At 43.5% G+C, this 1,153,433-nt stretch overlaps 1 protein-coding gene across 1 annotated transcript; it reads left to right on the top strand.

Moving 5' to 3' along the window:
- Positions 1-583,567: 583,567 nt before the first annotated feature.
- Positions 583,568-1,094,670, top strand: CNTN5 (contactin 5). Its single transcript, XM_054973696.1, has 23 exons — positions 583,568-583,683; positions 732,516-732,743; positions 749,244-749,367; positions 751,042-751,217; positions 810,277-810,372; positions 849,096-849,299; positions 872,253-872,355; positions 887,441-887,622; positions 900,517-900,653; positions 901,583-901,712; positions 905,124-905,274; positions 983,076-983,203; positions 985,238-985,413; positions 1,009,215-1,009,335; positions 1,023,394-1,023,552; positions 1,024,596-1,024,745; positions 1,055,815-1,055,885; positions 1,058,517-1,058,751; positions 1,070,519-1,070,628; positions 1,080,309-1,080,495; positions 1,082,019-1,082,131; positions 1,090,899-1,091,064; positions 1,094,567-1,094,670. Exons 1-23 carry the CDS (start codon positions 583,626-583,628, stop codon positions 1,094,668-1,094,670), a joined length of 3,309 nt encoding a protein of 1,102 aa, XP_054829671.1. The 5' UTR covers positions 583,568-583,625.
- The last annotated feature ends 58,763 nt before the right edge of the window (positions 1,094,671-1,153,433 follow it).

Below are 1,153,433 nucleotides of genomic sequence, written 5' to 3'. Positions count from 1 at the left end.
GTTTTCCTTCACTGCAGCTTCAGGTCAGGCCAGCTTCTTCTGTTGTATTCCTGCTGTGTCCCAATTGCACACGCCCTACTTATACATGACATCTTTCCCATTAGCACTTGAAGAGTGCAATTATTTTTTTTTTAAAAGAAGACTCTAAAATTAGAATTCTAATTATGGCTGTAAGCCTAACCATATATACTTAGATGTAAATCTTACTGAAATGGATGTCACTCATTTCTCATCGAATGTATTTTGATGCATTAATGGGGAAGGTAAAGACATTTCTGTTTGCAAAGGTTTTTGTACGCAGACCAGAAGTTTCTGACACAGAATCTACTCTGTTCCTCCTTTGCCTCCACTCCCCCTCCAGTATTTTTGCAGTGCTGTTTATGTTCATACAGTAAATATTATTATCCAGCATGTATAATTTGAAGCCTGAATACATGAAATTGCCTTATAGTGAGTTAGACCATTGATCTTTCAAGATCTCCCAGGTCTTTCATAGCACCTGGTCAACAAGATCCTTTTAACTAGAGATGTAAGGGATCAAACTCAAGACCTTCTGTCTACAAAACAAATACTCTAATATTGAGCCGCCGCCACCCTTCCCCATGGCTTAGTTAGAATTAGTACAACCTTTTTTTTTTCTTTGAAAAATTAAACATAGGTTTGACGTACTTAATTTTTTAAAAAGGAAACGGTTAACTAACTTAACCTATTTCAGAAGCCATGTCATGTCAAGCACGTAATATGCAACAGGCAGAGAAGAGCCTTGGGCAATGCATAATAGTCAAAGTGGAAAGGCATTCAAGAACAATCTTGGTGTGAAAATTGGGGCACTGCCATTACACAAAAATACCCTTATTTTCATTGGTGAAATGTTGGAAGGTATGCATTTCTCCTAATCAGAGTGCTCCAGTACCTGCCCAGGTTGATGTAACATAAATGCTGACTGAGTGAATGTCATTTCATAGCTGGCACACCAATCTGGAGGCGGGGGGTGAGCTTTGTGTCCGACTACTTTTTTAGAGGTGGGGTTATGTCCAAATGCTTCGTATCAGCAATACTGACATCAAGCATATTTGCATTAACTTTGCAGCATTATAATTCATTAACATATATACTGCTTTGGGCATTATTCTGTTGCCATTTGTGTTAGATAGCACATAGGAGGAACAAGCCCCAATCAAATAACTGTTTTGCTGTTACTCGCTTGCATCAATCCACATCTTTCCCTGGATCTTCCAGATCAGTGATTCCTAATGTGGTGCCTTTGGGCACCATGGTACACATTAATGTGTCCACTTCCTTCTTCCGTAACATGTGGTGCTGGAGAGTGCCCTCAAGTCATGACTGACTTATGGTGACCCCCGGTGGAGTTGTCATGGCAAGAGACTAACATATGGTTTGCCATTGCCTGCCTCTGCGACCGTGGTCTTCGTTGGAGGTCTCCCATCCAATTACTAACCAAGGCCGACCCTGCCTAGCTTCTGAGATCTGATGAGATTAATCTCACTTGGACCATCCAGGTGAGCCTAATCCACTCTTCCCTAACGTATCTCTTCCCAAAATCAAAGAACTAATCCTGACTTCCCTCCATGTCATTGGAGCAAGAAATGAGTCAGAAGAGCCTAGGAATGATCACTGTTGTGTCTGTAGGGAGCAGTACCTCTGTCATTGGAGGATGTTTGGTTTGGAACCTCCTGACATTTTGTGGAACTTCTCAACATTCTGAGATCGGCTCTAGCCATAGTAGCTATTTTATGATCGGTCCCACGAATATGGCAGCCATTTTGTAATGGTGCCCGCCACCAGTTCTCAAAATTTTAAAAGTGCCTCAAAGCTTAACAAGTTGCGGACCTCCTGTTCTAGATAGTTTTAATAAATAAATTGTTCCTAGTTGATCACATTGCTGATTGGGTCTACTTTTCCTACAAAACCATAGAAACGTAGGGCCAAGCTACACATGACGAATGACACTTGAACGGCAAGTGGATTGAGCGGAGGGCAAGTGAACAGGGAGAAATACACTTGCTGTTCAAGTGTCATTTGTCATGTGTAGCTTGGCCCACAGATAGTTGTGGTGCATTCTGCCATGGGATTCAGCCTATCACAAATCCTTCCTGAACCTTGATGCCCAGGAGTGAACATAATACTTCAGTGTATTCTATTTACTAGCACTAAGTAAAGTGGTACTATTTCTTCCTTGGTCTTGGAAACAATATGTGTCTAACATGTAAGGGGATATGAACAATATTAATCGCTATAATTAGCATCCACTGAAGAATAAATGCCAGGATACAAGCAAATGAATATTCCGTGGTGCTGTAAAACTTCTTTTAAAATTAATTGCAATCTCCTTGGTGGGAAAAAAAGCAGCAGATCATTCTTTGTACAGCACCTACATGAAGTTCCCAGTATCGTAAATGAGTGTGCAATGAGATTCAGCTGTGTGTCTTTGTCTGCAAAGTGCAAGTCAGCCATTTCAGCTCATTCCAGGAGAGGGTAATTCAAAAGCCACACTTTGACACTTGTTTAATAAGCCCAAGATAGCATTCTCCGAGAGAATGAATTAATGGGCTTCAGTCTGGGTTCCGTTAAATATATTGTGACTTATACATCCAGACTACTTATTTCCTATTTGCAGGTAGTGTACACAAGAAGTAGGAGAAGATGGTGTGCTAACAATCCCTAGCAACCTTTGTTTGACAGCCTGATAAGATTTTATCTTGGAAATGACTTCTAGTGTTCACTTCTTCATCTGGAATCCTTGAAACGGAACAGCTAAAGATTTAGGGATAGGAGCAGGTGTTCAGCATTTAATAATACCGGCAGTCTGACCTGAAACACATTTACTCCGATATAAGTTAATAACCTAATAAGCTTAGGATCAGAGCTTTAATATTTCTAAAGTGCATTTGAATTGTCAAAGGGTTTCCATAATACTCTTCCAAAATTCCTTACATAATACACACCTTCCCCTGTAAGAACTCCTCTTTTGAATAGAGCAGATAAGGATAACAAAAAAAGAAGATGGTGGAACAACTTTTTTGCACTTTCTACCTGGCTGCTTCTTAGATTGTTCAAACACTTCTTAAACATCCTTACCACTTTAGGTGCTTAGTAAAAAAGAATGCAACTAATAAATACAACATCCCTATCAAATAGCCCAATTATTAGTCATTACAGAATACACGATGACCTATCAGAAACAGACAGAAAGAATGGAATTTCCCTTTCCCCTTTTCTCTGATTTGGCTGTTTGCCTTCCATGTTTTCACCCGGTATTGTCAAGTCAAATACATTTTCTATAGATTGTATCAGGTAGGCAGTACGGTGAGCCCCAACATGGCACCCATGGGCGTCATGGTGTCTGCCAATGTATTTCCTGGTGTCTACTTCCTTTTCCTACAAAGCACCTCTTCTCTGATGCAAAGAACCAACCCTGGCTCTCCTCCTCTTTTACTATTTTATGAGGGTCACAAGTAGAGATGAGCATGATCCCAACAAAGAACAGTCCTTGAATGTCCACATGATAATGAAGAAGTAGGTCACTTTGGATACACAAAGTCACTTTATCTGGTATTAGAATTTTATTTTGATTTGCATGGCAAAGGACGTTGAACAATGAGGGCCAAGCTACAAGTGACAAATGACACTTGACTGGCAAGTGTATTTCTCCCTGTTCACTTGCCCTCCACTCAATCCACTTGCCATTCAAGTGTCATTTGTCACTTGTAGCTTGGCCCTCAGTGTAACTTTGTCTCGTCCACCAACAAAAGAAAGCACCAACAAGATAAGGCAGAACCCCACTGGGATTGTGCTACAGCCTACAAAACCATGAGCATTTGTTCAAGTTGACCTGAAAGGCCCACTGCGAGAAAACAGCAATCGGAAATCAGTATTCACAATTAGCATATATACTTTTTCAAAGTATGTGGTGGCTCAACCACTTAAAAGATCTAATGCACTTGTAAAGCATGTTGTGTTGCACTTTGGCCCACCAAATTGTATTTACAGTGACCAGGGGAAAGAGTTTGACTCATGATTGCTGCATGAATTATGCTAATACTTCCAGACAACCAAGACAAAAACAAGAGTTACCTACTGTGCAAGTAATGGGAGAGTGGAAAGGGTGAACCACACAACTGGTTCCACGCTTAGAGTCCTGATCAGTAAAGACCAGAAGGATTGGGATTTAAAGGTTGCGTTGCTTTATAACACTAGCAGATATTCAACAATCCAATACTCATATGAAATTATTTTTTGACTTCGTAAGTCCAAAGCTTCCATGTAATGTTTACTCTTTGGGCAACAAGAACAGATGAAGCTTGCAATGCCTTCAGAGGAGAATAACTTAGCACAGGCCTATGTTAATGATCTGGTAACAGCTTTTGGAAAAGTCGATGCCCAGATGACATGGAAATGTGAATATAAATATATATTAAAAAAGATGATCTATATTCCATTCCTGGAAGAGGAGAAAGTATGGCATTGCAACTGGAATAAACAGCCTGGAAAAAATGTATGCCTTTTTGGACGAGGCCCTGAGCTACCTATCCTTGCTGATAAAGAAAGGTCACTCTCACCCCATCATAGCAAACAGAGATCAGAGACACTGAGTCGGCAAAAGAAAAGAAAGGGGATTGATGGGAAAAGATGAGCAACGCACCCAAGAGGAAGACATGGTCAATATGGAACTGCAGGTGAGGTAAGGAGAAAGGTGAGCTGAGAAACCATCTTTTCTAGAACTCAGTGCATCACCCAGCAACTCAAGAGCCAATCAGGGTCAAGCTGTTAATTAGCATTTCAGCTGTGAGAACACCTAGAGAGGACAGACAGAGCCTCTCTGAGAACAGTATCCCAAGGTCGAATCACAGGGGAACTCAGAGACTGCTCTGCAGGTGTTGTCAATCAGCTTAGACAGCAAATTTCAAAGTTAGGCCAGAGCCTGAAAACACAACACTGAACCAAACAACATTGAACCCAAGTCCAGCCAACCTTACCAGAACCCTGGCTTTAATTAGCTACTTCCTTACAGTCCCCTAAGCTGTCTTTTTTTTGTCTAAAAAAAAAAAACAACTTCATCTTAGACTTCTAGATTACAAAGTGGCCTTGTGCCCTTCCATAATGTAATGGTGCGTGGACTTTTCAGAAATCGCCTTTGTAATTAAACAACAGGTTTGCAGGATTAAAAACTGCTTGCTATCTGAAGAGTTTGGACTTTGAGGCAGATCTTCTGTTTTAAGATGAATAAAAGTGGTGCTTAACTTTGAATCCATTTATTTAAACATTGTGAGGCTCTTTATTGGCATTCCTAGTGTTCACACAAACAACGAATAAGGTGATAAAATCTTTCCTGTACTGCACCAGTTTGGATGGAGGGAAATAACTTCATATTAAACAAACCAACAAAAAACTACCAGCACACCAAAGAGCTAGATGTAAATAAATCTTCAGACTTCATATTTTGGGAGAAAAAAAACAATGTACGGATGAAACAGGGCCCTGCCAAAATTAATGCCTGCTGAAATTAATGAGTCCTGATAGAATAAAAAATGGACAGGTTCTTCCTTCCCTAGCCCTATCCTCTTCAGAAGCTATATAAACTATAACCATCTGTACAGTTTATGGCAGCAAATTCCCAATATTAATTTTGTGCTTTGAAAAGAACCGTTTTTTCTGTCTTGTCTACTGCCAATCAATTTCAACAGCTGACCCTGAGTTGCAGTGCTGAGAAAGGGAAGAAATATGTCTCTTGATCCACTTTTTCCGTACCGCGCATCAAGAGTACTTTAATGTCGAATGCTTGAGATCGTTCACCGAAGAGGAAAGATACATCAGTATTCATAAAGGAGTGCAACTCTGGTATGTATATATTTGGGATCACATAAGAAGAGTAAAGGGACAGATGAACCGCTGTTTCTCAGTCTAATGAGCTAATGCACGTAGAAATGGCTCACCTTAGCAACAACAGGTGTTCTCTAGAACAGATATCAAGAAGCATTAATTAATCTCTGGAGGATTGGATGTATGGGTTTTAAAACTCCCTTTCCCCTTATTTTTAAGTGAATACATTTGAAAGGAAATGAGATGACTCATTATCATGCAGAGAGTCTGTGCTGTTCTTGTTTGTGATTTATTTAGAACTCTGTTCTAGGATTTGCTGACTCCCAGCCACAAAAATGTTATGCTGTGGCATTTGAGCCCTGTTTACAATGATAACCTTGAACATGGCTAGTCTTCGAAGAAAGAAGAGCCAGGGATACATTGGGAGACGGAAATGCAGCGGAGAGGTCACTTGGCTGCATTCCTAATTGATGTGGCATATCGGGGGGGGGGGGAGGCGGTAACAGCTCCATGAAAGAGCATCTGTTTGACGTTCAGAAGGTCCCAAGTTTAATCCACGGCATTTTCAGTCGAAAGGATTGGACAGCAGGTCATGGGGAAGACTTCTACCTGAAACCTTAGAGAGCTGATGCCAGATTGAGCAGAATATATAGACTTCGATGGACCAATAGTCTGCTTCGGTATGATAATAATAACTGTGCCTATATACCGCTTTTCTAGACAGATTAGTGCCCCACTCAGAGCAGTGAACAAGTTAGTGTTATTATTATCCCCACAATGCTGCTGGGAAGCTGGGGCAGAGAGGAGTGGCTTACCCAAGGCCACCTACTGAGCTCCTGGAAGTAGTGGGATTCAAACCAGTAGAGTTCTGATTTGCAGCTGAACCACTTAACTACTCTGCTACAGCAGCTGCATGTGATATGTGTGGTCACGGTGATGGCCCACTGGTCTGCCACTTTAGAGGGGTCTCACCAGTTGAAAAGTAGTTGCTGAGGCACTGACCAGTAGAAGTTCATAGCTGCCACATCTGGCACTGGTTATCAACATAAGCCACCACCTTTATACACACTGGCTGATTCCGTACACATAATGCACTTCCAATCCTCTTTAGAGATCATTTGGAACTGAATTTTTCGAGTGTGAAACAAAAAATCCACTTCCAAACGATAGCTAAAGTGCACTGAAAGTGCATTATCCAATGTGTGCCAAATCAGCCACTGTTTCAGCCTGTTGAGCTCTGAAGGTGACTGACATAGTATAAAATCTTTCAGCAATGAGAAAAAGAAAACAGCAGGGAAATCAGCAATATCTCCAGTCCTGAGTCAGTGCAACAGCAAGCCAAAGAGCGAACCTTTCCATCATTACAATAGATCTAATCTAATTCTGATCCAGTGGCTAGGGAAGATCCCATTTCCTAACACCAATGTGAAAAGAGTTTGAGGGTATGGGGTGGGGGTGAGATGAAAGAACACTCCAAATAATTTATTTAAAATATTTATTGGGCCACTTCTTTGGATATCTGCTCAAAGTGACCCACATCAGGAAACACAGAAGCACAAAATCATTCAAATTAATAGCCGTTTTAAACCAGCTAACAGAACTCAGAAGCATAAAGGCAAGTGAAAATCCAAAGGTATAAAAGCACATAACTCAGAAGCATAAAATCCCAGCATAAATGGTCCTTGCAACAGTCTTCAGGCAGATTGTATAAACAATTGAAACCCTTAGACCAAGCCTGGGTTAAAAATGTTTGTCTTGGTCTAATGCCTATAAGACAGTAGGGTTGACGCCTTAAAAAGGCAAGGCTCCACTACTGAAAATGCCCTTTCTCTGGTGGCTACCCACCTCACCTTAGGGTTGCCAGCCTCCAGGTGGTATCACAAACCAAATGGCTGAACCTGGTAAAAATGAAGTACCAAAAGTGGGACCACCCCATCCAGGAATTATAACTAATCTCCAGGCCATATAGATCAGTTCCCCTGGAGAAAATGGCTGCTTCGGAGGGTGGACTCGATTGCATAATACCCTGCTGGGGTCTCTCCCATTCTCAAACCTTACCCTCTCCAGGCTTCACCACCAAGTTCTTCAGGAATTTCCCAACCTGGAGCTGGCAACCCTACTCTCCTAGCAGGTGGAGGAAATACAGAGGGCTTGTGAGGAGGAACTGAACTGGCATGCTGGACAGTGTAGGACTAGAGTGAGCCTTCAAGTACTGCTGCCCCCATTTCATTCTTTATCCAGCATCTAAACAAGATCCCTTTTCCTGACATATATGTGGAAATGTCTGTGCGTGCGTGTGGGGGGGGGACCTCTCTTGCCTTGAAAACCCTACAGAGTCACCACAAGTCAGCTGTAACTTAATGACACTTTCCACCACCACCACCATATATGTAGGAGCATTCCATCATGGAGCTTCTTGACGTGATGGAATATTATTTGACTAGTTACTGGACATCATGTTAGTAGTGTTTTGTATCAAATTGGAATTAAACAAATCCTTAGTGACCCTATGACAGAATTCAAACAGCTATTAAATCAAACAGATTGGACGCAAAAAGGTTTGATATCCAAACTTTATAATTTGCTTCTTAACACCTTTGAATTAAAATCTCAGAAATACCAATTAGACTGGCAAACTGATTGTGGATCTGTAATTCCCCCAGACCAATGGAAGAAAATTTGGTCTTCTAATATAAGAGATTCTCCCATCATAAATAACAAAATTCAAGCTTATAAAATTATCCACAGATGTTACCTAACACCGAGGAGACTTTCATTATTTTCATCAGCTCAGACACCTTATTGTTGGAAAGGATGTGGTTTAATAGGTTCTTTCGATCATTGCTGGTGGAACTGTCCCCTAGTTAAAAACTACTGGATAGACATCTTAAAGAATATAAAAGAAATAACAAGTTACGAAATACCCTTTGATATTAAGCTAATTTTCCTAAATCAATGGGACAATGTGGATATCCCGAGCATTAGGAAAGAATTAATAACCTTCTAATGGCTGGAAAATCCCTTTTGGCAGCTAACTGGAAGTCCCCAGAAATCCCATCTATCGACAGTTGGTTTTCTAGAGTCTGGGATTATTATATCCAGGAGAAGATTTACAATTCTATTTATAAGTCTCAGCATTTTCCAAAAGAAACTGATTTTTCCCTGATGGTTCCCTTTCTTTGACTATTTGTTAACCAATGATATACACCCTCCAAAACATTTATCGTTTGTCTCATGGTGTTTCTGAGCAATATGTTACGTTTCATACAAAGTGTAAAGAACCTCCTTCTCTGCTTAGATATATTGCAGTTCTTTAACTGAATCTTATTACTTCTTTGTTAATATTATATTTGAAAGCTGGTAGTATATTATAAGCTATCTGTTTTTTCTTGTATTATAGTTTACTTTAACATTGTGTAATTTGTTTTCTTGTTTATGCATTGTATGTTGTTTTTAAAGTTAATAAAAAGTTTTTAAAAAGGTTAATAGTGTTTGATTGATCCATTGATTAAACTCCACTGTAGAAGATCACTGGAATGACCTGTATGGAATTGTTGGATCTCCCAAGTTGGACCCATTTACAAAGCCTTTTGCTTCTCTCCCTAGTCTCAAGATCTAATAATAAATCCTATCATTCTAAATCCTTTCTTTCCCCCATCAAATTTTCCTGCAGAGGTATTCTCATTGACTAAGCCTCTGAGCCAGCTCAACACATGACTAATTTTGTCTCCATGCAATATTACAGCAGTTGTCAAAAAAGCAAACAAAATGTTATGATTAATAAGGAATGAGGGGAGAAAATAATACTGGAAAAATTATTCTGATGCAGTTACAGAAGGTTCATCTGAGGTTTGCTCATTGAAAGACGCAAAAGCAGAGAAGAGTTGCAGTTTGTGGTAAAAGCTGCCATTTGTGGACAACCACTCCTAGGATTGCCAACCAGAAAAAGAAATGCACACATTTCCTACACTTATATACACACACAAATACATGTTGCCAGAATGAGTCTCTGTATACACACTCAAGAACCTGAAATTTGACCTAGGGCCAAGCTACACATGACGAATGACACTTGAACAGCAAGTGTATTTCTCCCTGTTCACTTGCCCTCCACTCAATCCACTTGCTGTTCAAGTGTCATTCATCATGTGTAGCTTGGCCCCTAGTCACCTGGATTTGGGGGAAAGCCAACATATTCTGAAGTACAATCCTGCAGAGAGCATGTGCGCTTGAACTGAACAACCTATTCGGGTTAGGGTTACCAGTCCCAAGGTAGGTCCTGTTCTGTAATATCCAGCCTACAGAAATCAGTTCCCTTAGAGGAAATGGCTATCCAGGGCAATTGTTTGGCTACAAGATACTGATTAGATTGACTGTCAGAGCTTTTCTTCTGTTCTTACGGAAATCTGCTCAATTTAAGATTCCATAAAAAAGAGTTTCAAAATCATGGTGCATCTTGTCTGGCAGCAACACAATGAAAGTCCTATAGTATGTCTATTTCTCACAATAGCCAACCAGACGCCTCTGAAGGTTTGCAGCCCACAAGTAGGCAAACCTTTGGGCTCAGCATCTACCACTGAAGATGCCAGTGCCCTGGCAAACAAAATGTGGTGGTGGTGGGAGAATTGGCCAGACGTGCTTGGAGCATGCCAAGTCCCCAAAGGGCTGCCAAGTATCAGGGATTCTATGACATCACTTATCCACGGAGCTTCCTCCTCAAAAATCTGCTCTCTCCAGGCACCATCCCCAAATCTCCACAAATTTCCCGAGGCGGAGCCTTGGTACAGGTGCACAAAGATGCCAAGCTCAGCTCCGGCACACCTTTCCATACACTTCTCTGCAAGTGATGCTTTAGAGTGGCTCTTTCATAGCCGTTTCCCATAGGGTGGGTGGGTGGTAACGTGGCAACAGTAAATGTAAACATGGCCTAGCCCACTTACATATCAAAATGATTTTAAATCCCTCAGTGAACTGGGGCCCACAAATCTGACGTACTGGGTGTAATTTAGGCTTACCATTTAATTTCCATTATTGGAATTAGTGCTATGTTTCTGTTGGTATTTTCTAGCCAGATTGATCAGTAGTAGTTATGATTTGTTTTATAATACTTCTACAAGATTTTTTTTTATTGTTTTGGAAAAGAAAAAGAGTCCTGTAGCACCTATAAGACTAACAAAATTAGTAGTAGGGTATGAGCTTTCATGAGCCACAGCTCACTTCTTCAGATATTGTTTTGTAAGCCGTCTTAAATTTGGGTTTTTTTTCAAAGATGGAGGAAAATATTTTAAATCAATCTATCAAAAGTTGGCAATCCTAGGCAAGCAGCATCTCTCATACGACTATTAACTAGAATGCAACTATGGTATTTCACAAGCAGCTAGGCAACAGTTTATCCATTCCTGCTCATAGAATTCACAGCCCTGTTTAGAGATCTCACTTTTGCTCTCTCTATTTCCCTGCTTTGTTTTTTCACTCACGTTACCAACATTCTGCAAGATTATTTTCCATTGACTTGCTTTGCTAGCTATCACTTAGTCCTTCTACCCTAAGACTTCTTCATTGTCCAACAATCGTACTGAAGAGAATGCCTCACTCTACTGAATAGCTAGCGGAGAACTGGACTGATTTCTGACTTGATTCTGTGTAAGCAACTGTATCGACCCCAAGATTCTCATCCTTTGTCCCTGACAGCTTTCCGAGCCACTCAAGTCTCCTAGGAGCCTCTAAGAGCTCTGGTCATTTGCTTTGAAGCACCCTGGCTTCCTGGGTTCTTTTGAGTGTGTGTACCTCCTTGGCAAGCAACACTGGACACAGGCAGGTAAAATATTAGTAGAGTTTATTAAAGAAAGAACATAGGAGCATATGCAAGGCAGAGACTGCTCTTAAAAGCATTTAGGCAAGGCATAAAAACAAGTAAAGCTTGCTGTCTTAGCTGTGTTCTAACTAACTAAAATACTACTGGCAATCTAGCTAAACATTCTCTGATCTGGTTCCAAAACTGGTTGATCTTGTCTAAGTCCACCCATGCCAGTTTACTCTAGGCATCCTGGAAGCGGCATGGAGCTGAGAAGCCCTCTCTCTCTCACATTGCAAGTTGTTGGCAATGGCTGCAAGGTAGCAAACAGATACACTGCCTAGAGACAAAGAGGCTTTTTGAAATCTGGAGGGGCATCAGCCCACTCGAAGAACCAATCAGGGCTCGGTTACTTAACTGGACATTACAGTTAGGGTTGCCAGGACCAGGTTGGGAAATTCCTGGAGATTTGGGGGGGGCGGAGTGTGAAGAGGGTGGTGTTTGGGGAGGGAGGGGCCTCAGTAGGTATAATTCCATAGAATCCACTGCTTAAAGAAACCATTTTCTCTAGGGGAATTGATCTCTGTTGCCTGGAGATCAGTTGTTACTCCAGGAGATCTCCAGCTGTCACCTGGAGGCTGGCAAGCCTAATTACAGCATGTGAAAGATTTGGGAGTATGGCTAGAGCTGAGATCAGCACCAGGCTCTTGCCTTCCCCAGGCCACTCTCTCATGAGAAGAAAGCAGCCCAGGTGCAGTTAATTAACAGAGCTTGGGACTTCCCAGCAAACAGGCCTAGTAAAAAATCTGCAGGACATGAGGCCTGAACCAAAGATTCAAACTTAACATTCTGTCTTAGGTGGTACAAGGCCGGATCCTTACAGCAAACTATGGAGCAAATCATGTAAAAGTGAAGGTATAAACATGTAAACAGACAAATAAATTACATTTCAGGTGTATCTTTTTTTTAAAAAAATCTTAGGCATATAGCCACTTTGTCTGCATCAACCCTAAGGTTTAGTGTTAGCAATCCAGAGAATGAGGGACTCGCATTTTAGCACGGAGTCGCTAGCAATCAGTTTTAGTCCCACGGCCTCAGATTTTTTATATTTACTCTCATAAAAAAATGTATCTGGATAGTCTGTCAACAATATAGATGGAGATAAACATTGCAGCCCAAACCAAGATCTTCATTGCTTCGGTTAAATGCAATCGAAGGAAAACGTAGGGGAAACTCATCAGTCACTGTGGTGTGGAATTATTTTTCTCACAACAAGAAAAAACACTGATGGAAAAGCAAAAGGGGTGAAATGATAAGAAAAATATGGGGGGGAGGGAGAAGAGGAACCTTCATGCCTGATACTGATAGAGAGCTTATTTCTGCCCAATAAATTGGAGAATTGTTTGGGAGCAGTTCATCTGTGAGAAAATATGACCTTCTCATTGCTACCACATTCAAACAGACCTTTGGTGAGCTGCTGTGCAAATAATCATTGTGTGCGTTAAAACGGCTCAGGGTCACTTTTAACGGAAGGAGCCAATTTTTCTGGGATTTCAGAATGGTTTCTAAGTCTTAAGGGGAGAAAGGAAGGGAGGAAGGATCTCAATAAATACTATTTGTTGAAGACTTCTTCTAGTACATAGATCCAGAGGAGTTAGCTGTGTTAGTTTGTAGTAGCAAAACAGTAGAGTCCAGTAGCACCTTTAAGACTAACCAACTTTATTGTAGCATAAGCTTTAGAGAGCCACAGCTTTCTTCTGGTACACTTCTTCCTCTCTGATTCAGTGGTCGTTTTCACACATCTTTAATGCCATGCAACATCACGCAACAATCACAGAATGCTAGTGTCTTTATGGCATGATTTCCGACATCATCGCATCACGAAAACAGAGTCATCATGACAGAGTGACGTCAGAAATCGTGCTATGAAGACGCCACTGTTCTGTGAGTGTTGTGCGATGTTGCGCAATGTTAATGACATGTGAAAATGACCTGAAGCTGCAGATCCAGAATGAGGCCTTGATTCAGGGATACAACACCTGCTTTTCATTCAGAAGGTCCCAGTTTCAACCTGGCTGAAAGCATGAAGTAGCAGGAGACGTGAAAGCCCTCCCTACCTGACACCCTAGAGAACCGCTGCCAGTCAGAGTAGACATTACTGACCTTGATGGACCCAATGGTCTGAACCAGTATAAGGCAGCTTCATGGGATTACAGTCAAATGCTAAGTATCAGGGCTGCCGGATTGTAACCTGTGCCTAAACCTCTGAATGCTCCAAGGCAGTATAAGTAGATGCATCTGCTGTACCTCCTGCCCAACTCCTCCGCTAGTCTTTTCACCTACCCACCTATTGTTCTATGTAAAGAAAAAAACCCCACTTGCTATAGCAAACAATACAGGAGAGTAAATAAAGGGATCAATGGAGAAAGTATACTGAAAAGACTCCTTGCTTATGGTCTAGGGCACAGGGATTACTTCCACAGCACCCAATTTTCTCCTCATAGGCAATCAAACATCAGGGCGGAGGTATAAATAAATGTTGATCTGCTGTTTTCAATGATGTTCATTGGGAAAATATCCATTTTTACATACACAAGCACATAATAATATCCCATGATATTCTAAAACCATACCAGTCACTTTTCAAATGACAGTGGGCTTTGCTTCATAGGTCATAAAGTGTGCGGCTGCTGGCTTTCAAAGGACAGGTCATGCAAAGGGCACAACTTCTATGTACCTGGGGCAACCTTGCCAGTACATGGAGTTCCAGTGACACTAAGTCAACATTTCTAAATTCAAGATTGCTCAGTTTCTATCCAATTTCCCAAGTCAGAGCTGGCAACTTTAGGGTCTGCATGTGCCATCGATGGGTAACATCCATGCATCCCATCTTGGCATCAGGTTGATGGGGTAAGTTATGTAGGAATCTATGTTAATATCATGCTGTCATTATAAGCATCAAGTCACAATATGAAACTGACCTTTATATAAGACCTTAGTTGGATGCAGTCTACTGCTTTAGTGAAGCAGCTGGAATTAGGGTTGCCAGCTCCGGGTAAGGAAATTCCTGGAGATTTGGGGGGTGTAGCTTGGGAAGGGAAGGGACCTCAGCAGGGTATAATGCTGTACAGTCTACCTTCCAAGGCAGCCATTTTCTCCAGGAGACCTAATCGCTGTCACCTGGAGATCAGTTGTAATTCTGGGAGATCTCCAATTACCACCTGGAGATTGGCAATACTGCTATCCAAGTGGTTGAAGGACAAGCAGGGGATTGAATTAAACCCTGTGCTCTCCCCCTCCCCCAAGCCAAACTGACGATTAATATTTTTGCAGGGACTGTGACTAAACTCTGCATGCATAGTCCTGATCTGTATATCAGGGTTTTCAAAAATGCACACATTTCCCAGTTTATATTTTTAAATGAAGGGAGTAGGAGAAGAACAACGCAGAAGCTAAACAGATGAATCACACTGGTCATGCAAAAATCTCTGTGGATTTCTTTGGATGGAATGTAGGGGATAAACGCAAAAGGTTTGTAAGCCTGATTTTGTTACCCACACGTATTGTGGGTGACAGCTGGCAGTCAGGTTGTTTCTAATTACTAAGCCATCAAACATGTTTCTGGTGGGTGTTTAGTAACAGCAAGTGTTGCAATAGTCACACACAAGGAAAGACTTGCATGTACAATAGTACTTGCAGCCTGCCGATAAGCCGTCCCTTCCTACTTCGCTGAATCCAAGACTGAAATATCCAGCAATGTTGTATAAGGGACTTGGCTTAATCTTTAGTTCTTCCAGGTCACGGAATTTCTGGGCACTCGGTCAGAAAAGCTCATGGATTACCGAGAGGCTCGGGAGCTCCCTTGAGCTGTGTCCCATGTTGTGTTTTGTTTTACACAGCTATGTCTGACCTGTGATTAGTACAGAGAGAATTCAGATAGGCAAAGCATTTTAGAGGCAGCTGAAAGTTCGCCCCCAAATGGAAACAAATTCTAGAGAAGCAGCCAGGTAGACTATTGCAGAAAAAAAAGCCCATGGAATCTTCAGACGCCTTTCCGTTATCCCTGGCTCAGCTTTCACAGCATAAAACCCACTTCCTTGGATACAAATTCCTGCATCTGAAGATCGCCCTTAAAAGCTTGTACTGGGATTAAAAAAAGAACCACTTGTGTACCTGTAAGATGCCTCAAGACTCTTGATTGCTTGCAAACAAATGGAAAATCTTTCCAACAACAGCGAAGCTAAAATGACTTGGAATAGCCGAGGCTTCCAGCTTTGCTCACTGGAGTGGCAGAAAAGGAGCAGAGCTAAGGCATCCCCCAGCAACACATCAGACCATTTTGCCCGGCACTCAGAGCCAGATCTCCGCCCAAGCAGCATTGCTAGGGCCAGTGGTGCCAGAGAAGGCAACGGGCATGCTTTATGGCTGTCATCACCTCCCAGACTTCACAGTCATCAGCTGAGTCCAAGTCCCTGAGACATCGGCAGCCTTTCTGGGACTTGGCTTGCTCCAAGCACGTCAGGCCAAGTATAACCCACGTCTCCCCCCACCATCACATTTTGTTTGCCATAAGATTTCCATAAGAACAGAAGAAAAGCCCTGACAGTCCATCCAATCACTATCCTGTATTCAACCAATTACCCTGGATAGCCAACAAAACAGGCATATAGGCCAAGGCCATCCCCTGCTGCTGCCTCCCAGCACTGGTTCTGCCTCCTTGGTTCCGGTTGTTCCATAATTTCTCTCTCCATTTAAGGTGCTGGCGAGCATTCTTGGAGAAAAATTAAAAGCTTGCCTGGATAGTTTCAAAAATCCTCCAAAACTTTAGGTGCAGGGCCTCACTGGTAACATCACTGGCAACCTGCTGATATTACTTTCAGTATGACATAGAAATGATATAATCATTTAATGGTTGCACTCTAGCATTTACCCAAAACTCTATGGTTTAACCGTAGAATTTTAAGTGAATGCTAGAGCATCACCTGACACAATGATATCTCTTCTGGGTCTCACCTGAAGTGATATCATTGCATTAGTGCAATGCCAATCTCCCCTGTATTTTGCCCTGCCACCCAGTTCAGTAGTGGTGGGCAAAGCTGGTGGGGGTTGGGAGGTCAGTGGGAGACATGGCATCCCTAGCCAGAGGGTAGTGAGAGTCTGGCTGGCAGACAAAGGTTCCTCCTGCCTTCCTCTCTTGGAGAGTGAGGGCAAAGAGAGACAGAGTGAGAGAGTGTCCTGGCTGAGGAAAACTAAATGGGCTCACCATATCAATTCTGGTGAGCTCTGGTGGTTGGAGAGCTGTAGGTAAAGTGCTAGAGTCAGCCTGGAAAAATCCAAGTTCAACTCTGCAATGAAGTGCACTCTCCCAGCCTAGCCTACCTCAAAGGGTTGTTGTAAGTATAAAATTAAGATGGGAGAACCACATGACTCTGCTCTGAGCTGCTTGGATGATAAAGAAGAGGTACGAGAGATATAAAAAATAATGTGCATATATAAATGGCATAAAATGATGTAAATTGGTATTTAAAAAACCCAAAAGAATTGCTGGGTATCTCAAAAATACTGACATGGACAACAGATGGAACCCAAAAGTTGGAAACAACTATATCAGTTCTTCCCTACTTGATGACACTGGAGCCTCATTGTAACTATGTAGGATAGTGTATCGTTTTTCCTCTAAAAAAAACGAAGGCTTTTGGTCTAATGAGCACTAATTAGCTACATTCTATAAAAAGAAATGAAAAGTGATCAGCATTAGCAAAGCTTGGCTATTTTTGAAACTATGGGAGAGGCATGGGTCTTCTGTTTAATGATCATCAGGGAAAGACTCATCTCAGACGACCTATAGCCATGCAGCAGAATCGAGACCGAAGGTACCACTTGGCAAACATAAGCCTCAAGGAGCGTACGTTTCACATTCCACTGACGTTCGGTACAGCTATCGCCACAAACCTCCTGACCCTGCAGAGGGTACGTTGTAAGAGAACTGCTCTGCCACAAATACTGCAAAATAAATGTCAAAAGCAACCGTTCTATTTGTTTCCACTAACCCTTCATCCTCCGTTTCGGTTCCATTATGACAAGGGAGGAACATAAAAACTGAACGCTTCAGATAAGCCTTTCCTTTCCTTAATCTCTCATCTCACCACTATATTTTTGGGCTCCCCCTCCCCCCACTACACATGCACCCTTCGCTCAACCTTCCTTAAAAGGATGAACTGACGGTATCAGACACAACCAGGCTTCTATTGGTTGTCCGCGGGCAGCTAAAACTTCAAATTGAGTTGTCTGACAAAGAAATGCAGTTGTCCCATTTCTTTTCAGGCTCCAGCCTCATTCTCTCAAATAAATTAAAATGAAATATTGCTGCTGTCGTAACTGTCTAGAGGCATTTTCCTCTGTATTCACTGCATTGGATTTTGGACTCTTGGGCCAGGATTTCTTATTTCTCTCTCTTTCTCTGTTTCTCTGTTGTTTGTAGGATGTCGAAGATTCGCTCATTCATTTGTATTTTTCATTAATATTTGTCCTTGCTTTAACAGAATTGCTGTGTGACTACAGCTATCTGTCTTGGGGAATCCAGCTCAGATATGAACCTCTATTTACTAGCAAATTAAACTGGCACACTGCAAGCAGAAGTATGAGGCCTGGGAACTGTCCCCCCGCCCCCTCAGATCAGCTGATTGAAAAGTTTGAAGTGACAACGGAGGTCTCACAGTCCAAAATTTATTTCTGAGATTCTTTTTACCCTGTCCTTCCTCCCCTTTGCGGAGAAGCTGTGTCTCCCTCAGTGGCAGAGCATCACCTTTGCATCGGAAGGTCCCAGGTTCAATCCTTGGCATCTTCAGTTAACAGGCAATGTGAAATACTCTGAGATAATGAAGATACAATATTGTCCTTGATAGACCCAACGGCACGATTCAGTAGCTCTTTTCACGCGTTACAGTGGACACACAGGCATCCTGCATGTACATATCTGCTTGTAAGAAATAACCAGCATGTGTTCCCTTTATTTATGAAATTGGGGACAAGTATCTGGATAAATGTATCTGGATCCAGTACCACTGAGTCCAGTGGTACCTTAGAGGTCAAGATTTCCATTGTACCTCTACATCCAGAGACTCCTTTCTTTGCTTCACCCCTCCTACCTCCTAACTGGGGTATAAAGGCTCAGGGATCTCCACTCCTTGTATCTGAAGAAGGAAGCTCCAACTCTCAAAAGCTTATATCCTAGGAATCTCATTGGTCTCTAAGGTGCCACTGGACTCAGATCCTGCTGTTTTCCTGCAGATCAACATGGCCCTGAAATTATCTTCATGGATAAATGTGAGGTTTCAATTACAAATTCAGCTGTGCACACATTGAATGTAATGCGAGTATTACTCAAGGCATGTATAAAGAACCAGTGTACACAATACGTGGCCTGTGAATAGGGCTACTCTAAGGCAGATTCATGTGCTTATGTGCTCTAGGGCAGTGTACATCTTGCAACAACCCTATGAGACAGGTAAGGGTGAGAGGCAGTGAGTGGCCCAAAGATATGTCAGGGGTCATTTGAAATGAGTTCTTCTGAATCCTTCTGAGACAATAACTACTACTCCACACTGGCTCACATTTTACCTGCATGCAGCTTAATAATAAGAAGAAGAAGAAGAAGAAGAACAACATTCAGGACTACTTAATGCCCACTCAGAGCAGTTTACAAAGTATGTTATTATTATCCCCGCAACAATCACCCTCTGAGGTGGATGGGGCTGAGAGCGCTCTGAGAGAGCTGTGACTGACCCATGGTCACCCAGCTGGCTTTAAGTGGAGGAGTGGGGAATTAAACCTGGTTCTCCAGATTAGAGTCCTACCACTCTTAACCACTACACCAAACTGGCTCTCAATTTTTCAGCCCCAAGACCTCTAATCATTCACTTTACCTGATAAAACTGTGGGACTCTCTCTCGCCGTCACGAACACCAGCTATCCTGAGGGAAACTTTGAAGGGAACCAGCTACTAGATGGTTCAATTAGTCTTTCACCCCTATACCCAGGTTGGACAACCGATTTGCATGTCAGGACTGCTATGGACCTCCACCAGAGTTTCCTCTGGCTTCGCTGTGCCCAGGCATAGTTCACCATCTTCCTTATAATGCTAACCTCTATTTCAAGGTAATCTTAAGCTAGATAGAAGTGCACAGCAGTCTTCTATTGCCTGTCAATTCTGTGAACAGAAATTGTGGGCCACAGTCACTCCAGGTCCGCCATTATTCCCCCCTATCATTTTGCCACATCCACATTCTACCACATCCACAGATATACTTTATTTGCAGGATTTTATGGTGGCCCAGAAGTTCTACATGTCAGAACCGTGGCTAGATAATATTCTTACTCCAGTCTGCCTTCTGCAATTAGACAATAGTCCATTGTTTCCAAAAAGCATTTAATGAAGAAAAAGATAATTATAGTCCACTGGCCTGAATGCAATATTCAGGTTGGTACATATGCATTGTTACCAATGACTAGCAAAGCATGAGGTACAAAGTAACAGATCACAGAAGGCCCAACCTCCCCCCATAGTTCTCAAAACATTCCCTTTGAAGTTAGGATAGCGAAAGTTCCCAAGGCCGGTTCTTGGTGGAACGTCGGTAGCCAAAACAATCTTCTTCTGTGAGATAGATGCCTGGGAACCTTGGCACCTGTGGAGAAAGCACTTAAACACTGAAAGGATTAAATATGGAGTCGGTTAAGCGAAGCAACACAACACAGCATTCAGAACCTGACATTCTGCCCCCTCTAAGATGCTTCCCCCCCAGGTTTATGTGGATAACGAGAATGAAAGGATTTAACTAGTCTAGGAGCGTGTACATGTACAGAATTTACCCACTCATCGAACCCAGAGTCAAAGTCCTTCCATCTGATGAGATAAAACAACTGATTACGTTTTACTTTAGAGTCTAATATTTGTTGAACTTCATAGTGGGTTTGATCATCGATCAATGTAGGGATGGGAGGAGCACGGGTGTGCCACTGGTTTGCAGGAGGGGCTTTCTTCAATAAACTGACATGGAAGGTGTCAGACTGTGGCTAGATAATGTCCTTCTTACAGGTTCTCCTTTACAAGCAAACTAGAGTCCATTGTTTGAATAAGGAAACTTTACTGCAGAAATGGTTCATTATAGTCCACTGTCCTGAATAGGAGACTCAGGATGGTACAAGATCATTGTTACCAATGAAGGGCCAAGCATGAGGTACAAAGTAACAGTTCCCAGCTGAACCAGCCTCCCCCCACAGTTCTCAAAACAACATCTTTCAGTCTTGGGAAGCTGGACTCTCTCAAGGCCAATCCATGGTGGAACGGTGTTAGACAAAACAATCTCGTTCGGTGAGAAGTCTGCTTGGGAACTGGTGCACCTGTGGGGAAAGCACTTAAACACTAGAAGCATTAGAAAATGGAGTCAGTACAGCTCACATACACACTGAACCTGACATTCTGCCCCCCTTAAAATAAATCCCCCCCAGGTTTATATGGGTAGCGAGTGTGAAAAGCTTTGGTTAATCTAGGAGCATGAACATGTACAGAATTCACCCATTCATCGAATCCAGAGTCAAAGTCCTTCCATCTGATGAGGTAAAACAGCTGATTGCGTTTGATCTTAGAGTCCAGGATCTGTTGTACCTCATAGTGTGTTTGGTCATCGATTAACGTTGGAATGGGTGGAGCTTTGACGTGCCACTTATCATCTGATGGAGCCTTCTTCAATAGGCTGACGTGGAATGTATCATGAACATGGCGCAGATTTTTGGGCAAATTTACAGCAACAGTCACTTTGTTGATCACTTTGCGCACTGGAAAAGGCCCAAGGAACTTTAATGCCAGTTTGCGGCTGATTTGTGCCAGTTTTAAATTTTTGGTGGAAATATAAACATGATCTCCAGGTTGCAAATCCCATTCGGCCGCACGGTGGCGATCGGCATACTTTTTGTAATCCTGTTTGGCTTTCTCGAGGTGTTTCTTGATGAGAGTCCATTGTTGGGCTGCCTCCCCCCACCATGAAGATACGTCTGGCGCAGTTGAGGAGAAGGAAGGGGGAGCGTCCAACGGAAAAGGGTTAAAGTGGGCCCCATACACGACTTTGAAAGGGGCCTCTCCTGTAGAGGCATGTACACTGTTGTTGTACGAAAACTCTGCTAGAGGGAGGAGGTCCACCCAGTTATCTTGTTGGAAGTTGATGTAGCAACGAAGGAACTGTTCTAAGATTTGATTAGTTTTTTCCGACTGCCCGTCGGTTTGAGGGTGATGGCTTGAGCTGATTCCTTGCTCAATATTTAACATTTGTAAAAGCTCCCGCCAGAAGTTGGCAACGAATTGTCCGCCGCGATCCGATATTACCTTGGACGGAAAAGAATGTAATTTTACAATGTGTTTTAAGAATAGATCTGCCAGTTTTTGAGCGGTGGGGATAGTGGTACAGGGAATGAAATGGGCTTGCTTGGAAAACAGATCCACTACCACTAAAATGCAATTATGTCCCTTGGAAACTGGTAAATCAGTGATAAAGTCCATGGATATCGTTTCCCAAGGTCTGCTGGGCGTTTCTAATGGTTGTAATAGACCCGGAGGTTTCCCTTTGCGGGTTTTGGCGCTGAGGCAAATGGGGCAGGAGGCTACGTATTGGGAAATGTCTTTGCGCATGCCCGGCCACCAGAACTGCCGTTGTATTAAGTGCAACGTTTTCAAGTACCCATAGTGTCCTGCGGTGGGAGCATCATGACACCGCTGTAAGATCTCCTTTCGTAGACTGTCGGGTACATAGAATCTATTTCCTGACAACCAGTCCCCCTGCGGGGATCGTTTCAGTTTCGATTTGGGCACCTTATCCCCCTCCTTCTCCACCTCAGCTTTAAGTTTCGATTTCCAGTCTTGGCTGTGCGAAAGGGGCTGGCTTGCGCGGCTGCGTGTAGTTACCACGCCCCCCAATTGCGTAGGTGAGAAGACTGTATCTATAGTCTCCTCCCTTTTGCTCTTGTGTTGGGGCATGCGCGATAGGGCGTCCGCTAGAAAGTTAGTTTTGCCCGGGAGGTAATTTAAAGTGAAATTGAATTTGGAAAAGAATTCTGCCCACCGCAATTGCTTGGCATTCAATCGGCGAGGGCTTCGGAGGGCCTCCAGATTTTTATGATCTGTCCAAACCTCAAATGGGTGGCGTGCCCCCTCTAACCAATGTCGCCAGTTCGTAAGGGCTGCTTTTACTGCAAAGGCTTCCTTCTCCCACACATTCCAATTTCTTTCTGCATCAGAAAACTTTCTCGATAGGAATGCACAAGGTCGAAGCTTCCCGTCCTCCCCCTTCTGCAATAAGACTCCTCCAATTGCAGTATCGCTGGCGTCGACCTGCACTATGAAGGGGTAGTTTTCATTGGGGTGGCAGAGAATGGATTCTGTTACGAATTGCAGTTTTAAGCCTTCAAAGGCTGTTTGGCATTCAGGGGTCCATAGCAATTTGGAGGAGGGTTTTTTCGCTTGGTCCCCTTTATCTTTGGTTTTTAACAGTTCCGTCAGGGGAAGCGTGATCTGTGCGAAATTTGCAATAAATTCCCTATAGAAGTTGGCAAATCCCAAGAAAGATTGCAGTTCTTTACGGGTAGTGGGAGTTTGCCATTCTTGGATCGCCCGTATTTTGGCTGGATCCATTTTCAAGCCATCTTGGGATATACAATAACCAAGGTAAGTGAGTTCAGTCTTATGGAATTCGCACTTGGACAGTTTGATGGGCAGTTTGTTATTCATTAAGGTTGCTAGGACTTTTTGAACCAACTGTACATGGTCCTCCTCTGATTTTGAATAAATTAACACATCATCAAGATACACCACCACTCCTTTATACAGAAATTCATGCAGTACTTCATTGATCATAGACATGAATACCGATGGGGCTCCAGTTAATCCAAAAGGCATAACTAAGTATTCATATTGTCCGAGGGGTGTATTAAACGCGGTTTTCCACTCATCCCCCGCTTTGATACGAACATGGAAGTAAGCATCTTTCAAATCCAATTTTGTAAAGATCTTACCTTGGGCCACGACATTGAGAAGATCTCGGACGAGTGGGATGGGGTAGGCGTTGTTGGTAGACACCGCATTAAGTCCTCTAAAGTCCGTGCATAGCCGGAGTCCTCCGTCTTTCTTCTTTACGAAAAGTACTGGTGCTGCGTGGGGACTATTGGCTGGACGGATGAACCCCCTCTGGAGATTGGTGTCGATGAATTTTCTAAGTTCTTCCCTTTCATAAAGACTCATAGGGTAGAGACGGCCTTTTGGTAGTGAAGCTCCCGGCATAATCTCCACTGCACAATCGGTTCGTCTGTGCGGAAGCAGGGTATTGGCTTCCTCTTCAGAGAAAGCCGGTAAGTAAGATCAATAATGTTCGGGTATTTGGTTTATTTCCTCCTGAGTAAGGAGAGCTTTCTTGGTATGGGTCGGATTGGGACCCCAGTTTTGATTCCATCGATGGTTTTCACAGTTAGCGTGGCTGAAGGTGATGCTTCCCTCTGCCCAATTTATATAGGGGTTGTGATCGCATAGCCACTTACTGCCTAGAATTAACGGGTATTTGGCTGTGGTGCTAATAACAAAAGATCTCTTTTCCCAGTGTTGGCCCATGCCCGTCACCACCGGGGTCGTTTCTGTGGTGACGCGGTTCATGTTGGTGCCATCCATTTGCTCGAAAATGACTGGGTTTTGTAATTCCCGCACTGGTAACACTAATCCATTGACCAGGGCTGGGGCAATAATGTCTCTAGAGCAGCCGGAGTCAATTAAGGCTTGTACACGGATGTGCATCTTCCTTTCAGGGTTTAACAAAGTCACTGGTATGAACAATATGGACCCTTGTGGCCGGTCCCTAGTTGGGACGGGCCGAGAGTGGATCTGCCATTTGGGCCCTTTCACGACAGATCCATTTCGTTTCCCGACTGGGGGCTTTCCGGACTCTCCTCTACATTTAGGGTCGTGGGATCATATTCCATGAGTTCTTCCGCTTCTAACCCTCTGTCTGGGGCATTTCGTTGGGAAGAGCCGCGACCCCTACCCGATCTGGGAGCTGGTGTTGGGCGTTGCGATGTGGGAAATGGAGCAGGGGTTGGACGTCGTAATTGGAGCGGAGGTCTTTGCACCGGCCTGTACGGACATTGTGCTGCAAAGTGGCCAGCTTGCCCGCAATGCAAGCACAAACCCTGTTGCCATCTAGCATCTCTCGCTCCTCGGGTAGCATACCCCGCGCCCCTTCCTCCCCTTTGCAAAGTTAGGGGCCGTCTTTGCCCCGATTGTTGTTGTTGTTCCACTAACCGGACTTCTAATATGCGATTTTCAACTTCACAGGTTAGTTGAATCCATCCTAACAGCGTAGGAGGATTGTCTTGCATGAGAGCCCGGTCCAGGAGTTTCGGGTTTAGCCCTTGTTTGAATAGTATTATTTTGGTGGACTCCTCACACCTAGGGCATTTAGCGGCTAGCTGTCGGAATTTTGTAACATAGTCTCTGGCCGACAAGCTGCCTTGTCTAATAGCTTGCAACTCTGTTCTGGCCCTGGTTTCCTCTAAGGGGTCCTCATATTGTGCTCTGATAGCATCCACCAACCCTTGCAAGGTATTGAGTTCTGGGGCCCCAACATTGTATAGTCCTACATACCAGTCTGCCGCTCTGCCTTGAAGCCGTGAACCGAGATGTTCGATCTGGCTGGCCTCACTTCTGAATAGGTGTCACCACCGATTGAAGAACTGCACCACTTGTACCAGGAAAAATCCTAACTTGGAGGGGTCTCCGTCAAACGTGGCTTCCAGTTTTACCCAGCCCATGGGAAGATCCTGTCTTGGGGCTGGTGCGGGGTAATAGTCCGCCGGAATGGTCAGTTGGGTTTGCGGCGTAATAGGAGGCTGCTGGGGAGGTGGGGGTAGTTGCGGCCAGGGTTGTGGCTGTGGGAACGGCTGTCCGGGAGCCCCTGGCTGCGGCGGCAGATGTGGGGCCGGTTGTATTGGCGGTGGTCTGATCGGTTGGGTTGGAGGTGGTATCACCGGTTGAGCTGGCGGCGGCCGTACCGGTTGGGTTGGGGGTGGCCGAACAGGTTGGGCCGGAATGGGTCGCTGGGGTGCGGGCCGATGTGGTCGAAGTGGGGGAGGCCTTACCGGTTGATCCGCAGGTGGCAACACCGGTTGAGTTGGAGGTAGCCTTACCGGCTGTTGTAGTGGTATTTGTTGAGGTTGGAACGGAAGGGGCCGCTGCGGCAGGGGCCTGGTAGGTGCTGGGCCGCGCGGGCTTGCCCCTCCCGGTGTCGTCACTCTCGGCCTCGGAAGGAGTCCCCGGGGTACGATCTGCAATGGTTGATCCCCCCCTGGGGGTTGTTGTACAATAGTAGTTATTGGCGCTTGGTGGGGTATCTCCCCCCTTGGAGGAGCTGGAGGCTCTTCGAGCTGATCCGGTTGGATGACTATCGGAGAAGTTGGAGGGGGTATTATGGGGGACTCCGTCGGACGGCTCGGTTCCTCTCCGTTCCCTCCTGGGACCTCCACCGGAGCATCCCCGGGATTTGGAGTTTCCTCCGTTTTTGGAATTTCCGTTGGCGTCTCTCCAGGGCCAGGATCCCCCTCTTCTTCCGATTCTGATGTATCATCAGCGCAGGAATTGGAGCAGGAATCCCGTTCACCTCCTTTCCCTGGGTTATTCGTGGGCGGCGGCTGAGACGGAGCGGACTCCCTCGGATTAGAAATAACGCTTTGTAGAGTCGCTATTTGTACTGCCATTTCTTCAGGTGATGGTCTCTCTCCCACCACCATTAATGAGAGTAGATGTATGGCATGAGCTAGGCTTTCTTCCATATCGATTAACCTAGCTTCTAGCAATTGAATTCTACTTGGACCCGGTTGGTCCGTTGTAGAGTCCCCAGCGGCGGCAACCACCGGGGTATTCGGCCCCCAAGGTGGAGGGTCTCCCTGATCGTCTTGCGATCTCGCTGCTAGAATTCCTTTGGCCAGTCCAGTAACTGCCGAAATGCCGGAATCCACAGCCAGGGTACGATTTTGCATCTGTACCCAACTTTGTTCGGAAATCTCTGGTTGCTCCGTCCACGGAGTAAGTTCCGAATAATCCCAACTCAGGACGCCGCGGCGGGACGTTTCCCATTCAATCTGTTCGGTCGTCCTGTTCCAAAATAGCCATGGTTGGCTGCTGTCCAGTTCAGGGACTGTTTCTAGGCTTCGGTGCCCATCCATGGGTAACGACTGGGGCACCCCACTGGCCCTGCGCTCTCTCGTTTCTCGGGGTCAGGCTCCCCACTCCGAGGGTGTGGGTACCGAGAACAGCGGGATGGTGATGGCCGTCGGCTTTTCTCCCCCACTGCTGAGATCGATGAGAGGAGGGGTGGTAGCTGAAGCTCCGTTCCCTGCCAGAGCAGGGTCTTGAGGTTGTAACTGTTGATCACCGGGAGAAGCATACGGATCAAACAAAGGATCCCTGTCCGGGACTGCTTTGGATTCCGAAGGGCCCGGCTTAGACATGATTGGTAACAAAATGTCAGACTGTGGCTAGATAATGTCCTTCTTACAGGTTCTCCTTTACAAGCAAACTAGAGTCCATTGTTTGAATAAGGAAACTTTACTGCAGAAATGGTTCATTATAGTCCACTGTCCTGAATAGGAGACTCAGGATGGTACAAGATCATTGTTACCAATGAAGGGCCAAGCATGAGGTACAAAGTAACAGTTCCCAGCTGAACCAGCCTCCCCCCACAGTTCTCAAAACAACATCTTTCAGTCTTGGGAAGCTGGACTCTCTCAAGGCCAATCCATGGTGGAACGGTGTTAGACAAAACAATCTCGTTCGGTGAGAAGTCTGCTTGGGAACTGGTGCACCTGTGGGGAAAGCACTTAAACACTAGAAGCATTAGAAAATGGAGTCAGTACAGCTCACATACACACTGAACCTGACAGAAGGTATCATGTACGTGGCGTAGATTCTTTGGTAAATTTAAGGCAACAGTCACTTTGTTGATTACTTTGCGAACAGGAAAAGGTCCCAGGTACTTTAATGCGAGCTTGCGGCTGGTTTGGGTTACTTTTAGATTCTTCGTAGAAAGATACACGAGGTTGCCTGGTTGTAAATCCCATTCCGCCGCACGGTGGCGGTCGGCGTACTTTTTGTAATCCTGTTTGGCTTTGTTGAGGTGTTTTTTTATTTGAGTCCATTGTTGAGTTGCTTCCCCCCACCATTCGGTGATGTCTTTGGAAGCTGTAGTAGGAGGGGGGAGCGCTTCAAACGGAAATGGTTTGAAGTGGAAGCCATAGACGACTTTGAAGGGAGTTTCTCCCGTGGAAACATGGATGCTGTTATTATATGAGAATTCTGCCAAGGGTAGCAAGTCAAACCAATTATCTTGTTGGAAATTAATGTAACAACGTAGAAATTGCTCTAATATCTGATTAGTTTTTTCTGATTGTCCGTCTGTTTCTGGGTGATGGCTTGAACTGAGACCTTGTTCAATGCCCAGCAGTTGTAAAAGCTCCCGCCAGAAGTTGGCAACGAATTGTCCTCCGCGATCCGAGATCACCTTTGATGGAAAAGAATGTATTTTTACAATATTTTTGATAAAAATGTCAGCCAGTTTTCTAGCGGAAGGAATGGTGGTGCACGGTATGAAATGAGCTTGCTTGGAAAACAGATCAACCACGACTAAAATACAGTTATGCCCCTTTGAAGGGGGTAAGTCAGTGATAAAGTCCATAGAGATTATTTCCCATGGTCGATTTGGCATCTCTAATGGTTGCAAGAGTCCTGGGGGTTTGCCCTTCCGGGATTTGGCGCTGAGACAGATGGGGCAAGACACAACATATTGGGAAATGTCCTTGCGCATGCCCGGCCACCAAAATTGGCGTTGCACTAAGTGAAGCGTTTTTAAGTACCCGTAGTGCCCCACCGTGGGGGCATCATGACAACGGTGTAAAACTTCTTTCCACAAACTTTTGGGTACATAGAAGCGATCTCCCCAAAGCCATTCCCCTTGGGCGGACTGTTGCAGCTTGTCTTTAGGCGCCTCCCCCCCTCCTTTTCCACTTCAGCTTTCAGCTTTTCTCTCCATCCCTGGTCGGGTTGACGGGAGGGGTTTGTGCGGCTGCGAGTGGTCACCACGCCCCCTAATTGCGTAGGTGAAAAGACTGTGTCAATTGTCTCCTCCCTTTTGCTTTTGTGTTGGGGCATGCGCGATAGAGCGTCGGCCAAGAAGTTCGTTTTGCCCGGGAGAAAGTACAATGTGAAGTCAAATTTGGAGAAAAATTCCGCCCATCTCAGTTGTTTGGCGTTTAACCTGCGAGGGCTGCGAAGGGCCTCTAGATTCTTATGGTCCGTCCAGACTTCGAACGGATGGCGGGCTCCTTCTAACCAATGTCCCCAGTTAGTGAGAGCTGCTTTTACAGCAAAAGCCTCCAATTTACAGCAAAAGGGATTCCAAACCTTGAGAGCCGGGAGAGGCATACGGGTCAAACAAAGGATCCCTGACTGGGACAGCTTTGGAGTCCGTCTGATCCGGCTTAGGCATTGGAAAAGTTGATTGGTAACAAAATGTCAGAACCGTGGCTAGATAATATTCTTACTCCAGTCTGCCTTCTGCAATTAGACAATAGTCCATTGTTTCCAAAAAGCATTCAATGAAGAAAAAGATAATTATAGTCCACTGGCCTGAATGCAATATTCAGGTTGGTACATATGCATTGTTACCAATGACTAGCAAAGCATGAGGTACAAAGTAACAGATCACAGAAGGCCCAACCTCCCCTCATAGTTCTCAAAACATTCCCTTTGAAGTTAGGATAGCGAAAGTTCCCAAGGCCGGTTCTTGGTGGAACGTCGGTAGCCAAAACAATCTTCTTCTGTGAGATAGCTGCCTGGGAACCTTGGCACCTGTGGAGAAAGCACTTAAACACTGAAAGGATTAAAAATGGAGTCGGTTAAGCGAAGCAGCACAACACAGCATTCAGAACCTGACAGTACATTGGCTTCGAATGTTTTGTGTCCCCTGCCCCCGCACACTCATTCTCACAGTGCTGCTTGGAACTGGTAGCATGGGGGCTGGGCAGGTGGAAGAAACTCTGTGAAGCTGCAATGGTGGCAATTAGATTGCTGGCCTGCAGGAGGAGGTGGGACCCAACGTTCTCTAAATTAGTAGTGTGCAAGCCTCAGATATGAGGGATCGACTTTTCATTTTTGCAAGCCCTCCAGGATTCATCAATGTGTGCCAGTTGCAAAAAAAATTTCCGATCGAGGCTGGAGTCAGTCCCAATTACCCACTGTCCCACATTACCCGAACATTGGCGCATCTGCCCAAACAAGCACACATCTGAGTTATTGCCCATTAGGAAATTCAAAACGTGAACTTTAAAAATGCTGCACAAAGATCCGGTTACCAGCAACCAATTATACTACCATTGTATAGGCGAGGAAAACGGAGGCTAACAAATAAATATTCCCTACAAAAGGAGACCCTCTATTCATGGGAGAAGAAAGTTCCATTTCCTCCTTCCCCATCATTGCTATCTGTGGTTCCAGTACTGTTCCCCCCTTGCTACCAGCTAAGCCTTTCCATCCGCGGCTGCCATCTTACTTAACCCTAGCCATTACCAGCTTTCCCCCTCTTTCACCGCCGGCTCACCCTCCTCTGTCAGCTATCTCTCCCCTGGCTTCTATCTCCAGTTGGACACTCCCTGTTATTCCTTATCTTGGCTCTTCTCTGCCCACCGACAGTGTTCAGATGCCATTTGGGGTAGTTACAGCAACCCAAAATACCACCAGAATTCCTTTTGCTTTTGCAGTTTCTGCCCATGCACAACCATCTCTGTTAACTCTGAAGGGTTTTTTTAAACCCTTTTGTTAGTGAGTTTCCTTTAAACTAACCCCCCCCCCCTACAAACCTTAGAGTTATATATTTTATATAGCAGCCATGGATGTCCCTGTTGTGTGATGTCGCTATTCACAGCGGGCCAAGCCTTGGATAATAGGTATAAGGATTAAAACTTTTTAACAGTAATTTGTATCAGTGTTCTTATTGATGACTTTATTAGAGATTTCCATGGGATTTCCACAGGGATGGAAGCTTCCTTGGAAAATATATGGGAAATGGAGATTTGGTTTGTCCTGAGAACTGCATCTAAGCCAAGGAGTATTGAGCACTGAGAACTTCTGGTGGGTCCTGAAGCAGGAGTTTTAGAAGATGGCCTAAGCTGGAAGCTATTGGTACATCATAATGCACATTCTGTCCACCTGTGCTCAAATTACAGAACAATTTAACAAATCAAGTTAATTCCAGCTGACAGGAAAGACAGTTTCTCATCCAGACCAAGAGGAGTTAGCCGTGTTAGTCTGTAGTAGCAAAATAGTAAAGAGTCCAGTAGCACCTTTAAGACTAACCAACTTTATTGTAGCATAAGCTTTTGAGAGCCACAGCATGCATCTGACGAAGAGAGCTGTGGCTCTCGAAAGCTTATGCTACAATAAAGTTGGTTAGTCTTAAAGATGCTACTGGACTCTTTAGTATTTTTCATCAAGACCAAGTAAGGGGTTAAAATAATTATGTACTGAACATGTATCATCAAGAACAGCTTCCAGCCCTGGCTGTCTGGTCTGATGAATGCCAGCTATGCAGAACAAATTGGGGGTATCAGCTCTAAACACATCTCCTTATTAATTAGCTAATAGACTAAGAGCTTCAAAGAAAGGGTGCCTGGTTTGTAATCAAGTATGACGGATGCTGAAAATGTATATTATAAACCAGTTGTTTGTAATCTTAGCCGGAATCACTAATCTGTATTGGGTTTATGTTGTGCTAATTTCACGATCATATAGTTTTATTGGTTTTAGTTATACAAACAGTAACAATCCCGATATTTCTTGATTGCATCCAGTTGATGGGAGGAGAGGTACATTATCTTCTAATTAATCTTTGAATCAACAACATATGACCTAACTGTACGGGGGAAATGACTGTTCACTTCTCTCCTGTAGAATATAGTGAAGTCTGGTAAATCAGGCATTCAAAGGCATTATAATGCAAAGAAAAAGTGATCCAAACTGAGATCTCTCCTGCAGCCCCACCAGCTTCCACTCGAAATGTTCATGGAAGGTGTTGGCTGAGTGGATCTCTTCCTGCCTGCTCTTTGTCCTCAAACTCTTCTCTGAGGATCGGGAAAGCCTTACAAGCAAAATATACCACCATCAGCCTCATTGGATGCCCTTGCGTTGTAGTATTTTGGATGGGGGGGAGCTCGCTTTATCCAATTTTTCACCCTATGCAAAATTTTACAAAACTCTATTATGCTCCCCTTAATTGTCTCTCTTCTAAACTGAAAAGCCCCAAACTCGTAAGCCTTTCCTCAGCCTAGTTATCTGGGTTGCCCTCTTCTGTCCTTTTTCCAAGTCTGCAATGTCCCTTTCGAGATATAGTGACCAGAATTGCACACAGTATTCCAAATGAAGGTTCCATCAAAGATCTATGCCATGGCATTATCATACTGGCTATTTTCAGTCCCTTTCCTAATAAGCCACTATGTGTGCAATGTGATGTCAGTTGTAAGTAGGCCAGGCAGACATTGCACGTACAGTGGCCCAGTTTGAATGATTTACTGAGCACATGCAAAGTAAGGGCCAAACTACAAGTGATGAATGACACTTGAATGGCAAGTGTATTTCTCCCTGTTCACTTGCCCTCCACTTGCGCTCCACTTGCCATTCAAGTGTCATTCGTCACTTGTAGCTTGGCCCTGAGACAAGCCTTAGTCAGAAGTTCCATTTTGTTCCCACAAACCAAAAGCCTGCTAGCTGTGTCTACCAAGAGTGTGTGGATTTTCATGAGGCACCCAGTCTGCACAGTTGCCTTCACATGTGAACTGGGCAAAAGAAAAAGAGCCAACCACGGTAGCCAGATCCAAACAAAAACAAGAATCCCCCACAGCGACACAGTCAACAACAGTGTGACCCCATATGGTCCTTGAGATAAGCACTTTGCAGAAAACACTTAACTTTAGAATGGAACCATATATTCTTTGAAGTGGTACTGGTGTGGTAAGTTCCTAAGGAAGACAGCTGAAGTGAGGTTTCAAACAAGCTGGCCCCCTCATTGGACGAACCGTGGAAATACCATCTGCAGTACTAGAAGGTTTTCTGCAAAAAGAAAAATTAAAAAGAATTTTTAAAAAAGTTTTCTTCTGCATTACAACATTTTACAGACTACGACTTAGCTGTTTACAATGGAATTTTGATTGTTGGCTATTTCAGCTTTCTGAATTTGGACCTTTGTGTGAAAGGTGGATTCTTTGAATGTACATCACCCTGATCAATTTTGGCTAGAACTTGTGAATACTTAGGACTTTGATTATGTATTTATCATCATTCTGGTTTGTTTCAGATGTCACTTTACAGTAGGTCATGAGAATGATGATATAGATACCTTTATCTTTACTTTTGAAAGCTGTGCATTGGATTTAATTATCCGTTTGTATCAAGAGTGTTTTTGAATCACAATTGGTATGTATATTGTGGTCACACTGTTGATGACTGTGTCGCTGCAGGGGATTCTTGTTTTCACATGTGAACTGGGCAATGTGTGGATTTTCCATGCAGCTACAACATCCAAACAGAGCCCTAGAATACGAAGGTTGTCATTCACATGAATGGAAGCTGAACCCACATGCAATAGCCGTGAGCTGTCCAAATTCACTCAAGATGGCAAACTGGCAGCCTGCACTCCCATTTCTTGCAGCTGGCAGGCTCCCGGTTGATGTGAGCAGAACAGAACATAACGTCTACAGAGGGCAACTGCAGTGCTTCAAACAGTCAACATTTATTTAACAAATAACCAGTAACAGGGAACAATGACTGCAGCCTCTCTAACTGGCTGTAACTGTCACTTTACAGGCTCTCTCTACTCTTGGATTCAGCCACAATGAGTACATTGTCAAAATAAGAAATGACCCCTACAAGATTCTGCAAAGTATCTTCCATGAGACCCTGGAAAATGCCAGGGGCTACACTCACTCCAAACTGGAGGCGTTTCACCTTAAATCCCCCCCCATGTGTCCCTATGGTCTGAGTGTCAGCTGTTTCATCATCCACTGGCAAATGTCCTGTCAGTGTTACATTTAAATCAAGCCTGAGAGCCAAGCTACAAGTGACGCCTTACACAGGTTGGACACTTGTCAGCTTACCTCAAGTTTTGATGGGAAATGTAGGCGACCTGGTTTTACAGCTTGGCTCTCCATTACAGCTGCAAGACCAGGACACTTGTATGTCAGGCTGCCTCAGACCTTTTCTGTGTTGACTTATGTTCATCCAGTACATTTTGGGCCCTTAATCGGCACAGGGCCAAACTACAAGTGACAAATGACACAGGTTGGACACTTGTCAGCTTCCCTCAAGTTTTGATGGGAAATGTAGGCAGCTTGGCGGAATGTTGGACAAGTGACAGTTGAAAAGTCCATTGGACAGCAGTTGGAAAGCCAAGCTGCAAGATCAGGATGCCTACATTTCCCATCAAAACTTGAGGGAAGCTGACAAGTGTCCAACCTGTGTCGGGCGTCACTTGTAGCTTGGCTCTTAGTGTCCCTTTTCAAATGGAAGTAATTTAACAAAGAAAATCATTTTTTTTCCAAAAAAGGAAACTCTTTCTAACATAGTTGAAAACAAAACATATGCACCATGCCCCTAAGGGGCTATTACCAAGTATTCAAATATCCTATGTGCAATAAAACAGAATGATTTAGAGAACATGTTAAAAAGTGCCTCAGTGAACGAAGGGGAAAAGGCAACGTGTTTGAGCAGTCTGTGCCGTGAAGGACTCCTGAAATTGCCACCCGCTCATTGCTGACAAGCTAACGATTTGGGAAGTGACTTTGAAAAGTAGCAAAGAGTCGCACCACCTTGAAACTAAAAGCAATAGGGACTAATGTGGATTGGCAGGAAGGATTTTATATATGTATTTATTTACATCATTTACCCCCCACCTTTCTCTCCAATGGTGTTCCAAAGCAGGTTATATCATTCTACTTTTCTCCGATTTATCCTCGCGACAACCCGGGGAGGTAGGTTAGGCTGAAAGTGTTAGACTGGGCCAACATCACCCAGCAAGAGAGATTTTCTTCAAGATCCTGGTTCAGCACTCCAACCGCTATATCACATTGGCTCTCAGTTATTACAAGCCCTATCCCCACTCCCCTCAGAAAAATAGTTTGGTCAAGGTTACTTTGAAATGCCTATTATGTTTTTTTTTCTCCTTAAGGAGAAGCAGAATGATAAGCATAAGAACATAAGAACATAAGCAAAGCCATGTTGGATCAGGCCAGTGGCCCATCCAGTCCAACATTCTGTCACACACAGTGGCTAGAAATCCAGTGCCATCTAAAGGACTGTCAGTGAGGCCAGGACACCAGAAGCCCTCCCACTGCCTTCCTTCCAGCACCAAGACAACAGAGCACCACCTCCCCACAAAGAGAATAACATTCAATTTATATACCACCCTTCAGGACAACTTAACATTCGCTGAGATAGGTTTAATAATATGTTATTATTGTCCCCACAACAATCACCCTGTGAAGTGGGTGGGGCTGAGAGAGTTTCTAGAAGCTGTGACTGACTCAAGGTCACCCAGCTGGCTTCAAGCGGAGGAGTGGGAAATCAATCGATTAGAGTCCCACCACTCTTAACCACTACACCAAACCGCATCATTCTCTGCTCCTGATGACTGGGTCATTCCCTCTGTCACGTCTGCTCATATATACAAGTGGGTGAACCATCTTTGCTGCAGAACTGCTGGGATTGCTTTCAGCGCGTGGCCTCCATGTTGCTTACCTATGTTTAAATTCAAGTGAGCTGTTGTCAGGCAGGCCTGTGACCTGCCTGCCATAGTGATTTCTTTTCCTGTGGGGGATCGGGGGATAGATAGATTGTAGTTCTGCTGTTCTCCTGCTAGTAATTATGGGACAGACTCAGCTTATCATGCACATGAATTTCATCCAAGTTTCTGCAACAGCCTCTTCTTGCATTTGATATACATTGTTGCCAAGCCTTTTTCGCCAGGGTGTGTGTGTGTGTGTGTGTGTGTAATGGTGGTGAACTTTACCAATGAACATCTGAGAATCGTTGTTTCTTGTTGAGAGGAGGGGGAATAGGAGCAAAGCTTTGCTGAGATTAATTTAGAAAGAAAATCCCTCCTCTGCAAGCAGTGGGCCAGATTCACCGCTGCCGTGCACAGGTGCAGCCCCATAGGAAATCAACAACATCACACACCTGTCTTGGAAACAGCAAAAATAGGCTTTGTTTCTTAACTCTTTCAGATAATCTATGAGCTCCATCTTATGGAGCAGAAGTTGTGTTGGCTCACACGTGTTGATTTTCTGGTAGGATGCAGATGCCTGGTGCAACAGGAGGATTCTTGTACAGGATTCTAGTTTTCCTTTGCATCTGGCCACCCAGTTTCAGATTTCCAGGTAACACACTAAATGATTATTTGTGATCTCCCCATGGACATTGCCTAGAAGTGAGTAAAGAGATTGTGCAAGGGCTTCTAAGTAATATTTAAATCCACCTGTCAGCGGCTCTGATAGCAGTGTTGGTATAAACAACATTCACGAAATATATACCTTCTTTTTCTGGCTGTATCATAATGATTGTTCCAATATAGTCTCTAGAAATCCACATCTTAACTAAAAGTATACAGAGCCTCCTGAGATATGCTGCTAGAAATTTGGGACTTCCTCATGCTTTCTTCATAATTAAGTTCTTCTGATGTTTCATCTGAACAGGAATTTAATTTGCCTTAAAATTATGTTAAAGAGCATGCATGCTGTAGTGGTTAGACTGAGACTATGATCTGGAAGACCCAGGTGTGAATCCCCACTCATGCATGAACCAACCTGGGCAATCTTGGGCCAGTTTATCATTATCACAGCACTAATTAAGGTTGTTTTGAATGAGGCACTCCTTATGGGGGAGATTACAACCAATATTCATAAAGCATTGGTAAATATGTCTTCCCAGATCCTGGTGCTTTATACACTACTGAAAATACACTAGTAGTGCTTTATATACTACCTAAAATGGGTTTTCCATCTCCAGGGAGACCTATAGTTTCCAGCTGTGATTCAGTATTGGAACCTTTAGCCATTTATTTGGACCAGTTTTTACAGCCAGCTCTCTCCAAAACACCCACATTCATTAAGGATACAACTTCCTTTATTAAAATGGTTGAGGGTCAGTCCCTCCCTACTGATGCAGTTCTGATGACCCTCGATGTTTCCTCTTTGTATACGTCAATCCCACACAACAAAGTTTGTCTTGTGGTTGAATTGGTGTTATTGAAAAGAGAGATCCAAGTGCCACCAACGCCATTCCTTTTGTCATTATTAGATACTATATTGGAACACAATTCCTTTAAGTTTAAAGAGTAATACTGCGTCCAGATTAAGGGGGTGGTTATGGGTTGTTCCATCGCCCCCAGCATCGCTAATCTATTTATGATGTGTTTAGAGGCGACGCATATTCTACATCAGGACCACAATCCATACATTGCCAATATTCTCTTGTATAAGAGATATATTGATGATTTATTTATAATAATAAGAGGACAAGATGTTGTTGACGTGTTTGTGAATTGGATGAATCGTGTGAATCCCAAAATTAAGTCATCGGGATTTCATCAGCTACCTTGATGTAACACTGTATCACAATGACCAAAACATTATTCAGGTCATACCATTAAAGAAAATGACAGATTGTAATTCCTATCTGCATTTTTCTTCATTCCACCGAAATCATCTACGCAATAACATATCTCATGGGCAGATGCTTAGGCTGAAAAGAAATTCATTGAGCACAGTGGATTTCATCAGAGAGTGTAATACCTTAAACTGGGAATTCACAAACAGAGGATACCTCACATGGATATTATCTAGAGCTAGGACCAGAGCCATGCAGGTAGATAGGGACACATTGTTTGAACCTAAACAACCAGTTGAAGAAGAATCAGGTGGGCTTTGGACTACACCCCAGTTTCCAATGGAATTAAGGTGATTATATACTGCCACTGGCATCTGTTGGAGGACATTGAAGGATGTATCCTTCCTCCAACTATATTATATTGTCCACAATATAAAGTATAAACTGGTACATTTCAGATAGCATCTAACTCAATGGGACATCCAGTTGGCCCCTATTCTTGTGGCCACTGCAATGTCTGTAATTTGGCAATGACAGGCACATCTTTTATTAGATCAGATACAGGGGGTTATGTCTCACTTAAAGATTTTTCAACATACAGCACATCAAATGTAGTCTACATAATCGAGTGCTCTTACCCAGTGCTCTATGTGGAGAGTACAACTAGACCCATCAGAATAAGAAAACAAGAACACATGTCTAAAATAAGAAATGGAATGGGGGCGTGGGAGCACTTGTGGAAAAATACGATGAAGATTACGACATGCACCAATATTAAGGAAAATGTCTATAAAATGATTTATCATTGGTATTTGACACCAAAGAAAATTGCGCTAGGGAATTTTAACATGTCTAATAAATGCTGGAAATGTAAAAAGCATGAAGGATCTCTGTATCACATATGGTGGACTTGTGAGGTAGCTAGGCAGTACTGGGGGGAAATAACAGAAGCAATAAGCGAGATTTTACAATTTCAAATTAATAAGAACCCAGAACTCCTGCTACTGAACTTGGGAATGGAGGATATTCCAGCACAATACAGGACATTGTTATTTTACATGACAGCAGCGGCTAGACTTTTGTATGCGCAAAAGTGGAAAGTACAAGAAGTGCCAACTATGGAGGACTGGATTTACAAATTGCTGTACATGGCGGAAATGGACAAAATGACAAGGAAACTGAGAGATCTCGATCCAGGACAGTTTAATATGGATTGGGAGAAGCTGAAGCAATATTTGGTGAAAAAATGGGAGGTGGGAGGAGAACTGTGGCAGTTTGAAAATTACTGAAATACAATAAAAGAAGAGAGAAGTGACTTTACCGGGGGGAGGGAAGTTAAAGAAGAAGTTCTAAGCAATTGTTTTGTTAGATTACTACATACGGTATTAAACTATAGAGGTGTTATTTTAAGAATTATAAGGGGATAAGTTAACTAAGTATGTTTCTGGCGGATAACTGTATAATAGGTAAACTATATAATCAAAATAGAATGAATATAAGAAAGGTGGAAGGAAGTAAATAGTAACATATAGAGTACAAGTTAAATTGATTGACTTATATTGAACGTATACAATGTTTATGGAAGTACCTAGAGTTATGCAGAATAGGGGACAAATTGATTGTCCCATATTGACGAGATTAGAATGAGTAAGATAGAGTATAGAATACAAAAATCAGATAAAATGTTACATTATTAAAGAATATATGTCAGGAATGTAATACTTAGTTTGATAAATTAAGTGGGAAAGGGAATAGGGATAGCACTGTCATAATAGATAAGCTTAGAAGAGAATGAAAGTGTATGCTTAATAGAATAAAATAAGTCTGAAATGAGTAAGGGAAAAAATGGACAAGGGGTTGGAAAACTGTTGGAAGTCAACAAAAGGGGGGGGAAAGGGAGGGGGTTAGAACTGGAATATTCAAAGGGAATTGATTGTAATGAATAATAATTTGATTTCTAATCCAATAAAAAAATTTTTTTAAAAAAAATAAAATAAGAAATGGAAACCTAGAAGCACCATTAGTCCAACACTTTATTGAGCGTCACAAGGGAGAACGAGAATTTAAGTAAATGGTCCTGTACATGGTTAGTAAAAATGTAAAAGGCAATCTTTAGCACATATTATTGCAAAAGGAAGCATTATCGATGTTTAAACTAAATATGTTAACTCCTAATGAACTGAATAATGAATGGGACCTGTCCTGTTTCTTACGAGTTTTATGGGTATGTCCCTTTAAATAGGAAAGTGGGAGACAGTAATAAATCTTTAAATAGAGCACAAAACTTTAGCATGCTACAGGATATGGCCGCTGTCAGGAAAGTCTGCATATGCGCCTGAGGAAGTAAAAAATGCAGTGAGTATGCTGTGAGAATAAGTTGAATGAATTTATCGGGACTCCAAATGGAAAAGATTTTAGTGGTGATTCTTTGTTGTGTTTGCAGAAAATCCCTTTAAAATTGATAGCCCTTGACAAAGCATCACGCAAAATGATTGCCTGTGCTGGCATTGAGTTCATTGGGTGCAGCCATGGGGGGTGTCCTGTCAGGCACTCCTGTTTGTACCCACAGAACACAAAAAAGACAAAGTGGATTTTCATTGCTTCTTGCATATTTCCAGTGCACAGTCCTGTGAAGCGTAAATTGTTGGACTTATATTGAAGAATACCATTACAGAGGGACATTGGAATTTCAAAAGACTAGTATCTTTAAGAGGTTTTGGCATAGCCATAATGGACCATGTGAATATATGTTTGTATGTTGTCTCTATTATGATTGTATTTATTATGAAACAATTGTATGTATTATGACATGTTTATGGTTAATAGTTTCCTTAGCACAGTGAGCAATTAGCATTTTAGCACATTTATGAATATTTTACAAAAAAAATCTATAAAAATATTTAATAATTTTCTATAATATTTAATGATTATCACTCTATTTATTACTTTAGTTCAATGGTGTATTGAAATATTGTTGCCCTGTTGGGATATTCTTCCCTCTTTTTGGAACTTCCAGACGGGGCCTGTAGTTCTCCCAGAATCACAACTGATCTCTGGACAATAGAGATCAGTTCCCTGAAGGAAATGGCTGCTTTGGACAGTAGATTCTATGGCAACACCCCCCCTCTGAGCTTCCACCCTTCCTCAAACTTTGCCATTACCAGACAATGCCCCCCAAATCTCTAGGAATTCTCAAGCCAGAGCTGGAAAACCTGGAGGTAAATAAACATAAATAATGTCACCTGGATTATTATGGAAGTCTAAAAAGTCATCACAACAAATGCTATTAAAATACAGTGACCTGTTGCACTAACATCACTCCCCATGCACCCAGAAGTGACATCAGTGTATCACCATAGACACCCTAGCATCGGAGCAAAACTCTTATGTTTAAACCATAGAGTTTTTCCCAAAATGCTAGACCACAGCATTAAATCAAATAACTTCATCGGGCATAAGGAAATCACCTCCAACTTGTGGCTCTTCCTTCAATGGAAGCGCCACTTAAGATGGAAAAAGGCTCCTTAACCTAATCTCCTTTTCCACTTGCAGTTAGGCATTTCTGCCCATCAAAGAGAAATGGCAATTTTTGGCAATTTCTCCTTCTCGTGGCAGATCCACACACTCCCTTTTGTTCTTCTGAACCATCATGGACACAATTCTGATGGGCTCATGAGGCTGTAGTGGGTAAGGTGAGACAGGAAAGCTCACTTATGCAATTTCTCTGGAGTATGTATCAGAGCAGACCCTTAACTTTGCTGAAATTCTCCCCTCCCCATCAGACAACTTGCCTTTTGAAATCTAAAATGGATTTCCCAACTGAGTTTTAAGTCAAATCCCAACTGGGTTTTAAGCCAGGGACAGCAAATGATTATATGCAACACATCTCTTTCACGTCCAGTATTTGTTTTATTGTCTCCCGATCCTCATGAAGATTTTTTCCCCTCAAAGATTCTACACATCTGTTATTCTGATCTCTGGTTTTTATTTTTTTAAAATAGAGTCTTGCTAAAAATAAAATAAAATGTAACATCTGAGTTGTTTTGTCTGCTAGATTGATAAATAACATTAACACATGCGCGTGCACACACATACATAGATGAAACATCTGTTTTAAAAAGATGACAGCTAAGTACAGAGAACAGAGGAAGTTGAATCACCATCTAGTCTAACACCTGCTTTAGGCAAAAAAACAGTAAAAATGCAATTCATTACCATTCAGCATCTTTCAACCACAAAGCCTCTCAAAACACTTCAGTGCATGAGATGAAAAGACATGATAACTCATTATGAAAGAGATTGCTGAAACCCAAGCGGCAAAGGTACAGCTGTAGGTCTATAGGAATAGCTGTAGGTGGAAGGATGCCTGTATTTCAAAAGCAACTGTATCTAGATTTGCTGCTGAAGTGTATGGGGGAGAGGCTGGAGTTGCCTCAGAGTTTCACCTAAAACAAAACTTTAGAACAGCTAGAACAAGGCTGGCAAATGGTGGGAGACTTATAAGGAGGGAGGTGCCAATGACATAATGATGTGCTGATGTTACTCCCAGTGTGCCTAGAAATGACATTCTCATGCTACAGGGGATGGTCTAGCATTTTGGGGGAAACTCTATGGTTTAACCTCTATGGTTAAACTCTATGGTTTAACCATAGAGTTTTGCCCGAATGCTAGAGTATCTATGGTGATGCACTAATATCACTTCTGAGTGCATGAGGAATGATGTCAGTGCATCAGTATGCAGCTCGTCAGCTCTCATTTTCATGCCATTTTCTTCCCACTGCCCAACTGAGTGGCAGCAGGATGCACCCATTGGCAGTGGAGGATCCTCCACTAGCAGCAGGAACATGGCAAGCCTGTGAGTCATACCAGCAATCCATCAAGTACAGCAGCCTTTTTCACACTGAGGCCAACCAGGTACCCCCAGAAGCCCTGCAAGCAGTGAGCAAAAACCACAGCCCCCATCTATCATTGCTCCCAGAACTGGTATTCACCCAAGGACCCCATTAGGAAGAAAGGTGGAGTATGAATGAAGTAAATAAGGTGATGCAAACACAAGTAACTAATATTTGAAAGAGTGCATGAATTTCCTGTTCAAGCAAACTATTTGGGGTTATGAATGAAAGCAAGTCAAATTGTCTTCTAAATGTAGTCTTTCGTACATAACCTATTGTTCCATCAGAGCCTAGCCAGATTTCTGAGAATTCACAACAGGAGCTTAATAATGTTAAGCCATCTCTGTGAGTTGTCCCCTTCATCTGGTGGTGGTCAGAGGTACATTGATTTTCAGTATGTCGATTGCACTGCTGTGGCTAACCGAGACAGTGTGGTGTAGCAGTTACAGTATAGAGCTATATCTTGGGAGACCCAGGCTCAGATTCTCCCTTTTCCACAGAACTTTACTGGGTGACCTTGAGTGGTCATACGCTCTTTTCTGTACCTATCTCATAGACTTTTTTTATATGAATAAAATAGAGAAAATGTCATAAACTCATTGGGTCCTCATTGGAGAGAAAAGTAGGGTGTAAATGAAGTGAATAAAAATAATAGCAATCAATGAACCTATCCTTTACAAGTTTTTCTCATCCTTTCATAAAGCCATCTAAGGTAGTGATCATCATCAGAGATGTCAATGAATTTAAAAATGAATTGCCTGCAGGGTTTTGCTGGCCATCGTGAACCAGTGTCAATCAATTTCTTTAGGTGGTCCTAAATTTTAGCATTATGAGAGACAAAATCCCCTTTTTGTTACCCAAGCTGGTATCCAGGCAGGGTCTAGAACATGTAAAGTGTCTTTTACCCATGCAAGACCCAACACGTATCACCTGTCAATTAACTTTGGGATCTCTTGCCTGTGTATACCAGGGTCTCAATTCAGGGCAGCAATTCAAAAGAATGAGGAAGAAAATAGCTCTTAAATAAGAAAAATTGTTATTCCCTTAACAAGGCACAGAACTGGGAAATGGAAAGGCAAGGGCAATCAAACAAGATAGTCATATATAGTTAAAATTATATTGCACATGTTCTGCACATGCACGTTCTTGCACTGTTTTTCCGCATAGCACTGTTTTCCCACTGTTTTCTCCTATGCCCTGCTCCATCTACCCAATCTAGTTGGTAGGAAAAAAAACTAGTAAAAATATATATACTATTTTGTTCCACTGATCCTTTGGGGAGGTGGTATTCTGTCCCTCTCTTTTTCTAGCCTAGTCTAGTTTCTCTATTTAACTCCTCAACTGAAGGTGTGCTTGTTAATCAAGTGCTTGAAATAGGATTGCAAATAAATATGTGTATTCTCTGTTGCTAGCTGGAAAGTCAGAGCACTACAGTTATGATAAATGCTGTTGACCAATGAATGCTACTAAGTGTGAAGGTGCAAAAATAATATGTGTACTGTGTTACTCGGATTGCTTAGCTTAGTTTGCACTTTGGCCTCTAGAGACGTTCCTCCAAGCTCATCCAACAGTACAAACCAAACAATATTGCCTGAGTTAACATATGCTTTGAGATTTTTTGTCCTATCTATATCGAGGTCCCATGAGGGTACTGTCCCTGATTACTACGGGAAACAGAACTTGCAAGGGAAAGAAGATCTTACAGTCCTCCCATGTTATAACTCAGGGCCAAGCTACACATGACGAATGACAATTGAACGGCAAGTGGATTGAGTGGAGGGCAAGTGAACAGGGAGAAATACACTTGCCGTTCAAGTGTCATTCGTCATGTGTAGCTTGGCCCTCAGACTAGTGGGGAATTAATATCACCTGACTAGACTTACAAAAATCATTTTGACAAATCATGAATTTTTGGTATAAAGATGTTTACTTGTTCCAAATAAACATACGCAAGAATGATGATAAATGCATTGACCACAATCCAAATTACAACAATCACTGAACTGCAACAAGGAAACTTTAGAATACAATTTCCCATTTCCCTGGCAGATGTAAATGACAATCTCTACCATTTAAGTTCTAACAAGAGGCTTTGTCAGGATTGCATACAACATCAAAGGAATAGGCACTAAAGGGAAGAGTAAGAAAAATACAACAAAAAAAGATATAAGCCAAAAAAGGAATGTAGACTAGCACACATTCCATAGGAGAAAGAAATTTGTTTCGACCACCTTGAGCACCTTTGAAGGAGAGGTAGCTAATAAATACTTTAATTAAATAAATAATAAATGCACCAGAAAAGAACACATGTCCAGAAAAGAGCATGAGTCCAGTAGCGCCTATAAGCCCCTATTCGACTCGTGCTCTTTTCTACTGCTACACACAGACTAACATGACTACTTATCTTGAATAAATACACCAGTGTGTCTAGATTGTCATCATCATCGTAATAACTGTCCTTATACGTTGCTCTTCTAGACAGATTAGTGACTCACTCAGAGGGGTGAACAAGGTCAGTGTTATTATTATCCCCGAAATACAGTTAGGGAGCTGGGGCTGAGAGGAGTGACTCACTCAAGGCCACCTGCTGAGCTCATGGCAGTAGTGGGATTCGAAGCAACAGAGTGCTAATTTGCAGCCGTGTTTAAGTGCAGGTACTTAAGAAAGACTTACAACCTGTCTTGGAGAAAGGATGGTTGGGGTTCTTTCCTATCTACAAGCTTTTCTAGAATATCTTCAAACTTTGGTGGGTTGCAGTAAACAGGAAAACAGAGAAAGGTAGCAGAAGACATTCCAAGTTAGATAGAGCTTCGAAGGCTAAGACCGCATAAGAGCCACCAACATTTGAGGGTTTCCTTTACACCTGGACAATTTGTATCCCCAGTAAATGAGGCTAATTAATATGGACACTTGGTGCGTATCTTGGTATCCATTGGATGTTCTGAAGTAATTCAAGTCAGGATTGGGAGTTATAATGTCCCTATATGCAGTGGGGAAAGTCCCCCATCTATCTATCTATCTATCTATCTATCTATCTATCTATCTATCTATCTATCTATCTATCTATCTATCTATCTATCTATCTATCTATCTATCTATCTATCTATCTATCTATCTATCTGACTACCTGCCTACCTGCCTACCTGCCTACCTGCCTACCTGCCTTGTTCTGGTGCAAGGCAAGCAGCTTGTGATGGATGGGGGTGGGAGACGATCCAGTAAGCAGCGGTGTTGTTCATTACTTTACTTTTCTTTATTTGGTATTTAGCCTGCCCTCCCCGCAAGTGGGCTCAGGACGGGGTGCAACATTCATAAAATACATAATTATATAAATACAACTAAAATCATATCATAAAATCACAACTCAGATGGCCTATTGCACATTCCTGTCCTCAAATACAAAGAGGGAGACACACGGATGGACAGGATGTCATTGGATAGGAGAAGGAGACAGGAGGCTCAATGATGGTCCTAATAGTGGCCTCAACCATATGCCCAGCGGAACATCTCCATCTTGCAGGCCCACCGAAATGATACCAGATCTTGGCAAGCCTGAGTGTCTTCAGACAGAGAGTTCCACCAGGTTGGGGCCAGGACCAAATAAGCCCTGGCCCTGGTTGAGACCAACGAGCCTCCCTGGGGCCAGGGATCACCAGCAAGTTCTTTTCTGCTGAACAAAGCCCTCTCTAGGGTACATACGGGGAGAGACAGTCCCTCAGGTATGCTCATTGAGTCTTCTTTCTTTTGAGCACAAGCAAAGCTGCTGGGGAAAATGGAACGCTTCCTCTGCTTCTTTGGCTGCCACCATGTTGAATTCTTCCACGCATCTTCCAAGTCCATTTGAGGGTGGGGTGGTGTTCATCTGAAACATGCCCTGTCATCTCTTTTCTCCTTATACCTTTTGGGTGGACTAGGCTTTCCCCCAAGGTATCAGCTTCAAAGTCAGTTTGTACATATAGTTTGTGTGCAAATGCTGTAGATCTGCAAATAAAATGGCCACTATGACATCACACACTGAAAATATAACTCTTTTTAAATGATGCGTGATTGCTCAGGAATGGATCCAAGTAACCTGATGAACTGTAAGCACACGAAGCTGAGTCAGACCATAAGTCGGTTAAGATCAGCACTGTCTAGTCTGATTGGCTCTCTTGGATCTTGGGAAGAGATCTCTCACATTGCCTACTACGTAATCCTTTTAACTGGAGATGCTGGGGCTTGAACCTGGGATATTTGCATGCCAAGCAGATGCTCAACAGCTGAGCCATGCTATATCCCCTATGTGCCTTCCATGCCATGTGCCATCAAACAGCATGTCGCCAACTGTACAGATACAAAGCATCGCTGCTCGTTTTGAATTATGAGGAAATCATCCTTGTAATTGCGTGGGATGCTTCATACGAATAAAAATGGGCACTGCGAGCAACGTTTTTGTTTTTTGAGCATCTTATTGCAAAAATCAAATAATCTCTACCTCTTAGTCACCTTTCTCAGATATTAAAAAGCCCTGACCTCTGTAGCTTTCCCTCCTAGGATGGATTCCACAACCCATTGATCATGCGAGTTACGCTTTTTCTGTACCTTTGCTAGGAACACAGCCTGATATCTTGTGTATGCAGCACATGTTCTCTCCCCACTGAATTATGAGTCCGCCCGATACGGCAGCATCTTTGAAAAATGCCACAAAGTCTTTTTATTACACAAAGAAGTGAACAGTATATTAGGTAAGGTGTGTTTTTTTTTAAGGAAGTCAACAGGAGATGGTTATTTTGATAGCAAAGAACAAATGACTGAATTAGATTTCTATGTGGAAACAGCTGAGCTTGAAGGTTTTGCTTATCTGGAGCAAAAGAGACTGCTAAATTTGAACCCCAGAAGTTTAAAATGTTTATGTTCTAATCAACAAAGTAACACACACTCTCAATTCTGATGACTATAAAACAGTTGGAGGGAAGGAAAGTTTATTAAAACATGCACCACTAAAATTAATAGAACTACCAATTACCGCAGGTAGATCAAAATTAAAATGTAAGCACCAACAGCAGTTTTTGCTACTGTTGCCTTTCCCCCAGTTAGATAGTACTGACTGTAAATGTCCAGAGAGTTGTCTAATGGACAGCCCCCCCCTCTAAAAAAAAATGAAGAAAAAGTAATCAGCTGTGGGGGTGGGAAGGAGGCTCCTTGTACAATAGAGTTCCTGTACCAAGAAATAAAATCTCCCCAATAGGTTCTGTGGTTAGAAAAATGAGAAATGTTGAATGCTAGACAAATAGACAGCTGGTTCATTACCCAAGTGACCCAAGTGGCTGCTTGGGGGGCCACATTAGCAAAGGGGGAAAACATTGGAAAAGATAGTGAGTGTGATTTGTGTCATTCCTTTCCATACTCAAGCCACTGCCACGCAGGTTTGCCAGGTCTCCCACTGTGGCAGGAGACTTCCCAGATATTTCTCCCAGACCATGTTGGTACTTCACATGACAGCAGGGGAAACATGGGTGCGTGCTGGCATTGCACCAGTATATGATGTCAACTTCAGTGCCAAAGAGGATGTGACATCATCACACCACAAGGCAATGCTCTAAGAGTCATCCAAAATGCTATGGCTAAACCACAGAGTTTTAGGCAAATCCTAGAGCATTGCCCCTGGATTGGCACTTGAAATGACATTGTGTGCCAGTGCAACACTAGTATGTTTGTACTCACCCCAAACTGCTCCCAGGGATTAGCCAGCTCCAGCTGGTAACCTAAAGGTCCGTGCAGAGGAGCCTACTTTGAGCCAGCTAGGGTGGCAAGGAGGATACTTGGGGTGGCAAAATCCTTTGAGGATGGTCAAGAAGCAGACAACTGGCTAGCTTTCATGGTTTCACCACAAGCTTCAAGAATTTGGTCTGTTTTTTTGGAGTGTGTGTGAGTCCAGTTTAATGGCAGCTCAAAGTGAAGAAAATCTCAAGACGACAAAGGACATTTTCCACAGAATTCATTCCTCTATTATTTTTCATCATTTTGAACTAGAGGTAAGAGGTGTGGAAAGCACCTCTTAAGGCTGTTGCGACTGGCTCCACCTCACCTGTCAGGCTCCACTTCCTCACTGCCACATGCTGCCTTACTTTCTCCTTTGGCCTACTAGGCGCAGCTGCTTATGATTTCACTGCTGTCCTAACAGGCCCTTTCTCCCCAATCTGCTTTGTACCAATCCTGAGTTGAAAGGTTTTGCTCCAAGAAATTTAGCAACCTAACTTGAGTACTGTCTAAATTCAAACAGTTAGGAATAGCAGAGTTACTTATGAGCAGTTATCCAAAAGAGGCAGCCAAAAGGATAGACACAAAGGCCATGACAGAAATCAAGCCATTGGCTATATTCAGGAAATCAGTCTGATGAATCTGTGGAATCAGCTGCCTAGGGAGGTGGGTGAGCTCCTCTTCACTGGCAGTTTTCAAGAAGAGGCTGGATGAATATTTGTCAGGGATGCTTTAGGCTCATCCTGCATTGGGCAGGGAGTTGGACTAGAAGGTCTGGATGGCCCCTTCCAACTCTGTGATTCAGTGATAGGAAAGACATGGAGTGGAAGTGTCAGTCAAACAGAGACAAGGCCATGAAAGAGACTAGTTCAGTGGGTAGGATACAGAGCTGGAGCAAGCATAGAACATAAGAACAAGAGACTCCAGGAAAGCAAGACCAGAGAACTATGGTAATCTCCAAGTGCAGGGGGGAACAGGTCTCCCACTACAGCAATAGTGGAAAAATTCTTCTAGCAGTCCCCCAAAACTCTATGGTAAAATGCATCATGCAATGTTCAGCCCCACCTCAGAAGCTCTGATGTGGGAGGAGTTCTAGCCCTCCAGCAACCCTATGTCCAAGCAAGGACCAGCTTCTAGCCAACAAAATTTAATCTTGGACTGACCACACCTGATCCAAACAGACTGAGGGCCAAGCTACAAGTGACGAATGACACTTGAACGGCAAGTGGATTGAGTGGAGCGCAACTGAACAGGGAGAAATACACTTGCCGTTCAAGTGTCATTCGTCACTTGTAGCTTTGCCCTGAGATTCCTTCCCCAATTGAGGTTTCTGTCCACTTTGGCTTCCAAATAGGAGCACTTTTTCTGGAGACCTTCCACACAATAACATGCTTTAACTGTGGTCTAACCATCCTTTCCGCATCCTTAGCACACTCTTTCCCAAACATGCTTAGTGCAAATCTTTTCAGGAATAGCTGAGTCCGTTATCAACCAATACTTTTTCCTTGAAAAAACTGCCAGGCAAATGGTGGCCCCAAGAGGCCAATGAAGCAAAGGGTGCAGAAAACTTCCATCGGAAGCTCTCTTGCCAATATAAGTGTCCGTAAATTTAATACAGCAATGAAAACTGTTGTAGCATAGCAGTTAAGGTTGTGAATCACCACCCTGCTGGTTTAACTCCCATAACCGCCGTGAGCTCAGCAGCTCCCCAGTTGTATTCTGGGGATAATAATAACACTAACTATGGCTGATTCTGCACACGTTGGATAATGCACTTTCAATGCACTTTAGCTATTGTTTGGAAGTGGATTTTTTGTTTCACACTCGAAAAATTCAGTTCCAAATATTCTCTAAAGAGGATTGGAAGTGCATTATCCAACGTGTGCAGGTTCACCACTCGGAGCGGAGCACTAATCTGTCAAGAAGAGCGGTACATAGATACGCTATTGTTGATATTATTATTATTAATGTTGTTGTTGTTGTTGTTGGAACATGAAGAATTCTAGCCACATGGAAGCAGCCCAGGTAGACAATTCCCGCATAGCAGCGCAGGCCTGAAAATGGTATCCAGCCACTTCTTCCAGTCTTGTGTGGTCTGCCAACTTAAGGGTGGCCTTGCAGCCTTCTCACGTTCTAGACATTATTTTCTCCTCCATGTGATAGTGTACACTATGTGGAGAGGCACATATTCTGTTAAATGTGTCACCCCAGTAACATGCCATAGCACAACACACGCCAGGGAAACACAGCTGAGGGCAATATATACCACTTTACTTTTTAATTTAATTTACATTTAATAGAAAAGTACCATGCAGAAACATAGTCCACAGCTGAGTAGGAATTTGAACGGAGACTTGCCGGTCTAACACAGTAGCCCTTACTCCAGGTGTCCCCAGTGTGGAGCCTGTGGGTGCCATGCTGACATTTCCTGGTGTTTGACAACTGTTTTTAGAAAGGGGGAAAGGCCAGGTGGTGCTCCTGCCCAGCCAAGCTTCTGATTGGCCATTGGAAACCTGATTGTGGAAACCCACAATGCTGATTTTATTCTATCACTCTTTTCCCCTGGGGTACTTTTAAAAAAACAGATTACTCCTCTTGTCCGTTGCATTTAGGTTTCCTGTGTGTGTGTGTGTGTGTGTGTACCACCCACAATGATCATTTTGTGTTTGTCTCCACCTTCCATAATGTCCATTTCATGGTTGCATCCACAATCATGTTTCAGGATTACAAAAGTAACCATGGGCTCGCAAAGGTTGGGGATGCCAGCACAACACTGGGGTGTTGCTGGTTCTGCAAACTGGGATTGGATGAATGTCACTCAGTCTGCGCCATTCTTATTAGATAATTATTCCACATTCCTCAAGTGATCCACACTGAATTTCCAGGATTCATGGGTGAGAATGTGCACGTAAGGCACATTGGACTGCAGATTTTGTACATGTTTTTTATGTATTTACATATACAAACAGTAATATTCGCTCCCCAAGTGACACAGAGACACAAATTAGGATACAGAATATATGTACAGCTTTGTTGCATGACATGGACAACCTGAATTATAACAATATAAGATAGGATCCAGGTGGGGAGTTTTTTCTCAGTATTTCCCAATTATCATCCTTACTACAGCTTCCATCCTGCATGGCCTTTGTTCGTGCCGGTCCCATGATCTCCTGTGTATCCTTTTTGGGTAGTCAAAAGGTTCCCCTTCCTTTCACTAGCAGAAAAACTGGCTGGATCCAACCCATATCCTGGTGTGTGTGTGTATTCAGAAATATCCCTATTGAGCACTCATGCATTTGATAAAGGTAAAGGTGCAAGCACTGAACCTTTACCTTTAGCAAAGGTAACCCTGTGTAAGCACTGAGTCATTACTGACCCATGGGGGACGTCACATCACGACGTTTTCTTGGTAGACATTTTGTTACGGGGTGGTTTGCCATTGCCTTCCCCAGTCATCTACACTTTACCCCCAGGAAACTGGGTACTCATTTTACCGACCTCGGAAGGATGGAAGGCTGAGTCAACCTTGAGCCAGCTACCTGAACCCAGCTTCTGCCAGGATCGAACTCAGGTTGTGAGCAGAGCTTGGGCTGCAGTACTGCAGCTTACCACTCTGTGTCATGGGGCTCCTTATATGCATTTGATACTATGATAAAAATGCAGAAATTTAATGCTATGTTACATTGAACACATTTTGTGCTGTGCTTACTTGAAAAGCAGCAGAAAGAAAAAAGAGTTAATGTTTGCCTTTCTTTTTTTCCCCTTTCTAACTTTAATTCTTCCATGCAGAGGAGAAAATTAGCAAAAATTGAACACAATCCCCCAAGCCCCGCTTCTATACAAAACCCCATTCATTTGAAACGGGAAATTGTACAGAAGCTGTGCTTAGGGGATTGATCCCCTTAGTTTTAAATTGCCTGTTTTGACGTCAAAGCAGGTGACAAAATAACCCAGGTCAGACAAAGCAATATATTTTTAGAGTGTTTTCCAAGTGAAGATATTATCATTACCAGTAGGTAATTTATTACTAATTACTCAATTATATAATTATGTAGCACTAGTAATAAGAATCTTTCCTTACGGCACTTTTGTCAAGTTATAATTGTAAGAATAATTATTTAATTTCAAATTTTATTAATTCAGGTAATTCTTTACAAGACACATTTTAGACCTCGTGTGATTTTTCTTTTCTTAGACTTTCTCCTTATAGAAGAAAATAAGCAGTCATAAATTAAAAACAGCGTTTAACATTCAGTTATGTTTCAAAGTATATCTGTAACTCTGGATGGCTTTAATTGTCCAAGACTACTGTAATGTAAATATCAATGCAATCCTAAAAAGAGTTACTCCAATCTAAGCCCATTGATTTCAACTGTGAATCTAGTTCCTTATACTTTTATAGATCCTAGCAATGATAACCTATTGGTTTTCACTTCTGTTTTTCTTTTTTTCTCTGTTCCCTTTTGGCATGCTGAAAACTTCAACCCTAACACAACCTCCAAGTGAATTTCTTGTCTGTTGGACACAAAGTAAACACCTGATCAGATGAGAACACCTCGATAGTAGTCAAGCTCATTCTGAGCAACATTGTTACTGCAGATCTGAGATTAGTTGCTTATTAAACAGGACAAGATAGTTGCAATTTTGGCTGCTGCTAGGATTGCCAGATACAGATATAGCAGGAGACTTCCTTCTGGCAGCCTTGCTCATCCCCACCATTGCTCAAAATGCTGGTAGTGGGAAAAATCAGGCAACAATTGCTGTTGTGATGAGGACGTGATGTCGTTTCCAGTGCAAACCCAAACGTGATGTCAAGCCACTCTAGATTTCAGCACAAACTATTTTAAATCCATGTTGTTTCCATTGAATCCTGAAGCGGCATGCTATCTCTTTTGAATTGTCCCCAGAAATGTTATCACATCACTGATGTGACCATGCCCCCCATGTCTCCGTCCTCCAGTTTCCTTCCAGGTGCCAGCTGCTGGCTGGCAACTCCATTTGTTGCATCTCCCAGCTGCTTAAATCGAGAGGGCAGGAGCTGGCAGATTGGGTCTGGAACACTGTAAATACCTCCCTGAGAGACGAGTGGTCACTCCCTGCCTTGAAGGGGCAGTGGTGCATACACTCCTAAAGAAATCTATTCTGGACCTAGGAGAGCTGAATAACTACTATCTAGTCTCAAATGTACAACTTCAAGGATTTCTGGGCAACTTCAAAGGTTTCTGGATTGAAGCTGGGAAACTTCAAGGATTTCTAGATGAAGATAATTGTTTGGATTTGTTCCAGTTTGGTTTCATGACTGGTTATGGAATTGAAATCACCATTGTCACCCTAGTGGATGATCTCTGCTGGGAGAAGGATAGGGGGAGTACGACCTTGTTAAGTCTTCCAGACCTCTTATTATTCATGGTATCCTTCTGGACAGGGCTTTTTTTCTGGAAAAAGAGGTGGAACTCAAGACCACACAATGATGCCACATTGGGTCAGCTGTGGAACTCAAGACCGCACAATGATGTCACATTGGTTCAGCTGGAAAAAGGGGGGAGTGTTTTAAAGTTTCAATTGCCCTCGGCGAAAATGGTCACATGGCTGGTGGCCCCATCCCCTGATCGCCAGATAGAGGGGAGCTTAGATTGCCCTCCGCACCACTGGCATGGAGGGCAATCTAAACTCCCCTCTGTCTGGAGATCAGGGGGCGGGGCCACCAGCCATGTGACCATTTTTAAGAGGTGCCGGAACTCCGTTCCACCACGTTCCCACTGAAAAAAAGCCCTGCTTCTGGACCACCCATCAGGTTTGAGATTGGGAGGCACCATGGTGGTTTCAATCCTATCAGGAAGTGAAGCTAAAAAGTGTGGTGCTAGGGGTCTTCTGCTCCTGTCCTTAAGCCTTTGGGATCCTACAAGGTTCCATCTTGTTTCCCATGCTTTTCAATGTCTATGTAAAGGAACTGAGCAAGGTTACACAGAGATTTGGATCAAATTGGCACAAATATGAGGATAACCCTCAGCTCTAACTTGTGCTGGCAGCAGATCCCAAAGAGGCAGTGGAAATAGAGAACAGGTCCCCAGATATCCCAGGGAGACAGTGGAAACTGTGAACAGGTGCATGGAGGCAGTTTTGGAATGGATGCGGGGAATCAAACTGAATCTTCATCTCAACAAAATGGAGTTGCTCCTGGTAAGGGGAAGGTTTGATCCAGAAACTGGGATGTCTCCTGTTATGGATGTTGTATTCCATCTAAAGTAGTAGGTTCATAGTTAGAGAGTCCTGCTGGATATGGGCCTTCTGTTGGATAAACAGGTGGCTGTGGTAGCCAGGGATTCCTTTCACCAGCTTGGGCTTGTGATCCAGCTGCTGCCATTCTTAGGAAGGAAAGATCTTGCCACCGTGGTGCATGCCCTGATAACATCTGGATTAGATTACTGCAATGCACTCTACATAGGGCTACCCTTGAAGACTGTCCAGAAGCTACGGTTGGTACAGAATGTTGACTAGAGTGGTTCATAGGAACCATCTCACTCCACTCTGTAACAGAAGCTCTGCCCATACCTCAGTAAATGAATATATACAGAAATAAAATGGAACATTTGTTCAATCCTAGCAGACCTCAGTATGGCAAAATGGTATTCAAACCAGTTAAAAATTAAGATTTGGCATGCCTCACCCCAGGAAAATATCCAAAGTAAATCATTCGTTTTGTGGGTGTCCAGACAGAAACTTGATCCTCCTCCCCAGACTGCTCAGAAGAATCCAGGCAGTGCTGTGGTCTTCAAATGGCACATTCATCTATCGGAAAACCTTTTTACATTCGATCTCTCCACAAAAGCTTTTGAAAGAAATTCTCCCTGCCACCTTTCACCTCTGAATGAAGGAACAGGGATATGCACCATCAGCTCGTGTGGTCTGTAAGCCATACGCAGCCTCTGGATCGGCCAAGCCTGTCACACATTTAAGAACGTACATTTTAGTACATTCTACGTGCTGCACTTCAGGCTACAGCTCAGTCCTCTGCCTTTGTGGTATTGGGGATTGAGTCAGGCTGCCCACAGACCTTGCGTAGCCCTGACATATTGAGGACTAGGCCTGTGAGAAAGCTTTCCGCAAACCGACAGAATCTCCACACCGTTCTGGTAGGCTGCTGTTCCACTTTGCTTGAGAATGTAAAGGAAGCTCACTCTGACTTACCAGTGGGCACAATTGCAACAAGGCTGGAGCAGAAGCAAAGAGGAGTGGAGGGTGCAGAGGGAAGAGTGCTGGTGGGCAGGCTCCTCCTCTGGGCAGCCCTCGTGGTCACCGCCATTATCTGATCAGCTGAGGAGATGACTGGATGCTTGTTCCACCTGCCCTCCCCTGAGTCAGTGGTGAGGGGGGTGGCTGGCCGCAACTTTAGGTGTTTTTTAGGCATTGAGCTGGATCCACTGAGGGTGAATCCTGCAGTTTGGGCAGCTCACCTGCCACTTTGAGGGGTCCCTTGAAGGGATATGGGGCAAACCCAAAGGGTACACACTGGATAGGCCATTGCAGGGTTCACTCTGGGTGGCAGCGACCATCTGGGTACACCATGCTGGCTCTACATCACCTGGCATCCCACAGTATTGAGCAGGCATGCTGGGGAATGTTATCATTGAACAGCAGCAGAGTGTCCGATGCCGTGGATTCGTTGCCCTATGCCTTGCCAATGTTGCAGTGGCTGTAATCAATAAACTTGTGGCCCATTTCATCCATCATGCTAAGTGTTGTGTATTCTTTGCCGGGCCGCAGCCTCTTTAGCTTGGTGTAGTGGTTAAGAGTACATGACTCTAATCTGGAGAATTGGGTTTGATTCCCCACTCCTCCACTTGAAGCCAGCTGGGTGACCTTGGGTCAGTCACAGCTTCTAGGAGCTCTCTAAGCCCCACCCACCTCACAGGGTGATTGTTGCTGTGAGGATAATAATGACATACTTTGCAAACTGCTCTGAGTGGGTGTTAAGTCATCCTGAAGGGCAGTATATATAAATTGAATAATATTATTATTATGTTATTATTTGTCGCTCATACAAATGCAATGACCATCGGAGGAATCAGCTGCATCCTGACTTAATGATCAGGCTCTCCAATGGTATCAGAACATCAGAAGAGCCACACTGGGTCAGATCAGTGGTCTATATAGTCCAGCATTTTATTTCATGGTCAATCAGTTGCCCAGGAAAGCAACCAAACAGGGCATCGGGGCCAAGGGCTTCTCCTGATGTCACTTTCCATCACTGGCATTCAGAGGTTTCCTGCTATTTGTGAGTGTGGAGATTCCTGGTCACCAAATCTAATAGAGCATGCATAGGTAGAAAAATCTTTCCAAAGTGACCATTAGCAAAGCCACATATGTCACATGACGATTCGTGTCAGACAACGGGTTCTTTGTAAAGGCGCCACAGTACAAATCCAGCACTGTTTTGTTTTGTTCTTAAAGTGTTAGATTCAACTAGTAATATGTTTCACCAGAAGCTTGTTTCTAAACGGGAGCTGCTCAACGGCATGGCTCAATGTTACTTTACCCTAAGGGATGTGCAAGGCAATTATCCATTGTGTGCATGGCGTTGCTGCTGTGGCCGATCCACTGACAAATGTCGGTATGTCATATAAGCTGGGGGGCCTTAAGGCAATTAACGTGTCGGTTGTCATGATTTATTCATGTTATTAGCTACTTGAGAAAAGACATTAAAACTCCATAGAGGATTCAAGTTGCAAAAATGGCACCTAGTTACGGCATATATTTATTCTGCTCCTTGGTCCTTCTTAATGTTAAACAAATACATTTTGCCCGTCTTTGCATTGTTGATCCAACATGGATGTGAAGCTGTGCTGTCAAGAGAACTTTTCAAATGAGACTCCCCAAGAAGTCTCAGGAGCCCAAAGTCAAGAGTGTTGCATTCCAGATCCTGCCCATGCTATATAATGTGTTTGGAGAATGAAAACACAACCAGGGTACATGATGCTGACTGCACTTGGCCACGGTTGCAAGAGAGGTTTTCTCTCCACTCACTGAAAGGAACTCATATCTATAACTCTGGGGTTAAACCAGCCTGCTTAACTTTCTCCACTCTGTGTCCCTCCTGCTCTGTCTCTGTTCTGTTGTGCTAAATCAATTCCTGGTTGAAATTTGTTTCCTTGTTTGTTTATGAAATTTTTGTGCCACCTCTCCAGAGTCCTGCTTGAGATAGCTTACAAATCATATCATAATAAATGATCAATATCAAAACAAAACAACCCATTAAAAACCAGCCAGGGGCATAGAACAGCATAAAATACCCATAAAATAGACCTCAAACCCAGGCTTTCCATGTGCCTGCTGTGGCAAGTATCTCTTTTGAAAAGAAAAAGAAAGAAAGAAAGAAAGAAAGAAAGAAAGAAAGAAAGAAAGAAAGAAAGAAAGAAAGAAAGAAAGAAAGAAAGAAAGAAAGAAAGAAAGAAAGAAAGAAAGATGCCGTTGGACAGCTCTACAAATCACTGGAAATTCTATGGTAATCATAGAGCTTACCATAGAGTTTCTGCTGATTCCCAGAACTACCCATTGACACTTCCAAGTTGTACAAAATAAGGCAAAAAGATACATCCCACTGATTAAAAGCTTTTTAAAAAAGAAATATTTTGGCCTTTCACCTAAAAGATAGTAAGGTAGGTAGCAGGTTGCTTTCCAAAGGCAAAATCCCATTTCACAAAATGCTTTTCTCTAGTTGCCACATACCTTCCCTCTGAAGATGGAAGCATGAAGAGAAACAGTCAGGGTGGACAGTATGTGAAGAGATGATCCTTCACATATCCTGGCACAAAGTCATTTAGGGCTTTAAATTAAGAACCAACACTTTGAATTGTGCCTGGAAGTAGATGGGTACTCAGTGCAAATCTCTCAGCTCAGGGTGATACAATCCCTCTAAACCAACCTCAACCTCTGACTGGTATTGGGGCTTCAGGGCCTCAGGCACAGACAGGTCTTCCCCAATACATTTAACTGAAAATTAATTGAACTGCTGATGGTAGGAGTTGAATCTTGAACCTTTGCTATACAAAGCACAAATTCTACCACTGAGCCACCACTATTTGGTATAGCCCATGTTATCCTTGCTTCTTCCAAGTTACTCAGAGTGAGAACATAGATCTGCCAATTTTATCCTAATAACAGTTCTGTGATGTAAGGTTGCCAGTTCTGTGTTGGGAAGTTCCTAGAGGGTGGAGCCTGGACAGGGCAAGGTTTAGTGAGGGGAGGGACCTCAGCAAGGAACACTGCCATAGAGTGCACCCTCCAAAAGAGCCATTTTCTCTAGTGAAATTGCTCTGTATAGTCAGGAGATCAGCTGCAATTCTGGAAGGATCTCCAGGCCACATATGGAGGTTGTAAGCAAATAGAGAGTATCACAGTAATGTACAGAGAAAATAAGCAAACAAGCATATGGAGGTTGGCAACCCAAGCCAGGCTTGATTGATGAAAGCTCATTAGCATATCATCGTCATTGTATTTGTTGGTTGCTTTTGGCTTGGTGTATCACAAGTTGAGCAGGTCTGTGACAGATAGACATGCAGTCAGAGTTCTGTATATTCCCCTCATAAATATGGCATATACATATGAGGCCCAGGGACCTGAACCTAGGACTGACAAGTCCCTTGTAGAGGTGGGCAATTCCCCACTTCCAGTCTCATTAGCTACCACTGCTGGAAGTGGTAGAAACAAGGGAAGCTCCTCGAAAATGTAAACAGCAGCTTGGGTGGAAATCCACAATATCGGGGAAGCCTCAAGATCAGACTATAAACCTTAGTAAGATTTCAATAAATATTTATAAATACTTAATAAGTGTAAAGTGACAAGTGCTAATATACATTTAAATACAATCTTACAATCTCTAATTGAATTTTTCTTCCCTTTCTCCCCTCTTTAAGATGCATGGAACAGCGGTATTCTAAAAAGAGTCTCTAATAGATGGAAAAATAGCCAACAATAATATAATAATGTATCTCTTTATATTCTCTTGCAGGTGGAGGAAAAATCATAGGGGAAGAAGTCCCCTTGTGAACCCAACAAGGGACTGGCTATCAAACTCTTGTTTCACATCAAAAAACTTCAGCAGGACCCCTGAGAGAGGAAAATTCAAGGAGAGATACTTGGATGTGCTGCTAGACTGATATGTATTGCACTATCCTGAATGGACTACACTGGCCGTCCTCTCATTTTTGTAAGAGTATTTTTGTAAGAGTATTTATTGTTATTTATTATGGATTGTGGATTGTGAATTATTGTTTTAGGATTGTATTTAAATGTATATTAGCACTTGTCACTTTACATTTATTAAGTATTTATAAATGTTTATTGAAATCTTACTAAGATTTATAGTCTTATCTTGAGACTTCCCCGATATTATGGATTTCCACCCTAGTTACTGCTGGAAGTGGCGACAACAGGAATTTTTTTTCCAAAAAATAAAAATAAAGCCCTGTCCACTTACAGGAAGTTCTTACCATAGAGTTCTGGCAATTCCTAGAGCTACCTGGAAGTAACAAATGGGAGCTCTAGAAAATGCTCTGGTAAAGCCAGAAGCTCTTCTTACCCTACTTCCAGGTAAGCCTAGGAGTGGCTGGAACTCTGTGAAAGGAATTTCTTGTAAGTAGATGAGGCCTTATTTTGCTTTTTAATTTTTCTCCCAGGATGCTGTGCCCCCACAACCCTCCCACCAGTTGCCGGACGCTGCCTACCCTTCCCCACCTCTGTAGCAAATCATGTGACTTATAGGCTCTTCTCAGTTGCCCTGCATGTAATCTCTATCTTGATTGTGAGTGTTGCACATGTGGAGAAGAGGCTTTAGCATTATGCCCAAACTATTATCCTGATCTGAAACAATCCTGAAGATGGCCTGAAGAAAAATGGTTTGTAGGTAAGGACAAAGCCCCTTCTCCACTTGCACTGCAGTCACAGTCCAAATAGGGGACTGGTTAACTGAGGTATGGTAGGGTTGCCACCAGTCTCCCACTGGTGGCTGGGCTTCTCTGAGAATTGCATCTGATCTCCAGGCTATAGAGATCCCCTGAAGAAAATGGATGCTTTGGAAGGTGGAGTCTATGGCATTATCTCTCACTGAGGTCTGTTCCCAAACCCTGCCCACTCCAGGTTTCACCCCCAAAATCGCTAGGAATTTCCCTACCCAGAGCTGGTAACCCTAGTTATGAAAACCCGTAGGGTTTTCAGTGCAAGAGATGAACAGAGGAAGTTTGCCATTGCCTGCCTCTGCACAGCTACCCTGGACTTCCCTGGAGGTCTCTCATCCAAGTACTAACCCAGGCCAACCCTGCTTAGCTTCCAAGATCTGACAAGATCAGGCTAGTTGGACCATCTAAATTACTTCACCAAATTAATTCAATCAAAATCTCCTTTAACTTCCAATTTCAGCCCACACCTACGAAATCTTTGCCAAGTCTTAAACACGCCACTAACTCCCTTATTTGATCACAGGCTTAATGGGAGAAGATGGGGGAACTGCAGAAGATGACATGTTGAGATGTTTAACAGTTATCTAGCAAAAATAGCTTATAATATTAGTAGCGAATCAGGGGTTTTTTTATATAGCAAAATGACATTTAAAATAACATTAAAAGCGATCAAGTAGAGTAAAAACATAATTATGCAGTTTAGGTAATGCACGTTAAAGGAAGATTTGTGTATCAGTATTTTGAATCCTTTTATGATGACAATAGACCTAAATGCTTTGGAAAAGCTTATTTTCTGAGTTTATTGTGCTATTAGGTTGCAGGCTCCCACTAAGAAAATAAAAGCTTTGGCGAATGAGGAAGGAGGGGAATAAAAGGACATCTTTTTACTGGACTTGCAGAGCAGACAACTCTTAAATATTATTGTTGTCTTTCAATTCTTTTGTCCGTGCCGAAACAAATGATTGAACAGTCTTGCGGGTACTGATCACATTCAATTTCATTGGACTTGTAGCAGAGTTGTAAATTTCTTTCCCGAGCCAGTGTACAGCACTAAAACTTTTACTCTGCCATTATGCTGCATAAAAATTGGAAACATACTTTACTGTCAAAGCACTTACCCTTGTTGGGATGCAAACACTATACAACAAATTTCAGCCCGTTTTATTTTCTTTTTAGAATTTCCACCCCCTAATGGTTAGATGCTGTTCACGATGCATCTATGGCATTTATGTAGCCCCATTACTATAGTTTCTGAGCATTTCTCACACTTTACGGCATTGATTCTATAATATCTGTCTATATAATTCTTAACATGTCCCCATCTGTGGATTCTTAAATCCAGAGATGGAAACCGTGAACAGATAAAACAGATCTTTCTGAGAAAGATCTGAGAAAGGCTCCAAGCTTGCAGAAATATCTGAAATCTAGCTTTAAAAACAAATGCCCTGCCAGTGGTCATTGTGGGGCTTGTTGGGCAACCACAACAATATTTCCAACCATCAGGCCTTGATGTTTGTCAGGGAAAGGCCCTTTCCATGGTTGTTTTGGTTTTTTGGGGTGGATTTATTGAGGACTGGTTCAGCAGGAACCATCAAGCAACTTGCTCCCATACAACTTGCATGATTCCCCCAACCCTGACTGCTCGCTACTGCTCAACAACAGCCACTTCACGAAAGCCAGTGTGGCGTAATGCTTAGAGTTTCAGACTAGGACCTGCAAGACCTATGTAAGAATCCCCATTCTACTGTGAAAGCTTCTTGGGGCCACTCACACACTTTTAGCCTAACCTACCTCACAAGATTGTCGGGACAATAATATGGAAGAGATAAGAATGATGCAAGCTACTTTGGGTCCTCATTGTGTGGAAAGGTGAGGTATAAATGAAGTAAAGAAATAATAAATGTAGATGAATATGGGGGGGGGATTAAAAAGTAGGTTACTTCATGGGTGGGAAAGAAAGATACGGGGGCCGCCATGAGGAAGGAAAGAGGAAATAGTGTGGAGAGGGGGACACAGTTTGGTGTAGTGGTTAAGAGCAGCAGGACTCTAATCTGGAGAACCGGGTTTGATTCCCCACTCCTCCACTTGAAGCCAGATGGGTGACCTTGAGTCAATCACAGCTCTCTCAGAACTCTCTCAGCCACACCCACCTCACAGGGTGATTGTCATGACTCATGAGGATAATAATAACACATTTTGTAAACTGCTCTGAGTGGGTGTTAAGTTATTCTGAAGGGTGGTACGTGAATTGAATGGTGTTACTATGATGATGACGACTACTACTACTACAACGGAAAGTGAGGTTTCCTATACAAGTCCTTGCACATTCCCTACTGCTCAATTGACCCAGCAGCCAGCACCACAGAACCGAGCCAGAGTTTACTTGGGCAGAGGATGCCTGAGGGAAGGAAGGAGGGAAAGTTGAAGAAAGGGGGGCAGATAAAGGTAGGTTGGCTGGTGTGGAGAAGGAAAGAAGGAAACAGGAAAAGGGAATAGGCTAAAGGGTCTATTAGAGAGTAGGACAAAATAGTGAAGGAGGGAAATAAGCTACCCACCCCGCAAACCCTTGAGCTTTCCCTGCTTGTGTGTGTGTTGTCATGTCAACTGATCTATGGAGGGAGATACACAAACCAATATGAAAAGATCGTGTTATAGATAAGAGACCATACATAGGAAAAGTCTAAAATATGTCATACTGATAGACACCTGAACACTGGCAGCTCATATTCGGTTTTCCAGATGTGAATAGGGAACAGATTTTTCACTGATCAGTTTGACACAACTGCTTGTTAACCCATTTGTAGCTGGTTGGCTTGTTGCTTCACTGCATTCCTTCCTAACCATGCAATTTAATTTAATAACTGCACTTATATAGCAGATTAGTGATCCACTCAAAGCGGCGAACAAAGTCAGTGTTACCATTAACTCCACCGTGCAGCTGGCAAGCAGGAGCTGAGAGGAGTGGCTTACTCAAGGCTACCTGCAGAGTGCAAGGCAGTTGTGGGATTTGAACCAGCAGAATGCTGATTTGCAGCCCAACCCCTTAACCACTTTGCTCCATTGGCTTTTGACACATGCTCATACTCAACTGCGTTCTGTTGCCCCCATGTCCTTGCTGCTGTTTGAACAGACAATAAAATCAGTCACAAATCATATAAATCCATACTAAATAAATGTTGTAATAAAATGATATCATTTAATAAAATCCTACCTTTCAACGTTTGTCTAAAAGTAGTCCTTACTGACTCTATTGGCTGCCAATCAGTTTGAAGCGAAAACATCTTTATGCACGCACACTTTCTGCAAAAATCTGACGCAAACTTGTTTGGCGGGCATTCACAGCTGTTCAGCATTAACCAGATGGATGTTCAACTCACATCTGATCAACGTGTGCATGTGTGCAAAGCCATTTGCACTCTACCTTCAGACGTGAAATTTGCGACATCCCTGCTAATTAGACTATTGATCCATCACGTTCAGTGATGTCTTCTTGAAATGGCAGAAGCTCTATGGGGTCAATCCCTGCATCTGCCCCCTGAGATTCTTTAACTGGGGATTTCGGGAATTGAAGCTGCGACCTTCGGAATGCAAAGCATGTGCCATTCTACTACTGCCTCGCTCAGAGTGTATCCAGCACCCCTGTGATATCTTCAGCGTTGCCGCTATTTAAGCAGTTACAAGTTTGCCATTCTTCGGCATATATAATAGACAGGGCGAAACATCAAAGAGAAAAGTCAAATGCTGAATGTAATCCCCATGGGCAGGCAGGTAAGCCAGGGAATGTTGATTTGTGTTATTTTAATTGCTTATACGACATCTGATTCAGTTCAGGCACTCTGAATTCAATTCTGCTTTCTGTCAATGCATAACAGATCACTGAGCTATTTGACACGGCAGAGAGAGGCTTCCCTTGAAGACTCCCAGGAAATATTCAGGATTTGTATCAAGGTCATGGTGGAGAGTTGTTACCGATTCATTCTTCCGTCTACTCTTCCTTGAATGGAAACTCCACAGGCGTTAGAGGGCTGGAACGAAACACACTTTCTGCATATAATTGATATGCATGCCTCCAAGGTTGCGTTTCCTGATGTCATTTTTGAACTGAATTATTTTACACAGCTGCACCATGACCTCTCACTGACCCACATTACACCTGTTCACTTTTTTGTTCGCTTTTTTCGAAATACAGAGGACATTTTGTAAAATAGGAGGGGTCACGGCCCTTGGAGGAAAAGATAGTGGTTATATTTATATTAGGGAAGGGGCTGTGACACAGCAGTACAGCCCATGTTTGCATACAGAAGGTCCCAGGTTCAATCCCCAGTTAAAAGGACCAGGCAGTAGGTGATGCATAAGATCTTTCGCATCAGTTTGGTGTAGTGGTTAAGATCAGCAGGACTGTAATGTGGAGAACCAGGTTTGATTCCCCACTCCTCCGCTTGAAGCCAGCTGGGTGACCTTGGGTCAATCAGGGCTTATCAGAGCTCTCTCAGCCCCAGCCACTTCACAGGTGATTGTCGTGAGGATAATAACAACATACTTTGTAACCTGCTCTGAGTGGGCGTTAAGTTGTCCTGAAGGGCGGTATACAAATTGAATGTTGTTGTCATCGTCATCATCATCACTATTATTATTTGCCTGAAACACTGGAGAGCTGTTACCACTCAGGGCCAAGCTACAAGTGACGAATGACACTTGAACGGCAAGTGTATTTCTCCCTGTTCACTTGCCCTCCACTCAATCCACTTGCCGTTCAAGTGTCATTCGTCACTTGTAGCTTGGCCCTCAGAGTAGGCAATGCTGTCCTGGATGGACCAGTGGTCTGATTTGGCATAAAGCAGCTTCACATGTGTTCTCTGTGGCTCTGATCAAGCGGGACTGGGGGCAGGAGATGCATGTTCGGGCAGGGAGTGGGTTTGGGGCTTTCTGTCCCAAGCTACCTATTCATGTAACCAATTTACATGTGTGTGTGTTACGTGCTGTCAAGTCGCTGCTGACCTATGGCGACTCTGTGAATGAAAGACCTCCAAAATGTCCTATCATTAATAGACTTGCTCAGATCTTGCAAACTAGAGAACGTGACTTCCTTTATTGGGTCAAGCCCTCTTGTTTTAGGTCTTTTACGCCAATCTACATATCAAAAAGAAAAATAATAACATAACTAAACCTGGAACAAATATTTTTTTAAAAAACATAGTAAAAAAAAATACCCTGATCTTCCTTGCCAGTGTTGTGTTCATTTTTATTTATTTGTTTGTTTTCTTTTTTGCTGTCATTTGAGGGCAATTTTTCAGTATTGGTACATTTGACAAAACAGAATATATATGTGAATAACTGTGCTACCCCAGACTGGAAATATATGTTCTGTGAAATTTTACATGCTCTCACTTGTAGAGAGCAACACTTTAATATACGTTGAATGTCTATGCTCAGGGATAAGCACAGACTTATCCTGCCCTATAGTATATACTACAGAAACATACTCTCTGCTAACTACAACCTCTCTCAGAATTACAACCAAACTCTAGATAATTTCTCCAATCTCTGATAATTTTTCCTGGAGGAAATTACAACTTTGGAGGGTGGACTCTATGGCATCGCCAAGCAGTATCTTCCCAAGGTACTGTTCCCAAAACTTCAGGAATTTCCCAAGCTGAAGTTGTCAACCCTATGCTGGAGATGTGATTGCTCCTGTCCCTATGTAAAATGGAATGTCAAGCTATTTGTGGGCAAGACTGCAAATGGGGCCTTATACAAGCCCAGGTGAAAGACTTACTATTGAAATTGGCTCCACCTCTGGTCAGCATGTTTTTTGTAGACATTCCCCTGTCCAATCTGAAATTTCAGATTAGACAGTCTCCTTTGGGAATGAAACAGGAGTCTCCATCAAATGGACTTTCCCCCACCTGCTTCACATTTTTAGTAGGGATGACTTTTCCTAATTAGGTCTGGTCATTGAATGGTTAGATCCTAACTAGACCAGCAGGTATAGCATGGGGTGCAAACATGTAATTAGGGATAATTGGCAAACTCCCTGATGCACCTGAAGAGAAAGCAGGGCTGTCACATCCTGGTATAGCAGCTGGGGATGGGGCGGGGGATAGATGTTGGTCTGACATTGCGATGTCACCTTTTGGAGCAACTCTCTAGGACTTCTGCAAAATTCTATCGTAAATTAATAGAGATTTTTTTGGAGAGAGGGGATGTGTAAGCATCAGGAAGATGTAATTACATCAGTTCCAAAGTCATGCTGGAAATGATGTCGTGGCATTGGAACAATGCATATTTACATGCCCCCACCCCTAAACCTCTTCCAGACATGGAAGAAGAAGGGAGTTTTTTTCCAGGCCAGTTGATAATTGACTGTGTACTTAGGAGGGGTGGGGTTGGGGAAGAGGCTTCCATGGTGCTAAGCAGCAACAATTAAACTCTTAGTTGCTTGATGGTGAGGTGTGAGGAGATAAAGCATGTCAATACAGTCTTCTTTGGGGGATAGGATAAAGAAAGCTAGGAGCAATGGCAGCTGTGGTTAGAGCCCAGGTGGAGTTGCCCAGAAATGCTGACAGCCAGTTGGACTGCTCCTAGGCTAGGCTACCCTAAAAGTAAATACATTCATCTTTCCAGTTCAACCCACAATTTGGTATCTCAGATCTTCATTTTGGAGGTGCACGTGTTGAGCAGTTTAAGATTCATTGATTTCAATAGATAAAATTTACGATCTTCTTGAAATTAATGGGATGTGAAAGTGGTTACCTTTAGCTGGATCAAGGCATACATTTCTAGTCATAAAATTGCCCATTTACCTTGCATGTTGCAGTAAACCAAATGTGCTCATTTTCATAGCATCACCTCTGAAAGCACCCCAGCATCTGACCGGCTTCTTTGCACATACCTGACTCATATTCTAACATATTCTTCTTTCCTTTGTAGAGATCTCAGAATGCTTGATGGATTACATAATGCAGTTTCAGTCTTCCATCAGCCAAGCGTTCCAGGCATCCAGAGTGATATTTCCTGGAGTCAATTCAGATGTTATTTCTTTCAGAGGTAAGCGGTCACTCCTTGGGTTGCAAACATCCTTTCATTCAGGGACTCATGCTGTGCAAATGTAAAAGGAGAAAATCCCACTTCCTTCTTGTGAGCATCTCAGCTTTCCTTTTAAAAACGGCATCCTACAACTTAAGCTTCTGAAGATAGCCCTGAATGTATCAGCAGGACTTTAGTAGGATAGAGTGACTGAAAGTCAGTGTGGTGTAGTTGTTAAGAGTGTGCGACTGGATCTGGAGAGACTAGACCCTTGGGCTAGTCTCTGTCTCTCAGCCTACACTACTTTGTTGTGAATATCAGTCAATCAACCAGAGCATGGTTTCCAGTTCTGAAAAACACCAGGCTAACAAAATATTCTATCCCCGACAATAGCCCTGCAGAGAAGATTAGCACATCAAGTACCAATCCATATGCAAAAGAACCTCCTCAGGATACAGTGAAGCCTCCCTCCATTAGCATTCCACACCCTGGGAAACTCTTACAGGATGACTCAGCTCAACCCCACCCCTCCTGAGTAGATACAAATGACCTACATCTTTTCCACACTGTGACACTGAGAGATCTCTGTCTTTTGGTGCTACACCTCTGAAGATGCCAGCCACAGCTGCTGGCGAAACGTCAGGAACTACAATGCCAAGACCACGGCAATACAGCCCAGAAAACCCACAACAACCATCGTTCTCCGGCCGTGAAAGCCTTCGACAATGCAATCAATAGTTTATTAATATGGACCAAAGACCAGAATGTCCAAATGTGTTCCTTTGAATAGAACACATAGAGTTGCGGCACATAAAAGATAATTTACACATACTTTACATATAAAATTCTTTGAGGATAAATAATATTTGTTAAAAATCAGTTACACTTCCTACTATTTCCTACCTTGTTGTGAATATAAAATGGGAGAGGAGAAGAACCATGGTGAGATTTTAAAAAATGTGATAGCATTTCCAGTTTTCAGGAAGAAAGGCTTCTGAAATGCCCAGAACACATGTATGTAGGATGAGCACTAAAGTTGCTGGTGCTCCTTTCTGCTGCATTGGGGCTCAGAAACAAAAGAAACATGGAGCATGTAGTCCTTTAGAAAGAGTGCTTGAAAACTGCAGCTACCACCAATAAAAAACAGGGGGTGGGCTTTGAGGTTCAGATTAGCATTTGGATGCAGAATGTAGGAATTACCTTAGAGATGGAATACATACTCCTTGGTTTCTAGTTTGATTTGGAAAATCCATGAATCTCCACACTGGCCATTTCCACACACGTTGAATAATGCACTTTCAATGCACTTTCGCAATCCTTTTGAAGTGGTTTTTTGTTCCACACATGGAAAATCAATTTCAAATGTTCACTAAAGAGTATTGAAAGTGGATTATCCAACGTGTGTGGAAGCAGCCATTCTCTGTTTGTAGTCTCTGTTTCTAACCCTGTTTTGAAATACAACTACCACAAAGATACTATGATATGATGGGTGGAGCTGGCCATAATTGGTGTTGTTATAATTAGGCAGTAGAAAGGCACTGTCATGAGGCCAGAGACTAGAACAAATGATGTTCAGGATAGAATACATCGAGTTAATAAGAAAATCCTTCTGCGGTCACTGGCTATTGTCATTCGACTTCTGTAATCACTCCACTCTCCAAAATATAAGGACAGATGGACTCACATTCTAGCTGTATTGGAAGAAGTGAGCTGTGGCTCACAAAAGCTCATACCATAAATGTTGTTAGTCCTATAGGTGCTACTGGACTTCTGAGGTCAGTTAAGCAGAGTAATAGAGGTCTGTATATGTATTTACTGTATTTATAACCCATACTACACAGAGCACCTTTGTAGACATTACGGCATTCATGCGGTAGTTCCATACAGAGTTATTCCAGGCTAAGCACATTTGTTTTAATGAACTTTGGCTGGAGTAACTCTGCATAAGATTGTTCTGGAAAATACAAAGTTAAAAACAAACCATTCATCAGAAAACCTCTAGCAGCAGCCAAAAGCTTTACAAATCAGCATCCCATATTCAAATCAGCAGAAACAACAATAAAACAGATAAAGCTATCAGATCATCAATAAAAAACATCAAATAGTAATAAAAACTGAGGAGCAAAATGCAGCCAAAATAACGACATGCCCGGAGCCATCTAGTGAGCAAAATGGCAGACTGTGAATCAGAATCTGTTACAAGTCCAGCTTTCTCACTAATTAAATTCCCCAGACAAATTTTGATTTTTAATAGCCTGGTCAATGCAATATATAAAAGTCAGATTCTCAAACTCAGAACTTTCTCCTCTGATTGGCAACAATGCTCAGCCCTGGCATTTCCTGTTATGGAATCCTGTTCTTTCTGAGACCTGGCAACAGGAAATGTCACGGACTGAACCTGGGACCTTCTGCATGCAAAACATGTTATCTACCACTAAGCTACAGCTTCACCTGGACTCACGACATACGCATTAAGCAACCCAGTGATCTGATACAGAGAAAAGTTCCTTTGCTCTAACATCAGTGGTTCAACAGATATACTACAATGGATTCTATTTTGTAACTAGTATGAATCTCTTGCACAAGTGGTATGAATCCCTTGCACAACTAGGATGTGCAAGGAATTCATACCACACCCATTGGTGGTGGAGTTACACTAAAGCTAGAACTGTGTGCTACAAAGAATACGCGGCTGCTGCCTACAACAATCGTCCCATGACAAATCCCCCTCTCTCCTTCCATTAGTCCTGACAGGTCATTAGCTAAGCCCTTGTTCTCTATCACAACTCCCTTTTGACAAGTATAGTAAGAAATTAAACCTATAGTTGGATAACTGCTCTAAAGGGGCAATTGCATGGAAGCTAATTCATGGCTTAGTTGGCTGACAAAATGTCTCCTGACTCCCATTCTAACTTTTCAAGGGTACTTCTGAAAACAAGCTTCATATGTTAACTGGTGTAAGTTAAATTCCACTAGGAGAAGCTGCAGATCTGCACAAAAAGGGGTCAGGGGAAATGTATCCATTGCTGCATTTACTGTTACCATGAAAGGAGGACAGTGGCTGTAGCATAGTGGGTAAGTGGTTGGGTTGTAAATCAGCACTCTGCTAGTTTGACACCCACTACTGCAATGAGGTCAACAGGTGGCCTTGGATGAGCCACACCTTTCAGCCCCAGCTCCCCAGCTGTATTGTGGGGATAATAATAACACTGACTTTGTTCACTGCTTTGAGTGGGGCACTAATCACTCTAATCTATCTAGAAGAGCAATATATAAATGCAGTGGTAGTGGTAGTAGTAGTTTGTTGTTGTTGTTGTTGTTGTTGTTGTCATCGTCATCGTCATCTCATTGCAAGTCCCTGCATTCTTCACTGTAGTTATTATATTAATATTCCTCCCTTTTTGGAGCAGTTGACTGTCGCCATGTTTTTACAAACCCAAATTCCTGTTCAACACTTCCTCCAGTTCCCATTCATTCATTGCAATTTACTGCTGATGACGGTGCTCCTTTGCTGTGCCAGAGGTCATGGAGCACATGATGAGATGGAGCCTAGTGTGGCCTGTGAGTGTTCTTGGACTCAGAAAGCACTCGCTTCATATGCTTAGTGTGGTGAAGGGGCAATACTGACAAATTATATATGTGGCCCATAGGTCACTATAATAACATATAGTCCCTGGTGGTGATGGAAACTGTTGTCAAGTCATAGATGACATACGGTGATCCCTGCTGGGGCTTTCAAGGCAAGAGATTAACAGAGGTGGTTTGCCATTGCCTGCCTCTGCAACCCTGGTCTTCATTCGAGGTCTCCCATCCAATTACTGACCAAGGCTGACCCTGCTTAGCTTCTGAGATCTGATAAGATCAGGCACACCTGGGCTATCCAGGTGGCACACAGTTCTAGACTTTACTATTTCAGACTATAAGTGAAAGCATGAAAACAAATGGTTTAGATGTTCTCACCATTGAAACAAACCTTCATGTGTACAGAAAGCTTGCACATCAAGATTTTCAATGAGCCTTCTTCATGACATACTAGTTTTCTATGGGCCAAGCTACACATGATGAATGACACTTGAACGGCAAGTGGATTGAGTGGAGGGCAAGTGAACAGGGAGAAATACACTTGCTGTTCAAGTGTCATTCGTCATGTGTAGCTTGGCCCTATGTCTAAGCACCAGTTACATCAGTGCTTAGTTCTCATGGCCTCTTCCTACATGCCCAGGGTAAGGTTGATCGCAATCTTGGGGTCAGGTAGCAGTTTTCCCCAGGTTAGTTTGGCTGGAGATCCTGATACAGTTTTGCCATCTTCCGGGCACAGAGTAAGGGTCACTGGGGATGTGTGTTTGTGTGTGTGTGTGGGGGGGTATTTGCGAGTTTCCTGCATTAAGCAGGTTGTTGCATTTTTAAGGAGGAGCATTCAAACCCAAGAGACTCCCCATAATATGAGGTAGTGCAATCCAGGAAAAGCTACAGCTCGCAATTCTGCTGTAAGTGTGGTTTAGCTCTTAACGTGCTCTCCTTAGAATTGTCTTCCAAGTAAAGACTTACCCATATGATCCTACAAACAATAGCCCATCTATACTTTTCGTGCGTGTGATGCCTCCCGCACAAACTCCTTCATGAACAGCGATTATATCCAGTTCTCTTCAAATAGACATTCCCAATCTGGTTGAGCCTCTGGACAGTTTGAGGATTTACAGAACAGAGAATGGGCATCACCACAAACATAGGTCCAATGGGGATGGGCCAATTACAGAATGGTTACCATGGTGGCCACAAAATGGCTGCCATGGGGTACTGAGGCCAATCAAAGACTGGTGGAAGGATGCAAGTCCACCATTCATCAATGGTAGCGGCACCTGTTTCCAAGTGAATGTCTCCTGCAGACGTAAAGATGATGCCTCCGGTGGGTTTTTTTTTAAACACCTCTGTTGAAACACACTCTGTTTCCCCTGAAGTCAATTCAGAACTGGCTATTTACTGTCGAGAACAGACACTTTTCCCAAGAAGCAAATAGTTACCAGGAAACCTATTGGTGGGTGCCATGGAGCCCAGGGGTACAACATTGGGGATCAGTGCCCTGAGAAACAGATGGGGGAATGTATTGTTGCCCTCTATCCCTGTTTCCTGTTAAGGAGCAAACAAGGCACACCCAGATGCCTCTTTGAGTGACATGATTAGAATTCCATTTTAGCTGTTGTAGAATTAGCTACTGTCCAGCCTACCTTTATTTTTGCAGATGGTCCAAGTATCTGTCAGAGCTCTCTAGAAATGCATGGGTAAATCAAGTGCTCAGAAACCCTGAATATTTATTTTTTTTCTAGGTGATTTAATGCGAAAGAGATTAGGGAGCTGACATTCAGAGTGCTTTCAGACATCACAAATTACTGCCTACTAGGAGCCCGATGAAGTAAAAGAATGTGTGACATCCTAAAATAGCCGTTCTGCAATTAGACTTGCCAGATGTCAGAGTGCAACCTAGAGTTGGAGCCATTTATCAAAGTCTTTAGGCCAGAAACTGCTGTCATAGTTCAGTGTGAGTGTGTGCACGCACGCACATCTGTATGCTCTGTTTTCAGCAGGTTGGATTCAGCTAAGTATTGGCATCTACAACACTAGAACGCCAGTGTAATTGATCAGACCTCTCATGTTCCCCACCCAGTCCCTATTACTCATGGAAATGCCAAAAAAGGTTAATATCTCTGTACATCTATATTCCCTTTGAGAGTTCCAGTTTCTCGTGCTCCCTTTCAGCTTCTGATTGCCAGATCTTTTCTCCAAAAATCATGAGAAGGCACTGTCTTTTGATGACTTAGGATAATTTAGGAACATTTGAAATTACCTCACTCTTCCGGTGAGCTCATTCTGGAATGGCATTGTCAACTCTGGGTTGGGAAATTCCTGGAGATTTGGAGATGGAGCCAGGAGACGGAGAGGTTTGGAGAGGGGAGGGACCTCATTGGGGTATAACACAATAGATCACACTGTTGGAAGTAGCCATTTTCTCCAGGGTAACTGATTGCTGTCATTTGGAGATCAGTTGTAATTTTGGGAGATCTCCAAGCTCCACCTGGAGGTTGACAACCATACTCCAAAAGGCAATATTATCCACCAGAGCTGTTAAGATAAGAGCTGGTGGCCGATGAGGAATTACAGTGGGTGGGGGGTGTGAACAAGGTGGAAATCTCCCCTCCCTTCCAGATTCTCAGAGGCGTCAATAGACTTTCCTCTTTAATGGACTTTCCTCATCTCCCTCTGTCATTTTCCTCTTTAATGGACTTGTGCATTCTGTGCCTCTTGGAGTATACTCAGTCCTCATCGGATGGTTCATTTGCAAATTCATATCTATTTCGGCATACCAGGGAAACCCCCAAGTCCATAGAAGTTCCTCTCTTGTATTTGGCCTGGTATTGCTGTTTTTGTGATTGGCCCAAGCCCTGTTCGCAGGTCACAGTGAATGCACGCATAAGCCGCATGCAGTGCACACTTGATTTTCCTTTATACATATACTAGCTTGATACCTGTGCTTCACTATGGTATTTAACTACTTTAAATTCAGTTATAATACTTAAATTTTTTGGTTTGTGGGTTGTTGGGGTTTTTTTGAGTTGGCAACCCTAATGAACTTTTAGGGGAAGATTGGGAGGGCATTTCACCTCAGAATACATTCAATGACTCCCAATAGCAACTGCATGCTGTTTAGAATGTGGGGGGTAAGAACCAATCAGGCCACATACGCAAATGACCTCTGTGTTCCAACTGTCTGGGAGGGGGGGGAGGAATGAGATGTAGAATGTTGTGAACCCCAATCAGCCTGCATATGCAAATGACCTTGAAAAGCTGGCCCAGTCAGGGAAGAGTGGCTGAACTGGCAGTGGGCAGGGGTGCAAGCAGGCAGCAGCCTGCCAGCCACACAGGGAACCTGTATCCCTTTGGGGAAACACATTCTACCCCTTTTTATCCCCTTAGGAGGTGAATTTCTTAAAATCTCTTCTTAGTGGGTGTTTACATCATGAAAGGAATGTTCTCCTCAAATTTCATGTTTCTAGGTCCAGGAGTTTGGGCTGGGCGTTGATGAATCAGTCAGACACTTGTCTTTATAGAGAGAGAGTAATTCCCATGTTACATTCAATGCATGAACATCTGAATGTGTGATGAAAACCCCATACTTGTAAAGTGAATGGGTGATAGCTCTTTCTTACAAAGAGGTGCATGCATGTGCATGCAGGTTGTACATGCATTCACTGTAACATGTAACAGTTACTAAACATTCTTTATCTGCCACCCTGAGGAGTTTGGAGAAGAGGTGGCTGATATCTGACAATACAAAAATGAGGGAAAATTAAAAGAAAAAAGAAGTAGAAATCGTGGCAAGTCAAAAAAAGCTCAGGGGCAGTTGAAATACTGCAGACGTGCTGCATCTGTCTGCATGCCCACTGGGGACACTGCGATAAAGAGATTGTGCCTTTTATAAAGCATTGACTAAACAACTGAATCAGATACACACAATGACAGCCAAACAAAATATGAGTTTTGCATAATGGGGGAACAAAGTCACTGACCCCATTCACTTTTATTTGTTACTGTTAATAAACTAATATTTTAAAATATTTATTCAGAGCAGCATATTAGGTTAGGAAAGATTAATCAAATTAGAAACAAACTAGTAAGAGTTAGATGCTGTGAGGTTCTTGGTATATAGTCCAATTGATGCTCAGGCAGGGAAGGTGGATATTGGTCCTTGGTCATGTGACAAAGTAGAGTCCTCGCTGTTTTAGGGATGGGCAAATATGCCTGAACCATTTCAGCCCACCCGTTTTATCTGCTGGCGTTTGTGATGCATTCATTTCTTTTACTCATTTGTATAATATGTATACATACAATGTACGTGATTGGATGTGTAATAAAATGTGTAATGCTGATTTATTGTTGTGCAAATAAACTTGGGAAACATGCACAGATTTTACTTTGTTTAGCCTTTTGAAATCTCTCAGCAGACCTCTTGGTTGCTGTCCATCCCAGTGCTGGATCAGTTGACTGAGATGATGTTGGGGCACTGTCCTGGATGCTCTCACTTAAGCAAAGTGTGACATCTTCCTCCAGGTGAAGGAGCCTTCCTTCAGTTTACGTGGCCCTTCCTCCATTGGAAGAGCTACTCCAGTGGAAGAGCCACTGAAACTGAAGGAAGGCTCCTTAGCCAGGTGGATAGGTAGGATGCTGCCCATTGTGTTTGGTGGTCCCTAGCTGGATGATTGGTTCCAGAAGATCCAGCGTGGGTCCCAAGGATTTCATCTTGTCCCCCTGAGATTGTCTACAGGTTCAGGCTGAGATGTCCTCAACATGCAGATAACTCCAAGATCTGCTTCAGTGCTTGAAGAGGGCAAGAGGCTGAATGAAGGTTAATAAACTGAACCCCAGTCCAGATAAGACTAATGTTCCATTCGTTGTTTTTAAGGCCAGTCAAGGTTTGTGGATTCTGACCATCCTGGATCAGGTTAGGCACCCCCTTGAAAGACCAGATGCTCCATTGGGTGGTAGTATCTGATCCAGAACTGTACATCTCCTCTGTAGAAACCAATAGTAGCCCAACACAGAAGATTGACAGTGCAGTATTAGCCAGTTACATCCATCTAAGCTCATCGACAAGGGATTTAGAAGGGTATAGCTCTGCTTAGAATGGCACTGTTGATTGCAATTATTCACATCCTGCTTATTCTACGTTAAGGCTGCCTATGATGAGAGTTCAGTAGCTTCACATGGTTCAATACTCACTGGTGTGTCATGTAAAAAGCATACTTTGCCGGGTTGGGAAGCTCTATATTGGCTGCCCTTCATGATGAAACAGTGACCTCACTTGTATCTCTCAAGCGTCAGACTCTCAAGCCTACTGTTTCTGCAGCTACAAGTATTGGCTGTCAAGTTGCTTTTAGAAGCTAGATTTAAAGTGATGGCATTGCCTTGGTTAGTAATTGGATGGGAGTCCTCCAATGAAGACCAGAGTTGCAGTGGCAGGCGATGGCAAACCACCTCTGTAAGTCTCCTGTCATGAAAACCCCACCAGGGGTCGCCATAGGTCAACTCTGACTTGAGGGCACTCTCCACCACCATTACCCAGTATAGCCCTATTATGCCGTGGGACCAAGGGTACCTGAAGGACCACCTTTTCCCATATGTACCTGCCCACTCACTGAGCTAATCATCGGATATTCTGATTTATGTGCCTCCACATACTGAAATTAGGTGGCTATGTTCTACAGACAGAGCCTTGTCATTGGTGGCACCTGTGTTATGGAACTCCCTCTGCCCAGAAGCATTCCTGGCATCAAATTTACCTTCTTTAAGGTAGATAAATTTTTATTCCTCCAAGCCTGTTAGACCATCATATTAGTTTTTTTAATTTTCTTGTCTTTTATTTATCCCTTCATTGTGTGTTTGTATGTTCAATTTTAAGGGTGGCTTTTTAAAATCTGATGTGGTTTATCGTTGGGTGTCTTTTCCTTCAGCTTTGTTTAGTCTTATATGTATCATGGTTGATTGGGGGAGGGGGGCTAAGGAACTGAACTGGTTATTGCAATCTTAATGGGTTTTAAGCCACTTCAGTTACAAGTTTGTGGAGGAGTGTAGTGGAGGGGAGCCAGTTTGGTATAGTGGTTAAGAGAGTGGCAGGACTCGGCAGAAATTAATTGAAGCTTACATAACTAAAACTAACCAAGAGGAGGGAAGGAGAAGGAAGGAGAATTTTGATGTATCTATGCTTAGATATAATAAATTTAGAATATTTTTTGTTTATTAGGGCAATGTAAGTTTAAATGTATTGCTTGTTTAACTTTTAAAACCATTCTATATGTACTTTTTTACAAGATTGTATAAGTCTCAACACAATTTCCAATCTAGTATCTGTATACTCTTTTATTAGCACGTCTTATTTTTACATATATTTTTAAATAAGGGAACATAATATTAACAAGTTGCTACTATAGTTTGTGTAAGTATAAGTAACCAAGGAGGGAGAAGGAGAGCCATTATACAATGATGTTTAGTTATGACAAATTCTGAATGTATTTTTATATTAGTTCAATCTAATTTTAAAGCAGTACTTGTATAAGTCTTAAACTGGTTCCAAATGTACTGTTTACATAATTTTGTATAAGTCTCAATTCAATTTCAAGTAGTTTTTGTATAATCTTTTACTATGCACTTTCTATTTTCATATCTTTTTAAAAATAAAATTTCTATCCAAAAAAAAAAAAAAGCAGCGGGACTCTAATCTGGAGAACTGGGTTTGATTCCCCACTCCTCCACTTGAAGCCAGCTGGGTGACCTTGGGTCAGTCACAGCTCTTCCAGAGCTCTCTCAGCCCCACCCACCTCACAGGGTGTTTATTGTGGGGAAAATAATAACATACATTGTAAACCACTCTGAGTGGGCGTTAAGTTGTCCTGAAGGATGGTATATAAATTGAATGCTGTTGTTATTTATTATTATTAATAATAATAAAAATTGAATAAAGAAATAAATGCTACTTTCATTGGAAGGAGCCACATTGTCTGCCCCTATCATGAGACCATCTTACAGGATCAAGTGTTACAGAGGTAGCATGGGATGAGACAAAGGGGAGCAGTAGCTACTCCAGTAATGAAGGCACCAAGTGGAAAAAGGAACAGTGAACAAAGCAACAATAATCTATTTATTTAAATAGAATTTCAGTGCAATTCTAAGTAAACTTACCCCCTTCCAAGACTATTGAAGTCAATAACACTGCTTACTACTTACATCATTGGAACCCCCAATGGAAATTCCAGCTCAGTTTGATATCCTTGCCTAATATCCACTGACTTGAACAGATCCAAAACCTCTGTTTGCGTGTTAACAGCACACCTTTGACTGTAAAACCTCAACTAGCTACAAAGTGTTACAAGTCAAATCTTTAGCATTAATTTTGCGCTGTTGTCATAAATAATAGCACTCGGAGGTTTTATGTATGTATCCTTTTAAATCCCATTTATTAGCAAAGGTGTATCTGGCTCGTACTGCAATAGCAGAAATATTGAGAAATGGCAGCTCATGAGTTATTCATGAGATTAGAATTAATTCAGCCCCTATTTCTGGCTCCTGATTAAATGCTGGTGTGTAACCTAGTAACACGGAAAATAATGACCAGATGATAACACTGTACGAATTGAGTCAATGAAGGGAAGCTTTGATATGTCACATTGCAATATCATTTGCCCCAAAGTAATGTGTCTAGATAACTCTAACCCACATTTGCAGGAGGAAATGATGGCTGTGATCCCAAACGCACTCACTTGGAAAGTAGCTCAATTCAACTAAATGGGACTTAATCCCACCTAAATGGATTTGAGTTTAGGGTGTTAAACAATCCCCCCCCTGCCCCTGCCAAGCCTTCTGTCATTTTAAAGCATGCTGCCTAAGACAAGAATGTGCTGCTGAAATCGATGGGACATATTAATCATATCTAACCTGTGCACCATTGTTTTCATCAAGATGAACAGTGCAGTCCTATGCAGAGGGATTCTATTGAAATCAACAGGCTTTGACTGGAGTAACTCTGTGTAGGATTGCTCTGTTAGGTTCCATTTACACAAGAGCTTTCCAAGTGACTGTAGCAGCTTTAAGTTTTGAGAGATACTACAGTCACCTGGAGAAGAGACTTCACAATTCCCACCAGCCCTCATTCTTGCACGCTCTTTGGGTATTTGACTTCTTCCAGCAGCAGCATTTTTGGTACAAAGAAGTCATAGCAAACTGCCACAAGGTACCGGTAAGCACTCTAACCACTATGCAACACTATGCCAAGTTGGTTTGCTGTCTCTAGGAAGGGGGGAAGGAAAGTAATCCAAATGTTGATTCTTACAGTCTCTCTAAAAGAGTCTGACACGTGAAGAACACTTGTCTGGAGATTCAATGGTAGCCAGGAAGAGTCATTTAAAAAAACAGAGCCAGTGGCAGGGCAGAGACTTTGCTCTATGCTGGAGCTGTGTGAAGGGGCTGTGAAATGCCAGGCGGGAAACTTCAGCCCATTATAACTTCTCCAGGTCCAAGTCCAGCTCTGGAAGGCAGCTCCAGCCCATTTCCATTCTTCGCTGCCCTCCGGTTGCGATCCCACAGTTTTAGACTGGAGAAGTGAAATTGACAGAGCCTTCCCGGAAGCAAAGATGAAATTAACAAATCCTCTCAGGAGCGATCTCCACCGGCTCTGTCTTTTTAAAGTACACTTCCAGAATAACATTGCGTCTCCCTACATTTGACGAATATATGCCAAGGCATCTCATGTAGAGAGACTCTGTGAAGCTGCCTGTTCACACAAATTTTGCAGTTCCGCTTACATGGTTTATTTATTTATTTTCCGACCAAAAACTGCAAGCCCAGAACCAAGCAAAGAATCCCATCCCTCAATGATAAAAAGGTGCATACATTCATACATGTCAAATTTTCTGAAATCTTCATTATATCTCAGATCTACTACAGAAATGTTTTGACAGAAATGATGGGCCAAAGGTCCCCTGCAGCCTGCCAGGACATTCAAGAACATTTTACCAGGGATGGACTAGGAATGACCGTTCTCTACCTGAGACCTTGGGAAGTGTGTGTGTGTGTGTGTGTGAAGAAGGGAGCGCTGACTCTCGAAAACTTACACACTGAAAATTTTGTTGGTTTCTAAGGTGCCACTGGACTTAAATCCTGCTCTGTGTGTGTGTGTGTGTGTGTGTGTGAGACACACACACACACACAGAGAGAGAGAGAGAGAGAGAGAGAGAGAGCAATAATAACATAGAGGCTTTCAATGACAATCCAAGAGATTCGGGAAATGAGAAAGTCAGTTTTCTAGGGAGATGTGACTGCTCTTCCCTCTATATTACAGGAACAGAAAGCAAACACAAGTTTGTAGGAGGCACCCAGATACTGACCATTTCCACACACGTTGAATAATGCACTTTCAATGCACTTTAGCAATCCTTTGGAAGTGGATTTTTTGTTCCACACATGGAAAAGCAGTTCCAAATGTTCACTAAAGAGTATTGAAAGTGGATTATCCAACATGTGTGGAAGCAGCCAATGTGAGTATTCTCTCTTTTGTTAGGAGCCCCTGATTGAACAGAACGTGAGGGCAAACATGGGGTTGGGATTTTAGGATGCTTAAGATTATAACAGAGAGGAACAGCACATGGATCTAAAGCACGAAACTGAGAGTAACATTTATGTTACTTGAACACACGTGAATCTGTCTTATATTGAGTCAGAGAATTAGTCTACCAAGATCAGTACTGTCTGCTCTGACAGGCAGTGGCTCTCCAGGGACTCAGGCAGAGGTCTTTCACATCACCTGACCCTTTTAACTAGAGATGTCAGGGACTGGGATTGGGATCTTCTGCAGGCTAAGCAGATATACTACTAGCAAGGCTTTTTCTCTGCTGGAACGCACTGGAATGGCGTTCTGGCAGTTCTCAAAACTGCCCCTCACTCCTGGCTGTTTCGGGCCTGAAACAGGCCCCAAATGGTCAGGATTGGGCCCAAATTGGGCTAGAACAAGCCTCTGCCAGGCGGTGGAATGCTCCTTCACCTGGCAGCAGCCCGATCCTGGTTGTTTCAGGCCCAAATTGGGCCCAAAACGGCCAGGATCAGGCTGCTGCCAGGCGGGGGAACACTCCGTCCAGCAGTGGCCTGGGCCATTTCCACACGGCTTACCTGCTTGCGTTATGTCCCGGCAGATCACGCAAAAAACGCGGAAGATCGCGTTTTTCATGCAAGATTTGTGCATCGTCACATGAAGTCACGTGACGTCGCACAAAAAACTGTGATCTTCTGCGGTTTTTGCACAATCTGCCGGGACATAACGCAAGCAGGTAAGCCGTGTGGAAACAGCCGTGATCCTGGCTGCTTTGGGCCCAAATTGGGCCCAAAACGGCCAGGATCAGGCCAGAATTGGCCTGGGGCAGGGAGGCGAGCAGATTTGAATCACGGAAGTGCTCCCAGGGGTGGCCACACCCTACATGATGACAGTAATGACATTGCGCAGTCCAGGAGCCTGCGCACACTTCGTGCATGCTCATATGGTACCATACCACTGAGTTCCATCATCTCTTTTCTCAAAAAAAAAAGCCCTGACTACTAGTGAAGTCATAGCCCATTCCCAACATTACTACTTCCATCAGACAAAGACAATGAAATATGCAAAAAATAGCCATGTTGGTTGCATGAGAAAATCCTCCCCCAAAGCCATGTAATCTTGTCTCGTCTCATCTCATCTCGTATCTTCTCCCCAACAAAGACTCAAAGGCTGATTCCACACACATTGGATAATGCACTTTCAATGCACTTTATCAATCGTTTGAGGTGGATTTTTTGTTCCGCACACAAAAAAATCTGTTCCCAATGATCTATAAAGAGGATTGGAAGTGCATTATCCAACGTGTGCGGAATCACTCAAAGTGGCCTATGGTGTCAGTCCCCCCTTCTCAATTTCATCCTCACAACATCCCTGTGAGTTAGGTTAGGCGGAGAAGAAGCCTCCAAGTGAAGCTTCCATGGCAGCATGGGAATGTGACCACTTTGCTACGTTGGCACTTGAGCCCAGGTGCAGCTTGGGGAAAAGGGGCATTTTATTTTGAAATGGCCATCTTGTGCTTCCTACTATACCTGAACAATGTTCATTGTACATCTGAGCAGCCAAAGAGACAACCAGCAATGCTGACGGTATCCAGTGTGCAAAAACAATCTTATTCCAGAGTGGACCTGGACTGCCATTGTAACCATGAACAGGAGTTCACTCCGATGTCTCTGGCCTAAACACAGGCTGAATTGCAAACCTTGATGTATTAACTGACTGATTGTTGTCTTGTCTTTGAGCTTTCACTCTGCTTCAATGACTCCATTTCAGCGGCTGATGTGCTCTTTGAAGCTAGGATTTCGTGCACAAAAATAATCACCCCGCCATTGATGCTTTGAGAGCCCCCCCTGAAATTAAAATGCTTCTGTTCGGTTTCCAAAGTGCACCTATTTCTGTTTATTGTACACTTCAGAGCAATACCTGTCACTTCCATGCCACTCCGTATAGTCAGCCGTGGTTTGGATTAAGGGTGCCATCAGTGAACTGTGGATCCACTTGCGCTGGAATTATGCCAAGCTGCAAGGAAGACTCAAGAATCTGGATATATATTACCTTCTTCACATCAGAGGAGGAGACTACAATGATGAAATAGTAGCCATTTTATTCTCTTGCTGCAAAACCAAAATGGAGTCTTACCGTCAGGGTTTTTTTTCTGGGGAAAAAAGGCTTGCTAGTCCTCCAGTCAGTGCAAGTGATCTCCAGTCCCCCAGTCCCGTTGCCCATGACCAAAGAGGCATAGGGAGAAAAATTAAAAACTGGCAGCATTATATGCGTTGTTACATCACTTATGGGGAAAACCCTGAAGTGATGGAGAGCAGCTCTAGCAATCACTAGAAACTCCATAAAACCACTGAGTTTCTCATGATTCCTAAAGCTACTCCCCATCACTTCCAGGTTTTTCCTGGATATGACATAACAGCACATGCAACATTGCATCCCCCCTCATGTTGTCACCCCCAGTCCTTCCCCTAGGGATGCCAAGTTTGGGTTGGGAAATTCCTGGAAATTTAGAGGTAGAGCCTGGGGAGGGTGGGGTTTAGGGTGGGGAGGGGCCTCAGTGGGGTACAATGTCATTGAGTCCACCTTCCAAAGTTGCCACATTCTCCAGGGGAACTGATCTCTGTAGTCTGGAGATCCGTAGTAATTCCAGGAGATCTCTAGGCCCCACCAGGAAGTTGGCAACCCTATTCTCACTGGTGGCCGGGCCTGGAAACCCTACAGAGAGTAAAGGATTTGAACTTGAGTCTCCCAGTCTGTAGCCCAGCACTCGAATCGCTACACCACATTGGCTGAGTTGATCAAGTTTAAGCCAGGCTCTACCTTCTGAGAATTCCAAAGTTTTGTTAAGTCTGGTGCAGAAAACTTACAAAGATTCTCCGCAGACATATAGGATCTTGCTCCCTTCATTGCATATCTCTTTGGCGATCTTATCACTCCTTTTGTAGCTAATTGTCCTTAGGCGACGAGAGAGGGAGGAGCAGGAACAATTACCCATTAAAAGAGAGATAAGATAGACAGAGATAAACAACGGACTGGAGAAAGGCAGCCAGCGGCACCTGCTTCCTTGTGCGAGTGCCGCTTATATCCTCCAGCTTTTTCTATCACCAGCACAGCTTCTGTTGTGAATGTGGTTTATGTGCAGCTGCTTTTCATGCGCAGAATGTAATGTAAAGCCAAGGATGTGTACCCGTGTTTCTTTTACTTTTTATGTACATAGGGAGGCCATAATGGGCAACCTGCTCCCAGCATTCCATCCCCTGCTACCATTCAATAGGATGGTGAAGGGAATTAAAGGAGGAAAATAGTGTTGAATGACACTATGGCATAACTTCTAGCTGCATACTCAGAAGTGAGGTCAGCACATCATGCAATACTCTATGAATTTCCTCAGTCTCTATAGTTTTTACTATAGAGTTTCAGGGAAATCCTAGAGCATTGCACAACATAGTGATGTCACTTCTGATTATGCAGCCAAAAATGACATCGAGGATAACACAATGCTCTCCCACCTAGTGTCCTAGGGTTTGCCAGTGCTGGGCTGTCAATCTTATATGTGTATGCGATTTACACCATTATTATGTGATAGATGCATAAAGAGACATGCATTTAAAGGTCCTTATTTCTACAGAGTTTTGTTCATATGGCTGGAAATATAAGTGATTGGAGTTGTGGAGAAATGTTTTTTTTTTAAAAAAAGCCTAGAGTTTGCCAATGGAACCAGCATTGCCACAAAATCTGGTAACGTCATGATTGAACCTGAGACCTGCAAACCGGAGGTATTAGGCCACACTACTTGAAGCCACTTTATGCTGAGTCAGACCATTGGCCTATCAAGGTCAGGATTGTCTGCTCTGACTGGCAGCCGCTCTTCAGGATTTCAAACAGAGGTCTTTCACATCACCTACCACTGGATCCTTTTAACTAGAGATGCCAGGGACCGAACCCAGGACCTTCTACAGTCAAAGCATGGGCTCTACCACTGTATCACAATCCCTCCATTCAGTGTGTGATTGTGATCACTTTCAGCCACGGAGAAAGCAGCTTATACAAGAGGGTAAATTAAAATGCAAGAGGAAGGTTCATTTGATGTACATCAGGCAGTTGTTAAAGGAACAGGTAAGAAGGAAGCATCCACAGTCCCATGTGATGTGGCAAGAAGTGCCACATTCCTCTACAACAGGATCCCATATTTTCCAGACTTAGCCCTATTGATAGCATTGATACATCCAGTCTGTATCCACATGGCGACAAGTTTCTGTTGTGGATTCATTGCTGCAGTGACGACTATGAGCCAAGCTACAAGTGATGCCTGACACAGGTTGGACACTTGTCAGCTTCCCTCATGTTTTGATGGGAAATGTAGGCATCTTGGTCTTGCAGCTGTAATGGAGAGCCAAGCTGTAAAACCAGGACGCCTACATTTCCCATCAAAACTTGAGGGAAGCTGACAAGTGTCCAACCTGTGTAAGGCGTCACTTGTAGCTTGGCTCTATAACGATTTAGCAGTTACTCCAGTGGAACAGCAAGGGAAATTGTGGCCATGATGGTAAACTTGACCGATGTGGGCGGGAGGTTCAGTAATGTGCACTTCCTTGCCCACACAGAGCGCAAACCTGCTTAGACTATGATTCATCAGAAAGATCATAGCGAAGCAGGTCTGGGTAGTGGCAATGTAGAGGAAAACCTGAAAAGTGGGTGATTGGGGGAGGCCGAAGTTCCCAAAAACAAACAAAGAAAAAAACTCCTTCTACCTCTGTTGGAGAGGCAAGATAGAGCCAGACACTTGTGTAGAGGCCACCCCAGGGCAAGGGGCCTCATTAAGTTGCAAACACAAAATCAGAGAGAAAAGGGTTCAGGAACAGTAATGGAAATGGTCCTTTCTATGGGTTTTAACATCTGCCTGCTTTTCCCAGGTAGCTGCTAGAAACAGAGAGAGAGAGAGAGAGAGAGAGAGAGATGGATGGATGGATGGATGGATGGATGGATGGATGGATGGATGGATGGATGGATGGATGGAAGGAAGACCACAGAAGGAAGTCTTATATTAATGAACAAGAACTTTATGATATAAAGCACACCACTTGGACCAAGGCAAGAGACTCATCATGCATCCTTTAAACCCAATCAAATGTCAAGGAGAGGAGGGCACAGAGAGGACTGGAGCCAGATGCACACTCGAGCATCGATCCTTTAGCTATTCCAAAGGCTTGAGTGAGAATCTTGCCTTTCCAAATGCCAAGCATCTTGGAGGATTGTATTCAAGTTAAATATAGAAACAAGGAGAGAGAAACACACACATATACGCAGGAAGAAAGCTCATCTGCTGGGAAGACGGCAGAATTTATTTTATGTCTAATTCAATTAAAATCCAATGAATGCAGGGGGTTAGGGAAAGGCTTGACAAAGGTAAGGGGGAGGAGAGAGAGATAAGGAGGGCTGCCATAGAACAACGGCACTCGAGCTGCCAGCTGGGTGGATTTACGGCCTGCGTTCTTTTTCCAATTACAGCCATTGTGATATAAAAAAGTCAGGAGCAGTTCTGGTAGTATCTCAGACTAAAAAGGGACTTTTTCCTCCTGCTGAGCACAAACAGGGAGGGACAGCTGAGGGAGGAGCAGGTGGAAATATATACAGGGTGCCTGTAGATTGAGTATTGTTAAGAAACAGGCAAATCGAGGAGGAGAGAAACAGCCTTAAAACCAATCAGTCACTCTCAAGCACAAGAATGTGCTTTAGGGAGAGAGAGAAAGTACCACAAGAAACCCAATTAGCACTGATCTAAGCCGGTTTCCCCCCCTTTGGCTATTACTGGTATTTCCGCTGCTGGTTTAGCATGAAATCGGTGGCAAAAAGGAGAAGAAAAACACAAAGCAATGCTGAGAATCTGCCCACACAGCAGCCGTTTTCAGACATTACATTCACATGTACTTCCCAGTAGCTTCCCAGTCATACACAGAGCCTCCTGATACATGGGGTTGTCTACGCAGGGTAAACGTGTGCGTTTTGCATTCAAGTATAGCTTTAGTATGCACAGACTGGCCAGTGGGTTTTTCAGGAATCTAGTTCGCATGTACTGAAGCTCTAGGAAAATGCGGCACATGTACATTGTCTCCTGTTCAGAAAACATGGTGGCTACACATGTTGGGAAGATCTAGGAGTCTCCCAGGTTGTATGGATATAAAGGGCCATCTTGACAGGTAATTAAGATGAGCTCTCAGCCTGAAGAGGGGCAAAGGAATTGTGACATCTGGATATGCTTCCACATGTTCAAGGTGTTACATGGAAGCCAGGGATGTGGCCAGTGGGCATATGGTCCATTTCCTGTCCTTCAGTGGATGACAGACTAAGGGCGAAGCTACAAGTGACGAATGACACTTGAACGGCAAGTGTATTTCTCCCTGTTCACTTGCCCTCCACTCAATCCACTTGCCGTTCAAGTGTCATTCGTCACTTGTAGCTTGGCCCTAAGTGGGACTCTGAGTGAGGTGGCAGAATGTTGGGGGTGCACCAATGACTACTGTAGGCACAGAGATCCGTTTCCCAGGAGGGCGGAATTTATGGCACTGCACCCCCTCTGAGCTCCCTCCTCAAACTCCTCCCTCATCAGGCACAACCCCATCATCATCATCATCATCATCATCATCATCACCACCACCACCACCAACAACAACAACAACAACAACAACAACAACAAAAGAACATCATCAATTACATTTGATTTATATACCGCCCTTCAGGACAACTTAATGTCCACTCAAAGTGGTTTACGAAGTATGTTATTATTATCCTCACAACAATCAGCCTGTGAGGTGGGTGCAGCTGAGAGAGCTACTAGAAACTGTAACTGACCCAAGGTCACCCAGCTGGCTTCAAGCAAAAGAGTGGGGAATCAAACCCTGCTCTCCAGATTAGAGTCCTGCACTCTTAACCACTACACCAAACTGGCTCTTCAGGAGTTTTCCAGGCTCCTAAGAGTTTCCTGATACTGATTCAGACCATTGTTCCATCTAAGATAATCCTCTCTGTCTGGCGGTAGCTCTCTAAAATCTGAACTAGAGGACTTTCCCAGCCCCTGTTATCAGAGATCTTTCTACTTGGGATCTCTACTCTGAGCCTTCTATTTACCAAATTGGCACTCCATTACTAAGACATTAGGTCCCTTCCCAACATCCCTTCAATTGCTTGAGACAAAGGAATAGTGTAGAATGATGACTCCCATAACTTTTTAAACGTATCCCTTGGAATGCCATCCCACTGAAATTTCCTTTAATAATTAAGGAGTTTTCAAGACAAGAGATGAACAGAGGTGGTTTGCCATTTCCTTCCTCTGTATAAAAACCCTGGATTTACTAGGTAGTCTTCCATCCAAGGACTGACCATGGCAGAACCTGCTTAGCTTCCAAGCTCTGATGTGCTATTCAGGCTGCTACAACATATATTAAAATGTCAGGTGATTCCAGAGTTTGGTTCAATTATCTTCATAGACCTAGATGTGCGATCTTGAGCAGAGTTACTTCAGTCTGAGTTTCATGCGAACAGACTAGAGTAACTCTGTCTAGGATTGCACTGTAAATAGCTGCAAAGAATTGTTGTTGTTGTTGTTGTTGTTGTTGTTGTCGTCGTCGTCGTCGTCGTCCGCCCTCCCCACCAGGCAGGCTCAGGGCGGAGTACAACATTTCAATTTAACAACTTATTTGATTCAGAGGAGCTCTTATTCCAACCAGAAGGGGCATAGCTCAGAGACAGAGCACGTGCTTTGAGGGTCCTGGGCTTAATCTGCATCATCTCCATTTATATTCATGCCAGGTGCCTGGGCTGGAAAGCTGCTCTTGCCAGTTAGAGTCAGCAGTCTTGGACTAGATGGACCAGCAGCTTGACTCCATATAAGGAAGTCCCATAGCTTCACATTATAAATCAATGCAGCCAGGCTGGAGGAAATTGATTGCAACCACTGTTGGTTAAAATCAAGCTTGATTCTGAAGGAAATGTGCAGGGTGGTTGGGTGGGTGGAGAATAAACGGTCCCTCTAATCAGACCATGTTATTGTGTATTATATTTTTATGATTGCTTAATATGATGTCGTAATCATTTATTACGCTGTTGTTATTTGCTATTCACATTGCACAATACGGATCTGACAGCATTGTTCTGAGTTGCAATCTGCTCTGGGAGAGAGAGAGAGAGTATAAACAGACGGTGGTCTTGGCTGGGCAGAAAGGCAGCTGACCAGTTTGGGAAGTGAATAAATAAATACATTGAGGGGTGAAACAATGAGATTTGATTAAGTAACAAAATCACTGAGGGATCAAACCAAAGAGAGTGGCTCTGGGATGGGCACTATTTACCGCTGGAAGTTCCTGCTCAAAGAGGGGGTGGTTTAAAAAGGACTTGTTCTTTGGTGCCAAATCTTTGGTTGGTGGGGCTGAGAGAGCTCTGAGAGAGCTGCGACTGACCCAAGGTCACCCAACTGGCTTCAAGTGGAGGAGTGGGGAATCAGACCTGGCTCTCCAGATTAGAGTCCTGCTGCTCTTAACCACTAACGGCTCTCAAGCCTGCAGGAGTGTCACATGCTCCATGCTTGCCACCTCTTTCTTATACCCCACGTATACTGTCTGTGTTAGAGATGGAGGGAGTTGCAAACTGATGCTTCAGGACTGAGAGAAAAGACCTGCTAGAGTTACCATCTCCAGGTTAGGAAATGCCTGGAGATTTGGAAGGGGGGGGTCAAGCCTGGGGAGACCAGGGTTTGGGAAGGTAAAGGACCTCAGTGGGATATAATGCTATACAGTGTACCCTCTATGGAGCCATTTTCGACTCTCAAAAGTTCATACCCTGGAAATCTAGTTGGTCTTTAAGGTGCTACTAGACCTGAATCTTGCTCTTCTCAATGAACCAACACGACTACCTCCTGAAACTGGTCCCCCGCCCCCAGGGGAAGTCATTGCTGTAGTTTGAAGAGTCCTTGTAATTCTGGGGAATCTCCAGGCTCCACCTGGAGATTGATAACCCTGACTTCTGCATATGACCAGTTGCCCAGTTCAGACTTTGGGGCACGTGATTAATTGCACTGGAATATTGTCTTCCCCCAGCCCAACTATAGTTAGCAGTGCTTAGTCCACTGGGCTGGAGGTGAAGGAGTAGCGTGCCTAACTCTGCATAGGGTCAGGCCTTCTCTTTTGGCTTGTGGCCTAAGCGTGCCGATTATTGCCCCACTGAAAACCCGGATTTTTTTTCCTACTTAGCACTGGGCTGCCAAGTATGATTTCACATATATCAAGCCCTGAACTCTGACAGGCGTTATTCTTTGTATGCTACAAGAAATAAATCCTGCAGGCAATGATTAGAAACACTAGAGCATTTATCAATGTATATGAAATATACTGATCATTGGAACACACACAGAAACACACCAATCAAAATATATATTGCAATGATCAGAATGCCTGTATCTGAATAAGGGAGTTCTGACACTCAAAAGCTTATACTCCCCAAATCTTATTAGTCTCTAAGGTGCCACTCAACCCAAATCCTAATGATCAGAATAAATATGAAATATGATCATTTAAATCTCTCTCTCTGTGTGTGTGCTTTGAATCTAGGAGCACCTTACAGGCCAACACGATTTTGGGGGAATAAGCTTTCGAAAGGCAAAGCTCTCTTCTTCAGAGACAGCTTCGGAGAGTCAAAGCCCTGAAGAAGGGAGCTTTGACTCTTGAGAGCTTATACCCTGAAAGTCTTATTGGTTTCGAAGGTACCCCTAATTCAAATCCTGTTGTTCTACTGCAGACCAACAGGGCTACCTACCCGAAACAGTCTCTGTGTGCTTATGAATGTATGTTTGTGTGCTACTTAGTTTTCGCATCTAATACACCATTTATATATCTCGGTGGTCAATGTGAACCTGGGTGCGTAAGAATCTATCTATCTATCTATCTATCTATCTATCTATCTATCTATCTATCTATCTATCTATCTATCTATCTATCTATCTATCTATCTATCTATCTATCTATCTATCTATCTATCTATCTATCTATCTATCTATCTATCTATCTAATTTCAGCACAGTGATTTCAGAAGCGTGGCCCGATATATATCTATATCTATACATCTTTATATCAGCTGTATCTCTATCTACACCTATATCCATACATCTTTAAGATACAAATAGATAGCTCGAGCTCCATGCAGCTTTCAGCCCGGAGACGTGCCAACAGCCCCTCTTCGCCCAGAAGCAGCGAGCCGCCGCGCGTGTGTGCGCGCGTGTGTGTGCGCCCGAGCGAGTGCGAAAAGGCGAGAGGCACGCACCCGCTTCCACACACGGGGAGAGCGAGCGCTTGCGAGAGGCGCGCAGCCACTCAGAGGCAGCGGGCGAGGGGGACGCGAGAAGGCATTGGCGGAGCAGCGCCGGAGCCGCAGCCTCGCCAACCAGAGGAGGGCTTCGCACCTATTTCCCGAGATCATCCAAATCTGAGAGGGGGAAAAACGCCTCCGAGGGCGGGAGGGACGCCGCCGGGCTGGCCGGCCAGCCTCGAAGTGCTGCGGGAAGCGGAGCCGGAGGCTGAGCGCGGGGGGCTCGCCTGTCGCCGGCGTTCTCGCTGTGCCAGCCGCGCGGAACCGCCGGGCGCGAATCTCCGGGCAGCTTCGGCAGAAAGTCCGGCTGATCCCCGCTACGGGCTCCTCTGAGGACCCGGCGGGACTGGTATGTACGGCTGGGGAAGGACGGCGGGGAAGCCCGAGCCGCGCGCCTGCCGCCCGAAGAGAGCCGCGCTCCGAGCCGCGGTAAGTGGCGCCTTCTCGCTTCTCCCTTTAGGGAAGGGGCAGCGATTTCTCTCCGGCTGCGAGTTTTGCATGGGTCGGAGTGGGGCGTTTGGAGCAATCCGGCGCTGGTCCAGGTTTCTTCAGCTCTTCCTTTCCTTCCCAGTCGTGCGGTGCAATCCTATGCAGAGTTACTGCGGTCAAGCCCTTTAAAATCAATAGGCTTCGACTGGTGTAACTCTACTTAGAATTGCGCTGTATCGATGCAATCCTGAGAAGAGTTTACGCGATGTAAGTCCACTGGAATCAATGAGCTTAGATTGGTGTAACTCTGCTAAGGGTTGCACTGTACCGATGCACTCCTAAACAGAGTTACGCCGGTCTAAGCCCGTTGATTTCGGGGAGTTCGGACCGGCATAACTCTGTTTAGGATTGCCCTGGTGAGCTTCGGTGCGCCTGCTTTACGCGTGTCGGTTCGGGCTGTGGAAACCGCATTTGCTGCTGGAAGTTGGAGCCGGAAAGGAAGGGGGCTGGCTGGCATGGCAGGTCAGAGAACTCAAGGCTGAGTTGTGAACGGAAGCAGAAAGGACTACTTTCACTGGCTGTGCGATTCGTTTTCGGTTCGTTTGTTGTGGCATCCTTGGAGAACTGTTGGCTGTGGCTGGAGATGAAAAGGGGGGATGCAGAAAAATCCTCCTCTTTAGCTAGCTGGCTTATTGAGTTGCCTTTGGAAATAATCAGCCCTCAGAGTTTTTTCTTGGAACTTGAGTAGAAGTTTGGGATGAGGTTTGGGTTGAGGTGAAGCAGGGCTTTCTTCTTTCGACCAAGTTCAGGGTTAAAATGCGTCCCCATACAAAGCAAAACTAGAATGGGCTTTCAAAAAGAGCAGTTTCCTTTCATTGTTAAGGCCAGCAGATCAAAGGATTTATATGTGGAGTGTTCACAAACTATTGGAAGATGATTGACTGATTTTTTTTTTCTCATACTGTCCTAGTGAGTCTTGTTCTTCTCGAAGGACTAATCGCCATGTATTTGGCTACTTACAGCTATTCTAATTCTAATGTTTAAAAAAACCCATAAAATGCATGCAGTTTTCCTCATCATCTATATATATATATATTTAAAAAGTAACACAGAATTTGTGATCATAGTTTGAAAGAAAAAAGTTTTCCAATTTGGGGGAAAGTTTCAGAAGTGACTACATTTATTTATTTAAAATATTATATATGTCTGCCTTTATCCTGACAACTTGGGAGCAAGGCATGATTATTGACACAAACGAATTTTGCCTTCCTGCCTCTCACTCACATAGAGTTAAAAACCTACCAAAAGTACAACCCTAAAACCATTTTCCTGGGAATACACCCCATTGAGTAGACTTCGGTAGGATTCCAAGTAGATCTTTCTTAGGGTTGCTCTTTAAAACCATTAGATTGGATTGGATTCTTCCAGTGGACTTTGAAATTTAAGTTGAAGAACTCCACAATCTTGGTTTGCATTTCTAGACAATGAATTGAAAAACTGGCAACGTCAGTAATGGTACAGTCAGTTCTTTCGGAAATTGAGTAGCTTTCTGGTCTGACTATAGCCAATGTGTATCATTGCTAGTTGCAGTTCAGGCAGTCAAGTGAAGGACGGATCTTGGAGGCAGTAGCGAAATTTTGAATGAAGAATAGCAAGGGAAGAAAGGATTGAGCTGTGCTTCCTCTCAACCTGCAGTGTCTAGGATTTCTTTTCTTTTTTCAAGTCATGGGTTTGTTAAGTTTGTCTGAATGTGATAATGTCTTTTTACCCTAGTATTACTGTGAATGGCAAAGGCATTGGAGGGGTTCGCACCCTTTTATATACATTTTAGAATCAAGAGCAAAGAGAGTTTTTAAATGCTTCAGAGTTAGACCTGTTGTTGTGCCTGAGGAGTTTTTCCTCTAGAATACTTACTTACAAAACAGCCCACAAAGAGCAGAGGCTGGACCAGGGAAAAAAAACAAGCCTGAAAATCACAGAAGTTTGGAATTTGATATGTAAATGAACACAGAATGTTGCAAGGGGAGCAAATTCAAATTCTTAAACACCAGGAGTTCCATCTGCCAATTTCAACTTGACTGTGCAGTAGAATAAGTCTGATTCTAAAAGTGATGATATCACGAGTACCGTGCATTGGAGCTCTGCCACCTCTGTTTTTTAAAGCGAAGGCATTTATTTATGTATTTATTTAACACGTTTAAAAGCATGGGAAATCCAGTTCATGGAACCTAATGCAGTAACTTAACATTTCTTCAGAAGCATGAGGGATCCAGATGGGAAAGTCAGCTAAAACTGAAACACAGGAGAAGACAGACTGATAGACAAATAGAGAAGGATCTACATATGGTTTTCATGCTTTACACTATAGTGAAGTGAGTTTGTGGATCCAGATCTAATCCATTGTGAACCACCTAATTATTTCTAAATATGTGGCAAAACGACTAGGTTTTTGCCCCAAAGAGATTACAATCTAAGTTTTGACAATGGGAACGGAGGGGACAAAAGCCGAGGGAACGATAACCAGGAATGTCTATAGTTGGTTGCTGCTACATAAATTTGGCCTTCATTTCATCTGGGGTGGTGGTTTGTCCTTTGGATCTGAAGGATTCTCTGGCAGTACAGTTGGGATATATTAAGCGATTCCTTCAGACTGTTCTAGGAATTAATTCTTTTTTTAAAGCTCACATTTGGGTACCTTGGCATCTGGAAAGATTATTCTGTTTTTAAAAACAAAGAAAAAAAAACCCCAACTGAAGTCAATATTTGAAGAACAGCATAGACTGTGTATAACTTGATGAGTTGGAAAGAGTGGCCATTGAAACCCAGTGTGGTCCGACATATAGTGGATCTGGAGTTTGGGTTTGCATTAAATCCCCCTGAGTGTATCTATGGACTCCTTGAGGAGCCTGGAGTGACCTCTCAAATTTTCATCAATCCACCATTTGTGAATTGGAGTTCATATGATGTGACAGACAGACGATCTGAGCTCAGTTGCTACTCCGCCACGTGCCTTGTTAAAGTTAGTGTTAATGTGGAAGCTTTGAACATAACCAATGCTCTATTCAGAATCACTTTTGGGTAAGAAAAAACTGAAAACCACATCCATCTATTTACCTTGCAACATGTATGACAATTGGAAATTGTACATGTGTCTGTTTTACTGCATGTTCACGGGACGGGAAGTTGATACCGGCCATGCCTTCCTAGTGCGTGGATGTTCAATGAAACGTACTGAGGCTATTATCGTGCAACGTACTGTTTTCTGTTTGGAAATGCTTTATTTTTAGGAAACCCTATGACATTACAAAGAAGCATCCTTTGCTTATCCTACAGCATTATTGCTGATTTAGGGTAAAATGGCAATTGAGCATGTTTTTAACCTCCTTTGAAACTTTGAAATATGATGGTAAAGAAATTTAAATGAATGGAGAATAATGGCCTATCACAGTGTTTGTTTTTTCATATGAATGATAGCAGATGCACCTTAGACTTTTCTCTGTGTTTAAAAAATAGCCGTGGACATTCTAAGCAACAGTAAAATGTATGCCCTCGGGTTTAAAAAGTAGATAAGAAGGTTTTCTCTGGCAAAGATAGCCTAACCTTTAAAGAAAGATCAAGGGACCCTCGGAGACTTGCTCAGATAAACACGATGCAGCTGTTAGGGTAATAGAAATGCTCATAAAGCAAAGGAGAGAAGCTTACAGTGCAATCCTAAACAGAGTTGCTCCAGTGTGAGCACATGAAAATTAACAGGCTTAGACTGGAGTAACTCTGTTTAGGATTGCACTGTAAACTGAGTAAACTGACTGTGAAATTCTGAACACCAGTACCCTAAAAGGAAGGTCAGGGCTCTAATACATTTGCAGGAGTCCCCTGAATAACTTGCTGACACAGGAGCCAACTGAGGAATTTGTGGCCTTGATTTATGCAGCTTACAAACAATAACAGAAATGCTCAGTTTGGTACTCCACAAAAAACTATTGATGTGACAAAAGGAAGGCAGATTGCATTGGAACCTGTTCAGGAACAATTCAGAGACAAGAGCGGGTCAGCAAAGGGTAAACGCTATGGAGATAAAGCACCTTTCTATGTGAGAGTCGAAGGTGTCATTGTGTGGTTTGGTTTCCTTGAATTAAAAGCGTCGTGTCAAGCGGTTGCATCTTTTTACTTTCACTGCATACAAATATCCTGAGTGTCTCTCTACTTCATACCACCTTTTTATCCTCTTGTAATGTTTGAAGCGTTCACAGCAAACAAACAATACTTGCCTCATAAAGGTTCGTTCGTAAGAAAGTTGAGAGCTGAGTCCTTGTCATGTGCATGCTTCACCTCAAATGTAGTTTGCTGCTGCACAATGGGCAAAATGACCCTAATGTGACATGCAACACAATCCTTCGTGTCATAGATCCAGAGGAGTTAGCAGTGTTAGTCTGTAGATGCACCTGACGAAGAGAGCTGTGGTTCTCGAAAGCTTATGCTACAGATGCATCTGATGAAGAGAGCTGTGGTTCTCGAAAGCTTATGCTACAATAAATGGTTAGTCTTAAAGGTGCTACTGGACTCTTTACTGTTTTGCAGCCCTTCGTGTGTTTCCTTGAAGTTCCATCGAATTTAGTGACTGTACACGAGGGCAGCTGTGCCATGCAATACAATCCATGTTTACTCAGAAGGAAATCTCATTGTGATCAATGAGATCCCATCATTGATCCCCAATGATCCCATGTAGGGATGCCTTGCATTGTACTGCAAGTCTGCATGTTCATGCACATTTAGTAGGGGAGATGGCCCATTGAACTCAGTGGGATTTATGTCTGAGTAAACCTGCACAGGATTAGGCTGCTAGAGGGCAGTCTGATGCGCGCATTCTCCGGCACAGGTCTCAACTGACTCCTTGGAATTCCTAAGTTAACATGTCTCCAAGGTGGCATTCTTACGCTCGCTTATGAAGCACTACGTTCCAATCAGTTAAATTGCTCTTACAATTTACTTTTACTAGCCCAGGCATAGGACAGGTCTGCAGTCCTTAGAAAGCTTATATGGGAATCCACTCCACTGAATTCAGTGGCATGTATTTCTGAGTACATATGGAGGGGCTCAGGTTGTAAATGTAATGAAAAAATAAACAGGCAGCTGTGCAAATCTTTTGCACTGTGTATCTTACTGAATTCATTTCTGAATAAACAGCGGTTTGGATCTAGTGGCACAGAAGCAGAAACAGAAATGGGCTTAGATTCAGAGATCCCTGTTGCATCTGACGAAGAGAGCTGTGGCTCTCCAAAGGTTACGCTACAATACAGTTGGTTAGTCTTAAAGGTGCTACTGGACTCTTTACTGTTTTATAAATGGGCTTAGCACAGTTCCATTTGTGCACGATCTTGTGCCAGATTCCTAGCTCTTTCTCTCCTATATAGCATCCAGAAATGGGATGCACGCTATCTCGCACACGTGGAAACTCTTGGGGTACAATAAGTACAGCTTAACACAAGCAACTACTGCCATCTTTTTCTTGCTTTTTCACTTGTGCAGGAACTCAAAAGCAAGGGGAAATTTTGTGCTGGATCCAACCTGTGATGTTGGGCTGTACGAAAGTTTGTACCAGCCGTTGATATTTATATTTATATTTGCTATTCAACCAGAGTGGCTTCTAGACTTCATACAATGCAACGTTCCATTAAAAAAAGGAACACCTTTCCATTTCAAATATTAGAACTATCAAATAATTGGACTTGTGAAAGAAAGATGTGGGAGGGGAGAGTGGAAAACAGACTGGAAACAGAACTTTAAAGTGCAGAAGTTGAACAACTGGACCCCTGAAAACCTGGGACGGCATTTAAAAAAATTAAAAGCCTTTTTTTTACAAAGGGGGGACATGGGGGAGAGGAGAAGTGAAAATTCTTCAGCTGTCTCGTTCTCTCTCTTGGCGCTCCATCATGGGACAGTCAGTACACTTACAATACAGAATATTATTTATTTTATTTACTTTATTTATAGCCCACTTTCCTTGTTAGGAATCAAGGTGGATTACAGATTATAAAACAATGCAATTAGATTGTGTATACTATGTGCGTGTGTGTGTGTTATGTGCCGTCAAGTCGCCTCCGACCTATGGCAACCCTATGAATTAAAGACCTCCAAAAACGTCCTATCTTTAACAGACTTGCTCAGATCCTGCAAACTGGAGGACGTGGCTTCTTTTATTGGCATCCTATAAACAATACTATAGGCATACTATAAACAATGCAGACACTGGAAATGAGGGCAGAAGACACTACAGTAAAAGTAAGATGTTACCTATAATAATCACTGCAGTAGATTACAAGCCTGTTCTGTTACAAAGGTGTTCTCGTGGACTGTTCCATTCTACCAGTAATCCGGCTGAAAAAATGCCTTCCTATTTTGCACATTCTGTGAAATGCTAGAAGTGCGGGGACCTTCCTGACCACTTCAGGCAGGCCGTTCCACAAGGCTGGAGCCACCACAGAGAATGCACACGAACAGGCAGCCTTACCCCTTACTGGTGCACAGAAGAGGAAGTCCTGCAGGTTTGTGGGTCCCAGGCCATATGCTTAATCATGCACAGCCTTAATCTAGATCTGAAGCGATTTGTTGAAAAGAACTGATTGAAGGCAAATCTGAACCTTTGGCATCCCTTGATAAATCCCAGTAAAAAGAGAGTGGCCACGCCTTAGGGCACATTTAGGAGAGAGAAGCCTTTCCCAGATGCTCAGAGCTCGAGGGAGTGGCACACTCCACACCTGAGCAATATGCATGGATTGGAATGCGTGCATATACAGGCAAAATCCTTCGCTGGGGTTTTCTTTATAGGGAGCCCTGAAATCACACGGTTTCCAAGAGCAGTGAGACAGCTGCATGTCGCACACGCATGGGGTCTAGGCATACATTCCAATGAATGTGCAAGGGTCACAGAAGAAGTGTACCACCATAACACTGTTCCCCCATGAACGCTTGCTTGCTTGCTCTCTTGCTTATTTATTTATTTATACCCCACGTTTCCTCTTGACTCAAGGCAGTTTACAGTAATATTGAAACATACAAAATAAAATAACAAAACTCATTCCTCCGCAAGATTCCTGCTGTCCATAGCCCATGAAAAGCTCTGGCTATTGCAGTCCCCTTTGAAGATCTTCAATGAGGGGTATCCCTAGGCCAAGGAGGGCTTTAAACATCATAACGAGCATCTTGAATTTGACTCCAAAAAAGGTTGGAAACCCGTGTAGGTGTTTTAAGATGATTTGATTTATTTGGTTTCTATCTTACCCTCCCCACAAGCAGGCTCAGGGTGGGTTACAACAGCATAAATACAAAGATATATAGGCAAAGATGTATGTAAAACAAGTAATAAATAGATCATAAAATACAAGATAAAATACAGCATAGGTATAGTTAAACAGAAGTCTCCAAGATGTGGCATTCAACACATCAACCATCAGCATCAAGATGGTCAAGATATGTTCCTGGTGGACAATAGTTGGGCTGCTGCATTCTGGGCCAGTTGTAGTTTCCAGGTTGTCTTCAAGGACAGCTCAACAAGAGTGTGTGTTACAGTAATCCAGCAGTGAGGTTCTAGAAGCATGGATCAGTGTGATCAAAGTCTTAGAAAAAAGAGTTTTTGAACCAGATGCAGCTCATAGAAAACCAACCTGCTTTTCAAGCAGCAAGACTGGGTCAACAAGCACCCCCAAGCTCTTAACCTACACTGAAAAGGCCAACTTCGCTTCATCCTGGAAAGTGGATCCAGTGCCTCAAGACATCAGCCTTCCCAAACAGTATTACCTCTGTCTTGTCTTGATCCGCTTGTTCTGCCTTAGCCACCTGTCCATAGTGCACTCACTTTCAGAACCTTACAGCTTAACAATGTATTGATACATATGTAGGCGGGTCATTTTGTAGGAACTCATTAGCATAACCCATTAGCATATGCCACGCCCCTTGTCATCACCAGAAATGTGCTATTAGCATAACTGATTTGCATATGCCACACCCCTGGCGTCACCTATCCTGGCTGTTTTGGACATAATCCTGGCCATTCAGGACTGAAATTGGGCCCAAAATGGCAAAAAAGGGGCCTAAAATGGTCAGGATCAGGCTGCTGCTGAACAGGAGAGTGTTCCACCACCTGTCAGAGGCCCAATCCGGGCCGTCTTGGCTCCAATCCAGGCTGAAAGAGGCCCCAAATGGCCGAGAGTCAAGTGGGCAGGGTCACCTGGCATGTGATCTCTTTGGGGAACTGCCGAAACTGCATTCCTGTGCGTTCCCCCTTGAAATGAGCCCTGTATGTAGATATTTGAGTTGGGATTCCTCAATCACAATTTGCCTGGGCTAGGGCAGAAATTGTGCATGGTTTCCATATCTTCCAAAGAGGCACTTGGTATGTCTACATTCTGTCCACATTGCCGGGTTTGTCCAGAATATATATCTTCCTCTGAACCACACCTGAGATGTACAATGTGAGTAATGCATGTGTATGTGCACACACTCAAATGGGTTCCCTGATCGGAGTTGTCTTTGACGGTTCCCTCTTCTGAGAGATTTCTTCCAGTCCTCTGTAGGCACCATTGAATTTTTTTTGCTTTTGCACTCTCCATATGTTCCTGCAAACAGTTTGCACGTTACGTTTTCTGTCAGTTTCCGAAAAAGCCTAAATAACCAGTGCCCCATCTTTTAGCTTAAAATACAAACAACTCGTTGAAAGCTGGCAGGGCTAGAGAGACTGAATTTTTAATTCCTGCCGTTCTTGTGACGTCCGATCCGTTGCTGCTAACTTTGTACTCCTGGGGAAGGGGAGGGGGAGATTCAGAGCATATGGTTGCTTTCCCTCGGCAAGCAGCTTTTCTCGACTGCTTTATCAAGCCCCTCAAAAATGTATTCTAGCATCTTCTCTTTTCAACAGGAAAGAGGCTGATTGAAAGCAACGGAATCCCTGTAGAATTTTATTCTCAGAGCATTTGGGATCAATAATTGCATGTCAGAGACGAGCGGATTTTCCAATTAAATCCTTAACATTTGAAGACGTGCATTCAGATTTTATTAGGTATCAGCTAGGGTGTGGAAATATTTAAGTGCATTGGTACACTCAGGCTTGTTTGCTCTCGTTTTGCGTCAGAGGAGCCGTGCCAAACTGCAACGTAAGGTCTCCGTTGTTCCATTTTTGATCCTCCCATTCTTCCAAGGGCACACTTGGTTCTCCCTTTCCTTGATTTATCCTAAGAACTCTGTGAGGGAGAGATGAGGTGGAGCAAAATTGACTGGCCTAAAGTCACCCAGGAGGCATCGTGGGGGAGCAGAGTTTGAACTCAAGTCTCCCCAGTTCCAGTCTAGGATTGCCAGCTCTGGGTTGAGAAATTCCTGGAGAGGGCAGGGATCAGGGATGGGAATGACCTCAGCAGAGTATGGTGCCATAGAGTCCGCCCTCCAAAGCAGCCGTTTTCTCCAGGGGAACTGACGTCTATGACTTGGAGATCAGTTATAATTCCAGGAGGTCTCCAGCCACCGCTAGAGTTGCCAGGTCCCCTTACCCTCCCAGTGGGGGGGGGGACCCAGCACTCACCTTTTCATCGCTCTTTTGTTGCTCCTTCTGCGCGCATGCTCCCAGGGTGGTCAATGACATCGCTTCCAGGAAGTGATGTCATTATGCAGGCAGGGGAGCTCACATGTGCTTCGCAGTGGGCCAATTTGAGTCCCAGTTGGGCCACATTCGGCTCATTTGGGGTCCAAATCAGGGTGGCGTGATGATGTCACTCCCAGGAGTGATGTTGTTGTGCTGCCCTCGGCGCATGCCTGGGAGGCCTGTTTCCCTGCTCCTCCCCCCCCCCTGGCCCCGTGAGTGGTGGCAGGGGGAGAGTGGGAGCAGGGGAACCCCGCCCCCACCGGGGGACCTGGGATCCCTAGCCACCGTTGGGAGACAAGGAACTCTATTCCCATCTGATGTTCTAACAACTATACCACACCAGTAGGGAAGGTGCCACACTAAAAAATCAGAAAACCATGGGCGATACTGCAGGTAAGAAACGTGGAATTAAAAGTAAATCCCATTTGTCCACTGGCATTTATGGTTCTTTATGACTGGGGTGTGTCCTACTGAAGTTATTGGAAGCAATAATCTAAGGTTAAGGTCAGACAGCAGATTTAAAGAAATGTATATGGTCCAGCCATCTCTGAGCTATAACCTTAGAATTCAAGGGTACTTGCATCGGAATAGCAATAGTATTTTCTCCCCGCTCTAATCAAGCTGCTTACATTTTGCAATGTCCCTTTGCTTCCTGGCTCCCTTCTTTGCAACACCCCTCTCACCTTTTGACTGGGATATAAGGGATCAGAGATTTCCATTCCTTCTTTTATCTGATGAAGGGAGCTTGACTTATACCCTGGAAATCTTGTTGGTCTTTAAGCTGCTACTGGTTTCAAATCTTGTTCTTAAATAGTATCCCTTTATCTCAAGCTGCTTCCATCTGGAAAGCCAGGGATTCAGGCTTTAGACTAGTTTTCTCTCTGAATGACCATGTTCAGCTAGTTTTAAAATAGGCCAACTTTTAAACCACCTGGATTCTGAAGTGATACAGCACCTTGCCTTGTGGATGGAAGTGTATATTTACTACCTGTATGAAGAAGTCACTATTGAACTCGAGTTTGAGGGGTAGGATTGGTTATAAACAATAAATAAAATTAAAGGCAGTATGTACTGATAGGGATGCCAGATCAAAAGCCATTGATGTGTTGTTCTTCCAAGAAGATTTTAAGTTGTGTAAATGTATCAGGTTTAAATACAACCACTACTGGTTCGCTGGTGTGGGAATTGCTGTTAAAGAGAAAATGGCACTTTTCAATTGTCTTAAGAAGCAGTAAGATAAAAATGAACAAATTGTACATTTAGATCTCAGTGAATATAAGGTTTTACGTAATGCTTTACTGTTTTTTTTTTTAAACTGGGAATATGGTTCATGCACAGTTTCTTTAAGAGATGCATGCTCTGCTTTAACAAGATTTCTGGTGTTTGAGATGGCAGGCACTAGTAGGGGTGTGCAATTTTAATTTTGCTGTTTTAGTTTCGGATCCCTGATTTTGGAATGAAGTTATATTTTTGTTTTTGGTGGCCTGGAGCCATTTCAGATGTAGTCCATTTCGTTACCATTATATATTGTGAATTTTGGCAGTGGCAAGGCATGCACTTTGCCTCTTCCCTGATTGTTCTTGCCGGGGCCTGGGGGAGAGGGAAACAGTGCTCTGGAGCAGCCGGATTTGCTTAGAATGCCCCCCAAATAGTACTGAACGCACTCCTCCTCCACCTTCCATTGATCTACTAAGTTTTCTGCAGAAGCGGAATGTACGCACACACGTTAACAGGTCCTTGTGCCTACTGGTGAGTAAATGCATGACGTTCCCCTGACTGTCCTTCCTGGGTCGAGGTGTGTGTTGGAAAATGGCACACTGCAGCAGGCTTTGCTTAAAATGACCCCAAAATTGCACCAAATGCAGTCCTCCTCCTTTCCATCGACCCACTAAGTTGTTGTGTACTGCACATTACCTTTGCATCCTGCCGTGCTATTTCCTGTTAGTGCCTGCTTTCTCTACCAGTGCTTTCTCTACCAGTGCCAATCCTCCCTCCCCACCTCTCTGGCTCAAAAAAAAGTTCATCCCCTCCAAGTAGAGGGGAGTGGAAGGAGTAGAGTGGCAGTTCTCCCAGGAGTTTCCATTGGTTGGAAGAAAATGCTGTTGCCTTGGAACTGGCCAAAAAAAAAAAAGGTTGGCCTTCCCCCTCCCCTCCAATGGATGACTTTGTTTTCAATTGGCTCATTCCCCTTCCCTCCGCAATAACGCTGGCCTGCCTGCTGTCCAACCCATTGGTAAAAAACTAGCCAAAACACATGGCACAAAAAACCCACATGGCACAAAAACGGGGGGGGGGGGGGGGTTGTTAAAACTTAGTTTCCCAAATTTGGTTCAGCATTCCTGATCCTGAATCTAATATAATGAGCTGACTCAGCAAAAATTGTATGTAATTTCAGCTTGTTTTTTTCTGTTATGCAGACCTCTAGACACTAGTATCTGGGATAGAATTGTGGAATTCACTGCCATTGGATGTAGTAATAGTGGGGATGTCATTGCCCCCACAGGAAGAGAGGGATCCCATGCCCCCCAGCCCTTGCTAGTGGGGAGAAGGCACCTGGAGGGGAAACACAATTCCATGTCGCACTAGAAAATGACATTTTGGTGTGTGTGTGGGGGTGATTTTTGGCAAATTTCCTCTTGGGGCTATCCACAGCTTCTGCATCGCACCAACAATTTACGTCATTTTCCAGTGCAACGGGTGGGAGCAGGAGCATGCGCATGAAGAGCATGTGGGAGGGGTAAGTTCCCACTGTTCCCCATCCCCCATTTTGCCCCCTGGGGAACCTGGCACCCGTGAGTGATAGCTGCCAGCACAGATGTCTTAAAAAGGGATTAGATAGATTTGAGGATAGGTCTATCAATGGCTATTCACTTTGACGACAAAAGGAAACCTCCATATTCAGAGACAGTGTACCTTTAAATACTAGCACCAAGAACTAACATCAGAGGAAGACCTTGGCTTCTATGCCCCATTTATTGACCTTCTAAGGCCTCTGGTTGGCCACTTGTTAAACAGGATCCTGGACTAGATGAACCACTTGGACTCTCACCAATTTTTACGATACATGTTGTACTCATCCACATCAGTTCAAAATATCTATCCCATTCAGAGACACGACTAAACATTTGTATAACACTTCCAGTGTTCAAGTCATGTTACTTGGCAATCTTTGCCACAAAACTGTGAGGTAGATCTGAGTTATTGTCCTCCTATGGAGTAACGGCCACTGAGCTAAAGTGGTTAGCTTAAGGTCATCTAGTCCGTTGGTGCCTGAGATGAGACAGCGACCTCCTTGACCACAGATCAGTCACTTAACTAGCCTAGAGCAACACTCTTTGTGAACAACATTCTTTAGCTGAATCCAGTCCTGCATTTTTGCCTGGTGTTTTCACCCACGATTCACAATGAACAATCATCTTCAGCTAATGCCCTTACATTCTTCACGAGTGTTCATAAGCCCGTTCATGAGGGGGTAGAGGAGCAGCCCCAACAGCAGCAGTTTGGAAAAAAGCAGCAAAATGACACCTGCACAAAACTTCAAAGGGAGAAAATGCAACCCCGTTCTCGAGAATTCTCCAGAGGGAATATTCTCCAGTCCACGTTTATGAAACACCTGGCTATAATCTCCGGTCCTGGGTCACAAATGGCTGATACATTAAAATGGGAGTTGTATGTTGAATTTCTCCTTAAATTACATCTATGCCCACAGCAAAATCTTTCAATAGGGCCCATTAAAAAAATCTCTCGTTTGGCTTTTAATATGTTCTTGCAGGAAGATATAGCTGCTATTTTCATCCCTTACATTTTTGGAGGTGGGGAGGGTTGTTTTTCGGCATTGAACAAGCCCCAGTAGGAAATGGACCTGAATGTTGCAAGAACACAGACATAAAAACCAAACCAGAAATGAACCAAATGCATTATTTAAGTTCCAAAGGCTATATAGCCAATTGCATTGTCACTACAGTGTCTGTTCGTACTGAGAAGGGGAAAAAATAATCCCCGTTGTGTCAGAGAAAAGGCTGGTTTATGTTGCAGCATTCAAAATGGGCAGTATGGATTAGCCAATTCCAGAAACAGTATCATTGAAGGAAAAGTTCCTTACTGTTGTCGAAAGGTATAAAAGAAGCAGATCGAAATTGCTCTGCTTAGCTAAACTTGTGGGGAGCCGTACTGGTTGGGGGGATGGGACCGATGAATCCAGAGAGCCTCTGGTTCTACCACAGATCTCTTCGTTTCAAATGCTCTCAGACAGGGAGCAGGTATGGCATTTCTCTGCATGAGATCTTAGAGAGCCATTGCCATTCACGGAGAACATGGACCAGTGCCCCGAGAGTATAAAACAGGTTCAATATTGCTAAAGCTTTCTCTAGAAGACCAAAGATACATCTGACCTGCATTTGTTGTGTCAATGGGGAGCGCATCATAGCTCTTCTTAACATGGGGATCCAGCACTCCAGCATGGAGGCTGTGTGCTTCCAGTAGATTCAGCAAACCTTACAATTTAAAACGAACCCACCCTCCATTCCTGGCTATCTTCAAATTACCTTTAGTGCGCCAATGACACACTCCAATGCCCCATAAAACTTCAATTTCCTTTTCCAGATGCAGGTGGAAAGAACTACGTGCACCAGCTCTGGCACTTCGCTTTAGCAGAAATCTTGCACTGTGAGGTTACGAAAAGGTTGCAGTTGCACCCAGCGAGGTGTGCATCTGTTGCCATTGTGGGGGATAGTAACACTTTTGTCTTTTCAGAGCTGTTTGAGAAATCCATCCAGTGGCGCTAAACTATGATGCTGCATAAATAAACATGAGAAACTTCAAAGGCAATGGGTGTTATTTTGAGTATACCCATCCCTGCTGTGAGAACTTAAGAGCAGGAACCTGAGTGAGCACCCTATTCTTGATTTGCAAGCAAAAAGGAACATTACACGGTGTCAGAAGTGGATATTTTTCTTCTTTGGCTATCCAGCACTGTATAAGAAGATTCCAGATTATACCCTTTATTCAATAATGGAGCATTTAAAATAGCTGAGTGTTAAAGGAACACCTTTGACAAACCCCAGGCTCTGACCTAAGCTTGCTAAATGCCCTCACCATGGTCTCTGCTGACGGTTTCAGTAAAGACTAGCTGACCGTAATACTGGATCCATTTCCCTTTTGGCTGTCTCTTGTTCACTCCATTCCATGTTTCAGGGGTCTCCACCAGTTGTCCGTTCAGTTTCCTGCTCAGGTTAGTTTTTCTTCTCCCCTCCTCCATCTTCCTGTAAATGGAACAAAAAAGAAAACCAAGATAATGTTATCAGCGGAAACCAGAACAGAACAAGAAGAGATAGAAAGAATAACAGTCTTCTAACCAGAACGCCAGTCAAGTATTTGGGAATAAATGTAACAGGACAAAATGATAACTTATATAAAGATAACTATCAAAAAGTTTTGATGAGCATTCCTGAAGATCTGCAAAGAGGGGCATTCGTTGATACTCTCGTGAGCACAAGGTGGCAGCAGAAGAAGCCTGGGCATCTCTGAGGCCATGTCTAGCTCCGGTTGTGGATGCTCTACCCATGCGCATCCTTCTCGTCTTCATGCTTTATGTCACGGTCTATGTTTGCTACTCACAGGGATTCTACATCACTACTGAGACCATCCTGAGTACATTCGGTCACAGCAAGGCTTAGGGTTGCCAACCACCAGGTGGGGCTTGGAAATCTCCTGGAATTGCCACTGGTCTGCAGACTACAGAGATCAGTTCTCCTGGAGAAAATGGTTACTTTGGAAGTCAGACTGTCTGACATCCTACCTCACTAGGGTTCCACCCCCCAAATCTCTTAACGGCTTTTAAAAAATGATTGTATTTTAATTGTTTTGTTTTATTGTTGTAAGCCACCCCAAGTTGGTCTCCAGAGAGATGGCATAAATATGTTCTTAATAAGTAAGCTGATAAAATAACTAGGTTTGCCAAGCATGGGGGGGGTGGAGTTCTCCTGGAATTTCAACAGATCTCCAACAACAAAGGCTTGTTCCCCTGGAGGAAATAGATCCAGAGGAGATAGCCGTGTTAGTCTGTAGTAGCAAAATAGTAAAGAGTCCAGTAGCATCTTCAAGACTAACCAACATTATTGTAGCATAAGCTTTCGAGAGCCACAGTTCTCTTGCATCTGACAAAGCTGGCAGCTGATTCCGCACACGTTGGATAATGCACTTCCGATCCTCTTTAGATACCATTTGGAACTGAGTTTTTCATGTGTGTGTTTTTATCGATTTTAACTGTTCACCGCCCAGAGCCCCTGGGGATGGGCGGTATATAAATGGAAAAAATAAAATAAAATAAATAAATAAAAAAAATCCACTTCTAAATGATTGCTAAAGTGCATTGAAAGTGCATTATCCAACGTGCGCGGAATCAGCTACTGGACTCTTTAATATTTTGCCTGGAGGAAATGGTTGCTTTGGAGGGACAACTCTGAAATTATACCCTGCTGAAGTGACTCCCCTTTCCAAACTCTGCCCTCTCCAAGCTCCACCCCCCACATCCCCAGGAATTTCCAGGAACCCTGATGTATCTTGATCAGGGCCAGCTTATACATGGCTCCATTTTGGTTTTTCACTCCCAGTTGAGCAGCAGAGGAGCTAGTTAAAAATTTCACATCCATATTTAACTATGTCACGGCCTATACAAACAAGGTAAACCAGAAAAAGAACTCATATTGTTCTCATATCCAAGCTTTGCCCCCGCTAGTGACTCAGAATTTCTGTTTCTTTTGTTCCTGGGTAAAAGTTGTTATTAGCATAGCCATGTACATTCAAAGAACGAAACTGACTTTGTGTGTTAAAGAGAAATGAAAACATTTTTTTAATAATCAAATGATAAAACCATACAAATATCTATTTCAGAGAAACTGTTTTTTTTCTTTTGTGAAAAAAAAATAAGAAAGCCCTGTAAGGCCGGAACTGCCAGATTTTGCAAACAAAATCATATCTTTAAAAAAAAAAAAAAAGCTCACCCTTTCCTCCACTGGAATCCTTAATACTTTTCACAGATAAAAGTAGCATTGAACATGAGGTAGACCTTTGCTTTTTGAACGTTTATTCCAGGGCTTTTTTCTGGGGAAAGGGGTGGTGGAACTCAAGACTGCACAATGACATCACTTTGAGTCAGCTGGAACGAGGGGGGAGTTTTTTAAAGTTTAAATTCCCCTCGGCGAAAATGGTCACATGGCTGGTGGCCCTGCATCCTGATCTCCAGACAGAGGGGAGTTTAGATTGCCCTCCGCACTGCTCCAGCGGCACAGGGGGTAGTCTAAACTCTCCTCTGTCTGGAGATCAGGGGGCGGGGCCACCGGCCATGTGACCATTTTCAAGAGGTGCTGGAACTCCGTTCCACTGCGTTCCCACTGAAAAAAGCCCTGGTTCATTCTACTGCCCAACAGTCGGTAAAACAGTTTGCAATTTCTTACTGCTTTTCAGGGGGCCTATTTAAAGCAATGTCAGTAGAAACAATTCCATTTTTTTTTCTTACTTGCCAATCTCCCGAGGCTGAGTATGGCAGTACCAGAATTGATTGTATCCTCTGGTATCCTGGACAATCTTGAGTCTGGTTCTGTGATATCTATGAACTCAATGATGACTGTTAGAGCAGTGCTTTTTGTGTGTGACAGCACTCTCTGGTACTATCATCGACATGGACCCAAGTTCAGTTCCTGGCATTTCCAGATAAAAAGGATCTGAGAGCAGAATGACCTGTTCCTGAGGCTCACAGCCAGTCAGAGTTAGTATACTGACCTTGAGAGACCTTAGCCTGACTCAGTGTACGGCGGCTTCATTTGTTCATGAGCGTGCTCATCCCCTGGAGATCTCTTCTAGCACACAAGGAAAGAGAAGTGCCAGACCAATATCAGGGGTCAGTATCACTGGGCACATTGCTAAGGCCCATGAATGAACAAAACATGAAATAAATAATACTGCCAGCTTTTCTGTGCTGTTACTCTCTCTTTAAAAGAAAAAGGATTAGGAACGGCTACTGGCAGTCATCTCAGCTTCTCTCTTTGTAGGGCTGTCAAGCCCCTGGTCAGGACAGGGAATTCCCTACTCCGAGCTCCCATTGTTCACTATCACTCACAGTGGCAGTGGAGGGGAAATTTTAAGAATTCTCCAACATTATGAGTTTAATGATGTCACTGGATAGTAGTAGCTATCCAGAATTGTCAGAAATGCTATCACTTTACCATAGAGTTTCTGGTAATTCCTAGAACAACCACAGTCACTTCAAGGTTTTCCACAGAAGTTATGATACCAGCCCCTCACCATGTCCCTGTCCCCAGCCCTCCCACTGGTTGCCAGGCTTGGCCCAGGAAATTCCTGGAGATTTTGAGGAGTGGGAGCCTGGAGTGGGTGGAGTTTGGGGAGGAGAGAGAGCTCAGTAGAGGTGTGATGCCAGGGATGTGATGCCAAAGATACCATTTTCTCCAGGGAATAGATTTCTATCATCTGGAGATCATTTGTAATTCTGGGAGAACTCCAGACCCCACCTGGATATTGGCAACCCTACATCACTTGTTCTTCCTCCATTTTAACCTCACAACTACAACACTGGGAGGTAGGTTAGGCTGAGAATGAATAACTGACTGAAGGTCACCCAGTAACTTTCCATTTCAGAGTAGGTATTCCAACTAGATCTCGCAGATCCTAGCCCAACATTCTAACCATTTCACCACACTGGCAGTAGTATGAAACAAATCTTTGAGTTATGTGCTGCCTTTCTTGAATGTGTTGAGTCTAATAAAAGACAAAGCTTCTACCTGACTTGCTAAAACTTCTCACCCATAAAAAAAAAAATCAGGTTGTGAGAGCAAGCAGTCTGTTCCTTTTCTCCTAGAGCTGTGATTCAGCCAGGTAGGTGTTTATAACATTTGCAGATTAGGTACATCTGACATGCTGCAAGCCATGGATTCACCGGCTTTGTGCACTGCGGTGTGCTTAGAAGCTTCTAATTTGAGTTAACACAATCCTTTTCTCAATGTACATGGAAGTGGGGAATGAAAAAACTACTTTGAGGTTATAACGCATCCATGTCTGTGCACAATCCTGGTTAGCAAACAGTTCTACTAGATAACCACTTTGTAGAAGGAATGGTAAATGATAGGCCAGTATTCCACCAGACTCTTCCAAAAGAGCTCTACTAGCCACGAGGACTGCTTCCTAGAAAGTAGACAAAACTGAAGCATGAAGCACAGACTTTATTTTCGTTATTCTTCTCTCTCTCTTTTTTAATCCATGTGTCACTGGGGAGTCTCCTTATAACACTGAAAAAAACATGGCTCTTTTTTTTTGTAGCTTGATGAAGGCGAGGAACAGGCCTGTATTCTTAATATTAGTGCTTATTCCTCAGGCCCTCTTATAATCCCTGCTCTACTTTCTCCTCCATCTTTCTTTTCTATCCTTACTCTGCCTTTCTGTTCAATGTATAAGGGCCTAGTGAGCCCGGCAACAGACTACGGTCTCTCTAATGGGACATACTTCTAAATATCAAGAATGAAATAAATTGCAAAACAGTGATTAAAACACAACTCCCTTCCTGTCTGCCACCTTCACAAAAACTCTGCTTCATTACTTGACTATGACAACTCCACATAGGGGTGCCATTCCCCCAGTGGGAGTGGGGGATCCCTTGCTCACAGCCTCCTCCCTCAATGCCACTACTCACCTGGCCAGCAGGGGAAAAGGTGCAGGAACAGGCCTCTTAGGGGGTGTGCTCCTGGTGCAGCACGATGACATCACTTCCAGGAGTGACATCATTTTGCAGGCCATGGAATTGCTCCAGGCTTTGTGCGGGGCCAATTCAGCCTGTTTGGGGGCCCAAATCAGCCTGGTGCAAAGCCTGGGAGCAGTCCCGGTGCCTGCGTGATGGTATCACTCCCAGAAGTGACATCATTGTGCTGCGCCAGGAAACCGCATGCTCTTCATGCGAAGATATCCTAGAGTTAATTGCCAAGTCCCCTCCTCCTGCTGTTGGGAGGATGAAGAGGCCTGGCAACTCTTAACTCTCTAGTCTCTTTCCATAGTCTTCCACTGAGACTACTTCAACCACCTTGCCCACCTCCAAGTAAAAGCTGGAATTCTCCCAGAATTTATAACTGATCTCCAGACTACAGAGATCAGTTCCCTGAAGAAAATGTCAGCTTCAGAGAGTGGACTCTATGGTGTCATACTCCTGCTGAGCAGTTCTGTATTTCTTTATATACCATAACTGATAGATCACCTAACCCATGGATTGTCTTGCTTTATCAGTCACTTTTTGGAAGGGTGGGGTCATTAATTGATGACACGGTCCACTGTTTGTACCTTTGCAGTTTATCACCAGGGAGGAAATTAGGTTGTCGCCGACAATGGATGAAGACATTGCTGAATGAATCCAGTGGAGGGAGAGAGGTGTTATTTATACAAACAAGTTGGTACTCAAGTAAATCAGGCAGTGCACATACAAATTTATACAACAGTTGCTTAGGATCAAATATATCCTTTGGAGTTTATGAAGCATATTCAAAATGCGTTTAGTAGACTTTACTCTTAGAAAGAGTGAAGTCTTTGTTTGCTTAGGAGGAAGACTTGGGGCCAGTACCTACCTTGGAAAAATAGAATAATTTTTTTCTTGACTATGTTCTAGAACTATGAGACCACGGGTAGTTAGGTTTCATGTGCTCTATTATTGGTACCCAGTAATGTCTTGTATGTCTGTATGCTTCTGGCACCGTTTCAGATCAGAAAAATGGCACTGGCTAGGGGAAGGCAGGATCCCCTTCTCCTCCTGTGCCCCTCCTCCCTTGTGCTGTGGTGGTCCGGAACAGAATTAGCCTCCTGTAATGCAGTTGATAAAGAGTTCCTAACTAGGAACTCAACTGTTTCAAAATGGCAGGTGCCTTTGGAGCATTCCCAGGGATATCCGTATTATCTATTGAAGGTATTACAAAAACTGGAAATTCTAATTTGCTTGAAAAAAAGATGCTTGGGATTTTTAAAATGAAAATCGGATGGAAATTAACAAAAAAAAACCCCATCTACATGCCTTTTGTCTCAAATAAGAGGCATCCCCAGAGGTTCAAAACTTAAGCTTGATAGCTATGATGAATGCCTGTGTCTTTCATTGTATATATCATACACTTCACAGAAATGTTAGCTTTTTTATAGATAAATGACATTGTGTTTTGAGGTGATTTACCTCAGCAGTGAGCAACAAGTAGATGGATGATTTCGTAACTAGGTACCCTCTAAACAAAGAAAAAAGGCAAAATAGAGTGTTACTGACAAAAACGTGGGAAGATTTCCATGTGGCTTTTCCCTACATGACTCCAATTAAATGAACATGAAAAAATTACGTCATGGGGCCAAGGTCATGGTTTCTTCTACATGAACTTCACTCTGCAGTGAAGGAGGACAGTGCATAGCTGGAAAGGCACATCTCTGGTTCCAGTGCACATGGCTGTTGTGAGCACAAGTTACTGGAGAAGCTCCCATTTTGAGAAGATGGCCCCCGTCATGTCTGTGCCCTATCCATGCCACTACTTAATACTAACCTGTTATTAGCTGACCTATTATTTCTGAACCAATGTTTCATGCTATAACTTGATGTCATATTGCCAGTGCCATAACTGTTTCCTTTCACAGGCTTATTGAAGCTCCAGGTGCCTTATCTAACAGACTGTAGAAACTCTCAGTGCTTCTGACCTTGTATACTGCTCACTCCCATGCTCTGCTATGCCCCAACTTTGATCTCTTGCTTTCTCAGTGTCTAGACTTGATAGTACAAATATGTGAGACATTCTCAGGACGACTTCGCGCCAAAAGTCCTGTTTTACTGTTGGGAGGGGGAAGGAGCGAACGTGTGTGTTAAAGAGGAAGGATTTTCCCACAGGTCACTATTCCTGTCAACCTGTTCTTACGGCTTAGATGCTTACCTTGCTCCTGAGTAATTCTATGGACATATCTGTGGAAATGATCTGATTTCTGAATAAAGCCATTTAACCAAGAGCCTGGATTTCTTGCTGCAATGGTACAGGGATCTATTTGCCATAGCCTGTCACCCATAGCCTGACAGACCCAAATTGGTCATATTGTCCAGAACCCAAGTCCTGAATTGGATTACTCTAAAGCCAGAGATATCTCACAATCTGACCCATTATTCTGTTGCCAAACTGATCTCTTTTAATAGAGGTTATTATCCTAAACCTAAAGTTTAAACCCACATCAGATTGACGAATGCCTTCCCCTCTTATGCTGTTCTTCTCAAAAATTCAGAAGTTAAGGACTGTTTCTCGCAAGGATCTCACACAGGTGTAATTGTAATGAAAACTTTCTATTTTCGCAATAGCTTTCCATAGCCTAGGGCCCTTCTCTAATATCCTGCTTTCTTCCTCTATTCCTCTTCTTCATCTCCTTGGGTAACTTGGGAAATGTAGTTATTAGTGTCTCTCAAGAGACAAACTTGCATATGTACATACAAGAAAACGTTGCAATTCTAAGCTCATTATACTCCTTCTTTCCTCTTGCCAAAGCATAGATAGTTCATTCACCTCTTTAAGATCCTTTACCTACCAGCTTTTATAGTATTAATTCTAAATCTCTTCCATTCATTTCTCCCACCTGAACTGTCTTCCTTGAACTGTGGTGCACTGAACAGTGTTCAGCACTCCGTACATGCCTCCAGTGAGTTTAAAAATAAATAGAATAGGCAGGAACAGACAAAGATCTCCAGGTAGTTCCATGGTTGAAGATCACAATATTCAAAAGTAATAAGAAAAGGATTGCAACTGAGCGCAACAAATACTTGCTCTCTGATTGCACCCTTAATTTGCCTGATGTAAAAAAAAAAGAGGGTGTGTGTGTGTGAAATATCTCACATGGGTAAATCAGTGAAGGTTTTATCTCAGACTTAAGTGGTATATGGATTTCTTTCAGGGAATGAAACCCTGACTATGCAGAAAAGAGTCACATTTCCTATTGGTTTTTATTCTGTGATAAGGCAAGTGATATCAGAAGGAAATAGAGTCTTCCTGTGGGCCACGTATACAAGGAACCTGCCATAACCTTGAAACTATTTCCTTCTGTTTATGAATCCTTGGGAAACGGGGCACACACGGAGAAGGGATTTCCCTGAAAATATTTTTCCCACTACAGGTAAAAGCCACGAGGGACTGAAATAACTTAAAAAAGGCAAATTCAGATGACTTATCTAAGAGACTTTTGGCACATGTTCTTCAAGTGTCAGGTGACACAATATTCCCTGGGAACTGTAATTTTAAAAGAGTCACTTAGTTCACTGTGGAGAGGAAGATTGAAAATACAAGCAAAATTAGGTTAGAAGCATTTTTCTATGTGGTTTACGGGCTTAAGCCTTTAGTCTCCCTCTCTGGGTGGAATCTATCAAGTCTTAAAATAAAAGTTTTCAAAGACAGAACAGCATGAGATTGCTGGGGGAGAGGAACTCAAATCCACCCAGAGTGTGAGGGTGGGGGTGGAATTGCAAAGTTCCTCTCCACAGAGATCCCAAGCGACTCTTAAATCTACGGTTCCCAGGAAACATTGCATCGCCCAACACTTGAAGAGCACGTGCCAGCTTTCTTGCTTAGAGAGACTCTGAGTAAGTTGAGGAAAGGGAGTTGTCAGAGAGGGCAAGAAAATTCCAGGAAATTAAACAAACATATGACATTGCATGTTTAGCTTATATGGTTTACGTACTGCAGTGCTTGCTATATATTCAGCAATACAGGTATCCCTATAATATGTGTGAATGTGTCTCAGGCTTGGAAAAAAGCTATTATTATTCCTATATTTAAAGCGGGCCAAAGAGAGGAACCAGCCAACTATAGACTGATCAGCCTCCTGAGTATCCTGGGGAAATGATATGCAAGTCATTTCCTGGAGAAATTACAACGCTGGCTGTTGCAGGAAAATTTATTAATTGATGAGCAGGCTGGCTTTAGGGAAGGGCGATCCACCACTGAACACAACTTGAAATTGTCCCATTTGGTGGATAAATATGTGACCAACAATACAGTATCTTTGTATGCAGCCTTTATAGATTTAAAATCTGCCTTTGACTCCATATCCAGAGACATTCTCTGGAAGAAGTTAAGCACTACTACAATTGATATGAGACTTTTATTTCTTATCCAGTCTTGTGTGTGTTAGCAATAAAGCAATAATCTTGTTGAAAGCAAGCATGGAAGGTGCAGTTCTTTGGAAGACCAGTCATTTGATGGGACAGAAGGCTATTCTGTTATCCATTAGCAACAAATTGCCTAGATGTAGGAAGTGTAATAGATCTTGAAATTTTGTATCAGTAAGGGACATGAGATTTGCTCTTGGATTTCCAGGGGTAGGAAGAGTTTGAGTGCCAGTTCGAATGACTTCAGTTGCTTCATCTCACCAGCAACCTCATCGTTGCAGAGAGCTGGGAATGAGTGACTTTACTACCAAAACAGCCTTGTGGGGCTTCTTAATTAGATCCTCCTCACCTGTCTTTTCCTAGATGGTCTGCTCCAGCAAAGCTTTTATTATGTTCTTCTTCAAAGGAGATTGAGCAAATTCACAAAAGAAATATCCACCAATGGCTATTAGCTACGACGACTAAACAGAACCTTCAAATTAACAGGCAGTTGTTTGGGGAAGACAATAGCAGGAAGCTTTGATCATTATGTCCTAGGGGTGCCATTCCCCCACTCAGGGTGGGGGATCCCTTGCTCCCCCCTCCCCCCTGCCCTTATTTAGTTAGCCAGCAGGAGGGCGCTTTCTGGGGCACCCCCCTGGGCGGCACAGTGCTCCCCTGTGCCCAAAGTGGCTCAGTTCAAGCCAAATCACACCCTACAGCGGGCCTGTTTCGGGCTGTGCCCCGTGGTGGCCGATTCAGTCCCTTGCTGAGCACGGGAGCACTCCCATGGTGCCCTTTGACCTGTGTGATAATATCACTTCCTGGAAGTGATGTCATTATGCAAGCTAGGAGTGCATGTGAAAACAAACACAGGAATGCAGCGAGGTAAGTGCTGGGCTCTCAATCTCCTGTCGGGGGAATCAGGGGACCTGGCAACCCTATTATAGCCCTGCTCTGGGCCTTCCAAGTGATCTAATTAACCACTCTGAGAAAGGGAATGCTACTGTAGATGGTCCATTGGTCTGATCTTGTGTGCTCTTCCTGTCTTCGGAAGTGCCTTTCCACGGGTCTGCTATTTGCTTCACAGGGGAGATTTCAGGTACCCACTCCCTAAGCAAAATATATAGAATAATGCTTTCAGAAGTGAAGGAACAGAGAACTATTTTATATGAGACAAAACAATACATGATATAATTCTGTGCATAATAAAATTGGTACAGCATTTTCTGTGTTCAGGGGTTGCAAAAGGGAATACTGACATTACTATTGTATGTTATTTTCCTCCCGCTTGCCTACAGTTTGACGTTTACTTTTGTTTTCTCTTCTCACGCTTGAGATTTCTGATACATCAAGTGACACAAGTCTATTCTTTGCAATAATTTGTGAGTTCTCCTTGTCCCTATTCTAATTTGGATTTTTTTTCAAAAGCTCATTACAGAAAACTAAGAGAATCATGTACCATGCAGGGCGACAAGAAGAAAGTATGCAGGCCAAACCAATCAGGTTCACTCACCATCAGAGCAAAAGGCTCTTTTGCAAATGTAATGAAGGCTTGGACTTTTAAGTGCAAGAACAGATTGGGAAATGGGGCTTTGGGGTACTTTAAATGGGTTCAGTTGCCCAGTGCTAGAACAGCTTGCTGGTTGGCTGATACATTTGATTCACACCAGTCTTAAGAGTTGCAGCAAGCAATAAGTCAGTTTGTTTCCACATTCTATTAAATGGAATTCATTTTGTACTTTATGCAGCAATATTGCTATGAAGCAGCAGGAAGACTAACTGAAATGAACACTTTTCTTTTGAATCCCTGGCATGTTCTTGGATATTTTGACCTGGTGAAGAAGCAGCTGGTTAGGAATTAGCTTTTCTTATTAGAATCTTACCAAAGCTACATGCAATTACTGGGAGGGGTGGGGGCTCGTAAAGACACTGTTTTGGAGCTCCAGTGATCTGCAATAATGCATTTGTTAATTAGGGTCTGCCTCAAGGGTCAGCATAATAAGGGGAGCTGTACAAATTTCTTTTAATTTTCTTTGGCAAAGGTTTACATGCTGCTTAATTTCATTGCCAGTTGCCCCACTTCGTCATCTTCTGTGATTCCATTTTGCATGCAAAAACAGGTTAATGGCAATATTTCTATCAAATTTGGGTAGAGAAGAATGACTACAGCAGTTTTACCCCAAGCTGGGCAAACATAAGGCATAAACTCGGATCAAAAGTGTGTTCATGATCTTCCCTAATGATGGGACTTCTGCTCAGAACAGGGCTGCCAAGAGAGGGGACAAAGTTCTTGGGACCAAGTTAGCCTGTGGGTTCTGTGGGGACCCCACACCTTGCCTGCTTCTTCTCCAAAAAAATGGTTAAAAATCCATTCAGGAACAATGCTCCATCCTCTCAGACAGCCAGAGCTGCAACAGCAGCAAGAAGAGCCATCTCTTTACAAAGCAAAAGGCTCTAGGGAAATGCATTTTGTTTTCCAAAAATGGAAATGCCTACATAAGGGCATAGCCCAGATCCCATTAATTAATGAGTGGAGTCCTTCCTGCTTCACTATGGATATGTGCATGCCTGTGTGGAGGAAGACAGGGAAAGGAGATTCACCTTCAAACCAGATCCTCCAAAGCAGCAAAAGTGCATTTTTCTAAACTGGCGGAGAGAGAGAACTTGGGGTCATAGTGGAAAGCTTGATGAAAATGTTAAATCCATGTCTGGCAGAGGTGAAAAAGGCAAACTCCATGCTGGGGATTTTTAGAAAATGTACTGAAAATAAAACAGATAATATTGTAATGCCCTTGTGTTAGGCTCAACCTGGCAATCATGACGAGATTATAAGAGGATGGGGGGGCAGCCATCAGCAATAATATGACATCAGTTCTGGGGACAACCTGGAAGTGATGTCATGCCTCTCTAGGAATTGCTACAAACATTATGATAAAATCATAGTTTCCAACAATTTCTAAAGAAGACCATAGAGCTCCTGGTGCTTCCTAGAGAGGTCACCTCCAGGTTTTCCCAGAAATGACATCATGCCATTGGCCTGATGACTGTTTTTTTTAAAATTCTCCTGCCACCATTTGAAGCTGCAGCAAGAAACAGGAGACCAGAGGGGTGTGTGTTTCAACCCTGCCCTGTATATATCTGTGTTATAGACTCAGCTACAATATTGTGTACAGTTTTGGTTGCCATTATCTCAAAAAGGATATTGTAGCACTAGAAGAAAGAGGATGCTGGACTAGATGGACTGCTGATCTGATCCAACAGAGCTCTTTATATGTTCTTATGTTCTGAATAGTGAGCAGTAGAGATGGGCACAAACCGGGAAAATGGTGGTTTGTGGTTCGTGAAAAGGACGAACCACAAACAACCATGAATTTGCCCAGTTCGTGAACCAGTTTGTTCGGTTCGCGGTTTGTCACTTCAGGGCAGCTGCAGCACTTTTCTAGCTGTTTGCATTTGCAAACAGCAAGAAAAGTTTCAAACTTCCCGCCCTGCTGCTTTTTTCACCCAATGGGAGGGAAGGAGGGAGCCCCCTCCTCCCCCTCCCTTCGAGTGAAAAAAGCAGGGCGGGAAGTTTGAAAGCAAGACTTTTCTTGCCACTGGCAAGCAGCAAGGGAAGTGTTGCTTTCAAATGCCCACTTTTCAGCGGATAGGAGGGGGACCCCCCATCAGATGAAAAAAGCTGCCGGCATTTGAAAGCAGCTCCTATCAGCTGAAAAAAAGCTACTTTCAAACACTGGCATCTTTTTCAGTTGAAGGGAGGGGGATCCCCCTGAAAAAAGCTGCTTTCAAACTCCTCAGCTGAAAAAAATGGGGGGCATTTGAAAACAGCAACATTTTTCTTGCTGCGCAAGAAAAGTATTGCTGCTTTCAAAGGGCAGCTTTTTTCAGCTGACAGGAAGGGGATCCCCCTCCCCTCAGTTGAAACAAGCTGCTTTCAAATGCCCACTGCTTTTTTCAGTTGAGGGGAGGAGGGACCCTCTCCTACTTGTCCCCTCCGCTGCAAAAAATGGCCAGCATTTGAAAGCAGCAACGCTGCTTTCCTCCTCCTCATACCAGCTGAAAAGCGGCTGACGTTTGAAGGCAACACTTTTCTTGCTGTTTGCAAACAACAAGAAAGGTGCTGTTTGGGGCTTTGGTAAGCCCGAACCAGAAAGCCCTAGGGGGGTGCACACTTCTAGTGACAAACTGAAAAATGAATCTAACCGGCCTAAAGTTGGTAGCGGTTTGTCAGAAATGGTGTCTGACAAACCACTGGTTCACGAACCATGGACCAGGTTGGTTCGTGATGAATTTTGGTTCGTATTTTGGTCCATGCTCATCTCTAATTAAACAAATTCCTTTTTAAGCTTGTACAACTGAAACAAGCTGAAGACATTAGGACTAATTCAAACAACAGTAGTAAGCAAACTTCTGTGTTTTCCAGAAAGCCAAAAAAGGGGTGGGTGGGGTATATTGCATGGTATTATGTACCACTCCCCTCCCCCACCCCTCAGTTTATAATAATAGCTTATAATAGTTTTGAAAAAGAATGGAGATGCTGTACAGATTAATCATATGCATACTCAGAGGTAATCCTCTCTGTGTTCAAGGGCACTAACGCTCAGGAAAGCGTGCATAGGACTGCAGGCTGAATTAATTATATATGCTGCAATATGGTGTCATGTTGCACCAAAGTATGCCTGGACAATGAAGCTTATAGGTGCTCTCCAACCTCTCAAGCCAGCAGTAGCTTGGATATGTCTGAGTGCTAATTGGCTCACACAAATCTTTCGTAAAAGAGGAAAGAAGGAAAGAAAAATGGCACAATAGTTGTCCTGAACTAGCACAGTTGGGAATTAATTGAAGGTGGTACATTCAAAATACAGTTGTCAGAAGAGTTACAACCTTCTAAATCCTGCCAGTAGCCTAGAAAGGCATAGCTCTGCTTAGTCTTAGTCAAACTGGATACCTAGTGAGAGCCTGCAGAGTGTAGTAGTTGGACAAGGAGGCTGTCAGTCCTAGGGTGTCAGTCCCTGGTAATTAGATCCCCAAGCCCCTCACAGCAAGCAGGCAGGTGCATTGGTTGAAGAACTTTATTAGAGATCTATACAGTTCAGGTGTTCACTCATAGGTAGCAGTTGACAGAAGTAATTAGGCAAACAATAGGACTACTGATATAGAGGGACGTTGTCCCGCCCCTTTGCATTTAGGCATGAAAGCCTAAAAAGTTACATGGGAACAAAAAGCAGTTTGGTCTGAGATAACGTACACAGTGGAATCTTCCCTCCTGTGAAAGAGATACATGTTAGCACCCAGCTGCAAGCTCTTAGCCAAGGCCACACAAAAATGAAAGCACATATTTCTTAGAGATAATGGAGAGCTTGCCAGCTCCTTTGGCAATTAATATTAGCAGTTTGGACACCTTCAGGAGTCTTTTCCTAAAATGCGTAAGCGACAGTATTAGAATATAAAATGCAGTGTAAAATGCAGGAGACCACAATTGTCTACATCATTCTCAGTATAGAAGTCAGGGTACAGTGATGGCATACAATACAATAATGGCATGGATGCATGGCATACATGGCAGAGACCTGAGAGACCTAGGTTTGAATCCCATCTGTGCCATGGAAGCTGCCTGGGTGACTTCGGGCCAGTCACACCTTCTAAGGCTAGCCTACCTCACAGGATTCTTGTGAGGATATAATGGAGCAGGGGAGAATGTTGCAAGCCGCTTTGGGTCCTCATTGAGGAGAAAAGTTGAGTATAAATGAAGGAAATATAAGGTAAATATAAACTTTTGTCACGCACGTGTGAGGTCTGTGCACTTTTCTTCCTCCCCCAGGAGGCTGTGCGCCCACACCATGGAGCAGGGACTGTGGGGGAGGAGGACAGCTTGCCTAGAACATTCCAAATTCTAGAACCAGCCCTACTTGATGATAATGCTAGCCTATCTTGCATCGTCTGAGATAACGTATGTAAAACTTGTGAGGGCATTGGACAAGATCTATGTAAGTATTGGTATGTATAATTATTTATCTAAGAAATAACAACAACAACAACAACAACAACAACAACATTCAATTTATATACCGCCCTTCAAGATGACTTAACACCCACTCAGAGTGGTTTACAAAGTATGTTATTATTATCCCCACAACAAAACACCCTGTGAGTTGGGTGGAGCTGAGAGAGCTCTGAGAGAGCTGTGATGGAACCAAGGTCATCTAGCTGGCTTCAAATGGAGGAGTAAGGAATCAAACCCGGTTCTCCAGATTAGAGTCCTGCCGCTCTTAACCACTACACCAAACTGGCTCTCCAGAGGACTCCAGAGACCTCTTCTTTAGGCTGGATGCTATTGGGGGAGGGGGCTTCAAGACATGTTGATCTTATCATTTATTTATTCTGAGGGTTCTATTCATTTCAGAGGATGTGGTTACACCCTTGGCCCTGTGAACTTTTTTAGGAGGGTTGCTGACTGGTTAGAGAAAAATGTCCTGCCCCTTTAATAGAAGCTCATGATGTGGAAGTGGACAATTGATGCTTTTTGTGACATGAAGGTAAATACCATCACCTGGTAAATAACATACCATTAAGCTTCTATTAAAGGGACATGGGTTCCCCCCCCCTCCAAGCAGTTGGCAACCCTAGTTCTAAGCTTCCTGGAATGAAGAAATAAAAATGGAAGCCATCTCCTAGCAGATATAGCAGGAGTTAAGTCAAATGTCTCTCTGACATCAAACAGAATAATACAGAGGCCTCAAAAGGCCAAAAGTGGGAGGAAAACCATATGGAGAATGCCAGAGGTTACATTTTGTTGATGCCCTAATCAAAAAGTTGCTGTAAGTCAAATGTGGGATAATATCATCTAGTATATTGTCGAAGGCTTTCACTGGCCAAAGGTCCACAACAACCATAATATCATCTAGTATTTATCAGGCTGTCACTTCCCAGTAGAAAGAGGGATTCTGATGCAATGGAAGAACAGAATAAGGGAATTCTGTTTACAAGGCACCGTTCTAGACAAATGCCTCTGCCTGTGCTCAGTCAGGGAATTTAAGACCTGTTGGAGATGCCTACATTTTTCCTCTTAAGCATTTCAGATGTTGACAGTCATGCTTCTGGCATATGACTGTACATGAATACTCTAAGCTTCAGTTTTTGCCAAACTTGGCAAAATTAAAAGCAAATATCTGAACGAAAGCTGGTTTATGGCATGCCTTTATCTTGCATAGTGTGGTGTAGTGGTTAGAGTGTTGGACCAGGATCTGGGAAATGGATGGATTCAAATCCTCAAACTGCCATGAAAAATCATTGCGAGAGTCCCTCTCTTTCAGCTCAGCCTACTTCATAGGGTTGTTGTGGGGATAAAGTTTGTGTAAATGCTACCACGAGTTCCTAATAGGAGGGGGCACCTAAAAATATATTCAGTCATGTAAACAGATTTAATTACCATGACCTTTGGGGGGATTTAGTTTTGCTTATTACAATTAGATCATGATTTCCCGAAATATGCCTAACGAAGTTCACATAATTAGGCATACAAAATTTATGTGTAGGAGGGACCAGAGAATTTCCTGGCAAATTAGCATTCTCCTTTCATAGGTACAATCTCAGGAGCCTCAAACCTTTTCAAGTGTGCTATGCAGATGTACCTGTAATCCTAATGAAGAGGATGGCACTAAATTGAATGTAATTTTACTTCTTCCATTTAACTGGAATGTGGATTGGGCTACTGGGAGCCATAAATAGCAGTTGCTGTAGGGCTTCTTTGCTTACTGTGAAGGGTTGGCCGGGACCGTTTGCGCAAGTCTGCTTACATGCACAGACCTCCTCTGCTTCCTGCTGTTATAAAAAGAAGTGAGAGGTTGGGCCCTTTCAGGTTAGCAGCCACGCAGGTCCCAGACAGTTGGCAGCTACTATTCTCTGCCGTTTTCTCTCCCTCTCTCTTTTTCCCAGATGCCATATATTTGCAAAGTTTTCATTTCTTACGGCTGTGATGATCACCCGTTCTCCCACGATAGCTCTGTTATAATTAGAGCAAGGCTATGGTGCGATTGATAGGCTATTACTAGGGAAAGGGGAGGGAACCCCCTCACAGAACCAGCTTCTTTGCTCACATACTGCAAGAACAGCTCCCATGAAATCAATGCAGTTATTCCTGCTTAGGTTAGCGGTGAATTTGGCTTGCAGCCAGCTGTGGCTCTCAGCCAGGGCTTTCTCCTATTTATTTTACAGTTTCCAGGGTGGAATCCACAAATCTTTTAAACCAAAAGGCTGAGATGATAAGACAGTCTAGCTCAGGGTTCCCCAGTGTCGTGCCTGTGAGCCCCATTACATCCGCTGACACCTTTCCTGGTGCCCGCCAAGTGTTTTAGAAAGTAGATGGGGCCAGGTGAAGCTTTTTCCAAACATGGCTTCTGATTGGCCGTGGATTTGATTGGCTGTGCAGATTTTTAAAAGCATTGCTGTGACAGAAGCTGCTTCCACAGCGCAAGGATCTTTACTGTGTGACTGAAGGTAAGCTGTAGCAGCCATTTTGTGTCTGGCTCCGCCTTCTGCAGCAGCCATTTTGTGGCAGCCATTTTATGGCTGTGCCCACCTCACTGTGTCAGAATTCTAAATGTGCCTACAGACTCAAAAGATTGGGGACCCTTGGTCTAGTTTCATTGTCCTGGCTGTCCCCTCTAGGGTTGACAGTTCAGGGTAGGGAAATCTCTAGAGATTTTCTCCAGGGGAACTGCTCTCTGTCACCCGGAGATCAGTTGTAATTCCAGATCTCCAGCTACTACCTTTGGCCGGTGCAGAAGGAAACAGATAGTTGCCTTTATTATTTGAGGAATGATTCCTATGGAGAGCAAATTGCTGTCAGGAAACAGTATTCAAAGGCTTTGGTCCCATAAGATATTTTCATAAGATAAGCAACCTCAGGAAGCACATGAAAACAAGCACCTACCAGTGGCCTGTTTGTCGATGGGGAGTTGAAAGCTCTCATCAAAGAATTGGAAGAAAACAGACACCACCTAGAGACTCCAACTACCTCTGTATTCGTCTGTGGAAAGTTGTATTATTTTGCTGAGAAATTGTGTATTGATGTAATTGTAAACATAATTGTATACATAATTAAATGATATAGTATAAATATTTTGAAATTCAGCCTAGCACAGTGATATTTGGGAATTGTGCTACCTGGAGGATGGCAACCCTACCCCCCAGCCTTCTTCACCATCAAATTACTATTTTAAAAATAATTTGAAGGAAATTTATTGCCCCTGCAAGAATTTTTTACTCTTTCTTCAGGACAGAGCTGAGTAGCTGAAGTTTCTAGGATCACTTTTTTAATTAAAAAAAAAACCTTCAGAAATAACCAGACTGGTTCCAAGGATGGGGTTCAACTCAAGCACCCTTACAGGTGATTTGAGACCACCACTATCAATTTACTATAATCCAGACCAGTGCAATGTGCCAGAATGTGCTATTTGTGATAAATTGTTTTTATCTATCACCTCCTGTCCCTGCCCTCTAATAATAATAATAATAATAATAATAATAATAATAATAATAATAATAATACATTTGATTTATATACTGCCCTTCAGGACAACTTAAAACCCACTTAGAACGGTTTACAAAGTAAGTCATTATTATTAATAATAATAATAATAACGTTCGATTTATATACCGCCCTTCAGGATGACTTAACACCCACTCAGAGCGGTTTACAAAGTATGTTACTATTATCCCCACAACAAAACACCCTGTGAGGTAGGTGAGACTGAGAGAGCTCCGGAGAACTGTGACTAGCCCAAGGTCACCCAGCTGGCTTCAAGTGGAGGAGTGGGGAATCAAACCCGGTTCTCCAGACTAGAGTCCCACGCTCTTAACCACTACACCAAACTGCCTCTCCCCACAACAGCAAACACCCTGTGAGGTGGGTGGGGCTGAGAAAGCTCTGAGAGAGCTGTGACTGACCCAAGGTCACCCAGCTGGCTTCGAGTGGAGGAGTGGGGAATCAAACCCGGCTCTTCAGATTAGAGTCCCACGTTCTTAGCCACTACACCAAACTGGCTCTCTATTGCCCATCTTTGTTCCTATGAGCAGTGGAAGAAAAACAGGGGCCAGAATAGCGTCCTATGCTGCTGCAACATCATTTCTGGCTGCATAACCAGAAGTGATGTCACCATGTGGTGGAATGGAGGAGCTTTGACTCTTGAAAGCTCATAAACTGGAAATCTATTTGTCTTTAAAGTGCTACTGGACTTGAATCTTGCTTTTCTACTATAGACCAACATGGCTACCTATCTGAAACTATCTAGGATCCCCTGAAACACTGTGGCTTTTCTATAGAGTTCTGCAGAAAGTCTAGAGAATCACACAACATAGTGATGCCACTTACCTTTTTGCAGCCAGAAATGATGTCACAGCATTGCAGGATGCCTTTTTCGTGACTCATAACCCGTCCCCTATGTCCCTATGAACCAGTCACGTAAACAGATTCTGATATAGATATAGGACATCCAGAAAATTTTCAGGGATGATGGATGGCTGCAAATTCTGCTAGCCGAAATCCCTGGGATGAAGCCTACAGCAAGCCACAGCAGCCTCGTGGAAAGATCTTCAATCTGTACAGACTTATTAACATGCAGAAAGTGACAGAGCACACACTTGGACTACAGCAAGTCTAAGGTTCAATCCCTGGAATCTCTAGTTAAAGAGTCTTTGTAATAGACAGATTAACAACTTCATTTGGGGAAGGGGACAGGATCACGCCTATTGGCTATACTTCCTCCCTCCTCCCAACATCTATGAATTCAAGTTCCTATATGTGCAGGGGATGAACATATGCACTGTAATACATGTAGGCTCTGAGACTGCAATATGTATCCTGCAAAATTGGTGGGATCAGACGATATGCACAGAATTTATATGCATCAGGTATAGGCCTCTGTGCAGACAAGTCTGTGAAAACATGAAGCTTAGGCACAATGGGCGATATTGTGCCATCACTTCCAAGGGAAAAACAAGAAGTGATGCTAGTCCTTTCTAGGAATCACTGAAATCTATGGTAAAGTCAATGAATTTCCAGCAACTCCTACTGAGAACGGATGTCACTTACAAGTTTCCCCTGGAAGTGATGTTGCACTTTCAGCTCAAAGGTGATTTTTTGTTTATTTTTCTTCCCCCACCTTTCCAAGTGGCAGCAGGAAGAGAGGATTGCCAGTGGAAAGTCTCTTGCCATTTCAATTGGGTTTTGCCCATGAGTCTCTCTTTGTATATCAGGACACCTGCAACTTTTCAATACAGTCTTTGACAGACTGTTTCTAGCTCCAAAGTTAGCCTTTGTGCTGCTAGTGGTAAGAAGGAAATGCATTGGGTTAGAAGCATAGGGCGAGTAGCCTTGCTAACCAAAGATATGTTGGTGCTTGAGGCAGAATATCCAATTGCTCCCTTTCCCACCTCTATGGGTGACAAATGATACCATAATCATGATGGAGGGGCCAAATCAGCTGACTCCCTCGCTGCCACTCTTAATGGCATACCACATGACCTCATGGCAGGGCCTTCTCTAGAGATCAACATGTCACCTCTCCTCCATTTCTGCCTCAGTGAGCGTATCGGGAGACTGACTCTCGGCACTGCCTTGTCCGGGAAATGGATCTCACCGGTGTCTAAATGACTCGTTAGAAAATGAGTTCTTAAATTTGGTCCCATGTAGCTACTGCTTATACTAGCAAGCAGCAGAGCTGCACTAAATTACCCCTTTTAGCTTTCTAAGTGTCCATCTGCAGCAACGATACTTTTCCGCCTGAGTCTTTTGTTCTTTAGTAAATGTGCAAAAACGTGGATTACTTTCCCTCCCCCTGCTGGTTCTGCTGACAGAGAACTTACCTATACAGCTTTATAATTAGGTACCAGACTCTTGTGGAAGGATATAACTGCAGCATGGTACATTTAGGAATTCTGCAAATATTCAGAAAGGACAAGTGCTTTCCTCATCCAAGCCCTTTTCCAATGCCCAGTAGCTGGAGCAGCTTAAGTGAAGAGTGCTCCTGTTTATATAGAATGAAACCTTCCCATTTCAGAGAACCAATAGTATGGGTGGGAGTAAGGTTGCTGGTCCCCCGGTGGGGATGGGGGATCCCCCACTTCCACACTCTACCCCCCCCCCCACTCACCTGGCCAGTGAGGGGAAAGGCAGGGGAATAGGCCTCCTGGGGTGTGCTTCTGGCGAGGTGCAATAACATCAGTTCCAGGAGTTCTCCCACACTTCACACAGGGCCAGTTGAGGCCCCGAATGGGCCAATTCTTTGAGAATTGGCTCAGCACAAAGCACAGGAGCATTCCTTGTGGTTTGTACAATGACATCACTCCCGAAAGTGATGGCATCATGCTGCGCTGGGAATTCGTGTGCTCAAAGACCTAGAAACGGTGACTGCTGACTGAGTTCCCCGCCCCTTCTGCTGCGAGAGTAAGGGGACCTGGCAACCCTTGTTGAGAGGAACAATTTCCACAGAAAAAAAAATCCCAATCAAAAGTGGTACTGTATGGTGCCAGCATAGGCTAAGCGAATTGGTTGGTTGCAGGAACAGATCTTATTTTGCGCCCCCCCCCTTCCCTACTTTTTACCTCCCCTAGCAAATAGGAAGTTAAAGATAGTGTGGGGGAAATGAAAACTGAACACAAAATTCGATTGTGGACATCGTGATACCGCCAGATCAATTTTAGATCCAAAAGTCTGAGGAAATCTTGTGTGAATTAGATCATTTCCACACAGGTTATTCGCTCAGGAATGAATGTTGTTGGAAGCTGGGTTTTACCTGCTTCTTCCCATCATCCTGGTGCATGTCTGTGCCTCCCAGAGTTTTCCTAGTTTTTCTGCAACCTTTCTCAAACCTGCATTGCTGCAAAGTTTTTGGAAAGAGCTCAGAAAAGCCTGGGTGACTGCTCTAGGGGTGGGAAAGTTTGTCTTTTCCCACCCACATGGCAGTCATTTTCTTTGTCCCTGCAGTGACCATTTCCTCCATATTCCACTGAGGAGGGCCTTTGTTGGTTTTTTAATTGGCAACTGAAAATTGCTATGTCCGTATAGTTATATTGATATGTGTAACCAATTCTCGGATTTCCCAGCTTTCATTATTTTTTAAAAGTAAGTCTCTAGCCCCTTTCGTTGTGCAAATGTATGGGGAAAGGTAGATTTCTACAATGAAAATGAAAGAAATGAATAAAAAAAAAGAAAGCCAGGGTTTCAGAGAACCTGCTACACATATAACGTTATATCAATATCACAATATTCACTTGCTGGTTTTTATAAAGAAAACTGAAAAAGCCCTGGTGGCTTGGGGGAAAGGAAATTGCTGCTGCTGCGGGACTGCGGTGGGGAAACTACAGAAAACTGTCATGGGGAAAACATGTTGCCTCTGTGCTACACTAGCAGCCATGAAGCAGTGGGGAAATGTTGTAGAAGCCACTGTTGTTACCCTTCGGACTGGATCTTGGTTAGAGACAGCCTGTACATCCTCATGTATAACGCCAATTTGATTGTCAGCACGGTCTCTCTTTGCAGTTATTCTTCCCCTCCACCTAGCTGCAATTCTTATCAGTAAGTAAGCTCAATTGAAACTAGTGGGATTTACTTCTATGTAAGCATGTTTAATATCTGGCTACAAGGCAGACAGCACAGCTGTCTTCCACCAGTGCAAACATGGATTTAAAATTCCCTGCCAGCACTGAATGGAAGCTGAATAGAAAGCATAAACAGGGGTTCTCTAGCCAGCCTATATCTCATTTCCAACATATTGTCAGCTTTCTCAGTAGCTGGCTAATAGTTAAGGGGTTGGATGCTAAAGATCTGGATAAGGTTCAGCTAGAACATGATGGATGGAAATTAAATTGCCATGTAGGCAGATGCAGCTAGAAGATGTTGAGGAGGACATCTTGGCTCTCGAATGCTTGGAACTTGTCTGTGTTTTGGTGATAGGATATATAGTTTTGGAGGGTATCTAATATACCTCTCAAGCAATTCAAGAGAAAGCATGTTTTTCCATCAAGAATTGAGACTGGTTGTTCTTGAAGATGAGGTCCTTGTGACAATTGTTGCTACCTTTAAAACATCCAGATTAGCTATGAAGATTACTTGGCAGCTGCAGAACTTGGTATTGAAATGTGGCTACTTGACTATTAGAATGCATTAGGAAATGTTACACAGAATTCCTTTATTACTCACGCTACTTCATTACTTGGATTGGTAAAGCCAACCTCAGACAAGCTCATGTAACCAGGAAAGTCAGACTGTAGAATGGCCATGGAGAAAGTCAGACTGGAGAATGGCCATGGTGCACTTGTTTTGCATACAGATCAGAGGTGAAAGTCAGCTGGTATGGGCTAGTACAGAATACTGGTCAGAAAGTGTGCTTTCTGACCAGTACAAAGACAAGTGCACAGTATTACATCTGGGCCACAAGAATGGGAAGCACAAATACTGGATGGGGGATACACTTCTGGGCAGTAGTATATGTGAAAGGGATCTTGGGGTAAGAGTGGACTGTAAACTGAATATGAGCAGTCAGTGTGATACGGTGGCAAAAGAGGCTAATTCAATCCTAGGTTGTATCAAAGGGGCCATAGCGTCGAAATTGCAGGAGGTCATAGCCCCTCTCTATACTGCCTTGGTCAGGCCGCACCTGGAGTATTGTGCGCAGTTCTGGAGGCCTCACTTCAAAAAGGATGTGGACAAAATTGAGAGGGTGCAGAGGAGAGCGACGAGGATGATCAGGGGTCTGGAGACTGAGCCCTACGAGGAAAGGCTGAGGGCCTTTGGAATGTTTAGTTTGGAGAAGAGGAGGTTGAGGGGGGACATGATTGCTCTCTTTAAATATTTGAAAGGATGTCATTTGGAGGAGGGCAGGGGGCTGTTCCAGTTGGCAGCAGAGGGTAGGACCCGAAGCAATGGGCTTAAATTACATGCACAAAGGTACTGGCTGGATATTAGGAAAAACTTTTTCACAGTCAGCGTAGTTCAAAAGTGGAATCAGCTGCCTAGGGAGGTGGTGAGCTCCCCCTCACTGGCAGTTTTCAAGAAGAGGCTGGATGAATACTTGTCAGAGATGCTTTAGGCTGATCCTGCACTGGGCAGGGGGTTGGACTAGATGGTCTGAATGGCCCCTTGCAACTCTATGATTCTATGAAAGTGGCCAACATACCTCCCATCTTCCGTTTCAAGCACCTTGAGAGAGAGTACCATATGAAATTTATTTGTGCCCCTGAAGGATACTTTTAGTTTAGATCCAAGCATCACCAATTAAAAGCATCTTATAGTTTGGTGTAGCCAGTTTGGTGTAGTGGTTAAGAGCGTGGGACTGTAATCTGGAGAGCCGGGTTTGATTCCCCACTCCTCCGCTTGAAGCCAGCTGGGTGACCTTGGGCTAGTCACAGTTCTCTGGAGCTTGCTCAGCCCCACCCACCTCACAGGGTGTTTTCTTGTGGGGATAATAATGACATACTTTGTAAATGGCTCTGAGTGGGCATTAAGTTGTCCTGAAGGGCAGTATATAAATCAAATATTATTATTAGTTAGAAGACAGATAATGGCTAGATATCACTCAGCTGCCTTGAGCTCCTGTTTGGGAGGAGAAGTATGGGATATCAGTATTTTAAGTAACATACAACATAAGGCAGTTTCATATGTTCATTGTCAGATGGTCGAGATTGTGGTTTTGCCACTGAGCAACTGCTTGAACTATTACCTGTCCTGGAACCGCAGCTTTCATTTTTAAAATAAGTAAATCTCTAGCTGTTGTAGATCCTGAAATAGAAAGCAAAGTAAGGAGTTGGCATTTAGCAAAATTGCTTAGCAAGGAAAAGCTTGCCTTGCCCTCTTTTTTTCTCTAGCTAATGGGGGAAGTTGAAGCTTTGATTGACATGCTTGCTGTGTTTTTCTCCTAGAAGCTTGGCTGTTGTCTAACCAAAGAGCATAATCAAAACATTAGGTGAAAATTAAGTTCTCTACTAATGATTCCTCCCCATATTTTTGTGGTAGATTTGTGGCTTGGAAAGGGAGCCAGTGTAGGTGAGGGGGCCGTCTGTGTTTGTGCATCTGGAAGAGGGCAAACTACAGGCACTGTCTAGAGCTTCTTAGAAGAAGGGTGGTTAAAAAAAGGCTTGCCAGGCAAGCCCCGTTGCCTGTCACTGCTTGTAACAACAGTGAGAGCAAAATGAAATAAAAAACAATGACATCCCTGATGTCATTGCATCATTTCTGAGTCCAACTCGGTAGGGACAAAGGGTAGCTCTAGGAATTGTCAGAAACCCTACAGTTTTACCATAGAGTTTCTAGTGATTCTAGTGTATATAGGTTTAGGCAGGGTTTTTTTTCTGGGAAAAGAGGTGGCGGAACTCTCAAGAGGGAAATGAGGAAGAAACACACGGGATTCTTTGAAATCATATTATTTTCAAGCACTATTGCTGAGTATTTTCAAGATGTGCCGGAACTCCGTTCCCCCGCATTCCCCCTGAAAAAAAGCCCTGGGTTTAGGATTTTATTAAAACTCTTGCCTCCAAATATTTCTCCGTAGAGTTGCTAACAAAGTGATGGGGCCGGGGGTCTTCTTCCTTTAAAATAAATTTCCAGGGAAGTTCAACATATTTTAGTGACATTTGTGAAATTACCAAGGGCCATTTCCATACTTCATTACTTTTGTGAGCTCAAATAAGTGAAACTTTTTCAGTGAGGACTGTCTACTAAAAATAGTTCTGTAATATCATCACTGTGCAGTCAGTACCTGTTTATTTAATTTGTGCAAACTACATTTTTTTTAATCTCCCTCTTTTAAAGATCAAGCAAGGGGAAAAGGGTCATCTAATTCTGTGAGGTTCTTACCAGCAAACAAATAACATTTCCGGTATTAAGTTCATTTTTGGCTATTTAATGAATAATGTAGATCCTTGAGTCTGCCTGCTTGGACTACAATAATTAGTGCAGAGTAAACAAACACTTTATCCCTTCCTTTATGAATGATGTGGTGCCACTTTAAATATTAATATGTTTTGATTGAAGTGACCAATCAATTCTGTCCAGGCTTGGGTAACAACTACAATCTGCATAACAAAGTCATCCTGATTAGCTAATGAAACAACAATTTTAACTCCTTCCTGCCATGAATGGCTGCCTTAATCTCTGCAATGGGGTGTGTGACTGAAAAACGCAGCTTCTTAAAAGACATTGTGGAGGCAAATCAAACAGGAGAGGGAGCTGATACAAAACAATTACTTGTGTGATATCTAAATAGGTAAATAAGTATCTAGAGCAACCACAGAGAAACATCTCCAGCACAATGCCTAATTATGTGAAGAAGTGATTCTTGCCTTTTTAGTAAACTAAGCATTATGGTATTTATATTATTCAACTTGTCTGTTTGCATGAGGCAAAATTCCCAGTATATATTTACTAAAACCAGGGCAAGTTTAAAATGGATCAGGAGGAGCAAAGCAAACTGAGCAGTCCCCTGCACCATCAGCATTGGGTACTGGCCCATCTGTTGTATCTTCCTATAAACTGACAGCAGTGCAGAGGGTTGTCAGCCCCCCCCCCCCAACAACTGGCAGAACTTGAGGGGTACGAGTAGGACGAGTAGGGGTAGGGTTAATCAGCTCAGAGTTCAGGAATTCCTGGGGATGGGGGAGGTGGAGCCTGGGGAGGGCAGGGTTTGGGGAGGGACCTCAACAGGATATAATGCCATAGAGTCCACCGTCCAAGCAGCCGTTTTTCTTGAGGGGAACTGATCTCTTTAGCCTGGAGATCAATTGTAATTGTGGGAGATCTTCAGCCACCAGCTGGAGGTTGACAACCCTTGGAGGGGGCAGCGGGCACTTACCGTTCTTGTACTTGTGTTTCTGCTATGTTTTGGGCCGTTGCTTAAAGAATTTTCCCTGGTACAATGACGTCACTTCTGGGTCACACTGGAAGAGCAGTCACTGACCAGTCTGTGGGTGTGCGTGCACCCCTTTCCCCAACCTGCCTCCTCCCATCAATTAGTTCCCATGAGGCATGAATCTCTGGGTTTGCGGGGCCATGGGGGGTACTTGTCTTCCCAGCAGTGCAGGAGGAGGCAGTCAAGGAGCCGTTGAAAGGTTCAAGCGAAGTGGTGGCACTGGCAAGACTCCTGGCTACTCTGGTTGTTCCCAGCCGTCAGTGGGCCTCCAGGGCAGCAGCCCACCAGGAAATTGCCCTGTAAGTTAAATGGCCACTCTGCCCCTGGCAAAAGCCTAACGGGGCAGTGTTTAAAACGGAAGTGAAATCATCTTGATCCTTAGAAAGCCGCCATATTCTCCAACAGTCCATAGATGAAAATAGGAACATGCTTATTACACTTTTATTCATTTCAAGGATCTTCCAAGTCACATCCCAGACCCCCTTTGATGGTGCTGTCTGCAGTAAACTATGTATTAAAGCCAAAGGGGTCTTGTTCTTCAGCTTCTAGGGTAAAAAAAAATGCCCTACAATCCATTATCAACAATTCAAATGAGTATATGAAGTAGCAAGCAAGCAAGTGGTATAGCGGCTAGAATGTGGGACTGCAGCAACCCCATTCTGCAATGTTGGACTGCAGCATTCCCCAGTCTGCAATGACAGCTCACTAGGTGACCTGGACTCTGTCATACTCTTAGTCTAACCCACTTCACAAAGTGGCTGTGAGGATAAAATTGGGAAGGCAGAACTGTGCCACCTTAAGCTTCTTGGAGGAAGGGTAGAATAAAAATGTATTAGATAGGTGCATGCTATGTGACTCCTCAGTGCTCATACACGTGTGGTTACACGCATGCACATAAGAGGCAAGATATAGAACCCCCCCATTCTGTGTCTTCACTTCTTGATCCTCTGGAGACAGAGCTGAACCCAGAAGGATGAAAACTCCAGCGGCTCATATTGAGAAGGCATCCCCAATAGGATAAACCAAACCACGGCTTTTTTTCTGGGAAAAAAGGTGGTGGAACTCAGTGGTGGAACTCTGGACTGGACAATGACGTCACTTTGGGTCAGCTGGAACAAGGGGGGAGTTTTTAAAAGTTTAAATCGCCCTTGGTGAGAATGGTCACATGGCCGGAGGCTCTGCCCCCTGATCTCCATACAGAGGGGAGTTTAGATTGCCCTCCATACTGCTGGCACGGAGGGCAATCTAAACTCCCCTCTGTCTGGAGATCAGGGGGCGGGGCCACCGGCCATGTGACCATTTTCAAGAGGTGCCAGAACTCCATTCCACTGTGTTCCCACTGAAAAAAAGCCCTAAACCAAACACAATAAAACTACCAGGGAAAAGGACCAGGAAATTGAAAGCCTCTTTATGTTTTACTTAAACATGAGTTTGGTGGGGGAAAACCCCAACCCACCTCATTTTTAACATGTGACCCAATGCTTATGTTAAAAATTGTGGGGAGGGGGTTGGAGAATAAGCTCCCGTGTGTGCACTTTAACTAGCAAAGGAGGGCTGGGGAGGGGGGATTTTTGTCTTAAACCAGTTCCACGCATCTGTCTGGGATCTGCCATTATTGCCAAATGACTTCATCCTGAGCAGAAACATAGAATTGGCTGTAAGTAGGGTTGCCAGGTCTGGGTTGGGAAATTCCTGGAGATTTGGGGGGGGGGAGCCTAGAAAGGTGGGGTTTGGGGAGGGAATTGGCCTCGTTGGGGTATAATACCATACAGTCCACCCTCCAGAGCAGCCAATTTCTCCAGGGGAATTGATCTCTGTCACCTGGAGATCAGTTGTAATTCCTGGAGATTTCCAGCCACCATCTGGAGGCTGGCAACCCTAGCTGTAAGACAAATAGCCCCCCTGCCCCTGGTGCCCTCTTTTGCTAATTAAAGTATGCCAGGTGAAAAAGAAGGAATGAAGAAGCTCTTCTTGCCACTGTGTGCAATTATGGGACCTGACTTGCATGCGCATGCACGCGCGTGGGTGCACGCACGCACGCGCACACACACGCACACACACACACACACGACACATTAAAATGCAGGGGTGGTTTTCCCCAACCAAACTGGCATTTATATAACACATAATAAAGAGACTGTAAATAGGTAAATAAGTAAATAGATCTGGCAATCCTGCCTGGTCCACTTGGAAGATCAGGTTTATCACCAAGAGGAAATGCAATCGCAGAGATACATCTAGAGGAAACCTTGAACTGAACTGGCTGCTAGCAAGAGTCGGACTGAGCCAGAAGTGAAACTGTTTTTGTTAAGAAAAGGGAAACTTTGACTCTCCAAAGCTTATACCTCGTTGGTCTCCAAGGTGCCACTGGACTCAAATCCTGCTATTCTTGCTAAACGGCAGAATTCCAGCATTTCTGAATAAGGCAAGCTGAGCGAGCGAATAGCCTACATTCCCATATTATTCCCATAGTCTCTGCTTGAGAGTCTTTGCTGTTTCATTTAAAACCACTCAGCTTCATAATTAAAACACACTTGTTTTTTCCCCCCAGAACAGTGCAAAAATGGTATATTCCTGATCAGCAGATCTTTTCCTATTGATGCTGGGTGCTTACTTTAGCGAAAAGAAAATTAATATGGATCCCTCTAAAATGCCGGCACAGTTTAAGCAGGATGAGATATTGTCTGTTAGTGTTAAAAATCTATAAGTGGTGAAAGTACAAGGAGCAAAGCTAGAAAAATCAGAGAAAAGGAAGGAATGAGTCCCCCTAAAGATCTCTGTTGGGGACCAGTGCTGTTAATGTATTCATAAATGATCTGATTTGTGTAGGAGCCAGGTTTTCAGATGACATCCAGTTATTGGGGATGGCGAAACCCCAAATGGACTTCTAAAGCTGCAAGATGATTTTCAGATTTAGTGAAAGGGCAAGAAACCAGAAAATGAGTGATGCCCATAATGGCAAGAAAAATCTTGTGCATATGTCTAACTCTGGAATTGTAACATGTCATCTGTGTACAAAATTTAGGATTGCCCGCTTCAGGTTGAGAAATTCCTGGAGATTTGGGGGGGGGGAAGCTGGAGGTGGTGTGATTTGGGGTGGGGAGGGACCTCAGCAGGGTATAATCCCATAGAGTCCACCCTCTAAAGCCACCCTTTTTCCCCAGGGGAACTGATCTCTGTGGCCTGGAGATCGATTGTAATTCCTGAAGATCTCCAGCCCACATCTGGAGATTGGCAACCCTAGTGTACATGCATCTCCGGATTGGTTCTCAACTGGAAGTAATTAACTAAAAAAGAGATTGCATCATCATGAAAAGGATACCAGAGTATCTGAAGAAGTGAGCTGTGACTCATGAAAGCTCATACCCTACCACAAATTTTGTTAGTTTTATAGGTGCTACTGGACTCTTGCTCTTTTCTAGGATACCAGAGTGCTATAAGAGGGGCAGAAAAAGGGCAATCAGAAGTTGTTTTGTTTCAGTTAGGCAAATGGGCTTTTTTGTACTGTCTCTTCTTGATCTCTTTCTCTGAATTTCAGCGCATAGTTGGACTCTCTAACAGTAAAAGGCTGCAAATCCCTGCTAACCTGGCCCTTTCCCTCTTGGCAGCCCTGAAAGAACAGAAGCAGCTGTCAGTCCTGCCCAGAAGTTTATATACCTGTTCAATGAATAGGCACAGAGGGGGTCAGGGTTGCACTGTGCGCAGTTGGAACATCTGCAGCAAGTCCTTAAAGTGTACAAGTATATGTGCTTAGGCTCTTCCAGCTGATTGCATGCATAGTGGCTCACTGCACATATTTAGCTGAATGTATGATGTCAGAAGGAAGGCCAGCAGGCATGAACCCTTCCTCTCTATTTGTAACAACAACAACATGCTTGTATACTGCCTTTCTGGACAGATTAGTGCCTATTGAGAGCAGTTAAAAATTTCATGTGTATAGTGAAACGTCTGTGGACAGCTGTCATCTATTCCTAAAGCACTGGTGGCCATAGCAGTTGAACTCCTAGCTGCACCCACCAGCCAGCACCATTGGGGGAACGGCAAACAGGCAATGTGGGCAGCTGTGACTGCAGGCCATGGCCTGGCCTGGCAACCAGGGGGAGGCCAGAGGGGCAGGGGCATGGGAGGGCAGCTGTTAGTGACAACAGCAGCCCGCACATGAGTTTTCTCTGTGGTGGCCCCTACCCTGTGGAATGGTGTGCCTGAGGAGGTCAAATGCGCCCCCACTCTCCTCGCTTTCCACAAACAATGCAAAACAGAATTATTCAAAAAGGTTTTTTACTCAGATTGGAGGGAAGTATTATAGGGAAAGGTCTCAAATGCTTCACTAATGAGTTGGGGACCATAAACTTCACCACTAAGTTGCCTTGCATATTATCTGTTGCTCTAATATGTACTCTTATACTACCTATATTTCATGTTTATCTAATGTCAGTCCTAGAATTGTTGATGTTCTGTTTCAGCAATTCTTCAACTCTGTTTTGGATCCTTGCCAATGCTTCATCTTTGTAAAATCCTGTGACATAGTTGTGGAAATGTCCTTAGCACTGTATGGAAATGTCCTTGATACCGTATGTTCCCGAATCGCGATACTGATTGTACTAATCTCACGTTATGTAATCCGCCTTGAGTCTCAGTGAGAAAGGCAGACTATAAATGACATAAATAAAAATAAGTAAAATAATCAATAATGATGGGCTTTCCCTGGAGGACACCTGTGATTTGACCAAAGAGTTTCTAGTGATTCCTAGAGAGGCATGATGTTACTTCTAGGCTTTTTCTCAGAAGTAATGCCACATTGTCTGTATGATTGACATTTTTTAAAAAATTCTCCTACTGTCACTTTGAGTAGTGGTGGTAAACAAGAGGCAGGGGTGGGGTATTCCCTGTCAGGGGACTGGAAACACTAATGTCTCTTCAGTAGTCCAAGAGACATGTCATTAAACTATAGGGACATTACCCTATAATAATTTAATACTTAGCTCTCCTTTGTAGAGCTGCCAACCTCGTGACAGGTCCTGGAGTGTATCCAGAATTACCATTTGAAACACTCCCTCAACTAGTGTATTGTGGAGCTAGTCACTACCAACTTGGAAGGCTTTAAAAGGAGTGTCCAAATTCATGGCTCCTAGTCATGAAGGGTACTAGTCATGATGGATATCTTACTCCCTCTAGTACCAGATGCTGGAGGTCTCTATTTCAGTGGTTGTAGAGCACGCGAGGGAGAATGCTGTTATGGTCATACTACTTGAGGTCTTCCTAGAGGCAACTGGTTGGCCACTGTGAACAGAAGGATGGTCTAGATGAGCCTTCGGTCTGGTACAGCTTGTCACTTTTTATAGTCTGAGCTCTGTCCCTTCCCCAAATTCTGCACTTCCTTTTTTTTTTTGAAAATTTTTTTATTGGGTTAGAACATTATTATTTTTACATTACAATCAATTTTCCCCTAATTTTTCGTTTCTAACCCCCTCCCTTTCCCCCCCTTTTGTTGACTTCCAACAGCTTTCCCACCCTCTGTCCCTTTTCCCTTTCTTCTATTAAATTCCTCTGTCTAAAACAGATATACATTCTCCATTATATTAAGCAGTACATCTTTAACTCCTTTACTTATTATACACCCAAACCAAACTATACGTCTTTAGATAAACAATTTATCCCATTTTCCAGTTTTGAATATTTCTATATAAAACTATATATCATAAACCATAAAAATTTCCCACATTTAAATCAAACAATTTGATTTGTTCTCTATACATTACTCATTTCATCTTTTTATGGTAATTCTATATAACTCCTCGCATAATCAGTCAATTTAACTCTTCTATACATTCAGTTTGGTGTATATAAATCTTATCAAAGAAAGAAAATATTGTTAATTACTCAATCCTCATATTTAAACCTTATCATTAATTTTTCTCTCTCAATGTTCTATCAATTAACCTATACATATCTATATATATCTCAATCAATTAGTCTAACTGCTTATAAATTCACATTTCTCTTCCTCCCCCGGTAAAGTCACCCCTCTCTTTTATACTTTTATTATAATTCAGTAGTTCTCAAACTGCCACATTTTTCCTCCCACCTCCCACTTCTTCTCCAGATATTGTTTCAGCTTCTCCCAGTCTGTGTTAAACTGCCCTGAGTCCAGATCTCTCAGTTTTCTTGTCATCTTGTCCATTTCGGCCATATACAGCAATTTGTAGATCCAATCTTCAATAGTTGGCACTTCTTGTACTTTCCATTTCTGCGCATACAAAAGTCTAGCTGCTGCAGTCATATAGAAAATCAACGTCCTATGATGGGCTGGAATTCCCTCCATTCCCAAGTTAAGCAGCAGGAGTTCTGGGTTCTTATTTATTTGAAACTGTAAAATTTCACTCATTTCTCTTATTATTTCTCCCCAGAACTGCCTAGCTACCTCGCACGACCACCACATATGATAGAGGGAGCCCTCATGTTTCTTACATTTCCAGCATTTATTAGAAGTATTCAAGTTCCCTAGCGCAATCTTCTTTGGTGTCATGTACCAACGATAGATCATTTTGAAAATGTTCTCTTTAATATTAATACATGTCGTTGTCTTCATTGTAGTTTTCCACAAGTATTCCCATGCCTCCATTGTTATTTCTTTATTGAAATTTATAGCCCATTTCACCATCTGTGTTTTAACTATCTCATCCTCAGTATACCATTTCAACAGTACTTGGTATACCTTGGATATTCTTTTCTTGTCTTCTTTAAGAAGGGTCTGCTCTAGTTCCGAGTTCTCTGTTCGTATGCCCCCTTTTGCAGAGTCCGAATTATATAAGTCTCTAATCTGTCTATACTGGAACCAATCATAGTTAGGTGATAGTTCCTCTTGCGTCTTTATTCTAAGTTTAGATACTTCAATTTTAGTTATTTCTTTGTACGTTAAACATTGTTGTTCATTATCAACAGCTCTCGGATCTATCACCTCGTATGGAACCACCCACAAGGGGGTTCCTTCTTGTAGGTAAGTTCTGTACTTCTTCCAGATTGTATATAAACTTCTCCTTACAAAATGATGCAGGAACATCGAGTTGACCTTTACTTTGTCATGCCATAGGTATGCATGCCATCCAAAAAATTTTTTATATCCCTCTAGGGCTAGTAGTTTCTTATTCTTTAATGTCATCCACTCTTTTAACCAAACTAGGCAGATTGCATCATGGTAAAGTCTCAGGTTGGGCAGTTGCATTCCGCCTCTTTCCTTTGCATCTTGTAGAACTTTTACTTTCACTCGAGGCTTCTTGCCTGCCCAAACAAAATCTGATATTTTCCTCTGCCATTTTTCAAATTGTTTAGAGTCTCTGATGATTGGTATTGTCTGTAGCAAAAACATTACTCTTGGTAACACATTCATCTTAACTGCTGCAATCCTGCCCAACCATGACAAATTCAGTCTATTCCATTTGATCAAGTCTCTCTCTATCTGAGTCCATAATTTTTCATAATTATTCTTGAACAAATCTATATTTTTTGCAGTCAGCTCAACTCCCAAATATTTCACCTTACTAGTTACTTCACAGTCCGTTGTTTCCATTAACAATTGTTGTTTCTGCTTAGTCATGTTTTTACATAGTATCTTTGACTTCTTTTTGTTAATGAAGAAACCTGCCAAATCACCAAACTCCTTAATCTTGTCTATCACTTTTGGCATGTTCTCCAATGGATCTTCTACAATTAACATTATGTCATCTGCAAATGCTCTAACCTTGTATGAATAGTCCTTTATTTTTATTCCTCGTATTTCCTCGTCTTGTCGTATTTGTATCATCAGAATCTCCAATACTAAAATGAACAACAATGGAGATAACGGGCAACCTTGTCTTGTTCCTTTACTGATCGTCAATTTCTTGGTCAGTTCATCATTCACTACAATTGCTGCAGTCTGGTCTCTATATATTTCTTTAATTGCTCTGATGAATCTTTCTCCCAATTGTAGCTTTTCCATAGTGGCAAACAAAAAATCCCAGTTTAAATTGTCAAACGCTTTTTCAGCGTCTACAAAGAAGAAACCAACCTCTTTATCACAACGCTTGTCATAGTATTCAATAGCATTGATCACTGTCCTTAAATTGTCTCTTATTTGTCTGTCCGGCAAAAAACCTGCTTGTTCTTCCTCTATAACTTCCGAGAGCCACCCCTTCAATCTCTCCGCCAATATCTTCGCAAAAATTTTATAATCATTGTTAAGTAATGATATAGGCCTGTAATTTTCCACGCTAGTCAGATCTTGGCCCTCTTTTGGGATCAATGATATATTCGCTTCGCTCCAAGTGTCTGGAATTCTTTGATCCCTAAAAACTCCGTTCATCACCTCTTTTAGGAATGGTGCCAGTTCGTTGGCCATTGTCTTATAAAATTTAGCCGTAAGTCCATCTGGCCCTGGCGCCTTTCCTAGGTTTGCGGATTGTATTGCCTTACTTATTTCCTCGTCAGTTACTTCACTGTTCAACTTATTTCTCCAAGCTTCCGAGATCTCTGGAAGCTTGGTTTTCTCCAAATATGATGCTATTGATTCTTTGGTTACTTCTTTTTTATTATACAGCTTAGCATAAAATTTATAAAAGGCTCTACTAATGGTAGTTTGCTCCAAGTACGTTTTATTTTCTTCACAGATTTTATTTATTATTTTCTTTTCCCTTTTCTTCTTTAATTGCCATGCCAAATATTTCCCAGGTTTATTAGCACCCTCAAAAGCTTTTTGATTCAGTCTTTTAAGGTTCCACTCCAATTCTTTGTTACTCATTGCTGTTAACTGTTCTTGAAGAATTTTAATTTCCTGATGTATTTTCTTTTTCCCTGGTCTCTTTTTTAACTGTACTTCTTTGGCCTTTATTTTCTCCTCAATCTCTTGTCTTTTCTCCTCTTTCTTTTTCCTTGCTCTGCCATTTAAGTCCATTAGTATGCCCCTTACAACCGCCTTGTACGCGTCCCAAACTTTACTGGTTGGTACTTCTTTATTCACGTTATATTGTATAAAAAACTTTGTCTCTCTTCTCAATATTTCCATATTTTCACTTTCCTGTAGCAAGTCCTCCTTTATTCTCCAGGCTTTCCTTTTTCTCCTTTTTCCAAATTTCCACATAATTGGATTATGATCTGAGCCTACCATCGGCATTATTTCTACCTCCTTAGTCCATAACGCTAAGTCCTTTGAGGCCCAGATCATATCAATTCTTGATAATGTAAAATGCCTTGCAGAATAAAAAGTAAACTGTTTGGTTTTAGGATATTCTCTCCTCCATACGTCTTCGAGAGTCTCTTGTTGAATCAACTCAAAAAAAAGCTTTGGTAATAGTCCTCTTTTCTTTTGTGCTGTTGTAGTCTTTTTATCTAATTCCAAATCTGTCACTCCATTGAAATCTCCAGCAAGAATTATCTGGTCATATACCAGATCGTCTAAATGCTTCCTTAAATCCTCAAAGAAGCTTTCCTTTGCACCGTTAGGTGCATAAAGTCCGACTACCAACACTCTCTTTAAATTCCAATTACATTCCACCGCTACAAATCTAGCTTCCACATCTCTCATAACAAATTTTGGCTGCAGCTCCTCTTTTATGTACAACACCACTCCTCTTTTTTTCTTGTTAGAGGCCGCTACAAATTCTTTGCCCAATTTTCCAGATTTTAAATATTTTACATCCTGTTTTCTAATATGGGTCTCCTGCAAACAAACAATATCACATTTTTGTTTTAGTAGCCAATGAAAAATATTTTTCCTCTTATTCGGTGAGTTTAGTCCATTTACATTCCAAGATAATACTTTACACTCCATATTCATGGTTTTGTTGGTAAGTCTTTTTCATTGTCCTTGATAAATCTCTCCATCTCCCGCTCAGATCTGATACGTTTTTTTGCCCCTCCAAACTCAAAGGACACTCCTTCCGGTAACTCCCATCTGTATCTGATATTCATGTCCTTCAAAGTCTGAATTAGCACTCTATATTTTTTCCTGTCCAATAACACTGATCTGGGCAGTTCCTTCATTATAATAATCGTCTTGCCATCAATCTCCAATGGATCTTGAAATTATTTTGTCACAATCCTCTCTTTCATGTTTCTAGTTGTAAACTGCACAATCACATCTCTTGGTAGTTTCCTCTGGGTTGCAATTCTCGAGTTCACACGGTACGCCACATCTAGGATAGCCACAATTTCCTCCTCCTCCTTCCCCAGGTAATCAGCCAACACCTCAGTCATCTGTTCTTGCGCTGACTTCCCTTCCACTTCTGGCAGACCACGAAAACGAAGCTGCTTCTCCATGTGTTTAGTTTCTGCAACTGACATCCTCCCCTTCACCAGTCTCATCTCTGTTTGTTGCGTGTCTATTAAATTCTCCATCGCGTCTTCTACTGTTTTAACTCTCTGCTGCGTTCCTTGTAATTCACTACTAATCGTTTCCACGCCTTTTTTCACTTCTGACAGCTCCGACTTTACTGTCTGTGTGACTTCTTTGACCTCTTTAATAAGCTCCAGTTTCGTGTCCTTAAGTTCTTTCATCATGTCTATAAGTTTTTTGTCCAAATTTTCTATTGCCGATTGCCACTCTTTTTTCGACATCGTGGGGCTTGCTTTAGCTCGCTCCCACGAATCTGCTCTCTTCCTTAGCTCCGTGGCGTATATTTAAACGTTTTCCTTTTTTTCAAATGTCCCAATCTTTGCCAAAATTAATTTTTTTTTGTATCCAAAATGTCGGGCGTCTTTTCTCTATGGTTTCTCTATGTTATTGTAATCCAAGATGGCCTACTTCCTCTTCCGCTGAAGCCGCGACCCTTCCCCTTTCAAAAATGGCGATTCCCTACTTCCTGTCCGTCGGCAAGGGCCGCTTCCCTCCAGCCACTCTATTGTTGTTACGCACTTCCTGTCTCCCGTCTTCCCACAGCAAGTCTCGTGATGGTCTTTTTCCCACAGCTCCAAAACCACAGGTATTCAAAACAATAGTCCGATTTTTGCAATAACTTCTTTAAATTTAGTCTCTTTTAAAATACAACTCCTGCCGAGTCTTCACCTCTTTTTCACTAGTCTGTTGCAGTTTAAAAATCTACTTTCTTTCCTCTCTGTTTTTATCAATCTGTCCCGTTTCAAGAGATAGCGATCTTTACCTTCTCTTCAACTTTCTCGGGTTGTAATCGCTGTTTCGATCTTAAATTCTCCTCTCGACTTCCCTCCCCGATCGAAGCTTGGGTATGTAGGTCTTATGCCAGCCGAATTGGCCCCAAAACTGCCGCAGAGATTATAGCCGACCCGTCGCAAGGTGGGACCTCAAGGACCGGGGGGGAGACTCCTTGCGTAGAGCCCCCCCTCGTCCGAGATCTAGCTCACCCTAGGGTCTTGAGCGTTCTTTGCCTGCTCCCCGCCTGAGAGCAGTCGGCCGCGGGTTATTTTCACCCCTCCGGCCGGTTAAAACGGCAGTCCGGTCAGCTCCGCAAATGGAGCTGCGTTAGACCTCCATGAATCCCAAACCGGAAGTTCCCCCCAAATTCTGCACTTCCCACGCAATGCCCCCAATTCTCCAGTTTCTCAAACCAGAGTTGGCGACCCTATTCCTGGCTATGTGTGATCCATCAACCATCAGTCCAGAAGGGAGATCTGACTCTCGAAAGCTCATACCCTGGAAATCTAGTTAGTCTTTAAGGTGCTACTGGACCCAAAGCTTGCTCTTCTACAACAGACCAACAGGGCTACCTGACTGAAACAGTAGTGCAAAAATACCCTATCTTCATGTAACTGTGCATCCTGCATTCAGAGTACATTGGGTTGTTTGTATCAATTTCGGGCTTGGAAAAAGACTTTATGTAAAGCACCATACAGTTCAGAGTGTGGGCCACAGAGCTTAGTCATCTTGATCGGAATCATTATGCATTAGCCACTGGCTCTGCATTGTTAAAGATGAGGTCTACATAATAACAGGCACATTACTGTTGGGCTGTGCTAATGAAAATGTATGGACCGCATGCAAAATGGGTTTCGTCCATTCCACAACTATCTGAGACCTCCGGACTCAGCTGCAGGAGGGAAAACAGCACATCAAGACATCAGCACGCAAGGCAGTGTAAAATACAATAAATTGCCAGATGTTGGCCGCACGGTCAGTCACTAAACGTGACAGCCGCAGAGGTGAACTTACTCAGCATAAAGCTGATTGAAGGGATCAGAGTGGGGAATGAGGGAGAAAAACAGGCAAGTTCCATTGGTCCTAGTTATGTACTGTGTCTGGTGCTTCTCACTGCAAATGAAAATTAACAGAGAAAGTATGGAGGATAAGTGCTCCACGCTGCAGAAAGAAAGAACCTCATTTGTGTGTGTTAAAGAATAATAAAACAAGCCCCGTTAAAAATGTATCCTTCAAGCATTCTTGACACATTTAAGAATGAAATCTGATTATGCCCTCTGCGTACAGTCAAACAAAAAAACAGAATGTCTGGAGAAGAGAAAGGAATTACACCTGTCACCAATTTCCATGTGTTGATCAGCACTTCTACGCGGAGGCCTGTGTGCATCTTCCCAATTCTGTGCATGCTCTGAACGGCCAGGTTGCTTTGATTGTTTACTGACTCTTATTTTTACTGCCTATCCCTGCCCCCCAACCTCCTCTTTTAGGAGCTTTTTATTGGTAGGTTCTTTTTATGATTTTATCTGGTGCTTTAGGTTTATTTGAAACTCTTTTTACTCATTGATATTGATGCTAAGTTTTATGTTGCTCTATTTTTATTGGGGGGGGGGGTTATCCTTTTACCTAGCCATTACATTTTTATGCTACTGTTTCTCAGAGGACCTCAGGTCAACATACATTATTCTGCCTCCTCCACTTTATCCTTGCAAGAACCCTGTAGGTTAGGTTGAGAATGTGTGACTGTCCCAAGGTCACCCAGCAAGCGTCTATGGCAGAGTGAAGATTTCAGCCTAACCGCTATGCCACACTGTTTCTGTTTATATTGGAAGAGAATCCAGTGGTATCTTAAAGACTAATAAAATTGTATAAGCTTTCATGAGCTAGAGCTCACTTCATCAAATGCATTGAACTATACATCCATTTTGTGGATGCTTTTCTATGCACAACAGAATGGTGATGGGGCCGTTACAAAGAGAGAGTTGCAGACTGACATGTTTAGAAGTACCTCACAACACACCTTTAGAAGGTATGAATCAAAGTCAGGTGTGACATATATGATTTTGCCTATGTAAGCTAGCCACATCCCATTATCCCCAATTTTCTCACATCTGGATTTGCATGAGATTATCTTACCTTCCCTACAAGAGCTCTGGTTAAGAATCTTAAACATTGCAATTCATTGTAAGCTCAAGTTAGGTAAACTAGGAAATGTTATGTATAGATATTTAATTTTAATCTCTTTGACGTATGCTAGTTTTTCTCTACATTTGTGGCCAGTGTGGTGTAGTGGTTAGAGTGTTGGATCTGGGAGATCAGGGTTTGAATTCCCATTCACCATGGAAATCTGCTTGGTGACTGTGGACCAGTCACCCACTCTTGGCCTAACCTACCTCACAGGGTTGTTTTGAGCGTGGAAAAAATGCAGGAGAGGATAATAACGTAAAGTGCTTTGGGTCCCTGTTGGGAGACAATGTTGGGGCATAAATGAAGTAAATAAATAAAACAAGATTCATTAAGGAGATAATCAGTTCACAGAGAGTTTTTTTTTTAGGGTTCAGGATATTGTATTTCAGGGTTCAGGGAAGGCAACTGAAGCTGTGCCTGGTAGAATAAACACAATTTGGGGAGATAGAGGTTAGCAACTAGATGAGTCCGTTTCTTCCCACCTACTTGAACGCAGGGCTTATGAAGTCACTGAAGACTGGCAGGTTACTATGCAGACACAATAGAATAAATGTCATTCTAGTGGAACTAACAATTTTATGGATGCCCACGACAAGCCTGAGAAATTTTGCCAGTCTTATCAAAAATCTCTGCTTCCTTTAGAATGGTTTTGCTGTCTTTTCCAATTGGAGACCCTTCCTAGGGTTGCCAACCTCCAGGTGAAGCCTAGAATTGTCCCAGAATTATAACTGATCTCCAGACTAAAGAGATCAGTTCCCTTGGATAAAATGGCTGCTTTGGAGTGTGGACTAGTGGGGGTTATCTACCCCCACTGATATCCCCCCTCCCTTCTCAGGCTTCACTTCCCAATCTCCAGGAATTTCCCAACACAGAGTTGGCAACCCTAACCCTCCTCCACAAGTTTGCCTGAAATTTTTGCTGTAGACTAAATTGGATGGTAACTCCATGTATGTTACTTCCCCCACCCCCCACTGTGATTGGAAGCCCGAGCTAAATTGCTACTGCCTTCCAAAGCTTGGTCTCAGATCCCGGCAAGTAGATTTTTATGTGTATTGATGAATTATTCCAGCATCTGTTTACTATCTGAAAGGCTGCTGTTATCATCCAACAGCCAGACATTCTGACTCCACTCACCCAAAGCATCACTGAGTAGCTTTGCCTTTGCAATAAATGCTACATTATAGCACCAAAAAATGCTTTGTGAATCTAATAAGTTTTAATTAAGTTCTGTAGTACCAAAACAGAGCATTAGGAAGCAGGTGTTCCTGTATTAATTAAACAATGCACTTTATCTGCAAAGCATTTGCACCAAAACAATGAGGACCACAGGGGATTAGAAAGGTTCGGGATTAATGTTGTGATGGTATTTCTTGCAAAGTCATTTCTAGCATCTACAAATCCATTTTTAAAAAAATCTTAGCTCATCCTTAGTTCATCCAGAGGGGGAAAAAAACCTCGTTTATCTGCTAAAGCATTGCTGTTGTGTCTATTTAAATTTCAGCAATGTCTGTATGTTATTTTAGGCATGTTAGAATCCATATGTTATTTTATGCATGAAGGAATGGGTGAGGGATAGTCCATCAGCATACAAAGAGGCAGGGCTTTTTTTCAGGGGGAACGCGAGGGAACGGAGTTCCAGAACCTCTTGAAAATGGTCACATGGCTGGTGGCCCCACCCCCTGATCTCCAGGCAGAGGGGAGTTGAGATTGCCCTCCGCGCGGCATGGAGGGCAATCTAAACTCCCCTCTGTCTGGAGATCAGGGGGCGGGGCCACCAGCCATGTGACCATTTTCTCCAAGGGCAACCCACTGAGTTCTGCCACCTCTTTTCCCAGAAAAAAACCCTACAAAGAGGATTATTGGGCAAGTTGCCAGCCTATGCCCCCCCCCAGCAGATTTCGTGGCAGAGCGCGTATTTGAACCTGGAAGTCTGAGATTGGTGTTTGACACTCTGTCCATTACCCCGGACAAGCCTTCTTCTTTATGATGGTTCAATCAATTGATTTATGCATTTCTGTGAATTATTTATTTATTTGCATTGTTTCCTGGCTGTGTCTTCAATGAACAGATTGAGGAGAGTTACATCATATTTAAAACAATGCAGTGCACTAAAAATAAAAAAGATGAAGAATCCAAAACAATCCGTCAAGAAAACTGAATCAGAAAATATTCTAAAACATTTTTTGAAAAGACAAAAAAAAACCCTATAACAGCAAAACACCAAAAAGACCAATAGGAAAATAAAATCAGCATAAAATCCATAAAACAGGGCTGACCATAGGACAGGTTAAAAACAGATTAAAAATGTGGCCAGATAAAAAAACACAAAAAGCCTGGACTTTGAAGTAGGTGTCAGGTGAACATCCAGAGGCAAATCATTCCATATATGGGGCACCACCACTAACAAATCCCTTTATCTTGTCGCCACCCACCTCACCATCACAGAACCGGGCTTGAAGTGAGGATCTTCACTGGCAAGTGAGATGGCACGGAAGAACACCTTTCATGTTTCCTGAACTTAAATCATTCATGGCTAGCACTTTGAATTGTACCCATAAAAAGACAGGGAACCAGTGCTGATCATTGAGTACAGGGGTACAGGGGTACAATACAGAAGGGTCTTCTGTAATCAAACACCAACAAAACCCACTTGGGCATTTCCATATCATCTGAACACATTATAGTTTCAGGTGGATTGCTATGTTGGTCTGTAGCGGAGAAGCACGATTCAGGTTAAGTAGTACTTTAAAGACCAAATAGATTTCAACGATATGAGCGCATCACTTGGAAACCTAGTTAGTCTTTAAGGTGCTACTAGACCGGAATCTTCCTCTGAACATGTTATAAGAATCTAGCCTGAATTTGTTCAGAGTGTGGATTACCACAGCCGAATCTTCCTTCTCAAGAAACAAACTGAGCCAACTGAAGCTGGTGAAAGGTCCCCTTTAAAGGAATCTAGCTAATGATCACTGTGACCAGTTTCATTTCCGGAAAAGAAAACATTTTCAAAGAAGTTCTTTAACAAGCAAATAGTATTCAATTTCTTTTCACAGATGGGTGTCTTGAGTGTAAGTGTGGGGCCTTCTGGCTTGGAAGCTTTCCCATCTGGTACTTCCCAGGTCATCAAGCAAAGTTTTCACCTATAGTTTACCTCAGATAGAAACCATCAAATCTCTCCTAACTTCTTTGTCTACTTCTGGAAACATCCATTAAGCCATTGTTTTGGGGCAGAGATGCCAGGTTTGCCTCAGAGAATATTTTGCCCTTTAAAGGGCCTTCCCAGCCATGTGCTTTCTGAGTGTATGTTCTGTAACTGTCCACGTGCCCCCAAATTTGTTTGGGCTTTTTCTTTTTTCCTCACTGTGAAATGCTGTCCATTTTCACTGTTGTCTCTGCGGACCACTCCTAACCTCAAGACTAGAGATGGGCATGAAACGAACCACGGAACAAAATTCTGAACAGAACAGCTGGTTCGTTTTCAAAGAAACGTGTTCCGTGAGTCAGCGTTTTTATGGAACAAATGACTTTTTCTACTGTTCTGTTCCGTTGTTGGTTCGGGAAGCCAGACACTTTGTGCCATTCAATCCATCGCCCAGGCAATGGTGGCAGTCTTTTGGTTGCCCCCAATCTGAGTCCTCCAAACTTGATTGGCATCTGTCCCTGTGAACTAGAGAGCTTCCACTCTGGCCCATCCAGCCAGGAAAAGGGCTAGCCCCTCAAAGTAGCTGCCAGCAGAGACTCCAGTTTTTGCTACCGTGAAGAGAAAATGACAGGAAAGGGGGGGCATGGATCATGCCTTTCTCTGTGTTCAATCTCTCTGAAACTTCAGGGGTCTTTAGAGGACAGAGAGGGCCATGTCCCCTGCAAATCTGGTGGGTATTAGACATTGGGAAGATCAGTTTTTAGCCTCTCAAATTAGTTTCCAGCAGACACTCCAGTTTTTGCCACTGTGAAGAGAAAATGACAGGAAAGGGAGGGACCCATGGATCATGCCTTTCCTGGGGTTCAGTCTCTCTGAAACTTGGGGTTTTTTTGAGGACAGTGAGGACAATGTCCCCTGCAAATTTGGTGGGTATTGGACATTGAGAAAGTCTTGTTTAGTTTGACTGTGAGCTTGAAGAAGCCTGTTCTGGGCTCCCTCGAACCTCAGTTTCGGAACTGGCTCAAGTTTGGCTAATTCGTGGTTGATATTCCGTGAAAATGAATGAACCACAAACCACGTGGTTTGTTTTTTCCCTGTTCCATGCTCATGTCTACTCAAGACTGATAATTATTGCCCTCTCTGAACTGCTTTCTCCCATTTTTCGCCCTAATTTTCCTAAACCTTGTATGTATGCTGTGTGTGATTTTCTGTACGTTTGCTTTTATTTCTTCTTTCATAAAATGCCTTTCTGGTTGAACGTCTGCATGGCTTAATTAAGAGTTCTCTAAGGGAATAATTCTCATGGACATAGGTGGAGAATCCCAGTTACTCCCCCTTGCTTGTGTCCTTAATGCTAATTCCCAGAACCAGTTAAGGAGACCTCCGATTTGGGTAACAGAATGCCCATGAATATCGCAACCTGAAGGAGGCAACCCTAGTCCCAGCATGCCTCTTCCTTATCCTTGTTCTTAATTGGCTTGTTCTGCCTTATGCTTATTCTGAATTGGCTTGAATACATGGGGTCAGATTATACCCTATTTTGCTATGCAAAGTCCTGGTAGGGGAAGGGCAGTGGCTCAGTAGAGGAGCAAGTGCTTTATGTGCAGAAGATCTCAGGGATAAGCCCTGGCATTTTGACTTAAAAGGTCCTTTGTTAGTAGGGGTTGTGGCTATGGCTCAGTGGCAGAACATCTGCTTGGTGTGCAGAACATCCCAGGTTCAATCCTGGGCATCTCCAGTTGAAAGCATCAACTAGTAGGTGATGTAGAGGACCTCTGCTGAAAATCCCAGAGAACCGCTGCCAGTCTGAATACAGATTGCTGACATTGATGGACCAACATTCTGATGCAGTATAAGGCAGCTCCATGTGTGGCCTTGGTGAATCAGAATAGATGGTGATGCCAGCTGAACCAGTGTAATGCCTGTATGGCTGGCCTCATCCACTGTGCATTGGGTTGTCCTGTAGAATAGCCTTTACCCTGGGATCTGTACTACAGAACATATGTGGAAACCTGGGCAGCTGCAATTGGACTGAGCCTTCAGCTTCCACAAGAGGAATTTATAGCGCCTTATTTTTCATCAGCAGCTAGGTAGCCAGGACAGAACCGAGACATCTCTATCAGGCTCTCATTGCAAAGTTTAACCGGCCATTATCTTTTTTCGTGTCCTCTCCTAGTATTAGTTACAGCATCAAATGAAGATATAAGTCGCCACAGGGTGTGCTAATGAAAAGCAATAGCATGTGATAGGCTAGATTGAGCGCCGTGATGAAAGACCCTCAAATACACTGTGGTGGAGAAAGTGTTATTTTCCCAGTGGTGTTACTCATCTTCTTTGGCACATTTTCTGTCTGTATTTTAAAATTGCTATCAAATCTGCCGGGAACTGTATATGTTAAATATCTTTAGAAATTGGGTCATTTGTTTTCATTGATAAAGCTATGAGGTTCTGTGGCATTCAGTCTAGATTAATTTGTTTGGAGACAGTCTCCATTTATCACCCCTGAAAGAACCTCATGCTTTTTCCTCTGAAGATTATTCTGTTTGTCCTAAATACCCCATTGTTCGTATAGCTACAATATTTGGTCAACTACTTGGTTAGATGAACTGATTAAAAATATGCACCCTCCCAATAAACCAAGCAATAGATGACCCTCCGTGTGTGAATTATTGTTAATACAATTTATTTGTTTCCTGCCTTTCTTTCCTTATGGAAGTAAAGATGGGGTCCATAAGGTTTCTGGGGAGTCTTCCATCCAAGCACTGGGCACACCCGGACCAACTTAAGTTTCATCTATCTCTCCTTAGCAATCTTAAGTAGAACTGTGCAATTTGAGATTGCAATTTGGGACAAATGCCTGAATCGGGCTCAATTTGGAAAGATTTGGGATTCCCAAATTGGCCCCAGCATTGTGGGGCCGATTAATAAATACTAAATCAAATACCAAATCAAATACTAAATCAAAGCACGAAAAGGGTCGCTTTCAAACACCCCACTGCTTTCTTCACCCGATGGGTGCAGGAGACTCCTCCTCCTCCCATTGGGGAAAAAACGATGGGGCGGGAAGTTTAAAGCACCACTTTTCTTGCCACTTGCAAGCAGCAAGAAAAATGTTGCTTTGAGCTTCAGTGTGCTCCATAAAGATTCCCGAATCTTTACCGACCGTACTGAAGCGATTTAAACACCCGAATCCCTAAGTGTTAAACCTGAATATTTTTACCTGAATAATCTTAAGTCTGGTTAAGGTATATTCTGATCTCTTCAGTCTAAACTCCTTATGATAAGCTCTGACTTTTCTCACTTTTCTCAAACCAATTGTTCGTTCTTCCTTTGTTTTGGTTGGCTGAAGCAAGGTGGTTGGTATACAGATTTACATAAATCTATGATCTTGCTCAAAGGATCATAATAAGATGTCACATCAACCGTTGAAGCACATTTGTTGTGCAAGAAGTGGTATTCTTGCAAATGGATTATAGAACCAATTTCTTGTGATATCAGTGGGGTCCATTTCCTTATTTTTATTCTCTAGTTGATCTGCTCTACATGTGGAGTTGAAGATGGTGACTTTACCACTTGTTTATCTTCGGTTAAGGTTAGCATAAGAGGAAGATGGTCACTCCCAAGCAAGTTACCCACTTTAAAATCACAGATCTTAGTTAACACCTCTTCTGGTTCCGGACAGTAATCTACTGTGCTGGCATCTTTATGGGTAAAATAACTTAAGTTCATTAAAGTTGCTGTTGCACAGGGCCTCCTTTCATATGCCTGAAATGCTAGCGCTCTTAGAGCTGATTCACATAGGTCTCCCTCTTGTGTCACTCAGTCACACATGAGTTGTCCTCGGTTCTCACATGTGCAGTACCTGATTCGGATTGTGACTATGGCACAAGCGGAGAAGGGCTTTAAGCGCTATTTTCCTGACCAGCAACAGAGGGTGCACTATTTGTCCTGCTAGGGCAAGCCACATGTACAGAGATGGGTTTCCCTGACAGACCAGGTAGTACCCTCATTAGCCATATCAGTTCAGGTAAATGATGAGCGAAGTCTGAAGGCATTTTCTGTAGAATGTGGAAAGACAATTTCCTGTTCTCTTTCAGACTTATACCCAAATAGCTGCTTTGAGGGGTGATATTATTTAAGGATCCAGAGAATCATGCCACCAATCCAGTTTACATACTCTTCCATGACTGCTTTTTTAGACATATTAATAATAACAGGGAAATCCAGAATCTCTCTACATAAGACATCTGGCACATATTCTTCAAGTGTCAAGTGATGCAATGTTTGCTGGGAACTGTAGCTTTAAAAGAGTTGCTTGGGATCGCTGGGGAGAGGAAAGTTGAAAATACAAGCAAAATTAGATTCGGAGCATTTTTCTAGTGCAGTTTACGGGCTCACACCTTTAGTCTCCCCCCCCCCACACACACTCTTGATGGAATCTGCCAGGTCTTAAAATAAAAGTTTTCAAAGACAGAGCAACACTAGATTGCTGGGGAGAAGAACTTTGCAATTCTCTCCCCCCACCCCGCACTCTCGGTGGAATATTCTCCCCGATGTTATTCAACATCTCTATGCGTCCCCTTGCCCAGTTGGTACAAAGTTTCAGGTTGGGGTGTCATCAGTATGTGGATGACACTCAGCTGTATCTGTTTATGGACGGATGGCCTGGCTGTGCCCCAGGTGTCCTGGCTGGAGCTTTGAAAGCCATGACTGGATGGTTGAAACAGAGTCGACTGAAATTGAATCCCACGAAGACGGAGATCCTGCACTTGGGTTGTGGGCTGTCAGGTTTTGGAATCTGGCTCCTAACCCTCTATGGCACACCACTTGCTCCCATTCTGATGGTCAGGGGTCTGGGGGTGACCTTGGATGCCACCCTATCAATGGAGGCCCAGATCATTGTGGTTGCCAGATCTGCCACAGGTCAAGCAACTTGTCCCTTACCTTTCGACCCATGACCTAATGACAGTGATCCAAACAACGGTCACCTGCAGATTAGATTACTGTAATTTGCTCTATGCAGTGCTTCCCTTGAGTCTGGTCTAGAAGTTGTAATGGGTCCAGAATGCAGCTGGATGAGTCCTTCTGCGGACACCATATAGGGCACGTGTAACACCTGTTTTGCATCAGCTGCACTGGCTCCCAATGGAGTTCTGAATCAGGTTCAAGGTGTTGGTTTTAACCTATAAAGCCCTTAACAGACTGGGACCAGCATATCTGTGGGACTGCCCCTCACCATATGTTCCCAAGAGGGTACTTAGGTCAGCTGATAAACAACTATTGGTGTAGTGGTTAAGAGCACAGGACTCTAATCTGGAGAACTGGTTTTGATTCCCACTTCTCCACTTGAAGCCAGATGGGTGACCTTGGGTGAGTCACAGCTTCTAGGAGCTCTGTCAGCCCCACCCACCTCATGGGGTGTTGTGGGGATAATAATAACATACTTTGTAAACCTCTCTGAGTGGGTGTTAAGTCATCCTGAAGGGCGGTATATAAATCGAATGTTGTTATTATAATGTTATAAGGATGCTCACCTGGGCCGTCGTCACATGGGCATCTCTTCCGTTAAATTTACAGCATATAGTGTCCTACCTGTTATCGGCACCGTAACATTTCTTTGGGTCACCTAACGGCTCTTCGCGCTACCAGCTGTCCACACCGAAGCACTCTGATCTGTTCTCTCTAACCACGCAGAAGCAGCTCCTCCCCATTTTTTTTTTATTATTCTGGCGTTTAATTCCACTATAACGGAATAACAGCATATAAACATTCCGTTAGAGCAAAACATTATGACCTTTTTGTTTTTCCAACTTTGAAATTATATAAATAGCCCTTTGCCCGCAGAAAACTCCCTGTCTGATGTTATCCCCATCGCTGAAGACTCTGCCATGGCGATTGAGTCATTTTTACTTCAGCAGAATGTTTGCATTGTGTTATGTCGTGATGGCGTTATAAGGACATAATAAAATAAAAAAGGGGGAGTCGCAGGAAGAAATGGATTCTGGGATTGAAGGGAGGGCATAGGACGTTGCCAGGCAAAATACATCGATGTGAGGCATTCACACTGAGGCACAAAATAGCATGACTATCAAGCACAAAGCAGAAGAGAGAAAATCGCTACAGTGTTGGAATAAGGTGGGTGTTTGCCGGGAAATATCGCCATTTTAGCGCTAAATAAAAGCCCGTGTGACGACGGCCCTGGCCTCAACCAGGGCACCCACCTGGTGGAACCCAGGCACCTACCCGGTGGAACTCTTTGTCTGTGGAAACCAGGGCTCAGCAGGATTTACCATCTTTCTGCCAGGCCTGTAAGACAGAGATGTTCAGCCAGGCATATGGTTGACTACATTGATTAATGCATGTGGTTAATTGGCTAGGCAATCCTATGCAGAGTTTCTCCATTCTAACCCCACTGAAATCCATGCCCTTGCATGATTTCTTTAATTGCCCTTTATGGCATGACCTTCAAACTATGGCTTTATGAATTATAAGGGTTGTCAAAGATACAAACTGCTTGCTTCAATGGCATGCAATGGTAATGTGAGAATGAGAATAAGGTGATGGGGTATATTCTGAGTTCTGAACAGTACCAGGTTAGGGGGTTGTGTTGTGTTTTTGATTGCTGCCACACCACCCCCACACCTGCCCCTTCAAATTTGAAAAACCCTCACCCTGGGTTGAAAACTAGAACATCAGGCAAAGGGGCATACTGAATCTCCCAAATGTGCCAGTTCACTATATATAGGGCAGCTTTTATAAGGATGTACATTTAAAAAGTACACCCCCTAGACACCCCCCCAGTCTTCTAAAGCAATTTTTCAAGAGGAACCATACATCTGCAAAAATTATATTTGATGTATTCTATCAAGTACACGTGCTATAAATATTAATTTGGAAACAAGGGCGAGAGGCATGTCACTCGTTGAAAAGATGAAGCAATTAAAAAGTTTGTTTTCCCACCTTATCAGAAAAAGAAATGAAAATTGCACCCTTTTGGTTCCGCTGGTGGCAACCTATGGATTTATTACTTCTGTTTAAGTAGGAAGCTTAAAGAGGGGGAACCAAGAGACTTACCCATATCCATCCTTTCAGTGACATCTCTCCATTTCCAATTTACGTATAAACAGTACAACGAGGCCTAGCTTGCAAAACACAACCATATTTCAAATTTCCGATTTATTTTTTTAAGTGGGTGCCTGAATGTATTTTCTCTCCCCCCCTCCCCATGTAGCAATTCATTGTGAATAACTAACAATATTTCCTGCTCACCGTGACGGGCTCATGAACGAGACAGAATGAGCTGGCATATCTATAATTCAGAAGCACAATAAAATCAGGCATCCTTACTAAAGGCATTTTTAAAATAAATCTCTTCCATACTTTTTATTTTGCCCAGAGGGTTTTGCAATGACTGCGCAGTCCTGACCATAAACCTTAGTAAATCAAAGTGTTGATATTAGTTTATGGATAAAATCGAAGGTGACCTCAGCCACTAAGAAGTTTCATTATCCATGCCTCACTTCATCTGAAGTTCAAAACAGAGATAAGATGGACAGGATTCAGTCCGTGATCATGCCTAAGGGACTGATTTCCAAAACTGGTGCTAAATTAATAATTTAGCTAGTGACCATAATAAGATTTTTCCACTGAACTTTGTAACAGCACTTTCTTCTAAAGACAAAAAATCAAGTGAACGTACCAGTTGAATGGGGTGTAGGTTGAATGTATATAAACAGCATCTTTGGTGACTGATTGTAGAGGTTCCCATTCATGGAACCAAGATGAAAGCAGCAGTTCTTATGATGTAATAAGGGTACATAAACTCCAATCATCACTATTTCCCAGAGAGTGTCTCTGCTTTCTTGTTCCTGGTAAAACTCTTGTTTTCCCAGTTTTTGCCTTTGAGTAAGATTGATTTAGTTTGTTTTTCCTTAGAAAGCTTCTATTCCACTTTTTCTTTTTAAGTGTTGTGCAAAATCGCTGACAATAAGCAACCAAATGCAATAACTGTAAGAACATCAGTAAAACCACAAAATAAAATCTGACCTTGTCTCCCAGAAAAAAAAAATCTAAAACACATTAAATATTGTCAACTACCTTCTAGAATACAAGGGGTTTAGTTTTTTCTGGAAGGCTTGTAAAGCAGCATATTACCTAACGGGGAGAAGTTTCCATAATCTATGGACGGTAACCCGGAATGGCCTCATGTGAGTCCCTGACAAATTGAATTTCAGAATGGGTCAGTTTCCTGGGTCACACAGCCTGGTTCATACAGATGGAGAGGGGCATTGGCGTCACGATGATGTTGACGATGATAAGCATATGGGCATTAATGCTCATTGCGTTTTATCCATCTCCCAGATCTCTAGAAGTGTGAAAACGGCCCTGGACTGCCAGCTCAGAGCTGAAGGCCTATTTTCCTTTCTCTCCCCTCCTAAGGCAGGGAACCATTGCCAACTGCCAAGCCTCTGATGGAGGGAGGATGGGGGCTCGATGCAAAGCTAAGAAATCTCCCCCTCCCACAGACCCTTTGTTCACAGCACTGGAAGGAAGGAAGTGTAGGTGATTCAATCCAGAAGGCAGAAAAGGGTTCCTCCCCCAATTCACCCCCCAATTCTCCCCTTTCCTCCCCATCCAAGCAACAGCAAAGAAAGGAGAGGAGAAGGAAGAAGAGCGTCAAGTGTCCCTTTAACCCTCCCCAATACAGAAAATGTCTCTTACCCAGAGAGCAATCAGCTGCTCCACTAACCATTTTTGCATCAGCAATAACAACCTCCAAACCAGCTGAGGGAGGTGGGGGCAGGCCGGGGAGCGAGCTAGGGTTGCCAGCTCCAAGTTGGGAAATTCCTGGAGATCTGGGGGATGAAACCTGGAGAAAGTGGGGTTTGGGGAGGAAAGTACCTTGACATGGCATAATTCCATAGAGTCCACCCCCCAAAGTAGGCATTTTCTCCAGGTGAACTGATCTCTGTGGCCTGGAGACCAGTTATAATTCTGGGAGATCTCCAGCCACTATCTGGAGACTGGCAACCCTAGAGCGAGCATTGCTGGGAATTGTAGTTCTCTTGCTCTGCCTTCCTGGAGCAGAGGTGCACCGGAGAGACTGCATCTCCCAAAGAGCTGTACGAGCTGGGGAGGCAGCCAGAGTCTCTGGAGTGCCCCTCAGAATTATGCGTCTGGGGCAACCACCCCTCTGCTCCCCCCTCATGCCATGCTGCAGGGCTGGCAACCCTGATTAGAATTATCAGCAAAGAAGTGATAAAACAGCATTCAGCAGCCTGAAATGACATTCATAAAGCTGTCTTAAAGCTAGATGCAGATCATAAAAACAGCTTCAAGACCCCAAAGTTAAAAACCTAGATAAAAAGAAAATGTTTTACTGTGTTTCCTATGATAGTGAGGTAACACCAGGGGCAAATCCACATTACTCATTCTAAGTCGCATGTTCCCCGCATTCCCCTCGCAATCCCAAGTGCCGGTCACATTACCTCATTAAACAGACGCATTTCATTCGCATTTCTCCTGAATATGCGGTCACAGGTTTTCAACGGGAGTTTCACGGTGGCCGTGAATGGGCCAATGCGCAATTTACGTGGTTTTTTTAAAAACCACCCCCCTTCCTGTCTCTCTGGCTGTTCCGAGAGTTCCTATTGGCTGATTCAACTTGCAAGTGCTCCGTAGTCTGCAAAAGACTGTTTTTGACTTCATAGCATTGGATTTATTGATTATGCTGTTTCTGAATCAAATCTGGTAGTTTGAAAAATCATTTTGGGGTGAATCCATCCTCAGAACGGACTCGCGAAACTTCCTCTTTAACTGTTTTTTATTTTTTTATTTTATATTACTGTAATATCGAAATTACAAAATATCGAAATAATGACACTCCAAGGAAGTGAAACTTCAGTAAAATTCAGGCACTGAACTGTCCTGCATAGGAAATGCCCACGAAAGCTTCCCACATGCTTCCAAATTTCCAAAAAAGAAACGAGAGAGAGCCATCAGTGCTGTCAGTGGGGGAAAGAGAGGCATCATTATCTTCAATGATGTTTCTTTATAAGGCAAGATCGAAATAACGGAAAAGTGCACTAAAAAAAATAAAAAAAAATGGGCGGGAAAAAAAGGTCCCGCCCCAAAAAGCGGTTTTCAAGCAGCCATGTGACCGGAGGGACGCACAAGAAAGACGGATTGGAAGCAGGAATGTGAACGAAGAGGAAAAAATCGCAGATTGGAGGCAAACGGAAGATATCCGATAAACAGACGGGTAATGGGTGAATGTGGATTTGACCCAGATGAACCACAAGGGAGAAAACATTTGAAAGATAAGGTGCCACCATTGAAAAAGTCGTATCTAGTCACTCACCATGCACCTTACTTTTGCATGTAGGGGCACAGAAAGCAGGGGTTAGAACAAGAATTTCCCTCTAACAAGATCCTATTACTATCTTTCCCTGTCTTTTTATAATAGAACAACTTATGGCCAATTTATAAATTCAAGTAGGACCAGTCCCTAATATTGCCTATCTCTATTTTATCCCTGGCTTTGCTGTTTGAGGGATGCCTTATTGAAAGCATTAGTTTGAGATAGCAGAATAATCATTCTTCAGAATTCAAATCCCTCCCCGAGTTCTCTAGCACTAGCCTAAAACTCCGAGCGGAGTAATAATGGCTACATAATGCACCTGCATGTAAATCCATGTGCGTGAACATTAAGACACCATGCAATTTCACAGTCTGCTGTCTCACACTCAACAGCTGCCAAGGTACACTTTGAACTCTTGATAATGTATGATAAGGCCGTTATGTGTTAGGAATATATCTTTAATGCCAGAACAAACTTCTGATTTTCAGATTGGTAGAGGAAAGGCTGTTGCTGGATAAATGAATACATGATATATCGGGAAGTGTATGACATCCAACAATGAGTAATAAGTGGAGGAGTGATCCTTGTTATGAAAACAAGGGAGATACAAGCAGGTCACTATGGGTATCTGTTAAATGCTGGAGAGTATCAGTTTTGCCATCCCTTGTTTCAGGCAGGGGCTGCAAATTTGAATGTTCCCATCAGGGGTTTACAAACACCCATCTTTGAATGAAGAAAGCTAATATGTTGGGGAAACGGCCTGGCTTAATCTTCTCTTTGACACAGTCTTTTCCTCGGTGAAGAAGTTTGTAATGGCAGAGCATTTTAACGGATAAGCTCCCACCCGCAGGCTACAGCAATTGGCTCAGGAAAAAGTTTGGCATTGATTTTTCTGAATATATAAACAGGTCCCTTTTGAGAGGCACATACCAGTACAGGTGCAATAAATCCATTTTGAAAACCTGGAGGAAAGAAGTCAGTCATCCCAGACTAGAAATCTGTTGTATGGAGAGAGAGAGAGAGAGAGAGCTCTTTTTTTAACAAAAATCTTGAAGCACTACCAAAGGTTTGACAGATGCCACTCATTCCATCCTGTGCTTGTCCAGTAGTTTTGCTGGGTCAAGTGTACATATCCTGATAATTGTCTGCAAAGATCTGCATATTTATCTTCCATTTTTCTCCACAATAGCCACTTTCAACAGAGTTTCCCCTTCCTCCGTGTTACCCTCATAACAACCCTGTGAGGTAGGTGAGAGTAAGTGACTGGCCCAAGAATATCCACAGAGGTTTATGGCAAAGTGGGGATTCAAACCCTGGTCTCCCGGATCGTAGTGTGATGCTCTAACCACGGCACCATGCTGACTCATATATGTCTTATAGCACACAACACAAATAAGCATGTCTCACATACTTGGTGTGGATGCACATATTATGCAGATAATTTTTATATATTTGAATTCAATATGTATTGCAGATTCTATAGCACTTCCATAATGATAACACACAGCAAGATCTGTATCCAATTCATACTGCTTACCGCCCTACTTCTCAAAACCTGGGACGCACTGACTAAAATTTGATGGTAAAAGATGCACGCAGTTTCATTCCAGCTCAGGCTGGGCATCGTATTCCTGGGAGAATTCCTATCAGGGAGGTATTTGGAAGCCTCTCGAGTGTCATTGTCCTCTTGTCTCAAATCCTTGAACTGTAAATTTTGTATCAGACATTCAAATATTGCTTGACACGCCTCAAAGTGCTTTCTGTAAGTCGGATGTCTGAACAGCACAAGTGTATCAGCTATTAATATTGTCAAATACTAAATACCATTGCATATTAACTATTCAATACTGTAAAATATCAATGGTTAAATGTCAAATATCGAAACCAAAAATTATTGCATGTCAAACGTAGCCATCCAATACAAGTGGGGACCTGCAAGAAACTCACAGGGGTAGGGATAGAGAGAATCTCCTCTTTCTCCTCTCTGCTATTTCCTTGCCTCCTTTCTCTGGCAGAGTTGGGGGTGGGAGGTGGGGAAGGACGAATGGGGAAAGAAGCAGCAATGCCTCTTGTTTTTCCTGGCCATGGCTGTTTGCCTGCATTCACTGCCAGAATGGACTGGAGTTGGGGAAATGAGAAAGAAGCAGCAGCACTCTGAATGACTGATCTTGAAACGATCAACTTGACCCAGTTTTTGCTCAAACGAGAGTGGTGCAGGAAGGAAAGGCCCCGTGTTTTGAAAACGTATTGCTGAAGCATCCATTCCAAGATGTTCTGTTCTCATGCGTTCCAAGTGTTATGCAAATTGTGCATCTAGAACAAGTTAATGGGAATGTCGACTGTCTGAATGTGGATACGAAACCGGTAGAGAGGATGGAAAGTATGTCTTGTACCATGATTCCCGTATTCCATATGGCTTTCTTAAGGCCTCCTCGTGCATTCGTAGCGAAGGCTCGATTTCCTGTAATGAACATCAAGAGTTGCCCAGCATAATAGTGAATCAGTCTGTTGGTCTACCTAGCCCACCTAGCTCCTCTGGCTGGGAAATGCTGTTCCTATTTTTTTTTCCTTTTACGATACCCAAAAAGCAGTGGGAGCACATTTTAATCTTCTAGGGCATTCGGTTGCTGATCTAAAAGTGGCTGACCTCAAACAGAGAAACTTCAAGGGGAGATTATAATGTGAGATTGCGGAAATGGACTTCATTCACCAGTTTATAACAAAGGGGCTGAACAGATTGTTCTAAATTGGTGAATGAACTCCTTTTAGGACAGATGCTCCTTTGGTGTATTGGTTAAGAGTGGCAGGAATCTAATCTGGAGAACCTGGTTTGAATCCCCACTTCTCCGTTAGAAGCCAGCTGGGTGACCTTGGGTCAGTCACAGCTCTCTCATAGCTCTCTCAGCCCCACCCACCTAACAAAGTAATTGTCCTGAGGATAATAACAACCCACTTTGTAAACCGCTTTGAGTTGCCGTTAAGTTGTCCTGAAGGGCGGTGTATAAATTGAATGTTGTTGATATTGCTATTTCTGCTCAAATCAAGGTGCATTGTACCTTTACATCCTGATACCCTCCCTTGTAACATTGCACTCACCTTTGGCGGAGATATAAAGGCTCAGAGATCTCCATTCCTACTTCTGTTCGAAGAAGGCAGCTGTGACTCTCCAAAGCTTACACCCTGAAAATCTTGTTGGTCTCTAAGATGCCACTGGATGAAAATCCGGCTGTTTCCTTTTCTCATTCTTGATCCTGGATGCTTATTCTGCTTTTGTTTGAATGCAGAGCTCGTGTTGTATCCCATCCCTCACCAGCTGTATTCATTACCCCAGGCTGTTAAAGGTAGGAAACCCAACACAATGCCCCTCACTCTCTCCCTTCCCTCATCAATTTCAGGCTGGAGCGGCTTGATGCAGACCTTTCAGATCTGTCCGTTCAAGCTCATTGTTAGGGCCGGAGCAATTCCTGCCCTCGAGCTCTCTCTTTTCAAATTCACCGGCAGGGTCGGGATATTTTTTGGCCCCAGGTTATATTCCTTCAAACTGATCATTGGGGGCTTGAATGGATGTTGCCGCTGGGTTGTTTCCTTTCTCTTTCAATTCCAGGATTCGCACACCTGCTGCCCTCAGATATTCACCATCCGGTTTCGATATTCTGGGTTCAAAGACGAGCGACTTTTCTGCATTTCTCATTATTCTTTTTGTGTTTCTAGCTGGACAGAGACGGGCTGCTTTTTCACTGATTTGCTTTCTGTTCTTCCTACATTTCTTAATATTTAGCTTGTACAGCCTTCTCTCGCTTTAGAACTGTCAATTTGGGAAATCAAGATGATGGCTGAATAGTTAGTGGGGGGAAACTGGGATCTACAGGCACACATGGATATTTAGACTGCAGTGAAAATAAGCAGCTTGGACTTACACGTGCCAACTTGGAATCCATCATTTTGGGGGTTGTGAATTCCTGCTTCCTTTTTTGTGTCAAGGAAGAATAATAATACTCTTTCAGGTCCCTTATATACTTACCTCTATGTGTATACAGACACATATAGTCCTATCCTGTATACAGTCTATTGCTTGGTCACATGACAGTGTGACACTTTTCACATATCAACTATTATTGAAAGCACATGACGGGGAGACACAGTATCACAACAAGCTTCTTTCCTTATGTATATGTGTAGGAATCTCTTGTGTGATTGAGAACACTTAAAATTATGACCCCCCCCACAAAAATAATAACCTTGTGCTTATATACCACTCTTCAGGACAATTTAATGCCACACTCAGAGTGGTTTACAGAGTCAGTGTTATTATCATCCCCACAACAGACAGCTTGTGATAGGTGGGGCTGAGAGAGCTGTGACTGACCCAAGGTTACCCAGCTGGCTTCAAGTGAAGGAGTGGGGAATCAAACCCGGTTCTCCAGATTAGAATCCTGCTGCTCTTAATCACAACACTGTACACTACAATGAAGACCCACAGGAAAAGACTATAATGCTAGAAAAAGTGGAAGGCAGTAGCCAAAAGAGGAAGACCCAACATGAGCTATCTTTCTTGTTTCAATGAAAAAATGCTACACTCTCCAGTTTGCAAGGACTGAACATGATAGGACATTTTGGAGGTCATTAATTCATAGCATTGCCGTAAGTCAGAAGCGAGTTGACAACACATAACACCTGCACATAATGAAGAGAAAGACCCACATTTGTATGCACCTTTACACACCTTCAGGTGAAAATGCATACATCACATTACGCTTGCCATGATAATGCTGATTCCCTCCTACATGCATTCAGTCTCCACAAAATGTGTTGTGCATATGTGTGCATGCTCACACACACATTTACATACTCAGAAATTCTCAATATTCTATCAGTTTTGTGTAATCCAGAAAAGAGCTATGTCAATAGAAGAAGCAGATACAATCCTCCATAACTGGGGTCACCAAGAGTAAGGAGTACACTTAACCCTTGCCGAAGCATTAAGAGCACCTTTTCACCTTCTTATTTTATTTTTTATTTATTTAGTTATTATTTCGATTTATAAACCGCCCATCCTCTGGGGCTCTGGACGGTGAACAACAGTTAAAATCAATAAAAACAAGAAAATAATAATTCTAAAATCAACATACAATAAGCAATAATAAATAAATTAACCAAGTACTCTTCCATGTAAGAGAATGCTTGCCATTCATTCCTCTGTGGGAATGTAAGGCAGTGCACTGAACACCATTGCTACAGTGAGGTAAAAACTTGCCACTGACTAGGTCTCCCATTGAGCTGCCTTAAAATATGTGAAAACATGCCAATTGTGTTCTACTATTTGAATATGTGGGAAGTAACCCAATGGACAGGCTTAAACTGTCCGCAAACAGTCAAATTATTCAGTGAAAATCAGCTTCCTGTTCATGACTGGTGAACAGTCCATGAACCAGACAAGTGGATGGCCCTTTTCACATTGCTTACCTGCAGCCACAATGTTGCGAAATATGGCGCAAAAAACGCGGAAGATAGCGTCTTCTCGTGAGAGTTTTGCACGATGTCGCACAAAACTCTTGCGAGAAGACGCTATCTTCCTCGTTTTTTGCACAATATTTTGCAACGTTGCAGCAGCAGGTAAGCAGTGTGAAAAGGGCCGATGTTAGATCATATCTGTTCCGGATGGCTGAGATTTCACTGACAGGAATGCCTTGTGATTATTGGGAGGGGGGAATTGTCTCTGTATAAATAACACATCTCTCAGAGATCCTTGCAGTATCTAAATCCTCCCTCCGTACAGATATATTCCAACCTCTATGCCACTTGTGATAATTATGGGCATCTTAGGTATTTATTATATTTGGCAGTCTGGTTTTAAAAAGATTTAATTTCCAGGGTATCTTGCTGGAACTTACCCTTAAATTGCTTTAGTCCATTAGGGATCATTTCAGGTAGATAATGCCACTGGATTAAAACTCTTTGGGCCATTCTACACTCAACTGCACTCTCATATGTTTCTCTGTGTGAGCATGACTGCTCTATCCTGGAGATTTCCTACAAAAGGATGTTTTCAATTTCATGGACTCTGTGCATGCTTTTCTTTCAACCGTTCCCTCACCAAAGCTCTTATCTGGACAAAAGTACACTTCTTTTAAATTAGGTTTCCCTTGATCAGTTTCCACCGGAACATTTCTGCTCTTGCTTTGGTTGCTATCGTTGATATTTCAAGCTGTTCTTTTATGTAACATGTTTAATCTGTGATATGTGGCCACCATTTTGAAAATGTTTCAGAGCATTAGTAATTAGGGAGAACCTGTATTTCCAGTGAGAACTTATATTTCTCCTTTTTTTTTTTGCTGGTGTTTCCGATTCATTTGTTTCTTTATTTTATTTTCATTTCAAGACATCTGCAATGCATTTGCAAGAAGAAGAACCTAAAAGAGTTGTGTGGATTCAAAAGAATAGTCCATCTAATGCAGCGTCTCACTTTACACTGTGACCAATAAAATACATCTATTATTCCTACAAGCAGGGTACAGAGCCCAAAACCTACCTCTATTGCCTACACCCCCACTCGTTTCCAGAGTATTATTGCCTCTGAACAGGAAAGTCCCATTATGAACTAGTCAGTTTTGTGGAAAATGGAGAAGTTGAAGGCATTTGGGGAGTATTTGTGGCACTTAATGGAAAAAAGTGTGCTGAATTTTTTAAAAAATCTAGGTTGCTAAATTTTGAAGCCTATAATTTGGTTGTCATCTTGGAAAATGGCTGCTTTTTAAAGAAATTGCTTTGAAACATAAATAAAGTAGCCTATTTCACTCAGGATCCATGTGTGCATGTGTTTATTTACCAGAGCACTCGCTTCACACACTGCCAATACATCCTCAATAAAAACTAGAGTTGCCAGGTTCCCCTACCCTCCCAGCAAGAGGGGGGAACCCGACACTCACCTTACTTTTCCTCTGCTCCCAGGCCTGCACAATGTCACTTCTAGGAAGTGATGTCATTGTACCACCCTGGGAGCATGCTTAGGAGGTCTCTTCCCCTACCTTACCCCCCTCTGCTAGCAAGGCATGGGGGGGGGGCAGAGGATAGGAGTGGGGAATAACCCACCTCCAACGGGGGAATGGCAACCCTCATGAAAACCCGCAGCATTAAAATGTCATTGTTAAATAAGCCATCCAAAAGTAATAAAGGACAAAAGAAATAGAAAACACAAGCATCTGAGCCAAAAAAGGTCAAATTATTTGACCCCTCCTGAAACTTAAGAATAAAGTGGTCAAGTGAATAGCTATAAGAACAGGAATTTCTGAGTGAGGTGCTGCAACAGGAAACACTTCTTTTTGCATCTATTGTATTGTTTTTAAAGATGAGGACACCCAGAACATGATGACCTTGGATGAAGTTTTCAACAGCTCAGGAAGGTGATTGACATTGGGCAAAGGATTCAACTCTCCCTCCTTCCTAGAGTTGCCAGGTCCCCCAACCCCCTGGTTGGGAGGTTGGAGGCCCGGAACCTACCTTTTGATGTCTTTCTGTCATGTGTGCTCTACACGCACATGCTCCCAACCTCTGCGATGACATCAGTTTGGGAAGTTACATCATCACACAGGCCACCCTGGGAGCATGTCCGTGATCCACTAGGGGACGAATCGGGCCTGAATCGGCCCAAATCAGGCTACTACAGAGCGCAAAGCGCTGCTGGGCTCTGCAGTGGCTCAATTTGGCCTGAATCGGGCCGCTGTGGCATGTGGAAGCGCTATCGCACTCTGCAGCAGCCCAAATCAGGCCTGAATTGGCCCGAATCTGGCTGCTGCGGAGTATGAGAGAGCTCCCATGCTCCGCAGCAGCCAGATTCAGGTCGAATCGAATTGGGTAGTCCACTTCAGGATTTGGTATGGGCAGGGACAGGGGAAGGAAGGAAGTGGGGGTAACTGCAGCTTGGGAGAGGAAAGGAATGGGGCTGATTAAAATTGTTGGGAACAATGCTGCCTCTTTATTCCTTAATCTAGGGACACAACAGGGAGTTCCCAGGGAAATATCTGAGGCTTGATCAATCATTACGTTCAAGCCTGGGACTTCTAAGAGCCATTTGGACAGGAGGCCATTTTGTCCGAGGAGGTGAGTGGGCCAAACTAGAGCCTTGATTGTAATCGTTGATCACTTGTATCATAGCTTGGTTATCCTTCACTGTGAAAGCACTAGAGAAACTCAGGAGCTGGTTGACAGCCCTGTGGGGTTTTACTTCATGTGAAATTGTTTCTGGAAACCAAATCCTGTTTTGCAACCTCCCTGAAGGCAATACAGCAGACATAACTAAAACACTAAACTAAATGTTGGTGGCATCTGCTGAATTCAAATTACAAATGGAATAGAACATTTTAGGAAGAAATGAGCTCCTAACAAGACAAAATATAGCACCACAGACGTTGCGCCTGGTTCCTGCATTCCACTCCTGAGGCAGAGAGAAGCATTTGTATTCCGCTAGATGAACTCGATGTGTCACAAGCAACTTACAGCCAAGGATTATGATACTTGATCAGAGTTGTGTGCACACACAAAATTCCAGACTTGCAGCGCTCAGAAACAATATCTGTTTGGAATAGCTTTCCACTCAGGTAGAGGACAACATTTAGAATTAACTTCCCTGTTTCTTCAGTGCTGTGAATTATTCATGTCAGAAGCAATGTCTCCCACCAACACATTAATAAAATTTGGCTCTAAGTTTACTTTAAATATTTTTTTGGGAATAACTTTTCATGAGACCAGAGTAGACTTCCAAGTAGGCTTTAAATGATAAAGGCTGTGTGCTGATAATATGCATTTGTTTACCTTTTTACATTTTAATCCTCCCCCTTTATCCAGAGAACTCGGAATATATGTTCCCTCCCCACTCCATTTTATCCTCATAATAAACCCTGCAAGATAGGTTAGTCAGAGATCTTTTGTAGTGTTGTAGTTTGATGTTTAGATTGGACTCGAGGAAACCTGAGTTCTTACTTTATTATGGATGTTGCTGGTTGAACCTGGGTCAGTCACTCCCTCATCAGACTTGTTCACATGTTACAGGAACACACATACTCCCTACGTGTATATGCATAGACCAGTGTGTAAGAAAGAGCCAACAGGTGTTCACTTTACAAAGTAAATCAAGGACCGGTACCTGGATAAAAGTGGGGTTTAAATTATACATTCAGGTGTCCATGTGTTAAATGTAAAATGAGAATTAGTCAATGCATATATAAAGAATAATCAATCGTAAGCTATGCATGAACTGTATGTGCGTTTAGTAGTGAATAGGGCTACAGTCTAACCTACTTCACAGAGTGGTGGTTGTAACAGAAATCCTGAGGGACTACAAGTAGACATTGGCACGAACAAAAAAAACCCCGAACATGGTGTTCGTTGTTCATTGCCATCCACGAACAATGAGCAACGAACATTGATGAACATGACCTGTTCACGAACATGTTAATAACAACAACAACAACAACAACATTCGATTTATATACCGCCCTTCAAGATGACTTAACACCTACTCAGAGCGGTTTACAAAGTATGCCGTTATTATCCCCACAACAAACACCCTGTGAGGCGGGTGGGGCTGAGAGAGCTCCAGAGAGCTGTGACTAGCCCAAGGTCACCCAGCTGGCTTCAAGTGGAGGAGTGGGGAATCAAACCCAGTTCTCCAGATTAAAGTCTTGCGCTCTTAACCACTACACCAAACTGGCTCGTTCTTCGTTGTTCATGGGGGCCAGCAGGCTGTCCTCCAGCCATCAAGATCCCTACCATACCACTCCCAGAAACCCTACCTGAGCAGGCAGCAGGAAATGTACCAATAATAAATAATAGCTTGGCCCCAGAGCCTGGCAGCAGCCCTGGAACCTGAAGGGGTAGATATCTACCGCACCACGCCCAGAAACCTTACCTGAGAAGGCAGCAGGAAAGGTACCAGTAATAAATAATAGCTTGGCCCAGAGCCTGGCAGCAGCCCTGGAACTTGAAGAGGTAGATCCCTATCCCACCACACACACAGAAAATTCAAGCTCCAATGCATTCTACCTCTCTCTCTCTCTTAAAATGCTGACAACAACTGTCTCTCCCTCTCCACTGTGCAAAACCAGAGCTGGGAGCCCCCCTCCCCCATGCTCTTTGCTTCCTTGTAACAAATTTGGAGCTCCATACTTGAAAGGAAGACCTGCCTATCAAGCTAAATTGGGCTTAGATTGGGGTTTCCAGGGCAACAGCAGGAGTTCAGACAGAGTTCGGGCAGTCCCTGCCTCCAGTTACCAAGGGAATTGATTGCAGGTGCCAGACTGTCTGGCTTGATGAACAGCAACGAACAAGGCTTGCAACGACCACTTGTTCGTTTAGAATGGGGTCTCATGAACAGCTTGTTTGAGAACAGCTGATTGGGTTGTTCGTGGCTTTATTTACTTCGTATTGCTGTTCGTTCCCATCTCTAACTACACCCCCCCGATTCTAACCTAAGAAACAGTTGCCTTTTTCCTGAGGGGAAGAGGGAGGGGGTAAGAGAGAGAGAGAGAGAGAGAGAGAGAGAGAGAGAGAGAGAGAGAAAGTTGTCTGGGAGAGAATTATAGCCAGGAACAGTCCTGTGAAGGGTGGTAGGGCATCACTGGAGATTGTAGAAGTAGATAGAAAGGTTCAGAAACTCTATTATCAAACTGAAATGCGAGTGAGAATTTGTTTAAATTTGATTTGTTAGAAGAACTCATGTTGGTGTAGTACTGCTACCCCTGAGGTACCTTTAACATAGGGTTCCCAAGTCCAAGTTGGAAATTTCTTGGAGATTTGGGGGCTGAAGCCTCAGGTGAGCGGGGTTTGGAGAAGGATGGGAGCTCAGCAGGACACAGTTTCAGAGTCTACCCTCTGACACTGCCATTTCATCCAAGGAAACTGATTTCTGTAGGCTGGTGATCAGTTGTAACTGTAGAAGAACTCTGGGCCCCACTTGGAGGTTCATAATCCTCAGGGGTCATTTTGTAGAAAAAGAGCTGCAGGAACTCATTAGCATAACTCATTAGCATATGCCATTCCCCTTGACATCACCAGAAGTGTGTCTGAAGGCAAACAATAAAAGTTAACGTTGCCAGTGCCCACTGTACATCTGGGGAGGGGGGACATACGGTAACATGGGGACCTGGTTCGCAGCCCTCAGCGGGGTACAACTGAAGCCTTCATTGACGGTGAGAAGCCTGGGTGTGACTTTGAACACCACACTTTCAATGGAGGCCCAGGTCAGGACCTTTTTTCACCTTCGACAGGCCAGGCAGCTGGCACCCTATCTCTCATCTCAGGATCTGGCCACTGTAATCCACGCAACAGTCACCTCCAGACTAGATTACTGCAACTCACTCTACGCTGGGCTGCCCTTGGGCCTGACCAAGAAGCTGCAGCTGGTCCAGAACGCAGCAGCACACATTCTTACAGGAACACCTGTTCAAGTGCATATCCATCCTGTGCTGTGCCAGCTGCACTGGCTTCCAGTGGAATTCCGGATCCAGATCAAGGTGTTAACTTTGGTGTTTAAAGCCCTCCATGGACTGCGACCGGCATACCTGAGAGACCGCCTCTCCCATGACGTCTCTTGCATGGTGCTACGCTCCGCAGAGAAACAGCTTCTGGTGGTCCCCGGTTCGAGGGACATCTGGCTGGCCTTCACCAGGGCCAGGGCTTTTTCTGCCCTGGCCCCAGACTGTTGGAATACTCTCCCGCTGGAGATGTGGGCCTTGCAGGACCTATTACAGTTCTGCAGGGCCTGTAAAACAGAGATATTCTGCCAGGCCTTTGGTTGAGGACCAGCAGGTTTCCCCCCTTGTCCTATCTAAGATCGCTACCTCTTCTATGACTGCCCTCGGCTATGTGTTTTACCCACATCTATGACCTATGCAGGTCTTTTATTAGTATCCAAAGTAGCCTATATATAATGGTGCCAGAGTATTTAATATAAGTTTTTAAATCTGTTTTTAAAGTTGACTATTAATTTATTGTGTTTTAATTATGATGTGAGCTGCCCTGAGCCCATTCGTGGGGAGGGCGGGATATAAGTCAAATAAAATAAATAAACATTCAAGAACAGTGTGTTTCTGTGCTTTTCAAGACAGATTAGAGCAGCTCCACACAGACAACAAATCCAGCAAAGCACAGATTTTTAAATAAAAAATTGCAGTGCAAACTGCCCATCTGGGGAGGTGGTACATACAGTAACATTAAAGAACAGTGTGTTTCTATGCTTTTCAAGACAGATTAGAGCAGCTTCACATAGACAACAAAGCCAGCAAAATACACGGGGAGGGGGAGGAGGGAAGATATACTCACCGCTTGCAGGCCGGGAGGACGGCCTTCGGAGGCTGCTGCGGGCCATGTGCCACTTTGACTGCCCTGCAGGCTGGGAGGATGGGCAGTGCAGGCTGCAGCGTGCCAGCTGACTGTGGGGCCAGCTCTGGAGGCCCCCCCGGCCACCCCTCTCCACGTGGCTGCCCCCCGGCTTCCTACCTCCTCCTGCTGCTGCCGCCTCCGCTGCCGCCTGCTGCTAAAGACACGGGCAGCGAGGAGGCAGCGTTCCCCTCCCAAAACGAGTCCTGATAATCCTGCTTCAAGTCTTGCCTCCAAACTTATCTACTGATTTGTAAAATAACAAGCAAAACAGAGAACCATGTATGCGGCTCTGAGATCTCCAGGGGATAGGTGAGATACAAATATAAGAGATAGTGACCGGCTCAAGGTCAATCAGGAAGCTGCGTAAAGATTTGAACCCAAATCTGCCTATGTGCAAAATCTTACCCTCTACACCCTTCTGGCTTTCTGCGTCTGGATATTGTTTGTGGCATATGTGCTTGATTATAAAAGGGGGGAAATAACATTAATGGTCTGGCTGACAAAATCCCATATTTTGTAACATCGAAATTCTCTCGAGATGTGAATTTCAGCAGCTTGATCAGCACCTTTTTGCAATGCTTAATCGTTCTAATGGCAACAAAAATGTGGCTCTGAGTCAGCACCGAAAGAGGGAAAGATAAACACTCTTAATAAAATTAAGGACGAAGAATAAAAAACGAAACTGCCAGTGCTGCAGACACAGTTTACTCAAAGGAGGGTCTCCTGGTGCCAGCTTCAGCGACACATGAGCTCAGATGGAAATGATAAAGAGACATTGGCCCTGTATGAGGTTGGTGCAAGAGGTAGTGGTGTGTAGAGGTTGGAGGGGTGCTGGATTTGGGACTGTGGAGACTCAAGGTCAAATTATCACAAGAACGTAAGGCTCACCGAGTGGCTGTAGCCTAATCACTCCTCTTTCAGCCAAACTATACTTTACAGGGTTGTTGTAAGAGTATATAACACCCTGAGCTTTTGGAGGAATGTAATAGGACACAGGGTTGTTTTAGGTGGGTAGCCATGTTTGTCTGCAGTAGAGCAGCAGGATTTGAGTCCAGTGGCATTTTAGGGCCAAACTACAAGTGGCGAATGACACTTGAACGGCAAGTAGATTAAGTGGAGGGCAAGTGAACAGGGAGGAATACACTTGCCGTTCAAGTGTCATTCGTCACTTGTAGTTTGGCCCTTAGAGACCAACAAGATTTTCAGGGTTTAAGCTTTCGGGAGTCAGCTCTCCCTTCTTCAGACAGATCATACAGTTGTTATGGGTGGTAGAATTTCTTTTTCCAACATTTTCTTCTTTAGATATAGCAATTTGTTCTTCTTATTCTCTTTTCCTCTTTCAAAAGAGGAAATCTCTTTGATTTCCCATTAATTTATTTTTTGAGTTTTTTAACCATGTGATAACTCTGACCTGCATAGCCCAGAAGAGCCTGATCTTGTCAGATCTCAGAACCGAAACAGAGTTGGCCTTGGTTAGTAATTGGATGAGAGACATCCAGTGAAGAACAGGGTTACAGAGGCAATCAATGGCAAACCACCTCTGTTAGTCTCTTGCCATGAAAACCCTGCCAGGGGTCGCTGTAAGTCAGCTTATAAGTGATAATACAAAAGGAAAGCTGCCAATTTTGATGGCAGCCTCTTGTTTATGATAATGTGTATATATGGCTGGTTTTCCTCTTGAGCAGAAGATTGGCAAGGGATCCCAGTGAGCATTGTTTACTGGTTAGACTGTTGGACTAGGATCTGAGAGACCCAGGTTTGAATCCCAGCTCTAGCAGGGAAGCTCACTGAGTGACCTTGGTCCAGTCACATACTTTCAGCCGAACCTGTCTCACAGGGATGTTGTGATGGTGAAATGGAAGTGAGGAGAGCAATGAAAGCTTTTTTGTATCCCCTTTGGGGAAGTAAATTTTTAAAAAATCTCTAAAGAAAGGTATAAGCGTGCATTTCCTCTGTCCCTCACTCTATACATGCCCTAGCTAATGTTTTTCTAAGGCAGGCTCTTTAGTTTAGAAGTTACAGGGATCTAAAGGCTTTCCATTACCCTGGAGTCTGTGTTGTGTCCTGCAGCCCTACAGATGGCCAATGGCTGCAGCCTGCAAGGAACCAGATGAGAGATAGGGTTGCCAACCTCCAGGTGTTGACTGGGGTCTCCTGCAATTGCAACTGATCTCCAGGTCATAGACATCAGTTTCCCTGGAGAAAATGTCTGCTTTGGAGGGTGGGGTCTATGGCATTATACACCACTCAGGTGCCTCCCCTCCCCAAACCCTGCCCTCTCCAGGCTCCACCCCCAAAATCTCCAGGAATTTTCCAGCCAGGATCTGGTAAGCTAGTGAGACATCCTCCTAGTTTGATGGAATCTGTTCAAAGAAAGCCTTATTCTCTGTGCCAGGGGAATTTATTATCTCTGTTTGCAAACCCCCCAAGAAGGGGGGTTATCAAAGAAGTTTTTCCTGAAGTCCCCAAGAGGGGGCTTTCTAGAATTATACCCTCCCTGATCCCTCTTCCCTGCTATGTGTTATTAACTTCAGCCAGAGGTACACGCTCCAGTGTCTTTGCCCCAGGAGATTATTATAGGGTTACCAGTCCCTGGTGGGGGCAGGATATCTTCCACTCCCACCCTCCATCCCCTACCACCTCTCATGTAGGAAAAGGGGCCTAGGAACCCCGCAGCTCCAGAACACTTCCACATTCTGCCAGGAACGATATCATTCCCAGTGCGACATGGAAGTTATGGCTTGCACACTTCCTTCCATCATGCCCCCCCCCATCCCCTGCTTTCACACCCGGGGCACCTAACAACCCTAGACTATTCACATCTGAAAAATCTGGCTGGGTGTGGCTGGAACACCTTCCTCCCCTCCTGCTGGTTCTCTGCTAAGAGGGAGGAGAACTTTTTACTACTGATGATTTTGGAATAGCCCAGACCTCCAAAGTAAAATGCATTTCTCCATAGGTGGCAACATGTGTCAGGGCATTTTTGGTCATGGTCTCTTCCATGATGGTTGGCTGGAATCTTCCACTGGTGGCTTTTAATTTGATCCTTTTCTCATTCTACTTGCCTCAGAGTCCATTGTTGGTTCCTGAGGTTTTAATCCTGACCTCAGTCTGTTGTTTGTCATTCTTTCCTTTGGTTCTCATTGTTTCCTGTTTCCTATTACTGCTTCATATACTGCAAGCTGCTGGGGGAGAGGTGGGTACAATTGTCCCAAACGGTATACAAATGTTTCAAGAAGAAAGGAAGAAAATAAAAAAGCTAGACATAAGTCCTTAATGTTTATCAAGTCATTATCTCCAGGCACTGTGGGTGAACACAACTTTTCTTGCCTGTTCCAATCCCTTAGCAAAAGCCACCTGGGGACAGCTGGTTTCTGTCTAGTCCTACGGATTATCTCTTAATGACAAGGTGTAAGTTCCGAACGGGAGAGAACAACGACTGAAGAACTTGATTGTGCCTCGTGGTCTATTCATTCTAAACATAATCTCCTAATTATATAGCGGTGACAACAAAAATCAAGCCTTACATTTACAAATAAAAACAATGAAAACTGGTAGGGTTTTTTGCTTCAAAAGCTGGAATGTACAGGTTGTGTGTTTTAGCCCCACAGGAGCTTGGGGCATTTTGTTTGTTCTCTACAAAGGTTTATTTTTCCCCAGAGAAAGCTCTTTTCCCCATCATTTTGTATGTTCTGAAGGCAAAATTTTTCTTGGCTCCTGGGAGGTTGCTTTTTGTGTGTTTATCCCTCCTGCCCCAATCTTCCACTGATCCAGTCATGCTCATTTAAAAGGGGAAATGTATAGATGTTGCAGGTTAGAAGAACTGAAAGCCACTTAGATGCTTGCAGAGCCACCTGTAATTTGGTCTGTTTTCACACTTGAGAGACCCGAGGACAAGTGCCAGTCTTTGACTGAAACCACAAGCCTTTATTATATGAGGTCCTCCTATTCATCTGTCAGATACCTAAGGATGAAAATTAATTTATCTGAGAGCCCAAAGAATGTTGCTTTGTTAGGATTATGCTTGTTCTGCCATCGCCGTGTGTCTGTCCTGTTGTAATATACAAATGGGAACAAATACAGGAGGGCCACGAACTTCAGGGATTCTCGCGGCAAAACATACTTTCCAGTAACTGGGCAAGAGTCTCTCTTGTTATGAGGTGGGGCCATGGCTCAGCGGCAGAGCCCTCAGGGTCAGGCTGCTAAATGTATTATCCAAACCCTGGTGCATGATATGTTCTCCTTCTCGATATCTGTCATCTCTTCTCTCCCATCTTCTGTCCTCTCTCACTCTCTTTACCCAACACATGCACTGTGCATCTTTTTCTCTGATTGCCAGAGGTCCCAAGTTTAACTCCTACCAACCCTACTTAAAAGAATCAGGCAATAGGTGATGAAAGAGCTCAACCTGAGACCCTGGAGAGCTGCTATTGGTCAGAGGAGATGATACTACTGACGTTAATGTGCTTGTTCATAGAATCATAGGGTTGGAAGGGACCTATAGTGTCATCTAGTCCAGCTCCCTGTACATTGCAGGAAATTCACAAATACCTCCCTCACACATACCCAGTGCCCAGAAGATGGCAAAGCACTGTCAGGATCCTTAGCCAACTGGCCTGGGGAAAATTGCTTCCTGACCCCAAGATGGTGATCAGCCTTAAGAAGGGGCCCCAAGAAATAAGCACTGGGCATGTAAGAAGGGGCCCCAAGAAATAAGCACTGGTGTAACCCTCCCTGCCCTCCCTCTCATGATCTGCCTAGGTTCACAGAATAAGCATTGCTATCAGATGGCCATCTAGCCTCTGCTTAAGAACTTCTAAGGAAGGAGAGGCCGAGGAAGCCTGTTCTACTGAGGGACTGCTCTAACTGTCAGGAAGTTCGTCCTAACATTTAGCCGAAAACTCTTTTAATTTAATTTCAAGATGTTGGTTCTGGTCTGACATTCTGGGGCAGCAGAAAACAATTCCGCACCATTCTCTATATGACAGCCATTTAAGTACTTAAAGATGGTTATCATATCTCCTCTCAATCATTTCCTTTCCAGGCTCCTTCAACCTTTCCTCATAGGACCTGGTCTCCAGACTCCTCACCATCTTTGTTGCCCTCCTCTGGACAAATTCTAGCTTGTCTATATCCTTCCTGAATTGTGCTGTGCCTCCCTCAGTATAAGACAACTCTGTGTGTTCTCTGTCAAGGGGAGTGGCCGTGGCTCAACAGTACATCATATGGTTTTCCTCCAGAAGATTCTAGGTTCAGTCCCTGGCATCTCCGTGGAAAGGAACAGGAAGCAGGTGATGCAAAAGACCTATAGAGAGTCAGTGCCAGTCAGAGCAGAAAATACTAGGTTGATTTTCGACTAAACGGGCAGTTTCCACCGATTCTGCCTTGCTGCTGCAAACGCGCCCACCCCCTGCAATGACATTTATTGGCATCCCCTATTCTCTAGGGGATGTTTCATGGAGATCAGTGGGTTACAGTGGAAGAGGAAGACAGGAAAGTTCCATTCAGCCATTGGAACATTTAGTCTAAATACAACCCTCTGACACGGATAGATCAATAGTCTAATTCAGTATATGGTTGCCAAATGTATTCTCTCCACACCCTGATGTATGATATGTCCTTTTTAATATCTGCCATCTCTTTCTCTCCCCACCTTCTGTCCTCTCTCTCTCTTTGCTCAACACATGTGCTGTGCATCTTTTTATCTGTCTGCTTTACTCTCTGTTGTACTAATACCATCACCTCTTTCTCTCCCCTCATGTCTTGTTCTCCCACTCCCTCTAAGGCTCTCGCAGACCATAGTGAGGTTTCACCCTCGCAGTATGTACAATATACATCCTTGCAATACAGGAGACCAAAACATACATGACACAGGAGGCTCGCGTACCGATTGCCAGATTTATAGCTAAGGTGTGGAAATGGGTAATGGAGTACAGGGACATATGGATTGGGACTGCAGTCTTGGAAGGGGGGCTAACTTTCACCGTCCATATCATTTCCCTGATTAAAATGCCCCCTGGTCTGCTTTAAGCTCTAGGATAGGAAAAAATACAAGCCCAGCATGGGCACGTCTCTTCTTCTCTGTGTTGGAGGCCTAACGCTTCTGAAGGAGATTTTTTGATCACTCTTTGCAGGGTTTAAAGGAGTTAACCATTCTCTTCCCTAGTCCTAATCCATTTGGGTCTATTTTTGCAACTGAATGAAATGTCGGAATATGTGGTTGCGGATCCCCTGAGTCTGGGTAGCATCCATAGTTTTTCCTTCCTCCATTTTATCTTGAAAACAGTGCTTAAAATTAGAGAGGGGTACCAGCCCAGGATTTGAACTCATCTTCTGGTCAGGTCATCCACTACACCAGGCTGGCATTATATATATGAGTGTGTGTGTGTTTTTTAATTGACACTAGAGATACATGGTCCCCATCCTATGCTGTTTGATCCAGGCACACACTGAATTGATGACCAAATGCTGAATGTTTCAACCCCATATATCGACTGGACAACATTCGGTCCATTCCCATCATGTTTATAGGGCACAGAATGCCAATGCCAACCAAATGGTAGATGTGAATGACAAAATGTAGCGGATAACCGCTGATTTCCTTAACTCTGTCTCTTGGAAGAAGATGCAACACTTAGGCACCGTTGTATGTCTTGAGGTGCTTACAGCAGATAAATGTGCTTCTCATGACATAGAGGAGAGCTGCAATTATTGTTATGTTTATGGCTGGCTGTATCTGTTAGAGGCTTTTAGGTAGCCATATTGTGCTAAAATTGCTTTTACCCTTTGTAAGGGTAATGCTTAATTCCGCTAAACTGTACCCTAGCAGCCTCTTTTCTTTAACGGGCCAATTTAATACCTCTTAGGGATCATGACAACAGACCTTCCTGAAATTGTGTTTCATTTACTGGAAACTGCTTTATTGATATGCAATGCAAAATGCCGTTATCTTTAACTGTACTCCAATATTCCCCTTTATGAATATGGGTTGTAATAGTAAATAAGCCCTGGGAAAGAAACTGCAGGAAAAAAGGGCTTAATCTCCATTTACAGTTAGTTTAAGCTCTAAAGTGTTTGATGCTAAATTAGTTGCATATCCATTTTCCCAAAGATTAAAATTGGTTTTGAGCATAAAGCCAAAGAGCAGGAATGGGGATTAGAAAGAACAGTTGAGTGAACATGCTCACTGTTTCTCTCCTTTAGGAGAGGTGAAAGGTTTGGGTGAAATTGAAAATTGGAGGCATACCACACACACACACATACACACATTTTAGCATGTGGAAAACAAAGAACTCTCCAACCTCAGAGGAATCGACCATGTGTGGGTGACTCTCTAATAAGGACTCTCTGTGGTCCAGGTATTATGAAATTTTGAGGGCAGCTGAGAATCAGTTAAAGGGAAAGGAGGTGGGGAGGAGAAAACCTTCTGAAGCTTATGCATTTCGAAAATATGGAGAGAGAGAGACTGAGGGATTTCCAAATTGTTGTCTGCCCCTCCCCCCCAGCCACATGATTACTCTCAGCCTCCTTTTTTGTAATTTCAAATTTCTCATCCCTGCTATTTTGACCTTCCAGCCACCATTTCAAGATCACGTGTCACTTTTGAATCAACTGCACTGTCTCTGTACCATCTTTTGTTTCCTACCACCAAATTGCCCCATTAAATCAATGTGGACATTTCCCCAACATTATGTGTGCATTTATAAATAAGCAATACAACCCCCCCACCCCCCTTTCCACTTGCTTTTGCTGTCTGTTCCCCCTTAGACCACTCCCTAAACACTTTCTTTTCCCACTCTCTCTCCATACCTTTTTGTCTCCGCTGCTTTGCTTGACTCTTTCCTTTAATTTTACCTCCTCATCCCCCTCCATATAGACAAGCCACCCTTTCCACTGCATCCTTATCCTCCATATCGGTCCTCTCCTCACAACAGTCCTCAACCTCATATTTTCTGATTCTTCCACCCCATCACCCACCCTTCTTGCTCCTCCTTCCATAACCTCATTGGCATTCTTCATCATGACATTTTTTCCTTCCCCCATTCCACCAGAGCCTTCTTTTCCCTACCACCCTTCACAACTTCTCGCATTCCCTTTGTACGCTTTACCTCTTACATCGCTTCTTATTATCCCCTCCATTTCCTACTCTCCCGGCAGAGAGCCTTGCTTCCACTCACTGTCATCCAGGGCTTTTTTTCAGCTGGAACGCAGTGGAACACAGTTCTGGAACCTCTTGCAAATGGTCACATGGCCGGTGGCCCTGCCCCCTGATCTCCAGAGATCAGGGAGCGGGGCCACCAGCCATGTGACCATTTTCTCCTAGGGCAACCCACTGAGTTCTACCACCTCTTTTCCCAGAAAAAAAGCCCTGCTGTCATCATTCTCGCTCCACTTAACTCATACTTCATCACCCAACACTGGTATCTACAGAACTCTGTCACCCATTCCCCTGGACATTCTCTACATTCTCCCTTCTTCTTACTTTCCCGCCCATGCTTCTCCTCCTTCTCCCATTTATTCATGTTAACTTCCCAGTCCTCATTGGCTTAACTTTCCTCCTTAACACCAACCCTTTGCCTCCTTTCCATCCTGCTTATTAACTCAGTTCATCCACCCTCACGCTGCACAACACAATGCCCTCTCCCTTTTCTAGTCTGTTAGGTTTGCAAGCACTGTAAGATTGGAGGATGGAGCCCTTATAAACATCTTCATGCCAATGCTGTGGCATCACTTCCAGAGTGAACCAGGAAGTGACATCACTATTTTGGCATGACACTCTAGGATTCAGCAGAAACTCTTTGGTAAAACATAATGTTCTGGGTGAATCCTAGAGCATTGCACCAACACAGTGACATTACTTCTGGGTTCACACTGGACATGATATTGCAACATTGCGACAACACCAATCCCACCTCCAATTTTGCTCCTGCTGTTCTAGTGAGCAGCCGTGGGAACCAGGAGCCTAACGGCAAGAGATTTCCTATCAAAATGGGAAACCTGACATGTCTGTAGTCTCTCCGCTCACCATCCCGTCTGGTCTTCAGCCAGGTTCTAATGCAGAACTCTACTCGTGTTCAAAGCTTGGGCAAGGGAACTTATCTCTTTGCTGAGGGCTGATAGCAGAACATGACATGAATTCTTGCCATATTCTGAGCTGGCTATGCAAGCAAAATGGTGACCAAACTCAGGCAGGATTCCCTCTTCTCATTTGAGTTCAGGATGCCTTGCTAACCTCATTGGACAGTGAAGCATCTGTCTTAAGTTCTTTCATGGTCCCATGCATGTACAGTCTTGGTGATTCCTGTTGGAGAACTAAACTACAAAGTGTTCCCCCCAAAATATCACATCCAGTACAATGATAATCAACAACAAACCATTTACTCAGAAACAATAATGGAAATCAACAATATGCAAAGAATATAAACACAATCAGTCAATCATACACATCATAGTGAGTAGCACCAGATACCAGAGTCAAATGAACCTCTGAGCTGTTCAAACAGTCAGCTTAAGGAGTACCTCACAAATAGCGTATTGTTGATTTCCGTTATTGTTTTTGAGTAAATGGTTCATTGTTGATTATCATTGTACTGGATGTGATATTTGGCGGGGGAACCCTTTGTAGTTTTGCTGCCCATGTTCCCCCGGAACGCCTCTTGCCCCTTTGATTCCTGTTGGAGAGCCTTCCCCAGTATGAGCAACACAGAGAAAAAACATATTTTTGGAGCACACCTGATGGTTCCTCTAGATGCAGAACCCCATGTTACCTGTATGTGTGGCACCATTGCACTGCTTTCATTTTTCATCTTGGAGTCAGAACTTCAGCACTAGATATAATGATTGTTTGTTACTTAGACCCCTGCATCCAGCTTACTTCACTCACCAGCTCCAATGCTCACTGCACTTGCAATATTGTTTTATAGGGGCTCTGCCGGCTAATCCTAAAAGTGATATTTGGCCGTATTTTTCTCTTGCAATAGTAAGTGTTTTGAGTTTAGTTTCTTCCTCTGGATTTTCATCTGCTGCATCCTGTAGAGTATTATTCCAATGAGTGTCATCCTCAGGAAGGTCGCTTAATTTGCAAATTGTCTGAAGGTGTGTTTTGTAAAGAATAAGATCTTTTCTACCTTCCCTGTCCGTGCTGCCTATACCTTCCTGAGTTCCATTTCAAATAGCAGAGGGTTGTTCTGAGTAGAGAGGGGCACAAACAGCAATACGAACTAAAAAAAGCCATGAACAGCCCAATCTGCTCTTCGCGAACAAGCTGTTTGTGAGGCCCCATTCTAAACGAACAAGTGGTCATTGCAAGCCTCGTTTGTTGCTGTTCATTGCTGTTCGTCAAGCCAGACAGTCTGGCACCTGCAATCAATTCCTGTGGCAACCAGAGGCAGGGGCTGCCTGAACTCTGTCTGAACTCCTGCTGTTGCCCTGAAAACCCCAATCCAAGTCCAATTTAGCTTGATAGGCAGGTCTTCCTTTCAAGTGTGGAGCTCCAAATTTGTTACAAAGAAGCAAAAAGCAGAAGGGAGGGGGGCTCCCAGCTATGGTTTTGCAGACAGTGGAGAGGGAGAGACAGTTCCTATTGGCATTTTGAGAGAGAGACAGGGAGAGTGCATTGGAGCTTGAATTTTCTTTGTGTGTGGTGGGAAAGGGATCTACCTCTTCAAGTTCCAGGGCTGCTGCCAGGCTCTGGGGCCAAGCTATTATTTATTATTGGTACATTTCCTGCTGCCTGCTCAGGTAGGGTTTCTGGGAGTGGTGTGGTAGGAATCTTGACGGCTGGAGGACAGCTTGCTGGTCCCCACGAACAACGAACATGTTCGTGAACAGGTCATGTTCATCAATGTTCGTTGTTCGTGGATGGCAACGAACAACGAACACGATGTTCATTGTTTTTTTTCTGTTCATGCTCATGTCTAGTTCTGAGATAACCTAGGCCAGGATGATTAGATTCCCTTCATTTTGGGCACTGCAACTCCCATGATCATGATGGAATTGGTGGCTGGTTGTTAGACTCCTAACCTCATCTTTTGACATTATAACCTGCCACAGACATACACACTTCATACACTGCACACACACACACACACACAAGTCACATTAAACATGCATGTGGACTACAAACAGATTTGTCAACCAACAATAAACCATGGAGAACTGGAACCATTGACAAAGCATAACTGAACATAAAAAATAAGCAATATTGTGAACATTCGCTTATCCTTATCACTGTGTTATGGGTGAGTCATTGTTGTGGCTGTGCCGCCTCTAAGGGCAGGTAATTCTCCTGCATCTCTCCACTGGAGTGATTGAATGATCCAATCACATCTGGTACACAGACACAGCAAAATTATTCTTTCCTGACGGTGGCTGATTGGAACGCAGCAAGGCCAAGGCTGTGAATCATGCGGAGACACAGCAGGCAGCCTCCTCTATGAGTGGGGACTTTGGGCTCACGGAATACATAAATGCTTTAATTAACTTATTTCTTACAGCATGCTAGCTGCATACTTCTAGCATACTAAGTAGCCCAGCAGATAATTTTGGAATCGCAGGTTTAGGCAATCAAATTGTACTCTCCCAAGATAACAACTGCTGTATGCATAACAGCACTGACTCTTTGGGGTCGTTCACAGGTCACTGTGTCTCACTAAAGAACTGTGCATTTCACCCACTCAAGATTCATAATATCATGATCACAAGAATGAAAAAGGAACAGATTACAAGTTCTTGACCTTTGCCAGGAGCTAGCAGGGTATAGTAACTAAAGTCGCTTCTACACATCATTGGGTATGGCTCTACTATCCCATTACAATAGTCATTTGCTTAGCTTTTCTGCACAGAAAAATCCAGTTCTGCATGATTGCTATAGCACAGCAGTAGCTCAGTATCCAACAATGTGTAGATATGTTGTACAGTGGTGTCGTAAGCCAAGTTACACCCTTCTGTGTCCATGGAAGTCATTGTGCTTAGAGGGGTGTTAGGAGTGCTCTTTGAACACTGAACCTGCAAGAAAAATCCTAGATAATAAGTGTTATCATTACTAAGGGTAGCTGATTTGCTTCAACTTTCTGTTTTATTTCCATATATCAATTTTCATCATGTAGCCCCATTGTGCATGGCCAACATTTATTCATTTGTTAAGTAACAACAATAACAACATTCAATTTATATCCTGCCTTTCAGGACAACTTAACACCCACTCAGAGTGGTTTACAAAGTGTGCTATTATTATCCTCACGACAATCACCCAGTGAGGTGGGGAGAACTGAGGGAACTCCGAAGAGCTGTGACTGATCCAAGGTCATCCAGCTGGCTTCAAGCGGAGGAGTGGGGAATCAAACCTGGCTCTCCAGATTAGAGTCCTGCCTGTCTAACCTCTATACCAAACTGGCTGTCAAAAAAGTCCTGCCTTCCCAATGTCTATGTTGCAGTATAGATACACATTGTATATGTGTTGGGAATGACTTTCCTGGTGACTTTTCTTATTTCATATTTTAACATATTCAGAGTTTTGTTGCAATCTTATACATACTAGAAGTGATGGGATACATATAACTGCTGTTGAAACTAGTGACCTGCACCTCCTCTTCTTTCCACTACTAATATCTGTGTGTGTTTTATGCCATCAAGTCACTTCTGATTTATGGTGAGCCTGTGAATTAATGACCTCCAAAATGATCTATCATTGACAGCCTTGCCAAGATCTTGCAAACTGGAGGATGTGGCTTCTTTATTGAGTCAAGCCATCTCATTTTGGGTCTTCCTGTTTTCCCACTGCCTTCCCCCTTTCCTAGCATTATTGTCTTTCCAGTGAGTCTTTTCATCTCACGATATGACCAAAGTATAATAGCCTCAGTTTAGTCATTTTAGATTCTAGGGAGAATTCCACTAATATCTAGTCCTTAAAAATGTGTTACATGATGTCACACGACAAGCATGCTTTCCTGTTCTTTTAGTGGAATAGAATGGTAAAGAAGAAACTGGTAACTCAGTAGCATCAAGCATTAATATTACTGGCTGAAAGAAGAGGCGGTTAAGGGCTGCTGTTTTCTCTGGCAGGTACGTGTCTCTTTTTGGGTCTACTTTCATCTTTAACCTGGTTAAACCTCATGTACTTTAGTAAAATAGATGTGATCCATCTGTGTGTAAGATGGCAGCCTGAGTGGACAGCTGAGCTCCTAGTAAATGTTTTTTTCCATTTAGAAAATTCAAAGCCTGCTATATATTAACAAATACACATTTGATTTCTGCAGAGAATAGGAGAGAAGTGATATGGGAAAGAATCTGGGAGGGCGTTTTTGGTGCTTAAAAGCAGCAGTGTTCACTGAACTAGCAATGGTCAATGTGATATTATGATTATGACAGAATTGTGCACAACAAATTGGAAATCAGAGTGTAGGGAATAGAAGAAGACTTCATTGGCTTTTCTTCTTGTTTTAATCCCACAGACACCAACTAAAGATGTTCTCCTAATCACTCCTAAAGGGACTGAACATAATTTTATCATTTTAAAAAAATGCCAAAGTTCATTTGGGTTTCTAAGAGAATAATTCTTTACCTGTGTATCTCTGCTTCCTTTTGTTATTTCTCCCACATTAAAAAAAAAAAAAGATTGGTCACTAGAGATGGGCATGAACTGCAAAAATTCCAAACCATGCTGTTCATGGTTTGTCACATTTCACAAAGCGTGAACCACAAACCTTCACGAACTTGCCCTGGTTCGCAAACCAGTTCGTTCGGTTCATGAAAACATTACTTCCAGGTCAGCAGAAGGTCTGCAGAGAGCCCATTCCCCCCTTGCCTATGAAACTCATTGATTGGTGACAGGCTGTCTGCAGTGACGAACCAAAATATGAACCAAATGAACTGGGCTAAAATTCATCACAGTTCATGAGAAATGAGCTCTCACGAACCACTGGTTCGCAAACTTTGAACTAGCCTGGTTCATGGCGAAGTTTGGTTCGTATTTCAGTTCATGCCTGCTTCTATTATATGCAAGGCATATTTCTAGTCACTGAGATGGACTATGGTTATGGCTTGGTGGTAGATCTTTGCATGTGGAAGATTGCAAGCTCAGTCCCTGGCATGTCCTTTCAAAGGGTCTTAAGTGCTAGATAAGATCTTTTTTGTCCTAGGGAGCAGCTTAGGCCACTTAGAGAAGACACTTCTAAGTGCTGGTCTGAATGTTCTTTGTAGGACTCTATAAGAGTGGAGCGGAAGTTACACTGTCCTTAGGGAAGCCAATGAAAACATAAGTGAGTGATTCCCACTTCAACCATAAGGTCTCATACTACCTGATCTAGGAAAGGGGATTACTGGAGATGAGTGCTATAAATGCCCTGCTGCTGACCATGACTAGGCCATCATGCATGGTGAAAGGTCCATTGTGACATCGTCCTTTTAAGGAAGAAATATCATGATATCATAAAGAGATATATTGCCGCAGTTTATGGCTTTACATGTTGCTAACAAGGTCTTAATAGTGGTATGTTGAGACTGGCTTAGGTGAATGGCTTGATTATTTCTTAAGGTCTGATGAAACAGACTTTGAGAATGAGTGACTACTCCCTCTACAAAAATGAAGTGACTTTTCTCTCCCTCACCCCCCAATGTGCTCTTTAATATGCACTCCATAGTTCAGATACTGGTTACTTAACGGTGTGGTCCAGTACAGTGTGTACCAAGCAGGTTTTTAGAAGATGGACTCCATATATTAAGTTAACTTCAAAAGTACTTTGCAGACAAGATGGTCAGTAACAAACTTATAAGAATGTTGACATGAAAAGCTTATGAAAGTCTAAGTGCTCCCAAAATTCCCTTTAAAAAAATGGCAATAGGTCACCTTAGAAATAAATTTAAACACTATAATGCAGATATTAACCTTTTTAAACATTTCTTAATAGGCTTTTTTCTTTTATCTTACCCTTTGTTGTTTCTTGAAAGGCCACAGTCTCCCCGTATAAGAACCATCTGCTGTAGCTAGTTCAGGTAAAAAAGATTTTTATTACTTGGTCCTTTGCTGCTCACACTCACCCTAAATGCCAAATTTTATACAAGAGGCTCATTTATTTCTTCCGCTGTTCCCTGGACCGTGCAGATATTTGTGGATGGGTTGGATGATAGCTAGGTTCTATTAATTAGATCTTCAATAGCCCCAAGATACTTGCCTGAAATTTTTGAACTATTTTTAAACACATAGTTTCTCCCTCTAGATTCTTGCAGGCAGTAATTGCAAGATTATCCACCAAACATAATTTCAGCGGTTGCTTTCTTCAGTTATGAGTGTGTTTTTTCTCCCTTCTTTTCCCTAACCACCCTGTCACAAAATATGAGCAAAGGAGATTTATTTACTAGAAATAGCTACTGACCTAGCAAGTAAGGGCTGAGTGAGAAACAAAAAGACTTTGAGTTTTACCATTTTGTGGGCCGCCTTGAGGATCTTTGGGTAAAAAAACAATCTAGATATACAGTAAACAAATGAATGCCCCTTGAGGGGGCATTTTGCATCTTGCAATCCAAAGCAGAGTTATCCTGTTCTAAATCAATTACATTCAATGGGCTTAGAAGGATGTAACTCTATTTAGGACTGCATTGTTAAGCACCTTTTCTTCATTCTTTCCCTTATCTCTAGTAAAGAATCCAAACCTATATTAACAGTGTATTGTCGAAGGCTTTCACGGCCGGAGAACGATGGTTGTTGGGGGTTTTCCGGGCTGTATTGCCGTGGTCTTGGCATTGTAGTTCCTGACGTTTCGCCAGCAGCTGTGGCTGGCATCTTCAGAGGTGTAGCACCAAAAGACAGAGATCTCTCAGTGTCACAGTGTGGAAAAGACTGTGACACACTGTGACACTGAGAGATCTCTGTCTTTTGGTGCTACACCTCTGAAGATGCCAGCCACAGCTGCTGGCGAAACGTCAGGAACTACAATGCCAAGACCACGGCAATACAGCCCGGAAAACCCCCAACAACTATATTAACAGTGTTGGTTTTGAATGGTGCAAGCTTGTCAGAGCTTGAAAGTTAAGCAGGGTTGGTCCCAGCCAGGACTTGGATGGGTGACCAGTCCACCATGGAAGATGGGGGTTGCTGTGCAGAGGAAGGCGATGGCAAACTACTTCTGTTCGCCTCTTGCCTTGAAAGCCCCATGGTCCTCCAGTTCCCATGAGTCAGTTGCAACTTGATGGCACAAAATTATCATTTTATTGGTTCACATTAAGGGCACTCTGCACATGGGCTGGTGAAGTAACCTTTTTAAAATTCAGCCTTCTTTTCTGGAATGGCTAAAGTTAGGCATGTGCAATCTGGATCCAGGATTCTAGGGGAAAGCCAGATTGTTGCTGATCTGGCTAAATCCAGCTTGCCCAAACCAAATCAGAGAATCCGGGATCTGGGAACCCATATCCAGACCCCAGATAAATCCAGGAAACAAAGCTTCAGCTTCTGAGTGGCTCCTTCTTGGGCTTCTTGTCCTTTTTTTTTCAAAAGGGGAGGGGAGGGGAGGAGGGACGGGGGAGTAAGGCAGATTCAAACCCCAAACCCTACCCTCTCTAGGATCCACTCCCCAAACCTCCAGGAATTTTCCAACCTGGAGCTGGCAACCCTGCCTCTGGGGCATTCTTCTCTGCCTAGAAAACCTGGATTGTCTGCTCTTCTCAGTATCATAAATTGAATGGAGTGGAAATATCTATGTGACAGAATTTCTCCCTGGAACTGAATGCATCAGTGTGTTGGTACCTGGTAAGATTCCTTACCGGAGTGGGAAGTGCATTAAAGAGGCATTTGTTTAATGTAGCCTGGGCTCTGGGGAAGAAAGAGAGCCAACTGACAGCAGCAAATGAGGAGAAACAGTTCTGCACTGGCTGCTCTTTCTCCCTCACTGGATACCCTGGCCTTAAATACTATCCTAAGAGAGCTTGGTAAGTCCAAGCAAATGTGTGATTGCCAACTCTGGGTTGGAAAATTCCTACAGATTTGGGGGTGAAGGATATGGAGGTCAGGGTTGAGAAGGGAAGGGACTTCAGCAGGGTATAATGGCATAGCATCCATCTTGCAAAGCAGCCATTTCCTCCAGGGAGGTGGGAGATCTCCAGGCCCTACCTGGAGGTTGGCAACCATAAGCTGGTGACTAGTTGATATACGGTTGCTAGTTCCATGTTGGGAAATGCCTGGATATTTGGGGGGGGGGGGGTTGGAGCTTGGAGAGGTTGGTGCTTGGGGAGTAGAAGGATCTCAGCAGGGTATGAAGCCATGGAGTCCATCCTCCAAAGCTGCCATTTTCTCCAGGGAAACTGATCTCTGTGGCCTGGAGATCCTCAGCCACCACCTGGAGGTTGGCACCCCTAGGCAGGGGGACTCATCGTTCTAGTTTCCAGCATCATAAATCCGTTTTTTTTAAACATGTGTTGTTGGCGAAGGAAGGTGCAGAACTCTTGGTTGTTTGCATTGGCCTTAAAGGCATTTACAAGCTGGTGCAGACAGACTACCGTAAGTATTCCCAGACTTGGGCATAGCTCTTACATGATTGTACTCTGTTTCCCAGTGCTTCACACTTTTGTCAGGGCCATGGTGTCCAGGGCCTCTGCTGAAGATAGTAAAGGATTAATAGGTTCATATATGCTGCTCCATCCTCCTAAATTAGAGCCATCTATTCATGCGTAAAATGTCAATCGGTCAATTTTAAGAAGTTCTGCATGTGCTTTCCAATTCGCAGAAGTGGTTAGAGATTACTTTGGAGTCTCGAAAAGCTGTTGCTCAATACGTAAAGAAGAGAAACATTTCAGACATATACGGAGACATTTCACCTGCATAGCTGCTCTGGGAAAATAACGTGAGGTGACTGCATGTTGGCTGATCGATGATTCTCTTCTGACACAATGCTTATTCCTGTGTATGTAGAGTTCTCCGTTTCTCTTTAATGAAAAATACTCAAAGCATATTCAGAGCCGGTATGGGTGCAGCACAAAGGGGCATTGCCAAATGCTGGGGCACAGTAGAGGGCCTGCCAACTCGGAACAGGGCTGTGGTTCAGTTGTCAGAGGAACTGCTCGACATGCAGAAGGTCTCAGGTTCAATGTCCATTATCACCAGGGCTTTTTTTCTGGGAAAAAAGGTGGTGGAACTCAGTGGGTTGCCAGCACAGGGGGCAACTCTTGGTGGGAGGAGGGCATCTTACCGAGGATCTTCCAAAACCTGGAACCAATTGCACATTTTCAGGAAAAACATTTCGCTAATCTGCCAAAATTTCATAATTACTTGCCATGGAAAAGGCCTATCATGACCTTCTCAAAAGGGGAAACCTCCGGTTGATTTAATTCATAATAGCCACAAAACTCCATACAAGAGAGAGAGAGAGAGAGAGAGAGAGAGAGAGAGAGAGATTGTATTTCCCCCAAGTCACCACTTTAAAACATACTTTTCCTCATAAAGAAAATGACTGCACCCTGAAGGGACAGCCCTGCTTTCACTCCTCAGCTATGCTGCTCAGACACTGCCCTTTCCTAAGGAACTCAGATTCCCAAGAATAACATAAACTTCTGGCACCTTACATTAAACATTGTAACTTTGGCAGTGTAACTTCAAATGACTCCTGATATAATAGCCTTAGAAATATCTTAGAGTTACAAAAGAAAAACAAAACCCCTCAAAGACTATACTGTCGTTTATGTATCAAAATTGTGTTCTTTACTCAATCCTTTTAGCAATGGCACTGTGTGGCACAACCCTCTTAGGCCAGTCATCTTCCACCTATCAGTCAGGACTAGAGGTGGGCACAAACCAGGTAAATGGTGATTCGTTGTGGTTCGTGGATCGTCGTGTTTCACGAACCACGAACTGGCATGCAATTGCCCGATCTGTGAACCAGTTCATTTGGTTTGTGAATATGTCACTTCCACGACAGCAGAAGATCTGCAGAAAGCCCATCCTCCCGTTGCCTAGGAAACTGATTGATCAGTGCTAGGCTGTCTGCGTGACGAACTGAAAAACGAACCAAACGAACTTGCCTAAAAATCATAGTGGTTCATCAGAAATGCTCTGCGATGAACCACCGGTTCGCAAACCAAAAAATATCCCAGTTCATGACGAACTTTGGTTTGTATTTTGGTTCATGCCCATCTCTAGTCAGGACTCTCCAATGTCTTAAAGCAGAACAGGATAGGCTATTGCAGGTTAAAGGAATGCCGCACAAAGCAGTTGGAAAAGACCAGCCATGTGCAAGGAGGCTTAGACAGCAACATGGATGATAAGAATAGAGGTGTTACCAGCACGCCCCTATTTTCATTCATGAAATGTTGGGATTTCCTGGTAGTGTTTTGCCATCTGATGCAGAGGTGTTAGCAGCAGCTTCCTCCCTGCATGCTTCATCACTGCTGCTATTGATCCAACCCAGGACTATTTCTGTCCCGAAGAGTTTACTATCAACATTGGGATGCCTGGATATGTAATTGTGATAATAGTACTTATATACCACTCTTCTAGATGGATTAGTGGCCCTCTCAGAGCAGTGAACAAAGTCAGTGTTATTATTCCCACACTATAGCTGGGGAACTGGAGCTGAGAGGAGTGGATTACCAAAGGCCACCTACTGAGCTCATGGCAGTAGTGGGATTCAAACCAGCAGAAAACTGGTTCACAACCCAACCACTTAACCTTTATACTACAGCATGTAACCCCCCTCCAATTTATTTCCATTTTTATGCATGGTCAGATTCTGATTTCCATCCCATCTATTCTTCTGGACCAATTTCCCTTTTTAGTATTAATTTGCACAGCAGTCTTTTAATTAAGTATAATTAGTATGGTCAGGAAAAAGGAGGCCCAGTTTTGTCCTAAATTCAGAGAAATCATTTTTTGTAATTTATGTCTTCAGATTGAACCAGAGTTTTCACGAGAGGGTGAAGAGAAAGGGGAAACAATAAAAAAAGTTTTTTTAAAAAAATCAGAAGGACAGTTGTAAATAAGTTAGAGTAACAGGGTGAAAGTAAGCAAGTTTTTGGAGTTACTGAATACTGGCTAGATCAAAGACAAAATCTAAAATGCTAAAGGCCAATGCTGGGGACGCTCGGTTCACATCCTTTGACATGCCAAAAAGTACCTGCGGAGAGTGATATGCATTGGGACTGTGTTGCTGGGGATTCTCTAATTTGATCTGGGAAAAGCCAGATTTAGCTGAATCGACAAAAATTTGTTTTTTTTTCTTGGTTCCCAGACCCAGATCTCACATTCCTACTGGGGAGGTTGGGATCTGGGAAGGGACCTTGGCAGGGTATAATGCCATAGAGTTCACCCTCCAAAGCAGCCGTTTTCTCCAGGGAAAATGACCTCAATGTTCTGGGGATCAGTTGTAATTCTGGGAGATGGTCAAGTCCCACCTGGAGGTTGGCAACTCTAATCACAGGTAGCACCTACTCTTGTGATATGTAATTGGTAAAGCAAAATGGCTGTCTGCAAATGGCTGTTGTGTGGCTACATTGCCTTCCTTCTGCTAGCTTTCATTGGTGATGTAGGCTGCCTGGAGCATGGCCAGAAAGACGGGATGAAACTGTCTTAATAAAGCAAAGGCTTACACGTCCAACTAACAAGGACACCCAGCATCATATTTGATTTGCCGATGAATCGTGTGGGCTTTTAAAAATGAATAATAGCTTGGCATCCAGTAAGATATTTCGATTGTTTCATTCACAAAGAAAAGGGCCTTCCACCCAGCGTTGTCCTCTTCCCTTTTTGAAATAACTTCTATTTTCCTGCCAGTTGCTTGTTTCTTTGACCTCCAGGAAGGAACGTTCCCGCTGTTAGCTTTTCTCTCTCTCTGTAAGTTCTCTGCTGAGTTGTGCTTTAAGTTGGAGGAAGAGATGCTGCCTCGGGGAAGATCCCTTTCTGCTCTTTCCACGGTTTATGGTCCGCAGCCTAATACAAGCCTCTGGGGGTTGCTCTGTCCTCTCTATGCAGTAAGGAATAACACTGTATTTTTGGCATACTCTGTTATTAAAAGAAAATCTTTATCTCTTTCCAGAATGAATGGAATCTAATTGTTGGGGTGAATACAATGAAAACCAAGGGAAACCATCACATATTTTTTAATTTTTAAAAAATGGGGGGGGGGGAATGTGGAAATCAGTTTACATGGAATAGAAGAAATAAAATGATTACATGGCAGGGGGGAAACCTTTATGTTTCGGAAAGAAGCGAATAGGCATTGCATGACTGCATTATTCATATCAAGCATAAAACCAGTTCATTAAAGGACCCCTTTCTGTTTACAAGATCAGGCATTGCATTTGTTTCTACAGTCAGGTTATTGACGTCAGCAAAATGTGTACAAACGGAGATAATCAGCAGAACAGGAAGAGTTTTACGTTAAAAATCAATATTGTATTTTTTTCCTGGCACTCTACTGCTGAGATCAAGTGTATGTTTGCCCAAATCAAGTGGTACAGCCTTTCCTGGACTGCACCAAGGGTTGCCAACCTCCAGGTGGGGGTCTAGAGATCTCCTGGAATTACAGTTATGTCCAGACTACAGAGATCAGTTCCCCTGGAGAATATGGCTGTTTTGGAGGGTGGACTCTATGATATTATATCCCATTGAAGTCCCGCTCCTCCCCAGCTGTTTCTAGTCTCTGTCCCTTAATTTCCAGGAATTTACCATCTCAGAGTTGGCAACCCTAACTGTGACACATCAGTTGGGGAATCCCAATTTTCTGATGTCTGTGGCCTGTGGATCAGTTGTAATTTGTAGATATCTCCCACCACCACCTGGAGATCGGCAGCCCTAGATGTGTCTCTTGGAAGGATAAAGCAATGCTCCCTGGAAAGTTGTATCAGCCTAGCATAATCTCTTTTATTTCCTTTTTTCTGCTTTTCCACCCTTTATCGGGGAAGACTGTTCACTGAAGTTTCACATGACATACTCACACAACCTTCCCTCCTTCCCGAGCGTATGAAAGGCACTCAGTAATCACCATTTCTTGGGGACGAAAAGTAATGAAGGTACGTTCCTTCCTAACCTCATTCACTCTCTGCTCAGCTGTCCTTGCTTTCACAGTCTAGATATCCATCTGTCTAGACGGATGTTATCTCCCTGGGATCTAAATGTGGAAACTGAGCATCATTATTTCAGAGTTCTATTTAGGAGCTGTGCGATGATGAAGCAGCTTTTGTCCAAATTGAGCAGTTACAGATCGCTCCTTCTGAACAGATGGGGTTGCAACATGGTACAATGTTTTGTGTAGGCCAGCTGTGGGTGTGACTAATAATCGGCAGCCAGAGGCTGCGGAGATGAAGCTTTTAAGGAAAAAAATAGATGGGAGGTACATAGTATTCAAGGAAGTATCAACAGTGCAACTTTTTTTCCTGCAAATTTTAGCACTGGGTGGCTTGATTCTCAAAATTGCCTGTCTGAGGGTCTATGTGTTCTTTATGGGTAGTATTTAAGTAGGTTTCAGGGTAGCAAGAACAAATGTAACAGCTAGCCTCAAAGTAGGGTTGCCAGCTCTGTGTAAGGAAATTCCTGGAGATTTAAGGGGTTGACCCTAGGGAAAGCGAGGTTTGGGGAAGAGAGGGACCTCAGTGGGGTACAATGTCACAAAGCCCACCTTCCAAGGCAGCCATATTTCTCTAGAGGAACTTATCTCTGTGGCCTGGAGATCATTTGTAGTTCTTATTGAAACCCAGGCTGCTTGATTTTGGAGGCTCAATAAGAATTTGTATTTGAAAGTGTTTTGGAAATGTGTTATATATTCAGGCTGCTTGAATGTGGAGGCTCAGTGAAAATGAGTTTTTGATGGTATGCTATGTGCAATTATATGAGATGTGTTTGGGATACGGCTACCCACCTGATGAAGATCTTGGCAGAAATGGGATTTACATTTATCCGGCCATCCGTTGTATAAAAGCTGTCTGCATTATATACTGCCTATCTTGTGCAAGCCTTTAAGAAATTGTTTGGATTGATATGATGACCTGGAGGTTGGCAACCTTACCCAAGAGTCTTTTTCAACTAGTTGCTACATTTTTTATATAAAGATAGCATCTGGAGTTAGTTGCCAGAATCTTCTGAGTAAAGTTGAGATTCCCATAGGAAGCTGCTGAATGATAATTGATCAAGAAATTTTTGTTTGATGTATTGTCGAAGGCTTTCACGGCCGGAGAACGATGGTTGTTGGGGGTTTTCCGGGCTGTATTGCCGTGGTCTTGGCATTGTAGTTCCTGACGTTTCGTCAGGAACTACAATGCCAAGACCACGGCAATACAGCCCGGAAAACCCCCAACAACCATCAAATTTTTGTTTTTTTGTTTGTTGATAGTCTGCCTTTCTTACTGAGACTCAAAGGGGATTGCACCGTGCAAGTCAATACAACCAACAGCTAGGACATTCACTGAACAAATACAATAGGGTATGGGTTGTAGAAATTTGAAGACAAGCATAAATCCTAATACAGAGATAAACATTGCTGAAACAAAGTGAAACTACTTAAACATTTGAAGAAGTGAGCGGTGACTCATACCCTACTACAAATTTTATTAGTCTTATAGGTGCTACTGGAATCTTGCTCTTTTTTTCTACTTAAACATGACATATTTAAATGGTGTGGAAAGTATAACAAACAGAATCATATCTACATCAAGTGACAGTACCCAGTGGTATAGTCTACAGTCCCTGTCCCTTTTTCAACAGATTGCTCTTAGCCGTTTCTTACAGCACAGCCCTATTACCTGAGTGAAAAAGCCCTCCTGTATAATACAGTTTTGCATAAGTTGCAGAAAGCCAAGAAAGTGGGAGCTTTCCTGACCTCTTCAGTCAGGCCATTCCATAAGGCGGGGGCCACCACAGAGAAAACACATGTATGGGCCACTGTTGATTTAGCCCAACTGCAGGGTGGTATCTGCAGAAGGCCCAGTTCAGATGACCAAAGCTGCTGTGAGGACACCATACAGCGAGAGAGAAAATTGATTGTGTTCCCCAAGGCTTAAAAGACCAGGAATTACTTATCCACTCTATATATGAATAGTGGAGTAAACTAGGGAGTTTGTCAGTGCAATCATATGCATTGAAATCAACAGACCTAAAGTAATTCTGTGCAGGATTGCATTGTGTGGTATCTTCAACAACCGCTATTGGAAATTATCACTGAAAGGTCTCAACTTCTACTTCCTGTTGTTGGCCCTCCATAGCAATTGGTTCTCGCTCTATATTCCCCGAAGTCCACTCCAATTAGCAGATAAGGAGCTGCTGGTGATCTCTGGTCCCAAGGAGGTTCACCTTGCCTTAAGGCCTGGTCTCAGCAAGACCTTTATCATTTTGCCAGACCTGTAAGACAAAAATGTTCTGCCAGACTTACGGTGGTTGAGGCAGACAAATCATTCAACCAACCACTCCTCCCAGTGTGTGGGGGGGATATGCCCCCAACCTTAAATCTTAGCCACCCTGTTCATGGGCCTTGAGGATGTTTTGAGATGTGGGGCTCAATGTGGACTGCCTCGGATGCTTTATATTTATATGATTGCTACCAGTGTTTTATTATATGTTTTTATTATATGTATTTATATGTTGTTAATCAGCTCTGAGGCCGCTTGCTAGGAGAGCAGACTATAAATAAAATAAAATAAATAAATAATGGTTAGCCACTGTGTGAGACAGGATGCTGGACGAGATGATCCCCTGGCCCGATCCATAAGGGATCTTCTTATGTTCTTAATCAGCATGCAGTTGAACATTACACAGTAATGTCGCACACCTTATGCAACTTTTATTTCATAGGGGTTTGGCCTACTGTTTACATTATTTTTCGCTATAACCACATCTGTACACACCTGCTAGCTGAGGAACCACATTATAAATTTCATGAAGTTAGCAAAACTTGACAAATGTTTAGTCCATAAACAATTGGTTCGTTTTAGAGTGACAGAGGATCCCACTGGAATAAAGCTTGCTTTTTTGGTTTAGTAAAAGTCAAAAGAATCCTTTTTACCATGTGTGCATGTTTGAAATATGTAGCCCATACATACTAAGAAGTGAAGGTTCTTGAGTTTAGTCCGGAATCCTGATCCTAAAGTCTCATTTCATGTAGAATGATCCTCTTCTAATAAAATACTACTAAGATAAACTCTTCAGTGTATAGCAAAACTTGTGATGCCCACTGTAAACTTTATCACATCAGTAATGCAGGAGGGCAGGGGTGAGCAGTTTCAGAAGTTCACATGGGGAGGGCAGAGAGCTGGATGTGAAGGACTCTTCTTCGAGAGTGCATTTGAACTACAGAACAAAAAGCAGCCCTTTTATCTCTTTGGTGACTTGGTTTTCATTCTGGGAAGGAAGTCCTCATGTATGAGAAAGAAAACCATTTTACAGTGCAGTCCTAAGAAAAGTTACTCCAGTCTAAGCTCATTGTTTTAGGATTGCACTGTAAGTCGTTCTTCTTGCACCATCCTGTTTAGTTACCTGAAGACAAATGAGATATTCTCGATTTGGGGGAAGTTTCATGATGAACTTTTGTTGTTAAGTAGCGATGAGTGAATGTTCTTTTTATCTTTTGTCCATGGCTTCAGTTTCCCCCTTTTCTATCATTGATTCATTTGTACTGTGTTGAATAGTTATTATGTGCAACTTATGTGATAGTTATAGGGATCCCAGACCCCCGGTGGGGGCGGGGGATCTCCCACCCCCGCTCCCCACACCCTGCCCCACTTACCTGAGCAGTGAGGGGGCACACACCTTCCTTGCATGCTCCCCCACGGTGCGGCGCACTCCCGTGTGCCGCAGCCCCCAGGATCAGGTCTGTTTTGGCCCGGATTGGGGCTGCTGTGGAGCGCAGGAGCGCTTCTGCGCTCCGCAGTGCTCAAAACAGGCCCAATCCATGGCAAACCGGGCCCGTTTTCAGCAGCTGCGGAGCGCAGGAGCATTCCTGCACTCCGCAGTGGAGCGCAGGAGCATTCCTGCACTCCGCAGCGCCCCAAAACAGGCCCATTTCGGCATGGATCGGGCCCATTTTGAGGTGCTGCAGCGTGCACTCCACAGCACCTCAAAACCAGGCCCGATCTGCGGCAGAACGGCCCATTTCAGGTGTGTTCTGCAGCTCCTGGCCTCATAATGACGTCACCCCCGAAGTGACGTCATTGCACCTGTGGGGGTGCACGCGTGTGCTCTGTGCGCACGCACCCCCCTCTCCCCAAAGGTAAGTGCCAGGCCTCTGTCCCCTGCCGGGAGGTTGAGGGGGCCTGGCAACCCTAGATAGTTATAAGTGTATGTAATTTATACATATTTTATATACGTTATTTTGTTTATAGTTCTCTTTTCTCACTGAGACTCAAGCAGAAAATATACTTGCAATGGCAATGTATTCACTAATTTTATTAATGTAAAAAGTATGGCAAGGAAACAGAAGATGGCCCAAATTAAATTGCAGCAATGTTGTATAGTGGCTAGAGTGAGGGACTTGGGTTGGGGTGATCCAGGCTGGATTCCCGCTCTACCTTGGAAGCTTGCTGGGTGACCTTGTACCAGTCACATATTCTCAGCCTAACCTACCTCACAAGGTTGTTGTGAGGAAAAAATGGAGAAGAAGAGAATGATATAAGCCACTTTGGCTCCCGCTGGTGAGAAAAGCGGGGTACAAATGAAGCAAAAACAAACTAAAAAATAACCAACTATAACGTTTTCATGGGGAAGAAATATCATACACACCCTTTTCTACTGCTACAAAGCTTGGATGCCGTTTAGGGTTTGCCCACCGATTCTAATGGTAGCATTTCACTAGATTTTTTAAAAAAAAGATATTAAATCAAAGATATTTAATTTTGCTAGGTTTTGTAAAAAAGATACTTAATATTTTTAATAGATGTTTAAAATTCTAATTATATTCATTGTAAAAATGGCATTATCCTTGAAGAACTCCCTCCCCATCCAAACATTTTACAGAAATTTAGGCCAAATTGTATTGCGGCCCAAATTGTGTGGTGTAGTTTTGGGACTGAGATTTGCTTCATAGTAAATGGAACAGACTCTCTCTGGACTTGCTGCTTGTGACCTGTGAGAACTGTATCTATGTAAGCTTACTTTAGGATTCATTCTGAACTCTCAGAAAGCTTTACTATTTCATCACAGGGCCAGCAGGAAAAGCTGGACCCTGTAGCTTAACTGAGAATTCAGAGTAATCGCCACATCCATTCCAATCGTTTGCACAGAGATTTGTGACTGAATTATTTATTACAAGATTAAAAACAGGTCCCTCTCTTCTACAACAACTCCTGCTTATCTTCTCCTTCCCTTTCTGCACTTTTAGTTATAGAAGAGTAGAATAATTTAGCACTCCATATTAGAGTTGCCATGCTAAGCCTGCTAACTAGTGTTAGGGTTTGGAGCAAGTACATGGTGTGGGGGGGGGCATGTGCCATTAATCATGTTGCTGCTTCATACCAAAGGAATCCCCAGAAGAGATGTAGGGTAGCTCTAGGAATCACCAGAAACTCTATGGTATATTCATTTTTCAGTGATTCATAGAACTACCCTATGTCACTTTCAGGTCTTCCCTAGAAGTAGCAACATTAACAACATCTCTGTTTTTAAAAAAATAATTATCCTATTCTCAGCAGCAGTGGGAAAAGAGGGCTGCCCATGGAAGACTTTGTGCCATATATGGAGGCCTGGCAGCCCTATTCCATATGCATCTGCAGAAGGGAGGTCTGACTCATGAAAGCTTATGTTGGAACAAACTTTGGCCCATTCCACATGACACACTTTAAGCTTGTGTGTCTGAGTATTCATGCTGATTGGTGCTGAATCGGCTTGGGCTCCTGGTATTCTGTACTGCACAACTTCCACGCTTTCTTATTCCAGAAGAGTTGAGCTATGTCTGTTTGAAGCTGCCTTTTGTGGGGTATGGAGCCAACGTTAGTTTTTTCAAAAATTCAGTGTATGTATGATAACGTTGCATTGTTGCAGCCCAGTGTGTCCCCACACACCCTTCTCCCTGTCCCTGTATTAGCTGATTGGGCAGTCCCGTACCCACCATTTTTTTTTTAATTCGGGAGAGGCAATTAGTGGAAAAGTTCTGGGAGGAAACCTCCAAAGTACTTTTTTTGTGCTTGTTCCACTAGCTTCTAGCAGATTGCTCTGCTATGGTTTGAATTGTCTGCTTGATGCAAAACGGTGACTCTCTCCCAAGCAGAATGTTCAAATACTGCTTTCCAAACAAAACGACCTCCTCACATCATATGACTGTGTTCTGGGATGGGGAAGGAGGATTCTTGAGACGAGTCCCTCACCAGCATTTCCAAATCACCATGGACATGAGCCCCGGTTGTAATGAAAGAAAATAAGAAAGTAAACCCCAAAAGTGGTCAGTGGGGAATGTGGATTGCCATCAGGGAATGGGATGGACATTGCGCTTAAAGGGGTAGAACGGACAGATGTCACAGCGTTGCAACTCTCTCCCAATTAAAAAAAGGGGGGATGGATATTCAATTGCTTGGGGCTCGTTTCAGGCTTCTCCTAATACCAAAGAGTTGATCAGTTGATAAAGATGGAATTTGTGGGCACAGTTTACAAGGTGATGAATTTGCAGTTTTGATTTTAGAATACAGCTGTATGAGAAAACAAATAACGAGGATGTGTGATGAGAGCTGGGGGGAGGGAGCGGTTTCAAAGCCATTAGGGAAAGATGCCGCAGCGTTATGACCCTGCCCTCACTTAAAAAAAAAAGAGGAAGTGTGTGAAGAGTTGGGGAGGGAGTGGTTTCCATCAGGTGGCATGCAGGGAAAGGAAAGGGAGGGGGAGGAGAGACGCAGTTAGGGACTATAATTTCTGCACCAAATGCATCAAAGGCGACTCAACCGCAGCTTTAAAAAAGTTGCCTTATGCGCACATTGAAAAAAGTTGGGGGGAAGCCAAGGGAAGGACAGTTCTGCATCTCACACCTCCTTCCCTCATTTGGAAATCTGGAGATCGAGAGAAACAGAATGGAATCTGAATCAGCATGCAGGATGGGCTTTTGTTCATCTGTAAGGTGCCACTTGACTTTTTTGTTGTTGTTGCAATAAAGGAACATTGCTACCCATCTGGAATTAATTGAGAAAGTAGCAGTATGGAGAGTGATGTAGGAGCATGTTGGAAATGTGTGTGCTTAACAGGCTAGGCAGAAGGAACTTTAGCCATGATTCCATTGGCATTAAATGATCCCATATTATACTTTTTAAGAGTAGGCTTTCGTGAATGCATCTCTTTCTTCATGGGCTGTTTAACAATTGTTACCTAATTGGCCTGTTTACTGGCTTCTGAACAATATGAGGTAATAACCTATTGATCAGCATCCTGAGTAGAGATATGCATTTCAAAAACTATTGTTTTCTTTGTTTGTTTTCGGGGGGCGGGAGAGTATTTCAGGAATGGAATGATTATCATTGTGGCAAAGTTTCAGGAGTACTGATACCATTTTGTGAAACCATTTCAAGACAATAGATGGATAGCATCCAGAATTGGATGCAAGCCAAAATAAATTGGGGAAAAAATACTGAAATTTTGGGATATAAATTTCAAGAATCCCCAAATTTCGTAAGTGCCTTCTGCTATTTCCAATATCCCAAACCAAAGTAATACAGCAAATATCTCCAATGTCCATCCCATTCCCTGATGGCAAGCCACCCCTGATGGCAAGGACCCCTAGTCCTGATCCTAAGAAAATGTGCATGTATAATAGTTTATCATACTTTTATGTATTTTGCAGCTGAAAAGACGTGAAAATTCCTCCTACTTGTTAAAATAATTTTTATACAGTGAGTAGGGAAGGGTGTTTGTTTTAACATAAAAGATTGAAAGGAAGACATAGTTTTTAATAGTTATTTATTTCTTTATTTCATTTTCACTTTTCTCCCCAATGGTTATCCAAAGTGTTTTGCCATTTATGAAATAAAATTGATAAAAAATAGAATTCAACGAGCAAACAAGGAAAAAAGGTGAAAATTGTACAGTTGAGAAAATGTTTAACAGTATGCATCTGTTTAGTCTACTCGAATATCTCAATTAAAAAAAACATATGATGGAAAGCATTCCCCTATCCGGATAACATGCTTTGCCTCAGGTTTGTTGGGTGAATTCAGCACCAGTCCTGCTGTGTTTTATTGTAGTGTACCGTGAAATAGACCTTTAATTGATTCCATATAAATCACGTTTCGGACTTCACTCCCCAAAACCTGAAGAGCAGAAGAAGAAAGTACAGCAGTTAGCTTGGAGGGTATTAGCTTGAGTTCAATAGTGTGGATTTCCTAATTAAAGTGCCATGTGAAAATGATTCAGAGAGACACTATACTCTGTAGGTTGAACCAACCAGTTTAGGTATTTTCTTTATGTTGCTTTCCCCTGCCTCTATTATGCAGTTGCACTACTGAAATAAATACAACATAGAGTTTTTTTGGGTGGAGAGGAGGGAGACTTGTGATTTCGACATAATATTTGCAAAACAATTTTATTCCAGAGAGAGAGGGTATAATTGCTTAATGAACTCTCAGGAAGATTCGGCCTAGCTAATTCGTTTTGTCACAATATTCCAAAGTACCCAGCATCTTCAATTAATAGTGATTTACAGTGTTGACGAAGGCAGGACTTGAATTAGAAGGACCTAAGGTCTCTCTGCTAGACAAGCATGTTTTAAAAAACTGCCAGGGAACATTAATCTGTTCCGTTGGATGCACAGTAGAACAACTTTAGAAGCTTCCGCTATTTCTTAGAACTGAAAACAGCCAAAAACATTCAAGCTTGACGAGTCTGCAGGCATGCTCCTCTACCACTGGATTTTGTTTAAGACATGGAAGAATTAACAATGCAGGGGCCCAAAACAGTTGATGTGCCTCCAGGTCAAGTGAGCCCACCCACCAGTTATGAATTGTAGCCACTGCTTGACAGCCCTCCTGATTTTACGGTAACATGAAGGCAAGAAAACTAGGAATTTTTTTCGAGTCCCTGTATGACCTCGGCCTATGTGCTTTCTATGAGGCTTAGTCAAGAACAGGACTTGCAAGAAAAAATTATTTAAAATAGAATTTCTTTAATACAAGGTCCTCCGCCATGCAGAACAGTATGTAATTATTTAGATATTTATACTCCCTAAAGTGTCATACAACCACATTCACACTCCTCCATTTTATCCTCACAACAGCTTCCCTAGGCTGAGAGTACATTACTGACCCAAGATCACCCAGCAAGAGTGGGGATTCCAACCTTGGTCTCCAGATCCTACAGATCCCAGGACCCCCCCGGGTGGGAGGGGGATCCCCACTCCCACCCTTCACCCCCTGCCACTACTCACTGGCCTGGCGGGGGGAAAGGCTTCCTGGGTGCTTTCCCATGGTGGTACGATAACATCACTCCTGGGAGTGATGTCATCACACAGGGCCAGGGAACATTCCTGCACTTTGCAGTGGGCCAATTTGGGGCCTGAAAGTGACATCACTGCACTGCCCCAGGAGCGCGCACATGCTTTGCAACACATGAAGACAGCAATAAAGGTGCATGTTGGGTCTCCTCCTCCCACCGGGAAGGTATGGAGACCTGGCAACCCTATCTGACACTCTTAACCACTGCAGGAAAGATTTATATTGTTATAGCTAACCTGTAGGTAAAATAGTGAATAGAAACTTTTAACAGATAGTCTCTCTGAATTCAATTAAATAGTAAGTTCTTGGCTGAAAAAAAGCTTTGTTGTGAGTCAGTCCGACTTTTCCTCAGGGTGCTGGATTCTTCTAATTAATCCTTTTTCTAAAGGAATTCAGCTCAAATAAATTGGACAACACTTTAACCAGATAGCAATCTACAGTTTGAAAGACATATAGCCCAGCAGTAAAAATAAATTATAACAATCCAATATAATGCTTTTAATTTCCATTTTACTAATTCACTTTTCATAGTTTCCCAGTTATCTTATACAAGCTGGTAAGAGCCCACCTTGTTTACTGTCTTGTGGCTTCCAAATCTTCAGGACTGAGTGGAGATCCGAACTTAGTTCTACCCAGTTGATTATGCCCAGTGCTCAATCCTCCACTCCATGTTATCTTAGCCTTGGTTGTAATATTTCTGGGCCCAGAGATAACAAAAAGATGAATAGCTTAAAATATCTTTTATATGAACGGCAACTAAAATATCTTCTACAGCAATCTCTAAGCCTTCTTCTAGAATTAATTATGTTCGCTCTCACACATCCCAACTAAGATTACAGCATATGGTCAAAAGCTATCGGTTAGCCAACGCTATTAAATATGAGAAAATATCTCTAAATTATAATTTGTCACGCTACTAAATCCACCAATGTGCCACAATGAGGTGTTAGGTAAGAGAATGGATTGTAGCCAGGGGCACCATGCTGCTGGTGAGGGTGGAGGATTCCCTGCCTCTCGATTCCATTGCCACCACCACTCTGAGCAGCAGTGGGGAGGTAAAAAAAACCCTGCAGCATCTCTGTGGCATCACATGACTTCTACTAAAAAACTGGGGGAAAAAACCTCAGGTTGATCTAGAAATTGCTTTTTTTCATAGATTTTACCATAGAGTTTTGACTGATTCCTAGAGCTACTTATGCCATTTCTGTTTTTTTTTAATCAGAGGTGATTTGATGCCTTAGCTGGCATCCTGCCCCCCATATCTCCACCCACAGCCCTCCCACCCTTGCCAGGCAGTGCCTAGTAACTCTAGTTGTAGCAAGTCAGAATGTAGGTGGAGGTTATCACATTGTTAATTGTCCCCATTATAAAATTTCTTGCAAATTTTGGCTCTCCAATAATGCATAAAGGGAAACTGTGGTACCAACAATGTTCCCAGTATGCCTGGTCACCATTTTGTGTAAATAGGGCAGTATGTGCATTTTAATTTTTTTATTTATTTAGAAAAAAATTATGCTGCCTCTCCAGGAACCTGCTCAAGACAGCTTGCAAATTATTTCCAGCTTAATTATAACAAACGTAACTTAGAAACATCTAGAGTTTGAATCGCATGTACTGAATGTGGAAAATATGTATTTCCCTATTAATGCTAACGCTAAACAGCTACTGTGAGTATCAGAAAATGGAACAAAGTATGATCTCCTATTACATGTGGCTGATCGTCAAAATCGTAACAACTGAATAGAGCCAGTATAAGGCCGCTTCATGTGCTTACTTTCTGCAGCAACTCTTATAAGAAGGTAACTGTTTTTATCGACTTCGTAGACATTCTATAAATACTTGGCACTCAAAGAAATGTCATCAGTCTGGCACACAGATAAATTGTTCATGAAATTGTAATTGCCTTCCAATGTGCACACGTAGCGAGGAATCCAAGTAGCGTATAACAGTAAATCTGATAAAAACAGCGCCGGTTGAGAGCTTCCGTTCTTGAACGATAGGGGTTTTCAGGCACTCATAACCAATGGCAAGCAATCATGACAGGAAAGAGAGCAACACTTTGAAGGCTGAAGCAGCAGACATAACTGAGTAACCGTTGAGCCCTGCTGCTCAAGAGCACCCCTAGCCTTGCAGGAAACTAGGAAATCTCATCCGCTCTATAATTCGTTCCCCCCCCCAAGTGTTAATGAGTTTGTCTAGAGCAAGTTAACCCAGCTATGTTTTTCAGACAGGTTTTTAAGGCCTAAAACCTAACAATGAATTTGAAATGTTAACTTTCTGTATTCTGAAGGAGATGCCAGGTTTGGAAGAAAGAAGACATTTATTCAGGGCTCATTTCGAGGGGGAACATGCAGGAACGACCTTTGGGCAGTTCCCCAAAGAGGTCACATGTCAGGTGGCCCCGCCCCGACTCTTGACATTTGGGGCCTGTTTCAGCCTGGATTGGGGCTGAAATGGCCCGGATCGGGCCTCTGACAGGTGGTGGATCACTCTCCCACTCAGCAGCAGCCCAATCCTGACCATTTTGGGCCCTTTTTGGCCATTTTCAGCCCTTTTTTGCCATTTTGGGCCCAATTTCGGCCCTGAATGGCCAGGATTGGGTCCAAAACAGCCAGGATAGGCGATGTCAGGGTGTGTGTCATATGCAAATCAATTATGGCAGTGACACACTTCCATTGATGTCAAGGGGTGTGGCATATGCTAATGAGTTATGCTAATGAGTTATGCTAATGTGTTCCTTCAGCTCTTTTTCTACAAAATGACCCCTGCATTTATTTATTTACTTATTTATGTCATTCCCCACCTTTCTCCTCAATGCGGACCCAAGGTGGCTTATATAATTCTCCTTTCTTCCATTTTATCTTCACAACAACCCAGTAGGTTTAGGCTGATAGGGTGTGACTGGCCCAAAGCCACCTGGCAAGCTTCCAGGGCAGAGTGGGGATTTGAACCGTAGTGTCCCTGATCCTAGCCCAACACTCTAACCACTATACCACACTGGCTCATGTTCAGGAAGCCTATCCTGTTAAAAGGATTGGCAACTCTTTGAATGCAAAGTTCTGATACTTGGGCTTTCAGGAGTTATGTACTGGTATAGAGTACCAGCACTTCTTTACAGAGTACTGGTACCTCATGGGCATTTGGGATTTGGGCTAAGAGAACATCATGAGTACTACACCTCTTTTAAAAAAAAACACTGCTTGGGTGACCTTGGACCAATGACTTCAACTATGTAAGGACAGCATAGTGGAAGGGGAAACCATGTACCCTGCTATAACAGTCTCTCATCCTTAAACCACAGAAACGGCATGGAGGCATTTTTAAGTTCCAAAAGCAACTAATTGGTTTATTTACACTAGAGGGGGAAAGTCACGTGAAGTCAGGCATTGAAAATTTCTGAGGTAAAATTCAACATATATATCACTGAGGTAAAATTCATAGTATGCACAGACTTCAGTTCTTATACTTCAGTCATTAACTGAATCTGAAGTAGTGTTCCATAGTGGTTAGAGCATCAGAGTGAGGTTTGGATGCCATGAGGTCAAATCTCTTTTCAGTTATCTCATTTACCATGAGGATTATTAAAATGCAATGGATGGATGCCATTTTTGCCTCGCTGTATGTTTATAGCACTGGCTGCAATTAAATAAAACCAACAGATTACTCAGATCAAGTAATGTAGCTGACTGCTTGACGGAATTCTTTCTGAGTATGATGCAGAGAATAAGGTACAGAATGCAAACTATTATCTCCCAATCAGCCCTGGATACCAGTCGCATTCTTCTTTTACTTTAAACACATACACCAATCAATACCAGGTATCCAAATGGGTAGAAAGGCAGTGAAATTGCCTGGAAAATGTATCCGGAAAGCACTCTCATTATTGTAGGCTGTCTACCTGATGGACTGTTTTTAATGATAAAGTTTGCCAAATATAATACAGTCTTTATCGATCCCTTGGTGCATTTATTCATGTTTTGTAAAGGAAGAAAATTATAAAAAAGAAAGAAATGTGAGAAAACGAATATATTGCGAGGGCTGTCCCTGTGATAAATCCTACAGCTGAGCAAAATGACACCAGTTGTATTTTATTACCTTTAGCGGCATGCATTATCATCGGAGAGCTGATCAGGGGAGTGCATAGCACAGCAGACTAATGGAGCTGGAGCAACTCAGAATGCACATGGCTTTGCATGATTTAATACACTCTACCCTCTTGGTAAAATCTCTCTCCTTATGCATATAAACATCACAGCTGCACCCTTGTGAATATGGCTGTGTATAGTCTGAGGCCCAGTGCTAACTGGAGAAGCTTGGCCCTATTGCTCCTATTAGGAACTGGGAAATCACCCCAGAGGACCCTGTAACATCCCAGAGGCCACTGGGACAACCCCCCATTTCTGCATTCAAGAGACTCAGGAGGAAACCCAGAAGTGTTTGGTTTTCCCTCTTTAGCCCTGCTAGTACAACTAGGATTGCTAGGTCTGGCCAGACAACCCTCTGGAAATAGGAGGTGAAGATACCTCTGCATGCATGCGAATGTGGCCCTGGCCAATGACATCACTTCTGGCATGACTGGGAAGTGATGGCATTGAATCAGGGCCGATTCGTTGAGCCAGTTGTTTAAGAACCAGCCCCGGAGCAATGCCATTGCTTTTGGATAGTGCCAGAACTAGGGTTGCCATTCCCCCACCGGGGGTGGGGTATCCCCAGATCCCATCCTTGACCCCTGCGCCCTGGGGCACCCCCTCCCCGGGCATCACGGCATGCCCCTGGGCAGGGGGTGCGCTCCTGCACTGTGAGAGCAAGTGGTGGCAGCAGCAAGAGTAGGCTGCTCTCACTGTGACCGTGGCTGCTTACTGCCGCTGCCGCCCCCTGCTGCTGCCTCTCGCCGCTGTGGCCCCTGCTCGCCAAATGACAGCGGGCCATGGTTGCAGCGACTGTAAGCGGCGACGGCAGTGAGAGTGAGCGGCTGCAGTCGCAGTGAGAGCGAGCAGCAGTGGCAACAAGGGCCCCCTTGACCTGGGTGCCCTTTGACCCCGTATGATGACATTACTTGCAGAAGTGACATCATCACGCGAGCCAGGAGTGCGTGCATGCTGCATGCACAGAGAAAGGAAGCTGGGGTAAGTACCGCCTCCCAATCCCCCGCCCGGAGACTACAGGGACCTGGGGATCTCCTGTCAAGGGACTCCAATTCCATGGCAACCCTAGCCAGAACTGACATTATTGACTGGGCTGCAGGCACACACAAGCCAGTTTTCCCCAGCCTGCTTCCTCTCATCAATCAGCTGAGGATCAGCAGAAAATGGCTGAAATTGCCGGGCGATTGGCCACTATTGACAGGCTCCTGGCAAGGCTATGTATAACTCAGGTGTGTGTGTTTCATTTGCTGGGGAGGGCAGATGAAACAGAGCAGGATGACATGTTGTCAGAGGCTGAGCACTTTGTGTGGGGCAGATACTGGATGTAGATTGCCTGTCTCCAGGTGGGGCTTGAACTGTGAATGATGGTTTGGGCAAACCAGTGTCTCTCTGCAAGCCCGAACTGCAAGCCATGGTTTGCTTGTGGTCACTGATTCTAGTTTGCAGGCAACCTATGATTTATGCAAACAACCCAGCAATCTGGTGGAAAGAGCCATGCTAGGTGAAGGGAATTGAATAGTCATGCACTCAAGAGAGTGTGATAGCTTCTACCAATCCTCCGAGGCTTTTGAGGAGTTATGCCGTCTGTGCTTGGTTTGTATATAACAGCAAACTTTTGTCTGCAACAAAAAAAGAGGGAGGGAAAAGGGGAGGACAGGAGTAAGCATTAGACATGGGCATGAACCAGAAAAACCCTGAACCATGGGGTTCGTGGTTCATGGGGTTTCTAAGAACCACGAACTGGTTCATGGGGTTTCTAAGAACCAAGAACCTCCAAGCCCAAGCCCCAGCCCCCCACTTACCTTCCCTCTGACTCTGGGGTGATGGAGGCCCCCTTCACTGCCCTGCAGGCCCATGCAGCACAAAAACGGCCTTTCCGCCCCTCAAATGGCAGCCGCTCGCAGGGCAGTGGAGGAGGCCTCTACCGCCCCAGCATCAGATGGAAGGTAAGTGGGGGGGCTGGGGCTGGGGATTGGGAGGGGGGGTGAGGGGCTGGGGTTGGGGGTTGGGGCTGGGGGTTGGGCCATTTAAAGGGCCCTGCCACTTGCAAGTGGCAGGTCCCTTTAAACTGTCAGCTAGCAGTCGGCGAGGGGGGAATCCCCCTGTCGCCTGCAAGCTGATAATTTAAAGGGACTTGCTGCTTGCAAGTGGCTGGAAAAGTTTAAATGGCCATTTTCCCCGGAGAAATAGCCATTTAAACTGGCCCTTTAATACGAACCAAATGAACCAGTAGTCCAGTTCGTGGAAGTTTGTGGAAACGAGCTTCCACGAACCCTGGTTCGCAAACCCCGAACCGGACTGGTTCGTGGGGTTTTTTGGGTCGTATTTAGGTTCGTGCCCATCTCTAGTAAGCATACAAGCCTGAAACAGCCAAACCAAGGCTTCAAAAATGTGTGTAGAGAAAATTTTTGTGAGAATTATTTTTTCCACCCCAGTGTTGTAAAAGCATAGGAGTGGGAGTCAATCAGTTAAGGATCCCCTTTCTGGGCAGTGGACTCATCTACCCCCCTCATCCCCTCTGTCACCTCCTGTCTCTCCTAATGAACATCTATGGCATCACACCTCTGCTCTGCTCCCCTCCCTTCCCAAACTCCACCCTTTCCAAACTCTGCTCCCAAATCTCTAGGAACTTCCCGAACCAGAGTTGACAACTCTAACTGGAATGCATCTTGCCCAGCCCTCTTCACCCAGTACCTGGCACCAACCCTCATTCTTGAAAGAAAACTAATGTTAGCATCTTTTTTCCCCTGACATGTTAACTTTTCACATGCAAAAAGTAACCTTGGAGCTAGTAATTATCACTTCACATTTGTAATATGGTATGTTGATCGGTTCTTTCTATACAAGTCTAGAATAAAGCAAACCAGAAAGAATGGGTACAATTCCAAATTCCTTAGGAATTATGGCTTCTTTCTCCAGTGTTTTTCACTGAAAAGTTGCCTCGAGATTTCAGACGGGTTTTTGTGTGTGACAGAACTGTCAGAATATTGATTGATATGTTTTGTTTTTATTTATCTCCCTTAGTGGAAAGATTAAAGAAAAACCATAGAGAGATAAAGATCATGAATCATTAATCCACTTGCGCATTTTGAAGATTTAAAAAATGATGCTACAATTCATATCGGCTCATTTAATTTATATATAGCTCAGGAAATGTATTTCTATCCTGAAAATTAACCTTTCCCTCAAGAAAGGTCACTTATGTCAAAAAAGGAAACAGAACTTGATAACATATTTTTCTTATTTTTTAATCATCATTTATCCTGAGAGTTAGTTTGACTATGCTCTCTGCCCCTCTCCTGCTGGTAAAGGTTTCCTGGAGAAATTACATCTTTCTTTATTAAATGCTCATATCAGAAAATCTGATTAACCTAGCTTTGTAATAGCTTCCCAAAGCACTAAATAATAAAATATTCTGCTTTGGGGCAATATTTTTACATACTTACCCATTATTGTAACTTCAGAAAAAAGGTGAGCATTGAATCAGGTGCTACACCCCGTTCCAAAGGTCCACATATGTTCATGTGTGTGTCAGCTTATAGTCTTGCTATGTGGCTCACAGATATCAGCACAACAACTCATGAAAACTTATAATTTTAATGTTGAAGTCAAGGAAGCTGACTTCTACTGAGCCAGATCATTAGTTTATCAAAGTCAGGGTTTTCTACTCTGACTGGCCGGGGCTCTCCAGGGACTCAGACAGAGATCTTTCATATCACCTCCAACCTGCTCCTTTTATCTGGAGATGCAGAGAATTGAACCTGGCATCTTCTTCAGGAAAAGCTGATGCTCTGACAGAGCCATAACCCCCTCTCATTTATGTATCCTTAAAACTGAAGAATGGTGGTTCTGTCAATGGCTACTTCCCATACTACCTAAATAGAAGCTCCACATTCAGAGACATTAAGATTGCCCATGAGTTGGATTGCCTATGATGCAAATATATCTTTATGTCAGCCCAGTAGACAGAATAGCTTTCTCTAAGGGGCAGATGGTTTAATATATATGCTGATCAAGTATTCATTAATAAACCCAGTTTTTGGTGCATGGTATTTTCTTTGCACAGATGAGTGAGCAGTCCTGAATTGTAAACGTTCTAGATCCCAAACCTGCATCTCCTGTATTCTGGAGCCCAAACCCTACAAATCCTAGTAAACAAATGTTGTCTTTTAATTTTGAATATTTTTATTCTTCTAATTTAAATCCTTAGTCCTTGTTCTCGCCAATTGTCAATCTCAGTCTGAACAGAGCCTTTGATATTTATGTAAAAGGATTTTCAGCAGGGTAGTTCTCTTAGCCCTGACCTGGACGGCCCAGGCTAGCCTGATCTCAACAGATCTCAGAAGCTAAGCAGGGTCAGCCCTGGTTAGTGCTTGGATGGGACGCCACCAAGACAGTCCAGGGTTGCTATGCAGAGGCAGGCAATGATACCATCACTGTTCGTCTCATTTCTTGGAAATCCTCTGGGAGCTGTGATTTGATGGCATTTTACGCAGACAGCTTCTCTTAACACAAATACATAAAGATGAGTTCAGCTCAGATTTGTCTGCTCTGACTGTCAGGAGCTATTCAGGATTTCAGGCAGGAGAAGGGTCTTTCCTAACACCTACTATTTGAGATTGGTTAACTGGAGATGCCGGTGAGATTACTGCAGTGAACTCTGCGTACAGCTGCTCTGGAAGACTGTCAGGAAGGTTCAGTTGGTACAGAATGCTGAGGCCAAAAAGCTGACCAGAATGGGGCATCACTCCAGTCTTGTTCCAGCTACAGTGGCTTTCAATTTGCTTCCTGGCCAAATTCAAGGTGCTAGTGTTGTGTTGGCCTTTAAAGTTCTATCTGGCTTGAGACCAACATACCATGAGGACCACCTTTTCCTGGGTGAACTTACCTGTTCACTTCAGTCATCTTTGGAGGCCCTGCTTTGGGTGTTCCCGCCACCTGAGGCTAGACAGGTGGCAACCTGAGAATGACAGAACTTTGGAACTCCCTCCCTCTGGATATCTATCTGCCCCCTCTATTGCGTTCTTCTGCCAGTGGGTGAAAACTTTTGTTTCATTTGGCATATTCCCAATAACTGTTATTGGCCCTTTTCTTGGTGTTCTGTGTTTGTGTGTGTGTTTATTGAATTGATTTATAATATTTTAAACTTTAAAATTTAAATTGTTTAAAGTGTCGTGACATCACTTCTAGGTAAACACACAGAAGTGATGTCACAGCCCCCTGTGATGTTCTAGGGAGGGGGAAGCATTTTGGAGGTTAGGGAAGCAAAAATCTGGAAGTGATGTCACACCCACTCCCCATGATGCTCTAGGAATTCCCCCAATCACTCTGGTAAGAACCGTAGAGATCACAGGAAATGCCCAGAATGTTGCAGATGCTATGACATCTTCTCCCTCTACCAATTTTTCTCCCACTGTTCAATAGATTTGAGTGTGGGCAATTATTACCGGGGACAGGAGTTTGCCCACCATGGGCAGACACCTCGTCAGTCTAATTTCAACCTAAGATCTTCTGTGTCCAAAGCATGTGCATTTCTACTGATCCACAGCCGTGGAAGAAGCTGGACTTGCCTACATTCTCTTATTGGCCACAAAGTGACACAGGAACTATGTTCCATGGACTCTGATCTAAGCAGAGACACATCCTTCTAAGCAGGGCTTTTTTTCTGGAAAAAGAGGTGGTGGAACTCAGTGGGTTGCCCTCGGAGAAAATGGTCACATGGCTGGTGGCCCTGCCCCCTGATCTCCAGACAGAGGGGAGTTTAGATTGCCCTCCGCTCCACTGTCTGGAGATCAGGGGGTGGGGCCACCAGCCATGTGACCATTTTCAAGAGGTTCCGGAACTCTGTTCCCCTGCATTCCAGCTGAAAAAAAGCCCTGCTTCTAAGCCTATTGTCTTCAGTGGACTTAGAAAGATCTGCCTAGGATGGCACTGCAAGTCAACACCACGCTATTTAATGCTTCCATTCATTCAAGTTGAACCATGGAAAGGAGCCCTTAACAATGTGCTGCTGACTGAACACCGAATATTTTATTTTAATTTTGCTGTTTGCAAGGTATCTTTGCTTCTTTTTTTCTGAACCAGACCAGGCAAATTTTATTGCTGTTAACATGTGCATCAGTAAAGTTTTTCACGGACAAAACGTACTGCTCCTGTAATGTTGTGAACTGTGACCGATTCATTTTGCGTATGGTGTGGAGTGGATTTAAAACACATTTACCAAGTGCAACTTGAACACATTCTGCTGATGTTCTTTAGTAAGTGGTCAGTGGAATTCCATTGTCAGTCGTTACTGCTGGAATAATGTAATAATCTCTAATAATATTACCATTGGCCATTGTGCTCCTCGAACACCTTTTCAATGAGATTTTAAAATGTGGGGTCAAGTTTGGCTCGCAGTGTTCTTGATACCTACAGTTTTGATGATAGTCAAGTCAAGTCAAGTTTATTATTACAGCCTGCGACCAGCACATATAAAACCATTTGCAAGTCAGTTTAAAAACAGTTGAGACTGGATACAGGAGGAGATGATAGAATCTCTGGTAGAGTTAACATTGGCAGAGCAAACTTTTGTCTCACACAGACGTCTATGGTAGCTAGAAGGGAGTGCACACACACACTGTTTTCAATTCCTTTACTGTTCTGGAATTTACTCTGCCCTACATTCGACTCATCTTGAATTCTGATATAGCTAAGAGAATTTCTAAAACTAATTCTGGAAATAGAGCATGCAGAGTTTTGTTGCACTTTTCACAGTTTGCTTCTATCCCTGCATTTTGCCAGCTGGCCAATCAACGAGGGACTGGCTGGGGCTTGGTAGGCGGGTCCGCTGGCAGACCTGGGAAATGCAGGCTTCGGTCAGGTCCGCTTGCTAGGTATAAAGCCAGGAGCCCGCCAGGTTTGGGCGGCAATTGGCTCTGACCGGCATCTCACCTGGCCCACTTTCTGCCTGTTGGGGATTATATGGGTTTACAATAAGGCATTTGCAGGACTCTGGCACAGTGGTGTCTGGGTTTTGTTTGGCCTTTTTGTATTGTCACAATTTGGGGTGAGGTGGTTTTGGTATTGGGCATGGATCTTTGGTGGGGGGGACATGGCCTGTATGCACTGTTTCCCCATAGTCGGGGAGCCCCATAAGCGGTCATGGGGTGAGGCATGGCAGGAACAAGCCCAGCTTGGGGGCTGTCAGGACATGCCTGCTCCCAGGTGACAGGGGAACCACGCAGAGGCTTACTCCCATGTGGGATCCCTTAAGCAGGCGGGTTGAGGGGGCAGGGGGTCATCAGCTGGCAAGTGGGTCAGCCGATGTGTAGATCTGTGCCTTATGCTGCACTGTAACCAATAAAGTTGTGGCCTTTTTTAAAAAAATAATAAATTTTATTTATCAACAAAACAATAAACAACTTCAACCATACAACTTAAACAGTAAATACAAAAAGTAATATATGGAAGTAACAATAAGATACTCTTCATAAATAAAATTGCTAACAGAATGCTATGATTTGCAGTTCTTACAGTTAAAGATATACAAAATTTTCTTTAAGCAACTTAGCTCATAACTAACTATCTAGTATTTTCTGATATAAATGGTTTGGAGGATTTGCTTCTGTCCTATCAATGTAGTCTAAGAAATGCCACCATTTTTCATAAAAGTTGGATTTGTGTGTTGTGTTGGTTAAATTGTCTGTTATTTTGTCTATGATAAGCTGATCCCATACTTTGGATAGCCAGTGGGAGATTGGTGGGGGTATTTGTTTTTTCCAAAAGTAAGCAATTGAAGATTTTGCTATAGTTAGTAGGTTAATTATTAACTCTTTTTGCGAGGATGGTATGTTTTGATTTTGCCAAAGGTTTAAAAAGATTAAAAGAGGGTCCAGTGGTATTTCGTAATTCGTTATTAATTTTATCTGTTTTAGTATCTCTACCCAAAATGCATTTATTTTAGGGCATTGCCACCAAAGGTGAGCAAATGTGCCGATACTGCCACAATTTAGTTGTGGCCTTTTTAAGTGCAGCTGATGCCTCCGTCTGTTTGTCACCTTGTCCCTTACCCTTGAGCTGGCCCCACAAATGCCAATGTCCTCTTTCTTTTTGCAATTCTTTGGTTCCATTGGCTTCAGGCTAATTATTTTGTTCCTGTCTTCTTGGGGCTTGCTGGTTCTCTTCTTTCTACAGGAAAAGATGGGATTCATTGTGCAGCTTGTAAATATAGTCAGGTTAAATGGTTCTGAATTTCCACACGCTTCCCCCGCAAAGAATTTAATCATTAAGTATGCAACAGTTGGTGCGATTTTTCACATTGGGAGATGTTACAATCAATTGAAGAAGTGCCAAAATATAAATAAGGCAGGTGGAAACAGCCAACTAAAATGTGATGGATCTGCCAAACACAGATTTTTGACAAAAAAATTAAGTGTATTTTACTCCTCAGACTTTAAAGAACCCCAAATCTGTTTCTCTCTGGTGAAGGGGAAGAAGATGGTCTCTGCAGGAAGTAGCATGGAATTGAGACTTACGCAGTGCCTTGTGTGAATTAGAAAGAGACAACCTTCCTTTCTAATTCTTCGCATGCTTCTTTCCTCTCTGTCCACTTGGAACCAGTGAGAGATGAGTACAGGCCAGATCACATGAATATGTGAAGTTGTCTTCAAGTTGGACCTTTGATCTATCAAGGTCCGTCTTGCCTACTCTGCCTGGCAGCAGCTTTCCACAATCTCAGGCAGAGGTCTGTCACATTGTCTGCTATCTAATCCTTTTTGCTGGAGATATCCAGAATTGAATCTGGGACCTTCTACATGCAAAGCAGCTGCTCCGCTACTGAGCCATGACCTCTCCCCAGAGCTAAGGGCATCATCGTAGGTATTAATGCAATAGCCAGTCTTAATAGGATCTTGAGGCTCACAGCATGGTGGTCCTATCAACTGTGGATCACTTAACAATAATTCAGAATAACTGCTAGTCCAGGATGGTGTGGGTGACTTTGTATTTAAGTGTTTTTCTCCATGCTTGCTAAATTTCTTTAGTTATCTTTCTCTGTTCAGATTTCTTACAGTGGATGTTTTTGTCTTCATAGATAATAATATGCAGTTTTACAACGTATGCCACATCATGGAGCCATTGAAGGCCTGTTTGCGGTGCCTATGCCCAGTCTTTCCTCCACCAAATGAGTTTCAGATGCCAAAAAGAAGTTATCTGGCTCGTAGCTTTGCTGATGTTTGCTAAGAATTAACTAGATGATGGGATCATTCTACAAATGTCTTTCTGTTTGCAGTGCAATGAAATAATGTTCACACTGAAACATATTTGCAAAGAGATGCTACGTTGGCTATTTTAAAACGGATGTGATTTTTTTAAATGTCTTGGGATTACTCTCATGTTAGGGGTTTTACATCTTTATTCTGTTTATGGCTTCAATGTTCAATAGTCTATGGAAGACTATTTTTAAAAGTATCTTATCCTCCTCTTTCACCAAGATGCTCAGAGCAGAGTACTTAGCTCTCCCTTGCTCCATTTTATCATCACAACAACCCCATAGACAATTTGATAAAGAAAGACTGGCCCAGGGTCACCAAGTACATTTCACGGCAAGCAGGGATTTGAACACAGGACTCCATACTCAAAGTCCAACACTTTAACCAATATACTATGCTGTCCAGCTTTGTTTCAAGCTTGAATACCATGTAGGATGAATGTGTGTTTGTGTGTGTCTGTGTGGAGGGGGAGTACCTCACCGCTGGATGAAAGCCAGCATGGTGCAGTGGTTAGGGTGTCTGACTATGATCTAGGAGACCCAGGTTCAGATCTCTGCTCTGCCATGGAAGTGTGCATGGTGATTTTGGGCCAGTCTCACCCTTTCAGTCTAACCTACCTCGCAGGGTTGTTGTGAGGATAAATTAGAAGAGAGGAGAACAATATAAACCACTTTGGGTCCCTATTGGGGAGAAAGCCAGGATATAAATGAAGTGAGTAAAATAAACAGAAGATCATTCCAGATAAGACTGAGGTGCTCTTGAAGGATACCAAGATCTGTTGAGAGTTGAGGAGACCCCTGGATGGAGTTGGTTCCTCCTTAAAAAAACAAATGTACACTCTGTAGCGGTTTTTAACTCAGGGCTACAAATGGCATGTAGCATCTTTAGTTTAGTAACTGTATCCCTCCTTTGAGAGGCTTGATCTGTCCACAGTTATCCCTGCTCTGAATATATCCAGGTTGGGCTACTGACGTGAAATCTGTATGAGGCTGCCTATGAAAATGGCATGAAAACTTCAGCTGGTTCAAAACATGGAAGGTAAGCCACTAGCAAATGTGACATAGGGATCATAGCTTGCTAGTTTTAAAAGCTCTACTCCGGCTGCCAATTTGCTTTCAGCAGCGGTTGAAGTGCTAGCTTTGACCTATAAAGTTCTACATGGCATGGGGCCAAGGCACTTGTCCCATAGGTACCTACCTACCAGCTGAGGTCATCATCTGTGGCTCTGCTCTGTGTACTCCCACATACTGGGAGAGCATACAATATTGCTATGCTGGCACTGTGCTGGCATCAGTGATATATCAGAATGCTGGGTTAACCAATAAGGAAGCCATCACTGTCCTGACACTGGCGTCTAAAGATTTATCAGTAAACTATATATCAGTAGGCTTTCTCTGCAAGATGGGGGGGGGGGTAGTGAGCATATCAGGTTTTGTGTAGAGCCCAGGGTCCAAGCATATCAAGAGGAAGTAATGATCAAGGGCAGATATGGTGGGTGTTATCCCACTCCCTCCTCTGTGTATTAATTGTAGGTGGAATTTGAAAAGGACTAGGCTAGCCCAATCCCGACAGATCTCAGAAACTAAGCCCTTGTCGGTAATTTGATGGGAGACCACAAAGGAAGTCCAGGATTGCTACGCAGAGGAAGACAATGGCAAACCACTTCTGTTCATCTCTTGTCGTGAAAACCCCTTGAGGGGCCACCAGGAGTTAGCTGCAACTTTACGGCGCCTTCTTCCACCATCATGAATATTTCCATTAGCGTTGCTGATCATTTTCATACTTGGCTAAGAAGCGTTTCAGTTAAAACTTGTGCATTTTTTATAGAGTAAAAAGCTTTATTGTTATTTGTTGGAAGCTTTTATAGATTGGCTTTTCTAATTGTTCAACACAATTTCACAAACGTAGTTGCCATCAGATACGTGTTTGAGTTAAAACCATCAACAATAACAAATCTGCCAAGGAACATAAAGGTTGCTCTAGAGAGAAATGGCTTACTTTCCTTCCTAAATTGAAGGGGAATGGTAGCCTTCCTAATTTCTTCTAAAAAGCAGTTTCAAAGTGAGGGAAGTCCCACTGACCTCTGAATGAAGGGGATGAAAGCCATGCATCTCCACCAGTTAATAAAATGGATGTTGCAAGCTCATGCAGCCTCAATTTGCCTCAGAGCTGTGTGTGAAGGAATGAGGAGATTTAGCCCTTCAATTTGTACTCTGTTCTGCTAATTGAAACTGGCTCCTTTGCCAGAGGCATCCTTTAAATGTACACATTTTCACCCTTTAGAATATGAATAACAAAGCAGAGAACCCACTTTAATATAACAAAATCAAGCGAAATGGAGGTTGAACGGTTAATCCCCTGTCCCCTCCCTGCACAGTCCCAAGGCAAATGGAGGCTGCATAAGCCTGAAACATACATCTTACAAGCAGAGCTTCATCTCCTCTGTTTTTGCATTCAATAAGGGGCATTGGCTTTACCTCAGTAGGCATCCTGGCTGTTTGTGTTCTTTCATTACGTTTTTTTTCCCTTTTCTGTTTTATTCGTTGTTCCCTCCTAACAATTTGCTGCATGGGAGGCTTACAGAAGGCCTTCCACTCTCTAGGGTTTCTGTATTCCCTTCAGGACGGGGCACCACTATACAGATGCAGATAGAAGATTTGTTATCTACTGCAAGAGCAAGTGTAGCATAATGACTTGAACCTTGGACACTACTTGAAGAGATCTCGACTTGGCCATGAGCTGCCCTAAAAGGGTCTAGTCGGAACCTTTCTCAAGTTTACTCATTGCTGCTCACTGTCAAGGAAGTGTTTTTAGGATTGCATTGCTAATGACTTTGGATCATCTTTCTCTCTGAGTCTGACCAACCTTGCAGGATTGTGGTGGGAATAACAATAACAACGACAACATTCAATTTATATACTGTCCTTCCGAAGAACTTTTACACTCAAAGTGGTATACAAAGTGTGTTATTATTATCCTCCCAACTATCACCCTGTGAGGTGGATGGGTCTGAGAGAGCACTGAAGGAGCTGTGACTGTCCGACTCAAGGTCACCCAGCTGGCTTCAAGTGGAGGAGTGGGGAATCAAACCCGGTTCTCCAGATTAGAGAATAGAGTGGGGAATAAAATTCAGATATATGCCCACTCTGATATCCTTGGAGAATGGGTAGGATGTATACTGAATAAGCAGAAGCTACACTGGGAAGGGCAAAATTCCCTTAATGTAACATTTTTAGATGGTTGTGATTAGCTAGACTTTTCTTTATGTATGTTATTCATTTTCAATCAGTGCTTAGGAAAAAAATCAACATTCCACTATTTTTCCTTTCAGATTTCATGGCATTTTATTTATTCACTTCATTTGCAGCCTTCCTTTCTCACAGAAACTCAAGGTGGAATAGAAAAATTAGAAACCAACATAAAATAAAAGAACTATCTAGAACATTTCCACAGACTTTAAAACTACAGAAATATTCCCTCTCTAAACATGCCCTCTGCAGCTATTCTGTGTTGCACATTCTCCCGAATGATAGGTCTTGTGGGAGTCTTCCTGACCTCCCCACGTGACCTCTTCCATGTAAAACTTCTGCTTCCCGCCACTGTCAAGACATACATAGCACTGTATGGTCTTTGATTCTCTTCTGCAGGCTACTTTGGGGGGGTTGTGTTTCTTAGCTTCAGATTCTATTATACTTTATAATTTAAATTTTGGTTTTATTCTATTTGTTGGGGACATTTTTGAGAAGCAGGGTAGATGTTTTCAAATGTTACAAGTTTTGATGAAGGCATCGTGTCTGTGTGTCTGTGTCAGAGAGAGAGAGAGAGAGAGAGAGAGAGAGAGAGAGAGGAAATGTTAGAAGATTAGACTGTAATCTGGGTTCAAATCCACCCTCTGATTCAAAGCTTGCTGGGTGACCTTGGACCAGTCATAGTCTCTCAACCTAACCTGTATTGTTGTGAGGGTAAAATAGGGAGAAAGGGGCCATGAACTCCACCCCAAGTTCCTTAGAGAATGGGCAGGATTTTTTTAAAAAATCTAATATGTAATTACAAGCCCTGACCTGGATTGCCCAGGTGAGCTTGATCTCGTCAGATCTCAGAAGCTAAGCAGGGTTGGCCTTGGTTAGTAATTGGATGGGAGACCTTCAATGAAGACCAGGGTTGCAGAGGCAGGCAATGGCAAACCACCTCAGTCTCTTGCCATGAAAACCCCACCAGGGTCACCATAAGTCAGCTATAACTTGATGGTATTCTCCGCCACCACAAGTAATTACAAATAATAAAAAGTGGAAGGTATTTCAGTAGTTTCCTTCCTTGATTCACAGTGCAACCCTAAGCAAATTTACATTTTTCTAAATCCATTGAAGCCAATAGTCTTAGAAAGGCATACATTTGCTTAGAACAGCTCTGACAATATGTCTTTCACTTCTATATAGCTGGTGGCAGACTCTATGTGGGTTTAAGCGTCTCTTTCGTTTTAAAATGAAATTCTTCTCCCCCCACCCCAAAGAATGCAATGCTCATTCGACCCACCATTTTTCAAGGCAAATAAACAGAAAACTTTAATGGCACAAAACCATTAGGAATGTCAGGAGACAGTGCTGGGATGTGAGCTGACTTGTCCTTTTTGCTGTCTATAAGATAAATGTACTATGACTGCATTTATGAGAATGACCGGCAAAATGTCACATTTATAAATTGATTTTGAACTTTAAGTCGTTCAAAACATATTTAAAATGGCATTAGAGCATGAGTAAAATTATTAATGCCATGCGTTACAGTCATTAGAGACCTCTGGAATAGCCCTCGATTATGTCTTCCAGGCACTGGACGGGTATAATAGCATTGACAAAGGAGTCCTAAAGTCTACGGCCATCGAAGGAGACTTCAAAATAAACTGTGCCGCATCAAGAAACAATACAAGCCAGCCAGCCGCAGCATCCATTCGTTCTGGCTAGCTGACCTACAGAATAAATCCTTCTGCTGGAAGAATATATTGAACTTGGGGGACTATCTGGATAAACAAAAGTGGAAGCGTTAATTAATTTGTTGGAAAAGAAACCAAAGAAAATCTGCATCTGCAAAAAGAAAACCATATTCTTACTGAAAGCTGACTGGTTTCTCTTAGGGATGGGCGGATGTTCCCCATTTCGTTTTTAAAAAATATTTATTTTTGACAATGGTTTCAGTTCTCTGCTTTTTACTGTTGGTTTCAAAGACTCATTTGTATTGCAAATGTATGCTTTTCTTTTAATATGCAGTTTTTCCGTACGATACATAGCACTTATACGAATAATGTGTGTAGAGTAATGCTGATTTATTGACCCACACTGAAAAATGAGGATGTTTGAAGAGGAAATGGAGTGTGAGGAAAGGGGGAAAAAGTACAAAAATAAATAAGCTCAGGTTCAATGCAAGTGAGGAAGAAGCAAAAGCAAAATGGGACTCTTGGAATCAAACAGAAAGAGTGTGAACTTAGAACTCTTGTTTCTGTTAGGTTTTCATTTTGGATTATTTCCCTCATGCTCTTTATTTTACTCCATTAAAAATGTGTGTATAATAGATGTTACATTCAAGTAGGACCACCCGCAGTTCCATCCTATTTAGGGTTCAGTTCCTCTCTGTTCGTGGGGAATTTGATTTGAAAAATCTTCTTTTGAATTTCACAAGCTTTGATGGAGCAGAACCCCAGGAGCCTTCAGATGGTGACTGGAGGTAGTTCCCCTGAAGGAAATTATTGCTTTGGAGAGTGGACTGTATGGAATTATGCCCTGCTGATGTTCCTTCCCACTCCAAACTCCACCCTCTCCAAGCTCTACCCCTCAAGTCTCCAGGAATTTCCCAACTTGTAGCTGGCAACCCAACAAGGAGCAGAGTGGGGATGTTCCATCCCTTCCCTCCTCTTCCCCGCCCCCCCTTTAATACATTTTTTGGGTGTGGGATTCTGATTCTGGTGCTTAGAGATGGTTTTGTATGTGCCAAGATTGCTTCTTTAATCCCAGATTTTCAGTCACCGGGTACTGAGATTGGTTTCTTGGCAATTAGAGAACCTTCTCAGGTATGCACACTTCTGAGTGTTGGCAGAGTGCCTATGTAGTGGTCAAGCCACTGAACTGATTAAAAGTAACAAAAGCTTTATTACTGGAACTAACAAACTTGATGGGAAAGAGAAGAAATAAACCCAGGTGCCTTGACAATTGAGAGAGTTCCAAGAGAAGGAGGAGATCACCCTGAGACTAGTGTTCTGCAGACAGACAAGAAGAAAATCTGGAGTCGCTTTGGGATGAAAAGTGGGATATAAATATGTAAGTAAATCAATATGCCCCACACAACTTACACCCACTGAACAAGCTTTGCATTCCACTATGTTTTGAACAATTATGAGTTTTTGTGCGCTTAGTATAGGTTAGTCAGATGGCTTCCCCCCAAAAATCCTGGCCACAGCGTTATGATGTCACTTCCGGAAGTGATGTCATTGCTGATGCGCAAGAGGCCAGGAGGGCCAGCCACCTCCTCAGCTCCTAGGAGCCTGGGCAGGCAAGTGGGCCGGCCACTTCCTTGGAGCCCAGGAGCCCAGGAGCCCAGGCTTTCAGGCCAGTTGTTTCCTCAATGCCTAGAATGCCGGGCAGGCAGGCTGGCTCACAGATGTCCAGTATTTTAACTCTGTTTCCCCCAGGCAGTCCTACAGCAACAACAACAAAAGGACTGTCCAGAGGAAAACCAGACACCTGGCAACCTTAGTTGAGCATTTAGTTTGCTTTTAAACTTCTGTATCTGTCCCCTTCTTCTATCGTGAAACTCAAGGTTGGGTTCTCCAGCAATCCTCCACCCAAGTCCTAAGCAGATCCAATCCTGCTTAGCTTCAGCAAAATTGCTGTTTCCTGTGCCTGCAGTCCACAGCCTGGGATCCATAATGTGGCACTTTCTCTTCGGGACTCCTTAACAAAGTAACTGGAGTATTTTAGTGTAAGTTTTAAGTATGTTTTTAAAGTTGATTATTAACTTACTGTATTTTATTAATGAATTGTGCCTCCCTGAGCCCTTTCATGGGTGGGATATAAATCAAATAAATAAATAACTCTGGTTACCTTCTTTTTGCACCTTTTTGGTGGCCATCAAAATACTTTTTTACAAAGTATCTAAGACATTCCCAGATTATCACTGAATTGTCTTTGTTCTTACATTTAGTACTAGATGGATGTTCACTCTTTGCTGCTTTTATTTTTATATTCCTTAAATATCTCTCTGTTTACCTTTTTCTGTATAGGGAGGGTAACCAACCAGAACTGTATTTCTACGTCACTTCATGTGATCTTGTAACCACAATCCAAGAAACTTACTTGTCTAAGCCTTGTTGAAATATTGCCAACTCTTGGTTTATTTCCTTCCTTCTGAACACTACAAAACTGGGCTCCCAATACTTGTACTAATGATGGGGAAAAACCGACACAGTTCAAAAGATAAAATAAACAACCATTTTTCCTATCCTGAAATTATATCAGTGTTTTAAAAAAGGTAATATTTGATGTGGCCGTAAAAGGAAGGGGAAAAAGTTTTCTTAACAGTGGTTTTCCATTATGAAAAAGGACCCAAGCTGCTATATATATTCCATTTATTTTGGAATATACAGGAATTATTTTGGTACAGGAATCATTTAAGTCTTTCATATCAAGTTGAATAAATTATTGTCAGATCTTGTGTGATCGTAATCTATTAATAAGATTTGCTGTCTCCTCTGCGTTTCTAAACAACTTCCCTACTTGATGTCCTTGGGACCTAACTAAACAAACAGTGCAATCTGAAGCAGAGTTACTCCAGTCTAAGCCCATTAAAATCATTGAAATGAATGGGCTGAGACTGGAGTAACTCTGTTTAGGATTGCACTGTAAATCTTGATTTTAGTGAATTTAGTCTTTAAGCAAAGAAGGTTATCATTATTACTTTTATAAAAACTTAAAAGTAATATGTATTATACCAGCTGTATGTTGGTATATGTACAACTAAGATTATGCTGAAGAGACAGTAATGTTTTTGAATAAAAACTCATGAACTGCCTTCTGCTAAACCAGACCATTTGTCCATCAAGATCAGTATTGTCTACACAAACTGGCAGAAGCTCTTCAGGTAGAGATTTTTCACAGAATTTCTTTCCTGATTCAATTAGCCGGAAATGCCAGGGATTGAACTTGGAACATTTCACGTGCCGAGCCAATGCTCTACCACTGAGCCCCTGTCCCTTCAGTTTTGGTACCCTTGTCTCTTTCTGATATATTAAACACAGACAAATTCTTTGAGATAAGAAAAGATGTGGTTTGTGTTATACAGAGCTAGGAGTGCCATTCCCCCACTGGAGGTGGGGAATCCCCCGCTCCCACCCTCTTCCCCCCACCTCTACTCATCTGGCTGGTGGGGGAGTAAAGGTAGGAGAACGCTGCCACGGGCGCTCTCTCAGGGCAGTGTGACAACATCACCTCCAGGAGTGAGGTCATCACACCACCCCTGAGAAAGCTTCTATGCTTCTCAATGGGCCAATTTGGGCTCCAAATGGGCCGAATAGTGCACATACTCCCATGCCTGCACAATGACGTCACTTCTCAGAAGTGCATGCATCTGATGAAGAGAGCTGTGGTTCTCGAAGGCTTATGCTACAGTAAAGTTGGTTAGTCTTAAAGGTGCTACTGGACTCTTTACTATTTTACTTCTCAGAAGTAACATCATTGCACAGTCATGGAGGGGGGTGTACGTGAGGAGCACCTAGGAATGATGGAGAGATAAGTACCAGATCCCCGTCGGGGGGCCTGATCCCCTACCCTGCCACTGGGAGTGTCAGGGGGCCTGACATCCCCTTATGGAGCAGAAGTTTTCAGAAGTATGATACAAAACTTTTTTTTAAAAAAAATACATCTTTGCATTGAATTAGACATTTGGGGTCTCTATTTTCTCAGGAAAAGAATATGGTTAATAAACATAGACTTTGATAATTTCACAAACATACAGTTAGGCCCTTATGTCTAGTTTTCCATTGCCTTTTTTAATATCTAGTGAAATGTTCTTAATCTGGAGCTGTCTCTATGTACTGCACTCTTCACTTCTGTTCCACATTCTCAACTATCACTGTAGGGAAGCAAGGGATTCGCCAGTAAAACCAATTTCATTTTGTTCAACGTTTGTATGTTATTATTATTGATCTTGGTTCGCCTCAGTTCCGTTGCCGCCCTTCTTGGTTTTTTCCCCATATTATACTATTTTTTAGGCTGCTTCATACCATTTTTACCTACACACAATTTATACACCATTTGTATGCAATTAGTGCAGAAGTAATATTGAAAAAAAGTTTTCATTTTAATAGGCAAGATTTGGCATGAGGAACGAGAAACTGAAGCAAAAAGAAAGATTCGTGGGTTTGTTTCTCGCAAGGGAGGCCTGAAATGGAGCCAGTCGCCTTTCAAAATCTGATTTCCTTTCTAATCATTACATTCAAAGAGGAGGTGTTGGTACTTGAACTAGACATGTGTTGGAATTAAATATATGATTGCCATTTTTTGTGGGAGACGCACGTACTGTGGAATGGTTAGCTCGGCCTTTTATTTATTTTAAACAGGGAGTCAATTTTAGAGTGCACTGCAAGAACTTCGGGATTCTCTCTGTAAAATAAAGGGCAGGGTACGTTTTCCCATGCTTGTTTCTGTGGGACCTCAACGCATCCTTGACCTGTTTGCTGTGGAAACTGATGGAGATGACTTTGTCAGTTCCATTAGGTTTCTAATCTTAGGCCGTTTAGTTCTAATGCAGTTGTCAAGAGGAATCCTGTAACAAGGCTCTTAGCTTTTGCTCAAGTGTTCATCCAGCTAGGCAAACACAATGCAAAGATTAGTATAAAAGGAATGGTGGAGAGAGGAAGAAGTTGGGGGACGTTGGACAGCAACAATACAGAGAAAATAGGCACATCAACAATACAGAAAAGTAAGCAATGAATGATGGATGGCTCTTTGCCTTCAGGACAAAATAATATCAAAGCTCTGCTTTTGAGTGTATGTGTAAGTCAAAGAATGCAAGCTAGCTTTGCCTAATAATTCTGAGCAGGTATTTTAAACACACTTTCCAGTATATTCAAATTGAGTAGTGAAGTAGTCATAGATCTACTAGTCTTGTGAATAAGAAATCTCAATAAATAGTCCATAGGATAGGTTAAGCAGCTGTCCCAAGTTCTCTTCACGGCTATTGCAGGGAACATCAGTGTAGAGAGATGGGACAGTGGGGTCATGGGAGAATGAGTGCTGACCCCCAGATGATTAATAAATATTCCTAGGTAGGATACTTTGAAACATTAGACTGATGGGGTATTATTGTTGATTGCTACTGTTTTTGACATGTTGCTACCTGCCCCGAGAACCAGTTTTGTGATTAAAGGATGTGGTGTGGAAGGAAGCAGAGGTTTTTTTCAGGGGGAACACGGGGGAACAGAGTTCCGGAACCTCTTGAAAATGGTCACATGGCTGGTGGCCCCGCCCCCTGATCTCCAGACAGAGGGGAGTTTAGATTGCCCTCTGTGCCACTCAGCAGCGCGGAGGGCAATCTAAACTCCCCTCTGTCTGGAGATCAGGGGGCGGGGCTACCGGCCATGTGACCATTTTCTCCGAGGGCAACCCACTGAGTTCCACCACCTCTTTTCCCAGAAAAAAAAGCCCAGGAAGGAAGGAGGAAGGAAGGAAGGAAGGAAGGGTTTGAACATGGTGGTCCATCCTGTGATTACATTCAGGTTAGATTACTGCAGTGCACTCTGTGTTGGGCTGCCTTTGAAAACTGTTTGCAAACTTCGGTTGGTCTAGAACACAGCAGCTTAAGTTATTATCAGGGGCTGGATACAAGGACTGTATCACTTGTGTCTTGGAAGATCTACACTGGCTGCCCACCTGTTTGTAGGCACAATTCAAAGTGTTGGTTCAAGGCCATAAATAGCTTGAGGTCAAGACAGTTGAACGACTGCCTCCTCTTATAATGGGAATGCCTTCCTCCTTGAGGCTTACCTGGCACCTGCTTTCTGTTCCTTGAGGATCCAGGCCAAAACATTCATCTTCCTCTAGGCTTTTAAATATAGACTCCATAGTTTTATGTCAGCTCCTAGCCCGACGACAGTTTTTATTGATTTGATTTTAGACTACTCAATTGTACCTGTTTTTATGCCCTGGCTCGCTTTTATTGGCTGTTTTTATTGGCTATATTTTTATTGAATTGATTTATTTATGGTATTGAGTTGAACTATTTTATTGCTATGTTCTAATTTGGAATGATTGGTGGGGTGTTGTTCTTTTAGCCATTTGTTTGGTTTTATTTTATTGTTTGGAACCATCTTGAGGTCTGGAAAGATGGAATACACATTTTCTAAAATAAATAAATATTTTAATGATTTTAGCTGTTATTGTCAGCTTGATTTTTTTGTTGGTAAATGATGAGATTTTATGGCATTAATTTGTTTTGTTGTTTGCCACTATTTTCAGTTGTTTACACAGACTGGAGGTGGCCCTAGATTTTGAAATGGCATGGTTTGTTTTCCTGGTGAGGAAGACCAGTCTCAGAGTTCTTCAGTGCTGACTAGAGATGGGCACGAACTGGGAAAATTCCAAACCATGCAATTTGTGGTTCATCGCGTTTCACAAACCATGAACTATGAACTTTCACGAATTTGCCCCGGTTCGTGAACCAGTTTCTTGGGTTCATGAAAACATCACTTCTGGGTCAGCCGAAGGTCTGCAGACAGCCCGTAACCCGCCCCCCATTGCCTAGGAAACTGATTGATCAGCACAGGGCTGTCTGCAGTGACAAACCAAAATACGAACCAAATGAACTGGGCTAAAATTTGTCACGGTTCCTGGAAAAGAGCTCCCATGAACCACCGGTTCGCGAACCACTAACTTGCCTGGTTCATGATGAACTCCAGTTCGTATTTCAATTCCTGCCCACCTCTAGTGCTGACCTGACCTGACAATAAGGCTTCCACAAATAGTTGTAGGTTTCACATTAATATCTGGCTCACTATTGCTACAAGCATGATGCTTGGTAAAATGAACCCTTGGTCTGACGTGACACTTACCTTTTTATTTAAGGATGACATGCATTTTTACAACCATCAGGGACCCTGCAGGAAATTCTAGTTTCTGGGAAATTCATTAGCAGAATCAGACTGAATTACACCTTTAAGAGTTTGGCACAATTCAGATTTTGCGCCTTCCTATTTCCAAAGTAAAACCAAGATATTTCACCATTCTCTGCCAATAATTCCTAACCCTCTACTAGCTGTATCTAAGCAAGTCATTTTGACACTTTCCTCTCAATATTTTACACAAACCTATCATTTATTTACTTACCTATTAAATTCCTAGCCCACTTCTCTGCTTGACAAAACTCCCCAAATAGCTCGACGTGTTCTAATGCATTTCCCCCTCACCAAAAGAGTCTTTGCGACTGGAAGTTTATTTCATGATGGATTCAAGCAAGACTTACTGCTGGCCTGGCCACTGCCTCATCTGAAGTACTGGTTCCACCCTAAACATTTTTAAATAAGTTTCTAAATTTATGATGCTCCATTTGAAAAATACAAGACTGGTTTTTAGAAAATAAATAGGAAAATGTATGTTTTAAAAAATCTGTGGCAACTAGTAGTTTCAGAAATGGGCAGTGCTGCAAAATCTAGTCAGTAAACTTACCTAGCTCTGCTCCCATCCCCATTTCCCCTGCCCTGTGTGGCTTGTTCCACAGCACTACTACTCTTATCGAATTTGCATGATCTGGAAACTCAGGGCCAAGCTACAAGTGACAAATGACACTTGAACGGCAACTGTATTTCTCCCTGTTCACTTGCCCTCCACTCAATCCACTTGCCATTCAAGTGTCATTCGTCACTTGTAGCTTGGCCCTCAGCCTTCCCCCTTCTAAAGATACATGAAGCCTAATGAGGGGATAAAATTCTGAGGTAACAAAATGTGATGTACCAATCCAGACCTCAGCTATGGGTGGGTAAGAGGCCACATGTTAACCTTTCTCATGGAAAATGAAAGAAATAGAATGTCAAGGAGAAAATCAGTAATCTAGAACTTCACATTATGCTTGCCATTCTTCCACCTGCAGAAAGGGAACCCCCACCCCCACCTGTCCCTTTGTTGGCCCCCTCACCTGCACAAGGGAGGGAGGAGGCAGAGGGGAAGAAGTGTGTGCGCATGGTTCCGCACTCTCCTATCAAGCCAGATTCTAGAATTTTCTGGATTCTAGAATTTTTTGTACAGCTGGGGCTTTCCCTAGGTTCATAGGAAAATCCCCCCTTTCCAGACCTGCCCCATTGTGTGGATTTTTGATCTGCAATCTGGGGCCATGTTCAGAATTAGATATTAATGTAAGGGAACTTGGAGAAATGTAATTCTCCATTGGTAATCCAAAGTGGTACAGTCCTTTTTATGGCCATAGCACTCTATCATCTCATTTGTTGTCATGCCATTCTTCTGTATGTATAGACCAAGACCTGAGCCGTTTCCACACTGCTTACCTTCCCTCGGAATGACATGGAACATCACACAAAAAACGCGGAAGATTGCGTTTTCTTGTGCGAGATTTGCGCAATGTTGCACAAATCTTGCACTAGAAAATGCGATCTTCCATGTTTTTTGTGCGATGTTTTGGGTCATTCCAAGGGAAGGTAAGCAGTATGGAAATGGCCCTGGTTTATACATGTAGAAAAATGAGGTCGTAGAAGGCTGAGCTTGCAAAATAGACTGCACCACTGCAGACAGTTCCAACAGCTCAATCCTAAACAAAGTGACTCCAGTCTAAGCCCATTGATTTCAAAATCCAATCAAACAGAAAACTAGTACAGCAGGGAGAAAGATTTATCCCTGTCTTAGCTTGCTGTGCTGATTTTTTTTTTGTTTCCAACAGGGATGCTCCAAAATATGATCTTCCCCCTGCAGTTTGATGCAGTACAATCCATTTTGCAACTTCATATGCAGTTCACTTTCTTGCATGTACAATTCATGTCCAATACTATGACTGGAAGCCAGATTCCCCACTTCTCCACTTGAAGCCAGCTGGGTGACCTTGGGTCAGTTTCAGCTTCTCGAAGCTCCCTCAGCCCCACTCACCTCAGAGGGTGATTGTTGCGGGGATAATAACACACTTTGTAAACTGCTCTGAGTGGGCGTTAAGCTGTTCTCAAGGGTGGTATATAAATGGAATGTTATTGTTGTTGTTGCTGCTGCTGCTGCTGTTGTTAAGGTACTTAAAAGGAATGAGAAGTAGCTTATTTTTGAAATGTGGAAGGTATTGCATCTGTTTCTGAAACAAATAATCCATAAACAAATAAAAAAATTATTAACAAAGTCTTTGTGAGAAGGTCCTAGAAATTTTGGATGGTTTGGAGGAAGTCGCTTTTTTGCCCAGTCACTTTTTTGATGCCTCTCCTGGACATCTGGCAGCCCCGCTTAGCTACGCAGGCTGCTGTTGTCCTGCACTGTGATTATTGAGTTCAGTTCAGGCAAGATTTCATCTCATGCATCTTTGAAGGGATGAGCAACACTGCAGTAGTCATCTTAGCAAAGGCCTCTAGGCACAACCCAAATGCAATAAGACTCCCCAAATACTAATAACGCTGAAAGCAGAATCTAATGAGAATTCAAGGATTTCTTAGAGAACATTAATGTATATTTTAAATTAGTTTGCCCTTCCTCGGCAATTATCACTTCCCCAAAACATCTATTATCATTTTTACTACTGAGCAAGGATAGTGGATAACATTTAAAATTCAGGCTGTCTGATTTTGAATTTTTTTCCTGCATAAAGTTTATTCCATAAGGAACTAATTTATGTAAATTTAAATCATTTTCAATACAACAAACTGAACACCAGAGCAAGAGTCCAGTAGGACCTGGACTCTTGCTCTGTTCTACTGCTACAAACATACTAACATGGCTACCCATCTCTAACAGAATTCAGTGCAATTATTTTTTTAAAACATCATAGTTCTCTAAAGTATGGAATCTCAAGACTTATCCAGGAATGGATTGACATTCAGAAATGTTACCTGATTTTGTGCATTTCTGACTGTTCTCACTTCCACACCATCCAACACCCCACAGATGAAAACAGAGAAAACAGAGTAAATATATGCTTATGAAATCTCTGGTCTCTCAGTAAGAGTCATTCACAGATCCCAACAGAAATGAGCAAGAGCCCAGTAACACCGATAAGACTAACAATATTTGTGGTAGGGTATGAGCTTTCATGAGTCACAGCTCACTTCTTCAGCTACCTGAAGTCACAACTCACTTCCTTGGGAGTTGGAACATGGAGAAAGGCTAAATTCTAACCACATGGGCATCCAATAGGAAATTTACAGGGGACGAGTATCAAAAATAAAGACTTCCACTGGTAAACAGGGACTATTGGGGTTTCTTCACATACTTGGAGAATCTGAACATCATTGAAGGGTTCTCCTGCTATTGGGTGGAAACCTGGAGAGAGAAACCATCACATCAGACAATATACTTTCTCCACCAGTCAAGAACTTCCTTAGATCACTAAGCTAGATCTGAAACTGGGGACTTTGGTGGCACAGTCCAGGTGTCTTACTCCTTGTACCACTTTTCATGTAACAAAAATGATGGATCTGCAGTGCTTGTAGTGCTGCCAGCATAGCTGGCCAGACGGTGGTTCTGCAGCTACCAGCCTAACAGATATCAGGTTACTTTCTTGTTGTTGGTTTGTGTTCTATCACTCACCAAACAGCCGTCGTAGCTCCTCAGTTTGAACAGTTTGTTGTTCGATGATTGAATTGCAAGCAGGCTTCATAACCCTGTCTGGTGACTTACTAAATTAGCAGGCTAGTTCCAGGACATCTGCCCTGATCCCAGCTTCTTCCCAGCTGGGGGTGGAGCCTAGAGACTGCAGGGTTTGGGGACAGGAGAGGGGCCTCAGTAATCTCTACCTTTTGGAGATAGAGATTACTGGGATTCTCAGAGACCTCTAATTCTGGAAGATCTCTAGGCCATAGCATGCACCCTCTAAACCTGCCATTTCCTACAGGAGAAATGAATTCTGGAAATCAGTTGTAACTCTGGGAGAATTCCAGGCCCAACCTGAAGTTTGACAGCTTATGAATGGCAATACTCAGGAGTAGAGATGGGCATGAAGAGAAACAAAAAACAGAACATGATGTTCATTGTTCATTGCCATCCATGAACAGGGACTCACGAACAACCATGAACATGGCCCTGTTCATGAACATGTTCGTGGTTGGCTGTTCGTGGGGGCCAGCAGGCTCTCCTCCAGCCATCATCCAAGTCAAGATCCCTACCACACCACTCCCAGAAACCTGACCTGAGCAGGCACCAGAAAAGGTACCAATAATAAATAATAGCTTGGCACCAGAGCCTGGCAGCAGCCCTGGAACTTGAAGGGCTAGATCCCTATCCCATCACACACAAAGAAAATTCAAGCTCCAATGCACTTTCTCTCTCAAAATGCCAACAGCAACTGTCTCTCTCCCTCTCCAAAGCCAGAGCTGGAAGCCCCCCTCCCCCCTGGTCTTTGTTCCCTTGTAACAAATTTGGAGCTTCACACTTGAAAGAAAGACCTGCCTATCGAGCTAAATTGGGTTTAGATTGGAGTTTCCAGGGCAATAGCAGGAGTTCAGACAGAGTTCAGACAATCCCTGCCTAAGTTGCCAAAGGAATTGATTGCAGGTGCCAGACTGTATGGCTTGATGAACAGCAGCCGACATCAACGAACAAGGCTTGCAACGACCACCTGTTCGTTTAGAATGGGGCCTCACAAACAGCTTGTTTGCAAACAGCAGATTGGGCTGTGTGTGCCTTTTTTTGGTTCATATTGCTGTTCATGCCCATCTCTACTCAGGAGCCTTGGCTTCTGTATCCTGTTTGTTGACTCTCAAGGGCAACTGGCTGGCCATTGAATGAAACAGGATGTTGGACAAGATGCAAAACAACTGGTCTGATCCAGCAGGGCTTTTACTACAAACGTGATCTTAATAAAAACATGGATCTGGTTTTGGTGAGGAAAGAATCTACCAAATGAAACTATGTTCAGTGAACTAGTTTTCAGACTGATTTAGAGAGAAGAAGAAGCATATCCACTTTAATGCTCATTACTTAGGTTTGCCACCTCTGGCCTGAGAAATTCCTGGAGATTTTGAGGGGGAACCTGAGTAGTGCAGAATCTGGACAGGGGAAGGACCTCAGCAGGATATAACGCCATAGAGTCAGCCCTCCACCCAAAAGCAGCCATTTTCTCCAGAGGAACAGATCTTTGTGGTCTGAAGATCTGTTGTAATTCTGGGTGATCTGTCGGCACCACCTGGGGGATTGGCAAGCCTGCTGTGACTACATTTTAGGACTAATAATAATATAATAATATTTGATTTACATACCGCTCAGGACCACTTAATGCCCACTCAGAGCGGTTTACAAAGTATGTTGTTATTATCCTCACAACAAACAAACACCCTGTGAGTTGAGTGGGGCTGAGAGAGCTCTGAGAGAGCTGTGACTGACCCAAGGTCACCCAGCTGGCTTCAAGTGGAGGAGTGGGCAATCAAACCTGGTTCTGCAGATTAGAGTCCTGCCGCTCGTAACCACCATACCAAACTGGACTTTTGGGGTGGCGAGGAACAGAGTATGCTGCTAGCAAGCCATTCTTTTAGGGGTGCCTTTATGTCCATAATAGCCTGTTTTCTGGATGCCCTAGGCTCAAGTTCTCCATAGGCAAGACATCACAAAAACCTCATTGGGCTTGCACAAGGTAGTAGTTGTGAGGGCAGCAAAGCAGGCAGGGTGACACTGTTGTGTGTTAGATGTGGATTGTATGTTGCCAACTCCTGTCTGTGCTTTGAGCGTTAAATTGGTCTCTACCCAGTTCAGTGCAATTTATTTTGAACTTATCAAAAAGCATTGGATGGATTATCTAGCTGCTACGATTGTGCACACGGGTGTTTTCAGGGCAATTGCCTATATTCGGATTTCAGAACAAGCTGGCTTTACTTGGCACAGAATTTGTATAACCTTGGTGAAAAATTTCGTCTTGGGCTTCAAGAACACACAGCCAGAAGGAGTTTCTCTCGTTAGCGCTCTCATGCCGAGTGAAATGCTCTATTTAGTATGCATGAACACTGGCATTTTATCAGATTTTAGTTTTTGAAAACTTTCCTTCCTCCCTGTTTCACATGATAATAAAAGCGATTCTCTTTATATTTGGAATCAGCAAGTAGCAAAGAGATAATTGAGCAATTTTACTCCAAGGACGTACAGGGGTAACTTGGGACTACATCTGGAAAGACCCTGAAGCATTTTCTCCACGTGCTATAATGAACCAACAGCTGGGGTGCTGCTCCGAAATTGCTCTCACAGATGTATCCTCTAGGCTATATTATTTCAGTAGCTGGATTTTAAATTCAGGTTCAGTGAAGAAGAAGGTTTGCAGAGTATAAGAGTGTGCCAGATCATGTCAGAGCTGAATTCTGAGATCCTGCGTACAGTTCTGAGTGCCTAACTTAGAGCCAGGTATTTGCGAAACTTTCTGGAGGAATTCCATTTGATCAAGTTATTTCTCCTGATCCCGAGCAGTGGATCTTTTGCAGACAATCAATTCAAATGTTAATATGTTCCAATTAAAATGTCAATTTATTCCATGGGTTGGATCCAACCAGCTTTTATACTGATAAAAAATGAAGGGATGATTTCTGTTCAGTGCTGGAAAAAGGAGTTCTTATAGGTTGCCAATCTTCAAGTGGGTCACACACAAACAGGCTACCTCAACCCACAGAGAAAACTAGCAACCACAGAAGATCTCACCGAGGAATAAATACAATAAATTCCAAGTACAAAGTCATTCAAAAAATGCATATACTGAAAGTGCAAAAGTGTTCTAAGTGACATAAAGCCTACACTGTCTATTTGTGTATTCTCAATGACTATCATAAATATAATAAATAGTACATATAAATGAATACATAGTACATATAAATGAGTACCCAGTTTCCTGGGGGTAAAGTGTAGATGACTGGGGAAGGCAATGGCAAACCACCCCGTAACAAAAAGTCTGCCAAGAAAACTTCGTGATGCAATGTCCCCCCATGGGTCAGCACCATGACTCGGTGCTTGCACAGGGGACTACTTGTACATTTTAGTACATATCAATCAATAAATGCATGATTCTTTAGACACAGTATATGCACTGTTATATGTAGTATTTATTATATTTATGATATTTATTGCAAATATACAAGTAGATGGCTTGGGCTTTATGTCACTTGGAGCACATTTGCACTTTCAATGTACGTACTTATTGAATGACTTTGTACTTGGTATTTATTGCATTTATTCCTTGGTGAGATCCTCTCTGGCTGCTAGTTTTGATCTTCAGATGGGGTCCGGAAAGCTCTCTAAATTGTAACTGATCTTCAGACTACAGAGATCAGTTCCTTAGAGGAAGTGGCAGCTCCAGAGGATAGAGTCTGTGGCAGAGGTCCCTAACTTTTTAAAGCCCATGCACACTTTTGGGATCCTTCCTGATACAGGATGATGGGTGCAGTAACAAAATGGCTGCCAAGCGTGCACATGCAAAGGAAGCATAAGTGCAAGGGAGAAGAGGGGTAATTTTTAAAAATCCACTGGGAATAGGGTTGCCAGCCTCCAGGCGGTACAAAATGCAAAGGGTAGTAAACCCTCCCATGGTTAAACTTGACGACACTGTCAAGGAAAAGTACCAATGTTAATATATGATTAGTCAACACGTGCAAAGTGCTCATGTGCAATAAATGCTAATAAATTACAATCAGATATTATACAATGAATACTATTTGTTTTTATTATATTTTATTTATGTCCATCTTTCTCAAGGCGGATTACACAGTGTGAGAGGAATACAGTCAGTATCAAAGACAATTTCAATAAAAATGCCGCAGGGTAAATAAACGCAAGTTTACAAAGACATAACATTAGCAAGAATCCAATACAGAATTGAAGAAATGCTGAAACAGAATGTAAGCAATTCTAGGGCAGACATAGGAGCACATATTTAAAGCTATGGTCCCTAACTCATTAGCGGAGCATCTGAGACCCCTCCCTACAATACAAAAGCCTTTTTGAATAATTTGGTTCTGCATCGTTTGCAAAATGCTAGGACAGTGGGGGCTGCCTTCCTCACCTTCTCAGGCAGGCTGTCCCACAGGGTGGGAGCTACCACAGAGAAAGCCCGTGTATGGGCTGCTGTTTATTTCGCCCATGTACTAAACTCCAGTCAGATATTCCTTTCTGGGTACTATAATACCTGTCCCTACTACTGCATAACAATGAATGCATCAAATACATCAGTAAATACTATAAATAAATACATAAATAAATAAATACATCCATCATGCACATTGCAAAAGAATCTGTGCAGGAAACTGGTGGCCGCAAAGTCCATTGCATTTTGTATTGGCTATACCCGTGTGTGCCTCTCAAATCTAGTTCACCTCCAGGTGGTGGCTGGAGATCTGCCGGAATTACAACTAATCTCCAGGCCATAGAGATCAGTTCCCCTGGAGAAAATGGCTACTTTGGAATATGGACTGTGTGGCGTTATACCCTGGTGACGTCCCTTGTGTCCCCAAACCCTGCCCTTTCCAGGGTCCACTCCCCAAATCCCCAGGAATTTCCCAACCTGGATCTGACAATCCTAACTGGGATAGAGGATTGAGAGAGAGAGTGAGAGTGAGAGAGAATAAAACCAACTCTGCGGGGGCAACGGCCACTGGAACAGTGTTTTAAAAAATAGACTGCAAGTATGATTTGCTCTGTGCCCCCCCCCCCTTTGCCTCTTTCTGTCATTTAAAGATTTCAGTATGGAAGCATTAGTCTGCTGAAGCAAACCCATCATTTTGCATTGTAAAACTAACAGAAAATGCTCATTGAGGAATTTCTGCCATTGGATTTAAATAGCGGCAAAGCTTGCTTTTTGTTCTCAAATAAAATCTTGATGAGACATTACATTTTATACGCAGCGGAGAGTCTCAGTTAAATGCTACCATATTTATATGTTAATTTTTAGCAGAAATCATTACACAGTGTAATTTATGCAAAAAGGGTACAGGAAAAAAATAATTTCTCCAAGCGTCGCTTCCAACCCATTAATGTCAGTGTAAACAAAGCTCCCAGTTTAATACTATTAACCATAATGGGCTTATTTATTTGATGCTTCTTTTTTTAACTGGGTGAAAATGATCAAGTTCTTTGCTATAAAAGAGAGTTTGATTTTTTTTAAAAAAAATAGTTTACTGTTAGCCATGTTCAAACATGAAAAAGATCCATTTTAAATAATTTTAAAGCACACAGCTGGCAATGCCTTCTTAAGCACAGTTACACACCCATCTAAACTCGTTCATTTCAATGGACTATTGAGATAACTCTGCGAGATAACAAATCCATCCAACTAGGATGGATTTGACAAATGTATGGAAATAACAATCAAAGATGAATGAAACACCCTTCATAATGAACAGCTGTGGGTCAGTGGAAAAGCGCACAACTTGAATGTAGTAGGTCCTTGGTTCAATTGCCAGTTCAAGAATCTCAGGAATAATAACAACAACAACATTCGAGACATACTGCCTTTCAGGACAACTTAACGCTCACTCAAAACAGTTTACAAAATTTGTTATCTTCATGACAATCACCCTGTGAGGTAGGTGGGGCTGAGAGAGCTCCGAGAAGCTGTGACTGACCCAAGGTCACCCAGCCAGCTTCAAGTGGAGGAGTGGGGAATCAAACCTGGTTCTCTACATTAGAGTCCTGCTGCTCTTAACCACTACGCCAAACTAGCTCCTTTTGCTGCTGAAGTTGAGGATTCCCAACAACAACAAATGTGGGGATATTTGGAAGGCCGTGCCTTGTGGGGCAGAGTGTGGAGGGATGTAATGTTACTTCTGAGTGATGTAGTAGGAGTGATGTAGTTTCCCTAGAGACTAGGGGAAACGTGTCACTATGTGGAGGCCATTTTTCCTCCTGCTCCCCAGTTTCTCAGAGTGGGAAATTGTGGCTAGGGGCTAGTCGACTCCCTTCCTAGGCAGGCAAATGGAAGAGCTGCCCTCAGAAACAGCAGAGAATACTGAGCAAGTTGAACCAATGGTCTGACTTGGTCTAAAAAAAGTCATGTGTTCGGAGATTTGAGATGAGTGAATGTGCCTTGTTTCGTTATTTAAACACTAGCAACAAAGCCCGTTGTGGAAATACAACGGGCTCTAGAAAGGGGAGGGTGGGCAGGCAGGCATTTGCTCCTCCTCTGTCACTGATTCCAGCTGGTGAAGGAGGGGGGGGGAGCATTGTCATCTGTTCCACGCCTGATCTGCCTGATCTTGGCCATGTGAAGGGGTGGTGAAGGGAGGAAAAGGGATTGCCTCCTGCTCCATGCCTGATCCTGAAAGGTGAAGGTGGGTGGCGGGCTTTACTACCTGCTCTGCTCCTGATCCCAGTTGGGTGAAGAGGGTGCAGACATTGCCACCTGCTCTGCTCCTGATTCCAGCAGGTTAAAGGGGGGGCATGCTTGGCTCCTGACTCTAGGAGGGTGAAGATAGGGTGGGCATTGCCACCTGCTCTGTGCCTTATCCTAGCTGGGTAAAGAGAGGAAGGGTATTTTGTCTTGATTTGCGCCTCAGCCCAGCCAAATGAAGGTGCAAGGTGCTTCTGCATAGAGACCTTGGTCTTCTTTGGAGGATTCCCATCCAATTATTAACCAAAGTCAACCCTGCTTAGCTTCTGATATAAGACGATATCAGGTTTGCCTGAGATATCCAAGTAAGGACAAAATTAAGCCTTACTTGTTCCACAATATACTGGCCTACATCCTACCACCCTGCTCAGCAAAGTCAGAAATCTTCCTCCTGCCACTTAAATGGCCCTCCTACTATTGGAGGACGGTATCTTAGGCTGGAGGAAGTTCTCAGCTCAGCGGAGAAGAATAATAGCATATAGACCAGTGTCTGCATGCTTCCTTGAAAAGCTGTGCTTCTGCTCTGAAAATGCAATGACTGCATTTGTGTTCGGAATTTTTGACTGCATGGTTCGGAATTTTCCTGGTTTGTGCTCATCTCTAGTATTTACTACGACTAGCAATTACTCTCCACGGTCTTAGGCAGAGAAAATTCTTTCCCAATACCTCATTATCCTTTAACTGAAGGGGAAGGGCTATAGCTCAGTGGAAGAGTACTTGCTTGGTATGCAGAAAGTCCCAGATCCAGTCCCTGCCACTTCCAATTAAGGACTGGGCAGTAGGTGATGGGAAAGACCTCTGCCTGAGACCCTGGAGAGCTGCTGCCAGTCTGAGTAGAAGATGCTGAGCTTGATGGACCAATGGTTTGATTCAGTATAAGGCAGCATCATGTGTTTGTGGAGGGCCATCTTGGGATTTTTTTTATGCATGTGCTGTACTACTGAGCTACAGCTACAACCTCTCTCCTAGGCTATCTAGGAAAAAACCTTCTGAATTCCCATGGTGGAAGCACCTGTTAAAAAACAACAACACAGAGCTGCTGTTGAAAGTGGCAGGCCCATGTTGAATTAACCACCACATCTATCACATTCAAACTTTCTTTAGTTTGTATTGTCGAAGGCTTTCACGGCCGGAGACCACGGCAATACAGCCCGGAAAACCCCCAACAACCATCATTTCTTTAGTTTGTTTCTCCATCCCCATCCCAAAACATCCACTGATGTTAACCAGGAATGGTCAATATGTAAGACAAAGGCATGAGATGAAGTTGAGCTGGACTTGGGGGAATTCAGCATGGGTCTGCTGGTTATGATAGCATTTCCCTCTTCCTTTGCAACATCTTCTGTCCAGAAACCCTTTTTCAAAGTGAGCCGAGGCAATGCCTTTATAGAGAAACGGTGGTTCTTTGATTTTCTGCTGTATAAACATCTCCGTTTATTATGCTTTCTTTTTTTATCGCTTTGATCTTTTGAAGAATCCATTTTAGCATGTGATTTGCTTTTTGTGATTATTGTGCCTTTAAATCTAGTCTCGTTTTCCTGGGAAAGTTTAGGTATGCTTGTCGCTGCACATAAAACATTGTATTATTGGTAGAGAAATAAATGCAGTAGATTTTCATTAAATTGTGCATTAAATAAATGTCAGATCTCCTCTTTAATGTTAATCAGAGACTTCCAACCAAAGATCTGACTGGTTGGTTCATACCAATATGTAACATTCAATCCTGCCCCTTCTCTGCTTCTCAGGTTCTGATATCACGACACTGGGGTTATAATGGAAGCGACAACTATATCACTACCCTTCTGGGCAACTCTTAAAGCAGACTTTTCAACATCTGAGGTTTATTCCTGGCCCACAGATCTCTAAACTTCTTTTTGCAATCTTTTTAATTATGTGCAACTAGCAACAAAGCCCGTTGTGGGAAAAAAATACAACGGGCTCTAGAAAGGGGAGGGCAGGTAGGCAGGCATTCGCTCCTCTTCCATCACTGATTCCAGCTGGTGAAGGAGGGGGGTGGGCATTGTCATCTGCTCCATGCCTGATCTGCCTGATCTCAGCCATATGAAGAGGTGGTAGGCTTTGCTATCTGCTCCATGCCTGATACATGCCAGGTAAAGAGGGGGGCATTGCCTCCTGTTCTGCACCTGACTACGGCTGGGTGAAGGGGGGCAGGCATTGCTACCTGCTCTGCTCCTGATCCCAGCTGGGTTAAGGTGGGGAGAGGGCATTGCCACCTCCTCTGCTCCTAATACCAATGGGATTAAGGCGGGGAGTGGGCGTTGCCACCTTCTCTGCTACTAATACCAACTGTGTTAAGGTGGGGGGGGCATTGTCACCTGTTCTGCTCCTAATACCAGCTGTGTTAAGGTGGGGGTGGGCATTGCTCCACTTCTAATACCAAAGAGTACAAAAGTGGGACCAGCCCACCCAGGAACCAATGACTCAATAAATCCTACACAAATGTTTCTATTATAACTTGTGCATAAAGTGTCCAGTGTTCACATCAAAAATTCAACAGGAATAATTTTCATACAATCCATATACAATGGTTTATACTGAGTATAAGACACTCCCTTGGCGACGGAGGCACAGAGAGAACTCTGGGACCAAGTCAAGGTAAGTATAATCAGTTCCTTAAATAATATTTGTTCTTCATTCTTTTCTTTCTCCAGTTGACGCGGTGAAGTGATGGAGATCTGAATACTGTGCCCAAACTGGGGCCAGCTATCACACATGCAGATTTTGTCTTGTGGACTTCCTCAGGGGCATGAAGATGGTTCACCATATTTGTTACTGTTCATTCATATAACCCAGAGGGTGATGCTGACACAATGAATGAACAGTAACGAATACGGTGAACCATCTTCATGCCCCTGAAGAAGTCCGCAAGATGAAATCTGCATGTGTGATAGCCAGCCCCAGTTTGGGCACAGTATTCAGATCCCCATCGCTTCACCGAGTCAACTGGGGAAAGAAAAGAATGAAGAACAAACATTATTTAAGGAACTGATTATGCTTACCTTGGTCCCAGAGCTCTCTCTGTGTGTTCGTCGCCAGGGGAGTGTCTTATAGTCAGTATAAACGGTTGTATATGAATTGTATGAAAATTATTCCTGTTGAATTTTTGATGTGAACACTGGACGCTTTATGCAGAAGTTATAACAGAAACTTTTGTGTAGGATTTATTGAGTCGTTGGTTCCCGGGTGGGCTGGTCCCACTTTTGTACTCTTCGGATTTACTGTGTTCAGCCTTGTTTGTTAGCTTTGACCACTCCTGATAACAGCTTGGTTAAGGCAAGGGATGGGCATTGCTACCTGCTCCACTCCTAATATCAGCCGGGTTAAGTTGGGTGGTGGGCGTTGCCACTTGCCTCACTCCTAATACCAGCTGGGTGAAGGCGGGAGGCGGGCATTGCCTGCTCCCATCCTGATGCCAGCCTCGGCTTCCCACCATGGCACATTTTCTGGAGTGACATGATGTCTTGCCTAGGCTTCCCTCCATGACAGCACCCTCTGGTGGTGCACCAGGGTATAAAGTGAGTTGTCTGAAATATGCTTACTCAGTTATATAGTAAGATGTGAAAGCTGGATGGTGAAGAAAGCTGACAGGAAGAAAATTGATTCATTTGAAATGTGGTACTGGAGGAGAGTTGGGCAGATACCATGGACAGCCAAAAAACCAAATAAGTGGGTACTAGATCAAATCAAGCCTGAATTCTCCCTAGAAGGTAAAATGACAAGACTAAAGCTATCATACTTTGGTCACCTGAGAAGACAAGATTCTCTGGAGAAGTCAATAATGCTAGGAAAAGTGGAAGGTAGTAGGAAAAGAGGAAGACCTAAAACAAGATGGCTCAACTCAGTAAAAGAAGCCACGTCCTCCAGTTTGCAGGATCTGAGCAAGTCTGTTAATGATAGGATGCTTTGGAGGTCTCTCATTCACAGGATCGCCATAGGTTGGCAGTGACTTGATGGCACATGACACACAACATATCATGCGAATAAATTCCTTGATGTCTAGAGCCCATATATTTGAAGTGCCTCCTCTCTTTCAATATGAACCCATGCAACAATTGTGCCTCCTCACAACAGGATCTCATAGCAGCCCTCACTCTTGAGAATATTATTCATTATACCGAGACCTCTCTGTTGCTACCCCTCTACTGTGGAACAGTCTCCAGGCAGAGGTAATGCAACCATGAACCTTTGGTACATTCCAGCGAGGCTGTAAAACAGATTTATGTAAAGAGCCTATTGGGGCACTTCGTAGTTTATACATATGGGCTGGAGTTTATCTACTTAATGAGGTGATTTAATTATTTTAATAGATGATTATTTTTGGACAGTATTTGTTGTTTACTTTCAGGATTTTCACTATACTTTCCTGATCCCTCTGCCCCCACGCCTACAGTTGCCAGCTCCAGGTTGGGAAATTCCTGGAGATTTGAGGGGGTGGAGCTTGGAGTGGGTGGGGTTTGGGAGGGGAGGGGCCTCAGCAGAGTATAATGCCATAGAGCCCACACTCCAGATGAGCCATTTTCTCCAGGGGAATTGATCTTTGTCAGCTGGAGTTCAGCTGTAATTCCAGCCGGATGGACATGAGCATGACAGAGTTTTTCAAAAGCATTCCGCTCTCTTGCAGGCATTCTTCTGACAATTATCTCAGTTAACCCATCCCTGCACTTTCAATGGGTTGGCCTGTAAGGTAACAAAAGAAAAGGATGCGACTGTAAAAGCGCTCTCTTGACGTTCCGGAAAAGTGTAGGAAAGCAGCCTTCGTTTAACCTGAGTCCATAGAAAGTTCAAGGAGAAATAAAAATAACAATAACGGGAGCAGCAAATTGCATTCTCGAGCTGTCTTTTATCACAGCATCATTACTAGCAAAGTGAGCTCATTACATAATAATGGGGGAAAACATTGCTGGGTGTGAAGCGGTTCAGAAGTTTGTCGGAACTGAAAGGTATGAAGAAAGAAAGGAAATAAGAACCGCCGGCCAAAGGTCTTCCTTTCTCCTGCAGCTTGATGGTTTTCTTTCCCATCATTTCCTGCTTTGGCAGAGAAAATGCTGAAAACATAAATATTATGCACTTGGGAACTATAAAACCTATAACCTCTTAATGCTGCCATACACTCAAGATTAGTCGGAGTTCCTAAGCCTAAGAGCTCAGTCCTAAAAAGGGTTTATTCAGAAGTCAAATGCTCCGAGTTCACTGTGGCTTACTTCCTAGTAAGTTAGTGTTGGTTTGCAGTCTTACGGTGCACTCCTAAGCAGAGTTAAACCCTCCTAAGTCCACTGAGTCCCTGACCTAGATAGCCCAGGTGAGTCTGATCTCGTCAGATCTCAGAAGCTAAGCATGGTCGGCCTTGGTTAGTGATTGGATGGGAGACCTCCAACGAAGACCAGGGTTGCAGAAGCAGGCAATGGCAAATCATCTCTGTTAGTCTCTTGCCATGAAAACCCCACCAAGGGTCACCATAAGTCAGCTATGACTTGAGGGCACTCACCACATCAACTAAAGTCAGGGTTCGTGTCAGCATACTCCAAGATGGGGAGCTGCTGGGGCCCAGGGCTTCTGATGGGACCCATTGATGCCAACCTGTGCCCCCTGCCACTGTCCCAATTGCGACTGTTCCTGCCACATACTTTCTGGGCTGCACTTGCTGTCCAACACTCTTGGGGGAATGGCACACATGTGGCATGTGATACTGGATGCATAGGAGGTGGGATGGCTCACAAATGAGAAATCAGGTGGGGGAAACACATGAGGGGAGGGGATATGAGCAGGGGGTGTGGGAACTCTGCCCTGCCCCCCCCAAAGCTGTAACTGGCCCTGATTGAAGTCAACAGGCTTAGAAGATTGTAACTCTGCTTAGAATTGCACTGCAGTATTTCTGTACCAGATGGTGTAGGCCAGTTGCCACCCGTCCCAACATAAGAGCTTTCAAGAATGTTGCTTTTTTCACTCCTCCATTGCGGCCTCCCTCTTCCCACAAATATTTGCTTACTCTCACCTTTCCTTCTGCTTTGCAAATATTGCACGCTTCTGGCAGTTGTGTGTCCCCATCTGGACTTCAGATATCATGGAGATTCGCACTCCACTGTGTGCAAAAGGCAATGTTTGAGGATTTATGGCATAGCGCCATGTGTGCGTAGGTCACAATCCTTCCTGTTATGTAAAAATTGTATAAATTGGGATGATGTTTGTGTTACTATGCGAGGGGCCCTTCTACCACTTGATGCACATCATGAACAGATGTTGTGTTCCCTTTAATGCCAGGCAAACAGATAGAAATAGGCATTCACTGAAGGACTAGCACTGCCAATTGCCACTAAAGGTGGAGAAGGACATGTTGCCCTTGTCGAGAGGGTGTTGGTAGGTAATATTGGCACCATTAGGGCTGCACCACTGTGCAGTTTCACAACTGGTGAAGGGCTAGCAGTGACAAACATGGGCTTGTTATGGCATTGCCTGTTCACAGTGCTGTTAGATATCCAATAACTGCATACCTGTGAAAGCCACTTCAATGCATCCTGCTGTTACTTTGTAATTCCTTCCTTCCTTTATTTATTTGTTTCTTTATTTGTTTATTTAATTGGACTTATAGCCCACTCTCAAAGTGGGTAACAAGAAGTAATAAACATCATATTAAAACATTTTAAGAACATATTAAAAACACAACATTAAGTGCAAAAGGGTGGCTACATAACAGTCCATATATTAAACCCATCCCAATATATCCTATGCACTGGATCTTGCTGCCCTTTGAGACATATTCACTGGCAGTAGCTGCTGGACCTTCAGTGACCCACTGTCTGAGATGCCTGTTAAAAGAAGATCTGTTATTGAATGAAAATTATGAACCAGCTTTTTCACTGGCTGCACATCACCAGCTACTTGTCCCAAAATGTTTCCCAAATTCTATTAGCAGCTGATGCGGCCATTTCCCCCAAGTTCCAGCTGGAACTACAGACATGAGTGCCACCTCCAATAGAGCATTCCTTAACAAAATCATACACTGCTAGGCTTGCCAGACCCCCTACTATGGTGGGATGCCTTTTGCCAGCAAGCCTATGAGCAGTAGCAGGAGAAACAATAAACAGCAGTGTCATCAGCAGTGTCAAAGGGTAGCCCTAGGGATCTTTGAAAATGCTATGGTTTTACCACAGAGTTTCCAGCGATTCTTAGAGTTACCATTTTTCACTTCAAGGTCATACCCTGAAGTGACATCGTGATATCAACAAGGATGCCAATGTCACACATAGGCTTGCCACTACCTTGCCCAGAGTGGAAGAACCTGCCCCAACTGCCATTTCCCAGCCCTGCTTACCTGGGCCAAATCCACACTCACTCACCATCTGCTTATCTTGTCCACTCATGGCAGTTGGGTTCATTCCGCTACCATGCTGTGCAACATCACATTCACCCTCCCAGTGCGTCTTCAGTTCTCCACATGCCACTGAGTAATGTGTTTAGTGGGCAGTTCCCTCCTCCGTCGTCAGCGTTGACGGCACACATCACTTCCCTTTTTTTTTCAAAAAAAAGTTAATTTTGAGCTATACTGATATTCTGACTCTTATGTAGGCAGAGCCAGGGAAAAGCCAGAGTATTTATAGGGGGGAACCAGGTTCTATTCAAAGCTGAGAGTGGAAAGTAACTGATGGTAGATAAAGGACCATCATCTGTTTCTTTTCCCACACAAACGGCTGCTCACTAAAGTAGGTTTTGTGGTATATCGACCTTTCTTTATTGTGCAAATGTGCTATGAAAGCCCTTTTAAAAAAAAAAAAAAAAGGGCCGGGCAAAATCAGATTTCCGCCATTATTACATGGTACAGAAAGGAGGCACAATTGTGGTGCAGTGATGGCAGGGAACATGCGGAATGGGAAAGTTTATATCTGCTTGAACAGCACCGCAGTTGCGAAAAAGATGCAGAAACAAAAAGGAAGTGTGGATTTGGCCCTGGTCAGTGGTGTAGGGGGGGGAGCATGGCAAGGGGGAGATGCACATGCATGCACTCTCCCTCCTCAGAGGAACCCCAGTGTGCACTGACTGAAAACTGCACACATTGCAGCTCCTTCCTTCATTGTGTTAGAAAATGAGTGGGATGGAAGAGGATAAGTGCCCTTCTATCCTCTGCCCCTCAGCCCTCTGCACCCCTGCACCCCTGGGACCTCTGGAAACCCTGGTCACACTCCACTTTGACCCCGGACAGTTGCTAGGCTTGGCCTGGCAACTCTATGCAGTGAAGAAATAGCTGAAGGGAGAGGTTTTTGGGGGAAAGGAAAACTGGCAGGAACAAAATGAGTAGAAAAGAGAGGTATGTATTAAGGATGATTTTGAATTTCTTATCCCTCATCTTTTGGCCTTGAAAACCCCAGTTTCAATTTCTCTTCCCCCATGCGCAAATCAAACCTAAGCTTTTCTTACCAAATCATTTTTGTTTCTTGCAAAATGTGCACTCCTTTCAGTGTTATTCATGCACCAATAAATCAGCATTATGTGTTATAATACATATAGCTAATGTCTAATGAATTGATAAATAGGATACATTTTTGTATTTAAAAAGTACTTTGTTTGTTCAGAAATTAAACAAAGCTATAAAACCAACAGTGAGAAGCAGAGAACCAAAACAGTTGAGAGAAATATAAAACAAATATGAAAATACACAAGATGAGAACATTCAATCTTCTCTATTGTAGATGGAGAGCTATGGGTTTGGGAAAAAGTCAGAGATTTTCTTATTGATCTGAAATAGCCATCCATATCTTTGGCTGAAGAACTGTACTCCCGATTCAATTGTCCTCTCTTTTGTGTACATGTGAATAACTTCAGGGACTCCCATGAACTCACAGTATGTCCTTATCAAATCTGAACGGCTGTCCCAGCTAATCTTCAGACTGTTTTTTTATGGCATTCCAATATGTCGCTGGGAGGCTTATTATCTGAGTGGGATTAAAATGATGCAGGCCCATTCTGCACTGAAAACACATTTTGTTTTCAAATTTGCGCTTATGTGCCAGTCACAGTTTTGTACATCAGGACTGCATGCCAAAGCATCTCGGAAGCTTTCGGAATTTGGAGCTTGAAAAGCGCCAAAAGGGCATTAACATAGTGGCAGGCGACGTGCCACGGCTGTGCTTAAAATTTCAAGATGAAAGGCTTCCGGATGAAAGAAGGATTTCAAGAGAGACTTCCGCTATTGTGTTGTACTCAGCCACCCTCTGTGGAATATTTACTTGCTTCAGTGTTTGCACTTTACAATTGGCTCGTCATATTCAGAATCCTCAAAAGGTATTTTTCTTCTATGGAAAAAAAAACAACAACCCTAAGTTGAGATTTCACAACTCTCTTTTATAAGCTTCTCAATAACAACCAAAAAGAGAAAAATCAATATTTTCATTTCCTCTTTGCTTCCTTTCTCAGAACTCGGGGGCTATTATAAGGCTTACAACTTGCATTGTCTCATGAAACACACTTCACCTTGCTATCAGCCTTTTGCCTGAATCTCTTGTCGACTTCCAGATGCCTTCCAATGCTGTTATCTAACAACACGACTAGAAATACCTTGTGTTCTTGTTACAATGACTCAGTCCATTTCTAAGGATGTAGAGACCTACTTTGTACTGATTTTGATCAAAGGTTCATCCAGCTGAGAACTGTCTATCCCTATTAGTTAAAGTTTCAGGACTACTTAACATCTATTGAAAAAGATGGAGGCTCGCATTTTTACTGCAGGTTAATCATAATAATGTAAGGAAGAGCTTTGACATTTCCACCTAACCCTGCAGTGGCTAGCTAGATGCCTTCAGAAAGTCTACAAGCAGGACAAGAGAGCAACAGACTTTCTTGGATGTTTTGACCCCGAATCTCCTATTTGAGATACTCTGCCTTGGTACATATTGTGTACTGAGCCTGGAGCTCAGAATGATTGCAGCCCAGAGTGATTTCAGCCAAAACAATGCTCTTTATTGCAAGCCAGAACAGACAGATGACAGCAGACACTACTCACTAGACACAACAACACAGACTGAACAGAAGCCCTCAATATATATACAGAAACCCTTCCACAAGAATAGCTAGCAACCAATAAGAATGTGTACTTTACAATACCCTCGTTTGCATTAACTATATACAATGTATAAGATAGGCAGGCCACTGATTGGTCTTTATTGGAGACGACCGATTGGCTGCTGCCTTCAGAAAGTACCCAATGAATGTGCAGATAGGATAACCAATGATAGTGAAGTGCAGACAAATGTAACCAATGGGAATTGCAGGCATATGGAACCCTGGCATAACCTGAAGCTCAGTGTGTGACAGTAATACATTCAATATAGCAGGCCTAGCTCAGCCCAATACACAACGGTACAGTTTCCTCTTAATGCCTAATATTATTAGCATAGGAGTTCCCAATATTTTTGAACCTGCGGACACCTTTTGAATTCTGACACAGGGTGGTGAGCGCAGCTGCATAAAACTGCCGCAAAAAAGCTGCCACAGGAGGTGGAGCCAGCCACAAAATGGCTGCCAAATCTTACTTTCAGTCACACTGTGAAGATCCTTCTGTTGTGGTGGCGCCTGCTGCCAAAACGTTTTTAAAAATCTGCACAGCCAATCATATCTCCAGTGGCCCATCAGAAGCCTTGCTGGGTGAAAGCTTGGCCTGGCCCTGCTCATTTTCTAAAAACACTTCATGGGCGCCATGTTGCCCCCAGGCTCTACATTGGGGACACCTGTGTTAACACATCACCATAGTTTTTAAATGAGGATTTCAAAAGCTGACTGGATCAGTTCAGAAATTCCCTCATCCCTAATTTAAACACTATGGGCTGAATCCTTTTCTGCTGATGGAAGGATGTTGACCATGACCTTTTATCTTCTCCCACCTAAACATCTGAAAAGCTGATAACTGAAGATCTTTGTTCCTTCAGAGTTAAAACTCTTTATTTATTAAAATATTTATCCCCACTTTTCCCTTATGGCTCAAGAAGTCCTACAAATTTTAAAAAAATATTGGTTTGAAGCCTATGAACAAGTTTTAGGGTTGCCAGTTCTGGGATGGGAAATACCTGGAGATTTGGTGGGTGGAGTTTGGGGAGGGTGGGGTTTGGGGAGGGGCTGGAGCTCAGTAGGTTATAATGCCATAAAGTCCACCCTCCAAAGCAGCCATTTTCTCCAGGGGGACTGATCTGGAGATCAGTTGTAATTCCAGGAGATCTCTAGGCCCTAACTGGAGGCTGGCAACCCTAGAACATTCTGTGTGTGCTAGACAGTCTCTGCTGTGGAGTCAGGGCCAAGCTACACATGACGAATGACACTTGAATGGCAAGTGGATTGAATGGAGGGCAAGTGAACAGGGAGAAATACACTTGCCGTTCAAGTGTCATTCGTCATGTGTAGCTTGGCCCTCAGCTTCCTGTTCCTCTAAATCTTCTGTTTGCGTAAAAGCTCATTGAAAACCATTGAACTTGTACAAACAGAGGGTTCAGTGGAAGAGACTATCTAGGGCTCCTGGATCTTGTACATAAGATCCAAGCCAGTAAGTACAATCAACCCCCAATTAATCCAGCTCCTGAATAAAATGAATGCAGGTTTCACGCCATGAAAAGCAACTAAAATGACCTTGAAGGATTTTCTACGAATGTGTAAAGACAGTGCCTCCCTCACCTCCCTCTTCAGGGAGCCCGTTCCATAGGGTGGAAGCTGCTATAAAAAAGGCACAGGTTCTAGTCAATGCCTCAATGGCCTAATTTACCCAGGGAAGAAACCAGAATTAAAAGCCATGGGAGTCGAGTCTACAATGAAGACAGAATTGTGCAAGATAGTTCCTCCATCCTCTTCCATCAGTAGAGTGTCAGCTGGATACAGCCAATGGTAAACTTATCTCAGTAAAACCTGACTGCCCTAGGCAGACGGGTGCATTTTTATCACACTTGCAGAAACACACATGCCCTCTACATTTTATAGTGAACAAACATGCAGTCTAACCTATGGGGGAGTGAATAGGAAAGAAAATCTAAAGAGGCTATTGAAAGATCATTTGTTTTTGACGTTCCTCTGATATGTTTTCAGCGACTGCTCTTTGTCAAGGGATGTTTGTGTCAGGGCTTGCCGCGGCCGCCGCTGGGCAGGGCGCCGGGCGGTCTGCTCCTGACGTCAAAGGGGGGCCAGGGATTCTGCAGGATCTTGCTCTGTGGATGGAGGGGCGGTATACATCACCCAGACTCCCTCTCACTCCACTCACTGGCCCGCTCAACCTGTACCACTCACTCCCCTCAGTCTCTGCCATCTCCACTCGCCCCTGCCCCTGCCCCTGCCCCTGCCCCTGCCCCTGCCCCTGCCCCTGCCCCTGCCCCTGCCCCTGCCCCTGCCCCTGCCCCTGCCCCTGCCCCTGCCCCTGCCCCTGCCCCTGCCCCTGCCCCTGCCCCTGCCCCTGCCCCTGCCCCTGCCCCTGCCCCTGCCCCTGCCCCTGCCCCATCACTCCTACTCAAACCCACCACCCCAGAGCTCTTCCCAGCCAGCTTTTATGGGGCTTTCTCTCACCACCCCCGCCCTCCTTGCAGGTCCTGCCTGCCAGGCCACGCCCCTCTCTGGCCTCCCAGCATTGGCCGGGGCTGTCTCAAGCTGTTGCAGCTGGGGTAGCTGGCTGGGCTGTCTGGTTCAGCAACAGCTGCATCACGTTGGCTGGCTGCTGGGCCTCTCTGGCTGAGTTGATTACTGAAGGTAGGTCCAGCTGTGGCCCCTTGGCTGGCTGCCCCACTCTTCCCACAGAATGCCTTCAGCAGCTCCACCTGGAGGGGTTGGTTTCTGAGTGCTTCCTGAGCCAGGTTGCTGTCTTCAAACTGAGGTGGAGGCTGGGGCGGGGCTCTGAGTTGCTGTGGCTGCTTCTCCTCCTGGGCTGGTAAGGGCTCTGTTTGCGCTGCTTCTGGGTCCTTATTCTTCCTGCCTCTGCCCTCTCCCTCTGTCCTGCTCAGCCCTCTATCCTCTCCCTGGAGGGTGGGATTAGCTTGCCTCTCCCTGCCTCCTCTAGCCCTCTGGGGCCTTTTCCCTCCTCCTCTGGTGTAGGCAGGTTCTGGCCCTGGCTGAGGCGGCAGGACTGCTGTCTTCTGACTGCCTCCCCCTGCTTCCTCCTGTCAAGGCTGGGGGCTGTGCCTCAGACCCTGGACAGTTTGTTCCACTGTTTATGTGAGGCAAATCCCCACCTTATCTGCTTCCTATTTTGTATGACAAGCTATCCATCTTATATGAAAAGTAGCTGTCGTCTCATCTTTGCCTTAGAGTTGAGATCCTTGAACTGGCAACAGCAGCAGTTGATTGTGATGTAGGAATGCCAGCACTAGCTTGGGAGATTCCTGGAGATTTGAGGGCAGTGCCGGGGAAGGGTGCAGTCTACAGAGTGCAGGGAGCTCTGCAGGGATGTGAGGCCATAGAGCCTGCCCTCTGAAGCTGCCATTTCCTCCCAGGGAACTGATCTCTATAGACTTCATGGTTGGTGCCTTCTTTAACCTGAGAAGTTGGAATGTCTGTGAATAAGCTGTGATAGAATGGCAACTCAGCCAATGGCTGGTAAGGCATGCAGACTGGTGACAGCTAGAAGCATTTATCAGGTCCAGTAGCACCTTAAAGACCAACTAGACTGCTAGGGTATGAGCTTTTGAATCAAAGCTCCCTTTTTCAGAAGCTCATACCCTGGAAATCTAGTTGGTCTTTAAGGTGCTACGGGACCCAAAACTTGCTCTTCTACTACAGACCAACACGCATACCCACCTGAAACTTTCTTCAGATATCTTATTCAGATATCAGATATTCTTCAGGTATCTGAGAGAGGGAGCTTGGACTCTCAAACGCTCATACCATGGGCATCTAGTTGGTCTTTAAGGTACTACTGGACCCGAATCTTGCTCTTCTACTACAAACCAACACGGCTACTCACTTGAAGTTAGCATTTAGTCTCTCATGTGCATAAAAACTAAATTAACCAACATTAATCACAATAATATATTTTGCTTCATATTATGTCTTGTTGAAGCCATGACACTTAAATTGTGCAGCAAATTGACAAAGTGTGTGTGGCAGTATTTTCTCAGACGGCTGTTGTGCTGTAAGAATGCCGTTGTTAGCCTTGGCACCAAGCTATGTATTCAATTAAATCTCTTAATAAGCAGTCGACTTTATTACTTTTCCATAGTTAATAAGCTTAAGTACTTGAGGTGATTTTTCTTTGATATTGAGTAATTAACATTTGAATTAAATAAAATTATATCATTTTCCTATCAAATCTATCACTTAGTTAGATGCCATTTCAAAAAGTCCCAGATAAGCCATTTCCTCCAAAGCCAGTAAAGCCAAAGGCTTGTCTTGCTGTACTGGCATTAAAATACAAAGCAACAAACTGGATCTTGCCTGCTTCTCCATTCCATCTCAACTGATTCCTTTCCTCTCTGCAGCTCCCATCCTGTAGAAGTTAAGAGCAGCAGGACTCTAATCTGGAGAGCCAGGTTTGATTCCCCACTCTTCCACTTGAAGCCGGCTGGGTGACCTTGGGTCAGTCACAGCTTCTAGGAGCTCTCTCAGCCCCACCCACCTCACAGGGTGATTGTTGTGGAGATAATAATAACATAGTTTGTAAACAGCTCTGAGTGGGCATTAAGTTGTCCTGAAGGGTGGTATATAAATCAAATATTGTTATTATTATTGCATGGGTTTTTTTGGCCACGTGAGTACCACAGTCCACAGCACAACTCCCTCAGTGCGTCACTCCTCCCTCTTTTGCCAGTGAAAAAGATGGCAGGATCCAGCATAATGGAAGTGCTCCAAAGAATCTACATTAACATCGGGTGACTTCCGGTTTGGGATTCATGGAGGTCTAACGCAGCTCAGGGAGCTGGGCTGTCCGTGCCGCTGTTTGTGGAGGCTGGAGGGGTGCCGACTGCCCGCAGCCCCCTGTTCTCAGGCGGAGAACAGGCAAGTATGCTTAAGAACCTGAGGGCGCGTTGATCTCGGGTGTGAGGGGGGTTCTACACAACAAGCCCCCGTCCACTCTTGAGGTCCCACCCGAAGAAAGGTTGCCAAAATCTCTGCAGTGGCTCTGGAGTCAGTTTCTGGCATAAGACCTACATACCCAAGCTTCAGTAAACCGAAAAGGGAATAAGAACTAATTGGACACTTGAAGCAGCGATTACAACCCAAGAGAAACGTCTAAGAAGGTAAAGATTGCTATCTCTCAATACGGGACAGATTATAAAAAGGAATAAAGTGATAAAGAGAATCCAAAAACTGCAAGAGACTTGTTACGTAACGGAGGAAGTTCCAGCAAATTAAATTCTAAAAAGTGACATTGTAAAGAGAAGTTAAGGCGGAAAATTGACTATTGTTTACATACCTGTGGCTAGGAAGAGATAGCAGACTGTGAGAAAGTTTTAATATCGCGAGAACTGCTGTGAAAAGAAGAGGAACAGGAAGTACGTCAGAATCATAAAGAGACTGGCAAGAAGCAGCTTGTTAACAACGGAAGCGGAAGGTCACCATTTTGAAACAGGGCAAAGCTGTGACTTCAAGGAAAACAGAAGTAGGCCATCTTTGGTGAAGGTAAGGGCGATTGCTTCAATACAAAACCATAGAGAAAAAACGCCCAACATTTTGGACTATGCAAACTTTTTTCTTTAAAAAATAAACTGAATCTGGACTATTAAAAATAACAGAAAGCAACAAACTAGCACCACGGAGTTGAGGAAAAGAACGGACATGTGGGAGCGAAGCAGAGCTAGCCCCACGATGTCGAAGAAGGAGTGGCAAACCGCACTGGAGAATCTGGTTAAGTTAATAAGAAGGGTTAGGGGTTGGAAAGCTGTTGGAAGTCGATAAGGAGGGGGGAGGAAAGGGTGGGGGTTAAAGTAAATTAGATATGATGGGAATGTATGTATTAAATATGGAATATAAACTCACCAATAAAAATTTTTATAAAAAAAAAATCTACATTAACATCATATATATATATATATATATATATATATATATATATATATATATATATATATATATATATATATATATATATATATATATATGAACTTACCTTATCACAAGTCAGGTTACTGGTCTATCTAGCTCAGGATTCTCTGCTCTCACTAGCAGTGGCTTTCTTGGGTCTCAGCCAGTACTTTTCCATCACTTGCCATCTAGATCCTTCTGCTGGGAGTTGTTAGGGGTTTATAGTGCAATCCTTCCTAACTAGTGGTGCATCCATTTAAGCCCACTTGATTCAATGGCCTAAGATGGTTGTACATCTTGTTAGGATTGAACTGTCAACCTAGAAATATCTGCATACAAACCACGTCTCTGTGATAGAGGCACGGCACCCCCAAAGATGACTTCTAATGCTAAGCATGAGTATTTTTTCATATGCACTTTTCACTTCTGGATGGGTTCCGCTTGGGCCATCTGGTTGCTAGACATGCAAACACAGTTAAGTGGTAGAGGATCTGCTTTGCACTCAGAAGATCCCAGCTTTGATCCCAAGCATGTCTAGTTAAAAGGATCAAGTGAGAGGCAATGGGAAAGACCTCTGTTTGAAATCCTTGAAAACTGCTGCCAGTCAGAGCAGGCAATACTGACTTTGATAGACCAAGTATATTCTGGAAAAGACCGTTTCATCATGCAGCTTCATTCTGATGTGTTAAACTGTATCACCAATTTATTCTTTGCATGTATCGGCCAAGGTATAGTGGGTTGACGGCTGAAGGAGAACAGGAGAACCCAGCAGCCGCCACTACCAAGCTGAGACTGAGCCAAGGAAGAGCACTCAGTTTGTCTGGCTCAAGCACTGCAATGTTGCATCTGTGTAACACCTTAGACCACACCGCTTGGCCGTGATGCTCATAGGGAAGGCAGGCAGTCTGCATGTGAAGAAGACATTCACCTACCAGGCAGTTGTGCTGATAAGCAGGAAGGTAGTTAAGGAGAGGCAGTGCTGTCTGAAAAAAGTCTGTACCTGTAGGATGCACTGTTCATTCATATCAAAGAGCCAAGTACAATCGGAGACTTTATAAGATGAAGTTGACCTCTTGTGGTGCCTGTCTTCTGCTGAACTATAACCATCCCAATTGGTTGTGCCAAAGCACTGCAGAAAAATGGCCAGTGACTCCCTCTTTTGGTAAACCATCACAAGAACAGCAGGATTTGAGTCCAGTGGGACCTTACAGACCAACGAGATTTTCAAAGTCTGAAGAAGGGAGCTCTGACTCTCAAAAACGTATACCTTGAAAATCTTGTTGGTCTCTAAGATGCCACTAGACTCAAATCCTTCTGTTCTACTGCAGATTCACACGGCTACCCACCTGAACTATCATCACAGGAAGGTAGACTAAGGTGCCAGGGTACCAGTGCCAGAGTCCCAAGCTTGAGGTCCTTGGGGCCTTACTCTCATAGCTCATCAACAGAATAGATGACAGAGCAGAGCATTGTATAATGGTTAGAGAGTCAGACTAGAATCTGGGAGACCATACTTGGTTCCCCGCTGTAATACGGAAGCTCACTGGGTGACCTTGCACCGCACGCTCTCAGCCTAACCTACCTCACAGGGCTGTTGTGAGGATAAGATGGGGAAGGGTAGAATGTTGTAAATCACTTTGGTTCTCTTTGGGGGAGAAAAGTGGGGTATAAATGAAGTAAATAAATTCAACCTACTGAGTTATTTATTCCCATTGTTTCATTTAGAACCCCTACATGTTGTTTTCATATCGCCCGTGTACAAATCAAATCCACAAGCCTTTATTTTCTGTATGCTTTCTGTTTCCTTCTGCCAAACTTTCCCTGGAAAATTGACACAATTTTTCAATTCCGTTGTACTCACTTGTGAGCCAATCACATAGAATGTATACATGGCATGTAAATGTCTTAAAAGAAATGATATGTGAATTCCAGGAGTTAAAAAAAAATGGGAGAAACAAAATAGTTCATCAAAATGACATACAAAAACAAAACGATGCAAACAAGGGAATATTTATGCACTCTGATTGACCTGCACAGGTTGACATAGTTGAACTCGGACCAGTTTCTCTCCTCTCATTGAGCACCTCCTCTCATTAGACATATGGATCTTCTACTTCCATCCTATCCTATTTATTACATTTTTATCTTGCCAGTTCTCCAATGTTCTTAGCAAGGTGTACATAGTATGATACTCTTCTATTTACAGTTCAATCCTACAACCGTGCACTCTGCTTAGGATTGCACTGTTAATCCTCTTGATAAACCGAGAGATTGATGATGCCATGCTAAGAAGAATTACACAAAAGAGGCACCTAGGGAGTTTATTTATTTAGGCACCCCAAGGCAACAAACAACAAATATTAAAACATCAAAATAACATTAAAAAGGTATATATAAATGCAATAAAACATAGAAAGAAACACAGAGACATGTACAAGCCAGGGAGGAGGTCAATAAGAATTTACTGGGTGATATGCCCTCACTGGATCGCCCGAACAAGCCAGATCTCAGAAGCTAAGCAGGGTTGGCCTTTGTTAGTAATTGGAAGGGAGACCTCCAATGAAAACCAGGGTCTCTACTAGGGGTGTGTGATTTTGGGTTTCCGATTCGGGATAAATACTTGAATTGGAACCGATTTGTAAAGATTCGGAATTTTTGAATCAGGCCCAGCATGCTGGCCGATTTGGAAATGCCGAATCAAAGCTTCCCGAACCGATTCCCTGCTCACAAGCAGCAGGGAAAGGGCCCTTTTCATGCTTCAGCTGGCCCATGGGGGGGAATCCCCCCACAGGGCAGCTGAAGTTCAAAGGGCCCTTTCTGTGTTGCTTGCTAGCGGCAGGGAAAGGCCCCATTCCGCTTGGCAGGGAAAAGGCCTGTTATGTCTGTGTTCAGTCATGCCATGATTGTCTGTATGTTGTAACCACAATGCTCATTATTAACCTGATGTACTCTCTCTTTAGTACAAGTGTTACTTTTGAGACCCAGAGTGGGCCTCTCCTTTTATCTTACAGAAATATGCTCCTCTAAGCTAGCACTGACTTTGGAGCATCCAGATGCCAGCTCTTGCTATTTTGCCCAGATACTGGGAATGTATGATTGTATACTGAATGTGTAGCCATAACTAAAAGGGTTCTCATAGGACCCATGTATACTGTGCACCAAAACCTTAACAGTTATTTGGGCACAGGAAAATCAAGTATAACATAGAACTGCTTGTCTTGTCCTATCACTTCTACCAAGGTCCGTGATGGAGTGCAGACATGAACTGTCAAATCCTAAACAAAGCTTTTCTAGTGGACCAATGTGTGTTTACTGGAGAGGGGCTGAGGGATCCTCCTGCCAGGAACTGACAGGGCCCTTTAAACTTCAGCTGGCCTGCAGGGGGATTCCCCCCCCACAGGCCAGCTGAAGTGCAGAAATGGCCCTTTCCCTGCTGCTTGCAAGTGGCACAGGAAGGGCCCTTTAAACTTCAGCTGGTCCGGGGGGGAATTCCCCCCCCCCATGGGCCAGCTGAAGCACGGGAAGTCCCGCCACTGCTTATTTCACCTGATGGGAGAGGGAGGAGGTGAAACAAGCGGTGGGGGTGGGAAGTTTCAGTGTGTTCCAAATCTTCACAGAGCATACCAAAGCAGGGCAATAAGTGGTTTCCAAAGCAGCTTGCCACTTCGGCAATTGCTTATTTCTGATTCTTTTTCCTGCTTCAGAAATTCTGAAATGGAAAAACCAAATCTTTCTGTCCCTGCACACCCCTAGTCTTTACACAGAGCCAGGCAATGGCAAACCACCTCTGTTAATCTCTTGACTTGAAATCCCCACTAGGGGTCGCCATAAGTCAGCTATTACTTGATAGCCCTCTCCACTACCTCCATGTCAAATGAAACAAAAACGTTCTGGATTAGGGAAATGTGTACACTGAGCATGTGCATCAGTTTTTACAAATAATGTATAATCAGTATATGTATAAAGAATGCAATACATCTGTGTGTTCTTACAGATTTTAGAGGAACCTCACCCCTCATGCAGAAATCCTGGTGCTCATAAAATAATACACATCCACTCTGAAAAGAGTGGCTTTATGGGATTCTTGCATATGTCTTTCAATCTCTCCCTGAGCATATGTGCTTAGTGCATAAATAATATATTTTACTCCACCTGCCAGCCGAGCTACTCAACATCCAGTATGAAAGGGAAATGGAGATTCTTTCACACTCCTGCTTAACAATAGAGACGCTGCAATCATAGCACTCTGCTAATCTGGCTGCTTCCTCCACAACGCTGCAATGTTAGGAGAAAAGAATGGCAAACCATAAAAAATTAAGCACCATGTGCAGAGAATAGATTGCCTGAAATAATTTCTGGTTTTCGAGGAGATGTGTACCCTTGTGACGTGAACGGGGAACTAAAATCGCTCCTGTCTTAACTTCATTTGAACGTATCTTCTTCATTTATTTGACTAAGTTCGTATAATAATAAGTAGAACTAATTTTACACTTGCTTGCTCAGCTCTAAATCTGTCAGTATCTCTGTTATCTAGTGATTTTTTTTTTTGCCAAACATGTTCAGCAGTCGATCTTACCTGGCTCAACTGTCATGATCAAACATGAGCTGATCATCGGATCTGTTTGGTTCCGTACTGAATGACTCAAACACTTTGCCCAAAACACTTGCATTGCCCCCACTCCCAAACTGCTCATGAGCAGAAATACTTCCAATCCAAACAGATCCAATTTGGACACCCCAAATCAAAGGTTCCCAAAGCAATTTGGGTTGCTTTGGGAAGCTTTGGGGCCTTTCCTGGGCTTCAACTGGCCCACGGGGAAGCCACCCCGCGGGCCAGTTGAAGTTTAAGGGCTCCCTCCCACTTATGCCAGTTGAAGTTTAAAGGGCTCCCTCCCACTTACCTGTACCTTCCCAGCGGCGATGGAGAGGGTCGCGTGGGCAGCAGAGGCAGTGGTTGTGGCTTTCCATGCCACCTAGCTGGCTGCTGTGGCAGCAGAGGAGGCAGTGTGGGCCGTGGAGGTGCCAGTTCTGGCCTTCCGTGCCGCTCAGCTAGTCTTTTTCTTGGCTCTACAGGGGTAGGGAGGACGGGGGGACTAATTGGGGGCTGGGGGCTGGGAGACAGCTTCCCCCTCACTTTGGTATGCTCTGAATCTTTATGGAGCATACCAAAACTATTTAAATATCCGAAGCCAAAGCAGCTTGCCACTTCGGCTTTCAGAGTATTACAAATCATTTCCCCACTTCGGGTAAATACGAATGGGGGCGGGGGGGAGAATCATAGAAGCCTGAGTGCCTTTGGAGGAAGGAAGGGATTTTAAAAGTACTAGATAGATATAATTGAGCTTTGTTGGGGCTGGTGCTGAAGAGTGAAGAGTTTCACCAGGAACATTATGAGCCTCCACTGTTCTGATCCAGTCAGGCTTTCTTAACCAAACCACCTTCCAAGATTTATCAACAAACTAAACGATTGTAACAACACACTCCTTTCCTGTGACTGAAACCGTTGCTGTGAATTTTGCTATGTAATCTCACCAGATTGTAGAACAAATTCCGTAGGAGCAAAATTACCATTGTCAACACGGATGTTATTATTTTAATTGTTGTGCTAATGAGTCGTTCCATGAGCAGACCAAATGATTGCTTGGCACAGTAATGGTGTAGAACAGCTTGGAGTTCCCCTCACTAGCTTCAGCAGCATTATTTATTTATTTATTTATTTATTCGATTTATATTACGCCCTCCCATACCAGCAGGTTCAGGGCATATTACAACCATATACAATTAAAACACATTAAATAATTGATCCCAGTTAAAACCATAAAACAGGCAAAGTTACACAGTTAAAAATACATATATATACATAATCATAATGGCACAGCAACCCACTGACCGACCTTCATCCATTTCTAGAGCATTTTACTGGGGACTGTTTGCTAGATGGAGGTACTGCTAGTAGGGAGGGCATATTCTGCAATCTACCGGCCAGGGGGCTCCGCCTAGCACTACCCATAGGCCTGGCGGAAAGGATAACAAATCCTGCCGGGCCCTGGTCTCGTTAGACAGAGCATTCCACCAGGCTAGGAACAGGACCGAGAAGGCCCTAGCCCTGTTTGATGCTAGGCAGGCCTCCCTGGGGCCAGGGACCCTTAGCAGATGTTTATCACTAGAGTGAAGAGCCCTCTGGGTTTCATATGGGGAGAGGCGGTCCCACAGATTTGCCAGTCCCAGTCTGCATAGGGCTTTATAGGTTAATACCAAAACCTTGAACCTGACTCGGTACTCCACTGGTAACCAGTGCAGCTGATGCAATACTGGCATTATATGCTTACGCATCAGTAATCCTGTGATGACCCGCGCCACCGCATTCTGCACCAGCTGTAACCGCTGGATCAGGTTCAGGGGAAGCCCTGCATAGAGTGCGTTACAGTAGTCTAACATAGAGGTGACCATTGCCTGGACCACTGTAGTTAAGTCACGGGATGAAAGATAAGGGGCAAGTTGCTTCGTCTGTTTAAGGTGGGAAAAAAAGAACCTAGCACCGCAGAGATCTGGGCCTCCATTGTCAAGGAGGAATCCAAGATCACCCATAAGACTCTTAAGTCTCAGAGCTGGTGTGAGCACTGCCCCATTGAGTGCGGGGAGCCGGGGTCCCAAATCCACATTTCCACAACTCAAGTACAGGATCTCCGTCTTCGCAGGGTTTAACTTCTGCCAACTTTACCTCAACCATCCAGCCATGGCTTCAAAAGCGCGCTCCAGGACATCCGGGGCCAATCCAGGCCAGCCGTCCATCAACAGATAAAGCTGGGTGTCATCTGTATATTGGTGACACCCAAGCCCGAAACTTCGCACCAACTGGGTGAGGGGCACATATAGACATTAAACAGTAATGGGGAGAGTATCGCCCCCTGTGGCACACCACATATTAGTGGGCGGCGGGATGATAGCTTCTCCCCTAGCGCCACCCTCTGTCTACAACCTTGAAGAAAAGAGACTAGCCACTCTAGTGCTGTCCCTTGAATCCCCACATCGGTGAAGCAGTGGGTCAACAGATCATAATGGACCATATTGAATGCTGCTGAAAGATCTAATAAAATCAGCAGTGCTGATCCACCTCGATTCAGATGTCTGCGATGATTGTCCATGAGGGCGACCAGCAGTGTCTCCAACCCATGTCCTAGGCGAAAACAGGACTGGAAGGGATCTAGGGCCGAGGTCTCCTTCAGGAAATTCTGCAGTTGTTTTTCCACCACCCGCTCAATCACCTTTCCCAGAAATGGGAGGTTTGAGACTGGGCGGTAACTGAGCAGGTCGGCGGGATCTAACGAAGGTTTCTTTAAAAGGGGCCTCACCACTGCCTCCTTAGTGCTTGCAGGGTGTTTTCTTTGTAAGTTTACATACATTTATGGAAAGGAAATTATTGTTTTGGTTTAGCCTCTCTCAATGTGCAGCTCCCCATAGAAGATATGCGACCTCTTGCTTAAGAGAAATCATGCCAATGTAGACTTGCAGTACCTGGAAGTTGTCTAAATTTCAGTGGGCCCATGAGACTTCTATCAGGAACAACTGATAGACATAACACCTCTCCTGAAGGAGCTGTATGTCCTACCTTTATATTTCAAGGCCCAATTTAAACTGCTGGAGTTTATCTTGAAGGTCCTATGAAGTCAGTGGTAGAGCACATGCTTGACTAGCAAAGCTTCCCAGATTCAAATTCTGGTGTCTCCAGTTACAGGATCTCAATTGTTCAGAATGACCTTTCTCTGATTAATACCCTGGTAGGATTGTCTACTGTGGGTTGGGAAATTCCTGGAGATTTGGGGGTGGAGCCTGGGAAGGGTGGGATTAGAGGAGGGGAAGGACCTCAGCGGGGTATATAAGGCTATAGATTCCATCCTCCTAAGGAGCCATTTTCTCCAGGAGTTGGAGCTACACTATGGACAGTTGCTGCCAGTCACAGTAGACAACACTAAGCTGAATGGGCCAATGGCCTGACTTGGTATAAAGCTGCTTCTCGTGTGCATCTGAAAGGGAACCTTCTCCAACTATATGCTCCATGTGCCTCAACACCTGCAGGGGAAGTCTTGTTGCACAAACTTTCTAGTTGGTGACAATAATATAGTGGCCTTTTCTGTAATTATGAAACATTTTCCCCAGAGGAACATTATAATTTAGAAGAATCTTGAGAAGATTAGACCATGAAAATGTCAGGAGTGCTTTGGGTGGCTAGTTGTGCAGTCCTAAACAAAGTTACACCTTTCTAATCCCATTGACGGGTCTATCTATGTGTGAGATTGCACTGTTCGTGAGTCTCTGAGGGTCCCTTAACATTAAGATTGCCTGCCATGTTCTGCTAACAGATGGGAGGCTCAAGACAGGTGGAAACACGTAAACTGCTATTTTACCTTAGAGTTTCAGTGTCATCCTAGAGTGTCCTCCTAACATGATGTCACTTCCATGTTTGTGTTGAAAGTGGTGTTATCCCATTGAAACAATGACAATTTTTCTGGCATTTTTTCCCCACTGCCACCCTAGTGAGCAGCTGCTGAGGTTGGATGCTGCCGGATGGGAGGTCTCCCACTTTAGCAGGAGCCCTGCTTAATATACTGCCTGTTATTTTAATGCTTTTAAGTAACTGAGATAAAGTATGTGGGCATGAATGTGTGTGTGTATGCGCACACGCATCAAAAAGCTTCAATTGGCTAGTTTGTTGGGATGAAAATGTGCTTAAGCAGTACAATGAGAGAACACATATCTGAATCTCAAATGCAAAACGGAAAAAAAAAAGATCCAACTGAAATAGGTAGAAATGCAAAGGAGGGGGAATTGGGGATGGCTTTTCTTTTTTTTCTTTATGGTTTCTGCACCCATCAACCCATAAACACATTAGACAAGGCAAATATGATTAAAGACAACTGGCCGCAAGTTCCCTGAATAAACATAAAACATCAAATAGGTTCCAAAGCTGTTATCTTCTCTACTTTTAAATCATGGCTTAAAAGCCTAAGAAAATACCCCAAGGCTCAATAGCCAAGCATCTTTACGAAAAGAAGAGAACAGGGAAGAGAAATATATCCCACACGCAAGGTGCATGTTGGGCATATATCTGAAAGAACGGCTACCCTTATTCTGATGGTTGCTTTTGTGGGCGATAAATTGTTCAAGTATTATTTCTCACTCAGTTTTGGCGAAGCAAAGGAAAGTTCAAGGTAGCCTTTGTGGACCCATACATCCTTTGGAAGATCAAAGAAGTGAAGATTTACAATGGTCTTTGTGATGATAATCTCATTTTTCATTTACAAATGAAATATACCGATCGAGTAGTTGTCATAGGAATACTACTGAACAATAGGCAGTGCTCTACACTTCTACAAACGGTTCAGACAACTCGAAACTGGAGACTTAGCATGGTAGAGTCACCAGATCCTTTAGGGACTTGGTTTAATTCCCCATCCAGTTCCAAAGTTCACTGGGTGACCTTGGCCAGTAACTCGTATCTACATCACAGGGCAAGCGTGGAGATAGGGGACTGGAGTTTATGCTGGCTGCCCTGAGCTCCTTGGAGGAAAAGTGAGTTAAAATCCAGGATAAGACTATCTTTCAAAAGCTGTCCACTTAGACTCAAATATGAAAGACTTTGTGGCTTAGTAGCAGAATATCTTCTTGGGATGCCAAAGGTCCTTGGAACATTCTCTAATATCCCTAGCTAAAGGATCTCAGCAACCAGATGCTGTGAATTATCTTCCTTCATCTAAGAGCCTGGAGAGCAGCTACCAATCACCAGTAGATTGCTAAAGATATGTCAGGCTCCGTGTTGGGGCAGTCAGAGCCTGAGGCGGGCAGGCCCTCCAGGTTGACCCTTCTTCCTGCCAGGGTCTCAGGATGGGCCTCAGACTGGGTGAGGAGGGGGGGTTTACAGGACCCTTGCTCCCTCTCTCCCCCAGTTGTGGGATCGGTTGCTTACGTGCTCACTCGCTCGCTCTCTGCCTATGCCAACCTCTTCCTCACAGTCCTCATCGGCCTGTCCTAGGGGCCAGCTCTTATAGGGGCCACCATGCTGAGTTCCGCGCCCCTCTCCCATACTCCAACTCATGGGAATCTCCCCTCCCTGGTGCAGTGCTGCGCTGCCCAACCGGGTGTCTTGGGGCCCTTCCTCCTCCTGCCCCCATCCTCTTCCTGCTCAATGAGGTGGCTGCCAAAGGGCGGGGCTGGCCAGCTTTCACCACGATGGCTGTGCCCAGGTCCTTGTGCTGGGCATGGCCCCACCTGTCTGCCCCTGATGCACAGCCAGGCCAGGTATCACCGGGCTTGCTCCCTAACCCTGGCCCCCATGGCCCAGTATGTTGGGCGGGCTTGCAGGTGGCACTCTAGTCAGCTGCTCCCCCTGCTGAGCCATGGGCATGTCATGGCTTGCCCTGCTGCCTCTCTCTGCCCCGCAAGTCTTGGGAGCCTGTCCAGGCCCTGGGAGGCTCCTGCGGGTCATCACCTCTGGCCTCCTCGTCTTCAGCCCCTGCAAGCTCCATGGGCCGGGGTAAGTCCAGCTGAAGCGGTGCTTGCATCCTCAAACAAGATAATTCTTTTTCTACTGGTATCTGAAGAACTGAGCTGTGACTCATGAAAGCTCATACCCCACCCTAAATGTTGTTAGTCTTTTAGATGGTGTTGGACTCTTGCTCTTTTTCTACTGCTAGTAGATAGCTAATTGGGCAAATGAACAAATAAGGCAGTTTCTGATGTTATCACACAAACAAATCTCATTGGCTCTGACGGTTCAGCAGGAAGCCACAGCATTCTGGTATCTTGTATTTAAAAGGGAAGATAGATAAATAGATAGACAGACAAACAGCCGATGGATGGACGGACAGGATGACAGTAGAAAGAAGAAATGATTGGAAATTCAGGCAAACACTTTACTCCTGTTTGTTACCTCCTAAGACATGAAGAGACAAGCATCTTTCCCCATATTGGGAAAGAAAGTAAATACAAAGTTGTTTTAAAGAAGGGGAAATCTTTTCATGGGGGCCATCTGTAGTGAATTAATATAAAACATATAATACATATCATCACAAAAGTGAAAACAGTTCAACAATGAGCCCGTTACCTATGGGGAAGGTGGTTCTCCCACTGGAGAACTAGGAAGTGACATCACAGCACTGGGGCAAAGCTGTAACATTTGCCCAAACTGTACAGTTAAGCTGTACGTAATGGGTCAAGCTGGAAGTGACATCACCATGCCACTGGCAATGTCACTCACAACATAGCTGGAGATGCCCCCCCATGCCAATTGGTCTCCCATTGGTTGCCATCCTCAGGCTGGCAACCCTAGGGATCCTCCTCACTAGAGATCTTCAGGCAGAGGCTAGACCAGGGCCCCCAACTTTTTTAAGCTTACGGCCATCTTTAAAATTGTGAGAAGTGATGTTGAGCACCATGTCAAAATGGCTACCACAGAAGGTGAAACCAGCATGATACCTCCCTCCTTGTTTTTACAAAGTAATTGAAAAGGAGGGATAAAAGGGAGAAGAGAAGAAAGAGAAGAAGAAAGAAAAAGAATGGAAGTCAGAAGGGGAAATGGACCCACATGCTGACTAAAAAAGCCCAGGTGCTTACCAATTCTCCTGATCCTCCAGTGGTTGCAGCTGCAATTGCAGCTGCAGAAAACTCTTTCATTTGAATGACAGCAGTTAATAAGAAGCTCTGCCGGACAAGGGTCTCACACACTTTCCAAAAAGCTCAACAAGGAAGTACTGGCAAGCACCATGGTGCCCACAGGCCCTGTGTTTGGGAACCCTGGGCTAGATAGACATCTGTTGAGAATATTTTAGTTTGGAATTGCAGAGGTTGGAGTAAGCAACCTATAAAACACCTTCTGTCCCATGAGGTGGGATCCCTTTTAATCTCAAGGGATGCTTCACTACCTGCTTATTCAGCTCACATTCTGTTTACTGGTCGTGAGTCGTGACCTGGGAGCAATTTTTTATCAATTGGTTCAGCTCTTCATGGACAATTTAACCCAGTTCATCCGGTTACTATTGACATACTCAGACAGTACAGTGTGATACAATGCCATGCAATTGTCAGTGTTCCATGCATGCACAGCCCAATGAGATTTCTTGTTTCTCACCTTCCCCACAGATGTGCAGTCACTACACATTCTTAGGCAGACATTCATATCAATAAATAGTGAGGGAAACTGTTTTTGTTTTAAAGAAAAGTCTTAACATTTGGAGTTTATTTAAATCTGTTTTATCAATGTTATTTCGCACATATGTATTTTTGCTTAGTTTTATAGGAATCATAGTTCCCCTCTAGGGTTGCCAAGCAGTGCCTGGCAATGAGCAGAAGGGCTGCGGGTGGGGATATGAGGGGTATGATGCCAGCTCCGGTGTCACAGATGATAAAACCATAGAGTTTCCTGCAATTCCTAGAGCTCCACTTCCAGTTTTTTTTACCCGAATTGAGGTGATGCCACACCCAATGCTGTGGATTTTTTCTCTCCTACTACTGTTCTGAGCAGCAGGCAAGGGGATCAGGCTAGTGGAACCCCCGTTCCCACATCCATCAGTTGCCTAATTGGGCCACTTATGACCTTGGAGTTAACTAATTTCACCTACTGTGCAGGTGCAAAATTCCCTGCAAGGAAAGGAAAGGAAAATCAATCACAACAACTACTATGTAGCCTCAAAGCTGTTTGGTAGCATGGTATTTTCCGTAGTTGCCAACTTTGGGGGTGGGGGAGTTGTTATGAAATTGTAACTGGTCTCCAGACTAGAGGGATCAGTTCCCCTGGAGAACATGGCAGCTTCAGTTGACAAATTCTAGACTGTAGTGGTTTTGAAATGCAGGCCATCAAAAAGCGCAGGAGTCTTGGGTGAGGATAGGGAGCTTGCATCTTCAGTCAAAAAATGTCTGCAAAGTGGAGACATGTGGGAAACTGCCCTTTTCAGATGAAGCTCCCAAACTCAGTAATGTTTTTGGACCCCAGGTAAAGGACGCTTCGGCATGTTATTGGAAGAAACTGTATTCAAGGCTGCAGCAGCGATGCCTGTCTCTTCCTTCTGTTTACTTGGGGTGATTTGTATGTTATTGCTGTAAGTGAATTTCACATTTAATTTTCTCCAACCCTGAACCTAGTCCAATTTTTTAGACTTATGATAGAAATTACATTTGCATTTTTCAGGAAGAAGTAAAAAAAAAACCACCTCTTTTTTGCCTGTTCTCAAGCTATGATTTAGATTGCCCAAACTGTTACGGCATCTAGATTACGAATTCACCGGAGACCAGACTGAGAATCCATCATGTGTATTTCCTGTCCTTTATTTAAAAACGAATCATTAAAAAAAAACTCTAGGGGATTTTCTATACTTGTTAATTTTTTATTTGTATCGGGAGTCGTAATCTTCTCTGAGATTGCATGCATTTTGTATAATCAGTATGCGCTTACTGTTGTTTCTGAACACTTTTAACACCTTTCAGCAATAGACCAGATTTGGAAGAGCATGAACTGGGTTACAAACCGATTAAATGGAAATGAAGACTTGTACCTTACTGGGATGATATCCCAACTTGACTGCAGTGAAATTTAATTACACTTTCCCCCCTGAATTATACTTCAAAGATCCCAAACCTGTACTTATTATTATTTTCTTCAATTTCTGTCTAGCAAATTATGTGACTATAACTATTCCTTCAGGTTTGATGGAAGACCACATTTCAAGTGTAAAATATGTTACACTTGGGGAGGATCTTGCATTGTTAAGTCTTTGGCCAAAATCCAAAGGACTGCATTTACACAGTGAGCTTTGAGAGATTTTTTTTAAAATAACAAACTTTTCACATGAACATTTGAAACCACCTTCTACAACACAGTGCACATTGTATGAAGCCAGCCATATAAGCCTTACAACCTATACTGGTTTCAGCAGTCATTACTGTCTATTCAGATTCACCAAGGTCATACATGGACTCATGAACAGACATGGGCACGAACCAAAAAAAAACCCGAGTCACGAACCACAAACCACAAACTACGAACTGGCATGGAATTGGCCCAGTTATGAACCAGTTGTTTGTTTGTGGGGTTTAAATGCCCCTTTCTAGCAGGGAAAGGGGCATTTAATCATTTAAAAGGCCCTTGCCTACCACTTGGAAGGGGCAGGACCCTTTAAACTATCAGCTGGCAGCCTGAGCCCCCAGCCCCACCCCCCAGCCCCAGCCCCAGGCCCCCACTTACCTTCCTTCTGATGCTGGGGTGGTGGAGGCCCAAGTGAAGGTCAAAAACGGCCTTTCCGCTCCTCAAATGATAGCCGTGGCTGCCATTTGAGGGGTGGAAAGGCAGTTTTTGGCTTCCTCCGCTGTCCTGTGTGCCCGCAGGGCAGTGAAGGGAGACTCTACCAACCCAGCATCAGAGGGAAGGTAAGTGGGGGGCTGGGGCTTGGGAGGGGGTGAGGGGCTGGGTCTGGGGGGTTGGGTCTGGGGGGGACATTTACAGGGTCCTGCCACTTGCAAGTGGCAGGAAAAGTTTAAATGGCCATTACCCCCGGGGAAATGGCTATTTAAACTGTCCCTTTAATATGAACCAAACGAACCAGTAGTCCAGTTTGTGGAAGTTCATGGAAACGAGCTTCCATGAACCCTGGTTCATGAACCCCGAACCAGGACGGTTCGTGGGTTTTTTTGGTTCGTGTTTAGGTTCATGCCCATCTCTACTCATGAAGCTGCCTTATACTGAATCAGACCATTGATCTTTCAAGGTCAGTATTGTCTACTCCAACTATCAGGGGCTCTCCAGATTCTGAGGCAGAGTTCCTTTATACTACCTACTACTTAATACTTTGAACTGGAGATGCTGGGAATTGAACATGGGACCCTCAACATGCAAAGCAGATGCTCTGCTGCTGAACCACATCCTTCTCAACAGAGAAGGCTTTGGACACTCCCATTACTTTTGAAAGCAGATTGCTATGCTGAACACATGAACACGAGATTCTGCTGTATGCTGAATCAGAACATTGGTCCATCAAAGTCTATTGTTGACTAAGCTCTCCAGGGTCTCGGGCAGAGATGTTTTACGTCACTTATTGTCAGATCCTTTAACTGGAGATGTTGGGGACTGAACTTGGGACCTTCTTCTTGACAAGCAGATGTTCCACCATTGAGCTATGGCCTCTCCCCATGTTGTACCATAGATGGCTGCTGTTTTAGACCCACAGTTCTAGATACCCTTTAGATCTGTGGGAATATATGGATTTGGGCCAGTCAGCATTTTCTGTTTGAACCTGGAAAGATGCAGAAGGAGGGGTGTAAATTATTTGTAGAGCAATCCAAAGAAGATTGGCACCTCTGGCTCAGAAGGAGGTGACTCTGCTTAGGAATGCATGGGCAGTGCTTCAGAAACTGGGAGGAGGGAATGCATCATGAGGACTCAGTGGTGACTTCAGGCATAGGAGATGTAGGGTCAAATTCAAATTTGTTTATATAGCACCCCACATTCACTGAATGTGTGCAGGAAAAACAGGACTGCATCCATTGCACTCACCCCAACTTCTGCCATCCCACTAGGCCATGGCCTCTCTACTGAGGAACAGAAGGAAGTCAAAAGTATTTGGATGAAAGTAGTGGGATTTCTCAGTGAACAGTGAGGAATGCTTTGTAGGAGAGATGAGACTGAATTTTGCAGTTTGGTGGGGTTCATTGGACTGGCCCTATTTTGATTTGGCTGATCCCTTGCAAAGAAACTCAAACCTGTTGAGTCTGGTTTTTTCCTTCACGCGTTTTTTTGGTTTCCTTGTGCTGAATTCTGTCATGAGAATGTATGGATTTTCTCATCATAAGCAGGGCTTTTTTTCTGGGAAAAGCGGTGGTGGAACTCAGTGGGTTGCCCTCAGAGAAAATGGTCACATGGCTGGTGGTCCTGCCCCTGATCTCCAGACAGAGGGGAGTTTAGATTGTCCTCCGTGGCCAAGTGGCACAGAGGGCGATCTAAACTCCCCTCTGTTTGGAGATCAGGGGGTGGGGCCACCAGCCATGTGACCATTTTTAAGAGGTTCTGGAACTCTGTTCCACCGCGTTCCAGCTGAAGAAAAGCCCTGATCATAAGTTATGTGTTAATTGCATATAAACTGGGTCCATGTCATTTTAAAATGCATAAAGGAATAAAAGAATGATCAGTCACAGCAAGGAAAACCAAAATTGACAGCAAAGGTATTGTATGGAATAAAAAGAAAAAGACAACAGCCAATCAACTCTTCTAAAGACTTAACCTCTGTAATCTGAGCGCATGAGTTCTTTGGCATTGCCATGTGCCATATTTTTAGCCTTTACTTATTTAGTGTGGTTTTAGCTCATCCTTCTTTCAAGGAGTCCATGGTAGTATACAAAGTTCTCCCTTTGTCCATTTTTTCCTCACAACGACCCAGTGAGGTAGATGAGGCTCAGAGAAAATAACTGGGTCAAGGTCACCTATTAAGGTTCATGGTATGCAGAGATTCGAACCTGGGTTTCCTTACTCATAGTCCAACAATTGAACTACTATAACATCCTAGGGGTGTGCACTGAAAAAAAATTAGTTTTGAATCCAGGGGTTTCAAAGCAACTATGTACCATTACTGTTTTTTTCCTGCCAGGTGTCACCAGCTCGGATATAATCCATTTGAATTTTGTTGTTGTTATCATGAGTTTTGGCTCTGTTCTTTGCAACGGGGGCTTCCAGGCACTTTGGGGCAGCTGTTTTTGCACTTAGTGGCACCAAAATCACACAGAACACAGTCCTCCCTCAAAACCATCAGCCCACAGAGTTCTTCCTCAGTTACACTACACACGTGCACACACACACACAACAGACCCTGAAGAAGGTGAGTGTCAGAGGATATACACTATGTCAAGAAACTGCTTAGAAAAGGGGTAGTGGGGTGGAGACTGTAGAATTTTTAAAATCTTGCTTTATGTTCACTCTTTTCTTTTTCTATAGTGACAATAAATGATCATCTTGGGTGCTAAGTTTCCTTGTTCTTACTCCCAGGGAAGTGTCTTTAGATTGCAGCCTATGATTGAAGTCTGCACATTCCTCCTTCCAAACATTTCCAAAGTTGATAGGCAGAGCGGGGTCTCCCCTTCTGAGGACCGGAGTGGCAGAGAGATAATGCCATTGCCCAGGTAGCAATGGCGGGGGGGGAGGGATGCACTAATGTGCCGTGCTGCCTGAGACTGATTGTTTTCATCTTCTACTGTCTGCACTTCATGGGTTTCATATAGCCTGTGAGATATATATTTATGTAAATAAATTTATGTACATTTGTATTTATTAATTGGTTTTATCAGTTTTAATATTTATTTTAAAATCTATATTTAAATACTTGTGAGCCGCTCTGAGCCTGTATGCAGGGAAGGCAGGATATAAATCTAATAATAATCATAAACATGGCTCATTTGGGGGGGGGGAACACACAGGAACACAGTTCTGGTAGTTCCCCAAAGAGGTCACGTCAGGTGGCCCCACCCACCTGATTTTCGGCCAATTTGGGCCCATTGCGGCCTGGATTGGGGCCGAAACAGCCCCGGTCCATAAACATAAACAGGAGCCAGGCTCAGAATAAGATACATGGTGACAGAGTGCCTTTGTGTTCAAGGTGGCTAACAATAACACATAAAATATAACACCCCCTAATAATTTAAAACCACAAATAAAACAAAATAATTAAAATATCAGGGCATTAAAAATCGTATTCATTTTAAAGGCCTTTTGAAATATACATATATTCAGATTTAAGCAAAAGGCCTGCATAGATGTGATTTTGCCTCTCTTGATGGAAGGAACTCTACCTTTTAGGGGCTCTGACAAGGAAAGCCGTCCATCCAGTCCCTACCACCCTTATCTCAGATAAAACAGATTTCCATAGCAAAATCTTCCCAACCAACCTGAGAACGTGCTTTTGTAGGCATCTAAATTCCAAGAACTTTGACTTTCTTTAGAACCTTGCTTTTCTTCTGTGGTAAGATTACAATAGAAATAGGTTTGCCAAAGCTATGTTAACGTATACCCAAGCGACAGGTTTATGCTAGATTTTTTTTTTGCAAAAACAAAACAAAACAAAACAATGAAATCTCAGTATTTCTGCAGCTGATTTGGCAAGCTGTGTGTTTTGCATAAAATGAAATATACATTAAAGCCCTCCTAGGAAAGCCAAATAGCTGTGCAGCCATCACCCTAATAAACCTGTACTGCTGTATGACAAATAGATAACCTGAGCTTTCGATTCCTGTATTTAGAGTGCTTTCTACAGGCCTGTTTCTGCACTGCCTTTGGTGCCTTAAAACCCTTTGCCATCACCACATAAAAAGAAATATTTACATAAAATAGGATAGTAAAGAAAAGTAATTGGATAGGCATGCTAAGCTGTAAATAATGTATGCCCTTTGGTTCCTCACAAAAATAGAAATATGGAAGATAGTATGGAAAGAAAGAGAGACAAAATCCTCTAGAAAAAGTTCAATATTTTCTCACGGCACAATGCAAAACTTTCAGGTTGTAGTTTCATTTCCTCCATACTCTTCAGAGCTCTGCACACATGATTAAAGCCTTGCATAAGTATCAGAGAAAGCAACCTTAAATGAGGGCTCTCTTTGAATACTTTTTTCAAACACCAGATTGTTAATCGCTCATGTGAATACTTGCTGCTGCATTGCCATTTGCTAAGATATTATTGCTGCAATGTTTAATGAATGTAAAAGTCTAGGGATGCAGGAGGATATAGTTGGAGGCTAATGTGTTAGAATAGTGAGATTGGTCATGTAAGACTGGCTAGCCAATAAAGAGCTGTGTTTGTTGGGTGGCAGGGCTAGGAAGATGGGGCTTGCCTAAAACTATCAAGCAACTTAACCAGGAAATCAAAATCTCTGCCTGATAGGCTGACTCTCAGATCTGGATGAGAAGAATTAAGAAAGGTATGTGTGTGTGTTATATATTGTAATGGCTACCCTATGAATTAACAACCTCCAAAACATTGTATCATTAACAGCTTTGTTCAGGTCTTGCAAACTGAAGGCATGGCTTCCTTTATTGAGTCAAATAATCTCATTCAGGCTCTTCTTTTCCTACTGCCTTCAATTTTTCCTAGTACAAAAGAAATTTACCCAGATGTGCCCAGCTATCACACTTTTATCTCTCCCACCATCTAAGGAGCACAGTTTGATAAAAATAGTTCTCACCGCTTTCATTTTACCCTTCCATCAACCCCTTGAGGTAGGTCAGGCTGCCTAATCTTCTTGATCTCTCCATCCTTCCAAAACAGCTCCTAAAAAATTTGGCTTAATTTAAAAATAGCTCCAGTTATTTCCATACTTCCCATCACTTGTTGGACACGTTCCTAGTTCATCAAGCTGAGCCTGGTACCTGTAGTCAGTAGTCATAATAATAACTCCAGATAGCTAGGCTTGATATGATTACCAAGGAAAATACCCAGTCAAAGATTTTGCAGTATCACCAAGGAAGACTAAACCCATTGTATCCGATGAAGAAAGCGTAGTTCTCAAAAGCTTATGCTACAATAAAGTTGGTTAGTCTTAAAGGTGCTACTGGACTCTTTACTGTTTTTCAACTACAAACCCATTGTGAATGTGTAGCTCAACTGATGGCCTTATTCTATCTTTTAAAGTGGCATGTGGTATGGCTAAGGTCATTTTAACTGGATTTCATGTTATACCCTCACAGCTGAATTGAATGAGGGTATCTGTTTTTCACCCATCTCCTTTTAAAACTTCTGTACTTCTATTATGCATTGCATCATGGCTTCTCCCATACATATTCATTCCATGTTCACAAAGGATGGTGACATTATTGGTGAAGAAGCACCCTACTTACCATATGTCCCTCAACAGATGCTCCAGAATTGGTAGTAAGGTCACAAGATATTTCTACACTCAATATTTTGCTATATTTAGAAATAGCTTCATTTTAAAAAGAGAAAGCTGTAATACATTGCAGGCAGATGGGAGGCATGGATCCTCCGAAAATCTGTTGGAAGACATCCTGTACTTTTGTAGCAGGAAGTAGCAAGTGAAAGAGGGAAAATAGGTGAAAAACAAACACCCTCATTCCATTGAGCTGTGAGGGTATACCACAAAATCCCATTAAGATGACCTTAGTCATGCCACATCCTACCCAACTCTTTACTTGCCTGATCAATGGCCTCATGGTTCCTTCCAACACACTCTTTCTAGGACACAATTAATCGACACATTTCATTGTATCAGCTTCTCAAGTGATAAAGATAGGGTTGCCAAGTCCCTTGAATCCCCTGGCGAGACACTGGGACCCTGGCACTTACCCTGGGAAGTGACATCATCACGCAGGTCAAAGGGCAGCCCGGGAGCACTGCTGTGACCGGCAAAGGGCTGAATTCCCCCCCCCTTGCGGGCCCAATTCGACCCCAAACAGGCCCATTGCGGGGTGCAGGAGCACGCTGCGGTGGGGTGCGGGGGCATACTGCACTGCCCAGGAGTGCACTGTGCCACTGGGGGGTGCCCTGGGGGCACCCCCTGCTGGCTAGGTAAGTGGGGGTGGGGGGATGAAGTGGGAGCAGGAGATCCCTCACCACAGGTGGGGGAATGGCAAGCCTAGATAAAGAGCTAGTTTTATTTCCCTCACCAAGTGTGATGGTCATACTTCTTAAATCCCATAAATGCTGGAGATACTCAAAAAGGAATTCCAAAAGATCTGCACTCTGTTACTTCCAGGTACCATTCCCAGCAAGAAATAGAAAATTGCCCCAAGAGGCAAACTGGTAGGTTATCTAATGAAGTCAAGAGCAGAAGGAAGATATGAATTCTGGAACTTCTTGCTTGTAGCTGCCCCAGATCACATTCTCATGTGGCAATCCAAACCCAGCATCTGTTTAGTCAAACCTTGGTGACTCAAGGAAGCAAAGCCATCGAATCATTTTATTGACTCGAAACAGGCTTTTGACGTTGCTTGGCAGGAAGGATTTGGCACATCTTACAAACATATGGAGGCTTAGAATAACATGTACAATTAAATGGTGCTTTATACAATAAATCAATCCGTAATTTGATAGCACGTGGGCAAATTAACTCAGTGGTTTAAAAACAGCAGCAAGAATGAGGTAGCGGTGAAGTTAATCGCCGGCTTCTGTTGAGTCTTCTTTCTTCCCACCGGCTATGATTCACAAGAGGAGGAAGAGAGAAAGAGATGGATAGATCATACACTGGCTAGCATTCATCACAAAATCACAGCCTCGGGAGAAGGCTCAAGAGTCAAGCGTTTGTTCAGTTTCATACCAACCTCCCTAACCTTGGGCTATGTTGAGACATCTTTAATGGAGAATCTGTAGGGTGTGGTGATGATTGGATTTTCAGACGGGTTGAGTCCAGTTCTCTCATGAAGTTATTTGGAACAGTTGTTTGCTTGTTGCTCAACCTACTACACAAGGATAAGGATAACATTCAATAAGGAACTGTTGGAAGCTGTTCTGCTGGGATGGCAGATCTGGCAATGACACGTCACCACCGTAGTGATGGTGGTAATTTAGACACAGGTGTTTCCCACATGTACACTTACACCACGTTTTCTGGGTATTTGATCCCCATGATCAGATCCTCATTGGGCCTTTGCAATTCCACACTTGAGGGAGTTGAACTGAAGTGGTGTCTATTTTTTTCGGCACTAGAAAAATGCCCTGTTTCTGCTGTGGGCTTTCCGTTTCATCAGTTAATCTGCTGAGGACTTGTCAGTTTTGTCAGTTGATCTGCTAAGGATACGTCAGTTTCCTCAGGTAATCGGCTGAGGACAGGTCCGTTTCCTCAGTTGATCAGCTAAGGGAACTTGCAAGGGTTTTTTTTTTATGCACCAACATTGCAACAATGTTGTTTAAAAGAATTAAAAAGGGATTTACTTCTTATTGCCGAGGTTAGCGTGCACACACAGAACAACTTCTAGTCCATTCTTAACACTTCTCTTAGCTGTATGGCAGCCAATAGGCTTAGGAAACTTGCACTTTTTAAATGTTGTTTAAAAAAACATTTAAAAGCAAAAGTGGATTGATTGCCGATCACCCAACCAGGACACCGGGGGATAAAGGTGAGGGTGAAAGGCAGGGCCAGGCCTCATACTGGAGAAAGCATTCTGCACTAAAGCTTATGAAGACTGCAATCAGATTTCTCCTTAGTCGTCTTCTGTCTTGACTAAATATGACCTTTCTGCATATGGCTTGGTTTCCTAGAAGAACCTGGAGCTTTCGACATACTAGGCAGACAGGGAAAATCAACTGAGGCAAGAATAGCAGGGGTTGTGTCCACTAAGATGGCCTGGGGAGGGACATGCTGGGAGGCAGTATCGGGAGCATGATAGCTTTAGGAGAAACCACTGTCATTTTCAGGTAAAACTATAGAGTTTCCAGTGATACCTAGAGCTACTGCCATTACTTCCAGGGGTCCTCCGGAAGTGACATCATCATCACATGCTTATGGTAAGATTTTTATTTTTCTTCTGCTGCTGCTTGGAGTAGTAGTGGGCAATGGGAGCTTGGAGTGGGGGATACCCCACCCAAACCAGATGGTTGACAGGCCAAGTATCCAGGAGCACTTTAGTTTGGCAACATGGGAATGCTTGCCTACAATGAACCTGGATAGAGTGACTGAAGATAAAAACTTCAAGCCTTAAAAACAGAGGCTGGGGCACCCCTGGCATTGATGAGATTAGTCCCATCCAAAGATCCTCCCTGAGCCCTGAGCCTGCGAAAGCGGGGAGGGCGGAATATAAATATAATAAATTAAATTAAATTAAATTAAGATGTTCTAGGTGTGAGTGGCTTGAGTTCTCAGTAGACGCTGGCTCCAGGCTGGGACTGTACTTTGTAAAGATGCAGACAGATCCATCCATGAGGGTTTGGTATGCCAGATATGTTACTGGAACCCAATTTTTGTTAGCCTGAATGATTTTTAAATTTTTTTTAAATATATCAAGCAGGAGAATGAAAGAAAGAGAGGCTGCTTCCATGTAGCACACCATCTAAGACTGCCATCTTTAGGTGTATTTCACCTTTTGTGCACCTTTTTTTCTGCTGATTTTTTTAATCAGAAAAATGAAAATCTTTTCCCAAGGGCCTTTGGGACATGACTAATGTGGCTGTTTGTTTGTTTTGTTTCCCAGACACTTACTCTTCTTATCTGCTGGCTACGTTTTCCTTGCAAAAAAATTTGGGGGAGTTTTAGGAGGACAAATTTGCTACGTTCCTTTTGCTAGCCACCCTTGGGAACTATTTTGGTTAGAAGTATAGCACATAAATGTTACAAAGAAATAAACAGTACTGACCTGGAAATCAATAAGTTTGATGTTATAAATTATGCGTTTGGGTTAGAGGAAACAGTAAAAAAGAGATAAAGTTAAATAAGGGAGGAAGCCATGCTTTCTTCTACATTTTTGCATGGATGTTTGTCCAGTTTCTTTTAATTTTATTCTATTAATTACAAAAGGGGCAGTTTTGTTACTGGGTTGTTTCATATACTTCTGTTTCATTCTTGTTTATTTTCATAGAATCATAGAGTTGGAAGGGGCCATATAGACCTTCTAGTCCAACCCCCTGCCCAATGCAGAATGAGCCTAAAGCATCCCTGACAAATATTCATCCAGCCTCTTCTTGAAAACTGCCAGTGAAGGGGAGCTCACCACCTCCCTAGGTAGCTGATTCCACCTTTGAACTACTCTGACTGTGAAAAAGTTTTTCCTAATATCCAGCATGTGCATGTAATTTAAGCCCATTATTTCAGGTTTTGTTATTATTTCCTGTTGGTTTCAGTAGAAAAAACACCCACTTTCTTGGGACTGTCTTCATGGTATTCAATCCAAATTGGACAAAACTCATGGCTGACTGTAGCATTCCCTGAGGACCCAGGCAAATTTCAGGCAGGCAGAACAAAGCTCCCCACTATTTTGAGGCAGTGAAAGGCACCGGTATTTAATATTAAAGTCTATGGGAGAATTTATAGGAAAGGTTCCGAATGGTGGAAGAGAAGGTGGCATGTTATAGCCTGACCTTGTCAGAGTTCGGAAGCTAAGCAGGGTCAGTACTTGGATGCGGGACCACCAAGGAAGACTCTGTGGAGGAAGGCAATGGCAAACCACCTGCTTCTCACTTGCCATGGAAGCTCCTTGCTGGGGTTGCCAGAAGTTGATTGCAACTTGATGGCACATGTGTGTATGCACGCACACACACTAGGGTTGCCAGCTCCAAGTTGGGAAATTCCTGGAGATTGGAGAAGGCAGAGTTTGGGGAGGAGAAGGACCTCAGCATGGTATAATTCCATAGAGTCCACCCTCCAAAGCAGTCATTTTCTCCATGATCTCTGTGGTCTGGTGATCAGTTGTAATTCTGGGGGCTGGCAACCCTAACATACACACACATTCCCAAAATATCATAGAAAGTACTGCAGATGCTTAGCTTGAAGATCAATAGCACAAGGAGGAGACAGATGGACAAGACAAGGTGTGTGGTGGCATGAGGGTAAGGCATCTGTGCAGGCAGGCAGGCAGCAGGGGGACCTTGAGGTAGCTTTTCTGGCATGGTTTGGAGAGCAGCAGGCAAGCAGGGGAGTGCAGACTGCAAAGGAATATTTAGCACAGCAGGGCAGGCAGTAGAGTTGCCAGGTCCCCCAGTGGGGGCAGAGGAATCCGTCCTCCAAACAAGGCACATTCCAGGGGGAACAGGCCTTCCAGGATGTGATGTCATCATGCCACCCAGAAGTGTTCCATTTGGGGCCTCGATCAACCCGCTGTGAAGTGCGAGAGCATTCCTGGGCCATGTGTGATGACATCATTTCCTGGAAGTGACGTTGTCATGGTACCCCACAGCATGAACACACTAAGAAAGGTGAGTGCCAGGTCCCCCCTCCTGCTGGGAAGGTAAGGGGTCCTGGCAACCCTAGCAGTAAGTGAGAGTAGAGAAGAAGGCAAAGTCTGGCCCCATAACCTTCAGGACTGAAATGTTGTGTGTGTGTTTAATCCTAGTGACCACAGCTTGCAATCATCCCAGAGAGCCCAGAGCCTTTCTCCTTCCTCTTTCTAAGTAACACTGGGCTCTCTCTTTGCCTGTTAGGAAAATGCTGGGTGCCTTGTAAACGTGAAACCGATAGAGGCAGAGGCTGCAATAATGAGCAACCAGGGGAAAAAAGAACAAAGACAAAAATGGGTGGCTTTAGGGTTGCCATGTTCCCTTACCCTCCTGGCAGGATGGGGGTGGCGTCCCAGCACTCACCATTTTGACTATCTTCGTGCGCACGGGGCGGCGTGATGATACCACTTCCAGGAAGTGAAGTCATGGTGCAGTGGCCAGGACCACAGAGGGTGGAAGTGGGGGATCCCCCGCCCCCACCATGGGACCTGGGATCCCGAAGTGGTTTCATTGTAGGCCATGTAGGTGGAGAATTTGCTGCGTTTTAATATTAATTACAATTATTACCACACATGTCAAAACTCCTCAAACCCTGATGTGCTACTGATTTTCACATAAAGTGAATTTTTGTAGGAAATTCAGAATCCTCTACTTTGGCAAAACTTGCTAGAAATTTAGAAAGAAGCAGAAAGGTTTCTGGTAAGACAACAGTCATTTCTCCCTGGGTCTCCAGTCCCTCAGTATCATCTTCTACAATGTCCAAAGTTGTCTTCTTCTAGTCTAATACCGCCTGGCCCAGTCTAAATCAAGTTTTTCATGCCTAACCTGCTTAACCTGCTTTGTTCCTTCCAAATTTCCAAGGACAGATGCTTTAAAACCTCCCTAGCCATCTTTTTTGTCTGCAGATGAACTGGTAATATTGGAGGGGTTTTTTTTGTCTCCTATGAAATTTAATCTATATCTACCTGCCTGTAATTTATTATTCTTCAATACTGAGTACTTTGAAGTAATAATAAACCACTGAAGACACAATCCAATCCAATGATGGTTATTGAAGAAGAGGGAAGCTATTGTGAGCATTGATATGCATATTATATATATATATATATATATATACATACACACACACACACACACACACACACACACACACACACACACGTTCATATTATGTTACACTCTGCTCTTTGAAGCCCAGCTCAATGTTATTCTTAATCTCTCCAGCTTCTACAATATTTCTATGACCACTTCTTGTCCTTGTAACATTTCTAAAGGTCAAGGCAGGATCCATCTCACAGAGGCAGCATCTTGATCACATGAAGGGATAGACATAACAGAGCTTTCTGCCTTTCCAGTGGACAGGTTGGAGCCATTGGAGGAAGGAGGAGATTTATATGCAACTCTTGTTGCGATCCCCAAATCTCCAGGAATTTTCCAACCTAGAGCTGGCAACCCTAGCTCTGTAGAGTCCATGGCATGCATAAATCATGTCCTAGATTAAGTTTGGTGGCTATCATTCTTAGATTAGACATGCCCATTGGCATTGTGGTGAGTATGGGAGCTGTCCTCCACGTGACAAGGAACCCCCACTCCTGCATTTTCTGCTATATACAGTTATGTACATTCAAAGGGAAGGGCATATAGAGTTGCTCTTTCCTTTGTGCAATAACCCACTCACACAGCAGCTCCATGTCTGCATCTAAGTAAACAACCCTGAACTCCAGATCATGGTTAAAAAGTGGAACCGGGAGAACATTAAGGTATTCAGACCTTCCTTTCAATACCGCCTATTCCATAGAGGTTTTCATAGACTCGTGAAAGAGAAATACTTACCATGCATACGCCCTTGAGCTTATAAAATGGTGGCTCAATTAAAACAGCATATGAAACCATGGTTGATTGAACCATGGTTGGTTTGTGACACCAGTATTCACCCTGCTGATGATCATTTGTATCCTGTTTGCTTCGATGGGGATCAAGCCAGGGTTATACCAGGATTAAAGCAGGATGGCTGCATTTGTACAGCAGGGAGAACCATTGTCAAAAATAACTGGTTAACAAATCAGCAGCAGATCTTGGCTTCAGATCCTGGGTTTAATGGAGCCTAGCTACAGTGAGTTTAATGAACCTATGACTTAAAGTGATGTCTGAACTCCTCCTGTTTATCATTGCTGTTGGACCAGTGCTGTTGGAAGGGCTAGTGCCTCCATGCAACAGAAGGGTGAGCACCCCTAGATTTGAAAGGACTTGGTTATTTTTAAGCAACGCTGGAGAACTTTAGTTCCATCCATGCCGCCCTGAAATCTTCAAGTACGTATAAATGTCCAAGCCCTTCCTATGAAAGGCACAAGTACCTGTGGAAGTGTCCTCGGTTATCTCCAGCTCTTAGCCAATCTGCTGGGATGGCTGGCCAGGCAAATACTGCTTTTTGGCAGGCTAAGGAGCCAGCCAACTGATGAGTGTTTGGGTATAGAGCTTATCTTCTCCCACATCTTACCCACCTTCTCTCTCACTCTACATGCAACTTAATAAACCATTGGGAAAGTAGTCCTTGGCAGTCTGAAGCTGAGACATCAGATATGCTGTGGACTACATTTCCCAGGGTACCTCAAGGCACTGGGGAAGATGGGGGAAGGAAGAAACCTATTTGCTAACTGGTTGTCTGGTCTCTGGCACCATCTAGGCAAATTGAAGCAGCCACCTCAGCAACAACAGTATGTTCAAAGAAAGTGGAAATTCTGTTTTCTTCTCTCAAAAGGTAGTGTTGTCAGAGCCATTGAATTTCAGCCTGATTGCTAATATATCTCTTCCCCTTTCCAGTCATCCCCATGTACTATTCATCTTTTGCTCTCCAGTGGAGTAAGAAATTAATATATCGATTTTCCCCCTAAAATAAGATTATAACTAAGCTATGCTCCAAATTGGCAAGATAAAATTGTCTTCTCAAAAGTAAAACTTCTGATGCTACAGCAATATCCTGTATGTTTGTAATTAGTTCCATGGGTCCATCCTAAGAATCCTATTGACATAGTCAACCAAGCATAAAAATAGTAGGAGTAGATTTATACATAAAGGTTTAAAAGACCCATTGAAAAGAAGAGTTTACTCACTGATGAATAGTTCCTTCCTGCCACTGAAGTTTTAGAGGCTATTCCTTGAACATTTATTATACATATCCATAATACTAAAACAGTCATTTATGCACAGTTGTTGAAAAGATCCTTCGGTATACATCTACATCATTTGTTACTTGTGTAAACACACCTTTAAGAGGTATCAAAAGTGTGTGTTGATTGTACAATGGATTCCAATGAATCAACTCCAGATCTTCGGTTAAAATTGCAACCACTTGTGAGAGACCATTTTAAAAAGGAAGGGGAAGAAAGAAACGTCATGATGAGTTATTCAGAAGTTTAAAATAATCCATCAAACGCTTTTTTTTGTTACCATAAATCTAAAGGGAATTTCCACAGCCTTTGAAGCAACAGCATGGGAGACGGATAGCACTGTTTTCTGGCGTCTAAGCTCTGCATGCAGAAGGACAGCAAGTAAAATATTATTTGGGACTCAGGGCATGTTTGCCATTATTATCCCTATCCACTCCACATTCATGATCTATCCAGACCTATTTGTGTGCACCAACAAACAGTACTCACTTCAAAGGCCTTCTGAAATATATGTTTTCAGATTTAGCCAGAAGGTCTAGTCTGCCAAGTTAGTGCCTATTGCATCTCTTGGGGAAAAGGATCTAAGAGTACCAACTGAGAAGGCCTTCCATCCTAAGTCCCTGCCAATCATCACGATGTACGTGACACTCTAACTTGGATCTGGGAGATTCAGGTTTGAATTCCCACTTTACCATGAAAGCTCATTGGGTGACCTCGAGCAAGTCTCATTCTCTTTCCTTGCCTAACCTTGTTGTTGTTATAAGGATAAAATGGAGAAGAGGAGAATGATGTAATTTGCTTTGGGTTCTGATTGGGGAAAAAACTGGAGTAATATCTAAGTAAGTAAGATAAAACATACTCCCTTAGCATTAAGGGCTGCCCTGACCTGGATAGCCCAGGTAAGCTTGATCTCATCAGATCTCTGAAGCTAAGCAGCGTCGGCCTTGGTTAGTAATTGGATGGGAGACCTCCAGCAAAGACCAGGGTTGCAGAGGCAGGCAATGGCAAACCACCTCTGTTAGTCTCTTGCCATGAAAACCCCACCAGGGGATGCCATAAGTCAGCTATGACTTGATGGCACTCTCCACTACCAGCCCTTTCCAGGGATACAGGTTCTTTTTCAGTATGGACTTGTATTTTATGGAAGTATTAATGCATCTTGACTAGCCAAAGAATGAATAAAGTGGAACAGCCAGGATCAAGTTGCCCATCCTCAACTTTAGGGAAGGGGAAACCCACAATTAATGTCATGGTTGTGGGTCCAATAGTTCCTTGGAAAAACACACAGGACATCCAGCCAAATCATGTCTTCCCAGGATGTTTGTTGCATGTTCCACTTACTTACAAAAATGCTTCTCTAGAAGTACCAATGTCTCTGTGGCAAATACATCAACCTTAGCTGTGGATATGAGCCTAGATCTCTCATGTGCAAACCCAACATCCCATAAAGTAGGATGAAAAGCTCTCATGTGAATCTCCTCTTTGGAAGGAAGGAAGTGGGGGATGCATTTTTCCATCCACACATTATGTTATATTTTTGACCTTGCAGGCTTCCTTTGTGATCATTTTCAGAAATGGAAGACTTGCCGGTTCATGTATAAAATCCAATATTGTCCTGCTGCCACATTTGATGCCCTCAAATGCCATGCCACTCTGGGATCAGCTCCCGAAATAACTTGTTAACGAGTGTCCTGGGGCAGCAGGAACATTCGTAATTCAAATACGGTCCATAGTCAACATCAATCATGGCCCGGAACGTGTTGGCATATCAATGCATGCTAATGAGCATCAGCTGGCAGAGAAGCAGAAAGCACAAAGTCAAGTAAAACTGATGGGCAGAGGTAAGGAACGATGGCTGTTGCTGGAGGACAATAGTTGGGTTTAGTTAAAATTAGAATTGCCAGCAAATTTCACCTGAAGTGCAATTAGAGCTACATTTACTTACTTCATTTACAGCCTGCCTGCCTTGCTGAGACTCAAGGTGGCTTACAAAATATGGAAACAGTGCGATCAGTCATCACAAGACATCCAGTAAATGATGCGACAGGACTAAGAGTACACATTTGGAACAGTAAGATTTGAGGCCAGCCGTACAAGATTTCTGGGGCTTAAGCTTTCGAGAGTCAAAATCCCTTTGTCAGATGCTCATTTAGTCAGATACTCCATTAGGTATCTGACAAAAGGAGCTCGATGCTCGAAAGCTTATACCGTAGAAATCTTGTTGGTCTTTAAGGTGCTACTGCAGTCGAATCTACTGCAGACCAGTATGGCCACTGAAGCTTCCAAGGTGACTTTAAGGGGAGACCCAGATAAAGTGTAGGGCAGTGGTTTAGTCTCTAGGTTATCAACCAAATCAAAGCAGGGAACTGTCTTCCGGGCTAAATGAAGGTGGATGGACACACTTTCTTGAAGCTGAATTACTTTGCCTTCCCAGTAGTAATGCTGGGTCCAGTATAATAACAACAACAGCAACATTCGATTTATATACCGCCCTTCAGGACAACTGAATGCCCACTGGTTTGCAACTTAATGCCCAGTGGTTTGCAAAGTATGTTATTATTATCCCCACAACAAAACACCCTGTGAGGTGGGTGGGGCTGAGAGAGCTCCAGAGAGCCCCGAGACTAGCCCAATGTCACCCAGCTGGCTTCAAGTGGAGGAGTGGGGAATCAAACCCGGCTCTCCAGATTAGAGTCGCGCTCTCATAACCACTACACCAAACTGGCTCTCTAACAACTAGGCTGAGCTAATAGGAGTCATCTGAACCTCATCAAATGTGGCGAGCACCAAGAATTGCCAAAATGTAGGTTTCTGACTAGGTCAGGAGCCAGAGTGATGGACAAAGAACCATAAAACTGGTGTTCCAGTTCTCTCTTGGCTTTGAAGGTCACTGGGTGACCTTGTGTCTTGCCATTTCTCAGCCTACCCTATTGCGGAGTTTGACTGTATTTATTTAAATAAATAGGCCCTGCTTTTTCTTCCAAAGGGGGTTCCACGAAACATACGAGAATACCCTTAGTTATTGGGAATATATGTACATAGCAACAGTAGGAGTGGCCAGGGCTCAGCGGTAAAGCATCTGCTTAGCATGCAGAAGGTCCCAGGTTCAATCCCCAGCATCTCCAGTTAAAAGGTGTTGGTAGTTTTTAGTTTTACCCTTAGACATCTACTGAAGTCAGGAACTGGCTCAGGAGGACCTTGACTGCATTGCAGGGCAATATGAATAAAGAATAAAGAGATATACAAAGTGAGAATAGAGTCAGGTTAAATTGTGCTGATGTCCTAAACTATGTCATGTTTAAGAATCTCCTCAGTATTACCAGAGCAAGATTCAGGTCCAGTAGAGAGTTGCCAGCCTCCAGGTGGTGGCTAGAGATCTCCCAGAATTACAATTGATCTCTAGAGTCCAGACTAGAGGTGGGCACGATCCAAAAAAAATGCCAATCAAGCTGATCGTGGATTGGTGCCGGCAACGATCCAGAATTAACGATCCACACCGGTCATCTCCCGTTTTCGATCTGTGGATCATGGATCGTGGAGGCAAAAGTGGAGGGGTGCCCCGCTGTTCCCAGTGATACAGGAATGGTGGCTGATGCCGGCGGCATCTGTGTTTGTGTTTGGCTGTCTGTGTTTGGCCGTCAGCGCTGCCTAACAGGGTTTGCAGGGATGAGATTGGAGTGCCCATGGCTACAGAACACCCCCCTCCCCCTCGGGTGTCTTTTCCCAGCTGGTGACTGCTTTGCTGCTCCGTGGTTGGAAGTAAGCCCTGCTGATCAAGGCAAGCTGGGCTTCCATTTGGGTTTCCAGGGCAACAGAAGGAGGGCAAACAGAGCTCAGGCATTCCCCTGACTCCGTTGCCAGGGGAATAGATTGCTGGCGCCTGAGTGTCTGGCTTCCCGATCCGAGCACAATCACCCCGATCCAGCCCCCCTCCCGACCGCTGGATTGTTGGCCGTGCCCGAGCACAATCTGCTGGGTCCCGATCGCGCGATCGCCATTATCGTGGGTTTTTTCCTATCGTAATGCGGATCGTGCCCATCTCTAGTCCAGACCATAGAGATCAGATCCCTGAAGAAAATGGATGCTTTGGAGCATCCATGGCATTACACTTTGCTGAGTTCTCTCCTGTCCCCAAACCCTGCCTTCCCCAGTCTCCACCCCACAAATCTCCAGGAATTTCTCAACTTGGCAACCCTAGTCCGATAGCACCATAAGGACAAGCTAGATTTCCAGAGTATGAGCTTTCGAGAGTCAGAGATCCCTTTGTCAGGTTACCAAAAATGGTAGTTAAGTGATTTCTAGTCTTTTTTTGTATTTAGAGGCTCTTCATGTTCTGAGGTCCTAACCGATAGCTTCCCTAGCCTGTGCCTAAATCTAATTCTGGGCAGGAACCACTATTTTCATTTTACCTGCATCTGTGTTTTTTGAGAACTTTTTCACCCTGCTTGTTTTCTTCACTCATTTTTCTGTGTTGTTTGTGGTATGGCTTCTTTACACCATTTTAACAACATTTGATGCTAGTTATCAATAATATGCCATTTTAAGCAGAAACAATCACCAATTTTTACAGTAATATTTCTGTCATGTTTCAGGAATACTATTACAGGGAACATTCCGGTTTTATCCCTTGTGGAATAAAGACATGAATTCTTGAAAGCACATTTACAAAACTTGGTAACATCCCTGTTATGAATCAACATTCCATTTATATACTGCCCTTCATGACAACTAAATGCCCAGTGGTTTACAAAGTGTCATTATCCTCACGACAATCACCCTGTGAGGTGGGTGGGGCTGAGAGAGCTCCAAGAAGCTGTGACTGACCCAAGGTCACCCACCAGCTGGCTTCAAGCAGAGGAGTGGGGAATCAAACCTGGCTCTCCAGATTAGAGTCCTGCTGCTCTTAACCACTACACCAAACCGGCAATGTCAAGAAACTGACTCGTCCCAGTCTGTTTCTTGGTTCAGTCCAGGCTTTGGGTCTGATAGAATCCTGTAAAGACACCATGACTCTGGAGTTTCACAACTGGGATTGAACTATGCAGGTGCAATGATGTCATAGCTTCAAGGTCTTGCACCTGTGTTGTGTCCTTCTAGCAGTGGATCTTGGGTGAGAGTACATGCACTGCCTGTGTTTGGCTAATTGGGAACAGGCTAGTTGCTCCAGTTTTGTATAAAATAAGGGTCCTCATTGAAGCTTGCACACCCCTGGCTCCCTCTTGTTTTTGGTCTCTGTATGGTTGCTGAAAAATTTCTGCTACCTGCTTTTATGCTCTGGATCTGCTCAGCTGTATTCACACCAGCCCAGGATCTTTGTCTCTGGATTTTGAGACTTTGGATCCTTGTCTGGACTATTTTGGTTTAGCCTGAAAGGTAACCTTGGGGTAGGAGACTGAAAGTCTTTTTAAGTGTGTAACACTGCAATCCTAAGACTTAGAATCATAGAATCGTAGGGTTGGAAGGGACCTCTAGGGTCATCTAGTCCAACCCCCTGCACAATGAAGGAAATTCACAACTACCCCTCCCTGCCAACTGCCCCAGTGACCCCTGCTCCATGCCCAGAAGATGGAAAAACACCTCCAGGATCCCTAGCCAAACTGGCCTGTGGAAAATTGAGTGTTTTTCTCTTGACGTTCCACTCAGGGTGGCTTGTGAATGCGGCAGTCTTTGACAAGCAGTATCTATGTTTTTTTCCCTCTGTGCTTGTGTGGATATTCAGAATGTACAGCCTTGCTCATAGATCTTCAAATTCATTTTTTCTGACTACTTACAACTCTGGGAATTCACGAAAAAACACTCTTTTCTTTGTGTTCAGGGACAAATGTTTGTGGAATTCACAAAAGCCTGATGGTTAAGTTGACCTCATTTTAGTTTTTTTCACACTGAAGTCTCTGCCGTTCTTTACTTTTCATGCAGTTTTGCTGAGCTGACTTCGTTCCAATTCTAGGACAACGTATCAACGCTGATTATGAAAGCTTGTACCAAGTTTCATAGTGTGTGGGATAAATTTTAAAAGCATCTATCCAAGTGATAGCTTGGGAAACCAATGCACTGATATAAAAATAAAACAAAATGCAACAGTCATAAAAATTGGGCTTTAAAAGAAATGAAGGGACTCGTTTCTGGGATGTATCCCAGTCTTTTAAGTAAAGGTAATAGGCTGTGGCATGTTCAGTTGACAGACCAATATTGGCAAACATCCAGTTGCCTGCATTTGGCAAGAGGGCATTCTACTCTGTGCTTGCTTCATTTCACTTCAGTCATTCTGCACATGTCATTTCCAAATTCTGGAAGGAAAGAGAGTCTGTTTTGTCTCAAGAACTGGAGTCATTGTTGGCTTATGAGCGAGAGCCTGAAAAACCATGATCCGAAACATTGGTTTGGGGGGGTTATGCTGGTAAGTGGTTGACACTGCGGGGCCATCTGTTAGGATGCTCATCAGATCATACGTCGTCTCCCCCCAACTAGACACAGAGTAACTGATGTGCCGATGTTTTCAAGATGTAGGAAACCTGGCCGATGGATTCTTTGGATATTTCCAATTTCTAGGATGCGGTCATTGCATATTAGGGATACTTATCTGCAAGACTGGCTATACAATTTTTGGTATGTAGATCTGACTAGCTGTTCAGCGTAGTATACATACCATTATCTGAACTTGGCTTAATTGTGCATGTGGTCCTCATTTGAAAATATGTCTGCATGGCAGCTCAAACTAGCATGCCACAGTGTTCAGAAATGTGCCTGGGGGGGGGGAATCAGCATGTTGGATGCATCTACCATGCTATGATCCTTAGAGCTGGGAGGTCCCAGGTAGGAGTAATCCATGCCTCTCTTTGCCAGTGTATGGAATGTTAAGTTATGACACACTGAAATACTCTGATATAGTCCACATTTCACCAGAAAGGCAGGGTGGAATTCCAGAAGCATCACTATTGTCTCGAATGCACTGAGCATAAAAGGGGCTGCAAAGTAGCAGACAAAATTTGTGGTTATTTATTATTGATCTTTGGTGTTTATTTCTGTTCAGCCATGTACATATTTAAGGGTTATAATAACAGGGCTGTCCAGTAGTTACAAGGATGATGTGTTCCTATCAATCTGGGATCCCGTTGAGAAAACTACATATATGAAAGAAGGAACTATGTATCCAATCCTAATCCTGGCAAATGTGCAATGTTGATGAAATGTTTAGAAAGTGCTCCTGCAAGAAATATAATACAGATTTCAATCATTGAGCATTGCATGCACATCTGGCTTAACTGCAAAACAAATGTGACCAGTTTGTATTCTTTTCATACATTTGATGATAATATTCTCACACCAGTTTCATGTTCTGGACACTTATCCTCAATGACAAATATGTGATTTTGCACTGGGAGCAGAAAATTATAGATATTCATCGTGAATTGTGATCCCCAGCCTTCATGAGCTACCTCCTGACAATTAAATTCTCCAATTCAATTATATTTCAGGGTTTTTTTGAGAGGGGGCAAAACATTCTCCTGTTAAAAACAGAACATGTAACATTACTCTCATTCACATTTGTTTTTGTGATAGCATCACATAGCCAAGTCTGGCTGTATGGTGGTGTGACATCATCGTCTTGCTAAGGGATCACTGATTGTTTGCAGCATAAAGTAAGCATTAAAAGGAACTTTGCTTTTAAAAAATGACACCTAAACAACTGCTTGGACAGATATTAAACAGAAGCAAATTAGTACAAAAATGTTTGGTTTCGGATGGCCTTTCAAAAATATTTTAAGCCCCCTGTGCAGGAAACAAAAACCTTCTTTCTGCACTGATATAGTCTCCCATGAAAATGTGGCTGATTCCTGTTCACATACACTACCCAGAATCAAGATATCAAGGGACTCAGTGATTGTAAACACACAACTATTCCCAGTCTCTATTTTGGTTTCATTTTAGCTGCAGCATGGTGGGGGTGTCGCTGTCAAAAATTGAGCAAGATGCACACAGGATTTAAATTAGTAATTGTTTTTTTTTTCATCAGATGTCTCAATGGTGCCATAATGACTCAGCAACAGTCATCTCTTACAAGATTTGGGAGTAATTGGAGAGATTTTGATTGGTTGACTCAGGCAAAAGGCTTTCTCAGTTGACCAAGCTCAGCACTTATTCACATTCCAAGCTACATGATGATCTGTTGAGATCACTGGTTCAGATGAAAATTGTATTTTAAACTCTGATCCTCATGTGATCTTTCTCAACATTGCTCCAAGACTGGGTTGTAGTATCCATGGGGCAGCTCTATCTGGTGAGGAGGTCAGTAGTACCTAACTTTAGCAAGTAGTGCTAACTTTAGCAAGTCTCTGTCTTGGTGACTGTCTTGCAGTCCTCCTCTGTAACCTGAGACTAGGTGATAGCAGAAGTCCTTCACATCCAACAAAATTCCATGTGGCATACATTTAATATGAACAACCATGGGAAGAGGGGAGTAGGTTTGGGGCTGAGATCCTGAGCAGCTGACATTACTGGTGAGCTATGTGGATGAGCAGGGATGTGAACCTGAGTTGCCCATGGTTTAAGTTCAACACCACACCAGTGATTTTCTAGCTGTGTTGTGGGGAACCCTGGGCTTCCATAGTACTTACCAAAAGTTCTTTAATGGGAAGATCAGTGGTGCTGGACAACCTTCCTTGTAGGACAAATTCCCCACTGTAGTTTGTCCCCTAAAACGAGCAACTCCAGGTCAAACACTTGGTCATACTCTAGGATGCCCTTTAGTGCGCATGAAACAGTGGTGAGACCACATCAATCCTGATCTCCACCATGTATGAATTGAGCGTACTCCTAGAAACCTTCCCACACTCATTCACAACATACAGAAGTTCCATGGTAGACATACAGAGAAGACTGATCCATATGGAAGGGATTAAGTTGGGCTAGAAGAACACGGGCTACACCTCACCAGCCCTTTGATACTTAATACCCGTCATTTATACAGTTAAATGGGGTTAAGCAGTTAAGTAATGGATAAGTCACACCAGTTTCTGCTTTGTTTTCTGTCTGTTCCAAACTAAACCTGTTCTTGCCTCTCTGAAAGTAATATGAGATTGTGCAGATTCAATTATATTATTTATTTTTTTAAAATTAAAGCATTTATACCCCACTTTTCTATGTCATTCAAGGCTGCTTCAAAATGGAACTGTAACTCAATTAAAAATGATCAAACTATTCAAACACTGGGAATGGGGTTGCCAGCCTCCAGGTGGTGAACAACACAAGGGAAACACCCGGATAGTAAGGACTGCAACCAAACAACGATTCTGGGAATCAACAATTAATAACAATTCATTTTCATTTTATAGTGCAAAAGTGCCAATGTGCAAAGTGCAAAGATACAGAACAATAAATATAATAAATACAATGAGATCTTATGTTTCTCGTGTCCAAACAATCATGGAATAACGATGTCCAATAAGGGGATCAGTCATCACTCATCCCATATTGTGACTCTGTGCTCAGCCCCCGTGTGGGTTTTCATGTTATCCCTTTTGGACATCGTTATTCCATGATTGTTTGGACACGAGAAACATAAGATCTCATTGTATTTATTATATTTATTGTTCTGTATCTTTGCACTTTGCACATTGGCACTTTTGCACTATAAAATGAAAATGAATTGTTATTAATTGTTGATTCCCGGAATCGTTGTTTGGTTGCAGCCTCCAGGTGGTAGCTGGAGAGCTCCTCCTGGGTAGCTGGAGATCAGTTGCCCTGGAGATAATGGCTGCTTGAGAGGGTAGAATATATGGCATTATACTCTGCTGAGATCACTCCCCTTCCCAGGCTCTACCCTCCCCAGGCTTAACCCCCAAATCTCTAGGAATTTTCCAACCCAGAATTGGCAACCCTAACTGGGAAGCAATTTCTGCAACAATCAGCTGTGTGGAATACAACTAGTGAACAGACCAGAAGCCAATCCAGCAGAGAACTGGAGCAATGCAAATAGCCAAATTTTGTCACTATTTGGTCAAATTCCACCATAGGAAGCACTAAATACTGAGATACGTTTCTATGCATTGTGAAATATATCTATTCTTATATGCTACATGGGTTGTTATGGACGTATTATTACAATTATGGTCTTTGACTGCAAATAAATATCAATAGATAACTGGAGCAATGTTAGTAATGTGATCTAACTTATTTAAATGACCGTGGGCTGGATTCAGTCTAAATGTTCCGCTAGGCACTTCCTAGCGGAACACTCATGTCAATGGAACAGAACTTTCTTTCCTTCCTGCCTCCCACTGTACTCCACTGATCTCCCTGAAATGTTGATTGTGGCGGACTCTTAAAAATGGCATGCGGGGCAAATCGGGGATATGCAACAGGGGAAAATTGGTGGAAATTACACCTCTTTTATTAGTGGGAATTTTAGTCTGGATCCATCACCCCTACATTTTGGGGGGGATGTTTTGGATTTTTGGGTAGCTGGAAGAGTCCTTCTGATGAGAAAGGTGCATGATATGTTTTGGATACAAATCAAAGAAACGGCATGGCAACTTCCTATCCCTCACTCTGATCTACAATCCAGTCTAGCTAAAGTACTTGAAATTAAGCCCGGAAAACCCACAACAACCATACTTGAAATTAAGTCAGTTAACTCAGCCACCCATTAAAGTTAAGGGAACTCAGTCATCTTTAGTCCATTCATTTCGCCTTAATGGGTTTGTGGATTGGAGCTGCTCAACTGATTGGGAACAAGAGGCATCGAAGAGGACTCCAGTGCTGTAACTGACTGAATAATTATAGGGACTGTCCTCAGAGGGGAAAAAGGCAAGGCACTGCACTACATCTTCCATGCGAGTAAATTAATACCCCAGGGGTTAACTTGCCAAAAGACTGAAGTAATCAGAACTAGCGTAATAATTGTATCATAGACATCAGATACCACACCAACGAGACAGAGACACAATGATGCGCCACTGCCAACAGCAAGCATTCTCTGCTGTGAATGAGCTTTAAGATCTGCCTTTTGCTTCACCCGATGCCAAGCAACCAGTATGTAGGTAATGGACAATAATATAAATTGGCTTTGACTAATGGCAGGTTGGAACTGTTTCCCCACCAGCAGTGTTGGTTCCTGGATAAGGAGGGGTGGAGGGATGGCTTGAACAAGGCTCTCTCTGTGGATCTCTTTAACCTGCTGGACACGGCGATTGCAAAGTGAGAATCCTGTCCATCTCTGATTTTTCTCCAGTGCTCTGAGCACAATGAGAATTGTAGCACTGCTGGGGCGGGGGGGGGGGGCTTATCAGTGTTTTTTTTTTTTTTTTGCAATCTGGAAAATGCTCAGCACTGCCACTCTCTGGTTACTAACCTTTCTAATGAATTACTCAGATAAACAGTTAATATGCATAGTGACCATATTTTTATTAATGATGGATTGCACAAGATTATAGAGATTATAAAATAAATCTGAGCTTTCCCTTCCTTCCTTCCTTCCTTCCTTCCTTCCTTCCTTCCTTCCTTCCTTCCTTCCTTCCTTTCTTTCTTTCTTTCTTTCTTTCTTTCTTTCTTTCTCTTTCCTTTCCTTTCCTTTCCTTTCCTTTCCTTTCCTTTCCTTTCCTTTCCTTTCCTTTCCTTTCCTATGCAGTGTTCCTATGCAGTAACCAGAATCCCAGTTCTCACACTGTCACTTTTTCATAAACTCATATTACATATGGCCCTTTAAAAATAATAATAAATCTGCACCACGTTCTGTGATGTTGAGTTGATGGAGACCATGCATTTGTTTGGCTTTTGAGTGAGTGCAGCGAGGTCCTTATTAATAACAATAATGATCTTTCCCAAGCTGTGGAGTGATCTTAATTAAATCTGAGAAATTGCATATGCTTAATTAACTTGATAGCTTATTTGAAATTTACCATGCCATAGAAGCAGTGCTTGTACGTATACTGATGGGCTCCTGGATGGCAGCAGAATGAGGCCTGACACCGTCTCCATAGAGAACTGAACTTTGCCGGGTGCCTAAATAAAGATTCAGGGGAATAAGGAATAAGGTATAAACAAAGCTCCACGCTGGGGAGAAGGTTAGCTTTTGCGTGATTTACTTCCTTCATTACCAGCACACTCTAAGGTGAGGTTTGCTTTGTGATGGACTAAAGCATGTTTTAGGCAAGTTGGATTAATACTGTCTCGGCTCTACCGGTTTGAAATATCTCTATTTTTTTTGCCAAGCAGACCTTAATCTTTAGTAATATGCTAAGTGCAGCAAGATGAATGTGAACAATGTATCTGCTTACGCTAGAGCTAAATTAATACCAGAGGGATTAACCTTCAGTCGAGTGTAATAATTATGATTGTAGTAATTATTATAGAAATGCATTTTCCATGGTAACGTTTACTAACGGGCAGCCTCTTCGCAGTGGGGGGAAAAGATGCTCAGTTTTTGGATACAGAATGAACAGGTTGTACGAATTAAGATGGGGTGAGAGTTCCCGTATGTAAAGTGGGCATCTTGGCTGTAGAGGCGTGGGGGCCCGGAATGGGATTGGGACGGGGGCAGGAATGGATTGTTGGTGACAGGGAGATCCTGGAGCTATTCTGGAAAATTTTGGATTGGCGTGGAGGAATCCTAGGATGATGTTTTTAGCAAGTCAAAAATGTGAGAACTCCTCACACTGCACATGTGTGAGGATTCTCCAAACAAGCATCCACCCAGGAGGGCAATGTGCTGGCCCAGTGACAAGAAGCATGGCTGTCGCAGGCGGGGCTTAGCCTAAGCTGAATGAGCCACACAAGTGCACTGTTTCTTAAGATCGGCGATGGTGAGATTTATGATCCTGCTTGATTTATTTTCCCATTGTAAAGAAACTCAAAGGCACCATCGTGGTTTGTTTTTTTTAATGGCTAGCAGTTTTAAAAAGACACCGTGGAGAAGCGAGAGAGACTGAGCTGTATGGAAGCTGCAGATCAGCCTCAGCACATCTTGGGGAAGTTAAGGATGGGAACAATAAGATGGTGGGAGATCCCCAGCATTTTTGGAAAAAATGAAGACATGCCTGCGCCGACCAAGATCAACCAAAAACTCGAGTATAATGAAGCATTTTCACTTGGTGCCGAAAATAGGTATCAGCTGAAGTTCCAGAGCTGTGGCTCTGTTATGCACTGCTTGAGTAAGAATGAAGGCTCCTCCTGAGGCCTACAAAGCTATTGGGGTTTGGTGCCAGCGTGGCCAATCAGAACTGTTGCCTTGTAGTCCAATCGCTGTGCTGCAAAATAGATACTTGTATATAGTCCGTGCAAATGAAGGATTCTATCTGCTTACGTTGTATTGGTTATTGTTAAGAGTGAGTGTGGTTTCCACAAGTATAAATTGGTTACTGTGTTGAGCCTGAGTGCTGTCTGCCTGTTTCCAGCTTCCAATAAAGATGTTTACTATAATAAAGAGCTGTTAATCTCAATATAAGCTGATTCCACACACGTTGGATAATGCACTTCCAATCCTCTTTAGAGATCATGTGGACCTGAATTTTTCGAGTGTGAAACAAAAAATCCACTTCCAAACGATAGCTAAAGTGTCCCTCCAGCGTAGGAGAAAGGTTAAAGAACAGAGTAGATGTGCTTTCTTGTTCCGAAGTGTTTCCAATCTCCAGGTCTGTTGGAATGTTTCCTCCCCGTAGAGGTGTTCGATGTATTGTCGAAGGCTTTCACAATACATCGATAGCTAAAGTGCATTGAAAGTGCATTATCCAATGTGTGCGGAATCAGCCATAGACTCCACCCAAGAAATGGCCCCCATTGCTGGTGACCCAGCCATGGAAATATTCCTTCCAGTGGGAAGAAATGCACAATTACATTCAGCTATTTTTTAAATATATCACAAGCATTAAGAATAAAATTAAGTACTGGCAAATTCTGCAGTGTAACCTCTCTGTCCATCTCTCTCCTGATTTAATTTGCTCTGTGTGTGCACGTATGTACACTTACTGGAAAAAAATGTTTACGATCAAAAGAATATTGTGTTTAATTTATAGCAAAAAAAGAAGGTTGTGGAATGCAGTAAAATAATAAAACAATGTGGGTAGCATATAAACCCTGACACACAATCACTGGAATCTCCTGTCGGATCTCCTCTGACAAATAAGAGGGAAAACTCTATCATGGGCCTACTGCAAAATAAACCCAGTCACATGACTCTTTTATTCAAATTGTCTTTTGGTACTCATGGATTTCTCTGTGACCAAGTACACATGAGTTTAAGGTTCAATAGCTGGAGGTTTATAAGGACAGAAGCTTTCCTTCCTAGGCTGGTTTCCTTGTAGCACCTTTCAGTCTATAATATTGTTGTCGCCAGGGCTTTTTTTCTGGGAAAAGAGGTGGTGGAACTCAGTGGGTTGCCCTCTGAGAAAACGGTCACATGGCCGATGGCCTGCTGGTGACAGGCGCTGGTGGCAGGCTATCATCAGACCTTCTCCCACCAATAACCACTGACAGGCACCTGGCAAGCCTAGCCAAGATCCAGGTTCAAATCTCCATTTAGTTCTGACTATCATTGGGTATCTAACAGTGAAATCCTAAGCAGAGTTAACCCAGTCTAAATTTATTGAAATCAATGGACTTAGACTAGAGTAACTCTCCTTAGGATTTTACTGTAACAGTGCAATCCTAAACAGAGTTATAGCCCATTGACTTCTATGGGCTTAGATGGGTGTATCTCTGTTTAGGTTCGCACAGTATAAGGGCCAAGCTACAAGTGATGAATGACATTTGAATGGCAAGTGGAGGGCAAGTGAACTTGTAGTTTGGGCCTCTATCAGTATTTTCTCAGCCTAACCTACCTCACAGGGATGTTGTGATTATAAAATGGAGGAGGAAAAAATTAAAACATTCTGACCTTCTTAGAATGTGATAAATGGACATGAACAAACGTGAACATAAAGTAATGTTCTCTTTTAAAAGTCTTTTTAGAGACCATGCCATTGATATGTTTAGCATTTATATTACACACTGCAAGTCTTCAAAGCCCTTTGCATCCAAGGCACTTCTCCTGGGAGCAAATGTCTACTCACAGAAGAAATCTTTCCACCTCCCCACTCTTTTGTGCCCCACCCCATGCATTACATGAAATACACTCTTGAGGGTCGGATAGGGTTGCCAGGTCCACTTAGTCTCTCAGCGGGAGGGGGGGCCTGGCGCTTACCTTTTCACCACTCCCATCATGCTCTTCATGCACATGCAAAACACGCATTTGCTCCTGCACCTGCATGATGACGTCACTTCTGGTGGCATCACTTCCGGGCGATGTCATCATGCAGACACAGGAGCACATGTGCATTTCATAGCAGGCCGATTTTGGCCTCAAATGGGCCCAATTAGGCCCGTTTGGGGCCCAAATTGACCCTCGGTAAAGAGCGGGAGCACTCTTGATGTAGCACAATGACATCAATCCCGGGAAGTGATGTTGCGCTGTCCAGGGAGCTCACCCACGAGGCCTGTTCCTGAGCCTTTCCCCTCACCAGCCAGTTGAGTGGTGGCAGGGGGCCGAGGGTCAAAGTAGAGGGTCCCCCACTACCACCGGGGGACTGGTAACCCTCAGGTGGGAAGACCCTTGGGAACCATGTAGGGATGAGGAAAAGATGGCTGCTTCTCAGTGTGTAATCACAGACTCCCTCCTCTTCATGCAAAGGCACCTTTGAGTCCAAACCATTAACACAATTATCATTACAACTGCCTTGTAATGAGGGCCACAATTATTTATTTTCTCTTTATCGCAAGGCCGTGAAAGGCTGCTCCTTGAGAATGTTGTGGCTCGCCTTGGGCTTCTTAATATGTGGTTGAAGTAAGGTTTGAAACTGCGATCACTTCACCAACAGTTTTGCCCAGACCTTTCCTGTGAGAGAACGTTCAAGCCGAGGGACTCACACATTGCCTGAATATACTTTCAGAGTTACAGTCGGAATCCCTGGAGCAGGATAAATGCCCGATAATAGTGCCTAAACATTTGTGAAAGACCTTCCATTACTTTTATGACACCATAAACATTCTGTACAACACAAGTACAATGTGAGGAGACAGTAATACGGCACCTCTGGGCGACATGAATTCATTTAATATACGCCCTCCTTTCCTATCAATGCATTTGTTCTACATATTCTTAGGCATTTACATATGATTAACATATATACAGCTTGTTCTGAGGAATGATTTTCGGCAGCATTGCTCCATATGTGCTATGATGGGGTTCTGTGTAAATTTAAACTGCCCTTTTCTATACAAATAATATGCAAGAAGGAAGGGGGGCACAAAAAGCATGAGAAATTGCAAAGATGTACAAGTCCGGAAGAAACAGCAATGTTATGGCACTTTGGTTGTTGGGGGTTTTCCGGGCTGTATTGCCGTATTGTTATGGCACTTGTATTGTATTGTTATGGCACTTTCATTGCTATGACAAGAACCTAAGAATTATCTTGTTAGACCAAATTCAATATTCATGTAGTGCCGATACTCTGCGTCCGATAATGGTTAGTAAGCTGCCCCCGTGGGTAGCTTGTAAACTGGGTATAACGGTGATGGTTATCCCTTGTTTTTTCTGCTTTGATTTTACTTGAATATAGAACCAGAAACTTCATGGAAGAGTGGGTGATATCCGATCCTTCCCTGGAACCAGGTCTCACGTGAGGAATTCCAAGCTAATGGGTAACTTGGCAGGTGCTTGTTCTTTTTGAAACATGAACTGTTTTCCATTTCAGCAGGGCTGGCTGGCCCAAGATAGCCATTAGTCTTGACACTATGAAGCTGGCAGTCCACAGTGTTGCCTGCCTTGGCTATTTTATTTACTGTGCGCCTTGAAAGCCTTGCATGGACCCATTTCCCAGTTCCAACTGCTGGTTCCTCCTTCTGAGTCTTAGCCTCCCTTCACTGATGTTTCAGTTGCCCGAGAAAATAACAAGCTAAATGGCCAAACTATCCCTGTCCAGCACTCATAGCAAGCTACGGGACCAAGACATTGAGACTTGGGAGAAAGCATCCGTACAACTTGTTAAAATGTTAACTTACAGCCCCCCCGCCCCCTCTCCCCGTGCAGGTGACAGCTATGATGGGAGAAACGGTTAACCCTTTTGCTGATAAACTTGGCTCCCACACTGATTATCCCTGGCAGTGAAAAAAGACGTCCTCTCTTTATCTGTCACCCTCCCTTCCAGAACTAATAAGGCTTAATCTAAATGATAGAACCAGTATAGGAACATTTCTTTTTTTCATGTGATGTATTAGATTGTTTAAAAGATTTACCACAAGCATTTGCCACCTCAGGAATCCTTGTCAGCAATTCTCATAATGGTTTCCCTGTGATCTTTTAAGCCTATGGCAATTAGACTGTTTGGATTAAATTCCCAGGGAAAGAGGATTTCAGTATTGGCTTGCCATAGAGTTCTAATTCTAAACTGTCTGAAAGAACAGAGATTATCTAGTCATATGGATCCCATTCCTTCGGTTGGGGCAGGCACTCCTCCGCTTCCACCTTTTGTACCCCACCACCACTTACCTGGCCAAGAAGGGGAAACAGGGGCGGCGCAAGGGTTTACCACGCTCGCGGCCGGCTGTCTCGCACACCAGCCTGCGTGATGACGTCACGCGTGATGTCATCACGGGAGCGCACGTGCCTCCACCGGCCCGATTGCTGCGGCGGGCGGCCTCCGAGCTCTCCCGCTCGGTTGCCTGCGCCGCCGCAGATGCCTGCCCGCGGTGGCTGCGCCTGGCTGGGGGCTTGTGCTGGCGGCGGCAGCGGCGCGGGGTGGGAGGGATAGGAGGCTGGTGCTTTGTGGCGCGTGCTCCCGCGTGCCACACCTCCTCCGGCGCTCCCTCCGGCACCCCGCGCCTGCGGCCACCGCCTACCTGGCCTCAATAGGCCTGCCGCCCCTGAGGGGAAAGGTGGGGAAGGGGCCTCCTGGGTGTGCACCCAGGGTCTGCTTGATGATGTCAGGCTTACCATTTCCCTAGTAAGGGTGGAGAATCCCTCACTACTAGCGAACACTTCCTGCTTCTGCTCAGCTGGCCTGCAGGGGGTAAAGTGGTGGGAAAGAGAGTCATCAGTAGAATGTGCAGACATCATTTCCTCTGTACCCAGAAGCGACATCAGTGTGCCAGAAATGACATCAGCCAGGGAGTGTCCAAACACATCCCAATGTGTGTCACATGGGAGTGATGTCAACGTTTTGTTGGCAATGTAATGGTGTTGCCAGTGAGTTTCCCCTGACCAGGCAAGTCCCCCCTACCTGTTGCCAGAACTATTAACAGATCCATTTGCAGAGATCTTATTTTGTTTGCTGTTCATCATGTTAAAACACCGCCCAGAGCCCCTGGGATGGGCGGTATATAAATTGAAAATTGAATAAATAAAAAATGCTGCAAAAAGGAAATCGGGGCAGGTCCTCTGGGAAACATCTGCAACAAAACCAACAACAGAAAAACCCTAAATCAATCCAGTGCGTAACAATTATAATATATATGTGGGGAAATCTACCATTATTCATAAATGTTCAATATAACACAGATCCATATTACAAGTAGAGATGGGCATGAACAGAAAAAAATAAACATGATGTTCATTGTTCGTTATCATCCACGAACAGGGACTCACAAACAACCACGAACATGGCCCTCTTCACAAACATGTTCGTGGTTGGCTGTTCGTGGGGGCCAGCAGGCTCTCCTCTAGCCATCACCCAAGTCAAGATCCTTCTGTACCACTCCCAGAAACCTGACCTGAGCAGGCACCAGGATAAGTACCAGTAATAAATAATAGCTTGGCCCAGAGCCTGGCAGCAGCCCTGGAACTTGAAGGGGTAGATCCCTACCGCACCATTCCCAGAAACCTGACCTGAGCAGGCACCAGGAAAGGTATTAATAATAAATAATAGCTTGGCCCAGAGCCTGGCAGCAGCCCTGGAACTTGAAGGGGTAGATCCCTACCGCACCACTCCCAGAAACCTGACCTGAGCAGGCACCAGGAAAGGTACCAATAATAAATAATAGCTTGGCCCAGAGCCTGGCAGCAGCCCGGGAACTTGAAGGGGTAGATCCCTATCCCACCACACACAAAGAAAATTAAACTCCAATGCATGCTCTCTATCAAAATGCCAACAGCAGCTGTCTCTTCCTCTCCAAAGCCAGAGCTGGGAGCCCCCCTCCCCCCTGGTCTTTGTTCCCTTATAACAAATTTGGAGCTCTACACTTGAAAGGAAGACCTGCCTATCACGCTAAATTGGGCTTAGATTGGGGTTTCCAGGGCAACAGCAGGAGTTCAGACAGAGTTCAGACAATCCCTGCTTAAGTTGCCAAGGGAACTGATTGCAGGTGCCAGACTGTCTGGCTTGATGAACAGCAACGAACAGCAATGACTGAGACTTGCAATGACCACCTGTTCGTTTAGAATGGGGCCTCGCAAACAGCTTATTCGTGAACAGCAGATTGGGATGCTCGTGGCTTTTTTTTGTTCATATTGCTGTTCATGCCCATCTCTAATTACGAGTTCCTCAGGTTCAAAAATTCATTTGTGACCTTTGTCAGACTCGACAGTGTGATTATTGAATGGCCATCTTATCTGTTTCTTTAATTAAGAAGCCAGTTGCTTGAACAATTATCCTACTTCTGAAGTAAAAATACAGAAAACATTGGCATGAAGAATTGGAGGCATTAGACAAGACTTTTTTGCATGGTAGATTTTCCATTATTTATTATTATTATTATTATTATTATTATTATTATTATTATTATTATTATTCACTGCAATAGTTTAGGGCCCTTCTGTTGTAGGTTTTGTTACACATGGTCAAAGAGAAACCAAAGCTCAGTGATAAAGCATAAGTGTAACATGAAGAGGGTCCCAGATTCAGTCCAGGGTACATGCTATTTAAATGACCTCAGTAACAGGATTGGAAAAGATGTTGGAGAGCCAGTTGCAGTTGGAGTCAAGGCCTGGATCCACACGTTGTCGGTATTGTACTATCCTTCTCGTACACCTCCAGGCTTTTCCTGTCTACACAGGACGTGACTGGTTTCAATAACACAATATGGATTGTACAAGTAACATTGGGGACGATGAGCCAGAAAGAAAGCTGGATCCCATAAGACAGCTTTATATGTTTGACTGACAAATCCACTATACTCAATTAAAGAAAAATGTTTAGTGACTGCTGTAGGATCTGACCAAATGATGACCCATTACCAGTTTCCTATTCTTCAGACCTCTGTGTTAAAAATCTCAGGTTACCACATTGAAGTGTTGTTTTCCACTGATGCAAATATCAGAGGGAGGTAAGAAGATAATCTGAAAATTATGCCCTTCCTAAATGGAGAGGTAAATGTTCTCTTAAAATCTAGTTGATGTGGCATCATAAGTATGATAGGAGGGCCGGCTTAATTTTTTTTACATAAATTAGATTAAGACAACGTCCTTAAAATACACCAAATATACCATAAACATAGTCCAGTTTAAGCCCCATGGTGCAGAGTAGTAAGCTGCAGTACTGCAGCCCAAACTGTCCTCACGAGCTGAGTTCGATCCTGGTGGAAACTGGGTTCAGGTAGCCGGCTCAAGGTTGACTCAGCCTTCCATCCTTCCGAGGTCAGTAAAATGAGTATCCAGTTTCCTGGGGGTAAAGTGTAGATGACTGGGGAAGGCAATGGCAAACCACCCCAACAAAACTTCATGATGTGATGTCCCCCCATGGGTCTGCAATGGTGCTTGCACAGGGGACTACCTTTACCTATAGTACAATCTATTTAATTTTTTTTTTAAAAAAATCTCAATACAATCAGCCAACTTTGATCTCGTAAATAAATCTGACAGGATCAGCAGAAAACCTTCTGAGACAATACTGGTTTTCTTATAACAACAACAACTTTTGATTTATATACTGCCCTTCAGGATAACTTAACACCCTCTCAGAGCGGTTTACAAAGTATGTTATTATTATCCTCACAACAATCACCCTGTGAGGTGGGTGGATCTGAGAGAGCTCTGAAAGAGCTGTGACTGATGCAAAGTCACACAGCTGGCTTCAAGTGCAGAGTGGGGAATCAAACCAGTTTCTCCAGATTAGAGTCCTGTGCTCTTAACACTACACCAAACTGGCTCTCTTGGTCTCTTTGAAGTGAGTGAAGAAGATGTAGCCCTCACCTAGCTTGGAAGTCCTTTCCTCAAAAGCAGAGCCCCCATTTAAAAAGCCCTACCCAAAAGCTCTGACTGATCTTACTTCACTAAAGGGGAAGTTTCTGGAAGAACAAGGAAGGGAAGGGAAGCCCTTCACACATGTGGGTCTCAGGCTGTGAAAAAGAAAACATACTGCAGTTGGCACACTTATGTTCACTTTCAGCTGCTATTCCAGATTCATTTCCTTTTGTCTTGCCAGCTACTTTTATGTTTGAGCAGTAGGTGAAACCGATTCTCCCAGTCATAGATATTTGGGTCAGGGAATTAAATAAGGTGGGGCAGGGGGAGGCTAGTGATATTCCTATCAAGCTGAACCAAAATGCACATGCACAAAATAGCCTTGATGATAACACCGACTTAAAAGGATGATTTTTTTAAAAAAAATACAGTGTTTAAAAAACCTGGCTGACTGATTAATCTGTTCACTGTTTATCTATATGACTGGCTGCAGAGCAGTGGGACGGATGGATCTGTGGGACAGAGGGGAAATTAGAATTGCTATTGGACTGTGGAGGATGTACATGCACGGCTGTCAGTTACACTGTACTGCACTGCTTGCTTATGCAAAAAGTAACCTGACCCAAAGGCTCAAGGTACTTATGAACCAGGATTGCCAAGTCACCCCCTGGCAACCAGTGGAGGGTGGGAGGAGATGGCCGGTGGCAGAGGAGACTTATCAATGCATGCCTATCAGCATGCTTGTATTTGACAGTGATGTAATGACATCATGCTCAGTAGTGATGTCATTACATCGCTGCCACACCAGAATCGCTGGTGTGAGTTTTTTGCCCAAATATCAGGATTTTACTGGCAAAGTGAGGACATCACTTCAGGGCATACAGGAAGTTTACATCTCCAGAAGGGCCTTGTTTCAAATAGTAATCCCCCCCAGTCCCTTCCCCTGCTTGTCAGCTGAGCCATTGCAGCAGCACAGTCTGGGGGGGGGGATTCTCTGCCCCCAGTGGTAGTTTGGCAACTCTCACATGAACAGCCAAATGGCTTGTGAGAAAATTAACCCCCTCCCTGTTGGTATATTTTTGGTATATATGTGTGTATGTAGGGAGCCCCGTGGCGCAGGGTGGTAAGCTGCAGTACTGCAGCCCAAGCTGTGCTCACGACCTGAGTTAGATCCTGGTGAACCGATCCTACCAGGTTCAGGTAACCAGCTCAAGGTTGACTCAGCCTTCCATCCTTCCGAGGTCAGTAAAATGAGTACCCAGTTTCCTGGGGGTAAAGTGTAGATGACTGGGGAAGGCAATGGCAAACCACCTCGTAAAAAGTCTGCCAAGAAAACATTGTGGTGCGACGTCCTCCCATGGGTCAGTAATGACTCGGTGCTTGCACAGGGGACCTTTACCTTTACCTATGTGTGTATGTAATGGAACAGTCTGCTCCTCCTCTAATATCTGTGTGATTTAGTTTGGTCCTATTGGGTGGAGCTCTTGTTTCTGTTTCCAGTTTTGAATGTTAGCTGAAGTTGTTGGTGGCTGGAGTTGTCTCCTTGCAAATAAGCGGCTGATGTTTTGAGCCCGCTTGTCTCTGCTGAACGGACCTGAGGGTGAGGACTCTAACCTGGGAACCCATCACACTGTTTATAAGATGCAAGCAGAATGTGTGCCAAAGCAAGCATTCCTAATCATCATAGCACTGAATAAAAAATGACGATTGATTAAAACTTCACTTGGCAGTGGGGGGCAAGTTGCATCCAGGTGCTCCTTTGGTTTAAAAGGGCATCTTCCTATAGATGAGTATTTTTGCACTCTAAAGCATTTATTGCAGTGCATTTTATTATCAAGTTCTGTGTCACTATGGGGAACCTCTAAATGTAACTAGAGTTGCCAGGTCGTAACCGAGCAATTGGTGGGAGGTTTGGGGTTGAGGACATGAGGGGCGTGATGTCATGTGTGCCACTCCATCAATTCCAGGGAAAACCCGAAAGAGACACAGGGCCAAGCTACACATGATGAATGACACTTGAATGGCAAGTGTATTTCTCCCTGTTCACTTGCCCTCCACTCAATCCATTTGCCGTTCAAGTGTCATTCGTCATGTGTAGCTTGGCCCACAGGGTAGTTACTCTATGCCAATTCTGGGTTTCCCTGAGAAGTGATGTAGCGATACATAAGATTCTGACTTTTTTTGTTTAGTTTTAGCAGGCAAGGAGAGCTGCCAGATCACGAACTGCCCACTCTACCTGATCGACGACTTTTTATGCATCCAGGATTGCTAAAGCAGCTGAATCCCATACTTTTTTTTTCATTTTTGCTCTATTATTTATAGTTCGTTATTATATCTGACAATTTAGGCCTTTGACCAATCCTGTTTTATCGGAATCGAAATAAAGATCTATAACCCTATGAAAACAGGCTGCTAGAATTGTTAGCGTTTTATAATCTATATTAAGATAAATATGGATCTCAAGAATTCAGGAAGAGAAGGTCTTTACCGCTCTTGGGAAAAATAATCTGACCTCATCTCACATTTCTGGTCAACCATTATAATAATAGGCAATAAAGCAGCTGGAATTCTGCTGAAAATTCTGTTGGAAAGCCATCTGGCCCATATAATTTACTAATTTTCAAATATGCAATAATTTCTTGTATCTCTGAAACTGTTTTCGGAACATTTAATAAGGATCCAATATCCTAAGATAAATTAGCTCTACTGTATTTGCAGAAGGGATTGAACTTCCTCCTGTCCACTGAGATCTTGTGTATCAACCCAAAAACTGCTTCTGAGAGTCAGAGAAACTTTAGGGACAGCCTGGGGACACATGATAGGCTGCATCTCAGCTGAGGAATCTTTATTTTATATGTATATATGTGTGTGTGTGTGTGTACACTAATCCTTCCTTCTAACACTGACCTTGCTTTATATAAGACTAACATTAATCTTACTCGTTTCCAAGAACAAAATACCAAATAAACTGAGTTGGGCAGTACTCAGCAGGCTGAAAGGCTTTGGGGACAATGCCTGATCCTCTCAAGGGGGACAGGGCAATGGAAAAGAGGAGACAGAAAATACAGCAAGTGTCAGGTACAGAGAGAATGGAATATAGTTCTCAGATGTGACCTATCTTTTATACTACACTATGGGATAATACTCATTTTAATTCTCACCGTAAACCAGTACCTAATCTGTTACCAGAACTGCTCTTTATTATAATGGGGAATTAGCTGTAGCAGTCTGTAACTGAAAATTAAGCGCGGATCATAACCTATGTATACGGAGGTCCCGATCCCAGACACTCTAGTGAAAAAGAGGCAGACAACAAATAGGTTCCAAACACGTGTATTCAGTGTGGCGTAAGCCTAAACTTGCACAAGCATACAAGAGAACATACGAGATCTAAGAAATACAGAGTAGGAAATACAGAGACGTTCGCATTAGCTGGTTCCCAACGATGATAGGGGGAATACTCACTTATCCTGAAGCGAAGCAGAGACACAGCAGCGAGGGGGGGGGGGTTCCAATGCCAGCACTGGAACCACAGACGGACAGCAAGGAAGTCTGGATAGGATGGCACGCGCCTGGCTGGGACAGGACGGGAATGGCACGAGCACCATGCGGTCTGAGAGGCCGGCTTAAATACCCCAAAACGTACCCTGGGGCTGGTGCTGTACTTGGTGGTTCTCACAGTTTAGAACAAAGGGTCTAATGGGCTACTGAATGGCTTGGATGGGCCACTTTGGTAATCTGATTGCGATAAGTGACACCTCAGGAAGAGGGGACAAAAGAGGGAGGGGGAAATCCAAGTGGGCTGAATGGATGTTCCAGCGGACAGGGCTTGTCCTGATGTCATCAGCTTCTGGAATGCGGAGGTTCCTTTGAGATGCATTCTCTAAGTGCTTGGGATGGTCGGCACTTAGTTCCTTCTCCGGGGCGGCTCCTAAGATATGCAGAGCGGGGCGAGGGGCTCTCGCTGCGGACGTGGTGTGCCCGCTTCGCCGAAATGGCTTCCCAAAGCAATCTTCTTCCCAGGGTCTTCTGGCTGCCTGAGAACATGGATGCCGGCTGGGCATAGCTGGGGCTGGATAGCAGGCTGCCCGGTAGCGAGGGCAAGCTCGGGGACCGGCCCGCGGGAGGCTCCAGGCGGGAACTGACCAGGGAGCGCCTAGCCAGGCTCGCTGGAGGTTTCCCCGGCAGGCGCCCGGCTGCTAGCAGCGGCTTGGGCCCATATGAGGCAGGCTTCCATGGAGGCAGGGGGAACAACACTTTAAAACACAGTCCAAGGCAGGGAACAGGCACGGTCCGTGGCAGATGGCAATGCAGGCACGGGGCACACTTGTAACAGAGTCCAAACACACACTGGGAATTCCAGATACAGGTCAGGGCAGGGCTGCCCAGAAAGAGAGTCCTTTGTGCAGTTAACCAAACATGGAGTCAGTAAACTACACAGTCTATTACAGCAGCAGGGTAATTGACACGCAGGCAGGAAACTGACACGTGTATTAGGGCACACACGTGCAAAGCAGTCTTTGGTGCAGCAGTAAAACAGCAACGCAGGAAACTTTAACACAGTTCATAGCAGGCTTTAAAGCAGGGGAGGGGGCCTACTTGGCAACAATTCAACTGATAAAATCCTTCCTTACAGGAAGAGGCCATTGATATCTTAGAGAACATTGTCGAAGCTTCTAACGAACCCAAGTATCCTCCATCTGGGATATGGAGGATAGGGTAGCCAGCTCTGCTTTGGGAAATTCCTTAGATTTGGGGGGTGGAGTTTGAGGAGGGTGGGGTTTGGAGAGGGAGGGACCTCAGCTGGGTGTTATGCCATAGAGTCCACCTTCAAAGGCAGTCCTTTTTTCCAGGGGAACTCATCTCTGTTGCCTGGAGATCAGTTGTAATTCAGGAGATCTCCTTTATCTGGTCTGTGCAGAAAACACTTTCATTGGCTGGAAAGCCCATTTATTTGGGAGACAGACTGACCAATTCTTGACACCAACCCTCTTTTTATTATGTAACTCTACTTGTTGTCGTTCAACTGATGGCCTCTCAAAAAGCCATTCCATGGACTTGTTTATCACCCAAACCCACCCCAAACCAGATGAAGACTTTAAAGAGTCTAAAACATTGCTTCTCATGACAGCTTGACCTTTTCCCCGCTTTGTCAGCAAACATTTCAGAGACAGAAAAAATGAAGAATAGCAGGCCATAAAGGAGTCTGTTTCATGCAAAGACCTGACATTCAGCAGCCCTAAAAGCAGCACATAGATATGTATATCTTAAGGTAGGGGATCTCACAGAATGTAATACTTCACTGAGACCGGAATTGAACTTGAGAAACTCCCAAGTTCCCTTCTATAGTTTTAAAAACACATAACAAAACTTTGCATTTCACCATTAACCATTTGCATCAGTCCAGTAGTGAACAATTGTGTCCTTAGAAAGATGGGAAGAATGCTCCATTCAATAATTCATCATGACCCTGAATGATCAAACTAAGGCCGAAAGTTACTGAAATGTCAGTGTAATGGTGAGACAAGAGGCAAAGATTGCAGAGAAGTTAAATACTTGTTACTTTGGACACAGAGAACAAATCTAAACGTTTAGAGGCCATCTCAAAATCTTGAAGGGCTGCTCCCCAGAGGCACTAGGGTGGAATTCATGTTTCTAAAGTACTTGTTGTTATTTCTTGTGGTGGAGGAGGAGATAGGTTGTGTATCACTGTGTCAAAAATAAAGGTAAGTAAACTCCCATGACATCAAAGACCATTCTGGTTTTTTTATTGGTACCTGAAAGGAGTATGTGTACGTGATGACAAAGATCCCGCTCTGTTTTCTCACACAGTGATTTTCAAAATTTCAACCAAGAAGGAAACTTTTCACATTAATATGTCTTCAGTGAAATTCTTAAGCGTTTTGGGGATTATGCAGACAGTGTGAGTTGCGGTCCTGTGGGCGGCCCTGTGATGCCTCCTTGTTGTTCCATACGATCCAGAAGTATGTCCAGTTTACGTATTCGATTATCATTCACAGCTAAGGAAGTCCTGTCTCTGGTTGCTTTCTGGCAAGGCTTGCCAAGTGCCCAGGCCGGGGGGGGGGATTTCCTGCCCCCACCTCAAATCTCCCACCCTCAATCAGTTGAGGAGCAGGAGAGAAAAAACGGCCTCCATAGTGATACTCTATGAATTTTCTCTAGTATCTATGGTCATTATCATAGAGATTGCAGGAAATTCCTACAGCAAACCGCAGAAGTGACATGCCATCCACTCCAAAAATCGCCTTCCCCCAAGCACCATTCACTCAGTCTAGGCAGCGCTTGGGTTGCCAGCAGAGCTGGTGCCAGTGTTTCTGGCAACTGAGGCAGCTTCAGGGGTGTTGGTGTGTGCACGCTTTGTGCACGCGCGCACACCCAGACTGTGTGATGACGTCACTGCATGTGACATCATCATGCGGGAGCAGGGATGGCGCACAGCTGGCCTCCTAGCCCTCCCATTCAGTTGCCCCACACCACCCTGGCCACCTGCTGCGCCTGGCCCGCAGCTGTATGCTGGCAGCAGCAGCGGCAGCAGCACAGAGCAACTGAGCAGGAAGGCTGGGAGGCTGCCCACTCAGCTTCCCCACCCAGCACTCCTGGCCGGGAGCAGCAGCTGTGGGCCAGGCGCGGCAGGCAGCTGGGGTGGCGCGTGTGCATCCTGCCTCTGGCTCAGTTGCTCCATGTGCCACCCTGGCCACCTGCTGCTCCTGGCCCGCAGCTATGTGTCATCGTCGGCAGCAGCAGCAGAGCATCACAGAGCTCCTGGACGGGCGCAGCAGCATGGGGCAATTGAGCTCTGTGATGTGCGCCCCCGCCCCCGCGCCCCCTCCGGTACCTTAGTGCAATAAGGTACTATACAATAATAAATAACCATGAAAACACAAAATAAGCACTTGTCCACCCGACTGGCAGCATATAAATCTTCACAAATACTGTCTCATGAAGAATACAGATGCCACTCCTCAGAGATGAGTTTGAGTGAATTTGTAATTACATAAATGAAGTGTGGTTTGGTTCCTTGCCCCTGAGGAAGTCTTGGGATGAAAACTGGAAAGCAAGCCGGCCCCAGTTTGGGCAGGGCACAGATGGTGTTGGACTGTCTTAGCTCTAGTTCCCCGCTTTGTTTCTGCATGAGAAGAAGACAGATGTATGAGCTTTATCCACGTGTATAGTCTTTCTCACCTGCTTTTTCATGTCTTCAGTGGAGCTTCATTCCTCGACTTGGTCTTGAGAGATTTAAAGAGACAGTGTTCATGAAGACTTATATGCTGCCAGTTGGGTGGACAGGTGCTTGTTATGTGATTCATGATTATTGATTATTGTATATATGTTTATGAATGGATGCTTTACAGTTTTGTATATAGGTCTATTTTTCTATGAATTTTCTATGAATTGATATTGTATTTACATTTTCTTGGCACTTTGCATGAGCACATAGTCACTTTGAAAGTAAATATTTATTAACATTTTCATAGAGGTCCGTTTACTCCTGATTGTTCTTTTTTTGGATTTTTGCATTGCTAGAGTCAGGGGAGCCTTCCTTGTGTTGTTAGTCTCCAGGTGGAGCCTGGAGATCTCCTGGAATCACAACTGATCTCCAGCTGACAGAGATCAGTTCCCCTGGAGAAAATGGCTTCTTTGGAGGATACTCTATATGGCATTATTCCATGTTGAGATCTGTCCCCACCCCAAACCCCACCCTTCCTAGGTCTACCCCCCCCCAAATCTCCAGGAATTCCCTGACCTAGAATTGGCAAGCCTAGGCAGCACCTAGGCAGTGTTGGAAAACCAAAGTCTGGTTCACTTCTGGCCATGAAAAGCAGGATTTGGAATGGAATCTATGCAGTAACTTATGCTGCATCTCCTTCTATTTCAAAGAAAATGTAGAAAGCATTTCCCCCAAGAAACAATCTGTGCTTTAATGGAACTTTGCGCGGCTATGAGAACCTTCACCTGGTTTGGATCATGACCTCAGGGTGATGCTCAATAAAATTACAGTTCCCCCATGTTTTTAATAGGCTATGTCCAAACAATTACATTTTGTGCTTTGCATAGTAAAAGTGATGATAAATATGCCATCTTATGCAACAGTTACTCTAGAATACGCACACGGCTTTATCCCTTAGGGCAATTTGCAAAACAAGTCTTAACCTCATGTGGCGTTCTTGCAGGGTAAACTTCAAATTAAATCATTAAGCGGCATATGGAGCAAAATAGAAAAATTTACAGGTAGAGCTCTATCTATCATTAAATTCCCAAGACAAGCTTTTGAAACAATGGATTTTAGGATTGTGCTGGTTGGAAACGTGCTGCATGGTATATCTCCTCCCCCAACCCCCAACTCCTCTTAGGCATACAATTGGAATTTTTTCCTGAACCAAACAATTATTATTAGAAACTGTCTATTTCTAAATACTCAATGGAGGAAAGCATTTGAGTGATATTTAATTATACCTATTAATTGTGCAGCGCCTCTTTGCAAAATACAGTGCTTTTTAAATTTTTACCAAGGCCAAAAAATATGGTGGGTTTCACTGATCATTTGGTCCGCTACCTGTGATAAAATGTTGAATAGCGTTGGAGCCAGGCAGGTCAGCCGTCCTGAGTAAATAGGATGTGGGAGAAGCCCAAAGATTACAGACAGGGAGCTAACCTGGATGCTATGGTAATTCCATGTCAATCCTGATCAATTGTATCATAAATGTAGTAACAGCAACAACAACAATAATAGTCAGCTTCAGTGGTTTGGAGTTCCTGTTCTTCATTGGTTGCTTACTGGTTTGGGATTGGTTTGTTTATATTTCTGTTACAAAAATTGGTAATAATCTTCAGTTTACCATGGCCAGAACCGTATGTATAATTCTGTAGATCTCAGCTTCTCTTCCTGAGCATAGTGCTTTTACTCTTCTAACTTACAACCTACATCTTGTAATAATGTACTCCATATTGGAGTCCATATTGGAGTCCATAGCTGCATACGATATATTGAAGTCGGCATTGCTGATACTTTTGGGTCTTACAGTGGCATTCAACACAGTCAATCACGATCTCTTGACTCACCGCCTTGCTGCCATGGGAATCCATGGGACAGCCCTGCAATGGCTGAGCTCTTTTCTCCACAGGCGGTGACAGAGGAACAGATAGCCACTCACCATCCTTTAGTGTGTGGTGTTCCTCAGGGGCTGATTCTTTCCCCGTTGTTATTTAACATCTATATGCACCCCCTTGCCCAGTTGGTTCATAGCTTTGGGCTGGGTTGTCGCCAGTATGCTGATGACACCCAGCTCTATCTGTTTTTTTTTTTTGAAAGTTTTTTTACTTTTTAATTACTAGTACTACAAAAAGGAAAAAGTGGGAACAAGGAGAAGGGGAAGAAACAACACTTAACAACACAAACACTACATCTACAAGTAATGCATTCCCTTCATACTGCAATTATTTAACATTAGAACTTTGTAAAATGCTGTTAGATTGGTAGATCTTATAAAATACAAACTACAATCAGGATTAGGTCTTCTTCCCCCCTCTGGGTCTCGGTCGCAATTCTCTCTGAACAGCTACAGTCACTGTGCTCATTCCCTCCTCCCCTCCCCCTTCTGGCTTGAAATCCTCTTCTTCTTGCTGGAACTCTTGATGTTTACACACAAAGTCCCTTAGCTGGTCTTCCGATGTTATCTTGTGAGCTTGATCTTTATAGCTAAACCAGATACCTTCCGGAAATAACCATTTGTATTTTATTTCACATTTCCTCAGAAGGGCTGCAAACCTTTTATATTTAAATCTTCTTTTCCGAGCTAAAAATGGAACGTCCTTCAATATCTTAACCTTATTGCCCAGAAAGTCCAAGTCTGCATTGTATGAATTATATAGGATGGTGTCCCGAATCTTCTTAGATGAAAAGTCAATAATAATCTCGCGAGGCAGCTGACACTTCATTGCATATTTTGAAGAAGCCTGACAGACTTCCAAAATGGTGCTTTTTAACTCTTCTTTAGTTGCCTTCACGGGTATCGCCAAAAGTTCTGACGCCAGATCCTTTAAATTCTCATTTTCCTCCTCCTTCACATTCTGGAGACGCAATATTGTCTGAGCACGATCCACTTGCAACTCGATCAGTTGGTTCTCCAACAGCTTTAGTTCTTTGTTTGTTGCCCTCATGAGTGCTGCGTTTTCCCGAGCAGACTTTTCCGCCCCCACCGCTGCTTCCTTAATGGTTTTCACTTCACTCTCAATTAAGCCAACCCTTTGATCAGTTTCATTTAACTTGTCAACAAAGGGCTTTATGGCTTCGACGACCGATGGATTTGCCCATAGCGGGGCTCTGCTTTTTCGTCGCCATCTTAGGGGGGGGGAATCCGCCAGCCAAGTTTCGAAACTCAATGAGGGGGAAGAAATCCGAGCCTTCTTAGCTTCAAATCCCACCAATCCTTCGCATACGCTTGTAGTAACAGAAGGGATTCACTACTTACAGGTTTTCACCTTAAATCTGCTTTTTGCCGTTCTCCATGGCCCGACGGCACGCGATGTGCTGCGCAAGTCTGCCGGCCTCCATAGGAGCAAACAGGCAATTTACCCCCCGCATCGACTTTGGGGGGTTCTTCCCGTCGTGCTCCGGACCCTGACACCCTCACTGGGATTCTTGGGGGCTAACCTTCGCAGGTCAGCCGCCCAGTCAGGCTGCTCGGGCGCTTCCTCCCGGACCTGCGGAGAGGAGCGTCCGACATGGCCAAGAAAACGAAACCGAATCACCCAGCTCTATCTGTTGATGGACAACCAATTTGATGCTGCGCTAGACTCCTTGGCCAGATGTCTGGATGCTGTGATGAAATGGTTGTGTCTGAGCCGCCTGAAGTTGAATTTCCTGAAGACGGAGGTTCTGTATCTGGGTTGTGGGGCAACGGAATTGGGAATCCGGTCCCCAGCCCTCAACAGAGTGCAATTACGGCCTTCTTCAACAGTGAAGAGCCTGGATGTGATCCTGGATGCCACACTTTCTATGGAGGCCCAGGTTGCAGCCATAGCCAGATCTACATTTTTTTCATTTTCGGCAGGTCAGGCAATTGGCGGCCTATCTCTCATCCCAGGACCTAGCTTCAGTAATCCATACAATGGTCACCTCTAGACTAGACTACTGCAACTCGCTGTATGCTGGGCTGCCTGTGAGCTTGACCCGGAAGTTACAACTGGTCCAGAATGCAGTGGCATTTGTCCTCACAGAGACACCATTTAGGGTGCATGTACACCCTGTGTTATGCTGACTGCACTGGCTCCCAGTTGAGTTCTGGATCCAGTTCAAGGTATTGGTTTTAGTATTTAAAGCCCTTCACGGACTGGTACCTACATACCTGTGGGACTCTCTCTCCCATTATGTCCCCCACAAGGCCTTGCACTCTGTGGATAAGCAGCTTCTGGTGGTCCCTGGCCGAGGGACATTAGGCTGGCCTCAATTAGGGCCAGGGCCTTTTCTGCCCTGGCCCCAGCCTGGTGGAACACTCTCCTACTGGAGATCTGAGTCCTGTGGGACCTATTACAGTTCCACAGGGCCTGCAAGATGGAGATGTTCCTCCAGGCCTCTGATTAGGGGCCAGCTTTGTGTCCCCCTTTCTGACCACCTGCCCTCCTTCTGCAGCTACCCTGGATTTACACCATGGCAGTGCCCGTGGCTTGTAGTGATTTATAGTAGCCAGATTTGATCAGTGGCACCTGAATCTTTTTATTATGTTATCCAGATTAAGTGGTTTTAATGTTTTTATTGTGTTTTTATTGGAATACTGTTGGAAGCTGCCCTCAGCCCGCTTGCGGGAAGGGTGGGGCATAAGTCAGATAAATAAATGAATAAATGAATAAATAAATAAATATTCTGTCTTGTTCTCTCTCTCTCTCTCTCTCTCTCTCACACACACACACACACACACACACTTTATTTATTACTTCATTTATGCCCCACCTTTCTCCAGTACTCGAATAGCATGGAGCTTGTAGTGTTGAATTCAGTCTGTGATCCTAGTCAGGATGCTTGAACAGACAGCCCTAATTGCAGGATAATACATCCCAGGTCTTCTACAAGATTAGTAATAATGATGGGTTAATAATAAAATATTTTGGGGAATAATATATATTTTTTTATAACTAGTACTGTTTCGGATCTGAATTATAGTTGCTTCATGATGGCAAGTGCTTCTTTGTCCCGAATTTTCCGAGTGCCTGTACCTGTTTGGGAGGCTGATTCCGAGGGGTTTCAGAACCACTTTTTTTTTTTAGGTACTGGAATGGCTGCTTGCAGTGCCTGTTCCCTTTACATTTTAAAGGGTTATTGTTTTCCATGAGAGTAGACCTAGGCCCAGTCTAGTCCAAGCTGACAACTGATCATCAGCTCCTCCCCATACCGGTCCCTTTAAAATGTAAAAGAAAAGGAAGGACCAAACTGGCCTCACCCTGAATGTACATGACATTGCTATGCTGATGACTTTGGAGCCGGGTTTCAGTCCTTCCCTTCCACCTCCAGCACTCTACCCACAGCATCAGATGCGGCAGAGGCTATCTCTACTGCTGGAAAATGCTGGGCAAACTGATGGGTTTTTGGAGCCTCACAAGACTTGGCAGGGCAGCCAAGGTGGAATAGAGGCAGAGCTTGCCTTGACTGCCTGAAAATGGTGGGCATGCCAGTGTGTGGGCTCCTGGAGTAGACCTGGCCTCTCTAATGTTGGTTATTTCCTACTGGAAGGACCAAAGCCCAGCTCTGGTACCGCCAGCTGGGCAATTCTGTGTAAGTTCAGGGCTGGGCCAGTTCGGTCCTCCTTTTGGGTTGAAAACTTATAAGGTAGGGGGACTCAACTCAGCTGTAAGCTCAGCGGTTTGGCAGTGCCTGGTCCCTTATTTAGGTAAGCTTCCTCTTTTCTCCCTCCTTGCCCTGGAACTCAAAACACTCCACAAACTCTCATAATTACAGGAGTGTTATGACTTACTGAGATGACCCGAAACAGGAATTTTGATGTGTATTTTTGTCTCAGGTAAATAGTAAAACAGTGATCCTTCTGGGAAGAGGAACTAGGGAATACTTTGCAGTGTGCCGACATAAAATCAGGCACAATCAAATAAGAAATGTACAAATATTCCCCTTTCTATGGCTTTTCTTTCTTTCTTTCTTTCTTTCTTTCTTTCTTTCTTTCTTTCTTTCTTTCTTTCTTTCTTTCTTCCTTTCCTTTCCTTTCCTTTCCTTTCCTTTCCTTTCCTTTCCTTTCCTTTCCTTTTCTTTTCTTTTTTATTGTTGTCACATAGAGCCTTTTGATCTGCCCATTTTCATCACTGCTATTCCTGATTTCTTTGTTTCTTTTAAGACATTCTTGTGCACTTTTACGCTTTTTATATTAGAGTCATGCTTTGTGTGCTATTTAAATGCAATTGACTCAAAATAGCATTGAAAATATATTACTTTTAACAGGAAAATTTGGTGCAAAGGAAGAAATGACAGCTTGAAAATAAAGATTCTCAGTTTTAATTTGCACAAGAAACAAGGAAAATCCAAAGAGGAATAAGAAATTCAGTAGCATCTCTAGCCTGTGTTTGTTTGGCCTTTCAAATCGTCAGACCTTGGAGTCTGCTATTTCTGAGAGTGAAAATGCACAGAGATAGAACAGTTCCTAGATACTAAATTAATAGCTTTCCTTCCAGATGTATAATTATGATTCCAAATACTGAATGAAAGTAATAATAACAACAACATTTGATTTATATACCACCCTTCAGGACAACTTAATGCCCACTCAGAGCATTTTACAAAGCATGTCATTATTATCCCCACAACAAAACACCCTGTGCGGTGGGTGGGGCGGGGAGAGCTCCAGAGAGCCGTGACTAGCCCAAGGTCACCCAGCTGGCTTCAAGTGGAGGAGTAGGGAATCAAACCCGGCTCTCCAGATTAGAGTCCCACCACTCTTAACCACTACACCAAATTGGCCTGGTCAAGGCTGTTTGATAATGTAATTGATAGTGCTGAACTGGGATCAAGGCCCTACATCTACGGTTGCTAAATCTGACTTGGAAATTCCTGGAGATTTGGGGGCAGTGCCTGGGGAGGGTGGAATGTGGGGATGGGAGGAATATTCCTTCCTGGCCTCAAAAGTGGCGACTGGCATCACCCTGGGTACATAAGAAAGGGCCATGTGACTCGAGCACTTTCTCATCCCTTCTTGCCCTTCCTCTCCCAATCTGCCTAAGTTCATACTGAGTTATATCATCAGCATTGCCTTTGCTTAAAAACTTTCAGAGGAAGAGAGCCCACCACTTCCTGAGGAAGTCTGTTCCACTGAAGAATCACTCTAACCATCAGTATGTTCTTCCTAACGTTTAGTTGAAAAAATTTTTTTGTTTAATTTTAACTCATTGCTTCTGGTCTGACCTCTGATGCAACAGAAACAACCCCATTCTATGTGACAGCCCTTTGGATGTCTGAAGATGGCTATCATATCACCTCTCAGTCATCTCCTCTCCTAGCTGAACATACCGAGCTCCTTCAACCTTTCCTCACAGGACTTGGTTTTCAGACCCACAGCATCTTTGTTGCCCTCCTTTGGACACGTTCCAGCTTATCAACATCCTTCTTAAACTGTGGTCACAAATCTTACTCCAAATGCGGTCTAAACGGAGCACAGTAAAGTGATGCCATCACTTCCTGTGATCTGGATGCCACTGATGCAGCCCCAAATCATATTTGCCTTTTTAGCTATTGCATCACACTGCATGCTGATTCATGTTCAGTGTATGATCTGCTAAAACCCTTAGATCATTTTCACATGCACTATTGCAAGGATTCACTTACTGTATGACTCTGCATTTGATTTTTTTCTGCGTAAATGCAGAAATTTACATCTATCTCTGTTAAAATTCATTTTGTTAGTTTTAGCCCAGTTTTCCAGCTCGTCAAGATCATCCTGAATCTTGATTCTAGCTTCTACTGTATCAGTTACCCCTCCCAATTTAGTATTGTCTGCACATTTAACAAGCATCCTCTCTATTCCTTCATCCAGATCATTTATATAAGATGTTGAACAACACAGGGCCCAGGACAGATCCCTGAGCATCCCACTTGTCACTCCTCTCTAAGAGGAAGAGAAACCATTTACAGGCTGTCTCTTGATGCTTGTCAGTTGGCCACTCATGAGGTTAGCCTCAGGTTCTCTCTAGCTGGTGTAATGGCTAGAGTGTCAGACTAGCAGCTAGAGTGTCCAGCTAGGGTCTGGTAGGATCAGGTTTGAATCCCCACTCGTCCATGGAAGCTTCTTGGGTGACCATGGGCCAGTCTTTCCCTCTCAACCTGAGCTACCTTACTTGTTTTTTATAAGAATAAAACAGGAGAAGAAACTAAGTTCACTGCTCAAAGCTCTTTGGAGGAAGGGTACTAGAAAAAATGGAGACAGAACTGATGTCCAGGGTATTTTTGTTACCACAGAGCAGCCTGAGACCCCCTCAAGTTGGATCAGGATTATGAGGTATGTGGGAGGTAACTCTTTCCACCTAATCTCAAATGGCTTCCAAGAGTTCATGTTTACCCCATTTAAGGAAATATCTACACAGTATATATACAGGCTATCTGTATGTTTCTTCTCTCAGTTCTCTCAGTTCTCAAGGGCTCAGCTCTGGAAAACGGCGCAGGAGAAAAAGCTTTGGAGTCCTAACCTAGGCAGAGTTACATTCTTCTAAGGCCATTGACTTCAGTACACAGAGAACTCTGCTTCGAATGGCGCTGGAATTCCTTCTGTGCTGCTACAATCTGAACTAAATTTTATTCGTTTACAGCCCACTCTCCTCCCCTATGATGACCCGAAGACACTTATGACAAAAGAGAAAAGGGGGTGGGGGGAGGCCCCCACAGATTCAACCCAAACAAAGCTGAGGAAAAGACAGAGTCAAGTTACAACTAAAATAAAAATATTCCAAATAAGTGTGGGTGCGTTTGTTTCACATAAATATTGTACAATTGACCACTGAGGAAGGCCTGAGGGCCAGGAATGCATCTGGTCTGTCTTCCTGTCTGTCATTGGTCTGTAGCATCATCTGTATATGGAAAATGTTTTAATTACTTTTAGCGTACGCATGTAGCCTGTAATTTAGGCCCTATGTTTTTAACTTGGTTTTAACTACATCTATATGTACACTCATAATAAGTACGAGCGGAACTACAAGTGACAAAAGGCACAGATTGGACACTTGTCTGCTTCCCTCAAGTTTTGATGGGAAATGTAGGCAGCTTGGCGGAATGTTGGACAAGTGACAGTTGAAAAGTCCATTGGACAGCAGTCAGAGAGCAAAGCTGCGAGACCAGGATGCCTACAATTCCCATCAAAACTTGAGGGAAGCTGACAAGTGTCCAATCTGTGCCTTTTGTCACTTGTAGTTCCGCTCTACTTCTTTGGAATACTTACGTTTGTAACTTGACCAAAGAAGCTTATGACTGCATTCTCCCCTCCTCCATTTTATCCACAGAACAATCCTGTGAGGTAGGTTAGGCTGAGAGAGAATAACTGAGCATTGTCGCTGAGTGAGCTTCCATGGCCGAGTGGGGCTTTGACACTGCTTCTTCCGGATCCTAATCTGACACTCCAGCCACTACACCATACTGGTTTTCTGAAGCCCTCTGAAGTTTCTATACAGCATTTTTTTAAAAAAAAACCATGGAACATCAGTTTCCAGCTCTTCTAACATATTTTTTGGTTTGACCCTAAATCTAACATGCCTCATAAGAATGAAGATCAAGTGGGATAACCACAGATGCGCCACCCAGAACTCCTTGGAGGAAGGCTGGGCTATATCAATGTCTTGAATAAAATGAAGGCCACTGCCAGCATGCCACTGTCACACTGTGAAAATTCAAAGGCAAGGATCCGCATTGATTTTCCTATAGCTGGGAGACCGTCTTTTTTAAAATGTTGAAAATTGCTCTTGGTAGCCAGCCCTAAACCAAAGGCATATGCATGCAGCTGACATTTGTTTAATCTTTTCAAAAACCACATCTCAACTGGCTGTTTCATTATATGCTTTAAGGCCTGTGAAAGGGCTCCGAATCTCAACGTATGACAATAGCAAGCCTGGGAAAGGCACTTTCCGGTCTAGGAGTGCTTTTAATATTCTTTTCTTCTTTGACAAAGGCAAAGGACCAAAAATGTACTTTAGCCTCGGAGAATGGGATCCTCACATCACAATTCTTCATTAGTAGCTTTCCAAAGCAATTAAGCTGCCGAGCCTTCCTGCAAAGTTCTTTCTGAAATTAATAACCGTTGGCTACTACAGTGACAGTTTTGCTTTCCAAATGCTGCCCACATGTGACCTTCTATGCTCTTCTTAAGTGTTCCATCAGCTTCAAAGGAAACCTATAATGAGGTTGGTAGGAACTGACAATATTTATTTAAACAGCCTAACTAGACTTCCTGTCTTTGTAATTTTAATTTTTAATATCCCAAATTCTGAATCATGCCTTTTTTTTTTTAACGGCATACAGGCTGTGTAAAACAATTCATTTGCTTTTGATTTGATGCCATGTTCCGGGATGGGGACAAGAATGATGTGGAGCAGCGAAATAGGCAGGCAGGGAAAAGAAGCAGGAGGTTTGGGCATGTAGCCCGTGCGGAGTATTGGCCAGAGGCAGGGGGTCATGATGAGGGTGGAGTATTGGGGCAGTGTGAAGTATTGTAGCCAATGGGAAGTATTGGCCAGAGGCAGGGGCTCATGATGAGGGGTGTCAAAGGCAGAGGATGGAGTCTGGGGGCAAAGGCCTCCAGTTGCATCTCTTGTTAATCGGCCACCGTTAGCGCCAACTTCCGTACAGGAGAGTCCATGTCCATTGCGATAAAGTGAAGAGCTTATTCAGTGTTTCATTTAAATGAAGAGAGGAAACCCATGGTCCAGCTAAGAGGCACTATGGTACACTAAGGGCTCTTATGGCATTTTGTTTTTCCTTCTTTCCTAATTACTACTATTTCATTTTTCTGGATTTTAGATTTTTTGTTAATTTCAAAATGACAGGTTTTTAAAAAATTGTACTCTAATCAAATAATATGATTAAAAAATAGCTGGGATTGATGGATGGGTAGGTGGGTGGATAGGTAGAGGTAGAGGTGGAGGTGGAGGTAGAGGTAGAGATGGATGTGGAGGTGGAGGTAGAGATGGAGGTGGAGGTGGAGGTAGAGACAGGCTGATATTTCATAAATATTGATATTTTAGATACGAGTTTTCAGTTTGTTGTGAACTCCCTGGAGAGTTCTATGAGAAGGAAGTGGGTTAAAGTGCTTTAATTAAAATAATAAAGGATCCCTTTGAGATCCCCCTGGAGCAAAATAAATAGCACTATAAGATCGTGGGTGGGGGAAACAAATGTAGAATGACAACCATTGGCCATGAAGTTACAGACACCCTTCCCCCCGAATGATGATGCTATCCTTTAATTACACATTTATATCATCCATGAATTAAAAGCACCAATCAAGAATTGCAGGAACAATGAAATAATGTCACAAGAAAACATTGTTTACCATTTTACACTGAAAATGTGTGTTTGGGTGAACTGCATTCTTGATCGCTTTCTTTATCCTCTGCTTTTTTGCATTCCAAACTACTTCTAGCCCCTTTTCTCTGGAGCTGAATGGACAGCTTCTGAAAAGTCCAGGAGAATCAACAGATTCAGTGCACCCCCACTGTCAACTGTCCAGTCATCCTTAACTCTTCCAATCGTTGAGCCAGAGTGGTTCTGCACACGTGCTGGTGAACCCTTCTTGGGAAACCCACAGTATGAGAGTTTTTAAAAATGGCAGTCCAGCTATTAAATTGTTTAACAAATGTTAGTTTAATTCACGTATTATTGTCTGGCGCCCTCACTGATGGTGTATGGCAGTGATAAGCTTTGGTCAGGGCAGCGTACACAGTTCTCCCTTCGTTCTTTTGATCATCACAAGAATCTTTTTGAGGTTGGTTTGGCTGAGTGATGGTGACTGGTCAAAATAATTCAGTGAGGTCCGTAGCTCAGCAGAGATTTGAACCCAGGTCTTCCCTGTTCTTGTCTCATGTTCTGACCAGTAGAAAGCACTATCTCCGTTTTGAAGGCGGTTTCCCCCTAGTTTCTAGGGGATAGGGTTGCCAGCCTCCAGGTGTGGGCTGGCGATTTACTGGAATTACAGCTGATCTCCCGATGACAGAACTCAGTTCCCCTGGAGAGAATGGCTGCTTTGGAGGGTGGACTCTGTGGCATTATACCCTGCTGAAGTCCCTCCCCTCCTCAAACCCCACCCTCATCAAGATTCATCACCAAAATCTTCAGGAATTCCCAACTTGGAGCTGGCAACCCAATTAGAAGACCATAAATGGTAATGAAGAGTCCATATTCTAAGTAAAAACTGAGTACATCTCTGTTTTTTCCCCTGTGCGAACCCATATCTACAACTCTTCCTGTTTGTTTGCCACAACTTGAAAAAAATCAACCCAAAATCAATGTTACTTAAACTGAAAGGCTTGTTCTCATTAGAAGTGAGAAGGTACAATCAGATATTATAGGCAAAACTCTACTTTAAGTTACCTGCGGCTGTGCAGCAGCTTCATCTATTCAATATATATATTCAGACCAAGATGTCAGGGAACACATTTTCTTCTAATATAAGAAATGGCCAGAATATTGTTAAAAGGATTGGTTATCTTAAAGCATTGTGTGATTTGCTAAAATTGCTAATCAAGCCAAAACAGGACAGTGTGGGAAGCGCATGTGGCATTTCAAGATATGGAAATGTTTGCTGGAAAATAAATTGAGAATAGGACAAATTTAACCACATTGGTCACTTGGTTTTTCTCAGCAATAATGGGAAAGAGAATGTCAAATGGACATTTGCTTTGTTTACTTTAAGTTGATCCTCTGTTCCGAAGGGATTAGGTTTTGAATGTCACATAAAGGGCTGGTTATAAAGGTTGATTCTATGATTTTTTTTTAAAAAGTTCCTTATTTTAACAGGAGCAAAAATATTTATGCCCCATATTCATGACTTGAAATAGGATTAGGGATGGGTTAATGTTCCCTATTTAATTTCTTTTTATTTTGTTGGTCTTTTAAGTTTTTAGGTTCTCTTCTTTTCACTATAAGTTTTATAGATTTGTTTGTACTGTGTACAAATGTGCAGTTTTAATACATATTTTATAGGGTATTTCTACATACACTATAGTTCATTTATACATAAATATAACATATAACACTGGTTAATCGACATGTTGTAAACAAGCATACCTTTTACAAGAAAATTTGATGAGAAGAATAAAATTAAAAAATCATGGGTTTAGTTTGCACTAGGAAGAAGTAAAATCAGGCTGCGGATTTTTGCATTGAAGCAGCAGGATTCAGAAATTTGAAATAATTCTGAGACACAATTCTCCATTGCAGTACAAATAATTGCTATATACTTAAAAGGCAGTTTTTTGGCCTGCCCCGTTCTCTTCCCCTAGTGTGGGTGTGTGCACTTCAGACCTAGTTCACTCAGGGTTGGATCCTATGCCTTCTTCTACTAATGGATTTGTGCTGATTCCTTCCCAAGGCAGACTAGCTACGGTTCCTGATAATCCCCCCAAATGTTGCCTACTTTGGGTTGGAAAATTCCTGGAGATTTGGGAGTGGACCCTGGAGAAGTTTGGGGTTGGGGAGGGACTGCAAGAAGGCACAAAGCCTCCAAAGAGCCATTTTCTCCAGGAGAACTGATCTCTGGAAATCAGCTGAGAGATTGTCATGCCCTTCCGGGAGGTTGGCAACCTTAATTGTCCAATCTCCGGTAGGAGGATTTCAGAAAGTTCTACTAACTCAGGTTGTGATAGTAAGGGAAAGGCAGAAAAGTTAAAGCCTGCAGCTCCAGTGCATGGGATCCAACACACAATCTCTTCTTACAGATGGTATAACCAGGGGTCACTTCATAGAAAAAGAGATGGATGAACTCATCAGCATAACTCATTAGCATAATTCATCAGCATATGTGATGCCCCTTGGCGGCCCTGGAAGTGTGTAATTAGCATAACTGATTTGCATATGCCACACCCCCTGACATCACCTATCCTGGCTGTTTTGGACCCAATCCTGGCCATTCAGGGCTGAAATTGGGCCCAAAATGGCAAAAGGGGCTGAAAATGGCCAAAAAGGGGCCCAAAATGGTCAGGATCGGGCCACTGCTGAGTGGGAGAGTGATCTACCACCTGTCAGAGGCCCGATCCAGGCCGTTTTGGCCCCAATCCAGGCTGAAACGGGCCCAAAATGGCTGAGAGTCAGGTGGGCGGTGCCACCTGTCACGTGACCTCTTTGGGGAACTGCCGGAATTGTATTCCTGTGCGTTTCCCCTCCAAATGAGCCCTGGATCTAACAGTTTGTGCCACACAACTCTCTCCTTTTCTTTCTGTCACTAATTGTCATTAAGGTTGTCAGGGTAGCACCTTTACTTTTATCAATACTAGTGCAATGGGAGAGGCCACAGTCTTTTCAGGCTCATGTCCCATTTTTTGTTGACCTTTTTGCTAAAGGCAAGAAAGAGATGAGGGTGAACAATGGCACCAGGGAAGGAATGGAGAAGGAAGCATATCATGACAACCTCTCCTGCCGCATCAGAACTGTGAAAGGTAAAGGTCAGTTCTTTGGCTTTGCAGTCTTCATACTTTGTGGCAGACTACAGGGTTCTTATATGGTTCCTTACAATGTTCGTTCTTCATGGCAGACTACAGGGTGCAAACAAGGGCCAAACTAGACTATATATGTTACATGAATTGGTGTTTGCTGCAATGGTTAAGAGCTAGGGTTGCCAGGTCCAGGTTGGGAAATTCCTGGAGATTTTGGGGGTGAAACCTGGAGAGGGCACAGTTTGAGGAGGGGACAGGCCTCAGTGGGGTATAATGCCATACAGTTCACCCTTCAGAGTTGCCATTTTCTCCAGGGAAACTGGTCACTGTTGCCTGGAGATCAGTTGTAATTCCAGGAGATCTCCAGCTATCATCTGGAGGCTGGCAACCATATTAAGAGCGGCAGGACTCTAATGTGGAGAACCAGGTTTGATTCCCCACTCCTCCACTTGAAGCTAGATGGCCAACTTTGGATCAGGCACAGCTTCTTGGAGCTCTTTCAGAGCTCTCTCAGCCCCACCCAACTCACAGGGTGATTGTCGTTGTCAGACTGTGGCTAGATAAGGTACTCTCTGCAAGATTCCCTTTAGAAGCAAGAATAAGTCCAATGTCTAGCAAAGGAAGTTTTATTGCAGAAAAGGTCCATTATAGTCCACTGTCCTGAATAGGAGACTCAGGATGGTACATGATCATTGTTACCAATGAAGAGCAAGCATAGGATACAGAGTAACAATACCCATCTGGAACAGCCTCCCCCCACAGTTCTCAAAACAACATCTTTCAGTCCTGGGAAGCTGCTCTCCTTCAAGGCCAATGCTTGGTGGAACGGGGTTAGACACAACAATCTCCTCTGGTGGGAATGCTGCCTGGGAACTGGTGCACCTGGGGAGAAAGCACTTAAACACTAGAAGCATTAGAAAATGGAGTCAGTACAGTTTAGAGACATACTGGACCTGACATTCTGCCCCCCTTAAAATAGATCCCCCCCTGGCTTATATGGATAGCGAGTATGAAAAGCTTTGGTTAATCTAGGAGCATGAACATGTGCAGAGTTCACCCATTCATCGTAACCAGAATCAAAGTCCTTCCAGCGAATGAGGTAAAAAAGCTGGTTTCGTTTGAGCTTAGAGTCCAAGATTTGTTGTACCTCATAGTGTATTTGGTCGTCAATCAAAGTTGGAATGGGTGGAGCTTTGACGTGCCATTTGTTGTCGGTGGGAGCTCTTTTCAGAAGACTGACATGGAACGTATCATGCACATGGCGCAAGTTCTTGGGCAAAGTTACAGCAACAGTCACTTTATTTATTATCTTGCGCACAGGAAAAGGTCCTAGGAATTTTAGAGCGAGTTTGCGGCTTGTTTGAGCTAGTTTCAGATTTTTTGTGGAAATATACACATGATCTCCGGGTTGCAATTCCCATTCGGCCACACGATGGCGGTCTGCGTATTTTTTGTAATCCAGTTTGGCTTTTTCGAGGTGTTTTTTAATGAGAGTCCATTGCTGTGCCGCCTCCCCCCACCATGAAGATACATCTGGCAATATTGAGGAATGGAGAGGGGGTGCGTCCAACGGGAAGGGATTGAAGTGGGCTCCGTAGACAATTTTGAAGGGGGCCTCTCCCGTCGAAGCGTGTACACTGTTGTTATATGAGAACTCGGCCAAAGGGAGGAGGTCTACCCAATTATCTTGCTGAAAATTGATGTAACAACGAAGGAATTGTTCTAATATTTGATTTGTTTTTTCGGATTGCCCGTCGGTTTGTGGGTGGTGGCTTGAACTGATGCCTTGCTCAATATTCAACATTTTCAAAAGCTCCCGCCAGAAGTTGGCAACGAACTGTCCGCCGCGATCCGAAATCACCTTGGACGGAAAGGAATGTAATTTTACAATGTGTTTTAGGAACAAATCCGCTAGTTTTCGAGCGGAGGGTATAGCAGTGCAAGGGATAAAATGAGCTTGCTTGGAGAACAGATCTACCACAACTAAGATACTATTATGTCCTTTAGAGATAGGTAGATCAGTGATAAAGTCCATAGATATTACTTCCCAGGGTCTGTTTGGTGTCTCCAAGGGTTGTAAGAGACCCGGAGGCTTCCCTTTCCTGGTTTTGGCACTGAGGCAAATAGGGCAGGAACTAACGTATTGGGAAATGTCTTTGCGCATGCCCGGCCACCAAAATTGTCTCTGGATCAGGTGTAAAGTTTTCAAATACCCATAATGTCCAGCAGTGGGAGCGTCATGACAGCGCTGTAAGATCTCCAGCCTGAGGCTGTTTGGGACATAAAATTTGCTCCCAGCTAGCCAATCCCCGTGTGGGGATTGGGTTAGTTTGTTTCGTGGAGCCCTATCCCCCTCCTTCTCTACTTCAGTTTTGAGTTTCGATTTCCATTCTTGGTTAGCCGGGAGGGGCAGCTTGGCCCGACTGCGAGTGGTCACCACGCCCCCAAGTTGCGTAGGTGAGAATACAGTGTCGACAGTCTCCTCCCTCTTGCTCTTGTGTTGGGGCATGCGCGATAGGGCGTCCGCTAAAAAGTTAGTTTTGCCCGGGAGATAGTTTAGAGTGAAGTTGAATTTGGAAAAGAATTCCGCCCATCGCAATTGCTTAGCATTCAGTCTGCGCGGGCTTCGGAGGGCCTCCAGATTCTTGTGGTCCGTCCAGACCTCGAAAGGGTATCGCGCCCCCTCCAGCCAATGTCTCCAGTTAGTGAGGGCTGCCTTTACTGCAAAGGCCTCCTTCTCCCACACATTCCAATTTCTTTCCGCCTCCGAAAATTTTTTAGACAAGAAAGCGCAAGGCCGCAGCCTCCCATCCTCCCCCTTCTGCAGCAGAACTCCCCCAATCGCTGTATCGCTGGCGTCGACCTGTACTATGAAAGGGGCTTGTTCGTTGGGGTGGGAGAGGACGGGTTCCGTTACAAATTGCTTTTTTAAATATTCAAAGGCCGACTGGCAATCGGGAGTCCATAGCAGTTTGGAAGATGGTTTCTTAGCTTGGTCCCCTTTATCTTTGGTTTTTAGCAAGTCTGTTAAAGGGAGCGTGATTTGGGCGAAGTTTGCTATGAAATCCCTATAGAAGTTGGCAAAACCCAGGAAGGATTGCAGTTCTTTACGGGTGGTGGGTGTTTGCCAGTCTTGGATCGCTTGTATTTTGGCTGGATCCATTTTCAGACCTTCTTGGGAGATACAATACCCGAGGTAAGTAAGTTCGGTTTTATGGAATTCACATTTGGACAACTTGATGGGCAGATTATTTTCCATCAGGGTGGCTAATACTTTCTGTACGGTTTGAATATGTTCCTCCTCGTTGTCTGAGTAAATTAACACATCATCAAGGTACACCACCACCCCTTTGTACAGAAATTCGTGTAGAATTTCGTTTATCATGGACATGAATACGGATGGGGCTCCCGTCAAACCAAAAGGCATAACTAAGTATTCATATTGTCCGAGGGGCGTATTAAAAGCCGTTTTCCACTCATCCCCTGCCTTAATACGAACGTGGAAGTAAGCATCTTTTAGATCTAATTTTGTAAAGATCTTACCTTGGGCCACGACGTTGAGAAGGTCTCGGATGAGCGGTATAGGATAGGCGTTGTTTGTGGATACCGCATTTAACCCTCGGAAATCAGTACACAGTCGGAGTCCGCCATCCTTCTTTTTCACGAAGAGGACCGGAGCGGCGTGGGGGCTGGTGGCCGGGCGTATGAATCCGCGTTGGAGGTTGGTGTCAATGAATTTTCGAAGCTCTTCACGTTCATGGAGACTCATGGGGTAGAGCCGTCCTTTGGGCAGTGAGGCTCCGGGTAAAATTTCTACCGCACAATCCGTACGTCTGTGCGGGGGTAGAGTATCCGCCTCCTCCTCCGAGAAAGCCTTTAGAAAGGGCCAATACGGTTCGGGTATTTGGCTGACTTCTTCTTGGGTGAGAAGGGCCTTTTCTTTATGCGTTGGATCGTCGCCCCAGTTCTGATTCCAACGGTGATTTTTACAGTTGGTGTGACTGAAGGTAATACATCCTTGTGCCCAATCTATATAGGGGTTGTGATCACATAGCCATCTACTGCCTAGAATTAACGGGTACTTGGCGGTAGAGCTGATGACAAAGGACCTCTTCTCCCAATGTTGCCCCATGCCCGTGATTACTGGGATGGTCTCCGTTGTTACAGGATTCATATTGGTACCATCCATTTGTTCAAAGATTACTGGATTTTGTAAATCCCGGGTTGGTAGGACTAGTCCATTGACTAACGCAGGGGCGATAATGTCTCTTGAGCAGCCCGAGTCAATAAGGGCTTGCACCCGAATGTGCATCTTCCTCTCAGGGTTGAGTAGAGTCACTGGCATGAATAAAATGGACCCAGGTGGCCGGTCCCGTGCAGGGACGGGCTTCTGGTGGATCTGTCGTTTGGGTCCTTTTACGACAGATCCATTTCGTTTCCCGACTGGGGACTTTCTGGATTGACTTCTGCGGTTGGGGAAGCGGGATCATATTCCATGACTTCTTCCGCTTCCAACCCTCTCTCTGAGGCTGGCCTTTGGGAAGTGCCGCGACCTCTATTCGCCCGGGGTGCTGGAGTCGGGCGTTGGGGCGCAGGAAACTGAGCCGGAGTTGGACGGCGTAGTTGGAGCGGAGGTCTTTGCACAGGCCGGTAAGGGCATTGTGCTGCAAAGTGACCAGCCTGTCCGCAATGCAGGCACAGCCCTTGTTGCCATCTAGCATCTCTCGCTCCACGGGTGGCGTAGCTAGCTCCCCGTGCCGCCCTCTGTAAGGTTAATGGTCTTCTTTGTCCCGTTTGTTGTTGTTGTTCAACCAAACGGACTTCTAATATGCGATTCTCCACTTCACAAATAAGTTGGATCCACCCTAACAGCGTGGGGGGATTGTCTTGCATGAGGGCTCTGTCCAAAAGTCTCGGGTTAAGGCCTTGTTTGAACAGGATAATTTTGGTGGACTCCTCACACCTGGGGCACTTGGCTGCTAATTGTCGGAATTTTGTAACATAGTCTCTTGCTGTCATGCTGCCTTGCTTGATGGCTTGCAATTCTGTTCGGGCCCTAGTTTCCTCTAAGGGGTCTTCATATTGGGCTCGAATAGCATCCACCAACCCCTGGAGAGTATCAAGTTCTGGGGCCCCGACATTGTATAGTCCTACATACCAGTCTGCTGCCTTGCCCTGTAGACGAGATCCGAGATGTTCGATTTGACTGGCCTCGCTGCCGAATAGGTGCCCCCAACGGTTGAAAAACTGTACCACTTGTACTAAGAAAAATCCCAGTTTGGAGGGGTCCCCATCGAAGGTGGCTTCCAGCTTTACCCAGCCCATCGGGAGGTCTTGTCTCGGAGCAGGCGCTGGGTAAAAGTCCATCGGCATTTCTAGTTGTCCCTGAGGCACAGGCGGAGGTAACTGGGGCCTCGGTAGGGGCAACGGTGCCGGCTGTGCTGGCGGCGGTCGATCCGGCGGTGCCGGCTGGGGTTGACCTGGTGGTGCGGGCGGAGGTTGCCGTGGTTGCGCTGGCGGGGTTGGTCTTGGCTGGGCCGGCGGCTGCAATGGCGGGCGAGCAGGTGGCGGCATCCTTGGTCTAGCGGGTAACACAGGAGGCGTTGGCGGTGGCTGTCGAGGTGGAGTAGGTTGGTGTGGCTGATTGGGGATCGGCCGCTGCGGAGGTGGTCGGAGGGGTCGTAGTGGTGCAGGCCGTCCCGGTTGGTTCGGGGGTGGCAAGACGGGCTGGTCCTGAGGCTGCTGCACCGGTGTGAGCTGCGGTCGAGGTAAGAGGGGCCGCAGCGGCGAGGGTTGAGTAGGTGGAAGGCCGCGCGGGCTTGCCCCTCCGGGCGTTGTCAATCTAGGAAGCAGCGGCTGGCCTCTGGGCGCTATTGGACCTTCTCCCGTAGGTTGGCCGACGGGGACAGTGTTTGGCGGTTGACGCGGGGCTCCCTCTTGGTCCGGCCGGACCTCTATAGGAGAAGTAAGAGGGGGTATCACCGGTGTATCACTTGGCTTTTCTTCACCTTCCGTAGGCCTCTCCACGGGAGTCTCATCTGGGGGCGCATCCCCTTCCTGGTTAGGTTGTTCGGTGGGGGTCTCTCCGGGTGGCTCAACCGAGTCATCCCTTCTCGGTGGAATTTCTTGCTGCTCGGGAAGTTCCTCGGTTTGCTCTCCCGATTCGCCCAGATAGGTGCCCCCTTCGCCGGTAGGTGACGGCTGCGGTTGGGCATCCTCCACCGGATAGGATATGACACTTTGAAGGGTAGCTATCTGTATCGCCATCTCTTCAGGGGATAATCTTTCCCCTGCTCCCATTGCCGAAATTAAATGGATGGCACGAGCTAAACTTTCTTCCATATCCATCAGTTTAGCTTCTAACTGTTGCATACGACTCGCCCCCGGTTGTTCGCTCGTGGAAGCTTCATTCGTTGCACTCACCGGGGACAAGGGGCCCCAAGGAGGAGGGTCCCCTTGGACGACTCTCGATCTCGCGGCTAGGATTCCCTTGGCCATGCCCGTCACGGCCGAGATGCTGGTATCCACCGCATAGGTGCGACCTTGTATCTGCTCCCAACTTTGTTCAGGGACTTCCGTTGGCTCTTTCCACGGAGCAAGTTCGGAGTAATCCCAACTCAGGGCGCCGCGGCGAGACGTGTCCTCTTCCGTCTGCTCGAGCGTCCTGTTCCAATAGTTCCATGATTGGCTGCTGTCTAGCTCCAGGACGGTTCCTAGGCTTCGGCGCCTTTCCATAGAAACTCGAGGATGGAGCCCACCTACACGACGCTCTCTAGTTTCTCTGGGTCTGGCACCCCACTCCGACGGGGTGGGTACCGAAATCAAGGGGAGAGCGGTCGCTTTCGGCCTTGCCCCGAGGTCGGCTTCGGTCTCGGCCCGAGCACTGAGGTCGATGAGAGGCGGGGTGGAAGTGGAGACTTCGGTTCCATTCCCGGCTGCTCCCAGCTCCTGGGAGTCTTGGGCTTGTACGGGTTGTTTGTCGGGAGACACATACGGCTCGAACAAAGGATCCCTGTCCGGGACAACCTTGGGTTCCGCTGGGCCCGACTCAGACATGATTGGTAACAAAATGTCAGACTGTGGCTAGATAAGGTACTCTCTGCAAGATTCCCTTTAGAAGCAAGAATAAGTCCAATGTCTAGCAAAGGAAGTTTTATTGCAGAAAAGGTCCATTATAGTCCACTGTCCTGAATAGGAGACTCAGGATGGTACATGATCATTGTTACCAATGAAGAGCAAGCATAGGATACAGAGTAACAATACCCATCTGGAACAGCCTCCCCCCACAGTTCTCAAAACAACATCTTTCAGTCCTGGGAAGCTGCTCTCCTTCAAGGCCAATGCTTGGTGGAACGGGGTTAGACACAACAATCTCCTCTGGTGGGAATGCTGCCTGGGAACTGGTGCACCTGGGGAGAAAGCACTTAAACACTAGAAGCATTAGAAAATGGAGTCAGTACAGTTTAGAGACATACTGGACCTGACAGTCGTAACACACTTTATAAACTGCTTTGAGTGGGTGTTAAGTTGTCCTGAAGGGTGGTATCTAAATCAAATGTTGTTGTTATTGAATTGGATACACACACAGCCCCACTGCATGATTGTTTTGGCTCTGGAAAATGGTATGGAAGGGAAGGCCCCTCCTCTCCTTGTGTTGTGCTCCTGAACGGCGCTCTTGGGATTGTTAGTTCCTTGACAGCACATATGACTGCAAGTGTGACCTGATGTGTCAAATGTATTGTGTAATTTGGCCTTTACTGTAGTGAGTTTGTGGAGATGGGATTGCCTGTTCTTCCTGTACTTGCAGTTTTCTACCTAGCCGTTTTCCTAACCGAATGTGTTTTAGGTGAATGACTTTCTCTCTTTTTCAGGTTGAACTTTCCAAACTAGAAATACCAGGGCCACTTATTGGCTCTGCAGTGCACTAACTGGGAGCTAGAAATGAAGAATAAAGTCCTTTTTATCCTGTCTTAGTCACTGCTTCTAACCTATAAAAATCATAAATATTCTAAGAATGAGTTGGAGAGAGAGAAACTGAAATAGAGTTGATCTCAATAACACCTAAATATAGAATTTACAAGCAACAGATGAAATTTAAGCAAGTTCTATTTCAGGATTCATTTTTTTAAAAGACTTATTCTCTAGGAATGAGGGGAAAGTATTAAAAATGCTAGACCAATTGGAGAATATGTAGATTGCAGGGGAAAATGTCATGTCATGGGCTTAAATGAAATCTTCCTTGAGTACTGTGACAGACTTGTCCAAATGAATCAGTAATGAAAGGCAAAAGTAAGCTGATGCAGAAGTCTTCCCATAGGGAGGAAATGCTTGGTTTCTGGATGGGAAAACTGAGCGGAAATCAGCTAATGCTAGAAATAATGTCCTCTCTGAGTCACAGAATCACAATGTTGGAAAGAGGTCATCCAGACCTTTTTGTCCAACCCCCTGCCCAATGCAGGATGAGCCTCAAGCATCCATGACAAATATTCATCCAGCCTCTTCTTGAAAACTGCCAGTGAAGGGGAGCTCAGCTGATTCCATCTTTGAACTACTCTGACCATGGAAAAGTTTTTCCTAATATCCAGCTGGTACCGTTCTGCATGTAATTTAAGCCCATTGCTTCAGGTCCTATCCTCTGCTGCCAACTGGAACAGCTCCTTGCCCTCCTCCAAATGACAGCCTTTGAAATATTTAAAAAGAGCAATCATGTCCCCCCTCAATCTCCTCTTCTCCAAACTAAACATTCCCAGGGCCCTCAGCCTTTCCTCATAGGGCTCAGTCTCCAGACCCCTGACCATCCTCATCACTCTCTTCTGCACCCTCTCAATATTGTCCACATTCTTTTTGAAGTGGGGCCTCCAGAACTGCAACAACTTTGTTATCCTTTAGAAACATTGAAAGTATCTACTGTGGGTCATTATCATCTTTCATTTTCCCATGTATTTAATCTTTTCATTCCTGGGGAGGAGAAAATTTCAGTCACAGGAAGAAAGTTATTTATCAACTTTTTTTCTTAGTAAATTTTAAGTAAAACCGTAATAATTTTTGAAGCGTCTCACTCTAGGAAACCATTAATGATGCGGGACTTCTAAAGTCTTCCAAGATGCTCTTCTTGTGAGTTCCTAAATTCTGCTGTTCTAAAAGAGATTGGTAGGGAGGCAAGAGAGAAGGAGAGACTGGTAGAACAAGGGCTGGATGCAGGGAAATGAAATTAGAGATCAATCAACGCAGCCATTTTAGTTGCTTTTTGCATTGTCATGTTGACATCACTTGCCATTGTTATCAGTTGCCACTGCTATCAGTTTCAGCTCATCTGATTTTTTAAGGTAATTGTTTACTCATTTGTTTCTTTTATTTATTGATGTCATTTATATCCTGCCTTTCTTCTCAATGAGGACCCAAAGTGGCTTACATCATTCTCCACCCCTCTACTTTATCCACACAACAACCCTGTGAGGTAGGTTAAACTGTAAATGTGTGACTGGCCCAAGATCACTCAGAAAGCTTCCATGACGGAGTGGAGATTAAAAATTGGGTTGGGCACTTTAACCATCACAACACACTGGCTTTCTATGCCATTTTATATATACTCCCTTTTGCAACGATTTCCCTTTCAGTTGTTTTATGTTATGCATAACACAGCAGTGCTCTAACAGGAGGATAGGAAGGTTTGGGAAGCAGGCATTGCCTGCCTCTGAACATCTACAGAGTGAAATTCTGAATTTTTTGTAGAATCGTCCTCCCTGACCCTCCTCTCTTTGTATTCCAATTTGATCAAAACAGACAGTGCAATCCTAAGAAGAGTTACTCCATTCTATACCCATTGATTTTGATAGACTGAGACTGGAGTAACTCTGTTGAGGATTGCACTGAGCATGGATTAGAAACTGACTCCAAATTCCTAAAAACAGGAAAAGAAGTAGATGGTTGGATTTCAGGGTAAAATTCTGTAATGTGGAACATTTCTCTTAACAATACGAAAGGGACCGTTAGTTTTGCAATAGCAGGAAGATGGTAGTGGTGTGTGGGCTGGCTGAAAACCACATATTTGGGCCACATATTTTTTTAATGCAAAATGGTACCTCTCAAACCCAGCCAGGAAAGGCAGTCCAGAAGGATATCACGATTATTTATAACAACAACAACAATGATAATAATGGTATTGAAAGCCACTGAGAGGTCCTGGAGAATCTATGGAGTCCCACTCTCTCTTTCCTGCTCTTGGAGCAGTTCATCCACTTTCAGACCTATAACCAGACTGGAAAGTGCTAGTGCAGATTTTGTCCTGCTCCAGCAAAACAGCCACAACTCAGGGATTATCGGAGCGTAAAGTAACCATACGACATCAAAAGAAAAACTTGCCACATATGATTTGTATTGTGAGCCATCAACATGGCCATGCCAGAGGGTCTGAGTGGTGGTAATGGATGATTATAGCTTCGGGAAAATATTAAAGAGAGAACACGCTCTTTGTGGTGATGTGACCTGAGGTTACTTTGATGGCATTCAAGTGATTCATTACTGAGTATGTGCATCAACCCGCAAAAACAAAGAAAGAATCAGGTAGCGTAAATACATCAAAAGTCATCTATTAAAGTGGCTATGCGCCATCAGAATGGACAAAGATGATACTGCTGCAATGCCTCCTTTTCCTTTGAATATGCCCTGGAAAGCTTTAATTGCTGTGTTAGATCAGGCTTTCGTATATACAAAACTGGTTAAAATGGGAACAGTTCTCCAGATGCTCAGACACCCACCCATGAGTGAAGCAGCTGTTGGCTGGTAGGCATCCCCCTACCTTGGGTAGCAAACTCCAGGTCAGGAAATTCCTGGAGATTTCTGTTGGAGCTTGGGCAGGGTTTCAGAAGGGAAAGGACCTCAGCAAGTTATAATGCCGTTGCATCCACTCTCCAAAGCACTCATTTTCTCCAGGGGAACTGATCTCTGATCTCTGAGATCAGTTGTAATTCCAGGAGATCTCCAGCTCCCACCTGGAGGTCAGCAAGTTTACCCCTTCCAGCCCTTTCTTTGCATTCTCACTGATGCAGTGGGGCTACCTACTTTTTGCAGAAATAAAAAAAAAGTTGCTGCCATTTTCCTGTCTTTTTAATTTCCTTGTTCCTTTCCACTGCTGCAAGAAGACAGCAGGAACTTCAAGAAATTGAACCAGTGTGTGGGGCAATAGCAGAGGTGCCAAAGGGGCCAGTGCAGAGGTGATGGAGCTGGGGGGTGGCAGGGGGGCAGGGGGGTACTTACATCCCTTGAGTGTGCTTCTACACTCCTCATCGCACCAGAAAAGACATCATTTTCCGGCAGTATGGAGGAGCCACGGGGCACACTGTAGCTGACCTCCGTAAACATCACCTCCAAATGGAAGGTTTTTACATGGCTCAAGTTTCAGCACCCCCCCCCCAGGCTCCTTCATTGCCGGCATGCCCAGTACCTCTCCCTCCTGGTGGCCAGATGAGGTTGGCCGAGGGGTGGCATATGGGGGTTCCATGCGAGGGAATGACAAGCTTACAGGAGGTTCTTCATTAGTGGCTGTAGCAGGTGTCAGTCAGCCAAAGAATCCTGTCTATCTTTCTATCTGTCTAGCACATCTTTATCTCCCTCTTCCTTTGAGGCACTCGGGGTGGCTTCCATACTTCTCCCTCCCCATTCTTCCTCTCTGTCCTAGAAGGCCTGCATATGTGTCAAGTGTCTTGTAGCACTGTAGTCACTACAAATTTATAGTATAATCCTATGCAGCATTAAAGAAGGTAAAGATAGCCCCCTGTGCAAGCACCAAGTCATTACTGACCCATGGGGGGATGTTGCATCATAACGTTTTCTTGGCAGACTTTTTACGGGGTGGTTTGCCATTGCCTTCCCCAGTCATCCACACTTTACCCCCAGGAAACTGGGTACTCATTTTACTGACCTCAGAAGGATGGAAGGCTGAGTCAACCTTGAGCCGGCTGTTTGAATCCGGCTTCCGCCAGGATTGAACTCAGGTCATGAGCAGAGCTTGGGCTGCAGTACTACAGCTTACCACTCTGTGCCATGGGGCAGCGTTACTCCAGTCCAAAAGCCATTGAAGTCAATTAATTTGGACTGCAATAATTGTTCATAGGATCGCACTGTAAGCTCTACATCATCAATTGGGCAATATAACTGCAACAAGACAAAAAAATGTATCCCTACCATTATGAATAATATGTGGAGCTAACATGTCTCAAAAAATGCTACAGTCCTAGATTTATACTATGCTCTGTTGTTTGTTTGTTTTAGACACTCGTGTCATATTAATAGACACTGCACAGGGTTTGTAGACTTTATGTATACAGCATTAAAATACACACAAAAAACATAGTATGTCCATTATGATGGGCGTGTGAGAATCCTGTTAATGGGATGGGCGTGTGAGAATCCACACACAGTGCATTACAGGTAGGAACTATTTAGTAATCCTGAGGCTGTTGTCCTGTGTATACTTATGTAGGACTAAGCCCAGCTGGAGCTTACTTCTGAGGAAGTATGTATGGGCACAGGCTTTACATTTTTTCATTTCCTTTTGCCTTTCCTGTGAGGAACCAACTTTAATGTCCCTTTCACAAGAGTGCAGACGCCACAAAAATAGTCCCACTCTGCTTCTTTTGTTTATAACGTTCCAAAGAGCTGTGTTGTCGTTTACAACTACTCGAAGCCGGCAGATTGATTTAACTGAAAAGTGCACCGTGTCCCCGTTATAATGGATATTATATTTCTGAGCTCAGGGTCTAGCAGGGGAAAAGCAAATATGGAAGCAGTAGAGTGGAAGGAACAAGTGCATTCTATTGTACGGAGAGACTTCTCTCTACCCAAGGATACAGCTGAAAACCTCTGAGAATTCTTGTGTTGTTATTTGAAAAGGACTCGGTGAAGTACCCTCTGAGATAAACTGCCTAATGCAGCCATTTCATTTTTTCCCCCTACCCTTGATTGCCAGTGCACAATGTTATCCACATTTTCAGTGGATATTCCCTGGAGAGAGGATGGTGCATAAGTCTAGCTGATGAATATTGCAGCCTCCCTGCAGCTACATTGCCTTATCTCAGTATTAGGCACTGTTCAGTCATGTGTGCTGGCTGCATAGAGCCAATTGCTTGTGCAACAAATATAATCAAATTAGGAGAAAAGAAGGCGCATAAGTGCAAAACCCATTTCATATGGAGGTAAAATAATTAATGGTGTTCTATCAAGCTCAGTTCAGTTTGATAAATACAATACTCTTGGTCCTTGGAGGGGTCTTGAGAGTGGAGGAATTTCCTCCCAAAGCTATTGGGGGTAAGTAACATTTTTGGCCCAATTACCAAAACAATGCAACATCTATTTGTGAAGCTGTTGATGTGCCAACAGACAAAAAGGGATGAGGGAAATGAGGGTTATACTTGGCCAGACACACTGCATCTATTGTGTATAGACCTTTTTGTTACATGGTTGTTGTGGATTTTCCGGGCTGTATAGCCGTGGTCTTTGCATTGTAGTTCCTCACATTTCGCCAGCAGCTGTGACTGGCATCTTCAGAGGTGTAGCACCAAAAGACAGAGATCTCTAAGTGTCACAGTGTGGAAAAGATGTTGGCAGGTAATTTATATCTACTCAGGTCGGTGGGGTTGGGCTGAGTCATTCTGTTAGAGTTTCCTAGGGTGTGTTTTTGTTACAGTTGCTAGGCAGTTGTCTGGAAGTGACATAGGTAGTTCTAGGAATCACCAGCCATTCTGCAGTTTTACCACAGAGTTTCTGAAGATTCTTAGAGCTACCCTATGTCACTTCAGGCTTTTTACCAGAAGTGGCATGATGCGACATTGTAGGGTTTTAATTTTTTTCTCCCACCACTGCTCTGAGCAGAGGAATGAGACCCCTACATTTGTTGCTACATAAGAGTAAGGGATTAAAATAAAACTGCTTTAGAAATATCAATATGAGACAGCAGTGATTTGACTTTCAATATACACACTTAGGAAAGTAATGGTAACAGATAACATCTGGTACTAAAAAGATGTGATGTGAGTGGGGCATGAGAGCAGCAGGGAAAGAGTCTACACTCAGACTTTCATTCTCAGAACTTACAGTGCAGTCCTAAAAAGAATTGGACCTTTCTGAGTTCATTGAAGTCCATGGGCTTAGAATGGTGTAACTTAAATGGAGACAATTTTTATGATGAGAAATCTGAGCTGCGGAATTGGGTCTTACAATATCTTGTGAATCAGAGTTTCTATTCAGAAGAAATGTTTTTGATGCAACTTTGGACAATGTCATTTGTACATTAGAACATAGGTTCAAAGCAACAAATAACATTTTTTTTTACATTCTGTTCAGTCTTAAAATATATATCACTGGAGCCTGGGGAACTGGGAGATCTTCTAAATGTTTATTTCACAAGTTTCCCACAGATCTTTCTGAGAATTTTCCGTGTGAATTGTTGAACTTGAAAAAAATCCTCAAGCCTGCTTTTGGAAAAGAATGTGAACTACCCCTGCTTATATTATTAAATGAAATTGACAAGAAACAATAGCAACTAATTTTCAGTGAAGCGTGTATAGTCCTACGGATTTTGTTTTGCACGTTTCCAGTGGCTGTGGCGGAACCTGAAAGAAGTTCCAGCTAGCGAACACTCTTCAAAAACGGTGAGCATTCTACAGTGGGGTAAGAAGAATCAAACCATCTAGATGTCTTTTCGATTGAGTGCAAATTTACAGGAGAAATTGACTGGCGGGGAGGGGGGGTATTCATGATTTTGCAATGAAAAGTGCCAGAAAAATGAAATGTTCAAGTTAATTGGCCTAATATTTGGAGACACGTTGTTCCATTCAATTTTTTTTTAAGGAGACATTGACAGGATAATGACCAAAACATTACAAAATAATTAACAAATCCCAGGCTGCGTGTTATTATTAAAGCAAAGGCTGGCATTTTTTTCAGAAATGTAGAATATATAACAGTAATTTCAGAATCAAAACAAACTTTCTTCATGGCTCATGAGATTGTATGTATGGGATTTGATGTCAGTGTGTCTATAGCAGGGATTACAAGTTTGTACCAGGCTCAAAAAATAATGCTTGGCTTCTGTCCGCCATCACACTGCTTTCTGTATGCATAAATGAGTGGACATGTAGCACCTAACTGAAAATTAATGATAACATTCATAACCTTCAGATCTAGCCCTTATTCTTGCATCCGAATGTTTGGCTGAGAATATAAGAAAGTCAGAGGGAATGGGTGGGAGAAAGAGGGACTTAGCAGATACGTAACTGACAGGGACATTTTCCAGTTGGCAGGATTTCACACAGATTGTCACTCCCAAGAGGATGTTTATACATATGTGATCTTGTTTGTAAGGACACTGCCAGAGAAACATAGATTTGTTCTCATGTACAGACAACTTTAAAAATATTTTTAGTCCACCTTTCTCACTGACACTCAAGGCGGGTTACACAGTGTATGTCAAGGTTACATTGCTTAAAGAATTTTCTCATTTTAAATGGTTTGCCATTCTCATTCACAGTTATTTTGTACTTGGCGCCTTTAATACAGCAAGATTTGGTGATATTGTTTGTCATGCAAGGAATGAAATATTGGTAGGTTGGTAGAACCAGGCAACCAGCAAAGTCAAGGGGACATTTGAAACTCAGAATTTGCATTTTTTTAAAAAAAAGATGAATTTTAATATTCCCTTGATGAATAGATTGCTTTGTATTTATATAGCTTTATATTTTGTGCATCTTCATGCTTACCAGCACTGGTCTGGAATATGTTACTTAATGAATCATACAATGGCCTGCAGCTAACACATTTTATTCAAATTGAATTATTTCATTAAAAATATTACAAAAGTGAAAAAAAACCATGTAAATTGATTTGAACTTTAAAAAAAAAATCCAAGCATACAACAATGTAGTGACAAACATACTTTGAATGTAACCTAGCAAACTACGAACAAGCAAAGATCCTTTAATGAATTGTTTATTGTTAATAGTGTTAATTGATAACAGGAAATGAAAAAGACACTGACTTCATGTCAACACTCTGTAACCCGGATATTTCAAATTTGATGTTGGATGCAAAGATATTGCTGGAATTGGTAGGGAGGTTAGTAGCAGGAAATAATAAAGAGCAAAGAAGTACAGCTAAAGGCAGACCTGGATGGTATGGGCGAACTCAGAGCTGCTGCTGAAAATGGCATCCTTGTGACAAATTCTTCTGTTATCACTAATCCCGTGTCATGACATGATGCTGAATGCTCCCCCAACACTATTATTGGCTATTTTCAGTAGGAGCAAAGCAATTCAACATGTGATAACACAGATTGATACCACATGTTACAAAAGGGGAAAACTAGGCACGGAGATTCCATTTTTTATAGTGGCCCTGAATCTATAAATATATAGTCCCACTTTAAGGAAACCTGTAAGTTTCACTGCATGGTATATATGTGGCCCAGAATGGAAAGCATGTAGATCAAGGAAGTTACAGCTGTTTCTCACTGAATCATTGCTTCTGATTTATGTTTAGCAAGGAAATTTATGGATTCCCCCCCCCCCCCGCCTTCACACACACACACACACACACACACGGTTATCATTGCTTTAGCCACTGGCAATGAGACAACCATATTGGAAGTTAATTTGGAAGCTTGGTTCCATTATTTGGCACTCTAATTACTTGCCTCGGTGAGCAACTCAGCCTGAGGACAAAAGAGCTGGAATAGACATTGTGTCGGGTACTTGGGTGAGAACAGCTGCAGGCAAAGGGATTGGAAGTATTGTGATATGTAGAAAGGTCTTGGGTACTATGCTTTTTGCTCGAAGAGCTCTGCATTGCTAACGTCACCAGAAAATCACTGCCTCAGTTCCATACAGCAATTTTCTTCAGCCGTTTATCCAGTAAACTTCCCGCTCCCTTGTTCCTAACTGGAGCACAGATGGTATGATTTTGTTTACACCTGTCATTTCACTGATCTTGGGAAAAGGGAAAAGGTGTATAGCACCAAACTTTCAGCATATTTGTGTACTTCAAATACCATTTATGTGCCCCTGCTTTTGAACTATCCATCCCACCACACACACACACACACACACACACAAAACCCATCAACAAAACATGCACATGAAGTTGCTTTAAGCTAAGATCCTTGGTATATTAAGGCCATCAGCCAGAGAGCCAGTTTGGTGTAGTGCTGAGTGGCAGGACTCTAATCTGGCAAATCGGGTTTGATTCTCCACTCCTCTGCCTGAAGCCAGCTGGGTGACCTTGGGTCAGTCACAGCTCTCTCAGAGCTCTCTCAGCCCCACCTATATCACAGGGTGATTGCAGTGAGGATGATAATAACACACTTTGTAAACCACTTTGAGTGTGGAATTAAGTTGTCCTGAAGGGCGGTATATAAATCGAATGTTGTTGTTATTGTTGTTATTGTCTACTCTGAATGACAAGCAGTTCTCCTTTTTCTCAAGAAGAGGCCTTTCTCATCAGGTCCAACCTGAGCCTTTTAACTGGAGATGCCAGCGACTGAACCTGAGGCTTGCTGCGTGCAAAACAGACGCTCTACTACTGAGTGCCAGACCCTCCCCATGTGTTGGTGATAGAGATGCCAGGTCCCTTTACCTCCAAAGCAGAGAACAAAGGAGGTCTGCAGGCAGGCAAAGATCCCAGTTCTGTGTCTTCTCTCGTTTGTGTGGAGTGGAAGCAATGGGGTCCCAGTGGGGGCAAAATCAAGCCCAAATAGAACATTTTTGCTCTGTTTGGGACTGATTTGACCCTGGTGAAACCCCAATCGGAGCGTGCCATTTCTCCAAATGTCCTGCTGGCCCCAAGAATTCCAGCTGTCCCCCCTTCCAGTGGCCAGATTAGTGTGGCCAGGGGGCAGAAGATGGAGGTGGTGGACCCCTTGCCCCCACTGGGGGCTGGCATCCCAAGTAGGCAATGAGAGGTATTTGAGCTACTGGCTGTTGCATTCAGGCATATTTACTTGGTCAGCCTTGTTATGATGCAGGGACTTGATGTACCAGATTGTTGGTGTGGACCTCATCTTTAACCTTTTTTGATTCCAAAGTTAGCACCACCAGTCTACCCTCATAATGTTTTCCATCTAGGCTTTTACCTTCCATCTAGTTCTTGGCTGGAGCCTACTTTCTTGAGGCCTAAAACTGATTGCAAGTGGTCAGTCCGGAAGAATACTAGTGCTCAGACGAGAGGTCTTACCGTTGTTGAAGTAAAAATTATTACAGTGTTATCTTTTTCTGTACCATGGCATTCTCATTTTAACCTTTATTACTCTTTCTGTGAGAATTAGGGAAAAAATTGTGCAGAATTATGCTGTAGGGAAAACTCACAGAATAAGCAAGAATAAACTTAATTTAAGGTGAAGCAAAAACATGCAGACATACTTAATCTGATTAAGATCTATGTGTTTACAGTTAATTTATTTGCATAATGTATGCAGCACAGAGAATTTTAACATTTGCCCTCACCTTTAGACTCATCGACTATTACTGGTCTTTGGGGCTCTTGGCCCCAGCAACCTGCAATTTATTTGGATTCTCCACTTGACATTTTTGCTGCTATTGCTTTTGTCTAAGAACTTCCTTCTGCATTGTCCTTCAGTTGATTCAGCGGTCTACTGAAGCTAATGAGTTAAAGTCAGCAAAATCTAATCTCTGTTTGTTAATCTCAAAAGGATAGTAAATAAGGACATTCTACAGATTAACACAACTACCCATCTTGATCTATCACACAAACACTGAGTGTGTATGCACATACTATCACACTCAGTGTCTGTTTGACAGATCAAGATGAGTAGTTGTGTTAGTCTCTCTGTAGCAGTAGAAAAAAGTAAGGGCCCAGTAGCATCTATAAGACTAACAAAATGTATGGTAGGGTATGAGTTTTTGCGAGTCACAGCTCACTTCTGTGTGTACTGTGATATTTTGCAGTCTTTTGTGGGATCCTGTTGAGGGGTAGACTTAGGGAAGAAGAACATCCTCTAGCCTAAGGTAGGATACCAACAAATGATTATATACAGTGCATTCTGTTATTGCTTTATTAGACAGCAGAGATATTTTCATTCACATTTATTATCCTTTTTGAGATTAACAAACCGGGAGTAGATTATGTTTAATTCCTAGTTACACATCGCTACTACATTCGTCAGCATCTGGAAAGATTTGCCTCGTTGCTGAGATTTTCTTTCGATACCCCATAACCTTCTCCTTGCAATGACCAAGTTCTGGTGTTTTAATTTAGGACCATCCTAAATTATTCATCGTCCAGCTGGACAGCTGGTTCCTTTACATGCCCCTTCTCTTATTTTGCCATCCACAATTGCCAGAATGGAATTTAATTACGTTCCCTTCTTGCTTCTATAGCAGCAGCCTTGTCAGTTTAATTGATTCTTGGTCAAAGTAATATTGATCTGATAAAAGCAAATCCATTCCTCTTACAACAATTAAAACATTTCATTCGGCTCATACTCTTCTTTCGTGAACAGACATGAAACCACTGGTGGCTGCCTACCCCTTATGGCTGATGTTGATCATTAGCAAATGAATTAATGTCCATTTACATTGGTGCCTGTCTTGTTTCACCCTCTTGATGTTTTCCGGCATTAAAGCGTTGGTATCCAGTTGTCAAGGAAGAGATGAACAACAGCGGCCCGCTTGATGTCTTAGTCCAGAGAGCCTCTCCAGGAATTGTGTGTACGTGTGTGAGCTGTTTTGTATTCTTACAAAAACTAATGATAGTGGAGAAGACCGAGAGGGTCTTTAGCTGGGAAAGTATCCAAAACATTGCTGTAATAGCTTTTGATTCTGGAAAGCATCCGTCTAGACAAGTCGAGCAGCCCTATCTAGTACCGGCTTTTAATCAACCCTAAGCCTCCTCATCCCTGCTAATGACACAGAAAAGAAGCCCCACCTGAACAGAAGCCTGTTGGAGCACTTCCATTCCTTTCCTTTACAGATTGTCAACTGTTTTCATAAGATGATGAACTTTGGTGACTGAAGGCAGACATAATTTTGCTTAAGCAGAGGGACTGCCCTTCAATCCCCTTTGAAAAACAGAAGAAGGCGGTGTGCCAATGGGGCAGGGGCAAAGCTTTCTTGGGCTTTCCCCCCAAGAAGGAGGGGGGAAAGCAAAGGTGCAGTGGAATTTTTTTTAATTTGTATTTGTAGATCCTGATCTGCAAATCTGTAGATCCCGATCCTGATCTACAAATTTGTATTTGTAGATTTCGAATCTACACATACAAATAAAATATATTTCCCTGCCACATCTTTATTTTTCCATGTCTTCTTGAACTTCAATCACCTCACCATGTCCTGCTGAACCGTACCCAATCATTTCCTGTGTTAAGCAAAGAAAACAATGGTTGTGTAGGTTTGAACCGGACCTCAGTTGTGCATGGCACTGGTTGGCTGTCATCCTGTGACGCCACCAAACATCCTCAGGGCTGTCTTGTACTTAAAAAAAATTATAAGGATATATATCAATGGATAAGGACTTTTTAGCTGTGGTACAATGTTTTTGGAACAGCAGGATGTGAGTCCAGTGGAACCTTAGAAACCAACAAGATTTTCAAGGTGTAAGCTTTCGAGAATCAGAGTTCTCTTCTTCAGACCCGAGTCTGAGTGTAAACTTTCAGGACAAGGAATCTTGAAAGCTTATAGCTTGAATATCTTGCTGCTCTCCTGCTGTTCTACAGTAGACCAACATGGCTGCCCACCAAAAACCATGTCTTTGGAACACCTTCCTTCTCCAAGAGATTCTCTGGTGCAGTCATTATTGGCATTCACACCCAGTGAAGTTTTTTCCCCCCTTTTATTCCACTCCATTTTTGGCTGACTCACATTGCATTTCTATGCAAAGTCACTCCAGTCCAAGCTGATTGATGTCAATGGGCTAATTCTGCATAGGACTGCATTGTCAGTCTCTCTTGTGTTTTGTGTTTATACATAACTAGAAACAAAGCCTGTTGTGCAAATAAATTCAGTGGGCCCTAGAAAGCTGAGGCTGGGGAGGGCTAGTGGTGAGGGTCTGGGAAGGGCTGGCAGGCAGGCAGGGGGGTCTGAGGAGGGCTAACAGGCAGAAGGGGTCTGGGAAGGGCTGAGAAGCAGGAGGGGTCTGTGGAGGGCTGGCAAGTAGGTAGGGGAAGGGGGGGTCTGTGGAGGGCTGAGATGCAGGAGGGGTCTGGGGACAGTTGGCAGGTGGAGGGGCAAATGGGGTCTGGGGAGAGCTGAGAGGCAGGAGGGGTCTGGGAAGGGCTGGCAGGTGGAGGGGCAAGGGGGTCTGGGGAGAGTTGAGAGGCAGGAAGTGTCTGGGGAGGGTTGGCAGGTAGGGGGGCAAGGGGGTTTGGGGAGGGCTGATATGCAGGGGGTGACACACCTGCAGCCCTGTGAGCACCACTGGAGCTGGGGCATGCTGCTCTCGGCAGAGCCAGGCAATGGTAGTGGCATGACCCGGCTCCGGTGGGGCTCACAGGGCAGCAGGAGCTTTGCTCCCGCCCCGTCACCTCGGCTCCACTGACAGCGGCACGGTGTGGCCCAGCTCCGGCAGGGCTCACAGGATGGTGGCCGCTTTGCCCCTGGCCCATTGACCTGGCTCCACCAAGAGCAGCATGGCTCCGGTGGGGCTCCCAGGATGGCGGGTGCATTGGCCCCGTCCCAGTGGAGCCGGGGCTTGCAGGCGCGTTGCTCCTCCTATGCCGCCCTCCTCCTCCAGCTGGGCTACGTAGACGGGCAGCAGAGGGATGGGCAGACTCACCTGGCTGTCCGTCGCCAGTGGCACCCTCTGGAGGTGGTGTTCCAGGGCACACTTTTTATCCTGGTGCACCCACACAGGTGCACCAGGATAAATGTGAGTTGTCTGAAACCTGCTAAGACAATTATGTTATAGGATGATGATTTAACACTTTGACCAAATGCTTGTTTTCTGTCAATGCACCCAAATGAAAACACAGGACAACAATATAAGGATTAAAACATGTTTTGTTAAATGCTGAGTCAAACTATTCACTCAGTTTTTAATTGGGGATTGCAGCTTAGGGGCACCTTAGTGACCAATAAGACCAATTGGCTACTAGGGTTGCTAGCCATTTCCCACAATTAGCTAGAGTTTTTTGGATGTCAGTCACCATAGAGATTTCGGGAATTCCTAGAATGTTGTAGGGTGGCTGTGACATCACTTCCATCTTCACCAGAAGTGACATCATGACACATGCAACACTTCTCCCACCCCCATTTGCAGCAGTGAAAGCAAACAAATGCCTACTACCTCTGGGTAAATGGCAACACTACTACATACTATCATTTGGACAACATCACTCTAACTCCAAGCTGGCTAGCTTTATTTCCAACTTTGATTTTTCTAACCTGCACATTAGCTGGGCTGAGAGATTCCCAGCCTCACCCACTGCCTCCATGTGCAGCACAAGCAAGCAAAGAAAGGTTTGATTACTGCTGCTTAGAACCCTGCCTGCAACCCACCCAACCCATTAAACCAATGATAGGCCAACAGGAATGGCCTTTCATCATTAGATGCTCTGGTGCTTGCCAGTTATCCCTACCTGTGTTTTAGCAACCTGCAGCCTATATAAACAAGTCTTGCAGATAGAACAAATTACTTTATCTTCTCCAATGCAGGTGCAACATTGCCCAGGGAGAAACAAATGAAGCATTTCCAGCCCTCTCCTGGATGCACGCTACATCCCAAAACAGGAGTCGCCTTTGCATACCACAAACACAATGTTACCTGCCAACTCACCATTTTGGTGATCTATACTAGCAGAAGGTACTACTAGATTGTGTCACACTTTCCTCCAGAGTCTATCAGAAGAGGATGGGCTCATATTAAAAGATGTTACGTGAGACAGGAGTCAGGCTAGGATACCCTGATTTGGGTCACATGTTCCATCTTTCAAATGATCCTTGAGACTGAGAAAACAGCTGTTGGGATTGTCCCACCAGCAGATTTATTTATTTAGATAGTAATATCCCACTTTGCTCCTCAATAGGGTCCAAAGCACCTTGCAACACCATTCTCCCTTTCTCCATTGTCCTTACGATAATCTCGTGTCTGAAAGAGAGTAGCTAGCCCAAGGCTACCACAAGGTCACCCAGCTAACTTCCATGACAGAATAGGGATTTCAACATGGGTTTCTTTAACAACAACAACAACAATAGCAGCAGCAGCAGCAGAAACAACAGTGTGCTTATATACCATCCTTCTGGACAGATTAGTGAGAACAAAATCAGTGTTGTTATTATAATCCCCACAATGCAGCTGGGGAGTTGGGGCTGAAAGGAGTGGATTACCCAAGGCTGCCCGCTGAACTCATGGCAGTAATTGGAATTCAAACCAACAGAGTGCTGATTCACAGCCCAACCACTTAACTGCTATGCTACAGCAGCTCTTTATCCATATTATTTAGCCATGAGTATAGCTCCAAGGTAGGGAGGGTCCCACCTTTGTAAATATCTGTAGACATGCTAAAACCAATCCACAACATTTCATTGTGGGACCCAACTTATTACACTTGCAGATCAGCAGCCTGAAGTGGTACAGCCCAAACCCAGGTTTCCCGTCTTAGTAAAAATAAGGTATTGGGTGGAGGGATTGAGACATGCTTTGCTTGCAGATGGTCCCTGATTCAATCTTTGACATTTCTAGTTTAATGGATTGGGCGACCTGAAAGACCTTGAGAAGGTAGAGAACTGTTACGAGCCGGAGTACCCAATACTGATCTTGACAGACCTGACACAGTGCAAGGCAGCTTCGTGCATTCAAGGTCTAACTCCAAAAAGCTCTTTTGGCATTTTCTGTGGGTGTATGGAAATATGAAGACAGGATATAGATCTGTGTTGGGGGAACGTGCTTTGCATGCATTGAGGTACAGTTTCAATCTCTGGCATCTCTGGCTCAGATACCTCTGTTGCAAACACCTCTTTGTGACTCCCTCGGTAACAGTAGCTCATCATATCAGCCCATGAGCATATAATTTTGTCAAGGAAAGCTGATTCTTCTCCCCCTTGCTGCACAGTACAATGATCTCAGGCCTGTAGATGAATTTCAACAGTGATCACTTTTCTCTTTTCGATATCTAAAAGCCAGATCTGAAGGCCAATGAGACATAACTTTTGCTCTCCAGACTTGAATGCGAAATGAGAGAATGACTGTAAATTAATTTTCGCATTGTTCAGATTCCAAAGGCTTCATTATGGCTGGTATGCAAATCTTCGTAATGGTCTGAAACAAATGCCAGTCTAAAATGATTGTTATTGGATAATGCCATAATGATAGATTTTGTGTAAGCTGTTGGTTTGGAAGCATAATAAGAACACTGGTTTCAGTGAAGAGGCAAAGCCTGTGGTAACTCTGGCTGGATAAATCTCTCGCACACAACACGCATACTAGACCTGGCTCAGAGGACAGCCAGCTGCTTGCAATTGTTTACAAGCCACACTAGTGTTGAAGAATTAATTTTGAAACATTTTAAAGGCGAACCCCTTGGCTCAAATATTGGTGGTGTGTTACATCCAACTGTGTCAATAAACGACATTTGCTGAATTTCCATCACATTCTAGCTTCAGAAAAAGAAAGTGGACCCATTGGGGAGGCGATATAATTAAGGGACTGGCTTTGGTGGGTTACTTCTCAGTGGCATGAACTGAGTTCTGAGTTAAATCATATGGAACATAGGTATGGAACATAGGTAAGAAAAGACAAAGCCTGGTTTCATTTCAAGCACTGGGGTCATCGGGACCAGTGAGTAAGTTTAGCCCTCACCACAATAAGTAAGTGTTATTATTATCCTCACAATACAACTGGGGAGTTGGGGCTGAGAGGAGCGGCTTACTCAAGGCCACCTGCAGAGCTCATAGCAGTAGTGGGAGTCAAACCAGCAGAGTTCTGATTTGCAACCCAACCACTTAACTACTATGCCACAGCAGTGTCCGTTGGGCTTAATCATTGCTAACTTTGATTTAATCACAAAGGGTTTTGCAACATTGTCTGCCTTGGTCATTTGGTTTCATACTATGTTCCATAAAATGCCTGTAATCTTTCTTCAGACTAATGAGATGGAGTCATCTTTCTCAAGTTTTTGAAAGACTCCCCCCCCCCCCCACACACCGGGGCTCTGTGCCATTTAATTTATCCTATGAGCCTCAGTACTGATAAACAGAGCTTCACGTAGTCTATGCATGAGGGTGGTTGTCTAAAAAGTTACTGACGGCAATCCTGACCAGAGTGACACCTTCCCAAGTCCATTGGTTTCAATGGCCTTAAAAGGGGTATAACTCTGTTAAGGATTGCATTGTAAATGAAGAATGTTGCACAAAACATTTCATCTAGGGGGAATCAGATTTTTTTAAAAAACACACACTCACAAACACAAACACAATACTAGTCCTCAAGGTTCATAAATTTGTCCAAAAATATTTGGGCAAAATTTAATGTTTTTTCAAGTACCTAAGAAATGTTTCCAGGGCTTGATATGGTATTTCAGCACCTTGGACAGCTCTCTACTCTGTGCCTGAATTATACCCTCGCTGACTGTCAAAACTCACATTCCTTTACTAGTGACCAATTTTTACTTTCAGCAATTCCAATCTAAAGAATTTTTTTTAAAAAATCTGGCTTTTTAATATGTGTCATGTTCTTAGCTTCCTACTACAACTCCATTATGTGAAGTATCTTGCTGAGAATTGTCCTCTCAGTCAAGTTAGCATGATTGTGGGACACACACACAGAAATTTGCTGATGCAATAACGCCAAAAAACCCATTGTTTCCCCCTCTCACTCTTGTTCTACGGTGATCCTCAAATAATTACCAAAACAGACCCTCAAATAATTACCAAAAGGGAAAAGCACTTAATACGTTAATCAAAAATGTTGGTGAAAAGCACGTCTACTTAAGCTCGGCTGTATCACACAATCATGACTCCTGTTTAATGCAACCCACTCATTCCCTTAAAGTAGCATGCAATCACCCAATAGAAAATTAGAGATAACTAGATGGGATTCGGGCAGAGCTAACATTTTCTGGATTGTGACTCATCCCAACATGTTCCCAATGAGACGCAAACCATGCTAACCATTTGGCTTTTGTCCACATCCATCATAGAAACAAAATCTCATCACATGTCGATGCATTGCTCACATTAACCCCCTTTCCCCTTGTCTCAGTCCTTTTTCTTCCGGATATCTCCCTTGCTGACTACATTTAGATGGTAAGTTCCTCCTAAGAACATAACAGGAGCCCCGCCAGATCAGACTAGGGGGTCTATCTGCTCCAGCATCCTGTTTCATACAGTGGCCAAGCAGCCACTGATATTTAGATATTTGAGGCCTATGAATATGGAGCTTTCCTTTGGTCACCATGGCTAGTTGCCGTTGATAGACCTCTCCTCCTTGAATCTTTCTATGCACCCCTCCCCCTTGAATCCATCTTGTTCATGGTTTTTCATATGTCTACTGGCAGTGAATTCCACAATGGTGGTGGAGAGTGCCCTCAAGTCATAGTTGACTTATGGCGACCCGTGGCAGGGTTTTCATCACAAAAGACTAACAGAGGTGGTTTGCCATTGCCTGTCACTGCATGAGACCCTGGTCTTCATTCGAGGTCTCCCATCTAAATATTAACCAAGACCGACCCTGCTTAGCTTCTGAGATCTGACAAGATCAGGCTCACCTAGGCTATCCAGGTCAGGGTGAATTCCACAATATGCATTGCCATTTCAATGGGCTTAGACTGTAGTAACACTGCTTAGAATTGCACTGTTAATTACTCATTAAGTAAAGAAAACCTTTTGTCCATCTTGAATCTATAATCCATTAACTTCCTTGGGTGCTCCCAAGGTCTGGAATTAAGAGAGGGTGGGGAAGCTCCCTTCCTCCTCCCCATATATAATGTTATAAATCTCTCCCATGCCCCCTTTTGGTCACCTTTTTTTCTAAACTGAAAAGTCCCAGATTCTCTAGCCTTTTCTCTTTAGTGCTCTCTCTCTCTCTGGTTTATGTTAATCTGTAAAATTATTCTGCTGTATTGATGGTAAGTCACACAGAAGTTACCGTAGCAAATAATGCAAAACCATGGAAATACATGCCAGTATGGCTTGTGCAACTGACTGGGAACACTGAAAATGAACTGGTTAATGGATCATTCCAATTTGCTCTGTTTATCACAGAGTAAACACAATCCTGATTGTAGCTTCCCTTCCCCTTTCTTTCCTTACACTTACACCCAAAGTAATTCTCACAGGGGAGTTAACATCTTATTTGTGATACATAGTGATTATGGTGGTTTTTCTCTGCTTTTTTCCCTAAGAGACAATCTGCCCTGCTATCTGCATGTGGTAGCTTCTGATAGCTCTGTCTGGAAATTCAATTCACTTCTCATAGCATGCAAAATATTATAAGATGAGACAGCCTTTCCGCAATGTTCTGTTTGCGTCTGATTCAAGAAAAGGACTTTTAAAAGGTTATGGCATGGCTCTTTGCACTTTGACATTCTTAAATTACGTTAGCCTTCCTGTGAGGACAACTCCCTTTTCTGACCTGGATTTTTTCATTAATTTGATTTTACTTTAACAATGAGACTGGCAATGGCTTGTAAAACATGGTAGCGCTTTGATTCAGACAGGTTGTTCTATAGAGTATTTTTATTATAAATATCATCACTCAAGGTCTCTGCCATCTGTTTTTTTCTTTCATCACATTAATTTTTTTTTAAGTTGGCAACATTAACAGTATTGAGTTGGATCCTACCAGCTTTTCTGCTGGCCCAAGAGAAAGGAAAAGTGATCTCTTCACAGCTTCAAGTGACCCTAGAGTTGCCAGATCTGCAGGAGGCCTTCCGCCAGCAAGTTTTCTTTTTTAAAAAAAAGATATGCATCAACATCATTATTTCATTTCAAGGTAAAACTCAGAAGTAGCTACAGACAGCTCTAGGAATCACTGGAAACTCTGTGGTTTTACCATAGAAATTCCATTGACTCCTAGAGCTGTTCCTCTTGTCTTTTCTGGATGTTACCTGGAAGTAATGTAGTGATGTTGGTGACATCACACACACACACACAGTCTGACAACCCTATGGGAGTCCCATTATTCCTGGCATAGCCTTGTGGGGGAGGGGTCATAAAGGGCCCTTCTAACCTCTTGTACCAGCAGAAAAACTGATATGATTAAACCTACTTTCTTGGCTGAGTATGGACTAGAACCCAGCTCTCCCCAGTCCTAATCTGACACTCTAACTCAGTAATCCCTGAACTGACACCAGTGCCCATTTGTTTCTTAAACAAGGCATCCCTTCTCCAAAGCAAAGAGCCAGTCATGCCTTTCCTCTATCTCACTGGAGCAAGAGGTACTGCAGGGGAATCTAGGGGGCATCAACTTTGTGTCTCCATGGACCACCTGTTCAGAAACAGCTGTCTTCATTTTAGGGGGATGCTTGGCTTGCATTTTGTGCCTGACCCTAGCACACAATGGCAACCATTTTGTTATGGTGCCCAATCTCCATTTTCATCATTCTAAAGTGCTAGCAGGCTCTACAAATTAGGGACCCCTGATCTAAGCACTAGCTCTACTTTTTTAAAAAATGAGGAGATATGCTTTAATAACAATGGCAAGTTTTGTGAAAGATAGTGCTTAGCAATTTCGAATGGCACTTCATGTTTTGAAAAGTGCTTCGTGCATATTATCTCAGTAATTCTCAGTAATTATCTCAATAACTGACAGCCGGTATGGTATAGTGGCTAGAGTGATGGGCTGCTAGTTTCTGAAAGACCAGCGTTATTATGCAGAGGCAGGAAATGGCAAACCACCTCTGTTAATCTGTTGCCTTGAAGCCCAAGCAGGGGTCTGCATAACTTGGCTATGACCTGATGGCACTTTATACACATGCATATCGGAGTATGATCTGATATTTAAGGTTGCCAACTCCAAGTTGGGAAATTCCTGGCAATTTGGGAGGTGGGACCTGAGGAGGGTGGGGTTTGGGAAGGACAGGGATGTCAGTGGGGTATAATCCCATGGAATCCACCCTCCAAGCAATCATTTTCTCCAGAGGAAACTCATTTTGGTAGTCTGGAGATCAGTTGTAATTCCAAAAGATTTCCAGTTCCCATCTGGTGGCTGGCAGCCCTGCCAGTTTTCCAGAACTGGATTGCTGGTCATGGCAGAGAGTGCTGAAATGTCCTTCTGTGAAGGCTGAGGTAACTCACGTGAGTAGGCAGGCATCTTCCTCCCTTCCGTGTTTCAGACCACATATAATTATGCCTGAGGAGAACCTCTGGGCAAGTCACTGGTTTTACACACTGAGCTTCTATTGTAATAAACAACTAAATGGGCCTGTGTGCTATGTATGCATGCCAGAGGCAAAAATCCCTTTGCTTCAAAAAACAACTCTGACTGTTATTGACAATATTGCAATAGTTATTACAGAGTATTAAAATTCTGTTAAAATGGGTTGGGAGTTGGCAATTTAACCTTGAACATGGACAACAAGGAAGCATTTTAACCATGATAAGGTATAGGCTTAAACCTCCTTGCCCATTTCCCCCTGCTGAAGTTTGCTTGCGCTAGAATAGAGATAAGATCCTCTGGACAATTCTTCCCTCATGAGCTCAGCATCTCAATTTTCTCAACAGCTAATATTTGATATTACAAAACCAAGCATCCTGGAACCTTGAAAACACACAAAGAAGTTCCCTCTTTTCATGAGTAAAAATTCATTTTAGGGAAATGGACCAGACATTCTGCAGACCAGAAGCAGAAATCCCTTCCATCCAATATGGGGAGCTGGGAATCTCTTGCTCACAAGGCACAGTACCCACTAGCATTGCACTCTGTCACTTTTTAATCCACCCTTATTAACAACCCCGCTTTTGACCTTGTGTTTGTGAAATAAAATAATAAACTGAAGCTGATTGTGTGAGAGCTAAAGACTATGAAAGCCAGCCAGACGCCGCATATCATCTTCCACTGGAATTTGTTTCTCTGGCTCTTTTTTTTTTTTAAGCCTCAGCCGGTAGACATTCTGTGAACTCGTCTTTCCCTTGGTGATCATGACACACTTCATTGCCTCGGCTACAGGCTGGTCACCACCTCCCCTTCTGTGCATTGCAGCCTTAAAAATCCTTGCACAAATGTGGCTGTGTCGTAAGCCTGGCACAAAATATGTAGGAATGTAGAAATTCCCAGGCTGAGGAAGCTTCCAAGTTGGACCTTATTGTTGTTGTTGTTGTAAGCAAGCCATCTGTGGATTCAATTTGTATTCTTCAGCTATTTCTAGGGGAGGCATTAATGCTGCCTACCTACATGTCTCGTATCAGCCTTAAGCAAGGTCTTACTGATAGCTTTCATCACATCCAGAGTTTACAAAAGAATAAACCTACGGCAATTCTAAGAAGGATGGTGTAGCTAGGACACACAAAAAAAGAGGGAAGGCAGATATGATGGCCTGAATTCTACCACTCTGGAGAGAAGGTGGCATGGTTTATCCTGATCTCATCAGATATTGGAAGCTAAGCAGGGTCGGTACTTGGATGGGAGACCAGCAAGGAAGACTCTGTAGAGGAAGACAATGGCAAACCCCTTCTGCTTCTCACTGGCTTTGAACACCCCTTGCTAGGGGTTACCAGAAGTCAGTTGTGACTTGACAGCACTTTAAACACACACATTCTGCCACTCCACCAAGCCATCCCCAGCCTAGGAAACCTTACTCTGATGGAAGTTGTTCTTGGTTTGGAAGAAGGTTCTTTAGGCAGGAGGACAAAATTAAATTTTGCCAGGTGATGAGGTAGGGGAAAAACCATTGCCCTGAATGTAAATGCCTCCAAACGCAGCCATTGTGGTTTCAAACTCCTTCCACCATACAAAAAATGTCACCTCTGTCTGCATCTGAATGATCCATACTGTTATCCCAGTTACAGGGGAGCTACTTATCCTGGCTGAACGGAAGAGCCAATAAATACATCATTATGTCTAAGAGAGATCTGTGTTTTGAGGTGAAACATTCAAATATGCAGTCTTACCACGCGTACCCAACACCCTGAAGTAGTCCAATTGAGAAATCGTATGTTTCTGCTGACTACACAAATGGACCTAGAGCATTTATTTATTTACAAAAATTGTATGCTGTCCTTCTTCCAAGTCAGGGTCAGCAGGGCAGCTAACAGTTAAAACATTATCATAACATCACATGAAACTATAGTTAGAAGTCTCCTCAGCTTTATTTGGAACTTTCTCTCTCTAATGGTACAGCTGTGAGCGAACCTCTATTTGGAACTGCACTTGGCAACTGAGGTATTTTTTTTAAAAAAAAATGAAAACAACCCAACCTTTTTCTTAGTCCAATTATGAATTTCAGCTCTCTCACACCTCTGTAGCTGCTGATGCTCCTGCACCTCTCTAGCTAGCTAGTGAACATACATACTTGTACTCAGGGCTTTTTTTCAGCTGGAACATGGTGGAACGGCATTCCGGAACCTCTTGGAAATGGTCACATGGCTGGTGGCCCCACGGCATGGAGGGCGATCTCAACTCCCCTCTGTCTGGAGATCAGGGGGCGGGGCCACCAGCCATGTGACCATTTTCTCCGAGGGCAACCCACCGAGTTCCACCACCTCTTTTCCCAGAAAAAAAGCCCTGCTTATACTGCAGTGTCCTCAAGACAGTTTCAGTTCCTTTCATGGCCATTTTTTTTTCATCCTTAATGAAGCTTCAGCTTCATTAACAGTTCCTTGCCATCCTGGCTTTTCTCTGGTTTTTCCCTGCTTTTTCTGAAACCTATTTTCCCTAAAACTTTTTTCCAGAAGAGACTTGTCTTTTTTTTTTTTAACCTGTCAGTAACGGCTGTGTCATTTTCCCATTTCGCTTTGCTCCACCCACATCATCATTTTGTACTGTGGGTCGTTACCCTTTTTTAAGAAAAAAAATTGCATGCTAGCAATATATTGAACCAGCAATATACTTCTCATGCACTAAATGACAGCAACAGCCAATCAGAATATCACAAACAAGCAGCCACCCTCTCCCCACTGCCACAAGGAACATTTCTTCTAAGTGCACATCTGAGCCCTGTGTCTGGGTGCCATTTTCAGGCTCTGTGAACCTGGCAGGCTAGATTATTTTGCAACACACAATCTAAAAAGAAAGGCAAGCTTGCGAGAGTATGTGGGGTCTCCTGTAGAGAAAAGGGAAACCATTGCCTTGCTATCAGTCTGGCGTGAGGAGAAGCTTCAGGATGCACCCCATCACTCTTACTCCCTGTTCTATCCAGCATGCCCTCCACAGAAACTGCAGAAAGCAGAAAAAGGGACTCCCAAGAGCAAAGGCTAGGGATGCCAGACCCACAGTGAGGGTGGGGATCCCCCACCCCAGCCCCCCACACCCTGCCCCCACTTACCTGGCCAGCAGGGGGTGCACACCTTCTGTGTGTGCTCCTCTGCAGCGCTGAGCGCTCCTGTGTGCAGCAGCCACCTGGATCGGACCCATTTTGGCCTGGATCAGGACTGCTGTGGAGCATGGGAGCGCTCCTGCCCTTCACAGCGGCCCCAAACAGGCCCATTTTGGCCCAAATCGGGCTCATTTCGGGCCCATTTTGTTGCGGATCGGGCTTGTTTTGGGCTGCTGCGGCACTGTGGGTGAACTCCCAGGGGCCACATGATGACTTCCCAGAAGTGACATCGTGCTTGCAGGAGTACGCATGTGCGCTTTGTGTGTGTGCACCCCCCTACAGAAGAGGTAAGTACAAGGAGCCAGTCCCCCGCCGGGAGGTTAAGAGGGCCCGGCAACCCTAGCAAAGGCCCAGCAGTAGCAGAACTGAGCACTGGCACCTTTTGGGAGGATCTCCCCAGTCTTTCACATTGCCTACTATTTAATAGGCTTAACTGGAGATATCAGAGAAATGTAATGCTAACTTCTTCTTCTTCTTCTTCTACTATCAAGTCACAAACAACTTGTGGCAACCCCATAGGGGTTTCAAAGCAAGAGTTGTTCAGAGGTGGTTTGCCATTGCTTGCCTCTGCATAGTGATCCTGGACTTATTTGGTGGTCTACCATCTAAGTACTATTCAAGGCATGCCCTGGTTACCTTCTGAGATCTGATGAGATTGGACTAGCCTGAGTTATCCAGGTCAGTATTGGCGAATCAGGATGGAAGTTATATAACCTTGGATAAGGGCCTACAGCTTATAATGCAGAACACAACGAGTGTCTCATTACACCTTTTCTTTTAAGTAACTCAATATAGTTGTGTTAATATGAGCCTTGACAGATAGTATCCACTTTTATTTATTATTTTAATTTTTTTTTTAAATAAGGGGCTTACTCCCTCAAGTGAATTACTCTGCTTTCGACTTAGAGCCAAACTACAAGTGACGTCTTACACAGGTTGGACACTAGTCGGCTTCCCTCAAGTTTTGATGGGAAATGTAGGCATCCTGGTCTTGCAGCTGTAATGGAGAGCCAAGCTGTAAAACCAGGGCGCCTACATTTCCCATCAAAACTTGAGGGAAGCCAACTAGTGTCCAACCTGTGTAAGACATCACTTGTAGTTTGGCTCTTAGCTTGCAATTGAAGTTCTCAACCGATGCTTGCAAAATACGGAAAAGGTCTCATCAAATACCGGGTTTCTGTTCCTGTCACACAGTAGTCCTGAAATAGGAATAGATTTGGTGCATTATCAGTTGTCAAAGGGAATGTAATGGGAGAAAGGGAAAATGCCACATTTCAGTCATTCTGCTAAGGTATCTGACAATAAATCCAGCGAAATCAAGACTGCCTTAATAACTTGAGGAGAGCGCTCTAATCCCTCAGCCAGGAATCAAGCTAATTCACAATAAACTTAATTTACCCGTTGATTACCTAACTGATCCGTGCTGTCCAGATGACCACACAGATGGCCAAAACATTGAGTCCTCTTTGGATGAACATTAAAAAGCAACTTGGATAAATCCAGTTCCTAATCCACCTCATAACGCTGGCTCTCATGGACAGTTGGAGAAGATCATTACTCAATTTTTTTAAAAAAAACCTGGGAAACTGTTTTCTACATATTTTGTCCTTTCCAAGCAATTAAACTCCTCCTTAAAATTTGCCACGTCTCTGCTTTTAAATATCCAATTAACAAAATGCCCAACATTGCTGCTATAGCATAATGGTTAAGTGACGAGCTGTGAATCAGCACTCTGTTGGTTCCCATCCCACTACTGCCATGAGCGCAGCAGGTGGCCTTGGGTAAGCCGCTCCTCTCAGCTCCAGCTCCCCAGCTGTATTATGGGGATAATAACAACACTGACTTATTGTGGTGAGGGATAAATGGTTAAGTGACAAAATGATAATAACAACACTGACTTTGTTCACTGATCTAAGTGGGACACTAATCTGTCTAGGAGTGCGGGATGTAAGCACAGTTGTTGTTTGTTTATTTTTGTCATTTATATTCCACCTGTCATACTGAGACTCTAAATGGATTACATAGTGTGAGATTAGTACAGTCAATATAAAGGACATTTCAATAAACAGTGCCATTTTCCCACTGGTTCAAACTTCCAGTGACATCTCTCATGCTACCATAACTGTTTTTGGGCCCAGGGGCATGATTTTGTTGTTGTTGTTGTTGTTATGGGTGTGTGTGTGTGTGAATTATAGAATCATAGGGTTGGAAGGGATCTCCAGGGTCATCTAGTCCAGCCCCCTGCACAATGCAAGAAATTTACAACTATCTCCCCCCCACCTCCACACCCCCAGTGACCCCTGCTCCATACCTGGAAGATGGCAGGATCCCTTGGGGAGGTTGAATATTGCAGTTTTCGATATTGCATCACATGCATATAATTTTTGTGTATGTGTGTAATGTATCTCTGTGCATTCTGAAACCTCTCAACTTTATCTCCGTGACACTATCCAGTGTCAGAGATAGAAGGGATACTGCAAAATATTTTCCCCAAACCAATTTTCTCTTTTTCTAATCCTTGCTCATTCCTGTCCTGGAAACTGCTCAGGTGCTACAGTTGCCAATTCTAGGTTTGGAAATCCCTGGAGATTTGGGGATGGAGCCTGGAGAGGGCAGAGTTTGGGGGGAGGAACACAGCAGCAATGCAATGACATTGAGTTCAACCTCCAAAGCTGTCATGGTCTCTAGGGTATGCGAAACAGTGGAGAGGCTACCATGGGTAAACACAACCAACATTCAAGGGTAAGAAATCCTCCCGTGGTTCAAGTTAAAAACAAGTCAACAAAATCTGCCGTTTAAATATTCTATTGATTTATCAAAACTGGACTTTAAAGCCACCAATTTATTATGCTGGGCTGGTTTTTTGATATTGCATTGATGTAGTTGATGTTCACTATTGTAATCTGTGATTGTTATTGTATTTATTTATTTAAGGCAGGGTATATACCAGTTACGAATGGATATTCATTGCACTAGAACACTTTATCTTATTGCACTATTATAGGAACTTTAAAATTTAAACAGCAGATTTTGTTGACTGGTTTTTAACTTGCACCTTGGGAGAATTTCTTACCCTGGGGTGTTGATAGTCTCCAGGGTAACTGATTACTGCAGTCTGTACATCAGTTGTAGTTCTGTGTGGTCTCCAGGCCTCACCTGGAGGTTAGCCACCCTAACTGGTGCTTGAAAAAACACAAGCAAACCAACTGATGAAGGAAGCTTGATTCTCAAAAGCTCTAGAACTTTAAGGTGGACTCAAATCTTGCAAAACAAAACTGTGGCTAATTTCTGGGACTGCAATCGCGAAGGTGATATCAAGAGGCTGTGTAGCCAGTCCGATTAGTCAATACGATGACATCACAAAGACCATTTTAAAAGAAGGGAATGCTTTTTGTCTTGACTCTGAATGGAATAGGAAACTTCTCCGTGTCTGAAGCCCCTTCATTGCAAAATGGCATGCAGTTTCGTAAAAGCACTCCCTTAGTTTCAACACTTTCCATAGCTGACAGGAAGGAAATTGATTCGTTTGCAATGTGGTGCTGGGGGAAGAGTTTTGTGGATACCTTGGATGGCCAAAAAGACAAATAAGTGGGTACTAGATCAAATCAAACCTGAATTCTCCCTAGAAGCTAAAATGACAAAACTGAGGCTATTGTACTTTGGTCACATCATGAGAAGACAAGATTCTCTGGAAAAGTCTATAATGCTAGGAAAAGCGGAAGGAGGTAGGAAAAGAGGAAGGCCTAAAGCGAGATGGCTTGACTCAATAAAAGAAGCCACGCCTTCCAGTTTGCAGGATCTGTGCAAGTCTGTTAATGATAGGACTTTTTGAAGGTCTTTCATTCATAGGGTCGCCATAGGTCAGAGACGACTAGATGACACATAACACACACAGTTTCAACACAAACATTATCGCCATAGCATCTCTAAGTGAAGCACTAGTTGTCCCATGGGAGTTCAAGGCAGACTTGCGTGATTTAAAAAAGAAAGAGGGCATCCTCAGGATGGGAGGGGTTAAGCCTATTCATTCTACCTGTTGGCCTCAGCCATCAATAAGAATAACTGTTCCTTTTTCTTAAAGTCTATCCTCAAGTCTGCTTCCTGATCACTCTGAACTGGGATGAAAACTGGTAACCACTGACCCACTTGTAGCAGGAGAGCTGTCCCAGATCTTCCCTGGTTCCTCTGCTAGTCAAATGAGAAGCAGGGGGAAACGGAAGGAAGTGAGGCCGCACAATGCGTTGATGTCATTTCCATCTGAAAATCTAGAAGTGACATCACTGCGATGTGGTAACGTTTTAGGAATCTGAGAGGTTCCTAGAGCATCACCACTTTCAGACAGAAATGATCTCAAGGCATCACAGTGATGAATGATATTCCTGCCAAACCCTGATACTGGCGCCTCCCACTGTGGGACTATCAAGGCCTAGTAATCCTAGAAAGTAGGGTTGCCAGGGGCCTCAGGCACCCAAGCAGGGGTCCAGGGGGGTTGGGGGCAGTGGGCAGTGAGGCACTTACTTCCCGTGCACATGCACAGTGCACAAACACTTCTGCACTCCCCCTCTGCAGTGGAATCCTGATGTGGACTGATTGAAAACCACCCGTTTGGAGGCAGTTTTCACTTTTAGCATGCACACATGTGCCATGGCTTGTTCCCTCGACCTTCTCCATCCTGTTTATTTTCCAATGGGACAAGGCAGTTTTCACTTTGAACATGTACACAGGCACTGCAGATCCTTCCCTCTCCCTTCTGCATCCCATTCATTTTCCAATGGGATGAAGAGGGAGCCGTGGCATGGTCATTTTCAGTCAGCGTGCACCGGGACTCCTCTGCAGAGGGGGCGTACATGCACTCACTTCTCCCCATCCCAGTGCTTCCCCCCCCCCCCGCCGGCTAGGTCAGCTGGGCCAAGGAACAACAGGTGCAGGTGGGACATCCCCCAGCATGGGCAGGGGGATGGCAAGCCTACTAGAAAGTGGTGAACTGACTGGTTAATATATACATATAGACCTGCGTCTATCTTTCTGCAGGCAGGCAGGCAGGCAGGCAGGCAGGGCAGGCAGGCAGACAAACAGATCACAGAACTGTTAAAGCTCAGTGTTAGACGGCTTTAGAAATGCTGAGCCAGATGTATGAGGGGACATGGGGAGGTGTCAGAAAGCATATAACTCTGCCACATAGAAGTCTTTCAGTTCAGATATTCAAAGCAAAAATGATTAAAGCTCCACTTATAGGGTTTCGGTTTACAGTTTGGTGTAGCAGTTGAGAGCAGCAGGACTCTAATCTGGAGAGCCGGGTTTGATTCCCCACTCCTCCGCTTGAAGCCAGCTGGGTGCCCTTGGGTCAGTCACAGCTTCTCGGAGCTCTCTCAGCCCCACCCACCTTACAGGGTGATTGTTGTGGGGATAATAATAACATACTTTGTAAACTGCTCTGAGTGGGCATTAAGTTGTCCTGAAGGGCAATATATAAATCGAATGTTTTTGTTTTGTCTTGTTGTAGAATACAGAATATAAATATAACACATGATTTCTTCCTATGCAACTTGGTTCTGTGCATGTTTACTCGAAAGAAATCCCCAGACATTCAATGGGCCTTACTCCTAGTGAGTGTGTACATGATTGTAGCTTAAGATGGTGTGTCTGTTTGTAACAAGTGTGGTAAATGCACTTTCAATACATACTGGGAGCAGCTTCTTGGGAGGATTTCCAACAATGTTTTATTGCTGCATTGGACTAGTGGCTGCAGAAGAGGAAAAGTCTTAGACTTTGTCCTCATTTTCCTTTGCTGTTGCGAGAGGGCGCTGACAGAGGCAGAGATGAACAGGCAGAAATCAATACAGTTCATAACAAGAAAAATGGCTCTTTTTTCAATGAAATCATAAAAAAAAATCTGCCAAGTGGAGTGCAAGCAAGAACCAAGGACATCATATAGGACTAACAAGAACTCCCAGCATCTGTTTCAGTGATATACTACCAGTAGTGATTCATCCCTGGCAGCTAACCAGCTTCCACTGCTACAACAGAGAAGGCCACAGCTCAGTGGCAGAGCATCTGTTTTGTATGCGGAAGGTCCCAGGGTCAACTCCTGGCATCTCCTTTGAAAAAGATCGAGTGATGTGAAATTCCTCTGCTTAAGGCCTTGGACAGCCAGTAGACAGTGTGTGTGTGCCCATCAAGTTGAGTTATGAGATTTTCAAGGCAAGAGAAGTTCAGAAGTGGTTTGCCATTCCCACCCTCTGCATGGCAACCCTTGTCTTCTTTCGTGGTCTCCCATCTAAATACTGACCAGGGCTGACCAAGCTTAGCTTCCAAGATCTTAGCCAGTAATGACCTTGAAATACCAATGGCTTGACTCCGCAGAAAGTAGCTTTGAGAGGTCAGTGCAGAAGGGAACAAAACACCCTTACCAGAATACATTGGGCGGCAGACAATGCTACAGCACTTTGCAACGGTGCCACTGTCTAGGAATATCTTACAAAGTCCATGGTATCAGCCTGTGTTGGTTGATGCTATCTGCACTGAAGTTACATGCCCGTACATGCTGAAGTAGCAGCCGAACCACATCTTTGCTGATAGCCACTAATAAAGGTGTCACACCTCCCTCTTTCATGTGGTGATGCTGAGCAGAAGCTGATAAATGTACCTGTGAGCGACAGCATTCTCTACCAGCAATATAGCACATTATTATTCCACCCGTTCTCTGAGAAGCTCAGAACAGTGCAATGAAATGTGTAATAGAAAACATGGGAAATGTTTCAAAAGAAAATAGCAGGTCTTTGCAACCATGCATGGAAACTAAAATAAACGAAAAAGGTACGTTTTATACCCCTAATATTGCCCCCCATTTATATTTTGAGGTTGCATTTATATTATACAGCATGAAAATGAAACTCGAGAACTAGTTAGCAAGGCTGTCATTGAATGAAACTCTTTGAGATCTGTGAAACTGATACAGAGTAACTGGGACAAAAAAGCCTGCACCTTGGAGGAGGGCACGAGAAAATTAGCTAGCTGCTACTTTAGTTACGTACATAAATGCCAACTAGGTGTACCAGGGTTGCCAACCTCCAGGTGTGGCCTAGAGATCTCATGAAATTACAACTGGTCTCCAGATAACAGAGATCTTTGAACCTAGGCAGATCATGAGAGGGAGAACAGGAAGGGTTACATCAGGGCTTAGCTCTCGTGGCCCCTTCTTACATGCCACGTTCACGTCAGGTAGCAATTTCCCCCAAGCCAGTGTGGCTAGGGATCCTGATGGTGTTTTGCCATCTTCTGGGCATGGAGCAGGGGTCACTGTGTGTATGTGGGGGAGTTAGTTGTGAATTTCCTGCATTGTACAGGAGCTTGGACTAGATGACCCTGGTGGTCCCTTCCCTCCCTATGATTCTATGATCAGTTTCCCTGGAGAAAATAGCTTCTTTGGAAGGTGGACTATGAAATTATACCTCAGTGTGGTCCCTTGCCTCTGCAAACTCTGCCAGACCCAGGCTCCAGGAATGTCCCAACCCAGAACTGGCAAACATAAGGGTTACCAACTTCAAGGTGGGGCCTGCAGGTTTCCTGGAATTACAATAGCTCTCTAGACTACAGAGATCAGGTCCCCTAAAAGAACAGGTTTGGAAGGCAGGCTCTCTACCATCACATGCTGACTGAACTCTCTTCCTTAGGCACTGCCCCCAATTCTCCAAGAATTTCCCAAGCTGGCAGCTCCAGTTCTAGTTCAGGAATGCATTTTAGAAATTCCCCTAATTAGATCAAATTCAAACATGACACAGCACAGAAGAGAACTTCTGAAAATGGAAGAAACGGAACAGACAAAATCCACTCACCTTAGGCTAAGAAAACCCGATTGTTTAGTTTACCATGTATCTCAGAAGTGAGATAAACGACAGAAGTCAAGAAACAGTTTGGGTAGTAGCTTGGATCTGATAATGAAAAGGTGGAAAGAATTGACAGAAAAAATGTAAGGAACTTGAAAGAAGAAAAGCTATAAAGGAAATAAAGGACTTAGCACGAGAACTGCAACATTTGGTTAGTTATATGATGCTGGGATGGAGAGAGAGAGCCGATAAAGAAAATAGCAAAAAAAATGCCACATCAAATATGTACAAATTATACAGGTATTTTTTTTAAAAAAAAGATATAAGATCAGTGCATTATTAGGGGGGGAAGTCACTTAACCAGGATCACTAAGAGAGGGGAAAAGGGACTCCATTTTCAGATGCTGGGAAGCCAAAAAGAAAGAGCTGTTTTTGATGGTCCTTCTAAACCCATTGATGTCTTAAAGCTGGGCTTTTATGTTAGTGGGAAAAACACCCAGTAACTATATCATGCTGATTAAAAGGAGTGTTGCTTTTAATCTCTTGTCTTTTATAATTACCTTTGCCACTTTCTGATCAACTTCAAAGCATAGCTGCAGCGGAACCTACTATTGCCGCCTCCATTAAGTACTTAGGTTGAATTTGTCAATAGTTTTCTGCTCTTGAAAATGATTTTGACTGTGGTGGGTGCGGCCTGATGGCTGTGCTAAGAGAATAAGTGGACCAGAGGGCAAAGGTCCCTCTTTTATACACTTGGAAATGACATTTCAAAAGGGTTTTTTTTTTCCCCACCTTATTTTTCCTCTTTCCTTTGAGTCAATCCTGCTGAGAGCCGGCATGGGAAATAGGCAACTTTACACTCCCCACAGGCATGGAAATGCTTGGTGTAAGCTTTGGTGTAGTCAGGGTCTCCTCAAGAGCATCAGATGAAGAAAGATTGAAGAGGAAGACAGACAAAGGTGCTCTCTAGGTGTTTTTCTGCACAGGTAAGCACTCATTTTAACTGCTCCCTGTAGTCACATGGCAGCTGTGGGAAGTGCTTTAAAAAAAAATAAAATAAAGGAGAGCCCAAACTGATTCAGAATGGCACAATGGACACAGGAAGGACTCCTGTATCGCTCCATGCAGTTTCCTCGTAAAAAAATTGCTCTCAGAGGGAGAGTTATTTCTCCAGTTTTGCTGCTCCACATGGATATTCTGTGCACATAGATCAGAAAAACTGGCAAAATAACTTCCCCCATGAGTGTTTTTTGCCGGAGAAAGCTGGGGGGAGGGGGGAACCTTTCCTACCCTCCACCCACAGTGCTGTTCTGAACCCGTTTGTAAGGTTCTGGCAGGTAGATCTCAATAACTTCACTACATGAGTTCAGAACTGCATGCGTTAAAGCTTTATTGGTTATCTACTAGTTCAGCAATCCATTACAGGTTCATTGCCAGGAATGAAGTTCTGCGCCAAGCCTCAAGTCTAAATTGAATTCTAAGTACAGCCCAGTTCCCACCCCCCTTAGCTACCAGCCTAGTCTAGGTTCCCACTTCCCATCCTCCCAATAGCTATAGTGTATGTGTAAGGCAAAAAGGAAAGCAAAGCGACTATAAATGAAAGCGCAGAGGATGTTTGAGAAAGTTCAGAAGTTTCAAGGTTATGTATCCATGACAATGGTTCTTCTTCTCGGGCTGAAAGCTGGAAGCAAGTAGGTAAGTTGGAGGCAGGCAGGTAAGTTCAAGAGGGCCCCCCCTCCTCTGCACGCTTCCATAGGAAAGAGACATAAGAGCACAACGTCCATTAGAGTCCAGTCCTTGGCCGAGGGGGCTTTCAGGTCAGGTGGTTCTCAAGTATCTGAAGTCCGGCAGGAGATGCCAAGACCCTGACACCATTTGGGCTCTCTTTTAAAGAACTAGTTCCCACAGCTGCTGTGTAACTGCAGGGAACACGTTAAAATGAGTGCATGCCCGTGCAGAAAAGTAATGTCTAGCTAGTGCAACTACTTTTCTTTTTCAAAGCTTGGTGGGTGTAGATAGAGGAGATGAACAGGAGAGAATGAAGTACAGAAAGCTGATTATGAAGGTAGGAGACAATGCTGGAAAAGCAAGGATCAGATGTAGGAGACCCGATCCCAGGTCCGAATCGCCACTCTCAAGAAAGCTTTACTGGGTGATCTTGGGCCAGCTACTCTCTCAGTCTAAGCTACCTCACAGGATGGTTGTTGTAAAGATAAAATGAAGGCGAAGGGAATGATGTGGGAAGCTGTGTTGGGCCCCCTTTGGAGAGGACTCTATAATAAATCAAAAATAAATGATGTCACGCCAAGCAAGAGTGTGGGTTTTTGAGATGTTGCCTATGGCCTCTCACAAATGGTGATGGCGGGCAGACGAACGAGCCTTTATGGAGCATCGTCACTTTTTCAAGGTATGCTGTGTCTTGCTTCATAGAACGTACTGTGTTCTGTGTGGTTTTAGATCCACTGGTCGCACAGAGTGACCTTGCCGATATGTGCAGACCCTACTAGTAGTGATTTGTTTTGTCCTCTTCTGAGCACTGCATATGGCCATATTGATGATTTGAGCAATATCTCACATGATAATTCTTTCCAATGTATTTCTGTGCACATAGTGGGCAATGTTTGGTAGCATGCGGGCAGCTGGCTATTAACCATAGTTAATGCATGCTCAGAGTTTACTGGATTGCTGGAAGTGATTGGAACTGTAGTTTCCTTGACTTCTTGATTTGGGAAGCCCTAAAATTACAATGCCTCCCACTCTTGGCAGAAAATCATGCTGGGGAGATTGAGAAGAGCAATTTACCAAAAAAAAGACTCTACTCAGTGGGACCCGGTCCACTGTTTGAAGAGCCATTGCCTGTGGTAGGTTACTTCTCCTTAGACTTACCAGTTGCCCACCTGGAATGGTCAACCTCTTGCACCTGTGCCAACACCCTCACACTCACTCAGGCTGAATCCACACTACCGTCATTCTCGCGGCAGTTTTTCACTTCCACAGCGCCATTCCTTCATCTGTTCACACGCATCGTCTCCGAAGCCGTCATTAATTCGGCATGGCGTCGCCACAGCCCATTGCACTTTCGCTGCGGGTTATCTTTTGACGAATAACTGCCCTCTGTTGAATTCCGAGCTTCTCTTGTCCCACCTCCCAATTAAGGAGTAATTCTCCACCTTTGTCCCCACCCCCTTTTTTAAAAAAGTACCGTGTCGATATGGCGACATCTCATCATATTAATCTTATTTTAAAAAAGCGGGCAGACCTCAAATATCAGAGGAACAATGTCATATGTTAATTCAATTTATATTTTTTTGGGGGGGGGCATGCACATGACACTGAAATCATGGCTCATGTTACGCCCGACACAGACTGTGCCGACGAGTTAGGCACAGATGTCAGTTTTCCAAAGACAAAATGAAGCTCTGCTGTGGGATGCTGCTGTAGGTGATCGTGACCGCTCACCCATTCCCAGATGATTTCAACCAGCATGCAGGCTGTGATGTTCCGAGCACTCATCGTAAGTGTCTCGGGTGATTTTTTAAAATATATTATATATGGTGTCGTTGTACCATTGATCCAGGATGCTTACTCATCGATATAGCATCAATTTGACTTTTTGTTAAAAAACAAAACAAGGCCGTTTGGGTTTTTCCCACCCCTGGATGCGTCTTTTAAAAGGGGATGTGATCATCTGATTGTGCAGGAGAAACGCTGTTCCAGGGGTAATGTGGACAAACGAATGAAGACTGCGCAATAACTGATGATGCAATCATTGCACAAGAAAAGCAGGAGCTAAGGTAGTGTGGAATCAGCCTCAGTGAAGCAGCAGGACAAAAAATGGAGGAGGGCAATCAAATTGTGTGAAAAGTTCTAGGAACTTCCACAAATTTCTATGGTCTTTACCATAGAGTTGGAGGGGGGTTCCTATAATGTTACAGGTTCTGTGACATCACTTCTGAGTGCTTACCCTGAAGTGACCATCATGACATCAGCACCACTCCCCCTCCCCAGGTTCTGCCCCCCAAACACTGCCTCTCCTTCAGAAAGGAAAGTTTTGCGTCTGTTGAGGGAAAGAACTGGCAGAGAAGGGGAGGCAATTACGCACACACACCTTTTGTAAATGCTGTGAATGGTCACAAATGAACACTTATTTTATCTACTTCATTTATAGTCTGGCTCTTTCACAGAGAATCGAGGTAGCTTGAGCATTTTTGGAGTGTTCAGCAGAGGCGCTTGTAAAAATGCACGCACTTCCACATTGAGCATCGCTCGTTATGTCCAAATGAGTGTAAAATTTTATATTCTACATAATACTACAGAAGTTGTTACTGAGCTGTGGTTCTAACATTCTTTTAAAAAAGCAGTAATTAAAAATACTCCAGCAGGTACATCCCAATCAAGGGGGAAACAAAGCAATTCACTTTGAGAGCTGTACAATACAGAAAGCTGGCATTGCATCCGCAGCTGGTTTTTGCTGAAAGCCCTTTCTCTGGCCTCAAGACTGGATTAACAGCTGCTTGGGCAGGTGACCTTGATAGATTCATTATGTGCCTTGCCGAAAAGTTGGTACTTGAAGCCCCTGGCTTCCTTCCCTCCTCAAAAACGAAATGCTCGGATGTTCTCAAACAGAGCCAGCTTGGAGTTTCCAAACCCGAGTCTGTCATGAACACATGCCTTGTCATCTGTGACACTCGGAAATGCAATTCCTGGGCTGGATTCCAGACTGCCTTAGTCAGTACCGAGGGGGCTACAGCTTGGTTATAAATAGGGCAGCAGTTATTTCCATTTTTTTGGCAGGGGGACGACAATCTTACTTCTCTGAATGGAAGTGCATGTTTCAGATCAGACTTCCATACGATGCTGTGGTACAGTGGGAGATAACATGCTTTGCATTCAGAAGGTCTGTCAGGTTCAATCTATGGCAATTATTGTTAAAGGATTTCAGGGATTGAACAAGAGAAGGCAGGAAAGAACCATGGAGTTGGATCTAGCCAGCTTTCTCACTCAGTCTTAACAAATTCCTGTCCTTTCTGTAGCCCTGACCTCCTATGGTTTTTGTGAATGCAGATCCCATCTTTCTCAGTGTGGCCTTTCTTGGTGATCAAAGAGGACCCTTCCCTCTTTTTTCACCAGGATAAAAATTGGGTCGATCCATGTTTATGTTCTCCTGTGGCTTTCCAAAAACGAATGAGCAACCCTGGGTGGTTGCTTTGAAGACCTAGGAAGATGAGGCGCTCCCCTTGGGATTTAAAATACTCCTCCAGTTAACAGTGTGCAGGGTGAAAAGAGACAATCGTGATGTTCTCTGGATTATATGAAAATGTAATAGTGACAGTTTAAGTGTTGGTAAGTATGGGAGGAGGGATGGCTTGAGGGGTGGAGGGAGTGAGCTAACAAGAATGTGGGAGGGAAGGTGTTTTGCATGTGGTATTTGATTGACTGAGGGTAGGAGGGGGTCTGACAGTGTGAGTGTGAAGAGTCTGGCTCAGCATGTGTAAACAGTCTATAGCCCTGTTCAGGTGACCCCTCAGCACATTGACTCAGAGCCAAGCTACAAGTGACTTTTTTCACGTGGAGAACACTTGATTGTTTTCGCAAGTTTTTCTGGGAACTGAAGTCCGAGTGTCCTTCCCCTCTCTGTTAGAATCGCTGCCTGAAGAGCCAGAGAAAGCCGGCAGCAGCAGCTTTTGCAAATTGTTCCTCCAATCAGAAGCCTGCTGGACAAGAGGGCTCTCAACGATCGTTTGGGGGCGGGCAGCTGCTACTTTCTCCCTGGGTGTCCTGCTCCCGGGGAGCTTCACCGACAGGGCGGCTTTCTCCAGAGCAGCAGGCTTGTGACTGGACAAATCACTTGCAAAAGCTGCTGCTGCCTCCAGCTTTCTCTGGCTCTTCAGGCAGCGATTCTAACAGAGAGCGGAAGGACACTCGGACTTCAGTTCCCAGGAAAACTTGTGAAAACGATCAAGTGTTCTCCATGTGAAAAAAGTCACTTGTAGCTTTGCTCTCACCAAGGAGAGGGAGTGCATGCATGAGTGTCCTGGCTGTGCCCTCCCCGCATCATCACTAAGTCATCAGCTTTCCAAATATGCAGGTCCAGTAGAACCGTATAGACCAATTAGATGCTACTGGTCCCCAGTCTTGCTCTTCTACTACAAACCAACATGGCTACCCACCCGAAACTTTCCAAATATTGTGGATCACTGGGAGTGGCATGCATGTGTTTATACTATGCAGGCAACTTGGTGATTGTGTGGAGGTGGTGGGTGGGGCCAGCACGTTCTTCCCTGCTCTCCCTCCCCACATGCTGAGTCAGTGTGCAGATGTATCTTCTGCTCCGGGCTTGTGGCAGTGTATGTAGAGAGTCTGTCAGAAACTGAGGAGATACGATTATTCCTGTGTCTTTCAGCCTGGTCTGTTTACTTGCTGACTGCTACATTTGATCATCACCTCAAGTTGTATTCCCTAACCTTTCTTGTTATGCATGTCTGTCAAATAAAATTGGGTTAAATCATAGTTTCCTCACAATTCCCAAGGACAGTATATGGAAGATGGCAGTGATTTTAAGTGTTAAAGGTTTAACAACCTAGAGAGGCTTGAATGTACCACCAGGACACAGTATAATCGGAGGGGGTGACCCTGGAATATAAAGAGACAGCAGGACAGGTAGACACCCCAAAGTGCCTATCAGCAAGGTCCAGGAAAGGAAGACAGGGACAATCACTGCTGGGGTGGGGATACCAAATGGACAGGCTATACAGTGCTAGGGAGCAGTCTGTTGAGGTAGAAACTTTCTGAAATAAGTTCGTTCTGCCATGGGACGCGTGTGTGTTATGTGCCGTCAAGTCTCCTCCGATCTATGGTGACTCTATGAATGAAAGACCTCCAAAATGTCCTATCATTAACAGTCTTGCTCAGGTCCTGCAAACTGGAGGACGTGACTTCTTTTACTGAGTCAAGCCATCTCGTTTTTGGTCATCCTCTTTTCCTACTGCCTTCTACTTTTCCTAGCATTACTGACTTTTCCAGAGAATCTTGTCTTCTCATGATGTCTCCAAAGTACGATAGCCTCAACAATTCACTTTGAGAGCTATTCAACACAGAAAGCTGGCATTGCATCTTCGGCTGGTTTTTGCTGACTGCCCTTTCTCTGGCCTAAAGACCCGATTAACAGCTGCTTGGGCAGGTGACCTTGATAGATTCATTATGTGTCTTGCCTCAGTTTTGTCATTTTAGCTTCTAGGGAGAATTCAGGCTTGGTTTGATCTAGTCAACAGGGGACTCGTTCCCCAACACGGCATGCAGTTAGTGGCCTGGATCCAGCCCTAAGCTTGATGAAGACTTCACAGTTTGTTCAGGTGAGCTGTAGAGTAATGGAAGGATCCATGCCTCTTGCATGCAAAATCACCAGCTTATGATTTCTGGTTGTACTGGGTAGGATTGTCAACAGGCCTGGAAAAGAATTTCCTGACCCTTTAATAGAGGCTAAATAGGTGGAAATGAGCAGCTGAAGCTTTTCATGGACTGGAGGTAATTTATCACCAGGTAAATAAGCTTCTCTTAAAGGGACAGAACAGGTTTTCACCATGTAAGAAGCAGACTGCTGAATCCAGAGGAGTTAGCCATGCTAGTCTATAGTTGCAAAATAGTAAAGAGTCCCGCAGCACTTTTAAGACTAACCAACTTTATTGTAGCATAAACTTTGTCAGATGTATCTGAATATTACTGTTGGCAACCCTAGTTGATGAGCAGGGTTGCAGTATACCTAGGATTACCAACCTCCAGGTGAGAACTGGAATTACAGCAGATCTCCAGACTACAGCAATCTCTTCACCTGGAGAAAATGGTAGTTTTGAAAGGCAGACTCCGTGGCATCACATTCCTGCTGAGCTTTCACTACAGGCTCTGCCCGTAAATCTCCAGGAATCTCTAGGAGCAGCTTCTTTTCTCTGGGCCTGGCTTTTCTAAAAGGCTCCAGAAGAGACCCAGTTGCAACCAGCTCCCAGAGCCCTATTGAAATCAATTGGAGACCCAGCTACGAACTCTGCCTTGTGAATTCATGTTTGAGCTGGCCCTTCAAAGTACAATTTATTTGACTGACGCTGAAGGCTACTGAGCACAAGATGTGGGTAATAAGAGTATCGCCTGTTGCTAAGAGGCACAGAGCAGCAAGCCACTGTTTCTGTGTGAAGTGACAGACTGTGGCATCTGTCCTCATCCCTTGCCCAAATGCACTTCTCTCCGAGGGAGCCTTCTGTGGTGTAAACCTTGATGCTGTGGAGTGATGGGGGGCGGCTGCAAGCCATCAATTCAGCCATTCCGCACCTGCCAGGCCTGGATGCTGAAGAATTCTTTTCTGCTCCGATACTGGCACATTGGCAGTATGCTGACCTTGTACCTGCAGAGGAATTATTCCCCAGGGGAAGTTACCTGCTGAAAGGAAGATAAGGAGATTCAACAGTCTCTGGTATGCAGAATGCGCATAGAAAGAGCCTCCTCTTTCACAGGCCACTGGAAGGGCTAAATCATTGGACAGAAGGCTCTTATTTTGGAAGGTAACAAAGTGCATAGCCAGCGTGGAAAGCATTTTTTAAATGAGATTCAGCATGGTTTGTGTGCACATAATGCCATTTTATTATAATTTGGAACAGAAGCTTTTCTTTTTGTGCAAACTAGAGTATTTAAAGGGGTGTTGGTGAAGGAGGAGATTTGTCTGTGTGGAGTCAGGTAGAAATAGTGGCTTAAACCATAAAGAATGCCTGAGAATTCCAGGATAAGCCACCTGGCTGGGACCAAGGATGTATTCTTGATACGTTTCATCCAGTGCATTCAGTGTCCTTGGGCAAATTTCTTCTCTTTCTGTTCTGGTTTTCAGCCTTGTAAAATGAGGCTGTTCTTATGGAGGGATGTAGAGAATTAATGCAGAAAGACTCAACAGCAAATTTTACTCTTATGATTTGCATAACCAGTAAATGGTTTGATCCAGACAGAACTGTCAATCGGTTGCTGAGGTTTATTCATTGGAGTGCTGTAGTTTTACTGATGTAAACTGGTATTTAATTGACCCTTATAGTATTTTTTGATTTGCTTCTAGGATATATATTGCTTATTTAAAAAGCTTGTACATCATCTCAAAAGACTTCATTGGAGAGTGTGACTGAGAGTGATTTCACTACAGATAAAATAATTTGTTTTATTTTATTGTGTAGGATTGCCAGCTCTCTGGAGACAAAACATTCTATCTCTTTTATAGAGGCTTACTGAGATCTTATTTATAAGGTGATATTATTTGCCTCTAGGTAGCATTGTTAAGTGGAATTCTCACAATTCCTACTTACTCAATTTCTCAATGAAATCCTCTTTTTAGGAAATTGGAATTAGCCTTGAATCAGCCCCATTTGGATGAACAGAGATTTTTTTTTAAGGGAGGGGCAGGAAGGGAGGTCCAATAGAATTTCAGAATTTCATTCTGCTGATGCTCAGAGGCAAGCCATGTCTTCCCAAACTTTCCTGGCCTCCCACTAGAGCACCCTGTGGTATATTACATTAATTTTTTTAAAAGGGGGCTTAAATTAGAGAAGATTGCATAGAGATGAAACAGAAAATGACAAAGAGAAATAAAAGAAAAAATATTCTTTTGAAATAAAAAAGAGGAATCAATGACTATATCGATCAAAAGTGAATTTTGGAAAAAGAAGTTCCACTCATCATAACAATTCTACCTCCATTCTGAGAGCACCATCAATGCTGTTTCCACACATCCGCCTAATTTCTCCTGCTCCTTTGACAAATGGCAAGACTTAAGAGGATGTTTTTCTCTAGGTCTGGTGACAATCCTATCAGTGGAAGACTTAAGCACACACATCATGTATCTCATCATATTATGCCACCCTTCCTCCAATGAGCTCAGAGTAGAGTAGGGGGTAGAGTGTTGGATTAGGATCTGGGAAACCCAGGTTCAAATCCCCACTTAACCATGAAAGCTTGGTCGGTGGCCTTGGGTCAGTCTCAGCCTCACAAGGTCATAGTGCAGATAAATTGAAGGAGGGGAGAACAACATTGTAAGATATTTGGGGTCCTCATTGGGACAGACTACCTTTGCTCCAAGGAATCCTGGGTAGTGTACGCTTTCTCTATTTTATCCTCCCAATAGCCTTGTAGGTATGTTAAGCTAAAAGAGGAAAAAGTGAGACTGAATTACAGTTATCTGTTGAGTTTTATGGCTGAGTGGGAATTTAAACCTGGGTCACCCTGACCCTAGTTTAATAGTCCAACCATTGGACTATGCTCGGTTTGGAGGAGGGTTCCCAGTTGCCTGCAAGTGGTGGGCAATTTCTTGGAGGTTTGCCCAGTTGCCCCACAATCAGTGGGGATTGGCAGGAGATGGCAAACCCCCATTGATTGCCCACTGGCAGGCAACCTGGGAAAGCATGCTATGGGAACGCTCCTGGCAAGGCATGACAACATCACTTCCTCAAGTGACATAATTGCACTGGTGGCAGGCATGCTCCCACGCTTCACAGGGGCCAGTTTGGGTTCCAAATGGGCTGAATTGGCCCCATGTAAAACGTTGGGAGCACACCTGCTGCCAGCACAGTGATTTTACTTCCAGGAAGTGACATCACCAGCCAGGGCCCACTGCAAATCTGTAAATCCCCCTTGCCACCCCCCTGCCCCACAGCATTTGCCAAGAGGCCTGGCAATCCTAGAAACACTGCCATAGAGTTCACCTTTGAAAGTTGCCATTTTCCCCAAGGGAACTGATCTCTGTCGTCCAGAGATCAGCTGTAATTCCTGGCAAACTCCAGGTTTTTGACTATAGGACAGGGAAAAAAAAGATTAGAAGTACACATTTGATAAATTTCAGCCAACTTGTACACAAGCGTCATTAATTGCACAAAAACCATAAAAAATTAGCCACAATGGATTGGTGCATGCTGGGTTTCCTTTTTTAATTTTGGTAACAGTAGGCATTATTATATGTAGCAGCAGGAGGTATTTTATCTCTGAGTGAAGTGCAATCCCCCCATTAATGGTATCCCTTTCTAAGATACTTTGCTTTTTTAAAAGACTTGTTTACACAATCAAGATTCAGAGGATGATACCAGAAGTATTAATTTGTCTGTATACATTTCCATGAATTTAAACCTACTAAACCCTATTGTAGACTCTGTTCTGTATGATTCATAAGGCCATTCTAGGCAGAGTTATACTCTGTCGAAGTTCACTGAAGGCCGTAGGCTTAGGAGCGTCTCTCTTTTAGGATTGTATTGTTAGTCGCTCTTCTCTACTGACGTATTAGTGTATTCACAGACCACTTGTATTTGTATGAGATTGTAAACTCCATCCGTCATATAGGATAACTCTGATTTTTTTTCAACTAGTTTGTTTATATCCAAGTTTTCCATCCAAAATAATAATAACAATAACATTCAATTTATATACTGCCCTTCAGGACAACTTAACACCCACTCAGAGCAGTTTACAAAGTGTGTTATTATTATCCTCACAACAATCGCCCTGTGAAGTGGGTGGGGATGAGAGCTGTGACTGACCCTAGGTCACCCAGCTGGCTTCAAGTGGAGGAGTGGGGAATCAAACTTTAAAAGACATAAGGCTATGCACACACACACACACTGCACAGGGGTTGTTTAATCTCTGAGCCTTTTAATTTTCTTTACTCCCTTATCATCATCAAGGGAGTTCTAAGGTGATATTAAGTATGTGAGGAGGAGGAGGGTCACAATTATGAATAGCAACCTATAAAATGGCATCACTATTAAAATTAATCCAAAAGGCTCATGAGCTTCTTAAAGTAGTCAAGAATTAAAATAATACTTTAAAAAAAATTAGTAGTCTGATGGAGTAGAAGTGCTTTTAACTAGAGATGGGCATGAACCAGGAAAATTCCAAACCATGAGGTTCATTGTTCGTAATGTTTTATGAACCACAAACTTTCACGAACTTGCCCTGATTCACGAACCTGTTCATTCGGTTTGTGAAAACGTCACTTCCAGGTCAGCAGAAGGTCTGCAGAGAGCCCATCCCCTCATTGCCTAGGAAACTGATTGATCAGCACCAGGCTGTCTGCAGTGATGAACTGAAATACAAACCAAACAAACCAGTCTAAAATTCATCATGGTTCATGAGAAATGAGCTCCCACAAAGCACTAGTTCGCAAACCACGAACCAGCTCAGTTTATGACAAACTTCGGTTCGTATTTTGGTTCATGCTTGCCTCTACTTTTAACTGGAGCTGTTGTAATCCTGAGGAATTAACGTTTGCTTTGTAAAAATGTGTAAGGACATCTACTGATGGTCATCACTTAGAATAGAGGTAGATTTCCCCCATTCCATTGTTCTGGGGTTTTGTTTTGTCCTATGTTCCAAATTTCCTGCATTTTGTTTTAACTTGACAAACGGACAATCGAATTCAACAATTGCAGCATGCTCAATTTACCATAACAATTCATTAGCCTGTGTACCAATGCACACTGCACACTGATATACTTTTTTAGTGTGGTGGTCTTACAGATGCACTCGCTGGTAAAACATATCCAAATAATTTTCGACCTTAAGAATTTTGAACTTCCAGGTGGGGCCTGAAGATCTCCTGAACTTACAAATGATCTCCAGACAACAGAAATCAGTTTGAGGGGTGGGGGTGGGAATTGTAGCTTTGGAGGGTGGACTCTATGGCATTACACACTGTTGAGGTCTTCCTAGGGTTGCCAGCTCCAAGTTGGGAAATTCCTGGAGATCTGGGAGGTGAAACCTGGAGAAATTGGGGTTTGGGGAGGGAAAGGACCTTGGCATGGCATAATTCCATAGAGTCCACCCCCCCCCCCCAGTAGACATTTTCTCCAGGTGAACTGATCTCTGTGGCCTGGAGACCAGTTGTAATTCTGGGAGATCTCCAGCCACTACCTGGAGGCTGACAACCTCAGGTCTTCCACTCCCCAAACTCTCCAGGTTCACCCCCAAATCTCTAGGAATTTCACAACCTGGAGCTGGCAATCCTATCTGTCTATGCATTTTGATCCCATCCATCTAGGAACTGTGTGGAGTGTGCTTGTTTTTCCCTTCCCACATTTTATCTTTACAACAACCATGCAAGTTAAATTAGATGAAGACTAGCCCAAATTCATCCAGCAAGCTTCCTTCTGCTGGTTCAAATCTCGCTACCACCATGAATTCAGCAGATGGCCTTGGGTAAGCTACTCCTCTCAGCCCCAGTTTACTAGATTTGTTTAAAATATCTAGTAAATTAGAAAGCCTGTTTATTATTCTCACTGACAGCAGAAGGTGAATGGAAGCTCAAGGCTTAGGCTGGGGGTAATTAGACATATATTTTTCTTATTTAGAGGCATTAAGACAGTGTACTTAATTTATCTCTAAATCTACTCTGGTCTCCAGTTGGAGATGGGACCTCTGCCAGGCTGCGGGTCCTGGCAGGTGCCCACCTTTGCTTGAAAAGTTTTAATTATGCTTTAATGGCTTTCAGTGGGGCCATGGGCTTGTAGAGGGTGAGTCCCTCAAAGGGTACTTGGCCATGCTGAGTACCAGAAACTTCCTTATTCAGTGGCCTGTGTATGTGAGGGTTAGGAGCCAACATCAAGGGGAGGGCTTGGTCAGCAGCAAGAGTGCTATATGCACAAAAACGGAAAACTCTGATATTGCCTACAAGGAATGGTGGATAAAAGTTTTAGAGTTTGCATCAATGGCAAAACTTTCTTCACTGATTAGAGAAAAGACATTATCTACATTTTTTGACTGAATGGAAACCGTTTATAGACTTTTTACATGAAATAGAGAACAGTAATTTGATGATGTCTGGATTTATGGATTAAGAATCACGGACAATAGAAAAAAGAGAACTCTTATGTTTAACGTAGAATTAGTGAAACTTTGAACACTATATATATTTGTTGCGGAGAAAATCGGAATGCAACTTGTAGTTTAGTTTTTTTTCTTCCCCCACCTTTACCCCTATATTTCTAAGTTGTATTTTCTTTTTTATTATTATTAGTTGCATGTCCTGTTTGTTTTTTCATGTTTATATGTATGGTTGATGTGTGTTTTTTTAGATTGTTGTGTTTTTCTTATCTTTTATGCGTACTGTTTGTACAATCAGAAAAAGGGGAGGACTTGGCCACTATGTGAGTAGGGTTACCAGCTCCAGGCTGGGAAAATCCCTGGAGACTATGAGGGTGACGCTTGGAGAGGGGATTTGGGTAGGGGAAGGACCTCAACATAATGCCATACAATCCACCCTCAAGAGCAGCTATTTGCTCCAGGTAAACTAATCTCTAGGTCCTGTAGATCAGTTGTAACTCCAGGAGATCTTCAGCTACCACCTGGAGGATGGCAACTGGACATGGGCATGAACTGCCTTACGAATGCAAAAACCCCCACAAACCGCCTGATTGTCTGTTCACGATCTGGCAGTTTGTGAGTGTCCAAGGCCAACGAACAAGTGTTCATAAGAAGCCTGGTTCGTTGTGTCCGTCCGCGGTTCATGAAGCCAGACAGTCAGGCACCATCAATCAATTCCCTTAGAAACAGAGCTGGGGGAATGCCTGAACTCTGTCTGCACTCCTTTTGTTGCTCTAGAAACCCAAATCAAAGCCCAGCTTACCTTGATCGGCAGGTCTTCCTTCCAACCATGGAGCTGCAAAGTGGTTACAACTTGGGAGAAGACACTGGGGGAGGGAGGGGGAGGGGGGTGTTCTGTAGCCATGTGCACTCCAATCTCATCCCTGCAAACCCTTCGAGTACACCTCTTGTACACTGCACCAACATCAACTGGTGGCTCTAATTGTATCAAGTGCAAGTTTCCTGGGGGCCTCGTATCAGAGAGGGTATAACTCCAAGATCTCTATTGCAATCTTGACCAAACTGGGTTGCTGGCTTGAGGAGAGCTTGATAAACACTCCCTGTGAATATGGGCTCTCTAAGTCCAACGGGGGCCATTCTGACCCCCACGAACTCGAACCCTGAACAGATTCATCAGCGGGAAATGTTCGTTGCGGTTCGTTAGTTTGGTTTCCGTGGCGGCACTAAACCACAAACCGCAGGTTCATTATTATTTTTTTTTGGTTCATGCCCATGTCTAATGGCAACCCTCTGTGTGAGATAGAACGCTACAGATAAGATGGACCACTAATCGGAACAAGCAGAACATGTCTCATTTTTTTTATAACAAAGCACATGGAATAAACTTGGACCTTCTTTCATGGGGCAAACAAAGTCAGACTCCAAGTCTCTGTCCCCTGTTTACAGAACTAAACTAGCTGTGGACGTCAAACTGTGTCCCTATGATTTCCATGTTTGTCTTTTCATATTTTTCTCTAGCTTATCACTCTCAAGAGTGATTACCTGTGTGGTTAAATTCATCCGACTGTAGTCTATATTCTGTGTATCATCTTATCAAAATTGCTGGTATTAATATGTAAAGCTAGCAAGAGAGGGAGTCAAATGATTGTTCATAATTAGACGGCTTGATGACTGTAAGTAATTGTTGGGTATTCATCACAACTTCGTAAGATTATATTATCATTAAGCCCTATTTACGCTGTATTTGAACGTGCTTAGTGAAAGTCCCATTTGGTTCTCGCTGCTTGTTACAAGTTTTCTAGTGCAATCAAATGTTCTTCCGAGTTTTGCGTTCCCTTGAAGGCATAGCTTAATTGCCGATTGTGCTTTCTTCAAAATGCTTTAAAACAAAGATTTTTTTCTGTCATTTGCATTTTTATAATTGCAATATTTTGATAATTATTAGGTACCATATGTTAAAGAGTTCCTTCAATAATACCTTGTGTGTTAAATGATGCTGAAAACTCCCAACAGAAATCGTTCAGAGTAGAGCATTAGTTGAATGTGTGAAAGGTGGACGGAGTTTAGAAGAACGCCTTCCATGAACTTCTTTAAGCTCTGTCTGCTCCCAAAGGACCTCTTCTGGCATTTGGAGGCAATTTCAGCAGGTGCAAAACTTTAAGTCAAAAGTGACAGGCCTGCTTTCAGTTTCAACCCAATTGCTACCATGAAAAAACTGCAATGAGATTGGCCCAGATCCAGCACAGCATAGATAAATGTATATGGCCTTTACACAGTATGATTTTTTTTACTTGGATCTAGTGTATTGGTTTATGAATATTGCGAATGTTTAGCACAGAATTGTCTGTTGTGGGTCAAGCACCGGCAAAGCTATCTGGCAGGTGGTAGGTTTGCCAACTCCAGATTGGGAAGTTCCCGAAGTTTTGGTAGTGGAGTCTGGAGTTGATGTGCTTTGAACGGGGGCTTTTTAGAATATAATGCCACAAAATCCACCATCCAAACCAACCATTTCCTCTAGGGAAACTGTTACCTGTGGTCTGAAGATCAGTTGTAATTACAGGAGAGCTGAGGAAGTTTTGCCCATATACTACAGTGTTCCCAGCCACACATTGATGTCACTTCTGAGCACACAGGGAGTGACGGAAACTGATCAGAATGCTGCCTATCAACCCTCTATTTTTCCCGCCATTTTCCTCCCTCCACACAGTTGAGAGGAGGCGGGAACATAGTAAGCCTATTAGCAAGTGGTGATGGCTGTGGTGATGGCTCCCTATTTACACGAGTGTGTTAAATTGTTGGATAGGAGACTTGAGCTTGTTCAGTCATGAATCTTACTTGACATCTTAGCCAATCGCTCTCTCTCAGCATAGTTTATTCTATATCACAGGGTTAGCGTGAGGATAAATTAGAAGTGGGGAGAATAACGTAAGCTGCCCTGAGCTTTTTGGAGGAAGGTAGGGATAAAAATGGTGATAAATTAATGGGCAGTGGCCTCCCAGTCATCTTTTTATACACACACACTCCTTTGGGAATGGAAAGAGAAGCTGCTCCCTCTTTACGTGTTATCATTCCTGCTTCCTGAAATCTTATCTCATGTTTTGCTCACCTGTGGCTTCTGTCAGTAGATTCTTAGCGATCTTTTCCTTCCTTTTCCTTCCTTCCCTGTTTCCTCAAGAGTTTCTCTCAGCTGTTTCTTATTATCAAACCCTGTCCAGAAGTCATCTAATTTTCTGGACAGACACCATTCTAAGTCAGTGTAAAATCCTCCAGGTTTGGACCAAGCAGGCATATTTAGAATTCATACTAGAGTTTCTGGCTTGAGTTTGGAAAATTCCTGGTGATTGGGGGTGGGGGGGGCAGTGAATGAAGATGGTAGAGTTTGAGGAGAGAAGGGAGATCAGCAGGGATGACACCACTTTCCAAAGCTGTCATTTTCTCTGAGGGAACTGATGTGATCTCCCTACTAAAGGGTGGAAATTCCAGGAGAACTCCAGGCGCCACCTTGAAATTGCTAATTTTAACAGGTCAGTTTTTTATCAGTGTATTTTAAGGCACGGGAGTGGTGCTGTGCTGTACCTTTAAGACCTTCAGGCTTCCTCTCAGACTTGTCAGATTTCTCACCATAGTGGGGTATCCCCTCCCCCAACCTCTGCCTCCCACCATCACTCACCTGGCCAGTGAGAGGAAATGCACCTGGGAAGGCCAGAGGCAAGCCTGAGGTGCCCACGTGAAGTGTGGGCAGGGGCAGGCCTGGGCCCATCCACCCATTGCACCAAAAAACAGCATTCATTCCTGGTACAATGCATAAGTGACAGGTCGTGCCAGAGGCCAATTCTCTAAAAGTCATTCCTAAACACTAAGTTTTGGCCCCCAGAATGACCCATGCTGGAAATAACATCATTTTCTGTCAATGTGGGAGCACACTGGGTCTTCATTGGAGAGAAAAGTGGGGTATAAATGAAGTAAAGAATAAAAAGTACTTGCTGCTCCCCTATCCACTAATTTTGTCTCCAGGGGACCTGTTTTCTATGCCCCCAAAGCAGTTTTTGTAAACACTTCAGTTGTGCTGGCGTTCTTTGTCAGGGGCACTGATATCTGTAGATCAACTATAGTTCTAGGAAAACCCCCTGCTCTACCTGGAGGCTGTAACTGTAATTCATATTAATCATACTGCTAACCTGAGGCCAAAATGGAGAACACTTCCAGGAACAGTTGTTGTCTTTTGGGGCCCTGGTGAAGGGGAGGGTCAGTATTTGACCAATATATAGTTTTCTGCACATCTGTTATGCATGAAATCTTACTTAAGTCCAGTAGAATTTAGAGGAAACTTTTATGAGTGATAGGTAAGTTTGGAGTCCGTTCCAAGATCCATTCTGTTCTATTCCATGTATGGGGAATTGTGGACTGTGAATCATGTGAGACGAGCCTTTAAAAAAATATTATATTATCCCAATTTGTAGTTGATCACTTGACTCCTGGCAGGTTTTAATGGGATTTTGCTGTACTGCGCAACAGTTATTACAGATTTTTCGCATGATTTTTGATGGTAATGAGATAACTCTTCGATGTGAAAGGCACAGGGAAGTTGCCCACATTGATTTGGGTCCTATAGCTCTTTCGCACATCTAAACATGCCAAGATTTTGATGATATCCCTTTATTTATTTATTAAAACATTTTTACCCTGCTTTTCCTTGTGGTTCAAAGTGGTTTACAGTTAGGGTTGCCAGGTCCCTATACCCTCCGGGAGTGCCGGGGAAGGGGAGACCTGACACTTACTTCATGCCTTGCATAAGTTTCTCTTGCTTGTGCTTGCTCCTGCCCTTGCCTGATGACATCACTTCTGGGAAGTGATGTCATCATGCTGGCCACGGGCTTGCTCCTGCGTTTTGCATGGGGATAATTCTGGACTGTTTGGGGCCAAAATTGGCCCCAACAAAGCGCGGGAGCACAGCTGCGGCCAGTTCAATGACATCACTTCAGGAAGTGGCATCGTTATGCCCCCTGGGAGCATGCGCACTGCTCATGTTCCCGGGATGCCTGCCAGTGGCAGGTGATCTTTGCATGCACCCCAAAAACAGCTGGGATATTTCCCACCATTAGTAAACCGAGATCCCTACTTACAGTAGTAGATTTAACCCTTAGGGGTTAAAACAATGGCAACAATCCAGTGAAACTTATCCACACAAAGGATAAAACTAAACGAGACATAGGTACCCTGGATCAGACTGGTGATCCATTTTGTCCAGCATTTTTGTTTCTAACTGTGGCCAGTGAGATGCTGCAGGGGAGCTCATAAGCAAGGCCCACCAGCAACAGCTATCACCTTCTGATTGCTTCCTGGCATCTGACCCTCAGAGATATTCTTCCTCTGAGCCCAGAGGATCCATTTGTCTGTCAATTGACATACTTCAGTGGACCTACTTCAGTCTGTCCAAGTCCATCTAAGCCAGAGGCAATGAGTCCCACAAAGCCCATTACTCTTTGTGTGAAGTAATGCTTTCTTTCTTGAATCTTTGCCTACTATCTAGCCTCCCTGCCCCCCAAATCTTGCTACCCATCTTTTCTGTAATGGTATAGAAATGGCATAAAATGTGCATTGGGGTCACCATCAGCAAAACAACTGAAATTAAAAGTATCACAATAGCGGCATATAACAATGTAATAAAAAGAGTGGTATTCATACATTTCTAGAAAATATGCTGTTTCTACTGGTCACAATTCGTAGCCAAAACTATACATTTTCCTGAGTAAGACTGTCAAGGTCAGTGTTGTTCATCCTGGCCGGCCCTGGCTCTCTTGAACGTTAGGTCCATGTCTTTCACCTCACCTGATCCTTTTAACTGGAGTTACCAGGGAGATATAAGCTGGGACTTCCAGGCTCCAGCATGCAAAACAGATGCTCTTCTAGGGTTGCCAGCTCCAGTTTGGGAAATTCCTTGAGATTTGGAGGGGGGACCTGAGGAGGGTGGAGTTTGGGGAGTCGAGTGACCTCAGAGGTGTGTCATGCCATAGATTCTGCCAGTTTCTCCAGGGGAACTGGTATCTGGGGCATGGAGATGGTAGTAATTCCAGGAGATCTCAAACCAGTGCATGGAGATTGCCAATCCTATCTTCTCCTATGGAGCTTCTACCCCATCCCTTGCATACCAGCTGCATCTACCTTTTGGGCCATTAAACAAACCTACACAGATGTCGTATTTGCCAAAGAACTTCTCCAGCCTTTTAATCTTTATACATTTAAAAACAAACAATCTGTGTCAGAAAATAAATCGGCCAGTTTTCTTTACTAAAATGTCCCCAATAATCATCCCGGCTGCCTTTCTTTTAGAGTGGTATGCCAACCACAGGATGTTCTGCATCTTTCCAAGCAATCAGTTCCACTATGGCTGTGAAACAAGGCGTTCTGTTGAGCACTGGTCCCATTAAAAGTTCCTTTGCTTCCAGTCCCATGAAAGTTTTCTTGGCTTTCAATCTTATAGGTTTATTTTGCTTTCAAACCTGACAGCTTTTCCTAACTTTTAAAAATTAGTTTACTTTGCAACATCGTCACTAACATAAAAATGGTTAATTCCTTAACCAGCAAAATGATATTCTGGGTGTAATAAATGAGCAGGTGGCTAAGCAAAGCCTGTTGACTGAGTGTAGTGGATTTATACCGAGGCTAACAACGCCTTTTATTGATAATCTCCCACCATCTGTTCTAATGATTTATTCATACTAAGAAGGCGGGAGGAAGCAGGTGAGGAAAGAGACTGCAAGTAGTAGATGGCGTTGAATATATTAGGAATTGGGTGGTGATTATGCAAGCAGGATCGATGTGATAGCTCATGTTAAAAGCCGACGCCATCTTTTTAAACAGCATATTTACTATGCTGGATTTACAACAGCTTTTGTCAAACAGACTTTACTAAGTATGTGCTGGCATCAGTCAACAACCAGATTGGGGAGGGGGCTGTGGAAAAGTCCTTGCTGTGCCTGCAGAAGGTCCCAGGCTCAGTCTTGGTAAAGAATCTCACTCATTGGGTACTGTGGAAAGACTGCTTTCTGCCTCCAGGGGGTGACTGGGGATCTCCTGGCCATAGAGATAACTTCCCCGGGAGAAAACAGCTCTTTTGGAGGGTGGACTCTATGGCAGTTGTATCAATCACTGTAATGTCCATCCAAGGGCTAGAAGGTTGGAAGGTGGAAGTGGACTTTCTCCTGGTAGAATTCCTCTTACATGGTTTTTCTTGTACTTCCACAATTATAAGGGCTAGTACCTTGGTTTTGTGAATGAAAGCTAGAAATTGGACCAGCTAATCACAGAATCACAGGTTGGAAAGGGCCATCCAGACCTTCTAGTCCAACCCCAATGCAGGATGAGCCTAAAGCTTCCCTAACAAATATTCCTCCTCATAGGGCTCAGTCTCCAAACCCCTGATCATCCTTGTCGCTCCCAGGTGGGCACTGGGTGCTTAGAATGAAGACTGTACTTGCTTTTCCATGCCATAAAGGAATCCAAAGTTCCATGGTCTTTCTTTAGATGAAGACTAAAGGCATGGGCAGACAAAACAAAAATCATGGATTCGTGTCATTGGACGGTATCCTACTATAGCCTGGAGGAAGGTCCTCTAGGAAGGTTCTCCAGCCAAAGGAGTTTTTCTCCACCTAAAGTGGCTTTTCTGTTGTAGGAAAAGCTGCTTAAGCTGGAGGTAGGCTCTCTAGGTTGTAGGCATAACACTTTGCGTAGTGGATCGGTGAGATACTGGCCAGTGTGTAAAAGCCCTGTGGGATGTGAATAGGGGATTTAACCTGTCCCTGCTCAGTTTAAAATGGCACTGTTGTTGCCATTTTAAAGTGGTGGAGGCCATGCGTGTGCACTAAGGGGTTAAACCAAAGGTTTCAGAGAGGTGAATAACAGTAGGAGCTCCCAGGTTTTGCTGGCCTTGTTTGCCGCAGGCGTTTCCCATCCTTTCTGCCTTTTCCCAGTTGCCATGTTGTGGGATTAGGAAGCGGATGCTGGAATTTGAAGAGTGCAATTTCCACACCCTGTAGGTTCAGGGAGGGGCATTTCCTCTTTTCAGAGAGCCAGTTAAGGTAACTGACAGGCCCAAGGCTGAGATGCCAATCCAGCAGGTTAATTGCTAATGTTGAGTTTGGGCAGATTTAAACAAAAACAAAAACAAACTCAGTTTATGTTGATTTCCAGTGTTAACAGCTCAAAGGGAGCTTTACTGCAGTGAGGGGAGCTTGTCTGAGGCAATGTGCTTATCTTCAATCACCGATCAGAAAGCTCATGGGCAGAAAAGCCTAGGTAGGAAATCACAAAACAGCCTTCCTGTTTTATAAATAGTAGCTTGCATTTGTTAGAAAATCTTAGCAGTTCTTAGTGGCACTGGTAACACTTTTTGCATCCCAATCCAATAACGTATAGGAAGTATACCAGGTCTCCCACTATGGCAGGAGGCTTCCGACTATCCACCTGCTGTCCCTGCTGCTGCTCAGCAGGGGGGGATGGGGAGGAGTCAGAAAGCCAACAGCATGATGTCCCTTTCAATGGAAATCCAGAAGTGACCTTTCCACATTGATGTGGCACTCTAGGATCCCCCAGCAAACTCTATGGTAGTTTAGGGGATTCCTAGAGCATCATGTTGATGTGGTGACATCACTTCCAGTTTGTGCCAGGAAGACCCATAAAGAAATGTGTGCTTAAGTTCCAGCCTTTCTGGAAGACCTTAAGCACTTCTCCAGAGGAAGGTCAGTCTTATCTCTACTTGAAAGAATCAGTTAGCAGGTGATTTGAAAGACTTTGGGCTGGAGAGCTGCTGCCAGCCAGAGTAGATAAGACTAATCTTGATAGACTAATGGTCTTACTCACCATAATACAGCCTCACATGTTTATGTGCATACCTGAGGCCGAAACACTAAATGTTGCCTAGCATATGTTGTTTCATGAAGGCTGTGCATCAAAATCAGGTGGCAGCATGATTTTAATTAGGAGCACATGTTTAATAAATGATGTTTCCTTTTTACAACGCAGCAATAACAACAACTTCATTTTCTTATTCTAACTCACACGAAAGCCTGGAGAGGGCATGGGTGGGATAAAATACTGGACAGAATTAAAGGAATGGAGTTGTCATAACAACAAAGCATAACAGGAAAATCTACCTTTACATAATGGGAAAATCTACCTTTAGGCATTACATTTTTATCCTGTTTGGTGTAGTGGTTAAGAGCGCAGGACTCTAATCTGGATAACCGGGTTTGATTCCTCACTCTTCCACTTAAAGCCAGCTGGGTGACCCTGGGTCAGTCACAGCTCTCTCAGAGCTCTCTCAGCTCCACCCACCTCACAGGGTGTTTTGTTGTGGGAATAATAATAACATAATTTGTAAACTGCTCTGCGTGGGTGTTAAGTCATCCTGAAGGGTGGTATATAAATCAAATGTTATTATTATTGTTATTATTCCTCCAAAAAGCTCAGGAAAGTATTTATTAAGAGTGTGCATTACAAAATTCCTAAGCTGAAAATATACACTCAAATTGCTGGTTCGGGTTGTTAACGTGATTTTCTAGAACGGAAACATGAATTGTTGGGAATTATGAAACCACCTCTTTGAAAGATTCATGTAGGCTAGACTTCCCATTTACCCACCTAGGATGGGGAATTAGCAGCCCCAGCTTTAATTTTCCACTGTTGAAGCAGGAGGAAAAAATAACTTCTACTTAGTGACTTTCTAGGAATTTCCCCTAGTCTCTACGGTAGAAACCATAGAGGTTAAGGGAAGCATCCTAGAGCATCATTTGGAAATGAAATCACATCCTTCCGAAACTCTGCCCACCACAGACACTGCTGGCATTTGCTGGGAGGATGTTGGGAAGCCCGTTGTAGGCCTGGGCATGTAGCCTTAACCATTTTCCTGGAAAAGGCAGAGAACACAATCAGGGCTGATTTTCTGCCCCAGCCACTAGCTATGAGGATGAAGCCAACACTCTATTGTGTCTCAGCTAGTAGCAACATGGGAAGAAGTGATAGCTTTGCTCAGAGTGACAAAATATTTAGAACTGCCATGGGAACTATGGTGTTGAGAGGGCCAGCACTATTCACCCCTTCCTATTTTATGTATTATGTTTTTTAATCCCTCTCTTGAGCCAGGGAGCTCCCCCATATTTCTGTGCACGTGGTTTTCCCCTCACCCTCCCTTTTTCCCTACTGCAGAGCAAACCCACTGAACAAAAACGACACAAAGAAAATCAAGTTAACCCTTTTATTAACATTGCCCTCTGAGTTCAATATTGATTGTAAACATGTATAAACAACAACTTAAATATAAACTTCTGAAACATCACACTCATTAACATACCAGCATGTTCAGGCATGCGTTTTTCCTTACAACAGAGCTGAGAAACCAAAGTGCAAATGAAGATTAAACAGTATTCAGATCTTGATTTGGGGGATGGTGGCTAATTTCTTCATATTCTTCATCCCCTGCTGTCCAGAAAAACACTTGTTCATTTGCATTACTCAGAAATTCATTAGCCAAAAGTGCTGATATCTAAGAATTATTTGGGCCACAGCTGGGCTATCATTATTCAATTCGCTAGCAGCTCCTTATTTGAATCAATAAGAGGCCAGAGGGCCTTGACAGACTATATTTTTTCTAATATTGATCCTGATGACCAAGCTGGTGCCCTCGAGTCTAACTATTGATTTATTTTTTAAGAGAGAGCGAGAGCGAGAGAGAGCTGTCAAGCTACAGGCCAGTTTTCTGCTATTAGATACGTCGGGCCTTGTAATTAAAAAAAATGGCAAGCTATTATTTATTTAGAAAAGAAGGGTAGCTAACAGGACAAATTGTACACAAATCTAGTATCTTCACATCCATCTTCTAATTTTTTTTTAATGTATTCCTACCCACCCAAATTCTAGGCTAACAAAGAGTCTCTCTACACGAGACATCTTACACAGGGATGCTCAAGTGTAGGGTAATGCAATGTTAGCCAGGAAGTGTAGTTTTAAAAGACAGAGCCTGCAGAGATCTCTCCTCCCAGGGTTTGTTAATTTTATCTTTGAGTGGAGGTGAAATTGACAGAGCCTTCAGGGAGGGGAAGATGAGTAGTAAAAGGGTATACCATGAATAATTAATGAGGCATTACGTCACCGGATGTGACGTAAGCAATGGCGCCCTCCTGTGACGTCACCGGAAATGACGCCATCAAGCCCCGCCGCCGGAAATGACGCCATCAAGCCACGCCACCGGAAATGACGTGGGCAAGCTGCGCCACAACCCCTGACGCCATCGGAAGTGACGCCTGCAGACCACTCCCCCTGCCACATCGCCGGAATTGTCGTAAGCTGGCCACCCCCACCCATGACATCATCGGAAGTGACGGGTATACCATGCATATTAATTAGGCATTTTGCATATTTGCTGTATCATCGGAAGTGATGTGTGCAGGCCACCCCTCCCCTATTACCTCAGCGGAAGTGACATGGGAAGGCCACAACCCCTGCAATGTAACTGGATCTCCTTTCGCAAACACCACCCACTTCCACGTCAGTGAACTTCCGCCTGCTGCACCCCACCCCGGAAATGGGGTAACCACCACAGCTATTGGCTGAGTATGGCCGTGTGACCCCTCTATCAACACGCCCATTCACCCCCAACCAATAGGATGCTCTTAGACACACCCATACAAGGTGGTTTTTAGGAAAGAAGCCATTTTGCGCTAGCACACACGCGGCTGGGCTCTTGCTGATAACATGGATACTCCTGTGAGGCCCCAGGAATTTAAGACACCGTTGGCACCTAAGATGTATTTTGGAGAGCTCCTCCCTATGTATTGTACTTACCGGATTCGCAACGGGAAGATTGAGGCAGGTGAGCAGGCCAAGTCTCCGGAGCTGGATCTAATTCCCCCCACTATCATAGAAAATCCAATGCTACAAACATGGGGAAACCAGCATGGAACACAGACGGGGTTAACCGGCCCCCCTGCAGATGAAATGGATTTTAGGATACCCAACCCTATGTGGTGTGTTTTCCGGACCCCTGCTGAGGAGTTTGAGGATGTGGCAGAGGACCAGGAGGAGGATGGACCTTTAAATGAATCTATGGACATAGAAAGCACAGTTCAACACTCACAGGTACTGAGGTAAATCAATATTTGTGTTTGTGAATGGGGTGGCTAATGAAGTTGGGTGGGGGGTGGCCTCTGAGGGGCCTTTTCACTGAACTATGCCTTTTTTTATTCTGTTACACCAGTTTGATGAGGACGTTATCCAAGCTTTTGAGAATCTGCACATCGGCAGCCATGTGGATATGAACATCTCCTGCGTGTCATGCTTTTGCCTTAATCAGAGTGAAGAGCAGAAGAGGAGTTAGTTTGTCACAATAAAACATTTTATTTTTTACCCTGAATGGTCATAATTGTGTTAAGCGGGGTGGAGGTAGAGATGTCGGGGGAGGAGGCGATATTAAAGAATATATATTATACACCTGGAGAAACAGGTAGTTTTGGTGGGGTGACCCCTCTCTTCCACGCGGCCAAAAAGCAATCTAAAACTCTAACTCGAAATAATGTTGCTGCCTGGCTTTCAGAGCAAGATGCTTACACATTACACAAGCAGGCCAGGGTTCATTTTAAGAGAAACAAGACCATAGTTTCTGGTCTGGATGCCCAATGGCAGGCTGATTTAGTGGATATGCAGCAGTTTTCCAAATACAATGAGGGGTACAAGTACATTTTAACAGTGGTGGACATCCTGTCTAAATATGCCTGGGCTTCAGTCCTAAAAGACAAAACAGGGGAGGGGGTGTCAAAAGCCTTTAATGATATTTTCAGGCAAGGTAGAAAGCCCGCCAAGCTTCAGACTGATCGTGGCAAAGAGTTTTTAAACAAGTCTGTAAGCAGTGTGTTAAAGAAGCATGGAGTTCACCACTTTGTCACCAACAGTGAAGTCAAAGCAGCCATTGTGGAACGCTTCAACCGAACTTTAAAAACAAAAATGTGGAGGTATTTTACAGCCAACAATACATTCAGGTATATTGACGTGTTACCTCTGCTCATAAAAACGTATAATCACAGCTTTCACAGGACAATTAGGGCCCGGCCTGCAGATGTAAATTCGGCCAATGCTCAGATGGTCTGGAGAATGGTTTATGGAGACTGTTTTGTGACAAAAGAAAAGGAAGGGGAGAATCCTCTGTTTAAAAAAGGAGACCATGTGCGAGTGTCTAAAAGCAAAGGGCTATTTGTAAAAGGTTATGAACAAAGCTACACAGATGAAATATTCATAGTGGAACAGGTCATCCGTAGAGGGAAGAGGCCTGTATACCAGCTCAAAGATTTTGCTGAAGACCCCGTCATAGGGTCATTCTATCCTGAAGAGTTACAGAAAGTTAAGGCAAAAGCAGACAGGGTGTACAGAATTGAGAAAGTTTTAGCATCAAAAGGCAGGGGGAAGAGAAAGTACTATCTAGTAAAGTGGTTAGGCTGGCCTGATAAATTTAACAGCTGGGTGCTTGCTTCCCGCCTTTGCAATCCCATCTACGAAAAAGAAGATGGATAGTGGGTTCTACGTCACCCTCCCTAGCAATGCTTGCGCAGATGTATTCCCACAGAACACCACTGCTGCTTTCACCATCCGACTAGCTCGGCCATTGGAACTTCTTGGTGCTTGGGAGGTGGCGATGGTTGAAATACATTACCCACACAGCTGGAGAACCATCCCCCAAACTACAACATTTGAAATGGCAAAGGATGGGGAGAAATGGGGCTTCCCTCTGAGACAAGGATATTACAAAGACATGTTTAGCTTGGTTGATGCCATGAACGTTGCTATAGAAGAACACCCTAAACCCCCAGGGGCGGTGCTGCGCTATGACCTTGTTTCTCAAAAGGTTAAGATTTATGCTCCAGACCCCCATACTATCTCAGCAAGTGGAGAGCTGGCCCACATATTAGGCTTGGTCCCGAATAAACCTGTCCAAAAAATACCATTTACTGCAGATATTACAGGGGGGTTCAACAGCTTGTACGTTTATACAGACATCGTGGAGTATCAGATAGTGGGGGACTACTACGTCCCCCTACTCCGGTGTGTCCCAGTTCGTGGAGAAAGCAATGAGCGTATTAACATTACTTATGACAAGCCTCATTACGTACCTGTCAGTAAGCACCACATAGACACTATCACTATTGAAATTAAGACGGATCAGAACAAGAACGTGCCATTTCGTCTCGGCAAGGTGATCGTGAAGCTTCACTTTCGTCCTCGGAAAGCCCTGGTCTTTTAAGCACATAAAGATGGTCATCTTAAAAAGCTATGGCGACCCAGATGTTTACAGGCATTACTACAGGAACCAAGCTGGAAACGCCCTTCCTGGATTCCAAGGAGCCCCTGTTATGTATGGGGCAGGTGTTGGGGGCATATTCCGGAGCCTTTTCCGAAAAGCCGTCCCTCTTTTGAGAAGAGGATTTGAGCTCATAAAGCCCCATGTAAAAAATGCAGCTCGAAATATTGCTAAAGATGTAGTGGGGCATGTTTCTGAAGCAGTTCTGAATAAAATGAGCCCACTTACACCACAAGAGGGGTCAGGCCTCATGTATCTTAAAAGGCAACGAGGGCTTAAAAGAAAAGCATCACGTGTTCCATTAACTGGCCCTCCACACCCCTTTAAAAGAAAAGCTGTGAAGCGCCGCGGGCCTCAGAAGCGGAAGGCAAAGAGAAGCGCAGGGAGACAGCCTCCGAGCCCTGGAGACATATTTTAAGCAGCAATGGCTTTTATTCACAGCGGCTCAGAAGAATGCACCAAATCAGAACTAGACCTGTTCCAAATAGCCCCTACGCAAACGAGCATCGAGAGGTGTCTTTTTATTGAAGTCCCACCCCTGGCGGCTTTGTCAGAATCAGCACCACTGGACTTTTTCATCGCGGGAAATGGTGAAGACTACATGGATTTAAACAACACTCTACTTTACCTGTGTTGCAGGATCGTGAAAGATGATGGTACAGACCTTGATAGAAATGCAAGGGTAAGTTTGGTGAACTACCCGATTGCCTCTATCTTTAGCCAGCTGAATGAGCGCAGCGTGCTTTCAGTTTTGCCTCTGCACATGTGCGGCACAGTGGGAACAGAAGTTTGCTATCCACCTTGAAGGGTAAAACAGGGTAAAGGAGCCCTCGAGGTGGATGCACCTTAACTTTGGCAAGGCCAAAATATTCAGAGAGAGGGGCAAAGTCCTTATAAATAATGATTGGGTGACCAATAGGGTATTTCTTTGTCTTGTTTACGAAAGGGTACAGGCTGGTGAAGTCATAATAGTGTATTTTTTCCCCAGCCTGGGGCTTATAATACAAACAGACAGCATTTGTCCTCCCGCCAAAAAGGGCATCTCTAGGGCATAGAGGTGAGGGCAGTTTCTTTTCCCTTAGAAAAGCACCAAGATCCCTGTCATCCTCCATCATCTCCCGCCACTCATGTTCCCACAGGGTCCTAACTGCAAACCCCTGGCTTTTCAGAAAACTGGCCTTCATCTGTGTGCGGTGGTATAACTCGCCAAACGTAGAATCAGTCAGTGGATTTCTGTCGGTTGGGCTGAAGCAGATGGGGCATGGAAAAAACACCCATTAAACTCAAAGGCTGTGGGGCCCCCACCAACTTCTGCAAAACCGTCAAGAAAATAAGGTCCTACTTTTAACTCTCCACCTTTCAGAGCATGCTGTATCTCGATACCTTCTTTATGCTGGACATACAGCATCCACTGTATAGATGGGGTGGAAAATCTTTTGGTCTGTCTGTGGTAATTGTCATGTGGCAGCAGTGCAATTGTGTCTGGTTTTAAAAACATGTGTCTGAACATGGCCATGCAAACACCAGCGAGAGTAATATATTGGAAAGGGTCAATTTTTGAGATGGAAATAATTTCTTCCCTGTATAGGAGGCAGGCCTTTCTCAGGATTTTAACATCCTGCTGGCAATAATAAGACAGCTCTTTTTGCAAGTTGAAAACACTGTCTTGGTTATCCTGGTACCAGGACAGAAATTCCGCTCTCTCACCTGGCATCATATTATCAATGCCATAATCCTCCACCCTAGGCATGGGGCCGACATACGCCCAATTTGCGGCAGTGTTAAAGAAATGGGGGAAGAAGCCCTTGCACCCCTCAAAGCCCATGGCTTGTGGCAATTTTGCAAGCTTCATAGGTAAGAAGTTTAAACTGTCTATAAACCTAATACCAAACTTTTTTGCAGTCACACACATCAGTTTTCCCCCTTGTGTAATGAGGTCTACATCCACCTTTTCAACCAACAACTGCCTAACAATAAAGTAACTATCATATCCTTTTGCGTTATGGGCTAGAAAAGTGTAATCCTTGTACTTTTTGTTGATGAATTTTTTAACAAAGTCTGAAACGCACTTTCCACCCTTAAATTCCCAAGAATCACATTCCTCTAGCCCCATAGCGAAAATGTAATTTGCAATATGTATTCCGGATTCCTGTGTACATTCAAAATCATAAAATATATATTTGCTTGTTATTTTAGTTTCTTTAATTGGGGGCATGTAGCAGCGGTGGCTGTTTATGTCCCCAACGGGCTCTTTGCACTGCTTACACCACCGCACCCTGCATGTGTGCTTCTTTGGAGCATAGGTGCGGCATGAATTGCAAAATATTTTAACTGTGCATGTTGCCAAATTCAAGTGCCTTTCCAAACAGGACCTTGATTTGCAATATATTTTACAAGTAGGGCACCTTTCCTCCTGCTGAACAACACATTTTGTCTCCAAACATAAGCGGCACCGATACTTGCAGGTGTGTGAGTGGCTATAAACATTACCACAAACAGAGCAATAATTTCTCTGGCCAAAGAACCCCTTTATGTTCCTAATGCCGTAGAAGTGATTTTCATAAAGCAGTACAAAGTATGTTTCAGGATGTATGGGATCCCCACTTCTAAAGATTTCCCAACCTTTGCCCCCATTGATAACTACTCCTATATTCACCTTTAAATGTTTCTCAAACGTGACCACATCAGATAGTAATATTTTTTTATCCTCTGAAATTCCTAGTTCTCTATACAAATTGCGGGCTCTTTCTGATAATTCCGGAATGGTGAGCATCCTCTTTGACATAACCGCCAAGAGACTACCCCCAAAGCACAAGTTACTATCAGTGTTGCTTAGATCAACTAAGTGCTGTTTTTTCTTATGGATTACCTCACTATAGAGGATAGTGCTTATTACCCGCCTTCCCCTCCCACCCCTGTTTCTAATTACTGTCATGACTAGCCGCAGGCTTCCATGAAGGTGGATTTCCGCATTACTTTGCATAAGATTGGCCATCTGGTTTATGAATTCCTCGGCAGGGAAGTCTCCAACCGGCCTTCTCACTGAGCGAAGAGGGTTACTTAACCCCCCACCCTCAAGATGGAGCTGTACCAAATCACCCTCCTGGACTCTAGCCCTCATCTCATCAAGAAGCCCCTGAATGGATTGACGAATTGCCTCCTGCACAAGTACTGGGTGGTTTAACTGTTCCAAGTTTACAAATCGGAAAAGTTCTCCATATTGATCCATTGGCAAGCGCTGCAATTGTCGTTCCCACTGCCCCACCCTTTCTAAGTAAACTTTGGGTGGATCATTGTTGGGGGACAATTCTTGGGGGCTTTCATCAATGGAGACAGCAGCACTGTCATTTGCCAGTTGGGCGATAGATGGGTGGTTTTCTTGCGGAAGTAATTCCTGAGGGTGTTCTTCAGGGGTGGCCCATATAGGGCTAGCTGCAGTGTCAATTGATGAATGGGGGGTGGCAGGTGGGGATTCTTGTGGAGGTAATTCTAGCGGGTTTTCTTTAGGGGGTGCTGTAGTTCCATTTGCTGAATGGGGGGTAGTTGGCGCCTCCTCTGAGATGAGGCGACAACCACCAGCCATGTGTTGATTTGGCTCTTTAGCCCTCTGTCTTTTACTTATCAGCTTTAAAATGGAAGCACTGCGTTTTGGACGGGAATTAATATGTTTAGCATTATTTAGGAGTTTAAGTATCACTCTTTTCCATAAGTTTTTGAATTTCAAAGATTTGCTTTTCCTCTGGTATGGGGTCAGGTGAGGCTTGACCCGGCCTGCCCCTTTTTGCTTGAACCCCCCTTGCTGCACATTTAGATTTGAGATTTTTAGATCTAATACATTGTCAACTGCGGTAGCCAGTGCCTTGATATCTTTATAACCTAGCCTATCCAAGTTACCATTTAACAGTGCAATGCTACCACATATAGCTTTAACAGCTGCAGTAGTATCAGAGACTTTTAGATCTACTACATTCTCAACTGCGGTAGTCAGTGCCTTGATATCTTTATAACCTAACCTATCCAAATTACCATGTAACAGTGCAATCCTATCACATATAGCTTTAACAGCTGCAGTAGTATCAGAAATGTCAATTTTTGGTTTCTTGCTGGGTGGCATTGAAGACCCCCCCTTTTGTGTCTGTTTAATGTCAGTTTGGTGTACGTGTTTTCTTTTTGATTTACCGCATGCTTCTGGCTTGGTTGGGTTTGCCAATCCTTTCTTGCAGGTTTGCTGTATGGTATGCGGGTTTGAAAGCCTGCTGGCGGGTATCTGCTGCTGGGTCACATTCGTGCGCTGCAACGGGGAGCTCTGCTTTGAGGACCTTTTAGGAGAGTCACGGTCTGTATGGAAAACAAAAGATAACTTTAGTAAACCTTGAGAATAGCATTTCAGAAGCCCCCTAGTTTGTCAAAAAACCTCAAAATTGTAATCATTGTGAATAATTAAATATACCTGCTTGTGGATTTTTATGTTTCATAGTGCTCCAAAGAGTCAGCTGTGGAGCTGTATTTTTTTCTTTAGAATTTCTGCACAAGCATGGCTTTGATGTTTCCTCATCACCTCTTCCACTTTCAGGATGGTTATGCTGAACTAAACAGGAGACATCAAACCATAGAAAATTTCTTTCGTGCTAAGTTATAAAAACCTTTTTTTTAAAAAAAAAGGATTTATAAGAGCACGCATATTTACCCCTGCCCCCGCCCAAGGAAAAAACTTCCCCATACCCCGCCATTGCTTTATGAAAGCACATGGCCTTCAGGCATGACGTGAATACCGCTCATTCCCCTCCCCCTCCCCCTCCAAGACATGCCCAGACATGCCCCAGTAAGGGGGAAAGCTCCATTTTATTGTAAACGATTTCCTCATCCATAATGTGCTAGTTTTGTCAAAAACACCGCAAACCATAGTGCACCACAAATAATAAAATATACCTGCTTGTGTTTTTTTATGTTTCATAGCACCCCAAAGAGTCAGCTGTGGAGCTGTATTTTTTTCTTTAGAATTTCTGCACAAGCATGGCTTCGATGCCCCATCATCATCTCTTCCACTTTCAAAATAGCTATTCTGAACTAAACAGGAGACAACAAACCATGAAAATTTCTTTCGTGCTAAGTTATAAATAACCTTTTTTTAAAAAAAAGTATTTATAAGAGCATGCATATTTACCATCATTTGGATTGGCCATAGCTGGTCTCTTTTTCCAGTGAACTTATTAGTGATGCTAGAAAATTCAAGATGCTGGGAAGGCCTTCACTATCTATGGAGGGACAATTCATTTTAGAAATAAAAGCTTTCCTCGCCAGAAACCTACAATCCCTACATCACAATCTAAATAATTAACACCCCAAAAGAAAAATTGTAGAAATCTGGCTTTAATTTCCCCACTAACATGGCAATCTAAAGCTTAAAACCCAGGACACAGGTTTCAAAGGTCCAAACTTCCAAGAACACATGGTAAATCTCCCACTCAAATAGCAGCCTATAGAAACATTAAGGTGGTTTTCTCCCACAAAATGGCAATTATTTAAAAAAAGCCTCATCTGCCCCAATTTAAGTTACCAACTACCACCCAAAATGCAGCAAGTAATAGAGAAAAACTAGTAGCCCCCCCCCCATTTTCCCACATTTTCCCAAAGGAAAAAAGGTTGTATAATGGGGGGGGGGGTCAACTCACCTGGGTAAGGTCAGGCTCTGTCTTGAGTTCCAGGAAAAAGAGGGCAAGGCTAACCTAGCACAGTCTTTATGAAACCTTGGCTCCATTGTGTGTAAAGCACCTCTGTGATTGGCTGTGGCATTCAGGTGGCCCTCAGTACAATGGGGAAACTATGTGCCTGAAGGTGTGTCCCCTCCAGACATTCCAGCCATGCTTTTCTGAAAGCACATGTTGTAGGCTGGATTGAATTGCCCGCCTCCCAGACAAGTTGTAGGTAACTAAGGACCAATGAATTTCAAAAATGGTTCAATAAGGCACCTCTGTGATTGGCTGTGTCCATCAGGTGGTCCCTCAGTGCAATGGGGAAACCATATGGCTGAAGGAAACTACCTCACCCCACCCCCACCTTCTAGCCACGCTTTTCTGAAAAGGATTCCAGTCTTGATTTACTTAGCACCCCCCTCCCCCCTCCCCACCCACAAGTTGCAGTAAAAAAAAGACTACTGGTTTACAGAAAGGTTCATTTTATTTTACATTTTATATTACATAGTCTACAATTTACAGAAATGTCTTGACTTGAATATCAGGTTGTGAATATGTTCTAACACTGTTTATTTCATTTGTTGACGGGCAAAAAATGTTCTGAAATACCTGCCCTTGATTAAGCATTCAATGTGCTGCAACATTCTCTTATCAGACTCTTTCAAAATTTTTTCAAGGGCATTTTGGGAATTTACTGCATTGCCAACTTGGGCTATTAAGGAGTAAACTTCATCCATATTTTCCTGAGTGAAAACCAAGCATTCCAGACAATAGGCAAGTGAACTTATAATTAACAGAGCAGAGCTCGCACATATTTCATCACAAACAAATTTAACTTTCCTGTCCAGCTCATTTTCAGTCCATATTAAGCATTCGTGGTCTCTCTGGCCCGGGGCGTCATTCGTGCAGCCCTCGCAAGACTCAAATAAATATCCATTTATGCAGTGGCTCAGAATCCCATAAACTGCTGCTCTTACAATACTCCTCATGGCGGATTTGCGCTGGCGTGGTGGAATAAAGTCAATATCCCGGTCAATATTCAGCTGAAGAAGGCTTCTCATAGACCTGAGCCTTTCATGTGAGGTTATCATTCCCCCTGCTCCTGCAGATGTGGCCTATAAAGAAGGTTTAAATGCATTTTAGGGTTTTTTCCAAATTATAGCAACATAATTGATCCCCCACATACCCCCTCCCCCAAAAATACTAAAGAATCCATGCCTTACCTGGGAATTCTCTGCTGAAGTTAAATTGTCCTGTGTTTCTTGGTTACCCAAAGGCACAGTGGAAGTCAATTCAGGAAGTTCCAGAACATTGAAGGAAGGCCCCTATAAAACAGTAAAGATCACATTTTATTTTTTTCTTAACAGCTCTGTGCGCCATTTACATTCAGTACCTCTTTTGACCCCGCTACCCCTTCTCCTTCCCACATTCAAATTACCTGTGTTTGAGAGTTCGCTTGTGAAATCAGTTCTTGGAATTCTGGGGACACTTCCATCAGCTCATTCAATATTTGGACCATTTCATTGTCAGTTATGTCTGCGGATGTTCGAGTCTCCTCGTCGTAAACAGGTGCGGAAAACTGAAGCTTGCACGGTAGCAGCTCTGTATCGTCATCAGAGCTGGTGCTAATATAACGTCTTTTGAATTTAGGCCTCACCACCGGGGGTGGGCTGATAAGTTCCAGGGGCCTCACAGGAGTATCCATGTTATCAGCAAGAGCCCAGCCGCGTGTGTGCTAGCGCAAAATGGCTTCTTTCCTAAAAACCACCTTGTATGGGTGTGTCTAAGAGCATCCTATTGGTTGGGGGTGAATGGGCGTGTTGATAGAGGGGTCACACGGCCATACTCAGCCAATAGCTGTGGTGGTTACCCCATTTCCGGGGTGGGGTGCAGCAGGCGGAAGTTCACTGACGTGGAAGTGGGTGGTGTTTGCGAAAGGAGATCCAGTTACATTGCAGGGGTTGTGGCCTTCCCATGTCACTTCCGCTGAGGTAATAGGGGAGGGGTGGCCTGCACACGTCACTTCCGATGATACAGCAAATATGCAAAATGCCTAATTAATATGCATGGTATACCCGTCACTTCCGATGATGTCATGGGTGGGGGTGGCCAGCTTACGACAATTCCGGCGATGTGGCAGGGGGAGTGGTCTGCAGGCGTCACTTCCGATGGCGTCAGGGGTTGTGGCGCAGCTTGCCCACGTCATTTCCGGTGGCGTGGCTTGATGGCGTCATTTCCGGCGGCGGGGCTTGATGGCGTCATTTCCGGTGACGTCACAGGAGGGCGCCATTGCTTACGTCACATCCGGTGACGTAATGCCTCATTAATTATTCATGGTATACCCTTTTACTACTAAGATGAAATTAACGAACCCTCTGAGGAGCCATCTCTACCTGCTCTGTCTGTTTCAACTACTCTCCTGCAGAGAAGTGAAATTGATGGAGCCTTTGGCAGCAAAAATTGTGTTTCCCTGCACTTGAGTGTCCCCATGTAAGATGTCTCATGTAGAGAGACTCAGGGTTTCAGGTTTGGCTTCAGCTGCAAGGCTCTCATGCAAAAAAGTAGCATCTCAGGAGGAAGTCTCAGGACTAAGAGTTGAGCAAATGGAGCTGCTTTCTGTTGAGTCGGAGCATTGCTCTATAGAGCATTGTCTGTCTGAGTGGAAGCATCTCTTCAGGGTCTCATACAGAGGCCTTTCACATCACCTCCTATCTGGTCCTTTATTGGGACATACTAGGTATTGAACCTGGGACCTGCCTTCAGTCTTTACTACAAAGAGACAGAGAGAGGAAGGAAGGAAGGAAGGAAGGAGGGAGGGAGGGAGGGAGGGAGGGAGGGAGGGAGGGAGGGAAGGAAAGCAAGCAAGCAAGCAAGCAAGCTGTGATTTTTCCTTCCAGTACGGACACAGTTGGGGCTTCAGTACCTTGAGTTTTAAAACTGATTTGATGCCGAACTTTAGTATTAATATTAAATTACATCTACGTTACTGATCAATGAGGAGAGTAGCCGTTGAGTTCCTGCAAATTTGCTTCACCACTGTGTTTATAGTGGACGTTCTGTATACTACTGGATGAAAGCATACAAGTTGTGTAGCCCTACACCATATTAAATGCCATATTCATATGGATTCTTCCTTCAGGCATGGATGAAGTGATCCCAGTGTAGTGGCTGGAGTGGCAGACGAGCATCTGCCTGGGTGATGCAGGTTCAATTCCCCCCTCTGCCATGGAAGATTGCTGGGTGCCCTTGGGCCAGTCACATACTCTCAGCCTAACTCCCACAGGGTTTGTGATGAGGGAAAAAATGGAGGAAAGGAGAATGATGTAGCCAAAAGGGAACACACAAATAAAATGAAATATATTTTTAAAAAATCTTTAAAAAATCCCTCCAAGCAAACCTTTGAAAGAAAATGACTGCCCCCAAGAAGAGATTAGAATGCAGGTTGTAGCCACATTCCAAGCCCAGCATTCTAATCACTGCCACAGACGACAAGACTTAAACCAATGGGTTTAAACTACAGGAGGGAAGGAATGAGCTGGACATTAGGAAAAACTTCTTCAAGTTAAGAGTAATCCAGCAGTGGAATCGGCTGCCTAGGGATGTGGTGGGTTCCCCTCATTGACAGTCTTCAAGGAGCAGCTGGACAAATACTTTTCAGGGATGCTTTAGGCTATTCCTGCATTGGGCAGGGGGTTGGACTAAATGGTGTGCAAGACCCCTTCCAACTCTATGTTTCTATCATTCTACTACGCTGGATTTCACATGTGGTTATTCTAATCTGTGTCACTTGAGGGATGTTGTGATCCTGTCCTGTGATCAGAGTCAGGATATGACCACTGTTGGCTCTAGAAATGCTTAGCTTGCCCACTAATGTCCCAGCAATTGTGCAAGTCCATGAATGGAATTCACTGGATTAAAATTTTGGACTGTGAAGATAAAGTGGAGAACTACAAGCGGGCAAAATGGAACATGGCCCTGAGGTCCTTGAATGAAGGGTTCAATAGAAATGGGATATATTGTCGAAGGCTTTCACGGCCGGAGAACGATGGTGCCAAGACCACGGCTACACAGCCCAGAAAATCCACAACAACCATAGAAATGGGATAGATTAAACATCAGTGATGCTGCTTAGTAACTTTATAATTGCACAGCTAGGGCTGCCATGTAGGGAGGCAGGGGGGAAATGGCCATTTCTGTGACACCATCAAGTCAGGTCCAGCTCGAACCCAGAAGTGGCATCATCTTGTTGGGATGGTGCTTTGGATTCTGTTGGAACTCATTGGTTTTATGGTAGAGTTTCAGTGGAACCCTAGAGGGCCATTCTGCATGACCCTACAGCTTTGATCCTCCCACCATCTGCCTGCAGTTGGCTGGCAACTCTGTGCAAAGCAGTTGTTAGCAGTTGGGAAAATGTGGACTTCTTGCATCGCTGTCATTCTGTTTGTTTTCTGAATAAATGAAATGGCATATTATTATTTATGTTGACTGTTAACATTGAAATGAATGTTTCCATTAGGCACCATGAAATTAAGCCCTTCAAAATGTTCCATTTATGAGGATTCCATTAAACCATATTGAGAACTGCAGAGGTTGAGCATCATGACAGAGGTTAATCCATTTTTGCACATTAGCGACATGTTAATGAGTGGTTAGCAGCCAAGATAAATTCAAGTGGCTTTTTTTGCAGAAGCAAAACTGTTTGCAATCACTTTGAGCAGACAATTTTGGGTGGCAATTAGCATATATATGCAATATTGTCCTGGAAATGGATGTCTAACTTGCTTACAGTTCCTGAAAGAAGCACTCAAATCTGCCTTCTGAAATTTTTAAATTATTATTTGTATATTGTGCTGCAAAATGAAGTAAGACAGGGAATACAGGTGCAAGGAGATGTACATAACATCATTGAGGGGAAACTAAACTGGTGCAGCTGAACAGAAATGAATTGCAAAAGTCTTCAAACCAGAGTTGCCAGACCTTCTCTGAGCTTCTGGGGAGGAAAGAGGGCCTTTCGGCCTTTTCCTGGAAGTGACATCATGCCTTGCTAGGAAGAACTGGAAAGTCTGTGTTAAAACCATAAAATTTCTGGTGATGCCTAGAGAGGACTGACATAATTTCAGGTTTTTCCAGAAGTAATATCATGCCATTGCCAATGGCCACCCCCTTTATCACTGCACCCCTTCCCCCTCCTCCCACCCATCTCCTGCACTGTGCCTGGAAATCTGTATGATGGTAAGCAAGATGGAACATTTCAGTCTTTGATTTGACTGCATCAGAATACATTCCTGCCCTTTATTTCACATGGCAAGTGACAAGGACTGCAAACCTACAGATTATACAGGGGATGGAGCAAGGGTTGGAGAGGCTTGTGAAGAGCTCTGTTGCCTGTGTTTGGAGAGGTTTTAAATAAATCACCCCACAAAAAACATTTCAATCACTTTCTCCTTGAAACTCTTCACACCTTCTGTTCCCCCCTCTATTGTTTCTTCTGCACCATTTCTCTCCAACTTTATCCTCCCACAACCATCTAGCCCTTCAGGGGCTACTGAAGAAACCAAGATGTTCAGTGCAGGTAGAATGTGGGAGGGGGAGCAAAATGGCAGTGGCAAGTTTCATTTGTGATCCATGTGCATGTTATAAGCAGAGGTTTGCACACATACATGTTTCTCCACAAAGTTGAGACCCCTGAAAATGCCATTCCAACTGGATGGAGAGAGCTGTATGCTTGTTCCTTTGGATTCATGTGGAATCTGCACATATGGCCCATTCCTCATGGCACACTTTAAGCTGGCCCTTCTGAGTATTCACCCTGATTGGTGCCGAACCAGCTTGTGCTCCTGGAATTCTGCACACCACAACTTTGAGGCGATTTAGTGTTTGCTTTTTTGTTCCAGATGCATTGAGATGTGTCTGTTTAAAGCCACGTTTTGTTGGGGCTAGAGCCAACGTCATGTTTTTTTTCTCTTCATTTCAGTGCATGCATCGTAACATGTTCGAGCCAGTATGTCCGCTATGCCCCTCCTTCCCTTGTCCCTGTATTTGCCTTTTTTTTTTTCTGGCGGTGGAGTTTTTTGTGCTTGTTCCACTAGCTGCTAGCAGATTGCTCTGGAGTGGTTTGAATTGTCTGCTTGGCAAAAAACAGCACCTCCGTGCCAGAGCAAAATATTAAAATGCTACTGTTCAAACAAAACGGTGTTCTCATTGGCCACCTCACATCACATGACTACATTTTGGGATGGGGAAGGAGGATTCTTGAGATAAGTCCCCCACCCCATTTCCAAATCACCATGAACATGAGCCCCAGTTGTAAAGAAATTAAAAAAGTAAAAGCGGGGAATGAGGATTGCCACCAGGGAATGGGACGGACACTGTGCATAAAGGGGTAGAACGCACGAACATCACGTTACTGCGACTCTCCTCTAATTTAAAAAAAAAGGGGGGGATGACTGCTCAGTTACTTGGGGCTTGTTTCAGGCCTAATGCCAAAGAGTCTGTCATGTAATTTGCAGGCACATATAGCAAGGTTATGAGTTGGCAGTCTTGATTTCACAATACAGCAGTATGAAAAATGACATTGCAGCATTACAACCCTTCCCTCGTTTAAAAAATAATAATAAAGAGGTTGTGTGTGGAGAGGTGAGGAGGGAGGGAGTGGTTTCCACCAGCTGGCTAATCAATCAGCACCCAAGGAAAGGAAAGGGCAGAAGAGAGAAGCAGCAGAGGATTAAGAAATCTACACACATATAAGACGCATCAGCAGTGACTCAACAGTGGCTTCAAAAAAGTCACCATATGGGTGCAAGGAAAAAAGGTGGGGAAAGTTAGATCTGCAATTTATGCCTCCTTTTCACGTGTGGAACTCTTGGAGATCGAGAGAAGCAGAATGAAGTCTGAATCTCCGTAAACGGACTGTGCGGAATGGGCCTGTTTGTTGGTGGATGTACTTGTGTTGGTGGAGGAGTTTGCCACTGCTCCCAGCCCCCTTTTCCCTACGGTGCTGGGTAGTGGGTGCGGCTAGGAATGCCACAGCCCTGGCCACCAGATGATGCTTTGTGCTCTATCCACATGCCCAGCATATGCAGCTGGGAGCAGAGGTGACACAGCACTAAAAAGCAGGCAGTGGAAAGGTGTGAGTGCAGGCATCAGAGGAGATGTGTGAGTAGGAAGTCTGCGGCAGTGGCACAAGAAGCCAGGGACCCTGGCAGTTGCCCCACCTTGCCATGTGCTGACATTGTCTGTGATCTGTAGCCAGAAATCGTTTTATAACAAACCCCACCTTTCTTCCCTGTGGGGACCCAAAGCAACTTACATTGTTCTCTTCTCATCCATTTTATCCTCACAACCACCCTGTGAGGTAGGTAAGGCTGAGAGAACAACTGGCCCAAGATCACCCAGCAAGTTTCCATGGCAGAGTAGGGATTTGGAGCAGATCCTAGTCCAGTACTCTAACCACTGCACCACACTGGCCAATGGAAATGAAATCCTTGGCAAGGGAGTTGGTTTCCACATTCAGCTGTGAGCCATCACGTATTGAGTCATGAAATGATGGGCATCTCTGCCTGAACCACCAGTTGTCATCTGGGACAGTAAGCCTACTGGCCATGAGAGAATTTAGAATTCATCTATCAACATTCTAGGCTTTATGGTGATAAAAAGACTGAGCACAACTGTTTAGCAAAAAGAACAAGGCCCGTGTTTCTAATCTGGCTTTCTTTGGGGCCAGAAGATTGAAAGCATTTTGTCATGAAACTGATCCACCGAAGAGCTGCTGATTATAAAAGGTCAGGATGCACACCACTGCGTATGAATAGTTTACGACTTTGGAGGTAGCAGCTCAAGGGCTGGCATTTGTAAGGCAGCTGTGTACATGTCCTAGCGTTCTCTCTGATATTCCCAGTTTTGTTTTAGCACATTCTGTGGTTTTCCGTCAGATCACTGGACACAACCGGAGACCCTTATTATATCTGGATTAAGAGTCTCTAAAATGAGTGCCTTCACACCCTGAGATCCGCAAGATGGTACTTGCTATGTGTCATTTGGCAGCATAATAGCAAAAGTAGCAAAGCCTTCTGAGGGATAGAGCAACCACTGCAAATCTTCTCATTGTGGAGCTCTGCCAAATATTGATACCACTGAGTTACTTGATGGCAACTGAAGGTTTTCTCAAGTACCCCTTGAACACAATTTCAACTTAATTTTTTTTACTATGAATTAATTGGCTTTTATTGAGTTTTGGCTTAATCATGTCGATCATTTACTGCTTCTCCTCTTAGGGGTTTTGATGCATTTATTTGGTTTTTGTTTATTTATCTCCATTCAACATTAATTCTTTCTCAAAGATCTGCTGGTTCTGTTTAATTAATACTGCAAAGACTGGTACAGCACTTCCTTTTGGCGATGCTAATACTACAATCCTATGCAGAACTACTGCCGTCTAAGCCCATTGAAAACAGGCCGGCACCATAAAACTCTAGTTAAAGTTGTAGTTGGCTTGGGTTTAATTCATCTTGATTATGCTAGTTGGTCTCTCAACTAGCATAATCAATTTTTTTTTAATACTCTCTTTCAAGTCTTAAAACTTGTCTATTCTACGCTGCATTTCTACTAAATTTGTAAGCTATTTATGGAGATGCATTGCTATTCAGAGGAGACAATATTGACCTTGATAGACCAATGATCTGACTCCATATAAGGCAGCTTCATGTGTTCCCTGTGATGTTGCAGGGCGGGTTCCCAGGCTCCCACTCCCCCAGCACCTGTTTCCCTGCTCTGCTCCTGTGGTCAGTGGGAGAAAAATAATGTGTTAAAAAAAGACATGTTGGCAATGCCATAACGTCACTTCCAAAGAAAACCCAGAAGTGATGTCAGTCCACTCCAGGAATAGCCAAAAACTCTATGGTAAATCCAGAGGTTCCCAGAGAGGTGTGACATCACTTCTGGTTTTTTCCTGAAAGTGATATTGCACTATTCCCTGATGCTGCCTCCCCATGTCCTCACCCCCACCCCCAGACACTTGCCCTAGTTTCAGGAATTTCTGGGGCAATCTTCCACTTCATTGGAGGAGTGCTGAAGGAAGGAGAACCACAATACTTTCCCTCTCTTTTTAGATTGTCTGGCAGTGTTGATACTAGAAGGAGTGTCTAAGAGTTGGATTCACTCTCTTGCATATGGCCACAGTGTGGGATTGTCCGAGAAGGGAGAGATGACTGGAACAAAAGGGGTGATGTATACTCACACTGTGTCTGGAATGAGAGAAGGGGCCTGTTGACCCTTTTTACCTGCAGCTGGTCCTACAGATTTCTTTTGTTCAGATTTCTTTCTCTTTTTTCCCCCTAACTTTCCCTACCCTGACTATGATGCCAGTTAATTTGAGATAATGAGCCTACAAGGAGAGAATTTACTTTTATTGTACAGGAACGTTGGCATGTTATAAATGAAATGTAATGATGTTAAGTTCCCAAGATGGTAACCATCTGGTGAAGGGTGATGAGGCCACCCAGCATCTTGCCCCAAAGTTTCATTTTCCCCCTTTTAAGTAATCAAATTCCATCTCATTATGAATTTCTAATGCATTTCCTGGGTTTCTTCCGGAACCTAGCTGAGAATGGATCTCATTAGATGAGAGATCCTGTTGAGTCAGTAGCCTATCAGCTGGAAAGGTCTTTCCCCAAACACATAACAGGATTTCCCCCCTACTTCGTCTGTTTCAAATTTCAGTGAGAACGGCTGGTGCATTTTTTCCCTTTCATTGAAATAGCTGTCCTGTTTTTTTCTTTCCCGCTCAAGCTGTCTTCCCCTCTAACCTAGTGATATGGCTTATATTCATAAAATTTGAGAGGGGAGGGAAGAAAACATTAGTCGTGTTCATAAGGTATAATTTTAATTATTGGTTTTATTGTTTTTAGATGGAATTCAATTTCCTACCACTTCACTCAGCTTAGTTTGAATCCTTCATCTCCCCTACACGTAGGATTACAAGCTCTGGCAGGGGAATTCCTGTAGATTTGGGGGTGGTGCTTGTGGAGGACAGACTTTAGTGAGGGTGGGAGCTAAGAGGGAATGCAGTGCCATGGAGTTTGGCCTCCAAAGCTGCCATTTTTTCCATGGGAACTGATCTGTTAGTCCAAAACTTGGTTGTAATTCCAGCAGATGAAAGTTGATCTTCTGGCAGTGAAGCATGGTAGGTTACAAGCCAAGATTCTTTGTCTGACTGCTGGGGGCCCAACTGGAGGTTATTATTAATCTATTGTTGCGTGCTGAGGATTTTCCTGGAGCATTAAAGGAAACTGTGGTGAAGCCTCTCTTGGAAAAAACATCTTTGGACCCCACTGATCTGTCCAGTTAGCAACCAGTCTCAAACCCATTTCTGGGCAAGGTGATTGATTGAGCGGGCAGTGGTGGAACAGCTGTAGGCCTTCTGGAAGGATTCTTCCATCCTGGACCCATTCCAGTCTGGCTTCTGCCTGGGCCATGGGACAGAGACGGTGCTGGTCGCCCTCACAGACAAGCTTCGCAGGCATCTGGATCAAGGTGGGTCGGCGCTGCTGGTTCTGTTGGATCTTTCAGCAGCATTCGGCATGGTTGACTACAAACTCCTGACCCACCACCTTGCCGATGTGGAGATTTGAGGGACTGCTTTGCAGTGGCTTGTCTCCCTTCTCCATGGTTGAGGACAGAGTGTGACGCTGAGCCTGTTTGCAGGGAGGGTAGGCTAAAAAGCGAATGAATGAATGAATGAATGAATGAATGAATGAATGAATGAATGAATGAATGAATGAATGAATGAATGAATGAATGAATACATAAATGAGGAATTGTGAATTTGCACAGTGAAATTGCTGGATGAGTCCAGTAGCACCTTAGAGACCAACAAAATTTTCAAAGTATAAACCTTGAAGAGTCAGAGATCCCTTTTGGAGCTTTGACTCTGGAAACGTATACCCTGAAAATCTTGTTGACCTCTAAAGTGTCACTGGGTGAAGATCCTGCTGTTCTACTGCAGACGAACATGGCTACCTATCTGAAACAATCTTCATGGGAAATTGGTGTTCCATGATTGAAACTCTATGGCTGCTTCCACACACATTGGATAATCCACTTTCAATACTCTTTAGTGAATATTTGGAACTGCTTTTCCATGTGCGGAACAAAAAATCCACTTCCAAAGGATTGCTAAAGTGCATTGAAAGTGCATTATTCAACGTGTGTGGAAATGGCCTATATGTGCAACTGGATCTTAAATAGCACCCTCTGGGAGATACGTATTTTGGTAAGCTGCACACTGTCTTCACCGGGGAGAAAAGCAGGGTTAAAATGCCTAAATAAATACATATGGATATGTGTGATCTCTATCCCCCATGCCATTTTCACTTGTTGAATATGTCCCCACTCCGCTGCATTCTGAGAGGTGCTTTGGTAAAAGGACAAGGACTGTAGACTATACCTCTGGGTACTGTATGTGGATATAGAAATTATCCTACTGAGTAGTTTCTGTGTCATGTAGTAGGTCCCGTCAAATGACTTATGTTTTGTTTCAGCAACGTTTCATCTCTGTATTCCTGTATCTGAATGTTATGCCTCTTTTCAAATTTCTGCTATGCCTACCCTATTGTATTGTTTATTGAATATCCAAACTGTTGATCTCATAGACTTGCACTCTGTAATCCACCTTGATTTGAGAAAGGTGGACTATAAACAAGCAAACATTTGGTTTGATTGAGCTGAGCAGTTTTTATATGCAGTAAAAAGTAAACATAATAATCTTTTTCTAATTCTTCAGATCATCGGAAAGGATTCTATTTTTGGTTGAACACGTCATTCCTCCTTCATCTGTTTGCACCTAATTACGGACTATTTTGCTGAGACCGTATTCATTTTAAGAAGCTCTGGTACCATAGGACTGAAACGACAGCTAGGTAAGATGAGTTATAAGTTTACTTTGCTTCTCAGTTACATCAACATGCTAAATTGGTGCTATGTGTACTTTTCCAAAGGACAAGTACTTGGAATTAATTCCAGTAACTCCCTCTTTTAGGGCTCCAAATGCATTCCTAAACAGTGTTATGCCCTTCTAAACCCATTGACTTCACTGGACTTGGGAGGGTAGAACTCTGTTTAGGATTGCACTGTTAAAGTAGTACATGACAAGGGAATCTGTTCCCAAATGCATAAAAGTTGCAAATGTGTGGCTAGCTTGTTAGGAACCAGAGAGACGATCCCTTAGGAATCAATTACATGTTGTGCTTTTAGAAAGCATCTATCTGATAACTTGAGTTGCCATTTTCTTTCCCGGTAGGGCTCCTTGGCCTTTATGTCCTGCTGTTTGAATTTATGAAATTTCCTCAGGTTCTGTTGTATTAGTATTTCATTATTGTCATTTGATTTGATTCCTTACTCAGTAAATATGCATCAAAAATGGAATTGATGAATAAATGTAATACCTTTCCTGCTTGACAAGCAACTAGAGAAAAATCTTTACCAGCTTTTTTTTTTTGCTTTGATAGTGAAGAGACATGATTTTATGAGATTAATAATGGGTTTGTGGCTTTCTTCTATACTTTATTTTTTTAAACTACGAATTCTTCTAATACAAAAGCAGCGACATAAAAGTAGGCGTATAAACCTGTCCCTTTATATCTGTGGAGTTCTGTGCGCTCGTTATCCCTGGGAATTCTGTGGAATTTCACACTCTTAGATATCCCTGGAAAAACCTTGAGTATCCTGGATTTTCTGAATATTATTTGTGCATTCAGGATTCTTATTTTTTGTGTCGTACTGGATGCTTGTGTTTTTGTTATAACTACGAGCTGGCATATGTATGTTAGCTTATTCTGATAAGGAGTGTGCATCTCACTAAGACTAATGCAGTCCTACTAACAAAACTCCAACCAAGATGTATATTCAGTCTGTGTTCCCCACCCTCCAGTTTGGTTTTGCACAATCAGCTGCCCATTATTGGGTGTAGCATAACAGTTAAGTAAATGAGCTGTGATGCACCACTTCAGTGGTTCGAATTTCACTATTGCCACGAACTCAGTAGATAGCCTGGGTAAGCTAATCTCAGTCCCACCTCCCCAGCTGTATTGTGAGGATAATAACACTGACTTTGTTCACCACTCTGGGTGTGCAGTAACCTGTCCAGCAGAGCGGTATACAAATGAACCGTTATTATTTCCCAATACCTAAATCAGATATAATCAGCCCTAAGGAAGATCTGATATAAATAATTATCCATAGTGGTGGAATGTTGATATTCTCATTAGAAATAGAAACTGGTGGATTACTGTGACATTTTTACATATAAATAATTATGTATTCCCCTATGCAAAACTGATTCTCTTTTTTTATATATCAATTTTTATTGGATGGGTTAACATACATTTCCATTATACATAATATAGCTACATTTACCCTTTAAATTGATATATATGCCCCCCTCCCTTCCCCCTCCCCCTTTTTCCCTTTTGACTCCCAACAGCACTATAACCCCTTTATTTCTTATCGTTACTCTATTCCACTATTTGTCCCTATTATTAAAGATAAAATTCATACTCATTCTCTATACATCTTAATAATTATCCAGAGACCATAATTGTCCTTTCACGTCCCACTTATTTTCAAGATATTCCTTAAATTTCCCCCAGTCATTTAAAAATTTGCTTGGATTTTGTTCTTTCAGTTTTCTCGTCATTTTATCCATCTCCGCCATGTAAAACAGTTTTTGAATCCAATCTTCAACTTCTGGTGTCTCTTCTTGCTTCCAATACTGTGCATATAGTAATCTTGCTGCCACAGTCATGTAAAATATGACACTGCAAAACTGATTCTCAATGTGCGCTGATTTCTCTTGGTTCAGATCAATGTTGTGGTATTCTTTTTTGGTTCCCGTGGCCATGTTGTTTCACTTGGTATTAATTTCTACAAAGCATTTGATGTGATGAATTGGAAGATGCACGAATTATGTTCTTTTCTGCTTGCAGCACCTTTCCAGCAGTTACTTAATGAATTGTGCACCTGCTTTATGCTTTTAAAGCTATCAACTCTGGTGCTTGCTCCTTCCCCTTCCCCTTCAGGTTAATTATTTGACTTGTGAAGGTGTGCTCTTTTTCTTTCCTTTCCCCCCAGTTGTTCAGCTGGCATTGGGTTGTGGTGTATACCATTAATTACTGCTGTGATGAGGCAAGTGTGTTAGGGCCATCCTTTGGACTGTGAGCATGTCAATTTCATTCAGTTTTTGTTAATTTCATTCCCAGTGGCAATTTCTCTGTTGCTAACTGACAAAGCGGACAGGGAGGCTGCTATTTACTGAGCAGCCAATAACAAGTTTACCCTGCAAAATCTTACTTAGTATTGTTTATAATGTTCACAATAAATAACAGTATGAAACCAGTTAACTCAAAGTCTCATACTTCCTTGTAACAATAGTGTGCATACTTCTATATTGGCCTATATATTCAAATCCAACTATTTATATTCCGTGCCAACAAAGAGAAAGCCTCTTAAAGTGCCATGCACATAAGTAAACCCTTCATACAGAGATAACATATATTCAAATAGGAAAGTGCTAGTGCTCCAATATTTGCTCCGATAGAGGCTCCTCAATTCATCCTACAACATATTGCACAAACGTCTATAAATTGCAACTGCATAGAAAACCTCTTTCTATGCAGTTTCAAACAGTCAGAATATCATACAAATGCTCAAGAGCATCATTGCATGGTAAGCATCAAGTTAACAGAGGAGCTTCCTAGAACACACTTCACAGATGGTCAAGACTTTGTCCTCATGTACGCTCAAGCAGCAGAATCTCAGGATCTGATCATACCAGGATCTGATCATATCTGGGGCCAGTTACTGAATAAGGTGTTACAATTCTACAAAACATGGAACGAGGGTGATGGGCAAGTGACAAGTCTGTGGTCCAGCTTGGGTCCCTGCAACTGTTTTGATCAGAACCCTGGTAGTGCTATACAGATTTAATGAAGGCATAAGAAATCTTTGGCTCATAGCCTAGCAAGGAGGGGAGAAAATTATTTCGAGATCTTCATTCAAGAAATGAAGATAGTCCTGGAATATATGTACTGTTCAAATGTATCGCTTATGTTAGTTTGTGAACATGCAGTATTGTTTTGCACGCTAAGCTATATCATTGGTCTGCCTAACTCAACAATGGCCACACTGGCTGGTAGCTGCTCTCCAGGGTCCTGGACAGGCCTTCTGCAGCACTTGCTAGCTAAACACCATTAAATGGCTAGGGTGAAGGCTCAACCAGGGGTCTTCTGTATGCAAAGCACGGATTCTATTACCAAGCCACAGTGTGTTTCGAAAATGTGTACTTTTGCTAATGTGTGTGCAAAACAAAGCACTTCTGCATGTAATGTATAATTAGCTTGATTATTTCTCTGCCACGATGTATAATCATGATGGCTAGTAGCTTAGATTGCTTTGAAGGAGAACAGACTGATTTGTGGAGGAGAGGTCTCTCAAAGGCTAAAGGAAACTTCCATTTATTATTATTATTATTATTATTATTATTATTATTATTATTATTATTATTATTATTATTATTATATACATACCGCCCTTCAGGACAACTTAATGCCCATTCAGAGCGGTTTACAAAGTATATTATTATTATCCCCACAACAAAACACCCTGTAAGGTGGGTGGGGCTGAGAGAGCTCTAGAGAGCTGTGACTAGCCCAAGGTCACCTGGCTGGCTTCAAGTGGAGGAGTGAGGAATCAAACCCGGCTCTTATAGCCCTCTGCCCCTCTGAGCACCAGTGGGCAGGGTCTGCAAGAGAAAAGCTGTCATATCAAAACTTTCCAGAGGCACCCACTGGACTGGGCTAGATTGGATGGGCCTGGTTAGCTTCTGGATCTGTCTAGAACTGCAGTTTTCAAGCTTTCTGCTTTCAAGCAATCCTTTCCTGATTGATTTTTATTTTAAATTGTGCTTTTAAAAAATCCATGAAATCCTAGCCACTGTGGAACATTTAAGGGCCATATACTTAGTCTGTGTGGGAGAATGGCAAGGTTTGAGCATCATTGCATGGTAAGCATCAAGTTAACAGAGGAGCTCCCTAGAACACACTTCAGAGATGGTCAAGACTTTGTCCTCATGTACGCTCAAGCAGCAGCATCTCAGGATCTGATCATACCAGTTGGGAGCTCTTGGGCATGCTCACTTGCTCATCAAGTGTACCACATAAATGTAACATATGCCATCACATGTCAATGGTGCCCTTCTGCTCTCTACCTTGGACAAATTGGACAGTCCCTCTGCAAAAGAATAAGTGAGCATAAATCTCACATAAAAATCACCATTTTCAGAATCCTGCAGATAAACATTTTAGTTTTCCATAGTATTCTATTGCTGATCCGAAAGTTAATGTTCTCCTGTGGAGGGACTTCAGTGGGAGAATTCAGTGTGAAGTTGCTAAATTAGAATTAATTAATAAGTTCAAGACCATTCACCACCTCCACCACGGGTCTTAACACGGACCTGGGATTCTTCACTTGCTATAGGCACTAATAAAAAAGTATCTGAAGAAGTGAGCTGTGGCTAATAAAAGCTCATACCCTGCTACAAATTTTGTTAGTCTTATAGGTGTTTCTGGAGTCTTGCTTTTTTCTTCTGTCACAGACAGACTAACAAGGCTACTTATCTCGATTTGTAAGTGCTAATATATTTCATATCCCACCCCTTACAGATATCAATTAGTTCAGCTATTCCTCTGTAACTTCCTATTATATCATGCAGTAGATTTTACATTAATCTTACTTTGCCTATCTAACAGCAGTTGGCAGTAGTCTTCTTCATCCACTCTAACTAATTACTCATTTAATTGGAACTTGTTTTAAACCAGCCTCTCTTTGTAACATTAACCTCTCCTCCACCTTTCTGTTGTGCTCGTAAAAGCACGCAACTAACAAAAGCAAACTCCAGTGCATCTGATGAAGTGAGCTGTGATTCTCAAAAGCTTTATGCTGGGATACATTTTATTGGTGTCACCAGGGCCGGATTGAGGGGGGGCAGGGGGGTAGTCTGCCCCCGGCACCACCATGGAGGGGGCTCCGGGAGCAGATGCCAGCTTCCAGAGGGTGCACACAGCAGCGCGGGCAGCCTCAAGCCCCCCACGCTGCCTTTCGCCTGCCCTGCGGGACAGGGGGCGGCCGGCTTGCCACGCACCCCCTGACCTGCAGGGCAGGCAAAAGGCAGCACAGGGGGCTGCAGGGCCATCCATGCCACTCACCTGCCCTGCAGGACAGGGGGCGGCCGGCCGGCCAGCCACCCCCTGTCCTGAGGGGCAGGTGAATGCCGCGGGTGGCCACGCTGCCTTTTGCCTGCCCTGCAGGGCAGGGGGTGTGCGGCAAGCTGGCTGCCCCCTGTCCCGCGGGGCAGGTGAAAGACAGTGCAGGGCGCTGCAAGGCCGCCTGTGCCATGCACCTGCCCCACAGCACAGGGGGCGGGCAGCTGCCCCCTCTCCTGCGGGGCAGGTGAATGGCGTGGGCGGCCATGCTGCCCTTTGCCTGCCCAGCAGGGCTGGGGGTGCGCAGCAAGCCGGCCACCCCCTGTCCCGCGGGGCAGGCAAAAGGCAGCGCAGGGGGCTGCAGGGCCATCCATGCCACTCGCCTGCCTTGCAGGACAGGGGGTGGCCGGGCGGCCAGCCACCCCCTGTCCTGAGGGGCAGGCGAATGGCGCAGGTGGCCGCGCTGCCTTTTGCCTGCCCTGCAGGGCAGGGGGTGCACAGCAAGCTGGCCACCCCCTGTCCCGCGGGGTAGACGAAAGCAGTGCGGGGGGCTGTGAGGCCACCCGTGCCATTCGCCTGTGGGGAGGCGAATGGCGCGGGCGGCTTCCCAGCCCCACACGCTGCTTCCGCCATCCTGCCCCGCATGATGACGTCACCGAAGTGGTGTCATCACGCAGCGTGGGAGCGCACGCGTGAGGTGCTCAGCCTAGGGTTGTCCCGGGCGTGGGCAACCCTAGATCCGGCACTGGGTGTTGCTGGACTCCCTTATACTCACCACTCTTGTGACATTGCCTGCACGGGAACTCTGTCTATCACTAAGGACCTTCTCACCAGCAGCCTCTGTTAAGCTTCTGAGAGCCCCAGACTTTCCTGAAGTTTGAAAGCCATTGGGCTAGAGTCGAAAGAGGCCCTTGACAATCAATATTCATCCATTATATTGGCCGTAAACAAATAAAGCCCCTCGTTTACTGCTGGAAGAGCTACTGTGTGTCCAAATAAGTATCATACATTTGGTTAATACAAATGAGCCCACTTTATTTCAGGGCTTGCTGGAAAATACATGCAAACCAAGGTAGCACAACAGCTGCAAGTAGGTTAGTTTGGGGTCTGAGGCTCATTAGCCAGATGGATGATGGATATCCAATTAAATTTTATTGTGGAAGAAGGAAAGGGGATGAAAGAGCAAATGTCTATAGTTACCCGTTCAGTGGTACACTTCATAATTGAGCTGAAGAGTGAATTATATCTTTGTAGCTCGAAACACCTCTAATTAATTTTTAGAGCCGCTTTCAGTTTTGTTGTTGCTGTTGTTGTTGACCTGCGAATAAAACTAGCGATCTTGGTGGCAGGGAAAGAGGTTCCTTGTTAAAAGGCTTTTCTGTGTGTCTGTGCAAACAGATTGGGAAGAGCACAGTTCACTCAAGGTGATGTCAAATGCTTTACCTGCCTGCCCAGCTAATTGGGAATTATATCAGAAGGGTAGAGAGCTATTGAAATAAATGAGACAGGCTGGCCACTCCAAAACAGACCTAAGTGAATTAGAACTGATGAACCTGATTAGAGTGGATTCACTGTGTCACTTTAAACATACTCCAGTCTCATTCATCTATTTGCTCCTGAACTGTCATTGAATGACTACTTTAAAAAAAAAAAAAGTATTCACGCAGCTTAACTGGATGATTTGGGTATGATTGAAGGGTAATCTGTTGTCTTAAGATTCTGCTTCCAGACCTGAGACATTTTGACTTCCTACCAGCACAGCTGAGGTTGGCCCTGACTCAGCAAAAGAGCTGATACACGGTTGGCGAAGCGCCAGCCTCTCTAAATTTATCTGGATTATACAAATGGCAGGACTCCGATGACCTACTGAGCCCAAAGTGTTGCCTTTCCCCCTTCACACTCTTTTTTCTTTTCAATATTCATGACAGTGTACTGTGGCTGGTACGAAAAGGTTTGGCAGTCTCTTTAAATGAAACAGAAAGCGAGATCAGTGTATTTTGCTCACCGGTCCTATGCAGAAGTCTTTTAAAACCCACTCCCCCTCCTCAGATAGGGCTGGTAATGGCAGGATATAGAGATGTCACAAAGGACTACTGAGAAAGAGAGATACACCGCCTTTCGAAATGGAGGTTAAGGATTTCATGGATACTGGGGGACTGTCCACGTTAGTGGTGCACAAGAAGAGCTTCTGCAGCGGTGTGATGCAGAAAACGGGAGGTGCGTTTTCTTTAGGAGGACGCACCCCTGGCCACAGATAGTGATTTGATTATCACCGATCAGAGATGGCTTTGAAGTTTTCAAGGGTGTTTGGATATGTAGGTATGGGGTCAAGAATACCGAAAGAAATATTAGGCCAACTCTCCCCAGAATCCAATTTAGTTTGGTCAAATCTCTGCCTGATGGGCCTGCCGGATGAAGTTGGTCCAACTCTCAGCTGCGAAAAAAGAGGAGAGGGATAACAATATTGTGGGCTGGACTGGCTTAGGGTTGACATCCTCCATACTGGGCCTGGAGATCTCCCAGAACTACAACTGATCTCCAGACTACTGCTCCTGGGCAAAGGGGACCCTGAGGAATGACATGAGAGTGGGTCTACGTGGGCAGGACAATTTGGCAGAAATTTCCCATTTAGTCTGGATCCAATCCAGTGACTCTTAGAGGCCCAGAAGACACAATCAATAGGTTGGATCCCATATTTGTACATAAGAAGCTGCCTTATATTGATTCCGACCATTATTCTATCTAGGTCAATATTGTCTATTTAGACCAGCCGTGGTTCTCCAGAGTCTGGTCCTTTTTAACTGGAGATACTGGGAATTGAACTTGGGACCTTCTGCATGCCAAGCAGATGCTCTGCCATGGAGCCATGCCCCCCTCCCACTCTAATATGTTCTCTAACGGCAGCGGTTTCCTCCAGTTCAAGAAACCTTCTTCCACCAGCAGAAGGCCCTCTTGTATCAGTTGAAGTCTTCTTGTGCCTTTAGCAGAACTGATCTGTGGGATCTAGTTGGGGTGGACTGGGAAGGGAAAAGGGCCCTGGAAAGGGACTTTGTCAGCTCACAAAGGAAGTAGGGTAGAAGAGGCAGCCTGTCTGCCCATCTGGCTGAGTCCCTTCTTCCGTGGACCACATCGAGCTCAGGCAACTTGAGTGCAGCTCATCTGCCATGGGGCTGGCTTGGCATGGGGCTGGTTTGGTATGGGGGAGCATTGGCCCACTGGGAGAAGTTCCAGTGGCCACCATGGCCAATCTGCCCTGGAATCCAATAAATGGTTGCTTATTTCTTACTGTCTAAGTGACATTGTTAATTTAGCTTCCCCTGTGGTGGTTTTTCTCCCTCCAGCCTTTATCAATTAACATATCCTGTGCGTGAAAAGAACTTTCACAAATTAGATACTATACATCCCTAGATGGTTTTGGAGAAAGAGAAGGAAGAGGGGGGTGACCTTTGTGTTTGTCACCTCAGCAAATCATGTTGTCCCCCAGGCCCAGTGATGCATAGAGGTGGAAATAACGAAGATGAGTACAATAGACTTTCCCATAGACTGAGTTTTCCAGGTCATTTAATTCTCTCTTGTGTCTTGAGAGCCTTTCCCAACACAGTTAATGATAACAGATTGTCACATTATCCCGTTCATGGTGGCCTGTTTGGCTACATGCCAGAAATTCTACCCACTCACAGCTCTGGGTGGAGAAAAAAACCGATTAGGAAGAATGCGTTCAGTGACGGGTAAATGCACACAGAGAGGTGTATTTTTTTGAAAAGAAATGATCTGTCTATTTTACACGAAATCGAAAATACCTGGTTATGAGCTGGGAAGTGAAGTAGCCCTTTGAGAAATTTTGTTTGTTTCATCAAGGCTTATTCAGCTTTCCTTAAAAGTTGTCTCAAATTTTGCTTTAGACAAAACTATGACAACTGGAAATGGGTAAATCCCATGAAGCTTGAATCAGAAAGATTGTGGCTGTCAACAAGGGAATGCAGAGAACTTGGAGGGGAAAAAAGTGCTACCCCTTGAACAGAGGCTGAATGGAATGCTATTTACTGAGGGATGTTGTTTACCTCAGTGCTGTGAAAGGCTTCAGTGGTCCATTTCTGTACATTAAATTGCTGTTAAAGGGGCAGGATTTTTTTTTTTTTAATTGCCAGGTTATTGGCAACTGTAGCTGTGGGCCATCCCTTCTTATTGTGTTGGCTGCTGCTTGACTAGTCTGCCCATGATAGTTAACCAGCCAGTTAACCAGCCAGTAAGCTGGTGATCAGCCAGTCAGCATGGCCTGGCTGGCAGTGGCAGTGGGCAGCTGGCTGACTAGTCAACAACTGGACTAGGGAGTGTCTTGCCTCTGCCTCCTTCCTTTCCACAGCACCTCAGATGCTGTTTTGGGAGGTCTGAGATGCTTTACTGAGATGCAGTATAGAAAATGGAGAGGCAGTGTGGTGTAACAGTTAGGGCCAAGCTACACATGACGAATGACACTTGAATGGCAAGTGGATTGAGGGCAAGTGAACAGGGAGAAATACACTTGCTGTTCAAGTGTCATTCGTCATGTGTAGCTTGGCCCTTAGAGTGCTGAATTAGCATCTGGGCTACCTCAGTTCAAATTCCCACTCTTCCATGGCAGTTTGCTGAGTGACCTTGGGCCCATCGTTTACTCTCAGCCTAACCTGCCTCACAGGATTGTTGTGAGGATAAAATAGAGAAGAGGGAGCAATATAAGCCACTTTGGGTCTTCTCTGGGGAGAAAGGCAAGGTATACACAAAGTAAATAAATATAATCTCAGACACCCCGTGGCTTACATAACCAAGGATACACTTTGACATTCAGGAAGGTAGAGAGAAACAGCAGGCAGCTGAGGAGGAGAGGCAGGTAATTCTGGGAAGTCCAAAAAGCAGGGCAGAGGGGCAATAGGTTTTCCCGTTTGCCCCTTTGCAACTGATATTCATATAGTTGTAGACAAGGCCCTTTGGAGGCATACCCAACAGTTAGGACAAAGGACACCTGGTTAACACCTGGTTAAAACCTGTGCCTTTTTTCTACCTTTTCCCAATAAAGTCCAGGCAATGTGTATTTTTTTCTAAAAATGTTCTAAGTTTATTGGAATACAGCAGTAAATGGTGTGTGGCTTGGGGATGGAAAAGCAAGAGTATATTTGCTTCAGCCTTTGTGTTTCGCTTTTTGCAGGGAAAATAAGTAAAACTTTCCATAACTAAAAACACTGGTTTGGCTTTCTTTTATTCCAGTAGGGTTGCCAGCTCCAGGTTTGGAAATTCCTGGAGATTTTAGGGGTGAAGAAGACTGGAGAGGGCAGAGTTTGAGGAGAAGAGGCTCTCCAGTGGGGTATAATGCCATAGAGCCCATCTTTCAAAGCAGACTTTTTCTCCAGGGGAAATGAATCTCTCTCGTCTGGAGATCAGTGGTCATTCCAGGAGATCTCCAGCCACCACCTGGAGGTTGGCACCCCTGTGTTCCAATAAGGTCTTGAGTCCTGGGCAGACATCCAAAACTTGGCTTGTGCACAGAAATGCTGACTCTGCTACAAGTATTTTGCAGAATGTTGATACGCAGTCTGGGTCACAGAGCTGAGGAAATCTATCGAGGATGGTAAACAAGAAAGTACCATATCAGAGTCCTCACCCTATCTTGTAAGAGCATATATACCGTATATGTATTGTATAGAAGAAGAAGTACCAGGTTTTCATTTTCTTTTTCAATCTATCACCAGGCAATTTCACTAGGTCGTCTGGTTGTTGGCCTTTTGAGAGAAGGCTCTCTACTTCTTGCAAAGCACGCATAATGTGATGAACCTCAGTCAAGTCCTTGAAGTCTTTCTCTTGTAGGAAAGGTGCGCAGACCTTTTAATACTTTCAATTTCTCTTTTTGGCATCTTTTCCAGCTCTGTGATATCCATTTTATTGAGACATTTAAGATATATCCATTTCTGAGATATTCCAAATCTAGATGGACCATACACATTAATATAAAAGATATTATGATAGTAGCGTCATTATATTTCCAGCAACTTCTTTAAGAATTGCTTACTTGGAACATCTAAACAGAATGGCCTGCATTTTACCCCAGCAGGAGAAGAGCCACTTAAATTGGAAGAGGGGCTAGGATGCAAGCTGTTCTATTTAGATACAGTGGCATTGAATAGGGAAACAGTCAGTTAGGAAATGGACTGCAGGTAGAGTTGCCAACTCCAGACTGGTAAATTCCAGCAGGGGTATAATGCCATAGAGTCCACCCTCCAAAGCAGCCATTTTCTCCAGGGGAACTGAGCTGTGTTGCCTGGAGATCAGTTGTAATATCAGGAGATATCAAGGGCACACCTGGAGGCTGGCAACCCTTGCTGCAAGCACTAGCCTCTTCCCTACTCACCAAAATGAAATAGTAGAGTCCAATAGCACCTTTAAGACTAACCAACTTTATTGTAGCATAAGCTTTCGAGAACTACAGCTCTTTTTGTCAGATGCATGCATCTGAGGAAGAGAGCTGTAGTTCTCGAAAGCTTATGCTACAATAAAGTTGGTTAGTCTTAAAGGTGCTATTGGACTCTTTACTATTTTGCTACTATAGACTAACACGGCTAACTCCTCCAGAAATGAGATAACGAGACATTTCTCGTATCTTGAGAATCAGGTACAATTCAGATGTTACGTTGAATTTATGCCGATTGGAGAGAAGGGTGTGTGTGGTCTTGTTATACACTTAGAAATCTCAGTCTTGCTGTATTTTCTTTTAAATAACATTTGCTGACTGTGGACTCAGTTTATGGCTTCTGGGTATAGGGCATATGCTTTACTTACAGAAGGTCCTTACTTGAGTTCTCAGCATCTTCAGTTAAAGAATCTCAGATTGCAGGTGCTGGGAAAAGTCCATTCTTCATGGAGAGCCTCTGGTGTGTGTGTGTGTGTGTCTGACAAAGAGAGTGTGTGTGCGCATGTGTATATGAGAGAGAGAGAAGATATATGTTGAAATAGTGTTTACTGATTTCTTCCCCCTAACCAGGGCTTTTTTTCAGCTGGAACGCAGTGGAACGGAGTTCTGAAACCTCTCGAAAATGGTCACATGGTTGGTGGTCCCGCCCCCTGATCTCCAGACAGAGGGGAGTTTAGATTGCCCTCCGCTAAACTCCCCTTTGTCTGGAGATCAGGGGGCGGGGCCACCAGCCATGTGACCATTTTCACTGAGGGCAACCCACTGAGTTCCACCACCTCTTTTCCCAGAAAAAAAGCCCTGCCCCTAACTATTATGAAGTAATTTAAAAAACAGAGATATCCAACATAGTAGAGTGGCAACCTGTGCCTGGTAAACAGGGTTGGGGGTTGGGGGACATGGTTTGGGGGCAGCATCACAAACTCAGAAACAATGGTGGTAACTCGAAATCACTGGAAACTCTGGTAAAACTATAATGGAAGACTATATATTTAGTCCTTGCTTTTTTTAATAAATGAGAATACAAATTATAGGAAAAGGAAAAAGAAGAAGTATTCGATATAAACATACATTTCTAAATTACAGTAAGTTACTTTGAATCAAAAAATAAAAGGAGAACGTGTGGGTCCTTAGGTCAGCGGATAGGAAAGCCTACCCTGATCGAAAGGGCACTCTGCTCCCCTTTCCTCGTAAATGCTTAACAAGCCAACGTGCAGTTTCAGCCGTCCAGGTCAGTAACTGGTTAACTGGATGCCAGCACAGATAAACATTATTTCCTTGGTCATCAGTCTTTGTGTATGCATGCTGTGCTTAAATAAAGGAGCCACTGCCTGGCTAGGGAAGACTAGCCTTCGCAGACTGATGCTCAGAATCGCAACCCTGTGTCGTGTCATTCCTACAAGAACGTTTCCTTTAACTATATTCATTCATAAGCTTCTTGGGGCAATAAAATTTAACCAATTACCACTGCAGTTTGCAATGGAGGTATCCCGCCAATTCTATTATCGGCCCATGGATTTGTTTGGCCATGTATTGGCCATGTGTTCCCTTCTATGTGCCATGTGTTTTAACTTGGAGAATTTCTAGAATTGTTCATGTGCAATTTGTTGAAAGTTCACATCGTTTTCTTTATAGGCTGTCACTGTACACCTACATGTGTACATTGAAAAAGATCAAGAGCAAAAGAACTGGAGGTCTGGATGAATCAGGCTTTCATTTGTGTGAATGGTGTATGAATAAGTAAGGGGAAATGCATTGTCTGTACAGCATTTAATTTTCAAAGAAACCTCGACCTGGTTCTCTATTCCTTTTAGATGCTCTGTGATAAAAAGGGCAGGATATCGAGTGTGAGATCATACTCCATGCCTCTACTTCATTTAGACCTGTAACCTCCAATATACCACTCTACATTTTGGAGCATAATTTATCTCTAAAACAAGTTCTGTTAGGCTTGTTCCCAGCTTCCTGCCCCCATGCACTTGAGCAAGACCCCTGATGTCAGAATCATTTGTTGAAGAGGACAGAACACAATTTCATGAGATGAGGACAAATTCACTACCGTTGGCAGCAGATTCCTTCCTGAAGAAAGAGAGGGAGGGAGGGAGAGAGAAGATATGAATCTCAAAACAGTTTTTACAAAACCATAGATTTAAGGGCTAAATGGTAGTCTGCAAGTCCTCTACTTCAGCTTCCAGCCTGCTTTGGTTCATATTAAGTGTGCTACCTTCAGGTTCAGAGTAGTAGCTTTTATGATCTATTTGTGGACAGCAAACCTTTGATTCAATCCAGCAGGACACTTTTAGGTTTTTTTTTAAACCGCATGTGTTCAAATATGCTTGTTATTCTACATACCATGCAGTGCCTGAGGTCAAGAAGCACATGGTAGGGTCAGTGTGCCACCAAGTGATCACCATATATCATGTTTGCAAAAGCTCACCTTATGGCTTTTGGTGGGGATGGGGGAGCTGGCAGAGATCACTTCTCAGAGGGTTTTTAAATTTCATCTTCGCCTCCCCAAAGGCTCTGTCATTTTCACCATTTATTTGGGAAGTGAGAGAGGTGAACTTGACAGAACCTTCAGCTCTGTCTTTTTAAACTACACGTCTTGTGGCTAGCATTGTGTCTCCCTACACATGAGCATGCCCTGCAAGATGTCTTGTATAGAGAGTAGAGATGGGCACAAACCAAAATACAAACCAAAATTAAGCACGAACCAGGCCGGTTCATGCTTCGCAAACCGCGGTTCATCAGATCCCTTTTCTGATGAATCGCCACGAACTTTAGGCTGGTTCATTTTGTTTGTTTTTTGGTTCGTGACTGCAGACAGCCTGATGCCAATCGATCAGTTTCCTAAGTCCAGGATGGACTTCCTGCAGATCTTCTGCTGACCCAGAAGTGACCTTCTGCTGGCCCGGAAGTGACCTTCTGCTGACCCGGAAGTGACTTTTTCTGACCCAGATGTGGCGTTTTCACGAACCAAATGAACTGGTTCACAAACCAGGGGCAGGTTCGTGAAAGTTCATGGTTCGTGAAATTTGATGAACCACAAACTGCATGGTTTGGTTTTTTTCCGGTTCATGCCCATCTCTAGTAGAGAGACTCATAATCTTGACATGGTTACAAAGAACCAGTGTGGCATAGTTGTTATAGTGTCAAAACTTGATGAGTGACCTTGTGTCAGTTATTTGTTCTCATTCTACCCTGCCATACCGGGGTGTGGTGGGGGTTAAAGTGGTAAAAAAGAATCACTGAGCTCCTTAGAGGATGTCATGGGCAGAATAATGGTACACTAGGTAGAGAGCTGGCATAGTAAGACCATAGGATCTACCTGTACATTAATTAATACCATCAATGTAAAATTCTGTCGCATGCCATTGTGTGCTAGATACTAACTGCCGCTGCATGTCTGCTATCTGGTACAGGTTGGTTGTAGCATGACTGATTCTATTGCAATTGACACATTATGCATGCAAAATGTCAGATGTCTAAATTCAGGCAAGTGTTGACCGCTGCTACTGCAACATGTTTGCATGCCAAATCGTAATCCCATTACTGAATATTTGGCAAATATCTGCTTATCCAGAGAATATTCAGAAGGGGAAAATTCATTTAACCATTCTGTTTGCATGATAGAAAATGTGTGTAACAAATGAATAATTAGAACCTGCGAATAAATCCTTGGCAGTGTTTGCAATACAAATGTATCCAACAACAATGAATAAAATCTGACATCACAACCACTCATTACTATATAATTTTGTCACAGTTACTAGTGTAATAATGATGGTAAAGACTTCAGGTCTTCTAGACAGTGAAATTTCCCCCTCATCTCATTTTTAGTTTCCAGTGATAAGATCTGTATATATCCCATATATGCCCCATATATCAGTGTCTCAAAGTTTTATTTCTGTTGCTCAGCCTCTCTCTTAAGACAGTTGCCTAAGATCAGCCACAGTAATTTTCTTTCTCCCTCCTGGATAAATTTGCCCTTCAAATATTTATGGACTTTTTATCAGATCTGCACTTCGGCATCATTTAACCGAGATATGAGCACTGGGCATTCTTAATCTCCCCACCCCCCCCCCCAATCCCCAAATCCATTCCATCAGCCTCTTAATTTCTGCCGCTTTCCTGCAACTCCTTTCAGGATGCCGTTCCCTCCGTTGTACAAGAGGTCCAATTCACAAGACCGCTGGGTATGTGAAGGATGCTGGCAATTAGATTATTCCGTGAGTTTCTCTTTTTGCCTGTGGTGAGGCAGCCATGCGCAGATGTCGCCGTGTGAAGCTGCACTGCAAAATAGTCTTGCTGCTGGAATGCAGAGCTCAAGTGGGAAATTCAGAACACTGCTCCGCTATTCGAGACCCTGTTCCATACTGTTCTCCTGCAAACATATAACCTTAAAGCACAGACCTCCCATTTGCCTGCTTGGCACAGGGAATTGCCCACCCCAGGCCCAATTTCCCACCTCCGAAGGAGCGGGAGAGAAAATAGACGGGTTCAGGCTAGCCTGATCTCATCATATCAGTAGCTAAGCAGGGTCGACCACCAAGGAAGACCAGGGTCGCTACACAGAGGCAGGCAATAGCAAATCACCTCTGTTCATCTCTTGCCTTAAAAGCCCTATGGGGTTGCCATAAGTCAGCTATGACTTGATGGCCCTTTATACACACACACCACATAGTGATGCTCTTGGAATTTTGTCTTGCCTCTGTTGTAAAGAGAATGATGTAAGCCTCTTAGCAACAACAGAAGCAATAGCAAGTGTTGGAAAGAGCTGGTGTAGTTTAGTGGTTGCCCTGATCTGGATAGCCCAAGAGAGCCTGATCTCGTCAGCTAAGCAGGGTTAGTAATTGGATGGGAGACCTCCAACAAAGACCAGGGTTGCAGAGACAGGCCAAATTAGTCTCTCGCCATGAAAATCCCAACAGGAGTCGCCACAAGTCAACTATGACTTGAGGGCAAGATTTCATTTCAGTCTAGTAGTTAAGTGGTTGGGTTGCAAATCAGCATTCTGCTGGTTCAAATCCCACTGCTCCCATGAGCTCAGTAGGTGGCCTTGAATAAGCCCCTCTTCTCACCCCAGCGCACCAGCCGTATTGTGGGGATAGTGATAACACTGAATTTGTTCACCTCTCCGAGTGGGGTACTAACCTGTCTAGACAGCTGTATATATGTGCAGTGTAATGATGAAGATTGCAGGAAGATCTGAAAAGAACTAAAATGTCTGGATAGAGGTGTCTATATACTGTCAAGTGTTTAGCGCAATTTTAGTAACCCAACCACAGTATTGCTCAGCATTGCATGATTACAGGCTTGTCCTCAGAACACCTTGGAGGTACATTTTAATGATTGTGCAAGGAAGATTATCACCAGTCTCATTAATGTTAATTGGAGTTGCATCATGGTTAACTCCAGGCACGCTGCTCCAAACAACATAGCCCTTAGCTACTGCCGCCACTGAGGGAAACAGTAAAGTAGACCTTTCTCTATTATGTTTGTGGATGAAATAACTATTGCATTTTTCCTATGACTGAATGTTGTCTGAGGTGAATGAGTGTGGCTTTATTTTTTTCCCCTCTCCGAAACACACTTCCAATTAAAGCTGCCAGGAAATACTTAAACAGACCTGTCGAGCATAGCTTTGAAAAGGTTTTTGTTTAAGATTTATTTTGAGGTCTGTTTTTGATCAGTTTTGAACTCTGGGAAGTAGCAGGCTTAAAACTTGTACGGTCATTGGCCTTGTGCCGTTAAACTAAGATGAAGGAAAGGGGGGAAATCTCAATGTGCTACCAAATGTTGCCTCCGGCAAAATTCAAGGCAAAATTTGGAGGTTCCTGCTGGGAAATCTTTCAAAGATTTTTCAAGAGAAGTAAAAAGGGCTTCAAGAAGATGAGTGAGTCTTCGCTGGGAGGCTTCTCGCATCCAATGGCTGGTACTGAATTCTGCCTAAAGCAAAATTTGAGGCAAATGTTGAAGGTTCTTGTTTGGGCAAAAAAAGGTGGGGGGAGGATTTTCAAGGGAGGCTAAAAAGAGTTTTGCTAAGGCTGGGGAAATTTCTCTAGGGGAAAGATCTTCATCTTTTAAAAAAATGTTTGAGGAGGGACACATATCTCTAAAATATCACTCGTAATTCAAGAAATCTGGAAGTGTAGAATTGCTTTGTGCCTGCTCAATTGTCGAGGGCCAGTGTTCTTCAGTAATAAAGAACAGTTGCTTTTTCTTTAGAAATGAATGGAGAAGCCACTTTCACAGAAACTCAGTTCTTTTTGGAGGCAGAGACTGTAGAACTTTGGAGAAATTAGAGCTGAAAAGCCCTTCACCTGATTCACCTGATAGCAAGCCTGAGCACCTGTAAATACACTTAACACTGAGTCAGGAACAGATGGGAATAAAAATCCTTGGGGAAAATGCATCGGAGTGGCCTGTGTGCTCCTGGTAAGGTTTCTCGCTGCTCACTCCCATCATTGGAACCACATTACCTGGAATTAGGGTTGCCAACTTCCAGGTGGGGCCTGGAGTGCTCCCAGACCACAAAGATCATTTCCCCTGAAGAAATGGCAGCTTTGGAAGGTGGCTGTATGTCATCATATACCTGATGATCCCCCTTCTCTACTCAAACTCCAGCTTCCTCAAGTTCTACCTCCAAATCTTCCAAGAATTTCCCAGGCCAGTTTTGGCAACCCTACCTGGAACTTCAGGAAGTCTCAGATTCCAGCCATGCCCCCACATTCTCCCACACCACAAAGCAATTGATTGCAGAGGGCATGCATGGGAGAGAGTTTTACAGATGTGCTTCAAAACCAACCCTTCCCCCCAAAATCATTATCTTGTTAGTAGTGGTGATGAGACTGTTGAGAGCCAGTGTGGTGTAGTGGTTAGTAAGGATGTTTGCTTCAATATTTCTGGTTTAAAAATATATCCAAAAATGCCTAATTGGTATTTTTCAGGTATATTCTGGAATCCCAATCAATATTGGGATTCTTGGATAATCTGGTATTGGTAGGCCTGATTAATTCAGAAATTATTTGGAAATAACCAGGGCCATCATTTTACAGGTCGCAGGGCTTTTCTTTTACCTTTTGCAGCTTTTCCCAGGGAAAAAAAAGGGGGTTGAGGTGGGGAGGGAGGCGATTCACAGAGACAAATGAAATCGCTCATTAGGGAGAGCTCATCTTTATGTCCAATCATGACAATTCTCTCATGTGTTCTATGAGAGAATTGTCATGATTGGACAGCCAGTTCAGCTCTCTGTAATGTGAGAGCTAAGCTACAAGTGACGCCTGACACAGGTTGGACACTTGTCAGGTTCCCTCAAGTTTTGATGGGAAATGTAGGCATCCTGGTCTTGCAGCTGTAATGGAGAGCCAAGCTGTAAAACCAGGACGCCTACATTTCCCATCAAAACTTGAGCTAAGCTGACAAGTGTCCAACCTGTGTCAGGCATCACTTGTAGCTTGGCTCACAGATTCCATTCACCTGTAAGAATCCCCTCCCTCCTCCCGTCCCTCATTTTGCCTGGGTAAGTAGTGCAGATGGTAAAAGTGAAGCCGCTAAGATGGCTAAGATGGGCTGCCAAACCAGAGCATTTTTTGGAGTATATTCCTTCTGCTGTGAGGTTGGTTCTGCTGGGATTCTCTGGTTTGGCATTGGTTCTGTTGGACTTCATTGGTTCAGTTTGTGTGTTTGGCTAAGGCATCTATGCACTGGAGAAAACATTGGATTCCCCCCTATAGAAAAAAATGGAGGGTGTCTAGGCATATGTAGAATTTGAACCCTTGGCCCAATTTGGTTGAAACTTGGGGGATCTTTAGAGGACAGACAGTGTTCACTCCACTACAACTTTGGTGCCATTTGCTCCAAAAACAACAACTCCAGCCTCCCAGAAAGATTCCCTCGAGGAAATAATGGACCTGGTTAATTTTGGAATCCTGAAACAAACAAAAAAACCAGGACCCAAGTACAAAACCAGTATTTTGGGAGCCCAAAATGGGGAATACCAATATTTATGGCCTTCTTGATACCTGAATCTGAAAAATACCATGTTTTTAGCACACACCTCTAGTGGTTAGTGTCTTGGACTAGGATCTGGCAGACCAAAGACCAAATCCCCACTCAGCCCGGGAAATTTGCTGGGTTAGTTTGGGTCAGTCACACTCTTTCAGCCTTAACTGACCAACAGGGTTGTTGTGAGGATAAAATGGAGGAGAGGAAATGATATAAGCTACTTTGGGTCCCAGTTGGGGTCAACACTGTGACATAAATGAATGAAATAAACTGTTCTAAGTGCAGATGTTGAAGTGCAGATGACAGTGGCGCTGGACCACCAGGAGAGCTTCCATTAGTTCAAGGGCGGGTCCTTGGCTAGCTGAGGATTCTGGGAGGGATGCTGCTTTTTTCTGCCTGGTTTGCCATTAGTAGAAAAATGAGGGCAGACCAGAGTAAGAGACACTCAACGAAATTCTGAAATCGGTGGCTGGTTTGCTAGGGAAGGTCCTAGACCTTGGATAGGCAAGTAAGGTTTGTTTTTTCTGGATTAGGCTTGCATACCATTGAAAAGGGCATAGTTGTAAGTTCAATTTAGATATAAAACTAGTGGTATTAAACTTCTTACGGTAAGTATCTTAATATTTCAAAGATGATCTACTACCCCTGTGTTGTTTTTTTTGCATGCAGGACTTGGGCTAAGAAGAGAAACGAGCCCAACAACTTGTGCAAAACCTAGGGGTATGTTTTTCCTAATGAAAATATCTGTAGACAGTTGTGCAACTTGTCCGTTTCACTTGGGTGCACAGCCCAACTGAAATGTTGTCTTTCTCATCAAATCCCTAATACCACGGGCTTTGAAAGTGTCGCCAGTCAGTTTCGTTGCTAGAATGGCAGAATTTGTTGTGCACGAAACAATGGCACCTATTGAAAGAAATCCTAATTTACTGGTGTCAAAATGGAGGCTGACAATTCAGTCTTTGTGACTTATCCAACCTAATAGCAGAGCGTTGTAAGAATTTTAATATTATTGGTTTTATATCTAAATTGAACTTATTACCATGCTCTTTTAGTTTCGCAAAGGTCAGAGGGATGTAAAACTAAAGGATGTACTGCGGGCATTTGGGGGAAGCGTTCATACTTTAAAGCCTTGTAACCACCGTGTATTAAAGTGATCTGATTAGCAGCAAGCAGAGTGCCAAAGTGTATAAAGGAAGGGGTTGATGCTGTAGTAAAGAGATCAAATGTATAGTTTTTTAGTACATATCCTGAGGAGAGGCTATTCTTCTGAGGAAAAGGATGGTGTTGCATGTCTCCTAAATGTGCAAAGCAACTCTTGCACTAATTAAGCCTTATCACAGGCTTGCCAACTCCAGCTTGGGAAATTCCTGGAGATTGGGGGGGCAGCATCTCAGAAAGGGAGGTAACTCTGTGGGGAGGCCAGTTTGGTGTAGTGGTTAAGAGCAGCAGGACTCTAATCTGGAGGACTGGGTTTGAGTCTCCACTCCTCCTCTTGAAGCCTGCTGGGTGACCTTGGGTCAGTCACAGCTCTCTCGGAGCTCTCTCAGTCCCACCCGCCTCACAGGGCGATTGTCATGAGACTAATAACGACACACTTTGTAAACCGCTCTGAGTAGGCATTAAGTTGTCCTGAAGGGTGGTATATAAATCGAATGTTGTTGTTGTTATTCTTCTTCTTATTATTATTATAAGGACACTCCCCTCCAAACCTGCTGTTTCATGGGAACTGATCTCTGTAGTCTGAAGTTGGTAGCCCTGCCTTACAACAGCTTTGTATGGCAAGTTGCAGGATGAACCCAATTGACAGTAATTCGGTTACAGTCACAGGCAACAACTGCAGGCATTCAGAGATTTACTGCCTGTGGGAGGCTCACTTTAGCCATCATAGATAGCAGCTAATAATGAATGGCTCCTCCATGAATCTTTCTAATCCCTTTTCATGTTTGTGACAATCACTATATCTTCCGGCAGTGAATTCCAATGTTTAATTACTCAATTGCTTCATTATTGACTTGAGTGTTACCCTTCAAGTGTGTGTGTGTGTGCGCGTGCGCACTTTAGTGGTCTTTTAACTATACAGGCCAGGCTGCTAGATCATCCATTACTTTAGTTTCTTTTTTTGATTCAAGTTACTATGCAAAAGTCCTATGGGAGGATTGGTGGTAGGATTGCAAGTTCCATGGGGCCTCATTTTTTATGAATGGAAGGATCTAGGAAGAATAGCTAAGGAATTGTGGAAGCTCAGGTCTAAATACCTCTCTTGGTGGTGGAGAGTGTCCTCAAGTCAAAGTTGACTTATGGCAACCCCTGGTGGGCTTTTTCTGGCAAGCCACTAACAGGGGTGGTTTGCCATTGCCTGCCTCTTCAATCCTGGTCTTCATTAGAGGTCTCCCATCCAACTGCTAACCAAAGCCAACCCTGCATAGCTGCTGAGATCTGATGAGATCAGGCTTACCTGGGCTATCGAGGTCAGGGTAAATATTTCTCTTAGTCCCAGGAAAAATGTCACTCAGCCCTTTTTTTTCCATGTAAAGCTATTTTCTTCCTCTTTTTCAAATAATGACTGTTTGTTCCTTAAGTCAATTTCTAACCATTTTAATTGGTGATACATGTCATAACAATGATTGGGGTTACCCCACCTCTAATGTGTGGCAAAGTGGCATTTTATTCCATCACAGAAGAAAAGCACCGATCACTTGAAATTTGCACAAAACATGCTAATACCCATAATGTTATGGGCAAGAGATTGTGCTCTGAATTCCCCGATATTTTTAATGGCATTTCCGACGCCTCGTGCAACATCTGATTAAGTTTACCATTAACCACCTGACATAAGTCATCGTGCAAGTCAACAGACTTGTTCGGTAATGTTAACAAATGTGACAGTCACACACCATTGCCCCTTCCTTGCCTTTCATCTCTTTTTATGTCAGAGTTATGTAAGCACGGTCTTTGCGAGGACAAATCAATATCACTGTAGGAAGTGTTTATCATAATCCAAGGGATGTGTTGCCTTTTTTTTTCTTGACACCTGTGAACAGACATATACACAAGTCATTATCATCTATATTGTATCAGGGAAAGACAGCATGGATTCCAGTATAAAAAACACCACTCTGCTAAATCTGAGCAGCTGCAAGATTAAGGATTTCTGACAGCAGGTTTATTGGGGTGGGGGGTAGTATGAATTTTGAACTTTAATATTGCTGGTGCAAACACCTGAAACTGCTTTCTACTAACTCAGGCCATTCGTTCATCAAGATCATTATTGTCTGCTCTGACTGGCAGTGGCTCTCCAGGATCTCAGGTAAAAGTCCTTTGTGTCACCTGATCCTTTTAACAGGAGATGCCAGGGATTGAATTTGGTACCTTCTGCATGTAAAACTGATGATGCTTTCACACTGACTGTCTCTACACGAGATGCAGTGTGTGTTCGTCAAGTGTTAGCTGGGAAGAGTAGTTTTAAAAGACAGAGCTGGTGGAGATCGATCCTCAGAGGGTTTGTTAATTTCATCCTCACCTCCCTGAAGGCTCTGTCAATTTCACCTTTCCAGTCTAACTCCCTGTGGGATCGCAACCAGAGGGCAGCAAGGAATGGAAATGGGCTACAGCTGCTTTCCAGAGCCGGGGTTGAACCTGGAGAGGTTCTAATGGGCTGAAGTTTCCCCTCTAGCATTTCACAGCTTCTTCACACAGCTCCAGTGTATACCAACGCTTTTGCTCTGCCACTGGCTCTGTCTTTTTAAACTATCCTTCACAACTAATATTGCATCTCCCGTCATGTGTTCTTCACGTGTCAGATGTCTTTGAGCCATAGCCCATCCATTGTCCTCAAATCTGTGAGACATGAATGGAAACGGGGGGAGGGCATGCATACATTTCTGTGCTGTGACATGGAGAACACCAATCAGAATGGCATATTCTGCAGAGCATTCTTACTGGGGAGAAATTCAGAAGCAATGTGAGGAAATCAGTCAGAAAATAAAGTTAGTAGAGGAGTCTCAGGCTTGGCCCTCTGCTCCAAGAGGATGACGGACGTGCCGCGCTAAAAAATGAAGGGAATCGGAACATCCTTGCCCACACTTCAAGACACCCCGTCCCTTCCTGCTATTTGCAGAGGAACCTGTTGTTCTTTGTGGCTGGCATAACGAGTCAAAAACCAAAACTAGTCCCAAAATTGGCCACCGGCTTCAGGATGATGATAGTTGTCTGTGGCAGGCATAACTCATAAGGAGCTATTGGGGAGAGAGATTGGGTACCATTTTTGTATCAGTCGAGTTTTGGCTACACTTTGCAAAAAAGATTATAGCTCTTGCTGTTGCTTCATCCAGAATTGCTGCACCCCTTTTGGCAGGAGGCAGAACTGCTTGTTCAGTATTCAGACTGCTGTAAAATATTGTGAGCAGTGGACAGCAAGCTTTGGGGTTGGCATTGGCAAGTGGAGCGAGCGGGCAAACCTCTAGTAAATAAATTAAAAGCAATGAAATTCGACATAACTTGGAGGCTCAGATGCAATGTAATGAATCTGGAGCACTAGCTGAAGTCATAATTCATCCCCCGATTGCATGAGATTCCAGTCCATTCTCAAAAATAAAATGTAATTAAGAACTTCTTCAGTGCTAGAATGATGCAAAAGTTAAAGATTTATTCATTTGATTTTTAGCCCTCCCTCCCCGCGAACAGGCTCAGGGTGGGGTACAATAAAATGCTCAATGAGCATTTAAAGTATAAACATATATAAATAAAATTTAAAATACTAAAAACATAAAGATGATGTCAAGCAAATCAGAGCGGATTAAAGATAATAAGAAAAATCCAAGATATTACCTTGAGCAACATACAGAGGTATTTAAGACTGCAAGGAAGGAATGAAATTTGGACATCACAGTCAGGACGTGCAGAATATGCTTGTCCTCCCTCCCCCTCAAAGGTTTTATTTCATAATGCTATTTAGTTTACATTTCCAGCACATTTCTAACAGCAGCACGCTTTGGATGATTGGCATGTACATAATGAGGAGAGAGGTTTAATGTATTATGTTCAGACAAATGAAGTACGGGCACGTTTTCCACAGTGTTTCACACAGGACTCTATGAAAGGGAGAAGCAGAGGGGGCAGAGCTTTTTCAAGGTAGTTCATCTTCCCAAGTGTGCACGGTCTCTCCGAACTGTGTTTTACTCTCAGCCCTCAAGGAATGACCTCTCCAGTGAGGCTGTGCAGCAGCACTGCCGAATGTGAGGCAGATGTCTGATGAGCTTACCCAGGCAAGTCAAATAATGCCCGAACTCTCACAAAATGAGGATTCTGAAAGATCTATTGGGCATGTGCAACTTGCAAACATTACTGAAAGAAAGATGAGGCACAAGAGTGAAAGACAGGAGGTAGAGGTTTGGGGGGCACATGTGTAAACCTCTTTTTGTCCCCCCAAGAAGTTACTTGGTAAGAGACCTGGCCCCCAGGGAAGTGCATGACTCCGCCCATGGCAGGTGCTTTTGGGATCTTTAGCACTCTGATGACTAGAACCTTCCACCTCATCGAGATAAGAAAGAACAGCACTACTCGATATCATAAGATCCCTGCTGGGTTGTACCAAAGACACATCTAGTACATTATCCCCCTTTTTACAGAAGCCAGCTCAACCTCCAGAGAAGCTTACAAGCAGGGTTTGAAGGCAATAGTCATCACTGTCCACTGTTAGAAGCTCCTATTCAAGGTATACTGCCTCACTATGTAGAAGCTCTGTTTAGCCATTATGCCTGATAACCATTGATGGACTATCCAACCTTCTGTTTTTGTTATGATTGGTGAGGGTTAGAGACGAGCATGAACCGAAATACGAACGGAAGTTTGTCACAAACTCGACCGGTTTGTGGTTCGCAAACTGGCAGTTCATGGGAGCTCATTTCTCATGAACCATGGCAAACTTTAGCCCTGATCATTTGTTTCATATTTCGGTCCATAACTGCAGACTGCCTGGAGCTGATCAATCAGCTTCCTAGGCAATAGGAGGATGGGCTCTCTGCAGGCCTTCTGCTGACCCAGAAGTGATGTTTTCACGAACCAAGTGAACCAGTTCGTGAACCGGGGGACATTTTGTGGTTCGTGAAACATGACAAATCACGAACCACTCAGTTTGGAATTTTCCCAGTTTGTGCCCATCTCTAGTGAGGGTTATAGGCTGATCAGGGTTGTGCTTGAACACCTACTGGTTTTTTCTACTCATCAACTGCAAACAGAAAGTTGATCATTTTACAAGCTGCCTGCATACATCCAGTTTGCATAATTACACTGCTTTCTCACTTCTTAAATTGCTTTCTCACACCACCAGCCTCCTACTATTTATTTGTAAAGGGCTAACTGTGTTCCAGACAATTCTTCCTACCCTGGGGCGCCTGCAGAGAGCGCTGCCAGGGAGTGAACCCAAGAACAGGAAGCCCATCCCTTTGAGAGCGCACTGTGCCAGGAAGCCCAGGCTGGGATCAGGCATGGAGCAGGCAGCAATACCCCCCCACACACACACTTCACCCAGCTGAGATCAGGAGTGTAGCAGGTGGCAATCCAAGCCCCCCGACTTCACCCAGCTAGGAACAGGAGTGGAGCAGGTGGCAATGCCCACCTTCTGCCTTCACCCCACTGGGTTCAGGAGTGGAGAAGATGGCAATGCCCATCCCCACCTTCACCAAGCTGGAATCAGGAGGGGAGCAGGTGGCAATGCCCACCCCGTGACTTCACCCAGCTGGGATAAGGAGTGGAGCAGGAGGCAATGCCTGCTTCCCCTTCACCCAGCTGGAATTAAGGCATGGAACAGGCAGCAATGCCCACCCTCCCTTCACCTGTCTAGGATCAAGAGTTGAGTAGGTGGCAATGCCACCCCCCGTCACCCTGCTGGAATCAGGCATGCAGCAGATTTCAATGCCTTCCCCCTTTCACCTGGCCGGGATCAGGCGTGGAGCAGGCCCCAATGCCTGCCCCCCTTTACTTGGCTGGAATCAGGCACAGAGGGGAGTGGGCACCAATGCTCACCCCCTTCACCTGGCAGGGATGAGATACGGAGCATGAGGCAATGCCTGCTCCCCCTTCACCTGACTGGGATCAACGAATGGATCAGGCAGCAATGTGTGTCCTTCCTTCACTCGCCCAGGAGCAGAGCAGGTGGCAAGGCCCAGCCCCCCTTCACCCGGCTGGTTTCAGGAGCATAGCAGGTTGCAATGTCTATCCACTGCCTTCACCTGGCCCAGAACAGTCACGGAGGAGGAGGCAATGCCCACCTGCCCATCCTTCCCTTTTTCGGGCCCATTGTATTTTTTCCCACAATGGGCTTTGTTACTAGTTAGGGATATTCTGAGAGATTTATTGCAAGTATTGTGAAGCACTCTGAATACTTAAAACTGTGCTATATATTTCTAACAGTCTATATATGATGTGGTCTTAGAATCTCTGTTATCCAGATAGCGGTGAAAAAAAGAATGAGTTTGACCAAAGAGAGATCTAGCAAATTTCTGAGTATTCTGGAAAGACCCAAAGTTAGATGTTGTGTTTCGAGGATAATTCCACTATAAATTGGATTGTGCAGTGTGTAAATTACATTTGAATTCCAAATGTGATCTCACCCAATGACCTAAGTTATTGACAAATCAGCATAATGATTCATGTTTTGGAGACAATGATGAAAGTAACATTTAACAAGTGAAGTGGGGAACCCGTTGGTAAGGGGGAAAAAAAAACAATGTCTAGGAGTTCAAAACCCAGGAAGATGAAGTGGGAAACGTAAACAGCTCAAGTGATCTGATAAAGCAGTTCAGTATGAGACCCTAAAGAAAGAAAATGCACAAAGATAGAGGAAGTAAATCGCTGAAAAGTACTTTTAATTAAAAGCAAAAACTGGTTAGAGATGAAAGGAAAACCAGCACTAAAGCCTCTTCAAACACCTTTCTCAATTTTACTGGTGTTGCTATCTGGGAAGTTGTAGAAAGATGTGGAAATTGTATAATCCTGGAAGATGCACAAAGGAGGCAGGAAGATGTACAAAAGAGGTTGTTGATGCACTAAAATTTGCATGCGAGTTTTGCATACCTAGTCATAATATGTGATGTAACTATCACTACAAGAGAAAACAAGGACATTTGGAGCCATAGTGGTTGAAGTGTAAGAATAGGATCTGAGAGACCCAGATTCAAATCCCCGCTACGCTATGGAAGCTTGTTGGGTTTCCTTGGGCCAATCATTCTCAGCCTAACCTGCCTCACAGGATGGTGGCTGTGACAATAAGATGGAAATGGAAGAACAATATTGTAAGCTGCTTTTGCTTTTCCCATGCTACATCCTGTGTTCTATTCCTCAGTCCTCCAGAGTGGCTTGGGGGAGTGGCAAAGGAGATGCTGGGAGAAAGGATGTTAACTATCTACAGCTAATGTGTTCCATTCACTATAGGATTAAGTTCTACCCATTAATAAGCAATACCCCAGGACAGTATACATCAGATTTTCCAGACCAGTGACTCATGTGGCAACACGGAGTTCACAGAGATGCAATAATGAGACAGGAAGTGACATCAGTCATGTGATATCAGAGTAATGTGATTGAGAAGCTAGTTATGAGCTTATCAGTGGGGAACAGGGCACTCTGCACTGCAAGCATGTGTGGAGCATTGGAAAACTAAGCGGGGTGGAGGGTAGAAGGATGGTCAGGGTGTGTAGGGAGGGGGAAGAGATTCATGGGGAAGGGGGGTCCTGAACCTGACCATTTTAGAAAGGAATCATGCCCAACACTGAGTGATCTCACTTTACCATCCTTCTGCTCCTCTCAGCAGCTGTGCCAAGAAAGGCAGGAAGTGTAGGGTTGCCAGGCCTGGCAACCAGAGGGAGATCGGGGGATAGGGGTGCCATCTGTGATGGTGTGATGTCACTTCTGGGGAAAATTTGAAAGTGATATCACATATCTCTAGGAATTGCTAGAAATTCTATGGTAAAACCATATAGTTTCTAGTATTTCCTAGAGAGGACCAGTGTCTCTTCTGGGTTTTCCTGGGAAGTGACGTCATGCTATTGCCTCTTTAGATTGTGGTGGAAAATGGGACCTGGAACTTCACAACCCACCTGAGGGTCCCAACCCATTGTCTGAAGATTACTGGCCTAGATTAACAAAAAGAATTTAAGTGCAAAATGTTGCTTTCAAAAACTTGTGCAAATTCATAATCTAGGATTGTTATCTGTTTCCAAACTCAGTATGGCTTCCACCTTGCTCTGCAGAACTCCACTTTACCAGCTCTGCTGTTCATGAGAGCCCAGTGATTCCCAAAAGCAAAATTTTAGGGGGCTCTAAAAACAGCCATGAGAGGATGAGGTGGGAAAGTTCCACATCAGAATCTCTTTTCAACTCCATGTCCTGTATGGGAGAAATCTTTATCTGAAAAGGCTTGAGTACATTTTTTGTTCCACCCATCCTCCAAGGAGCCCAGGGCAGCTGACATTGTTCCCTGTGCCTCCATTTTATCTTCACAACAACCCTGCAATGTAGGTTAGGCTGAGAAGGAGTGATTGAACTGAGGTCACCCAATGTTCATGATTGAGAGGAGATCTGAACCCGTCTCTCAGGTCCTTGTTCAACTCTCTTACTGCTACACCCCACTTCATAACTCTTCTCACTTCATTGATCAATATATTTGATTATACCAGCTTCATCTATTGCTGTACGTTGAATGGTAAGACCATGCTTTAGCCAACATAACTAACTGTGCAATGCTAAGGCAGAGTTCCTCCCGTCAAAGCCTATTGATTTCAGTGGGTTTAGACTGGACTAATTCTGCATAGGATTGCACTGTAAATGTACGCTTGTTTTGTGAGGCCTGGTTTTCTGTGTAAGTCTGCTAGGCAGTAGACATGAGTAGTACCCTGCTGAGAAGTTAACCTTATTGATATTCTTATAACTTCTCTTTTAACATTCTGAAAGATGTTTTGCTTCAGTGGAGCCCTTCCAAAGTATTTTTTTAAAAAACATTCTGGTCTCACTGTAAATATATCTTTAGGCAGTGTTCGCTGAAAGTAACAAAACATGTGAAAGCAAGCCAAAAATGCAGCTTTAAAAGCAATAGCTGAAACTATTAAAAGCAGCACAAGCACTTAGATATAAAGTTCTAAAAAAGTGTAAGAACAACCATCATAAACGCAGAAACACCGCCATAAAACCAACAACAAGCCTGAAGGAAAACAGAGGTAGGTGAAATCAGAAAAAAACAAACAAACCTACCTTCACTCTCTGTCGCCTCTGCTGCAGAGACTCAGCTCCTATCCTGTGAGGAAGGCCCGAGTCAGCCAGCAAATTTCTGTGGCAGAGTGGGAATTATAAACCGGGGCTGAATGTGTGTTTCCTAGATCCCAGGCAGACAGTCTCTCCACCACTACACCACACTGACTGTGATAGATCAAGCTGGTTCTTAAGTTCCTTTTGTTTTGTAAAGAAGGGGATATTTTCCATCCCCCCTCTCTGTTTTGCCTTTCTCAATATGGGCCCAAAATGGCTCACATGGTTCTTCTGTCCTTCACTGTATCCTTCCTTACTACAATAATGCTGTTGGGTGTGTTAGGCTGGAAGAGTGTGACCTGCCCAAGGTCACCCAACAAGCTTCCATGGCAGAGCGGTAATTATAAACCTGCACCTCCCAGATCCTAGTTCAACACACCACACTTGCTCTTTGTCAGGATTTGGCCATCACACAAAACTATAGTTAAGATTTACTGTGGTTGATAGCAGTAGAAAAGAGCAAGAGTCCAGTAGCACCTATAAGACTAACAAAATTTGTGGCCGAGTATTTGCTTTTGTGAGTCACAGCTCAATTCTTCAGATAGATGGCAAAGTGAGATCACTTGACTGATAGATGAACTTAAAACAATGGGTTAAGATCTTGGTTTGGCGTATCCTAACTTTAGTTAATGGTGTGGCCTGTGTTCAGACAGTAACCCTAGTTAGCTTAAGTAAGCTGTAGTTTTGTGTAAAGTTCCCAGGTCCCCTTACCCTCCTGGCACTCATCTGTTGAAGATCCTTGTGCATGCTCAAAGTGTGCATGTGCTCCTGGCACGGCACAATAACATCACTTCCGGGAGTGATGTCATCATGAAGACTGGGTGGTAGGGGTGCTCCTGTGCTTCACATAGCTGATTATTAAAGAATCGGCCCATTTGGGGCCCAAATTGTCCCAGCGCAAAGCGCAGGAAAACTCCCATGGCCTCTGTAATAACATCAGTCCTGGAAGTGATGTCATTGCCCTACTTTTTCCCACACTGGTCAGGTGAATGATGGTGGGAGGGGGGGTGGAGGGGGGGAGCAGGGGATCCTCTGCCCCAACCTGGGGACTGGCAACCCTAGATTTGCGTAATGTCAGAACCAAGGGAAATTTCATGAGCTGTTTGCATGTGTGGAGGAAGTGATTACACAGAAGGTGAGGGAAACGAAAATGTTTTTACCTGGTACTTCAAGGGCCACCAATTTGTCACAAAGCAAATTCTGTAGGGAACAGGGTCAGGAGGGCCATTCGGTCTACGTCTCAAGCTCAAAGAGGCCTCAAAAAAAGAGTCTGGAACATAATTTGTTAAATTCAAAGAATAATTAAATTGCCTCACTCTTTCGGGGTGCCTTATTTTGTATATGCTTTCTTTGTCAATTTTTTTGTTATGGCTAGGATCTCAAAATCTGGAAAGGGCCTGTGCCTCCCTGGACCTCCAAGAAGGCATGGGGGTGAGGGTATTTCAGAGTCTTGGCCCCACAACGGAAGGTGTCCTGTCTCTGGTACACACTCAGCTTGCTCCTAGTGGTGGGGCCAGATAAGGAAGAGTCTCAAAAGACAATTTTATCTGAGGAGGGGAGGAGACTATTCTGCAGAATACCTTGTTCCAGTATGTTGGTGGGTTGCCAACCTCCAGGTGGGACCTGGTGTTTCCTTTGAATTGCAAGTGATCTCTTTCCTACAGAGATCAGATCTGGAGGAAATGGCAGCATTATAGGATGGAGTCTATGGCATTACATCTCTGTTGAACTCTCTTCCCTCTCAGACTTTGCCCTCCTCAGTCACTGCCTCCAAATTTACAGGCATCTCCCAGGCCAGAGAAAGCAATTTTAATTATAACTAGCACTTTTAATTGTGCTCAGAAGTAGAGGTGGGCACGGACCGGAAAATGGACCAAAATTTCACACAGATGGGCCCAGTTTGGCATTCGCAAACAAGAGGGTCATGAGACACATGTTTTCCATGGACCTGATAACTTTGGGGCCGGTCCATCAGTCCATGCCTTTAAAGCACCCGTTTCCATGCCCCTCGCTTGCAAGTAGCACAGAACCAGGTGATCCTCATGGGGCTGGCTTCAGCTGATGGGCAGGGGAGCTTCCTCCCTGGCCAGACAGCTGAAGCAAGTCATGCTGGGTTGCTAAGTGCCCCATTCTGCATGCCTTGTGAGCCACGCAGAAAGGGGCATTTTAACTGACCCGTGGGTACTCCGAGGGGGTTTAAAAGTTAAAGTGCTCCTGTTTCCCAGAAACAATTTCCAATTTCAATGTTACTACCTCCGATAATAGTGGAATTGAGAATTCTGTCAGTGAGGCAGGGGCAGCTAGAGAAGAGGGAGCGTTCCCCTTCTGGTCTGTGGCACATTGACCCTTTAAATTTTAAAGGGCCATTCTGTTCCATGGGAAGACCTGGTTTTTGGAGTCCACAGAGCAGATCTACTGCCCATAGAAATGAATGGTACTTTAAAATATAAAGGTTCAAAGCACCACCAACCAGCTGGAGGAACTTCCTCTGTCTCCCTTCCTTCCTTTTCACTCTTACCATCTCAGGGGGGAGCATTATCCTTATAATTCCATATGGGAAATCAGGAATGGCGTAAGTGTAGTTTTCATTAAATATTGTTAGTATTGTTCTGATATTTCCAGAATGACTTTATGGAACTATTTATTTATTTAAAACATTTGTACGCTGCATTTACAATGCAATCTTAAGAAGGGTTATTCCAGTCTAAGCTCATTGAAATCAATGGGCTTAGACTGAAGTAACTCTGCATAGAATTGCACTGTTATAGTCCCCTAGGCAACATGATCATTATGCCCTTCCTGACTTGAGTGCTCTCAAGTCAGAGTTGACTTATGGCAATTCCTGGCAGGGTTTTCATGGCAAGACACTAACAGGGGTGGTTTGCCATTGCCTTTGCGACCCTGGTCTTCATTGGAGGTCTCCCATCCAATTACTAACCCAGGTGACCGTGCTTAGCTTCTGAGATCTAACGAGGTCAGGGTCACCTGGGCTACCCAGGGTAGGGTCCTTCCTGACTGACAAATATGGAATTAAAAAATTAATTTTGCAAACACACACCTCGTTCTCAATAAATTGGGATCCAAAGAGTCTTGCTAAAAAAGAATATAAATATATTTTTAAAATATGAAATTAAAAGGTGCTTCTAAAGAAGCTGAGGGTTAAATTCATATTCCTAAATTCGGTGGTTCCCCTGTTCAATGTAAATAATGGTCTGGAGTGATTTGCCCTGGATCTTTGCTACTGGAAGAGATGCCTTCAGTAGGTAATGAACTGTGAGCTGGACAGCAGAGCACAGATAATGCTATAATCAGATCAGGGGACTGACAGTTAGAGAAAAATCTCTTTCTAGGCTGTAGACAAACAGTATGTTACAAACTAAGGGAGCCTGGTTTTGTAACTACAAGGTTCTTTTTTAAAGGAATTTCTTTCAGCTGAAAATTTTAAGCTGGCACTCCATGTCAGTCAAAACGTGTTTCATCTTTTTTCATCAAAGCTGTAACAGAAAATGTTTGTTCTCTTTGTGGCACAGCACAACTTTTAGTTACCGGGTCCATGTACTATAGAACTGTTCCTGACTGGCAAAAGAATCCTGTCTGCGTTCACAAAGCTTCCATTAACTCTAGGAGGTCGGCACATGGCTAATGCCAATCCCCTTTGGTCTTGGATTACCTTTTAAAAACTAATAAAACCTAATTAAAATTCAGCTAATGTAAATCTGCATTTGGTATTCCAGCACAATTGGGTTAATGCAAGCGAGAACGAGAGGAGCAAGAGAGCATTTGTTCAGAAGCTGCTCATATTAGCTGAATTGCTCTTTCACTAAAAGCCTTTTTTAAAATGTGGCAGGATTTGACAAAAGCCAATAATTAGGTTTTCTTCATTTTTGAAATTGAACTTTTCCCTTCTTAATGGCTGCTCTGTGCTTGCGTTGGGAAAGAGACTGGCTGCCTACACAATTATATCCCTTGCTGCAGAGGCAATGATACTTTAAAAGCCACCGTGCTAGGGTCACCATATTGGTTTTGATAGGGCTCCTGTGCTCTTTGCCAGACGGTGACAGGCGGTCATTTGACAGGGTCTGCAGCTTTTTCCATCCCTGGGAAACTTCCCCAGTTGAATTTTGGCCTGTAGGGCCGCTGGTAATGGGAGCCTTCCTTTTCTGTGTATATACAAACGTTATGCAAGTGTATGAAAGGGTTAACAGGGGGGGGGAACCTGAAAGTTCTCCAGGTAAGAAGGTGGCATCTCTTACTCAGAGAATCCCCTTGAAATTCCCATATAAAATAGTACTCAAGCAGAAAAATGAGTTTGCTACTTTCCACCTTTAACAACTACACCAGGCAGAAATCTAACTGGTAATTTTTTTTCTGTGTGTGGCAATGGAAAGATGGGGGGAAACTGCTGGAGAAACCATTTGTTGTACTGTTATTTAAAATGTTAAGGGCTAGCAGATTTCCTCATTTCTGTCCTTCCTTGTTCCAGAAATTATCTCTGTGATTTACTTCATTTCTTTTTAACAGGAGATTTTTCAAAAATTAATTTCGGAACCAGAGTGTGTCCCATTTACTACAGTATCCAATTTCTTCAGTTTATTTGCATCATTTTCCTTCTCTGTTGGGGAGGCACATATAGGTAATCTGTGAATAAACCACCACTCAAAACAACCTTGATCATATGGGTGTTACTTCTCATGGTGCAGAAGAACCTGTGTCTATGGATGCTCAAACAGCATCTGACTGGGCTTTAGGACCATGACCTGGATAATCCATGTAAGCCTGATCTTCTCAGATCTTGGAAGCTAAGCAGGGTCAGCCTTAGTAATTGAAAGAGAAGCCTCCAAGGAAGACCAGGGTTGCAGAGGCAGGTAATGGCAAACCACCTCTGTTAGGTCCAAGCTACAAGTGACAAATGACACTTGAACGGCAAGTGGATTGAGTGGAGGGCAAGTGAACAGGGAGAAATACACTTGCCGTTCAAGTGTCGTTCGTCACTTGTAGCTTGGCCCTTAGTCTCTTGCCTTGAAAACTCCAGCAGGGGTTGCCATAAGTCAGCTATGATTTGGCCCTAGTTTCCACCATCACCAGACCCGAACCTTGCACTTCTATTGCAGACCAACATGCAACTCCTTAGGCTTGTGTCCTGCTCACCAATTCACTGAATTTTTAACAATCGGTTCATTCGTTTGTTAATCGGTTCGTAAGTATTTGACCGGTTGCTTCGCTCTGGATTCCTTCCTAACCCTGCAGTTTATCACAATCTGCTTTTCACACACGTGTGTTCTCACACAGCCCAGCCCACTAGTTCTACTACCCCTTCCATCCTTTTTGCACAACTGCTCTGCTTACCCCACAATTGTTTAAATAGAATGAGATCACTCACAAATCAGCTGTAAATAAAAGGTGCACTTGATGGTTGTCTTCAGTGATGCCAATGGCTGTGCCGAACAGTTTTAATCTGCAGTGTTTGTCTGCATGCTCAGTTTTGCCGAAACCTGATGCAATCTAGCTTGGCAGGCTTCGGTAAACTCCTTCTATTCATGGGAGTTTGGATCTGTCCTGTGTCCAAATATTCCGTTTTTGTTATTTTGACTATCTTTCTATTGCATTATATTGTAACCAGGAGCCTTGCTGTGGATCAGTATTGGAGTAGCCAACTCTAGATTTAGAAATTCTTAGAGATTTAGGGGCAGCATGAGAGAAGGGAGCTCAGCAGGCAAGGAGGAGGATGTCGGTCATGTGTAATGCCGTACAGTCCACCTTCCAGAGCTGCCATTTTTTCCGGGCTGCTGATCTCCATAGTCCGTAAATCAGTTATATTCCTGGGAGAATGCCAAGCCCAGCCTGGAGGTTGGCAACCTTAACCAGGGCTGATTCCAGTCGCGCCAAACTCGCGCGAGAAAACGCGATATTTTGTGTTTTCCCCATCGTGATCCGGAACATGGCGGCATGCAGCGCCTTCAGGCTAGTCATCTGGAATCGGCCCAGTATATCATAGGAGTTTCCATGGAGTGTCCTGATTATGCAAAAGAAGGATTAATTTCCTCTTTCCATAGCGGTGAAATAATTGGTTACTTTTATTTCTTAATGATGTTTGTATACGACTTTTCTCCTGACCCAAAGCAGTTCACAGACCACTGCCAAAATGCAAAGGATCAAGTTTCGTTTTGACAGTACAAGTAATACCAAAACTGCTTTTAAAAAGAAAACGAAACCCACATATGCTTGTTTTCTTTGGAAAAAAAATAAATGTAGGTCCTGTAAAATATCAGACCATGCCTGACACGGGGAAATTTCATTTCATAAACTCAGCTGGTGATAGCTGAGCTCAGAATGGCAGGGCACGGGTCACTCTGAGTGCAGCAACTCTGTTTGGGATAAATACAGGATTTAATTAAGGTGACAATTGTTTGTGTTTAAAATTAAGTGGCTATCAATTCAATCCAACAGTCTGTTTGCAGAACCTATCAAAAAATCAATATGCTGTATTTATGCTCTCCTCTCAAATCTGTGTTATGAGATAGCGAAAGCTCATTTTTACTCAAGTGGCATCGTCAACACATGGACAGGGAATGACCCCAATTGAGCTGTGCTCAGTATTGTTCCTATTATAACACACATTGTGCGGGAGGGAAAAGTTAGGTCCATCCTATTGCCTCTCGATAGGTATTGGTGCTGTTTTTAAAATATGTTCACAATTCAAAATGAGCAGTATGCTCACTGATGTGCTTGCTAGAATGATGCATGTCTGGGAACCATCCTGGCCGGGTCATTCACAATTTAAACCCAACTACATTCCAGGAGTATAAGTAGCATTTGTCCATGTTGGCTACCTGCTGAGAACTTATTGAATTAAATTACAGCTCCCAGATGAGATGAGAACTTTCAAAGTATTTGCATCCAATTTTGAACAGTCCCAGTGTAGCCCAAAGTAGAGTTATGTCTGTCTGAGTCCATTGACGTTAGCGGGCTTAGAAGGAAGTAACTCTGCTTGGGGGAGTCTGCTATTTGCAAATACACTCTTCTTTGGGAGTCAGGTACATGGAAAAGCTGCAATACAGACCACGTAGCTCCACTCCCCACCTTTCCTGTTATCATGGAGACAACTGTTGGACTCTTCCTGCCCTTGATCCGTGGCTTGTCCCTCAGTCACAACCACTGCTACCACAACTGCTACACCACAGTGAGGAGAGAGGAGGAGATCCTCCTTCTCTCCGCTGACCTGTCCTCCCCAGCACTCCAAGCAACACCCCTGGCCCCCCTTTGTGCCTTCTGTAAACTGCCAGTGGGATACACAACCTCTTGGCCATTTCCACCCCACTTATGTGACCTGAAAGGAAAACTCTCCTTGGCCTGGGCAGATTCCTCCCACCTCTATCCATCTGGTGGTTATGCCAGATGCTTTCCCCCACCACCTGCCAGCCCTGCCCTCCCTCCACCAGATCCCTGCTAGGTTGCTTCTTTCCTCGGGAGCCAGCCCTGCAGCTTGCCTGCTGCCCCATCCCTTGTGGGCTCACATCCCATTTGCACCATGACTTCAGTGGGTGGGGGGGCACCAGACAAGGCCAGGCCAGGTTGGTGCAATCCCAACAAAGTAGTGCCTGACTGTTGGTACAGGAAGGGCATCCTAACTGTCTGCTAAAGTTATAGAGGAGAAAAGAGGAACTTGCATCCCTGTTGCCAAGCCCCACCTTCTGGCTGGTAAGTTCAGATGCCGTCCCACCTTCAACAACAACCAAAGAAACAACCTCTGTTGTAACATTTCAGTATGTCAGGAGGGATGGGTGGACGGCCAACAAGGGGAGGAGTAGAGTCACTGGAAATTGGTCGATGTCACTCCTTGGCTCAAATAAATGCAAAATGCTGCCTTCTACAGAGTCAGACCATTGGTCTGTCAAGGTCAACATCATATAATGTACGCTGGCAGTGGCTGTCTAGCATCTCAAACAGAGAGGTCTTTAGCATCACCTTCTGCTTGATCCTTTAGCCGGAGCTGCTAGGGATTTAGCCTGGGACCATCGCACCGAATATACCAAAAATAAAATTGACCAATGCTTTCAATAGCTAAGAAAGTCATGCTTGGTTTAATTCCAAATTCATAGAGAGCAATCCTAAGCAGATCAACTCAGGAGCATGACCTGTTTTATTCAGTGGGGCTTACTCACAGGAAAGTGTTCTTAGGATCACAGCCTTAGTCTCTGATTGTATAATCTTAAAGTGAGTTACACCGTTCTCCACTCTCAATGGGTTTAGAAGGGTGTTACTCTTTAAAAAGTTAATAATTGCACTGAGTGCTCACTCGAATGAAATTGACCCAAGGCTTTCTTATATGTGACAGTGCACACCTTTGAGAATGATGGGGGGTGGGAATGAAGAGGAGGATATGAAGGAAGGGTGTGGCTCATTGGCAGAGCTCTACTTGACAAGCAGAAGGTCCCGGGTCCAATACCTGGCCATCTCCATTTAAAGGGCCAGATTTTAAGTGATGTGAGAATCTGGAGAGACACTGCCACTCAGAGTGGACAAGAGACCTTGAGAGACCAACAATCCAATTCAGATTCATGTATTCATTGCACAGCTGCAAAACTGCTTGGGAGACTATCCAAAGAGAGGGAGAAAAACCCAGCAACAATGGTCATCTTCCAACAACAAATGTCGACAACAATTTTAACAGAACTCTGTATATTCCTGATGGCAAAGCAGTGATACCATCATCATCATCATCATCATTGCAACTGGTGAAAATTCGGCAAATGTTAATATGAAGAGTACGCACCTTTTGTGACTTTGGATTAGAGTCCAGTGGCACGTTAGAGACCAACAAGGTTTTTGGAGCATAAGCTTTCAGAGCTCCCTTCTTCAGACCTGAATAGGAATGGAGATCTCTGGGATATAAAGGTGCAGGGATCTCCATTCCTATTCGTGTCTGCATAACGGACTTCTGATTCTCGAAAGCTTACACTCTGAAAATCTTGGTGATCTCTAAGGTGCTACTGGACTCAAATCCTGCTTTTCTACTGCAGACCAATCCATCTAAGCATTCCTTGATTTTATAAGGGAATAAAAGCTCTCAGTTGTAAATTGCCTTGCCACCTCTATATGCACTGTGATGACACTGACTGATCTTAGCAAACATGGAGAGCCGGCCAAGACTGATGTCGTTTTGTAAATGTCATTGTATGACATCACCGCAGGGAGTTGTCATCTCTCTACATTGACAGAGACAAGGTTGTAATTAGAACTGAGTGACAAGGCGCTTTTCGTCTTTGATGACAGAAGAATTTTTTATGTCAAAATATCTCACCGCAGGAATAATTTTTCCTTTCAATGCCTTTTTCTTCCCGGACACTTTTTGCATAATAAAAGGGATGGAAAATGGAAAATTGTTGCTTGGTGACAATTTTTTTTTTTAAAAAAAACACTGTGTTTGAATGCTATCACATTATGAAATCGGCAAAAACTCATTTGTGGAAAGCCTTAATATATTTACTGTTTGAAAAATGGTTGTCTTTCCCCCTCCACCAAGAAAGAAAACCTAGAGATTTTAAGAATTTGACTACTGTATGCTTGTAAAAATTTTGGATGGAATATAAAATTTAATTAGCATTAGTAGGACTAATACATAAATAAGCTAATGGAGGGCAATCCAAAACATTGCAAATAAGAAGGATCGCTGGTATATTTGTCAAATATTATGGTACTAGCAACAAAGCCCGTTGTGGAAATACAATGGGCTCTAGAAAGGGGAGGTCGGGCAGGCAGGCATTCACTCCTCTTCCGTCACTGATTCCAGCTGGAGAAGGAGGGGGGTGGGCATTGTCATCTGCTCCATGCCTGATCTCGGCCATGTGAAGGGGTGGTGGGCTTTGCTACCTGCATGCCTGATACATGCTGGGTAAAGGGTGGGCACTGCCTCCTGTTCTGTGCCTGACTACAGCTGGGTGAAGGGGGGCAGGCATTGCTGCCTGCTCTGAGCCTGATCCCAGCTGGGTGAAGGGGTGGATGGGTATTGTCACCGGCTCCCCGCTGAGTGAAGGGAGGAAAAGGGATTGCCTCCTGCTTCATGCCTGATCCTGAAAGGTGAAGGTGGGTGGCGGGCTTTACTGCCTGCTCTGCTCCTGATCCACGTTGGGTGAAGAGGGTGCAGACATTGCCACCTGCTCTGCTCCTGATTCCGGCAGATTAAAAGGGGGGCAGGCATTGCTGCATGCTTGGCTCCTGACTCTAGGAGGGTGAAGATAGGGTGGGCATTGCCATCTGCTCAGTTAATTATCCCAGCTGGGTGAAGAGAGGAAGGGTATTGCCTCCTGCTTTGTGCCTGATCCCAGCCAGGTGAAAGTGCAAGGTGGGCATTGCCACCTGCTCCACTCCTGATCCCAAATGGGTGATGGCAGGGGGTGGGCATTGCCACCTTCTTCGCCACTAATACAATCTGTGTTAAGGCAGGGGAGGGCATTGCCACCTGCACCACACCTAATACCAGCTGGATTATGGTGGGGGTGGGCATTGCCAACTGCTCTGCTCCTAATACCAGCTGGGTTACGGTGGGGGGCATTGTCACCGGCTCCACTCCTGATCCCAGTCGGGTGAAGGAGGGTAGGCATTGCCATCTGATCTGCTCCTAATCCCAGCTGGGTGAAGGGGGGTGGGTATTGTCACCTGCTGTGCTCCTGATCCCAGCTGGGTTAAGGCGGGAGGCAGGAATTGCCAACTGCTCCGCTCCTGATCCCAACTGGTTCAAAGGGAGGGCAATGCCCTCTCCCCACCTTAACCGGGTTGGTATTAGGAGTACAGCAGGTGGCAATGCCTACCCCCATCATTGCCACCTGCTCCGCTCCTAAGACCAGCAGGGTTAAGGCATGGGGGTGGCATTTCCACCTGCTCCACTCCTAATACGAGCTGGGTAAAGGCAGGGGGTGGGCATTGCCACCTGCTGCACTCCTAATATCAGCTGAGTTATGTTAGGTAGTGGGAATTGCCACCTGCCTCACTCCTATTACCAGGTGGGTGAAGGCGGGAGGTGGGCATTGCCACCTGCTCCCATCCTGCTCCTGGCCTGGGCTTCCCACCATGGCACATTTTCTGGAGGGACATGGTGCCTTGCCTAGGCTTCTCTTGATGGCAGTGCCCTCTGGTGGTACACCAGGGTATAAAGTGAGTTGTCTGAAATACGCTTACTCAATTATATAGTAACAAGATTTGATATTCTGTAGATTTGATTTCTTAAATCCATACATTTTCCCCCTGGCTTATTCATATATTTGTCTAGATTTTTGTAAATAGTTTTGTTGGAGGTGGTGGCTTTGTAGATTTGATGGCTTTGTAGATTTACAGAGATGGTGGCTTTGTAGATTTACAGAGTCATGTTTTTATGCAATTTTTTTACATGCAGTATTTATATGCAGGGTTTTCTTGTGGCAGTGCTCATTGGTACTGGGTCTTGGCAGTTGTGGGGGCTGTCCTAGCTCCTGAGGGGGGACTTCATGGAAATCAGAACAACCATACAAATGAGTACTGTGACCTTAAAAAAGCGCTGTTTATATGTACTGTGTAGATTGTTTATACTGTAATGTATTCATATATATTATATATAGAACCTGAATGTGTATATCTTCCTTGCTGGAAAACCTTGGTCTATTTCATTTTCAATATACTGGATGTATTAGCTTAGATGGGAGAGGCCAGGAAGTTGAAATGGAATTGAGCAAGTCTTTTTTAGTCATTGAAAGCTTTGATCAGTTGCATCTTCAGTGCCCTGGCTGAGCACTTTTTAATTTAATTTACAGGAATAGGGCTCTGAGATTATGAATGAAGTTGGCCAAGGCTTTCTTAGCCACTGAAAGCCTAGGTTGATTTTTAAATAGAAAGCTGTAGATATCACTAATGAAAACTGTCTTGCAAATTATTTTGCACATGAGTCCTTGAACATGAGTTGCACATGAGTTCTCGAAGCGCTTTCCTGTGACCAACCTCCTCCTCTGCCTTCTGTCTATACATCACTCCCAGCAATTTAAAAAATGTAACAAACATTAGGTGATATTCTTGGTCGTCTTTATACTAATGGGAAGGGTGGGAAACTCGTATCTCAAAAGTTCCTGCCTGACTCCCAATTCAGAGTGTTTTTATTTAATGCCCTGCGCTGGATTGCAGATGTTCTGAGCATTCTCATACTGCTACATGGATCCATAAACTGTGAAAAAATAGTCAAAAGTTTATACAGTGTCTGGAGAGCATTGTGCTGGAAGTGCAAGGATAAACAGCTGAAATAAATAATGTTTGCAGAAGAAAGGCAGGGCAAGAACCTACAAAGTGTCATGAAAAAAGAAAAAACAGATTGAATTCTTATACGAGATTAGCTAAACTGAAATGGGTATTATGGAGTTGAAACAGCAGAGCTGAGAAATCCAAAATCATCCATAATCCATTTTGAGCAAGAGTTTTTCTTTAGAGGGATGATTTAAGACATTATTAACCTGAACCAGCCTCCACTCTGGAGATGTGTCTGTTGCAATAACTCACTTATGTTAACATAACATACCATAAATTTGGTGGTAAGAGAAAATCTCTTAATTCCTTTTTACCCATTTTCTCCCGGAAATGCAAAAATCTGCTTCTTTCCTTCTTTTTCAGAATTCAGAGCCATTTCTAATTGATTCCATTGTGATAAAAAATGAAAGTATGAAGAGAGGGGGGGGCAGGAAGGGAAGTTCAGAAAAATTCTAGAATTTCACTTGTGTAGGCAATGCCTTCCAAATCTTCCTACAAACAGATATCCCAAAAGGAAAAAAAGAAAGAGAGAGAGAGAGAGAGGTGGAGGAGAAGAAGAAGAAGAAGAATCAATAGCTATAAGTGAATTTTTGGAGAAAACGTTATTTCCCTCCTCATTACAGTGCTAAATAAATTTTGTGGTGGAATGCTGTATTTTTAAAGAAAGTCCCAGAGTAGTAGGAGAGGTCTGGGTGCATAAGCAGACTTCTGTGCATGGTGGGTTGTTGATGTGCATTAACCAAAGTTAATTTCTTTTGGCCTGTCGCAAATTTGTAATGTATGGCCCCTCCCAGTTGCTAGTATGTTCGCACAATCGTACCAAAGAATATTTTCTATTTTATTTTCTTAAGGTCATAAATAAGTTGTACCGTGATAACAGGCCTGCAGTCTGAAGTGGGCCTTCTTAGGCCCCCTGGACCATACTAAAGGATCCCATCTTAGGGTTGCCAGGGGCTAAAGTAGGTGTGCGTGGGGTGGGGCAGTGGGGTACATATTGCCCACGTACACACGAAATTCACACACACTCCTCCCCTCCCCTGTCAAGCCTGAAAATGACATCATTTTCCAGAATTACAGAGGAGCTGTGGAGCACGCTGAAACCCAGTTCAGTAAAAATCACTGCCAAAGAGGCGATTTTTACAGAACGGGGCATCAGCATAACCTGCAGCTCCCCCATTGTGTCATATTCCAGCCTGACAGAGAAACCATGTGGTGTGCTGAAGCCCCAAATCTCCAGGAACTTCCCAATATAGAGTTGGCAAATCTACCACCATCCCATCTCTCCAAATTGCTACAGAGGGGACCACGATCTTTTATGAGCCAGTTTGGTGTAGTGGTTAAGAGTGTGGGACTCTAATTTGGAGAGCCGGGTTTGATTCCCCACTCCTCCACTTGAAGCCAGTTGGGTGACCTTGTGTCAGTCACAGTTCTTCCAGAGCTCTCTCAGCCCCGCCCCCCCTCACAGCGTGATTGTTGTTGGGATAATAATAACATACTTTGTAAACCTCTCTGAGTGGGTGTTAAGTCATCCTGAAGGGTGGTATATAAATTGGTTGTTGTTGTTATGTGAGCTCCCTACATGGGCAGGGCTTAGCAGATGCTCCCCTTTCCATCCCTTGCTTTCACAAGACCATATGCTCATGGCTGGTCTCCTGGCCCCTTCATCCTCCTGAAGTTGCGTGTAAAAATGGCTTCCTTCCTCAACCAGGTCCAAATTTTTATTTCCTGCCTTCCTCCACTGCTCAGCAGATCCCCTTTTCCTTCCTGTCTGCAGGAAGTTCTGCTCTTACCTGCCTGAAGGCCAATGTCTTAGGTATGACTCTGGACTTCCCATTGTCCTCCTCTGGCCGGGGACATTCGTAATTCTGTGACATCAAATAGCTTTGTGCCAGGGAGGTGACTTACACCAGTTCATTCATCAACTTTCCTCTTGATAGCCACCAACAAACATTACATAGCCTCTGCACCTACACGGAGTGCAAACCCAACAATTACCTTGTGAGGCTGTAAATGTTGGTATTAATTCCTAGGGTGAAAAGCATTTTGCCATATTACATATCCATGCATGTGCAACCGGAAGCCAGTATCCAAGATAGGGACCCAGGCCTCTGGGCAGCAAACAATCCAAAGGTAAGTCCAAGACTAATGTGACATGGTGGTACACGAGGCGTCAAGTTGCTGGGTGGTTTAGAGCAGGTCAAAAAAAAAAATTTATGGACAGATTCTGACTCTAATTATAGGGCAAGAGGCTTGGGACAAAAATATTTGTCCCAATAGCAGGGCTATTGTCGGGGATAGAATGTTTTGTTAGCCTGGTGTTTTTCAGAACTGGAAACCATGTTCTGTTCATTCTTAAGGTTTCTTCTTTCCTGTTGAAGTTTTGCTTATGCTTGTGAATTTCAATGGCTTCCCTGTGCAGTCTGACATTCTATCCCCGACAATAGCCCTGCAGAGAAGATTAGCACATCAAGTACCAATCCATATGCAAAAGAACCTCCTCAGGATACAGTGAAGCCTCCCGCCATTAGCATTCCACACCCTGGGAAACTCTTACAGGATGACTCAGCTCAACCCCACCCCTCCTGAGTAGATACAAATGACCTACATCTTTTCCACACTGTGACACTGAGAGATCTCTGTCTTTTGGTGCTACACCTCTGAAGATGCCAGCCACAGCTGCTGGCGAAACGTCAGGAACTACAATGCCAAGACCACGGCAATACAGCCCGGAAAACCCACAACAGCCAATTGGAAATATTTTTTATCATCATTATTCAGAACATTTTAATGTTGTCTTTCTACCCAAACATAGGCTTCCCCGTTGTCTGCTGGTGCAGGCAGTCTCCCGGAAGTTTGCCCTGTTGCCCTCTAATCTCTAGTGATCAGTGGGAAGCAGTAAGCCCCCCAGAGATCACCTGTCACCAGCAGGCAACCCGGGAAAGTGCACACCAGGTCTGCTTCCAGTGAGACACTATGATGTCACTTCCTGAAGTAATGTCTGCTGGCTGCAGGCATGGTCCTGTGCTTCACTGGGGCTGATTTTGGCCCCAAACGGGCCAGAATTAACCCCACGTGAAGTGCAGGAGCACACCCATGGCTGGCATGATGACATCACTTCCTGGAACTGATGTCATCACACAAGTGCCAGGAGTGTACACATGCTAACAAACACACAGAAGGCCCGAGGTAAGTGCCAGGTCCTCCCTCCCACCAGGAGGTTATGCTGACCTGGCAACCCTACTCAAATAGGATCTTCAAGGTGGCAAATGTGAAAACATACACATATTTGAATATTAAAGCAGGATGTGCGGGTATGGATGTTTCATTGTTTGCTCAGTCACTTGGAATGGATACTCAAAAATTGTTGGTTTGGTTTAATGCAAAATTAGCTAAATAAATAGACTTGTTGACTAGAAAATCTTACCTGCAGATAAAGGTATACCGTTGCATCTAAAAGTTCTTGACCTAAGTCATCGTGTAATGTGCTCTTCTGTTTGACATGAAAGGTAATTTTTTGAGTGGCTGGCAACTGTGAACAGGGGTGTGCACCAAGAAAAAAATTGTTGACTTCCGGGATGAGGCAGTGAAATTACGACAGGGGAGTTTTATGACCTCCCTGCCGTGACCTTCCTGGTTCCTTGGGACCCAAGAGATCAGACCCCCAAGCCCTCCCCCCAGAGAGGGGAGGCAGGCTGGAACAAGGTGGAAGAGCTTAGGGGGTCTGGCAAACCCCCAGGAAGCCCCTACACCCATTCTGAAAGCAAGGACCAACGAAGGAGCCAACATGGCAACAAAGCTGAAAAACCGAGAGTCCAACAAGCCAAAATGAACCACAGAGAATAAGCAGATTCTTAACAAGACAGATAAAAAAAAAACAACTTTAAGACAGCTCAAATGATCCCACAGCTTTCCATCAAGTAAGCAGATTGTTTTATGGTTTTACGAGGGCAATCCAGCTTGATTGCAAGACAGCTGTTTGAGCGAGCTGGGAGGGGCAGAGACGGGAGAGGAATTCTAAAGAGACTCTCTCAGCAGATTGCTGGAAAGCTACAAATCTTTGAACATAATTAACCAAAACAAAGCTTTTTACCACTTTTTGAAATGGCTTCTTGGGAAGAAGTACTCTCTAATTTGCAAGAAATATCTAAATTAATGACCAAATTACTAATTAAAGCAGACAGGATATTTGGAGTGGAAAAGGATAAAAGGATGACAAGAAATGACAATGCAGAAAAAAATTCTAAAGGGACAGATCTAGCTGAAAGAAAAATAGAGCCAAATGAGGGGGAAAACAGTCTGTGACACAGTTTACAAAATGGACGATTCTACCAGGACGTCTCCTTGAAGACACAAAGCATTAGTAAGAAAAAGGCGGAGCCACGAAGCAGACCTGCACGGAATGAACCCAGCATGCCACTACCAAAAGGGGAAAAAAGAGTGCAGCAGATCTTAAAGCAGAAAAACAAGCAGAGGAGTAACAACATTCATATCGACCCCCTTCAGAAATGGCTGGAAGACAAGGTGGCCCAGATGGATTAAGGATTGGATGTACTACTTTACAGGAAGAAAGAAGAAAAAACAAGAATCAGAATCAGATTAGGATCCAATAATGCAGACCTAACCTCTTACTTTTATAGCTTCTTCCCTTCTTTCCTTATTTTTTTTTAAATGTAACACTATATATTCTGTATATGTTTTGAAGAGTTCAGAGAGGGAGATTGATGGAATTATAGAGCTCTCTGGTTTTACTACTGTTCTCTTTTCCTTTTTTATTTTGAAAGTAAAAAAGGAGAAATATGGATTATGATTTAGACTTCCTCTATATGTTTAATGATATGCAATATAGATTTATTGAAAATTTTGGAGGCTCTATATTATAACAGACTTTGTGTATCTACTGTTAAAGTGATAGTGATAATGTGATAAATGGGCCTTTGGAGTTTATTAATTGTTCTTAGACTTTACTCCTTCTTCTCAGAATACAAACTAGTGGTTAAGCTAAACGACCATCTGTTCTTCTCAACCTTACGAGTACGAGAATCCAAGTAAACAAGAGCAGATGGCCAAATTAAAACAGATGAAGGAGCTACTATTTTTAAAATGCAAAACTGTTTTAGCTATATAGTTATGTGGTCACCCTAGCCTTATCAATATGAAAACCCAAGCAAATAAGTTTAGCTGGAACAAAATAGATGAAAGAGGTATTTTTTATAGAATATAAAATTGTCTTTAAACTAAATATTGATTTGGCCTCTTCACCCTTACTATTATGAAAATTCAAGTAGACAAGTTTGGAAGGCATGGCCAGAACAGATATAGGAAGAAGGGGAAATTAGCATAAACATTGCTCTTTTCTTTATGTTGATGTATACTGCTGTCCTGCTGATATTTTATGTTTTACTAATTTCATCCCACTCCTGGAATGATTAAGGATTTAAGATCCCTGATTAAAAGGTAAAAGAGGTGAAATGTGATCTATAATATGCACAAAAGAAAAAATATTAGAAATGATATAAGGAGCAGAGTAAGTGGATTAAAAAGTATAGAAATTAAATAAAGACTATAGAAAATAAAAGGGAATTTTGAAGGTATATGGGGTACTAATTACATATATAGTGGCTTTTTGTATCTGGGCAGATGGATATGTGTCTTATATATGAATCTACTAAATGTTTATGTCTTGTTGTAACCCCTCCCTGTTTACTATAAAAACCCAATAAAAATTTAATATAAAAAGAAAAGAAAAAAATTGTTATAATTTCAGATCCAGGCTTTGTGGGGAAATTCATACTGTGATTGCTTATTTCCCAGTAGGATGTAACTAGTTCAGAATTCAAATCTGTGTCGACTTTTCTAGTTCTGGAGTTTGGGACCACTATTTTCAATGGGGAATGCATATGAGGGTCTGCGGCAGCTGTCTATAAAGATAATGGTACCAGATTTAGAAGAGAATACAGTCCTCCTCTAAAGACTCCCTAAATTTCAAGCAGATTAAACAAAGGGATTAATTATGCAGACCCCTAAAGGAATCACTAGAATCATGCTGCATTGATCTTAAGCACCTAAACTAGGAAAAAATACATGGATTATTTGGAAGAGGAGTTTTGTAATTCCCAAGCATCTTGGATTTATGTTACTTTTCCAGAAAATCACAGGAATGACCCAAAACAGTGATTTCTGTGTATATCTTCAGCTCAGGAACGCACACCCCTAGTCATCAGATTTTGGAAAACTTTGCTGACTAGTTAACTTGATTGTATATTATCTGTGACTGACAGGTCTTGGGTATAACCTGGCTCTCAGAAGCTTACTGCCTCTTCCATCCTCCCACTTGGAATTAAAAGCAAGAGACTTCTGTCCAAAGAACGCTGGTCATGGCAATGAGTCTTGCTAGGAATTCAGTTCTGGAAATGGTTGCCTAGCCTACCGTACTACTCAGAGTTGGCCATCCTGTAAAACTAGTTTCTGACCAGTGTTATATGTGTGTCTACAAAAGTCTGATTTCCGCGGGTTTTGAATTTTGTGTTGTCGTTCATTAACTGTGACAATGCAGAGAGAACAAATGAGCCCTTAGTGCTGATTGTGTTTTTCTTCGAGCGGCGTTTCCTTCCTGTTTGGAATCATTCCAGCGTTCAAGTTTCTTTCAGAAGCTTATCAGTTGCTGAATATCAGCTGTTGAATGCTACCAACCCTCAGGGGCTGAATTTTACATTTGGAATATCAGAAGGGTATCTACCACCCACTTTGTAGGAGAGAATTCTGGCAGGGTAATTTCAGAGTCACTACTGAAACTCACTGATTCGATTTTGGCAAAGCAAGGCATTTGAAAATCAAATTACTTTGCTTGCGGTGACCATTTCTTCTCAAACCAGGAATCTCCTTATGTTCAAATGGATGATTCACTTGCAATTTGAAACAAGCAGTATTTCAGCCAGTTCTGCACTAGTACATTTGGTGGCATTCTTCCTGACAGTAGACTAGATCACATGTTGGGGTAGCCAACCTCCAGGTGGTGGCTGGCGATCTCCCAGAATTATGATTGACCTCCAGGCCACAGAGCTCAGTTCCCCTGGAGACACTGGCTGCTTTGGACTCTATGGCATTATAGCCCGTTGAAGTCCCTCCCCTCCCCAAAACTTCCCTGTCATGTATGCCTCCTGCACACCTGCCATGACTGTATGACTCTGGTCTCTGAGGGTATGGGAAGTTCTTTATTGCTGTAATGCCAGTAGGTTATCTTGCAAATGTTTACTTTCTCTTTTGCGCTCTACTGAGCCAGTGTCCTTGGATGCTAGCTGAAACTGGCTCAAGATGTAGCCTTCTTGAGAAGCAAAGATAAGTTTGTCTTTCTCACTGTCTAGTCTAAAACAATGTCTCACCTCAACTCCCCTCCCCCCTTATTAATGGTCTTTTTTCCAAGGCAGGAATATTCCCTATAACTAGCATTGCTGGCCCCATATATGTCACTTCTACCAATTGCACTGTCTGAGTAGCTTGTACTGAATGGATCTCTAATAAAGCTTCTTCAACTAGAACTTGTGTGTGTTAACTGTGGAGAACTTGGGGATCTAACTGCCAGGGACTGACACTTCCTCTCTAGGCCCCACCACCAAAACCTCTAGGGATTCCCCTACCTGGAGGTGGCAACCCTATGTTGGTGCATGCTCACAAGTGGTGGACTTTCTTAGTCCACATATATGTCCTCTGGTCATAATTCTCAATCAGCCACGGTTTCAGTGTGGTGTGCCACTTTTGCTCCTACACAGTTTACACATTCATCAGTTGGTGGCATTCTCAGTGCTGGCACATGCTCAGAATTCCCAGGTGTCAAAGAGAGGATGCACAAAGAATTCCTTGCCCTATTTTAGCCCACTTTGCTAACTTAAGAGGCAAAATGAATACTAGAGAGAGAGAAGGGAAAAAAAACCATGCAGCTGCCCTCCCTTCTACTAAAGCAGACTCAGACAATCAAGGAAAACAATTCTTGTAAATTGATATTGGTTTTTTCCTGTCAAGCGTCTTGGGCAAATGGCAGCCTGGGAGAGGGGACAGCTGTGGGGAAACAGTAGAAAATACAAAGCACTGACAATAGAGTTAGGGGGAGAATGCGAATTCTGGGGAAAAAATGTTCATTTTGTGAGTGTTAATGATGCTCACGACTTTGCATTCAGATTGCAGTTCGAAATGAGGAATATTTATCTGTTGCTGATTCTTAGTGACAAAATGATGGACAAATGGAAGCTTAGCCTGTACCAAAACTTATTCTCAGGGCTGGAAACTTCAATTCAGTTGTTCTTTTTAATAAGGCTGGGCAGAGCAGTGGTGTGTGTGTTGGGGGGGCCCTCTGGAGAGCTTCCATACCACCATCAGATATCTAGCCCTGATAGCTTCCGGCTTGGGATCCATGAAGGTCTAACGCAGCTCTAAGAGCTGAGCTGTCCGTGCCGCTGTTTTGAAGGCTGGAGGGGCGCAAATTGCCCGCAGCCACCTGTTCTCAGGTGGAGAACAGGCGAGAACGCTCGAGAACCTGAGGGCGCATTGATCTCGGGTGAGGGGGGGTTCTACACAACGAACTCCCACCCACCCTTGAGGTCCCACCCGAAGAAAGGTTGCCAAGATCTCTGCAGTGGCTCTGGAGTCAAATTTTGGCATAAGACCTACATGCCCAAGCTTCAGCAATTATCAGGAAGATCTACGAATCAAGCGGTGACATTTATTGATGTCATGTTGAGGAGAGTCCTTAAAAGGGAACCTCCTCTCGAGTGGATAAGATTACTGGATCAAGAGATGTGAAAACTCCAACCGTTCTGCTCTTGCCTTTGGTGGTACTTGTTTAACATTGCATCCACATCTGGTGGTATTTGTTTAACATTACATCCAGTAAACCACCCTGTAGGATCAAAACCAAAAATGGCTTTGATAAAAAACGGTTGTGGTCACGCTTTTCTTTCTTTGCCAAATGAGAGAACTGTCTCACTGTACCACAGTGATTTCCAGTTGCCTCTGTGCCTTCCTGTGGCTTAGATATATCGAGTGTGTTGTCGTCTACTACAACTCACTTTGGGAAGTCTAAATTCTGGATTACTGGCTTTTGCTATTCAAAGTGTGCCTGATTATTTTGGAACGAGTGCTATGTCAAGATAGCGGTATTCTATAGGAAGATGACATTTTAGTAAGAGAAATCAGAATTGGTTTATTGATAGCCTGTTTGCGTAGCTTGCACAACTGAGATGTCGAATTTTATCTGTTTTGTTGAGTGTCAGCTTTGTTGAGTGTCAGCTAAAGATTAGTAGATGTGGTCAATAATGACAAGAAAGAAGTTATGGAGGGGCAGTCTTTGCATACTGTTGAGATGGAAATCATTTCTTTTCCTGAATTGCAAACTATTTTAGAGGCAGTGTGTAAAATACACCAGACACTCGCTATCAATTTTCCTTTGATCTTCCTGGAAATTACAAGCCATTTAGAGCAAGGTAATTACACAGTACAGTTTTTAACTAATTAGCAATAGCCTTAAATAGGCTGGAAAATTCAAGGCCATCTTGCAAAGGTAAACTGTCTTGTGAACACATTTCCGGCAATTTGGGAGAACATATTTTCTGTCATTTGCTGTAATTCCAAGATAACCTTGTGCAGCAAGGCTTCCTTCATGTGCAATAATTCCTGCCTTCAGAGTTACCACCATAGATCTTTGCAAATGATAATCAGTCAACGCCAGGTGTCCTGATGCTAGGCTGCCAGCTGCCTCAAGAGCAAGCAGGTTGGGAAGCAAGAGACACCACAAAGCTTTTCAGACATTACGACCATACGTACATTATGTTCCCACCAACTGCTTGTCATTCGAACACACACTATCTGTGATCCTCCCAATATGCATGGTTGCCATGTTGCGTGAACGGAGGTAATGTGCATACAGCATTAGTACACATGAAAGACAACCCTGAAAAATCCAGTGGCAAGTTCAGGCGTACCAATGCTATATGTGCCTGGTAAATACATGTTTTGTCTCTGTTCACACAATTTGGCAACTGCACATATTTTGAGGATGGCAGGGAGTGCTCACTCCCATTACATGTGGTTGGTGGTCTCCCAGTATGTGTGGCTGTAACCTCTGAAACCCCTCAGTCCCAAGGGCAATCCAGCAAGCAGACAAGGTCAAGGAAAGGGCCATAAAGATATCTGTATAACCTTATAGAACCAGTGAGCACAGTGGATAAGTGAAGTTACCTTGGAGCGGCAAAGATGTCTTCATCCTGCTATGCCTGCAAAGGTTGTTTCCTCCAGTGCCCCACTCAATAAGATGCTGGAGGCCAGGAGAACGAAGCGGGTTTGATTTATTTTGTTGTTGCAACAGCGGGAGGGAATCAGGCCTTAGAAGCCCCCCAAATTGTTTCCCTGTTGCTCCTTCCTTGAGCAGCAGAGTTTTTATAACAATTATGACATCACAATATCAGTGTTCTTAATTACAATATGATTGGTTCATAGTTATGTCATAGTTAGAAACTTTAGTATGCATGTCACCTACTTTAGGGCAAAACCAGCTCCTGTTAGATTTGTGCATGTGTGATCCTATAGAATAAGCCATTGTCTGAATATGTTACTTTTCAAGAATTCCTTTCTGCCAGGATGTATCTGGCAAACACACAATGCCATTATACATCTCTGAGACAAAGCTCTGAATTCTTGCCTTTGGTATTCAATGTAACTAAACACAGCTTCCCAGAATAACTAAGCAATTCTGAATTGCTTATAGCAGACACATAAGAAACCTCTGCTTGTATTAGGTCCATCAGCATACAATTAATTACTATAGCTGAGCTTGGCCGCGGTATCAATCCTGCAAATCTTTGGGCCCTCTTGCCCCACAAAGTTCAGAAGGACTTGTTCGCTTCTTGTTGATTTCCTGTGTTGCCACTGATTTCTGTGCTCCTCGTTTTTTGTTACTTCTGTGCTTATTCTTTTGTTTCCTTTAAGACAACCGCACTCCATTTACAAGTTCGCTGCTGCCTCTGCGTGCATTGTTAACTGGACTTTCTAAGAGTCAGGAGCCAGTTGGTGCCACTCTTCTTTTTAGGATACTCAAAGAGAGCAGAAAGTATTGTTCTCATTTTGCTCTTACGTGTTCCCTTTGCTTTCCACTTTTTAAAGAAACCCATGTGCTCCCATTGGTGTCAGATATTTGATAAGTTACTGATTTCTCTATTTTTGAATAGCACAACACGCAGTGAAGTCTTCCTAATGAACATATATGTATAATGTGTGTGATTTCAACTCCATTGATCAAATTCATTCCACCCTTAAAACATCTTAGATGTGCACCCCCCAACACAGAGAGATTGTGTGAAGTGGCACATTAAAAGATCAAGAATGTTTCAGGTGAGTAGCCATGTTGGTCTGCAGTTAGGGTGGCCAGATTGCAGGGAAAAAAATAAACTGGACACCAGAGTTCCTTGCATGTGTACTTTGTGTGCACGTGCTCCCGGGCCCAGCACAATGAAATCACTTATGGAGCGAAATCATTGCTAGCCACTCCTCTGGTGCTCAGGAGGCGAGGCAGGCGAGCAGGGAAAGCTCTTCAGAGGAGGCTGGGCTGGCCACTTCCCTGGCATAGCAGAGGAGGCTGGACTGGCTGGGCCAGGCGCTCCTGCAGCACCTGGGGAGGCCTGCGGCTTCCTGGGTATGATGGAAGAAGCTGGGCTGGGCTCCACTGCACCCTGGGCTCCACTGCACCTGGGCAAGCCTGCCATTTCCTGAACGAGGTGGAGAAGGCTGGGCTGGGTGGTCCTTTGGTACCTGGGTGGGTCTGCCACTTTCTGGGCATGGTGGAGGAAGCTGGGCCAGCTGGGCTGTGCAGTCCTCTGGTGCCCGAGCAGGCCTGCTGCTTCCTGGGCATGGAAGGCTGGGCCGATCATTTCCTAGTTACAGAGGAGGAGGCTGAGCCCATCACTCCTCTGGTGCTCAGGCAGGCGAGCAGGCCTGCGGCTTCTCTGGGTGGGCTGGAAGCAGGGGGAGGTGGCAGAGGCAGTGTAGGAGGGTGGGGTGCCTGGAAGCAGGGAAAGGAGGTGGAGGTGAAGCCGGTGCAGGAAGGCCTGCTGGTGCTGCCATGAACTCATAGCACCAGTAGACAGCTGCCCATCCTCCATCACATTCAAAAATACCAGACATTTATGTGTCTGGTATTTTGTTTCCCCAGGACAATCCTTGAAAAAAACGGACTGTGTGGGGCAAACTGGACACTTGGCAACCCTATCTGAAGTATAACGGCAGGATTTGGGTCCAGTAGCATCTTAGAGATCAACAAGATTTTCAAGATATGAGCATTGGATAGTCAAGCTCCCTTTTTCAGATACCAAGAATGTGGCTTGATGGGAGCATCATTATCTGCAAGGCTATTTCCTTTGAGAAAGGCAACTGCATGTGAGTAGAGTTCTTAATGTAAATACTGACCCAGAATGTGTTTGGTGCATTTGAACTCTAGAGGGAGCTATATATTATTCCCTCTGCTGTTCAGGGCCCTTTCACTGCTTCTCTAGTTTTTCCCTCTTGTTGTGCTTCTTCTCAGTAAGTTCTTATATCCTAAAGGTCGCTAACCATAAGCCTTCCAACGGCAGAGTTAATGTTTTTTGCAAATCCCGTTCTTGCAATAAACGTTATTGAAAGCAACTCTAGATATGCAGGATTTTGCTAAACTTGCCATCCGCCTGAATGCCCCTTCCCATATGATGGCTGGATTAAAACATGGTGAGGTAAACGGTGACAAGTTAAAGAGGCCCCATAGCATAACCCCACAATGAGAATTTTAGTTGTTGTTGTTGTTTTTTTAATTTAGAGGCCCATCCTACTCTGAGGCCCTAGTCTGTATCTTATGTTGCTTGTGCACAAATTCAGCTCTCTGCTTTCACTAGCTACTGGTGCAATTTTGGGCACAGTCAGTGAAACTCTACAACTGCCCCATGGATATGCAGGTGAAGGGGGGGGCATGTGTGGTGGCAGTAGTGATTTGAGAACTGAAAGTGCTGAGAAAGCAGCAGTTACCGTGTATAGCTGAGACTAGAACATAAATCATCTAGACAGCAAGAGCGGCATAATTAAGATGCAGTGGATTTGAGTGAGAGAGGCTGTGGAGAGAAAAGACTATAGGATAGCAAGTGGGGCAGAGCAGAAGCCCCTCACAAAAAAACCAGGGATACCACTTATCTGATTCCAGCGGGAGTGTTCCTGCCAATCTTTCCTCATCCCCTGCTTGAATGAGTAATGTGAGAAAACTGTGGGGAAGAAATGTTGTTATGCAAAGTGCAACATCACTTCCAGCTGAAAAAAACAGTAATGTGTGATGCTACTCTAGGAAGCCAACAAATGAGATTTGTTAGATTCCTAGAGCATCACAACACAGTGATGTCACTTCTGGTTTTCCGGCTGGAAGTGATGCTGCAGATTGTGCAACACCATTTCCATTTCCCCTTCCCCAGGAGCCTGGTAAGTTTCTCACTGGTTGCTAACCAAGGGCTGTCCACTCGACCCCCAAAGATGGTCCATTATAGCTTCCTATCATCTTTTAATCTTCCATTGCCTGCCTCTGCAACCCTGGTCTTCATCGGAGGTCTCCCACCAAGTTACTAATGAAGGCTGATCCTGCTTTGCTTCTGAGATCTGACAAGATCAGGTTTGCCTTGGCTATCCAGGTCAAGGCACATCCGCTAACTGGAGATGCTGAGGATTGAACCTGGCACCTTCTGCGTGTAAAGCAGATGCTCTGCCAAGTCAGGCTTCCAGAGAAACCACTTCCTTCACACAAAATTGGGGAGAGTGGAGGCAGATCGTAGTAGTCAACAGGGCTAGTTTTGGTTCCCGGAGCTCCTGTTGACACTTCCTGTGTGCTTCTGCACAAAAGTGCCTTTGGCTTGCAGGCAGTTTGCACTGCATACAGAAGACGGCCTGATGATGAAAATGTTTCTCCGGGAGAGTCAAGGAAGGTCAGGCAAGAGCTGCACAGACAGAACTGTCGCTGGGAATACCGCTGACAAGCTTGATGCAGCCAGCCTTTGAGTTCTCTATTAATTCTCTTCATTCTGTCCTGAAGGAGGTAGTATTAAAGGACCTGGAGGGCCTCCTCTATATTGCATGGGCAATAAAGTACATCCCTCTGAAATGCTGCCGGCGTGTTGCCAGCTCCCCCTAGGCATTTCTGTCATTTGCTGCAGCTGAACAACAGTTGCTTTGGTTCCAGCCAGAAGAAATTGGAGTTTCTCACCTCCAGAGGCTCCCCCCCCCCCGGGTTTTCAAAGAGATAAATTGTTCAATTTATTAAAATGTCTATTTCACAAGGAGGCCCTCTTTGCATGGCAGTAAAGTTCATTAATGCAAATGCAGCATTGGCACCCTGCTTTCCTAGCCTCCGGAAACCCCTGTAAATAATGTGCCTTGGAACGTTACCACGTCTTTAAAGAGCTTCACCCAAATTAGATGAAGTTGCCAGACAAGCGTGGCGGGTGTGCTTCTAAACAAAAAAAAGACGAGGATCCAAAATGTGTTGCTTCAAATATATTTTTTTCCTGTGCTCTTCTAGATTCTGGTGACAGGCCACAATCCTATGCACATTTATCTAGGAGTAGATCCTGTTGAACTAAATGAGATTTACTTCTGAGTATACCTGCTTAGTATTGCTCCCTAACAGTGGAATCCTACACAAAGTTACTCCTGTCTGTTGAAATAATTGGATTTAGATTGGAGTTAGCCTGCATAGGATTGCACTGCTAGTCTAATAAGCAGGTGGCTACTTGGACAAAGAATATGGCTTCACAGGGCGTCACAGGGATGATGGCCAGCCTTGTGTGTGTGTGAGAGAGAGACATTTGTTCACTTGCACCCACATGACAGCAAGAAAAGAGATTTGCCAACCTCCTGGTGATGTCTGGAGTTCTCCTGGATTTACAAGTGATCTCCAGACTACAGAGATCAGTTCCCACTGGGAAAATGGCAGCTTTGGAGGACGGACTCTATGAGGGCACATCCTTGCTAAGCTCTCTTCTCTCTCCAAATTCTACTCTCCACAAGCTCCGTCCCCAAATCTCCAGGAATTTCCCAGCCTGGAGCTGGCAACCCTACAAGAGAACCACTTTGTCATGGTGCAGTTCTATACTGGGAAATGTGCTTGACTTAAACAATCACCTACTGGAGCCAATAACAAGCATCCGTCTGGCCCAGTCACTATTTTGCTAAAAGTCACAGTCCTGCATAATTGTTCCCACTCGTGGCAAATTCAAACATACTTCTTTCTCATCATGGTGTGTATTTTTGAAGGTGCTCTTAAACCAAAGAGACCCAGGATCAAATCCCTGCTGGGGATAGATGAGTGTTTCATGCTTTTACACTATAACCCAATGTGTTGTAGATGCACTGGGTTTCTTAAAGCAAAAACGCTGTGTAATTGATGAGACATCCACCTTTCTGTGTCCATGCCCACACTCACACAAGCCCAGTCTGGACTCCGCAGTGTCTGCATAGCAGGCATCTAATTAAGGATGCACGATCTTGTTCATGGTTTATGTGTTTGCTGTGGGTACCACTTGCAATGCATCATAGCAGATACAATTGCTGGTTAAAGTATAATGTGGCCCTCAACTCCTTGGAGGACCTTGCACCAACCAATGTCTTTAAGCCTAGCCTGCTTTTGTCCTCAAGATAAAATGGAGGAAATCCATAGATGCCATGTCTCGAGTTTCTCGTGAGTGGGATACAATTAAAATACATTTTCTTTAATGATAACTAAGAGTTGTCATTGCCAAGTCACAGCCAACTCATGGCAACCCTGCAAGGGGTTAAGGCAAGAAATGAGCAGAGGAGGTTTGCCGTTGCCTTCTTCTGCATAGCCAGTGGTGTAGTGTGGGTTGCAGGCATCCGGGGCAACTCCTGGTGGGTGGTGCCCATGTCGTGCGCATGCCCGACCCCCCAGGAGTGCTCCCACGATTCGGGCCGCTCACCTCACTGTCCATTACCTGGCAGCGCACTCCCAGCCAGTAGCCGCTGCAGGAGCCAGAGGGCCAGCTCGGCGTCTAGTAAGCCAGCTGCCGTGTCAGCACGGCAGGTGGCTGGGACAGTGTGGGCGGCCTCCCAGCCCTCCTGCACAACCACCCATGCTGCCACCACCAGCTCCATGTGCTCCCAACCAGCTGCTAGTGCAGGAGCCAGAGGGCCAGCTCGGCGCCCAGCAAGCCAGCTGCCACATCGGCCCAGAAGATGGCCAGGGCGGCATGGATGGCCTCCCAGCCCTTCCACACACACAGCCACCCGTGCTGCCGCTGCCAGCTCCGCGTGCTCGTGTCCAGCAGCCGCACCCACGGCCCTCTCTTTGGCAGTGCCCAGGGCAAGCAACCCCTCCCCCCCTAAATACAGCCCTGTGCATAGCAACCCTGGTCTTCCGTGGTGGTTTCCCATCCAGGTACTAACTATGGATGACTTTGCTTAGCTTCCAAGCTCTGATGAGCTTGGGCTAGCCTGGACTTTAAAAAAACACACTAAGTGATGAAGGAAAGGAGCTGCTTAGAAGCCAAAATGAGGGCCTCTCCACCATGTATGATTACCATGCAGAATTCCATTGATTTCAGCAATGCAATGATGGCATCTCTTATGTATGGCCCATTGAAACAAATGGAAAAGGTAAGGTAATGCAACAGAACCTTCATGATTGCTCCTGTGGTAACGTACATGCTGGAATTCAAATGGGTTGACTGGTGAATGTGCTTAAACAAGAATAATTTTGCCTATTTACACAAAGGCATGGAGAACTACATGGCTCAGTGTTGTCGTCAAGCTGTTTTGCACATTGCTTGGCCAATATACATCAGGGCTCCTCAACCTTTTTGAGCCTGTGGGCACATTTGGAATTCTGACCCTGTGTGGTGGGTGTAGCTACAAACTGGCTGCCAAAAAATGCCTGCTGCAGAGAAGGACCCAGCCACAAAATGGCTGCCACAGCTTACCTTCGATCACACAGTGAACTCCCCTGTGCTGTAGAAGCAGCTTCTGCCAAATCAATGTTTTTGAAAATCTGCACACCTAATCAAATCTCCGGTGGACAATCAGAAGCCATGTTGGGCAAAAGCCCCACCTGGCCCAACACATGTTCTACAAACACTTGGTGGGTACCAGGAAAGATGCTGCCAGGGGCAATGGCGCCTACAAGCACCACAGTAGGGACCTCTGCCATAGTCACCAATGGATGTCACTATGAACTGATGCTGGATGTGTTGCACATTGTTCAGTCAATATGCATAATTTCTGTATCTGTTTTGAACATGGCTTGCACAATCTTCATCTTTCCTGAGTGGAAAAATATATACAATGATGCATCAATGTATGAGATTAACATTGTCCAGTTGTGCCCATTTCCCAACATATCCGGGAAACTATGCTTCTGTACCTGGTAACGTGCACAAATTCTTATTCATGCTTCTCCATATTATCCATATATGAATGTAGACAGTTGTCAGTGTTGACACACATTCTCCATTCAGCTCACATTGTGCACAGCATGCTGTCGTTGTGCACCCAAAAATGAATGTGACATATCTCAGGATGTATATTTTTACTTTGGAAAGGTGGATAAGAATGAAATGTCTAAGAAATGTTACTTCGAACAAGGAAAGGTCAGAAATAATAAAAATCTGGCTCTCTCACAATAATATGCAGCCATGTGGCTAGACATGGGAAATGTGACTGTGATAAGCCTAGAGCCTTAAAAAATTACGCTCTTAAAAAATTAGTTAAGACATACACGTTCAGCTAGACTTAACCTGGATTCAGAGCTGTGTCTTGTCTCCATACTGCCACAGTATTAAGGATGCCCATCCTTAGGAGAGTTGTGTCATAATTTTAGCATATTGTGTTGAGTATTCTGGGATCTTCAATTTCAAACTATACCAGTTTAAAACCTAAATTAAATACCAGAGCAAGATAATATGTATATGGTTAGGGATGCTAAGACGGTCACTGGTTGGCTGACATCCTGATCGCCAGCGGCAAAGAAAGAGCCATTTTTTGAAGACAGTTCATCTGTTGTTGTGGCTTTTGGGCAGGTTGCTTCACTTTTTTCCTTCCTACCAGCACAATGCAATGCAATCAGGTTTTTATGCAATGGTAGCTACTGTTTTCTCCACTTTTACTCCTCGCTAAACAGTCAGGTCTGTAAAACTATTATAATTCTTATTGTGCATTAGTATTCTAGTGATCTACTGTCACAATATTCTACTTCCCAACTGCCATTGAAAAATGTGAGTCTCTATTGTGGGCTTAGAAGGGAAATGTCCAGGCTGCACATTTCCCCTTGTAATCTCACAAGGAAAAGGTCTAGAGACTACATTTTTAAAAAGATGAAAGCTGAGAAGTAGTGGATCGAGGTGACAGATCATTCAAACATTAGTGCTCAATAGCAATTTTAAAAGTCCTCCAGTTGCACAGCAGAGAAAACTTGCAGGAAAATGTTATGAATAGCATTCCCCCCCCCCAAAAAAATACTACTCTTCAGTGTTTGTTTAAGTAGTCCTTAGTAATGTTAACGGCTACCAATCTGTCTGAATCAGCAGCATTTTAACATCCCAGTGCAAACGTGTTTGGCAGACTTCTCAGTTATTCAATGCTAAGCAAATATACCAGGTCATTGGCTCACTTCTGAGCGCCCCATTTAAACATAGTATGTTTGATTGTTGAACGTGTTCAATGAGGCATTTGCAGCATCCCTAATGGAGATGTCAGAAAGTAGAAGAATGATGTCACTGTCTTGAATCAAAAAGAGTCCAGTAGCACCTTTAAGACTAACCAATTTTATTATAGCATAAGCTTTCGAGAATCAAGTTCTCTTCGTCAGATGCCTGATCAAAACTGGGCAGATACAGAAGAGGAGGGGGAAAGAGAGAAAAAAGGGAGGGGGCATAAATCACAAGAAGGCAGAATGCAATTAGCATGGAGGCTATCAAAACATTCCTTTGCTTGGAAATGTAAACATTTCCTTTTGGTGTGCAGTCAGTTTGTAGCAGTGAAGGTATCCAATGCCTATGTAGTATAAGCCTTCGATGACCACAGCTCTCCCTGCCAGCTGCATCTGACAAAGAGAACTGTGGTCCCCGAAAGCCCACACCAGGCGTCACTGGGCTCCCCCAGATCACGCCTCTGTAAAGAGAATCTGTTACCTGTGGTAATGTGATAACCATTCATAGTCTCTATTCAGTCCCCGCTTGACAGAGTCAAATTTGCATATGAATTCCAATTCAGCAGCCTCCCGTTGGATTTTGTTTTTGAAAGGTTTCTGTTGAACCACAGCGACCTTTAAGTCTTTGGTGGAATGTCCTGGTAGATTGAAGTGTTCTCCCACTGGTTTCTGGACGTTTCCATTTCTAATGTCAGATTTGTGTCCATTTATTCTTTTGCGTAGAGGTTGGCTGGTTTGTCCAATGTACAGAGCAGAGGGACATTGTTGGCACATGAGGGCATATATCAGGTTGGAGGATGAGCAGCTGTAAGAGCCAGAGACAGTGTAGTTGATGCCATTGGGTCCTGTAATTGTATTCCCTGGGTAGATATAGGGGCAGAGCTGGCATCTGGGTCTGTTGCAGGGCTTGGTACCTGTGCTGGTGACTCTGCTGGCCGATTCATGATTGTAAGTGAGAAGTCGTTTAAGATTGGGGGGCTGTCTGTAGGCAAGGAAAGGTCTTCCACCCAGGGCTTCTGAGAGAGAGGTATCATTTTCCAGGATGGGTTGTAGCTCACTGATGATACGTTGGATCGGTTTGAGCTGGGAGCTATAGGTGACAACCAGTGGTGTTCTGTTGTTAGTTCCTTTAGGTTTGTCCTGGAGCAGACTGTTTCTGGGTACTAGTCTGGCCCTGTTAATTTGTTTCTTCACTTCATTTGGTGGGTACTGTAGTCCCAAAAATGCTTGTTGTAAATCTCTTAAGTGTGAGTCTCGGTCGAGAGCATTGGAGCAGATACGGTTGTAACGTAAGGCTTGGCTGTAGACAATAGACCGAGTGGTATGTTTAGGGTGGAAGCTGGAGGCATGTAGATATGAGTATCGGTCTGTTGGTTTCCGGTATAAGGTGGTATTTATTCGTCCATTATGTAGTTGTACAGTGGTGTCCAGGAAGTGTACCTGTTGTGTAGAGTGGTCCAGGCTTAAGTTGATAGTAGGGTGAAAGTTATTGAAGTCCTGATGAAATCTCTCAAGGGCTTCCTTCCCATGGGTCCAAATGATGAAGATGTCATCCAGGAATCTTAAGTATAGTAGTGGTTCCAGTGGATGGGAGCTGAGGAAGCGTTGCTCTAAGTCCGCCATGAATATGTTTGCATATTGTGGTGCCATGCGTGTGCCCATGGCTGTGCCATTAACCTGTAGATATAAGTTGTCACCAAATTCGAAGTAATTGTGAGTGAGCACGAAGTGACAAAGTTCAGTGGCGAGGTTTGCTGTGGTTTTGTCCGGGATAATATTCCGTATGGCTTGCAATCCATCTGCATGTGGGATATTGGTGTACAAGGCCTCCACATCCATGGTTGCTAGGATGGTGTCATCTGGTAGGTTGTCAATGGATTGTATTTTCCTGAGGAAGTCAGTGGTGTCCCGTAAATAGCTGGGTGTGCTGGTGGCATAGGGCCTGAGGATAGAGTCCATGTATCCCAGGAAGATTCTACCTACTACCCAAAATCCACAAAGCGGGTAACCCAGGACGCCCAATTGTTGCAGGAAAATGCACCATCACAGTAGGAGTCTCGGGATACATGGACTCTATCCTCAGGCCCTATGCCACCAGCACACCCAGCTATTTACGGGACACCACTGACTTCCTCAGGAAAATACAATCCATTGACAACCTACCAGATGACACCATCCTAGCAACCATGGATGTGGAGGCCTTGTACACCAATATCCCACATGCAGATGGATTGCAAGCCATACGGAATATTATCCCGGACAAAACCACAGCAAACCTCGCCACTGAACTTTGTCACTTCGTGCTCACTCACAATTACTTCGAATTTGGTGACAACTTATATCTACAGGTTAATGGCACAGCCATGGGCACACGCATGGCACCACAATATGCAAACATATTCATGGCGGACTTAGAGCAACGCTTCCTCAGCTCCCATCCACTGGAACCACTACTATACTTAAGATTCCTGGATGACATCTTCATCATTTGGACCCATGGGAAGGAAGCCCTTGAGAGATTTCATCAGGACTTCAATAACTTTCACCCTACTATCAACTTAAGCCTGGACCACTCTACACAACAGGTACACTTCCTGGACACCACTGTACAACTACATAATGGACGAATAAATACCACCTTATACCGGAAACCAACAGACCGATACTCATATCTACATGCCTCCAGCTTCCACCCTAAACATACCACTCGGTCTATTGTCTACAGCCAAGCCTTACGTTACAACCGTATCTGCTCCAATGCTCTCGACCGAGACTCACACTTAAGAGATTTACAACAAGCATTTTTGGGACTACAGTACCCACCAAATGAAGTGAAGAAACAAATTAACAGGGCCAGACTAGTACCCAGAAACAGTCTGCTCCAGGACAAACCTAAAGGAACTAACAACAGAACACCACTGGTTGTCACCTATAGCTCCCAGCTCAAACCGATCCAACGTATCATCAGTGAGCTACAACCCATCCTGGAAAATGATACCTCTCTCTCAGAAGCCCTGGGTGGAAGACCTTTCCTTGCCTACAGACAGCCCCCCAATCTTAAACGACTTCTCACTTACAATCATGAATCGGCCAGCAGAGTCACCAGCACAGGTACCAAGCCCTGCAACAGACCCAGATGCCAGCTCTGCCCCTATATCTACCCAGGGAATACAATTACAGGACCCAATGGCATCAACTACACTGTCTCTGGCTCTTACAGCTGCTCATCCTCCAACCTGATATATGCCCTCATGTGCCAACAATGTCCCTCTGCTCTGTACATTGGACAAACCAGCCAACCTCTACGCAAAAGAATAAATGGACACAAATCTGACATTAGAAATGGAAACGTCCAGAAACCAGTGGGAGAACACTTCAATCTACCAGGACATTCCACCAAAGACTTAAAGGTCGCTGTGGTTCAACAGAAACCTTTCAAAAACAAAATCCAACGGGAGGCTGCTGAATTGGAATTCATATGCAAATTTGACTCTGTCAAGCGGGGACTGAATAGAGACTATGAATGGTTATCACATTACCACAGGTAACAGATTCTCTTTACAGAGGCGTGATCTGGGGGAGCCCAGTGACGCCTGGTGTGGGCTTTCGGGGACCACAGTTCTCTTTGTCAGATGCAGCTGGCAGGGAGAGCTGTGGTCATCGAAGGCTTATACTACATAGGCATTGGATACCTTCACTGCTACAAACTGACTGCACACCAAAAGGAAATGTTTACATTTCCAAGCAAAGGAATGTTTTGATAGCCTCCATGCTAATTGCATTCTGCCTTCTTGTGATTTATGCCCCCTCCCTTTTTTCTCTCTTTCCCCCTCCTCTTCTGTATCTGCCCAGTTTTGATCAGGCATCTGACGAAGAGAACTTGATTCTCGAAAGCTTATGCTATAATAAAATTGGTTAGTCTTAAAGGTGCTACTGGACTCTTTTTGATTTTGCTACTACAGACTAACACGGCTAACTCCTCTGGATCTACTGTCTTGAATGTGAACCTACTGGCGTATTTCATCACAGTAGTTTTTTTAGCTAAATCATTCTCTCCATGCTCAAATACCAGTTATTCGCTGAAGGTAAAATATCTGTTGAGTAATCTTTTAAAAGTATATAATTTTAGAGCATGGCTGAAATGGAGAAAGGATGGTGTTGAAGCAAATGTGATGTATTGCTGGGATGGGAAGCCAGGGCTCATCTGTTCTAAACGATGGATGCATTTTTTTAATAACTCCCAATTATACATATTTCATTATATCAGTTATAAACAGTAGCATAATACTTCTTCGATAAACAATATCATTTGTCTTTGTTATCTCTGGACAAGTCAACATGAGAAATTTCTTCTTCCAGCTGAAAATGCCAGCTCCTTCCCTGAAATGCCATATTCAAATGTCATGTATAATCCACAACCACTAGGGTGGCCCAGAAAAAGCTTATTTCCTGAAAGAAGACAGGAAGCCCAACACCAGTAGCGGAATGAGTGAAAAAAAATCATAAATTAGTCTACAGCTAATTTAGGGAGTGAAGTTTAGAGAGTGGAGGGATAATAATAGTAATAATAATAGTAATAGTAGCAGTAATAATAATAATACTGCTTTGCAAGACAGATTAGTGCCTACTCAGAGCGGTGAACATGGTCAGTGTTGTAATTATCCCCACAGTGAAGCTGCGAGCTGGGGCTGGGAGGAGTGGCTGACCCAAGGCCACCTGCTGAGCTCATGGCTATAGTGATTCACAGCCCAACCACTTAACCACTATGCTACAGCAGCTCTCAGCAAGGGTCCCAGCAGAGATGTGATACTACAGAGTCCAACCTCCAAAGTAGCCATTTTCTCCAAGGGAACTAATCTCTGCAGTCTGAATAATGGTTAAAAGTTGGGGAGAACTCCAGGCCCCTGCACTGGAGTTCACGAACCAAATGAACCGGTTCGTGAAATTGACGAACCAAATGAACCAGTTCATCAAATTAGACGAACCAAATGAACCGGTTCATGAAATTCACGAACCAAATGAACCAGTTCGTGGAATTTGACAAACCAAATGAACCGGTTCATGAAATTCATGAACCAAATGAACCGGTTCATGAAATTTGACGAACAACATAGTTTGGGTTTTTTCCGGTTCATGCCCGTCTATTAATGACCTGTAGGCCAGTCTCTGCAACGATGACCTGGTGTCTTATTAGTTTTCTTTTTTTTTAAATCCAACTTATAAATGCAGTTCCCTGGTATTTAATATTATTCTCCTCTTCAAATCTTTACTGCAGTTTTTTCTCTTTTTCATTGAGACTTGGTAAGCATTTGTCAGACATGAGGCATAGATGTAATACTGCTGATTTCTTAGCCACAACTGTGAGAAAAGACCAAAATAATGGAATTCATGGATGTCAGGCCACATGCGGACCTGATTCAGATCAGAAGGGGTGAGGGGGTTTATCCATTTGTTAGAGAAGAGTTAAGCCACCTCTCCAGTGGCCTGCTGGCTTACGATGTAACAAAGCCCTTGAAAGCAAAGCTGGTGCCATTAAAACAAGCCACCAAAAACCGAGCCAACATAATTAAAACAGCCATCACATAACAGCATAAAATAAACTCACTAACAACACATGGTTTTGCTAATCAAAACTAGGGACTTCCGGTTTGGGATCCATGAAGGTCTAACGCAGCTCTAAGAGCTGTCATTAGATGTTGAAAGGGAAATGATGGGGTTCGAATTTTTTTTTCTTTAAAAGGATATAAAACTGCAGTGCCCCCTGTTTAGATTTGCAAAGTTGGGTGGATGGTTTAAAAGAGACGAATCCCTTCTCCACTCCCTGCTCCATTCCCTAACTCAGCCCTTCTCTGCATCTTTCTTTTCAAAAGTTCACTTTTCAATTCAAAACTTTCCAGTGTCTATGGAGACAATTGAGTGCACTTTAAAAATCTTTCTTATTTCTTCTTAAAGGTGATGTCTTTGGTATTATCTTGGCAGTAAAGTCCAACTCCTGTTGAGTGATATTTCATAATGAAAGATCTGAGACATCATTTTTATAGGGCTATTTTAGAAATATTCAGACGTGCTGTCTGACCTTTTTTTTTATGGATGCACACCTGCCTGTCCCTTCTGCACCCTGAGGCTTAGATGAATGCATCAGGCTCTCTCAAGTCGTCCTTGAAATCCATTCCAAGATTCTAGCTGGTAGAGAAGAAGGTTGAAGTGTGACTGTCCAGTGGAGGCCTGGAAGAACGTAGGAGGCTCTCCGTCACCGAATGTCACTTCCCCAGAAAAATCAGTGTTGTCATTTCCTAGTCACTGTGAGCCAAGCTACAAGTAACAAATGACACTTGCCTGGCAAGTGAACAGACTCACGTGTATTCCTCCCTGTTCACTTGCCATTCACTTGCTCTCCACTCGATCAAGTGGAGTGCAAGTGAATGGCAAGTGAACAGGGAGGAATACACGTGAGTCTGTTCACTTGCCAGGCAAGTGTCATTCATCACTTGTAGCTTGGCTCTCAGTATTATAAGATGAGGACATTATTGGAAACAAGGATATATACAAGGGATGCTACGAAATACCGTATCTGAGTTTTGTCTTGGGTGACCCGCAAATGCTTGACTGCCATTATGTCGAATGAACGTCATCGCTATTTTAAAAACAAAACAGTCTTATGGTCTGAAAACCAAGACTTTTGAGTGTAGCTTTGGAATTCTGAGAGCAAAAGAAAGAACAGGCATTAACTGGAGGCCCGAAGGCTGATCTAGATGTCGAAGCATCTGTGTGCACTCTCTCCCTTCTCCGTCATTTGAAAAAAAACTAAGCAGCATCACGCCCAAGTAGAGTCTATAGTTATTCACACAATTTTCTGTGTAAGTGACTAACAGAACAGATGCTTTAAAAGAAAAAAAAAGAAAAAGCGTTTTAGCCTCCAGTTTCTTCAGTATTTGAAACCTAGTTCTGGGATCCAAGTACTAAGAAAGCTGAGGGTGGAATGATTTATTAGGAAAGGACGCCTGCTATATAAATGCAAGAGAGTTTTTTTTTTAAAGAAAAAGATTATGCATAAAATAAGTGCGTCCAGTCGGCAAGTAACCGTAAGTTCCTCTTTCCTTCGATTGCACTCTTGTGGAATTTTCCCCCCTGCCTGCTCGAAATATTTTCAAATAAGAAAGAATGTGATCATCTGAATTAAAATGTCTTGAAATAGGTTGTAGAAAAGAGCAGGAGTCCAGTAGCACCTATAAGACTAACAAAATTTGTGGTAGGGTATGAACTTTCGTGAGTCACACAGCTCACTTCTTCAGATACAGCTAGAATGTGCATCCATCTGTCCTTTTATTTTGGAAAGTGGAGTGATTTCAGGTGCCAAATGGCAACAGCTGGTGAGTGACAATAGCAGGCGTGATTAGATAGGGTGGGGTATGCAGAAGGGTAGTGGGTGTGGAAAAATCAGCATTGGTAATGAGATAGGAAGCCTAGGTCTCTATTTAATCCAGGTGGAAACATTATCTTGAGCTTCATTATCAGTTGCAATTCAGCAGTCACTGTTTCCAATCACCCTTTGAAATTCCTCTGCAGGATAACTGATACTTTTAGGCCAGCAACTGAATGTCCTGGAAGGTTAAAATGTTCCTCCACTGGTTTGTGAATGTTGTGGTTTCTGATGTCAGATTTATGTCCATTAATTCTTTGTCGAAGGGACTGGCCAGTTTGTCCAATGTAGAGGGTGGAGGGGCATTGCTGACACGTGATGGCATAAATCACATTAGAGGATGAGCAGGAGTAGAGATGGGCACGATCCCAAAAAAATAAATGATCCAGCTGATCGTGGATTGGTGCCAGCGACGATCCCGAATTAACGATCCGCACCGATCATCTCCCGTTCCCGAGCCGTGGATCGTGGAGGCCAAAGCGGGGCGCGCAGCTATGTGGGAAGGTGGGTGGAGGCGGCGGCCAACTCTCTCAGTCCCTCTCTCTGTCTCCAAAGGCTAGCAAGTAGCAAGCAAGAGCTCTGTCCCACTCCACTGCTCGCAGAAAGTGAAACCCAGCCTGGGAGCCCATGACATGGGTCCCATTCAGCAACACAGGAGGTCTGTGTTTGGCCGTCAGAGCTGCCTATCAGGGTTTGCAGGGATGAGATTGGAGTGCCCATGGCTAAAGAACACCCCCTTCCCCCTCCCTCCCCTGGGTGTCTTCTCCCAACTTGTGTTGTGACTGCTTTGCTGCTCCGTGGTTGGAAGGAAGCCCTGCTGATCAAGGAAAGCTGGGCTTCCATTTGGGTTTCCAGGGTGACAGAAGGAGGGCAAACAGAGCTCAGGCATTCCCCTGGCTCCGTTGCCAGGGGAATAGATTGCTGGCGCCTGAGTGTCTGGATCCCCGATCTGAGCCCGATCGCCCCGATCCAGGCCCCTCCCGATCGCTGGATCGTTGGCCATGGCCGTTCACGATCCGCCGGTTCACGATAGCGTGATCGCCATTATCATGGTTTTTTTTCTATCGTAATGCAGATCATGCCCATCTCTCAGCAGGAGTATGAACCTGAGATGGCATGGCTGCTGTTGTTGAGTCCACTGATGGTGTGGCTAGGATCTTGGCATCTTGGTGTCAACTTTGCTCTCATATAGATCCAACCATTGTAATGGTAGTATGCACCACCCTTCCTCCTCAATGCATATTTTCATCTTGTGTACTGCTACAGAAAACTTCGGGTTTAGTGCGTACTGAAACTGGAATTTCACACAATGCCCTAATCGGAGGAAGTGGTGACCATGCGTATGGATAGGATCAATGGTAGTGCACGCAAACAGGGCATGTGGTTGGATACTTGCAGACGTAATGTCTGGGAAAAGGCAAATGTGTTATCATGTTTATATTTGGTAAAGACGCTGAAGGTATACAGGAGGCAAGAAATGGTGATTCAGTTCTAGGATGTCAGAATTAGTAATGTTTAGAAAAGCATTTAAGTGACAAATTGCCTGCTGATGGTGCAGAAGATTGCCCGAGCGGCCAGATGATCACCATGCTAAAGCTAGCTCTTTTTAGTAAGCGTGGAGACTGTGAAAGATGCATTTGTCTTACCGCCTCGGTGCCGGCTCCTGTAGTTTTCTAAAGAAATAAAATGAGCATGTTTAGTTTTGCTTGCTTAGAGGTATTGGAAAAATTGGACTTAACACCAAATTTAAAACAAAGCCTAATTTCAAGGAGAAATGTTTTCCTTCAAAAGAGCCAAACATTGTTTTTACAGAAATATGGATGTTTCTCACATTCAGCTTGCAAGACCCTGAAAACATGGTTGCAAATCATTGATGAACTTATGCTGTGGGTGTCATCTGCCACTGTAGTGAGTGGATCCAGAGGAGTTAGCCGTGTTAGTCTGTAGTAGCAAAATCAAAAAGAGTCCAGTAGCACCTTTAAGACTAACCAATTTTATTGTAGCATAAGCTTTCGAGAATCACGTTCTCTTCGTCAGATGCATGGAGGGACTATGAATGGTTATCTCATTATCACAGGTAACTGATTTCCTTTACAGAGGCAGGGTCAGGGGGAGTCCAGTGGCACCTGGCGTGGGCTTTCGAGGACCACGGTTCTCTTTGTCAGATGCATCTGGCAGGGAGGACTGTGGTTATCGAGGGCTTGTGCTGCAGTGCTGCTGAACTCTTTTTGTTTTTGCTACTACAGACTAACACGGCAAACTCCTTTGAATCTTTACACAAGCAAACTGATCCCCACACCAAAAGGAGCTGTCTGCATCTCCATATCAAAGGAGTTGTTTACATCCCCCCTCTCCTCCTTCCCCCCTTCCCCCCCTCCTCCTCTATATTTGGCCAGTTTCCTTCTGCCCTCCATGCATCTGACGAAGAGAACGTAATTCTCGAAAGCTTATGCTACAATAAAATTGGTTAGTCTTAAAGGTGCTACTGGACTCTTTTTGATTTTGTAGTGAGTGGGATGGTTTTGAATCTCTCCTTGTCACTTTTCAGTCCCCAGATCCTCGTTTCAATTTTTCTTCTCCCTTGGGAAAATTGATTTCATGATTCTTTATTTCGGGGTCACTTCCTGTTTCCCATTTTTCCCCATGCATTTTAAAACATGACTTGTATGTCAATAAATCCGAATTCCAGGTTGTATCCGAAGATGCTGTTCTGCTGGCTTAACAGCGCTTCTGCCAATTACTAATTCCTTCCCACTGCAGGTCCCCACTTCACCCCCGTGATGTTTGTAGGGGTCTGCTAACCCTCAGGAGCAGAATTCAAGGGATACTGGGCTACAGAGGGAAAGAGGAGGTTGGAAATCCCTGTCGCGCACAGGGCTGGGCACAGCAGGCAGGAGGCTCACTGGTACTGCAGGGCTGAACACAGCAGGCAGGAGTTCAGTATTGCAAGACAGCAAACCAGGGTCCAGGAGTCAGGCCAGGTGCCAGGGTCAGGCTATCAGTCAGGGAGTGAGAGAGTGGCAGGCAGAAGAGTAGTCAATAGGCAGGCCAAGGTCAAGTCCAAACAAGCAGTAGAGCAAGGTACACGAACGTCCAGGTAGCAGGGAGTGGCGAGCTGAGTTGCTTCCACGCTTGGTCTTCTCAGCGTCTTCCTTTATTGCTGTTCTAATGAGGGCCAGCTGTTGCCTCTCCCTCGAACAGCTCTGCCCGGCGTTGTGCTATTAGCCGGCTACTCCTCCGCCTTTCCAGAAACGCTGCCTTATCTCTAAGTTTCCTCCTTTCAGCTGGCCCCAGAGGCTCGGATTTCGCTCTAGCCCTGGGGGAGTCTTTGTCTCTTACAGCCTCTGTGGAGGTTTCTGGCTGTTCCTCGTCCCTGACAGTCTCTGCAGAAGCTCCAGGCTGTTCCTGCTGAATTCCCTCTGGAGCAGCAGCAGTAGTTTCTGACTGCTCCTCCTCTCCCATAGCTTCTGCAGGGGCTTCCGACTCCAGAGGAGATTCTGCTGGCCCTTCCTGCTCATCCTCTGAGGAGGACTCTGAGGCAGTAGGTAAGGTGGCCAGTCGGGGCTGGGGCTGACTCATGACACCATCCCCCCTCCCAAGGCCCCCTCCGCCCAAGGGTCCGGGTTTGCTAGGGTAGGTCCGATGGAATTGGCGGATGAAGCGGGGTGCGTGGAGGTTCTCGGCCGGTTCCCATGATCTATCCTCGGGTCTATAGCCCTTCCATTCCACCAGGTACTGCAGACGGCCCCGGTGCCAGCGAGAGTCCACGAGCCGTTCTACCTCGTACTCTTCCTGTCCGTTCACCAGGATCAGGGGAGGCGGTGGTACAGGTTCACGGAGGGGGTGTGGAGGTGCTACTGGGGTGAGCAGGGAGCGATGGAACACGGGGTGGATCCAGAGTATTGGCGGGAGCTCCAATCGGTAGGCAACAGGATTGATCTGGGCTCTAATTCGGTAGGGCCCGATGAACCGGTGGTCCAATTTCTGGGAGGGCCGCTGTGACCGAATGTGCCGAGTGGAAAGCCACACCGAGTCCCCCACCTTCAAAGGGTCCCCTTCCCGCCGTCGCCGGTCCGCGGTTGCTTTGTAGGCCCGTTTGGCGCGGTCTAACTGTTCCCGCAGAACCAGGTGTAGGGCCTGCAGCTCCTGGACAAAGTCATCTGCTGACGGTACTGATGAGTTTGGTGTTGTTCTGGGAAAGTAACGTGGGTGGCGTCCGTAGGTGGCCAGGAATGGGGTCTGGCGTGTGGAGGCGTGCACTGAATTGTTATACGCAAACTCGGCCATGGCTAGGAGGTCTGCCCAATCATCCTGCTGGTAGTTTATATAGCAGCGCAGGTATTGCTCCAACGTGGCATTGGTCCGCTCTGTCTGCCCATCGGACTGTGGATGATGGGCCGAGGACAGGTGAACCTGGGTTCCGAGCAGTATCTGGAGGGCCTTCCAGAAACGCGAAGTAAATTGCACCCCCCGATCTGAGACCAGGTGCCGGGGAATCCCATGGTGCCGGAACACGTTTTGGACATACTGGTATGCCAAATCTTTGGCTGTAGGCAGCGATGGGCAAGGTACGAAGTGGGCCAGCTTGGTGAACAGGTCAACAAACACCGCAATGCATGTATGCCCTTTAGAGGGTGGCAGGTCCGTGACAAAATCCATGGAAACAGTTTCCCAGGGCCCCTCGGGTGTGGGCAGCGGTTGTAACAGTCCTGTTGGCTTCCCTGGAAGGTCTTTGGCCCGCCGGCATGTATCGCAGGACTGCACGTAGCGAAACACGTCCACCTGCATACGGGGCCACCAGAAATCCCTGGACAATAGGTGCAAGGTCTTGTATCTCCCAAAGTGACCAGCTGCTAGGGTGTCATGAGCAAGCTGCAGTGCCTCCCCTTGTAGAGCACCTGGGGGAACATAGACTCGGCCTTCATATGTAAGGAGGCTCTGTTGCAGGAGGTAGCCTGGGGGGTCTGGCTGCGTGGGGTCCTGTAGTCCCTGGGTGATGCGTTGTGTCCAGGGGTCCGTGCTTTGAGCTTGCCGGATCCGATCCTGCAGGGCATCTGGGGCATTGGTGGCTGCAAAGCACTCAGGAGCCAGAATGGTTGTGGCTGGCGGCTTCTCTCCTGCCTGCCGGCTGAATTCAGGTTTCCGGGACAGGGCATCCGCCAACTTGTTCTGTGAGCCAGGGATGTATTGGATAGTAAATTGAAAGCGGGAGAAGAACAACGCCCATCGGATTTGGCGTTGCGTTAGGTTTCGGGTGGTTTGCAGATGTTCTAGGTTACGGTGGTCTGTATATACCACCACTGGGTGCCGAGCTCCCTCCAAATGGTGCCGCCATGTCTCAAAGGCAGCCTTGATGGCCAACAGCTCCCTCTCCCAGATAGTGTAATTCCGCTCGGCTGGGGTGAGCTGTCGGGAGTAGAAGGCACATGGTTGGGACACCTCGTGGGAGGAGCGTTTTTGTGCTAAGACTGCCCCCAAAGCGGTGTCAGAGGCATCAGCCTGCACTATGAACGGGAGGCTCGGATCTGGGTATACCAGGACCGGTCCAGTCGTAAACCGGGTCTTCAGGGTTTGAAAGGCCTGTTGGGCTTCCTGGGTCCATTGGAATGGCAGGCGGGGCCGTGTCAATCGGGTCAAGGGGACGGCTAGTGCAGCAAAGTCAGGGATGAACTGTCGGTAGTAGTTTGCAAACCCTAAGAAGCGCTGAACCTCTTTACGGTTTCGGGGAGCCTGCCAGGAGAGTACCGCCTCGACCTTAGCGGGATCCATCTGTACTCCTTGGTTGGACACTCGGTGTCCCAGGAACTCAACTTCTTCCCGGTCAAATTCGCATTTCTCGAGCTTGGCATACAACCCATGCTGTCTAAGTCTCTCCAACACAGAACATACATGCTCCCCATGCCTGGCAGGGTTGCGGGAGTAAATCAGAATGTCATCCAGGTACACGATGACATAGTGGTCGAGGAGGTCCCGGAACACGTCGTTGATGAAACGCTGGAAGACCGCTGGCGCGTTACATAGGCCAAAGGGCATTACCAGGTACTCGAACTGGCCGTAACGAGTCCCAAAAGCTGTCTTCCATTCATCCCCTGACCGTATCCGGATGAGGTTATATGCTCCCCGCAGGTCTAGTTTAGTGAACCGAGTTGCTCCTCGGAGCCGCTCTAAGAGGTCAGGGATCAGAGGTAATGGGTAGCGGTCTCTGACTGTAATCTGGTTAAGGGCCCAGTAATCGTTGCATAACCGCAAGTCCCCTCCCTTCTTTTTGACAAACAGGACTGGTGCAGATGTCGGAGAGGCTGAGGGTCGGATAAACCCCCGCGCTAGGTTTTTTGCCAGAAAGTCCTTGAGGGCCACTCGTTCCGGCTCCGATAACGAGTACAGGCGTCCGCTGGGGAGGGGTTTATCAGGAATCAGGTTGATGGCACAATCGTAGGGTCTGTGCGGAGGTAGTTGATCAGCCCCCTTCCCCTCGAACACGTCCGCGAACTCTGCATAGCGGGGCGGCAGCAGGGATCCCTGGACCTTGGCGTCTGCGCTGGCGAGCAGCTTTGGGAGGGGATCCAGCTTCCTGGTCGGGAACTGGACGACTTGGCGCTTCCAGTCGATGAGCGGGTTGCTGCCCACGAGCCAGGTCAGCCCCAGCACCACCGAGAAGTGCGGCATGCAGACTACATCGAACTGGACGCGGTCCCGGTGGCCTTCCACAACTACCTCCACCAGCTCAGTCTCGTGGGTTACTGGACCGGATTTCAGTAGCCGCCCGTCGATGGCCTCCACTAGGGCAGCAACGGGTTTTTCGTGCAACGGGATGTGGTGCTGATGGGCAAACTGCCGGTCCATGAAACTCCGGGAAGCGCCGGAGTCGACCATGGCGCGGGTTTCCACGCGCCGCCCGTCTGGCAACTGGATTTCTAGGTGGAGGAGGAGGTGTCCCCCTCCAACGTCAAGGGCCCCATTGGTGTAAACCTCTCGCCCCGGTCCGCGTGGGTCCGCGAGCCGGGGCCGGTCTTTTGCGGCACCTTCTGGGTGGCGCTTTTCCGGGCAGGCGTTGGCATAGTGGCCGGCCCCGCCACAGTACAAGCAGAGCCCCTGGGTGCGTCGCCTTGCTTTCTCTGCGGCCGTAAGACGGGGTCGGGCGCTGCCCAGCTGCATGGGCTCCTCCCCTTCCGCCCCCTTAGGAGCAGTGGGGGCGGAGGAGGGGCCTGCAGGCACCGGCCGGGGCACCCTTCCCCGCCAGGCCCCTTCGCTGCGCGCCTGTCTCCGGGCTTCCAGGCGCTGGTCAATGCGCTGGCACAGCACTACAAGGTTTTGAAGGGAACTGGGGCGTTCTGTTCGGGCTAGCTCATCTGCAACCTCATCAGACAAGCCCTCTATGAACTGGTCCTGCAGCGCTGCCTCGTTCCACGCAAGGTCCTGAGCCAGTAACTGGAATTCCGTCGCGTAGGTGGCCACGGACCCCCGTCCCTGACGGAGCCGTCGGATGCGCCGGTTGGCGCTCTCAGCCTTAACGGGGTTGGCGAAAGTTTGCTGGAGCCGCTCCACAAACCCAGTGTAGTCTTGCAGCAGCGGCGATGATTCCAGGAGCAGAGGGGTAGACCATTTGGCCGCCTGGCCTTTCAAGAGACTCAGGATGAAGCCCACCTTGGTCTTATCATCAGGAAAGTCTCGGGGGCGCAGGCTGATGTACAGCTGGCACTGGGCTAGGAAGACAGGAAACTCCTCCACATTGCCCGCGAACTTTTCTGGTGGACTCACCGGGCACTTGGGCGTGGCCGGCGGCGGCACTGCCGCAGCTTGCTGCTGAAGCTGTTGCTGAAGCTGAGCCACAGCATTGCTCAGTTGGGTTACCGTCTGCTGCAGCGTCTGGTTCTGAGCTACAAGTGCAGCAGCTGTGGCTGCATCCATGCTGCCAGTAGCTGCTGAGTTGTGGGTGGAAGCAACGTGTCGCGCACAGGGCTGGGCACAGCAGGCAGGAGGCTCACTGGTACTGCAGGGCTGAACACAGCAGGCAGGAGTTCAGTATTGCAAGACAGCAAACCAGGGTCCAGGAGTCAGGCCAGGTGCCAGGGTCAGGCTATCAGTCAGGGAGTGAGAGAGTGGCAGGCAGAAGAGTAGTCAATAGGCAGGCCAAGGTCAAGTCCAAACAAGCAGTAGAGCAAGGTACACGAACGTCCAGGTAGCAGGGAGTGGCGAGCTGAGTTGCTTCCACGCTTGGTCTTCTCAGCGTCTTCCTTTATTGCTGTTCTAATGAGGGCCAGCTGTTGCCTCTCCCTCGAACAGCTCTGCCCGGCGTTGTGCTATTAGCCGGCTACTCCTCCGCCTTTCCAGAAACGCTGCCTTATCTCTAAGTTTCCTCCTTTCAGCTGGCCCCAGAGGCTCGGATTTCGCTCTAGCCCTGGGGGAGTCTTTGTCTCTTACAGCCTCTGTGGAGGTTTCTAGCTGTTCCTCGTCCCTGACAGTCTCTGCAGAAGCTCCAGGCTGTTCCTGCTGAATTCCCTCTGGAGCAGCAGCAGTAGTTTCTGACTGCTCCTCCTCTCCCATAGCTTCTGCAGGGGCTTCCGACTCCAGAGGAGATTCTGCTGGCCCTTCCTGCTCATCCTCTGAGGAGGACTCTGAGGCAGTAGGTAAGGTGGCCAGTCGGGGCTGGGGCTGACTCATGACAATCCCCATTTGGTGAGTTTCTCTCACAGTCCGTTGGATCCAGCCAAGTATATATAAAGGTTGCACTAAAAATGAAGAGCAAAAGCTAAAAACTAACTAGTGTTACTGAAACGGAAATGGAAATGTTGGGATGCACTTGCAAGTTCCCATTTTTATAAAAACAATCTGAGGAATTTTTGAAGATTTGTTTAAAACGAAGTTCCATTAAGCAAGGCAGGAGTCAAAGGTTTGCACATGAACACATGATGCTTGCCTTATATTGCATTAAAATTCTGGCCTATCTATCAAACTGCATTGTCTACTCAGACTGGCAATGGCAGCTGCTTTTTAGGGTCCTTTGTAGAAGTATTTTATATCATTTCCTACATGATCTTTCTATGTAGAAATGCCAGGGATTGAACCTGGAGAACTTCTGTAGGCAAAGCGGATGATCTGCCACTAGCCAGGCCTGACATGGCAACCTATGGGAGATTGGGAGGGGGGGAAACCATTGGCAAAAGCATGACATCAGTTTCAGGAAAACCCCAGAATTTACATCACACTCCTCTAGGGATCACTGGAAACTCTATGGCTTTTCCAGAGAGTTACCATAGAGTTTATGGTGATTTCTAGAGAGGTGCGGTATCACTTCCAGGTTTTGCCTGGAAGTGACATCACACTATAGGCCCAACAGCCATTTTTTATTCTCCCACTACCACTTTGCACAGCAGCGGGAAATGGGAGCTAGGGGAAAGGCAACCCTATCTGCCACTGAGACATGGTCCTACCCTTTGCCCAGAGGCAAGTACCTGACATGACAGCATCCCCCCCCCCCAATTTTATATCTTGCCTTCTTTACTTTCCAGGTGATTCTTTTTTTAAAAAATATATTTTTATTTGTTTTAGTTCCATCTTATTCTAGTAACAAAATTAATCAAAAGTCTTACATTTTTTGGATACATGTTATAAATCATACATTCCATTTCATATCTACAGTTCCATCATAATTATACTATTTTCACTACACTATTATCACTATAAGTCTACATTCTTTAATTCTAGTACTTCTTTACTCTGCTCATTCATTTGATGGTATTCTGTTAACATATAGTTATGTCTCTATTTTATAGTTCCATTTAACCCATCTATAAAACGGGGTCCATTTTTGTTTTCCATCATGTCCGTTTTTTTTCTTTTATTCTGTCAGTGTGTCATTTCTGCCATCTCTAAGATTTTCTCAAATATCTATTTTCCCTGTTTAGCTCCTCCGGTATTATATTTAATAGGAGCATTTCCGGTTTATAGGGTATGTTCATTTCTAGCACCTCTTGCAACAGCTCGTATATCCCTTTCCAATATCTCTTCGCTTTCTTACATAGCCACCGTATATGGAAAAAGGTGCCCACTTTTTGTTTGCACTTCCAGCATTTATTGGGGGCTTCAGTGTACATCTTTGCTAATTTTTCTGGTGTCACATACCACCTATAGACCATTTTATATAGGTTTTCTTTAAAGGTGGTTGATTTTGTTATTTTGATGTTTACTCTCCATGTCTGTAGCCCTTGCTGCAGATCTATGCCGTGCCCCAGGTTTTGTTCCCACTTTGCCATATGATCTTTTAGTGCCTCCTCTTCTGTCTTCAGTTGTTTCATGAAGGCATATAATTTTCCTATCAGTTTTCCATCTGTTTCTAATAGCAGTTTATCAAAAGGGCATCGTTCCATGTAGAATCCCTGTGTTTTGTCTTTGGCAAATCTGGATTCTATTTGCGCTCTTAGCCACCATCCTGTCTCTATGTTCTGTTCTTTTAGTTCTTCTGTTGACTTTAGCTTACCATTCTCCCCCAATAGCTGTTCATAGGTGCAGCTATTCTCCCACCTTAGTAAATTTGGTTGGGTGAATGCTTCCACTGGTGATATCCATCTTGGTATTTTGGTATATATTTGGGGGTTTATTTTCTCCCAGACATTCATCAGGGATTTTCTTATTATGTGATCTTTAAAATATTTATGTGTATCTTTTTTTTTGGTACCAGAGGTAGACATGCCATCCCATTTTAAGGTCATTCCCTTCTAATGTTAAAAGCCTTGGATTGCGCAATAAGATCCATTCCTTTATCCATACCAACATACAAGCCTTGTAGTATAACTCCCAGTCAGGTAGGTCACATCCTGCTTTCTCTTTGGAGTTCTGTAGGACTTTGAATCTTATTCTTGGTCTTTTACCTTGCCATACGAATTTTGAAGTTATTTTATTTAATTATTGAAAATATGACTGCTTTCTTATAATTGGAATAGTCTGAAATAGGAACATGAGTTTTGGTAATATGTTCATTTTAATTGTAGCTATTCGGCCCAAAAGAGATATATGCATGTATTTCCATTTCTTCAGATCTTCCTTAACTTCTTTTAGCAATTTCTGATAGTTATCTTCCATTAAGGAGGCAACCCTATTAGTTATATGGATTCCTAAATATTTCACTTTTTTTCCTCATTGAAAACCGGATTTCTCGGTAGCTTCTTGGTTTGTATTTTTGTCATATTCTTAGTAATTATTTTTGTTTTTTGGTAATTAAGTTTCATTCCTGTCATTTTGCCAAATCTTCTTAGTTTCTCCATCAAGGGATCTATTGCTTCTGTAGGTTCTTCCAAAATGCATATCAAGTCATCTGCAAATGCTTGTATCTTATATTCTTCTCCTTTTATTTTTGTTCCTTTTATTGCTTCTATCTTTCTGATTTCGTTGTTAAGCACTTCCAATGTCAGGATGAATAGAAGTGGCGATAGAGGGTATCCCTGTCTTGTTCCTTTTTCTATTTTTATACTTTCTGTTAAGTCCCCATTCACACTTATTTTTGCCTTTTGTTCTGTATATATCATTTGAATCATATTTAAAAATTTGGCTCCATATTTTATCTCCTTTAGTTGTTCTACCATGAACTTCCAGTTGACGTTGTCAAAGGCTTTCTCCGTGTACAAGAAAATTAACGCTAGTTGTTTTTCTGGATGTGCTTTGTAATATTCTAAGATGTTTAATACTATTCTAACGTTATTTCTTAACTGTCTTCTTGGTAGGAAACCCATTTGGTCTTGGTGAATTATTTGATTTAATATCTTTTTCAACCTGGCTGCTATTATTGTGGCAAATATTTTATAATCGACATTCAGCAATGATATAGGTCTATATTTCTTGATTTCTTTGGGGTCTGTATCCTCTTTATGGATTAATGATATAGTTGCTTCGTTCCATGAATCTGGAATCTTCCCTCCTTCATAAATTTTTCCCAAGAGCTGTTTAAAGGGTATTGCCAAGCAGTCTCCAAATGTTTTATAGTATTCCGACGGGAGTCCATCCAGTCCTGGTGTTTTACTTTTATTTTGGTTTGCAATTGCTTCAGTTATTCCCTTATAGTAAATGGATTGTTCAATATTCTGCATTGCTCATCTGTTCATTTCATATTTGTAGTTAATTTCAGATAGTCCTGTTTTTCTGGGCAAATTTCTACCTTCTGGTATAATTTTTTAAAATTCTCCTATGATCTTTTTTTACTCTTCTTTTCCATATTTCTCTATTCCTTGTTCATCTTTTAAAGTGTTTATTATTCTTTTCGTTGATTCTTTCCTAATTTTATATGCTAAACATCTTCCTGGTTTGTTTGCATTTTTGAAATAGTTTTGTCTTGCAAATTTAATCCTTTTTTTTGTGATTTCTTCCATCTAGCAATCATTGATTTGGTGCTGCAATATTTTTATTTTTGTTTTCAACTCTTGTACTGTGGGGTTTTTCTTTAATTCTTCTTCATTCGTCTTCATGTTCTTTGTCAATTCTTGGAATCTCCGTGTTTTCTCTTTCCTTTGGTGGTTAGCAAACCTTATTGCTAATCCTCCAAAGAAGGCCTTATTTGTGTCCCACACTGTTGCCATAGCTATTTCTGGTTGTGTATTTTGCTTAAAAAATACTTCCATTTCTTTTTTTATTTCTTCCACAAAGTTTTTATTTTTCAACTGGAGTATGTTCCATCTCCTGTTATACTTCTTTTTAGATCCTATCATTGTCACCATTAGTGGGTTATGGTCCGCAAATGTTCTTGGCAATATATCCACTTCCATTATATCCTTCATTAGTGTTGCAGAAGCCCAACACATATCTATTCTTGACCATGATGCATATCTTTGTGAATAGAGGGTATAGTCCCTTGTTGTTGGGTTTTTTTTGTTCTCCAGACATCTACTAAATTATATTCTTCTGCAATCTGTAAAAAATTTCTTGAGAGTTGGGTTGATCTTCTTTTTGTCGGTTTGGAAATTTTTTGGCCATTTTTCTGTCAAATACTGTGTTAAAGTCCCCCATCCAGCAGTTTTGGGAGTAGTCATAGTTTCTTATTATTTGCTGTAATGTTCTAAAGAAACCTTCTTGCTGATCATTCGGTGCATATAGATTTATTGATAGTATTTTCTTTCCCTCTTTTTGGAACTCTGTTAGCAGTAATCTTCCATCTTCTGATGCATATACTAATTTTGGATCCTGTTCTTCCTTGATATATGTTACAAGGCCTCTCTTTTTCTTGCTCTGGTCCAAAGCTGCAAAGCTTTCCCCCAATTTTTTGCATTCCAACATTCTCTGATCACTCTTTCCAATATGTGTCTCCTGCAAGCAAATGATATCTACTTTTAACTTCTTAAGCTGTGCATACGTTCTCTTCCTTTTTTGCAGTGAATTTAATCCATTAATATTTATAGAGAGCAACTTCATTTGCTCCCTATCCATTGGACAATTCCGGTTTACCACCATATTTTTCCTTCTGTCCTCTTGTCTACAGTAGGGATAATTTAGTTCTTTCCTCTAATTCCGGTTCTGATTCTTTTGAGCTTTCTTGTAAGACCTCCTCCTCTCCTAATTTCTTTGCTTCTCCCTTCTCCCCTTCTTGAGGTTTCTCTCTTGCCTGTCTAGAAAATCTCTTGCCTTGTGCATGGAATCAATCTTGAATCTCTGGCTATTATATGTAAAGAGGAGGCCTTCTGGCATAAGCCATCCGTAGGTGATGTCATTTTGAGTCAATACTGTGGATTGAAAATAATATTCTCTTCTCTTTTGTCTCATGGACCATGGTACCTCTCTAAGTATCTTTACTTCATTTCCTCTTATATTTAAGGTTTTGTCTCTCATTTCCTTCAATATTATTTCTCTCATCCTTCTCCTTGTAAATTTCACATGCACCTCCCTTGGTAGCTTGTTTTCCCTTGTAAAGGTTGAGTTCACTCTATAAGCAGTGTCTTGTTCTTTTTTAAATTCTTCATTTTCCATACTCAGTATAGGGGCAATTGCTTCACTCAATACATCACCCAATACTTCCTCTTTATTCTCTGGAATATTCTGGAACCTCAGTATGCAAGCCGCTCTTTCCATTTCCATTTCCATTATAGTTTCTTCTGAAGCTCTTTGTCTATTTTCAACCTCCTCCGTTTTTTGGTTTACTGAATCTACTCTTTCATCTACTTTAACAATTGCCCGGGTCAAATTGGTTATTTCCTGCTTACTTTCTTTCAACTGTTCCTGTAATACATCCATTTTCCCCTTTAGTTCATTAATTTGTTCTGATACCTGTGTAATGCTGTTTTGCACCAGCGCTATATTTGATGTAAATGTCTGTTGTAGACTTTGTTGAAGCTCTTTTATAGCTTCTTGTGTCAACATCATGCCTATGGATTTTGTTTGCCCTGGAGAAGGATTCAGCTTTGTGGTTTTACTCATTTTTTTATTTTTTATATTCCTCCTTATGTGTGTTACTATTAGTCCTTTAAATTTACACTACACAGTTATTGTACCCTCCTTCTTATTTTGTCTTTGTTTGTTAGATTGCCTTGTTAGAGCCTTCACCCTTAAACAATAATTGTATTACGTTTAATAGTACTAACTTCACCTTGTCACACACCTTCAGAAATATTTTTAAGAACAAGCTTAACCAAACTCTCACATTTTATGAAACTCATAAGACCATCTTTTTTTGTTTAGCACACTAACACACTTTGGCACACTTTAGCATACTTTAACCTAATTAAATTAAATTAGTTATCCAAACCTCTTCCTCTCCTTTCTGACCCCCCTTTCTCCCTCCCTTCGCTCATCCCTCTTTAGTCCAAATGACTGTCTTTGAGTAATCACTCCAAGGAGGGGGAGAAATCCTCCCCCGGATGCGCTCTCTCTCCAGTCTGCTTTGTATACTAAATCTCTTCACTTTCACTTTTAATTTTCAACTCACAGCCTAGCTGCCCTTGTGTCGTCTGTGTGAGTATTTCCTCTGCACCCTTTCTTTATGTCCCTAATATATTTCTAGCTTTATGGACTTTATTTTATTTACTCACTCCACCAATAATTTCTGTCTTGATGCCTGGAAATGGCGTCCTCCATGGTCTGTGCTATGAGGCAAAGTCCGAGGGTTTCAACTCCAGCATCTGGAATGCATCCCCCAGTTAAGCCCCTTGCTTCAAAGGCCCCTCTCCACGGGGTCTCCCTCAAACTCAGGAAATTCCCAAGCCCCCAGACCACAGGGTTCGACTCCTGACAGAGACAAACTCTCGTAGCAGTCAACCTTGCTGCGCCATGCCAGCTGGCAGTCTCCTTTCCAGGTGGTTCAAGGGGGCTTACAAGAACAAACTGAGCTAGCTAACCACACAATTAAAACCAAGCGGACCCATTTCTGCACAAAGTAATATTAACTAATAGACTAACCTCAATTATCCAACATTATAAACCCTAGCATCTTCTGTAGGCCCATCTGAATATTGCAGCCTTAAACTATTTTGCAAAACATGCCAATGCAAGGGCCCGTCTCTCCCCTCCCCCCCGCAATACCACCACCCCAGGGAGAATGTTCCAAAAGTCCAGACTGGGGCAGAGGAGTTTTAACAGGCCTCAGATTGTGTTGGATTTAAAAGGTTGAAAACAGAACGATGGATTGGACTCGGATACGAACAGGTAACAACTGGAGCTGTTTCTTCTAATTAACAGACAAGCTGCCGTAATGCTCTACCAATCGCAGCATGTTTAAGAAGTAAGTATGTGGGTGTAGCCGTGCTACCTTCCCACATAAAGGTTAGCCTGCCACTTCAAGCCAGCAATATTAATACGGTAAATAATGATCTCTGTTTCCCACATGATTGCTTTCTATTGGGAGGGGTCAGTGTAGTCATGGAAGACATAATTCATTCTATTTTACCTTTTCTTGCATATGCATGTTTTTAGCATTCTGTCCTTGATCAGAGAATTTCACCTAGTATTAATTTGAGGATAAAATGGAATGCCTTCTTAATTCTTCTCCCCAGAATGCATTGCTGTGGAGTCCTGTTGCCACAAAGGACACCTTTACAGACCAGCCTAGCCTCCTTCCTTCCTTCCTACTAACCAGGAGTCAGCTGATGTCCGCTAGGGGGTTGTATTTGGGCCAGCATGCTTGGATGACTGATATTTCTTGATGACTTAATGTAAGCTTGTGCCACCAAATAGATGTTTCATTGGTGTTCCTGTGATTCCTAACTAGGTGTTCCTGTGATTCCTAACTAGTTGATTGTGCAGTTTTAACGTTATCATTGTCCTGAAATGGGAAAGAAGGGAATAAACTTTTTAAAGGCTCTTTTAAGAAAGAAAGAAAGAAAGAAAGAAAGAAAGAAAGAAAGAAAGAAAGAAAGAAAGAAAGAAAGAAAGAAAGAAAGAAAGAAAGAAAGAAAGAAAGAAAGAAAGAAAGAAAGAAAGAAAGAAAGAAAAAGAAAGAAAGAAAGAAAGAAAGAAAGAAAGAACCTCTTCCCAGGGTAACAGTCAGCAAAAGTTCTCATTAGAAGGAACTTTACGACACTTGCTGATCTGCAAAACAGCGCATGAATGATGTGCACATCATTTGTGTAATTGGTTTGGTGCCTACCGGTGCCACACACTGGCTTTTAAAGTGTTCCCCCTCTGTGCGTTCATTATATTCATCTCTCACCCATTTCTGCAGAAGACATTTATAGTTATTTTCTGTTTATTATTAGAGAAGTATTACAGATGCATTACTGGGGGAGCCCTGCACTTAAACAGCCTAATAGTTGAAAGTCCCAAAAACCAGTATATTGAGACAAGAAGGCACGGCAGATTTTTCACAATTGTTTCACATTATTAAGAGCTACAAATTCTACTGATAGGACCAAGATGCATTTCTTCCCTTCCCCCTCCCCCAAGACAAGTTTTCTTCATAAAGGAAATAGCCAAATTGTTCATATTCAAAGAAACTTCTTCTTTATTTCAAAGCTTTAAAAATATAGAGCATGTTAGCAGGATCTCAATGCAGTCTCTCTGGAATGCACCATTTTGTGTTAAATGTGGAGTACTGAATGTTTGAATGCCCCCTGCACCGCAAAATTAGCTACTAGCCATATAGAATGATTTCGGAGCACCTTTTATTTAATGTTCTGCACATTTAAACTTTTGACCCCCCCCCCCCGCCATATGAAATGGTGTGTGTGTGGGGGGGGGGTCCAGTAGCAGTTGCATCACATGACTTTATTAGTTCTTAGATCGTTGTGTCCATGTGTTCTAGGTGTTGTGAGTGATGGATTCATCTCGGCAACAAATGCTGCCTGTTTTTAAGATTCTTTAAGTCTAAGAAGAGAAGGGAGGGAAGATCTGTCTCCTCTGTGTTGGACTTCATAAGTGCACTGTCATTAATGTGCTACTGAAGTTACACAGTGCACTGCCACTCATGGCTAGCCTCACCCACTGGATCATGTCACCTGTTTAGAGAAGAAGCTACTGGAATCAGGATGTCTCTATCCAACTGTCATATCAAACAGAGATATATGGATCCCCCAAATCAAATTGGAAACTGGGAAAGAGAGATATTGTTCTACTAGGTTCGTTCCCATACTTTGAATTCATGCCCTGTCTTGAATTTAGGGTTACCAACCTCCAGGTGGGACTTGGAAATCTCCCGTAATTAAAACTCATCTCTGGACTACAGACATCAGTTCCCCTAGTAATATGCTGTCACTCACTGTGAGCATGGGGAGTGACATCAACACATTAGGATGCTGCCACCATTTCCCCTCCATTCATGCCATTCCCCCCTCCCCACCAGCCACCTGAGCAGCGGTGGAAAGCCCTCGTTAGTGGCAGGGGATCTCCTGCCCCAGCCAAGAGATTAGTAAGCCTACTGGCTGGCTGCTGCTGCCTGGTGCAGCAGTGGGAGATAATGGCAGTATTGTGGGAGTGCCATCATGGCAGCTTTGTGACATGACTTCCAGTCATGTAACTGGAAGTGACATCACACATTGCCAGAACTGTCTAGCAATTCTCCAAATCAGACTATTGATTTTATGGGATTACTAGAGCATTGTGACAATGCATGACATCACTTCTGGTTACACACCCTACCCCCCCCCCAAAGTCTCAGGGGTTGCCAACTGGCAACCTGGACATTCCCAAATATGTCCTTCTTATAATTTGAATTCCGAATCCAGCTATTGTCCCTTACCACCTTCTTCTACGTAAAGATCAACAATGAATTTAGGCATCTCTGCAACAACCTTGAAATATTGTGCTTTGTTCTGTTTTAACTTTCTGAAAAAAGTTTTAACTTGCTGAAAGAAATGAGAAAACAATGCCCTCTAACTGACAAACCTGGTACTGGGACTGTAGGCATTTTCCTCCTCCATTTGCAAGGCCTAGAAGTTCAAAGTTTAGTAATCTGCCTAAAAGCAGTTGCTTAAGAGCAAGTCACAGATTTATAAATACACTTTACACATTAAAGTTCCGACAATGATCTCAGATGTTTAGACAGGAAACGGTGTTAATGAAAAAGTTACCCATGTACACATTGATAAATGTCACTCACAAACACTCCTTCACACACACAGGGATAATCCTTAGCTAAGCAGTTTTATAAGGGATGAGGATAGTTGAAATGCTGCTTTTATGAGTGTTCCACTTGCAGAGCCCAGAAATGAAACAGCAACGTGGAGTCATAAATAACAGCCAGAGGTGATTCCAAACAATATTGACAGGCCACTAAAAGAGAATAATATACTCTAATTATGACTGACTTCCTTACAGTGGGGGGGGAAACACCCCAAGAATCCTAAAGCTACAAGAAAAGGAAATTAAAAGCCTTCAGCGTAGCATAGAGATGGGAAGCTCCCAGTCCCTCCGGGCAATTGAAATTTAAATTGAAATGAACAAAGGTGGAATGGCTAAAGTAGGAGAAAGATGATTGCTATTGAAGGGCCTTGGAGTGTCTTTTGCAAAAAACCTTCTGGATTTGGAGTCTGACTATGCGTATTTTGCTCTTGCCCTTTCTCTCCACTCAGAGCAGCACATGCTTTGGTCCTCTTTTCAATTTTATGTTCACAATGTTCCTCTGAGGTAGATTAGGATGAGAGAGCAAGGTAGTAACTATCGGGGCAATTTGAGGCAGCATTACACCCTTCTAAACCCATTGGCTTCAGAAAATTTAGAAGAGCATAATTCTCTTTAAGATGGCACTAGGGGTGTGCATAACGGAAAAACGAGCCAAAATGAGAGGACTCACTGGTTTTGCTCATTAAAGTAGCTTCTAGAATGCTGAACTAAACCTGGGAAAATAAATTCAAACAAGTCTCTCACACTAAAAAGTTGGTGTGTTTTGTTTCGGTTCGTGCCTTCCAGGAGTTTTCCTAAAAAGCACCAATCAGATCTCAAAGGGAGAGAGACCTTAAGTTATTAATTAAGTCTGCTTGTTGGAAGGGAGTATGTAACCAATGCACATGGCATGAGCACATCTCCCTACCCAGGAAATGAGCCTCCCTCCCTCTCAATCCAGGGAGACCCCCACCCCGTCCCCTCCCATCAATTTTGGAAATGTTTGGAAGGAATAGGCTGCATTGCAATTTGAAAGAGACTTCCCTGGGAGTAAGCACTATTGACTAACATGGGACTTACGTCTGAGTAACCTGGTTAGGATTGCTTCTGTAGTCTTTCAGGGTTCTCTCTTTTTCTGAGTTAATTGGCAAAAGTGTAACTCGTCCCTTTCAAAAACAATCCTTCCTGCCCCCACGGCAAAAGGAAAACTTAGATCTGTTTGGGCGGTCAGGGCAGGGGTGGTGATGGTGGTTCAGTCAATCATTCTGCTGCGTGCCTGCACTTGGGCAATGGAGAAGATTGCAGCGAGAAGAGAACGCCCCTTTTTGGAGCAGAATGCTGAGCATCAAAAGGAAGGATTTGGATTTGCCCCTCATTGTGAGAGCAAAGCACAAGAAAAAAATTAAACCAACAGGCAAAGAAAAATGCAAAGAAAATAAGTTATAGAAAAAGAAAAGAAGGGAAAATGAAGCAGGCTTGTTTTTTGCTCTGGTTGCAGTCCTCTCCAAAGTAGGAATGGCCCCTTGCTCCACCCACTGACATTCACTGTCTATAGGTCTATTGTTGTTGCGTGTGTTGCATTGTGCTTGAGGAAAACCTCAGTGGATCATGGTTTAGACTAGGAGGGGGACTAATGGTTGATGCTGTTTTTGGTTAAGCGTGAAACAGAGCCTTGTTTACCCACCCACCCGTGTAAAGATCACCATGTGTTTGAGCATATTTGTGCACAGTGAACCAAAACAAAACAAAACAAAAAAACCCAAACAGTTCCCCTAGCTGGGACTGGTGGAACAAAAACAAACTAGTAATAAACCAAGATGATACCGGAACGGTACCGAAACTGAAATGGAAACTTTCTTGATGCACATGCCTAGGTGGCACTGCAAATCATAGAATGATAGCCTTGCAAGATGCCCACTTATGGCAGGCAACCCTCTGGTAGTTTATGCTTCTGCCCACTGATTGGCAAGAGTAGGCAGGCCAGGGAAATGTGCTCATGTGTGATTGTGTCGCTAGTCGATGACATCATTTTCTGGTGCAACCCAGGAGCAACAGTGTTGCACAAGGGCTGGTTCTTTAACATTCAGCGCCAAAGAGTGAAAATGATCACTCGCATGTACATCAGGAAGTTCTCATTACCCTCAAACTTCCACCAGTTGCTGAGTGTGTGTGTGTGTGTGTGTGTGTGGCAACCCTACAAAATGAACATTGGCGAGGATCTGATACAAGACTCTCAGTCCTTGTTAGAGATTGTAGCCACTGTACCAGAGGTGGCCAAACTTCCACATAGAATAAACGTCAAATGTTTGAGAGCCACAAGACATGATGCATTGAAGTGACTTCAGATGAAGAGGCAGGTTTGGGGCAGTGTCCTGAAAGTGGCATTACAAGAAGGGGTGGGGTTTTGGTGCAGTATGCTGGAAGTGACATCATCGGAAGTGACATCATCACCTAACCTTAGACTTGGAAGTGACATCACAAAAGTGATGTCACATCCTTGCTAGGCTTCATCCCCAAACTCCCCAGATATTTTCTGAGTCAAACCAAGCAACCCCAACATTTTTATTGAAAATATGAAAGACATGGAAGGAAGGAAGGAAGGAAGGAAGGAAGGAAGGAAGGAAGGAAGGAAGGAAGGAAGGAAGGAAGGAAGGAAGGAAGGAAGGAAGGAGATGGAGGGAAAGACATGGAAAGAAAAAAGGAAAGGGAAGAAAGGGAAATAAAATGTATGGCCATGGTGATACTCAGAGACCTCCGGGAGCCGCACAGTATGTCTAGAAGAGCCACGTGTGGCTCCTGAGCCGCAGTTTGGCCACCCCTGCATGATACCATGCTGACGCTCAGTCTGTAGGAATCCATACATCAGTGTCCTAATAGCCCCCTTGTTTGTGAGGGGAGGGGCTGCTGTTCAGAATTTGTATAGGGTTGATCCCAAATGTATTTTGGTGTGGAGGGAATCACTTGAGCTGAAAGGGAATAGAATACTGACTGATCTTTGGTTTCCCGCCTCATTGCTTCCATGTTCCCAGTCTAGTGTTGTTGATAGTGCGTTTGCCTGAAATTGAGTCTGAAATTTCCCTCCTCTGTCTTGTGGGATAAGGCTGGGGTCCAGTTTCACACATTTTGAAAGACACTCAGGGAAAAGAAACCACTCTGTCCAGTTAAATTTTAAGACAGTAATGATATATATGAAAGTTGTGAGCCCGTGCCAAAGTCAAGACCCTTTAACCTCAATTTATTTCTATGTGCTTAACTCTTCCCCTGAAATCAGCGGGGCTTGAAAAGTGTCACCCTCTGTCTGGACTGTGCCCTTACTTGTTAAATGCAAAACGTTCCTGAATCAACTCCTAAATCTTCCAGAACTTGCCATTAAGAACGGTCTTCAAATACTGAATCACAAACATACTTCAAAGCAAATTTTGACTCAGATTTAGTACCTAAATTCATTTCACTTGTTCCACTCTGTAGCTGTTGCAAATCTTAGCTGCATCACCAATTCCATTCTGCATCTTTCTGATGATCCAGCGGGAATGCCATGCTTAGAGTAGATGCTCACAGGATGCACATTTAGAGACATGATTTATTTCCTTCATTTATACCCCACTTTTCTCCCCAATGGAGACCCAGAGCAGCTTACCTTTCTCCATTTTCTTCTCACAACAATCTTGTGAAGGTAGGTTAGGCTGAGAATGTGTGACTGCCCCAAGGTCATCCAGCAAGCTTCCATGGCATGGATTTGAACCCGAGTCTCCTAGATCCAGGGCTGGCGCGCCCATTGAGGCCAGGTAGGCGGTGGCCTCAGGGCATGGGGTGCCGGACGGGGTGCTGGAGGAGGCGTGAGGGGCGGGAGCATGCCATGGAGCTGCAGCCTCCTAGCCCTCCCACCCCATGCCACCACCAGCACACGTCCCCAGCCAGGCGCACCAGCCGTGGGCAGGTGTCTGTGGCGGTGCAGGGCAACCGAGTGGGAGAGCTGGGAGGCCACCCAAGCGCTGTCCCAGCTGCCCGCCACAGCAATTGGTAGCATGTGCGCCCGTGATGACATCACATGTGACATCACGCAGGCTGGTGCATGTGCGTGTGCACGCGGGCGCCCAGCCCGCTGACCGGCTGCGGGTGCCGAAAACCCTGGTGCTGCTGCTGCCTAGATCCTATCCAACAATCTAACAACTGCACAACACTGCATGCAATGCATGTTGCAATCAATGCTAATATAATACTTTATGATAATACAAGCAAGAGACCCACAAGGACTTGCAGGGGGCATCGCATTTGCTCCTCCCCTACTATTTCCTCTTTACTTGGCAGCACCCAGAACCTCTCCCCTTGTGTTGTTCTCTCTTTCCCACCCACCAGCCAGCCCATTTTTATCTGCCCCCCATCTTCAGCTATATTTGTCTGCTTCATCGATACCCCACCTTTCTTCACAACGGGGACCCAAAGAAGCTTATTTAATACTCCTATGCACTGTTTAATCCTCACAACAACCCTGTGAGGTAGGTTAGGCTGAGAGTGTGTGACTGGCCCAAGGACACCCAGTAAATTTCCATAGCAGAGTGGGATTTCCAGATTCAAGTCTTAAACTCTAACCACTGCACAGCATTGGCTGTCACATCCTGGCTGCTGTTGAGCAGTAGCGAGTACCTGGTCCTGGTTGAATCATGGAAGACACTTGGTAGCAAATTGCTAAGTGGTTACTGCAAGGCCTGGTTTCAATAAATCCTTCCTCAAAGGTCAAAACCACCCAGGAAAGGACCCTCCCCCCATCAATGTTAGAACCAACTGGCAATACTTGGTAGTCGCCTTGCATCAGCCATTGAGGGCATTCATTTTTTAAAGCTGCAGATGCTGCTTCTATTATGGGGGGTGGGATAATTCCCCATCCATCCATCCATCCATCCATCCATCCATTTTGTGGTTAAGAGTGAAAGGGTTTGAGTTTATTGGCCTTCCAGGGCAACCGGTTGATCATTGTGCAAGATTGGATACTAGATCAGCTGCACAACTGGTATGAGACAGTAGGACATCACTTCTGCTTAAAGCCGGCTAGCTCTTCTGCTTAAAGCAGGCTAGCTGTGACCTTGGGTCAGTTGCAGCTCTCTCAGAGCACTCTCAGCCCCACCCACCTCACAGGGTGATTGCCATGAAGATAATAATAACACACTTAAGACGCTAAGTAGTCCTGAAGAGTGGTATATAAATCAAATGTTACGATTAATGTTATTTGTTTGTTTGTTTATTTATGAATTTCAGATTTTTCTGTAAGCCTCGACCTTTTCTCAAGTCTATAGAAAGATGTATCTTGTCTATTTGGGCTCCAGTCTCTGGATTTAAGTATCCACAGATGGGGCGATGTTGAGAATGAGATATATTGCGGATCCAAGTACATATTCAAGTGTATACCCCCCCACCCCAATACACTACAGGTTAATGGACAATGAGAAAAAATGAATAGATATGCCATCCTTTCCTATAACATGAACAACTGAGATCAGAACAGTGTATTCTGGGGAGAATAGGAGAATATTTTTCTGGATGCTTGGTCTATGAAATGACAGTTTGAAAAATCCATGTTTTCATATACATTTTTTCCTGCATTAAGCATCTGGGCAAGTATTTCTGAAGAGAGAATCTTTATTAAAAGGGAAAAAAAGACTCCTTTGCATATAACTTTCTTTCTCAAGCCAGATCTATGAGGTTTGTAGCACAAAAGGTTTTTCCAGCTGGCCATCAGATATGGTTGCCAAGTGCACCAGGGAGAAACTGGGGCGCAAAGGGCTGGGGCCCAAGGGCAGCGGGGTGCTCACTTCCCACACAAACATGAAGTGTGCACACTCCCACGCTTCCTTGCTGCACTGGAAAATGACATCATTTCCCCACGTAATGGGGGAGCTGTAGGTGGTGCGGATGATGCTCAATTTGGTAAAATTGCCTATTTGGCTACAATTTTTAATGGCTTGAGCTTCAGCATGACCCACAGCTCCCTTTTCTCTGGTGTGATAGGGGAGCTGTGGGTCATGCAGAAATACAATTAATTAAAAACTGACCAGTTGGAAGGTAATTTTTAATGAACTGGGCTTCAAAACGACCTGCAGGACCCCCATCATGCAGGGAAATGATGTCATTTTCTGGCACAACAGGGGAGTGGGGGAGCATGTGCTTCCCCTCCCACATATGCCTTTTCCCCCACTGGCCATGGGAATGGGGCCAGGGGGTGGCAGGTAGGGGCACAGGCCTCACAATTTTACCATCAAATGAGTTTGCTAGTTTTTGTAAGAATCTCTGTATGAGGTGCTTTGGCACCTGTTCGTCAAGTGTAGGGAGATGCAATGTTAGCCAGGAAACATTGTTTTAAAATACAGAGCGGGCAGAGAGAGCTCCTCAGAGGGTTTGCTCATTTCACCTTCACCTCCCCAAAGGCTCTGTCAGTTTCACTTCTCCAGTCTAAAACTGTGTGGGATCGCAACCAGAGAGCGGCAAGGAATGAAAATGGGCTGGAGCTGCCTTCCAGAGCTGGGCTTGGACCTGGAGAAGTCATAATGGACTGAAGTTTCCCTTCTGGCATTTCACACAGCTCCAGTGTATAGCAAAGCCTTTGCCCTGCTGCCGGCTCTGTCTTTTTAAACTGCCCTTCCTGCCTACCATTGCATCTCCCGACATGTGTTCTTCATGTGTCAGATGTCTCGTGTAGAGAGACTCTAAGGTGAATTGGATCCTGACAAATTAATTCTGAATCAGGCTGAAGCAACAGGCTGGTATCCTTCTGTGGGATCTTCTCTTGTGGGGGCAGAGAAGAGAGACTGCTGCACTGCCCTGCAAACAATCCTGCTTTTTATCATAAACTTTGGACATGCATCACAAATTAGTGAAGGCAATTTCTCGCAGCCTAATATAATCCCAGGAAGAACTGCAGCTGTCTGTTCAGGTGCATTCAATCTCTCCTTGATGAGAATAATTACCTTCCGCCCTCACTGGGTAATTGCCTTTTGATTGAGGTCATCAGAACAATCAAGGCGCCGACAGGCAGAAATCACTGCAAGGGTAAAAAAATAAAAAGACAATAAAAGACAAGGGGGGGGAAGGGGAGAGAAAGGAATGTACAGAAATTTGCAAAAGGGGAACTAATGAAGATGGCTTGCGACAGTATTAATAATAATCTATTGTTTGCCGCACTGCTGCCGGTAGAGATGCAAGCCACGGATAACCTGATATTTAAATGTATTTCCAGCTGTGCGCACTGTGTCGGCATATTCCCTCCTCGCAACACTAATGGTACTAATTGTGTTCTTTTCAAGTTAGTTTTCCCCTTGCGAAACATGATATTAATATTAATGGGCATGTTGGGTGCCGTTCTGTCGTTTGCTCCCCCATCCCCTGAAATCAATGGGAGGGGCACGAGGGCTTTGGTATCCCTCCCATTAATTTTAATCAGGTTATTTTTAAAAAGGGCTCCACTTGTATGGCTCACAGAAGCACTTTTCTTGGTGGAGAACCAGTCTTGAGCCTGTCATTTCAGACTTACTTTCCTTCAGTGAGAAGAACAGAAATCACAGGAATGCAAGAGTGCCTTTGTGAAAGTGGGGATGTACTTTCGTATTGGTTTGAAAGGATTCCATGGCAAGGAGCTGTTAATCGTGGCAGTCGAGGAAGTGTCATCCATTTTCCCATCAGTGTGCACACATGTTTGTTGACGCTCACTTTTCTTGGGGGTCTGTTAATGTGGGTGTGTATGTTCTGCTTCTGCAGATGAGGAGTGTATTCGGTCCTATTTTGAGGGTTATTCTAAGTAAAGCCTGCTGCCCCAGGGCACCATTTCCCACTCCCCCCACCCCGGGCAAGAACAGTTGGGGAAGTACCAAAGTGCATGCATTGCCACTGCCAAAATGCATGATATATAATGGTGACGAGATAGAAAAAAGTCCAAAATAGCCCCGGGACCACCAAAAACAAAACAATAACAACAGTGGCTTCATTCCAAAACCTTGGATCTGAATCTAAAATAGCAAAATTAAAATTGCACACCCCGACTAAGCATACTTAGAGTATAAACGTGCTTAAAATCGTAATGAGGGTGGCCATGGGCCAGTCACTTTCTCTCAGATCATCCTACTTCACAAGTTATTAGGAATATAAGACAGCGAAGGGGAGAGACATGGTATGACATTCTCTCATTGTTAAACAGCAGAAATGGCACCAGAGGCATTTTTAAAATTCAAAAATAACTATTTATTTTAGAAGGGAAAGGGTCAGGTGAAATCAGGGGTTGAAAATTTCTGAGGCAATTCAACATATCTCTCTCTCTGAGGTAAAATAAGTACATGCACAGACTTTAGTTATAATGCTCTTCACAGGTACTTAAATGCTTATGTTTTGAGGCTTTTGTTCCCTTTGTTTTCCCAAAACACTTCTTTTAGTATTTTATTATACTTTCTTTTAGTATTCTCTTTCTCTAGTATTTCTAGTATCTTTTAGTATTCTCTTTCTCTAGTGTTTTAGTATACTTTATTTTAGTATATTAGTATACTTTCTTTTAGTATTCTCTTTCTGTTTTGGAGTTAGAAATAGAGATGGGCACGAACAGCAATACGAACAAAAAAAAAGCCACGAACAGCCCAATCTGCTGTTTGTGAACAATCTGTTCGTGAGGCCCCATTCTAAATGAACAGGTGGTCGTTGCAAGCTTCGTTCATTGCTGTTCATTGCTGTTCATCAAGCCAGACAGTCTGGCACCTGCAATCAATTCCCTTGGCAACTTAGGCAGGGATTGTCTGAACTCTGTCTGAACTCCTGCTGTTGCCCTGGAAACCCCAATCTAAGCCCAATTTAGCTTGATAGGCAGGTCTTCCTTTCAAGTGTGGAGCTCCCAGCTCAGGCTTTGCAGACAGTGGAGAGGGAGAGACATGTGTGCACACTGATGGGAAAATGGACGACACTTCCTCGACTGTCCTTCCTGGGGCAGGAGGAGGAAAGACAGTGTTCTGCAGCCAGCTTTGCTTGAATGGCCTCCAAATGGCACTGAACGCACTCCTCCTCCTCCCTCCCATCAACCTACTAACTTTTGTGCACTGCATAATTACCTTTGCATCCTGTTGTTCTATTTCCTGTTAATGCCTGGGAGGCGCCCCAGCTTGGTCTACCAGGGCCCATTCTTCCTCCCCACACCACCCCTGGCCAAAAAAAGTTTGTCTTCCCCCTTGCCCTCCAAGGCAACCAGGGCCGTATTAACCCATGGCTGGGCCCCTAGGCTTTCAGATATTTTGGGCCCCCTCTGGCACTTCAGTCTTTCACCCCACTATAGCTGACAGCCTGACCCTGGTATAGTAGGTACTAGTCCGCAGTACATAGCCCGATATCCATTTTGAGGGTCTCCTGAAGAATTCTTTTCACAATTTTAAAAATATTTTTATTGCACGAGTAGAACTCCTCAGGAAAGCACGTTTTGGAGGTATAATTGTTCAATACTGTCATATTTTGAACAGCATACACATTTTTATTATTTATTTTAAATTATTTAATTTATGGATAATTGTTTCAATATAAGAGACAATTTGTTTCACTTCAATAAGGAAGCTGTTAATTATCTGATTAATAGAGGTTATATAAGAGAATCAATGAATTGTAATTTTTGGTGGGGGTGTAAAAATTGATGGGTCCCTAGTCCTTGCAGGGCCCTTAGGCTTCATCCTAGTCAGCCTTATGAATAATACAGCCCTGAAGGCAACGGGCTGGAAGGACAAGAGTAGCAGGGGCAATTCACTCCTGAGATTCCATTGGCTGAAATTAAATGTTGTTGCCTTGGAACCAGCCAAAAAAAAGGTTCACCTTCTCCCTCTCCCCTCCAATGGATGACCTTGTTTTTCAGTGACTCATTCCCCTTCCCTCCACATTGACACTGGCCTGCCTGCTGCCCAGCCCACTGGTAAGAACCGAGCCAAAACACATGGCACGAAAATGCACGAAGAGACGGAGGGTCAGTTTCGTTACAGCTCAGTTTCTCGAATTTTGTTCAGCACTTCAGAATTCGCTATAACGACCTGAACCAGCAAAATTCATTTGTAATTTCAGCTGGTTTTTCCCGTTATGAACACCTCTAATGCTTAGGACTGTAGCCCTAGTGTTTTACATGTCTGAAGGGGGAAATATGTGTGAAATTCCCTTAGAAACCTTTGGTAATTCTATAAGTTTCTTCAAACCTCCCACAGCTATTTTGCCCAAGTATGCCTCTCCTCATTTGCCTCAACTTTCATTTTAAATGAATTGAAATCTCTTTGAAGTGTGCTGCAAGCCTCACGGAGAATCGCCTATCATAATACAGGCTCAGACAGTTGCAATATATTTGCTGCTTTTTCTTCTGCCTGAGTTCAGAGGTTAGTTTTTTTCAAAATTTAAATTATGCACCAGTGTGTATTGCATTCTACTTTATGTCTCAAAGAAAACTAGAGTCATTTGCAGTGCAATTGGACATGACTGTAAATACGGCCATGGGGCACGGGGAGATCTTCTTATGTTGTTCATGACCTCAGTTCGAGACCACATGCTGAATTTTCATTAGCTGCTTTGGCAAACATGCTGCAAAGATTTTCTTGACGAATAAACTGTTGCTGACCTGGCTTCACCTAGTCTGCACTTTCCTCCCACAAAATGGGAAAGCAGATTGAAGCAAAATGCTTGTAACAGCTTTGTTACTTTTCTGTTTGTGTTCCTTGCCTTAAAAAGTATACCACCATGACACAAGTGTCAAAAACGCTTCCTCCAATATTTTTAAAACCCCAAACCAGGGATAGGTCGCATATGGGCTAGTGATATAGCACTTTGGTTCTGATATAGCACTTGGCTTTGAACATGATATAATGCCAAATCTATACACTCAATTGTTCTCTATTTACCAAGCATGGTTCCAATTTCATGATACCCCTTGGTGAACAGTTGGGAATTTTTTAAATGTTTATTTTGCAAGGTGCAGCCCACTACTAGAAGAAAGCAGTTAACTGCTTAGAAATTCATTGCTCACATTGGTAGCCTAAGGAGCATTTCTCAAACATAAATCGGGTGTGTTGGAAGTTCACTGGGTGACCTTGGGCCAGTTATTCTCTCGAACATAATCTGTCTCACATTTATGAAAGTGTATGTATTTGTAATTTATTAAATATTCTTGCAAACAGGATATCAGTTGTGCTTTACACGTCTTTGTCTTGTTCAAGAGAGTCAGCTTCTGACATCGTGGGTCATACTTGATCCTAACACAACAGCTGAAATGTTGATGTTTTGAGAGTTTGGTAGGTTCGATGTAGTTTATTATTCTTTCCGAGCTGAAATGAAGCTGCTGGGAATCCTTTCCATCATTTTTTCCTCTTTGAATACATGCTTTGCATATTTTAATGCTGACAAATGGAGAGATTTTAAATTTATTGTGGTAATTCCTGTGGTACGCTATGTCAATTTGATTTTTGTGAAGGAAGAGCATTAATGGAAAAATCCCTCGGTACTATCAGAAAATAGAGCTATAAAATCCACGACAGAAAATGCATTGTTAAGTTGAAAATCCCTTTTGAATGGAAGTAGTGGATATCTTCTGATATTAATCCTGTTTTTGAGTGAACATAAACCATCGTCGTCCCCCCCCCCCCCCGAAAATACAGTCACTGACTGACTGAGGAATATTTTACCCATTATGTGTGTGTCTCTGTGAATGCATACAGGCAGGAATGGTGTTATTCCATGACCTCTTCTTCCAAAACCATTAACATTGTCTCCTGTCAGAAACAGATAATCTATTGAATTGGATAAGTGATTTATTAAACTATGTCAATGGTTGTGGGATGTTTGCCATTCATGGAGGGAATGCATTTATTTATAATGAAATCCTAAGCAGAGCTACTCCAGTCTATGTCTATTGAAATCAATGGGCTTAGACTGCAGTAACTCTGCTTAGGATTGCACTGTTAGTTGCTGCTGTTTTATTCCACTTTTTCTCCAAGTAGCTCAAGGCAGTGTACGTTATAAGGACATAAAGTGTGAACTGGTCCAGTGGTCCATCTAGCCCAACGTTCTGTTTTACTAGTTGCCCTGGAGGGCGCACAAACAAAGCACATAGTACAAGGCCATTCCCTGATATTTTGTCCTAGCACTGGCATTTAGAGATTTGCTGCCTCTGAATGAGGAAGTTCCCTCTGGTTACCATGACCAATAACCATTAATGGATCCATCTTCCATTAATTCCCTTTTAAGCCATCTATGCCAACAGCCATCCCATGTCCATTGGCAGTGAATCCCACAATTTATTCACTTGCTGAATAAAGGAGTACTTTCTTTTGTCTGTTCTGAATTTGTTACCCATCAACTTCATTGGGTGCCCCGATTTTTAATATTTTGAGCGAAGGAGAAAAAGTTTTCTTATTTTCTCTCCACTCTCTCAACCCTATGTACAATTCTATGAACCTCTATTAGGCCACCCCTTAGCCGTTTGTTTTGTTCTGTTTATCCTTACAACTAAGGTTTGGACCTGGGTCTCCAGATCCTTGTCCAACACTTTAATACTAATACTACTAATAATAAATGCACTTATATCCTGCTCTTCTAGACAGATTAGTGCCCTACTCAAGAGTGATGAGCAAAGTCAGTTTTATTATTATCCCCAAAATATAGCTGGGGAGCTGAGGCTAAGACAGTGGCTTATCCAAGGCCATCTACTGAGCTCATGGAAGAAGTGGGATTTGAACCAGCAGAGTGCTGATTCGCAGCCCAACCACATAATCACTCTGCTACAGCAGTTCCCCTGTACCATAGAACCAAGTGTCATACCAAGTGTCATCTAGTCTAATCCCCTACACAGTGTGGAAACTTTACAACTAACCTTCCCCCTCCTCCAGTGACTCCAAATAAGGTCTAATCAAAGCATAGTAAAGTGCTACCATCAGTTCACATGGTTTGAACACTATACTTCTGTTGGTGCAACCCCAAATCACGTTTGTCTTTTTAGCCACTGCATCACACTGTTGACTCATGTTCAGTATATGGTCTACTGAGACCCCTAGATCCTTTTCACATGTACCAAGTTTCACTCATCCTATGATTACACATTTTAATTTTTAACCTAAATGCAGAACACTGGCTCATAAATTCCATTGGACGCACCCAAGGTTATAGGTATGCCTTAAAGTAGTTCTTTGGATCCTGATTGTAATCTGATTTTTGTTTTTGTTCTGTATGTGGTGCAGCAAACATTTTATTTATTTCTTTACAAAATTTATACACCTTCTTTCTGCTGTCATTTAGGCCACCAAGATGACTAAGCATTTTAGACATGAACAGGGCTTTTTTTCTTGGAAAAGAGGTGGTGGAACTCACTGGTAACATATGCGTGCACACAAAGCATGTGTGCGCTCTCAGGACTGTGTGATGATGTCACTTCTGGGAAGTGATGTCATCGCACAAGGTGGAGCCACCCCCCAGAGGATATAGAAACAAAAGATAAGGAGGCCAGGCTTAGCTCTAAAAAATTAGAAGCAAGCCAGTTGGGTTTAAATGCCCCTTTCAGTGCCATTATGCAGCAGCATGTAAAGGGGTATTTAAACCCTGGCTTCAGCTGCCTGGTGGGAACTTCCCCATCAAGTACCTGAAGCAAGCTGGCTGGGTTTAAATGGTAGCAGAAAGGGAGAAAAAACTGAAGGAGTGGAGGGAAGAGACAAGGGGAGAGGGCATAATGAAAGAGACTGAATGGGCTGGGAAGTAAAGAGATGAATAATGGGTGGGGGTTAAGAAGCAAAGAGTGAGAGGAGGTGGTGGAGAGGAACGAGTGAAGGGGTGAAGAGAAGAGAAGAAGGGGACAAGGAAGGGTTAATGGGGGAAGGAGACAGAGTAGACTGGGAGCAGGGAGGGAAAGAGATGGAAATGGGTGGGAGGTTAAGAGGGAAAGAGTGAGAGGAAGTGGCAGAGAGAGATAAAAGTGAAGGGGCGGAGATAAAAGAGGAAGGGGAAAAGGGAGAGTTAATGGGGAAAGAGAGAATGGACTGGGAGCAGGGAGGTAAAGAGATGTTAAATGGGTGAGGGGGTTAAGAGGGAAAGAGTGAGAGGAGGTGGCAGAAAGGGGGAGGAGTGAAGGGGCAGAGAGAAAAGTGGAAGGAGACAAAGGAGGGTTAATGGGGGAAAGAGACTGAATGGGGTGGGAATAGAGTGGTAGATATGGTGAATGGGTGTGTGGGTTAAGAAGGTAAGAGTGATAGGAGGTGGTGGATGGGGAAAGAATAAAGAAGTGAAGTGATAAAGGAATTAAGAGACAGAATGGGTTCGGGGCAGTGAGGTACAGAGATGGAGAATGAGTGGGTGGGTTAAGAGAGTAAGAGTGGCAGGAAGTGAGGGAGGAAAGAGAAAGAGTGGTGGAGTAGAGGAGAGAGAGAAGGGGTCTTAAAGGAGGAAAAGGACAGAATGGGTTGGGAGCTTCCCTCCTTCCAACCCTTTCTGTCTCTTTTCGCCTTTAATACCCCTTCTCTCTTTTCCCCATCCTTCCAGTCTTTCCCCCCGCCACCCCTCCTGTCACTCTTTCCTTCTTAACCTACACACCCATTCTCCGTATCTTCCTCTCTATTCCCAGCTCATTCAGTCTCTTTCCCCCATTAACCCTCCGTTGTCCCCTTCCACTTTTCTCTCCACCCCTTCACTCTCCCCCCTCTCTGCCACCTCCTCCCATTCTTTCCCTCTTAACCACCCTTTCTGATTTCTTACCCGTTTTTTTCCTCCTTGCCCCAAATCCATTTTGTCTCTTTCCCCCATTAGCCCCCTTCACTCTTCCCCTCTTAACCCATTCTTCGTCTCTTTTTCTCCCTGTTCCCAGTCAATTCAGTCTCTTTCTCCCATTACACCCCCTCTCCTTGTCTCTTCCTTCCACCCATTCAATCTTTCTCCCTTTCCTTCACCTCCTCTTAGGGCCAGCGCGCCGATTGAGGCCAGGTAGGCGGTGGCCTCAGGCGTGGGGTGCCAGACGGAGTGCCAGAGGAGGCACGGGGGGCAGGAGCGCATGCCACAGAGCTGCAGCCTCCTATCCCTCCCGCCCCGTGCCACCGCCGCCACCAGCACATGCCCCCAGCCGGGCGGACCCGCCACGGGCAGGCATCTGCAGCGGCGCAGGCAACTGAGCGGGAGAGCTTGGAGGCCACCCGCGCACCATCACAGCCGCCCGCCACAGCAATCGGGCCAGTGGTGGTGTGCGCACTCCCGTGATGACGTCACGCGTGTCATCATCACGCAGGCTGGTGTGTGCATGTGAGCGTGCATGCACGTGGGGGTTGGCACCTGGCTGGCTGGCTGGCCGTGAGCGCTGAAAACCCTGGCGCCGCCCCTGCCTCCTCTCACTCCTTACCTCTTACCCCCTCACTTATTCTCCATCTCTTTTCCTCCCTCTACTCAATCCATTCCATCTCCTTCCCCCTTGTCTTTTTCTTCCACCCCTTCACTCTTTTGCCCTTTCCTCTACCTCCTGTCACACTTTTCCCCTCTTAACCCAACCACCCACCCATTCTCTTCTCCTCCCTGCTCCCAGCCCATTCAGACTCTTTTCCCCACTATGCCCCCTCCTCTTCTCTCTTCTGCTGGCCAGGCAGCAGAAGAGCTGGCTGGGTTAAAATGCCCCTTTCCACAGTGGCATGGAAAGGGTCATTTAAACCCCGGCATCATCTGGAGCAAGGGAGAGGGTGGATTTTAAACTTTAAACTCCAAGCTCCTTTCCTTGCTCCAGCTGACTGTTGGCCGTCAGTTGGAGCAAGGGGGGATTTTGACGTTTAACATGACCGTTTTCTAGAGGTGCCGGAATGCCATTCTGCTGCATTCCGGCTTTAAAAAAAGCCGGGGACATGAATGAATAAATAATACACGCGTCTTGTGGTGCATTTTTAACAGAGCTCCTTTGTACTCCTCTTCACCTATGCCCCGAGATGCCATGTTAATTTTATTTGCCACTTTCTTTGAACAGAATCTAAACTGGCTACTTCAAAATCCCAGTCTCTCATCACATGGTTTGTTTTCCACCCTGCTCTTTTCTGCCAAACTGGATCGTATTTACAAGACAGGGTATGGTTGTAACTACTCAAACTCAACATTTATTAAGGGGAATTTTTTTTTAAAAAAACAGCTCACAGTGCTAATTTCAGGACTAGGAAATCTGCATTTATGAAAAACACCAGCGAAATATTTTGAGACTGTGAAGGGCAAGATGGAAATGAAATGTGACAAGAGATGGGGTCTCAGTGCAGCCAGAAAACCAAATGAATCATTAGCATCGTCGGAGAGACCTCAGACTGGAGCCCTTGGAGGGTCCTCTCAACCTTGAACTTAAGGATGTCAAGAAGGGATTCATTTGGGATGTCAGACAGGCTGTAGCTGAAGGATGAAATTACAGGGAGGCAGCAAGGAAGCCTCTTAACTCTAGCAACATGTGCTTGTTTGTGAAGGAATGTTTAGAAATGAAATGCAGAGGCCCCATTCATTAGTGATGTTATGTCAATACAAATAAAGGTGGTGGTGTTGATAGGGTCAGATTTAGGAGAGGAAGCTCACAGCAGGGAAGGGGGAAATCAGTCTGTACACAGGGGTGGTTCTAGCCACGGGGCAACTCTGGCAGCTGCCCTGGGCCCCAAACTGTGTGAGGACCATGTTGGAGGGTCCCTGACTACTTAGGTGCTGGGGGGGGGGCACTGCTGCTGGCCTCTCTGCTGTCTCTAGAGTTGTTGCAGGGTGGTGGAGGCTTCAGGAAGTACGGTGGTGGAGCCCTTCTTCCAACCACCCTACAGCTGACTTCCACTGGCCCTTGCTCTGTAGCTGCCCCACCCTGTACTAGTGATCTGGGCAGACTGAGAGGTAAAATTCTTCCTGGAAAGAGCCACATCCCCATCCTGCTTTCAGTCCCACCTGCCTCCTGATTGGTGGGAGTGAGAAAATATCCTCCGGGGTTGGGGACACTAACTGGCAGTGATGAGTCTGACTGCTTATACCTGCCCTATCTGGGTAGCTGGCTTTTAGTAGCAATGGCTCAGATCTCCAGGAGTTTCCCAACCTGGAGTTGGCAACCCCAGTTGGGCAGGACTAGCTGTTACCATGAAGCAGGAAAGAGAGAATGTGTGGCTGGGCAGTAATATGGCTCCCATATCATTGGGTATAAGGCTAATTTGCCTGCATTCTCTTCTGTTCCAAATGTCATTTGTATGCTTAACAACTTGCAACACTCCCTTAGTCCATAATTTAGCAAATTTGATAGCCTTTAATCTGTATAATCTACATTTCCTAATACTGCTGTTGATGTTCTCCTCCCTTCACTAGCTTGAATGAATAGAACAATTAACACAGGTTTTATAAACACCATGTTTGGATTTGTAGCCTCTGTGTGACGGAGTATGTCTAGCACGCTGCTGGAGTGAAATAGTAAATGCAGTAATACTAGCAGTAATACCAGTTGTAGTAACTATGATTAGGGTGATCTTGGGGCCAATAAAATCAGCCATTTCATTACTTCACGGAGGGAAAAAAACCCTTCCCATAAATCCTCATTGTGCTGTACTCATAAATTGGGTAATTCAGTAGTAGATCAAACACCAGGTTGTCATCTGCTGCAGCACCCCATTATTTGATGTTAAAGATCATTTATTTTTAATTGCTTTCAAAATTAGCAGGAGAAGCCATCATAACTAGAGTCTATAAGAATCATAAAAGAAGACAATTTCACTTCCAAGTATTAAATAGGATATTGGCTAATACACTCTGTTGACTGTGCCTTGCTCTGTTTGAAGTACAAAGGCTCAACGTATCTCTTACTTTTCTTATTTGAAAAAGGCAAATTCATTGTTAATTTATTTGACTATTTCTCTACTGTGGTTGTTGCCACAGAAAGTGGCCTTGCAGCAATTTGCATAAAAATAGTGCCCAGGCCACAGATGTATAAGAACCCAATAACCATTTTGCAAGCCTATGTATATTGCACATATGGGAATCTAAATCCATAAGCAAAAAAGTCTCCTGAACAGAATTGACTGCAGACAATGGGAAAGGAAGGTGTGGCTTGAACTTTGTCTGGCAGCCTATTCTAGAAAATACTACTAATAATAATAACAACAACATTCAATTTATACACCTCCCTTCAGGACAACTTAATGGCCGCTCAGAGTGGTTTACAAAGTATGTTATTATTATCCCCACAACAAACTCTATGAGAGGTGGGTGGGGCTGAGAGAGAGAGCTGTGGCTTATCCAAGGTCACCCAGCTGGCTTCTAGCAGAAGAGTGGGGAATCAAACCCGGTTCTCCAGATTAGAGTCCTGCCGCTCTTAACCACTACACCAAACTGGCTCCCAGATCAATAACTGAGGGCCAAGCTACACATGACGAATGACACTTGAACAGCAAGTGTATTTCTCCCTGTTCACTTGCCCTCCACTCAATCCACTTGCCGTTCAAGTGTCATTCGTCATGTGTAGCTTGGCCCTGAGAAGCCCTTGGAATGGGTTGCTACCATCCTGATCTTCTGTTGAAAGGAACAGAGATGAAGAGGCAACCTCATAAGAGGACCCAGTATACAGTTTCATACGGGGAAGCTTTCTTTTAGATATGTGGGTCCCAGGCTGAATATCTATTTATTTATCTATTTATTTATTTCGCCTCATTTATACTCCGCCTTTCTCCCCCGGCAGCTGCCACGAGGCAGCTTACATTGTTCTTTCCTCCATTTTATCCTCCCAACAATCCTGTGAGGTAGATTAGGCTGAGTGTGACAGACCCAAGGTCACTCAGCAAGATTCCATGGTGGAGATTTGAACCTGGGTCTCCTAGGTCCTTATTCAACACTCTAGCCCCCACAGTTGCAAGTGCTCATAATTAGACAGTGTGTTAAATGTGAGTTAAGTTTGAAGGAAACCCAACCCAACTCACATGTAATGTGCAACCTGACACTCATCTTTAAAATACGGGGGGCGGGGCACAAATCAGCTCCTGAGTGCGTGGAACAGCAGGAGCAAGTTTGGTGTAGTGGTTAAGAACAGCGGGACTCTAATCTGGATAACTGGGTTTGATTTCCCACTCCTCCGTTTGAAGCCAGCAGGATGACCTCAGGTCAGTCATAGCTCTATCAGAGCTCTCTCAGCCCCACCCACGTAACAGGATGATTGTTGTGGGGATAATAATAGCATACTTCGTAAACCGTTCTGAGTGGGTGTTACGTGGGTGTTAAGTTACTTGAAGGGAAGTATATAAATCGAATGTTGTTGTAGCAGAAAGGGACTGTGAACCAGGGCCAAGGCCTTTTTGGTCCTGGCCCCAATCTGGTGGAACTCTCTGTCTGAGGACACCCGGGCTCGTCAGGATCTTCTGTCATTTCGGCGGGCCTGTAAGACGGAGATGTTCCATCAGGTGTATGGTTGAGGCCAGCATGAGATCCTCACTGAGCCTCCCACCAGCCTCCCACTAAGCATGGGATTATACAGTGTCTACCAGCCGGCTGCCCAACATATGGGCACAGCACGGGGCTATGTAGTGCCCATTCATTTGCTGACCCACGTATGGGTTGCAGTACATTATCTGTCCGCTTCCCTCCCCCTGTATGTTGATGGGCAGGAATCTAGAATTGACCCCATCTCAGGACAGTTAGTATCTGTTGTTGCTTTCATGAACTGTAGTTTTATGAATTGTTTTAATATTTGTATTATATTTTTATACCTGCTTTAACTCGCCCTGGGCTCACTTGCGGGAAAGGCAAGTTAGAAATGTAATAAACAAACAAACAAACAAACAAACAAACAAATAAATAAGGGATATCTGCCCACTAGATGCCAGAAACTCTTCACTGTATTTTAGCCTCATATTTGGACGCAGTGAAACTGAAATAATCTGTCAGACTGCACTACTAGAGCTGCTTCCTCTGTGAAGAACCTATGCCAGGAAATGCAGAGCACATTCCAGCCACCAACCATGGGACAAGTGCTGTCCTGACCCCACCCCCCCACCCCCCGCCCCTCCAACCAGTGCAGTGGGGAGCCCAAGAGCGCAGGTCGCGCTGAGGAGGATCAGACGTGCTTGCTGAGGATGAACACCCAGCACCTGAGGCCACGCTTCAGAGTCTGCAAGGAAAACCACATTGCTGACCTCGGAATTAGCTGCTAGGCCTCCAATAGGCTGGATTCAAACTTGGGCCTAAAGCCCCCAGAACCCTTTCCCAGGAACAGTGGCGGTGAAAGGCCCAGGCTGAGATGCCATAAGTAGAGTTGCCAAGGGCCCCAGAGGCCAAAGCAGAGTTGGAGGAGGCAGGGGGCAGCAGGGTACTTACCTCCTGTGCACATGCTTTGTGTGTACACGTGATCCCGCTCTCCCTCATCCCGCTGAACTGGCTTCAGTGCACCCACTGGAAAACAACATTGATGAAGCCAAAAATCGCCCATTTGAAGGCTTCAGAGAGCCTGGTGTTTCCACTGAAGCCTTCAAATGGGGCAATGTTTGGCTTCAACACACCCCATAGCTAGAGTTGCCAGCCTCCAGGTAGTGGCTGGAGATCTCCCGGAATTACAACTGGTCTCCAGGCCACAGAGATCAGTTCACCTGGAGAAAATAGCTACTTTGGGGGAGGGGGACTCTATGGAATTATGCCATGCCAAGGTCCTTTCCCTCCCCAAACCCCACTTTCTCCAGGTTTCTCCAGGTTTCACCCCTCAAATCTCCAGGAATTTCCCAACTTGGAGCTGGCAATCCTATCCACAGATCTTCATTCCTGCTGGAAAATGATGTTGTTTTCCAGCACAAGGGAGGAAACACAAGCACATTGAAGCCAGTTCGGCAGGATGAGGAGCACACACATGCACTCCCCCCACCCCCACCCCATGCCTTGCGCCCCTGCTGGCCAGGTGAGTGGGACAACAGGTGGGGATGGAGGGGTGGCAAGCCTAGTTATGAAGGGGACTGGCTGTGCCCTGTAGATCCAGAGCAGAGTGCTGAGGAGTAGTTCCTTTCATGATCCTAGCCAGCGCACAATGCAGTCTCAGGACCTGCCAGCCTAATTACCTCCCAGCGTACTTAAGCTGAGCCCTGGGAAGTGCCTTGCTGGATCAACAGGTTCACCAGGCACAAGCCTTGTGTTCCAGCTCCAAGTGCCTTATTTCCAGCTCCAGTCTATGCTCCCATGGCTGGCTAACTCAGCCAGAGGCCCTACTCCAGAGGAGACTTGACCAGGCCTGCCTGCAGTGTGGGACAGTTGTTATGACTTGTAATGTCCGTGAAAAGAAAGAGAACTTGGCACAGTAGCCAAATAAATATGTTGCCTTTCTCTTTTACATACGTAGGTGCAATCAAGTTGCAAGCTGACTTATGGTGACCCTAGCGGGGTCTTTCAAGGCAAAGAAGAAGCACAGGTGCTTTGCCATTGCCTTCCTTTGCAGCGTCTTCCTCAGTAGTTCCCCCATCCAAGTACTGGCCCTGCTTAGCCTCTGACAGCTGTTGAGATCAAGCTACGCCATGCTGCCTTCCCATCCCATTTCCCTCTTACCCACAGTATAAAAGTCTGTCAAGAAAATGTCATGATGTGACATTCCCCATAGATCAGCAATGAATCGGTGCTTGCACAGGGGACTACCTCTACCTTTTTACAGTATAATTCCCATGTGGCAGTGTGGCAGTGAACACTGCAAAAACAAAAAGAAGTGAGCCAGTCTAGAATTCTCAATAAAATATTATCTCCCCTCTCCCAAGTACTTGTAGATGTTGCTCACAGTTGGTGACCCAATTACAATTTGACCCACAGGGAGATCATCCATCACTATTTGGAAGTGACTATGCATTACTGGATAATTAATGTCACTGGGAACTGAGAGTATAGACTTCCTTCAGTGAAGATTCGAATCAGCTTGAGTACATTACCCAAAAAACGAACCTTTAATTAATACTCAATCTGCTATAAAGACTAGTGGATGCTTTCAGTTTAAATTTATTAATTACGAAGAGGCTGATTGTCAGCTTTCAGAGCAAATCGGTGCCTTGAGCGTACATAAAGCCACCATTTCGTGGGAAACTAATCTCGCGTTCCATGGGTCATTTGGCAATGAGCCTTACTTGTACAGGCTCAATTCCATTAGTAGATTTATCTGGTACATATGGTTCATGTCTTGTCTACAGTGCAGTTTACTTTTCGGAGTCTTTCTTTACAACTTTAATGGATTGTGTTAATACGGCTTTAGAAGTAGTTTCTCGGATATTTTGGGGTCTTAACCAGTTTCTCATTATTTATGCTAGAATTCCTGATCAAAAACAACAGAATTAACAAAAGATGGTAGGTGACCCAATGTATACTTTCATGTACGTTGCTTGAGAATACAATTTATATGTTTGTATGATTATCCTTCTTGGATATAAGTCACGTGCCATGTATTCTGGCTCAAAGCAGTTCCTGTTTTTGGTGCCTGCTTAGCACTAAAAAGTTGGGGGGTTGTAAAGTATCTGTCTTGCTATACTATGTAGGTGGTAAGCTTCATTCAGCTTGAGAGACAGTTTGGTGTAGTGGTTAAGAGTGGCAGGACTCTAATCTGGAGAACCAGGTTTGATTCCCCACTCCTCCACTTGAAGCCAGCTGGGCGACCTTGGGCTAGTCACAGTTCTCTGGAGCTCTCTCAGCCCCACCCACCTCACAGGGTGTTTGTTGTGGGGATGATAATAACATACTTTGTAAACCGCTCTGAGTGGGCATTAAGTTGTCCTGAAGGACAGTATTTAAATTGAATGTTGTTGTTGTTGTTGTTGTTGATGATGATGATGATGATGGGTTGTCAATTGTTCTGGACTAGGAATAGAGTTGTGAGGCTGCAGTCAATCGATGGCAGAAAACTCCAGCAGTGGGGATGGATGGAAATGGCATCACCACTGGCTTGATGTCAATTTCAGCTGAAAAACTGGAAATGATGTCACTGCATTGGAGTTGTGCTCTAGGAACCAAACAGATTTCTATGGTTTGACCATAGAGATCCAGAGGATTCCTAGAGTGTCATCTCCTCACTTCCAGTTTTTTTGGCCACAAATGATTTCAAGGTGTTTCACAATGCCATGTTCCCCTCCCAGTTTCCCCCACTGCTCATTTGAGCAGCAGTAGGAATCAGTGAGGATCAGTGCGAGCCGTCCTGCTAGAACGGGGGGAGTGGCATCCTCACCTGAGAGAGTCTTTAAAACCAATTTTCAAAGCCGCAACTCAGTACTGGGAGGAGGGAACTTGAACTCTACTCCTGCCCTTTGAAAAAATCCAGCTGACGAAGAATTCTTGGAGATTTCGAAAGCTTGCACACTGGTATGTGTCATTTTTGGTTGGTTATAATGTTTTAAAATTTTTGCTTTGGACTAATGCAGATACTGGAACCTCTTTTAACATAAATAGTATGTTTCGGAAGGCACAGTGCCTTTCTATCTCTAATGAATAAGCACACCAATTTCTATTCAGCTATGGCAATGTGTTGCCTTAAGAAATAATGATCACACGAACCTGCCTAATGCTGAATTGGACCATTGACCTGTTTATCAAGGTCAGTATTGTCTGCTCTGACTGGCAGCTGCTCTTAAGGATCTCAGGCAGAGGTTTTTCACAGCACTTCCTACCTGATCCTCTTAATTGGAGATGCCCTGGACTGAACCTGGGAAGTTTAGAATGAGAGGCAGATGCACTCCCTTTGAAGAGTTATAGCTCCTCCTTAGCAAGCTGAACACAGTTCACCACATGCTATCTTTTTTTTTTTTTTGGATCCATTTGCAACCCCTGCCCCCCACTCCATTTTTGAAGTTTCTGGACACAAGTATATTCTGCTTGTGTCCAGATCTGTGTTGGTAGAGGAGAGCATCTTCCCTCAAGCTCTGACCAATCCCAGCCTGAAAAAAAAAATGGTCTGATGTACGGCTGGCAAAGCTATTCCTGTGTGCCAGTTAAAGTATCTGCTCAAATGTTTGGGCTGGGGATACCATGCCACTAGAGACGCTTCTGAAAAATGCCCTCACTGGCCTCAGAATACAAGCTTGTAATGCGCACCTTCAATCTGAAAGTGAGCATTACAGCTCTGAATTCCTTTCTTGCTCTGAGTAGGACTGCCTCCTTTGGTTGGAAAATGCCTGGAGATTTGGAGGCAGAGCCTGGGGAGGAGTTTGGGGAAAGGAGTTAACTCTGTGAGGACATGATGCCGTAGAGTCTGCCTAGGGTTGCCAAGTCCCCTTACACTCCCAGTCGAGGAGATGGGACCTGGCACTCACCTTGTAGCCCTCCTTACGCAACCGTGAAACATGCAAGCACTCCCAACATGGTGCAATGATGTCACTTCCGGGAGTGATGCCATTGCGCAGGCCCCAGGAGTGCTTCCACACTTCTCATTGGTCTGATTTGGGCCCCATGCAGGAGATCCCACCCCTGCCCCCATCGGAGAACCTGGCAGCCCTAAGTCCACCCGCCAAAGCAGCCATTTTCTCCAGGGGAACTGATCTCTATAGTCTGGAGGTCAGTTTTAATACTAAGAGATCTCCAGGCCCCACCTGGAGGTTGGCAAACCGAGTGCTGAAGCTAGTAATCAAGCTGGCTGGCAGTAATTCCATGCTGAGTGACCAACCAGCCAGCTGACTAGCAGATGAGAAGACACAGAACCTCTTTCCCTCTGCCTCACTCTTCTTCTCACGCTGCTGCTTCAAATGTTCTAGGCAAGGTTTGAGGCATTGAAATGCACTCTGGGAAATGTAATCCTCAAGGAAATCCTGTCTATTTCTCAAGGTGTACCAAACACCCAAGTTAGCAGAGTCTGGGAAAGAGAGAGAGCTCACATATATAATAGATGCAATTGGACCTGGCTCATGGTACATGTAAGATCTTGGGCCTGTTATTCCCAAGCACCACAAGGCCAGATTCTGCCACTGAGCGTGCCATTGACGGGAGGCTTTCCTTCCTGTGCTTTTTTATGAGCCTAAATGGCTGACGGTTCCTGGATCTTTTGTGTACTATGAGTTGCGCTGAGGGACCTCGGATCCAACTTGGGTCACACCTATCATCTAGGTGAACTCAGAGAGTCACTCCCCCCACTTGGTTGGCTGGTAGTTGGTGCTAGCCTGACTTCTAGCCATCTGCCAGCCACCACTACCACAATTGCCAGAACAGTAGCAGTAACAACAATGAAAATTGGGAACTGTAGGGGGCCGGGGAAGTGCAGGCTCATAGAGATGGCCTGGGGGCTCAGACTGATTGGAGAACTCTCTGGGAAGCCATTCCCCCCCCCCCAAAAAAAGTCCACAGGTGTGACTCACAAGTAGCCAGGCCATTTTCTGTACTGAGCCCAGAAAAAATTGTCCATTTCAAATTGCAAATAACCAGATAAGTAAAAAGTGTTTTGTTTTTAATATGAATCTAATTCATCAAAACTATCTACTGCTTCTCCTTTTTTTCCCACCCAAATGTGGTGGGTAACCTGCTCACCTCTGGATTATGGCATTTAATCGAAATGAATTTCAAATAGCTAAAAATGAAACACACATAAATATTATGGGCACCTTTTATGCACATCACAAAGAGAAAAGAGGATTACGATGGGAACAGATTGGTCCCTTGCGCATCAAAGTATCTGAATCAATCGGAAGTTCTTACCAGAAATCTTTCTGTCATATTTTGAGGCATGGGATTAAGGAAAATGAAGGTGACAGGTTCAATTTAATGTTATGAGAAAGATCATCTTTTGGCAAACGAAGCTGATTTCTTTAGAGCTGATGAATTCTTTTTTTTTTTTTGTAAATATTTTTATTTTTTGAACAATAAAGGATACAGAAAAAAAGGGAAAGGGAACAAAAGTTTGCAAGAAAGAAAAAAGCTATAGATACACATTGCAAGGATTATTACAAGGATTATTAAAGTGCAGCAATTATATAACTTTTTTCAGGAATGTAGAATATTAAACTATATAATTAAATTAAATTAAAAAAATATTTTTCATCGCTATTACAAGTTACTTTAAAATTACTGCCTTGAAAAGGACAAACATTTTAAAATATTTTCAAAAGATATAATAATATTGTCTTACACTTATAATTAATTATATATAAATTAGTTTATCATATTAAGTTTATTAGTACTGATTACATTATCCTAATCGATTATATGACTTACATATCTGTTTAACTGACTCTATATCATGAATTTAAGACGATTATCGTTTCCATAATTCCACACAAATCAAAACTCATATCAGAATTAAACTGTATCATTTGTATCCCATCTTTATTTATAATAAGTTATATAGTGGGTACAACACTATAATGTTGTTATCCGCCCTGAGCCTGCTTGTGGGGAGGGCAGAATATAAATACGATAAAATAAATAAATAAAAATAAAACCGTTCAAGTGATTTCCAATAACTCTTTTATTAACAGGAACAAAACCGCTCAAAGCACAAACATCAAAACAGCAGTTATAGAACACTCAACTCCCCCCCAGAACACGCCCACACTTAAACTCAACGAATAGCAAACACCCTGTATCCAGAAACCCTATTTGCTAGTTCATTAGTCTGTAGGGGAATCCTGATTGGCTGGCTCAACAACACGGCCAATCGGAATGCAGTTGTACAGAACCTTGCTATGAAAGCCTTTTTGCTTGAAGCTCCCAGTACACAATAAGAATAGTACACTTCCCATTTCTTTTCAGTGACCACTGACTTCTTGGCTGCTTCCACACACATTGGATAATCCACTTTCAATACTCTTTAGTGAACATTTGAAACTGATTTTCCATGTGTGGAACAAAAAATCCACTTCAAAAGGATTGTGAAAGTGCATTGAAAGCGCATTATTCAACGTGTGTGGAAATGGCCCTTGTGAAGCTTTCGATGTAGAAAGAAATCTTTGCATGCTTGCAGTGTATACCAGCCACTTAATCTCATTGACCGCTGTAAAGTGTCCTACAGGAGTTTGGATGGGTCACCTTGCATTGTATGTGCCCTGATTTTGAGAGGTGCAGAAAGATTAATCAAACTGCAGATGAGGGGGTGAATCTATTTTTGGATTGTTCCCCATCAAACTACAGGCAGGGGTTCACATGAAGGAATGCTCCTCTACATTTAAAAAAAAAACCCTGTACACAGAAATTTATATTCTGGGGAAGGGTGCTAGCATAGCTTTCCCCCTGTATTTGTTACTTTATTGTTCTGAAATTTCACAAGTTCAGCGCTTTCCTACTTTCAATTTCACTTGGAGGACTTCTACACTTACACAGTTCTAGAACAGGAATAGAATCATAGAATCATAGAATCATAGAGTTGGAAGGGGCCATACAGACCATCTAGTCCAACCCCCTGCCCAGTGCAGGATAAGTTCAGTTTGTCTGTTGTCTGTTCCGTCGTTTCATTTGCATCTTCCCCCATATTACAACTAATGTGACTGAACCCCTGCAGAAATAATTTGATCTGAAAGTACATTTGATCAATGTGCACAATCCAGACCACTGCCCCTGCACATTGGTTAAACACCAAACCAAAGGGATATTGATGCAGTCATTGGTTTGATCACAGGAGGGACTGGGATGCTTGAACACCATCTGGTTTGGATGTTTGCCAGTCACAATCAGGCAGCCAATTTTTTGATGATCAGTTTAGTTGCTCATAACCCTTTTGTGATTGTTCAAAGGGTTGCTGTATTTCTTTCCAATGCTGAACAGCGTGATCAGTTTTCATACACGTATACTGTCACACAGCACGATGGAGCTTTCCTTCCGTGTACCACTTTGCTCTGAAGCCAAAATGCAGAATAAAACCAGCCATCAAGAATATAAACTGCCAGAAAATTATTATTATGTGATATACACACACAAACAGGGGACCCATAAGCATTTCCGGAGAGCATTTCATTTTCCCCTCCCCTACTATTTCCTCTTTCCCTGTCCTGAAAGCCCCCAAAGCACCTCCCCTTTTCTTACTTCCTTCTTTACTTCCCACCCACTAGCCAAACTACCATTATCTGCCTCCCTGTCTTCAGCTTGCATGCATCTGATGAAGAGAGCTGTGGTTCTTGAAAGCTTATGCCACAATAAAGTTGGTTAGTCTTAAAGGTGTTACTGGACTCTTTACTATTTTGTGACTAGTACAGACTAATATGGCTAACTCCTCTAGATCTATTTCATGGGGTGGCTGTTGTTGAACAGAAGCAATCATCCAGATCTGGGTGGGCCATGCAAGTTGGGTGGTATCTAGTTGCCCTCCTGCAAAGGCCAAGGCAGCACTGGCATGTACCCTGCCCCTCCCCTTGCATTTTATGAACAGAAACCAAGCCTTGAGGGCTGGCAATAACTGTTTTACTTAAAGCTACAGGCACTCCTCCTTATATCATTTGAGAGTGTTTAAAAAACATATATTTTTTAAGATTTCAGATTTGTCTGCAAAGTTGGGGTTTTTTGCACAGTTGAAGAAAGTTCTATCTTGTCTTTCCAAGGCTCCCCTGTTCTGATTTTAGAATGCACAGATGGGGCCATGTTGAGAATTAGATACAGTGACAAGCAAGGAATTGAAGCTTGGGGGTGGGAATTGCTAGGCTGCCCACCTGCGGCCCCCACTCCCTTGCTTTCTAGCCAGCCTAACAACATCTCTGCCACTCTGGGTGCTGGCGGTAGGGTGGGGGAGAGTGGTAGTGGCTCTTTCCTCCCCTGCCTGCATTGCCACCATCCACACAGCTTGCTCTCTTACCTGTCTACATTGCCACTGCCTCCACAGCTAACAGCAGAGATTCCAGAACCTACCCAGCCTCCCCAACTGCCTGTCTCCATTGACCCCCCCTCTGTGGCTCACAGGAGTGTATGTGTGCAGTGATGGCTCCTTCCTCTCCTATCTACCTGCCCAGGGCTTTTTTTCTGGGAAAAGTGGTGGTGGAACTCAGTGGGTTGCCCTCGGAGAAAATCATCACATGGCTGGTGGCCCCGCCCCCTGATCTCCAGACAGAGGGGAGTTTAGATTGCCCTCGCCACTCAGCAGTGAGGAGGGCCATCTAAGCTCCCCTCTGTCTGGAGATCAGGGGGCGGGGCCACCAGCCATGTGACCATTTTCAAGAGGTTCTGGAACTCCGTTCCACTGCGTCCCTGCTGAAAAAAAGCCCTGTACCTGCCGGAAAATCTGTTTTCCATCTCCATAACCCCAATCTGCAGAATTAAGTAGAAAATTAGACGTATTGATATATATCTTCTACAATTTGCTGTTTCCTTCTGTATTCCTTATAGATTGTAAATAATTTCTGCAAATTCATACAGCACCGTAGGAGTAGAAAAAGAGCAAGAGTCCAGTGGCACCTGTAAGACTAACAAAATTTGTGGCAGGGTATCAGCTTTTGTGAGTCACAGCTCACTTCTTCAGAAAAGGGTGTCTGAAGAAGTGAGCTGTGACTCACAAAAGCTCATACCCTATTGCAAATTTTGCTAGTATTATAGGTGCTACTGGACTCTTGCTCTTTTTCTACTGCTACAGACAAACACAGCTACCAATCTTGATCTAGCACCATAGGATTGTTTTGTGTTGTTTTGTTTCACACCTTTTTTCATGTCTGAGGAAATAAAGTAAAACAAAAGAAAAAGAATGTTTTGAAAGGAACTGTACCCTGATCATGCAAAAAATCTGCCATGTGATTCCTATAATGGACTGCCCTGGAAAAGCCCTTCCATGCACTAGACAACCAGTTGTGCCAGAAGCAGAGATTACCTCTGATGAGATGCCTTCATGTGGTCAAGCCACTAAAATTAGCACGCGCAGCTAGTATGCAGCTGCAACCCTGTTTGCTGTTTGTTGCTGAACTGAGCTAATCCAGAGATTGGCTTACTTTGGTTGCCAGTCCAGAGGGGGACTAAGTCCAAGAAGACTATATAGACCAATCTTTCATTACCAATACTAACATGTATCAATTTCCAACATAGTTAATACAATCATACATACAATTCAATGCTTATGTACTGCGTGAAATTGACCCCAATGCTTTGAACCTGATTGATATTTATTGCTTTGCACTTAAAAGAGGCTGGTGAAGAAGCAGTGCGAAACAGGATGTTTTAAACGCTGGTGCTCCCGTTGCCAACTCTCCAGGAGCACTACTGTTCGTTGGTTTGGACCCCCTCGTCCACAACGATTTGGTGCCTATAAAGAACAGATGATTGGTGGATTACTATGAACTACTCTATGTAAAACAAAGATCATTGTGTGAAGCACTGGCTATACTTAAAGATATTGCCGATTGGTAGCTTGTAATTGACTACTTCTATGACATAAGCATTGAATTGTATGTATGATTCTTCTAACTATGTTGGAAATTGATAAATGTTAGTATTGGTAATCATAGAATTATAGAGTTGGAAGGGGCCGTACAGACCATCTAGTCCAATCCCCTGCCCAGTGCAGGATCAGCCTAAAGCATCTCTGACAAGTATTCATCCAGCCTCTTCTTGAAAACTGCCAGGGAGGGGGAGATCACCACCTCCCTAGGCAGCTGACTCCACTTTTGAACTACTCGGACCGTGAAAAAGTTCTTCCTAATATCCAGCTGGTACCTTTGTGCATGTAATTTAAGCCCATTGTTTCGGGTCCTACCCTCTGCTGCCAACTGGAACAGCTAATGAAAGATTGGTCTATCTATATAGTCTCCTCTGTACTGTCAAATATTGTAGACTATTTCCCTTTTGTTGGTTTTTTACTCTGGTTGCACCTGTTAAAGCCAGATGAATTTGACAGTTGCATGCACTCACTGCAAAATTCGTGGCACCCCCAAATCAAAGATTGCTTTGGATCATTTTTCGGAATACATATATGTGGGTGGTTAATTTAGAGGAAGAGAAAAGATACAATGGAATTGAAGGAATTAAAAGCTGAAGAAAATGGTGTTTATGCAGCACACTGGACATAATTTAGAAATAAAAAATGCAACAGCAGAGGAGGACTGCTTGTGCTCTAGTTCTACTTTGGGAGCACACCTGGGTAATTCTGAACTCCAGAGCACAAGGGGGAAAGTGATTGCTTCAATCCAGTCACAGCTGTACCATCTCATTGGCTGTTTGTGATCATCAGACCTTTAATTCCTAAATTTCAAAGTTATCCTGTTAGGACAGCTTCATGTTATAAATGCACGCACCTTGGTCACACTATTATAATTGAGAGATTAGTCACTGGGTTTCTAAAAATAATAAATCCAAAACCAGATTAATAAAATCTTTACAAATGGTGGAAAAGGAAAGTACGTTGGTGGTATAATCTGTTCAAAGGTTATTTTGAAATATCACCACATGGTTTGGAGTGATTTTACTACAGAATAATAGATAAAGGTTTCTTCATAACTATGGGATACCGCTTCGGATGCAGTGGGAATACTGGGGCCATCAGCCAAAGAAAGAGTAGATTCATCATTTCCATTTTAAGCAATACATTAATTGATTAAATAAATTTAGAGATTATCTAAATACCCATATGAGGGCTTTTGGGGGTTTTTTTTTGAGATTCTGAAACCAAATAATATAATTTCGAGTGAAAGGACACTTTTAATATTTTCTCTTTCATTCTCGCAGTAGTTTCAGAAAATAAATTATTCGGTCTTCAACTCTTATTCCCACCAATAAAAATTTGTCCTTGTCAATTAAAACCTGTCCCACTGATAAAACCAGCTTTAAAAAAGACTGTGGACATTTTAAAAAAATTAAATACGGATATTGATGGTTGTTGTGGGTTTTCCGGGCTGTATTGCCGTGTATTGCCTGTATTGCACGGCAATACAGCCCGGAAAACCCACAACAACCATCATTCTCCGGCCGTGAAAGCCTTCGACAAATACGGATATTCATTACAGATTAGTACATACTCTGTATTTTGTTTCTTTTCCTTAGATTTTTGTCAGAGATTTCTACTTTTTTATGGATTTAGGTGTACACATGTTGTGCAGCTCTTATGCATATTTATATACTATGTTTCATTTGTGTGTCATCTTTTCATACTGGGGAGGGGATCCATTTCAACTGGTGAAGCTGTGCAGGGAGTAAAGGGTAAAGCCCCTTCTCTTTCTGCACTGTCATCCCAATACAGTTTAAAGCTGTCCAAGAATCTGCATGAGATGGATAAAGTATGGCATCTGAGAGCTGATCTGGTAAACATGCTAAGCAAGCTTTCCAGTTTCCAACCAGTTCAAGTTTCCTGCCGCCACTCCTGCATCCAACGGAAGAAAAATAATGTAAAAAAATTTCCATCAGGCAATGGCATGACATCACTTCTGGAGAAATCCCAGAAGTGACATTAGTCCACTCTAGTAATCACTGGAAACTCAATGGTTTAACTCTTATGTTTTATTATCATTATGAAAGTACTATGAATGTATAGAATGTAACATGTATTGAATGTTACATTTTTCTCAGCTAAGAGGGTGGTATTGTAGGAAAGAGGTCCCAGATGTTTCGCTAATTAGTTAGAAACCGTAGATTTCACCATTATGTTGCCTTACATATTATCTGTTGCTTTAAATATGTACTCCTATATACTACCTGTGCTTTATGTTGTTTAATGTAAGTCCTAGAATTGATTATGTTCTGTTTCAGCAATTCTTCAACCCCATACTGGATCCTTGCTAATACTAATACTATGTCTTTGTAAACTTATATTCATTTACCCTATGACATTGTTTATGGAAATGTTCTTGACACTGTATGGAAATGCCTGTCCTTGTCCTTGCCACTGATTGTACTAATCTCACACTATGTAATACACTTTGAGTCTCAGTGAGAAAGGTGGCATATAAATGACATAAATAAATAAAAATGAATGAATGAATGAATGAATGAATGAATACATATAAACAGGGGTAGACTGGCCATTTAACTTACAGGGAAATTTCCCGGTGGTCTACTATTTCCAAGGGTGAGCAGGCAGGAGGAGGAGCAAGCAGAGTGAAGTCACAGCAACTCTGCCAGGGCCACAAGGGCCATTTGATTCAGACCCATCAGTCACGATGATGATCAGGGTCAGCTCACCAGTTTCCTCTTCCTGCACTGCCACTGGTTTGTGGGAGGAGGCAATAGCTGAGCCAATGTTCAGTGGTATTACCACTGAGCAGAGAGGCTCTGAAGCACTGGGTGCTAGTGTGGCAAGAACCACTCAGCTTGGCATGCCCTGGATTCCTTTTAATGCCCCAATCTGGTCCTGCATATAAACCACACAATATGCCCCCAAATGCATGAGGGTGCTCTTCTCAAATAAACAATGTCTATGGACATTTGTACTGAATCTCTGGTTTTCAAGCCATGGGTCAGGACTAGGGTTTCCAGGTCTCTGAGGGCGGGGGACAGTACTCTCCAGAGCTAAGAACTTCCCATGTGCTCCCCCGACCCCAGAATAATGACATCATTTTCAGAAGTGGCCACAGTAGTGCTCTCACACTTCAAGTGAGGCCGATTCTTTGAGAATTGGCCTGTTTGGGGCCAAAATTGGCTTCATGCAAAGTGCTGAAGCACTCCCATGCCAGAGCAATGACATCACTTCCAGAAGGGACGTTGCAACACCTGCCCCCTGGGAGCACTCACGCCGCATATTTTCCTGCTGGTGGACAAACATTGGGTGGCTTGTCACCTCCTGCCAATCACAAGCAATCAGCGGGCACAGGGGCAAACCACTGGGAGTTTGCCTGCCATTGATGGGCCTCTGGGAACTCTAGTCAGGAACATCTGGTGGACCCACATGCTGGCTCACAAACCATCTTTGGAAGGACCAGCTGCTCAGGCATATGTGCAAACAGCAAGAGTACCACACCCCCTGCCTCTCTCTGCATGCATACTGAGAAGACTGGCACGAGAGTGAGGGGAGGTCAGATTCTTTGAGGTGCTTGTAATTACCACCAGAGAGTCTCAGTGTGGTACTGTTTTTCCTCAGATGTATTGCTTCTGCGACTCCTGAGGAAGGTTCTATGAAACAAGTCACTTGCTGGCTCCTTGTCGAGTCATGGTGTCTTTGCACCCCTATTTCACAGCACCTGTAGAAAAGAAAAAGAAAAATAGACTATCAATGTTTGTTTGAAGTATTATATACTAACCTGGTATGACAAGATGTCGTTGCTCTGTCTTCTTCTCCTATTCTACTCAGCACCTGTATTGGTACTTAATCAGTTACTAGAGAAATTGTGTGACAGCCGCTGACCTAGTTCACTATGTACCTTTTGGACTAATGTTTTCACTATATCTAATCGTTTTTATGGTTTTGTAGCATATGCACTTTACTATTCTTGGAATATACCCTTAATATATATACATTCTTTTCATTGTTATTGCCCTCTGTATTTTGCTTGTTGGCATGTTCTCTTTGAGGGTGACTCTTTTGTTTTGCATGCCAAATAAGTCTGTCACAGATTTTTCTTAAAAACAAAACAAACAGACAAAAACCCTTTTGTGTTACCCCAATGGTAATACAAACAGTTCTGTTAGGTAGTATAGGGTGAGGGAGTGTGAAGGGCCCAAGGTCATCAGTTATCAAACCCCATTCTCCTAGGTCCTTGTCTGATACTTTAACCACGTCAACATGCCTAATTTGGATATGGGTTTAACTGCCTACAGCCTGGCTTTGGTTCAGAATGAACAGGAAACCAAAATTTATCAAAAGCACTATCACTTTTTGCAGAAACCCAATACCTGTAGCGCAGGTATTTGTGTAAATAAGCCAAGTAAATTGCCTTGGATTTCTTGGCTGAAATACACTATAGTGTGGGATCCAGTAGCACCTTTAAGACCAACTAACTTATTTGTAGCATAAGCTTTTGAGATCCACAGCTCTCTTCGTTAGATGTTTTGATGCATCTGATGAAGAGAGCTGTGGTTCTCAAAAGCTTATGCTACAAATAAGTTGGCTAGTCTTAAAGGTGCTACTGAACTCTACTATTTTGCAACTACAGACTAACACGGCTAACTCCTCTGGAACTACGGTGTAGGCTGCTGTTCCCCTGAAATATATCCCTTTGTGTGTGTGTTCTTCCCAAGTATCACCACTCTTTTTTCTTTGAAATCAATGACTAATTTTCCTCTTCTGTGTTTATCTTTCTCCTTTTTTTCCTTTAAAGGCAAAATGCACTGAATTATTTATTAATATTTGTTCAAGCGGTTTTATAAGGAGGATGAAGACCAACTCTAGTGGTGTTTTTGGGGGGGGGGGCTTTGTTTCTTGGTGGGAGCCAGGAAGCTAATGAGAAGGTTTTCTCCTGTCGATGTATGTGGATTTTATTCTGAGGCTTCTCTCTGACGTTCCAGCCTCAAGTGCTTTTCACTTCCCAAAAAAGTTTGACAGTTGCCTGACTTCAAAATGAGCGATATCAGAACAGAAATGATGCTACAGATTGGGGGAACAGCTGCATGTATTCCCACAGGAGGCAGATGGGAATACTTCCATTTTTAAGAATTCTGTTCCACTTTTTAGTATGTTTTACCGTTAAAAAGCCAGATAAAATATTAAGCCAAATAAGCATGCATTCATTGGGTACGTTGCTTCCCACCACTGAAGAATCCTGACAAGCCTCAACAGAGCCCGCTATCATGACTTGGCTCAGCTCCGTTGACAGACTTGCCAAGTCTGGGTGGGGAATTTCCTGGAGATTTTGATGGTGAAGCTTGGTGAGGGTGGAGAGGTGAATGACCTCAGTGGTGAATTAATTAATCCCATAATTTTCCCAACCAGCTATTTTCCCCCTCAGAATTACAACTGATTTCCAGACTACAGAGATCAGTTCCCTTGGAGAAAACAGCTACTTTGGAGGGTGGACTCTGTGACATTCTACTCCGCTGATGCCTCTCCTTGCCCAAACCTCTTCCTCCCCTGACTCCACCCCCAAATCTCCAGGAATTTCCCAATTTGGAGTTGGCAACTCTATGCCAAGGTCTTCCCTGATGTTTCCTCTTAGCAGAGGTTTTCAGAGGTACTCAGAGGGATGTAGAAAAGCTGGTTGGATCGCACGCAGATGTTTCCAAGGTCAGTCCTTGGAATCACCAGTTAAACAATCTCAAGAGAGAGATGAAGTTGCCTGCTATGCCATACAACCTCCTACACCCAGCCTCAAGGTTTCTGCTGCTGTTTCGTGGAGCAGTAGATGTAAAATGCAAGTGGAGTGGTGTTGCATGACACTGCAATATCACTTCTGGTTATGTACCCAGAAGCGACATGATGGCGTGACATTGCAGCGTCACCTGACATCAGGTTCCTGTCTAGGGATTCCATCCCCCGGTGGGGGATCCCCCATTCCCAGCTTCTGCCTTCCCTCCACCGCTTACCTGGCCAGTGGAGGGGAAAGGCAGGGGGAACGAGTCTAGGAGGCAAGAAATCTCACAGGCAACTGCACAGTGGATCTGCTCTCGGCGGGTACAGCGATGTCACTTCCGAGAAGTCATTGTGCCCAGTTGTGTGCATGCTCCCACCCTTCTCAAGGATCAATTTTGGCCCCACTGGGCCCCATGCAAATCATGGGAGTATGCCTGCTTCCAGCGTGATGACTTCACTTCCTGGAAGTGACATTGTTGCCAGGAGCACGCCCACGTTTGGGTGCAGGCAGGAAGGAGACTCAAGGTAACTGCCAGGTCCTCCCACCTGCTAGGAGGGTATAGTGACCAGTAGAAGCTCTCAGGAGTTGCCAGCTAAGGGCTGGCAACTCTAGATTTTTGGTAACAAAGGTTGGGAAAGACATTTCTCTTGGACCTAAAAGAGCCCTTGCAAGTAAGAATAAACAGAGACAGACAAGTGGTTTGACTCTGCTTCTTCCATGAACATATGCATCTCTCTTATACCAACTGTGTATTCTGAAAACAGATCAGTGTATCATAACTTGCGACGTCGCGCAAAACTCGCGCAAGAAAACACGATATTAAGCGTTTTCCCCAGCACAATCCGAAACGTGGCGCGACGTCCCGGGTGCAGGTAAGCTGTCTGGAAACGGCCTTGGTGTTTCATACATGCCAAGACCTAGATCTACCCACAATAAGAATGTATGTGTTTTTTATATTGGAATATTTGATTACTTCTCTAATTGTAAATAGAGTTTGGATTCTGGAAACAGTATTTTCTTGGGAGCACACTCCTTACCCACACACACAAAGATCTTGTAGGAAAACATTTAGTATGATGGTTATTATTGGAAATCACTGAAATAATCTGTATGCGAGAAACTGAAATGCAGGCCAGTGATAGGATCCATTACTTTCCCAGGACCGTCCCATGGGCTTACATGGTGTTAGTTTTACTTACATTGTTTTAATTAACCAGAGCCCCATGAAGGATGAATGTGCTATTATTGAATCACAGGATTTTGCCATGGTGGAACTATAGTTTGAGGCCAGAAACCAATTTAACTTTCCCCAATGACAGATAAATAAGATGAGCTGTATTTGCTTGAGCCCTGAACTAATGTACCGTAACCCCCTTTGTGCAATCCAATTGTTATTTTAAAAGTACTGACACCCACACATGCTATCTGTGGTGTAATGCTCAAGTTAGTCAACTTGGCTTACCCTCTGCTTGCTGAAAGAGAGTTCAAACTCATTATCACTTCCTGAAAGATGTTAGCACAAAGCAAGGAACTGTGTTGTGAGGTCTGTAAGTGACTCATTCAAGTGGGGCTGGGGGGGAGGGGGAAGAATCGATGCTTTTTGGATGACAAGACACACAGTTTCTCGACTTAATTCTGCATATGGTAGCTGTTTCTCAGAAGTTAGCAAAAAGAATGTAAATTCTTCATGACCAATGTTAGAGAAGATGGTCACTAGCTGATGGTGGTGCTTAGTTTTCATTCTGTTGCTTCAAATTCCAAGATAAATTAGGCACACACAAAAAAAGTTAATTCTCTGTCAACACCTAGATCCTGGCTTCCATCCTACCATCATGCTTGTCCAATGGAAGTCGCTTTTCCATCGGTGGATAGAAGGCAATTATGCCAGTTTTTCTTTCCCACTTTGCCCACTGTCCTGTTCATGAAGGTCAGTTTTTAAGAAAAGGCCCGGAGGCGATAACATGAAATTATAGGCTGGTTAGCTGAACAACTGTTCTGGGTAAATCAGTAGAAATTGTTATGAAAGAGAATTATTAAGCACACTGAGGAACAAAGTTTCCTGAGGGAAAATCAGCATGGTTTTTGCATGGGGAGGTTCTGCTTCACTGACCTCTTGGAAGTTCTTTGAGCAGCTTAAGAAGTGTGTGGATAATGGTGATCCAATACACATCATATACTCGGACTTCCAAAAAGTGTTTGCCAGGGTACATGACCAAAGACTCCTGCGTAATCTTAGCATTCATAGGATAAGAGGACTGGTCCACTTATGGATTCCACGTTGGTTAAATAATATCATAACATTTGGTTTATATACTGCCCTTCGGGACAACTTAACACCCACTCAGAGTGGTTTACAAAGTGTGATATTATTATCCCCACAAACAGACACCCTGTGAGGTGGGTGGGGCTGAGAGAGTTCTGTAAGAGATGTGACTGACTCCAGGTCACCCAGATGACTTCGAGAGGAGAAGTGGGAAATCAAACCCAGTTCTCCAGATTAGAGTCCTGCCGCTCTTAACTACTACACCAAACTGGCCCTACACCAAAATTGCAGGAAGTAGAGTGTAGGAATAAACCGACATGTCTCACTATGATGCGAAGTGAGCAGTGGGGTACCATCAGTATCAGAACTGGGACCCATGCTATTTAATTTGTTCATAAATCGTTTGGGATTAGGGGCAAGCAGAGTAGCAGTCAAGTTTGCAGACAATACGAAATGGTCATGAGCACAGATAGCTTTGAAAAGGGATTAAACAGATTCATGGTCCATTAGTGGCTTTAAGTCAAGGTACCTGAAGGGAGCCTCCGTCTACACAGGCATCATAGCCCTGAGTACAATTGCTGAGAGGCAGCATCAGGGGAGGGCTCCTGTGCCCTGTTTGTTTGGCTGTCCAGGGCAACTGATTGAACACTGCATGAAACAGAATGCTGAACTAGATGAACCACTCTGTCTTTTCCAGCAGGCCTTCTTATGTTCTTATAAGTCCCCCTGAACCCAAGAAGAAGACTTTTAAGGAGCTCAATGGGATGTAGTGGGAGTTTAGAAGGTCCTGTTCCGTGAGCTTCATGCCCCCAGCAGCTCATTGGACAAAAGATATGATTGATCCCTTTTAACCATTCTCCTGAACCCAACGTCAACAGTAGGGATGAACAAGCATCCCCTTTCACTTCTTTGCATAATACTTTGTTTTTGTCAGCAGTTTCGGTTTTCTGCTATTTTTGCTATTGGTATTGTAAATCCTTTTGAACTGTGTACAATATTTGGTGCTATATATATACATGCCTTATAGTTTTTATTCATGCAGTGTTCATAATTTATAGGTATAGTGTAATGTAATGTACATGGCAAATTTAGTGCTGCACAAATTTTACAGGGAGAATTCATTGAAAGGAAGCAGCATAAATATAAAGAATCACAAGTTTGATCCACATGAGAGAGAAGTGAAACTGGTTTGGTGGTCAAAATAGAAAGGATGAGATATTAGAAATCATCATTGATCGCAACCTTTTTTTTTACACCATTCAATTTATTTTCTGCCCACCAACCAGTGAAGTAGCTGTGGATAGCGGCTGTTTCCAGTGGGAAGTTCCCTGTCATAGATGCCTTGATATAAATGAAATGTTTGCTTTTTAAGGGCTTTTATCCAACCACACCATTCCAAAGACTTAAGTTTCTTAAGGGGAGGCAGAGATTTTCACTAAGTTCCACCCCTACTACAGTCTTTTGAACTCAATGCCCCCACCCCAATTTTTTTGATTTGGAGGGAGAAATAAGTAGATCATCGGGAACAGAATAGGAATCTGGGGAACAATTATATGGAGGGGCACTGTAAACCTAAAGGTGTTATGTCACTTTTGAGGAAAATCCAGAAGTGACATCATACTGCTCTAGGAATTGCCAGAAATTCTATGGTAAAACCGTAATGTTTCCATTAATTCCTAGAGCAGCATGATAGTTTCAAATGGGTAGCCATGTTGGCCTGTAGTAAAAGAGCAAGATTTGGGTCCAGTAGCACCTTAAATACCAACTAGATTTCCAGGATCAGACAAAGGGAGTTCTGACTCATGACAGCTCATACCCTGGAAATCTAGTTGGTCTTTAAGGTACTACTGGACCCAAATTTTTCTCTAGAGTGACATGATGTCACTTCCAGTTTTCCCTGGAAGTGATATAAGGCCATTCCTCTAATGGTGATTTTTAAATTTATTTTTTGCCCACCAACCAATGAAGCAGCTGCGGATAGCAGCTGTTGCCAGTGGGAGGTTCCCTGTCATATAGGCAACCCTAATAAAGGTGACATTGTGGAAGTCTGCAATAGGAGATAATTGGTAGTAATTTCCACAAATATAAATGCCCTGAAGATTTCAGAATTGCATGCTTGGATCATTAGATGTGTGAGTTTCCATGCCCCAAGTCTCCTGGTTTAGATATAGCTAGATCCAACACCTTATCTTTGCTTGTATAAGCATCCCACCAGGCCTCAGATTAGCTGCTGTTAGGATGTCATCTTAGAAATCTTAATTACGTAAAATATGGCACACTCTTGATGGCACACTCTTGATGGATACTCTATCGGTATTTTTGCAAGTGACATTAAATTTGCTTTAATGATCGTCCGTGAACTTTTCATGTTATTAATGTTACTGCTCCAGCGCATTCACTAAATGAGAATTAAATTTTTTACATGTGAATCTTCTGCAGTTGCCCTGGGGATTATTCCAGCCAGTGGCTGAAAGGTCATTGGCCCACCTGTTGAGTCCAAAAATAATCCAGCTCTACAGATAATAATAATTGCAGATGGAGGATTAATGATACACTTACCTGGAGTGACTCTGTTCACAGGTGGTGCCAAAAACACATCCAGCTTGGAGTCTGAATAATAAATATACTTTCTTCCAGGCCATCCGTTGATTTAGAAACTTATTGTTCATTTCAGTCTGGATTGTGTTGTATGGACAAATAGACTGAGAGTTTGCAAAGTATGCTTTGACATTTACTAGGGAAACCGCCTCAGCTGGAAGAAGGGGCCGAAAGTCTAGCTCACTTCGGTCGCTTCAAATATCTAAAAAAATATTATAATAATAATATTCGATTTATATATACCACCCTTTAGGACAACTATTTTCAATGAAAGATGCAAGCAGCAATGCAAGTGGGCCCCACTCTATGACATGTCTAGGCATATGGTCCTATCAAGACACACCATAAACTCCCACTGTCTGTACCACCTGGATGACAGGATGACACATGCATCGTGAGATCAGCTGCATGCTGGGAGCATTTAAGCTTGGCACACATCCCATGATGGAAAGAGACAGCGAAAAAGCACCATTCTTAGTTCAGAGAAGGTTGGTCTCAAAAAACTGCTGCGCTTTTGAAATTCATTTTATTCAAATTTCATCTCCAATTCTCAGAGTTTGAACATCTAATCTTGCTTAGAAAGTCACCATATTAACATTTTATTTCCATATTTTGTGCATGGTGGTAGTGTACGTGTGGTGTTTGCTCCAGTTTTCAATTCCTTCATTGCCTATGATTCCCCTTTCGCATTTGTGCTTCAATTTATAAAAGCTGTTTGTTTGGCAGTTTACTAATCGGCAGGAGCATATGTGCACATCAAATATGCTGCCCCCTCCAAAAACTTGATACAGTGATGTGTATCACATCGGACTTTGTTGTGGGGAGGGGGGGATGTTTTTTCAGTGTTTATGGGTGCCACAAGTGGGGGGTGGGGTATGAAAAGGGAACTGAAGGTCACAACTGTGCCTGGTTCATTTCTGAGACCAGTTTTAAGACATTCTCCTAATGAAACCAAAATTAATGAGGAGAAGAATGTAGTAAAATGAGAAATTCCAGAACAACAAGCGACTGGAATCATGGAAATCCTTTTCTGTCATATCGTATATAAAAAATTAATTCTAATCCAGTCACTATTATTTTGCATGCATTTTTAGACAAAGCTTCTTAGCATTACCTGATTAACCACTGATGGTGGCCTGAATATCAGCTGGAATGTGATGCTTTCATTAAAATTCAATTATGCCACTGCTTAGCTTCACAGTAAAGGGATTTTTTTCATCATTTAATCATCAAATGATTAAGTAATGGTCTGATTAAGTAATGGCTTGATTAAACAATTGATTAATGAAATTCTTGATACAATTTTATAAAGCCTTTCTATGGAAATACGAGAGGACATATCAGGACTGTGGAGGTGTGTGGCTGTATACTCAGTTGGGTGTGGTGGTTAAGAGTAGCGGGACTCTAATCTGGAGTGCCGGGTTTGATTCCCCACTCCTCCGCTTGAAGCCAGCTGGGTGACCTTGGGTCAGTCACAGATCTCTCAGAGCTCTCTCAGCCCCACCCACCTCACAGGATGATTGTTGTGGGGATAATGATGACATACTTTGTAAACTGCTCTGAGTGGGCATTAAGTTGTCCTGAAGGACAGTATATAAATCGAATGTTGTTGTTGTTGTTATTCATATATATATATACAGGGCTTTCTTTCAGGGGGAACGCAGGGGAACAGAGTTCCGGCACCTCTTGAAAATACTTGGCAATAGTGCTTGAAAACAATATGACTTCAAAGAATCCCGTGTGTTTCTTCCTCAACAACAACATTTGATTTATATACCGTCCTTCAAGACAATTATTTGTTTAAAGTTTCCTCCAGCTATATGAATCTCTCTCTCATCTATCTGTCTATGTTCATATTCATATTCATATTCATATCCGTATCCATGGATATATATATATATATATGATCCTAAGCAGTTACATCCCATCAGTTGACTTGGGAGGGTGTCACTCTGGTTAGGTTTGCACAGTTGGTAACCGTGTGAGCCTGTGGGGAAACACCAATCATTGAATCAGTGCTTCCTTGTTGCTCCTTCTGGTATGTTTGTTAAACTAGCCACTCCTTGGGCTGAACCTTTTTTGGTGGCAGCCTCCAGTGTGCAGAATAGGGTTGTCATCCTCCAGGGGGTTACAACAGACCTCAGCATTACAACGGATCTCCAGGCCTCAGAGATCAGCTCGCCCTACCAGGCAGCTTCTTAATAACATTGCAATTTTTTTAATGTCCCAATAAAGCTGATTTTTTCCAGTGACCTTTATCAAATAGAAGCGTATGCTTGACTTAACTCCTCGCTAAGGATGTAATTATTTGTTTAAAGCTTCCTCCATTTCACAGCTATCCCTCATGGTTCTGGCAGCTAACCATTCCATGCAAAAGCTCATTATCTAGGTAACTGCAGAACTAAACAAATGGCTTTGGGTGCATTCTTCTTGCTCTTTGTTGGACAGGCCATTATAGAATGAATAACTACAACTGCTATCGCTTTAACTTAAGATAGTAGTGTGCACTGAAAGAGAGAACACTGGAATGACAAGATCCTTTCCCAAAGGATTTACAGTCTAGTGACGACTTTGAGCAACCTATACCCTGCACGTGTCAAGAAGTCTGTAAAGACCTTTGTTGATTTGGCTGGCCTGTTTGGGATTTTTACGGCCACTCGCGTGAGGTTGTGCCGTTTCAATTGGCTGTTTCTTTATGGCTGCTGATTATTGGCTGACTTTTAAAATTGGGTTTTGTGTTTAATTGATTTATTTTGTGTTGTTGTCTGGAGGGGAGTGCTGCCTTGTGGTCAGAAAGAGAGTTATTCGAGTAACTAACTAAAAATTAATGGAGCTGAAGCCGTAGCCTCACCGGTTGGGCCACAGCCCTCATCTGAAGCTCCCAGGTTGCCTGTGGAAGGCAACCCGCAGAAGCACGCTCGGCCTAATTTGGCTCAGAAACTATTGTGTTTGGGGGCTGTTATGGCAACAGATATGAAATTCAGAATATTATCCTTGCCTGATATGAGTTACACGTTAGGAACTGATACTCTGATGCTACGTGGAGTCTAGGCAACTTAATCGTAATAATGAATTTTGATCCTTTACCGCTGTGCATGACATAATCATATCACTGATGTATTACCCCCAGCGTTTCCCTTTTGCCTTCTGCTTTTTGTCTGTATTTAAGAAATTCAGCTAAGCCAGCCCCTGGCAAGAACTCCAGTTTGACTAAAAAAAAAACAAAAGAAGCTCTTCCGTTTTGAGATATTTAAGTGGGAAGGCTATGCCAAACACAAAATTAAATTTTAAAATGTTCTGTGCGTGGGAATGGGCGGCACTGTGTTCTCCATGTGTTTATAATATAATAGAGTCTAATATGATCAGCAACATACATAGATGTGTCAGACGACTGAAAGTGCACAGTGACACTCAAACAGAAAATTGGAATACAGATTATTGGACGGCTCCCAGTGCCTCTCAAGCTTTTTGAAGTAGCAACCACTTCCAAATGTTATTTTTCACAATCCGTTTGCCAAGTGGGTTATTTTGCCACCGCCACCGCCCCCCGCCCCCCCTGCCCTGATCCAACATGGTAGGGAAGAATCTCACAACAGTTGTCAGCAAACAAGAGGAGATTCCTCCCCCCCCCCCATTTTAATATTTTTTTATAGCACTTTCTGGAGTTCCACAATACATTGACTTGGATTGTATCTTACCAGTCCACTAGGGCTGCCAGGCCCCCCAATGGGCGCAGATTACCCCCCCCCCCCAGCTCCCACCTTTCACCCCCCCACCACCACTCACTTGGCCGGTGGGTAGAAAAGGCAAGGGATCAGGCCTCCTGGGCACACTTCTGGTGTGGTGCAACAACATCAGTCCCGGGAGTGACATCATAATGTGGGCCCTTTGCACCAGGCCAATTTTGACTGGCCCAGTGTGAAGCACGGAAGCGCTCCCAGGGCCTGCACAATGATGTCACTCCAGGAAGTGATGTCATCATGCTGCACTGGGAGTGTGTGAGGAGAAAAGAAAGGTGAGTGCTGGGTCCTCCCCTCCTACTGGGAGGGTAAGAGGACCTGGCAACCTTATGTGTTAAACTAAGCCTTGTGCCTATCTCTGAAGGATCTCTTCTGCTGGGGGCAGCTGTTCCTGCTCGAAGATGGTGCTGTGTTTAGCTTAATAGAGCACAAATCATTGTGGCACAGTTAAGGCACTTCTGTTGTTCTGATTTCCATTTGCATGGACAGCTTACACAGGCAGTTTGCTACAGCTTTTCATTTATTTGTGTTTCCACCCCCTGCGGAAACCTTTAGTTATGGAAGGCCTTTTTACCTCACATTTCTCCGCTCAGATTCAAGGTGGGTTATGACATTATTTAAAATATACCTTGAATAAATCAATTAAAATAAAACAATTTAAAACCACTGGTACATAAAAAGGATAATTCAGATAGTCAGAGTTCATATATCTTGGCCATAAAAACTACTACTTTGGATCATTTTTTTCTGATCTCAATAATTCCAAACAACAATAACTACCAACAATAACGGCCGACAATAAACAAGGGCACTTGCATTATCCAGAAAATCCTGTGCCATCACCCTCTCAAACACATTGTCCCAAACAGCAGATTAAATACAGTTCTCTAATTCTTCATTTAATTTTCTCATTTCTCTATGAAAGTGATTGTGAATTGGATCCTCCGTCCAAATAACTAAGCACACAAAGGCTCATTTGCTTTGATTCACCACCTTCAAAAAAAAATCACTTGATTAAAAGAAACTGATGTGGCCTGGACCTTAGGGTACCTGTATGTGGTAAAATAAATGGAGCATCCCTTTTATAATTTCCTACAGGTAGCTGCCTGGGTAAGCAGTGCCTCAAGTGATTAATCATAAATGGGAAAAAAGAACTAATTAAGAAAGGATTGCAGCAAGAAGATTCCAGATCCTGGAGGGTGCAGGTGAGAGAAATTTCTGGTCCAGAAGCCAAAGGGAAACCTGGACCTCAAAGACTTATATCAGAGACAAGCGTGGAAAACTAGGGTTAGCTAAGCCAATCGGTTTAATAAAATCTGTTCCGCTTTCTGTTACTGGTAAGTGTTGAATTCTCAGCTAGCAACACAGTGGGAAGGACTGCAAAAACAGTGTGTAGTCAAACATTGTTTTTGAATATGTACTGCAGGGGTCCACAACGTGGTGCCACAGCACCCGCTGATACCATTTTTGTTACTCACCAAGTATTTTTAGAAAGCGGATGGGGCCTGGTGGAGCTTTTACTCAGCAGTGCTTCTGATTGGCCATTGGAGATTTGCTTGGCTGTGGTGGTGGTGGAAAGTGGCATCAAGTCATAGCTGATTTATGGCAGTCCCTGCTGGGGTTTTCAAAGCAAGAGATTAACAGAGGTGGCTTGCCATTGCCTGCTTCTGTAACCCTGGTTTTCATTACAGGTCTCCCATCCAATTATTAACCAAGGTACATTTCGCACTCGGTTTTTAGAGCGCGTTTGTACCTGTTCCACATCCCATGTTTGCAAGGTTTTCACACTTAAAAGCAGTCATGGGATGCAGTCCTGCTTTTTGTCTGCTGTATCCCCGATTTTTCCCCCTGCGGACATACCCCGATGTTTTTTTAAGTTCGCTGCCGACTGGCAGCTGGCCCGCATTTTGCTAATGTGAACACTTTTGCCTCCTTTTTGCTTCTCCCCCCCCCTCTCCTTTTCCCTGGGAGCTGATTGGTTTGTGCAGAATTAACCACTCCCACCCTCCTCAGCTCTCTGAACTCCTTGTCCACCATTTTTTTCAGTAAAGCGAGCTGAGGGTCAAAAGGCTGCTTCTTCGTTGGTTTCCTTCCCCCCGGTATGCATGCTGTTTTTTTTTTTCTCAAAAGCCAGGAATGATTTCTAAGCTTGCTGCTAATTCCCTGCTAGCTTTAAAATCAAGGAAAGTGTTAAATAGCTGCTTTCTCCTTCCTCCCTTAGGGCATGCACACACATTCTTTTTTTTTTTTAAAGACAAGAATGGGTTGCAATGTTGTAATGTTCCTGCACTTTCTTCCAGGCTTTAAAAGCCAGGAAAAGATTAAATGGCTGCTTTTCCCTCCCTCCCAGGCATGTTTCAGACTTTGCTAAAGAGGAGGAAAAAACCCAAGCATTTTGCACAGCCCTTTGGAAACAAGCCTCTGCTTCCTGGGAGGAGATTAACCGGCAGCATTTTAACCCTTTCCTGGCTTGATTTAAAAAAATGAGAGTGGTACATGTTTTCCCCCAGAACTCTGCCACCAATTGCCTCTCCGGTGGGCAGGGGACAGCCCAATCAGCAAAAGGGGGGGAAGGGTTCCAACACTGCAACGTTACTACGCATGCTCAATCTTTTTTAAAAAGGTGTGACGTGAATTGCAAGGCCTCAAAAGCCCAAAATTGCACCGATGTTTTGAAATGAAGCACAGACACCAAATCGAAATTGCAGTGGACAGTGTGAAATGAACAGGTGCAATGCCGAAGCCACTGCGATCTGGGCGAATGCTCATAAATGGCGGTTTAAACCGTAAGTGCAAAAAGGGTCCAAGACTGACCTTGCTTTAGCTTCTGAGATCTGACAAGACTGGGCTTGCTTGGGCTACCCAGGTCAGGGTTGGTTGGCTGTGCAAATTAAAAAAAATACATTGCTTTGGTATCAGCTGCTGCCACAGCACAAAAATATTCACTGGGTGACTGAAAGTAAGCTTTGTGTAAGCAAGAAAGTATTTTAAAATATTTTAAACATATTCATTGTTAAAGGCATCCTGTTAAGCAAAGCTTCTGCCTGAAAAGTTACTGTTAAACAGAAGCACAGAACATTTATAATTGTGGTTGTTGTCGTTATTCCACCTTTCTCACTGAGATCCAAGGCAGATTACAACACTGTGAGTGAAAATACAATATAATCTAACAACCAGGACATTCCCTGGGCAAAGTACAATAATGAAAAACAATTAGGACAATCAATGAAAGAGAGAGAATAGGGAATGGTAGCACAAGATTTGAAAAAAAAAACCCATAAAGTTGAGCATAGAGATGAAGTCTTTCTGAAACAAAGCACAACTAATTTACATGGCATGTTTATCACTGAGGAGACTCCCTAGTAGGCATATGTCTACATCAGTAGACAGTACCCAACAGAGTAGCATATAGTCCCTGTCCCTACCAAAGCATCTCTCTGAGCTACTTCTTATGACATAGTCCTATAATTTGGGTAGAAAGCCATCCTGAATAATCATATCTGACTGCCTAATAATGCTTTTTAGAGATGTTATCAATATACAATTAGCCAGACGTGGCAGAGGTTCAAAAGGCAGAAATCTGGTCCGAAATGTTGTATGCTGTATTTTTATTGTTTTAATTTTTAGTTCCTTCTGAACTGGAAGCCTGTTCTTTAATCTCAACGTAGTACTAATGAACTACATGTGCTTGGTACCAAGGGAAAAGAACTTTACGCATGCTCAGAGGCATACTTCCGATGCTCTAGAATTGAATGGGGGGAACCCTTACATTTTGTATCCATAATGTAACTGAGGGCAGTCCTTGTTCTGTCCCTTATTTGGAATGTACATTATTTCCAATAAGCAGCTCAGGCTTTGAGCTTTCAGAGCACATCTTAGAATAGGTTGGGCAAAATATTTATTTCTATGCTCCTCTCCGATTCATACTCTATTGTGTGAGATGCCTTGTATTACACACAGAGGAACCAAATTTCAGGGGGAAATACTCTTTCCCAGAGAAGGAAGTAATAAACTGCTGTAATTGCCAGCTGAGCGGAGATGAGTTTCCCGCAAGAAGATACCATTTTCTCAACTGCCAGGAAAGGGCAAGATGGATGGCTATTTGGATAACCTAAGTGGGGCAATAAAGAGGGGAGAAATGAACTCTTAGTTGATTGGAGGAGTGCTGAGTGAGTGACCCACAAAAAGTATCAGTTCCCAAATTCAGGACTGAATGAAGGAAAACCGATCCAGCTGGCGCCTTGGTGCAGCATACCTAGGGGACTGCCTCTCTCTCTATGACTTTTCACAGCAGCTTCGCTCATCTGAACAAGGTCTCCTGCAGGTGCCACCATGCACATGGGCGAAATCAATAGCTGCCTGTACACGTGCATTCTCTGTGGTGGCCCCTATCCTATAAAACTGCCTACCCGAGGAAGTCAGAAGAGCTCCTACTCTCCTGGCTTTCCGTATATGATGCCAAATGGAATTATTCAAAAGGGGTTTTTCACTGATAGGAGGGCTGTATGGTAGAGAGGTGGTCTCAAATAGATGCTTCACTAATGAGTTAGGGACTATAGACTTCACCATTTTATTGCCTTATACAGTATCTGTTGCTTTAAGTATGTGCTCCTATGTACTGCCTGCTGCTTTAAGTATGACCGTGCTGGGTAGTTCTGTGGTGTCTAACGTCAATCCTAGAATTGCCTAAGCTGTGTTATCAGTATCTCTTCAACTCTGTATTGGATTTTTGCTAATGTTATGCCTTTGTAAACTTGCATTTATTTACCCTACGGCATTGTTTATTGAAATGTACTTGATACTGACTGTGCTAATCTCACACTATGTAATCTGCCTTGAGTCTCAGTGAGAACGGTGGACTATAAATTACATACATACATACATACATACATACATACATACATACATACATACATACATACATACATACATACATACATACATACATACATACAAACAAAAGGCAACCCATATTCCTGACAATTCACCTCCTACCCTGGTGTGCCTCCATAGAGCTCTGCTGTGGAGGGAAGTCCAGACAAGGTGGCCCGCCCCTCCAGAGAGCACGCCATGGCAGGAAGCCCAGGCAAGGATCAGGTGCGGAGCAGGTAGCAATGCCTGCCCCTTCACCCAAACTCAATCAGACACAGAGCAGGAGGCAATGCCCTCCCTCCATTTACCCAGCTGGAATCAGGCAAGGAGCAGAAGGCAATGCTCACCCCCCACTTCACCCAGTTGGGATCAGTCATGGAGGAGGAGGCAATGCCCGCCTGACCACCCTCCCCTTTCTAGAGCCCACTACTTTCCCCCACAATGGGCTTTGTTACTAGTACATACATAAAAGAACAGGATACCCTGTGGCAGACACCCTGCACATGGAACATCTGGGTTCCATGCCAAGATGCTTGTGTCCATCTCAAGGAGGAGACGCCAAGGTAGCCTCTGTCTCTCTAAAGCACAGACTACCTCAAGTGTTTTTATTTCCTTTCTTGTCTCTGTGATAGTGCTGTGATATACCTTTTCCTTATGCACTTGTGCTTTAGGGTGCAAAGCTGTGTTGTAGTGAGTAAAGTTCTTCCTCTTTTAAGAACTCGTACTGTGTTCAAAGAACCTCATCTACACATCTGGTCATTTTGTCCAAGTATACGCTTCAGTCTTCTGGCTAGACTGGTCTTGAGTGGAGGCAGGTTCTGAACTACCCAGTGGGAAGCAGCGGGAATGCAGAAGTAAGGAGTTCCCACACACACAGAAGTAAGCACACACACAGTCCTCTCCCGCCTGCTGTGGCATACACCACCCTCAACTCCTCATAAGAAAGGTAGGATAAAAATGTACAGACTTAATTGTTGCAAAAAAAGTGCTGTCACTCAAGCTCTCTCAGAAATGCCTAGAAGAAAAAAATCTCCCATTTATCAGAAGTCCCTCTGAGATCTCACGGAAGAAAAAAGATTTAGTCTGCTGCTCCTGAGGGGGGATTTTCTTTAAATTCATTGGGCTTTTTATCTCCCTTTCCATTTTCCTCCCTCTAGAATGAAACTTTCATTTCAATCCCATGCTCTGGCATTTGGATCAACTAAGGTTGCCAGCTCCAGGTTAGGAAATTCCGGGAGATTTGGGGCTGGAGCTAGCGATGGTGTGGTTTGGGGAGGGGAGGGACCTCAAGGGGTATAATGCCATAGAGCCCACCCTCCAAAAGAACCATATTATCCAGAGGAACCGATTTCTGTCTTCTGGAGATCAGCTGTAGATTCAGGAGATCCAGGGCCAACTTGGAGGTTGGCAAGCCTATTATCAGCCCAAGCAAGAGGTCTAATACGTTGTCTCCAGATTTTTGCTAACCGCTGTAACTAAGAGACTGCAAATAAAAGAATCCAAGAGACAATTGATTTTACTTGTCAGTGTTCCTGGGTTTGCATTATACTGCTACAAATTAGGTAGATCAAACTGGTACTAAAATAATGGCTGCTGGACAGAGCGGGGCGGGGGGGGGGATCAAAAGGAATGATAGATCAGATAGATCTTCCCATTTTCCTAACAGTGCCTAAGCTGTGGCTCAAACTACATATTTGGAAGGGTACCATGATTTTTTTTCTTTTGAACTGAAACAGCCTGAGAGAGTCAGAGAGTTAGATGAGTTTTAATTGTGGGGCTGAGGAGGGAAAATGTTTCCTCCTGTGACTTTGCACTGGCTCAGTAGTTTCCGTACTACATGCTACATCTCATGTAAAGTAGCTCTAGAATTCTTTGTTTGTATACCAAATATCTGTAGCCCTTGAGGACATTGTGCTAGCACAGCTGCCTGGCATGGCAGCTGCCTGGTAGGGTTGCCAGATGGTATAGGGGGGGAAAGTACCTATTGGATTAGAGTTTTTTGTGTGCGTGCTTACTGTGTGTGCTCCAGGGCCCGATGTGATGACATCACTTCCAGAAGTGGCATCATCTGCTGCCCTTGCTACCTGGGTGGCTTTTGCAGGGCCAGCCTCAATGAGGAGTGGAGTGGCAGAGTAAGGTCTGGCCCAGGACATGGTTCCGTCTCTCTCGCTCAGTGTGGCCTCTCTAACAGGCAGAGTGACAGACTGAGGCCCAGCCCAGGCTGGCCCAGGGTGCGGTAATTCCTCTTTCCCTCACAGATTGTTGCCCAGAGTCCAGTATTTTGACCCCGTTTTCTACAGATAGTCCAAGAGAAGGGTGGAGCCTGCCCACTGCTGGCCACAATGATGGCACTTCCAGAAGTGATGCCATTGTGCCCTGCCGGGAGCACACACATAAGAAGATTGTAAAGGTGAGGTAACCCTACTTCTTCATGATGCTCTAGGAATTTCCCCAATCTCTATGGTATTTACCATAGATATTAGGGAAGATCCTAGAGTAGCATGAAGGATGCAATGTTACTTCTGGGTAGAGGGTCACTGGGTGGACATCGCTTCTAGGTGATGGTTTAGGAATCATCCAATCTCAAAGGTCTTTACCATAGTCTGATGCAATTCCCCCTTCCTCCTCTCTTCACATTATCAAGGGCTGGGGATTGACAGCAGGGGTGGGAGATTGTTTACTGCCATTGGGCAATGGTAAGCCTATGGAGCTCCCATTCCAAAATACCTGTCTCCATCATAAGTGGATGCTTAGTCTGCTCATGTTTTTTTTTTATTGTCTCCCATGGCAGCCATTTTGTGGTGATACTTGCTGCTCTTTCTTGAAATTCTGAAAGTGCACAGAGGCTCAAAAAGTTTGGGGATCCATAATCTAGCCTCTGCCCTTTCTTGACTCAGCTACGTTCTTTGTGCCCCTCTGCATGTTAATATAGTGGCTATTTAAAAGTTGTTGTGTCTGAGAAGATATAGGCAGTGTTGTGCCAGAGCATAAAAAGTTGATGGGACGTAGTAAGCAGCAGTGCCACTTTAACGTGTGTCACGGCTGCTCACATCTTTCCCAGAGTCACGGTGCCACTTGCTGGCATCTTTCCCTTACTTACATTATTTAAAGATAATAACAGAATCAATATTATGGATATGCACACACATTTTGTTTGGTTGGTTCAAGAAGATGGAAATGTTGAAAACGTGGTAGTAGTCAAGGAAGAAGAAGAAGAGAACATTAAGGATACATACTGAGGCCTTGAGTGGTATGTGGGCAAATGATACACCAAACCCTTTCCTCATCCAGTCCTAAAGCCTGGATTTCCCTGTATTTCTCACATTTTCCACTCTGACAAGCAGACATGTAGGGTTGCCAGTCGCTTGCTGGGGGTGAGAGATCCCCTGCTCCCACCCCCTGCCTCTGCTTACCTGACCGGCAGGGGGGATCATGCCACATGGGGTGCTCTTGGGCCACACAGCCCACTCCTGTGGAATCAGCCCGGATTGGGCCCAAATCAGGCCACTGCAGAGCGCAGCAGTGCTCCTGCGCTCCACAGTGGCCCAATTGGGCCCAATCTGGGCTTGGATCAGGCCCGAATCAGTCCATTTCAGGCCGCTGCAGAACACGGGAGTGCTCCAAGAGTGACCAGTGGCCAGCATAATGACATCACTTCCCGACAGTGATGTCATTATGCAGGCCAGGAGCATGCACGGACACAGTATAGCAGGTAGGTGCAGGGCCTCCAACTTCCTGCCCGGAGGGGGGGGGGGACCTATCAACCCTACAGACATGGCATGTGTTGAGTGGTGTTGGCGGCGTTGTTGTTTTAATGGGGGGGGAATAATTTAGAAAATAAGTCATGGACATATGCTGAACCTAACTCAATAATTTTCTAGTTTTTATCGGGAAAAACTTTTTGCTTCTCTCAGAATTCCTTGGATAGTTTTCCTCGGCTGAAACCTCCACGTTTGCAAAGAAATTTCACTCTGCTCAAACTCAACTACAATCCCTATTTGTGGTATTCTAACCTTTTGCTTACTATGGGGACTGTTTCTTCACCAAGCCCAGAATTCTCAACAGGATATCCAGTGCTGGTGATACACAGATAACATTTTCTGAAAAGAGCTAGCAACGTGCAGTAAAGTTTTCTGTGGGTCCCAGGTGGGGTGTGTGGCAAAGCCCCCTTTAGAAACTCCATTAATTTCATCCACATTATATTATCATCATGAAATTTCTCAGTGGATTGTCTCCTCTCATCAGGAACCACCAAATTCGTCCTGAAGTTTCCATTTAGGTAAAATCTGGTGGCAATCCTAGATGCTTTGATAATTGAGATCAAGCTATTGAGCTGTGATGATGCTGTATTCTGTCTGGCAGGAAAAGTCAATAAAGCATAGATATTATGGGTTGGAGTTACACTAATGGAAGGAAAGGAGATTTTTGTCCATTCCTTTGTTCTCCTGCAGACTTCTTGACTTACCTTTCATTTTGGGGAACATTTGGGGCTGCAGTGGGACAAGGAAGATGAGAAAGCCCCGTTCCATTTTGGGGGGAAAAAATTGTCAGAGGAAATACTGCTGGAACCCACTCAAGGTTTCAGTGAAAAGGGCATAATGAAATAGGTAAATAAATACCTTCTGGCTTGCTGTCCTTGCTCTCTGGATGCGATTTCTAGAAGAGGAGAGGAAGGTTAATTTTCTCATGCAGTTCCAGAGCGGGTGAAAATAATTTCTCTTCCAATTAACTTTTGGCTGATAGTTATTTAGATGTTTGTTTGTTTGTTTTTTAAAAAGAGAGAGAATGTTTTATCAGTTTTACTTTTTATTGTATCATTCTGGAATATGCTTTAATTTTTTAGCTGCCCGAGACTATCTTTCAGACATCAGTGTAAGCAGCAAGACAGCCTAGAAAAGGTTCAGAGTAATACATTGTAATTCAATTTGTTCAGTCAGCATTTTTTTCTCCTCTGCTTTTCAAACTAATCATCATGCTGGATCATAATGCGCAACAATGCCCTCTCAAGATCAAGTGTGAGAGGCACTTGAGGTGGCTTTCACCAGTGGCTGTACAGACCAACTTTAGAGGAAAGCGTTTCACAATGATATCTAACTGGAACAATGGGGGAAAGCATAACATATTTTGCATTCAAGTTACAGATAAAATACTTCATTTTTCTCTTGGAAAACTCATTGATAGATGATAACATGGCTCATATGTAATGTAAAACTTGGAAGCCAGCTCTTAGTTCAGATAACAATACAGATAACCTTTCCATAAACTAATTGTAACTTCCAGTTTCATATTCCTCTGTCGCATTTAAGGGTGATTTAAGGGCGATCACGAGACCTGCGATTCTCAAAATGCATGTAGAGGTCACTGCTGGGGTGTTTCTAAGTCAATCCCGCCCCCCCCCCAAACCCTCAACTAGAAGTATGTTTTACTATCAAGCAAGTAGTTTTACCCATCAAATGCTGCATCTTTGTTATCGCAAAATATACTTCTCTGAAAGACAGTTTATTCAGGTGCTTTTTCTAAGACACTAAAATATTTAGAGATGGAATGAAGAAGACTGTGACAATCCATAGACAAAAGACAGGTTTACTCTCTTGACAGCTGCCATCTTAACAATAGAGACAATGAAATAGCTGATTTTTGAATAGATAGACCTATAAATATGCTTTGTTGATGTTTAAACTCTGAAGTACAGTGGCTTAGATCATGTTCAGACAGCCATTCTTCTCCTCAAGAAAGCAATTTTTAAAAAATTTGTCAGTTGATGGCAGCTAAGGCACTATAGCAGCAGTGGGGAAAGGGGGGGGGAGGACAATCCCATGCTTGAGATGATTATGGAAGGGATTAAAATAATAATGCCCTTGTGTAGATTTGTAGTGTGGCTGAATGTGAATGCAATTTGAAATACAGGATTTGGGGGTTGGCTTATCAAGAAAGGAGTTTGGTTGTTGTTGTTTATAAACTTAGAAAAATGAGGACTAAGGAGGCACCTGATAGGGCTTTGTAGAATTATGCATGAGGTAGAGAAAGTGAAGGATCCTTTCCTCATAATACTAAAACTTTTGGGCACCCAATGCAGTTTACAGATATGAAGTTCAGAAAAAAGTTCAGATATAAAGTTCAGAAAAGAACTTCACCCAGGGTCTCTCTAGGCATGCAGGTTTTTAAAGAGTTGGATCTTGGTTCCATTGAGTCTGAGGCCATTTGGGCTCTCCTTTATTTTTTAGCAGCCATTTACTTTTTAACTACTGTATGGCTGTGGAAACCCAAGTTGGTTGTTTCCCCAGACTCAACTCGGCTTTCTGCAGCTTTACAGCAGTTAAAAAGTGAAAAGCTGTTGGGAAGTACTATTCTTTTTCTGGAAACCTGCGTGTTTTGTACTTTAATTCAACATCTTATCCATCTCTCTGCAATCATAATAGCTTCCCTAAGAGATCATCCAAAGCTGGCTTTGACTTCTTAGAAATATGGATTCTTAAAAAGTGACCCACCCAGGGCAATTTTTGCGCGCAAAAATATTGTCACATGAGCTTCATCTATCAATTGAATGGAAAAGGGGAGAGAGTAGAAGTTTGATAATATTAATTTAATTCACTGAGATGCTTCCATGGCATAAACACCCTGTAACACGAAGGAATACAAACCATTTTTGTAAACCTTTTGCTTATTCAAAAATATTTACAATTTTTATCATGGAAGTCTAAAGGCTAAAAGCTAGTCAAAAGCTGTCCAAAAGTAATCAGAACTATCTTGGAAGGAAAGAGAACAAAAATAAATGACTTTATTCTTCCTTCAATTTGAGGAAAAATAATAATTGAAGGTATGTCGATGAGATTCTTTTGTTTCAAAAGTTGTGATCAAACAACAGCCTTGATTTGTTGTTTCTTGTGCTAGTCTGCAAATAAAAGTAATATGCAAGTGCTCACTTTCATGATGACAAAACGTTCCTCTCTTATCTTACTGTTGGATACTCATTTCATTCTGAAGTGGTTCCATATGGCTGTCTGAAGCAAGTTTTCACATCCTTCTGCAAATTCCTATGAAATTTATCTATACAGGCACACATTTTGACTCATGTTTCAATCCCATTTGATGAATGTCACAAATTCAAACTGTATTTTCATAATAACAATAACAATAACAATAACATGTATGCACAGGTGTATTCAATATATACTTTCCCTCCGGAAAATCTAAAATACACTAATGCAAATTGGACTATGGCTACTTTGTCTGGTGGTGATGTCTTTGGGAAAGAAAGTAAAAAAAGTCATGGCTCTTGTCAAAATGGGACAAGATGGTTGGTGAACCTGTGACTACCCAACCTATCTGTGCCTCAGAATTTGAGAGAAAGAGGTTTGTGCAGGGTGGTATGTTGGGGGTCACCGGCTAAAATAATATGCATGCAATTCTGTTTCACAGCATATATCAAGGGAAAAGTTGGGAATATTCCTATTATCCACATGGTTGGAACATTCTTACCCATATATTCAGTCCATCTCTGTCCTTCAGAGTATATAATCTTCAGTTACTCAACTGTCTCTGTCCTTCAAAGTATATACTTTTCATTTACTCAACAGACCTCTAGTAAGACACTACTCTAGCAACTTCACACGACAGCACACTGATGTAGGATTGGGTAAAAAATTGTGCATGACATTTGTCTGCATGGTTGTCATGACCAGACAATTGTTATTCATTGTACCTCTGTGCTGGAAGTGACATTGCACATTGGCACAATTCAAAAGATCTGCCCTCCCCATTCACCCACTGAATGGGGCTAGGGTTATGATGACTGGCAACCCTAGAAACTTGAGAGATACTGTTCAGAATGAGAAACTTGGGATAAGTTGAGTTGAAGCTAAATAGGGTTGCCAGGTAACTTCTGGAAGTGGCATTGCCGCATGGGGGCAGGATCTTGCACTAAAGAATTGGCCCCAAACACTATATTTTGGGCCGATTCCTAAGGAATTGGCCCTGGCACAAAGCATGTGTGCATTCCCAGCCCCTGCACATTGACATCAGTTCCAGAATTGACGTCATTGCTGCAAAGTGTAGATGCACATATGCACCCATTTGTCTAGAGTAACTGTTGGTGGAGGGCTACTAATGGGCAGCTTGCCTCCTCCTAGTGATTGGCAGATGGAGGGGCAAACCACTGGGGGTTTGCCTGCCACTGGTGGGCATCTGGGAACCCTATGGCTAGAGCAGGAGTTTCCAGCAGGTAACATCCCCATGGCTCCTAAATATTGGGGCTGGATCCTAGAGACAAAGAAAGCTGGTCAACTCCCAAAGTGTTTCACAATCAGAGTTGCTGAAGTTATTGAGATGTATAGCTTAGTTGAGGTACAGCAAACCTATGGAGGTGAATAGTTGATTTCTGGCATGGGAGTCCTTAAGGGTCAATTATGCAGCAATACAGCATTCCACATTAACACCTAAATTTTGCATTGTTTCATTAAGATCCTTTGGTCAGTTGTAAGTTTGACAGGAGTAAGAGTGGAGTAGTGGTTAGTTTGTCAGACTAGGTTCTGTGAGACCTGACCCCCCCCCCCCCACCCGTGCTATGAAAATTTCTGGATGACCTTGGTCCAGTCACCATCTCTCAGCCTAACTTTTACCTCACAGAGTTTTTTTATGGATAAAATGAAGAAAGAAGAACCACGTACACTGCCCCAAGCATTTGGAATCTAATAGAGAATTTATAGGATTAGCCTTCTTGGATATATATTAAATCTTTGAAATATTTTTTAACAAAAATGAGAACAGTAATTCACAAGTGCCTTTTACCTGCCCCTAAAGCCATCCAGCATCCTAAATCCTTCTTTCAATTTGTTGATTCAATTTCCTTTTTTCCCATCCTAACCAAGAATAGTACTTTTCTCAGCTATTCCAAAATTTGATGGAACCTCCAGGGATTTTCAACACAGAACTAAAATAATTGTTCTAGTCTTATTCAAATTTTGAAGAAAAAATGGTTTGTCTTTAAGCTGAAGAGTGTCCTTGACATAGTTTAGTATATCTATGGATCACAGGATATCGTATAATCAGCCTTACAAAGCATTATCTGTCTCTGGAACTTTCTTCGATAATTTCTTCAACCTTTTATTCACACTAGAAATGCATAAAATCTGCATTGATTAAGGGGCATTTACAAAATTCAGGCAATATGGTTTTAGAAATTCAGATAAGTTTATATCACCTTAAAAATAACCTTGACTTGGATACCTACCAATGTCATGCATAATGAGAAATATTTAACAATGTTTGTTTTAAAATGTTAAACTGTTTATTACTAGAATTTGTAATGGCTGGTTTGTCCTTTTTCTAGTTAGAGGAAAGGCAGAACTTTCCCCAGTCATTTTTCTTGCCCCCCCAAACACACACACACACGCCACCCATCAAGTTCTGTTATTATAGCAGAAGGCCAGTTTCGACATCCTCAGTAGCCAGACCTTAATTCTAAAGAGTGATCCTTTGGCTAGAAGTGTATGTTGCCTCAAAATCCAGTCCAAACCTAGCAGCCACATTCTACAAAAAATATTTATAAAGAGCTACCAGCATACTGAATCCAAAGGCTGGTATAGCACTAAATTGTGGAATTAGTGTTATGCTGAATTTTCATGCCATTTGATGTTTTATGTGAAAGCTGAAAGTTGTGAGATGTTCAGACCTCTCCCACTTTCCACCTAAATGTGATGATGTCAACTGACACAGCCAGTCAGATTTGTTTATGTGATTATCTTATTGAGAGTGCGTCAAGTTGAATGCTGCCACTTGGATATTGAAACAATTTGAGCTCTCTTAGCTCTAATTCATGAAGCTGGAGCTCTGTTCAAGAGGGGATGCCAATAAACAACTCTACCACATCTGTCATACATCATAAACTGACATATGATAGAAAGACCAGATAAATGCTAAGAGTTTCTCATGTGCCTTTCAACCCCTCACTTAACCCCACAAATACACCAACAATTTCAGTAAGAAATACAAAACAGTCTAGTAGAACTCCATGACAGAGAAATTTGCCAGGTGGACAATCTTATCAACAGCTCCTAAAACAAAGGACACTCTTTACCTCAATGTGACATGAGGTAAAAGTTTGAAAGCTAATCTGAACAAAAAGAGCCAAATGCTTTCTTAATTAGCGGGGGTGGGTGGTGGAGGAGAGTTGAACTGGAATATTTTTAAAAGTCAGAATCTTTTGTCCGGAGTCTGAGGTTCAGCCCCCAGACTTACCAGGAAGAACGGATTGGAGACAGTTGGGGGACAACTACACAGCCACCCTAATGGACACTCAGGGCCAGCGTGGACCAACAATACAAGAGGGAAAAGAGGTCCCCCAAGCCACAGGAGGGCGGAACAGGTCCCAAGCCCCAGAGGGTCAGGTGGGACAGGTGGAAGCCAGCTAGTCCCACCCTCTGGTGGGAGACCAGGGGGCCAGGCAGGGAGAGTGAGGAGGACCATCAGGAGGGAAATAGACCTGAGGGAGAAGGTACAGGGAGCAGGGGCAGCCAGCCAACAAGCCAGCAAGCAACCTTACCAGCAGGGGAGGAAAAGCAGCAGCAAAGACAGCTCAGGACCATGCCCCAGCCTCCAGGCAAACTAGAGGGGATTAGCCAGGACCAGGAAAAGCTGGGAGCAAAGCCACCGCAGGTGTGGCAACCTGAAGCACTCAGCAGGGAAAGCTTGGCAGCCAGCCAGGAAAGCACAGCTGTGGCTGATCATGGCAGCCAGCAGAGAAGACCCAGATGCGGCTGCCTGAGACAATGAGGGCCGTGGCTAGAGTGCAGAGGGGGACGTTGCTGGCAGGTGGAGCTGGGAATAGGGGAAAAGATATAAGGAGAATCCACCCACATGGCATGGTGGGTTGTGTTGGAGTGTGGTGGAGGGGTGAGAGTGTGAGCCATGAAGAAGAGGTGGAGGAAAGAGGATGAAGAGGAAGAGAAGGAGTAAGACCAACAACTGGATGGAGACAGCTGGTGTGGAAGGCAGCTGGTACTATGTCAGGTTGAAGGGACCTGTGGACTGAAAGGGTGTGAGGGTGAGGTATATTCCCCTCCTTCAACAGAGCGGGATCCCGCATATTCCCTTAAGTTCCTTTAAGGCTGAAGTCAGGCATGCCGGCATCTCACAGCCCATGGCAGAACCTGACATCTTTAATGTCAAAATTAGAGCAAGCCCTATTAGGTAATCAATTGCAGCTTGGGTGGAAACAAATTTCCAGGCATAACTTCCATCTCCAAACGAATTGAGATGAAATTCTCAGGTGCTGCACCCCCACTCATGGAAAGCACCTTCCCAAATTTAAGCCTATAGATGAAATAATTTTTATCCTGTAGCTAAATTAAAATCCTTACATGCAGAATTAGTTTATGGCAGCATGAACTGGTAGGTGTGTGTACTTTCCCCTTTTTTGGCCTGGGAACTTCAAGAAGGGAGTGTTGGGACATATGAAGCTGCCTTAAACTGAATCTGACCATCAATCCATCAAGGTCAATATTGTCTACTCAGACTGGCAGCAGCTCTCCAGGGTCTCAGGCAGAGGTCTTTCACATCATCTGCTAATTGGTCTTCTCAACTGATGGTGCTGGGGATTGAACCTGGGATCTTTAGCATGCAAAGCAGATGCTCTGCCACTGAGCCACAGCCCCTCCCCTAGAGTTGTAACAAGCCACCCCTAACTCAAATGCATTGGGATCACTAGGGTTTCTGCATGTTCCTCTCTGAACCAACTCTTAAATGCAAAAGAGACAGGTAAAAACCATCTTAGTTAAATCATGCTACTCCCAGCATGTTTATGAGAGTGACATTTAAACCCCAATAAAAGAAGATTTGTGGGGGGGGGGGGAGTGAAGAGGCTCTTATTTCACATCGAGCACTTAATTTATTTTCCTATGTAAGGCAAACTCCTGTATTAATAATGAGATTTCTAATGCACTTTTGTATCCCAACACTATCTCTTCGTAAACAATCTGTGGTATAACTAATAATAATGTAGCATATTAAGTGTAAAAATGCATCTTTAAACAACTAGATATCACTTTTAGAGCAGGTTGTAATTAGAAATTTAAGAAAAATGTGCAATTAAGCACACTCATAAAAACAAATATATAGATACAGCCTTAGAACACCAATCAATTTGTTGCATAATTAATATCTGTCACCCTGGCACATTTATAAAAAAATCTTGCAGTAATTCAAGCAGAAAATAGCTAAAAGCAAAATTATCAGCGCTTAAGTGATAGTAACCACTTGGTTACAAGAAGAAACTCTCTTAAATGTCTCCTTGTGAAATATCTTTTTCCAAACTTTGGGGTTTTTTTAATCCTCTTCTTTTTCTCTTTTAAAAGAGGGATTTCTCTTTTGTTTCCCTTTGTAGATAAATTAAAACACTCTTTGCCCTTGCAGAGCAGTGCTCTAGTAGGAGGACTGGATGGTCTGGGAAGACATTGCATGCCTCTGGGAAGATGTTTCCTGCCTCTGCAGAGTGAAATTCTAAAATTTTGCAGAACCTCCCTTCCTGCCCATCTTGGCTTTGAATTTCTCTAAGATCAAAACAAAAATGATTAGAAGCTGACGCCAAATTCCTAAAAAGAAGAAATGAAATGGATGGTTGGATTTCAGAGAGGAATTGAGTAAGAGGAATTAAGAGAATTTCTCTTAAGGCTATCGGAAAGCTAGCTTAGGCTTTATGGCTGATGTTCTGAAAATGCAATCCTATGCAAAGGTACACTCTTCTCAATCCCACTGTCTTCAATGGATTTGGGTGTCAGTCTATCTAAGACTGAACTTAAGCCAAGACAAAGTTTGGTTATATTTTCTGTATAACACAGTATCTTTTCCATGTAGGAATCTAGTTTAGTTTTTTTGAGTGACACGTGTTCAGATTCCGGGAGCGGCCGTGGATCAGTGGAGGAGCATCTGCTTTGTAGGTAGAAGGTCTCAGGTTCAATCCCAGTTGAAAGGCATCTCCAGTTGAAAAGAGGAGGTAGTGAGTGATGTGAAAGACCTCTGCCTGAAAACCTAAGACAGCATCTTCCAGTTTGATACACAATATTGATCTTGAGGAAGAAAAGATTCGGCATACGGGAGCTTCATGTGTTCATGTATGTATTCAGGTTTGAGATCAAAGATAATTAGCACTGTGGGGAATTTTTAATTTTATTTTATTGATATGGTGGTGGTGGAGAGTGCCCTCAAGTCAGAGTTGACTTATGGCGATCCCTGCTGGGGTTTTCATGGCAAGAGACTATCAGAGGTGGTTTTCCACTGCCTGTCTCTGCAACCCCAGTCTTTGTTGGAGGTCTCCCATCCAATTACTAACCAAGGCCAACCTTGCTTAGCTTCTGAGATCTGACGAAAACAGGCTCACCAGGGCTATCCAGGTCAGGGCCTTGCTGATATGAGGAAATTATTAAAAGAGACTGGCCTATTGTGGCTTGAGGACTAGATCCATAATGCTAGTGTAATGCCCTCTATTTTGGGACCTTTGTTCCACCTCTGCTTAAGGTCACTCAATCAAAATGACCATTCTAAGGGGCTGTGTAAGAAGATGGTTCAGACCAGTCTAATTTATTCTGTGGACAGCCAACAGCTATATTTAATTAACTTATATTTAGCCATCCATCACATTTTTGTCTTGCCATTACTCCAAGGGCGGAATAGAGAATTCTCCTTTCCCCATTTTATCCCTGCATGTTTCAGCTTGAGAGATTGACCGGTCCATCTTCATCCAGGGAGCTTCATGGCTCATGCAGAGATTCAGACGGAGATCTCTCATATTTTGGTCTGAAGCCCTAACCATACTGGCTATATTCTATATATTCTCAAAGCCTGTTCACTGTTCCATATGACAGTTCAAGGAGCGAATATATAATTGCTATCCTAGAATAATCTGTATGTATTATAAAGTTGGCTGTTAACACATTTGTTTTCTTTAAAATTATGGTTCTCCTCGAGCGATTTTTCTGTTGTTCATCTTGTTTCTATTTAAGTTATTAGGTTGGATCCTACTAGCTTCTCTTCTGGCAAAAAAGGGATGCAGGGCCCCTTTTGACCACCAGAAATTATATCCCAGAGACTGTGGTCCAAAGTCACATGGGACATGGGCTACAGTGAAGAAGGAAATTAAGCAAAGTCAAGCAGAAAAATTAGTAGAAAACGAACCTTTTGAATTGAAAATAAAATTTAAAAGCTAGCACCATCTACATCATCAATACGGACAGGGCTTTTTTCCAGCAGGAATGCGGTGGAACAGAGTTCCGGCACCTCTTAAAAATGGTCACATGGCCGGTGGCCCCAACCCCTGATCTCCAGACAGAGGGGAGTTTAGATTGCCCTCCATGCCGCCGAGTGACTCTATTTTAGAACTATGGCCTAGAATTACCAGACTGACTGCCATGCTAAGCAATTTCCCACTATGCCACTGCTCTTTACTCAAGTGGGAGCCAAAACCGGGAATAGGACATGACATCACCATGCTCTAGGAGCCCCCCAAACCTGTATGGTTTTTATTGAGTAATTCATAAAGCATTATCACTCCCCCTCCCCATTTTTGCTTCTGCTTGAGCGAATAGCCTGGCTGGCAACCCTATTACAGCCCCTTCCTGTGACTAGAAGAGTTCTGATGTAGTATTTCTTGATGTTATGGCCAATCTCCTATAGGCCTGTTCTTTAGTCTGAGCTGAGTGGTTTGTGTAGAGGGTGAAATCCTGTCTTATGTTGTTCTGATTTCCAGTCCAAGGCCCACTGTAAATTCAAGACCTGACTTTCTTACATGTATGGCCGCTGAAAACAATTTTTATCTCCTTCCAAGTGAAACTGTGGTGAAATTTTTAACCATTCCTGAGAGCAAAATAAAATTTTGGATTGTGTGCCACTGTAGCTCGGACTTCTTGAACGCTCTTCTACTGCACAATAAGGTCAAGGCACATGACTCAGTGACAAAATTGCCAGAATTGCTGCTGGGTTTGATTGTCTCTGTGGACAGCACTCTTTGTTCCTCTATTGCCAAATCTGGCAGATTTCTTGGGTCTCTAAATAGAATGTTAGCTAGATTAACAATGGCTTGCAAAACAGCTGTGCAATCCTTCCAAGTGTCTCCTGGAGATTCCAGTGTAGCAACACACAAACTTATTTTTCTCTAAGACTTTTTAATTATAAACAAATTGAATCAAACACAAAATCCCAGGGAACATGGGTGCCTGCAGGCATCCTCACAAACACTCCAGTTGTTCTAGCTGCACATCAATAAGGCCCTTGGTTCCTGGGATACTTCATGAGTCTCAGAACACAGTTCATTTTAAGATGAGCAGCTGTTCTTCAGAAGGCTGCCAGAGAATCGATGAATCTGAGGCCTGCATCTCAGAGCTGGTTTTACCCTTTGTCATATGGTGGGGCAATATTCAATAGAGGTTCAAAACCTTGTAATGCAGAGACTCCTTGACAAATTGTTAAGGTTTCCGCTGTATGTATTATCTGCAATTAAGCCTAATGCCTTTGTTAATCATGTGAAAACTGCAGCACACATTCTATGGCTATGATTCCACAATATGTCAAAGGTGTTACTGAAGCAGTTTGTGCACTCTGGAGATGGGTTTGCCTCACTTTTGAACAGTCTCTGCCATTTGCCTGGGTGAGAATTGGGATTCAAACTGGAGCTTTTTTGATTTGTGCACTGGTACTCGTAGTGAATCATTTGAAGCAGATTTTGGGCGGTCCTGGGAAAGGTATCCTTCCCTAAGCATGCTGTTCTCACTTCTTCCCCTTCCATTCTTCCCTCTTTGTATATATACCAACACATATAAACCGAGATATCTATCTCTTGGGTGTTCCGTTCAGCTGAGCTAAATGTAGCCAACAAAGTCTACTAATTCTTGTATTTCCAGAGTCTCTCTGATTACGAAATGTTTCAGAGCTCTCTAAGTGTGATAATTTCCTCTTTTCTGTTGGGTGTGCGTGGCCCAGTTGTCAAACTGATGTGGATCCTCTGTCAGGTAGTGTAAGAGCTTGTTGACTCCTATTTAAGGCCATAGAGTGAGTGAAAAAGGAACAAGTCCCAAGTATCAACATGGCTTATTTCTTGGGAAGAGAGTAAATGCTAGGAAGGTTGGGTGAAGAAGTGCCATTCCCCACCCAGAGCTCTTGTTGCCCTCCACAGTTCTAAGCAGTGCTGGTGGGGAAATAGAAGAGGAAAAAAACAATGGCACAGTGGACACAATGATGTGACTTCTGGGGAAAACCTTGAAGTGATGGCAGGTAGCTCTAGAAATTAATAGAACACTTTAGTTTTACCACAGAGTTTCTGGCAATTCCTAGAGCTACTTGTCATTACTTCTGCTTTTCCTCAGAAATGATATCATCACATTCATGCTACTCCGTCCTCACCATGTCTCCATATCTAACCCTCCCACTGGTTGCCAGGCTTGGCTTAGCAGCCCTAATTGGGAACAAGCTTCAAGCTGTCAATTTTCTATCTGATGCACAAATGAACTGGCATGAACTGGGGCAAGTTTATGAACCAGTTTGTGGTTCATGGGGTTTAAATGCCCCTTTCTGGCCGCTTAGCAGCAGCAGGGAAAGGGGCATTTGATAGTTTAAAGAACCCTTTCCTGCCTTGCAAGTGGCAGGTCCCATTAAACTATCAGCTGGCAGGTGGAAGGGGGGATCCCCCCCTCGCCACTGCCCAAACCCCAGCCCCCACCCCCACCCCCCCCAGCCCTAGCCCCACACTTACCTTGCCCTGCAGCCCCATGTCCTCCTCTTCCTCCCGCGAGGGGCAGGAAGGCTGTTTTTGGCCTCCTCTGCTGCCACGCAGGCCCATAGGGTGGCGGAGGAGAACGAAAATGGCATCCCTGCCAGCGACCATTTGAGGGGAAGGAAGGCCGTTTTTGGCCTCCTCCGCCACCGAGCGTGCCCACAGAGCAGTGGAAGAGGCTGAAAATGGCCTCCCTGCCCCTTGAGGGAGGAAAGGGAGGACACCACAAGCCCGCAGGGCAAGGTAAGTGTGTGGCTGGGGGTGGGGGTGGGCAGTTTAAAGGGCCCTGTGGCTTGCAAGCGGCAGGTCCCTTTACACTATCAGCTGGCAGGCAGCAAGGGGGGATCCCCCATTCGTGTTAAGAATGAAAGAAAATGGTGTGCTCATGCTATGAAGTAACTCACATTTGCTTCAAGTTCGGCAATGGCCACATACATGAGATTTCCTCAGTCAGGTATGAGTATGCATAGCTCCTGAAACAAAGATAGAACTCTGCTAATCAAACTATTTGAGAGAGGCAACTACCCATCCTGACAGACAGTTGATAGGTGCAACTGATTGACAATTAGATCAGTCTGAAATTCGCTGTACAAGCTTTGACCACTGTCCAATCCCTACCACTGTCCAATAACCTACCATTCAGGTTATTATGAAATTGAAAGGAAGAGAACTGTGTGTGCTGCCTTGAGATCCTTGGAGGAAAGGTGAGATAAAAAGAGCAAGAATGAAAAGATAAATAAGCTTGAGTTTTCTTTAAAGGAAATTCTTTAAAATACACAGAGCTCTCTTGTTGTTGTTACCCAAGTTCACTTGGAAGGTCAAAGCAGGTGAGATGTTGGGAGGTCTTCCCAATACTTTAAAAAGCTGAATTAAGAAAAAAAGACAGCTAAAGGATATGTGCCTGTCTTTTGTTTTCTTTAAAGAGATAATAAAAGTGGGATGGGAAATGGCTTTGAGTAGCAAAACCTGTGGGGTGGAAAGGTTAAACACTCTGCCTTCCCATGCGGCCCTGATCTGAATTGGGTCTTATGCATCTGTAATTCAACTTACAAAGAGACAGAGAGATCTGTGATTTTCATCAGGTAAAGTCTGACCTGCACACTTACTTAAATTGTTGCAATTGCATAGAAAGAATAAATACGATGCATCATTAAATTAGTAATTTGCTTTGTACTCTTCTTGCATATCATATGAGTAGAGGCCACTATATCTCATATCTTATAGCATATATATATATATATATATATATATATATATATATATATATATATATATATATATATATATATATACACATACACATACACATATACATATATATATATATATATATATATATATATATATATATATATATATATATATATATATATATATATATATATATATATATATATATATATATATATATATATATATATATATATATATATATATATATATATATATATATATATATATATACAAAGTAGTTTTATGATTCAGATGGAAAGAGTGCCCCCTCTACATTGTTCTTAAAAAGAATAGAATATATTCCGTAAAAATAGGGAGGTGTTATTAGTAAATGTTCTCGTCTCTTTTTTTAAAGAAAAAACATTTTTCCTTATTGTTGCCAACAGTGTTATAAGGCCAGAGGAGTTAGCCGTGTCAGTCTGTAGTAGCAAAATCGAAAAGAGTCCAGTAGCACCTTTAAGACTAACCAACTTTATTGAAGCATAAGCTTTCAAGAACCACAGCTCTCTTCATCAGGTGCATCTGACCAAGAGAGCTGTGGTTCTCGAAAGCTTATGCTACAGTAAAGTTGGTTAGTGTTATAAGGAATTCGAGTGAATTACAGATGCACTTGAGTCTCTGCAGTGGCCTGCTGGGGTTGACTTTGTTTCCTTTAATTTTTTTAAAAAACATTTATTGAAATTGATTATTTCTTATAAACAACAATAACATTAAAGATAACAATAAAACCAGTTGCTGCAAGGTACAGTATTGACATTTCTATGTTATTTGTATGGATTCTTTCGATGTTACATGAGATTGAGAGTTTTATTTTGTTGCCAATTGTTCAGGAGAATAAGATGTATCATTTTGAACCAAACTATTGAATAAGTTGTTTGTACATGCCATTTGTTATGAGAGGTCTGACTAAGGATGAATAATCATGAGTGTTCATAGATTTGAGATTTTCATATCATCATGTTGTTATCCGCCCTGAGCCTGCTTGCGGGGAGGGCGGAATATAAATACGATAAAATAAAATAAAAATAAATAAATCATAGTTTGGTACACTGGATTTTTTGGTTGTATGTTGTTCTTGGCTATATGTTCAATGAAGGTGAGCCATTTTTCTGCAAAATCCATTGTTCTGGGATATATTTCAGCTTGAAGGAGGCCACCTGTGATTTATTTATTTATTTTGATTTATTTACTTACAATTTCTATTCCGCCCTCCCCAAACTGTCAGGCTTAGGACGGATTTTCTCTATAATGTAGTGGTCTCATAACTTAGAGTATCAGTTTTCTAGTGTAGGAGGTTTCTCTGATTTCCACTTTGAAGCTATTGCAGTTTTCACTGCCACCAAGAAGATCCTTATGAGATTGTGCCTGGAATGTGGTATAGCTGAGTTCTGCCACTGGTCCAGAAAAATTATTTCAAGGCTTATTGTAAGTGTAGCCAATTATGTGGGTTATTTGCTCCAAGATTTCTTTCCAGAATTTTTCAATGTGTTTGCAGTCCCACCAGCAGTGGGCATAGGTGCCCATTTCTACACATACTTTCCAACATAGAGGAGATTTTGCTGAAGATATTGTGGACAATTTCTTAGGTGTGCAGTACCAATGATGTAGTAGTTTGTAAGTTTGTAGCTTGGAGTTAACCACAAGCAAATTGAGAAGATTTGAGGTCCATATAGACTTCCATTGATCGTTTGAGTTCAGATTTGTATACTCCTGCTGTCATTTAACTTGGCATGTTGGAACTTTATTGTTACAGGTAAAGAGGATTGCATTGTAAATTTTTTAAATTAAGCCTTTACGAACTGACATTGGATTATCTAAGATTTTCTCAAATTCTGATCTAGGTTTGGCTAGTATGTCAGTTGTTTTAATCTCTGTGGTCATGTGTTTGAGCTGTAGATAAGAGTACCATGGGATTTTTTTTTGTATTTTCCTTTCTAGTTCTGATTTTTCAAGAATCCCTTTATCAGTAATAATATCTATCAAACGCATAATGTTTTGATGATTCCAGAGTTCTCTAGAGGCTAGATCCTGACCGGGTGGAAACCAAATTTGAGCTGTGAATGTGGGAAATTGGGATATTTCTGGCACTAATTTGCTTCTATTTTGAGTGTGGATGCCAGGATGGTATTTTGATTGATCATCAGAGGACGTAAATTCGCTTTACTCCAGATCGGCTCTTGTATGGATAGAGATTGATGCGGTAACCATAGTGTTTTGATCCAATCCAGACTATCCAGTATTCTTTTGATCCAATCCAGACACATCTGCAGCATCAGCACTATGTTTGCTATTTTTATTGATTTGGCATCAACATCAACATCTGGATAGTTGAAGCCTCCATGGAAAATGAACGGAAAATGCAATCTGGGGACATTTATGTTGCCATAGGAAATGATTGAAGGTGGTCTGCCAATTTTTCAGTAAGGTTGCAGATGATTCAATGGATAAAGTTAAAAACGGGAAGATTAATTTTGGGAGTACAAAGGACTTGATGAGATGATAACGCTCATACCAAGATAGTTGTTGTTGATTCCTTTTGAATAAATCTTGCTTTATTTCCTTGAATTTTGGAATATGATTGACCTTAATCAAGTTGTTTAAGCTGGGATCAAGATCCCTAGGTAAGGCAGATTATTGTCAGTCCATTGAAATTTAAGTTGTTGATGAATGAATTTTGCTGTTTCAGGCAATAGATTAATAGGAAGTAATCCAGATTTGGTTTGATTAACTTTCACTCCTGATATATGTCTGAATGTTGAGAGCATTTCTCGAATGTAGGGAAGAGAGTTTACTGGATTTTTGATGTATAGTAACATGTCATCAGCAAACATGTTTAATTTGTAATTGTTGGATGCAATTGTTATTCCTTGTATCTGATCATTATCTCAGATTGCTTCTGCAAGAGGTTCTAAAGCAAATGCAAATAGTATTGACAAGAGAGGACACCTTTGTCTGGTCCCTCTTTCCAAGAGTATAGATTCCGAGGTTAACCCATTCACTTTGATTTGTGCTGTGGGTTTAGAGTCTGGGTTTAGACTTGTGGGTTTAGAGTCTGGGTTTAGACTTGATGGTTCTAAGGAAGTTATGTCCAAAGCCCATACGTGGCAGCAAGGAATATAGATATGGGATTTCCAAGGAGTCAAATGCTTTTTCAGTGTCCAGTGATAGAAAAAGAGCTTCTGATTTGCTGCAATTACACGATTCAAGTATGCTCAAGGTTTTATACATATATTGTTTGTTAGATCTCTCCCTGTAACAAAGCTGGACTGATCTTGGTGAATATATTCTGTTATGAAGGTATTGATACGTTTGGCTATAATGGAGGTAAATATTTTGTAATCTACATTTAACAGGGAGATCAGTCTGTATGAAGCTGGATTTAGAAAGTTCTTGCTTTCTTTGGGTATGACTATTATTGATACCATGGACCATGATGAGGGAAGATTTCCTGTTTAAGAATGTTATTACAAGTTTCCATTAGTGGACGAACGAGAACAGAGGCATGTTTCTTGTAAAACTCCGATTGATAGCCATCGGGACCTGCTGCCTTATACTTTTCCAAGTTTTATATGGCACCTGTAATTTCCTGTATATTGATAGGTTCTTCTAATAGTAAATGGTGAGATTCTTCATTTTTTTAATTTTTGTATGTCATGTTTATCTTAAGATCTGCAAATAGATGTTAGTGGTTTAATAAGTAGGGACATTTTTTGTTCCATGGAAGCCAATAAAGCTACTAGAGCAGGGGGGTTGTCCAGTGGTAAACTCACGTGGCTTCCTTAAGCAGCCATTTTAAGTGTGGCTTTTCTGCTCTCCATTTGAAGTGCTTGGCTTCTGAGGCTGAGGAAAAAACTCCCCTAAGTTCTTGGCTGCTTTTAAGTTCAGTGTTTTTTGTTTTTGTTTTGCTGTCTGTGTCTTGTTTTCCCATATCATTTTGGATTGATTTTGAATGTTATGACAGTTTTAATTGTGGTTTGGGGGCTGGGGAGAGACAGAGCTTGCTTTTAAGCATCCATCCCGTAAGGCGCCGATGCCACACCCCCATACTCTCCTCTCAATGCAACTGGTTCTGGTTCTATACATACGATGAGAAACAGTGCAATCCTAAGAAGAGTTACTCCAGTCTAGGGTTGCCAGTTTCCAGGTAGTGGCTGGAGATCTCCTGGAATTACAACTGGTCTCCAGGCCACAGAGATTAGTTCATCTGGAGAAAATGGCTATTTTGGGGGGTGGACTCTATGGAATTATGCCATGCCAAGGTCCTTTCCCTCCCCAAACCCCACTTTCTCCAGGTTTCTCCCCCCAGATCTCCAGGAATTTCCCAACTTGGAGCTGACAACCCTACTCCAGTCTAAGGCCACATATTTCATAGAGTGGAGTAATTCTTTGTAGGATTGCACTGAAAATACTAATGTGAGAGAAACTGGGCTTGTTGGTAATGATGTCTCTTCCTCCTCCTCCTCCTCACTTCCCTGTATTGTTTTCCACACTGCCACTGTCATGGCTGCTTTACTGAATCTGTCTGCCTGTCTATTTCTCTTCGTACATTTTTATCTTCCTCTAAGGAGAGCAGCATTCATGCCTCCCCTACCATTTTACCCTCTCAACAACCTTGTGAGGCAAGGTGGTCTGAGAAAGAGGGACTGACTTAAGGTTCCCAATGAGGGAACCTTAAGGGGAATGAGGGACTGACTTAAGGTTCCAGGGCAGTGAGAGCATTTCTCACAGATTTCAGTCCAGCACGCTAACCACTATCCCACACAAGTTCTGGGTGAAAGAGCTAAACAAATGTATTATTTTTATTGTATTGGATTTTTTTTTGCCTGCAAGTCTCTTCAGTAACTGCATTGCAGTATAGTATTGAAATATTTTAACCAATTACTAAAATAAATTTCATGGGTGTCTTGTTGGTTTGCCAGTAGGAGAAAAATAACTCAGCAGGAAGGAGATTTTAGTGTGTGTAGTCCTCTTCCAGATTTGTAAGGGGTTTCTATATAGTTATGAAATTATTGCAATATTTAATAGGGCTTTTCAGGCCAGGATTTTGTTGCCTTTTTAATATGTCATGTTTAATCGTGTTTTATGAAGATTACCATCTGCTCTGAACCCTTGGGAAAAGGGCGGCTTATCCATCTATAGATTATAAAACTAACATATGACCAAGCTATTGCAAAGATTTTGAGTTAATATGTTGTAAATGCCAGTATGATACCTGTGCTTCAGGGAAAAGGGGTGTTTGATAATCTACAGTGTACCCAGGGTTATTGCTTTGGACGAAAATAGATATACAGATTTTTGCCATTCTCCTCTTGTCAACTTGAGATTACTATATGAACATTCATTCACACAGAAATGCATGTGAGCAGATGACACAATGCATAACAATCTCATTTACTGGAATAGCCCGATGAGTCTAAAACAAAATACTTGCATAATCAAAGTTTCATACAGACAAGAGTTTTATTTACCCAGGATTTCCTCTACAGAGGGCACAGTCAGATAATTGCAAGCTATTGAGTCTATCCAGATCCGTGTAATGAATGAATACATCTATGTGTCTGTGTGATATGAACCGCAGAATGCGTACACATACATATAGACTCTCATTATATCAGCCTTTAAATTCAATGCTCATCTTTAAAATATATGTAAGCTGTATGCATAATAAAGACCAAGGGGTTTTTGGGATGCCCTTGAACCTTTCCATTCAGACCTGGTTATGGAAAGAGACCAGCCTTAATTGTTCTGGTTGACTATCTTCATGTGCATGTTGATAAGAGAAAACTCTCTCTCTCTTGACCTTGTTTCATCTCTCAGGCACATTTGGATACCACACTGACCACTCGATTTTGTTAAAAAGCTTAGAGACTAGAGTGGGGATTAGATAGGGTGTTAGATCAACCTTGTCTGAGTTCAGGGAGTGGTTGTAGGGAATGCCAAGTCCAGTCGGTAATGTGTACCCTATCACTCTACTCTGTAAAGTATGTTGGAGGAAGACTTAAACTTTGCTGTCTGGAGAGGTAAGTTACAGAAGTGGCTCTACAAGATTCTCTATAGCTTTCTACTACTATCCTTTTTTCTCACTATCTAATATGAATGAATGAGATTGTCTGAAGCTTTGATACTGGATGTCATCAATATGCTTATTAACATTACATTCGATTTATATACTGCCCTTCAGGACAACTTAACACACCCTCAGAGTGGTTTGCAAAATATGTTATAATTATCCCCACAACAATCACCCTGTGAGGTGGGTTGAGAACTCTGGAAGAGCTGTGGCTGACCCAAGGTCACCCAGCTGGCTCATCTGGATAGCCCAGGCAAGCCCAATCTTGTTAGATTTTGGAAGCTAAGCAGGGCCCCCCTTGGTTAGTAATTGGATGGGAGATGTCCAATGAAGACCAGGGTTGCAGAGGCAGGCAATGGCAAACCACCTCTCCTAGTCTCCTGCCTTGAAAATTCCAGTAGGGTTTGCCATAAATCAGCTATGACTTGATGGCACTTCTCACCACCTCTCAGCTTTATATTTCTTTGAACAAGACTTTGGATGCCGTTTTCTCTTTTCTAGACTGATGGTGGGCTATTGTGGTTACGTGGCTGAGGAAGAATAAACTGTGGAAGTAGTACAAAAGTTGCTTATGTTGGCCCTGGCTGCTCATTCTCTAACCCTGGTGCAGGCAACCAAACCCTGGCAACTCCTACACATACCTGAGTCCAGGACACAGCTAAGTCCAGCAAATGAACAACAATAAATGGCATTGTTGTGTGTTGTTAGAGTATGCACAAATACTAGTCATAGGAGAGATTGCTAGGGGCTGTTGTAAAAGCTCTTGCCAATCACAACCATCTTTGCATGGTTACTGGGTCATATTCTGGTACCCTGACCCCAATTTTTCCTGAGGTTTGCTAGGTTGGGGGGGAACCAACCCTGAATCTGCCCCCAGCTGAAGAAAGTGTCATTAGGTTTGCCTGGACTGGGGGGCTCAGAACCCCCCATGCTGTGTAGATCATTAGACTAATGGATACAAAATCACCCTCATAGATAATGTTGTCACTGCTTTTTACATACCTTCCCTTGGTTACACAGTAAATTTTCAGCAAGTTCAGAAGAAACAAGGAAACTGGCTGCAAGAAAACTCAATGATGCCTTGTAGGTGACCTGGAAGATGAAAAAGAGGCTACATTTCCCGCATCCGTTGCAAATTACTTGCTGCGTGCTGGTTGCAGATGACTATCCGCTTTCAGCTTGCCAGCAAGCACGTTTTATCTTCTCCTCATCTAAAAGGACTGATTCCATGAAGCTGCACACTCCAGTGTAAAGTGATAAGAATAAAAATGGGATTAAAAAAAACACCTGTAATAGAGATGCCATTGCTCCCTTTAACAAGTAAGAAAGGGGCTTTGGAGCTTATTGAAAGCCCATTATTATGCAAAAGAAATCTATAAAACTTAATATCCTTGGGGTATCTTAACTTTTCTGCTTGCATTACTCTCCCAGTCAAGCCAATGAGCCCATCTGAAAAAGACCTGATTTAATGTGTCAGGTTTGGATTTATATGCAAAACCTCATACCTGCTTCTCTTACTTTGGAAGGGAAGAGGCTATTGAGCTGAAAGTGTTGAATAAACCCCAATTATAGCAGCATTTCACTGGCAAAGCTTTGCTCACAAGCAAGTTCCTAAGTGGTTAACACTGAAATGTTTTCTGTAGACGATTGCTAACTCTGAAGCTAGGATATGTGAATATTCCCTTTTTTTAAAAAAAATTGTCAGTGGAGATTTTAGAGGAACAGTGTGGTGTACTGGTGAGAGTGTTGACCTAAACCAAGTTCACATCCTCAATAAACCAGAAAGCTGATTGAATGACCTTGGGCCAGGCACTATGCTTGTCAACCTCCAATTGCAACTGATCTCAGACTACTATGAGGAAAGGTTGAAGGAGCTCGGTATGTTTAGCTTGGAGAGGAGACGACTGAGAGGTGATATGATAACCATCTTCAAGTACTTGAAGGGCTGCCATATAAAGGATGGCATAGAGTTGTTTTCCACTGCTTCAGAAAGTTGGACCAGAACCAATGCGTTGAAATTAAATCAGCAAAACATTAGGAAGAACTTCCTGACAGTTAGAGCAGTCCTTCAGTGGACTAGACTTCCTTGGGAAGTCGTGGGCTCTCCTTCTTTGGAGGTTTGTAAACAGAGGCTAGTTGGTCATCAGGCAGCAATGTTTATTCTTTGAACCTAGGCAGAGTTTGGGCACTGATTACATCAGTGCTTAGCTCTCATGGCCCCTTCTTATATGCCCTGGGTAAGGCTGATCAACACTTTGGAGTCAGGTAGAAATTTTTCTCAGGCCAGTTAGGCTAGGGATCCTGATGGTGTTTTGCCATCTTCTGGGCATGGAAAAAGGGTCACTGGGTGTGTGTGTGCCGGGGGTGGTGGTATTTGTGAATTTCCTGCATTGTGCAGGGGGTTGGACTAGATGACCTTAGAGGTTCCTTCCAACCCTGTGATTCTAGATTTCTACAGAGATCAGTTCCCCTGGACTAAATGGCAGCTTCTATGACATTATACCCTGTTGAAGTTTCTTCCCAAACTCTGCCCTCCCAAGGCTGTACCCCCATATCTTCAGAAACTTTCCAACCTTGAGTTGGCAATGCTACTAGTCACACCTAATATAACTCACAGGGTTATTGTTGGGATTAAATGGGACAGGTAGAACAAGGTATGCTGCCTTCAACTCCTCAAAGGAAAGGCAGGATAAAATGTGGTAAACAGACAGATTTTTATACTGTGTAGCCTTGTTATACAATTTTATACGCAATTGATGGTATTTATACATAGAACATATATTTATGTATTGATTTGATTTATTAGACTTTTAACCCACCTTCCCTGCAAGCAGGCTCAAAGCAGATCACAACATCAAATCTACAATACAACAAAAGATAAAAGCATACAATAAATATAAGTAAAATGTAATCAAATATAGTACAAAATGGTTAAAACTAAATTATTCCACGATGTGGCGTTTGCTATTTCTCAATCCATACTTTCAAGCACTCAAGCCCAAATCGGCCTGATGTGAAGTGCACGTGCGCTCCCCAGTCTTGCACGATGATATCACTTCCTGGAAGTGACATCATCACACTGTTGTGGGACTACATGTGCTGTTTCCCAACAGCTCCAGGAAGATAAGCACTGGATCCCTCTGGGAAGGTAAGGGGACTCGGCAACCCTAGTTAGGCAGTAACATCAGGGAAGGCCTAGGCCTTTGTGCCATGTTTGTTGAACCTTCAGGTAGGGTTCCCAGGTCCTCTTCCTGAAAAGCTGGTCTGGTGATGCGAATCCTTCTCTGTCAGTGAGCAGAGGCAGGTTGGAGGCAGAGAGGCAGCAAGGTGCACGCAAGTCCTGCATGCCGGATAATGTCACCTCTGGTTTAAACCAGAAGCTATGATGTCTTAGCAGGCCCAAAATTTTATTAGAAAATTGGTCCTGCTGAGACTACACAGCTTCCGATTTAAATCAGAAATGATGTAATTGAGCCTGTGGAGCCTGCACGCACCTTGCTCCGATCTGCCTCTGCTCACTTCCCCTGCTTCCCTACACTGGCAAGCTGAGCAGTGGTGGGGAGTGGTGGCTGAGGGTGGCAGGAATGCCCCACCATGGCAGAGGACCTAGAAGCCCTATGCCCAGGGCAACTAGTTGAACAGTTTTCAGGCCTAGATGGACCACTCATCTGATCCAACGGGGCTGTTATTATGTTCTTTGTTTCCTAAGCAAGGTAACATTGCGAGCCATCACTCAACAAGGATAATGTCAGCAGCTTCACTGCCACAAAATACAGCACAAATTAGATTGCTGATGATAAACTAGGAACACAAAATGGGTATATTTTTACTGCCTTTTTGGCAACATTTCATCACATACCGGGAATGTTGTCATTCAATGTCACTTTCTTCCTTGCCTATTGGTCCAAACTGGACCAAGAATGATAAAAGCATGTGGCTTGGCTGCCCAGTAATCTGTTCTTGCACGATAGCCCTGTTATGGCCTCGTGTGTTCTGTTGGTTTGATTGCCTGCCATAAATCCTTGTCCAAAAATATGGGGAAGAGCCAAGGAAAATGCAAAACAACCCTTTGAAGAACAGCTGGACAGGCAGGGCATACATAGCAAGAATTTTGGAAGGATGGGCAAATGCCAAGGGAGGAAAAAATCAAAAGAGAAGCACAAGAAAATTTCCTGAGAGCTTTTTTAAAAAAAAAAAAAATCAGTGCATCTTAGTAACTTCTCTGACTAAATAGCATGAAGATTTTAAACTTCTCTGACTAAATAGCATGAAGATTTTAAACTTATGTTGTTAACAGCAGAGAAGAGCCCCGTGGCACAGAGTGGTAAGCTGCAGTACTGCAGTCCAAGCTCTGCTCACGACCTGAGTTCAATCCTGGCATAAGTCAGGTTCAGGTAGCCATCTCAAGGTTGACTCAGCCTTCCATCCTTCCAAGGTCTGTAAAATGAGTACCCAGTTTCCTGGGGGTAAAGTGTAGATGACTGGGGAAGGCAATGGCAAACCACCCCATAAAAAGTCTGCCAAGAAAACGTCGTGATGTGATGTCCCCCCATGGGTCAGTAATGACTCGGTGCTTGCACCTTTACCTTTACCTGGCTGGAGTAATTTTAATTTTGCTTGAAATGAGAAAATAAACTACTGCGTATACAGGGGTGATTTCATAGAAAAAGAGCTGGAGGAACTCATTAGCATAACTCGTTAACATATACCACGCCCCTTGACACCACCAGAAATGTGTCATTAGCATAACTGATTTGCATATGCCACACCCCCTGACATCACCTAATGCTGATGTCTCAGTGAGTACTCTGACTCCACGGTTAACAACTTGAAAATTTTCTGAGAGCTTTTTTTTTAAAAAAAAAAAAATCAGTGCATCTTAGTAACTTCTCTGACTAAACAGCATGAAGATTTTAAACTTCTCTGTCTAAATAGCATGAAGATTTTAAACTTATATTGTTAACAGCAGAGAAGAGCCCCGTGCCACAGAGTGGTAAGCTGCAGTACTGCAGTCCAAGCTCTGCTCATGACCTGAGTTCAATCCTGGCGTAAGTCAGGTTCAGGTAGCCGTCTCAAGGTTGACTCAGCCTTCCATCCTTCCAAGGTCTGTAAAATGAGTACCCAGTTTCCTGGGGGTAAAGTGTAGATGACTGGGGAAGGCAATGGCAAACCACCCCATAAAAAGTCTGCCAAGAAAACGTTGTGATGTGATGTCCCCCCATGGGTCAGTAATGACTCGGTGCCAGCACAGTGGACTACCTTTACCTTTACCTGTTAACAGCAAACACATGGTATTCTCTACATGGATGGTTTGGCAGCACATTGACAATCTGTCCCTCCGAGAGATCTCAGTTTGAATAGTTCCCCAATCAATCAACAGCCTGGCTTTTAAAAAATGGTATAGAAACCAGTGTGGGCTGGTTCATGCAGGCTGATTTACTTTCATATGAGGAGATGCAAAGCCACTATCATATGTAAAAAAAAAAAAAAAGTTTATGTGGACCAGACTGCAAATTGCGGAGACAGTCAGTAACCATTTCCATGAAGGATGGGCTCAGAATTCTGAGCAATGTTGGAGATTGCTGTAAAATTACTTCCCTTGAAATTCTGAATGGCTGCCACATACCCCTGTGCGAGGTGAGCCCTGATGCTATGCTAAAGGAATGAAAAAGCAAGCATGGCTTTTCCTTGGAGCTATGAGCTGAAGCTGTCGTGCCCTCCTGGGGTATGGTCTGAAGAGAAGTGATGCAGCCATCTTGCTTTAGCTAATTGCTTCTGGAACAGGATAGTGGCTAGATGGGTGACCTCATGAGATACATCTGTACACTCCATGAGTTCCAAGGGGAACTCAATGTTAACTGGCTAAAATCTCAGATAAACTTTCCTTTGAGGGCACCTTTTGTGAAAATCAGTAGAATGCATACTAATTCCCAAGGATGTTGCAATCGCTTAGATTCCAGGCCCTTATTCCATCGTACGCCTGGTCGAGGCACCAAATTGGATCCAACCCAGAATCTGTATTGGATTGCCGGGTGTGAAGGAGGCATCTGGGAAATTAATCCTATCACCCTGGATTATTTCCAGCCCAGACTAGGGTTTCACCCTTCAATCAGGAGATATCAAAATACTGAATAATATTCAATAATAATAAAACAGTTTTATTATTAAAAGCACGATCCTGTGCCTGTTTATTCAAAAGCAAGATCTGCTGAGTTCCACTGGGCTTGTTCCTAAGCAACTGTGGACAGGGTTCTCCTCAGTCATCTTCCATTTTTCACAAGACGTGAAGTCTTTATTTCCTGTGTTTATCTAAAAGAGGACCTTAATTCAAAATTCCTGTGTCATAATACATGTTCATCTACAAAAAGAGAACATTGCTGAACAGGGGGAAAATGCTTATTGGCCCTAAGGAAAGTTAAATATTCATGGAAAATACTTATTTCCCAGAGGTTTGGCCATCAAAATATTCACAAAAGAGATAACTCACCAATCCAGCGAGCATGCAGAAACGTAGATTATCAGAGAAGTGAAAAAACAAGGCAGCTGGTATTAATATTTAATTGGGAAGAGTTCCCCTCCGAGGCTCATTTGAGCTGCAGGAGCAGTGTGTGTCACTCGACAATCCGGTCATTATTCTTCGTTATAGAGTAGGAGGCATTGCCCATACTTAGTTAAAATTACAGATCTTTGCTTACCGGAGGGTGGGTTGTCAACTTTTTGTTGGGGAAATAGCTGGACATTTAGAAGCAGAACCTGGGAAGTGTACGGTGCCATGGAATCCACCCTCCGAAGCAGTCATTAGCCTGGAGATCAGCAGTCCATAGCCTGGAGATCAGCAGTCCATAGCCTGGAGATCAGCAGTCCATAGCCTGGAGATCAGCAGTCCATAGCCTGGAGATCAGCAGTCCATAGCCTGGAGATCCATTGCAATTCTAGAACGTTTCCAGGTCCCATGTGGAGGTGGGCAACCCTACTGGAGGGGTGTGCAATCCCAAATGTGTTACTGCTAGAGACTGCATGTAGCACAGCATCAAGACTTGGCCAACAGACTTTGAGACCTGTGACAACCATAATGTGGGAATTCAACAACAGCAAAATCCAGGATGAATTTAGAAGGTCCTGCTGTGGGGGGAGGGGGAACCCTGCAGGAAATTCAAGAGAAACCCAAATAAAAATCAGCAAAATCGTCCAGGGAAGTTCTGTATATCTCTAGCCCAATTTTTCCTTACAGGAAGCACACACAGAATTTGAAGGATTTTAGTCAGATTTCCAAAAATTTGGAGTGAGGGAAGCATCAGCTGTTGCTTCTGTATAATTCCAGGAGTAATGCATGTAACATAAATTCATACTTTGCACAAAGCAGAGGAATGTGCGAATAAAATCTAGAGGTGTTCATCCATCCAATGTGTATATGTATGGGGGAGGGGTGCTATCCAAGAACATCCCAACATTTCTTGGAAACATCCTTTCCCCCCAGTAGTTTTTCTAGTGGCTTCCACAGAATGTTAGAGAATGCTTTGACTTCTTTATCTCCCTCCTCCTTTATTTTCTTAAGCAGTCAACTGTCCAGGTGAACTACAGAGTCAGACCTGCATGGCTTCAGCAGTGCTGGCTACATCATCATCATCATCATCATCATCATCATCATCATCATCATCATCATCATCATCATCATCATCATCATCATCATCATCATCATCATCATCATCATCATCATCATGTGTATTCAATCAATTTTTTAAGGAATTGCCAGGGCGGAAGAGGCTTTTAATCCTTTCTTTTCTCGGTTGGCCCCAGAAATAGGCAAAAAGAGACACATTTTTTTCTGAATCCTAGAGGTTAGGAAAGTGGTTTCCAGTACATGTTACCCTAATAGGTCTCTTTGTGAGTTAGGGGGAATTGGCATACAAAGAGAAGTGGTGAGAGGAGGAGTAGCTAACAATCTTTCCCACCAACATACACTGGGATTGTTCCTCTAGAGAACTCTTTTTAAATAAACAGGTGGAAGTTCAACCAAAAGGGTTTTTATTTAGAAAATAATAAAGAACAATTGCCCAAAATACACACAGCTCACGCACACAGAGCTAACTAGAAAACAGTAAGGACAGATATTCAGGACTGGGTTATACACCAGTTTGGTGTAGTGGTTAAGAGCAGCAGGACTCTAATCTGGAGAACTGGGTGTGATTCCCCACTCCTCTGCTTGAAGCCAGCCAGGTGACCCTGGGCTAGTCACAGTTCTCTGGACCTCTCTCAGCTCCACCCACCTCACAAGGTGATTGTTGTGAGCAGGGCTTTTTTTCTGGGAAAAGAGGTAGTGGAACTCAGGACCGCACAATGGCATCTCTTTGGGTCAGCTGAAACAAGGGGGGAGTTTTTTAAAGTTTAAATTGCCCTTGGCGAAAATGGTCACATGGCCAGGGGCCCCACCCCCTGATCTCCAGATAGAGGGGAGTTTAGATTGCCCTGTGCCACGGCCGGGAGGGTAAGGGGACCATTTTCAAGAGGTGCTGGAACTCTGTTCCGCCGCGTTCCAGCTGAAAAAAAGGCCTGGTTGTGAGGATAATAACACACTTTGTAAACCACTCTGAGTGTGGCATTGTTGTCCAGAAGCGTGGTATATAAATTAAATATTGTTGTTATTATCATTTATCAGTCTGGGAGAGGAGGAGAAGGAGGAGGCCATCCTGTTGAGAAGCAGCCTTAAGCAACCAGTACTTCATGGCAGGGAAAAGGAGGGGGGGGGCTCAGACTTGAATCTGAGGATGTGTGTGGGAGGTCCTAGGACACACACTGAGCTTGTAGCTGGGCAAATCAATTATAGACCAGCCTGGAGCGCGACTGTGATGGCTGTCTCTGGAGGTGAGATGATAAAATTGGGAAAGCTTGATTAAACCTTCCTCCATCCCACCCGATTTTAAAAGCAAGCAGCCAGTCTTCCAAAAGCATATTTTAAACAGGAAGAAAGTAAAACCAGGATCCACATGGATCCTCGCAGATCCTATGGTTTTTTAAATAGGAAAAACACAAATGAAACATCAAATCACATACCAACTTCTTGCAAAAAGCAGGCACTGGGCTGAGAAGCCAGGAGGAGAGAGATATCTCTTTTCAGTTAACTCTTTCAACACATTGAATGAACTCAGTCAGGAGAGGAGCGCAAAACAGCTTGATAGCTGCTCTCAAAGCAAGGGTTTTTTGAAAGAGTTAACACTGAGAAGAGATCTCTTCTTAACTCTTTCAACGCACTGAATGAACTCAGGAGGAGCGCAAAACAGCTTCTGCTGATAGCCGCACTCAAAGTTTTCTCTCTCTCTCTTAACCCATTCCTCTCCCAATCACTTTGCTTATATTTTTCTCAGGAAGCCACCTTTTCACTCACAACTGTTTGCTTTTCCTCGCTAGGGGAAATATTATCAAGTTTCAAACAGAGCTCAGGCATTCCTCTGCCTCCATTGCCAGGGAAATAGATTGTTGGCTCCTGAATGTCTAGCCTCCCGGTCCTATCACGATCGCCCCAGTCCAGCCCCCTCCCGACTGCGGGATCGTTTGCCATGGAAGACAACGATCCACCAGGTCACGATTGGGAGATTGCCATTATCGTGGGTTTTTTTTTTATCGTAATGGATATCATGCCCATATCTAGTCCACACTTCCCTATCAGAAGGACATCCCAAAATTGTCTCTAGAGTCACTCCTTTAACTTAATCACGGTGGTCAAATGATAAACACATTCCAATGACCAGCCCCAGTCGGGAGATTCCACAAAGCGGACGCCAACCCTGCAGGGAGGATGGAAAGCCACCGTGCGCTCAACAGGGCGCAAGCTGAACTCCTGTTTCATCTCTTCTTTATCAAGAGCACTATATACTGGTGGTTGTGCCTGTAAAAAGAATCATGTGTGTTCAATAATAATACATAAGTAATAAATCTTTCCTAAATAAACAAAGTAGTTTATGGCCTTTGATTCATCTACTGGAGAAAATGGCAGCTTTGGAGGGTGGACTGTATGGCATTATACCCCACTGAGGTTCCTCCCTTCCCCAAACCCCACCTTCCACCCCCAAACATTCAGGAATTTCCCAACATGGATTGACAACCTACCAGAGGCCTGGGGGAGACTCTGGGGGTGGAGGAGCCAATGGGTTGCAGGCCTCCTCAGGAGGTTCTTGGTCAGTTGAATCCCTGGGGACAGGGACTGGGTCTAGTTGCTGGGCAGGCTCATGGGGTCTGCCTGTGAAGTCTGTGTCATGGGTATCTTGTGGCTAAGGTTGCCAGGTCCCCTTACCCTCCTGGCAGGAAGGGGACCTGGCAACTTCCAGGAAGTGACATCACTTCCGGGAAGTGATTCATCATGCCAGTCATGGGTGTGCTCCCACACTTTGTGCCCATTTGTGGCCAGAATTGACCCCCAACCCCCAGCAAAGCATGGAAGCATGCCTGCAGACAGCGTGATGATGTCACTTCAGGACATCGTCGCCATGTGTGTTCCCGGGATGCCTGCCACCTGTTCTCTGGGAGGCTTGCCACGTCATGCTAATTGCTTGTGGATCAGTGGGCAATGAGGGCAAACCCCCAGGAGATTGCCTGCCACTGGTAGGCATCTGGACCCACAAGGATTGTTTCTTCATCCTAGATGTTAGTATTACCGGAGATGGAGTGAGTCATGACAGTTGGAGATGGAGTGACAGAATTCTCAGTTATATGTTGCATATGGTGGTCAACTCTTGACTTGGGAAATTCCTGGTACCTGAGAAGAATGGAGGGAAGGGACCTCCAAAGCTGCCATTTTCTCCATGGTAACTGATCGTTGAGGTCCAGAGATCAGTTGCAATTCTGAGAGAACGCCAGGCCCCACCTGGAGGGTGACAACCTTAATTCTCTATTGAGTATACTTGGTCCAAAGGGCCTCCACATTCCTGGAGCCAGCACTGGTGGTCTGCATAAGTGATCTTATATGTGAGAGGCTGTTTGCAATTGCAGACAGAAGTGGAGGAAAGCCCCTTCTCAAAGAGCTGTCTTTTGTTTCACCAGGTTGTGTTTTAATGACGAAACTTCAGAGCTGCTAACAGTCACGCAGGTGGAGGCTGAAGACCTCGGAGGCAAACCATGCGGTCGTCATGGAAACTCACACTCTTTCTGTCACTCACTAGCTGCTGTTTTACAGGTAAGAACAAAACTCTTACCCTTTCGTTTGAGAAGGTGCAGGGAGAATAAGGAAGCTCAGAAAGAAGTAAACAGCACTGAACGAAACACACCTTCCAGCAATGTGTGGTGTCTGAAAAAGGGAGCTCTGACTCTTGAAAGCTTGCACTCTGAAAATCTTGTTGGTCTCTAAGGTGCCACTGAACTCAAATCCTGGTGTGGACACAAGTACCGAATGACACGGTTTAGAGTTGCCAACTTCCGAGTGGGGCTAGAGATATCCCGGAATCACAACTCTAAACTACAGAGATCAGTTCCACTGAAGAAAATGGCTTCTTTGTGGGTGGACTCTATGGTATTATACACCACTGAGGTCCTGTTCCTCCCCAAACTGTGCCCTCCCCAGGCTCCACCCCCAAATCTTCAGGAATTTCCCAACCTGGGGTTGGCAACCCTACCACAGTCAGAAGAGTTCTGTTCACCTACGTTTTTCCTGAAATTGGCTAAGTGTCCTTTCACTGTCAACACATACAGCAGCCCTCGCAAGCCCCAGGCATAGCTGGGAGACATTTTAACTGTATACTTTAGATGTACTCTGACTTCAAATGCTGTTTGCAATTGGGCAGAGCAGTAGGGTTGCTGATCTCCAGGTGGTGGAAGGAGATCTTCCAGAATTACAACTGATCTCTAGGCCACAGAGATCAGATCCCTGGGAGAAAATGGCTATTTTGGAAGATGGACTCTATGGGATTATGCATCACTGAGGTCATTCTCCTCCATGCTTACCAACCTGCACCATTAAAATCTCCAGGAATTTCTCAATCTGGAGCTGGCCACCCTAGCCCTTGGTTAAACGTTCTGGGGTAACAGGACATGCCAGTCTTGCTTTATCTAGCTGAGAATTGTTAAAATTGGTTTGAGAAGTCACTACATCCCGGACAGAAGAAGTCAAGGCACACACCTCCTATGGTGGTTTGGAGAGCTGGGAGACTGAGGTTGGTGCCTTGGTAAGGTTTTCCTCTTAGGTGAAGGTAGAGGTCTTGTCAAGCTAAGCAGCACCTTTGAGTTTCCCTGAATTCCCCTTATGGTTTACGTACACAACCACAACAGTAGTAAATGAGTTATCTGAATCTGATGCCACAAGCCTGACATTTTGCTGTCCAAATCACAAAGTTATAAATCTGGGTTGAAAGGTGGCTTGCAAAATTGAGACTTCTGTTTGGGCCAAATTGTTCAGTTGACGTTTCGTATGCAATCTGCAGTTTTTGATCATTCTGAGAATTCATTATCGTTCTTTGTTTTTGGAGTTGTTGCTTTTTAAATGAATAAATTATAGTGTTTTTTATCTTTGTCTCAGAAATGTAGTTGTATTGACTAGCATGAGATATGTATTATTTCCTCACATTTTGTCCTTGTTTATTTTCTGAGATATATAGTTCAATTGCGTTGAAGATTTTTGCATTGTGTTTACTTCTCTGGTTTTCTATCTGTTGATATTTCAATGTATCTTGAGATTTTGAAATAGTGTAGGATAAAAACAATGGCCAGGATTGGAAGAGCTAGTTTACGCTCACCCAAGAGCTTAAGCATGCTTAATAGATTTGTGTGTGTGTTTGAATGGAACAACCTGCTTCTAAAAGCACCCTCTAAATATACTTTGCCTTGTTGCAATATTGATAGCTGCTGATCGAAAAACATTGGATTCAGTGGATTGTGGAGTAAAGATCTAATGGTGCACATGGCTCTCAGAAGTTTCCCATTGTCAGCCTGGGTCAACAAAGAAGTTTTGGCCTTAGAATCCAAGATGACCCTTACCTGAAGGCAATGCTGCCAGGTCAATCTGATGAGTTATGGGATGAGAATTCACTTTATCTTTCAAACTATAAGCAATGAAGTACTGGGAGTCAATCATGAGTTCCCTTTTTTCTCCTAGGTCACATAGACAATTCAGCAACAAAGCTTAAGCGGTTGAAATTTGAGGAAAATATCAGTGCCATGTTCTGATTCTGGTCATCATGGTGGTCTTGTGAGTGTTTAAGAAAATGAAATGTTTAGGTGCTGTGATTAGTATCTAGTTGAATGTAGACTCGGCACAGTGTACTCTAGGATGCGGAGGCTGCAGTCCTTCTTTCTGGGAGTAAGCTGAACATAATGGGATTTACTTCTGATTCGGGATGTGCGCTTTGGGATTCGGGTTCAGGTTAAATACCCGATTTGGGTAGATTCGGTATTCCTGAATTGGGGCCATGCCGGGCTACGATTCAGAAACCCCGAATCAAAGCTTCCCGAAGCGATTCAGGTTGTTTCAGGAAGCTTCGGGGCTTTTTAAAAGGTCTGCCTCCCACCACCCCACTTACCTGAGCCTTCCCATGGCGGAGGACGAGGTGGTGATGCGGGCAGCGGGGGTGCCGGCTGTGGCCTTCCCTGCTGCCCAGCTGGCTGGTGCGGCGGCAACGTGAGTGGTTTGTGCAGCGGAGGAGCCAGCTCCGGCCTTCCCCACCACCCAGTTGGCTGGTGCAGTGGCATGGGTGGCGGTGTGGGTGGCGGAGGAGCCGGCTCCGGCCTTCCCCACCTCCCAGCTTCCCTCCGGTCCTCCTGAGAGGTAAGTAGGATGGGGGTGGGGTGGGGATAAATGGGGTGTGGGGACTGGGACAAAGCTTCCCCCCTCACTTCAGTATGCTTTGAATCTGTATAGAGCATACCAAAGCAATTTAAAGACCGCTTCAGGGTTCGGGTTATTCCAGAACAGTTTCACCCGAAACCTGAATTTTCCCCCGGTGCACACCCCTACTTCTGATAGATATGCTTAGGCTTCTTCTCATACACAATACGATGGTAGAAGATGTTAGTCCTGGGTGCAAGAAGATGTGAAAATCTCTGTCTTTTATTTCTCACCTTTTATTTCTCACATATTTTATCAGATGTTCCAATCCATATTCCTCAAGCAAGACTCTTTGGCCCTTTTGAAATGCAAACTACAAGAAAAGGGAAAGATTAGCATTACAAAAAAAATAATATTGCACTTTCCTTGAAATTAAATACTAAGCAGATCATTCATTTGAAGGATCGCAAAACACTGAACGCATTAGTCAGTCACCCAGGAATGCTGTTTAAAATTAAATACCTGTTCTGCTTATTTCATTTTCAGTTGCTATTGATTCCTGCCAGGTATTCACTGAGGTCTGTGTTATCCTCTTTAATTTGTTGACTAGATCCCCAGATTTATCACAGCTTTGCTAAAGAAGATTATTGTATAAAAACAATGTTTGATTCACTGTTATTTACCGTTGCATTTACCTCTACAAATAACGTTTGTGTTTCTTGAATTCATATGCATTAATGGCTGCACTGCCTGCTGTTTCTGGAATATATTGTCCAATAAATGTTGACTATCAAAATGTCCATCATTGTGAGCAGGATATGTGTGGAGGAGGGCTGTGTACATTGCAAGGATTCATGGAGTATGTACAGCAGGACATTGTATATTCTAACTTTATGGGATTGACAAAGGCAAACTACTTAGCGGTGCGGCTAATGATCAACTTTTACCCCCAACGTAACACTTTGTCCAAATCTAGAGCTTTACATTTTTCCCCTTAGGATAGATTTGCCCTGCAGCTACTTGTTCTATGGAGAAAATAAAGAGGTATTCTTTGGATGTTCTTTTGGTTAAGTCTTCTTCTGGAGATCCCAGCATCTGCAGTCTAGACGGGTAGTGTTTGCACTTGGCCAGTTGTGTCCCAGCTTATAGTCTATTCTATCATAGAACTTGTTGGAAACCTTTAAGAATAAGCCAGGAAAAAATATTATGGTTCAGAAGAGTGCTTTTGATGGTTTTCTTTATCCCGGCAGGCTAGGAGGAAAGGTTGTATGGCTTGTATTTGAGGAATTGTCTTCTGAGGAGGAGACTGTTCATTGAATGATCTGAATTGGATCACAATTGCTTTCCACATTCTTACAAGTGCTGGAATACAGGTCCGTTTTCACACTACTAACCGGCTTCTGTAATGTTGTGAAACGTTGCACAAAAAATGCAGAAGATAGCGTCTTCTTGCGAGAGTTTTGTGCGATGTCGCACAAACCTCTTGCAAGAAGACCCTATCTTCCACGTTTTTTGCATGACGTTTCGCAATGTTACGAAAGCAGGTTAGTCGTGTGAAAACGGCCCAGGTCTCGGCATGCCTGGACACTGGGAGGAGGGTGCTACATTTTACTTTGTGTGTGTTATATTCCTCATGAGCAGGATGCCTTTCTTTGTTTCAAGTGAGAATGCTTCTTTGACCCCTCCTCTCTCCCTGTGTCCTTTGTTTGCTCTCTTTCTCTTACACTCCCAGCTCTCTTTCTCTCCCCATAGAGCCATAATTGCATACATTCAGACATGCATGAGACCCAGCAAGCTAGCCATAGGATAGGGAAAGTACCTTTTCTAGCTTAAGTTTCTCTCTTTCCTTTATTTTGCGAGAATGCTGTGAGGTGGAACTTCCTCAGTAAATCTGACGAACGGAGCTCTGACTCTCGGAAGCTCATACCCTAGAAATCTAGCTGGTCTTTTTAAGGTGTTGCTGGACTCGAATCTTGCTCTTCTACTACAAACCAACATGGCTACCCACAGGAAACTAATAAATGCAAATTTTCCTTTTCTCTTTTTTTCAGTGTACTTGCCTGAGGAGTGGTTCCTGCACATAATTCCATGCCTTCCTAGCTGCAGAACTGTACTATACTGAACTAATTCATATTTCTAATAGCAGGGCCATCAGAGAATTGCAGTTTAATCCAATAATTTCTGGGCACATGCCAACATCAGGAATTGTGTAGACTGAACAGGGTCCAAAACAGCATATAGACTTGAATTATAGTTAATCTGAAACAGCTGTGGGGCATACAGAAGCCCGGAAATCTGAAAAGATGTGAGCATGACTTAATAGCAGCTATCTAGACACCGGCTGTCTTCGTGTGCATGACAAAGACTGCACAGTTTATATAAGCTTTTGGTGGGTAAATTATTGAATTTGGGGCTGTCTTTAGTCTCTGCTTTACTGTTTATTGATCTGTATTTGGAAGTTGATTTTTTGGTATTAATTGCTGGTTTAGTGGTGGTGGTTTTGTTTTTATGTAACCTGTAAGTCATATTTTGGTAGGGATTTGGCATATATTTTAGACATATTTATAAACAAATATGCAATAACAAAATATCCGTCATTAAGTTGGGGTGGTGGAAAAGTTTGTAGTTTGCACAGAAGCGTGGCAGAAAACCTTATTTGGGATCCCTGTCCCTAAGGGCCAATGACTGAGAGTAAGGAAGGACAGGTGTTTTTTTTCTTTTCCTGATTCTAATATTGGTTCTAAGTGCAGTTCCTTATTCATTCCCATAATACAATATGGAAACCCAATAGGTAAATTAAAAGTGTGCATTATTAGGGCTATTTTTTTAAAAAAATACTTTGTTTATAATCTGCCATTCTTTCTGAGACTCAAGGCGATTTACCGGACATAAAACAAAACAAACAGACAGCATAGCATAACCAATGCAATAGGACTGGATTACAGAATTAAAGAACACTGCAAATAATAAACTATCCAAGGCAAGAGATTATAAATAATACTAAGCAGCTTGGGAGGGATGGCAGCATGGTATGGCCTGATCTCATCAGATTTTGGAAGCTAAGCAAGGTCAGTACTTGGATGGGAGACCACCAAGGATGCCTTTGGAGAGGAAGGCAATGACAAACCACCTCTGCTTCTCACTAGCCTTGAAAGTCTCCATGAGTCAGATGTGACTTGATGGCACTTTACACATATACGCTAGGCTGCTCACACCTTCTCTCACAGCATGAGAAAATGGAGAGGGGGGGTGACATTGCAGATGCAGCCATGTCACTGTGTCCATGAAGTTCTAGGAGTTCCTCCAATCTCTATGGCAAAGACCATAGAGATTGGGAGAATTCCTAGAGCACCACATGATGCTCACCCTTCCATGCCCCACCCTCAAAATCTCCTGGCAACCCTAAAGAACAGAGAAGGTGGATTACAACGTATAAGACAATGCAGTTAAAACAGGTAATGCCTACAATGATCATTACAGAGGATTACAATCCTGTTCCATTATTAAAGTGCTGTCCTCAGCTAGTCCATTCCCCTACAGTCTTAATCTCTGTTTAAGAATGCTCTCTTCATGCTCCTGGTGCCATGAACCATAATCAAGCCTTCTCCCATCAGCAATGCCCATCTTATGTTCTATTTCTTGGTCACTCCAGGGTGTGACGGAATGTTGACATACTGGGATGAAATGTAGGAAACTGGCTCATAGGTACAGAGATAATTGAATTGGAAGCCGATAGGATCAGGCTGGTTGTCAAGGTACGCTCTAATTCGAAGAATGCTCTTTTGGCTTTGTCCCTTTTGACATTTGATCACATCGCTCTACAATTACGCCTCTGTTGTGTTATTGCATTCACCAAGGCATGTGTACTGCTGAAAAGGCTTTCTTTTGTTGATTGTGTTCCCACATGGATCACTAAGCCAGGCACTTCAGCGTTTTAGCTATTGGGATTCAGGCCTGCTCACGACAGTGCGGTAGACGTGGACGCTGGTTGCAATCCATGTTTAGAGAAAGTGTTTAAATAAGAACACTGTGAGGAAAAGACATCTGTTCAGTCCAGAATTAAATGGAAAAGAGATTCTCTTTACTGAATATTCTGAATAAAAGAATGGAATCCTCCCAAGCGGATGACATCAGCGATAAGAAATAAATCACGGTGTCGTTTGTTTGTACACATTCTTCCTCCTAAACTCCAGAAGGGTCTGTCTGTCTGTCTGTCTGTCTGTCTGTCTGTCTGTCTGTCTGGCCTCCATTGTGTGACACTCTTCCTTCAGCAGCCCACCTAGTTAGTGCAATCCTAAACATAGTTACACCATTTTAAGTCTATTGAAGTCAGTGGTGGCTTAGGAGGGTTAATTTATTTTAGGATTGCCCTGATAGTCTCTTATTGGCAGGCAGATCAAAAGCAGCTTTTATCTCAGCAGATTTCTGGAGTCTGAAGGATGCTGATTTTTTAATGCTACCTCCCCCCCCCCACACACACACTAGTTTGTGGTTATTGGTACTGTAATATCGCACACAGGTTTTAAGGCGTCCTTAGTCTTCTGAATGCTTCTTGAAAAATGGTAATGTATTTGATGATTCTTAAGAATGGTAGGGTTTCTAATTTGCTCTCTCCCCATAGGATAAAATGTAATAGAGAAACAAATGAATAAAACAATACAACCCAGAGGATCAAACACTGAAAGCTGCAACTTTTAAAGATTTAGAAAGATACCGCTAAATATTTCTGTGTTTAGTTAAAAGCCACGAGTGAATCATAGATTTGAAAGCTCGGAACACTCATAAGTGAAAATGGATGTATCTTGCTCTCTCTGTCCTATGTTTCACTCTTGGCTTTTAACTAAACACCTCAGTTCCTCCAGACTAAGGATTCACATGCAGTGGCATCTGTTCTGGGACCCCAAGTTGGCGGCTTCAAATCAGAAAACAGCAGGTCTTCGCTGAACAGCCGGTCAAGCCACTTATACAGCCGGACCCAAATTGCCCTTAAGAGATGAACATGTGTAGAACTAACGCAAGTTTCAGCACCCCCCACCTTCCATTTTTGACCTCCAGCTGCTGGTGGGAGAACGAACTTTCGTCTCTTCTTATTAGATCCCTCCCTCTCCATCTGGCAAGTTGAAGGCTTGGAGTATAACTGACAGGAGAACTTCTGAATGCTTCCCAACAAATTGCCCAGTCTGCTGCATTTGGAATCTTTGTGAGCCCTGCCAGCATAAGAATTGATTGCCAGAAGGTCCAAAAAGTCATTAACCAAGCCACCATCCAATATGTGTGTCTCCCACTCCAGCCAGGGTTGGTATTTTTGCCCCTCGTCTTTTCCCTTGCACCTTCTGTCCAGTTTTGACAAGTCCAGTGGAGGCGAGAGTTTGACAGTTTTGTGTGAGATTGCTTGTTTCTGCCCAGTGAATAAGACATTCATGAAATAGAGCCACCTGTCATTTGGCAAATCAGACAGGAAAACACTCTCTCATTTTTTCCAAGAATGCATGGCATAAAACATTGTGAAGTTGCCAAATGCTTGTATGGAGGCTTTGTCCGTATTTCCAAAATAGGCCCTTCCATACATAGTCACCAAGATTTCCTTTATGCCAAGGTGGTGGTGGTATCGCTCCTCCCTTTGGCACTGAAATATAGAAAATGAGACCAAGGGAGGCATGGAGGACATTCCTAAATAATGCTGTGTTCTGAGACCTCCCAGCACACTGAGGCAGTGGCAAGGTTGTTGCTGAATCAACACACTACAGGTAGTGTCGACAACCTCCAGGGGAGAACTGAAGTTCTTCTGGAATTACATGTGATCTACAGACTACAAAGATCAGTTCCCCTTCTAGAGGATGGACGGCATGGCATCACATCCCTGCTGAGCTCCCTCCCTTCCCTAAACTCCAACCTCCACAGGCTCCATTCCCAGATCTCCAGGAATTTCCCAAACTAGATTTGGCAACCTTAACCAAAGGCTTCTGAGCATAAGCAACTCTAGCTGGACACTTCTGGGCAGGTGGGCCTAGGATCAGAAATTGATTCCCCCCCCCCCTTCTAGCCAGTTGTCTGATGAGGTTTTCTTCATGTAAAGTGAGAGGCTGTTATTAAAAAAAAAAACAGAGGGAGATGGGGGACAGGGACATGGGGTTGGTCATTGACCATCAGTGTGACTTCAGTTGTGAGAAAACCCAGAAATGACATCCTACCACTCTAGGAATTGACTGAAACTCTCTGGTACAACCAAGAGCTGGAAACCCTGCTACCAAGTGTTTTTAAAAGGTGGGTGGGGCCAGATGGGGCTTTTGCTCAGCAGGGCTTCTGATTGGCCAATGGAGATCTACTTGGCTGTGCAATTTTTTTTAATGTTGTTTTGACAGCAGCTGCCACCATAACACAACAGTCTTCACTGCATGACTGAAGAGAAGCTACGTGCATGCAAGAAAATAATTTAAAACAATATGTCTATTTAAAAAGGCATCCTATTAAACAGAGTTTCTACCTGAAATGTTGAGGAGTTACAATTAGAGTTATGCACAATCTGACATTTCCAGGTTGGCTCCATCTCCTGCAGCAGCCGTTCTGTGGTTGCACTTACTACTCTGTGTCAGAATTCCAGAGGTGCCCACAAGATCAAAAACGTTGGGTGTCCCGGTTTATAGTTAATAGCACAATCCTAAACATAGTCACACCATTCTAAATTCATTGACTTCAATGAGCTGCTTTTGGTAGACAAGTTGAAAGCTTAGACTGGAGTAACTCTGCTTAGGATTGCACCGTTGGACATCAAAGGACGGATATATTTTTAATGGTACTTTTCTCTATTTTGTCATTGTTGGTATTGTAGTATTGGAGAATATGTTTTAATGTACCTTAGCCTTCTGAATGTTTCTTGGGAAAAAATCTTATGCATTTGATGGCTCTTAAGCATAGAGAGACTTCTAGTTTACCCCTGATGGAATAAAATGTAATAAATAAATGAATAAAACAATACAACCCACAAGATCAAACAAAGCCATTTGCTATGCCAGAAAGGCATTTGCTACGTGTTTGCTACGTGGCAAAGGCATTTGCTATGCTGTCTTTAAAGCCTTCACAGCAGCCCATTTTTTACTTTCATTGTCAGATAAATTTGCCAGCCAAGGGCTCATGGCCCCCAGTAGCTTTTGGAAGTGGGGACAAGTATTGTGTGATGCTGCTCAACACTGCTGTGCTACTGCTAGTTGTTTAACTGGAAGTGCGTTGCTGCAATGCTCTAGCAATCACCCCATATTCTGTGGTTATCATTTCCGCTTACATGATTTTCACCTCTATTATCACCCCCTGTTGGCGGTATACTGTGCACGTACAGCAGCAAAACCGGGAAAAACGTCTCCATCGCCTGCACTATTTTTGCATTGGGAGAAATGCTTGGAAGAAGGGCAGGAGCTTTCCATCCTTCAGCAGCAGCTTTCCAAGCCCATTTGGGCTCCCCTTTTTTATGCAAGCCATTCCCCAGAGCTGCTGTGTGTCTGTGCGAGCCCAAGTTGACTCCATGGTGAACTCGTGAAGGAAGTAACATTTAGAGTGATCCTGAGAAATAAGCTGCACTAGGTTTTAAGGGGTTGATGCTCATATATTTATTTATTTTATTTATTTTATTTATTTCAAATTTGTATTCCACCCTCCCCTCAAGCGGGCTCAGGGTGGATACCAACATATTAAAAATACAATTAAAATACAATAAAAATTTATATTCATTAAAAATAACACATATAATTGAGCTGACAGGAATGCAGGCGCAAACATACCGCTCTGTCTTATTCTGAATGAAACCATGGGTCCGTCTAGACCAGTACTCTGACTGGCAATTGATTTTAGAATCTCAACAAAAGATTATTCCAGCCAGGCTACCAGAAATACTAGCATCCAAATATGGAAACTTTTGCATGCAAAGCACACCTTTAAATTGTTCCCCTCATCTTAATCTGGAAAAAATATATCTGAAAAAAAAATGGGCCTTACTCCTGCTACCCAAAATGTGTTAAGCTACCGAACTCCTTGCTGATGGAAAACGATTCCGTTAATAGATTCCTTTAGACAGGAGTTTCAAACAAGAAGTAAAAGGGTATAATGTTCAAGCAGGTTGGTAAAAGCGCTGCAGTGTACACATTTACTCACATACATAGCACACATGTTAGCATATTATGAAGAAGTTAAGCATTGCACATTAAGTGCTTGGGCACATTATGGAAAATGATTCAAATATGTTTCTTTGTGGGACTGCTTAGTATAAGGAATGACTATGCATCTCAGAGAGGCTTACTGGATCTCCTGTCGTGATGGGAGACTGCTCCATATCTTCCCACATTCCCGGCTGCCCTGCTGCAAGTGGGGGAAAAGAGTTGTTATGCAAATGGTAAAACCACAGAGTTGGCGGGGGGGGGTCCCTAAACCATCATGCCAACACAGGGATGTCATTCCCATGTTTGCACTGGAGGTGATATTGCACCACTGGCATGATGTCATTTCCCCTCTCTTTGCCCCTCCCTCACCCTCCAGTTGCCTGCCAATGGCTGGCAACCTTAATCTCAGTTGACTGTTTTCTATTTATACCATTATTTTATCCTTCAGCTCTGCACCTGAGCACCCTGGCCTTACAGACACCACTCCTGAATGAGAGGGCCTTGGGCCAGGCTCTGCCCCTGGGTAAGTCCCATTCCCTTGCCAGATTTATGCCTCTCAAGAGTTACCAATCCTGTTGGTGTAGAGTGGGGGTGCCTCAGGGCATGTTATACTCACCTGACATACATTTCAGGAGTAGGTCTCAAACCTGCCATAGATTAGCAGGTGAAGCAATCCTTACTTCCTGACCAGAGCCTTTGCTTCCAACTTCGTACCACCACCTCCAGATCTCATTCTGCCTCTCAATTTAGTCATTTTGCTAGCTGTGTCCCAGAGTGTGTGCTACCTCACACTCCAGGAACGATTTACTCATGGCATGATTCCATTCTACTCAGGAGGACATGGGAAGATACCATGTTGGTTTCTCCACAAGTAGTCATCTCTTAAGAAAAAGAGCAGGAGATGCTCTTGCAAGGAGAAGCCATTTTATTGCTCTCGCTCTGCACAGTATTTCTTTATACACAGATTTTCACATTGGCTTGGGATCACACCGCAGGGACATGGTTCCCGCACTGCTGTGTAGATGTAGCTGGGGGACAGTCACCTCTTGTGGTGGCCTACCAATTGGATCATAATTATGCACTTTTCCTCTTTGGCCCTACAAAACACCCATGTAATAATGCAAGATAGCAGCAGTGGAAATGTTGCACAGTCTTTTGATGGCATATTTCCCTCAGGGTCAATACTCTGGAGAATTGTGCCTTATGAGTGAGCTGAACAAAGGGGCACAGACTATGTAAGAGAGAAATGAAAGCAATAAATAAAGTAAGAGGAGAAGAAAAGGTCTGAAGAAACAATTTGGTTCACTAAGTTGGCAATGTGAGGAACAGGCCTAAGATGAGAACATAAGGAAACACTAGGGAAGAACTCTCAGCAGCGGTTAGAGAGGACACAAGCAAGAGAAGTTCAGAGAGACTCAGGGCCAGAGTTAAGAGTAGAGATGGGCACAGACAGAAAAAAAGCCAAACATGATGTTTGTTGTTCATTGCCATCCACGAACAGGGACTCATGAACAACCACGAACATGGCCCTTTTCATGAACATGTTCATGGTTGGCTGTTTGTGGGGGCCAGGAGGCTCTCCTCCAGCCATCATCCAAGTCAAGATCCCTACCGCACCACTCTCAGAAACCTGACTTGAGCAGGCACCAGGAAAGGTACCAATAATAAATAATAGTTTGACCCCAGAGCCTGGCAGCAGCCCTGGAACGAAGGGGTAGATCCCTATCCCACCACACACAAAGAAAATTCAAGCTCCAATGCACTCTATCAAAATGCCAACAGCAGCTGTCTCTCTCTCTCTCCACTGTCTGCAAAGCCTGAGCTGGGAGCCCCTCTCCCGCCTGGTCTTTGCTCCCTTGTAACAAATTTGGAGCTCCACACTTGAAAGGAAGACCTGCCTATCAAGCTAAATTGGGCTTAGATTGGGTTTTCCAGGGCAACAGCAGGAGTTCAGACAGAGTTCAGACAATCCCTGCCTAAGTTGCCAAGGGAATTGATTGCAGGTACCAGAAGGTCTGGCTTGATGAACAGCAACGAACAGCAACAAATGAGGCTTGCAACGACCACCTGTTCGTTTAGAATGGGGTCTCACGAACAGCTTGTTCGTGAACAGCAGATTGGACTGTTCGTGGCTTTTTTTTGTTTGTATTGCTGTTCATGCCCATCTCTAGTTAAGAGTACCCATCAATCAGCACCTAGGAACCGAAGATTACACCAAGAATTGGAGCCAGAAGTGAAAAATCAGAACTAAAGCCAGGGCCAGTCATGAATGTTGGTGCACAGAAACAGTCAGCCCTAATGTCCTATCAGATGAATTTCTGATTTTAGCCCTGGTGGTATCTGTCAGGCAGCCATGACTAAATGAGGCCTCAGCCTTCTGAAGGAAGTGGCCAGCAGGGGGCTAGAAAAGTTTTGAGAATTGTCTGAGTATAGAGGTGGATTTTAAACCCTTTTAGAATTGGTAAAGAAGGCCCACTAGGTTCAAAACTCGAGGGTGTGGTGTGCTTGTAAAATATGCTTACACCAAGCCATAGATGCCACAGTCATTTGGGGAGTGAGTGGCTAACTGTAGTTGTTAAACTACCTCTGTGTCAGTTTTAATGTGACAACTCAGGTCTGTATTGCTCTTTGACCTGTTCCCTTATGGCATGAGTCACATCACACAAACAGCCACTGCGGCAGGCAGTGAATAGAAAACTTGCAGACATTCTCAGCACAGAAGGCGTTGACTCATTTGACAAAGACTCACTCGTCTGCTCTTTGACCTCTACTTAAAATCTTCCTTTGAGATATACAATGGAAGTTCTTTTTATACCATGTTCTTTCCTGACTCTGGATACGGAGTGCAAATTTATTTATTTTTCTAAGGAAAAATATATCTTAGTGTTGCTCTCTGTAACAAACAGTCCCAAGTTTATTTTTTTAATGATACAAGCAGCTGCCTTTAGTAACTGGGAATAGAAAACTGAATTATCTGATGGGCACTTGTTTATAACTGGATTGCCAACGGTGAGCAGAATCCTCAAATACTCAGAGCAGAACCACAAGTGACAAAAGGCACAGATTGGACACTTGTCAGCTTCCCTCAAGTTTTGATGGGAAATGTAGGCAGCTTGGAGGATTGTTGGACAAGTGACAGTTGAAAAGTCCATTGGACAGCAGTCAGAGAGCCAAGCTGCAAGACTAGGATGCCTACATTTCCCATCAAAACTTGCGGGAAGCTGACAAGTGTCCAATCTGTGCCTTTTGTCACTTGTGGTTCTGCTCTCAGTCAATGCTTGCTTTTTTCATTCTAAATTGGCACCTCTGCACCATGGGCCCAATCAGGATCAGACCATGGTGGCAATTTTTAAATGGCTTGTAGGAATAATACTGGTGATGGAAAGTGTTGTGGAGTCATAGCTGACTTACGGTGACCTCTTCCCCTGCTGGTAAAAATTTGGAATACCTGGTTTTTAATTCAGAATACCCAGATTTTTCCAAATCAGCCAAAATTCAATATTTTGATCTGAATTTCAAATCAAACTGCATACCCCTACATGAAGCTGCTCTCTGTTGGGTCAGACTGTTGCTAGTCAAGAGCAGTATAGTTTATGCTGACCATCAGTGGCTCTCTGGCTCTCAGGTAAAGGCCTTTCATATCACTCACATCTTGGTCCTTTAACTGGAGGTGCCAGGAATCGAACCTGAGAACTTCTACCTGCACAGCAGATACTCTACTACTCAGCCATGGTCCCTCTCTAAAATTCTAGTGCACTTTGTTCTAAGCTCCCATTTTCTCCATAGAATTTCTTCTGCTGAGTGCAGTAGCTGATATAGAGTATGTGCACTTGACTGTCCTTGTGTTTGAGAGAAAGAGGGATGAGTGAATGTCTTCCATTTCATTTTTTTTAACGCCCATTTATATTTTTGTCATCAGTTTGGGTCCCCTGCTTTTTGCTATAACTAGGTACACCTTTTGCATGGTTTTTTTATTCACAATTCATATGGTATTTATATGAGCACATATACCTATAACACTGTAAAATGTATTATGGGGAAAAAAAACATTCAGCGCAAAGAAACGGAAAGCAATGTGAAAATAAAGAATCACTGGTTCAATTTGCACGAGGGAGAAGTGAAATCAAAATGATCTATCCGTTTATTACCTTTGTATACAGCCCTTTCTCTTAGGAGCCTCGGGTGGGCTTTTTCTAGCTGTGTGCACATATACAGTGAAATCCTAAGCAGTGTTACTCCAGTCTAACCCACTGAAATCAATGGGCTTAGAGTGGAGTAACTTTGCTTTCACTGATAGTTCGGCAAAGCGGAGAGGTTGTCAACATACCAGTTCGGGCTTCTTTAGCTGTAGGTTATTTGAGTTTTAAGGAATGGGACTGAATTAGCTGGTCCATCGGGTTGCTTCCAATTGGATGATTCTCTAATACATTTCTGTGAGACTGGTCTATGAACAAGGTACATCTGATCTAACAATACACAGTTCAAGACAGTTTTTTTTTTTTTAATGGAGGAAGTTAACATGCGGCTCCTTCTGTAGAAAGGCTTATATTGTTGGAGGCTGGTGCTGTGGAAGGCAGGGTTCTTCCGTGGCTCCATAAAGTACTGTGTCTAGCAACTGTGCTGCTCAGTGGAGTGTTTTGATAGGTAGCTTTTCCCCATTAAGTGCAGTAGCGTGAAAACACTTGATAAATCGGAAGAGCCTAGGTCCTAAGCTTTTAACTCTTCTTTGCAGCATGGCTGGCTGTGTCTTCTTCTTCTTCTTTAAAAAAAACCCTTTTGTAAAAAGAGGAGACTTTTTAGTCTTTTCATTGTATTGACTTAGTCTAATGTGCCTTCACTGCCCTATATAGAGTGCTGTTTCCATCATATAAAGTAATTCTTCAGCTCGGTGCCAAAGAAAGCCTGCAATTCTGTAAAGTGAGGAATGAAGACATCAAACTGAGAGGTTAAACATGTCACACGCACCTCGCCGTCCGCTGTAGTAACGAGCACTGTGCTGCCAGCGTGACAGGGCCTCCCCAGTCTGCAGGAGCTCTGAGCCCAGTGGGCCCCTGCGAAAAGGAGTGTTTTAGTTACAGCCTAATAGGTAGCAGCAATTTACATCTGTGCAAAGCTTGTAGGTGGTGACTACGGCTCATCACACACTTTTTAATGGTGATGTTTTAGCTCAGTAGCGCACCGCAAGTGGTAGGTTCTGAATGCAGGAGAATGCTGGAGGAAGGTCTAACGGGAAATTCAAAGAATGGAGAGAGAGGATAGATCCCCCCCCCCGCAACAGACAGGAAGGTACCATGCTGTTCCCTAGCATTTTACCACGATCCCCAATGCTTTGTGTTTCCTTATCTATTGAAGATTAAACAGAAATTTGATTTATTTATTTATAATTTGCTTTTATTTATTTATTTACATTATTTATTGTCTGCCTTCCTCACTGAGACTCAAGGTAGATTACACAGTGTGAAGTCAAATACAATCTTCAGATGGGACATCTAGTAAGCAGTGGGATAGGGTTTGGGCAGCAGAAACAAAATGAAATCTGAGACTGAGAGCCCCGCTACAAGTGACATCTTTCACATGAAGGGCACTTGATCATTTTCGCAAGTCTTTCTGGGTACTGAAGTCCCTCTCCCACACCCCTTTTCCTTCTGTTCCTTCCCCTCTCTGTTAGCACAGCTGCCTGAAGAGACGGAGAAAGCCTACGACAGCAGCTTTTGCAAATCGTCTTGCTGGGGGGTGGGGAATGCTCTAGAGAAAGCTGACATGTTGGTGAAGTCCTCCCCTCTCTGTTAGAACTGTTAGGATCGCTGCCTTAAAAGTCAGAGAAAGCCTGCATTTGCAAATCGTTTATCCAGTCGCAAGCCTGCTCTCAATGATCTTTGGGGGTGGGCAGCTGCAACTTCCTTAGCTTTTTCTAGAGTATTCCCCCCCTTCCCCGAGCAAGACTATTTGCAAAAGCTGCTGTCGTAGCCTTTCTCCGTCTCTTCAGGCAGCCGTGCTAACAGAGAGGGGAAGGAACAAAAGGAAAAGGGGTGTGGGAGAGGGACTTCAGTACCCAGAAAGACTTGTGAAAATGATCAAGTGCCCTTCGTGTGAAAGATGTCACTTGTAGCGAGGCTCTGAGCTGAAACAAAGCTGAAGCAAAACATTAGCCTTTAAACGTGATACATTAAAGCAGGGGTCCCCACTGTTATGTATTGCTTGAGTAGAACAAAGGCTCCTGAGGCCTACAAAGCTATTGGTGTTTGAGTGCCAGCATGGCCAATCAGAACTGTGGCCTTGTAGTCCAATCGCTGTGCTCAAAAATAGATACTTGTATATAGTTCATGCAAACAAAGGATTCTAGCTTCTTACATTGTATTGGTTGTTGGAAAAGTGGGTGTGGTTTCTACAAGTATAAATTGGTTACTGTTGAGCCCGAGTCTCCACAGTTTATAATAAAGACGTTTATTGTAATAAAGAGCTGTTCATCTCAATACACAATACCCGCCAACACCTTTGCTTGCACCTACAATGGGTTTTTAGAAAGTAGGCTTCTGATTGGTGAGAGAAGATTTGATTGGCTGTGCTGATTTTTTAAAAATGTTGCTTTGGCAGCAGCTGCCCCCACAGCATAAAGATCTTCAATGTGTGGTTGAAGGTCAGCTGCAGGTGGCAGCTGTTTTGTGGCTGGGCCCACCATGTTGCGTCAAAATTCAAAAGGTGCACTCAGGATCAAAAAGATTGGGTACTTGAGCATTAAAAATGCAGAAATTACACAGTGGAGGTCATACTTGCAGCAACAGACAGTACACAGTAGTATAGTCCACATTCCCTATCCCTTTACCAAAGCATCTTTCTGATCCATTTTATTAAATACATCCCTATTACCTGTGTAAAAAAGCCCTTCTGAATAACTGGGTCTCCTCAATGGATACCCGAAGTGGCTTATGATATTGTTCTCTCCTTCTCCATTGCATCCTCACAGCCGCCATATGAAGTAGATTAAGCTGAGAAAGAGTGACTGGCTCGAGAATACCCATAGCAGAATGGAGACTAGAACCAGGGTCTTACTGATTCTAATCCAACTCTCTAACCACTACAAACTGCAAGTAAAATGGGCTGGGGAAAGCTGGCATAAGAGCCTTGTTCCTGTGCCATAAAGTGCACCCATCACCATCATCTTAAGAGAAGTGCAAAAGAAGATTAAGATCTTGGGGGGGGGGCTTTGGAGCATTTGTGCTGTGTGTGTTTTTCTAAAGCAGATGATAACGGTTGGGGAATCTGAGTTATGGCTCTTTTCTTTGCTTCTCTTCTGAATCTTGAAACATGAGCTCCTTAAAACTGCATAGGGCCACATCACTGTCTCAGCATCCTCCAGAAAGAAATGCCAGTCACTCTTCCCACATTGGTGGGGGTGGTTGAAGTTGACTGCTGTCTGTTTCCTCTGTTGACCCACAGGACCGAATAATCTCTTAACCCATGTCAGCAACTGCCCACGAGATCAGGGCAAGGCTACCATTTTTGAAGCCGACCAGAACATCATCTGATCCTTATTGGATCACCAAAGGCCCACGTGCAATGAAGATGAGCCTGCCACTCAAAGGAAGGCTGCAAATGGAATGATTGAGACGTGGCTGTGTATAGCACACACACCCATCTTACTGTCCTCTCTTGTTTCGTAGCACTTCCAAAAGCTGCCAGATGTGCTTGATCAGAGAGGACAAGTGAAACAAAAGAAATGAGTATCTGCACTGCCAGAAACAATGCCTCCGTCACACCACAGCAATTCTCTTGAAAAAGGAAAAAGATTGTCTAGCATCTTGGCCGACCCAATGTCGTTAGCAGGGTTGGATGCAACCCAGGTAGCAGAAGCATCTGCAAATCATGTCAGTGTCTCTATCAATTCAGTGAATCGGGTGACTTTAACTAAATGTGACACAAAAGCTGTAGAAAAGCTCAACAGATCAGATGCCTACAGAATAGTGGTGCAATGTTACAATACTCCAATCACGATAAGTCATGGACCAAGATAGGTCAAGAGCCAGTTTGGTGTAGTGGTTAAGAGCATGGAACTCTAATCTGGAGATCTGGGTTTGATTCCCCACTCCTCCACTTGAAACCAGCTGGGTGACCTTGGGCGAGTCACAGTTCTCTGGAACTCTCTCAGCCCCACCCATCTCACAGGGTGATTGTTGTGGGGTAATAATAACACTTTGTAAACCGCTCTGAGTGGGCATTAAGTTGTCCTGAAGGTCAGTATATAAATCAAATGTTGTTATTGTTGTTGTTATATAGTATCTATCCTATACTATCTAGATTTGTACCCCTTGTGATTCACTAAATTGAGTGATACGTGTGATAGAACAGGGATGTTGTAGTAACTCATTTCATAATCTTCCAGGTGAACCTATTTTCTAGTCTACTGTCCTTGTTTCCCCCTTATTTTTTACTGTGAGATACTAAACTTTTCATTTTTTGAGATCTTTTTGCAAAATTTCTAGTATGTCTGCATTTTGAGGAAGGGGATATATGGCTCCAGGTCACATGAATCCAAATGCATGCATACCAATCTTAAGGCATCATACTTTTTAAACATATTTTCTCTTGTTATAGCTCTGAGCTGCAATTGTGGCTACCAGCAGGAGGCCACCTGCCATAGTGAAAAGTCTGGCAGCCTTAATCAGGGCCACTGTAGACAGTCTTAACTAATAAGGAGGTTATTTGGGAGGGGGGAGCAGTGCCGCTTTATTTATTTATTTAGATATTTATACCTGCCTTTCTCCCCAGTGGTTACCCAAAGTGGCCTACAACATCATTCCTTCCTCCTCCCATTTTCTCCTCACAATGGCAACTCTGTGAGATGGTTTACATGCTTTATTTATTTATTTAGATATTTATACCTGCCTTTCTCTCCAATGGTTACCCAAAGTGGCCTACAACATCAGTCCTTCCTCCTCCCATTTTCTCCTCACAACGGCAACTCTGTGAGATAGGTTAGGTTGACTACCCAGCAAGCTTGAGGATACAAACTTGGTCTCCCAGCTCCTAGTCTGCTGCTCTAGCCTCTACATACATCATATTGGCTCTTCACTTTATTTCTGATATTTATATACCATGTTTCCCTTCAGCTCAAAGCAGTAATGTTTACATGTATTCCTATTACAATGCACAGACTCTGCCGTTCATATAAGTTGCCCCCATCATCTTGACAGAAAGAGCAGATCTGCACATGCAATGGATCTGTAACATCCTTCATTAGAATGTCCAAGACAGTCTGGAATTTTCATTTATTTGTATTTTGTTAGATTTTTAGTTCGCTCTCCCCACAAGTGGGCTGAGAGCAGAGCACAGCATAATAATATACACAAAAATATTTTAAAAAACAATGGTGGCAGTTACATTATATTAAAACATCATAGTACGGCACACATAATGGATCCCTGTTTTTTCTAAACAGCAGGCCCCACAGGGCAGGGTGGACAACCATTTGATGACAACCTAAGTTGGGAGGTCACATGTGTCCCCAACCCCCAATGGCAGGAGGCTGGTTGGAGAACCGCCCACCTCAACCCCCATGAGCCTGGCTGAACATCTCTGTCTTACAAGCTCAGTGGAATGACAACAGGTCCCGCTGTGTTCAGCTTTCCAAAGGCAGAGAGTTCCACCAGATTGATGCCAGGTCCAAAAAGGGCCTGGGCCTGGGCCTGGGCCTGGGCCTGGCCGAGGCCGAGGCCAAGGCCAAGGCCAAGGCCAAGGCAAATCACTGGGTAACATGGGGTGAGAGACGGTGTATAATCTTAACCGATCTCTAGTAATTTTTTTCCTGTTTTAAATAACTCTAATTAGCTTGTTTAAAAGATGATAATTTTGCAATGACAAATCCAGGAAATGTTTCACCTTCATAACAAATAAATGATTTCGGAAAGGATCAGTAAATCATTAAAAAAAAACCTGAATGGGGGAAGATAGAAAACTTCTTCTTGACTCCTGGGGCTGGCATGCTGCATCTTTATGTCTCCAACTTAATGGAAAGATAAAACAAATATGATAAGATTAAATTGTATCCATATCAAGAAAGAAAAGGATGAGAAGAACATCAGAAATTGTTACTGTCATAAATCTGGCTTCCTCTATTCCCCATAATAAATCCCTGTTGCATTAACCAGTGACAGAAAAAAGACAGCTCAGAATTCAAATAATAGACTAACAATCCTAAATCACGGTACCAATTATTTCCATAGAATGAAGGCCATGTTTATGTGAGTAAAATGAGCATTTAGCAGTCAACATACTGGCAGAATTATGAGAGATTTCACAGGTGTCAAACACCCTTCAGAGTAAAGTGCATCAATCCCTTTAATAGAGGGGGCAGGGGGGTATAGAATGAATTTTGGCTCTTTTTAGATCTTTTTTTTGTCATTTATCTCTTTTCTAGTTGTTTCTGTTGATTTCAAGAGAAAACAGGTTTCCACCTGTAGCATTTATTTCTGCATAATATTCTTACAGATTATACCCCTCACTCAAGGGATGCCTACCAAATTTAAGGCAGATAGGAGAGCAGGCAGGGAAGGACTTGACTTGGGAGGAAGTTTTCCTTTGTGTTAGGGAATGCACATCTCTTGATCTTTTGGAGTCCCAAACTTGGCCTACAACATCCCTATTGACACCCTGCACAAATAATGGTTGTTGTGGGTTTTCCGGGCTGTATTGCCGTGGTCTTGGCATTGTAGTTCCTGACGTTTCGCCAGCAGCTGTGGCTGGCATCTTCAGAGGTGTAGCACCAAAAGACAGAGATCAACCTGCACAAATGATTGAACTGACTTTGGAGTCAAGAATTACTATATCTCAGGGCAAAGAAAATGGTTCATCACACACACTGCTGCCACAGTACCATTTTTGATCATGAATTGACAACACCCCGTCGGAAAACTACCCAGTAATGTCAAACATTTCACATAACAGCCCCGGTCCCAAAACCACAATGAAAACATTCTATATGCTTGCCCCTACACTTCCCATCATTATGTTTGACTTCTTGAAGTTCAGCTGTAATCTTGGTTTAGCATTTTCTCCTTTAACCATCAGTAGTCATTTCATGTTTTCACTATTTTCTGCCAGTAATGTGATGTCATATGCATATCTCAAATTGTTAATATTCCTTCCACTGATTTTCACTTCACCATCTAAATCTTATCCAGCTTTCCTTATGATATGTTCTGTATATAGGTTGAACAGATAGAGACTGCAAACTGGAAACCATTCTGTTTTCCCATATTCTGCCGTAACTGTGGCCTCTTGTCCAAAGTACAGGTTGTGCACCCATAAAATTAGATGTTGTGTGGCACACATCCATTTCTTTTAACACTATTCATAGTTTTTCATGATCCACACCGTCAAAGCTTTCCTATAATCTATAAAACAATGCCAAAACATGGATGCAATGTTTTATCATATGTGGGGGACATGTAAGAAAGCACGGAACTATTGGATAGAAATACATGAAGAAATACAAAAGATAAGCTTTAATATCTTTTGTTTGAGTTGAACTTCCAAATTATGTTATTCAGGGCTTTTTTTCTGGGAAAAGAGGTGGTGGAACTCAGTGGGTTGCCCTCGGAGAAAATGGTCACATGGCTGGTGGCCCCGCCCCCTGATCTCCAGACAGAGGGGAGTTTAGATTGCCCTCCACGCCGCTCGGCGGCGTGGAGGGCAATCTAAACTCCCCTCTGTCTGGAGATCAGGGGGTAGGGCCACCAGCCATGTGACCATTTTCAAGAGGTTCTGGAACTCCGTTCCACCGCATTCCTGCTGAAAAAAAGCCTTGATGTTACTTGGTAAAAACCAAGTAATATTATAAAAATACATAGCGAATCATTTAAATACAAGGTGACCTTGGCAAGAGCAGTATTTGCAGCAAAATGGAAGGCAGAACGATGTCCGGATTTGACAGAATGGAAGAACAAGTTATATGAATATGTGTCAATGGCAAAAATTAACAACTTATATATACAGTAGGCCAATCCAAGAATTCCTTTTTTTGGATTTGGAATGTAAATTAAAGCATTTCCAGTCTGTGGGCCATTGTTTTGTTTTGTATATTTGCTGACATTCTTGTTAAGATTTTGAGGAACTCTGTTTCTGTAGCTTGAAATAGCTCTATTGATATCTCATCTACTCCAGGTGATTTGTTTGTTCCAATTACATTGATTGCAGCTTTCATTTTGCTTTCTAAAATTTCATTTTCTTCCTCAAAAGATTCTTCTTTGAAGGCATCTGTCATCCTTCCATTTCTTCTATATAGTTATTCAGTATGTTATTTCCAACCTTTCTTTATTTTGTCCTGATTGGATATTGTATTTCCATGTTGACCTTACAGCATCCCTAGCCATTGTTTGAATTTTCCTTGGGGGACAAGTGAAATATTCTTCCTTTTTTGTTGTTCTCTTCTATTTCTCTGCACTGGTTATTACAACAGTTCTCTTTGTCACTACATGCAAGTCACTGAAAAGCTGTGTTTAGAATTCTGACTCTATTTCTGTCATGCTTTACTTTTGCTTCTCATCTGTCTTTAGCGATTTTCAGTTTCATCAGCCATCCACCAAGGCTTCTCCTTTTTTTGGCTACAGAATAGTCTTTGCACATTCTTCCTTGAGGACATCTCTGGCTTCAGTCCACAACTCTTCCAGTTCCTGATGAATTAAACTTAGTAATGTAAATCTTATCTTTACATGGGCTTTAAATTAATCAGAAATGTTATTTAGATTACTAGCAACAAAGCTCGTTGTGGGAAAAATACAATGGGCTCTAGAAAGGGGAGGGCGGGAGGGCAGGCATGCTCTCCTCCTTTGTTACTGATCCCAGCCAGAAGAAGGCAGAGGGGAGGACGGGCATGGCCACGTCCTCTGCACCTGATCCTGGCCAAGTGAAGGGGGGATGGGCATAGCCACCTGCTCTGCCCCTGATCCCATCTGGGTGAATGGGGGGTGGGCATTGCCTCCTGTTCCACACCTCATCCCGGATGGGTGAAGAGGGGGTGGGCATTGCTACCTGCTCCACTCTTGATCCTAGCCAGGTGAAGGGGTGATCCTTGCTGCTTGCTCTTCGCCTGATCCTGGCTGGGTGAAAGTGGGATGGGCATTGCCACCTGTTCTGCTTTTGATCCCAGCTGGGTGAAGCCAGGGGATGGGCATTGCCACCTGCTTAACTCCTGAGCTGGGTGAAGGTGTGTGTGTGTGTGGGCATTGCTGCCTACCCCACACCTGATCCCATCCTGGGCTTTGTGGCCTGGCACACTCTTTGGAGGTCTGGCTGCCTCATCTGGGCTTCCCTCTACAGCAGTGCCCTCTGGTGGCCCACCAGGGTAGGAAGTGAGTTGTATGGAACATGGTTAGTCTTCCGAAGCCATCGATGAAATCCCCCCCCCCGTCGCCCTCTCTGTTCCCATGCCAGACTAGCCCCCTGGTACACAGAAGAGCTACGACGGTTGAAGCAGGAGTTGAGACGGCTGGAGCGAGTGTGGCAACACAATCAGAGAGGCAAGATCATCTTATAGAGCATTTATGAAGGACTATGAGGTGGCTGTGAAGGCGGCAAAGAAGGAATATTATGCTGCCTCCATAGCCTCTGCTAGCTCACGCCCGGCGAAATTATTTCAGGTAGTTCAGTCCTTGGTCTCCCTCTCTCACGGAGACTGCCAAATTAGAAATTCGGCTATTAGCTGTGAGGCTTTGGGGAGCTTTTTTGCAGATAAAGTCCTATCTCTCCACCGGGACCTGCCAACCACGGTTGATAGAGTAAGGGAACTGGAGACCCCTTGGCCGTCTTCTGGTCCAATTTTAGATCACTTCAGTCTAGTGTCCCAGGAGGATGTTGACAGGATCCTGCAGCTGGTGAGGCCCACTACATGCCCCTTGGACCCCTGCCCCTCGTGGCTGGTTAAGGCTAGTATTGATGGGCTGAGGGCCCTGTTGGAGGCTATTATTAATCTATCATTGAGCTCTGGGGGTTTTCCTAGGGTGTTAAAGGAAGCCATAGTGAGGCCCCTCCTGAAAAAGCCAACCTTAGACCCCACCAATCCGTCCAGTTACCGCCCAGTCTTGAACCTGCCATTTCTGGGTAAGGTGATTGAGTGATTGGTGGTGGAGCAGCTGCAGGGTTTCCTGAAAGTTGCATCAGTCCTGGACCCATTCCAGTCCAGTTTTTACCCAGGTCATGGGACTGAGACAGTGTTGGTTGCCCTCACAGACAATCTCCGTAGGCATCTGGATCAAGGTGGGTCAGCACTGTTGGTGTTGCTAGACCTCTCAGCAGCATTCTACATGGTTGACCATGAATTGTTGACCCACTGCCTTGCCGATGTGGGGATCCGAGGAACTGCCCTGCAGTGCCTTGTCTCTTTTCTCCACGGTCGGGGACAGACAGTGGTACTGGGGGAGAGGTTATCAGTGTGCCAATCCTTGGTGTGCTGTGTTCCACAGGGGGCATTACTCACCCCATTGTTGTTTAATCTCTACATACACCCTCTCACCCAGCTGACATGGAGTTTCAGACTGGGTTGCCATCAATATGCAGATGACATATGCAGTTGTCCCTGTTGATGGACAGCCAGACTGGCTTTGCTCCCGAGGCCCTAATTAGAGCATTGGGGTCCAAAATGCTGCTGCTCATGTCCTGACAGGAATTTCATTCAGGGCACATGTGATTCCAACTCTACAGCAGCTGCATTGGCTTCCCGTGGAGTTCTGGATCAGGTTCAAGGTTCTGGTTTGACCTATAAAGCCCTAAACGGACTGGGACCAGCATACCTGAGGGACCGCCTCTCTCTGTATGTACCTCGGAGAGCTCTTACATCTACAGGTGGTCCCTGGCCCCAGGGAGGCTTGGCTGGCCTCAGCAAGGGCCAGGGCATTTTCTGTCCTGCTCCCAATCTGGTGGAACTCTCTTTCGGAAGACACTTGGGCCTGCCAAGATCTTGTATCTTTTTGGTGGGCCTGTAAGATAGATGTTCCGCCAGGCATATGGTTGAGGCCAGCACTGGATCCATCAAATTAGCCTCCCTGCTGGTCTTCTGCCAGTGGGGGGGAGCATATGGTCCATCTGCCCTCATGCTTGAGAATTTAGAGTTTCACCAACCCAAACCTCCACCCTTTTGTTCCCTTGTATATGATGGACAGGGAAAGGGGAAGGGTGACTCATCTGGAATGCTGAAATCTATGTTTGTACTGAGATGTATTTTATTGTTTTTATCTATTGTAATTTATTTATGATTGTAACCCACCCTGAGCCTGCTTGCGAGGAGGGCGGGCTAAAAATCTAATCGATTGATCAATCAATTATATAGTAGGATTAGTTATATTAAATGTGTCTCATTAAATCAGTTCTGCACCAAAAACGTTATAAACTGTTTTCAGCTTTTGGAGGGGAGGGGGGTGCATTATTTTATAGAACAGCTGCTTAGTTTGAGGATATTTACATTTTATATTTGCTGTAGATAATCAAGAAATTCTGGAAAGGGCAAAATAGTATTTTAGCAATGGTTAAATAAAATTGAAACACTGCAAGAAATGTAATTGAAGAAATGTTTAATTTTCCTACCTAGTTGAAAAGGGAAATTGCATATATCTTATTAAGCCACAATTGTCTTCACTTTCAAAATATTTTCTTTTACCTGAGTTACCTCGGTAATTGCTCTGTGATGTATTTTAAATCACTCTCTATTTGACCTAATGCGTTTAAAGTACCAGCCAATCTGTTGTTGTAACAGGGAGGGAAAATATGGCCAATATGCCACTTCTAAGGCATATTCACATGATATATAATGGTTTTGTACTACTTTCAGTCACCACGGTTTTCCCCAAAGAATCCTGGGAATTGTAGTTTTGTGTGCTATGAAACCTCTTGACAGACATCATTACCCCAACACAGTATTGCAGTTCTCAAGGTTCCCTGGGAAAAAAAATGCCTGATAAATTGGTTTGACACTGCAGTCCTATATAAGCTCAGATGGATGGACCTTGGACTTACTTAGAAAAGTGTTTACTTATGCTGCATTTACATTAGGGTTACCAGGCCTCCCAAGGGCCAAATGGGAGGGGGGGTGCCAGTCCCCCTACTCTCTGGCAGGAGGGGGGGTCCCGACAGTTACCTTTTTGATGTTTTTTGCATGCGCACAAAGTGCATGCATGCTCCCAGTATGGCATGATGACATCAGTTCCGGGAGTGATGTCAACATACAGGGTTCTTCACGCTGGGCCGATTTGGACTCCCAAATGGGCAGAATCAGGGTTACTGAGCCCACGTGATGTCATTTTCTGGTGCAATGGTGAAGTGTAGGGAATCACCAGCCACCAGCAGGAGGTTGGCAGCCTTAATTTACATAAAGCTGGAAAAGGTGCAGAAAGGGGTAACCAAACTTACCAGGGATAAGGGCATCTTCCCCATGAAAAAAGACTAAATGATTGGGGTATCCTTGTTTAGAAAAGAGACAATTAGAGGGGGGATAGAACAAAGATTTATAAAATTAAATATGGCATGGAGAAAGTGGATAGACAGAAATTTTCTCCAATTCTCATAACACTAGAATTTGGGGACTAATAAGGAGGTTGATGGGAAGTAGATTCAGAACACGTAAAGTAATATATCTAATTCTGAACTGGGTAGAATTGCCAGCCTCCACGTAGGGCCTGGATCTCTCCTGAAATTTCAGAGGATTTCCAGTAACAGAGATCAATTATCCTGGAGAAACTTGCAGCTTTGGAGGATGGACTTTATGGCATCACACCCTTCAACAAATCCATCCCTCTTCATGCTCCACTGCCAAACCTCCAGGAATTTCCCAACTGGGAGGTGGCAACCCTAAGACTGGACCACAGAGTGTAGCTCAATAGATCCACAAAATGGTGTGTAGATGTGGAGACTTCTCTACATTCAAGTTTGCAGAAAAATCTGAAACCTTTAAAAATGAAAGCATTAGGGAATTAAAATGCCCCCAAATGATTCAAACAATGCATGTAGTGATGGTTGTTGTGGGTTTTCCGGGCTGTCTTGCCGTGGTCTTGGCATTGTAGTTCCTGACGTTTCGCCAGCAGCTGTGGTTGGCATCTTCAGAGGTGTAGCACCAAAAGACAGAGATCTCTCAGTGTCACCTGAGTCACCTCAGTGACACTGAGAGATCTCTGTCTTTTGGTGCTACACCTCTGAAGATGCCAGCCACAACTGCTGGCGAAACGTCAGGAACTACAGTGCCAAGACCACGGCAATACAGCCCGGAAAACCCACAACAACCATCGTTCTCCGGCCATGAAAGCCTTCGACAATACATCAATGCATGTAGCTTTAAGAAAAGAATACCTGCTGAGCTTTCAGTCAACATTTTGGCAGTTTCTAGGCAACCCCAAGAATAATGCTGAGCCTTCAAAGTCTTAGTTTATGTTAGGGTTGCCAGGTCCACTTACCCTCCCAGATCTTGATTACTTTAGCTCAGTTATATGAGCTCAGAGAGTGTGCTCCACCCAGTTCTTTGGCATCTTTCCACCCCCAACCATTCCCGCCTAATTAAACACCTAACAGTGCCTCTTTACTGTAAAGCAGAGATGAGCACAGACTAGAAAAAAAGAACCATGAGGTTCGTGGTTCGTCATGTCTCACGAACCACAAACCATGAACTTTCATGAACCTGCCCTAGTTCACGAACCAGTTTGTTTTGGTTTGTGAAAATGTCACTTCCGGGCCAGAAAATCACCACTTCCAGGTCAACAGCAGATCACTTACAGGTCAACAGGAGGTCATTTCCAGGTCAACAGAAGGTCTGCAGGAAGTCCATCCCATGTTGCCTAGGAAACTGATCGGTGCCAGGCTTTCTGCAGTGATGAAGTGAAAAATGAACCAAATGAACCAGCCTAAAGTTTGTGACGGTTCATCAGAAATGGGATCTGACAAACCACTGTTTCATGAACCACAAACCAGCCTGGTTCGTTACAAATTTTGGTTCGTATTTTCAGCTTGTGCCCATCTCTACTGTAGAGCATTCATGCTTGCATGTGTGAATGCTGCCCTCTCAGCAATCCTGTATGAGTGATACTGTAATTTTCCTTACTTGGATAGATTCTGCCAATGTGTTTTGAAAAATTTTGACTCCCTATGCCATAAGATATTGGAACGCCCTCATTATAAATGTTATTGCGATTTATGGATTGCTCCTGTTTTAACTAAATTAATTTCCACTGTATTAAAAGATAATATAGTTCCCTATCTGTTGGTGGACAGAGACCCAGGGACTACATTGGCTGTGCCCAAGTATCTGTCCACTGTATTTTCCTTACAGAAATAAAGGCTTCTTATCCACTGCTCAAGATCATTGGATCAAAGGAGTTTGAAAGATAAGGAAAGAAAAGCAAAGTAAGATAAATTTCCTAGTGATGGGAAGGAAGAAGGTGAGGCTGTGGGCACTATCAGAAAAGGGTAAGAGGAAACAATGGTGAAAGGGTAAATGGGGAAAATTAGACCAATTTGTACAGGATGAACATCAATTAATATTAGTCATTATGGTTAAATGGAGCCTCCATGTTCAGAGGTAGTATATCTTTAAGGTCAGTAACAGGGAGAGGCTTTGGCCTCTGTGTCCCTATGGGCCCCCTAGGTCTTCTAGCTGGTCACTATAGAAAACAGTGCATTTGAGAGAAACTACTCTGCGTGTTTGGACCTTTTTCTGAATAACCAGATCTGCAGTTTTCCAAAAGATATGCTTTCCCATCCTATGAATATTGCTGTCCACTTATTTAAAGGTGCAGAGTTCTTTTTCATATTAGTTATAAAATCACAAGAAAACGGTATAAATGGATTTGTCTTGCATACTCTTTTTTATCAAGAATTGGCGCATATGCATGCTTTCTCTTTGCCTTTGCATTAACGGGGACCAATGTGCCATAATGCTCGGACTAATATGCAAACTAGGAAAATCCGGCATTTGCTGATTTGCCAAAAGGACTTGGAAACCTGTTACAGTATTTGGAACACTTAACACTAGCTGACCACGATGGATTTTGCTTCAAATACCAAATACGTTGGATAAATCCAGTGCATCTGTAGCTGGAAACGGGGAGTGGTGATCAAACTGCCTTGGAATTGGGACTTCCAGGGAGAACCTCCCTATTCTCGTTGCTAGGTCTGTTATAAATTGGAGCACCCATTCCTAACATAACAGCTGGTTTAGAGGAGGCTTGAATGCTTTAAAGTAAGAGCAATTTCAGCAGCTTATATCTAGAAGCTGCTCAATCCTGCTAGTATTTAGAGATATCAAATAGAAATATTATTTGTCTGTGCAAAATATATAGCACAGTAAATAATTTATCGGTCTGTCTCTCGGGAGAAAAGCTTTACTAAAGACTCGGAATTAATCATGGCACTCACAGTGTTTGCCTGATGGTTAAGAAATGAAAAACTGTAAATTACCAAAAAAAAAAAAGAGAGAGAGAGAGAGCCTATTTCGAGTTCTCCCAGCATGCTATTAATAGAAATTTTGTGGTATCAAAATACAAATAGAGGCTGTACAATGGATTTGTGATCTGCATTAAAAGTCAGTACTATTTTAAAAACTATCTACTGTGCAATTCAGTAAAAATATTTCTTTGCCGGGGGGGGGGGGCGGTTTATGCTCATGACACACACACACACACACACAACCTGTTAGCAACCATTGATCAGCCAAATTCTTGCCCAGGAGTCTCCAGGCTACAGTTTGCTAAAATAATCTATCCTCCTGGACTGCAGTGATATTCTTGTAGATGGTAACTCATTCATTAGATGTCATCATTACAGCCCCTGAAAGGATGAAAACTCATATGGCCAATTATTTTCCTCTGTTTACTCATTTAAAAGAAAAAAAGCAAAAAAAAAAAAAAACCCAAAACCCTGCTGGCCTAAGCTGTCATGCCCTGGTCCTCCAACAGGCAAAAATAGATAACAACAATTTTAGGATAGCTCTAGGAATGGAAATTCCACAAGCCTATTGTTTCTGGACTTCCAATCTGGACTTTCTGCCATGGCCCCAGAATCACTAAGGATGTTCTTGGTCGTAGCTTAGTGGCGCATGTGAACAATCTCTGCCACCTCTGGTAGGAGGGAATCAGATAACAAGCCTGTGTAAGAGTGCAGGTTGAGATGCGTGCTGTCAATCAGAATAGGCTATACTGATGGAATTGTGGTGGTAGTGGAAAGTGTCGACCAGTCATAGGCAGGGCCGGATCTAGGGGGTGCAGGGGGGTAGTCTGCCCCCGGGCGCCGCCAGGGAGGGGGCGCCGGGAGCAGCTCCCAGCTGCCGGGGCGCGCAGCTGGCAGCATGGGCAGCCACGCTGCCTTTTGCTTGCCCCGCGGGACAGGGGGCGGCCGGCTTGCAGTGCACCCCCTGTCCTGCAGGGCAGGCAAAGGGCAGCGCGGGCGCCCATGCCATTCGCTTGCCCCGCAGGAGAGGGGGCAGCCGGCCGCCCCCTGTCCCGCGGGGCAGGTGCATGGCGCGGGCAGCCTCACAGGTTCCCGTGCTGCCTTTCGCTTGCCCCGTGGGATAGGGGGCGGCCGGCTTGCCGCGCACCCCGTCCCGCAGGGCAGGCAAAGGGCAGTGCAGGCGCCCACGCCATTTGCTTGCCCCACAGGAGAGGGGGCAGCTGGCCTCTCCCTGTCCCACAGGGCAGGCGAAAGACAGCATGGGGGGCTGCAAAGCCGACCACGCCATTTGCCTGCGGAGAAGCGAATGGTGCGGGCGGCTTCCCAGCCCCGCACGCTGCCTCCGGCGCCGGCGCGATGATGTCACCAAAATGACGTCATCACGCCGTGTCGGGAGCGCACGCATGCGAGAACCTACAAGCGTTGCCCCCAGCGCCGGGCACGCTAGATTCAGCCCTGGTCATAGGTGACTTTGGGTGACCCCTGCTGGGGTTTTCAAGGCAAGAGACTCACAGAGGTGCTTCGCCATTGCTTGCTTCTGAATAGCAAGTCTGGTCTTCTTTGGAGGTCTCCCATCCAATTACGAACCAAGGTTGACCCTGCTTAGTTTCTAAGATCTGACAAGGTCAAACTTGCCTGGACTATCCAGGTCAGGGTGCTAGATTTGTAATCTGAGTGAATATATGAGCCCTGTTCACAAGATACAATGAACATATATATATAATTCATGTACAGTGCACACTTGTTTTTTTTCTTTATACATGTATTGAGTAATTCTTACGTTACAGTCAACGTATGTACAGCTGAACTTGTCCCCACACTGTGATGCATGCCTTAGATACATCTTGAATCGATTACTGCAATGTGTTCTATGCAGACCTGCCCTTGAGAAGTGTTCAGAAGCTCCAACTACTGCAGAATGCTGCAGCCAGGATGTTGAATAGAGTGGTTATAGGGACCATATAGTCCAGTCTTGGTCCATCTACGCTGGCTCCCAAACTGTTTCTCTGCACAATTCAAGGTGCTGATGTTGACCTTTAAAGTCCTGTATGGAAGGACCAGATACCCTGTTGTGAACCTATGTGACCACTGTGGTCATCTTCTGAGGCTCTGTTTCAGGCACTCACATCTTCTGAGATTATGTAGGTGGCAACCCAGAAGAGGGCCTTCTCACTCATGCGCCAAAACTCTGGAACTCTCTTCCCAAGGAGACTCATCCACCACCTTCTGTTGCCATCTTCCGCCAGCAGGTGAAGACTTGCTTGTTTCACCTGTCATTCCCTCAGTGATCCCTCGTTCCTGGCCAATGTTTTAATTATTGCCTTTATGTTTTTATATGTAATTTAGGTCTGGTTTTAATTGTTTTAATGATGTGTTTTTGTTGGTTTTTAAGATGTGATTTTATTATGTATGTCTTTAAGTTGTTAGCTGCCTTGGTGGACCTTAGAAAGGCAGAAAGGTGGGGTATATATGAATGAATGAATGAATGAAGTATCCAGTTTCATTGGTAAAATGAACACATCCTGGCTCTTTCTTAAAAAGAGTGTACATGTGTTTATTGTTACATGTGAACAGGTCTACTGGAACGCTTAATAATGATTTGTGGGTGGGGAATAATACTCATTCACTATGCAGTCCTCTCAAATGACAGAAGAGTCCTGCCTGGCCTTCTGCTTCCAAAATGATCAGTTAATATATCATCAAAGAATACTGCTATCCCACAGCCAGACCCTGCTGGAGTCAAGCAAAGGAGATGGTGAAAGCCAATGCTTCTGCTGCAAACAATATTCCCCAGCGCAGACTGGACAGGGATGAGTAGTGGCTGGAACCTGCTGTCACTTCCCCCTCTTCTTCAATCAGGCCATAGACGGTCAAGGCCCCTCCGAGCATGAGAACTGGGGCAACTGTCCCTCTTTTCCATTGGCTAAGACATCCCTATTTACAGTTTCTTCCTGAAATATCATTAAAACAGTGGTCTTCAGCCTTTCCAGACCCAGGATCCACTGAGAGATACGCGTGTTTGATCAGAGTTACATGGCAGAGAGAAGGGCAGCCAGAGATGTGACCTCACCTCTGTCAAAGACAGGAAAGTGGAGAGCAGAGCAAGAAAGAAAGCTGGGAACAGAAACTGCAAGCCAGTCATCAGGAGGTGTAATTGGATGGGAGACCTCCAAAGAAGACTAGGGTTGCAGAAGCAGTCAATGGCAAACCACCCAGACCCTTACGGGGTCACCGTAAGTCAGTTATGACTTGATGGCACTCTCCACCCCATTGGTTAGCATAAGCTAGCTTCCTGTAGACAGGTTTGTTTTTCTTTTCTGTTAACTGTTTAGAATTCTCCAGTCCGGTAAGGGAGAGAGACAGAAGCATGTCTTTTCACCACTGTCTTATAAAGGACTAGCAACAAAGCCCGTTGTGGGGAAAAATACAATGGGCTTTAAAAAGGGGAAGGCAGAGAGGCAGGCATTGCCTCCTGCTCCATGCCTGATCCCGGTCGGGTGAAGATGGGGGCAGACATTGCCACCTGCTCCGCTCCTGATTCCAGCCGAGTGAAGGAGAGCTGGCATTGCTACCTGCTCTGACCCTGATCCTGGCTGGGTGAAGGGGGGGCAGGCATTACTGCCTTCTCCGCTCCTTATTCCGGATGGGTGAAGGAGGGTGTGGACATTGCCTCATGCTCCGTTCATGATCCTAGCTGGTGAAAGCGGGAGATGGGCACTGCCACCTGCTCCACTTCTGATCCCTGTCAGGTGAATGGGGGGGGGGGTAGGCATTGCCGCTTGCTCAGCTCCTGATTCCAACAGGGTGATGATGATGGGCGGGCACTGCCACCTGCTCTGCTGCTGATCCCAGCTGAGTTAAGATGAGGGGTGGGCATAGCCACCTTCTCCACTCCTGATCCCACTTCGGTGAAGTCGGGGGGGGGTCATCACCTTCTCCTCTCCTGATCCTGACCTGGGCTTCCCTCCAGGGTGCACTCTCTGGAGGTCTTGCTGCCTCGCTTGGGCTTCCCTCTTCAGCAGCACCCTCTGGTGGCGCACCACTGTAGGAAGTGAGTCATCTGGAACATGCTTACTCTTTAATATAATAGGATTCTTGCCAATAAAGATATACTGTCTCATCATTTCTGCCGTCAGGTTGTGGATTAAGATTCTTTTAAGTGGTTAGATTCCCTTGAACGTGCATTGAACACTTAGATGGCAACAGGCTTTGTTCTTTTTTAGCCCTGGGACCAAGAGTCTCTCCATCCTCTTGAAATGAAGTCACTTCACCATTCTGATTCTCCCTGGAGAAGTGAAAAGAGAGGCAGGAGGTGTGATATCTTGTTCTCTATGCATATGCATAGTAGCAGTTTGGGGCTTCCAAAAAGCATCAAAAAGGCAAGTTTTGTAGGGGTTGTGGACTCACCACGTGAGGCTTCACAATCTGTGAGCTGAAGACCAGGGCAATAATGATTGCCTTGCTGCCTTTAATAGTGGTATCGAAAAAGAATTTCAGTTCAGCTCGTTCCACTTTTTCACTTGTCAAGTGATACTTCCCCCAAAATACAGGAGTTCTTGTTTCCTCTGTGTCTGGTATCTAGGAATGTGACTGAATTTCAGGACGGCTGTTTCAGTTTCTGCCATTGCTTTATCTCTGCTTGTTGGGATGAAAACTCCCATATGCCATTAAAGATCTCCCCTCTATGTTTCATACAGCGCAAGATAAGTTTGAAAAGTCCTCCATTAACAGTTTGATTCAACTTTGCCTGTTTTCTTTTTTCTCTTTTTTTCCTTCCTTTTTTTTTGTTTAATCTTTTCTCCTTTTATTATATGTTCTTTATTCTTGCATGTAATATTTATGTTATGTTTAGATGGTATTTTTGTTATGTTTGAAAACAATTAATAAAAATTAAAAAAATAAATACAAAGGGAAACTGTAGTCAGAAGGGAGGTTTAACTCTCAAAAGCTTATACCCAGAAAATCTTGTTGGTCTTTAAGATGTTTCTGAGTTGGAATATTAATGATAAGGTATGGAAGCAAAAAAAGAAACAAAACAATGCATATTTCTACATCCCTACTTGGCATCTTATCCAACTGTATGAGAAACATGGCATTGTCTTCACATTTTATGAAATCTATGTAACCTGAGCCTTAAACTGAGGTTTATCGACGAATGATCTGCAACCATGCATTTTTTGCTTGTTTACTCCATTTTTGCTTTTCTGTGCGGATTACCCTACATTGCCACTAGCTAGTAGAGATGGGCATGAACTGGAAAAAAAAAAATGAACCGTGCAGTTCATGGTTCATCACATTTCATGAACCACGAACTTTCACGAACCTGCCCTGGTTCACAAACCGGTTTGTTTGGTTCGTGAAAACATCACATCCAGGTCATCAAATTGTCACTTCCAGTTCAGCAAAAGTTCACTTCCGGGCCAGCAGAAGGCCACTTCTGGGTCAGCAGAAGGTCTGCAGGAAGTCCATCCCCTATTGCCTAGGAAACTTATTGATCGGCACCAGGCTGTCTGCAGTGATGAACCAAAAAATGAACCAAATGAACCAGCTTAAAGTCTGTGGCAGTTCATCAGAAATGGACTCTGAGAAACCACTGGTTTGCGAATCATGAATCAGCCCGGTTCATGCTGAATTTTCATTCGTATTTCAGTTCGTGCCTATCTCTATTAGCTAGCTGCAGCATTCTGACCTTGGCACAGCAGTGATTCTGTGTGTTGCTTCTCCTTGCACACTCATTAAACGTGTGCTGAGAGATGCCTGACTTCACCCCCATTACTGGATTCTGGTTGACATTAAGGTTCAGATGATGCTGCCCAGTCATAGGGTTTCCAACATATAGGTGAAGCCTGGAGACCTCCCAGAATTACTACTGATCTCAGACTACAAAGATCAGTACCCCTGGGGAAAATGGCTGCTTTGGAGGGTGGACTCTCCAGCATTATACCTTGCTGAAATTTCTCTCTCCTGAAACCCTATTCTTCCCAGGCTCCACCCTCCAAATCAGAAAACATGCTTCTACATCATCATCATCAACACCAAAATAAACGTTTTAACAGTGTGCTTATATCACACCCTTCTAGACAGAATAGTAAAGAGCCCAGTAGCACCTTTAAGACTATCCAACTTTACTGTAGCATAAACTTTCAAGAACCACAGTTCTCTTCGTCAGATGCATGAGACAGATTAGTGGCCCACTCAGATTGGTGAACAAAATCAGTGTCACTGTTATCCCCACAATACAGCTAGGGAGCTGGGGCTGACAGGAGTGGCTTACCCAAAGCCACTTGCCGACTTCATAGTATGGAGTCAAACCAGCAGAGTGCTGACTCACATCCCAACCACTTAACCACTATGCTACAGTAGCTGAGCTACAACATCAGGGTGATTACTGATTATTTTAAGGTTTTCTTAAGGGTTTTTTTGTGTGTGTGTGCAAAAACTCAAGTTGGCTCTGCTTCCAGTTAGGATGTAACCACTCCTTTGACCAGGCAAACATAACTACACCATTCCCCTTTGTAGCAGTGTGTGAGCAGAGGTGCCAGAAGAAGAATGTGCCATCATGTTGCAACTGACTCACAGGTCAGCAACCCATCCACTGGGCATTACTGGCAATGAATTTGCAGAGGTGTTTTGCCATTGCCCTCCTCTGTGTCTCCACCCCTGCCTTCTTTGGTTTTCTCCCATCCATGTACTGACTGTGACCAAATCCTGCATAGCCATCAAGCTCTGACAACCCAGGGCTAAGCTGGACTATTAAGACTGCTGGAGATGCCATAACCTCAGCCAGTTTTCTGTGGTACCCCCCCAAATTCCTGCTTGGTCCCTGAGTTAGTCATGTAGGAATGGGCAGAATAACATAGAGGCTTGTTTGTTGCTGAGAGTACTACATTCTGGGGAGAGTGTGTGGCAGAACCCACCTCCTATGCTGATTGGCTGCAGAATGTGCTTGTTTCTAAAAAGCTTTTTGATTTACTGCCAGTGAGAAGTGAGCACCGATATGGCATTTAAAAAAAAGGTTTTATTGTCAGTTTTCCCTTTTTCGTGTATCATTGCAAGTGGACAGAAAGCTAATTCTGGTCCAAATCTTTATTATGCATTCAAAATATAACTTGCTTGAGGTTTAATTAATACGCAAGGCCACACTTGGGCAAACATGAACCAACAACTTTTTTCATCTTGTTAAAATAATAAAGTGAGATTGTTAAGTCCAACTTTTGATTAAAAAGTATTATTATGCCAAGCGGAAAAGATTTCTGTTAATTAGTTTTACTTAGGTTCTGTTATTTCTGATCTCAGAGTATTAGATATTGATGGAATTAATAGATTAGCCACTACATCCAACAGGCAAAAATGCAAATAGGAGTTATTTTTTAAATAGGCTTCATTGATTTATGTGCATACCACTTGGCTAATCAGTTCTCTGCTAAGTTTACCCTGCATGTATCTATCTAATGCCCAAAAGTCAACTTTGTAATTTAATATAAAGATTTTAAAGGTTTTTAAAAGTAGAATAGTTTTTAAACAAAGTCAAGCAGTAGTAGGATTTTGCTAACTATTCTGATCCAGCAAAAGAGATTGATTGCATGCTCTTCAAGAGTCCCATTTCAACCAAACAGGACCATATTATGAAGACTTTCCCCATAACAACAACAACAACATTTGATTTATATACCACCTTTCAGGACAACTTAGCACTCACCCAGAGCAGTTTACAAAGTTTGTTATTATTATCCCCCAACAATCACCCTGTGAGGTGGGATTCAGAGAGCTCCAAGAAGCTGTGACTGACCCAGAGTTTCCCAGCTGGCTTCAAGTGGAAGAGTGGGGAATCAAATCCGGTTCTCCAGATTAGAGTCCTGCCGCTTTTAATCACTACACCAAACAGTCAGGAACCAATCCACATAGAGATGAGTTATAGGGTTTCCATTTTACCGCTACAGTTTTTGTGGCTGGCGGAAGAAAAATCATGTTTTAAAAATGCTGTTGGCAAAGGTGTGATACCACTTTTGGGGAAAACCTGGTAGTAACATCTAGGAATCACCAAAAAGTCTTATGATAAAACTATAGTGTTTCTGGTGATTCCTAGAGCAGTGTGACATCCCTTCCTGGTTTCCCCTGGAAGTGATTTCATACTGTCACTGCTCCCCCATGTCCCTGTCCTCTGGACTCCTGCCGGTTGCCAGACTATGCTTGGTAACCCTAATCAGATGCAATGAGGGGCCATGAAACTGTGGAATATGTATGTATGTATGTATGCATTCATGCAATAGAACAGTCTACTCCTCCCCTAATATCTGTGTGATTTAGTTTGGTCCTACTAGGAGGAGCTCTTGTTTTCACTTTTCAACTTTTGCATGTTTAGCTGAAGTTATTCTTCTTGCAAATAAATGGCTGATGTTTTGTACCATTTCGTCTCTACTGAATGGGCAAGTGTCTGAGTGAGTACCCTAACCTTGGAACCCGCAGCAAAAGGGGGACACCACAGAAACATTATTCCCCTCCCCCCCCCGTATTGTTGCATACACACTGTGACCATTTGCCGAGGACTTTTAATGCCTTTATTTACTTCATATATAGCTTGTTTTTCTCTCTGAGAGTTGATCACAAACATTTTTAAAATGCAATAAAAACAATGTTACACAGACAATAAACAGTGGAATAAATTGTTTAATTTTTCTTTGTCATGGACATTAAAGCAACAGCTTTCCCTTGTTAAAAATAACCTCCTGAACAATTCCATATTTCACATTCTGCCGAACAATAAGAGTGAGAGAGTCTTCCTGACTGTGTCATTACACCAAGTGGGGGACCACAACAGAAAATGCTTGGCTACTGGCAGCTCTTCTTACCCTTATTGGGATGGGGTGATTTCAAAAGACATTGCTCAGATGATCAAAGTTGTTGCAGCAGAACTTATCGAAAGAGGTGATAAATAACAAATTGATGGTTAAGGTGGATTTAAGCCACAAAGGATACCAACCCTAAACTTAGACCCTACAACAAACGGAGGCATAAGGAAGAGAGAGAGAGGGAAGCGAATGCAATCCATCTCAGCCTGTACAATTACACCAACATATTGCTTATAAACTCTTTCAGGTTTAACTAACATCCATCCAACTGTTAGGATTTGTTTTCCTCTATACGCATTAGTGGAAATCACAACGGACTGCTTCCTTCTAATTGCAGCTTTGAAGATTCCAGCATATTTAACATAATTCTTTTACAGACAGCAGTTGAGATGTAGTGAGATGACTTAATAACTCATATGCTCACAACAGCAGGTGGTCTTCCCATAGTTTTGTTAGATCATATATTCCAATCAGTTAAAATGGAATTTACAACCCCTGCTGTCTTAAACGTAAACTAGCTTGCTATCAGTTTGCTTTAATGAAATTAAAGCCGAACTTGGTGACTGGAGACGAGGAGTGCTTTGACGCCTTTTGGCACGTGTAACAGAATGCAAGTGTTATGGACTAAACACATCACATACCAACACAAAACTTTCAAAACGCTGAAGAAAGGTTTGAGGCGATTCTTTTTCCTGGTTCCATTCATTAACCAGCTATGGAAAGTTTCATTACCTTATAACAGAGATCCAAACATTTCATTTCATTTCAAACCGAGGTTTTGCAAATTACTTTGCAGAATTGTGTCTCTTGTATGTTTAATTACGCTACCAAATAACCAGTCATTCTTTCATACACAAGTCCTGTTCACAAATGGTTGACCTGGCTGTCAGGAGTAGACGTGGGCACGAACTAAAAAAATTTAATGAACCAGCGGTTCGTGGTTCGGTGCCGACGATGAACCCAAACTAGTGAACTGAAATGAACATTTCCTGCTGATGAACCGGTTCAAGGTTCGTGGGTGTCAGAACAGCCCCTGTTGGACTTAGAGAGCCCATATTCACAGCGAGTGTTTAGCAGGCTTTCCTCCAGCCAGCATCCAAGTTTGGTCAAGATTGCAGTAGGGATCTTGAAGTTATACCCTCTCCAATCCGAGGCCTCCAGGAAACTCCCATTCGATACAATTAGAGCCACCAATTGACGTTGGCCCAGTGTACAAGGGGTTGGCCATCAGAACTGCCTATCAGGGTTTTCAGGGATGAGATTGGAGTGCCCATGGCCACAGAACACCCCCCTTCCCCCTCCCTCCCTCAGGTGTCCTCTCCCATGTAACCAATTGTAACCAATTTGCAGCTCCATGGTTGGAAGGAAGACCTGCCGATCAAGATAAGCTGGGCTTTGATTCAGGTTTCCAGGGCAACAGAAGGAGTGCAGACAGAGTTCAGGCATTCCCCCAGCTCCGTTTTCAAGGGAATTGATTGATGGTGCCTGACTGTCTGGCTTCACGAACTGCAGGCGAACACAATGAACCAGGCTTCCAATGAATGCTGGTTCGTTGGCCATGGACCCTCAAGAATCACTTGTTTGCGAACGGAAGATTGGGCAGTCCGTGGGGTTTTTTTGGTTTGTAATGCGGTTCATGCCCATGTCTAGTCAGGAGGTTTATTACTTGCAAGCTACATAAGCTGTAGGAAAACATATAATAACCAAAATCTACATTGCTGTTAGGATATATACTATTCATATACTATGAAATATGATTTTAAACTTGGTTGTAATCCACCCTGAGCCTGCTGATGTGGGGAGGGCGGAATATAAATTGAATATAAATAAATAAATATAAGCATATGCTTGACTTTACATTGAAATCAGTGAAATCAGTTTAGCCTTAGCTAGATTATTTTCAGACTTTAGAAGGAAGGCCTCTATATATAGACCACACAAAGATCCTAAATTCCCATTAAGTACCTGTTAAAATTGTAAAAAATATACAGCTTCATTTTGCCCAAAGTTTTTTTTTAATTTTGATTGTTTCCTATCATACAATAGGTCCATAACATCCCGATGATGTTTATTACCACATGCCAGAAATAACAAGCTTAAGGTGATATTTTTCAAGAATTTTGCTTGACTTCTCTATGGCCACATTGTTTCAGTTGGTAGACTGTGTTGGCACAGAAGGGAAGGCAGGTATTTGAATGAACAGTATTGAACTTCTGCCCTGTTGTGCATAGACATCCAGGAGATCTTCATGTTGAACTAGGAACTAAATAGCAATTGTGCCATTTGTGGCAGCTCATCGATCCTGATTCCTGACAAATAAATATCATCCCAGCTCATGACTAGGTAAAAGACAGCACATACACGGTTCTTTTTCCTCTGCTGCTGGGTTGAATTTTTTACATTTATTCTGTTTTCAGACACAACATGCTTCTAGCTGCATGGCATTATAGCCACTTCATTTGTCTCCTCGTCTGCTTCAATCTTTGTAAAGCATCTTGTCCTGAGAACCAACTGGAATGCTAAAAAGCTTAGAATGAAACCTCTAGGAAAGAAAGAATTTCTTTGTTGCTATAGTGCCTGTTTGATACTATCAAATGATGGCCATTTTTGCACGGACAATTTTTGCCGCTTTTGGCCCCATCCATCTTTGGGTTTTCTTCTGAATTCTGGGCACTTAATGGCCCCTTCAGATTTCAATGTGACATTCCAAGGGTTCTCGCTCCAAACACTCAAGAAGGCACTCACTTTTTGGAATCTCCATCTGTAGGTATAGTCCTATGAGCAGCACATGTGGGAGGTGTTAGAGCTCATGCCCTAACATTGTTCGTAGGGCTAAGCAATTTTTGAAGGTTGGAAAACAATGGAGGGGCAAACATTTTTGTTAGTTGAAATCTTGTTAACACAAAATGTGACTTTCTGATCAACACATTCACAGGATGAACCTTATAGAAACAGAATCAGAGGTGTCCGGGGTCTGAGTCCTAGCCCCCAGACTTGCCAGGAGGGAACAGTGGGAGGCAACTGGGAGGCAGCAGCCCTGCCACCCCAGCCAGCAACCAGGTTCAGAATCTGCCTACTCCAGGGGGAAGGGGTGAAAGGCCAAAGCCTTAGAGGGCTGGAGGGAGCAGGAAGAGACCAGCTAGTCCCACCCTCCAAGGGGAGGAGAGGGGGCTAAGCAGGCCAGAGGAAAAGGACCAAGTCAGGAGGAATAGGGACCCAGCAGCAGCCCAAACAGAGCCCTTACCAGCCAAGGAGAAGAAGCAGCCACTACAGCCCAGAGCCACACCCCGGCTAGAGGACAGTAGCCTGGCTCAGGAGTTGCTAGTAGCCAAGCCCCTCCAGGTGGAGCTGCCACAGGCATTCTGGGGGAGGAGATGGGTAGCCCCACCCAGCATCAATGAGCAGGCAGCCCAGAACCTGGCCAGGGCAATTCAACCCCACCCTGCCAGCAAGGCAAGGAAGCCTAGAAGGGATTAGTGATAGGAGGGAAACACCTGAGGGAAGGCACAGCTGGACCAAGTCAGGAGAGGGAACAAGCCTGGAAGGAGGGTGGGGTGGAGAAAGGAAACCCTATAAAGGGTGGCTAGGAAGAGCTCTGAGGTGGTGGGTGTGAGTAAGGAGTGATGGTGTGGAGTGAGAGCAGAGCAGTGTGAGAGTGGAGGCTTGGAGGAGAGTTCTGGGAGGAGGAGATGATGGAGGATGCAGGGGGTGAGCAGGCCAGGTTGAGCAGGCCAGCGAGTGGACTGAGAGGGAGTCTGGGTGATGTATACAGCCCTTCCTTCCACAGAGCATGATCCTGCAGCATCCCTGGCACCCCTCTGACATCAGGGCCAGCCCAGCTGGTGCCCCGCCCAGTGGCAGTGGTGACAAGCCCTGACAAGAGGTTCACAGTAAGATTTAAAGCAGATATTGCTTTGCTTAATGAGATGTTTGTTAAGATAATGCTATGTACTCTCCATCATTCTTCATTCACTTTTAGACTTCTGAATATACTGTGTGAATTTAGTTTTGGACCCTCCCCACCTTGTCTTAGCTGGACTTCCTTTGTATCCTTGCATTTTGTATAAGCCACAGATGTGATAAAGAGCATAAATTAGATCATGGTGGAGCTCTCATTTCAAAATGTGTGTTTATTTAATATTTAATGTTAAATAGAACTCTGTCAGAATTAACACTTCAGTCTTTTCCTGCATTCTTACACTTTTACATGTTTGTAGGAGGACTCTCAGGGTTTTCTAATTTGCCAATCAGACAGTGGGGACTTTATAGCAAGATCTTAATTATTTAACAGGTTGAAGATTCTCTAACATTGTTGTTTATTGTGCCTGTGTGGGCCATTTACTGAGAAGGAACTGGATGTTTTGGAGATAAATTAAATGTATTGCTTTGTGTTCATGTAGTATACGGAATGGTCTTTTGTAGGGATTCTGTCAGTCTAATACATGTGTGTGCACATGTATGTGTGTAATGGGTTTCACTGGTATATTAATCAAATAAGCAAACTTGATCAATTTGTAGAGGACAATTTTAATCAGATACTGTAACTTTAATTTGTGGAACTGAGAATCATGAGTACACTTGGCTATTGTGTGAAACTACTTGCTCCCTTACAGAATTTATGTGCCACCCCTCTGGAGACCTGCCTGAGGCAGATCACAAAATAAAAATGCTAAAATATGTTTTAAAAAAACAACAACATAAAATCATTACAATTACAAAAGCATAAAAAACAGCCTTTTTTGTTAAAATATATATTTTGGTTCTATTGTGTTACTTTAATAAAACAAAAATAGAATATGTATTCTTGAAGCCAGCTGGGTGACCTTGAGTCAGACACAGCTTGGGTCAGTCTAGAGCTCTTTCAGCCCCACCTACCTCACAGGGTATTTTGTTGTGGGGATAATAATAGCATACTTTGTAAATTGTTCTGAGTGGGTGTTAAGTTGTCCTGAAGGGTGGTATGTATACCCATCGCTCCATGCTGTCTAATGTTAGTCCTAGAATTTATTATGTTTTGCTTCCGTATCTCTACAATGTCTTGGATCCTTGCTAATGCTATGTTTTTAAACTTGTATATGTTTACCTTATGGTATTGTATTGAAATGTACTTACTTGATACTGATTGTATTAACCTCATACTGTGTAATCTGCCTTGAGTTTCAGTGAGAAAGGTGGACTATAAATGACATAAATAAAATAATGTTAATTTTTTTTTCTGTTTAAAATAGCAAGTTAACCCACAATTCCTTCTTTACTTTTCTCTCCCTCATATATTGAGCATGCCCCCTGACCACATACACATTGCAATGACTGAGGAACCTTGCCTGTGTTGGAACTGTATGTATACATGGATCCTGAACAGGGACCTTTATGTACTTGAATAACTACAACTAATTTGAAAGCAATAGGTACTGTGCAATGAACATCTAGCTAGGAACAAGAAGTTGCGGTAGAAAACTCTCAGTCTCTGCTTGCACACTTTTTTCTTTAAGTGCTAAGCTATAAATAATACTTAATGGACTGATTCAGACAGTATTGAAATCCGTATATGTCTAACTAAGCTCTTCCTCCAAGCCCTGCCTTCAGAAGTAAGGCAGGTGGCAACCAGAGACAGGGATTTTTCAGTGGCAGCAACTTGCCTATGGAATACCCTTTGCCTTAAGGCCTGCCTGGCACCTGCACTGTTTTGTTTTAGGTGCCAGGCCAATATGTTTCTTTTTATCCAGGCTTTTAACTAAGGGACTGATCTTTCTATCATTATTTTATAGTCTGTTTTTAGCCTGAGAAAGATTTAAGATATATATTTAAGCTGCTTCATGTTTTAATATTGTTTTGTGCACTGCTGGGTTTTGAACTGGTAACAGAAGCAAAAATTCGTAACCACCTAATGAAACAACACCACTTCAAGTCAATTTCATACAAAACATTCAAAAGGTATACTTTAGTAATATCAATTGCCACTGAATAAATACAAAAGCCACTAAATAAATACAAAATTCAGTGGCAACTGATATTACTAAAGTGTACCTTTTGAATGTTTTGTATGAAATTAACTTGAAGTGGTGCTGTTTCGTTAGGTGGTTACGAATTTTTGCTTCTGTTACCTCATTGCGTGACCCTCCTCATTTGGTGGGTTTTGAACTGGGGCAGCAGAGACACAAATTTTATGAAGTTTTACATTTGTATTATGTTTTATTTTGCAAGTTACATCAGGCAGGTTCCCTGATAAATTAATTAAATGGGGATTGATAAAAGTTTTGGTTTTTTTAAACTCTGTATTTTAACAACCCTTGTAGCACATAGTCTTATAATTGTCTTGATCTTCCCCCTTCATCCCCCTTTTTCTTTCTGTACCGCTTTTTTGCTTTAATAAAAATAAAAAAAAATAATTGAACATAAAATAAAATGAGGAGAGGCACTTTATCTCCCTGTCCCCTCAGCACAATTGATGTGCCTATCTTGCTTTCCTGCAAGTTGTTGCTTACTTGAGTTTTCCCAGGTATTATCTTTTTTTAAAAGCAGTGATTTTTGGCACTTCCATTGTAATGGTAGCACAATCTTTTTAACGTGAAGTGACAGAGTACTCATACCACAACTTTTTTGTAGGTGTGGTCTCTATGCCATTCTCCATTATTCTTAACATTGTTACCCACCCCGGCAAAAAAAATCTAGCTTGATATCCCTGACACTGGCCGTTTCCACACACATTGAATAATGCACTTTCAATGCACTTTAGTAATCCTTTGGAAGTGGATTTTTTGTTTCACACTCGAAAACCCAGTTCCAAATGATCACTAAAGAGCATTGAAAGTGCATTATCCAACGTGTGTGGAAGCAGCCCTAGTTTGCCACGTGACGACACAATCCTGTTTCCTATTTCATAGTTCCCACATTTTGAAATGAGCCAAGAATATGGCAAACTGCATGTAGTTATATCCAAAGGTGGAACAGCTGTACTGAATTCTCCTGCTCTAGTGAATACCTCTGGGAATCTAAGCATTTCTTTTTGTCAATTATTTTGCTTCTGACTGCCTAGGCATGAAAAACCTCCACGTTTTGGCAAATGTTTTCACGGTTGCCCATGTGGAACTTCTAGTCTACACATGCATGCCAAGCAATTGAGTGTTCTCACATCTGTGTTAAAGACTTGATTATTCATGATGGATGAGATGTTTACGGGGAGATAATAATTAGTGAATGGTTTTTTGAGAGCTTTTGTCCAGTCCAATTTGTCCAGGCTTGATGGAGGAATCAATAGCTCTGACCATGATAATTGAGTAAATTAGAGATAGCTAAAATAACACAGACATTTGCATTTTCCTTTGATACAGCTGAAATAAATGAGTGTCATTGAAAAAGCTTGTGCTGAGACTGGGGAACTCTGCCGAGCAACGGCTTTTTAATTTTGATTGTTTCACATGTTTGAGCGTGTACAGAAAACAGAACAAGACTTACAAGTGTTCATGTCCCTGATGGTGACAGATTCATTGGTGATAAATAAATTATGTCTGGGATGCTGTTAGAATTCCAGATCTGTTGTTTAGCATTGCTATGACTGGCCACTTTGGTGTACTACAGTCACTTTTGGACTACAGTCACTTTTGGACTGTTAGAACAGGAAAGGAAGACAAGAGCTACAACCCTATTCAGTTGCTATGATTTCAACACTCTAACTTTGAATGACAGAAAAGCATGTTTCCCACGATCCTCCCACTATACACGATTGCTTTTTTTTGTACAAATAGGGCAATGAACATATTTCCCAGCTTTGGCATGTGTGAATGCATACCCTTCAAAATCTAATTGCATGTGCCAAAGCTGGAAAATACACAGATTGCAGTATTCACCCCGAATGGCAACTACATGTATTGTAGCACAATCTCCTCTTATGTGCAGATGCATCACTCAAAATTAGGGTTGCCAGCCTCCAGGTAGCGTCTGGAGATCTCCTGGAATTACAACTGGTCTCCAGGCCACAGAGATCAGTTCACCTGGAGAAAATGGCTACTTTTGGGGGTGGATTCTATGGAATTATGCCATGCCAAGGTCCTTTCCCTCTCCAAACCCCACTTTCTTCAGGTTTTTCCAGGTTTCACCTCCTAGATCTCCAGGAATTTCCCAACTTAGAGCTGGCAACCCTACTCAAAATTATAACAACTAAGCAGGGCTTACCTGGAGTTGACTTTCCTGGGCCAGTTTGGTGTTAATAGAGAGAAATCTTTGGTTGTTGACACCGCTCTGTTTTCTCCTACTGGAGAATGAACTAAATAACAATCAAAAAGAGAAAGGTATCTGAAGAAGTGAGCTGTGGCTCACAAAAGCTCATACCCTACCACAAATTTTGTTTGTCTTATAGGTGCTACTGGATTCTTGCTCTTTTCTGTTGCTACAGATAAATTAACATGGCTACCCATCTTGAGCTAAATAACAATCATTAGAGAAACAGAGTGCATTCAATTAACATTATTTTTTACCTTTAAAAAGCACATATCTTTAAAAAAATAACTACATGCCACACAGGTGTAAAAACTAGGCTTTCCCCCCAACATCGTGCATGCCAAACATGATGGATGTGATGAGATGTCACAGATTCCCAAAACTGTGCCATGAGATGTCACAAATTCCCAAAACAGCTTGTTTGAGGGCTGAGCTGCTTATCATTTGACATTTTGGCTTCCAAACACCTTGTGACTGAGGCAAATTTGAATTCAGAGTGCCGTTCTTGACATCTTGCTTTTTAAACATTCTGCTATGGCAAAAATGCACCTACCCTCTGTTTAGCAGCCTGAAAAGATTGGTTTATTATACTACAATTGAATTTGCAAGCATGCAGGCATGGCTGCTCTAACTGGTTGAGATAGCATTTTGACTATATAGAAGATTTTTTGCTCTCATCAGCAACATCGTGTGTGTCACACAGGTTATGATTGGTTAGAGCCTAAAAGCACTGGTTGATCACACACTAGTCCAACATCTTGCTTCAATCAATGTTAGCATAGAACACTCTGCTAGCTCTTATCTAGTCAAGGTATGCAGTAGCTGGGCAGTTACTGAAACACACAGGCAATTAGGCCAACTCTGAAACAGACTGAAGACAAGACATACCAGCAATCCCTTTTGTCAAATACAGTGTCTTCTAGCAATGAAATTATGCTCCACCATTTCTTTACACAGCAAAGCTGCCTGCAGAATTCCTCCTGGTATGGCTTTGCCCATCAGATGGCAATCCCTTTTAAACTTCCCTTTTCAAGCCGTGTCCTGGCAAACTGTGCACCTCTCAGTACATCTTCCTAGTCACCAATTCACAGGCTTCCTAACTAGACTGTTGTTATGAAAATTATGAGAGTCAGTTTGGTGTAGTGGTTAAGAGTGGCAAGACTCTAATCTGGAGAACGGGCTTGATTCCCCACTCCTCTGCTTGAAACCATCTGAGTGACCTCGGGTCTGTCACAGCTCTTCTAGAGCTCTCTCAGCCCCACATGGTGATTGTTGTGGGGGTAATAATTACATACTTTGTAAACTGCTCTGAGTGGGTGTTAAGTTGTCCGGAAGGGTGGTATATAAATCAAATGTTACGTTATTTTTTTAATGTCTACAACACTTTTTGAAAGCAGAGCAAGGGAGAAGAAAATGTCTAAACAAGCATAAGCAACATAAATTGTTTTGTATTACATAATATAATAACTGGTAAGTCACAGCTTGATTGACAAAATACAATCTTGGATTGCAGATGTTGCGGTGACTACTATAACCATTACTTAGCTCCATCCACATCTAGCTAGAACCAATATCTGGCATTTTTTATTGAGAATTGATAGTGAGTTGCTATTAAACTAATCTCCTCTGTCTCCGGCTTCCTCTCTCTCTTGTCTTTATTTGATTTGTTGTAAGTGAAGCACCTAAGAGATTTCTAAAACAGCAAGACAAAAGTTTGCAGAACAAGTCCGAGCCACTAGCACAGTTAATTTGTTTTTGCTGAGTCCATTTCTTAGTATTGATTTTTCTATCTGGGCGATACATAGCCAGGAGCAAGAATTATTTGCAGCTGAAAGCATTTGGTTTATTTTGTTTATTTTAGTGTGGATAAATTGCTTCTTTGAATATTTATAGCTCAGATGGGGGGGAAGTGGGGCAGAGCAGACCTGAAAGGAGGACAAATGCTTGGGCCCTGTGGAAATCTCAAGGTTCCTTTTTACCTTTGTTCAAAATAGTTCATTAAATAAAGTATCTTCAATAATATTTTTTGGATGCTAAACACAAGATGCTTCCTTTAGACTGTTAGACAATTGGTCTTTCAGGGTTGGTATTCACAGTAGCAATTTCAGGTTTGAGAGAATCTCATTTCTGGTTTCACTCAGGGCTTTTTTTCTGGGAAAAGAGGTGGTGGAACTCAGTGGGTTGCCCTCGGAGAATATGGTCACATGGCTGATGGCCCCACCCCCTGATCTCCAGACAGAGGGGAGTTTAGATCGCCCTCTGCACTGACGAGCGGTGCGGAGGGCATTTTCAAGAGGTTCCGGAACTCCGTTCCCCCGCGTTCCCCCTGAAAAAAAGCCCTGGTTTCGCTTCTCTCTTGTGCAAACTGAACCCATGAGGTTTTGTGCCATCTTCTGTTTTCTTGCACTGAATGTTTCCTACAAAATATACACCATTTCAATAAATCCATATGGTGTGTATCTTATACAAATAAGGGATGAACATGGAATATATAAATATGTATGGAGGAGGCCTGAATGATATATGCCGAACAGAGCTCTTTGAAGAGACAGCAGGATAAAACAAATGTTTTAATAAATAAATGCTATCAACTGTATATAAAAACCATATTACAAGCATATAGGATACAAATGAATCTGCTACAAAACAGTAAAATATGGAGAACAAATTCCTGGCAAAAGCAGTATAAAAATATTCCCATTCATCTGAGGAATCAAATGATTGCATTTTTGTTCCACCCTTCTTCCAAGCCTACATAGTTTCCCTCTCTTCTGCTTTATCCACATAGCAACTCATTGAGACAGTGACTGCACAAGATTGCCCTCTGCATGAGCTTCATTTAAGATACTGTTGTTGTAGGGAAGCAAATTTCTCTTTCCCAAAGTTTACTTTTTTAGATATAGTCATTGATTCCTCTTCCCTTCTTTTTTCCTCTCTTTTAAAAAAGGGATTTATCTTTCATTTCTCTTTGACTTCTCTTTTTACTACTCTAGCGGGAGGATAGGAAGATTTGGGAAGACACTGCTTGCCTCTGAGCATCTGCAGAGGGAAATTCTGAAATTTTGCAGAACCTCACTTCAAATTTCACTTTGATCAAAACAGAATCGATAAGAACTGACTCCAAATTCCTAAAAAAAGAGGGAAAGACACAAATTGTTTCTGGGAGAAAATGGGTAAGGATGAATTTTAACAACACTAATAAAAGAGTGGAAATTTGAACCTGGAGCTCTCCATTAACAGTAGATCACTCTAACTACTACTTCACATGGGCTGTGTATATGATAGAAGACTGTCGTACTGTAATTACTCCATCAGGAGCTACTAACCAACTTTATTTTGCAATAAAGAGGATCAAGTGGCTTAGGGAAGTTAACCACTGAAGATGCTGACACAGTTTCTACTTCTTTTGCTTGGATTATGAGCTTTAAGCAGCTTGGAAAACCAGTCTTCAAAGTGCGCTGCCAAATTTATCTTTGGTCTGAATGATACCATTGATCTACAGAAGACTTTCCTCCCCCTTCTCTTCTTATTTTTTCTGTCTCACCCCACTCAAATTTATCTTCTCTATTGATGGAGAGCAATGGATTGGGGCTGAAGAGGGTGGAATTCTTGAAGCAGCATCCCTCCATCTTTCTTGACCCCCTTCACTTTCTCTCCCTCCTCAACAGTGTACTCTGTGAATTGTAGTGTCTCAGGATATCTGGTATTAAGTATTAGGAAATCCAGAAACTATCTTTCCAAAATGCACCAGGCACTGCCTGCTAACTTCTCTATCTAGTGTATTCTGAGAAACTTTGTTCTCAGAAGGACAGGCATTAATTTTTAGGCATTCTCATTCCCCACGTGCACTCTTCGAGTGTGGGAAGAGGAAAAGATGGAAGAGAGGTGCGGAGCCAACCTGAAGGAATATTCTCTTCTCCACTGCTATTACTGCATTGCTTCCCAGCAGCAAATCCAGATAAGTTGGAGTGGGTGGAAAAAAGAGAAGGGAGAGTATGAGGGCCAAGCTACACATGACGAAAGACACTTGCCTGGCAAGTGGATTGAGTGGAGGGCAAGTGAACAGGGAGAAATACACTTGCCGTTCAAGTGTCATTTGTCACTTGTAGCTTGGCCCTCTGAAAGAGGATTTAGAGTGGCACCTAGAATCAGTGGTGTTCTGGAAGAATAATCAGATCTGAACTGGGCTCAGATTCCGGTTCAAATAAAATGAACTTTTTTTTCAGCAGAGATGGCAGAGCATCTGTTTTGCCTGCAGAAGGCCCCAAGTTCAGTCCCTAGCATCTGCAGTTGAAAGGATCAGGTAGAAGGAGATGTGACAGACCTCTGCCTGAGACCCTACTGCCAGTCAGAGTAGACAGTACTACGCTCAATAGACTGTTGGTCTGAGACAGTATACAGGAGTGTTAATGTGTTTGATGTATTCATGTGGGTGCAATGATGTATACACAGATAGCTCATTTTCTTCAAAATGGAGTCTGAGGTAATCTAGTTACTGCAAATGATGGTATATTATCAGCTCCTTCTGGAACAATGTTTTTGTTTTTGTTTATAAAGGGGGAGGTCTCAGAAACATAATTTTATTCTCAATGGTAAAAACATAATGGGGCCAGCATGTTCAATAAAACGCAAACTCCACTGCATATATATCCAGGATGCACTGTGAAGTGAAAATTGGCTCCATATGCTGCTGTGGCAAAATGAGAATAGGCCCTGGGTGACCACTGACCCCATCTAGGATGCATCCGGTTTGCTGCTGAAGATATAAGTAGTAGCTTCAATACTGCGCTGTGGGGCTCCTTTTTCTGCCCTGCATGAAACTCTGTGGCTATTAGATCCATCGGCCGCAAAAGAGAATAAAACTTTCCTACCTCTAAGGACTTAAATATGTTGTCAACACTGACCTACTACAGCCAAGGGGACATTTTAAATACCTTGGCTAGATACAGGAGTGACAGATGTTTGGAATGGTAGCAATCACAGGACAGTTCAAAAAGATGTTCCCTTGAGCACTAAAGAATTTACGAAAGTTTTACACAGAATTTAAATCACAGTGAAATATGCCAAAGCAATGAACACTTTTTCTATTGACTACTGATAATGAGGGGTTAGATATCTTTGTGTTGACAATGTATTAAATAGAATTTTATTTGAGATCAGTCTCGTGCTAGTGAGGAATCGCAAAACTACATTTTATTACTGTATTGAAACATTTTATTACTATATTTTAGCATTTTCTGAAATGTTCCTTGTTCTTCTGAGAATATTATATGTAGTTGATGGTTCTGGAGCATTCCACTAATTTCTCTTATTGTATGGGTTGCTAGGTAACCCCATAATGCCTACCATGATCTCACGGTATGTTGGTCAATTTTGATATGTGTACTAAAAATTAAGCACATGCTTAATTCTTCCATTGAAATAATGCTCATAGACAGCAATCCTAAACAGGTCTACTCTGAAATAAGTACCATATTGATGGTTGCTGGGGGTTTTCCGGGCTGTATTGCCGTGGTCTTGGCATTGTAGTTCCTGACGTTTCGCCAGCAGCTGTGGCTAGCATCTTCAGAGGTGTAGCACCAAAAGACAGAGATCTCTCAGTGTCACAGTGTGGAAAAGATGTAGGTCATTTGTATCTACTCAGGAGGGGTGGGGTTGAGCTGAGTCATTCTGTAAGAGTTTCCCAGGGTGTGGAATGCTAATGGCGGGAGGCTTCACTGTATCCTGAGGAGGTTCTTTTGCATATGGATTGGTGCTTGATGTGCTAATCTTCTCTGCAGGGCTATTGTCGGGTGTGGAGTGTTTTGTTGGCCTGGTGTTTTTCAGAACTGGAGCCCATGCTCTGTTCATTCTTAAGGTTTCTTCTTTCCTGTTGAAGTTTTGCTTATGCTTGTGAATTTTAATGGCTTCCCTGTGCAGTCTGACAAAGTAGTTGGAAGTGTTGTCCAGTATTTTGGTGTCCTGGAATAAGATACTGTGCCCTGTTTGAGTTAGGCTATGTTCAGCCACTGCTGATTTTTCAGGCTGTCCAAGTCTGCAGTGTCTTTCATGTTCTTTTATTCTTGTCTGGATGCTACGCTTTGTGGTCCCGATGTAAACTTGTCCACAGCTGCAGGGTATACGGTATACTCCTGCAGAGGTGAGGGGGTCTCTGCTGTCTTTTGCTGATCGTAGCATCTGTTGTATTTTTCGGGTGGGTCTGAATACTGCTTGAAGGTTATGCTTTTCCATAAGCTTTCCCATCTGATCAGTAATTCCTTTGATATATGGCAAAAACACTTTTCCTGTAGGTGACTGTTTTTCCTTGGTTGTTTGATTCATCCTGGGTTTGATTGCTCTTCGGATTTCATTTCTGGAGTAGCCATTTGCCTGAAGTGCGTGGTTTAGATGATTAATTTCCTCATTGAGAAAGCGCGGCTCACATATCCGTCTTGCACGATCCACTAATGTTTTCATTATGCCTCTTTTCTGTCGGGGGTGGTGATTGGAGTTTTTGTGTAAGTACCGATCAGTGTGAGTTGGTTTCCTGTAGACCTTGTGACCTAACTGAAAGTTTGCTTTGCGGATGACCAAGGTATCCAGGAATGAGAGTTTTCCCTCACTTTCTTTCTCCATTGTGAATTGTATGTTCAGGTGGATGTTGTTGAGATGATTCAAAAACTCCCTCAATTCTTCCTCCCCATGGCTCCAAATGATGAATGTATCATCCACAAACCGGAACCATACACTGGGTTTGTGGGGTGCTGATTCTAGAGCTGTTTTTTCAAAATGTTCCATGTAGAAGTTTGCTATAACTGGGCTGAGTGGGCTCCCCATGGCCACCCCATCCATCTGTTCATAGAATTCGTTGTCCCATTGGAAGTAACAGGTTGTCAGACAATGATGGAATAAGGCTGTTACATCCTCTGGGAAAATCTGATTAATCAGTGCAATAGTGTCTTTTACTGGAACCTTGGTAAACAGGGATACAACATCAAAACTGACAAGTATGTCTTGTGGATTGAGTTTCAGAGAACTGATTTTGTTGATGAAATCTGCTGAATCTTTGATGTAAGACGAGGTTTTCCCGATGTGGTCCTGCAGGAGATCTGCCAGATGTCTAGCTAATTCATATGTCGGTGAACCAATGGCACTCACAATGGGTCGGAGTGGGACTGAGTCTTTATGTATTTTGGGGAGTCCATATAGTCTAGGTGGCTGTGCTTCAGTCTTGCATAGTTTGCTGTGCGTGTCGGGATGTAGTGAGGAATTCTTGATCAGCGCATTTGTTAGCCTGGTGATTTTGCAAGTGGGATCTCGTTTTAGTTTTTTTTAGTTCGAGATCCCACTTGCAAAATCACCAGGCTAACAAATGCGCTGATCAAGAAAACATTAGTGGATCGTGCAAGACGGATATGTGAGCCGCGCTTTCTCAATGAGGAAATTAATCATCTAAACCACGCACTTCAGGCAAATGGCTACTCCAGAAATGAAATCCGAAGAGCAATCAAACCCAGGATGAATCAAACAACCAAGGAAAAACAGTCACCTACAGGAAAAGTGTTTTTGCCATATATCAAAGGAATTACTGATCAGATGGGAAAGCTTATGGAAAAGCATAACCTTCAAGCAGTATTCAGACCCACCCGAAAAATACAACAGATGCTACGATCAGCAAAAGACAGCAGAGACCCCCTCACCTCTGCAGGAGTATACCGTATACCCTGCAGCTGTGGACAAGTTTACATCGGGACCACAAAGCGTAGCATCCAGACAAGAATAAAAGAACATGAAAGACACTGCAGACTTGGACAGCCTGAAAAATCAGCAGTGGCTGAACATAGCCTAACTCAAACAGGGCACAGTATCTTATTCCAGGACACCAAAATACTGGACAACACTTCCAACTACTTTGTCAGACTGCACAGGGAAGCCATTGAAATTCACAAGCATAAGCAAAACTTCAACAGGAAAGAAGAAACCTTAAGAATGAACAGAGCATGGGCTCCAGTTCTGAAAAACACCAGGCCAACAAAACACTCCACACCCGACAATAGCCCTGCAGAGAAGATTAGCACATCAAGCACCAATCCATATGCAAAAGAACCTCCTCAGGTTACAGTGAAGCCTCCCGCCATTAGCATTCCACACCCTGGGAAACTCTTACAGAATGACTCAGCTCAACCCCACCCCTCCTGAGTAGATACAAATGACCTACATCTTTTCCACACTGTGACACTGAGAGATCTCTGTCTTTTGGTGCTACACCTCTGAAGATGCCAGCCACAGCTGCTGGCGAAACGTCAGGAACTACAATGCCAAGACCACGGCAATACAGCCCGGAAAACCCCCAACAACCATCAATGCTGATAAGTATTTTGCATTTCGGCATTCCATGATTTTCTCAAGTTCCTTTTAATGTGGCTTAGCTCTTTTTCTACATTGTGGATCATTGCCTACTCAGCCTTATGCTCCTAGTGTGGAATGAAACTTGAAAATTTCTTTGTCCACAATTGCTGGTGTACATTTAGCAGTGGCAGGTCTAGGATCTGTTAATGGAGTTTGGGGGGTTGCTCAGCCAAAACTGTTTGATAGATGGTCCAGATGTTGTTCTGTGTACTTTATGTGATAACTCCTATTAAACAATTCAACTGAGAAAATCAGTGTAGAGACTGCCAGTTTATATGTGATTGGTGTTGACTCTACAGGAGCCGGGATATCATACTTCCAATCTCTTACGGAGAGTAGGAGAGAGCTTTTGGACTGATGGTGCCTGTCTAAAGCAAACTTGGTGGTGGTGGTTCTGTCAAGTCATAAGTGACTTATGGTGACCCCTGCTGGGATTTTACATGTCAAGAGACTAACAGAGATAATTTGCCATTGCCTGCCTCTGTAACCCTGGTATTCGTTGGAGGTCTCCCATCCAATTATTAACTCAGACCAACCATGATTAGCTTCTGAGTTCTAACGAGATCAGCCTTGCCTATCCAGGTCAGGGCAAAGCAAACGTAAACCCTTCTAAGTCCATTGAACGTTGTTTAGGATGCAGTGCTTACTTTTAATGTTAAGTGTTTGTGGCAATAGTCCTGAGAACACTTTCCTGGGAGTGAGATCCATGGACTAAAATGAGACTTATAGTGCCATCCTAATAAGAGTTACTCCAGTCTAAGCCAATTGAAGTCAATGGGATTAGGCTGGAATAACACTTCTTAGGATTGCTCTGATAATTCTGAGTAGGCCTGTTTAGGATTAATTCCTAAATTCTGCTTTTCATCCTGAGGGCACCCAAAGAAATTTATGACAAAACCAAATCAATACCATGAAGGTAAACCAAAACAGCAGAAAAACAAGAATGTATCAGTGGGTCAGAAATCAATTGCTGGTTCAGCTACTGCCTGCAAGGAACAGGCTAAATGCTGAAGGCCTAAAACCTTTTTGGCTTTTGCTTTCAGCTTGTTCTTTCTATCCTGCCCTTCTGTGTGTTTCAAGGTAACTTTATAGTACCTGGAGAAAAAAGAAGAAACATCTCGTCCAGATGGAATTATAAATATTTGTACTCTCTCCAGTGGGGACCCAAGGCAGCTTACAACATCATCCTTCTATCCTCCATTTGATCCTCACAACATCCACCCTGGGAGGTAGATTAGGCAGATAGAAAGTAATTGGCTCAGGGTCACCTAGCAAGCTGCCATAGCAGAGTGACAGGTTAAACCTACGAGCTAAACTACAAGAGACGAATTACACGAGGACATGCATGTGAAGGGAGTTGCAATGTTAGCTGGGAAGCTGAGTTTTAAAAGTGATCCGAAGGCTGTCAATTTCCCCTCTCTACAGAGCCAGCAGTGCTCTCCTCTTTATTATTTATTAAAAGTAGCCTTCCTAGGCTGCAAGGATAAGTGTGTGTATAAATTAGCATGCATGCAAGCAAGACTTTTGAATAACTAAGATTCTTTTTAATAAGATCATGAACACTTTTCTCAGAGATATTTTGTACCAATCTAAAACTGAAAAAAATCATCAAAATGCAGGTGATTAAGAAGAGGATTAGTATTTTAATTGCAAATTAAAGAAGCCCTATGGTGTATAAAGCGGCACTGCTTGAACGGCCTCCCTACTGTGTAACACCGGCATCACTTTGTTTGTTAGATATCTAAGCAGGGTATGTTCATTCAAACCTGTTAAGTTGGACACTTTCTTACTGCGTCTGCCATATGTGTGAATACATTTGTGATTTCAGTGTGTATGCATTACAAAGCAGGCAAAGACAGTATGGCTTGAATTCTGTGTGTTTTCTTTTGCTGTTTGAGAAGAGATGACATAATCTGACTGATTGAGGTCATGATGCTCCAGAGTGGGAGACAGCGTTTGCAGCCCCGACTGCTTATTCATTTGCAAAGGATCTCTTTTCTCCATCTGTGGCTTCAGTGAGAATTTTATGAGCCTTGTAGAGATGCTGCCAAACTTTGCAATGTTAGAAGTCAAAATCAAGATCTGCCTTGCTTGCTAAACTCTGCAGAATTAGGAGGAGAGATATTTACCCAGAACTCTTTGTTTAGTGACTTTAAAGCAAGGGTCTCCAATGGTAGCATGAGAACTAGCAGTAGCTTGCTGGCTGCTGCAGAATAACTCATACGTTCCCTAGAAGACCCAGGAAAAGATCATGAAAAAATCCACTCTAGACTTTTTCTTTTGAAAGCTTTTTATTTCATATTTCACTTAAGTGGTATTTACGTTTCTGTTGGTCTTCCTAGTCCGTATTCTGTTCTAGGACCAAACAAAACTTGGTGACATGCCCCTGGGAGGGTGAAACAGATTTTTCATTACTCAGAAGGCCCTCTCATTAAAGACAAAGTTGGCACTCCCTGCTTTAAAGCAATCCTGCCCGTCTCTTCTATCTGTGCAGTGTAAAATGGAGGACAAGGCTTGTCTTTATATTGGTAACCTGTCTCTTTTTCTTTGCCTCCCCTAGCCTTTGCAGCAAGGTTGTCAGGTCCCCTGACCACCACCATCCTGGACAGGAGGTTGGTGGTCCAGTACTTAGCTTCTGGCTCCCCCTGAGCTGTGCAATGACATCACTTCTGGGAAGTAATGTCATCACTCAGGTCACATCCTGCCCTGGAAGCACTCCTGCATTCTGCAGCAGCCTGATACGGACCAATTTGGGCATAAAACTGGCTGATTCGGGCCAAATCCAGCCTCTGCAAAGCACAGGAGCGGTACCGCACTCCACAGCGGCCCAATTTGGGCCAAATAAGGCCTGAATCTGGCTGAATCAGGCCCAATTCCAGCTGAATCTTGCCTGAATTGGGCCGCTGCAACATGCAGGAGCACACCATGTTGTCTGGGAGCATGCTGTGCCATCTGGGAGTGTGCCCCACTAGGCATGTTCCCCCTCCACTGGCCAGGTAAGTGGGGGTGGGGGATGGAGAGTGGGAGGGGACTGGCATCCCTACTTTTCAGTGTGACAGGGAGAGAAAAACTACAATATATAAGAAACTGCAAGCATGCTCATTATCTAGCTAGAAGGAAAGGGAGGAAGAGGAGGGTGGAAGAAGGGAAGGATTGAGGCCTTTTCCTAACATACCTGACATGGGAGGGTGAGGGAATCAACAACCTGATGGATGCATACTTACGGAAGAGCAAGCCTAATTGACACAACAGGACTTACTCCCATTTAACAAGGATGGGATTGTCTGGAAGGGGAAAGGAGGAAGTGATGAGGAAGAACTCTGAACTCTTAGAATTAGGCCCTTAACAGCATGATCAGGAACAGCTCAGCTTGTTCAAATCAGAGGCAAGAGGGGGAGACTTGCCCATCTGTAATTAATAGTTCCCTTCTTTTCCACAGTGCCTATAAGAAATCCATACAAACAAGAGTTATAATTTGATTTTAAATAATAATAATACAATCTCAGATGAAATGAATACTTCACTCATCTCCTTCCAGAATGTTCTAATTAGAGGTGAGCACATACCGGGAAAATCCCCCAGACCACTGGCCTGTGGTCTGTCGATTTTCACGGACCACGGACCATGAACTTTTCATGGACCAGCCCGGTTCGCAGACCGGTTCATTGGTTTGCGATCTATCACTTCTGGCAGCTCTGGCTCTGCCTCCTGCACACCCAGAGTGCCCAAACTCACAGATAATTTTCAGCAGCCTCTCCTCCAGTCACCCTCCAAGTTTGGTCAAGATTGCATTTTGACATGTGAGTTACAGACCCCCAAATTGGTCGCCCCCAGGAAACTTCCAGTAGATACTGGAGTCGCAAATGCCAATTTGCTTTGGCTAGCAGCACCAAAAAGTTGCAATGAGGCAAAATCAAACAGAAAAGGGTGGAGAAAGAGCCCCCTCACTCACCACACAGACATCTTCCCAGCCATTGCCTAGGGAATTCATTCTTGCTCCTTGCTTGCATAGAGTAGAATGGGAGCTGTCTGGTTGGCAGGCAGAGCTGCCTATCTACGTTTTGAGGGCTAGGGTTGGTGTTGCCATGGCTGCTGAACATCCACCCCTCTGTTGCCTAGTGAATTAATTCTTCCTCCTTGCTCACATAGAGCAGAATGGGAACTCTCGGGTTGGCAGGCAAAGCTGCCAATCAAGGTTTTGAGGGCTAAGATTGGCGTAGCCATGGCTGCACAGTGTTCACCCCTCCTTTGCCTAGGGAATTCATTCTTGCTCCTTACTCCATAGAGCAGAACGGGAGCTCTCTGCTCGGCAGGCAGAGCTGCTCATTACATTTTTAAGGTCTACACAAGGTCTGCAGACATCCTCTGCATTGCCTAGGGAATTGATAGATCGATGCCAGAATGTCTGAACTCATGGAACACGGACCAACAGACTAACCCAAACAGACCAAAATTCATGAAAAAGGTGAGTCCCATGAACTGTTTTTTTTACGAACCACAAACCAGGCCAGATCGTGCAAAATTTTGGACCAAGCCCACCTCTAATTCTAATTTCTTCTTCTTCTTCTTGTTATTGTAACTTACATTTGTTCAGAGTGGTTTGAATGGGATCCCCAATGAGGTAGGATTGAGGAGGTATATAATAGTGCTGGTCCAGAAAAAATGCTACAGCAAGCAGAGTTTTCATATGATTCTCTAGTAGAGTTGTTACACACGAAGCTGTGTTATACTGAATCAGACCACTGGTCCATCAAGGTTGGTATTGGCTATGCAGACTGGCATAGGGATGCCACCCTCTGGTGGGCACAGAGATCCCATACCCCACCATTTGCCCCCTTGTACCCCTGTAATTAGTTAGGGGGGCTGATTCTCAATCTTCCTGTTCATCCTCTGGCCCCCCTCACCTGGCCAGCAGAGGGGAAATGAGGGGGGAGCCATGACTGAAGCCACCACAGCATGCAGCAAAATGGCACATGTGCACATTCTGAAGCTCCAATGACATCATCACGGCCTCCAGAGCAAGTGTGCCTGCCATTTCACCATGTGCTCTGGTGGCTCCAGGCATGCCTCTCCCTTCTCCCCACCCCTGCTATCCAGTTAAGCAGGCCCAGGGGATCAACAAGAAGGCTCAGAATCAGGCTCCCTGACTGCGTGCACACCCACCCACCCCACTTGGGAGGTAAGGGGACTTTGAATCCCTAGACTGGCAGCAGCTCTCCAGGATCTCAAGCAGAGGTCTTTTATGCCACCCACTACATGATGTGCATGCATGTGTGTGGTTTGTGGAGATGCTGGGAATTGAACCTCGGACTTTCTGCATGTCAAACAGATGCCTACCACTGAGCCACAAACCCTGCCAACTCCAGGCTGAGAAATTCCTGGATATTTGGGGGTGGAGCCTGGAGACAATGGAGTTTAGGGAGGGACCTCATCAGAGTATAATGCCGTAGTGTTCATTCTCCAAAGCAGCCAGTTTCTCCAGGGAAATGGATCTCTGTAGTTGGAAATTTGTTGTATTTCCCAGAGATCTCCAGGCCCCACCTGAAGGTTGGCAACCCTATTCTATGTCCTGTTATGGTGAGTTTAAGAATATGCACACTGGCACAAATAAAATAATCTCATAAATACCAAGATGAGCAAATATTTTGTAAGGATTGTGAAATCAGGAAAAAATAGAGGGGAACATGTTTTCTAAATTCTCAGCAGCAATACCGCTAATTCTCTAACTTTTTAAGGATTTCTAAATGACTCCCCTGAAGTGCCAAATGGACAATAACCTTGTTAGATGGCTTAAGTCAAGATCGTCTTCTTCCTCTATGGGTGTATTTATAGCTATACTTTCAGGCAGCAGTTCTTTACCCTAGCAGAAACGTCAACATCCTCCACTTGCAACTCGGTGAGAATGCCTCGCCCAGTTGGCAGACAGTCCTGCAGCATTACAGACAATGGAGAAGTAAGGTATGTTACTCCTGAGTTTACTACTGAAGTCAACTACTGCTTTTCGAAAGAAGAGCAAATGTACCCCAACAATCCGGCCCTGCATTTCTTTGGAAGTAGGTCCCACAGGCTGGATTCAGTAACACATATGCTCAGTTAAGCATGCTTAGCTTTGCAAACTTCATGCTGTTTTGATTCCTAAAATAAATATAATCTCTAAACCATATCAATTGTGCACAGTGTTGAAATATCATGTGAATCCCGAAACTGTTATCAGCCTCAACCGAAGCGCGGGAGCGCTCCTGTGGCCGGTGCAACGACGTCACTGCTGGAAGTGACATCGTTGCACTCCCTGGGAATGTGCACACCATGTGTGTTCCTGGGATGTCTGCTGGTGGTGAGCAACCTCTGGGACCTTACCACCACTCACCAATTGGTGGAAGATTGGCGGATAAGGGGGCAAATCCCTGAGAGTTTGCCCACCACTGGTGGGCACCTGGGAATCCTACCAGGTAGAGGTTTTTCAAATCACCTACCAGGTAGTCCTTTTAAATTGAGATGTGATGGATCAAACCTGGGACCTACTATAGGTGAAGGAAATGCTTTACCACTGAACCCTGACTCCACCCCTACCCTATGAATTGGTCAAAAGCAGATCCTACATTGGTACAAAGAGTCAAAGAAATGGCCCTGTATATGGAACTGAGACTGTACCCAAAAATGCCATCATGTAAACCAAGACAAACTAACAGGATATTTGATTAATTCTACATTGGCTTGGGCTTGTTTTTCAGATATTTCCATCCAATGAAATTTAATCCAGGAAAAGAGCCAAGAAAATAAACTCAACCAAAATTCAATAAGTACTTATAGGAACAAATCCAGTAGTCCTTATTCAGGAGGAAAAAAGTTTCATTGACTTTGAACAGGATGATTTATTTACAATTGGTTAAGCTAAGCTTTGCTTCTATAATGAGGAGGTATGGAAAGAATAAATAAATAATGTGACAACTAATTACTGGGATCTGGATTTTTTGGCTTAGATAAGCCATGCTGGTTTCAGGCAGCTGCTGGGAACATAGTCTTTTTTAAAAAAAAGTTTTAACCATTATTTTAAAACTTTTAACTTAGTTCACAAAGAAGTGATTCTGTTTAGACTACACATCTATCCAAATCAGGAGTGAGTTAATAATAATGACAACAACAACATTTGATTTACATGCCGCCCTTCAGGACAACTTAACGCTACTCAGAGTGGTTTACAAAGTGTGTTATTATCCTCACGACAGTCACCCTGTGAGGTGGGTGGGGCTGAGATAGCTCTGACAGAGCTGTAACTGACCCAAGGTCACCCAGTTGGCTTCAAGCAGAGGAGGGGGGAATCAAACCCAGCTCTCCAGATTAGAGTCCTGCTGCTCTTAATCACTACATCAAACTGGCTGTCCCAGTTAATGGAAAGAACATACAAAATTCAGAAAGAATGGTCAGTGAAAGGGGGACACAGAAATTCATCCAAAAGGGAAAAAAAATGCTCTGGGTACGCTTCCCGTAGAATCTCTCCGTAGAAGGCATTAGGTCCAGTATGATGAACGAAGCAACAACTTTAAAAGGCACCAAAGATCCAGGATGCAGCCTGAGGTAGGGCTGCCAGGTGTCCTACTATAGGAAATTGTCTCTTTTCCCTGAGGAAGTTTGTCTCAAGCAGACCACCGTAGTGAGCTGCTTGATTGTTGGCTACAGCAGCAACGGTTATTATGGCCATTCTTTGAAAAGTGCAATCTGGCTGTGGTGATCCACTCTCTGTTCATAGCCAGGTTTGAGCATGCTAATGTGTGGGGCTGCCTTTAAATATTGTCTGGAAACTGCAGCTGGTCCGACATGTGGTGACTAGGCTGTCGCTAGGGATTGGATCGAGTGCTGAAGGATCTGTAGTGGTTGCCTGTTTGTTTCCTGGGACAATGCAAGGTGTGGTACTATCCAGGATGTTAATTACAATCCTCCTCCCATGACCACCTCTTTGTGCCTGCAAAGGTGAGTTGGACACCCTCCAGATACGGGGCCTTTTAGTTGTGGCTCCTTGTTTTTGCCCTCTGCCTTAAGTCTTGCCTTGTACTTGTCTTAGTATTTTTAGATGCCAAGTAGAGACGGGCACGAACCAGGAAAATTCCAAACTGTGCGGTTCGTGTTTCGTCACATTTCACAAACCATGAACTTTCATGAGCTTGACCTGGTTCGCAAACTGGTTCGTTCGGATCATGGAAACGTCACTTCCATGTCAGCAGAAGGTCTACAGAGAGCCCATCCCCCTCGTTGCCTAGGAAACTGATTGATCGGTGCCAGGCTGTCTGCAGTGACGAACCAAAATACTAAACAAATGAACCAGGCCAAAGGTCTCTTGTCCCTTGCTCTTAGACCAAGCCTTAATGAGCATGGCCAGTGAGCGTAGGACTGGCTCAGGATGTTGGAGTTGTATTGCATAGCTTTGTTTGCTTCCTTGTCTTCCTTATATTTTTTTATTTTTCTTTGTTGACCATTTGGAGTTCCCAGTAGGTTGAAAAATGGGCTAGAAATAAATAAATCAACTACCTCTGTTTACCCGTACAGGGTTGCTGTAAGTACATGGAAAGTAATTTGAGACCTTAAAAGTGCTATACAGCTTCTATGAATTATTGGTACTGATCCCTCTTTTTCTCTTACAACATCCATGATTGCCAACACCAGGTTGGAAAATCCCGGGAGATTTGGGGGGTGAAGCCTAGAAAGGGTGGGGAGGGGAGGGACCTCAGCAGGATATAATGCCGTAGAGTCCACCCTCCAAAACATCTATTTTCTCCAGGGGAACGGATCTTTGTAGTCTAGAGTTCAGTTGTAATTCTGGGAGATCTCCAGGCCCCACCTGGAGTTGGCAACCATATTTCAACCTGATCATGAAACCAAGCTAGCAAGGCAGTCTGAGAGTTTTATCTCTGGAACTAGTAGTGTCTGCAGAATAGGGAGGTCCTAAAGAATTGGAAGATGGACTTCTCTGATTCTGATTGCTAGAGCAGGAAAAGAAAATGACTTACATAGAAAGCTGTGCTTAATTTTGATCCAAACTAAGGGGAGCTATGGCTTCTTATCTCCATTTAACAGCTGATGTTTTCTACAAGCACAAATCCCTGAATCTCGGCATTCTCAGCACAGAGAGGCTTCGTCCAAAGGGTTGTGCTGCTTCGCCTTTACATAATCAAAGAGGAAGCGGTTAAGAGTTCCCTGTGGCAACAGATTTGAAGGATAAGTAAAAGGGCAGACAAATGTCAGTATGGATAGAAGAGGATGCTGCAGGCAAAGAAATCCTTGAGAACAAAACACATTTAAGACCATAATGCAAAAAAGGATTCATTCATAAATTATGTCAAGCCTCAAGATAGAGGGAAGGGGGGTGGTTAAGCAAAATATGTGACAGTTTGTAAGAAGGGAATGTTAGTAGAAGTGTACTTTAGTAAATGATGACTCAATGCTTCAGTTTCCTTAATTCTCCTTTTTTAATTTTGGGTGTACTAGTTAGAGTGCTTGGACAATGTCTGAGGAAACCCAGGTTCACCTGCCACGAAACTTACGAGATGATTTTGAACCCACCATTTTCTCTCAGTCTAGCCCAACTTACAGGGTAGATCTGATGATAAAGTGGAGGTGGGAAGAATCATGTATGGCACCCTACGGTCCTTGAAAGAAGGCTAAATATGGTGCAGTAAAATAACATAATAACAACAATAATATTTGACTTAGATACCGCCCTTCAGGATGACTTACACCCACTCAGAGTGGTTTACAATGTGTGTTATTATTATCCTCACAACAATCACCCTGTGAGGTGGGTGGACCTGAGAGAGCTCTGAGAGAGCTGTGACTGACCCAAGGTCACCCAACTGGCTTCAAGCAGAGGAGAAGGGAATCAAACCCAAATCTCCAGATTTGAGTCCTGCCGTTCTTAACTACTACACCAAACCATCAAAATATACTCAGGAAAATATTTTTACCCGACTTTGTCTTGCTGTACTCCATTTTAGTCCTCTGTTATCCCCTCATCTTGTTTATTTGGGAAGGGGGGCTCTTGGCTGCCCTCGGTTCTTTTTCCATCCATCCCAATATTTCCACTATCACATTTTTATCCTGTCCTTCTGCCAAGGAAATCAGGCCAGCATATGTGGGTCTGTGAAATATAGGAGAGCTACACTTGGCTCCTCCCTACTCATCTCTTACGACAGTAAAGATCCTGAGAGGTCTTTAAGGTTGAAAAGCACGATATAAATATAAGGAAGATGTGAATGTGTGTAGTGCATCAAGCTTCAGACGAATTATGAAGACAGTGCTGGATTTTCAAGGCAGCAGGTTATAGATATGCAGTGCACTCTATGTGGGGCTGCACTTGAAGACTGTCCAGAAACTAGTTATTACAGAATGCTGTAGCTAGACTGTTGACTGGAATGGACTGTAGGGACCATATCACTCTAGTCTTGTTCTATCTACACTGGCTCCTAATTTGTTTCTGTATTCAAGGTGCAGATATTGACATTTAAGGTCCTACAATGTTGGAGGCAAACTTACTTCAAGGACCACCTTTTCCCATATGAACCTACCTGTCCACTCCAGTCATCTTCTGAGGCCCTGCTTCAGGTGCCTCTGTTTTCTAAGGCTAGGCACAAGGCAACCCATGATCTCTCCCCAGGGAAATTCATCTGTTGTCTTCCATGAGACGCTGAAGACTTTCTTGTTTTGTTTGGCATAACTCCGGTAACTGTTACTGGCCTTCCTTTCTAGTTTTGGTATTATGTGTGTTTATATGTTTTTATTGAACCAGTGAATACTTACTTTATTTCATTTTTTAAATGTTGAAATGTTTTAATATTTTGATGTTCACATCCTTGGGGTTTCTATTTGGGTGGAATGGCGGCATTTTTTTAAATACATGATTGAAATGAAACTGCTTCTTCTCATAGCAACCCTGTGGGGCAGGTTAGGCTGAGAGACTATGGCTAGTCCAAGGACATCCAGTGAGCTGAGAGGAGATATGAAGAGGTTTTTTCCTGATCCTAGTCAGGAGCACAAACTATTAAACCACACTGACAATCTATGTGTATTCAGGCATTTTGGTGTCTGTTGCAGGGGTGTCATGTTCATTGTAAGATACTTTGTGTTGGGAAGCAGGGGGAGAGGTGCATCCTGAAGGATTTATATACTGCCCTTCAGGACAACTTAACACCCCCTCAGAGCAGTTTACAAAGTATGTTATTATTATCCCCACAACAATCACCCTGTGAGCTGCGTGGGGCCGAGAGAGCTCCAGAGAGCTGCAACTGACCCATGGTCACCGAGATGGCTTCAGGAGGAGGAGTGGGGAATCAAACTTGGTTCTCCAGATCTGAGTCCTGCTGCTCTTAACCACTACACCAAACTGGCTCTCACATGCATTCTCTGTGGTGGCCCTTACCCTCTGGAATGGCCTGCCTGAGGAGATCAGGAGAGCCCCCCACTGTCCTGGCTTTCCTCAAATGATGCAAAACTGAATTATTCAAAAGGGCTTTCTACTCAGATAGGAGGGCTGTATTGTAGGGAGGGAGTCTCAAATGTTTCACTAACGAGTTAGGGACCATAGACTTCACTACTGTGTTTCCTTGCCTACTATCTGTTGCCATAAGTATTTGCTCCTATGCAGGGCTTTTTTCTGGGAAAAGAGGTGGTGGAACTCAGTGGTGGAACTCAGGACTAGGGGTGTGCAATTTGGTATTCTGATTAGGTTAAAAATACCAAATCAGGGCCGTTGCGGGTTTTTTCAGTATTACAGAAACTTTTTCTGAATACCGAAAATTTTTGGTAATACTGAAACAGAGATTGCCGAAACGATTCGGCCATTGTTTTCAATGAGAAAACCTTCTCCCGGCTTTCCGGGTGTCTGGGAGGCGGCATTTTCTGTCAAAATCACACCAAACTTGGTGGAGACCTTCTCCTAACTCTCCTCTAACTACCCCCCATGTTTCAGAAATATTAGACTTTGGGGGGCATGTTATGCCCCCCCAAACAAGGTGCCCCCATCCCCCTACAGTCTCCATGGTTCTCTATGGGGAAAAACAAGTCATTTTTCTAGGTGGCTTGGGGTGGCATTTTGCAAGCAAAACGCACCCAACTTTCAGGGAACCTGCTCCCATCTGTCCTCTCACCCTCCACGAAGGCTCAAGCAGATCTCACTTTGGGGGGGGGGCATTTTATGGCTTCCCAAAGATGCTGCTCTTAACTCCCCTTTCTCTATTATTTCCTATGGGGGAAATAAGACAGGCTTGTCTGGCTAGGGGTGGCATTTTGCATGCAAAATGCCCCCAAACTTCAGGGGCCCATCTCCCACCTATCCTCCCACCCTCTACCAAGGCACAAGCTGATCCCACTTTGGGGGGCCATTTTATGGCCTCCCAAAGATGCTGCTCTTAGCCTCCCCTTTTCCATTATTTCCTATGGGGGAAATAAGACAGGCTTGTCGTGCCCCCCAATCTTCAGGGGCCCATCTCCTACCTGTCCTCCCACCCTCCACCAAGGCCCAAGCTGATCCCACTTTGGGGGGCCATTTTATGCCCCCCCAAGGTGGTTCTCCTGCCACACCACTTTGTCTTTCTGCTGTGAGGAAGACTTCCACACCGCAGAAACACATGGGATTGGGGCTGCCAATGGCCACAGCCACAGTCCACCTGCACCCAAACTGCCAAATACCACACACCCCTCCCCAAAACCTAACCTCCCCTGTCCTGTGCCTAGCCACTTTCTATTGATTCCTGTTATGGGAAAATCTCCCACAGCAGGAACCCATGGAATGTGGCATCTATGGCCATAGGAATAGTCCCCCTTTTAAATCTCCCCCCCACAGCCCCACACTGACCCAAAGAAACCCTCCCCAACATTCCCACACCGGCCACTACCCCAGGAGCAGGCTGGCCAGCCGTCCCCCATTGTTCCCTGTGATGGGAACTTTTAAACTATCTTTCCCAGGGCAATTATGCACAGCCCAGGGGTGCCACAATGGTGGGCACACTCCTGAGTGTGAGCTTGTCCCTGTGAAAGAGCACCTGAACCACAGACATGCTCCCCCAAATTCCCCCACCACCTACAGAGATGGCTGGCCGGCCAGCCCCATTGTTCCCTATGATGGGAACCAACTGCACAACAAAGAATAAAACACACACACTGAATAATTTTTTTAAAAAGAAATATTTTCTCACTTTCAAAGTACAAGTAGGCAAAGCATTGTGACACATTACACCAGCAGTCCCCCACAAAGAAAAATAACACAACTCACTTAACATCAGAGAATCACAAAAAGACAATTCCTGTCAAAAACACTTTATTTCTTTAACAGCTGTAGGTTATACAGCAAGGGGGCACACCAAAGAGCATGCCAGCAGTATGTTATACAAAAATAACACATCTCACTTCACATTAAAGAATCACAAAAACACAATTCCTGTCAAAAACACTATTTCTTTAACTGCTTTAGGTTACACAGTAGGAGGGCACACCAAAAGGCATGAAAGCAGTCTACTACACAAAATAACACAACTCACATCACCGTTTTTGACAGCAATTGTGTTTGGGTGATTCTCTTATGTGGAGTGAGTTGTGTTATTTTGGTGTGCCCCCCCTGCTGTGTTACCTAAAGGTCTCCACCAAGTTTGGTGTGATTTGGACAGTAAATGGACCCCTCAGACTCCCGGAAAGCTGGGAGAAGGTTTTCTAATTGAAAACAATGGCCGAATCAAGCCGAAACGTGAATACTGAATTGGCTTGCTGTTTCGGTATTCCCTGAATACCGAAACAGTTTCCTGATTCAGTTAAAACTGAATCAGGTTTAACGAAACAGGCAGGCCTTGCACACCCCTACTCAGGACCACACATTGATGTCACTTTGGGTCAGCTGGAACGGGGGGGGGAGTTTTTTAAAGTTTAAATTGCCCTCGGCGAAAATGGTCACATGGCCGGTGGCCCTGCCCTCTGAACTCCAGACAGAGGGGAGTTTAGATTTCCCTCCATGCTGCTGCGGGGGAGGGAAATCTAAACTCGCCTCTGTCTAGAGACCACAGGGCAGGGGCACCGGCCATGTGGCCATTTTGAAGAGGTGCTGGAACTCCATTCCACCGCGTTCCAGCTGAAAATAAGCCCTGCTCCTATGTACTACATGTTGCTTTAAGTATGACCCTACTGAGTAGTTCAATGTTGTCTAATGTCAGTCCTAGAATTGCTTATGCTCTGTTTCAGCATTTCTTCAACTCGGTATTGGATTCTTCCTAATGGTATGTCTTTGTAAACTTGCATTTATTAAGCCTATGGCATTGTTTATTGAAATGGCCTCGATATTAACTGTATTAATCTCATACTATTTAATCTGCCTTGAGTCTCAGGGCCAAGCTACAAGTGATGAGTGGAGGGCAAGTGAACAGGGAGGAATACATGTGAGTCTGTTCACTTGCCATTCAAGTGCCATTCGTCACTTGTAGGTTGGCCCTCAGTGAGAAAGACAAACTATAAATGACATAAATAAATAAAATAAATACATACATACATACATACATACATACATATCCAACCCTCTGTAAATTTGGTGGAATGGGATGGGCCCATTTGTCCCTTCCACTGAGCATCCCAAAATTTTGTTTCTGGGGGTTAGCAGGCTCTTAAGACATCAACAGAGAAAGAGAGAGAAATCAGTGGAAATGGCTATGCCCTCTTTCAAAGTATAAAGTGTTGCTAAGGCTTTGGAACACAGTGGTTGGTTACATGCCATTGTCTCTATAGGACAGTGAAAAGTCTGTAATGGTATTAAAGTAACATTTTAAAGGTTGATAAGGTTTGCAGATAGTCCTAATGCTAACATTATAAATAGCAAGTCCCCCTTTGAAGTATCCTGGCTGCCAATGTGGTTGTTCTCATACCCTCTAATTACAGAGTGATGCCAACAATAAAGCAATTTCCCCTTAATTATTTCAAAAACTTTCAGCAGTTTTATATATCACTATCAGGATTTTTTTTATTACCCTTCTACCAGTGTGGCGGCTTCTGCTTATTAAATATGGATGCCAGAGGTTTATTTGGTGAGTACACTTATGAAAATTATTATAAATTAGTGAAGACAGACTGACTTCTTATTCATCAAGCATTATCACTAAGCAGCCGGTACATCGTGGTTTTCTGTTTGGTATATTTATGCATATATCATATGAACAAGCTCCTCCGTTATGACTTGAAACTTCAGCAGGCGGAAGCAAAGCCATGCAATGCCTCTATCTTTGCCTGAAGTGGGATGTAAAACACACCAAGGAGCTAATTAAATAGCCCTGCTTAATTGAATATGTTGTAACAGCCCTATAAAGGCGTCTCTCTACTGCTATGGTAGAGAAACACTGAAAATGCCAGAATGGATTAGATCACTTGACTATGCGACATTCCAGTCCGTGGCTGTTACGTGATCATTTACACAAAGGGTTTATGTGTTTTTATTTAATTTTTTAGCCTGGCCTCACATGGATCAAAAAATCCAGAGAATGGGACCATGTATACGTAGGTGGTGGCCTTCTACAGACCTGGGTTTTCAGAAAAATATAAAGAAATAAAAAAAATTAAAGTTTGGGAGGAAGGACAGCCGTTTTTAAGATGGGAGAACCAGCCACCTGATGCTTCTTCAGTCAGGTGGGGGGTGGGGGAGGTAGAACGGGAACTGACCTCTTATGTATGAAGTTTCTGTATTTACTGTAATATTATTTTCTGTGCTTATGTAACTTATGAAGTTCCATGGTGTGCTTGAGAAAGATTGTTGTTCGAAACAGCCTGAGAGCTAGCATCCTTTTGAACATAATGGAAAATTGATTTGGAATTATTATTACAGCGTGGGCTCAGTCTGGCAGGTAGTTTCTGCTGTTTGTTTTGAAAGATCTTCTCATAAAGCAATTCTGAAATATACATAAAGGAGAATTTGAAGGAAAGTTTGGCTGGAAAAATGACACTTACCTTATCTCTTGAGGTAAACGTTTGAGACTTTTGTATCTGGATGCCTGGCTGGTTCTTATGAAAATAAGCACAGTTTATTAATGAGTTCACAGAAAGAATATTGAGTATTGAGACGTACAGAACTGTATTTTGTATAGATATTTATTGTATTTATAGTGTTTAAAGAGATAGGATTAACTATTCACTGTGAGCACTGTGCACTTTACTATACCAAAAATTAACAGTTAATTTTTTAAAAAAAAAATTTGATATACTAAACTGTTGGTGTTAGTTTCCCATGGAATATGTATATCTTTGTTTTGGTGGTTCTACTCCAGGGAGCTCCTTTAATTGGTATCACCAGGAGATTGGTAGCTGTGCCCTGTACCCTGCTGCGGTGCGCTCCTGCATCCTGCAACAGGCCCATTTGGGGCTGAATCGGGCCTGTGGGGGGGGGGGAAGATTCAGCCTTTGATGAGCATGGGAGTGTTCCCAGGCCACCCTTTGACCTGTGTGATGACATCATTTCCCAGAACTGACATCATCACATACGCCGGGAGCGAGCACTCGCTGCATGCATGTACGAAGGAAGATATCTAAGCCTCCTCAGGGTAAGTGCCAGGCTCCCAATCTCCCACCAGGGGACTCAAGGGACCTGGCAACCTACATAAGGGGGAAGGGGGAGCTGAAACATTAGTGCACCTTGTGTGAATATTTCTTGCTTAATGTTCTCCATATACAAGCATAATGCGGTGATGAAGGATTATTTTACATCACAGCCATATTACCTGCAATTGGCTTGATCGTGCAGTCATTTGCCTCTATTTTCATGTGACTCTGCTAATAGTATTCTCAAATCTGCTGTTAATATTTTACAACACCAGCAGTGCAATCCTGAGCAGACCCCAGTCAGTGCTTAGAAGGGTGTAACTCTGTTCAGAACTGTGATAAATTAAATAACTGTTAATATGTATTTTTTTCTCATTGGGAGTGTGAGAAATCACCTGCTCTCCTCACCAAGAAAACAGGATATGCGGGTATACTTATACATGTTGAGAATGTTCTTCAGATCAGCAGTCAAGAATGATTCTTCATTCTTTGATGTCATTTTTGAATATTAATACATTTTTAATAATAGCAGAATTGCCTCTCTAGGCCTAGCTATAATGAATAATATTATTATAGATCCTCAAGACTTTTGTCACACTTGACAAGTCTGGATCTTCCGGTCTCATCCAAATGGAACAGAAAGAGTCAGGCAGTCACTGGCAATTTAAATCGAACTTCTCATATGCTATTATATATTAGTTCTGTCGGGTAACACCAGCTCCTCCGTTGCTTTTCTTCCACTGTGAGTTGCTAGTATAATTTACAGCACAGAGTAGAAGCCGAAGATTTCCCCATTGCTTCTTTCTTTCCATGCTCCTAGCCTTTGCAGTTGTAGGCAGACTTTCTAAAAATGAGAAGACAACCAAGTATCTAATCTACTCAGGAACCTGGAGGCAAATTACCTGCAAGGATAGCCAAAATACCAAGAGATTTCAAAAACTAATCTAATTTCAGAAACTAAAATTAATTGAAGTTTGCCCCAAATTTTGAACATTCTTTTGTCTTACCCTTTAACATTGTAAAATAAACATTGTTTTTGAAAGCCCCGCAGAGTCTCTCTACACGAGACGCCTAGGTGCGTGTTCATCAAGTGCTGGGAGACACAATGTTAGCAGGGAAGTGTTGTTTTAAAAGACAGAGCTGCCGGAGATTGCTCTTGAGGGGGCAAATTCTCTTACAGCCCTGTGCCAGTTCTGGTGTGCCAGACTGTCTCTCCTTCTGGAGCCTTTGCCCTGCTGCCCTTGCTGCTTAAAACTTTGAATTAACCAAGCCTTGGCAGGGCAAAGGCTCCGGAAGGCATTCCAGCACACCAGAGGCAGCGGAGAGCTGTGAGAGAATCTGACCCTTTCGGAGCGATCTCTGCCAGCTCTGTCATTTAAACTACATTTCCTGGCTAACGTTGCATCTCTAGAGTCCAAACACATGAAGAACACATGTCTGAAGTCTTGTGTAGAGTCTCAAAAGGAACTTGGCATGTAGCTTACCCAATTTTCCAAAACCACAAACCCAAAGAGATCACTTGGATATTTCAGGATGGCAGGCTGTGACATTTTGGAGATCTTGAGAGCCTTCAATATGGCCAAGCCCATTTTCTGTAAAAATTCTTCTGAAGAGGACATTTCTGCACATGCCGAGGGGTATGCATGCGTGCATCTTCCACATTTTCTTTGACAGATTGTAAACTTCAGTCTTGATGGCAAGATCTAAATCTGAGAGAGGATTACCAATTTAGGGATGGGAAATTCCTGGAGATTTGGGGGTGGGGCCTGTAATTTTGCCAATGCCCCCCATTCTACTGCAGATCTCCAGCTTGCCGCAAGCTGTTCCTGCAGGAGGAAATCCTATACACCCCGTTGCATATGCAGAGCTTAGACATATAAAGTTGGTGCAAATACACTTTCAAAATGTGTTGAATGCATCATGTAGGGGGGGTCCCACAACCCCAGTACACACACAGTACAGCTATACCAATCCATGTAGAATACATCTACTGTAGGAGCCAAGGCTTTTTTAGAAAAAAGAAAATCAATCATGGTAAGAATGAGCAAATATTCCTCAGAGCATATATTCGTATGTATTTATTTTTATCAGTGGTTTTGATTCCCTGCTTTTTGCAGTTGGTTTTGTATTGTGCACAAGATTCTCTAAGGCCTGTTGGCTGGAACCCAGGATTGTTCTCCCAGCAGCTCCTCTAAGAGAAGAGGCAGAAGAGTGCCTGGAGTACAATTTGGATCTCCTGGCAGTAATTCCATTCCCTTGAGAAGCTTTCTGGAGCCCAGAATTGGTCTAGCAGCAGGGATACTGACACTTAGTGGACGTTCGGAAAGCGATGGAATTGCTGCTGGGAGCCGATCGTCACTTGGCGGATGATTTTCAAGTGCCGTAGGAATGTACTTGTGCAGTCTCTCAGTTTAGAGACCTATTGACTTTCCTAACATTGAGGGAAATTTTGAAAGCCTTGGGAGTGTATTTGGTAAAGTCCCTAATTTGGAGGATCAAGCTTCAGTACTCCTATGGTGCTGATCCTAAGCACGGTTACACCTTTCCAAGGTCATTGACATTGATTGCCTTAGAAGGATGTAACTCTGCTTAGGATTGCTTTGTTAGGAGTAAGATATGGGGAGAGGAAGGAGTGGGTTGTTCCATTTCTTCTCTTAGGGTTTGGTTCTGTTGAAGTTCCCAGAATTCTGTAGAAAATCTTCAGTATGGGTCCCCAGGAGTAGAGAGGGATCAAAACCTTTTTTAAAAGAATTTAACATTTCAAAGCTACCTTTCCACCCAACTTAGGGTCCCCCAAGGCAGTAAACAATGAAAACATTAAAGCGGGCTTAAAATACATACATAAAACAATCGAAAGCAATGAAAACAAAACACATAAATACCGGAACTGGAAGGAGGGTATGTGCGGGAATGCCACACAAAATAGAAAAGTCAAGGAGAGGATGGATCTGCTGGATATACAATGTATGTTTGCAATTTATACATGTATTATATGTATAATGTTGATTTACTGAAATCCACAAACAACATTGAAAAATGCATTCATATTACAGGAAACAGTCAGTGCAAAAAAAAATAAAAATGGCATGAAATAAATCACAGGTTCAATAGGAGCAAAGCAGAAGTGAAATGAAAAGGTTTTGAGGGTGAACACAGCATAGGATTGCCAGGTCCCCTCCCCTTACCATCCTGGCAGGAGGGGAGGACCTGGCATTTAACTTTGAGGAACTTCATGTGCTCACGCTCCCAGCAGGCATAATGATATCACTTGAAGAAATGATGTTGTCACGCTCGGTAATAGTGTGCTTGCTGTGCGCTTGCCCAAGAAGGCTATTTGCCTCCCAGGTCCGTTCTCCAAGCTTTTCCCTCCACCCTCCAGATGAGTGGTGGTACGGGGACAGAGGCTGGGAGCAGTGGATCCCCTGCCCCCACAGGGACAGCACATTTGTCATCCATAGTCATAGCTTCCTTTAAAGAATGGAGCTCTGCAGTACTGATTCCACTTTTGTCTTTGGAAATCCCACCCCACCCCCACCCCTGTTACTTCCACAAACATAAATTTTCCAGAATTCTCTGAGTAGGAGCCCATGTCAGTCAAACCAGTCTGAATCTGCACTATAGGCCTGCCTTTGTCACCTGAAGTATTGGAACGGCACTTTTCATATTACACCTTTTAGCATGCCAAGCATGCTTTCTGAAATGTGAAATGCCACTCTGGTCATAGGAGAGTTATATAGTGTTCTGTTTGTTTGTTTTTAAAATAACATGACAAGTCCATCTGAAGAATGAGATCTTGGTTTGTATGTGTCATGGGCCGGGTCAGCACAGGCAGGATAGTCTGAGTCCGGTCCAAGGCCAGTGCACGAGTTCAAAGCCAGGTGAGTGTTTCAAGTCCAAGGTCCAGAATTCAAAAGCCAAGTCAAGAGGTCTATAGGTCAGTTACCAGTCAGAGCAAGGGCTGTCCAGAGGCAGAGTCAAGGCACGGTCCAGTGGTCGCACAGCAAGGCAAGGGCAGGGCAAGGTTCAGCAGCATGGTCACAGCAGGAACAGGATTCCAACACGTTGCTTCCACGCTCCCTGGTTGTCTGTGGCAGGCTTTGATAGAGAGGCTGGGCTTGCAGCCAGCTGCTTGGGAGCTATCCTGTGTTCACTCCTCATCGCTCTCCACAAGCAGCTGGCATCAGGCCAGGAGGTGTGCCCTTTGCCTCCTTGTCTGCAATTCAGTTCTCAGCTTCCGCCTGCAGCACTCAAAGGGTGGAGGTGAAGCTGGAGGGCGGGGGTCAGCTAACTGGGTTTCACCTGCTGGATCAGAGCTAGAAGGTGTTGGTCCTGCCTCAGCTGATCAGCAGCTTCTGTCGGCTCCCCTTCCTCTGAGGAGTCCTTAGCTTCTGGCTGTGCAAGGCTGGCTGCACGGAGCTCCTCTTCCCCCGAGGAGTCCTCACTATCACTCAGCCCTGGCTGACTCATGACAGTATGCAATCACACACTTCCCAATGACTTAAGGGCACTTCTGTCTTTGGAAGAAGGAGCAGCAATTTGCATCAAATCCTCCTACCTCTGCAGACCCCCCACTTCGTCCTTAAGCTAGTTCTTAGTGTTCACTTAGTGTTCACTTAGTGTTCACTGACCTCCCCCCCCCAAGAACAACATTTCAGTGGGCTCAGGGGGCTAGGGATGCAAGCTGAAGGCTGGCAACTCACAGGAGCTTTTGGTGCGGGGCCAGACATTGCATGACATGGTGTGACAGCATAACACCCCCACCCCCAGTTTCTAATGCCACTGCACTGGGCAGCAGTGGGGGACCTGAATCAGGGGACAGAGGGTGGCAACGGGAAGGAGGATATAAAAGTTCTTTAAAAAAAGTTCTGCTTCATGAAGTCTACGTTTCTTGGATACAGACTCTTGAGTGCAGGGGTTTTCTAGATAAATTCATGGTTGGTGGCACCCAAATTGGTTCTGTACCCACCTGACCTGCCTCTCATTGTCTATCTGAGAGGTTTTTCCAGGAATATTTAAGATCAGATTTCCCCTTTGTTATGCTTAAATGATCCTGAAAAGCAGTCCTCCTTCTGATATTAAAAGCAATCATTTATTTATTTAGAAAATTAACATACCACCTCTCCAGTGACTGCTTGAGGCATCTTGCAAAGTAAACGATCAAAGCAGGATGTTTCAGGGAGTAAGGATCAAAGTAAGGATTGCACAACAGGTTGGTTATTTGAAATGTGATGTTATTTTCAAGCACAGGAGAGCTGGGACACTTTCATTAGCTGAACCTTCCTAGCTAGGAGGACTGCCAAGCCCCTGGTGGGGGTGAGCAATTCCGCGCCCCCAGCTCCCATTTCCTGCTGCCAATTTACGCAGCAGCAGGAGACATTTTTTTTTAAATAGTTGTTGATCCAATGGTGTGATATCACTTCCTGGGAAAAGCTGGTAGTGACATCAATCCTTCCTAGGAATTGCTGGAAACTCTATTGTTTTACCATGATGTAGCAACCCTATTCCCAGCATTGTCCATTTCTTTAGTCAACTGGATCAAAATACTTGAACAGCCAAAACTGTGTGGATGGGTTGTTTTTCCTCTCCCTTTCTTTAATTTCTCTCTGACAGGAAACATATAAAGAAGAGACAGCTTTTCCTTGCAACTCGTTCTATTTTCAGGATTTGCCTGAAAAGTATTAGACTTTCAGGCTGTATTTTATCATAGATTATTTGGTGGCGGTGGTGGAAAGTGCTGTCAAGTCATAGCTGATTTATAGCATCCCCTGGTGGGGTTTTCATGGCAAAAGACTAAGAGAGGTGGCTTGCCATTGCCTGCCTCTGAAATCCTGGTCTTTGTTGGAGGCCTCCCATCTGATTACTAACCAAGGCCGTCCCTACTTAGCTGTCAAGATCTGACGAGGTTGGGCTTGCCTGGGCTATCTTGTATTCTGTATGCTTTTATCTTTTATTGTATGTGGATTTGGTGTTGTTACCCACCCTGAGCCTGCTTGCGGGGAGGGTGAGCTAAAAGTCTAATAAATCAAATCAATCAAGTCAAGGCCATAGATTTGTTTATTTAGTTATTTATACCCTTTTTCACCCCAGTCAGGACATAAAGCAGCTTAGGACACCACTCCCCCCTTCATTTTATTCTATAGTTTGGCTGAGAGTGACGGTCTGGCCCAAGTGAGCTTCCTTGACAGAGTGGGGATTCGAACCTGGTTCTCTCAGATCCTAGTCTGACACCCTAAACAATAGACCGCACTGGCTTTCTGATCCCTGATTAGCAATGAACTTTGAAAAAAAGACACTTTGGAGAGGGAATGGAGAATGGTGGGACAAATTCTCCCCCTTTCAGAATAGAGGGAAGTCCAGGTTGGGGCTAAGAGGTATGCTTTCCCCGTTTGAAGCATTTGCTCTGCTTAAAGGCTTGCTTATTTTTAATGTGACTTTTTTACTTACTTAATTAGAAAATTCCTATGCCACTTCTCCAGAATAAGAACTTGTTTTCAGAACAGCAAAATGTCTGGGTCTTTTTTTTTAAATCCCCCTTTAGCTGCTGTAACCATAAGCATGGTATTTAAAGGAGTTAAGGGGTACCTTAAGGAATGGATTGCCAGTTTCTTCATCGGGGGGGGGGGGCGGATATCAGTTATAATATCATCCTCTTCCCACAATGCAAATTGCCTGGGAAAGATCTGGTCCCATTTTGAAAATATTTAGCCCTCCCTCTTCTTAGTAAGAAAGGTTTCAGTTGAGAGCTGGAAAGCTTGAATCTGGGATCATTTCATCATGCAGAAGATCACTGAACAATTGGCTCAGAGGGAAAATCCAAATTATAAATCTTATTTTCTAGAGCAGTGGCTTCCACTTTTGGAATACTTGACTAAAGAGGAAAAATGGACAAACAACAAGGTGAAACAAGACCTCTACTTTTCTATGGCCTTTCTCTAATTAAAGAATGATTCATCGTAAAATTATGCAACTGGATTCTGTTACCTACTTAACTACTACCATAATGAGACCTAGATGCCAGAATTGGGAGATGTGACAATTTTCTTCCTATTTTTGTTTTTTCTTATATAGTTGGACCACGGTACTGGCAACAGTTGGGCCGGTACTGATTGGTTGTCACTTGTTAGCTGACACTATCTGTTATGTATTAAGGTTACTTTCAAATTGAGAAAGTTTACAAGTTTATTGATTGTTTGTTGTTGTACTTTGTACCCTGTTTATTATGAAACAAGTTACAGTTACAATAAAATATAATAAAAAAAAAGAAAGAAAGGCTAGCTACATCATTTGGCAAGAATCATAGCTAAATCCAATTTCCTTCCTCTGTTCCTGGCATGTAGCATGAGACCTTGGAGACGGGGACATGGGAGGTGCTATCACATCTACAGTATGTCACTCTAGGATTCGCTGGAAACCCTATGGTCCAGCTATGGTGGAAGACTTGGAAACCCTAAGTCTGATTCAGTGCTAGGCTAGATGTGATGCCCGGCATGGGTTTATCCTTGTTTCCACTGACAACAACCACTGACAACATTTTAAATTGATTTGTAGTTTTTTTTAACACAGAGCTGTGAGCCCCACTCACAACAGAAGTGCAGTGAGGCAGCCCTGGGTGCAGACAGATGGAGAAGGAGAAGATGGTGGATGGAAAGAAAACAGAACAGACTGATGGGACACTGTGTGGTTCAGTAGCTAGAACACTGGACAATGTCCTAGAAGACCTGGGTTGAAATCCCTGCTCATCATGAAAATTACTTGGTTACATTGGGCCTGTCATTCTCTCTCAGTCTAATCCATATCACAGGGTTAAAATGAGGAGAAAATGGTAAAGAAGATGATCATAGTGTGGGGCAAACATGTCATTAACTGATGTATCTCTTCATTCTCCCCAATCCTACTAAATGGTACAGCAATCTAATCACCAGTTAAAATTGGCATCTAAGGCCCTCTCCCCCAGTAATGTGTATAATATTGAGAGACAGGGCCTTTTCTGAGGTGGCACCTCAGTGTTCGAATGCAACAATTTAAGTAGTAGACACCAGGTAAAAAACTTTGCATTTGCCCAGGCTTGTTATTAATTTTGATTTGTTTCCGTTGAAGCGGCTCTTGCTGAAATGCTCTCTGTTACACCTTTTAACTGCCCTGTCAAAGGTTATTTAATGTGCCTTTGAAGCTGGTGGCTTATTCTGCTGCTTTATTGACTTGATTTGGTTCAAGGTATTGATTTCACCGTTTTTAGGATGTATTTTTTAATGTTTTTTATTGATCTTGTTGTAAGCCGCTTTTAGAGTTTTATGTTTCTGGAGAAGGGAGCTAAGAAGAAGCCTAAATAAAATAAATATATTTGATCCTTTTGCTAGCTGTTAATACTGCAGTATTTCTTGGTGCTGTGCCTTCGTGTGACTATTGCATTCCACCCACTTGCTCTTCTTTTGTACTTGAAAACAAGGGAAGGTTACCCCTTATCCAGGATGCAGGACATAATTTATCTGTGTCTTGGATCCAGAAAAGGAGAGCCTTCACTGATCTCTTGCACAATCAGGCAGGTTTGGAGTTCATGTGATGTAATCTGATGCCATACATCTCAATTAATCTTGCAGACGGTGGCTAATCACATTCACTCTAGGTGGACTCACATATCTCACCCAGCTGGGATTATTAAAATCCATATTTCACGTTAACAGCCATGTGCGGGAGATTAGTTTCTAAGCAGGAATGCACCTGCTGCAAATACTGCTTCCTGGGTATCTCATGAAATACTGTTTCTGTCGAAGATGAGAAAGCAGGATGTGCCATCACAAGTAGTTTGCTAGTCTTTGTTTTTTAATGGCCAAGTGACTCTCTATCTTTGTCTTTTACTTAGTTCAAGGGATGATTGAAAGTTCTCCATTTTAATACTTTCTTTTATTCCTAGTTTTAATGCTGTGCTTTTTTTTCTATTGCTTTTGCAGTTTCACATTCATCACATGCTTACACTGCACCATTGTGATGCATGCTTTATATTGTATGCATGACTGCCAACTAGAAGTGGGCACGATCCCCCCAAAAATGCCGATCAAGCCGTTCGTGGATCCGGGCCGCCGCCGAACCCAGGTCACCGATTCTAACCGACCAAGTCCCGTTTCCACTCCGGAATCGGGAATCGGGGAGGCCAAAGCGGGAGGCGCCCCACTATTTCCAGCGATATAGGAACAGTGGTTGGTGGCAGCGGCTGCCAGGCCCGGCGGGCATGGGGAGGCGGCGATCAGCCGCCTCCCCTCAAGGAGGGAGGGGACATTCTCACACACACACACACACACACACTTAGAGCAGGGGGGAGTTTTTAACCTGGCAACGAGCCGCCTCCCCTCAGGGAGGGGACATTCACACCAGGGCCAGATCTACGGTTGCCAGCGCCCAAGGCAACCATAGTCAGGCTCTTGCGCACACACGCTCCTGGGTTGCCCTCCCCACCCACGCAGCAAGCCAGCTGTCCCGGTGCACTGCGGAGCTGGTGGCAGCGTGAGTGGCTCGGAGGCTGCCCACACCATTCACCTGCCCCACAAGACAAGGGGCAGCCGGCTTGCCCACGCGCCCCTTGTCCTGGGGAAAGCCGAACGGCACAGGCGGCCTCCCAGCCTCCTGTGAAGCCTTTGCCTTTCCCCAGGACAAGGGGCAGCTGGCTTGCCCGTGCGCCCCTTGTCGTGTGGGAAAGGCAAAAGGCAGCGCGGGTGGCTGGGAGGCTGCCCGTGCCATTCAACTTTACCCAGGTGCGCTCCTGGGGTTGGCAACTGCGCCCGGCGCCCCCTCTTTGGGGTGCTGGGGGCAGACTACCCCCCTGCCCCCCCGTCGATCCAGCCCTGATTCACACACACACACACTTAGAGCAGGGGGGGGGGAATCTATCCCTGCCTCTCCAAATAGAGAGAGACACCCCGTCAATATGTTTCAGCCATCTTTTAAAAAAAAGCAGGGACAGAATCCTCCGTTCCTTCCCGCCCAATTTTTAAAGCAAGCAGCCAGTCTTCAAAAAGCATATTTTAAACACGCACACAGAACCACAAAATACAGTGTTTTAAAAGCAGGTTAAGTTCAGAGAGTGACAGACAGAAAAACACCCATTTCTCCTACAAAGCCCCGTTTTTTAAAAAAGCAAAAAACTTTGTTCCCATGACTTCAGAACACCCCCTTCCCCCTCCCTCCCCTGGGTTGCTGCTCCATGGTTGGAAGGAAGCCTGCTGATCAAGGAAAGCTGGGCTTCCATTTGGTTTTCCAGGGCGACAGAAGGAGGGCAAACACAGCTCAGGCATTCCCCTGGCTCCCTTGCTAGGGGAATAGATTATTGGCGCCTGAGCGTCTGGTTCTCCGATTAGATCATGATGGCCCCCCCGATCAAGCCCTCCCCCCCGAACGCTGGTTCAGTCACCATGGACGGAACCGATTAGCTGAGTCCCGATGGCGCAAACGCCATTACCGGGTTTTTTTCACATCGTGATTCCGATCGTGCCCATCTCTACTGCCAACCTCCAGGTAGGGCCTCAAGTTCTCCTTCAATTAGAACTGATCTCTAGACCACAGAGGTCAGTTCCTCTGGAGGAAACAGCAGCGTTTGAGAGCAGATTCTAGAGCCAGTGTGGTATAGTGCTTAAGACTCATGGCGGGACTGGATAGCTGGGTTTGATTCCCCATTCCTCCACTTGAAGCCAGCTGGGTGATCTTGGGTCAGTCATACAGCTTCTGGGAGCTCTCTCAGCCCCATCCACCTCACAGGGCGATTGTTATGGGGATAACGATAGCATACTTTGTAATCCAGTCTGATTGGGTGTTAAGTTGTCCTGAATGGCAGTATATAAATCGAATGTTATTATTAGTGTCCCGCCATTCCTCAAACTCTGCCCTCCACAGGCCCCAGCTCCACATTCCCAGGAATTTTCCTAGCCAGAATTGGCCAGCCTATATGTATAAGTATGTTGTTGTTTACAGGACTAATATTCATTCAATGACACAAACAAGAAACAGAAAATGGTATTTATTCATTTATTTATACATACCCTGTTTCTGTTCCTTGGGTACAGAAGCAGTTTACTGTCAAATGAGCAAATCATGTCTCCTTTCTCCCTCCCATGTTTAGTTCCTGTTTCTGAGTGAATGTTTCTTACCAGGATCAGAAGTCTTACATGCACTGACAGTAAATCAAAGAGGAACTGGGAGCTGTACCTCTGATTGTATGGCAGTAACAAAGAATTGGGGTGCCTGACTAGGATCCTGTGACCATGTTCTGCACACGCTTCACTCCAGCCACAGCGCAGCTCACTTCTTCGGCTGCTAGTACTTCCGTTTGCACAAGGTTTGTTGAAAACAATTCATCTTGTGCAAACAGAAGTTCTACCAGCAGAGCAAGCGAACTGCACTGTAGTCACCGCAAAGCACATGCATAATATGGTCACAGATCCAAGCCTTACTTTGCATCTGGTAGAAGTGAAGCTGACATGAGGATTTTTCAGGCTGAAATAACCAGAGATAAGAAAATCTGAGATTAGACTGGATGCTGCAACAAAACAAGAGAGACTTTGGAAATCCATTCCTAGCTTTGCTATATCTGAAAACACATCACATAAGGAAGTATACTGCCTTTTCTAAATTTCTGAGAATTGATTTGAGATGCACTTCTTTAAAAAAAAGTATAGAGGCAGATGTTGCTCATACTGCAAAGTGTTATGTTTTTAGACTGTATTAAAGTTGCTGAATTTCAGAAAAACATTTCCACGTAACCTAGGCATGCCCTCTGCTTGAAAGGAGGCAAACACAGAGTAAGCCTTCTCAGTGGACAGGTAATTTTGCTATTCTTCTGCACCGGAATGACTGACGGCCGATCATGCCCACTGTAGAGACATGACTCATTTATCTGCCAAGTGGCAAATGATTGGTAGAATTCAAGGCTGAACATGAATTCTGCTGAGAGAGAGCTGGAAGTTCCATGGGGAGGAAGCTGGGTTCACTTAATTCCTGGCTTTTTCACATCATAATTGCAGCAAAGATCGTAAGAATACAAAAAGCTCTGCTGGAGCATATCCCAGAGGACATCTAGACCGATGTCCTGCTTCCTGCAAATACTAAACAGTTCCCCTTTAGATGGTTGTTGTGGGTTTTCCGGGCTGTATTGCCGTGGTCTTGGCATTGTAGTTCCTGACGTTTCGCCAGCAGCTGTGGCTGGCATCTTCAGAGGATGCCAGCCACAGCTGCTGGCGAAACGTCAGGAACTACAATGCCAAGACCACGGCAATACAGCCCGGAAAACCCACAACAACCATCGTTCTCCGGCCGTGAAAGCCTTCGACAATAGTTCCCCTTTAGTCTCAGAAAATGAAGACCAGTGGACTGGATTCCATGGAGCCATTCTGTTAGCTTTCTTGAATCAGGAGAAATATGTCTTTGATGTGTACTTTTCTCCCTGGCATCTTGAAAATGTTTTGTAAGGAGGAAGCAGTCTGTCTACTGAGCCTCCACTTGCAGTTGGAAGTAATGCACTTTACTGAGAGCCAGTTTGGTGTAGAGGTTAAGAGCGGCAGGACTCTAATCTGGAGAACCGGGTTTGATTCCCTGCTCCTCCGCTTGAAGCCAGCTGGGTGACCTTGGGTCAGTCACAGCTCTTTCAGAGCTCTCTCAGCCCCACTCACTGAAGATACAAAGCTTGAAAACCACAGGGTAATTGTTGTGAGGGTAATAACAACATACTTTATATACTGCTCTGAGTGGGTGTTAAGTTGTCCTGAAGGGTGGTATATAAATTGAATGTTGTTGTTATTCTTACTTTGTCTGCTTTTGAGAACTAGAAATGGAGCAGGAGGCTGGTGTACAGCACTCCCATCTACCTTCCATTTGAAAAGTAGTGTGTGATACATACAATTCACCCTTGGAGAAAAGGGTGGGGGAAATTGAGCTACTGAGTTTTCATTTGTTAGATTTATGGTGGGAAAGGAAGAATATGTAACTGTGCCTTCACAGCACAAAACTGTTGCTTAGCACCAGGGCTTTTTTTCTGGGAAAAGAGGTGGTGGAACTCAGTGGGTTGCCCTCGGCGAAAATGGTCACATGGCTGGTGGCCCCGTCCCCGCCCCTGCCCCCGCCCCCATCTCCAGACAGAGGGGAGTTTAGATTGTCAATTTAAACTCCCCTCTGTCTGGAGATCAGGGGGTGGGGCCACGAGCCATGTGACCATTTTCAAGAGGTTCCGGAACTCTGTTCCACCGTGTTCCAGCTGAAAAAAAGCCCTGCTTAGCACAAACTAAAGATATTCTAAGGAAATGAATTCTTAGGGGGTACATTGTACTCAGTATTAGGGTGCAAAGCTGCCTTGAGCTGAAAGGAAAGGAGAGCAATACATATTTTACTAAATAGATAAATAAACAGACAAGCAAGTAGAACTTTTGAGTCAGTCATCTTAAACGGTTTGTCATTGTTAGTGACATGTAAATGCTTGCAATAACGTACATGATGAATGCTTTACATTCTAAGGATACTTTAATAGTAGGTTTAATACTCTTATTTTATGCAGTTTTATGCCCTAACGCTTTAGTACTGCTTCAGCAAATTATTTGAACTGAACCTGTGTTATGCACACTCAGATTAATATGTCATTTCCAAGCATAATTTTTTTTGAGGTTTAGCATTTCCTCTGTTCAAAGTGCAACTTATATTTCATGAATACAATGAAATGGTAGTAGAAACAATTACCCAATACATTCCAGCATGTGTCTTATACAATAGACAACGATTTTGATTATTCATTTGTTTCTCTTGTGCATTTTGGACAAATTTTAATACCATTTATGTAGAGTTGCCAAATCCAGCCTGGAAAATTCCTGGAGATTTGGAAGTGGTGATTGGAGGCAGTGGAATTTGGAGAGGAGTGGGAGCTCAGTGTAGATATGATACCATATTCTCCACCAAGGCTTTTTTTCAGCTGGAACGCGATGGAATGGAGTTCAGGAACCTCTTGAAAATGGTCACATGGCTGGTGGCCCCGCCCCCTGATCTCCAGACGGAGAGGAGTTTAGATTGCCCTCTGCGCCGTGGCGTGGAGGGCAATCTCAACTCCCCTCTGTCTGGAGATCAGGGGGCAGGACCACCAGCCATGTAACCATTTTCTCTGAGGGCAACCACTGAGCTCCACCACCTCTTTTCCCGGAAAAAAAGCCCTGCTCTCCACTATCCCAAAACATCCATTTCCTCCAGGGCAACTGAAATCTATACTCTGGAGATCATCTGTAACTCTGGGAGAACTGCAGGCCCCACCTGGAGGTTGGCAACCATACATTTATACTATGTCCACTCACAATGTATGTCACTTGCACGTAGATGAAATGTATCATGCTGATTTATTGATGCTGAAAAATGCATACATTTTACTGGGGAGGGGGAGATCAGCACGAGGAAACAGAACTGGTGCCAGAATTAACACTCGGGGGTTCAACTTGCACTACAGAGAAGGAAGATCTAACTGGGCATATTTGAATAACAACAACAACAACAACAACAAATATATATATATATATATATATATATATATATATATATATATATATATATATATGCCCAACACCACCTACTGAGTTCATGGCAGTAGTGGAATTTGAACCAGCAGAGTGCTGATTCACAGTCCAACCACTTAGTAGCTATGCTAGGCTTAGTCACTATCCTAGTTATTAGTGTTCAAACATGTGTGTTTACATGCATGGGCATGAAGAGACAAGAAGCATCTACCATGATCTCCCCCGACACTTGAGATTTACAGTGCAATCCTAAACAGAATTATTCTAGTCTAAGCCCATTTATTTCAATGAGCTTTGACTGAAGTAACTCTGTTTAGGATTGCACTATTAATTTCTCATCAGGGAAAGGAAAAACCAAGAGTGGTCCAGTCCCAGTATTGGACTAGGATCTTGGAGATCCAAGTTCAAACCCACAATCTGCCATGAAAGCTCGCTGGTTGACCTTAGCCAGTCACTTTGTCTCAGCCTACCCTACCTCACAATGTGGTTGTTATGAAGAAGAAATGGAGAAGATGATAACCATATTGCAAGTTGCTTTGGGTCTCATTGGGGTCAATAACAGGGTATAAATATTTAAATAAGAATGAAACCCTAATCCATGCAGACAAAATTTTAACACACAACCTCCTGACTTCCAAAATAATAGCAAATAAGGGGCAGTGATTTATGAGCTAGAGGCACCAAAAAAATAAAGATTGCCCCATGTAAACAATTGGTGTATATGTAGCATCCCAAATTCTAAATTCAGGGAAAATCTTTAGTAGCTCCAAAGCCACTGTGGTTAATTTGTTATCCAATATTGGTTTTGCTGGTTTATGTAGAGTCTAATTAAGTGCCCATTCTTGTCTAGGAGCTTTTAAAATCAAAAGAACTCAATATGTCAGCCAAGTCAAAGTTAAAAGTTTTCTAAAAATAAATGCAGAGAGAGGGAGAGAGAGGAGAGGCATCATTTGCAATCCCTAGTGGAAATTACTCATCTGAACTACTTTTATGTGGAGGTGGGGGGAGTACAAACGAGCTAAAGATAGTCTCTCCCTACTGACACTGATAACTTGAAAATGAGCACAATCAACAATTGTACAAATTATAGACAGCAACATCGTACGCTTGTCAAGTTATATTTAAGGCATCAAATATAATAAAATATGCAACGAAGCAGAAAGTATGCAGAACGGAATTATTATTTAAATGAGAACAAATCATTATAGGACAGTTCCCAGAGTTCGTTATCTGAGATCACTCAGGGTCACTCTACACGTTACTTCTTTTACAAGTTTTCCATGGAGCCAACCCCGTGCTCTGCGCAGACACATATCAGCTCAGGGGATTGGCTTCTGTTAAATGGAGTGCAAATGGGCCTGGAAAGCTGCTGATGGGGAAGGGAGAGCTTCTGCCTTTCTCCCCAACAGAAAATGTACAAATAAAGCATCACAGGTCTAGTTTGCACAAGGGAGAAACAAAATCAAAATCGTGTCTTTTTAATTCAAAGAAGCAGGGATGGAAAATTTGAAAGTCATGGCCAATAACTGGAACAAACAGTTTGTGGGAGGAATTCTTGCCTTCACATTTGGATTATGAGTAGAGATGGGCACGATCCAAAAAAAAATTACCGATCAAGCTGATCGTGGATCGGCGGCGGCGGCAATCCCAAACTAGCGATCCATACTGATCATCTCCCGTTTCCGATCTGGGGATCGGGGATCAGGGAGGCCAAAGCGGAGGGGCGCCCCGCTGTTCCCAGCTATGTGGGAAGGTGGGTGGTGATGGTGACCGCTGGGCCTGGTGGGCACAGGGAGGCAGCAACGAGCCACCTCCCCTCAGGGGGCAGGGGGTCTGGCTGCTCATCTGTGTTTGGCCATCAGAGCTGCCTCTCAGGGTTTGCAGGGATGAGATTGGAGTGCCCATGGCTACAGAACACCCCCTTCCCCCTCCCTCCCCTGGGTGTCTTGTCCCAACTGGTGAGTGCTTTGCTGCTTCGTGGTTGGAAGGAAGCCCTGCTGATCAAGGCAAGCTGGGCTTCCATTCAGGTTTCCAGGGCGACAGAAGGAGGTCAAACACAGCTCAGGCATTCCCCTGGCTCCGTTGCCAGGGGAATAGATTGCTGGCGTCTGTGTGTCTGGCTTCCCAATCCGAGTCCGATCGCCCCAATCAAGCCCCGATCAAGCACCCCCCCCCCCCCGAACGCTGGATCGGTTGCCGTGGATGGCACTGATCCGCCGGGTCCCAATCGCACGATCGCCATTATCGTGGGTATTTTTCGATCGTAATGCCGATCATACCCATCTCTAATTATGAGCCTTCCTGAAGTCTCAGGCTAGCTGCTGTTAGAAGCCAAATGCTAGAATAGATGGAGGCAACCCAACCGGACATTTGGCCCATTGGACTAGAGGCAGCTGGGCCAAGCATGTGCCTTATGATGACCTTTACCAGTGAGTTATGTCCTTCTGGAGTTCACCCTCTGGAGAGGATAATCATGGGCTAGCAACCAGTGAGGATGGTACATGAACAAAGCTAAATATGCCTCTCAAACGCTTTGAGAAGGCTCAGAGTTCTTGTGCTGCGTGTGGAAAGGGAACCTGCTGACACCGCAGCACTTTCCGTTCTCTCCGTGATGAATCTGATGCCGTTATCGGTCATGCCTCCTTCTTTCTGCTTTCTCTTGCCCGTTTAGTCACCCTCACTAAAAGCTGAGCTCACAAATCCCGCACCTGTGCCCAGTGCTCTTGATCGAATGTGCCAGTTATTTTTCCATTCTGGGACTCTGGTGTCCACTGTCATTGCTTTTAAAAGCTGAACCTGCAGATCACACACCTGTGATGTCGTCCTCGATTCACCTGCTCGGCAGGGGTTTTTCTCTGTCCTTCTTGCATCATTTGCCAATGTGGCTTTCTGGACTGTGCATACTGAAGGAAAATGCCTACCTCATTTATTTATTAATTAATTTGGAGTTCTGGCAAAGCATCTGCTATGTTTCTGCTTACAGCGTTAAATACCATATTGCTTTTGAAGGTGAAAATAGAAACGCCACCTGCTTTTTTTCTTTTTTCATTTTCTTTTTTAAAAAGAACTGCTTGGTCTTTGGGACTGGAGTGTATCTTTTTTTGCCCATGATTCTGTGCAAATAACCTTGAGCATACAGAGGCAACCTTGTTGGTTGAGATGGCCTATCTTGTGATCTCTGTGCAAATGCCTGCAGTATTATCTACTGAATGTGTTTGCAAATCAGACGTCCCTTGTTTTCAGCACCCCATACAATGCACCCCATATATTCATACAGGTATATATTTTTGTATACAGTTTAGGAAGAGCTGTAATTTGATTGTATTTTAGGGTTGCCAGCTTCCAAATGGGGCATAGTGTAGACTCTCAGGGTGGATTCTATGGCATTGTAAACCACTGAGGTCCTTCCCCTCCCCATACACACACTCTCTAGGCTCTACCCTCTCAATCTCCAGGAATTTCCCAACCTGGAGTTGTCAAACCTAGTTTACCAAGCCTTTTACCCCAGGCTCTTACCAGAGACCCGTTCCTTCAGCAGAACCTTTCTAAACTATACCAACTACATCTTGTCAGCACATCTACAGCCACCTCTGTTTTCCCATTGGCACTGTTTATGAATCAGTCTCTGCTAAATCACTGTCCTGGAATAGCCTGTCAAATGCACCTCGATATGGACGATTCCAAGATCTGCACAAAAATGACTTGTAAGCAGGGCTCATTTCAAGGAGGAACACGCAGGAACGCAGTTCCGGCAGTTCCCCAAAGAAGTCACATGTTAGGTGGCCCCGCCCACCTGACTCTTGGCCATTTTGGGCTTGTTTCGTCCTGGATTGGGGCCGAAACAGCCCGGATCGGGCCTCTGACAGGTGGTGGATCACTCTCCCGCTCAGCAGCGGCCTGATCCTGACCATTTTAGGCCCCCTTTTGGCCATTTTCAGCCCCTTTTTACCATTCTGGGCCCAATTTTGGCCCTGAATGGCCAGGATTGTGTCCAAAACAGCCAGGATAGGTGATGCAAGGGGTGTGGCATATACAAATCAGTTACGCTAATGACACATTTCTGGTGATGTCGAGGGGCATGGCATATGCTAATGAGTTATGCTAATGAGCGATGTTAATGAGTTCTTCCAGCTCTTTTTCTACAAAATGACCCCTACTTGTAAGTTACTTATAATTACCTCAGTAGCATTAGTAGTACCGATAGCAGGAACAACATCTAGCTGGATTGGTATCTTGGCATTATGCAAATGACATAGTGTTGAAGTGCTTGGGGCTATGCTTATTTGTATAGCTGCGAACTTGGGCTGGCTGCCCAGTGGCCCTCACGCAGATCTGACCTGACAAGATCTTCAAGTCAAACTACTAAATTCACACTAGTTGAACTGCAGATTTTGCAGCCAAAATGTAAGCCCCTTCTTTGCCTCCTCTTTTTTTTCCCCAGCTGCTTTTGGGGGCAAGACAATTTGTTTTTCAAACATCCCCCTCCCTTTTTGGTGTATATATAAATCCTCCTGGTGGATCGAGACTCCGGTGCATCTGAGCTTTGACACACAAAAGCAAATGACGGAATAAACTGTGTTAGTCGTTAAAATGCCACCAGACTCCTGTTTTATTTTGGAGCGAGCTGTACTTCTTTTTGTTCAATGTAAACTTCCTGGAGATTGTTACGAAGAAAGCAGGAATACTTACGAAAGTAAGCCCAGCTCTTAAACGTGCATTTAATTTACTGTGTTACAATGTTTATTCTAAACCTGTTTCCTTTACTGCACAAGCAGGCAATGTTACACCTCCCTGGCAATCAGCAAGCATACACACTGGAGGAAAAAAGCCATGGCCATGTGGTGTGTAATAGTTAAGAGTGGAGACTCAGGTTCAAAACCCTACTGAATCACGAATCTCATGCACAGACTGCCCTTTTTCATTGGGTTGTTGTCAGGAGAAAATCAGGGAGGGAAGAACCATGTATGCTCTCATTTCAAGGAGTGCATGATAAAAATATGCTAGTTAGATGCTAGGAAGATTAAATAACAGAGACAATATGGCATGCATCACCGTATAGGGTTGCCAACTCTGAGTTGAGAAATTCCTGGATATTTTGGGGGTGGAGTTTGGGAGGGGGCTCAGCAGGGTATGATGCCATAGAATTTACCCTTCAAAGCAGCCATTTTCTCCAGGGGAACTGATCTCTGTTGGCTGGAGATCAGCTGTAATTCCGGGAGATCTCCAGCCACCACCTGGAGGCTATCAGACAAGAAAAAAATTCCCGTGTACTATAATGCCTCCACAATCAACAATAAAGCGTGTAATATTGTTTCCAGAATTATTTATTCACCAATATATAAGGGGTATATTAAACAACTTGTATTTCAAATTATCTCTCTTAGCACATTCAAGAACTGTACCACATATTGCACTCCCCCTCAACCTCAATCATATAGGCATTTCAGACGTCCTGTAATTATTCTATTAAAGTGTCACGTGCTCCAAGTGCTATAATTGTTACAATTAAAGTGCATTTACTGGTCAGGCATCCTATGACACTACTTTTCCTATACAGGGTTTAAATTGCCTTGTTCACAATTATAATATACAGTCACAATATAGGTGCAGTCCAAGAATGATTCCAGACACTGTGGGTGTCACAGCTCATGGGTAGACCTATGTCCTTCCAATATACGTTGTAAACTCTGTGACTGAGTTCTCTAACGGACGGTCCAGATCCTTGTAAGGTCCGTTTCCAAAGTTCTTTTTCAAAGAGCACAGTAGTCAGAGATTCTTGCAATTAACCTTCCATATCCCCTTCTAGTATTCCAATTACTTCCATCTGCATCTTGTTAGCTAGTAACCGTTTTATCCTCTTGATTGTGGAGGCATTATAGTACACGGGAATTTTTTTCTTGTCTGATAGCAGTATTACCGTGTTGCTCTATATTTTGGGACCACCTGGAGGCTGGCAACCCATAGGTTGTGGTAAAAAGGGAGACCTGTCAGGAATATCCCTCCCTTCTCTTGTGGGTTCACAAGAGGAAGGGAGCTCTGCTTGTACAAAACCACGAGAAAAATCACTAAGAGTTATGAATTGTAGGACTGGTTAGCAATACAGGAAAAAAGAGTAGAGGTATATATGGTACTGTGAAACAAATGTGAGCGAGGTTGTCATAAAACTGCAGCATTTTGGAAACCATTTTGCTTCATAGCTTTTCTTGTGCTTCAAAGGATAATCTGTAAATATCTTTTCTCATAGGCTTCCCCCCCCTTTTATTGTCTTCCCGAAGACATCGCAATGATCTAATTTTGTATGAGAGAGTGTGCTGTTCAATTGACTTTAACAAAGATTCCTCTTTCTGCTTCCGACTAAACTTCTGCTTTATTTACACTGAAACAAAATAAAAGAACAGGGCCTGTTTATTGGGAATGTTGACAAGAGTCTATTTTTAGTCCTGTGTTTTGTTGTGCCTGCCTCCTCTATGTCAATTCCAGGAGTTGATATTAATAGCTTAGTACTGAATTCTTGAGAGACATTAAAAAAGCAAAGCATAATTTTCTCTAATATGCTCTGTTCTGACAGACAGAACTAAAGTGTTTTCTGTGATGGATGCATCAAAAACTACAATGCTTAGTGCAATAAATAAAAGAACGAATAACTTTGTTTCAGGATGAAACATGAATGTTCAAAGGCCACCTGGAAAAGGTTGTTTTGTTACAGGGCTGCAAGTTTTCTTAATCAGTTCATGCTTTAGTTCAGGGGTCCCCAGCCGGTGGGTATGGTGGGATTTTGAGAAAGGGTAGGGGAAATGTTGGGAACCACAAAAAGTTCCCAAAACCACAAAAGGGTAAAGAACCACAAAATGTTGGCCATGGGAAGAGGGAAAATGGCCTATCACAAGGAGTCCGTGATCTGCCACTGGGGCCGGTGGCTATCACAAAATGGCTGCCATTGGGGGATAGAACAGCTCTTTGTCTTAATGTTTGGTCCTGCTTTCCAAAGAAAGGGGATGACTTGTTCCTAAGCACAGCCATAGTGGAGGTTGCCAAGTAGGCTTGCAAGCATCGGGCTTAGGGTTGCTAGGTCCCCTTACCCTCCCGGCAGGAGGTGGGAGACCTGGCACTCACCTTCTTCGTATGCTCCTTGCACCGGTGCAATGACATCCCTTCTAGTAGGCAATATCATCGTGCATGGTGGAGAAGCATTTCAGTGCTTCGCAGCGGGCTGATTTGGGCCCCAAATGAGCCCGATTCTGTCCATTTGAGCCCCAAATCAGCCCACTGTGCAAAGCATGAGAATGTTCTTGGTGTGGCGTGATGACGTCAGTGTCATTGTTGTGCTGACCTAGGAGGCCCGTTCTCTGCCCCCCTCCCCCGCTGGCCAGGTAAGCTGGGGGGGAGGGAGAAAGGTGGAAGTAGGGGATCCCTTGCCTCCACCAAGGGAATGGGATACCTAATTGGTATTGGGTGGGCTAGGAGCCTCCCTTGTGTGGGTCTTGGGTATCTCAGGCACTCCCCCCCACACTTTGTGTGTACCCCAGGTCTATTTGCTCAGACAGGACAGGTATTGCCTCATCTGTGCAAGCCCTTTTCACCACTGGACTGGTCTGGCCCATGTTGGGGGAGAGCAGTCAGCCCATTGGGAGAAGTCCTGCTGGCCATCATGGACAATTTGCCCAATTTGTAATTCCAGTCTTAGGCGGTTCTTGAGATGATATACAGGATTTATTCCTACATATGTGGCCTTGCTTGGGGCTGGAACTAGCTCTGCCTTCTGAAGGTAGAAGTGGGGAGAGGCATGCCCGCATGTCTGAAACATCAGTTAAAATGTAAGTATTAGGGTTCAATTAATTTAAATACTAATGCCCAACATCTCTCACCCTACAAGCCTTTCAAGACACCTTCTAGTATAAAGCCAAAACAATATAAAACTGCAAAGCATACACACCTATAATTAAATACTTCAATAAAATGACAGGCAGCCTAAACGTCAATTGCAAGAATCTAAAAGATAACAAAACCTGCAGGAAGTGGTGTTTTGTGCAGTAGGTATATACATGTTCCCTAGAAATGTGTCTGTGGCCCCCAAATATGGCCCCCAAATCACACTAACACAGTGGTGATGGCAGTGGTGAAAAGTGCTGTCAAGTCACTGCTGATTTATGGTGACCCCAGCAACATCGTTCAATATCACCTCCTTTCACTCTCACTCTGTCTAGTGAACAGCAGGATTAGGTTTTAACACCAACTCAAAGAAGTTCTCAGATCTTGGCGGAGACCCACATATCTGCATTAAGAGATGTCTGAGTAAGTGGCAAAGGAACACTGAGATGCAAGACAGAGAGCAAAAAATAAACCAAAGCATTTATGATGGGAATTATACAAATATCTGGGCAGCAGAATCAACAAGTTTCAAGCAATTAAATAATCTGGTACCCAATGCCCAAGCTCCAATGCTAACTATCCAATAAAGAGTCAGTTATTTTCAGCTAGCAGGCCAAGTTACTATTTTGGAGGCATCTCCCCACCCATCACCTATGGTCCTGCCACCACTCCATAAGGCAGTGGGAGGAAAACGGAGAAAGTGAAATGGCGTCCATTAACATCACATTCAGCTGTGTAACCGGAAGTGACATCACCACATCACAGGATGCTGTACTGTTCACCCAAAACTTTATGGGTTTTTTGAGTGAATCCCAGACCGTCACATGACATGCCGATGTCACTTCTGGTTATGCAGCCAGAAGTGGCATCACAACATCAACAGATTCCATTGAGTAAGCCCTGCCCTCCCAAGTCTCCCTGAGTGTTGCTAGCCCTCTGTTGGCAATCCTACTTTCAGCCCCCAAATTCCAAGCAAGTTCCTCCAGTCAGGAGGGTGGGGCAAGAGGCTGCTAATGAGAGAAAACAAAGCAAGAGAGAAAATATTATTTCTGATCCTGAAGCCCATTGGGTCTAACTCTGGGCATGGGTCCAGGTTGCTGGGTAGCAGTTAATCCACAAATGCGAAAGAGGTAGGGTTATGGGAGTCTGGGACACACAAGACTAGGCAGTTGTGGGCAGAGAGAGCCACAGCACAAAAGATTTCCTTTCCATTTTGGATAGAAGACAATTGGGGGATTGATGTGCATCTTGAATAGAGGGGAAGGGGTGGGAGGTAGGGATGCCAACCTCCATATGTGGCCTGGAAATCTCTCAGAATTACAACTGATCTCCAGACTACAGTTCTAGAGGGTGGGCTGTATGGCATTATACCCCACCAAGGTGTTTCCCCTCCCCAAACCCTACCTTTCTCAGGCTCCACCCCCAAATATCCAGGAATTTCCCAATCCAAAGCTGTCAACCCAAGTGGTCTAGGATCCTAGGATTAATTCCTAATGAGGATTCCATGTAGGAAGGGAGATTTGGCTGGCAATTGAACCTGTATCAGCTGGAAATTCCAAACACCTAGTGCAAGGCTGGAAAGGAAAGGGAAGTTTCTCCCAAAGATTGGCATGGAGCCCAGAGTTCATTGAGGGAGATGTTAACTGTGATCCATCCTGCTAGTGGCCAAAGTCACAGTGATTGATTGCAAAGAGTCCTTGATTAGTTTTCTGAATACCAAGTACTGGGATGCCTCTTTACCTCCACTTAGTGCAATTGAATTCGTTGTTGTCCTCCTTCGTTTGCTGCTTTTTGTGATGGCTGGAAATGTGATGCTTGCCGAGATGCAAAGTTTGAGAGGATGCAAAGCTTGAGAGCCATGAACAAAACAGAGGCTGCCTAAATTGATGATGTTCCTTTACTGAATGATGTCTAGGAGGCTACAAGTGTCATGTGACTCTCCCTGCAGGGTTGGAAAAGAGCAAGAGTCCAGTAGCACCTATAAGACTAACAAAATCTGTGGTGGAGTATGAGCTTTCGTGAGTCACAGCTCACTACACCTTCACTTCTTCAGTATCTGAAGAAGAGAGCTGTGACTCACGAAAGCTCATAGTCCACCACAGGTTTTGTTAGTCTTATAGGTGCTACTGGACTCTTGTTCTTTTCCATTGCTACAGACACATGGCTAACCATCTTGATTTATCTGCAGGGTTGGTGAGAGTCATATGACATTGCGAAGGACAAAGTGCACTTTCCTAAGCCATAAAAATAAAATTAGAGAAAGTGGGCATCAAATGTTGGAGTCATACAGTGTTTTTTTTAAACATGCTTTTTTGTAGATGAGAAAATGCTTTAAATAGCACAAAATTGTGGCTTATGTAGACTCATACCTATTAGTGCTGATTCTTCTCTCATTCATCTTCTCTGATTACCATTTAGCACTTGGATGGCTCAGGAGCTCACAGTAAAGAAACTGGGTCACTCATTTTTTTCCTGTATCTTTAATCACTCCATTTTCGAAGCTGCATTTACTTAGAAATTACACCGAGTCGTTTATTCCTTACATATTTGTTTTATTTCCAGGTTCCCAAAGTAGCTTCATGTTTTTGGATACTTTTTTTTTTTTAATTTTATTGGATGGTTAACATATCATACATATTGTTAATACATACTAATTATCCCCTATATAAATATTGTATGCTCCCCACCCCCTCCCCTCCCCTTTCCTCTATTGACTTCCAACAGCACTACAACCCCCCCCCCCCCGTTTCTGTCCCAAATACTATCTCTTAGTTGTCATTTTAAACTTGATGGTAAAGATTTACATTATATCTTATCTTACTTAATAACACTCAAAAGACCATAGTTGTCCTTTAACAGCCCATCTTTTTTCTAAGTATTTTTTCAATTTCCCCCAGTACTCAAAAAATTTCCTTTGGATCTTGCTCTCTGAGGGCATGTAGGAAGAGGCCACGAGAACTAAGCACTGATGTAACTGGTGCTTAGACATAGGGCCAAGCTACACATGATGAATGACACTTGAACGGCAAGTGTATTTCTCCCTGTTCACTTGCCCTCCACTCAATCCACTTGCCGTTCAAGTGTCATTCGTCATGTGTAGCTTGGCCCTCAGTTTCCTTGTTAATTTGTCCATTTCCGCCATATGTAACACTTTTTGTATCCACTCTTCAGTTTTCGGTATTTCTACTTTCTTCCAATATTGTGCATACAAAGTTCTTGCCGCCGTTATCATATAGTACAGTATTACTCTATCCCTTCTATTAACATCTTCTAAATGCAAAGATAAGGATACTTTTTTTTTTTGGTCTTCCCTTCACTTTATGAAAGTTGCTGGCACTTGTGGGTGAGACAGTTTTGAAGTTGCAGCATGCTGGGAAGCTCTCTCGCACTTCTGCCGAATGCTCTGTTGTGCCCGGGACTGCCAAGAGCATCCAAGGGCCTCCTCCCATGTTTCAGATCCAAGCCAAAAGTGAAAACAAATCATATGACTTATCACCTGCAGAGCGCTCAGAGTTTGGCCCACCTAATTCTCCCTCTTTGGCAGTCCTGATGGTGTTATTAATTCCTGGGGAGGAAAAGTCACAGCATGTTGCTGTGTCCTTTCTCGTTTTGGATGGACCTGTGCACACCTCCAAATGATGGGAGGTGGGGGGAGGAACGTGTACAGTTCCATTTTGTTTATGAAATCGTTACAGGAAAGACAAACCATAGGGGAGGGGGTTGGGGTATAGGAGGAGGGTACCATGAGAAAGTTGTGCTTCGCTGACGGCACTCTTTCAGACAGTGGGCATTTTCAGTGGGATTCAAGCTTGTGTGTATCTTAGGGGTACCGTTTGCCTGCTAAGATTTGTTATTGTCCTCTAAATCCTGAAAGCAACATCACTGACTCTGTAGGCTTTTTGCCAAATCTAGGCTTTTTACCATGGAGACTGGTAAAATCCTAGAGTGTTGGTGATGTTGTATCTGAGGGTGAAGCTACAAGTGACGAATGACACTTGAACGGCAAGTGTATTTCTCCCTGTTCACTTGCGCTCCACTCAATCCACTTGCCGTTCAAGTGTCATTCGTCACTTGTAGCTTGGCCCTGAGTTTTAGCTGGAAGTGGCGTTGGCATGTTGACAAAAGAAGCTTGCAGACTCACCCGCGGGCTGAGTTGGCACCGAGGGCAAGGATGACATGGAGGCGTGGCCAAACCGGAAGAGGAGGAGTGGCCAGTCCTCTTTCCGTCCAGCAACGTGGCCAGCGCCATTCCTGTCGATCCTTCAGCAGGAGCAGCACATTGCCACTATTAGAACTGGCAGCTTGTGTGCCCATAAATGTTCCACCATAAATGCGACTTATAAGATATAAATCAAAACTAGAAAGCTGCAGTCTTTGCAAGCTATTAGCAACAAGCAGTATCCAATTTTTAAATGCATCTGTACAGCCCAAAGGGCTAATTTAGGTTATTACATAACACAAGAACAGATTGTACTTCCCCGTACAAATATAGTAATAGTGACTCAAAAGGTAGCTTCAAACATTCCTTTTATGTTTTTGATGTGTGACAAGACTCAGTGCCTGGCGTATCTATGGAAGTGAAAGCTTCAGTCCTTATTTGTACGTGGTACTAGAGAACTGCATCACTGTTTATTTGAACTGCTGGCTCTGCATTGTACCCCTTCTTGTCTCCTTCATCTCGCCTTTTTAAATATACTGTTAAAGAGCATAAAAGGAAGGAAGCGTAAAATGTGCTCCTGCACGGAGAATTCTTGCATTCAAGTTGACGCCTGTGTGTAATACCCTACATGAAGCTTCAGCTATGATCTACTGTCAATCAGGCTAAGTCGTGTCTTGTATTCAAATCTTCCATACTTCAAAACAGGCACCTAGAATTTGACAGCATGTAAAGCTAACAGTGCAATTCTATGCAGAGCTATTCTGTAAAAGATTGCCCTGAATATCAGCCAACTAAAAATTCTTCAGTTGGCTAATGAATCTCATTTTTTGTTTTAAAGATGCCTAGCACTTCTTAGCCTAACTTATTTATTTGATTTCTGTCACAGCTTTCACTCCAGAATAGTGTATATGCATATGCATAAATGGTGTAAAACAACATAATAACATTCGATTTATATAGTGCCCTTCAGGACAACTTAATGCCATATTCAGAGTGGGTTACAGTTATTATTATCCCCACAACAATCATCCTGTGAGGGCTGAGAGAGCTCTGAGAGAGCCGTGACTGGTCCAAGGTCACCCAGCTGGCTTCAAGTGCAGGAGTAGGGAATCAAACCCAGTTCTCCAGATTAGAGTCCTGGCACTCTTAAACACTACACCAAACTGGTTAAATGCCATAGAAGTGTTATAAAAGAAACCAAAAAATTGGAAACCCCAGCAATGATTGAAATGAAAAGGCTCACATTGACAACACATGAAAACAAGAAGGAAGGAATGCACATGGGAAGATCCTGTCTCTACCTCAGCTGAGTGCTGAGTGACAGCAGTTGATAGTCAGTTGCCAGGCTGCACATCCCTTCTTCGCTCCTCCCCAGGACTGTTTACTTTACCAGTGAGACTATTTATTGGTGTGAACTCCTATAAAAATAGGGTAGCTAGGTCCTCCTAGGCTCCCAAAGAGAGGGGAACTGTATTTACTGATTGCATGACCTTCATGTGCATGTTCCTGGCCCCGGTGCAATGACATCATCACTCTAGCTGTTGGAGAGCTCCCATGCTTCACGTTGGGGCCAAAAACAGTCCCCATAAAGTACAGGATCACTCCTGAGGCCAGATGATGATGTCACTTCAGGAAATGATATTGTCATACCCTCTAGGAGCATGCCTGCTGCCAGTGATGGGTGATCACCGGGCAGCTTGGTACTACCCACCAATTGCCAGTGGGCACCTGGGAATCCTATATGACAATGATATTATGATCAATGTTTGATTTCTCGCACAATAAAGTTCAAAGATATTTCTCCACTAGAGATGGGCATGAACCAGGAAAATTCCAAACCATGCAGTTCGTGGTTCGTCACGTTTCACGAACCACGAACTTTCACAAACTTGCCCTGGTTTGTGAACCAGTTTGTTTGATTCGTGAAAACATCACTTCTGGGTCAGCAGAAGGTCTTCATCCCCCCCTGTTGTCTAGAAAACTGATTGATCAGCGCCAGGCTGTCTGCAGTGATAAACCAAAATACGAAGCAAACGAACCAGGCTAAAATTCGTCATGGTTTGTGAGGAATAACCTCTCACAAACAGTGGGTTTGTGAACCACAAACCAGCCCAGTTTGTGACGAACTGCAGTTCATATTTCGGTTCATGCCTGCCTCTATTCTCCACACAATCTCAAAAAAATGCTCATATGCCTGCCTCACTTCTTCTAGGAGGCTGTTTTATAGTCACATAGCAACAGTAAAAGCCCAGGCCATAACCTATTCATCATCAAGGGGGAAGGTACTGTTAGAAGACTCTGTTGTGAAGCACACACTTGCCACACAGGCTCATATCAAGAAACACAATTGTCCTTCACTTGCCAGCTATCTTGAGGAGAGGGCTGTGGTGCAGAGGAGATTGGACCAGTCCTCTGATAATGCACATAATAAGACTCTACTGATCCCAGGTGTCCACAGCAAATCGCGTTTGGGAAACTTTTCCAACCTATAATGAACACTGTAACATTCAAAGGTCCATTTTGGAACATTCAAAGATACCAGGATCTGAAGCATCTCCACCCGAGGTTTTACTTATGGCTCTGTAGGTTTACTATTAACCAATGGCTGACAACCATCTAGGAAGCACCATTGGGTAATGTCACATGCCTTTAGGAATTGCTAGCAGCTCTATGCTAAAATCATAGAGTTTCAGGCAATTCCTAGAGCATACTCTGAGTAAGCTGGCTAGGTATGAAGAACTCTGATAGGCCTTATGTTCCTTTCTTTGTTTATTCCAAATACAGTTATGTTTGCTTTAATTAAGACCATTATATATTCCTGAGTGATTGTGGCATCTTACAAACACCTTGCTTAAATCATGAAGAGTTTCCTTAGGATAGCCAACCTCCCCTATCACGCTTATAGGCATAGTTTACAAAGTGGGCCTTTTTCAAGATCACAATCATTAAAAGGATGAGTGTGATCTTAAAGCAGCTCAGAAATGGGTGCAAATGTCATATGGGTGGAGCTGGAAGCATTATCTATTTTTGGGGGCAGAGACTTCTAATGTGATGTTTTTGTTTTTTCACCAGAATTTTTCCTATTCTGAAGCGAAGCTCTTAGTCTAGAAATCAGAGTGTCATACATTAAACATCCTGGTTTTTAAAACAATTCTTAGATCGGATGAATCATTGCTCATATGGGCCAATGAATTCACTGGTCTCTGCCCTGACTGTGCTTCTCAGACTGTGCAGGGATCAGCACGGTTATTGTGCGGATTGTGGAACCACTTGAGTTTTATCATTGCACCCAGGGCCTGTCTTAAAAATCCCACACATCTGTATGTTGTAGGCTCCCTGAAAACCTCTCTTCTTCTGAGTTGCATCTCTTGCAGTTTCTGAAAGCAAAATAATGTATCTCTGCAGGCAAGCCAAATATGGAAGGAACACTGAGAATAAAATTCCAATCTACTCCTCTATGGTACTTTACTTTACTTTACTTTACTTTACTTTACTTTAATTGAATTTTTATACCACCCATCTCCTGAAGGACTCAGGGCGGTGTACAGCAAAAGTAAAACATACAAATATAAAACAATAAGAATATAAAATATAAACATATTAAATAATTTAACTAAAACCAGGACAATTCACTTAAAACACATTTAGGCCAGGTACTGCTTTGATTGCTGACCTACAAGTAAGATAGTTTCATATGGGCAGCCATGTTGGTCTGTGTAGAAGAGCAAGATTTCGGTCCGGGAACACCTTAAAGACCAACTAGATTACCAGGGTATGAGCTTTCAAGAGTCAAAGCTCCCTCTGTCAGATATGTGGAGTGGAAAAAAGAAGGAGTCCTTATAATCTAGGCAAAGGGTGGGAGGAGGGGCAGTGTAAATTCGAGTATCAGGAAGGTAGCTATAATACATGTTGTAATTAGTTTGGTGGAACATGGGTGTGAAGTGCAGAAAATTAGCATCTATAATGTGAGTAAAATTGTATGTCCCGATTCCACCCCGAAAGATTCATTGTTCCAAATTTGCAAATAAACTCAATTTCCCTGGTGCCACTGGGCACAAATATTGCTGTAATTAAGAAACTACAGTCTGGAGCATTGTTCAAAGGAGCGGGTTTCATAATCAGTGGTTGAGTTCATGTCTAAGAGGAAATGTTGCAGTGAGCCCCTTTACATTCCCCCATATAACCATGCTTCCAAAAACGTTCCTTGCCTGAATTGCACCATGGATTTTGGAATTTAGAATTACTTGATCCTATTTCCAATGAAAAACAGATGTGCTCATTTATTTCATCCTTATTCAATTGTGTGTGTGTGTGCGCGCGTGCATGCCCTCACTCCAGATGCCCTTGCGTACTCCTCTTTTCTTCACCCTGTTGGGAAAGTAAGATGCTACAAAGAGTGACAACAAAAATCTGCTTTTCCTCCATCTCTACATGTAAGGATACCAGGGCTCAGTCCAGGGAGACAGAAGTGAAGGCAAAAGCAATCCATGGTCTAGGGCGGTAGACATGGGGAAAAGGGGACATGGTTCCATGCCAGCAGCATGACATCTCTTCTGGTAAATACCGCAGAGTATTCCCATTTTACCATGGAGCTTTGCACAAATCCTAGGGCATCGCCACATCATCATACCGGCGATATGACATCACTTCTGGTTATTCACTGGAACTAGGGCTGCCAGGTCTGGGCTGGGAGGTGGAGCCTGAAAATGGTGGGATTTGGGAAGGGGAGGGGCCTCCACAGGATATAAAGCAATAAAGTCCACCCTCCAAAGCAGCCATTTTCTCCAGGGGAACTGCTCTCCGTTGCCTGGAGATCAGTTGTCATTCCAGGAGATCTCCAGCTACCACTTGGAGGCTGGCAACCCTAGCTGGAACTGATGCTGGCACTGCCAGCACAGCACCATTAATTTTCCCTCCCTCTGGTCCTTAGCAGGCCAAGTGTGGAGTGGGATGTCTTCTGCTGAGGTTAGAGGCCTGGTCTCCTTACCACGTTCTGATTTTCCAAAGACACTGTGTGATTGGCCCCTTAGATCATGCGGTTGGTCATAGTCAGCTGATCCCAGGCCAGGAAAGTAACTGCATCTTACAAGGCACATGAGCTGCAGCTTTTGGCTGTGTTTCTCAGATTGTAAAAGACTGGGCCAAAAAAGGGAGGTGCCCTGCTTCAAATCCCACCCTAGTTCCTTGCACCTCGAGTGTGGGTAGTCCCTTCCGTACTGACAGGGGTCCCACAGTCAGCTGCACCGTGTCAGTGTTCTAGCAGCACATCTGTTGGTTCCATCTATCCATCATAAGGACAGACATTTTGTAAATAAAGGGCAGCACTGAGACTTCTCTGTATGTCTGGCAAAATCGTTACAGGCCTATTTTTGTCCTTGATCGCCTTCCCCACATGTTTTTTCCAAGCAGCAGTGAAGGGCACATGCGCATCAGCACTTCTGAGTGCCGGCTTTGCTCTGATGCACTGCAAGGGATAGCTCACAGTCTTGCTGGATTAAAAGGCATCCCAGAGTCTGTGAATGTGCCCTGTGGTTCAGGCCTTTTAGCCTGTGTCTCTTCGGCTCTCCCAAGTAGCATTTGTAAGCATGCATTTACAGAGATAAGTGGCAAGAGCACTCGAATCATCCGCTTGCTCAGAGAATGTTCACATGTTTCCGGCCTCCTCCGTTGCCCTCTGTGGTGCTCCACTATTATATATTTATTGATTTACTAAATAATTTAGAAAATGTATAGCCTGCATTTCCGCTCAGAAAGAGGCCTCAAGATGATTTTAAAAAAGGACTAAAGCAATCATTAAACAACAAAGAAGAACAGAGAAGTCCAGCATTAACACTCTTAATAAAATACATGTGCAGGAGCACTGTGCTGAGATCTGAAAGAGGTATGAGTGAATTATTGTTTTGTTTCTTTTTAATTGCTTTGTTTCTTTTTAATCCATTTGTACTTTTGTCATTGATTTGGGGTCTGCCTTTGCTTACTGCTCATTCTGTAGTTCGATGTGTATTGTATGACCACTTTGCATACATTTTATGCACCATTTATGAAGTGTGTGTGTGTGTGTTTGTATATGCAATGTACCACCTTTTTGTCTCTAATGCTGATTTATTGATGAGCAAATAAGGCTGCAAAATGCACACTTCTTATGGACAGAATTTGGCACATGGAAGCAGAAAATGGCATGAGAAGACAGAATTGTGGGTTCAGTTTCCAGCAGGGGGACATCAAAGCATAGGGTTTCAAATCACAACAGCAAATTGAACATGAAATGAAAACAAGCTAGAAGCACTGAAAACTCATTAAGCCTGGAAGAATAAAAAATATTTTGAGGCAGCACTGAAAAGGAACAGAGTTGGTGCTATAGGAATAGCTGTGGGGAGGTTGTGCCACCCTTGGCCACCACAGAAAAGGCCCTCTCCCTCGTCGCCATTTACCTAGCCTCAGAAGATGGGTGAACCAGAAGCAGAGCCCTAAAAGCATTTGCTATGCTTCACTTCAGGCAGTTGCATCTATCACACACAGTGAATATCCACAAGTGAAATACAATATCATACTTCCATATATCATATGCAGAAATCCCCCAGCAACAGCTGTGTTCCTTTTTAACCCCCTTTTCCCACACCTCAATGGCTGCAGCCAGTTTTTCTTTCCCAGTCATGAGGGGCTGTTCAGGGACTGTAGATCTGAAGCATGAACAAATTAATGGGGTAAACTGACAGTAGATTAGACATAGCCCTTTCTAAACTTTCCCCTCAGTCCAGCAACAGAATGGCCGTTTTCACACTACTAACCTGCTTCCGTAACGTTGCGAAACATCCCGCAAAAAATGCGGAAGATAGCATCGTCTCGTGAGAGTGCAAAACTCTCGCGATGTCGCGCAAAACTCTCACGAGAAGATGCTATCTTCCTCGTTTTTTGTGCGACGTTTCGCAACGTTACGGAAACAGGTTAGTAGTGTGAAAATGGCCAATCTCAAATCCCCACTGATTGACTTGGTTGGAAGAACAACAACATTTGATTTATATACCACCCTCTAGGACAACTTAGCACTCACTCAGACCAGTTTGCAAAGTGTGTTGTTATTATCCTCACGATAATCACTCTGTGAGGTGGGTGGGGCTGAGAGAGCTCCGAGAAGCTGTGACTGACCCAAGGTCACCCAGCTGGCTTCAAGCAGAAGAGAAGGAAATCAAACACGGTTCTGCAGATTAGAGTCCCACACTCTTAACCACTACACAAAACAAGACCCTTCAAACTTACCTGTCAATCTGAGATGAACATTGGCAGCATTTCTTCTGCATGCTCATGTCATGAATGGAAACAGTGAAAGCTGATGGGGAGAGGCTGTGACTCACTGGCAGAAGGTCCCAAGGTCAATTTTGTCATCTGCAGGTAGAAGGTAGCTTGTGTTGGGGAAGACCTTTACTTGTCTGAGACCTTGGGAAAATGGCAAGTTTCTAAGGCAGACAGATTCTTGCATTCTTGTTTCTGCTGCGATTTTCTAATCATGAAAACAGGTCACTGCTTGACCATCTGCGTCCTTCTTCATTCACTGGTTTGAGCTGAAATTTGCAGCTGAATACCACATTCCTTTTTTTCTTGCTTGCTTCTCTTCACCTTCTATGATCATTCTTAAATATCATTCATTTCAAGTAATTTGATGGTCATGATTGATTTTTAGTAGGAAGAGTTGGGGAAAAATAAGCTCCCTGGGCTTTACTTGGCATTTCTGGCAATTTCTTCATTAAGTGTTTATGCTGGCTTACCAGAAGCTCTATGGACAGGCTTTGAGAAATGGTTTCCTGCGGAGTGTGATATTTGTACAATCTTTTAAATATAAATGGCTAATTGGAATGTTATAAAAATAAAATGGGGAACGCATTAATTTACTCTTGCTAACTACGATTAACCTTTGTGGAATTCACCATCCACCTAGGTAGAAATAGTCGTAGTTGGTCCACCAGGGTAAAATTTGACCGACGGCCATTCTGTTCATGGGGGGGGGGGGAGTATTCCCTTTGATCAAACTTCTGAAGGTTGGAAGCTTTAATACAAACTAAAATGGAGTCATGTCCAAAGCCAAAAATATGAAAGAAGTTTCAAATTAGAAAGCAAATTCAGGCTTGTATGTCGCCCTTTGCCTAGTTGTGTGCGACAAGAACAGAATCTCATATACAGTGCAATCCTAAAAACAGTTTTCTGGGAGTAAACCCATTGTACAAACCTGAGCAGGATTTTGAGTAAACCTGCTTAGGATGGCAACCCATCACTCTGAGGACCAAGCTACAAGTGATGAATGACACAAGTTGGACACTTGTCAGCTTCCCTCAAGTTTTGATGGGAAATGTAGGCATCCTGGTCTTGCAGCTTGGCTCTCCGACTGCTGTCCAATGGACTTTTCAACTGTCACTTGTCCAACATTCCGCCAAGCTGCCTACATTTCCCATCAAAACTTGAGGGAAGCTGACAAGTATCCAACCTGTGTCAGGCGTCACTTGTAGTTTGGCCCTGAGATGGTTTTTAAATTAGAAGACAGGGAATTGGATCCAGAATGCCATGAACAGAACATACAGAAGTGAACTTTCCTACCTTTTCTCTTCTGCTGTAGCCAACTGAGCTACCTGATACTCAGTGGGGGAAGAATCAGCCAAATTACTCCCTTCTTCCATCAGTAAAAGTGCTGTTCCACTAACAAAACTGCCATTACTCTCCTTTCAAACCCAGTTGTGGTGTGTGCACTCCCCTCCCACCTTTGAGACCTTATTTATTTATTTATTTTATTCTATTTATATTCCACCTTCCCCGCAAGCAAGCTCAAGGCAGGTCACCACAGTGTGTCATAATTATTTGTGCATAACTGTGGCTGCCAATATTGCTTCTGGGTTCAATTTCAAGGTGCTGATTTTAATTTTCAAAGCCGCTCAAAGCCTGGGATCACAGACCTGAATGTATGACTGTCTTCATATCAGCCAGAGGAGTCAGGTGCATCTGATGAAGAGAGCTGTGGCTCTCAAAAGCTTATGCGACAATAAAGTGGGTTAGTCTTAAAGGTGCCGCTTGTCTTCATATGAGTCCTCTTTCCAGTTACGGATAGTTCAGCATTCATCGATAGCTGAGCTTGCTTTTCATGAGGGCTGCAGTCTGGCGAGCCTTTGTAATTCCAGGAGATGTTCACCCGCAACCCTACCCTCTGGAAATGTAATAAAACCATTTAAATGAGAGGCAGAATCGGTACGACATTTTAAAGCAGAATGTGTGAAAATGCCCATTTTCATACATCCATACTTAGGCCCTTCCTTTCTTTTAGTCTCTTAGGGCCAAACTACAAGTGATGAATGACACAGGTTGGACACTTGCCAGCTTCCCTCAAGTTTTGATGGGAAATGTAGGCAGCTTGGTGGAATGTTGGACAAGTGACAGTTGAAAAGTCCATTGGACAGCAGTTGGAGAGCCAAGCTGCAAGACCAGGATGCCTATATTTCCCATCAAAACTTGAGGGAAGCTGACAAGTGTCCAACCGGTGTCATTCATCACTTGTAGCTTGGCCCTTAGTCTCTTAGTCTTATACCTTTTGGCTGACCCTGGTGACATAGCAGCTCAGAAGAAAGAGTAGTCCAGAAGAATGGGATGAAGTTATATGAGAAATAAAGAATAGGATCCTTCTGTGAGTACGAAGAAAGGAATGAAATTGATACAGAGAAGGGAATGAAATCAAAGCAGTGACAGCCAGAACCAATAGGAAAAAAAACCATACAGAAAACCCCATTCTTCCCTTTTTACAAGCTACGAAGAACAACCCCACCCCACCTGTTTTCACAACTTTCAAAGTTGTGAAAACACTGAAATGCCCAGAAGATTGTATAAGTGACTTGCAGACGGAATGCAAGAACAGCGCAGGCTGGTCAAAGACAGTGGAGGGTTTTAGTATCAGTGAAATTCCACAGACCCCACGTAATCAGTTGCTTTTAATTGGAAGGAGCGTGTTGGGAGGAGCATCAATCAAATAGCTGTTCGGCGCAGTGGGAGAGAACAATAAAGTGTGCAGAAAGCCATAATTGGTGTATTTCTTTACTCCCTGCCGAGCTAAAGAGCAGGCAGTGGGCAGCAGCATTTATTTAGCAGTTTGATGCTGTTATCCCAGCAGCAACACATTTTTCTATTGGCATTATCCCATAAATATATACATAATGAAAATTAAGACACTAGAATCATAATTAACTACAGGCAGTTATTTATATGAGATTAAGCAGCTTTTATCCCACTTCCTTGCGGTCTTAAATCCTAATGTGCTGTTTAGCTTGTTTAAAGGACAGCTTGAAGAGAAACTTCTTCAGGATTCTTTCTTCTTGCTGTTGCTAATCACCATTTGAAGTCTTCTCTAGTTTTTTTTTTTTAATGCAAATATTCTGTATTTTTAATTGAGGTTTATAGCCCATCCCAGAACCAGCTTTACCACTGGAAAGATGAGGAAGGCCACCTCAAGATGCTGGTGACAGGATACCATAAAAATTAGCCAACAGTCCCTTATTTAATTTATTTTTGTATTTTTACCCCAACTGAATTTATATCTGAATCTCCAGACACAGGTAACCAAAATTGCCTTGCAGTGCAATCTTAAGAAGAGTTACTCCAGTCTAAGCCCACTGACCTCATGCCCCATCTTTACTGCTACTTTGTAAGAATACTATATCACGAAAAGAGGTTACCCAAGGGATAAATTCCAGAACAGCACCACAATAATCCCTAGGCACAAAGTAAGCAAACTTTTTCACCGTATCCTAGCACAAAAATGAAATGCTCACGAAGCTGGTGTCACTTCAAAAAGATTTATTCAATTTAAATACGATTTTACTCATGATACTTCATTCATAAATTTCCAACAAAACTACTATATAAATCTCTACAGAAAATAGACCGTGTGAAATCTTACTTAACAAACAGTATAACACACTTATAGGACAGTTCACCCATGCGAAGCCTTTTACACATGAACTCGTGGTTAGTCCTCCTTCTAAATTGCTTCGCAGTGCGCTGCAATTAACGTTCCTGGAGATCCGCCAAAGTGGGAGAGTTCTGTCGGAGCATGCCGCTCCAATGCTGGCTCAAAAGGAGCAGGTGATGCAAGCCCGCAGAACAATATTGCTGTTCTCAAACAAACTTATATCCTTCAGGTGGAGAGAAACATGCGGAGCAGGACCTGCGAGGGCCCCCCTCCTCACCGCCCTACAAGTGGCCGGCAGTAATCACTCAGCTTGTTTCACAGGTGTTCTCTTCCTCAGGGGCAACTGTGCAGTCCTCCACTCTAATGAACCTTCAATCTCTATGAACGAGAACATGCATTGTAGATTGTCAATAATTCATTTGTACTTAACAAAATTATTTACCTTCCACAACAGATGAAACTCACCCGTACATCAAGTTAAAGAATCTCAAGTGTGTTATACTGTTTGTTAAGTAAGATTGCACACGGTCCATTTTCTGTAGAGATGTATATAGTAGTTTTGTTGGAAATTTATGAATGAAATATCATGAGTAAAATCGTATTTATATTGAATTAATCTTTTTGAAGTGACACCAGCTTCGTGAGCATTTCATTTTTGTGCTAGGATACTTTGTAAGCATAGGATAGGTGAACTTCCCCATCTCAGGACAGTCCATACAGTAAGAGGGTAGGTCATGGGGTTTTTTAAATGGTGGGTCCCGTCCTATGGAATACCCTCCGGAATGAGTCAGGAGGGTGGCTTCTTTGGCTACATTTAGGAAGGTTTGCAAAACTGTTCTATTTCAGAGGATATTTTGGAAAGGGCGAACTGTTTTGGCAGGTTTGGCTGTGTGTTTTTAATCTGTGCATTGTTCTTATCTTGTTTTCCCCGCAGACATCTAGTGTCGGGCTGCCAGTTCTCCCAGTCCCATGAGGGCTGCTGCTCACTAAGGCAAGGGGGGGGATGGAAGGGGAATCACCAACACTCCAATGGTGCAATGTCACTTTTGGTGTAAATCCCAAAGTGACATTATAAGGTAAAACCATAGAGTTTCAGTGGAATTCTAAACAGTCTCCCCATACAATGATGTCACTTCTGGGTTTGTGCTGGAAGTGACATTGCGTTTTTGAATCGATAGCTATTCTATGTCCCTGTCCCCACTGTCTCCCATCTGTTGTCAGCACTGGGTAACACTAGTCTAAGATGAAATTGTTGATTGTTATAATTGGATTGGTCAAATGTTACTTTGCACATACTCTATTTGTTCATCACTTTGAAAGCTATCTCAGTTGGGGATGGTAGTAAGTAGTGGCGTACATGCTTTTTAATAAATCAGCCATTTTCACAGCTTCAGCTTAGCTTGCATCCTTGACTGCTCACTGTTAACAATTGGAAGATCTGTAGTTGCAAAATAGGGATCATAATAACCTTGCAGTGCTATTAAGCATAATAAATAATTTGCATAATGCTATGAGTGACAGAGATGTATTATTAAAGGTGTACCTCCTAATAAAAACATGAGGGGGGTTGTTGAAGACAAGACCCAGCTCTCTGGCTATATATTTCCCAAACATCTATGCAGATGAGGATGAAGATAAGAGCCGGCTCCAGCTGCCACTGAAATTTTGTCCTAAAGTGATACTTGACGAAAAAGTGAGAGCCAAAATAGCTTCTGTACAAGTAGCAAAATATCTCAGTGGAGCTCTTGCTATCCCTTGGCTGTGGCTGGATTTTGCCTCCAGTGGAATTCAAAGCAAATTGGGAAATTTCACTTCAGGCAAAAAATATCTGAGGAATTTTAAGAGAAGTGAGGAAAACTTCAGGGAAGACTAGCTCAGTGTCAGGGGAATTGACATACTGCTATAAAATCTTCACGAGCTTGGCGTAACTACATCTTTCCTTTTAAGAGAAGTGGCTGCGGTATTCCACCTCTTTATTTTGCTTTTCCAACATGCCAAGTTAAAACAACAGCAGCAGCAGCAGCAACAACAACAACAACAACAACAACAACAACATGAAAAGTATTCATAAAAAGTATAAGAAGTTCTTGGCCCCACCAAAAAAAAATGCACAAGTCCTTTTTCCTTTTACCAAGATTATTGTAGAATTTGAATGGTCTTCTAAAACAAACAGGAGAATTATTTGTTCACCCCCCCTTTCTCTGTTGAAAGCCTTTTCCCAACATTTACATGGCTGCTTAGGTAAATTTTATGTTTGTCATCAATACTTGAGGTGATAAAGCTTCTGAGAATTTTTTTTATATATAAGTCCTTTAGAAGAATGTTTGCATTAACCCTTTCAACCCAGGGCACTTTGTGTAAAGGTTAGATAGTGTTTGGAAATAAGAGAATTCACAAGAAATGAAATTGTCCATCCCCCCCTCCTGATGCAAATGTCTCAGGTGTGTTTGCTTATATCAGCATCTCAGACTTCAGATCTAGTTTGTGGCTTTTTGGTGTCATATCACAGCCATTTTAAAAGTTTTAAAGCTGTTACCATATGGTGACCCAATCAAGTGAAGCAAGTCATCAGGCAGCTAGGGCTGAGCAGATTTCTCCTAGTTATTTTATTGTTTCAAGTTAGGGTTTCCAACCACCACCAAGTGGTGCATGGCGTACTCCCAGAATTACAACTGATCTCCAGACTACATTTCATTTCATTCCATTTATAGCCCAACTTCCCAGCAAGCAGGCTCAGGGCGGATCACAACAATATAAAATCATACAAAGTTAAATTTACATTTAAACAATTAAACCCCATAAATACCAATAAATACAGAAAGCATCTGCCCTCAATTCCAGGTAAAGGCTATAATAGGACCATAAAGTGCAGAAAGCAAAGTAGATCTAGCAATCATATCCTGACAGGCATGACGGGACACGGGCAGTCAGGAGGATAGATCATCAATGCCTCAGCCATGGTCATAGGCCTGGCAGAACATCTCTATTTTACAGGTCTATGGAACTGAAACAAAATCCCCAGGGCCTGGCTCTCCACTGGGAGAGTGTTCCACCAAGCTGGCGCTATAGCTGAGAAAGCTTGGGCCTTGGTTGAGGGCAAATGTCCCTCGGGCCAGGGACCACCAGCAAATGCTTGTCAGTTGAATGCAAAGCCTTTTGAGTGACATATTGGGAGAGGTGGTCCCATAGGTATGTTGGTCCCAGTCTGTTAAGGGCTTTAAATGTCAAAACCACAACCTTGAACCAGATCTGGAACTCAACTGGGAGTCAATGCAGATGATACAGCACTGGATGAATATCGGGGTCCCAGTAAGGACACATGTCCCGCTGCATTCTGGACCAGCTGCAATTTCTGGGTCATGCCTAACCTAGAGCTGGCAACTCTACTTCCACTTGAGGTTCTATACTTTGGAGACCCAGTTTCAAATTGGCTAATAATCCCATTTAATGACCTTGGATCTGTCTCAACCTAACTTCTTTCACATCATTACAGCACAATCCTAAGCAGAGTTTCTCCAGAGTTCCCCCCACCCCCACCCCCACCAGACTCATTGATTTCACTAGGCTTAGACTGGAGTAGCTTTTCTTAGGATTGCAGTGTTATTGTGTGAGAGGGTTGCCAGGTCCCTTTTTCCTCCTGGGGGGTGGGGGTGGCCCAGCACTCACCTTGTGTTTGCTTCTCATGTGCACACAATGCACACATGTGCTCCCTCGCTTGTGCAAAGATGTCACTTCTGGGAAGTGACGACATCATGTGGGAGTGCGCACACACTTTGCAGTGGGCTGATTTGGGCTACCAACGGACCGATTCAGGCCATTTGGGAGCCAAATCGGCCTGCTGTGAAGTGCAGGAGCTAGGGTTGTCAGCCTCCAGGTGGTAGCTGGAGATCTCCCGGAATTACAACTGATCTCCAGGTGACAGCGATCAGTTCCCCTGGAGAAAATGGCTGCTATTAAGGGTGAACTCTATGGCATTATACCCCATGGAGGCCCCTCCCCTTCCCGAACTCCACCCTTTCCAGGCTCCTACCCTAAAATATCCAGGAATTTCCCAACCTGAACCTGGCAACCCTAGTGGGAGCTCTCTTAAAGTGGCACAACATCACTCCCAGGAAGTGACATCATCAGACTGCTCCTGGGAGGCCCATCCCTGTGCCTTTCCACCCCCCACCCCCCGCCAGACAGGTAATTGGTGAGGGGGTGAAGGGTCAGAGCAAGGGATCGCCTACCCCCATCGGGTTGACAGGCTCCTTATTGTGTGAGAATGAAATGGTAGAGAGGGGAAAGGTCTTGCCAGATAAATCCCCAAGCACTTCACTGCATCACCTCACGTTATGAGTTAAAGGTACTTTATTGATGAGATATACCAGTATCAAGATATTCAGACAGGAGCATTGGCAGAAGTGATGCAGGGTGGCAAAACAATGTTAATTATGGGGTGACGTTCCCACCCCTGGGAAAGAAAGTCCATTAGGATTTTAGTGCGAAGGGTCCAGGATCTCGGAGAGGAGGGGAAAGGGGGAGGATGAGCTTGTCCCAGTCCTTAGGGAAGGTGATACGACTCCGACTGGAACTTCAAGGCCATGTTCTCAAGCCGGCTGGGAAATAGTAACCAAACACCTGCAAGATAAGCAGCTAACAGCCAAGCAAGCAAACATGTTCCCTTTGCATATTCTCAGAGGTTCAGAACACTGTGCATCAAGACAAACATGGCAAATATACTGGGGTATATCTGACAATAATGTTTGCTGCCCTCAGCTCATTGGAGGAAAGGTCGGAAACAAATGGTGGTAGATCAGTTTTGGGAAGTCTGCTTCCTTATGTCGATTACCCTTGCAGTATTGCAATGGCAACGTGCTACCTGAGCAGGGTTTAGGGTTTGATGTTGCCCGTGCTATTATCTTTGAGTTTTGCAATCCTATTTTTTGCTTTATTTTTTCAGTTGAAAAATTCACGTCTTACATTATTGTCATACGTTTTTCATTCTCAAATCAGAAGGGTCATTTCAGAAAAGCAAAGTCACCCTAAATAGCATATGTAGGGTTTTAAACCCCCCCCCCACACACACACACACACTAAATTCCAGATGCTATGGAAATCAGATTTTCAAAAATAGGTTTCATTGCTATTCAGCCATTCCTGCTTAAAAAGCTTTAATTTCTAGGTTATTGTAGCAAAAATAGCAATGTTCCACTCACCCAGGGTATAAATCATTGCTTATACAAATAGTGGATACAAGATTTTTGCCTTCTACACAGCAGAATTATTTTTACATCTTAGTCTTCTGAAAGGAAAGATAATAACTGCACTTGTGCACTGCCCTTCTGGACAGATTAGTGCCCCATTCAGAGCAGTGAACAAAGCCAGTGTTATCATTTTCCCCACAATACAATTGGGGAGCTGGGGCTGAGAAGAGTGGCTTACCCCGGGTTACCTACTGAGCTCATCGCTGTCATTGGGATTCGAACCAGCAGAGCACTGATTCACAGCCCAACCGCTTAACCGCTATGCTACAGCAGTTATATAGGGTTCCCAGGCAAATAAGTCGAGAAGGATATGTACATTTTATTTAGAAGAAGAAGAGTACACGTTAAATATGAAATGTTTTCTTCTTAAAGCCATGCACAGCTTTCTCAGCAGGCCACCACAGACTGTCGAATCTGGCACTGGGCTTTTGTTAAAGACATTGCTTCCCTCTGCAAACTCTGTGTACTGTTTTCTGAAAAGTGGGGAAAAATGGCTGGAGAATCTTCATCATCTCTGGCTGTCTAGTGACAGCCTGAGAGCCAAACTACAAGTGACGCCTGACACAGGTTGGACACTTGTCAGCTTCCCTCAAGTTTTGATGGGAAATGTAGGCATCCTGGTCTTGCAGCTGTAATGGAGAGCCAAGCTGTAAAACCAGGACGCCTACATTTCCCATCAAAACTTGAGGGAAGCTGACAAGTGTCTGACCTGTGTAAGGCGTCACTTGTAGCTTGGCTCTGAGGCATTACACCACATGGCCAAGAGGGTGCCCAGCCATAAAACCAATAGGATCTATATAAATACCCGGGATAAAGAGGCTTAGGTGTTGTATAGGGTTGGTCCTGCGTACTGCAATGGATTTCAACCTTCCCAAGTAAAAGGTTAGTTTAATTAAGTGTTAGCAAAAGCTGTTTACAGCCATCTCCTACCGTGCTGACAATACAGCCAGTGATTAATGCGCAGGATTCCTGGGGGAAAGACTAAGCCACAGGAAGGTCTTAACAAAGCACAGCAAGGTGAACGGAATGCTGTAAAATATTTAACAGGCACTAAACCACAGCGCGAAATATTATCCAAAGACCTGGCAGTGCAGAGGAATACGTTGTAGAAAGCAATAAGAAAAAGGAGCTGCAATGGAGAAAGTTGGTTTCTACCCACCTCCCCCCCAAGCAATGTATTTGTTAGCAGTCCTCCTTAATAAAACATATCGGATGATTATTCAGACTTTTCCCCCTACTGAATGTTTTCAGTAGTCACTGTGGTGCATAAGGGCATGCATCTTAACAATACTTGCTAGGTAGGGATTAAGTTTTGTTGAAAATTTAGTAATAGGGCATATATGAGTAGACGTGTTCAGAATCACACTGCACAATTATTTTATTTCCTATCTTGTCTGTTAAAAACGGACAATATAATATGAAGGTGATTGGGAAAAATGGAAATAATTAGCCCAGAAATAGATAAAAACACCCTGCCCCAACCCAACACCCAATTTGGCACAAAAAATGCCCCCAATATAAAAGTACCTATATTTAAACTCCTAATCATCATGACTCTTAATCTATTTCCAAAAGTATACTATACCATCATCAATATATCTAATTTTCAACACGACCAAATCTGTGGATACTTAAATCTGGAGATTGGAGACATGGGAAGACAAGACTGGTGTAGAAGGGACTTACAGGCCAGATGCAGGTCAGCACGCCTCAGAACTCAGCACTGGCAATCAGTTGCAGAGGAAGGAAAAACCTCACCAGAGGAGATATGAGGTAGCTGTCACAGGTGTGAAGTAGGGCTTGAGGTGTATAGAAGTATGTGGAAGGAGCCCTTCAGTGTGGCTTCAACACATTCCCTTAGATGCTGACCTTCTGCTGCTGTATTGGACTTACTTCTCAGATAACTGACCTTGGCCTGTTTATAGACAGCTCTGTACAATTAGTGGACTCTGTTTATTAAACTCTGGCATCCTGCCTCTGATAACCAGCCCTGTTATCTGCCTGAATTAACTGGCCCCTGCTTGAAGCAGAAAAACAGCCTTGTGAGGTATGTTAGACTGAGAATGTGTAACTGGCCCAAGATTGCTCAGTAAGTTTCCACATCAGATTGGGGATTTAAACCTGGGTCTCCCAAGTCCTAGTCTGAAACTATAAGTACCTCATGCATTGGCTGCCATTGAACAGTTGGACTTAAGTATAGCAAGGGATCGCAGTGGCTTTTCTCATTTTTGCCATTGAACAGTAGCAAGCAATCTTTCCTAGGTGAGTCATGCAAGTCATGTAGTAGCCAGTTGCTTGGTGGTTGCTGCCAGGCCTGGCTCTGATGTCCTCCCTCAAAGGCCAAATCAGCCCAAGAAAGGTTCCTATTGCCTCATTTCTGATTGTTTTCAAATTTCTTCAACCCATACCCTATTGTGTTGTTTATGGAATGTCCCAGCTGTTGATAACAGTACCCCATGTGTACCGCAGAGGATGCTTCGTTCAACAAATAAACAACTGTTGGTGGTCCCTGGCCTCGACCAGAGCCAGGGCCTTTTCGGTCCTGGCACTGACGTGGTGGAACTCTCTGTCTGAGGAAACCAGGGCCTGGTGGGATTTATTATCTTTCCACCAGGCCTGTAAGACAGAGATGTTCCGCCAGGCAGATGGTGGAGGCTAGGTTGGGCCCCCACTGGCCACACTAAAGATCTGTCCACTACCCTACATATGAGCCAGGGCTTGAAAAGCGGTATTTTATCGTCGCCCTCTGAAGAGAAGCTGTATTGTATAAAGTTGTTTTAATGTTTTTTGTATACTGCTTTATCTGTTTTTAACTGTTATTTATGTAAATTGAAAGGTTGTACTCCACCCTGAGCCCACCTGGTGGGGAGGGCGGACTAAAAATCTAATCTAATCAATCAATCAATCAATCAATCAATCAATCAATCAATCAATCAATCAATCAATCAATCAAATAACAGTGTAACTGGGCCCACCCTAATTTAGGCTTAGCAAACCCCACCTCCCCAGTGATCACCCACCACTGGGAGGCAACTCAAGAAAGCACACACCAGGCACTTTCCCGGCAGGATGTGACAACATCACTTCCTGAAGTGACATCATCATGCCAGCTGCATGCGTACTCCTGCACTTCGCTGAGGCCAATTTTTATGATAGACTAGAAGTCTAGGGTCATAAAACTAAAGCGCGTGCACACACACACACAAACACACACACACAAACAGCAGCATATGCAGAGAGATCTCATAAAGTCCAATTTAATTTCTCACGCCAGGGAGATTCCTTTGCGGATCTTCTCTTTCTTAGTTCCTTTTGGAGCTATTTGTTACTGCTCAACACATTGCTTCTTACAGGGCTTTTTTCTGGGGAAAGAGGTGGTGGAACTCAGTGGGTTGCCCTCAGAGAAAATGGTCACATGGCTGGTGCCCTGCCCCCTGATCTTCAGACAGAGGGGAGTTGAGATCGCCCTCCGCTTCTTAGATGGAGTAGGTTTACTAAGGGTCATTTTGCACATTATGCAGAGGCAAACCCAGTTTTTTCTCTAAAGGTACAATATGCTCAAAGGGCGGCATCCAATCACAACTCCCAGTGTGTCCACATGATCAATGCACATGTCAGATTTACGCTTTACATTTTACACGTACGCTTGGCGTAAGAGTGAATTCCGAAATGTCGAAATTAAGAAAGGTTTCATTCAAATATCCTAATTTCAGATTTGTTTTTCCCGTGTGACAAATGAACCTCATTAATTTTCACCCTTCAAATGAATGGATTTTTTACCGTTATTTTTGCATCATTGTGTATAAATGACATATACAAATCTATAACGTATACATGATGGGAAATGGAGTAAAATTGGCATTCAAAAAATAACCTGCCAATTTGGAATGCCCTCCCCATTCAGGCTGGCCTAACACCTGCTTACCTTACAGGCTTCTAGGCTCCAGGCCAGAACATTTATTTTTACTCAGGCTTATAATGAAGAGGTATCTTTTTAAAGTTGTTTCATGGTCTGCTTCTAACCCTGAGGACTGTTTTATAAATATATTTTTTTTTGGCTGCTCAATGCTTTATTCCTCTGTCTTGTCTTCAGTGGCTCGTTTCTAACACTGTTTATTCTGGGGTTTTGTATTATTTTATGCTATTGTTTTTACTTGTGAACTACCTTAAGCGGCTCTGTGGAGAGATGACATAGACAGTCTCTAAATAAATAGCAGTTCTCCACAGCAACAAAAGTGATGTGAGCTGAAACCCAGGACAATATATGAAACTGCCAACACAAAAATGATCACTTAGACCGATCCTGAATACAGCCGAGCACAAACCGAAATATGAACTGAAGTTTGGCACGAACTGGGCCGGTTTGTGGTTTGTGAACCAGCGGTTTGTGGGAGCTCATTTCTCATGAACTGTGACAAATTTTAGCCTGGTTCATTTGGTTCGCATTTTGGTTCGTCACTGCAGATAGCCTTGCGCTGATCAATCAGTTTCCTAGGCAATGGGAAGGACGGACTCTCTCTAGACCTTTTGCTGACCCGAAAGTGATGTTTTCATGAACCAAATGAACCGGTTTGCAAACCCAGGCAAGTTTGTGAAAGTTCATGGTCTGTGATTCGTGAAATGTGATGAACCGCAAATCACACAGTTCAGAAATGTTCCCAGTTTGTCCTCATCTCTAATTCTGAATCATCTTAGGTGGCAACCTCATGAATGTAATGGGAGAAGTCAGTGTAGTGTAGTGTAGGCCTTAGAGTGGACTGGGAGCTCCAGGTTTGAATCCCCACTCCTCCATGGAAGCTTGCTGGGACCAGTCACACCTATCTGATAGGGTTGATGCGAGGATAATTTTTTTTTACTTCATTTATACGCCACCTTTTTCCCCAGTGGGACCCAAAGTAGCTTACCTCATTCTCCTCTCCTCCATTTTTTTCCCTCACAACAAACTCTGTGAGGTAGGTTAGCCTGAAAGAGTGTGAATGGCCCAAGGTCACACAGAGAGCTTCCATGGCAGAATGGGAAACTAAACCGGTGTCTTCAGATCCTATTTCATCGCTGGGATCACGACACCACAAAATGGAGGACAGGAGAACATTGTAAACCATTTTGAAACCTCATTGGGGAGAAAAACGGGTTTAAGTGAAATAAAATAAGCCTGCCTTGGGTTGTATGAGTAACAGTGCAGTCCTAAGCAGAGTTACTCTCTTCTAATCCCATTGATTTCAAGGGACTTGGAAGAGTATAATTCTGCTTAGGAATGTAAGTGTGGAGAACCTCCGAAACTCAACTCAGCATTTCTGCTGCAGAATGGATGACTCTTCATCGAACCGAGCAGCACCTTATCTATTTTGAGCTTTTCATATCGTGCTTTTGCGCCTTCATTGCTTTGCCGTTTGGATTTTATGCAAAGAATTGTTTTCTGAAAATATTTGGCTCTTTTAAAAAACTCAAGTTATTTTTATGGCTGCCCAAGACTTATGATAGTAATTTGTTTTTATCCCAAGTATGCCTAAAAGCTTCTTGGTAGTAACATAAACCATGGGAAGTGTATATGAGTGGTTTCTCCTTGTCATTAGAACACTGGGACAAAATTATAGCCTCATAATATGCCAAGTGTTGCCGCATATATTTCATTTTTATAATGCAGTACTTCAGGTAGCAATAAAAAGAGATACATACCTGGCATAAACATATACAAATATTTAGCTAAAATATGTGAAACCATCTCTTATCATTGTTGGGGCGACGATATGACTGAATTCCCGCCCAACAGTACCATAAACAACATTTAATGTTGTCTTCTCCCTAATAAAACAAATGAGGTGGATTTATATCATACACAGATCGCTGCTCCTCATTCATACCTGATGATATACCCTGAGGATGCATCAGAAATTTTCCTCATCTGAATATCATCTGAATATCATTCCAGATTTCGCAGTTCGGAATTATCTACTCTGGTTTCCGAAATGGAACTATAGCATTAGGAACACTTTACTGTTCCATTTCTTTGGTACAGAACACAGAAAACGCCAACTATTCAGTTCCATCAGTCCATCCACTTCTTTCCTTCTCTGTGCACATAAACAACACTGCAAAAAAGCACAGTCCTGATGTAATGGTATGTAAGGTTATAGTTTCAGATTCTTCTTTAGTGGCATTTGGAGCTTTTCTATGTGTGTGATAATAACGCAGTCACTGGTATTGAGTACTAGCACCTGAGGGGGGGGGGCTGTCCCAAGTGTTGAGGGGGGTAATTGGTGGAGATCAGTGCAACCTTTTATATATGAACTAGCAACAAAGCCTGTGGTGGGGAAAAATAAAACAGGCTCCTCCTCTGTCACTGATTCCAGCTGGTGAAGAAGGGGGGTAGGCATTGTCATCTGATCTGCCTGATCTCGGCCATGTGAAGGGGTGGTGAGCTTTGCTACCTGCTCCATGCCTGATACATGCCGGGTAAAGGGGGGGGCATTGCCTCCTGTTCTGCGTCTGCGTCTGACTACAGCAGGGTGAAGGGGGGGCAGGCATTGCCACCTGATCCCAGCTGGGTGAGTGGGGGGTGAGCATTGCCAACTGCTCCCCTCTGGGTGAAGGGAGGAACAGGCATTGCCTCCTACTCCGCACCTGAGCCTGACAGGTGAAGGTGGGCGGTGGGCTTTACTACCTGCTCTGCTCCTGATCCCAGCTGGGTGAACGGGATGCAGGCATTGCCATCTGATCTGCTCCTGATTCTGGCAAGTTGAAGGGGGGGGCAAGCATTGCTACATCCTTGGCTCCTGACTCCAGCAGGGTGAAGACAGGGTGGGCATTACCACCTGCTCAGTGGCTTATTCTGGTAGGTTGAAGAGGGTGGGCATTGCCACCTGCTCTGCACTTTATCCTAGCTGGGTGAAGAGAGGAAGGGCATTGCATCTTCCTTTGCACCTGAGCCCAGCCAAATGAAGGTGCGAGGTGGGCATTGCCACCTGCTTCACTCCTGTTCCCAAATGGGTGATGGCAGGGGGGTGGGGGTGGGCATTGACATATGCTCCACCACTGATACCAGCTGGGTTAAAGCAGGGGAGGGCATTGCCACCTGCTACACACCTAATACCAGCTGGGTTAAGGTGGGGCGGGTGGGCATTTCCACCTGCTCCACTCCTAATACCAGCTGGGTTAAGACGTGGGAGGGGGGGCGCATTCTCACCTGCTCCACTCCTGATCCCAGTTGGGTGAAGGAGGCTGGGCATTGTCATATGATCTGCTCCTGATCCCAGCTGGGTGAAGGGGGATGGGCATTGCCACCTGCTCTGCTCCTAATACTTTCTGGGTTAAGGCAGTGAGTGAGCAAAGCCACCTGCTCTGCTTCTGATCCCAGCAGGGTGAAGTGGGGCATTGCCACGTGCTCTGCTCCTAATACCAGCTGGGTTAATGTGGGGGGGGGCATTGCCACATGCTCTACTCCTAATACCAGCTGGGTTAATGTGGGGGGGGCATTGCCACCTGCTCCGATGCTGATACCTGATAGGTTAAGGCGGGGGTTAGGCATTGCCACTTGCTCCGCTCCTAATACCAGCTGGGTTAGGGTGGGGAGAGTGCACTGCAACCTGCTCTGCTCCTAATATCAGCTAGGTTAAGGCAGGGAGAGGGCATTGCCACCTGCTCCGCTCCTAATACCAGCTGTGTTAAGGTGGGGGTTGGCATTGCCACCTGCTCTGCTCCTAATACCAGCTGAGTTAAGTTGGGTGGTGGGCATTTTCACCTGCCTCACTCCTAATACCAGCGGGGTGAAGGCAGGAGGTGGGCACTTGCTCCCATCCTGCTCCTGGCCTGGGCTTCTCATCATGACACGTTTTCCAGAGGGACATGGTGCCTTGCCTAGGCTTTTCTCCATGGCAGTGCCCTCTGGTGGTGCACCAGGGTATAAAGTGAGTTGTCTGAAATATGCTTACTCAATTATATAGTAAGATACGGGCATTTTTAAAACAAAGAAAGGTATAGATTGCATTCTTTCAGTGCAAAAGGGGCATACATTCATCAGAAAAAAGCTACAAAAGAATCTTGATGAAATCCAATCTATGGCTACATCAGGGTTGCTATTTTGCACTGTTGATACAATAGGGACACACATATCAGTAATACAGAAAAGAAAAATGAAAAGTGTAGACAATTGTGGCAAAATGGAAACGCCCCAATTTTTTATTTTTTAAAAATATTCTCCTATTTATGTTTGTGTTAAAGAGAGGTGGAATGCTTCGCAGAGTGACATTGTAAAACAGTTAAGGCAAGGAAAGGGAGTGATCCATTCATCTTTAATTCTAAGCGTCTCTCTACACAAGACATCTTAGAGTCTCTCTACACGATACATCTTACACGGGGATGCTCAAGTGTAGGGAGACATAGTGTTAGCTAGGAAGCGTAGTTTAAAACTACCTCTCTACACAAAGGTAGTTTAAAAAGCCTGAGCCAGCAGTGATTGGGCATATTGGATATTCCTCCAATACAAAACCCGATTTGCTTATCAATACACTGAATAAATCAATTTCCACATATACAATAACTATAGTGAATTCCACATATACAATAAATACAGTCAGTATTGTTGTATTGTCAAAGGCTTTCACGGCTGGAGAACGGTGGTTGTTGTGGGTTTTCCGGGCTGTATTGCCGTGGTCTTGGCATTGTAGTTCCTGACGTTTCGCCAGCAGCTGTGGCTGGCATCTTCAGAGGTGTAGCACCAAAAGACAGAGAACTGAGAGATCTCTGTCTTTTGGTGCTACACCTCTGAAGATGCCAGCCACAGCTGCTGGCGAAACGTCAGGAACTACAATGCCAAGATCACGGCAATACAGCCCGGAAAACCCACAACAACCACAGTCAGTATTTATTGTATATGTGGAAACTGATGTATTCAGTGTATTGATAAGCAAATCGAGTTTTAGCACTTTGACTGTTTTCCTCAGTGAGGGAGTTTCCCTCTTGCATTTGGTTCGTTTTCATACCAAGGTTGCCTCTTGAGTCGTTTCAAACCTCCACATGGAGCCTGGAGTTCTGGAATTACCATGGATCTTCAGACTACAGAGCTCATTTCTCCTGGAAAAAAACAGATGCTTTTGAGGGTGGAATATTTGGCATAATATCCCTGCTGATTTCCCTTATCAAACTCCACCCTTCCGTTTATTTCCATTATCAAGCTCCACCCTTTCCAGCTCTACTCCCAAATCTGCAAAAATTTCCCAACCCGGAGTTGGCAACCCTATTGCCACACCTAGTCAAATCCAAATTAAGGTCTCGCACAGAAAGAAAAAAAAACTTGACGAGATTATTCTGAGTTTTATCACTAGAGCAGATAGTTGCTATTTGTGCATGCCAGCAAAGGAGCTAGAGCCAGGCTTCCCCAACGATTGTCAGTCCCTGGCAGTTAGATCCCCCCAAGTTCTCCACAGTTAACACAGAGGTGTTCCAGTGGAAGCAATTTTATTTATCCATGCAGTTCAGGGTGTTCACACACAGGTAGCAATTGGCAGAAGTGACTATTCGAAAATGGGCACTACTAATCATAGGGAAATTTCCCGCCCTTTGGGTCCGTTGACATTCTGGTGTGAAACCCCAAAGAGTTACATGGGACCTAATTAGTTTAGGCTAGACAGCGTACAGAATGAAATCATCGCAGTCTCTGAGAAAAGATACATTGCTTGCTGCCTGCAGCTTGCATCCAAGGACACTTGCTCCAGAAGTGAAAGTAAATACTTGCAATAGATAACAGACAGCCCCCACCAGCTCAGTGCACTGTAAGTTAGCAGTTTACATGCTCTCAGATGATTTATACAAAATACGCAATACAACCTTAGCAAACAGTTATGATCAGCACAAGATACATACAATATTGGCAGGTATGCTGGCATATATGACAATGATATTGCTGCCTCCGCTCTTGCCTTTTAGGCTAGAGGCAAACCTATTTCAAGGCATAGAGTGAGGTCAGTAAGCATATTACCACAGCACATAACGAAACATTCTCATATAGTTAGAATCTGACTTGCCAAAAAGTTTGGCCACCATGAATATATATGGACCCAGAGTATAATAGTCATTAGAGCATTGCATCATCATGACCAAAGAGGACCTGGGATCGAATCTGCAATTCATCCATGAAACTCACTGGCAGACCATGGGCCAGTTTTATTCTCTTTCTCAGCCTAGTCTACTCTCAAAGTTTTTGTGAAGATAAATCAGAAGAATACTGAGTGTGCCCTGCGCTCCTTAGAGGAAGGCAGGAAAAATGTAATGGACAAATATTGTGTTGGATCTAGACTAGCATTTCCACGGGCACAAGGATTTCAGTCCACCGAGTGTGACTTTCCCCTTCCCAAGCAGCCCAAATCACATTCCTCAGTGCCCCACCCCTGTACCCAAGAACAGGATTTCAGGAGAGATTTTGGCTTGAGCAGGGGTAGACAGAAAAACAGCACTGTGTGTGTGGAAATCCCTGCACCCATAGAGACATCTAGTCTGGATCCAGGATAGAATTGCCAACCACCTGGTGGAGCTTGGGGATCTCCTGGAATTAAAACTAATCTCCCAACTACAGTGATCAGATGCCTTGAAGGAAATGGGTGCCACGAAGAGTAGATGTAACTTCTCTTTACATGTGTTCTATTGGGCTTAGAAAGCAACTTTCACAACATTTTAAGAAACAACTTTTTTTTCTTTTAAACTTTTTAACAATAAAATACAACTTTAACAAAAAAATTAACTTTTAAGTACAACCATACAAAAAAAAAACTCCAAATCAACAATGTCCTTGAAAAGGCATCCAAGAAGTGATGATGTGTCCTCTCTCGTCCATTTGAAGCAGCTGTACCCCAGGCTTCAGGCTTCTGGTTGGGAATTATAGCCCTGCAAAAATAATACAACCCCAGTAACACCAGCTACACACAATACACAAACACCACTTAAATAATATTTTACATACAATATTTGATTACCTTATTCAAGGTGATAAGAGCTTATAATTTATTAAGCTCCCCTCCAAACAGCCTCCTCCTCAGCAGCCTGCCTCTAGTTTCTGACTCCACTCCACTGGGCTAAACCAATTAACCTCACAGGGGTTACATTGACTCTTTGGCATTATATCCCTCTGAAGTTCCTCCCCCCCCCCCCCAAACCCTCGCCTTCTCCAGGCTCCAACCCCCTCCCCACCTGCAAGTCTCCAGGGATTTTTCAATCCAGAGTTGGTAACCCTTATCCAAACAAATAGCTACCACATATGTCATGGGAAAATAAATGTAAGGTTTGCCCATGTAAACATCATATTGAAAAGCAATGGAGGAAACTATATTGATAATCTACCTGGAAAACAGCCTCTTTCCATAAGAGCTTTCTCCGTCGCCTCCGTCTTCTGGAATCTTTTTCCAGAGGAGGTGAAAGAGGCTGGCTCTCTCCTACAGTTCTGGAGGCAATGCAATGCTTTTATATTTTGAGTAGCCATGGTAGGACAATTCTGGCAGCTATTTCTTTTCCTGATCTGTGTTGTCACGGTGTCAGTTCGAGTGCACTTCCATCTGCAGAAGGAGCTGAGTTTTGATGATCCCCTGCCCTCTAGATCTACTAGCTCTGCCGTTGCCCATCCGGAGGCCCCGAACCCTGGGGGAGAGTCTGAGGGGCTTAGTGAGGTGAGGTGGAGTGGGTGTGTGAAGGTGGGAAAGTTCTGTCCCATAAGTGGAGCTCTACTCACAGATTGTTAGGTCCAACCCATTTTAGTGGATCAAAATATGCTTTAAAAATTGAAAAGAGTCCAGTAGCACCTTTAAGACTAACCAACTTTACTGTAGCATAAGCTTTCGAGAACCACAGTTCTCTTCGTCAGATGCATGGAGGATAAGAAGAAACTAGTCAGATATATGTAGGTGGAGAGGGGAGGGGGAGTAGATGCAATCAGTGGCTTCTAATAATGAAATCAGTTACTTCTGATAATGAGATAACCATTCATAGTCTCTATTCAATCCCAGCCTGACTGAGTCAAATTTACATAAGAATTCCAATTCAGCAGCTTCCCATTGGATTTTGTATTTGAAAGGTTTTTGTTGAACTACAGTGACCTTTAAGTCCTTGATGGAATGTCCTGGTAGATTGAAGTGTTCTCCCACTGGTTTCTGGATGTTGCCATTTTTAATGTCAGATTTGTGTCCATTTATTCTTTTGCGCAGAGGTTGGCTGGTTTGTCCAATGTACAGAGCAGATGGACATTGTTGGCACATGGGGGCATATATCACATTGGAGGATGAGAAGTTGTAAGAGCCAGAGACAGTGTAGTACAGGACCCATTGGGTCCTGTAATTGTATTTCCTGGGTAGATATGAGGGCAGAGCTGGCATCTGGGTCTGTTGCAGGGTCTGGTACCTGTGTTGGTGACTCTGCTAGCTGATTGATGGTTGTAGGTGAGAAGTTGTTTCAGGTTGGGGGGCTGTCTGTAGGCAACGAGAGGTCTTCCACCCAGGGCTTGTGAGAGAGAGGCATCATTTTCCAGGATGGGTTGTAGATCGCTGATGATAGGTTGGATGGGTTTGAGCTGGGAACCCAGCTACTACAGACTAACATGGCTAACTCCTCTGGATCTATGCTTTAAAAATGTTATTCTTTCATTTTATGCTTAATTTTATTTCTAACTGGCTCTTCTCTCTAATGAGGACCCAAAGCAGTTCATCATAATGTTCTCCCCTCCTCCGCTCTATCCTCACAACAACAAACTTTTTAGATAAATTAGGCTGAGAGACTGTGAAGGGCCCAAGATCACTCACCAAGCTTCCATAGCTGGTGATTCAAATACGGTTGTACCAGTTCCAAGACCAACACTCTAACCACTACGCCAAGCTTGCTCTCTTGTTTGGACAACTAGAAAAGTTATCTAGATTTTTATTTTTAAAAAATCAAACTGAAGTAAAAAACAGACATTTCCGGACCGGTACTTGCAGTACTAAACTTTATGCCATTTAAAAATAAGGCATAAGTCAAGGCAAGAGGACAAAATAGGCAGTTCCTCTGGAACAACATAATTAAAAGTTGCAGCATGGAGAAAAACTGTCTTGGAGTTTTAGTGACATTTGACTAAATAGGCTAGCCAGCAAAAACATACACAAACGAAGGTCACATTTGCAAGTATTATAAACAAGACTCCATCGCAATTAGAGAGCCAGTAAATGTCATTGAGTCTTCTTAGCCATAGACCAGCTGTCACTTAGAAGGCAAAACCTGTAACAGAAATCAGACCATTGTTACTCAAGAGTAGACTGTTCACCCCCTTTTCATTCACTTAGGATAAACCAAACCAATTTAGACTGAGTTCAATGCTTTGAGGTTGTGGGCAAGTCAAGGAAGTGATTCTAGCCGATCATGGACCAAGGTGATGAAATTGACGGCAAAGAAACCTGTTATCCTACAACAGACTGATATAGGTATCCCTATACTGCAGAAGGGGGGCTGAGGCTGAAAGGTGGGTCACCTTTGTGGCTTACATATGGTTGCCAACTCTGGGTTCCTAGAGTTTTGGGAATGGAACCTGGGGAGTTTGGAGTTTGAAATGGAGTTCAACACGCTTGTGATGCCATAAAGTCCACCCTCTGAAGCTGCCATTCTTTCCTGGGGAACTGACTTATGTAGCCTGTATTACAACTTATATAGTTGTAATACAGGGAGAATTCCAAGTCCCACTTTACTTAGATAATATTTAATTTGAGCAATTTCCTGGATCATAGCGCATTCCCTTAGCCAGGCTTCTACTAGTACAAATATTTATAACCTGAATGTCCCCCATAGAGGGCAGCTTACTCCAGATACTGGGTGGGGGGAATGAGGGGAGGATGCCAGTTGTGAGACCCCAGAATTTGGGGAGGCTCATATTTCTATAACAACAACAACAACATTCAATTTATATACCTCCCTTCAGGATGACTTAACACCCACTCAGAGCGGTTTACAAAATATGTTGTTATTATCCCTACAACAAAACGCCCTGTGAGGTGGATGGGACTGAGAGAACTTCTAGAAGCTGTGACTGACCCAAGGTCACCCAGCTGGCTTCAAGCGGAGGAGTGGGGACTCAACCTGGCTCTCCAGATTAGAGTTCCATACTCTTAACCACTACACCAAACTGGTTCGTATAGCTTAATCTTAGCGGACAGAAAAGCAGCTGTCTCTAGAACTGGAGTATCTTTCATTCTAGAAGCATGGCTGCGGAAGTCTGAGAATGTGTCAATGTCTCTCCCAAGTCCAGCTTAGCTTATAGGCTTGATGCAATGTAATGATTTGATCAAGAACTACATGGAATTCATGCTTCTTATGAATAACATTAAGAGATTTCTCATTTCTGACACATCAAATTAGATCTTTCGGGGAATCTGAATTTTCATCTCTAAAATGAGGCTTCAACCACTGAGAACTTCTATGAGTGTGCATTGCCTATGGTGTTATTTTGAGGAATTATGTCTAAATCTGATCATATCAAACTCCGAGCAGCTGCAAGCGCTGACTAGCTAGGCCTGCATCAATAATTTAACAAGATTGACTCATTACAAAGTCACCAGGAAAAAATAGACACGTTCATATGTTGGTTAAAAAGAAGTCAAGTCATGCTTTAAAAAAGGTCTTCAAAGCAACGCATTCAGCATCCGAATCCAGCAGCTTAGTGTATGTGTGAATGTGTTTGTTTACATTCCTGTTATATGTAAGGACTTGCTGACTTGTTAAGGGATTTTTTTTTAAAAAAATCATTGGTTGTAGGGTTGCCAGCTCTGAGTTGGGAAATTTCTGCCGATCTGGGGGTGCATCCTGCAGAGGGTACAGTTTGGGGAGGAGGGGACCACAGTAGTCTAGAGATTAATTATGCAAAATCTCCCGGCTTCAATTGGTAAAGTCCTTTTCTATGAACTAGACTTGCCAATTTGCATTTCTTTAAGGTGTGAGAAAGTAAACGGATATAGGGAAAATGGATACTTTTAGCAGTTGAGGAGGAAATGATATCAAACATGAATGTATTCACATGGAGCAAATTGAAGTGTAAATGTGCGAGTGACTGTATGGAAAGTTGGAGGGGGGAAACACATGAAATAAGGTTCACTTGAACATCCCTAGGTACTTAAGTAACATGTATTTCCACCCAAAGACAGGATCCACCCCCCATCTCTCTGAAGGTTCAGACCCTATCTCATCTGAGCTGACAGCGTAACAACTTTTCTCTCTCAGACTACCCCATCCCATCTGGCTTCCTCAGCCATTCTAAATAGTGGTTAGCTCCTTTGCATACGTACCAAACAGGTATACAGGGAAGAGACCTCAGCAGGGTGTAATGCCATAGTTCTCCATCCAAAGCAGCCATTTTCTCCAGGGGAACTGATCTCTGACAGCTGAAGATCAGTTGTAATTCCAAGAGATCTGCAGGCCCCACCTGAAGATTGGCAACTCTAATTGCCAGCACTACAATTAAGAGTGTAAAAATATGATAGGGGAAAGTCTAGTTAATACCTGGAGGTCCATTCCAGCTGAGTGACATTGTAATTGCTGGTGTAAAATGGCCTAAGGGAGGCTCAGCACAGATTACATGGCTGAACTGCCTCTTTCCCAAGCAGTACTGTCTCAGTCTTCAAAAAGAATTCTTTCTCACTGTTAAACTACACAAACTTTCAGCCAGCTCAGCCCATCACATTCTTTCTAAGGAACTTCCAATCTACATTGCAACCACTGTTTGGTTGCAATGTGTCTTAACACTCTGGTGGTTGCTCAGAATGTCCATAAATATTTCAAATGTTCATGTAGCAAGCACTATCAGAGTGTTTGTGGGATGGCTGAGGACTGAAAAGAGGCTCCAGAGAGCAGAAGAGATAAAGAACAAGGAGTCCCAAGCCAAAGTCATTAAAGAAGTTCAATAAAGGAAACAAGTGACTGAAAACGTCAGTGAACGATCCTATGTTCAACTTGGACTGAGTCTGTCAACTACTTGTCAAAGTGGAAAATGCTCAAGAAAAAGCCCCCTTCCCCGTCTTCCCCAAGACAGCTACATAAACATGCTGGAGCACCTGCTGGTTTGTCTGGCACTATGCTTGTGTGCTGTTACCAGGGAAACAGAATGCTCAGGCTGTTCTGAATTATGTCCAAACTGCTTGAACATCTGTGTATGCCATACCACCTCTGCACATGCACAGACATTTTTCTGGTGCTTCCAACATAATCATCATATCATCAAAAGAGCCCTAAATGCTTCTATGTTAATGGTTGCCCAACTGTTTGAATTTAGGGCAGTTTATGCAAGTGTTATCATGCAACATGGTGAAAGGAGTGTTACCAAAATTGGTCTCCTTGTGAGTTGAGGGAATTAGCAGCAAGAAGAAGGCTATGCGAGAGGGGTAACAAGCGAGATGCTCCACCAATTTTTACATGGTCCCCTCCCCAAGGAAACTGATCAGACGGGTGTTTTCCAAATAAAGATTAGTTTTATTTAAAAGGTGGAAACTCACATGCACAACAAGAGGCAAATAAGCTGCTTTCACAAGCACACAAGAGTCCAAGGAAAACAGTGAGGAAAAATGGGAATAGATTGCAGGATTTGGGGGTGATAGTTACCAATCAAAGGAGTAGAGTAGTCCATGGAGGAAGAGGTCTTCAAATGGCCAGCATTCTCAACCTGGGGAGGCTCAGAGAGATTCTGAGGCCACTATGTTTGGGTCACAGTAAGCACGTACAATTTGACTGGGGCAAAGCCAGAATTCTTACAGGGCAAATCAGACCCTGGGGCTGGAGAGTGACTTCAGCCGGTAAGAAAAAACCCTAAGTGGTTGCCTCCTGGGACAGACAAAAGGCTTGAGTACCTTGATTGGTGCTGCCAGGGTATGACAAAAAAGTAAGATTGACTGATCCTGGTATCTTACAAAGAAACTATAGTTAATTAAATATTCCCAGAGCTGAGTCTGACTAATGAATTTAGAGTTTTGATTAAATATTCCCAAGAAGAGTTTAAACTTATCAGAGCTGAAAGATGGTCCCAGATTGCAGGACAGGATCTAATGAATGGGAAGAGGGGAGATTGGAATATTCAGGGAGAGGTGACTCATGAGTAGAGATGGGCACAAATCGAATTACGACCCAAAAAGCCGCATGAACCGAGCCAGTTCATGGTTTGCAAACCAGTGGTTCGTGGAACCTTGTTTCCATGGACTTTAATGAACTAGTCTACTGATTCATTTGGATCTTATTAAAGGGGCAGTTTAAATGGCCATTTCCCTGGGGGAAACTTTTCCTGCCGCTTGCAAGCGTCAGGTCCCTTTAAACTATCAGCTGGCAGGCGGTAGTGAGGACCCCCCCCTCACTGCCTGCCAGCTGATAGTTCAAAGGGACCTGCTGCTTGCAAGCGGCAGGGCCCTTTAAATGGCTTAGCCCCACCCCCACCACCCCAGCCCCAGCCCCACACTTACCTTGCCTAGCCATCCTGCAAACCCGTAGTGTCCTCCCCCTCCTCCCACGAGGGTCAGGAAGACCATTTTTGGCCTCTTCCACTGCTGAGTGGGCCCACAGGGTGGTGGAGGAGGCCAAAAACGGCCTGCCTGCCCCTCAAATGGCTGTCACTGCAGCCATTTGAGGGGCAGGAAGGCCATTTTTGGCCTCCACTGCCATTCTGCAGGCCCATATGGGGGCTGGGGTTTGGGCTATTTAAAGAGCCCTGCCACTTGCAAGAGACAAGTCCCTTTAAACTATCAGCTGGCATGCGGTGGGGGGGATTCCCCCCTGCCTGCCAGCTGATAGTTTAAAGGGGCCTGCCCCTTGCAAGGCAGGAAAGAGCCCTTTAAACTGTCAAATGCTCTTTTCCCTGCTGCTGCTAAGCAGCCAGAAAAGGGCATTTAAACACCACAAACCATGAACCACGAACTGGTTTGTGAACTTGCCCCAGTTCGTGCCAGTTTGTGGTTCCTGGTTCGTGAAAACCCACGAACCTCATGGTTCGGAGTTTTTGTGGTTCGTGCCCATCTCACAAGTACCTTTCTTGTCAAAGAGGTGTGCTCTGAGACGTGGGTGGCAGGAGACAATGGTGTCTAATCACTCAGCATTCCATCTGCATGGTACGTGCATTTCAGTCTCCCGGGCAGGAGCTGGTAATGTTCTGCCTGCTGGGCAGTTTGACTAGTGTGGCATAGAGTGCATTAGATTCAGTATCAAACAGCGGGGGCTAGACGGACTGTTCACAGGAGAGCCAGTGTGGAATAATGGTTAGAGTGTTGGACTAGGATCTGGGAGACCCAGATTCAAATCCTTGCTCTGTCATGGAGTCTTGCTGAGTGATCTTGGACCAGTCACACTCTCTCTGCCCCAATGGTATCTCTCCCCTTCCCTCCATGGGGCCAGTCCAACATTTAGGTATGGCTAGGATGGGAAGAAGGAGGCTCACCATTGGCCCAGGCTACCAGAAGTGGAGAGGACCCCAACCAGGCTTGTTGCCAAACTGCCACATCTTTGGGCCCTGCCATGGCAAGCAGCAGCTGCAGGTGGCACACCTGCCCTCATTGGGCAGCCTATGGTAAACCCACTGAGGTTTTTCTACAATGCATGTGTGTGGGTGCTTGTCAAAGTCATTTGCCAAGAATCCTTGGGGCAGCCATGCCTCACCTTCTCACTCTGTCCCTTACCAGGAAGGTCTGTTGGAACAGGAGCAAGCAGGTTTTAGAGTGGGACGATCGTGTTTAGATCAATGTGTCATTCTGGACCATTTAATCTCAAATCTCACTCTGTCCCTCACCTTGCAACTCACCTTCTCTCTCTGTCCCTCTTCTCCTGTTTCTCCTCCTCTACAGTTGGGTTCTCTCTCACTGCTGCCCTCCCTTATCCTCATTAGCAGAAGCAGTGATCATTGTCTGTTTTTCTCTTTCCCATTTTCTTCTCCTTTTCCCAGTGCCAACAATGCAGCTAAGTTAGGTGTTAAGGGAGTGAGGGTGTGCTTACAAGGGGCATCAGCTGCATTAGAAAGGACAGAAAGAGGAATGAGGCTACTGAGAAGCAGAGAGGAGGGAGGGGGACAAGGTCACTGGAGCAGCAGCAACCAGGTAAGTGTGTGGAAAGGAGACATTCGCTCAATTTAACACTGTCTTGAAGGCACACATTATGAACTGCCAACGCTTGAATTCAAAGCCAAGGACTTATGAACTTTGGTGACATCATTAGAAGACAACTGGAATCTGAAGAAAATGTCCGTACAGGAGAAGACAGCATGGGGAAATGGGCAGAGCAGTCCAGTATCTGAGGAAAGAAGATGGTAATAAGAGCAGAGGTGTCGCAGAAATATCACAGGGCCCTTGTTACCTGGCAACTCTAAAGAGGTGATGAAGACCAGCAAGTGCAGGCAGAATTTCTCATACTGCTTTGAACTAAGCAACCAGTTCAGTTGTGGGCTTCGAGCTGTCAGGAAATGTTCTTTACATTTTTCAGAGCACTGCTACTGTCAGGCATCTCTAAGCATCAAGGAACGGAAAGGCTATCTCACACAAAGACCTCATTTTCCAGAAAAGAAAGAAAAAGAAAGCACACCATTCCATCATCATTGAGAGAAAGTTTGATGGCCCTTATTTCAAGAGAAACACAGGGAGAGACAAAACCTTTTATGGGTCCCCCTAGTCTATAAAAACGCTGCACATTCATCAGTGGGCTTAAGTGACAAGAAGTATGTCATCTGAAAGCTCACTTCCAGTTCTTTTATAGACTAGCGGGGACAGTAAAAGCTATCTTCTCACTTTTCCCTATATTTCTTATTCTGCTGGGGTCACCTTGTTCAGGGGCATGCCAAGTGATTGTTAGGGGCTTCTCAAATCACAGTTTTCACAATCAGTATGGCACCAAAACTGGAAGAGAAATAGGATGCACTTCGAAGGATATGGAGTGCCTCCATGGCGATTTGGTGGTCCAGCACTGATGTTTGCACCACAGTTGAAGCACTAGTCAGGTGAACCATATAGCTGAATGTTTGCTAAACCTCTAACAAGAAGTTCTCGGAATGACATTCAGTTGGGAGGCACACTCACACCTGAAAAAATCGTTTCATGTGGGTAGCTGTGGTCTGCAGTGGAAAAGCAAGATTCGAGTCTAGTAGCACCATAAAGACCAACAAGATTTCCAGGGTATAAACTTTTGAGAGTCAAAGCTCCCTTCATCAGATCTGACAAAGGGCGTTTCCAGGAGAACATCTGTATAGTCTGTAGATTAGTTACAGTTCCTTGGGGACACCATGCCTCACCCGGAGGTTCAACACCCTAGTGCAACCCCAGATACGTCTCTATATGATGTGTGAAAAAGATGTGCAACAGGATCACATACCTGCCCGAAGAAGGGAGTTCTGAAGCTCATACCCTGAAAATCTTGTTGGTCTCCAAGGTGCCACCGGACTCAAATCCTGCTGTTCTACTGCAGACCAACACAGCTACCTACTTGAAACAAGAATCACTGCAGTAGAACTAGTGGGAAATGCCTAGGAAGTATTACGTATTACCAAATTACCTATTTTAGTATCAACAGGGAAGGTCATGTAAAACAGCAATTCACATGAAAATGAAAAGAAGAATTTAGCTAATTAAAGAATAGTGTCTAAACAAGTGACCAGAGACAAGGGGCCAAGTTACAAGTGACGAATGACACTTGAACGGCAAGTGGATTGAGTGGAGGGCAAGTGAACAGGGAGAAATACACTTGCTGTTCAAGTGTCATTTGTCATGTGTAGCTTGGCCCAAGGAAATCAGTTAAGGCAGACACAGATTATTTCAGGGAAGAGCTTGGAATGTGAATGGTCTTATTTTCAGGTTACTCTGGTTTCTGCTATCTGTGGGTCCTTTTTAGTGAGATGACAGGCTCCAAGTAAATAGAAGCAAGAACTGCTTCCCCTATGTAATTTATTAACTATTCCTAAATACGTTGCACAAGACGCCGTGTTCCCAGGAACGCAGCCACATAAAACAATGCACGTAAAACAAAATGCCATTGTTAACATTCAACCCTATCAAACAAAGAACCCCTTTAGCAATTACGCTCAGAAAGGTCAGGAATCAGTTTGCCTAATGCAAAGTTGGTGGAAGATATTACTATTCTGTTATAGTGGGGATTTCTGTTTTGTTTTTATGAAACCTTCTAAGTTTGGACCCAGCATCTTAGATTTCTACCAGACCCTCTCTCATCTGAGCAGACTTAATTTACATAAAGTATATTTGTAAGCAGAAAAGGTTTGGAAATAGAAACTTGGACAAATGAGAACCCAAATCTCCTTTCAACCTTAATGGGAATTGGACAAGCTATTTCTTCCCAGCCTATATTATCTTTCAGAGTGGAAATACATATTACTAAATACCTGGGGAATGCTCAAGTACAGGATTTTATGTGTGGTCCTCAATTCACACACAGGCTGTATCTTGCTTGGCACACGTACATGCCGCTTTCATGGGAGCTCCCCATGTGTGATTGCATTTGCAAATGAGTATAGAGGGCAGAGACCAATTCAGCTCTTTTTTCACAGCAATAACTCTCAGGGATGGATGGCTTCTCTGACTTGCCAATTTGCATTTCTTTAAGGTGACAAGACCTGCAGTTTTGGTGTGAGAAAGTGACACAATCTGAATTTCCTTGTCAATGATAGTGAATGCGTGAATGTACTTATGCAGCGCAAATGAAAGTGTGACTGTCTGAGTGAGTGCATGGGAAGCTGGAAGAGGGACGTGAAATAATGTTCACTTGAGCATCCCTAGATACTTTGTAATGTGTATTTCCACCCTCAGGGAGTTAGAGGTTAGTGAAGATAAAATGGGATAATTTCATGTTCTTCACCCTGAGAGCCAAACTACAAGTGATAGCAGACGCTGGTCCACCCTGGGGCTGCTTATTCCTTCTTAGAAGCATTTGTAGTTCTTTTAAAACTGCCACAAGGACCTGATCTGGAGTAGCAAGGAAGTACCAGGAGCTCTTCTTCTCCCTCACGGTTTTTCAGGTGCCAAACTCCACTCCCCATTACTGTTTCCATGCCTGAAAAGGTGCATGGGGTGGGGGGGACAAGAACTTCTGGAGCTGGCTCTGAGGCAGTGAAGGAAGGGCAGATGAATGAACTGTAACTAAATAATTATACTCTTTATTTATTCCAATTGAAGTATAATTTTAAAAACCCAAAAGTCACACAGTACCTTTCATTATGACTAACCAAAATGGCACAATATAGTGTACAAGTTTTTGGAGTGAATGAAACTACCTGCAACCTTATTCAAGCGTAGGAGAATCACTGTTAAAAATCACTGTTTTAAAAAAGCCTTGAAAAATCCAGGCATGTAAAGCAAATAGTTACTGAGGAGTGTTACCAGAAAATTCATCAAGAGTCCTGTGATCAGAATTGCAATCTACAATAATTTTTATTTCTTTTTTTTTCCCCTTGCCTTGCCGCATATTTCTGAGAAATAAAATCTTCTGTGAAATATGTGATACATGGAACTTGGAACAGAAAATAACTTTGAAACATCATCATTCATTCATAAGCAGAACAACTCGGCCGGGTTTTGTTTGGAAAGTCTTAATGTGATACAGAATACCAAAAGGCTTGTTTCAAGGAAGTTGTTTGCTTAGTCTCCTGTCCCACGTAGAAATTATGATCAATCTGCAAGCACAACCTTCTGGGACAGTGTAGATCTTGTTAAAATACGATAAGGAATATATCAAGAGACAGTGAAAGATAATGTTGCCAAGAAAAACACATTATATTGCTAGGTGGATTCTGGCACCATTGCTACCTGAAGTCCTATATAAGTACTATGCTCATACTTCATTTTAATTTTTAGCATTACGTTGTGCAGTACTGCTATCTTTACTTTATGGGTCTAGCAGTATTGCATTATAAAACAAAACAAAGTTCTTTATAGGTGGAAATAGAAAGGCTTTAAGAAAATAAGATGCCAGTTCAAGGCTCAGTACTTGTTATACTGGAGCTTTAATTATACAAAATCATATTTCTGATTTTTCTTTGGGAAGACAATTGCTGTGGTTCACTACTCTCTGCAGACAACCATTCTTCATAGTAGTAGTAGTAGTAGTAGTAGTAGTAGTAGTAGTAGTAGTAGTAGTAGTATTCCACCTTACTCACCGAGACCCAAAATGGATTACACAGTGAAAGTGAAATACAATACAAGCGGCTGTTACAAAATGCAGAGAGCAAATACAATGGGGTACAGTAGCAGAAGATTTGAAAACAAGCATAAAGCTGAGCACAGAGATGAAATATTTATGAAACAAAATGTAACTAATTAACATGGCATTTTTAGCAGTGTGAAACCTCCCTAGGAGGAGCATATCTACAGCAGGAGACAATCCCCAATAACAGTCTATAATCCTCTATCCCTACCAAGGCATCTTGCAATTTCTTATCATGCTCTAATCTGGGTAGAAAGCCCTCATGAGCAGGGCCGGATAGACTGGGGGGCAGGGGGGTAGTCTTCCCCCAGGGCCGCCAAAGAGGGGGCACCAGGCGCAGCTGCCAGCCCCAGGAGCACGCAGGCAACGGGACAGGGGGCAGCTGGCTTGCTGTGTGTCCCCTGTCCAGCGGGGCAGGCAAATGGCGTGGCCAGCCTCCCAGCCACTCGCACTGCCTCCGCCAGCTCCATGGCGTGCCGGGACAGCCAGCTTGCTGCAGGGTGGCATGCACTGCCCTGCGTGATGACATCACGGAGTGACATCATCACGCAGCACTGGAGCACGCGCGGGCTGCACGCGCATGAGTGGCCAGACTTCGGTTGCCCTGGGCACTGGCAACCATAGATCCAGCCCTGATCATGAGATGGCTTCTATGTGTAAAGGGAATTCCTCTTTCTGCCCAAGTCTGTTCCATTCACTTCAAGGTAAGGAGAAGGCAGTTCTGCAAATGGAAAAGAACTGCAAACGTGGAGCTTCCCACTTCTCTGGAAGAGGAAAAAAAAGTCTGTACATGCCGGAAATAACAACATGCAACTGCGCCTTCTACTGACTCAGACCATCGGTCCATCAAGATCAGTATACTGACTGTGGCTTTCTGGATCTCAGGCAGATGTCTTTCACATTACCTGTTAGCTATACTTTTAATTGGAGGTGCTAAAGATTGAACCTGGGACCCCTTCATGCAATTTAGATCCTGTACTGGTGAGCTATGGCCCCATGAGCTTATATGACTCCCTGGCTCTAGTTCAGTCCAAGTGATTGGTAGATGACTGCTATGCAGCCGTTGTTCCTGATGTCAACTGGACCATTATCACCTCTGGTAGAATCACTGGTTAAAGTTATGCTTCTGGGGTTTGCCACAGAGAAATGAGTATTTATATGTTACTTTTTTCTCCCACCATTCTTTTAACAAGCTCAAGGTCATCGTGTCCACCATTTAATCCTCACAACTGCTCTGTGAAGTAGGCTGGCTGATAGAGTATCTAGCTCAGGATCATACCCATGAGGATTTCAATCTCAATTTTGACTGACCTGCTGTGGCCACTATACCACAATGGTTCTGAAGATCTCAGTCCCACTGTGATATTGCTTGAGAACATTTTTCCTAGCAAGTTTGCCTGAAGCACTGGGCAAGGTTTGATGCTTACTCATGGGTGGGTACTCAAGCATGCCAGTTCAAGCAGCAACTGAAGCCTTAACTGCTCAGTGTTGCCTTGAAGAAGAGGCTCAGGACTGAAACTTGGCATTGCAAGATGATTGAAACCCTATGCAGATATTTATGCTCTATGAGAGGGACAAGACTGTAATTTCTGAAGCAAGCCTATGCTGTCTGAATAACCAGTGCCCTTGTATTGTTGTTTCTAACCATGTAATCGGTGACCATTGTTTTTCCAATGTGTAGATTTTGAAGCTGACATCCACACATGTAGCATGCCACACACATGTTCTGGAGTGTAGCTTGTCATCTGCTATACATACATTATGGAGATCAGTCACATGGAGGAGGGTGATGGTCATCTTACTATCCTGGTAGGAGGGTGGGTAACTGGCATTCACTTTCCCTCTGTCCTTCTGGTGATGTAACTCCCAGGTGATGTCATCGCACAGGTGCAGGAGCAGGTGCATGCTTTGCAGCAGGCCAATTTGACCGTAAATGGGCCCAATTCAGCCCCTTTAGGGCCCAAATCAGCCCGCTGTGAAGCATGGAAGCGTTCTTGGGGTGGCACAATGACGTTACTCCCAGGAAGTGATGTTGTCACGCCTCCCTGAGAGCATACCCGGGAGGCCCGTTCCTGCACCTTTCCCTCTTCCTGCCAGGTGAGTGGTGGCAGGGTGCAGAGGTTGAAAGTGGGGGACCCCCCTCTGGGGGTCTGGTAACCCTATCGTGATCCTACTCATACATCATAATTAATTAAAAGGAACTCTGCACACAACTATACTCAATTTCAGTTCCTGGAAAAGGGCTCCCTCATTTTAGGAGCACAAATGATTAGGTTTATTTTCCAGCAGCAAGTTGGAGTTTGCTCCTTCCTCCTGAACATTATTCACTGTGTGTATTTATTTAGATATTTACACCCCTGGCAAGGAACCAAAAGTGGCTTACAACAATAAACCCAAACAAACAAAACAACACAACTACATATTGGGCTGGCACTGGATTCAGTGGACTGGCTCATCCAAGGCCTCGGGCTGCAAGCCATGGGCAAAGAGCCCTTTGGCTCTTGCCCTGTGACTCATGCCTCTATTCATTAGGAACAGGATGGGAAAACAAAGCTAAGATGTTATTTAACAACTGGCAAAGACATTCTTCCCAGTCTTCCATTCCCTGAATAGGTCCCCCAGCCCGGTACTCAAAAAAAGAAGCTGATGTTCTTATCCCAAATAATTTTTGCATCACTATTTTCCTTTACAGACTGAATGCTCACAAAAAGGATTGCAAGTTTCCAGGGCAGTGAGGGATAGGGCTGTGTATTATGAAAGTCCTGAGCTGAAAATATACACGAAAATCACTTGTTTGGGTTATTAATGTGATTTTCGAGAATGGTAACACAAATCTAAGATTCTTGGGAATTACCAAACCCCGAAAAAATTGTGGTTTTTTATGCTTTACTGGGTGAGTAGGCACAGGGTTCAGCAGAGCTGCTACGGACAACTCCTTCTCTTTTCCCTTGCTCTTTTGTGGGAGTGGAGCTACTATTTTGCCCTTTGCAAGTAGGATAGCTGGGACCACCTTGTTCAGGGGCATGTAAAATTGAATGCCTTGGTCCAATTTACTTGAAATGTGGCTGGTCTTTAGATCAGAGGAAGGGCTGTGTTCTGTACAATGTTTGTGCAATTATCTTTATAAACAGCTATCCCAGACCCTTGAATTCCCTATTGAAAATAATAGTTGAGAACTTGGGAACCCCAAATATACATGGATTTGAATCCTGAGCTGGTGATGTCCTACCTGAAAGTTAGCAATCACAGAAAAAGCCCCCCTAAATCTGAATTTATACAAAAATTTTCTCAGTGCACCCCCATAGTGAAGGGCAAAACCAACATACTGGTTACATGTAAATACACTTAATGAAATCTGGGCAATATTTTTTTTTTGTCGTAATGAAAAGCAGCCTCAAGAAGCTAAAATTTGAAGGAAGTGGCAAAGGAGAGAAGGCAGTAATATGCATCTGGAAATGTACAATGGGAAAAGCAGCTGGTTGGGGCACTGCTGAGCCGAAAAACAAGTCAGAGGGGAAAGGATTAAATAACTTTCTTCCCCCTCAGTGGTTTCTGTGCTGAAAAATCACATATTATAGCTGCTCATTTTTGGGAGGGGGGGTCTTCATCACACACATTTACATGAAATGTGATGTTTGCTCCTGGAAATGCATGCTTTTTTACCCTGTATAAAAATCAGCTGATACTAACTCAGCCTAAAATCAAGGCACCGCCTGCTTTAATGTCTGCCTATCCATTCTTGAGCCTTCTATTTATATAACACAGTGCCTGGATTTAAATTCTGAAAGCCTCTCAAGAGTTCAGGCTGAGAGACTTTGGATGCAAACCTGACAGATGTTCTGGATTACACCCTTAGTTGCTCGTGTCTCTGCAGTCCATAAATTTTAGCTCGTCAGGCTGTGAGCTGAAAATTGAAGGATAATTTTCCCTGTTCCACAAATAAATGTAACTCAAAAATTAAAGTTCTGAATTTTATTTTAAATTGGCCATGACCTTCTTTAGGGATAGAATGAGATTAAAAAAACACCCCAAATCTGAAGCCACATAAAGGGTTAATTTTATTTGAGGACAGAAGTTTGTTTTTGTATGGGCACTAAAGCTCCCGCTAGCTGCATTGACTTTCCTTTGCTTGGTTGTGTGGTGCAGTGGTTTATTTTTGGCAGCTGAGCTGTGATTGCCAAGAGATTGTAGATTCATATTCTACTTTCCTGCATGTTGGAGGAAAACCATGGGTTATACTTTGTTGGAAGAATAACAAAGGAAGTGAATCCATGTTGATTTTCCTGGACCTTTCAAGCACAATGTCCTTCCTGGAGAACCTGGCTAGGCTGGGACCGTCCAGAAACGTCAGTTGGTTCAAAATGTGGCAGCCACATTACTGTCAGGGGTCCAGTACAGATATTGGCCATTTTCACACGTCTTTCCCCCTCACACAAAATTGCACAAAACTCATAGAACGACGGTGTCTTCATGGCACGATTTCCCATCATGAATCCATTTTGTGGCGTGATGATGTCAGAAATCACACCATGAAACAGATCCTGATGGGAAATCGTACCATGAAGACACCATCATTCCATGAGTTTTACATAATTTCGCGTGAGGGAAAGATGTGTGAAAAAAGCCATTGTATTACCAATGTATTGAAAGATCTGCACTGGGTGCTCATTTGTTTCCGGGCTCAATTCAAAGTGCTGGTTCTTACCTTTAAGGCCCCAAACAGTTTGAGGCCAGTGCCCTTGATGGACTTTCTTCTCCCATAATGAACAGCTCACCAGTTAAGATATGCCTCTCAAGCCCTGTTTTCTGTGCCCCCACCTGGAAAAGTGAAGGAGGATACAAGCAGGGCTTTTTCAGTAGAGAGACCCATCACACTTTTACGTGCTAGGCCAGAACATTTCTTTTTATCCAGGCTTTTAATTGGGGAGGGGAGTCGAACTTTTAAAAAAGTTCTTTTCAGGGCTTTTTTTCTGGGAAAAGAGGTGGTGGAACTCAGTGAGTTGCCCTCAGAAAAAATGGTCACATGGCTGGTGGCCCCGCCCCCTGATCTCCAGACAGAGTGGAGTTTAGCTTGCTGAGCAGTGTGGAGGGCAATCTCAACTCCCCTCTGTCTGGAGATCAGGGGGCGGGGCCACCAGCCATGTAACCATTTTCAAGACGTTCCGGAACTCCGTCCCACCACGTTCCTGCTGAAAAAAAGCCCTGGTTCTTTTTACAGTCTGCTTCTAGCTTGATGAGTGTTTCATGAAAACTATTTTAGGCAGCTAAATGTTTTTGTGCTTTTATTTTGTAAGCAGGCAGCATATGCATTTTCATCAATAAATAAATAATTCTGGGGGAGGTGAATCACTCAGTGACAGGACCCATGCTTTATACACAGAAGGTCCCAGTTCAACCTTCGGTTAGTGATTGGTAAAATTCACCTACCTCTGCTATCTTTGCTGCGAGATTAGAAATTGCTAGAAAGTGGAGAACAATCGTACATACAAGATAATGTGGGATGAACAGCAGGATTCGAGTCCAGTGGCACCTTAGAGACCAATAAGATTTTCAAGTTATACATTTTCAAAAGTCAGAGCTCCCTTCTTCAGATACGAGCAATGGCCAATGGAACATTGATAGGAAAGTTAACTTTTCACTTACAATTCATGAAATGTTACTCGCAGTCTGATAAACTTGATGAAACATAGTCAATGTTCCTCTTCTATGTTAATGAAAGTCCTGGTATAGTTATTTCGCAGGTGAATTCTTTTTGGGCAGATGTTGTCACTAGGTAATTGGAAATGTCAGATGTTTAAAAATGTTGTTTTAAATGCAGCATTTGAGTGCAGTGGCACCTTAGACACCAATAAGATTTTCAGGGAATGAGCTTTTGAGCGTCAGAGCTCCCTTCTTCAGATATCAGTAGGGATGGAGAACCCTGAGCCCACATATCCCAGCCAGAAGGTGGGAGGGGTGTTACAAGGAAGAACATCAGGATGTAAAGGTACAATGCAGCTTGATTAGATGGGAGGGGTGTAGCAAATGAGGATGTCAGGATGTAAGGTACAGTGCAGACTGATTAGAGCCAAAATTAGCATCTGTAGTAAGATAAGAAACCTACCTCTCTCTTCAACCCCAGGGGGTCCATTGTTTTGAATTTGTGAATGAAATCTGTTTCAGCAGTCTCATGTTGTAATCTTTCTTTGAAGTTTCTCTGTTTGAGGACAGCCACTTTTAGGTCAGCAACGGAATTTCCTGGAACATTAAAATATTCTTCCACTGGCTTTTTAATGTATTTTTAATTTTTATATATTTCCACAGAACCAAAAAGCTGGTTCCTGGAGACAGCTAAAAAAAGAAATCAACCTACAAGTCCGGGAAAAAAAAGTGGAAAGGTTTTTTTTTAAAAATGTAACAATGCAGTCCTAAGGGGAGTTACACCTTTCTAAATCCATTGATGAGAATAGGATTGAATGCTATAAACAGTAACATAAAAGCTATAAACAATAAACATAAAAATAAATACAACATTCTAAACACACACACACACACTAACAATACCCATAAACATAAAATAACAAACAAGAAAAAGAAAAAAACCTAAAACGAAACTACAAATTGAGTTCCGATTTTCTCCGCAACAAATGTACATCATTTTCAGAGTGTCACTTATTCTATGTTAAACATAAGAGCCTTCTTTTTTCTGTTGTTCATGATTCTTAATCCATAAATCCAGATGTCATCAAGTCATTATTATCTCTTTCATGTAAAAAGTCTATAAATGGTTTCCATTCAGTCAAAAATGTAATTAATGCCTTTTCTCTAATCAGTGAAGTAAGTTTTGCCATTGACGCAAACTCCAAAACATTTATCTACCATTTCTCCATTGTAGGCAATATCGGAGTTTTCCATTTTTGTGCATACGGTACTCTTACTGCCATGATCAAATATGGAAACAAAGTTCCAAAACTTCTTTCCAACTGGCTGTCCCTCATTCCCAACAAAAAAGTCTTTGGTTTCAACTGACTTTCCACTGGCTTTTTCAATGTTCTGATTTTTAATGTCAGATTTAAGTTCATTTATTCTTTTGCATAGGGACTGACTTGTTTGTACATGTTGAGAGTGGAAGGACATTGCTGATACTTGATAGTGTATAGGCAGGTGAACAAGTGAACGATGATATAACCGGTGTTGTTAGGTCCAGTGCTTGTGCTGTCCAAGTGAGTAAGGGGACAGAGTTGGTATCTTGTTTCATTACAGGCCCTGATCCTAGAGTTCACGTCAGTGGTTGGAAGTTCATTTTTCTGAGTAAGAAGTTGTTTAAGGTTAGGGGGCTGACTGTGGGCAAGAAAAAGTTTGCCTCCCGATGCTTGTGAAATCAAAGAATCACTATCCAGCTTAGTTTGCAAGTCATTAATGATCCATTGAATTGGTTTGAGCTGAGAGGTGTATGAAACCACCAGTGGCATTCTATTGTTGTTTCTTTGGGACCTATCTTGTAGCAAGTTATCCTGTGGTACCATTCTGGCTTTCTCAATCTGTTTCCGAACTACATAAGATGGATATTGTAATTCCAAAAATGTCTAATGTAGATCCTGCAGGTGAGAATCTCTGTCAAGGGGATTAGAACACAGTCAGCTATAACTGAGGGCCAAGCTACACATGACGAATGACACTTGAACAGCAAGTGTATTTCTCCCTGTTCACTTGCCCTCCGCTCAATCCACTTGCCGTTCAAGTGTCATTCGTCATGTGTAGCTTGGCCCTGACTCTGAGCTTGACTGTAGACTATGGGTTTTTTTGGTGTCTTTAGCTTGGTGACTGGAGGCATGTAGATATGTTTGCCAATTGGTAGGTTTCTGGTATAAGGTAGTTTTCAAGTTTCCATCATGTATTTGTACAGTTGTTTTAAATGTAGACTCCGCTTACTGCAGTATTTAATATTTTTGCTTATTGGTTTATATGCACAGTTTTCATAATGAGAAACTCTAGCTTAATTATTCAGTTTTTGTATTTATATTTAGTTTATCTTTGTCTTACCTGGAAAATGCTTAATAAAATATATTTTTTAAAAAATAAAAAGTTTCGCAAACCTGTTTTTGAGAAATCTCGTGAAAATTCAAGCTTTTTCTGAAAGTTCTCTGATCTTTGGAAAACTCAGATTGGTACCCTTTCATTTTCTCATTTACCTCTTCCTCCCACTTCCCCCCATGTTTCCAAACTTGTTGAGGGAAAACTGCAGCAAAAATTATTAGCTAATGCTGTGGGCTTTTCTGGAATTTCCAACTTTATGTAGTGACGATGGAGTCAGAGCCTCCAATGAGATGGGCAATCTGTATCTATAGAAATCTATATTGACAGTTCCCATCAGCAATGGAGGCTCTGAGCAGGCTCTTGGCTGCTGGTTTCCCTCTTCTCCCTCACAAAATGGACTGAATGAGAAGGGAGTGGACAGAAACTGGCAAAGGAGAGTGATGCCAGCATCAATCATTTAGAAGCCAAAATGAGACAAAATTTGGAGGTGTGGGCCAGCTTGTACTTTCTGAAATAACTTCAACTCAGGAAAGTCCATTTCAACCACATTCCATCCCCTTTTTAGAAATTCCTCATTTTAACTGGCCTGATGAAGATCTCTGCCTATGGCCTTGGAGTGCTGCTTCCAGTAAAAGCAGACAGACAGCACTAGGTAAGATGGACCAACCATCTGACCCAATACAAGGCAGACTCTTATTATCATAGCTGTTTCCTCACTATGTTGTCTGAGTTGGCACTGCATAGCAGTTTGCAGTTTACTGCCATCAGCACCGGATTGAAAATCATATTTGTCTGTCATACTTGACAGCCTGCCCATATGTACTAAATTATGAAGTGATGAAAGCCCTTGGTGAGTGACAAGCGATGGAACGCACAAGAATATGATGTCTGGCAGCCCAATCTTAGGCATGATTACGTGGAAGTAATGGGCTTCCTCTCAAGTAAGCATGCCTAAGGCTGTAGCCTCAATGTAAATATGCAGTTTGGGGGAGAAAAAAAATCTAGAATCTGTAAGTATTCATTAGATGGTGGCCAACTAGCAATCTTCATCCAAAGATTTAACAGGTTACTTTAATTAATGTGTAAATTTCATTTTTGCCCTGTCCTTGGACTCAAGGCTGCTTCAGGTCTTTGTCCAATGTCGATCTGACAAACTTCTAAGTTTTCTTCTGACTCACCTAAGCTTTTGCTGTCCCCCAACTGGAAAGGAACTCTGTGTTTGATCACTTTTTATAGAAGCCAACCAGGTCCTTATCAGCATCCATGGCTGAATCCACACACCCGCGGAGCATCCTGGCGTTGCGCTAAATGTTCGCTAAACACCCAGAAGTGTAGCGTCTTTCTAGCACAATTTCTGACTCGCGCTAGAAAGATGCTACACTTCCGGGTGTTTAGCGATCATTTAGCGCAACGCCAGGATGCTCCGCGGGTGTGTGGATTCAGCCCATTATTGACTAACATCGCCATCTTAAGCAGAGCAAAAGAGAGCTACACCCTTCTAAGCACACACAGTTCAGTAGGCGTAACTCTTTTTAGGATGGTCCTGCTATTTGGTTCCATGGATCTCTTGAAGACAGACATCTGCCAGACTGCATGGGGGCCTCTGAATCATAAAAACACAAACCTTTGTGAGGGTGGCTAAAATGTCAAACCACCTGTTTTCAGGTCTTGCAGAACAATAAATCTAGTGTGTGATCATTGCCTGCATGTTTTAGAGCAATAATATGGCAGGGGGGTGATGCCAAGGTTGCCAGACTGGCGAAATTCTACGGATTATCTACCAAAATAAATCCAGTCTTTATGGACAGCATTTACTTCAGATTACCTCTGGGGTAGACATTTGAATATATCCTTGGATCTTAAGCCATTTATGTTTCCCATGAAGGCAGAACCCCTTCTAGGTTTACATTAAAGTATGTAGTCCCATGGAAACTAATCCCCATGCCTTTTCTAAGCATCTATATTACTCTAAAATGAAGTGCTACTTCATCAATATGGGAGGATTTGTGTTACTTTTTGCCCCTACCATGTGAAGAATTAAGTATCTACTTGCACAATTAGATGTACACTTCGAAGCATATCTGGTCCCATCTGAACTGGTTGCATGCATCCTCAGCTTTTCACAAGCTGAACAGACATATATGGAGCCACAAATCATTGCATGCCACTCAACGAGTGCAACTGGGCTACCTGGTCATTTGGTAGGTTGTTCCTGTGGTCAGTTTGGGCTTTTGTTTTGCAAAGTTTTGCTCTGTTTTCTACTGAGGTTTAAATTTTAAGTGCAGCTATATTTTCATATCGTTGTTGGATGTTTTACCTGATATTACTTTTGATTTTAATGAGGTCATATTGGAGTAGCTGTTGGAGGTGGGATGGAGTTATGGTTTTGATATTTTATTGCAATGGTACGTTTTTCATTTTATTGCCATTTGATACTTTATTACAATTTCTTGTGTTTTATTATGTCATATGCCTTCAGGCTGAATAGGAGAATCGGGAAGTAAACTAGAAGTACTTGCTGTACAAAAATTGCCACTTAAAAGGTTAACATTGCAATCCTATGCAGAGTTACCCCAGTCTAAGTCCATCGGCTTAGACTGAAGTAACTCTTCATAGGATACCACTGTAAGAGAGCAATCCTACATAGATCTACTTGGACTCAAGTCCCATTTTATTCAGAGGAGCTTACTCCAGGGAATGTGTTTGTAGGGTTGCATCCTAAGTGTCTCATCTGCAGCTTGCAATCCATGCCTTTCTTCTTTTTTCCTAGGATATTCCAAAGCAGTTCCAGGAATCCCTACTTCATACGCTGCTGTCTTAAGACTGAAATCTGCGAGTTCATCTTATTCTTCCTCTGCCTTTAACTCAAAGAGCCGACAGCGATCAAGCAGCAGCCCTGCCTTGGGAAGCATCTCTTCCCCAAGCTGGAGGGGGGAAGCCCAACATTATCACTCACCGACAAACCTCTACCATGTCACCGAGGCCTTCAAACATGACGGTACATTCTGTTCTCTCTTGCAGGACCTCAGTAAAGAAAACATAGATCTGTGGTTTTGACGTTTTCTAAACTTATTCATTGTATTCAAATTGTTTCTGCATCTGCCAAGAAATTTCAATAAACAGCATTCAGCAAAAATGCACCTTCCTGTAAATCTCTTAGATTAATCTTAAAATGAGACCTTTAATTTTTTCTCTCTCTAGGGTTCTTTTCTTCTTGAAGCCATAGTAACATAACCATGGAAAAATAGAGGCAAAATGAAATTGTATTACAACCCAACCTGATCTGTATTACTTAGGTTTGTATCTTTGAAAGTCAATAGAGGGGAGTAGAGAAACCAATATATTTCTCCCTCAATTGCTCCAGTATATCTCAAATTGACTGTATTCTCTGTAACACTAGTTATGTCCCTTATAACTGTAACATTCTATCTAGCAAACTAATTTTATCATAAATCAAACATGTTTTAGGGAAGTTTTCCATTGTATGTATAACACACTTTCCAATGTAAAAATCCTCTGAGGTGACAAATATTCCCTATCATCTAATAGCATTTTTTCTGTCCCCCACCTTTTATTATGATGAACCTTTAATAATAGCATAATATTATTTATGGTTAGTCCTAAAAAAGAGAGATACATTTAAAGGCTAATTTACTAAAATCCAGTTAAACAGCTAAAAAAGTGAGTAGACCAGTACAATTAGTGATGACTAGAGATGGGCACGAACTGCATTACGAACTTCAAAAACCCACGAAATTGGCAATCGCGCAGTTGTGATCCGGCGGTTTGTGATTGTCCACGGCCAACGAACCAGTGTTTGGAAGAGGCCTGGTTCGGTGCGTTTGGCAGTGGTTTGGGAAGGCAGACACTCAGGCGCCAGCAATCAATTCCCCTGGCAACGGAGCCGGGGGAATGCCTGAACTCTGTCTGTGCTCCTTTTGTCGCCCTGGAAACCCGAATGGAAGCCCAGCTTACCTTGATCGGCAGGTCTTCCTTCCAACCACGGAGCTGCAAAGCGGTTACAAGTTGGGAGAAGACACCCAGGGGAGGGAGGGGGAAGGGGGTGTTCTGTAGCCATGGGCACTCCAATCTCATCCCTGCAAACCCTGATAGGCAGCTCTGACAGCCAAACACAGACCTCCTGCATTGCTCAATGGGACCTGTGTTTATAAATAGCCATGGGCTCCCAGGCTGGGTTTCACTTTCAGCGAGCAGTGGAGTGGGACAGAGCTCTTGCTTGCCACTTGCTAGCCTTTTGGGAGAGAGACAGAGTATAATTGAGCTTGGATTTTTGTGGGAGTTACCCGGGGGCCTTGGATTGGAGAGGGTATGACTCCAAGATCCCTTTTGCAATCTTAGGAACATGGTGGAACTGGCATTATGTCACACAGACCTTCACAATGACCTTGTAGAATTTCTCCTATCCTTGGTAGATATTTTTGTTGAGAAGAATTACTTCCAATTCCAGAGTGACTTCTTTTACCAGGTTAAGGGAGTTGCAATGGGATGCGCAACAGCACCTTCCATTGCCAACTTATTTATGGCCAAATTGGAGGCTGATTATATTTTGAATGCCAGGGTGAATCCTTTTCATTCCAAGATTGAACTATTTAAAAGGTACATTGACAACATATACTGTGTTTATCTTGATTGCACATCCATTGATGAATTTGTAGCATGGATGAATAGTATTGATTTGAATATCAAATTTACATCAACTAGCAGTACTGAGTGTGTCAGCTTTTTGGACATAGTCACCTTTAGAACAGAATCTAACACAATTGGTATTCACCCCTTTAAGAAGATAACAGACAGAAACTCTTACTTGCACTTCTCTTGACTCCGCGAAATCTAAGTTGTTTTTCCATATGCTTACATTCCGCCATGGCCATTCTCTCTTTCAAACCCTTGGTTTCTATCCTGTGTAATACAGCCAACTTGTCAGTTTCATCTTCCACTGTTTTAACTTTCTGCTGTGTCGATAGTAATTCTTTCTTGACCTCATCAATATTTTTAACCAGCTCCACCATCTTTGATTTAAAAGTCTCTTTGAGCTCCTTAATGTCTTTCACAATCTCTTGCATCATATCTTTGATCTCCTTATTCCCCTCTGTGACTTTTTTTATCGAGACTGTCCAGCGCCATTTGCCATTCTTTCTTTGACATCGTGGGGCTTGCCTTACCTTGCTCCCACGAGTCGGCTCTTTTCCTTAACTCCGTGGTGTGGCTGATTTACTTTCCTCACCTTAAGCGTCAAATTTTAACAAAGTCTTTTAAAAATTTGCGATCTTAGCATCCAAAATGTCGGGCGTCTTTTCTCTATGGTTTTTACTTGAAGTTTATGCCCTTTCGCTTATCCAAAATGTCCTACTTCTGCCCAATTTGAGGTCAAGCTCTTTCCCTTCTTCAAAATGGCGCACATCCTCTTCCGGTTCCTCAGAGGCCGCTTCCAGCCAGTCTTTCTATTGCACTGACGCACTTCCGGTTTCTCTTCTCAACACAGTGTTTCTCGCGATGTTTCAACTTTCTCACACTTTGCTATCTCTTACAAGCTGCAGGTATGTAAACAATAATCTATTTTCCGCGTTAGCTCCTCTCTAAAAAATTCTTTTTTCTCAGTTACTTTGCCGGAATATTCATAGTAAGTTATTAAGTCTTTTGCAATTTTTGTCTTCTAATTTGATTCAGTTTCTTTTACCATTTTTCTTCTCACATAGAGAGATAGCAATCTTTACCTTATTAAATCTTCTTTATGGGTTGTAATCGCTGTTTCAGTAGTTCCGATAGTCCAATATTCCCAGTTTAGTGCTGAAGCTTGGGTACGGAGGTCTTAAGCCAAAAACTTGACTCCAGAGCTACTGCAGAGATCTTTGCCACCCGTCTACGAGCGGGGTCTCAAGGCTGGGTGGGTTATCATTGCGTAGATCCCCCCCCCACAGCCGAGACCCTCACACTCTCGGGGTCTTGAGCGTACTTGCCTGTTCTCCGCCTGAGAACAGGGGGCTATGGGCAGTTGGCACCCCACTAGCCCTCACAAATAGCAGCACGGACAGCCCAGCTCCCTGAGCTGCTTCAGCCCTCCATGAACTCCAAGCCGGAAGTCTCGCAGATCAGACTTGTTTAGAGACCATAAGTTAAAGATGGATGCATCCCTGAGATGGGCAGTGGACTATACCCACTTGGCCAAGGGCATTAGCAATATCATAAAGAAACACTGGCACATTGTGAGCCATATACCGGGGTGTGCACAGTTACCAACCATAGGTTTTCACCGTACGGCAAACCTTAGAGACAGGTTGGTTCATTCTCGCTTTGTCAATATTGAGGTTGATACTCAGAGACCAGTTGGACATCACCGGTGTGGAAGATGCAATGTATGCAACTTGGCAGCTATAGGGTCTATTTTCAAGGTCACCTCCTCAGGCAGGGAAATTTCCCTCAGACATTTTTCCACATGCAGCACTAGTGGGGTGGGCTACATTATTGAATATACTTGCCCACGTATTTACTTTGACAGCACCAGTAGACCTGTCAAAATACACATTCAAGAACACATTTCTCGTATTAGAAATGATCAGAGGGAAGCACCCCTCATGCCACATTTCATTGAGCATCACAGGAATGAAAGGGAATTTAGATATTTGGTCCTGGAGGTACTTAAGACAGACAGATCTAAGGATCTAAATAAAGAACTCAGGAGAAGAGAAGCTTTTTGGACCTTTGAGTTGAATTGTTTAGGGCCATTAGGGCTCAATTCATGTATTGATTACTCGGGCTTTGTTTGAATTGTTTGCACATGCTAATGGGATAAGGATTATATGGTTATTGTGACTGAGGAGTTGGGGAGCTTTAAGACTTCATAGCATAGGATCCTTAAATACTCTGTAATTAGGATACTTGTTAACAGCTGTTGACCAAGCAGGGAATGCGGTCGGGAACTTTTGTCAAGCTGTAAAGGAGCTCCTTTGTTCCTTTTTGGAAATATTTTTTGTTATATAATTATTGATGCCTAATTTCTTAGGCAGATAAATGGTGTATAAGTTGTGAACTTTCGCTATTGGTTCAATATACGGGGACGTTGGTCTGTTTTTACTCCTAATACCAGCTGGGTGAAGGCGGGAGGTGGGCATTGCCACCTGCTCCCATCCTGCTTCCGGCCTAGTCTTCCCACCATGGCACATTTTCTGGAGGCACATGGTGCCTTGCCTAGGCTTCCCTCCATGGCAGCACCCTCTGGTGGTGCACCAGGGTATAAAGTGAATTTTCTGAAATATGCTTATTCAATTATATAGTAAGATTCTTATTATGAACATATCTCTGACTTTCTCATCTCATTCTCTCACTTCTGATAGTACACCTCCTTATCCCATGAAGCTGTTCAGGAAGGCATGGTTGACAGGATACTTGCACAAGGGATGCCAATCTCCATGTGGTGGCTGGAGATTTCCCAGAATTGCAATTGATCTCCAGACCATAGACATCAGTTCCTTTGGAGGAACTGGCTGTTTTGGAGGGTCAACTCTGTGATACTATATCCCCTCCCCAAACTCTCCCCTCTCCAGGTTCCACTCCCCAATTCTCCAGGAATTTCCCAACCTGGAGCTGGCAACCCTAACTTACGCTCATAGAATCTGCAACTCTACTACCAAAAATTTGACCCCCCCCCTATTTTTTGACTTAGCAAAATCAACATGCTCTCTTCTTTTCCTGGCCTTAGATCAAAAATACGTGACTGCTCATATTCAGTGTTGTTGTTTTTTAATGAAGAGTTAATATCATAGCTAAAAGTCTAGATATTTAGATCAAAAGGGCAATTTAATGTTTGTTTGTTTTGAAACAAGACTTTTAATATGATGAAATTATTTTTCAAAGTTGCTGTCTGCACATGCTATCTTGAGAATTTCAAAACTGATTAAGAGATCAGACTGTCTCTTTCCATGGTAATGAAGGTTAATTGAACGACCCTGAAGAGCCATCACCTCAAGTACATACAGCACAACTGTAAATTGAAAGCAAACATTCAAAGGAGGAGGACCAAAGTGAAAATACTGTGTTGAAAAAGAGATAATACCTGGTTTGCCCGAGCTCTGAGAAGGCATCTCCTTCACCAGAGCAGAAGAACACTGGTTTCTTAGCTAAATATAAACTTGGGATGAGACTAATTTCACAAATTTGATACAAATATCCTTATATCCATTTTGGTTTTCCGTTTGAGAATTAACCTATTTTTTTATACATATGCTCATACCACTGTCTCTTTCCTCATGCTGAACTTAGCGATAAAAATCAACATGGTTTTCTGAAATATTGTTGTACTGGCAACAGAGCCCATTGTGTAAAAAAATACAATGGGCTTAGCAGCGGGGCCTTGGAAGGGCCGGGCCTGCACAGCCCTCCCAAGACTACAGAGGTGGCAGGGAACCTCGCTCACACGCTGCAGCTTTCTTGCTGCCTCCATGGTGTGGCGCACTGAGCCTCCCCATTGCCTCTGTGGCTGCGGCAGCACAACCTTCCCAAGGCCATGTGCTGGGCTGCAGCATTGTGCAGGCCCTTCTTGCTGCCTCATGCTGAATTTAGCAATAAAAATTGACATGATTTTCTGAAATATTGTTGTACTAGCAACAGAGTCCATTGTGTAAAAGAAATACCATGGGCTCTAGCAACAGGGCCTTGGGAGAGCTGGGCTCCCAAGGCCATGTGCTGGGCTGTGGCATCGCACAGGGCCTTCTTGCTGTCTTTGCAGAACAGCATGCCTCCTTGTTGCCTCTGCAGCCACCATAGCACAGCCCCCCCAAGGCTGTGTGTGGGGTGTGAGGCTGTGCAGGTCTTTCTTGCCACCTCCAAAGCGTGGTGTGATGGGCTTCCCCACTGCTTCCATGGCAGCAAGGCCACTCACCAGGCTGTGGCACTGTGCCACCTCTGCAGCCCCTCAGAAGCCTGGTGCAGGTGGCAGAGAGGCCTGGTACTTCCCTACCAAGGCCCCGCAACGGCCACAGTCACCGACGACTCACTTTCTATCCTGGTGCAGGCACACCTGCAGACCCCTTAGTGTGCCTATGCCAAGATGAGAAGTGAGTCGTCGACAAGACTGTTAGCCTTTTATATCTTTGGATAAGTGGTGTAAAAGAAGCAAAAGGGTCATTTATTTTATTTTTGTTGGCTTCATGCATAGCCCACCTTTCTCACTGAGACGCAAGGTGGACTACGTTATTTTTTTTTAAATTACAATTCAGGTAACACAAAACATTAGAAAACAGTGCAAACAGAAAATTGTTTAAGGCATGACATACTGTATACAATGTAGAAAGTAGTTTGATAACAAAGATAGAAGACAGTCTAGTAAAAGCAAGATGATACATACAATAAATTTTGAAATAAACTGCAGCCCTGTTCCCTTAACAATGAATTCCTGTATTGTTCCATTATAGTGCAACTCTAAACCCTTTCTAAAAATGCCCTCCAGAACATGTGTTCTGTGGGAATCCTCTTGACTTCCTCGGGCAGACCGTTTCATGTGGTGGAAGCCACCACAGAGAATGCTTTGCTCAAATGGGGAAATAAGCCTGAGCAAAACCAATGATAATGACAATAGAGGAAATCAAAAAACAAAACAGGTTGCTATATTAGTTCATACCTAGTATAAATCCCAATTTCAACATCTGAAGAAGTATATAAAGAACTTGTAATCTGGGGCTGAGAGAGCTCTGAGCAAGTTGAGACTGACACAAGGTCACTCAACTGGCTTCAAGTGGAGTAGTGAAGAATCAAACTCGGCTCTCCAGATTAGAGTCCTGCTGCTCTTAACCCACTACACCACAGTGTATGGCACCACGGAATTGCTGTAAAGGTGCACCAGTGTTGCTGGTAGGGTTGCCAGCTCCAAATTGGAAAATTCCTGGAGATCTAGGGGGTGAGACCCGGAGAAACCTGGAGAAAGTGGGGGTTGGGGAAGGGCAGGACCTTGGCATGGCATAATTCCAGAGTCCACCCCCCAAAGTAGCCATTTTCTCCAGGTGAACTGATCTCTGTGGCCTGGAGACCAGTTGTAATTCCAGGAGATCTCCAGCCACTACCTGGAGGCTGGCAACCCTAGTTGCTGGGCACTGCTGTGCATGACCAGACCAAACCATTATGTTGATAAGATAGTGGACCTGCTACACTATCTGCACATGATTACGTCTTTTGTGATCTGTGCAATGTATGTAAACACAGAACTTCAGGATAAAACATACAAACAAAAAACCTAGAAGAATAAGCAGCAAAAATTAAATGCCAAACCAGACTTATTAACAGCAACTAAATGCCAACTAACTATGCCAAGAAAATAAAGAAAACACCCACAACAGGATAAAACAAAAGACTCCCCAGAAGAACAAAAAGCAAAATGAACAGTAAATATAACCAAGTTTAAAAGCCAGAAATTAAAGCCCCCCTACACAAAAGCCCAACCAAAGCACCTCCTCACACATGGTGAAAAAAGCAGATTTTTAAATGAAAACTAAAAAAATCTTTTCCTTCCCCTTCCCAGCCCCATCCCACCCAGATACCAAGCCAATCACCTCCCCCTCAAAAGAGAAAAAAACCCCAGTGGGTCTAATGACTCTCAAGTCAGGCACAGAAGTCCAGGTGCACTGCAGTCCTCAGGTGCAGTAGCAGAAGTCCTCCAAGTGCAGGTTTCAGCAGCAGGAATCGCTCACTTCAGGTTCCAGGCAGGCCAAAGGAGGCCAGCCAGAGTCCCAGCCCAGACCACAAAGCCAGAGAGTCAACAACCAACAGCAGCAGCATGTCTCTCAATCTCCAGGCCAGAGCAAAATGGAGGCAAGCCTCCTAATTAAACTCCTTACAGCGGTTTTAAAAAGGCACTCTCCTTCTTGAGAATCCCATTGGCCAGAGAAGGAGAGTTGCTGCAAGGATTAGCCACTCACATGCCCCCTTCCCCTCTCCCTTCCTTCTTCTACCTCTGCCTTACGCTTCCCTCTCTTCTTCCCCCTCCCATCAGGTTTTAAAAAATGGGAAGCAGTGTTACTTTACTGTTCTTTAGCAAAGGAACAGCCCCATTGCAGTTTCTGTCGTTACCAATTTTTACCGAATAAATTCGGTGAAAAATTTGGTAATACAGAATTAGGTAATACCAAATTTTACCAAATCAGGTATAATTTGATATTTTTTACTGAATACTGAACCCAAATCGCACACCCCTACTCATCTTCCAATCATTTGTAGCCACCTTAATAATAAAGTTACTTAATAAAGTAACTTTTCTTATCCAATTTGGTGTCAAATAACTTTTCTAGCATAAATTATTTTCTAGCATAAATGTAACTTGTTTATCAAACCTACCATTAGTCTCTTTACATACCCACTTAAGTCCAAGTCAGCATTCTTCAAGATTATCACTAAAGCACATTCCGAAAGGAGTGTGTCAGTTGTTAGTGTAAGTAGCTTTTTTTTCTTTCCCATTCAACATGGAGGCAGGAGGTTGGGCCAGCACATTCATTCCCATTGCCACACTAGTCAGAATGAAGAGGCAGACACCAAGTTGGATCTAAGGGCCACTTTATTAACTAAACAAACATTCAATAAGAACAGTAACAACAGCGGCAAGGGGCTAAAGTGGTACAGGTGAAGCCACGGGGTCCCAACAGACCACCGCCCTGACCTGTCTGGGCAAGCCCCGAAGCCCCGGGTGCGACCCATCCACCAGATGGTCACCCCCCCTCTTAAGCTCCTAACACCTCAGCCGTATAGCAGTGAGGGAAGGACTTGCAAGCTGGGGTTTCCAAAGGCAGCCTGCCTTGCCTCTGGCAGCCGTCAAAGCAGTACCAGTTCCTCAGGCATGCCCCTCTTCCCACTAAAGGGGGAAGCGCCAAGGGTGCTCACCGGCCTGCACCCTATCTGACCCCAAACCTGCCATGACCAACCTAACCAGCACCACCCTAATCCAATACCTCAATCCCTAGCATCGGTACAAGGTAGGCGAACCCCCCACCCCAAGCCATCTTGCCAATCAGGCAGGGGGAGGAATAACTTCCTACCTGGCTCTGACAACAGCAGCCGGCTAATCCTGCACCAATACTGGGAGAGGAGGGTGGGCCGAGCAACAAAAGCGACTGCGGCTGGGCTGGGGCAGCGTGGCCTCAATGGCTCCTGTTCTGCCTCGCCCAGCCAGCCTAACATGGAAGGATGGCGGAGTTGGTGCAGCCTCCCTCCTTCCAGTGAGGCAATGAACGGCACCCAGCTTAGCAGTGTTGCTGCCTGCCGGGTAAGTGCCGCATTCTCCTTCCTTGTTCAGATTGTCAGCCTCCAGGTGGGGACTAGAGTTCTTCTAGAATTACAACCAATCTCCAGATGACAGAGATCAGTCTCCCTGGAGAAAATGGCAGCTGTGGAAGGCAGAATCTATTGTTTACCATAGAGTTTGGGAGGATGGAAGTCCCTTCCCAGGTACTGCCTCCCGAGTTCCAGGAATTTCCTAAGGCAGAGTTAACAACCCTACTCCCCATGCATTCAGTCAACATACAGAGGGATTGTGTGCAGATGGCTAGAATAATTTGCATCCCTCCCCCCACAAAATGGGTAGTGGTTGAGCTCCTGGCCACCCCATATAACTTTACTATTGTGACAGTAGCAGGTAGATTCAGAAGAGCGATCTGACACAGTGTTAATAAATGTCCCAATGAAGAGGAGACTTTTTAAAAAGTGCCTGTGGGAAATTACAATAGCAAATGATGACATCTGCTTGTCTGCCTTTATCTCTCAATAGATGTGTCTTTGTTAAGCAAAGACTGTGATTTATTACACATCGACATCTTTGTCATGACTCTATAACCTATTAAATAATATCTCTTCTCATTTAGTGTTCTTAATTCACATATTTGAGCTAATGAGAGCATACATGGATGATTTTGAATTTCTCATCCCTGCTGTTTTGACCTAAAAAAAAAATCTCCATTTCAATTTTGCTTCTCCCATTTGCAAACCAAACTTGTGCGAGATGTTCACATTATTTTCTGCTTCCTCCTACCCAGTTTTCCCCATTAAAAGTGCATGCAGTGTTATTCAATGCACCACTAAATCAGTATTATACAGTATGCATATATCAAAAAGATTGAATTCCAGAGAAATTTTTCGCTAACAGAAGAAGAGATGAATTTTTGCCAATTCTCCCTTTCTGCTGCAGACCTCTGACTCTCTCTCTTGCTGTTCCTTGGGGTTCTCTGTCCCCAGAAGGAACATTTGAGCAGTCATTTGGGGTGGCAGGTGAGAGGGGAAAACAGGAAGTCCTCTTCTAGTTGCAGATTTACCGTGGGTCCTAAGCCAAAAATTTGTGAATTAGACATATAAATTTTTTAACCATATAACATGCATACGACACGCAGTACAGTCAAATCTGGAAAACAAAGACTGGAATTCAAAACTGCTGACAAAAATATATACATACATATAAAGAAACAGAATTCAGATCATTTGCTAGAAGGACCTTAGAATGCAAACTTTAAAAGATTAAAACCAGAATCTTGAATTAGGCCTAGAAATCAACTGGAAACCAGCATTACTTTTTCACAATTGGTGAGATATGAAAATGTCAGCTCATCCTTATCACTAACTAGACAGTAGCATTTTACCCCATCTGAAGCTTCTAACTGATCTGTAAGGACTAGAGGTGAGCATGAACCTGTAAAAAACCAAACCATGTGGTTCAAGAACTTTCACGAACTTGCCCTAGTTCACGAACCGGTTCATGGGGTTTAAATGCCCCTTTCTATACTTTGCAGCAGCAGGAAAGCAGGCATTTAAATCCCAACCAGTTTGGATCAGCTGCTTGTCAGGGACTTTACCTTTTATCTCCCATGAGACTGTTGGTTGTGTTTCTGTATGAGTCACTGTGGATTTGCCTTACAATCAGAAAGCAAGTTGAAAACAGTGATTCTTGCAGGAATTGAAATCCTCTGCAAGAGAATACTTCTTGTTCTTATGCACTCTCAAAGTAAACCTTTTCAGAAGGGCAGACTGCATCTAATTTAGAAACAAGTATGTCCCAGCTATCAAAAATTTGGGAATAAGGTTAGCAAAATTTCTTCTTGTGTCCAAGTATGCATGAGACACGTTAGACATAGTCACATGAATCTATTCGCTTTTACCCATGGGGAAATACCTTGGGTTCATAGAGAAAAGGTGGACACCATCATTTTGCAAAGTGAGACCCAGAAGTTAGGCAGTGTAAGAGACAGCCATTGGTGTATCGTGGTACTATGAATTCTATGAAGACACGATCCAACTGAATGAGTGTGATGGAATCAGTGTGTCACATGGCTGACCAGTGACAGATGGCACACCAAGATCAATAGTGGAAACAAACACTGAAACAAGGACAACTGATTTCTGTAAAGAGACAGAAATTCCCAGGATTTGTGGAGTCCAAATTCCACAGTTAAAAACTTATTAACAAATTCCAGTTAAGCAGATTATTACATATTTTCTTTAAACTAAAAATGAAAATTTACTTCTTAACACTTGCTATCTTTATGTAATAAGGTCGTAAGGCCTTCTTAAACCCAACATGTTGAATGAAGAGAAACTAACTTATTTTCTATAATTACATTTATGACTTTTCGTGAGATCTTGTGTGTGCCATTTTTGAAGAAAGGACTTGCAATAGCTAGTGTTTGGGCTGCAGAAACTTAATGCATCAACATGTCAATTATCAGGAGAGTTTTATGTGGGTAGCCATATTGGACTGCAGTCGAATAGCAGGATTTGAGTGGCATCTTAGAGACCAACAAGATTTTCAGAGTATAAGCTTTCAAAAGTAAGAGTTCCCTTCTTCAGATACAGGTCTGAAAATCTTGTTGGTCTCTGAGGTGCCATTGGACTAAAATCTTAAATGTCATTTATCAGGAATGCTAAGTTGTATACATTCCGTTAAGCAAACAGGATTTGTTATACTGGCTTTGTTGACTGCTTGCTCTAAATATTAATGTAGTCTGTCTCTTTAAAGGCTGCAACCACTTGTGTTAGGTAGGATTCTCGTCTGCCAACCACAGTCTTTGTCTGCCTCTGACTGCTTGCCAGGGGCAACCTGCCAACCCTGCTCACTGGAGATAATTTAGGGTTGCCATTCCCTGGCCGGGGGTGGGGTTTCCCCCACTCTGACCCTCCACCTCAGCTCCCACTTACCTGGCTGGTGGGAGAGGCATGGGCCTTCTGGGGCTCACTCCCAGGGGATGTGGCATGCTCCTGTGGGCTCAATCCAGACCAATTTGGGTGATCCAGGCAGATTCAGGCCTGAAACAGGCCAATTTGGCCCTGAATTGGCCCAGATCGGGCTGCTACAAAGTGCGGGAGCACTCCTACACTCTGCAGCGGCCCATTCCAGGCCTATTCAGGCCTGATCTGGGCTGATTCAGGCCTGAATTGGCCTGGATCAGGCCACTCCCACACTCCACAGAGATCTGTTCCTGGCCGATTCAGGCCCGATCTGGGAAGATTCAGGCCCCAAAAGTGCTGCTGTGGAGCACGGAAGCATACCCATAATCCTCAGTGGCCTATTCCAGGCTGATTTGGCCCTGATCCGGGCCTGATTCAGCCCCCCCCCACCGAACAGATCACAGAACTGCTCCTGGGGCAGCTGCAGCCAGTGTAATGACATCATTTCCCAGAAGTGATGTCATCGTGTGGGCCTGGAAGCACGCATGCACAAGACACCAAAGCAGGTAGGTGCCACAGGCTCCACCTCCCACAGAGAGGACAGGGGGACTTGGCAACTCTAAAATAATTTGCACATTGCTCATCAGTACATGTGTACTACCTTCTCTTCACAGTCCCAATGTGATTTGGGTCCCCATGCGCCTGTCAATCTAATTTTCAATCAGGAACTCCCAATATATGGCTACTTGACAGGACATGGAATTAAACTGTAAACAGTATAATGTGTAGTTAGGCCTTAAGTTTGCCCACTCATTGGTCAAGCTGGAGCAACTACTTGCTGTGTTCAGACAACACAAGTGACGTGATGGTTTGATATTACCCCTGCCTTTTCCCGTACAATACTTTAGAATTCCAAAATGGATTTTTAAAGAAATTTTGACTATTTTGTTGTCATTGCTTAATAAACCACTCTAACCTTTTGAAGATGGCTGGATTAGGAACGTAATAAAGAATAAATATCTGCAGATGTCTTGCTGCAATTCTCCTGTAGATAGATTGCTGATATTCATAGCTGTAATTTGCCAGGAACCCCTTCATGCTCCTGTGAGGACCCAAATTGACAAGGATTGATCTGAGTCATTATGTCTGCTGAGAAGCAGAAGAGCCCAATCATGCAAGCACTTATGCACCGGGGTATTTTTGTGCATGTGGAAATCTTCCAAATTAGCAGATGAAATTGTTGGCTTGTTTAAGAGCGTTCATGTCATGGGAGTTAGAAACCCAAAGGTATGTAGCAAATTATTTTATCTTTTACATTGAGCTGTGATTATGCAAAGCAAAACTTTGATCGGGTTCCTCTGAAATAACACTTGCCATTCCCCCCATGTGGCAGGCGCAGGAGAAGCAAAAATGGACAAGGTGAAGCTCTTCTCAGCATAATGTGCAGCAATGGGAAAAGCTTCACACACAGATTTTCTGTTCGTCGTGCTGTTTAAAGCACAGGAGCCAGAAAGAAAGAAAAAAAGTTAAATCTGCGCAAAATTGATAACTGCTGTTTCTTTAAAGGGAAAGCATAGGCTGACAGCTGATCACAGAAGACCTCTGCAGAAGATATTATGTGCACTGACCTCAATGCACATGTGGAGGGGACATAGACATGCTCCCCCCTCGCCCCGTCTGCAACCTCTGTTCCATGAGCATGGAGCATATGTATGTGCTTGAGAATGTTAAAAAAGCATCATTCCCCTTCATGGAGATGACATTTATGCATGTAGATTCCGTTCAGGAGCCAGTGACTGTATACACATCATGGAGGCTGTAGGATTTCACCTTGTCCCCACCATTTCCCCCTCCTGCTTATTTGATCACCGGTGGAGAACAGGGCTGCTTCCTCAGAGGTTTGCCCACTAAAAGTGAACAAATAGCATGCATAATCTCAATACGTGCAATGTTATCCATACAGAGCTAGAAAATCCTGTCCTGCCAAAAGTATAGCTTATCCCTAAGCACTTTTAATCAGATGTAAGATCCATTGAGTTCAATGGGGCTTTCTTCACTTCCTGGGTAGAGCTGCAACTAAGGCTACAGTGGGAGACCTCCAGCAACGTCACTGGTTTGCCATGTACAGCTAAGTTCCAGTGGGAGGAAATGGGAGCGGGAATGGGGGTGCATGGCAGCATTGTGCCAGCAGGCTGATGTCACTTTGGGTTGAAACTGGAACACTCAAGAATTTTCAGACCTTTATGGTTTTACCATAGTGTTTTGTAAATCCTAGAATAAAACTTGCAGTTTGCACTGGAAGTGATGTCAATACACCGGAATGATGCCAGTGCATCAGTTCTTGCCCCCAAAATGCTCCTGGGGATTGCTGGCTGGGGCCTGGCAACTCTAGCTGCAGTAGGGATCCCATTTCTCTAGTAGGGGCGGTGATCCCCCACTGCCACCTTTTGCCCTCCACCACCACTTGCCTGGCCAGCGGGAAGGGAAAGGTGGGGAACGGGCTTCCTGGGCACACTCCCAGGGCTGGTACGACAACATCAGTGATGTCATCGTGCTGCCCTGAGACCGTGCCCATGCCCATGCTTTGCAGCAGAACGATTTGAGCCCCAAACAGGCCAGTAGTAGGAGAAAGAAGAAGGTAAGCACCGGGTCCGCCCCACTCCAGCTGGAAGGGTAAAGGGACCTGGGCAACCTTAAGCTGCAGCTTAAGCACAAGGACTCAGGCAGGATCAAGTAGTAGAGTACAAGGTAGGACCTTTTGCAGTCTGCCAGTTCCATGCCCTGAACACTTTCTCCATTGTTCTATTCCTGGGCTGTTTCCACACGGTTTACTTTGTTCCAGAAAACAGCAAAATCTCGCAAGAAATCGCGCAAGAAGACACTGTTATTGTGTCTTCTCGCACGATAATAGCGTCTTCTCGTGCGATAACAGCATCTCCTCACGCGATTTCACATGATAACAGCATCTTCTCGCACGATTTCGTGCAAGAGTTCGGTGTTTTCCAGAACAAGGTAAGCCGTGTGGAAACGGCCCTGTTTTATGATGTTTCCCTTTCTTCCTACTTCATGGAGAGTCCATGTTTAAAATGAACTTAGTGATGGTAATAGCTGGTTGATGCAAAGGGCACAGTTGGCTTGGATCCTTCTCTCCATTGCCGTTCATTATCCATGGCAGTGCCTTCATGGTCAGCGAATTTCTCCTGATTCAGTATGATGAAGTTGCCTATTCATTGGGAAAACATGGAAAGAAATACTAAGTAGGTTAGTGGCTGGACCTCTTTGGGAATCTTGGGAGAGTTCCGGACATTTATTTTCTGACTTCTGGGAGGGATGGGAGTCTAGACTAGCTACGAGTGACTTTAAGAAACCAAAAGCAGAGTGTATGTTCAGACATGCATGTAACATTACTGATGTCTCTGTTCATGTCTCTTGATAACTGGCAACCAAATATGTGAATTGTCTCCCTGGAAAAGCTTGAAGGGCCAAACTGCACATTATGTTTTCCCCAGGGCTATCTCTGGGTCTGGTTAAGGAGCATGTTTTTGAGTTCTGCACTTCCCAGATGTATGCAGATCCAATCTGGATTGGCACCATAGAGAGACTGGGCTTAGTCCTTAGTCCTTCCCCCCTGCACTGGTTTCCTCCCTGAAATTTCCCTGAGAGCCAAGCTACAAGCGACGAATTACACTTGCCTGGCAAGTGAACAGACTCACGTGTATTCCTCTCTGTTCACTTGCCCTTGAATCGCAAGTGAACAGGGAGCTCCACTTGTGCTCCACTTATATAATTATGTTCCTTGGAGGAAAGGTGAGAGAAATAATATTCTCAGTATATGAATGGGCCCCAATGTTTTCCCATTAGCACAAGATATGTTCCCCAGCAATTAATTAAGTAACTTCATTTATGCCTCACTGTGTTCTCCGATGAAGACCCAGAGTGGCTTACCACATTCTCAACTTCTCCATTTTATCCTCACAACAACCCTGTGAAGTAGGTCAGACTGCGTGTGCGCAAGTGGCCCTAGCAACCTTTCATGGCAGAGTCGGGATGCAAAGCTGGGTCTCCTGGATTTGTCCTGAAGATCATCACTTAAATTCTGTGTATCAAGCCTCTGCTGATGTATAAAGGAGAGGCAAGTTGTCAACCCAAGGCATACAAGTTCTATCAGTAGTGCTATGATTGATCCATTTACACATGCAAGTAATCTTGCATGTGTAGTAATTGTGAGGAAGACTAATACGTAAACAAGGCCAGAGACAACTGAGGCATGATGCAAAATTCTACCTGTATGAGACATATGTTCAGCTTCCACAATGACCTCTGAAGGAAATGGTTCTTTTTGTCTTCACAGAGAGTGTGGATTACGGGCCAGTGTTTATACAGGAGCCAGACGATGTGATTTTTCCAACTGATTCAGATGAGAAGAAAATTTCCCTTAGTTGTCAAGCCCGAGGGAACCCTGCTCCGACTTACAAGTAAATAACATGCTTGCCAAAGTATTTTTTTCATTTTTCTCAGATTTGTTATTGATGTATTTAGATTGATTCAGTGCCATATTCTGAAGGTCTGGGCAGCTAGAAGTTTATATTTATCTGTTTCTCAGGTGGGTTTAACTGGGAGAAGGGAGTAAAAGAGATGTTGCCTTCTACAACTGAGGGTTAAATACATGAATTTGCATTGATCTCTAGAGTACTTGATAGCTTGGGAAAGAAATCCAAATTCGATGTGAGGAAAAATGAAAGCGGATTTTAAAACAATAAGCCTGTGGTTTTGAAGAGAGTGTGATTTCCTGCAATAAAAAAATCCCAGACCACATCAGTGGATCCAGAAGGTAGAGGGTGACAGGGAAATACAGAGTACAGAATGTTGAAGTATTGATTGCAAGCAGAGCGAGTTCCTTGTGTTTTTCCCCTTTCCAGTCAAAGGAAAAAAAGTTATTACCGATCTAGGATAGCTTCCTTTTTCTTATAGGGCATCTTGATCTTAGGTGGCTACTTGTGCTGCAGAGTGAATGCTACTTTGCTGCTAAACTTTGATTTAAAAATTTAAAAACAAGCCCAAGAGTATACACATGCGCCCCCAAAGTATATACACATGGCTTTTATAAATGCCATAGCTAACAGGGTGTTCCAGAACATACTTGGCTCACTTCCCTGTTGTGACTGATAGAACAGTGAGCCACGAAATGTATCCCTCCCTCCATCTTTCCAACTCCTGCTCTTGATTGTCTGTATGTAAACTACAGCTAGGGAGATAAGCTATGTAATGGCTGCCAGAGGTAGCAACTAGACTGGATGGGAGTGGAGACTGCCTTTATATCCAGACCATTATCCTTCAAAGTTCAGAAGTCTGAAAAAAGACATTCGGATTCTTCGAGGAAGTTTCTAGAGGGAATTTATAGTAGACGGCAAGGTTACTCAGATGTTTCTACATATTTTATAACAACATTCTGGTATGAAACTTTGGACAGACAGACAGACAGATCTATCGGTCAGTTGGTCGGTCAGTTGGAACATTTGCCATTCTCCTTACCCGCTTGACCACTTCCCTTCTGGCAGCTTTTATGAACTAAGAAGGGTAATGGTCAAGACAAGAGCACTGGTGGTAGGTCTCATCGCTCTAAAGACCTTGTCCACATCCTCAGGCTCCAGAAGCTGGAAGGAATCCATATAAATTGGACAAAGATGTCAAAGGTACATCATATGAACAAGCATCCATGCCAGAATCTAACTTAGAGTGGATCTAGTGATCTATACATTTTTTATCCTGCCATTCTTCCAAGGAGCTCATACTCCTTCCCTTCTATTTTGCTCTCACAATGTCCCTGAGAGGTAGGTTAATATGTGAGAGAGTGATTGATCCATGGTTACCCAGTGAGCCAAGGACCTAGTCCAAATATTTCAACCCACTGGCTCTCATGAAAAGCATAGCAACATGTGTTGACTGTACACCTGCCTACATGGACAGTCCTTGTGAACGGAAGCCATTACAATTAAACTGGAACACAATTGTTTGTAATGTAGATTGTGTCCTGCATGTATATAAAAAAGGTAGAGGTGGCAAACAATTATATGTATGTTTTGTTTCCATATTGTAGCTTTCCTTGAAAGGAATGCTTACTAAACAGTTTCCTCTGCTTTCTTCCATAGATGGTTCCGGAACGGAACAGAGGTTGACATTGAAAGTGACTTCCGCTACAGTTTGATAGAAGGAAGCATTATCATCAATAATCCCAGTGAAACAAAAGATTTTGGACAGTATCAGTGCTTAACTACCAATGTTTTTGGCAGCATTTTGAGCAGAGAGGCCACTCTTCAATTTGCATGTAAGTAACAACACGCTATCGATCCTGTTCTGAAACCTAAATTGAGATTTGGAAGATGAAGGTGTGCTGTATTTCAAAAATTCAAGATCATCCCCGGGAGGAGTTTGGTTGAGCTTTGCCGGAATCAATCATTAGACCTGTCAGCTCTCGGCCATCTGCTCTTCTCTGCTAATTGAGGGTGTTTGCCAGAATCTTGGGGCTAGTTGAGAATGCATTGGTATCTCCACCCGTGTGGTCTGTAAGATGCTCCACATATCATCGTCTTTATTTTTTGCTTATTTATAAACATGCTTTTCCATCTCCACCACCTGGAAGGGCATGGTTATCATTTTCATTAAATATTGGGAGGATAACCATGCCCTTTCCAAAATTTCAAATCTTTACCAAGGCTTCTATACAGTTCCTGTCCCATTTCTCAAACCCCTCAAAATAATTCAGAAAGCCAGTTGAATTCATTTGTCTCCTGAGACTGCCCATGCTAATCTGTTCCCCACCCCCTAACAGTGCACAGGGAACACAAATTTATCAAGAAATGATCCAACCATGACCATATCCTAATCTCTAGATCCCTCATGTCACCCTCAGTACAAAAAGGAACTCTAGCAAATGATCTGTGGTAGACCCATGGTGAACACCAAGGAAGGCATACATCATTATTTCTTCAAATTCTGGCAGTAGCACAAACATGCCATCCTGTTTAAGCCATTTTCAGTTTCCTCCCTGATTAAGGTAATATATAGAGTGGCTCTCACGGTTGGAAAGGATCCAATGGCTCACAAACCCCATGACTAGATTCAGAGTCAGGTGACCTAGGTGAACTCTAGGAGTTCTGAGCATCAGTGGTTCCACTGATGTTGTCATCATACAGTTATCCATACAACAGGTGAAACATAACAGGAGTTCAGAATTAATATTCTAAGTTTGTTACCTGCAGGAATTTATTACTTTCTCCCAAAGTTCATGCACACTTGACATGAATGCCTTTCAGTTATGCTTAAAATTAAAAAGCTTCTGTAAGCTTAGAGAAAACAAATTTATTTTTATTTGTTCTATACGGCATGAATAAATACAGATTTACAGATCGCAGCATGCAATTTATCATCTTGCATGACGAGAATAAATCAGGCATGCAAATTGTGCGTCAGAGTCATGAAATGGGATAGAAATGCATTTATAAAAGGCATTTGAATAGTAAATAATTGGAGTGGGCAAAAAACATTCTCAACTAGTTGCCTTTGGGTCTAAGTCAGGGGCCACAGAAATCCCTACACTAAGGCACAATTTTGTATCGGTAAACTACTGACTGAAGATTGTTCAATCTGTTCTTGGAAACCTCTCAGAAAGGAGTTTCATGTCCAGCTTATTCCAGAGCTGAGCACTTGTTAGGAAACATTTCTGCTTGTTCCTTTATCTTCAGGCCAGGTTATCTCAGTCTTTCTTCTTGGAATGTAAGCGCATTGGGGTTATCAACAAACACCCAGCTTACAAACGGATAAATATTGCAAACAATGTTTAAGTCGAAGTCGGCTGCATTCCTAAGGGTGTAAGCCCCATCAGAAAAACAGGCGACTTACTTCTGTGTAGATCTGCTCCTGCAATGTTTTTTAAAAAGGTTTCTAAATGGCAGCGGTGTGATTTGAGCATGCTATGGTAATTAAGAATGATAGGATTCTTTTCTGATTTCCTTGGAGAAAAGGCATCTGTTCCAGGGATGCTCAAACACCTGCCATGTCAGCTTATGTCCTATTTACTGCTTGGGATTTTCTTGATGAACTGTTTGTTCACCAACCTGTTCATGGCTGTTGGCAGGTTACTCCAACATAATCCTTCAGAACAGCACAGCTGTTTGCGCATGTGTTGTTCTCTCACAGCTCAGAGTCAAGCTACAAGTGACATTTTTCACGTGAAGGACACTTGATCATTTTCGCACGTTTTTCTGGGAACTGAAGTCCCTCTCCCCCACCCCTTTTCCTTCTGTTCCTTCCCCTCTCTGTTATAATTGCTGCCTGAAGAGCCAGAGAAAGCCTACGGCAACAGCAGCTTTTGCAAATCATTCCTCCAGTCACAACCCTGCTCTCAACGATCTTTGGGGGTGGGCAGCTGCAACTTTTTCCCTTCCCTGGGCGTCCTGCTCAGCTTCACCGACATGTCAGCTTTCTCCAGAGCAGCTCCCCAGGAGCAAGATGATTTGCAAAAGCTGCTGCTGCCGCTGGCTTTCTCTGGCTCTTCAGACAGCGATTCTAACAGAGAGGGGAAGGAACAGAAGGAAAAGGGGCAGGAGAGAGGGACTTCAGTTCCCAGAAAAACTTGCGAAAATGATCAGGTGTCCTTCACATGAAAAATGTCACTTGTAGCTTGGCTCTCAATGGAGTTGGACTCCTCCCTCTCTGTGTTCCTACTCTGCTCGGGAAGCAGTTGTTTAAATAAGCAGTTAAATTGTCAGTTAAATTAATATAAACCAGTCCTACATTAGTTTGGTGTTTAAAAAAAATCCCCCTGTTCAATTTTCTTCTTGGTAGTCCTGAGTGACGTTAATGGCTGCCAATCTGTTTGTATCAAAAACTAAGAAGAGAGCTGCTCCGAGAACTGAAAGCCAAGCTATAAGTGACACCTGACACAGGTTGGACCCTTGTCAGCTTCCTTCAAATTTTGATGGGAAATGTAGGCGTCCTGGTTTTACAGCTTGGCTCTCCATTACAGCTGCAAGACCAGGATGCCTACATTTCCCATCAAAACTTGAGGGAAGCTGACAAGGGTCCAACCTGTGTCAGGCATCACTTGTAGCTTGGCTCTGAGCCAACCAACCAAAAAACAACCCTTCCTGGAGTACACAGTCAAAAATTGTATTAATAAATGTAGATATATGTAAACTGCAAAAGTGCTCAATTTCAACAATAAATACAATAAATATATGCAATCTCATCCAAAGATATAAATGTATATCACAGTATACGACAATAGGTCAACTCATCTTAATCACAGTATCCAACTGGTGGGAGAGAATACGATGTACAGAGTCAATCCAATTTCCTTACATAAATATAATTTCAACACAAAAATAATTCATTCATTTAAAATGCCCACTGGCATTCGAACTGAGTCCATTCAGTAGTAGTAAAGAAAATCCTCTGTTGCTATCCAATTTCCTGCAGAGATCTGCGAAGACACCATGCTCAGAAAGCCACGCCTACGGGTTTTGCCGACATATGTTGTCCAATCCCGTTTTGTCCATTCACTTCTTCATAGGCATTTTTACCTATCACAAAACACAACTGTAGCAACTATCCATTCATAAACTACTATGTAAAACCCAACTATTGCAGTTGTTTGGTAGTGAAATAAAGAGCCCTGGTGATTGGCTCACATCTGATTGTCAGAGTTGAATACAATCAGTTTTCCTGTTGAACACAATTGTAGCGAAATTCATGACAAAAAATATTCTCTGATCTGTTCCAGTTAGAATTAGTCTCTTTACCAGGACTTTGGGGCCTTCCTGCATATCCACTTCACCTGTTCTTTCCATATGTACCTAAGGTCAACATTGGGTCCCTATTTTACTGCACAGACAAGCTCCTATTCCCTTATTTTCTTCTCTTTCTTCTGACGGTAGGGCTAACAGGTCTCATACTGTGGTAGGATGCTTCCGTCAACAGCCTCGTTTCCTGACATAGCTTCAGGTAGTTGTGAGAGATTTTTTTTTTTAAAGCAATATTGGCTATGTTGTGACATAACTTCTGGGTAAAACCCAGAAATGATATACAGTAGATCTAGGAATCACCAGAACTCTGTGGCTTTATCATAGAGATTCCAGCAATTCCTAGAGCTACCATATATCTCTTCTGGGTTTTCACTTTGCTTTCCCCCTATTTCCCCACCCTGAACCTTTCCACTGGTTACCAGTGAGGTTTAAATAAAAGTACATTATTTCAAAGTTGTGTGCATCTTCATACAAATGCAAAAAATGAAACAAACCTTACCTAACCCTCTTGGTAGGCAGCTGTGTCCTTCAATCAAACCAACCCAAGTTCTTGGTAGCCTGTCTGGAGTAATGTCATTGGTGGGCAGTAAGTTGTATAATCTTACCTCTGCTTTTGCAGTCAAAGCTCAAACCAGAGCACCTCTGGTGTTAGGGAAAAGACACTACAGGGCAGGGATACAGATTTAAGGCATACTAAGAACAAAATCTGGGTCCAATAGCACCTTAAAGACCAACTAGATTTCCAAGGTATGAGCCTTCAAGAGACAAATCTCCCTTCCTCATATATAGTAAAGGTAAAGGTAGTCCCCTGTGCAAGCACTGAGTCATTACTGACCCATGGGGGGATGTCGCACCACAACGTTTTCTTGGCAGACTTTTTATGAGGTGGTTTGCCATTGCCTTCCCCAGTCATCTACACTTTACCCCCAGGAAACTGGGTACTCATTTTACTGACCTCAGAAGGATGGAAGGCTGAGTCAGCCTTGAGCCGGCTACCTGAACCCGGCTTCCACCAGGATCGAACTCAGGTCATGAGCAGAGCTTGGGCTGCAGTAATGCAGCTTACCACTCTGTGCTACGGGGCTCTTGGAGTGGAAAAATTGAGTCTTTATAATTGAGACAGAGGATGAGAGGAGTATCGTAAATTAGTGTCAGGAAATTAGCTATAATACATACTGTAATTGACTTGATAGAGCTGGTGTGTGCAGTGCAGAAAATCAGTATATGTAATGTGAGAAAAATCCTATGCCCCATTCATCCCTGGGGGATCCATTGTTCCAAATGTGCAAATAAACTCAATGTCAGCAATCACACACTGCAATTTTCCTTTGAAGGTTTTCTGCTTCTCTCCAATCTTAAGGGTTTACACTAATGCACCTAGTAGAATAGCAGCAAACAGCAAAAGCAGGGTACATCTGCCCCAATGAAGTGGGCTCTCAGGAGCCCTGGTGTAAGCATCCCACAGTGCCCTTTATTTATTTAATTATTTATTTTATTTAATCGCAGTTCTAGACTGCCCTCCCAGTCAGGCGGGCTCAGGGCGGTTTAACGACAGCTTAAAACAATAAAAACATCATAAAGACATTAAAACATCATATCAAACAATTAAAATTGGTGGGTATAAAATATTAAAATACAGCATTGTCCTGCATGGGTGGTGGAAGGTCTTCAGTGGTATGGCTGGCGAGAGGACAGCCTAGCCCCCACCAAATGCCCGGTGGAACATCTCCATCTTGCAGGCCCGGCAGAAAGATAACAAATCCTGCCGGGCCCTCGTTTCCTCAGACAGAGAGTTCCACCAGGTCGGAGCCAGAACTGAGAAGGCCCTGGCTCTGGTAGAGGCCAGGCGGACCTCCCTGGGGCCAGGGACCATCAGCAAGTTTTTAGTGGCTGATCGAAGCGACCTCCGGGGAACATATGGGGAGAGGCGGTCCCGAAGGTATGCTGGGCCCAGTCCGCATAGGGCCTGTTACACCCATTTGGCTGTTACACCCATCTCTTTTGGACATGGGTGACAAAACTGGGCCAGATATCCCAGAGGAGGTGCTTCCAGTGCTCATCCAATAATGTTAAAACTTCTCTGTCTCTACTAGATGAGTTGTGATTAACATCCTCGAACATTACAATGCTTTGTTTGAAGCAGGAGGCATCTGGAATAATGTTGTCACATTTCAAAGGTACTCCACAATAACAAATATTCTCTCAAGATACAGTAATTTTTAATGACATGCAGCGATCCCCTGCATAAAATTGTCACAGTGCCATATTAACTTATTACCATGCTGATAAGGTCTTTGAATTGATAATGTGACATCTCCGACTTCCCGCGCATCCTGCTGTGTTCAGAATCGGAGAGCTGCTAGCGATCTATCAAAAGTTTAGATTTTCGCCAAATTCTATCAAACACAAAATGAATTTAAAAAAGGAAACAACACAGAGTTTTCCCATGCTGTTCCCACCGTCAAAGTCTCTATATATCAGCCTTCTTAAATTGATAGCACACATCTAAATACAGCACACTGCTTTCCCGGGCGTTTGGAAGATTTATAGTGGCAAAGTTTAGCTACACTTCTCCTCTCCCTCCTCTTTGCAGCACTTGTTTAAAAGTTGGAATCACTTTATTCAGGATTCTGCATGAAATTGCCGTACTGAGCAGAGGATGTAATGGTGCCCCATACCTTTGATATAATGAGTGGCGTGCTTCCAAATTCCTCCTCCCCCAATTTAGCACTTCCAGTTTAACTTGTTCTGTTTGCAAAGTGGAACCAAATTTACTTTAATTTTACTTAGAGCATTTCCTTGAAGCGTATACTGCCAGTCCCTCAAGGTGACATATGTGCATTATATGTGCATTATATATACCCTAAGATGAGACAATGAAATAGCAATACAATCCATTAAATGTCATTCAGTATTCATGAAAACTATCGTTTCATCTATACATGCAATAGAAAGCGTAGCCGACCATCAAACCAAGAATCATAGAATCATAGGGTTGGAAAGGACCTCCAGGGTCATCTAGTCCAACCCCCTGTACAATGCAGGACATTCACAATGACCTCCCTTCCACACACCCAGTGACCCCTGCTTCGTGCCTAGAAGATGGCAAAACACCAGAAGGTGTTCTGAAACCACCCCTTTTTATGTCCTCTTTGAAAGACCGTATGGAAGATACAGACCTTGGTTCATTTGGCAGTCTATGAGGCAGTCTATGAGGATAGGTTGTGTTGCCCTGTTGGTCTGCAGTAGAACAGCAGGAGACTCATGTCTGAAGAAGGGAGCTCTCTGACTCTTGAAAACTTACACTCTGAAAATCTTCTTGGTATTTAAGGTGCCACTGGACTCAATTCCTGGCAATCCAATCCAAAACTGGAGACACCACTGAATATGTCCTTTTGGGGGCTGCCAACTCTAGCTTGAAATTCCTTGATATTTATTTATTTATTTATTTATTTATTTAAAATGTCTATTCCGCCCTCCCCGCGAGTGGGCTCAGGGCGGATGACAACATATTAAAATACAAAATACAATTAAAAAAACATATTAAAATACAATAAAAATCCATACACATTTAAAACAGGATGGTAGACAGCCTTCACAGGGTGGGTTAAGATTTTATACACCCCTTTTTTTCAGGCCGGCGGAGGCCCAGCCTCAGCCATATGCCTGGCAGAACAACTCTGTCTTCCAGGCCTGGTAGAAGGCTAGTAAGTCCTGCCGGGCCCTGATTTTAGCAGACAGAGCATTCCCCAGGTGGGAGCCAGGATCAAAAAGGCCCTGGCTCTAGTCAAGGCTAGGTGGGCCTCCTTGGGGCCAGGGACCACCAACAGCTGTTTGTCCCCTGATCAGAGTGTCCTCCGGGGACTATATGGGGAGAGATGGTCCCGTAGATACACTGGTCCCAGTCTGCACAGGGCCTTATAGGTCAATACCAGAACCTTGAACCTAATCCAGTACTCCGCTGGCCTTTGAGGGTGGTGGAGAGGGGAGACGAGGTATCTTAGGGTCCGACCTGGGATGTTGCAATTTCTTCCAGGAGAACTGATTTCTGTAGTCTGGAAATCAGTTGTAATTTTGAGAGAATTCCAGGGCATGCCTGGACACTGGCAACCCTACCAGGAGCACCAGGTGAGAGTGAGGGAACCCCTGCCCCTACATCCTCCCTATAAGAGGAGAAGGGAGCAGAAGATGCTGGGAAGAACAGAGTTGGTGCATGGATTCATATAGCAAGAGGAAGCTATGACATTCCTTCTTCTCTTTTCCTCTTCTCTATCCTTAAACAGCAGAAATGGCACCAGAGGCATTTTTAAAATTCAAAAGTAATGAACTATTTTATTTATTTTAGAGGGGAAAGGTCAGGTGAAATCAGGGGTTGAAAATTTCTGAGGTATTATTCAATGCAAAAATCTCTGAGGTAAAATCAGTACATGCATGGACTTTATGCTTGTCTTCAAATTCTTATGTTTAGAGGCTTTTATTCCCATGTTTCCCCCAAACACTCTAGTATACTTACTTTTAGCATTCTCATTCTTTTTTGGGTTTAAGAATGACGGTACTCACTTCCTAGTACCCCAAACCCCTTCTCTTCAAACACCAGTGCTTTCCTTCAGTTTTTTATTGAATCTTAAGGTCTCCAAAAGGTAGTTTCCAACCACACCCGACCAGGGATCACTTCAGAGCTACCTCCATTTGACTGAGTAGGGAAAATCACTCCTTAGAAGATCTATCCCCTTTCTTTGACCTGAATGGAAGTCTGCACCTACTTCCCAAACCTCCTTGCCAACTTTCCCCCAGTTCTCCTGCCAGTGTTAAACTGCTCTCCATTAGGACTCCGTCTCCCAGCTGTTCACACTGGATTCCTCTCAACTAGGGCTGAAAACAGGCCCTCCTTTTTCCAGCTCATGCTACTCAATCAGATTCCTTGGAGTAGCCAGTCGCTCAAAGCTCTCTGTGAGCTAAGCTACAAAAGATGAATTACATGAGGAGGAGCACATGAAGGGAGTTGCTATGTTGGCTGGGAGGCTGAGTTTTAAAAGAGATAGGAAGGCTTTGTCAGTTTCCCCTCTTGACAGAGCCAGGGAGATCCCTGCTCAGAGGGTTTGTTTATTTCCTCTTTGCCTCTTAGAAAAGGAGGTGAAACTGACAGAGACTTCAGGAGGCAAAGAGGAAATTAACAAACCCTCTGAGCAGGGATCTCCCTGGCTCTGTAGAGAGGGGAAATTAACAAAGCCTTCCAGTCTCCTTTAAAACTCAGCTTCCTGGCTAACAATGCAACTCCCTTCACATGCTCCTCCTCGTGTAATTCATCTCTTGTAGCTTGTTTCTGTATCTGTGAAGGATTAAGCCTTAACTATCCTTCAACTTTGTATAGCACTTCCAGGCTTTTAAAAAGTGCAGTCCATCACAGAAGCCCTTAGGCACATCTGGATCCCAGGAAAGGTGGGGGATGTAGACTCACTGGAATGGCATGTCATGATGTCATTTCTGGTCATATAACCAGAAGTGATGTCACCATGCAGCTGGCCGCTCTAGCATTAATTGTCATCACTTCTGGATATGCAGCCAGTAGGGATGTTATGATATCGAAGGATGCAATTTCAGCCCCCACATTTTCCCCCCACTGCTCACTGGAGTGAAAAGAGCAACAGGGGCAGGAGTTGGCTCCCTCCCACCTGGTAAATGGCAAGCTGATTCCCAACCCTTGAAGTGCTTTAAAAATTAAAACTAGGGATGTGTTATTCAGTAAGATTCAGAATCCCATAGTTAGAATATTCCAAATACTTCTGTATCTATTTTATATTTTATAATTCCAGGTATTTCAGAATCATGTTGGAAAAGCAGGCTGAGCTGCATGGGAGATGAAAGGGAAACATTTTCCCCAGGCAATGTGACACCACGATTGGTGAGGGCAAGTAGCTGAGAGTCCCCTGACTGGTTTTGCCAGGGCAAGGGGGACTGCCACGACAGCAGAGTCTGTGATTGACTTCTCTTTGCACTTGCAGATTCCCAGGGCAGCCCAGACTTCATAAAATCCTTTACATTGGCCTGGAAGGTGGGCATGGCTGTGTTAGAACCCCCCTGCTGCTCAGGCCATTTGTTGTTGATTAATTCTCTGCATGCTGAATCAGTCTATCCTTATATTGTTGGGAGTCATATCCTGTGCTTGCGTCACCAGCTGTCTGCTGCTGCTACCAGTGCTGGCTGGATAAAGCAGATAATCCATTGCTAGTTGACTTGGGATGATCTTGGCCTTTCCTGTGACTTCACAGTTTTACTCATCTCAGTGACAGTTCCTTAAAAAAAAAGTTAAAGTACTGCTGTGACTATGATATGCATATCCCCGTCTGCCTTGACTGGCTGGGGATAATTAACTATCTTGGGAGGAGAGGAATATTTCCTTGGAGTCCTACGTGATCATGAGCAGAAAGTATTTCGAAGCTGCCACAATCCGTTGGCCCAGGGGCAAGATACGTGGTTCAGAAGTTGGCTTTGCTTAAGCATTCCAATCTAGAGTTGCTGACTTTTTTGTTTCCTGAGCAGGAGCCACATATCTTTAAATGTCACCCGATACATAGAAATTCAGCAGGTGAAGCTTTTCCCTCTCGATATATATGCCAGAAAAAAATTGTGTCAGAAAATTGTTAAAGGCACAGAACTTTTTTTAAAAAAATTGGGCTGCAGTCCTACTAGCATTTCTTTTTGAAAACGCATTGAAACTCACTCATAAATTTATATTTAGTTCATATTTCAGAACTCTGGAGTTCGATGTCATTCCAAAGTCCTTCAATGCCCCTCGTTCCTAAAATATTTTTTTGAGAAATGCAACATGATTCCAATACAAGCAATGATATATTTCAGATGCCCATAGCCTGGATGAATCCTGCAGTATTCAGGATGGAGATGGAGCAGGAAAGGGGGTTTTCACCAATGTCCGTTTCACATGCCAGACCTCTGATTCCCCCTTCATACTGTTTATGTGGCTCTTCTATCTCCCGGGAGCAGCATTTCAGGGGGCATTTGGGGCTGCAGCTGTAGTGGAGAGGTCCACTGACCAAAATCCTTCAGGCCAATATAGTGCAGTGCTTAGATGGTTGGAGTAGGCTTGTGAGACCCGAGTTCAAAAAGGGTTGCCCGCTCCAGGTTGGGGAATTCCTGGATATTTGGGGGTGGAGCTTGGGGACAGTGGGATTTGGGGAGGGGACGGACTTCAGCAGAGTATAATGTCATGGATTTTAACCCCCCCCCCAGCCATTTTCTCCGAGGAAACTGGTCTCTGTAGTCTGGAGATTAGTCTGGAGGTTGGAAACCCTAGGTTCAAATCCTTGCTCACCATGAATGATCTTGGGCTGGTCATTCTCTCTCAGGAGCACCAACCTCACAGAGATGTTACAAAGATAAATAGGAGAGACAGAGAACCATGTACACTGCCCTGAACATCTTTGGAAGAAAGTCAGGATTAAAACATGATAAATTAATAATTGCAGCATCTGAAGATAAGTAGAAGATAGTAATGATGGGATACAGCCTACGAATGCATTTGCTGGCAGAAGTCAAATGTGGAAGTTGCAAGGGAATCTCAGTGGTCCAACTTGGAGTTGCACTGTCATTTTGGAAGAATGTATAAAGTTCCTGTAAAGCAGAAAAGTATACAGCGGATTTCTAAATACAATCATCATACAGCATTAGACTGTCTAATAAACTTTCCCTGTTTATTTTGACACAACTTCTATAAAATTTTCTTTTGATCTTGGCATGAAGCTTTCTGTAGCTGGTTAATAATCCTGCTGAGTCCTCTGAAGGGACACATTACTAAGAAGGTGTACTATTATGGGCTTGTTTCCTAGAACTGTAACTTGGTGCAGCAGCATGTTACATAATGCAAGGAATCGTTTTTGCAAACAAAACTGAAAGACCCAGAATCTGAATATATGGCTGGTTCACACAACCACTATATGCAGTGTGGGATCAAGCCCCACCCATTAGGGTTGCCAACTGCAGCTGGCAATCCCCCAGGAATAATTGTGGAGTAGGGACGTGCACTGGCATCACACCAGTATGTGATGTAACTTCCAGTAAAAAAACTGGAAGTGACATCATTATGTCATTATCCTCTGCTTGAAGCTAACTGACTGATCTTGGGTCAGTCACAGCTTCTCGGAGCTCTCAGCCCCACCCACCTCACAGGGTGATTGTTGTGGGGATAATAATAACATGCTTTGTAAACTGCTTGCTCTGAGTAGGTGTTAAGTTGTCCTGAAAGGTGGTATATAAATCCAATGTTGTTGTTGTTATGTCAGGTGTGACACTCTAAGATACACCCAAAACTCTAGTTTTGGGGAAATCTAAGAGCATCACTCCCAACATAATGACATTATTTCTGTTTTTTCACTGGAAGTGGCACTGTGTACCAGCACAATGCCAGTGTGCCCACCATTTCCCTCCTGTCAGCCTTGGAAGTGCCAATGAGGAATGTGGGTAAGCAGTGGATGACCTACCACTATAGCTAGAGACCACTATAGCTAGAATGAATTAATTAATTAATTAATGTATTTGTGGTTAGAGACCATAACAATGACAATACATCCTTATCAATCAATAGAATAGTTAAATCCAGCATAAAGGACAGAAAAATACATTTAGCATTTAAAATCTTATCTTAAAATGTATATAGTTCTCTGGGAACTGCAGTAATTCTAATATTTAAAACACTGACATTAAAATAGTTAAAATCGTAAAAAGAGCAGGACAGACTATGTATGGCTATTCTTTTTATTATGGAATTTAACCAAATAGAGACAGAATTTGGCTATTTGCCTGGAGATAGTTGGATTTTCATCAATTAGGAGTTTCTCCAGGCAGGCCTTATTTGCCTCTGCAATTGGTGTGTCTAAGAGTGGGGAAATAAACTTGTCCCTATAGACTTGATGGAAAGGACAACAAAAGAACATATGAATAAGTGATTCCACTTCACCAATGGAGCAACGGCAGCGTCTATCCTCGTATGGGACCTTTCTATATTTCATCCTGGCCCGATGTGAAGTTATCCAACTTCAATGGTCATTCACTTCACGGTGAAAGCTCTTCTATAAGATGGGACATCCAAGTGAGTGAGATATCTGGCCATACCCATAACGTATCTAGATTCCTTAGGGGGAATAAAATGAGGAGATTGAGCTAAATCTTGTTGGCACTCTATGTCTCTCACCCTTTGTTTAACAATACCTTTTGCCTGGTTACTGCCCTGAGATAGTAGGTCGGCTAGCAAAAGTCCCAAAATCTTTCTAGGTTGCTCTTAACCATCCGCATCCACCTAGGCTGGTTTATTAGAGGGAGAAGGCCTTTTTGATTGTTATATATCTTGAGCCACTGATAAACAGAATATAGCAATATTCTGGCTTCAATTCTCATTTGGCCTGTTTCTAGCCGTAGGAGGACATTTGGCACTCCTGGGGGTACTTGTAAGACAGCATGGATAAATTTGGACTGAATCTTCTCGAGAATGCGGCACTTACCCAGCAGCTGCCTGCAGCCTAAGCTGGGGGCTGAAATTTGCCCTACTTGGAAGGAGGATGGGACGGACAGGCTTCTGTTCCTCTTCTGCTGGGGGGCGGAGACAAGAGCTCTAGGAGGCATCTCCGCCCCAAGGCTGCAGTTTCTCCGTGCGATCGGCCCACCCGCCTCGCCCTGTTACAGTTCAGGATCAGCCGGCTGCTGTTATGAGCCAGGTAGGAATTTTTTCCCTTTCCCCAGATTGGCCGAAGGGGTTTGGGTTTTTTGCCTACCTTGTACTGTAGCAGGGGTGTGAGGCATTTGAAGGGTGCTGCCTGGTAGGCATCACTGGCAGGAGAAATTGAGGAGTAGGGAGCGAGCCGGTGAGCACCCCCTTTGGCAATTCCCCAACAGTGGGGAAAGGGGTCTGTCAGGAAGGAGAGTATGCTTCATGGCTGCCACCACCTGTCCAGACTGCCTGCAGGGAACCCCAGGTGCAAGTCCTTCCCTCACACTGTATGGCTAAGGCTTTAGGAGCTTGATGGGGGGAACCCTTTGCCTGGCCGGCCGGGTCCAGGCCATTCTACGAATGGCTCAAGCCCGGGGCAGGTCAAGGTGGAGGTCCAGGTGTGACCCCGTGGCTTGACCTGTACCGCCAGTTTGCCTTGCCGCAGTTTTACTGTTGATGTTGTGTTTAATAAAGCGGCCCTTAGTTCCAACTACTGTGTCTGTCTCATTCTTCCGACTGTGGGGGCAATTCGCAAATTATCAGCAGATATGCCCAAATTAATACCATATAGGAGTTGCGCAAGGGCTTTAGCTTGATACAGCTTCAGTGCTGCTGGGACATATAAGCCCTCCTTAGATCGAAAAAAATCTCAAAATAGCATGCACCACCCTTTCAGCTCTCTCCGCCATCAGATTACAGTGTGCTGTATTAGCCCCCGAATCCTGTATAACCACCCCCAAGTAGATAAATTTATTTACTTGTTGAGTTTTATTCCCTTTCATCCTCCAGGATCGCTTCTTGGGGCGTCTGCCAAATGCCATCACCTTTGTTTTATCGAAGCTGATTGTTAGGTGTTCTTTGTCGCAGTATGTTGTGAATCTATCTAGCGCCCTTCAGAGTCCTAATGGGGTCCTGGCTAATAGGACTGCATCATCTGCTTAGAGCAGAACTGGTAAATGACATGAAGCCAGCTTCAGTGGATAGAAATTGAGGCCAATCATATATTTCACCATGTCACTGATGTAATAATTAAATAACATGGGGGCCACTATAGCTAGAGACATATATAAGGTATACCATCTTGTATATGGCAGTTATAGTATTGATGCCTTCCTATGTTTGGAGGTAGTATTACAGAGATTGGGAACACGCATCTGTGAATGAATGCATGTGTGCACCTTGCTCACTTCATGATGTGTATAACAAGTCTTCTCCCTCATTGTGGGTCTAGGATCTCTAGCTAGCAATTGTGTGAAGTGCTGCTGCTTTGGCTAGCCAGAGCACTTGAAGCAGTTTTCTGCCTATGATTAAAGCACAAACTAAAGTTTGATGAATGACTAGTCCTTATAAAGAAGTGTGTTTTCATCTAAAAGCCCCTCGAGAGAGAGTGCTTGCCTAATAATAATAATAGCCTGTAAAAGGTTTTATGATTTAGTTTTATGTACTAAGCTTGTGTTGGTAGCCCAGGATTTATAACATTAATCCACTTCTTTTTATTTCTCCCGACTTAGGGGCGTGGGAAACATTCACTACCTACATGAGAGCTTAACAATGCAGCTGCATGAATACGTTGCAAAAACATCTGCAAGCTGAGGGAAGAAGGGAGGGGATAAGGAAGCTTTGCTTCTTAAATTGCCTCCCTTTGTGACCGATGGGCATCAACCTCAGCTTGCATCTGGCAAAGACAAACTGTGGATCAAAGAAGATCTCTGCATTGTCCTCTATGATTACAATGAAAACGAGTAGAAACTGAAAACGAGTAGAAACCTTACTATCACACCTCCAGTATCGCAGTTCAGTGAATACTCCCATAAACTCCTCCTCTTATTCACACCGAAATCCTAAACGGAGTTATACTCTTCAAAGTCCATTGAAGTCATATATATTGTAAAATCATTTTAACTATGGTTAGTTTGTGGAGCCAGGATTCAGCTTGCAGATAATGGCCATTTCCTTAAAGGGAGGCCCACTCACAGAACACAAGAGGCTTTCCCACTCCAGACGTCTATGTTTTCAAAGCGGTTGCCGGCTGTTCGGCTTCCTTTTTTTCAGCACCTTTTCTGGAACCGCACTTTCCCGCAGTGTCAGAAAAAGCGCCAAAAAATGGAATCCAAACAGCCAGCAACTGTTTTGAAGACGTAGACGTCTGGAGTGAAGTGGGAAAGCCACCCATGTTCGGTGAGTGGGCCGTCCTTTTAAGGACGTGTGGAAATGGCCAGTCACTCAGACTTGGTTTACCTAAACAAACAATAGCTTCATCTCCATTGAAGCCATGATAGGTGCTGATAGGGAAAAAGCCAGGACTAAGCTAGGATATATGCATTCACACATCACAGGAAACTAGTTTTAAGATTGAGATGAAGAAATCAACTTCAAACCATAATTTCAGATCCTAATCTAAGAATAGTTAGTGGATTGGCTAGGGCTGCCAGCTGCTGGCTGGCAGCCAACAAGAGAGTGGGGGCAGCAGGGAACAAGGGGTGTCAGTGCAGCCATGCCATGATGTCACATCTAGTATGAAAGTCCATGGTAAAACCATAGATTTCCTGGAGAATCCTAGAGCATCATGGGGACACAATGATGAACCTGGAAGTGATGTCTTGATGTTGCTGTAATACTGATTTTCCCATTATTTCCCTCGTGCCTCCCTATGAGAAGCAGTAGGGGTTAGTGGCTGCCAGCATGAGCCCTGGGAGTGGCCTGCTCTCATACCAACTTGCCTAGGCACTAAAGTTGCCAATTCTGGTTTGCAAAATTCCTGAAGATTTGAGGGATGGAGCTTGGGGAGGGCTTGGCGATTTGGGGGGGGGGGTGCCTGATGAAGGGAAGATTTGGGGAGAGGAGGAAGCTCAGCAGGAATATGACATCATACAGTCCCACTCTCTGAAGATGTCGTTTCCTCCAGGGAAATTGTTCTCTGTAGTCTGGACAGAACAGAGGGGGAACGGAGTCCACAGCAAGGCTGCCAGGTCTCCCGCTATAACCAAGTCCTTTACAATGCTGATTATGTTTCCCCCATTCCCCCAGACTGTCCTGCTTCTTGCTAGTCAGCTGGCAACTCTAGTCCATGCCCCCCCTTGAGATCAGAAGCCCTAAACATTGCTATGGTTTTGAAACTCCTTTTTATAAAATCCAGCGGCACTTCCATTATCCTTCCCTCACTACAACTCGCGGGGTGGGTGGCGAACTGACTGATGTTATACAAACTGGGAGCCAGTGTCCCCTCTGGCAGGAGGCCGGTCAAAGAAGGGGTATCCTCCCACCTCAACCATCATACACCTGGTGGAACATCTCCATCTTACAGGTCCGGTGAAAGGATAGTAAATCTTATCAGACCTGTGTTTCCACAGAGAAAGAATTCCACCAGGTCAGTGCCAGGGCCAAGAAGGCCCTGGCCCTGGTTGAGGTGAGACAGACCTCCTTGGGGCCAGGAACCACCAGCAGTTGTTGATTTGCCAAACCAAGGGCCCTCTGGGGAATATAGGATGAGAGGCGCTCCCATAGGTATGCCGATCCCAGTCTGCTAAGGGCTTTAAAGATCAAAACCAAAACCAAAACCTTGAACGTGATCTGGAACTCCACTAGGAGCCAGTGCTGCTGGTACAGTATTGGTGTTATATGTAACCGGAATGAAGTTCCTTGTTTTACTTAGTATGTTTGTTACTGAATAAAATATGGTCAGTTATGAACCAGGCCTTGTGTGTTAAGTTTGATTGAACTAGTTATACTGATTATTATTTTATTTATTTATTTTATTTATATCATATTTGTATTCCGCCCTCCCCAGATAACAACCTTAAACAACAAATTTAACAGCAAATATCTTACATTCTTGCTTGGCAAGCAACTGGAATGCTTAAGTTGGTGCTTTTCAGGGCTTTGTTGGATGAGATGTGGCTGGGACTGGCCTGTTGGTGTTGTTGTTTCTTTTATTGATGGCAGCTTTAACTGTTGATTGTTTTAAGATGATTGGTTTTAAGTTGTGTTGAAGGAGAACTAGAGGCCACTCGCTAACTGAGGGCTTTGGGGTTTTTTTTTCTGTTGCAAGGGATTACTTGTTTTCCTTTTAATTGATTGCAGCCCCACAAAGGACCCATATTATGTATGGATGGGTGGGATATAAGTTATTCTAATAATTATTATAAATGGGCAATAAAGCTGCCATTACAACCAGCTTATGCACAATAGCTTGGATCCCCTAGGTGAGTCCTTGGACAGAATGAGAGCAATTCTCCGCCAGAGGCAAATGAAGCTGTCTTATAATGAATCGGAACATTTGTCCATCAAAGTGAGTACTGTCTTCTCTGGTGGCAGCTCTCCAGGGTCTCAAGTAGAGGTCTTTCACATCACTTATTACTTGATCTTTTTAATTGGAGGTGCCAAGGATTGAACCTGGGATCTTCTGCTTGCCCGTCAGATGCTCTTCCACTGAGCCACAGCCTGCTCCCCAGCAATTCAGGGGGGATTCGTGGTTACAGCTGGAGGAGGAAATCCTTTCTAGCCACAGAAATTGCAACTAGATCCAAGCCTATCTCTCTCTACCTTAGAGCCAAGCTAGACATGCAAGTTTTAAACAGTTGAGTCTGGGTTCCCCAGAACCAATTCAGGTTTCTGCAGCCATACAGCAGTTTAAAAAGCTGTTAAAAAAATAAAAGAATGCTTCCATGGGGGAAGGAGGGGCTCCTCCTTTCCTCCTCAAGCCATTTTCCCATCTCACAATAGGATGGGAAGAGTTTTCCCCATTTTTACTGTTCCATATGTACAGAATACTCCATGTGGAGCAGAAAAACAGGGGGAAAACTCCCTCCCCTGCTATTTTGACAGGGGGAAATGGCTTGAGGGGAGAGGGAGGAGCCCCTCATCCCCCTGTGGAGACATTCTGAGGCCATTTAGGCTCTCTTATTTTTAACAGCTACTCCTGCTGTGTAGCTGCAGGGAAATCTAGTTGTGTCTGAAGTACGGAGGGCAATCTAAACTCCCCTCTGTCTGGTGATCAGGGGGCAGGACTGCCGGCCGTGTGACCATTTTCAAGAGGTGCTGGAACTCCGTTCCACCGCATTCCAGCTGAAAAAAAGCCCTGGCCTTTCTTATGATAAAAGTGGTTCAGGTCAGTACTTTCTTTCTATTTTTATTTTTATGGTTGCTACATATTCGATACAAAATGAAGCCATCGATTTTGTTCAATCATATTAACAAAATTTGATAGAAATATTGCCATTAGAATTGACCTTCCTCCTTTTTGCATCAGTTCCATCAAAATACCGTTAAGATGCCACTAAAAAGGAAACAAATGCAAATTGAAAAGTCGTTCCTCAAAATGGATGTGAATCAAAGATAGGCTTCCAGCCCATGCATAAAATGTAAAAGAAATAACAGAAATACATATTCATACACCGTTGATCTGTACACTTGGTTTTCACAAACCAGCCTTATAAATTCCTGAGAATAATCTGCCACCACCCTTTTTGGCAACCCTAACACTGCTCTGCCCTCCAGTGTATAAAACAGCTTGTTCTACATGAACAGATCTTCACCACGTGAACCATAAATCCTATTGCCATTATACAGTAAAATAATTTCGTTAGTAAGCCCTCTGGGCAGAAAATACATGTCTCCAATGGTCTGTGTAGCATGGAGACATGCTTTAGGCCATCTTGGGTGGCAATTTCAGTCAGAACTTTCATGTCACGCTTGAAGAAAAATTTCTGAGGCACCGAGGTTCACTTAACACACAAATCAAAAGACCAGTGAGCAATACCTATGCACTATCTCCTTTGATAGCAAATATTTGTCTTTGTCAATTGTCATTCATATTCCGCTTTGCAGGTCTATCATGACTATTCGTGACTTTCTGTTCCCAAAGTGCAGCTTGCATATTCGCCCTGGCAGACAAGCACCCTGAGGAATAGGCCAGTTCCACACACTGTTAAAGAGACAGCTCACTCACTGAACGCTGGCATTTTTTTTCACTCACTCCATACATCTCCAATTTCAAAGCAGAAGCAGGCAGTTTGGCGTTTGTTTTTTCAGTGTCTTTTAGCCAGCACAGGAATGTGTGGGAGAGTCCGTTCTCAGAAAGACGCCAAAGAAACGGAAGCCAAACTGCCTGCTTCCGCTTTGAAATCGGAGATGTACGGAGTGAATGAAAAAAAAAAGCCAGAGGTCAGTGAGTGCACCGTCTCTTTAACATCTCTTTAATGCTGTTATCCGCCCTGAGCCTGCTCACGGGGAGGGCGGAATACAAATACGATAAAATAAAATAAAAAATAAACAGCGTGTGGAAACAACCAGTATCTGGTTTGAGAATAGTGTTACCATCTCCATGAACTTAAAAGGCAACCTGAGGCCTAAGTAAGGTATATCTTTTTTTCCCTCCTAAAACATGGATATCAGGCCCTAAAATAAAATAAAAGCCCTCAATAATCAATAGATTTTTGTGACCACTTGAAAGGGATGCTTGGAAACACAAACATGCACCCTGTTGGATGCCCACCCCCTTACCTTGCCAGTTTCTGCCATTTCCAAGTGATATAGCTTACCTGTGTCAATAGTGAAGAAGCAGCCAGTAATTGGGGGAGAGATTGCTGAGCTAGGGGATAATGGAGATTGTTGTTTTCTTGGTTCCCCAATTCATTTCACTAGGCTATGACAATTCCCATTTTTTCCAGCAGGAAATAACCAGGGAGGATTGGAACAATAATAGTATAAGAAGCTGGTGTAGCACAGTAGTTAAGTAACTGAGCTGCAATGCAGTACTTTGCAGGTTCGAATCTTACTACTGCCATGAACTCACCAGCTCAACTTGGGTAAGCCACTTCTCTCAGCCCCAGCTCCCTAGCTGTATTGTGGGGAATATAACTATAGGGTTGTCAAAGTCCTGGAGATCTCCCAGAATTTGAACTGATCACCAGGCAACAGAGGTCAGTTCCCCTGGAGAAAATGGCTGCCTTGGAAGCTGGACTCTATAGCATTGTACCAAGATGAGGTCTCTCCCCTTCCCAAACCCCACCCTCCCAGGCTCCACCCACAAAATCTCCTGGAATGTCCCTACCCAGAGCTGGCAACCCTAACAGTGAATTTGTTCACCACTCTGAGTGGCCACTGATATGTCCAGAAGAATCGTGTCCAAGTGAACAGTTTTATTGAGAAAACTATTTGGGGCCTAGCTTGGGTTTAACAGCCTCTCTAGGTTATTACCCTCATTCCACAAAGATAAAGAGTGTTGTTCAGGAAAAGGTGGAGAACAGGCAAAAATATCTAGGCACTGGAGCAGTATTGATGTGAACCCCATTTTGACTGAAGTCCAGATTTGAACAGGTGTGGAGTGGCCTTGAAAATGGAAAGAAGGTTTTCCTGTTGGAGGGAGCAGAGCACTACAAGCCCGGCCAACTCCAGGTTTGTTGGGATTACTGTGTGTTGACTGTTCTGCAATCTGTGTGTCAAACTGGCAACAGTTGATGTCCAGGCTTTTAAGTAGGGAATGATGCAATGAAGGCAATTTCATCTGTAGGGCAACAAATGAACAGGAACAAAGGATGATAATGCTCTCTGTCCTACCTTTTCACTAAGCAAAGTTGGAAGCCTTCTTCCAGCCTCAGGGGCTCTTCTTCCCTTGCACAGTAGTAAACGCATGTAAATTATTTCCTTATAGAATAACAGCTGTATGAATATTAAGAACTGTATTTAAGAATGACCTTGGAATTCCTCCGATTTTCTAGGGGGCTGTAACTTGCTCTTATGTATATTCCTAATGTATGAAACATAATGTAATTTGTAAAGGATTGTGTTTATTTTCACCAGAAATATACTTGTTATGCATTATAAGAAGCACTTATTGCACATTGTGAGGGTTTTGTATCTTTGTATTTATTTATATAAACTTTGTATTATATTTGAGTGTATAGAAGTGTTTTTTTCTCACTAGTACTACTAATAATTTTGACTTCATATAATTGTTTTAGTTAGCGTTCTCGGTGGATTATTTTTGTATTGCTTTCGGTTTTACCATGATTCTCTCTAGCGTTTACTAGCTTCCAAGTGATGGCTGGAGATCTCCTGGAATTTCATCTGATCTCCAGGCCATAGAGATCAGTTCCCCTGGAGAAAATGACCACTTTGCAGGGTAGACGCTAGGGCATTATACTCTAATGAGGTCCCTCCCATCTCCAAACCCTGCCGTCTCCACTCCCCAAATCACCAGAAATTTCCCAAACTTGACCTAGCAATCTTAGCTGGAGGGAGGCTTGTTATGGTGGAAGAACATCCCCCACCCTGAGGTTAAATCCTGCCCAATGGTTCTGGACTTGTAAAAGCACTATTGCTGGAAAAATTGTACGACTGCGTTTGCAGAGAATTTGTTCCAAGCAAGCAATGCCCATATTTGGGGAGGAACAGCTCTTTCAATAAATCAGAAGCTTTTCCACATACCTAATTCTTCGGAATAAGGCTGAGCACCTCATTTGCAATCCAATGAGCAGTCATGCGTTCTTAAGAGTCACTGAAGGCAGAGGTATGTAAGCATGCCTAATTGAGAAGAGGATTTGTAACCCGATGTTTTTTGTTTGTTTGTTCGTTTACTTCATCCACCGATGACTCTCACACATACTATTGATGTTCTCCGTAATGTGATAAAACCTTTTATTTGTTCATAGATTATTTTCTTTCTGTTTGGGGGCCTTGACTTGACTGTATTATTTACATTCTCTCCTCCAAATCTGTCTCGTAAACTTTCATTTCAACTTCGCCTTCCAATTTTACTCAGCTGGTTGTTACTGCCTCCTTTTTTATCTTCCATGGCATTTCTTGCACCTTAAATCTATTTTCCCATTTAGGCTAGAGAAAGAGAAGTACCGATTAGCTATAACTCATATCTCCCTTTGCCAATGGTTGCCGCATAATAACAGCCTGTTGACAGACAGGATAAGAAGGCTACAGTGACACAGATGAATAAATCAATAAGGTTTGGGGATACAGCCTGTGTGCATTGCGCATTCCATCATGGCATGCCCACGACAACTCACTGGAGAACTTGCCACCACCTGTGGACTGTCTTTAAGGAGCTGCATTGTCTCTTGGTGGCTCGAGGTGACTGCTGAATCCAATGGCCATGATCCAGCTGTGTTGCGCTCTTAGCCTCACATGGAAATACTCACACCCAGTAACAGATGCATTGTTCGGTCTCAGTGGGGACAAAAAAAGCACCACAAAGCATATTTTAGATGCTCAACTAAATTTATAAAATGATTTTCAGAATATTTTAAAATGATTTTTTTTAAAAAATACAAAAATCTTCACAAGTGCTGGAAGATGGGGCAGGAGGAGCTGTTGGAATCAGTGAATTTGGCATGGTCCAAATCTAATATACAAATGTTCAGTCACCTTACAATGTAGGCAGTTCTTGTTCAACTGCATCATTTAGAATCACAGCAATCTTATCAAGAAATGAATTGCAATTGCAGATCTTGCAGTGAGCACATGACAATTTGAAAAATGTGTTTTTGTGGAACAGCAGGATTGGAGTTCAGCAGCACTTTAGAGACCAAGTTTTTCAGAGTGTAAGCTTTCAAAGAGCTCTCTTCTTTAGCCACAATCGTTCTGAAGTTAGTGAGAGTACTAAAAAAGAGGCCTGGTTGGATAGGACCTCTGATCTATCCAGGGCTCATTTCGAGGGGGAACGCACAGGAATGCAGTTCCGGCAGTTCCCCAAAGAGGTCACATATCAGGTGGCCCTGCCCACCTGACGCTCAGCCATTTTGGGCCCGTTTTGGCCTGGATTGGGACCAAAACGGCCTGGATCGGGCCTCTGATGGGAGGTGAGTCACTCTCCTGCTCATCAGCAGCCCAATCCTGACCATTTTGGGCCCCTTTTCAGCCATTTTCAGCCCCTTTTGCCATTTGGGGCCCAATTTCGGCCCTGAATGGCCAGGATTGAGTCCAAAACAGCCAGGATATGTGATGTCAGGGGGTGTGGCATATGCAAATCAGTTATACTAATTATGCACTTCTGGTGATGGCAAGAGGCGTGGCATATGCTAATAAGTTATGCTAATGAGTTATGCTAATGAGTTCCTCCAGCTCTTTTTCTACGAAATGACCCCGGATCCATCTAATCTAGCATCCTGTATCCTGCAGTGGTCAACCAAATGCCCCAGATGGCCAACAGAAGAGGCATGGAAGACAAAACATCCCCTTATTCCTTGACCCCCAGAAAATGACATCCAGAGTTATGGAAACAAATTTCGCCATCAGGGCTAGTAGCTGTTGATGGGCTATGAGTTTGTCTTATTTCCGTATTAAATTGTGTGACTAGATGATTTATTTATTTGTTTGTTTGTTTGTTTGTTTATTTATATCATTCACAGTCTACCTTTCTCACTGGGAAGATTACACCATACAGCCAATTAGTACAGCCAATATCAGGATGTTTCCATAAACAATGCCATACGTTAAATAAATACAAGTTTACAAAGACATACCATTAGTAAGAATCCAGTACCAAGTTGAAGAAATGCTGAAACAGAGCATAAGCAATTCTAGGACTGACATTAGACAATATAGAACTATACAGTAGGATCATACTTGCAGTACAGATAGCATATAGGAGCACATACTTAAGGCAACTGATAGTCTATAAGGCAACATGGTGTTGAAGTCTACGGTCCCTAACTCATTAGCAAACCATCTGAGACCTCCCTACAATACAGCCTTCCTATCTGAGTGAAAAGCCTTTTTGAATAATTGTTTTGCATTGTTTGCAGAAAGCTGGGGGGATGGGGGCTTTCCTGACCTCCTCTGGCAGGCCATTCCACAGGGTAGGGGCCTCCACAGAGAAAGTTTGTGTGAGGGCTAGGCTGTTTAGCCAGCCTGTACTTTACAATAGTGCTGTAGAGCAAGTAGAACTTCTTTGTGCTATGCATAGAACTGGGGCATGTCTTGCCTAGTCTACTCAGATCTCTCCACAGCTGAGAATTGTGTGTTTCTGAATTTCCCAAGAGACGCCAGGCAAGCAGGAGTATGATTTTCTTCTGTGTCTGCTCTCCCAGCTTCTCTGGAATACACAAACCAACTCCCAGTGGCGCTTGGAGTAACCATCTTTGCTTATAAAAATTGCCTCCTACTGCAGTTCTAAATCCATTCTCCAATGAATAATGGAAAGGTTGTTATGGCAAGGCTAGGTTTCTGTGTCAGGCAGGGGAGATGCTAACCGTGTCTCTTTTGCTTCAGTCTACCTCTTGTATTAAAGTCCAAACAAGCCTTTCGGTTTGCAGGAGCTTTCCTTCTTTATCACTTTGCTGTGGGGGCAAGACTACAGGCCCAGGAAAAAGGATGAGCAAATCCAATCAGAGCTGTCCATCTTTACTTTGTGTCCTTGGGGGAGGCTTGCCTTAGGAAGGCTCACAGAATGATTCCGATATTTGAAAGCTGGCTGCTTTTTGAAGTATTGTAAATAACAGATTTTTTTTTCTTTTACTGCTGAACATTTACCGGGCTGCTGTTGCACATTGTAAACAATTAAAAATTAATTTCTTTGACAGCATAACTTAAGAGTACCTCTTGCATTTGATTTCTTTCCCTGCCCCCCCCCCATTTACCTTGCTAATGCAAAAATAAAAAGCATTTTCAACAGGATTCCTTTTAGAACAAATTAGTGGAATTTAATGTTCTGATAGCTTTAGGTGAGAAGTTCAAATAAATGTAACAACAGACCGAGGAATACAGGAATAGAATATAACCATAAATAACAATTAAAATGTCTTGATTCATTGCATGCCTATGCTATGATGCAGAGGGTCTCTATCTTCCATCTGTGGGTCTTTCTAAGTGGTATTATATAAATGAAGTGACAGTACATTAGAAATCGTAATTGCATAAAATGGCATTGAAATTAAACTTTAATCTCCTGGTTTGGGTGAGAGATGAAGAGTAGGCTACTTCCATGCAGATAATTAATATTAGGCACCTTTAATTATCCACTCTGACAGTTTATGGTTTGTGATGTCTGGCAGACAGAAGTTGGTTGCCACTAGACTGTTCGGTTAAGAGAGGCAAAACCAGGCAGGCAGATAAGCTGGTCAGCCACTGAGCTGATAAATTAGCACAAAGGTTGCTAGTTATTCCAGAAACATGCTGTTCAGAACTGGGAGCCAGGCTGACATCTGAAGACTTACAGGAGCAGATGAAACCCTGCTGTCACCTGATGCCACCTGGCAACAAATGAGTTGGTGAACTGCAGTTTCCTATTTGAGGCATCTGCATTTGGGGTGCCCAAGTAGTGTAAGCAGAAAGCTCTTTTTTCTGGAGAACTTGAGCTAGTACAAGGGTTTCTTAGAATGCCCTGTACAGGATTTACATCCAGGTGACAGGATCAGGTGACAACGAAACAGAAACATAGGAACATGTGACGTTGTCTTATAGTGAATCAGACCATCCAGTTTGGTATTGTCTACTCAGACAGGCAGTGGCTCTCCCGGGTCTTAGGGTGAGATCTTTCACATCACCTGCTACCTGATCTTTTTAATGGAAGATATCAGAGATTGAACTTGAGAACTTTTGCTTGCCAAACAGATGCTCTGCTGTTGAGCCATAGCCCCACCCAATGAGTGCTAGGAATATGAACTCATGTCTTGTAGTTATTCTTTCTGAGGGATAGTTCCAGGTGCTGTGTTGAATTCCAGTAAGAAACGCCCAGTATGAGGATAATGAGGAGGAAGAGATGATACAGGAACTTAGAGCCAAAGAAGAGATGATACAGGAGCTCAGGAAAGCAATGGAAGCAAGGCAGCTGTCGCTCAAGCAACACTCTGCTGATAAGTAGCATTTTTCTTATCCAGTCTGGTCAATTCTAGCCAAGCTTATTGTCAACCAGCCTATAAAAGGGATGTTCTGCCTGTCCGGGGTCTGAGTCCTAGCTCCCAGACTTGCCAGGAGGGAGCAGTGGGAGGCAACCGGGAGGCAGTGGCCCTACCACTGCAGCCAGCAACCAGGTCCAGAACCTGCCCACTCCAGGGGGAAGGGGCAAAAGGCCAAAGCCTCAGAGGGCGGGAGGGAGCAGGGAGAGACCAGCCAGTCCCAGCCTCCAGGGGGAAGAGAGGGGGCTAAGCAGGACAGAGGAAAAGGGCCAAGGCAGGGGGAATAGGGACCCAGCAGCAGCCCAAACAGAGACCTTACCAGCCAAGGAGGAGAAGCAGCCACTACAGCCCAGAGCCACACCCCAGCTAGAGGACAGCAGCCTGGCTCAGGAGTTGCTAGGAGCCAAGTCCCTCCAGGTGGAGCTGCCACAGGCATTCTGGGGGAGGAGATGGGTAGCCCCGCCCAGCATCAATGAGCAGGCAGCCCAGAAGCTGGCCGGGGCAGCTCCTTGCGAGCAAGGCCAGGCATGTTCAGCAGCACAGAAGCTGGCCGGGGCAGCTCCTCGCGAGCAAGGCCAGGCATGCTCAGCAGCACAGAAGCTGGCCGGGGCAGCTCCTCGCGAGCAAGGCCAGGCATGCTCAGCAGCACAGAAGCTGGCCGGGGCAGCTCCTCGCGAGCAAGGCCAGGCATGCTCAGCAGCACAGAAGCTGGCCGGGGCAGCTCCTCGCGAGCAAGGCCAGGCATGCTCAGCAGCACAGAAGCTGGCCGGGGCAGCTCCTCGCGAGCAAGGCCAGGCATGCTCAGCAGCACAGAAGCTGGCCGGGGCAGCTCCTTGCGAGCAAGGCCAGGCATGCTCAGCAGCACAGAAGCTGGCCGGGGCAGCTCCTCGTGAGCAAGGCGAGGCATGCTCAGCAGCACATAAGCTGGCCGGGGCAGCTCCTCGCGAGCAAGGCCAGGCATGCTCAGCAGCACAGAAGCTGGCCGGGGCAGCTCCTCGCGAGCAAGGCCAGGCAAGCTCAGCAGCTCAAAGGCCTACTGGGGCAGCTCCTCGTGAGCAAGGGCAGGCAAGCTCAGTAGCTCAAAGGCCTACTGGGGCAGCTCCTCGTGAGCAAGGCCAAGGAGACCTCAGCTGGGGATGGCTCGCATTCAACCCCACCCTGCCAGCAAGGCAAGGAAGGCAAGAAGGAATTAGTGGTAGGAGGGAAACACCTGAGGGAGGCACAGCTGGGCCAAGTCAGGAGAGGGCACAAGCCTAGAAGGAGGGTGGGCGGGGAAAGGAAACCCTATATAAGGTGGCTGGGAAGAGCTCTGGGGTGGTGGGTGTGAGTAAGGAGTGATGGTGTAGAGTGAGAGCAGTGCAAGAATGGAGGCTTGGAGGAGAGATCTGGGAGGAGGAGATGATGGAGGATGCAGGGGGTAAGCAGGCCAGGTTTAGCAGGCCAGCGAGTGGATTGAGAGGGAGTCAGGGTGATGTATACTGCCCCTCCTTCCACAGAGCAGGGTCCTGCAGCATCCCTGGTGCCCCTCTGATGTCAGGGCCGGCCCAGCTGGTGCCCCACCCAGCGGCAGCAGCAACAAGCCCTGACACTGCCTGTACATAATAAAACTCTAATGCTGTACTTCTTCTAAAAAAGTGAAGTGGAACTCACTTCTAAAACAATCAGAATTTTGGGAACCACTTTTCTACCCAGTGTAGTTTGCTCCTTTCCCTTTCCCCAATATAAAAATCAGGAAACTTTCATCAGTTGACACTGAATGAGTTGGTGATTTTTGCATGTTTAGTATTCACAAATTCATAGTTTTACTGAGCAACAAGCATTTTGCCCCTTTTATGAGACATATATATTGCTGTCTCCCTGACTTCTGTGGTGTTCCCAAAAGATTTTTGCTTTCACCAAAGGCTCTTGCCTTTTCCCTTCAGTTTGACTTGTAGCAAGGCTTTGTTATAGTTGATACAATGACAGAACAGTGGGGGTGGTTGTGAGGTAACAGAGGGATCCTTTATTCTAGATGAAAACGGCATTTTACTTAACTATAAGCAGAGTTTATTTACAAGCAGTTGTGGAAAGTGCTGTTAAGTCAAAGTGTTACCCAAATAGGCAGTCTCCTAAGTAGTTGGGGGAATTAGGTTAAAGGAGACAAAGGTGAGAGGGGGCAGCTGGGATTCTCCACCAATGTCTATGGGGATTCTTCCCTAGAGAGAGCTCTCGAAATAAATCAGCTGGAAGTTTTTTTATTATTAAAAGAGAAATAAAAGAGCAAACATACAATTACATGCAGAGCACATATAAGATTAGCTAAAAGGAAATCAGGGAGGAAATAAAGCAGTTTCGAGGAAGGCTATAATTATCAATCTTGGAGATGAAGGTCTGCAGAGGTTGCAGCAAAATGACCAGTGTTTCACAGAAAGAAGAAAAGAAGGTCTCAATGGTTTTGGGGTGTATGGACAGATCCAGAACATACACACATGCGCTGATGGCTAGATATTCCAGATATAGGCAAAATACTCCCTAGGGCAAGCTGACATTTTCATCTCCAAACCCATAACTTGATGGGTTTTCTGGAGGTTGGGAGAGGCTTGATGGGTCTACCTGAGGAGGATTAGAAGTGTAAGTGCTTGATGACCCTGTACCAGATGGGGAAAGCTACTGGGTTTGATGAATAGCCTTGGGTGTTGCTAGATTAGGGTAAATGAATAGGGAGCGAAAGGAGGTAGGATGTTGATGAGATCAGCCAGGAGTTTCTTGGGAGATTTATCGTCCTAAATTATGCATCTCTCCAGGGCATTCGGGGAGGGTCTCATTTCAGGCAGTTCCTTGTGCTTATAATGTATGAGGAACGGTGTTTATGGCATTATATCTATAAACTGCCCCTCAGCAGGAGGAGGGGTCTGACTGCTAACAATAGCTGACTTATGGAAACCCTTGATGAAGTTTTCAAGGCAAGAGATTAACAGAGATAGTTTGCCATTGCCTGCCTCTGCAACCCTCATGTTCTTTGAAGGTCTCACATCCAACTAGCAATGATCCCACTTAGCTTCTGAGATCTGATAAGATTGGGCTTACCTGGGCTATTCAGGTCAGGGTGCTATTTATAAGTATATATACAGAACGGTTTCAGAGTAGTTCAAAAGTGTATTGGTCTCAGAATAGTTTATAAGTATAATGATTTCAATGAGATATGGAACTTCAAACATTTCTAAACAGACTCAGTCACAAAGACTTATATTTCCCCAGTTTCCATTTAGGCTAATTCATCGACAAAGTCAAACACAGACTTCTTCCCTCAGCTCTTCACTCACAGATTAACTCTCTCCTCTCTCACACACAGACACCAACTGACTGCCCTGTTTCTTTCAGAACACTCTGACAAAATTGCAGTTCACTCCAGCCCCTAGGGTACAGGTACCATTCAATCACAGCACACTTCACTCACCCATCCAGCCCTCTTTTTGCTTTAGAGGCCTGCATTTTTAATCACAGTAAACATGCATTCAAGGCCCCACTTTACTAAGCTGAAATAAAAGACACATAAAATATCAACTTGACAAAACATGGCCATTTCACATATTATACAGAAGCAGCCACGAATTTGCCAACAAGTCTACAAGAGCCTCCCCACCTTGTCCCTCCTCCTCCCAACTGGCCTCATAACCCCACCCATTCCCACTGCTTGAAAGGTGAAACCCACTGAGTGATCTTAACCCATAAGATCTTATTATAACGTCACCATTTTTTAGATAGATCACTCAGGTGGACCCCAGTCTTCAGGCTCAAATATAATCACAGAGGTCCAGAAGAACAATGGGAAAATTCTGAAACTGTCTCTTCTTTATGTCTCTTCATTTCTTTAGAATGAACCACTCTAATGTAGCCTTTTCCATTTTTTTAAAAATGCACTTTGGAACAAATCTGTTTTATATACTTTGTGGAATGACAGAAGTGTTGGAGCCTTCCTGACCTCCTAAGGTGAGCCATTCAAAAAAGTGGGGGCCTCAACACAGAATGTATGTATCCAGGCAGCTGTTGGTCTTACTCATTTGCAGAATGACACCTGCAGAAGGCCCTGCTTAGTTGATCAAAGCTGTCATGGTGAAAGAGAGGTCATGCAGCAGCTGTGAAGTTCCAAGGCCATGAAGGGCTTTTTATGTGTCTGTGATCTTGAGCTGAACTTGGTAACTGATGGGCAACCAATAGAATGGCTGCAGAATGGGTGTGATATGTATACTCTGCATAGTTTCTAATAGTAATCAAACTGTGTATTCTGTAGCACTTAGAGAGAGTTGTCTTCAAGGGCAGACCCATGTAGAGTGGATTCCAGTAGTCTAATCTTGATGTTACTGTAGCATGGGTTGAGGTGGCCAGATTAGCTGACTCAAGGTAGAGTGCCATCTTCCAGGCTCAATGAAGTTGGAAGAAAGCGTCTTTTGCAGCTGCATTAACTTACTTGGTTGAAGCCCCTTATCCCTGACATTCTCTATAAGAGACCATTCCAGAGTTATACCCTTCTACGCCCATTGACTTCAGTGTACTTAGAAGAGTGTGACCAATGCATATGGACTTGAGTATGTACATCGTTAACATTGCAGTTGTTATTAGGAAACTCAGTGCCATCCTAAGCAGAGTTACACCCTTCTGAGCCTGTTGAAGGTAATGGGTTTTGAAAAGTGTAAGTCTATTTAGGATTGCACTGTGTATACATTTAAGCTAATAAAAAAACTAATAAAATACAGGGCCTTCCCTAAACCAATTATTAATCTTTAACATACATCACAGCAGATCTTGGGATCTTGCTGAGAATGTTGATTTCCTTCCATCTTAACAAGAGAAATCTGAAACAATACCCTTTAGCTAAGCTCAGATGGGAAATAAAAGAATAGTTCATTGCAAAACAACCTCAGGTTAATCTGAATGCATTAACTATTTTATTGCAGGTGTTTGTAGTTCAGAACAATGACCGATCTTCATAAGAGCCATTTTTTGCAAACAAGAAATTGTTCATAATTCTTGCTAATCTATATGCCCTGCATCTTCTTGTTGCTTTCATAGAGAGGATGTTCTATTTCCTATCAGTAAAAAAAAAAAGGCACAATAATTTCAGTTTTAACCTGCTGAACTTTCTGGCTTAGTTGCAAGAATTCTCATATTTACATACACTTATTATTAATCTAAAGACCACTGCTTTGCAATAATACACTATAATAAACAATATGTGTAACAGTCAATTTCACTTAATCGGGACTGTCATGTGTTTTTATGGTTTCAGAAAGAAAGCAGAGCACATTAACCCTTCTTGCAAATTGTTTTGTCAGTTTTATTAGCCTATATAAATATCCTTGTTTTCATTCTCCTTGTTAATGAAAATGTATAGCCTCTGTGGCAAAGGACTCAACCGTAAATTATATATAAATTAAAATGAAAACCAAGAGTCTGTGGTTTAGGAAATGGAAAAAGAAACATCTGAAAATGATGTATTTTGTTTAGTTCAATGCCTTAATATTAATAGATCTAAAGACATTTCATCTTTTAGCAGATATTGCTTCCAGATCGTAATTGTGATGAATAGGTTTTAAGCGTGAAATAATAGAAAGGCCCAAACCTTCCAGAAATACTAATAAAGAAGATTAACACTACAGTCTAACTTGAGTCCTGGGATTATAACATTTTTAGATAGTTGAGTCTGCACCGCCCCACTCCCCGCCGCTTGATTCTCATCTTTGTGATAGCTATCACAGACCAACAATGATTTTGTCCCCAAATCTACCTTGTTTCTGGAAATGATATACACATTTTATTCTATCATATTTAGTTGACACTTCATTGTTACGAATCCTTAGAACATAAGAGGGCTGCAGCATTGGACCCATCTAGTCCCATCTAGTCCCACTTCATCTAGTGGCCAATCAGTTGCCCTGGAGGGACAACAGATAGGACAAATGGACAAGGCCTTCCCCTGATGTTGCCCGCTAATACGGGTTCTCTTTAGTTGTTGATGGACCTCTCTCCCATGAATATGGAGCCACCTAATGCAAGTGGCCATTGCTACATCTACTGGCAGCAGCTTCTAACATTTAATTTCTCATTCGGTGAAGTACTTTTGTCTGTCTTCAGTCTATCCTCAGTCTATTCCCCATCGTCTTTATCTGAAGCCTCTGAGTTCCTGAGTTCCCTTTCCACTTTCTCCATCCCATGCATAATTGTATAAAGCCTAGTTTAACCCAGATGTTGTCATCCTGTGTCTTTGGTTTGAGTGTTGCTAGAAATAACGATGACAATAGTAACAATGTTCGATTTATATGCCTCCCTTCGGGACAACTTAACGCCCACTCAGAGTGGTTTACAAAGTGTGTTATTATTATCCCCACAACAATCACCCTGTGAGGTGGGTGGGGCTGAGAGAGCTCTGAGAGAGCTGTAATTGACCCAATGGCACCCAGTTGGCTTCAAGTGGAAGAGTGGGGAATCAAACCCGGTTCTCCAGATTAGAGTCCTCCCACTCTTAACCACTACACCAAATGGGCTCCACTCCTTGTGACTAGACTAGGGTTGGGAAATTCTTGGAGATTTGGTGATGGAGCCTGGAGAGGGTGGAGTTTTGGGAGGGTTATACTACCGCAGAGCGTACTTTACAAAGTAGCTGTTTTCTCCAGGGGAACAGATCTCTGCAGTCTGGAGATCAATTGTAATTCTGGGGATCATCAGGCCTCACCTGGAGTCCGGCAACCCTAGGCAGAGTGAACAGACATGACAGCAGTTCTACCTGTGAGTTTTTTGGGAAGCTGGTCAATAAATATTGAGGCCGCAAGGGATTGTTATGATCTTGTTTCCTCTAAACTCCTGTATAATAAGAATTTATTCTACACGATCTGCCTGGAGCCCTGCGTTTCTGGATGAGCTACGGCTCGCTTCCCTTTTTGCCAAGTCAGGTGTTCAGCTGCTAGGGAAGACAGTCATGCATTTGGGAAGCTTTCGGTGCCCCTGATTTATTCAATGTGACAGCAGAATTTTGGTTTGAGGTAATTACAAGAGTCGTATATTTACCTTTTTATAGATATCGCCTCCAAGTAAAGCATGCTCGGTGAATAATGCCGCCTTCATTGTTCACACCGCATGGATACTGCTAACGTCTAGGAAGAGACATGTTTGATACATTAAGTCTAGGTGTTATGAAAAAGGACTGTAATAAAAGGTTTACAAGTTTCGGGCTTTGAATTATAATGGCTGGGGAAAAATGAGATTTCTCCTTCAGCTCTTTAAAATATTGCTGGGAATGGAAATGTGGTTAAGCACTTAGCTTGATTTATCCAGCTCTTGTTTACTGTTTATGCAGATTCTTTGCATAGTTTACACTATTAAAGCACAACATGCATAGATTTTTGCAATAAGTTGTCTATTATGGAGATTCACTTGCGAATGTCACCCTCATCGCTCTTACCTCATAAGTGTGCGCTGAAGGAAAGTGGAACAGGATGTCTGGGGGGGAAATGCTGCACTCTATGAATTGGCATGTGGATTAAAACTTCTTTTTCCAAAGCACGTGGTTCTTATTAGAAGTTCACTGGAGACAGTAAGTCTGCCTAATTGAACATTGCTTGGCACTGGAACAGTTGGCACGGTGCCTTCTTTTATGAACTCAGGAAGTATTTTGGAGGTCTTCTCTCTTTTTATTGACTGTTCTAGTGATTAAAGTCTATGAATACTCACTGGATAGTCCTTTGGCTGGCGTTGGTGTCAAATGCCATCTCTCTGGGTGGTGCTAGCTCTCTGGAGTAGTTTAATAGCAATGGAGGGGTGAAATAGTTCCTGGAAGACAAAAGGGAATTTTTTTTTTTAGGTTCATTTATTTAGGAAATTTATTTTATCTGTTTCTGTGTCTTTCTGTTAGCATGCTTATAGTGAAATTATAAGCATTGATTTCAATAGCTTAGACTGGAGTAACTCTGCTTAGGATTTCACTGTTAATCTTGGAATCTGAAACAGAGTTACTCCCTTCTAAGTCCATTGAAGTCGGTGGTATCTCTATTTAGGATTGTACTGTAGTAAAATGAACATTGCATATAAGCTTTGCACAGAACTGGGAAAAGAATTGAAAAAGAAAAGAATTTAAAAACAGAGAAAAATTAAATCCTCCCTATGCAACTGACAGTTGGAGTGAAGTTGTGAGGCACTGACAGAGCATCTTCTTTGCACGAAGAATGTCTTAGTTTTAATCTTTGGTATCTCCAGGTAGCAGTTTAGGTGAATGGCTTCAAAGACCCTGGAGAGCGGCTAACAGTCAGAGCAGAGAAAGCTGATCTTGAAAGACCAATAGCTTGGTATAAGGCAGCTTCATGCGATATTCCCACGTCAGCAGAAGGGATGGCAGACAGGATGCACGGGCCAAATCTAACCCGCAAACAATGGCCAGTTGGCCAACCAATCATACACTGCCTCCTTTATGGTTTACCAATCTGCCTGTGGTTGGTTAGGTCTGGTGCCATGAACAGGACATCATCTCACCAAAATTAAGCCCTTTGTGGATACTTTTGATTCATAATGGAGAACTAAAATGTGCTGAAGTTACTCTGGCATTGGATCAATAGTTGTCTCTTGCCATTCCACAGAACTTGGAATACAACCTCAATGTAGCTTTCTTTACAAAATTGGGGGGGGGGGGAGGTGTAATATTATCCAGCCTCAATCTGTGCTGTGTGCCCTTGCCTTCAGAAGTGAGACAGGGCATTTTTTGTGGTAGCACTTTCCTTTGGAATGTATCCTTGAAGCCCCTTGAAGCTCATGTAGTGCCTATTTTATTTTATTTTAGGTGTCAGGCTAAAACAACTTAAAAAAAACTCAGGCTTTTAATTAAGGGTTTTATTTTATCAGCTTTTTAACACTCTACTTCTGTTTTATGGATAGTTTTCATACTGCTTATGTCTGGTGGCTTGTTTTAATACACCAGTTTGGTGTACCAGTTAAGAGCGGCAGGACTCTAATCTGCAGAACCGGGTTTGATTCCCCACTTCTCTGCTTGAAGTCAGCTGGGTGACCTTGGGTCAGTCACCGCTCTCAGCCCCACCCAACTCACCCAACTTGTGGGGATAATAATAACACACTTTGTAAACCACTCTGAGTGGGCGTTAAATTGTCCTGGAAGGTGGTATATAAATCAAATGTTGTTGTTGTTGCTGCTGCTGCTGCTATTAATGGCTTGTTTTAATGGCTTGTATTAATGCTGTGGTTTTTAATTATAAGCTGCCTCAAGCAGGACTCTGAAGAGTAGGCATAAAAATATTCTAAATGAATATAAATAAATATATTATGATTGTGTTATTTAAAAACAGGACTTTATTAAAACATTATGAATATTTTATTGCTTGCATGCTTTTATGATATTAATTGTTTTATGATATTGTTATGGCTCTTGGGTAATTCATAAAATAAATGAATGAGCGTATGAATAACTTATCAAAGCTCAGGGAATAAGTCAATAGTTGAATGACATGAAACTTTCTTGTTCTCACTTCCTCTTCAGTGGTTTCAGGCTGTCATGCCCTTTATGAAAGCTGTTTGCCCATTCAGACGTAATCCACTGCTCTATTATATACAGTCACACATGCAGAAAATTCACTGACAGCCAGATTTAAGCTTGTGTTGTTTGGCTGCAGGGAGCACTGTGCGTTTTCACCTTACTCTGCCGGCCAACAAGGCCACACTTTGCATCTTAACTGTCAAAAGTTGACCTTTCTACATGAGTGTCACTGCACAAATTCCCTTAAACTTTAGGAAAGATGGATGTGAATATTACAGCCTGCTCTTCATGCCACAATTCATTCCTTTGCACTGACATGCTGCCACGTTGACAGCTAAGCCACGGGCTGACATGACAAACAAACGCCAATGTGGTGTTGACTTCACTTTCCTGAAACCCTGACTTCTAGACATTGGACTAAAATGCTAATGCATTTCCAGCTATTCTGCATGAGCATAAAGAAATGCCTTAGAATAGGCACTGAGCGCTCACAAGAAGGTGAAAAACGGAGGGGATGCACACAAACACAATTTTTTGCTGTGCTTGAGTACTTCCTCCATTCTTTCTCCCGCACATCACGAGCTAAGCACAATCGATGACTGCAGGTATGGGAAGCTTTGAATTATGGTCCAGTTCCCCATGACTTCCAAATGCTGTGAATTTGGGGGTTGTTCTCCCTCCCCCAAAATCCAGATTCTAAACTTTGATTTAATCCCAGCTAGTAAGGGGGGAAACTCACATTCAGCATTTGCTTTCATTTTAAGTGTTACGCAGAATTCAAGATTCCCAAAACCTGATTACTGTATTCTACATACAGTGGTGGGAAAGAGGAAGAAAGAATGGGGGGCGGGGGAGGCTGTGGCTCAGCCATAGAGCATCTCCTTTGGAGGTAGAAGGTCCCAGTTTCAGTCTCCAGGTAAAAGGAGCATGTAGTAGGAGGAGTATGAGCCCTGTGGCGCAGAGTAGCAAGCTGCAGTACTGCAGTCCAAGCTCTGCTCATGACCTGAGTTCGATCCTGGCGGAAGCCAAGTTCAAGTAGCCGGCTCAAGGTTGACTCAGCCTTCCATCCTTCCAAGGTCGGTAAAATGAGTACCCAGGTTCCTGGGGGTAAAGTGTAGATGACTGGAGAAGGCAATGGCAAACCACCCCATAAAAAAAAGTCTGCCAAGAAAACATCGTGATGCGACATCCCTCCATGGGGCAGTAATGACTCGGTGCTTGCACAGGGGACTACCTTTACCTTTACCTAGTAGGAGATTCCCTGACCTGGATGGCCCAGGCTAGCTTGATCTTGTTGGCAGCTAAGCAGGATCAGCCCTGATGAGAACTTAGATGGGAGACCACCAAGGAACTCCAGAGGCAGACAATGGCAAATCATCTCCCTTGCTTTGAAAATTCAATGGGATCACTGTAAGTCCCCTGCATCTTGACACCACTTTACACTCATGCAGTAGATGATATGAGGGATCTCCACACAAGATCCAGGAATGTTCCTGCCAGTTCTTGTAGGTGATACTGACCATGATAGACACAGTATAAGGCAGCTTCACGTATGTTTGCATAGAGCATGTCATATTTATGTATGATATGGACAATCTGTGATGTCCAAATGGTGGCCTAACAAACAGTTGTCAGAGATGGTAATCTACTCTGTATTATGTTTGCATATGCACAAGTGAAAATGAACAAGTAAACAGTAGACTAATTTTCGTTTGTAACAACTAGGCCTTTGAAGTATTCTTTCCTCTGTGCTGGAAATTGAATGTGCAAACTGACTTCTGTGATAATAAGGCAGCTCTGTTTTGGCTTTATTGACAATTTCTGAACTTTGTTTACTCCCGTTTAAAAAATTGATTAAGTACACAATACCATGCATTGTGAAATACGATTGATGATTCTGCTCACTGAAAAGCAAAGGAGAAATAGCAACATTTGAACAGCATTTTAACCATAGGAATATAATTACAAACAGGAGCTTGGAAGGAGGAAATGGAAAGATCCATAAAGCATTGTAACTTGATGTTTACACAGCTGTGACATTAGCTGTGCCAGGATGTCTTCCAGTTGGTAATAAACTGTGCAGCTTACAATCCCATCTTCTCTATCTCTGTCATGTAAAGATTGAACTAAAAATACTACCTGTGGTAGTTGCAGTAGAACCGGTTGTTTCTGCTGCTCTTTTATGTCTTCTTCTTCCATCATAAGAACAGATTCCTGCTCCGTGAACTGCTATACCCTGTGATGGTGCTATCTAAAGAAGTATAAACTTGGTCTAATTCTAGCAGTCACTTTTAGTGGTAGAAGTTCCAAGTTAAAATGATGCAAAAGTTTCTTCCCCACTATTGCTTGATTGCTACCTGGGCTTGTTCTTTTTCTTTGGAATGGACTCCCTGTGGATGTGTGGAGTTCCCCTCCATTAACCTATTTTCCTTACAATGTGAGTTTGCTGAAATTGAGTTCATTTGCAGATTTGGAACAATGGATCTCCCAGGGTTGAATCAGGACATAGGATTTTTCTCACATTACAAATGCTAATTTTCTGCACTTCATGCCCAGGCTCAATCAAGCTAACTACAGCATGTATTGTAGCCAGCTTCCTGACACTCTAGTTTGCAATTCCCCTTCCACCTTCTGCCTGAATTATAAAGACTCCTTCCTTTTTCCTCTCCTTGTATCTGATGAAGGGAGCTCTGACTCTTAAAAGCTCATACCTTGGGAATCAAGTTGGTCTTTAAAGTGCTATTGGACCCAAATCTTGCTCTTTGACTGCGCAACTTGGCTACCCACTTGAAACTCTCTATGCTAGCCTGTTTTCACAATCAGTGCAAAGCTGCGTTATTCAGATGGCCTTTGGGCAGGTGATTTTTTGCTTTTGACGCCGGGCTGGTTTTGACTTACTCTTTGCTGAATCTCACCTCTTAATGGATTGAATTGTTTTGCACGCTGCTAGGTAGTTCTTTCTAAGTGGCCTTGAGCTACCATGTTTGGTAGGAAAGGTGGGATAACAATTTAATTGAACACATTAAATGAAGTTTTTTGCTGTTTCTATGGGTTGAATGAAACATGAACAGAAGATTCCCTTATGAATGAATGCAGGGGTGCCCCATCCATGAGGAGGCCCTAGGCAGCAATTAGCCCTGTTGCTGCACCCCCACTTGTCACACAGCAGCCCCCCCCCACCTGACTACCCACCTGCAGCATCAGGGTTTGTCCCAGGAAGTGACTCTGGCCTCAGTGAGTGGCTAGCAAGGAGGGTAGGGTAGAGGAGGGCAGCTTCTCACCATGCTGCAGAGGGGGGGAGAGAGGTGGGCACAATCTTCTCATCTCCCCGCAGGCTAGCCAGGGTAAGGAGGTGGCTACTGTCTTCCTGCCTTCCCATTCTATGTACGGTTGAATTAGTCTGGGGAGCGCAAAATCCTTGGGCCGGTTCTGAATGGATGATCATCTTTAGATCCAAACCTTTATGTATGAGAAATGCTTTCTTTACCTCAGGAACAAACAAGCACTGATCAACTCTGTGTGCATGTGCAGGATCAATTGGCTGCGTGTGCATGTGCAGGAACAAACAAGCACTGATCAACTCTGTGTGCATGTGCAGGATCAATTGGCTGCGTGTGCATGTGCACATGTGTGTGCACATGTGCAGGAACAAACAAGCACTGATCAACTGTCTGTGTGCTCATGTGAAGAATCAACTGTGTGCACATGTGCAGGAACAAACAAGCACTGATCAACTGTCTGTGTGCGCATATGCAGGAACAAAGAAGCACTGATCAACTGTTAGTGTGCGCATGTGCTGTCAAGTCACAATTGACTTATAATGACCTCAGCAAGGGCCTGTCAAGGCAAGTGAGAAGCAAAGGTAGTTTTCCCTTGCCTTCCTCTGTAGGGTCTTCCTTGGAGGTTGCCATTCAACTACTGACCCTGCTTTGCCTCGGAGATCTGACAAGATCAGGTTATACCATAGCACTTTCCCTCCCATGATCAACTGTCTACAGAGTCATCAATTCAGCTTAGATTTAGATTTAACTTTAATTGTGCATCAAGAGATGTAGAATTGTTATATTTTCCAGGTAAGATGGGTAATCTTTTTTTCAGTTCAGAGGGGAAGTTATCTGCCTAATTAAAAAAAAAATCATGCCACCATCTTCTACCACCCTGAGCCAAATCTATAAGCAACAGATCCCTTATATTATTACAGTGAAAGGGAAACACAACTGGATGGTTTCAAGTAGTGATCGGGGCGCTGTGGCGCAGTGGCAGAGCATCTGCCTTTGCATGCAGAAGGTCCCAGGTTCAATCCCCAGCATCTCCAGTGAAAAGGAACCCAGGTTGAAGGTGATATGAAAGACCTCTAGTGAGAGTAGATAATACTGACCTTGAGAGACCAGTGATCTTACTCAGTATACAGCTGTTTCATGTGGATTCTTGTTAATTTCACAACCTTGCTGGTTGAAGTTGAATTAATCTCCCATTTTGTTTTTGCTTCCCTTGTGCATATTGAAGCTTTCTTTTTGCACCATTTTCTGTTCCCTTGTACCAGCATTTTCACATTAAACGCATGCATGTTTTCATCTTTATGCATCAAGTCAACATGATATGTATGAACCGTGTATCGACGCTGTATCAGCAGCATAAAAGAAACAAATGCATCTTCTGTGCCAGCAGCTGTGCCAGTTGGATCAGCACCATTCACAAATACCATGAACAGAAATAAAATTTGAAGTGGGAAAGGGTTTATTGATCCATCCTTGCTTTTAAGCACAATTTACAGTAACCTCTTGCTAAAGAGGAGTGTAGAAATAAGAACAGTGAAACCTGCCTACAAAGGTGACTTGTTTGTTTCTTTTACTTTAACTGTAGCTTTCCATTCATTTCAGCATTTCAGGAATCTCAGCAGCTGATATTTTTTAACTGAAGAGGGAGGAAAATAAAAGCTAGAAAGCCCAAGTTCAGAGAGGGAATGGGTGATGGACAGTTCTGCCCTCCCTTCCTCCCATCTGCTTGTATGTGTTGAAATGATGAACTTCCAGAATGACAAGTTGCCTCTGTTCATGCTATCCTACTGAATACACAGATAACTGCCAAAAGGAAGGCATTTTTCCACCAGGAATATCATTGTGTGTGGGGGGGGGGGTGCTGTCAAATGGCTCTTTGCTCCCTGGATTTATAGAATATAAGAAGGGAGTGGACTGTGCCATTCAATGGTTTGCTTCCGTTTCAAAGCCAGATGAAATTACTTGAGAGGGGATTCTGGTTGAAGTTGTTGTAAGTAACATTCTTTGAGCGGGGGATGTTCCCTCTCTTTCTCTGTATGTATGTAAGAGTATTATGTAGGTATGCACGGATGGATGTCTAAACATTAGTACTCATTTAACATTTTCATCCTGCATTGCTTGCCATTAGAGATGACAACCGAGAACCGAATTTAAAAAAAAATCAAAACACAAACCCGGAAAAAGTAGCAAATCTAGTGGAAAGGATAAATAACAGATTTAAAAGGCAGTAAAAAGTCAACAAATATCCTCTTTTTCTTCTTTAAGTATTAAATGCCCCCATGGGGCAGGCGATATTAAGAATGGAGCATTGAGGAAGGCCCTCCTTGGAGATCTCAGCAGTGAGTAAGCAAGTATAAGGCTTGGGACGATAACAGCAACATTCGATTTATATACTTCCCTTCAGGACAACTTAATGCCACACTCAGAGTGTGCTATTATTATCCTCAGGACAATTACCCTGTGAGATGGGTGGGGCCAGGGCTGGCTCGCCCATTGAGGCCAGCCCGGCAGCCACCTCAGGGCGCTAAGGTGCCGGAGGGGTGCTGGCCCGGGGGGCAGAGGCGTGCGCCACAGAGTTGCCGCCAGTGGCGGCAACCAGGAGCACATGCTGGTGGCGGCAGCGAGCGGGCAGCCTCCCGTTCAGTTGCTCTGTGAGCCAGGTGCAGCCGGTGGCCAGGGCGGCCAGCTGCACCTGGCCCGCAGAGCAACTGAACAAGAGGGCTGGAAGGCCCCCCACGCACGCACCCAGCTCTGCATGATGATGTCACACAGAGTAACGTCATCACGCAGTCTGGTGCGCGCACACGCATGTGCGCACAGAGGCAGCCCTTAAGCTGCCTCAGGTGCCGGCGATGCTGGAGCTGGCCCTAGGTGGGGCTGAGAGAACTCTGAGAAGCTGTGGCTGCCCCAAGGTCACCCAGCTGGCTTTAAGCAGAGGAGTGGGGAATCAAACCTGGTTCTCCAGATTAGAGTTCTGCTCTTCTTATCTACTACACCAAACTGGATTTTTTATACTGAGTTGCAGGGTTGAATCTGAGCTTCCTCCATGCAAAACATGTGTCCTACCCCTTCCCATGGCAGGATACATGCAAACTGAAATGAATCAAATGATGTCCAGCAGTGACTAAAACTGGTTTGCCATACAGGTAGTGCAGGATCACATGTATTAAATAGGAAGGATAGCTTTAAATATCAGCAGCTCTTCCTTTCAGTCTTTGGAGGAAATGGGGTTTTCAAGTTTTTCCACAAATATTTCACTGTTCACATAAGGGATAGTTTTCATACCCAGCAGATGATGCTGAACTGTTACAGACAGCAGTTGGAAGATAACGCGATGGAAGGATCGTCCAAAAACAGAATACCCACACATGGAAAGCTTGTGTATCAAATTGTCCCATCATAACATTTTGCCTGATATATTAGGGTTTTTGTGCTTTAAGGATTTGAGAGAAGGTGGGGTAGAGAGGAATATTCCATCATGTGATCCTCAACAAGCAGTCCAAAGAGGTGCATGCCAAATTTTCAGGTTGTGAGAACAAAGCTGTGATTGCCATTTTTGAGGGCCTGTAACTGTTTGAATTCTGTAAGAATCAGTCTATACATTTGTGTGGGAATTGTGTGGCACTTTCCGCAACTTTAGGTTCTGGGTGCAATGGGGAAAGAGTTCAGTATAGCTCTCTTTGCTTCCTTATCAACACGATGATAGTAATAAGAATTTTCATGGACTTCATGTTGCACATGTGCCATCCTCTTAAAACAGAAGTTTAGAGAAAAGGCAATACATTGTTTTTTTAAAAAAAAAACTGTATGAGGAAGTGACAGAATTTTGCTATTGTTCCCTCCTTTTATGCACATCAAAACACTTTGCAGATGTTGTGGAAAAAAATCTCATTACTTTGTGCAGTGCCGGTGATTTAAAATGGAGTGGTAATTACCGTTGTGAAAGTCTGGGGGTTTTTTTTGCACAAACACACCTGTTCAGTTATCAATGCTAATAGTAGATCAAAAATATCAATTTGTCAGCCCTATAGAATTGTTGATTTCACTGTGTTAAAAGAAACAATTAGCTTTAAAGTGTATCACGCTGCTGATCCCAGGCCCATAAATGCTAGTTTGATTCAGTTTCTGAGTTCAATTGCCAACAGTGCCGAGTTTGGAAAGGCCAACTATTTCTTGGAATTATCTAAAGTTGTACCAATTTCAGAAAAATGCCACCAAATTACCTGCTTGTGAATGTACAAACACAACAATTCTTGTCTTTTGTAATGATGATGCTACTTCAATACTACTTCAATGTACTGGCATCCTGACAGTACATTTTCCCATCCCTAATTATAACTCTCCTCTCCACAATTCATTCTTTCACAGTATAGCAGTTCCTGAATTCCCAAATAAGTTTTTTTGTTAAACTGTACTGCCTTTATTCAGATTGAAACACAAACCATCTTTTATTTGTCCCGTTCTGCTTGAAACGGTCATCTCTTGAAGAAGCCAAAAATTGTCCACCAAATGTAGTATGCTATTTCCCCCAAATTTAGAAGAAATTGCTTTGATGCCGTTTTTCTAGTCTCAGTTTGCAGAGCCAGCTATTTCCTAGTGATGTGACACAACATAAAAGGACCTGCATTTTTTTTTTTAATTTGAAATATAGGAGATAAAGGTGAAACGTGCCATCGAGTTGCAGCTGACTCATGGTGACCTCATGAAGTTCCTACAAGGTTTTCAAGGCAAGAGATGAGCAGAGGTGGTCTGCCATTGCCTGCCTCTGCATAGCAGCCCTGGTTTCTTTGTCCAAATACTAGACATAGGCTGTCATCACACGGGCCCTTATTTCATCAGTTTTGCACTAGAAATCGTTTCTTTTGTTATCGTTATCAGAACAGATTCTCCCATCTTTTGACGACTACTTGCACTTCCAGTCAGTCACATTAAAAGGGAAAAGCGCAATTCGACAGTCAGTCAAAGTGCATCCAGAAACGGGGCCCTAAAAATCCTGCCCCCTTTTATTTTTATTTTTTTAATATTTGCATTATATCACTCTTCTATTATAATGTTGTGCTGGGCCAACCCAAAAGCCAACCGTGATAGGTAGCAGAGGTTTCCCACCCATGGCAGAATAGTGCTATAGCGCTATAAGGCTGACGTTTAAAAAAGAATTACTTTGAGGCTTAATTGCGGGTTGCACTGGGGCTTGTGGGAGTGTAGAGCAGGAGAATCAGTGTTAGGTGAGACAGATGATCAGGGAGAGTGAGCGTTTTGGTGTTGCGAAGCATTCATAGTCGATCCAGGGCATTCACATGGAAGTGGGTAAAGACGACATAAAGAGTCACAAAGTGTGAATTGGGGAAAATGGCGAAATCGCAAGAGAGCCGGAATAAGGTGAGAATTCAGCGGGAGATGGCGCTAGTTTGGCGTTAAATTTATGGCCGTGTGACGACGGCCATAGCTGACCCTGCTGTATTTCCAAGCTCTGATGAGATCAGGCTTGACTGGGCTATTCGGGCCGCTGTTGTAAGACATACAGTACTGCATTTCTTTGCTATGGTGATCATGAACAAATGTATTTTTAAAAAATGAATTGGAATCTTGACTTTCTGAAGTAAAGTTACTTGTACTAGGAAAGCAATTGGATGGTCATTTCCACTGAATCCAATGGATATTTCTAAGTGCAACAATTTGCAACCCAAGATGCTTGCAGTGGGGAATCTTGGATGCTCCACTGTCTCTGCAAACTCTTTCCTCAAACCATATGCTATCGGTTCTCCTAGTTATTTGCAGAACACCACAAACGGTATTAGTTTGTGTCTTTCTGATTTCTGCAGATTGAAAATCTCTTTTCCATTCTGGCCACCATGGATGTAGAAGCTCTCTGCTCCAATCGTTCACAAAAAGATGGACTGCAAGCCATCAGGAATGTCATACTTTATGAATGTGCCTTTTACCCTCAACAGTTTCAGAATTGGGAGCAGCTTCCCCCCCACCAACTCAACCATATTGCCGTGAATGTCTATATGACCCCATAGTCTGGGCCAATAAGAATTTAGTTCCACAGTTTTGCTGCCACAACCAAGAAGGCCCTTTCTCAGGTTGCCACCTGTTTAGCAACCTTTCCTTTCTTTCTGTACACTTCCCAGAACCCGTTCCAATTATCCTCTTGTTTATTAAAGTCTGGTTCTCTGAACCAGTCATGGTACTCCAAATAAGGCCTGACTAGCACAAAGTGGAGTGGGACTGTTATCTTTTGGGCCTGAGGGCCAAGCTACACATGACGAATGACACTTGAACCGCAAGTGGATTGAGTGGAGGGCAAGTGAACAGGGAGAAATACACTTGCCGTTCAAGTGTCATTCGTCATGTGTAGCTTGGCCCTCAGATTTTTTAAAAATTGCCTAAAATTCCAGTAGCTGTTCTTGTAGCCTCATCATATTCTGCTTGTGAGAACCTTGAGATCAGCTTGTGAGCATCCTGAGAGATCCGTTCCACGTGCCCTATCCAGCCTATGTGTTTAGTCTTTATTTCTGTCAAATTTTATTTTATTAGTATCATTTCAGCTGTCAAGGGTGCTGTTTTGAATTTTTATTTTTGCTTCTAAGGGTTCAGATACCCCTCTCGATTCTGTATCATCTGTTAATTTGGTAACGATTGACTCCAGACTTTCATCCAAGTTACGGATAAAAATGTTAAAGTTTACCGGACCAAGGTACACGCAGGCTTGCACCCTCCACCTGAGGCTTCTCCCTTGATTGATGGTGTGCCATTGCTAAGCACCCCTTGAGTACCTTCCATCCCTTTTTACCTACAAACAGACCCTCCCCCCCCCACAAACCTGAAGCAATTGAACACAAGCAACACAGGGAGATACAAACCTAAAGATTAGGACTTGAAATCAGCCTCAGTTATCTTGGTTTCCACATCCATTTTGACTGACACTATCACAGGAGCCAACAGCCCTGACCATTCACTTGTAAACAATCTAATATAACCTCCTCTACAATATGCCAGCAATTCCCTTCTGCCCTTTCATTTGACAAACTAGGCTGTCTCCAGTCCAGAAGATATAGAGTCACAACATTTTAAAAACTAAAGCACTGAGAAATCAATGACAGAGCATTTCAACTTCCCTGGATATTCAGCAAGAGGCTTCATGATGTTTAGAGTTCCCTAGAGAACAAAAGAAAAATCAGAAGGAGACTTCATTGTGAAACTATTAAACTGGAATTCATACTCTGATTTCACACACTCAGACTTGGGCACAGTAAAGACTAGAAGCAATTCACTCATTACAGAAAGTAACTGTTTCTTGTTAGAAGTTTATGGGTTATATCCATCTTAGTTTGCCAGTTGATCACAACTCTGATGTGACTGTGCACTTCTTAGATTAGATCTTGTTCTCGGCGGTGCTCTGCAATGTAGTTAACACACCTCTGGCCCTTCTGCATCCCCTTACTAGTAACTGCCCCCTGTCCTCCTCTGGTTTGTACTGATGAGTATACGATTTACCAAATGAGTGCAATATTTCATGCGGTGGCTCACAAAACCATATATCACAATGAATGGGCTAATCACGGAGGGACAAGAAGACTCACTGCAAGAGACGAACAGGAGAGGACTCCTTTCTGGAATTTCTCAGCCGCAGACATTCTTGACTTGCACCTCTGTGACTTCACAACTGTGGTGCCACCATGGAAAAAACCCTTTCTGCAACCCAGCAAGACTCTGAAGGTGGGCCTCAATGGATGATTGTCATCTTAAATAGCAGGCCCCTTAAGACACTCTGATTCCAGGCTTTTTAGTCCTCTCTGTCTTCCTTCCTCTGTTACCATCAAGTGACACTGTCAACCCAGCACACAAGACTTTCAATGCAGTGGCTTCAGTGTAGAGACTGTTATGAAGTTATCAAAAGAAAATAGCTTGTATCCTTCCACACCAGTAAGCAAGGTGTGAAGCTCCTCCAACCTAAGGACCCTTCCTCCATCTTAAAAGCTCTTTTTCTGATAGTTCTTCAGCAGGAGTAACTTCCTCTAGCCCAGAGATTCCCTACGTGGTGCCCATGGGCACAATTATGCATTCCAGCACCTTTCGTGGTGCTCATCAAGTGTTTTTAGAACATGGGTAAGGCCAGGGCTTCAGATTGGCCACTGGAGTATCGATTGGCTATGCAGATATTTAAGAACATTGCTTTGGCGGAAGCTGCTTTCACAGCACAAGGATATTCACTGTGTGACTGAAGGTAAACTTTAGCAGCTATTTTGTGGCTGACTCTGCCTCCCACAGCAGCCATTTTGTGGCAGCCATTTTGTTGCTGTACCCACCAAACCATATCAGAATTCCAACTGTGCCTGCAGGCTCAAAAAGGTTGGGAACCCCTGCTCTAGTCTAAGGTACGATACCACTCCCCAGTAATCCTTGGGAAGTCCCAAAAGGTAAAATGAGGATCTCCAAGAATTTCTGATAGGAAAAGGAAGACTAAGGATCAAAAGCAGTGGCTCAAAAAGGAGGTGAAATACGTTTTTGCAAGCCTCTCAAAAATCATTCTGGTTGCCTGATTTCTTTTCAGCCCTCCTGCCTCCAGATCCAGAGAGGCATTGTCATACCGAAGGTCTTAAATCTTCAGTCTTTGTTTTACAGATGGTTAACTGTTTTGATTAAATTAGAGCTAATGCTGCAATGAGTCCTGCTACTAATGGAAACGGAATTTGTCTACACCCTTGTGTGCAGTATTTTCATTCCTGGCCTGGAAGCACCTGAATAGCAATTAATTTTTGCTTGCAAAGAGGGCTTGTATTGTTTACTGGAAACAATTCCTTGAGAGTGGTAATTGAATTTAACAAAATGAATGCACATTTCTGCGGGAGTTTTTTTTTTTTATCCATAATTTTGCAAATGCCCAGGTAAAAACCCTCATTTTGACTGTTTGGCATTTGGCGCATATAAATTGATGCATAATGAATGTGGTCAGGCAAAGTGGTTTTCATTATGCTTCCCGAACACATTTTGTTGGTGTTGTTCCCCTGTGTCAAACAGCAACAGCCTCTTTACTTATTCCATTTCAGCTCGATTGTGTTAAATTTAACGTTAATGCTTGGGTTTTGTAAAAGAAATGTCACCTTGATGCTAAGGTATGAGAAATTATAATGTCGCTGCACCAGTTCTTGAGTTTTTGTTTCTGCCTTCATTTTTGGTCATGCTTTTTCCAAATTTACCTCCAGTTTTTTATTTATTTACTTTGTTTATACTCACCTTTGTCCCCAATGGGGATACAACATCATTCTCCTCGCCTCCATTTTTATTATTATTTTCAATAATAATAAACAACCCTGTTAAGTGGGTTAGGTTGAGAAAGAGCGACTGGCCCAAGGTCAGCCAGCAAGCTTCCATGGCAGAATGGGTTCCTGGATCTCCTAGATTGGAGACTGATGTGTGTCCCCCAAAGCTGCACTAATGGTTTAGTGAAAATAAAAGTAGATTTCAGTTTTATCACTCCGCAATGGCCTATAATGTATTTACACTCCATGAGGACAGTTTTGAGAACAATTTTTGCAGCACGTGACATCACATGCATTTCCAAGAATGCAATTATATGCCAACAGAGAAGCCATTAATTTTCTTGCAAGGAAGTTTATCCTCCTGGAAATGCCCACAAAGAGAATGATGGATAGAGCAGACACAGGAAACTGTACAAATATCCATATTTTACTGTTGTCTTTTGGGAATAAGGAAGAAGCCTTGAACAGTTCTTTCAGAGGACTGGAAACAAAAATGTCACTTTATTTAAAAAAAAATGATACAAGTGCAATTTTTTGAAAAGGTTGACGTACAACAAGAGAAACAGGAGAGGTTAAGGTCAAATTGGTTGCTGCACCAAGTTTTTGTGGTGAATTTAGGTGCCCAGGTATAGAAATCCTTTTCAGGCAGAGAAAATCAGGAAACGCAATCGATAGAACAGGTATTCAGCTCTGAAATATTTCTGGTTACAAGTTTCTTCCATAAGGGAGAGACATTTATGCAAAACTGACTCTCCGAAGGACGTTAGACAGCTGAATGTTCCGTGCATGGCCAGAGGAATTCTGGGACCACTGGTATCCTTAATTTCCATGTTTTCAAAATTGTTTTGAGTGGTTAATTGTCGATTTCTTCAATGCCACAGGACTGTGATAGCACACCTTCACAGATACCATGTGGTGCAATGGAAGTACTCCCATTGGTACAGCTTTGCCGGCAGCAGGCAACCTTTTTTCGGCCCAGGTGCCAAAAAAATGTAACAGCTACTGGTGAAAATGTTGGTATTCCTGCAAACAAAATGGGGTGGGGGTGAGAAACAAGAGCGTTCCCAGCCAAAATGGCGGTATGGTGACCAGAACTGTGCAGTATTCAAAATGAGGGTATACCACAGGGCAATTTTACTTCCATCCCCTTTCCTATTAATCCTGTAAATGATGCTGTCTGTGTAGGTCTGGGAGGCAGTGACAGGCATAAGCCATTGACCCCAGCAATGCTGCCAGGGCCTCAAATATTCTTAATTTAATTTAATTTATTACATTTATATTCCGCCCTCCCCACATCAGTGGGCTATTTAATTCGGTAACAGAGTTACTTCATCCGAAGCGTTTTCCCCAACGTGCAGTAATTAATCCTCAGGCAAACAAATTATAGAAAGATAGAACGTACAGTTTATTGAGGTAGATTCCATTCATGGTAATATCTTGGAGTATAAAGAAAGAGCCCTACTCCAGACTAACACGGCTAACTCCTCTGCATCTACTCTAAAGAGTTACTTGCCTTATAAATACCATGGCCAGAATAGTCCAGCAGCAAGGCTGCAGGTGAGTCTGTGGATGATGCCTTCATGGCAAGAGCTTTGAGAAATACATCCTTCCCCTTTGGAATGCCATGAAGAAAGATGAAAGAAATCTCCCAAGAGATACAGAGACAAAGGAGGAATCAGGAGATGTTCCCGCCTTAGACAAAGAGAAGCAGCTTACTATGGAGAGAGTTACACATACACAAAGAGAGATTTGCAGCGCCCCCCAGTGTCCAAGTCATGCTGAGACGCCTATTCCATCAATCGCAATGGGGACTTGCAGCCATAATGCAGCTGCCAATTCCTGATCACAACCCCCTCACCTCCACCCTGTTTTCCTGATCCAAAATGGCCACATGGGAGGCTCCGTGGGCAAGCATTCGGTGCACATGCAGCACTCCAGTGGGCCAAATAACATCTCATGATGAGGCTGTTTGGGTCAGAAAAACAGCCCGGGCTGAGGCTGGAGCTGCCACCTCCCTCCTGTGCTGTTGTCCTGAACCTCCAGCACTTTAAAATTAGGTTCCTATAGAGAACTTGCAGCTGCCATACAGCAGGAAGACCCCATGGTGACCACATTTTAAATGGAACATGGTTTAGGCCTCTGTAATTGCTGTTAAAATGATGTTGCAATCTGCCTTGAACCTGCTAGTGAGGAGGGCAGGGAATGAATGAATGAATGAATGAATGAATGAATGAATGAATGAAAAATCTGATCCTGCATTCCTAGCAAAACAATCTGGTGCATTGCTGTCTGCGCATATGCTGGAGGTTTCCCACGAGTCAAAGAGTATGGGATGGGATTGGGGTTTCCAGCTGGCAACCAGCAGGAGACTTATGGAGGGGGTGTTGCAATCCAGAAGAGATGTCATTGTGTCGCATGTAGTCCAAACTATGATTTAAAAATAATTCTGTACTTTAACCAGGTCACACTGTAGCATAGAAGTTAAGTGGTTGGGCTGTGAGTCAGCACTCTGCTGGTTTGACTCCCACTACTGTCATGAGTTTGGCAGGTGGCCTTGAGTCAGCCACTCCTCTCAACCTCAGCTCCCCAGCTGTATTGTGGGGATAATAATAACACTGACTTTGTTCAGCTCTCTTATCTGGGCACTAATCTATCCAGAATGGCAATATATAAGCACACTATTGTTGTTATTGTTAAAGACATCATGGTGTTGACACAATTCTAATAGCCCTCCACATTTCCCCCAGTATTTTCCCACCACTATCCAGCTGAATGTTAGCAGGCAGATCCTGAAAGGAGATCCCGAAAGTCTCCCACTTGGCCTCTGTGTATGGGATGCTGTGGTCTTGGCAAGCCTAGGGTTACCTGACTGCTGCCAGTGAGAATCTATGCCAGCCACTTTGTGCCTAGCCTATCTTTTTTTACCAGTTCCAAATAAAGATCTTGGGAATGATTTCAAAGTTGTGACAAGTGATCAGCCAGTCAAAGAACTCAAAGGGCAACTTAGTGGCATTCAAACTGTGCCCTGCTTCCTTGCCTGATTTCTAAAGCACCTGTGCTTACATAACTGTATTTCAAAGGTGAAGCCAACAGTGCCAGCCACTTTCCCCCCAGCTAGCTTCATTTTCTAATCCATTTGATCGTATTTTGTTGTTCTTTGCAACACACAGCCCTGCATAGGCACATTTTGCAAATCCCAATAAGGGCCTGAAGTCCTATTGTTGTTAAATGCTCTAAAGATTTCCACTGGATTTTTTTTTTCTTGCAAAAGCACAATGTGGGAGTCCTACTGCTAATGGTCCCTCTTTCTGCTCACAGTGAAACAATGTGATTTTTCCAATATAATCCCCCCCCCCAAACTAACCTATGGTTTTTACCTCCCTCTCTTTCTCTCAAAACTCCATTATTATTAGTGCTCTAATGTTTGCTCAATAAATCAGTTAAATGAATCTATTATGAGCGTTTTAACTAAAAGGGTGTCCTAATTAGGTACGCCGAGAAGTTTGCAGCAAACGTACTGTGTTCTCACTCAATCGGTTACATGTGACAGGAGCTCCTGATTGGATCACCTCCATGCCCTCTGGCCAAAGTCTGTTTCTGACACAGCCTGCACATTAAGTGCCAGAGGAGTGCCATTTATGGCTGCTTTTACCCAGTTCAAGCACGGAATTATCTTGCTTACAAGAGAACTGATCAGGGCTTTTTTTTTCAGCTGGAACACGGTGGAACGGAGTTCCGGCACCTCTTGAAAATGGTCACATGGCCGGTGGCCCCGCCCCTGATCTCCAGACAGAGGGGAGTTTAGATTGCCCTCCGCACCGGTGCAGAGGGTGATCTAAACTCCCCTCTGTCTGGAGATCAGGGGGTGGGGCCACCGGCCATGTAACCATTTTCACCGAGGGTGATTTAAACTTTAAAAAACTCCCCCCTTGTTCCAGTTGACCCAAAGTGATGTTATTGTGCAGTCCTGAGTTCCACCACCTCTTTCCCCAGAAAAAATGCCCTGGAACTGATTGATCCCCCCCCCCCGACGGTCAGGGTGATTTGGGTCATTAAGGGAACAAGCCCATCTGATGAAGAGATCTGTGGTTCTCGAAAACTTATGCTACAGTAAAGTTGGTTAGTCTTAAAGGAGCTACTGGACTCTTTACCATTAATGCCAAGTATATGTCTACTCAGAGGTAAGCCCCATGTTATTCAATGAGGTCCACTCCCAGGAAGGTGTCCTTAGGACTGTAGCCTAGATGGACATAAAGCAGGGAATCCTCTACAGTTTGTCCCCTCTTTGCCACTGTACATCCTTTAAATAATACATTGTCTGCATCTTGCACTTGCAAAAATGTCATCTACTTGAGAATTGATCGCAAGAACTGATCACAAGGATACTGAAGGTACACAGAGTCACTAAGTAGTAAGTCTCAACTTAAAAATCCTCCCCTTTTTTTACTATGTGCCTTTTAAAATTGAAGGTGGCAGTACTTGGAGGAGGGGGGTTTAAAAATGCAGAGTAACCATGCGAAAGGACAAATCTGGATTATTTTGGATGCATCCACTTTACATAAACCCATCTGCCACCTTAAGTCAGCCAGGCACCTTCTTTCAAATGGTGAGCCAGTATTGTCCAGGGGTTAGAGTCTTGGACCCATGCTCCTCCCGGGTAGCTTCCATGATGTTTAACATCATTGCTTACACTTTGTTTTGGCAATATTTCATCTCTGTATTTGGATTTATGCTTGCTTTCAAATTTATGCTTGTTTTCAAATTTATGTGACCCATACTCTATTGTGTTGTTCTCTGAATGTGCTAGCTGTTGATCATATTGACTTGCACAGTGTAATCCCACTTGAGTCTCAGTGAGAAAGGTGGACTAGAAGGAAGGAAGGAAGGAAGGAAGGAAGGAAGGAAGGAAGGAAGGAAGGAAGGCTCACATGGCCATAAAGCTCTCTGGGTGAACTAGGGCTGAACGTACTTCACTGGGTTGCTATAAAAGTAAAATTGAGGAGGGCGAACCATGTTGGCCACCTGAGCTACTTGGAGGAAAGGCAAGATAAAGAATGTGGCAGAACATGCCTTCCTTTTCTGGAGGTTTAATTTCATACTCTGTATATTCATCAGTCTTTTCTATACCAGATCTCCACCCCTTCTGGAGGAGGCACACATAGCACCCTCTCTAAAAAGAGGAAGTTTTAGCTGAGTTCTTGAGCTGGTTTGTTGTTGTGAAGAAATTAGATGTCACTCCTGTTGTAGGGACTAAGTGGAATTCTGTTAAATGGTTTGGTTGTAAAGCATTAGCTCTGGTGGTAGCTTTTGAGCTCTGAGGAGTTTTTAGTTATATTATTACCTTTTGTAAAGGTCTAGTTCACGTGTTTTGATTGTTAGCTGCCTTGTATAAACTGGAGGCATACATTTTTAAAATAATCAAAACTGCAGGTGGGGTGTGTGCCATCTTATAAGCAGCATTGTCCTTTCTGTTTCACCCTGGAGGGAATGCCTTTAATCTGTAATCCTTTCCAAGACTTAGCTATTAAGTATTATTTTAAATTCACAGAGTGTTATTTACATATGAAAACTCCATGTTATACTGTTTAATGTGATTTCGGTAAGGCAGGTGAATGGGGAAACAGAATACAAAATTATCTGGTTTGGAAATCCCTAGCCAATTGAAAGTCGGGACCAAGCCTCTCTGAATGTAGGCCTGGCTTGTCATAGGAATTGTAGGCATGCCACCCTTCCCTGGGAGACTTTCCTTCCCAAACTCTAAAATGCCAAACATTCCCCTTGAGTAAAGAGCAAGGAGAGGGGCTTACTGGAGAAGCCCCACCCACTGCTTCTTATTTGGTGATGACCTTCCTACTCATGCAAACCAGTATCATTAGGTTACCTGGATTCATGAGCTTTTATTCCAATTAGCTTGATGCTCATGTTTTGCTATGGTATTTAATAGAGATGGGCATGAACAGAAAAAAACCCCAAACATGATGTTCGTTATTCATTGCCATCCACGAATATGGACTCATGAACAAGCACAAACATGGCCCTGTTCATGAACATGTTTATGGTTGGCGGTTCATGGGGGCCAGCAGGCCCTCCTCCAGCCATCATCCAAGTCAAGATCCCTACTGCACCACTCCCAGAAACCTGACCTGAGCAGGCAGCAGGAAAGGTACCAATAATAAATAATAGCTTGGCCCCAGAGCCTGGCAGCAGCCCTGGAACTAGCAGCCCTATCCCACCACACACAAAGAAAATTCAAGCTCCAATGCACTCTCTCTATCAAAATACCAACAGCAACTGTCTCTCCCTCTGCACTGTCTGCAAAGTCAGAGCTGGGAGCCCCCCTCCCCCCTGGTCTTTGCTCCCTTGTAACAAATTTGGAGCTCCACACTTGAAAGGAAGACCTGCCTATCAAGCTAAATTGGGCTTAGATTGGGGTTTCCAGGGCAACAGCAGGAATTCAGACAGAGTTCAGGCAATCCCTGCCTAAGTTGCCAAGGGAATTGATTGTAGGTGCCAGACTGTCTGGCTTGACAAACAGCAACAAACAAGGTTTGCAACGACCACCTGTTCATTTAGGTTGGGGCCTCATGAACAGCTTGTTCGGGAACAGCAGATTGGGCTGTTCATGGCTTTTTTTGGGTTCATATTGCTGTTCATGCCCATCTCTAGTATTTAACTACTTTAAATCCCTATCCTGGCTGTTAACATCAAGTAAGGACCACATAAGTGAACCACTGAGGTCTATTGTAAATCAGTCACTCACTCAGGGCAGCTTTCCCTGGCAGCTCAAATGGGCTGTTATTCATCTGCTACTTTAAAAACCATCCCTAGACAAAAATTACGTGGCCAATTATTGCCCAGTCTCTAATCTGCCCGTTCTGGTCAAAGTGATTGAGAGAACAGTAGCTGACCAACTCCAGACCTTCTTGGACAATTCTAGTGCTCTGGACCTTTTCCAGTCAGGATTCAGACCAGGGCATGGGACAGAGACAGCACTAGTAGCTTTAGTGGATGATCTCCATCTGAATATAGACAATGACCATGCCTCCTCATTGCTCCTCCTGGATCTATCTGCAGCCTTTGACACAGTAGACCATGCCATCCTGTTGCGGCATTTAGAAACAGAGGTGGACATCAGAGGATGTGTCCTGAACTGGCTTAAATCATTTCTCATGGAACGGGCTCAAAGGGTGGCCATTGGAGATCAGCTATCTCCAGAATGGGAACTTGTGGGATTCTGCAGGGCACAATCTTATCTCCCATGTTATTCAACCTCAATGTAAAGCCTTTAGGAGAACTCATACGCGGCTATAGAGTTGGATGTCATTAATATGCAGATGACACCCAGCTCTATATCTCGCTATCTAGGTCCCCACAGGATGCAGTAGAAATCTTAGATTGCTGCCTGACAGCTGTAGTGAAATGGTTGAAAAACAACAAATTGAAATTGAACCCAGACAAGACGGAAGTGATGCTTGTTGGGAAGGTAGAGATCTTGAAGGATATTGTACTCCCCACTTTTGATGGAGTTTGTTTGGCCCTCGCTGACTTGGTTAAGAGCCTAAGAGTGATACTGGATCCAGTGCTACTACTAGAAAAACAAGTTAAGGCAATGGGGGAAAATGCTTGGAAGATGGCTTCTTATTTCGACCACCTGGATCCATGCTATGGTAACATCAAGGCTTGACTATTGTAATGCATTATACATAGGTCTCCCTTCTAAGCTAACTAAGAGGCTCCAATTAGTGCAAAATGCTGCAGCTTAACTGTTATCACCATGGCTAGTAGCTATTGAGACCTCTCATCCATGTCTCTGTTGAATCCTCTTTTAAAGCCATCTATGCTTGTGGCCATCACTACATCCTCTGATAGTGAATTCCACATCTTAATCACCACTTGTTGTGTCTATTTCCTTTTGTCTATGTTCCTTTTGTCTCAACTTCATTGGATGCCCTCAAGTTCTGGTATTTTGTGAGAAGAAGGAAAAGGTTCTCTCTATCCATTCTCTCAGTAGAGAACCTACAAGTGTCAAAGTTGACTTACGGCGACCCCTGGTGGGGTTTTCATGGCAAGAGACTAACTGAGGGCCAAGCTACACATGACGAATGACACTTGAACAGCAAGTGTATTTCTCCCTGTTCACTTGCCCTCCACTCAGTCCACTTGCCGTTCAAGTGTCATTCGTCATGTGTAGCTTGGCCCTGAGGTGGCTTGCCAGTGCCTGGCTCTGGAACCCTGGTCTTTGTTGGAGGTCTCCCATCCAATTTTTAACCAAGGCTGACCCTGCTTAGCTTCTGAGACCTATCAAGATCAGGCTCACTTGGGCTATCCAGGTCAGGGTCCGTTCTTTCTACCTGGGGCATAATTTTATAATCCTCTATCATGCCCCCAATTGTCTAAATTGAAGGAAAGATGTGCCATCCCCTTAAACATCTTGGTTGCCCTCTTCTGTACTTTTTCCGCCTCTGCAATGTCCTTTTTGATACAATTACCAGAACTGCACGCGGTATTCCAAATGAGGCCACACCATCGATCTATGCAAGTGCATTACATTATTGGCTGTTTTCTTTTCAATCTCTTTCTTAATGATCCCCAGCACAGAGTAGCACAATATTGATGTTCTGGTCACTGGGGCACTGAGACACAATGTGGTGGCTTTGAAGTAAGAAGGAGATCTTTGCTTCGCTGAGACTAGTAGAGCAGGGAAGCAAAGGCTGTGAGAAAGGAGGGCGGATAAATACAATTGGAAAAGACTTTTGTGGAATTGACTTATGGTCTCATTAGACAATACTGGGCAGACTCCCCCCCTTTTTTCTGCTAGTGAGAGCATATGGGGTGGAAAGGAGGGGGTGAAGAAGCCCCTCCTGCCACCACGCCATATTTGAGAGCCCATTCTCCCGCCACCCCACCACACACACTATTTTAAAGGTGAAGTCACATGTCAAAGATGAGTTGAGTTGGGGTTTCACATTGAAGATATCTTGCTAAGCAACTTCATGGACCAAGTTATATGTGAAAAGAACGAATGGGGGGGCAGGGTCACGAAGCATCTTCCAGCCTCCAGTACCTACACTGCATAAGAACAGCCTCACCGCATCAGACCGCCAGTTCATCTCGTCTTGCATGCTTTTTCACAGTCCAGTAGATTCCCTTGGAAGACATGTAAACAGGGCACAGAAGTCAAAGATTTCCCCATGGATTTGGCCCGCCAGCAAAGTGTTATGGCCCCTGAACATGGAGATTCCATTTAGACACCAGCTAGTAGCCACTGATGGACCTATCTTCCATGAATCCGCCACAAAGTACACTTGCATGTTGCTTCTCAAACAACAACTGGCAATGTTGCACTATAGTATGAGGTGAAATAGTCTCAGGGCCAAGCTACACATGACGAATGACACTTGAACGGCAAGTGTATTTCTCCCTGTTCACTTGCCCTCCACTCAATCCACTTGCCATTCAAGTGTCATTCGTCATGTGTAGCTTGGCCCTCAGTAGTACAAACCAGACAGGTGTTTCTTCAGTGATCCATCCCAGTTGATCAAAAATAATTTCATGGGCACAATTTGTCTTCTGAACCAACCGGACCTTTTTTTTTTTTTTTTGAGTTTTTAATCCTTGCTGGTTCAACCTGAAATCCCCATTTTGATCGCCTTTACCCACCTTGTGCAAATCAGATTCTTTAATCTTGTGCCGTTTTCAGTTTTCTTGCATTGACTTTTCAGGAGAACTAGAATCATTGATGCAACCTTCCTGTCCAGCGGGGGACCCAAAACAGCTGACATTGTTCTCATCCCTTCCATTTTACCCTCACAACAACCCTGTGGTGGAAGGTCAGCTGAGAGTATATGAATGGCCCAAGATCACTCAGCAAGGCAGAGTGGGGATTCGAACCTGAGTCTCCTAGGTCCTACTCCCATCTTTAAGACTAAGCAACTTTATTGTAGCATAAGCTTTCAAGAACCACAGCTCTCTTTGTCAAATGCATCTGGCAAAGAGAGCTGTTGTTCTCGAAAGCTTATGCTACAATAAAGTTGCTTAGTCTTAAAGGTGCTGCTGGACTCTTTACTATTTTGCAACTACAGGCTAACATGGCTAACTCCTCTGGATCTAGATCCTAGTCTGACACTCTTACCATTGCACCACGTGGCTTATTTATAAAACCAACAGTGAAAAGCAAACTAGTGACCAAAATATAAAGAAAGATAAAGAAAGAAACTAAATAGAAAACACTCTCACACCCCTATAAACAGCAAAACCAATTATAAACAGCCACCACTTATATATGAACAGTCTTTTATCTAGCTTTCTTGTAGCCCCAACTTACATCTTTGTGGAAGTTGACAAACTGATTGGTGACCTACCTCACAGGGTTGTTTTGACTTGGATGATAAACACTTGGCACATTTTGAGTGACATATACATGATTAATAATACCAATACAATGTGTTCTAGGCTCTGTAGAAGAGATTTCCCAATAGATCAAGCATTTTAATATTACTGCATGTGCAGTATCCCTTCGACGGTACCCCAGGGGCCTCCGCAAGATGCAGGATAGATGCAACGACTCCTCTCTGCCTTTATTTCTCTTTTCACTATGCAGAGATGACTTTTACTGAGGAAGAAATCGATAAACAGGAAATAGTAAAAAGGAATAAAAGAGCTATTAAATGTCGGTAACAAAAGGGTATATTGCCTAATGCCTTTTTGCTGACACCATCTTCACACCCCGTAAGGAGCAATAAAACAGGTGTCGATGTACCATGGAAAACTGTTTCTATTTTCCAATTGAAATCAGCTAGAACAGATTTATGTTGAAAGGACTGGGCATTTTCATATGGATTTCAAGAGATAAAAATGAGCGTTCTTCATTTAGCATAAGGGAGAGGGAGAGGGAGAGAGATTTGTACCAATATCAAGAAGTTTCTTTCCATGCATCTAAATCGCTATATTATGTTAACAGATCTGGGGAATTTCAGTGGCCGGACCAGAAGTGCTGTGTCGGTGAGAGAAGGTCAAGGTGTCGTTCTGATGTGTTCTCCTCCACTTCATTCCCCAGGTACAGTTGACTGCCTTCTTCTGTATTGATATGGCACTCATTTTCCCATACACTTAAAATTTTCAGCTGCATCTTGATTGTGGTTCATTAAAACTTGAGACAGGCACAGTTGCATTGCCTACCAAAAGAGAAAAGAGAGATAATCTACTGCAAACACCACTAGACAGGAGTCAGGATTTCTGTGGTGCTTTATTCCCACTTCATTGATTGACAGGAATAGCAGACTGCAGACCCAAGCTTTACCCCCAACACTGCTCCCAGGATCCACCAACTTGGGGGGGGGGGTAATTTTGAAGGGCAACAGAGACTCCAACAGGAGGGAGGAAATACGGGGATGTTCACTTCTTTGAGTGCTGCTTCATTGGCACTAGATAGGATCTAAGACAATTTCTTTCTCTTTTAAAAATTAGTATGCACTTACGCAATACTAAGGAGAATTTTGTATTGCGTACTCCAAAAAATCCTAGGAATTTTAGAAATCTGTAGTTTCCTGGCTTCCTTGGCAGATCTTTAAAGTGAATGGGAAAGGCAACTAATGTGTTTTATGTATGATCACTTTAAACCAGACATTCTGAGCATTCGCTGTGATTGACATGGACTTGGCATGGCTCTCCTGTGTTCTGCACAGTCAGAGGCAGCTTCGATTTGGTGTCTTGTTTTGAAAAAGAAAGTGTCGGTGCAGTTTTGGGCTTTAGGAGGGAATCGTAATACATGTCATTTGAAAAAAAAATCACGCATGTGTAGTAACGTTTCAACATAACTACATTTGCTGTTCCCCTCCCAAGTGCTGACATTCGTTAATTTGACAGTCCTGCTCCCACCAAAATTCCTTTGGCAAGGATTGGCAGGGGACTTTTGGGCAGTGGAGGCTTCAGGCTTGGCAGCAGAGGTGGTTGTAAGCTTTGCACACACACATGCCCTTGTGGACTGCCAGTGATAATACTCATGATGCTGTGCTGGCTGGCTGGAGCTGGTCTCCTCACCCCCCCCCCCACTTTTTGCCCATAATTTGCCTACACCTACAAGCATATGGCTGCAGCATCAAGTTGGCTTGTAAATATGGAAGCGGGGGAGACCTGCATCCCAGTACAGGAGAAAGCCCTCCGCTCTGCTCCACCTTGCCCCTGAAGGAAACCTCAAGCAGGTTTTAAACAGCATTCCTCTTTAAGTAAAATTCCTTGCCATCTAGGAGTCAAGCATAGGGCTGCAGCATCAAGTTGGCTTGTAAACATGGAGGGAGGGGGGGAGAAAGACCTGCATCCCAGTACAGGAGAAAGAAAAATTGCTTGCCATCAACGAAAACCCAAGCGGAATGGATTTTTGCAAGAGAGCTCTTGCAAAAATCCACTCTGCTTGGGTTTTCCTTGACGGCAAGCAATTTTACTTAAAGAGGAACATTGTTTAAAGCTCACTCATGTTTTCCTCCAGGGGCGGGGTGGAATGGAGCAGATGGCTGTCTCCCATACTGGGAGACAGGTCTCCCCCCCCCTTTTCCATGTTTACAAGCCCACTTGATGCTGAGCTCTCTTGCAAAAGTGGGCAACATGGCTGGGCAGCGCTGCTCATGGGCACTTGGGTAGCTCTGTGGAAACCTTTTCAACTTCTACATTGAAAAAAAAAAGCTAGAAGATTGTAGTCACTAACACAAGCTCACCTGAGTTGGGTCTGCTTAAGCATATTAATCTGGCGATTACTGAGCTTTCATTAAAGAAAAAAAATGGCGGAAAAAAAGGTTTCGGGAACTGAGGAGCGTGGGTGTGGTTACTCTCGGATAGACCAATCAGCGCCTGTGAAAGGAAGTGGGTGGGGGGAAGAGAAGCAGAACGGGAGTATTTGATTCTGCGCGGACAGTATGTGCTGTAGCAGCAGGTGGGCAGCTGCTTAAAAAATTCATGGAATGTGCTCAGGGGGAAAAAACAGGGAAAACGCGGACAAAACCCATTTCTGCTTAGCATGACTCCCTGGCAGGTGCAGAAGTCAGGAGAACATGGGATGCAGAATAGATTCTGAAATGCTATAAAGTGACCATGCATAAAACACCTATCACAAGACCGAGGTTACCAAGACTGTTGTAACTATTACATCGCAGCAGCAGCAATGCAGGAACAGAGGTCAATAACCTGGAGTACCACTGCCCGTAAAATGTATTGTGTGTTCACAATCAGAGAGCTGATTTTCCATGAACAAGTTGTAGTACTTTGTTGTGGTTTTCTCCTGAAAGTAAATATTCTGTCATTTAATCTTTCAAATTACAAGGTTCAAAAGAGGGAGCTTAAAAAAAAATAGAACAGCAATGATTTCAGGTCTTTTTTTTAAAAAAAAAAGAATTTTCCTCTTCAAAGCTTTTAGCGTCTACTTAATAGAGAATAAGAAAGCTCTTGTTGTTAAATTAGAACAGTGTTTATGTTCTGCAGTCTGAAAAGCAGATACAGGCTTCCTCTCGCCTCAAAGGACATTGTGTCCCGTAAATGATTTTGCAGAACAGTCGTTAGACATAACAGCTGTACAGATGTTGAATTGAAACTTTTATTACCATTTTCTAAAGGACAGATCTGGTTTTTACTTTAATTGGAAGCCATGCTGTAAATTCGTTTTTTTTCCCCTTCCAATAAAGTGTATTTCTTTTAATAACACACGAACCAAGGACAAAAACTGGATATCTTTTTGCATGAATTATGTTGAGTAAATCTATTGCCTGCCTTGTCCTCATCACATTGATAGAATGAGGTGAAAGGAGATTCCACCACTGCTTTTGGTACAAGAAGAAAACCATCAGCAACCACTGTGTGTCTGTAAAAAGTTATTCACCGCTTATGATTCGTTTCGGTAAAGCTGGGATAATCACATTGCCCGTACATGCTCTGGATGTTTGCCTGCAATGCTTTGTTTTCATTTATTTAAAAATTTATATATTGCCTGCTAGCCCTGCAAGGGCAGTTCAGACAGCTTACAATACAATTAAAATTCAATCTCAAGTCACATGAAACACTTTGGAACAATTTTCAGGAATCATAGCAGTCAGATAGTCAAAACAGAACTGGAAGTGTCAGTGGCCATTATGCAAGAGCCAGTCTTAGCAGAATAATCTCAGCTCAGCAAGCGGCACGAAAGTGGCTTTGTGGGCCACTGCTTAAGGAGTTCCACACAAAAGTGCCTGTACTATGAAGATTTTGTTTGCTGTAAGCATAGGCCATCCCTGACCTGGATAGCCCAGGTGAGCCTGATCTTGTCAGATATCAGAAGCTAAGCAGGGTTGGCCTTGGTTAGTAATTGGATGGGAGACCTCCAACAAAGACCACAGTTGCAGAGCCAGACAGTGGCAACCTCTGTTAGTCGCTTGCTATGAAAACCCCACCATGGGTTGCCATACGTCAACTGTGACTTGAGGGCACTCAACACCACCAAGCCTAGGCTGTACTTGATTGTATTTTGAAAAGGAGAAATGGCTGGTGTGCCCCTCCCCTCCCTCTCAAACATGCTGCCAGGATATTTTTACCTTTTTCCTTCTATACAGTTTTCATAACCTCAGTCAACCCCCAAGACCTATTGGTTGCCCCATGGAGTGTGAGGACAGAAGGCACACATTTGGTGCCTACATATCTACCAAATGCGCCATATGAGTTGGGAAAATGGCATGGGGCAGGGGCAAGATTAAACCTCCTGTGACGGAATAGCTCCATTGATCCATGAGCACTGCTGTTTCTTGCCCTCTGGGGTTAAACGGTGGCCATCCAAGTCTCTGCCTGGCACGTGCCACCCATATGATGCCCCCCAACCCTCAGAGGGCTTTTGCTCTTTCTCATGCCCACTGTCTATGCTTGGCCTTTGTAGGAATTGCCCATGGGAAAGGCCAAGACTCTCCACTGCCCTGTGCAGCCTTGCTGCTCTGAGCCCTGCCTTGTGCTCAGTCTCCCGCTACGCAGTGCCTGGAACCTGTACGGACTGCTTGCTGCACTTGGGCACCACTGCGGGGTCAGCAAATTGCCGACAGACCACCCCCGTCCCATGGGACCTGTTTTCAATAGTGTAGTTGAGCTACCGAAGTCTATGTGATGCAGAGAACAGCTACCAACATTTAAGAATTTTAAAAGGCATTTAAAGTAAAAAAAGTATATATTCACTTGTGAAATTGAGACATTGTACTTTGGTCACATCATGAGAAGACAAGACTCTCTGGAAAAGTCAATAATGCTAGGAAAAATGGAAGGCAGTAGGAAAAGAGGAAGACCCAAAATGAGATGGCTTGACTCAATAAAATCAAAAAGAGTCCAGTAGCACCTTTAAGACTAACCAACTTTATTGTAGCATAAGCTTTCGAGAATCACAGTTCTCTTCATCAGATGCATCTGACGAAGAGAACTATGATTCGCGAAAGCTTATGCTACAATAAAGTTGGTTAGTCTTAAAGGTGCTACTGGACTCTTTTTGATTTTGCTACTACAGACTAACACGGCTAACTCCTCTGCATCTATGACTCAATAAAAGAAGCCACGCCCTCCAGTTTGCAGGATCTGAGCAAGTCTGTTAATGATAGGACGTTCTGGAGGTCTTTCATTCATAGGGTCACCATAGGTCGGAGGTGACTTGACGGCATATAACTCACACAAACCAATGCAAGCAAGGGATCTTGAAAGACATGGGGTAAACACTGTCCCTCCCTTTGTACATGCCTAACTTAGATCTTCTGTTTAGTCAGGCTCTCTCTCTCTCTTAGAAAGTTCCAGCTTACTAAGAAGTCCCCATACCATTCATAGTTCAGGCCTCCAGCCTCCACATGGTCAATGCCACTTCCTGCAAGGAGCCAGCTCTCAGTTCCTTCAGCTCCCCACTCCAATCAGGCAGAGATCGTGTACCAGGAGGTTTTATTCCATCCCTTTGCCCACTCTCTGGGCAAGTCAAAGGGGCCAGTCAGAGAGGCTTTTCCTGGAGGTGCTCGGAAGAACCCACACTGGTATTTCACTCCTCTGAGTCTCTGTTCCCCCCCCCCCCACTCCTAGAAGGGCAAGCTTTTAGCAGAAAGTTTTCTGACCACTACTTTGCCTTCAGACATGTTGGGCACCTGCATAACTAACTCCCCCCCCCCTCCCCCAGCTCCTGTCATCTAAGAGGGAGGAAACATATTTTAAAACTACAGGTTAGAAGATTTTGAGACAGTCTAAATTCCTCCCACCTCCCTGGTGCACTGCTGTTGTACTTGGCAGGCATTATTTAAGTATGTTGTTTCTACCCCCAGTACCACTGAAAGGCTTTTCTTCCTAGTGTTTTTTAATGGTAACTGCTAGTATACAGTGTGCATTAAGATTCTTTTGCTAAAACACACCGGTTTCTTTGAATTCCCATGTTTCATTTTTTGAAAGAAATTTCTCTAGCCCTTTTTGATGTAGAGATATAAAGGGAAAGGTGCCTTTGATTCATGCAGAAATCAAAAGCACTTTCTCTTATCCTGTGGAACACGGTAACTTAGATGAGAAAGCATTGGCAGGGGATCAAGAAAGGATATATTTTGGATGGGTGAGATTGAAACACAGTCTTGTCTATTTTACGCTTGCCCTTTATATACATTTATCTATCTCTATATATGTAAAGACAAGTGTCCTGACTGATTCATCAATGCCCAGCCCAAACTCCTGGACCTAAAAACATGAAATTTGAGGACAATATTCCTTTTATGATGTAAACACCCACTAAGAAGAGATTTTAAGAAATTCATCCCCAGGGGGGTAAAAAGGGGTAAAATGTGTTTTCACAAAGGGATACAGCTTCCCTGTGTGGCTGGCAGGCTGCTGCCTGCTTGCACCCCCACCCATTGCCAGCTTGGCCACTCTTCTCTGATTGAGCCAGCCTTTCAAGGTCATTTGCATATGCAGCCTGATTAGTCCTCACCACCCACCCCACATTCTAAGCAGTATGCAGTTGCTATTGGGAGTCATTTAATGTGTCCTGAGGTAAAATGCACCTCCCTGTCTTCCCCTTAAAATTTCACTCAGGTTGTCAATGTCCCTGAGGGGCCTGGCTTTCCTGTGTGTGGCTGGCAGGTTGCTGCCTACTTGCAGCCCCCCCCCCCATTGGTCAGCTCTGGAACTCTGTGTTCTGAGGTAAAAATCAGGTCAAGGAAACTGCAGACAGTTGAAGAAAAGTGGTAACTGGATTTAAAGTAATTAAATACTATAGCGAAGCATGGGTATCAAGCTAGTCTATTTATATTTCAGAGCAGCACCCACACCACCCCATCCATTTTACCCTCACAAGAGCCTTTTACTCATTTAACTAGTTTACTCAGTTAACTTAGGCAAAATGGAATTTGAACTGCGGTCTTCCCTGACCTAGTCTAACACAGTAATCACTGAGTAATTGAGTTCTCTTCAAAGTTTGTCGTGAAATGATCACCATCTGGTGAATTCATCTTTCCCCCCTCTCTTTCCTCACTTATTTGGAATTCTGACAATAAGGTAAAGCTGAATTCTAAACCGGTAAGTGCTGAAAGCGGAATGGTCTTGGACTTGGCAGTTCACTCACTGAAATGGCTTTTCCCCTCAGGGATGTTAAGAATTGGGAGTAAGGAAAACTAGCTGACCTTGCCCAATTAAGCCGAAACTTGGTGCTGGATGACTGGGAAACTCTGACAAGGATCTCCTTTAGGGATGTCGGCTGCTGTGCCACAGCCTCGGTAACGTTGACAAGGATAACTTCTGCTGCCATTGTAACAGACTCAGACATGAGCAAAAGTGAAACCAAGGGAAAGGTGGCAATTAATTAACTTGAAAAATGCACTGAGGAGTTTGGCTCTCAGCCACATCTTTTATTGCCTTTTGGGTATCTATCTACCATATGTAGCTACAGATAGATAGGACAATAATGATGGGAAGGGTCTCCCCCGTTCCCTAGGGACAGGTTAATAGCTTGTTACTGAACTATCCTCATTAATCTACATTTTGTAAATTAGCTATAACTAGCACAGAGATTTCGAACACCAGCCATCACAGTTCTGATTGGCTTAAACAGATGTATCTACTTGCTTCAGCAACGGACTTTTCACTTCTATCTTTATAAGCACTGGGCTTTTTTCTTTTAAAAAAAAAAGAGATGTCGGTACTCATGAATGTTTGCCTCCTTAGGGGGCTAAGCCTGTCAGCCGAAAGAAATACCACTACTGTACTCCCAGGAAAAAACCCAGTCTATAGGAAAAGAGGCCACTGTAACACTCAACATCCCACTAATTGTTTCAGGTTGCTGTCGGTGTGACTGGATTTAAGGTTGGTCACTCTAACACTAGTGGTGATGATGGGTGTTTGTTTTCTTGACTTCATTGCTGGAGTTGTTGTTTATATGACAGAGGATTATAGATAATGAGAACAGCCTCAGTGATCTGTGTAGGAGGCTCATAAAGTCCCAGGGCTTTCTGTTTTCCTTAGATTCCTTCCGATAAGGAACCACTAAATAACAAACAATCAATTTCACTAATAAATATTTGTGCACTTTATTAGTGAAATTGATTGTTTGTTATTTATTGTCATTTATTGAATGCACACTAAGAGCACTTTGCACCTTATATACAAATAGAAAATTTCTACTAGTGGAGTGTGGAACCTTGTAGTTCTTTTACACCGGCATTTGCTTCATTTGGCAATTTTGTCCTTTTCCGGTGTGCCCTTATTTTGGTCTTAATAAGGAACCACTGGCAACCAAAAGGCTTCTTGAGATGCCAGCATGGAATAGTACTTAGAGTGTCAGACTAGGAACTGGGAGACAGGTTCAAACACCCACCCTACTATAGAAGCCCATGGAGTAAACTTGGGCCAATCGCTCTGTCTCTCGGCCTTCAGTCATTTCTCCAATTCAAATTGATGGGGTTTGTGGAGAAATGCACTCCGCTTTGGTCTATCTATATCACACTGTTGAGAATTTAGGGGATTACAAAAACCCCTCATTCCTTTTACAAGGTTTCTCTGTCAGTACAAGGACAGGAAACAAGACAGGAGTTAATAGTTGTCATGCATGTGCGCCCACGCACATGCACACACACACACACACACCTCTCTGATGGCTCTCACAAGCACCCAGTACTTGAGGTTTGGTAATGCAAATGCTTCTAAACTAGCAAAGTACAATCAAAAGGCCGTCTCATTCCCTGGCAGGAATGTGACACCGAGGAGACAGAGATGTGGGAATACTAAATGCGAGAGTATATCTCTTTCCTGGGAAAGACAGGAAGAGAAGGCCTAACCCACAGGGGAGTGGGCAAACAGAGGAAATAAATCCCCTGAACATGAGGGGGAGGAGGTCCGTTTTGACTGATTCCTGCTGGGGATAAGCCAAGCTACAAGTGACGCCTGGTCTTGCAGCTGTAATGGAGAGCCAAGCTGTAAAACCAGGATGCCTACATTTCCCATCAAAACTTGAGGTAAGCTGACAAGTGTCCAACCTGTGTAAGGCGTCACTTGTAGCTTGGCTCTTAGAGGAAGGAGCTCTTGCCCCTGTGCTCTATCTTGACAGCAGCCATTACCTTATGAAGCTAACAAAGAGCAAGAAGCCTGGACAGAACCTCAAGGTAAGAGACAACTAAAATAAAGCTTTAATTTTAAGAATAAGGAGCCTATTGTAGAATAGCAACAGAGAGAGAAAGGATGGAGGACCTTTATTTATTTATTTACAAGATGTTTACCTTGACTTTCCGTCCTCAGGGTGCCACCAAGGCAGCTAACAAATTAAAACATATCAAAATCTCATCTTAGAAACCATTAAAACCAGCACACAAACACATCATTAAAATAATTTAAAACCAGAGCTTAAAATGAATACAAAAGATAAAAACAACAGTTAGAATAGTGGAGAGAGAGGAGGAATCATTGAGGGAATGCCAAGTAAAACAAAAAAGTTTTCACCCTCTGGCAGAAGATGACAATAGTAGGGGACAGGCAAATCCCCTGGGGAGAGTATTCCAGAGTTTTGGTGCCACTACTGAGAAGGCCCTCTCCCAGGTCTCAGAAGGCGAGGGTACTCAAGGCAGTGCCTCCAAAGATGGCCACAGTTGTCTGGTGCGTTCATAAAGGAATAGGCAGTCCTTCAGGCATGTTGGTCCCAACTCCCAAACCAAAGGTTTACTTTGTAATTTTGCTCGATCTATTGCTATGCAAAGCATGGATATTTTCTTTTAAATTAATTAATTTTTAACGTAGGAAATTTGTTCTTTGTAACACAATGAGCTTCACTTGAGCACGTTACTAAAGGGGTACCAGGGAAGGGAGGCTGTTATTCAGTAGGTTGCTAGATCTGTTATAAATGTTTGTTTTTAAATACTTGGTATTGGTTAATAAATATGATATGCAGAGTCTCAGAGATGAATGAAACAAAGAACTTGAGCATCCAGTTCCATCAAAGCAGTGGGACAGGGCTTTCATCCTTAGATCTGTTGCTTCTATGGAGCTTAAGCTGTGACTTATTCAGCAAAAAATATGCTTAGGGTATGGTGGACACCACATCACTTTTGACCAATTGTTGGTATTGTAATTTACAAGATAACATCTCTTAAGCATATGCTTTGGAAATGTCCAGTTATTCCATCTTTTGGGGAAGAAGTAATTACTCATATTAATTCTGTATTGGAACACTCAGTTAATTTTGAGGATGTTTATGTACTTTTAAGCTATTTACCTGTCTCTTGGAGCGTAACCAGTGGTCAACAGCAATGAATCCTCTGTGCCCTTATAGTCACTAAAAAACCTATACTACAGAATTGGAAAGAAAAAAGCCCATTTTCCATAATTCATTGGATTGAGGTCCTCCTTATAATTTTATCAATATTTGAATATATTGTATATAGATGATAATTGTGTATTGACTTATTTTTAGATATTTACAGACCTTTTCTAGAAGCCTATGTACAGATTTGCATTTGTTGTTTTTGTTTTCCTTTGCATGAATAAATAAAAATTAGGGGGGGGGGGATAAAATATTGATAGATTCCCCTGGAGTAGTCAGGTGTAGTAAGCTGTCCCTGCCAAGGCTGGTAGTAGCAAAAGCAGGAGACATAGGCAGTAGCAGGAAGTATTCTAATCAACAAGCTGGTGGCAGCTTAGATACTCAGTGAGAAGTGAGGAACCCCTCTGAGAGTCAGATATGCTTGGGAGAGCAGTACTCCACAGGGTGGAAACTTGAGACCACCACGGAGTATCCCGACCTGTCAGACGGCCCAAAGCAAAATGGCACTCACAGGTCAGAGGGACATTTTGCAACAGGGGGTGCTGAGCATCTATTGTTCCTGGTTTGAAAAAAAACAGGCCCCCTCTCTTTGCCTGTTTTTTTTCACGCTGGAGCTAAAAGAAACTAAATTAGCTTACAGGAGGCAAATCAAGAACCACTTTGCTGATTTTACTGAAAAATGGATCCCCTTCTTTGAACATATGAAGAAGAATGACATTCAACCACAAAACCAATCATACCAGATGCTTATACTATGATTCTTACAAAACTTTGTTCAATGAGACACCTATAATTTAATTTAATTTAATTTAATTTAATTTATTAGTTTTCTAACCCGCCCTCCCTGCGAATGGGCTGAGTGGATAACAACATTATTAAACTACAACAATAAATATGGTATAAATACAAAGTATAAAGTACAGTAATAGAAGTGCACAATATCCATTTGGAGAATACATGATATTGACCATGACAATGGGGACATAATTAAGCTTTTCAATTTCCTAAAAACTCATCAAATATAGCAAAATTCCATGATTTAAGAGAGTTATCAACAAACTGCAGAGCCCTCGGAACATGATGAACATCAAAAGATCCATATAATGTTACTAACACTATCAATGTATTTTTGAAACAGCTGATTTTACTCCTATATTTGTATAAGATAAAAGCTGGCATTTTTTTTAAAGAAAGAACCAGTTTGGAGGGAAATAGTTAACCCTTCTCCTTCTCCCCACCCTGGTCACTGTCAAACAGATCTTGCAGGTTTCTAAAGCAATATATAGAGACTTGTTCAGCAGAGACTTGTGGGTGTAAATGCAGAGCACAGGCCACAATACCTTTCTTATCCAATTTTCTTATTTATTGATTAAAATATTTACTGGACATCTTTCCCATTAACTATGGCAGCTCAAATCTTAAAAGGAAAAAACCCACAATTTTTTGCACTGATCACAGCCAGAGACTGCTCTTCCCATATCTTGGGACAGACAGTTTCATTTCTGTTGGTTGATAGAAATGGGTACAGGGGTCAAGATGGTATGTGAACATGAAAGGCAGAATTGTGTCTTCTACAAGTGTATTACATTTCATTCCAATATCTGGATGATCAAGGGAGATATCATGCTACAAAGCATTTCATTTCCCTTTTCTGTAACAGGCAAGCAGTACTTTCCTGCCATAAACAGACAGAGCAATTTTCGTTCCTGCCCTATTCACAGCGTCTACTATCTGACATCTACCGAGACAGTCAGAAAAAGATAGCAACCTTATTAAGGTAGGAGTTCTCTACCATACAGCTGAGAAGATGTCGAAAACATTTACTAGCAAAATGCCTGTTGTTATTATGGGTGGGTTATGTCTATGCAGAGGAACCCTGGAGAGTATAACTCAAGCAGACTCCCTTTCAGAAATGGACAAGCTGCCCATCATCAGGCTCTGTCTTTCATATTTCATCTCCAATATAGGTCCCACCCCCATATAGGAGAAAGTAAAAGCGGAACTACAAGTGACAAAAGGCACAGATTGGACACTTGTCAGCTTCCCTCAAGTTTTGATGGGAAATGTAGGCATCCTTGTCTTGCAGCTTGGCTCTCTGTTTGCTGTCCAATGGTCTTTTCAACTGTCACTTGTCCAACATTCTGCCAAGCTGCCTACATTTCCCATCCAAACTTGAGGGAAGCTGACAAGTGTCCAACCTGTGCCTTTTGTCACTTGTGGTTCCGCTTTAAGAGAGTAGGTCATTGGCTTGGGAACCAAACATGCTCCCTATCTCACAGGGTGATTGTTGTGGGGATAATAATAACATACTTTGTAAACTGCTCTGAGTGGGCATTAAGTTGTCTTGAAGGGCGGTATATAAATCAAATGTTGTTGTTGTTGTTGTTATCCTCTCCAATGACCCCAACAGCTGCTTCTGAAATTCTCACTAAATATCAACCTGCTTGTTGTTCTGAATTCCCTGCCCTTCTTTCTGAAATGGAAGCAATGTGTTAGTGAGCCTCTGTCATTCTTGTTTACAAAATTCAAATTTTGTACAGAGCTGTGTTTATGCCAGTTTGCTATGGCTTCTCTTGCATAAGCATACTTCCCCATCCCCTCTCTGCATTACATACACTTACACTGATTTTAAAAATGGGAGGAAAGCAATCACACTGGGGGCCAAGCTACACATGACGAATGACACTTGAATGGCAAGTGGATTGAGTGGAGGGCAAGTGAACAGGGAGAAATACACTTGCTGTTCAAGTGTCATTCGTCATGTGTAGCTTGGCCCTGGGATTTCTTGTAAGATTCTATTAAGATTCTTGAACTTTGTATGGTGGTTCATAAATGTAGAGGAGTGTATGTGATCATCAGTTAAAACACCACACAAAAAAGATCTAGTTGCAGTCATATTTATGATCATATCAGGACTGTTTTTAGCCAGTATCTTATACACATGCGCATCAATAATACAGAGATGGTGTGGGGGGAGATACAAACTAATGGAAAGGGCTCAAAGCTGCACTCACTCTGAGTTTGGAATTAATTTTTATAAACTCTCCTAGTGAATTTAGGATTTAGGAATGTGATGCCACAAAGAGAGAAACAGAATGGGAGAGTCCATCCTTCCCTAGCAACACTGGCCCTTAACCTAAGAGCCAAGTTACAAGAGACGAATTACACGAGGAGGAGCACGTGAAGAGAGTCGCAATGTTAGCTGGGAAGCTGTGTTTTAAAAGAGATCGGAAGGCTTTGTTAATTTCTCCTCTCTACAGAGCCAGAGAGATTGCTGCTGGGAGGGTTTATTTATTTCTTCTTCTCCTCCTAGAAGGGGAAGTGAAACCGATAGAGCCTTTGGGAGGCAAAGAGGAAATTAACAAACCCTCCTAGCAGCGATCTCCCTGGCTCTGTAGAGAGGGGAAGCTGACAAAGCCTTCTGATCTCTTTTAAAACTCAGCTTCCCAGCTAACATTGACTCCCTTCATGTGTTCCTCCTCGTGTACTTCGTCTCTTGTAGCTTGGCTCTAACTTTCTCAAAATGGTGCCATCTTGGACTCTGTTTTTTGGCCATGTTACAAATGTAATGAAATGTTGGCCCCTTCAGCTAAGCCTGTTAAATACTGCCTGCTGCTTACTTATTTCAGTATATTCCTCCTTTTCAAGTCTCTTCAGAACTGATGCAGGCCTCATAAATTGAAGATTCTTAAGCTTTAACTATATATGCGTGGTGATTTTAAAAGGATTTAACTGTGAGAATATTTGGGCTGTGATGATGGCATAATTGTGTGGGATTCATTGCAAAGCTGCATAGCTGTGAATGTGTGTGAATGTTCAGATTAAAGACAAACTATTATGAACATTTAGGTTGACATTTGTTCACTGACAGGAAATATGCTACTGTCTACTTTAATGAGAGAGTAGTTTTGTAGTAATGTCAAGGTAAAACCTTAAAAAAATTAATTTGCCTTCCGAAGCTGAAGCAGATTTAAAGATTCCCTATGAAAGGAACTTAAACTAAAGTGCTTACCATATATCAACATGAAATTAACCCCCACCCCTAAATTTCAGTGATCCCCATTTAAGTTAAATTGGATACTGCAATATGTAAGTGAAATGAAACAGGTACTTGGTGCGGTTCTGCTTGCTGAAGCAGTAGCACCACACCTGCAGCAGCCCTCAGCGCTTTAATATAATTTTTAACAAAACAACTTTGTTCATCTGGAGCAAGGGAAAGTACAACAGATGGCTCACATGATTTCATTTAATTTGGTTTTAAGATGGTATCAGAAGAAATACCTTATGCGATGTCTTGGGCACATGGGAAAGATAGTGGAGATGCAATCGCTTTCACACAGTGCAAGCAGGTGATGAAGAGTAATTTTAGTGCTTCCATTTGCGTGAAGACTGTTGCACAGATGGAAACGGAAATCTGTCTTGGGATCCAAACTCTAGTCTCAGAGTTGGGGGGATACCCAAGAAAGGAGGAGTTGCAAAGTTCTAGGTAAGGAAAAGATTACAGACCCCTTCCTGCCCACCTCTTTTATTATTCCAGCCCTGCTTTGCATGATGGAGCTGAATATAGTCCTGAGGATCCCATGTTTTATTGTAAAATGTTGCCTTGAATTTAATTAAACTCTTGCCCAAATTGCTCTCCCACCACACCATGCATGTATGAACAACCTCTACATGTGTAGAGCCATACACAAACCCAGGAGATCTTTTGAGTATATACACAGCTCCCAGCTTTACCAAAACTTAGCTTCCCTGGGAAGACAAGAAGGAAAGGAGAGAGATCCATAAGCAGAAAGTAACTTTATCAACCTATCCAAGATACAGAATAACAAACAAAAGTAAAAGACAAGGTAGCAGGACTGAAATACTGAATGGCAACAAATGCAGTCACCATTTACTTGTGGCAATTCAAAGAAACCATTCACTTTTGCACAATTCTGATGTTCAATTGGGATAAACCCAGTTAAAGGTACTTCAACCAACATATTTCTCCACCATGAAGAGGTGTGAAGGTTGCCAAAAAAGAAACCATAAAATGCAGAGAGCTGGGGTGTATGCATTTAGTGCCAATTCTGCGATCTCAAAATACCCTGGATAAGAGTTCAAATTGGTTTGAATTGAGAAAGGCTGCATCCGGCACAGAAACGATCTTTCTTCAGCTTTTCTCCCTGAGCGCATACCCTGATGTTTTCTTTACAGTGAAGTTGTGGTGGAGTTTTAGCCATTCAAAATGTTCACATCAATGGAACCAGACTTTCTCCCTCCTCTTCTTCCCCTTGCATCCTGATTGGTTGAGTTACAGCATTTTGGCACACCCTTTCCCTCCCCTTTCTCCTTCTGGTCTGATTCATCTCATTTGCTTGCAATTGTCTTCTTGCATTCATCATCTGCAGCCATCCCCCCCCCCTTTAAAAAAAACTTTTATATATTAAAAAAAAGTTGCTCCGTTGCACCATTACAACATATTTCTAAAATAAATGTAATGCACTGCCCACCAATGGATTGTTCGGTTCCTAAGAGCAGGCAATCTTATCTCATCACCCTTTTTTTCTAGGAATGTTGCAACCTATCATTCATTCTTAGGGATGTTTTATTGTTATTAATTTTTTTAATTCACAACAGTCTGTTTTCCTGCCTCTTTTGTATACAGAAAAAACTCAATGAGAGCGCAAGTGTGATTCCCTGCACTGCACCCCTATGTTGATGCCTTCTGTTCACGAGACCAAAACAGGCCAAAGAGCGCTTTCCCTTTTTTCCTTCCCCCAAATTATTATATGGTGAGGAAAGGGGATGGGGAAAGGGCCATTGCAATGTTAATACGTTGCAACGTTGCAACATGTGCTTTTTTTTTTTTTTTAAGAAGACCATCCACTGACGCTATTTCTGATACACAGACAAATCCCCCTGTTTACTCTGAAACAGTACAGGGGTTTAAACTCTAGTGTAGAAAGCAAAACCTGACACACATTTGAATAGAATGACCTGTGCATAATGATGGAAAGCCAAATTGAATTGCCTTCTCTCAAACTGAATACAGCAAAACATTGCAATAAGTTGACTGTGAAGAATCGGCCTTGGATAGGAAAGGAGGAGATCCCTAACAAAGAGGGAGATGATATGGGGGAGATTGACTAGCTGTAAGGTTGTCCAGCCAAAGCTGAAGGGGGATGGAACTATGAGAAGGAAGATTTCAGGAAAGGAAGTAGAGCAGAAGAAAGAAGATCATGCTCTTCCTGTCCTGAAGAGGAAGTCCATCGGTCTCATGTATTGAAAGAAATCTTGGAAACAGAACCGGATTTTTAAAAAATGGAGCGGGGAGGCTTGGCAAGCCCTTTCGAAGCATCTGGATGTTCCTGGCCTTGGACAGAGAAGTGGGATCCTCAGCACTAGTGAGCCAAACATGAAGATCTGGTTGCTCATTTATGGAACTGGGATTACGTTGCAGTTGGTGGAATGTTAGGATCTAATTTCCCATTGGTGAAAAGATTTAGCTATAAGGCTGCCAGAAGATGATTTAAACTTTGTAATTCTGCAGAGTACTAGCGAGGGGATACATCTAGGTGATGGAACGGGAAGAGAAGATGGGTCTGGTTGTGATGATTGACTGGGCAGGTGTGACTCATGCTTAATGACAATGACCAGGAGATGGATGGGTTGTTCTTCCTAAGCATTTGGGTAGATTTCCAACAGAGCCTGAGTTGTAAGGGAGATTCTCAGAAGGTAGATTATTGTCCTGCAAATATGAGTCCTTAATTACTGGCAGGGTGTGAGGTATCCTGAAGGGCCACATAATAGAATCTTGATTAATACACGCCAGTGTTCTAATAGCAGCCAGGCTACTTCCTCTTGAAAGTGCCTGGAGTGATACATGCCTAAATTCAGAAACTTTAGCTTGGTATCAAAAGGCCTTCAGGCCTCTGACTGCCCCAGGCCAGAGGATCTTGGAGTGCAAGTTAACTGTATTCAGTGGGGAGAAGCTCTGGGGCAACAATAGCACCACAGAGTCATGTTTCAGGAGAATAGAGCACAAAATTTAACCAATTGCTGGATGGTCCCTTTTTATAACAATTAAGGAATCAGCTGCAATGGAGAAGCACCACCATTTTCTGTGATGTATATTCTTATTGTGCAAACATCAAATGTCATTTTAGCTGCTATTGCTAAGGGGTTGAAGAGATACTGTAATCAAGGGACAAAGCCCTGGGCTCAGAACAAGACAACAGATGGCTGTGCATGATCTCTAAATAACAATGATTTGACAAGGGGAAGATGGATGAAAGCCGTTTGCGAGCTTCCAGTAGCTCTACATGATGTATGAGATAACAGGGACTCAGCTGTGTTTTATGTATATGTAAGATCAGGTGAGGGCTGCACGTTTTTGAGCTGCTAGGGACCACATGAATGATCACAGCATAGGCATTGTATTGATGATGATTTATTAACCTAACACATGGCTAAACAGAAATATTGGCATCATTAGGCAGCTTATGAACTATTTGATAAAGTGGCTAGTTCCACTCTTCCCACCCAGGTTTCCAAGTACATTAATTAATTCTCACCAAACAAAAGTTGTTAACAACTTAGAAGTCTAGATATCAGTTCCCAACAATTCATTAGTTGGGTTTTCTTAACTCTAATATGCAAAGCATTTGTGATTTCCATATCACCATCAAGCAACTTATCTTTATCTGCCCTCTGTCTTCAACTTTCCCTCCTTTCCATCCCCTGGGAACCTCTATCAAGTTTTTCCAAAACGATGGCCCAGTTGGGTGGTGTGAATCACTGGGCCTGGGCTGGTTGTGCGGCGAGGAACCTGCAAGAACTTACAGGAGGCACCGCACTTTCTGTCCTCACACTATTTCCTCTTTCCCTCCTCCTGGCCATTTCCTGCTTCCTTCTCTTCTTCCTACCCACTTACCAGCCTATCTTTTATTTCCTCCCATTTTCAACTATATTCATTTAATTTATACACTGCCTTTTTCCATAATGGGGACCCAGAACAACTTATATAACCAACCCCCACAATGGCCACTGCAAAGGAAATTTATTTCGTAAAGGTAAAGGCACTGTTTCTCTTATTTTGCTTTTTAAAACCCCAGAATGTTATTATTTTTTTTAAGATTTCAGATTTTCCAGCAAACCTGGGGCTTTTTCAGGTTCCTAGAAAAATCTGTCTTGTCTTTCCATGGCTCCAGTCGCCAGATTTAAGTATCCACAGATTTGGTCATTATTAAGAATTAGATATATTGATGACATAAAACAATTTCCAAATGGTTTGGAATGTTCACCTGCCTCTTGTGTTCCTTCACAACACCTTATGATCAATAGATAACATCAACCCATACCAAGTTTGGAAATGAGATCCCCTCCACTTGGCGCTTTGTCAAAAGTCTGTATCAGTTTACAAGACCTGAACAAGGCTGTTGATGATAGGATCTTTTGGAGGTCATTCATTAGTGTGTATGTGTATATGTGAAGTGCTGTTAAGTTGCATGCAACTTATGGTGACTCCATAGGGTTCTGAGATGTCCAGAGGTGGTTTGTAGCAGCCCTGGACTTTCTGTGTAGCAGCCCTGGACTTTCTTGGTGGACTCCCATCCAAGTACTAAGCAGGGCCGACCCTGCTTAGCTTCAAAGATCTGGCAAAATCAGGCTAGCCTGGGCCATTCAAGTCAGGGTATTAATTCATAGGGTTGCCATAAGTGGGAAGTGACTTGACAGCATGTAACACATACACAAACCTCATCGATTTCTAGAAGATAAGGCAGATGATTTGGGTTGCTTTAAATGGCCATATGGGACAATTGCTGCTTCAGCAACTGTATTATAGCATCCCTTAAAGACTGGTGAAAGAACTGAGGAGGAAATCCCTTTCTCTGAGGCACAGTGAATTAGTTGGTTTGTCAGGATCCCTCCTCGCAGTGTCCATGTTGTTACCTTATCTTCAGTAACTCCCTGTACAAAGCAGTAAGAGAGAAGGAAAGGTCTGAAGATTAATCACGGTAATTAAACGTGAGCCTAGACAAATACCTGCGCTATTGAATTCTATTGAGGCAGGTCGGTGTGCAGTAGATACCAAACCTCCCAGAGCAGAAAAAAAAGCAATTTCATTTCCAGGTAATAAATAGACAGTATCTTCACCTCCTATGTTGGAAACCACAATGGAACAAATAAATTGCTTTCATTAAAGATTTGCATGAAGGATTAATGAACATTGATAGTAATTCAGGATTGTATGGAGAGGTATAAAGGAGGCAGGTTGAGGGGATGGGACATACAGAAAAGGTCTGGTGAGTCTGAGTAAGTGGAGGTGAGGCCAAAGACTGTAGTTGGGGCTGTGTACACTTTCAAACCACGAAGAGAATATTTTGGAACAGGATAGTAAAGAGTCCAGTAGCACCTTTAAGATTAACCAACTTTATAGTAGCATAAGCTTTCAAGAATCACAGCACTCTTCGTCAGATGCCTCTGATGAAGAGAGCTGTGGTTCTCAGAGCAGGCAACAATGCCCACCCTTGTTCACCCACCCATCAGGAGTAGAGCAGGTGGCAAAGCCCACCCCTGTTTCACTCAGCTGGAGTCAGGCGCAGACCAGGAGGCAATGCCTGCCCCCCTCACCCGGCCGGGATCAGGAGCGGAGCAGGAGACAATGCCCACCCTCCACTTTCACTCAGCCAGGATCAGGCACGGAGCAGGAGGCAATGTCCAACCCAGCCAGTATCAGGAGCAGAGTAGACAGCAATTCCCAACCCCTGGCTTCACCCAGCCAGGATGAGGCACGGAGCAGGTGGCAATACCCACCTCTCTTCACCCGGCTGGGATCAGGTGCAGAGCAGGCAGCAGTGCCTACCCTCCTTCACCTGGCCGTGATCAGTGGTGGAGCAGGTGGTAACGTCTGCCCCCCGCCTTCACCCGGTCAGGATCCATCACGGAGGAGGAGGCAATGCCCACCTGCCCGCTCTCCCCTTTCTAGAGACCGTTCCCCCCCCCCCACAATGGGCTTTGTTACTAGGAATATATACGGTTTATTTTTAAAAGAACATCATATCACCTGTTTATGCCTCACTAAAAGGCTGTTGCCAAGATGGAGCTCTAATAGTCACTCTATTAAACTAAAAAGGCCAGATTTCTCTATTCCTCCACCCCAGCCAGTACTTCATCAGCTTACTGCTGGAGATTGTAGTGATTGGCCTGGCAACTTCCTGGTAATGGCGGTATAGGACTTCAGGATGTGCAGCTAAAAAAAATGGTATTTTAAAAATCCTGATATTGAGAAAGGCATAAATACTGGTATTCAATGGTATTTGGGTCCCCCGCTACCATTTCAGGATTGGGGTTTGAGTGTTTCCAGGATTCCAGAATTAGAGCCAAGCTGCAAGTGACAAATGACACTTGAATGGCAAGTGGATCGAATGGAGAGCAAGTGGAGGGCAAATGAACAGGGAGGAATACACTTGCTGTTCAAGTGTCATTCATCACTTGTAGTTTGGCCCTTAGTTGACTTCCAGTATTCCCCATGGGGGACTTTTCTGGGGGGGCTGGACTGGCTGTTTCTCAACCAAATGATACCATAATTGAAGAGGAGCTCGTGGTGCCTATCCACTAAAGATCCCTCCAACTTTCAATCCAATTTAGGGTCCAGTTCTATTGGCCCCTGAACAAGGTGCCCCTAGCTATCCTACTTACAGGAGTGCGGGCAGGGAGGAAAACCCAACCCTATGAAAAGGCCCTGCACCTGCAAAGGGAGGAGGGAAGAAGGAGCCAGATACACTTGCAGCTCTGCCAGGTCTTGCACCTGGTTTATGTTATTCAGGAGCTGCCTTCCCCTGTACAGGCAAAACTCATGCTGTCCACAGCCACCTCCCTTGGGCCAGGAAAGGCTGTTGTCATCCACAAGCCACCTTTCTTGGGCTGGGAGAGACTCACACTGTCCACAAGTTGGGAGACCGGAAAAATCTGATTGTTGCCAACTGTCTACATAGAGGCACGCTTAGGCTTTTACTAGGAAGTAAGCCCCAATGACTTCAACAGGATTTATTTCTGAGTAAACATACTGAAGACTGCAGTGTTATAAATCAGGAGAAAGGGCTGGGCTCAGTAGAAGAGCATCTGCTTGGCATACAGAAGGTTCCAGGTTCAATCCCCAGCATCTCCACGTTAAAAAAGGATCAGGGGATAGGTAATATAAAATATCTTTATCTGAGACCTCGAAAAGCCACTGCCAGTCTGACCTTGATGGACCAATTGTTTGACTAAGTATAAGCCAGCTGATTCATATTATGTGCAAGACACTGGCTTTGACTGAACTGTTAGTGCAACCTCAGGAAATGCCTCGGTCCATATTCTTCCCCCCCTTTCTGGTAATCCGAAAGAGAAACATTGCTGCACGTTCCCTCAGTTTCTCAGAATTCAATCAAAAGGTAGCTTGCAGCCTTTGAATCTGTCTGTTAGGCTTTCATCAGTTTGGTGTAGTGGTTAAGAGTGGCAGGACTCCAATCTGGAGAACTGGGTTTGATTCCCCACTCCTCCACTTGAAGCCAGCTGGGTGACCTTGCGTCAGTCAGAGCTCTCTCAGAGCTCTCTCAGCCCCACCCACCTCACAGGGTGATTGTCCTGAAGATAATAATAATACTTTGTAAACCACTCTGAGTGGGCATTAAGTTGTCCTGAAGGGCAGGTATATAAATCCAATGTTGTTGTTGTTATCTCATGCTTTTTTTAAGATGCTAACTGTTGCATGTGAGAAAAGGTGGCATGGTATATCCCAGTCTAATCAGATCTTGGAAGATAAGCAGAGTCAGTACTTGGATAGGCGGCCACCAAGGAAGACTCTATGGAGGTAGGCACTAGCAACCCACCTCTGCTTCTCACTTGCCTTGACATCCCCTTGCTGGAGTCACCATAAGTTGGTTGTGACTTGAAGGCACATACACACACAGGGGCAGTATACATTATTCTCTGCTCATCCACATCAACCATGAAGAGTGGGTTAGGGAGAAAGAATAACTATCCCATGAACACTCAGTGAGTTTCATGTCTGAGGAAGAATTTAAACCCAGATCTCCTAAGGCCTAGTCCAACACTTTAACCACTCCCTTCCTCTCGCATACAAACACATACATGCCTGAGGAGAAATTTAAACCCGATCTCCTAAGGCCTAGTCCAACACTTTAACTACTCCCTCCCTCTCGCATACAAACACATACATATCTGAGGAGAAATTTAAACCCGATCTCCTAAGGCCTAGTCCAACACTTTTCCTACTCCCTCTGTCCCACATACAAACACATATGCTGGCTGACAAGGATCAAAAATCATAAAGAGAGTTCCTTTTAACTAAAACAGCAGTATTCTGTGGCAGCCATCCACATACACACAGCTGGGATTCATTAGGTGCTGATAAGTGATTGAAAGGTGACATAAATAGGTTATGAATATGCATGTACAAATGATCTCATGGTGGTAAGGTAGAAAGGTGGAAAGGCATGGAAAGAATCCAGTATTAATAAGAGAGCATGTGTGTGACATTTTAATTTTTTTTCCCACAAGTTTTTGCTCACCATAGATAATTTCTCCAACTCATTATCATTCTGCCCAAATGGGGACACGAAAAAGCAAGAGAGATATTGGGGGAATCACCAATTCACGTTCTACAGAGGGGGGGGAATAATTTTCCAAATCACACAGATAATAATAATAGTGTTTGATTTATATACCGCCCTTCAGGACAACTTAATGCCCACTCACAGCAGTTTACAAAGTGTGTTATTATTATTCTCACATTAATCACCCTGTGAGGTGGGTGGGGCTGAGAGAGCTCCAAGAAGCTGTGACTGACCTAAGGTGACCCAGCTGGCTTCAAGCAGAGGAGTGGGGATTTGAGGAATCAAGCCCAGTTCTCCAGATTAGAGCCCTGCTCCTCTTATCCGCTACACCAAACTGGCTCTCATAGGATCACACATGTAAAACTTCCAGTCTTAATTAATGAGCATCTGACTTGAATTTACCCTGCACAAAACACTTTTTAAGCTAGTGTGAACATCCAAACAGTTGAATGAATCGTCTGTTCTCAATCAGTGAGCAGAATGCAAGCCATATTGATGGGTGTTTATGCACAATTGGTGGATGACAATTGGAACTGGGGAAATGTGCATGATGACAGCTCCAAGAGCTCCATTTTCCCCTTTTTGTCCAATGAAGCAGACTACCTGGTGCTCTTCAGCCTGGTGTGGCAGACTGCCACAGAAAAAGCTGGAAGGCACAAGTTCAAATCTCTATACTGCCATGAACCTCACTGTGTGACTTTAGGCCAGTCACTCTCTGGCCCTTTTCACGCTGCTTACCTGCTCCCGGGACGTTGCGAAATATCGTGCAAAAAATGCAGAAGATAGCGTCACGCAAAACTCTCGCAAGAAGATGCTATCTTCCGCGTTTTTTGCGTGATATTTCGCAACGTCCCGGGAGCAGGTAAGCAGCGTGAAAAGGGCCTCTCTCTCAGGCAGCTATGAGGATGAAATGGAAGAAGTCCCTGATCTCTTTGGAGGAAGGGCTGGAAAAATCAGTGCTTGAGGAATTGTAAAGGAGGGGCAAAAGAGCGGGCTTTTCCCTGCCCCCATTATTTTCACAGGCCACCTACTTGGCTGCTGTTGTGTGAATGCAACAAAAGTCACCAGATAAGGGCTGAACTAGACAAGAGGGCGTCCCCAAGTCCACTCAGGAGATGCAACACTGTGCTCAAGCAGTGATCCGTCACCAGGGAACACCTTTTAACAGTACTCCAGAGGCCCAATTCTGGTTGAGACCTCCGTGGCACATGGAGAGGAAGGGCTCCTTCCTTAACCTCCTGTACCATTTTGCCACCCCAGAATGGTGCTTGGGGGTGTTATTTGCCCATATATCCTCCCCTGTGCCATTTCAGGTCAGAAAAATAGCAGGGGTGGGGAGGCAGAAGCACCTCCTCCCCTGGACTGTGATGGTCTCAACCAGAAATCGGTACCACAGCACTGTTAAAAGCTGTTCTCCAGTGGGAACTCACTGCCAGAAAATGGTGTTGTATCTAGAGATGGACACAAACAGCAATTCGAACAAAAAAAAAAGCCATGAACAGCCCTGTTTGTGGCATTCATCAGCTGTTCGTAAAGCCAGACAGTCTGGCACCTTCAATCAATTCCCTTGGCAACATAGGCAGGGACGGTCTGAATTCTGTCTGAACTCCTTCTGCTGTCTTGGAAACCCCAATCTAAGCCCAAATTACCTTGATAGGCAGGTCTCCCTTCCGAGCATGGAGCTCCCATTTTGTTACATGGGAACAAAAGGCAGAGGGGAGGGGGGGGGTCTTCCGTAGCCATGGTAACACCAAACTCATCCCTCCAAACCCTGTTAGGCAGTTCTGACCACCAACCACAGACCTCCTGTATTTCTCTATGGGACCTCTGGTTATAAAAGGCACTGTGCTCCCAGCTCTGACTTTCAGTTTTAGCAGACAGTGGAGTGGAGTGGGAGAGAGCTGTTGCTGGCATTTGAGAGAGAGAGAGAGACAGAGCATTGGAGCTTGAATTTTTTTGTGTTGGGTGGGGTAGGGCTCTACTCCCTCAGGTTCCAGGGCTGCTTCCAGACTCTGGAGCCAAGCTATTCTTTATTATTATCACCTGTCCTGCTGCCTGCTCAGGTCAGGTTTCTTGACCAAACTTGGATGGTGACTGGAGGAGAGCCTTCTGAACACTCCCTGCGATGTTCGTGAATCACTGTTCATGGATGGCAACAAACAATGAACATCGTGTTCATTTTTTTTTCCTGTTCATGCCCATCTCTAGTCATATCCCCTGAGCAGACTTCGGGATGCCATCTTACTTAGTTAACTCCATGCGGTGCAACATGAATACATGGCACTTTACAGAGTAACATAATCAGGAGATAGTTTCAGGTAGGTTGCCATACTGCAATAAAACAGCAGGCTATGAGTCCAATGGCACCTTAGAGACCAACAAGAAAAATCTTTTTGGTCTCTAAGGTGCCACTGGACTCAAAACCTGTATAATCAGGTGTGTGTGAGAGAAACTGACTTTCTTGAGCATGCAATCTACCCTTGGCTTTTTAAAAAGCAAATATTAGCATTATTCTTAGTATTGTGTAGTGTGTACTATTAATTTTATGATGATGTTTTAAGCCAACAGCATGTGCTTATTTGAAAATCTGTCTTCAAGACTTTGCTCAAAGCAGTTTTTGGACCAAAAATTAAGTATCCAGTACAAAAGGTGCAGCATGTGGTTTTGAATTGCCGGCGCCCCGTGGTGCAGAGTGGTAAGCTGCAGTATTGCAGTCCAAGCTCTGTTCATGACCTGAGTTTGATCCTGGCAGAAGCCAGGTTCAGGTAGCTGGCTCAAGGTTGACTCAGCCTTCCATCGTTCTGAGGTTGGTAAAATGAGTACCCAGTTTCCTGGGGGTAAAGTGTAGATGACTGAGGAAGCGAATGGCAAACCACCCCATAACAAAAAGTCTGCCAAGAAAACGTCATGATGCGACGTCACCCTATGAGTCAGTAATGACTCGTTGCTTGCACAGGGGACTACCTTTACCTTTCTACTCTCTCTCTAACAGCACAGCTCCTAGCCTATAGACTGTGAGCTAACCACACTGAAATACAAAGCAGATATTTTTTTTTCCTTTGGAGTATTTTTCTATAATTTATTTATTTAATCATTCTTTAGGTTCTCCTCCTGTCTTAATTGCCTACTAGTACAGAAGTCCACAATCACCTACTAATACAGCAAATATATATGCATTAATGATTGCAAATTAGCCTTCATCCCGGAAAAACTGTTCATTTGCAATATGATGCAGAAAAGGGAGGATTTTGGTGACCGACAGAACCATCCAAAGCAAAGTTACACCCTCATAAGTCCACAGAATTCAGTGAGCTTAGAAGACCGTAACTGTTCAGGAATGTTTTGTAATAGCATGATCCTATGTAGAGTTATTCCTTTGAAATGAATGGGTTTAGACTGGAGTAAGTCTGCCTTGAGTTGCACTGCTGAAAACCTTCAAGATTAAAGATACTGAAAATGTAAAGGTTAGAAGAACGATTGCATTGCTTACCTGCATATGATCTCAGAATGTCAAGCATGTGTGATCTATTTTTTTATCATGCTGTCAATGCACAGTTTTGGAGAACTCAATTTAGTAGTCCTGGAAATGCTGATTTAGTAAGACCCTATAGTATTTCTCCATTAGGAGCGGAAGATTGAACAGACAGCTCAGGAAACAAGAGAAGAAATAAATCTACCCATATCAGTTTTTAAAGGCATATTTTAAAAAAAATCCTACATATTTCTCAGCTGAAAACTGGATCTTTTGTCTCTCTGTTACGTTATAAGGAGACTCAGAAATTGCTCCACACCTAATATGCTTACAAAACTAAAAGAATCAACAAGATGAACGGCGCAATCCTAAACAGAGTTACATCTTTCTGAGTCCGTTGTAAAATTAATGGGCTTTAAAAGGTGTCACTCGACTTAGGATTGCAGTGTAATATATGGAAATAGGTGGAACATTTAGAAAGAGTTTCCAAACAACCTTTGGCAACTAGCTAAAGACCTCCTGGGAGAGATCTCTGTAAACAAGGTAGGGGATGCATAAGATGAAATGCCAGCTCTTCTGTCACCATGGCGACTTAATCACTTCAACCCCCAAACTTCCACTTACCAACAGACGATGATTTGGTCCCAGGAGAATGCCAGTTTACTAATCCTTGCCTTACCATTCATGATTTTTCTTTCATTCTTCTGTTATCACAATGTTGTGGCATACATGGGATGAACTGGGATTAATATTTTGCTTTCTGACATGCGCATGCTGTAATTTCAATGGATGCTTCTGCAATGTCTTTGTGTCGTTGATAGAGATATATTTAAAATGGAACAGGTATAGCTATAGAAAATAAAATATAATCATAATGTGTTTGGAAGACTGTCACTGGTTTCCTTCCCTCTTTGGAACAAGTCTTCCAGTATTAATCATTCTGAGAATTTCATTTGTGTTGGTTTGCATTTAATTATGCATTGCCAACATACATTCATGTCTCCAAAAGTATATCTAATGCATATGCATCCACCACCACCAATAACAACAACAACAACATTCAGTTTATATACTGCCCTTCTGGACAACTTAATGCCCACTCAAAGAAGTTTACAAAATATGTTATTATTTTCCCCACAACAATCACCCTGTGAGGTGGGTGGGGCTGAGAGAGCTCTGGAAGAGCTGTGACTGACCCAAGATCAGTAACCCAAAGTGAAAATGGGTGAAAAGAACAGACACACAGTTTCCTTTCCTTAACTCTCCATTTTATCCTCACAATAACCCTGTGAGGTAGGTAAGACTGAGAGAGAATGATTAGCCCAAGGTCACTAAACAAGCTTCCATAGCAGAGTGGAAATCTAAACCCATGTTTTCCAGCTCCTAGTCTGACACTCTAACCACTACTAGACATGGGCATGAACAGAGAAAAAACCTGAACACCCTGTTCATCGTTCGGTGCCATCCACAAACAATGAACAATGAACATGGATGAACATGAACTGTTCCCGGACATGTTTGTTGTTTGTTGTTTGCGGGGGCCAGAAACCCCCCTGCCGCCTGCCAGCTGATAGTTTAAAGGGCCTTTTCCTGCTACATGCAAGGGGCAGGGCCCTTTAAACACCCCACAAACTGACCTTCCCAATGTCCAATACCCATCAAATTTGCAGAGGACATAGTCCTCACTGTCCTCTGAAGACCCCCCAAGTTTCAAAGAGATTGCAACCCGGGAAAAGCATGATGTATGGGTCTCCCCATTGGTTGTCATTTTTTTCTTCACAGTGGCAAAAATGGGACTCTCTGCTGGAAGTAATTTGAAGGGTTAGCCAGAAGGAGTTCAGATAGAGTTCAGTCCCTCCCCGCCTCCAGTTGCCAAGGGGATTGATTGCAGCAGGTGTCAGACTGTCTGGCTTGCTGAATGGCTGCCGAAGGCAATGAACAAGGCTTGCAATGACCACCTGTTTGTTTAGGATGGGGCCTCACGAACAGCTTGTTCGAGAACAGCAGATTAGGCTGTTCGTGGGTTTTTTTCTGTTCGTAATGCTGTTCTTGCCCATGTCTAACCACTACACCAAACTGGCTGATCATAAATAAATACCAGAGCTGGTGGAGGAGCAAAATGAGGAAGGCAGGTATTGAGTTTGGCTCCATCTCCTGCAGCAGCCATTTTGGATTGGGCTTACCACAGTCCCATTCTCACATGACTTTTGTAGATGCACATCCAATGATCTAGAGCACAGCTTTTTGGGTAGTCAAGAAGGATGCCTCCTTACTTTGACACTAGCAGAGATGCTTGTTGGATCTATCTCATTGATCCCCCTTCTCTTTGCCACAGCTGACAGGGACTTCTATACCTGTCAAAAATCATTCATCAGTTCCTGCATTTCTGATGCTAACAGTTCAGAGACCTAGTGTGTTGTAGCCCTGGCCTGGATGGTCCAGGCTAGCCTGGTCTCGTCAGATCTTGGAAGCTAAGTAAAGTCGACCCTGGTAAGTACTTGGCTGGGAGAACACCAGGAAAATCCAAGTTGCTATGAAGAGGCAAGCAATGGCAAACCACCTCTGTTCATTTCTTGCCTTGAAAAGCCTATGAGGTTGCCATAAGTCAGCTGCCACTTAACGGCACTTAACACATACAGTGTGTTTTAATGTCAGTGTAGTGTAGTGGTTGAGGCATTATCCTAAGTCTGTGATGTCTCAGGTTCAAATCTCCCATTGTCTCTCAGGCTAACTAACCTCACAGGGTTGTTCAGAGAATAATGTGGAAGAGGGGCCGTGCATGCCTTCCTGAGCTCTCTGAAGGAAGAGCAGCATACAAATGTAATACTACAGTATTTTTCTAGAGATCCATTTACCTATTGACAGGAAGATGGAAGTTTTTGTTAGTTATGAGTAGAGATGGGCACGAACTGCATTATGAACTTCAAAAACCCACGAAATTGGCGATCGCGCGATTGCGATCCGGCGGTTCGTGATTGTCCACGGCCAACGAACCAGCGTTCGGAAGAAGGCTGGTTCGGTGTGTTCGGCCGCGGTTCGGGAAGCCAGACTGTCAGGCGCCAGCAATCAATTCCCCTGGCAACGGAGCGGGGGAATGCCTGAACTCTGTCTGCGCTCCTTCTGTTGCCCTGGAAACCCGAATGGAAGCCCAGCTTACCTTGATCGGCAGGTCTTCCTTCCAACCATGGAGCTGCAAAGCGGTTACAAGTTGGGAGAAGACACCCAGGGGAGGGAGGGGGAAGGGGTGTTCTGTAGCCATGGGCACTCCAATCTCATCCCTGCAAACCCTGATAGGCAGCTCTGGTGGCCAAACACAGACCTCCTGCGTTGCTCAATGGGACCAGTGCTTATAAATAGCTGTGGGCTCCCAGACTGGGTTTCACTTTCAGCGAGCAGTGGAGTGGGACAGAGCTCTTGCTTGCCACTTGCTAGCCTTTGGGGAGAGAGACTGAGAGTATAATTCAGCTTGGATTTGGGGGATAGATCTCTATCTCCTCTGGTTCCAAGGCTGCAGCCTGGCTCTGGGGCCAAGCTCAGTGGGCCCAGTTTCCTGGGGGCATTGGACTGGAGATGGTATAACTCCAAGATCCCTTTTGCAATCTTGTCCAAACTTGGGTGATGGCTGTAGACTCCCCGGGAATATAAGCTCTCCAAGTGCCACAGGGGCCGTTCCGCACCCCACGAACTGTGAACCATGAACCAGTTCAGCAACGGAAAATGTTTGTTGTGGTTTGCGACCTTGGGATTGTCGTCGGCATTGAACCACGAACTGCAGAGTCATTAAATTTTTTTGGTTCGTGCCCATGTCTAGTTATGAGGGTATCACCCTTGCCCCCCCTTTCTGTTTTTGAAGCCCCTCCTGAAATTAAGGCAGAATCATCTAGTGAGGAAGGCTGTCTATGGTACTAATCCTCACATGCCGTATGCCTGCCTGTTGTTCTGGGAGATGATCTTGTTGGAGTTACAGCTGCAAAGAAGAAGAGCAGAAAATCCTGCAGGGAGCAGCAAGCACTAGTTAGACAACACTGTAGGGGGAGTACCTTCTTCCTAATAAGGGGTTTCCCCCTTGTCTGTCTGCAGAATACTACCCTTAAGGTAATCTCCTCCTCCTTCTAAGAACTGTCAAGAACTCTCAACTAGCATAGCAGCTAGCTTTATTTTCTTCTTTTTCCTATCCAGTTTGTTAGTTATATTAATAAAGTTTTTGTTACTCTTAATCAGTTCAGTATCCTGATTGCTGCGTAGGCACTCTGCCAACAGATCTGGAAAAAGAAGTAGGCTATATTTAAGAGTGTCATGTGCCTCTCATTTTGAATCCAAGAAAAGCTCTGCCTCAGGTATCAAAAGTGTGTGAAATATTACATTAGAGGACTGCTACAGAGCCCAGAGTCCTCCCCGAGTCTCAATGTGATTGCAGCATGGTTCCAATAAAACTGCCACTTTCTTCTCCCTGACTCTATTCTTTAGCCATCACTCTAATTAATGGATGAATTATTAAAAGGCCGAGCTGTCAGGTTGCTGATTAAATACCTTTGATTTCACATCAGTCAGTGGTGAAGCCAAGCAATGGCTTCATTTCAAAGGAAGTGCACTAAACGGAGACATCTTGTGCTCCATGTGAGGTGCAGGTACCTTTAATTAATTTTTTCCCCCTTGGAAAATGTTCCCATGTCACCATATAAACAACGCTTGCATTATCACCTCCCAATGTAGCCAGAGAAGACATTCTGTCAAAACATGGCAATAAAATGTTCATGCAAGCAAAAGAGTTAGGAGATAGGCAGAATTTCTTGATGATCAGGTTTGGATGCTTGTACGGAATAGTGACTGAAGACGGTGAGCTGGGGAGTCCTAAGAATGTAAGAGGAGCCATGCTGGATTGAGCCTAAGGTCCCCAGAATCCTGTTTCTTGTAGTGGTCCACTGGATATCTGCAAAAATATCACAGGCAACTATTTGTTTGTTTAAAATATTAATATCCCACCTTCCTTCCTCAGGCTCAAGATTTGCTGGTGTTCCTCTGCAGTTTATGTTTGGAGGTACACTGTTTCTGAACATGGAGGTTCCAGTGAGTCTTCATGCCTTCTAACCCTTGACAAGAACTGTCCCTTACAAAAATCCCTACCTCAAGTCTAATTTCTGCCACAAAAGCCCTAGGGGACCTTGTCCCCAGCATCGCCATCCCTTACCTTTTTTTATTGCTTTGAGACATAACAAAGCTGGTAAACCTCACAAGGCTATTGCAAGGGATACGTAGCTCATATATGTTAAATGTTTGCATCCTTTGCTTTGAATGGTATAGACTGGACTAGATCTGCATAGGATTGCACTGTTTGACTCTTGGAATGCACTATATAAACATTATGTAATATTATTTCTACCCTGAGTGGATAGGCCAGGCAAGCCTGATCTCACCAGATCTTGGAAACTGAGTAGGGTTGGCCTTGGTTAGTAATTGGATGGGAGACTTTCCAAGAAAGACCAGGGTCGCTATGCAGATGCAGGCAATGCAAACCACCTCTGTTAGTCTCTTGTCTTGAAAACTCCAGCACAGGGCACTGTAAGTCAGCTGTAACTTGACAGCACTCTCTCCCACCAAACCATGGTTTCAGATCCGAGCTAACCAAAGAAAGTGATCTCCATTTAGATATTTATACTAACCTTAACAAAACTATAGTTGTACATTATGTCCTTACTGAGCCTGTGCCATTCCCACTTCTACCCAGTCAATTCAGGAATGAGCTTCAGGTTTGACAAGAATATATGAACTTGTATTGTCGAAGGCTTTCACGGCCGGAGAACGATGGTTGTTGTGGGTTTTCCGGGCTGTATTGCCGTGGTCTTGGCATTGTAGTTCCTGACGTTTCGCCAGCAGCTGTGGCTGGCATCTTCAGAGGTGTAGCACCAAAAGACAGAGATCTCTCAGTGTCACAGTGTGGAAAAGATGTTGGCAGGTCATTTATATCTACTCAGGAGGGGTGGGGTTGGGCTGAGTCATCCTGTAAGAGTTTCCCAGGGTGTGGAATGCTAATGGCGGGAGGCTTCACTGTATCCTGAGGAGGTTCTTTTGCATATGGATTGGTGCTTGATGTGCTAATCTTCTCTGCAGGGCTATTGTCGGGCATAGAGTGTTTTGTTAGCCTGGTGTTGGACTTATTTGCCCTTATAGCCTGTCCTTTGTAATATTCATAGACAGCCGGCTCTGGACTGTCCTAAGAAAGAGTGTTTCCAGTCCTTCCCACCTTGTATGCAAAGTAGTATACAATGAATTCTCTTTAACTATCATCCAGTTTTCTCTTTTGCTTGAACACACATGAAACTATCTTCTATTGAATCAGACCATGGGCCCATCAAGGTCAGTATTGTCTATTCAGATTGGCAGCAGTTCTCTGAGGTCTCAAGGTCTCCCACATCACTGCCTGGTCCTTTTTAACTGAATATGTTAGGATTTAAACCTAGGACTTTCTGCATGCAAAGCACTTTGACATTCAAAAGTTCATACCTTGGAGATTGAGAGTCAAGCTACAAGTGACGCCTGACACAGGTTGGACACTTGTCAGCTTCCCTCCAGTTTTGATGGGAAATGTAGGCAGCTTGGTGGAATGTTGGACAAGTGACAGTTGAAAAGTCCATTGGACAGCAGTCGGCAAGCCAAGCTGCAAGACCAGAACGCCTACATTTCCCATCAAAACTTGAGGGAAGCTGACAAGTGTCCAACCTGTGCCAGGCGTCACTTGTAGCTTGGCTCCTAGTTGGTCTTTAAAGTACTACTGGACCCAAACCTTGCTCTTCGACTACAGACCAACACAGCTACCCACCTGAAAGTGAATTCCCTCCCAGTATCACATAGACCAACAGTACATGATATTGTGTAAATTGTAAGCATGTGGGGTGCGCTTTCTGAGAAGAGCTTCACCCATGATTCCAGCAGCAGTAACAACTTGTCAGCAAATTTATGTTTGGAGTCTCTCTCTCCTTGTTATTGTTAGGGACCGTGTCCCTAACAATAACAGAGGATGAATTAATCTCAACCAGTGCTTTTCACATTATTTTGAAGAAGCCTGGAGTTCTTCAGAAGCATCTCAAAAGTTACTTGCCAAGGAGCTCAGTAATAGCAGGCCAGCTGCTTTGAAAGGCAACTTCCATAAAACTACCAATTATGCCCCCAAAATGCGGAGCTGCAGGTGTGCATCGCTAGTGCCAGAGGGTCTGTTTTTCAATTCAGAAGGAATAATAACCCACCAGTCAGCCCTTTGCATGTGAACTGCATGTGCCACAGACCACTTTCATTGCCAACTGAGCTATAGAACTGTTTCCTTAAAGCTAGAAAGTTTGCAGACTGTAACATTATAATCCCATAATATCAGCAATGGGAGAAGTCTCTCTGCTTATCCTTGTCATTACAAAAGGAGTGAATGGTCTAAAGAAATAAAGGATGGGGAGAGCTTTCTAATCTTCCATTTGTTAATTAGTCATTGCATTGAGACAATTTTTGTTGCTGCATTAGAAATAAAAGTACCACCTGACTCAAGTGTGCTTACGGTCTTTGTTGGCTGAAAACAGGGGCTCAATTAGTGGCAGAAAGCGCCCAGCTCTCTATGTTGGCAAAGCATTTTGTATCTCAGGGCAGAAGCAATGACTTTCTCTTCCAAAGCTAACCTTGACATTTCTTTATTTAGAGGCAGCCCTGACAAGACTGTCAGAGAACGGGAGCGAGGCTGCCTCACAGCTAATGTTGGGTGTCAAAAGTTCAGCAGCGTAGAGGAATCAGAGGAGTACAAAAAGAGGGAGAAGTGGAAACAATGAATATAGGGAATCTGGAATAAAAATTGAGATGGAACTGGAATGTCTTCCAAAGCAACTGTGGTAGGAGGAGTTGTGGACTCCTCCTGTTGCTTTTCTATAGAATTCTGAGATGTTTCCATTCAGTGCATCCTGCAGTTATTACCTTTAAACGGCTGCATTTTGAACAAAGAAAAGTCTGGCAGGGTCAGCAACATTCACTCAACTCACCAAGTGACTCTTATGCCTGCTTGAGATGCAGACAAATAATAAGATCACCTTTTTTTTAACATGAACAGCAGCCAAGGTTTCCGTAGAGTTATCTTTTGTTTTCAACTGCTTCCCTCACAGAGCTTCAAGCGTTCTTTTGGTAGAGGTATGTGGTTTTTAAAGCCCTGTGTAGCAGAGAGAGAAACTATGCAGCACAGTAAATGTTCTAGGAAGAAATCCATGGCTCTTCTCAGGGCTATTTTGGTGGTGGTACTCATTGGTACTGAGTACCGGCACCTGTGGGGGCACTCTTCCAAGTCCCAAGGGGGGAATTGTTGGTACACAATATATGTGTACTGTTATCTTTTTAAAAGCACTTGCTATTTTTGAGTTGGGTTGAAATGGCATAATTAGGGGAGGTATGCAGGGCTTTTTTTCAGCTGGAATGTGGTGAAACGGAGTTCCGGAACCTCTTGAAAATGGTCACAAGGCTGGTGGCCCCGCCCCCCTGATCTCCAGACAGAGGGGAGTTTAGATTGCCCTCCGCGCCACTGTGCAAAGGGCAATCTAAACTCCCTTCTGTCTGGAGATCAGGGGGCGGGGCCACCAGCCATGTGACCATTTTCTCCGAGGTCAACCCAGTGAGTTCCACCACCTCTTTTCCCAGAAAAAAAGCCCTGGAGGTATGTATCTTGGCAGGTGCATATTGTCAAGCTGAGAACTTCCTGGAAGTTTTGAAGATGGAGCCTGAGAAAGGACCTCAGTGGGGTATAATGTCACCGGCTGAATAGAGGAGAACGGGCCCTCCCTACTAGAAAGCATCCACTGTCTAATTTTCTAAGTAATTTTTAAGTGAACGGTTGGGTGACAGAATTGAACTGATTATTTCTGTGCTGCTCTTTTGTATTTTTTAAATACTTATATTGTCTTACTGTTGTTTTAAATTGTTAATATGTAAGTTTTATTGAAATGTTTTTATGGAATGTAATCCGCCCTGAGCCTGCTGGTGCAGGGAGGGCGGAATAGAAATTGAAACAAACAGAGTCCACCCTCCAAAGCAGCTATTTTCTGCAGGGGAACTGTTCTCTCTAGTCTGGAAATCGGTTGTAATTGTGGCAATTACAGGCAACCCTAGTCTGATTCATTTAGCTGTAGAATATGGGTGAGGCTCATGTAGCAAGGTATAGTGGTTGCAGGGTCGGACAAGAATGTAGGAGATCCCGGTTCAAATCCCTGCTCTGCCCTGAAAGTTTACTGAATGACCTTGGGCCAGTTGCTCTCTCTCAACCTAATCCTATCTCTCAGGATTTTTGTGAGGGAAAAAAACGTAGGAGAGGCTGCTTTGGGTCCCCACTGGAGATAAGGACAGACTATAAATGAAGTAAAATAAAGTAATAGTAATTTATTTCTACAGACTGTCCGTCCTGGTGCTTTCACTCCTATATTGGAATTAAGCCTGACTGAGGTAAAAGTGCTTAGGGAAAGGCCTCTATAGAAAGTGGGAAGAGAGTTTTATACCCATTCATTGCCCATAGAGCCCATTGGTCATTTAAGCTGAACCCCTCAAACAACCCCTCTTTATACGTGCCTGGAGCATTTAAACTTACAAATGAAATTCAATGTAAGTATTTAATGGCAAGCTCCCTCCCCCATCCCCCAACTATTTATAACGCATTCTGTCAAGTGCTCAAAAAGGGCTGAGATGTTTTTTCCGGCATTTGGCAGGGATTTTTGCCAACGTTAGTTAGCATATTTATTGGCTGCTTTTCTCCCTAGTGGAGCCCAAAGAAACTTACAACAAATGAATACAAACTCTACAAAAGTATACAAAATAAATATGCAAAATACAACAAACTATATCCTGGGACACAGTATGCTATACAAATAAAACTTTTCTTCCTTTTCCCACCCTCCTTTCCCGGACTAAGACTACTTTATCTTTATAAAGGGGGAATTCATTGGCATACGTACGAATTCTTTAAATCCAGGATAGAACTTTCACGGGCACACTTCCTGCAATTACATCATTTTTTGATGGGCAAGATGAGAATGGTAGATTTCTCAGCTTTCCAAATTCATTCAGATAATTGTAGTTTACTTTTCATTATATTGAAGAAAAAATTGTTTTTCCCTTCCTCGTGTGATTCTCATGATAATGAGCAACATCAAACAATTATAAAAACACAAGTAAAAAGCCTGTTGTGGGAAAAAATACAACAGGCTCTAGAAAGAGGAGGGCAGGCGGGCTGGTATTGCCTCCTCCACGGTGACTGATCTGGGCCAGGTGAAGATGGGAGGCAGACATTCCACCTGCTCCGCATCTGGTTCTGGCCAGGTAAAGGGGAGTGGGCATTGCTAGGCGCCAGATCCTGGCCATGTGAAGGGGGGACAGGCATTGGAACTTGCTCCACACCTGATTCTGGCAGGGTGAAGAGGGGGCGGGCATTGCGACCTGCTCTGCTCCTGATCCCAGCCAGGTGGACAGGGAACTGGCATTGTCTCCTACTCTGCACCTGATTCCTTCTGGGTGGAGGGGGGCAGGTATTGCAGCCTGCTCTGTGCCTGATTTCAGCAGGGTGAAGGCAAGGGACAGTCATTGCCACCTGCTCCGCTCCTGATCCCAGCTGGGTGAAGGGGGGTGGGTTTTGCCTCCTGCTCTGCGCCTGATTCCATCCGGGTAAAGGGGGGCAGACATTGCTGCCAGCTCCGTATGTGATCCCGGCTGGGTGAAGGGGGGGGTGGACATTGCCACCTGCTCTGCACCTGATTCTGGTGGGTTGAAGGTGGAGCGGGCATTGCCTCCTGGCCAGGTAATGGTGATCCTGGCCAGGTAATGGTGAGGGGTGAGCATTGCCACCTACTCTGCTCCTGATCCCAGTTGGGTGAAGGCAGGGATCGGGCATTACCGTTTGCTCCACGCCTGATCCCAGCCTCGGCTTCTTGCAATGGCACAATCTTGGAGGGATGGACTGCTTCTTCTAGGTTCCCCTCCATGGCAGCGCTCACTGAAGGTGCACCAGGGTAGGAAATGAGTTGTCTGGATCATGGTTAGCCTTTTATATTGTAGGATTTTGCAGTCCCTGTGGAAAGATGGTAAATCAGTCTGGGCCCAGGCTACCACAAACAGAGAGTTCCACCAGGTTGGGGCCAGGACTGAGAAAGCCCTGTCCCTGGTTGAGGCAAGGTGAACCTCCCTAGGACCAGGGACCACCAGTAGATGTTTATCTGCTGAACAGAGCAGTCTCCAGTGGACATATAGTGAGAGGCGGCCCCAGAGGTATGCTGGTCCCATTCCGCTAAGGGCTTATTTGTTAGTGTTTTGTCTAGTTGAGTCCTCACTGTGTTTGTCAAGTCATCAGGAGGCAGCGAGTCCAGGACTCTTCTTCCCCTCCACCCCATAGGGTCGCCAGGTATCCAATTTTTCCTTGGAGGGTCCAGGGTTTTTTTTTTTGGACTGGTCCATCTGCTTTCCTGACTGCATGTCAGGGAAGCCTGCTTTCTCACTTGCCCAGCCACCTGCTTGCTGGGGAAGAGGCTGGCCAGCATGCCCAGCCACTGGAGCCAGTGATAACATCACTTGCAGAACAGTCACATGCAGAACAGAACTTCTGGGAAGTGATGTCATTGTGCAGGCACGGGAGCATGTACGTGGTTTGCTACAGGCCGATTTTGGCCTCAAATGAGCCAAAATGTACTCATTGGGGGCCAAAATTAGTCCATGGTGAAGCACAGGAGTGTTCTTGGAGAAGCACAACGACATTACTTCCAGGAGTGATGTCAGCGTGCCACCCCTGGAGCACGCCTGGGAGGCCCATTTCTGCACCTTCTCCCCCCCTTGCCTGCCGCCAAGATGAGTGGTGGCAGGAGGTGGGAGGTGAACGCAGGGGATCCCCTGTCCCCACCAGGGGAATGGGATCCCTAAGTGTAACCCAAGCACAACACTTTAATTGTATTTATTTATTTTATCACACACAGTCCCGTAATAAAATTACATGCATTTCATACATGTATTTCAGTATCTTATCTGACATCTGTGCACAAATACAGCAAATCAGGACTGTCCGGGAATCTCTGGCTCTGGTGGGGAGAATGGTTCCCCCCCCCCCGTTTTTATTTGGTTTTACAAATAATAATATAATATATACAATTCACCTATCAAACAGATAACATTACATTACAGCATGATATTCTATCATGGATTTTCTCTTGCATATTGGTGGGGAGAATGTTCAGCATGTTGGTGGGCAGATCTGATAGATGGAAAAGGAGAGGAAGGGATGATTTTGAAAACTCAGCAGCAGCCAATAACAGCTGTCTACCTGGCACTGGAAGTCTTCCCTGCAAACTCAAGCTACAGTTCTTCAAGCTAAGTTGCTGCAGTTCCAATTCCTCAAGCTGCTTTCTGTGTTACCGTTTCCTATCAATTTCCCCATAGACTTTAATATTAACCATGGATACATTTCATTGCCTCAAAAAGGGGGGCCTCTTTATTCTATCTGTCTGATATTTGGCAGTGTAGATTTTCTTGTGGAAAGTGCAGTCCCCCTGAGCTTTTTCCAGTTCAATTAAGAACCCAGTAAGATACTAACCAAAGAAAGAGGCGTGTACTTCCATTGCAACCAGTGGAAAATAATAAACAGAATTATGAAAATGAAATAACAATAATTAAATCCATATGAAACAACCCAATAATGAAACAATCCCTTTAGGAATTAATAAGAAAGAAAGAAAGAAAGAAAGAAAGAAAGAAAGAAAGAAAGAAAGAAAGAAAGAAAGAACTCCCATGCACAACTCTATTAAGTATTATAAGAGAATTGCAAACTTTAGATGTTCGTGGAACTTCTCCAAGCATAGTTTTCAGAAAATATGATTTCACAAAGCACCATGATTTTGCCCATTTTTATTTCCAGACCTTCAATTATTGTAACACTTATTGTATTTTCTGCTTTTGTTTCCCAGAAATCATCTATAGTTGGGTATTTAATGAGTTCCCCTCCTTTGTGGCAGAGGATAGCCGGCGGTTCATCTCCCAGGAAACAGGCAATCTCTACATTTCCAAAGTGCAACCATCTGATGTAGGCAGCTATATCTGCTTGGTGAAGAACACAGTGACCAATGCCAGAGTCCTTAGCCCTCCGACACCATTGACGCTCCGAACGGACGGTAAGCAAGTTGTAACTCTAAGGTGTTGGGGTGATGACATTAAAGGTTGGGAGAAAAACACTAACTGTATTAAAGCGAGGCTCCTTGTTTCAAAATAGATTGATTTTGCTCAGGAAAAAAAACAAAAGGAAGCGTCCCAGGCATCACTATATGAACTTCAGCAACAGTTTTTATTGGGGAATATTATAAGGAATATTCATGTATTTATTTATTTATGTGGGCATGTATGCCACACTCTTCTTCCAAGAAGGAAGGATTTATGAACAACTAACTAATTGGATGAGAGACCTCCAACAAAGATCAGGATTGCAGAGGCAGGCAATGGCAAACCACCCCAGTTAGTCTCTTGCCATGAAAACCCCACCAGGAGTTGCCATAAGTCAACTATGACTTGAGGGTAAGATTTCACTTTCAACTAACCTATAGGATGAACAACTAACCTTGTCTGGCTTGGAGCTCCTGGTTTCCAGTCCTATGATTTCAAGGTATAGATAGGTGAAAATGTGGCCCCTTTTATCTGGAAGATATTCATAACACATGCCCTGGTGATCACGTTGCCATATTTTGTGTCCGAAAAGTGAATGAGAACAAATTCAGGATTACAGTAGCCTTGAGGTCAGTCCTGCTTAGTTTGTCTATACAGCACCCTCAACAGACATCATTCATCAGTGTTTCATAAGTGAAATGCACAAGTCCTTGTTCCATAAAGGTTACCATCTTATGTCAACAATGGGGGAGGGGAGCAGAAGGGAAAGAGATATTCTTTTTAAAAGGAGTAAAAGATGCAACTGTGTTGTTAGACAATGAAATGTTCTGTAATTCAGACAGAACATCAATGTCTGTCAAGTCTGGTAAGTATATTATTATGATCTAGGTAGGTATATTATTATATATTACAGATCTAGTTAGGTATATTATTATATATTATTACAGTCTAGGGCTTAGGCTTGTCCAGCACAGCACTTGTTTCCCCCATATGGAAGATCAAGTATGCCAATAGATATAGAAAGAGATCCATTATTCCTCCAAGAGGCCTTCTTCCAGCCTAAAGAGGCTTCCTTCAGCTTAAACAGCTCTTCTGCTGGAGGAAGACTCCTCAGGCTGAAGAAAGACTTTGAACTGCGCTCAGTGAAGCATAGGAGGTTTACTTCATCCATCTCCAGAGACTCTAAAGGTTATCAGTATAGCTAGCTTGACCTTATTAAGAGGACTTAATAATCCAGAAAATAGGATGAAGTAAATCTCAACCAGTGCTTATCAATATCAATATCAATATATCTATATCTATACATCTCTCTCTCTCTCTCTCTCTCTCTCTCTCTCTCTCTCTCTCTCTCTCTCTCTCTATATATATATATATATATATATATATATATATATATATATATATATATATATATATATATATATATTAAGAAGAGAGGCAGGTGGCAACCAGAGACAGAGTTTTTTCAGCAGTAGCACCTTGCTTAAGGAATGCCCTTCCCCTTGAGAATCAGGGCTAAACTACAAGTGATGCCAGACACATATTTATTAACGTGTCAGGGATGAAATTGTACCTGCAAACTGTAGTTGAAAACAACACAATATGTCCCTAATGTAGGGAGACAGTGGAGGGGAAGAGCTTTTCAAAGACAGCCACGTGGGATCGCCATGGGAATGGAACTTTGCAATCTCAATGGAGAGAGGAACCACCAGCTCTTTCCCTCCCCTGCCTCCCCACACTAGACACAGGGCCCTATATTCCTCTCACTGTTGAGATTGGGTAAATGCACACACCCTGGTAATTTCCCACCTCACAACCCACCTCCCGCCAGTTGCTGGGCAGGGGGGAGGGACTTGCAACCCTAAAGGGAGACTCTTCTAAAAACTCAGTTATGCATTAGAAAGATTTGAGCGCCTCCTAAAGATAGTCACTCCACCTATCAGTTGATCATTTTAAATTAAAGATGAATAAATCCATGATTTCTGACACCCATTTCCAGTGATTTTTTTCTGGGAAATGAGGTGGTGGAACTCAGTGGGTTGCCCTCGGAGAAAATGATCACATGGCTGGTGGCCCCGCCCCCTGTTCTCCAGACAGAGGGGGGTTTAGATTGCCCTATGCACCACTTGGCAGCACGGAGGGCAATCTAAACTCCCCTCTGTCTGGAGATCAGGGGGCGGGGCCACCAGCCATGTGACCATTTTCAAGAGGTGCTGAAACTCCATTCCACTGCATTCCAGCTGAAAAAAAGCCCTACCCATTTCTCCTCTGAGGTTGTGTGAAGGGACTCTTACATCCCCTGCTCTACTTTCTCCTCCATCTTTCTTTTGTCTGCCTCCTCTGCTTTCTCTTTCAGTATAGAAGAGCCCAGTCTGCCCAGCAACTGAGTACGGTCTCCCTAATGGAACACATTTCTAAACATCAACAGTGAAGTCAATTGCAAAACAGCTATTAAAACAAAACACACACAAACAAAACACACACACATACCTTTGGGTGTGAGTTCCTTTGAAATAAATCAGAGTCGATTTCAGGAAAATGCATTTAAGATCAGGAAAAGACTTCAGAAGCTCTCTTGAGCAGTCTGATCACACGCACACAAACACATAAGCTTATAGGAGTAAGTATTAAACAAAGCCATAAAACATGCAAACAAAGTAAGATACTTGCTCCGTCTTATAAATATTTGAGCACTGTGAGAACATTACAAAGTCTAGGCTTTCGAAAGATGACTTGATTCGATACAATATATATTCATTCAGAGCTTAGCCTGGAATTAAGTTGATCTCTGTTCATTATTACTGAGTTGGAAGTTTCCATGTTTGCACAGCATGAATCCTATATAAGAAGTGGGTTCTTATTTTACCTCATACCCTCGCCGTCTGTTGTACTTTTGTGCCAGCTTCAATTTACCAACCTTGACTTTTCTGCAATCAGTCAAGGTAATGTGTTGTTTCCCGTATTACACCTTTATGAAGAAGTTCTTCCATCTATTTTTAACATATTGAAAATGCTTTCTAAAAGAACGTTATTTGATTCATCAGTTTTAATTCAAAAGCTAATTATTCTCTCCGATCTCCCGTTCCAAGAAGGAGGAGTCCAGTTGGCCTGCAGTTCCCAACGTTGCACCCACGGGCACCATGAAGACTTGCCAGGTGCCTGCCAATTCCTGCCTCTGCTTGCTGATTGCCTGCGGAATGGCAGGAGGAGGCAGGCCAGGGAAATGGGCCCTCACAGTAGGAGGCAGGCAGGGAAAAAAGTGCATGTAATTGGCCAGGGATGCACATCCATTTACACGCATAGTGTGCATGCAAGGAAAAGAGGTGAGTATCTGCACCTCTGGCCCGTCATTCCTCTCCCCCAACGTCCTCATGATTGCCAGCAGAGTTCTAGCAAACCTAGCACCATGGTGTTCACCAACCTGCTTCCTTGTGCCCATTTTTTTCTCCCCCACCCCAAAAGAATCAGTACTAGATTTCCTCCACCTAACTGGAGCAGAAGGTGGTTCAGAAATCCCACAAGACATTCCCTTTGTGTCTGCAGGGAGAACGTATTCAGATGCAACTGCCTCCGTTGGAGGAGGAGACTTGGCTTGGAACCTCTCAGTACTTTTATGACTCCCCCCCCCCCGCCGCCATGACAACCATTTTGTGATACCAATCAGCAATCATTTTGTTGTGGTGTCTTCTCATTGTTCTCAAAATCTCAAAAGGCTCAACATGGTTGGAAACCTCAAGTCTATGTTAAGGACAACATGAGCTGTTCATCCACTACATTTTTAATGCACAAAGCTACACTTTTTGGAATGTGTACACTAAAAATATAATGACTGAACAAGACAGATTTATATATGTTATTTATAGTCCACCTTTCTCACTGAAACTCAAGGTGGATTACACAAATGTGTGCATGAAAAGTAAAAACCGCAGCTGACTGCCACTCCTTGTTGAAGTGTACAATAGTTGTGGAGTAACCAACTCTGGGGTTAGGAAATTCCTGGAGATTTGAGGGCAAAGCCTGAAAAGGGTAGGTTTTGGAGATGGGAGGGACATCAATGTGGAATACAGTCCACCCTCCAAAGTAGCCATTTTCTCCAGGGGAACTGATTTCTGTTAGTCTGGAGATCAGTTGTAGTTCCAGGAGATCTCCAGGCCCCAACTGGAGATTACAACACTGAGTTTACTTATAACAATTCTTAAATGTCTAATATACAAATATAGATGTACAAGCAGATATATGAAAATAATAATGTTTATAGACAAAAGATATTCCTTCCACAATATCACAAAGTCCAGTCTTCAATACTTGTGTGAATGAGATCACGAGCTACACACATCGGTATTCTATGCGTTTCAATCACTTCATCTGAGTCACACAAGTTCACCTGAGTTTGCCACTTACTTAGGCAAACCTAAGTAAGTAGCAAACTCTGATTTGGTGCCATTTATTATAGTGTATGGTACATATACCACCGCCACCCCTTCTGCTGCCTGGAAAAGAAAAAGAAAATACGAGAAATATATGAGAAAATATATGAGAAATCACATACAGTGTGTGACTTTACCAGTGGAAAGTTTCTCAGACAATAGGATAGAAGGAAAAATATTTCAGTAGAATCTACGTATAGGAAAATGGACCTAAGTAGAAACTGCTCTGATTCAGTATAGGTCAACTTTTATATCTTTATATATAAGTGTGTGGGGAACACACATTCTCAGTGCAGACTCTGGGTCCCCCATGCTCCCTCTTCCTACCCCCAGACTCAGTTATCTGGATCACGGCATTTTTCCGTCTTCCAAGGCTGCTTTATTTCTACCACCTTCCCTTATGGAGGCATGAAAGGTAACCCTTCAGTAAAAGGTTCTTGTTTGTTGGTTGGTTTGTTTCTTGCTTGCATGTGCTTGGATCCTATGATGTAGTTCCATTAATGGAAGGGGGGCAATTTTTGCCAATTCCCCACTGATGCTATGCTGTTCTTGAAGATCCCTGTCTCACAGGAGCAGTGTTTCAGGAAGCATTTGGGGCTGCAGTGGAGGAAATCCTCTTCCGCTAGCACTAATGTCTTCTCATGATGAATCTTTACTATGTAATCCAAGCTAGAGATGGGCACGAACTGGGAAAAAAATGAACCATGAGGTTCATGGTTCATCACTAGAGATGGGCACGATCCTCATTACAATCGAAAAACCCACAATAATGGCGATCGCACGATCATGACCCGGCGGATCGTGATCGTCTACGGCCAACAATCCAGCAATCAGCTGGATCGTTAATTTTTTTTTGATCGTGCCCATCTCTATTCGTCACTATGAACTTTCACGAACCTGCCCTGGTTCACGAACTGGTTTGTTTGGTTCGTGAAAACATCACATCCAGGTCATCAAATTATCACTTCTGGGTCAGCAGAAGGTCACTTCCAGGTCAGCAGAAGGTCTGCAGGAAGTCCATCCTGTGTTGCCTAGGAAACTGATTAATCGGTGCCAGGCTGTCTGCAGTGACGAACCAAAAAACAAAACAAACAAACCAGCTTAAAGTTCGTGGTTGTTTGTCAGAAATGGGCTCTGATGAACTGCCAATTTATGAACCATGTACCGTCCCAGTTCATGCTGAATTTTGGTTCGTATTTTAATTCATGCCCATCTCTAATCCAAGTGTCACTTTTCTCTGCATTGTGCATGTGTGAATCACTAATAAATCTCTAATAAAAGAGGCCATGCTAACTGTTTAGCCTACATAAATTAGTGTTATGATTTGCCTGGATTTGTTACATTGGTATTAGGGTTGGCAGCTCTCACCTGGCATTCCATGGGAGCTTGGCAGGGGGATTGCTGGGACATCACGTCCTGTTCTGAATCATGAGAGTCTAGGAATTTTCAGAGCTGTATGATAAAACCATAGAGATTTAGAAATTCCTAGAGCATTCCAATATCACTTCCAGTACCAAACCCAAAAGCGATATCATTGAAATTCCTAGAGTGTTGTGACATCATTTCCTGTTCTGAAACAGGAAGTGATATCCCAGCATCAGTCAGTGCCTTTCCCTGCATTTTCCCACTATCAGTGTCCTGAGTGAGGGCAGGGGGCAGGGAGCATCACCAGGAGGGATGCACTGGCATTAGGTAAGTGGCAGTCCTATTTGGTATTCAGTATTTTTGTTTGCCTTGGTAATTTCCAGCACTAGAGTAAATCTATCTTTCCATGAATGCCCGTATTTTGTTTTCCCCTTCCTACATTAATAATCTATATCATAATATTGGACTCTGACCTTCTGGGTGGATGTTATGGAGGTGAGAATTAGGTTTCTATTAAACCATCAAAGATTATGACTAATAATCTTTAGCTCTGAACACTTGCAAATATGTTTTTTACTAAGCAGTCCATAAGCCCTTGTTAGCCATCGGTTGTGCTTCTGTGATCACAGGGAAACTTAGAATGGAGAGGAGATGGGTTCTAAGCAAATATGGTGAAGCAGCAGGGGATATATATTTACAAGACTGCCTCTGAGCTTCCTTCCTTCCTCCTCTGACATTGGTTGAGCCTGAACGATGGTATAATGCTCCATCTTTTGACTTAACTTAAATGACACTAGAAGTTATTTTAAATTAAAAAATAACAAAATATTTTATTTAATATAGATTGGAAAGGTCGGTTGAAAGCAGGGTTGAAAATTTCTGAGGTCACTCAATATAGATAAATCTGAGGTCAAATCAGTTCATGCACAGACTTAAGGTCTAATGTTTCAGACTAATGTGAGTTTCCTAAGCTCTTCACAGTTAGTTAAATCTTTATATTGAGAGGCTTTTGTTCCAGTGTTTTTTTACACACTCTATTATATTTTCTTTGAGTATTCTCTTACTCTTTTGGTTTCCAGAAGGATGGCACCCTCTTTCCAGTACGCAAATCCCTTCTCTTGGAATAACAGTACTTGCCTTGAGTTTTTTTACTGGTCCTTAAGATCTCCAAAGGTAGTTTCTAACCACACTAGACCAGGGAACTCTTCACTCTTCAGAGCTAACTCCCTGTTTGACTGGGTAGGGAAATTCTCTTCTCATTAGAAGATTTACCCCCTTTTGTTGGCCTGAATGGGAGTCCTGCGCTACTTCCTGAACTTCTTTGCCAAATTCCCCTCCCCCCCAATTTTCCTATCTGTGTTAAAGTGCTCTCAGTCAGGGCTGAATCTCCAAACTGTCAATACTCGACTCCTCTCAGCTAGGGCTGAACTCAGACTTCCCTTTCCCCAGCATCCAATTCAGAAGTCTTTTCTCCATTCAGCTTATGCTACCCAATCAGATTCCTTGGAGTGGTCTGTCACTCCAAGCTCTGTTTCTGTGAAGCATTAACCTTTCACAGTCCTTCAGCTGTTTGTTCAGCCTGTCTATGCTTTTAAAAAGTGCATTCCATCACATATGGCATAGGATATTCCTGAAGAAAAAGTTTGCACGAGGCCTAGGGATAACAAACCTCAGGAAGAAGGCTGTTTTATGTAGATTTTTCTTGCATTGTTAGGGGAAAATCAAGTTTGTTTTCGGCTTGGAAAGTAGTGAATAGTTCTCAGGAGAGATACATTTAGAATAAACCAATTACAACAGCCCTTTCCTGTTCAGAAATTTCTTGTTCAGAATTCTCAATTGTAGCAATACCACTGGGACTGGCTTCTTATGACAAGAATGCTCTTGAGACAACATGTCTGTATATTTATCTTCATTGAGGTTGCTGAATAATATTATAGCTTTATGTCAAATCCTGGAAGACTGTACGAATTTGCTTGTCTTTATATTAATCTTTTATTTCCTTAGAGCTCTGCCTCAAAGGGAAACTTATCTCCTTGATACGAAGCAAATTAAATAAAAACATCAAGAAATCCTTGAATGGATTCTGAATAAAATGAATACCTCATTTGTGTAGATGTCCTTGACAATCAGTCATTCCGTACAATTCAATTTCACTTTGCACAGACTTACCAAAAAAAAAAAAACAATTTAAAATTCTATCTGAAGAGATAAAAAAGTTTCATCAGGAAAAAAAAGATCATGCATCATTTCATTAGCTGCCTCTTACAGTGGCTTAGAAACTTTGAAGAATTAAGGGTTTACAAACAGTAGAAAGATGGAGGCAGTAATGCATCTTTGCAGTCTCAGTTGCTAACTGGAAGCAGAAACAAATGTTTTTACCAGAGTAGACCACAACCTCCTCCAAATTAGTGAATGGAAGCTCTGGCAATCTAAAACATTTGCTGTTTCAGATGTGAAGGTACTTCAAGTTCAGGTATTTTTTATGAGACCTTTCTCTGTCCCCCATCACGGATAATAAAAGTGTTTTGAAATTGATACTACAAAGAAATAAAGGCATCTCATTTCTTACAAAGAAATAAAACCAATCCAATTGCTTTACAGACACCATTTCTAGTCTTCACCCAGCCCCACCTACCCACTAATACAGGGCCATTTAAATTTCTTTTTTAAAAAATTGTTTTAATTTAGAAATTAAATTAAAGTTTGTTAGTTTATTTTAATTTTAACTATTAATCCATACAACTATTATATTAACATTATCAAAAGTTTTTCAAAAAGTAATCCAAACAGCAATATATCAACTACCCTCAATGCTAAAGAAGATGACTTGATTATTTCTTCAAAAGAAGAAATTAAAGAAAATATATGTATGTTGGATGAAAATGTAGTCTTGTCCATGATATATTTGTTCCCAGTTGTATCCAGGACATACAAAGGATAAGTGATTGGTTTTCAGAACCAATCCCCACCCCTACCCCCCACGCACTTCATGTCCTGTCTCTTCCCACCTCTGCCATTTTCTAGGCTTGCCAACTCTGGGCTGGGAAATTTCTGCAGATTTGGGGGTGGAGCCTGGGGAGAGCAGGATTTGGGAAAGGACCTCAGCAGGGTATAATTCCATAGAGTGCACCCTCCAAAGCAGCCTTTTTATCCAGGGGAAGTGAACCTCTGTCATCTGGAGCTCAGTCGTAATTCTGGAACATCTCCATGCCTCACCTGGAGGTTGGCAAGCGTATCCATCTATCTGTTCTATCTTCTAAATGACAATCGGATCGCCATCAATCAGATGGCTGCTTGCCTAGCCTTAGTTCCTGCCACATTCTCCGAAGAAGGGCAAACATTTAGAGAATCTTCTTTTCCTATGCATTCTTGCTTCCCTCAAGTATTCTTGCTCCCCTTATTCCACAAACAAAGTTAAGCATGGAATTGCTTCTCAGGCTTTCCCTCCATCTGCAGCTCTGCATGGACACCAAGCTGGCCATCAGTGAAGATGAAAGATGCATTGCACTTGAAAAGAGGCAGCCTCCCCGTCTTTTTTTCCCCCCTTGAGGTGGATGCATTTCCATTTTTGTGCACAAAATTAAGAGAGGAAACCCTGAAGACAGATGGAAACATACTGAGGTTTGGGGGGGGGGGGTTCTCCATGACTATTTGAGCTTAAATTGAGTTTGGGCATATGTGTAGGAATATATGGAACATATGTTGCTTATGGCTAGTTATTCAACATTGTTGATAGATTTAAAAAAAACAGAATTTGACAGGACTGTCCACAGAGGATCTCTTGTCTCCAGTAAAAGAAAATTCTGATCTTGGTGAGCTATCCAGATGACAGTGCAGTGCAATGGTCAGGGTGTTGGACTACGGAGAATAGAGTTCAAATCCACACTCTGCCATGAAACTCACTGGATGACCTTGGGCCAATCACTTATTTTTCAGCTTCATAGAGTTGTAGGGAGAGGAGAGCCGAGTAGAGTGGACAGAGGGTATGATAAAAAAGAAAATACAGTAATGATACAGTGAGTCTGCACAACATATGAATTACCAGGCTGAATGCAATTCAGCATCTGGCACTGTGTGTTATGTGCTGTCAAATTGCCTCCAAACTATGGCAACCCTATGAATGAAAGACCTCTAAAATGTTCTATCTTTAACAGACTTGCTCAGATCCTGCAAACTGGAGGGTGTGGCTTCTTTTATTGAGTTGAGCCATCTCATTTTAGGTCTTCCTCTTTTCCTGCTGCCTTCCACTTTCCCTAGCATTATTGACTTTTCCAGAGAATCTTGTCTTCTCATCTTGATGTGACCAAAGCACAACTGCGTCACATCCCTAGACTGCTTCTAGGGAGAATTCAGGCTTGATTTGATCTAGTACCCACTTATTTGTCTTTTTGACCATCCATGATATCCACAAAACTCTCCTCCAGCACCACATTTCAAATGAATCAATCTTCTTCCTGTCAGCTTTCTTCACCGTCCAGCTTTCACATCCATACATAGTAATGGGGAATACCATAGTTTAGATTATCTTGATCTTGGTCCCCAGAGAGACATCTTTATCTTTAAGGATCTTTTCTAGCTCCCTCACAGCTGCTCTTCCAAGTCTCAATCTCCTTCTGATTTCTTCATTACAGTCTCCCTTTTGGTTGGACGTGGCATTAGATCTTAATATTTTGTTATGTCATAAACTGATTGTTTTAAGAATGTCATCTCCAACCAAAGCAAGGGAATGAAGAGAGAACAGCCACGTAGCCAATAAAGGGTCCTGAACTTTTGTACTGATTTCCAGTTCAGGTTTATTCTATAAGCAACAAGGAATCCTCCAGTTTAGGAAAGATTTTGAACTTCTCAACCCTCTTTTTTCTACCTGAAAGCCCATATGTTGATTTTCCTTCCCCCTGGTGCAAATCAAACCTGCAATTTGTTATTTTTGCATCATTTTCAGGGAATTTTTCAATGCTATTTGCCAGAGAAGCTAAACAATCATCAATTAAAGTGTAGAACAGCCCAATTAATTTGTTGTGTCCTGAAGACCTCTTCTGATAGCAATGGTGGTTTCCTTTGGTATAAGGAGCCTTTCCCAGAAGCTCTTATGCTGGTAGAGGAGCCTCTTGCATTGAGGACAGCTCTCTGTGTTGGAGCAAAGCACCATTGTTAGTAGAATGGATCTTTAAGCATGAACCCATTGTATTTATAGAATCATAGAGATGGAAGGGATCACAAGGGTCATCTAGTCCAACCTCCTGCATAATGCAGGAAATTCACAGCTCTCCCTCCTGCATTCTCCCTGTTCAATAGGAGTGTGCATAACGAAAAAACACACTGAAAACACACAGAATTTGCTGGTTCACCTAATTAAAGTGAGTTCTGGAAAGCTGGACCAAATCTGGGAATTGATGCTATAATGACTCCCTCTCGCCAAAAAAATTGTTTGTTTCAACAGCATAACAACAGGACTATGTTCAGTTTCTTCTGTGATCCCAGTTTCTCATTTTTCTATTTCATTCAACTGTGGGTTGATGGTTTTATTTGGAAAAGGAGACTGGCACTCAGCAACCTGTCTAGTCTCCCACTTTTACTAGTAAAAGAGGGTCATTCTCCCTCTACTTCTCTTCCCATGATGGAAAAGGCCTTTCTGTGCACTTTTATGATCAGTGCAAGAACAAGCCAGCTGCCGGGAGTCTCAGCCTTGGCTCCTGCAACAGTTTAGAGGAGGATTCACCCATATGGCTCCTCATTGCGGAAACAGAACTAGAAGGCACAGGGAAACATGGCATAACATTGCAGGACTCAAAGGTAAAATGTATTGGCATTGATTTTTTTAAAAAAATTACGCTGTGCTGTGCTGTGCTGGACCGGTTGGCAATGGAGTGCTCTCCTAGTTGCACGCTCTGCTGGTGCTGCTTGTTCCCTGCTATTGCATGCACCTGCCACCGCCAACATTTGTCTTCTTTGGGATCTGTTAGTTTTCATGGGCTTAAGGAGAATCTGATTGGATTGATGGGTTTAGGGATAATGTGAAAAAAACTATGTGTCCGTGCATGCACAACTGCCCTCACTCACCTTGGTGCATGCCTTCCCCAAGCATTCTTCAGGGCCTGTAAACACAGAACCCTGTTGTTGTGTGCTCTCAAACTCAGTGGTTTGATGGTTTAGAGGGATGACTGTGTTTTCTGTGCAATTTTAGTGCCGTTGTGTACAAAAACAGCTGCCCCAGAGCCTCAGTCCCTTGAAAAGAAAATTAGCAAATGCATATGCAAGGGGCCGAATCTCATGAAATTGGGGGGGGGGGGAGATCAGCTCCAAGCCAGCACATCCTCAACCAGAACAAACTAGTAATAAGCTGCCATTGTTTCATAACTCCCAGAACCAAAATTGAAATGGAAATTTCTAGATGCACACTCCTACTGCTCAGTGCCAGGATCCCTGCTGCCCAATCTCTGGGATCCCTGGCCAATCTGGCCTGGAGCAAACCCTTTTTGATCCCAAAGTGATGATTGGCATTTCCCTGAGCATATAAGAGAAAGCTGCTATAGCATAGAGGTTAAGTGGTTGGGCTACAAATCAGCAGTCTTCTGGTTTGACTCCCACTACTGCCATGAACTCAGCAAATGACCTTAGATAAGCCCCTCCTCTCAGCCCCAGCTCCTCATCTGTATTGTGTAGATAATAATAACACTGACCATGTTCACCACTTTGAGTGGGACACTAATCTGTCTAGAAGAGAGAGAGAGATAAGCAGTTATTATGGTCAGGAGACCTGAGCATTGGCACATCCCTTTCTGCCCTTCCCCTAATGATAACTAAACATTGAACTTAAAAACAAAACAAATGAACTTATGAAACAGAAATTGTAAAACAAGGACCCTAAGCAATCAAAGAACCTTACCTGGATAACCCAGGTGAGCCTGATCTTGTCAGATCTCAGAAGCTAAGCAGGGTCAGCCTTGGTTAGTAATTGGATGGGAGATCTCCAACGAAGGCCAGGGTTGCAGAGCCAGGCAATGCAAACCACCTCTGTTAGTCTCTTGCCATGAAAACCCCACCAGGGATCGCCATAAGTCAGCTATGACTTGAGGGCACTCTCCACCACCAAGCCATCAAAGAACTGTACATAAATATAAAAATAAGTAACATTTTCTCATCCTTCTCATACATTTTTTCCATGCTTCCTCTTTGCTTTTGCTTCATCCTACCTTCAGTTGCTCAAGAGCAATTGGCACCTCCCAGACCCTTGACAACTGACCTGCTTTTGCATCCTCAGGCAGCCAGCAAAACAGGAGGTTGATTGGGCCTCTGATGGGTCACAATCTGTGTCAGGGCTGCGTTCATTTTTGTAGGTCACAAGTCGTGCAGGCCCGATGAACAGAAATAACAATGACTGCGCTGATACTGTAATGCAGTACTTCAGAACTGGGACATGGAAGAATCAGTGCTGAACTTATCATTTCCAGGAAGGCCAGGTGTGGGGAATGCCTACGGAATTGTTGCACATAATTTAGTGGAATCAGAGTTTCACTTGACTATTGATTTGACACAAAGTGACTCCTGCCATCAATGGAAAGTGCAGGTGTTTTGTTACTGCTAATGATCTGTCAAAAGATTTATCTGGCTGCAAGAGACCTTGGGCATACAGAACTATATGACAGCTCATTAACACAAGTTCCCAGGGAGAACGATACCTGTTTTTGTATCCCCACCACCAACGGTCAGCTCTTTAGTATTTCCCAATTCTGGAAAAAGCCAATTTCCAGCCTCTACTTCAATGCCCCCCCAGTTCCCCCCTGTAAACAGCAGGATGAAATTCTTCTAGTTTAATCAAAGCCCAATTGGCAAGCTGATATTGCCTTAGTAGGAAGGATGGTATTCACACACCCAGATATTTATGTACCTCTCTGTTTACAAACCCTAAACTTTGTCTGTGTTTTACCTACTTGACAGCTTTCCCTGCAGTCCTGGCATATGACATGGTGTCCAGCTAGGAGCAAGTTGTCATTTCCTGTCATATTGTCAGCCCTGCTGAAACGATCTGATTATGAACAGCAGCCATTTGGCTTCGGGATAGAACTGCTCCAAATTCGTAACAAGGGCACTTTGTTGCTATCGGCAGTAAAATAATGGGACATTTTGGGTTGCTGAAGGAGGAAGGAGAAGCTCTGAGCCTGCCAGGTCTTTGTTATCAGGGACATGATTGCATGTTTGTGCTCGATTGGCCTTTGCATAGTTCACATGGGTCATTGTAGCTGACAAGCATTTCTTATTTATTCAACAATGTAACGGAAATGGATATCAGAATTAGTGAGAGCAATCCTACTTTCGATATTGGTCTATTACAGCTGAGTGGGGGGAAAGCATTCTATACGTAATATAGAGTAGCTATTCTGACCATCTAAGGAACAACAATGTAGAGAATAGGTGGTATCGTGCCTTAGGCTGGAGGACGTTCTGTCATGCTAAGCGGACTTCCTTCAACAAATGGCTCTTCCTCGGACAAAATAGTCATTAAATTGGGAAGAAGCCGACTTAGCCTGGAGGAAGTCGTCAGACTTTGTGGAGTGGTAGAATATGGACCACTGTTTACTATTATGCCCCACAGTGCCTGTGTGAGAATTTTAAGAAAGGAAAAAAAGAAGAGGGACACAGATTGAAAAGTGTCTCCAATCGGATCAAGTTAAAGCATAACTCCTGTTTCCAAAACACGTGAAGAGCATGCACATGAAGTTTTCTTATGCTGTATCAGACCATTGATGCACCAGCCCAGCATCATTACCTCCAACTGTCAGCCAATGTTTCATATTGACATATTTCCTCATTCTGTTATCTGACCTTCTTTAACTGGAGATAAAACGTAGGTACTTCTGCATTCCCCACTCCTCCAGTTGAAACCAGCTGGGTGACCTTGGGTCAGTCACAGCTCTTCGGAGCTCTCTCAGCCCCACCCACCTCACAGGGTGATTGTTGTGGTGATAACAATAATTTACTTTGTAAACTGCTCTAAGTGGGCATTAAGTTGTCCTGAAGGGCGGTATACAAATCAGGCGTTGCCACCTGTTCCCCTCTTGATCCCAGCTGGGTGAAGAAAGGGTGGGCATTGCCACCTGCTTCACCTTGATCCCAGCTGGGTGAAGGGGGGCAGTCTTTCCTTCCTACTCTGCGCTTGATTCTGACCGGGTGAAGGTGGGGGTATACATCGTTACCTACTTCACTCCTGATCCCAGGTGGGTGAAGGCAGAGGGCGGGCATTGCCACCTGCTCCGCTCCTGATCCCAGCTGCATGTGGGCAGGGGACAGGCATTGCTGCTTGCTCCATGCCTGCTCCTAGTCTTGGCTTCCCACCACAGCACGCTCTGTGGAGGGATGGGCTCCCTCGCCTCCACAGCAGCACACTCTGGTAGTGTACTAGGGTAGGAAGTGAGTTGTCTGGAACATGCTTAGCCTTTTATATAGTAGGATATTTACTAAACTTTTAGTCTGACATCCTCCAAGGGGTGCTGGATGGTGCTCATGATTCTTTCCTGCTTCATATTATTCTCACGACAACTCAGTGAGGTAGGGTAGAATGAGAAAAAAGGACTTAACAACTGTCACCCAATGTGGTTCATGGCAAGCAAGGTTTTGAATTTGGTTTTCCCTTGGCTTAGTCCAGCATTCTGAACTACTATACCACACTTACATCACCAATATGATATAAAATGAGAATTGTCTTTGTTTCATATAGTTCTGAAGTTATTTTTTAACCTAAATTAGGGTAAATTTGGTGGGGCCTAATCTTGAAATTACAGCTGAAATTATCAGTTACCCTGGAGAAAATGGCAGCTTTGTAGGATGGACAGAAGAAAAATGGAAGTCCATCCCCGGGTACTGTTCCCAAATCTCCAGGAATTTCCCAAGACAGAGTTGAACCCTTATACTGCATTGTTAGGAGCAACGTCCAACCCTGGGGTGGGGGTAGGATGCAACTGAGATGTTTTATCCAAGCAGTATGCAATTGAGCTTACTGCAGTGCAGGGATTTTTAGAAGGCGCTTCTCAGAGACAGCAAGAAAACACATTTGTTTCTAAAGAGCAGTTCAGCACTGATACAATATTTTGATAAAATACAGAAATCATATCACAGAGCAAACAGACAGTAAATTTTTGAATATGATGTTCAGGGATTTGGTCATGCAGCTTAGATTTACATGAACATGAAAGCATCCCCCAATTTCTTCCAGTGTACTGAAATTTGTCCACACAATGTGAGCTAAATATTGCTCAGTATTTAGGTCAAGTATTAAAAATATTCCTTTGTACCGCTGAGATTTATTCAGCTAGAAGCAGCAGCATCTTGGGGCAACGTGGAAGATATACAGGCCTTGAGTCAACACAATGCACACCCAGCAGTGAGCTCTTGTGGGCATTTCCCCCTGTGGAAAAACCCTCATACAAAACCCGGGCCTTTGTGCAGTCAGTTGATTAGTGCCTGCCAATCAATTTTTTGAGATGAGGAAAAGAGCAAGATGCAATCCTCCCTTATCCACAAAGAGATTGTGACTTTGTGAGTAGTATTGTCGACAGTTTTCTGGCATTATGCGCAGGAAAGACTTCAAACACACTACCACAAAATATTTCCTGATAACCATTTGCTCGTCAAGCTGGGCCTACCCTCCAACCCTTGGTCCTCAGACCAGCAGGGTCAGAACGGATGTTGCATAATGTGATGTCATATCCGGGTGAAAACTCAGATGTAACATCACTGCATCAGGTGATGCTCTGGGCTCCTCTCCCAAACTCCATGATACTTACGTCACGCTCATGCAATGTTGTCTCTGACCCTTGCCCTATGCCCAAAGCTCCTGTCAATGCTGAGGAAGAGCCTGACATCCCTACCTCCAGCTCTGTAGTTCTCTAGCCACACCAACCTAGGCCAATCCTCCATATGCCTCTGCCTGGCATGAGTGGAACTGGGGGGAACCATCCACGTGGAGGAGGAGAGATCTTTTTACAAGTGATCTCCTCCGCAGGTCTGAACTGGCTCTGAACTTCCACATAGGGTTGCTAACCTTCAGGTGGAGCCTGGAGGTCTCCCAGAAGAAACAGCAGTTTTGGAGGGTGGACTTTATGACATTATACCTTGTCGAAGTCCCTTTCTTCCTCCAAAGCCTGTCCTCCCAAAGCTCCATTCCCAAACCTCCAAGAATTTTCCAGCCCAGATTTGATAACCCTACTGCCATATGGTCAAGAAAGAAATGGTGCAGCCTGGAAGGTTAATGTAGTACCCAGTGCTGTTTTGCAGATCATTTCAGCCAAGTAAACTATCGTTGATAGCTTCAGACCTGCTTAGAAAACGAAATTTCTCAAAGAAAAAAGGGTTTCCAAATTCAACCAGCGTGGCTCTCTGCAACTCCAGAAACTCACATCTGTTGAGGGGCGATCAGCAAGTGGGGCCTGGAGATCTCCAGGAATTACGGCTGACCTCTAGATGACAGACATAAATTCCCCTGGAGAAAATTGCAGCTTCAGTGGGTAGCCTATGGCATCTCATCCTTGCTTAGCTCCCTCCCCAAATTCTGTCCTTTTCAGGCACCGCCCACAAATCTCCAGGAATCTCCCAACCCTGAGTTGGCGACCCTAGGTCTTTGAGAGAGCTCTTTGAAGAACTCCTTTCCCTTCCCCACTAGTTTTTACCTTAGATAATGATGAAGAAGATAATATTGTAGGCAATTTCAGACAAAACTTCCAACATCAGAGATAGAGACATTATCAGATGCTGGAAAAGAGATGGAGGGAAACAGAGTGTTAACTTGTCCTCCATCAGCTGCGGCATGTGAAAGAATGGTCTGGTGCCTCTGGGCAAAAGATTACTCAAAATGCTGCAAATTATCAATTAAGGAACTGGGCTGTTGTGGATATTGGAAAAGAAATTGTCAGAGTCTGATGATTTGAGGAGCATTGTAGATAGCTTTGCCAGTCCTCGGAACAAAAGGCATAAACAGGTTTATTAAGAAGGTTTTTGATTGAAAACATGATTTATCTCCATTCAATAAAGTATGCGGTGTGTGCTTTCATTCTCCTAATAATAACTTTCTTGCTCCCCTAAGAATGCATCATTTCCCCTTAATAATGAATGGCCTTTGCCATTCCTTTGTCCCCCCCAAACTAGTTTTTTGAGAGCTGCCCCAGATGGCACAGCTCCTGCTTTTGTGACTATGCGCTACACTCATTTGTGCCACCAATTCCTTGTTTGTTTGTGTGTATCCTTGTCTCCAGCTTATCCCTTAAATAGCCTAAAAATCGGCTTACAAAACAAAATATAACAATAGTTAATTTGAAATGCTTTCAAATTTAAAAATTAAGAACATCATTAAAATCAGAATACTAATCTAAATTCAGTAAATACAGGGATTATATCACTCTACACTCTACACTCTACACAGTGAGAGATCTGCACATTTTTTTCCAGGCATAATTTAAAATGTCGGTTCTTACTTTGAAAGCCCTAAATGGCTTGGGGCCTGGATACTTGAAGGACTGCCTCCTCCCATATTATCCAGCCCACCCATTAAGCTCTGCCTCACAAGCTGTGATCTCAGCACCCCTCTCTTCACAACTGAGGTGGGTAGCAACCACAGACAGGACTTTTTCAGTAGTGGACTGGGGGAACAGTTTACAGTAGAAAAGAAACACAGTTAAAATGCAGGTTGATAGCAGAACTGGGGAATACGGGTTGAATGGCAGCTGGCAGCTTGCTGGAGCTACACATGGCCTGTTGGGTGGGCAGGCTGCCTCTCCTTCCCTCCCTTCTTTGGGCAGGCCAGGGTGGGTAGGTAGGCCCCTTCTCTCTCCTCCTCATTTGAGGGGTGGGGCTGAGGTCCTTTTCTAGGGCCGCTTTCCCCTCCCAAGCAGTCCTTGTAGCTAGGGTGGCCAGATGGGTTCTACAAAAATACTGGACACACTTGATAAAAATTTGTCAACCATGCAGGGACAACATGGTATGCCACTGAGCAGGAGGCAAGAAAGAGACAGGCCACAAAGTGCCACTGTTGCTGTGAGTGCTTTACACCAAGCCAATGCTAGGAAGTAGATCCCTCGCCAGACGGGAGGTTTAGTGAACGTGGGGCCCTGATAAAAAAAAAAGTACGGTTCACCACACCTCCTTTATTCCCACCCAATTTACTGATTTTAATCTACCTTATATGGTTATTGTGAGGATAAAATGGATTAGGGGAGAATGTTGTAAGCCACTTTTGAGTCCCCTTTAGGGAAAATCTGGGGCATAAATGAAGGAAATAAATATATACACAATTAAAATGCATCAGCCAACTCCTCCATTCCACTCGTGTCACCTCTGGAGTCAGGGTGGCAGGGGCTTTGGCTGGGGGGGGGGAGTCTTGCTGTTGACTGCCAAAGGAGGCTGGAAGGCAAGAAGAGATGAAAATAGGACTAGTTCTCCAAGGCAAAAACACCCTCTGAAGTGATTTTGGGAACTATTGCACTGGTTTTGGAACAGTGGCAACTCCCCCTGTCCGGTTTAGTCAACCAGGAATGTCACCAAGGTGGGGCTGACTGTTATAGGGCATGATGGGAATTTAAGTTCTTCACCATACTTGCTCCCAACACTTGCCCCATTCTTTTTTGAAGCTGCCTGCTACTGAAAGAGAGAAGCTGTCTGTTTTTCCAGATGGGAGCCAGAAAAGGCAGCCTCCTTGGAGGGGGTAGATGAGGCAGCACAGGCAAAGCAGCTCCCCAACTGAGAAAGAGAAAGGGGGGGAAATCCAAAGTAATGAGTGGCACAGGGGAGAAGCTCTACACATGCCCAATCAAAATGCACTGCCGTTTTCAAGGAGGAGGAGAAACCACTTTCTTGCTTGAGGAAGGGGGGGGCCTTCACCTTCTCCTTCTCCCACGTGAGGAACAATGGAAATAGTAGCACCCGCTGCAGTTTGCCTTCCACCAGCCCAATCTCCAGAGCCATGCCCTAGGGTTCGATTTCTTTTTTTGCTCCTTCATTTTTGTCATGTCTTTTCTATTTTAAACTCCCCCCTAAACTCTGTCCCTTTGGAACTGCCTCGTTTGGATGTTTGTTTTTTGCTCAATTTGTTTCCCAGAAATCAAGCATAAATAACCAGACTATCTGGGTCAAAACTGGACATCTGGCAACCCAACTTGTAGCAGAGGAATGTAAGAATCATCCCATTTCAAGACATATGTTAGTTTTAGACTTCCTTCACAGACCAGTGATGTGAACAAATTTGCAACTATATTTATCCCAAATCCCAAGGCGTCTTAACAGATTTTAATGAGAATTAATACACGTTCCATTACATGCACTATTTGATTTTTTTCCCTTTTAAAGTGCCCCAAATCCCTGTTTTTTCAAAACAACAGATCATAATAGCATTGTTCACATTTCACCTCTTGCATAAGAATAGTAAATATTATTGACTAAGCAGTGGATACATGGAAGAAGGAAAGTAAAAGCATCAATTAATCAATGGCAGTTCATACATGAGACAACCACATCAGTGTGTCTGTGTGTGTTGGGTCCTGGCAACGACCAAGAGAAAGGAGCTGCCATGAAGAAAAGGAAAGACAGAAACAGCCAGACACATAGGCAGCAGTTGATGAGGACTAGAAAACGCCTGGAACTGAATCTAGGGAGATGTGCTTAAGGATGTTACAGCTAAAGATGGGCATGAACTGGAAAAAACCCGAACCATGTGGTTCATGGTTCATCAAATTTCACAAACCACGAACCACGAACTTTCACGAACCTGTCCCTGGTCTGCGAATCAGTTCGTGTGGTTCGTGAAAATGTCACAAGCAGGTCAGAAAACCATCACTTCCGGGCCAGCAGAAGGTCACCTCCGGGCCAGCAGAAGTTCACTTCCGGGTCAGCAGAAGGTCTACAGGAAGTCCATCCCCTGTTGCCTAGGAAACTGATTGATTGGCACCAGGCTGTCTGCAGTGATGAACCAAAAAATGAACCAAATGAACCAGCCTAAAGTTCGTGGCAGTTCGTCAGAAATGGGATCTGATGAACCGTGGTTCGCAAACCATGAACCGACATGATTCATGCTTAATTTTGGTTTGTATTTTGGTTTGTGCCCATCTCTAGCTACAGCAGATGGGAATGAGGGGGATTTGCTGGGTTTGCTGGAGAAGAGGGAGATGTCAGGCTCTTGTGATGACCTAGAAGGAGAGAGAGAGGGAAGTGGGAGCAGGACGGTGCTATTGGGATGGTATTTGCAAAAGGCTGGTAGAAATCGTGTGGGTTGAATGCAGTGGCAAGGAAGAGGGTAATCAAAGGAAGAGAAAGAAAGGGAGAGGTATTAAATCATACTTTGCTTTATTCTGTTGTCCTGGTGTTAGAGTGGCAGTGGAGGTTAGCCTGGAGGAAACACTGAACCCATATTTTGGCTGAAATCCTGCTCCTTATATACTTATTTCCTTACTTATTACTTACTTCATTTTTACCCCATCTTCCTCCCTAATGGGAACCAAAAGCAGCTTACATCATTCTCCTCTGTACCATGTTATTCTCACAACAACTCTGGAAGGTAGGTGAAGCTGAGAGGGTGTGGCTGGACCAAGATCACCCAGAGAGCTTCCATGGCAGAGCAGGGATTCACACCTGAGTCTCTCAGATCCTAGGCCATTACGCTAACCACAATACCGTGCTGGTGCTTTATGCCTAAAATTTCATTTGTGTTAGAAGAGCTCTGTGACAATTACAAACTACGTTAGCAGCTAGTTTGCTGTGTCACAGAAATTGCTTGCATGCCCTGGGTGTGTTTGTGGTAAAAGTTGGCCATGACATGATTAACACAATGGGTGAATGTTGGCTTACAGCTGTGTTGGGGTTCAGGAGATGCGTTTTTGCCCTTTTGATTAACTCGGAAAGGAGACTGAATTGTTTTCTTGAGTGTTAGACATTTGGCTTAAGAAAATCCTTTAGGTTTTCTTCAACATTTCTCCTCTGTTGTCAAAAACAATGACCATTTCCTGTGGCTGGACTCTCAGCTGAGAAGATGTTTGTTTTTAAGATGAATTTTCACAGAAAAGAGTGCCTTTATGTTTTAGCTAATTTTAACAAACCAATGTTTTCTTTGTGTGACTCAAAGCATGATCCATGCTGCTGCTTCCCCTGGCCATTTGGCATCTGTTCTCTGGGTCTAAAAATGGAGGGGTATGCCTTTAGCTGCCCCTTTCTACTATAGGGGTGCTGGTGTAACAGTGCTGATCAGCATCTTTCTTGGAGCCCTCTAAGTGTTTTCAGAAAACGAGTAGTGCCAAGTGGAGCTCATGCCCAGCATGGCTTCTGATTGGCCATTGAAGAACTGGTTGGCAGTCAGGATTAAAAATAATGTTGTTTTGGTGGCAGCTGCTCCTCTTTCTCAGTACATTTTAAAAATTACACCTCTTCTCCCCTGCACTTGGACTTCCTGTGGGTGTGCTGTTGGCTGTGCCTCCCATGGCAGCCATTTTATGTTTGGCTATACCTCCCATGGCAGCCATTTTGTGGTTGCGTCCACCATCTTTCGTCAGAATTCCAAAGGTGCCCACAAAAGGTAGAGGATGCCTGCAATAGAAAATAAACTTATGCATGTACATTTAGAAGCAATTCTCTCTGAGTTTACTGGGACTTCACTCAAACAAGTGTTCATAGGATTGCTGCTTTAAACAAGTTTTTTTTCCTCAGATATTTTATTAGATCATTAAATCAGAGGGAAACAATTTGTGTGATGCTATACAATCATAAAAGTTGCTGTTCCAATATTCGAAATATAAAATCTAATTTTCCAGAAAATTAATCCAAGTTTTAAATTGAGGCATTATGTTGTGGAATGTGGTTATTATGAAAAAAATCTAGCACACAGAATATTAAGGCCTACCCAACTCACAGCGTGCAAGCAGATTGTGTATGCCAGCCTTTGAAAACACTGGTTTGGAACATATACCATAAGAAATAATCCTCTTTAAAAATAAAACGTTACTTCGATATTATTGAAAAGTTCTAATTTTTTTAGGTGGTGTCTGGGATTTGAGCCTAACTGTAGTGATTTCCTTCCATAATGAACTTCACTGCGATCTAGCTGTTTAACAACTCTGCCATCATGGCTTTGACAATAAGCTTTCTACAAATGGAAACCAACAGTGACATGCATTTTATTTTTAAAGACCTTTCTTTATTTCCCAGGTGTGATGGGGGAATACGAGCCCAAAATTGAAGTCCATTTTCCATATACAGTTACAGCCGCAAAGGGATCTACGGTTAGGATGGAGTGCTTTGCGCTTGGCAAGTAAGTACATATTCTTCAATAATTAGGTACAATTGGTTATTAAAATATGACATATTTCACTAAGGGAGACTCTTGTTATTTAGCAGCATTCTATTTTTGCAACAACAAAATCCCCCTACTTGATCCTTATGCTAACTTTATATAAAGCAGCCATTATGGGAATTGTATAAGTAGGCAATTCTATAACAATTCTATATCAACAGCGCAATCCTATGGAGAGTTATTCTAGACTCAGCCCATTGATTTCAGTGTGCTTAGACTAGAGTATCTCTGCACAGGACTGCACCGTTAGTCAATTAAAATGCCAGACAAGGCCTGGTAGGAGAGATCTGTTACTCGATCTAATTACTAGTGATATGGCACTATAAGTGCCCTTGTATGAGTGCCAGTTCCCTTGAGCTAGCCTTGGGTACTAATGCAAAATCAGCAAACAACTATTTGCTACCCTTGTTGAGCAATTCAGTTCAAGGTAAAAGGGTTTCTAAAATGTAATTCAGTCAACCAGTTGGGTCTCAAGATCATTATTTGTATTCTAGCATGTTTGTAATTCTAGTTGATACATCACTAAGATTTTGGTTTGGTTAGTTTTTGGAACTTGCTTCAAGTCCTTTGAGAGAAATGCCCGATAGAAACATTTAAAATAAATGAATGGTTGAATGGATAAACAAGTGAATGAATGTTAAGCATTGTTGTTTAGGAGAAGGGTCTCCTCCAATAGCTTTGCTCATTGTCTGACAGGCCCAGCTTTTTGAAGGTTTTCCATTAAATTTAGCAAGGCTATGAGATGAGAAACAGGAGGGTTGCAAGTAGCTCAGTGTTAGAGCACCAGCTTTGTACCTGGAAGATCCCAGATTCAATCCCTCACATCTCTGGTTATGAGGATTGGGTAGTAGGTAACATGATAAGTCTCTGCCTGAGACCTAGGTAGGGTTGCCAACTCTGGGTTGGGAAATTTCTGGAGTTTGGGGAGTGGAGCTTGAGGAGGGCGGAATTTGGGTAGGGGACAGAGTTCAGCAAGCACGTGATATCCAGAGTTGCAATTTTTTTCCCCAGAGGAATTGATCTCTGTTGTCAGGAGATCAGCTGATATTCTGGGAGATCTCCAGACCCCACCTAGAGTCACTGCTAGGCTGAGTAGACAGTACTGACTTTGATAAACCAGTGAACTGACTCAGTAGAACACAGCTTCATGTCCTTAAAGTGCGGTTCTGAACCAGGTCCTTCAGTGTTGCATGTAGAGAAACACACCAGGAACTGGTTACGGAGAAAGCTGGAACTTAAATATGGCCGTGGAGCAACTGCAATCTGGTGCCCTATCAAAGTACATCCTGGAAGTCTCTTCTAGCATCTTGTTCCCCTCCCAGTGAGGAGTCTGCTCTGCAGTTCATTATTTCTCCAATGGAGAAGCCATTAGAAGTCTTGAGAAGTGCTGCTATACTGTTTAAAATATTTATGTGGTTTTATCTGCATTTTAAAGTATATATATTTTAATATATTATATTGTATGTAATCCTCCCTGAGCCTCCTGCTGTGGGGAGGGCAGAATATATATTAAATTGAATGAATGAATGAATGAGTCAACAAGAGCCATTTACTTCTATGGGAGAATCTACAGCTATTATGGGCACTTTGCTAACATCTTCAGTAGCACCTTCTAGGATACTAAGGCAAAAAAGTATCTTTCTAAGCCTAATTTTTGCATGTATGTATATTTTCAGAAATATAGAGGAAATCACTCTGATGGTTACTGTGTATTTGACACCAGTACACTAATATTGTTATGGCAAGTGGAATTTCTTACACTGAAATTCACTTTGTTGGATACAGCCATTGATTCTTCTTATTCTCTTTTTTCCCTTTTAAAAGAGGGATTTCTTTTCCATTTCTCTTTGATTTTTCTTTGAAGAAAATCAATGTATTCATTTGTAACTTCAATCCTTGCAGTTGTTTTACGGTGTTCTAGCAGAAGAACAGAAAGATTTGGGAAGATGCTTCTGAGCATCTGCAGAATTAATTTCTGAAATTTTGCAGAACTTTCCTTCCTGAATTTCTTTTGATCAAAACAGGACTGAATAGAAACTGACTCCAAATTCCTAAAAAGTGGGAAAGAAATTGATTATTAGGTAGAGAGGAATTAAGACAATTTCTCTTAAGAAGCCTAGTTTAAACCTGCAGAAGCTACCATGGAAAAATGTATCTCTGGACACTTTTGTCTGTAACCCTATATGGAAAAATACCCTGCTTATTTATTACCTTATTACATTTTAATCTCACTCTTCTGCTAAGGAGCGCAGGGCAGTATAAATAATGTATACTGTGTGATAGGCTATGTTAAAATACAGTGATTGGCCAAACACGAATTTCATGGCTGAGAAGGGATTTTAATCTGGTTCTCCCCCAATCAAACTTTAGCACTGAGGTTCAGCTGTTTTTGTGCATCCTTGAGCACTGAATATCCGCTCCACTGCAGCTCCTTTCTCCTACCCCAACTGTCTAGGCTGGAAGGAACAGAGTGAAACTCTGTCTCCTCCATCCCGAATGATATTGGTAGGTCTACAAGTAGGATAACAGAGTTGGGTTTGTGCTCTTTCTAGCACTCCTCCTACCAGAAAATGAAAAATGGCCTCTCCTTTTGATTTTGCAGGAGTCTCTGACTACTTCCCATTTCTTGATGAAATGGGCACCCACAGGAATCAGTGGAGTGTGATTCTTTCATGCTTCCCTTAGACCTAAAAGGAGGATGAAAGACACACTTGCACTAGGAAATAAAAGATTGCCCCTAAAATCCCTGCAATACCACATGGGTTGCTGGAACAATCTCCCATTTTTGGTGGATGCAAGAAGATGCTGCAGAGCACAAGAGATCAGAGCTTCCTCCACTGCTGTCAGGTCCTAGAGAGGCCTGGCATTTTCAAACAGCAGTGGACCCTCTACTAGGCTACTGGCCTCAGCAAGACCAACTTCTGGCATTGGCCTTGACTACTACACTACTCTGTGTTGGTAATCTTTGTCCAACTGTTCTGAGATACAGTTAGGAAATATCATTCAGTCCTTCCATTCCATTGGCAATCAATTGAAGTATTATACAAATGGTGACTGATCTTACTCTTAGTGCCTTCAACAAGTGGAGTACATAGAGTTGCCATCCTCCAAGTGGGACCTGGAGTTCTGAAATTACAACTGATCATCATCCTTTGGAGATCAGTTTCACTGAAGGAAATGGAGGGCAATCTTTATGGAATCACATCCCCACTGAGAGCTCCTTCCTCTCCCTAAACTCCATTCTCTCCAGGCTTCTTCTCCAAATCTCCAGGAATTTCCCAAGCTGGAGTTGGAAACCCTAGTAATTGTGTAGTAAATTACATAAATATGGACTTATTTTTGCACAGTTATGTATAGGGTGAGATCATGCATTTATAACATTAATAATACAATGCCCAGAATTTAGGCCAATTTACACACATTTTTCTAGCCTTTTACATGCCCAAATTAATTCAAATTAATCGGAATTTATATATGATAAACGGGGAGTGCCTTTGGATTTAACTTGTTCCCAGATGGGTGTACTAGTTATTGGATATATGAAAAAAATTCATAAACTCTCTGGAAAGCACATCGCGAACACAGAGTATGTCCATTAATCACATGCAAAAGTTTAATGAAAGCAGTCTATCCAGGTTGCAGATATGGAAAATCCATATCTATGAGTTGCCTTCTTCACAATCATTTCAGGGTGGCGATGATGAGTTAGCAATGTAAGATCACTAAATCAATAAAGATTTCAGTCCTCTTGAATGTGGAAATTGATAAAGCAGTAAGGGAGAAACAGATGAAATACTTGGTAGTGGGTATGAAATTGTGCAACATTATCTGGATTTATATTCCATCGTATTCCAGACACATGGGGAGGGTGGCAAACACATTAAAATATTAAATATATAATTAAGAAATAAATTGAATTCAAAAGCCATTTATCTGCCTTTCCCTAGTCACCTAACTTCCTAACTTTCTAACAATAGGAAGGGTGAAAACATAAATTTGCACGGAAGGAGTGTTAAGAACCTAAGAAAAACCCTGTTAGATCAGACCAGTGATCCATTAAAATCAATGAGTTTAGACTGGAGTAACTCTGCTTAGGATTTCACTGTAAGAATCAGGGTCACTGCAAGCCAAGGCAGAGTTACATCCTTTTGTTGTTGGGTGCCATCAAGTTGCCTCTGACCTATGGTGACCCTATGAATGAGAGACCTCCAAAATGTTCTATCATTAACAGACTTGCTCAGATTCTGCAAACTGGAGGACGTGGCTTTTTTTATCGAGTCACGTCATCACATTTTGGGTCTTCTTCTTTTCCTAATGCCTTCCACATTTCCTAGCATTATTGACTTTTCCAGAGAATCTTGTCTTCTCATGATGTGACCAGAGTACGGTAGCCTCAGTTTTGTCATCCTTTTATACCTATTGTTTTCAATGGACTTACAAAAGTGTAACTCTGCTTATAGCCAGTTCTTGCTACATTTGCCCGACCTGCTGGAATGCTTAATCTTATGCAATGTTATAACAATCTATATTGCGACTAACAGTGCAATCCTAAACAGAGTTCCACCCTTCTAAATCCATTCGAGCTAATGTGCTTAGTAGGGTGTAACTCTGCATAGGATTGACCCATAAAGGATGTAATTTTCTTTTACCAACCTATACTGAAGAGTGTTATGGAAAATTTTAAATAGCAAGTAAAACGATGAGCGTTCTGATATTAACTAATCTAATAATAATGGGAAAACTGTTTTAATATCTTTAAAATCTCATTTTAAAAGTTAACATCATACATTAATATTTGTTAATATCAAAATATATTCTTTATTCTTATATCTTATTCTTATACCTTCATCATCTTTATTTGACATAGTTCTTGGCATTCACACCCTTAAAACATTCGTTCAAGATGGCTGGGAAATGCCCCTGAGAATAAAGTGAAGCAAATACCAAATGCCTAGAGGGATCAGAAATTACCCCTTGGAAAGGCTGTGGTTCTTAACAGTTAGAGTCCACCATCACAGTAGATTGACCGTTCTGCTTTGTGTTTTAGTTCTTTAAGAAATAAACTTTGAGAACTATGACTAGGTTGAGCATGATATTCAGATTGGTAAAAATGCCTAATTCCTGCCCCCCATGCACTTAAGAGCCATCAAGTTGTGTGAGGGGTTGTTAAAAGTGTCATGCGGAAAAGCACCAGTGCTTTACTTGCAGAATCTGCTTGGTCCAAAATTTCTATCAATTTATCATTCATGTGTGTTTCATATACCATAACCTGTTACAACAACCTGGTGTGGTAAGTCAATATTGTTATCTGTGTACTGCTGGGAGCTGCGATGGGAGTGGGTAGCTTATCTAAAACTGTCCATTGGATTCTTGGCAGAGGTGAGATCCAAACCAGGGACAACCTGACTCTGTAATTCATGCAAATATTACACGTTTCAAGCCAATGGGTTTAAAATGGCACAACTCTGCTTAGAATTAATAATAATAATAAGTGTCCTTATATCCTGCTCTTCTAGACAGACTGTTGCCCCATTTAGAGCAGTAAACAAAGTCAGTGTTATTGTTATCCTCACAATACAGCTGGGGAGCTGGGACTGAGAGGAGCAGCCTACCCAAGGCCACCTACTGAGCTCATAGCAGTAGAGGAATTTGAACCAGCAGAGTGCTGATTCACAACCCAACCACTTAACCACTATGCTACTTTCAGTCTCTTAGCAACTATACTATACTAGCCAACAGGGCACCAGACATTTATTTGGGCCCCAAGTAAGACTGATGAACAGAAATGTGAGGGATGGTTACTTAGATTAGCAGATTAGGAGCTAGTTTTTTAAAAAATTGCACTCTAGCTGCTAAGTGCTAACCGAATGCAATTAATGACTAGAACGAAGGCAACAGAAGGGGCTGTGGCTCAGTATCCAAGCATCTGCTTCATATGCAGAAGGTCCCAGTTTCAATCCCTGGCATCTCTAGTTTAAAAGGATCAGGCAGGAAGTGATGTGAAAGACCTCTCATTGCGTCCCTGAATGAGCCACTATTAGTTGGAGTCAACAATACAGATCTCCATAGAGCAATGACAACTTTGTGCACAGTACACTCCTCCCTTCTTGGAAGGCCTGCTTACAAGCCCAACAGTAAACCAAGTACATAGGGATTCCTGAACACTGGCCAGCTCACCTCTCTCCTTTTTGCCACTGGTGATCAGGCAGCCAGTTAATCAACAGGGTGTTGGCTTCTAATCTCCTGTTTGGATATTTTTTCCCCTGTACATAGCAAGTTTTTAGGGGTGGTGATCAGGAGAACTCCCAGCTGATCTGCTGAAAATTGGGTTCTTCTGATCTCCCATCCTAGAAACTTTGGTCCTTCCCAGACCTGCTAAGATGCAGCATAGTGGGACTCTCCAGTCAGCTGGAAGTCAACTTCTCACCAACAAGCGGCAGCAAACTAGTTTGGCAGCTCTTCAAGTTGCTGAATGCAATCTGAAAATATCCCTGGTCAGCTTAGAGTGTTATGGTGGGTGTTGAACAAGATAAGTTTATTGCTGAACAGGTTTGCTGAGAAATTTGCAGCATCTGTATGTGCTTAAAGTTGTTAGAACTTTATATCTGAACATAGCCCAGGAATCAATGAGCTACGACCCAACTCTCATTTTATTTGCATGTTTATTCAACTTGTATACCACCTTTCCACTATGTCTGATGCTCGAGGCAGCTTACAACATACATATAAAATACAAACATTAACATTCAAATTAAAACTTTGGGGTTTTTTATTATGGATAAACTCTCAGACCATCTTCAAACTTTAGATAATCTGCATTACCAGTCAACACTTCTCAATCAATGGTTGCCTTTCCTAGACTATTCATGTACCAAGAAACAGACAGTTAATCTTGATCCATTTATATATAGTTTCATAGTGTTGTCGTAATATACTAATGTTTAAGATTGCTAAATACCCATATTGTTATTCTTTTCATCAAATGTTGTTTTCCATGACTAGAACAATTTCTGTATTGTAAGCTGTTAAATAAGTTAGTTGTAAGTTTGTGTGGAATACAGACATTAAAAACCAATAACATAGTACAATACAAACATTAAAAATCATAGTACAATACATTAAAAATCATAGTAGAATAGAATATTAAAATGCATACATTTTTAAAAAATCTACAAGAACAGCACCATCCCTAAACCCTACTCAAGCCCATTGTCAATAATAAATAAATCATGTGAAATTAAGCCGACACACATATTTGAATCAGCCTTCAAATGCCAGAGGAAACATCTCTGCTTTTCAAGCCCTCTGGATTTCACCAAATTCGATTCAGAAGCCAACTGGAAGCCAGTGCAGCTGCTTCAAGATCAAATTGATATACGCTGACCATAGTGTGCCGCTCAGCAGTCTAGAAGCTGCATTCTGAACCAAATTGAGTCTCAGTTGGTTCAAATGTAGCCCTACGTAGAGCGAGTTACAGGTAGTCTAGATGAGAAGTGACCGTAGCATCAGGTCAGACCTAGACAAATATGGGGATGATCGGCAGGCCTGGTGGAGATGGTAGAATGATGACCTCACCACTATGAACACTTGCTTGTCCATGGATAGTGTGGAATCCAGCCATACTCTCAAACACCTGACTGAGCCCACCACTGTAAGCTGGACTTTATCAAGTGATGGAAGAGCAGGGTCCATTATTGCAGACCAAGCCAGCCATATGACTTCCATTTTTGCTTAATTTAACATTAGCCAGCTATCCCTCAACCAACCAAACACGGCATCCAGGCACTGGGCAAGGACCAAGATCTCAGCTTCTGAATGCTTATCTAGCAGGATATAGAACTGGGTATCATCAGCATATTAGTGGCACCCAAATCCCAACCCCCTGACAATCTCTACTAAAGGACATATATAAACATTGACTAGCACTGGGGAAAGAGTTGATCCTTGAGAGACTCCCTGATGGGCTAACTTCACCTCCCCAATAGCAACCCTAAAAAGCACCTTTGGAGGAATCAGGAGAACCAAGCCAAAGCAGTTCCCCTCATCTCTAGTGAGGCCAAGTGGTTGACCAGAACTGAGTGGTCAAGTGCCGAGAGATCTAACAAAATCAGCAGCGCATGCCTACCTTTATCCAGATACAGAGATCATCAACCAGTGCTACCAGAGCTGTCTCAATGCCAGATCCAGACCTGAAGCCGGACTGGAATGGGTCCAATGCATGCAAAAGGCAACATTGTAAAATGGTGTAGAAAATCAATAGAAGGTTTTTCACCTGAGCTCCTATGTTTTGTCACCGCTATCAAGCGAGGATAAATTAAGGTTGAATGCTAATACCTTAATTAGACCATGTCTAAGTTCACAAGTTTGCATTTTAAAAAATCCTCTATTGTCAAGAAATGAAAAGTAATCTAGTAAGTCAGGCCCATTTACTAATAGTAGAACAAGCAGATATTTTAGCTCTTGCAGCCGTTATCTCTCTTTTCCAGCCACCAGTACACAATCAAGCCAGCTTCACCCAAACTGCATTTTGGACTCGATTCTATAATAATTAGATGAATGGCATTTCAGGCTTCATCTAATACCTGGAGGCTACTGCAGGAAGTAAACATGTGTGTCATTCCTTTTCCTCTTAAGTTCTCATCACAAACTGCTTTCCTTTTCTTCCTTAATAGCATATACAAATGTTTCTATTGTTACATTTTGCAGAGTAATCATTTGGGAACAGAATCTCTTTATTGTTCAGCATTTTAGCGGGGAGGGGGGATAAAAATCAACAAATGCCAGCTATCACTAAATTTCCAAATGATATTTGCCTCAGGCCTCTCTCTCCCCTCTCTCTTTGTTTTCTTATGATTTTGGCTCAAGCCGTCTCAAATGGCTTCTGTTCCATTGTAATTGTGAGAATGACAAATATTCCTTAGAGACTTTCTGTGGTAGGCAATTGGCAAGCATGTCCTAAAAGAGTCTGGGCTTTTAGTTACAGATTAATGATTTATTAATAGCGTTTATTTGGAGCTGCCAATCACCACAGGCTTCTGGAATGAAACATCGGGGTGGAGGGTGCACCGTATGTGCCTGTCACACTTGGGTCGTGTGGTTTAGCCGCTTGATTGACATTCTGAAGAAATGGAAGTTCTAGTCAATGATTGCTTGTTCACATGGAAGTGTCTCCCCCTTTGCCCACTATCATTTATATTTATTTTTATTTTTTGCATCTAGTGGCTACATTCTCACTGAAAGCACCTGAAAGCAACATAACATATTTAAAATAATTGTAAAATACACGCACTTCAAGACAGCACATCACATCAGTATAATAAAGTGGCATACTTAGTGTAAGAGCTCAAAAGCACTTCTAAACAATGAGAAGGAAAAATTTGCCTTTCGAATGTAAAGATGTCTTCTCCTGTTGACAAAATGCCACCATGAAACTCTCTAGGAAGTGTGTTCTCTCTCTTTGATGTTTCTATTTTCTCTCTGGGAAGTACATGCCTTTTTATCCTGCACTTCCTGCAAGGGAGGGAGGTATATATGTCATTTTCATTTCATTTCATCCTCATGGCAACCCCTGTGAGGTAAGAAAGACAGAGAGAGAGAGAGAGACTTGCCCAAGGCCACCCATAGTGTAATCCTAAACAGAGTTATTCCAGTCTAAGCCCATTAATTTCAATTGACTTAAACTGGATAAACTCTGTTTAAAGTCACACTGCCAGTGAGTTTCATGGCTGGAATTTCAACCTTGAACTCCCTAGTCCTAGTCCGGCATTCTAACCGGTACACAAGTCTGAATCTCCGCAGTGTAGGTGCTACACAGGGAATACTACATTTGGTATGTTTACCGCTTCTCCTGGACAAAAAAGACAGAGAGCAAAATATTACACACAAACACACACCCCACACATAGAACTGGAAGGGGGGAGGAATCTTATGGGAGCTGGGATACTTCCAAAATTCTCCTTATATAAACATCCAGAATTTTATAATTCCTTAATTATCTGCCTTGTTTATAACCTAGAACTGATGCATTGAGAATTCCCCAATGTTTATTAGTTATTTCCCAGTAGTGAACAGACCAAGCACTGTACATGTTCATTTTGCCCCAGTTTTCAGCTCTTCAGTTGAATCGTATCCTTTCCTCTCCAGTGCAAGATGCATTCATGCATGTTGAAGAAGTTCTGCAAAACCAATGCAGCATTGATGTGATTTTAAATACATTTCCCTCAAGGTTCTTTTCATGTGACGTTTTACTGATGTGTCATGTTCTAATATTTTCTCTGGAATTAGCTTGGAGAAGCAGTCCTGATGCCACGGTAGAAATGCACATTAGGAAAGTATATAAGTAGAATTAATCCATTCCTAGAAATACATTTTTTAAAACCTTGGAAGGATAAATAATTTGAATAGCATTTCCACTTACTTCTGAATTTGGGCTGACCAGCTCAAAATGACTCAGGCTGCACTCCTTTTCCAAGTTCCATTTTCCGCTGCGGTCTATAAGCTTTCATTTTGGAGTGGGAGGGGGTGGTAAGGGATAGAAGAGAGGCAGCAAGGAGAGGGTTTGACTGAGAGATATGTGTCTGGTTGGTACACCATCCAATCATTTCTGACCGACATTTCTGTGTTCAGTCTTTCACCCAAATCATTTTTGTCTCACTGGCTTGGGGAGGGTTTTCATTATGTATATGCTCAGATGCTCTTTACCACACCCATTCCATCTATCAAGCATTAGCTTGATTGTACAAGTAGGCTTATCCTAGCATTGACTGTTGGTCAGTCTAACCTGGGTTAGCCCAAAATGGGTCCGGTCTGAAGTCTTGCCTTCTGAAAAAGATGAAAATCAATATCATATCTGAAGCAGTAAAAAAGAGCAAGAGTACATTAGCCCCTATAAGACTAACAAAATTTGTGGTAGGGTATGAAGAAGTGAACTGTGACTCATGAAAGCTCATGCCATACCACAAGTTTTGTTAGTCTTATAGAAGCTACTATATTTTTGCTCTTTTCTACTGCAACAGAGAGACTAACACAGCTACCGATCTTGATGATATCTGAAGTATCACCTACTCCCTTATGAACCTACTTGACCACTGTGGTCATCTTTGGAGGCCCTGATTTGGGTGTCCCTGACTTTTGAGAGGAGGTATATGACAATCCAGAAGATTACCTTCTTGGTCATGGCACCAAAACACTGGAACTTTTTCCCCCTGGGAGAGTCATCTGTCCCATTCTGTTGCCATCTTCCACCAGTGGGTGAAGACTGTTTGTTTGTTTTGTTTGGTGTTTCCCAAGTGATTCCTCCTTCCTGCCCAAAGTTTTAATGGTTTTAAATATTTTAACCATTGTTTTTGTATCTTTGTTTGTTTTTAGCTCTGATTTTAATTGCTTTAATGATGTGTTGGTTAGCCTTAATGGTTTTAAAATGTGATTTTATTATGTATCCTTTAATTTTTAACCACCTTGGTGGCCTTTGTGGGGGCAGAAAGGCAGGATATGAATTTTGTAAGGTGAAGAAATCAAAATAAATTATGAAAGGCACAAAATGAAAACATGAGTCATGCACATTTCAAGATGCAATGCCCCAGGAACATGGATTTTAGGAATCATGAGCATAAACTTATGGATTATTCCTCAAAAAGCCAGTAATTGTTTTGAGTTCTCTCAGTGAAACTGTTCTAACTTCATTTTCTCTACAATTAGCATCAAGATTTTCTTTTGGATTCCAGTCAGTGTTCTATCACATTTATTTCTACAGTGCTATTCCAGAAAGTAGGTGAGAAAGTTTTGGAACAATAAATTTGTCATCTTCATGTCCCTGGAGACATAAAAGGGCCATGAGAAATTGGAAAGTGTCTCTCTTAATAAGCATCAGCTCAGAGAACCATTTTCTTCATTCCCTGGTAATAGTCCAGGATGAAGGCATTGCAGTCAAACCAGAGAATTACTGGTCCAAGGCAGTGACCGTTTGTTTTTGAGTTTTCCATTTTATCCTATCGAAACTGCTGGACTTTGTCAGAGGAATGAACCAAACAGGAAAGGCAAGGAAGATTCTTGACTTTTTAGAGTCGCAAATTACCTCTTCCCTAGGAGAGAAAAGAAAAGATGTGAATACCGTAAATATTTAGATACCTTTCTCAGGGGGAGAGGAAACAGAAGACATTGGTTGCATTCTTCATCAGAATATTTGCTTCTCTTGTCCATTTTTTCCTACCAAGTTATGTGCTATTCTTCAAAACATAAAAGAAGGGCATCCACAGTAGCTTGAATGTCTATCATTTTATCAAATAATCAATTTCCCTCCCAATAAAGCCATATCGCTGCATTCTTGATTTTTCACAGTATTTTTGTTTGGCAGAAAACAAAAACAGAGATGCGAGTCATCTGCATATATGTATCTGTATATGTATTCATCTCAGCTATCCAAGCCACGTGATTGGTGTGACTTAGGAGAGGAAAATAAGAAGATTCATTAAAGCAAGTTACAACTTGCCTTTGAATAGTGATTTGCAATTTGGGAGCAATTTCCTTTGAAATCATTAAAACTTTACAGCCAAAGTATTTTCTCTCCTTGTGAAAAATTGGCTTATTACCCCATCATCAGAGGGAGGGAAAAGTAAAATTTTGAAAGAGACTTGTTAATGGCCCAGGCAGTGACATTAAAAAAAATCTTTCAGCATTTCTCTAGCTGTAATTGACAGCAGTAAAGTTGATGCAGCATACAATTAAAACAAGATAAAAGTCTGGTGGAATCCATTCAAAGTTTGAATTACCAAGTTGCATAGAAACTTTTGTAACTCCTGTGAAATATATGCAGAAGTAAGGGAGATTTTTTTTTAAAAAAAGATTCTTTCATCTGAAACACATTACTGACCATCAGATCTTTTGATATGAACATAAGAAGAGTCCTGAAGACCCATGGTCCATCTTGTCCAGCAAGCTGCTTCATACAGCAGCCGACCTATTACCCGGGAGGGCCAACAAACAGGGCATACATAATGTAGTCTCCCCTCAAAAGCTGAGATGAACAGTATCAATTGGGGCCACAATGCTGGGGAAGGGAGATTGATCTGAAGGACTGTTGCTCTCATTACAAGCTTGCCTTTAGCTCTGGAAAATAGAGCAGTTACATACTTTCCCCATATATTTATTTGCCACTTTTCTCCCCAAAAGAATCCTAAGCAGCTTACAACATGAATAAATACAATCATTAAAAAGACATACAATTTAAATAATACAAACAAAAAGTAAACAGCTATAAGTGGAGTTGATCTAGAACCCACTGGTTCAACTCATCCAAAGACACAAGCCAAGCACCAAGGACCCTTTGACTTTTGCCCTTTGGCTCAAGCTGTCGTGGGCTAGGACAGCCCAAGGAGAGTTGTCCAAGTCCGGTCTGAGGTCAGAGCACAAGTCCAAAGCCAAGAGCGAGTCCAAAGTCCAGAATCCAAAAGCCAAGTCAGGAGGTCCATAGGTCAGTTACCAGTCAGAGCAAGGGTGATCCAGAAGCAAGGTCAAGGCACAGTCCAGGGGTCACACACTGTCACTTGCTGACAAGTGAGCCACTCATAATAGGCGAGAGCAAGGCAAGATTCAGCAGCGCAGCCGCCATCAGAGCAGGATTCTGACGTGTGGCTTCCACACCTCCTGGTCTTCTGTGGCTGGGTTTTATAGACAGGCTGGTTTTGCAGCCAGCTACTTGGGAGCTATCCTGTGATCACTACACATCGCTCTCAATAAACAGCTGGTGTCTGGCCAGGAGGCATGCACTTTGTCACCTTTCCTGCAGCTCTACACACTGCTTTTGTCTGCGGTGCTCTCGGGGGGGGGGGGCTGGAGGTTTGGGCATCCTTGGCTGTGCTTCACCAGTGGTGTTGGAGCTGGAGGGCATTGGTGCCTCTGACTCAGCTGCTGACTGAGGACTTTGGGCAACTGATGGTTGGACTTTACTGGTGGTGTTGGAGCTGGCTCAGCTGCTGGTTGTGGACTCTGATTAGGCAGCAGCTGTTCTTCCTGATCACCAGCTTCTGCTGAGTCAGGGCTGGCTACACTGAGCTCTTCTTCTCCTGAGGAGTCAGGACTGGCTACACAAGGCTCCTATCCTTCTGAGGAGTCCTCACTTTCAGTGAGCCCAGACTGGCCCATGACACAAGCATTGCACAATTTATTACCTAAAGATGGAGAGAGCAGGGGAGAAAGCACAGCTTAGATGTTGCATCTTGCAGCAATGATGTCCCTTGGCCCTGCTCTCCATTTTTCAGGTCCTTTTAGTTGTGCATCTATTATGAGTGGCTCACTTGTATGGAAAAACCTTCCTGAATGGATAAAGAAGTTTCCATCCCCCACCCCCCACCCCAGTTTCAGGAAGGCCTGCAAAGTTGTCCAATTTAGGAGGGAATTTGGTGGACTCCAGAGAGGGTGCTTGGTGGATTTTAATGGACTGTTGTGGTCTCCATAGTTACAGGCCGCATGCTGTTATAGGTCCTGTTTTGGAGAGACAAATATTTGCTTCTTACTGGGGATTAGGTTTTATTGTTTACTAGGGGCTCACCCCTGCTTGTTTTGCTTGCTAACCCCATATGTCAGTGTGTTTTCAGTATTTAATGCTAGACTGAATGCTGATGGGCAGTTCTATCTCTTGCCAAAATGACAGCAGCAAGAGCGATCATACTTTTTTGTGAACTGTAGCCAACCTTGAATTTATAATAAATGTCCTACCACACCTTTCTCTCTCCTATTGAAGGAAATGTTTGTATTAGGTTTGGACTGAGGGTCTGGGATGTTCTGGCTTTGAGCCCCTGAAAAATTAAATTCTGTGGCTTAACGACTAGGAAAGAAACTTTCTGGTAGACAGGAAATGTTCATGACAGCAGCAGTGCCCTATTAAATATTCTTCTATTGAAACAGAAATATATCAAGCCATTCGTGAGCCTTAATTGTGATTACTTTTTATTGCTCCTTAGATGATTAAGTACTTAAACAAGCAGGAAAGGGATCTATATTCTTGATGGCAGGAAAGAGCTAACCGTGACTTCGCTAAATATTTCAGCCCAGTTCCAACAATCTCATGGAGGAAAGTCAATGGCCCCAATCCAAGCAAAGCCCGCCTACGGAAGTCCCAAGCAGTGCTTGAAATCCCAAACGTGCAGCTGGAAGATGCAGGGACGTACGAATGCAAAGCGGAAAACTCCCGTGGAAGGAATGTCTTCAGAGGGCAGCTGCAAGTATACAGTATGTTTCCATGTTTCTGTCTTGCAAAATTGTGATACAATTTTCACTCCTGATTGCAAATTGCAGTGCAATAGCAGAGGAAAAAATGCTTCTAAGAGTAAAAGGAACTCCAAATGGACAAAGAGAACCATATAATCTTATATAATAACTCTCTCCCCAATAAAAAAAAAGTGTGTGACTGGCCCAAAATCACCCAGTGAGCTTCCACTGCAGAGTGGGGATTCATATGTGGGTCTCCTAGATCCTAGTATGAAACTCTTTACCACTACACTGGATGTCATGGGATGGCTGCTGTTGAACAATAGCAAGCAGCTGGGCATGGATGAGTCACGCAAGTTGTCTATTGGCTGCTCCCAGGCCTGGTCCCAAAGAGGCCTCCCTCAAAGGCCAAAATAACCCTGCGAATGGCTTGTCCCCATCCTTCTGCCTTTTCCTGACAGAAAACCAGGCCTGAATACTTTTGTGGTTGCCTAGCAATGGCCACTGAGGGCACCTCTTTCTTAAAGCTAAAGGCAATCCTTCTATCATTTGGAGAATTAACCCTCTGTGTGTGTGTGTAAAAGTTTCCTGAAAGCCATTAAATTGCAATGGTGTCGAAAATATGAAAACAACCATTTCACACATCCAGCTCTGATTCAGTTAGGGGTCTCTGGAGAGGCAGCAATACAGCTCTTCTAAGTAAATCAGTCGAGAGACGAGAAACTCAGCAATCAGCATGCATGTATGAACTATCACTCCATCCCCCCCAGGACTCTTGAAGACTCAGTATACACCTTCCAGTTCTTCAGTTCTGGAGATTACAGATGTCTTGGACTGAGCCCCTTTGGGAATATCTGCATTCCATGGTCAATGCGTCTTTGTAAGCTCTGGCTGGTACTTCTCTGCCAAGCGGCAGCTTTCAGGAGACCAAGCACAAATGAAAGGAGATGTGCTTCAATGCACCAAATGCATGGCAGGTATCTTGGTTGAGTGAAAAACAATTGAGGCTGAGATTGCAGGGGAAAGTAGTGAGCAAGGAAAAAGTAAAGCCTCCTTCCACCCTCTTATAGCTTTTTCCCTAATGGTGACATTGATGCCAAACCTTCAGGGCAAAAGTCCTGGCCTCATGGGCTCAGCAGGGTCCCCCAAAAGAAGCCTGTAGTATCTGTCAGTCCTAGGGTGTCAGTCCCTGGCAGTAAGATCCCCAAGTCCCTTATAGCAAGCAAACAGATGCATTCATTGGAGAAACTTTATTTAGACATCTATCCAGTTCAGGTATTCACTCATAGGGAAAAGTTGGCAGAAGTAATTAGTTAAACAATAGGACTACTGATATAGAGGGACGTTCTCCCGCTCCTTTGCATTCAGGTGCAAAAACCTAAAAAGTTACATGGGAACCAAGCAGTTTAGTCTAGAGAAAGTACCGAGTGAAATCATTCTCTTCTGTGAAAAGATACATTTTAGCACACAGCTGCAGCTTCAGCCCAAGGCCGCTCAAAGTGAAAGCACATATTTCTTAGAGATAAGACAGAGGCCATTTGCTCCTCTAGAAATTAGTACTAGCGATCTGAACACCTTCAGATGAATTATATTAAATGCATAAGATACAGTATGGAACTTAGGTATTATGACAATATGTATAACACAATGATGACATGGATGCTTATATCACTCTAAAATGCAGCAACAGCATGCAGAGTAACACAATAATGGCATGTGGCATATGAACACAACAATGGCATGAATGCTGGCATACATGACAGTATCTGAAGTATACACTGCTATCTAAAAGAGAGACCCCCAAATGAATATCTAGTCCAGTGTATAAAATCATCTATCTATACCATTGATCAACCCTTCTGAAAGTTTCTTCGTATGTGTTTTCTAAATGTAAGTTGGCTCTAGACGTGAGTTTCTCATCAAAGGTATTATCTATTTCAGCTAGAACTAAATCATGATTGAGCATTTGTTGACTGGGGAACTTGTTGAGTGAACTAGATACATATGAACAGGAAGCAGCTCAGTCTAAGAAATATTTATATTTATTCTTGTGTGTGTGTCTATGTACCATCAAGTTGCGATCGACTTATGGTGACCCCAGGAAAGCAGCAAGGGACTGTCAAGGCAAGGGAGAAGCAGAAATGGTTTGCCAGTGTCTTCCTCTGCAGAGTCTTCCTTGGTGGTTGCCCATCCAAGTACGGACCCTGCTTAGCTTCCGAGATCTGACAAGTTCAGGATATACTATGCCACCTTCCCTCCCGACATTAAATCATACTAGATTGATAAAAAGTAATGGTTCAAGCCCTCATAAGTGGTGCTGCCCATTGTTTTGAGTCCCCTTCTCTCCTTGCAAAGAGTGATAGCTTTTTTAGCCCCAGTACAGTTCTTGGTCGAGAAGAGCCTGACATGAACATTATAGGTTCTACTTCTTATAGGTTTGCTGACTTATAGCTAGAACAGCAGGATTTGAATGCAGTGGCTCCTTAGAGACCAGCACCATTTGCAGAGTATAAGCTTTTGATTCTCGAAAACTTATACCCTGAAAATTTTGTTGGCCTCTGAGGTGCCACTGGACTTAAATCCCGCTGTTCTGCTTCAGACCAATTATGACTTCCTACCTGAAAATAATTTATAGGTAAACAGTCATCTCTTGTAAGAGGTCCCTTGGAAAGCTTCAGGCGAGGTATGGGAATAAGCTTGTCATTCTGGGGAATGCTCCAATTTGCCTTCATCTTTAGGTACTAGCTTTCTGTCTGCTTTAATCATGCTCAGCTTGGCCACTGAATCTGATCCAGTTTTCTGTGAATGCTTTGGGGGATGCCCGAAACACTGAGAGTCAGCCTGCCATTTCTCATGCAGTCATGGGCTGATTTGATTCCCGTCTTCCCTAGTGCTGACAACTAGATGTACACTGAATGCCTGATGTAGTTGACACTTTGGAAACAATCTGTGCATCTGTCTGAGCCATTTGTCTTGATGTTCACCCCTGGGGAGATCAAGACCACTCCATGGTTGGAGTTACTACATCTGAGTTGTTTGGTTCTCTCTGTGTTGGGATTCAGCTCCTCATGCTGCCCATATCTTGTAGACATCTGAAATTTGACCCAAATTATTGTGCTGGAGATCTGATTTCATGACCACAGGCAATAGTTTTCAGGTTATTACCTTCAGCAAACCATCTCCACATTGTCTTTTCTGCTGGAGAATGCTTCCCTGTTAAGGAAGATTCTGGGGAAAGCTCTGAGATTTGATTCATACAGGGTGAGGACCAGTCCTGTAGGGCATAAATCCAAGGTATAAACAACAACAACAACAACAACAACAACAACAACAACAACAACAACAACAACAACATTCGATTTGTATACCACCCTTCGGGACAATGCCTGCTCAGAGCAGTTTACAAAGTGTGTTATTATTATCCTTACGACAATCACCCTTTGAGGTGGGTGAGGCTGAGAGAGCTCTGAGAGAGCTGTAACTGGCCCAAGGTCACCCAGCTGGCTTCAAGTGGAGACAGTATTTGAACATGTATATTTCTGTCAGATGTAGAGGTGTGCAGCAGTTCAGATATAGTAGAGAAATCCAAGTAGGCTGTAAATCAGGGGCACCAGGGATCAGACGCAGATAACAGGTCCCTGGAGTATGGCAGAGAGCATCTCAGGTCAGGTCTGAAGTCAGCATTCCTGGCAGGAAATCCAGAGTTAAGCAGAAACATAGCCGGGATCAAACAAGGAGTCATCATTAAGGAGGCCATCCAAGAAGAAGGCATGGAACAAGGCCCAGTCTGAAGGCAGTAGCTTTTTACTTCCAGATTAGATTTTATTAGACACACCAGTTCTCATCGAATCCCACCATGCACAGTGTACTGCCTCTGCTGACCAATCTTGAGAAGGAAGCTGTCTGATAGAGGAGATTAGAGCAGCAGTTCTTTTTGAAGATAAAAATAGAAAAGAGTCCCGTAGCACCTTTAAGACTAACCAACTTTACTGTAGCATAAGCTTTCGAGAATCACAGTTCTCTTCTTCAGATGCGCATCTGAAGAAGAGAACTGTGACTCTCAAAAGCTTATGCTACAGTAAAGTTGGTTAGTCTTAAAGGTGCTACGGGACTCTTTTCTATTTTTGCTACTACAGAGTAACACAGCTAACTCCTCTGGATCGTTCTGAAGATAGGTTGCCCAGATGGCTGACAGAGCAAGGTTCTGGAATTGCTGGGCCCAAATTCTGGAACTGTCTCCCCCCATCACAGCAAGTATTTTTCTACAACTTCGATTCAGATTTCTCTCTAGTGGACCATAAGGAGATGCCAAGGCTCAGCAGTGGAACATCTGATTTGCTCTACTCTGCTTTGCAGAACGTTCCAGGTTCACTCCTTGGCATCTCCAGCTAAAGGGACCACGAAGTCCCTTGAAAGCCTCTGCCAGTCAGAATAGACAGTACTGACTTGATAGACCAATGGTCAGACTCAGTGAGACAGTTTCATGGACCCACGTGACACTTTTCAATTACAGGGCATGAATGAGCGTTTCAAGGACTGTCCGTATGCTTGAGTCTGATTGTCGTAGGGGAGGGAGATACATGAGAGAGATACAAGGACATCTGTTATTTCCCCTTAACCTTAAAAGTCTAGGCTCTGAATCCTCTGAACTTTTAAAATTGTTATTATTTTAATAAGACTGATCCTAACAGAATTTAGTAATTACATGCTAACAAAACACTCTGGACTTGAACGACTTATCAGCACATGCCTGATGTTCTCAAATACGTCTAATTAAAGTGAACAATGGGTTGACTTGGGCAACCTCATTAATTTGGGGGAGTTTCTCATGAATGGCAAATGATTCTCATTTATCGCCCAAAGATCCTTTTCTTGCACTGTTTTCTGCTAATATTTGCTATCTATCAGACAGAGTTTTTTGACAGTGAGAATCCATTTGCCTTTTTGAGTACTTAGATATTATTATTCTCCCTGAATGTAGAATAATATTTATCAATGCAATTTGTGAGTTTTTTTTAACCACCTGCTACAGTTTAAAAACAAGGCCTTTGCAAATAGGCTATTTATAAGCACAGGTCCCATTGAGCAATGCAGGAGGTCTGTGTTTGGCCGTCAGAGCTGCCTATCAGGGTTTGCAGGGATGAGATTGGAGTGCACATGGCTACAGAACACCCCCTTCCCCCTCCCTCCCCTGGGTGTCTTCTCCCAACTTGTAACTGCTTTGCAGCTCTGTGGTTGGAAGGAAGACCTGCCAATCAAGGTAAGCTGGGCTTCCATTCGGGTTTCCAGGGCGACAGAAGGAGCGCAGACAGATTTTTTTTTTTTTTTGAAAAATTTTTTATTGGGTTAGAATCCATTATTTTTTCATTTACATTCAAATTTTCCCCAAATTTTTCATTTCTAACCCCCTCCCTTCCCCCCCTTTTGTTGACTTCCAACAGTTTTCCAACCCTTTGTCCCTTTTCCCTTACTTCTATTAAGTTCCTCTATCTAAAACAAATATATATTCTCCATTATACTAAGCAGTACATCCTTAACTATTTTTCTTATTATATACCCAAACTGTAAGTCTTTGTTCCATCTTAGATAAACAATTTATCCCATTTTCCAATTTTAAATATTTCTATATATCATAAACCATAAAAACCTTACACATTTAAATCAAACAATTTGACTTATTCTCTATATATTACTCATTCTGTCTTTTTATAATAGTTCTATATAACTCTCATCACATAGTCAATCAATTTGACTCGTCTATACCTTCAGACATTCAGTTTGGTGCATTATACAAATCTTATCAAAGAAAGAAAATATTGTTGATTACTCAATCCTTATATTTAATCCTTATAGTTAATTATTTTCTATCAATATTCTATTTGTTAACCTATATATATCTATATATATGTCAATCTGTTAATCTAACTGCTTATAAATTCACATTTATCTCTTCTCCCCCCGGTAAAGTCACCCCCCTCTACATTTTATTATACTTCAGTAGTTCTCAAACTGCCACAGTTTTCCTCCCACCTCCCATTTCTTCTCCAGATATTGTTTCAGCTTCTCCCAGTCTGTGTTAAACTGCCCTGAGTCCAGATTTCTCAGTTTTCTTGTCATCTTGTCCATTTCAGCCATGTACAGCAATTTGTAAATCCAATCTTCGATAGTTGGCACTTCTTGTACTTTCCATTTTTGCGCATACAAAAGTCTAGCTGCTGCCGTCATGTAAAATATCAGCGTCCTATGATGGGCTGGAATTCCCTCCATTCCCAAGTTCAGTAGCAGGAGTTCTGGGTTCTTATTAATTTGAAATTGTAAAATTTCACTCATTTCCCTTATTATTACCCCCCAGTACTGCCTGGCTACCTCACACGACCACCACATGTGGTAGAGGGAGCCCTCATGCTTCCTACATTTCCAGCATTTATTAGAAGTGTTCAAATTCCCTAGCGCAATCTTCTTTGGTGTCATGTACCAACGATAGATCATTTTGTAGATGTTCTCTTTGATATTTGTACATGTCGTTGTCTTCATTGTAGTCTTCCACAAGTATTCCCATGCCTCCATTGTTATTTCTTTGTTAAAATTTATAGCCCATTTCACCATTTGTGTTTTAACTGTCTCATCCTCAGTATACCATTTCAACAGTACTTGGTATACCTTGGATATTCTTTTCTTGTCCTCTTTAAGAAGGGTCTGCTCTAGTTCCGAATTCTCTATTCGTATACCTCCTTTTACAGAGTCCGAGTTATACAAATCTCTGATCTGTCTATACTGGAACCAATCGTAATTAGGTGATAGTTCCTCTTGCGTCTTTATTCTAAGTTTAGATGCTTCTACTTTAGTTATTTCTTTATATGTTAAACATTGTCGTTCATCATCAACAGCTCTCGGGTCTATCACCTCATATGGAACCACCCACCAAGGAGTTCCTTCTTGTAGATAAATTCTGTACTTCTTCCAGATTGTATATAGACTTCTCCGTACAAAATGGTGCAGGAACATCGAGTTGACCTTTACTTTGTCATGCCATAGGTATGCGTGCCATCCAAATATTTTTTTGTATCCCTCTAGGGCTAATAGTTTCTTGTTCTTTAATGTCATCCACTCTTTCAACCAAACTAGGCAGATTGCATCATGGTAAAGTCTCAGGTTGGGCAGTTGCATTCCGCCTCTTTCCTTTGCATCTTGTAAAACTTTCATTTTCACTCGAGGCTTCTTGCCTGCCCATACAAAGTCTGATATTTTCCTCTGCCATTTTTCAAATTGTTTGGAGTCTCTGATGATTGGTATTGTCTGTAGCAAAAACATCACTCTTGGTAACACATTCATTTTAACTGCTGCAATCCTACCCAACCATGACAAATTAAGCCTATTCCATTTAATCAAGTCTCTCTCAATCTGAGTCCATAGTTTTTCATAATTGTTCTTGAATAGATCTATATTCTTTGCAGTCAGTTCAATTCCCAAATATTTCACCTTACTTGTTAGTTCACAATCCGTTGTTTCCATTAACAGTTGTTGTTTCTGCTTAGTCATATTTTTGCATAGTATCTTTGAGGAGCGCAGACAGAGTTGATGCATTCCCCTGGCTCCATTGCCAGGAGAATTGATTGCTGGCACCTGACTGTCTGGCTTCCCGAACTGCAGCTGAACACACTGAACCAGGCTTCTTCTGAACACAGGTTCGTTGGACGAGGACAATCACGAACTGGCTGGATCGCGATCGCGCGATCGCCAATTTCGTTGGTTTTTGAAGTTCGTAATGCGGTTCGTGCCCATCTCTAGTCAAGAGTATCAGTTACACAGCCAAATTAAAACAAACTAGCAATGAATCAAACCATTTATAGAGTACAGGTCACATGCAAAACACATTCCAGAACAAAACAACCTTTGCCTGCTGCTTAAAGACCCACAAAAAATGGAAAACCAATATGTATTTTCAACCTATCCAGTCAAAGAGGTTTTGAGATGTACATAATAAAAACAAAAATTAGACAAAAATAATATACAGCATTAAACCACTTACTTCATCCTCTCTCCCTGCCTTGCCAATCTTCTCTGACAGGCACCAGTTTCATGCCAATCATTTAATCCAGCCCAAGGAGCTTTTCTCCAGCTTAATCCACTTAATTTGTAGGAAGACTTCAGACTTTGCTCTGTGGAGTGGTAGGATACATGCTTCTTTTTCTGGTTTGCAACTCAGAACACAACACTGTTATATTATCATCTTTCCAAATCGTGAATATGCAGCAGTCTTTAAAGCCTTTTACCATTCTAATTGGACACCCAGTGAAGAAAGCTGATAGGAAGAAAACTGATTCATTTGAAATGTAGTGCTGGAGGAGAGTTTTACAGATATTGTAGATGGCCTATTGTATGGATATTGTATGGATATTGTAGACAAGTAAGTGGGTTCTAAAATCGAATCAAGCCTGAATTCTCCCTAGAAGCTAAAATGACAAAACTGAGGCTATCGTACTTTGATCATATCCTGAGAAGATAAGACTCACTGGAAAAGTCAATAATGCTAGGAAAGATGGAAGGCAGTAGGAAAAGAGGAAGTTCTAAAATGAGATGGCTTGACTCAATAAAAGAAGCCATGTCCTCCAGTTTGCTAGATCTGAGCAAATCTGTTAATGATAAGACATTTTGGAGAGCTTTCATTCATAGGGTCTCCATAAGTTGGAGTCAACTTGATGGTACATAACACACTCCATTCTAGATTTCATTAGCAGCAGAAAGTCCCAAAGATTACTTCAGGAAGTTTCAAGGTTGGCAATACTGATTTTCTTCTGTTTCTAAGTGGAATCACAGCCACTTCCCTGGATTTTTCCTCCCAACTTGAATAGTTTGTACCTTCCGTGGTGAATATGTGAAAAAAATATCCCACTCTTCTGAACTGTTTGCAAGCCTAAATTCATGCAATTAGATCTGTGGTGAGTAAGGCCGCACTTAGACATCACAACAAACCTGTTTGTGCACAATAAGTATACATGCAACTTGCTGTCATGTTTGCATGTTCCCTGCCCTCTTTCCTTCACCCACAGAGCACTAATGAAAACTTCTTGGGTTGGGAACTCTTGGACTAACCTCTACATTGATGTGATTTCCAGTTGTAAGCGCAAGGTTGGACTTTGTTTCCTCAATTTGTGGCAAGTGGGGAACTGGCATAAATTACTCCTCACTCTTTCAGGCATTCCTCATCCTTCCCAAGGCAGTCCCCCAACTTTCAAGAAGCACTTTATGGGGGTTGGTAGGGGCTAAAAAACAGGGAAAGGCAGCTGAGACTTCATTTGCGATCTCATAGGAGTTTGGATCAAACCCTGCATATGTGAAATGTTCTGCACACTCTAAAGTTCTGAACTTTATTATTTTACCCTCAGGATTATTTTTTTCTATCAAGTTTCTTGGCTATACATGTACAATCCCAATTGCATTAACATTTCAATATATGTCCACATTGTAGGCCAACCATCCTTTGGATATCTGGAGACTCGAGTCTAAATATCAACCTGATTTATATTCTTTGCAACCAGTGCTCCAGGCATAACTTTCATGTCTGTTTGCAGCCGCTCAGGACCCTGATTGGTGACTGGTCAAATACCAAATGGATTGCAAGATTTATTCTTAAATTCCGCCCAGCACAGGAGCTGCTATTAAAGCGCTTTATTGATTTTATTCTGTCCAAAATAGATCCTTCACTGTGCTAACTCTCAATTACTAACCGACCCTGCCAGATATATTATTCTGCATTCCTTGGTGTCAAGGCCATTGACACCAGATCCTCTGCAATGCTGTACAGAAGAGATTTAAACAGCTTTCCTGTTCAGTGCTTTGGATTAATGAGTTAAGCCTTATTATTTGAGCTGGCTTTTTTCCTTTGGAATTTGGCATCTGTAGAATAGTTATTAAGGCTTTAAGCCCACAGTGTCATCTGTTGTTGCTAAACCATTTTGTTAGTTAGGGAAATGGGATTCAGAAATAGGCAGGAGAGCAAGGAACTCTCCAGAACATTCTTCATGTCACTGAAATCTTTGTGCGGAGAATGGTCTGTGAATGAGATTCAGACTGTGGTCTGATACCATACGATGCTGTGGATCTGGCATTAAAAAATCACCCAAGATGCACTTCTGGGGGCAGAACATTAGATAAGTGGTTCAACCATGTTGCCCTTTTAATGTTGTCACCAGCACATTGGGAAACAGTGGCTTGGATCCTGTGATGTGCACAGTTCCCCTGGTGCAAGATCATGTGCAACACCTGGTAATTTCATCCCTATATATTACAGTGCCCTGAAATTAGCTACACAAGATTGAGTGGAAACGCAAGTGGGATTACAATAAGTTTGACTTAGCACAAGGGGCTACCACAGTCCTGTCCTTGCATTTCCGCCTGTACAAGAGCTTTATTTAGTCCGAGTGGAAATTTTGTGCTGGATCCAATCTGTATCCCACCACACCACTAGGCAAAGTCCAAAGCCTTTTTTTAGCATTAAGGATCCTTCCCCTATCTTGAGTGACTCCTACCCTAAGAGAAGAGCCACTTAAGTTGGAAGAACAGCAGGATTTGGGTCCAGTGGCACCTGAGAGACCAACAAGATTTTCAGAGTATAGGCTTTCAAGAGTCAGAGCTCCCTTCTTCAGATATCTGATATCTTCTTGGTCTCTAAGATGCCACTCAACCCATATCCTGCTGTTGTACGGCAGACCAACACAATTACATACCTGAAATTAAGTTGAAAAAAAGTTTCTTTGGCTGGGGAAAGGCTCCTTAAGCTGGTGAAACTACCTTCAGTCTAAGGCAGGATTCTGCCCAAGCTGCCCAATGTACAGCCACTTACCAGTTAAGAGCTTTCTTTCTGTAAACTTGGAGCATAACACTCCCCTCCCCCAATTCCTAGTGATTTTGACTTTGAGGGGTGTGTGGGGGGGGGTTACCTCAGTCAATGCAATGTTTTAGCTTTTGGCTTTCACCAAGAAAAATTGATCCAGACAAGCACTCAAGTGTTATAGTAGTCTGTCGGTTGGCACAAACAATTCTGCTAGAGAATTGTTCTCTCCCTCACTAAGTAGAAAAAATCTGTTCAGATAATGAAACATTAGTGATTAATAATAATAGATGTTTGAAACAGACTCCAGGTGTTCGAAACTGGTCTTGGGTGTTAAGAAACAGACAAGCATGAACAAACAGCAGGAAACAAGGAGAAGAATCTGGACACAGCCTTCTTAAACAGAGAAATACCTTTATTGTACTAAACTAAATATGTTGCAGAAATGTTAGGCAGGTCATACCATGGCATAAAAGGCTACACAGGCAAAATAAAACAAAACATTTTAAGTAGCCTAACTTGAAGTTTGCTCTAATGTTGCCTTGGCATCTCAAAATCCAAGCTAATTTGATGGATGTCCCATTCTCCAGAGCACTAGGAGATAGAAGCAAATGCTCCCTTACCCTTGCTCTTGATTCAGAACAAACCCACAGACAAAGGACCTACAGATCTCTTAACTAGAGGTGGGCATGAACAGAAAAAAAACCCTGAACATGATGTCTGTTGTTCGTTGCCATCCATGAACAGGGACTCACGAACAACCACGAACATGGCCCTGTTCACGAACATGTTCATGGTTGGCTGTTTGTGGGGGCCAGCAGGCTCTCCTCCAGCCATCGTCCAAGTCAATATCCCTACCGCACCACTCCCAGAAACCTGACCTGAGCAGGCAGCAGGAAAGGTACCAATAATAAATAATAGCTTGGCCCCAGAGCCTGGCAGCAGCCCTGGAACTTGAAGGGGTAGATCCCTATCCCACCACACACAAAATTCAAGCTCCAATGCACTCTCTCTATCAAAATGTCAACAGCAACTCTCTCCCTCTCCACTGTCTGCAAACTAAGCCAGAGCTGGGAGACCCCCTCCCCCTGCTCTTTGCTCCCTTGTAATACATTTGGAGCTCCACACTTGAAAAGAAGACCTGCCTATCAAGCTAAATTGGTCTTAGACTGGGGTTTCCAGGGCAACAGCAGGAGTTCAGACAGAGTTCAGACAATCCCTGCCTAAGTTGCCAAGGGAATTGATTGCAGGTGCCAGACTGTCTGGCTTGACAAACAGCAACGAATGAGGCCTGCAACGACCACCTGTTCATTTAGAACAGCTTGTTCATGAACAGCAGATTGGGCTGTCCGTGGCTTTTTTTTGTTCATATTGCTGTTCATGCCCATCTCTACTCTTAACTCCTCCTGATGGGTGGATTCACCCCCTCCAAAGATACCCACCAATCCCTCGCAGGTCACCCTATCACCCATTCAGTTTTGCATGTAGTCTCTGGCTTTGTTGGCCATCAAAGGTCACATGAACAACCATTCTTCTAGTTCAGTTTAACAGTTCAGCCAAATGGTGATAGCTCATCTGTGTCATAAAAATGGAGATCTTTATTGCCCTGTCTTCCTGAGAAGGAGAGTCTCTCCATGATTTGATGTCCTGGGGAAGTTTCATTAAAGAGAATCTTTATATCACACTACAAGTTTCTCACAGGGGACAGGTCATAACTCACAGTGACAGAACATCCGCTTGGTGCGCAGAAGGTCCCAGGTTCAATCCCTGGCATCTCCAGCTGAAAGAACCAGTTAGTAGGTTATATAAAAGACTTCAGCTTGAGACCCTGGAGAGCCACTGCCAGTCTGAGTAGAAAATACTAACACTGATCAACCAAGAATCTAATTCAGCATACAGCTGTGCTCATGTGTGTGATTCCCCATTCTACTCATCCACTCTTGATTGGCTGATGTAGACAAGGAGTCTTATTCATTTTCCAAACTCTCAGAGATAAATCATTCACTGAACCTTAAGAATGATAGGTCCAACTGTCTAGTTTGGGAGCAATAAACATTGGTATCCCCTTTCTTTTTTGTTGGCAGCATACCCACATTGGGTGGAGAGGCTTAATGATACCCAGCTAGACAGTGGGGATCAACTTCAATGGGAATGTAAAGCCATTGGAAAGCCACGGCCCACCTATCGCTGGCTAAAAAATGGAGCACCGCTGTGGCAGGAGGTAAGTTCACAGTAATTTTATTTGGCTTTCAGATCACCTTGCTTACATTAAACCAATGTGAGACCCCTTAGAAACCTACTGAGTTATAATTAGGGCTGTGTGTATTCTGCTTAACAAAACAGTGAAATTCTGTGCCCATTTGTCGTGATAGGCAAAAATCTGCAACCTGTGTAAATTACTTTAATTTCATATCACTTATTTTTCATAGTTCTTCCTTTGGAAGAGGACAAGAAGACAGGGTGCTGAAGGTCTTGTGCACAGGGTACAGATCTTTAGGGTGCAGAGGTTCTGTGACCTCTGGGAACCTCCCTTTATGTTTCCTGAGACTGCATCAATTGCTTCCTGTGCACTCTCAAGCATGGTTTTGCAACCATTGCATGCACTTTTCTGCATCTAAAATATTTTAGCATTCTCCCAGCAACAGAAGAAAGAAAGGGGAGGCCACACTTGTGTGTGGCCTACCATACCCTAAACAAAGTTTGAAGCCTTCCTCCAACTTAAGTGGTTCTGTAAGCAGGATGAGGGTTCCCTTAGACTGGAAGAACTTCCTCCAGCTTGATAGGATAAGTGCCCTGTCTTGGATAGCCCAGGTAAGCCTAATCTTGTCAGATCTCAGAAGCTAAACAGGATCAGCCTTGGTTAGTATTTAGATGGCAGACCTCGAATGAAGACCAGGGTCTCATGCAGAGGCAGGCAATGGCAAACCACCTCTGTTAGTCTCTTGCCATGAAAATCCCACCAGGGTCACCATAAGTCAACTATGACTTGAGGGCATTCTCCACCACCACCATGATAGGATGAGTACAACAAGCATGTTTTATACATATTAATGCCTCCCCCCCTCTTCTAGTTCCCTCTAAAGCTGAAAACCCAACAGATTATCCTCATTTTGTTTGCTTTTGTAGAATTATTTTTCTATTCCATTACAGAGCAGGATTGAGATGGTTAATGGTGTACTGATGATCCACAGTGTCAATCAGTCAGATGCCGGAATGTATCAGTGTGTCGCTGAAAATAAGCATGGAGCTATTTACACCAGTGCTGAGCTGAGAATTTTGGGTGCGTAATTTCAGAATTTCATGAAATTCCTCTCTCTGTTTCCAATGTATTAAGAATCCACTATTATCTTGGGTCACATTTCACCTGGGTGTCTTGCACAGTAAGTTTCATGGGGAACAGTGTCAATGTCGTCCTGTATTCAGAATGGGGTAGGATAGGGTAAGCACTAGCCCAGTTGTTTCCAGGTGAATCGAACACAATGTCAATTTGTTACACAGAACAGACCACGGGTTATGTAGAGTCTAATCTGAACTGAAATGATCTCTCTTCCCTTATTATTATTAGTGATTGTGCCCGTACTAAAATTAGAGAACCTGAGTCCTTATATTCTGTAGCAAACAGATAAAATTCAATTTTCCGGACTATCCGTTTTAAGTCTGTTTTTTCTCATGTATGGCAGGCAAGCCTTATCTAAATAATCTGAGGTGCCCTGATATGCTACAGATACCCAGCTTTCTTTTGCCTTTTCATCTAGCAATAGCCTATGAAGTCTCTATGCTCACTCTGCCTACTTACTATCCTGTTATGGTGGGAGAGGGGATATAAATGAACAAATTAGGAATTGTTAGTAAGCTTCATATCCTGAAGAGCACAGTGAAGTCCAGCTTTTAGTGTAAAAAAAAATAAAAGGACCTCCCTGGTAGTTTTGAAGGAGTGCCCAAATCCATAGGTTTTGTCATGACTTTGCAATCATTTCAGTCAGGGCTCAAACATGTGTCACCAACTATTCATGTGTAGAAGTTTTGGCAGATTCCTGCAAATTCATCCCTGGGGTCACAGAATCTGTGTGGAAGAACATATTTGCAGGTCTATCCCTCTCCTCAGTGGAGATGCACAGGAGGAAGGAGGAGGAGGAGCCATTGTCCTTCAAAATCCCACCCACCCATGCAATTATCCTACTGTGTGGGCTCCACACATGCCACACAGCTCTTGCCCACCTCTCAGTACTTCCACCACTCTTGGAACTAGTCTTGGGTAAACACTTGGAAAAGAGAGTAGTCTAACCCATGGATATACAATCCCCAGGAACCCTGGGATTGTCAGAAGGAGACGTGGGAATGGAGAGGAATGTAGGAATCCTCAGTGTTCTGAGTACAGAGTGATAACACATCTTGAGTCTGGAACATGAACAATGTTGAATAGGAGAACAGCATCCTGTCGTCTCAGGGTCTCACCACACAGTGAGGCCTGGCACATGCTGTTTAAGTGTCAGGTTTCACACTTTTACCTGGGAGTGGTAGTTTTAAAAGAAACGCTGAATTGTATTGCTGTAGAGAAAGATTCACTCTTTTTGTAAAACAAAGAGTTGGGAGGGAGGGGTGGAAAATAAGCTTTTGGCTAGCTCCTTTAACTCCTTAGTTGCTGCATTAACAGTCTCCTCCCCCCCCCCCCGCTGATTCCACCCAGAGAGGGCAGGGAGGAACAGACTGTGTAGTTCAGCAACCCCTCTGGGTAGAATCTGCCAGATTTTAAAATAAAGAGGGTGGGGGAGACTGTGCAGTTCAGCAACTAAGGAGTTAAGGGCACTAGCCAAAAGCTCCTTTTCTTTTTCAACCCCCCCCCCCACACACACACACAACTCTTTGTTTTACAAAAAGAGTGAATTGTTCTCTATCCAACAGCTCTTTTAAAACTACAGCTCCCAGGTATAAAATTGCAAAAACCTACACTTAAAGAGCACGTGTCACTGTGTGGTGAGACCCTCAGCTTCAGCACTAAACCAGAAGTGAAGGGATGATCCAAAGGTACCTGAAAGCTGCCTTAGACATGGCACACAGCCCTCACTCATCTCTCATTGCTTCTACCTCTATTAGAATGGGTCTTGATTTACACTTGGTGAGGAGAGTAGTCTAACCCACGGTACACAATCCCTGACAGATGTGTCCAAAAATGCATCCCCAGCTGTTTGTGCGGCATGCAGGACCAGGTCAGCACCCAAAGGACCATTTGAACCCCTGAGGTGCTGGCAGGCCTGCTGGAGCCCAGAGTGCTGCCATGTAGGGGCAAGCACAGCTCTTTGGCTTTCCCTTTCCCCTTTCCTTGCTGGCACAGCAGCAGCTTCAGGTAGACACTTGAGATGCTTCTGGCATTCAGGCCCCAAACAGCAAGATTCGAGTGTAGTGGCACCTTAAAGACCAACAAGATTTCCAGGGTGTAAGCTTTGGAGAGTCGAAGCTCCTTTTGTTGGACAGCTGATGTCTTGTATCTGACAAAAGGAGCTTTGACTCTTGAAAGCTTATACCCTGGAAATATTGTTGGTCTTTAAGGTGCCACTGCACTCGAGTCTTGCTGTTCTACTGCAAACCAACATGGCTGCTCACCTGAAACTAGGGTTGCCAGCTCCAAGTTGGGAAATTCCTGGAGATCTGCGGAGGGAAACCTGGAGAAACCTGGAGAAAGTGGGGTTTGAGGAGGGAAAGGAACTTGGCATGGCATAATTCCATAGAGTTCACCCCCCAAAGTAGCCATTTTCTCCAGGTGATCTGATCTCTGCGGCCTGGAGACCAGCTGTAATTCCGGGAGATCTCCAGCCACTACCTGGAGGCTGGCAACCCTACCTGAAACTGATTTTGAGCCCCAAGAAACAGCCCACCCCTAGTCTAACTGGATTTTGTGTGTTATGGGTGGCTGCTATCATCGTGTCCTTTTCTTCACCAAAGAACAGAACAGTTATCCCACTGGCTAAATTTCAAGGAGTTCAGCAGGATGCTAAGCAAACAATTTTGAACAAGATTTATTTAGGGAAAACAAAATTCAAATTCAGGCATGTATGAGAATAAAGCAAATAAACCCTTCTAACTAGCAGATAGATGACATTTATTAAGCTATAAGAAGTAGCTTTATTTAAGTTTCAGGAGAAGTACATTTATGGCAAATAATGTTTAACATCGTCTAGAATGATTTCTCCTGTAATTTAGCTCATTCTACGGCTTCTAAAGAGTCTTCAAATTCTAAAACTCCTGCCCCTTTATTCGTATGTGATACTTTTCAACTAACACAATTTGTCAGAATGTTTAATTGACGACAGGAAGGGATTTTAGTGAATCTTTTTGGACTAGTACACTATTTAATTGTTTTTGTTTAACAGCAATAGAATTTTGTAAGGCCAAAGAAATGAACAATATGTAAAGTGCCAAAGAAGTTAGTGAATTCTTAAACCAAGGCCTGGCTCCAGCCTAACGTTTCTGCCTGCAGAGAGTGACTTTCTCGCTACGCTGCCCCCTCCCCCTGCCACTGAAGCCCAAAATGCGCCCTGAAGGAGAAGATTTTTAAGGGCATGGGGCTGCAGGTGGAGGGGGTAGGTGACAAAATTGTGTCCCACAGGTGGAAATCCTTCAGCCTGTAGAAACATTCAGTTGGATGCAAGCCGGCGATTCTTCCTTAAGACTAAATTATTTCCTTGTAAAACAGCTTCTGCTCCAACATTCCCACTAAGTCAGCTGAAGAAAACCATCATCATTACCATCGGCCAAGAAGTTGCGGTTGAGTGCAAGCCGCAAGCCTCTCCCAAACCAACCATCTCATGGAAGAAAGGAGACAAGGCGCTGAGAGAAAATAAAAGGTCAGATGTCAGTTCATTCATTTTTCCCCCCTTTGACTGTCTGAATGCCTGCAGGAAAGAGATAACGGGCAAGCTCATTTGACCGACAATGGTTGGCTTTAAACGTTTGATATAAATAATCAGCATGTGATGTTTTATTATTTTATTATGCATTTTAGTGGCGTTTTTGGGTAATTGCTGGAATCTGTTTTACAAAGGACAGCGTGATATAAATATTGAAATAAGTTGATTAAATAACTTTCTTTCAATGTAACTGCTGATTCAGTTACATTGTGTCTTTGTGGAAGTGGTGCAATTGAAATATTTTCTTTGTGTCTGGTGGTAGGGTTGTAAGGTCCCTATACCCTCCCAGCCCTTGGGGGGGGGGTGGCTGGCATTTACCAGATGTTTTTTCACCTGTGAATGCAAAGCATGTGCTCCCAGTGCAACACAATGACATCACTTCCTGGAAGTGACATCATTGTGCCGGCAGCAGGCATGTTCCTGCACTTTGCGTTGGGCAATTTCAGCCCATTGGCAGTCAAAGTTGGCCCCTGCTAAGTGCAGAAGTATGCCTGCTGCTGGATACAATGACATTATTTGTGGAAGAGCCATCATCGCATCCACCAGAAAGTGTGCTTGCTGCACACTTGTCCAGGAGTTTCCTTGCCTCCCAGGCCCATTTGCTGTGCCTTCCGCTCCCCCCTGCTGGCCAGGTAAGCAGAGGCTGGGAGCAGAGAATCCCCAGCCCCAAAGGTGGCCCCTTTGAGAGATTTCTGGATTCAGCCAATGGTGCTTCTTCTACTTTCCCAGCTTTTTTGCTAGCTCATACTGATTTGGTATAACACTGGTTGTGGCAGCATTTTTGGCTGCATTGGCTTCAATGCTAGGGTGGAATTAGAGAGCAGTATTGGTGTGATTTATGTTGTATAAGACTGTTGGGTCACTGGATTATTTTTTTTAAGTGACAAGAATTGACTAGGAAGGGCTGTACCATGCAATTTTGCGGAGCACATAGCTTGTCTTTTTATGTTCTGGAAATTATCTTGAGAAATTTAGGTTAGTTCAAAACCAGGTTATAAATGAGCGGGAGCACTCCCAAGTTCTTCAGCAGCCTGATTCAGGCTGATCTGGGCCAGATTTGAGATGACTTGGGCCCAATTTGCACCCAAATCAGACCGAATCAGGCCCAATTTGACCCCCTTCTGGAGCACGAGAGCACTCCCAGGGTGGCATGTGACCCGTGTGATGACATCACTTCCCAGAAGTGATGTCATTGCACAGGCTGGGACTGCAGAAGCGCTCCACACGTATGTGTGAGGGAGATGAGGAAAGGTAGGTGCTGGACCTCCAACCTCCCACCCTGGGGGTTGGGTGACTTGGCAACCCAAGGTCAGCACCTCCATGGGAACCTTATGGACATTGCCTTGAGTTCCATTATGGAAAAAAGAAGGGATATGAAGCAATAAGTGGTTGAATCCAAGAGTTCCATTTCACTAACTGTGGAGCTTTCCTCCAAGACAAGAAACCTTCCATTTGTGTAAGGAATTTTCTACCAGGCAACTCATTCTTGGGCTAGAGCAAGGGTCCTGGTACTAGTGGGAGGGTTTGCTAATTGCAGAACACATGAACTCATGAAGCTGCCTTACGCTAAATCAGACTGTTGGTCCATCAAGATCCATAGTGTCTACTGAGACTCTTTCACTTCACCTGTTACCTGATCCTTTAACTGGCGATGCTGGAGATTGGACATGGGACCTTCTGCATGCCAAGCAGATGCTCTTCCACTAAGCCATGTCTCCTCTCCAAAAATGTTTGGATCTAAACTAAAGTCTATGCAGGCGTCCTATATGATGTAAACTGCTTTGGTTCCCCATTACGGTCACAAGCAAGGTATAAATAACATAAATAAATAAAACAAATACATATTCCGGGAATATATTCAAAGTGCTGTTTTTTGAACAGTAAAGATTTCCTGTGGACTCCATGGCAAAGTTAGAGAGCTAAGCGTGGTGCGGTTTTTGAACAATTAAGAACTTTTGATGGCTGGCGGCCTTCCAGAACATTTGAATATCTTCTTTCAGAATTATGGTTTGTCTTTGGGAGAATTGCTAACAAAAGGGCTCTTGCTGCCAAGCCCTTAATTAAAAACAGAATAAAGGATTCAGCTCCATGTGGCAGCTGTCCAAGCAAATAGAAACTCACCTTGGTTCACACAAAAATTGACTGAATTACTTCTCTGAGTTGTCTTATGAAGGTGGCTTTTCATGGCATTGAAATTTCAAACAATGAGAGTAATAAGAGCAGAATTGTGATTGCTTGTAATAATAAAAAATTATGGTATCTGAGCAGAGGGTGAAAATATGGTCCGGCATGGACTGTGGATCAACCTCATAGGTAAGCAGCTCCCACTAAGGGGCACACCTGTGTGTGTTTATTGAATTATTTTTATATTATTTAAATTTAAATTGGTTTTAAAAATGCTTTACATTTTAATGTATTAATGTTTGCTGTCTTGGGGACCCTATTTGGGTAGAAAGGTGGCATACAAATGCTTTGAATAAATAACATTTTAAATAAAGAAACCGGTTCCTTTTTTTGTTTGTGTATAATCCTCTTTTTCACTGGGACTCAAGGCAGATTTCACAGAGTAAGTCAACACAATCAACCAGGTGGGACATCCAAAATATATATCCTGCCTCTCCAGAGACCTGCTTTAGGTGGCTTACAACTGAAACACTAAAACCAAACCACTAAAAATGCAGCCATTAAAAAAAGCAAAGACATACACTGAGCAGCCTAAAATGATACAGATAAAACAGTGCTCAGGCTGGAATCAGACCATAAAACAGCTAAAAGAGATAAAACCCCACATGCCATTCCTTATTCTGGTAGACTTCTCTGTGAATTCAGAAATATTACAGTGGTTGGATAACAACCCCCTGGTGATGTCACTACCTGGGTCTGCACCAGTCTCTTCTGTATACCTCCAGAGGACACAGAGCCGACATCACTACCTCCTGATACCCTCCATCAACAGTGCAGTCCTAAGAAGAGTTACTCCATTCTAAGCCCATTGAGTTCATAGACAATGTTAGTCCTTCAGTAGCTCACGACAAAAGCCGCCTCTATAATGTTTCAGTCAATGTACTTGCAAAATTAAAGGTGAAAGCCATTTTTAGCAAAGCATTGTTCTTCAGTTCTCTCTTTTTTCATACACTATCTTCTCCCTATTGGACTTTCACTCCAGTTCATTATTTCTATTACACGACCATTAATTAATAGTGATAATAAAATCATCCCAAACTACTCTAGCCAAGGAAATTCTTATTAAGGTTCTGTTATTACTTACTTTGTTCACTCTGCAGAAGAAGAAAAAAGGCATTTTAATTTTCTGCTTTTAGATAACAAAAAAAACACACACATAGCTAATTTCAGCAAGATGTGTCTTTAACGTAAGCGGATTTGCTTTGGTTTATTTGCCTTTTGTGAAGGTAAATGGCATCACACCATGATTATTCTGATTTCAGTATTAGGGATTTAATTGTATAGCTGTCCACAAGTTGATTTCTAACATTCAAACATTAATTTGTGGTCCACCAATGAACATGGCCCTAGGGATTCAATCAGTTTCTTCTTTAACAGCTTCCCCATATTACACTTTACTCAGGGCCGGCGCCACTATTGAGGCAGTGAGGCAGGGGCCGTGGGTGTCATGGGGCAAAAGGGGGCACCGGGGGTGGAGGCGCGCATCCCACACCACCGCCAGCCACCAGCCAGCCCTGCGCCGCTGCCACCACCACCACCGCCAGCCCCCGGGTGGGCGCAGCAGCCACGGGCCAGGGACAACAGGTGGCTGGGGTGGCATGTGGCACGCGAGTGGCCTCCTCGCTCCGCCCCAGCCACCTGCCAGCGGCACTGCATGATGACATCATCACGCAGTCCTGGCGCCGGGGCTGACTGTACTTCCAAACATTATTAAATGTGGGTTAGTTTGAAAGCAAGTTTGCTAGATTGGCACTACTTAATTCAGTAAATGAAAGATCACTGGGAGATCTTTCACTCAACTTATTTAAAATGGCCAGAAGGTTGAAGGTTTTTTTAAAAAAAGATTTCTAAACCCCAAACTGAGACTCTTTCCCAGTTCCAATATCTGCATAATATTTATCAGAAGGTTTCCAGATGTCTACCCAGAAACCATATCTATCCCTTCAGATGCTCTAAAGAAGTAAGAGACAATGTAATCCTGAATCCTTCACTTGTTCCTTTCCTAGCCTCTTTCATTTCCACTGCCTCCTGTAGCAATTAAGGATATGCTCATGGATATTAACTAATGAGAATCCAAACAGCATCCACCCTTTTCACCGATATGTGCAGGGACAAGTCTTAATGATTCTGGGGTGCTGGGCAAAAGTCCTGGATGGGGCCCCAGAATCACTGCCACCCCTGTTGCCCCTTCTACCAAGAGACAAGGCAGGGGTGTAGCCTTCACATCATGCATGGTGGGTGGGAGCCACCACTGCTGCTGGAAGCCAGCTACCCAAGCCCTATGCAGGGCAGGTGCAAACAGCAACAGGGGTCCACTCTTCCTTTCCCCCATGCATAGGGGGGGGGGGCGCTGGGGCATAAAATGCTGATTTATTCTGATAAGGCAGAGGTAATGCTGGTTGGGAGGACACTATGCTGCCCAATTTTGATGGAGTCCAGCTGACACTCTCTGATTCAATACAGAGTCTAGGAGTTATGCTGGGCCCAGCATTACAACTGGAGAAGCAAGCCTATGCAGCTGCAAAACAAAACTGCTTCACCTAGCCTGGCAGTTGGCTTCACCTAACCTGGCCCTACCTTGACTTGGCCAATTTGACCACATGGATTCATCCCATGGTTACCACAAGGCTAAAGTACTGTAATACATTCTACATGGCTCTTCCATACAATTCAACTTGGATGCTCCAATTGGTACAAACAAAATTCAGGAACCCGATTACTAGCAGGTACCAGGCAGAACATGCCTGCCACGCCCATCCTGTAGTCATTCCATAGGTTACCAGTCAGCTACAAAGATCTATTCAGGATAATGGTTATCATCTACAAGTCCCTTCGTGGCCTAGGACCCACGTACCTATTGGACCATCTATTATGTTCCACCACAGCCACTTCAGCCATCTTCACAGAAACTTTTTAAGATTCCCCCATGCAAATTGGTAATATCTGCACCCGCACACTCATCTACATTCTCTGTGGTAGCTCCCACTTTGTGGAAAACATGAAAAACAGATATGTTCAGGAGGGCATTCTTGTAATGGAATTGATCTGAAGTGGGACAGAATGGGTCCAGAAGGGCACCTTTATATGGGAGTGCGGAGTGGGTTGCCTGTACCTTTGTAATTCCACATTCTGCATTGCTTTCACTGTGCTTGCCTGCGAAGTTTACATTGTCAATAAAAGAGAAACCAAGGAATGACAGTTTTAATTTGAAGTTACTAGAGAGAACCAAAGCCAAAGTACAGATGCCAGGTCAAAGAGTAGAAATGAGAACTTTGAAGTAATATTTAATCTGAACCCTGAACTTCACAGTTCCTATTATGAGTCACAAAATTACACCTCCTCTCATGCTGACATTAAGACCAATTTCCAGATCACAAAAATGCAAAGTGCGAAGTAATATAGAAAGAAGCCCCCAGGCACTCCTGTGATGTACTCCTTTACCATTTTAATTATTTTCAGAAATTGATTCTACTCAGCCATTGAATCTTCTCCCTATTTTCAAGTGCTTATTCCCTATTTTGTTTCTTTCTTCAGATTTCTCCCCCTTAAATATTGAATATCAAGCAAAAACTAGTCTAATGAATAAAACAAATAACAATTACACTCTGCAGTTCTGTGACTTGAAAGATAACCTCCAACTATATAGTGCCCTGCTGATTTCTGCCTTCCTTTGCATCTCGGGCTAATTACTGGTTCAGCTAACAGGTTATAAATTCTCATTCTAACTATGGCTCATTTGACACAGTGGCAAAAAATGGCTAGCTAATTTTCTCTCTGTGAACTCCGCGTAGGCAGGCCTCCAAATGCCATTATTTGCTTAAAGTCTTTCTTTGGTTAAGCCCTCCCCGATCCCGACTATTACCTTTTGTGTTGCTTATCCCTAACAGAAACTTACATCTACTATATGTAAGAATTTAAACATCTGAAGACACGCTATCGATTGATTTCTCCACACCTCCAAGTGTGATGATTTAATTATCATAATGCACCCAAGAGGCAAATTTCAAAGAAAATTTGGGGGAAAGGAGTGGTGGCGAATTTTGTAAGAGTTTTTTTTTTAAAAAAAAACTTCCATTGAGAATTGTGAAGTTCCTGCCTTTTGAAAAACATAAATCATAGTCTAATTTAGCTGTGGCAGTTCATAATGGGAATTAGAGATTTGGATATAAATTAGAGAAGGGAAACAATGACAACCTTGTCTGTGTAATAAAAACAAATTGCAAGATCATTTTGTATATAAAAAAGGAAGTTTGCTCAATAGCCTGCAATTATATTAATTGGCTGTATTAGTGTACGTGCAACATAGATTTTGAAGTGACTAAGGGAGTTATTTTTTTTATCAGATCCTCTCTTTTAATTAGAGCGCACAATTTTCTTTTCTGCCATAGCCCAGCCCCGTGGCAAATAGTTTACTAAACAATAAAAATAGTAATATAATGAATGACACCGACACAACTAGTTAAATTTTCGGTGGGAACAAAAATCAAGAGCTTTTCTTTATATATCATCTGTAGGAACTTTAAGACAAAAGCATCCATTATGTTAGATGTGTAGTTACTTGTAACAAAATGGTAGCATGTCACATGTTTTATATTACTAGACATTATCTTGGAAAAGTGAGGACAATGTTTCATGACTGTCAAGGGAGTGTCCAGAGGGACAAAATTCTGGGAACTCCGGTAGCCCTTGAATCTCATTGAGGAATACAAGAAGGACCGCCAATCAATGAGAGTCAAAGGCGGGGACACCGGTGGGTGCCTTTGATAAAACCATAGTATTTGCAGTGATTCCTAGAGTGTCACTTCCAGGTTTTCCCTGAAAGTGACATCATGCTAATACCCAACAGTGATTTCCCTCTTCCTATTTAGAGGGGTATATTCTTAATTTAAATTAGCAGAGTTAGCAGAAATGCACATTGGACATAATGAGAACACACACACACTCTCCAGTGCTTATTTCTGTAAAATAGTTTACTACATAAAGGATTAAAAATAGGGTTACATTGGTAGAAAATAAGAAATGGCTAATGGCTAACTAGCTACATCTTTGCTAGCTTCTGAGCTAGACAGAGACTGAACTCAGACTGGCTCAGACTGAACAAAGAGCAATAAAACTAGTATATCTTTCCTAGCTAATTGCCCCCCCCCCCATAAAATGGCTGCCCAATAGAGAATTCCAATTCTACTTCATTAGGAATAAAGACTTCACTTTCTATGGCAGGAAACTTAACTTGATAGCTAAGTGGTTATATGCAAATATACTTTCTAGCTAAGTAACACAAACAACAGTTTAACTCTTTCATGACTGAAGTGAAAACACTCGCTAATTCCCAACACTGTTGGCCACCAGAGCTGTGACAAGAAACAGGACCTGGGGCAGGGACCTGGGATCCCTGAATACAAGTCATTCACTTTGCTTTCATCTGATGTTTGGGCTGGGTTTGGATGACATGGGGAGTGGCCCAGAGGAATCTTTGGCCGATTCCAGATGACTAACCTTAAGGCGCTTCATGCCGTCCTCTTCCGGATCGCGACGGGGAAAATGCGAAAAATCGCGTTTCCTCGCGCGAGTTTTGCGCGACGACGCGTGAAACTCGCGCGAGGAAACGCGATGTTTCGCATTTTCCCCGTCGCGATCCGGAAGAGGACGGCATGAAGCGCCTTAAGGTTAGTCATCTGGAATCGGCCTTTGTCTGGGTTTGATGGCGGTTCTTCACTGACCTGCAGGGCTGCAGTTTGCAGCAGCAGTGGAAGCTGCCCAGAGTCTCCCACAGCATCTAAGAGCAGAACCACAAGTGACAAAAGGCACAGATTGGACACTTGTCTGCTTCCCTCAAGTTTTGATGGGAAATGTAGGCAACTTGGCGGAATGTTGGACAAGTGACAGTTGAAAAGTCCATTGGACAGCAGTCAGAGAGCGAAGCTGCGAGACCAGGATGCCTACATTTCCCATCAAAACTTGAGGGAAGCAGACAAGTGTCCAATCTGTGCCTTTTGTCACTTGTGGTTCTGCTCTAATTCTGTCCTGAGAGAAACAATAGAATGCTTGTAATGGATTTGATGTTTTTTTTTAAAAAAACCACTCATTTGTTGTGTGGCAAAGGGTAAACAGTTTGTGACAAGGTAGAATTGTGTTTTCCTTTCCTTCCTTAATAGCTTAAAGTACTTTCATGTTTCAGCATCAGAGGGTAGACAATTGCCATCACATACTGCAAGTATAATCCCTGCAAATTGAGTGAATGGTAGTTGATCGTTGTAATATATGGATCAGATCTGTGAAAATGGAAAGAGTAAACATTTGAGGGAGGGCCATCTGAGTTTCATCGGTGGTGGTAGTGGAAAGCGCTGTCAAATTGCAGGTGACATATAGCGACCTTGTAGTGTTCAAGGCAAGAGACAAACAGAGGTGATTTGCCATTGCTTATCTTTGTATGGACTTCCTCAGTGGTCTTCTAACCAAATGCTAACCAGTGATAACCCTGCTTAGCTTCCGAGATCTGATGAAACTGGGCTAGCTTGGGCCATCCAGGTCAAATAACAGTAGAGTGAGAAGACTCACTGCAGGCTTCCTAAAGGAAGTTGAAGAAGCCAGCACTTTGAAAGGTCCACATCATCCCATCCATTGTGCCTGTTAGGGCTCTAGTTCAGCCACTTCCCATCCTAGCCATCAATCTCTATTGCTTAGGCTAGAGAGAGAAGAGAAAGCAATTGAACACCTTTCCATCATGGGATACCATCAGAGAATTGTTGGGGAGGGGCAGTTCTGAGCTAGCACACTACCAAATCAAAGTGACAAATGGTCATAGGAGCTCTTATGAATTAACAGTATGTCACATGAACTAAAAAAATGGAACATTGATTCCTATATCAAACATCTCTTGGTGGTCCCTGGCCCCAAAGAGGTCTGTCTTGCTTCAACCAGGACTCCTGGCCCTGGCTCCCACCTGGTGGAATTCTCTTCGGAGACCCGGGCCCAGCAGGGATTGTTATATTTTTGCTGGGCCTGTAAGACAGAGATGTTCTACTTGGCATATCGTGGGCCATGAAACCAGCCTCCTACCATGGAGGCGGTTTACCCCCAGTTCTGTTAACATCTAATAGTTGTCCATCTGGTCCCACGGATTACCGTTTTGGTTGTGCAATATGTGTGCTGCTGTCTTTTAGAAATTATATTTTTATTGACATTTTTATCTGGTTTTAAATTAACGTGTTTATGTATTTTATATATGTTGTATTCTGCTGTGAGCCTGTACACGAAGAGAGCAGGTTAGAAATAAATTAATAATAATAGCAATAACCACAACAACAATATCATCAAGCCTAGACCTAAATCCACACTGGCAGCCTGCTTCTCGATCATATTTACTGTATTTTCATTTATATTTTTAAATAGTTGTAAGCGTCCTTAGGAGCCAGTCTTTGACTGATAAACAGAGTGAAAAGGAAGAAAAGAAGAAAATAAAACAAACAAATGTAGGTGTGCACTGTGTAATAGTGGTTTGTGCGTTGGGCTCAGATCTGGGAGACCTGGATTCAAATAGCTTTTCTGCTTGCTCCCTGGATGACTCCAGGGCAGTAGACTTGCCAACCTCCAGGTGATAGCTGGAGATCTCCCGGAATTACAGCTGATCTCCGGGCAACAGAGATCAGTTCCCCTGTAGATAATGGCTGCTTTGAAGGGTGAATTATGGAAGGGTGGGATTATATCTTACTGAGCGCCCCCCCTTCCCTGAACTCCACCCTCTTTGGGCTCTGCCCCCCAAATCTCAAGGAATTTCCCAACCTGAACCAGGCAACCCTACAAGGCAGGCATATTTTTTCACCCCAGATTACTCTATAGGTTTATTGTTCTGTGAGGACAAAGTGGAGAGGGGAAGAAAGATGTTAGCTTATTTGAGTTCCCATTGGGGAGAAAAGCAGGGTGTAAAATATCCAAAATAAATAACAAAACAACTCAATAGGAAGCATGTAAAGGGTGGCAGTGAATATTGAGTGCAGCCACAGTTTAGAGAATTACATGGTTTCTTCCGTATACCAGGTAGGACTTTGGAATATGGCAATTCGCATGGGTACTCGATGTATTGTCGAAGGCTTTCACGGCCGGAGAACGATGGTTGTTGTGGGTTTTCCGGGCTGTATTGCCGTGGTCTTGGCATTGTAGTTCCTGACGTTTCGCCAGCCGCTGTGGCTGGCATCTTCAGAGGTGTAGCACCAAAAGACAGAGATCTCTCAGTGTCACAGTGTGGAAAAGATGTAGGTCATTTGTATCTTGCTTGCTTCAGTGAGATATAATTCCACCCTTCCATAATTCACCCTTCAAAGCAGCCATTATCTACCCCCACCCCTCCTGAGTAGATACAAATGACCTACATCTTTTCCACACTGTGACACTGAGAGATCTCTGTCTTTTGGTGCTACACCTCTGAAGATGCCAGCCACAGCTGCTGGTGAAACGTCAGGAACTACAATGCCAAGACCACGGCAATACAGCCCGGAAAACCCACAACAACCACAGCATGGGTACTCCTTAAATGTACTTTAAAGCTTAAGTCCGCTCTTGCAAAAATTCCATGAACCCATCCCAGAACTTTTATTGGCACCTCACTGGCCACAGATGAGTCTACCCCATCCTTCCTCCTGTTTTTCTAGCATTTTGCTTAATTCTGATTTCATGCATCAGTACGTTCTGAACAATCTCTGTCTCTGAGCGCATCATGTACTAATTTTTTCTCTGACAGCCTTGTAATGGGAATTTGAACAGCTATTGTATTTTGCTTGTTGGAAATGGTGTGTCTTTGCATGTGAAGCTCTTCCTATTTTTTTTTCCCATAGGCCCATTTCTCTAATCTCGCTTCAGTGTAGGGATCTCTCCTTTGTAAAAAATCAATTGATTTGTTGGAATGGCTTTGTATTAGGGAAAATGCATGCGTAAAAATTTCCCCCAAATTCATATATGACATCATGAACGTGTCACCTGTCGATTAAAGCATGATTGAATGCACCTGTTTTGAACTAGATCCAAAGGACAAAAAGTTTGACTTCTGCATAGGGTTTTTTTCTCTTTTTTGGCCATCCAGTTCCAACTGACTTGTAGCAACCCCATAGGATTTCCAAGGCAAGAGATGTTCAGAGGTGGTTTGCCATTGCCTGCTTCTGTGTAGCAAATGTGGACTTCCTTGGTGGTCTCCTATCCAACAACTAACCAGGGCTGACCCTGCTTAAACTTAGACTGCCCTGGGCTATCCAGATCTGTTTTCATGTTTCCTATTCATTTCTACTCCTTATTCCGCATACATATCCTATGGGCAGTCATGTTGCAGGCACTCCTCCCAGCCATATTTTAGTCTCTGAAAAGGTACGAGGTGGAAGAGAGGAAAGGCTGAAGTGTCTCTTCCCACCACACCTGTCTGTGGAACAATATGGGAGTAGAAAGTACTTTTAAAGGCAAGTCCTCCATCGCATATCTAACACAAGTCAGATTGGCGTTTCCCTGACTCACATCAGATGTCCAGGTAACGAGGACCTCTGACCACAATTACAAATCATTGGAGCACCTGCTAAAGTTTCCAAAAGAAAAGAACAAATAAAAATTTTACAGAAAGGCCACATAAATTCTCATTGTTAAAATAGTGGAGGGATTCGAACACTGCTGTCCTGACCAGAGATACACCTTTTTACACTGTTTGGCTTAGAAAGCCATCTCTCTTCTTAGGATGGCACTGTCAAATCCACATAACATTAAAAGAGCTGTAGAACGGAATAAATAGATGGATATTTTGGGCATTTGAGTATGGCACAATCAAGGTAGTCCATAAATTATTTTACTTATTTCCAGGTTCGAAGCCATGCTTTGCCATGGAAGCTGCCTGGATGACCTTGAGTCAGTCATACTCTCTCAGCATAACCTACCTCACAGGGTTGTTGTGAAGATAAAATAGAGGATAGGAAGGTGATGTAAGCTGCTTTGGGTCCCATTGGGGAGAAAGGTCGGGAATGAATAAATAAATAAATAAATAAATAAATAAATAAATAAATAAATAATATTTTTGCCTGAGAAACAACTATCTTGTTTGGGTTTTGCTGGAAAAAATCTTTCAGGTTTGCTCTATGATTTTGAGAGCCTGTTGGGTAGGATTTTTTATAGTCCTCCTGGCCACAGAAATCTGTTCACAAGGAGCTGTGAAGGAACTCCCAAGTGTTAAAAGTTTTTTAAAAATATTATAGCTTCAAGGAGCAGTGCTGTGAAGCTCCTCAAATATTTCTAGCAAAAACAAAATATAGAGATGCACTTGAGAAGGACCCTCTAGAGTAGAGATGGGCATGAACCGAAACACGAACCAAAGTTCGTGATGAACCAGGCCAGTTTGTAGTTCGCGAACCCGTGGTTTGTCAGAGCCCATTTCTGACAAACCACCATGAACTTTAGGTTCCTGAACTTTAGGTTCGGTTTTTTGGGTTCATCACTGCAGACAGCCTGACACCGATCAATCAGTTTCCTAGACAACAGGAGATGGACTTCCTGCAGACCTCCTGCTGACCCAGAAGTAGCCTTCTGCTGGCATGGAAGTAGCCTTTTGCTGATCCAGAAGTGACGATTTGCTGACCTGGATGTGACATTTTGAGGAACCAAACACACCGGTTCATGAACCAGGGTGGATTCATGAAAGTTTGTGGTTCATGGTTCGTGAAATGTGATGAACCACGAACCACATGGTTTGGTTTTTTTCTGGTTCGTGCCCATCTCTACTCTAGAGAGTTCTGCCAAAGACATGTATTGGGCGGGATACCCATAAATCAGTTCTACGAGCAGTGGTGTTTTTTTTCTAGCACAAGAAACTTTCTTCTGCCAGCTGAAAAGCCACTTGCTCCAGGGAAGACTCCTTGTGCCAGAAGAAAAGGCCACTGGGACCCAAGCCACCAAGAACTTCAGAACAATGCTGGACTTTGCAACACAAGAATTATCAGGCATACTTTGGAAGAACCATCAGAATTGTATTACCAAGCAAAGGAGGCCACCCCCCTGGAGTCCTTATTATTTAACTCTTTGAAGTTTTAATTGTATCTTGACTTTTGTCTCCTGCATCAAGTTTTACTTTTGCCTGATGCTCAGATAAATGCATATGCCAGGAGGCGCAATCCCAATTCCATAGTTAACAGAACCCCTGGTGTGTAATAAGATAACTTGGAGGGAAAAAATTATAAACCCTGGCAGCTAGTGCGGCAGATGAGTTCCTATTTATTAAAAATCATTTCTTCCTTAGCATGGGGCCACTTGTTCTGTCGGAAGTAATTTTCCCAATATACTTAATGAAAGAATTTTCATTGCATAAACATAATATTAAAAAGAAGTAATTCACACACATCCGACTGAACCCCAGAGTGCAGAGAATTGTCTGAGTGAAATTGACTGTGCACAGAACAGATGATGCAGTCCTCTTGCGGCAAAATACTGCTGAATAATTGGGAAATACTCTAAAAATACCTACTTTGATTTCTACAATTTGGACAGCTTCATTAAACTGTTGACAATTTACTGGCTTTGCTGGCTGGGGAAGAGTTAGTTACCATGTAGTTATGAGAAATGTAATTGTGTTTGAGATTTTTCTGAGCCATAAGTGTGCTTTGATATAAGGCTATAACAATTTTTTTTGTATTTGCATTTATCTATATCCCACTTTGCTCCTCAGTTGGGAACTCAAAACAGCTTAGAACATCATCTTCCCTGCCTCCATTTTCCCACAACGACCCTGTGAGGTAGAGCAGACTGAAAGCATATTACTAACCAAAGGTCACCTGGTGAACTTCCACACTAAAAGTGGAGATTTGAGCTGGGTCTCCCAGGTTCATAATCTGACACTCTACCCACTATGTCACATTCTTTAACAATTAGAAATTCCTTTAATTGTGATTGAATATTTTTTAAACATTGGGGTAATTTATTACCTAGTAACACATTTGAAATATGTTGAAATAAAACCAGAAGCATTTCTCGTGTTAGATACATATCAAATGATATAGGAGACCTAAAAGAGCAAAAAAAAAAATCCTGGCAGAAGACCTTTATTCTCACAGGTGGGTGAGTGATTGGAAAGGACAGTTGATGTTCTGACAATCTAACAACACTCAGAGGAAGGCTCGGAAAGATTGTATTTATAGATTATCATCAATAAGTTGAGCATTTTGATCTTAGCACAAGAAAGACTTTGATCAATAGCCTGTGTTTTAGACAAGAAAATCTCAATGCACTAAAGTTACCAAGGCAATTAAAGAAGTTTAGGGGCATTGAATCTTGGAAAAATCTTCAGGCTAACAATGGTTCACTGTCATAATCTCAGTGGAAAGTCGACTTGATCTAATTATATACATATATAAATATATATATATTTAAAAAACCTGCAGTCACAGAAGACTGAAAAGGAAATGGGGGGAGGGGGAATCAGACAATGTCAGTTTAACTGCCTGTTCTATGATTTGAATGATTTTCCAAAAGAAAACAGAACATTTTGAGGAAAAACAATCAGAGATCCTATTGAAAAGATGGGAGTAATCTTCTTTTCTCTTTTACGGAGCATCATTAATTGAAAATCAACATCTCTTTTGAATCACCTGGTTAAATGAAAGTATAGGCTAACCATGGAAAGTAAAGAGTAAAAATTACGAGCTGCCTCGTGGTCATACAAATTAGGTTACGTACGGCTGGATCCAATGACTCCCTCACTACCACTAATTTCAGTTAGTGGCAAAGAGCCGTTGGATTCAACCCATTGTTTGGATGAAAACATTTCCATCTGCTTCATGGAGCATGAAGATGACAGCCCATAGTAAACATTAAAGAAAAAGTCTTGTATCCTATGAACAACTTTCATTTACATTAGATAGTTTCAGCCATGGAGCACAGTTTCCCCTCTGCTAAAACTTCAATTTGCGCATAATCAATGTTTTTCAATGGGCCCTTGTATAAAGGGATAACTTAGCAGAAGAGGAAGTGTGGTCCACTCCATGGCACAGACATCTAGCATCCACAGAATTCATTCATGGGACCCAAGCCACTATCTTTATCCACTATCTGTTGACTAACACAAAAACACAAGGAAATCCCTGCTGGGTCAAATGAATCTAGTCCTACTTGTTTTCCAACGTGGCCAATCAGATGCTCCCAGGAAGCCAGTAATCAGGGCTCCAGTGCTTCACTGAGTGGCCGTCACTAATTCAGAGTGTGTCACATTGTTTTGATACTGGCTTGAATCCAGTGCTTTGGAAATTCAAAGATAAATTTAGTGCAATTTTATTTTATTTATTTATATTTCAATTTATATACCGCCCATCCCAGAGGCTCTGGGCGGTGAACGGTTTAAAATCGATAAAAACAAAAAACAAAAAACAACAATACTAAAATCAATATACAAAACAATAATGAAATAAATTAACCAAGTGCAATGGTGGGGAGAACCCTCCCCCACCCCAAAGGTGGGAGGCCGACATGGCACCGCCCCCTTCAACCACCGAACGCCTGGCGGAACAGCTCTGTCTTACAGGCCCAGCGGAACAATAATATGTCCCGCTGGGCCCAGGTCTCCATTGACAGAGCGTTCCACCAGGCTGGGGCCAGGACTGAGAAGGCCCTGGCCCTGGTTGAAGCAAGGCAGGCTTCCTTAGGGCCGGGGACCACCAGTAAACATTTATCCGCTGATCGAAGCAGTCTCCGGGGAACGTACAGGGAGAGGCGGTCCCAAAGATAGGTTGGTCCCAACCCGCTCAGGGCTTTAAAGGTAAGAACCAACACCTTGAACCTGATTCGGAATTCAACCGGAAGCCAGTGCAGCTGGCGCAGGACAGGTGTGATATGTGACTGGTAAGATATACCAGTCAGGACCCGCGCTGCAGCATTCTGGACCAATTGTAGTTTCCGGATCAGGCCCAGGGGTAGCCCAGCATAGAGTGAGTTACAGTAATCTAGCCTGGAGGTGACCTTTGCATGGATCACTGTAGCCAGGTCCTGGGGCGTCAAGTAGGGAGCAAGTTGCCTGATCTGACGAAGATGGAAAAATGCAGACTTGGCAACCACTGTGACCTGGGCCTCCATCGACAGGGAGGCATCCAGGAGCACGCCCATCCAGGGCAGGGAGCATAATTCCCATTACACAAGACCTTGTGCAACACCTAGCTCTTTCCTCCCTGTATGTTGTAGAGCCGAGAAATTGGTTTCACAAGATATTGCAAGTAGGGATACAATAATTTTGATACAGAATAAGCTGCTCCCATGACCTTTTTCTCGCATTTCCACTTGTGCAAGAGCTCTAACACAAAGGGAAATTATGCACTGGGTCCAGCCCAATGGCTATTAACTTGTGCCTTCTGTTAACTGCTACAGGGTTAGGGTTAGGGTTAATGTTAGGATGGATAAACCTGCACTGGGGCCACTTAGGTGGGTAATAGAATTTGGGGGTTGTTTTGCTGCCATCATACAGTGGCCAGCTGACGTTTGGCTGCATTTTTCACTTCTTTCTTATGAAAGTTACTCAAATCCAGACTTGTCTCAGGATTTGCCCTTGCCATGAGAACACAGATAGGTTCGTCATTATTAGAAGACTGTACTGTGAGATTAGTGAAAAGTAGATTTCCAAGTTTAATCAAATCAAATGTATTCTCTGGTCCTGCTCAGGATGAAAGCATGGGCTTAGAGTTGTGCTTTTGTACCAAGACAATGGAGTAAATGAATTTCTGGACTTTTCTGGCTCAGTGGTAGAGCACCTGCTTTGCATACAGAAGGTTTCAGGTTCAATTCCTGGCATTTCCAGTTAAAAGAATCAAATAGTAGGTAATATGAAAGACCTCTGCCTCAGACCCTGGAGAGCTGCTGCTGCTGCTCACAGGAGATGATATTAACCATGATAGCAAGGTATAAAGCAGCTTCCTACGCATTTGGTGATCTTGGATAATATAGTTCTTGATGGCTACCGCTGTAGCACTTAAATGGGAACCTCCATGTACAGACCAGAATACCTCTAAATATCAGACCTTGGAAACAAACAATGAAGAAGACCATGTGCTGATTGTGACTGCCCAGAGGCACCCATCCGGTTGCTGTTGGAAAAGGACTTGATCAATGGTTCCCAAACTTTTTCAGGTCACCACCCCGTTGGTTCCATAAACTTATCCCCAGTGCCCCCTACAGAATAATAATAATATAATAACATTTGATTTATATACCGCCCTTCAGGACAACTTAATGCCCACTCAGAGCAGTTTACAAATTGTGTTATTATCCCCACAACAAAACAACCTGTGAGGCTGAGAGAGCTCCAGAGAACTGTGACTAGCCAAAGGTCACCCAGCTGGCTTCAAGGGGAGGAGTGGGGAATCAAACCCAGTTCTCCACATTAGAGTCTCGCACTCTTAACCACTACACCAAACTGGCTCTCACACCAAACTGGCTCTCTGAACCCTATAAAAAGCATTATTCAGAATTGTGGTTTGTGCAGCCCACTAAGGAAGATGATAATAAAATTCAAAACAGTAACAATTAATTGCAATTTTATTTCAAAATCCAATTAAAATGTTTTAGTTCAATTAATTCAACAAGATTAATGAACTCGATCCAGTAATACCAAAAACTTGAAAAATGACAGAGTCAAAAACACACACAGTTACAACAGTTTCTCAAAATGAGGTATACTGCTCTGGTGGTGTGTTTACCAAAAATTCTGATACCTTCCACCATATTTCACTAAAATGCAGAGGAAGAAACTTGAAATGAGGGAGGTGTTTCACTCTAGGCTCTGGCCTGGTCGATTGTAAATAAACGAACAACATGTTCAGAGGGGCTCACCTCCTGCCACTCCTTTACCCCTTAGTATACCCCTAGGTAACTCTACCATGCCCCAGGAGTTAGTACCACCCACTTTAGGAACAACTGGACTAAATAGACTCTTGGTCTGATACAGCAAGACGAGTCTTACATTCCAGTAACAGGCTACATTTTCTGCAAAAAAGAAAATGCAAGGCAATCAGTTTTGTTAATCAAATAGTAGAAAAGAGTATCTCTTGATCTAGTTTGTAAACCATGATCTAGACTCTAATTTCCTGCAGTTGGGAAGAGAATGACATGAGCTTGTTTATAAACAGCACCGGAAAGATTGGGAATTTAATTAAACGTCTCTCCGTGAATTTGATTGCTCTGGTACATCTTCATCGGCTGTGATTTATGAACAGGGAAGGGCTCAGGGGAGCTATTTACCAATTTTGATTCATTTTATTCGTGTCATTTTAGCTGGCAAAATTCATATTAAAAAAAACCAACAACAACTTCAGGCACAGCTCACAACAATGAAACAGGCTCTGATGTTAAATCACAGCCTAGTTGGGCTCAGCACGCAAGGTGAATTCTGATCCAGCATTGCTAGAAGAGATGCCTAAATGTGAAATTAAGTCAAGGAATACTTAATTATAATGTACGCACCAAAGGGAGAGGCTATTTGGAAAAGAGGTTGGCATTCTGTGGGACCTCTTTTGCAGAAGCAGGAATATCCTGCAAACACTCCTTTTCTCACTGGTCTTGGTGGGTGAAATTCCCTTTTGAAAAATGAAAGAGGCATTTTCAGTACAGTTATTTAATGAGTGGGACACTGATCACAAACTCTGGTGATCATGGGGAGAGGAGTCGGTATTAGAGGTGAGCATGAACCAAAATATGAACTGAAGTTCATCATGAACCGGGCTGGTTCATGGTTCATGAACCAGCAGTTCATGGGAGCTCATTTCTCACGAACTGTGATGAATTTTAGCCCAGTTTGTTTGGTTTATATTTCAGTTAGTCACTGCAGTCATCCTGGTGCCGATCAATCAGTATTCTAGGCAATGGGGGAGGGATGGACTCTCTGCAGACCTTCTGCTGACCCAGAAGTGACATTTTCAAAAACTGAATGAACTGGTTCACGAACCAGTTCATTCAGGGCAAGTTCATGAAAGTTCATCGTTCATGGTTCGAACCACAAACCACACGGTTTGGAATTTTCCCGGTTTGTGCCCATCTCTAGTTCCCATTCTCTAATTATTTGGAGAAAATTAGCTTAAAGGAATCAAAGCAAGTGAAGGTATGACAGACACCCCCCCCTTCACTCCCCCATTCTGAGACAAATTTTACCACCAAAATCCAAGTTTGTCTGCTTTGGCTGAGCAGCCCCAAGGAGCATGTCCCTATTTGTGGTTTGAAAGTTTACTTTGTCCTACCCTGAGAAGCAGTTATAATTTCGGCTTTTTAGCTCAGCCCAGAAAGCTGGCTAATGAAGAGGAAATCAGGGAGGAGAGGGGAGAAAGCAATTTTGGGGAAGGCTATAATTACCAGTCTCGAAGACGGAAGTCCATAGAGGCAGCAATGAAATAAACAGCATTTCATGGAGAGAAGAGAAGGCCCAAACAGATTTGGGTGTGTATGAAGGGGGCCCAGAACACACACACACACACACGGGTGGCCAAGGATTCCAGATATAGAGCAAAATGCTCCCTGGGGCAAGCTGATGTTTTCGGCCACAAAACAATAACTTGATGGGTTTCCCAGAGGTGTCTAATACCTCAGGTAAATGGTGCTTGGTGACCCTGTGACTGCCGGATGGGAAAAGCTACCAGGTTTGGTGACTAGTGTTAAGTGTTGCCTAATTGGGGTAAATGGGTGAGGGGAAATGAGGCTGGGCATTGATGGGATTAGAGTTTCTTGGGAGACCCATTGTCCTAAATTATGTGTGTCTTTGGGGCATGGAGGGAGCCATTAGTCAGTAAGGTGCTGTAACTCCCCTTCTAAAATATTTTGCTAGGCTAGTACCTGGCTGACATCCATTTTGTTTCATTTCAGGCCAGGCAGTGCCTTGTGCTTATGATATTTGAGGGAGGGTGTTTATGGTTTCATATCTATAAACTGCCTCTGCTCCCCATGGGAGGAGGGTCTGACTGCTAACAGGAGGGGTGAGAAAGAATCAGCAAAGCCATGATTGAGGTTCTATTAGATATTGTCTGTGATGCCATCCTTGATTATGATATTACTGCCTTCACCATTCCTGCACCATTTTTGTGAATACTGTATATTTGCAGTATTGCACAAACCTTGTGTGTTCTTTTTTAAAAATGGAAATGACATATTGGCTCATTGATCTTGGCCCCCAACAGGATTGCATTTGCAAGTTTACTTTCTTTATACACTGTCTCCACCTCACATTGGAATGTCAGGATGTTCTTTGTGATCCCATACAAACATGGAGAGCTGACATCTCCTTGCTCTTATGCAGCATTTTTTTTAATCCCAGAGAGGAAACACATGTCTGTGTGTTCTTGGTTGCTTTAAAATTTCCTAACCTGTGTGCATAAGCCTATGATTTAGTGTTTGCCTTCTAGAGGTGCCAGATGCAAGCCTCTGTGTTCATTGCATAACTCTGCCTAACTTGCATGGGGTGCTGGGAACCTGTTCTGACCGTCTGCTTATGAAGACCTCTTCCTCTGCTCTGCATGTGAGTGGTTTAATTGCCTGTGAAATTGGGAGACTTCCACCTCTCTGAAATGCTGCTGCCTGTGAACTTCACCCCAACTGGATGGTGAAATTCAGAGGTATGCTCAGGAACGTCTTTTGCCTTTAATTGCCTATTAAACAGGAGTGCCTTCTCCTTTCTGCCAGAGATGTGGCAGGGAGGATCCCTCAGTAAAGAATCTGAGAATTTCATGCCAGTGAAGCTGAAACAACAACTGCAGTTAGAAATAAATGAAGAACAACAATAGTGAATAAAATATTAAAAAGTCCAGTAGTACTTTTAAGACTAACCAACTTTATTGTAGCATAAGCTTTCGAGAACCACAGCTCTCTTTGTCAGATGCATGTTCGTCAGATGCATCTGACGAAGAGAGCTGTGATTCTCAAAAGCTTATGCTACAATAAAGTTGGTTAGTCTTAAAGTTGCTACTAGACTCTTTACTATTTTGCAGCTACAGACTAACACGGCTCTTCTGGAATAGTGAATCAAATTATTAATGAACAAAGCCAAATCCGCATCCAAATCGTTTTGCTTGCCCCTCACTATCCAGAGGTGGAACCAATTACAATGTGGGGCATGGAGCAGTTGTAGGCTCTTCTAGCCTGTAGCTCTGAGTTTGCCATCTTTGATTTCAGCTAATTCTATCATGTTCCGCTTTCCTCCATTGCTGTGCTATATGGATTGCTCTATTCTTCGTCTTCTTTTGTTCTGTATTTCTGCCACAGTTGTTTCTCAGTTTTCTTTGATTAAGCTATCAACACATTTCCTCTGAATTAATTCTCCCTCTGGCATCCTCACACTATATTAACAACATCACACACATGCTCTAATGCTGTCTTTTCAGGAGTTTCTCGGGTAGGGGCAATAGCTATCTGATGCTTCCTAGAAGAATTATTCTTTGGGGGCAGGATGAGGCTTGGTTCCAGTGAAGACCGTAATAATTCGATTGCGCCTAAATAGGGAAAAAATGATAATTCAAACAAAGCAACAGGATTTCTTGTTTACTGAGGTGAAGGAAGTTGAACAAATCCTTCTAGTCAGTCAGTATCTTTTATTGGCATTCAATAAAAAAAAATAACACTGAGAAAGATAAACCAAAAGATACAAGATCAGCTGGCAGTAGAATTAATAAAATTTACTATATAAAAAAGACACTTTCTCATTCCAAAGTCATACCTTCTTTCTGTATCAACTCCAAGCTCTCTTCTTGAAAAGAAATCTCTCAGATAAAGCACAGAGATCTTCCTTTAGTCATCACCAGACCCCTCCCCTGCTGCCTGTTGGTAAATTACCAGTCTCCTACGTTCCAGAAGATTCCCTGAAATGTTGATTATGTGCGGTTCCTGGAGACACAGAAACTCTGAATTAGCATCCTCTTAGTCTCATAAGCAGAAGGCTAGCTAGAAGAACTTTTGCCTGTTTGTGAAGGTAGTTTTAGTTTAACCTCTGAATGTTACCAGGGTAAAAATTAAAAATACACCTTGAAAAGTTGCAGTTTTTATTCCCTACACTGCCTGTTTGGCCCTTCCATATAAGATATGTTTCTTCTGCTGGCCATCATGAAGAGGGGGGCATTGTGATTAGAGATGGGCACAAACAGAAAAAAAACCCAAACATGATGTACGTTGTTCATTGCTATCCACGAACAGGGACTCACAAGCAACCACGAACATGGCCCTGCTTATGAACACGTTCGTGGTTGGCTGTTCGTGGGGGCCAGCAGGCTCTCCTCCAGCCATCATCCAAGTCAAGATCCCTACCACACCACTCCCAGAAACCTGACCTGAGCAGGCAGCAGGAAAGGTACCAATAATAAATAATAGCTTGGCCCAGAGCCTGGCAGCAGCCCTGGAACTTAAAAGAGTAGATCCCTATCCCACCACACACACAGAAAATTCAAGTTCCCATGCACTCGCTCTATCAAAATGCCAACAGCAACTGTCTCTCCACTGTCTGCAAAGTCAGACCTGGGAGCCCCCCTCCCCCTTGGTCTTTGCTCCCTTGTTGTAACGAATTTGGAGCTCCACACTTGAAAGGAAGACCTGCCTATCAAGCTAAATTGGGCTTAGATTGGGGTTTCCAGGGCAACAGCAGGAGTTCAGACAGAGTTCAGACAATCCCTGCCTAAGTTGCCAAGGGAATCGATTGCAGGTACCAGACTGTATGGCTTGACAAACAGCAATGAACAGCAATAGAGGCTTGCAACAACCACCTGTTCGTTTAGAATGGGGCCTCACGAACAGCTTGTTCACAAACAGCAGATTGGACTGTTCTAGGCTTTTTTTTGTTCGTATTGCTGTTCATGCCAATCTCTAATTGTGATACACAGGAAACTGAGCCAGGAGTTCAGCTTGGAAGCCAGTAGCTCTGCTGGTACACTGGAAAGGTTTTGGAGTTTCTGACCACAGGATCTGGTTCAAGTTCCCGTGGCAAAAGAAAATAGTGTAATAGCCACTCTCCATGCACATATTTACCCACACATAAGTCATGCTGCATAGTTTCATATGTGAAATACACAGTTTGTATATTGGAACAAGTTTGTGTATGTGCGTTGCCATGCTCTTATCAGGGTTGCCAGATGTCCAATTTTCATCTGAACAGTCTGGTATTTGTGTGAGCTGTCTGGAGGGAAATGTTTTTCAAATACTGGACACCTCAGCCTCCCCTCAGCTTCCTGCCAGCCCAGGCACCCGGCCTCCTATGTGGCACCGGCAGAAGTGGCCAGCCAGTCCATACACCCAGCCTCCTGTGGCTGTATAGTACCTCCCATGAGTGGCCAGCCAGCCTGGGCACCCAGCCTCCTGCAGCTGCATGATGCTGCCTGGGAGTCGCCAACTAGCCCAGGTGTCCAGGAGTGGAGTGGATGCAATAACACCACTTCTGTTAGTGACATCATTGTGCTGGGATGGGAGTAAATGTGCAATAATTCACAAGCAAAAATTTTTTTTAAAGATCGTCCCCCCTTTGGGGTCCTGTATTATTCTGAACCCCATCTGGTGACCCTAGCTCTGATCATATTTGAAATGTTTCACATCCCTAATGTGCTTATATATTGATCTTTGAAACCCAAGCCAGCTATGGGTGATTGGTTTCAACACAGCCAGGGCTCATTTCTTTTTTAATTTTTTTTTTTATTGGATTAGAAACATTTAATATCCATTACAATCAATTTCCTTTAAATTCTAATATTCCAATTCTAACCCCCTCCCTTCCCCCCCCCTTTTATTGACTTCCAACAGTTTTCCAACCCTTTGTCTATTTTCCCCCTACTCATTTCAAACTTATTTTATCTATTAAACATATATTTTCACTCTCTTCTAAGCTTATCTATTATAACACAGTGCTATCTCTATTTCCCTTCCCTTTTAACTTATCAACTAAATAATACATTCCTGGCATATATTCTTCAATAGTCATTTTAGTAGCCTGTACTCTATCTTACTCATTCTAGTCTCGTCTATATGGTACAAACAATTTGTCCCTCATTATACATAACTTTAAGTACATTATAAGCATTGCATACATTCAATATAAGTCAATCAATTTGACCCATACTCCATATGTTACTCTTTACTTCCTTCTACATATCTTATCTTCATACTATTTTAGTTATCTAATTTCTCCATTATACAACTATCTGCCAAAAATAGTCAATCATTTTAACCCATATACACATTCAGCATGAGTCAATCAATTTAACCCATATTCTGTATGCTACTATATATTTTTCCCCCCTTTCTTGCATTCATTCATTTTGATTATATAAATTCTCCATTATACAATTATCTGCCAGTGATGAAATTAATTAATGTCTATCCTTATAGATCTTATAATAACACCTCTATTACTTAATACTATGTATAGTAGTCAAATAGAATAATTGCTTAGAAATTTTCAATTAACTCTCCACCCCCCGGTATAGTCACTTCCCTCTTCTTTTGTTATATTTCAGTAATTTTCAAACTGCCACAGTTCTCTTCCCACCTCCCATTTTTTCACCAAATACTGTTTCAGCTTCTCCCAATCCGTGTTAAACTGTCCTGGATCAAGGTCTCTCAGTTTTCTTGTCATTTTATCCATCTCCGCCATGTACAGCAATTTGTAAATCCAGTCCTCAATAGTTGGCACTTCTTGTACTTTCCACTTTTGCGCGTACAAAAGTCTGGCCGCTGCTGTCATATAAAATAGCAATGTCCTGTATTGTGCTGGAATGTCCTCAATTCCCAAGTTCAGTAGCAGGAGTTCTGGGTTCTTATTAACTTGAAATTGTAAAATCTCACTTATTACTCTTATTACTTCCCCCCAGTACTGCATAGCTACTTCGCAAGTCCACCACATATGATACAAAGATCCTTCATGTTTTTTACATTTCCAGCATTTATTAGACGTATTCAAGTTCCCTAGCGCAATTTTCTTTGGTGTCAAATACCAACGATAAATCATTTTATAGACATTCTCTTTAATATTGGTGCATGTTGTGATCTTCAACGTATTTTTCCACAAGTATTCCTACGCCTCCATTGTTATTTCTTTGTTAAAATTTATAGCCCACTTCACCATTTGCACTTTAACTGTCTCATCTTCAGTGTACCATTTTAACAACACCTTGTAGACCTTAGAGATTTCCTTTTTGTCTTCTTGTAAAATTACTTCCTCTAATTCCGAGTTCTCCATTCTTATCCCTCCCTTTGCACAATCGGAGTTGTAAAGATCTCTAACCTGTCTATATTGAAACCAGTCATAACTTAAAGACAACTCTTCTTGCGTCTTTATTCTTAATTTAGAAAGATCTGTTCGTGTTATTTCCTTGTACGTTAAACATTGTTGTTCATTATCAACAGTTCTCGGGTCTATTACTTCGTAAGGAACCACCCAGGAGGGAGTTCCTTCCTGAAGGTAATCTCTATACTTCTTCCAAATTGTGAAGAGGCTTCTCCGGATGTAATGATGCAAAAACATAGAATCTGCTTTTACTTTTTCATACCACAGATATGCATGCCATCCAAATATTTTTTGTATCCCTCTAAGGCCAGTAATTTGCGGTTTTTCAGTGTCATCCAATCTTTCAGCCACACCAAGCAAATTGCATCGTAGTATAGTCTTAGATTGGGCAGTTGCATTCCACCTCTCTCTTTTGCATCCTGTAATACTTTCATTTTCACCCGAGGCTTCCTGCCTGCCCAAACAAAGTCCGATATTTTCCTCTGCCATTTTTCAAACTGCTTAGAGTCCCGGATAATTGGTATTGTCTGTAACAAAAACATCACTCTTGGCAACACATTCATCTTGACTACTGCAATTCTTCCCAACCATGACAAATTCAATCTATTCCATTTAATCAGATCTTGCTTCGACAATACATAGATCTTGCTCTATTTGAGTCCACAATTTCTCATAATTATTCTTGAATAGATCTATATTTTTTGCAGTCAGTTCAATTCCCAAATATTCCACCTTACTTGTTACTTCACAGTCTGTTATTTCCGTTAATAACTGTTGTTTTTGTTTAGTCATATTTTTACATAGTATCTTTGACTTCTTTTTATTTACATAAAAACCTGCCAGATCTCCAAATTCTTTGATTTTTTCTATTACCTTAGGCATGTTCTCGATTGGATCTTCCACAATTAACATTATATCATCTGCAAATGCTCTGACCTTATAGGAAAAGTCTTTTATTTTTATTCCACGGATCGCATTATCTTCTCGAATCTGTATCATCAAAATTTCCAAAACCAAAATGAACAACAGTGGAGACAGTGGGCAACCTTGTCTTGTACCTTTGCCTATAGTCAATTTCTTAGTCAGCTCGTCATTCACCACAATTGCTGCACTCTGGTCTCTGTAAATTTCTTTCACTGCTCTTATGAATCTTTCTCCCATTTGTAGCTGTTCCATAGTGGCAAACATAAAGTCCCAGTTCAAATTGTCAAATGCTTTTTCAGCATCCACAAAGAAGAAACCAACCTCCTTATCACAACGCCTATCATAATATTCAATAGCATTTATAACTGTCCTTAAATTGTCTTTGATTTGTCTATTCGGTAAAAAACCAGCTTGTTCTTCTCCAATAACTTCGGATAACCATCCCTTTACTCTTTCTGCCAAGATCTTTGCAAAGATCTTATAATCATTATTGAGTAAGGAAATAGGTCTATAATTTTTAACATTAGTCAAGTCTTGTCCTTCTTTGGGGATCAATGTTATATTAGCTTCACTCCAAGTATCTGGAATTCTTTGATCTCTCAAAACACCATTGATCACTTCTTTTAGGAATGGTACCAGTTCATTGACCATTACCTTATAAAATTTAGCTGTAAGTCCATCAGGTCCTGGCGCCTTTCCCAGGTTTGTTGACTGTATTGCCTTCCTTATCTCTTCCTCTGTTACTTCACTATTCAATTTGTCTCTCCAATCTTCCGAAATTGCTGGAAGCTTCATTTTCCCCAAATATGTCGCTATTGAGTCTTTATTCACTTCTTTTTTATTGTACAGTTTAGCATAAAATTTGTAAAAGGCTCTACTAATAGCAGTCTGTTCCAAATGTGCTTTATTGTCCTCACATATTTTATTTATTGTCTTCTTCTCCTTTCTCTTCTTCAGTTGCCATGCAAGGTATTTCCCAGGTTTATTTGCACCTTCAAACGACTTTTGGTTCATTCTCTTAAGATTCCATTCCAGTTCTTTGTTATTAATTGCCGTCAACTGCTCTTGAAGGATTTTAATATCCTGATAGATTTTCTTTTTCCCTGGTCTTTTCTTTAGTTGTATTTCTTTGGCTTTTATTTTCTCCATAATCTCCTGTCTCTTCTCCTCTCTTTTTTTTCTGGCTCTTCCATTTAAGTCCATTAGTGTGCCTCTAATTACTGCTTTGTAGGTATCCCATACCTTATTGGTTGGTACTTCTCGATTCATGTTATGTTGTATGAAGAACTTAGTTTCCCTTCTCAACATCTCCATATTTTCTCCCTCTTGTAACAAATCCTCATTTATTCTCCATCCTTTCCTCTTAGTTCTTTTTCCGAACTTCCACATAATTGGATTATGATCTGAGCCTACCATGGGCATTATTTCCACATCCTTAGTCCAAAGCACTAAGTCCTTTGAGGTCCAGATCATGTCAATTCGTGATAAAGTGGAGTGTCTTGCAGAGAAAAATGTATATTGTCTACCTTTGGGATTCTGTATTCTCCATACATCTTCCAAAGTTTCCTGTTGCATTAATGCGAAAAAAGTCTTTGGTAATAGTCCTCTTTTCTTTTGTGCAGTTGCTGATTTTTTATCCTGCTCCAAATTTGTGACTCCATTGAAGTCTCCTGCTAGAATTATCTGGTCATAAGAAAGTTCATCTAATTGCTTCCTCAGATCCTCAAAGAAGCTCTCTTTTGCTCCGTTAGGTGCATAAATTCCAATCACCAACACTTTCTTTAAATTCCATGTACATTCCACTGCTAAAAATCTGGCTTCCACATCTCTAATCACTAGCTTTGGCTGTAGCTCCTCTTTTATATATAATGCCACTCCCCTTTTTTTCTTTTTTGAGGCCGCTACAAAATCATTGCCCAATTTGCTAGATTTAAGATATTTTACATCCTGTTTTCTAATATGAGTCTCTTGCAAACACACAATATCACATTTCTGTTTTAATAGCCAGTGGAAAATACTTTTTCTCTTATTGGGTGAGTTAAGTCCATTTACATTCCAAGATAAAACTTTACACTCCATATTCATAGCCTTGTTGCTGGTAAGTCTTTTTCATTGTCCCTCAAAAACTTTTCCATTTCAAATTCAGACCTGATGCGCTTTTTCACTCCTCCAAACTCAAATGACAATCCTTCCGGTAATTCCCATCTGTACCTTATTTTCATGTCCTTCAGAATCTGGACTAAAGCTTTATATTTTTTCCGGTCAAGCAACACCAATCTTGGTAGCTCCTTCATAATAATAACCGTCTTGCCATCAACCTCCAATGGGTCTTGAAATTGCTTACTCACAATCATTTCTCTTATATTTCTAGTCGTAAATTGCACAATCACATCTCTTGGTAGTTTCCTCTGGGTCGCAAATCTTGAATTTATACGGTACACCACATCTAGGATAGCCACAGTTTCCTCCTCCTCCTTCCCCAGGTATTCTGCTAACACCTCGGCAATTTGTTCTTGGGCTGTCTTTCCTTCCACTTCCGGCAAGCCACGAAACCTCAGCTGCTTCTCCATATGTTTACTCTCCGCAACTGCCATTCTTCCCCTCATCACCCTCATCTCTGTTCGTTGCGTGTCTGCTAGGTTCTCCACCGCATTTTCCACTACCTTGACTCTTTGCTGTTTCACCTGCAGGTCATTTTGTATTGTTTCCATACCCTTCTTCACCTCTGCCAGTTCATTCTTTACTGTCTCTTTAACCTCTTTCACCAGCTCAGGTTTCATGTCCTTGAGCTCCTTAATCGCTTCTGAAAGTTTTTTATCCAAGTTCTCTATCGCCATTTGCCACTCTTTTTTCGACATCGTGGGGCTTGCTTTCCCTCGCTCCCACGAGTCTGCTCGCTTCCTTAACTCCGTGGCGTTTGGCTTGGCGTTCTTTTAATTTAATTTAAATGTCCCGCTTTTATAAGGAAAAAAAAACGTTTAAAGAGTCCAAAATGCCGGGCGTCTTTTCTCTATGATTTTTCTATAGTTTTTGTAATCCAATATGGCCTACTTCCTCTCCTGCTGAAGTCGAGACTCTTCCCTTTTCAAAGATGGCGATTCCCTTCTTCCTGTCCTCCAGTAGGGGCCGTCTCTCTACAGCAGCTCTATTGCTGTTACGTACTTCCTGTTTCCTGACTCCCCACAGCAGCTCTCGCGATGGTAAAAACTTTCTCACAGCCTACTATCTCCTTGTGACCACAGGTATGAAAAACAATAGTCCAATTTCTTTAATAACTTCGTTTAGCTTAGTCCTTTTTCTAATACAATTCTTGCCGAATCTTCCCCTCTTTATAATCAATCTGTTGCAGTTTAAAAGTCCACTTTAATACTTCGTTACTTTAATTAATCCATCCCGTTTCAAGAGATAGTGATCTTTACCTTTTTAAACGTCTTTCTGGGTTGTAATCACTGTTTCAATCTCAGATTCTCCTTCACCTTCTTTCCCACAGCCAGGGCTCATTTCGAGGGGGAACATGCAGGAATGCAGTTCCAGCAGTTCCCCAAAGAGGTCACATGTCAGATGGCCCTGCCCACTTGACTCTCGACCATTTGGGGCCCATTTCATCCTGGACTGGGCTGAAACGGCCCAGATTGGGCCTCTGATGGGTGGTGGATCACTCTCCCACTCAGCAGTGGCCTGATCCTGACCATTTTGGCCCCCTTTTCGGCCATTTTCAGCCCCTTTTTGCCATTTTGGGCCCAATTTCAGCCCTGAACGGCCAGGATTGGGTCCAAAGCAGCCAGGATAGGTGATGCCAGAGGGTGTGGCATATGCAAATAGGTTATGCTAATGACACATTTCCGGTGATGTCAAGGGGTGTGGCATATGGTAATGAGTTATTCTAATGAGTCCCTCCAGCTCTTTTTCTACGAAATGACCCCTGAACATGGCTATGGTCACACATTGATGTGTGTTGTAAATCATCTCATAAATAGACAGACCGACCAAAAATAGCAGTTCACTGATTTACTTCCCAGCTCAATCCTAAACTATCCCACCATCTCAAACTTCCTTTAGAACATTCAGTATTTTGCACTGACGTACAATTGTAAGCAACACATTTTTTCTGTCTCATGGCTTTGGAAATCAGAGGCCCTGATTTTGAAATGTAAAGCTTGTCGCTGAGGAGCCTGAGTTTTTTCCTCATCAGTCTCTTGATAGATGCCATGCAATACCATTAACACCCTTCTGACTATAACTCTTTGAGTAACAGTTCTGCCAGCCTAGAAATGTATTATATATTGCAAGCAGTTGCAAATTGTTTGGAGTATTTTCTCTTCCCCCCACCCCGCACGTCGTGCTGTCATTTATAACCCTAAGAGACCAAGCTTTTATTAGTATAAAATCTGGTTGGGTACGTGCTTTTACATACTTACCTTGCAAGTATATTAGATGTTCTCATTCATCCTTCAGTTAATCCTATAAACACTTGCAAGCTAGTAACTGATCTGGGATTGATATAAAATTCTTGGCATCTGTGTTATGTGATGCTTTGGATCGCATGTCCTAGTTTTCTTGTCCTCAGGATGCACCCACAGACCTGTTTCCCTTTTGATATTTTTTTTCTTCCATTAACATGAAAAGAAAACCACCCGGCATACTTGTGATTCTGACACATGGCATCAGTGTTCAGACTGAAACTACTGGAAGTTTTGTGCAGGTAACTGAGGAGCAATTCACGCTTCCCCTGGGCTTGTGACAGTAAATGATTTCTGAGTGCGCTTAGAGTTCGATACAGCTGCAGCTGTTTGATTTACCACTTTGAAGATTCCATCCAGCGTTGATCACCTAATTACTGGGACTTACGCTTCCCTCTGCTGTACATCCGATGCAGATTTTGGACCTACATTGGGATTCACCATTGCATCCTGACTCCCTTCTTTGCAACACACCTCCTACCCTCTGACTGAGATATAAGTGCTCAGAGATCTCCATTCCTACTTATATCTGATGAAGGGAGCTTAACTCTCCAAAGTTCATACTCTAGAAATCATATTGATCTTTAAGATGCTACTGAATCGAAATGTTGCTCTTCTACACTAGATATTAGTTCACCCATTGTTTTCTCCTGCAAACTGACAGCAGTGTGGGAAGAGGCACTTAGTAGGCTGACCCCAGTCATCAGTGCTCCTGAAGGGTGTAAGCCACGCATCCCTTGAGTCGCTGGCAAGTTTCTGGGACTCAGCTTTGCTTGCTTCTGGCCTCCAATGTCTCCCTAGCGTAGCACCCACAGGAAAATTTCCCTGGAATATAAATGGCCAGTCTTCTCTTGCCTGGTGTTCCCTTGCCAGATTTTGCATATCTTTCTGTATTTACCTCACAGATTTTGTATTTCACGTGCAATATGTGTTTCTGTTTTTCCTTTGTTCTTGCTTTTGTATGGTCTGCATTGATGACCTGATTCACCTTTCTGGGTGGTTGGTGGAAAGTGCCATCAAAGCACAGCCAACTTAGGGTTTTCAAGGCAAGAGAGGAACAGAGGTGGTTTGCCACTGTGTGGTTGAGGGTAGGACTAGAACCTGGACTCCTTCAACCTGACTCCAGCCTCTAACCACTGTCTAACCAGCCTCTGTCAGGGACTCAGGATTGTTGTCCTCAAACTTTGCAATAGGATCCGTTTTTATTTTTTTTCTTCTTCTTCATGGGTTTTCATTTTCTTTTTGAAAGTCAGTAGTTTTGTTTGGAACACTTTTCAGCAAATCTGCTCTGCCCCCACACACCTTCAGGAATGAAAATAACAGATATGCCCAAGGTTAACAAGTACAGAAAATGGATACTGCATTTATAAATGGGTTTTCCCATTTATTTACTTCTATATTTCTTAAACCCAAAGTAGGCTACATATATTGACAATTGACAAAAATAATAATAAATAAGCTAATGATAAAATTTTACCAACGAAATCCTAACATTCAACACTGCTTCATCCATGGCATCAAACTAGCTGGGATAGAGCATTACTTGAATCTGGCATCTGAGGGGGACCATTTGTATTTCAGCTACTCTCAGAGGATTAAGAGTCCAGTAGCACCTTTAAGACTAACCAACTTTACTGTAGCATAAGCTATTGAGAACCACAGTTCTCTTCATCAGATGCTGTGGTTCTCGAAAGCTTATGCTTCAGTAAATTTGGTTAGTCTTAAAGGTGCTATTGGACTACTGGACTGGTGCTACTGGACTCTTTACTATTTTGCTACTACAGACTAACACGGCTAATTCCTCTGGATCTCAGAGGATTATAAAGCATCTGTCAAGGCAATGTCAACAGCCTATGGCTCCTCTATTTATGAGAAAGCTAATTTCAAGGAGGCCATGATCCAAGGCATCTACCACTACCATCAGCTGCTTTTGTAACCATCGCCTTGATCGTCTAGTATCTGTCACCTTCTTATGTTAGGATACTGAAATCAAGGAAGAAGGATGAGGTAGTATTTAGTCTAGGGCTGATTCCGCACACATTGGATAATGCACTTTCAATGCACTTTATCAATCGTTTGAGGTGGATTTTGTTGTGTGCGTTCCAAATGATCTATAAAGAGGATTGGAAGTGCATTATCCAACGTGTGCAGAATCACAATTGGTGAGATGAGGTTCAAATCCCTACCTAGCCTTTATACTGAATTGCTGAGTTTTTGCCACTCTGTCTCAGCCTAGCCTAATTTACATTGCTAGTGTGAGGATAAAATAGGACCCCTCTGTGTTCTTTGGATAAAGGGAAAGGTTTTTTAAGACAAACCTAAGACTTCAATGGATCACGTAGAATTAGATTTATGTATGAGCTAAGTAAGCTGACACTTAGGGCCTCACATTAGGTAGGGCCTCTAAATACAACTCCTGCCCAAATAATTACTTTTTTATCAGGCTTCTTGAATTTGACATAGCTTAGGTCCTCAGAATGTCTTAATCCATAACTGAGATCATGCCTGCTAAACTGCTACTTCCAGAAATATAATTCAACCGAACCACTGGCAGATGTACAACAAGGACATGATGAACAAACAAGTAGGGACACCATGGAATTACAAACAAATAGCATTAGAGGGGAAAGGAAAATATTAGTGATTGGTGACACTCTGCTGAGGGGTATGAAACGTCATGTATCTAGGCCTGACCCCATGGCCCGAGGGGGTGTTGCTTGCCAGGGGAGAGAATCAAGGATATTGCAGAACGGATGGGCAAGCTAATCAAAATAACAGACCATTACCCATTTGTGATGGTCCATGGGGGGAAAAATGACACCGCCTTCAACACCATTGCATACATTAGAGTTGACTATGAAGTCCTCAGGAGGAGGCAACTGAAAGGAAGAGGGGCACCGTGTTCTCTTCGATCCTGCCGGTCAGTGGAAGAGGAATGCCATGGGAACTGGAGGTTATGGAGGTAAACCTACTGGCTGCATTCGTGGTGCCAGGAGGAGCAATTGGGATTCTGGGACCGTGGATTACATTTTCTTGAAGATGGCCTGCTTGCACATGATGGACTACATCGGTCAAGGACAGGGAAGAATGTGTTTGGAAGAGACCTGGGGAGGTTCATTGAGAGGGCTTTAAACTGATATCAGAGGGGAATGGAGACAAGAGGCACTGGAATTTCAGGGCAGAAGGAGAGCAAATCGCTTTTTCTAGGTTTATTTCTGTCTTTATTTAGCTTATTTATAGCCCACCTTTATCATAAAAATATAGGAAGAACTCTGCTAGATCAAACCAGGGACCCATCTAATCGAGCATCTTGTCTCCCACAGTGGCCAACCAGTCACTATGGAGGGCCGACAACAGGGCACAGAGGCTGAGCCCTTCCCGTGATGTTGCCTCTTAACAATATCACTGGGATTCAAGTTGGATTAGAGAGTAAAGAAAAAAAGAAAAAAAATAACCTTACACTATAGGACATCTAATGAACAATGGGATCGGACTAGGAATAACAAAGCAAATGACAATGTGAACAGCAAATTGTCTAGGCCAGCATAGTGCAATCCATGCAGACTGAGGGTTTTCAAAGGTACAAGAAACCTATGCTATTCGAAGAGTTTGGGTACTTGCATTGCATGGCTGCCTAGTGTAAGGGAGTTCTGGCCTTTACTGAAATTATTGCCGTGGGTCATTTATTCAACCTTTGAGTCACAGATGCATCTTCTGTACACACAAACATTCCTTAATAGTTTTTTTTGGGGGGGAGGTTAATTACTTAATAGCAGTGCATGCTTTAAAATAATAATTAATTGGATCCTGAGTTTTCTAGCTCCATCTTCTCGCAAAGTGATGGTCATGCAATGTCACAATTAATTGAACAAACTCATTAGATGGGAAAGGGCATCCTCAAGATGAAAGTTGCGACGTGCACCATGGCCATCTTGCCAGCATCTTTCAGAACTTCATAAACAAACTCAAACTCTTTGGCAATGTCATACTTCTTCCATAGTCAAAGTTATATAAGTAAACATGTTTATACAGTTTTCTTTCTGTGCACAAATCTGTATCAAATTAGGCATGCTGGTAACAGGTACATACTTCTTTTAATGTGTCTGCCCTGTTCACAAATTGGAGAGGGGGGGCTTGTGAACCCAGCATGACTTCCCATCACTTCTCCTCCACTTGAGCCACATTTCTCCCTTTCTGGTTCACCACCAGGAACAAGAGCGGCTTCTCCTACATAGTAAATTTTAGTCTCCAGTCCTTCCTCTATATGTGAATACAATGGATATACAAACAATGGCCCCATAGCATCTTGTTGAAACCCAAGTCTTTTCACCAATGCTAGGCTTTCAGACTTCTGCAACCCTGGAGTATTCTTGTAGAGAGATGGGTTTGTTCCACACTTGGTTGCAGCACCTTAGTTGCACATGCCGTTATAACTCTGTTTTCAGATGATGCTGGTAACGATCTGCAGTTCTTCCATTCTTTCCGGTTAGATGGCTAATTTTCCCAGGAGCTGCTGAAGTTGGTGAACTTGTGGGGAGGGAGGGGATCTGAATAAAAATATATACGCACACACACATACACAGTGAGACTGTAGTTTGACTGAGAGAGAGTGCTTGGGAATTTGAAACCATTCCCACACAGTGTACCTTTGACATTTTAACTGGTACTCCACACTCCACTCCACCAAACGCATGCGTATGATGTGTGTATATGCATGCACAGTGACATGGCATGTTAATAGCAAAAATGACTTGGCTAGAATTTTTTTTCTGGCTTTTCAGCCTGCAGTTCTGGAAACTGGCCAAGAGGGTAGAATTCCAACCAGGATATAAAATTCTGGCCTGTAGGCAATCCTATCAGTCACCACGGAGAAACCACAATCAGTCAGTAACAATTGGGACAAGGAAAGGTTTTCTAGGACAGAAAGAATGAATTCCAGGCAAGGTCAAACTCCTGCACTTGCTGTTTTAGAAACTAAACTTTGGTTTGGTACTAATCTTATGTATGAACTAGCTTGATACCTGTGCTTCACTATGGAATTTAACTACTTGAAATCTAGTTATAATACTTATAGGTATGTAACATTTTTTGGTCCTTTACCTGATTTTTACCTCAGAACACAGAATTCCTCAGCTGACCAATCAGAGAGCAGGCAAGCTGGCAGTTTGTGCCTTGAGCTCAGAATTGTTTCCTTTCCTTTCATTATCTCCACAAGTGACACATATTGACTATTGTAGCACAGTGGTTAAGTGGCGGGCCTGTGAATCAGCACTGTACTGGTTTGAATCCCACCACTGCCATGAGCTCAGCAGGTAGCCTTGGGTAAGCCACTCCTGAGAGCCTCCGCTCCCCAGCTGTATTGTGGGGATAATGATAACACTAGCTTTGTTTATCACTCTGAGTGCGGCACTAATCTGTTTATGACAGTGGATTTCCCAAACATGAACTGCCCAGTGGAATTTCTGCCAAATTGCAAATATTCTGAAGACCCAAGTGACCTTAAGGGCTTTCCTGCATGTGTGCTACTTTACAGAAAGAAGTCTAATTTGTCCAGAAACCGTCCTTCTCTCCTTTCTTCTTCAGTGCATGCATCTCCCCCACCCCCCCACAACAAACTCCAGCTCTATCAGGTGTGTAATGGATTGTGCTGAGCTGTGCCTGCTCATTTTTCAATGGCAGAATACTGCAAGCCAGGCAAATGACTTTCTCAGAGTACTTATTGTTAGGGGGCCATACTCAAGGGAAATCAGGCACCCCTCATCCTGTCAGATGCAGACATCCCAAAGGCCACATGCAGACAGGAGTTCTCAGAGATCATTGTTGAGTTGCAATTTATATTACCCTTCTCTCTCTCTCTCTCTCTCTCTCTCTCCCCCTCCCTCCCTCCCTCCGCATTTCTCCTTCACTCTCCAAAAAACAGAACAAAAAAATTGTGACTTTCCATCATACTGTAGTGCAACTAATAAACAGAACTTAGAACACCTGAAGTTGTCTTTGGGGCACAAATTGGATGGAGAGGTAGGATAAAAATGGATAAATAAATAAATCTCCATTATTTAATTTACAAAGATGAATGATGTGTATTTCACATTTACCTCATTCAGTACATTTCCTATTTTGTCAGTCTCTGTGTATGATGATATTAGTTAATCCCATGATCTTGAATATGTCAGTCAGGGAGAAGCAGTTGTTATTTGAGCATTGAGCAAGAATTCCTTCCATCTGTTATCTGTCAATTAAAATGTTTGTCTCCCTCTTCTTCCCTGATTTACCTGGTGCTCCCATCCTCCATTTTACTTTTCATAATAACCCTGTGAGGTGGGCTAGGCCAAGCAAGACTGTTTAGCCCAAGGTCACACAGTGAGCTTCCATGGCAGAGTAAAGATTTGAAGGCAGCGTGTCCCTGACCCTGGGCCTACCCTCTTGCATTGATGTTTTCCATGGGGCTTTACTCCGGACTCTTCAAAAAAACACTGTCCTCCTTCAAACCTGGGAAAAAACATGGATGCCTCCCCACAGAGACATGCTCAGCTCTGCAGGGAAGATCTGCTTTCTTTAAAAAGCCAGACCCTGAGATGCTCAACAGACTCTTCCCTTCCTCTGAGTAGCTTCATGCTCATTTTATCACTGTTGGCTTCTACTTGTGAGCAAGTCGGAGAATTTGGTGCTTGCTGTCACAACTTTCTATCTGACTTTGTATTACTGGGAGAGAGGGGAGACACAAAGACGTGGGGACTCCTACTGAGAGCCAGTTTTGTGTAGTGGATAAGAGCAACAGGACTCTAATCTGGAGATCTGGGTTTGATTGCTCATTCCTCCACTTGAGCCAGCTGAGTGATCTTGGGTCAGTCACAGCTTCTCGGAGGTCTCTCAGCCTCACCCACCTCACAGGGTAATTGTTGTGGGGACAATCATAATAACATACTTTGTAAACCACTCTGAGTGGGTGTTAAGTTGCCCTGAAGTAGGGCTGCCAATTTCCCACCTGGGCCCGTGAGAGGGCAATTCAGCCCTTCAGCAAGCGCAGGAGTGCATGCCAGGCCACCCTTTGACCTGTGTGATGACATCACTTCCTGGAAGTGATGTCATAATGCACACCAGGACCGTGTACGCTAAGTGTGTGCATGAGAGGAGACACCGACAGCCACGGTGGGTGAGTGCCAGGTTCCTAGTCCCCTGCTGGGGGACTAAAGAGACCTGGCAACCCTACCCTGAAGGGCGGTATATAAATCAAATGTTGTTGTTGTTATTATTTCAACAGCATAGCATCTAGTGCTTCTTTGAGATTGGACACAGAAAGTCTTGGGTGAGACATCTTCTGCTTTGCATATTCCTCACCCCACACTCCCATTTTTAAATGTATGGTTTTCAATGGCTTCTAACTTTCAAGACTCATCAACATTAGAACAGTTGCAAGATAACCCTGGTGTTTTCCCCCTCCTTTCAGCAAGGAAATTGGAGCATAATAATCCCTTGTGCAGTAGGCTATTATCACACCTGTCGTAACATTTTAAAGATTTCAAAGAGGGTCACTCTTGCTTATAACACCACTGAATTGATCCAAAATAGAGCATTTCACTCTCAAAAAATAAATAGTCTTCTTCCATTTATTTTAAAGTACATGCTTTTTCTCCCCTATCAGTGGAGGTCAGATCTCTTATTAGCATTTTTTTCTCGCTGAGTTTGATGTGACTTCTGCAATAAAAATCTAGGCCAGCAAGATCAACCTCTTGCATTCCCTTTTCTATAAATGGAAACTGCAACATGCTGATGCCTAATACAACATGAGGGTAACCCCTCCTGCCTTCTCATTCTTCTTAGCACAAATTAAAACTTGTGTACTTCTGATGGCAGTTTAGTCTTAAGCGAGCCTTGCAAAGGCAACATAGAACAAAACTAAGCTCTCTTATCAGTTTGGCCCAGGTCTGTCTTATTGCTGTAATTCAAAAACTCCTAACAAATCCTGTGGCAGTTTAATTTGTAATATATCAAAACCTGATATTCACAGCTGAAGTGGATGGTGGCTATCAGATTGCAAAGCATATAATTTCTGTTGCATTGGGACGGGTTCTATTATAACCTTGATGTACTCTTGGTGTACCAAAACATCTATTACAACAAGGGGGGGGCATGTCTACCTGCACTAAAAAATAAAAGGGGTGACTTGACCTTTAAATATACCCATTAATCATTTCCAATGGATCTTTTTTCACCAAGGAAGCAGAAGGTGATGATGTCTCTTTAAGATGCAAACCCACAGCAGAAGAGAGTGCAACACAGCAGAAAGAGTGCCTAATATCTTTAGGAGTAAAGTAGTATTTGAAATACTTATGCCTTGTTTTTTTTGAACCTCTGGATCCACCAATCAGGTATGGTAGTTCTAAATGTAACCAGGGCATGCACCATAGCAGCAAAATCTTTCCTACCCATGAAGGTCCACTGCTGGCTCACCAACTGAAGCACACTGGAAGAGTGCACGTTGCATCCAAGTTCACACACTGAATAATTAAGATTTTGGTTTTCTGCTTATTAACCTTAAAACCAGCCACTACACCAAATTCTTTCAGTTTTATCATTAGAGTTTCAATTCCTTTCAAAGGGTCCTCCAAAATCAACACCAAATCATCTGCAAAGGCTCTCAGTTTGTAGTTGAAGTTCACACACTGAATAATAAAGAGCATAGATCCAGAGCCTTCTGCTGTTTAAGAGTGGGCTTCCCTCAGTTTCTGAGTTTGAGAAAGGTTGAAAATAAATACAGCAAAGTCTGAGATCTGAACCCTTTGATTTCTAACTTTGCTGTGTTTCAGTCTAAGAGCCAAGCTACAAGTGACACCTGACACAGGTTGGACACTTGTCAGCTTCCCTCAAGTTTTGATGGGAAATGTAGGCATCCTAGTTTTACAGCGTGGCTCTCCATTACAGCTGCAAGACCAGGATGCCTACATTTCCCATCAAAACTTGAAGGAAGCTGACAAGTGTCCAACCTGTGTCAGGTGTCACTTGTAGCTTGGCTCTTAGAAGCACATTCCCACGATGCTTGCGGCCGACCATCAGTATGACTTGGCAGCATCCTTGTGCATGCACAGTTGTATGAAAACCTGATGCGAACCAGTTCGGCAGGCATTCGCAGTTACGAATCAAACAGAGTGGGTGATTGGCTTGCATCTGATCAACACGTTGGAATATGGCAAATTAGATTTTTGAAAGTATACTTGGCAAATTCTTTACATCAAAAGAGCAACATGTTGGAGGAAGGCTCCTTAGGATGGAATAACTTTCTATTCCTGCTCAAGATGAGAAAGGTCCATTAACAGAACAAGTAAATCAAAACAGTAATGAGACCTTCCACTGGATCACCGTGCCTCAAATGTATTACCTCCAGCATTGACTGATAATAGTTGACATTCTTTGTGAATACAATACATCTCCCTTTTGGAATGTCAGTCATCACGGATGCACTGTTTTGTCATCCATTCAGTAATTTTTTGACTTCTGGAATGTGATAAATAGGTGCAGGACGACCTTGAAAACTGAACGACAGACCGCCACCCTCCTCTCCTCCCCAGAAAGTGTTACTTTATGCTGTCAACCATTTTAGCATTTGAATAATTTAGCTGCTAGAAAGACTTATCTAAATATATATATTTTTTCTCCTGCAAAGTTTTTATTCAAGAAGTTTGTCAAAGCAGAACAGCATAATATCACCCCTTAAGCTATAGGTAGCTTTTGCCAATGAGCTCAACTACAGTACACCTTGGATGAAAATCAGCCCCATTTCCCCCCTCAGAACTATATATAACTGCTCTTAATATTTTATGTGGAAGGAGGAACAGAATTCATAAATAATAAATCCCGACCTCCTAGGTAGAATGCGGATGAACTGAGAGTTTGCGGGAGAGGAAAGGGGGATCATGAACATTATGCGACACCAAGACTTCAGTGCTTGCTTCATTTGAAGCTGATTAAATCACGAGTCACTTAATACCTGTGCCCAAACCAAGCCAGGCAATGTTTTGATCCTTGCTTAATCAATTTAACATGGCTCTTGGAGACTGAAACAGAAAAGGTAAACGATACATCATTAGCACCATGTAAAAAAATGTAAAAGAAAATGCTGTTTATTTCACCGTTTGCAGACTGATTCCATGCTTTGCTGTACTGAGCCTGGCAGAGTGTTGTTTAAGCCCAAGCAGACCATCTTGCGTCCCAAATGGCTCCTTTCCCCAATCCAAACATTCAAAAAATGGAATACTGGTGTATTGCATAGATCCTACTGCTTAAGCTAAACAGATCTGGGCTTTAAAGGGAATGGAGAGTGTGATGTATTTACTGATGGGAGTCTGCTTTGATGGGAACGGTACAAACTCCAATTGTCCCATTTTCCAAGAAATGTCCCTATTTTCTCATCCCTTTCCCAGGCAAATACTCTGCCTATGTTGCCTTTTTGCCAGATGCATTACAGGAGGTGGGAAGGGGAGCATTTTGATTCCGGTGTGCAAACCCTCATGCACGGAGGGTAATCGAAAGCTTCTGATTTAAAGAACATTGAATACAACTTGGGAAAAATGAACCTCCCCTTAAAATGGAATTTTGAAGTGAGATTTAACCAAGATTTAGATTCCTGGGCTGAAAGGGAGGGGGCATCTAATTTGCCCAGACATCTGCATTCGGACCTCATGGAATGCTGAAGCATGTTTGCAAACTTCACAATCAAGGAAATCTTCTGTTTCGTTCTTTGCACAGGGGGACCAGGATTGGCAGAGGAATGAGAAGAGTGTGTGAGAGTGGCAATGAGTTATGTTTGAACCCCTCACTGACAAATCCTTGTTCATCATGACATCTGAATGCAGCCATTACATTGGCTTATGTGGGAAGAAGCCAGCACAAAACCTAGAATCTATTGGACCCAGAGTTCTTTGGGGAAGAAAGAAGAAGTTTAATCCTTTAACCACTATTGGGTTGCAATAATCAAAATCTGTTCTTCCTCTCTGGCTTGCCAGCAGCCTGCTTTTCCTGCCACCACTCACAGCAGCAGTGGGAGTCCCCCCCCCCTCAAAACCCAGCAATGTCACAGATGTTGATATGTCACTTCTGGGTTCAATCCAGAAGGGACAAAGCCTAGGAAATGCCAAAAAAAATCTATAGAAAACTATAGAGTTTGCGGTAGGTAGCTGTTTGGTTCTGCAGTAGAACAGCAGGATTTGAGTCCAGTGGAAACAAGATTTTCAGGGTATAAGTTTCAAGAGTCAAAGCTCCCTTCTTCAGATACAACTGAGAGTGGAATTCCCTAGCCCTTTATATCCCAGTCAGGAGGTGGGAGGTGTGAAGCTAAGAAGGGAGTCAGGATGTAAAGGTGCAGTGTTACAATGCAGTTTGATTAGAACAGAAATTAGCATCTATAGTGAGCTAAGAATGCCATGTCTCTATTCAGCCTCGGGGGTTCCACTGTTCTTAACTTGTGAATAAACTCAAGTTCAGTAATCTCACATTGTAATCTGCCTTGAAGCTTCTTAGTTTGAGGAGAGCCACTTTTAAGTCAGCAATGGAATAGAGTTTCCAGAGATTTCTAGAGCTACCCTTTGTCACTTCTGGATTGTACACGGAAGTGACATGATGACTTTGCTGATGTCTCCCCCATTTCCCCTCCCCCAGCTATCTTGTTGGTTACCAGGCTTGGCATGACAACTCAGTCATCACTACTTTCCAAATGTGGCCAATCACAAGGAGGGAGCATATGCATAGGCCCTGCCAGTGCACAAAGATGTCATACTCACGAGTTGGCCATCATGCAGCGGGAGGGCCATTGCCACTCATGCTCTTTTCTCAGTCTCTACTCATTTAGTCAGCATGTAGAACAATGATGTGTCGAGAACTAGTGGAAGGAAGCTTCATGTATTCATGAATGAGTAGGCTTCCAAAGAACCCCAATCTGACTTCCAATCTAGTTTATTTGGAGTGGTGATTATGTTGGTCTGGCCCCAAGTTGTAAAAGATCAGAGCTCTTTGTCTAAACCAGATATTCCAAGACTATCTCATTTCCAAACATCAACCTAACCAAGGCCCACATAGCTTGAACAATGTAATAAGATCACAGTGTGACATGGAATAAACTGCTGGACGCTCATAATCCTTCACAGTCTTATTTAACCTTTAACAGAAATCTGAGAATAGAAAGCGTGAAGGGGGGGGCAAGGCAATTAGATTAAATTATAAAGTCTCTTCATCCTCATCCCAATTTCCCCCCAGGGGAGGTGGTGCCTACATGCCATGTAAATGTGAATAGTTTTCACAGGCAATGAAGAACTGTCTGGCACAATGTTTCGGGAGCCAAGTGCTACTTGACTGAACTAAGCAATTAGATACCTGCAGATTTAATAAAAGGTGGATTCTGCTCCCATCGATCATCAGCTGTCCGGTTGATTGCCCAACAGTTGGATTTAGATTTCCTCTGTGTAGAACCGTTGCCAGCAATGGATGTGCGGGGACCTGACAACCAGAAAGGATTAAGAATCCTCCCTCAGATGTCCAGATGGCTAATGTCCTCTTCTTTGATTCGTTCGGAGTTTTTAAACTAGCTAGCGAGAGCATTTCCTTTTCATGCCAGGACTCATTGGATCGATTTGTCAGCTCACACATCTCTGTCTGCATTTGGCACTAACGCCCAGGACGCTTTGCAAGGTTGTAAGCAAAATGACTTCCTGGGTTGACAATTGCCAGTACTTTCATGAACATCCTCACTCATAAGCCTGAATGGCTGGAGAACTCCATACATGTTACAAAAACTTGAGTTTGGGTTGGAGCAAACCACAATCCTCCTTGTGTTTAAGATGGACTGTAAGTTTACCTTTAAAACAATGGAGGGTGGGTAATCTGTGCACATGCAGTAGCTGGAGGACAGTGTTCATCTCCTTCCCCTCTACTTGTACTAGCCAAGAAAGGCCATGGGGGGGGGGGTATATTAATGGTGGTTCCACATGCCTGCCAATGATTTTCCTGTATTGTCTAATCGTGCCTGGGGAGAATCACCAGTAATGCAGCTTGGGCTTTCTTGGCTAATTAAAGTGGGGGGTGCAGACTCTCCTCCTATCTCTGGGTCCACACAGGAGATAAATTGCATCCCCCTCCCACACTGTTTTAAAGTTACTCCAAACATGAGGTGGGTTGCGGTTTCATTCAAACCGAAGTCAAGTTTGTGTAACATGGAGGGTGCCTGGAGATGCAATTCTTCCCAGCCACATGAATGCACTGAGTAGCTCCTCATAGAAACTAAGAAGAGCATTCCCTTCTCTATCCTTGCAGTTTCTCTGCCAGGTCAGCCATAGAGAGCAGCTTGAATATTCAGGTCCAACGTCAAGGTCTCATCGACCTGTGCGAAAGTTCGGAATGGCTCCCATTTGAGGTCAAGTGCTGGGCTAGAATGGAATATGCAAGCAGAGCCATGTCCCTCTAGTAAAATATTGTTGTGAGAAGAGAGGTAGCAACATTGTGTCTTTGGAAAGCACCTCTTCCCGTGTAATGTGAAAGGAGGCAAAGAGGCAGCTTTGCCATTTCTTCAGCTCCCTATGGTCCCATGAATAAGTGCTGATGAGAGTGGTTTTTGTGATCAGAGTAAGGCTGGAAGAGCAAATTTAAATGTTTGCAATTTGAGCGTTTCCTGTTCACAGAGGAGGAACCACAGTCCTACACGAGTTTGCTCTTCCACTGTTCTTTACATGAGCCGTTCTGCACCAACTCAGAGTCCAAGGCCAAGAAATAATAACAAAAGTCTTTAATAATTGTGCTTTAATAATTGTGGCATGGCATTTGTAACCACACAAGACAACCTACACATACGATGCTCTGGATTGTGCTGTTAACTCAACACAGCAAGAGATTATATAGCTTGGCTTCAGAAAGAGAGAGAAGCACCCATCTCTTGCCTTCTTGGTCTTTATACAGAGATTTCCCATGTGTACAAGGGTTTCAGTGTCGGGCAGCTCCATGTATGTATTCTAGTTGCGTGGAAGGGATCATCATTTATGGACATTGCTAGGGCTTCTGCCTCCAGCACACACACAGAATTTTGAATCAAAGCATTACATTTTTCAAATAACAGCCAAACAGCTGTCTGTATTTAAAAACTAAATCTACCTTTGTTTCTTTTTTCTTCTTCTTCCTATTACCTTGGGCATCTTAGATTTATGATCTTTCATTTCTGGCTCGGTTCAATTATATCTTAACTAATTGGTTGCAGATAATGATGCTTCATTCATTTTGTCAGATATATTGGCTGATGATCCCGTAAGCTTCAGCTCTTGGTTCATTACTGTTTGTGATTTATTAGATGCAAGCACAGAACATTATTTTTTTCCCCTACTATTATCTTACAGTAACCAATTCTTTGGCCTGTACCAATAGATTTCTTCCACATTTGTCTTAATTTCAGAAGAGCATTGTGCTCTGCTTCAGAATGGACCATAGGCAAATAATTTGTAGAGCAGCGATAAGAATTCCAGCTGGCCGCCTTTGTTTTTAGATGGGAGATCTTTTCTAATTAGTACAACAGAGAGAGAGATCAATGTTGTTTTCCTGTTTCCTTAATCAATGGTCATTAACTTTATCCCCGCTTTATCGCAATGACATTTTCCTATTTGTTCTGGATTACCATATTTCCTCTTCATTTACTTATTTGTTATGGCCTCCAAACACCTGCATGGCTCTTGCAAAGGATTTGCATTGGTCGAGTCTAATTTTTGACTTTCTTTCCTTTGAACCATATCACAAATTACTCCCCAGCCCTTCCAGTTAAAGGGGTCAAGTGAAAGACATTGAAATGGGTCCCTGGAAAGTCCCTGCAGACAATACTGACCTCGATATGCCAATGCTCTGATTCAGTAGTCCTGTGTAGATGAGTTGACTCACCATGCTTAGCAGGGGAGTGGGCATGAGAGCGCTAGCCGCACAACCACTGAATCATCCGCACAGTGTGAACATGCAGAAGAAGTGCCAACGCATCCTCTCCCCTCCCTGTGATCAGCGGCACTGCTTTACAAATGGGGAGGGGGTCATGTCCACAGGAACTTCCTCTGCGTCCTTTCATTGCGCAGATGACTCTGTGATTGCATGGAGGCAGGGAGTGGGGCCAATACATTTGTGCTCTCTGTGCCTCCCCATGCAGTAAGTCAGCAAGACCAGGCAAATGGGTCATCTGCATAGGAAGACTAAATGGCATCACACGTGTACAGTTCCCCTGGTGAATTGACATGGCAGGAAATAATAACATATACCTCTCTTATTCCTTCTTGTCTTTTAGGACAATCCAGTTATGAACTTTTGATGACGAGCAGCAATATTCTGCTCCCCAAAGCAGTATGTATTTACTGTGCTGAAAAGCTGCTGAAAAACCACAGTAAAGCACACTGCAGGGAAATGCAGGAAAATTCAACAATATCAGCAAAGGGTGCCTGTTGCAGAAATAATATAGAGTTTTGTGTCAGTCCTTTAAACCATTACACTGTGAATTGTGAAAGTTCATATAACTTGTTCTGGCTTGTCAGGTTTACAGGGCCTTCCTGAACTAAGTTGCCCTCTTCTTGGGTTTATAAGCGTGTAACTCTGCTTTGGATAGCACTTTAAAATGGGCAAGTCTGGCACAGAGTCAGAATCTAGAGCTAATATTCAGTGTTAGGCATGGCACTGGTGCAGAATGTAACATGTCAGGAAGCCTGTCAGAATGTTGGGTCATATTAAGGCTCCATTACAGGATATCTGAGAGAAACAGAATATAATTTTACAGGTTGCACTAGTAAAATATTGGCTGATTGACAACCCTAAATGTAGTTCAGAGAATTCTTATTCATAGCATTCAAGTTTATTTCAAGGAACTCTTTCACCGCTTCATATTTAAAGATATATAATGCTGTTTTTTTCTTAATGATAAAATCTTTACAAGGGCTGCTTCTACCCAAGGTGATTTCCGTATTTGTCTGTTTGCTGATGTGATTCTCCGTGAAATCACCCTTGCAGTGGAGATTCCAGACAGCCCGGAGTAATTCATTTTCTCTCCATTTTTAGCCGTGGTTTCCCTTTCACACAATACCTTTTAAAAACCTCCACATTTGCAAACACCTGCAATTATTCCCTCCCCCCACTAAAAGGCAGGCTGTGCTGTGGGTGATTGTTTTCTGTTTTGTTTTGTTTTTTAAACAGCATGAGTAATGTTAGATTGGAATAATGCAATACCTGTAAAAACATTTTTTTAAAAAAAAATTCTTCAGATTTGCAAAGCCTCCAATTATCCCCTTACCTCTGCCTAAATGGTAGGTCATCAACAAGTCAGCACTCCCGGGATGCGCAAAGTGCGATCACCTGGGTGCCACCATTTGCCTTTCCCGCACGGAGGAAGAGCAAGACAGCCCGTTCCCAGGCATCTGGGGATTTGATGGGGGCGGGGCCTGGGCCTATAAAGGCCGGCTCCACCACCACCCTGCAGCAGACGCTGCAAAAGCTCGACCCGCCCACCTCACCCATTTGCAGTACAGGTCTAACTGGTCGCTATTTTTCAGGGCCAGGTAGGAATTTTTTCGCCTCTTCTCTAATTGGCTTATGCAGTAGGGGTGTTTTTCGCCTACCTTGTACTGCTAGTTAGATAGCTGTTGTTGGGTTCAGTTAGGATATCTATCCTGTATTGGCAGGTTAGTCTGGGTAGGCAGAGTGGGTTGGTGAACACCCGGTGGCACCTCCCCATTGGTGGGGAATGGGGGTCTGTCTCGGATTGGCTGGCGGGCTTTACAGCTGCTAGCTGAGAGGGCAGACTGCCCGTGGGACCCCCTGTACAAGTCCTTCCCTCAGGCTTCACGGCTGGGGTGTATGGAGCTTGAAGGGGGGAATCACTTGCCTGGCCGGCCGGGTTACAGCCATGCAATTGGATGGATGGCGCCTGGGGCAATGGGTGTTCGCCCAGACAGGTCGGGGAGGCAGTCCAGTTGACCCCTTGGCTCGGCCTGTACCACTAGTTATATCCCTTGCCGTTTCCGTATTGTTGGTCAATAAATGGCCCTGTTTACACCCAAGCCTTGTGTCTGTCTCTTCATTCCGAATTGGGGGGGGGGGAATGAAAAATGTAATTGGCAAACTCTTCACCAAAGTCCTGCAATTGCACTGTTTCCCCTTCAGACGGACAACACTCCTTGTGCTGAGAGCATTGTTCTCAGGAAATACCATTTTACAAGTTTAAAGAGGATTCGTGAGTGTATGTGTAAAGAACTGGCCGTTAATGGGCTGTGCACAAATAGAGGATGACATCATGTGGAAACACTTTTTTTTTAAAAAAGCCACACACCTGTCAGGCCGCTGAAACATGGGGAATGCTTGGTGTGAAAGCAGCTAAGAAGAGTGAGAACCTAAACCAGTAACATACTCATGAAACCTATTTCAGGTTTCTTTTTTTCCTCTTAAAGAAATCAGACCTTACTTATTGCTGTGCTGTTCATATTTGCTTTTGTGAACTCCCTCCCTCTAAAGATTTTGTCTCTGTAAAGATCACTTGGCTGCTATTTATTACTGCCCAGTGTCTCACTGTTATTAACTCTTCCTTTGTGACCCAGAGCGAGCTTTCTTTGTTTTGTCTGCAACTGACCTTCAATACAGTAAGGTCCATAGCTTCTCTCCCGCACCCCCATATTGCAGTGTTTACTGGAGTGTCTGAAAGATATGATAATAACTCAATGATTATCATAAATATTGATTTATGAGTCTGGCACCTTTTAATATCAAGTTAAAGTATATTCATAAAAAGTGTCTGTGAAGGACAAGGGGCAGGGGTTAAGTACATTAACCGTGTTTTGTGTTATTCCATAGTTTATGGACACAACACCAAATAGGTTTTGTTAATGAAAATGGTAACCCAGTGTCCAGTTTTCCCCACTTCTTCCTGTGATATCCTCCTGAAATGCATGACATAATAATCACATCAGGCATTTCTCAAATCCCACCCACACAGTAGTCAGCCAATAAAGTTGAACAGAGGTGCGGGAATGATCCGTCATAACAATATCATATTTCACATTATAAGAACGAAGCTTTTGAAGAGAAAGAACTAGATGCAACGTTGCTGTTTTCAGCAGCAGACTTGTGTCTGGCATCGTGTTTTGTATGCCTGAGTTATGCTACAGAAAATTTCCTGCGTCGTGCAAATTTGTGTATTCTACTCAGCCCAGTGGGACAGATGAACTATGCATATCATTGCAGCCTTAGGTTTGAATCCTCCACCTTTCCTCTACAAGGAAATTTTTGGGGGTCGTGCTTGGGTAAAAAAGGAACAGATGCTGTCCTCAGCCCCTACACTGCATCAAAATAGCTTCCAGACCATTGCATCCCCAAGGACACCAGAGCAATTTGACATATGAATGACAAGAATGACGGGACAAGATGGCATCAGGGATGAATCAAAATTAGTTATCTTATTCTGTGTTCATTTTCACAAGGGTCCCAACAGAATTCCCTTCTTGATAATTTTTGACATATCTTACAAGTTTTATTCTGATGGTATTAGCAGTGCAGTTTTCCTTCTTGGTTTCATGTTCCCTTGCCCCATCAGACCACAGTACCATTTAATCATGTTGGCTACAGTCATTTTGTCAGTGGAGACAAAATCCCAAAATGCTCAAAACAAAATCCCGTGTATCATCACACCACCAGATTAAATGTCAATACAAGTAAATGAAGCCAAGGACTGTGAGGGTACAGCAGAAGAAAATGGTGCTGAGAAGAAACAACCACCAGGTGAAAGCGTTAGAGTTGAGTGGATCCATATTTCTGTGTGCAGGCCTCTCAATGCGAGAATTCAGGTAAGCATGAAGGAAACACAGGCTCTCTCCTCTCCCCCACTAAGCCCTTGTCTTGGTTGCTTTTCTGGCACAATTGTTGGAGTTAAGCTGGATTAATTCTTCAGGAACCCACATTTAGACTTGAAAGGCAATCACGGATCGCTTATTTCAGGCAATGGATCCCAGAAGAAGACAAGCCAGATCTCCTGCTGAGCAGATGAAGAGTTCAACCCCACCCCCACCCCCATAGAGGCCCAGGCAATAGGCACTGACTAGCTGAAGCAGTTGTTTCATTAGAGAGAGGGGGGGTACAACTGACAGGGTACAAGGTGCTAGCAGGCCAATTTCCCTCTCCTGCTAATGGTTTTGTCTTTCTTTTCTCCCGTAGTAGTTAAAGAGAAAAAGTAAAGAACACTGCTGATGTGATGGACTGCACATAACAGCAGGTTTCTGTAGTGCAGCAAAATCAGAGAGCTGGAAGGATTAATTATTCCCTAGAACTGATAGCTTGAGTGACAGGCTGCTTCCTCATATCTGATTGGACAGTTAGAACCAGTCTGAAGGCAATCAGTTGGTTTCTAACTGGATTTTTTAGTGTGAGTGAGTCTGACAAGAAAGCCAGGCAACAACGTCAGACAGGTTCCCCTTTAGAGGAAGGGGGAGGACTCTTTTGCCTTAACTGTAGTATTACTGTCCTGAGGAAGAATTCTATCTAAGAATTCAAAGCTGAAGTACACTTTACGCAGACACCAGAGAACTGGGAATGTGTATTGGCAAGAGTGATTGAGTTGTGGGTTGAGACTCCCTTTCAAGCTGAAAATAAGAGGGCTTATATCTTCTGGCCCAGTTTTGAAGGGGGGTTGGCTCTGAGGAGGACCCTTGATCAGTTGTAAAGGGAAAACAGTTAGGAGATAGAAATACCCTCTAGTTTCAAGAAAAGAGTGAGTTAGGTGCACAAAGAAAGTGGCTAACTCCAGAAAACCTAAGCTGACATAGGAAACTTCCTGAAGAAAAATTGTCTCACTGAGACTCAGAGCGGATTACACAGTATGAGCTTAGAAAAATCAGTATCAAGTACATTTCCTTATAGTATCCAGTACATTTCCATACAGCATCAAAGACATTTCCATAAACAATGCCATAGGGTAAATATAAACACGTTTACAAAGACATACCATTAGCAATGACCCAACACAAAGTAGAAGAAATGTTGAAACAGAACATGATTAATTCTAGGATAGGCATTAGACAACATAAAGCTGAAACAGAACATAATCAATTCTAGGACTAACATTTGACAACATGAAGCATGGTAGTGCATAGGAGTACTTATTTAAACCAGCAGATAGTATGTAAGGCAACATGGTGAAGTTTATGGTCCCTAACTCATCAGTGAAGCATCTGAGACTTCATCCCTACAATAAAGGCCTCCTATCTGAGTAAAAAGCCTTTTTGAATAATTCGGTTTTGCATCGCTTGCGGAAAGCCAGGAGAGTGGGGGCTCTCCTGACTTCTTCAGACAGGCCATTCTACAGGGTAGGGGCCATCACAGAGAAAGCCCATGTACAGGCTTCTGTTGATTTCGCCCATGTGTAGCCTAGCACCTGTAGGAGACACTGATCAGATGAGTGAAGCTGTCATGGAGGAATATCTGCGTGTCAGGGTGGGACAAACAGACTTACTAAAGTACAAATATGGGCAGCTTAGTCAAAGCAGGGAAACAATTTTGGCGGAAAAATCTGCCTCACAGTGGGGAGGGTAAGAGGGGAGGGGCCATCATAGCTCACTTTGCACGTCTAAGTGTGCCTTAGAGATAAGCCTGTGGAATGCAGCTCATCATATACTGAGCCTTAGTTATGCCTATATAAGTTAATGGTCTGTTAGTAGGTAAAGAATGTAGAGTTACATTTAATAAACAACTTACGTTTATGCAAGAAACGGCTAATAAGTTTACTCAACAGCTGATTGGCCAGTAATTACTGCAGTACTGAGTGGGCTGTTTTGATTGGATAAAATATGCTGATGCTTGTAGTGATGTAAAGTGCCTAAATAAGCCAGCGTGCAGGAAAGAATGTTGCAGTCATTTTCTGAACTTGATTCTGTTAGGTTTAGATCTGTGCTAAGTAGATGGGCATGAACCAAAATACAAACCAAAGTTCGTGATGAACCAGGCCAGTTCATGGTTCGTGAACCTGCAGTTCATCAGAGCCCATTTCTGATGAACCACCATGAACTTTAGTCATTTGGTTGATTTTTTGGTTTACCACTGCAGACAGCCTGGTGCCGAACAATCAGTTTCCTAGGCAACAGGGGATGGACTTCCTGCAGACCTTCTGCTGCCCTGGAAGTGGCCTTCTGCTGGCCCAGAAGTGACGATTTGCTGACCTGGATGTGACGTTTTCATGAACCAAATGAACCGGTTTGTGAATCGGGGCAGGTTCGTGAAAGTTCATGGTTCTTGAAATGTGATGAACCACGAACCACATGGTTTGTTTTCTTCTGGTTCGTACCCATCTCTAATGCTGAACAATGATGCATTATTGTGAATAAAGAGACATCTTCAAAACTTCAGTGGCTTTATTTGGACCCCTTCCCTAGAACCCCTAGTTGGGTAAAAGAAATTTCTCCATCATGGCCTTATGAAACCCTCACCTCATTCACTAATCAATGGTCAGATAGAAAACAAATCTCTTGTAGCCTTATTGAGGTTTTATCTAGGTATGATTGTTTGGCCTGAAGCCCAATGGAAAGTGTCAGATGTAGCAGGACCCAAAGGCCCAATTACAGCCTCTTATTGCAATCCAAGAAGGTCAATTGAGCAACTTGGGGTTTAATAAGGGGAATATACGGCACCCTGAACAACATATTTGGTGAGATGGATATTTCTTCTGCTATTGTTTGGTTGCAGAGGCTCCTTTTGACACAAATGCCAAAATTAGATATCATTCAGTACAGGCCTAATGGCCACATAACTATAAAAAATGCCCTACCATGTAATTGATTTGATACACTGTACTACATTTTGAAGTAATTTGGTCCCCAACTTTGGCACCAGTGCAATTTCACCTCTGCTCTGTGGTATCCAGGGATGTCGCTACAAGAAGTGTCACTTTTAATGAGAGAAAGGAACTTCCTAAGAAAACTGTCACAATGGCTCACAGTCAAAACTTTAGAAGTTATAGCAAAGGAGCAAGAAGCCCAGTAAACTGTAGCTTAGAAGGTCCAGACATTTCCTAATCAATAGATAGTTTGCCAGTAGGAACTAATGCCCTTTTCACCCCCTAATATTAGCAGTAATAAAGTTCTCTGGGAAGGACACATCTGTCTTTTTAACTGCCTCTCCCTGGTTGCAGAACCATAATTCACCTTGTAATGTTAGCAAAAAGAGATAGATGTAGCCTTACCTATTTTGCCAATCATGGCACATGGTAACTCAATGCTTTCCCAGAATTCTAAATGAACCCTGCAGTGCAAGAACCAGTGTCAAGGGTCTAATGAGATTCCGGGATATTATTGGCCTAATCCCATTTTTTTCTTTTGACAGACTAGACGCTTTTCTGTAGTGGCAGCGAAGTGGCGTCTTCATATATTTGACAGCTTTGGTGGCTGTTTTTTTTTTCTTTCCTCCTCCTTCATGGCTTACTGTTCTTCCTCCTTTTTCAAGGTGCTGAAATATCCAAGGTTAAACTGGACATTTTAGGAAACATGAGAAAGCTGGTGATTCTTCAATATAATTTGAAGTACTTATTTATAAACCACTCATAAAAAATTAAACGGGAGAAGCTATCTGTCTGATTACTAACCTGTGGCTTGAATATCAAAGGGGAGAAAATTGGAAATAAGGTAGGCTCAGCATTGATGACAGCAAGAGTACAATGTATGAGTGGTTTGTGCTTGCTTGGAGGGCCCTGTTTGCTTCTTCCTCTTGCTTCATGTCTCCATCCCAGGACACATGAAACTCGAGGAAAGGGGAAACAGGACTTTCTCAGCACTGTGTCTGGCAGTAAAAATGCCACGAGAGGGAAGCCTGAAGCCTCTCCCTCCCCTGTAGGACTCCCAAGCCCTTATTAGGGTGGGGATTGCCCACCCTGAGATCCCATTGCCTGCCACAACTGCAGGGGAGGAGAATTCTCCAGGGGGGAGAATTTTTTTTAAAGTAACATTTCAGGCGTGATGACATCACTTATGGGGGGAAACCCAGAATTGACATCAGGGAGCTCTAGGAATGGTCAGAACTTCAATAATTTTACCCACCATGCCCCCAACCCTTCCACTGGTTACCAAACTCGGCCTGGCAACCCTACTCCCCATTTGCAGCCAAAGAGAAATGATGAGCTTTTTGAAGGTGTTTTTTTTTGCTGGAACACATAATTAATAGTCCGGTTGGGACTCCATGTCCTGGCATGTGGATTTTGTATTGTGTATTTTGGGCCCTCAGAGCAAAGCCTTTCCCTTCCAGTCTAAGAAATCTGATCCACATGGGCAAAGGCTCCAAAATATGCAGAACCAAGTCAAAATCAATGCAATATTTCTGAGTCCACAGATAAATATGACTGAAAGGAGGAATGGCTAGAAACAATTTTAATACGAACAGCAATTAACAGCGTCATCCTAAGAACGCTCTCCAGGGAGTAAACTCCATTGAATGGAGCAGGATTGAGCAGAATTCTGAGAATACTTGCTTAGGATGGCACTGTAAGACATCTTGTACGGTGGTCTGTATGCCTGGTTCTAGAACAAACAAGATCAGGTGCTTTTAGGGCAAGTCCGCAAATTACCAGTTCCTTGGCACTCTAAATTATAAGCGGATGCCTCTAAATTCTATCATGACAGTAAGCAACAATAGCATAACAGTCCATTTGTATATTGCTCTTTTGGACGGATGAGTGCCCACTCACAGTGGAGAACAAAGTCAGTGTTATTATCACCGCAATGCAGCTGGGGAGCTGGGGCTGAGAGGAATGGCTTACCCAAGGCCACCTGGTGAGTGCATGACGGTAGAGGGATTCGAACCAGCAAAGAGTCAATGACTTTACTACTGTGCTATATCTAGAATTGTTGGGCTTCAAAGCCGTCTGGTAGTCAGTGTCAATGAGTTGGAATTAAAGGTCAATGGGTTCAGTACTTTTGGCCTTTGGCAGAGAGCAAAACTATTTTATCCCATATGAGTATGATGCTACATGTAGTTTACACCTAGTAGTTTTACCCTAAATCAGGCAACAATGTAAGGAAACAGGTTCCACCTGAGTGGATCATATTCCAAGGCTCGTTTTAATAATAAAAACGATGTCGTTCGACAATTGTTGCCCCAAGCACAAGAAAACTTTCCATGTAAATAGTCAATTAACAAGCTTCAAGTTAACAAGACCATCACCACATTCAGTTAAATTAATATTTGTAGTGCTTTATGAAAATATGAAAATAATTACTCAGTTAATTATGTACTGCTGAAGGTTAATGATACATCAATTGAAGCAGAGTTTGCCCTTCAGATTTTTGATACTTTGGGTCACATCTTTAGGTAGGAAGGCACTGTGTCTTGCATACTAAATTCCAGATTCAGTACCTGACATCTCCAGTTAAAAGTGCTGCTGAGGCAGGTGTTTGAAAAGATGTCTGCCTGAGATCATGGAGAGTCACTGTTCCCTGTGACCTTGGTGGAGCACATGCTTATGACATTCATACATGCACCCCCAGCTAGAGTTGCCAGGTCTCCTAGCCCTCCTAGCAGGAGGGGAGGGGCCTGGCACTCATCTTGTCTTTGCTGCTTGCTTCCAGGTAGTGATGTCATCATGCAAGCACAGAAGTTTGTGCATGCTTTGCAGTGGGCTGATTTGGGCCCCAAATGAGCCTGATTCAGCTCATTTGGGGCTCCAGTCGACCCACTGTGAAGGGCAGGAGCACTCTAACGGCAGCACAGTGACATCACTCCTCAAAGTGACATCATTGCACCACCCTGGGGGAGTGCCCAGGAGGCCTATTCCCATGCCTTCTCCCCACCAGCCAGGTGAGCAGTGGGAGGTGGAGGGTTGGAGCGGGGGATCCCCCAGCTCTGGGCCTCTTGGGACCTGAGCCTTTATAAACACATATTGCAGATCGGTGTGATATTTTCCCATAAAATAATGAGACCATTGTTTTAAAAGGGTTGACTTTATTAACTACAAAGGATAGATTGAGGGCAAGATGGAAAGGGAAATTTAAGTCAGTTGGCGATCAAGATATTTAGCAAGTCATAATACTCCAAATATCCGCTTTGTTCAGTTATAATTCAACAGTTACTAAAACCTTTGATAACTGAGATGACTGTTTATGTCCTATTCATGGCTAGACCATGAGAGAGTTATGTGGATGTGTGAAAATCTCTGAAGAACATGAGAGAAGGAAGGCTAGATGAGAGGGGAAGAGAGAATGAAAGAGGAAGGAAGAGGCCTGGGTAACTGAGAGGGAGAGTTATGTGGAGACATGAACAAGGAGGGGTTGACAGGAGCGAGAAAACCAGAGAACTTGGAGTTCTGTGGCAGGAACCAGGAGCAGCATCAGAGCAAAAGATTGTGGGGACCTTGGGCCATAGTGAGAAAAAGAGGAAGTGATTAAGAAAAAGGGGAAAATTAGTTCCTATCTACCAATTCTGAACAGCACAGACTGTCTCCTTAGTGGAAAATTAGATGGAAAAACCTGACCTGAAGTGTATGGTAGATACTTAATTTCCTCTTCTTGAGGGTGGGGGCAATCTGTGATAATGGAGTCAAATTAAATTGTCTTATTTGCTAGTTTTAGCATTCAAGAGACCCATTCCCTTTGTCCATGTTTGTTTCAGACAAAGCGAACTGTGACCTGAGATTGTGCTGATACCTTGATTAACTCACAAACAATGATTGAATATTTGTTTATGGATGTGTTGGGACTAAGGAGATGAATTTTTGTCCTTATAATTCACTCAGGAAGGAGACTAGGTTGCTCTCTTGGATGTGTTAAGACATTTAGCTTAAGAAAATCCTGTTATGTCTTCTGTAATATTTGTCCTTTGTTGTCACAAACACTGACCATTTCTTGGGGCTGGAATCTGAAATATACTTAGCAGGTCAGGATTGTTTGCTTTTAGGATGAGCTTTCTTGCAATGGAAAACTTATTTTGCATTTTAATGCATTTTGGCAATTATTTCCCTGCCCTGCAGTCTGATCATGCTATTTCTTCACCCTGGCCTTTTGGCATCTCTTTTTGAGTATGACAGTTGGAGGGAAGGGTGTTCGAAGCCATTTTTTCTATTTTCTGGGGTGGCATGAGGCCCTAGAAGACTTCAGAGATGCTGGCATAACATCATCGCCAATCGGAGTAGACAATATTGAGCTCAATCGGGTTTGATATGATATATGACAGCTTCATATCCTAGTATCAGCTTCCATAGAACTGAATGAATTATGAGCAGAATTACAATAGCTAAGCATCTTCATGTGTCCTAGGACTCTACCATTCGTAAATCTATATTAATCATGACTTAGAAGGCAAACTTCTATTTTGGTTTAAGTCTTCTAACAGTTGGAGGTGTGAGTGTGGAGCTGGCTTGTTATAGTCCTTCTTAACATTCAAAACATCATCTCCTGTAACTAAAGGTAAAAGAAACTAAGTGTTTATCTTTTATCATTCTCATTTGTGTGTATGCATTAGAATTGGTGGAGGGAATAAATTGTTGTCCCAAGATCATTATAGTTTTTTTAACAAGATGGAGGGGAATGGTATTTGCTAATTTTCTGCTTCTGCCACTTACGGGCAGAAAAAGAGATTTACAGTGATGGAAGAACAATGAATATTTGGTCTGAAATCTGTTGTCCCATGAATCTAATGAAGAATCTAGAGATTGATTTCAAGGGAAATAAATATTAAATATCCCATCAACTTCAAAATGTGTATGTAATAGAGCCTGTTATAAAATTAATAGAAATGGGCACTAGAGCTGAATTTAGATAGAATGTCCAAGGGTACTTTCATTTGGATTCTTCCATGAGGCCATTGTTACTTCATTTTAAAAAGTCTTGTTACCATGGCTAGTTTCCTTCTTGCATTGTACTTATTCAGGTTATGGGTTGGATCTAGAGTTGGCCCCAGGGGCCAAATGGAGGATCTGGGGGTAATTTTTAATTAACCAGGCTTCAGGATGACATGCAGCTTCTCTGTCACACTGAAAACTGACATTTTCCAGCACAACTGGGGAGTGTGGAAGCATGCACACACACTCCTTCCCAGGTAATTTTCCCACCTGCCAGTCAGGTGAGTGAGGCTGGGAGTGAGAGATCCCTAGTCCTGGCCAGGAGGCTGGTGAGCCTACTTGAATCCCACAGGAGCAATTCCCACTAACCTCAGGACTTCCCTCTGATGGAAGGAACTTTCCACTGATCTTGCATTAGTGGAAGGTTCCTTGCACCAGAAGGAAGTGCCCCTGTCTTGTTACCTAAATGGAGAGTCTCCTTGTAAATTGGGGGAATTAGCGTGCAAGGAGAGGCAGTGAAAGATATGTAACTTAGCGAGATCTCTACCTATATATACAAGTATTGTCCCTTCTAGAGAACTCTTTCATTAACAAAGCAGATGTTCAATCGAAAGGGCTTTTCAGAGCTAACTAGAAAGCAGTGAAGAAAGTTGGATAGAGTTTGAGGGATTGGGTGATAGTTACCATCCAGAAGAGGGCATCTGGGAGAGAGAGCATTGAGGGACCAGCACATCAAGGTGGAAGAACTCAGCTAGAGGTCCAAGAGTGGATGCTGGATCTGAGAGCATGCACACATCTATGGCAGAGGGGCAGCCCAGTTATACTATGCAATGTACCCTGGGGCAGGATTACATCTTCTGCCCCCCATACAATAACTTAATGATCATCTCCGGGGTGAGACAAAGAACTGGAAGGCTGTCTCTGGGATAAAACAATAAACTAGAAAGCTGTGTCCGAGGTGATACAATAAAACTGGGAAGGTTTAATTAAGCCTTTCTGGGGGAAACTAAAGTTATCAGTGATGACTGACAACCAGCAATGAATGGGTGGGTGAGGCTATTGAAGCCTGAATCACCTGAAATGGGAGAGTGGATAAGGAAAGATTGATAGGGTGTGTTGAGGTGATTAACTCATGAACTCTGGGAGGACCGTATTATGTTAGCATCTTTGCACATCTCCTTAGGTGTGGGGGCTGAGAGCTAGTCTCACCTGGCACTACACATGTTTGGAATTTTCCATCTCCCAGCCAGGATCTGGCATCCAGTTTCTTCCAGGCTAGGCAGCGTTTCTGCACTTAAAACACATACAGAGAGGGGCTTATGATATACCATGAGGGCAAGTCTGGCTGTTAACAGTCTGTAGAATGGATCTGCAGGATTCCACTCCATGTACCAGTAATACCACTCTGATGCAGTTATTCGTATTTCATTTTCCTTGATTGATTGGTTGACTGACTAGTTGATAGAGGGAATTGATATATTCTCTCCATAACACAGCATACAAATAAAAAAAGTATCATAAAATAATAAAAACAAAACCAATTATCAAGATAGAAACAAAACAAATTAAAAATAAGTACAGGACTTAAAAATACCGTAAAACAGCCACTGAACATCCTAATAATATTAATAAAACAGACCTCAGACTGGAAAAAGCAAACCATGAGACATCTAAAATGATAAAAGTTAGAAGCCTGGGTAAAAAGAAAGGTTTTGGCCTGGCAGCTTAAAAAGCATAGTAGATGCCAAGCAAGTCTCAAAGGGAAGGGCATTCCAAAGGCAAGATGGCACCACTGAAAATGTCCTGTCTCTGACTGCCACCTGCCTTACTTCTGATTTAATAACAACAACAACAACAACAACAACATTCAGTATATATACCGCCCTTCAAGACAACTTAATGCCCACTCAGTGGTTTACAAAGTATGTTATTATTATCCCCACAACAATCACCCTGGGAGGTGGGTGGGGCTGAGAGAGCTCCAGAGAGCTGTGATTAGCCCATGGTCACCCAGCTGGCTTCAAGTGGAGGAGTGGGGAATCAAACCCAGCTCTCCCTCGATGAGGGAGTCAAACCCAGCTCTCCCTCTTTCTTCCCTCGATGTCTCATTCTACAGTTACCATGCATATGCTTATGCTCCTCTTGGAAGTAATGATCTGTTCTTTGAGTTCAGTTCAACTTTTGCCAAAATAATTTATTTATGAAATGTATTTATTGGTTGATAAGTACTAGAACTTTAATGTTACAGAGTGACTTATTGCAAGTGAATTTCATACTGTTTGGAGACTGACTCAGTGGATGTTTTCACATATGTGCATTTCTGATACATGATACTACACGACATGCATATATTAAGTAGACACAATTCTGAATTAAATGGTTTATTAAACGTTTACTCATATTTAACTGGATATCTTAGTAAGCTTTCACAATTGTTTTTTTCTTTTGGTAAGCTTTTAACCATTATATTCTCTGTTTGGCTACCCATTACTTTCCTGGCAGAAGAATGATCTTAAAATGTTTTCACAGGATTGTGAAGTCGGCTTTTTTTCTGGGAAAAGAGGTGGTGGCTTTTTTTCTTTTTCTGGGAAAAGAGGTGGTGGAACTCAGTGGGTTGCCAGGACAGAGGGCAACTCTTTGGCGGGTGGTGGTGCCCCTGGTACCACATGCGCACGCGCAAAGTGCGCGCATGCTTCTGGGACCACGCAATGACATCACTTTGGGTCATCTGGAATGGGGGAGGGCTTTTTTAAAGTTTAAATTGGCCTCAGCGAAAATGGTCACATGGCCATTGGCCCCGCCCCCTGGTCTCCAGACAGAGGGGAGTTTAGATCGCCCTCCGTGCCAAGGCACGGAGGGCGATCTAAACTCCCCTCTGTCTGGAGATCAGGAGGTGGGGCCAACGGCCATGTGACCATTTTCAAGAGGTTCTGGAACTCCGTTCCACCGCGTTCCGGCTGACAAAAAAGCCCTGCTATGAAATATGGAAATGTGGTGCTAATCAGTACAGGACATGTAATATAAAAAGAGACTGCATTGGCTTCTCCTGATATGTTCAAGTATAAAGCATTTCAAACTGCTGCAGACATCTTTTCACAGTGCATTTGTATCATATTTCCTGATCCTTCCACTACCACTGTGCAAAATCCCAGGAGGAACAGTTTGGCATAAAGCATGAGTCTGTGGCTTCTGGTTCCCACCATGCTTCTGAGTCTTCCTCTTTTCCTTTAAAAATGTCTACAGAGACAGAATGTAGAGAGATAAGAAAAACTGGATTTGACACTGTGTCTGTTGCTTCCTTGGGGGCATTCCATTTTCCCAGTGATTTGCATCATTAGTGGAAAACCGAACAAAGCTCTGCTTGGGAAAGAGTGTCACAACAGACGCATATGCCAGCTTTCAATGGGATGCATTATGAAATCACAGGAGTGCTGATTTCAGAATAAATCACTCGGACGGGCTCGTCATTTTGCTTCTGTTACCTGAAAATTGAGGAGGAGGGACCTAGTCGGATAGAAGAGTTGGGCAAAAAGTGGTTGTGGACTGAAGGAAGAATTTTAAGATACCACAACTGAAGTCCAAAATATACTGGTGCTGCTCTAGTGTAACCTGATGTCTTGGAGTTGTCTGCCTTGAGTCCATGGAGTGGGGAATCAGTACATTGTAGGAAAGTAGGCAGGAGCATTGATCTGATTGCATGGCATAGACAAAACCATGAACCTGTCTGCTCTGATCCAGGTATGCATCAGATGTGTGCTGACTATGCCACTTCTGACACCCATGCTGTGGGTGCTCACCCGTGCATTATTGTTGCTTTCACCCAGGGGCTCTCATTTTCTCCTTTCCTGCTCTCTGGGCTGCTGTGCATGCAGAGGCATGTGCAGTGGCAGCAGAGGTTCCACATGATAATATTCTCCACGTGGTATTTTTATTGTATGGAATGTTCCAATGGAACTGTCTGTTCCTTCCTGCTGATATTTGTGGGTGTTGGTTTAGTCTCATGGGGTGAGTCCCCATTCCTTAGAATGGCAGAGCTCCCTTGTCCTGAAACAATAATAGCATTCAGTTTATATACTGCCCTTCAGGACAACTTAATGCCACACTCAGAGCAGTTTACAAAGTGTGCTATTATTATCCTCATGACAATCACCTTGCGAGGTGGGTGGCACTGAGAGAGCTGTGACTGATCCAAGGTCACCCAACTGCAGGAGTGGGGAATCAAACCCAGTTCTCCAGATTAGAGTCCTGCCGGTCTTAACCACTACACCAAACTGGCTCTCATCCCATCTTACACCTATCTCCTTGCTAATAAATGGATGCTGTTTTAAACACATCTGTCCTTGCTGTGTGAACCTTAGGGCCAAGCTACACATGACGAATGACACTTGAACAGCAAGTGTATTTCTCCCTGTTCACTTGCCCTCCACTCATTCCACTTGCCGTTCAAGTGTCATTCGTCATGTGTAGCTTGGCCCTTAGAGCAGGAACCCGAGTGAGCACCCTATTGCCTTTCATCCCTCCTTGCTAACAGCAGGTTTTTTGTCATTTTTTTTTTAAAAAACTAGTATTTTTGCTATATTGCTATCGTTCAAGGCCTACGTTTCTATGGAAATCCATACCTTCCCATCCACACTCTCCCATAGCTCACTGAATATGAGCTTTCAGGAAAGATCATCCCAAAGCAGGTTTGCGGAAGTGCAGCAAAGCTGAGGAAAACTCCACTCATGGATGACAGGAAATCAATGTTGTGCAAAATCCCCCCAAAAAACTGCTACAGTTTGGAGAGGGGGAATGCAGCAAGACCCCAGTGTGGAAGAAACACGAGGAGCAAATTGCAGGCTTTAGTCATTACTCAACATCTCTAACGGATAGCCGCTGAAAAACCCTTGGTGCCTCGTTTATCCCGCACATTTATGAAACTCCCTCTCCATTTGGTTTTAGGGAAGAAATGGCTTTGTGCTGCATTAATGGGAGTTTTAGCATATTACTTCTAGTGCTCCAATGACCTTCTGGCACTGAACATCATATTAGGTGATAATCTATTCTAAATACAAGGACGAGGAAAATCAGCTGCATGAAAGATCCTAGCAATTTTGTTTTGAGCTGAGGGATTTAACTGCAATCAGGTTCTTTCTAATTAGGTCGACAATATTGAAAATAACAAAATTCAATATAGAGAAGGACTATCAGAAATTCATGCAGCGTCGGTTGGTATCCTGGTTACCCAAGAACTTTCAGTGAAGTAATAACTCACTCCTCACTCCTCTGAGATTTAGAGGCTTATATAAGCCTATCACAAAAGACAGGAAAAGAGAGAGACTCACAAGACATTCAAGGAGAAATAAAGGTTTCAACTATTTACAAATACTTCATTCCACATAATCTACATTAAAGAATATTGACAGGTTCCATATCTAGGCTAATGTGAAATGACAGATTGCTCAGATCCAAACATTTGGAAAGGCCACAGGGTAGATGAGTCAATGCAGTTTCTCCGATCTGCTTTGCATCTAAAAAGCCCCATTACTTGCATACGGCGCAAACCAATTTCATACCCCCACTGAGGATGACAAATGAGAAAAGTAGGAAATAGGAAACAGAACCATTTAAGATACATTTTTTTTTCCTTTAACCTCCTTGCTGATTTGGAGGTTGATGCAAAACCTTCTCTTTTTTTTTTTAGTTGTTCTTTTTAAAAAAGCTGTTCTACATCAGTTCCTTCATTATTATTTTAACTCATCATCTCAGAAAGTAATGGAATCAAAGTCAAGTATTTTTTAAATAGTGCAACTGATTAAAAGTAAAAAAGAAGTCGAATTCTACCACAACACCCAACTTGTGTCTGGAACCTGATTTGCAAATAACAGAGCTTCCTTAAAGACTTTTGTCTCAAAATAGCAATCCAATTTAATTAGTGTAGTGAATTTTCTGTCATAAGGTGTAGAGATGGTCATTGGCTTAGGCAGTTTCATGGAAGATAGGGGTATCATTAGTATTATTCAGGGGAGCCTAATGAAATTATACAATGGAATACCGGATGATAGGAATAAACAGCAGGGAATGTTTTATCATCTCCTTCATGACCCTGAAGAGCTTCAATGACATCTCTTTGGCTGCTGTGGAGAGAAAGTTAAACTACATGAACCTTGGTCTGATACAGCAGAATCCATCTTATGGCCTTGGGCACTGGGGATGTTGCACTTGATCTTCTGATGATGGAAGGAGGGACACTCCAGGGCAGAAGTTTACAAACAAAGGGAAGTGCTGTCCTGATAGATGTGATGCTACAGTACTGGAGATGGTCATAGGGTAACATAGTCATCAGCCTCAAAGTTCTGCCAATTTCCAGGCTCTGAACCAATCCCAGAGATTCTGCCCTCAAGCAAACCCCAGAGACTAGCCAGCCAATCAGAGCCCCTGGAACTTCATTGGATGGAAGGGGGAGTGAGCCACCTGAGATTTAAAAGGGGAAGTTTGATACATTTTCCTTTGAACACGGAGATTGTGGCTGTAAGCTCATTTTTTTATTTTGGTTTTTATTTTGGGCTTCTCAGTTAGGATTTGATGTCAGGGCAGGATAGGAACGTTGTTTTAAGGTATTAGGCAGACTAAATGTATTTTAACCTTTTAAACAACTAATTTATGATGATCTTATTTTTTTACTCTTATATTTATTCATTGTTCTTCCCCTGTATCCAGTCTCAACTGTTTTTAAACTGATTTGCAAATGGTTGTATATGTACTGGTCACAGACTATAATAATAAACTTGTTAAGGTATTAAACAAACACACTGTAAAGGGCCTATCCAAAATCTAACTTTTCTAGTTACTGAGGCCATGTTCTCTGAGAGTTTAAAAGAGCAACCTAATTCTTGAGTAGAAGGCAGTCAGCTGTAATTAAAGAGGTACAAATGAATTTTGAATGCTGAGAAGCACTGCCTGGGGGAAAAGGCAGTAATTTCCCCCTCACAGTGTGTTTTCAACTTATGCTCAGGTTCAGCAAGGTAGCTACCAATGTGGGGGGAGCATAACATTTGGGAAATGAAGTTGTGAGCCAGTTGTACATTTGTCTTACTATTCGTTCTACACAAAACCTATAACTGGTTCTCTAACTTATTTTATAACAACAACAACATTCAATTTATATACCGCCCTTCAGGATGATTTAACGCCTACTCAGAACGGTTTACAAAGTATGTTATTATTATCCCCACAACAAAACACCCTGTGAGGTGGGTGCAGCTGAAAGAGCTAGAAGCTGTGACTGACCCAAGGTCACCCAGCTGGCTTCAAGCAGAGGAGTGAGGAATCAAACCCAGTTCTCCAGATTAGAGTCCCGTGCTCTTAACCACTACACCAAACTGTAAATAAATCTTTGGTGGTTGCTCTGTTCCAAGTATGTGCTGTCTGTACAGTCAAAAATAACGGTGGGGTTTCTAATCACCTCACTATCAAGTACCACACTATTAGGGTCATAAATAAAAGCTCTTTAAGGAATACAAAACTACAGGCTATCATCCAGTTAATAAAATCTTGTGTCCCCCATTTTTATTAATATTATGGTGGCTGGAGTTTAAACAAAAGGAAAGTAGAGGCCAGGGTAGTAGGACATAATTCAGTCCAAAGTGTTATCTCCCCTCCATTCTCCCTCCTTTTCCTTCCCCCATCATATCAGGGCTATAGCACAAATAAAATCTGCGACAGCCCAAGTTGCTTAGTCACTATGTACAAGACAAGTGGTGACAACCAAGCAGTAACGGTTACAGTAAGAACACAGTCAACAAGAATCAGATTATACAATCTTTTTGTGAGTCCACTGCAGTTGCCCAGAGGATAGTGTATCATCTTCTCACCCAGCAGGGACCATGCTGGGATATCAATGCATCTTTTATCCAAATGTTCCTCCAAGAAGCTTGGCCTCTAAGTTTTTATGAGCCAAGAGGATCGCCAATATTTGCTGACTGGTTCCACTGTAAAGTTGCTAGCATCGTCACTGTGGTCATCCTTTCCATGCTCCTATCCCCATCAAATACGGAGATGCCACTCCCCAACAAATGGGAACAGAGACCTTCTTGCACAATACAGTGATTTCACTTAGAGGTGAAGACACGGAAGTAATGTCACTGTTTTGTGTAACATTCTAGGAATTTCCCCAACATCTATGGTATTTTCCATAGAGATTAGGGAAATTCCTAGAGAGTTGTTTAACATGGTGATGTCAAACAATGCTCCTCCCCACAGGACCTCCCAGTTCCCAAGATTGCAAGGGTTATGCCTAGCAACCCTGTTCCTCAGTCTGATCAATTCACTACTCAGACGCATGCTTAACTTCTTATAGACTGAATTCCTGTTTGCCTCTCTGCTGGAAGCCAGCCAGACACTGTCTGTTTTTAATGTAAATACATTTTCTATAGAAACAGATCCTCCCCTTCTTTGTGAGAAAAGGACAATTCCTCTATTTTTACCCTGTTATTAAAATTGACAACAAAATCATAGGATAAAATGTAAGGTTGATAAAATCACTGATCTATGTAATCCGATCATTTTCTGTGAGCACGGTGAACGACAATGCCATTCTTAATGTTTTGTTAAAAAGTAGGAGTGAGCTTAGCACATACCTTTAAAAAAATTCTACAGAGTTGGAGGAAGAATAATTATTTCCCAGTGTCACACTGCAACCAATAAGCACATTTGATTTTGATTTCTAGTATTTTGCTCTGCCTATTAGAATAATTTCTACTGGAATTTTCCATTTGGGAGGTTTGCCTATTATCACATTTGTATCCTGCCCCTTATCTCCTAAGATTTGGTTGCATACATGGGATTATCCTGTTGGAATGACAAACTAGGTTTGCTAGTTTGAGAAAGAGTGGCAGGACCACTGCAGTTCAATTCAGATCACAGCTGAATGAGAATTTCGCTTTGGGGTTCCCACACAAACTTCCATATAGGGTCCCCACACTGTTTTCCTTGCAGTTTTGGAGACTATCGTGTTATTTTCTTTCAAATACAGATTCTGGACATATGGAATATCAAAATCATTTATCCAATTGGACATATAGCATGGGGTTATGCTGAATTAGACAATGAGCAATCTAATGCCAATTAGGAACAGTTCTCAAGGTCTCAGGTAGATGAAATCCTTGTACCTGAAGATGACAGTTCTCATTCTTTGACCACCTGCATGGATCATGCTCTAGGGTTAAATTCTGGGGTCTCCTAACATCTTCATTTACAGGACAGTTGCCTCATAGTCATTGTGTTGGGGAAGAGGTCACCATACTGATGCAGGCATAGTACACATGTCAGTCCTTGGCAGGTAAAATCCCCAAGTTCTCCACAGCAAACATGCAGGTGTATTGGTTGAAGTAACTTTATTAGAGATCCATCAAGTACAAGGTGCTCAGACAACTGGATTGGCATAAGTGATGTGGATGAGGTTGGTAGTGTTAGATATAGGGAAGGTTCCCGCCATCAGGATAGAGACCGTTGAAGTTTGGGTGCAAAGGGGCCAAGGGAGGGTGAAGAGGAGAAACTAGGTTTAGGCTAGACAGAACAGAGAATGAAATCATCCCAGGTCCCAAGAAGGATACATTCAGGATGGCCGCAGCTGGTCTTCAAGGACACTTGCTGGAGGCAGCGGGGAAAGAGAAAGTAAATACTTGCAAGATAACCTACTGCCTTAACATCAATAAGAAACTTCTCATGCCCTCAGAGGACTAGTACATAATGTAGAATAGATTCATGGCAGATATGCAGACAGGCATATATGACACATTGCCTGACTCACACAAATGTATGAAGCTACCTTATACTGAGTAAAACTTTGGTCCAGTCCTTCAGTGGAGGTCTAAGCAGATGGTCATTTCTGGCCCTGTAAACGAGATAAAGTGCTTCAGATTGATTCTTAGAGAGCAACCCTGCTCAGAATCCTACTCAAATCTACTCCACGAGGCTTACTTTCAGGAAAGGATAGCCTTATTAGACTTCCAATAACTAGTACAATCTTGTTTGTTTTACAGGGCTCTTGGAACTGAACAATTTATTTTTGGTCTTGCATTTATGCCTTTTTTATCAATGCTGATTGGATGCTTTTATATATTTGGTGCATGACTTTAAAAAATTTATACCGCTTTTCTCCACTAAGTATGGACGCAGAATGGCTTACAATATGAAAAAGCAAAAGACCATAAATACAACAGATCTACATGGCAATAACAAACTAATCCCCAAGGGAAGGAAAGAGAACAGAGCAGGTGATAAAAGCTCTGCCCCTGATGGCAGTAGTTTCTCTCCAGGAGCTTCTTTCTTTCTAGGAGGCAGCTCCCTTTAAGCTCGCAGGGACAGAAAGGAGAAGCAGAAGAAGTGGGAAAAGCTCTGCCCCCAATGGCAGTAGTTCCTCTCCAGGCACATTTTAGCTTATTGCCATGTTTTTTTTTTAATATTCAAAGCAATTTTTCCCGTGTTGTTTTTTGTAAACCTCTTTGAATATATTGATAAAATTGAAAGTCAGAGTGTAAATGTGCTAAATAAATGAACAGAATGACATCTGATACCTTCATGGGTAAAGCAGATCCTCTACTGCTGAGCTGTGGGTCTCCCACTCAGTTTTGATCATTCTGGTTGGCACCTGGCCGCAGTCAATCCATGCTGTTACAACCCTGAGGCTAGATTACTGTAAAGCACCATAATGGGCCCCATCTTGAAAAGGTATGCAAAGTGATTAGAATGAAGATAGACAGATAGCCCTCTTGTAATCTCTCCCTCAGCATCTCACATACTGTCTGCCTGACCTTTCAATGCCCCTGTATTTTCCTTGACAACTATTTAGTCTACCTATCCCCTTGCTGAGAAGAGAGATGATATTTACTTTTCAAGTAAATTTTCACACATTTTTCATGACAATGAGACTTTCTTCACCCAATAAATCTCATAAACAGGCACAAAACAACAAAGCTGTAATTTATTTTCCCTTCCCCCTCAGTGGAGTCATGCAGTATGCCCATTTTATGTGGAAAGCCCTGACAAGTTGTTTGTTTGTTTGTTTGTTTGTTTGTTTGTTTGTTTGTTTGTTTGTTTGTTTGTTTGTTTGTTTGTTTGTTTGTTTGTTTGTTTGTTTGTTTGTTTGTTTGTTTGTTTGTTTGTTTGTTTGTTTGTTTGTTTGTTTGTTTGTTGAGAAACCAGCTTCTAATTTTGTGTTGGGGAGGATCAGAAAATAAAGTGGGTGAGAAAGAGACAAGGATACATGAAGATTTCATTATATGCGGATGACATATGATTAGCTGCCAGGATGTTTTGCGTTAATTTTAATAATAATTGAGACCTGTGGTGTGTATTCTCAGAGTACGAGATACATTGGAAGAAAGTTTGAACCATTAGATCTACATTTTGATGAAACTGTAAAATGATGAAAACAACGTATGGAAGAAAAAACAGTCAAATACTACAGATACTGCAAGAAAATCTAAGCCAATTACACGGAGATGGATATGCAAGGGCAATGAAGGCTGGGAAGTTTTAACATTGATAATAATAACTGTGTTTATATACTGCTCTTCTAGACAGATGACTGCCTCACCCAGAGCAGTGAACAAGATAGTGTTATTACTATCCCCACAATACTGCTGGGGAGCTGGGGCTGAGAGGAATGGCTTACCCAAGGCCGCCTACTGAGCTCATGGCAGTAGTGGGATTTGAACCAGTAGAGTGCTGATTCACAGCCGAACCACTTAACCACTGTGCTACAGCAGTTCTCGTTATCCTGTATGGGCATAATACTTGTAGTTAAAATTAATCTAATTCTGAAATTAGATTTCTTGCTTCTATTCTGGTTAATTTGTTTAGATATTTACAACAAGCTTTTCTTCCAAAGTGGCTTACAACTGTGTTCTCGTGTCTGCCATTTTATCTTCACAACAACACCCTATGAGGTAGTTTCAGCTGAAAGAGAGTGAGTTCCCGTGGCAGAATTCAGACCTTGGTCTCCATGATCCTAGTCCAGCATTCTAAACTGCATGAAGTTACAAAAATATATGTTAAAAGGTGAGGGCAGACAGGATAATTCTTTTATTAGGGAAAAGAGAAATTAGTATAACCTCAGAACATTCAAAACACAATGGGATTTTATCAGTGTCAAATATTATGTTCATTGTTAAAACTAGATAACATGATGATTTGATAGATGGTTTGATAGTCTAATCCTTGCTATAAACTGGTATAAAATTCTATTAGAGGTCCACCCATGCATAAATAAGAGAATGAAAAGAGATCCAATACAGCATAAGGTAGTATCAAGCCAATTAATGCAGACATGCTATTAATGTCATTGAATTTCTTATCTAGACACTTTGCTAATGGGGTCAATAAAACATCATTTGCTGCTTTAACGTGGATCTTTTCTAGAAAAGAATCTCATAATGTTGAGCAGAAATGTCCATCTTATGTGTACAATATGAAAGAACATGCTCATATTTCCCATAGGTAAGTTGTTTCATAACAAAGAGAGCCACCATAGTGTAGTGGTTAGAGTGTCTGACTAGGATCTACAAATCCAGGTTCCAGTCTGCCATGGAAGCTTGCTGGGTGACTGTGTGCCAGTCACACACTGTCAGGCTAACTCCCCTCATAGGGTTGCTATGAGGATGAAATAGAGAACAAGGAAGCCACTTTGGATCTCCATTGGAGAGAAAATCAGGATATACATGAAGCAAGTAATTAAATAGTTAAATGACCAATTATCCTCCTGACTAGAGATGGGCACAAACAGAAAAAAACCCTGAACATAATGTTCGTTGTTCATTGCCATCCACGAACAGGGACTCATGAACAACCATGAACATGGCCATGTTCACGAACATGTTCGTGGTTGGCTGTTCGTGGGGGCCAGCAGGCTCTCCTCCAGCCATCATCCAAGTTTGGTCAAGATCCCTACTGCACCACTCCAGAAACCTGACCTGAGCAGGCAGCAGGAAATGTACCAATAATAAATAATAGCTTGGCCCCAGAGCCTGGCAGCAGCCTTGAAACTTGAAGGGGTAGATCCCTACCGCACCACTCTCAGAAACCTGACCTGAGCAGGCACCAGGAAAGGTACCAATAATAAATAATAGCTTGGCCCAGAGCCTGGCAGCAGCCCTGGAACTTGAAGGGCTAGATCCCTATCCCACCACACACAAAGAAAATTCAAGCTCCAATGCACTCTCTCTATCAAAATGCCAACAGCAGCTGTCTCTCCCTCTCCACTGTCTGCAAACTAAACCAGAGCTGGGAGCCCCCCTCCCCCCTGCTCTTTGCTCCCTTGTAACAAATTTGGAGCACACTTGAAAGGAAGACCTGCCTATCAAGCTAAATTGGGCTTAGATTGGGGTTTCCAGGGCAACAGCAGGAATTCAGACAGAGTTCAGACAATCCCTGCCTAAGTTGCCAAGGGAATTGATTGCAGGTGCCAGACTGTCTGGCTTGATGAACAGCAAGGAACAGCAACGAATGAGGCTTGCAACGATCACCTCTTTGTTTAGAATGGGGCCTCACGAACAGCTTGTTCGCGAACAGCAGATTGGGCTGTTCGTGGCTTTTTTTTGTTCGTATTGCTGTTCGTGCCCATCTCTACTCCTGACTAGGGGTGTGCAAGCCAAAAATTTTCGGCTATAGCCGAAAGTAGAAAGCCGAAAGAAGATTCTCTATCGTTAAAGCCGAAAGCCGAAACAAGAATCTCTTTCGGCTTTCGGCTTTCGGGATTCTTTCGGCATTATTTCGGCATTCTTTCGGCTTTTTTCTAAGGGAAAATGCCTCCGTCTTCCAGGACGCCTGGAGGAGGCATTTTCCCACCGAATAAGCCCAAAATTGGTGGGGACCTTCCTCTAACCCTTCTCTAACAACCACCCAAGTTTCAGACAGATTGGACTTTGGGGGGCCATGTTATGGCCCCCCAAAGCAGGTCCCCCCATCCTCCCATAAGAAAGCGAAGGAGCAGCATATTGTTAGCATGCTGCTGCTAATCTTTCTTCATTATTTCCTATGGGGAAAAAATGAAGAGGCAGGCTTCCTTTGCCAGGGGTGGCATTTTGCATGCAAAATGCCCCCTCACCCTCAGGGGCCCTTCTCCCACCCCTCCTCCCACCCCCCACCAAGGCTCAGCCTGCTCCCACTTGGGGGGGCCATTTCATGGCCTCCCCAAGTAGGTGCTCTAATCTCTACCACTGACAGCTGGGGGAGGCTTGTGTTGCCAGGGGTGGCATTTTGCATGCAAAATGCCCCCCAACCCTCTGGGGCCCTTCTCCCACCCCTCCTCCCACCCCCCACCAAGGCTCAGCCTGCTCCCACTTGGGGGGGCATTTCATGGCCTCCCCAAGTAGGTGCTCTGCTCTCATCTCTACCACTGATAGCTGGGAGAGGCTTGTCTTGCCAGGGGTGGCATTTTGCATGCAAAATGCCCCCCAGCCCTCTGGGGCCCTTCTCCCACCCTTCCTCCCACCCCCCACCAAGGCTCAGACTGCTCCCACTTGGGGGGGCCATTTCATGGCCTCCCCAAGTAGGTCCTCTCAGCCCCTAAAGTCCACCCCTTACAGCCCCACACAAACCCAATTCCCCCCCAGCTGCCACACACAGACCCAAATCCCCACATTAGCCCCTCACAGACCCAAATCCACCCCCACCTGCCCCACACCCATAACCCCAGGAACAGGCTGGCAAAGGCCAGCCCTCTCCCTTTGTTCCCTATGCTGGGAACTTCTAAACTCTCTTTCCCTGGGCAATTCTGCACAGCCCAGGGGTGCCACAATGGTGGGCACACTTCTGAGTGCCAGCTGGTCCCTGTGAAAGAGCACCTGAACCACAGACACCCTCCCTCAAATTCCCCCACCACCTACAGAGATGGCTGGCCAGCCAGCCCCATTGTTCCCTATGATGGGAACCAACTGCACAACAAAGAATAAAACAAGAACAACACAAAATAAAGTTTTTAAAAAATTATTTTCTCCCTTCCAAAGTACAAGTAGGCAAAGCATTATGACACATTACACCAGCAGTCCCCCACACAGAAAAATTAAAACAAAACTCACTTAACATCAGAGAATCACAAAACACGATTCCTGTCAAAAACACTTTATTTCTTGAACAGCTTTAGGTTACACAGCAGGGGGGAACACCAAAGGGCATGGCAGCACTATCTTACACAAAAATAACACAACTCACTTAACATCAGAGAATCACAAAAGCACAATTCCTGGCAAAAACACTTTATTTCTTGAACAGCTTTAGGCTACACAGCAGGGGGGGAACACCAAAGGGCATGGAAGCAGTATCTTACACAAAAATAACACAACTCACTTCACATTAAAGAATCACCCCAAAAAATTGCTGTCAAAAGCACTTTATTTCTGTAACTGCTTTAGGTTACACAGTAGGAAGGCACCACAGAGCAGGAAAGCAGTGTACTACACAAAAATAACACAACTCACTTCACATCAGAGAATCACACAAACACAATTGCTGTCAAAAACGGTGAAGTGGGTTGTATCATTTTTTGTAGTACATTGCTATCATGCCCTGTTGTGCCCTCCTACTGTGTAACCTAAAGCTGTTCAAGGAATAAAGTGTTTTTGCCAGGAATTGTGTTTTTGTGATTCTCTGATGTTAAGTGAGTTGTGTTATTTTTGTGTAAGATAGTGCTGCCATGCCCTTTGGTGTTCCCCCCTGCTGTGTAACCTAAAGCTGTTCAAGAAATAAAGTGTTTTTGCCAGGAATTGTGCTTTTGTGATTCTCTGATGTTAAGTGAGTTGTGTTATTTTTGTGTAAGATAGTGCTGCCATGCCCTTTGGTGTTCCCCCCTGCTGTGTAACCTAAAGCTGTTCAAGAAATAAAGTGTTTTTGACAGGAATCATGCTTTGTGATTCTCTGATGTTAAGTGAGTTGTGTTATTTTTCTGTGTGGGGGACTGCTGGTGTAATGTGTCATAATGCTTTGCCTACTTGTACTTTGGAAGGGAGAAAATAATTTTTTAAAAACTTTATTTTGTGTTGTTCTTGTTTTATTCTTTGTTGTGCAGTTGGTTCCCATCATAGGGAACAATGGGGCTGGCTGGCCAGCCATCTCTGTAGGTGGTGGGGGAATTTGAGGGAGGGTGTCTGTGGTTCAGGTGCTCTTTCACAGGGACCAGCTGGCACTCAGAAGTGTGCCCACCATTGTGGCACCCCTGGGCTGTGCAGAATTGCCCAGGGAAAGAGAGTTTAGAAGTTCCCAGCATAGGGAACAAAGGGAGAGGGCTGGCCTTTGCCAGCCTGTTCCTGGGGTTATGGGTGTGGGGCAGGTGGGGGTGGATTTGGGTCTGTGAGGGGCTAATGTGGGGATTTGGGTCTGTGTGTGGCAGCTGGGGGGGAATTGGGTTTGTGTGGGGCTGTAAGGGGTGGACTTTAGGGGCTGAGAGGACCTACTTGGGGAGGCCATGAAATGCCCCCCCCAAGTAGGAGCAGTCTGAGCCTTGGTGGGGGGTGGGAGGAAGGGTGAGAGAAGGGCCCCAGAGGGCTGGGGGGCATTTTGCATGCAAAATGCCACCCCTGGCAAGACAAGCCTTCCCCAGCTGTCAGTGGTAGAGAAAAGAGCACCTACTTGGGGAGGCCATGAAATGGCCCCCCCAAGTGGGAGCAGTCTGAGCCTGGGTGGGGGGTGGGGGGAAGGGTGGGAGAAGGGCCCCTGAGGGCTTGGGGGCATTTTGCATGCAAAATGCCACCCCTGGCAACACAAGCCTCCCCCAGCTGTCAGTGGTAGAGATTAGAGCACCTACTTGGGGAGGCCATGAAATGGCCCCCCCAAGTGGGAGCAGGCTGAGCCTTGGTGGGGGGTGGGAGGAGGGGTGGGAGAAGGGCCCCTGAGGGTGAGGGGGCATTTTGCATGCAAAATGCCACCCCTGGCAAAGGAAGCCTGCTTCTTCATTTTTTCCCCATAGGAAATAATGAAGAAGATTAGCAGCAGCATGCTAACAATATGCTGCTCCTTCGCTTTCTTATGGGAGGATGGGGGGACCTGCTTTGGGGGGCCATAACATGGCCCCCCAAAGTCCAATCTGTCTGAAACTTGGGTGGTTGTTAGAGAAGGGTTAGAGGAAGGTCCCCACCAATTTTGGGCTTATTCGGTGGGAAAATGCCTCCCCCAGACGTCCGGGAAGACGGAGGCATTTTCCCATTGAAAAGCCGAAAGAAAGCCGAAAGAATCCCGAAACGTTTCGGCTTTTTTCTTTCGGCTACCCGAAACGTTTCGGCATTCCCCGAAACGTTTCGGCATTCCCCGAAAGAAGCCGAAACACTTTTATTTCGGCATTCTTTCGGCATTCTGAATGCCGAAACGCACATCCCTACTCCTGACTACTGAAAACAGTTATCCAGCTGTGTGAATCATAATCATTTACTACAACTTGAAAAAGTTGAATACATGCATTGCCAACACAAATCATGTGCACAGATTATTATAGACAACAGTGTTTGTTTTAGTCTATCTTCTTTCCCATCGCATTTTTTAAAATTACCCCTCTTCTCTTCTGCACTCGGATTTCTCTGTGTATGTGGTTGTGCCTCCTGTGGCTGCTATTTTGTGGTTGTGTCAGAATTCCAAAGATGACCACAGGCTCAAAAGGGTTGGAGACTCCTGCTCTAGAAAATTCTGCTGTGCAAGCTTCACTGAAATAAATGAGAGGTTTTCTTGAGAGTACTTTGGGGTTCTGAACAAATCCCATATATTTCAAATATGCTTACATTTTTAATCAATTGTATCCAAAGGCCCTAGATTAGATTTGCCTCCAAAATAGGGGATGAATTTGGGGGTCCTGATCCAATAGTGTTAGGTAATTTTGGAAAAGTGTAAAATGTGAATCTTTCCTAACGGGAAAGGGTGCAGCACAGACAGAAGCAAGACTTAGCTTCTCAGCTACTAGTATCCTATTTCACTGTCCTGTTTGGAGCCTACAAAGACTCCCCCTTTCAGTGATTTTTAGGAGGAGGTTTCAGGTGGGTAGCCATACTGGTCTGCAGTAGAAGAGCAAGATTTGAATCCAGTAGCTCCTTAAAGACCAAGAAGATTTTTCAGGGGTATAAACTTTCAAGAGTCAAGTATCAGACAAAGAGCTGGACACTCGAAAGTTTATACTGTGAAAATCTTGTTGGTCTTTAATGTGCTACTGGAGTCCAATCTTGGCCTTTTAGGACAAGGGCAGTCAAAACGTATAAAAAATTTGCTCCACTGAACCAATGACACCAATTGTGCTTTTCACCATGTAGACAATGCAACATAATTAGTTTAAAACGGAGTGAAGGCTGGAGGCCTTCTTGTTTCTTCATAAATCTCCATAGCTAATGAGATTTCACTATGTGGTGACATCATGAATCTAAAACTTTGGGAGAGAAATGCCTCTGTCCTTATTCTGGAACATTTTATTAAAGAAGAGATAAAAGATTGTTCCTGGCAATTTGGGGGAAAGGATGGAAGAGGTGAGTTGTATGGGCTGTCAAACGTTTTTCAACCCCATCCCCAACCCTCCTATTTCTGCACAGTTTATCTCATATCCTGATGTAATTATGCAGAGAGTTTCTCCATTCTTCCTACACATCTTTGTTCCCTGCTGGCAGGATTGGAAAAATGTACATTGTGGTGATGTTAGGATATGGACACACATCTGCAGTTTTAAGCAGCAGCTCTTTGTTCTATGTCAAATTTAATCCCACCCTTAGTCCTTCTGACTGCATTTAGATAGTGGGCTATAGAATGATAATAAATGAAAATAATGTGTATTAGTAACTAGATCCCATTTTTATCTTTGTTCTGCACTGCCACAGAAAAAAATGCTATAAATCATCTTTTGCTATATATAATTAACTTCCTCTTCTTTCCCTGTCTGGTTTTACTTCTTACCAATGTTACTTTTTAGATTTTATTTTTAAGGTCACTATTAGATTCCAGTTGAGCAGCTGGTGCCTATACTGAAGCATCTTTTAGTAATAAAATTACACTTTTTTAAATCTGAAAAGACAAGTGTCTTTTATTTTAAAAAATAATACTTTCTCCTTAATCCTCTTGTTTTGGTGGTTTGAACCTTTTGCATTAGAGAAAGAGAAGAAATGAAATGAATTTATCTCTGCCATTTTGGTAAACTGAATGGATTCCACTAGTATATTCATCAGTTTTAAGAAATATAGTCAGAGGACCATAATTATATTTATGAGTAGAGATGGGCACGAATCGAATTATGACCCAAAAAAATGCATGAACTGGGCCAGTTCATGGTTCGCAAACCAGTGGTTCATGGAAGCACGTTTCCACGAACTTCCACGAACTGGTCTACTCGTTCATTTAGGTCGTATTAAAGGGGGAGTTTAAATGGCCATTTCCCCAGGGAAATGGCCATATAAACTTTTCCCGCCACTTGCAAGCGGCAGGGCCCTTTATACAAACCCCAAACCCCAACCACCACCACCACCCCCCTCAGCCCCAACCCCAGCCCCGCACTTAACTTGCCCACCTGCCCTGCGGGCCTGCGGCATCCTCCCCCTCCTCCCGTGAGGGGCAGGAAGGCCATTTTTGGCCTCCTCCGCGACTCTGCAGGCCTGCACAACAGCAGAAGAGGCCAAAACCGAGCTCCCCACCCCCTGCAGGAGGAGGGGGAGGATGCCACGCACCTGCAGGGTGGCTAGGCAAGGTAAGTCTGGGACTGGGGTTGGGGGCTGGGGTTTGGGCCGTTTAAAGGGCCCTGCCACTTGCAAGCGGCTGGTCCCTTTAAACTATCATCTGGCAGGTGGTGGTGAGGATCCCCCCTCCCTGCCTGCCAACTGATAGTTTAAAAGGCCCTGCCCCTTGCAAGTCAGGAAAAGGCCCTTTAAACTGTCAAATGCCCCTTTCCCTGCCACTGCTAAGCAGCCAGAATGGGGCATTTAAACCCCACGAACCATGAACTGGTTCATGATCTTGCCCCAGTTCGTATCAGTTCGTGGTTCCTGGTTTGTGAAAACCCACGAACCACGAACCTCATGGTTCGGGTTTTTTGTAGTTCGTGCCTATCTCTATTTATGAGTCCTCAAAGATGACTCTACAGAAGTTGTCTGCAGTTGAGATAATCCTGTATATGCTATTTCAGGATAAAAACCTTTTTTATAATTTTCAGGATAACTGTTCTTCCAGATGGGAGCCTGAGAATCCTGAATGCCTCCAAACTGGATGAGGGAAGATATGTATGCCGAGGAGAAAACATATTTGGTTCTGCGGAAATAGTAGCTTCTGTGTTTATTAAAGGTAAGGCATAACAGGGTTTCTTTTGTTCTTCACACTGCTGGTTTTAAGGTAATGCCCTAGGGTTGCCAGGTCCAGGCTGGCAACCATAGTGCATTTGGGGACTGAAGCCTGGAGAGGGCGGGGTTTGTGGAGGGGAGGTGCCTCAGAATGGTATAATGCCACAGAGTCCACCTTCCAAAGCAGCCATTTTCTCCAGGGGAACTGATCTATGTCACCTGGAGATCAGTTGTAATTCCGGGAGATCTCCAGCCATTACCTGGAGGCTGGCCGCTCTACAAATTGTCTAGTGTTGGCCTACCCAGTCCGTAATCTTCTAAGCAGACTACCAGCCATATATGAATGGGGGGGGGGGGAGGTATCAAGTACCTGGAAAGTCACAATACATGACTAGGGGAGAGCCAGTGTTGTTCAATAGTTAGAGTGTCAGATGAGGTTTTGGGAGATCAGGTTCAAACTCACAATCTGCCATGAAAGTTTGCTGGCTGACCTTGGGCAAGCCTCATTCACTTAGTCTAACTTACCCCTCTTGGTTATAGTTGTGAGTATGAAATGGAGGAAGGGAGAACAATGTTGCAATCTGGTTTTGGCTCCCATTTGGGAGAAAAGTGTGGTATAAATATCCAAATGAATAAATAGTGGTGGTCTGAGTTTGACTTTGTGGATCACAAAAGGTGATTGATAGTTGGTTGTTGTGGGTTTTCCGGGCTGTATTGCCGTGGTCTTGCCAAGACCACGGCAATACAGCCCAGAAAACCCACAACAACCATCGTTCTCCGGCCGTGAAAGCCTTCGACAATACATCGTGATTGATAGTGTTTCTCAGAGCCTATCTTCACTTCAGGACAATCCTTTCCCCTCCCACCAGTACAGTTTCCTTTTTAAGATTACATGGCCAAATTGTACCATAAAGGAAATTTAGCCCTAGTTTCCATTGGCATACCTACAAAAAGTAACCCCTGAAAGTGATCAGATAAAACTGATGACTTCCTGCTGAAAAAGTAGCATGTGAATCAACATGTAGCTTACCTTCTCTGTTCTAAATCCAGAGAAAGTTAGTTTCTTGCAATTCCCACTAATTTCGATAGAATTTAAGAGTATCAGACTGGGGATAGGAAGACCCCAGTTCCAGTCCCCACTCTACCATGCTGGGTTACCTTGGGCCAGTCACTCACTTTCATCCTGACCCACCTCTCAAGATTTTTATGAGGGCATTATGGGATAGGGAAGAATGGTGAGCTCCTTGGAGGAAGGGATGGATAAAAATTTGCTAAATAATATAAGCCAATGCATCCTTAATTGTTTCTTCTTTGTGTAAAAACTACTCCATTATAATTTTTTTGCTCATTAATACCTCACCTTTCTCCTCAGTGGAGACCCAAGGGGGCTTTCAGAAGAGCCCCCACTCTCCTGGCTTTCCTCAACTGATGCAAAGCCAAATTAATAAAAAAAGGTGTTTTTACGCAGATAGGAGGGCTGTATTGTAGGGAGCGGGTCTCAAATGCTTCACTAATGAGTTAGGGACCATAGACTTCACCACTATGTCACCTTACCTACTATCTGTTGCTTTAAATACGAGCTCCTATGAACTACCTGTGCTTTATGTTGTCTAATATCAGTCCTAAAATTGCTTATGTTCTGTTTCAGCATTTCTTAAATTCTGTATTGGATTCTTGATAATGCTATCCATGTCTTTGTAAACTTGTATTTATTTACCCATGGCATTGTTTATAGAAATGTCCTTGAAATTAACTGTACTAAGCTCACACTGTTTAATCCACGTTGAGTCTCAGTGAGAAAGGTGAACTATAAATAAATAAATAAATAAATAAATAAATAAATAAATAAATAAATTCTCCCCCCCCCCTCACAACAATCTGGTTAGGCTGAAAATATGTCACTGGGATAAGGTCACCCAGTGAGCTTCCATGGCAGAGTGGGAATCGAACTTGGGTCACCTAGATCCTAGTCAGTCACTCTAGCCACCACACTACACTGGTTTATCTATCAAGCCACTGACTCTGTTTCTCTCTCCAGTGCCTACCCGGATAGACCTGTCTCCAAAGAAGACCGAGCTAACAGTCGGAGAAAGCATTGTCCTTAGTTGCAAGGCCTTTCACGACCCCACGTTAGATGTCATTTTCCACTGGACATTGAATGGTCAGCCCATCGATTTTGAGAAGGAAGGTGGACACTTTGAAAGCATCCTGGTGGTGAGCAACGCACTCTCTGACAATCTAATTAAAAAAACTGTTTTACTAGAGAAGTAGTAAAAGTTCAAACATAACTGGAAGAGAAGTAATTACATTCAGGAGAGAAAAAAGAAATATTAGCTCAGAGAAATTAAATACATCTCATTTTGGTTAATTGAAGCAGGGGAGTATTTGCACAGCCAGTAAGAATATAGCTATAAATCTTATAGGAATAGATATTGTTTGACATTCATTAGTTATTATTCTTTCTATCATGGCATCATCAGGGGAGATGCTATGGCTCAGTGGCAGAACACCTGCTTTGTATACAGAAGGTCCCAGGTTCAATCGCCAGTGTCACCAGTTGAAAGAACCAGGTAGGAGATGAAATGAATGACCTCCACCTGAGACCCTGGAAAGCCACTGCCTGTCAGAGAGGACAGACAATACTGACCTTGGTAGACCCGCGGTCTGATTCATTATAAGGTAGCTTCACATTCTGCAGTGCACTTTACAAAGTTCAATGAAAACAGGTCTGTGCAAACTAGAATCCAGCTTGAGGAAAGCAACAAAGGGAGGAGAGGGAGGTTGTAGTTGGGTCAGGGTTGTCAGGTCCTCCTAGCCCCCTGGGGGGACATGTGGAACCTGGCTTCTATCTTGTGCTTTTACCTTTTGCGGGCACACACAGCGCACAAGCACTCCTGGCTTGTGTGATGACATTACTTCCGGGAAGTGACATCATCAGACAGGTCACATGCTGCCCTGGGAGCACTCCTGCGTTCCCCAGGGGGATGAATCGGGCCGCTGTGGATGTCTGAATTAGGTCTGAATTGGGGCGCTGGGGCATGCAGGAGCATGTTGCACTGCCCGTGGGCATGCCCCAGGAGGCATGTTGCCCCCTGCCGGCCAGGTAAGTGGGGGTGGGAGTGGAGGGTGGGAGCAGGGGATCCCCTGCCCCTGGTATCCCTAAGTTGGATGAAAGGGGGTTGATTTGATTGTGGTAAGTGCGTGTCTGGTCAGGAATAGTTTGAGGCCCTGTCTCAGCTGTGTCTTGTTATCCTCCCTGACTGTTTACCCTGTTGGTTCTTCAACACCAATAGGAGTGAGGGTCCCATTCCTGCTCCACACAGGGCCACGTATACTATTTTAAGTAATGGATGTGGAGAAAATGGATGGCCCGAAACCTTCCAGTTTGCTGATGTAGTTGAAGGAAGTGAGAATGGTGTCATCGCACTGATATTCTCGGAAGTCAGGGCCAGGCAGAGGGAGACAAGGCTGGCATCATTTGAGGTAGCAGGCAGAGAAGTTAGAAGGACAACGTCTGTAGGCAAGGATGCATCAGGATGTTGATCACATTTCTGATATGGTTGAGCCTACATCTCTAAACTTGTCAGGTTTATTTCAGACGCTGTGGAGAAATGAACCCTTTATTTTCCCAGTTTCTTATGCCGCATTTTTCCTGATAAAAATAAGATGTTTTGCAACGTTCTTTTTGCAATTGTATTGAACAGTGTCAAAATGGTGCGTGCAGAAAAAGATTGCATAAATGGCATTTAAATGAATGCGAGGTGGCAGTCCTGGGAGGGTCAAACAGTGGCCCTGCGGCCCCATTAGATTATGTCCTTTGTGACCCAAGTCCTTTTAAATCTATTCCTTTTTGGATCAGTTACAGTTTCTCTGATGGGTCTTTGGAGCCCACCTACTCTTTCTTTTCTTTTTTCTCTCTGGGCTAACAGTTTCTCTGACTTCTTTGTACTCCTTTCTTTCTCATTCCTTTTTTATCCATCTTTCTTGGGAATTATTTTAATACTTTTTATTAATTTACTTGCCTACTTCTTGCTGTTGATTCACTTTCTATTGTATGTGTGTATGTACTTTTTGGCCACTTTTAGCAGCTTTGTATACTTTGGTCTGTGTGTGTATGTTTTGCATCACTTTCAAAGTGTCCATTATCAGAAGCTACTGATTGCATCTACTCCCCCCTCCCCTCTCCACCTATATATCTGACCAGTTTCTTCTTACCCTCCATGCATCTGAAGAAGAGAACTGTCATTCTCGAAAGCTTATGCTACAGTAAAGTTGGTTAGTCTTAAAGGTGCTACTGGACTCTTTTCTATTTTTGCTACTACAGACTAACACGGCTAACTCCTCTGGATCAAAGTGTCCGATGCCATCATTTCCTATCCAGCACCTGTAATGCTAAACTTTCCTTCTCAATGTGCACCAACAAATTTGGGTTAGCCTCATCAAGCAAAGTAGAGAAAGACCTCCCAGTTATCATTGTTTCGGGACAGGTTATATGATCTTATTATGTGTTCACATTTAAACACATAAAGAGAAATCATACCGACATTATCTAATAGCAATCACGGTTTATTTGTTCTGTATATGGTGGAATCTACCTATTCTAGCTTATGGGATGCATGCAGGTCAACATTCCTCTTTGCTTATATTTTTTCTGGCAGTATTTTTATTAATCTTTGCTTTAGTGACTGTTCCTTTGATGTTATTTTGATCAAGCCTTGTCTTAGATCTTACAAGCTGAGAATGGCGTTTACAGCTGACTAGTGAATGGAAAATCATATTCCTGACTATTCTTCTTGTTGCTCAGTGTTTGTTGTAGTGTGGGTTTTGATTATTGCATTTGTTCTCTTTCCTGTATATGTCTGCCTTGAGACAGTAAAAATGTTTCTACTAGAAGCTCGTAATTTGTCCTTTTGGAGTTGGTCAGGTGATGTTAATTTCCCACAATAATGAATTCTAATTTAGAAGTAGTGTTCTCCCCTGATAACCAGGGACATCTCTTTCCACAGGACCTAAGATTGCCAGCTCCAGATTGGTAAATTCCTGGAGATTTGGGTGGGGGGGTACAGCCTGAGGAGGAAATGGTTTGGGGAAGGGAGGGACCTCAGGACGGTATAATTCCATAGACTCCACCTTCCAAAACAGCCATTTTCTCCAGGGGAACTGATCTCTATGGCCTGGAGATTGGTTATAATTCTGGGAAATTTCAAGCCCCCACCAGCTGGCAACCCTAACAGGACCCCAGTATACATTTCAAACCCCCACCAGCTGGCAACCCTAACAGGACCCCAGTATACATAGGAAAAAATACCGGAATAGATGTACACCTAGAGTTTTTGTTTTGGTTTGCAATTTGGCCATGCTTAGAGGGACACCTCTAGAAGCCAGGGGACAAACTGGGGTAGCCATTTGGGTAACAGTGCTGGCTATGGTAGCCTGGTTTTGTGTAATCTCCTTTTTTAAATTCCGTATCTCTGGCAGGCGAGTGAGAAAATGCCTGGATTATTGTATGTTTTCCAGTTTATCTGTAAGTAAAGACACTCCTCTGAGGAACAAGTTAAACCTAGACTCAGAGAGACTTGCCTGAAATGGAGAGGCCAATGATTACTGTAATTGCTCCCAGTTTCCAGTGAGGAAGGAAGAGTAGGCATTAGCCCCAACTGAACCTCTAGGGAAGACTAAGAACTTTACAGTGGCATTTAAATGGTATATGAATGCCATGAAAATGGTATAAAAGAAACTTATCAATCCTCAATTACAGCAACAAAACTAAGGCAAATAAAAAAGTGATGAGAATAACAATATACATAATCCAAGAGAATCTCACATGGGCATTCTGCCTCATTCTTGCTTTTGAGATTGTGGCTGTCTGTTCCTGATCTGTATGAAACTTTGGATTTAAATAGAGTTGAAAACCGCTATGCCACAGCCCCTCTCCACCTTTTGACTTCCCAATTAATGTTGTTGTCTTGCTGAACCTGTTCTGGAAAAGCTGCAAGTTGACTGGAGAAACTCTGTGGGCAGTAAGGCCCCTTAATTAAACTGAGTCACTTCTACAAAAACAGCATGACTTGTCACAAACTGCCATACTAATTACGTGGAGGCTGTTGTGGGCAGTAGTGATAGCCTGTTCAAATCTGCTTTTGGAAAGTCATAGGCAAGTTTACTACACAGAGTATCTTTTAATTAGAAGATTACTGATAAATAAATCATGTGAAACATCCCAGCAGTGCAGAAATGCTTTCCCAGTGGTAGAGAAAGAGAAAAATGGCCATTATCCCATCTTTCCATTATCACTGCCCCTGCTCCCAGTGGCTTCCAGTTTTTTAAAAGAAAGAAAAAGACTTCAACGAACACAGCACTCACAACTATATTTTCCTATTGTATTATTTAATACTGCAGACATATGCTCTGATGTGCGCACAGAGATCCTCTGTCAAGGATGATTTGCACGTGCATACCTTTGCACACCCCAGTGACTGGGAAGCTGTAAGAACTCCATCCGTACGTGACTGTATGCAAGGGGGTTTGAGTGGGACCGTAGATCCATGGAAGAGCATGTGTTTCGCATGTAGAAAGTACCAGATTCAATGTATTGTCGAAGGCTTTCACGGCCGGAGAACGATGGCTGTTGTGGGTTTTCCGGGCTGTATTGCCATGGTCTTGGCATTGTAGTTCCTGACGTTTCGCCAGCAGCTGTGGCTGGCATCTTCAGAGGTGTAGCACCAAAAGACAGAGATCTGTCAGTGTCACACTGAGAGATCTCTGTCTTTTGGTGCTACACCTTTGAAGATGCCAGCCACAGCTGCTGGCGAAACGTCAGGAACTACAATGCCAAGACCACGGCAATACAGCCCGGAAAACCCACAACAACTACCAGATTCAATCTCTGGCATTCCAAGCTAAACGATTTTAGATAGTAAAGATACGAAAAGCTTGAAACCCTAGAGAGATGCTAGCTATCACTGAAGATGATATAGGGAAGATGGATGGACCAACGGCCTGACTCAGCATCTTGGGTTCTGCTTTCCAGCTATAATTTAATGTACTGTGGAACTGCAAACACACAGTTATTATCCAAAGTTAAATACTTCTGGTGTGTTTTTTTAATTATGTGCAGCTATTTTTATATTATATTATATATACATATAATTTCTGTCCTGCTATTTGGGCTTCCTAGATGAAGTCCAGAAATGTGTTTTGAAGCTTTTCAGAGCAAAAATTATGCTTACGGGTTTTTGCATCACTTTCCATTGTTACCTTACTGAATGATTCGGTATTCTATGACATTTTTCCCCGTCTGAAACCCCATTCCACATAGCGCTGTCGAGAGGTTGTTGTGAAAATGATTGCTGTGTGAAGGTTCTTAAAAATCTGTATTGCTTAAGCATCAAAAGCCATGGGGATTGGTCATGGAATTATATTACAATTTAATCCTGTTTAATGATATTAATAAAAGCTACTCCTCTAGCTCCCGTAAATGAGTAGGCGGGCATTCAAAGAATCAAAGTGGGAAAATAATGGGAAGTGAAATTATGTTTAAATAAATGTAATGAAACAAGATAACCTTTACCACCACCATCTATTACATGCTTGATATCAATACTTTCCCCCATTACTGTGCAGAACAGAGCTACAGTTCAGTGTTTTGGTGACCATAAGTCACAGTGAAGGATTTTACTTGGGGTATATTGCCTTCTGTAGAATTCTGTTGTATGGCTTGTTTGGCAGTGTAGTGATAAGTACACTGTAGTGAGTACACTTAAGTATTCATGAATCGTACTTTGTGAATCTCTTAAAAGATAAAGAAAAATATAAGAATTTAGCCCTATCATTTCCCCTGTAATCAACATGCTGACTGGGAAGGAAGAAGAAAGAAACTGACCGTAGTATACGAATATAAGAACAGAAGTTGTTCCCTTCAAGATTAAACCAGGGGGCTATCTAGTCCAGCATCCATGTTACAAAATGGCTAACCAATCAACTTAGAGGGCCAACAAATAGGGACAGAGGCAAACACTTGGCCTAGCATTGCCTCCTAATTCTGGTATTCAGGAGTTTACTGCCTCTAAAAGTAGAGGTTTTATTTCTTAACCATGACTCGTATTCATTAGTGGACCTATTCTCCATGAATTGTTTAATCCCTCTATAAGAAAATAAATAGCTCACGATCTTAAAATAAATGGAAATTGCAATCCATATCTGGATGAGGAAGTTCCCTCTAATCATTAGAGGACATCTCCTCCATGGGTCTGTCTAATTCTCGTAAAATCATCCACGCTCCTGGCCACTACTACATCTTCTGGTATTGAATTCCATAATTTAGTTACTTCTTGAGTTCAGAAGAACTTCCTTTTGTTTCATACTGAACCTATTAACCAACAACGAGCTTGGGTCCTTGCACTTCTTTGATAGTGTAAAGGAGGGTGGCCAGAGGGCAGCATCATAGCTAGGTCTTCCTCTCAGCTCCCTAACATTTATCTATAACCTAGTAAGTACAGAGGACCTGAACAACACAATCGTGGGTTACTTCCTACTTTTTGGAATGTTCTAGTTTGTGGACTGACACTCTGTTGTGCTACCTATCATCAACAGTAACAGATATGACAGTGCCCTAATTAAATTGATGTGGCATTTTACGTAAATTATCTTTACAGTTGGTTCAATACTCCCAATTAGAGATGGGCACGAAATGAACCACGGAACAAAATTCCAGACAGAACGGCTGGTTTGTAGTCAAAGAAACACGCTTTCCGTGGGGGCACGTTTTTACAAAACAAATGACTTTTTCCCACCGTTCCATTGCCGGTTCGGGAAGACAGACACTTTGGTGCCATTCAATCCATCGCTGAGGCAACGGCGGCAGTCTTTTGGTTGTCCCCAATCTGAGGCCTCCACGCTTGATTGGCAGCTGTCCCTGCCAACTAGAGAGCTCCCATTCTGGCCCATTCAGCCAGGAAAAGGAGGGGAGGGTTAGAATCTATAAGGCAACTGAGGAGATGGGCCTTCAGTAGCCATGGTAACACCAATCTGTTCCTCCAAAACCATGTTAGGCAGGTCTTTCTGCCAAACAAAGTGCTCCTGTGTTGCTCAATTTGGGCTTTTTACATAAAAAGGGAAAGCTCTATGCCTTGTGGTTTCAGTTTCTCCTGAGAGGTTGAGGGAGAGGAGGGCTTGCTGGAACTTGGCTTTATTGCTGTTGGGAGGGATCTTTGGCCTGCACTTCTTGCTGCTGGAAAAGGGTCTGAAAAGCTTCCTTTTTTTCCTCTTGCCTTTCCTTACTGGGGACTGGGGAGGAGTTTGGGAAAGGGTGCTTTCAGGGCCTGTGCCAGGGTTTCTGGCTCCTGAGGCAAGATACATACTTTGCCCCTTCCCCCTCACCCCACTAACCAGTTTTAAAAAACAGAAGAAATGTGGGGAAAATGAAAAGCACAAAACTTGAAACAGTTTATATTTTTAATTTAATTTTTAATTCTTAATTTAAATTTTAAATTTTATTTTTAAATAAGTGCGAAAATAAATAACAATCTTTGTTTTTCTTATTGTGAGCCAAAAATCTATTTTATGAGCAGAAACAGTGACTCGTATTAAAGTTCTGAGCACACCTACTTTTGTGTGTGTGTAAAAAAGTTCCTTTCTCTCTTTCTTCCCACCTCTCTCTGAACCCAGAGACTCTTGGCAGTAGAAGGAGGGTTTCTCTGACAGGGCCCACTTGATCACCTTTTTCAGAGATCTCTTTTGGGAACTACCCTCCATGCTCATCCCCCCCCCTTGAGTTTGAAGTGAATGGCAGCTGACAGCTCAGCATGTGGTGTATAAATATTGAAATAAACTGTTAGAAGAGAGAGGGAAGGTGGGGTGATATATGGAAACTAGGGGATGAGAGAATAGAGGTGAAAAGGGGGGGCGAGTGCGGGGCACTGCTCTGCTGGATTGAAGGGGGAGCAGCATTGAGACTGGAGAATAGCAAGGGGGAGGGAGAACCAAAGGGAGAAGGGGGGAGGAAAGTAATGGAATTTAAAACAACAACTTTAAAACCAGCAACAGTGCTTTGCTTCTACCTGTCGCACAGGGACTGAAAGAGAATTGTGTGTGTGTCACCTCACTTCCTCCTTCCTCTGAGGCAGTGCACACACAGCCAGCCACTCTTTCCACCAAAAGGAGCCCCCCCCCCCCCAAAAAAAAGCCTGAGGAAAGGTGAGAAGGAGAATTGATGCCATCTGGGGAGGGGGAAAGGAATGTTCTAAAAGGAATGACAGGATTGCCCATTGGAAATAATGGGAGTGGCTTGAAGGCCCTTTGAAGAAAATGGGAGCCAGGAATGCCAATTTACTTGCATGGGCTCCATTGAAATGCATTACAACACAAAAAAAGAGCAAGAGTCCAGTAGGGAAGAAGTGAGCTGCGGCTCATGAAAGCTCATACCCTACCACAAATTTTGTTAGTCTTATAGGTGCTACTGGACTCTTGCTTTTTTCTACCACTACAGACAAACACAGCTACCCATCTTGATCTATCAACACAGGCCCCATAGTGGAATGACAGTCCCTGGGAGAGGAATCAGTGGTCTGAGACTGGAATGGCAGTGGGTGTGAAATGACAGAAGGTGTCATTCCAGTCCCAGAGCCCTGACCCTATTCCCAGGAGCAGTCGTTCCACTCTTCGGCCTGTCATTCCAGTCCCTGGGCACATGATCTGTTCCTAGGGGCTGTCATTCCACTCTGGGGCTGACATTCCAGTCCAAGAACACTTCTGCTACTCCCAGGGGCTGTCATTCCATTGTGGTGCCTGTAATTCCACTTCAAGGATGCTTCTACCACTACCAGGGGGGCTGCCATTCCACTGTGCAACCTGTCATTCCTTCCCAGAGCACAGATTCTGCTCTGAGGGGCTGTCATTGCACTCTGGGAGTTGTCATTCCAGTCCCAGAACACTTCTGCTCCTCCTAGGGTCTGTCATTCCAGTCTGGTGCCTGTCATTCCAGTCCCAGACTGCTTCTTCTACTCCCAGGGGCTGTCATTGAACTGCACTCGGGGGGCTGTCCTTCCAGTCCCAGAGCACTGAGCCTATTCCATGGACTGTCACTCCACTCTGAAACCTGTCCTTCTGATCCCAGAGCACAAACTCTATAACTAGGGACCGTCATTGCACTCTGGGGGCTGTCATTCCACTTACAGAGTATTCTATCTGAAATCCATTCCACATTTTCTTTGCAACTTTTTTTGTGTTGTGATGCATTTCAATGGAGCACAGGCAAGTAAATTGGCATCCCTGGCTCCCATTATCTACAATGGGCCTTCAAGCCTCTCCTATTATTTCCAATGGGCAATCCTCCTGTCATTCCTTTTAGTACATGGTGAGGGTGGGGGAGGGAAGCAAGAAGAAAAGGAGGGAGCAAGGAGGAGAAAAGGTCAGGTGGGAGCTCGCTGCTCCCCAGCCAGCTAGAGTGTCTCTTGCTTGCTCCAGTGCAGAAGCTTCGCCCAAGGCTTAAATTGAGAGCGGGGGGAGGAGGGGAAAATGGGCAGAGAGAGAAATGTCCCCGCTAACGGGGCTGAATTTGAAGCTCTGCTTTGGACAGTTCACTGCCCTCGTGCCTGGTAAGAGGGCTGGAGAGGCAGGCAGGCGCCACCTTCTATCATCTTCCTCCTCTCCTCAGGTACTGGCTGAGCGGAAAGGCAGGGCTGCCCTTCTGCGCTCCAGAAGAAATACTCTGTGCCAAAAGAGGAGAATTCCTGCGCTAGCGCACGGGAGTGCACAGGGAACGCTGGTCGTCGGGGGCCGGCACAGTGCCTCCTTCAGAGTTCAGCACTCAAGGCAGCTGCTGGTACCACCTCAATGGATGCGCCGGGCCTGGGTGCTTTTTTCCTCTCCCCACCCCCAAGCCTAGTCTTAGGCCTTTGAGTAGAACTGGGGTCTTGTTTGACTAAGTGAGTTTTATTTGCTTTTCTTTTTCTCCTTCTCTGCTTTTTGGAGGGCCTGTCTTCTGGTTTGGTTTCTGGAGGTTTGTGCCCCCCCCCCGGGAGCTTCGCTTTTATTTGCTTGGATGGTGGCTGGATGAGAGTCTGCTGAAAACTCCCTGCGAGTTTAGGCTCTCTGAGCATGAAGGGGCCCGTTCTGGGCTCCCTCGAACCTTGAACCATGAACCGGTTCACAAACTGGCTCAAGTTCAGCAAAGATCATGGTTCATGTTCCGTGAAACTGAACAAACAACAAACCACGTGGTTCAGTTTTTCCCCGGTTCATGCCCATGTCTACTCCCAATGTGTATCATGTTGGGTTATCTGGTGCTATGTTACCCTGTCAAACTGTTCCTTTGGACCTCATCACAGCCTGTTTAGGATGTTACTACCTGAATAACTTCCACCTTCTGTCTAGCACAGTCCAGAAAAACCTTTAGCAATTGATTCTGCCCATTTCTGTGTCCGAGTTTATTCTGTCAAACCCACACTACTCTGGAGATAATTAAAAACTAGCTGGAGAGGAGTTGGATTGGGACCACCACACTGAGGAAGTGATTATTAAGCATCTCCCTAATCATTTACATTACAGAACCCCCCCCCCAACTCTAATAATTTAACTGGGACTTTTTTTTTTTACCTACCACCATTAATTGTAGATCAATGAGGTGAAAAGAGACAGGTTAATCTTACCTGGATTTCAGTAAAGCTTTTGATAAAATTCCTCATGATATTCTGATGAGTAATTTTTTTTTATATATATAATTTTTTATTTTCAATATCTAACATACAACTACTACATACATACATACCCTACAAAACAGTAACTACAAAAGACTACAATAGCACAAGGGATAGGAAAGAGGAGAGAAAAAAGAGAGAGGGAGGGAGGGGTGGAAAAAAGGGGAAGGTACCCTACAAACACTAAACACTAAACACTACATTTCTGTTTTCCCTTCATACTGCCATTATTCAAAAGTTAAAGCTTTATATTATATTGATGGAGTGGTTGACCTTACTAAATGCAAATTACAATTTAATTTCAAGTTAAATTTTTCTTCCCCTCCTGGGTCCCGGACGGAGTTCTCTCTGCGCAACTGCAGCCACAGTGCTCGTTTCCTCCCCCTCCCCCTCAGACTTCTCCTTTTCGTCTTGCTTGGTGCACTGGAATTCTGGGTTCCTGTCCTCAAAATCCCTTAGTTGATCTTCTGATAATATCTTAAAGGCTTGATCTTTATGGGTGAACCAGATTCCTTCCGGAAATAACCATTTGTACTTTATTCCACGTTCTCTCAGAAGAGCTGCGAACTTTTTATACTTAAAACGTCTTTTCCGGACTAGAAATGGGACGTCTTTCAATATCTTAATTTTGTTGCCCAAGAAGTCCAAATCCGCATTGTATGAATTGTATAGGATAGTGTCCCGGATCCTCTTAGATGAAAAATCGATGATGATCTCGCGCGGCAACTGACGCTTCATTGCATACTTTGAAGTAGCCCGACGGGCTTCCAAAATGGCGCTTTTAACTTCTTCTTTAGTTGCCCTCGTGGGTGTCGCCAATATTTCCGAGACAAGACCCCGTAAGTCCTCGTTTTCCTCCTCTTTCACATTCTGGAGGCGCAAAATTGTCTGTGTTCGTTCCACTTGTAGCCCGATCAACTGATTCTCCACCAGTTTAAGCTCTTTATTCATAGCCTTCACGAGTGACGCACTTTCCCGAGCAGACTTCTCTGCCCCCCCGCTGCTTCCTTGATGGTTTTCACTTCGCTCTCAATTAAGCCCACCCTTTGATCTGTTTCATTCAGCTTGTCAACAAAGGGTTTTATAGCTTCACCAACCGCCCTCCGTACAATTTCCTCCAGCGATTCTCCCTTTAAGGCAGCCGAAACTGACTTGCCAAGGGCAGGACTTTGTTTTTTTGTTGCCATTCTGGGGGGGGGGGGCGCCAACCAAATTTTGAGACTCAGCAAAGGGGAAGAGTGAGCCTTCTTAGCTTCAGATCTCACCTCTCCTTCACGTACGCTTGTAATAACAGAAGGAATTTGCTTACTTGTAGGCTCTCGCCTAGTTCTGCTCTTTGCCGTTTCTCATGGCCCGGCAGCACTCGAGGCGCCGCGCACGTCCGCCGGCCTCCGTAGGGACAAACGGGCAATTAACCCCCCACATTGATTCCGGGGGGCTCTTCCCGCAGCGTCCCGGACCCAGCCTCCCTCACTGGGAGTTTTGGGGGCTAATCTTCGCAGATCAGCCGCCCGGACAGGGTGCTCGGCCGCTTCCTCTCGAGCCAGCGAAGAGGAGCGTCCGACATGGCGGAGAAAACAAAACCGAATCGATATTCTGATGAGTAAATTGATGGACTGTGGACTGGAGTCTAGGATGGCTAGATAACTGCACCCAAAGAGCAGGCTAGATAACTGCACCGAAAGAGTAATTGTCAATGGCATCACATCTGATAGGAGGGAGGTGTTCAGTGGAGTGCCCCAGGGCTTGGTTCTGATCCCAGAGCTTTTTAATATTTTTATAAATGAACTGGATGAGAGTGTAAAGGGATTACTCATTAAATTTGCAGATGACACCAAACTGGAAGGAGGGACAGAAGGAAAGTGGGCAGATTTGAATAAGATGTGATTTAACATGGATAAGTGCCAGATTCTCCACCTGGGTAACAAAAATGCAAAGCATGCATACTGGATAAGGGATACACTTCTGGGTTGCAGTGTGTGTGGGTAGTGATTGGACAGCTCCTGGATGATGCTTGTTGTTTAGATCCTTTCCAAACTGGTTTTAGGCCTGATTTGGTGACCAAAACAGCCTTGGCCACTTTAGCTAATGATGTACACTGGAAAAAGGACAGGAGTGCAACTCTATTGATTCTCCTCGACATCTCAACAATTTTCAGTACCATCAGTCATGGTATCCTTCTGGACCACCTTTCTGGATTGAGGTTGGGAGGCTCCTTTCTGCAGTGGTTCCAGTTCTACCTGGAGGTAGTTTTCAGAAGGTGGTGCTGGGGGACAGCTGCCCAGTACTTTAGCCCATGGCCTGTGGGTTCCGCAAGGTTGAATCTTGTCCCCTATGCTCTTTAACATCTGCATGAATCCTCTGGGTGAGGTCTTCAGGAGATTTGAGCTGGGTTGTCATCAATATGTAAATAACACTCAGCTCTAACTCACTCTTCTAGCTGATCCCAGCAAGGCTGTAGAAACCCTGAACCACTGCTTAGAGTCACTTTTGGAGTAGATGCAGTCTCATAAATTGAAGCTTAATTCTGACAAGCTGAATGTACTACGAGTGAGCAGAAGGTCTGACCAGGGATTTCAGGTGTCACTTGTTCCAGATGGGGCTGCATTCCCCTTGAAGGAACAGGTTTATAGTTGGGGGTGCTCTTGAACCCAGGCCTACTGCTGGATAAGCAGATGGCAGCTGTGCCCATGAGTGCCTTTTACCAGCTTCAGCTGGTTAGCCAGCTGTGAACTTTCCTGGGCAGAAAAGATCAGGCCACTATGGTGCATATCCTGGTTACACCTAAATTGGATTACTGTATGTGAGGCTGTCCTGGCAAAGTATTCAGAAACTTCAATTGGTGCAGAATGCTGCACCCAAGATGTTGACTAGACTAGGTCATAAGGACTGCATTTCTCCAGTCTTTGCCCATCTACATTGTCTTCCAGTTTGTTTCTGGGCCAAATTCAAAGGGCTGGTGGCTTGGGACCAACATTCCTGAAGGACTGCATACTCTCTTATGAACATAACCAATTGCTGTGGTCATCTTTGGAGGCTCTGCTATGGTTGGCCCCATTTTCTGTAATTAGGTGTGTCACAACCCAAGACAGGGCCTTCTTGGTCATGGCACCAAAAAAAGGAAGTTCCACTCTGTCCAGGGAGACTCATTTGTCCCCTTCTGTTACCATTTACTGCCACTAGGAGAAGACTTTTTTATTTCATTTGGTATTCCCTTAATGATCACTCCTTCATGCCCAATGCTTTTAATTGTTTTGAATATTTTAATTGTTATTTTTATGTCTGTATATGTTTTAACCTCTGGTTTAATGGTTTTAATAATGTGTTGCTTGGCCCTGGCAGCAGCAGGGAGTGGGCAGTGATTCTGGGTCTCCATCCTGGACTTATGCCCTGGACCCCAGAATCACTAAGATCATTCCTGTTTGTCTTGATGGGTCACAAGTTGTGAAGGCTTGCCTGAGAGTGCTGGTAGTTTCCTACTCCATTTTGTTGGGATAAACTAAACTTCACAGGATGCTATTGCTGTTTTCTCTCCTACCTGAAGCTATGATTCATCCTATTGCTAGCCAACTACCATTTAGCTATGTAGATTAAATATACATTTGCTTTCTCGAGGCGTGCATTAGGATTCTGTAGCCGTAAGCCTCCAAGCTGAGTGTCAGGTACTATTTTTAAAGGCACCGAGGCAGTAAAACCAGACAGTCGCTCTCTCTATTATGATACTTTTTATTTTCCTTAACAACAAAGCCTGCATTAAATGTAAATTATTCTCTGAGGGGAAGGAAAATGTGGACCGATTTTGGTCTTATTCTTTAACTACCTATACTTTTATATCAGAAACATTAATCTTCTGGAATACCCCATATTTCACAACTAATAAGCATTGTCGCACTCGACAAGTTGCAAACTTGGAATCCCCAAGCTGGCACCTTACCGAAGTGAAATGCAGCAATTCATCATATCTTCCATCGTCAGAGCTGTAGTGAACTAGCTGAGTTGTGAAGTACCTGGGAGGACCTCCAGCTCTGCTACAGAAATACAAAAATCACTCCCTAGTATTTTTTTAGAGGTAGTTGGCTTGGTTACATATCCACTAAGGGTGCTGTTTGCCCTCACCAAAACACCCCTGTTTCCCACCAGTGGACTGGATAATGGGGTGAGGGGGGATGGCATTAGGTGGCACCACAATGTTATTTCCAGTTGTGTAACTGGAAATGATATCACTGCATTGCCAGGTGCTCTAGCATTTTGATGTCATGTCACTGTCTACACCAATAATGTGACTCTCTTCCTCTCCAGTCTCCGAGGGATTGCCAGCTGATGACTGGCAACCTTATTATGAGCAGCTCTGTCAGTCTTCATACATACACAGAGTTGTGATGTTGGTGAAATATCAACTGCGTTTTAACTCTTTTTTAGAGTCTATTTGGCAGGGTATCTTCCTATATGCATTTTAATTCAAAATATTTTTATGAGATGGGGGTGGCTTATTTTTTCCTTCTTGAGTGGTAAGATGTTCCAAGAGTATAGGGGAGCGCCCATAGCCCAGTGGAAGAGCTTCACCTGTGCATGTAAAAAGTCTCCGGTTCAATCTGATTATAAGGATCAGGAGAAGTAAAAAAAAAATCTCTGCCTGAGAACCTGGAGAGCCTCTGCCAGTCAGAGTAGACAACACTGACCTTGATAGATCAACAGTCTGAGTCAATATAAGGCAGCTTCATGTGTTCATATGTCCTGAGAGCCAGCAGGCAGATTGATCGGGCAGCTAACTACTCCTTCTATGTAGTCTATAGTAAAGAATTATTTGACCCCTAGCTGTGATTTATTTGCAATTTTTTGTTGTAGACAAAGTCTCTAAGCTCCGCTGGGATTTGCCAAAATCAAAACCAGTAGTGTACCAGAGGCTCTGCACTCTCTGTTGGATCCTTTTTTTGGGGGGGGGGGACTCTTTCAGCCCACTTACCCTTCAATATGCTGATAGGCCTACCACCTGTACATTAGACCCCTGCCCCTCCTAGTTGGTAAAATCCTGCTGGGATACTGGTGACGTGTCCCTTGCAGGAGATTCTTAATCTATCTCTCTCACAGGGACAGTTCACTCAAGGAGACAATAGTAAAACTACTTTTGAAGAACACCTCCTTGGATACGGATGAGCTAGCAAATTACTGCCGAGACTCAAATTTTCCATTTCTGTGCAAGGTTATTGAGCAGGCAGAGGCACAGCAGTTCTAGGGTTTCTTGATGGAAATGTCTGCATTGCACCCATGCCAGTCCAGCTTCAGGCCTGGATTTGCCACTGAGACAGATCTGTTGGCACTGGTTGATAATCTGTGACTCCACCGGGATAAAGGTGGGCACGCACTGCTAATTTTATTAGATCTGTTGACACTCAGTTTTGGTTAACTGCTTTGGCTTGATTCTCCTCATTCCTATAAAGGTGCTTTTTTAGGGTTGCCATTGGGGAGGAGAAGTCGGCCCATCAAGAACTCTGTTGTGGAGTCTTTCAAGGATCAGTTCTTTCCCCAATACATTTATAAGTGCCTTTTATTAGAGATCATTAGCGGTTTGGGATTTGGGTACCACCAGTATGCTGATAACACCCAGATCTATATTCTACTGGTCAAGCATCCAGAGTTGGAGATCTCAGTTCTTGCCTAGTGCCAGGAATCCATGGTTAGTTGGCTGAGGGATAGTTGGCTGAAAGTAAATCCATCAAAAATAGAAGTCATGTAGCTGGCTTGGTCTGCAACAATGGTGGACCCTGCTCTTCCATCACTTGATAGAGTCCAGTTTACAGTGGTGGGCTCTGTCAGGAGTTTGGGAATATGGCTGGATTCCACAATATCTGTGGACAAGCAAGTGTCCATGGTGGCTAGGTCAGCATTCTAATATCTCCACTGAGCCCACCCGCTATCCCCTTTATTTATCTCAGTCTGACCTTGCCACAGTGATTCATGCCACGGTCACCGCACGTCTAGACTATTGAAACTCACTCTTCATAGGGCTACCCTTGAAGATGCTTTAGAGACATCAATTGATGCAGAATGCAACTGCCCAACTGCTGACTAGCACACTGTGGTCAGCTCATGTCACTTTGATTTTGAAGCAGCTGCAATGGTTTCCAATTGGCTTCCAAATCAAATTGAAGATGTTGGTCTTAATCTTTAAAGCCCTTAATGGTCTGGGACCATTATACCTATGGGGCTGCCTCTCCTGGTATAACCTGCCACGTGCCCTCCAGTCAGGGCTGGTGCCAGAAACTCTGAGGCTGGGGGCAGCTTCAGAGCTGTTGTCGCCCCTGCGTACGTGCACAAAAAGCTTCCCAGCCCTCCCACTCAGTTGCCCTGTGCCGCCCCAGCCGCCAGCTATGCCTGGCCCACAGCTGCATGCAGGCAGCAGTGGCAGCACAGGGAAACTGAGTGGAAGGGCGGGAAGGCTGCCCACTCAGACTGCCCCATGCTGCCGCCGCCAGCACACACTTCTGGCTGGGAGCAGCATCTGTGGGCCAGGTGCAGCAGGCAGCTGGAGTGGCATGTGGGCGGCTTCCCAGCCCTTCTGCTCAGCTGCCAGTGCTGCCACCACCAGCTCCACGGAGCACCCCCCCCCCGCCCCAGCACCCCCTCCAGCACCTCAGCTCTTGAGGCGGCTGGTGGACCCGCATCCATGGATGCGCCGCCCCTGTTTACAGTCCACAACTCAGGGCCTGCTGTTGGTTCCTGGCTAGGGCCATTTGACTCTCTTTGACCAGAGGGAGGGCTTTTATGGTTGTAGCTCCCTCCTTCTGGAGATGTTTTGTCTGGCATTTGGAGGATGATTCAGATGTTTTTTATTGGCTTGACTCCATAAGATTGATTTATTATTGACAATGGACTTGAGTACGATTTAGTGATGTTGCTGTTCTTTGAGATATATCGGTTTTAATGTTTGTATACTACTATGTTCTTGGTTTATAATGTTTGCATTCCCATTTTAATATTGTATTACCGATTTTAATGTTTGTATTTATATTATTTTAATAGTGTATTTTATAAGTATGCTGTAAACCACATCGAGCACTGAACATGGTGGAGAATTGGTATATAAATTAAATAAATGAATAATTAATAAATAAGTACTGGGTTAGGAATGAGGAGTGGTGGTAGAGAGTGCTGTCAAGTCATAGCTGACTTATGGTGACCCCCTGCTTGGGTTTTCAAGGCAAGAGACTAACAGAGGTGGTCTGCCATTGCCTGCCTCTGCATAATGACCCTGGTCTTCCACGGAGGTCCCCCATCCAATTACTAACTAAGACCAACCCTGCTTAGCTTCTAAGATCTGACAAGATCAGATTTTGAAGTTCAAATCTTCATGTGACATGACATTTACTGGCTTGTTGTGTGGATAAAATAGAGGAGAACGATGTACAGCCCCCTGACATCCATGGATGGGATAAAAATATGTGAAATAAACTAACTACTGTGTCTCTTTACTTGTGATGAGAGGCAGCAGTGGAGGTTAATTTGCAGTGTCTGTTTATAAGTACACAGTTGGAGCATAAGCAATGAGTAGATTCCCTAAATTTAGATTCCCTAAATCAGGCAGTGAAACTGCTGATCCTGCACCAGATGTGGAAAGAGCAGTACATGCCCTAACATTGCTTCTCTGTGTGATTTCTATGAAAGAGACCCATCAACAGTCTTCAGCCCTATCCTGCAGGTAGATTTCCCAGCCAGGAACACATCTTCTAATCATCAGTTCCCACTGAATATATATCAACTAACCATTCCACACCAGTAGCAAGCCAACAAAAGAGAGTCAATTCTTCCTTAATACACCAGGATAGCATTCCATTCATTCATTCATTCATTCATTCATAGTTTTTAAAAAGATTTTTATTTAAAAAGAAAAGATGTGAAAATAGAAAGTGCATGATAGAAGATTATACAAACACTACATTGGAAATTGAGTTGAGACTTATACAATCTTATATAAACAGTACATTTGGAATTGATTTGAGACTTAGACAAGCACTACATTTAAAATTACATTGAACGAATAAAGGAATACATTCAATATTTGCCATACCTAAACATAATTGCGTAATAGTCCTTCTCTTTCCTTGGTTACTTTTACTTGTACAAACTATTTTTTTTTCTTTTAATTCTTGTATTTATACTAAGTTACCTTAATTAATGTTATTTTCTACCTAAGTAGTCAAAGAAATCCTTCAATTTTCCCCAAAATTTGGCTGTCGGTCTATTATATAGATAAGTAGTCAGTTTAGCCATTGATGCGTATTCATAAATCTTACCTCTCCACTCCGACACATCAGGAAAAATATCTGTTTTCCATTTAACTGTGTATAATACTCTTGCTGCTGTCACCATGTAACTGAAAGATCTCCCTGTTCTTTTCTAACATTAGTTGGCAGGATGTTTAAGAGCATATTTTGTTGCATTTATGTTGAATATGAGCTGAATGGTCATGAATATAACTAGCAACAATGGGGTGATCCTAGATGATTGTATGGAGACACTGGCTGCCTCAATCAGGAAAACATACCATTGTCAATATCAGCTGGCTTATGCTATATGGTTTTTTTCATGTTAGCAAATGTATCCTCTCCATTCCATGTACCTGAAAGAGTACATTTGCAGGCAAATCAAAATCACGAGAATCACTTGCTGGAAGTAATCAGTAAAGCAAGTCAGAAAGATACTATCGGAACTGAAATCAGGGATGTCTTTTACAATCAGGGATGAAAACTGATGCAACACATTCCTAACAATATGCATAACTATTTGTAGTATGTTTTCTGACACTGGGTGAAATGACACAATTTCAGGGATTCTGCTGAAAATCTGTATCATGCTCACAACCACCTTATTTGCTGTACCTTTTTCACACTCAGTTACCCATATTGTGTTAGGGCCAAGCTACAAGTGACAAATGACACTTGAACGGCAAGTGTATTTCTCCCTGTTCACTTGCCCTCCACTCAATCCACTTGCCGTTCAAGTGTCATTCGTCACTTGTAGCTTGGCCCTCAGGCACTTTTCCACCAGAGCTTCATATTGGGAATTGTTGTGTGGCATTCATATTGCTCATTCATTTTTAATGTTCTCACTGTGAACCGCTCAAATAGACTAATGATGGAGCAGTAAAGAAAGTTAATAAACTTTATGGGTTGTCCCTTGTTGATAAATGCTGAAGTATATGATGGTTAGCCCAAGTGAGCCTGATATCGTCAGATCTTAGAAGCTAAGTACGGTCAGCCTTGGTTAGTAATCGGATGGGAGACCTCCAGTGAAGACCAGGGTTGCAGAGGCAGGCAATGGCAAACCACCTCTGTTAGTCTCTTCCTATGGAAACCCCACCCAGAGGTCGCCATAACTCAGCTATGACTTGAGGGCACTCTCCACCACCACATGATGGTATCATGGCCTCAATTAACAGCTCAATCCTAAACAGAATTACACCCTTCTAAGTCCAAAGTATGCCTCAAAATTATGGGAAATAGGGAAGAACCAGGCTGCTGTTTTAAACTCTAGCCCCTTGCTAAACATAATTCCACTGTGATGGCCACTTGTGATTGGCATACCTGTTTCCTAAACATATTTGCGCCAACGGCACTGCTTACCAGAATCAAACCATTATGTTTCCTTTAAATAACTTTAAATAAAAATTACAAAGGATTTTGTACGCTTTTTGCCTCTGTAACCATTTTTTTTAAAAAAACAGAAGCTAAACAAAAATGCCCAAACTCTGTTTGCCATCTGTTAATAATGTACTGTAAGTATTACAAAAATCAAGATGTAGTTCAGCAAAGAGGCATCCCGTACAATACTCATCATATTACTTATTAAATGCTAAAAGGAATGATGCCTTATTGTCGTTCTGCGAAGTGCAGCAGTTCCTAAGAACTGAGGTAGCAATTTACGAAGATTAACTTTATCACTTACCGTTCTGTATTTTTTAAAGTAAGCAAGCGGCTGCCTAGTTATTCTATCTCAGCTTTCAAGCAACACTCTTCTATGCCACATTGAAAAATGAACCCAGCAGTGTGGTTTTAAAAATGTAAAAATGTAAAAAACTCGGAGTCATCTCAAGGCTGATTATACTGCGTTAAGATGGTTTCCGTATCATCATGCTGCTTGCCAGCAACTGATAATGCCACTGCTTCATCATACCACGAAAGCCAGTGTGGATGTCAAGTTAAGCTTAATCCGAAATTTTGTTTACATTTATGATTCCGTGCAGAACTGATGCATCAGATCTAGTGCGAATTTTCCACTTGCACTAGCGCTGTTGTACAAATGGAACCACAAGAAAAAGACCACGGCGGCTGCTTGTGCAAAGTCAGACTTAACTGTATTCTCACTTGTGTTTCCATTTGCACAAGATCTTGTGCAACCAGTTTCTGGGCATTGCAATATATAGGGATGAAAGTAGCAGATGTTGCATCAGATCTTGCACAAGAACTGCATTACATCCATTTATGTTTCTGTGGATGCCTCACTGGATCCAAGCCCTTGTCTCAGCTCAATATATTGGAGAGTAATTTTATTATCACCGGGTCACTTAAACAATAGGGGCATCTGTTAGATTCTATGGGTCAGTCAGTCAAAAACTGCATGTAAAAATTACGTATAAAATTCTTCAATAAATTCCAGCCATGAATAAAAATTAATGAACTTAGCTTTTCAGCAAATTAAACCCATGGTGTGTTATAATATGCCATCTGAACCACAATATGTTTTATTGGAACGGCCAGAAGTTACAAGGTTGAATCCAATTGCTTCCAGTAAGCTGGTTGGATCCAACTATTTTGCTGGAAGGCACCTTGCTCTGAGGCTTCCTCTGCTGAGTAATACTTTTTATTTATCAGAAGAGATTGTTGGTGTAAAAGGTTGCTGGCAAACCTGCCTGGATCCCCAGGGGGACTGCCAGTTAGCTAAAGAGGGGTGTCAAAGGCAAATTTCCAAAAAGACTGGCAAATGAAGCCTCATTGCCAGAGAAATAAGCTGCCACCACAAGCCTCTTTTAAACCACAGCTTCAGGCCAAGAGGCCAACCCCAAGCCCTCTGGGTGGTAATAGGCAAAACCAACCTGGCAAGGTAGCCACGTTGCAGGCTTGATTCAAAAACACAAATAGTTTGGCAGCTTCTGGCAATCTGGCCAAGGTGCTGGAGTTGGATTGAAGCCACAACTCTTAATAACTCCACACCAATGTAAGAAAAGACATTTATTAAAGAAAACCACAAAGGCAAAAAGAGAAACATAAAAGTGTGAAGGAGAAGCACAACCCCCCCCCCCAAAGCTATATACACTAGAAGTCTCTAAACTTGTTCCAAATGTTGCCTTCAACAAGTTTCAGAGTCGAAACAGGATCTTTAGCTCTTGAGTCCAGAAATTTAAAAGACAAAAGCACAAAAGTTGCTAGTACAGGAATCTATCAGTTATGTAGCATTGAGGAACAGGAGCAAAAGGGTCCTCCAGGAAGGTGTGTTCTCAAGAAGAGGGAAAATAGACTCTTTTAAGACCCACAGCCTGCAGCAGGTCCAAATACCTCAGACAATCAAAAGGGCCCAAAACGTCTGATGACAAGCCCTATTATAGCCTGTTCTCACCCATCACCGTAATGCTATGTGCTAACAAGCCAGGAGGCCGATGCCAGCCTCCGCCAAGCTTTGTCCTTGAAAGCAGCTCAAGGCCTCTTATCTGGCTGGGACTGACAGTACTGACCAGTCTTAGAGCCAAACTACAAGTGGCGCCTGACACAGGTTGGACATTTGCCAGGTTCCCTCAAGTTTTGATGGGAAATGTAGGCAGCTTGGCGGAATGTTGGACAAGTGACAGTTGAAAAGTCCATTGGACAGCAGTCAGAGAGCCAAGCTGCGAGACCAGGATGCCTACATTTCCCATCAAAACTTGAGGGAAGCTGACAAGTGTCCAATCTGTGCCTTTTGTCACTTGTAGTTCTGCTCTCAGTCTCCCAAAAGGAAATAAAAGTCTCAAAAGCCTAACCAGGAGATTGAAACTAACAAAGAAATAAATGAACTTCTTTACAGTCGGATCCAGATCCATAGCTAACTCTGAGGACAGGGAGATGTTCGCCAGGGCTTGCTCTTTCACTAGGGCACTCTGGCAGTTGCCACTGGTGGAAGTTTCTGGCAGCTGAGAACCTCTCATCTCACCCAGCCATAACTTCCACTGCCTCTGTACGTGGGCCAGGGCAGCTAATTCTCTTTGCCACCCCCACCCCCAGCTTTCTTTGAAAAAGAAATGGCAAGTCACATGTGCCCTGTAGGGCTTCCTGAACTCTCGTGAAATTCTCTCTTTCCTCTCACAATTCCTCATTTTGATCATCTATGCAAAAACGGTAATTGGCAGGGTTGCCAGGACAACCAAAATGGTGACCGCAAAGGGGTAGCCATGTAAGTCTGTTGTACAAAAATAAAAGATTCTAGTGGCACCTGAAAGATGAACAAAATTTATTTTAATATAAACTTTCATAGGTCACAGCTCAATGTCAGACAAATATCTGTCCAGTGAAATGGGCTGTGGCCCACAAAAGACAGTTTGATGTAGTGGTTAAGAGCGGCAGGACTCTAATCTGGAGAACTGGGTTTGATCCCCCACTCCTCCACTTGAAGCCAGCTGGGTGACCTTGGGCTAGTCACAGCTCTCTGGAGCTCTCTCTGCCCCACCCACCTCACAGGGTGAAGATAACAGTAACACACTTTATAAACTGCTCAGAATGTGGCATTAAGTTGTCTTGAAGGGTTCCTCCGAAGTTTATAAAGAGATTGGAAAAGATAGGGGAAGGAGAATGAGCTTCTCCAGAAACCTGGTAGAGATTGAGAAGATGGCAGAGGCAGAGGCAAGAGATCAGGAGCAGGTAGCTTGGATGGGTGACTGGTGGTGCCATTTTGATGTGTTCAGCCAGCACTTGTGATCATTCACTTACTACCAACAGCAAGAATGTTGACAATTATACAAAAATGTATGCCTCTACATCGATCTCAAAGCCACCAGTTTCTAAATAGTCAAATACGCTCCAATCTAAATGTACTGAGCTGCTGAGAATAGACCATAGGGGACTAAATACGCAAATAATCAGATCTAGTATAAAGCAACTTCCTATATTTATAATAATTATACTAACGAGCATAGATATTTCTATAATACTTAACTTGAGTGTGAGGAAAGGGGGAGTGCCAGCGTTGCGGTGCTTTGTGAAATCGGCACCCCAAAAGTACTGATTAAAAGCTCATCCTCTATTTTACAAAGGAAGACCTATCTTTTTGAAATGATGCTTTTATCGTTTTGTTTTCCAGCAAGAATCCTCTGCAGATTTAATGGTCAGGAACATTCTGCTGATGCATGCTGGGAGATATGGCTGCAGGGTACAGACCACAGCAGACAGTGCGTCAGATGAGGCAGAACTTCTTGTTAGGGGTGAGTATGCTAATAACACAGTCTGAGGACACGATCAACATAAATTATCATACAAAGGCATTCAAATGCACCAGCTTTCGAGCATTTCACTACTTGATGCTCTCTTATTTGTATCTTTCCTGGGCTTTGAAAACGAGAATGCCTGGTTAAAGTTTGCAGGGGCTGCTAATGAACAGCCTGAATTAATTTTAAGGTTTGAGTGATTTTAAAAAAAAAACTGACTAAAGGCTCAGATGACTGGATGAGGTATAAATTATACAAATAACCTTGGCTCTATACAAATATACTTGGAGTTTTCTTTTTTTAAAAAAGTTTTTTCAACTATTGGAAGTATGCTTGGGATACAAAAAGCCTGAAACGAGATATAAAGGGGCAAAAATGGAGATGATCCATTTCTCATCTAGAATAGTGGAGGAATATATATATCCTCCGTATATAAAGCCATCAAAATCAGTCATCTCGTTCACTTATCCATTGTGTTACATCCATTCATAAGATTTATTTGAGATGAGCTGGATCTAGGTAAGCCCCCCCCCACACACACACACAAAGGTGCTGGTACTCAATCCCTGTGAGTATCACCACACAAAAAAGCCCTGTTAATGGGTATCATTTTCTTTAGCCTACAGAATTAATTGATTTGGCATTGGTGTTAGTCTTTTGCCATGAAAACCCCACCAGGGTTCGCCCTATGTCGACTCTGACTTGAGGGCACTCACCAACACCACATCATTACTTTAACCCTCAGGGATCCTTACAAAATAAAACAAAATTAAATGTCAATTCTATAAAAATACAGCATAAAAAATACAGCTATTACAGTACCTGTGCCGGTACAAAGCCATCAAATTCAGTGATCTCGTTCACTTATCGATTGCGTTACATCAAATCATATTTATCTGAGATGAGCTGGATCTAGGTACGCAGCTTACATCATTCTCCTGTCTTCCATTTATTCTTAACAACAATCTAGTGAGGTAGGTTAGACTGAGAGTAAGTGACTGGCCCCAGGTCGCCAAGTAGGCTTCCATTGCAAAGTGGAGATTCGAATCTGGGCATCCCAGATCCTGGTCTGAAACTCTAACAACTATACTACACGAGTTTCATGTGGTGACTGCTGTAGAATAATAGTATGTGGCCAGGCCTGAGCAAGTTGTGCAAGTTGTGCAGTAGCATATTGCCTAGTGGTTACTAGGGGTGTGCAAAACAAAACAATGAAGCCAGAAATACACCTCAAATTTGCTTTTTTGTTTCATTAAAGCGGCTTCCAGAAACTGTGCACCCATTCTGGAAACCAAGTTATAACGGCATCTTCCCACCAAAAAGTTCATGTATTTCATTTTAGTTCTTATTGAGCAGTGGCGGTAGCAGGCGGCGAGCAGCATCTTGTTTTACTCAATGGCATTCACCAATCAGATTCCAAGGGGAGAGAAGTGGTGAGCTTGTACATAATGCTGTTGATGGGAAGGAGGAACTATGCAATGTGCATGACTGCATTTTTTTGCCGCTATCCGGGCAATGGCAGTCTGCTGATTCCATTGGTAGAAGGGGAAATGCGTGCAATGTGCATAGGTCATCGTTTTTTTGTATTACCCAGGCAATGGCATTGTCTCCCTGCCAATCAGGTGGGTCCTCACAAGGGAAGAGCCCTCCCCACTTATCCACTTTTGTTCTAGAGTTCAAAGACCAGAGTTGAGCACAGGGCTCAGTCAGATCCAACCACATCAACTCTTTCTGTAATTGGCAGCTCCTGAGTGCCAAAAGGAAGGATTTGCCCCCCATAGCGGGAACAAAACTACAAAGCACAGGGAAACATGGAATCAACAGGCAAGAGCAGGACACAAAGGTAATTTATTGGCACTACCATAAAGCAGGATTTTTTTAAAAAATGGCTCTGTACTGCTTTGGTTGGAGCACTCTCCTGCTTAGGTGCCAGCCCACCACCACCACAGCTTTGTCAATCAGTTTCCCACCGATAGTGTGCACTCACTGACACACATCTTCTTCAGGGTCCATTGTTGTGTGTGTGTGTTGTGCTTGAGGAATAACCCAGTGGATCGATGGTTTAAATGGTTGATGTGGTTTTTGGTTAAGCACAAATAAATCCTCATCCCCCCCCCCTTGAAAAGAACAGAGTGTGTGTGAACAGCTTTCCAACACTCATCTTGATGACTCCCTCAAGCATTCCTTGGGGTCTGTAAACAGTGGACTATGTTGTTGTGTGTGCTCATACTCGGTGGGTCGATAGTGTAGAGTAGAGGTGGGCACTGTCCACATAACGGACCTAATTTCGCCACAAATTTACTCAGTTCGTCGTTCGCGAACACGTGGGCCATGGGCATGTGTTTTTCTCATGAAAGCCCCGAACTTTGGGGCTTTCTGTCCATCTGTCCATTGGCCCGTCATGCCAGGATTCCCGCCGTCCCCGCTCAAACAATTTCCTAGGCAACGGTGTGGAGCCACCTTCCCCGTTTGGAACACACCAGTCTTAGCCCAGAAAACCTTGATTGGCAGCTCTGTCAGCCAAACAGAGATCACCAGCATTTCTGCATAAAAGACAAAGCGCGTGAAGCCCTGCTTCATTTTGCTGGCGCAGGGACGCGGGTTAGCTTAGCAACTGCTTGCCGTGGGGAAGGGTTTTTTTTTTTTTGTGAGAGCACGGCTTGTGCCTTAGGGCTTTGGGGCTTTGGTTGCAAGAGAGCTTACTCTATTCTCCATTCCTGTTTAATTTTTTTCTCCTTTCAATTCTGGTTTCTTGAGAGCACTTTTTAAAAAATCCTTTTACCACATGATCAGGTTACTCTGATTTCTTTCCGCTTTTGAGTCCTTGGGTTCATCTGGGGATTAATCCCCCCCTCCCCCCAAAAAATCTCTTCCTTTTTTCTGGGTTGCCGGTGGGTTCTATTGTGCTCTGACCCCACCCACTCGCAGACCCACAGTGGGTGCAAGGCAGCTTTGGGCGCTGTCTGCTTGAGTTCTTGCCTCCTTTCCCCCATGTTCTTTCTTGGCTGCTGATGAGATGCAAGGGGAGACTGCTATTGGGCTTTGTGAAACACCTACTCTCTGGCAACTGGCAGCTCGCTTTGGGGGCTCTCTCTGCTTCATTTCTTTCTAAGCCTTTCACTCCCTAAATAGAGGGTGACTTTGGGGGAGCTTTCCTGCCTGGCTTTTGAGGTGCGGGAGGGCAGCTACTGGCCTCTGTGAAACACCCACTCTTTGACGACTGGCAGCACGCTTTGGGGGGCTCTCTGCTTCACTTCTTTCTAAGCCTTTCACTCCCTAAATAGTGGGTGACTTTGGAGGAGCTTTCCCGCCTGGCTTTTGAGGTGCAGGGGGGGCTGCTACTGGCCTCTGTGAAACACCCACTCTCTGACGACTGGCAGCACGCTTTGGGGGGCTCTCAGCTTGACTTCTTTCAATGCCTCTCCAGAGTGTCTTTTGCGGTGCATTCTTCCCTCTCTTCTGGGGTCCAGCTGGGTGCCACTTGGCTCTGCCCTACGCTGCTCCAAGCTTTTGGGGCTCTTTCACTCCCTCCCATGCCTTCCATTCCAGCAAGAGGCCTTTGAATTGCTGCATGATCTCCTGTTGCGGAGTTGGCTTTCACTCAAGTACATCCATTCATTTCCCATCATGGGGAGTTGGTCTCCCTGCCCCCAGGGAGGGCATCTGTTGTTGATGCAGCCCCATGTAGGTGGGTTTTGTGGGCAGCCACCTCTCCTGGACAGGAGCACAAGTCTCCCTCCTTCCACCAAGGACAGGTAAGGGTCAGTCAGAATAGGGGAGGGGAAGTTGTTGTTTGTCTAACAGTGCAATCCTAAGGAGAGTTACTCCAGTCTAAGCTCATTGAAGTCAATGGGCTTAGACTGGAGTAACTCTCCTTAAGATTGCACTGTACGTCTTTGGAAAAGTAATAATTGAAGAGTGTTACATGAAAACCTTTGGGCGGGAAAGTCTAAAGTGAAAATCTGTGGGAAAAACAAGGCCTACTGAATCGAACCAGTTCTCGAACCAGTTCTCAAACCGGGCCAGTCCGTTTAAAAGTTCGTGGTCCGTGGTCCGTGGTCCATGAAAGTCCACGAACCACAAACCAGCAGTCCGTGGCCGACTCCTGGTCCTTTCCCATCTCTAGTGTAGAGGGAGGACTGTGTTCTGTGCAATTTTGGAGCTGTTAAAACAGCTGCCCCAAAGAGCCTTGGAGCCCTCATTGCAAAGAAAAGGTCAAACACTCATGATAACAACAACAAAAAAAACCCAGACAGATTAGATCTGAACTGGCAATGCCCTATCTGGAAAAAATCAATAATAGTACATAGTTCATTTGAAAACCCAGGATTTGAAAATGAAATGGAAAATTTCTCAGTGCAAACCCCTATTGGATGGTGCAGGGCCAGGCCTTGATTCGTTCTCTCTCAAAAGCCTACACACATACACACTTACTGAAAAAACAATCAAGGTTTGACAGCTGGCAAGAGTGTTGTGGTTACCAAGTAACCCCAACAATGGCCACAGAGATCTCAGTGGAAAATTATTCCTTAAAGAACAGGCATTGCTTCTGTTGTTGTTATTGTTATAGTTGTTGTTTTTATTACTATTATTAGGGGGACTGGGTTTACCCCAAAAGTATTTCTTTTAGATTTCAGATTTTTCTGCAAACCTTGGGCTTTTCTCAGGTTAGTAGAAATGTGTGTCTTGTTTGTTCAGGTTCTATATAAAAATAACAAACCTCTGTCAAACCCCTCTCCTATGTGCTTTAGCTATTCCTTGTTGGAAGAGAGCTCCAATCACTTTATTATGTTGTTTTTACATTTCTGCATTTTTTCCAGCTTGAAAATCACCATAACCATACCAAATATTCCAAATAGATCTCTACAAAGTCATTATGATACTATTTGAGTCTAATTTTCTTTCTGTTTCCCAAGCATGTAATTTGTATTGTTCAGCTATTCAGTACACAATAACACAGCCAAAAGAAATCACTGGCAACCATTACCATTGAACAGTTTCTGCTCTGAACTTCCGATGCACCTTCCCCCCACTTTTCTTTGAGGGGGGGTTGCTCACAGTTTTATAAAGGGGTGAGAATATTTCTGCACAGGGGATTGCTCTGCTGTTCTCTGAATGCATTGCCAATTGATTTTTGTCTTTTGAACAATTCTTCCAGCAAACCAAAGTATTCATACTGGGCCAAAGAATTTTTAACTTTGGCCATTTCCACACGTCCTTAAAGGAATGGCCCACTCACAGAATGCTAACGGCTTTTCTCCTTCTCTCCACACACCTCCAATATCAAAGCAGCAGCAGGCTGTTTGGTTTCTGTTTTTTCGGTGCCTTTTCTGAGAGCACGCTTTCCCACACTTTACTGTGCCACCAATACAAAGCTCATGGCCTTGGTCTGGCATATCTATGGGGTATCTATCTATTTGTACTTATAAACCCTATTACACTGTTTATTGACATTCCTTTGAAATTGATTGTATTGACTGACCCTGTGTAATCGACTTGGGTCTCAGTGAGAAAGGCAGACGATAAATAACATAAGTACAGATTTTTTTAAAAAAAATAGATCACTGAACTAGTTAGGATGCTGAGAAATCCATGAAGGGATTTGACATGCATTTTTTAAAAAGAAGTAGTAACCATTAGGGGGCCAAAATAATTATGGGTGTTGACTAGAGATGGGCATGAACAGAAAAAAAACGAACATGATATTCGTTGTTCATTGCCATCCATGAACAGGGACTCATGAGCATGGCCCTGTTCATGAACATGTTCGTGGTTGACTGTTCGTGGGGACCAGCAGGCTCTCCTCCAGCCATCATCCAAGTCAAGATCCCTACTGCACCAGTCCCAGAAACCTGACCTGAGCAGGCAGCAGGAAAGGCACCAATAATAAATAATAGCTTGGCCCCAGAGCCTGGCAGCAGCCCTGGAACTTGAAGGGGTAGATCCCTATCCCACCACACACAAAGAAAATTCAAGCTCCAATGCACTCTCTCTATCAAAATGCCAACAGCAGCTGTCTCTCCCTCTCCACTGTCTGCAAACTAAGCCAGAGCTGGGAGCCCCCCTCCCCTCTGCTCTTTGCTCCCTTGTAACAAATTTGGAGCTCCACACTTGAAAGGAAGACCTGCCTATCAAGCTAAATTGGGCTTAGATTGGGGTTTCCAGGGCAACAGCAGGAGTTCAGACAGAGTTCAGACAATCCCTGCCTAAGTTGCCAAGGGAATTGACTGCAGGTGCCAGACTGTCTGGCTTGATAAACAGCAACAAACAAGGCTTGCAACGACCACCTGTTCATTTAGAATGGGGCCTCACAAACAGCTTGTTCGCAAACAGCAGATTAGGCTGTTTGTGGCTTTTTTTGTTTGTATTGCTGTCCTTGCCCATCTCTAGAGTTGACCCTTTTCCCACATGCCATTTTATGCCCTCGTAGCTGCTCTCTGTACCATGGTGGAAAGATACCATATATTAATGCCTGCATATTTCCCTGGTGCACAACAAATAAGAATTTTGGGAAGGAGCAGGGAATTGAAATTTTGAAAACAGTACAGGGAGAAGGGGTTAATTCAGTACCCACTGTCTGAGTTGTCTCTGCTCTCATGAGTACTATTTCAATGTCCACTTGAAAAAACAAACTCAACATCACGGGAATTTCTTATGGCACAGGAGCTTCCCTCCTCCTGCTCCTGTCCTCTGGCCATCCCAGATCTGTTCCTGGGAGACAGCAGACCATCAAGAGCTGCATGAGGGGGAAAGGAGAGGTCTGCTGAAGGAAGGAGATGGTGTTGAAAGTGTGTATGGACCAAGATTGTCATTGTATATATCCTTCTCCTTCTTGGAAATTATGTTTTGTTAATGCTCGGAATCTGTATAACAAGGCAACATATGAAAGGCATACTAGCCAGTTTGGTGTAGTGGTTAAGAGCAGCACGACTCTAATCTGGAGAACCGGGTTTGATTTCCCTTTCTTCTGCTTGAAGCCAGCTGGGTGACCTTAGGTCAGTCACAGCTCTTCCAGAGCACTCTCAGCTGCAACCACCTCACAAAGTGATTGGTGTCAGGATAATAATAACACACTTTATAAACTGCTCTCAGTGTGGCATTAAGTTGTCCTGAAGGGCGGTATATAAATCGAATGTTGTTGTTGTTTCACATGGTTCAACATGAGTTGACCATAGTCTATACTGTCTTTACATTGTGGGAAGTATGGGGAACTGTAAGTATTTTATCATTGCAAAAATTGTACATCGTCTTTTCCAGACGAATGCCCCAAAGTCACACAACTTAATTGGAAGATTTTACACATCCCTAATCTTCCAATCTTCTTTGTTACTCCAGATTCTGACCTAGAACGACTCTAAGTCTCCATCTCCAAACTGGAGGTTGTCCAAGAAACAGAGTGTGACATTGTCAATCTCTTTGACTTTCTTATTTTAGTTCTGCAACTTATTTAGACAGTACATTTTTCTTGCATGTCAAGGCCAAGATGAAACGGTTGCTTATTAGGTTTGCTCAAAAGAGACCTTATTATCTGAGTCCTGTCTAGACTGAAGTTCTCTTGATTTGGTTTTCAAACTTTCTTTGTGGTATATTAAACCAAACCTAATCATTGGCATTGATAAGTGACATCACTGTACTCTCTGTTGTGGGCAGTATTACAGACTGTGCCGCTACAACCTATCCATCACCCAGAGCTTCTGTAGCGAATGATCGCAACACATTTCAAAGCGTTCGGCTTAAATGCTCCATCTTAAAGGATGTGACTGCTGCTACTCTCTCCCTCTCTCCTCCCACCCTTTCTCACTCTCCATAAGTACGTCGCATGGCAGCTTCTCTATTATTCCAACAAGCTTGCTGTCAAAAGCCTGACAGACATAATATTTTAGTCTATATGGGGCTTAAATTGAACATTGCGTCACCCTGTCTAGTGACATCTATTATGATTGAGATTGTAAAATATATGGAGATGCAAAGAAAAGACCACCGGCGGCTTACACAGAAATCCCGCTGGTACATTACAAAAAGAATCTTTATTTTAGGAATCTATACTGTTTTTTAAAAAATCCTAATTTATAAAGTGCCCCAGAGTTTCTTCTCTTCCCTGTCTTCAAAACGGCACGTTATCATTTGTTTTTTCAAAGTGCTGTTCTAGTGTATCCAAAAGAAACTTCGACTTTTTATCTCTCGCATTTCTGAGCAAAGAGAAAGTCTTCCCTGGAATCAAGATTCACTTATTTGTCCTGAACAAATCTCTGTCATTGTTTCTCTTTGTTCTTTTTCTTGCTGCCTCTGATGTTGCATGAATGGTTCCGCTAATTGCTAACAATGGCTTGGATCAAAGACTGCTATCCACCTCATTAACTGCGAGGGGTAATAATGACTTTGCAAATGAATATGTGCATCAGGTTGTATGTGAACATCCTTTTTTAACTGATAGCAAAAGTAGTAGGTAGTATCCTAAAGTTGAAGAAAGTTCCTTGGGCCTAAGGAGCCTTCCTTCGATTTAAGTGGTTTCTCACTTAAGCTTGAAAAAAGCCTTCATAGGCTGGAAGAAAGCTTCAAGTTTTGCTTAGGAGAATGATAGGGCACCCATACCACTCTAGGAATGCTTCATTCTTGCCCCACCAGTTTATTCTGTAAGGACTGGCTAGATATTATCCAGAAGAATCTCAAATGACTGAACATAAGCCTCATTTCAGGTAGACACATAGTACAATCCTGCCCTCTGGTCGCTTCATTCAAAGTACACTTGGGTGAACACTTATAAAGGCTGCGTGCTCACATCAACGTCTTGCTTGCCCATGCAAAACTGTTATGTCAAGAAGAGCACAAGGTGCAAGCTTTTCACCTACAATGCCGTTTTGATGGAGCAGTGCCTTCAGACAAGCAATCCCTCATGCACATTCTGAGTTAATGCAGCTGAAAAGAAACACTGTGGCGAATGCTTGAAATGTGCCATGTAAATCTGCTGTGATAACTTAATGGCCTTGGAGATTCGGAATAAGTTGTATGATTGCCACCTCCTGGGCAAGGAAGTAATCACAGCTCCTGGATCTATAAGACTCCCCACTCAATGCAGTCCTCACACAATCCCTGGAAAGAATCATATCTCCATATCTTAAAAATACTTGGGGGGGTGGGGGGCATCTATGATTCCAATAAGAACCTCCCACTGAACTGTGATGCTTAAAGCAATTTTACAGTACGGTTTATAGTATCGTATGTGAAACATACACTGCAAAGCACATCCTCAGACTTTCCCGTTATATAAATAACAACGATATTGCTTCTTGTTGTTCTTAAAGGCCACTACATGGCATGACATGATTGGATACCGGCACCATCTCCAGTGTTTGCCAGCCTGAATCACCCAAGCACTGCCCAGGGCAATACTCCCTTTCCTTAAAGCAGATACTGGTAAATGCTTGGCTCTTGACAAATGAAACACTGTCCTCTCTCTGTGGTTTGTGGAGAAACTAGCTATATTAGCAAGGCCTAGATCCAGTGAGCTATCACTGTTGGTTCAATTAAGCATATCTGGATATCAGCAGTCCATTGGGTTCAGGAGGAAGAGATGTGGTTGTGTGTTCATAGTAAGAGTACCTTGACAGTAAGAACAATTACCTATGGTGGACAGGGTCTCCCTAGCTGGATGCTGAGCAGCCGTCTATCAGGAAATTTCTAGCCTTAGTTGGCTTACATTAGGCAGAAAGTTGAACTAAATGTGCTATAGGGCACCTTCCTGATGATGATGATGATGATGGTGGTGGTGGTGATGATGATGATGATGATGATGACTGTACTTATATACCGCTCTTCTAGACAGGTCAGTGCCTCACCTAGAGCGGTGAACAAGTTAGTGTTATTATTATCCCCACATATATAACCATCTGTTAGACTTTTTGCAAGTGTCCTACACTCAGTCATGAAAGAGTTAAATTGTTATTCTGTTTGTTTAGTCAGATAGCAAGTTAGCATAGGACCACTTAGGCACCGAGTAAATGTTCCTGCCAGAGAAAATGGGAGTCTTTAGTCTTAATGAGAGAATCTAGGATTGTCTATTGGATGAGCCAGTTTATTGGGGGGCAATAGCTAGCAACATATACTAAGGTTTTATTGCTCTTTGTTCACTTCTCAGTCTGTTCTAACTATGTTTAGGTTCAGTCTAAGTTTTCCTAGCATAGCCATCAAGATGTAGTCAGCAAGGTGTTTATTATTTTTCCTACCAAATGTACCCTTTTTATCCTATTGTGTAGTAAAGTATTTTTATAGAGCTAGAACTACAGAAGTCTGTCTGCTTATTTCCACTGTGCTAATATCATACTCAGCTACTCTGCTTACTTATATATATCTCATGGCTGCTGCACCCCCAACACTATCTATCTATATATTACTGATATAACTATATATGTTTTTATGGTCTTTAACGAGGCCAGCCTCTGGATCTCGGATCTCGTAGGAGAAGTTTCAAGGAAATGTGTTAGGAGCAGAGAAGAACAGTGGAAGACTTCCTTCAACAAAGAAAGACTTTCTCTATCAGAAAAAGGCATTGCCTCAGAGGAAGTGTTTCTCTTTGAAGGAAGGCTTTGCAGAAGAGAATAGTTGGATCCCACTTAGAGGAAGGGAGTCATAGGATCAAACTCAGTAGATTTTGTTATGGTTCCTCCAATAGTAGTTATGTTATGGTTCCTCCAATAGTAGTCCTGGGACAGCTTTCTAAGGCAGAGCTTAGAGGTTATGTCATGGATGCCATGACAACTATGGTGTTTTCTCAGAATGACAAGAGGTGTACTCATGTGGCAGGACAGACATGCAGGTCCATGATGTTTGTGGGGCAAGATTTTAGTGATGCTGTTAGGGAGGAGAAGTGTGGCACCATTGTCATGGATAGATCCAGGGCTTTTTTTCAGCTGGAACGTGGTGGAACAGAGTTCCAGAACCTCTTGAAAATGGTCACATGGCTGGTGGCCCCGCCCCCTGATCTCCAGACTGGGGAGTTTAGATTGCCCTCCATGCCGCTAGCTGTCCTAGAAGCCATGTTTTTGAGGTCTCAGTGGCACTCCTGGGGGATGGGGAGGGCAGAAAAGAAACGGCCCTTACTTGTGTACCCCATGGAATCCATATCAGTAAAAATATTGTCTCAGTAAAATAGTTCCTAATTCATGGCAGTCTGTGTTACTTTATACCCCCCACCCCATCCTATGAGAAGTGTTTTCATGGAAATGAAATGAAAATCCAGCTTTCAGTACAGAAAATAATGTATGCAGCACACAGAAAGCCAGCTTGGATATCTACCATATGTCAAATGAGCTTAAGGATCAAAAGGCTACCTAAAAACTGAGCAGGCTTTAAAAAGGTTAAAGGGAATATCTTACTGAGTGAATGAATGAAAGGTTTGGGCTTAAGCCAGCATAAGTGTCTCCTCTACAAGCTGCATTGAAATAAATAAAAACTACAGAAGAACTACAGAATGTTTAAATTATTGCCTGCAAAATGACTCATGCAAAATTCTTCCCCCCCCCCTAATAAAACTTGCATAAAAGAAATTCCTAATTCTCCTTCACTAGATAGAGGATTCCCTATCTATCTTAGGAGGTAGCCCCTCAAATTTCGAAGAGTGATGCAATTTCAGTCTATTAAACTTTTCATCTAATTCCTGGTCAGCAATGAGATATAAAGATCAGTGAATGTTATTTTCAGGAACATCCTTTGTTTATAGAGATGCTGATTATGGGATAGCAAGGGGATGAAGAAACCTAAACTCTTAACTAGAGATGGGCACGATCCGCATTGCGATAAAAAAAACCCCACGATAATGGCAATCGTGCGATCGGGACCCGGAGGATCATGCTCGGCCACGGCCAACGATGCAGTGATCGGGGGGGGGGGCTGGATCGGGGCTTGATCAGGGCGATCGTGCTCAGATCGGGAAGTCAGACACTCAGGCGCCAGCAATCTATTCCCCTGGCAACAGAGCTAGGGGAATGCCTGAGCTGTGTTTGCCCTCCTTCTGTTGCCCTGGAAACCTGAATGGAAGCCCAGCTTTTCTTGATCAGCAGGGCTTCCTTCCAACCACGGAGCAGCAAAGCAGTCACCAGTTGGAAGAAGACAGCCAGGGGAGGGAGGGGGAAGGGGGTGTTCTGTAGCCATGGGCACTCCAATCTCATCCCTGCAAACCCTGATAGGCAGCTCTGACGGCCAAACACAGTCCAGACCCCCCTGCCCCCTGAGGGGAGGCGGCTCATCGCCGTCTCCCCGTGCCAGCTGGGCCCGGTGGCCGCCACCAGCACCCACCCTCCCACATAGCTGGGAATAGCAGCATGCCCCGCTTTGGCCTCGATGATCCACGATCCACGATCCATGGCGTAGGAACAGGAGATGATCGGTGTGGATCGTTTATTGGGGATCGTCGCCAGCACCGATCCACGATCAGCTGGATCATTAATTTATTTTGGATCGTGCCCATCTCTACTCTTAACAACTTTCCCTTTTCTGTAATGCTTATTAAGAGGAGACAAGATTCCACCAGGCTTTTAAGGTTATGAGCCCCCCACATCACACTGTTAGCAGCAGGGGGTGGGTGAAATGGTGAGATGGCATCATAGGACCAGTGGTTGGAATGTTGGGCATGGGAAGACCCAAATTTAAATCCCCATTTTCCATGAACTGTGCATATGTCATTTTCTCTCTGCATCTGATCTCAAAAGGTTGTTGTGAGGATAACATGGAAGAGGGAAGAATCATTTATGCTGGACTGAGCTCCTTAGAGGAAGGGGAGGATTTAAAAAACATAATAAATGGCATGCTTTGAGCATTCAAAATGACAAGGAGGTCTTTGTTCTTAGCAGCATGTCTTCTGTTTATCATAGCTAATTCCCATATCAGAACAAGGAATGTTTCCCATCTAGATTACTGATGTAGATTTACTTGTGTTGACAATTCTTCGGCAGGGCCTACTTTCATTACTTCCACCTATTTTGTAACTACATAACTCATCTCAGAGCCAATTCAGTGTAGTGGTTAAGAGTGGCAGGAGTCAGGACTCTAATATAGAGAACCAGGTTTGATCCCCCACTCCTCCACTTGAAGCCAACTGGGTGACCTTGAGTCAGTCACAGCTCTCTCAGAACTATCACAGGGCCAAACTACAAGTGATGAATGACACAGATTGGACACTTGTCAGCTTCCCTCAAGTTTTGATGGGAATGTAGGCATCCTGGTCTTGCAGCTTGGCTCTCTGACTGCTGTCCAATGGACTTTCCAACTGTCACCTGTCCAACATTCTGCCAAGCTGCCTACATTTCCCATCAAAACTTGAGGGAAGCTGACAAGTGTCCAACCTGTGTCATTCATCACTTGTAGTTTGGCCCTCAGCCCCATCCACCTCATAGGGTGTTTGTTGTGAGGATAATAATTGGGAAATTCTGATACCGTACAGAGGGGGAAGATAATGATTCCAAAAGAAAGAATCACAAGGGAGAAGCTAAACCAAAATGGGGATTTTCAAGATGAATCAGCAGTGACAAAAATTTCACAATCAGTCTTAGTTAGCATTCTGTTTATTCTCAGACCAAATGGTCATTCTCAAAAGGAGGATTCTTGGATGCAGGCATTTAAATGGAACAGTCTCCTCATATGCTTCAAAATGCATTTAGGTTATAGTGGTGACTATGAATGCAGCTCTAAGCAGAGCTTCATCCTTCTAAGCCCAAAAAACTCTAGGATTGCGCTGTATATATCCAAGCAATATTAGGATCTCTTCTGGGTTAAGTTTTCAGGTGGGTAGCCATGTTGGTCTACACTAGAAGAGCAAGATTCGAGAGTCTAGTAGCACCTTAAAGACCAATGAGATTTTCCAAAATAGAAGCTTTCAAGAGTCAAAGCTCCCTTTGTCAGATACTTTCAGGTAAAGAGTTTTGACTCTCAAAAGTTTACACCATGGAAATGTTGTTAGTCTTAGGGTGCTACTGGACTCAAATCGTACTCTCCACTCTGGTTTAATTAACACAAGGACAAGGATATGCGTACCATAATGCATTCAATCTCTTTTTCTTTTAGGTCCACCTGGGCCTCCTGGAGTCGTGATTGTTGAAGAAATCACTGAAACCACAGCAACACTTTCTTGGACTCCTGGGGCAGACAATCACAGCCCCATCACGTCCTACAACCTGCAGGCACGAAGTCCGTTTTCCCTCGGCTGGCAGACTGTGAAAACGGGTGAGAGGACATTTTAATGTCATTTCTTTAATGCCCAATCTCTTAATTGATAGGCATCAAACAGTGTTGCTGCATTGAAAATTACTGGGCTTTAGGCTGGAGTCGTTTTGCACAGGATTGCGCTGTTGGAAAGGGAAACGGCACGTTCAAAACACGCTTGAAAATGTTGTCAGAACTATATCAATACCGCATGGTTTGGAGCAAGAACCAGTAAAGCAGAACTGAAAGCTACTGGTTAAATCATGTGTGTTGAGGTTGCTTCTTCACAGGGTGCAGGAAAGTTCTTCTGCTGCAGCAGCATCAAGCTGCGTGGAAGCAGATGAAAAGGGTGCCCTCATCCCCGGTCTCTGCTTGCTGGTGTTTCTGACCCCACCGCTTCCCCTGCCCCTTTTCCAATTTTGAGTCAGCATAAAAGCGTTGATGTGATAACAGTTGCACATTGATGTGATAACAGTTGCACATTGATATGATAACAGTTGCACAGTTTCACCTCCATTTCCAGTTCCCAGCTGAGCTGGGGAGAAATACTGTTAATGGGTTAAAAGTAGGGAAGAACCTACATGGGTGCTCCACCCTCAACCACCCTGCAGTTTGTCCTTTGACCCAGAGAAATGGAGGTTTTCCTTTGATCCAGTTCAAAGGAGAAAGCCCTGGAGGTGCACAGGGAGCATGATGACATGAGGAAACCCCCAGCCCCCAAATGCTGGGACGTGCTGCTTTCCATCTGAGGACAATACCTGGTGTGGAAGCCACCAAAAATGCCTTTTTGTTTCACTTCTTGCTCCTAATTGGGACTGCAGAAATAACCAGGAAGTGGGGGGGTTGAACTCTTGCCAGGTCACAAGGCATTGCTGTATTCGGCTTAATTTACCACATGATGGTGCTATCCTGATGTATGTTGTCCCTCTTGATTTATAACTCTGCCATTGTTTCTCCCCACAAGGTCTGGAGTTGTTTCCCTTGATTTCAGGTTAGCAGATTTGGAGGAAATGGTGCATAGATTGTATACTTTAATAAGTTACCCCCTTTGCTCTGATTCACAGTTCCAGAAAACATCAGTGGTGACTTGGAGTCTGCGATGGCTGTCGATCTGAACCCTTGGGTGGAATATGAATTCAGAGTCGTAGCCACTAACAAAATTGGGACTGGAGATCCAAGTGCACCTTCTAGAGTCATCAGGACCAAGGAGGCAGGTAGGGTCCCTGGTTATTTATTTATTTTTGTTATTTATAGTCCTGTAACTCAGTGCAATCAATAGAATGCTACATCCAATAAGCAATGTAATAAGATTAGGAATGACAGAATGTTGAAATAGAACTGTAGTCTAAATACAGCAAGAGAATTAAAATTTTATTTATTTGTTTATTTGTTTATGTTACTATGTCATTTAGAGTCCACCTTTATCACTGAGACTTAAGGTGGATTACATAATGTGAGATTAGTACAGTCAGTTTCAAGGGCATTGTCAATTCTAGGGATGGCAGTCCATGACAGATAGACCCCCAAACCCCTCACAGCAAGCACTCCAGTGCATTGGTTGAAAGGATTTTTATTTAGAGATTCATTAAGTTCATGAGTACATCCATAGATGGGAAAGTTGGCAGAAATGATTATACAGGCAAAGGCACTATTGATACAGTGCCTTTACATTGATATAGTGCACTTTACATAGGGCTCCCCTTGAAATTAAGTCGGAGACTCTAGTTGGTATAAAATGCAGCACCTCAGTTATTATCATGAGCTACGTGGAGCATACATATTGTTACCATTCTGTAGTTACTCCATTGGCCACGTATCAGTTGCTGGCATGGGTGTGTGCACACATGACAGACATTTCAATAAACAATGCCATAGGGTATATAAAAGTGAATTTGCATAGACAGAACATTGGCAGAAATCCAATAGAGCATTAAAGAGGCCATGAAGGGTTTTGTATGTGATAGCTCAACAAGCGGGCTCAGCAACTGATAGGTGGCCAATGGAGTAATTACAGAATGGTAGCAATATGTATGCTCCACCTGGCTCCTGGTAATAACTGAGGTGCTGCATTTTATACCAGCTAGAGTCTCCGGGTTGATTTCAAGGGGAGCCCTATGTAAAGTGCACTACAGTAGTCTAGTCTCAGTGTTACTGTGGCCTAGATCCAGGTGGCCAGATAAGCTGAGAAGGCAGAGGGCCATCTTCTGGGCTAAAGTGAGCTGGAAAAAGCAGCTGCATTAACTTTCTTCTTCAGTAGTAATACTGGATCCAGTATAACCCCTAGTCTTTTAACCAAGTCACCAAGGGTCAGCTGAACCCCATCAAAAGTGGGAAGCACAATGTCATTTAAAACCGCAGGCTTCATAACCACTATTACTTCCATCTTGCCTGTATTCAGTTTCAATTTGTGCATTTTCAGCCCCTTAATCACAGCAGACATACAATGGCTCCAAACATCTTCCTCAAAACAAGACCTCCCCTAAAACACTCAGAGCAAAAGATTAAGTCCAAGGTGCATCCTCTTTCATGATCCCATCATGATCTGACAGAAGCCCAGGGCAGCTGAAGAAACTCAGCATGAATGTTGAAGTCACCCAGTAAAATCATTCTAGGCCATATCTGAGAGCACCTCTGCCAGCTCACAGAGCCTTAGACTAAGGAGCAGGCAATCTATGCCACCCAGGGTTGCCAGGCACAGCCTTGCAACCAGCAGGAGACTGGAGGGCAGGGATATGGGGGGGCACCTTCAGTGATGGTATGATGTCACTAACGGGGAGAACCTGGAAGTGACATCACACCTCTCTAGAATTCCTAAAGTGAACTGATGTCACTTTCAAGTTTTACTCAGAAGCGACATCACACTGTCAGCATACTGGCCATTTTTAAAAATTATTTTCTCCTGCCACCACTAGTGGCAGGGTATCCCCCAACTCCAGCAGGGGCTTGGTAGCCCTAATGCCAGCTATAGTTTATTCTAGAAATCTGCAAAAATGGAAGAACTTGTAGAGGTTAATAGCCACCCCTCCTCCTTCGCCTCTAGGGTAAGGTTCTAAGTCTGTGTTTGAAGGATACACCTTTCAGTAATATTTGGTACAGACTCTGGTACGACTCTCTGTCCTTGTTGGCTCCTTTCCTAGGTGGGTCTACTCAAGGACTTCCTGGGAAACCAGTTCTCTCGTTGGCTTTTAATATGTTGTTGCTCAGTAAATTTATATTGGATTTTAACAGTTTCATTCAATTAGCATTGCTTTGCTTCCTAGACAATGCTGACCTGGTTAATTAACATTCAGTACTATTCTCGCAGGCTTGCTTGTCATAGAAAAGTAGGAACAAGGCCTTGAATGTTATTCATTTGTTCCATTGTTATCCTGCCCTTTCTTCAGAGAGCTCAGATACATGATTCCTCATCCATTTTATCCTTACAACAAGCCTGTGAGGGGGTTGCAACTGGAGGAAGACACACGGTCCATGGGGGGCTTTTCTGGAGACATCATGATGTAACCACTGACTTGTTGACATCACTTACAGCATGATCCAAAAATGATATCACTGTGTCACTGGAGATGCTCTAGCACTCACCAAAACTATGGTTGAACCATAGAGTTTTGTGTGAGAGCTAGAATGTTGCCTAACATGATGATGCCACTTCTGGGTCAAGCCAAAAGTTACGTAATGGCATAGAGACAATGCCGATCGCCTCTTCATTTCCCCCACCATTTTCCCTCTGATACTCAGCTGAACAATGGTGGGGAGGGCTGATGGGGGACAGGAAACTTGGCAAGTCTTGAGTTAGATGAACCTATTGCTACTTTCAGACAGCCTTTTTGAAACGTTTTGACCTCTTCACAGCTGAGCATTATTCAAAGCATTTCACATGCAATTCATTCTGAATCGCTTTCCTACTGCATTTCTGTTCTTATACGTGTTTTTTGAAACCCCTGTTGCTCCAAAGTTTTCAGAGCCACCGCTGCCTGTCGTTTGAAACCCTATTGCATGTTTAAAACCACTGTCCCCTTTCTGCATTCTCTGTGTGGGCATCATCTCCTAGCAACAACTTAGCTGCAGGGGTTACTTTGCCTCACAAACTACCCTGGGTCTTTGGCAATGCATTCCTTTTAAGGGGGAGCTCCCCCTTTCCTTCCCCCTTCTTTTAAATGCTTTCTGAAATCTCTCTTCTGACCTCACTTCCAAGAAAGATGACGGTGCAACAGAACAAAATGGTATGAAAGTAGTCTAAGGAGTCAGGCTCAAGTCAGAAAAAGCAGATGAAAAAGGAGAAGGAGCAGAAAGAGATAAAAGAGAAGCGAAGGGAAAGGCCAGTTTGGTGTAGTGCAGCAGTACTCTGATCTGGAGAACCAGGTTTGATTCTCCACTCCTTCACTTGAAGCCAGCTGGGAGACCTTGGGTCAGGCAGAGCTTCTCAGAGCTCTCTCAGCCCCACCCATCACAGGGTGATTGTCATGAGGATAATAATAACACACTTTGTAAACCTCTCTGAGTGGGTGTTAAGTTGTCCTGAAGGGTGGTGTATAAATCAAACGTTGTTGTTAAAATAAATTCATTACAAAAATTAGGAGTTTCCATATTAGAAGTTGGTGTTAAAGATAGATTCTGAGTCTGTAGTGGTTGAAGAGGGCTCCTATACTACCCCTGTTTGTTCTCAGGGACAGTTAACCAGCCCTGGAAAAGGCATGGCAATGGCTCCGCTCCCAATCCTGACACAGCTGCAAGATGGCTGCGGGTGAAGCTCTGCCTCCTACTCCTAGAAGTACTTTGTCCCTCACTGGCAACCTGCTCCGAAACAGGAGCTGCAGGACCCCTGCCAGAAGAGGGCAAGCCGCTGCCAGAGGCAATGCAGCAAAGCAGACACTATCACTTCCGCTGTGTCCACATTGCCTGCAGCGTGGCTGAAACAGCAGCCCCAGCCCCCAGCTTCACTGTGGTGGCACCAGCCAGGGCTCATGGGCAGGCCATAGCTGCTAGAGGTAGAGGGAGGCAGGCAAGAGTAATACTGGACAAGAAGGCAACGGGGCTGGTTGAAGATGAATCGCAACAGCCAGAGGCAGCAGCTGGGGATCATTCAAACCCAGGCCGAATCCACACTTCTCAAGTTTTCCGCTTTTTACCCGCCCATTATTCGTTTCTCAGAGGGCTGTTCGCATACTCTTACCTCAATCCCGCCATTCTCTCACGTCTTTTGTGTTACGCCTCAGATGAATTTGTCATGCATTCAAACGCTTCACTTGCGCAGTTCTCATCATGGATGTGGACAAATAGAAACGTTTCACAAGGAGACCGCCCCCTTCAAACCACCCCACTTCCATGTTTGCAGCCTTTCCGGAACACCATCCCTCTTCGCCATGCAATTATTAAGCTTTTCCACTCTTTCCGCAGTGTGCCTGCCTGCCCGCTCTTTTCCTTTTTTTTTTTTAAAGAGGACTTCCCCAGCATTGTTGCACAATCCCGGCCATAAATCTTAATCGGGGTGCTCCAAAATCTCCGTAGAGACATCAAGGTGTGGTATTATTTCCATTTCCGTGTCATTTTTAGGATGCCGAACAGGTGGAAATATCGGTGGCTGTTAAAAAAAATTTTTTTTAACTGTTGAAATTACCATTATAGTGGAAATCCGTCATTCTAACATTACATTCAAGCATCAAATAATTAGTCTGCCAATTTAGAGAGTTTGGATCACACCCACCTTAAATATCTCTTCAAATTAGCCTGCCAGAATAATGGTCCGATGGATTTCAAAGAAGAAGACATAGAATAACATTATCCAATCACAGGCATCATAGGGGTGTGGCCTCGCCATAGCAATTTAGCAAAAAAAAAACGCTATAGCGGAAATCTAATGAAAAAATGGGGGGGGGGAAATGAACATGATGTCGTCATTGGCGACATTGGATCTAAACCCACCCCGTATTGCACGATTCTACCAGGGATGTGGATGAAGTATAGCGCGAGGCAGCAGCAGTAAGAGGAGGGATGTGAACACAGACTGGGACATTGCGGGATAGAATCCAGCGCGATTAATGCACATGAAATGCGGAAGGTAGGGAAGTGTGGATTCAGCCCCAGTCTCATCTCACACACACACAAACAAACACACCACCCATTGCCACAAGCCTAGACAGCATCAGCACCACATCAAACCTGGGTTCTGTGGCTCTTTGGCCTAGAAAAGAAATAACACTGTAAATGAACTGACAAAGACTGACTACTGTATGAACTGCATTGGTTCTAGATGTAACATTGTATTGTATTTTGTACTCTCCCTGAGAAAGTTGTACAAGTTTGGGATAACTATTTGGGGCTCTTTTACTGCATTGTGTAAAAAATATTAGTGCTGTAACAATATTGTATATAGGAAACTTGTTAGCGTAAATTTGGAATTGTAGCTTTTTGCACTTGCACTTTATGTTTCTAGTCACTATTAAATTATCTAATATTTCCTATACTTTTTTGTCTTGAGCTTCACAGGACCTTGTGTCCCTGTGTGTTGCAGTGGGGATAATAATAATAACATACTTTGTAAACCGCTCTGAGTGGGTGTTAAGTCATCTTGAAGGGCAGTATATAAAGTAAATGTTATTATTATTGTTATTATTCTTAAGTTCAGTCCCTGGAGTCTCCAATTCAGATAGCAAAGACATTTCTCCTCACAGAGCTGCTTCGTCTGAGCAGACAATTTCGGGTGAGACTATCTGACTCCAAATGAGGCAGCTGAATATATTCATGATTAATAATAGTTAAATGCCACCAAGTCGTAACCAGCCACTCATGTGCAAGAGACAGGGAGAAACGGGCTGATTCCGCACACGTTGGATAATGCACTTTCAATGCACTTTATCAATTGTTTGAGGTGGATTTTTTGTTCCGCACACAAAGAAATCCATTCCAAATGATCTATAAAGAGGATTGGAAGTGCATTATCCAATGTGTGCAGAATCACCAGCGGTGTGCCATTGCCTTCCTCTGCATAGCAACCATTGTCTTCCTTGGTGGCCTTCCATCCAAGTACTATACAGAGCCAACCCTGCTTAGCTTCCAATCTCTGAAAAGCTCAGACAAGTCAAGGCTGTTCAAGCTGCTGTGCACAGTCATAGCAGAGGTGAGACTTCTGGGCTTGCTGACTGCCTTCTTAGCTACAACACCCGCCCTTGAGCAAAGCCCGTTGCCCTGGTCCACATCAATTTTTGCAGCTGTTGGCAGATGCCATGTAACTGGGTCAAGACTCTTTGGGATCGAGCCAGGGCTGTGGCTGGAAAAAGCAGCATCTGGAAGGGACACAGAGCTGCGTTCTCTGCTTTGCTTTTCCACAAAGGCAATCTGCCGCACACTTTGCTCCATTACAGTCTTATGGGAAAGAAGGAAAACGACATAAAAAATACATGAGTGCTTTCACTGAAAAACATGTTTGGGAAAGCATTTCCCACCCATCTTATGATTCAGGTACTTCCCCTGCAAAATAGTTTGGTCAAGACAAATGGTCTAACTACTTTGTGGGTTAGCCGAGTGGCACTAATCAAAAAGGACAGGGCACAGAGCAGGAAGCTTAGCTCAGGTGATCGGCTGCATCCCAGCGCCCGTGTTCTCCAAGAGCTCTGAAGGCATATCCTGCATTTAAAAGGGCAGCTTCATGTATTTTAATGGGACTGATGCATTTGAGGCAATGAGCAAGTCATTTTCACACCAGCTGGCTTTTAAAAATTTCATGACACAGGTTACTCTGATTTTGTGCGGGCACTTCCCTTCCCCTGTTGTTCTTGTTTAGCAGACAGAACATTTTATGATCTCGTTCCATCTTCATAATAAAAATATGTACCCAGGCAGATATTTTTTAACAGTGGAGAGGTTGCAAGGCTGGGATTCTCCTTGCTTACAGTAGTGACAACAACGGCATTCACGTGGAAGTTTTGCTTCAGTTTGGTGTCTGATCCTGAGCAGATTTTTTTTAGTAGCAATTCATCCCCTAATTGTCCACTCTCTGGCCATTTCCATATACTTTTAAAGGGACAGCCCACTCATCAAACTCTGGCAGCTTTTCCCCAGGAATCCAGACGGCTCCATTTGCAAAAGGACAGTGGGCCGCTTGGCTTCCGTTTTTTCGGTGCGCTTTTCTGGGAACACACTTTCCACGAGAATGACTTGACAGTTTTGCAGCCCAAGTGCTGTTACTGAAGCAAAGCTGAAGTGCCTTAGCTAATTGGGTTTATCTGACCCAGCTGCAGTTCTCAAGGGAAGCTGGTATGTGCTAATGCAGGGTTGACATAGCTGCAGAATAGGGTTGCTAGGTCCCCTTGCCCTCCCAGCAGCAGGGGAAACCCAGTACTCACCTGTTTTCTCTTCCAGGAAATGGTGTCATCATGCAGGCCCAGGAGCACACCTGCGCTTCTCACTGGGACAGGCCCCAAACAGGCCCATTTGGGGCCCAAATTACCCCCATGCAAAGCGCAGGAGCGCTCCTAGGGTGTCACGATGACATCACTCCAGAGAATAGATTTCTATTTATTTGTTATATTTAATGTCTGCCTTGCTATAATATTTGCTACAGTGATACGTCAATCACTTTTTAAAAATCCGAAGTTATCTGGTGCCATGGGGTGGATAACCACAGAAGGCTGAGTCAAGGTAAATGCAGGGAAAACTGTCATGTGGGTGCTTTGTTGCCATTTAGAATGCCTCACAGTGGTTGAAAAACAACAAATTGAAATTGAACCCAGACAAGGTCTAAGATTTAAGATTTCTACTGCATCCTGTGGGGACCTGGAATAGCGAGATATAGAGTTGGGTGTCATCTGCATATTGATGACATCCAACTCCATAGTTGTGAATAGGGAGCAACCCCAGTAAACCAAATAAACCCAAGTACTTTAGAGAAGAAATAAGTGGTGTGGCCTGGGCTGGGACCCTGGCTCTGTCTGCCTAGGTGAGGAACTGGCCAACCCTGCCCTCCTGCCTCCTGCTTCTGCGTGTTTTCTCCGAAGTAAATCCTATTTAATTCAGTGGAACTTATTTACCAGCCAGTCTTATGCCTGCTTACCCACTGATACAAGCCAAAATGGACTTTATTATGAATAAAACTGTTAAAAGATTCTTAGTTTGTTCTATCCAACACTGCTAGTATAAGTGTGTTTTTAGATTGATTTTTATAGCTCATGAAACTATAACCTGCAATCAGATAGTTGTGTTCTCACATTTGCATTAAAAAAAAACCTGTGAATAACTTCATAAGTGCGATAAGTAGTTCAACAAATGCTACATTAATAGGTATGTTAAGTACATTCTTGTTTGAATAACTGAAGTAACGGTTATAAAATAGGCAAACTTGCAATTAAAATGCATGACGATGGCTGTCAAAAATGTATGGTCCAAAATTCATGTGACAGTAAGTGAATGGGTCACAGACCGAGTACATTTGAAATTATTTGTTTGGGAACCAATGGGGTAGAGCATTGGAGTATAAAAGGTTTTATGGCCCCTGTGTTTATTTATGTACCATGGAGTCTGCAAACTAATATTACCTCATAGAAATGCCTCGCTTACAAGGGTGGAAATCATATCAAGATTTTATTTTTTCCCTCACACGAGAAGATCTTGTCCTGAAGGAGCACGATATGATTCAATGATCTTTTATTAATGAGGGTATTGATTCAGGCGCCCCCCCCCCGGCTTCCATGAGCATGCTATAAAATGAAAGGAATGTCTCAGCCCACAGAACAAGAATTGACCTGCTTGTTTCTTATCTCCGACATTTCAGCAAAACAATGTAATTACAAAGGAATACAAGGTTTGTAACAGTGTGCAAAAGGTGTTCAATATTATTACAACAGAGCATGTATTGAAGCTGACAATTTCCCTGAGAGAACCATTTTCATGTCAGTCATCTGCTCCAACTCTCCCTCGTTTACCCAGGACAGTCCCTGTTTCCCGGTGCCTGTCTCTCGTGTCTCCTGATGCTTAGCCTTTGGGAATGCCTTAAAGTTCTCTTAGTATGAGTTGCTGGTATTGTCATTTGCCAAAATCCAGTTGCCTCCTCAGGGCCTTTAAAGCCCTTTTCTGACATTGAACACACATAAAGCTGCATTATATTGAAGCAGACCATTAGTCCAACAAGGTCACTACTGTATTGTCGAAGGCTTTCACGGCCGGAGAACGATGGTTGTTGTGGGTTTTCCGGGCTGTATTGCCGTGGTCTTGGCATTGTAGTTCCTGACGTTTCGCCAGCAGCTGTGGCTGGCATCTTCAGAGGTGTAGCACCAAAAGACAAAGATCTCTCAGTGTCACAGTGTGGAGAAGATGTAGGTCATTTGTATCTACTCAGGAGGGGTGGGGTTGAGCTGAGTCATCCTGTAAGAGTTTCCCAGCCCTGCAGAGAAGATTAGCACATCAAGTACCAATCCATATGCAAAAGAACCTCCTCAGGATACAGTGAAGCCTCCCGCCATTAGCATTCCACACCCTGGGAAACTCTTACAGGATGACTCAGCTCAACCCCACCCCTCCTGAGTAGATAGACGTCTATTTTTCAGCTTCTGTACTTGCAAACAGAGCACAGGATTTTTGAGTGTATGTGTCCACATGTACTGAAGCTATATATGCATGGAAAAATATGCACATTGCCTGTTTGCACAAAATGGTGGCCACATATATTGGGGGGTGGGGAGAGATCACAGATAGCACATGCTCCCATTTCATAGCGCACCAAAACTGAATGTCTAGAAATGGCTTAGAAGTTAGATTTCAGGGTGTGTAGGTGGATTTGTCTGGTCTGTTATGCATATGTTTGAACACTAAAGCGCCTTTTGATATACAGCCTGCCATTGTACATGCGGATGGGCAGCTGATGACAGATTGTAAACCAATGACATTTTTCAGCATATTTCTTTTAGCCTAAAGCTGTTGTTTTTAAAAACAGAACATGCTAATGCCAAGAACATAAACACAGCATGAAGATCAGAGCTTTTAGCAATGTGTTATGGGGACAAACTTGGATATGAATCTGTGGTATGAAATTTTGTATTGGGGGTTGGAAGTCAGCAGAACCTCCTCATAAACCTGGTTTATACTGAGTCAGGCTACTGTCAAAGTCAACTATGGCTGATTCCACATACGTTGGATAATGCACTTTCAAAGCACTTTATCAATCGTTTGAGGTGGATTTTTTATTCTGCACACAAAATCCGTTCCAAATGATCTATAAAGAGGATTGGAAGTGCATTATCCAACGTGTGCAGAATCAGCCATTGTCTGCTCTGACTGGTCGTGTCTCTTCAGGTAAAAGTCTTTCACATCACCTCCTACCTGATCTTTCTGACTGTAGCTGCTGGGGATTGAACCTGGGACCTTCTGCATACAAAGCAGATGTTCTACAATTATGTGAGATCCATGCCATGGTCTATATACCTCTTTTCAAGTATAACATAGGTAGCCAGTATACCACTTTTTGATCGCAATGTAGGTAGCCAGTATCGTTCTGATAATAATGGATATTTAAGCACTGGAAAAGATACCTTTTGAGCATTATTATCTTGCCAGTCTGAAAAAACATCTGAGGCAAAGAGAGATGAGTCCCTTTTTTTAAGCAATCTGTCTTTGGGTTACCAGATGCTGTGAGAGTGTCAAAAAAGCTCAGGCTGATGACCGAAGTGTTGCAGTTGCTGGCTCTGTACCATCTCAGTAGCCAGTAGTAGAAAATACTCAGCTCCAAGCTGGGGCAGACGTTTTTCTCCCCAGTCCTCCAGATGTGCCTTTTACTACAGCTCTGTTACCCTAGTTGGGTGGCCTCCTTGTGAGTTGGAGGAATTAACATTAAAGGAAATGCAGCAGGAGAGGGTAAGCAGGAAATCTCCACCAATGTATACCAGGATTGTTCCCTTAGAGAACTCTCAAATAAACAGGTGGATGTGCTACAGGAAAGGTTTCTTTTGTTAACAGAGAAATAAAAGGCAAGTGTATAGAGAGCCACACATACAACATACACACAGAGGTAGCTATGAAAACTGTGAGGAAAAAGGGAGAGCAATTCAGGATAGAGTGATATTTACTAGTCCTGGAGAGGGGGAAGGTCCACGGGAACAGCAGCAAAATGACCAGTGCTCCAAAGAAGAGAAGGGAGGACTCAGACATAGTCAGAGGATGTGTGGATGAGTCCCAGAACACACACATTGCAAATGGCTGAGGGCAGCCCAGTTATAGTGCCAAGCATAGCCTGAGGTGGACTGACATCCTTCCTAAATAACAATGACTTGATGGCTTGTCTGGAAGTTTGAACGATAAGTTAGGAGAGGCTTAATGGCTCTACCTGAAGTAGACAAAAGGTGTGAATGGGGCTTGATGACCCAGCAGTTGTCAGATGGGGAAAGCTATCAGCTCCACTGAATAGCTCTGATTAAGGTAGGTAGTTTGAGGAAGAGAAGCAGGGCATTGATGGGCACTCAGGAGTTCTTGGGAGACCTCATTATTCTTAGATATGTGTCACTCTCTGGGGCACAGGAGGTGTCAGCTAGCCATCTGCCTGACTCAGCTTCTTGTAGATTTCCATGCTCCATCTGGGCTGGCAACTACCCTGGGCTAGGAAGTGCCATGTGCTTATGGCATAAGAGGAAGGGGTTTATAATATTACATTCATAAACTATCCTTTTAGCATGGCAGAGGTCTGATTGCAAACAGCTCCTGCTCTGGGAAGTTGGCAACATAAGATCCCAAATCTCAGAATGGGTGGCCATTTCCCCACATCTTAAAAATAGCACCCCACTCACGGAATGCTGGTGGCTTCTTTGCACAATTTCTGACATCAGCCAGATGCAGGAAGTGATTATTCCATTTTCATGGTGCCAGTTTGGTGTAGTGGTTTAGAGAGGCAGGACTCTAATCTGGAGAACCGGGTTGGGTTCCCCACTCCTCCACTTGAAGCCAGCTGGGTGGCCTTGGGTCAATCACAGCTTCTCAGAGCTGTCTCAGCCCCACCCACCTCACAGGGTGATTGTCATGAGGATAATAATAACACACTTTGTAAACCACTCTGAGTGGGCATTAAGTTGTCCTAAAAGGCTGCTGCTGTTGTTACATATGACAGAATGTGTCATATATGATCCTCCCCGTATGCATGAATGCCATTTTGTCTGATAAGGACAATGTGCAAATATTCCAGCTTCAGAATGGGCAAACCAGAACTCATTCCCCCTATACATACAGTCAAATGTAATGCCGGAAAAGGGCTAGGTTGAAAAGTTATAATGGAAAAAGACAGATGAAATATCAGTGAAGATGGAGCAATTGAAAGACCTCTTGATAATTCAGCCATGAGGAGGAATCCTGGATATGCTAGAGTCGATCTCTTTCTCTCCCTGTGGGGGTCAGGAGGAGTGGAGAAGTTCTGCTGGAGTTGGAACTTTTTGAACCATCTTTTAACACAGCTTGATTGACAGCACTTAGCAGGTAACCCAGCAATAATTGCATGCCATGAAAACCCTCCCTGGCTGATTTCTGTAGAACAAACCACTGCTGAAAACACAGGAGAGATCAGGCTGGTGAACATAAATTCAGTAAACTCCCTTCTTCCTTCTTTAATCTAAAGATGTAGTGGGTACAAAAGGGAAGTAAAAGGATGTTCCTCCCTCAGGAACCCCACAGACTGCATTCACAAATGAATTTTAATGGCTGTTTATATAGAGAATTGTAACAGTAAATGTTCTGTATCTTACCACGCCACAAAACAAAATTTATAGTAACCTTCCTCCAGCCTAAAGAGCCTTCCTCCAAATTTAGTGGCAGACTGGAGCCATGAATGGACAAGACAGCTCTTCCTACAAACCTAGAAAATGCCTCATGCAGTGGCACAGAAAGGGGTATTTAAACCCCAGCTTCAGCTGCCTGGTAGGGACTACCCCACCAAGCAACCCAAGCAAGCCAGCGAGCTTTAAATGCCCCTTTCCATGGTGAAGCTGGGTTGCAAAGGGCCCTTTCTGTGCCTTGTCCTGGGGCAGGCCAGTCAGAAGGAAGGCAGGACGCTGCCTTGGGAGGGCAGGAACAAGGATGGGAAGGGGGGACTCATCCTCTGGCTGGCTGCTGCTTCACTATGCTCTTGGAAGGCTCCCTTCTGCCTAGGGGGAATGCTCCTGTTTCCACGCACAGGCTCAGCATGCAGCTAAAGAGTGGGAAGTCTTCAGCTGCATACATGGAGGAAACGGAAACAGGTGGGCGGGACCCGTGGACACATGATGTCATTGGAGACATTGTTCCACCGCATTCCAGCAGGGAAAAAAACCCTGGTGCGATCAGAATTTTACTCTCTCCGATCCTGGGCTTCTTTTTTCTGCTGATGTTAGGGTTTCTGACTCCTGGATTTAGAAAGAAAGAAAGAAAGAAAGAAAGAAAGAAAGAAAGAAAGAAAGAAAGAAAGAAAGAAAGAAAGAACGAACGAACGAACGAACGAACGAACGAACGAACGAACGAACGAACGAACGAACGAACGAACGAGGTCTTCTTTCCCTATGGGCCACTGTTCTAGAAAGACACTGGTTGGCAAGCCCCAGCACCTCCGCCAGTGGCTCAGAGGCTGCTTGGCTGAGAGCCTTCATTGGCGAGCAGTGAGTCTCTCTACACAGTTACTTCTTTTACAAGTTCTCCCATGCTCTGCACAGACACTCATCACCTCGGAAATTGGCTTTTATTTTTTTAAAAAAGCATGCAAATGGACTCAGAAAGCTGCCACCAAGGGAGGGAGAACTCCTGCCTTTCTCCCAAACTTTGTTCCCCATGCAAAAACAAGGCAGAGGGGAGACATTTCCCCATTTGTGCTGCTCCACGTGGAGGTATTGTGTGCATGTGCAGCAGTAGAAAGGGGGAAAGTTTCCAACCTGGCACTGTTTTTGTATGGCAAGAAACGCAGGAGCTCTTCCTCCCCTCTGACCCCATTTACACTCCAATTTTTAATGGAAGGCAATTCCCAAACATGTGTGTCTGCTCCGAGTGCAGGTTGGCTCCATGGAGAACTCATGGAAAACCTGTAAAAGAAGTAACGTGTAGAGAGACTGCGTGTCAGCCCACCCGTTGTCTCCTCCTGCATTGCACCATTTTGTGAGAGGAGGAAAAAACCCCAGCCAGGGTTTGATTCTGGTTGGCCAGCAATCCTGAAGGCTTTAACAACATAATTGCTTTAGACTGGAACACGGCATCTTATGATCTATATAAATGTCGATAAATTGAGACAGAACACTTGTTGGAATCTATTGAAGTAAGGGGTGAATTTGTGATTCATCATGTCTGACAATGACAGCCTGATTAACCATTCCTTCAGGTTCATTTTTTTAAAAAAATACAGATTTATCGATTGACAGTCTGCTACAATTTTTTTCTCTTTAAGGAGATAACAGCCTGAGTCTATGTTTTTTGTGTTAGTTGTGAAGATGCTTAATTAAATTGCTGCATAGGACACATGAAGTTGGCTTATATTGAATCAAACCATTTGTTCATCCAGCTCAGCGTTTGTTAACCCTTTCGGTGTCATGGATCCCTTTGAATATCTAATGGAAGCTGACGAAAATTCATATAAACACACAAAATTTTGCAGCTGATGAAAATTCATATAAACACACACAAAATTTTGCAGCCCACTCTACACTTTTTAGGAGTATCTTAATAACATAATTTCACTGGGGAAGGATTTTTTCACAGTTTTTCAAAGTCACAAGGAAAGAAATTGAAGGGAAAAGTCATTTCTTGTGCCCAGTTTACAGATCCCTGAAGACAGCCCATCGGCCCCTTAGGTTAAGAACTCCTTTCTGTAGCTCATTATTCTCTACTCTGATGGGCAGCAGCTCTTCAGGTAAAGAAAATTCTGTCCCAGCTCCTGATATTTGACAGCGTGAGTGTGGTGTAGTGGCTAAAGTGGTGGACTAGGATCTCGGAGGCCCAGGTTTGATTCCCTGCTCCACCACATAAGCTCGCTGGGTGATATTGGGCCTGTCACATACCCTCAGCTTAACCTACCTTACAGGGTTGTTGTGAGGGGAAAATAGAGGAGAGGGGAATGATGCAAGCTGCTTTGGGTCCCCATTGAAGAGAAAGGTGGGGTATAAATGAAATAAAAAATTAAAAAATTAAAAATCATTTAACTGGAGATGTTACGGAATTCAACCATGGTTCCTCTTATGGAAAGCATTGAGCATTACTGCTGCACCATTTTGTCTTCCCCAATTTATTTAAAGTGCAGTTTGAAAAATATGTCTTTTGGAAGAACATCCATCTTTTATGTTTTTGAAAACCATCAAACACATCTGGTTTTAGATAGTCCTCCCTGCTTCTGTTTTATCCTGACATCAACTCCCCTGTGAGGGAGGTTAAGCTAAGAAAGTGGCTGACCCAATTTCACCCAGCAAGCTTCAAGGGGATGCTCAAGCGAAAGATCTTTCACTGATTCTCCCATTACAGATACACATGCACTGCTAGGGAGACATAGTACACTTGAATCAAAGACCACACCAAAAGTTAAGTCACTGGAGCATCCTTGTGTAAGATGTCTTGTATAGACACAGAGAGAGGGGGAGAGAGAGAGAGAGAGAGAGAGTCAGGCCTGGGTTCCCTAGACCCAACTTGCTTTCCTTGCAGCCATACAACAGCTGTGGGGGATGTAATTTTTAAAGCCTCTGGGAGCCCAATTCAACTCAAGACTTTTGCACGGCTCCTGTCTTCACACACACCCCATTTTCCCAACCCCAAACAGCCCCACTGGAGAGTTATTTCCATACATTTGGAGCTGTCCTGCATGTGCAGTTTGGCACTGAGTGGGGATATCCGCCTGGGTCTCACCTGTGCTAGTCTAGCACCCTAAGCATTCTACCACGTCGGCTCACCCTAGGTTTAAAGTGGTTATTTTTCAGAACTCCCTGCTGTCTGGCATAAGCTGTATTCCTCTAACTTCTCGCCTTAATACATATTTTACAGGTCCACCAGTTGGAAAAGAGCCAGCAACATGAATTTAAACATGCTAGACATTCCACCGAAGCAGCTGGGCAATTGAAGCCTTGGGGCATGGCATCAATTACATTATCTATTCATGGGGAAATAAGAGTTGAAATGGAGTAGAATCAGAGTTTACCCTGCTAATCATGCATGCACACTGGATTCCATGAGCTAATAAGCTGGTGACATTTATCCATCGCAGCATGTGTGCGGGAATTAAGGAGGGCAAGAAGAAGTCCTGGTTCCGAATTAGATCTTCTTTCTATCTGTTAAGGAATGAACTGTTGGATAATGAGCTGTTTCAGACTTCCTTATTTTATCCTTGATCTGGATAAAGAAGGTTTTAATTTCCCCCCTCTGATGTTTGTTAACTTGCACCCTATTTAAAATAATCAGCTGTACTAAAGACAGAGGAATCTAAAGGATTCTAATGCAAATTATACCCCCCCCCCCAAAAAAAAACCTCGAACTGTTTTTGACAATGGAATCTGAAATGGAATTTTAAAACTGTTTCAGGCTTCCAATTTAGATAACATTTAATTAAAAATGACCTACAATAGGACTGAAAGGGTACCATTCATTCTTGCCAATAGAAATGTCTGCAGCATATTGAATCGTTTTCTAGGTGGATTTTTAATTCATCTCCTCTCTTCAAAGGTTGACAAGGTGTTGGGAGAATAGGAGGTTGGGTCATCGCTCCCTGGTAGAACATCTCACTTCAATGTAGAGGGTCTCAGTTTTAATTCCCACCATATCCAGCAAAGAAGAAAAACTTCCACCTAAGCACAGGTCTACTTTATAGGGTTGGTGTGATGATTACTGCCATCATGTTTGAGTAATTTGTACAGATGAAAGGTACTGTTTCTATCTGTGTATTTATTTCTCTAAGGCAGGGGCCCCAACATGGTATGGCCACCATGGTCCTCAACATCTTTCCTGGTGCACACCAAATGTTTTTAGAAAGTGGGTGAGGCCAGCAGGGCTGCTGACTGGCCATTGAAGATCTGTCGGTCTGTACAGATTTTTAAAAAATTGTTTGAGCTGCAGGTACCACCACAGCACAATGATCTTCACTGCATGATTGAAGAGTTGCTAATAAAGTTATACAAGACCTAACTCCCTGACATTTTGTGATTGGCTTTGCCTCTTGTGCTAGGGTTACCAGATGGCCTCCCTCCAAAAACGGACAGGGCCCATGGTGGAAGTGACACCATTTTGGAGGCTGGCCAGCTGGCTGGACACTTCTCAACCAGCCAGGAGGCTAGGTGGGCTAGCCAGTTGCTTGTCCAACATGAAGGAGAGTGAGTGGGCAGGACAGGCATGTCCTCGGCATGCAGGGAGCCAGGCAACCTCGAAGCAGTGGAGTGGACGTGATGGGACTCCAGGCTGCCTAAAAGCTGGGGGAGGAGATAGAGACAGCGCAAGAAAGCCTGTTGGCGCTAATGTCAGCTCCTGCACACCAGCAGCTAGCAGCTCCTCCCCCAAATGTATACATCCAGTATTTCAACCACATTTCCCCCAGGCAGTCCAATAAAAAACTAGACTATCAAGGGGAAAGCTGAACACATGGGAACCCTATTTGCAGCAGCTGTTTCGTAGTTGAATCTGCATCCAGTGGCAGCCATTTTGTGGTTCGCTCCACATCCTGCAGCAGCCATTTTATGGTGGCACCCACTGCCTGTTACCAGAACTGCTATTTTAAGGGGAAATTAGCACGCAGTTAGGCTTAAGTTAGTGCAGATCTTTACCAATGTATACCAGAGTCTGAACTTCTGGATTGCTCATGCAATAAAGAGGTGGCAACTAATCGATACAAAAGTGTTTACTAGGATGTTGCATAAGCCTACAATAGCACATACAAGCAAGAAACACACAAGGCTAAGAAATACAGGTTGGAAAAATAGAGCCGTTTGCATTAGCAGGGAACCCACTTGAGATTGAAGAAGCGGGGCGATACTTCACCTGATCATGGCGATAAGCAGAGAGACAGCAGTGAAGCGGGCCGATATCCAATGCCTGCACTAGATATGCAGAGTGACGGTCGGGGGTCAGGAGAGGAATGGCACACTCCTCATGTCAGGCAGAGCGAGTGGTGGGGAAGACCCAGTGACTGTTCTGCAAGGAGCTCCCTGCAGAAACTGACCAGAGGGTGCCTGGCCAGGCTCACGGAGGGCCCTCCCAGATGGCACTGTGCTGCTGGTGGCATGGTTCTGGGCCCAGGTGGGGTTTGTGTCCAAGGAGGCAGGAAACAGGCGTAGGTAACACAGTCCATAACAGCAGAGGGGCAGGAGGGCAAGCATAGGCAATGCTGCCCCTAACAGAGTTCAGAGTTCTTGGCAGAGTCTTAGAACAGCAAGGCAGGAAGCTGACATAATCCATGGCAGACTCCATAACAGGAGGGGGGGGGGGTCACTGGCAACATGCCCTGTGTCAAAATTCCAAAAATGCTTGCAGGATCAAAATAGGTTGGAGAACCCTGTTCTAAGGAGATTATCTGGTGGTGTGCCCCGTTTCCTCTCCCCCTGTTTTCTCCTCACAATAACCCTATGAAGTAGCATAGTTTGACAGACAATGACTAGCCCAAAGCCACAGCTTCATGGCTGTGGGGGGGATTTAAATTCTGGACTCCCAGATCTTAGTCCAATACTCTATGTACAACACTGCATTGGTTCTTGCTATATAAATGCGAACTATTATTATTGTTATATAAGTGAAAATAAAAGCCGTCTGAGGCATAATATTTTTGTACCAAACTAGGTTTACCCTTCTCCCGGTATTGGCTGGGGATCCCCTGCCACTAATGGGTGCTTATGGCCAGGGAGGGAAAATATCAGGAAATTGGGGAGGAGGGGCTTGCCAGACATGACACCATCACTTCCTATGAGCCCAGAAGTGACATCAGCATATCACTGAGGACACTATGGTATTTGAGGAAATCTCTATGTTTAAACCATCAAGTTTAGCCCCAGTACCAGACTATCTTCCATGAATGTGCTGATGTCGCTTCCAGTTGATGCTAGCATATCACCAGCGATGTAATTACATTACTAGTGAATATCCCGACCAAGGCCCCTCCAACCCCCCCTCCACTTGCCAAGGGGGTCCTGGCAACCTTGTTCCAAACTCTTCAATTAGTCAGAAATTTCATATGTTGGTGCAGAGCTCCCTCAGAGGGCTACAACTAATGGCAGTGCCACACTGTATGTAGAATAGATGATCTCTATGAGTTTATTAATTTTTCCATGAAAGTCGTGCCTCTTTTACTCCATTGACACTCAAGTGTAAGTCCCCCTGTGCATTCATTTTGGAACTTTTGTTATGTCAGGATTCCAAGATACATGTACATGCAAATTGAATGATGAATGTCACAGGTGTATGATGGCCACTTTGGTATATCGCAAGAAATACCAGTGCATTGAAATAACAACAACAACAACTGCTTCTATGCCAGTCTTCTAGGCAGATTAGTGCCCTACTCAGAGTAGTGAACAAAGTAAGTGTTATTATTATTATTACCCCCACAATGAATCTGGGGAGCTGGGGCTGAGAGGCACGTCTTACCTAAGGTCACCTACTGAACTCATGGCATTACTGGGATTCAAACCAGTAGAATACTGATTCACAGCCCAACCACTAGCCACCAGTTTGGTATAGTGGTTAAGAGCGGTGGGATTCTAGTCTGGAGAGCCGGGTTTGATCCCCCACTCCTCCACTTGAAGCCAGCTGAGTGACCTTGGATCAGTCACAGCTCTCTCAGAGCTCTCTCAGCCCCACCCACCTCACAGGGTGATTGTTGTGGGGATAACATTAACAGACTTTGTAAACTGCTCTGAGTGGGTGTTAAGTTGTCCTGAAGGGCAGTATATAAATTGAATTTATTACTACTACTACTACTACTACTACTACTACTACTACTATTATTATTATTATTATTATTATTATTATTATTCACTATGCTACAGCGACTCAAGGAGAAGAGCCAGCCTATACAGTTCTGATCCTTCCCACACATGTTTTGTTAAGCATGTCTGTAATTTTTAACATTTGCACAGGGCTAATAGATGTGTATCGATAATAATATATGGGCCAATTCGAGCTCTTTTTTCAAGATGGAGTATTGCATAAGAGAGAGTTGTATCATTTTTGAAGGGAGTGGAAAATAAATTAGTGCTATCTTAGGTTTTCATTTTTTAACAATCTCATCAATAGAGATAAAAAAGGAAAACAGGGAATATTGACTATTTAATTAGTATATTTTAAATCACACATGGCAAACTGTTTTCCAGACTGAATATGAATAATGCCTCAGCCGTAAGTGATGTGTGAAACGATGGTTTGTTCCTTTATTTTTCCTTGTGTGAATATGCTGCGTTGAGTGCTTTGGAAGATAGGACACGTTTTCACATCTAATTCCAGAAGAGATGAAATGTGAAATGTGTTCCTCAGAGGGTGAGAACTTGAGGGCCGACCTTTCATACTATGAAAGGGTTTTCACTTAACATTTGTTTCACTTCTTCAAATGGGTTCTGCAAAAAAATATTTTTTTAAGGAAAGAGGAGAAAACGACAACAGTGAAATCTGAGAACTTGTTGAATTGTATGGGTATTTTAGTCCACGCAGTAGGAAGCTGTATCAAGCTGTTGACAAACCTATTTTCTTCCTTGAGATCAAACACCATGAGGGAAATAAGGTTTAAAAATATGTAGTACTTTACACACACACCAAAAAACTTGCATTCTACAGGCTTAGAGATCTACTGCTAGAGGCTACTGGAAATTTCCCTTCAGCAAATCCAAGGATGAAGAGGAAATTCTTGTGATCCTCTGACTATTTTAGACTTAGGTTGATGATCAGCAGTAGACATGGGAACAAACAGCATTACGAACAGAAAAAAACAACGAACAGCCTAATCTGCTGTTCTCAAACAAGCTGTTCGTGAGCCCCCATCCTAAATGAACAGGTGGTCGTTGCAAGCCTTGTTCGTTGCCTTCGGCAGCCGTTCGGCAAGCCAGATAGTCTGGCACCTGCTGCAATCAATCCCCTTGGCAACCGGAGGCTGGGAGGGACTGAACTCTGTCTGAACTCCTTCTGGCTTTCCTTCTGGCTTTAACCCTTCAAAGTAGTTCCAGCAGAGAGTCCCGTTTTTGCCACTGTGAAGAGAAAATGACAGCCAATGGGGAGACCCGTGGATCATGCCTTTCCTGGGGTGCAATCTCTCTGAAACTTAGGGGGTCTTCAGGTCTTCAGAGAACAGTGAGGACTATGTCCCCTGCAAATTTGGTGGGTATTGGACATTGGGAAGGTCACTTTTGTAACCCCTCATACTAGCTGCCAGCAGACACTGCTGTTTTTGCCAGGACAGGGCCCTTTAAACTATCAGCTGGCAGGCGGAGGGGAGTTTAAAGGCGCCGCTGGCAGGCGGCGGGGAGTTTAAAGTTTAAAGGGATCTTTAAAGGGCCAGGTAAGTGGGTTTGAGGGGAGGGGGGCTAAGTGGGGGAGTTGGGAGTGGGGGTGGTTCTGGCCCCCACGAACAACGAACAATGAACATGTCCGGGAACAGTTCACGTTCGTCCGTGTTTGTTGTTTGTTGTTCGTGGATGGCACCGAAAAACGAACAGGGTGTTCGGGGTTTTTTTCCCATTCGTGCCCATATCTAGTCAGCAGTAGAAACACTTCTCCAAATCCAGGGTTGCTTCAAATACGTAAAATGCCCCAAGCACCATTTCTCCAGCCCTAGGAATACACTCATACACACAATCCCAATCTATTAGTATAGTCTCATGAGTTTTGAAATAATTTTTTTCTATTTTGTTCCTGAAATAACATAAATAGAACTGGCCATTTCCAAATATCCTTATAGGCATGGCCCACCCACAGAACCCTGGTGTTTTTTCCGCAAGGTTCCACATATCTCAGTTTGCAAAACATTTGCAGGCTGTTTTCCTACCATTATTTTGGCGTTTTTCTGGGATCAAACTTTCCCTGTTTTTTTTTTTTCCCCCGTGGGTTGATGGAGCACTTCTTCTGAGTTCTTGGGCATGTGAATGGTTAAAGTGCTTTGGGGAATCCTCTAATTACCACCCAGCTCCTCTCCCAAAGCTCTCAGCATACAATCGCGCATGTGCAGATTAAAAAGAAAATTGAAAGGGAGGCGGGCAATGATGACGAAAGTGTCCGACCTGCTTTCCCAAACTGCTTTTCCTATGAACTGTGGAGGCTGCCCTGTGACCTCGCTCAAGGTAAGCACTTTTGGGGAGTCTTTGTGGAGGCTGAGTTTTAGGAGTGGCTCAGTAAAGCACACGCTGTAAGCGGGAAAAAGGCAGAAATGACCGGCTGTGTGGAAACAACTGATGTGCCATTCTAAGAATAATTTCCTGGGAATAAACCATACTAAATAGATGAGTGGGATTCTGAGAAGTCTTGTTCAAGATTGCACTACATATTGAACTCCAGGATTTGCAGGTTGGGTTGAGTCTCTCTGACTCCTCAAGCCCTAGTATTGCCATAAAATAATTTTGCATGGAGCTGGTTGAACTCAAATGTTGATGGTTCAAGTGGGCCCTTTAAGCTTGCTTCGTTTAAGCAAAGGGTGACATTGCAGCTGTCAAACTTGTTGGACTAGGAAGCAGACTTTGACAGAAAAAATAGTAATCAGTATTGACGTTTGTTATTCAGGTTTGGGGATGAAGTAAAAAAAAAATTTCTAACCTGTATCTGCTGACTAATCATTCTTGCGTTATGATGATGACTCCATATTGTATGCTGATGTCTCTCAATAGATGTTAATTGTTAGGAGACATGATTCCATTTGCTGAGATAAGATAGTAATTTTGGACAGCACTTTAGATTTTGTGAAGGAATTCAACAGTGTGGAAATGATTGGTTTAAAAGAAAACACTTTGCACTTCGCGTGAGATTTTCTATCCTCTAAATAATTCTTGTTTCCTAAAAAAAATTGCTGCCTCATTGTTTCAGCAGACTCTTCTTTCACTATTACAAAGTTTCCTTAGGTGCTACTGGCAAGGGGAATTTTGCTGTACTCCTTTTAAAAGTAGATAAAATGTAGCTTTTTTCGCTAACCTGACCTCTGTTGGCAAATCTTTCTTTTGTTATGTTGATGATGAACTTGTTTTCAAAATGGTAATAAATTAGGAGAACAGAACTTGAGGCTACTAGAATCCAGCAATTTGGAAAGATTTGCAGTCAGTTTTGGATTTTCTGTTCAAATGCTTTCTTGTAATCCTGTTTGCTGATATAGTTTACAATTTAGGTGACATTAAAGTTAAGGGCTAAAGGTGACAGGTATAAAAAAGGCAAAGTTGAGGCATAGTTTAGTCAACCAAAATTCAGGGATTTTTTAAAATTAGGTGGGAAGAATTTGGACATCTTAAACATATGTGAACTCTAAAGACATCTATTCCATATGAGGGCACAGTTTAAATGCCCAATTTTGATGCTTAAGTGAGGGATTGTATTATTCCCAAGTGTCTTTATATCTATAATTAAAATATCATTAAGATAGATAATGAGGAGCCCCATGGCGCAGAGTGGTAAGCTGCAGTACTGCAGCCCAAGCTCTGCTCATGACCTGAGTTTGATCCTGGCGGAAGCTGGGTTCAGTTAGCCGGCTCGAGGTTGACTCAGCCTTCCATCCTTCCGAGGTCGGTAAAATGAGTACCCAGTTTCCTGTGGATAAAGTGTAGATGACTGGGGAAGGCAACGGCAAACCACCCTGTAAAAAGTCTGCCAAGAAAATGTTGTGATGCGATATCCCCCCATGGGTCAGTAATGACTCTGTGCTTGCACAGGGGGCCTTTTTAAGATAGATAATGCAAGGCAGTTCTGTTGAGGAGAACCTTTTGTTTTATGGGTTCATTTTGCTGATTTCATTTGGTCTGGACAGATTATGTCATGATGATCGTGGATGCTGCTGATTCTGTTCTATTTAGGGTATGCAACAGTTTTATTTGTGCTGCCTTGGGCTCAAATCAGGAAAGGTGATCTATAAATATTTTAATTAATAAATAAATAAAAATAAAGACTGACTCACGGATCTATTATAATTGTTAAATTTCTCCTCAGTTCCTACAGTCCTGGAACTTGATGTACATGTGCTCCAAAATACCACTGCTATTAGAACAGGTTGCTCTGCAAGTTAGATCCCCAGTTACTTCTCTGCAGACACTTCAAGAGTCCAGTTAAAGTTTCTTTATTAGAGATCCATCAGTATCAGTGCACTCAGACAACAGCATTGGCAGAAGTGACGTAAAGAGGGAAAGTAATGTTAGTTATAGGGCACGGTTCCCACCCTGGGATAAGGACTGTTAGAATTTAGGTGCACAGGACCTAGAAGGTTGGATGAGGTAGGGGAAGGGAAGACAAGGATGAGCTCATTTCGTGTCTCAGGGAGATACGGCTCTGATCAGCACTTCAAGGACACTTTCCCATGCCAGTCAAGAAAGTGAAAGTAGCCACCTGCAAGATAAGCGATTCACAGCTACACAGTTAGACAGCTACACAGATCTTTCTTTACACATTCTCAGAGACCCAGAATACAATACAAAGTATAATAGCCACACATGGCAGATAAGCAGGGGGCATCTGACAAACCTAAAAATGGATTTTTATATTTCTTCAAGAGGTGGGAGACTCAAAGTGCAACAAAAAATGGTTAAGCTAGTTGCCAGCCACTCAGGAAGCTTCAGTTCGGCAGAATGATCAGCCCACCATACTCGGAAAGTCTGAAAAGGGAATATTGGTCAGCAAATATGTCAAATATGGGACACAAAGTTTATCTCACAGTATAAGTCAACATTCCAACAAACCTAGCGCAACACAGAGGACAGGATGTTGGGGTTTGTGGATTCCATTGCCTCTTCAGTCTTGCATTTAGTGAGGAGATCATCTCTATCAGCCACCAAGAGCAATATATAGGGCTTGCCTAATGCAAGGTCCATTTACTCATAGATGCATGGTGCAAAGAAATGAAGGAAACGGACTTAAATCCTCCAAGCAATTATTGTCTTCACTGGCAACTGACAAGATTGTAGCCAACGAACAATGGTGATGAGGCCCTAGACTCTTCCTGGCAGGTGTTTCAAGGTTGTGGAAGCAGTTGGTGGCTTGATTGGTACCCTGCAAGTGTGTGCCTGCTGACTGGCCGACAATGTTCCCCATGCTGCGTTGGCCTCATTGGTTCATGATTGCACAGGGCATTGCTATCAGTTTAGCAATGCTTATCCAGCCATCAGTGCCTCTATTGCCACATTGCTACACCTGCTGGTCAGAGCTTAGTGGGCCCTCCCATTGCTGCTCAGCATCCTCATCTGAGTATTACCCCCTATGGCTTGCCTTTTGTCACAAAGCCATTCCAGATGCGTCCTTCTTTCTCTCTCGATTAGCCTTATTCATTGTATTCTATGCCCTTTGCTCCAGGGTCTTGTCTGATCTCCATTATGATAAGAACCGTATTGACATCGAGAGGCAATGTATCTTGAAAGGACAAAATTACTAAGACAGACTACAGGATGATGGAAAGAATTGGTATAGCTTGACCAAGGTCACAAGAGTCTATGGAAAAAAGCAACTTAGAATACACACATTCCAAGGCAAATTATTGCACATTAAAATCTGGAATACAATTAGAACTGTCAAGTTATTAAAGCTTTGTGCAGCCGAGTCTTTGGGAAACAGCATTTAAAATTCTAATGTATAAAAAGGCCTTGGTATATTGGATCTCTGTACTGCATGACCTTCATTGCTCTGAATCATTTACTAGTGACTGCATGAGGAGTATCGTAGTACATTTTATTAGATCTTGGTTGACAACCTCGGGAGACTTGGGGGAAGTGGAAACTCACCGGAACGATGACCCATGACATTATAGAGTTTCAGGTGGAAGCTAGAATGCCTGGTGACACGGTGATGTCACTTCTATTTATGTGGCCAAAAATAGCATTATGATAATATGGGATACTATTCCAGATCCTGCATTTCCCCTCTGCTGCAATCTTAATTTTCATTTGAATATGCATGCTCATTTAAAGGAAATGAGATGACACCAGCCCTACTTGGCCTCAAGTGGCACAGCCCCAGCTGCAGGCAGATATAAGGGTGGCAGGTCCCCCATGGGCCAGACTGGGGCAGTGGGGGGGGGGGGGGGCAAGTACCCCATGCTTGAGTTATTTACGCACTCCCATGCCCACCCATCATGGCAGACAATGATGTCATTTTCCTGCACAACAAGGAAGCTATGGGTTGCATGGAGAGCTAAAAATTGCCCCTAAACTTAATATTTGGGATGATTTTTAGTGAATTGCCCCCTGGTGTGTTGTATCATTTTCTGGCCCAACAAGGAAGTGTTCTTATGCTCTGTGCACATGCAAATGGGCATTGGCTGAGTATTGAGAAGGAACCAAAGACACCTCAGGAGAACTACAGATACAATACAGTCAATGAGGGCACAGACTATGATAAGAGGCACACCAGCAACTAGCTGCGAGATCAGCAGGAGGGAATAGGAGAGGAGTCTATATCACCTGCAGACAGTAATGAAGAAATATTGCACAACAGTCCAGCTGAGAGGCAGAAAGAGCAAGTGATTGCAACAAAGACATGCCTGGAGAAGGGAGGACACTCAATAGAGGTCACACTAGAACTTAAATATACTCACAGTGGCCATGTTATTAAGAGACCACAGCACCTTGACAATTATGTTTAATGTACTTAACTTTTGTTCTTTTAAAAGAAAAGGGATATAGCAATATAGAAAGAACTGATTACGTTGTAGTACCTGGAAGGAGCCAGGAAGAAGACAAATGCAACATCCACTTGCTGTATCTCCTCAGAGCTAAACTACATAAGATGCCCGACACGTGTTCTTCACGTGTCACGTCCTGCAAGGTTCCATGGGTAATGTAGTCTTACAAAGAACAGCCACTCAATGTGATTCTCAACCGGGGAAGAGCGATGGGAGGGATTGTCTCTCTTTCAAACAGCCTCAGCTCAAGGAGATTGTCTCTGTTTCAAACAGCCTCAGCTGTTTTCCTCTGGGAGCTTGAGGAGAATCACATTGTGGATTCTCTTTCTCTCTTATAAAAAGCTGCCCTGGATTTCCTACCTCCTCTATATCCACCCCCACTCCCGAGCTCCCAGAGGAAAACTCGAGTCGAGGCTTTTTCCAAGAGACAGGATCTCTCTCATCACTCTTCCCCCAGTGGAGAATCGCATCAAGCAGCTGTTCTTTGTAAGACTGCACTACCCAGGGAACCTTGCGAGACCCAACACATACCCAGGCATCGTGTGCAGTTTCCCTCTCAGTTTGGGCCTGTATAGAAGGCGAGAAGGCTGAGACTGGGAGAACGCTGTAAATATGTTATTATGATAAAGTTTACAGTTTGTTCAAAGACTAAGCATGTTTAATTTAGAGATAACACATTTTGAAAGAGAGGGAAGGAGTCTCAGCCTTCCAGATCTTTCTCTGTGTGTCTCTTTCTGCCTCTGTCTTTGTTTTTGTGTGTCTATCTCTCTCTCCTAACAGCACATTCATTCCTACAGCCATCACCACCAAGTCAGATAAAGGGATGGTGAAGGAGTTGGGGAGCTCTTCCTCAGCTGGGACTACAATCTAACCCTGAAAGAAATCATTTGGATGGATGAACAAACTGTGCCAGTTCACGTTGATTTTCCCATTTCAACAGTATTGCTGTTAGTTGCTTCTCAAAAATCTTTGGTAGGCAGACTCCCTAGAAACTGCCAGTTAATTTCAACTCTACCCAGAATAATTTAGCCAAGAAGATGTCTATATTCTAACTAGAGGCATGCTTTCCCTCTGCAGAATGACCAAAAAACTAACTAATAATTAATGAGTTTGCCACGCACTTGTAAGGCATACCAGATTTCTGCCTTCTCAGGTGCATTAAAAACTGGAGGCATACATCTAGAGCAAATACCTCTTATCACTTCAGTTGTACTGGAAGATATAACTTATTTCTGGCTAGCTTACTTGCCTTGTACAATTATGCTTTTTATTGGCTAGTAGCTGATCTTCATATCACTGCAGGCAATTAATATCCAGAATAGCAACAAGGTACTAATTATGTGGCAATAAACGTAGCTTATGAGCAAATGTCTCTTGATATAAAGCTGTATGTGGTAATATTAAGTGAAGTTTCTGGGGGAAACAGCAAATATATACAGTCCCAGTGACAAGGGGAAAAAATATAGTTTCTTTTAATAGCTTTTTTCATTGAGCATTTATTCATTTAAGAGTGCTTCCTCTCTGACTGTACATTTTTGGGTTTGGCGCAATGCAGGGAAAAATTATTTTTTGACATATTTATTCTTTTAATGGTTATTCATTCAAGAGTTTTGCGGAATGTCTCTGTATTTTACAGTTTAGGGGATAGAAAGAGATTCATTCTTTGAACAGGTTTATTCTTAGAACATTTACTCATTTACGTAGGGCTTCAGTCTACAAGGCTATTGCCAATGATCCCATAGAAAGGTGTTCGTTGCTAGCTGAGTAATAAGCAAGGCAATCAGCTTAGATGCGTCAGAGAGAGGTTGTGGTCTAAATCAGCCAAATGACAGATGAATGAATAAGGCACAAGCTTCCCAGGCACAAAAGAGAGAGGTTTTCTTTCATCCCCTTGAGAGTCCACCGATTCAATGTGGGTATTTTACCACATTTCCATTATCCATACATTTCCATAGTAGGGTTGCCAACTCCAGGTTGGGAAATTCCTGGAGATTTGGTTATGGATCCTGAAGAGGACAGGATTTGGGATGGGAAGGGACCTCAGTGGGATATAACGCCATAAAGTCCACCCCACAAATCAGCTATTTCCTCCAGGGAAAGTGGTCTTTATAGTTTGGATATCAGTTGTAATAGTGGGAGATCTACAGGCCCCATCTTGAGGTTGGCAACACTTCCTACAAGAACTATTAAATGAAGGTAGTTATAGTTTAAAAAATGGAATAGAACACAGCTATACCATGCTACCTTCTACATGTTTATCCCATCCTTCCTTCAAAGAACTCAGAGCAACATACATGGTTTTTTCTTCACCAGGTTATACTCCCAACCAACCAGAAAAGTACTGGCTGGATATTAGGAAAAACTTTTTCATGGTCAGAGTAGTTCAAAGGTGGAATCAGCTGCCTATGGAGGTGGTGAGCTCCCCTTCACTGGCAGTTTTCAAGAAGAGGCTGGTTGAATATTTGTCAGAGATGCTTTAGGCTCATCCTGTGAGCTTGGAATGGATTCTTCCCCATTGGCCAAGCATAGCTTGCCATTATACCAATGAAAGCCATTTTATGCCATGTGCAAATCACAAAACGCAGAAGTTTAGCAAGAAGGGTCATTCCCATAGGTCTAGCTGCAAAAATTGTGGCCTATCATTTTAAATGCAGCTCTCCATCCATGTACTGTAACCTGCCAAGTGCTTCACAACACACACAACTTGTGCGTATGTTTGTTAGCGAACATGAACTCTGAAAAATCCAGTGGATAATTTGTATGCACCAAAGCTGTATGTTCATGATGACATATCTGCGTATTGCCCCTCTTCACACAATGCAATAACCATGAGTATCGGGAGGGTACTGCTTGCTTCTGTTATGTGCAGCTAGTAGGCTTCCAATAGGAAGCATTAGGTAAAGGTAAAGGTACAAGCACCGAGTCATTACTGACCTATGGGGGGACGTTGCACCACAACATTTTCTTGGCAGAAAGGGGCCCTTTGCAACCCAGCTTCACCATGGAAAGGGGCATTTAAAGCTCGCTGGCTTGCTTGGGTTGCTTGGTGGGGTAGTCCCGTTTTCTTGGCAGACTTTTTATGGGGTGGTTTGACATTGCCTTCCCTAGTCATCTACACTTTACCCCCAGGAAACTGGGTACAGGATGGAAGGCTGAGTCAACCTTGAGCTGGCTACCTGAACCCAAAGGTAAAGTTAGTCCACTGTGCAAGCACCAAGTCATTACTGACCCATGAGGGGATGTCGCATCATGACATTTTCTTGGCAGACTTTTTACGGGGTGGTTTGCCATTGCCTTCCCCAGTCATCTACACTTTACCCCCAGGAAACTGAGTACTCATTTTACCGACCTCGGAAGGATGGAAGGCTGAGGGCCAAGCTACAAGTGACAAATGACACTTGAACGGCAAGTGGATTGAGTGGAGTGCAAGTGAACAGGGAGAAATACACTTGCCGTTCAAGTGTCATTCGTCACTTGTAGCTTGGCCCTGAGTCAACCTTGAGCCGGCTACCTGAACCCAGCTTCCGCCGGGATAGAACTCAGGTCGTGAGCAGAGCTTGGACTGCAGTACTGCAGCTTAGTATCCTGGCAGATCACTATAGGACAGAAATTGTCTTCAATCACAGAATCATAGAGTTGTAAGGTACCTCCAGGGTCATCTAGTTCAACCCCCTGCACAATGCAGGAAATTCACAATGGAAATAAATGTAAAGTTCTGCATTTAGGTAGGAAAAAATCAAATGCATAATTATAGGATGGGGGAGACTTGCCTTAGCAGTAGTATGCGTGAAAAGGATCTAGTGGTCTTAGTAGACCATACACTGAACGTGAGTCAGCAATGTGATGTGGAAGCTAAAAAGGCAAATGCGATTTTGGGCTGTATCAACAGAAGTATAGTGATCCAGATCAGGCAAAGTGATGGTATCATTCTACTCTGCTCTGCTTAGGTCTCACCTAGAGTATTGTGTTCTGTTTGAGGCACCACAATTTAAAGCTATAGACAAGCTGGAATGTGTCCAGGGGAGGGAAATAAAGATGGTGAGGAGTCTGGAGACCAAGTCCTATGAGGGAAAGAGCTCGGTATGTTTAGCCTGGAGAGGAGATGACTGAAAGGTGATGATAACCATCCTGAAGTACTTGAAGGGCTTCGGTGGTCACAATTTATGCAAGCCAGCCATCAATTTCTGAGAAAGTTTAGTCTTCATTTAAATTTGGTAGATAATCTAGGAAAGAAGGCTGCTTTACAATTTTGACAGTTTTAAATTCATATTGAAGTATAGAAGAACTATATTTTAAGTACTCCTCCTCCATTGCTCTCTGTTACTAGAATTCATGGGCTTTGCTATAGGATTCCTCAAAACAGAGTCACAAACACACAGACTGAAGCTTTGATAGTACCACCTCCCTTATTCTTTCTATTTTCCCCCTTTAATTATTTTTGGTTTTGACCTGATTTGCCCAAGGTGTATCATCTTCTTTGCAAGGCTGTTCCTTGTGGGGAAACATCACTAGTTTGGACGGTCTGATTTCTCTCTCTTTTTCTCTTTTGTTCACAGTTCCAAAGACAGCTCCAGCTAATGTAAGTGGCAGAAGTGGAAGACGGCATGAATTAGTAATAGCATGGGAGGTAAGGGACTCTTTTGATTAAAGGCCTCATTTCATGTTGTCTTTTTTGAGGGCAGGGTAAGGAAGGAGGTCTGCACTGAGGTTTTCCCATAGCCAAGATTGTCAAAGTTGGAACACAAAAGGTAGTTTTTTTTAATGAGTGTTAAATCCTCCCTCAGGTTCGCAATTCAATGTGAAGGGTAAGTGCTAGCAATACGGAGAATCTCTGCCTCACAAAAGAATCCCATATTAATTCTGTTTTTGTTTTATCCAGAGCTTAATTTGAACCTGAGCTTGGCATGGCACAGCCTTGGCAGCTGCCTGCTTAGATCTGACAACAATATGAAGAAGAAACTTCATGTTAGATGTGTGATTCTGTAGGGATTTTTTTTCTTTTTACAGAATATAACTGCAGAAGATGTAATTTGAAGGGGGAAGCTGCTGTGAGGGTGGAAAGAGGCTTCTTAACCCTTTCTTCATGGGCCCTTTTCCTGTTGAAAATGGCCCCCACCGAACTACTTTAGCCATTGGGGAAACATTGGTACCATTTATGTGTTAGAAGAAACTGGTGGGGCTGATTTTCAGTTAGTATAAAAGGCCTGTCAGTCCTAGGGTGGCAGTCCCTCGCAGTTAGACCCCAAGCCCCTCACAGAAAGCACACAGGTGCATTGGTTGAAGAAACTTTATTCAGAGATCTATTCAGTTCAGGTGTATGCTCGTAGGTAGAAGTTGGCAGAAGTGATTATTCAAACAATAGGACTACTAATTATAGGGGACGTTCTCCCGCCCTTTGGGCCATTTGCATTCAGGCGCGAAAACCCAAAAAGTAACATGGGAACAAACTAGTTTAGTCTAGACAAAGTACAGAGTGGAATCATTCCCTCCTGTGAAAATGATACATTTCAGTACACAGCTGCAGCTCCAGTCCAAGGGCACTCAGAAGTGAAAGCGCATATTTCTTAGAGATAACAAAGAGGCCACTGGCTCCTCTGGAAATTAGTATTAGCAGTTCAGACACCCTCAGGTGACTTATATAAAATGCATAAAATACAGTATTTAACTTTGGCATTATATCAGAATCGGTATAAGATGTAGTGTAAGATGCAGAACACAATAATGGCACGGATGCTTATATCACTCTCAGTATAAGAAGCAGAACACAACAATGGCAATGGATGCTTATAACACTCTCTGAATAAGATGCAGAACACAACAATGGCATGGATGCTTGCATACATGACAAGGCCCAAGGAAGAAAGAAGCTCTTCTCTTTCTCTCTCCTCCCATCCCTGGACTTTCTCCCTCAAATGGCAATCTCATTTTGTAAAAACAGCAGTTTTGTGCACAATCACAGAACGTGTGGTTTTGCTATAGGTGGACTCAAGCAACGACTATTTATTTATCTATCTAGCACATTTATAGCCTGCCTTTCTGTGAATACTGATACCCTGGAGGCTAACAATGCAATAAAAAAGTTGAAACAAAAGAGAACATTAAAAACAAAATAGTAAAAAGTCCAGTAGCACCTTTAAGACTAACCAACTTTATTGAGGCATAAGCTTTTGAGAACTACAGCTCTCTTCGTTAGATGCATCAGAGAGAAGCGAGCTGTGGTTCTTAAAGGTTCTTACCTCAATAAAGTTGGTTAGTCTTAAAGGTGCTACTGGACTATTTACTATTTTGCAACTGCAGACTAACACGGCTAACTCCTCTGGATCTATGACCATTAAAAACAAAACTTTGCGTCTCTGCAGGAGGGGGATGCAGAAAGCTGACAAAAATCTTCACCCCCTCCTTCAGATGGACCTGCTGCTACTGCAGTTGATCATCTTAGAGGTAGCAATGAGTCTGGGGAAAATAAGCTCTCCAAGAAGTAGTTTCTGCCACGGACCCTGGAAAGGTTCTGCCTGTCAGGATAGACATTAATACGCTGATCTAGTGTAAGGCAGCTTCATATGTTTTTGCTTTTAAATATGTTGTTGTTGTTATCAGGCAATAAAGGGTCTTTCCCAGTATTTATCCTTTTTTAACGGGAGATGCCAACAAGTGCATATTTCCAAAGTGCAAATATTCAGTAGGCAAACTCAGATTGGAGAAATGTGGTCCTTCTAGCAATGTCCCAACTAGGGTTGCAACAAGTCTGAAGCTGAAAACCAGTAGGACACTTATGGTGTTGTGGGGGAGCCACTCCATTGATGTGATGTTGCCAGCAATGCAATGATTCCATTTCTAGCATGACCCAGAAGTTTGTCATCACACAAGGGCATTTGCCCAAAACTCTAGTGTTTGGGCAAATGCTAGAATGTCACCCCTGCGGGGCGACATTACTTCTGGGCCATGCTGGGCCATGCTAGGCCGTTCTGGGCCGTGTGTTGCCAGTGCTGGCGGTCACCCTCCTTTTCCCTCCCTGACAGCTGGCAAGCTCCAGCCGAGGAAAAAGGCTGCCCAAGGGAGTCTCATTCCAGTCTGGGAGACATGGCACCCCTAATCCCAGTGATCAGCAATTCTGTTCTCTTCCAGTACTGGGCAGTAGTGAAAACTGTAGTGTTCAAACCCTATTTTCTCTTAATCTTGCTAACTGGAGCATCGTACAGATTCTCTCTCCTTTCCTGGGCCACCAAACCAAAGAGTAACCAAACTCATCTTTCTTTAGCCAGTCTCTGAAGAGTTTCAGAATGGAGAAGGATTTGGTTACATTGTGGCTTTTAAACCCAATGAAGCAAGGGGCTGGAAGGAAAAGATGGTAACCTCGTCTGATGCCTCCAAGTTTATCTACAGAGATGAGAGCGTGCCGCCATTGACTCCCTTTGAAGTGAAAGTGGGTGCTTATAACAACAAAGGAGACGGGCCCTTCAGTCCTATTGTGGTTATCTGTTCTGCTGAGGGAGGTAAGTTTGCATAGCTTTAAATTATATTGTATTAAAGAGAACCTTGCTTCCAAGTGTGCCTTCTTAGAAACCCCGAAGGTCAATGAGATTTACCAAATGTGTACATTTGATGAAAGTCCATTTCCCTGATCTAACAGTTGCAAAATGGTGGGGGAATTCTCCTGCATCTGTGGAATCCTACCCCTCTTCATTTTGCACTTGCATGTGTTTTAAATGGGCTCCCTCCACTAAAATGAAGACGATGATTGTCTACAACATGGCATAGGGTACAGTTGGAAGGTGTATGACTAGCAAATAGAGGTGGACATGAACTGGAAAAAAACCGAACCATGTGGTTCGTGGTTCGTCAAATTTCACTAACCATGAACTTTCACAAACCTGCCCCTGGTTCGCAAACTAGTTCATTTAGTTCGTGAAAACGTCACATCCAGGTCAGAAAATCATCACTTCCAAGTCAGCAGAAGGTCTGCAGGAAGTCCATCCCCTGTTGCCTAGGAAACTGATTGATTGGCAGTAGGCTGTCTGCAGTGATGAACCAAAAAATGAACCGAAATGAACCAGCCTAAAGTTCATGGCAGTTCAGCAGAAATGGGATCTGACGAACCGTGGTTCGCAAACCATGAACCAGCCTGGTTCATGCTTAATTTTGGTTCATATTTCGGTTTGTGCCCATCTCTACTAGCAAAATAAAACAAAAATCCAATGGCATCTTTAAGCCTAAAATCCAATGGCATCTTTAAGCCTAAAAATAATTACTTCAACATGAGTTTTCAAGAATAAGAGTTTACTTCTTCAGATATGTGGGAAGGAAATCATTTTGAGAATACATGTAGGGAAAATGAGTGAGCTCTGACTCATAAAAGCTCCTCTTGAAACAAATGTTGTGAGTCTTTAAGGTGCCACTGGACTTTTGTTGTATTTTGCTACAACAGACTAACATGACTGCCTCTCTTCAAAATATGACTTGGCAACCTTGCTGAAGCTAAGCAGGTCTGGATCAGATCAGTGCTTGGACTGGAGTCCTTCTGATTATGTACGTGTAGAATTCTATGATTGGTTAAACATGGAACAGATGTGTAATATATGCACAGAAACTATAGCACAGTCCATATGGGACTCCAGATTACAACATATGTCCTCCATTTCCCTGAGCAGTGAGAAATTCCAGGAAGAATACAACATTTGGTATTATTTGGATGAGGGGCTACCAGAATCTTGTAATTCCAGTCTTTCCTGACTGGCTTTTGCTACTGCTGGGGTCAGAGGTCTGTATTGAGTCCCTATTGAGTCCCACAGCTAGTGAGAGGGCATATAACTGTTGGACTGGACCCCCTTTTCCCAATGAGAGAAGGGCCCAGAGGCAGTAGAAGCAAGCAGAATGAAGGTAAATGTTGATCCTCTGTACACCAGTGCATGCATTCATGCATACATATATAGATACATACATACATAGAAGCTGCAAGCAAAGGCTCAGGAGTCTTGAAGGTAGTTTTAGGTAGGTAGCCGTTTCAGGTGGGTAGCTCCCTTCTTCAGTCTTGTTGGTCTCTAAAGTGCCACTGGACTCAAACTCTGCTGTTCTACTGCAGACCCACACAACTACCCACCTAAAACTATCTTCATGGAAGACACCATATTCAGCCTCAAGGAGCAGAAAACTGTCAACCTCATGAAGAAACTTAAGTGAATACAAACTGATCTCATCTTTTGTAGTCAAATGTATAATTATAGAATAAGGGAGACTTATCTTGGCAGTAATATGTGCAAAAAGGATCTAGGGGTCTTAATAGACCATACACTGAACATGAGTCAGCAGTGTGATATGGTAGCTGAAAAGGAAAATGCAATTTTGGGCTGTATCAACAGAAGTATAGGGTCCAGATCATGCGAAGTGATGGTATCACTCTTAACTGCTCTGGTTAGACCTCACCTAGAGTATTGTGTTCAGTTTTGGGCACCACAATTTAAGATGGATATAAATGAGCTGGAATGTGTCCAGAGGAGGGCAACGAAGTCCTATGAGGAAAGGTTGAAGGAGCTCGGTATGTTTAGCTTGGGGAGGAGACGACTGAGAGGTTATATGATAACCATCTTCAATTACTTGAAGGGCTGCCATACAGAGGATGGCACAGAGTTGTTTTCCCCTGCCCCAGAAGGCTGGACCAGAACCAATGGGTTGAAATTAAATCCAAAGCGTTTTTGACTAAATGTTAGGAAGAACTTTAAAAAAAAATATTGTACTGATGTATGCATTAATATTGCCTCCACAAACAATCTATACTTCATATACATATACATATAGAATAAATTATCTGCCCATACATCTGATACAAGCTTGTTTTCCCCCTTTTCTCCCCACCCCGCCAAGAGGAATGACCATAAGAATCATATGCTTTATATCTTTAACCATGAGCACACTCTTTTGAGTTTCGTTAATATAATTTGGTTGGTCTCTCCTCCTCTTACCCATCTTATATATCTAGACCATTTCTTGTTAGGAAGAACTTCTTGACAATTAGAGTGGCCCCTCAGTGGAACAGGCTCCTTCGGGAGGTGATGGGCTCTCCTTCTTTGGAGGTTTTTTAGCAGAGGCTAGATGGCCATCTGACAGCAATGAGAGGGAGGGCAGGAAGGGTTACATCCATGCTTAGTTCTCGTGGCCCCTTCTTACATGCTCAGGGTAAGGCCGATCACTACCTTGGGGTCAGGTAGTAATTTCCCCCAGGCCAGTTTGGCTAGGGATCCTGGCGATGTTTTTCCATCTTCTGGGCATGGAGTAAGAGTCACTGGGGAGGGAGGTATTTGAATGTCCTGCATTGTTGGACTAGATGACCCTATAGGTCACTTTCAACCCTATGATTCTATGATTCTGTGTTGGGGATTGAACCTGAGATCTCCTATATGCAAAGCAAAGGCTCTTCCACTGAGCCACAGCCTCTCCCTCAAAGCCCCTCTCATGAGATTTTGTAACTCTGATATTACACTGCAAACGGTGCTGGCTTTGTCTTCAGAATCCATTCCTAAAATATCCTTGAATTTAAAACTTTTTTTAAAAGGATATAGACAAGCTGGAGCATGTCCAGAGGAGGGCAATGAAGATGGTGAGGGGTCTGGAGACCAAGTCTTATGAGGAAAGGCTGAAGGAGCTCAGTATGTTTAACCTGGAGAGGAGATGACTGAGAGGTGATATGATAACCATATTCAGTACTTGAAGGGCTGTTATACAGAGGATGGTGTCCCAGAAGGTTGGACTAGAACCAACGGGTTGAAATTAAATTGTTTTCAGCTAAACATTAGGAAGAACTTCCTGACAGTTACAGTGGCCCCTCAGTGGAAGAGGCTTCCTTGGGAGGTGGTGGGCTCTCTTTCTTTGGAGTTTTTTAAGCAGAGACTAGATGGCCATCTGGCAGCAATGCTAATTCTGTGAACCTAGGCAGATCAGGAGATGCAGGGCAGGGAGGGTTACATCAGAGCTTAGTCCTCATGGCCCCTTCTTACATCCCAGGGTAATGCCGATCACCATTGTACAGGGGGTTGGACTAGATGACCCTGGAGGTCCCTTCCAACCCTATGATTCTATTCTATGAAGAGTGCTCTGATTCTTGAAAGCTTACACCTGGAAAGCCTTGTTGGTCTCTAAGGTGCCACTGGACTCAAATCTAGGAGTCTTGAAGAGTTTATGACTGTAGCTCCCTCCTGTGTCACTCCAGCCATATCAGCTGATACTTGTCTCCAGTTCTGGGAAGCCATGAGAGGATTGCCAGAACCTGTGCTTGGCCAGCCAAAAGCAAACAGGTGAGTCAACAGTGTGAGGTGGTAGCTGAAAAGGAAAATGCAAATTGGGCTGTATCAACAGAAGTATAGAGTCCAGATCACACAAAGTGATGGTATCACTCTACTCTGCTCTGGTTAGACCTCACCTACAGTATTGTGTTCAGTTTGGTGCACCACAATTTAAGAAGGATATAGACAATCTGGAGCCTGTACAGAGGAGGGCTATCCAGACTTTCCAATCTTAAGAAGAGCTTCACTTGCTAGATTTCTGCAGGCATGGCTGCTATTAAATGCAAATGTCTAAATCCTAACCCACCTCAATGATCACCGTCTCCTCGAAAAAACAACTGGTTTGCCAGTAATCTCTCCCCATTTCCCCCACTTGCCAGCAGTAGTTTTCCTTTTTTTATCCTGGGCAGTAACTTTTACCTGTGATCCTATAAAATCTGTACTACAGCTACCTACTCTGATTTTTTTAATGAATTGAACTGAGGAGGATATTAAACTCCTTTTTGATTAGTACCACTGTCCTCTTGGGAAGCTGTACTGGTAATCCATAACCTAGGCATATTTTCCCCCCTTCCACACACACCCCATTATTTTGCAAACTCCAGCTGCTCTGCCACTTTATTACAAATATGCCATCTATATTCATGAACATGGAAATGCCTTTTACATTTTTTAATCTAACAGAGCCTGTTTTCTATCAATCAGCCTGTCCCTTTCCTACCTCCACTGTAAGAAAGCCATTGGGGAGATAATTAATATCTCCACCCGCAAAAGGTAGCATCTTCTTTAGCATACTATGCACCATGCATTAACTCATTTGCATTCTGTGCAAAGAGACTCTTAGAAGGCAAGGGTGGACTTTCTAAAGCAAAGATCAGGAAGCATAGAGAGCCGTTTACCAAACATCTGTACCTGCTGTTTGGTAAAGTCAGCTTAATGTGGCAGTCTGGTACAGACCTGAAACAGAGACCTCACTTCGGGATAGTTTGATCATCTTTATGAGCAAGCATGTGAGCAGGAAAAAGGAAAGCCAAAGAAGACAGGTAAGGTTCAGGTATTATCGATCTAGGGCTGTTAGCCTCCAGGTGAAGCCTGGAGATCTCCCAGAATTGATCTCCAGACTACAGAGATCAATTCCTCTCAGGAAAATGGCTGCTTTGGAGGGTGGACTCTCACATTATACCTGACTGAGGTCCCTTCCCCATCTCAAACCCTGCCCTCCCTAGGCTCCAGCCCATATCTCCAGGAATTTCCCAAACCGGACATGACAACCCTACCTGGATCTGAGGTCTCTACTCTATGTGACATTCAAACATAAGTTGTGAGTTCTCCTCCATTCCTGTGCATGAGTGCCCAATTTGTATTGTGCCTGCTTTGTGCATGGAGAAGGGCCTCCCTTCTCCCTCTGAGCCATTTCCTCAGTCTAAAACGATCCCCGAGGGCACAATTTGGCCATGTGATACATTCATGGAAACATCACAACATAACAGGGAAGAACAAGTAGAAGAAAACTGAGGAATCCTCAGGCATGTCGAAAATTACCCCTCAAGTGAGATGCAACTAGTCTCAAACAGAAGCCGTCGCCTAGCTGCCGGGCAATTCGCTTCTTTCTGGAAGACTGAAGTCAAATAGAGCAGGGAAGCGGTTTCGGGAGCAGTTATATTTTAGTGCTAAACAAGGCTGAGGATAATTGCTGGAATCATATCTGGCTTCTCCTGATGGGTCAGTGATGCCGTAGGGAACAAAGGTTCAGGGAGACCCTTGCAATGATATCACAGATGCAAAGAGAATGAGCACGTTACTCTGCAAAGTGCTCGATCCAGAGGAAGAAACAAGGGAGATTGGAGACACTTCTGTCCCTGCACATGTGACAGGTTCTTCATTATTTATTTTAATTTTTTTTTCCTTTTGCAAATTTCGCAACCGGGGTTGCTTTATCAAGGAGGAGAATGAGAAGGGGAAAGAAAGGGTTTTTTTTCTCTCCTGCTGTTTTCTTGCTGGGAAAAGGTATCCTCAATCCGATTTACCCCAAGCTGGGGATAACTTATAGGTGCTCATAAAATAACACAGAAAAGCCTTAACATGCAGCTGACGGATGAAACAGACAGTTCCCGAAACTGTGCCTTAAAATTTAATTTATAGGAAAAGAGGAAGATACTTTCTAGTTCATAAGGGAATGCATTTTGATGTTCAGAACTATTGTTCGGCAAGGAGGTCCAAGGAATCCTAACAGGGAGTTCTGAGCACTTTGGCCAAACTAGAATTCCCAAAATATTTTAAGGAAGCAAACTGCATTAAAACCAATATAATTTTGCCACTGACTTCCTTTCTAACAGTCAGTGAAACTAAATGAATGTGATCCTCCCACAAGTTTTATGCATTCACAATGGTAATATATGGCAGGCTAAATATAAAACTCCAAATATAGGTCTTCACAACTTAAAAAAATGGTGTTTCGGATGGTATAAAATACTTTATATATTCTGAAATATCTTATACCTCATCTGAAACATCATTTTTATTTGTATATATATTTTAGTTATGTGTGTGTATTTGTATATTTTTATTTGTGTGTATACACACATTGCCATCCTATTGAGCATTTTCATCAACACAGTTCTGCCAAGACATTTATAGTTAGAAATTGATACTGCACTATTAAAAGGTTCATAACACTGGAAACAATTATAGAAATGCTAATGAATTCATCAATCTTTTATCAACGTTTTTTTTTTAATTTTTAACTTTTTATTAACTTTAAAAATCTTTTCTCAATGTTAGTCAAAAAACATGCAGTATCAGACCGAGTTGTGGACTATTTCATATTATAATCAATTGGATAGTCCTGGTCCAGCCAAATCAATAAAAAACACAATTTCCATTAACTCACAGAATTAAAATATAGCTCCTTCATAGATGTTTCATGCACAGCCTGTTTTCCTGAAAATTTGCATTTTATTATCTAATATGTGTGTGTGTTCAGTAAATAACTGTGTGCAATACATGTAAAAGGCATTTGTTTCATATATTAAACAAAACATATGAAAAAACATATATGAAAACAAATATATGAAAACATAGATGAAAACAAATATATATATTCGTTCCCCTTGAAAGATAACATAACTGACTTCTCATAGTAAATTTCTGTATCTATATCTATCTATATCTATATATGCCTGATTAGTTTCCATTCTAGGCAATACATAAACAGCTCAGTCTGGTTAATTCTATAAAAAGAAAATGATTTCTACATTTATAGAAAACTGCCACCCAACATTCTGTGTAGATTGTAAATTATTTGTCCCACTGCAATCTCCCCTGACAACACGGTAATTGCTTCAATGATATAAAATCCAGGAAATGGCTTTTGATACACAAATCTTTGTAATGCATAAACCAGAAAACAAGGTGTGCCAACTACAAAGAAAACCACACCGGGTGGAAAATATTGAGGTGTAATATATATATGGTGCCATAAAATTACTTACTTTTGTGCATTGATAGCAAATTTGTTAGCTGTGTCATGGGCAGGCAACGATATGAGATAGGGCCTCAGCCCAGATACTGGAAAATGATCCATACTGAAGTCTTTAAAAAAAAAAACCCAAAAAAACAAGGATTACCTTCTCAAAATCTATTTCTGAATTTTCTTTTGCATTTTTTGATCTTGAATATTCTCAGTAGTCTCTGGTGTCCCGCTATTTGCTGAATCTTCTGCCTCTCTCTGTGATGCCCACTTACATCAAATTTCAGTATTTGATATATGACACATGATAGTGGAGAGTATTTTACAATCAATGGGGTGGAGCCATCAATCCTCCATGGGGCCTTTCTCAAACTTAAATGGCTGTTCCTCCAATGGAAGAGACACTTAAGTTGGAAGAAGTATTCAGACTTCGCTCAGCAGAATGATATGAGAAGGGAAGGACCCACCCCAATGATACTCAGCTTTGACAGCATTCATAGATGATATACAGTGTGTATCACAACATTTTTTTGAAAGTGTTGCATTTAGGACAGACTTTTCCTGAAGTACATTTGCCACTTCCAAGCAGAGATGGGCACAAACAGCAATATGAACAAAAAAAAGCCATGAACATCCCAATCTGTTGTTCGCAAACAAGCTGTTTGTGAGGCCCCATTCTAAATGAACACGTGGTCGTTGCAAGCCTCATTCATTGCTGTTCGTTGCTGTTCATCAAGCCAGACAGTCTGGCACCTGCAATCAATTCCCTTGGCAACTTAGGCAGGGATTGTCTCAACTCTGTCTGAACTCCTGCTGTTGCCCTGGAAAACCCAATCTAAGCCCAATTTAGCTTGATAGGCAGGTCTTCCTTTCAAGTGTGGAGCTCCAAATTTGTTACAAGGGCACATGGGGGAGGGGGCTCCCAGCTCTGGCTTAGTTTGCAGACAGTGGAGAGGAGAGAGAGTTGCTGGTGGCATTTTGATAGAGTGTATTGGAGCTTGAATTTTCTTTGTGTGTGATGGGATAGGGATCTACCCCTTCAAGTTCCATGGCTGTTGCTAGGCTCTGGGGCCAAGCTATTATTTATTATTGGTACCTTTCCTGCTGCCTGCTCAGGTCAAGTTTCTGGGAGTGGTTCAATAGAGATCTTGACTTGAATGATGGCTGGAGGAGAGCCTGCTGGCCCCCACAAACAGCTAATTATGAACATATTCATGAACAAGGCCATGTTCATGGTTGTTTGTGAGTCCCTGTTCATGGATGGCAACAAACAATGAACATCATGTTCAGGTTTATTTTCTGTTCATGCCTACCTCTACTTCCAAGTACATTTGCCACTCTATTTCCGCTGATAGTAAAGGATTCTAGGACATATTCTAGGGTGCATACTCACGTTCTATGTGTCTTTCTGGGACCACAATATTAGCCATTCTGAGAGTCTGTCTTAGAAAACACCCAATATTTCGCAGTGGTTTACTGTGTCTGGGTATTGCAGAGAAAGATCAGTAGTGACATGCAAGATGACTTTTGGGGAAACTTGTCTGCCACTCTTGATCTCCTCACTTTGGAACTCCAGAGATGCTTCAAAAAAAACCCCTAAGATTTCCCCTACAGTCTGTCTGAAAAACACTGGATTATCATATGTGACAGTTTTTGACATATAGTCTTGGATAATTAAAATGCAGCCATATTTATTATTTAATGGGATCTGCTAGATAATAGGCAATAGTAATTATTATTCAACTTTGACAGCTTGAACTGTTTCATATTCAAAGCCTGCCAAAAGCAAAACAGTCAAAAGATGCTAACATGTCAAAATGACGTGTGTGTACCTGGATAGCCCAGGCAAGCTCAATCTTGTCAGATCTTGGAAGTTAAGCATGATTAGCCTTGGTTAATAATTGCATGAGAGGCCTCCAAAGAGGGCCAGGGTTGCAGAGGCAGGCAATGGCAGGCAATGGCAAGCCACCTCTGTTAGTCTCTTGCTTTGGAACCTCAGCTGGTGTTGCTGTACATCAGCTATGACTTGATGGCACTTGATGGTTCACTGCAACTTCTAAAATAGCATGTTTTGCTTTCCGTAATATCCCTGACAACACAGAGAGAGCCTCTGTATGCACATTGGCTGTTTAGAAAGCTCAAAGGCTCAACTCTCCCCTCGCAAAAGACCAGGCTGAACTAGCAAGTCCAACTTAGCAGCTGTAGGACTTGCGTCTAAGTCCATTTGCAGAGAAACTCGTAAGTTTATTTGTGGAGATGGTAGGATGGGGTTTGACAAGCTTTCTGAATTTCTTTCTGGGATTCACATTGGAAAAATGCTTGGTCTAAAGGGAGGAGGTCATAAAATTATTAAATCCAGAGTCTAAAATTGCCTACATGCCTCACTGGAAATCCATTATATAGTCTTAGAGTAATCAGTTTTTCTCAGATACGTCTGCATTTTTGAAAGGATAGAATAGAAGGCAGGTACCCTACTACCCAGAAGTCACTGGAGGATAGATGGGACTTTAAAAATATAATAAAAGATAACTAATAAACATCTCTTAATCTAACTCATATGGTAGTCTTGAGAGACATTGTCCCATGTTCACCACCATGAATGTCTTAAAGTTTGAGATACATAATTTGAAGATAAATACATTTCAATGTATGCACATAAGGAAAAGGCAGACATAATTTTCATCAACTTATTTTTCTAGTATCGGGGGGAAATAATTGTAGAAAAACATTTAGCATGTCCATGAAGTATGGTTAGGTTCCTTGTGCAGCAATTACTGACAATTTTTCATAATTGCTCTATAATGTAGGAATTAGCCAGTCTGGTGATAAACGGATTTCTTTCTTCCCATCTCACCTTTGCCTGAGTTTACATTCTTACACTGCAATCCAAAACAGAGTTATTCAGTGGGCTTAGAAGGGTGTAACTCTGCTTAGGACTGCACTGTTAAAGAAATGGCTCTTTTATTTATGATGAAGGCATTGTCTGAATTTTTGCCAGCCATGGTTTGACTTTGACCATTTTGGTTTGTGTACAAGAATGTGCTACACTATATTTTGAAGTAACAGTAAAACACTCAGCCACATGAGTTGAAATCCTAGGATAGGGGAGTGCAGATAAACGGATAGTTCTTTGCAAGTAACCACTTAGCATTTGGAGCTTCATTACTCAAGTCCGGAGCAGTCAATGAGGCAGTTTGCCACTGAATGTGTCAGCCACTCCTAAGTGGCAATAGTAGGGAAGAGAGAATTCTGCCCTTACCTGTAAGCAACAAGAAGCAACAGTAGAGACAGAGAATGACTCGGCTGGCACCCTGAAATGCATTCTTACTTAATGGATATCCATGCTTGTCTGATGATAGCATCCCCTTGAACATGCTGTCCCTGCAGTCTGTCATCTCTGTACCATCTCCAGCTTTTCAGAACTGGGGAAAGATGTGTGGATGCTGCCTGAGTTGCATAGCCCCCGCCGGGCTTGCCCAGCCAGATTCAGCCCATTTATAGCATTATATCATGAGGTGCAGCCCATTTATGGCATTGTAATTTACCTGGATTGGACAAGCAAGATGGTCACTGCTATGTGACTCACTTGGCAATGCTGCCTCCAGGGGTGGGCTGGGAGGCCGAAACAGAGGCACGGCTGACCCCCAACCCCGCCCCGCCCCCGCCCCCTGCCTCCAGTGTTCATAGATTTCTCCATTTGCAGTGATCCCACTGCATGCCACTACTGGAATGGAACTCCTACAAATGGGGTCTACTGTAGTTATGTGGGAGCCTTCCTGACCTCTTCAGGTAGGCTATTTCACCAAGCAGGGACCACAAAAGAGAATTTTTGGGTCCAGGCAGCCGTTGATCTTGCCAGTTTCCAGTAAGGCAAATGACAGCACATGAAATCTAAACTTAATTAATATGGCCCTATCAGCTCTTCACCGGTGCCTAGATAAGAATCCTCCTGAGATTCCTGTGTATCTCTCTTCCGAGTTCCACAAAGGATGGATATAAACATAATAAATAAAGAAGAATAAATTACATTAACAATGGAGAAAATAAAGGCATCCGCCAGATCATGATCTGCTTATATTCAGAAAGGGAGGCCAAGTCACTTGCCTTCGGACCATACCCTATGTGAAAAAATTCCAGTCTTAGGCACACAGACACACCCTGGAAGTGGAGGGTTCTTTGCAATTTACAAGCCTCTGTCTATACATGCAACACTCATCATAGAGACCAGTATTCTGTAAGTTGTCAAAACTTCATTCAAATTCCTAAAAGTTGATACAGGGCATAGGAGTTATGGAATAAGAGTTCAAGACAGCCCATCTTTCTGAAACCATCAATAATAAGAACATGATGGGATCACATATTTTATGGGATATTGCTTTTCAGATACTGTGAAATTTCATTTGGAGCAATAAGATAGACTTAAGCAGGGGAATATGACAGCTTCAGCTTTAGTGTTTTTTGATAGACGCAAGCTGTTATGGCTGAGCTCTGTTATTTCAGGTTTTTTTCTTCCTACAGAACCCAGCGAAGCTCCGACAGACATCAAGGCTACAGGATTGTCTGTATCAGAGATTCTTGTTGCATGGAAGCATAGTAAAGAAAGCCTAGGAAGACCTCAGGGATTTGAGGTATTCACATATGATATTATTTGTGTCCAGATTTGGTTACGGTTTCCTAACTTCGCTGCTGCTAAAAGAACATCAATCAATATTATAATCATCACCATATATTGCTAACGAAAGGATAATGAGTGATCCAAGAAGGACTACATTAATGGTTACATGTAAATAATAAATGTATAGCATGAAAATAGCGTGTCTGTTGGAATGGCTTTAGTGGAAATGTGAAATACATGCAGCTGGTTCACCAAGAGGAGCCTGCTGGCCCTCTCAGAGATGCAGACGGGCCTGGGCAACTTCCAGCATTTGAGACCCCTAGGTAGGGTAGCCAGGCTAAGTTTTCTGGTACAACCCAGAAGAGAAAATAAGTAGCTTTAGGAAGCTTTATAAACTCTATTGTTTTCCATAGAGTTTCTGGCAGTTCCTAGAACTACTCATTGTTGTTTCTGGATAGTGCCCAGAAATGACTTACTAGCACAGAGTGTTTTTATTTTTCTCCCACCACTACTCAGAGCAGCATCAGGCAGCAGTGGCAATCAGCTCAGCACCCACCCCCTAGGCATTGCAAAACTTACCAAATTACCCCCCGCCCCCAAAATTAACAAGTGTCTGAATTTGAGGTACCTTTTGAGTTTGAGGCCAAAGCCTCTGGGCCTGGCCGTGGCATGCTTACCTCTCTTGTGTGTCTCCAAATGGGCAATATTTCATGAAATGGGCTTCAGCATGACCCACAGCTCCCCTATCACTCTGGAAAATGACATCATGCATGCTTCCTCGCTCCCCCACCCCACCCCACCCCTTGAGTGACTTTTTCTTCTGCCTGCCAGGTGAGTGGAGGCAGAGTAAAGCAAGCCTATGACAAAAATAATGTATCAGCTAGCTTGGATTTAATTGGCAAGCTATGACAATAATGCCAATTGCCCCCCGAGCCTTGGAATTTGAGTCCAGTGGCACCTTAGAGACCACCAAGATTTTCGGGGTGTAAGCTTTCAAGAGTCAGAGCTCTATTCTTTAGAAACAAATAGGAACTATCCCCTGAACCTTGCTTCCTTGCTTCACTGGTGCCGTATTCACAGTACAGCTTCTTGTGTCTTCATTGAACTCTGCCATCTTCCCTCTCTTCCTCTTTCCTCAGTTGTTGGCTTATTCCTGTTTTGAGACAAGTGCTTCTACATTAGGCACATCAAGTATTTTCTTGTGAAGCATGCAAATAAACAGCCACCACAAGCAGCTGCATTCAAAAACCTATGTCTCCTCTAGTTTAAGAAGTTGGCTGTACCCTACTATGGACAAGCCACTCCCAAGACAATCGGATGTGGTGGGATGGGATTTGGCCTGGGCCTCAAGCTCAAGGGGGGCCTCAAATTTAGACACCTATTATTATTATTTTGTGATTTAAGAAGTTTCACTTGTTTTTATGTGCATCACGTGTTCTGTTGGCAATCCTCACTGCCTGGCAGTGGGAGAAATTTTTGTTAAACATCAACATCGCTGACATCTATGGTTTTACCATACTGTTTCCTGGAATTCCTAGAGTTAGCCTTTGTCACTTCCGAGTTTTGCCCAGAGGTAATGTGGTGACATTGGTGATATCACCAGGTGCAGAGGAGGTGTGGATTGGCCATTTACCTCACAAGGAAAGTTCCTGATAGTAAGCAGTGGGGCAGGATGAGATCATGTGTTAATTATGTGTTCGTTGACACTGCTTTGGAAGCTCAGGAAATTTAGCCACCTCTGAAGTAGGCTTTTCTATCTAGGCTGCCTTGTGAATGCTTGTGTTGGTTGTTCAGCAATATCATGATTCACAGAGCCAATTTCTTGAGGGTTTGGGGCTTGTGTGTTTCTTTCACAAAATTCTTTCTGATTTGCTGACAAAAGTGACAGGATGGATAAGTCCTTCATGACCTACTTGGAACTGCAGGTCTGATTCGTTTGGTATGGAGTGTTAACAGCAATATGTCTAACTTCACAGCCATCCTTCCTTGAACAGACATCCAGTGTTTCTAATGATGTAACCCAGATTTTGTGCAAAGGTTGCTGTAGGCAGGTGTTACTTTCAAGGCTGCTTTAAGTTGGTTTTAAATTTGTTTTAAATAAGGATAAGGGTAAGTCTTCACTCTAACTTAAATACAACTCCCATGAGGCAATGTATGAATGAACATGCATGAGAAGTTCCTGGTCTGAAAAGTCTGCATTCCTTCCCTATGAAAAAGCATTGTACCATGGATAGGATATAAACACAAGCAACTTCTTTGGCTAGTGGAACAAACTGTCAATAAGAACTTGGCAGATGCAGAGAGAAACTACAATTCCCATGAGGCAGTGTGAGAACACGCATGCACGTTGCATTTGCAGTATACTCTCTTTAATAAAACAGCTATGCCGTCCTCTATTTATTACATTTTAATCCCATGTAAAGAGCTCTTTTTTATTCCTCCAAGCAGCTCATACTGGTGTACTTCCTCTCCTTTCTATCTTCCCAGGAATCTTGTGAGGGTCGATTAGGATGAGAGAGAATAGCAGGTCCAAGTTTACCTAGTAAGCATCATGGCAGAATAGGGGTGAGAATGTCAGGAGGTAATCCTAAACTCATTTGCTAAGAAGCAATTTCCATCACATTCAGTGGAACTTACTTCCAAAGGAACATGCACAGGCATGGGCTGTGTAAGTCACTGGTGTCTTATACTAATGCTCTAGCCAATACACTTTGCTGCCTCTTCTGAAAGTAACCAGCTCTTACATTGCACTGCTCATTCGGTCTGCATTTGGTCGGTCATTGTAGAAAATTGGATGTTAGACTAGATGATCTAGCAGGGCTACTTCAATCATACAAGCTCACCCATGACACAATTATCTAGATGCACAACTTAAGGACAATTTATAATACATTCAAAGAATCATAGAGTTGGAAGGGATCTCTAAGGTCATCTAATCCAACCCCCTGAACAAGACAGGAAATTCACAACTACCTCCCCACTCACACACACACACCCAGTGACCCCTGCTCCGTGCCAAAATGGCAAAAAGGTAAAATGGCAAAAAGCCTCCAGGATTCCTGGCCAAACTGGCCTAGAGAAAATTGCTTCTTGACCTCAAAGTGGCAGTCAGCATTACCCTGGGCATGTAAGAAGGGACCATGAAAACTAACCCTTCCTGCCCCCCATCTTATCTGTCTAGGTTCACAGAATTCATCTATACATAGGAGACAACATCATCAGGAGTGAGCTGGGAAGTCCAGGAACCGTTGGAGAGAAGTGTTCTCTGTCGGCTGTGCCGATTAAACTGGTTAAAATCAGGCAGATTCACAACTGGTTGGAGAATTGGCTTCAAAGAGTGTTTATCAATGGCATCAGTCTGGAAGGAGTTGTCGAGTGGGGTGTTGCAGGGCTCTGTCATAGGCCCATTACTCGTCAACATTTTTATCAAGGCAGAGGAAATAGCCATCTCTGCAGATGACACAAAATTGAAAGGGATAGCTAGCACCTTAGAAGACATAATTAATATTCAAACTGACCTTGTAGACTGGAAAGCTTGGATAAAACTAATAAAATGAAATTCTACAGGGACAAATGCAAAGTTCTTCACTGGAGGGGGAAAGAATCCAATGTACTGGTATAGGATGAGGGACACTTGACTTGGCGGCGAAAAGGTATTTAGGATTGCAGTTGATCACAAGCTATATATAAGCCAGCAGTGTATATAGCTTGGAACCTCCCAACTTTGTGTGGTAGACCATGGCAGTCATTTTGTAGATTGCTGCACCCCATGGATGGCAGCCATTTTGTGGTGGTGCCCATTCACTGTTTCAAAATTCAAAAATGCCCACAGTCTCAACAAATTTTGGGATTTCTGACCTAGAGGTGAGCTCTCTCTCACAGAAAGTACTCAAGCTGAGGCTGGACATAACCAGGGAATGTCCTAGCTTTGGTTTCCCTGTGTTGAGCAGGGGGGTGGACTAGATGACATACAGAACTCCTTACAACTGTGACAGTCTGTCAGCAAGTTAGATAAATTAGGCAGCAACAGTCATGTAAGGTTTCCATAAATCAGTGTGAATTCTGAAATGTAATTCCAGGTTAACAGTGTCCTACATCTATTGTATGTATATTAAGATGGCTTTTTCAGTTAATTTGCCTACTGAATCAGTATCATGATTACCACACATATCCAAATTACTACTCTGAGGGCCAAGCTACAAGTGACGAATGACACTTGAATGGCAAGTGGATTGAGTGGAGGGCAAGTGAACAGGGAGAAATACACTTGCTGTTCAAGTATCATTCGTCACTTGTAGCTTGGCCCTCAGTATCCTCCTTTCAGAGATGTTTTTTTCCAGAACGGTGTCCCTCAAGTTGATATATGCTGACCTGTTCGCAAGCTCAGTTTTAACAACATGTTTGCAAGCCTATTGAAAAAGGCTGGCTTTTCTTAGCTTTAGAATTAGTACTGTAACTGAACCTCAGTTTTGTTGCATTTAAAATTGAGTGTTTCCAAAGTTTCCCTAAAGTGAACATTTTGTACACTGCAAATAGCATCGTAGAAGAGGTTGGTGCCTACACAGACAAGATTGCCAAAAAAAAAACCTGTTCAGTATTCATGGGCTGTCGGCATAATCTCTAGAGAGTGGGGGAAACTCTGCAAAAGCAAACAACGACAGCCATGGACTTGTAAACATCAAAAGCAATTTGGGCTTTTGTGTGTGAAGGCGGGGGCATTCACTGTGGAGGGTTCTTCCTGAATTACATTTGACGGAAACCGGTTCCTATCCGAATAACTCCAACCAAATCCTCAGCCCATCTCCCTGTCCCCCAGCGATGCTGCTCAGGTATGATTAACCCACTACAAGGTTTCCTCAGGTGTTCTGTCATCTTCAATTCATTACATTGACTTAGAGCTCTGTAGCTGAGCACAGGTTTCACCCAGGAAATATTGTTCATGCCACTTCCTCACATCAGTCAGTGAGCTCTTGCCACGTTTGAAGAGTAAATTTCTTTGAAGACCCACCAGAGGTGGGCTATCCTTGAATCCTCTGAAGTACTTTTGACTTCCTGTCAGCGCTCATTCTCACCTATTCAGTCTAGCTACTCACAGCATCTCATGCTGGCTTCAGATGTATTGAATCTCAATGAGGAAAAAATATAAAACCCATCGATGAGGGGTAGATGCCATTTGAGACTGAACCACAGGGGTGTTTTTCATGGGATTTCATGAGAACTTTTCCTCAGAGAAAAGATGAGATTTCTGTAAAGGAAAAAATAACTACTATACGATAAAAATAGCATTTTCTAGAAGTTAAGCTGAGGCTAATATGATCATTTCAGACACAATTCACTTGACCATGAGACTCCCGGGGTGGTCTTACGAAATCATTGATAAAATCGGGGGGGGGGGGGGCTGAATCCAAAACCAAGAAAACAAAACAAAAAAAGGTTGAGGAAAAAATCTTCAAAAACTGTCTGCCTGCCTGCCTGTCTGTCATGAAGCTGCTAGTTTAAAGGAAATACACCATAAACAAAATAAATCTCTTTTAATGTACCTATAAATGTAAACCAAAAATATCCCAGAATTATTATAATATGTATAAACCCCTCCTCATTTCATACATATAAATCTGGAGACCAAACACATTTCCACTCCAAAGTCATTTCAGCACCTCTAACAAAATATGGAAAACCACCATTTTTCACTGAACTACTAAACTTTACAAATTAGGGACTTTATAACTTAGATTTAAAGAGACATTTATTGATTCCCCTATGAACAGACATGATTTCCAGTGTCACGCTCATGGTTGCTATGGTGCTCATTGATGAGTTTCCTGGTGCCCACTTCCTTTTTCCTCAAAGCAAACAGCCAATCCTGACTTTCCACCACATCATTGGAGCAGGAGGTACTTCAGAAGAGCAGGGGAGGCATTACCTTTCTATATGCAGAGAGCACCCATTCAAAAACAGCTACCCCCATCATGGAACACTTGGCCTTGAACCTCGCTCTATATTTTGTGATTGTTCCCAGTTTCCATGGCAACTTTTTTGACCATCCTTCCCCCACCCCAGACAGCCATTTTGTGAGGGAGCGCAGTACCTGTTCTCAAAATTTGAATAATACCCACAATGTCGAGGACCCTAGTTTAAAATATCCCAAAGAGTTGCCGCAGATAGGGGGATGAGGTTAAGACAAATTGTAACCTGCTGAGTACAGAGTACAATGCTATAACCCACCCATCCTCATACAAAATGCTTTTGAAACTAGCTTCCTCCCCCCTCCGCCCCCCTCCCCATATGAAAATAAAGATTCAAGACTTATAATGGGGTTAATTAGCTTAACAGCTTAGCATATTGACTTTCCATCCCTTTTGTGTGGTTCCCTACTGTGGCTGCCCACCACCAAAGAGGTTGCCAGCATTTGGCCCATCTTCCACGGGCTGCAAACTCTGAATGATAATAGTATTGCTATTTACTTTTTTTTTTTTTTTGCCTGCACACTTGCAATAGGCGCTACTTATAAATACCATTCCTCTTTGCCAATCAGCATGAAGGTTTGGCTTATGATATCTAGTACCAACGGAGTTCCCAAGGGATGTCAGGCCTCCCACTAAAACAGGAGATCGCCTGGCATTCTGCTGCTTCGCCCATCAGTGCCTCAGGTGCCGGTGGGAGGCCTGACCAAGGCCAACCCTGTTTAGCTCTCGAGATCTGAGGAGATCATGCTTTCCTGGGCTATCCAAGTCAGGGCACAGTAATTCCTAATGACAAATGTAATAAATCCTAGCCACTATAGTCTTATTGGTATAAAAAGGGGTGGTTTATAAAAAATCATATGAACCAGTCCTGAAGAAGAAGTGCTGAAAGTTCCAATGAAATGTGTGTTAAAAGGAAAGAAAAAGCATTGTGAAGCCAGAGATCTTACAAAGAGTACGTGTGATGGGATACAGAGATAGCAGAAGTATAGGGGCAAGGGTTGCAAGAGGATCTGATCCAATAAGCCTCTGGGAGCTATATTTATACCCAGAAATGTTTAGACAGCAGAGGAATGAGGATGTCCCTCAATCAAGATTGGCTTAAAGCCAAAAAGTTTCAACTATGTTGGTAGATCTCATTGATAACTGCTTGGTGGTCAAATACTGGGTGATTCCACGCTAGTGGTTTTCTGCTGTTCAGCTTCCAAATGACTTCGATTTTTCTTTGTGTTTCCACATGTGGGAAGGCAATCCTAGCAGCAGCTTCAAAGTCACTGCAGGTTTTGTCCGTTTTTTTCCCAGCCTGCTTTTCCCTGACTTATTTGTCCGTTGGCAGCAGATTAGGGATTTTAATCATGCAGAATTCTTTATCTGATGTTCTTCCTACCCTTGCCTTCTCTCTCAGCCTTTGAATCAACTTAATTTGATTGGTCAATCATGTTTTCTAAGCCACACCCACTACCTTTCCGTTCCCCTCTTCTTTTTTAAATTATAAAAAATGTTGCAATGTTTCTACAAGTCTATGCAGAAACATATCCTGTGTCATGTAATGACAGCTGACTAATAATGGGTCCATTTTTCAACTTGCCAAATTTATTACTTGTTGTTCGCTGACAGCTGACAGCTTCTGCGGCAGAGGGAAAGTGGGGTCATCGGTAACAATTTTCCCTCCAAATGTCAATAACCAATACTCATTCCACGATAACGATGGGAAATGCTCTGACCTATCAGATGTGTTTGTTAGATGCAACGTTTATATGTAGCAACGTTTTTTGGGGAGGGGGATTTAAAAAATGAAGAAGATGCATGTCTGTCGACACTTCCCCGGGAAAAAGAAATGATGAATCGATTTTTATACTGGCAAATTCCGCACAATGGACTTTGAGCATGATGAAATGAAATGTCAATGTGAAACAAAAGCCTTAATGTGGAATCGGGGAGCGGTGGATTCATACGACTCCACTGCAGCACAACTGTTCAGAAAGTCCAATCAAAATCGATCATGCAGAATCCCCCTGTCCGTCTCAGAAAGTGGGGAAACGATGAATGATTCAAATGACAGTCAGAGACAGGAGAGAGTAAAAGTATCACCTCAGGATGGATTGATAGGGCAGTATTCTTTTAATCAGGGTTGGTTCAGGAAAGGAAAATAAACTAACAGTCTGATCCTATGTAGAGTTACCCCAGTCTAAGGCCATTAATTTAAATGAGTAACTATCCATAGGACGGCAATGGACCATTTGGTTTTGAACAGATACTGGTGAGAAAACATGTACCAAGAAATAAAAGTTGCATTCTCGGAAATGGATATATTCATGCATCGTCGTTAAATGTGGTTAAAATCCATTTGTATATTTAGAATCATAGAGTTGGAAGAGTCCTCCAGGGTCATCTAGTCCAACCCCCTCCACAATGCAGGAAATTCACAACTGCCTCCCCTCCCACACCCCCAGTGACTCCTGCTCCATGCTCAGAAGATGGCAAAAAAAATCCAAGGTCCCTGGCCAAACTGGCCTGGAGAAAATTGCTTCCTGACCCTAAAGTGGCGATCAGCATTACCTTGGGCATGTAAGAAAGGGACACAAGAACTAAGCACTGATGTAACCCTTCCTGCCCTTCCTCTCGTGATCTGCCCAGGTTCACAGAATCAACATTGCTGTCAGATGGCCATCTAGCCTCTGATTGAAAACATCCAAAGAAGGAGAGGACTACAAAGAAATTAAATGGCACAGACACATCAGTTTGGAGTGGGAAGTCAACGTAGATGCATGCATTCGCATACGAATGTCATTTGAAATGTTGCTTCACCTTGGAAGTGCAGGAAGGAGCCTTCATGCTGATGGTCCCTTTGACCTACCATTAGTAGTTGGCTGCACCTTTAGCAACATTCAAGGGGTGCTAATCCAGACTTAGCCTCTCATTAGAAGGGTTGGGCAAGTCTGCATTAAATAGGTTACCTACCTAACCACTCTTTTAATTGAATAGGGTGCATGTGACAACCCACCACTTTCCTGCTCATGGTCCCGCATATTTACCATCCTTGATAAAGCGGAGACAACTATGGATCCCACAGCCAGGAAGATGGGAACCATACAAATGATGTAGCATAGTGGTTAAGTGGTTGGGCTGTGAACCAGCACTCTGCTGGTTTGAATCCCACTACTGTCGAAAGCTCAGCAGATGGCCCTGGGTAAGCCACTCCTCTCAGCCCCAGCTCCCCAGCTGTCTTGTGGGGATAATGATAACAATGACTTTGTTCAATGCTCTGAGAGGGGCACTAATCAGTCTAGAAGAATGGTAGATAAGCACAGTTCTTGTTGTTTGTTGTTGTTATCACGGCTAACCACTGAATACCAAATAAGCCCTGAACCCCAGAAGGTAAAGAATCTCTAAAATAGATGGTCAATAATAGAGAGGGGCAACAGGGGTCCCAAGGAGACAAAATGGAATTTGAGAGAAAGATAGCTGAGATAACAGACTTGGTGTCAATTAAAAGGTCATCCTACCTTCTTCTCTCCCTTTTAAAAAGTGGCCATTTATTATCTGCTTAAGAATCAATGGCCATTTCTCAGGTTTATTTAATCTCAGAGGCGGTGGAAATAATAACGACAACGCACTTTGTAAGCTGGAAAAAAATTCCTATATGAATCAGGAATGATAGTCCCAATGCTTTAAAAAGGAACCTCCATGAATATACTTGTCAACGGCTCATACATTTTTTCATTGGCAGGTTGGTTACTGGAAAGATATGGAACAAGAAGAAGCAGCTGATAAAGTCCGAACAGAAGGAAATGAGTCATCCATCATTCTGACGAGCCTTGAAGGCAACACCTTATATCACCTAAGAGTGAGGGCATTCAACGCAGCAGGGTACGGGCCACCTAGCAACACAGTCCGTGCAGCCACCAAGAAATCACGTACGTGCTCAATGTTCTCTAATCCCGTGCGTTCCTGAAAGGGCCTTCAGATCCTGTATTACTTTTTATATCTAATGAAAAACAAAGCTGCTGTGTAGTTTCCATTCCTGAACTTGCTTCAAAAGATCTGTTTTGTATTCTCAAAAAAGCGATGGAGAATAATTTGACATTCACAGCTTTCTGGAAAACAAGGCTAAGTATTTTCGATACGGAAGAGAGAAAGGAAAGGAAATTATTCAGGCTCACGCGTCACTATTCAATGACGCTTCTAGGCTGCTTCCACATGAAGAGTGGAGGTGACCATGTTGCTGTCATGATTCTTAATTTGCACTTGTGACAGAGATCCCAGACAAAGTGGGATAATCCATTTCCCCACCATAATTTGCCTTGTGTTCACTTTTAATGCACATCGTACCACCCCCTCCTAGTGTCAGGCCACTGTATGGGAATAGCTCAAAGCTGAAATTTGTTTTTTAGATCTCCGTGTTCCAACACTGCAGCTGAGGGATAACACGCCACACTCTCCATGCTATCCTCCCTTTAGTGAATTAATTCCTCCTGTCATTCACTTGCTCTCCACTTGATCAAGTGGAGCGCAAGTGGAGGGCAAGTGAACAGGGAGGAATATACGTGAGTCTGTTCACTTGCCAGGCAAGTGTAATTCATCACTTGTAGCTTGGCTCTTCAAGAATCTCTTTGCATTCTAGGCTGGGACCCACTCCCCCCTTCCCCTGCCAGCAAATTGGTTCCTTACTATGTTGAGCAAAGCAGTGGAGTCAATTCTCCCCCGCCCCCATATCTTTGCATTGCATATAGGATAGGTAGTCCAAGCACCATGGTAAGTGTGGGTGTTCTCTTGGTGATACTAATAGCAGTAAACTCGAGTCTCTGCCCCACCCAATACTCCTGTTTGAGGAACACAAATTTTATATGTTGCTTACAAACTTCTGTGCTATCTGTCCCTCTAAAAATATTGAAATATGTATGAGGATCATTGAAAGATGTATACACACATGGGTTTGTAAATTCATAGTTCAGCAACAGTGCCGCAATGTAGCGCAGTACTCCAAAACAAAAAGTTTATGTGACAGTGTAGAGGAGGGGGGGAATGAAGAAGGTTTCATTGAAACCAAAAGCATCTCTTCTCTTCTGAACATGTTTAAAAGATTGCCTCGACAGCAACGTGTCAAGAAAGATCATTGTTTATTGTTTTTAAAAAGCATTTATTTTAGAGGGCAGGGGGAAGGCTGCCCACAACAGGGGCCTGAGTGCAACTTGACATCATGAGAGAACGGGGTGGGGGGAGGACAAGCTGGGTGACTGAAACAGGAACGATCATCCATGTGAAAGCAGCCCTGGAGTTTGAGATTGCACTTCTGGACATTGCCTAGCAGAGGTGGGAGTAAATCATAAACCTAGTAAAAAAATTAAATTACTCAACAGGCAGGAGGTGTTTGGGGGGCTGAGGAAAAGGTTCCAGAATGTAGATGTGGTGTCATTTGTCGGCTTTTATCTCCCCTCAGCTCCTAGTCAAGCACCGAGCAATATTATGTGGATACAAGATGGCTCTCACATCTCTCTGGGATGGGAACCTGTTAGGCCTTTAGCAAATGAATCAGATGTCATGGGATACAAGGTCAGTTTGCTTTACTTACCATCGCAGTTCCTGGAGCATTGTGTTCTTTCGTTTGCCTTTATTTCACTTTGCTTTTGTATGCTGTAGTAAAACAACTGTGTTCAGTATCATTAGCCATAGTAACTAACCCACAGGCCCTGATCCAAATGTGTGTATATGTGCATGGGCAGAAGCTGCGATTACACACATGTAACCCTTTCAGATAATTCACAGTCATGCAGGTCTGCTGTTTGGTGGGGAAGGCAGAGCTTCCTTTCTGTATCCCAAGCACCTGACTTGTTCAGCTGCTTATTTTCTAACCCAGTGGTATGTGCTCCGTCTCAGCAGCTAGAACGTGGTGATACTGTGCAATGCCCATTTGTACACATAAATCATGAATCTAGTGTTTCACATCTGTCTTATTACTTGTCCATTTTATCCTGCATTTCTCCCAAGGAGTTCAGAACAGCATATCTATCTGTCTGTCTGTCAGGATGACTCAGTCAGGATGACTCAGGATGACCTGAGTCAGGATGACTCAGCCCAAACCCACCTTCCTGAGTAGATATAAATTACCTGCCAACATCTTCTCCACACTGTGACACTGAGAGATCTCTGTCTTTTGGTGCTACACCTCTGAAGATGCCAGTCACAGCTGCTGGCGAAACGTCAGGAACTTCAATGCCAAGACCACGGCTGCACAGTCCAGAAAATCCACAACAACCATCATTCTCTGGCCGTGAAAGCCTTCGACAATACGTCTGTCTGTCCCATCATTTTATCCTCATAACAACCTTGTGAGGTAGGTTAGGCTAAGAAAGATTGGCAGGTCCACCAGGCCCACTGCAATCCTAAACAGAGTTACCCCTGTCTAAATCCATGTATCTACAGGGGTGTAACTCTCATAGTATTGCACTGTCAGTGAACATCAAGCTGAGTAGGTTGATGGGGGTGACAAGCTTTATCTAACTCGAAATTTTTAACACAGTCCGAAACAATTTTAATAGATGTAAAATAATGTTTGTAGTCTCAAGCTTGTATAATAATCTGGGCTTGCTGAACTCAATCTTACAAAGCTTGAATCAGTTTATCTAAGAAAATCAGAATATGGATTTACTTGTGTAGATAGCATGGCTTTCTGTTTTACGTACTCTGTGGTATCCTTTTAAGCACATTTCCAATTACATAATCAAACTTGAGGCTAGACGCTTTATTGTGTGGTCTTAAACTAATCATGGAGAGTCTGGTTGAAGCACAGGCCTGCACAATTTGTGATCCACCAAATAAACACAATTTCCACCCACCATGTACCTCTCTTAATTAATCTCCTGTTTTTTACAAGTTTTATAGAATTGCAAAGCCAGGAAGATATGGGGGGGGGATGAATTTGACTTGGTAGATCACTACTTGTGCAGGCATGACCTGGCTTCAGTGAAGGGGTTTCAGGCATGGAAAGCAATGAGAGATGGAGAGCAGGAACATTAGGGAAGCAACCATTGGCAACATTATGATGTCACTTCCAGAGAAAACCCAAGAGGGAATCAGTATTTCTAGGAATTGCAGTAACTCTGTGGTAAAACCATAGAGTTTCCAGTAATTCCTAGTGAGGACTGACTTCATTATATCAGGCCAACAGCCCTTTTTTTGCTTTTTCTCCTGCCACCACTCATAGCAGCAGCAGGAAATGGGTTCTGAGGGCTTAGCAGCCCTACTTCAGAACCATGGCTCAATGCATTTTATTTTTACTAGAACCCAGTGTTAGCCTGCCAGTTTCCCTCATTTCCTATGTACCACAGTTGTGCTGCAACACAAACCATTGCTAGGAGCCACTATACTGTATTGGTCAGACAAAGGTCTGGGAGATCCAGGTTTGAATCCCCATTCTGCCATGAAAGCTTGTTGAGTGGTGATCATGGGCCAGTCGCCCTCTCTGTGCCTCACCTACTTCACAAGGTTGTAAGTACAAAATGAAGGAGGAGAAAACAAATGTCTTGACTGCTTTGGGTCCCCATTGGAGAGAAAAGCAGCATATAACTATCTAAAAATGCATGCATGCTTGCTTACAATCATACTTTGTCCTCTGCAGAGGAAATAGCAAGGTCCTCTTCCATTGCACAATAGCCTGTAACTCTTCTCAACCTTTATGTACTGCAGACTCCTCTCTGGGATGTGGTGACCATTACAAAGAGCTCGAGCAAATGTTGCAATTCAGTAGTATCCCTACGGCAAATCACTCTCTCCCAACAGCCATTAGAAACAAGAAGGAAGATTATAGAGGTGTCAATGTGATGGCCCTTGTGTTATCTTTGGTATTCTATGAAAGACTGGCTATTTGTCCACACTATGTTCATTTATAACTAGAATAACCATGACACTATATGCACATATACAGAATGCGTTTATGTATACATCTTTGGCATTTCTAACTCTAACCCAACTGACAACTGTCAGTTCCCCATTCAGAACCTTCATTGTGACATTTGTTTTTGTTATTTTCATTTGTAGTCTGCCTTTTTCTCTGGGATCCAAGGTGGATTACAAGTATGATTTTTTAAAAAATATTTGTTTGTTTTTTATTAGTTTTTAGTTCCAGCTTATTCTGATAGCACAGTTAATCAAAAATCTTACTTTTTAAAAAAACATACATACTTTTCAGTCAATCAGTAAGCAGATTACAAAACATAGCATCAGGCAAGCAGTGAGTAGATTACAAGATATGATAATGTTAGAATATAACAGCAAAGACTCCTAGTAAGATAAATAATGCAGTTCGGGTGGGATTGTAGAATGCAGGGGTGGGGGGGCTAGAACAATGCATGTAAACATTCGTTTAAGGCAGCAAGACTTTATCCCTAACAAAATTCACCTCCTGGGATGTACTGTTAAACCACAGCTTTGCTAATTCTACAGGAATGTCCACCTGAACGATTCCGTTTTGCACATTTTGTGAAATGACTGACAGTAGGGGCTTTCCTAAGAGCCTCTGGTAGACTCTATCACCATGTAGGAGTGTGAATGTTGCCTGTTTTGGGGGTGGTGCCTTCTGAAGGCTTTGGTCAGATATGCTGAGCTGTCACAATGGAACCTAGCAGAATATACTATCATCACAGCCCAGATTCATTTACATTCATGAAAATTTGCCACAGGGAGGCCAGTTTGGCCACCATTCCTGTGCCAGTGATAATTGTGTGTTACAGCTATCCAAATAAGTAAGATGCCTTCATGGGGAAGAAACCAGTTCTCCCAGAAGCCACTCCTTACACCTTGTGCACAGGGCCAGTTTGCAGTATAGAAGGCAGAGAAGATGTGGAGCCCGTGCAGTTCAACAGCACCATCTGGGCTCAGCTCTCCATCTTCAGTCCTCATTTGTTTGGACCTCATCATATGACATCTGGGACCAATAAGGTTCTGTAAAGCCCTAGTATGTAGATTGCCTCTTCAGTCTAGACCATTTGACAAGCTGTAAACAGACCAAGACCAGGGCCGATTCCAGACGGCCCTCTGCAATCCAAAACGTTGCGCGTTGTCGTGCGTCATCGTGCGGAAAACGCGAAATATCGCGTTTTCTCACGCGAGTTTTGCGTGACCTCGCGCAAAACTCGCGCGAGAAAACACGATATTTCGCGTTTTCCGCGCGATGACGCGCGACAACGCGCAACGTTTTGGATTGCAGAGGGCCGTCTGGAATCGGCCCAGGCTGAGCTTACACTTGCCTGCTTGCCCCTTCCTTCATATTGGACATTATCTACCAGTTACAACTCCTGTTCTCTCTGGCCGTTGGGCACTCATCTGACTCCTTGTAAATCCAGACCACCAATGCTTTTGACCTCACCTCTTTCCCCAGGTGTCTTGCATTCCCATTGTCTATTCCTACATTACATTCCCTGCAATATTCGTGAGTTTTCCTTGGGGTTGGGAGGATGGTCACAACTAGAGAGGGGCATGAACTGAAATACAAACTAAAGTTTGTCACAAACTAGGCCGGTTTTTGGTTCGTGAACCAGTTGTTCATCAGAGCTCATTTCTGACGAACCACGATGAAGCGCTATGATTTTCAGAGCGGTTCATATGGTTCATTTTTCGGTACATCACTGCAGACAGCCTGGCGCTGATCCATCTGTTACCTAGGCAAGACGGGGGGGATGAGCTTTCTGCAGACCTTCTACAGGCCCAGAAGTGACGAACCAATGAATCAAACAAACTGGTTCACGAACCGGGCAAGTTCATGGTAGTTCGTGGTTTGTGAAATGCAACAAACCACGAATCTCAACAAACTGACATTTTTCCAGTTTGTGCCCAACTCTAGTCACAACCACTGTAGCATAGTGGTAAAGTGATTGGGTTTTGAATCAGCACTCTGCTGGTTCGAATCCCAATTACTGCTGTGAGCTCGGCAGGTGGCCTTGGGTAAACCACTCCTTTCAGCCCCAGCTCCCCAGATGTATTATGGAGATAATAACAACCCTGAATTTGTTCACCACCCTGAGTAGGGCACTAGTCTGTCTAGCAGGGTGGTATATAAGAGCACTGTTATTATTATTACTGTTATTATTTCAAGACAGGAAGATGACACAGGGGAACAGGCTGAAGTTCCTTCCAAGCACACTGCAGCCAAGGTCCAAATCAGGCATGGCACATATGAGCATTGAGGAGAATGCACAACTCAACTCTGTTAGACCAGTTGAGGATCCCAGACTCAACCTGTGTACTTACCGATGTGTGAATTGGCAGAACTGAGCCATGGTACCCTGACAGGAAAAGGGGGCAGGAGTTTAATGAGAAGCCCACTTCCAGATGTTTCAGTGCAGTGGAGCTACTTGTTGCTTGTGCTTGTGCTCTTTTCTATTCTTTAATTCTCATGAGCATAATTTGTAGCCCCAACCCTGTGGGATCACATGTCCTGGAAGTGACTTTTGTATTGCTGTAGCTACACAGGAACAACCCCCATTTCCTAGCAAGTAAGTGGAGCTCAACAAAGGAGCTTAGAGGGCTGAATGCCTCAGCTCCCCTTATCCCATTGTAAAAGGCTTTCATTACTGTTTTAAATGTGAAGTTCAAACAAAAGCAATAACTTTTAAGGAAAATAGACTACAAGAGAATTAAATGCCCTTATCCCTTAGTTGATTTTGGCGATAGCAATTGTCAACCAGGGATTGTAAACTGGATAATATATGCTGCCTGATGCCATTAGCACCAGCCCATCTGACTATTAATAGGAACAGACTGCAGCGAAATCCGTGCTAACGCTTCAATTTGACAGTATTTGCGGTAGGATTTAAGGGAATGCAGAAGCATGAGGCATCATAAATGCCATTAAAATTAATATTTTCTTTATGGAGGAGAAGTGCAAATATGGAGATTTGTTATTATTAGGTTGGGGATATTCGGCAATCTGTGCCTGTAGCATCTGGCGTCTTAAATTTGGGGTGGTTTAGAGAATGGGTCAGTCTTAACCTACAAGAGTCATTTGAAATCAGCCCACAGCATGCATGTGGGTGTGTGGGTGTGTACACACATGCACACACATACATACTTACATACATACATGCAGTAACTTTAATCCCATGTGTACTTACATGCACACATGTGCATAAAAGAAACACTATCCTATTTTCAAATGCATATCTGATTACCTACTTGGATATGAGCTGTGGTTCTCTCTCCCCCTCTGGCTCAGTTCAGGCATAACATGAAACATGGTTTCTGGCAGGCTTCCCCGACTTTTTCGAGCCTGTGGGCACCTTTAGAATTCTGACACAGGACAAAATGGCTGCCACAGGAACAGGAACCAACCACAAAATGTCAGGGAATGCTATCATGCATAAGTCTTAATAGTAACTCTTCAACATTTCAAGCAGAAATGAGGTCTTTTCCACATGGGGCTTTTCATAGGTTTTGGCCCTATACTGCATTGATTTCTATCCAGATTTCTGCACACATGATCGAAATACCCCAATTCAGTCTCCAAACTGCTTCCCAGACTTTTTTTGCATTCTGCACAGATAAAGGCTGCAACTGCTGCAGAATCGATCATTCCCCAGCTTTCCTGCAGCTTTTCTCCCAGCACACATGCCTCAATGGTTTGTTTTTCCCCTAGCAAAGTCAATCCAAGGCTTTTTTGAAGTACAGGATGCTTTCTTTGGTGTAAGCCTAGCCCTGGCTCTGCCTTTTGCCCCCCCCCCCTTTATTCCCCTGCATTCTGATGGAACAGCAACCAATCTAGTTTTTTTCCTGATTTTTTTTTAATTAAATGGCAACATTGCAAAGTTGTCGGCATTACAAAATCGAAAGAAAAACAACCCATGTAAGTTTCCTCAGCAATCCACTGAGGAAACTGAGGAGTCCTCCAGGGATGGACTGAGGAAACTGAGGAGTCCTCAAAGCTCTTAAAAGGATCAGGGCATTTTTCTAGTGCAGGAATAAAAAACGACCACTTCAGTTCAATGTCCTCAAAGTGTAGAATTAAAGAATTGAAGCAGCATGGAGCCAGAACCCATGAATAAAGCAGATCCAATTCTCATGGGCAGAATATGCAGAAAGCTCGATATAAAGTTCACCATGCGGAAGAGGCCTGAGAGTACATTGTTTAAAATATTTTGTATTGCTAAGCCATAGCTTACCTTCAGTCACACAGTGAAGATCTGTGTGCTCTGGTGGCAGCTGCTGCCAAAGCAACTTAGATAAAATTAGCACAGCCAGTCAGACCTCCAATGGTCAACTGGAAGCTCTGCTGGCCAAAAGCCCAATGTGGCCCAGGCCACTTTCTCAAAACACTTGGCAGGTGGCAGGAAAGATATTGGCATGCACCATGGCACCAGTGGACACCACACAGAGGACACCTGGTTTATGGTTAGTTCATGTAACCAGCATTTATCTCACAAACATTTGAGCACATCACTCCTTTGCATGTTCAGTCAATGTGAAGAGAGATCATGAGAGCAGGTTTGAGCATGCTGGCGGTACCTCCTGCCTCTGCACCATCTCTGTCTTGTCAGCGTGGTGCCAACGCGTGATGTGTCCATGTGTATGTGCCCTCACTGTGACTGGCAATGCCAAACACTCTCAAGAGACTTTCTCAACGCACAGGCATCATGCTGGCAAGAGGGTAGGGCCAGAGCTCTGGTGTCCACTTTCCCCCTCTGCATATTGACTGAATTATTGTTCAGGGCAACAATAATTTAAATCCAGGTTTCATTGTACTTTCCTCCAGCCCTCCCACACATACCCAGTTGGTATCCAAACCTGTATGATGCTGAATCTGGATGCCAGGGAACAAGCCAGGATTAAACAAGGTCATCAAAATTCATTTTATTTATTTAGAATGTTTAGTGACGGCTTTCCACCCAGCTTAGGGTCCCCAAGGTGGCAAACAGTCCAAACCATAAAAACAGCTTTTAAAATATATATTATAAAACCAATTAAAAACAATTAAACAAAACACATGTAAAGAGTTAAAAGACATTAACAGAAGGGAGGGGCAGTGAAGGAATGGCAAACAAAACAGGTAAGTCTTCACCTACTGGTGGAACATATTCGTATGGATTCCAAAACCATGGCTAAGACTAACTGTTGTTAATAAGCCAACTTCAAACCATGGTTTTAGATCCTAGGTTGATATAGCCAAAATAGCCATAGTTGGTTAAGTGGCCTGCAGTTGGTCAGTTAAAGTGAGTTTAATTAACCCATGGTTTCATATGATGTCGGAATGGAGCCTCTTTCCCCCCTCCCCATTTTTACTCCCTCCATCATCTTTCCCCCTGCCTTTTACTAACAGAAACTAAAGCTTGAAAGCTGGTAATATTGCTGTGGCTGCCTAGCAACCCCCACAATGGCAACTGAGAGGGCATTCACTTCTTAAAGCTACAGGCGCTGCTTCTATTATTTTGGGTATTTTAACCCTCCCCCACCCCCAATGGTTTTGTTTTGATTTCAGATTTTTCTGCAAACCTGGGGGTTTTATGAGGTTTATAGCAAGATCTGTCTTGTCTGTTCATGGTCCCAATTTCCAGTCCAGACTTAAATAGCCACAAATTTGGCCATGTTGAGAACTGGATATATCGTTAATGTTAATCAGGGAAGGGGCAGGATATACATGATCAAAGAGAGGAAAGAAGAAGGGAGGGAAGGGTTTGCAAGCCTACAGTCCATTCCCAGTCCCTTTAAGCAAGATTTAAAGATTGATACCTCAGCTTCTGTATTGAGCGTATTAATAGTGGGAGGGAAAATTGATGGGGAAGCAAGAGGACAATGGAGTGACTGGATAAGTAGGTTTGGTATGGTTCACTCAGACTATTTTCAACTACGCCAGCTTCTCTGAGCAGGGAACTGAAAGGGCCAGGCCAGAAGCAAGCAGCCTTGTCATAGGCAACAGGGTCAGAAACAGGTAGGCCGAAGGTCAGGGCCAACCATCAGGACAAGCAGGACTAGATCCTTTCACAATGAACAAAGTAGGAGTGATAAACCGAATGCCGGGGCAAAGCTGATATACTCACAGTCCTACTCTGATTGGCTCTCCTAATCACACGCTTCTGCCAGGCTGCTCCATCATGCAGTTCCTAGAGTGGCCACTAGTAGGAGGATGCTGTGGCTCACTTCAGGTGCAGTTGGATTTGCTTGCCAGGGGTCCTGGGAGTAAAGAGCCGAGACGCCCTGACACCACAGAGGACTTTAGACAGTCGAAGGTAGATTCCAGTGCGATTACCCATACCTCCACTATGGTCGTTGTCTTGAGTCTGGAAATGAATTTACATGGAATTAAATATTTTGTGGCTTTTTGTGTCCTTGTCAGGTTCTATATAGGCAAGAAGGTCACAGCAACAGTGAAGTCATTGAAACGCAGAAAACCTCTGCAGTGGTGCTTCTCCCTGATGTAGGTGTTTATATCATAGAAGTCCGTGCAGTCAGTGAAGGAGGGGATGGAACGAGTTCCCAAATCAGGGTACCGTCCTTTTCAGGTAAGACCACTGCAACTATCCAAAGTTGGACCACATCTGTATTGCATTTCGAAAGTGCTACTGTTACAACCGCAGCATGACAAAAGACTAACGTTCAATTATGTATGAATACTTACTGATGAACCCTATAAGACATGTGCTTACAGTGCTTAAAACAGGGCCAGTTCTGAGATTTCATAGACCCTGAGCAACAGAATATAACCAGGGCCCTGCTCTGCTTTCTCCTCTAACCACACCCCTTCCATTTGGCCCCTCCCATTTGGCTCTACCTTTTCTTCTTTAACTACTTCCTTTTCCAATTCACTTTGCTTACTCTGGCATAGAGAAATCATGCAAAATCTTTCTTAGTTACCTTTTACTACTTTGTATAAAACTAGAGAAAAGAAAATATACCTTTCATGACAGACCTCTTCCACATATAGACAGACCTCATGCTATCCAGAAAATTGAATGTTCTGCAATGTCCATTCGTTTTATTTTATATCAAAATGTAGGCAATTAGAAATGTTTAAGGTTGAAAGTAATAGGTCATAAAGATATGTTTAATAAGATAAGCTAGCAAGTCTGACCTGAGCCAACACCTCTGCAAAATTTCTACAGCAGGGAGAAAAGAAGAGGTAAAGGCATTGATAGCACAGTGCTGGGGTGGAAGAGCTTTGCACACACCTTTGGTATTCTTATTCCCCCCAAACCATCATAATCAACCTTCAAGTTACTTTCTAATAGATGCCAGTACTCTGACTCTAGCTGTTCCAAGTAGTAAACAAGCTTGTCCCAGGCTTCTTTTGACTTGGCATGATTTTTGCAGAACCCAGTCCTGCAAGAACAGCCGTTATAAATCCCCCAAACCACCGATGCTTAGAATGACCTACTGCAATCAATACATTCCCATATGAGCTGCTGCAGCATAGTGGTTGTTGTGCTGCAAATCTGCACTATGCTAATTTGAGTCCCACTACTGCCATGAGCTCAGTGGGTGACCTTGGATAATCTACTCCTCTCAGCCCCAGCTCCCCAGCTATATTGTAGGGATAGTAAGAACGCTGACTTTGTTCACCACTCTGAGTAGGGCACTAATCTGTCTAGAAGAGTGGTATATAACCACAGTTGTTACTACTACTACTACTACTACTACTACTACTACTACTACTACTACTACTACTACTACTAGTAGTAGTAGTAGTAGTAGTAGTAGTAGTAGTAGTAGTAGTAGTAGTAGTAGTAGTAGTTAACAGCAGCAGGACTTTAATCTGGAGAACCAGGTTTGATTCCCCTCTCCTCCACTTGAAGCCAACTGGGTGACCTTGGGTCAGTCACAGCTCTTTTAGAGCTCTCTCAGCCCCACCCACCTAATATGTGATTGTTGTGGGGATAATAATAACACACTTTGTAAACTGCTCTGAGTGGGCATTAAGTTGTCCTGAAGGGCGATATATAAATCTAATATTATTATTATGTTATTATTACTACTATTATTATTTATACGCATACACCATATACATGCATACATATATGCATACACATCTTTTAAAATACCTAAGGGAACTTGTCTACCACTTAATATAGGACTAATTTACATAAACATAACTTGCATATACAATATGAAAACAATAATCAAGAGATATCAATTACAAATTCCATACTCATCAAATAAATTCATTGCTTTCAGGAAAGATGCCCAAAGAAGAGGTTTTCTATCAAAACAGGAAACAGAGCTGGAGAACAAGATCTGGGTCCAGTAGCACCTTAAAGACCAACTAGATTTTCTGGGTATGAGCTCATATCCTGGAAATCTAGTTGGTCATTAAGGTGCTACTGGACCTGAATCTTGTTCTTCTACTACAGACCAACACAGCTTTCCACCTGAAACTATAAAACTGGAGGGGATATCAAAGGTCATCTAGTCCAACCCCCTGCAGGAAATTTACAATCTGACCCCAAAGTAGCGATCGACATTACCATGAGCACATAAGAAAGGGCCATGAGAGCCAAGCACCAGTTCATCCCTTCCTGCCCTCCCTCTCATGATTTGCCTAAGTTCACATTGAGTAATAGAATCAGTATTGCTGACAGAAGATTCCTTAAGGCTCATAACAGATTATTTGAATATGAAATTCCAGATCTGTAACTGGCTTTCTCTCTTGGTAATTTTTAATACTAGTAAACAGATTCTTTTATGTTTATATGAACTAATGTGAGTTTATCATTATCGGCAATGCACTTTGAAAACTCCATATTATGTGGAGATTGTATCTCTGGGTTTGCTCATTGCAGTGGGCAATTCTAAGCATTAGTGAGACCAGTGGGACTGATCTGCTCATAGAACAATATAAATTCTCCATGTAAATATGGGATAATCCCATTAATACAGCTTCTTGCTATCCCAGCTTCCCCTTTGCATAGTGAAGACAAAAGAATGTGGCGGTGCTTTACAGGCAGGGCTCATTTTGAGGGAGAATGCGCAGGAACGCAGTTCTGGCAGTTCCCCAAAGAGGCCACATGACAGGTGGCCCCGCCCACCATTTGGGGCCATTTTTGGCCTGGATTGGGGCCGAAACAGCCCGGATCAGACCTCTGACAGGTGGTAGATCACTCTCGCACTCAGCAGCGGCCCGATCCTGACCATTTTGGGCCCCTTTTCGGCCATTTTCAGCCCCTTTTTGCCATTTTGGGCCCAATTTCGGCCCTGAATGGACAGGATTGAGTCCAAAACAGCCAGGATAGGTGATGTCAGGGGTGTGACATATGTAAATCAGTTATGCTAATGACACACTTCAGGTGATGTCAAGGGGTGTGGCATATGCTAATGAGTTATGCTAATGAGTCCCTCCCACTCTTTTTCTATGAAATGACCCCTGTTTACAGATAATAGTGGTGATTCTGGAATTCCACCATATTTGACACTGTGGCATAGGTTGCATCTGGTGTGTCTTTATCTCTCCCTTGTTTGGGATAATGCATTATCCATATATTGGAAGAGGGAGACAGCAGTCCATGGCTTCCATGTTCTGATGAGGTTAGAGCAGTAGATACATCCAATATGACTGCTTTTCCAAGGCAATGAACCCTAAGAATCACTGCGTTCATAGAGATTTTGAACGTGTTGCCTGTGGACACTATGGCCGCCAGCTAGATGTTTGCTAGTGACTATTTGTTTTTTCCCGCAGAGTATCCCATCCCTTAATTAGAGAGCCAATCTTGGTTTTCCTCCATATCATTGAAGTAAGAGGTGCTTCAGAAGATCTGAAGAAGTGTCTGCAGGGAATGCACGTTCAGTAATAACTACCTGTATCATAGAAAGATACTTTGATTGGAACCTCTCCGCATTTTTACGATTGACCCCTGCCCCTCATGGAAGCCATTTTGTGGTTAGCTATGCTTTCTAAAAAATGCAGTAATGCCTTTGCCTCAACTAGATAGGTGGGGGCATGGACTATGGCAGTGTATGACTGGGGTCAGCAACTTGTTTCTTTTCTGTTCACTTTTCTTTTGTTTTTCTCAGGTGGAAAAGTCACAAGTTCTCAATCAAGCCTACGAGCTTTCTCCACTTCCTCGACAACTGTAACATTTCTATTAGTACTGATGGTTCCATCAACATCATGGTGAAAACTGTGGACCTTTTTTCTTTCCTCTGTTTGATTGCTTTAGCCCACTAACACTGATGGAGAAAGCTCTGTGTCCACGGAAGATAAAAAAGGCAAAGAGCGAATGGTCAGAGGCATATGGAAATGCACATGGTACAGCAGGAGTCATTGAGGGAGGGGAAAAAATAAATGCTAAAATACTTCATCAGGTTTTTTCTCTTCAGTTTTTCTGAATGTCCTCTTTGGGGAACGAGATGTTTATTGCCCAACAGAAAATATGCAGATTGTATGAAACAAACTTTTGTAAGCAAATTAAATTTCTGTCAAATTTATTTTACTTTTCTAATATGTTTATATTAACTGACACCAGTCTTGTATCCTTAGTAGTTTAAACTGTGACGTCCAGTACGGTACATCTATTTTGTTTCGACTTGTTATGGATTTTATTTTGAGAACAACGTTTGATAAATACTTGGAGTCTAGTGGGTTTTCTCCCCCCTTTCCCCTCTTTTTATAAGGCTTGCTTCTTTTCCTCCCAAATTGACAGGGCATGGCAAAAGCTGTTATGTGGCCCTTTTTCTAAACTACTGTAGAAAATGTTGCCTTTCATAAAAAATTCCTAATGCCATGTCAAGTTAGCATAGTATGGTAATTTTCTATTGTTTTTCTGCTCTTTTTGTATTCTCCTGGTATATAATGAGACACTTTTTTTTTTTTTTTTGCATCGTGAGGTGAATTTGAAGCATTTGGACAGACAGCGGAACTCAGCCCTATTATTTTTCAATTGAACGTCGTCCACCTCAGCAGCTGAGGGAGAAAACGTTTATTTTTAATAGCTAGAATACAGCTGATTGAGAATGCAAATAGCCATGAAACTGTCATTGCACGCTTAATCACAGCCTGCTGTAATTGCTAACTGGACTTAAGAACTGGATTCAAGAAGAGAAAGCGGCTATCCTCAAACAGCTGTCAGTCTTCAGACCTTTATTTTTGTAACCCATTTTTGTACAGTTCCATACCATCTATATTCGGTGATTCGGTAGAAGAGAATTGAAAAGAGTATCCCAAGCAAGAGAGGGTAATATTGCTTGCATTGCTATCAGTGAAACATACACAGTTCCAATGGGGATATGTTGTCCCCAAGAACATTGGAATAGATGTTGTTGAACAGTGTTTCTAATCACCTAAAGCCAGTGGCCACCAACCTTTTCAGATCCAGGGTCTGCCTTTATCATCAGTCTACAACATCAGACCCACTTTTAATGAATTGGATCCAACCCAGCTTCTTTGCTCAAACTCACCCAATCATCTTCCTTACTACAGACACCATCCCATATGATTTTTGCCCATGCAGGTTCCATGATCTCTAGTAGTAGCCTTTTGGGGTGGACAAAAGGAGACACTGCCTCTCTTTTTCATCAGAGGAAAAGCTGGTTGGATTGAAACCAATATTTTTTATCTTATATATTATTCGGTGGTGGTGGTGGTAGTGGTGGAATGTGCTGTCAAGTCACAGCTGACATATGGCAACCCCTGTAGGATTTTCAAGGCAAGAGATGTTTGCCATTGGTTGCCTCTGCCTGATGAGTCTGACTCTTGACTCCCTTGGTGGTCTCCCCTCCAAGTACTAACCAAGTCTGACCCCACTGAGGTCTAACCAGACCAGGCTAGCCTGGGCCATCCAGGCGGGGCATATTATTACTATCTCTTTGCAGATCTAGATCTTTCTTTCTTTCTTTCTTTCTTTCTTTCTTTCTTTCTTTCTTTCTTTCTTTCTTTCTTTCTTTCTTTCTCTGCCCTAAGCTGGATCAAAGTTACAGGAAAATCTGGCCCACTCAGGGAAATTCCAAGTCCCTTCACTGGATTTTCAGTTTTCATTCTCTACATATGGAAATAGAAGATGAAATGAGCAGATGGTGGCTTAGACCTAGCAGAAATAGCCATGGATGGAATGGGGAAATGATTTTCACGAATTCTCCCTTCTTGCTGAAGACCTGTGACACTCCATGCTGTTCCTGGGTGGTCCCCTGTCCCCTAGAAGCAGCAGTTTTGAGGAGGGCATTTTTGGTTTCTGTGGGAAGTCTCTTCACTGCCGATGGAAATCCCTTCCATCAGTGGAGATTTTCTGTGGAATCCAAACCAGTATTCTGCCCAATTGCTGAGTAAAAAGTTAATCCACTCCAGCCTGCCAGTTTTTGAGTCAAGCACAAAGGTAGTGGGACAAAAGGACACAATTCTAGGCACTATTTAATATTATAAAATTAATTAGTTGTATATTAAAAATAAAGGTAACCGTGTACCTGTATTTAGGTTCTGCACTGTTGCCATCATCCCAACGGACTCTTAGGTCCACCTCAGTGCAATGGCCCTTCTCCATTTCTTCCGCACACACACACCCAAATCCATCTTTCCCTGATCAAGGATATTTTACCTAGTTCACTCATAGGTTTGTAGCTCAGGTCATCTGCTGTGAATTTTAATCCAAGCAGGTCTTCTGAGACATTGTATATTCTCCATTTTTTTTTAGAAAAGTGGAAGAAGCAGCATTCTCCTTGTAGATTTGGGTGTTTTAGGCACCAAAAAATGCCTCTTAACCCTTGTTTACAGTAAACAAACATGTAGGTAGGTTTGTTTATCATAGTAAATCTGGTGTAGAAAGGAACACAGCTTTGAATAATATATTTTTGAGGCAAACATTGCCAAGGTGCTTAGCATCTGTCTCAAAGAAACCATCTTTAGTCATATTATTGGAAAACTGCTAACACTGGAACGATCCAATGTAATTCTTTGGAAAGAAAATGTCATTGGGTCCCAAAAATATTATTTATTTCTGAACTGTGAATACGATGCTACTTAGCTGTTTCCAAGAACTGCTTTGCCCTTCAGCAAAGCAGGTGCAGCACCAGTTGAAAGCTTAGAGAGTCCCTCCATTTTTTCACTATCCATGCCAGAAAAAATGTGGGAGGGTATGATTTAAATACTTCTTAACAACCAAGAGAATAGTTAGCTCGAGTGCTACAGGTTTTAGAGGTAAGATAAAAGCTTCTTTTAGAACAAACATCCAGTCTAAGAAAGGCTTAGCAAATCAATTGCATGAAGCGCAAATTGACTTCATTCTCTACCATCTCTGCTTGATGTAATTGGGTGTCTGTGTGTGTGGAGAGAGGTAACAGCCAGAGAGTTGCCATATTCCAACAAGAAAGAATAAGAAGAGAGCATAGAATGCTAAAGCAAAATATTTTACTTCAAGAAAGAGAAATGGGGGGGAGAATACTTCACTTAATCCAGCGAAGTTTGTGTAGGAATATGCAGGCTCTGGTTTCCTTGAATTTGCATGTGGTGATTTGACAATCCACCATCAGTAATGTTTGCACTAAAGTTTGCAATTAGTGGGTCCAGTATCTGAAAAGTTGCTGAAAGTTTTCAGCAAAAGCCAAGGCTTTTTGATGCCTGTAGGTGCTCTCCACATGAAGACATCGAAAGGGTGCCAAGGCCTCAAGGCCACCAAATTCTGCTGCACTTCCCAGCAGAGATTAGGCTCAACCTGCTGACCCCACAAAGTCATCTAACGGCCTGATCCGCATCAGCAAGGATACTGTAAACGTGGGCGTGCCTCTGTCGTTCCCCTTGATGACGCCATCAGAGGCATGGCAGGCCCTTCATTTCCTTCCTTCCTGCATTCTGTATACCTCAAAATACCAGGTGGGACCCTCTGAGCTATCACCAAGTTGTGGATCCTGTAAATGTCTTACACACCCAGTGCTATCATCATGGGTTACCACCGCCAGAGCCTTGAGCCTTCAACGATCCTTCATGAAAGGATGACGAAATCTTTTCTCGGTTTTTTTTTTCCCCAATGCAAGATTTGAAGGAAAGGAAAAAATGAAACATCCCAACCTGCAACAGAGTCCTTGCATACTTGCCTTCCTCTGGATTCTAAATAATGGCGATTGTCATACAGCAAAGCGGTGGGGGGGGGGGGAGGATTTCAGATTGCTGCCTATAGACAGTGAATGTTTCCACCAGGGGTGCATGTTTGTCATTTCATAGCTAGCGGTGGCAACCTGACACTCTCCCAGCCTCCCTGCTTGTGACCAATTATCTATCCTCTTTGACCTATTTCACCGGTAAGGTTTATCAGACTACATCCAAACCTGGTGTGTGATGTGCTGGTTAACATCATAGATTATCTGAATGGCCACAGTTTATATTATTCTACCGAATCCTGCTTCATATTAAGCAGTTGCATTGCTGGGATGCGAGGTGTGTCTTTTTCTATTCCGCCTGTGCAGAATGTTATATTTTGCATCTTTGATCCTCTTGATAAACATGTTTTAAATGTTTAAGTATCTCTGTATTCCATATTTGTTACTTTATAGATGACAACATTGCCTTGTCATAGCCCTTTTTGTTGGGTTTTGGGGGGGGTGGCTATTTTGGGGGAGAGGGTTTTTTTTGTTTTTGTTTTTTTGCTGCTGCCATTGCAGAGAAAGTTCATTTCCTTTAGATGAGATTGTAACAGAGCAGTCCAACTTAATCAGAAAGACTGTATTTTTGTACAACGTCATGATCATGAAAAGTGATCAGAGAAAAAAAAATAATAAAACTGTTTGGAAACCAAAAGAAAGGCCCATCTCAAAATGTTAGATATCTTGTACACAACCTGTATATATTTACTATATATAATGGTATATACTATGTGAAAGACACAGTCAAATACTGGTTCCTGTGTACTGTTCCTGTAACATTAGATCTTTTTAATAAATTATTCTCTTTTTATTGACTTTTATCTTTTGTCCTGTCAGATACTAAATGGTTTGGGTTTACCTTTTCATTCCCAGATCAGCAGTGACTTGAGAATGGCCTTTTTAGGTTCAGCTTCCTGAGAGAGAAAAAGCAGTAGAGTATGAATGCCCCAATCCAGAGCCCCAAATTCACTCTCATGTATTATTATTATTTTATTATTATTATTAGATTTGATTTATACCTTGCCCGCCCTACAAATGGGCTCAGGGTGGCTCACAACATCCATACAATACAATAAGTTAATCATAAAAAACTATAAAATTAGTAGTAATCTTAAAATAGTCATTAAAATAGTCCAGGCACCTTATATATAGGCTACTTAGATAGACAATCAGGAGTCTACATATGGTCCATTATGTATGGGCATAACACATGGCCGAGGGCCATGTAGGAACACACAGTTCCCACAGTGCCCCCTTTGATTCAGCAGCAGCAGTCAATCCACATGTGAGAAATGTGATTCCTACAAAATTCTTTTAACTTTTGTCAAAATGTCTACAGATGTTTAATTTGAGCAGGGCCTTCAAAATTTGGCTCAAATTAGGAGATTTGGGGTGGCAATTCTAAATCTTGACTTCGGATATGGGGACTGGTTTTTGTAATGTGATCTATGAGGAGGGGCTGTGGCTCAGAGCATCTGCCGGGCATATCAAAAGTACTCAATTCAGTCCTCAGAATCTCCAGATAAAATTATCCGGTAGCTGATGATGTGTTTGACCTCTGCCCAGGACCCTGGAGAGCTACTGCCAGTCAGAGCAGACAACTTTCATATGCCAACAGTAGGACAGTTTCGTGTGTGATATGCTACATATTGAAGTTCTTAGGTAAACATCATTGTGAGAGAAAGGAGCACATCTGAAGAGTGGGCACCACTGAGGATATCCCTAGCAGCAGTGCCACAGACCAGGCCTACCCCTATCACTAGAGCTGTTTCCGGATTTACCTAGGATTCACAGGACACCCATGAGGGAACTCATGGTGCCACCAGCTGGGAAACCCATCAGGACAGTGGCAACAAGGAGAAGTGCTGCAACAGCAGCAACAACACAGTGTGGGCCCTTTAAGGCCCTAACTCAACCACAGCCAACAGCAGCAACAAAGATAAATTCTGCAATAGCAGTGATGCAGTGTGGGCTTTTTAATCACTGCGAGTGCAGTGGGCTGTTACCGTTTCAGTTTATTACATTTATATCCCACTCTCCCTGCAAGCAGGCTCAAGGTGGTTCAGAACAATAATTAGATACAGAAGTTAAAACATATAATCAAGACATGTGAAACCAGACAGTAAGTAAAGTGACAAACTCAGGTAAAAGGCTGTAATAGAACCAAAAAAGTGCAGGTAGTGCAAGCATGTAGTAGTCGCCCTCAGGGCAGCACAGCAGGGTACAGGCAGGCGGGGAGGGGACGTCAAATGTCAGCCATAGGCCCAGCGGAAAATCTCCGTTTTGCAGGCCCTGTGGAACTGTAACAAATCCTGCAGGATCTGGGTCTCCAATCTCAGGGAGTTCCACCAGGCTGGTGCCAGGGCGAAAATAGCCCTTGCCCGGGTTGAGGCTAGATTAATTTCCCTCAGGCTTATCAGCTGAGTGCAAAACCCTCCAGGGGGCATACTGGGAGAAGCAGTTCTGAAGATATGTTGGTACCAGTCCATTAAGGGCTTTAAATGTCAAAAACAGGGCAATGGGAGAGGGGGAAGAGGCTGCAGGTGCAGTCCAGGATTCCCCTGAGATCTCAGAAGACTGCTAGTTCTCTCAAGCCTTCAGGGAAATTGACTGAGCATGCACAACCAGCTGCAATTGCCTCGTAAGGGGCTCAGAAGCAGACCAGTGAGGAAATGGTTGGGCTCTCGCTCTCTCCAGGCTGACTGGAAAAACCACAACCATTAGGTGCTACAAACCTTCTCTCCACACCAGACCTGAGGCTGTGAAGTCCAAGCAGGACCGAAAAAAGTACAGTGGATAAGGGAGCTGCTAACGACAGAGGCACGAATGCCCCTCAACCTCACTAGCAGCAGCCAGAGAATTATGGTCAATGCTTTCAATGTCTTTCTGCCGTTTCCAGCTGTGTGTTTTCTGGCACCTTTCGACCACTTTTGCAGCACTGCAAATCCACAGGGGATAAATCATTTCCAGTTACGGTTTTCATATAAAGAGTATAGGAGGAACTAGGACTGAAAATAATGCAGGGAATAAATGTGTTTTTGTAATTTGTTTGAATTCCTAATTCCCTCTCAGACAGTTATGTAAATAAGTTCTTTTCTAGTTAAGCACATATGCATCTTATTTTGGCATGCTGTCCTCAAAGACAATTGTGATCATTAGAGCTGCCAAGTCCCCAATGGGGATGGGGGATCCTGCACGCTGAGCTCCCATAAGGGTTACCAGTTCCCTGGTGGCAGCTAGGGATCCCCCACCCTCAGCCTCTGCCCCTAGCCTCCACCACCCCTGCCCCTCCTCTCACCTGGCCGGCTGGGGGAAAGGGGCAGGAATGATGTGGGGAGGGGCCCAAAATTTAGTGCTTGGGGCCAATTTTTACTAAATTGGCTCCCAGTGTGCCCCATCACTTCTTTATCAGGTAAAATAATAATAACAACATAATAACATTCAATTTATATACTGCCCTTCAGGATGACTTAACACCCACTCAGAGTGGTTTACAAAGTATGTTACTATTATCCCCACAACAAAACACCCTGTGAGGTGGGTGGGTCTGAGAGAGTTCCTAAAAGCTGTGACTGACCCAACGTCACCCAGCTGGCTTCAAGTGGAGGACTGAGGAATCAAACCCGGTTCTCCAGATTAGAGTCCCGCACTCTTAACCACTACACCAAACTGGCTCTCTAATAAAAGGCAATAAGACACCGGCAACTCCCATCCCATCGTGGTTTGGGCCCCAGGGAACCTGGAATCCATAGTTCCCATTCCTCACCATCTCCACAAGCAGAGATGGGGGGAAACTTTAAAAAATAGTTGTGTCATGGGTGTGAGAGTGTGATGACGTCATCTCAGGGAAAACCCAGAAGTGATGGCAGGGAGCGCTAGGAATTGCCTAAAGTTTTATGCTTTTATCATAGAGTTTCCAGCGATAGTTGGGCAAAGAAACAGCCAGATATTCAAGCAAAAATACAAGCAACATATTCCCGAATCCTTCTGAGCTGGAATCAGATGATCCGAACAGCCAGTTCTAAGTCACTGCCTGCAGTTTTCCACAGGCCAGTTTGACTAGTGGTCCTGGAGGTGTTTTGCCATCTTCTGGGCATGGAATAGGGGTTACTGGGACAGTTGGAGGGGGTAGTTCTGAATTTCCTGCATTGTGCAGGGGGTTGGATTAGATGACCCTAGAGGTACCTTCCAACCTTAAGATTTTGATTCTAATATATCTCAAATATTTACATTTAATCTGAGTAACATGAACAAGCCAAAGTACACTCCACACATAGTTCCAGGTACTGTCTGCTTTCCTGCTTTTTTTGGGTGGAGGGGTGGAAGTTGACACCACTTGGTTCTGAATAGACATGGGCATGAACCAAAAAAATTTAACGAATCCACGGTTCGTGGTTCGGTGCCGACGATGATCCCGAAGTCGTGAACCGTAAGGGATATTTCCCATTGCTGAACTGGTTCGTGGATCGTGGTGCTCAGAACGGCCCCCATTGCACTTAGAGAGCCCATATTCACAGGGAATGTGTAGCAGGCTCTCCTCCAGCCAGCACCCAAGTTTGGTCAAGATTGGAATAGGGATCTTGGAGTTATACCCTCTCCAATCTGAGGCCCCCAGGAAACTCCCACAAAAATCCAAGCTCAGTTATACTCTCTTTGTCTCTCCCCAAAGGCTAGCAAGTAGCAAGGAAGAGCTCCATCCCACTCCACTGCTCGCTGAAAGTGAAACCAGAACTGTGATTGCAGTGCTTTTTATAAGCACAGGTCCCATAGAGCAACACAGGAGGTCTGTGTTTGGCCGTCAGAGCTGCCTATCAGGGTTTGCAGGGATGTGATTGGAGTGCCCGTGGCTACAGAACACCCCCTCCCTCCTTCCTCCCCCGGGTGTCTTCTCCCAACTTGTAACCACTTTGCAGCTCCATGGTTGGAAGGAAGACCTGCCGATCAAGGTAAGCTGGGCTTCTATTCGGGTTTCCAGGGCAACAGAAGGAGCACAGACAGAGTTCAGGCATTCCCCCAGCTCTGTTTCCAGGGGAATTGATTGATGGCGCTTGACTGTCTGGCTTCCCGAACCACGGCCAAACGCACCAAACTAGGTAGGCTTCTTCCAAATGCTGGTTCATTGGCCGTGGACAATCACGAACTGCCGGATCACGATCGCACGATCGCCAATTTCATGGGTTTTTGAAGTTCGTAATGCGGTTCATGCCCATGTCTAGTTATGAACACTTAACACAATGCCACTCTACACTCCCTCCAAATCTCTAGCAGGTCCATGGCTTGCTTATGACATGAAGGCTTTTATTCTTGCATTCTTAGGAAGGCTCTTTTTTAAAAAATGAATTCTACTGCTAGCCTCAAGTGTTTTCTGAAAACCTTATTATTGCCTTTTATTAATTTGACTTAGGTGGGAACTTTTAGAAGCAGCCACTGTAGTTTAATTGCATCCATATTGATAAGGGTGCATGACTTTGCAATATCATAACAAGTAAAATAAAACCAATCTGGGAAATAAAAATAGATTGTTACTGTCGGCGTTTCGACTGAGATTTCAATTACAAAATGGCTGCTGCTTAAATAGCATATTATAAGAAGCCTTCTACTAAATTAGCTATGAATGTCACAGAAGGCTGTAATGACCTGTTGTTTTTTTTGCTGACACAGACAACAGCATATATTGAAAATCCATAAGCCAGTCAGAACTTCCATCAATCTGCAATCCACTCTTGTCCTTTTATGACCATCATCACCACTCTTGTGAAGATGAAAGACATTTCCTTTCTTAATTACCAACCAAGCTTGGCAGGAAAACAGTCAGCAATGAAAAGAAAAGTCAACTTGAGTATAGAAGAACTAGCAGTGTAGTGACGGACTTCATAATTTAGAGATACTCCCTTCTCTTTAAGAGTGTTAGGGAACGGGTAGGTTGAAATTACATGACCTTAGCTAGTTCTAGGGAAAGACTTAGAGCACTTCTAGATCATACTTTTCCACACAGGCATGCACTCATTTTAATGTGCTCCGTCCCCACATTCACATGGCAGCTGTAGGGAACTCTTTCTTTTTTTAAAAAAGGAGAATCCAAAGGACCTTGGAATGGTGCTGTGGAGGAAAGGGAGGGAGGAAAGGCGCCTGCATACCCCACCCATCAATGCAGTGAAAACCATGCAAGGGGGAATAATTTCACCGATTTTGCTGCTCCACATGGAGAATCTGTGCACGGAAGTTACAAAGGGTAGGTCTAGAAATTAGGGTTGCCAAGTGCCCCCAGCAACTGGTTGGGGGTGCAGGGAGACTTGTCAGGTGCAAGGGGCTTGCTGGCAATGTCATTACATCACACGCTGATGGCAGTCCCAGAAGGCCTGCTCTGGTGTTTAGGCAAAACTCTATGGTTTTTGCCCAAGTACCAGGGCATCTCCCAGAATTGTGATAATGTCACTTCTTAGCGCATAGGGAGTGAAGTCATCACATCACCATGCTGCCTGGCTCTCCCCCAGTTTCTCACTCCCCCATCCAGTCAGCTGAGCAGTAGTGGGAAATGTGGGCTGGGGGTGAGGAATGACCCATCCCCAGTGGGGGCCTGGAAACCCTACTAGGAATTGCTAGGAAGTCTATGGTTTTACTATAGATTTTCCAGCAATTCCTAGAGCTAATCTTTGTCAGTGATATCACATGTACACACCCTTGTACCTGCCCCCAACTCTCTTACCAGTTGCTTGGCTTGGCATCCCTACAGGATATATACATTGTTTAAATAAAAGTAAGTAAATTACATTGCTCTTTTCACATCAGCATCACTAATTGTGCAAAGAAAACACATAATTTAGCTGAGCTCTATTATTCCTTTTTTAAAAATCTAGTACGGGAGGGTATAATGGGGCAGTATTCCCTCTCTGCTCTGGCAAGGTATGAATTGGGTCTTGTTATCCTGTGTGATGATATCCTTTGGTTTGTAGAGTTCTCCAAATGTATCCCTATCTGTCACCTCTAACAAAGGATAGCTCCCCTTGATCATCAATGTGTTTTTATTTTTAATAATATGAATAAGAAAGAATAGAACCCTGCTTGAAGGACACTTACCCAGATAAATAGCAAAGGCAAGCAGGTGGCATTTGTCAATTGGAAGTGATTGTACTCAGCATATTTTGAATTCCTGATGTTGTTTATGATAGGAAATTGCATCAATTTCTTTCCAGAAGCATAACCCATCAGAATGTTTTGGTTTTTTTAAAAGAAAGCTTTGTGAAGCGTATCTGTGTCAAAGCTTTAGCAAGTAGCAGTTTATTCCATTGACCTCATGCCTGGCTGAGCAAGCTCTTTCTGTTGTCTAATGATACGGCATCTTATCTGTGACATGAAGCAAGCTTTCTGAGATGGCAGGATCCAATAGTCCTTTCTGGTGTCCTTTTTTCAAACACCACAAGTTAGGCAGCACAGTGCCAAACCAACCTATTATCTTTGATAAACATGCTTCTAAATTCATCCATATATTGAAAAGCTGTCCTGGGAAGGGGGTCTGTATTGTATTGGATGCCACCTGAGATAAGGATTATCCTTGGTGTGTTCAATGTGTGTCACTGAACATTTCATTTAGAAATCTCTCCTTCGTGTTTCAAAATAAGTACTCAGAAGAGAATTGGGAAAAGATCCTTGGATGAGCTTTGAATCGATCATTTTGTCTGGAGAGGGGGTTGTGGGTTGATGACTCCTATAAAATTTCAGAAAGCTCGTTCAAGAAAGCTGCAGTTGGCCAAGGTTGTCATTCAGACACTACTTGCTCCAAAGCCAAGAACTCAAAGTAGATGAGAACTGTAGTCAAGTATTCATTAGTCTCTCTAAATCAAGTCTTCTAGATGAAACAGAGGATCCTTAACACATAAGGAGGGAAGGCAGACCAGGGGAAGGATCTCCGCCTGAGATGCTGGAGAGCCACTACCAGTCTGAGTAGTTAATTCTGACTTTGATAGACCAACGGTTTGACCCAGTAGGGTACATGTGTCCCCTCTTGAGTGTTGACTAAACACATAGAGAGGGACAGTTGGAGCAAGTGCACAGACCCCACCTCCCACTTCCATGGGATCACCAGCTTGTGAGCATGGTGCATAGTAAAGTGTCTGCACATATGTTCCCTCCCTGTGTTGTTTGGAAAGCGGTGTCCTTGATCACAGGAGGGAACATACATGTGGACATTTCCTCAGCATGTTCATGCCATTCAGATGACCCGGTAAAGGACCGGGGGTTAAGGGGAGGCCATTGCACTCATGTCCACTCTCCCCCTCCATACATTCATTTAATGTGAAGAGGGGTTGTGTGAGTAGGGGGCTAGTAGAAAGAAGCTGTCAGACTATGGAATCCCAATTATCTAGAGTTCGTCTCCCCCCTTCTGCAAGAAGCACAAAGTTTCTTGATTCCAAAAGGTTTATTGAAAGACAATGCTCAGGATACAAGTGTTCATATTCCAAGGACTAGGAAAGCCTTGGCTGAACTAAAGCTTTGTTGAGAATGACACACAAAATGAAAGTAACAACACTTCAAACACCCATTCCCAGCCTCCCCCCTTAGTCCTGTCTAGAAGGCCTGGGAAGGCGAGGACGTCAAGGTTGGCCAGAACGGGTTGATAAGAATTCTTTGCTCCCATAGATATATGCGGCCTGGGCAGCACCTGGGCCTGGAGGGAGAGAATTAAACAACTACAGATTATAACATGAGAACATGGCGTAGCTTTGGCTTGAGAACTGACAAGCCAACTGACACTCTGACAGAAGCTTTGTGTTGTTCATAATTTCCTGTCTCTGGGGCTCCTTCAAACAAGGTTGCCTACTTCAGGGTGGGAAATTCCTGGAGATTTAGAAGTGGATCCTGGAGAGGGTGGGGTTTGGTGAGGGGAGGGATCTCAGAGGGGTATAACGCCACAGACTCTACCCTCCAAAGCAGCCATTTTCTCCAGGGGAACTGATCTCTGTTGTTAAAGATCAGTTGTAATTCTGGAAGATCTCTAGCCCCACATGGAGGTTGGCAACCCTACTTCACACGTACACACACACACACACACACACACCACTCTGGCAAATCATATCAGGCAGGGAAGAGGATTAGAAGAGGTCACATCTCTATTATCAGAGCTCTTGCCTTGCTTACATCCCTAGTATCTCCAGTTAAAATGCTCTGAGTTAGCCAAGCTGCAAAAGAACCCTGCTTGAGTACCCAGAAAGCCACAGCCATACTAGTCCAGATATTTTCCCTCAGCCAACTGTTTCAAGCCAGCCAAGGTTAAACAAAACAAAAACAAACTTTATTTACAAGAAGGAACATAGGAGTGAACCAATTTTAAACTAAAAACCATGATGGGGTTAAACAGGGAAGGTTTCAATGCAACAGAACAGATGTACAGGCAGCTATATTTCTGCTGCCTCTCTTAGCAGCATCTCCAACTCTTCTCCCCCAGCAGCTCCCAGGAGCCTCCTTTTCCCTCCAAAGAACTCTAAGTCCTCATTGGGTCAGCATTCCACCAGCTCCCATTGGGTGTCTCTTAGGAGGGGCAGAGCTGGAGCCTGTCCTATCCATCACACCATGCAAAAGGTTTGTCCCCCTGAAAGCCTAAACCTAACCAGGTGAGAACCAGCTCATGAGAGCTAAGAACATCTCCACCTCTCAATCACTCTCTTTCTGACCTGAACTGAACACCTGGGTTGAATGTGCCCAGTTCCATGTATTGTACCCAATATTACCAAGACAGTTCCATGGTTGTTATGGTGACCATGAAGTTTGTCTCACTATAAGGCACCTTCATATAAACAATGCAGTTTGCCCTGCCCAGGTGTTTGCAATATTTTCCAATGCCACAAAGAAACTCAGTGTGTGCACAAACCACAAGATCCACCCACCCCTGACTGCCAACCATTTGAAAAGGTCCCTTGGCTTCTGTGGAACATGATTGGACCTCTCTAATTCTCAGGTCTGAAAAACAAAGAATTCACCATCTGGAATGAATTCTACGTACACAGTATAGGCTTGCCAGTTGACTTCCATCTGTACTATGCAGCTATGCACATTCTCTCAATGAGGCCGCAAGGGAAGGGGGAGGCAGCAACATCATTGCATTGAGCAAACATCTAGGAATTCCCCCATTTCTATTGTCTTTGTCATAGAGATGGGGGGATTCCCAGAGCATTGCTTTGCCAATACTATTGTGGTTGCCACAGACAGGGCATTTGTTTCTTAAAGCTATAGTCACTGCTTCTATCATCTTGGAAGTTATCACCATCCCAAAATGATGTGTGTTTAATGAATTTCAGATTTTTCTGCAAAACTGAGACTTTTGTAGAAAGATCTGTCTTGTATGTTCATGGCTGCAGTCTCTAGATTTAAGTATCCACTCTGAAAATTACATTATATTGATTATATAGAAGGATGTTGAAAGTAGAAAGATCTCAGCAACCTTTTAGCACCCCCCAAACACACATACACACTTCAAGTGCAGCAATTTAATAACATCGTCTCTGATGTTACAGTAAGAAAGAAAAAGGGAAGGAGAGCCTCTTCCGATTTCAATAAATTGATCTAATTGGGGGTTTTTTGTAACAGTACTTACTGGTACTGAATACCGGCATATTTATTTGGGGTTTTCTCAAGTCCAGGTGGGGTTTTCATGGCAAGAGAAGAGACTAACAGAGGTGGTTTGCCACTGCCTGCCTTTGCAACTCTGGTCTTCCATGGAGCTCTCCCATCCAATTACTAACCGAGGCTGACCCTGCTTAGCTTCTGAAGATCTGATGAGATCAGGCTTCCCTCGGCTATCCAGGTCAGGGCATACGGGCACCTTTTCTTTAAAAAGGAACAGGATCTAATGTACCCAAAGAACAAATTACACAATGAGGTTTCTTCTGTTTGCACAATTCCTTTGGTCTAATTGCTACCTTACAAACTAGTTCCTTTAATAGCCCCTTACGAAGTCTTGTCGAAACATTCAGCTGATGTGAACTCTGCATTTCCAGCAAAGGCAAAAATGGCAAGGCAGCAAAAAAAAAAGAAGAAGTAGCTTTATGCTGAATACACTAAGCAGATTGATTTTGGCTTAATGTCGGAAGAATGCCTGATTGATGTAGGTTATAATTTTAAAACCTTAATTTTCAGTTTCCAACTACTAAAGTACTCCCCAATTAACTTGAACAGCAGTTTATAAGACTGGTTTTGACTCTGCCCATTTAATGAACGAAATCCAATCAACCACCCTGTTAGCATAAATGGAAAATACATGTCTGTAAGAATGATAAATAACTGATTGCCGTAGTGATTAGCATAATGCATCTCCTGGGAAGTTGTTTGGCATTCAATCTTCAATCATGTCTTTGAAGACTGGTTGTTAAGTTTTACATTGGTATGAGCTTAGGAGGAAAATCTTTCCAGGTCAACCATGACAGATCTACATTCTGATCCCTGGGAGAAAATGGATCTTACTAGGGCTTATCCTGTCTTCCGTGCATGTCTTCTGGGTCCATTAAAAGCTCACCAATCTTTGCTGGGAGACTGGGTTGTAATGATCATTCAGATATTTCCATATTCTTTCATTTGTACAGGTGAAAGTAGTAAGAATGCTATAGATAGTATGAAGTTCTTTGTCAATATTTATTTAAATGCATATCCTGCCTTGGGCTTCTGGGATATGGTAGGAAGTTTGAAGAAAACTGGATTTTACAAGAAATAAAATAAAATGTAGCATATACCACAACAAAGGGCAACAAAGATGTCAACAAAGAACATCTGGCACTGAGCAAGAGCTGGGAACATTCGCATTTGGGAGGGCAAAGAAAGAGCAGAGAAGAGTCAGAAACACCATAATGTCATCAGACCTACAAAAGATAGAGCAAAGACAGGACAGGGCAAAGTTATACTTTCCTTCATCAGCGGAGCTCTCCAGCCGAGTGGCCTGCTTGAGCGGCCTGTGAACACCATCAGATCTGGCCTACCTGACTTCAGGGGAGTGAAATAACAACAGCAGCAGCAACACCAACATTCAATTTGTATACCATCAGGACAACTTAACACCCACTCAGAGCGGTTTACCGTGTGTTGTTATCATCTCCACAAACAGACACCCAATGAGGTGAGCGGGGCTGAGAAAGCTCTGAGAAGCTGTGACATAGGGCCAAGCTACACATGACGAATGACACTTGAACAGCAAGTGTATTTCTCCCTGTTCACTTGCCCTCCACTCAATCCACTTGCCGTTCAAGTGTCATTCGTCATGTGTAGCTTGGCCCTGAGTGAAGGTCACTCATCTGGCTTCAAGCGGAGGAGTGGGGAATCAAACCCGATTCTCCTGATTACAGTCTTGTTGCTCTTAACCACAACACCAAATTGAAATGTGAATTAGTTTAGCTTCAGCTGCATAAATGTTTTAAGTAAAGCATGATTTCTTTTAAAGGATCTTTGCCTGGAAGTGTCTCTGTCCCCTGTTGGCTATGAATTCCACAAGCCCAGAACCCAGCCCTGGGGGATGAGGTCAAGGGGTCACAGATGCAGTTTTGTACCTGACGTACATTCGTAGAAACAGAGTCACACAACAGCAGCCCTCTGAAGATGGCAAACATTCAATTTGTCTTTTAAAATATTCCAGGATCCATTCTGTGACAAGTTCGAGAACCTGAAAGATTGTGAGGCTCATGTTGTAAGAGTGCTCCTGTACCTATAAATTTTTTCTTTCTTTACTCCTCTGACAATAGGTCTTAAGTAGTGTTTATCAAACATGACTGAGAATATAGAGAGGAAGAAAGGAAGAATTCAGGTCAGAGACGGTTAATATTACATAAGCTATTGAAAAGCTGAGTTCTTGTAAGTTGCCCAAATTCTCAGAGCAGGAACTAAAAATTTAGCTAAAATGGATATATTTTCAACTCTTGAGTTTGATGATAGTTTAGGAACTAAAATATCTACTGTAGACTCTGTCCACTATGATGTCAAGAGTTTAATCCCTCTCGCCTTGTTGTATCAGGGGCATTCAAGTAAAACATGACTTACAGTCTCCATAGCACCCAAGCTACAGCCCCAATATCTATTTGAAAAAAAGGTATGTTCAGTATGTGGCCTTCAGAAACTGCAGAAGGTAGTGCATTTAGTCTTGTGAACATAATTGCTCATCTGTAATTTGGAATTGTTAAGATGAACAGATACACTGGAATTGTAAAACTTGGTGGGATCCCAAACAGAAGGAAGAACAAACTCTCCTAGCTCTGCAAATGGTTCTGTTTGCATCTATCTTCATAATTAATCTCTTAATGGTTTTATGAGTTGAAAGCCATCATAGAGCAGCTATTACAACCTCTGAGCAGGGCTTTTTTTTTTTTTTTTTGAAAAATTTTTTATTGGGTTAGGATCAAATGTTTACACATTACAGTCAATATTCCCATTTCCCAATTTCTAACCCCCTCCCTTTCCCCCCCCCCATTTTGTTGACTTCCAACAGTTTTCCAACCCTTTATCCCTTTTCCCTTACTCTTTATATATTCCTCTATCTAACAAATATATATTCTCCCTTTATTCTAAGCAATACTTCTTTAACTATTTTTAATACTCTGTACCCTGACTATGAGTCCCTTTTTCCATAATGGATAAACAATTTATCCCATTTTTCATTATTCCACTTTCAAATATTTCTATATATCATGAACTATGTAAACCATACATTCATATAAATCAACCAGTTTAACTTATACTCTATATGTTATTCATTCTATCTTCTTCTTTCTATTTTAGTTATATTTGTTTACATTAGTATTTCTCTTCCCCTTCAATCATAAGTCTATATATGATATCAATCAATTTGACTCATATACAGCTTCAAATAAACATATTCAGTTTGGTACACTGTACGAAATCAAAAAGAAAATATTATTAGTTAGTCAATCCTTATAGTTAACCCTTATGATTAATTGTTTTCTATCAATATTCTATTTATTATTCTATATATATCAATCTAATATCATAACTGCTTAGAAATTCTCTTTTACCTCTTCTCCTCCCCGGTAAAGTCACCCCCCTCTACATTTTATTGTACTTCAGTAGTTCTCAAACTGCCACAGTTCTCCTCCCACCTCCCATTTCTTCTCCAAATATTGTTTCAGCTTCTCCCAGTCTGTGTTAAACTGTCCTGAGTCCAGGTTTCTCAATTTTCTTGTCATTTTGTCCATTTCTGCCATATACAGCTATTTGTGGATCCAATCTTCAATGGTTGGCACTTCTTGTATTTTCCATTTTTGCGCATACAAAAGTCTAGCTGCTGCCGTCATGTAAAATATCAACGTCCTATGATGGGCTGGAATTCCCTCCGTTCCCAAGTTTAGTAGCAGGAGTTCTGGGTTCTTATTAATTTGAAATTGTAAAATCTCACTCATTTCTCTTATTATTTCCCCCCAGTACTGCCTAGCTACCTCACACGTCCACCACATATGGTAGAGGGAGCCCTCATGCTTCCTGCATTTCCAGCATTTATTAGAAGTGTTCAAATTCCCTAGCGCAATCTTCTTTGGTGTCATGTACCAACGGTAAATCATTTTGTAAATGTTCTCTTTAATACTAGTACATGTCGTTGTCTTCATTGTAGTCTTCCACAAGTATTCCCATGCCTCCATTGTTATTTCTTTGTTGAAATTTATGGCCCATTTCACCATTTGTCCTTTAACTATTTCATCCTCAGTATACCATTTCAGCAGTGCTTGGTATACCTTAGATATTCTTTTCTTGTCCTCTTTAAGAAGGGTCTGCTCTAGTTCCGAGTTTTCTGTTCGTATACCTCCCTTTACAGAGTCCGAGTTATATAAATCTCTAATCAGTCTATACTGGAACCAATCATAATAAGGTGGTAGTTCCTCCTGAGTCTTTATTCTGAGTTTAGATTCTTCCGTTCTAGTTATTTCTTTGTAAGTTAAACATTGTTGCTCATTATCAACAGCTCTCGGATCTATCACCTCATATGGAACTACCCACAAAGGGGTTCCTTCTTCCAAATAGATTCTATACTTCTTCCAGATTATATATAAACTTCTCCGTATATAGTGATGCAGGAACATCGAGTTCGCCTTTACTTTATCATGCCATAAGTATGCGTGCCATCCAAATATTTTTTTATATCCCTCTAGGGCTAGTAATTTCTTATTCTTTAGCGTCATCCACTCCTTCAACCACACCAAGCAAATTGCGTCATGGTAAAGTCTTAGATTGGGCAGTTGCATTCCGCCTCTTTCCTTTGCATCTTGTAAAACTTTCATTTTCACTCGAGGCTTCTTGCCTGCCCATACAAAGTCTGATATTTTCCTCTGCCATTTTTCAAATTGCTTAGAGTCACTGATGATTGGTATTGTCTGTAGCAAAAACATTACTCTTGGTAACACATTCATCTTAACTGCTGCAATCCTTCCCAACCATGACAGATTTAGTCTGTTCCATTTAATCAAATCTCTCTCTATCTGAGTCCATAGTTTTTCATAGTTGTTTTTAAATAAGTCTATATTCTTAGCAGTCAGTTCGATTCCCAAATATTTCACCTTGCTTGTTACTTCACAATCCGTTATTTCCGTTAACAATTGTTGTTTCTGCTTAGTCATATTTTTGCATAGTATCTTTGACTTCTTTTTATTAATATAAAAACCTGCCAAGTCTCCGAACTCCTTGATCTTATCTATCACTTTTGGCATGTTCTCCAATGGGTCTTCTACAATTAACATTATGTCATCCGCAAATGCTCTGACCTTGTATGAATAGTCCTTTATTTTAATTCCTCGAATTTCTTCATCTTGTCGTATTTGTATCATCAGGATCTCCAATACCAAAATGAACAGCAGTGGAGACAACGGGCAACCTTGTCTTGTTCCTTTACTTATAATCAATTTCTTAGTCGCTTCATCATTCACCACAATTGCTGCAGTCTGGTCTCTGTAAATTTCCTTAATTGCTCTAATGAATCTTTCTCCCAATTGTAGCTTTTCCATAGTGGCAAACATAAAGTCCCAGTTTAAATTATCAAACACCTTTTCAGCATCAACAAAGAAGAAACCAACCTCTTTGTCACAACGCTTGTCATAATATTCAATAGCATTAATCACTGTCCTTAAATTGTCTCTGATTTGTCTGTCTGGCAAAAAGCCTGCTTGTTCCTCCTCAATGACTTCCGAAAGCCACCCCTTCAGTCTCTCCGCCAGTATCTTCGCAAAGATTTTATAATCATTGTTAAGTAACGATATAGGTCTGTAGTTTTTCACATTAGTCAAGTCTTGGCCCTCTTTGGGGATCAATGATATATTCGCTTCATTCCAGGTATCTGGAATCCGCTGGTCCTTTAAAACTCCATTGATCACCTCTTTTAGGAATGGTGCCAGTTCGTTGGTCATTACCTTATAAAATTTCGCTGTAAGTCCATCTGGCCCTGGCGCCTTTCCTAGATTTGCAGATTGTATTGCCTTGTTTAGTTCCTCATCTGTTACTTCACTGTTCAGTTTATTTCTCCAAGCTTCCGAAATTACTGGAAGTTTCATTTTCTCCAAATATAACGCTATTGACTCTTTATTTACCTCTTTCTTATTATACAACTTAGCGTAGAATTTGTAAAGGGCTCTACTAATGGTAGTCTGTTCCAAATACGTTTTATTATCTTCGCAAATTCTATTTATTATTTTCTTTTCCCTTCTCTTCTTCAGTTGCCATGCCAAATACTTCCCAGGTTTATTTGCACCTTCAAACGCTTTCTGATTCAATCTTTTAAGATTCCACTCCAATTCCTTATTATTCATTGCTGTTAACTGTTCTTGAAGTATTTTAATTTCCTGATATAATTTCTTTTTCCCTGGTCTCTTTTTTAACTGTATTTCTTTGGCTTTTATTTTCTCCTCAATCTCTTGTCTTTTCTCCTCTTTCTTTTTTCTTGCTCTACCATTTAAGTCCATTAGTATGCCCCTTATAACCGCCTTATAAGCGTCCCAAACTTTGTCAGTTGGTACTTCTTTATTTACGTTGTATTGTATGAAGAACTTTGTCTCTCTTCTCAACATCTCCATATTCTCTCCTTCCTGTAGCAAGTCCTCATTTATTCTCCATGCTTTCCTTTTTCTCCTTTTCCCTAATTTCCACATGATTGGATTATGATCTGAGCCTACCATCGGCATTATTTCTACCTCCTTAGTCCATAACGCTAAGTCTTTTGAGGCCCAGATCATATCAATTCTTGATAGTGTACAGTGCCTTGCAGAGTAAAAAGTAAATTGTCTACTTTTAGGATATTCTCTTCTCCATACATCTTCTAGAGTCTCCTGTTGTATCAAGTCAAAAAAGAGCTTTGGTAATAGTCCTCTTTTCTTTTGTGCAGTTGTTGTCTTTTTATCTAATTCCAAGTTCGTCACTCCATTGAAGTCTCCGGCAAGAATTATCTGGTCGTATGAAAGATCATCTAGTTGCTTCCTCAAATCCTCAAAGAAGCTTTCCTTTGCACCGTTAGGTGCATAAACTCCGACTACCAACACTCTCTTTAAGTCCCAAGTACATTCCACTGCAATAAATCTGGCTTCCACATCTTTCATTACAAATTTTGGCTGTAGCTCCTCTTTTATGTACAACACCACTCCTCTTTTTTTCTTGTTGGAGGCCGCTACAAATTCTTTGCCCAGTTTTCCTGATTTTAAATATTTTACATCCTGCTTTCTGATATGGGTCTCTTGCAAACAAACAATGTCACATTTTTGTTTTAATAGCCAGTGGAAAATATTTTTTCTCTTATTCGGTGAGTTTAGTCCATTTACATTCCAAGATAAAACTTTACACTCCATACTCATAGTCTTGTTGGTAAGTCTTTTTCATTGTTGAGCAGGGCTTTTTTTGAGGGGGAATGTCCTAGAATGGTGTTCCGGCAGCTCTGGAATCTGCCCACATGATTCCTTCCTCCTTTGGCCCCGCGGGCTCTGTAGAGGAGGGTAAGCTGCTTTGAGTTCATTCGGCTTTCTTTTCATTCCTCTCTCTTTCTGTGTGTGAGTGAGTGAGTGAGTGAGTGTGTGTGTGTGTGTGTGTGTGTGTGTGTGTGTGTGTGTGTGTGTGAGAGAGAGAGAGAGAGAGAGAGAGAGAGAGTAAGCAGATGCTGCTCAGGCCTGGTGCGGGTCTGCAGAGGAGGTTAAGCGGCTTTCAGTTCATTCTGCTTTCTTTTCATTCAGGAGTTTCTGTATATGTATGTGCTGCTTTGAGTTCATTCTGCTTTCTTTTCAGGGGGTGGGGCTGTGTGTGTGTGTATGTGTGTGATGCTTTTGAGTTCATTCTGTTTTATTTTCATTGTGGGTGGGGCTGTGTATGTGTGTGTGCTGCTTTGAGTTCATTCTGCTTTCTTTTCATGGGGGTATGGGAGCTGTGTGTGTGTGTGCTGCTTTGAGTTCATTCTGCTTTCTTTTCATGGGGTGGGTGGGGCTGTGCATGTGTGCGTGTGTGTGGTTTTCATTCTTTTATTGACTGAAGTTGACATTGTTATGGTTCCCACAGCTTTTGAAAGCATATTGGTTCTGTGTTAGTTACATATATCAGTTATGGTTATTTCAGTTTTATGTTAGGAATGGATAGCTGTGTCCAAGTCACAGAAAGCTTTCATCAATATTTTAATCAGCATATAGGTGTTCTTATGTCTTAATAGCTGTAATTCAAATGGTTCTCCCCACCCTCAGCTGATTATCATCACTGAAATTGCAGTGGACATATGGGTGTTAAGGAAATTTTTATGTATATTGTTTGTCTGGGACATTGGAATATTTATGAGCATTTCACAATGTCACAACAGCTAAGCCATTGGTAAGGTAGAGTTGGCAGGCAACAAAAAAAGCCATTTTAAACTAAGTATAAATCTAATGTAGCTAAGGTTGAATATCTTCTTTTGAATTGCTCCAGTAAAGCAAAACCCTCCCTGAAAATTTGAAAATTCAATATTAATTAGATTAGGAATTTCAGACTCTGCGGAATTTTGAGAAAGAATTTTGTATTTTCTTCTATGCTGGCAGAGGGAATCTGTTAGAATTTAGATTTGTCAGATGGGTTTTGGATTTTTAGAGGCCCCCTCCTCCTTGCATATTTTAAAATATGATTCCAAAGAAATGTAATGTTTGGGAAAGGGAATTGCCAGGTCTTGCCAGGTATTTTCCCCAAGCACTTCACTGCATCACTCAGGTGTATGAATTAAAGTTATTTTATTAAAGAAGAATACCTGTATCAAGATGGCCAGACAGGATCATTGGCTGAAGTGATGCAAGGTAGCAAAGCAAGGTTAACTATAGGGCAAAGTCCCCTCCCCTCCAATGGGAAAGAAAGTCTGTTAGGAGTTTGGCGCACTGATCCAGGGAGCCAGGAGAGAGAGGAGGAGGGAAAGCTCAGTCTTTTAGGAGGTTGGTGCGGTCTCAACTGGAACTTCAAGGCCACATTCTCAGGACGGCCAGGAAATGGTAACACCTGCAAGATAAGCAGCTAGCAACGTCAGCAAAACAGGTTCCCTCTGCATGTTCTCAGAGGTACACTATACACTGCAGCAAGAAATTCATAACACATGGCAGATATGCTGGAGGCATATCTTACAGGAATGGAAGATTTCACTTTTTGTAGCGGATACAGAAAGGAAAAAAACCCTTTCTCATAACTGTAATTTTCCAAGTTTACTAACATTTATCTTGTCGTAGTGCATTGTGCTGGGTTCTGGGAAGCAATTAACAATAACAGAGCAACACGGTGCAAGCTATAACCAGACAAAATTATCCGTGTATAATTAAGGAAATTGACGGAAGGAAATTAACATGAGAAAGTGTATTGGAAACTCTGACAACTGTGTTCTTTGAGAAAGAATTTTGGAAATTGACCTTATGGGGATCTGGACCGTCCGTTAGAAAAAACTACGGTCATAGAACCTTATATGTACACCAAAAGAAATACATTTGAGGTCTACATGTCTTCTGTGACCCACACAGTGTCTGGGATCAGCCTTGGACTGTCCACGTATTGAACTGAAATAGTAGGCGAAATTGACTCCATATATGATAAATTGTGTCAGGTGACATGGAATAACAATTGCACTTTAATAGTACGGATAATAGGATTTTGAGCACGAGACACTTTAATTGATGGGTTGGAGTATGTATGACGCCTGTAAGTTGAAGTTGTAGTTGTATTGCACTATGTGGTATGAGTCCTGGCTATACAATAAGAGCTAATTCAATAAATGTATTGTTAACTGCATGAGTGAGGATAAGACTTTAATTATACACGGATAATTTTGTCTGGGTTCTGGGAAGCGGCATCACTTCCAGGAAGCGACATCACTTCTGGGAGCGGCATCATTGTGCATTTCCAGGAGCATATGCACATGTGGTAATAGAGAGTTCCACCACTTCTTTTACCAGAAAAAAAGCCCTGATTGTATGACATTCAATTTTTCTTCTTATTGCTTTGTTCCACTCACTAGAGAAGTTACAATACTTCATATAAAACATTAAGCTATTATTCTCTGAGAAAATTATTTTAAGTCTCATACTCAGAACCAAATCCAAGCTCCAGCTTCAATCGAATGTTAGCGCAGTTCTAAACTGAGAATGGTACCTGCCATGTACTTTGGTATACCTTTAAAATAAGGTTTAGATGGCAGAATTCTAAGTGTATTTTCCCCATCATAATATTGTACCAAAAGGGGCAGTTTTGTAAGAGGAACTTTCCCATCTATGCAGTTTCCAAGCAGCAAAATCTTTCTCAGGCTGCAGATTTTAAAACACTGAGAACTTATTTAGGGTTGAGAAAAACAGACCTGTCTCTTTACTAGAGGCTTAATGGGATATTATTTACCAAATGATGTTATTTACCTCCATGCCATGAAAAGCTTCATCTATCCATTTCCACACAGTGAACTTCTATTAAAGAGACAGGAGGACATTTTTCTTCAAGCCAAATGGCAATCTTCCATTCATCCTCTTATTGCAGATTTTCTTTAAAATTCTGTTCAATTAGTTTCAGGGCTAGCTCTATGCTGAGGTGATTTGATGTGGTCCAGTCAGTCAGCCTGCCATCCCAATGTAGTGAGTGACTGTTGTAATTTAGAGACACATAAAGAATATAGAGGATGAACATTTACAGAGAATCCCTTGTGGCTAGAGGGGAGGAGCTACAAGGAGTAAGAGAAATACAGCATTAAGGGAAGTTAGGAAAATAGTGTGTTAGTTTGACAATTAATGATTGCATTGAGAGATTCCTCCCTCTGGTTTGGTTGACTGTTGCCAAAGCTATCAAAATGATGGTGAAACTCTCATGAGAGGAATTAATCTTGCGACTCTTCAGGAAGCCCAGTAGCTTGCTGCGCTACTTTTACAGAGAGCTGAGGCAGTGGAATTGTAAGAAGGCTTTCCTCCTCTGCTTCAAGACTGGGAGTAGCAGCAGCTGAGGTGATTTGCGGGGAAAGGCAAGTACAGCTACTGCCTCCTCAAGTACAAAACATCTTGAACTGCCAAAGATTGCCTTCAGCCATGTATTTCTTAAGCCAGCTGAAAACTGAACAAAGCAGCACCAGAATTATACAACACTGAGCAAGATTTTCTTAGGCCTGGCTGAGAGAAACAGATCCCTACATTGCCAAAGAGTTACTGACTTTTCTACTTCAGGCCACATGTTTGGGGCTACACATTTTCAGCTCTGCAACATCAAACAAATAATAACTTCTATACATAGCACATCATGAAAAGGGGCAACGCTGGAATTTTTATGCTTGATATCTAGTTTGTATGTTATATGAGCGAGTATCCATTCTTACAACACTACCTCAAAAGCCCCAGCAAGCTGAAGTGGAATATTCTAAGAACTCAAGACTTGTACAAATTATATATCTGTATACATGCAATAAGGTTGTAATCTGCTCACCCCGCTAATCCACTCATTGCGGTAGGGGAAGAGGGGAATTACATTCTATAGGTGATGCTCTAGGAATCTCCCCCAATCTCTATGGTCTTTATCAGAGAGTTTGGGGGGTTCTTGGAGCATCAGCTGGAAATGTAGTCACTTCTAGGTTTGGATGCAGTCCCCAGCCAATTTCTCTACTACAGCCCTGGCAGTCCTAACATGCAATATGTCGCCCTTTTTAGTCATGATTCTGGCACTCTACCTTACATACCAGGAAAAAGTGCTATGTGCAATCTTCTTACTATGCATATTTACCAGTTTGTGTGAAAAGGGACACGTGCATGTTATCCAGCTTCAGTTTACACAATTGAAAGCCCAGGTTATTGTACATGTGCAAGTATGAAAGCTGGAAAGTGTGTGCAAGAGGTGGCACACGGCCCTATTCAAATAAAGTACAAAGCACATGTATTGAGAGGAAAAACAGGGTTTCTCACCTGTAACTGTTGATCGTCGAGTCTCTTCTGTGCAGACACACATTGGGGACTGCGCAGGCGCAGGCCAGCCGCGGAGAAGATTCTTTTAGCTTCTAGAAATGTGACGGGGACGTTCGGGCCCACCGCGCATGCGCGTCGGTGTTCCCGCCAATTTTGAAGTACAAGTACCCGAACGTCCCCGGCATTCCCTCAGTTCACCTGAGCCGCCGGAGAAACAATGGAGTAAACCAAGCACTCACAGCGGGGCAGGCGGGAGGGAATGTGTGTCTGCACAGAAGAGACTCGACGATCAACAGTTACAGGTGAGAAACCCTGTTTATCGTCGTCGTCCTTCTGTGCAGCCCCACATTGGGAGAATAGCTAGCATCTCACCAATGGGGGCGGGTGTGAGTGTCTATGTGAACAAAGAATGCAGAACAGCCGTGCCAACAGCGGATTCACGGCGTGCATTCACGTCTACAGAATAATGTTTAATGAAAGTGTCAGCGGTAGACCACGTTGCAGCTTGGCAGACGTCCTGGAGTGGCACTCCTCGCAGGAAGGCAGCAGAGGCAGCTTGTGCTCGAGTAGAATGAGCAGTAATCAACAACGGGCACCGGACTCCAGCTTGCTGATAACAAAGTTTAATTGCAGACACAATCCAGCGAGAGATGGACTGGGCAGAAGCTGGCGAGCCCTTGCGAGGGCCAGAGTAACACAAGAACAGGGCAGGAGACTTCCTGAAACACTTGGTGCGATGTAAATAAAACAATAAAGCACGTTTCACATCCAATGTGTGTAGAGTACGTTCCTCTGGGGAAGAGGGTGTAGGAAAAAAGGAAGGAAGGACCACCTTTTGACGCAGGTGAAATTTGGAAACCACCTTGGGCAGGAACTGCATACTAGTGTGGAGCATGACCGTACCGGGGAAGAACTGCAGGAAGGGGGGGTCACACCTTAGAGCAGACAACTCCCCAACCCGCCTGGAGGAAGTGACTGCAACCAAAAAGGCCACCTTCTGCGTGAGCAGAGGCAAGGGACAGGTAGACAGGGGCTCAAAAGGGGAGAGCATCAGACGGGAGAGCACCAGGGTCAGGCTCCACTGAGGAATAGGATGGGCCCTAGGAGGAAAGGACTTTAGTAGGCCCTTCAGGAACTGTTTGGACAGCCAATGTGCAAACACAGTCCTCCCATCAATCTGCTCATGGAAGGCAGAGATAGCAGCCATGTGCACCTTAACACTGGAGAACGCCAGGCCTTGGGAGCACAGGTCCAGGAGGTAGTCCAGAATGACAGGCAGCGGGCAAGTGAAAGGGGAAACCCCTTTGGGGGCTAACCACCTAGAGAAACGTGACCACTTCCTCTGGTAGGACAACCTGGTAGACGGTTTTCGGGCATTCAAGATCACGTTAAGCACCCTAGCAGAGAGGCCTAGTCTGGGGCGCAGAGGAGCCAGGCAGTCAGATTTAGCACTGCCACATCGTGATGCCACACCCCGTCCCTGAGTAGCAGGTCTGGGGCGTGTGGAAGCGGGAGACACCGCCCCTGTGACAGGGAGAGTAAAAGGGGGAACCAATCCTGGCGAGGCCACCGAGGGGCAATCAGGATACAATGGGTCCGGAAGGCTCTGATCCTGGACAGGACCTTGTGAAGGAGTGGGAAGGGCGGGAAGGCATAAAAGAGCCCTGGAGACCAGGGTATCTGGAAGGCATCCCCCAGTGAACGATGGCCAATCCCGGCCCGGGAGCAGAACAGGGGAACCTGTGTGTTGTGGGCTGTGGCGAAGAGGTCGATGAGCGGGGTGCCCCACATGCGGAAAACCACATGGAGGTAAGCCCTGTTGAGGGACCACTCGTGTTGGGGCAAAAACACTCTGCTCAGCGCGTCTGCTGCTGTGTTGCTCTCCCCCGCAATATGAACGGCCTTGGGCAGGACGTTGTTGGTAATAGCCCAGTTCCAGAGCGTAGTCGCTTCCCTGCAGAGCTTGAGCGAGACCGTTCCTCCCTGCTTGTTGAGATAGTAACAGGCTGTGGTATTGTCCGACAGGACCTGCACCCTCTTGTTCCGAATGACATCTGCAAAAGAAGCAAGGGAGTAACGGATCGCTCTAAGCTCTAAGAGGTTAATGTGCATGTTTACCTCAAGGGAGGACCAAACACCCTGAGCAGACAGGCGCCCACAACGCCCTCCCCAGCCTAGATTGGAAGCGTCCGTAAAGACGGTGACCTCCGGCAGGAAGGGACCAAAAGGACAACCCTTGGACAAATTCTCAGGGACAGTCCACCACACCAAGGACCGCTGTATCACCCTCGGGATGGAAAACCCACGGTGTTGACTCATAGCGAGAGGGTTGAAAACCCGAACAAACCAGTTTTGCAGAGGCCGCATGTGCAGGCGAGCAAAACACACCACCCCTGTGGAGGAGGCCATGAGGCCCAACAAGGTTTGAATCAGGAGGGCAGTTTGGAACCGGTTATGCACGAAGTGGCGGGCCAGGCAGGACAGCCTGCTCAAGCGGTCCGGGGGTAGATAAGCCCGGCCCAGCAGAGAGTCAAAGTGGACCCCGATGAACCTAATGCTCGTACCTGGGGACAACACAGACTTCCCCAAATTGACCACTAGCCCCAGGCCGTCTAGCACGGACAAGGTGAGGGCGATAGAGGCCCGGAGGGAATCAGAGGAGGGACCCACCAGGAGCCAATCATCCAAATATGGATAGACAAAACAGCCACTAGACCGTAAATGTGCCACCACGGTGGCCATACATTTAGTGAACACCCTGGGCGCCGAGGCCAGGCCAAAGGGCAAGGCTGTGTACTCATAGACAGCGCCTCCACAGGTAAAACGGAGATATTTTCTGTGGCCCTCAAAGATGGAAATGTGGAAGTAGGCGTCTTTGAGATCCAAAATGGCCATCCAGACGCCTGACTCCAAGAGTTCCAATACTCGTGACAGAGTAAGCATCCTAAACTTTTCCACCCTCAAGTAAGTATTAAGGGCCCGAAGGTCCAAAATGGGACGAGACCCCCCATCTTTCTTATCCACAAGAAAGTATCTTGAATAAAATCCCCAAGGGGAAGCAGAGACATCGACCACCCGGACAGCACCTTTGTTAACCAACTCCAAAACATTATTTTGTAACACAACATTACAACAAGAAGCACAACGAGGGGGGTGCGAAAGAGGGGGTGCAGTGGTAAACGATAACTTATAACCACGGGCCACAATAGAGAGGACCCAGCTATCAGTAGTAATGAGTCGCCAATGGGGCAAGAAAGGCCGTAGCCTGTCCAAGAACAAGATATTAACAGTGTCCTTGCAGGCCAACTGGGAAGCGTCCTGGTCTAGTCAAAAGACCGTGGGCTTTTGCGCCGAAGTCGAGGGCTTGGGCGAGGGAGGCTGCTGTCGTCCCTTGGACCGGCCGGAGCGTCTCGAAGAGTGGCGCTGCTGGCCAGAGTAGGAACGGTGGCCATAGGATTGACCGGAGGAGAACCTTCCTTGGCGCTGTTGGAACTGCTGGTAGGGTGACTGATAGGACCGGAACCTGCCGTACCGATATCTCGGACCCGTCTGCGGAACCGAAGGCGCAACCCCGAGGGACTTGGCCGTCTGCTGGTTCTTCTTCATGAGGGAAAGGGACTCATCCGTTTTCTCTGAGAAGAGCTGGGGACCCTCAAACGGGAAATCCTCGACCTTGGCCTTCTTCTCGGGGGGCAGGGCCGTAGATCGAAGCCAGGCGTGCCGACGCAAGAGCACGGAGGATGCCATCGCACGTGCAGCAGAGTCGGCGGCGTCCTTGCCAGCTGTCATCTGTTGCTTTGACAACCGGAAAGCCTCAGCCTGGAGAGCCTTGACCAAGGCACGGCGATCGTCGGGAAGGTCAGAGAGGTAGGAGGATAGTCGCTTCCACAAGAAGAGATTGTAGGAGCCCATTATCACTTGGAAATTGGCGATACGGAACCCCAGGGAAGCCGAAGAATACACCTTCCGACCGATGCCATCTAGCTTTCTGCCCTCCCGATCCGACGGAGCCGAAGAGGAACCGCGTCGGAACCGAGCTTGACCCTCCTCGGCCACGATGGAAGAGGGTTTCGGATGGGTGAAGAGGTAAGGGCAATCCTCCTGCTTGAGCCGATAATATTTCTCGACCTTCTTGGCCGTAGGCGGAACGGAAGCAGGGGTCTGCCAGAGCGCGAGGGCATTGTCGACGAGATCCTCGACAGGGGGGAACGCCACCGAGGCAGGAGAGCCAGAGTACAGCGGCTCCAGCAGCTTGCTCTTGGGCTTTGAGGTGGAAGAGGCGACATCCAGCTCCAGTGCCGCGGCCATCCGGACCAGCTGCTCCGCGAACACTCTGTAGTCGTCATTAGGAGACGACGAACGGAGCTCCCCCACAGCATCATCAGGGGAAGGGTCGGAAGCCGCGTCCGAGGAGTACTCTGATGGAGACGCCAGGCCCTCTTCATCCTCGGAGTCGGAGAAAACCGCCGGGGTCTGCGTCGGAACCGAAGGGCGCTCCGTCGGAACCGAGGTACAAGGCTCGGGAGCCGAAAGATGGCGATGCGGCCGAGCAGCAGGCGGAGCAAGTGGCAGAGTCGACGGCGCCGGAACCGAGGTCAAGGGCGCCGATGGGCCAGGCAGGAAGGGGGCGGACTGCTGGATCCAAGCCACGAAATCTTGCCAGGAGGCCACGTTCCCAAAGCCCGGGACAGGCTGCCAAGGAGGTAGAGCAGCAGGCACTGGAACGGATCGGTGAAACGGCGCCGGAACCGACAAGACTGGCTGCGCCGGAACGGAGGCCTCCGACGGGACCGGAGCAGATGGCAGGGAGCGTTCAAACTCCTGGAACGGTTCCGAAAAACAAGGGAACGATTCATAGTCGTCCGGAACCACCGGAGGAGGCGTACGAGGAGGCGAAGGGGTGTGCAGGAGACTCCTGACGTCCTCAGCAGGAGGGGCCGATCTGGGAGGCGAACCAGCCAACGATGTCGGGGCCGGCGATAAAGCACGGCTCTTGGCTTTCGACTTGGCCTTTGCCTTTTTTGGCGGGGGCTCCGAAGAAGCCGCAGTGGCCAAAGGCTTGGAAGAAGGCTTCGACGAAGCGCGTTTCTTCGCCTTCCGACTGGACGGAACACTCACGGAACCGGAGGTAGTCGAGCCCTCCGGAACGGGCGGCCCCGTCGGATCCGAGGGGAGCGGTTCCGGCGACTTACGCGGAGCCGGCGAGGGAGCGACAGAGCTGGGCTTGCTCCCGGACGATCCAGACGGTTTGGGCGGCAGAAGGTTGGCGTCCCAAAGGAAGGCTCGGAGCCTGGCCTTGCGGTCGTTCCGCGCCTTCGGGGTGAAGGCCATGCAGAACTTACAGCGCTCCACGACGTGCCCCTCGCCCAAACAGATAAGGCACAGGTCATGACCGTCTGAGTGGGTCATTTTAGTGCCACATTGCTGGCATTTTTTAAATAGAGAGGAATGGGACATGGTGGAGGCGTGTCCCAGAAAATGAAGCGATAACTCACAAGCGACGAACAGTCCGAAGACACGAGCGACAGCTAAAGAACCTTTTCGAACGGCGGCGAAAAAGGAACTGAGGGAATGCCGGGGACGTTCGGGTACTTGTACTTCAAAATTGGCGGGAACACCGACGCGCATGCGCGGTGGGCCCGAACGTCCCCGTCACATTTCTAGAAGCTAAAAGAATCTTCTCCGCGGCTGGCCTGCGCCTGCGCAGTCCCCAATGTGGGGCTGCACAGAAGGACGACGACGATCATGTGGAATGAGGTAGGAGCTCCGAAACTGTAAGAACTGAAAAGCATTTGTACAGAGGGGAGAATAGGATTGTACCTGGAAGCCCTTCCCCTGACACTGTGTGCATTCAGCTTAACATTGGCACAGAATCTGCATGTACACATTTTGTACATATATGGGCTCCAGCCATAAATTCAGGAATGCTGCTTTTCAAGGGTTCAGCATGTTTTTTCCCCATCAGTTCTGTTTCAGTTTATCCCCTGATTTCTTCACACTTTTCCCCCCTGGTTCTTTTGAGGCCACTTTTACCCCAATCTGTTTCTGGAAGCTGATTTTGAGTCATTTTTTTCCCTTGTGTATAATGTTTCTTTTGGTCATCTCATCCACTTCCACCTCCCTCCAACCCGCTTTTCGATGTTTGGATGTTCATCATCATCGAACCACTCCTCCCCCACATGTTCCTTCCCCCCCTCCTGGTTTTGTTTGCTATCTTTTTTTAAAAAAAAATCATAATTTTCATAGCATTAGATCAACCTACCATTATAACAATATATGCCACAGATTTTCTGAATTCCCAGCTTTTGTTTTTAAAAAAGTAGGTCTCCAGTCCCTTCCCTTGCAGAGATATATGGGAAAAGGCATATCTCTGTAACACAATGGGCTAGAGACTTCCTTTTTTTTCTATGAAAGCTGGGAATTCAGAGGATCTGTGGCATGTATTTTTGCAATGGTAGACCAATATAATGCTGAGAAAATTGTGTGTGTTTTTTTAATGCAAAAGCCTGGGTGCCCAAGGGGAGGCGGTATGGCCACTTCTGGCACCAGAAAAAGCTGTGCAGTTTGAAAAGCACATTGCTGCTGTTGCTCTGCTACCCTGCCTGTGCCAGCTCCCTCCTCCTAGCTTTGGGTCAGCCCAAGCAGTGCTCTGTAGTTTGGATCGTGGGAGGGGGGAGGCTTAGGTATGAGTGGTGGAGTTTTTAGGCTTCCCCATGCAAAGACTTCTCCATGTGTTCCTTTTCAATCTTTTCTAAAAATCAGTCTTTATATCAATAAAACATTATAGGCATATGGAAAAAATAAAAACAGGGGGCGGAGAGTGCTGTGACATTACCGATGATGCCACGGACGATGACAATGCTCTCACTTGAAAATCGTAATTATTTAAGGCACATGCAGAATAAAATAAACCACAACTGTAAAAATGCAAAGGGAGGGCAGACATGTAGAAGGCGTGCTTTGGGATCAACTGCTAAGAACATGAGGAATAAACTGAGTGTGCAGAAAATCCCTGATTGTCTCCAGTTTGTACATGCATAGACCGTGTGCCAATGTTAGGCTCAATGTGTACAGCTGTGGACTAGTAGGCCCACTCCTGCTCCCCCTTTAAAATGATTATCTGAACATGGTAGCACTGAACACATGTTACAATGAACATGTGTACAATCTGTGTACAGCATGCACAAGAAATTTACTTTTACCATTATTTCTTACATTACAAACCGTGCATGTACAGTAGAAAAGAGCAAGAGTCCTGTAGCACCTATAAGACTAACGAAATTTGTGGTAGAGTATGAGCTTTCATGAGTCACAACTCACTTCTTCAGATACCAGCTCACTTCTTTAGCTGTGACTCATGAAAGCTCATACCCTACCACAAATGTTGTTAGTCTTATAGGTGCTACAGGACTCTTGCTCTTTTCTGCTGCTACAGACAAACATGACTACCATCTTGATCTAGTGCATGTACAGTTGAATGCACTATATAAATCCCACATTTACTCAGGTATTGGTCCCTAGTTATTTTTTTGTAATGAATGTTAACTAGCTCTTTCTTACAAACAGATATACACACATACATGTAGGATATACGAGTGTGTTTCCTGTGTGTACAGAGAGAATCTTAAGAAGTAAAGAGCCCTTTGTCCAAGGATACATCTCTGCCATGTTTTAAAACCATTTGTTTTAACAACACCCATCCATTCCACAAACAAAACAGCAAACCTTAACTTCTGGAGTGAATCGCTTAGCAGTTCAAATTAAAGCAGGTTGCGATAATGGCATCCATTTTAGGGTTAAACTACCTCCTAGAGATTTCCCATAATGAAATGGAGAGATAAATTGCGGTCTTTTAAAAGAAATCACTGGGTAAATGAGACGGGCTGGGACGATGAGGAGAGGTGAGTCTGGCAGTTCAGTTTAATGGCGAAGAAGGGAGTCCTCGGAGCCACTTGCTCAATTAAAACAATCAGTTTGCAAAGGGTGACGGTCGTGAGCAGCTAAGTGAGAAAACTCAAGAGAGGCTTAATCTAAGGGTACTTTTCAAACGGCACTTCTTGAAGTGGCTCCTGTGATCCACATGGAGCTTACTTAGGTCACCTGTAAGCTTCTTTTAATTTATACTCATTTTCTACTTTCTCCCAAGAGCTGCCGTATCCTAGCTATTGCTGGCAGGGCCAGATTAATCATTATACTTAGCAGCCTTCAGGTTCTCAAATTCAGAATAAAAACGGTGCAACTGTAAAAAAGCAGATTCTGTATATTGTTCTTTATACACATTTTCCTGGCACTGTGAAATTTTCAGATCTAATGAAGCAATTTGATTTGAATAATAAATGCAAATGTTATTGGCACTGCTAGGCAATAACTCATTCATCTGAAATAGGGTCATCTGTGTCAGCGACTGGAAATTAGGTAAAGCCAAACAAATGGAGCAGGGGATTGGGAGGGATGGAGCCCTGAACAATCCAAATAATTTTTAAAATCCCTTTAGACCTTGCAACCAAAGTTGTTCGAATGTATCAAAAGGGCTTTTGTGATCTTCAAGATCCATATATAAAATTTAATGTGGAAGGGGAACAAGATCACACCTGCATTCCCTCCCTTCTTCCTCCACACATCGCTTTCATGTGCAAGCACGTGTTGTACACATGTAGGCGCTGTACAAAAATAGCCATTCAACATCATAGCAGTCAGAAACAGAGCCATAGGCATGGTCCTATTTTCCTCCCACGCATGCATTCTTTCCCTAAAAAGAATGTCTGAAATGGACTGCAATTGTATTCCTCTTAGTTTTGTCAACTCCGCCATTCTTGTAAGACCTACTAGTTGTGATGATGGTGGAAAGTACCATCAAATCACTGATTTATGGTGACATCTGCTGGGACTTTCAAGGCAAGAGGCTAACAGAAGTGATTTGCCATTGCCTGCCTCTGCAGCTCTGCTCTTCTTTGGAGGTCTCCCAAGGCCAATCCTGTGTAGCTTCCAGGATCTGACAGGATCAGGCTTGCCTGAGCTACACAGGCCAGGGCATCAGTTGTGATACGTAACGTAGTTACCACTTGGCAACAGAGCATACAAACGGTCCCATGTTCCATTATGGCTCAACCATCTTTTTTCTTGAGCCATGAAAGAAAAGTTTTCTGTTTGGATCCTGAAATTACAGTTTCCACATTTTCCAAACAAATGCTGGTATTGCTCATGTGGCCCAATCAGCAGATATATCTAAAATCTCTTTCCCCTCTTTTGGATAGACTTCTTTGTTTAGATCCTGGCCTGAAATTGCCCCCCTACACACACGCACACATGCACACGCGCACTTGGTGGATTTTCCCAAGCACTCCATCCAATTCTCATCCCAATTCTACCAGAAATCACTCTAGTTTATGTTGTGTTTGGCTGCCTAGAAGCTACCATGAAAGTCTCCTGGTTTTCACCCTTGGGGGCCCCTGATATGGCAGGGGCATATTTGTTCCTGTTAGGATCAGCAGAAAAAAGGACAAAAGTAACGTAAGCATGTTGGCCTTTTGATGCCCACAAGATTCCCTACGGCATTTCAATGTTGCCAGTTCCCTTAATAATTAGCAGTGGTAACAATAATTACCTGGTGTCTCATTAAATAAAATAAGATTTCTCCTTGTGAAGTTAATGATCCCTAATACACATGATTGCAAAGAACACAGTTAAATTGTGGTGTGTGTGTGATGCTCACCATGGTGTATGTTATTGAGAGTAATGCAATATTAGTTTCGTTGCTTTGAAAAGAAATATACTACCATTGTGTTTGGTTTTATTGTCTTTCTAATAACTAGAAATTATCCTAAGTGGTACCCAGTTGTGTATTCTAATTGAGATAAATCCTTTCTAGATTTTTTTTAAAGCATGCAAATTCATTTCTTTCCCCGAGACACCACAGGAACGCCTATCCATTTGGAAGTTGCTTTGACCCTCCAGCTTTGTATGCAAAAGAATTCTCTCCTTGCAAAAGTTATAACTCAGAAACAAAAAGAGCCAATCCATCCAAGCCTTAGTCTTATGAAGGGGTTGGGCAGGGGAGAAAAGCTATGGCCTCGGCATGAACAGCATCCCAGGAAATATAATCAGTTTAAGAGATTTGAGGTTTAGAAACAGCTTTTCCTTCCAAACAATACTGCTTGTCTCAGTGGCTTAAAGATAGTTGTGTTTCCAGGCAAATAAAGTTGAGTCCAAAAGGCAGGATCAAGCTGAATTAGGCTTTCAGTAGTGCAATTAATTTTTTTGTTTTCTAAAGCAACTATATATAGATAAGAAATTGTTTGCATATTGAGCATACCTCCTAGTCAAAGAAATAGATATACATTAGAGGAAGGTATCAAGCTGAACTGGGGCAACTGTTGTGCAGTAGAACAAATAAGAAAGAACCAATTGAAAAAATGCCCCTGTCTATGTCACACATGAGTATCTCTGAGCTCCTTATGGTAAAATAATAACTCCATCTTCTCTCATGATGGTTGTTGGGAAGATGGGGGAGGGGCCTCCCTCCATAAGCAGAGGCTGAATGAAGTAAATATTTGATTAGCTTTACAAATACGCCACTACAAACCCCAGAGTCGCATCTCATTTGCAGACTAATCCACAGTATCAGATTCAAATGGTATGTGGATATTTCAATTTGTTTAAATTTAATTTGGAAGATTCCAATGAAGATCAACACTGAAAATCCAATCAAGGTAAATACTGAAATGCCAGATGCTGGGCGACAAACCACAAGGGAAGGCTGTCTTGCATTCACAGCCCTGTCTGTATTAGCTTCTCCCAAGCATCTGGCAGGCTACCGAATATCATGCGAGAGTATATCCTTGATCTGTTCCGGCAAGATTCTTCTTATGCTTTAATATGTCTGCAGCTGGCAGAAGCAAATCTCAACCTGCCCCTGAGACCAAAGGCCATGTGGCCCAATGCTATCCACATTTACTTGAATGCAACACACACTGGTTCGATCAGACTTATTCCAAAGTAGAAGAATAGTGGATTGCAGTCCTTCATGTTAGAAGAAGGGATTGGCAATGTCTTTTGCTCAGGCCTTTAGGACTGCCAGCAGAGAAAAAGGAAGGCAACAACCATAGAGTCAGTTAGATAGATAGGCTGCTATCAGTCTCCTTCCTGCCAGGGGAACTTCCTTCCCTTCTCTCCTCTCTTCTTCCCTGCATGCACCAGGAGAGAAAGCATGGTGTCTCTTCCTGAGAGAGTTGGCCTACTTTCAATCTAAAATCATCCTTGCTAGTTAGTTCAGTTATTCGTTCTCTCTCTCCACCAGGGCTTTTTTTCTGGGAAAAGAGGTGGTGGAACTCAGGACCGCATAATGACGTCACTTTGGGTCAGCTGGAACAAGGGGGGAGTTTTTTGAAGTTTAAATCACCCTTGGTGAAAATGGTCACATGTACAGTGGCCCTGCACCCTGATTTCCAGAGAGAGGGGAGTTTAGATTTCCCTAAATTTCAATCTAAACTCCCCTCTGTCTGGAGATCAGGGGGCGGGGCCACTGGACATGTGACCATTTTCAAGAGGTGCTGGAACTCCGTTCCACTGTGTTCCAGCTGAAAAAAAGCCCTGCTCTCCACTAATCTTACGTATATGTATTTCTTTAGATAAATAAACAGTTGTTGGTTCTCTAACTTGAACGAGAGCTTTCTGCGTGCAGTTTGTTTAGTTAATGTGCCTTAACTAAAACCCAATACTTCAGCCTAATTCCATATGTGTTTAGGCAGAAACAAATCCCACAGAAATCAATGGGGCTTGTTCACGCATAATTGGAAACAGGATTGTGGTCCTTGCACCTTTCCTCTGTTGCCCTTTCCTAGTGGCTCATGATGGCTCCGCAAAGGTTGTACTTGTTTATCCTGAACCTTTATCAGGATCTTCCTCCACTCCTAGCATTTTATGGAGAAAAACAGATCACATAGGCTATTGGTAAACTAGCTTTATGATATGAAGTCTTCAGTGTCAAATGACATAGAGCTCCTGATGTGTTGTTTGGCCTTTAAAAATCAGCAAGAAGGGCTGGAATGGATTGATGGCATGATACTGGCTAAAGAAGGGGTTAATTCTTCATAAGACACCATTTCATCCTCCTCTGGAGCTTTTTGTCCCTGGATGGAGGACAAAAACAGAGAAGCTGAGAACTTGGACGTGATCACCAGCCAAACATACCCTTATTCATGTTCCTTGTTGACCAGCAAGTTGAATTCCTTCCCGATGTTGTTCTTCAATATTTGACTTAAGTACTGTGCCAAGGAGCTTTGTGTTCTTTGGATGCAAGAGACTGCCCAGTAAACAATAGATTCTTCAGAAAAATAACTACAACTGGTGCTGGTGTAACCCCTATGAGTTAATTGGTTTAGCCCAGTAGGATGGAGTCATTGGCTAGAGCCAGGCAGCTGAGGAAGAAGCTGGTTGCTAGGAGCTTAATAGCAATTAATGTGCTCTTATCATCTTGAATAAGGTAATCAGAAAGGTTGTATGTGAACAATAGTATCTAAAAGTGGTGGGTGTGTATTGTGTTTGGTTGGTGTTATTACTGGGATTGTATTGTTCTTGCAGGGCTGTAATTCCCCAAGAAGAGGACAGAAGTCTGGATTCCAGTTGCTTCATAATTGGAAGGATTGTGGCAAAGGACTCTATCACTTGCTGGGATCCAACAAGTTGAATTTGCTTTCTTTGAATGGTTTTTAAAAACATTGTTGGCTGAAAGTTTCTGTTTTTGTAGCACTTACGAGTATTTTTAAAGAAAAGAAAATAGTATTGTTCTAATTCTTAAAAGGTTTGGTGAAAAAGAAAAATGTTCTTAACTTAAAATTGTGTGAAAGTTTCCTTCCTAAATTAGCCCCATAGAACCCATAGGGTAGAGGTTACACTGGCAGATGTGTAGAAGATTGTGGCGAGGAGATAGCTGGAGCAAAGCAGTGTGTAACGGCAGATCTCTTTTCTGTAACTGAACATTTTGGACTGTCCAGATGTGACCAAATAGGGTGCATTCCCCCCCCCCGATCTAAAAACAGTCTCAGGAGCATTTTCAATCAGGAACATGATAGAGGGACCATTGCAGCCCTCATCTGTCCCCTGCCCCCCACACCACCACCACCGTGGACACATTTTAGGCCTAAAAGAAGCATTGGAAGTTCCACTCAAAGAACTTCAACATCGTATATAATTTGACCTACTTTTTAAAAGGAAAACACTCAAGGCTTCAAGGATATGCAAAGGATAAGTCAGACATTTTCAAAAGGCTCACAATTAGAGATGGGCACAATCCGCATTACAATCGAAAAAAAACCCACGATAATGGCAATCGCGCGATCGTGAATCGGCGGATCATGCTCGTCCACGGCCAACGATGTAGCAGCCGGGAGGGACCTTGATCGGGGCTGGATCGGGGCGATCGTGCTCAGATCGGGAAGCCAGACACACTCAGGCGCCAGCAATCTATTCCCCTGGCAACGGAGCCAGGGGAATGCCTGAGCTGTGTTTGCCCTCCTTCTGTCACCCTGGAAACCCGAATGGAATCCCAGCTTTCCTTGATGAGCAGGGCTTCCTTCCAACCACGGAGCAGCAAAGCAGTCACCAGTTGGGAGAAGACACCCGGGGAGGGAGGGGGAAGGGGGTGTTCTGTAGCCATGGGCACTCCAATCTCATCCCTGCAAACCCTGATAGGCAGCTCTGACGGCCAAACACAGATGGCCAAACACAAACACAGATGCCGCTGGCATCACCCACCGTTCCTGTATCACTGGGAACAGCAGGGTGCCCCTCCGCTTTTGCCTCCATGATCCACAATCCACGGATCAGGAACGGGAGATGATCGGTGTGGATCGTTTATTTGGGATCGTTGCCAGCCCCAATCCACGATCAGCTGGATCGTTCATTTTCTTTGGATCGTGCCCACCTCTTCTCACAATGCAGTGTCTATAGGTGTCTATGCAGGAGCAAAGTATCCTATGTGAGCAATACCCAAAACACATTACCTGGGCACTTTTGCCGATATATACCAGGGTCCCTATTTGTGGCAGCATTTCATAACAACAAGAAGGAAAATAGATCTTAAATAAGAAAACTCTTTCTTCCTCCCCCAAAAGATACAAAATGGGAAAAGAGAATGGCAAGAAAAGCAAAACGAAACAGTAAAATAGTTGCATAACAAATGCAGAATTTTTGCATAAGCCTATCTGCCTATGAGCTGTTGACTATTGTGGAAAAACCCAGGGAAAGGGGTAACAGCTGACAGAAAGGCAAGCTCAGGATGCTATCAAGGAAGTCAAAGGGAGAAAAGAAAACAAACACGCCTGATCGTGAAGAGAAAAGATGGCTCCTGGAAAGTAACAAGAAGTAGATCCAGGGATGAAGGAAGTGGGGGCAACTTCGTGAGCTGGGGAAGCAGGGAAGCTGTTTTTATGCATCTTGAACCTGATGCTTGTCAGTGGGGGAGGGGGGCACCATGATTGGTCAAAATTTGAACAGAAAATTAGGATTTCATTTTATTGGATGGTCTGAAAACTAACTGCTAAGACAAAAGAGATTGGAAGGTGCATGATTATATTAGGCAGAGTGTCTGACAGGTGCAGAATTTCTGCCTCTCTAAGAGATAAGGGGATGCATTGCCTTTGGGGCAAACTGGCACTTAGGAAGTCCCTTGATGGCATTGGGCAAGGAGCTGAACGTCTCCAACCTGGTCAGAGGCTTTTAGTTATTGTCCTGCAAAATGTGTGATGAAGTTATTCCAAATTCAGAGGGTCTCTTGATCAATCGGCATGGACAGTGAGACTGTTTCCATCAACGAGTGCCCTGGGGACAACGGCTGCTCTTCACAGAGACCCTGCGCCAGATATTAAAAACTGGATTTTAAAATCAAACTCCTTGTACATAGAAGGCTAGTTCACATTTAAACACAAGAACTCCCCCGTTTGCCATTCTATCTTCTGGCTTAATGCTGTTCAGAAATGGTACTAATCTCTTTCAACAGAATATACTTCGAAATTAATTTCTTTATGGAAGCCAGAAGAAAGGAAGGGAACCAAAATGATGCCATTATATAATAATATATTAGCAGAATTATCTACAGGGTGGCTGGCTGTTTTGCAAAATTTCATGAGGCATCAGCAGCTGCATGCAAACAAAGCATAAATCACAAACTTAATGGGGGGAAAGACTTCTTGCATTTATTCTTTTTTAATTTTAGCCTACTCGGCTCTGAACTGTAAAAAAAATACTAGAACCCGTGTAAACAAATTACATCCCGAGTCAAACTAATAACACGCCATTTTAAAACCCACCCTTCTTTCGGGAGCAGCCTATTTGCCGCATTGATGACAAACTGTTTCATCGAGGGGCAGACATACAGCAAGCATTAGTTACACCACTTATTTTTGCAGCTCTGAGAGGCTCTGGGCTTGCTTAGCAGTTGCTAAGGGAACAGACTTGATTTTAAATGTTATCTGAACAAAATGCTGCTTGGTAGAAATATGGCTAGGGAATATCCAATGGTAGAAAATAAATTAAGACTGGGGGGGGATCTTTTTATGGGCTCTTTTTAAGAGTCTGTTTGCTGTATACTAAGTAGTGTTTGTGGTGGTTGGAGAGCCAGACTAAGAACGACTCCCCACTCTTCCCTGGAGGCTTGCTGGGTGACTTTGGGCCAGTCACACCCTCACAGCCTAACCTACTTCACAGGATGGGTGGGTAGCCATGTTGATTTGCAGTAGAGCAGCAAATGGCCAGGCACTTGGGTAAGAACTTTGTTTAATCTGAGATCTTTAAAAAGGAAAAAAGATCTTTCTTCAGCTAACATACATCTCAATGAACTAGGAGCTCGGAAACACAGGGAAATGATATTGGAACACTAGCTTGTGTGTTGCAGAAAACTAAGAATCTAAACCTTGGGCTAGTTCGGTTCTACTTGACATTCCTTTCAGAGGAATGAGCATGAAAGTTGCTATAGCATAGCGATTAAGTTCTTGTGTTGCGAAACAGCTCTTTGTAGGTTTGAATCCCATTACTGCCATGAGCTCAGTAGGTGGCTTTGGGTAAGCCACTCCTCTCAGCCCCAGCTTCCCAGCTATATAGATAACATCCTACTATATAAAAGGCTAAGCGTATTCAAGACAACTCACTTCCTACCCTGGTGCACCACCAAAGGGCACTGCTGTGGAGGGAAGCCCAGATGAGGTAGCCAGACCTCCAGAGAGCATGCCATGGTGGGAAACCCAGGCAGCAATGCCTGCACCCGCCTTCACAGTGCTGGGATCAGGAGCAGAGCAGGTGACAATACCAATCCTCCACCTTCACTCAGCTGGGATCAGGAGTGGAGAAGGTGATAATGAACACTCCCACCTTCACTCAGCTGGGATCAGGAGTGGAGAAGGTGATAATGAACACTCCCACCTTCACCCAGCTGGAATGAGGAGCAAAGCAAGTGGCAATGCCCATCACCTGCCTTCACTCAGCTGGGATTAGGAGCAGAGCAGGTGGCAATGCCTGCCCTGCACCTTCACCCAGCTGGGATCAGGAGCGAAGCATATGGCAATGCCTGCTCCCCATCTTCACCCAGGAGGGATCAGGAGCAGAGAGAGGGCAATGCCCACCCTCTGCCTTCACTCAGCTGGAATCAGAAGCGGAGCAGGTGGCAATGCCCTCCCCCCACCTTCACCCAGCTGGGATCAGGAGCAAAGCAGGTGGCAATGCCTATCCCCTCCTTGACCCAGCTGGGATCAGGAGTGGAGCAGGTGGCAATGCCCATCCCATGCCCTCACCCAGCTGGGATCAGGTGCAAAGCAGGTGGCAATGCACACCCCCGTTTACCTGGCCAGGATCAGCTAGGGAGCAGGAGGAAATACCCACCCACCCTTCACCTAGCCGGGATCAGAAGCAGAGCAGGTGGCAATGCCCACCCCCTTCACACATCCTGGATCAGGCAAGGAGCATGAGGCAATGCCCACCCCCAACTTCACCCAGCAGGGATCAGGAGTGGAGCAGGTGGCAATGGCCATCCCCTTCACCTGGCCAGGATCAGGTGAGGAGAAGGTGATAATGCCCACCTTCTTCACCCAGCCAGGATCAGTAGTGGAGCATGAGTTAATGCCTGCCCCCCTTCACCCAGCCTGGATCAGGCACAGAGCAGGAGGCAATGCCCACTCCCCATTCAACCTGCTGGAATCAGGAGTGGAGCAGGTGGCAATGCCGGATCAGTGATGGAGGAGGAGGGAATGCCTCTCTACCCACCTGCCCTTTTCTAGAGCCTGTTGTATTTTTTCCCACAACGGGCTTTGTTGCTAGTATATAATAATGATGAAACCTCCTTTGGTCAGCATGTTGAATTGGGCACTAATCTCTCTAGAACAGCAGTACACAAGCGTAGTCATTATTATTAAAAGCTGGAACTTTGAAACAGAGGCAGGGCAATGCATACTTCACTCAGTAGCATTAGCTCATCTCTGTGAGTGCACATGCATTCTTGACCCTTTACCTCCAGGCCTAAGCAAAGCCATCTTTGCTTCATTCCTTGATGTGAGTTGCTGTGTTCAGGAAATAGGTCTAAGGTGAGGATTGGTGTACTGAAGCCTGATGCTATGAAGGCTCTGTGTCAGGGTCATGCCCCTGCCATATTCTGGGGGGTTGGGGTTCACTGGTGTGCTGCAGGCCTGATCTTCTTTGGGCTTCTTTGGGAGTGCTATTAGGATCTTCTGTGACATACTTTGAGAATGCTGGAGATGCGGCTTGAGAAGCTGTGAGACGCTAAGAAGGAATGCAGTTATGAGCATGTCCAAGGATTTTTAATTATAACAAATTCTACTTTCTCACACTGTAGTTTCTTTCTCTGCATAGATGGGAACCTAGCAAAAGGGGGGAGATAGAGTGGGTGGTTCTTGAAGAGTTTAATATACCTAGTAGGGGGAGGGACAAGTTATTCTTATCAAGAAAGTCTTTCTGTACTGAACTCTTAGGTTATTAAAAGCTTTAACTCATGCATCTTTGGATTCCTGCAGTGAAGTTACTTGAGATCTAAACTGGCAGTCTGACACTCTGATAGTTCTCTAAAGCAAAACAATGTAGAGATAAGTCACAATTCATTGCCATAGGGATACTGGGAGGTGAGGCTCTCCCTAATGAAAGGTCATGGGTTCTACAAATGAAATCCATTACCCTTTTACATCTTTGCTTTCTACCATTACCACTCCCATCCAGTCTGGTAATGTAGTTCAGAAGTGGGAATGCCCGTGTGTGAGATGCAATTGCAGAATATTTTCTATAAGACAGAGATCTGAAATGTTGTCTCTGTGACTCGCTTAAATCAATGTGTTAAATGCAATGAATAAATAAAATCAAGGTGGGGAACCACTCAAACATCTCCAAGAGAGGACTTCTTCTAAGCTTGTAAGGTGTTACCACCCCAGTGCTGAATGCAGCACATCTGCCATATGTTGTGGCTTCTGGGGGAATCGATCAACTCAGTGAAGATAAAAAAAGTTGTGACCAGTCTCTGAAGCAGTAATTTAGAAATCAAAGAATGCCAAACTCATTCAGGCTTAGAAGCAGTCCAATTTTTTTAAAAAAAACTGAATGTGGTTTAAGTCCTTTCTCCATCTGTGCTTGTTGTATAGCATACAAGACTTCAGTTATTATCTTTTGTGACGATTTATGAAAGGTCACTCATACTTTCAGTTTCAGGGAAATCACACACACACACACACACACACACACACACAGCTCCAGGATAAACAATAAGAAATGTTCTCAACAAAGTGGAAACCAAATCTAGAACTTTCATTTCATGACATGGTAAGTATGAACCCAGTTGTCAAAATTCCAACTTATTTCTTATCTTATTTCTTATCTTCTCAGGTAGGATCAGGGCTTTTTTCCAGTGGGAACATGGTGGAATGGAGTTCCAGAACCTCTTGAAAATGATCACATGGTTGGTGGCCCCGCCCCCTGATCTCCAGACAGAGGGGAGATTAGATTGCCCTCTGCGCCACCAAGCAGCGCAGAGGAAAATCTAAACACCCCTCTGTCTGGAGATCAGGGGATGGGGCCACCACCAGCCATGTGACCATTTTCTCCGAGGGCAACCCATTGAGTTCCACCACCTCTTTTCCCAGAAAAAAGCCCTGGGTAGGATCACAAATGAAATGCTTGGGGTACAATCAGGACTTTTTTTCAGCTGGAACGAGGTGGAACGGAGTTCCGGAACCTCTTGAAAATGGTCACATGGCTGATGGCCCCGCCCCCTGATCTCCAGACAGAGGGGAGTTTAGATTGCCCTCCATGCCGCTCCAGCAGCCACGGAGGGCAATCTAAACTCCCCTCCATCTGGCGATCAGGGGGCGGGGCCACCAGCCATGTGACCATTTTTGCCGAGGGCGATTTAAACTTTTAAAAGCTCCCCCCTTGTTCCAGCTGACCCAAAGTGATGTCATTGGCCATGGAAGCGTGGGCGCACTTTGCATGCACATGTGGTACCAGGGGCAGCACCACCCGCCAAGAGTTGCCCCCTGTGCTGGCAACCCACTGAGTTCCACCACCTCTTTTCCCAGAAAAAAAGCCCTGGGTACAATGCCAAGAGCCCTGCCCTATGAGATGCCACCAGAAGTGACTCGTTTCGCATGTCAACTTTGTCAAGGGCAGAGATTTGATCCTATATTTAACTCAGTCTTGACTGTTTCCAATATTCAAAAGGGCACATCCCCTACTGACGGCCATATACTGGTCATATTTCCAGTCTTTCAAACAACTTAGTTTGGCGTACCTGCAACACAAAGGATTGGTTAGTATCAGTGACATTACTATTCTTGCGGCCATTATGAATTTCTTCTTGTTATAGTTGTTGAAATATTTATTGAAATGATGTCTTTTAAATATTTATTGTGAGAATCTTGTAATGAGACCTGGAATATCTGTTCATAGGAATTTGTAGGAGCACCCGGAGCACTTGACACTTTCTTTATTGCACTGTTTAAATACCATAAAAATCCATTAAAAGTTTAGACATTTCTAATTGTTTTGGGATATTAGTCTTGATTGATTGTGGTTTAACAATGCAGTAGCCCTAGCAGGCCCCCCCTTCTGTTTCTAGTCATTGGTTTGTTCCAGGGTGGCCTCTCCTGTTTTGGTATCACCTGGAGGCTGGCAACCCTAACTCCACCGTCCTCCACCCCCACATCATGCCTGGTTGGAGTTCTGAGAAACCCCTCCTTAGAGCACTTATCATTTAACTCTCTTTAAAATGTAAACTCCTTTACATTTAAATGTACATTAAACTCACGTTTAAAAATGGTAGGACGATAACTGCTTTTCGCTGGCCTCATCTAAGCCTGTAAGTTTGCCCACTACCCTTTTAAACCAGTTGTACTGGGCATGACCCTAACCTGGATGCCCCAGGCAAGTCGGATCTCATCAGATTTTGGAAGCTTAAACAGGGTAAGCCATTACAGGAACCACCAAGAAAGTCCAAGATTGCTATGCAGAGGCAGGAAATGCCAAATGCCAAACGACCTCTGTTCACCTCTTGCTTTGAAAACTCGATGGGGTTCCCATAAGTCAGTTGCACTTGATAGCTCTTTACACACACACACACTGAGCATAGCTCCTCTGAAAATATTTAAATGAGGACCATAACATAGGTGAAGTTTTTTCCACTCAGCTAGGTTTGAGGGAAAGAAGGCCTTTTTTTTATATCGTAATTTCCACTATGTTCTACGAACATGACCCAAATGTCAGAATCTTTTGCTCACAGCTAAGCACGTATGCTGTCTCTGCCAGGAACAATTTGTCTTTTGCCAGTGTTCATTGGCTAGCACCAGGCTCATACACGATTCTTTAAAAGATAGTGTTAAAAATACATACTTCCGAGTACAGCATGGTGTTCTGTCATAGGAACGACAATGAAATTGCTAGGAGAAGGGGGAGAAAGGGATACGGATTGAACAAGTTGCCAGGAATCCCTTGATAATAATGGTTGATGGAATGGTCTGTAAAGTGAAGAGATATTTTACCTGTGCAGTCACATGGAGAAGAACTAAATCAGAGGGTTTAAACAAAATACAATTGCCTGTAAGGGAACGGGCACCATGTGGTATCATATGCAGCTGTTATTCTTTTTAGAGTGACATTTCAGAAAAGGTGAGGGAAAAAATGTGGATCCTTTGGAAAAGACAAATAATACATTATTATATTTATGATTATATGATTATATCTATTTATTTAGTGTATTTTTATCCTTGCCCTTCCTCCAAGGAGCTCAACTCATTGTACACGGCTCCATTTTATCCTTACAACAACTAGATGAAGTAGGTTAGACAGAGAGGGTCACCCAGTATGGCTCATGGTGAGCTGTTGTCTGACCTCTGGTCTCCCCAGTTCTAATCCAACTTGCTAACTCAACATGGTTCTCATGGAAGTCATGCTGCCTGCCACTTGCTTCTTCTGCAAAAAATCTCTTCAAAGGAAGAGCTAATTCTGGGTTTCCTCTGTCTCACTGGAACAGGAAAAGCTTGAGAGAAGCCCATCAACCCCCCCCCTCCTCCATGTCTGCAGCTGCCCCCATCTTTGGAACATGCTTGGCTTGGAACCTCCCAACATTTTATGATTGGCCAAAACCTTCAGGGGAGTTATTTTGTGGTTGTCCACGCCCCCCCCTCTAACCACTACACCAGCCACAATCTACCAGTGTGATTCTGAAGTTGGAACGATTTCCGCCAATGTAGCACAACTTTCTTTCCCCCCCCCCCAACTTAGCACCAAATGCCTCCCCAATGTTGCTCCTGGGAGACAAGGAGTCATTGTGAGCAATATTTCAGTGGCCGTTTGGGCTGCAGAGGGAGGAGGAGGGGAGAAAAATCACATTTGGTCAGTGGAAATCATTCCATCCAGGAACATGCATGAGTCCAAGCCGCTGACTCTCACAGAGCTCTTTGCATGGAAATGAGTGCTGTGTGTGAACACTGAGAATGCCAGCCTGTGGCTTCTGCATCTTCCATGGAGAAATGCAGGGGCACAGGCCATGTGTATATATGCTGTTCCTGCCAAGAATATAAGCATCAGGTAAGGTAGCATAAAGCTTCTTAAAGCAAAAGGTGGATTGCTCCCTGAGGAGCCAAGGATATACAGATGCACACAAGATAATCAAAGTTATTGATGTAGCTACTTCCTAGTGTGGTTGGGGCAAAGGAGCAGAGCATACGTTTTCTTTCAGAAAGGGCCAGGGCCAGGCCAGCCACACCACCTCCTGTTAGGATCCTACATACTGGAAAGACGTCTCTGCCTGAGGCCTGGGAGAACTGTTGCCAGTCAAAATACACAGCAGTGGACTAGGTGGACTAATGAACTCGCTGAGTATATAAGGCAGCTTCATATGTTCTCCCAATCATATTGAAAAATCGTGTGCTAACATTATCACAGCTGGAACTTCCGCCTGAAAGATCTGCAGACCAGCCCACTCACTATGGTAGCAATTCAACAGAAGAATTCTGAAATACTGATCAGCTGTAACTCTGTTTTATGGCACTGAACCCTGCCTTTGGGGAGGGGCGATATATTGTTCTTGTCCTCTGCAATTTAGCTTTGGTCTATTTGTGTTCCAGGCAAGAGATTACTTTTTATATACACTGTAAATGACCTTGGAGTTCAACATTAATTAGATCTACTGTGCAGACAATCAGCCTCAAGCAGTCACCCTAGGAAAAGAAATATACTGAAGCTGATAGTTTTCTTTTTCTTTTTTCTTTTCAAGGCACGTGATTGGAAAATGAAATTGAAATACTTGCAAATGAAATTTGGGTGTGCTCTGCTGGCCATATAAAGTTTTCGAGAAACAACCTGATTCCACTTTCAGAGAACTCTGTAGCCGTGTAACGTCTTTCGGTATCGACAGGGATTGCATAAATTTACTTAAATTCACAGGAATTGGCAAAGTAGTAATCCTTGATGGATTTCAGAGCAGTTGTATGAATACATTTTAAACAATAGTTCATAAAACAGAGGACTTGAATCAGTAGAATCTCCTCCCCTCCCAATGGTAGACAAACATCTGCTGAAGGTGTGGAACATGTAAATTTTTGCAGGAGCAAGCAAGTAGAATCCAAACCAAAACAGCGTCGTCCTCAAGGCTGAGGTCCACACAGACTCTCTCCAACTACAGGGCAAAGATGGGGTGGGGGGAAATCCCCAGGACTGCATTTAACATAGGATATTGTTCCACCAAAGGCTGAAGGTGAACCGAGCCCTTAAGTACGCTTGCAAGGAGGCAGGATTGAAATCCCTGCCTTTCTGAAAGGGAATGCTGGCTCTTAAAGGCTGTGCACGTTCTGGACCACCAAGTGTTCAAATAGGGCAGGAGTTCTTCTTGGCCTTGTGGGGCTTAAAGTTCACTTGAGAAGAGATCTCAGGGACTGCAGCTGGATTTGGAGTGGGGGCTCTGGATCTGAAAAGGAAGAACCTTGAGCACGGCCTTTGAAGGAGTAGGGTTGGGAAATACCTGGAAATTGGGGGGGAGGGAGTTTGGAGGGGAAGCACAAGAGGAGTGGGATGCCATAGAGTCCACCCTTCAAAGCTGCCATTTTTTTCCAGGGGAACTGATCTCTGCAGTCTGGAGATCAGTTGTAATTCTGGGAGAACTCCAAACACCACCTGGAGACTGGCAACCATAGTGCTTCAGCCTCGTCTCCATCAAAGTCTTCAGCGTCTTCATCCAGTTAGGAGGAAACAGTGCCCTGGTCCAAGACAAATAGTGATCAGTAAGTCTATGCTTGGTCAGGGAAAACTAAACACAGTGGGTCGTTGTGCAATAAAATTCAAAAGCAAGATGGGAGCAAAGAATTTTCTAAGATCTGAGAAGAGGGAGCAGGATGAAATTCTCTCTTCCTCTTTCCTCTTCTCTCGTGCATCTCTGTCATGCTCCACCCTCCATTACAGCACGTGAGAAGAACAGAAGTGAGAAAGGAACTGGCTTCCAGTTTGGTGTAGTGCTTAAGAGAGGCAGGACTCTAATCTGGAGAACCAGGTTTGATTCCTCACTCCTCCACTTGGAGCCAGCTGGATGACCTTGGGTCAGTCACAACTCTCTCAGAGCTCTCTCAGCCCCATCCACCCCACAGGGTGATTGTCATCAGGATAATAATAACACACTTTGTAAACCACTCTGAATGTGGCTTTAAGTTGTCCTGATGAGCAGTATATAAATCAAATATTATTATCGTTGTTATTATCCCTTTGCTCTTGAGGAAGAGCCAGAAAGGCCCTTCCTTTCACACGGGGAATGGCTGTGGCTTGGTTGTGGTGTAGAGTTGCCAGGTCTTTCTGGTGATCAGTGTGAGGGTGGAGGGGTAGTACTCACCTGGAACTACCCATGTACGATGACATCACTTCCAGAAGTGATGTAATCACTTGTGGTGCCGGGAGCACAGGCACCCATTTGCCAGGCTGACTGCCGGTGGAGGGCAATTGCCAGTCAGCCTGCCTCCTGATGATTAGCAGGCAGAGGGGCAAACCACCGGGAGTTTGCCTGCCCTAGTTGTGGAACATCTGGTAGGCATGAAGAAGGTCCTAGGTTCAATCCCCAGCATCTCCATTTACAAAGGTCAGGCAGAGGGTCACATGAGACCCTGGAGAATTGCTGCCAGTCTGAAAAGATGGTTCAGACCTTGAGGGACCCGCGGCCTGGCTTGGTACAAGGCAGATTCATATGTTCCTATCAGGGGTTGATACCCTACGGACATCCCAGCTGCTCACTACTGAAATATATCAGCAGTGCTTGCACCGTTCTGCAGCTAAATTGCATTAAAGTATGGTCAATCAATTATGGAAAGATATTACCAAAATATTATCAATCGATTATGGAAAGATTTTTAACCACAAGCGGTAAACACTTGCTTGTTACCCACTACCTCATCCCTGTAGATCCTCCCTCTGTCACTCCCTTGTATGCCATTGGCAGACAGCCTTAGGATTCCCATATTTGTCTCTGAACATCTCCCCTGAGACATAATATACATAAAGCAATGATTTGCCGAAGGATACCCAAAGAGTTCACATCTGAGCAGAGGTTCCATCTCACATCTCCTTCCGAGTGTACCCTACTGACTAATCTCAGTTTACATCTGCAATATCAAGGAAACATCATCATCATTATTTAAAGCAAGGTTTAACTCCCAACAATATTTCAGCATGTTTTAAATCTTGTTCTCATTAAAAGCACCTCCCCATTAACTCACACCATTGCATTTGCACAAAAGCTCTATTACAATAAACCCCTGGGACCGGCTTTCTGGTCATTAGTTATTACACTTATGAACGTAATTGAAAAAAAGTTATCAGCTCATGAGTCGGAAATGCCCTTTTGCTATTGCTTGGCGACAGCAGAGCAGTTTTCGGTTGCTCATTAATAACTGGACCAGCCTCTTTCTGAAATGGAACGATGGATCTCTAAAATCACCTTTCGCCACCTGGGACTTCTTGAAAAATCTGTTTAGGGTGCCAAATGATTGCTTGCACTTCCAAGAAAGGACTGGGGGGGGGGGTGGATGCCAAGTAGCATATAAAACCCAATAATGCATGCTTGGCAGGTGTCAGAAATCATGAAATGAATGACACCATTAGTTCAGAATCTAATGGACAAGAGGGCTCATAAACAAACAATGGGATTGGAATTAAATAATGGCAAGCATGCGAGATTAATTTTTTAAAAAATGATAGAACACTGCAAACCTGTGAACAAGGGGAATATCCCCCAAATGAAATATCCCATTACTAGAGATGTAAAAAAAGATAAAGGTAGTCCCCTGTGCAAGTACTGAGTCATTACTGACCCATGGGAGACGGTCGCATCATGACGTTTTCTTGACAGACTTTTTTACGGGGTAGTTTACCATTGCCTTCCCCAGTCAGCTACACTGTAAGCTGTGATTTTTTTTCATTGCTTTTTATTTCCAGCCATAGTTGGGGAGACCTGTTTATTTTATTTAGCGCTTTCATTTGATTCTTTTAAATTTAAATCATTTATATGCCATTTTTGAACAATATATACCATTTTGGAACACACAGCACTGCCTTATATTGAGTCCAAGCATGAGCCTATCAAGGTCAGTTTTCTCTCCTCGGACTGCAACATCTCTCAGGCATAGATCTTTCACATCATCTGCTATCTGTTTCTTTGACCTCTCCTTGGTAATGAACACATGAAACTGCCTTAGACCATTGGTCTACCAAGGTCAGTATCACAGAATCACGGAGTTGGAAGGGGCCAAACAGACCTTGTAGTCCAACCCCCTGCCCACCCAATGCAGGATGAGCCTAAAGCATCCCTGACAAATGTTCATCCAGCCTCTTCTTGAAAACTGCCAGTGAAGGGGAGCTCACCACCTCCCTAGGCAGCTGATTCCACCTTTGAACTACTCTGACCGTGAAAAAGTTTTTCCTAATATCCAGCCGCTACCTTTCTGCATGTAATTTAAGCCCGTTGCTTTGGGTCCTGTCCTCTGCTGCCAACTGGAACAGCTCCTTGCCCTCCTCCAAATGACAGCCTCTGAAATATTTAAAGAAACATGTCCCCCCTCAATCTCCTCTTCTCCAAACTAAACATTCCCAAGGCCCTCAGCCTTTCCTCGTAGGGCTCAGTCTCCAGACCCCTGACCATCCTCATCACTCTCTTCTGCACCCTCTCAATATTGTCCACATTCTTTTTGAAGTGGGGCCTCCAGAACTGCACACAGTGCTCCAGGTTAGAGATGGGCACAAACAGAAAAAACCCCAAACATGATGTTTGTTGTTCGTTGCCATCCACGAACAGGGACTCATAAACAACCACAAACATGACCCTGTTCATGAACATGTTCATGGTTGGATGTTCGTGGGGGCCAGCAGGCTCTCCTCCAGCCATCATCCAAGTTTGGTCAAGATCCCTACCGCACCACTCCCAGAAACCTGACCTGAGCAGGCACCAGGAAAGGTACCAATAATAAACAAAAACTTGGCCCCAGAGCCTGGCAGCAGCCCTGGAACCTGAAGGGGTAGATCCCTACTGCACCACTCCCAGAAACCCAATCTAAACTCCCCTCTGTCTGGAGATCAGGGGGTGGGGCCACCAGCCATGTGACCATTTTCTCCAAGGGCAACCCACTGAGTCCCACCACCTCTTTTCCCAGAAAAAAAGCCCTGGGCTCAACTATATGTTATTCAACAGTTCAAAGGGGGTACTATTAAAAAAATCAGAAGGGACAATCCATGCACAAATGCAGTCTTTTGACTCTGGCTCTATGTAGGACCCAGTCCTGTTCGCACAAAAGTGCATAAAGGATTTTAAAAGACCACATCCAACACTCAATACTACATGAAAATGAACTCTAATAGATTAATTAGCTTTTCCTACCTTCAGTTTCCTTCTGGGTTCAGCAATTCCTGGAACGGCAATAAAAGCATATTTTTTTTAAAAAAAACAGAATTAAGGTTAAAAACCTGCCCATCTCCCTTCCACTCATAAACAACAATGTCAAGGAAAAGCATAAAAAAGGATCTTCCTACTATTACACTGAGTGCCATACATTTCTTCCTCATCAAGAGCATAACCTGACAATAACAACTTTCGGAATGGCTTGGAAACCCTGCGAACATTTATGGAGTCTTTAAAGGCTGTCATCAATATACAAAAAGGAAAGACGCCATGAATTTTGGATGACATGCCACAGTTCACTGAGGGGAAAGAACAGATAATTGAAAAGGGGAGAAATATCACATTGAGGCATTGAAGGAAATTTGCAGCGGAGATGCCGGTAAAAAAGCCACCAGCACTGCCAGGATGCAATGCGTCAGCATGAGGGACCAAGGAGCAAGACGGGGCTGTAGAGGCCTGAAGGATTTCATGTCAGAAAGTACTTGAAATTGAAAGAGTTAGTGGGAAATACATGTTCAATTGTTGTCAAAGACCTAAAAAAGGGGAGAGTCTACGTTGGTACACTTCTCTAAAACTTGCTATAATCTGTTGTTTGAGTCTGTTGTTCAGGAATTTTAACCTCTGTTGCCACTTGTTCAGTTAATAAGCTCAGGTTAGCAAATAAATCTAGGAGGGGTTGGTAAGAATGGAATCAGCAAAACTCTTTCATCGGAGCAAGGGAACGAGAGACTGAAGATGGTGGAGAAGCAACAGTCGGCTAAGAGTCTGTAAATACTGCTGAAAAGGTAGTTTAGTTCACTCATACCCTAGGGGGAGCCATGGAGAATTCTCTACTGTTCAGGGTTTATTGAATGTTTTCTCTTGCAGCTCAACCTACCTCTTGTTTTCCTCTCTCTGCTGTGTGGTCGTCTGTGTTAGCACTTGTGCTATGAAGGCTCCTCTGTAGCATTAATGGATTGCAGTTTTATTATTGTCTTCTGCAAAATCCTGTTACAGTAAATTCATTGAAAGCAAATTCCAAATCATGGATTGGATTATTTCCTGAACTCTGCCAACAGAAGAGACGGTTCTGGGATAATGCCTCTTGTGCAGATAGACTCACCAAATGAATGGGGGGGGGGGGGCGGGGGGGTTACACACGTGGGATTGACCAATGCTTCATGGAAAAGAACAATGACTATATCTTAGCTTGAAGTGGATTTGATGTATCTTCTTATGGGATTAAAGATAAAAGATTTTTAAAAATTGAACAGCAAACTTAACGTGTTTTTGTGTTATACTCTGCCCCAGAAGTCCTTCTTCCATCTGCATGGTGTGTGTTATTCTAGGTGCCCCATTTCCATGCCATTGTTTTGGAGACTGTGGATGACCCAGGTAGCAACGGGAGAAGTCTTCTTTTGAACCCTTTCCCCAAGCCACCTTGTATTGAGGCTGATGAGTTTTCTCGGAGAATATTTTGGAAAACCTTGAGTCTTTCTGAATTTTTCTGACAAAGCTTGGAAAAACTAAGCCTGCAGGAACTCATGCCAAGATTTCCTGTCTGTTTCTTCTCCTTCATAAACAAACATGCCATTGCAAAATGTGGAGTGCACTTACCGGAAATAGTCAGCAGTGTGCACTTACTGGAAACAGAAGTTCACTCTTATGACTTGGACACTTCTGAGTATGTTCAGAATCAGAAGCTTTATTTATTTATTTATTTATTTATTTATTTATTTATTTATTTATTTATTTATTTATTTATTATTCAGTTTTTATCCCACCCTCCTCACAAGCGGGCTCAGGGTAGGTTACACTATTTCCTGGCATGGCTTCCTCTACCTCCATAGTTAATTATAGAGATGGGCGCAAACCGAAATACGAACCAAAATTAAGCACGAACCACGGTTCGTCAGATCCCATTTCTGATGAACCACCATGAACGTTTAGGCTGGTTTGTTTGGTTCGTTTTTTGGTTCGTTTTTTGGTTCGTCGCTGCAGACAGCCTGGTGCCAATCAATCAGTTTCCTAGGCAACAGGGGATGGACTTCCTGCAGAGTTTCTGCTGACCTGGAAGTGAACTTCTGCTGGCCCGGAAGTGATGATTTTCTGACCTGAGTGTGACGTTTTCACAAACCAAACGATCTGGTTCACAAACCAGGGCAAGTTCATGAAAGTTTGTGGTACATGGTTCATGAAATTTGATGAACCACAAACCACATTGTTTGGTTTTTTTCCGGTTCGTGCCCATCTCTAGTCAATGACTGGACAGACAGGAATAATTGCAGGTCCAGTGCACCCTGTGGAATGACTTTCACAAGCATGCTTAGACGTGTCCAAGCCATGAGAGTGAGACCTGCAGGGTCTCTCTTCTCCCCACTGCAAATTTCCTCCTTCCCGAGGGCGAGTTTGTTAGTAATACGGGAAATGGGAAAGAAGGGCTTGCTGGTGGCAACAAACTCATTACATTTAAAGCCAAAACTGAAAGGGGCTCAGAGAATTCTTGGACTAGATTTGCCCCAGGATATAGTGGATGGGTCCATACGTTGAACCTTCTGTTGTTTGAAATTCACTGCAATTGCTTGAACAAGGAATTCAAAGGACTAGCAAAAGACGCCTGTGCAAAGCCGAAACAAAGGTAATGAATTAAAATAATTGAGCAGCGAAAGACGAATGAAAACTGAAAAGACAAAGAAAAACCTGGAAATACTGCATTGCAGACACTTTAAGAAGAGTGTGGCTGATTATAGTCTTTGCTTTGGCAGGCTTGCCTTAGAACATCTGCTTTCCTCCTATATATGTGCCAGGTTCTTCTAATGACTGCACTGATAACAGACCTGTCTTCTGTTTCCACAGATATAATTTCACTTTTTCCAGTTCCAGTAACCAGCAGTGGCCTGGAAAAGATGCTGGCATCTCTTTCAAAGCTTGGCTGCCAAGGAGGCAGTAGTAGCTCTGAAGACAGTGAAGGATTGCAAAACAGGTTTTGATCTCCCAAGGGGGTACATCTAAAATATTTAATGGTATCAAATTGTATATTAGCTATTGCTGATTATACCCAGATACTAAGGTTTTCCTTGACTCTTGGAAAAGATGATCAACGGCAGCCAGCATGCATGATACCATAAGTTGTTTTATTTCCTTACCCTTGTGTTCTTTGGCAGGGGTGGGGAGACCATGTAAGGAAGCAGATAGAAAATAGATCCAGAGGAGTTGGCCGTGTTACTCTGTAGTTGCAAAATAGTAAAGAGCCTAGTAGCACCTTTAAGACTCACCAACTTTATCGTAGCATAAGCTTTCGAGAGCCAGAGCCCTCTTTGTCAGATGCATCGTCAACTTTCGAGAACCACAGCTCTCTTCATCAGATGCATCTACTAGACTCTACTATTTTCAGATAGAAAACGTGAACCTTAGATGTGAAACTACGGGACTGAAGATGTGAATGTCTCAGGATATGAATGGCACATGCAGGTTCATCATCAGATGACTGCAACATCAAGTGATGATTTTCACATGGAAATGGGCCATCACGCAGGCAATACAGTACATAGATGCAGTGATTTTAAGAGGAATCTCCATGCGCTTTGCTTCCAATGATATGCATATTAATCAAGCCTCCAGAAAGTAAGGGATTGGCATGCCTGCTTGAGCCAGCCCTTCGCTGTGCCCAAATGATCTGTCATCTGTGCCCCCAAACAAGTTTAGGGCCATATGTATGTAGAAAGACAGCTGGTCTTAGCATTTAAAGCCATGAATGCTCTGGACCCAGGGTAAATTAAGGACTGCTTCTTTGTATGAGCCTGCCCAGACACCAGAAGCTCTGAGGTATATTACCCTGCCATCTGAAATGCAGTGGGTGAATACACATGACAGGACCTTCTCAGCTGTGGCACCAAAACTAAGAGTTCTCCCCAACAAAGTTGGCTCTGCCACATTGGCCTTCAGGCATCAAGATTAGTGTAGTGACCTAACACTTGCTTTTGGCTCATTCAGCACCTAGCATGTCTTAAGGACATGTCCAAGTTGCCACAAGGACTTTCTATCAGAGGTGAGTTGAGGATTCTCAGTTCTCAAGTGTGTGAGGACCTGATTCAGATCAGAGTGCAGCATGCAGGTGTTCTGTCTGCTTCAGTCTTGTGTTATGTGCCATCAAGTCGCCTCAGCTTTCCCCCTCGTTCTGACCTGAAATGGTCCTGGGGGAGCTATTTGCACCATTGGGAAAATTGACATGGAGTCCCAAAAGAGCAAATAGTCCCCTGATCCCATTGTCCACTAGGACTCTGGCAGCCAGCAAAAGGCAAAACAATTAAAAATCACCATCAGGTGGTAGTGTGAGGTCACTTCAGAGGAAAAGCCAGTAGTGGTGCCATGCCTCTCTAAGAATCACCAGAAATTCTATGGTAAAACCATAGCATTTCCAGCAATTCCTAAAGAGGGTGTGGTATCACTTCCAGATTTTCTCCAGAAGTGACGTTACACTGTAGTCCAATAGTGCACCCCCCATGTCCCCACCTCCCCAGACCAGTAGCAAACCACTTGCAACCCGGGTACTATGGATTGCAGAAGTAAGAAAATCAGGTGCTTTCACAGGTCTGGGAGCAGATCTTTTGCCTTGAGACATGAGAATGCAACAAGGAATTTTCTGCACCACATTTTTGCTGCAGTTTAGCTTCTTACCTGGATTAGGTTTTCCTCTCCTTTACACAGCATTGTTTGGTGACGGTGGCTGTCCTGGTTTTTCTTCAGGTTTTTCCTTTGTCCCCGAGTCCTTTACACCATCTTTGGGGGGTCAGAAAGTATCGATTCTTCTATATGCAGACGATATGTTGTTGGTGTCCTTAACTTATATTGGTTTAAGGAGGATGCTGAACAAACTGGGTAGTGTTTGTAAGGGCAAGGCCTTAAACATCAACTTTACCAAGACCAAAGTAATGGACTTTGGGAAGAGACCTTTGTGATTTAAATGGTCAATAGGTAGCAGTCTCATTGAACAATGCAGTACCTTTAAGTATCTTGGAGAGATATTTAGTGAAACCCTGTCATGGAAAGCCCACCT

Source organism: Eublepharis macularius, chromosome 3 (genome assembly GCF_028583425.1).
Source record: "Eublepharis macularius isolate TG4126 chromosome 3, MPM_Emac_v1.0, whole genome shotgun sequence".
NCBI classification, from domain to species: Eukaryota; Metazoa; Chordata; class Lepidosauria; order Squamata; family Eublepharidae; genus Eublepharis; species Eublepharis macularius.
Note: the sequence above shows the minus strand (reverse complement) of the source record. Positions and strands in the feature narration are given on the sequence as shown.

Excerpts from the sequence above, each read along its gene's own strand:
- CNTN5 (XM_054973696.1), top strand. The coding sequence starts at position 583,626 with ATGCGGTCGTCATGGAAACTCACACTCTTTCTGTCACTCACTAGCTGC. Across the intron at positions 1,009,336-1,023,393 it reads GGCAGAACTTCTTGTTAGGG|GTCCACCTGGGCCTCCTGGA; the intron begins GTGAGTATGCTA and ends TTTTTCTTTTAG. Across the intron at positions 1,082,132-1,090,898 it reads CAGATGTCATGGGATACAAG|GTTCTATATAGGCAAGAAGG; the intron begins GTCAGTTTGCTT and ends TGTCCTTGTCAG.